Source organism: Dasypus novemcinctus, chromosome 29 (genome assembly GCF_030445035.2).
Source record: "Dasypus novemcinctus isolate mDasNov1 chromosome 29, mDasNov1.1.hap2, whole genome shotgun sequence".
Classification (NCBI taxonomy): domain Eukaryota; kingdom Metazoa; phylum Chordata; class Mammalia; order Cingulata; family Dasypodidae; genus Dasypus; species Dasypus novemcinctus.
Genome location: NC_080701.1, coordinates 26,943,704 through 28,097,136, shown reverse-complemented (window position 1 = coordinate 28,097,136; position 1,153,433 = coordinate 26,943,704). Strand labels below are relative to the sequence as shown.

The following is a 1,153,433-nucleotide window of genomic DNA, read 5'->3' as shown; positions in this document are numbered from 1 at the left end:
AATAGAATACATCACCACTTCAACTGCCTTCTCCACTCCCCTCCCCACAATAAACATTCAGAAAATTATTGTTGGGCACTCATTATACACCTTGCACTGTGATAAGTGCTCAGTTAAAAGCTAGCGAAGGAAAGATCATGTTCCCAGGTCTCGTGAAGCTTTCAATTTGGTGAGCAAGGCATAATTTAAGAACAAATCAATTCCTACTTAAAAGTTGTGGTGTCATGAAAGAAACAAACAGGTACAGGGACAGAGACTAACAGGGGGAAAGCACTGCACGAGGGCTCAAGGAGAATGTCCCTAATAAGTTTATCGATAAGGAGTATGGACAGGGCATTCCAGGCAGTGGGGACAGGATGTGCGAAGTCCCTGAAATGGAACTGTTTGAAAGGTGGGCCATGTAAGGGAACATGTTCACAGGTTTCAGGGATAGGATATAGATTTCTTTAGGTAGCCATTTTCCAGCCTACACAGTTATTAACTAGAAAACTGACCACTGGATTTGAGAACATAGAGTACACTGTGGTGACAAATGTAATTTTGTCCAGAGAAGTGTTTTTGGAGTTGGTTGAAAAGTGAATGAGAGGCAAAGAAGTGCATATATAAAACAATTCTTTAGAAGCAAAGAAGTGCATGTATAAAACAATCTTGATGGTGGTAGCTTCAGGAGATTTGGGGTGGGAGATACTAGAGCACGTATGTAGGCTAAGGCTGATCTCTAGAATGGGAAAGATTGATTCTGCAGGAGAATTAGGAATGAGCTTACTAGGGAAATGGAAGGACATTGATAAACAGTTGAGAGCTCATTTGAAGTACTAAGTCATGAATTTGGAATGAATGAAATTATTAATATAAAATTTTCTGTTGTGCTCAGAAAAGCAGAAGGCTGAGTTTGGATGAGGATGAAGGTAAGGCACAGGGAAAGGCAGATAAAGGAATTTATGACATTTGTAAAAAGTATTAAGAAGGGTGGGATATGCAAATTTGGTCTACTGTGCCCCAGGAGCCCTTCCAGGTCAGGTGGGGGCTGAGCCATTGATTGCCTTGGGAGCCAGCTGGGGACTAAAGAGATCTGACCCTCTCAACCCCCACCTCTACTGACAGAGACTGATTGTTGAAGATGTAGATGGGAGTGAAATTATTTCCTCCCAGGAAAAAGGAGGGTGCTGCCAGCAATGTTGGAGAACTGCCTCTGAAAAAGTTTGAAATATGAGGCTCTTAGCCTTTAGGCAGGAACCTCTTTCACATTAAACTTTTCAGTGCTGCAAACAGACTCCAAACTCCATCCAGGCATTGAGATGAGAGGGTTGCCAAAGAATATCATCTGCTGGTTGTAAGAGAGGTTTTTTTCTGGCTTTTACAGCCTCCATCCCCAAGGCCTTAGGAAGTGGGTCTGCAACCCAGTACTGGGTTCAGGGTCCAGATTTGAGCAACCTACAGAAACAATCCTAAAGACCCAGAACAGGTTGAACCAAGAATCAAAAACAGCAGTAACATGCAGCCTCACACCATTAAATCTCTATAAAGAGAGCGAAATTGAGCATCTGAGTAAACTCACCATTCTAATCAGATGCCTAGATATCAGCAAAAATTATGAGCCATACTATGACAATGGAAGACATAGCCCAAAAAAAGGAATATATAAAAGCCCCAGAAGAGAGGTAGGCTTTGAGATAACTAATCAACAAATTCACATGAATTGCCAAAATCAAATTAATGAGTTGCAAGACAATATGGCCAAAGAGATAAACAATATCAAGAAGACATTAAATGAGCAAAAAGAAGAATTTGAAAACCTGAAAAGAAAAGTAACAGAGTTCATGGGAATGAAAGACACAATAAGTGAGTTAAAAAACACATTAAAGGGCATACAACAGCAGACTCGAAATGGTGGAATAAAGAATAAGTGGTACTGAAGATAGAAATTGAAGAAAGCAAAGAAAAGAGAGAGAAAAGAATAGAAAAAGTTGAGCAGGGGTTCAAGGAGTTAAATGATAACACAAAATGCAACAACATACATGTTCCAGAAGGGGAAAAGAGGAGACATGTAACAGAAAGAGTATTTGAGGAAATAATAGCTGAAAATTTCCCAACTGTCATTAAAGAAATGAACTTACATGTCCAAAAAGTGCAGCATATCCTAATCAGAATAAATCAAAAGAGACCTACTCCGAAACACATACTAGTCAGAATGTCAAACATCAAAGATAAAAAGAAAATTCTGAGAGTAGCAAGGCAGAAGCAAACCATCACATACAAGGGATGCCCAGTTAGATTTAGCATGTATTTCTCATCAGAAACCATAGAAGTGAGAAGACAGTGGTATGATACAATTAGGATACTGAAAGAGAAAAACTGCCAGCCGAGAACTCTTTATCCAGCAAAATTGCCCTTCAAATATGAAAGTGAGTTTAAAATATTCACAAACAAACAGAAACTAAGAGTTTGTAAAAGGAATCCACCTTTGTAGAAAATATTATAGAAAGCTTTACAAAAAGACAGGAAAGCAAGACTTAGAGTATAGAAGAAAGAACAGCAGAAAGGAAAACCAAAAGAGTAAAAAGAGAGGCAAAAATAAGATATGACATATGAAAACCAAAGAATAAAGTGATGGAAGTAAACAATGCATTTACAGTAATATCATTGAATGTGAATGGATTAAATTCCCCAATCAAAAGATATAAGCTGACAGAATGGGTAAAAAAACATTAGCTGCTGCTTACAAGAACTCAATCTAGACCCAGGGATATAAAGCAAATGGAAGTGAAAGGTGGGAAAAAGATACTCCATACAAACAGTAACCAAAAAAGAGCAGGAGGAGCTACACTAATAGCAGACAAAATAGGTTTTAAATGCAAAAAATTTATAGGAGACACAGAAGGCCTTAATTTCCCCTCTCCCCTTGTGGCTTTTTGCATGTTGTCTACTCTCTGTGTCCATTCACTGTATGGTCTTCTGTGTCTGTATTTATTTATTTTCCCTCCCTCCTTGTGGCTTGCTTGCTATCTGCTCTCTGTATCCATTTGCTGCATGCTCTTCTGTGTTCTTGTTTGTCTCCCTTCTTTTTGTTGCGTCACCTTGCTGAGTTGGCTCTCCGTGGCGTCTGTGGGCCACGTGGCACTCCGTGGTGTGCGGGTGAACCTGCCTTCACAAAGAGGCCCCAGACATAAACCGAGGGACTCCCATATGGTAGACAGAAGCTCATCTGATTGAGCCACAGCTGCTTCCCAGAAGACCATTATATTTTAATAAGAAAGACAAAATAATATTTGGAGACTTCAACACATCATTAGATAGAACAACTAGACAGAAGATCAACAAAGGAATAGAGAACTTTAACAATATGATAAGTTGTCTATGACCTAATAGACATATACAAAATGTTGTACCAAACTCAGTGGGTTATACATTCTTCTCAAGTGCTCATGAATCTTTCTCTAGGACAGACAACATATTAGGTCACAACACAAGTCTCAAGAAATATAAACAGATTGAAATTATACAAAGCACCTCCTCAGATTATGATGGAATAACACTTGAAATCAAGAATATTTCAAAGCTACAGTGCTCAAAACAGCATGGTATTGGCATAAAGACAGATACAGCAATCAGTGGAATAGAATTGAAAATTCAGAAATAAACCCTCACCTCTATAGCCAGCTGGTTTTTGACAAACCTACCAAAGCTATGCTAATGGGACAAAACAGTCTCTTCAACAAATGGTGCTGGAAGAACAGGATATCCATAACCAAAAGAATGAAAAAGGACCCCTATCTCACCCCCTTACAAGAATCAATCCAAAATGGATCAAAGATACAAATGTAAAAGACAGGGCCATAGAACTATTAAAAGAAAATATAGGGCAACATCTTAAAGACATTGTGGTAGGTGGTGGTTTCTGGGACCTTACAACCAAAGCATGAGGAACAAAAGAAAAAATAGATAAATGGTATCTCCTCAAAATTAAACACTTTTACACCTCAAAGGACTTTGTCAAAAGGGTAAAAAGGCAACCAACTCAATGGGAGAAATATTTGGAAATCACATATCAAACCCAGGGCCTCCTGACTCATGTGGTGAGCTGGCCAATGTGCAGTGCTGATGTGCACAAGGAGTGCCCTGCCATGCAGGGGTGTCCCCTGCATAGGGGAGCCCCGTGCACAAGGAGTGTGCCCCATAAGGAGAGCTACCCTGCGTGAAAAAAGAGTGGCACTGCACACACGGAGAGCTAACAGCAAAATGATGCAACAAAAAGAGACACAAATTCCTGGTGCCACTGACAAGAATACAAGCAGATACAGAACACACAGTGAATGGACACAGAGAGCAGACAACTGGCAGGGGAAGAGGAGAGAAATAAATAAAAAATAAATCTTAAAAAAAAAAAAGACTTGAATAGACACTTGTCCAAAGAAGAAATACAAATGGTAAAAAACACATGAAAAAATGTTCAATGTCCCTAACAATTAGGGAAATGCACATCAAAACAACAATGATTATAATTTCACACCTATTAGAATGGCCACTACTAAAAAGACAAAGACTACAAGTGCTGGAGAGGATGTGGAGAGACAGGACACTTACAAACTGTTGGTGGGAATGTAGAATGGTGCAGCCACTGTGGAGGACTCCTAAGGAAGTTGAATATAGACTTACCATGTGACCTGGCAATACCACTACTCGGTACATACCCAGAACAACTGAAAACAGCGACATGAACAGATATCTGCACACTGATGTTCATAGCAGCATTATACACGATTGCCAAAAAAATGGAAACAACCTAGGTGTCCATCAACCAATGACTGGATAAACAAATTATGGTGTATATGCAGGATTGAATATTATGCAGTTGTAAGAAGAAATGAAGTTGTGAAGCATATGACAACATGGATGAACTTGGAGGACATTATGTTGAGTGAAGCAAGCCAGACACAAAAAGACAAATACTGTATGAATGTGCTACTATGAACCAAACACAGTGTGCAATCTCAGGGAGTTAATAGCTCGAATGTGGTCCCTAGAAAGTAGAATGAGGTTAGAGAATGGAAAGCTAAGGGTTAACTTGTGCAGAATAGGTAAAAAGGATATGTGTTAATCTATGGAAATGAATAGAAAAGGCGAAAACCCAATATAATATCTGTAACTAGCAGTACTATTATGTGGGCATGAAAGGGGTTTAAAGGGAACGTCTAAGGTCATGTATACTAATAAAAGGAAAGATAAAAAATGTTACATGGAACCGTATAGCATAGTAAAACTGCATGTGATATATGAATATGGGTGAAATTCCGTATATAAGATTGTTTTTCTTTGAAATTGAACAAATATGTGTTTACACTATGGGATGTTAATATCAGACAAAAACATTATGCTAAGTGAAAGAAATCAGACACAAAATATTACATTTTGTATGATTCCACTTACATAAAATGTAAATATGAATTAATTTTTAAAGATGAAGTTAGTGATTATGTAAGGCTGGGGAAGGACTGCAAAGGGGCGTGGATTTTTTCTGTTTGGAGTAATGAAATTGTTCTAAAATTTTTTGTGGTGACGAATACACAACATTGTGATTATACTAAAAGCTTCTGATTATACACTTTGGATAGATCACATGGATATATTCTATATAGAATATATCTCAATATAATTTCTTAATAAATATATAAGTAATTGTACAAGAATAGCTAGAAACAGCAGCTATGTACAACAAAGGAAGCATAGAGAGATCAAGGGGTGAAGAATTTTCTTGTTCTTTTTTTTATTTATTATTGTTTTTATTATTGAAGTAATGAAAAAGCACTAATGATGACTGAGGTGATGAATGCACAACTATGTGATTATACCAAATACCATTAATTGTACACTTTGGATGAATTGTATGCTTTATTAATGTTTATCAATAAAATTGATTTGTTTTTTTTTTAAAAAAAAAGAGTGGCGGGATATGGGATTTACCCCAGGAAGAGGGAGGCAATTGGGAGGATACTGATGGATAGTGAGAAAGTAGAAGCATCAATGAAAGTGGACGCCATGGTGGGATTGAAGATTTTTTCTAGTGAGGACACTTGAACAAATCAACTAGCAGGGTACAGGACGGTCTGCGTGCTTGATGATGCGTGCAAGATCTTCACAGTGGCACAATGACCCAGGGTATAACTGGCCATTGAAGTAGAGGGGAAGGAAAGATCATCGAGATGAAGAAACCGAGAGACCAGGGAATGGAACTGGGCTTGCCTGAGAGTGTCGAAGTCACCAGAATGACGGCAGAAACTCAGTGGGGAGGAAGACGGGTCTTCAGCGAGTGAAGAGCAGTGATGGAGAGATGATGGCAACCAGCGAGGGCATAAGGCAGGTGGTGTAGGCAAGAACCTCGAAGGAGCAGCGTTTTTGCAAAGAAAAGAACTAGTGGTCTAGAGGTTGCTGGGGCCTCGGTAGCAGATGAGAAAAGGGGAGCACAATAGATGCACAATAGAACTGGGTGTGCTGCTGTCTTCAAGGAGGGCTCAGCTCTGGTGGGGTGCCCTGCCGTCCTCTCTTGCCAATCCCCTGCAGGGATGTGCTTCATCTGCCTCTGGGCCCTCGGCACTCTCCCAACACCTTCTAGACTCCTGCCTCTAGCTTTCACCCCCAGGGCGCCTGCTCACGAGATGCCTTCACCTCCCTTTCTCCCTGTTTTCGTCCCAGCTCGGTTTTGAGGCTTAACTTCTACCCTCTCTGTAAAATCCTACAAGATCCTTGCAATCAGAGAAATCTCTCCTGCTTCTGCATTTATGTAAGTGCAACAGGATATGGAATTTGAAATGGAATGTTTTAAAACATTCTTTCTCCTTCTCAGCAGAAACGTTTTTTCCCTGAGCCTTCGTGGGGGAGGGTGATACAGCCTGAAGGGCAGCCCCTGGGTTTCCGAGGCCTGTCCACTTCCTCCAGGAAGGATAAACAAGCTTTGTATGGCCCAGAGTTGGGGCTCTAGCTTGATGGACCCCTGAACCCCAGCCCAGTTAAGAAGCAGAGAAGGAGGCTTTGGTGGAGGAGGGCTAAGGAGGGTGGGGGTGGGAGCTGGGGAGGGAGCTGAGGAGCTCTGGGGCAATGGACAAGAAGGGACCTAACTCAGGAGCCTGGTCCTCTGCTGGGGTGGCCCCTATGTTTCTGCTCTTAGAAGGTGCTGGAAAGAGGGGTCAGGAGTGGGGACCAGAGCCTAGACCTGAGCCTCACCTAGCCACTGTCCAGTCCCTGCAAGACGGTGCCTCACAGGAGCTGGAGGTGTTGGCTCTGCTTTCCACGGCCCCTAGGAAGGGACTTTGCACATGCATGGCAGGTGCACGGACCGGTTTACTGCGTGAGCAAACAGTCCTGTGAGGTAGGTGCATGCTGTCCTCCACGCCTTACTCCTGAAGATTCTGAAGCACAAGAAGGTTAAGGTGATGACTGCGTGTTTCCTGAAACAGTAATTGACAGGGTGGTGGCAAGAATCTTAAGTTTTATCGGTGTCCTTGCCACTCGTTTTTGCTCAGCTATACAGCTGTCCTAAATGAATAAAATCTGGGCATGTCGTGAGAGCAATACCTTGCAGGAAACACAAACTGACTTTTATGCTTCTGCCTTAAAATTCTCCTCTTTGTAAAGAGCTGAGCCAAACAGAAAGCCACTTTAAAATAATTTACACTACAATGACCACAGTAAAACATTGGAGTGAATGTGGACAGGACCTGGGAAATAATAAGCAAAAATGTAAATCACTGAAGAGTTAGGGTGGGATTCTGAGCAATCCTTCTGTTTCTTCATTTACTCTTTTCGGTTACATTTGTGATAGAAATGTTTAAGAAAATGGCAATTTTATACCAAAGCATAAACTAATAATATTCATTCCAATTGTTGTTAAAAGAGTCTCAGATTGGGAAGCAGACTTGGCCCAGTGGATAGGGCATCCATCTACCACATGGGAGGTATGCGGTTCAAACCCCGGGCCTCCTTGACCCGTGTGGAGCTGGCCCATGCTCAGTGCTGATGCACACAAGGAGTGCTCTGCCATGCAGGGGTGTCCCCTGCGTAGGGGAGTCCCACGCGCAAGGAGTGCACCCAGTAAGGAGAGCCGCCCAGCACGAAAGAAAGTGCAGCCTGCCCAGGAATGGCGCCGCACACACAGAGAGCTGACACAACAAGATGAGGCAACAAAAAGAGACACAGATTCCCGTGCCACTGACGACAACAGAAACGGACAAAAGAAGACACAGCAAATAGACACAGAGAACAACCAGGTTGGGGGTGGGGGGTGGGGAGAGAAATAAATAAATAAATAAATCTTTAAAAAAAAAAAAAAAAAGAGCCTCAGATGAAAATATTTTCTCTTCTCAGCTCCTGGAGTGCAGGCAGGATGTTTTTGAGGACATAGCAGTACCAGAGGCCCCTCCATGACTGAGGGCATTCTACCTGGGAGGCAAATAGCTCTGGGTTTTATTTGGGGACTCTAGAGGCTGAACACCACAGCGGCAGGTACCTCTTCTGACTTCTTTCATCAAAATGCAATTGAGGGAAGCGGATGTGGCTCAAGCAATTGGGCTCCCATCTACCATATAGGAGGTCCAGGGCCTCCTGGTGAAGGCAAGTGGCCCGTGTGGTGAGCTGGCCCGTGCGCAGTGCTGGCCTGCACAGAGTACTGTCCCATGCAGGAGTGCTGCCCCGTGCAGGAGTGCTGGCCCACGTGGAGAGCTGACACACCAAGATAACTCAACAGAAAGAGACACAGAGGAGAGGCAATAAGAGACACAGCAGACCAGGGAGCTGAGGTGGCACAAGAGAATGATCACCTCTCTCCCACTCTGGAAGGTTTCAGGATCGGTTCCTGGAGCCTCCTAATGAGAATGCAAGCAGACACAGAAGAACACAGCGAATGGACACAGAGAGCCAACAATGGAGGGAGGGGGAGTAATAAATAAATCTTTTTAAAAAATGCAATTGAATAGAAAGCAGAAGTGATGACTGAAAAGTAGAGCTGGGGAAAATGGGAAGGAGGTGTTAGCAAAGCGGCATTTGCTACTAGCTTCACAGCATCATCCAGTACTACCCCCTGCCAGTGCCTCCCTGCCCAGCTCCCATCAGCTGTCACCCTGACCCCTTCCACTGGCAGTTCCTACATGAATTCTGACCAGGGCAGATGAAATCTCAGGCCACTCAGATCCATCAGCTGCAGGGATTTGACTCAGATTTGCAGCCACAGACCCAGGCTCGGGCAGGTCTCGGGCCCTTGCAGTGTCCTCGTGTCCTCCAAGTCACAGATTCCCCCTGAGCCCTGTAGGTGGGAGAGGCTTAGGAGAAATTAAGCCTGAGCGCAATAATGTCCACTCCTAGAAATCAGGATCGCCAGCCTGCCTTGAGGGTGGGTAGGCAGGGACTGGAAGGGAACAAAAGGACATCTCTGGAGTTTAATATCCCCTTTCTCCGTTTCACTGTTGGTTACATGGGCATGCTCCAGTTTGTGAAAATTCATGGAGCGGTTGTACATTTGTGATCCAGGTACATTCCAGGGTGCATATTATAATTCAATAAAAGGTTAAAAGGAAAGGAAAAGGAAGGGAAGAAGGGAAGACAGGAAAAGGCCAAGCAGCATGATGACAAAGCTAGGTGGAGAAGCGTGAGCCTGACTCCAGAGGGTGTGCAGTTGGGTGTGGCACGATGGGAGCATTATTACAGGAAGACAATGTGACCCTGGACAGCAGTGTGAATGGATTGGAGCTGAAGACAAGAAAACCAGGGACACAGTTAGTGACCTAAGTCCAGGAGATGAGACCTAGACTAGATGGTTGGGGGTGATGCTGGCACGTAAGAGCCTCGTGGGATGAGCTGCCACGTAAGGAGTTGGCGTCAGGCTAAGCTATTACACAGACGTACGTGGCTTTGCATAATGCTCTAAAACACTTCATGTCAGTGTATTAGTCACCAAAAGGGGTGTGATGCAAAGTACCAGAACTCTGTGGGCTTGTTTTTTTTTTTTTTTTTACTTTTTATTTTTTTCCTTCTCCTCTCTCCTCCCCCGCCCTGCTGTTTTTGCTGTCTGTGTCCATTTGCTGTGTGATCTTCTGTATCTATTTCTCTTTTTGTCTTCTCTGCTCATCTTTCTCCTCTAGGATTCACTGGGATTTGATCCTGGGGACCTCTGAGGTGGAGAGAGTTTCCCTGTCAATTGAACCACCTCGGTTCCTGGTCTTGGCTGCACTTCACCTTGACTCTCCCCTTCATCTCTCTTTTGTTGCATCATCGTCTTGCTGCGTGGCTCACCATGCAAGCACTTGGCTTGCTGCATGGGCACTTGGCTTGCCACAAGGGCACTCGGCTCATCATGCACACACTCACACAAGCACTTGGCTCACTGTGCGGGCACTCGGCTCACCACACGGTCACTCAGCTCACCACACAGGCACTCAGCTTGCTTCACGGGCACTTGGCTCACAGTGTGGGCACTTGGCTCACCATACAGGCACTCGGCTCACCACGTGGGCACTGGCTTGCCGTGCAGGCACAATTTCTCTTCTTCTTTTTCATCTGGAGGCCCTGGGGATTGAACTCAGGGCCTCCCATATGGTAGGCGGAAGCCTTATCACATCCACTTCCCTCTACGGGCTTACATAAATGGTATTTATTTGGGGTAAAAGCTTACAGATGCAAGGCCTTAATGAGTCCAACTCAAGGTACCATAAGAAGTACTTTCTCACCCAAAGTCTGTGGCCATGTGTTGATGCAAGATGGCGGGCGATGTCTCCAAGGGTTTAGCCTTCCTCCTTCCTCTTAAGGCTCCATGGTCCCAGCTTCTTCTGACCTCAGCTGTAGGCTGGCATAAGGCTCGTCTTCAGCGCCTCTCTGCTGCGCTGGTCTCTTCACAAGTTCAGCTGTAAACTATCAAGTAAATGCCTCATCTCTCCCTTGGGCTCCAGCATCAAAACCAAGTTCTCTCCTCTGCTGTGTCTTTTTCTGTGTATCTTCTCCTCTGTGTTGCTACTCCCGTGTGAGCGTCTGTTTTATCAGCCCGCCAAGGGGGCTGGGACTCAATGCTGTTGCACTCTAATGACATGATTGAATCAAAGCCCTAATCTTAAGATAATTTAATCAGATGGCTCAGCTGAATCTAATACAAAAAAGGGTTATCACACCCAGAGGAACAGACCAATTTACTAACATAATCTTTATCTCTTTTTGGAATTCATAAATAATATCAAACTGCCACAGTTAGGCTGCATACTTTGCTTTGTTTAGATTACAGTTCGTACCACTGTCATTTGGACAAGACACAGGAGAGCCACTCAGACGTGCTCAGTTTGATGGCTAAGCACCACAGCACCGGCACTGGCCAGCTTCTATTGCTAGCCATGTGCTATTTGTCCCAAAGGACCCGGTGAGGGTCTACAAATCGAGCACAGACAGAGCACTTTAACAAGCCTTGGTTCTTGTTTTGGATTTTTAAAACATCATAATAATGTTGGTGTCAAATGGTTAGCCTTCCAGAGAAAGCTGCCTTTTTTTAGGACCCATTTAAAAGATTAATTTAATGACTGAATGCTTGAGATTGAAGAGAAGTTTGCTTTCTGAAGCATGTAAGGGAGGTTGTAAAGACTGGGTGGAACAGATTGAAGCTCATCTTCACAAAAAAGCTCTATGAAATATTGGCACAGCGCCCTTAGTAGAAATTAAATTTATGCAAAACTTCAGTGTTCCACAATCTAAAATTAACAAGTGCAGAGTGACACAAATTTGTTGAAGCTTAATGCAAAGTAAACATTTTAGTGCATCTTCCTGGAGTTCAACAGAATGTTGATATTTAAATTCACATTATGCACCTCATTTAATTTCTGTATGATAAACCCATGGGCAGAAATAGATTAATTACTGACATACTGATTTTTTCAACTTCCAGGAACAAACCAAAAGTTCACAGTTGGAGATGAGGGGGGAGTGCCTCCAATCCTTCAGTTTGATTAATCGATAACTGTGTACACCAGTAATTTGTATGTACTGCACTAACTGTATTATTATTTAGCTTTGCTGTGATTCCAATCACTGAAAATTTCATTTTCTTATGTTCCTCAGAGCCTTAGAGAGTCATAGTTACAAGACTGTTCTCTGCTCATTAGCATTGACCTTTATGGCTTGTTTATTTGGATTTTTTGGCCTTCTGCCCTCACGTTAACACTCCTTTGTTTAATAACCCAAATTGTAATTGTGCCCTCTGGCCCAGATGAGAGACAGATGAATGGAAGTATTGATGCCAGCTCTGCAACTTCTACCAACAGGCAAGGGGCCTAAATTCTTAGTTACTTGGCATTGATTTCTTTGAAACAAAGAAGAGAGAAAGAGAGAGAGAGGGGAAAGAAAAGAACCTAATAGGTATTTGATGCCTTTATGGGCTCCTCATTAGGCTCCCTTTATATATAAAGAGATTAAACAGAGCTTGGGACACAGTAATTCCTATGTAATATCTATTGTTATTGTTGCTTCTTGGTGGTAATTTGTGCGCTTCTACTTCAGTCTTGTACCCCATCTTGGAGGCCTTGTCGAAAGTGCTGTACCCCCACTTTATCTCCCAACCAATTGAGCAGCCAGCTTCCTACTACCCTTTTCAAGAAGAACTAAAAAGGAATAAAATATAGTAATCTGCAAGATGGGTGGACATGCTAAAAGGTGAGAATACTTCCATTTGGAAAGAAGACCAAACAGAGTTATGTTCAAAGTCAATAAGATCTGAATGGCATGCATAAAATGAACATGGGCATTCCCTATTTATCTAGAAGTAATGGATGAATAAAATGGACTCTGCAGTTTAATGGTAAAGAGTTTAGGACGGGGAAGCAAATTTGCCTCAAGTCGTTAGGTGCCCACCTACCACATGGGAGGTCCCGGGTTTGGTTCCCAGTGCCTCTTAAAGAAGATAAGCAAGACAGCGAGCTGATGCAATGGGTTTGCACGGCCAGCTTATGCAACAAGATAACACAATGAGATGATGCAACGAAGAGATACAACAGGAAAACACACAATGAGAGATACAACAAGCAGGGAGCAAATATGGCTCAAGGCATTGGGCACCTCCTTCCCACATGGGAAGTCCCAGGTCAATTTCCAATGCCTCCTGAAAAAAAAGATGAACACACAATGAACAGATACAGAGAGCAGACAGCAAGTGCATACAAGGTGGGTGTGTGTGGAGTAAATAAAATAAATCTTGAAAAAAAAAAGAGTTCAGGATGAATTAAAGGAAGTTTTACTTAGCACAGTTGATAATAAACAGACAATTCTCTACTGGAAAGGCTGTGCAGGAAATAAAATTTAATTATAGAAAGGTCAAACAGGGAAGCAGATTTGGCTCAACTGATAGAGCATCCTTCTACCATATAGGAGTTTCAGGGTTCAAACCCAGGGCCTCCTGACCCGTGTGGAGCTGGCCCATGTGCAGTGCTGATGTGCGCCAGGAGTGCGTGCCATAAAGGGGTGTCCCCCGTGTAGGGGAGCCCCATGCACAAGGAGTGTGCCCTGCAAGGAGAGTCACCTTGTGTGAAAAAAGCACAGACTGCCCAGGAGTGGTGCCACACACACGGAGAGCTGACGCAGCAAGATGACGCAACAAAAAGAAACACAGAGTCCCAGTGCTGCTGACAAGAGTGAAAGTGGACACAAGAACACACAGCAAATGGATACAGAGAGCAGACAATGGGGGGCGGGGAGCAGAGAAGAGGGAGGGGAAGGGGGGAGAGAAATAAAAAAATAAATTAAAAAAAAAAAAGGTCAAGCATATTTGTTAACAATAGCCCTCAAAATAGCTAATAGGAAATTCAATTATGCAAACTATCTAAACATCTTGGAAAATGGTTCTATGATTTGCTTGTTTCTGTATTAATTGCAACCCCATTCACAGCATCCAAAAACTGGAAGTAACCATACGTAAACATCCATCAACAGATGAATGGACAAAAGCTGTGGTTCAGCCATACAATGAGATACTACTAGTCATAAAATGAACTTCTCACACTCGCAACAACATGGATGACTCTTGCCAACATTATGCTGAGTGAATGAAGCCCCACACAAATGAGCACACACTGTACAATTCCACTTACATGATACGGTAGAACATGTAAAATTAATATTTGATGGCTTTAGAAGTCAGGATAGTGATTCCCCTTGTGGAAAGGAGGCTGTGAGGGCCGGGGGTGGGTGTCTTCTGGGAAGGCTAGAAATGGGTGTGTTCATTCTATGAAAATCTAACAACCTGCACACTTATGACCTGTGCTCTCTTCTGTATGAAAACTAACAAAATTCACATAGTGTTAGGCCTTACCCTTGTGGCTCACCTCCGTGTCCCTCTCCTTGCTCTGGCAGGCATCTGTGTGTGTCCAGCCCAATTCCAGAAGCTCTCCCTGCTGTGCCCCCTCAGCTGCATCTGAGCCCCTAGGGAACCCCTCATCTCACATGGTACAGGTACAGGGCTGCCTGCCCCAGGTCCTTGCTTCACAGTCCCGGCACTGGAAAGGCCTCCCCTGGTACAGCTGCACTGGCGCAGTGGAGCTTGGTTCTCTGGCTGCAGGTGTTGCAGGCATAGGCCTTGTCCCCTACATGGCCCTGCTTGTGTTGGGATGGGGATTCCTTCCTGTGTGGATCTGCCAGGCTGCCCTGTGGTGGAAGTCCTTGCCAGACCCACAGCACCTGAAGGACTTTTTGCTTGTGTGGATGTGCTGGTGCATAGAGAGAAGCTAGAGGTCCAGCCAAAGTGCTTCTCACATTCTTCACATGTGTGAGGTTTCCCATGTGGTCCTTCTTGTGCCTTCTCAGAACAGACCTTGAGGTAGAGACCTGGAATTCTCCCCACATTGGAAGGGCGTTTCTCTTAGGAGGAGAACAGCAAGGTTAAGGTCTGCTGGCCTTTCAGTGGAGTCTTTTTCATACCTATCCTTGACAGGGTTTCTCTCCAATGTGGCTTGATGGTGAATTAGCACATTTCTGAGATGACTGAAATCTTGGCTAGCTGGGGACAGCTATGGAATTCTCCTGAGGTAATCATTCTCACCCTTGACTCATGAATTAGGAGCTTCTTGACATTTCTTCCTTCAATCAAATATCATCTTCTTGTTCAAAATGGAAAACCATTTCTGGTTTGAACAGCAGGTATCCTGGTAGAAGGAAAGATTCCCACACAGTCCTCCAACATCTCTTCTCTGTGCAGCTACCTCTGAGAGGGGTCCAGGTGCCCCCACTCCTCCTAGAGAAAGTCCATGTCCATGGCCACATCCTTGAATGTCACCAGCTCCTATCATTTGGGCATTTCCTCCTCGTCCTAAGGAAAAGCAGAGTCTTCAGAAGGCAGCGCTTTCTCCTCAGACTCTGGTTTCTCCAGCTTCTACATATGCCCCCATCTTGCTCTCCCTGGTAAGAGAGGAGACTCCTCAGCCCCAGTGGCTCTGCCAGGTGTCTCTGTTCAGCCTTTCCAAGCTCCACCTACAGCCTTCATGCTCAAACATCTGACAGGTTCTGGGAGTCCTGCTGCCAGGAATCCAAGGGCCATTTCCCCCTCTTTCCACGGAGCCCTCTGGGCTGGCAGAGTCTTCACAGGGAGGAACTGAAAGCAGGAGCAATGAGGGCTGTGTTACATTCCAAAAAATCCCCACACCCAGGCTCCAAAGAGTCCCCCTGGTGTTGGGCCTGAAACCTAAGCATGGAGGACCACACTGGCCCTCCTGGGCTGCCCTCCTGTAGGCCAGCCTGGCTCAACCCCTCAAGACTGAGAGGACCTGCCAGGAGGTGCCAATAGTATATTTTTGTGAGGAGAAAAAAAACAGAATTAAAATTAAATGTGTCACAATACGGTAACATAAAAATATGACAGCATGAGACAAAGGATAAAAGAATTTATAAATGAAAATCATTGTGATAAAGATTTTGTTTTCTATTTTTCAATAAGCTCTTTAATATAATATTGCTTTACTTTAAATATGTATCTGTGTACTAGCTGAAGGGGTGCTGATGAAACATACCAGAAATTGTTGGCTTTTATAAAGGGTATTCATTTGGAGTGGAAGCTTACAGTCACAAAGTCCTAAAGAGTCCAACTCAAGGTACCATAAGAGGTACTTTCTCACCCAGAGTCAGTTGCCACAAGCTGAAGCAAGATGGCGGGCAATATCCGCCAGGGTTCAGCCTTCTTCCTTCCTCTTAAGGCTCCAAGGTCCCAGCTTCTTTTGATCTCAGCTGTATCCTGGTATAAGGCTCATCACTTTCCCTGGGGCTTATTTCTTTCTGGGTTCAGCTGATCTGTCCTCTCCACAAGGGCAGTTGTAGACTATGAGGCTCATCTCTCTTCCCAGGGCCACAGGATCCTATCTAATGAGCAGTCTCTCCTTCTCTGTGCTCTCCTTCTCTGTGCGTTTACTTCTGTGTTAGTATCTGCCCACCAAGGGGGTAGGACTCAGCATCCTACTGATGTGCCAAAAATCAAAGCCCCAATCTTAATTTAATCAAGTAAAAGCGAAACCTCTGTATCTAATACAATCTAATATGTCCAGAGGAACAGATCAGTTTACAAACATAGTCTAATATCTATTTTTGGAATTCATAAATAATATCAAACTGCCACGATCTGTTATATATTTTTCTATTCTCTTCAAACATTTGGTGTCCTTTTTTTATAAATAGTATATAGCAGGAATTTTTTCCCTCCAACTTGACAATCTCTCTTCTGCTCTTGTTTATTTTGTTTTTAACTTGTAAGGTGAAAACATTCATATTCATTGAGACTATTGATATATTTAGAGTTGCTTATACCATATAACTTCATTATTTTTGTTTGTCCTCCTTTTTCTATGCCTCTATTTCCCCCTTCCTTGATTTTTAAAAAAATTAATAATTGACTTTTTATTTCAATTGTATTTCTTATCTGCTTTTTTCCTTCTGGTTTGGAAGCTAAATATTCTATAACTAGCTTTTCTACTGCTTTTCTTGAAATTAAGAATAAACAATGCCTAAATGTCATCAACCTTCCCTCAAAAATACCAGGACCCTGGAATGCCTGATTCCACAAATTAGACACCATTTTATTATAAACTACATGTTTTCTAATTTATTTGCTTATTATTCCCACTTGTATTTCAGAACTTCCTTTTGATCATTTTCCTGTATCTTGAAGTAGATCCGTTAGAAGTTCCTTTAATAAAGATCTGCCAGTGGCAACTCTCCCAGCCTTTTATTAACTAAAAGATGGTTCTTTCACCCTTATTCCTGAAACACAGTTTTGCTGAGTTTTCACTCAGTTATTGATGATGAGTCCATAGTTTCTGGTTTCCTGTTTTGACATTGAGAAGTTTGCTCTAAATTTAATTGCAATACTTTCGTGGGTGAGCTCTCTTTTCTCTTTGGCTGCTTTTAAGATCTTCTCTTTGTGCACATGTGTGTGTGTTGCAGTTCCAATATGGTATATCTAAGTGTAGTTTTATTTTAAATTATCCTGCTTGGTAAATTCTCTGTACATGAATGTCTCTCATCAGAAATCTATTTTTCTCTTCAGTTATCACCTCTCTTCCATTCTTTCTATTCTTTTCCTCTGGGGCACTGATTTTACCTATGTTGGGCCTTCTTATTCTATCCTTAGTACCTTGCCATCTCTCTCCCATATTTTCTCTTCTCTCTTCAGCTGTAATTAAACTGCTATTTAAGCCATCAATTGAGTATTTTATTTCAATAATTGTATATTTTTTCACTTTAAAAAGTTCCATTTTGTTACTTTCTAGGTTGTTTTGTTTCTTGATGAATTGTATGATTTCAACCCTTTATTTCTGTAAACACTTCATTTTTAATTATTTTATATTATTTATCTAATAATTTAAAAATTTGAAATCCCTGGGGATCTAAATCTGTTTATTTCCTTTTGCTCTGTCATGATGACTGTATTAGTCAAGGTTCTCCAGAGAAATCAAACTGACAGGGTGTGTGTGTGTATACACACACACACACATATATAAATTCAAATACACACACGTTAATTAATACTAAGAGATTTATAAGCTCACACAATCATGAGGACTGGCATGCCTGAATTTCCTAGGCTAGGTTGCAAGTTGGAAACTCAATGAAGGAGAGCTTGAATTCCCCAGGGGAAGTGGGCTGGTTGACTTAGAGATGGCAATTCTTCTTTCTGACTTCTGAAATCCTCAGTTCTCACTTTAAGGATTCCTCGCATTGCTGAAGGGCAATCTCCTTTGTGGATTATAGATGTAGTCAGCAGCAGATACAATCAACTAATGATTTAAACTCATCTATGAAATACCCTCACAGTAACAATCAGACTAGTGCTTGCTGGACCAAACAACTGGACACCATCTTCTAGATACACCGACACATGAAATTAACCATCGTGACTTTTTTCTTCATGTCTTTGGTGAACTTTGATTGTGAACTCACATTTGTTTGATCTGAATCCATGGAAAATATTCAGATTTATCCAGGAGAATTTGTGTGTGTTTTGTTGCTACTGAAACTGGGACTATTTTATTTCCCCTTGATGATCTCAAGATTACATCAGAAAGATGAGTTTAGCTGTCCCAAGGTTTGGGATCCTGATAGCAGCACAGATTTTGGACTTTGCTCTCAGGGAAATGTATTTCCCATCTTCTGATTGCTCCCAGCTCCTGGCTCTGCTTCCAGCTCACTTTATGGACAGGAGGAGGAGAGTGGGGACTAAGAACCTTAGGTACTCCTCGAAGATCCCCTTTACTTCTTATGAGTCTAGCACTATATTAAAAGCTATAATTTAACTCAAGAGAGATATGTTCCTTACCTTTTAAACTCTTTCAGCACCTAGCACAGTATTTGACAAGGAATTTATTTCATGAAGGAATATAAAATGTATTAAAATGACAACAATATTTATTGAGCATAGCCTTGTGTCAGCCTTTATGCCGCTTTTAGAAAGCAGGGATACTATTTCATCCTCCCAAACAACTTTACAAGGTCAGAATATATATTGCACTTTGTGTATTTTACAGTGCTGTTAGCAATTGTAACCCTAACCCGTCTGTCTTGTTCCAAAGTCTATGTACATAATTGCTACATGCGTTGTTAAAGCGTAAATGAATGAATATAAAACATTCATTCATTCAATAAATATTTATGGAGAATCTTCTAAAATTCAATCATTATTCTAAAGGTATTAGAGTTATAGCAGTAAACACTGTAATTAAGCTCAATGCAGGAATACTTCTTCCATTTAATTCACTAAGAAATTGTAAAATATTTTTTATCATAGATTATCTAGGACTACTTGGACATATGACACACATGCATTAGGTAAAGGTAAACAAAAGAAGGAAAGATTTCCCAGGATGGTTGTCTGGATACACATGTACTCACTATAATGCACCAAATCTACCAGTCACTGCAAAATCCTTCTCTTGGGAGTGTTCCTAACAAGGATCTATGTATTTGACCTTCCCACTTCTGACAAGGACATATCAACCATTGATGGCCAACAACACAGAAGTGAATGCCTCGCATCAGCGAGCTGCTGTCTCTTGTTCAAGTTCTCTGTTTTAGTGGGTCCAGAGAAGACAAAACAAAGCACTGGAGAGGATTTTCCGACAGCTCAGGAAGGGATGTTTCCCTTAAAGGCAGAAGAAGAGGGCAGCATCTATTAAATTTAACTACAGGTGCACAGTCCGTTGCCCACCATTCCAAGATCTAAAAAGATTTGAACACTGCAAGTTTTTTTTCAGAATTTATTTGGAGGTAAACCTGGTTTGAGTTGGTTTGAGGCTGTTTTCAGTTTTTCTTGATCATACATTTCCCTGCAGGCATGTTGATGTGTTGGTCATGAGCTGCTGCCCCAAAGCCTCCTGCAGATATCACAGGATACACAATGTGTTCAAAATAGATGAACTTCACAAAGTCCAAGACACTTGGAATTCTGAAACCTGGGCCACAGGTTTCAGATAAGAGGTGACATGCCTGTCTGTGGGACAACAGTTCAAAAGGCAAGGCAAGTAACAGAGCTACTCAGTTATACTCCTGACTCAGGTACTTACTCAAAAGTTGGTTTCTCATTAACACAGCCCTGCCCAAACTTGAAGGCAACTCAGTGGGTGTTTTTAACGATTTCCACGTATGTTTCAGATATACTAGGATAACTTTAGCTGTCTCTTTAACATGTGGTCCAGTTTTCCTGGTTTACAAAGCAACATAAAATTATAATAATTAAATTTACCTTCTCTAAATTTAGTAAAAACAGGAAGAGAATATATGGAATCTTCTTAGTATAACTCTAAAAAGAAAAAGAATCCTATGTGTTGTGAAAGGAGAATAATCTGTGAAGATCTTAACTCTCGTTATGGTATACATTATTTTGAGAAATGATGCAATATTCTCATCTATTGAGAGGACTTGATTGTTCTCAAAGTTTCTGTTAAGAATTCTAATTTTAGCTCATGTTCATTAAAGACTTTAAGGGTTTTGGTAGGAATTGACAACTAAAAATATAATTAGGCTCCTAGTTCCCAGATCTTAGTTTCTAATTCCTTTCTCTAATAAAAGGAACCAGGGTGCCTTGGAGAAATGGCTAATTCTAGGACCAGGGCAGGAAATATACAAGATTAGCCAGGAACATCTTGTAGTGCCAGAAAGTAAGGAAGTGCTCAAAAAATGCAAAAGCAAAAACAAAGAAACAAACCCCACATTGATGGGGATATGTCAAAGGAGGACAGGAGCAAACTGAAGGAATTTCTAATGGTCAAAGCTTGAAAACTCTGAGCAAAAAAATTAGCGAGACAGCATTGGATTAATACCCAAAGTATAAAATAAATATCCATGGGTCCATACTGATACAAATAAATGACTGAATACATTAATAAATGTGGAAGAAAGACAAACCTCCTGTGCATAAGAATTTCAAATAATTTATGTAGCTACTACGTCCTCAAGGAGGGGTGACATAACCCCCCAGCCTTAAATGTGGCCAGCACAGAGGGACTTCCTTCCAAAGGACACTGTAAGGGAAGGGGGAGTGAGAGAGTAACTTCACAGTGGAGAAACCTGACAAACACAGTGCAGCCAGCCCGTCAAGGTCAACATCAACAGCCATAAGGCATGTTGATAGTAGGTACCCTTGACATGATGTGAGGAGAATGGCACTTTAACACTGTATTCTTCTTTCCCCAAATCCATAACTCCAGGCTTATCATGAGAAAAATATAAGACAAATTCCAATAGTGGGGCATCCTCTAAAATACCAGAACAGTACTCACAACTGTCAAGGTCATCAAAAACAAAAAAAGTCTGAGAAACTGTCACAGCCAAGAGACTCCTACAGAGGCAAAACGACTAAATGTCATGTGGTATCCTAGATGGGAACAGAAAAAGAATATTAGGTAAAATCTAAGGAAATCTAAAGAAACTATGGATTGTAGTTACAATGTACCAATATTGGTTCATTAATTATAAAAAATATACCATATTAATGTAAGATATTAATAATAAGGGAAACTGGGCATGAGCTATATAGGAACCCTCGGTACTCTCTTCTTATATGTAAGTAGATCTGAATTACCTTAACCAGAAAGTTAACATCAAAACCTACACTGTTAATTAACAACACTTTTCATTATCTGACTTTGGTGAAAAAATAGTTAAGGTTTCTTTTTTTGAAAATGTTTCTTTAGTAATTATTCACATACGACTCCAGATGGAAGTTGCATTTTTGTTACTGCTTACTGCCCTTTGGGCCCAAATTTCATTTTGCATGATGACAGAACATGAGAAAATTAATCAAAAGCATGGATACTATTCTCGTCTCATTAAAAAAAAAAAACAACCAAACGCTCTATGTTACATTTCTCTCTCCCTGGGAGTGGGTTAGATATGTAACTCCATGTGTATCCTATAATATGCAGGGATTTATATGCATATTTATCAAGTTGCTATTGTGTGTTTTCAAGTACTACTACTTTAGTACACAAAGTCAGAACTCTAGTGCAGTTAGCCTACATAATACACAACCAGAATATACCTTATCTTGTTGCCCCACACGGAATTTCTACATGCTAGTCTAGTTGGAGCCCTTCTTTGCCCCTCCTGCCTACATGGGGTCACCTTAATCATGACTTGAAAATCCATATGAGGTTCCCTCAAAATCAGGGCCCCTCTGCAATCCCGAGGACCCCAAAGAAGTCAACCCTTGAAGTTGCCACTCCACTGAGCTCAGGCCATAAGCTATCACTTGGTATGTGGAGAGCTCCTCTTGTCCTCCTGTTCTGAACGTTCCTCTGTGTTACGCTCAGTTTGTCTCATTTTCCCATTAGGGCTGCCACTCGGAGCCTGAGTCTTCTACTGCTGCCTTGTCCCTCATGGTTCCTGCCCCTGCTGGGAGCAGCTTCAAGAAAAGGTCCGCCAGTCATTTTCTCCCCAAGAGTGGTGTCATCTGTCACCATCAGATGTCCTGCAATCACTGTTTTACAAAGGGTTCAGAAAGTTAGTTTCTGGGTAATGAGCTTTTAATGGCCTCATATAGCTTTTAATTTTTTTCTTTGGCCATTAACTCCAATTCCCATATCTTTGTCCTTCTTTTGGAAATGAATTCAAAGAGGTGCTCTTTTGATTGGATCACATGTCCCAAACCTCCACATATAACCGTAGATGACTCCAAGTTTAAATAGTCAGCCGTGATCTATGAAACTGGTGGGCTTTTTGTGTGTGTAGGTGGTGGTGGTTGATTTTTTCCCCCCTTTCCAGCAGCTAGTTTCATTCCTGCCTGCATTTTCCAAGAACATATGACAGTCCTGCCCTACTTCAGACTAAGGGCATTGGCAGGCACTGCCTAAACTGGGTGCCTAGCTAGCCTTTCTCGTGGGTTTCCATGGCCCCAACAGCATGGCGTCCATGCAGCGTCAACAATTGCATGTTTGAGTGGCAGCCGTCACCAGGGAGTACAGTGACCTGAGAACTCACCCGGCTCTCAGAGGCTCATTCAAATGCACAACAGGATTTATCCAAGCCTTCCTGCCTCAACAGAAATTTACGTATGATTTCCTCTATCCATTTGTTTATTTTCTGCCCCATGCTTCCATCATTTTTATAGAGGACCCCCCTTTTGTTTTTCATTTTCCATATCGAGATGTAATTCATATAACATAAAATTCATCAGTTTAAAGCATATAACTCAGTGAGTTTTTTTAGAATATCACGATGTTGTACTACCATCACATTATCTAAAATCCAGAAAAATTCTGTCACCCCAAAAGGAAACCCCAAATCAATTAAGCAGTCACTCCCCATCCCCCACCAAGTCCACTAATCTGCTTTCCATCTCTATGGATTTGCCTATTATGGATATTTCACATTAATTAGAACCAAATATTGTGTGGCCTTTTGTGTCTGGCTTTTCTCACTTAGCATTATTTTTGGGAGTCATTCATGCGGTACAATCTATCAGAACTTCATTCTTTTATATGACTGAATAATATTCCAAGGTATTGATACACCACATTTTGTTTATCCATTTACCAGCTGGTGGCCATTTTAGGTTGCTTCTACCTTTTGGCTATTACGAATAATAATATTATACATAATAATTCATGTACAATTTTTTTAATTTGAACATCTGTTTTCAGTTCTTTTGAGTATATACCCAGCAGTGGAATTTCTTGGTCATATGGTAACTAACTTTTTGAGGAGCTACCAAAATGTTTTTCACAGCGGCTTTACCATTTTACATTGCCACCAGCAATGTATGAGGTTTTCAATTTCTCCAAATCCTCACCAACACTTGCTATTATCTGTCTTTTTGGTTATAGCTACCCAAGTGGGTGTGAAGTGGTTTTTTTTTTTTTAAAGATTTATTTTTTGTTTCTCTCCCCTTCCCCCCCCCCCCAGTTGTCTGCTCTCTGTGTCCATTCGCTGTGTGTTCTTCTGTGACTGCTTCTATCCTTATCAGCGGCACTGGGAATCTGTTTCTTTTTGTTGCATCATCTTGCTGTGTCAGCTCTCCGTGTGTGCGGCACCATTCTTGGGCAGGCTGCACCTTCTTTTGCGCTGCGTGGCTCTTCTTATGGGGTGCACTCCTTGCGTGTGGGGCTCTCCTATACGGGGTACACTCCTGCATGGCAGGGCACTCCTTGAACACATCAGCACTGCACATGGGCCAGCTCCACATGGGTCAAGGAGGCCCAGGGTTTGAACTGCAGACCTCCCATGTGGTAGGCAGATGCCCTATCCATTGGGCCAAGTCCGCTTCCCTCATTGTGGTTTTGATTTGCACTTTTCTAATAGCTAATGATGTTGAGCATCTTTGCAGGGGAATATTGCCCATTTGTGTGTTTGTAATGGGGCTCTAAGACCAAAAAGTTTGAGAATACTGGTCTAGAGAGATCAAATTAGATAGGTACATTTTCTGGAAATGTCATAGTTTCAGTTCTCTGGAAAGAAAACAAAAGACATAAAAGTCTGGGGTACACAAATGTGTGCATATTTAGAATTCATTTAAGTGGTACATAAAAACTGGACCATTTATATACACTTTATTATATTCATGTTATACCTCAATTATAAAGTAAATTTTAAAATGGACCAAAAAAAAAGAATGATCATGGGGAAAGGAAAAGGAAAATAAATATCTCTGCACAAATTCCAGATAATTCTCCAGGTCAGTTTTTTCATCAAGTGTGAGTGATTTCACAAAACTAGATTCTACCTTCTTACTAATTATGATCCCATCCCTAGAGAATACTTACCTCAGACACCCTTTCAGAAATTAAAGAATGAAAATCTCAAGAATGATGGGTGGTTCTCAAAAACAAAATTCTGTCAATGCATTGATAAATAAAATGGATTGCTATCTAAAGAGACAGAAGTAGAGATAAATGTATAAAATATGGGAAAGGGGCTCGCAATAAGAAAAAAGACATATAGTGTAATTATATTTTGGGATTTTGCCAGCTTATTCGGTTCTTCTCCTAGCTCAACCTTCTCAGACTATGTGACAGAGACCATCATTTTACAAGTGAACCAACTTCTAAGTGCAAGCATTGAGGGTCTGGGAACAATGAAACTGTGAAGACATGGATCTCTTCCCACTCCCTTGAGGCATTAAAAAGGTCTGAGATTGGGAGGAGAGTGAGAGCTGAGAGGAAGCATAAATTTAGAAGCAGTGTAAGGGCCATGTGCTTTGTCCTGTCTCCATACCCCAGAATGAGCTCAGACTTTATTTTTTAAAGTCTGAGGATCCAAAGGAGAGAAGACCTGGGTTGTAGCCTAGATTGAGGAAGAGTCAACTTTGGAAATAATATTCCCCCAGCCCTGACTTGATGTCATCTTGGTGCTACATTGAAGTGATGTGTGTGACAGTTTGAAGCTGGGTGCATCCCAAACAATGCTGTTTGTACAGTTAATCCATTCCTGTGCATGTAAACCTATTGTAGATGGGACCTTTTGATTAGACGCAGTTAGGGACCTTCCTTTTGATTAGATCACTTCAGAAGAATATGATCCATGGAGGGTCTTAATCCTCTTAGTAGAGTCCTTTATAAACAGAGGAATAAAAAGCTGCAGACACGGATAGACGAGTGCAGAGAGAGAGAAGCTTCTAGAAGTTGGAGAACCAAGGAGAGAGAAAAGCCACAAAGCAGCCCAAAGCTGAAAGCGACAAGGCCCAGAAGAGAGGCAAGAGATGAGTGGACAGCACTGTGCCCTGCCATATGCTTGATCGTCCACAGCTGTAACTCAGTGAGAAAGCATCTCTGATAATGCTTTGATTTGGACACTTTCATGGCCTCAGAACTATAAGCTTTTAACCTAATAAATCCCATTGTAAAAGCCAACTGGTATATTGCCCCTAGCAGCTTCTAGCAAACTAAAACAATGTGGTATATGAGCCTCAATAGGCAATTACATCCAACCTATTGGCTTCAACTGCATCTTACACACCAGCAACTTCCAAATAATATCTCCAGGTCAGACTTTCCCTTCTGACTCTAGACTGAGACACCCAACTGCCTACCCAACCCATCCATTTAGATAGCTCACAAACAACTCGAATTCCACATATTTAAAACCGAATTTACAACCTTTCCCCTTGCAAACTACTCCTTTGCCATTGTTTCCAATATAAATTAATGACATCATTCCCTAGGGCAGTAAAACTGTCATCTCCAGTTGGATGTTTAAAGGGCATCTCACATTTAACAAGGACAAAAAGAGTTCTTTACATTTTCTATTCTTTACCATCTCAGTAAGTTGAAAGACCAGATACCCAACTGCTTAGGCAAAAACTTGGAAGGCTATATTCAGTTCCTTCCTTTTGCTCATTCTATATCCCCAGTCTCAACACAAAACCCTGTTGTTTCTGTTCCCACTTTGGTGATGTGCACATTGCTCTCTACTACTTCTGCCACCACCTCATTCCAAGCCATCTTTAGCCTCTCTTGCTGGGGCTAAAGTGATAACCTTTAAGGTCATCTGGATTTCACTGGAACCCTCCATTCTCCCTGCAGCAGCCAGAGGGAACTTCTAAAAATAAATGTTCCCAGAGGCATCCCTCAACACAAAATAAAATCACAACTGCATTTTCTGGCTTACAAAGCCCTCAGGGATCTGGCCCCTGCCTGCCTTGTTGACCTCATCCCATTCCCTTCTCCCCTTACCCACCACATCCAGCCAGAGTTGCTTCTCTCTGTTATTCGGGTTGCCAGACAACATATAGGATACCCATGGAAATTTGAATTTCAGATAAACAATGTATATATATATTTTAGTATAAGTATATCCCAAATAGCATGGGACACATGTATATGTAATGAAAAAAGTTGCTTGTCTAAAATTCAAATCTAACTCCTGTATTCTGATTTGCTACATCTGGCAGCTCTGTAGGTCCCTCATCTCACCAAGCTCATGTCTGCCTTGCAGAATCTCACCAATTGTTTCTCCTTCCTATGATGATCTCCCTCTTCTCACATGGCTGGCTTGTTTTAGTTCTTCAGAACTCAGTTTAAATGTCATTTCCTCACACAGGTTTGACCCAATCCAATGTAGCCTTCTAGTCCTTCTTTATCACATCACCCTATTTAATGCCTTGCATAGCAGTCATCACTTACTGATTTGTTAATTAACAGGCCAATTGCTTGTTGTCCATCTCCTCCTCCTCCATTAAACTGTCCTTCTTTGTTCAGTACTGTTCTTTCAATAACCAAGAAGGGTGTTGGACACATAGTAGGTGCTCAAAAAATATTTATGAATGAATGAAAGTGTTTAAGCCACAATGCTGAGTCATCCTTTAATCCTTCTACCCAAGGGGCTATATTTAATAAATATAGTAATTTTTACTGCTTCGTCAAAGACATTCTTAAACGAAATGACTTTCCCCCCACTGTATGTGGTGGCAAAGAAAACAATGAAGTCCAATAGAGTTGGTGGCATGTCTTGTTTATGTTGACTTGTCACAAGTATAACACCATCAGTGTAAATATCAAAACAGTAAAAAAGGTAAATAGTGTCTCAGTATAATTACTAAAATAATTTTGACATTGTGGTTCCCCAGAAATGATCTTGAGGACCCCCAGGGCTCCACAAACCACATGTTGAGAACCACTAACTTAGGTTAACTATATATTGGAGCCTTTCAGAGACTCTGGACAATTCCATCACATTCTGGAAGAAAGAGGTCAGCTTTGCCTATTCTCCTTTCTATAACCAAAAGCTAGAGCTTAGCATTTAAACCTTAGTTGGCATAGTGCTTAAATTGAGAAAGATTTGATGGTCCGTTCTGATGCACTGATCAAACTTGAGTGTTGGGTCTGGACATCATACATTGAAAGGGATTTGGATGAAGCAAAAAGTCACCATGATGGGAAGGGACTCAAAAATCATATTGCACGGCGGCGGACTTGGTCCAGTGGTTAGGGCGTCCGCCCACCACGTGGGAGGTCTGCGGTTCAAACCCCGGGCTTCCTTGACCCGTGTGCAGCTGGCCCAAGCACAGTGCTGATGCGCGCAAGGAGTGCTGTGCCACGCAGGGGTGTCACCTGGGCAGGGGAGCCCCACGCGCAAGGAGTGCATCCCGTAAGGAGAGCTGCCCAGCGCCAAAGAAAGTGCAGCCTGCCCAGGAATGGCACCACACACACGGAGAGCTGACACAACAAGATGACGCAACAAAAAGAAACACGGATTCCCGTGCTACTGACAACAACAGAAGCAGACAAAGAAGACGCAGCAAATAGACACAGAGAACAGACAACCGAGGTGGGGGGGTTGAAGAGGAGAGAAATAAATAAACAAATAAATCTTTAAAAAAAAACAAAAAACACCATATTGCACAAGGAATCAGTAAAGACACAAAACATGTCTGTCCCAGGTAAGAGAAGGATGAAGACAAACACAACTAGCTATTTTCAACCAGTATAACAGTTGTCACATGTAAGAGACACTGAACTCGGTCTATGTGGCTTCAGAGGGCAAGATATATAAGATGCATAAAGGGTGAAATTACAAGGAAATAGGGTCTTCTCGGTGTATGAACTTCCAAACTACTGAAACCTGAAACAGGCTCCTTGATGAGGTCCATCAGTTCCTGTCATTACAGAGGTTTAGGCAAAGCCAAAATGACCACCAAACAATGACACTGTGGAGCAGGGATTACATGCCAAATGCAATTTACTATGCAAAATGGTGACTGTGCTTCCCGCCAGCAGTTCTCAGCCAGGCTGTTAAAAGCGTGGCCTGCCGCAGTTATTCACACTCTTCCGTCAAGTCTATCAAGTGGAAACAAGGTATTCGTGCAATCATTGAAATGAATGGAGTGCCGCACTGCTTTTTTCTATTCATTTATCTAATGTACCTGTTTGTTTCCCACCTTTCTCTACCTCCTTCACCCTCTGAAATCAATTCTCTCCTCTGAAAACAGGAAGTGGCAGGTAATATTTTAAATTTAGTAATGGCTAACAACTCATGATGGTACACAAGAACAGAATATGGCTTCAGGCTTCCCTTTGACACACTTGTATGATTCTCTGCAAGTACTTAATATGTGTTGAATAAAAGACTAACCCAGATAGAATGTAAGACTTCTTCTGCTAATACTATCAAAGATTTTATAGGGGGAATTTAGCTTCCAGGGGCCATTTTAAGAAAAAAAAATGCTTGGCAAATGAGGAAAGGAAAGGTTGAACCTATATAGAAAACAATACAGAAGAAAATCAATTAAGATGGTGTCAAGAAGTCATTGGTCCCAGGTGGAAAATGGGACAAGAATATGGTAACAAAAGAAGACAAAAAAGGCTACAGAAAATGGAGTGGAATAATGGATGAAGAGCAGAACTTAGTTTTCCTAATATTTATTGGAAAGATGGTAGAGCTACTACTCACACTTAATAAGACTTAAAATAATCTTTGCTTGAAAAGTCGACTAAAACACCCAATGTAATAACTGATGGAGATGAGGTTGGGTGAAATGTTGGAGAACAGGACAATCACATGGTCTGAAGCAATAACTCAAAACTTATTGATTACAAAGGAAAACCATCTTTTCAGTGGAGATTTCTGGTGGTCACCAACTCAACCAAATTATGAAACTTAGATCACCAATAACACAACATCCTGACATTATGTAATGCATTAAGAAGTAGCCATCACCTATGTAGTGTTATTTCTGTTATAGTATTTAACCTGAAACTGATCATAAGCAAATAATTAGAAAATTCCAAATTATGAAGCATTCTGCAACATAAACAAGTAAAAAGTACACCAAAGAGCTATACCAAAAAAAGACAAAGCATGAACTTTCACTGAATTCTGAACTTTTTTTGAAGAACAGATATAAAAGAAACTTCTGAGATATTTCAGGAAATTTTAATATGGATCAAATATTCATGTTAATTTTCTTAGTTGTGATAATGGTACAGTGATTGGGTAAGAGAACATTCTTCTGCTGAAGTATTTATAAATCGTTCTTTAAAAAATGATTAAAATATATATGAGAGAAATAAAGTAAATATGGCCAAATATTCATCACTAGTGAATCTAGGTGAAGATTATATGTCTGTTGTTTCTATTACTCTTTTAATTTCCTGTAGACTTAAATATTTTTAAATAAAAATTTAGGAGAACATGGCCCACTGGGTGGACTGTGGGAGAGTGTGGGCTATGATGTGGACCATTGACCATGAGGCGCAGCGGTGCTCAGAGATGTACTCACCAAATGCAATGGATGTCTCATGATGATGGAGGAGGTTGTTGTTATGGGGGGAGGAGTGAGGTGAGGGGGCTGTGGGGTATATGGGGACCTCATATTTTTGGAATGTAACATTAAAAAAATAAAGACAAAAATTTTTTTTAAAATTAGGAGAGAAATTAATCACCCTACCACTGAGAAATCAGAGGGTAAATTAGGGGCAAACATCTTTGGCTTTTACCTCTGTACACTGGCCTGAGAGTTTCTTTGTTTAAACACATCACTGGGCCCCTTTAGAGAAAGATATCAACTGTGTCATCCAGCAAGCGCACTCTGGCCTTTAAGTCTCAGCAGAGTTTCCTACAGAGACAAGAACAGACCTCTCCTGAGCACAAAGCGAAAAAAGAAGGGGCTTCTCTAGGGACTTTGAACTATTTACATTCAGAAACTTAAAGAGAAATCAGATGAAAGGGAACAATGTAAAGTATTTGTACAGAGAGTCAAGAGCTTAAAACAGCGATTTCATCAGATTTACTACAGTTTTATTTATTGGTTTGTTTATTTATTTATGGAAGCCGGAGTTTTACGGAAAAGTAATTTGGAAAATGAGGAGCTCGCCTGTTACCCCCCATCCCACATCCACAGCTTTCCCTTTCACTAACATTTTGCGTTAGTGTGGATCTTTTCGATCAAACAATGTTATTATAATTATACTGTTAACTACAGTCCACAGTTTACATTAGCTTTCACTGTGTGTGTTGTCCAGTCTTATGGTTTTTTAAAATTTTTATTCTAGTAATACATATACAACATAAAATTTCCTTTTTAGCTGCATTCAAATATATAATTCAATGGTGTAAGTTATATTCACAATGATGAGCTACTGACACCGGATTTTGTCTAGGTTCTTGGCTATGCTGCAGAAATGAATTTCAAGAGCACCCTGGGTGAGTTAGGCCAGTAATTCATTCAGGTAGGGAGGGAAGAGAAATGGGAGAAAATAACAGTGCAGGGGCCCCAGGTAGAGAGGAAGGGGGTGAAAAGGGATGAAAAGTGCTGATTTACAAGCTGCAATTCCCCATTATAGGTTATAAATGCCCAGGGTGACTTGCGTGGCCACATGGCAGAGGGAAAACGGTGAGAGCAGTGCACAGAGGACAGGAACAGGTCCAGAAGCAAGAGAGCAGAGCAAGAGCAAGCTCAGGCCTTTGCAGTCTGCTTTGTAAACTATTAATCATTCCACCCCTTTGCTAATGGCAGGGGCGGGGTTCCAGCTCTTTGCTGTTTTGATTGGTCACCCCACCCATCAATCCCCAGTGAGGACCCAATGATGAAGTCCTTGGGGAACATCCGGGGCTTTTCCTTGCTCCCAGAAGAAGTCTTTGTTCTGACGGCAGAATCCTGGGGGTGGGGGCCTTCCAGCAGCATCTTGGGGTTTATTGATGTCCACATGTCTCTCTGCCAGGCTCCAGAGCCCTCTATTTATTCCCTGTCTTTCACTACCATCACCAACTTCCAACTACCGAAACTTTCTAACACCCAAAACAAACTGTACCAATTCAGCATTAGCTCCGCATTCCCTTCGCCCGCCCGGGCCCCTAGGCCCCTGTGTTCTAGTTCCTGACTCTACTAACATACTCACTCCAATGATTTCATCTCACGGGCATCAGACAGTATTTGTCCTTTTATGCCTGGCTCATTTCACTCATCATCATGGTGTCGTCAAGGTTCATCCAGGCTGTCACATGCATCAGAACTTCAGCCCTGTTCACAGCTCAGTCATATCCCGTTGTACATATAGACCACACTATATGTTTATGGACACTCGGGGTTGCTTCCATCTTTTGGCAACTGTGAATAATGATGCTGTGAACATCGGTGTGAAAATTATCTCTTTGAGTCTCTGCTTTCAATTCTTTTGGGCATATACCTAGAAGTGGACTGCAGGGTCATATGGTAATTCTATACTTAATTTTCTGAGGAAATGCCAAGCTTTTTTCTACAGTGCCTACATTCCCACCAGCCATGAACTAGTGTTCCTATTTCCCCACATCGCCATCACTTGCTCCTGTTTTCAAGAAGGCAAACATTTCAGATACAGCATGTCTGCTTTCTATCCTTTTCCATTCCCATTTCTCTTTGCCTGCTCAGAGGTAATCCCTTTCCTAAATTTAATTTTCACTACATATTTTAGTTATATTTAACATTGTTATTAGTTTAGTTTTAGACTTAAAAAGTTTCATAATATCCATATCATTCTGCAACTTGCTTTTCTCCCCTTTGATTTTGGGATATATTTCATTCTAATATATATAGCACCAATTTTTAAACTCACATTATTCTCTAGCGTTTTCTATCATATGAATATAAAGCAATTTATCTATGTTTTGTTCTTTTGATGAATATTAAGGCTATTCTTCAGCTTAATTTTTTTTTTGTTATTGAAAACAACATTGCAATAAGCATCCTTGTGCTTATCTCCTTATACTTACGTGTAAGTGTTCTCTAGAAGTGGAAATTCTGGGTTTTCAGGGCTATACATTTTAACTTCACTCTAAAATGGCTGTACTGAATTTATACCATCACTAGCAGTATAGGAGAGGAGCCTCTCTTTCATGTTCTTACCAGTGGCATGCTGGAACTAGTTTGCACCACATGGGAGCTGCCTTAAATTTTCAGGAATTTTGCAAGCCCTCTGTTAAACACAATCATCATTAAAAATTAAATTATATAAACATGATTAAAATGATATTAAAAATATTAAAACTTGATATTAATCACTATTTATTTTACAACAGTTTACAGTTATCTGTGCTCTTGAGGTTATTTACATCTACTGCATCTATTTTTTTTTTCTTTAGAAGGTACGAGGGATTGAACCCAGGACCCCATACATGCGAAGCAGGTGCTCAACCACTGAGCTATGTCCACGCCCTCTCTTGTATCTAAATGGTGAGAATATTATATAAAGGATTTTTCACTACTTGGCACATTTCTTCACAAGCCTGAGTTCAATGGCATTTTGGTAGCTTGAACTTGGCCACAGTGGATGTAATTGCTCCAAGGAAATTAGCAAAAGCTACAAATCAGGCTTGGTTTATTATTTAATCAATCGCTTAGACTTAAGAAAGTAATGGCGAAAATGTTAATAATGTAGCTTAAACTTAAATGGTGTTTTATTCTTGTAGCAGTTACAGTGTGCATAGCACATAAAATGGAGACAATATTTTCCTAGGGTTCTAAAACTATTATCCAATTTAGCAAACAATTATATCATTGACATGTGAGTGAAATTTTTACATATGCTTTCACTGTTTCACTTTTGTCTTACTTGTTGACATAAGTCAAAATATCAGCCAACATTCATGTCATAACTTCACTCATTCATCAGCTGTGACTGTAGTGTGGTTTATAGAGACAAGAATTTAGCAAAAGTCAATAAAATACATTTAGTGAGAATCAATTGGTCCTATGGTATTGACAATATAGAGTATTGCATATTTTATGATAATTTTTCAATTGTGTACTACACATCTTTTTTATCTGTAAAATTTTAAATAAACATGAACACATGCAAACATAAACACACTCATGCACTACTGACTTGTTCAGAGCCAGTTTTTAGTTTATATTGGCATGGTAAATACTGCAATGATATTATCAGATTAATTTTTCCAATGGAAAAGTCTAATGGATATAAATTCAAGGATAGAAAATGCTATCTCCTAGTTGTTTTAACTTGCATTTCCAGGATTACTAATGAATATATTTTTGGCAAGATTCCTGATAAGACCTTCCTTAATGAAATCTGTTTTACTTTTATTTCAATTAGAAAAACTCGGGAAGCAGACATGGCTCAGCTGATAGAGCATCCGCCTACCATATGGAGAGTTCAGGGTTCAATACCCAGGGCCTCTTGACCCATGTGGCAAGCCGTCCCACGCGCAGTGCTGCCGCTCAAAGGAGTACCGTGACACACAGGGGCGTCCCCGCATAGGGGTGTTCCACACGCAAGGAGTGTGCTGTTCAAGGAAAGCCACCCCGCATGAAAAAAATGCAGCCCGCCCAGGAGTGGCGCCACACACACAGAGAGCTGGTGCAGCAAGATGATACAATAAAAAAGAGACGGCGTTTCCCAGTACCACCTGACAATGCAAGTGGATGCAGAAAAACGCACAGCAAATGGACATAGAGAGCAGACAATTGGGGGGGGGGGGGGAGGGGGGGAATAAATAAATAAAATAAATCTTTAAAAAAAGAAAGAAAGAAAGAAAAACCCCCTGGGAACATGGCCTCCCTCCTCCCCTCCCGGCTGTCCCATCTTCCCAGGTGCAATGTAAGTGTTAGAGTACCAGGGGATCACCACATAATCATCATTTAGACTCATAATACTACCAGATGGCAGAAGTGCCTCCAATGTGGATACTGAAATAGAGCGGGGTGCACAGGCTTTGTGGCCAGTCAGAGCTGAATACACACTCCAGACCTTATTAATTTTGTGACCTTCCACCTCTCTACACTTCAGTTTTTGCATCTGTAAAATAAGAACACTAAAGCCTGTTTTACAGCATAGCTGTGAGAATTTTACGAGATAATGGACTATGCCTGACCTGTAATAAGAACTCATTTCAAGAAGTTACCATTACTATTGGTTTTCACTGTTATTTGCTAAAATACCAGTCCAAAAGCCATCACTGTTTCAAATATTTTCTTTTAACATGTTGGAGTGTGACTCAGGTTGAGTCCTTGCCCCTTGCTGGGTCTGATATAAACAGACACTAATATCTATAAGGCAGGGAAGCGGACTTGGCCCAATGGATAGCGCGTCCGCCTACCACATGGGAGGTGCAAGGTTCAGACCCTGGGCCTCCTTGACCCGTGTGGAGCTAGCCATGCGCAGTGCTGATGCGCGCAAGGAGTGCCCTGCCACGCAGGGGTGTCCCCTGCGTAGGGGAGCCCCACGAGCAAGGAATGTACCCCATAAAGAGAGCCGTCCAGTGCAAAAGAAAGCTCAGCCTGCCCAGGAATGGCACCGCACACACAGAGAACTGACACAGCAAGATGACACAACAAAAAGAGACACAGATTCCTGTGCCGCTGACAACAACAGAAGCAGACAAAGAAGATGCAGCAAATGCACACAGAGAACAGACAAACGGGTGGGGGGAGAGGGAAGGGGAGAGAAACAAAATAAAAAAAAAAAATCTATAAGGCAGACACAGGAAGAGAGCTCTGTCATCTTTGATGCTGCCGTGTGACAGAAAGGAGAGGCTCAAACAGCTCAGGCCCTGGGGAGAGATGCGCCATTTTGCCTGGTAGCTTTCAACTGAGATTGGGAAGAGAGCAGAACAGTCGAGACTGATACAGGAGGCCCAAAAGAAACAAGCCCTAAACCAGGAGAGGACTACAGGATCACTTCAGCACGAAGCTTCAAGAGGTTGAACCTACGGAGCGCAAGAGGAGAGGAAGGCCTGAGGGGAAGGAGAGACCAGGCAGAGGCCGGCGGCCATCTTGCTTCACCACACGGCCGCTGAGTTCTGTGAGAAAGCGCGTCTTGTGGTGCCTCGAGCTGGAGTCTCCAAGGCCTTGGGGTGATAAGCTTTTACCCCCAAATAAATGCCCTTTATAAAAGCCAACAGATTTCTGGTACTTTGAATCACCACCCCTTTGGCTGACTAACACAGGTTATATGTATTTCATTATTTTTCTTGTGCTTAATTTTTGAGATGAAATATCTATATGTCAAAGGAATAGGCAAACAAAAACACCTTGCCTACTTAACTTTACCTGGGGCCAAAAACAAGAAAAATAAACACTTGACTAATCAAGGTTTCTAAAATTTTGAAGAACAGTAAACTCTTCTGTATTTATCATGATTACTCTTTTTTTTCTAATAACTAGGTGAGTTCAATCAAATTACACATACACAATTTATTCTTGAAGATTTATTTTGGTCTCAATTATTAATAACTTGTAGAACTAGGAAGGAAAAGGAAGATAACCAGACTCTAAAGTTTGGCTCAATCTTCTTAACATTTAAAAGCAATATGGAATAAAAGAAAGAGCACAAGATTTATATTTATAGACTTATATTTGAGAAGATTTGAATTTATGGAATTTGGGTAAGCTTCTCACCATTACTACCAGTTCAGAAAGGGAATATGCTAACAAGGTCTACTTTCCAGGTTGTTATGAAGTCAAGAGAGAATGTACCTGGAAGCAGAATTCCCATTTGGAGTCAAGCCAGGAGATGTGTTTAATTTTTTGTATATACTGTTGGCCACATTTTTTTATGTGCCTTCCAACCTTTAAAAAATGGTGATTTTTATATGAAAAAATCTGGATTTTTGGCTTCTCTTGGCCACCCTGCACCAACATTCCCAGGGAGCGCAATCTTTAGGACTGTTCCCCAAGAAGACCTGATGTGAGACCATGTATTGGTTGGCATTTATCACTGTGCCTACTTCTTGTTTTACTACACCAGAATTTTTCTTGTAATAGAATGAAGAAGAAATCGAAACAGTTCTTAGTTTTGTGTCTCTATCAAAAGTTAAAAATTGAAAGGCTGAGAGGCTCATATGGTTCAAGAAATATGGACGGAAGTGTATTTCTTTGAAGAAGCTAAGAATATTCTTACACATTTAGTATGCAGAGAAAGGAGATCTGTGTTCAAAGCATATGTCCTAAGATGCCTTTATAAAACAAACCCAGCCTGAAGTATTGTGATGCCTACTCTAACATGTCAATATCAGCAAGTATTACGTCAGTATCCACTCATCTATTATTTTGCTTTCCCCTTCTATTCTACTTAGCAGTATATGAATTGCTTTTGTGTTTATTAAATTCCTCTGTCATCGTGAAACACACCCTCATAAAATTTTGAAGTGTGAATTATTAAGATATCAAGTGTCTCAAGTCTAAGCATAAAGTGCTTCTTTTTTCTTTTGAAGTGCTTATTTTTAATCTCCCCACCATCCTCCCTCCATTTCCAGCGTAGAATTGTTATTCATATGATAATGCTTACCACCTGTAGTGATTTTTCATTTTCTCAAATGGAATCTCATCAACATTTTCAAATATCAAACACCTTATAGAAAGCAAAAGATGCAGTTGGCCACAAGATGTGTGATGTTACGCAGCGTAAATACAAGGAAGATTGACGGAAGGCATAATTCTTATCCAGATGTTTTAGCGCCACGCAGACAGAGCCTTTAAGAAACCGAATGGCAGACCACAACCAGCATGCCCGCCATCTGCTGCACCAACTCACTCAAGCAGGATTTAAAAGTGGATTCATAGCATGAGATAAATCAGAAAGTTCAGACGCCAACCACTTTGCATTTCCTCCTGGAGGATACACCTTGGGCTCCCACTGCCTTCCTCTGAGATAATAAGATCTAATTTTATTTAATGGTATCAACACACACACAAACATCCAGGCTAGAAAAGTGGAGTAATCTTTGGGCTGTCCTGCTCCTTCACCTTCCATGTTAATTTAATCAGTATGTTTAATGAATTCTTCTCTGAAATGTTTCTAGAATCTGTGTCTTTTTTTGCCATCTGCACAGCCAATACCGTTGCAATAGTTTTTAACTTCTCTTTTTCCTACCACTTTCTTCTGTTACATTATGTATATGTATATGTATGTATATGTACATATATATTTATATGTATCTATGCACATTATCTCCATGTATACACACACAAATGGCAAGTGCACATACACAAATGGTTCAGCTGCTTCTCGTTCCCATGGTCTTCTAGCGGCTGATAAAGTCCATAGTTCTTAATATGGCACCTTCAGGGAGGAGTGGGCCAGGTGGGCGAGGAGAGGAGTGGGCAAGGGGGCTGGGAGGCAGGGAGGGGAAGGGCCAGGCCAGGCAGGGCCTTGTGGCCGTGGGAAGGATTTTGGCTTTTACTCCGGTGAGATGAGCATGCTGGGGGGTTGGGAGCTGGAGAACGTTGCAGTAGGGTGGCTCCGTCCGCTCTCTGGACAGCCAGGAGAGAGGGGATGGTGGCTTGGACCACGTCAGAAGCAGCAGAGTTGGTGAGAGGTGATCGGGTTCTGGATCCATCGTGTGGAGTCACCGGGAGTGGCCAGCACTTTGGGTGTGGGGTAGAGAGAGGAGGCAAGGGTGACTCTGGGATATTTGGGCTGAGCAGCAGGAAGCCTGCAGTTGCCATGAACTGAGAAGGGCAAGACGTGGGAGGAGCAGGTGGGCGCAGGGGTGGAGGGACAGAAGCTCAGTTCGGGCGTTTTAGGTTTGAGATGTTTATTAGACGGCAAAGTAGAGATGTGGAAGGGGCCTACACAGGGACAGCAGCTCGCCTGCCTTCCTGTGACTCCGTCACCCTTTCATGCCTACATGCTAATTTGCACATGCCCTTTTAATAGCCTCTTCTCCACTTGCTTCAATGTGCTGCCTTCTTGGCCTCTGATTCACGCTTACTGCATTGCATTGTAATGACCACTTCAACTTACCTGTTCCTTTCTCTAGGCTGTCCTGCTACTAATTCTCAGCATAATACTTTGATACAAGAAAAATAAGCAAGGTTCATTGAATAATTGAAACCTAAGGGTACCATAGTCTCCTACGAGTTGATAGATTTCTTGGTGTACGTGGCCATTTCCCCGCTCCTACGAAAAGAGCAGTTTGGCACACACCGTCTTCATCAGTGTGAATGGATTTTTATTTTTGTGGATGTGCTTTTTTCCCTATCCCCTTGGGCTTGCAGTTTATCAAGTGGGAGTAACATCTGGTACAGAGTCTCTACTAGCCTCCTTTTATTATTAGAGCAGTGGTTGTCTGATTTATAGAGAAAGGAAATAGCTGGGAAAAGACTGCCCCCGAATCCTTGAAAATGGTGCTAAACAGAAAACAAAGCAGTATGAGAATATTAACAATGAAATTTGGTTTGGACACTTGAATCCCTGTTTATGGAAACTTGGAGCCAAGTGTCTTCTTTGCAGCCAGCGCCTTCATAGTGATGGCTGGGCTTCTGAATATTGGATGCATTTCTTGCAGCTTTCTTTAACCTTTGACATCTTTTAAAAGACACACTACAGAAAAAGCTCATTTTAACAAACTAATTTTTATTATAAGATTAAATATAAAAATAATTACGGGAAACATATGTATGCTTCGCAAAAAAAGTTAAACATGACAAAGAGGCATAAAATGAGCAAAGTTTCCTTCACACCCTTCTATTAATAGCCCCACAAGCCAATCTGTCTCTGAGCCAAACCTGGTTCAATTTTCCCACAGACTGTCTAAGTGAAGGCGTCTTAAACATTTTTGTTTCATGGACCCCTTTGCCAGTCAGGTGAAAACCATGGACTCTTACTAAGTCCACACTATACTGTGTATTAATTAATGAATATATCACACCCACACCAACACATCCCCACAAGAATATTTTTTTTTTTAAATTTCAATTCAAGCTTGCATACCCCTTGTTAAGAACCCCTGGTCTAAGGCTTAATATATATTTATATCTATCCTTTTTTATGTAAATGGGACCTTACTATACAATTTGTTCGACCACATAATTATTCCACGTAACATATCAAGTATGTTTAAAAATAATAGTATATATATGCAGGCATATCAATCCACTTTTTTCTTTTCACTAGCTATAGAATATTCCACTATATAGATATGCCATAATCTAATCAAACAATGCTTGCTTGTTGGGCATTAATTGATGAACATTTATTGTGGCAGAAAAAAAAGAAACACTGCAATGAACATCTTTGCTCTTGAGCCAGCCAGCTCAACAATACTCGCACTCTTAAAGCTAATATATGTCATAGGAGACTTTCAAACAGAGAGTTTGCTATTCTAATTTTTTTCACTTGAAAACTCTGAGAAACTCGACAAGAAATACATGCTGCTGTCAACGAAATTTAACGAGGACCCCACTTAATGGAAGCCTCATTAACACAGCTATCCACACTCATTTGCAAGATTGCCAGCCGGCGGAGAAGCAAGGAGCAGGCGTTGACCTTGCAAAGGTTAACTTAATAGGGCTTGAATTTGATTCAGACTTAATCACCGCTTCCACAGTCATCCTGTGGGTCAAATGGACCGTACAGGTGATGTCATGGTGTGGCTTTCCAGGCCTGGTGCTCCAGCATGACTCACACCTGCCCTGAAAGAATCCATTGTCGTGTAAGTCCTGGGTGGAGCGCGGAGTTGACTCACTCCCTGGCTCCGTCCACCAGCACACCCTCCAATTTGCTGAAGGAACGTCCACCTGGGAACCCCAACTCCATCACGCCCTCTCCAGCGAGTAGGTGAAGGCACAGAGAGCCAGATGGGGTGGTCTGTCACTGTAAGTCCTGCTGCAGAATCCAGCTTGCCCCTGGCATCGCCCCTCTCTTCCTTCCATCTCATTCCCTCCTCCCTCGAGCTTAGGCATGTTTATTTCCCAGGGAGGGCTCTAAACAGGAATTTAACAGGCGCAGGAGTCACTCGAGGGTAAATCCATATGCACGTTAGGGATAATGCTGTGACTCAACATTTCAGTTAAACCTGTGTGCTTCATTACACAGACAGAATTCACCAGTAAATAAATTACGCCGAGTCGAGTGTGGTTTACCACTAGGGAGATTATAGGGTCATTGCTTGGGTGAATGGGCTTCAGGCTTTGGTTGAGTTCTTTCTCTTCTGCTGCAGTTCCACTTTTTCCGTTTTGCTTCCAGAATTATTTTGTGATCTGCATGACATGGCTACGAATGTTGCAAAGCACATTTCTTGCTGCCAGTTCTTTGAATTTGTTTCTTTGTTTCCTCCTTCCTTTAAAGAGATGTTGATGTGTCTCTCAAAATATTCCCCTTTTTTTTTTTTTTTTACCCCCTGAGACAGTTCCCTTGTCTGTTTGCTCGTCGCTTATGCTTGTTGTCTGATCATTGTTCTTTTGCTCACGGTCTGTTTTTTTCTTTGGGAGCCACTGGGATCTAAACCTGGGATCTCCCGTATGGGAGGCAGGCGCTCACCTGCGTGAGCCACATCAGCTCTGCTCATTTGTTGTTGTTTTTGTTTTTTTAAGATTTATTTTTTATTTATTTCTCTCCCCTTCCCACCACCCCCCATCGTCTGCTCTCTGTGTCCATTCACTGTATGTTCTTCTGTGTCTGCCTGCATGCTTGTCAGTGGCACCAGGAATCTGTGTCTCTTTTTATTGCGTCATCTTGCTGCGTCAGCTCTCCATGTGTGTGGCGCCACTCCTGGGCAGGCTGTTTTTCACAAGGGGCAGCTCTCCTTATGGGGTGCACTCCTTGCACGTGGGGTTCCCCTATGCAGGGGACATCCCTGCGTGGCAGGGCACTCCTTGCACGTGGCAGCACTGCATGTGGGCCAGCTCCACATGGGTCAGTTGAACCCTGGACCTCCCATTTGGTAGGCAGACGCTCTATCAGTTGAGCCAAATCTGCTTCCCTGCTCATTTGTTTTTGCTCCATTTTTTGCTCATTGCTTTTGCTAGATGTCTTTTACCTCAATGTCTGTTATTATTTTTTTGCTCATTTTTTGTTTTCTTTAGGAGGCACTGGGATCTGAACCTCCCATGAGGGAGGTGGGCCCTCAACTGCTTAAGGCACATCCACTCTCCTCAAAATATGCCCCTTTTTCTTCTATTTCCCCCTTGGAGTCAACATTTACACTTAATCAATGTGTGTCTGTGCCTGCTCAGCTCTTTCTGTCTCGCCAGGGACTTTTCTGGGGGCTGGCTCTCTTGTGGCAGGAGAGGCTCTTTTCCTGCTACTCAGGAAACCTCATTATTACACCAGGAAAGACTGGCTTTCAGGCGCAGCATTGGGAGGAGCGCCCTGGCCACCCTCCCCCCACTGAATGAGCCCTCTCTGGGGCCATTTCCTCCTCTTCACTTTTAAAGCCCCTTCAGGGGAGCAGCTGTAGCTCAAGTGGTTGAGCACCTGCTTCCCATGTCCAAGGTCCTGGGTTCAAGCCTAAAAAAAAAGGACCCCTTGAGGCTGGCAGAAATGCCCCCTTAGCACCTTCCCTCTTTAATCCTGGGCCTCTCATTCCGAGCTGTCTTGAGGTTTGGGATATTGGCAGATGGGAGAGATGGAGCAGATGTGCTTGAGCTGAAGAGGCGGGGTGAGAGGGAGGCATGTTTGTTTCATCGTCTGGGTAGAAGGCTGCTACATGTGGGATGGGGCAGGAAGGCGGCCATCCTGTCCCCTGGGGTGGCGCATACTAGGAAGGAGATGCTTTTGCTTTAGCTGCCGTTTCCAAATTCCTGACAAATTGGCCAGTTAGAAGCACAGCACACAGCACAGCACGTTGTCTGCAGGAGCAATTTTTTTTTTTAAGATTTATTTATCTTTATTTTATTTCTCTCCCCTTTCCCATCCCAGTTGTCTGTTCTCTGTGTCCATTCACTGTGTGTTCTTCTGGGTCCGCTTATAATCTTGTCGGCGGCACCAGGAATCTGTCTCTCTTTCTGTTGCGTCATCTTGCTGCATCAGCTCTCCGTGTGTGTGGCGCCACTCCTGGGCGAGCTGCACTTTTTTCGTGCTGGGCGACTCTCCTTATGGGGTGTACTCCTTGCACATGGGGCTCCCCTACACAGGGGACACCCCTGTGTGGCACAGCACTCCTAGCGCACAGCTGCACTGTGTGTGGGCCAGCTGCACACGGGTCAGGAGGCCCTGGGTTTGAACCCTGAACCTCCCATGTGGTAGGCGGATGCTCTATCTGTTGAGCCAAATCCGCTTCCCAGCAGGAGCAATATTTTGTTCTACCCTCACCCCTTCCCCATGTCTGTGCCTTGAAAGCGCACGTGGTCAAGGAGAACCTGTGGCAGGGATGTGCTGGATCTCCACTCACGCTGACTCTCCATCTCACCCTGAAGCTCATTTTAGGGGAGGGGATTTTAAGAGCAGGCAGGAGACCTGGACTCGGGCTTTGATTCTACCATTTTCTAGCTGCGTGGCCTTGAACTGGCAGCTTGACCTCTTGCCCTCCCACGGATAATTGTCTGCAGGCAGAGGGCTGGACCAGGCCACCAAAGGTCCTTCCGTCTCCAAGCTCTGTGAACTAAGAAGTTAGTGGAGTTATTGCCCTCATTCTACCAAGAAAAATAGAAGCACACATAAGTGATTATTCAGGTCCCAACAGGAAAAGAAGATGACACTAATGGAAGAGCTGCTGCAAGCCAAATGGTGTAAGTCAGACCAGAAGATGCTCTAAACCCGTTTTCTTTTACTTAGAAACAATGGCTTCATAGAGGGAAATGAGATCATGTCAAATGTGGTCCACCTAGTGCCAAGAATACAGTCAGCACCAAGAAATGAGAGCATCTCACACAAATCACGAACTTTTTATAGGAAGCCCTCCATAGATTGACGTATTCCGGTATATTATCTATCTGAATGGTTTCAATCGGGCAAACAGGGACTTAGACTTTTATTTAATATTGTATAGTGTCATCCTATGAAATAGGATTTTTAGGTTAATTTCTTACAAATATGATCTAATTTTACTACAACAAATGAGAAGTTGGGAATATGTTTACTTGGGAGACAGAATGATCTAGTAAAAGGAGCATGAGTTTTGGGGTTTCCTTGTGACAAAAATGAGACCATGGAGGTGACATGATGTCGACTTGGAAGCAGGGACACTATTCTGCTTTCCGGAGCATGCATTTCATTTGGCACATAAAGCCTCCGCTTGCACCTGGTTCATCCAGGGTATATTTGCCTTTGGAATGGATAATCGAGAGTTACTTGCAATGAACTTTCACCTTTGCTTCTCCACCAGGTAGTTGCTTTACCATGTCAAAACCCATCAAGGGTTTGGCTTGGGGGTTACCTAGACTCAAGGGCTCAGAGCTCTGAATTTGCTCCTGCACTCTCAAGGCAAGGTTCTCTCTGTCCTGATTGCCACTCAACTGTCCTGTATGCGTAGGCCCTCAAAATGAACTGCCAACTTTAAACTTGACCCTGGTGAGGACTGAAGCCCAGGAGTCAGCCCTTGCAGCACAGCTGGAGCTCCTCACATCCAAACAAGCAGGTTCTGGAGTTGGTGCGCTACCCCGGGCTACGGCATGGGGTGCCAGGGCTGAGCCCAGATGCCTGTGTGTGTAAGAAGTTGCAGTATTGCTACTCAATCATCACCTGGAGTTTGTCTGCCTGCCTTCCTAGCTCTGAAGCTTCACCTCCACCTGCTGAGACCCTCACCAGCTCATCAAATGCCTACCTGCTGGTCTGCTCCTCGGGGATGCATAGTGTCTCCGTAATGCCTCCCCACCCCAATGCCTGCCATCTTACCCCAAGACGGGTCCTTGAGTCAACCCACATAGATTCCTGGATCTGACAGTTCCCTGACTGGGGAACCATGGCTTCCTCATGTCCCAAATGCTCCCCAGATTGGACCCCTGTCTGGACTAAAGCCCCTGGCCTGTGGCTCAGACTCCTGCCCCTGCCTGAGAGCTCTGCATGCTCTGGCCCCTGCCTACCTTCTCCTCAGGCACCTCCTGGCCCCCTGCCCCCCACCTACCCACTGTCATCCCACTGCGACATGTTAGGCTTGGCCCCATTTAGTTCCTTCACACTGGTGGAGTCCTCTGCTTGGGGTGTTCGTCCCACCCCGTCTTGACATGATTTATTCCTTCTTGTCTTCTTCATCTCAGCTTCTCCATCAGTATTTCAGAAAGACCTTCCCTGAAGAGCCAATCACTTTCACATCTCTCTTTTAATTTCTTGCATAGCACTTACCACTAAGTGACCTGTTCATATTTAGTTATCTTAATTATCACCTGTCTCTTGCCTTTGACTTTCTCCCTGCCCTACCACCCCACTGGGAGCTTCCTGGGAACAGTATCCCAGGGTTTAGGATATTTCTTTAATACAGAAGTTGCTCAGTAAAAGAAGGAATGTGAACTCCATCCTGGGCAGGAGGGAGGAAGGAGATGCTTGTCCTGCAGATTCCACCCCCTCGGCCACCGCACTCTCGTCTTCCTTCCTCTTCCTCAGGGGGCATTGCCAACAGCTGCGGGTTTGCGCTGCCCTGCTTTGTCACGAGACCGCTGCTATTCTCATTTTTCAAATTACATTCAGAAAAGGTAACCACACAAGCCCAATCTCACTCTGTGCCGAGTGGAACCTCAGATCTGGATGCAAATTGCCATCCTTCTCTCCCATTTTGCAGCAAACTCCGTTCTTGCCCCCCATTTCCCAATAAATTCTTTTTACTGGTCTAACTTTAAAAAAATTACGTTCAAGTATCACATTAAATGAGATTTTTCTATATTCTCTTTACTCACTTGAACACGTTTTTTTAAAAATCTATGGTTTTAGCATCAGTTTATCGCTAGTACAAGCAATCCACACTCCAGGGCATTCGAGTTTCTCTCTCTTTGCCCCCGCCAGACTTCTTTCTTCTTGGCCCAGCCTGAGGCCCCCGCTCCGCCGCTGGGTCAGCCCGTCCCTTCATGTGTGGTGCACCTAACTCTAACCAGCTTTACGCACAGGCTGGAAGCAAGAAATTGCAGGAAACTGACACCTGCCTATAGTGAAGGCAGTGATGAATGACAGGCAGGGTTGGCCTAAAAGCAGGGATAGAAAGAAATTCTGTGGTATAACTTGAAGGGATGTGGCTTCCCTGAGAACTGCTTGAAAACAGACTGGAAAATAAGCCTCCCAGCGCCACCACGAACGGAGCAGCTCAGAATAAAAGACAGTGATCAGGAGAGTCTTGATGGGCATGATGTGGTTGGACCCAAGGTGGTGATTCCAACAACACACAAATACACACACGGTTTCAGATCTGGAAACTAGAAACAATGAAATCTAGTGCATGCTATTGAAATCCTCTTTGTAACTCTACTACCTATTATATAAAATTTACATTTTATAGAAGTTTTCTCTACATTGACTTGCTTGATTCAATTTTTTTTTTTTGAAGGTACTAGGGGTCAAACAAACCCAGGACCCCGGACATGGGAAGCAGGCACTCAACCACTTGAACTTCATCTGCTCCCTTTGCTTGATTCTTGAAATGGTCTCATTGAGTAGGCGGAGCAAATAATGCCATCCTTTCAGTTGAGAAAATGAAAACTCAGAGGGGTCAAGAAAATTACCACAATGTCATACAAGTTGTTGGATCCTCTTATAGTTTCAATAGCATCTAAGAAGCCAATTTTTTCTAGGTAATGGAGTAACTTATACTAGCCTCAGGAACTTTCCGTAAAGTTACGATTTTGAGAAAGTTAATACGGTATGTAAATCTATCTCATTTTAAATAAACTGAGTAGCTGGCATTCCATTATTCCCAGAAAAGAGAAAATTGGGATGAGTGGTAATTATTTCACTTTACAACTAGACTCTTAAGTTGTCAAGAGAATCAATTGATAAGGTACGACATGGGCCACGCCCCTCGCGATGGGCCCTGCCATGTCAAGATGACAAAGCGAGACACTTCAGGCCCAACCCCCCCAACCCAGCAGCTCTGAGCAAGAACTGCCAGAAACATCTTTCTCAAAGATCCAGAAAAGAATGAGAAGGCCAAATCCAGAAAAGGGCTGAAAAGCAGGGGGATCTCCTGGTGCCCTGGTTGGGTCCTCCCCATCCCTCTACTGACTCGGTACCAAGTCCACACTCCCAGCTCAGATCTCTGGTTCTGGTTCTGGATGGCTCAGAGTGAATCTTGTGCACATAGTGGGAACATGAATGCCTGGCCCAATTTCTCTGGCAGCCTGAGAGACTTGCCGTCCCAGAAAGTGTTTGGTGTGTAGAAGGCAGCACACTGATTTCTCCTACAAAACACTGTAGAAGAGCAATCAAGTGGATGCTTGCAGCATAGGACTGCTGGCTGTCCAAGACCATCAAGAAACTGTTTCCTAGGGAAGAGGGGACATTCATATCCATGTAAATGGGAATTCCTAGGGCCACACCTTCATGCCCAAGAAAAGGCACACCTGCAGAAGGATCAGGGAGGCTCCTCTGCTTTGGCCTGGAGTTAGTCTTTAAACTCATTGTATGGACAAGCTCTGAAAGAGAGTATTCATACAGGTCAATCTTCAAAGAGTGAGAAAGGTGTTTTCTTTCTGTCCCTTTTTTTCTTTACTTTTTTTGTGTGTGTGGTTGATGTTCTTAGCTCCTAGCAATCAACAAAAGCTCTGTCATAATACTAGCTGGATAGAAGCTTAAGTAACAGACACCATAGAGTCCAAATTCCAGGAATAATGCATTAAAATATCCAAATTCCTAGGTATCAACAAAAAATTACAAAATGCATAAAGAAATAGGGTGCTACGGCCCAGGCAAAGGAGAAAATAAAGGCATTAGAAACCATCAGTATGGAGGATGAGACCTGGGAAATACCAGAAAACTTTTTTTTTAATGGTCCTAAATATTTTCAAAGAGCTAAAGGAAAACATGAACAAAGACTTGAAGGAAATCAGGAAAATGATAGATAAATACAAAGAGAATATTAATAGAGAGATAGAAATTACAAAAAGGAATGAAACAGAACTGAAGACCACAGTCACAGAAACTAAAAATTCCCTGGGTGGGGAGAAGCAGATGTGGCTCAACTGACTGAGCTCCTGCCTACCACATGGGAGGTCCATGGTTCGGTTCCTGGTGCCTCCTAAAGAAGAGAGCAAGCTGGTGCAATGGGCAGGCATGGGAAACTGACACAACAAGATGATACCACAAGAAATACAAGAAGAAAAACATAATTAGAGACATAACAAAGCGGGAGCAGAGGTTCCTGGTGCCTCCTAAAGAAGATGAGCAAGATAGTGAGCTGATGCAATGGGCAAGCATGGCAAGCTGATGTGACAAGATGGCACAACAAGAGACACAGGAAGAAAGTCATAGTGAGAGACAAAGCAAAGCAGGGAACAGAGGTGGCTCAAGCAATTAGGCGTCTCCCTCCCATGTCAGAGGTCCTGGGTTCAGTTCCCAGTGCCTCCTAAAGAAACAAAGAAGAGGAACTGACACAGCAAGAAAACAATGAGGAGGTGCAAATAAATAAATAAATCTTTAAAAGAAAATTTCCTAGAGGGGTTTAACAGCAGATTGCAACTGGCAGAAGTGAATTTGAAGATAAAGGATTGAAATCATTCAGTCTGAGGAGCAGAAAGAATGAACGAAAAGTGAACAGAACCTGAGGAATCTGTGAGATGCCATCAAGCATGCCAATACGTGCATTGTGTGAGTCCCAGAAGGAGAAGAAAGAGAGAGAGGAAGAGAGAGAATTTTCAGAATAATATTGGCTGAAAACTTCCCAAAATAAATTGTAAGATATGAATATACACACCCAAGATGCTCAGTGAACTCTTAACAGCATAAACGCAAACAGGTCCACACTGCAACATATGATAATCAGACTTTTGAATGCCAAAGATCAAGAGAGACTTCTGAAAGCCACAAGAGAGAAGCAACATGTAAGAAACAAGGGAGCCCCATTAACATTAAGTGCTAATTTTTCATGGGAAACCATGGAGCAAGAAAGCAGTAGGATGACATATTTAAAGAGCTAAAAGCAAAAACTGCCACCCGAGAATTTTATATCTGGCAAAACTGTCTTTCAAAAATAAGATATTAAGACATTTCCAGATAAACAACAGCTGAGGGATTTCATCACCACTGACCAGCCCTACAAGAGATGCTCCAGAGAGATCTGCAGGCTGAAAAGAAAGGACATTAGACAATGGATCAGGGCCACATTATGAAATAAAAAAGAGTAAGGGTAACACAGGGGTAAATATTGTATTTTTGGTTTGTAACTCGACTTTTTTATATCCCATAGAATCTAAACGGCAAATGAATAAAATGTAGTGGCAATGCAGTGGGTTTGGACCCATGTAAACATGCAATTTGTGACAAGAACTTCATAAAGGTTGGGGCACAGAGGGAAAAAGGAGCAGTTTGTATATACCATTGAAGTTAAATTGATTTCTAAGCACACAAGAGTGTTATAGATTTAGGATGGTTAAATTTAAGCCCCATGATAAACACAAAGAAGATATCAGAGAATACTCAAGCTCATAGAGACAGAAAGTAGAGTACAGTCTACCACGAGTGAGGTGAGGGGGAGTGAGGAGTTAATTCATTATGGATGGATGTAGGTTTCTGTATGGGGAAATGGGAAAGGGTTAGTACTGCAAAGTGGTGAGGGTGCCACAACAGTGTAAATCTGAGTATTTCTACTGAATGTTATGCTTAAGAGTGATTGAGAAGGGAAAGTTATGTTTCACATTTGTTCACAAAAGTAAAAAAAAAACAAGTAACTAGAAAGACAATGACAATGAAATGCAATATGTGATACTGGAGAGGCTCTAATACGTGAGGAGAAAAGGCCCAAAAGGGCACTCTTGAGACATACGAAAAGATTGGAATATAGACACTAAGTTTTATTTCAATGTTAAATTTGATAATTTAACTTAAGGTAATTACATATGCTTGTTCTTAAGAAATGTATATAGCAGTATTGAGTTTTCAAGGAGCATGATGTAGAAAACCTGCACTTGAGTGTTAAGAAAATGGATGGATTGATAGGTAGGTAGGTAGATAGAGAGAGAGAGAGAAAGAGAGAGAGAGAGAGAGAGAGAGAGAGAGAGACAGATAGATAGATAGATAGATAGATAGATAGATAGATAGATAGATAGATAGAATGTGTCAAGGTATTAAAATCTGTGAATATGGGTTTCTGGGGACAAAGGGGAATGCAGGAGTTCTCTGTATGGGGTTTGCATTGTTTTTTGTAACTATCCTGTAAGATGAAAAATACTTCAAAATACATTTTAAAAAAATATGATATGACTCATTTAAACCACAAACTCCTTTAAATATACACTGATATACTTTCTTTAACAGCTTTATTGAGGTATGCACATTAACGTATCTTAACAAATTTATCATGTAAAGTAATTAAGCTAAAGGTTGACATCTAAACACATGAAGAATTCCTACAAACCAGTAAGAAAAAGGAGAACAAAGTAAAAATGGGCAAAATGTGTGAACAGCAGAGTTATAGAAGAGGAAACCCCAAAGGCCAACAAAGGCTCTCGACCCCCATTCTTCCCTTTTCCCTGGGCACATGGTCACCTGGCCAAGGACTGTATTTGGTCTTTCCCTAAGGATGCATCTGCACATCCAAGGGTCCAAGTCCCAATGGACTGTGAGTGGAAGGGATGTGCACAACTGCTGCTTGCCTTGCTTAAAAGGAAATCCCTGAACTTCAACTTTTTCCAAAAGCTAAAAAATGGCAGAACCCCTCATTCCTCCAACCATGGACACTGGCCTAAGGAAGACAGTGTAGCCAGTGAAAGAATCCCCACATAGCTGTACACAGCAGAGCCACCCGCCAGCCCAGACTGCCCAGCGCAAGACTGTGTAAGAGAGGAATAACTATCTTCCTGACTCACACTCCTCTATTTGGGAGTCTCATTATGGCGGCTTAGCTTTCACCCAACGAAGATAATGCTCGGCCTAACCAGTAACGGAGGAAATGCAAATTAAAAGAAAATATCATTTCAGATCCCTAAGACCAGCAACATTTAAAAAGTTGGATGAGGGAAGCAGACTTGGCCCAGAGGTTAGGGCATCTGTCTACCACATGGGAGGTCCACGTTTCAAATGCCGGGCCTCCTTGACCCGTGTGGAGCTGGCCCATGCGCAGTGCCGATGCGCATAAGGAGTGCCCTGCCACGCAGGGGTGTCCCCGTGTGGGGGAGTCCCACACGCAAGGAGTGCGCCCGTGAGGAAAGCCACCCAGTGTGAAAGAAAGTGCAGCCTGCCCAGGAATGGCGCCGCACACACGGAGAGCTGACACAACAAGATAAAGCAACAAAAACAAAAGAAGCACAGATTCCCGTGCCGCTGAAAACAACAGAAGTGGACAAAGAAGAACACGCAGCAAATAGACACAGAGAACAGACAACTGGGGTGGGGGGGAGGGGAGAGAAATAAAAATTAATAAATAAATCTTTAAATAAAAAAAAGGTTGATGAGACTAAGGATTGACAAAACTATGGGAAAAGAGAAACTCTCATATACTTATAATAGGAGTATAAATTGATATAACCACTTTGGAGAACAAATTGTCAAAATATACTAAAGCAGGAAATGGGCATCCTTCACAACCCATTCATTTCACTTCTGGTATAGTAACTTTACATACTGAGAAGCATCTACTGGATCTTTGCAATATCATTTGTATCACCAAAAAAAAAAAAAACAGAAAAAAACAAATGTCTGTAAGCAGAGGATGGATAAATAAATTGTAATATTTTCATATGATTGAGCACTATCAGCAGTTATAATAAATGAACTGCATTTATATGTATCAACATGAATAAAGCTCAAAAACATAATATAGAAGGGAAAAGAAAGTAGGATATGTATGCTATGATATTATATAAAATTTTAAATATGCAAAGCTATATATTATTTGTGAATACATGTATATATACAGTAAAATTATGAAAACATTGTCTGGTAGAATACATACCAGACTCTTGATAGTGGTTGTCTCCAGGGAAGGAAGGTAAGGAAATGGATCTGGGGAGAGAAACAAAGAGTACTTAGCAATCTTCATAAGGTTCTATTTGTTTTTTTTAAAATGTTATGCAAAATTCTAAGTTGTTAATATTTGTTCATTATGGCTAGTAGGTACAATAGGTGGTGAGTTGATTGTCCAACTCTGTTCCCAAGTCAGCATTCAAAGATGTCGTGGTAGTAGCTTGAAATCAGTGATGGTGGAATATTTATATCACAGAAATTAGAAAACACTCTAAGTCAGAGCTTTATTCTCACTAGAAAGTCAGTTGTGAACATTGACCAGCATACCACTAGGTAAAATATATCTACTAAATTAGTTTTGGTATATAAATAATTTTTAAACTTACAAATTATAAAAAAGTAATTAAAACTCTGCCTAATTTTTCAAGATTATATAAAGCATGCTCTATGGGTGATTTACTGGTGATAAAAAAAATTAAAGCATCTCTCAAAGGTATATAACCAAAGTTCAGGCTTTATTTGGCTTTTGAGAAAACCTGGCTCATTTGGGATGGGGGAAATTTTTGGACTTTCCACTTATCACGTAATTTCAACAGTACGCATCTCCACATTGTGGATGATATCCCTTACCTGATAAGAGAATTCCTTTCTTATAACATTTTTTTATAACTACCAGAATGCCTACATTAGACTTCCTAAATTCCAGTTGTTGAACCACAACGTTGGTATTCCTACTCGTGTGAAAATAAGCCTGGAATAAAATGTATAAGAGAGTTTGCACAATCCTCTACATCTCTAACCTATGGTTATGGTGATCATATTTTCTGAACCCCAAATCAGGACATGTGACCATATGGAATCATGGGGAGAATATCTGGCTTCACTTCTTTCATTAAGATTCTGGGCTTTCACTCCTAATCATAGTACCAAGTAACAAAGTTTATTTATTCCTCAATAATCACACGAATGCTTTGTTAACCTCAGTACTTGAAATGAGTATTTTTTAAATAACTTTTTTTGTTATAAAAAAAGTTATATTTCTACATATATATTGTAGAAAATATAAATGTGAAAATGGAGGAAAATAAAATTATCCATCCACAATTTCATGACCTAGAGATAACAAGCATTAATAATTCAACAAATAACATTTCTGCTTATTTTGTGTATATTTATATATATTTCAAAAGATCAAAATACATAACACTGTTTTAGCTGGCCTTTTCCACTTAAGACTCTATCATTAACTTATTTCCAGGTCATTAATTTTATTCAAAAGTGTTATTTGTTCATAGCTTCATAGCATTGCATTTTATAACTGTAACAAATTCATTTCACCCGTTTTCCCAAGGTTAAATATTTAGATTGTCTGTAATTCTTCCATATAATAAGCAATGATGTGATTATCATCTTAGTAAATGTTTGCATATACCTCTTTTCCTATTCATAGGACAAAGTTCAATAAATGGAATTCCTGAGTCTGAAAGTATGAATAGTGTTAAAACATTTTTTGCGGATCGCCTTTATGAAAATTGGTTAGTCACGTGAAAAACTTCATACTGTACACAAAAATACATTTCAAGTTTATCAAAGACAAATGTGAAAAGCCAAACTTTTAAACTTTAGGATAAAGCATGTGAAATCATCTTTTATGAAATCAGGTTAGGGAAGAGAGAGTAAAAGATCAATGAAGGCAAGAATAGATAATTTTGAATATATTAAAACGCAGAACTTTTGGATAAAAAAAGATACTACAAAAGACAAGACAAACTAAGACATTTTCTGCAACTCATATAACACAAAAGCATCACGATTCAGAATATTCAGAACTCACAGAAACCAACGAGAGAAAGATAAACAGCACAAAAGAAAAATAGGCATAGAATATGAAAAGCAATTCACAAAAAAGGAAACCTGAATAGCTGATAAACTTAGGATAAGATACTCAAATTTACTAGTAATAAGTGAAATGCAAATTAAACCAACAAACTGGATCACATACATTAGACTGGCCTTTGACTAAGAGGTCTGACAACATCAAATTTAACAAGCATCTCAGATGACTGGGACTCTTTCAAACATTGCCACTGATAATGCAAATTGACTTCATGTTGAGGAGCAATTTGGTAATATTTATTAAAGTTGATGACGTATGTCCACAAAGGTCAGGACAAAGTCATAACATATGAGGAGGGACTCACACTTAGGGTCACACAAGTGAGAACGAGTGCCCCCTTTATGAGCCTGAAATGCTCCCATTGCCTTGCCCTGGTCCCAGCCCTGATGCACAACCCTAAAATCCAATCACTCCGCTTCTAATATTATACCCACAAATTTTGGCAGACATGCATCGAGAATTCCATTGCAACATTGTCTGTAGAGGAAAAAGCTGAAAACAACCTAAATATCTGCCAACAGAATGCATACATAAATATGGTATAGTTATAGAATAGAATATTATCAAATAGTTCCAATGAATAAACTGAAGTAACGTGGATGCACGTGGCTAGATCTAAACAAAGAAATGCATAAATGGCTAGATCTAAACAAAGAAACACATAATATCGAGTGAACAAAATGTGCTACAGAATAAGACATTTGGTGTGATTCGATTTACATAAATTTGCAAAATGAACTAATTCGCCAACATGCAAAATAATACTATGTGTTGTTTATGGATACATTCATATATAGTATAAGAAAAAAGATCATGGGAATGGTAAACACCAAATTCATGGTACTAGTTCTTTATGTGAAAGAGAGGCGTGAATTAAGACCACGGCACTGTGCAAGGCTTTTTAATTGTTTGGATAAGAGTTTATATTTTTAAACATCATCTGAAGCAAATAGAACAAAATGTTAAACTTGTTGCCTGGTGAGAATACGGATGTTTGTGCAATTATTCTCACACTTTCGTGTATGTTTGTAGCCACATCAGCTTCCCTGAGCTGGTTTCCTCGTTTGTTTGCTTGTTTTTTGTTTTTGTTTTTCTTTTCTCGGAGATACCGGGAACTGAACCTGGGACCTCCCATAGGAGGTGGGCACTTAATGGCTTGAGCCACATCCGCTCCCTCATTTGCTTATCGACCATTTGTACTATCTTCCTTGGGGAAAGTCTACTCAAGTCCTTTGCCCGCTTTCTCATTGGGCTTTTTTTGTCTTTCTGTTGTTGAGTCGTAAGAGTTCTTTACATATTCTGGATACTTGTTCCTCATCAGATGAATGATCTGCAAATAATTTCTCTTATTCTTTGGGTTATCTTTTCGTGTTCCTGATGGTACCATGGAATTCCTTTTGCCTTAGCTCTTAGGCTTTCCTGCTATCATCCCCCTACCTCTGTACTGCTTCAACTCTAGGAAGCTGCTGTAACTGAGGGGGCTGAAGTTGTGAACTTACTCGCCTTTGCCATCAAGTCTTGACTTCTTTGTTTAGAAGCATGGCAGAGCATGGAAGATGGTAAGCCAGCCCGGGCTGTGACTGCACCTCTTTAAGAAGCAACAGTGGGAAACAGATTTGGCCCAATGGATAGGGCGTCCGCCTACCACATGGGAGGTCTAGGGTTTAAACCCCAGGCCTCCCGACCCATGTGGTGAGCTGGCCCATGCACAGTGCTGATGCGCGCGAGGAGTGCCCTGCCATGCAGGGGTGTCCCTGGTGTTGGGGAGCCCCACGCGCAAGGAATGCACCCCATAAGGGGAGTTGCCCAGAGCAAAAGAATTGCAGCCTGCCCAGGAGTGGTGCCGCACACATGGAGAGCTGATACAACAAGATGATGCAACAAAGAGAGACACAGATTTCGGGTGCTACTGACAAGAATACAAGCAGACACAAGAAAGCAGACAACTGGGGGGGGTGGGGCAGGGAAGGGGAGAGAAATAAATAAAAAGTAAATCTCTTAAAAAAAGAAGAAGCAACAGTGCCCACATCATATGGGAGAATTTTAAGGACTTGGAGTGGTCCTGGGTGGTACTGCAGGAACAGATGCTGGACATTGTATGTCCTGCCATGGCCCACTGGGTGGACTGGGGGAGAGTGTAAACTACAATGTAAACCACTATCCATGTGGTGCAGCAGTGCTCCAAAATGTATTCGCCAAATGCAATGAATGTCCCACGATGATGAAAGAGGTTGTTGATGTGGGAGGAGTGGGGTGAAGGGGGTGGGGGGTATATGAGAACCTCTTATATTTTTTGAATGTAACATTAAAGAAAAAAGAGAGAGAAAACAAAAACAAATGCTCATCACTCTCAATCTCTCTATGACTTGTTCCAGTGTCTTCTTAATTCCTTAATCTTAATCATCTCAATGCATTGAATAAGGAGATTTGTTTGAACAACTTTGACTAATTGTATCAAGTCCTGTATCTTGTCTGGAGTTTTAATTTGTTCCTTTTGTCCATATATTCCAGTGTCTCAGTATGTTTTGCATTAATTTTGCTTATGCTTCTATGTCTTATTTTCTTTATGTGTTTATTTGGGGGCTTACTTTCTCTCTCTTGTCTAGGGCTTTCTCATTGATTTGTTTTGTGATATAGCTCCTTTTGATATTTGGTTCAACTTATATTAAATTTTTTTTTTAAGATTTATTTATTTATTTAATTCCCCCCCCCCCCCCCCAGTTGTCTGTTCTCTGTGTCTCTTTGCTGCGTCTTGTTTCTTTGTCCGTTTCTGTTGTCCTCAGCGGCACGGGAAGTGTGGGCGGTGCCATTCCTGGGCAGGCTACACTTTCTTTCGCGCTTGGTGGCTCTCCTTATGGGGCGCACTCCTTGCACATGGGGCTCCCCTATGCGGGGGACACCCCTGCGTGGCAGGGCACTCCTTGCGCGCATCAGCACTGCGCATGGGCCAGCTCCACACGGGTCAAGGAGGCCCGGGGTTTGAGCCGTGGACCTCCCATGTGGTAGACGGACGCCCTAACCACTGGGCCAAGTCCGTTTCCCTATATTAACTTTTAATACAGCTCATTATTAATCAGATTTTTTCAGCTCTTCCTTACGTGATTCTCTAAATAAATGGCAGAATTTTTGAAAAAATATTAAATGCAATATATGTCTTGTCTTTCCTGTGGCATCTGTTCAGGAGTTGTTCAAATCACTGCAGTAGGTCTCTGCAAATACATTCATGTAACTATGATCATGGATCTAATGTGCTGCAACTTTATTAGTGAAAAGTAAAATCTGGAAAAACAAGTGCAAACACTGAACAACGATCTATAAAGATTTGTAAAAGCAAAATTTTTCCAATAGATTTCATTCTGGTCATTTTGTATGACAACCCTGCTGTCTACCTGTTTGTAACTTTTTAAATCAAATAGACATCTGTTAAAAAGAAAAAAGAGAGGCAGTGCTTGAAAATGTTTTTCTCCATTAATGTTGGTTGCTTTTCACTTTCTTGATAATGTCCTTAGCACAAAAATTTTTTAATTTCGATGAACTCCAACTTATCTTTTTTTTTCTTTGTTGCTTGAGTTTTTCATGTGGAGTCTAAGGACTTTTGCTTGTGTTTGTACTGAATGAGAGGAGAAAGAGGCCTGAAAATGTTTTATGGATGTGAGGTATAGAAACAATTAAAATTGTAGAAACCATTAAAAAAAAAAAAAAAAAAGGAAGCAGCAGCGATTGCCCTTCTGTTTGTGCTCCAGTTACACTGGCTGAGTCACCAAATGCCAAGCCAACTCAGCTGTGGCCTGATGGGAAGTCTTCGGAGCAATACCTGCTCTCCCGTCAATGAAGCTCTTTCTACCTTAACTGGAGTTCATGGTTAACAAATCCACTCAACTGAAAGTAGAAGCATGTCTGCCCCTTCTCCTCTGGGTCAAATCACTGCGATAATTTGTTTTCTGTTCTGTTAAGAAATTATGTAACTCTTCGCGTTTAGTTCAGATAATTTAAGTAGAGAAGGTTGCAAGCACAGTACACATTGCAAGCACTTTAAATCAAGTGTCTCACTCAAGGTGGTTTCAAGGGTAGCAGAGAAAGCTTCATTATTCCCAGTGAATGTTCCATAACCATACCTGCCTGTTTTCAAACCTCAGATTTAAAACCTAAAGATATGAAATGACCTAATTGAAATCTGAAACCCGTAAATGTCCAGGCCTGAATGTGCCTCTATAAGCCTAAAATCTCTTGAGAGTCCGTCCTTTGGAATGCAAAGCCTTGCTTCCGTTTCAGGCAGCCTTTCAATTAGCAAATTGTACCCGTGAATGGAACTACTAAAGGTCAGTGGTTCTTAGACGCATGAATAAAACTCACTGCAAGGACAGAAAATTTCGGAGCTGTTCATAGAGCTCTCAGAGCTACCCCTGTCTGCCAGGGACAGATTTCCAAATTTTAGTTTCACCACTTTTGCGTCCCGATCTCCTTTCGAATAAATGGGAAACTTGATTAGAAGAGTGAAGTTGTGTGCAAATAGCCAGGCTCAGTACTTGCTAACTTAGGGTTTCCCAGGAACAGATCCAGAGATTTTTTTCCTGTGAGGTTAATTTTAAGTAGGTTTCTGGAACCCACTTGACAAGGATGTGAGGGACCCAACACTGAGCAGAAGTTTGAACTGTGACGCAGTTTTAACAGAGGCCTCACCTGTATGTATGATAGCACCCCAACTAGGAAATTTATAAGGAGGGACAATTAAAGTGAAAGAGCTTTGTCGGGGCAGGCCCGTAGCTTGCCAGTACCTTTGCTGCAGGACTGAATCTCTCCTGTGGCACTGAAGCCAGCTAGTGAGATAGGGAATCAAGAGACGGATCTGGAACCTGGCAAGAAGTCCATGTGGACATCGATACCCCCAAGATGCTGCTGGAAGACCCCGCCCACAAGATTCTGCCATCCAGAGCAAAGACTTCCTCCAGAAGCCAGGAGAAGCCCCAGATATTCCCTGAGGACTTTATCATTGGGCCCTCCTGGGGGATTGATGGGTGGGGTGATCAATCAAAACAGCAAAGAGCTGAACTCCTCCCCTGCCATTAGCAAAGGGGCGGAATAATTAATGGTTCAAAAAGCAAGCACCAAGCTCTCTCGCGCTCTTGCCTTCATCCTGCCCGGTGCCCGTCCCAGTGCCTGGCTGACCTTGTTCCCGCCCTCTGTGCCCTGCTCTCGCGTGTCCCTCTGCATAGATCAGCACACAAGTAAATCCCGGGCCTTTATCATCTATAATGGAGATGATAGTCTGTAATTCAGCCCGCTTTACCACTTGTCAGCCTCTTCCTCTCTACCTGGGACCCCTGCTCTGTTATTTTCTCCCATTTCTCATCCCTCCCTACCTTAATAAAGGGCTGGCCTAACTCACCCGATGTGCTCTTGAAATTCATTTCTGCAGCACAGCCAAGAACCTCGACAAAGTCCAGTTACAGCCTTCCCTCGTCTCCTATGCTAACCTGCCTCACCACCAACTTCTCGTCCACCATAAGATGAGCACGCCCCAGACACAAGTGTCTCCTTCAGCCAGAGTCCCAGGACAGAAGATCCGTGGAGCAGACCTGAAGCCACACTCAGCGCGGGGCGGAACTTCTCATACAGCCTGGGCATGAATTCACACTTACCTATTCTGTATCCAAGTGTGCCTAGTTTTTAGAAAGCCAAGTAAGTAATATAGGCCCTAAAGGCTTTAAATATTCAGAAAGGATGTAGCCTGAATGTGTATTCAAAGTTACATCCAGACAGAATGTGGGCAATATGTTAATTCAAGCTTACCTGGCATATGGGCAATATGTTAATTCAAGCTACCTGGAGGGTGCGTGATGTGTTAATTCAAGCTTAGCTGGTATTCAAACAAATGACTGAACCCTAAAAACTAAGAAAGTCTTTTTGACCCCTAAACCTCTCCTGGCCCCACCATGTGTATCTCTTCTATAACCTAAAACCTCTACTCAGGGCTCGGCTTTTTGGACAGGAGTCGGCTGGGTCTAGCCAATGGTAATAAATCTTCCTTCTCAGAAAACTCCTGAGTCCCTGCCTTCAATACGCAATCTCTGAATCCTCTTTGCATCCACTACACTTCCACAGAGTGCCGCAACCCTCCAAGGAGAAGTAGATGTTGGGTGTTGTAAGTCACTGGGTTTCTTTCCTGCTCTGTTTTGTTTACACCAAGCTATCTGTTAAAAGCTAACTAATACAATCACATTTTACTCATTCAGAAAATATTTTGAGTACCAGCCATGCATTGGATTTTGTGGCTATGAACCAGGTCATTTAAATCCAGCCCCACTCAAGTTTCTGCAAACCCCAGACTCCTGGTTGAGTCAGCCCTGCCCTCTATCACATAAAGTTACAATCCTTTTAGTTGCTTCCTTGATAAACAAGAGTGTCCAGCTTGTTTTGAAGGGAAAAGAAGCCTGAAACTGTAACTGTGAGTTAAGAGTGTAAACTACAATGTAAACCACTATCCATGTGGTGCAGCAGGGCTCCAAAATGTATTCAAAAATGTATTCCAAAATGCAATGAATGTGCCACAATGATGAAAGAGGTTGTTAATGTGGGAGAATTGGGGTGAGGGGGGTGGGGGGTATATGGGGACCTCATATTTTTTAACGTAACATTTTAAAAAAATAAAGAAAAAGAATTAACCAATGATTACGATTACTGGAACACTATACAGATGCTTTTTCTTACTTTTCCAGTATATTAAGAATAGCCAGAAGTTAATACCTGAAATTATTGACACAAACGAGACTGACCTTACTGTTGCTTATGGTTATTTCAAAATGAGGCTTGTAAGTGAGGGTTGGGAATGAACAAATAATTACGATTGCTAAACCATGATAAAGATGCCTTTATATTATAAAATAGCAAAAGGTTAATACCTGAAACCACTGACGCTGCTAGAGCGGCCGCACCCATTTATGGTTACTCTAGACTTAGCCTCACCCTTGTGCATGTTTACTGTTGTGATGGTGACTCTGGATTGGACCCACCCTTGTGTACACTTACTCTCGGGATGGTAACCACTCCACCCACCTCTGTTAATATCCACATGAAAGACCTCGTAACTGACCTCTGCTCTGTAGACCCATCCCAAATCCTTGTGACTGACCCTGGTTTGGGGTCCACCCCCAGCTTGTTCAAATCCTTAACCAACAAATAGACCCGTGTCCAGCTCCACTCCAATTATTCATTAGCACCCTGATGTTATAAAATATTAGAAGAATTTCTGCTAATCAGGGAGGCAGCTTGGGGCCAGAAGACCAGTGATTGCTTGTACAATAAATAAAACTTTCTGTCTTTGAAATCCTGGTATTTCAGGAAATGGCTCTAAAGACACATTGGGGGAAGCGGATTTGGCTCAACCGGTGGACTGTCTGCCTACCATATGGGAGGTCCAGCGTTCAAACCCAGGGCCTCCTGACCCGTGTGGTGAGCTGGCCCATGCGCAGTGCTGATGCGTGCAAGGAGTGCTGTGCAGCATAAGGGAGCCCCATGAGCAAGGAGGGTGCTCCATAAGGAGAGCTGCCCCGCATGAAAAAAAATGCAGCCTGCCCAGGAATGGCACTGCACACACAGAGAGCTGACGCAGCAAGATGATGCAACAAAAAGACACACAGATTCCCGGTGCTGCTGACAAGAATACAAGCAGACACAGAAGAACACACAGTGAATGGACACAGAGAGCAGACAACAGTGGGGGGTGGGGGAAGAGAAAAATAAAAGATACATTGCTAGAAAAGAACGTTCTTTTGCTCAGTATCAGTAGTTCTGGTTAAATAATGGGAAATTATTTTCTCTTTTTTTATTTTTTACTTTTTAAGGAGGTACTGGAGATTGAACCCAGGACCTGATACGTGGGAGGCAAGCGCTCACTACTTGAGCTGTATCTGGTCCCCTCTCATGGTTTTGAGGCTGGGAAAATGTCCAAATCAAGGTGATGCTTTCTTCCCAAAGACCTGCTGCCAGGCAATCCTCTGCCACATGGCAAGGCACGTGGGGATGTCTGCTGGTCTCTCCCTTCTCTTCTGGGTTTCATCGCCTTTAGCTTCTTCCTTCTTTGTCTTTCCCTCTGTCTGAATTTCATTCCCTTATAAAGGACTCCAGTAATAGGATTAAGACTCGTCCTGATTGAGGGGGACCCTGCCTTAACTAAAGTAACCACATCAAAAGCTCCTACTTACAGTGGGTTCTCACCTACAGGAATGGATTAGATTTAAGAATATGCTTTTCTGGAGTACACACAGCTTCAAACAATCATATCCCCCTAAAGGCTGAGCCAGAAGTTATCTTCATAATTTCCACCAAGGAGGTGGAAGCTGGAAGGACTGTACCATCCTGTGCAGACTTTCTTTTCAGATCAATTAATTCTTTCTTATTAAGAGACCCAAATAGATACAACCCCAGGTAGGGGTGCTCCTGAGGGCTACAGGCATGGCAGATGGCTCTGGAGCGCAGTGCCTTGCCAGGGGGCCCTACTTTGGAATTTGTGCTCCTGAGTGTGATAGAGTTGGACTCAGATATGGCCTCTCTATGAATGCCTCTTCTGTCACTTTTATTGAACCTATAACTGGTGCTGGGGTTGGTGTAGCTCAGGAGACTTGACTCTCTGGACAGTCTATGGGCCAGCTGGGTCCTAAGCCTCAGCAGATTTGCAACACCTACTCTCGGGTTCATTGGACTTACCCAGGCCAGCTAACAGGGAGGTGAGGATGGTCAACCATCACACCAGGGAACCGAGAGTGTCTACAGCTGCAAGCAGGAGAATCCCATCCATCAGCCATGTAGGATCTAAGCCCCCTCTCGATTTAGAGGTGGAGTGGACATCGCCATCCCAGACATCATATATCCTGCCATATCCCACTGAATGGACTGGGAGAGAGTGTAAACTACAACTAAGCGATAATCCATGCTTTGTAGCAGTGCTCCAAAACGTACTCATCAAATGCAATGAATGTACCAAACTAATGAAAGAAGTTTTCGGTGTGGGAGGAGTGGGGGATGTGGGGAGTGGAATATATGGGAACCTCTTATATTTTTTAATGTAACATTTTGTGTGTTCTATGTATCTTTAAAGGGGAAAAAAAAGATAATAAAAAGAAAAACAAAACAAAACAAAACAAAAATTCTCTCTTGTTGCCTGGAAGGAACTAGATCACTCAGCAAGGAAAAGTATTATTCCATGGAAGGCGAAAGTTAGCATCATTTCCATTTGGAAGGGAACCAGTAATAGTCCACCAGAGATTGCTTAGTACAAACCATTGCCTAATTCCTTTATTTACATATGCTCTGTTGGCAGATTCATCAAGGTGGCATTTGGGGGGCAGCTAGCAGTATTGGTAGTTTTCTTTCAAGCACAATTTTGTTAAATATAGAGCTCAGAAAGAATGGTAATCAGTGAAATTCTGTAAAAAGCATGACATGCCAGGAAGAGCTAAAATAAGATTATAGAAGAGAAAAGGGGAATCCAGGAAGAAAAATTAGATAATGATTCTAAAAGATCCCAGAAAAGAAATGTAATTGTATCTAAATTCTGAATGGAGAAAGGTATTCCATTAGCAGTGACATAAAAATAAAAAGTGAACAGAAAAGAAGGAAGGAATTGATCTGGAGATCTGGAAGTCAGTAATGGAAAATAAGAAACTATTAGTCTGAATAGAGAACTACTACCTTAAAAAAGTAAGGTGAAAAAATTATAAATGCTAATAATCTTCCTATCAACATGGTTGACAACTGCCTATTTCACTGTATTTATTCTATCTCAATTGTTTAACTGATGGCTAAATTGTCAGAAGGTATGTAAATTATTTGTTAATATGACTAATTGTACTTATAATTATTCTCTATCCAAGCTGTTATTTTCCCATTTTTCAGTGTGACTCTTAATTGGCAGACAAATAAAGAGTGAAACGTCATTAAACAATAGCATATACATGTCATAGTTAATTAAAAGGAGGTTAAGATAATATGAGCTGGAACTAAAGACACTGCTTTGATTTTATTGCCAAAATATTATTTTTCATACTTGAAAAAATACGCAAATTAAATGTAATCAAATTCTTATGTATATAGCTTCAAAGATTAGCTATCAGCATTTATAGTTATAAAAACTTTAAAAAATAATAATTATGCCAAGATTTGCACAGCATTAAAACTCAGGCCACACTGAATATTTTGAAGAAAAATTGGGAAGTATAGCTAGATACATCATGCTAATGTGTTAAAAAAAAAGAGATAATAAGGAAGCAGATGTGGCTCAACCAGTTTGGTGCCTGTCTACCACATGGGAGGTCCCGGGTTTGGTTCCCAGTGCCTCCTGGAGAAGGCGAGCGGACAGACAAAACATATGGGGGAGGAGGCAAGGATAAATAAAAAATAAGTAAATAAATCAATATTTTTAAAAAAGAAAAGAGAGATGAACTTAATGTTCAAATAATGGTTTTTCTTTCTCAAGGAGTGCGTACAGTGTTCTTGGTTTATTCATAAAGATTTCGCATTTAAATTGAGTAGTGTTTTTAAATAAATAAAATAATTTGAGATAGTGTTCCAAAAGTATATGTCAGTAGGCCAGTTGAATTTTTCAAGTTAGAGAAGGCCCATCTAAGAGCAGGATCCCTGTAGCCCAAAGTGGTTTGGGGTGGATACTTCTCAATGGCTTACTTTCCAAGAGGGTTTCACAGGGTCTCCAGACGCAAACTAACGGGCTACAAAGGTCAACTCAGCGTCTTAAATCTGTGCCATCATGCAATGAGCTCTTTCTTCAGGAGAATAAGAAGGCAGTCACCCACTGGAAGGAGCTGAGACATCAAGCACAGCCTCTAGATGAGGGCTAGCGAGGGGACAGCAGGGCTTACCCAGGGTCACGTGGCTCGTAGGAAAGCGCAGCCAGGGGGACGCCCGCCTTCTCGCTCTCCGGGCCCTGGTCTTTGCACCTCCCTCCGCTACGTTTATTGCATCTTCACTTACTCAGTGTTTTAAAAGGTAGCTCTGAGCAGGGCTGCATGCCCTAATGTTATGGTATCAGGTGCATTAAGGGCTAATCTGGGTTCCACATAAATAAGGATTAGGATAGGATTGCAAAAGATAAGCAGTATTGCACTTCCCTGACAAATGGCCTCTTCTTTAGAAACAATGCAATTGAACTCATATTTCTGTGCTGATAATCAGGACTCCCAGTCTATTCTCCACATTTTATTACTACCTCACTGTGTGATTTTTCGACAATATTTATTGAGCTAACTATTCTGGACAAGCACTGAGCTAATAATCCTATTTATCATTTATTATAAGCCAGGTGCTCTTCTGAACACTTTACATGTATTAAGCCATTTAACCCTCAAAACAATCGCATGAGGTGATATTCTTATCTGCATTTTACGCACAAAAACTATGGGCACAGACAAGCTAGAACTTGTTTAAGGTCACAATGTAAGCCCTAGAGCCAGGATTCAAATCTGGACAATTTTTGCTCCGAAAAAGGCAGCAACTCAACGGAAGGAACCAAGTCCCTCCCCCGACAGAGCTCGAGGGTTAAGTGGGAGGTAGACTCAAAGAACAGGGTGATATTTTCTAGTGTGTGTGTCGGGAGGGGGTGTTTACCATGTTAAACTGCTCCTTCATTTGTCTTCAGGGAGTTAAAAGGAAAACATTAATATTCAGATTCTGACATTCAAAATAGGATTTTTTCGGTAGCAAAAGAGGTTTGAAAACCACATGTTACTGACATACAAAGGGACGAAAGCCAAATCAAGTGCCAGACTTGGTTGCCCAAACCATAGAGCTTTATGTAAGGGAGAGAGCACAGCCAGTCGGGAAGAAGTGGGGAAAGCCCACTCTTTCCAGCTCCAAGGGATTATGGGAGAAGATGGCCGACAGTTAACGCACAGATAAGGGGAATATTGGGGGCAGGAGAGTGTAGGGCCTTGGCAGGGGGTTCTGGGACAACCTGGATGGCCCCGCTGGGCTCACGCAGCATGTTCAGGCAGAGAAACATCCCTGTTTGCCCTGCTGAGTTCCCACACCCCTGCTGTGGCAGGGATGCCCCGGGGAGAGACCCCCGCAGGAGAGCTGGGGCAGGTGGAACAGGGCGCAGGGTGGGAGACAGAACAGAGACGTGGGGGACGCCCACCCGGAGGGTGAGAGGGGAGCCCCGTCGACAGGAAGAGGCCACCAGCTCTTCCTGAGCCGAGGAAAGACCTGAGGGCCAGTTCAGCAGGTGCCAGCCCAGCGGAAATGCCAGGGGAGCTCCTCTCAGCGGGGAGACGAGGGGCCCAGAGATCCCCTGAGAATGCACCCTCTCCACCAAGACCAGTCAGCCTCTTTGCCCCCCTTTCTCCATAAACCCAGAGGCCAAACCAGAAGAGAGGCACGCTAATAAGACCAAGCAATGAGCCCCAAAGACTAGTATCAATGGGGCATTTAAATTACTGGAGCAAACCAAGTATACAAAGCTGGAAAATTTTCAGTTGCTTTTTCCTCCCCGAGCAAGGGGCTGTCAGCTCTTGAGGGTGTCCAGAGCAGGTAGAGACCAATGAAAGAAACTACACTTGATCTGCACAAAAATGTATGGCCTGTCTAGGCCGCTCTACATAGAAACAGTTGATTACAATGAAGTGTGGGAAGTTTGGTTGTAGCATCCATACCACATATCAGATGCTTTACAAATATTACTTCACTTAAAGCCTGCAACATCCCTGTGAGGTGGTGTCCTCGTTATCCCCATTCCACAGATGAGGAAACTGAGGCACAGAGAGGCTAAGAAACCGGCTCATGATCACACAGCTGTTAAGTGGCAGAGCTAGGATTGGACTCAGGCAGTCCGGCTTATGAGTCCATGCTCCTAACCTCTGTGTTACACTCTGCACCAAGTGGGAGGGAGATGCAAAACGACGTGGCCCATTCTGCCGCGCAGAGCAGGCTTCTCGGAGGAGGCGCTCTTGGCCTTGGAGGTGGAGGAGGGAAGGAAGGGGGTAAAAAACAGTAGCAAAGGCACCAGCTCCTGAAGAAACAGGGGTGCAGGGAAGGGCGCTGCAGTAGACTCCTAACATGCAAAAAGGTTAAGTCCAAGGCCTTCTAGAAGGTTCTATTTGTGAATCTCTCCATAGCCTTCGTGAAATAACGCTCTTACCACCTAAGATTTCTTCCTTTCTGACCAAGAACCAAAAACACTGAGCCCTCCCCTCTTTGGCTTAACTTCCACTACCACGCCACTTTCTTTTTTTTTTTGTGGCCACTTTGTATAAAGAAACAGTTTTTATTACTTCTTGAGAACAATGAATGTGCAATAAAGCACCGTCACGTGGGGACGCTTAGCCGTCAGCTGGGCTCCCTCACCAGCTAAATGACTCCCTGGTCACCTGCCTCACAGGACTGCGGTTCAAACTCAAGCCTCCCCAGGGCAGCGCACAAATAGTCAACACCGGGAACGTTGAGTCGGAGCACGCGGCCAGCGCGCTGTGCTCGGCAGGCTGGACGACACCGTGGGTGGAGCGTGGCGGTGGGAGAGGAGCTGGGAGGACGGCAGAGGATGGATTCAGACAAGCCCCACGGGAGCACCCAGGAAGAGCCTGGAGTCTGAGGAAGAGAGGGGATGAAGGAAGGCCCTTGGAACACTGACATTCTCTCAATCTCTAAGCTATTTTGGATATTTTTCCTTCTTAAAAGAAAAAACATTCCTATATGCTTATTGGCCATTGTTATTTCCTACATCCTGAATGTTCAACATATGGATTTTGCCTTTTCTTCACATCGAATGTTCATCTCTTCAAATAACTTTAAGGTTTTAAAAATTTTTAAAGAAAACGAAGCCATATATGTTGTGTTTTTACTTCGGTTTGTTATTTACTTTTTAAATTTATTTTAAGTGCTCTTTGTGTGAAAAATTTTAAAATTTACATGATCAAGTCTACACAATTTTCTCTTGTAGTTTCCCTTGCTTACATTCATGATATTAAAATGCTCTTCCTCTCTCCAGCTCGGAAAGTAGTCCCTTTATATTTTCTTATAGCTGCTTCATGGTGCCCTTACAGCTTAGAGGCTAAGACCCCACATCCTCAGTCCAGCAAAGGCGGGGTCTACCCCTCATGAGCTGGGGGAGCTTTTCTTCCCCCGGTCTCCATGATTTATTGTGAGGCAGGCCCTCAACAGTCCAGTGAGAGAAGTACTCCGTCCATTTTGCAGACGGGGAAACTGATAGTCAGAGGTGAGATTATTTGTCCAGAATCACCCAGTAAGAGGGAGCTAGACTTGGCTCTACTTCACCTGCTTTTTGAGCCTGCAGCCTTACCAGTTCTCCTGACCCCATACTGCTCACTTGGTGCATTACCCTTTTATTCTTTTCCTATAGTGTTGAATAGGAGTTGGTGGTATTTTACTCGGAACATTTGCATCTGTAATCAAAAGGGCCAGTGGAGAGTTTCATAGGCTTTGACAAATGTCTGATGTCTTGTGTCCATCACCGCAGTATTATACGGAACAATTTCACTGCCCTGAAAATGCCGTGTTCCGCCTATACGTACGTACATCCCTCGCCCTCCCTTCTGAGCTGCTGGCAACCATGATCTTTATATCCACGTTACAAGTCCTTTTATTAACAGGAGATGGTATAGAACATAATGTAAACTATAGACGTTGGTTAGTGGCAATGCTTCCTTACTGGTTCACAGTTGTAACAAACGTACCTCCTTAATGTAAGATGTCAATCACAGGGGAAACTAGGTGTGTGTGTGGGGGATCATATGGAAATTCCCCATAATTTTGGTGTAATTTTTCTGTAGATCTAAAACTTCTCTAAAAATAAAGTTTATTATTTTAAAAAGTGCCAAGGGAATGCAGCTTTCCTTAGAGCAATGTCCTCTAACTTGGTGCCTGAGCTACCCTGAGCTCTGGCTGGTATTCAGAGAGACTGGTGTCACCTGAGGCCGTGGTTATCATATTCGATTGGCCCATTTCAAGCGCACCACTGGACCGCATGCCAGCGCTTGGCACCCACTCCCTCTGGTGGAAACTACAAAGCACAGGGGCCTCGGAGAGAAGCGAGCAGCCCTTCTGTTTACCTCAGAGCATTTAGCAGGGACTCCTCTGTGCCAGGAATGCAATAAATGCCTTGTAAACAGGTGACACGGAAATTCCGTGCAACTCAAAACAAGAATGCTGGCTGTGGGGGGTCCGGCTCAGAAGATGTTTTAAGATTTTCATTTAACTTGATCAGAAACAGCAGGACAAGCGGGACAATTGGGTAAGCTCTCCGATGACGCAGAAGGAAAGCCTTTTCCCAGGGACACAGCCGCAAGTTACCCCCCTGGCTGGTTTGCACTCTAGCACACGCCCCGAGCTTCTCTCCTCTCAGCACCCAACCACAGAGCTGTTCAGATGACTGCTGCCCCACGCGGCGAAGGACTCAGGGTGCTGAGCCTGACATAATTAGCAGCTCTTTTACCTCTGCAAAGGATTCCTGAAAGGCATGCCTGCAAGTCTAAGGTTCTGAATAATCAAAAGGTAATTCTTTCGATGATCAAGTCGGGGGCAGAGGGGAGAGAAGGTTTTCTAGAGAGCTGGAGGAGCCGGGAGCTGGCCCAGTGCTGAGACGCACACATGAGCAGCAGGTTGTACTCATCCAGCTCCGGCCTCCAGGCTCACTGTGCCCACGTGGGGGTGGGCCTGTGCTATTCCCTGCAGCCCCTCGTCCCCATTGCCCTCACTCTGTCCTCAGATCCTTGCTGACTCTAGTGTTAGATAAGCCTTTGAGAACCTCTCCCGTTCTTCACTTGCATAGTTACAAAACAGTCACAGCCACTGAAGCTCTAGAGGTCAACTTCAGAGAATCACTGAGAGAACAGGCAAGGAAGCTTCTGCCTCGTGTTGTCAACAAAGTAAACTGTGGTTGGCGCTGGGGATGGTCCATACTCAGGGGACTTGAATCTCTGGGCTGCCCATGTGCCAGCTGGGCCCTGAGCCTCAGCAGAGTGGTGACTCCTACTCTCTGGTTTGTTGGGCTTACGCAGGTCAGCTAAGAGGGAGGTGAAGATGGTCAACCACCACACCAGGCAACCGAGAGTGCCTACAACTGCAGGCAGAGGAATCCCATCCATCATCCATGTGGAATCTAAGCCCCCTCTTGATCTAGAGGCGGAAGGGACATCACCATCCCAGGGGCCATGGAATGGAAGAATAAAATATGGACTAGAGTGGACTTACTGATATTCTACTATAAAACTATTGTGATGAGTAATAGAAGAAATTTTAGCGTCGAATTGGAGAAAGTGGCCACAGTAGTTGCTGAGGGCAGGGAGAGGGTAGAAGAGATGTGACGTGGGGGCATTTTTGGGACTTTGAGTTGTCCTTAATGATACTGCAGGGTCAGATGCTGGACCTTATATATCCTGCCATAACCCACTGAATGGACTGGGGGAGAGTGGATGAACTACAGGGTAAACTATTATCCATGTGGTGCAGCAGTGCTCCAAAATGTGTTCACCAAGTGCGATGAGTGTGCGACAGTGATGAGGGAGGTTGTTGGTGTGGGAGGAGTGGGGTGGGGGGGAGTGGGGGGTATACAGGAACCTCTTATATTTTTTAGTGTAACATTTTTTTTGGTGATACATATATCTTCAAAAAAATACCATTTACAAAAATGATGTGGTGGGGGTGGGGAGTGAGTTATATGGAAACCTCATGTTTCTTGTTTTTTTGTTTTTTAACATAACATTCCTTGTGATCTATTAACTTTAATTTTTAAAAAATAGTAAAAAATAAAAAAGGAAAAAATACGCTTAGTTTTGAAATATGGAAAAATATGGAAAGCAGAAAATAAGTAAGGAGGGACAAGAGAGGGAAAAGGCAATCCATAATCCCCCTCCCTGGAAACCACCACTGGCAGTGTCTTAGTCTGTTTTCCCAATATAAAATATTTTGTTCCCCTTCTCTTCTCTCTTTTACTTTCTGTCTTGCTTTCTCTCTTTTTCTCTATCCGTCTCTCTCCTATTCTAATTTTCTCCCTTATCAGCAGTCACCTAGTTAATTTCACCTCACCAACAGGACAGAGAGGCCATAAGGGAGTGGATGCAGTGAGAGCCATGCTCCTGTAAAAGGTACCAAGGTGGCTGGGATTTCAGCAAACGGTGCCTCTGGCAGTTTGAGATATTTATGAATCCCAAAAAGAGCTTATGTTTGTAAATTAATCTATTCCTCTGGGCGTGATACATTTTTTTTTCTTAGGAGGTACCGGGGATTGAACCCAGGACCTCATGCTTGAGAAGCAGGTGCTCAGCCACCGAGCTACATCTGCTCCCCAAAGAGAGTTGGCTTTCTTGTTTGCTTGTTTGCCTGTTCTGCCGCCAGGAGGTACCAGGGATCGAACCCAGGACCATGCACATGGGAAGCAGGCGCTCAACCGCTTGAGCTACATCCACTCCCCACCATCCTCTTTGATTGCACTAAATTCCGCTGAGATGTCTTTGATTAGACTACCTGTGATGATTCGGTCTTTGGTTCAGCCATGTAAGTAAGGCAGGACTCAGGCTGAGTCCTCATACCTTGGGTGGGTCTGGTAGAAATGGGTACTCACTCAGCAAGACACACAGAGGAGAGAACTTTGTCATTTTTGATCCTGCCATGTGACAGAAAGGAGAAGGCTCAAACAGCTAAAGCCCGGGGGAAATGACCATTTGCCTGACAGCCTACAGCTGACCTTGGGAAGAGAGCCCAGACGGATACAGGAAGCCCAGAGGGGAAGGCTGAACCTTCCAGGCATCGCCGCCATCTTGCTTCCACATGTGGCAGCTGGCTTTGCTGAGAAAACACTTCTTATGGTGCCTTGAGTTGGACTTTCCATGGCCTTGGGACTGCAAGCTTTGACCCCCAATAAACACCCTTTATAATAGCCAACGATTTCTGGTGCTTTGATCAGCACCCCTTTAGCAGACTGACATAGAGCCCTCCCTCAGCCCCCACTAGACCCAGAATCTTTATCTGTTTACATCTTCATTATCCACAATATCTAAGTGGAGATTCGATGGCAACCATCTGTGATCAGGGATGGGACAAATGCAAGTGGGGCCGGAAGAGAAGCAGTCTGTGGATGAACATCATCAATTTTTCCCAGGTTAGCTCATCCTAGCTGAGCTCCACAAGCTCTAGGTGCTGCCTGTAAGCTGCCCCCTCCCATCTCACCAACGTCTCTTATGTTGACCTATCTAGATAGTTCCACATTTATTTTTCTACTGGTGTGGCAGAGACAGCTCCATTTGCTGGTCCAAGCAAAGTTCCATTTTCTTGTCAACAGTCTCAGCTTTTCTGCAGCATGGCAGGACTATGTGACCAAGCCCCTCTTCCCTTGCTGACAAGGAGACCTCGGATGCCACCAGAAGATGGAGCTGCGAGATGGGCTGTGGGGGATTCTGTGGAGCAAAGCCCCCTGGCCCACGTGGGACATGTAGTGTGAGTGAGACACACACTTTTGTTGTTTTAAGCCTTTTATCGCAGCCTCCCCTAGCATTCCTAATACGATTGGAGAAGCTCCTAGAATAAGGATTTGATCATACTATTTATTTGCATGACAATCATCAAGGGCTAGCCACTCCCTATCAGATGAGGTTCAAATGTGCTAACCTGCAGAAACTCTAGTCCAACATGCCATTCTGGGTTCATCTCTGGTCCCTAAGTTACATCCTATAGCAGAGCCCCACTGACTCCTAAGCCATTCCCCAAGAGGCCAGTCATGATCACAAAAGGTGGCTCATGGTAACTTTAGCTCCTCTACAGTTTCCATCAGCCTACCCTCCCAATTCTTCTATATGTACAACTAATGTTTCTCAGTGTTACGGACGTGCATGTGAGAGCCACCCAGCGTGAAAGAAAGTACAGCTTGCCCAAGAATGGCACCACACACACGGAGAGCTGACACAGCAAGATGATGCAACAAGAAAAAAACACAGATTCCCGGTGCCACTGATAAGGATAGAAGCAGTCACAGAAGAACACACAGCGAATGGACACAGAGAGCAGACAATGGGGGGAGGTAGGGGAGAGAAATAAATTAAAAAAAGAAAAAAAGACAACTCTCCTGCCTACTCTTCTCCCCCCCAACCAGACTGCCACCCCTAAATTTCAACTACATCAAAAGCTTAGAGCCACTGTTGGGTGCCTGGATATAACAGGTGCTCAACGAAAATGTGTTGATACTAAAAATAATAATAGCTAACAGTTATAGAACACCTATCATATGAGTGAAGAACGTTTTTTATGTAGTATTTGATTTGATCTTTATGAAAACCCTAGGATGGTGATGCTATTGAAATTCTCATGTTCTAAGGTGAAGAAACTTGGGGTCAAAACAGTTTAGTATACCCAGCTGGTAAGTAGTGGCACTATGATTTGAACCCAGGCTCTCCAGTTCCAAAGCCTTTGCATTGGTTAGTTAAGGAATGTGCAAAGCTGATTATTATCCCAAACAATAAAATTCAAGTAAGAAAATTACCTCCTAAGAAAAATCCACTTGAGAGTCAGCTCTCTAAAGATGGTGAGATGGGCCTGCAGAAGATAATTTTCTGCAGTGGCCACATTTGTCCTTTTAAAATGGCCAACGTGGCTTTGGTATGTTTACATTTTCAGCCTATAGACATCACTTGTGGGGCCCGTGGTTAAAGCTCTGTCACCCATAGAGCTGGATCTGGTCCCAGCTCCACTACTTGCTGGTTGGGTGACCATGCGCAAATCACTTAACCTCTCTCTTCCCTCATCTCATCAATAGAAAATTGGGGAAAATACTAGACCTCCCCTGTAGGGTGGCTGTAAGAATCGAGTGAGATGATACATATCACAGACCAGCGGGGGACCTTGAGCATTGTTAACTGCTAATATGTGTTTGCTGTGCTTATTATACACGTATCATCAACAGGAGAAAGAGTGCTGGGGCTACAATGTTCTCCTCTCATAGGCAGGGTCCGCTAAACCAGGGCCGTACGCAATGAAAACTGAATGGCACTAAAAGGAAACGACTTCCATCAGGGTCCTGACACAAGTCAATTCTTGGCCGTGCTCTTCATTTATGAAAGGCCTTGAGCAAACAGCATGGCATCTCTGTGCCTGAGGACAACACAGATAACGATGTGCCTTCGGCAGCTTCACGGACATGCTAAAGATTTCTGACTTCATTTTGAAATCAGGCATACGAAGGAAAGAGGGATGGGAGCTGTTTGGTTATTGCAATTTGTAAAAAAGAAACACCATCACCCAACCATATAAACACATGTAGCCTACTAAGGAAAAGAAATATGCATTAATAAGAAGCAAGGCTATGTAGGAAATGGATTATGTATTTTTTTGCTTAATTTTTTTAAGTTGTTATTTTTTATTGTCTGTTTAAAAAAAAATAGATCACACAAAATGTTACATTAAAAAGCATAAGAGGTTCCCAATACCCCACTCCCCACCCCACCCCGCTCCTCCCGCATCAACATCGCCTGTCATCAGTGAGGCACATTCATTGCATTTGGGGAACACACCCTGGAGCACTGCTGCACCTCATGGACCATAGTTTACATTGTAGTTCACACTCTCCCCCAGTCCATCCAGTGGGTTATACAATGTCCAGCATCTGTCCCTGCAATATCATTCAGGACAACTCCAAGTCCTGAAAATGCCCCGTATCACACCTCTTCCTCCCTCTCCCTGCCCTCAGCAACTCAGGGCCGCCGTCTCCACATCAATGATACAATTTCTTCCACTGCTAGAGTCACAACAGTTCTATAATAGAATACCAGCATTTTTAAGGATAAACTTGTAAAGTGTTTAAGGAAAATCAACATTTAAATAAGGAAACGGTTTTAAATGTTCATTCATTCATTCATTTAATAAACATTTATTTACCATGGGCCGGGGACTGTGCTAGGTTCTTTCACATGCTTCTCATTTAATCTCACAGAGTATTCCCACTAATCCCAAGAAATTGACATCCTATTCTCATTTTACAGATAAGGAGCAGAGGTTAGACAATCACCCACCTTTTGAAGGGCACAGCCACTGGTAGAAGTGATGCCTGCTGTTTTAAAATGTCTTCACAAACACTTAGGCCTGAAAGCCCTGTGATATTCATGCTTCTTCTAAACGACATACAGTCCATAAGTGAAAAACTTAAATCAACCGAAAGTTATCCAGATTGCCTCTCAAACTACCTGTATCCCTTAATTCATGACAAGGTGAGCGCTCCTTAGGCAGAAACCAGAAGCTGCAGAGGAGACACTTGGCTTCCAATTACTTGGAGGCGGGTCATTCAGATTGAGCTCCCATCTCAAAGCTTCAGCACTCCTTTCCTTTAGAAACATTTTCCTGCTTAAAAAGTATATCCACCAGCAAGAGAAAAGGTAAGAAGAAGTGCAACTGAGGCTTAAGAATTAATTACATGGATGCCCTTTTATTTCCAGTGTATTATAAAATAGCCAAAGTTTGATATCGGAAATTACTGAACCTGGCTAGACCAACCTCACCCTTTGTGTATGGTCCTTTCTGACTAAACACCTGCCACTGTGATGATTATTCCAGAAGGATCTCACCCTTGTATACGGTCGCCTCTACCTGCTGTTATGCCTAGTGGATCTGCCCTTCGTATACGACTATTTCTGTTGAAAGTGTAACCACTCCATCTTGCTCTGTTTAATATCGTATGACAAACCTATGTATCCCCCTCCCAGCGTCTTGATCTCTGATAATGATTGTAACCTTGTGACTCACCCTGGCTTGGTGCCCACCCCCATCCTGTTCGTCCCCTCAATGTTCATTAATGTAGGAGTCTGTGCCAGCCCCGCCCCTAATTATTCATTAGCATCCTGATGCTATAAAAGATGACAATTAATGCAGTTCCAGGAGGGAGTTTTGAGGCCACAAGGCTCCTGGACTCCTTTGCTTGCACAAACAAATAAACTCTTCCTCTCTTTGAAACCACGGTGGCTCAGAAATTGGTCTTTAGACTGCATTTGGAGAGAAAGAAGCCACGTTTGCTCGGTATCAGGATGAATAAACCCCATCCAATCCATTTTTCAGAAGGAAAGTTCTAGGAAACAAAAAGTCTATGGAAAATAAGAATTGTACTAGTTCAAATGTGATTTAGAAGTGCTGACAGCGTAGGTAGTTCCTGCTCATAGGGCATGGTGTGTTTCCAGAAACCACAGTCTAAGATGAATGTTTGTAAAGCCCTCTACACAGCTGCTGATGTTACATTTGTCTGCGCTCAGTCAGTGGATAAGCCCCACTTTCCCGGGCTCTCCTGGATCAAAGGCACAAAGGTGATACCAAGAAATCTTGCTTTTTCAGGCAATGCCAGACCTGGGAATGTGGTACTCAAGGTGCAGAGAGTCATTTTTGCATCGTTAAGTCCTGAGATCCTGCCGAGTAAACTCTCTGGGGTTTATTCTCCCTGAAAGAGGCTGTAGCAGTTTGATATAATCGATGAATTCAAAAAAGAAATATTGGATTATGCTAGTAATCTGATCTGTACCTGGGCATGATTATGATTAGGGTGTTTCTGGTATTTGTGGGTGGGGACTCACAGATAAAAGGCAAGGCGAAGAACAGAGTTGGAGATTTGTGATGTTAGAGTTTGATGCTGAAGACCCGGGAAGTCAGCCCCCAGAGGAAAGAGAAGCCAGCACCAGGAAGGAAGGAACCTTGAACCCAGAGAAAGCCCCAGGAATATAAGAACCCAGGAAGCCTGAACCCTCGCAGATGTCGGCAGCCATCTTGCTCCAAACAGACTTTGGTGAGGGAAGTAACCTATGCTTTATGACCTGGTATCTGTAAGCTCCTACCCCAAATAAATACCCTTTATAAAAGCCAGCCAGTTTCCGGTATTTTGCATCAGCACCCCTTTGGCTGACTAATACAGAGGCCTCATGGCAGAGCATTTGTGGAATGTAGAGGCAAGACCAGTCCTCAGATGCTGATTCCATTCCTTACTGAGTGATGTCAGGTACATTACACACTCGTCTGGCCCTACTCATGTTATCAGTAAATTCAGGATCATGAGACCTAATTTGAGGTTTCTTCTGAGGCTGGGTGAGTTGTCATAGCCATACAAAGTATCAGGCCCAGGTCCTGACACGCCATGCCTGCTGGCCCTCTGTGAGCTGTCCTTTGCTGTAGGTCCCAGCGTTCCATTCGTTTCTCCTGTGAGCCTTGGACGTCTCCTCCGCAGCCTTGAAAGTTTTGCTCAGAATGACCCCTTGGAGATCCCTGGGGCTCCCCTGCTTGGTCATGGGCGTCCCCACAGTGGCTGCTCTTGCTGTGGCCACCTCTCCCAGGGCCCCATTGGCTTGCACTTTTAAAATTTTTCCTCACTTGCAGCAACTCAAGTAACGGGGCGGGGGAACGGGGGGAGGTTCAGCCCCTGACCTGCTCTGGCCTGCAGGGAGTTGAACTCATCGTTCACCTGCACCTCCACCGCAAGACTTGAACTCTCAACATTACAACGGGCAAGCTGCTTCATGACATTTTGACCCTTTAAAGAAAAACCCAAGTTGGCCCACGAGTTTAAGACACACTGACTGCTACACCTGTACTGCCTGATGCCATAACCACTAGCCACATGTGGCTATAGAACACGTGAAATGTGGAAAGTCGGAACTGAAACTGAGAAGTGGTGTGAAATGAATACACAATGGATTTCAAAGAGATAGTACCAAAAAAATTTTTTTTAACTATCTCAATACATTTTTTATTGATTACATGTTGAAACCCATAGGGTTAAATTAAAAATATTATTAAAATTAATTTCATCTATTCTTTTTCACTTCTTTTAATGCGATTACTAGAAAATTTTAATGTGGCTAGCATTGTATTTCTATTGGGTAGCACTAGCACTGGACTACACAAACCAGGAAAGCAAACATAAAAGTGCTGCAAAATTATCACAGTAATGAACTTCTGTGCTGTTGAGGCAGCTTTTTCTCTGAATAGATTGAAGGGATGAGCTGTACAGGACTTATACCCTGCATTCTTATTCATGGTTGTTTGGGTTTTTTAGGAGGTACTGGGGATTGAACCCGGGACCTTGGACATGTGAAGCAGGTGCTCAACCACTGAGCACCACCTGCTCCTCTTATATTTTTAAAGAGTACTTCCAGCTCTTTATATTCTCCTCGCATAATAGCTGCCCTGTCATATAACTGACCACTTGTTTTACTTATTGCTTAAAGTCACAGAATGATGATCTTCAATCAGCAAAAAGTTAAAAATCATTCCTAGGGTTTTGTTAAAAGAGCAATACACAATAATCACCTACTGATAAGTGCAATGCCATATCTGATATAGAATCTACAATGCTAGAGTACAGTTTGCTTTCTGGTTTATTTATCTGATTATCCAACTCATTTTGTACACATTTCCAGTTATTTTGATTAATATTTTGTAAACTGTTCTAGATAAGTTACTTTTTAAAACATTTCCTGTGCTCATGCAAAAATGAATTAAATTCAGAAATTAGTACGATTCCCATGAAAGTTCTACTATATGAAGAGAGCCACTCTTCATCATGACATTGGGAAGACAAACATTTCATTAAAAATTTTAATAAATGCAATGACTGTTCTTAGCAATCACAATAATACTGCATTTCTTTATCTGTTCTTCAAGACATTGTCTGGCCCAGTGCATTTTTGCTTGAGCTACATGTGATCCAGTAAACATGGGCTTCTTGTGCTTCGTGGAATCTTTGTGACTTTTGAACTTTTTCAACATATTGACCCAACACCAAATCCCATCTGATATAAGGAATGTCTGTCGTGTTGAAAACAGTTGACAAAACAAAATGACACATGGAATGTTTAGTCTTGGAGTAGGCTCACCAGAATCTCATGAGAGTTTGACCATTTTTATAATTTATTTTCCAGAATATCTATATTTAAAGCATCTTTTTGTCTCTTCGTATGTTCTACTTGAATTTCTGTAAATATTACTGGGATCATGATTTTGAAAAACATACTATACTTTTATTAAAAGGTGTTTTAGTTTCCTAGGCTTGCTTAAATCATTTCACGGTAATGAAATGTTTTGGCTTAAGCAATGGGAATTTATTTGCTTGTGGTTAGAGTCCAGGAAAATGTTCCAATGCAGGCACCATCAGGGTGACGCTTTCATCCCGAGGACTGGCTGCCAGCAATCCGTGGCGACTCTGCCACATGGCAAAGCACATGGCAGCATCTGCTGGGCTCTCCCTTTTCTTCCGGGTTTCCTTGCTTTCAGCTTCTTGCTTCTGTGGCTTTCTCTCTCTTGGTCTGAATTTCATTCTCTTGTAAAGGGCTCCAGTAATAGGGTTAAGATCCATCCCAAATGAGGTGCATCTCACCTTACCTGAAGTAGTCTCATCAAAAGGTCCTGCCTGCAGTGGGTTCACACCCACAGCACTGGATTAGGAATAAGAGCATGTTTTTCTGGGGTACATAAAGCTTCAAACCACCACAAATGGTGTTGCATAAAATTATTGCTCATTGTAACAGACCATAATGAATGATCACGGTACTTATCAAAATCAATGAACTCACCCTAATAAAGCAGCTGCCAACCTTTGGGCACCGTCTGACGGCACAAACTGGGTTTTACTTCACTATTATTTCAATCTTCTGCTTTTTCCCCTTTTCCATTTATGAGTGTTGAGTTTCTCCTTATCTTTTTTAATTCTTCTGCTGTCATTTTCATCGTCTTTATTTTCCTGAATTCTTAATTCCTTCCCTTATCTTCATGAATTTTGGATATCAAAGTTTTCTAGTTTCTACTGCAACATAATAGGGCAGTTTGTCATTTTAAGCTTCTGCCTGTCTTCTTTCTTTCAGTTGACAATTTGGGCTTCCACTTATTTCTTATTGTATTTGAATTTTAGTATGAAAATAAATCTGAAAAAATAGATATGTAATTAATTTGAAATAAAGACCCACACAAGAGTAGCTCAACAGCACTTTTTTTCTATTCCCTACCCTCCCCCCCGCCCCCCCCCTACCCCCACCCCACCACCCTGCAACTTTTTTTGCTTACTGTCTGCTTTCTGGGTCCATTCACTGTGCATTCTTCTGTGTCTGTATTTTATTTTTATTTATTTATTCTGCCTCCCCTTGCAGCTTTGCTTGCTGTCTGCTCTCTGTGTCCATTTGTTGTCTGTTCTTCTGTGTTTTTGCTTGTCTCCCTTTTTGTTGTGTCACCTTGCCGAGTTGGCTCTCCACGGTGCTTGCGGGCCAGGCAGGTGTCTGCAGTGTGCGGGCAAGCCTGCCTTCACAAGGAGGCCCCGGGACACAAACCCAGGGCCTCCCCTATGGTAGATGGGAGCCCACTGATGGAGCCACAGCCACTTCTCAAAAGCACTTCTACATGGTTACTGTGCTACTTGCTGTGATGGGCCGCATTGCTGTACAAGACTCTTCTGCTACAGCCTAGGCCTTTTGTCATCGGGTCACTTGTGTCCATGACTAGTTTGTGTATTGTTTCATCTGGAGCCACCAGACTTTGTTAGGACAAGGTACACTAAGATCCTCTGAGACACCAGCTGGTATGTTAAGATACACAAAGCATACAGTTGTTACAGTGCTGGTATAAGTTAGAGTCCAGCATGCACAAGCCTTCTGATCAATGTCATTCCACAGAGCTCCATCAACACAGAAAGAATATCATGTGGAGCTTTTATTATTTTATGCCCGGATTATTGTCTATTTCTAACAAAAGAGAGCTTCCATTTTGACCAGGCGTTATGAGAAAGAGAATCTGCCTGAAATTTTACATCTGATAGTTGGAAGACCAATTGCTTGGAAACAGATCAATTTCTGTTTCCACCCATTTAAAGCCTTGTTTTGCCTCCTCTAGCCAACTATACCAGTGTCGGTGCCACACAATGCATTGCTCTCACAGCACGACCTTGCTGTGTCCCACCACAGGGCAAGCAGGTGTGGGAGCTGGAGTCCATCCCCACCCGGACAGCTAGCAAAAGCTTAGCCCCACATCTATCCCACTAAACCCAAACTTAATGTATCCCCACCCTTCCTCCCCTCAGATGGAGCCTCAGGATATCCATGGGCACGCTATATATCCAACATGAAAAAAAGGAGGATGGAGAGGAGGGGAGAGATCGACGTCTTAACCAACGCTTACCATCTCTTTTACCTCCCACCTTTACAAGAACATCTGACCATGTGAACGCCTTGCTCAGGTCCCTCCCAGAGCCTTAGGGTACGTGGGAGTGAGACGTCCTGAGGAATAAGCTTTCTGAGCTTCTCAGTAAGTCAGACTCTCCTTTCACGTCAGCGCTGAACTAGTGTTCGGGGACAACTCCTATTTCAAGGTAAGTTCCACCCCTCTCCCCCTCCATACTCCTTTCCTTACCCAGATGTGGGCATCTTTGGCCACTTGTTTTTTTTTCCCAGAATGCAATTAAGAGTTGAGAAGTCCTATGACCAAGTCTTTCCGTTTCCTCTGTTCCTCCTAGAGGGGTTGCTGCATCTTCATGAAAACAGCGTCACTTCCTGCCTTGCTCTGGTAGGTCAGGCTTCCTCAGCTGAGCTGCCTACACCAGTGCGCCTCTGGTTCTCACTACAAACTCTGGATGAACCCATCTTTGAGTGAGTAAAGAATATGAAAAGTTAAACCTAAGTTTCACCAGGCAAAATCCAAAGTGGCAGAGAATGGGCATAAAGAATCTAAACAAACTTTGTATGTTGACACTGATAGAAAACAGTCTTCCAGTCTACAATGCTATTTATCATAGACAAACCATATGTATACATAGATAAAATATTGCAGATACCTTTGAAATGATTCTTGGAAGAGGGTTAAAACACCAGAGCGGATGATGTAATACAAACCCGGAAGAATTTATAACCCAGTTGTGACATTTAAGAGGGAATGTGCTAGCTGCCTTCCAATAATTGCTATGTGTAGTTACAAGAAAAGGGGTGAATAACTTAGCTTAGCGCAGAGTCCAAATTAAAGAAAATGAATTAAATTAAGTAAAACATAATTAGGGCCAAATGCTGCAAAACTCCATTAGGTTATGGAAATCTCCTAGAGAAAAGCAAGTAACAGCACCAAGAACTGAGAAAATAATATTGTCTCTTTTGGGATCTGAGTACCTGTACTGTGTCTCTGCCAGGAAACTAAAGGTATGTCTAGATCCATGTTTACTTTTTCTCTTCTCCAAATGTCATGATTCTGTGGTTACTGCCTCTTTGTTTGCCCAGTGCTAAGTTATATGACTAAATTTCTTCATTGACATAATGCTTAAATACATAGAACATTGCCTAACGAGTGTAATTAAAATGTAGTCATGTCACACAATAGCTGACTTTTCCATCGATGTCAATTAATTTTGATGCTACCAAAGCAGTATATGAAACTGGAGAGAAAAAGATGAAGTGGAAAATAAGTTTCACCTAGCAAGCCTAGTCCAATTTATCAACAGTGTTTGCTTGCGGCGCAGGGTTGAGAAGGCTTTTGAGGCAAATGATATCGTGATCCATTAGTGATGTCTGCCACGGCATGGGATGAACCAGTGACAGCTTGTCTGCCATTTGCAGAGCTCTCTTAGACCACGGCTAGAGAACAACTTGCCACAGCCTCATCTGAAGTCACGATGCCCCAGGCAGGGTGGACACCAGCATCCAAGTTCTAAAGCTGAGGATCTAGGCACCTTCCTTAAAGGATGCCAACAGCAGCGAATCATCTAGGGATCCAGGAGGCAGGGGCTCCTGCCTTAGGCTCTGGGACTCACAGCTGTGCTCCCTGGCTTCAGGGGAAAGTCCTTAGAGATCTTTACCACCTTTATCACTTTAATCACGAGGCCTCTTAGGCCAGGAGGGCTATTTGACCCACCTGTGGCCACAAAACAACTTACAGGGAGAGTTGAGACTAGAACCCAGGTCCTCTGGCAGCCAGCCCTGTGGTGCGAAGCTCTCTGGGTACTTAAGCCCCCTCCCTACGCCCACCCCATCTTGTGCAGCCATATGCGATCAGTCTTAAAGCTGGGCATGTATTTGTGGATTTCTGGGCTATTGGCCATCTGCACCCATGGGTGCTGTTTCTGCTTCATTCTGGGGTCACAGGGTTGGCCTTCTCTAGTTCTGCAGGATCTATGGCTTAGTAGACACTTTAATTCAAGGGATAGACATTACAGTGACTCCAAAATGCCCAGACAAGTCACAGGCAGGACAACAGCTCCATGCATGATGGGAAACCATGAAACTGCATGTCCTTGACCTGCGTCTAGAGAACCCTGAACAAGCCCCAACATTCCTTCTGGTTCTCCAGGGGCGAGAGCCAGCCGAGGGGCTGATGGGAGACTGACACTGGTGTCAGCCTGCACCTCGGGCTGACCTTGGGCTCTGCTGAGCATGCCAGAGGGCCAGGCACAGCGAGGAGAAGCCTTCTCCTGCCCTGCCATGTGTACTATCACTTTGCAGAGGACAATCGACTCCATTTCAGCTTGGCTTCTTTCCACTTGTGCTTTTTCCCTTCTTCCTATCAGGGGAGCTACGGATATCTGACGGCCTGACGACAACTTTCATTCTTCCCAAGACTTGGCAAGAAACAGACAAAACAGGTAAAAAGATAATTTCATATCAGCAGAAAGATGAGCTCCTTCTAGCTCCTCTCCAGGACGGACATACGTTTAGACACATGCCCTTCTGAGCTTGCTTCTTTGTTTTGCTTACTTCCTAGGCTCAGCCATGAGCCAAGGGCAAGGGAGCTAATCGCCAGAAAGAGCGCCTGGGTGGGACGAGCTAGATGTGGCCCGGTTGCTCTCCTGCTGCAGGGACCTAACCCACTCCTGGCGCAGAGCTTCGGGCATTTGTTTTCTTTATTGGTGAAGTGGCTTTGGCTCGACCACGAGGACAGCGTGGCTCTGGCAATGAGACGGAGATTGTATCGAATGAACATGAAACCCAAAACGGCCACACAGTCTCCTCCATCCTTAGAGCTTCTTATTTTCACAGTCCCTTGATCAGCTGTTCAACCACCAGTTAGACACGCCTGGCTACAGCTAGGTTTCTGTGAAGGGGTCCACATTACTGCATCATGACCTAACATAAAACAGGAAATACCTGCTGGCTCAGGTAAAGCATTTGGCAGGGTGCCGGGCACACAGTAAGTGCTTGGTACAGTTGATGATTAAAATAATTATTATAATGTTTCTGAGTATTTAAAGCTAGCCTACAGTGTACCTTAGTAAGAGCTGGTGTCTTATAGAACTTCACAGCTTTTAGATAGTTTCCAGTCATACATTCATTTGATCGTCAGAAAAAATAGCTTAAAATCCACCTCTTCCATGAAGTTTTCCCCAATGGCTCCAGGCTCCCTCTTCTCGGAGCCACCAGGGCATTCTGGCTGTTGGCACACACACACTCAGCTGCCACCAACACACACAATGCTGCCATCCCCGCATGGCACTGTCCTCCTCGGCCTCCCAGGAGGTGACACGGTCCCGGCTGCCCTGCTGGCTGGGTTTGGCCAATGCGCGCCCCAGCAGGGGGTCGCAGGAGTAAAGGAGAGAGGTCAGAGGGTCTCCTCCTGCCCCCTGCTTTGGCACAGTCTTCGGCGTGTTTCTCTGATGGAAGAGCCCCTTCTTCAAGCTCCAGCTCCACTCACGAGCGCCATCCTGGCTCTCTTTGTCTGAGTCTCTGGAAACCCCAGCCTGCCTTGCTGATTCTTTAACCCAACCCACATGCCTGCAGGTAATCCCATCATCCGAGTCTCTTCATTTGAACCATCTGGGGTGAATGATGTTTCCTCCTGAGACCCTGAGTGATACAGCAGTATTTATATTTCTTCCCATTTTATAAAAGAAATGCATGTTTGTTATGGAGACTTGGAAAAATGAAGAGCACACAAAAAGAAAAAAAAAACAGCTGAAATCCTACCGAAAGGAGTTGACCACTATTGACATAGCATATCTCTTACAGGTCAATATGCAGATGGAAGCATTATATACACACACATATGCTTTGTGTGTGTACCAAATTTCTTTCAACATTCTTTGAGAATGTGATTTTTAACCGCTGCCTAGTATTTTGTGATGTTTATAACGCTCTTGTGGCCCTTGGATCATAAATTACTCTCTACCACTAGGGGAAGGTTTTCAAGGTTGATAAACTGTGTCATTCAACTCCCTTATAAAATAGATGAAGTAAATTTAAAATATATGAGCGTACAAGAGAAAATAGGCATAGTAAAATAAGATGCAGTCAAGAGTAAGGGTAGAACCCAATAATGCTTGCCAAGAAATCCTATACTTGTATTAGAGATCAGCCACACATTTGGCTCTAAGTTTTCTAACAGTCCACACATTTGGCTCTAAGTTTTCTAACAGTCCACGCAAAGAGGAGAACACTACCAGTTACTCGATTGAAGAGCTTCCATAAAATAAAAACTCAGGAGAAATACTGACAGAAAGGCATAAATTAGTCTTCAACATTATTCTTACAGAGAAGTTGGAGAAGGGTTTCACAAGGTTGTTTCTTAGAAAATCTGCCTGAACAAGTTGAAGGTACCATGCCAAACTGCATGTCCAAAAAGCAATACTACAAAGGCTGAAGAGATGCAGCCCTGATACCTGGCTCCTGAACTGGCTTAACGCGGGAGCAGAGTTCAGAGAACCTAGAGAAAAGGACGGCCTGCACATTCTTCAGGAAAATTTGCCAACTGGGTCCCCTTACAACATGTTTTTAAGTATATTAAGAGGCTGAGTTCTGGTCCCAGTACTTGCTCACTAAAATAAGACCCCATCCCTTCTACAAACAGATAAAAATGCTGGATAAAACAAAATAACAGATTGTAAACACAGAGTCAAACTTGAAAGAACAAATGGACAATCTTCAGGTAACAGCAATTGTGGGAGAAATCCTAGGCAGTGTGGTAGCCTTGAAAGCTGCTTCTGGTCGACCACAAATACATCAAATCTGAGTATGTGCCTTAAAAGGGGAAGTTTTAATGCCCCAAAAGAACAGTTAGATGTGGCCTTAGGGCTCTCCAAAGTAGGGAGCTGGCCTGGGAAATGCTATATGTATCTATGCCCTTAGAAAGAAGGACTATAAAAACTCCACTACTAGCTTGTCTGTCGGTAAGGGCTCTAGTTTTTGTTTGTTTGTTTCTTGTTGTTGTCTTAAATAAAATAAACAAAAGAAAAATCTTCCCATGAGAAACTGAAACTCCAATCCTGAGCCATCTGCAAGTGCAGAGTCCTAATTTATGGAATCATAAGCTGCAAAAATAACAGCAATAAAACACTAGACCAGTGAAACCCATGGAACACCCAAGCAAAGGAAAATGTAAAACAAACTTGTAGGGCTGTTTCCCCTAGCATGGTTGGTGGGACACCCACAGAAACAAACAAGTTCAATGGAAAATGATCTCACAGTAAAAATTACAAACCACAGAAGTAAATGAATCACCATGAGGGAAAGTCGGCAGATGTAAGTACATGGGAAATTATGTGCTCCCTCCAAACCAAAATATCAGAAAGGGACTACATAATAAATATGTTTTAAATAATTAAAACGCAAAAAAGTAGTAGAATCCATAAGAAATAACAGGACACTATCCAAAGGCAGGAGAATTTAAAGGGGTCTAAAAAATGAAATGAATAAGAATTGAAGTTAAAAGTTCAAAACACGGGTTAAATAACACAGTTTGAGAGAAGAAAGACCTGAGGAAATGGACATGAAACAGTTCCAAGATATTAAATGACACTGAGTTCAAGATCATATTTAACATCATAAACACAATAGGCAGGCTTGGTACTGGGTTCTTTATAGGTAGCCTTCCATTTCATCTGTTACACGATATTAATTGGAACCAGGTAATCCGTACTTCCTGACAATAGGACAAGTATCCTCAGGGATCATTCTACTTCTTTTATGTCCTCTACTTCATTAGCCACCTCCTCCCCTCCGTGCTGAACCATGCCTATCAGCAGATAATAATGTTGTTTTATTTCCTAACATTTAAAAAATCCTCTATTGACCTTGAATTTTCATCCAGCCAATCCCATGAGGCTGCTATTTCTCACCACCAAAGTTTAGAAAAGGTTTCTACAAAGGCTGTCTTCACTTCCTTCCTTACTAGTCTCTCTTCAACTCAATCTATTGACTGTATTGTACCACAGTATCTTAGAGCACTTCTCCGAGACTCATATTCTTATATTTGACCCGCTGCTTGCAATTTAAAAGAACTTATTTTGCTCCCCATCTTCTCCATTTTTATTATACAAATTTTGAAGTACATGAAAGTAGAGTATTTCCTCATAAGACACTTACTAATAAAAAAGAGAAAACAATAACTTGACTGGCACAAACAACGTTAACCAAGCAATTGAAGTTAATCACTAATAGTATAACAAATAGTTATTGTGTGCCTCTTGATATGACACTGAGGAGGCAGCATCTCTTCTGTGGTATTAATGCCAAAAGTGCTGAATCAAATCATAAGGAAACATCAGATGAACCCAAACTGAGGGATAATTTTACCAAAAAAAAAAAAAAAAAGGGGCCTACAATTTATTTTTTTTAAGGTTTGAGATCATTAAAGATGAGAAAAGAACTTAGGAACTCTTCCAGTTTTAAGGAGACTAAAGAGAATAAACAAAACAATGTTAAGAACCTGGATTGGCTCCTGTACCAGAACAGAATTTTATTTTTCTTTGACTATAAAAGATATGAATGAGACCTTTGGCAACATTTCAATGAGCTCCACATACTTTTATTTTAAAATTAGAATGTTGTACAGATAATACAAAATATTCCAGTATACTCTTTATCAAGATTTCCTAAATATTAACTAACCCATCCCTTCTGCCTTATCATTTTCTGTACATGTATGTATGTATTATGTATGCATTTATGTATGTGTAATATATAAATATATAAATAAATAAATAAATATATATAATATATATATATAACCATTTGAGCGTAAGTAGCAGAGAGGATGCCCTTTATCCCTAAATACTTGAGAGTATATTTTCTACAAATAAGTTCATCATCTTATATAGCCACAGTACAATGAGCAAAATCAGGAAATTAGCACTGACATGGTAACATTATTAGTAATTTGAAGACAATTTAACAAGGGGACTGTTAACAAAGATCTGAGCAGGGCTCAGGAGAATGAAACTGTCTCCTCTCCCTCTCCCACATCACCTACTTGCCACCCCCAGTCCTGAGCTGTCAGTGGAGCCCATGCAGAATCAGAGAAAGCTGCGCCGAGATATCTGTCCCACAGGAGAGGAGCCCTACCTAGAAGGTGCAGCCAGGAGTCAAGATGCCAGAAGCAGGGCGGCGGACTTGGCCCAGTGGTTAGGGCGTCCGCCTACCACACAGGAGGTCCGTGGTTCAAACCCAGGACCTCCTTGACCCATGTGCAGCTGGCCCATGTGCAGTGCTGATGCACGCAAGGAGTGCCGTGCCACGCAGGGGTGTCCCCCGCGTAGGGGAGCCCCACGCGCAAGGAGTGTGCCCCGGAAGGAGAGCCGCCCAGCACAAAAGAAAGTGCAGCCTGCCCAGGAATGGTGCCACACACACGGAGAACTGACACAACAAGATGATGCAACAAAAAGAAACACAGATTCCTGTGCTGCTGACAATAACAGAAGTGGACAAAGAAGACGCAGCAAATAGACACAGAGAACAGACAACCGGGCTGGGGGGGGAAGGGGAAATAAATAAATAAATAAATAAATAAATAAATAAATCTTTAAAAGAAAAAAAAAAAGATTCCAGAAGCTCCTGTAAATGCTCAACGTGACCGACACTAACCAGAAGCCAGAGGGCAAGGAAGCCCAATGGTGGAGGTCAGCCTGCCAGGGCACAGAGTGAGTGGGGAGAGGGCAGAGAGTGGAACAGATGGAGCACGTAACAGAGTGTTTGGCACATAGTAGGTGCACACAAATTTTTTTAAATTAAATTGCTGAATTTAAATAGCATGGAAATATAGAGAACATTATTTTTTGAATCGCTACAGCATGTCTAGCACAGCTTAAACTAGCAAAATACCCTTCATAATATCAGAGTTTAAAGCCTGATGCTGCCACAATGAACTCAGATTTCTACACCAAAACTTAAAGCGCATTGCTCTATGAGGTTGTAGCCAAAGTATATAAGGTTTTAATTGTAATATTTACTATGAAGTTTTAATTGTTCTCTACTAAAAGGGTTCATTAAAATATCTTGTTTATTCTTTAATGCTAGAAAATGTATGTTTGTTCTATTTTTCCAGCCCAAATACTAAAGCTTTTCAGCCTGTGCAATAATGAAAACACCTCAAGAATTAGACTGATGGCAAAGACTGGCATTAATGATAAACAAGCACAAAATGGATCTGCCACACCCTCTCCGTTGAGTCTGGAAGTCTTGGATCACTAACCCTCTGTGGTGACTGCCAAAGTTCCAAAACAGGCACTGCTAGTCAAGTTTTCCAAAGCTCTTTTCCCCCAGCAGTACAGATTCTCTGTTTTTATCATTATGTCTGCGTGGTAATGTTTGTGACAAAATAATCCTTGCTTCAAAGCTCCTGAGGTAAACACACAAAAATAGGTTGTATTTCTATACACTAGCAATGAACAGACCAAAAAGGAAATTAAGAAAATGATTACATTTATAATAGCATCAACGAGAATAAAATACCTAGAAATAAATTTAACCAAAAAGGTACAAGATTTGAAAACTGAAAACTACAAAACATAGCTGAAAGAAATTAAAGAACTAAATTTATGGAAAAATATTGTATTCTAGAATTGGGAGACAACATTATCAGTAATACCTCCCAAAGTGATCTACCAAGTCAATGCATTTATAGCAAACTCCCAACAGCCTTTATTTTGCTGAAATGGAAAAGCGAATCCTAAAATTCATGTAGAATTTCAATGAGCCCTGAAACAATTTGGAAAAAGAAAATCAAAGTTGGAGGACTCATACTCCAAATTTTGAACTTACTACAAAGTTACGGTAATCAAAACAGTGTGATACAGGTATAAGGATAGACATATGGGTCTGTGGAATAGAATTGAGAGTCTAGAAATCAACCCATACATCTATGGTCAGTTGAGTTTTGACAAGCGTGTCAAGACCATTCCAAGGGAAAACACAGTCTCTTCAATAAAAGGTACTGTGACAATTGGATATCCATTACAAAAGAACGACACCCATCCCAAGGAACAGAGAGTGTCTGCAACGGCAAGCAAGATAGTTCCATCCATTTCCCCCACGGGATCTAAGCCCCCTCTCACTTAGAAACAGAGTGGGCATCACCATCCCAAAATCCTCAAGATTGGAGAGTGAAGAATGGACTAAAGTAGACTTATTTTTCTATTATAGACTTATTATATAAGTCTATTATAGACTTATTATTCTAGCAAGGAAGAATTAATACAAAGGCAGTGGCTACCAGAGATTCTGAGGGGAGAGAGAGAGAAGAATAGGTGTAATATGAGGGCATTTTGGGGACCTTGGAATTGTCCTGCATGACTTTGCAATGATGGATACAGGCCATTATATATTTTGTCATACCTGCAAAATTGTGCAGGACAAAGTATAAACTACACTGTAAACTATACAATCCACAGTTAGTAGCAATGCTTCAATATGTGTTCATCAATTGTAACAAATGTAGCCCACTAATGGTATGTAGGAAAGGGTGAAAGGAGAAGGCGATGGGACAATGGGAATCCCCTATATTCTTTATGCAACATTTATATAATCTAAAGCTTCTTTAAAAATATTTAATAATAAAAAAAAATGAAGTTAGACACTTAACTCATACCATAAACACAAATTAGCTTAAAATGGATCAAAGACCTAAATATATGACCTAAAATTATAAAACTCTTAGAAAAATAGCAAAATTTAATCTTCATGACCTTGGATTGGCAATGGTTTCTTAGCAATGTCACCAAACATGCAAGCAACAAAATAAAAAATAGATAAATAGTACTTCATCAAAAATTTTAAAAATTGTGCTTTAAAGGACATTATCAAGGGAGTGAAAAGACAATCTGCAGAATGGGTGAAAATATTTGCAAATCATATATAAGGGTCAGGCATACAGAATATAAAAGAAATCTTAGAACTCAAACAACCAGTTAAAAAGTGGGCCAAGAACTTAAATAAACATTTCTCCAAAGAAGATATACAAGTGGCCAAAAGGACATGAAAATTTGCATGACTTCATTAGTCCTGGGGAAATGCAACTCAAAACCATAAGATGGAGGAGGATTGTGGGAAGATAGTGTAGCAGGGAACTCTGGGACTCAGTCCTTCCACCAAAGCAGCTCGTAAACAGGTAGGAACTGTCTGAAACAATGATTTTGAAACTCTGGAGGCCAGAAGAGCATCCAGGGAAGAGCGGGAGGAAAAGGTTGATAAATTACAGTAAAGAACTCTAAACTGCTCTATACCTGCAGCAGCTGCTGGTGCCTACTCTCATGGCAGGCTGAGGCAGGATCCAGCCTCTGGGTTGCGGCTGGTGACAGAAAGGGGCATAAAAACCCTCTTCCCCAAGAACAGGGGTAGGCATAGCTGATCACTGACCATGGCTTTTGATTAGCAAAAATCGCTGGGGGCCCAGTTCTATTGTTCAACCTGCCCTGGCCAAAGACAGTGGCAGCCCTCTGGACAGAGTCCAGCTCTCTGGACTGGGTGGAGGTCATGAGGCTTAAAGACACAGCCCTTCCTCAGGGCTATGGCAGAAAGGTAGCTAAGGGGTGCATTTGCTGGGCAAGCCAGGGAGTTCAGATTTGGGGAACCTTCGAAGAAGCTCTGGATGCCCTTCCTGATCCTTTCCACTGGGGACTTTGGAGCCTGTTTGCACCCCTTCGTGGGTCCCTGGCCCTGTTTTGGTTAGGAAGGACTGACTTGGGAAAGTCCTCGCCATTGTGCCCTCCTCCCAGAATTTGCTCCTCAGGCAAAAACAGCTTGAGACAATGAAAGGAGTGTAAAAAACTACAGAGGCAGACAGTCTGAGACAAAGCCTGCCCACTTCAAACACCCAGGATAGGGAGGACTGTGTCCTGGGAAACAGAAGGGACAACCAAACACCTATAAATAGGGGAACTCCAATACACCTAACAAGCAAAAGTCCAGAAAGACAGGGGAAACCCTGCGCATTGCATTCATCTTGGGCAGACTTTTCTGAAAGAAGAGCTGAAGGTCAAGAAAATCTCTTTCGTGTGATGGAGTTGTATTCAGGTGTGATCTTTGTTCACAAGCCTCTCCTGTCACTTTTACCTGACCTGTGGTTGGCGCTGGGGTTTAATGTATACTCAGAGGACCTGAATCTCTGGACTGTCCATGTGATAGCCAGGCCCTGAGCCTCAACAGACTTACAACTCCTACCCTCTGGTTTACTGGACTTACCCCAGCCAGCTAACAGGGAGGTGAAGAAGGTCAACCACCACACCAGGGAGCCAAGAGTGCCGACAACTGCAAGCAGGAGAATTGCATCCATCATCCATGTGGAATCTAAGCACCCTCTCAATACAGAGGTGGAGCAGACATAACCATCCCAGGGTCCACAGAATGGAGGAATAGAGTATGAATTAGAGTGGACTTACTGATACTCCATTCTGGAATGATTGTGATTAGTAATGGAAGTAAATGTAGCATTGAGATGGAGAAAGTAGCCATGGTTGCGGCGGCTTGCTCGGTCGGTAGAGGTGGGGTCTGGCTGCGGATGAGGGGTCGGTCCAGCTTAGGACGAGGGGTCAGTCCCACTTGGGACGAGCGGTCGGTCTGGCAGCAGACGAGGGGTCGGTCTCACAGGGGTTGCGCGGTTCGGCTGACGGGGTCGCCCGGCGAAGCCGGCAACGAAGGGGTCGCCCGGAGAAGCAGGCGACGAACTGGGGACAAGGGAGGCCAGGCCCTTGTCGGGGGCTCTCAGGACTGGAGGGTGCACGGCAGAAGAACTACCGCGGAGACAAGGTAAACACACAAGTCCAACTTTATTGAGGGAGAGGCAACAGTTTTATAGGGGCTGGGGAAGGCTGATTGGTCAAAGCCATGCCCTGCTCTGATTGGTTGCCGGAGAAAGGTCAGTGGGAGGTGCTGGACGGGGGAGGGGTGGTGGTTAGGGATTGGCTGTCGCTGTTGCTGGGGGAAGGGGCAGGGTTTAGGGATTGGTGGCTGCTGTTGCTGGGGTGGAGGGCAGACTTGAGTTTCCCGCCCACGCCTGGCTGTTGCTGCTGTCAGGGGAAGGAAAGAGGGCAGACTGGATTTTTCCGCCCTGTGCCTGCGCAGGGAGAAAGAAGGCATCATCGTGCGGCACTATCTGGGAGGAGGGGCGGCCACGGAAGCATGGTTGCCGAGAAGGGGAGACCCGAGGGCACTCTGCGCCCATGCCGAGCTTCCTTCAGGGGTGGCGGTGGGCCCGACCAACCATCTCATTACAGGGGCAGCGGCTTGGAATAGGCCTACTGCGGCCGCCGCCCCCCGCCAGGTCAGCAAACCACACTTCAGCCCGAGGGGCGACCACAATGGTAGCTGCTGAGGGTGGGGAGTGGGAAGAAGAGATGTGATGTGGGGGCATTTTCAGGACTTGGAGTTGTCCTGGGTGGTACTGCAGGGACAGTTACTGGACAGTGTATTTCCTCCCATGGCCCACTGGTTGGACTGGTGGAGAGTATAAACTATAATGTGGACCATTGACCATGTGGTGCAGCAGTGCTCAGAGATGTATTCACCAAGTGCAATGAATGTCCCATGATGATGGAGGAGGCTGTTATGGGAGGAGTGGGGTGAGGGGGTGGGGGGTATATGCGGACCTCATATTTTTTTAATGTAACATTTAAAATTTTTAAATTAATTAATTAATTGAAAAAAAGAAAAAGAAAATCTCTTTCATATCACCAGTTAGTTACAAAACCAAGAAACAGGAGTAATTCCCAGAGTTAACATTTTAAAATATTAAAATGTACAGTGTTTCCCCACTCAGCTAACATGGAGTTGAAGAATGTCCACCACCACACCATGGAGCCTAGAGTGCCTACAACTGAAAGCAGGAGGAGTGCATCCAGTATCCATGTGGAATCTAAGCCCCCTCTTGACATAGATGTGGAATGGACACAACCAATCCAAGGTCCACAGGAAGGAGGAATACAGTAAGGATTAGAGTGGACTTAATGATATTCTATTCATGAACTATTGCAGTTAATAATCGAGAAAACGTGGCATTGGTGTGGAAAAAGTGGCCATGGTGGCTGCTGGGTGCAGGGAATGGGAGGAAGAGATGAGATGTGGAGGCACTTTCGGGACTTGGAGTTGTCCTGGGTGGTGCCCCAGGGACAATTGCCGGACATTGTATGTCCTCCCATGGCCCACTGGATGGAACGTGGGAGAGTGTGGACTATGGTGTGGACCACAGGCCATGGGGTGCAGTGATGCCCAGAGATGTACTCACCAGATGCAATGGATGTGTCATGATGATGGGGGAGAGTGTTACTGTGGGGGGAGTGGTGCGGTGGGGGAGGTGGGGGTGAATGGGGACCTCATATTTTTTGAATGTAATATTTTTTAAAAAATGAATAAACTGAGTAGAATTTGGAAAAAAAAAAAAGTACAGTGTGCAACAAAAGAGTACAAGACAGAAAATGATGGCCCATCCAAAGGACCAGGATAAAAATACAGAAAACACCAGTGAAGAAGATGAGAATGTAGACATACTGAACAAAGTCTTTAAAAAATGATATTAAAAATGGTCAAGGAGATGAAGGAAAATACAAAGGAAGAACTAAAGGATATCAGGAAAACAATCACCAAGTGATAAAAGAGTCTTAGTAAAGAGAGAAACTTTAGAAGGAACTGAACAGAAACTACTGGAGTTTGAAGACCCCACTATCTGAAATTTTAAAGGAAGACAGGATCTGCCCTGGGCACTGGGTGACTCACCTAACTCATTTTGCCTAATCCCAGCCTTGTCAGATCCCATCTTCGTTTAAAATGTTGATATTTTGTTTTTTCGTGGATTTTTTACACTAATTTTAATTTTTAAAATATCACACTGTATCAGTCTGCCAAAGGGGTGCCAATGCAAAGTACCAAAAATCTGTTGGCTTTTATAAAGGGTATTTATATTTGGGTAACAGCTTACGGTTATAAGGCCCTAAAGAGTGCAACTCAAGGATGCTTTCTCACTAACGTCAATTGCCACGTGTTAAAGCAAGATGGCCGCTGATCTCTGCCTGGTCTCTCCTTCCTGGCTTCCTCAAACTATCAGGCAAATGGTTCATCTCTCCCCCGGGCTTCAGCTATTTGAACCTTCTCCTTCTGTCACATGATAAAGTTCTCTCCTCTGGCATCTATGGAGCTTTCTCTCTTCCCATGTGTCTTCTTGAGTGAGTGTTCATTCATATCAGCCCACCAAGGGGGCGGGGACTCAACCTGAGTCACATCCTACTGACGTGGTTGACTCAAAGTCCTAATCTTAACAAATAATTTAATCAAAGACATCTTAGCTGAGTCTAATATAATTGAAGGATATCATACCTGGAGGAATAGATTCATTTGCCACATAATCGTTCTCTTTTTGGGATTCATAAATAATCTCAAACTGCCACACAATTAAATTATTATTTGTCACGATTACATAGATTTTTGGTGGCTCCTTGAATTTTGCCCAAGGTGTTTGCCTCCCTCACCTCACCTGCAGTCTATGTCTGCTGCTACTTTACTTTGCAATAGTGGGCAGCAGCGCCTCTGAGGTCATGGTATTCTTTAATAATGAGTATTAAAATCTGATTCTTCCTTTCCATCTTTGTATTTATCAGTATCATAATCTGCATTATCAGTAAATAAAATATAGAGAGAATATACATGTTTTGAAGAGCTAAGCTTTCCTCGGTTCCTCAGCCCCTTCACTCTTCTCTATCGTCGCCCTGCCCTCACAATCACTTCCTATCTCAAACCCCAGAGAAAAACCAAAAAGACTTTCACATTTTCCCTTTTTGAAGTAGCCATCAAACCAGTGACCAAATTCTTCTGGATTAAAGAGGCACATTTAACTTGATCAATACGTAATTGTTGAGTGTCTACAAGTGTCCCTCCCTACCCCCAAAATCTCCCAAGATCTCAGTTTTTCTCATTTTTTTTCCTATTGGAAAATGTGTATTAATATATTTCTACCACAAAGTCATTCTGACGAGTTATTTAAATTATGAAATTATATTCAAATTATCGAAACCACAGAAAGGCTGGTGGTCAGGTAATGTCCCCCAAGCCAAGCCAGCCTTTCAGGAAACCTTATCCCCAAGACCTCAGCCCTTGAGTTCTTTCATGATGCCCATTTCTCTAAAATGTCTGTTCAGTAAAATGCCAGCCTATTCCTACACCTTGGATAGCTCTGTAGATTAATGGGGACCTTTTCCTACAGAGTGCACGTAAACCAGAGCCCCTCTTCCATGAATGTGTGAAGGATGTCACTGCCAAACAGGTTATGTGGTAACACGGTGTCTTAGTTTGCGGAAAGCTGCTGGGAGCAATATACCAGAAATGGGATGGCTTTTAGAATGGGGATTTACTAGGTTAAAAACTTACTGTTCCGAGGTCATGGAAGTGTCCAAATTAAGGCATCATCAGGAGATCCTTTCTCTCCAAGCTGCAGCTGTGGGCGATGAGACCCATGGCAGTGTCCCCTCATCTCTCCTCTTTCCTCTGGGCCTCCTTGCTTTCAGCTTCAGTCTCCTCTATCTGTGGTTTTTCTCTCTCCCATGTTCATTGATTTCAACTTCTGGGAGCTTCTATCTCCACAGCTTCTTTCTCTGACTGTTGCTTTCTTTTCCTCCATTTATAAGGATTCCAGTAAGATGATTAAGACAATCCCTGGGTCACACAATATTTTCAAAGGCTCTTAACTGAAAAGATCTAATCAAATGTGATCTCACTGGAAGGTCCTTAAATTACATCTAACCCAAAGGCCCCATCTACAATGGGTTTACCAGCACAGGCATGGATTAGCTTTAACAGGATGTTCTGGGGGCCACAAAAGCTTCAAACTGCCACACACTGCACTAAACAGGAGGGGGTACTGCAACAACCCTACAGGGAGCCTCTCAGGAGAAACATTCTGCTTGACAGTGAGTGCTGAGGTTCATTTTCCAAACTGGATAGACCTTCGTACCTGAGCACATACAGGAGAACAATAAAGAAAGCAACCTGAGGATTGTTCAAAACTGGAGAATAGCCAAGTTGGAGACTAGAAATCAAAACATATACACACGTAACTGAAAACCTGGGAAATAAAACTGAAAATAGGTCTATTCTAGGCATTGCTATAAAATAAAAGGACTGCTTCTCATGTGCAGTTTGAATTATCACTATATAACTTTATCATCTTTTCATGTATTAGAAGTGGGTGGGGGAGTAGATGTGGCTCAAGCTATTGTGTGCCTGCCTCCCACATGAGAAGTCCTGGGTTTGGGTCCCCATACCTCCTAAAGAAGACAAACAACAAGCAGACATCACGCAAAAACAAGGAGCAAAAACGAGAAAAAAAAACAAGCAGACAATGAGCAAAAACAACAAGCAAAAACAATGAGCAAACAGACAAGGGAGCCATCGGGATTTGAGGGGGAAGAAGTGGGTGGGATTAGTAATAGGGACAATTAGAAGCTTGAATAAAGAAGAGACTTGGAATGAAGAAAAGGAAAGAGGCTAACATTCAGAGGATTTCCTTAGCTTCCTTTGCTTCTTTCTCACAACTATTGTATGTGCTCAATTACATTTGAAATTGCACTCATTTTTATTTGAAAAAATGAAGAATAGCAATTCAGATAGGGAAGGTCAAAGAAAGAAAAGCCTTGACAATCAATCAAATGTAATCTTGTTGATTTGTTTCCCCAGGTTTTCTGCAAGGTATTGCTAACATTGATTCGAGTCTAAAGGACCAGAATTATGGTACTTTAGAATGTTACAGGACACCCAATGTTTGGAAAGAAAAATATTTAGGCACCTCTCCTGCTGTACATATTTTCTAACTGTGGTAGTTTGAGGCGCCTTTGAACTGCAGAAAAGATCAGTTCTCAGAGCTAATCCATCCCTGTGGGTTATACCTACTGCAGGTGGGACCCTTTGATTAAATTATTTCAGTGAGTGGCCTTTGATCAGATTACTTCAGTAAGGCATGACCCAGGGTGGATCTTAATCCTTGTCCTGGAGTCCTTTATAAATGGGATGAATTCAGAGAGAGAGACAGAGAGAAAAGACATGGAAGCTGAGACAGAAGACACAGAAGCAAAGAGAGGAGCCCTCAGAAACTGAGAGAGAAGGCACAGATGGAGCAGCCAGAAGCTGAAAGCAGCAGAGCCAGGGGGAGAGGGCAGAGACCAGCGGACGCTGCCATGTGCCTTCCCATGAGAGCAAGGAGTCCCAGGGTCACCCACAGCCCGTCTTCAGGGAGAGAGCATTGCCTTATGTTGCCTTGATTTGGACACTTTTCTCAGCCTCAGGTCTGTAAGTGTGCAACCTAATAAATCCCCATTGCAAAGCCAACCTATTTCTGCTATATTGCTTTCGGCAGCTTCTAGCAAACCAAAACAATAACCAAACTAAGTCCACTGTCATCCATCAGGCCCTGTAAGAGCAAGTGCCAGAGATAATAATAGCTCCTTGGAGCACAACCAGGAGAGTGCTGTGGCTCCCCTTCCTCCGGGTTCCAAATCCTTTGCATCTCGGACTTCCGGGCACCCAGAGGCACATTCATTAGTCTAACCAAGTTGTTGCTCTCTTCCACGCTCATTTTCATAGCGTTTGAGCTCGCATTTGGAATAGCAGGCTCCTTGTTTTATCTCTTCCTTTTTTTAAATCTTTTTTCAAAAGTTTCATTTTTATTTTTTTAGAAGGTACCAGTGAATGAACCTGGGGCCCCGTACCTGTGAAGCAGGTCTCAACCACTGAACTCCACCCGCTCTCCTTATCTCTTTCAATAGTTGGGTTTTTTGTTTTTGTTTGATTTTTTAGAAACTGAAACAATCTGTGGAGGATATTAAAAGAGAAGACTGAAACTCTAAGGGTGTTTCAGTAGCCATAAATACTTAAAATTTCTTTTAAAAAGTGATGCTTAAGCAAAGAAAAACAGATTCTGGGGGAATTGCACCATTTCTTTGAGTGAGTTTGGTTTGTGAGAAGGGGCTGACTCAGTCCTTTCAGTTGTAAGGGTGATAGTTGAGTAAATATTATGTTAAATAGGCCAACTGGACTGAAGGTGTAACTGGACTGCTGATTGGACCAGTTTTGTATATAAATGGGTCCAGCCTCAACCATGGCCATCTGACCTCAAATCCCAGATCCATTTGCAAAGGTCAAACCAGAAAGACATGCCCTAAAGCAGCATACCACTGAGCAAAGGACGATTTTACTTTTTAGCTTCTGGTGTTGTATGTGTCCTTTGAGTATCATAGGAGATAATAGCTTTTAAATATATATATAATGCTTCTCAAAATGTGTTCTTCAAAATTTTTAATTCCCACATTAATCTTTCAGTTTCTCTTGCATAAGCAGAGTGAAAATAGAAACTCTGATTTAAATCACATATAATTATTGTGCTGCAACTTTGTAATTAGAACAGAGGTGCTCAAAGCCCGGTCTCTGGCAGGATTGGCATCCTGTGGCAACCTGTTAGAAATGCAAATTCTCAGTTGTGCTGAAACTTTGTAATTAGAACAGAGGTGCTCAAAGCCCGGTCTCTGTACTGGCAGGATTCGCATCCTGTGGCAACCTGTTAGAAATGCAAATTCTCAGGCCTTCCCAGAGCCACTGAACCGCACACTGAGGATAGGGTTTAGCAATCTCTGTTTTAAAGAGTCCTTCAAGACTTTCCCATAGAGGGTAAAGTTTGAGGAAAACACTCATTATTTATTGCTAATTACAGTAACATCCTACAAATGAAACGAAAGAAAACCTCCTAGTTCATATTTTTCGCCTGTTCTCAGATCTGTAACTTAGCAAGAGAATTTTGGAATTGTGTCCACAGCAAATCTAAACATAAATCCTAGACTCCCGCCACTGAGAACAGAAATCTGAAAGGATGGATTGCTTGCTGTTTGCTGACTTTCAGCTTCCAAAGAAACGTTAGATCATGGAAAAAAAGACTTTGCATCAGAGTGGTGCACAATGTAGATTATTCTAAAGAAAGCATGTTGTGTAGTTTCAAACACTGAATGACATTTGATTGGACTGGGCAACTTACACGCTTACAGCAATTAGTGAATGTTCCAGATTTAAAAAGAAATACGAAGGAAATCTAAACACATCTTTTTTATTTGGCTATAAACGGAAGGAAATATTTAGAAGACTGGGAAAAATAAACAGTACATATTATCATTAACATGATCAACCCTTCTTTCCCAAGGATTTCCATTTCAAATTAGAGCCATGCTTCATTACAGCGTAGGCCCTTGAAACTGTCTAAAGTACACAAAGGTAGAAAATAAAGGAAGGGTATTCAGATTAATCTTTTAGAATCTATACGCATGTCTGAAAAGGAATGTTCCATTTCCAAGAATGTTTACATTCCTTTAAAAATTAAATCAAAAAAATGAAAAACAAAGGAACTTTTGAACCTGATACAATCGGTATCTTTACTTCCTCCAAAAACCCAGTACATGGGCTGGATATAAACTTCACTAAGCCATGGGATCAGTGCAACATTAAATGGATCTAAAAACTCTAAAACCCCCGGCTACCTAACTGGGACTGTAAGGTTTCTTTTCTCCAGATTATAATGCCAGGACTTTTGGAATTACTAGAGCTTCCTTGAAAGGTTTTCTGATTTCCTTCCCCTTTCTTGGGATGTACCCAGGTCTTTCATTTCAGGTTTCTCTGCTGCTTCTCAAGAAGTTTTTCTCTTTCACTATTTTCATACTGTCTTTTGTTCTTTGGAAAAAAGCTGAAAGTGCAATTTTAGGATTACTAGTGTTTTCCAGTAAAATAGTCTCATAAGCAAGAAGGAAGAAAGGGAAGAGAAGTTAAAAAAAAAAAGAAAGAAAAAGGAAAAGAAGACTGTTGAAATGAGAGGTGGGGAAGTAACTATACAAATCCCAGATAAATCTACAGCATAAATGAATCATCTAATTTTGGAGAAGGCCTTTAGGCAGATACAGTCAGAGACGAGAGGGAGCCTTCCCTGGGCGATTTCCCGGACATTTCTCAGTGATGTGGTAAAGAGATATTGTGTTCCTTGTAATAATTTTCACAATTTTCTAAATAAAAATATGGTACTTGTGCCTGGAAGATGTTTTAAACAAGAACCCTTTACTAAAGTAGAATATGCAGGGATGTCTTCAACTGAAAGACTGGACAAATGAAGCCACATATTCTCAATGTTAAGTACCTTAATTTAACGTACCTTAAATTTAATGTACCTTAAATTTCATTTTGAGCCATCTAAAGAGCCCAGAAGCAAGGCCTGCCCCACGTTTTTACATTACCTCATGAAAACCCTCTTTTGTTCTGATCCATTTTAACAGCCAGCACACAATAAAGAGAAAGAGCAAGGCATCCTGTGACCAAAAGTATCTTCCTTCCTTTATTAGGGCAAGGCGAGAACAGGAACAAGCATGGTGACCGAGGATATTCTGAAGCATGCTAATTTCTACAGGGTTATAATGCCCTAGGGAAGGGGAGGAAATGGAAGGCAGGTGGTGATCTTGCCGAGTAGAGAGAACACAGCAGGAGCCAAGGTCAAATCCAGCTCCTCAGCCCCAGTACAAATCAGCCCCAGGAAAGAACAGTGGGTGACATTTAAGGGGTGAAACTAGGAAGAGAGGGAAGGCAAGAAAGGGAAGACAGTTGTTTCACAAAACCAAGGGAAGAGTTTCCAGAAGGGAGGGCTGTCGGTGAAGGGCCAGTGGAGACCACTCAGAGGTATGGTGGCTTTGGCAGTTAGAAGATCATAGATGACCTTTGCTACAACAATTTCAGTTGAGTGGTGAGGACTGAAACTAGGTGTCAAGGGATTGAGAAGCAAATGAGAGAGAAGGAAGCAGTGACTGGTGACAAACCTTTCAAGAGGTTTTGCAGTGAAACAAAGGAGAGGAAAAGTAACTCGGTGGAGAGTGTGATATTAGAGAAGATTTTTTTCTAACAAGGAGAAGACGTGCACATTCGCAGGCAGGGAGTAAGGAGTACACGGAGGAAAGAGCTAGAGTAGAAAAATTAATGAATTAAATCCCCAGGGGAAGTAAGAAAGAATAAACATCACCAGCAAGAATGAAAAACATTGGCTTTGGGGGAAAAAATTAAAGACGGCTTCTGTGGTGGTTTGGAGCTTTGTAGCCCAGGAAAACATGTTCTTAATCTTCTTCCATTCCCGTGGTAAGAGCCCATTGTAAACAGGAACTTTTAATGGGACGACCTCAGTGAGGGTGTGGCCCAATTGATTTAGGATGGGTCTTACTCCTACGACTGGTGCCCTTTGTAAACAGAATGAAATTCAGACACAAAGAGAGAAAGTTGGGGTTTAAGATATATTTAGGGGATTTGAATCTCTGGACTGACAATGTGATAGCCAGGTCCTGAGCCTCAACAGACTCCAGCACCTACAATCTGATCTATTGGACTTACCACACTCAGCTAAGATGGAGTTGAAGAAGGACAACCACCACACCATGGAGCCTAGAGTGATTACAACTGAAAATGGGAGGATTGCATCCAGCATCCAGGTGGAATCTGAGCCTCCTCTTGACATAGAGGTGCAATGGACACAACCAATCCAATGTCCACATAGAAGAGGTGGCATTGGATTGGGAAAAGTGGACATGGTGGCTGATGGGTATGGGGAAAGGCAGGAAGAGATGAGAGGTGGAGGCGTCTTTGGGACATGGAGCTGCCCTGGATGGTGCTTCAGAGGCAATCACTGGACATTGTAAATCCTCACAGGGCCCACTGGATGGAATGGAGGAGAGTATGGGCCATGATGTGAATCATTGTCTATGAGGTGCAGAGGTGCCCAAAGATGTACTTACCAAATCCAATGGATGTGTCATGATGATGGGAACGAGTGTTGTTGGGGGGGGGAGAGGGGGGGTGGGGGGGTGGGGTTGAATGGGACCTCACATATATATTTTTAATGTAATATTATTACAAAGTCAATAAAAAAAAAAAAAAAGAAGCCGCAGGAAGCTGGAAGTCAAAGGAACCTGGAAGAGAAAAGAGAAGGCAGGAGAGGCGGCCATGCCCATGGCCATGGTCCAGAAAAGCCAAGGACAAGGAGCTCGGGCAGCCAGCCCCAGCACGCCACAGACTCAGGGAGAAAGCACTGCCTTGATGACACCTCGATGTTGGACATCCTCTAGCCTCAAAACCACAAGTCAATGCATTCCTGTTGCTTAAGCCAGCCCACTGCCTGGCATTTAATTTAGGAGCCAGTAAACGAAAACACCTTTTCTCGAAGATAGGAGGGAGGAATGAAGGGATGGGCGAACAGCTGGTAAGTTTGGAAGAAGACAAGAGGAAAATCAAGGCACGGAGATGCCTCAAAGCTTCTTTTTTGGTATAACTTAGGAAGCCAGGATCCCTGCTGAGAGCAGACAAAGCTAATAGAGATGGGAAGAGGAGTAAACTGAGGTTAGCAGACAGCTCAACAGGTGTTATGGAACTGGTCTGTAGGGACTGAAGCTTAGAAAAGAAAAAAATAGCACTTTCTTAAAGTTTTTCTTCAGTCAGTCCTTTTGCTGGTAAAATGGCACATTCAAATGAGGAGAAAAGAATTAAAGTGTGGGTCGGAGCCAAAGCAGCATTCACTGGGTACAGTCTTTGTTCGAGAGAGAAACCATAGCTGACATCTCAATATGGGATGCCGTTATCGCAATTGCTTTCAGCAGAGACAAAAATGGCATCGTCCCAAGGCGAGGTGATGATGACCTTCACTCTGGGACTCTTTGAACCCTAACTGTTGAGAAACCATGTCGCAGCCTCCGCTCAGGTGTATCTGACCTGCCTGCTGGGCTCAGAAGAGGGCAGCAGAGTGCTACCTCCAGTGCCCATCTAGGTCCCCTCTGAGCACTTTCAGTTATGCCAAGGCAGGAGGAAAAGGATGCCAAATGAAGTTGAGAGCTCAAGGAAATAAACAAACCTCAGCAGAACACTAGGTAGTACACACCCCAGCCTGGCTGATTCCAGAAAGCTCAGGAAACAGTAAGCTCTAAGAAACCAGGGCTTTATTAGAAATTGGAAAATGTTTAGTTCACCATATAGACAACCCCTAACACATGTAGCAATACTTCCTAAAATATTAAGCCTATACTTAATATATCCAAAACGATTTCAATACAGAACTACTAGCCTGAAGGACTGCTTATGTTTCCAATGAGAAGCTGCCCACAGGTAAAGAGTGACGCATTGAGGTCTGGAGAAAAAGGTAGGAACAGCTAAGAAATAATTATACTTATTTGCCGTTCAGTCAATTATTCTTTCCTGAAACTCTATTAAGAGAGGAAAAATATTTAGTAATTCTTGCATAACCAACACAGGCTGATACAGAGAAAAATTTAAAGAAACTCAGAATACCCAGGTATGTTTGGGTACTGGCTGAACTAGAATTCAAGTTTAATATTTCTTATTTTAAGAAAAGACATCTTGAGCCTTTTTTTAAGATCAGAAATTTCCTAAGGCATGTATACATATTTGTTCTCTGCAGTTCATACACAGCTACATCACTTCAGAATTTCAGAATAATGTAACTTGACAAGAAAACATAGTGTTTTAGTTGTCAGAAGCCTATAATTGCCTCCTTACTCTAAATACTAGGACTTTATCTGTATCTGTCTCAGAATTATTCCTAAGAATCTACATTCCCTGAAATTTCTTTTCTGCGAGAAAGCTACCTTTCTTTTCTGCTCTGAGATCCTGAGTGTTCTTTTCCATATGGCTAGCAGGAAAAAAGAAAAAGAAAAAAAATCATGGCATACACTATATTTTCCTGTGGCTTCCATTTGTCCTCTTAAGAAAGAGTGCCCTGGCAATTAAGTAACTACTTCCTTGGAAAGCCTTCCTTCCTCATTTTTAATTTGTATGGTGCATCAAATAATTTCTTTGCTGGAACTTGCAAATCCAGTCTTAAAGGAGTCAAATCCCTTTTTTCCCTGAACATACGAAGATAAAAAAAAAAAGGTCAAATCACATCACAGAAGTGTTTTTTAGACAAGTTGTATGGAAGCTACTTAAAATCTGGTTAGAGAAAAATAATTTAAATCATTTTGTTATACCTTCCATTATTTTTCCACCGCCAAAAATTGTTAAATGTATCCATTTTACACATCAATACATTAAGCCAAATTTATTTTTCTCCATATTTATTTATTTATGGAAATTTATTATCACTAATCATTATTAAATGTTCTTACTCCATAACACAGTTGTAAAGATTGCAAATCTATAAAACATTTAGAAAGTGCTCATGAGAAAGTAAGTTCTATAAAAATGTTAGCTGTTACTATTTCAGGATTGGTTAAGAAATATTGATTGTTCTGACAGCAGACCTGTACTTTCTGTCTAAAGAAACCTGCGCAATTCATTTAAGAAAAGAATTTTGAAAGTTAAAATCTCTGAAAGATATTAAACTCCTCGTTTAAAAGTGGACGGGGAAGCAGACTTGGCCCAGTGGTTAGGGCGTCCTTCTACCACATGGGAGGTCCGCGGTTCAAACCCTGGGCCTGCTTGACCCGTGTGGAGCTGGCCCATGCACAGTGCTGATGCGCGCAAGGAGTGCCCTGCCATGCAGGGGTGTCCCCCTCATAGGGAAGCCCCACGAGCAAGGATTGTGACCCGCAAGGAGTGCGCCCCGCAAGGAGAGCTGCCCAGTGCGAAAGAAAGTGCAGCCTGCCCAGGAATGACACTGCACACACGGAGAGCTGACACATCAAGATGACGCAACAAAAAGAAACACAGATTCCTGTGCTGCTGACAACAACAGAAGCAAAGAAGACGACACAGCAAATAGACACAGAGAACAGACAAGCAGGGCCGGGGGAGGGGGGGAAGGGGAGAGAAATAAATAAATAAATAAATAAATCTTAAAAAAAAAAAAGTGGACAGGTTTCACAATTTAAAGAGAGAGAGACTAAAGACACAATGACAACTAAATGCAATACATGATCCTGGCTCGATCTAATAATGGAGAAGAAAATGCCCAAAAGGACATTACTGGAATATAGGAAAAAGTTGGAATATAGACTAACGTTTATATCATGTTAAATTTCTTGAACTTGATAGCTGTGCTTAAGGTGGTTGTATAAGTGAATATCCTTGTTCTTAGGAAATGTACATGGTAGTATTAGATGTCAAGGAGAGTGTATATAACCTACTCTCAAAGTTTAGAAAATGATAGATGATAGAGGATAGATAGATAGATAGATAGATAGATAGATAGATAGATAGATAGACAGAGACAGACAGACAGACAGACAGACAGACAGACAGACAGACAGACAGACAGACAGATAGATAGATAGATAGATAGATAGATAGATAGATAGATAGATCAAATGTAGCAAAATGTTAAAAGTTAATGGATCTAGTATCTGGGTGGGGGATATGTTGGAATTCTCTGTATGGATTTTATATTATTTTTGCAACTGTTCTGTAAGTTGGAAATTATTTCAAAATAAGAAAACTTAAGACATGAACAAGGATTGTGGCTAATCAAAATTTCATATAAAACTTCAGACATATGTATGCCTATGAATATACAAGACCAAGCACTAGATGTAAACGATAGGGGGACTTTATATTTGCCATCAGCAGATCTCACAAATGAAATGATCAGCTGCTGCTGCTGCTTCATCTGGCAAACACTGTTACACAGTCATATTATTCATGAACTTGCTTCAAGCATGGCTCCAGTTAAACCCTATGAGTCAAATTTTCCTCTTCTGCAACTGTTACAGAATATTGTAAAATTTTGTTAGAATTGGCAAAGAATGCATTTTATGAAACTGAGTGGGGATAGTATGGTTTAGCGGAAAAGGTCACGTTTCTAGCAGAGACAAACTACAGCCAAGAATATGTCTAGGAAGAAGTCCAAGTATATGGCCTGTCACTTTGGTGGGGATTTTTGTTTCTCCAGCGACGATCGACTAATTACAGTTAGATGTTTAAAATGAAACCAGCTAAAGATTTTACATAAATTCAAACAATTACGTTTTTGATAGAAGACATATGAAACATTTCAAGCCCTTTACAAATTAAGAAGAGATGATGCTGAACTTCACTTAGAAACAAAATAATCTGAAATGTATTTAGAAACGCAGAGAGGATGAAAGATGATAGAAGGGGGGATCAAGAAAAGAAGGAAAAAGGAGGGAAGAAGAGGTATGGGAACATAAATACTGCACAGGAAAAGAAAGAAAAATTCTGGAAAGTTCTAACAGGGGCAAAGTGACACAGGATAACAATTCTTTACATTGAAGAAGAAGATTTTCTACACCTGTTTTTCAATTTCAACGTTTTACAATATGAATTTGTTCTCCCATCAAATTCTGTAGATTTTTTCAATGTACTGGGCCACGACTGTATAATAATCATAAAATGTAGATCACAGACAATAGAATTTAGGGTGAATTTATGTTCTTTTATGTGTTTTGTTTTTATTGACTTTCTCTGTGGCAGAAGCATAAATAAAATTCTTATAAAATAAAGGAAAAACAGTACATTTCATAGAGCATGCAGGAGACCCCATATGAGCTATTTCAGTATATCTTTATAACTGATTTTTATTACATCTAACAGAAGTAAGAATAATTTCTTAATAACCTAGGATAATCACAGGTCCTAATTGACCCAGGTCAGTCCCAGTTTGTATCTGTTGTCCCTGAATAACTATTACAGCACTTCCTTTCTCTCTTAAAAGTGTCCCAATTAAGATGACAAATTTTAGAGTTACTGTACTCAACTTCAGTCTAAATTTCATGATTTTGGCATACAATTTAGGTACATGTGTTTAGGTGTATGTTCAATTTTAAATGTGCTTTTAATTTTTTTCAATGATGCAAAACATTTTCATGTTCCCGCAGTGCAGACTATAAAACAAGATCCATCCCTGTCCCCTCCCATGGCTAACCTTCATTTTTTATTTTTGAAACTAAAGGTAAATCCCTAAATTGTTTCACTTCCTTCCTCTTTTTAACACTGTTCCACAGCACATGTATTGTTGTCATTTTTCACTTTAGAATATACAATGGAGAAAACTGCATAGCAGCATATAGAGATCATTCTCATTTCTTTTATAGCTACTTAGTAATCCTTTGTGTGACAGTAACAGCAATCAGACTACTATTGGGGGACATTTGGGTTGTTTATGGCCCCTTGTTGTTTTAAATACTCATCAATGGCAATGCTTTGTGCATATTGTCATTTCATAATTTTGCCAGTGTATTTTTTTTTATCTCCCAACCCCCCACCCCCACCTCCACCCCCACCTCCACCCCCACCCCCATTTGTCTGCTCTCTGTGTTCATTTGCTGTGTTCTTCTGTGACCGCTTCGATCCTTATCAGCGGCACCAGGAATCTGTGTTTCTTTTTGTTGCATCATCTTGCTGTGTCAGCTCTCTGTGTGTGTGGCACCATTCCTGGGCAGGCTGCACTTTCTTTCGTGCTGGGCGGCTCCCCTACGTGGGGGACACCCCTGCGTGGCAGGGCACTCCTTGCGCGCATCAGCACTGCGCATGGGCCAGCTCCACATGGGTCAGGAGGCCCGGGGTTTGAACCGCAGACCTCTCATGTGGTAAGTGGATGCCCTAACCACTGGGCCAAGTCTGCTTCCCTGCCAGTGTATCTTTAGGCTAGATTCCTAGAAGTGGGGTAACTGGGTCAAAGAATAAAAGCGTATATAATTTTGGTAGATATTACAAAATTCCCCTCCATAGGGGTTGTACCTATTGGAATTTCCACCAGCAACACATGAGAATGACTATGTGTCCACAGCCTTCTCCATGGGACATACCATCCAACTTTGAGGTACTTACCTATTTGATAAATGGGAAGTTGCCTCTCAACATAGTTTGCATTGAAGTATAATACACATACAGAAAACTCACATATCATAAGCGTTCAGACTGGTGGATTCTCACAAGCTGGACACACCTGCACACTGATCAGGAACCAGAAAATTGCTAGCGGTCTAGAAGTCCCCTTCATGCTCTCTTAGTGAATTTTGATTTGCATTTCTCTTACATTGAGCAAAGTTGAGAAGCTTCTTTTCAGATGTTTTAGGACCACTGGCATTTTTTTCTGTGAAATTTTCTGTTTAATATCTGCCATTTTCCTACTCAGTGAGCCCCAAAATGGTTTATAAGAACCCCACAGAGTTCATACGAGAATCCTATCAGCAGAAACAGTGTGAGCTGGGATTGGAAAGGATATAAACACTATAAAATGAAAAGAGACCTTTGGATCCACAAACTTCTAAAGGCTGGAAGCAGGATGGGAGAACTACTCAGAGAAAATGTACTGCTTTTTCTGGAGCAAAGCAAAATTCAAAGGGAGGAATCAAGAGCTTAGAGGGCAGAGCCAAGAGCTGTAGAGAAGCATCCCTTGCTTGTAGGTCAGAGCCCTATTCCAGAAACTGGCGACACGGGCCCGGCTGAATTTCAGAATTGCCATGAACCTGTGCCACGTGCTTCCTGTTTCCCCATTTTGAATGGAAGCATCTATAGCCGTTTTCCTATGCTGTCCCAACACTGAAAATTATATATGTAGGGGGCAGATAGTGTTTTTTTAGTTCACAAGTCTTCAGATGGAAAGGCATGTTACTTGAGGAGTTGTACCTGAGAAATGGCATTTGAGAAGCTTCATTGCACCTTTCCTTGTTTCTTTTTAGGAGGCACCAGGGATTTAACTCAAGACCTCGTACATGCAAAGCAGGCACTCAACTACTGAGCTACACCCACTCCCCACCTGTGCTTGAGTTAAAGCGCTCAATCCTGGACCTAAGCCAGAGCTTGAGTCCTTACTTCATAGACTTTGGGGGCTTGGGGAGGAGGGATAAATTTTTAAAATATATATATATATTTTGTATGAATTTTATTGAAATGTACTCATAAAGCATTCAATCCATCCAAAGTATACAATCAATGGTATCTGGTATAATCACAGAGTTGTGCATTCATCATTTCAATCAATATTAGTGTTTTCATTACTCCAAAAATAATAATAATAAACAACAAAAAAGCAAACATCAAACAAAAAACTCTACCCTGTAGTAGTCACCTCTCAGCCTCCCTTTCCCTCTTTGGCCATGTATAACTGCTATTCTATTTCTGTCTAATTTATCTGTATTTATATTTTGTGCAGATGGCGTTAAACAATAGGTAGCACTTTTTGCCTAGTTGGGATGAGTGTATTTTGCATACGGGAGGGATGTTGACCGTTACAGCTGGAGAAACAGGACTGCGACATATTGTATTTTCCCAAAATGACCACAACACTTCCGAGCCCACATGCTCTTCCAGAACCTTGCAACATTCCCATCGAGAAGTGAAGTCTACGTCTCCCTCCCTTGAACGTGGGTGGCCCTTAGTGACTTCCTCAATATATAGACGATGGCAGAAGTGACACAGCAAGGCTATCCAGGCTGGGTCAGCAAGGGCAATACCGTTTCCTCCTGGCACCCTCTCTCGGGCACCAGCCTTTGGAGCCCTGAGCCACTGGGTAGGAATTCCGAGGTGCCATGCTATGAAGAAGCACAAACTCGCCCATGAAGAGGGACCCCGTAAGCAGAGGGATGCCGAGCTAACCCCCAGATGCTCCAGCCTCCTGCTGACCCAGCTGCAGCCACCATCTGGCTCAAATGTAAGAGGGGCCGTGAGCCAGAACCACTCAGCTGAGCCATTCTCTAATTCCCGACTCACAAAAAAGCAGGAGAAACATCCAAGGCGAGTCATTGTTTGAGACACTAGGTTTGGGGGATGTTATACAACAAGAGATAAATGGAATAGATTTTGGTCCTTGCTCACAAAGAAAAATTCTAATTTTCTACTGAATTCAAACTCAAAATGAAATTTAGGAACGATGGCCCAAAAAAGAGCTCGCATTTTAAAAATTTCGTTCCGGAACTGGAGAGATGTTGGTTCGTTAAATACTATGCCATCTGTAAGGTCCATTAACATTTAAAGTTATCTGGCTGCCTTATACTTTAATATGCAACATTGAAGCACAATACCTGAATTTTCTAGGCAGCGTTTATTTAACTGATATGAGATTTTTTTAAACAAATCAATTTTATTGATCTATATTAATAATTTATTCCAAAGTGTACAATCAATGGTATTTTGGTATAACCACATAGCTGTGCATTCATCACTTCAATCATTATTAGAGCATTTTCATTATTTCAGTAATAAAAGTAAACAACAAACAAGAAAATTCTTCACCTCTCAATCTGTTTCCCCTGTGATATGAGATTTAAGTGTTCTCATAAAATTAAACTAGGTTCTAAAAAAAGAAATCTAGATAGTAGAAATGAGAATAATCAGTAACGAGAGCAATACCACCAAAAATAAACACACTCTAGGATTGGAATCAGAACCACCATTTTCAGACCTGATCAGTGGTTATAAGCTTTTCTCTGGATGAAACATCAAAGAAACTGTTGGCTAGAAATTATTCTCTGAGTCAAAATAATAGCTCTTTTTAACATAGTGGATCAATCAAATGTGAAGAAATTTCGGACTTGATAGAAGTTTTAAGAAAGAATAATTTGATATTACCAAGGGCCAAAGCATAGCCACTGGATATAGTTTCCAATAATTTTATTCCATTATATTAAAAAATTGCACCAAAGCTCTTGCCTTGATGAAAATGAAAATCAATAATAAAAATATTGGATTACATGCTTTTGATACAGCATAAATATCTGAACTGATCCATAAGCATTAAATTACTGAACTATTAAGGTATCACTGCTGCTGTAATTCAATTATTTTTTTAAACAATAGCTTTTGACTAACTTTTTAGATGGTTTATACGATTGTCCTCTGAAAGCTTTTGGAGTTTTTAAGACATTTCATTATATTTTATGGGTGTTTCCCCTTTTACGTTAGTGGTTTTCATCTTTAGTTTTAACAGGGTATTAAGATATAAATTGTTTTGTCTCAATTTTGTCTGAAGCCCCTCATCAACTGAGAAATAATAGGTGCCGAGAACTGCCAAATTCCAAAGATCGCCAGGACATGGCATATAAAAGCTGACAGCTGGTTTTGTAAGGCTTAACCAGTCACCCAACTGGAAACTGTAGATGGACTGAATGTGAAGAGGAAGGGCAGGGAGGGGAGTTCTCTGGAGCAAGTTGCAGTGTGCTGTGCGTCTCCATCCACCACCCTCGCCCTGACATGGAGGGCGAGAAGAGGACGCTTCACCCAGCCTTAAGCCAAGGGGGAGAACCACAAGGATGGCTATCCACGGCCCAAGGAAAGAGTGGTCTGAGATGGTGTTGCCCCATCAGCCTGACACAGCAGAGCAGAAAGAGAAGAGCTGCACTGGGCGTGCGCTGCCTTTCCCCCAAAGGTTGGGCACGGGTGCGAGTTTCTTCCCAGAGATCTGTGGGGCAGCCAGTGAGGTCCCTTAAATGTTTCCAGAACTCCTTGTCATAGGGTCAAGCCTACCTCACCTCAGGAGAAAGAAGCTGGAGAGAGACCTTGACCCAAAGGGCTGAGGGTTGACAGAGGTTGGAATGGCCAACCAGGCAAGTCAACATCCACATCACAGGAATCCAGTTAGAAGGACCCAGCAGGGATTCTCCCAAAACTCACAAAGGCCACCCTCCTTGCCCAGAGAAAGGAATCAGCCTTGGGTGTCCACACCTAGAAAGCACTCCCCACGAATCACATCTGGGCTGGACAGTTAAGAGCTTTCCTGTGCCTCCCCTTCTTGGGCAGACTCAGTTTAACTGCTGATGGTTGGTGGGGTCTGGGAAAAGGCCAAGCAGGAGAGCAAGCTAGGAAGAGAACAGAAGCCCCCAGGGTCTTCTCCACTGTAGGCTCCCAGCAGCGAAACAAACCCAGGGGTGGGAGAAGCTTTCCCTGTGAATGAGGCTTGATATTTGATAATTTCCAAAGAGCAGGCATTTAATTATTGGAAGGAGAACCTGCTGTAACTAAGAGTGATAGAAGTCGTTTTCTCCTCTAAGAGGAAGAGGGCCTGGAAAAGCTGTGGGAAGCACCTGAAAACTCTGCAGGTTTCCAGGAAGAAACAGGGAGGTTCAAAGGACAGTGACTGGGAAGAATCAAGTTGTTCTCAACTTGAACACTACTGAGTTCAGCTCGATTAGTGTTCTGACTATATAATAAAAAGGCGCGAATATATCACCATTGAGTTACCTGAGGAAGGAAGTTCTACTTACTGACAAGGCAATGTCTTAAATGAAAATGTTTCAGAACATTCCAGACAAAAGGCATTTTGAGAAATGTTTACTTATAGTGACTTTTTAAAGTACAGTCTTATACTAATAGTGAACACTTATTAACCCTAGTTGTGTGAAATAATGCTTTCTCTCTCTCCTAATTTTCTGTATCACTTGAGTAGGAAATTTTCTCTGGAAATTTCCTGAATATATCTTGAAAGTCTTAAAAACAGGAACATCCTCTGACCTCACAGTTCCTCCATTAGGAATTGATCTTACAGAAATAATTCAAAAGATCCTTTTAGCTGTAAGGATGTTCACTACAGCATTATAGTGCTAAAATTTGGAAACATACTCAACTTTCAATAACAGAATGCCAACTAAACTAATTATGGTGTGTTCATATAAAGGAATACTATTCCATTATACTATTCCATGTGATGTTGGAGATCAATGTTTCTCAACCTTTTTTTTTTACATTATTGACCCTCAACAGAGATTTTTAAGACTTTTGTTTCCCCAATTGCCCATTCTCATGAAATTTTTTTTAAAGATTTATTTATTTCTCCCCCCCGGTTGTCTGTTCTCTGTGTCTATTTGTTGCGTGTTCTTTGTCCGCTTCTGTTGTTGTCAGCGGTACAGGAAACTGTGTTTCTTTTTGTTGCGTCATCTTGTTGTGTCAGCTCTCCGTGTGTGTGGCACCATTCCTGGGCAGGCTGTACTTTCTTTTGTGCTGGGCGGCTCTCCTTATGGGGCGCACTCCTTGCGTGTGGGGCTCTCCTACGCGGGGGACACCCTTGCATGGCATGGCACTCCTTGCATGCATCAGCACTGTGCATGGCCAGCTCCACACGGGTCAAGGAGGCCTGGGGTTTGAACCGCGGATGACCTCCCATGTGGTAAAAAGACACCCTAACCACTGGGCCAAGTCCGCTTCCCCTCATGAAATTTTAATACCACAGTCATATTGTATCGCTGTTTATATATGGAGGTCCTTTAGAGGGCCACAACCCATTGTAATATTTAAGATTTTTTTCACCCCCAGGAGCCAGTTTTAAACAACTTAGGGGCAATAATACCCTTTTAAAAGTGCCTATTATTAAGTATTTATTGACATGTAAAAACATTCATAATGCAAAGTAAAAAAAATGGCTAATGAACGAGATACGCAATATAATCGACGTGCGTTTATTTATTTAAAAATAAGTGTAGGAAAACCTCTGGAAGATTCTGTATAAACGTATTGATACTTGCAATTGCTGGGTGGAAACCAGACCTAACATTTATGAATCCCCTATTATGTGCAGGCACCTCTCATGTCATTCGGTCCTCATAATAACCCTGTGAGATACTGGAGACCAGTGGTGATACTAGGGCAGAGTAACAAGCACAGTGTTTTATACAGGATGGCATTTAGTAAATGGTAGCTATACTATTATCTTATTTTAGAGAGATGGAATAGTTTAGTCAAGACAGCACAAAGGTAATGGTGTCGTTCCCAGGCAGCCACCTTGCCCAGGTTTGAATCCTTGCTCCGTTAGTTGTTACTGAAGTAGCCTTGGACAGGTCATTTAATCTCATGATGACAGTCCTTATATCTACCTCGTAGGATTGTTGCAAGGATTGCATAAACCAATCCATATAATGTGCTTAGAACAGCGTCTCATATATAAAAAGCTTCAATAAATGTTAGCATTGACTCTTAAGCTTCACAATGAATCCATGGGGCGGGGGGGGGGGGGGGGTAATAATTACTTACATTTTACAGATGAGAAGACTGAAGCTTGGAGAAGTTGAATAATGGCATGATAAGTGCTAAGGAAAGGACATCTACAAAATGAGACCCTGGATGGGTGTCCACGAGTAAGGTAAAGCATCCACCAGTTAGGTTATAAAAAGAAGTTAAAAGGCACCAGGGATGAGTTTTGCCAGCTTCCGGTGTCTATAGTGAATACTGCATAGATATGCCTAATGTGCATTTTAGATATACACATACACGTATGCCATAGATTCCTAGCAGAGGCCACCGTGGAACAACAGTAGGTTTGAACAACGTGTACAATCTTGGGGATGAATCCTGGCTCCACCACTCATTACTTAAGGCACCATAAAGTATTTACCCTTTCTGTAAGCCAAAATGTCCTTACCTGCCAAAAGGGAGTAATAACACCCACTTCATGAAGTTGTAAAAATAAAAACAGCTGCCATATATTAAGTGCCAGGTATGCGAGAGGCGCTGCACAAACTATTTTATGCAAATAACACAGTAGCCCCTCAAAAGAGAAAGTGCTACATTCCCTCTCCACACTCCTTCCCTTTCCTAGTTGAGTGGCACATAGCACATGGATAATGGACAATCCTTTCCTAATGCTAACCAGGAAGCTTTTTTATTCACTCATCTTTCATCCAAGGTCCATATTGAGCTGCCTCCATGTCTTGGGATGGTGCCAGGCTCTGGGAGGATGAGAGAAATCACTCATCATCCCTGCACTAGAGACTGTCACATAAACAAGTCACTACAGTATGATGTGAGATGGGCATAAGGCAGTTTTAAAAGACTTAACCTTTATTTTTTTTTTTTTTTTTTTTTTTTTTATTTTATTAATTTTTTTATTTTTTATTGACTTTGTAATAATATTACATTAAAAATATATATGTGAGGTCCCATTCAACCCCACCCCCCACCCCCCCTCCCCCCCCCCCAACAACACTCATTCCCATCATCATGACACATCCATTGGATTTGGTAAGTACATCTTTGGGCACCTCTGCACCTCATATACATTGGTTCACATCATGGCCCATACTCTCCTCTATTCCATCATGTAGGCCCTGTGAGGATTTACAATGTCCGGTGATTACCTCTGAAGCACCATCCAGGGCAGCTCCATGTCCCGAAGACGCCTCCACCTCTCATCTCTTCCTGCCTTTCCCCATACCCTTTGTCCATTATGTCCACTTTTCCCAATCCAATGCCACCTCTTCTATGTGGACACTGGATTGGTTGTGTCCATTGCACCTTTATGTCAAGAGGAGGCTCAGATTCCACCTGGATGCTGGATGCAATCCTCCCATTTTCAGTTGTAATCACTCTAGGCTCCATGGTGTGGTGGTTGTCCTTCTTCACCTCCATCTTAGCTGAGTGTGGTAAGTCCAATAAATCAGATTGTAGGTGCTGGAGTCTGTTGAGGCTCAGGATCTGGCTATCACATTGTCAGTCCAGAGATTCAAATCCCCTAAATATATCTTAAACCCCAACATTAACTGCACCTCCAGCACATTAGCATGAAAGTCTTATGAAGGGAGATCCCATCTGAGTCCAGATTCATCACACATAAACACCATTTCCAAAGAGGGGCCATCTGCCCTGGTAGTTAACCCCATCGGCCATGACCATAACTCCCATGGGTCTCTTTAGCCCTCAAAGGAACCAATATCTGGGGGTTGTATCTGCTTTATCTGTCTCTCTGACTCTGCTCAGTTGTGCATGAGGGCAAACCTTCTGCCAGCCTCCAGACTCTTTTTTAGAAACTCGTAGCCATATAAACTCATTTCTCCTTTCCATTTCCCCCTTACTTTAGGTCAAACAGCATTTTAAAGTCATGGTATTTTATGTAGACATGGATATTCTGCTGATCCGCATTGAACCTTCCGTATAAGGTCATTTTCCAGTTGCATCATCAGTTGGTAGTTGATAGTGGTCCCTCGTTGCCAGGGAGGCTCATCCCCGGGTGAAAGACTTAACCTTTAATTTCATGCTGCACCCTCTCCCTACTAAACCTTTCTTCATTCTGCCTTTCATAGCCAAAGAATGCAGTGTCTGAGATCTGTGACAACCACCAAGATCACTACCTCGTGCCTCACTTTCTAGGAACACCTTCTCCCACCCCTTAATTCCTCTATCTTAAGTTTCAGAAATAGTGATTTTTTTCTCTTCCCTCAGATTCCTCAATGTCATGTTTCTTCTGCAAGTGACTTCCTTTCCTTGCTTTAAATCTCTCTCAAAGGCTAGAAACTATGTGTATGAGTCAGCCAAAGGGCACTGATGCAAAGTACCAGAAATCTGTTCGATTTTATGAAGGGTATTTATTTGGCGTAAAAGCTTATAGTTACAAGGTCTCCTAAAGAGTCCAACTCAAGGCTGCTTTCTCACCAAATCTGTTGCCATGTGTTGAAGCAGGATGGCGGGCGATCTCTACCTGGTCTCTCCTTCCTTCTTCCTTTTAAGGCTCTGTGGGCCCAGCCTCTTCTGATCTCTGCTGTAGGCTGGCAGAGGGCTTATCTCTATTCCTAGGGCTTTAGCTGTTTGAGCCTTCTCCTTTCTGTCACCTGGCACAACTGAAGTGACCACATTCTTTCCTTTTTCATGTCTATGAAGCTCTCTCTCTCTTCCTGTGTATCTTCTTCTATGAGTGCCTATTTATATCAGCACACCAAGGGGGCAGGACTCAACTCTGAGTCATGCCTGACTGACATGGCCAAATCAAAGTCCTAATTTTAAGAGGTAATTTTATCAAGACATGTCAGCTGAATCTAATGCATTCAGAGGGTAGCAGACCTTAGGAACAGACCAGTTTACAAACATAATCTTTCTTTTTGCGGATTCATAAAATAATATCAAACTGCCACACTATGGAACCATGAATTAAGGCTAAAGGAATCCAGAACACAGCACTTAGGCTGAAAACAAGCTGAAGTGTGACTCCATAAATCTGTTAAGGTTTATAATATGTAGTGCTCTCAGGAGAACCATAAAAGATGAAAACTTTTGTAACTAAAAGTTTAGTTAGATAAGAAGAAGAGATGCTAATGATCGAAGGCTATTAAACAATGGGGGAGGTTATCGTTCCTGCAGAAATTCCCTGGACCAATGTAGAAAGCGTACAAGACAACTTTTTCAAGACCTTTGCCCCAAATGAATGGGGATGCACAGACCAGAAACATTCTGTTCATACAACAAATATTTATTGAACAATTACCATGTGCCCAAAGCTGTCACCTGGGATACATCAGAAAAATAAAATAGTCAAAAGTCCCTGCTCTTGTGGGGCTTACATGCTAGGTGGTGGTGGTGGGGAGACAATAAACATAATAATAAGTAAGGCATAATTTAGAATACAGTAGTGCTAAAGAAAAAACAATAGAGCTAGTCCGGGGGATTAGGAGTGTAAGGTGGTGATAGAGATGGAGGGATTGCAATTTTAAATAGGGTGGTTAGGTTAAGCGTTACTGAGAAGGTGTCATTTAAGCAAAGTCTTGAAGTTGGTGATGGAGAGTTATGTCAACATCTAGGCAAGGGAGTTCCAGGTAGATGAACCAGCCAGTACAAAAGCCCTGAGGTAGAAGTGTGCTTGATATGTTTGTAGAACAGAAGGAGATCAGCAAGGCTAGAATGGTGTGACCCAGATTTTAGCAGATGAGGTCAGAGAGATAGTGGAAGGGCAGGTAGATGATGTAGAAGCTTGTAGGTCATTCATTGGCAGGATTTTGGTTTTTATCCAAGTGAAATAAACAGCCATTGAAAGATTTTGTAGAGCAGAATAATGTCATTTGACTTTCGCTTTCAAAGGGTCACCATGGCTGTTGTATTGAAAATATACTAGGGGTAGGGAGGGGTTTTGAGGAAGCAGAGAGTTTAATTAGGCAGTCATTGCAATAACACAGGTGGGAAATTACGGTGGCTTTCACCACATGGTCAGATTCTAGACATACATTGACGGTAAAGCTGGACAAGACTTCCTAAAGAATTGGATGTTGGTAGGAGAGAAAAAGGAGTCAAGGATGATCTGGAAGTTTTTAGCTTAAGCAAATGGAAGGGAGGAATGCCATTCACAGAAAAAGATTGCAGATGGAGATTTAGGCAAAGAGTTTTGGACACATCAAATTTGAGTTAACTATCAGACATCTGTGGTGACTTTGAACTGTGTCAATTTAGCAAACATAGAACCACAGTTCCCAGAATTCCCTTTCCCATATGGTTCCAGGTTAGGTTGGCCACGGATAAGTTTGCTCAAAGTTTGGAAGGTGGTGGTGAAGTAGTAGTACTCTGAAGGAAAGTACAGGCTCTATTGCAGCTCACACTTGTCACTGATATGCTAGCTCACCTAGTTGGCATGGGGTAGTAGCTGAGCACACAGCTCCCACCTGATCTCCTCCTTTAGCTTTGCTGATTCCTTGGCCAGGTGTATGTGCAGCCCCATGGCAAAGGGTACCAGCTCCTTCTCAAAGTCATCGTGTTGTCAGAGTTGGTGACAATGAGAAACAGATGTGGCTCCAGTTTGTTCTTGCTCTCCTCCCATTCATGTCATTTTTCTTCTTAATTGCCAATTCAGCTGACCTAGAGCAACTTCAGACCTACCACCAGACACAAAGCCAACAATTTCTCATGGGTTTCTTCACCAGCTCCCACAAGTATATAAGTTCTCATCTCTAAAATAAAGCCCTTATTCCCTATAAGGGTTCCTCTCTTCTGATTGAACCCTAACTGATACAACATTCACATGAGATGTGAAGCAGGTAGTTGTATATAAGTCTGGAGTTCTAGGGAAAGTCCCCCGCTGGATGTATAACTATCAGGAGTCTTCAGGTTGAAGATGATACTGAAAGCCATGAGGCTAGATTAGATCACCCAAAGAAAGAACATATAGATAGAAGGCAACATCCAAGAAACAAGCCCTGAGGAGCTCCAATGTAAAGACATCAAAGAGAAACCTGCTGAAGAAACTGAGGAGGAGTAAGAAATTAGACAGTAGTAAAATCAGAAGAGTTCAGAATACTAGAAGTGAAGAAAGAAAGTATATCAAGGAGGAGGCAGTGATCAAATGTATCAAATGCTGGCTATTGGTCAAGTAGGATAAATATTGAGAATTGACCATTGGATTTCATAACACCCAGGCTAGTAGTGATATTTACAAGCACCATTTGCTGAAGTGATATGAGTAAAAGTCAGATCACAGTAGGCTCAAGAAAGAAAATGGGATAAGAGGAATTGGAGAAGATAATTCTTTTGAGAGTCTTCTTTATAGAGGAGAGAAGAAAAATGGTGGGGGAGATAAGGCCAATAAAAGGTTTTATTTTGTTAAGACTGGAGAAAAAAGCAAACTGTGGTCTGATGGGAATGATTCAGTGCATGGGGCGGGCAGTGATGAAGTTGGAGAGAAATGGAGACAATACCTGAAGAAAAATTCTTTAGTAGGTACTAGGTGATGGAATCTGTTCACAAGGACAGGCATTTCCCTTAGGAGCATGGACACCTCATGAAGGAAGGCAAGGAACATGGGCTCACATGCTCACTGTGGGATGTATAGTTGAAGTCTGGAGGGCCTCTATGATTGCCTCAAATTTCTCAGTGAAGTAGAAAAACAAAGCCACCAGTTAAGAGCAAAGATAGGGGGAAAGGTGTTGGGGTTTTAAGAGACAGGGAAAGGTATGAAATAGTTCTCTAGGAGAGCAAGAGAGTATATGGATTATGGAAATATAATATGATTACAAGACAGAATTAAGGACTTACTTGAGGGTTATAAATTTAATGTGAGACAATTTGGTGAGAGAGAGAGAGAGAGAGAGAAATCAGATGTATAACTTTGTTAAATGAGAAGGATGAAGAAAGAGAATGCAAATAAGTTTGAAGGTGTATGCAAGACAGTGATTATAACAATTGGCCATAGAATTTTTTTTTTTTTTTTTTTTTTTTTTTTTTTTTAAAGATTTATTTATTTATTTAATTTCCCCCCCTCCCCTGGTTGTCTGTTCTTGGTGTCTATTTGCTGCGTCTTGTTTCTTTGTCCGCTTCTGTTGTCGTCAGCGGCACGGGAAGTGTGGGCGGCGCCATTCCTGGGCAGGCTGCTCTTTCTTTTCACGCTGGGCGGCTTTCCTCACGGGCGCACTCCTTGCGCGTGGGGCTCCCCCACGCGGGGGACACCCTTGCGTGGCACGGCACTCCTTGCACGCATCAGCACTGCACATGGGCCAGCTCCACACGGGTCGAGGAGGCCCGGGGTTTGAACCGCGGACCTCCCATATGGTAGACGGACGCCCTAACCACTGGGCCAAAGTCCGTTTCCCTGGCCATAGAATTTTAATTGAGTAAGGAGGGAAGAAGGGGGAGAGGAGAGACAGTCAGTTGATCAAATCAATGGAGTGAAGATCCCATTTTGGGGTCAAAGGATCATTGGAATCAAGGTGGTAGAAGGATTGAACTGGAAAGAGAAGAGATGGAGGCCAGAGAATGGGATGCATGAAATGAACATCATGGGGGATTGGAATTATTGGTAATGACATAAGAGTAAGTGGCAAGGTAGAGTGGAGGACAAGATTATTGGAGAATAAGAATTAAAGGAACTGACCAGAATATGGCAAGTATCATCTATCTGTATATAGAAATCAACAAGAATTAATATGGGGAATGTGATGAAAATAATGACAGTGAAACAGAAGCTAAAATAATCCAGAAATGAGGGGGCTTGACCCAAGCTGAAGACTTCAACAATGAAAGGTAAAGGGTTGCCTAGTCTGATGGCATGAGATTCAAAGATGAGAAATTTTAGGATAAGGGAGAAATGGTGTGCAAGGAGTCATGGGGGTGGAAGGGGGGCAGGAGCACATCTACCCCTTGCAGTACCTGAGAGAGGTGCAGGAGAAGCAAGGTCCTCAGAGGAAATCCAGGCTTCAGTGAGTTGGTAAAGGGAAAATTCAGAAAAAAGCTTGAGGAGACAGGGAAATTAGGTGTCAATATCTCATGAGTTCCAGAAGCCACGGTGGAAGAGTTTCAGGAGTTTGGAAGACATGAAAGATAGGGAAGAAAAGGGGTTGTGTGGAGGTACCTGGTGAGTAGAGTACAGGAGATAATTGGTGACTCGGGACTTTTTGTGATGATAGACATAAACAAGGATAAAGAGTACAAAAAGATTAGACATGAAGGTCTAAGTGGGGGCAAAGCTGAACACTTGAAGGACCAGAGAAGAAGAGAAATGTTCTGGTCTGGCTCGGGCACTTAATATTAATAAAATCTTGCATTAACTTCTGTGCTTCACTTTCCATGTGAATTAAAGGTGGAATATATTTCTCAAATTAGCAATCAGCCCATAACACCATAAGATTTTAGTTAGAGTTTACACAACCACGGTATTGGGGAAAGGATCTGTCCAACCCATTGCTGCACCTTTCAACCCCCATGGCCATGTCCATCTCATGCAGCTAGCCAATGTAAACTCTTTCTTAGCAGAACCAGTTCAAAATTATTCATTACTATCCCTTCCTTCCACCTTGCCATAGTCTGCCTTTGACTCTGTCAGCACCAACTTGACTGCTGGCGTCCCATTTCTCTCCCTCTTTAGTTCCTTGGATTTCCAGCACACCTCCCTCTTCCTTGTTTGAGGATTCTACTCTTCACTGGTTTACTAGTCTTCAGCTCACCCCTGCTGGGTCAATGCAGGGCCACTCCAGTAAGCCTCAATGTCTCTCAAAGCCAGGACCCTCTCGATTTCACTGCTGGGGCAGGCTAACCCTACACCAGCATTCTTGAATCTCCCTGGCTCACCTGCAGTTTTACAAAGGGCAGGAAACCTTTCCTCCTCCTCCTCTCCATGTACACAGTGCCCTTTACAAAGCACAAGCAGAGAGTTCCTGCATTGGTCTGATTGTTTTCATGACTATCCTAGGATAAAGGTTATCAAGTGCTGGAAAAGTGGAAGCCGTACTTCAAAGGCAGCCTTAATTCAAAGACTTGTCTCTCCTCCACTTGTGCAGGTGCTTTTCCTCCAAGCAGTCTATGGATTTAAAGGTATTGTTCTTCAACTAAGAGGGAGAGTCATGAACCTCTTTGAGAATCCAACGAAAGCTATCAATCCTCACCCCAATAAAGAGTGCATATTTGTATTTGTCCGTACAACTGCAGGGAGTTCACAGGTCTGCTTTGGCTCACCCAAGGAAGGGCCCTTTAGAATTCCATAGACCCCATTAGGGTTTCTCTAACTTGACCAGGATCACTTTCTGGAAGGGACCTAATTCATTTACCCTTTTTCTAACAGAAAGCGAGTGCTTCCAGAAAAGAGGCTAGGGAGGTTCTTAGAAGAGAGAAGGAACACAATCACCTCTCTCGACTGAAAGAGTTCTTCTTGAGAAGTGTGTCTTTTCAGGATCATAGCCACAAAAGACATCAAACACTTCCTACAAGTTCTAGGCCACTCTGTCAGGATGGGTCCTCAGTCTTCCACCCCCCCATCCACCCACCCATTTGTGCTTTAAATCTCACTCCCTATGATTATATCATGCCCTTTTATCTAATGATGATCGTGGAATTGGGCTGAAAATTTAGTCTGTGTGTTATACAGTTTCTAGCACACTGCTGAAAAATAAACATCATTAATGACACTATTTATAATATTTATTCTTAGAAATATATAGCATAACACATGATTGCACGCACGTAATCACCTCTTTTCCTAATTATTAGTAAACATATGCTTTTTGTGTAGTCAGCAGTTGTCTTTAAAGGGAACACGACATTTCCTACTAGCAACTGCTCTGCGTGGCAACTGGTTACCTGATATGCCTTTGGTTCACAGTTACTCTTTGACATTTAATAAACTGCAATGATTTCACATTTAGGTATTTCCACTCACTAGATGAGGGCAAACTAAATGAAGGCAAAAGATAATTGAAGCCAACTAATTAGGTCTGATTCCAAAAAATAAAAATAAACTTTTATAGAGAAGTAGAAAGTTAAAAGTTTTATTTAACCTCTATTTTTTTGAACTTTCCATTGTTCAGCTTTTCTTTGGACATACATGATGGAGTCTAATATTTTCTTAGTTTACACTTTTCCTTTATAGATTTTTTTGTCAGGGATTCAAAACTTTTGTTATGATTTTGTCTCTAACAATAAAGATACTATCAAATAAAGAGCAAAAAATAAAAGTTTCTATTCCCTCTTTAAAAATGGAACTAGATCTCTTTGAATCAGAATAGACTTGAGTTTTCTAATAAAAAAAATTCATCCCTCCTTATATATACATGAAAATGCTACATAACCAGTCAATAAATATATCAGAAAATACTGAAAGAAGAGCAAAATTCATAGGTCATTAACCTGCCTAAAAACTCAAATACCAAGCCACTGGCAGTTTGATTTTAAGCTAGCATAGATTTAGGTGGTAAAACAAGGATATTTTTCTGACTCTCCTCCTCCAAAGGATAAAAATGTCCCACAACAGTCCCCAAATCATCCCTACCACCACGTGAGAATTCTCATTTGTACAAAGTCGTTGTTATAAAAAAGATAGAATTTTTTAAGGACGCAAACATTTCTTTCTAAAATATCTTCTTGCTAGTGTTTTGCTTCAGACGAAAGTTTAAATCGTAAGCAGTGACTTACCAGGCTTGCATCTGTGAGCTCCTTAAAGAAGTTCTTCTTTAGTGCAAGGCTGTGTCTAAAATTTAAAATATAAAACGCATTCGTTAAGCTGCCTGGCGTTACTGACTTTGTTTATTCCGGTGGGTTCCACAACAAAGGGATCATCCCAGTCCCTGCATAAAATCTTCAAATTACGACTTTTTCCCCTCTTCATCCTTCATGCTCTTATATTTCAAGTCTGGACGACAAACACAATCTTGTCTCACTTATGCAAGGAAAAGGTGCAAAATGCACGTGGAGATTAGGAATTATCAAATGCAAAAACGATTCAACTGCTTCTTCAGATAGATACAGTTAAGCCCCCTGAGCCCCCCTGCTTGAACATATCTGGCAAGAGAGTGAGTTTTTTAAAATGTTGGAATGACAGAAGCGCAGCAATGGACACTTCTGCTGGCCACAGAGAGAAAGGGAGGGTGATTCTAAAACGAGTCGGAAGGGTAACAGAACCCTTTGGCTCTGACAGTTAATCCAAAGCTTGCTCCAGGAAGTGCACTGGTTAGCTAAAGTTAGAGAAACAGTGGCCTCTTACGGAGCCCCAGATGTCACACTGATTATATACGGTGTGGTAACTTGTTTATTTAGACAGTCATTCCAGTTAAAAGACAGGATAAGAGGGCTGCAGTAGAAAAGCCATTTTAGGCACAATTATTTCATTTTTAATAAATGAGGTTAAAAAAAAGAAAAAGATTTCATTCTGTTATTATCCTCTGTCCTTCCTTTCCAACAATGTTTGCTTTCCTTCTCCCAGGCATTTTCAGGGTGCAAAAAATACTGAGGTTCAAATGGAAAAAAAAAAAAAAAAAGGCGACTACAACATACGAGAATTTTCGTTTTCCTAATGTTACTGGCTTCTTCTACAGTGATATCATCAGCAAATAATCTTACAGTGTTTATTTTGACAACCTTCATTTGAAAATATCTTACAACTGGGAAAAATGCTTTTCAGTTCTGCCCCGTCAGCACATAAAAAAGAATCACAGACACAGGAGAGGGTGATGGCGAAAAATTCAGGTTCTTCCCTAATCCCACTTCATGTCTTTTCTTTTATGACAGTTTTACAAATATGAGGACAGCCAAGAAGATCGGCACTGGTGCGTGGACGCAAAATCTAATAAGAAGTTGATCCCAAGAAAAAAACCAACAACCAGAGCTGTACCCTGGTTCTTTTTGAGTTTTTTAAATTAGGATTTCAAGAGCCTCTGTATTCAAAGGACTCTGAACCGTCAGCAGCAAACACTGGTGTGCTTTATCTATGTGGCAGAATGGTATCCAGAGCAGATAGTGATGGTAAATACTTGGCGAGGCCACACAAACTCTAGAGAGGAGAAGAATATGAGGAGACTTCCGTGATCTTTGTGTAATGTGTATCTGGTGGTGGTGGGGAAACAACAGCACACAGGTCAAAGTAAAACAAATCCAAAGCGACATCAAAAGGAAGACTCCGTTTGTCAGAAACCTAGCTGTTAAAGATAATTCCCACAGGCCTCATGTTAGGTGCTAGTACAAGATCACGTGAAATATCACATTTAGGAGAAAACGTGGAGTCGAAAGATTATTTGGCCATTCTATATTCCCTCATATGAGATAGCCCTGTTAGGTTATATTATCTGTTCATTAGGCACAAAAACCGGGATCACCATGGACCAATATCAAGTTGTTGGTTTGGGAGGAGTGGGGGGGGGTTATAAGGGAACATCTTATATTTTTTAATGTAATTTTTTTTGTGAGGTATATATCTTCAAAAAAATACTACAAAAATGATGGGGTGGGGGTGGGGAGTGGGGTATATGGGAACCTCTTCTGTTTTTATGTTTTTTATGTTTTTAATGTTCTTTGTGATCTAGTACCTTTACTAAAAACAGTGTAAAAAATAAAAATACGGAGAAAAGTAAAAAAAGAATCTAAAATAATTGTTCTATGGGTTTTCACTTATTATTTTTTCCTCTAGGGCATATTGTTACATATAAATGCATAAAAATTCTCAAAAAATAAATGTTGTTTCATAGGCTAGGATTCTTGATCACTGGGTGGTCATGGTTTTTTTTTATAACAGAGTTGTGCATTCATCGAAAACACTTTGCGTTTTAATGAAAAATCAAGAGGAATCCTGACAGAGATCTTCTAGAGGCTCTCAAACCTAATGAACCACTTTGTACAACGAAATATTTTTCCAGTTGTGACATAATTGTATCTACTTTCGGAGCTGCTTTGTATTTATCTGAGCTGTAAAGAGCTGCCAAAGATCAGACGGTACCACAGAGACTTCTGATTTCCTTCCAGTTAAGGCATACATCTGTGCTGTGTTAGTGCAGTGCTTTAGCTCCTTCAGTTCCTTCCGCCTTCCTATAAAGCCACCTCTCTGCCATGTCTCAGAACCAATTCCATTCCACTCATATTGTCTGAGTCAGCTGGAAAAAGATGCTACCTCCCTAATCATCAAAACAGTTGTAAGAGATATAACACATCCAAAGATTTTAAACAGCGCAGTTCATCTCATTTCTTTCTCTTTTTTTCCTATATATATGTATATATATTTTTTTCTCATTATATAACGAATAAAAGATCATGGTACAAAATTTGGAAATTCTAGAGAAGTACAAAGTACAAAAATGATAATACATTTCCACCAGCCAGAGATAACTGCTCAATATTTTCTTCTATTACTTACGCCTGTTCATATCCTTCTTAAAAAATAGTATCAAGATAGTATTGTGTTCTGTTTTTTTCCATCCACCTTCACATTAGGAGCATTTCGATCCCCAGGTTCTTCAAATATGATTTTAATTTATACTGAAAACAAATAACTTAATTCTCCCCCCCCCCCCCGCATTGAAGCACATTTAGATATTTTGCAATTTTTTAATTATTTTAAGTAATGTTATCAAGAATGTCTTTCTTGCCATTTAAAAATTGCCCTTCTTGATTAAAAGCAATGACTTAATCCACATAAAAAGTTTCAGTCACCTGTGAGGAGAGGGTTTGCCATGACATTCTGGCATGACATGGATATGCTGTAGAGGCCACATGCATGTCCCAAGAGAGTTTGGTTCCGTGGGGCTTCAGCTGCATGGCACCTGATGAACCTTTCTGCTGGATGTCTCCTCTTACCTCAGACCCAGACTGTGCAAAATGGAACTCATTAGCTCCTTCCCAAACCAGCTTCCAAGCTAGCTTCCCAGAATCTGTCTATACCACCATTTTCCTAATCAGACCAAAAACACAGAGGACCCCTGGCAGAGAAACCAGATCACCTCCTCCCTTTTTATTCTCGGTTTGAGGGGCCCAGAGGGACTCCTTGACTTGTTTGAGGTCGCAGAACTAGTTAATTTTAAATTTGGAATCCTTTGACCTTTGCAGTTTCTTCATCGCTCATGCTTAACCAAACACTAAGTCCTATCCCTTTGAACCAACTTTCTTAAACCCATTTATTTCCATTTCATACCAACTCCTGACACCCCATTCCAAACCCTTCCTTACTTCCACTCCCAAAAGCCACCGAGCTGGCCTTTAGGGGCTCTTTGGGCTAGTCTTCCCTGTGTGCTACAATAAACTGACTTTTCTATATGTCATTATCCTGCTCGAAAACTTCACTGACTTCTTACTAAAACCTGCGTGATATACAGACACCTTTCCCTGGCTCTCAAATTTTACTCAATTCTCGAAGGCCCAAGCAAGTCTCATCTACTCCGCGAAACAGAATGAGCTCCGTATTGGATTTGAAGTTGGCCAACGTGTTCAAACCTCTGCTTCACCACTTTTGCTGGAAGATTTGGTGGAAATAAGTCCTCTGAATCTATTTCTGCATCTGCAAATAACAATAATTGTACTAATACCGTCCTAGGATCCAGGGAAGGACTGAATGTGCGTTACAACGTCTTGGTAAGCTGCTTAAGTATTGCACAAATGAGAGAAAATATCACCCACTGATATCGGTCACTTTGCACCATTTCAGTATTCAGGTCTGCACCACATAATGTAGCACTGAATTACTTTCTGTCTTATCATTTTCTCTCATTGTTTCATGTGTGTTAGTCTCTTTTCCTCAGCCTAACTATAAAGTCTCTGAATACAATACGTATGATAAAAGAAAACAAGTCTCCTACATTTTTAGCCAGCATCTTGAGGCTATGAAAGCACTGTTGGGGAAGAACTCTCAATTTATGGTACTCTAAGGTTAAAAGCAACTATACAGTTTTCCATAGTTTATCTGAGTTCTTTTCCCCTCTGGGATCTCTGGAACTGAAAAAGCAAGTAACACTTTTAATGTCAGTATTAATACCCTGAATGTCAATTCGTAGGTTGTATTCAGCTGGTTGCCCTCCCTCTTCATCTTCAAACCCCAACATGAAAACTAGCACCTGTAAAGAAAAAAAGCTGGAATCTGGAATCCCCTTACATTGCACCTGAAAATTTTTGCATTTTAAAATAAAAAGTATTTCTATTTTTGAAGTACCAGTCCATTTGTCAAGCACCGCAAACAGAATATATGAACTGTTTTTAATAGAATCATGCTTTTAAATTGTTAGACATCTCTCAGATCTGTATTTCTAGCCCAGATCTCTTTTCAGACTACAAACTTGTATTTCCAATGACTGTGGCACCTGAACTTCAGATGGTCCAGGAGGTAAGCCATTGTCTCCATAGCCCTCAATTTCCACACTGGCTTTTTCTCCCACCCGTTTCCCATTTACTGCTAACACCATTTACCAAGCATTCCAAACCACAAACTTTGGCTCAACTCCTCCTCCTTACCTCCCATTATCCCATCCTATTGTAAAAAGAAACCTCTCAAATCTCCCCTTTATCTCCTCACTTCTGCTTCAATTCAGACCTTATCATCTCTTCAGTTCAGACCTTATCTTCTAAACCACTGCAACAGCCTCTTTAAGAATCTTCAAATATTTTTCCTGTCTTCCAGCTCTTCCTTTTCCATTCTGTCCTCCCACAAGGCCACCAGAATGTGGAATCTTTATTATATCCTCCTCCAGTTGAAACTCTTGCCAAAGTCCCCTTGTAGGATCTCTTCTATGAAAACTTTCTCACTCCTCTGTTCCTCTAGAATTTTCCAGTCTCTTGATTGTACTCCCCATCCCTTGCACATCTATACTTACCTCACTTTGTAACACTTTTTTCCATCAACTTCTCAAAGCTGGGGTGATCTCATTCATTTTCCCCTCACCAGTGAAATGAACAATTTAATGGCTGCTCACAAAATCCTGTGGAATGAAGTATCTCACAGGACTCAGTAACTCTCACAGATCCGCTTAATATATTAGTGCGGCCAGTCCCAAAATAAAACTTATGCTGTGTAAGGTTTCTTTTAAAAGCACGCCCTACATCTTAACAGGAAGTTACAGACTAATAAACAGCTGACAGAACAAACTGAATAGCATCCAGTGAATCAAGAGTAGACCATTCAATTTCTGCTAACTAGAACTGAAGGACTGAAAGAGAAGGTGGGAAAACTTCCCCTTCTTGCTGGAAGAATTTGCCAAGTTCTGAAAGTTCTGAATATCAGGGCTTCCACTATTTCCCTAAACTGTGGTTAAAATTCAGGGACAGAAAACAGCAATAATAAAAATGAATTGGTTGGGCTATGTGAATACAGAAATTGCATGAATACCAAATTGGTGCCCTGAGAATGATCACCTCATGGCCTTGTGTCACAAGAGAGCCTTGTGTGTGGAATACACTGATTTTCAGGCACATTTCATGAGAAAAGATGGTGAGTTCTCCTTAACTGCTAGTTATCTGCACTGCAGTGGAACTGGAGGTGGGGAGATGGAACGGTTGAGGGAGTCAGTGACATAATTTAAAAATCTCAAAGCTCAGCCACCCGTCTTCAATATAGGAATTCAGCCTGGGCACCGGCTGGGCAGAGCAGATGCCCACCACTGGAGTCAAAAACCCAGCACCTCAGAATGTCTTGGACCCTGCAGGAGACCTCCCAGGGACGGCTTTCACCTGGAAGAGTGTGTGTAGCCACAGGAAGTGGCAGGGGTGGCTGGTGAGAGACCGAATACACAAAGAAACAGTGGTCAGATCATATATAAAAACACAGCCGACCCATAACCTCTTGCAGCAGCCAGCGCCCACCCAGATACTCTGCAGGGGTCAGCTCAAAGCCACCAGCACCTGGTCTATCACTGCCAGCTTCCCTAAGTTTTGCTGGGTTGGGGGAGAGGGACGGGTGTAGGGGCTGCGGGGTGGCCCCCCTTTAGGCCCAGGGAAAGCCAGATATGCTCTCCAAACTAGCGGCTAGGATGGCCAGGCCTCTGCTTCGCGGCCTCCAGCTTCTCTGCACACCAGCAACCTCCAGGCAGAGCGTCCTTGGAGCCTTTTCACTGCAAAGCTTTCCCTCTCCTTGGCCGGCCGCTGAGGACCTGCCACATGCAAATAATAGAGGCGACTCCCTTGCCGATTCTGCATAGGTGGTCTCGCCTTGCTGTCATGTGGGTGGTCTTGCTCTTTCCACAGAGCATCTCTGAAGCATATTGGAAACCTAACCGCAGGTGGTGGAACTAGGGTTTCCAGGAAGAGGTAGAAACTGGAATTGGAGAGGTGGGCAGGGGGCAGGCGGAGGAAGTTCAAGGGCGGGCAAGGAGTGAGGAATGCAGGTCAAGGGCACCCGGGGCTCCTCAGGCCGGGCCCCGGGCCTCCTGGAGAACCGGGATTGGAGGCGAAGACGTGCGCCCCGCAGCGGGCCAGCTGCGCGACGGCGCGGGACACGGGTCTACGGCCTCATTGGTCCCGCCGGCCTCGGCTTCCGGCCTGGGAAGCGCCGGGGATCCTCGAGCCCGAGACAGGCAGCGGGGCGGGCCAGGGGACCCCAAGGGGTCCCGGGAGGCCGCCGCCCTCGCCTCCGCGCCCCCTGGAGCCCCATCCGCGCGGTGCGCCGCGAGCGGGCGCTGCTGAGCGCAAAGAGACCGACGCCGCGGGGGCGCGGGGGGCGCGGGGGCGCGGGGGCGCGGGGGCGCGGGGGCGCGGGGGCGCGGGGGCGCGGGGGCGCGGGGGCGCGGGGGCGCGGGGGCGCGGGGGCGCGGGGGCGCGGGGGCGCGGGGGCGCGGGGGCGCGGGGGCGCGGGGGCGCGGGGGCGCGGTCCGCCAAGTGGCGCTGAAAAGGAGGCTGCTGCTTTGCAGGGCGTCGTCCTGCTGCCGGGGGTGGGCGCGTGGTGCTGGGGGCCGCCTTCAACGACCGCAGCGAGGAGAAGCGGCGCCCGTGCCGCGGGGCGGCCAGGGATGGGGACCCCTGCGGAGGTGGGCGACGAGGTGCGCCGCCACCCAGCCGGCGTGCTGCCACGGGCCGCGCCGCTGATCTTCGGGGACGCCTTGAAAATAGACCAGAGTGTCCGCAGCAGAGAATCGGAAACGGCGAGGGCGCCGACCCACAGCCCCGTCCTGCTGTCTCCTCAGTCAGGACAGGGTAGGTTAGAGCAACAACAACAACAAAAAACCCTAGTCTCGGTGGCTTCCACCCCTGAGTTTTGCTTCTTGCTCACCCAGCTGTGCATCTTGCGCCAGAAGGGGGCGCTGCTCTGTGCCGTCTTCACAGAGGGGCCCTCGGGTGGCCTCCCCCACCGGGAACGGCTCCACCTGCCCCGCAGAGAAGGGCCCATGGCAAATCATACCCGTCCGTCACATTTCACTGGACACCACAAGGGCACACCAACCTCAAGGGTGCCGGGGTGCAGCCCTCTCAGGGAGCTAGAAGGAGATCCAAACTATCAGCGACAACCCAACGACTTCTGCGTTCCTGCTGTTTGGTTCCCAGGCGGCCCAGAGCTGCGTTTTTCCTTTGGTCTTCTAAGGGCTCTATGCAAACGTAATTTCCAACACCTGGCAGAAACTCTGCCCCTGCCCCCTCGCCTCCCAAGCTGTCTGTCCTTGGTCGCCAAAGCTCTTGCCACTTGAAAGCCACCTTTGCTGTCGCATTGGATGGATCTTCACTCCATTTTTATCAGAATCCGAATATTCTGTACACAACAGCAGGAGTGTCTTATGAATCAGATCATGCCACACCCCTTCTTGAAACTCTTTGCTGTCTTATCACTGGAAAAATCCTAAGTCCTGTCCTCATCATGGCTAACAAGTGCCCATGGATCTCCCCCGCTTTCCCTAGTACTCCCATTCACTAGGCTCTTGCTACACTTGCCTCTTTTCTATTTGTCACACCCCCTAAGCTATTTCCTACCTCAGGGCCTTTGCTCAACCCTGCCTAGAAAGACTTTCCCCCAGATTATCTCATGCGTGAGTCTTTCTCATCATTTAATTATCAAATCAATTTTCATCTCCCCAGAGAGAGAACGTCCCTGAATGTTCTAGCTAAAGTAGCCCTATTGTCCAGTCAATTTTTATCCCATTACCCAATTTTTTACATATTTAGGATTTATCAATAGCTGAAATTATTTCACATCTACATATTGTTAGGTGCTTATTGTCTGTCTCTCTTCATTTGGATATAAGATAAGATCCATGAGTTCAGGAATTTATAAATTCTATACTGTTCACTGTTGACTCCCTAGAATGGTTCTCAACAGATATTTATTGAATAAATAAAGAACTTATTTATTCGATATTTTTTAGACATGGATGAGGCTGGGAAGGAAATTTGTTGCCAGACTGAGGCCAGATTTGAGTGCCAGGCTCTCAGGGAAGATAATGGCACTGAGAACTGGAGCACTCAAAAAAGGCTGAGTGGGTTTTGGCCTGTGTGTGCTGGAGCTAAGAGACAAGCCTGCACCCTCCCGAGGTACAAGGTGAGCCCCACCCCCCCCCCCCCCCGAGGTACAAGGTGAGCCAGGGGCTCCACCTGGAGGCACGACCCTGAAAAGGCAATGCCTGCGGCAGATGAACTAGAAAACAAAATCAAGAGCAATAAAAACAACAGCCAAAACTTGTCCCGCAGAGGGAGAAGGCAAGGATATTTGTCTGGTTAAGCTTTGGCTCTGAGTAGGAGGAGGGGAAAGAAAAAGAGAGGGAAAAACTTCTCTGAGAATTCCCAGCCACAGATACTTCATATACAGATTTGGGGCCAGAAGTTATACTACTCCTGTAGAAAAAAAGTCAAATTTCAGTTTAAAGACATCCTAGTTTGACAGGTGCCTGTCAAAAACAAGCTAACTAACAAACTCTCTGCAGGTAAACATTTGCAAATCCTAGTCACTGAGAATGTTCACAAGGAGAGGGCTAAAGAACAGGAATGTACAATCAAAAAATCACAAAACACAAAAAAGTAAGCGGCCTTGAATGACACTGAATGTGACAACACAACCTACTGCGGAATTAGAACTTCAGAACTGTAGATCTCAGGGTAGTAAGGACCCCTGCCCTTCCTAGCTCCAAGGTATTTCACCAGAACTTGGCGAAATTATGTATCAAGGTTGGAAACCTTGACAAATAATCGCTTTACTAATCTGTTCTCTAATTACCCAATTTGAGTACACCATCATTTTTTTGCTGGGACCCAGTCTGAATAAATTGGTTAGTTCCATTATCTATTTTTGTTGCCATATGAATGAAATTTTGTTTTAATGTTTTTCCAGTTTTGTATTGATGGTGTGAAGAATGATGGCAGTGCCACTGTTCCGTGCGCTCTCCTTTACCTGACCATTTTGCTGAACTCTTGTTAGCGCTGTAGATTTGTATGTTGATTCTGTTGGCTTTTCTAGGTACAATCTTCAAATAATTATAATTTTATCTTTTTTTCTTTCACTCCTACCCCCTCCTCTTTCCTTCTTCCTCTGTCACCTTTTATTTTTCCCTTTACACTGTTTTCTAGAACTATGGTGGGGATTATGGGCTTTGGAATTCTTCCAAGATTTCTAACCTATACGTAATGTTCTCTGTAGGTTATTTTTTTTTTTTGTATAACAAATCAATTTTATTATTACATGTTAATAAAGCATAAATCCATCCAAAGAGTATAATCAGTGGTATTTGGTATAATCACGTATTTGTGCGTTTATCATCCCAATCACTCGCAGAGCACTTTCATTATTAAAATAATAATGAACAAAAAACAAGCAAAACTCATCATCTCTCAATGTCTCTATGCCTCACCTACTATACATAACTGCTATTCTTTTTCCTTCTCTCTATTATATTTGTATTTATATTTTGTAAAAACTGTCATATATGCAATATCCCCCATTTCATATTTTATATGAGGTTTTGTTATCTTGTAGTCCCATGTTATAGTTTTTAGCTTTCATTCTAGTAATATACATGACCTTAGACTTACCCTTTCTCACTGTCATACCCATTCCTTAGCACTGCTAGCTACAAACCACACGATGTGCTCTCACCATCTCTATTCGTTTCCAAAGATTTACAGGCAACATTTTTACCAATTCTGCACAGATCAACTCTCAGCTTTCCATTCTCTACCCTGGTTTTCTTTTCTGCTGACCTATAGTGTAACTATTAACTCCATGAGTTTACTCAGTATTTTTAGTTCATAACAGCTTGTACAGTATTTGTCCTTTTGTGTCTGGCTTGTTTTACTCAACATGAAGTCATCAAAGCTCAATCACGTTGTCATAGGCTTCACGACTTCATTTCTTTTTACTGCTGCATAATGTTCTATCATGTGTATACACCACAGTTTGTTTATCCATTCATCAGTTGATGGACACCTGGTTTGTTTCCAACTTTGGCAATTGTGAATAACACTGCCATGAACAATGTGTATGCAGATACAACGTGTTCTCGTCTCTGCTCTCAGTTCTTCTGGGTGTATACCTAGTAGTGATATTGCCTGATCACATGGCAAGTCTACATTCAACTTCCTTAGGAACTGCCAAACATTCCTCCACAGTGGGTGCACCATTCTACATTCCCACCAACAGTGAATAAGTGTTCCTATCTCTCCATATCCTCTCCAACATTTACGGGTTTCCAACTTTTTAACAGTGGCCAGTCCAATAGATGGGAAATGATATAATCTCATTGTAGTTTTGATTTACATTTCCCTAATCACTAGTGATGGCGAACACTTTTTTCATGTGTTTCTATACCATTTGCATTTCTTCTTTAGACAATTGTCTTTTCAAGTCTTTTGCCCATTTTTTAATTGGGTAGTTTGTCTTTTTATTGTTGAGTTGTATCATCTCTTTGTATATCATGGATATTAAACTCTTATCAGATATGTGTTTGCCAAATATTTTCTCCCATTGAGTTGATTGCCTTTTCACCCTTTTGACAAAGTCCTTTGAAGTGCAAAAGTGATTAATTTTGAGGAGGTCGCATTTATCTTTTTTTTTTATTGCTCGTCCTTTAGGTGTAAGGTTTAAGAAACTACCACCTACCACAAGATCTTGAAGATGCCTTCCTACATTTTCTTCTAGGAGTTTTATGGTTGTTTCTTTTATATTTAGGTCCTTGATCCATTTTGAGTTAATTTTTGTATAAGGTGTGAGGTTGGAGGCTTCTTTCTTTCTCTTGGATATGGATATCCAGTTCTTCCAACACCATTTGTTGAATTGACTGTTTTGGCCCAGCTACGGAGGCTTGACTGCCTTGTCAAAAATAACTTGACTATAGATATAACAATCTATTTCTGAATTCTCAATTAGGTTCCATTGGTCAGTCTTTCTGTCTTTCTGTCAGTACCATGTTGTTTTTACACTGCAGCTAGGTAATATGCTTTAACAGGAAATGAGAGTCCTCCAACTTCATTCTTCTCTTTTAAGGACTTTTTGCCTATTTGGGACCGTTTATCCTTCCAAAAAAATAGATAATTGGATTTTCTACTTCTGCAAAAGAGGCTGTTGGGATTTTTATTGGGATTGCAATGAACTTGTACATCACTTTGGGTAGAATTGACATCTTAAGGATATTTATTCTTCCAGTCCATGAACACAGAACGTCCTTCCATTTATTTAAACCTTCTTCAGTTTCTTTTAGCAATATTTTGTAGCTTTCTGAATACAGGTCCTTTGTGTCCTTGGTTAAGCTTATTCCTAAATATTTGATTGTTTTAGTCTCTATTATAAATAGAATTTTTTTTTCTGATTTCCTCCTCAGATTGCACATCAGTAGTGTATAGGCATGCTATTGATTTTTGCACATTAATATTGTATCCCACCACTTTGCTGAACTTGTCTACTAGTTCTAGTAGCTTTGTTGTGGATTTTTCAGGAGATTCTAGATATAGGATCATATCATCAGAGAGTAGTCAAAGTTTTAGCCTTTCTTTCCTATTTGGGTGCCTTTTATTTCTTTAACTAGCCTAATTGCTGACCCCTAGCACAATATTGAATAACAATGGTGACTGTGGCCATCCTTGTCTTTTTTCCTGAGCTCAGCAGGAAAGCGTTTTGTCTTTCACCTTTGAGTGCGATGATAGCTGTAGGTTTTTCACATGTGTTCTTTACCATATTGAGAAAGATTCCTTCTATTCCTATCTTTTGGAGTATTTTTATCCAGAAAGTATTTTATATCTTATCAAATGCCTTTTCTGCCTTGAGAGGGTCATGTGATTTTTATTCTTCAATTTATCAATGTGGTTTATTACATGAATTGATTTTCTTGTATTGAACCACCCTTACATAACTGCTATAAAACCCAGCTGATCATGGTGACAATTCTTTTAATATGCTTTTTGATTCAGTTAGCAAGTATTTTGTTGAGGATTTTTGCACCTATATTCATTAGAGATATTGGTCTGTAATTTTCTTTCTTTTTTTTTGTAGTTTTGGTATTAGGGTGATGTTGGCTTCATAGAATGAGTCTGGTAGTGTTCTTTCCTGTTCAGTTTTTTGGAAGAGCTTGAGCAAGACTGGTATTAGATCATCTTTGAATGGTTGATAGATTTCATCTGCAAAGCCATCTGGTCCTGGGCTTTTCATCGTTGGGAGGTTTTCGATGACTGTTTCAATCTCTTTACTTGTGATTGGTTTTTTGAGGTCTTCTATTTCTTCTAGGGTCAGTATAAGTGGTTTGTGTGTTTCTAGGAATCTGTCCATCTCCTCTACATTGCCTATTTTTTGGCATACAGTTGTTCCTAGTATCCTCTTATAACCTCTTTTATTTCTGCAGGGTCAGTGATAATGTCCCCCCTCTCACTTCTGATTTTATTCATTTAAGTCTTCTCTCTTTTTCTTTTGTCTGTCTAGCTAAGGCTTTATCAATTTTATCGATCTTCTCAAAGAACCAACTTTACTTTTGTTGATTTTTTTCTATTGTTTTTTGTTGTTTTGTTCTCAATTTCATTTATTTCTGCTCTGATCTTTACTATTTCTTCCCTTCAGCTTGGTTTGGGATTAGTTTGCTGTTCTTTTTCTAGTTCCTCCAGGTGTGCAGTTAGATCTTGAATTTGAGCTCTTCTATTTTAATGTAAGCTTTGAGGACTATCAGTTTCCCTCTCAACACTGTTTTTGCAGTGTCCCATAGGTTTTGATATGTTGTGTTCTCATTTTCACTTAACTCAAGCTATTTGCTGAATTCTCTTATAATTTTTTCTTTGACTCACTGATTATTTAAGAGTATGTTGTTTAATCTCTATATATTTATGAATTTTCCCTTTTTTCATCCATTATCAATTACCTGCTTCATTCCATTATGATCAGAGGAAGGATTTTGTATAATTTCAATCTTTTTAAATTTATTGAGACTTGTCCCATGACCCTACATATAGTAGGGTATATTGGAGAAGGATCCATGAGCACTTAAAAATATATATATATTCTGCTCCTTTGGGGTACAATGCTCTATAGATGTCTGTTAGTTCTAGTTCATTTCTCATATTATTCAAGTTTTCTGTTTATTTATCCTCTGTCCAGGTGTTCAATCCAGTACTAATAATGGTGTATTAAAGTCTCCAACTGTTACTGTAGAGATAATATTTCTCACTTCAGTTTTGCCAGTGTGTGCCTCATGTATCTTGGGGCACTCGGATTAGGAGCATAAATATTTAGTATGATTATTTCTTCTTGGTGTATCGCCCCTTTTATTAATATATAATGATCTTCTTCATCCCTTATAACAGTTTTGCATTTGAAATCTATTTTATCTGATATTAGTATTGCTACTCCAGCTCTTTCTTGGTTACTATTTGCATGGAATATCTTTTCCTGGCCTTTCATTTTTAACCTGGTTGTGTCCTTACATCTGAGGTGGGTGTCTTGTAGATAACATAGAGGTGACTCATAATTTTTTTCCATTCTATCAGTGTGTGTCTTTTGACTGGGGAGTTCAATCCATTAACATTCAATATTATCACTGTAACTGCATTACTTACTTCATCCATTCTGTCCTTTGGCTCTCTGTTGTCATATCGTCCTATTGTCTGTTTTCTTATCCTTTTATTCCCCTTCCTAATAATCTTCATTTTGAAACTCTTCTCCAAATCTCTCTTGTTTTTTCCTGTCAGGCTGCAGCACTCCTTTTAGTATTTCTTATAATTCTGGTCTTTTGATAACATAATCTATAAGTTTTTGTTTGTCTGTGAAGACTTTGAACGCACTCTCATTTTTTTTTTTTTCCTTCTTTTTTTTTTTTATTTTTTTATTTTTTATTGACTTTGTAATAATATTACATTAAAAATATATATGTGAGGTCCCATTCAACCCCACCCCCCCACCCCCCCTCTCCCCCCCCCCCAACAACACTCGTTCCCATCATCATGACACATCCATTGGATTTGGTAAGTACATCTTTGGGCACCTCTGCACCTCATATACATTGGTTCACATCATGGCCCATACTCTCCTCTATTCCATCATGTAGGCCCTGTGAGGATTTACAATGTCCGGTGATTACCTCTGAAGCACCATCCAGGGCAGCTCCATGTCCCGAAGACGCCTCCACCTCTCATCTCTTCCTGCCTTTCCCCATACCCTTTGTCCATTATGTCCACTTTTCCCAATCCAATGCCACCTCTTCTATGTGGACACTGGATTGGTTGTGTCCATTGCACCTTTATGTCAAGAGGAGGCTCAGATTCCACCTGGATGCTGGATGCAATCCTCCCATTTTCAGTTGTAATCACTCTAGGCTCCATGGTGTGGTGGTTGTCCTTCTTCACCTCCATCTTAGCTGAGTGTGGTAAGTCCAATAAATCAGATTGTAGGTGCTGGAGTCTGTTGAGGCTCAGGATCTGGCTATCACATTGTCAGTCCAGAGATTCAAATCCCCTAAATATATCTTAAACCCCAACATTAACTGCACCTCCAGCACATTAGCATGAAAGTCTTATGAAGGGAGATCCCATCTGAGTCCAGATTCATCACACATAAACACCATTTCCAAAGAGGGGCCATCTGCCCTGGTAGTTAACCCCATCGGCCATGACCATAACTCCCATGGGTCTCTTTAGCCCTCAAAGGAACCAATATCTGGGGGTTGTATCTGCTTTATCTGTCTCTCTGACTCTGCTCAGTTGTGCATGAGGGCAAACCTTCTGCCAGCCTCCAGACTCTTTTTTAGAAACTCGTAGCCATATAAACTCATTTCTCCTTTCCATTTCCCCCTTACTTTAGGTCAAACAGCATTTTAAAGTCATGGTATTTTATGTAGACATGGATATTCTGCTGATCCGCATTGAACCTTCCGTATAAGGTCATTTTCCAGTTGCATCATCAGTTGGTAGTTGATAGTGGTCCCTCGTTGCCAGGGAGGCTCATCCCCGGGTGTCATGTCCCACGCTGGGGGGAAGGCATTGCATTTACATGCTGAGTTTGGCTTCGAGACTGGCCACATTTGAGTAACATGAAGGCTGACAGAAGGAAATTCCCAGGCACAAAGTTGCTCTAGGCCTTGTTATTATTTTGGGTTTATCAGCTCACAAGCATAGTCATTAGTATCAGGGGCTCACTGTTGAACCCTCACTCCCTCCCGGTCCCCACCACTGTACCTGGGAGACTGTCGCTGCTCCCCTAGGGACCACGACAGAGCACCACTGGCCAGGAACCCAGTACCCCCCCTACTGTGGTTTTTAATTGTTGCCACTATGAGTATATCCAAACATTGCCATGCACCCTGGACATATGTTCTGTACCGCTCCCTGTCAGTCATATATCACCTGTCATTGGTATCCCATACCAGTATCCCTCCATTGCCATTGTTGAAACACTCTGTGATCCAGAACTCCCCGAAATTTGAAGCCCAATATAATGTCATGGTCCCTTACTAGGGAATGGCATATAGCGATGAGTTTAAAGGATAGATAAAGAACTTGGATAAAGTTAGATAAAGAACTTAGATAAAGAATGTTGACTTGAAAAAATTCCACATCCTATTTTTTTCTTTTTTTTTCTTTTTTTTTTTTCCCCCCCCCCCCCTAATTATTCAGCTTTTCTTCACAGGAGTCCTAGACCACAGCAATGTATATATATAATATACAGCACTCCCACACATCCACCAGAAAACCTTTTCCCTTCCACAGTGATACTCTTACGCCCTATTCATATCATATTTACTTAAAGTGATGTACAGAGTCTGAGACATTAGCTTTCTAACAAGGTGACATCTGTGTTTACATTATGGTGCATACTTTAGGATACACAGTTCTTTACATTTTTAGTTATCCTATGTTTTACATTATGGTTTACATTATCAGTCTGTCATCTCCTATATGTTATGGTGTAATATTACATGTTTTATATCCATCCTTGTGTACTCTCAAGAAACTCCTCTCTTACCCCCCATTTACTTTGGTTCCACACATTTAACGTCCATTTTCCCTTCCACCTTGGTGCCCTCAGTGATAGCCAACCTCCGTTTCCTGAGGAGCCACTTCCAGAGATAGATGGAATAGTGTTCAGGGCCTAACTTGCTCAACTGCCCCAATGCCCTGGGAGCCACCCTTTCTCTCGAGGGATACAGTTCCCTCTATTGGATGGCATTAGTCCTCCCCAGGATGTGGGTCCACCCCCACTCTCACTACTTGGGTTTCTACCCCATGGTGTCACCCACTCTGGCAGAATGAGCATTTAGACATTCCCCAGGAGCCCGTCCTGCATCAGACCCTCCCCTCCGAGCATTCTAAACAGGTAACCCTCTTTATTATATTTTGATATGATTTTCTCGGCATTTTACTCTCCACCAACACCTGACCCTCTCCTGGTTCGTATGCTACCCCTCCCTCCCCCCACTTTTGGGCAACGTTACCCACCCGTCCCTCCCCAGCCACCCTCAAACCCGCAAAGCCCCAAGCAAAGGCAACCCCTTGCCCCCCTTTTATCTCTTCTTTGTGTTCATACTTACCACCATCTCGTCTTAAATTCCACCCCTGCAGACATCGGCTCATATCCTTCCTCCACCCTCCGATTTCCTGCAAGCCTATCGTTCAGTCTCTTGCTATCTAGGGCAGCTTGTTTATTTCATATCATTGAGGTCATGTAGTATTTGTCCTTCAATGTCTGGGTTGCTTCACTCAACATAAGGTTCTCAAGATTCATCCATGTTATCACATGTGTTTGTAGTGTGTTTGTTCTTACAGCCGAGTAGTATTCCATTGTGTGTATATACCACATTTTATTGATCCACTCGTCTGTTGATGGGCATTTGGGTTGATTCCAACTTTTGGCAATAGTGAACAATGCTGCTATGAACATTGGTGTACATATATTGGTTTGTGTTCTTGTTTTCAGTTCTGCTGGGTATATTCCCAGCAGTGGTATTGCTGGGTCATATGGCAAATCTATGGCTAGTTTTTTGAGAAACCGCCATACTGTTCTCCAGAATGGTTGGATCCTTCTGCATTCCCACCAGCAGTGGATGAGTGTTCCCCTTCCTTCACATCCTCTCCAGCACTTGTATTCTTCTGTTTTTTTCATAGCTGCCAATCTTATGGGTGTAAGATGGTATCTCATTGTGGTTTTGATTTGCATTTCCCTGATAGCTAGAGATTTGGAACATTTTTTCATGTGCTTTCTTGCCATTTGTATTTCTTCTTCGGAGAAGTGTCTGTTTAAGTCTTTTTCCCATTTTTTAAATGGATTGTTTATCTTTTTATTTTCAAGATGTAGGAGTTCTTTATATATGCAAGTTATAAGTTTCTTATCAGATATATGATTGCCAAATATTTTCTCCCACTGTGTGGGCTCCCTTTTTACTTTCTTGACAAACTCCTTTGAGGTGCAGAAGGCTTTAATTTTGAGGAAGTCCCATTTATCTATTAGTTCTTTTGCTGCTCGTGCTTTTGGTGAGATATTCATAAATCCATTACCTATTACAAGGTCCTGTAGATGTTTCCCTACACTGCTTTCCAAGGTTTTTATGGTCTTGGCTCTTATATTTAGGTCTTTGATCCATCTTGAGTTGATCTTTGTATAAGGTGTGAGATGGTAATCCTCTTTCATTCTTCTACATATGGCTATCCAGTTCTCCAGGCACCATTTGTTGAATAGGCCACTCTCTCCCAGTTGAGAGGGTTTGGTGGCTTTATCAAATATTATGTGGCTATTTATGTGAGGTTCTATATCAGAGCTTTCAATTCGATTCCATTGGTCTGTGTGTCTCTCTTTCTGCCAATACCATGCTGTTTTCACTACTATAGCTTTGTAGTGTGTTTTGAAGTCCGGTAGTGTGATTCCTCCAATTTCATTTTTCTTTTTCAATATGTCTTCGGCTATTCGGGCCCTCTTTCCTTTCCAAATAAATTTCATAGTTAGTTTTTCTAGTTCCTTAAAAAAGGCTGAGTTGATTTTTATTGGGATTGCATTGAATGTGTAGATCAATTTTGGTAGGATAGACATCTTAATAATGTTCAGTCTTCCTATCCATGAACAAGGAATAGTCTTCCATTTATTTAGGTCTTCTTTGATTTCCTTGAACAATCTTGTATAGTTCTCAGTGTATAAGTTCTTTACCTCTTTAGTTAAATTTATTCCTAAGTATTTGATTTTTTTATTTACTATTGTGAATGGTATTTGTTTCTTGATTTCCTCCTGATCTTGCTCATTATTGGTGTACAGAAATGCTACTGATTTTTGCGCATTGATCTTATAACCTGCGACTTTACTAAACTCATTTATGAGTTCTAGAATCTTCGTTGTAGATCTCTCAGGGTTTTCTATGTATAGGATCATGTCATCTGCAAATAATGAAATTTTGACTTCTTCCTTTCCAATTTGAATGCCTTTTATTTCTGGTTCTTGCCTCAGTGCTCGAGCAAGTACTTCTAAGACAATGTTAAATAGGAGCGGCGACAGTGGGCATCCTTGTCTTGTTCCTGAGTTTAGAGGGAAGGAGTCTAGGATTTCTCCATTGTAAACAATATTGGCTTTAGGTTTTTCATATATACTCTTTATCATGTTCAAAAAATTTCCTTGGATTCCAATCATTTGGAGTGTTTTTATCAAGAAAGGGTGCTGTATTTTGTCAAATGCTTTTTCTGCATCAATAGATATAATCATGTGATTTTTTTCCTTCAATCTGTTTATATGGTGTATTACGTTGATTGATTTTCTTATGTTGAACCATCCTTGCATACCTGGGATGAATCCCACTTGGTCGTGGTGTATAATTCGTTTAATGTGTTGTTGAATACGATTAGCAAGTATTTTGTTAAGTATTTTTGCGTCTAGGTTCATTAGAGAAATTGGTCTGTAATTTTCCTTTCTTGTGATGTCTTTGTTTGGCTTTGGTACTAGGGTAATGTTGGCATCATAGAAGGAGTTGGGTAATGTTCTTTCTGTTTCGATGGTTTGGAATAGTTTCAGCAGGATTGGTGTCAGTTCTTTCCGGAATGTTTTATAGAATTCACCTGTGAAGCCATCTGGCCCTGGGCTCTTCTTAGTTGGGAGATTTTTAATAACTGATTCTATCTCTCTGCTTGTGATTGGTTTGTTAAGATCATCAATTTCTTCTTTTGTCAATATGGGCTGTTTATGTGTTTCTAGGAATTTGTCCATTTCCTCTAGATTGTCGTTTTTGTTGGAATATAGTTTTTCAAAATATCCTCTTATGATAGTCTTTATTTCTGTGGGGTCAGTGGTGATATCGCCTTTCTCATTTCTTATTTTGTGTATTTGCATCTTCTCTCTTTTTTTCTTTGTTAGTGTTGCTAAAGGTTTGTCAATTTTGTTAATCTTCTCAAAAAACCAGCTCTTGGTCTTGTTTATCTGTTCAAGTGCTTTCTTATTTTCTATTTCATTTAGTTCTGCTCTTATCTTTGTTATTTCCTTCCTTCTTCTTCCTGTTGGGTTACTTTGTTGTTGTTTTTCTAATTCCTTCAAATGTGCAGTTAGTTCTTCAATTTTTGCTCTTTCTTCTTTTTTGATATATGAATTTATGGCTATAAACTTCCCTCTCAGTACTGCTTTTGCTGCATCCCATAAATTTTGGTATGTTGTGTTATCATTATCATTTGTTTCAAGGTAGTCATTGATTTCTTTTGAGATTTCCTCTTTGACCCACTGTTTTTCTAAGAGTGTGTTGTTTAATTTCCAAATCGTGGTGTGAAATCTGGGCTTCTTTCCCTTGCAAATCTCCAGCTTGACTCCACTGTGGTCAGAGATAATGTTTTGTATGATTTCAATCTTTCTGAATTCGTTCAGCCTTTCTTTGTGGCCTAGCATATGATCTATCTTGGAGAATGATCCATGTGCGCTTGAGAAAAATGTATATCCTGCTGTGTTTGGGTGTAGCGATCTATATATGTCTATTAGATCGAGCTCCTCTATTATACTATTCAGATGTTTTGTTTCTTTGGTGATTCTCTTTTGAGATGTTCTGTCCAGAGTTGATAGTGGTGTATTAAAATCCCCCACTATAATTGTAGATGTATCTATTCTTTCACTTAGTTTTTCCAGCGTTTGCCTGACGTATTTAGAGGCACCCTTGTTAGGGGCATAGATATTTATGATTGTTCGATCTTCTTGACAGATTTTCCCTTTGACTAAAATGTAGTATCCTTCTTTGTCTCTCACAATTGTTTCACATTTAAAGTCTATTTTGTCTGATATTAATATAGCTACTCCTGCCTTTTTTTGGTTATTGTTAGCTTGTATGATTGTTTTCCAGCCTTTCACTTTCAATCTCCATGCGTCTCTGGGTCTAAGATGTGTCTCTTGTAGACAGCATATGGATGGGTCATATTTCCTTATCCAGTGTCCCAGTCTGAATCTTTTGATAGGTGAGTTTAATCCATTGACATTCAGTGTTATTACTATCAAGGATTTATTTGTGTTAGCCATATTTTGATTGGATTTGTGTTTGTCATATTTTGTTTGTATATTTTTTTTTTGTCTTTTTTGTTGTTGTTGTTGGTCTTATACTCTCCTCCAACTTTGCCTTTCCTGTTTTTTCCTTTCTTCCTGCAGAACTCCCTTTAGAATTTCTTGAAGGGGAGGTTTCTTGTTGGTATACTCTTTCAGTTTCTGTTTGTCTGCGAATATTTTGAACTCTCCATCATGTTTGAATGCTAGTTTAGCTGGATAGAGTATTCTTGGTTGGAAATTTTTTTCCTTTAGTACCTTGACTATATCATACCACTGTCTTCTTGCCTCCATGGTTTCAGAAGAGAAATCAGCACTTAATCTAATTGAGCTTCCCTTGTATGTGATGGTTTTCTTTTCTCTTGCTGCTTTTAGGATTTTCTCTTTGTCTTGAGCATTGGATAATTTGACAAGTATATGTCTTGGGGTGGGCCTGTTGGGGTTTATGACTTGTGGAGTGCGCTGTGCTTCTTGGATATGTACATCTGTCTCTTTCAGTAGATTTGGGAAGTTTTCAGCCATTATTTCCTGCAACACTCTTTCTGACCCCTTTCCCTTCTCTTCACCTTCTGGAATGCCTATAATACGTATGTTTGAGCGTTTTGCATTGTCATTCAGGTCCCTAAATCCTAATTGGATTTTTTCTATCTTCTTATTGACCCCTTCTACTATCTGTTTGATTTCTGATGTACTGTCTTCCACATCACTAATTCTCTGCTCTGTCTCTTCTAGTCTGCTGATATTTGCTGCAAGTGTATTTTTGATTTCTTGAACTGTGGTGTTCATTCCCATCATATCTGTTATGTTTTTGCGTATGTCTGCAATTTCCCCTCCAAGTGATGTCTTCATGTTGTTAACCTCTTTCATTACTGCATCAAATTTGTCGGTGATAAATGTTCTGAGATCTTTCATTGCTTGTGCCAAGTTTTGCTCCCCTTCGTGATTATTGGTTTGTTGATTGGATTCAGCCATGTTTTCCTGATTATTGGTTTGGTTCGTAGATTTTTGTTGCTTTCTGGTCATCTCTTTATTTTGACGAATTTAATCAGTTCCTTAGCTTCTTTGTCTGCTCTTGGAGGTTAATTAGTTGTTATTTTTGCACAGGTGTTATATCTTCTCTTTGTCACTTTTTTCTTCTTATTCTAGTTACTTGTTGTTGGTTAAGTTCACTTTAGAGGAAAGTATTAGTGTTGGGGAAAGGCAATTGTGTAAGCAAGGGAAAAGTGTAAAGTTGTATTGGTGATGTATGTTAATAAAGCAGGAATATGAGATCTGGAAGGATGGAGGTTAGATTCATGTAGATTGTATAGAGTTATAGCTGTAGGTAGAGTACCTTTTATGAAGTTGATGACTGAATTTGGGAGGAATATGGTATGAACTACACAGCTATTGTTTTCATGAGAGAGGGAAAAAGAAAAGAAAGGTAATAGTTTCAAGAGTGGATAATAGACAGAAAACAGAACAAAGGTATTAGAAATTAAGAGTTAGACACTTTGTGGATCAAAGAACGGGAGGTGGGGGGTGGAATATAGGAGAGACAGTAGATGATAGTGGATATCAAGATGCAGGGGAAGGGGGATAGTGTAGGTAGCCTAAATCAGTTCACACAGAAATGAGGCAGTGGAGGATGGGAAAACCCAGCAAATGTGAGGTGTTCCCTGTAGCACCTATTGTGTACTTGAATTAAAGTAAAAATAAGTGGAAGATGAGGGACAAGAGGGAAAGAGAAAACCGAAAAAAAAAACAAGAAAAACTAATTATAATAAAGAAAAAAGAAAGGCAAGAAGAAAGGAAGAAAGAAAAAGAGGATGGGCAAACGGTGGGGAACGGATAGGGAGAAGAGAGATACAGGTACACACGTGTCACAATTGCAACACTATCTAAAACAACAACTTCCCCCCGCTTTGCCCTAAAACCCCCCCGTCTGTCTGCCCAAATGGGTCTGCAAGCACCTCCCTTCCCACAAACCCCCAATAGGCCGCCCAGGGCCCACGAACTCCCCGGTACTGCAGATGCTCAAAAAAAAAAAAAAAAAAAAAAAAAACAAAACCAGAAACCCCTCCGCAGGCCCGGCTCCGCCCGCCGCGGAGGCTTGGACCGGCTCTGCCCGGCTCCTCACGCCGCCTTGGCCTGGCCTGGCTCCACCCAGCTCCGCTCGCTACAGCGGCCCAGCCGGCTCCGGCGTCCACCTCCCGCCACCGCGGCCTGGACCGGCCCTGCCCGGCTCCGTACCCGCCGCGGCCTGACCCGGGCCCGCCCGGCTCCAAACGCTACCGCGGCCCGCAGCCGGGGCCTGCACCGGCCCCGCCCGGCTCCAAGCGCTACCGCGGCCCGCAGCCGGGGCCTGCACCGGCCCCGCCCGGCTCCAAGCGCTACCGCGGCCCCGCAGCCGGGGCCTGCACCGGCCCCGCCCGGCTCCAAGCGCTACCGCGGCCCCGCAGCCGGGGCCTGCACCGGCCCCGCCCGGCTCCAAGCGCTACCGCGGCCCGCAGCCGGGGCCTGCACCGGCCCCGCCCGGCTCCAAGCGCTACCGCGGCCCGCAGCGGGGGCCTGCACCGGCCCCGCCCGGCTCCAAGCGCTACCGCGGCCCGCAGCCGGGGCCTGCACCGGCCCCGCCCGGCTCCAAGCGCTACCGCGGCCCGCAGCCGGGGCCTGCACCGGCCCCGCCCGGCTCCAAGCGCTACCGAGGCCCGCAGCGGGGGCCTGCACCGGCCCCGCCCGGCTCCAAGCGCTACCGCGGCCCGCAGCCGGGGCCTGCACCGGCCCCGCCCGGCTCCAAGCGCTACCGCGGCCCGCAGCCGGGGCCTGCACCGGCCCCGCCCGGCTCCAAACGCTACCGCGGCCCGGCTCCAAACGCTACCGCGGCCCGGCTCGGCCTGGCTCGGCCCCGCCCGGCCCCGCTCCGGCGTCCGCCACTGCGGCCCGGCCTGGCTCAGCCCCACCGAGCGGGGCTAGATGCCTCGTCTCCGCCTACCCAAGAAGGGAATCCTCTACAGGTAGCTGGGATCTCCGTGTATATTTCACAGATGAATCCTCTCTGTTACCTTCCCTCCAAATCGATGTCCAGACACCTCCGGACCAGCAAAAATCCCGAAACAATCCGGTCCCAAAGAGTCTCCAACGCCGCCCAGCCGATTCCCTGCAGAAGACTCTAACAGGGATGTTCACTCAGCCGCCATCTTGCCCATCCCGCACTCTCATTTTTGAAGGACATTTTTGCTGTATACAGAATTCTTGACTGGCAGTTTTTCACTTTCAGTACATTAAATACATCATACCACTTTCTTCTCACCACCATGGTTTCTGATGAGAGGTCAGCACTTAATCTTATTGAGTTTTCCTTGTACGTGATTGCTTTGTTTTTCTCTTGCGGCTTTCAGAACCCTTTATCTCTGATATTCTTAATAGTAAGTGTCTCAGGATAGGTCTGTTTATTCTGGTTGGGGTGTGTTGACTATCTTGGATATTGATATTTATGTCTTTCATGAGGGTTGATAAGTTTTCAGTCATTATTTCCTCAAATATTCTTTCTGCCCTTTTTCCACTTTCTTCTCCTTCTGGGACACTCACAGTACAAATGTTGTGCATTTCACATTGTCATTCAGTTCCCTGAGACTCAGGCCCATTTTTTCCATTCTCTTCTCTTTCTGTTCTTCTGTCTTTTCCAGTTCAGATGTTCTATCTTTGAAATCACTAATTCCATCTTTGAGCAATTCAAATCTGCTCTTATGTGCCTCTAATGCATTTTTAATCTCATCCATTGTGTCTTTCATTCCCATAAGCTCTGTTACTTTTCTTTGCAAGCTTTAAATTGTTCTTTATGCTACTTACTGTCTTCTTAATATCCTTTATTTCTTTAGTCATACTTTCTTTAAGTTCTTTGAAGTGATTTAGGAGAGTGGTGTGATTATCACTGATTAATTGTACTAAATCCTGTATCCCTTCAGGACCTTGGTTTGCTCCTTTGGCTGGGACACCTCTTCCTGTTTCCTAGGATGACATAATTTTTTGCTGATGTCTAGGCATCTGATTATGCTGGTGAATTTACTCAGATGGCCAATTTCTCTCTCGCCTATTGTTTTGTTTTGTTTTTCCATAGCTCTTCTTTTGATCGTTGGTCCAACTTATTCTAAGTCTTTAAAATTTCCTAGCTTAAGTTATCAAAGTGGGGCCAGGGACTCACTAGTGGGGTGCAGGTTTTCTCCCAGGGGTTGGATATAGGGAGAAGTGAGAACAGTTACTTTCCATGCAATTTCCAGCAGATGGCGCTCATCAGTGCACCCTTGTTTCAGTCTGGACTTTCTGGTGTTCCTGTGTTGAATCTCAGGAGAGATTCAAGGCAGGCTCTGCTGGCCAAATTCACTAAGAAAAACACCTCCTTTTTTCCTTGAACAACTGACAGGGAGGCAAACGTCTGTTTCCCTCAGTTGGCTGCAGTGAGCCAGGGGTTTTACCCCGGCTTAATATCTTGGTTGTGGGGGAGGGGAGCCTTTCCCAGCTGCTGCAGGGGCTTGGTAACTCACTTTTATTGTTTCAGTTTCTTTGTCTCTCTGTCCCTCACCCTCCTGGGAGTTGTGTAGCATTGTCCTGGTTTGCTGGCCCCCAAAGCAGTTCCCTTGAATGGCTCTCAGCTCTTTCTGTTGTTTTTATGAGAGCATTGAGCTCTGCCTGTTAGTTCAATGCCATCTTCCCACAATTCCTTCTGTAGATTTTTGATATATAACCTTTGCCAAGTAAGGAAGTTCTGTTCTATTTATACTTTACTAAAAAATATTTTGCTCATAAATAGGTATTAACCTTTATGAAATAAGTTGGAATTCTTTTTAAAAATTTACTTATATTACCATTAAAATGAAACCACAGACTGAGAAAAGATATACACATATCTGACAAAGGATTTTATCCAGGATGTGTAAATAACTCCTATAAATCAACACTAAAAGGTAAAAAAAAAAAAAAAAAAAAAAAATTTAAATGGGAAAACAACTTGAGCATAACTTCCCATAAAAAGATTTATGGATGACCAAGAAGCACATGAAAAAAAGGCTAAATAATCCAGGAATTACAAATTATACCCATAACAAGATACCACTTCATATCTGCTATAATGGCTAAAATTTTAAAAAAACAACAAATTTTGGTGGGATTGTGGAGCAAAAAATCTCTCATACTTTACCAGTAGGTATAAAATTGTTTAACCATTTTGAAAAACTGGCTGTTTTGGCAGTTTCTTATAAAGGTAAACACTTACCCTATAAACCAGCAATTCCAGACCTCAAAATTTATGCAAAAGAAATGAAAGCATATGTCTAAAAAAGACTTGTACAAGAAAGTTTAAAGCCATATTAGGCATAATATATACAAAGTAGAAAAACAATATAAATGCCATTAAAGGGCAATTGGATAGGGAAGCAGACTTGGTCCAGTGGATAGTGAGTCCGTCTACCACATGGGAGGTCCAGGGTTCAAACCTCAGGCCTCCTTGACCCGTGTGGAGCTGGCCCATGCGCAGTGCTGATGCGCGCAAGAAGTGCCCTGCCACACGGGGGTGTCCCCCGTGTAGGGGAGCCCACATGCAAGGAGTGCACCCTGTAAGGAGAGCCACCCAGCACAAAAGAAAGTGCAACCTGTCCAGGAATGGCGCCGCACACACGGAGAGCTGACACAACAGGATGACGCAACAACAACAACAACAACAAAAGAAACACAGATTCCCGTGTTTCACTGACAACAACAGAAGCAGACAAAAAGAAGAACACGCAGCAAATGGACACAGAGAACAGACAACTGGGGCGGGGTGGGGGGAGAAGGGGAGAAAAATAAATAAAATAAATCTTTTAAAAAAGACAATTGAATAAACAAATGGTTTGCAATATAGCACTGAAAAACAATGAATTACTTACGCACACAACAACACAGCTTAATTTGGAAAACATTGTGCTGTACAAAATAAGCTAGACACAAAATGGTACATGCTTGTATGATTCCAGTTCTATAAAACAGCCCAAATTAACCTATGGTGTTAGAAATCAGATAGTGAGCACCCGTGAGAAGTGAAGACTGACTGGAAAGCAGGCATGAGGGAACTTTCTGGGGTAATGAAAATGACCTGGCATGATTGGGATATTGGTTGCGTAGTTGTGAGCATTTGTCAGTACTCATCTAAAAGCACACTTGATACATGTCTGGATTAAATTTTATCATCATGATCATCATAGCCATCATAATGAAATGATGATACTAACCTCACAAAATGAGCCAGGCAGCCCTTGCTCTTTCTCTATTTCTTGGAATAACTTTTATAAGATAGGAAATAAATATCCATTGAAAGTTGGTTGAATTCACAAGTAGAACCACTTGAGAGTGTTTTGTGTGTGTGTGTCCATGTATCAGCTATCTATTACCATGGAACAAACTACCCAGAACTTAGTGGTTTAAAACAACCTTTATTGTCTCATGTCTTTGTGGGGCAGGAATCCTAGTATGGGTACCTCTGACTTAGGCTCTCTGACAAGGTGACATTTAAGGTGTCACTTGGGACTCCAATGATCTCAAGGCTCTACTGAGAGAGAATCTGCTTCCAAGCTCAGTCACATGGCTGCTAGGTCTTCACTGGCTTTGGTCTGAGGCATCAGTTCCTTGCCCACGGGGCTCTCTATAGGTCCACTCACAATATAGCATCTTGCTTCTCCCAGAGTAAAAAGCATTGCCTTTGTCCTGGAAAGTGTCTTGGAAAGCGCCTTGGAAGTGATATCTAAACATGTTCGCCATGTTCTATTTTTTAGACATAAGTCATTAAGTTCCTCTCACACTCAAGGGGAGAACGTACAGAGATCACGGAAAGTCATTTCAGCGCTGCTTACTGCAATGTGTGTGCATATGTGTGGGTTTTGTTTTGAGAGGGCCAATTCTTTATTTCCATTTTTAAATCTTGCATACTTAGTGGTCTATTTAATTTTTAAATTTCTCTGTGCTGATTTTCACACGTCATATTTTCAAGGAATTTATCTAATTCATGGAGGTTTTCAAAATCATTCATGATAATCTTTGAAATTTTTAAGTGTTGTGTCTGTAGTTGTTTCCCCTTTACATTATGTATTTTATATATTTTCATTTTCTTTCTTTTTTCCTTTCACGTGTCTCTCTTATTAATCTTTTACACAAGCCAGGTGTTGGTTTTATTAAACTCTGTTGGTAGTTTTCCTTCTGTATTTCAGTAATCTGTCCTATTTTTGTTTCCTTCTCTCTTGTTTCTTTTTTTTCCCCCTTTGCTCTTTTCCAAATCCTTGAATTGAATGTTAACTTGTATTTTTTTAAACTTTCTTATTTACTGGTAAACATATTTAAAGTTATAATTTTACCTAAAAGTTCTTCTTTAGCTGTCCCATACATTTTGGCTTGTAGTGTTTTTGTCATCCTTTAATTATAAAGAATTTATTAATTTTATTTATTTTCTTTTAAAACCAAGACACTTAGTAATATGTTATTTAATTCCCAAACACAGGGGATTGTTTAAAAAGGCACAATTTTGCTGCTAATTTCTAATGTTACTGAATAAACTACAATTTGTATTTGAATAAATTACAACACATTCTCAGGGGCATCTTCTTTGCTATCTAGAGCCTTAGCCTAAACAGAACATCCTTGACATGGTCCTGTTTGGGCTCAGGCCTTCCCAGACCTGCCTGGCCTTCCGTGTGGGATCTCACACCTCTGCCCCTTGTGGGACTGGAAGCTTCACCTGCTAGCTCAGGGACAGCGTCTACTGAAACCAGATTGGTTTTCAGCTCCCCACCCCACTCCTTTTTTTTTTTTTTTTTTTGAGGTACCAGGGCTGGGGATTGAACTTGGGACCTCGTATGTGGGCAGCTGGCACTCAACCACTGAGCCACATCGGCTCCCCAGCTGCTTTCATTCTTAACACCCGAGCTTTCCCCTTTCTTTTGTGCACGTGCAGCTCTGCACTGAAAAAGATGTTGGAAACACACAACCCAGTGCTGTAGAGGGTTGGAAGTAGGAGGATTTTCAGGCAATCTTTCACCCCATTCAAGCAATAAAGGCATGTATAAGATGAAAGACCGCTCCTCCCTTCTCAGTAACCTCAGACTCTAGGAGGAATGAGCCATTACCAAGCGTTTGGTATCTTTTCCACCAGACGTTTTCGTAGGCTTGCTCAGGCTTGCTCTGAGTTTGGGGGAGTGGTAACAGAATTTGGGTTCAAGTTCCAGCTCTGGCACAAACTACCTGCGTGATTTTGAGAGAAAAAGCCTTATCTTCTGTAGGTCTCATTTTCTCCTTTGGGAAGTAAAGGGGCCAAAGGAATATGACACAGAGACAGCTTTACTAAGCTCTTTTCCTTTCTGACTTCTTATTTTGTCTTCCTTTTGTGGCTTTTGTATTTGTTTCAGGAAGTACACTGTGTCCAACTTCGTACGATTAAAAAGGGGGAAATAAGAGGACCGAGACCATCTCTAAAGTCCCCCACAGCTCTGAAAATACTCTTATCTCTCTGAATAGTCCTGACACCATAGTTCCAGGTCGTTCCCGAAACAGTGTCGTGTCGGAACCACCTGAGAGCACTTGTTAAAAATGCAGGTGCATGTTAAGAATGCAGTCCACTGGTTTTGAAAAAAGAAACCTGGAGAAGTCAGATATGCAGCCAGCTGTGCACCGACCAAAGCTCTGGCATGTGGGCCGGCGGCCTTGCCAACCACACAAGGTCTCTGCACAAGGTCGTTGTCTGCGTCACTATTGGCAATGTTCTGCATTGTTGGTTGTGAAGTCCCCATTGCTGACCTTGGACAAGAGCCTTCACCTCCCTGGACCTCAGCTTCTTCTACAAAGTGAAAGTTTAGATTCTCTTCCACCTTGGGCCTTCTGCTCATTTAGAAGGCAGCTGTCATGTCCCCTTGCACCAAAACCTGCCCTTCTTAGAGGGAAATTCCTTAGCCTGGGCCTGGTCCTCCAAAGAAGAGTTAGGTAATCACTTTTCTTCATGCCCTGTATTCTCCCAGCATGGTTCAATGAGGTGACCTGCTTTGGAAGAGAAGATCTGGTAATCACATTTATTCCAAGGGGGATGGTCCATCCTTCTTCCCAGGAACACTGATATTTTCAAAGACACCCTTAGGTAAGGTCAATATTTAACCTGAAGAAATAAATTATTGGTGAAATTAAATACCTTCTTGGCTGATACACAGGATGTTGGCCCGTAAGGGTGTTGCAAGTTCTCTTAAAGACACACACCCCTTAAATGATCACCTGTATTCCCTGCAGATAAGGAACGTCCTGTGTGAATGTTAATCTTGCATCATTAATTCATTCAGATATTCATCCCAAGTTTGAATGAGTCAGAGGACTCACCCCAGGGAGTTCCCAATCTAAGGGAGAGACAGTAAATTTACAACAGAAATGGGCGTCATAGGATCAAAATGCTGGGGGAGGCAGAAGTCACCAAGAAGAGCTGAGCCGACCTTTGACTTTCTCTTGGAGGCTATGGAAGGGGGTGTCAGATGGGAGGAGCAGAGGAAGAGCGGCGAGCTAGCAAGTACAAAGGTGGCACATTTAGCAGAGGGGCTGGCTGTTCTGTGTTTAGCAGAGGGCAGCTGGTAGGTACCCCTGGGTATCCAGACAGACCGTGCTGTTTCTCTTAATAAAAGTAAACGAAACCACTAACATCTGTATATTACTTTCCTCCTATTGTGAGCAGATTTAATTGTCCCTTTGAGGAGTCTGTGAGTCCCAAATCATTAAACAATTAGTGACTTAATGAGTATGACTTTAAGACTCATTTGCTACTGCTTGGTTTATAAAATGAAAGGGACTCAATATTCCAAACCTGGAGGAAAGGACCATGTAATCCCAGAGAGGACCTTGCCGTATCATAATCAATGACAGAGGAAGGCCAGGATCTCAAGAGTGACATCTCTGGTCAACATAGACATCATCCTGTTGGAGGGGGGACAGGTCAGGGGATCTGGGCATCTAATCGTAGCTAAAGTCCGGACTCTGGGTTTTGAGAAACGAATCCAGTTCTGCAACTTGCCCCATTTTACAGACGAGCAAACTGATTCTGAAAAGTGAAAGTTCACATAGCTGTCAACTGGAGGGTAAAGAATAATACAAATAGCTTTGTAGCATCGTACTACATGCTCAGAGTATGCATCCGAATCATCTAGGGAACTTAAAAAAATACAGATACCCAGATCCCACCCACACTTACCCAATCAGAGTGTTGAGGGATGGGATCGGGAAATGTTTATTTTAAGTTCTTAGGGTGATTCTGACAAGTACCCCTGATTAAAAACCACTGCGTTTTCATATGCCCTAGTTACATTTACGTTGTTTGGTTTGCACGGTGTGTTTACTTGCTTCCTCCCTTTAGCCAGCTCAGTTTCTGTTATCACAGCATATCTGAAGCCAATATTTTGATACTTCACCAGGATTATTCTCCTTGCACGCATTTGGCCTACTCACCCTTCTGTTTGTTGGGCTTGGTACTTAGGAAAACTGTGTGCACCCATTTCCCCCTTGGCCTCCACGGATACTCCCGTCTGTAAAAGGATCACACAACAAAGCTTGTGGATTGCAGGTTGGCATTCGGGGCCTGCGATTCTGTCCTTGAATGTTCCAGGAAAGCAGCTGTTCCTTTCTGACTGCAGCCTTCCTCAGGGGACGCCCGTTCGTGGAGACCGTGACCTTCCAGAGCCTGTCGACGCTTACAGTGCCGCCTGCTGGAGGGAACATTTCATTTCATCCACCTTTCGAAAGGCGAATGCAGTCAACCCAGAAAACTCAGAAGCGTGCATTTCTTTTGCCAGGCGAACCCACACAAAAGGCACGTGCCATCAAGGGTCAGCCCCCAAAGTGGAATTCTATCAGAAGGAGGGAGGGAGGGAGAAGAGAAGGAAAAGTTGATGCTTGAGCTTTGGCTGGGAACCATCTCCCTTAGGCGTCCTGTGGGTGCGATCTCCAAGTCAGGCCCCAGCCTGGCCACTTCATGGGCTGCCTGGAAATAGCCACGTCCATCGTACGTAGACAACAGATGCCCGTTAAACAAAGACAACAGAAGCCAGGCATTATGGAGCCCGTGGACTTGCTCCACAGTGAACAATTACATCCATGCCAACAGGAGGCGGGAAGCCCATCCAGACGGCTCTCCACTCAGTCAGTCTTTCTTCAGATAACTACAAGGGGCTTACACAGCCCTAGAAACTGCACCAGCTAGCAGCAAAAGTCTGGAGGAGGGGGAAAGACAGACACGGTGTCAGGGAGGGGAGTCTGCAGGCAAGAGCAGGCCTATTTCACACATAAGCAGATCTTAATCTTGGGACAAGCCACAAAACTAATGTAAAATGCAAAGATTTTAGGGTGGGATTTTCCAGTTCTGTGGCTGTAAGTCGCTCTCGGTGGACCCCAGGAATGAGTCTCAGGCCAGTAGGCACTGTTGCCACCACCATTTATCACTCACAGGGATTTCTTTTTTAAAGTCTTCCTTCCTTCCTTCTCCCTTCCCTCCCTCTCTTCCTTCCTCCTTCCATCCTTCCTTTTTTGGAGGTAACGGAGCCAAGATTGAACCCAGGACCTTGTATGTGGGAAGCCAGTGCTCAGCCACTAAGTTACATCAGCTCCCCAGGTTAGATTTTTCATTCGTTTGTGTTGTTCCTTTTGTTTTGTTTTGTTTTAGGAGGGACCAGGAACCGAACCCTAGGACCTCCCATGTGGGAAGCAGGCGCTCAACTGCCTGAGCCACCTCTGCTCCCCACAATGATTTTTTGAGAGCGATGTTGCTGTATACAGATACAAGTAAAGGAACGTAAACCTAGCTTTAGCAAGTGAAATATTTTCACTTCCTTATTCCACATCTATTAAAGTCATGCGTCCTGTTTATTTATAGCCCAGATTTGTTGTTGCAGTATGACAACAATAACACAATTTCCTATTAAAGGCAAGGCTGATATAGCCATTGAGAACAGAATGAATCGGAGAGGGGGATAGGTTGGAATTTCTCAAAATGAAGGATCCTTGAGAATGCACACCAGAAAAGTCTGACGTCCTTCAAGAATAATCTAGAGGTTCCCCAGAGAAAAGTGTCATGTAGAGAAAAAGTCTGAGACTATGGGATTTCTTTATATCATCTGTATCTCCCCCTGCCTCTCAGGCTGGGCCAGCTCATTTGTGCATTAGCATCTGGACCCCTTATTGTGTTCTCCAGTACTACATAACTTAGGATGTGTTAGCCCAATTGCCGGGGTCCCAGCAATTTGAGCCTTGAAAGAAAAGGCAAGGGAAGACTGCTGGAAAGACACTTTCAAGGGTGAGTCAAAGTATATTTTAGTATTATTTTCTTCTGCCACTCTAAAGTCCATGTAGGGTAATATAAAGGAGACAAGCTTTGAAGCCAGGTAGACTTGGGTTAGAATCCCAGCTCTGCCATTAATCAGCTGGATAAGCAAGTTTATTTAACCTCTCTACACATGGGTTTCCTCATGGGTGACATGGGAATAAAATCTACCTCCTCAATTCTTCCCAAGTTGTGGAGGGTAAATGAAAACGCAAGAGATATGCTCAGCCTAGGGCAGGGCTCTTGGGAGGAGCTCAAAGAACAAGGATGCCAGTGGTCATGAGAAAAGAGGTTAACGTGGGGGAGGCGGGGGTCGGGATGCCAAGGCTCTTCTCTCTCCTACCGGGCAGGGCGGACGAGGTCAAGGAACCAAGGAGGGCAAAGGGACATCCTGGGACTGATGAACCTACATGGAGCCAAAGTGCTGTTCCCTCTGAAAGTTGCTCGCACAGTGGTGGCAGCAAAGCATGAGATCAGACAGGGTGGCTAGACGCTCCTAGGGCAACGGAGGCACCCAGGTCCTATGGTCATGGCAGATGGCTCTGGAGTTCATGCCTTGCCAGGGGGCCCTACTTTGGAATTTGTGCTCCTGAGTGTGATGGAGTTGGACTCAGATGTGACTTCTCTGCACATGCCTCTTCTGTCACTTTTACTGAACCTGTGGTTGGAGCTAGGGTTGGTGTATGCTCAGGAGACTTGAATCTCTGGACTGTCCATGTGCCAGCTGGCCCTGAGCCTCAGCAACCCAGGTCAGCTAACAGGGAGGTGAGGGTGGTCAACCACCACACCAGGGAATTGAGAGTGTCTACAAATGCAAGCAGAAGAATCACATCCATCAGCCATGTGGGATCTAAGCCCCCTCTCGATTTAGAGGTAGAGTGGACATCGTCATCCCAGGGTCCTCAGGATGGAGAAATAATATATGGATTAGAGTGGACTTAGTGGTGTTCTACTATAGAATTACTGTGACTTTAGCAATGGAAGTAATTGTATCATTGATGTGGAGACAGCGGCCACGGGAGTTGCTGAGGGCAGGGAGAGGGAAGAAGAGGTGTGATGTGGGGGTATTTTTGGGACTTGGAGTTGTCCTGAATGATATTGCAGGGACAGATGCAGGACATTACATATCCTGCCATAACCCACTGAATGGGCTGGGGGAGAGTGTAAACTACAATGTAAACTATAATCTATGCAGTACAAGCAGTGCTCCAAAATGTACTCACCAAATGCAATGAATGTACCACACTGATGAAAGAGGTTGTTGATGTGGGAGGAGTGGGGATGGGGTGGGGTATATGGAAATCTCTTATATTTTTTAATATAACATTTTGTGTCATCTATGTATCTTTTTTAAAAAAGACAATAAAAACATTAAAAGCAAAACAAAAACAACAGGGTGACTTTTCTGGCAGTCACCTTGTCGCACTCTGTTCTGTCCCTGAGCCTCCTCAAGGTGCCACGTGAGAAGCCACAGCTCTGTTCCTTGCCCTGAAGTCTGCTCATTACCCTGCATGGACCGGCCCAAAGGCTGGGCAAGGGGAAAGAAAGTCTGTATTTCCAAACGTAAAAGGATCGCAGGGTCCAGGTGAAGATAAAGGATGGGGCTGGGCAGTTTGCCCTTTCCCGATGCCTGGGGGCATTGTAGACATTCAATGGCTATTTGTTTGCTGGATCTTTGGTCTGGGGCTCCTGGGACAGAGGAGGCCAGGCCCAAGGCTACTCTGAAGTTTCCTTTTGTCTGGCTGCTCCCGCTGGAGATTGAGGGCAAGGGCTTGGGAGTCAGACAGGCTGTACCGGCCTCAGCTGCTTAGCAGCCCTGACCCCTGGCAGGTGGCTTAACCACCTGGGGCTCATCGCTCACCTGCGAAGTGGGGCTACGTATCCCACAGAACGGTTGACAGCATTAAATTCTGTTGTATAACTAAAACACAGTGCCTAGCACATAGTAAAGACGTTAATAAATGGCAGCTGTTTTTGCTTGTCATCTCCATCACCATCAATTATGTCACTATTATTATTCTGGCTTCAAGCCCCATTGCTGATTACGGCATGTTATTCTAGACCAGTAGCTCCTGGCCTGCATTCCCCAATCTTAAAAACAACAACAAACTTTATTTCAACCCCAAAAAGTAAAATAACAGAAAAAAAAGGCAGCTTAACAAATTATGGAAGCATTACTCTAAAAAAATCCTGCCCAGACACATTTATCGTATTTAATCCTAAAAGCCAAATCAATTGTTTCTCCAGGGTTCTGAAAGATGAATAAACGAGCACAGATTAGTTAAATGGCATGACCGAGGTCTCCTTGTTAATGAAGAAAATGAAAAGAAAAAATGCTTGATCATATTCACATCTCATAAAACAAAATCCCATATTGTTTTTACCTTTGGCATTGATATAGCATCTTCTTTGTCTTTGCTATATTGTTAACTACTGTCTATAAATTACATTAGTTGTATTTTCCCCACATATCACCATATACTTAACACCTTGTAATAGAGGAACAGTCTCGTATTATCAACCACAATCCTCATCTACCACTGAAATCACTGATATACAGTCCCTAGATTTTCCTCTAGCAGTTTTTCAATTAACCTTCCTAGACTACCCTTTTCAGCCACAATCACAGTTATAAATCAGTATTGTTAATTACACTCATTATAATGTGTTACTGTCAACTCAGTAACTCAAGTTCCCCAAAATTAAGTAAACGACATAGTACGCAATCTTCTGAATAGCAGAAATATTTGGGATTGCTGTTTAAAGCATCACCCATCAAGCAGGGCTGACCGAAAACGTACTGGGATTTAAATGATCCTGGAAAAGGTCTTCCATGTATAGACCTTTCCTTTCCCCTCTCCTCCCCTCCCCTCTCCTCCCCTCCTTTTTCCACTCCACTCCACTCCTCCACTCCATTTCATTTCATTTCAATGTGTGAGACCAGGGATTGAACCTGGGAACTCATATGTGGGAAGCCGGCATTCCAGTGCTGAGCTATACGGGCTTCCTGAGTTGTTGTTTTTCTCTGTTTTTGTTTGCTTTGGTTTTAGGTGGTACTGGGCATCTAACCCGGGAAGCAGATGCTTGACTGCTCCCCCAGACATTTTCTCTCACGTCTAAAATTCAGACACAGAGAGTCATTCCTCCTGGGCGAACGGAAGTGAGAGGAGGTGTTGACACACCAAAGACGCATTCACCTCCTTCATCCTTTGGCCCTGGAGCGCATGACACCCAACAGAGTCGACAATCTCCTTGGTGGAACTCAGACGGCCAGAGAAAAATGCCCAAGAACTGTGTCGGCCACTCACTTCTCCAAAGCGCTGAGCTTTGAGGTAGCCCCTCCCTTACACACACGCACAGAGCAGCCTCTGTCCCCGCACTGTGGCCCTCCCACACTCCACCCCGCACCTCCGATTTGCTCTTGAACCACCAGCCAGCGTGGCCCGTGGATCGGAGGCTCTGTCGCCCCACTTCCACGGATGGTGTCATCCAATGGACAGGCACGTGAATCCAGCTATTCAGTTGCTAGCGCTGAGTTTGCTGTTGTGTTGTTTTTTAAATTATTTTTGTTTTTTTATAGATCCATAGATCACACAAAACGTTCCGTTAAAACACAATGCAGCGCTGAGTTTATTCAGGCCCGGGGGCCCTCGCTGCCTCTGCATGGCTTGTTGCGCTTTAATGATTGCCTTTGTGAGAGGAGAAGCTGCGGAAGCGGAGGCCCGGAGGGTGGGCGGTGCTGGCGTGAAGACAGGGCGAGGGACCGGCCAGGAGGCCGGAGGGAGGGAAAGCAAAGATGAGCGACAGAGCCAGGGCCACGCACCCCGACTGCCTGCATCTGGGGTTTTATATGTGTGTCTGTGCGCATGTATATGCACGTGTGTATAAATGCACGAGTGCCAATGTATACATGTATATATACCAAACTAGTGACTGTGGAGTACTGATGTGGGCTATGGGTGGAAGGCTCTTTGTCTCTTCAGAGATAACTAAGTTGTTTGACTTGGGGGTGTGAAACTGTAAGACGCTGCAGTCCTGCTCTTAGGGACCAGCAGGCTCCAGTCCCAGGAAATGTTTAACAAAGCAAGGGCTATAAACTTTAAGTATTTAGGGGAAATGCAAAAACCAAGGCTTATCTAAAATGTCTGGAGTCCTTGCTAAAAGCTTACCTAAGATGTGAAAGAGATATATGCTAATTGAAGCCTATTGAGAACTGAAACAAAGGGACCATTTGGCCTTTCCTCTCTGTATAAAAGACGTTTGAAAATCTTCTTCCGGGCTCGGGATTCAAACAGAAAGCTCCCGAGTCCGGCCGGCCGTCAATAAACCATTTTTCCTTCTCAAAATCATTCCTGAGTCCTGGCCTCTCTATACTCAAATAATTGAACTTCTCTTAAATTCCACAACATTAATGGCGACCGCGGCAGGACAAAAATGAAGGCCAGAGACGGTAGCATTTTGCTGCCCCTTCCAAATCCCCGAGGAAGCCGGGAGGACTCGGGTGAACCCCAAATCTGGGCGCCCCTGGATTAAATTTAATCCAGAAAAGATGTGGGCTCCACCAGAATCTTCCCGACAAAATCAAGGGGCAATGGAAGGTCTGAAGAGAAAGATTCTGGGAACGAAAAAGAGCTCCGAACAGGGAAGAAGGTAAGACTCCCCGGGTGAGCAGAGTCTGGAAGGCCCTAGCTTTAATTGCTAGGAAGGGGAGGCTGATCACCTCCCGAGAGAACCCTAGTAGCCCCAGAAGGCTGGGGGGAAGCCGTTCTCTCTAGGCTTGGGAAAAGGAGGAAAACCAGGGAAAAGCCCTGGTGTTTTGGGTTTGTCTAACTGCATGTTAGAATCTGGTACTGGTCTTATATCCACTAAAGGAGTGGAGTCTCGATTTTAATAGGAAGGGTATTTATAGGTTCGAGTCCTAATGTCCTGGAAATTGGTCTAGATTAAGGAAAACAAAACTTGGTTACAGGAAAATGGATCGGCTTCTCTGGTGGAGCTTGGTCTGGGTGTAAAGTTTAAACAGTGGAAAAGTCTAGCTGAAATCTTTTGTTATGGTGCTAATTTGTGAATGAATTTGCTTTATACCAAATGTTAAGTGTTCTGAGGTTTGTGATGGCTGTGGGGGCAGCCGTGGTGAAAATAAATATATAAACTTGTGAGTCAGATTAGTGACCTTTGTGCTTCTGTCTGTGTCAGCTCAATGTTAGTGTTGGAGTTGTGTCCTTACATGAAGTAGAATTACAGCTGAGCTGGAGCCCTCCCTTGCCATTGGCAAGGGGGTGAAATGATTCTGGGGCAAAAGCTGAGGAGTCTAGATGTTTGTGCATGTTCTGGTGTCTTGTCTCTGGTCTGGCCCTTTGCCGGGGCTTGGAGGCCATCTGTGTCCGAGACAAGCACCCAAGTCTGTTGGGAATGTCCCAGTCAGGGCGGCTGGGTTCCTGGGAGAGTTGCCAAATTTAAGTAGGTTCTGTCTGCCCATTTTGGCTGAAAGCTGGAAAGGGGGGAGCGGCTTGCCCCTTTCCAGTGAGTCCACCCTTCTATTCATAAGCCGCATTCCTGTTTGTTGTGCACCCGACTGCCTGGAAGGGGGGGAAGTGAAGGAGGTGAAAAGCAGAATCAGAATAAATGCAGTGAAGTTCCCTCCTTAGGGTGTCAAAGCCAAAATACGTTTGCATTCTGCTCAGGTTCTTAGAAGGTATTGTAGTAACCTTAAGTAAGAGAATGTGTTCTGTGAAGGTAAACTTTGTATTAAGGGTATAAATAATTATAAAAGTTTTACAAAGCATTGTTTAAGGTATTTAAGTGGCTAATTGCAGAAAGTCATTATTTAACAAAACTGAATTGATAATAATAATAATAAAAGGCAATTTTATAACAAACTTATTCGGCAGCCAATCTCCCCTGCCAACTTGCTTCCAAAAAAACTGTTTCTGGTATTACATGCTACTAAGTATTTAAAGTGAAGAAAAGTTCATTATTTTAACAAACTTGGTTAGTATTAATGGCAATTATATGTTGTAAGAAGTTTGCCTGGTAACTTAGTATGTGGGATATATGGAGTGGGTTTTTATTGTTAAGGAAACAGAAGATGATTTTGTCCTAAGATAAAATGATTGATTATTGGAAAGAGTAGAGTGTGGGACGGAACCTGAATGAATACTGAAAGTGTAGAAGGTTTGTGGAAGGGAAATTTTTATGATTAAAATTGAATAAGATCAATATACAAAGAAAATCTTTTATCAATAGCTTCTTGTGCTTTAACCTCATCATATCCTCAATGTTTGAAGAAGAGTTCTTTTAAAAGAACATTTTATGTTCTAGAAATCAAATCCTGAAAAGTAGCCTTTTATTTCAAACTAACTGCAAGAGATTTATTCTTTCACTTTAAAGGAAAAATTAAAGTAATGGTTAAGTTCATTTAATATGTTATAAGTTGAATGAAAGGTATTTAAAGGTGTTATAAAATTAATAGGTTTTAAAAAAATTAATAAAAACTGTAACTAAGAGTTAAAATCATTTATAAATGCATTTATATTGTAAAACAGTGGAAAGACAATAACTGAGATTATAGCTGGGTGAATTTAGCCTGAAACTATTATTTAAGTGTAAATTCTACACTAACCTTTCCTTTGTTTATGGTTGCTTCAGGCCTAACCTCGCCCTTTGCCTTTGCCTGTGGTTATTTCATAATTGAGAAGAGCTGGGACATCACTGTCTCCTCTTCTGGTATTAGTAACCCTTTCTCTCATGAATTCAAGTGTAAACTAAATAAATTGCTGCCTGATAGAATAAGGTTAAATGACCACTGGAGTTTTATTATCTCCAAAAACAAAAAGGGGGGGAGCAGGTAAAAACTAAAATGGTTGGAATGTGATAGAAGAAGCAGTTAAATCAAACTTTTGCGTGGGAAAGTTAAATCTCAGATAAGCTGTAACTTCTGAAGTATCCAATCTATGGAAAAACAGGAAGAGCTTGCATGCTAGGCTTAGGGGTATAAATTGTGTCATTTTTCTTTGTTCGGGGCACCAGCCATATCTGGCTCTGCGCCCCTTCTTGCAAGATTGAGAATAAAGTATTTTCTTCTCCACAATCTGGTGAGCCTTATTTTCTTCCAGAAGATTTCTTTCCAACAAAATAAGGTAATTAGTGGCTCTATTAACAAATTTCAGTAAGTAAAGGAAAGTCCATAAAAACTATGGAGAGATCTTTCCTGGGTTATGATTTTAAAAAATTAAGTAATTGTGTAATGTGTTTTAAAACCTGGTAGTCAGTTATGCTTTTAAATTAATAATTTTCATAACTTAAAGAAAAGAAGTTTTTAGCTTCCTGTAAGGGAAAAAGAGAACATTCCTTGCATAAACTATTATGGTTTCAATTTTATTTAACTTGAGTGTAATCTCCCATAGTTAATTTATAAACTGAATTAACATATGTACAAAATCTTTACAGTAATGAAAATTGTAAGTGAAAATTGTAAGTTCACATTGGTGAAATTAGGCTAAAGGGAAAAGATTGTAGATATGCTCTCTTAAATAGAGAGTAAATTTCTTTCATTGGTAATTGTAATTTAGTAAGTTTATTTAAACATGAGGTGTCTAGTCAATGCGGTTATAGTCAATTATAAAGAGTTTGTAAAACATCTTCCAAACTGAAAATGTTTAAATAATTCTAGTTGTAGAAGTCATTGTTAACTAAAGAAACTTAGATTGGTATTGGTAGCAGAAATAACTTCATGATAATAAACCTGTCTGAAGGCCACTGCAAAATACACATTTAAGTAAATGGTAATAAAAAGTTGTCTTGATTCTATTGGAAATATTCTGTTTTCATTCTAACAATGAAAAGTATTTTTCCTCTATTACTAAAGTAAAGTACCTACTGTTATCTTCATAGTAAAATTGTGTAAGTAAATAGTCATTTGATATATGTATTGCGTTAAGTTGTTTAAAATATATATAAAACAAGGAATAAACTTTAACATTGTCAAACTCTTGTGCATTCGAACCAGGCCTTGTATACATTACAGGTGGCCTCTCCATGTGAGTTATTGGCTAGGCTGGTCACTGACCCCTCAATTAAAAATATGTGCTATATCAGTCTCTGGTTCTGCTCCTGAAGTCGATGGAAACTATATTGCAGTTTCAAGCTCCTGCAGCCAATAATGACTCGGTACAGCCAAGTGTACAATGGATATCGCCTCCAGACTGGCACTGTTCCATGGTGCCAGAGAGCACTATGCACCAGGCTAGTAGAATACTGGAAAATCTCTGGAATACTGGAAGGATGCTGCAACTTGCTCACTGCGTTGAAGAACATGCTAAGTGGAGCCATGATACCAGGAGACTGTAAGTAAAACTTAAACACAATTGGCATTATGGCCTGCTCTCATGGAGAGATAACATGTAAAGTATTACAAACCTGAAACTCAAAACTAATAATGGCAACTCTGAATCCTTATGCATTAAGTAATACATTAGTTAATATTAAGTGCTGTACTTTTATCCTGTACTAAATATATGCCTAATAATTGTAATGTTATCTTTTCTATTTTGGATCAAGTGCAGAAGTATATTAGACATGTTAAATTCCTGGTAAAATCATTTTCTAAACAGTTAATAACATGTCTATAGAATAAGGTGGCAGTCTCAGCCAGTCTCAAGTTAGCAAAAGTGAGGCTTGCTTGCTGATGGTGAGTCACCTATTGAACAAGTCAAAATTGCTAGAAATTGTACAATGAAAACCAAGGTGTAAAAATCTTTATTCTGTAGTTCTGATCACTCCCACAGGTGAAAACTAAGAGTATTTCCAAATTAGTGTTCTAATCCTGAGTGAAGCCAGTTGCCCAAGGAGTGCCAGTTCACCAGGAGCATCTGACAGAGCGAATGAGTGTCAATCATTGAACAGCTTGGAATGTGTCTTCAGACAAAGCTAAGTGTCTGTTGCAATTTCTCTCTAAAGATGGATAACTTAAAAAAGAATATATGCTGTTCCCACCAGCTTTTAAGGAGTGCCATCTTTATAAGCACCTAACCTTGTCTACCTCTGTAATCCAATGTGTCCTCTTTTAAAAAAACGGGTATTCAAAATTTTAATTAAGTTTGTTTCTTTCAGAGTGAACATCTTATTAACCATATGAAAACTTCATCCAACTTCGTACAGAATGCCAGATCCATCTTCCTCCAGTTAGAATAAATTAAAGAGTTTTACACCTTATTAGGCAATGACTACAGCCCATGGCCAGCAGGAAGCAGTTACAGAAAAGAGATCGTCTCCCTTCAGCACCCCTTTTAAATTAAAGGTGTAAACTCTTTAAGAGTAAAATAAAAGTAATAGATGGATCTGGAACCTGACTGGAAATCCACGTGAGTGCCAGTGGCAGCAGAATAACTGCGGGAGGCCCCTGCCCAAGATTCTGCTGTCCAGAATGAAAAGTTCTAAACTTCTAAAAACGGTCCTTGATGCTGTACTAAAGACTGATAAATAATCAGTCAAGACAACAAACAGTCATCCACCTCATAGCTACAACAATAATTATGCCAAAGCTTAGCAAGTAAACTTTGACAAAGGGGGGGAATGATGTGGGCTATGGGTGGAAGGCTCTTTGTCTCTTCAGAGATAACTAAGTTGTTTGACTTGGGGGTGTGAAACTGTAAGACGCTGCAGTCCTGCTCTTAGGGACCAGCAGGCTCCAGTCCCAGGAAATGTTTAACAAAGCAAGGGCTATAAACTTTAAGTATTTAGGGGAAATGCAAAAACCAAGGCTTATCTAAAATGTCTGGAGTCCTTGCTAAAAGCTTACCTAAGATGTGAAAGAGATATATGCTAATTGAAGCCTATTGAGAACTGAAACAAAGGGACCATTTGGCCTTTCCTCTCTGTATAAAAGACGTTTGAAAATCTTGTTCCGGGCTCGGGATTCAAACAGAAAGCTCCCGAGTCCGGCCGGCCGTCAATAAACCATTTTTCCTTCTCAAAATCATTCCTGAGTCCTGGCCTCTCTATACTCAAATAATTGAACTTCTCTTAAATTCCACAACAGTACAGCCATCACAAGTAGAGCAGTAGATGTATTTCTTAGATTGCAAGACTGAATGGAGTAGCCTTTTTTTTTTCTCTCCAAGTTCATTTTCAGGTTCAATACTATGCCAGAGCGGGCGGGTGCTCTGCCTCCTCCATCGGTGGCGGCTTTATAAATTGGTACAAATTGTGGCAAGCAAGTTGGCAATACGTGTAAAGAATCATACACATTTGGCCCGTCGGTCTACCTCTTGGAATCTATCCTAAAGAAATAATCCAAAATAGAACAAAAATCATTGCTCATAAAGGCTCACTGCGGTACTTAGAATGATGAAAAATTAGAAGCAATTTAAATGCTAAGTGATGGGGAATGGTTATGGTATATCATAGAAGGAATATTACGCAGACATTAAAATCATTGCAGAGGAAATAATTTAAAAAAAAGCACCACATGAGGTTGTATTGTTACCACTAAGTAAAAAGCTTAGAGGCACATATTTTTTAAAATGTGCTTTATGAGTTAGGATAATAGGTGACTTTTTCTCTTTTCTCAGGGTTCTGCAATTTTCCTGCTATAATAAAAGAAAAGTAAAAAGCACAGCATAATTAAGTAGTAAAATGTACTTTATTCTTTGTGACTTAACTAACCACATTACAATGAAAGGCAAGGATTTTGGGCCTGTCAGAGTTTACCATTCACCTGGTAGCTTTCTTTCTTTTTTTTAAATAAGTTTATTTAAATTTTAAAAAATAAAGTAACAGAAAAAGGCAGCTCAACAAGTTATAGAAGTATTACTCCTAAAAAGTTCTGTCTAGCCACTTGTATCTCATCTAATTCCAACTAGTAACTCAATGGTTCTCTGATGTTCACAAAGATACACAGATGAACACAGGTGAGTTCAAACACACAGTCAAGGTCTTCTTATTGATGAAGAAGAGAATAAATGCTTAATCATATTCATATCTCACAAAACCAAACCCCATTTTTTTTTGGCTATTAGCATTAATATAACACCAACTTTTCTCTTGCTACAAAAACATTACAATACTATTGTTAACTATAGTAATTACATCAGTTATGTTTTTCCCATGTATCACCACATTGTTAACACCTTGTAGTAGAACATTCTTGTATTTATATTATTAACCACAATCCTTATCTACCTCCACCATCATTATTCTGAATTCCCTGTTATCCTCTAGGTGTCTTCCACCCAACATTAATTTCCCTAGACTACTGGTTTCAGCCACGATCTTAATTGCAGTCCCAGTGTCCAAGAAGAGAAATACATTTCTGGAATGTTAGTCTTTAAACCAATTAAACGATGGCAAGCCCTGTCTCTCAGAGCTGCCCTTGCATAGAACAGGCCACGTCACCGACCCCTCTTCCTTAATTCAAACCACAGGACCTGAGCCTGGCCCCCAGCTGGGGGGAATTTGGTGGGGGCAGCATCCACAAGGAGACTTGACTCTTGGAAGCTGAGACTTTGTCATATCACAGGAGGACACTGGGTGGAATGGAACCAAATCAGAATCATCAATGGGATCAAGATGTGGTGGGATTGAGGAAATCATCAGTGTTTTCAATCTCTCACTATGATTTCCCTGCTTAAAATACGGATAATCCCACTATACTTGGTGTGTTTCTCAAAGCCATCTCAAGTTTCCTTGGGAACAAGATGGCGACCTACGTAAGTTAAAGACAGATTGAAAACAAAACAAAAAAACAACTGCAGGAATTGGCCACCTATCCAGCACTAGAGAAGGCATCTGGGGTGGGGTAGATAGAATTCTGAGACACGATGCCTGCCCTCAGGAAGCCTGCCATCTGGCGAGGAGACGCGAGGACAAAAAAGGTGCGCCAGAGTGGGTCTGCGAAGATTAGCCAAGAGGTGAAGACATGAAGTGGAAAGTTCTGCTCGATGAAGGAGAAGAAAATGACTGAAAAGGGAGAGAAAGAGAAAGAGTAGGGACAGGGAACTCAAGGGCTGGAAGAGAAACCAAAATAAGAAAGGCATGTGGGAGGAAACAGGCTGCAGTGCAGAAGGTATAAGACTCAGTCACGTGGCCATAAAAGAAATTGAGCTCCGTGCAGCTTCACCGCCCTGCTTTCTACCGCAGGTGCCTGGGAGGCCCGTCTCAATTCAAGTGCAAGCGCTCCTTGTTCGTTTTGATGGATTGGAGAAAATCCAATCAAGTCTTCGCACGGCGCGGTTGTCAGGTTGTCATTTGTGTGAAAGGGATAAGTGATGCGTGAGAGTGGCCGGCGCAGGGTCCCCGGCCGCTGAGGCTCTCGGCTGCCCCGCTGGCTTTGAGCCCCCCAGTCTTGTCCCTCGGCTGGCACATCCGGCCTCTGGTGTTAGGGTGCTGAGTATGGCTTTGGTCCTGGTCAAACGAGGATTTGAAAGCTTAAACAGACGCTGAAATGGTTCTGTTTTTCGTGGCTTGAATGATGCTCTAAGACGCTGTTCCCAAGGGGACTGGCCTGATAGTTTATCGCTATGCAGATGACATAAGGCTACTTCCCTCTGCTGTCAGGTCAGAAAACTGTTACCTTTTCCAACAGTTCCTGTGACCACACATGAATATTTTGCAGCAAAATGAAGACCAGCTGGGGATTTCTGTATCCATCAATCAGCATCTAATTGGGCATCAATTGCATCTGATAGGACGAGTTAAAGGGGAGGGGGCATGAGTGCTCTTTTTAGAATGCTCAGAATGAGCTTCTTTGAGAGAGCAAACAGAACCTTGACATAAGGAAAAAAGTGAAATAGCATCCGAGGGGACACTGTGAACTATTTGAGACTGCAGAGCAGGAAGTATTACTCACATATAATGATTACAAGCCCTACACCATCATTCCCTGACCTCACCTCCATGTCTCTCCGTCTCAGCCTCTGCTCCAGCCATTGCAACCTCCTCCCTGTCCCCAGAGAAGGCCAGGTCTACTCCCAATGAAGTGCCAGTGTCCAGGCCCTTCCTGCGGACTGCAATACCCTTTTCCTGATGTCCTCATGACTTGCTCCTTCATTTCCTTTAGGCTTTTGCCCACATTTCAGCTTCCAAAGGCTCCTCCCCTGGCCACCCTATCTATATATATATAGATATTTTTTCTGAATTTTTCTTTTCTTTTCTTTTTTTAAAGATTTATTTATTTCTCTCCTCTTCCCCCCTGCCCCAGTTGTCTGTTCTCTATGTCTATTTGCTGCGTGTTCTTTCTTTGTCCGCTTCTGTTGTTGTCAGCGGCACGGGAATCTGTGTTTCTTTTTGTTGCATCATCTTGTTGTTGTTGTGTCAGCTCTCCGTGTGTGCGGAGCCATTCCTGGGCAGGCTGCACTTTCTTTAGCGCTGGGTGGCTCTCCTTACGGGGCGCACTCCTTGCACGTGGGGCTCTCCTACGTGGGGACACCCCTGTGTGGCACGGCACTCCTTGCGCGCATCAGCACTGCGCATGGGCCAGCTCCACACGGGTCAAGGAGGCCCGGGGTTTGAACCGTGGACCTCGCATGTGGTAGACGGACGCCCTAACCACTGGGCCAAGTCCGACTCCCCCTATCTACCTTTGCAACCTGCCTTCCTAGCCTTATTCCTTGCTTTTATTTTGCCCTTAGCACTTACCTACCACAATATATGATGTACGTAAGCATGTTGCTTTTTACCTTTCTCCCCCTAGGACGACCCCAGCCCGTGCTAGGCACACAGGTTTATCTGCAGCATGAACACATTGCCCCTTGTGTTCCTCACCCTGCGCTAGGTGATTGATGCGAGCCACAGATTTGAAACTCTCTGCAATAAAAGGAGGCAGGTACTACCTGTAGGGATTTAAACGTTGGTCCTTACGCCCCTGGTGAGGTTTTGGAGCCCTCGCTGAGGCGAGGCCCGTTGGATGTTCCCACAGGACCACGTAGGATGGGCTTCATCGCTTTGGTAAGTTGACTCGGGTTGGCGGTGGACTTGGCCCAGTGGTTAGGGCGTCCGTCTACCACATGGGAAGTCCACGGTTCAAACCCCGGGCCTCCTTGACCCGTGTGGAGCTGGCCCATGCACAGTGCTGATGCGCGCAAGGAGTGCCGTGCCACCCAGGGGTGTCCCCTGCATAGGGGAGCCCCACGCACAAGGAGTGCACCCCTAAGGAGAGCCGCCCAGCGCGAAAGAAAGTGCAGCCTGCCCGGGAATGGCGCCACCCACACTTCCCGTGCCGCTGACGACAACAGAAGTGGACAAAGAAACAAGACGCAGCAAAAAGACACAAAGAGCAGACAACCGGGGGAGGGGGGGAAATAAATAAATAAATAAATCTTTAAAAAACAAAAAAGTTGACTCGGGTCTAAAGTGTGACCTTTGGCCTTGCAGGCTCAGGAGTACGTGGCCAAGTTTGTCGACCTACCAATGCATTCACTGACGGTGAGAGAAGAAGGAGCAGGAAAACACACCACACGTGCGTATTTTCTACAGTGGGAAGGTAAATGGTCAGCAGATTCCCTGCAACCGTCCTGCACCCAGCTGTCCACCAGGGCAGTCTCACCTCCTCGGCCCAGTGCACGTGTCCCTGTGCCCAGGACAGCCCTCGCGGGCAGGGCCAGCCACTCCCCTTTGCCGCTCTGATTCCCTGCTCTGCCCTGCTCTGGGGCCAGGGAGCCTGACCTCTAGAGCCTGCATCTCCTGGTTCCTTGGCCCTCAGCCAAGGTCAGGTGCCAGTGGAGGGCACCAGAAGGGCATCTGAAGGGCAGGTAGAAAAAGACTGGGAGAAGCGATGTGGCTCAAGCAATGGAGCTCCCGCCTACCACATGGGAGGTCCCTGGTTTGGTTCCCAGTGCCTCCTAAAGAAGACAGTGAGCAGGCGCAGCGAGCTGACACAACAAGATGGTGCAACCAAGAGACACACAAGAAGGAAAACGTAATGAGAGACACAGCAAAGCAGGGAACGGAAGTGGCTCATGTGATCAGGCACCTCCCTCCCACATCGGGGTCCTGGGTTCGGTTCCTGGTGCTTCCCAAAGAAATAAGGAAGACGAACAGACACAGCAAGTGTAAACAACAAGGGGGTGGGGAGAAATAAATAAGATTAATCTTTAAAAAAAAGAAAAAGACTGGGGTCTTTCCCCCAACTGCCCACTGTAGGGCCATCAATCTGGCGGTGGCTATTTTCCAGCTCTTGCCAGGATCCAGGGAAGCCATTCTTCTCTTCAGGCCTCAGGCTGGTGACAGCTGCCCACTCTGCAACATCCCTGGATGCTTCCCATCTCTGGTTGGTACTCTTAACCCTAGCCACATCTTTGTAAATAATCTCTTTATTGAACTTTCTTTAATTAAACCTTTTAAATGGGCCATCTCCCAAGGACCCTGATGGGTAAAGACTGTCACTACCAAGGGTTGGCTTAAAGCCAACCTATTGTCTAGACATCAAGGGTTAATCAACTGACCAACCCTCCTACCCGTTAACTGGAGCTCTTCTGGATCACCCATGTCCAGTAGAGCTTGCTGTGCTGGAGGAAATGTTTCTCTCTCTGGACTGTCCAGCACAGTAACCACTAGCCCCCTTGTGCTAATGAGCACTTGAAATGTGTAAAGTCAGACTATCTGAATTTAATTTATTTTTTTATTAATTTTAATTAAAATTTCAAATTAATAAAAATTAAATCGTGCTTAAGCACCTGCTTCCCACGGACAAGGTGCTGGGTGCCATCCCCGGTACCTCCTAAAAAACAAACAAATAAAAAACCCATTTCTCATTGGGGAGTGGATGTAGCTCAGTGGTTGAGCACCTGCTTTCCATGTATGAGGTCCTGGGTTCAATCCCCAGTACCTCCCAAAGAAATTTTTTAAAATGAAATAAAAAATAGCCATGCACGGCCACCCTATTGGACAGTCCAGCTCTGGTCCCAACTGCAGGTCAGGAAGTTATTCTTTTTTTCTTCACATGACAAGTGTGTCTCATTTCTAATAGGAGCAAAGATCCTAATTTCCAAGGCCTTAGGGGGAAGCACACCATCACGCCTGAGACGTTAGACCTGCCGACATGAACTGGGTGACAGGACGGGACAAGGAGATCCATCCTGGGGACAGATGGAAGCTTAGGGACGTTACAAGGGAACTGTGTCATGGGAGTCCCTGCTACTGCTCTGTTTCCGTCGGGCAAGTGGGACAAAACGTGACCCCTTCAGCCCGTTAGACACGAAGCCACCAAACAGGTAACAACAGCAAGTCCAGGGAGGAGGCCTGACTTACTATGTGACTGCGGAGGGACCTGGACACGCGGAGGCCCGGCTTTCCGCTCCTCTAAGGAAGCACGCCTTCCGCTCGGCACCTCCAGCAGGACCTGGAGCAGGGCAGGCTGCCAGCGGGAGGAGCCCGAGCTGACCAGCGGGCAAGGGTGCCGCTTCAGGGCTCAGTGTTAGGACGGCTTCTTGTCATGGGCACGGCTACGCCCTAGCGTCCATCGGTAATAAAGGAGGCTTTCAGGACTTTCACCCGCTTTACTCTTTTGTTTTATTTCTTAACTGCTTATGGAAAATAAAGAGTGGCACTGTTTATTGGGACTCTTCTCCAATTTAAGAAGTTTTTTAAAACTGTTTTGTGATACTGATAATGACATCTGATATGTCAAGGAGAGCAATCCAAGGAATAACATAGCTCCAAGAAGAGGTTCTGCAAAAGGAAGTGTATACAGGTTAAATGCAGTAGCAAAGAGAAAAAGAAACCAAGACTTGTCATTATGTGTCCTATTCAAACATTGTTTTGATTGTTACTTTATCAGTTTAGTATGTACTTCCAAGAGGGCAGGCACTTTTTGTTTTGGTCATTGCTGAATCTTTATCACTTAGAGTTCTGCCTGGCACAAAGGAGTTGCTCAATAAATATTTTTTGAGTGAATAAATAAAACTAAATGGCCAAGAGTAGAGGATACACTTTTTTTAAAAAAACAAGTCTTTAATTTTTGTTACTCAAAAAATTTCATGTCTTAAAAATGTAGCTTTCTGACCCTGTCCTTGTGCTTTCCACACTTTTCATAAGGATTTTTGGCTCCTTGTTCAGGGACGCACACTTTATGCTGTCACTGGCACATTTAGCATACATGGAACCACCACAGGCTCTGCTGATGGGTTTTTTCTGTTTCCGATAACCTCACAGGACCTTTAGGTGGCACAGCCCAAGCCCCTCGAAGTCGGCCTGGCACATACCACATGTGGATTTTGGTGCTTTCCCAACCTTCTTCATATAAAGGTAATATAAAGGTAAACAAGGCGGCTGACTTGGCCCGGTGGTTAGGGCGTCCGCCTACCACATGGGAGGTCCTCGGTTCAAACCCTGGGCCTCCTTGACCTGTGTGGAGCTGGCCCATGCGCAGTGCTGATGCACGCAAGGAGTGCCATGCAACCGGGGTTGGGGGGAAGGGGAGAGAAATAAATAAATAAATGAATCTTTAAAAAAAAAAAAAGGTAAACAATTCTATTACCAAGGGTAATAAATAAATAAGGGAAATAAATAAATAAATGAATCTTTAAAAAAAAAAAAAGGTAAACAATTCTATTACCAAGGGTAATAGAATTAATCCCACGTAATTGTATGCCTGGGAAGGGTTGTGATAGGAAGGTTTGCACTGTATGTATGCTTCCACAATTTGAAAAAGAGAGTCAGAGAAACTGAAGAGAAAAGGACAACTGAAGCAATTCAGGATCCTGGACTGGATCTAATAATAGAGAATAAAATGCCCAAAAGGCGTTAATAGGACATATGAAAAAAAATTGGAAGACAGTCTGTAAGCTTTGTATTGATGTTAAATTTCCTGGATTTGATAACTGTAGGTAAGGCAGTTATGTAAGTGAATTCCTTGTCCTTAGGAAAAGTACACAGAAATGTTCAGTGTTGAAGGAGCATGATGTGCTCAAGTGTTTAGAAAATAAATAGACAGATAGATTAGATAGATAGATAGGGAATGATATAACAAATATGGGGAAAATGTTAAAAGCTGGTGGATCTGGGTATCTGGGTGGAGGATATGTTAGAGTTCACTGTATGGGTTTTGTATTATTTTTGCAACTGTCCTATAAGTGTGAAGTTACTTCAAATTAAAAAGTTTACCAAAAAAAGCCTGTCTACCTGGTCATAGATGATTAGTCCAGGCATGGACAACTGACCCAGGCTGGGCTAATCAGATTGCCTCTTCCAGAAATTGGACATTTTGATTTGAGAGCCACAGAGCTCGGAGCTAAATCTTGAGTATGACATTTTTCTAGGGAGAATATCCATAAATCCAGCTGCTGAGCTGCCTGGAGCTTTATTGGTCCCTGTTGCTTCTGAGATCAGCTTCCATCCCTTCTTTGGATTCTCTATACCCCAGCATACTTCCAATATATTCTTGTTTCATGTTAGGCAGCTACAGTTAGTGCCTGTGAATTCCGGTCAAACTAAGATAGAATGCAATCTCTATTTTGAAGATAAGAAAACCGAGGCCTGGAAATGACTGGTCCAATGTAGCTTTCTTTTCTGGGGTGGGAGGGGGATGACTGTCCTTCTCTCCCACTAGCTGTCATTTGCCTCTTTTCTGTCTCCCTGACACCTACATTCTACCTCTCGTCTGTATGCCGAGAGGGCACCACTTAAAGTCAAGGCTGGACTGCACCCAGCACGGTGTGCTCCAGCTCATTCCTCTCCTCGCTGTTGTGGCCCGTTTCAAGTTTTATAAAGCACTCATTGCCCTTATGCTTCTAGTATCCTTGTTCTCCCCATAGCCATCTGTGGCAGTTTGTTATTATTGATGAATTCCAAAAAGAGATATAGATTATGCTTGTAAACTGGTCGGTTCCTCTGGGTATGAGACCCTTTGACTGATTTAAATTCAAAGGTTTTAAGGTTCACTTAATTAATTAAATCTATTCAGGGACTTCAGCCATGTCAGTAGGAGGTGGCTCAGGGCTGAGTCCCCGTCCCCTTGGGCTATATAATCCAACACGCAGTCAAGAAGGCACACAGGAGAAGATACAGAAAAAGATACATAGAGGAAGAGAGCTCCACAGGAACAGAAGAGGAGAGAACTCTGATCCTGTGGCCCTGGGAAGAGAAAGGGGCCATTTGCCTGATAGTTTGCAACTAAAGAGAACAGAGCAGCTGAGCCTAATGGCCGCCTACAGCTGAGATTAGAAGAAGCTGGGACCACGAACCTTAAGAGGAAAGAGGAAGGCTGAACCCTGCAGATGTTGCCTGCCATCTTGCTTCAACATGTGGCAACAGACTTTGGTGAGAAAGTAACCTTGAATTGGACTCTTTAGGGCCTTGTTACTCTAAGCTGCTACCCCAAATAAATACCCTTTATTAAAACCAACAGATTTCTGGTACTTTGTATCAGCACCCCCTTGGCCAACTAATACATCATCCATCACTGGTCATCATCAAGGTCATTTGCTCACTAGTTTCCAAGGTTCAGGGCCATTCATGGGAAAATCGGTGCTTAAGAACAAAGCAATATCAATGACCTGCATGAGTTTTTCCAGGTGTCACAAAGAATTAAAACCCAATAACAACAGAAGCTAACAACTAATGTTTCCAGCTTTAAAATATAGATTTTATTTGTAGTTCTGTCTCTGGACAAGGAATTGGTGTGTTTAGATGAAGCTTCTGGCTTCACCAAAGCTGGGAAACAAAGGCAGAACATTGATGAGAACAGCACTTCCCTCTTTGTTTAAAAAAAAAAAAACAACTTTTATTTTAAATCATCCTGTGAGGAAAGCTATTATATTTGTCTATGGGATTTAATTTCTTACTATAACTCATTATTCTTTGATTTTTAAAAGATGCCTTTTTACAATAAGCACTCCATTATATCCAAAAAGATGGGTCATTTAATTCTAACTTTAAACAGAAATTAAAAAGAAGACTTGTGCTCCCTGGGGGTGTAAAGGAAAATTTTTTTTCCAAATTAATTCAGAAGTTTTTGTTTATCATTTAAGCCTTGATTTTTAGTAGCTATGGCTAATTTAGTAGCTTTCTATTTTCTGTTTAGTTTAGCAACAATATTTATTAAGTATTGTATCTACTGTGTGCCCAGTCACCTTGATATGTTCTTAAGGACTTTATAATGTACATTTAGAGACAAATTTTACATGTGTAAAACAATCAAAAGAACTTAAAGCAGATTAGAGTTGCATGCCATGGAGGTCAAGAAGTGGCAGATAATTAAATATATACATTTATTATTTGGAGTGATTGGCTTCCTTCTCATCAGCATTATGCTCCTTGATGATTTAACAATACCAATTATGAAGTCTATTTAATGAAGGTAAGAATTCAGAGATGACTCTAAAAATTGACATGCTTCCTTAATCACGTCTTTGAGCATTTCAACCAAAGAAGAATCCTTTTCAAGTCATGTTTCACAACTATTTAAATAGCCCCAGTTATTCAAGGAAGTTGGAGAAGTACAGAGATGCCTTAACTTATTTCTCTGTGTGACGTCAGTGGAAAAGCCAGTCGGACGGCCTCCCTTCCTGACACGCAAGCCCGCCTGGAAGCTGTCAGCTCCTGGGCCGACGCTCACAGCAGGAGTGCCTCATGGCAGGCGAGGCTGGGCCTGCAGATAAATTAGCTTGTGTGGATGCCAAGTATACTTGGCATCAAGAGGAATGTGGAAGATGACAAAGGTGACTGCCGGTCGATTTTCACTCCAAGAAGGCAGAATGTTTCATGGTTAAGGAATCAGACTTAGGCGTCAACCCGCTGGGTTGTTATTCTTGTTCTACCACATTGTAGCTGTGACATTTTGGGCAAGTAATTTCCCTGCCTCAGTTTCCTTGTCTGTAAGGTGGAGATAACAAGTGGATCACTATGATGGTTAAAAAAATTATAACATGTGAGACACTTTGTGTCTAGGATATAGTAAATGCTCAGTCAATGCAAGATAGATAGATAGATAGATAGATGATAGATAGATAGATAGATAGATAGATAGATAGATAGATAGATAGATAGATGTTTTTTTAACTGAAGTTTATCTGCACTGTTTCTTAAAGGATTCAATAGTCCACATAAGGCTGTGGTCTCTGGGCCTTTTCCTCAGAACCACATCCAGTTGTATAAGTCAGTTGGAGAAAAGAAAAGGTGAGGAATGAAAACGTCCATGTGACTACGACATGCACCTCCCTTACATATCATTTCTATCTGCGTGCACAGTTCTAATATCTTGTCTATCCATGCTATGTGACCTGGAGCCATGCAAGTTCTAAGATAGATAACCTCTAGGATGGTGGTAATAAAAACGATGGTAATTTAATCCTTTTCTTTTTTCCAGTTCAAAAATATACAGTAGGCAGAGGACAAAACTAGAGCCAGGCAAAAAGAGAAGAGGGGTACATAGGAGCCCGGATAAGATGAGACTCTCCGGGAGAAGGAGAAAGATGCTTCTTTGTCAGTACTTAGAGGACTTATCCCTCCTGTGGCATTTCCATGGCCACAAGGCTTTTCAGGAGATGACTTGGGAGAGAGTAGCAGTGGCCAGGTCATTTAAACGTTGAGTGCTTTTTTTGGTGGAACTGATCCCAGTCTTCTGATATGGGAGCCTGGTAGAAATCTACAGGGGACATTGCTAGGCCCATCTGGAGAATGTTACCCTTTCTTACTGGACTGTAAACTTGAGTGAAGAGCCTTGTCCATCTCGCTCCATACAGATCCTCCTACGTAAGCCCTGTGCTTCAAACATGCTAGCACTCAACACATAGTGTCAGATTAGGTCCTGGAAACTTGTCATTGAGAATAGTTTGGAAAACCACTAAGCTCCATATTGATGCCCATGCATTCATACCACTAATTTTTGAAGGGCCGGAGAGCAAGCTTACGAGGCATGCAATAGATGACGAAAGGCTGTCCAGATGTTTGAATCTCATCAAGGGGTCTAGGCTCCAAAGCCTCATTCTTCACCAGCCTCTCACTAATCACCACCGTATCGCGGGACTTGGACCTGACCTCATTTGACCTTTGGCAGAAAGCCGAGGAGTTTTGAAATTCCTCTAGGTGAATCATCATCAGAAATGCTAGGAGGACCTCTTATATCTTCCTAGGGCCTTATTCTTAGTGAGGCTCTACCAAACTGCCTTCCCCCCTCCAATAAATGTTTATTTGACACACCAGTAACGAATGATAACTGGCCTGCCTTTGAATTCCAAATTGATTTTCATGAATGGAAAAAAAAAGCTAAATGATTATAGGAACACAATCTAGTGCTACCGATATAACCGGAATTTCTAGTCTTGAATTATTCCGTACTCAAAGTTGAAACCATTAGGTGCCGGATTTGTGAGAAGAAAAAAAATGGATTGGCAACTGGGTAATTCTTGTCATGGGCTGCAAGAAATATTTTTGATATTGATATTTTCAAATTGATATTTTCAATTGATATTTTCAAAATCTTTATCGCTTATTCTTCACTACGAATATTTATAGAATATTTGTTGGAACTTGGAAATTCATTACCTATGCCTTTAATTGCATATGAGTCAAATTCTTAGGCTAATTTATGACCTGCTTCTCAGTTGTCATGGAACCATAGAATGTTGGCGCTTGAGGACTTTTAGACTCTTCCTTCTAAGTCTCCCATGATGTACGTGAGGAAACTGAGGCTGGAGAGGGGAATGACTGAGCAGGTCCCCACGTGTAAAAGGCTCCAAGGTCCCCAGTCCTTGTGCCATCCTCTTCCCATTATTCAGTTGGTCATTATTTGGCTCCAAACTATCATCCCTGTTAGGGGCCATCTCTACGAGAGAATAGATTTCAGCCAATAGGGTCTCAGTTCCAAAAGCAAGTATATTTTAGTCAACGACTAATTCTCTGCTTCCAAAAGTGGAGCTGCAAAAATGTTCTTTAGTCCTCCCATGAAGGTAGTTCCCTGCCAAAATAACACCGCCACGCCAGATGTGGGAAAACAGAAGGCAGTGTTCCAATGCTGTCTTCTGCCATGCTTAGATCCAACTAGGGAGGTTCTCGTACTTGGGATGAGGATGACATTACAGCGCCGGCCATGTGGGGCTGGGTGTGGCACATGCTGACCGAGCAGGAAGAAGGGAAGGAAGCCAACAGAGGGCCAGTTAGTCATGAACTTCAAGGCTTATAGATAAATCCTTTTGAATTACCCTAGTGAAAGTCAATTAGATGCTTGCAATTCATGCATAACATTTGTGCCCAAAAAATTTATACTCCTGCACTGTCACAAAGCTTTGTTATCTTCATTTTATTGTAATCTCTACAGGCTGCAGGCTGTAGAAGAGGACCTTTTATTACGTAAAGGGAAAAAGGTTTTTTTACCTAGTGACATTTGCTTGGACAGCTCAGTTTCCACCAATAGGCGGATTTCCCCGAGAGACCCACAACCAAAGAGCTGATTCATGGAAATAAATAACGCAACATTTTCCTTAATTAAAAGAAACAAATACCTTTTTAAGAGTTCTCTTTCTGGCCCTTTGGCTCATCAACATTTTGCCTAAGTGGCAAGTGAAGTGGTCTTCATGGTTCCACTTTCAGAGAGAAGGTTGGACACTTGGGTCCCTGTAAATCTTACTTGGTAGAATGGCATTTTGGGAATTTGTGTAGTGGTCTCTAGCTCTGCTGAGTGACTGTTTTCAAGAGGTTTTCAAAATAGCTCCCAACTGAGGGTTAGGCCATTTAAGGACTGAGCTTATCAATTCAAGCAGCCTGAAAGCCTTTCAAAGGTAAGCCTTGTCAATGAATGTGATAAGAGCTCCTCTCCTTTTTGAGAGCCTAAAGGAAACATATTTACCGCACTGTACTATTCCATTCCCCTTGCCAGACTAACTCATCTTTCTTGCAATTTAACAACTGATCTTTTAAACTCTTGCCAGTTCTAATTTCAGCCCAAAGATTGTGTATTTGACTTTCCTGTGGCATGGTTTTCCTTCTTCTTTTGCCTTCCAACCTCGAGCATTCTCTGATTATTCCATGAGGTCCATGAGCCAGTGTTACAGTGGCTTCTTAATTTTAGACAACTTGTAGTCTCTACTCTACCATGCTTCTGATACTGATAGTGCAACGGTGTAAAACAGTGCTTAAAGTGCTATTAGAAATGGATTGTGGTGATCTTGTAAGCCTTCATCATGAGATTATTAAATAGAAGGCCCATTATTCCTATGCTATCATGATAGTGATAGGGGAAAATGAGAAAGTAGCATTGACACTACCTGGCTCCAGAGTTTGTAAAGGTAATCTGTTAGTTAGTTCATTTGCCAAGTGTTAATAAAGAATCTACTAGATTCTAGATTCTAGTGTTACAACAAAGAATGAGACAAATCTTGCCCCTAAGATATTTATAGTCTCACAGGGCACGCAGACCTGTTATAACTTGATGTTATAAAACCCAAGTTGGGCATCACCATCCCAGAGTCCTCAGGACTGGGGAATAAAATGTGGATGAGAGTGGACTTACTGGTATTCTACTATAGAATTATTGTAACCCTAGGAATGGAAGAAATGATATCACTGATGTGGAGACAGTGGCCACAGAAGTTGGTGAAGGCAGGGAGAAGGAAAAAGACATGTGATATGGGGGCATTTTCGGGACTTGGAGTTGTCCTGAATGACCCTGCGGGGACAGATGCAGGACATTATTTTTCTGCCATAACCCACTGAACAGACTGGGGAAGAGTGTAAACTACAATGTAAACTATAACCCATGCTGTGTAGCACGCTCCCAAATTTATTCATCAAAATGCAATGAATGTACCACACTAATGAAAGAAGTTGTTGATGTGAGAAAAGTGGGGGTGGGGGGGAGTGGGAAATGGGATGTATGGGCATCTCCCATATTTGATAATGTAACATTCTATGTGATCTATGTATCTTTTAAAAATAAATAAAAATTTATTAAAAAGAAAAAAGGAGAGGGGAAACCTCCCCAAAGGGGAGCAGATATACTCAACTGATGGAGCCCCTACTTCCCAAAGAGGAGGTCCCAGGTTCAATCTTCAGTACCTCCTAACAGCAAAACAAATGAAAATACTGATTTTCCTTTTGGGAGTAATGAAAACGTTCTAAAATTGACCGAGGTGATGACAACCCAACTCTGTGATGAAATTCAGAGCCACGGAGCATGTACTTGGAATGGATTGTGCCAAGCATGGGATAGAATACCACAGGGAATCCAGAGAGAGATTACTCACTGGGGTAATAGGGCAAATATGAGAATGTTCTCAATGAATGATAAGTATAGAATACTAACAGAGGATAGTAATATTTGGGTGGGTTGGGAGGAAATACACCAAACGTTAGATATGGGCTATAGTTAGTTAATATTTTGATGATGCTCTTTTATAGTTTGTAACAAATATTTCACGACAATGCAAGATGATGGTGGTGAGGAGATGTATTGTTGCCTTATGCAATGATTTGCATGTTTGTTTTGTAAATCTACAAATTTTACTATACACTTAATGTTTGTGTATATTCATGTATGAATGACATACTTCAATAAAATTTTATTTTAAAAAAAACAATCACAACAAAAAACACCAGCAAGCGCTTCAAAGAGTACATGGCAGGCATTATGGGAGCACTCTAAAGGAGTACTTAATTCTGAAGTGGAGGAGAAAAGAGCTGAGTGTTAAAGGATAAGAAAGAATTAGCGAAGTTTTTTTTCCTTTGGGGGATGGGGATGGTGTAGAGGGGGAGAAAGGCAAGAGAATTCCTCACTGCTGAGATGGCACATAGAAAGATGGAAAAGCCAAAATAACATGGAGGTGCAAGCAGCTAGATAAATTATTTGCTGTTGCTGAAGCCTAGAGTGTGAGACAGATAGTATAAGGGATGTAGCTTGGGGATAAAGAGCTTTGCCTTAAACCTCGCTGTGATGGGTTTTGAAATGCAATAACACAGTTGATTTTAAATTGTAATACCCTTTGTTGTTTTTTTTTTTTTTTTGGTAACTCTATAGAAGATTGATTTGGAGAGGAAAAGATAGGAAGAAGGGAACTGGCTAGGTTTTCACAGAAATTAACCAAAAGGTGATGAGAACTTGGATGACAATGACAGCAAAGCTGGAGAGGCCATGATGAATTTGAGAAATATTTAGGCATTAAAATTGAAATGGCCTAACCAGAATTGACATGGGATGAGTGGTACAAAGGAGAGGAAGAAACCAAGGATAATTTGAGAGACTGGTTGATATAACTAGATTAGAATAAAGGGAGCAAAAATAAGAATTCTTTGTGTTAAGTTGACATTCAGGTGGGATGTTCAGGGGGAAATGGCCATCATGCAGTTTATTATCAAAGTCTAAATATCTGAGAAGATGTCAGGACTAGAAGTATAGATTTAGGAGGCATCAACACGGTGCATATGAGGGCAAAATATGCAAATAGATGAAGTCACCCAAGAAGAGCTAGAGTTGCTGTTAGATTCAGAGGAGTCGTGGATTCTTAGGGACCCCAACACTTAAAGGGAAAGTGGAAGATGTATAGCCTATGAAGAAGGAAAAGAAGAACTTATTAGAAAGGCAAGAAAGACCAGGAGAGCGGCGATTCACAGCAGCTAAAGGGGTAGCAAGTTTTAAAAAGGAGGCGACAGGTCCAGGATTAAAAACAGTGGATAGGCACTACGACTTGAGGATTAATCCATGTTCTATGGATTTGACAAATTGATACTCATTTGTTTACCATAGTAAGAGCAGTTATAGAAGGGACAGGTCAGGGGGTTGAGTTGTGGGCGACAGCTTAATAGCAGTAGGTCAGGGGTAAATAGTGAATGAAGAAATGGAAATATTAATTTATTATTTGGGGAAGGTAGCTTGACTGGGGAGGAAAGAGTATGGAGGATTCTAGAGTTTCGTTTTGTTTTTTTAGAAAGGGAAAGGTTTGAGTATATTCATTGCTGAGAAGAATAGTCAAAACAGAGAGGGAATAAGAACACAGGAAAGAGGAGATATGGTAGACAGAGTGGGACATGGAGAAAAAAGAAAGGGGTAGAGTGCAGTTAGAAATGTAGATGATGACCTTCAAAAGTAGAAGGCGCAGTGACTGGTGAAAAGGAAGAACTGGTAGCTGTGGAGGTAGATAACTTTTCAGATAGGGGGATGAGAAACTGAAGTAGGTTATTGGGGACATTCATAACACCTGTAGTTGTCAAACATCTTTTGAACATCCTTCCCCTCCTATGTTTGGAGAGCCTCCACATTATGAATCCTAACTCCCCCAAGTAGAAACCAGAACTCATTCTCCTGGCATCCTTTGCCACTAAGGTACAGGCCTGTAACCTATTTTCCCCAATCAGATACTTCTGCATTGATGTTTGACCTGAAAGAGGTCAATATGAGGGTGTAGGTACATGTGGTCTCCATATTGATGCGGAGAAGTGTTTCTCTCTCCAGAGACAAGAGAGTAGAAGAGGTCTTGGGAATTAAAAAGCCAGTTATGTGCGAGCTATGTTGTAGGATGAGTCATCCATTTGCACAGATGGTGAAATTTTCAGGATAATGGCAGAAGTTGGAGTGGAGAGGAAGACTTTGTATCAAGTCTTAAAGTCTTTATGAATAAGGGACAATGTTTGGGAGCTGGATCGATTACAGCGGTGACAAGGGGTAAATTGTAACCCTGATCCGAAATGCAATGGGGAATGAACTTTTATACAAGAATTGAAGTGTAATAGAGGAGAAGCAGCAAGGAGGAGGGTGAAAAGATTTAGAAAGGAGATGCAGCCAGAACAAAGGATGATGGAACCCAGTGCAGTAGTAAAATGTAGAGATGGCCAGGAGAAGGTGGTGGTGACGGAGAGGTCCCATTTGTACTTTATTTGGTAAGTAATGATCCCAGAGGAGAGATGAGCGGTATGGTTAAAAATAACCTGTCTCAATCTCACATGACCTAACTTCATCCAGGTATTTTTAGTGCCGGAATAATTGAGCCACACCTGAGACTACACAAGACTCCTTCAGATATCTGAAACTAAACTTCCTCAGGTCCTTTGACTATCCCCAACTTAACCTACTCATTCTTCTTTGGAAATGTTGCTTGGTGGGGATTGGTGCCAACTTAAGAATCAAACATGGGACGCAGAGGTGGCTCAAGCAACTGGGCTCCCATCGACCACATAAGAGGTCCAGGGTTTGATACCCAGGGCCTCCTGGTGAGGGCAAGCTGGCCCCCATGGTGTGCTGCCCTGTGCAGGAGCGCTGGCCCACGTGGAGAGCCGACGCAGCAAGATGACACAACAGAAAGAGACATGGAGGAGAGAGAATAAGAGACACAGCAGACCAGGGAGCTGAGGTGGCACAAGAGGATGATCGCCTCTCTCCCACTCCAGAAGGTCCCAGGATCGGTTCCTGGAGCTGCCTAATGAGAATGCAAGCAGATACAGAAGAAACACACAGAGAATGGACACAGAGAACAGACAATGGAGGGAGGGAGAGAAAGAAAGAAAGAAAGAGAAAAAGAGAGAGAGAGGAATGTAGGAAAGGAAGGTAGGAAAGAAGCAAGGAAGGAAGCAAGGAAGGAAGGATCAAACACAATTCTACAAAGGCAATCTGACCTAGGAGAACATGGTAAGACCATCCACCACCTTTCTAGCCAAGGGAAGAATCTGATGTCACTTTCTCTGTTGCCCTCCTTCCTCTCTCCATTCCCTTCAGTGTACTTGTGCCTGAACAAAACCCTGCTTATCGAGCACAAGGAAGAGAACAACGTGGATAATGAGGATGGTGATGATGATGAAGCATAAGGCAAACTGCAGGTGACAGGTATCAAGCAAATTGCAGGTGACAGGTCTCATGAAGCAGCACTGGCACTCATGAGGTAGGTAATGAGTAGATTGTTTTAAATCTGTACTGTACATGTAACAAATAATATTTGACTTGCTCAGGGACCAGTTATCCTATGCCCAAATTACTTCCAGGTTTAAACCAGGTAGCATACCTCAGGTGTTAATGTGGCTTCCAGAAATGCCTAATTTATTCTCACATAATGGTTTTTCTACTGGGAAATTCTGACTCATACAAAAGGCAGAGCAGAAAGAAGAACTCTACATCCTGCTGCTTTTCAGCACTCTGTTGTTTCTTAAATTACACCCTTAGGCTTAATGAAAAGTAAAATCTATAAAAATGTACTTGGTATTCATTTATGATTATGGGTTGAGGTTTGTTAGAGATGGACTAAAGACCTCTTTTCTGAAAAATAATCCAAACAATCATATCAGATATGATCTTCTAGTCAGAATACCAACTAAAACAAGGTATATACAAGTTAATAATAATAAACAGTGGGTACACAGGGTGGGGTGTACCGCGACCAGTTCAGTACTGCAAAACCAGGTTGGGGACCGTTCCTGTTTTGTGTTTCTACTAGTTCATTTAATGTTGAATACTTTAAAAATGAAATTACTGAGAAATTATGAAGTAATGAGGTGTTGTTCGTAGCATTGAAAAGTAGAGGAAATACCAAATAAAATAATTAGAAACATGGAAAACTATATAAAATATTGGACAAGAAGTCTTCGACTGTATCATGTAAAATAAGTGAAAATGGAGATAATAATTTCCACAGGGGATTAAGAGGGTGGTAATGTTTAGAAAGACAACTAGATTGAGATGAGGGAGATCTAAATTCTAATCTGAAATCCCCTAAATTAGCATGAGCAACTCCTTGCCCCTCTTGGTCCTCAGTTTCTCCATTTGTCAAATGAAGGGTTGGGAGGGCCTAATCCTAATAACTTGGCTCAACTATCCAAATGATTCCATGAAAAGAGAGCACAGAGAAAGGAAGAATGAATAAATGAAAGAAAAACATCCACATGGGAAGCACCATGGTGGTTTATTCTCGTTTATGAAATGTCCACCCACTCCCCATCAGGAGTCTTCAGAAACAGGCCATCGCGGGACACAGGGGAATACATTCCTACCTGACCCTGAGCTCACCTGGGCACACTGCAGACATTCTGGGGTCTTCTGTGTTGGGCCATGTGGTTGATTGTCCTTTTGGAACGTGTGAAGAAGCTAGTCTGGCCTCCTTGAGAAGGAAAGGCCCTGTGCAGAGGCAGGCTCAAGCTGCTCTAGCCTGTCCCAGCTGACCCACATAAGCCCAGACAGGGCCAACAGGAGAATCGCCCAGCCAGCCCATAAACACAGGAGAAAAATTAAAGTGGTTTTTGGTGGTTGTTGTTGTTTTAAGATTTCTTTTCCCTCTCCCCTCCCCCACTCCACTGTCTGCTCTCTGTGTCCATTCACTGCGTGTTCTTCTGTGTCTGCTTGCATTCTTGTCAGCAGCACCGGGAACCTGTGTCTCTTGTTGCGTCATCTTGTTGCGTCAGCTCTCCGTGTGTGCGACACCACTCCTGGGAAGGATGAGCTTTTTTTTTTCCCTTCGCAGGCCAGCTCTCCTTGTGGGGCGCGCTCCTTGCGCCTGGGGCTCCCCTACGCGGGGGACACCCCTGTGTGGCAGGGCACTCCTTGTGCACACCGGCACTGCACATGGGCCAGCTCACCACATGGGTCAGGAGGCCTTGGGTTTGAACCCTGGACCTCCTACGTGGTAGGCGGACGCTCTATCAGTTAAGCCAAAGCCACTTCCCAAAGTGTTTTAAGCTGTTAAATTTTAAAGTGGTTTGTTATACAGCAAAAGAAAGCCAATACAAGCTGGAAAGATCAGACCAGAGGATTAAACATTTCTATGTAGGACAATCTTCCTAAAACCTAAAAGTCTTAAAATCTTACACACTCAGCTTCATGGAAAACCCCAACTGACTCTGACACTGCCTCATGAATTTCCAGCATTTCCTTACCAATAATCTAGAGAAAGCAGGGGAATAAAAGATAAAAGCTTAGGATAACCACTGTGGTTTGCCCTGTATAGAAAGAGGAGGCAATCAAATATAATGTTAGGACAAATTTTGGTGCTCAGATTAGTATTCCTGCCAGAACATTCCCTGTGTGGAGGGTTGATGTGGAGTTTCTGTCATAGACTCTCTTAGAAGGTGAGTTCAAGCAGATCTACAACACAGCCTTCCAACTGAAGACCATCCTCTGTGATGTTTGAATCAAGTGACCCTGGGACTTTCTAAAAATTAGAGGCAAGTGGGCTCGTTTCGTTTTTGTTGATGTTGCTTTAATGAGATACGAGGCTCTTCTGTGCTTGGGCAAGTTGGAGGCCTCATATCAGACAACAGAATCACAGAATTGCACAACAAACTTTGCAGCAGCACTGACACAGTTGTTGCCCAGCTTTGTAAGAGGGCCCTAACTTCCTGGAGGAGAATGAGTTCACATACCAACAAAGAGGTCAGAAATTCAAGCAAAAATGAGAGAACAGCTAGAGTCTATCACAGGCCAACTCTCCTGTGTGTTGTCTTCAATGATTCCTCTAAGCTAGGGGCTCTTGACCTCTTTTGTTCCATGGGACCCCTTTGCCATCAGGTGAAAACCACATACCCCTTACTAAGTCCACACTATACTGCATATTATTTAATAAATATATCACCCGCACCAACACGTCCCCACGAGTATAATGTTTGTTTGTTTGTTTTTTAATTTCAATTCAAGCTCACTGACTCCTGTTAAGAGCCCCTGCAGTAAGTCCAAATGGAAGGAGAATGAAGTGGCTGGACTGTGTGACGTTGTAGTAGAGCCCTCTGCTATGCTAACGTAAAACACATGGGCTAAAACAGTTTCTGACTTCTTTTTCCCTGTGTCTAAAAACAGCACTGAAGTATAGCATTTCTATCCAGTCGTGTCTTCTGAATTCTTCCCCTCCTTGCTGTGAACTGTTCACCCTGCCTTTATTCTCTCCCTGTACTTGTCCATATGCCGCCCATGTACTTGTTCATGTACTTGCCAGATTAGTTTTCCAAAACCATAGCACTTCCCACTAAAAACTCTTCAATAGTTGATGAAATAAACCCCAAGACTTTTACCTTGAATTTCTGGCTCACCTCAGTCCAGTCCCAAATTCCCCTCTGGCCATATCATCCCTAACTGCCCTCCATCACATCAGGTTCACAGTCCTCTCTATGAGGTGGTCTTTTCCACCATCAAGTTTCTACTCTTAGAATCTCTTTGCTCACACGGCCCTGATTCTTATATCTGCATGACTAAGTCAGATTCCTCCAACTTGGTCCATCCCAAGGCCCATCTCAAATACCACGTCCTCTGTGAAAGCACCACTGATGCCTCCCTCCAAGTTGAAGTAATTTGCCTTCCCTTGAAGGTCCTTTGTGGTATTTACTACTTTCTCCCCCTTTATTAAAATTATTAGAGTTGAGCCATGTGTAGCTTCTCTTCTTAATAGCCTAGAGTCAGCCCCATTAATTCTCATTTTTACTCTACCAACAAAGAGTTTCATTACAAAAATATGAAACTTTGTGGAAATACTCTGAGAAGTTTAATAAAACAGAATTCCATTCCAACTACAATATCTGTTAAGTTGGATCAAAATGAAAATAAAAACCAAACAAAAGTTCTCCCATGAGCATTTTCAAATTACACTAAGAGCAGCATCAAGGGAATGTTATGTGCTTTGTTCTGATTTGTATTCTCAGAAATCCTTTTTTGTGTAGTAGGTCCTTCATTAGACATGAGGGGGACATAAAATAAATAAAATATGCAAGTTGTGATGTGAAGGAACTTACAGTTTAGTTGGGGAACCAAGAATGATGGAAATGTTGAGTAATAATGCAGAACATTTATAACTAAAATTGCCAGATCAATCATGTAAACAGTAACTGCACTGGGTCAGAATTCTAGAAATGCTATATTTCAAAACTGCAGTTACACAAATGTATACCACTCACATCTTAGAGATAAAAGATTTATATCCTTGCATGTAATGAATGATAATTTGAAAAAGAATAAAACTTCACTAAAAATAGAAATGAACAATTCTATGACAGAGTCATAATATAGTCCCCATGAGAGGATTCCTCTTATTTCATGCACAGCAATGTCTCATCTCAGAACATTCAAGTTACATGAGTCATTCTTGGGTTAAAATAATTTCACAAAACAGATTGACAATTTTTTTAGGCTCTAACGCACTTCTTAAAAAAATTTCTTCCTTTCTTGCCATCTCCTTGTTGTCTGCTCTCCATGTCCACTCGCTGTGTGCTCCTCTATGTCTGCTTGTATTCTCTTTAGGCGGCATCAGCAACCAATGCTGGAACCTTCCAGAGTGGGAGAGAGGTGCTCAATCACTTGTGCCACCTCAGTTCCCTGGTCTGCTGTGTCTCTTATTGTCTCATCTCTGTGTCTCTTTTCGTTGCGTGATCTTGCTGCACCAGCTCACTGCATGGGCCAGCACTCCAAATGGGCCAGTTTGCCTTCACCAGGAGGCCCTGGGAATTGAACCCTGGACAGGAGCCCAATTGTTTGAGCCACATCCACTTCCTTTAAAGCCACTTAAGCTTAATATCCAGTAGCTTCAACCCATCAGCACCTCAGAAAAAAATTGACTTACCTAGACCATTCAAAGAGGTGTGCTGATCCTCTCTGGGCCAGCCCAAATTTACATTTTAATTTCTTCAACAAACATATATGAAGTACCTACTATATAGCATGTAGCAGAGTGTATTCTGGGGATATAAAAATGATAAGATGAAGTTCCATTGTGCATGGTACATGCAGTCTGACTGGGGGAAATTACAACTTACCAGAGGTAGGATGGTATAGTGGAAAAGCCTTGAGTTGAAAGCTAGAAATCCTGTGTCCCAACCCTGGTTCCACCACTACTCAAGTTATTGTGTAAATTTAGGTATTGAATTAGTTAATTCATTAGTTAATTTAATGTAGTATAATTTCTATGTAAACACTATGAATCTGTTTAAATTAGTTTTTATGCCAGATATGCCACTAACTAGTTCTGAGACATTTAACCAGTCACCTAACCTTCCTTCTCCTCCATTATTTTAGCTACAAAATGAAGACTCTATAAAGTCTAGATTCTGTCCATCCTTGAACATTATATGATTGCACTGCTTTTTGGGGACAAGCACTGCGCCTTTATAAATACACATTAAAAGGCAATACAGGGAGGTGGATGTGGCTCAACTGATAGAGCATCTGTCTACCATATAGAAGGTCCAGGGTTCAAACCCTGGGCCTCCTGACCCGTGTGGTGAGTTGGCCCACGCACAGTGCTGATGCACACAAGGAGTGCCCTGCCATGCAGGGGTGCCCCCTGCGTAGGGGAGCCCCACTTCCAAGGAGTGTGCCCCGCAAGAAGAGCCGCCCCATGCAAAAAAAGCACAGCCTGCCCAGGAGTGGCACCACACACACACAGAGCTGATGCAGCAAGATGAGGCAACAAAAAGAGACACAGATTCCTGGTGCCACCTGACAAGAATACAGGCAGATACAGAAGAACACACAGCGAATAGACACAGAGAGGAGACAATGGGGGCGGGGGAAGGGAAGAGAAATTTTTTAAAAGGAGATATAATCATACAAGCATTAGTGTAGCTTAGTGACTTCATTTGTCAATTAAAATCAATGAAACCTACTTCAACAAACATCTTGTGAAATCTGAATGAAACAATAGCTTGAAAGTGCTTTGCAAAATTAATCTGTACAAATTTATGATGTCATTATCATTTATAACATGCTCATGGACTAGAAACTATTTATATATGACTGTTAGGTATCAATTCTTTCAGTTATATATATTGTTTCCTTAGAGTCCAAATAGGAAATTTTTAAAAAATATGATTTGAGTCTTTCTTCATGGGCATTTAATCAGACTTTCTATTCAGCCACAAACCCTGTAGCAAAACTAACAATAAAATTCATACTTCCTGATTTTTCTATAAACCTATGACTTCTCTAATAAAAAAAAATTGGGAAAAAATTTTTTTTAAATTTTTAAATCATGCCTTTAAGCCCAGAATTGGACAGAAATTCCTCTTCTTCCATTAAAGACTTTCAAAATCATTTCTGGACTCCAGATGTGTCCTTCCTTCATCTCTTGTGTGAATAACGTCTCTACAAAAAAGCAGCATGGATTTCTTGCTCCTGGGAAAGTCACCAAAGGCAAAATAAAGCTCCCTTTAAAACTCAGTTTTATGGATTCTCTTTTAAAAAATCACTTCCATTCTCTTGATTCCTCTGGTGGTGAGTGCCCTGCCCCTTCTCATTTCCCCTCCCCACCTTCCCTTAGCCTTCCTACTGCAGTCAGCACTTGACCTACAGAATCACTCTGGGTCGATTCTTTATTGTTGTATCAGTACCGACTTATTGTACTTAAAAGGATTTACAGGCCTGGCTTTGTGCCCTCTGGATGTGTGATGACCTAACTGGGGTCTCAGCCACCCACCACTCCTTTCTAACTGGTACAACTTGGGAGGACTCTCCGGTCGGCCTCTTGATCACAAAACAGTGGCTATGTATTAGGAGGGAAACACAGATGAGGCTTTCCTTCATTTTTACGCCTGAATTCAGCAAGGGAGATGAGCTAGTTAATTTAATATAACGTAACTACTATGTAAACACTGTGACTTCATTTTAATTTGTTTTTATGCCAGATATGCCACTAACTAGTTCTGAGATATTTAACCAGTCACCTAACCTTCCTTCTCCTCCATTATTTTAGCTACAAAATGAAGGCTCTATAAAGTCTAGATTCTGCCCAGCCTTAAAAATTATACAATTGTATTGCTTATTGGAGACGATGCCCATTAAAAAACAATACAATCATACAAGCATCAGGAAATGTGGCTACATAAATTCTATAAGAACACAGAATCCTTCTTCCAAAGGGCCCAGGGAGTCTGCCATCTTTCTTATTGCTCTATTTGCATGGCATGATTGGTCATTTATTGACCATGGCTTTCCACTAGAAGCTGAAGTGGGTGCTGTAAAAATTTCCCTGGCCTTAAAATATCAACATGCCAGTTAAATCAATGTTCTGTCTCAAAGTTAAATTAACAGTGACACTCATGGTTGAGGCCATAAACTGGCTCTTACTCAGACATACACTTAGAGGAAAAGGCAAAGTGGCCCAACTTCACCTAAAGGTAGTATGAACATCAATCTCCAGTGAGAGGAGAGGCTTCAGGAAAACTGAGCATAACTGGGGAAAATGGGTCCTTGGGGAGGCCTGGAGTTCCAAGGATTGGAACTAGAGCTACCCCAAGGAAAGAAAAGGAGGTGGGTGAGGACACCTGGGACAGGGGAGGGTCTTTGAAGCCAGGGAGGGAAGCGATTTCCTCATGGGAAAGCCAGAGGGAACATCTGAGTTTCACAACCAAGAAGCAGTCAAAGGGAGAAAAGAAGCAGACCTTATATATACGGGCATCCAGGGTGAGTCAGAGCCTTCAAGAGATACACCTTATTTAATTCCCCCCCCCCCCCCATTGAATAATAGGTGGGTCATATCTCCATTTTGTAGATTCTGTAGACTTATTAGAAGGCTGGGCGACTAGCCCAAGGTCATCAGTTACGCAAAGAACTGGAAAGCTCATCCTATTTCATAATGGTGCCAACACATTCAACTTGGGTAAAAATTAGAGGGTTTGGTGGAACATCCATCCCAGACTGGGCTGTGAGACTTACTTAATTAAGTAAGAACTGAATCAAAAAGATGAACATCTAACCTCAGTTACAGTTTATAAAAAATCAGAGCTTGCCATTACTATTCCTTCAAAATTTTTTATAACCAGTTAAATTTGTTTCCATATATTTTAATGTTTCCCATGTTTCATCACACATTAGGATTTCTGGGAATGCTTTGAAAAAAATGCTCATGTCTATGTTCCATCTTATCAAATAAGAATCTCTTGGGGTAAGGGGCAAAGAGTCAAATGTTAAAAAAAATCTCCCTAGGTGATTTTAACATTTTAACATGTACTTGAGAACTATGGCTGCAGTCACTTTCGGTAAACATGTTATAAAACTGAAAATGAATGTCCGTGCTTTCTGCAAAGATTGCAGGTATGGAAGAAGTTCTGAATCTGGTCCAAGAAAAGGATGAGACTTTGATTTTGTTAGCGTTAGGAGACTGCTCCAAGCTGCCTGGGAAGAGCCAAGGAATGCAACACTGGGAAGGGAAGGACACTGGAAAGAACTTGCTTCTGGTCCTTTCTCATAACTCTGACCCGTAAAAAAGCACTGGCTACCTCGGGCTATTCATAGATGTCCACATCACTTGGGTTGCCCCATTCCAGCCACAAGCCTTAGGTAAGCATTTCCTCTATGCCACAAGGCTGTTTTACAGTTAGCACGGATTTGGGGGAGATTATTCCATAAAGGTAACTTATGGAAAAACAAAAAATTAGAGTATTTTAACTGACTCAGAGATGATGTACAGACCAAGAGTTAATTTTTAGAAACAAAGGGCAGCAGAGACATAAAGGAATGAAAATAGTTCACAATCAAATCTAACTCCTGGTAGAAAGCTGAAAGCATGGTCTAACTTCAATACATTTTTTCATGGTTGATGAGTTGAGTGAGATCTATTTGGAGATTTGATCAGTTTTTAGTAACATTTAAATGTTTTCATTCTTTTCCTTTCATATGTACTTCACATTCACTGTGGAACAAGAGGATAATTTAAAGTGTTTGAATTAAGACTTTAAAAAATGGTTGGGATTTCTGATGCTGACAGCAAAAAAATGGAATTGGTGCGTATCCTATTTTCCTTTTTTAAAGGATAAAGCCAAAGGAAACTTTCGTTTTCGGTAGAAGTTAAACGCCAATTGACCTTTATTTATTCATTTATTTTCTTTTTTAAAATGTATTATTATTATTGTCTTTTCCCCCAAAGATAAATAGGTCATACAAAAAACTGACCTTTCCTTTATAAAAGCTAAAATGCAGCTTCTCTAATCTTTCTGGAAGCATTAGGGCTGCTGTGCTTGTCCATCTCCAGGGGGAGCCTCCCTGTGTGACACCTGCGGTTGTTCGGTTGTTCAGTGCCATGCCACGTGCCTGGACACAGCAGCCCTGGGCAGCCTGATTCCTAAGCAGGATCCTCAAAGGAATTCCAAGACACACGACAATTAAAATTTTTTTTCATGGTATCCATCACTAAAAATAAATAGCACATGAAATCACTTAGTGTATAGTCAATAGGTATTTTTAGCTTTTCTTTTTGCGTACAGGTAGTAGATGGAGTAGTACTCCTGCACACAAGTGCGGCAACACCCATCTTCTGTGTCTCTGCATGCCAGCATTGGCCAGTCTACAGTAAATGCTCCGTGCCCGTCCCTGCCAACCCCTGGGGCCCAGACACCACACGGTTGCCCGAGTGTCGCCAGCAGTTGAAGTCAGCCGTCCTCCCACATTCCTGTGACAAGGCATCCAAGACCATTCATTGGGGAACTGTTTCCTCCTGAGAGCTACTGGCCCAAAGCAGGGACAGGAACTGAGGAACCACACAGGTAAGCAGCAGGATGTGACAGTTTGAGATTATTTGTGAACCCCCAGAAGAGAAAGATCATGCTTGTAAGCCGGTCTGTTTCTCTGGGAGGGACACCTTTGATTACATTGAATTCAGGGGAGGGCCCAATATAATGTCAGGTTCCCTTAATAGTAAAATGGAATATAGTGATGAGTTTAAAGGTTGGATATAGATTGATTTGGAAAAATTCTACATCCTATCTTTTTCTTTTCCTTTTTCCCTAATTATTGAGCTTCTCTTCACAAGAGCCTTAGATCACAGTAATTCATATATACAATATACAGTACTCCCACATATCCATTATAAAAAGCTCTGAGCTTTCTTGGAGGCACCAGTCGGGCAGGTCTCAGGTTGCCTTCTCACCCTCTTGGTGCGTCAGATATGAGGGAAAGACACTTGAGGAGACACACAGAGGAGAGAACTTTGTTATTTTGATCCTGCCCTGTGACAAAAAGGAGAAGGCTCAAACAGCTAAAGCCCCGGAGGAGATGACCATTGACCTGATAGCTCTCAGTTGGCCTTGGAAAGAGAGCCGAGACTGATACAGGAAGCCCAGAGGGGAAGGCTGAACCACCCAGGGATCGCCGCCATCTTGCTTCCACACGTGGCAGCTGACTTTGGTGAGAAAGCCACTCTTATGGTACCTTGAGTTGGACTTTCCACGGCCTTGGGACTGTAAGCTTTGACCCTGAATAAATACCCTTTATAAAAGCCAACAGGTTTCTGGTACTTTGCATCATCACCCCTTTGGCAGACTAATACACAGAGTAACTTGCTTTCTTTTGGAACAATGTAAAACATTCTAATTGCCTGCTTTGGAAATTAAATATATTTTAAAGGTATTTCTCCTTTCCAGATTATGCCAATTGAAAGAGAAAGTACTGGGAGATGGAAGAGAGGCAACAAAAAGGGAAGGCGGTAGAGGAGATTAGAAAACAAAGTGAGGATGATGGAGAAAAGACTATGGAAATAAAATGAGGAGGAAAGGAGAGTTACAAATACAAGAAAGAGGTGCATAGATAATGGATGAAAAGGGAACAATGAGAAAAGGAAAAGGTGGGCTCTAAGGTGAGTGAATGCACTATTTTTGCACAGTGTGCATTCATGTAGACTGTTAACATTTGTACAACAAACATCCTTTGACTACCTACTGTGTGCTTAGGTCTGGGTCGATTCAAAATTCCATGGAACATGGTCCTTGCCCTCATTGATGATTTCAAAGTGTCATAAAACACACTACTTTGCATGGCTGTGCTGCATGCAGATGGAGCAGGACAGCGTGAAGCATGAAAACGCTAGGGAGAGGCTGACTGGCTACAGAAAAGGCCGTCTTGGAGGTCAGGAATTAACAGTTGATTAGTTGGGTGGTTCTAGCTCAGGGTCTCTCATGGATTTGTGTCAAGCCATGGTCTGAGGCAAAGCTGGGTTGGGGGATCCTCTTCCAAGGTCACTCATATGGCTGGAGGCAGGCGTGCTCAGCTCCTCTCCACGTGGGCTGACCTTGGTGACGACATGGCAGCTGGCTTCCCTCAGAGCAAATGTGTGTGTGCGCGTCATTTAGAAGCGGATCTCAGAAGCGACACACCATCGTTTCCGCCATGTTCTATTGGTCACACAGACCGACCTGGTACAGTGCCGGCAGAAACACTAAATGAGGGTGTGGATAGCCGGAGGTGGGGCTCACCGGGGCTCACCCAGAGTCTGGCGACCACAAGAGGCAAAATCCACAGCCTAGGTGTGAGGCGATAAAAACTTGAAATTGTAGGATGTGATGTGGAGTAAACCAATGTTAAAACACTTACCCACTGCTAGAAACTGTTGTAAGTACTTTACATGTATTTTCTCATTTAATGTCCACAACAGGGAAGCTGACATGGCTCAACTAATAGAGCGTCCGTCTACCATATGGAGGGCCCAGGGCTCGATCCCCAGGGCCTCCTGACCCGTGTGGAGCTGGCCTACGCGCAGTGCTGTGGCGCACAAGGATTGCCGTGCCACGCAGGGGCACCCCCCACATAGGGGTGCCCCACGTACAAGGTGTGCAACCCTGCAAGGAGAGCTGCTCCGCGTGAAAAAAAAACAGCCTGCCCAGGAGTGGTGCCGCACACACAGAGAGCTGACGCAGCAGGAAGATGCAACAAAAAGAGATATAGTTTCCCAATGCTGCCAGATAATGCAAGCAGATGCAGAAGAACACACAGTGACTGGACACAGAGAGCAGACAACGGGGGGAAGGGGAGAGCAATAAATAAATCTTTAAAAAAAAATATCCACAGCAACTCAATGAGATAGATACTGCAATTATTTAGATGGGGAAACTGAGGTAAAAATTGGTTACTGGCAAAGGGAGAGAGCTATTATAAAAGTGGACATGTCAGGACACACAGAGAAACTGAGCATGGAGGAAGGTAACTGGCTGTTGCCCATGTCCCGTGGAATTCATCCTGGCTCGTGAACCACCCTTTATCGTTTTTCAACCGTACTATACATGAAGTTCTAGGATTCATTTTGAGCTGGCCACAAGAGCTGGCCAGGGGCAGGTCCCACTTCAGTCTAGAGCATTCCACAGGCTGGTCTTCCAATACCCAACGGGAACCAGATCTTAGATGAGAAGTTCTCCTGACAGGATCCCTAGAGCAGCTTCCCACAGAGCTGGGTCCTGTTTCCCGACAACGCCCGGGGTTCGACCTCGCGCCCAGGCTCTGGTTATCTTCTGCAGCCTGGAGAGGCTAGCAAGGAGAACGTTTTACTTCTGAACCCAGCAGCTCCGGCTCATGAGGGTATCAGGCCGGCCGTGTAGACCCGAAGCGACACAACACTCCCTGGTGATGCCCTCTCCTCAGCGCGCTGCCACCCGAGGGCCATCAGACCTGCTGTTCTCCACAGGTTCTGCATACTGGGCTCCCGTGAAAAATGCCCTCCCTACTTTCCCAAACTTTCCACCCGGCTTCTGCTGACCTTTCCTCCAAGACGACCTTTCCCGAGGTCAGCCAGCGCCTCCCTGGCATTTTCAGGCTCCACCCTCACCTGCCCCGGCTGAGATTTACCTTTTCCCCCTGTTCTCCTGTTCTCTGCTTGTCACCTCCCTTCGTCTTCTCTTTTCTGTCTCCAGCGTTGTCCTCCCTGGTGTCTCCGGCACGGCCACCCTGTCCTTACAGATGCCCTCGAGTCCTGAGCATGTAGGTAACGTCAACAAAACTGAGCATGTACGTAACGTCCACAAAACCCAGGCAAGCTGGGGAGCCGCAGGAGGGGACCCCGAGGCGGGGAGCGGCTGGGCCTGTGGGGACGGGTCAGGGTGACGCGCCTCGGGCCCCGCCGCCAAGAACCCGCCTTCGGAGCGCTCAGGGCGCGACCTCCAGGCCACTAAACCCCAAGGGGCAGGCGGGGTGGGTCCTCAGACGGCAGACACCCCCCCCCAAGGCACCAAGAGTGGGGTTTGGGGGGGCCGGGGGCCTCGCCCCAATTCCCCACGACCAAAGACCCTCGGGGTGGGCGCGCGGGACGGAGCAGGTGACGGGGTGCCCGGGAGCCCCCCCAGGCGCCCGAGGCGGGGGGCGGCGAGCGCCATCTAAGTCACCCGGGCGCGTGGGGCGCGGGGACGCGGGGACGCGGTCCCCCCATATCTGGCCCGGGGGTTTGTCCAGCCACACCCCCCCCCAATGGACGTGGCTGGGGCTCGGGTCGCCCCGCGCCCCGGAGGTAGGTGCTGGGTGGCGTGAAGGGAAGGGCGTGCGGGGCGAATGGGGGGGCTCGCCCCCCGAGGGCCCGAGCGGCGGGTGCAGCGGCCCGGGGGCGCGCGGGGCCGCCCCGCCAGGCTGGGTCCCGGCGCCGCGCGCTCCGCCCCCCGCCGCGTCCCGCCCCGGCGCGGGCGGGCCCAGGTGCGGGGCCGGGCGGGCGACGCGGCCGCGGCGGGCGCCGGGTGTCCGGTGTCGGTGTCCGGTGTCGGGAGCAGCCGGCTGGGTGAGCGGCGGCCCCCGGGGGCCGGGGGCTGGGGGTCCCGGGGGGGGGGAGCCTGGAGCGGGAGGCCTGGGTGGGCCGCGCTGGGGCTGCCGGGGGCGCCGCAGCTTCTGGGAGAACAGCCCCGGGGCGCCAGGCGGCCCCCCCGCGCGCTCGGGGACCCCCGCGCGGAAGCCCGTCGCCCCCGCCGCCCCCGCCGCCCTCGCCGGCGCGGGCCGGTCGCAGCCGCTTCCGAGCGCGCGGGTAGGACCGCGCCGCCCGCCGAACCCCAGGGGGTTTTAGAAGAGTCCCGGGAAAGTCGTTTCTGCTGGCCCCGCGGGAGTTTCCCCGCGCACCCCCCACGTGGGGTGCGAGCAAGACGCGCCTTGGCGCTGTCGGGCCCCTCCGGCGTCCTCGGGCCCGGGGGTCCCAGTGGCCCCCGTCTGCTCCAGGGTGACCTTCCTTCCTAAGGGGGTGCCACTGCCGGTTCTTGCCCGCGACTCTCACGCGGGCGCCGGAGTGGGGGTGAGAAGTCGCAGTGTGTAGGTTTTCTCCAAGTTGACTTTCCCTGGCCGAGGGTCTCAGAGAAGATCCTCTCTCCAAACTGAGACTCATCTCACAAAAGGCTTTTGATTGTCTGTTTAAACGACTCGGATGAATGTCATTTTTTTTTCCCTAAGTGAATAAGTGCAAGGCACAATGTGAGTACTGGTTTAGCATAAGAGTGAAATTCTCTCGGTAATTCTGTGTGTTACGGTAAATTCAGATTTCTGAAGAATGATCTATGTTGTCACCTCTGATAATTAATTTTCTCTTCTGAAACAGATTATTTGCCGAATAGGTAACTGAAAGTCTGAAAACAGGCTTGGCTGTTTTCAAGGAATTAGGATTCAAAGCCTTATTCTTTCCATGAAAAATGTACTGTCCATTTCACAGTATTTTTATGACTTAGGCTGCAGCACAGGCCTTTTGAGGGTGGAGGCACAGTAATGAAAAGGCAGAAAAATGACAGAACAGTGGCTGTGGGAGGTATTCTAAATCTGTGGGCGCTGCGGAAAACTAAGTGGATCCTCCGTTCCTTTAGAGATTGTTGTGTTTCTGTTATTTTGTTTTTGTTTTGGGATGAATAAGAGGCGTGAGCTTTTGCTTGTCATTTCTCTCTTTTGAGAAATGTGCTGTACCAGAAGAAAACATAGTTGAACTTTTCGTTTTACTGGAGCTTGAATGACTGGAAGTTCGTTGCCCTTACTATAGGAGAGGAAAAGTTATTTCACTGCGAATCGGTACCAGCAATGATGGTCGTCAAGGAGTGAAAGTGGGAAAAACCCTGATGAGTTAATTTCCTCATTTCTGTTTCCTCTACCCTGGCTCCTCTCGGGGCTGTAACTTTAAACTAGAATCTATCTCCTAGTCCACAAATGACAGAGATTTGGAGACTGAACCGGCCCTCGTTTCACAGATGAGGAAACCGAGGCTGGGGAAGTGGAGTGAGGGCTGCACGTCGCACCGCTGGTTAGAGGCAGAGCTGAGCAGGGCGGCTCGGTTCCCTGCTTTTGCCTTTATCTGTGTGTTGGGTTATTTTCCTTCTGGGCCAGCCTTGGGGTGGGGTGTAAAGGGGTAATGCACAGCAGTGGGTCCACAGCGGCAGGGACTTGCATGCCATTCAACAGCAGTGGAGACAGACACTTGTCAGCTGGGTCCCCCCAGTTGGTCTTTCCTTTAAAACGTGCTGGCAGTGCCTGCGTGCTGCAAAGGCACAACAGAGTCTCTGTAGAGGACTTTGAGCATTTCGTCCCCAAGGTGTGCTGGATCTCTTCCCACCTGAGAGGCAGTTCTGGTAGTGCTGCTCCTGTGTGGTGGTGGTGTGTGTGGGGAAACGCTTTTTTTAATGGCTATTGTTGACTTTTAAGTTTGGGAGAGGTGGAAAATTGTGGGACTGTGAGGCCGCAATCTTTCCCCCTTATTTTGCTCCGTTTTAGTTGGGTTGCAAGAGTGAAGACCGAGGGGCGGCGGACGTCTGGGCTATTTTCGTGAAGGTTGTTTTGTGCTCCCTTATTACGTGCCTAGGATAAATTTAAATTACATGGATGATGGGGAAGTTCTGACTATGCCTCTCTCCTCGTAGTAGCTTAAAGTGGTTTTCTTTTTTTCAGATTTCTTAAATAAGGCTTTCGTATTTCCAAATATGGATCAGAAGTTTTACCATATATACCAGAAAATAGCTACCTTTAACTCACATTTAGGAACATGTAGGATCCTTGAACTTGAAGCCATTTCTGTTTATCTACACCTAACCATATTTGCTGCCTGGCCTAGTAATACTGTAGTTTCGAAAAAATTAAAAGGAAACCAGTTCCCAAAATCATGAGTCTTTTTAAAAATATATATATATATTTTTCATTTTTTAAAAGATGCTTAGACTACATAAATGTTACACAGAAAATACAGGGATTCGCATATGCCCCACTCCCCAGCCCTCCCACCCCCTCCCACATATACAACATCCTTCACTGGTGTGGCACGTTCATTGCCATTGCTAAACGCATCCTGGTGCACTGCCGCTGAGCATGACATAGTTCACGTTGTAGTTTACACTCTCTCCCACACGTTTCTCCATGATGTGGGAAGATATAAACTGACCTATATCTGTTTTCGCAGCGTTATTCAGGATGATTCCCAAGTCCAGAAAATCATGAGTCTTAGGTCATCTACTTCACTGTACTACAAAGTCTCAATTTTATAATCCCCATTGAAAGATTTTATTCTCCAAGAATATCTATATTTTTTGTTACTGCTTCCTAGAGATTGAATGAGTATGTTTTCTGATTTTCAGTATGTGAGGTTGTTTAAACAAAACGATTTTGTGGTATTAAAAAAAAAAAGGAAAGGTTCTCTGTGCCCCTTGAATAAAACTGCGAGGGCGGACGATAATCTGCAGACAGGTACACGCCTGGACCGGGATGATGGCTCCCTCTGCCCTTTCTGGGGGGCGGGTGATTTCAGTACCTGCTCCCTCCACCCCCGGGCTCAGGTACTACCCATAGTGGGGAGGCTTCTGCCCATGGGCCCGAGCATGTGCCTTTCTTCAGTTCAGCATTTCTGTTGCCGGAAGGTCAGGTCTTCCTTCTGAAATCCCGATGTGTAAGATATGGTACCCTGTTCTGATGACGTTTTAATGCTGGGTTCGCAAAGAAATGCACGAGAAGGCCTCTGGGCGGTAGAGGACGGTAGAACCGGCTCCAGGACCCGACTGCCGGGCCCTGCCCCTTCCCAGCTGCTGACCCCGGTGCGCTATCGTCTTCATCTGTGCAGTGGGGATAATGATGGCCCTGATGCAAGGGGCCGGCCTGAGGGTTAAATGAGTTACTGCATGGGACGTGCCTGCTGTGGCGCCTGGTACGTAAGGGTTAGCTCTCATGATGGGGCGTCTTCTGGGTATTGGAGGAAAACCATGAATTTGGCTTTGGGGCTTTTGGCTTCCCCTACCCCATCCCTGTTGCAAGGATTTATACCATTTAAGCAGGGGACAGAGCAGCAGCCTCAAGCCTCGCTGAGCTGAGCCTTTGCTGCCATGCTTTATTTCCGTGTGAGTCCTCCACTGGAGCTGGGGAGTGTGTCGACATAGGGACCTTTACCAGAATGTCCAGGAGGCGTTGGGTGTCAGAGGCACCGAGGAACACCGAGGAATGTCATGTATAGACAATAGCCCGGGCTCCTGAAGCTCCTCCTGTAGGAAGGATTTAGGGGTCCCACCTCTTGAGAAACTGCTAGAACCAAAAAATCAAGAAAGCATCGCACTTGACTGAATTGTGGCTGTTCTAGCTTTTTGAGTCTGCTTTTTTTTGAAGGTCACCTCAAAGTCAAATACAGAGTTAGCCAAGGAGGCTGGGAAATGGGGAGCCTGACTGAGCTCAGGTCAGGGACGATGTTTTTCATTCTTTTTAAGTTTTCTCTTAATATTTGGTTCCACTTGAATCCCTGCAGGCGAAGACTGTGGGAGATTATAGGTTGGCGTTTGCGAGAATAGTTTTAGCCTCAGTAAGTTAGTGACTCTAAGTGCTGTGTTCGCCGGCCACTCTGTGGTACCTGGGCTATTTGAGCGTGCTTGTCTCCAAAGACTGGGCGAAAATCGAGAAACAATTTTGTAAGGACGGGGAGTGTGATGGTTAGGCTATGGTGTCAACTCGGCCAGGTAATCGTGCCCAGTTGTTTGGTCAAGCCAGCACTGGGCTAACTGTAACACAAGGACATTTAAGGACTTTAGTCACCATTGACTTTACTGCAGTGGTAAATCATAGAGAGCTGGTTATAATTACATCAGTCAGGGAGATTGCCATCAGCAATGAGTGACGCTCAGCCCAAGCAGCTGACTGCCTTAAAAGGGAAAGTGATTCCAGCATTTGGAGAGAATGTCCCAGCTTGTCTTTGGCCAGCCAACGTCTCCCAGAACTCGTCAAGAACCTTCACTGGACTGTCATTGCAGCCCCTGGTTGCGGCCTGCCTGCGGAACCTGGACTTTGCAACCCCACGGCTGCGTGAGAGACTCTTCTGGAATCGCATCCGCTTGACAGATATCTCTTGTTGATTCTGTTTCCTTGAACCCTGACCATTACAGTGAGGAAGAGGGGACGGCCAAGGGGACTCCCGGCTGCTGAGAGGACTGTTAGAGAGCCAGCTGAAGAATGGCGAAGTGAAAGAAGGGAGCGTGGCCAAGGTGCGACTGCTCTGAAATTTGAGTGTTTGAACTCAGTGTGGAGAACAGAATATTTGAGAGGGGCTTGCTAGATGGTGAGATTATTGGGCATTGGAAGCGCCAAACTGTTTGTCAGCTTTGGTGTTCCCGAAAACTCGCAGCATCAGGGTTTTTGTTTAGTTTTTTATATCCTGTTATATTTGAAACAAATTGAGTCTTTTTTTCAGAATGGAAATGTATATAAATGATTTCTTTGTTATTACAGAAGTATGCAGGTTGGCCGTCTAAAAAAAACAACCAAATCGAAATGTGCAAAGGAGAATGAAATATCAGGGGAATTGCCAACTCTGGACAGATCTCCTGTTAGATTACTTGTTCATATACAAGTTCATTTTTTAAGGAGTCCTTTAATAAATTGTGTTTAAAGCAAGGCTCCTTTGTAATAAACCTGGTGACCTCTCTGCTTGCTCAGTTCATCTGGTCTGTAAGTTTAGATTTTATTCAATTAGGTTATCTGGAAGAGGTACACCTAAAACCTGGTGACCTTCCAGAGTGTAGGGGAATGTTTTCTCCCGTGCCTGCACTGTTTACATGGCCTTACTGGTTTGTCTGGAAAGTACACAGTCCTTTTGTGAAGATGAAAGTATGTACTTGGGTTTATTTAGTACTATTCTTAAGGGAAAATGCAAAATGGCATTGCGGCTTAATGTTATTTTTTCTTGTTTCTTCCTCAAGCATGGCTGTGGTTTGGTTTGGGGTGGCTGGCTCTGTGAAATCTCAAAAATGGTAGCTTCTATCGAAATCGCGTGTTTTAAATTTCTTCCTGTGACTTTTTTTCCCCTTCCTTTCTCTCTCAGCCATACAGTTGGCGGTTTGTTAGCTCTGAGATAATAATATGTGTGCTTAGTTGGGAGAAGTCCAAACCTCTGTTAATTTTTATGTTTCCCTGAGATTGACCTGTATAAATTTAGGGTTTGTTTTACTTTCGTGATAAAGTATCTTTCGAAATTATGGGGTAGAGGTTACACAAACTATTAACCAAGCGTGCCTCAGCTTTTCCTCTTCTCTTTTCCCCCTGAAATGAATAGTGATACTGTATTTCCTCTAAGCTTTCTTCTCCTCAGAAACCTGTTCTTCTGGCCCAGCTTCTACGCATTTTAACATGCCTGCCTTCTGGCTCTTGCTCTTTGTAGGTTTGGTGAATGGTGCTTTGGACAGGATCTTTGGTGCTAGATCCCAGAAGCCAGATCGCTGACGCAGTCCGTTGGAATTTCTGGGCTGCGTGAGTCTCTGTGAAGGTTGGTGGACCCGGCCAGGTACCAGCGCAGGTGGAGGCACACTTGGAAGCCACTTTCAGGCACTCCTGCCACAGGCGTAAAAGACCGCGGACTGCGAAGATGCTGAAACAGATACTGTCCGAGATGTACATAGATCCCGTTCTCCTGGCAGAGCTCAGCGAAGAGCAGAAACAGATCTTGTTCTTCAAGATGAGGGAGGAGCAGATCCGCCGATGGAAAGAAAGAGAAGCAGCAATGGAAAAAAAGGAGCCCTCGCCAGTGAAATCCAGACCCAAAAAAGGTAAGCTTAGCCGTGTCTTTTCTGTGAACGTGTTAGCAGAGGAGCTCCTAGCGGGTTTTCGCATCTCGTACCAGTCACCAGCAAGTCGGGGGTGAATTCCGGTTTGGTATTTGGTCCTGAGTATTCCTGAGATTCTAATAGTGCCATTTATCAACTTGAAGTCCCCATATAACACACACACACACGCGCACACACACACACACACACACAGCAATTACCTTGGAGTTGTATAGCCTCCAGCAGATCTCTTACTTGAAACCAGACCTTCTTTAAACTGATGTGAAAAGTCACCTCTGGGGTTTGATTTGAGGAGTGTTAAGGAAGGTTTTGTCCTACTCATTGTCGCAGATGCCTGCTAGTCTACTACCAGCATGTAGAGTTCTTTTATCAATACCTTCATAGCGATTATGTTAGCGTTTCTGAGGTCCCAAGAGATTTTTTTTTGAGTTAGCCTTTTTTTTTTTTTTTTTTAGGGAAATCCCTTTTTAAATTGCAAATACTGCTGTAGAGGGGGAAAAGACCTTGTAATACTGATTTCTTCATCTGAGCTAGTTTTTCAGATGTACTTCTACATGATGGATGGAGACCCTGGTAGTGGAGAGGCCCTTTTGAAGCCGTGGGGGAAGAATTCTTTGTACATCAAGCCCTAAACGTAGACATCCATAGATACAGAAGAAAACTCATTCCCTCACCCCCACATTTTGTCATGGATGGGTACCTAAGTTGTTAAAGTACACTGATTTCAAGGTCACTTACCTAGGCATTCAAGATCAACTTCACATTTTTTCATTAGACCAGGAGAAATCAATTTGATGAACTCATTCAAGGGTTCAAAGATGGAAAAAATTCCATCGTACTTTCATGCTCGGTATACGGAGACCTGAAAAGGAAGTCAGTTGAGTAACCTTTACCTTCTACTGCCTTTCATTAAAAAACTTTTTTTTTTCCCATTAATAAGTGACAGAATCATGACAGATTTGGGGATATCTTTTTAAAAATTATTATGTCTTTATTATTATTATTGCTAATTGCATCAACTATTTATTAAATACCTGCTTGGTCAGTTGCTATGCAAAGTAGTTTTACATGCATTATGTCTGATACTCAGAGAAGTTCTGTGAGTCGTCTTATTTTACAGATGAAGAAACTTAAGCCTCAGAGAAATTAAGCGGTATATGCAAAGTCACACTGCCAATATGTGCCCAGATCTGTTGGATTTCACACTATTCTGCACTTACCCAAAATAAAATTTTTCTTTAGACAAGTAACATGTCCAAACTGAAGCCCCACCCCTTTATCTTTCTGATCTGGTCTACGCACCTCCTTGCACTTGTTGGAATTTATCAGGTATAACTGGCCTTCTTCTGGGCACCGTGTTCATTGTGTCCGTTCATTGGTGGGTGGCTCTGGGGACTCTTGGTGGCCGAAGGGTGCTGACCTCTAATGGCGATGGCCCAGGCTCTCTGTTAGGCTCCTTGTGTCTGCTCATTTGGTCTCCTTGTGTTGACTTAGACAAGAATGTCATTTCAGTTTCTTTGCTTAAATCATTCCTTTCCAGAATTTTGAATCTACCCTCCAGAAAACCTGTAGTACTTTATCATGTAATTGTAAAAAGAGTATGTTAATATACCCAGTGGAAGTTCCGTCGATATTTCACATCAAAGGTTTATCACCCCCTTAAATTTAACTTTCGGAAAAATACATTTTGCACCAGATTAGTTCCTCTTCTGAGTACAGAAAAGGAGAAGGTTTGATAGTCTTTCTCCTGCTTTCCCTACAATGATACAGCTTTTTTCTGCCCTTCCTTTTGCTCTGCCTTTGAACATAAAGCCATACATAGAATAAGGCAATGGCAAGACAGCTGCTCTTTCAATCCTGTGCTCCTCGCCTCCCGCAATCCCACTCCCCTTGGCTTGCACCGAGCTGATTTGAATGTCACTTATTCTTAGCAGTTCTTAGCCAGGCTGCACCTTTGGGATTGTCCTTTTGGCTCATGGAACATAGCTTGGGCCCACCCCCCATAGTTTCACACCATTCCAGCTTACCTCTTAGCAGTTATTTCATTGTCATCTGGTCATTTTTTCTCTGTGAAGATGCAGATGATGGTGGTGAGTTTTCAGAGGTCATCACTAGTGTTTGTGTATTGTGCATCCCAGGAACTTGGCTACCTTTTAGCAATCTCCAGGTTAAAGTAGGAGGGGGTGAAAGAGTTGGAAGTGTGGATTTAACCTTGTAATAAACTAGAGAATCATTTCAAAATATAGTGTGGAAAGAGGGTTCCTCGATGGAGAGAATTCAGGACCTTCACTGCCTGCTGTCCACACCTGGAGGTCTAGAGCTGTGTGTCCAGGACCTGAGCCACCACAGTGGCCACTGAGCACGTGAAACGTGGCTAGTCTGGATTGCGGTATGCCGTTACTGTGAATTACCTGATTTCACAGACTTGTTAGGAAGAAAATAAGTGAACTATCATAGTAATGATTTTACGTTGATTTCAATGATATATTGAAATGATATTTTAGATATTTTGGGTAACATAAAATATAGGATTAACATTAATTTCACCTGTTTATGCTTTTTGATGTGGCTACTAGAAAATAGATCATGATGTGTGTGGCTCACGTTTGGATGACAGTGCAATAGAGTATAATGGGTGCACCTGCCCACAGATTGGGCTCACAGTGTCAGGCCCTGAACTTAAATATGTTACCCCATTAAATAATCGCAATCACACCCTGAAGCATGAATTACTATTAATATTTGCATTTTACAGATGAGGAAAGTGAGGCTCAGGGATGATCATGAACTTGCCCAGGGCATACAGCTAGTAGCAATAGAGCTGGGATAGATCCTGGCCTGATTCTCCCCACGCTTGTACTGTTAACTGATATGCTCACTATCTGGCTTAATAACAGATGCTACTGACTGAAATTGCCTTGCACATCTAAATAGGAAGCTTTGCACTGGGGACCTGCTATGGAGCCTTAATTCTGTATTATTTTAGCCTGTGACATAAACAGAAGAGGCTGTCACTTAGGAGAGGGCTGCCCAGCATCTGATTCCTTGGATTTCTGTCAAACTGGTGGAAATCTAAGCAAACCGGCCTGGGGCCTGTCACTGTGTAGTCTGGGACTTGTGAACCTTCTTCGGCTGGATTCTCATTGTGAGCCAGGTGGGCTCTTCTCTGCCAGGCTTTCCCTTCTTGTGACCTCGTGATAAAGCCCCTTCTTCTCCCCCTCAGCTGGCAGTGACCTCCACTGCTGGATTCAGAGTTCTTCTCTTACTCGACTTTGGTGAGAGCTGCCACTCAGAGCCTCTCTCTTCCTTGGTGCCATTCACTCATTCGTGGTTTTCTGACTCTTTTTTTTTTTTTAATATCTTTTTAATTTTTAAAATACATGGATCACACAAAATGTTTACATTAAAAAATATGAGGTTCCATATACCCCACTCCCCACCCCACTCCTCCCACATCAACAACCTCTTTCATCATTGTGGCACATTCATTGCATTTGGTGAATACATTTTGGAGCACTGCTGCACTGCATGGATTATAGTTTACATTGTAGTTCACACTCTCCCCCAGTACATTTGGTGGGTCATGGCAGGATATATAATGTCCTGCATCTGTCCCTACAGTGTCATTCAGGACAACTCCAAGTCCCGAAAATGCCCCATATCACACCTCATTTTCCCTCTCCCTGCCCTCAGCAACTCCCGTGGCCACGTCTCCACATCAGTGATATCATTTCTTCCATTGCTCAAGTCACAATAAGTGTAGAGTAGAATATCAGGATGTCCGTTCTAATCCGTATTGTATTCCTCCATCCTGAGGACCCTGGGGTGGTGATGTCCACTCTTTCTTCCTCACCTTTGTCTCTGCCTGCCCTTAAATGTCCATGTCCCCTAGTGCCTTCATTTTCAGCCTTCTCCTGCAGTGGTATTTTGTAACCTTGAGGTGAGGATGGGGGCTTATAGACTCGTTGGCATTTTTACTGAAAGCTTGGAAAGGGACACACAACTTTCTGGGAATAACTTCACAACGTTCACAGACTCCCCCAAAACTCATTCCCAGACTGCTAGGGGCTCGTAGCTCCTCGGTTACGAATCCCTGCCTGCTCCGTCTCCCTGGGGCCACTCTTCTACCTGTAAGGGTTGAAACCGCCCATCTCTTTGCCCGTGACTTGAACAAACTCCTCTTGACCAAGCCAGATGCCTTGCCTGAGCTCCCAGACAGGTAATGCCAGCTGCTCGATGAGCATCTCCACTCGGAAGATCCACGAGCTCTGCAGGCTGGATGCAAAGCCTAATTCACCAGCATCTCCTCACCCTCCCCACCCCAAGCCTGGTGTCACCTCTCCTTCTCTATCTTGATCAGTGGGACCTCTCTCTCCCTAGCCTGGGAGCCCTCTTTACTCCTGATCCCTCATGTAAGCCACTGAATCCTATAGATCTTACTTTGTCTGCTCCATTCCGTAGAGCTTTTCCCCTACCAAGGAACTGATCTGTTATTGTGGGCCAGGTATGCACATTGTATTTATGTCATTTCATTTAACTCTGACAAGAATCCGGTGATGTAAACACTATCCCTCTCTCACAGATAATTTGGAGGAAATAATTTGCATGTGGTCAGTGATAGAGTCAGGATTTGAACTCAAGTCCAGCTCAACTCCAGAGCTGTTCCTGAACCCCGGGTCCTGACTCAGTGTTCTCTTGTTTTAGGGTCCTTGTCCCTAACTCTTTGTCATTTAAGTGGGCGTGGCTCCCCAGATGCATAATTAGTACCTGTTTATGCCTGGTAACTGGTCTCCTTCCCTTCCACCTCACGTGTCCAGCTGCTTTCTGCTTTATTTTTGTGCTTCGACCTGCTTTTCCGACTGAACTCTTTTACCTGCACCACCACCCACCTCCCAGGATGCTTTGCAGTGTAGGCTCCTCCACTTCCTTTCTGTCCTTTGGTTTCTAAAACAAAAATTAGTAAACATTTTTTTAAATGGACTTTGACATTAATAATCCAGGACAATCGATCGCTCAGGTTAATAAAAGTAGCAAACCATGGGGAAAGCAACAGTCCAGAAAATACTGGTGGGACTCGGTCCTGCTTCATTGACATGAATGTGGGGCGAGATTTAGCGTGTTCATAGTCTCCGTCTAGCTCCCGTGGGGATGGGAAGGAGCCCGATGGTGACCACACGTCCCCGTTTGTCCAGGAGAGTCCTGGCTTCTGCTTGCTGTTCGGGAATCCCTTTGGATTGGAATCCTTTTCACTTTTAAGGCGTCTGTCTGGATTCATTCTAAGGCTGCCCTAAACGAGGGTTTTGGCATCATGCAGCCTGCTTCCAGCCAGGCACGTCGGCTCTAAGATTCCCTAGCCCGCGATCTCCAGCCAGGCCCTTAACCCCTCTGAGCCTATTTCCCTCCTCATACACTGGATTTAACAATAGCCTAGTGGGATACTCTAATATGTAACGGCGGATATGGTGCTGGCTCAGACCCATCAGAAGGGTCACGGTCAAAGCGAAGGGTCCTAGATACCCCCTTCCTGCCAGACGTGAATCTTTAGGTTTCTGGAAGTGGGTGGGGTGGGGTGTCCTACCAAAGAGGCAAGAGAGGTGGGAGAGATTTGGGGGGCTGAAGTGAGGGCAGTATTTCACGCAGTACCTCCTGATGATGCTCCCGGCGCATTTACCGGGTGAGTTCCTTCCGGAAGTCCTGGCGCATCGTCGGTGGCCCTGATGGCAGGTCTCGGCTGGCTTCTGTTCATCAGCCTTTGGGCTTTGTGCGGGGGGCAGAGCAGCATCATTCTAGCCCTCTGCTCTCCCTCCTCCTCCCTCCTCCTCTCCTCACGCATCTCTTCTTTCACTCTGGTTGTCCTGACTTCAGTCCGGTTGGGGTGGAGACCAGGTGCTGGCCCTGGGGAGCACAGTCTGAGCCCTGGGCGTTCCTTGGCTGTGGCATTCACTGTTACGGAGGAGAGCGCCACACGGATGCTTCCAGTGCCCACCTCCCCTCCGCCAACCCACCCTGCCACGTGGGAATAAATGAGAAACAAAACTGTCGGGAGCAGGTTCTCCTGTGAGATAGACTAGGCTAGACCTGCCCGTTTCCTCACGAGGGACGTGCGTCACCCCATCTTGACGTGGTATTTTTCAGTACTGCCCTAGCTGGAAGCTTCGTGTGGACCCAGAGTTGGGAGAATACCTCTCAGACCTGCAAGTCAGTTTTCCTGCAGATCAAGTGTGGGTATGTCTCTATCCCAGAGGTGCTTTGTGGTGTAGTCCTGAGCTGGACTGACCCACTTTTCTAACATGTTCTAGAAAAGTTGGTTCCAGAAGAACTGTTCCGGAATCCCTGAGATAGCAAACACGAAGAGCTTTGCAGTATATAAACACGATCGAAGGAGTGGGAGACAAAAGCACGTCATTAAATGGAGGTCCTGTGAAAGGATCCCTCCCCCACTCTGATTCACGAGTGTGTAATTTTGGGGTGAGGTAGGTAGAAAGCCCAGAATGGCTGGTCAGTATTAAAGTATGACAAGATGTGGCGCGAGCCCCATCAGGATCCTGAAGTTTGTGCTTTCACCATAAGGAGGTACATGAAGGCAGAGCTGTGGCTCTACGTACCTCTGTTTTCCGCTTTGCTCTTACCAGACAGGAGCGTTTCTCCTTTCCTCGTCAACAAGCTCTGTTTCACCTCTTCTCTGCTCCTTCCTCTGTCCTCTCTGGTTCCAAGTATCCTTACTCTCCTGCCAATGACCCGGCTTTAAAACCTGCCTGTATCTCCTATTTAAAGACCTCTCTCAACCATCTGTGCACTGAAGTTGCTCTTTCTGTCACACAGGCTTATAGGGCAGGTACCTGAAATCTAGAGGCAGCGCTCAGGCAATGTTTGTGGGACAGATGATGGAATCTTGTTTTATTTTCTTCACACATAAACGTCTCCCGAGCACTGACCTGCTGCCTCCGTCAGTTCTTAACCATCCTTTCTGTCTCTGCCCTCGTAGCCTGGTCCCCACCTGGCTCCAGGTCCTTCACCTGGCAGTCAGAGACTGCCCCGGGACCGCTGTCACTTCTCGTCCCTGCTAAATGCCCGTCTCGGCAGCGTTTGGCACTTGCCTTCCTTTTCCTTTCCGGGCTGCAAGACAGTGTTACCCAGCCCTCTAAGTTTTTACTTACTTGGTAACCAGATTAAAAATTAGAGTTCTCTTTTCCCTCCCCTTTCTTTTCCTTTTCCAATAAAGTGCACGCTTTCCCAAGGTTCCTTCTGGACTTTGTTCTCTTTTTGAGCTCATCTCTGCTGCTGGCTTCAATGATGCCATTCATATGCAAAGTCAGTCCCAGTGCACAGCGCCGGTCTTGACCTCGTGTCTCCACTCCAGACCCACAGTTATAGTGTGGGCTATCCCCAGTTATTATGTGACTTCAAGAGTAATTCATCTTGCATTTCCAAAAAAACTCCTTGTCTTCCTCACACCAGTTCTTTTTCTTGATGTTATTTTTTCTGCTTATGGCAGCTAGTGGGTTTCAAAGTTTTGGTCTTGTCCTCGAGTCTTTCCTTGAATTCAGCCCCCTGAACTTCCCTGTCTTTTTACCTTGTCCTTTTACTGACGCTGCCCTTACTCAGGCCCCGATGACTTCGGGTTTTTTTCCTCCACCAGGCTCTCTCCACTCTCTCCACCAACCTCATGTTACCCCGGTCATCCTCAGATTGATGTTAGATGCAGTTTCCAAAATCACTTCTCTGATCCTAGCACCACCTGCTCAGAAACAGCCCTAGGTTCTTTGTTGGTCCCTCAGACAAAGCACCTGGCATGGATACTTTAAAGCAAAACAAAACAAGACAAGAATGCGTTATCCTGCAGTGCCCTGTCTCCAAGTTGGGGTGGTTCCAGGTCTGTTCCACGGCCTCCCCTCCTCCTCCAGCCAGCAGAGTCCCCCGGGCACGTTCTTCTCATTGTCAGTGGCAGGAGCACAGAAGAGAAACAGTCAGTACCTCTTGAGGGCTGGCTCCGAACTGTCACGAACCTTCTGTCCATATTCCCTTGGCCACAAGCTGATGGCATGACCCTAGCTCAAAACACCAGTGGGGTGGGGAAACGTTCTTCTTCTCCTGGAAGGAACCGCAGAGTCCCGTTTCAAAGGGCATTCGTGGAGAGCAGAGTGAAGAAATGGGGAAATGTTATCTACCACTCCTCTCCGCCTAGACTTTGCTGCTTCCTGGAACGGAAACTTTTTAGTCTTTATCAGGTGACAGGTCCGTGTGGTACAACTTATTACCTGTGTTTTACCAAAGAGGGAAATCAGGCTCAGCGGTAAAGTGAAGTATACATGGTCATGTAACTAGATAGTAGTACAGCTGGGATTTTAATACAACTTCAAGGCTCATGATATGCCAGGGCCTAAATTTAAATGCTTGAAATAGCTTGCCGTGTGGCCCTGGCACCCCCTGCGTGGTCCTCAGCCCATGCCACCCCTGTCCAGGTGACTTCCAAAGCCCCCTTGGGCTCTGCGGCCGAGACCCTAGTTTTCTGTCCTCAGTAGCCGCCCCCTCTCCACTTGGTTTCCTTCTCTGATGTTTGCTTTTCTTTGTGTTTAGCATGATACCTACCTTTACTCTCTGTCTAAATGTCATAGCCATCTTCCAAGACTCAATACAAGGAATTTCTTATTACTTCTCACTCCTCCCCAAACAATTTCTCCATCCTCTGAATCCTTCCTGTACTTCGAAGAAGGCCTTGCTCTCTACTATTGTGGTCATAATGTATGCCACTCTGACCCTCCAAACTAGGTTATTTTTCTTAAACATGTCCATGGCACCTTCTGTCTCCACTCTCCCCAAGTTGTAGTTCTCTTGTATTTACCAGTCTAGGGTCTGCCTCCAATTAGAATGTAAGTCCCACGAGGGCAGGAGATGATCGGTCTTGTTTACCTGCCTCCAACTCAGTGCCTGGCACCTGGTAGATCCTCTGTAGTCATTGAATAAATAGCCTAATGCCTTGTGTAGACTAGGTTACTTGCAGGGGATGGCCACATCTGTTTCCTCTCTGTATCCCCTGCAGCATCTGATGCTGTATCTTGCTCAGGTCATGCTCAGTCTAGCTCCATAATGCTTGTGGAATGAGCTACAGCTAGGGCCTTGAGAATCCCTTCCTCATCCTGGTGGGAAGTTGAGGGTATTAAAGTGAACACGCATTATACTAGAATGCCTTCGCCCCCCTCCTGCCACTTTAGGGAGTTGCGTGTCATCACATCAGACCCCTCCAATCTCTTTGTTTTCTGACCTCATGTAGGAGCTCTTGGGGGTGATGAGTAGTCAAAACAGATTTTTGTTGGTGCCACTCTGCCAAGAGCCCCTTTTTTGGCATTTGGCTAAATCTGTCGTTTTGCAGCTAACTCTCTCACCGAGGGTCGCCCTTGCTTTACTTCCCCCTCTGCCCTCATCACTGACCTCTTTCCCAGCTGGTCCTCTCCCTTGGTGCGCTTCTCCGTGCCTAGTTCCTGAGCACCCTCCTCTTTCACACGCAGTGCTGGGAGTTCCTCCCCCACCGCATTGCCTTCTGCCCCGAGAGTCTGCCTGCTGCGACCGCGGTGCTCTCTGAGCCCGTTTCCGGGGACGACAGTATGTGGCCCTGCCCTGCGCTCGCTGCTGGGCACCTCTGGCTTCTTTCTCTCTGCCTGCCCTTGGCACGCTGCCACTCATCCTCTCCGGTGTCTCGCTCCTACTGTCAGATACGATGGTAGGTAGTTCCTTAGGTGAAGGCTGAGAAAGGGACATAGCAAAAAATAGTATTGATGGCCCTGAGAGAGTGTAGTAAAGGGAGTTTTATGAGGTATGACAGCTTCCTAAAGTTCATGAGCCATTTGGCATTTCCTCATACAGAGCAAGAACTTGCCAGGGTTGGCACTAAGTACCGTCTCCATGAAGGCACACTTAGAATTTGTTTTCCCTAAGTAACAGGCTGCCACTTTTGCTGCTTTCCCCCTTGTGGAAACCGTGTCAGAGCGGTTTCCTTCTGGATGATACCTTTGAGTTCTTGTGTAGCGGACACTATGCCTCTGTTTTTCTGTTTTTCTGAGTATCTCTATTTAGAACTTTATGATGCTGCAGAAGATGATGCACTGAGAAGAGTCTCACGTGCCCAAATAAGTCTTGCTTTCAATAGCATAATATTTAAAATGTCCTAAGGCAATAGCACGGAGCACACGGACAATGCATTGCACAGAAGTCACTTTAGCCAGAGACCTCCTACGTGGTGCCAGCAGGCAAGAGCCCAGCGTGGATTTCTCATCGAAGCGTTGTGTCCTAGCGTAGGTTCAGTTGGATGTCCTGTTTCCCACACTTCACACCCCTGGCTTGTTTGGGCTTCTCCAAGGCCCAGAGATTTTTTTTTTTTTAACTTTATCTCTTTGTATTTTTTTAAAATGTTACATTCAAAAAAATATACGAGGTCCCCATATACCCCACCCCCCTCACCCCACTCCTCCCACATCAACAACCTCTTTCATCATCGTGGCACATTCACTGCATTTGGTGAATACATTTTGGAGACTGCTGCACCACATGGATAGTGGTTTATTGTACCTTACACTCTCCCCCAGTCCACCCAGTGGGCCGCGGCTGGACAGAGATCTTGGTGGACCCAACTTTGGACCTTCACGGGCCTGGGTGGGTCTGCCTGGGGCCCTGGTATCCTTTAGATTGAGGGACGTGCCTTGGCCTCTCCCACGCATAGCCCACCTTCCCCAGGCTTCCAGGAATGGCCTGCGTGGCCACATTTCAGGAGCATGGGAACCAGAATGTAATACAACCCGCAGCGCGACCGATTGTAAATAAGGGTTATTTAAGTAGCCTCACGAGGTATCACACTACCGGGGAGGGTTATCTTCTCACAGCTGGTGTGAATCTCTGAGGCAGCCATGTAAGTAAGGAATAGGGTAATGAAGACAGCAGGCAGCCTCTCCTGACCTCTTCCGTGGCCCTGCTGGGGGAAGTGCTTGGCACGCTTAGCCTGCTTAATCCTCGCAGCAGTCCTGGGTAGTGCTGTTGCTAATTCCCCTTTGTCAGGTGAGGAAATGGAGACTTAGATTAAGTAACTTGTCCCAGTCGCACAGCTAATGAGTGGCAGAGCTAGGATTTGAACCCTAAAATGCACGCATCGACCCACCACCAAAGCCTTTAAAGACTGGCCTGTAAATACCAGGTTCTTGAGCAGCTGTATAATTCGGGGTTCCAGGGAGATTCTTTGCTTTCGACTTCAGAGGTAATGGGGTCTGATGCTTATTAGCTCTGTTACCCTCAAAGATAATGCAAATGACCAGGCTTTCTTCCCGTCCCACCTTCTTCATTTACGAAGTGGGCGTGTGCAAAAACCAAATCCATCGTAATTTCTAAACAGATATTCCCACTGCAGCCACTGCCCCCTGCCCCCACTGCTATCTATTAATGCGATTTGACTCCGAACGCTTCAGTGATGGAAACATAGTACACCTACTCCATAGATATCTAAAGATATCTGTTCAATCCACACTTTGTTTTTTTGCAGACAATGGCAAATCTGTTCATTGGAAACTCGGAGCTGATAAGGAAGTCTGGGTGTGGGTGATGGGCGAACACCATCTAGATAAGCCCTACGATGTGCTCTGTAATGAAATTATCGCTGAGAGGGCCCAGCTGAAAGCAGCGCAGGAAGCGGAAGGGCTCAGGTATGACTCGTGAGAGACCCGCCAGGCTTTGAAAACGAAAAGATGCTTCATTCACTATCAGGCTGAGAATGGGACTGGGCTTCGAGGGTCACAAAATCCATCCAAAATGTTTCTTGGAGTTGCGGTGATCATTGCCATCATCCTTAAAATCAGCTGTTCTGTTTTCCCCTTGGCAATGCAGTTTTGGTCGGTACTGCATGCTAGTCGCCCACTGGCCACTGGCTGTACTAGAATCACGTTAGAACAGCACCGGCCCACATAGCTGGACGGGAAGAATATAAGTGAATGTGCCGAGAATGTAAAAGGCGGCCACTGTTCAAGGTTCAGGGCTTTGAGGAAGATTGCGTCGCTATGGGCGGCTGCGCAGGCAGGCCAGTTAGGCGCTCCCCCCCCCCGTGCTGGACACTGAGAGTTCAGCAGAGAATTCAGGGAGCTCACAACCTGTGGGGGGAAGCAGGCAGCCTGCCCGGGCCGTGCACGTGCTGTAATTGCGGTATGAACAGAGCACGATCTGAGCACAGGTAGAAGGCAGTCATTCTGACTCCCAGAAGAGGAGCAATTTAAGCGGAACCTTAAAGGATAAGTATAGTTTTCCTGCCATAGAAAGTTAGGGCGGAAATGCATAATCAAGCCCCCTAGACGTGAAATGCATGGCTGTTTGGGGAATGACTGATGAGCGCTCCTGAGGGTTTGGGGTCTGCATGGGCGAGCAGAGGGAGACAAGGAACTGAGCCTCGTAAGCTCCTCGAAGGCTGGTATTTAGGCGTTTGGGCCTTATTCTTTGGACAGGGAGGAAGTTTTGAACAGGGTACGATTGCCGTAACGAGCTAGAAAATCCTAGAAGCTAGCCCTGGTGGAAGCAGTGAGGCAGGTGGCAGCTCCCCACTGCTGGCTGCCCCTGTAGCCTCTGCAAAGCCTGTTCCTTCTTGGGGTTCCCCTCTGGCTTTGGGCAGTAGTGTTGGCAGGCCTACCCCAGGCCAGCGGTCTGTGTGGGCATAGCGATTGCAATAGATATGTGACCCTCAGCTCAGTTCCGAAGGGCAGGTCGTACTGCCCACCAACTGCTGTAACTCAGACTATAGAGGGGCACGTGGAGATGGAGGACTCATTTGCTGATTTGGATCATAGGAAGGCAACGTGCCCTAGCTGTTTAGCCCTCGAGCCAGGAGTTGGACAGACTGGGTTCATATCCCGACTGTGCCACTGTGGGATCTTGGAAAAACTATATCATTTCTTTGAGCCTCTTCTCACAAAGCCTTCCTCATAGGGCTGTTAGGAGGATTAAGTTAATGTATTTAAAGTACCGAGCAAAGACATTTTGTAAACATTGGGTAAATGCTATTACTTTATTACTATTTTTCACATCATTTAAATGCAAATAATTGCTTCAGCAAAACTGTCAGTGTGGAAGGATGTTTTATTCTGATAATTTCCCTTTGTTTCTCTTCAGAAAAACCCAGGCTAGAGAATTCACCAACAGCTTGAAAACAAAACCACGATACTGTGATCTGCAAGCACCAAATAACAGGGAGAATCAGGACATCTCTAAGAAAGTGGCAGAAGAGAAAAGACCAGGGCAAAAATCTAGACCAGTGTCAACTCTTGAAGAAGAGAAAAACCAAGTGAGTCCTATCTGGGCACGCCCGGAATTTCATAGCTGGGGAAGAGAAAGATCCTGGGGCCAGGGAGATGCATGTAGCCCAAGCATTAGCCTATGAGAAACTGGCTTTCTTGGAAAAAATTTCTCCCAACTTTAGAATTCTCCTCTTCACTTTATTTAGGGAGATTTGGCTCATATGTTAATCATTAGAAAGAGAAAGCACCTCTTTGCCTGGGATTGAAGGTGCTAAGAGAGAACTCTCGGAATAAAAATTATTTTTCCCTGTTAGAAATATGTTCTATGAAAGGAGTTGGTAAACCTTTTTTGTAAGGGGTTGGATAGTAAATAGTTTAGGCTATTTACATGCCCTATACATAGATGAATGAGCAGGGTGTGTTCCGATCAGATGTTATTACAAAGGCAGATTTGGCCTTCAGGTTGTAATTTGCTGACCCTCGTTCTCGAGTGCTGGCACATTTGTGGTTTTTATTACGTTCTATCGAGCCTTCCCCTTTTTATTAAATAGTCTAAACATCAGCCCTCTTTGGCTTCACCAGTTATGCTTGTGATTGTGGGGCAGTTATTTCTTGAATGCAGTAAAGTTTATCCTCAGAACTGGTATGGATTCTCTTATGTTTCAGGTGGTTTAAAAAGGTAAAAGACAATTTGCTGGTTGGATTACAGTTTGGAAGAAGTATGAAACTAGAACAAGTACCTTATCCTGCCAGGGATTTAATGACACTGAGAATAAGTGGGATTTGCTGTTGTCTGACTTCTGTTTATGTCCAGCTCCCCAACACTGGCTGTGTGTGCCCTTGACCTCTTGGAGGCCATCGGATGGGGATACAGTGATCTTTCCCCTCTGCTTCATGGCCTTGGTGATACTAAAATAACTAACATCAGATGAAGGTTACTGTGTGGCAGAACACACTGCCGAGGGTCTGGTTTTATCCTCACAACAACGTGCTGAACTAGGGGCTGTAATTGTCCATTTCACAGGTGAGGAGACTGAGGCTTGGTATGGTTAAGCAACTTGTCCAGATCTGATAGCTCATAAAGGAATGAACCAGGATTCAAATCCAGGTCTGCAGTACTCCCAAGGTTGTGCTCTTAACTCTTGAATTCTAAACCTCCTTACTGTGAGGAATAAGGAAAATAATGTGAAGAAGCTTTAAACAGGACTATAGCTATGTGATGCAAAATATTTAGGAGGACAACATTTTGAAATGTGGTTTTTGTCCCAGGGTCAGCCCAGGCCTACTTTACACCCAACATGTTTAACAGCAGATTTCCTCCAAACACCTCCCTCTCTAACACTCCTAAAATGAAGAACCACCATCCAGAATCCTTCCTCAAGAGAATTAAATATGCATGCTTATCTCTGTACTTAAAATTTGTCTCTTGGGGAGCAGATGTGGCTCAAACGGTTGAACGCCTGCTTCCCACATGGGAAGGTCCTGGGTTCAGTTCCCGGTGCCTCCTAGAAACAAACAACAAGCAAACCAAATGGAAAAACCAACTCAGGGGAGCTGGTGTGGCTCTGGTTGAATGCAGTTTCTCACATGTGAAGTCCTAGGTTCTATCTCTGGCCCTAGTACCTCAAAAAAAAAAAAGTCTCTAGAAAAAAAATAACCGAAGTTAAGAAAGACACCACAGTTACTATTTTTTTGCTATATCATAAATATCACAGGGAGAGTGGTATGGTTCCATTCCTCTTATTTCTGTTAAGCCGCTCCAGGGAAAGAGATGGGGGAGAGAAGGACACATTTAAGTGTAAGGAATATGGAAATAAATGAGTGACTTTAAAATTCTGCTTCTCTTCTTCCCCATGTCAAAGAAGAACGCTCTCGGGGTCTCCCATGGTGTTTGATGAGGTTCCCTCCGGCAGCTGGGTGCACAGCGAAGGCATGCCCGTCAGTGAGGTGGCAGGCCATCTGCCACCACTCGTGCAGTCTACTTGATGGTAGACTGATGGTTGTCTTGTCGTCTCTGTGTTAGGTGTAACTACTAGAAAGTTCTCAGTGTTTCGTCAGTTTATTATTTTCTTGTTTCTTTTCTGTTTTTCATCATTCTTTTCTAATTATAAAAAAGCTATTCACATGGAGAGGCTATCATTTTAGAGACTTCATATACTTTCTGCAATACCAGAAGTAATTTGGACCCTCTTCTCTCCCATCTACCAGTGAGTTTCCCCATTTATTAAAATAAAAGGGAAATATAGTCTGTTAGGCAGGAAGATGGTCCCCCAAAGATGTCCACAACCTAATGCCTGGAACCGTTGCAAGTGCTTCCTCCCATGGAAGTGGGGCTTTGCACTTGTGATTGAGGTTAAGGGGCTTGATCTGGGGAAATTATCCTGGGCTGTCCATGTGGGCTCGGTCTAATCACGTGAGTCTGAAAGCAAGAACATTTCCCAGCTGAGGTCAGAGTCAGAGGGAGCTGTGGCTACGGGTCAATAGTCAGAGATAGGGCGTTGCTGCCTTTGAAGATGGCAGAAGGGGCCACATGTGAGCAAAGCAAGGCAGTGACCCCCAGAAGCTGGAAAGACAAGGAGACACATCCCCGCCAGAGCCTTGATTCTAGCCCCGTGAGATCTGCTTTCTGGCCTGCGGAGCTGTGAAATAATGAATTTGTGTTTTTTGAAGCCACCAAGTTTGTGGTGATTTGTTATAGCAGCAAGGGCAAACTAATACAATCTGGTAAGAATTTGTGACGAGGAAATAAAAAATATAAAGGACTCATTACAGTGCCTAACATATATCCATTGTTTGGTTAAATCCTTATCCTCTTTCCCCTATAATTTTTTTGGAAAGATTTATTTTTATTTACTTATTTCTCCCCACCCTCATTTGTACTCACTGTCTGTGCTCTGTGTCTGTTTACTGTGTGCTTATCTTTTCAGGTGGCACCGGGAACCGAATCTGGGACCTCCCATGTGGGAGGAAGGTTCCCAATGGCTTGAGCCACCTCCACTCCCTGCTTGTTGCATCTCCTCATTGAGTCAGCTCACTATCTTGCTCTTCTTCTTTAAGAGAGAGTGGGAACCAGACCTGGGGCCTTCCAAGTGATAGGCAGGTGCCCAATTGCTTGAGCCACATCCACTTCCCATCCCCTATAATTTTTAAATTAAAAACTATGTATATAGGCAGGAGAGGATCCCAAGATTAATTGCTTTACCCATTCACTTAAAAAGTATTTTGAATACTCATCATGGCTAGGATTGAGATTATAATGTTCGAATTAAAACAGGATCACTGCTCTCCTGAACTTTATAGTTTTGGGGGTAAGGAGAGACTTCACATAACTTAACATATGATTTCAATCAACAGTAAGTGCTCCAGGGAAAGGGGTATGTTTGTATGCACCCCCATTATGTTAGAACTTAGGCCATGCCGGGTATCCCAGATGGCTTTCCAGAGGACGGGAAGCTTAAGATGGTAACCTAAGGTCGACTGGGATGGGCCACTCTAGCAGAGGGAAGAAAGAGTGTGCTCAAAGGCTAGGCAGCTGGAGAGAACAGGGTGCTTAGGAGAAAGTGGAAGAAGCCAGTGTGGAGGCAGTGCAAAAAGGGAGGGGGCGGTGGGCAAGGCCTTGGGAATGTCTTACCTGCTTTGATCCTTTTATGAAGAACAATTATAAGGTCCTATAGATGCTTCCCTACATTGTTTTCCAAGGTCTTTATGTTCTTGGCTCTTATATTTAGGTCTTTGATCCATCTAGAGTTGATTTTTGCGTAAGGTGTGAGATGGTAATCCTCTTTCATTCTTTTGCATATGGATATCCAGTTCTCCAAGCACCATTTGTTGAAGAGGCCATTCTCTCTCAATTGAGTGGGCTTGATTGTTTTGTTGAATATCAGATGACTGTATATGTGAGGATCTATATCAGAACTCTCAGTTTGGTTCCTTTGGTCAGTATGTCTGTCCTTGTGCTAATACCATGCCATTTCACCACTGCAGCTTTGTAGTATGTTTTAAAGTCAGGTAGTGTGATTCCTCCAATTTCATTTTTCTTTTTCAATATGTCTTTGGGTATTCGGTGCCTCTTCCCTTTCCAAATAAATGTCATAGTTTTTCTAGTTCATTAAAAAATGCTGTGGTGATTTTTATTGGGATTGCATTAAATCTGTAGATCAGTTTGGGTAGGATGGACATCTTAGTGATATTTAGTCTTCCTATCCATGAACAGGGAATATTCTCCATTTATACTGATGACTATGCTTATGAGCCTGTGTGCTTGAAATTCCAACTAGGCCTAGAGCTGCAGGGTGCCTAAGAGTTACCTCCTGAGTGCCTCTATGTTGCTCAGATGTGACCACTCTCTAAGCCACACTCAGCATGTAAATGCATTACCTTCCCACCAGCATGGGGCATGACTTCCAGGGATGAGCCTCCCTGGTGCGGAGGGATTACTACCAATCACCAGCTGGTGACGCAACTAGAAAAGACCTTGAATAAAAGGGGGAAATGGTAAAGACAAATGAGTTTGTATGGCTAAGAGACTTCAAATTGAGTCAGTAGGTCATCAGAGGGGTTGCACTTACGCTCTTCTTGGCAGGTTCCCAGAGACAGCCAAAGTAGATACCAGCCCAGGTACTGGTGCACCTCAGGGCTGTGGAGACACACAGGTTCTGTGGTCATGGCAGATGGCTCTGGACCTCAGTGCCTTGCCAGGGGGCCCTACTTTGAAATTTGTGTTCCTGAGTGTGATGGAATTGGACCCAGATGTGACCTTTCTACACATGCTTCTTCTGTCACTTCTACTGAACCTGTGGTTGGTGTATGTTCAGGAGACTTGAATCTCTGGATTGGCCATGTGCCAGCTGGACCCTGAACCTCTGCAGAGTTGCAGCACCTACTTGCTTGTTCGTTGGACTTACCCAGGTCAGCTAACAGGGAGGTGAAGATGGTCAACCACCATACCAGGGAACCAAGAGTGTCTACAGCTGTAAGCAGGAGAATTGCATACTTCAGCCATGTGGAATCTAAGCCCCCTCTCAATTTAGAGGTGGAGTGGACATTTCCATCCCAGGGTCCTCAGGATGGAGGAATACAATATGGATTAGAGTGTACTTACTGGTATTCTACTATAGAACTCTTGTAATTCTAGCAATTGAAGAAATTGTATCATTGATGTGGAGACAGAGGCCATGGGAGTTGCTGAGGGCAGGGAGAGGGAAGAAAAGGTGTAATGTGGGGGCTTTTTGAGGACTAGAGTTGTCCTGAATGATATTGCAGGGACAGATGCAGGACATTATATATCCTACTGTAACCCACTGAATGGCCTGGAAGAGAGTGTAAACTACAATGAAAACTATAATCCATGTGGTGCAGCAGTGCTCCAAAATGTATTCATCAAATGCAATGAATGTGCCACACTGATGAAAGAGGTTGTTGATGTGGGAGGTGTGGGGTGGGGTGGGGAGTGGGGTATATGAAAACCTTTTATCTTTTTTAATGTAACTTTTTTTGTGAGCTATGTATCTTTAAGCAAAAAAGACAAAAATTAAAAAACCACAATTGGGACTGGACAGTGGGTCTTAAACAAGGGATTGTTCTGATCAGATCTGTTGTCTTGAAAGGAACTGGTTGTGCTTGGGTCCGGGTGAGTAGGGGAGCTAGGTTTCTGGCACACCCCAGGTTTCTCGGCTTGGGTGCGTGGGATCGTAGGGGCACCCTCAACCCGAACAGGAGCACCTGGAGTTGGAGCTGGTTTTAAAGCAGAGGATTCTAGTGAGACACATCAGGAAAGCCCCTGCTACTCACGGGGGCCATGGTAGATGTGGCTTTCGCACATCGCAGTGAAATACATACAGTTTGACGTAGAGCTCACGAAGCTTTTTCATGTATAATTCACTTTATTTCCAACATTCCTGTGAAGTAGATAGTACAAGTATTATCATTTCTGTTGTGCAGGCAAAGAAACTGATGCGCAAAGAGACCCCGATTTGCCCCAGAATCGCAGATAGAATGTCCTCGCTTTTGTATATCTGCCTCGATTCCCACATTCGTCCTAATTTTGACCTACTTAAAACAACATCCATCACCTACCCCCAGACCTGCGCCTTTGGATGAGAACTCTGGTGGCAAACCGGCGCGAGAGCTTTGGGCGTCATCCAGTATGTGTTTCCAAAGTGCAGTTCAGATCTGCACATAAAAGATTTCCGAGTTTCCACTGTAACCTATTTTAACTATAGCGTCTGTCTGAGTTTGCCACAGGGCTGCCAGTGCCAAGGACCAGGATGGCTTGGCTTTTTAATGGGGAGTTGATTCAGGGTAAGAGCTCATTCCAAGGCTGTGAAATGTCCAAATCAAGGCTTCGGCCGAAGTGCTTCCTCACCAAAGTCAGCTGCCAGTGATCCTGGGGCCCCACCACGTGGTGAAGGCTGAGGTCCCTGCCTTCCCCTCCAGAGGCCTCTGTCTCCCAGAGCTCAGCACAGGGCTCGTCTCTTTCCTGACCCCGTCTCTTTCCTGGCTTCCTCTCTTTCCTGGCCTCCTCTCTTAGTCTTGGCCGCTCTGCTTTCTTCCTGAGTTCAGCTGTGGGCGAGGCATGTGGCTTCTCTCCTCAGCCTTGAGCTATGCCGTGGGCCCAGCAAATTGGGGGCTTCGTGCTTACGCTTTGGCTGCTAGCCATTCTCGAGCCCTCTCTCAGATGGCAGGATCTAAAACGTATCTGTGCGTGTGTGTTTCTGTTTATATGCGACCCAGCAAGAGGGCAGAGACTCACCCTGAGTCACACCTCACTGATGAACTCCACGCAGAAGGGCCTCGCACCCACAGGAATGGATTAGTTCACAAATGTGATCTTTTTGGGTGGGGATTGTAGCAGTTTGATATGGTTATGAATTCCAAAAATAGATACTGGATGTTTGTAATCTGGTCTGTACCTGGGCCTGATTGAGTTATGATTAGGGCATTGAGTCCCTGCCCCTTGGTGGGTGAGGACTCACAGATAAAAGACATGGCAAAGGATAGAGTTGAGGGTTTTTGATGTTGGGGTTTTTGATGTTGGAGTTTGATGCTGAAGCCTTAAGCTGGACCCCCAGGAAGTAAGCTCACAGAGGAAAGAGAAGCAAGCCCCAGGAAGAGAGAAACCCTGAACCCAGAAGGAAGCAAGCACCAGGAAGAAAGGAACCCTGAGCCCAGAAAGAAGCAAGACCCTGGAAGGGAGGAACCCAGGAAGCCTGAACCCTCGCAGATATCGGCCGCCATTTTGCTCTAACACGTGAAAATAGACTTTGGTGAGAAAACTAACCTATGCTTTATGGCCTGGTATCTGTAAGCTCCTACCCCAAATAAATACCCTTTATAAAAACCAACCAATTTCCTGTATTTTGCATCAGCACCCCTTTGGCTAATACAGGGACTCATAAAGGAACTTAAAACTGTCACAGGATCTAAAGAAAGGTATTGCCATGTCTTTAAAATGCCAGTCTATATAAGACCTAAAATCTGTTATAAAAAATCTTCAAGCAGTTTTTATAGAAGTCATCATAATGCTTGTCTGATTAACTGTGGAAGGATTTAGGGAGTAATCTTTTCAGGAGTATAAACAATATTCAAGGGAAAGCAGCTGAGTCACTAAAGTAAATAGTTTTCTTAGATTTGAAACACATTTTCACCTGACAAATCATCACCAGAAAATGTGCCACATAGTCTGGAAAAAAAAAGTACTGTAGTTAATATGGGAAAATGTGGGAGGGGTTGGGAGTGGGGCATATGGGAATACCTTACATTTTTCATGTAATGTTCATGTCCTCTTATCTTTAAAAAAATTTTTTAAAGTATGTTTAAAAAAATACTGCAGACCTCAATCTAAAAGTATTCCTTTATGGTTTTGATCTAAAATCTCCGAAAGAAAAAATGAAGTGAAATAAAAGAAAATCTCCGAAAGGCTACAGAGACTAGGGGAAGTTCAATTCAACCCACATATTCAACATTGTAGAAGCTCTTTTACTTACAGGAGGTGGCTGTTCCAGTTACTGCGGACCCTTTTATTTGTACTGAGGCTTAACAGTGGACTGAGCTTCTGCATTTGTATCAGCCATTGGTTTTCCAGCTCTGCTCTGATAATCTGATGAAAAGACTGAGGCAAAGATGTAGCTGGGTCCCCAGGAGGTCTCCAGGCTTGGTGAATCTCAAGGCTACTCCTTCTTTATTCTCCCCCTCTACCAACAAGTAATTTAAGTAAAATGAAACCAGGCTGAATTAATGCCAAGGCCAGCCTAGTGGGAGGAAAACAACACAATGTAAGAGCGGAGGCGGGATCCTGGACTATGGTTTGGTAGGAGGGGCAGACTTGCCTTGGTGCTGGTGGTGAGGTGGTTGGGGTGATGGGGGTTTGAGTGAAAAATTTTAACGGTTTTTGTATTTGTAGCCCCGTACAGCTTTCAGTGCCTTCCATTCGCTTTTTGCTTTTATCCTCACCATGTAGGAGGTGTGAAACAAGCAGTTTTATTCCTGTCCCTTGGGTGAGGGAACTGGGGACCCCGGTTTGTGCAGAGCCTTAATGAATGGTAGAGCTAGCACTGCCCGCCAGTTCCTGTGACTTCAGGGCGGGAGCTGGGACTGTCTCCTTAGCTGCTGCAGGAAGCTGTTCACCTCTGCCTCTTAATAAGCACACTGTGGATGAGTAAGTGTGGATTCAAGTTTTACTCCCTCCCCCATCCCGGTCCCCTTTAGCAGGAATGCGTTTGACCCAGACTTTCTTAGCTTTAAAGTTAAACAGAAGCACGTATTAGATGGGCAAACATCAAGAGAGGGAACCAGAAGGCAGGAAAGTGTGGGGAAGCAGGCAGGATGACCTCTGCTTTCCTGGAAACCTGCCGACGGGGTGATTGGCAGGGGTGGCGTTTCTCTGGAATTCGCCCCTTCCACCGTGCCCTGGGGACGTCTCTAACCTCTGCGGGGAGACCATTTAGTTTGAGAGGCATGGCTTCCCACCTGGGCAGGCCTAGAAACGTTTTGGGGCCTGCTGTTTTCTTATCTGTATTTTAAAATACCCGCCTTATCTCCTGGGAAACTGGAGATGATGTATTTGGAAATGCCTTAAGAAATGGCAAATCCCACTACAAATCCAAGGGGTTATTTTACTAGAAACGCTGGAGGCATTGCCTTGCCTGCCGGCAGCCTCCTCTACGCAGGCTGCACTTGGCAGCTGCTGGCGCTGCCAGGCTGGTTTGGCCGAACCCGTCATTCCCTGAGCAAATATTTGTCGAGGGTTCAGTGTGTGCCTGGCACAGCGATAAGTGTTCTGGAGCTGGGAGGGAGGCACAAGGCAAAGTCTTCATCTCCAGGAGTTAAACTCCCCTGGAAAGAAAAGGAGCAGTTACAAAGCACTGTGTGAGGCAGGCTGTGGGCAGATGCCAGGTGGGAGGGGGCAGCTCTACCTGGGAAGGGCTGGGGGGAGAGTATATGTTAGGGCAAGAGGTATGGGGTGGGGAGGGAATCTGTTGTCCTGGTGAACAAAATGTCATTGGTGAGAAAGTGGAGAAGCCTCAGGTATGTGGGGCTACAGGGGGAGAACAGGCTGCCTGGAATAAAATACTTTGGTTATGACTCAGGGCAGGTACCCTGGAGTAGGTGTAGAGAGGCCAGATTATGGAAGTGAAATTGGGCTTGTTCCATCATTTTCTGTTACTGTCAGAACAGTACTGCTATTTTTTTTAAAGATTTGTTTTTTATTTATTTCTCTCCCCTTCCCCCCGCTGTCTGCTCTCTGTGTCCATTCACTGTGTGTTCTTCATCTGCTTGCATTATCCCGCGACACTGGGAAACTGCATTTCTTTTTGTTGCGTCATCTTGCTGTGTCAGCTCTCCATGTGTGCGGCACCATTCCTGGGCGGGCTGCGCTTTTTTTACCTTGGGCGGCTCTCCTTGCCGGGCACACTCCTACGTGGGGGCGCCACTGCATGGCGCAGTACTTCTTGCATGTGGCAGCACTGCACATGGGCCAGCTCACCACATGTGTCAGGAGGCCCTGGGGATCGAACCCTGGATCCTTCATATGGTAGGCGGATGCTCTTATCAGTTGATGCACATCCACTTGCCCAAATTACTATTAATACACACTCTGGCTTAAAATACCATTTATTATCTCTAGTTTCCATAGGTCCGAATTCCAGCATGGCGTGGTTGGATTCTCAGTTTAATGTCTTGCAAGGCTGAATTCAAGGTCTTGGATGAGCTGGGTTTTTATCTGGGGGTTAGTGGGGAGCAGGGGGGAGAGGAGGGAATCTACTTCCACACTTGTTCAGGTTGTTGGCTGAACGACCCAACTGAGGCCTCTTCCTGGCTGCCTTCAGCCAAGACTGGTCTTTGCTCTGAAAGACTTTCTCATGCTTTCCACATGCAAGAGGGTTTTGTACAGTTTCATTGGATAAGCCATACGAAAAAGGTTTAAGCATTTCAATTCAAGCAGCAATTAGGCAGCCGAGTGATGTACAAGCCTAGTATATGGTTGAGGTTGGCTCAATATCATTTACGTAAATAAAGCACAAATACAGTATTATTCTTTTAAAATAAACAGTCAAGTGGCAGTTCTATTCCTGAGCTTCTCTACCCCCTAGACTCAAAATTCAACTTCTTGGCCTACCTGGGAAATAACTCATCTCACATGAGAGAGCCGTACTCTTCCTTCCCTAGAAAAATATTTGCAGAATTAACCAGAATATTGAACAGCTCTGTCTGAAATATTTGGATTATGTTGCCGGTGTACGTCTAAGGCAGTAAGGAGGTACCCGATTTATGTCTTCATTAACAAAGGGTTGCTCCCGTCCAGAACAGTGGAAAATTTACTCCAGTTCTAAGTGTGGAGAATTTCTGCTTCACCTTAGAGCCACTAGAAGCGAATCTGGGGGAGTTGGAAGACTTGTCTGATCCTTGCTCCAGGATTTAGAAGATTTGAGATCCTGTCTCATAGGACCTCAATTCTGCATACTCAGGATAAGTAGGGTCAGGTGTTATATATGTTTGTTTGATGTTATACATGTTTGGTTTGTAAGTTTACAACTATTATACACTTATTGTTTATGTATGTTTATGTATGAGTGATATATTTCAATAAATTTAATAAAATGAAAGCATGAAAAAAATGTGTTTATAGTTGATTTTAAATTTTTTTTTTGATTTTACAAAATAGCCAAAAGTAAGACTGCGTTGTACCAGGTACCTGGAAACTGTCCTTCTGCAGCTTCATTCCTTAGAGGCAGCTCCGTGACCTGGCCAGTATCCTGTAAAGATCAACTCCCTCTGTAAGATGGGGATTAAATTCCTTTATAAGGGAAGCTCAGAAAATTTATAATTGTAAGAATCTTGCCTAGTGTCTTCTGATGGGAGCTTCAGGAATTGTTCTCTGAATGCTTCCATTGTAAGAAGCTGTTCTTACCACGAGCCCAGTCTTGGTCTGAATATGCTGAATTGTTGGGGGGTTTTGGTGTGGTTTTTTTGTTTGCTTTTAGACTTATTCCTTTCAAGGTGCTATTGCGCAGCAACCAACATTTGGTTTTAGTGTGGCGTGGGCTCTCTAAAGGGTGAGGCTCTATTAGGAGCACAGCTCCGTAGGGTGATTGGAGCGGAGGCGAGTGCACTTGGCAGTGGGGGGCAGCCCAGGGTGCAGCCCCTGTGCCTGGGGATGCTGGAACCGTCCTGGCGCTGCCTGGCTCCTCTCTGCCCACAGTCACGCTGTCCATCCCTAAAAGGGGGTCGGCGTCACCCTTGTCACAAGGGACCCCACTGTCAACAGAATGGGACGGTGTGCTCCTGAAATGCCAGCCAGAATTAGCCTCGGCCCTTCTCATTTTTTCAGATGAAGAGGCGTCTGAAGCTGAGAAGGAGGCTGAACTAACCCCTCGATTAGAGCAAAGCCTGTCACGCTCTAAAAACACCTGCCCTGTCCTTATATTGAGCAGTGGTGATCCAGCTTGGGGAATTCGGAAAACGATACTCTGCTTAATACTGAGTGAGCGTGCTGTGGCTCCTGGCAGGTCATGGTGAACACGCAGGGTTCCCGGGTGCCTGCCACTGCATGGGAGGCGATGGGAAATGTCATCCAGCCAGGTTCAGAGCTGAGCAGGTAGGGAAGCAGATGCCACTCCCACACAAAGGCAAGTCTGATGGAGAGTGACCAGGACCCAGAGAAAGTGACAGGTGTGTGCTGTGTTAGCAGAATCACCCTACCTGGGGGAGTGGGGGAAGAGCTAGGAGGACCCTAGGGCTGATGGAGAGCCACACGGATGCCCACTGAGCTGCTGTGTGTGTGTGTGTGTGTGTGTGTGTAACTCTTCTCCCTGCAAGAGAATTTGGGAGGGAGCAGAGCAGCTCCTGAGTATGGCTGGGAGAAGGTCAAAGTATGCACATTCAGAGATAAGCTCCATTGTGTTCCTCTGCTGCTGTGTAATCTGTAGGCTGGGAACTCATTAACCAGTAGACTGTCCTTGCCCTACAAGGGGACCTTGACTAAAACTGTATTTGCTCACTTCTAGATTTTATCTCCAGAGAATCATTCATTATTTTTTTTTGCAGAAATGGCCTTCAGATTGGACCACACTGCAAAACAGGAGATTAAAAAAGTTACAACACCAACATCTGGGATTCAAAGCATTAAAAAAAAAAAAAAGGGTATACCTTGCCGCTAACAGACTTAAAAAGCTCTGATTTTCCTCAGCAGGATCTCATTGACTGCCACAGTAAACAGGGCCTCAAACAGCAGGTCTCCTGAGGGCTCTAGAGAGGTCTAGATGCTATAGGAAGGGCAGACAGCTCAGGAATTCAGCTCACAACAGCTCAGTATCACTGTGTTGCTGTGAGAATCAAGTAAGATAATATACATGAAAGTATTTTGTTAAGTATTATCTATGAGAGGATATTTTCTGTTTTTCTCTTTTATACTATTATTTATAGTTAAGTTCCTATTTTCAGTTTTATCAAGACTTCCCAAATCAGTTAGGTTTTTGACTCTTTGAATATTCTCTTAATAATCCTTTATTACTTTATGTTTATACTTTATGCTTAATAATTGCTTATTTCTTTCCCCTTTTTTTCTTTTTCTTTTCCATGAATCTGACATCAGGCATCTCCCTGGGCGAGAATGTAAGAGCAACCATGAAACTTGAAACTTTTGTATATGAAATTCTCTGCCCAGCAACCCTTACAGCTCTGCATAATTGCATTCTCCAAGGGAGTCACTGGCCTCTTCTGCCATTCGCTCAGTGCTTTGTGGGATGGCTGGAGAAGGTGTGGTGGAGGTGGTCAGATGTTCATCCATTTTGACCGTTTGATGCTCTAATATGGTCAGAATAAATTCAGACACTGAAGTAGATCTGCACCATAAGATCAAGCATCATAGAAGAATCTATTGTATTTTTAAGTTAGTGTAGCCAGTAGTCTCTGTGCATAGATTTTCCTAGGAACAACTTCAGAGAAATGAGAAAATTCCTCATTGCTTAGGGTCTTCATTGTCCTAATTCATGTTTGAGTAAAATCATTCTTCAGGGAGAATATACCGTATTTTCAGCAGCAAAATTTATTATACCACTCTTCCATCTTGTTAGTCTAGTTGGCCTTAGAAAAATACCTTCAGTCTTTGCATATTACTCTTTTTTGTAACTTTATCAGTGCCCCATTCCATTCCTAGTATGCTCAAAATCTTAATGTTATAGTCATTATTAGGACATTCCCTTTTTAATTTAAATGGTGGGGGTAGGATGACCTGGTTATTTCAGTGACTGAGTTAGCAAAATGTATGTTATAGACCATTGATTTTCAGAGAATTAGAATTCAGTCTCTTGATTATTATTAAAACCACACTGAATATCTTTTAATGACTGAGGAAGTGTTCCTGAATTTATAGTGCTTTCATTTACTAAATTTTTATTGAGGTGCTACTAAGTGCTAGTCATTGTTGCATTTGCTGGGGATCCACATGGCAAAGCATCAAACTGATGTGGTCTTTGAGCTCATGGAAATTATCAGTTCTGTTAAGAAATGCCATGGGTTTAAGAGATATAAGAACATGAGTAAATGGTAGGGTTTTCAAAAGTAAACCCTTGGGAAGCGGATTTGGCCCAGTAGTTAGGGCGTCTGCCTACCACGTGGGAGGTCCAAGGTTCAAACCCCGGGCCTCCTGACCCGTGTGGAGCTGGCCCATGCGCAGTGCTGACGCACGCAAGGAGTACCCTGCCACACAGGAGTGTCCCCCGCGTAGGGGAGCACCACGTGCAAGGAGTGCGCCCTGTAAAGAGAGCCACCCAATGCAAAAAAAGTGCAGCCTGCCCAGGGATGGCACCGCACACACAGAGAGCTGACACAGGAAGATGATGCAACAAAACGAGACCCAGATTCTGGGTGCCGCAGACACAAGTGGACACAGAAGAACACACAGCGAATGGACACAGAGAACAGACAATGGGGCGGGGAAGACGAGAGAAATAAATAAATAATAAATCTTAAAAAAAAAAGTAAACCCTTGATTTTAGCCTAATTCATGCTAAAAATGTGCTGTTTGTTAGAGCTTTCTTGTTTGTGTAGAATTAAAAGACCCCCTTGGCATTTGTTGGTTTTACAGAGCCCTACTTTCCAACATAGTGAATATTAATTTATGTTAGAAGCCAGAATGCATTGCTTTCAAGCAATGACTGCAGTGGCTTACGTGCATGAGAGTTTATGTATGTTCTGTCTGGGAGGCTGCGTGGAAGGAGCAAGCTTTAGTGGTGGTGGTGGCATGAGTTGTTTGGTTTTTTTTTAATGTTAAGATTTTATTTACAAAGTTTCTTTTGTTGTACAGAAAGTAGAAATGTTGTTAAAACCTCAGTGTAGCTGGTAGCAATGGGTATGAGGGATCATCATCAGAGCTAGCCCCGCTACAGCAAATCTTCCATGAAAACCTAACAGTGCTTACAGCTTTGTTGGGGTGAGGTCCCCAAGCTAAATGGAGCAAGGTGGGATGTCAGAGGAACGATTCTTTGTCCCTGTTCTCTGACCTATTAGCAGGTCACCTGACCTCTTTCACGTCAGGGGGCAATATCTACTTTGGCACCTCCACCAGTGTGGCCATTTGATAATGCTTATTAATCCCCAAAATAGATACTCGATTGTGTTTGTAAACTTGCTGTTCCTCTGGGCGTATTAGATTGTATTAGATTCAGAGGTTTCACTTTCACCTTATTAAATGAAGCTTAGGGCTATTATTTGACCATGTCATTAGGGCGACTAGAGTATCCACCCCTTGGCGGGGATAAAACAGACACTCCCATGGAAGTAGACACAGAGAAGCAGGTAGGCAGGAAGAGAGAGTGCTCCATAGACACCGCCCAGGAAGAGAGATGAGCCTGATGGCCTACAGCTGACCTTGTGGAGAGACCAGAGCAGCTGAGCCCTGATAGAAACGAGTCCCCGGGAGACAGACGAGCCTACAGCTGAGACAGGAAGAAGCTGGGACCACAGGACTTTAAGAGGAAGGAGGAAGGCTGAACCTCACAGACATCGCCCGCCATTTTGGATCAACACATGGCAACAGACTTTGGATGAGAACGTACCTCTTTTGGTACCTTGAGTTGGACTCTTTAGGGCCTGGTAACTGTAAACTTCTACCCCAAATGAATACCCTTTATAAAAGCCAACAGAATTCTGTGCTTTGCATCAGCACCCCTTTGGCTGACTAATACTGCCAGGTTAATAGGAAAGTCAAGTGATGTATTGTACTTGAAAGTGATTTGTAGGTGAAAAATCATACAAGTAGGTGGGTAGCATTCCTTTCTTTTTTTCTTTTTATCACGTGGGAATAATAAATAGAGTGCATTCCCTGGGATACAGATCACTCGGTAAACTTCAGCAAGGATATATTACCCTTTCAAGAAGCCTCTTTATCTGCATTCTTGGGAATGCTCAAAGTGGCAAACTTTTTTTCTCAAGTTGTCTCCTTCTGGTATTGACGTCATACATTATCACTTTTGAGTCCATTAATCTGCCACTTTTTAATAAAATCCCTTTTGGATCAAACTATCTTTAGTCTGTTAGGTCGTACCTGGTGTATTTCATGGATTTGTAGAAAATTTAAGTGTATCTACATGGGCCTCCTTTATGCTTGTCTTAAGGTTTTCATATTATTTTAATGCTTTAGAATGATGGCAAATCTTGGTTCACCTCGAAAAGGAGAATTTTTTAATAAATTTGGAGCAGGTTCTTAGTATGTGCGAATAGCTTTAGGATTTACAATATATTTTAGACAATATTCTTGAACGGAAGTATTCATCTCTCGGGTGGTGGTTAAACTAATCAATTGTTTCTATTAAAACTTTTTTTTTTTCTTAAAGATTTATTTTTTATTTTTATTTTTTTTTATTTTTTTTTAAAGATCTATATATTTTTTATTTTATTTTATTTTATTTTATTTTTTTTTTTTTAAAGATTTTTTTTTTTATTTTTATTTATTTAATTCCCCTCCCATCCCCCGGTTGTCTGTTTTCTGTGTCTTTTTGCTGCGTCTTGTTTCTTTGTCCGCTTCTGTTCTCGTCAGCGGCACGGGAAGTGTGGGCGGCGCCATTCCTCGGCAGGCTGCTCCCTCCTTCGCGCTGGGCGGCTCTCCTTATGGGTGCACTCCTTGCGCGTGGGGCTCCCCTACGCGGGGGACACCCCTGTGTGGCACTGCACTCCTTGCACGCATCAGCACTGCGCATGAGCCAGCTCCACACGGGTCAAGGAGGCCCGGGGCTTGAACCGCGGGCCTCCCATGTGGTAGACGGACGCCCTAACCACTGGGCCAAAGTCCGTTTCCCTTATTTTTTATTTCTCTCGCCTTCCCTGCCCACCCCCATCCACCCCAGTTGTCTGCTCTCTGTGTCCATTCACTGTGTGTTCTTTGGTGTCCACTTGTATTCTTGTCAGTGGCATTGGGAATCTGTGTCTTTTTTTTTTTTTTAAGATTTATTTATTTCTCCCCCCTTCCCCCCTGTTGTCTGCTCTCTGTGTCCATTCACTGTGTGTTCTTCTGTGTCTGCTTGCATTCTTGTCATGCGGCACTGGAAAACCGCATTGTTTTTTTTGTTGCATCAGCTTGCTGCATCAGCTCTCCGTGTGTGCGGCGCCACTCCTGAGCAGGCTGCCCTTTTTTTTTACATGGGGCAGCTCTCCTTGCGCGTGGGGTCCCCCTACATGGGGGACACTCCTGTGTGGCATGGCACTCCTTGCACAGGGCAGCACTGCACGTGGGCAGCATGAGTCAGGAGGCCCTGGGTATCAAACCCTGGACCATCCATATGGTAGGCAGATGCTCTATCAGTTGAGTCACAACCACTTCCCCTGTGTCTTTTTTTTGTTGCATCATCTTGCTGCATCAGCTCTCCATGTGTGTGGCACCACTCCTGGGCAGGCTGCACTTTTTTCACACTGGGTGGCTCTCCTTATGGGGTGCACTCCTTGCCAATGGGGCTCCCCTATGTGGGGGACACCCCTGCATGGAACAGCACTCCTTGTGTGCATCAGCACTGTGCGTGGGCCAGCTCCACATGGGTCAGGAGGCCCTGGGTTTGAACCCTGGACCTCCCATGTGGTAGGCAGATGCTCTATCCATTGAGTCAAATCCGCTTCCCTTTATTAAAACTTTTCTATTCAAGAACTTTCAGCTTGTGAGCTTTGGTGTACTAAAAAAATATAAGCCCAAAGAATGTATGTGGCCTCTGATTTCCAGAGTGGGTGGTCTCAGCAGTCACAATGATTGTTTGTGTCCCCAACATCACCTCATTTGCATTGTCTGGGATGTGTGTCTTTGCTTAGGTTTGAGTTATTCTAAAAATATTAATAACCCAATCAATTCATATCTGATGAGTGCAAAGTCAGAGAGCATGCTCAAAGTGCTTCTAAGAAGAGGCATATAGTGATGGAGGAAAACTTAAGATAATCTGAAAAAATGTGAGAATGTGAGTGGCAAAAAAAAAGTGTTGCATTTATGGGATGAATAGTTTGAGAGTGGGAATAATTGTAAGAGAAATAGAATAATTTGTACAGTATATTTGAAATACGACCATTCCCAGGTCAGTAATTGGCCAGAGACAGGAAAAACATGCTTGACAAAATGGACAGCGTTTTGGAGAATAGGGGTTTGACGATCAGTGTCAGATACCTATTAGCCTAATGCTAATTCAGGAAACAGCTAAGAGTTTGTCCAAGAGCTTAAAGGCTGAGAACGGTGGGGGTGCTGCTGATACAACCTTGGTCTAAAGCTCTGCCCTTTTCGTAGGTCCAGATCCTCCTGAAACAAATGGTAGTCGAGGTTGGGAGTGAAGATAAAATAGTGGGAACCTTATCTACACTACCCGAGATGATCAGTCAAGGGTAATTACCTGCTGCCTAATTTTTAACATTGAAGAAACTTGCCCTTTTTGCAAAGTGATGTCCCAAAGACCTTCTATTAGTGAGGAAAAGAAGAATGAGCCTGGTTTTAGAGCTCATATTCCCCTGTATGGTTGAAATGCATTCAGGGAAAATAGCCTGAAAGCCCAAGATCTTCAGAGTTATTGTGGACTTTGGAACTGACAGACTTACTCAGAACCTTTTGAAAGAGTTCTAACTATTCCTGTCCATAAATAGAAAAACTGGTTATTGTACTAGGCTATTTTAAGGAAGAACAACCAAGTATGTTTTAATATTAAAACTGGAAATATGAGACAGAACACAGCAACTGGCAAATTGTGAAACCTTTGTAAGAGTCATTACTTTGCCAAGTAATAAGCATATGAAATCTTTGGACCTACAGTGAATTTTCCCTAGCATGACACTGACGACAGAGTGGAAAAGGCATAAACTGTGCACACACCAGCTGTGGGACCCTGAGCAAGCCATGCGACAACTCTGCCTCAATTTCTCCACCTGAAAAATGGGTATTATGTTGCCCATCCATCAGAGATGTTGAAAGGAGTAAAAATAACATATAGTGAGTCACTAACACAGTGCCTGGTCATAATAGGCATTCCGTGACTGGTAACCATTAGTGGAATTTGCATTAATTGCATTCTCTGTGATTAGTAAAATATCTCAGCAGACCTGGATACTTGCCACCAGCAGTTGTGGCCAGCGTCATTAGTCAAGGTAGACTAAACTTGTGTAACAAGTAGACCTAAAATGCGATGGCCACACACAATTGAAGTTAATGTATCTCTCTTTTGAAACAGTCTAGAATGGGTGTTCTGGTTCAGGTGAGCTCAGATCCAGAGTGGCTCAGGAACTCAGGCTTTGGTGGCCTTGCTCTCGCCAGTAGAAGCATGACTGCTGTCACTCTTCCAGCCCAGAGAAAGGGGAAGCAGCACTGGAGGAGCACGTGGGGGAGACATGAAGGGCTGGAACGGAAGTGGCAGATGCTGGCGATGGCCGGCGTTACATTAGAGATGACTTATTCCTAGACGCACACCGAGCTGCTTCTAGGAATAAGTAGCAGATGCCCTGATCCTGTGAAAGATGGACAGGGCTGTGGTATCTGGCACGCTGGTTTATTAGTTGACACACCAGTGACCCTGAGTACCCTCTGGGCACCCGAGTGAATATTGGTACCAGCCTTTGGCTGAAAATCTGCTGGCAGTTTCTGATCAAGAGTATATCCTCGGGGTCCAGGCATGTAGGTCACAGTAGTGAGAGTCGTTTGGCTGTTGGGGGCTGGTGGGGGGAGAAGAGGGACTTGGATCAGGCATGGCAGCCAGGTCTGGGGCAGGGTGACAGCCTGCGTAGCCTGGTCTTACGTGGCACCTGGTGTGATGTGCCAGCTCAGACAGTGCCACAGGGTTGGCTTGTGGCAGGCAGGATTGACTTCAGAGAATCCTGGCGGCGGACCTGGAAACCTCATGGGCAGGATTAGCTTCTGGGAAGTCCATCTGGGGCAGTGGGAATGTGGACACTGGGCTGGGGACTGGGGAGGGGGTGGGGTCCAGATGGGAAGGAGGAAAGTGTCGCCCGAGCAGGGAGAGGGGGCAGAGCTGCCAGGCACCAAAGGGCTCCTAAACGGGGAGCAAGACGTTGTGCGGAGTTCCTTGTCAGAGGCTCAGGCATGGCTCTGGTCTGAGCTAAAACAGGGTGGGGTAGGTAAAGATTAACAGAGGGCAATTAACAGAATTTAAACTGGGGCGCAGTGGTGATGCCTAGAAATGATCCCGAGTGGCGGCAGGGCACATAAGCCCAGTTGTCATGACACAGCCATCTCCTGGCTCTTGGAAAAGAATTCATTTCTAAGCCCTATCGATGGAAGGGGATGCCGAGGCTACAAAAACCTGCTGAGGCACTCAGGAGTCTGCGGGAAGGTTTGGTGACGGCAGCTGTGAGAAGTATGTGCAGTGGGGGCGGCATTAGGGAAAGTGAGGAAAAATGCGTGGAAGCTCTAATAAATGTGTTTGATTTCATTTTAGTCACCCTCCAGTTCTTCAAGAAATATTCAACAAATGTTGGCCGATTCTATCAATCGTATGAAGACATATGGATTTCACCAGGTAAAAGGCTTGCATTCTGTCTTCAGGCTTTAGTGCAAATGTTTTCACTAATGCGCCATACACTGGGAAGATTCATCTCATGCAGAAATGAAATTAAGCAGCAGAAGGTGACATCTGTCTTAGCAGCTGGAACGCCGCTCTTCACCTTGACCCATTTTTCTGGAGCTGGGGAGGGATTGAGTGTCAGGGGAAGAGCAGATGCTAAGACTTGTCTGCTAAAGTCCTCACTGAAGGTCTAAAATAGAGATGATCTCCTGGGCTGCCGCAGATGCTTGAGTGAATCACCCAGTGATTTCGGGGGGCTGTAAGAGGAGCATTGCGTTCGTGAGGAATTAAGATGAAGGGACCGCCGTGTTCCTTGTTTCTAGCAGCTGGCCCTTGGACGAGACGCGGCCCCTGGTGCCAGCCATGTCCACCTGTGCCAGTGCCTCCCTCGGGCACACTCGCCTGGACAGGGAGGCGCCCCTGCAGGCCAAACCCCGCTCCTCCAGTGGGCTTTGTTGTTACTCTGTTGTATGTGGCTCAGAATAATGAGACGTGGGATGGGACTTGGCGGTTTAGTAGGATCTGATGCACAGGACGTCTGCACGAGCAGGGTAGGGTGTCAGGCTGTGCAGAGAACGTCCTGACGGTCGAGGCCTGCGCTCAGGGCTGTGGTGGGACAGGCCCCGCACCCTGCGCCTCCGTGGACAGCGTGAGCAATTCCCCGCTGCCTCTGAGGCACAGGTATGAACTGGGGTTGCTCAACTATTTGAGACTTCAGAGAACCATGATGAATTTTTGGAATTGTAGCCCCCGTCTGTATAATGCTGCTATAATATGTACCTCCTTCTACAGCAGCAGCGGTCGAGGAGCTAAAAGCATTTTGCAGTAATCCTGCAAAATACATGATATCTTTTCTACTTTTTAGGTATCGGGGCCTGGGATTGAACCCAGGCCACATTGGCTCAATCAGCCACATTGGCTCTCCTGAGTTGGGTTTTTCATTTGTTTGCTTTTATGGTTTTAGGAGGCACACGGGATCGAACCTGCAACCTCCCATGTGGGAAACAGGCGCTCAGATGTTTGCGCCACATCTGCCCCTGTTATATCATTTTAACATGACAGCAGTTGAGAAGGACAAAGCGTTCATCTCTTCATTTAACCAGCATTAATGGAGTGTCTCCTGTGTGCTAGGCGCTATCATGGGAATTGGAAATAGATGTGAGGACAAAATAAGTAAAATCCCTGCCCTCAAGAAGCTCATATTCTGGATGGGGGAGGTAGATGACCAGCATGTGTGTGAAGTCCGGCGCTCGTGAGGGCGGTGAGAAGAAGCAGGTGAGGGAGCGGAGGCTGCCGGGCTGAGGCTGGGCCAGGTGTTTATGAAGGTGGTCAGGGAAGGCGATGGAAGCAGAGGCTTGACCGAACAGGGGAAGAGCCCCGTGGATGTCTGGGGAAAAGCCTGTTCCAGGTGGAGGGAATGCAAGGACAAAGGCCCACAGGCAGGGGCTCCCTGGAAGTGGCCGAGTATCAGAGGTCAGCGTGGCTGGAAGGAAGTGAAGGAGAAGGGAGAGCAGGGCAGGGCGCTGGTAGCCATTGCGAGGCCTGCGGTGTATCTAAGTGTTCCCTAAAGCCGCGAGCGTGGACGAGATCGTCCAGAGAGTAAGTATAGTGGAGGAGAGAAGAGGCCTGAGCTCCAGGCCCCTCTGTTTAAACCGGGCCTGAGGCTTCTTGTCTCTGAATCCGGAGGTCCTCAAACACGGCTAGATACGACATGCGTCGGACTTGCGCAGATTTCACACCCTTTCAGGAGAGTAGCCTGGGCCATTCTGTCCTGTCGCTTCTTCTCTCTTAAAATATCAGAAGGTGAGAATGAGGGAGCAAATCATTGCTTCCCTCTGTAAAAGGAAGGTAATGGAACAGAGCCTTCCTTCTCTGGGCCAGTCGTGAGGCCCTCGAGGGGAAGCTGGGGGGAAGGTCCTCCGCCGGCTTTCCTCAGGAGGCGGCATCTCGTGCCCCATGCCCACGTGAGGCGCTCCCGCGGCGCGCCCGGCAGCTGCGGCCTGCTGTGCTCCCGCCTCTGCGCCAGCCCGGCCCTCAGGCGTCTGCCCTCCAGGCCTCAGCTTTGCGCCTGTTTTGGACGTAGTGTTCACGGGTGTTTTGAGACAGTTGAGGCTGCTCTAGTTGCTCTGATACCTGTCCTGAAGCGCTGTAAGGAAGTGTTCACCCTGGGGCCACGAAGTAGTGTTTAGGGAGTCAGATTTGAAACAGGCAAGTGCTATGTCTAGAAGAACATTAGTATTCATTGAGTTCTCACTCTGTGTTACACACCGTGCTAGGCATTTTTTAAAAATGTATTTACTCCTCACTTGCAACCATGTGAAGGTTTTTCATTTTCAGACTTTGCATCCGGGGACATCTCCTGAGAGAGCTTTGGTAGCCGACGCCAGGGTCCCAGCTAGGTAGCGTGAGAGCCAGCTTCTGGTATTGCCGACTCCAGAGTCCATGCTTCTTGCACACCACCACGTCACCTCTCTAGTGGGCCAGAAGGAGTTAGACAGAAATCAGGCGTGCCCTAGGGCCTGGGCTTGTGAGACTCCTGGACTCACCAGTACTGGTTCCTGGTTTTTTTAAACAGAAAGAATCCATGAAGACGAAACAAGATGAAGAAGTAAAGCAAACATGTGAGGAGAAAACCAAGGAGATTTATAAGAACTGGAAAGAAGACTCGGAGTGGCAGGCATCTTGTGAGTACAGAGGCTGCAGCAGCTTCTTCCCTCTAAACTGACTTGTTCACTCGATAAAAATCTGGGAAGCACTTACGGGTGGGTGGTTGAGAGATGTTGTAACACTAAATTATGAATCAAATGCTTGCAAGCTACTTGTCGAGTAGAAGAATGGCTCTCAGTTCATCTTTGTAAAATTAAAAGTATGATATAACTATATGCTGGAATGGTTTATAGCTCTGAAAAATTGTATTTTGGAAGAGTGTTTAATGACCTGGGAGAATATGTGTGATATCTTCTTACTCTACCTTATTTTTATTACACTGCTTTTTAAATTTTTTAATTAAAGAAGTTGTACGTTTATGGGAAAATCATGTAAAAAGTGCAGAATTCCTATATATCCTACACACTTACTTTTAACACTTAGTGTGGTACCTTTGTTAAAGTTGATGAAAGAATGTTTACACTAGGGTGGATTTTTTCTCAATATACTACCCTATTATTAACTCCTTGCATTTGTGTGGTACATTTGTTATAATTCATGAAAGAGTAATTCTATACATAGCTTTTTTTTTTTTAAAGATTTATTTATTTTTTTCTCTCCCCTTCCCCGCCCCCTCCCCCCAGTTGTCTGTTCTCTGTGTCTATTTGCTCTGTGTTCTTCTTTGTCCACTTCTGTTGTTGTCGTCAGCACGGGAATCTGTGTTTCTTTTTGTCACGTCATCCTGCTGTGTCAGCTCTCCGTGTGTGCGGCGCCATTCCTGGGTGGGCTGCACTTTCTTTCGCAATGGGCGGCTTTTCCTTACAGGGTGCACTCCTTGCGTGTGGGGCTCCGCTATGCGGGGGGCACCCCTGCATGGCAGGGCACTCCTTGCACACATCAGTACTGTGCATGGGCCAGCTCCACATGGGTCAAGGAGATTTGAACCCTGGACCTCCCATGTGGTAGATGGATGCCCTAACCACTGGGCCAAGTCCGCTTCCCTATACATAGCTTTCTAAGGAACAGCCTAACTGTCTTCCACAATAGGTACACCGTTTTGCCTTTCCATTGGCAATGAATGAGTGTTCCTTTTTCCCCATTATGACGTTTATAATTTTCTGTTTTTATTAATAGTAGCCATTTTAATGAGTGTGAAATGGGATCTCAGTGTGGTTTTGATTTGCATTTACCTAATACCTAGCGATATTGAACATCTTTTCCTGTGCTTTTTAGCCATTTGTGTATCCTCTTTGGTGAAGTATCTGAATAGCCTTGAATACATCTTTTGCCAATCTTTTAATTGGGTTGTCTCTTTTATTGTTGAGTTGTAGGATTTCTTTATATAGCCTGAATATTAGGCCCTTATTGGACATATGATTTCCAAATATTTTCTCCCATTATGCCGGTTGTCATTTTAATTTCATGATAAAGTCCTTTGAGGCACAAAGGTTTTTTATTTTAATGAGGGTCCATTTTTCTCTTTTTCCTTCTTGTGCTTGTGAGTTGGGTGTAAAGTCTAAGAAACCATCGCCTAACACAGGATCCTGAAGCTGCTTCCGTATGTTTTCTATATTTAGGTCTTTGGTCTATTTTAAGTTTATTTTTGATATGGTGTGAGACAGGGGTCCTTCTTCATTTTTTTTGCATATGGATGTTCTCTCAGCACCATTTGTTTGAAGAAGCTTTTCTTCCCCAGTTGAGTAGACTTGGCAACCTTGACAAAAATCAACCAACCGTAGATGTGAGGGTCTATTTCTGAACTCTGTTTGATTCCATTGGTTTATATATACATATACTTGTGCCACTCTCATGCTCTTTTGACCACTTTGGCTTTGTAATAAGCTTTAAATTCAAGACATGTGAGACCTCCACCTTGTTTTTTGTTTGTTTTTTTTTTTTGTTCAAGTAGTTTTTGGCTATTTGGGGAACCTTAACCCTTCCAAATAAATATGATAATTGGTTTTTCCATTTCTGCAAAATAGGCTATTGGAATTTTGATGGGGACTGCATTGAATCTATAAATCACTTTGCGGAGAATTGACATCTTAATGATAAGATGAGTCTTCCAGTCCATGAACATGGAATGTTCTCCATTTATTTGTCTTCCTTTGATTTATTTTAGCAATGTTTTATAGTTTTCTGTGTGCACATACTTTGCATCGTTGGTTAAATTAGTTCCAAGATATTTGATTCTTTTAGTTGCTATTGTAAATGGAATTTTTTCTTGATTTCCTCCTCAGATTTCTCATCTGTATCTGCAGTGTTTAAAAACACTACTGATTTGTACCCAACCACTTTGCTGAATTTGTTTATTAGCTCTACTTGCTTTGTTGTAGATTTTTCAGGACTTGATATATATAGGATCATGTCATCTGCAAATGAGTTTTTACTTCTTACTTTAAAATTTCGATGCCTTTTATTTTCTTGCCTAACTGTTTTGGCTAGGTCTTCTAGTACATTTTTGAATAATAAAGGTAACAGTGGGCATTCTTGTCTTGTTTCAGATCTTAGAGGGGAAGCTCTCAGTCTTTTTCCATTGAGTATGATGTTAGCTGTGGGTTTTTCATGTATGTCCTTTATCATGTTGAGGAGGTGACCTTCTATTCCTAGGTTTCTAAGTGTTTTTTATCAAGAAGTGATGCTAGATTTTGTCAAATGCCTTTTCTGCATCTATTGAGATGATAAGCGTTTTTTTTCTCCTTGTTTTGTTAATGTGATATATTACGTTAAATTTCTTATATTAAACACCTAGCATATGTGTTTGCACACCTAGCATATGTGTGGCACACCTAGCATAAGTTCATTTGATCATGGTATATAATTCATTTAATGTGCCTTTGGATTAGATTTGCTAGTATTTTGTTGAGGATTTTTGCACCTGTATTTATAAGAAAAATTGTGTATAATTTTCTTTTCTTGTATTATCTTTGTCTGACTTTGATATTAGGGTGATGTTGGCCTCATAGAATGTGTTGGATAGTATTCTCTCTTGTTCAGTCTTTTTGGAAGGATTTGAGCAGGATTGGTATTCTTCCTGGAATGATTGGTAGAATTCACCTGTGAAGCCATATGTTCCTACTCTTTTCTTTGTTGGGAGGTTTTTGATGATGGAGTCAGTCTTTTTTTTTTTTTTTTGGATTCAGTCTTTTTGCCTGTATTTGGTATACTGAGATCTTTTTCTTCTAGATTCAGTGTATGTTGTTTGTGTGTTTCTAGGAACTTTTTGCATTTTATCTAGTTTGTCTAATTTGTTTTATGATCTTTTTGAGTTCTGTGGGGTCAGTAGTAATATTCCCCCTCTCGTTTCTGATTTTAATTATTTGCTTCATCTTTTTCTGTAAATCTGCCTAATGGTTTGTCAATATTATTGATCTTTTCAAAGAATTGATTTTTAAAATTTTGTTAATGATCTTTTTTCTCAGTTTCATTGATTTCTGCTCTTTTTAAAATTTCATTCCTTTTGCTTGCTTTGGGTTTAGTTTGCTATTCTTTTTCTGCTTCCCCCAGGTATGCAGCTAAGTCTTTGAATTTAGCTCTTTCTTCATTTTTCATTGAATAACAATTTATTGAAGTGAATCATTCATATGTAAACAATAAATGTATAGTAGAAGTTTTGAACTTACAAAACAGACATGCATAATATCATACAGAGCTCCCACAGATTCCTTGCATTGTTGTGAAACATTTGTAATAAATTATGAAAGAGCATCATCAAAGTATTACTACCATCTATAGTCCATATCTTATAACTAGTGTATTTCCCCCAGCTTACTCTGTTATTTTTTTGTTCATAAACCATATAATTTATATAAAGTATACAATTAGTGGCATTTTGTATAATTACCAAGTTGTACATTTGGCACTTCAATCAATATTAAAGCATTTTCATTACTCAAAAAATAAAAAATAAAACCAACAAAAATCAAACCACTGTCATACCCATATGTTAGTGGTGCTAATTACAGTTCCTATCATGTGCATTTGCCATTTCCATTCATTCCCAAACATTTACAAATGTTTTTTTTTTTTTTTTTTACCAGTTCTGTACTGATTAAACCCCAGCTTTCCATTCTCTAATCACAGTCTATTCTCTGGTGGTTTATATTCTGGCTATCAAATCCATGAGTTTTGTAAGTCCATTGGGTTTTGTATTTATGCTTTTTGTTGTCCTTACTGAAGATCTTCATTTTTCCACCCTGCTCCAAGCCACATTCTTCTGTCTTTTCCTTTCAATCTGCAGAACCTCCTTTAGTAATTCTTGGAGGGAAGACCTTTTGTTGATTAACTCTCCCAGTTTTTGCTTTTCTGTGGGTATTTTAAACTACCCCTCATTTTTAAAGGACAGTTTTTATGGGTAAAGAATTTTTGCTTGGCAGTTTTCCTCTTTCAGTACCTTAAATATATCATACTCTTCCCTCCTCACCTCCATGGTTTCTGATGAGAAATTGGCATGTAGTCTGATTGAGGAGCTCTCATGTGCGACCACTTGCTTTTCTCTTACTGTTTTCAGAATTCTCTCTCTATCTTGGGCATTTGGCATTCTGATTAGCATGTGTCTAGATGTAGGATTATTTGGATCTATTCTGTTTGTAGTATGTTATGCTTCTTGGATACGTATGTCTTTCATAAGAGTAGGGAAATTTTTGGCCATAATTTCCTCAAATATTCTTTTTTGCCCCATTTCACTTCTCATCTCCTTTTAGGACATCCATGACACGTATATTTTTGCATTTTAAGCTGTCACTCAAATCCCTGTGACACTGCTCAATTTTTTCTGTTATTTTCTTTATCTGTTCTTCTGTGTGACTTTGATTGTCCTGTCTTGTAGTTCACTTATTCTTTCTTATGCCTGTTCAGATCTCCTGTTGTGTGCCTCTAGTGTATTTTTAAACTCCATTATTGGGGATAATAATCTCTTTTCATCCTCATAATTTGTTATGTTTCTTTTTATACTACCAACTCTTCTTTATGCTCACACATTTTGTCATCTTAATATCCTTTATCTTTATATCCATATTTTCCTTCATCGCCTTGAATTGATTTAGGAGACATATTTGAACTTCTTTGATTAGTTGGTCCAAATTATGCTTCTCCTTCGAAGTTTGATATGTTCTCTTGACTGAGCCTTATCTTTCTGTTTCTTAGTATGGCTTGTACTTTTTTTACTGATGTCTGGTTATCTGATTATCTTGATGAGTTATCTCTGAAGGTCTGTTTCTCCCCCTTATCTAAGGTTTTATTACTGATTGGCTTTGTGTTAAGGGTCTTCTTTTACACTTGGTCCAACTTACTCTGGACCTTTAGAGTAGCCTGTGTTTAACTGTTCATATTTTCTCACCTCTTCTTCATCTGATTCTTGCCCTGGGTATGCAGTATAATTTTTAAGATTGTACTTTTTGTGCAAATTTCATTTCTTCGTTCCTTCTCTGGAAATCTGGTGCTTTTTAATTTTTGTTTTTTTGTTTTTTGTTGTTGTTGTTTTGGTACAGAATCCTTTCCTCCCCCCCTGCCCAAGATCCTATGATTAGTTTAAATCTCCCCCCTCAATCAGTGCCCCTTTTCCCTTACACTTTTCAGTCTGGAACCTAACCTGTCTTACCGCAGCTCCACCTCCTCCTTTTCTTCTGCGAGGCTGTTCTGCCTTCGGTTTCTTCCCTGTTAGGGTGTTCTGCCCCAGGCACCCAATGGAGTCAATCCAGAAAGGCCCATCTTGAGTTTAGACGGTCTAGCAAACAGTGCCTGGTTGAGTGCACACTTCTTGCTGACAGCTCTGCTGCCGTCTCTCTTGTTTTTAGTCTCTGGGGCCCTTTTTTATGTGACATGCCTCAGTGGCTTATGTCCCACCCTGGGTCTCTGCAGGCCTGGGTCCCTGTGCGCAGACACGGGTGGGGTTCCAACTTGCTGCTCTGAGGGCCTCTGTCGTGTGCGCCCACGGCAGGAGCCCCTGGGCCGTGCTGCTTCTGTGTGACTCCCTAACTGCAGGGGGGCTGAGGAGGGGGCGGGTCTGGGAGAGAAACCTCCTACCTGGTCTTGGAGACCATTTTTCTTTTTCTTAGATTTTAGCATTTGTGGGGTCCTTCTCTGTCATCCTCCAGAGTTCTAATCCAGTGTGATTTGGCCTTTTCATTTCTTGATTCTGAGGGGAGAATTTTCCAGGGGTATTCAACTCATGTTGAATATTGATAACATCCCTGTATGTTATCTTCTTAGCGTGGAGAAAAGAAAACGTGGAAAAATAGTATGAAAAATACCCCTCTTGTAAAAGGTTTAAGAAGTATATGAAGGCAAAAGACTGGAAAAATCATATACTAACATCTTCACATTGACTTTTGGGGAGAGGTGGCATTAGAGACTAGTTAAACAGTTCTTCTTTTCTGTTATTCCATATTTTCTAAATTTTCAATAGTGAACACATGTAACTTTGCAATCAGAAAAACACAGTATTAAGATGTTAGAAACATTAGCATCCTTACTGCTCCTATGACCTAAGCCCCTGACCCTTTTGTTTTAAATTTCTTTTTTACTAGAGAAGTTGTAGGTTTACTGAAAAATCGTGAGGAAAAGACAAAATTTCCATATAGCCCCTTCTCACACACAGGTTTTCCTATTATCACTTTCCATTAGTGAGGTACTGTTGTTACAATTGATGAAACAATATTATTATAATTATACTACTAATTATAATCCATAGTTCATTGTTCCCCAGGTTGAACAATCCAAAATATAAAGTAAAAAAAAAATTTATTTTTGTAACACAGATACAACCTAAAATTTCCCCAGTTAACCACATTTAAATATATAGTTCAGTGATATTAACTGTATTCAGAATGTCATGGTATCTTCACCACTCTTGGTTACCATACATCACCCCAAACCCAGACACTCTGTACCCATTAAACATTAACTCCATATTCCCCACCCCACTCCAGCTCCTGTATTCTAACTTATGACTCATGAATTTGCTTACTCTGATTATTTCCTGTTGGTAATATCATATACTCTTTGTCCTTTTTTGTGTCTGGCTTATATCACTTAACATGATGTCTTCAAGGTTCATGTTGCATCTATCAGAATTTCATTCCTTTTTACAGCTGAATCATATTCCATTGTATGGATCTACCACATTTTGTTTGTCCATTCATCAGTTAGTAGACATCTGAGTTGCTTCCATCTTTTGGTAGTTGTGGATAATGCTGTCGTGAATTTGTGTGTGCAAATATCTCATCGAGTCCCTCCTTTTTGGTTCTTTTTTGGTATACACCTAGAAGTGGGATTGCTGGGCTGTTTGGTAATTCTATCCTTAGCTTTTTGAGAAGCTGCCAAACTGTCTTCCACAGCAGCGGCATCATTTTATATTCCCACCAACCATCCCTGACTCACTTTTGAATTAGTGCTGCCAGAAATAAACCTCGTAGAAGAAGAAATCAATGCAAATGAAGGCAGAGCAGAGAATGCTCAAGAGTACATTAGGTTTGAAATTGAATTAGGGTTCAGAACACTGAAGCCTTAACTGCTAGATCATGTCTTGCCACAGTTTGAGCAGGAAAGGAGTGGTAGTATTTGCAAGATGTTGAGACTTCTAAATTAGTCTGCAATCCTATTGCAGCACATACCATTAAAATGGCACACTTCGTGAAATGAAAATATTTGCAAGGTCCTATCAGTAGCCTTCCCCTTCTATGCAGTGCAATCCTAGTATAATGGAATATTTTGGGCCTCTCTTGGAAGTGAAAAATAACAGGATTTTACCACTAATGTGCTCAGTAAATCCATTCCATAAAAATTATTTTACATTATTCTTTTATATACTGTAATGGAATCTCTTAACACTATCTTGCTAGAACTAAAACAAAAGGAAAATGTCTCTATTTTATAAAGCAGCATTCAGCATGTGAGTTTTCATCTGGCAGGCTGATTCACATTTGGTTCAGTTCACGGCAGGCTCTGAGTCTAATCTCAGGTGAGCCTGGCTGCTCTTTCACCCAGTCCATAGCCATGAGCCTCTCAACTGCCTGATCCTTGCTTAGTGGCGCAGGGCACGTCGCAGCCCGAACACAAGTGTGCGAAGGACGTGATAGTGACCTCTGATTAAAATGCCCCTGTCAACTGGAATCCTCAGCCTCATGAATCCACTTCCATCTCTTTCCTTCCTTCTGCTTCTCCCTCCCTCTCAGAAAAGCCCCTTACTCCCATAGAAACAGGAATTCTGCAACAAAAGCTGGGCAGTTTGGAATCTTAACTCTCTGGATAATAGCTTTTGATAGTGCTTGTTCATTATAATAAGCAGATGACGACTTCAGCCGAGAGCCTGCTTTGTTCACTGTCGTGCGGTGCCCATTCTCCTAACCGTTTCTGTGGGTTGATGAAGCCTCTCATCCCCGTTTTGTTTTTCTAGTGCGAAAATCCAAAGAAGCCGATGAGAAGAGACGCTCCCTGGCCAGACAAGCTCGGGAAGATTACAAGAGGTTATCCCTGGGGGCCCAGAAAGGAAGAAGCGGCGAGGGACTGCCGAGCCCCCCCGGTGTTGCCCAGAAACCAAAAAGGCCCCCGCTTCCACCCAAGCCTCACTTCCTAAACCCGGCGGGATACCCTGGAAAACCTCCTAGGTGAGAAGCTGCACAGATGGCTTTAGGCTAAGCGCTGAAATGGGCTGATGGACGACACATGGCATGCCCGGCCGTGGGGAATGGGGGACCAGCAGGCTGCTGTGCGATTGAACTCAGCCCCACCTTGAACGCTGCCTCCCTGACAGTCCCAGTCTGGAATTCATTCCCTCTTTAGCTTCGATATACCCTCCGTTGTTACAGGTAGCATGTCCAGTAATAGCGTGGAGGTGACAGTGAGCTTGGATGCTCTGTCCCCTTTGAGCGCCTCTCCTCACCTGCTGGTTCGCTGGTTATTAATAACGTCCTGTGCCCCTGCACGCGCGGGGAGCAGGTGAGCTGGTGACGGGGGAAGAGAGGACACCAGTGGTTTCCACCAGTACTCGAGATCACTTGGTAGTAAGAGAACAGCATAGTAGGAACTCCAGGACTTGCTGATTTTCATGCCATCAGAAGGAACGGCCTTTTCCTTGCTGAGGATTAAAGGTTTAATGGTAATTCTCGATACTAACCAAGTTAATCATTTGAGACTATGGAAATGCGCCCTTTTTTTGAATGCACTGTTTATCTGGTGATAATAGGACTTTTGACTCCTAGGCTATTAGGGGAATTAGGAAGAACAATTTGTTTCGGCAGATCCCCGAAGTACAGTGATAACCCAGCAGAAAACGCCTGTCCTTCATGGTTACTGATTATAAAGTTATTTTCTTCCTGGTTATTGGTATTACATTATTTTTTCATATTCTAAAATAAAAAGATATAGAGATTATTTTGGAAAGAAAAAAAATTAGAATTAAATATTGATCACATGAAATGGAGCTGTCTCAATCCTTGAATTCTGAAAAAAAAAAGCTATAAATACTTCTCTGTTGAGAGACTGGAGAAATGGAAAACAAACAAAAACCGCCCTTTGCTTGGAGTCAGTCGGCACCTTCCAGGTGTTTTTGTGACGGGGGTGATGGCCTCCAGGGGACAGTGAAGGTGAAACGTTTTCTCTGCTATCATCATTTCTACTTCCTCAATTGGAAGGCTCCCTTTTGGGATTTGGGACCATATTCTACAATGTGACACTTTGGGGAGTGATTTTTTTTCCTTATGGAAAGGAAGAAAGGTAATTAGAAAATGGATGGTCCATGCAGCTTTGTAAACCGGTCAAAGAAAGGATGTGAGCCTTTTTGGCCATGGACCTGGTCTGTATGCAGTTGGCCTCAGCCTCACTCTGATTCCCCAGCCCTTCCCAGGGTAGCATGGAAATACAGCTTGCAGTGTGGCCCTTTCCCACACTGTTTTTAGGGGACAGTGTATGATCAACAGCAAAGAAGGTGGCTTTTACAAAGGGCAATTCTTTTTTTAAGCTGTGCTCACTTGGCCTGGTTTTCCAACTTCAGGCCCTTCACGAAGTGCTTCTTGTGAGTCAGCCAGACTTGATGGCTCTAGGATTGGAACTTTGAAAACATAATGAACAAGGTCAGGTGGGAGCCAGCCTCGGAAAGAGAAAGTAGTTCCTCTACTGTTTTGGACTTTTGCTTGCTTTCCAAGGACTTCCTAAAGAAAAAAATTAATCTGGGAGCTAGCAGGAGAATTTATCATGTAATCTCAGGTGTGCGGTTTCTGCTTCCCAGGAAAGTACAAAAATAATAGAATATTTTCCCCAAACTGTTCTGAAAAATTATGCGTGTGTGAGACAATGAACAGATACAGCATATGTAACTCCTAGTAGTAAATGTTATCAGAAAGAAAATAAAGAGCCATACGTTAATGTACACTATGGGGAATTCCAGTAGACCATCCAAATTCTTTTGTTGTTTTTAAATCGAATATTGCTCAAAATTCACGGGCTGTGGAGTGGGACTTGGAAATATGTTCATTACATTGCAGTGTTACTTTCTGTGATGGAAATTGATTTACATCCCAGGACTTGTTCTGCTACTGAATCTATTTCAGAACTCTTCTGCTGCCTATATGGTTTTCTTACCAATCTTCAAACACTCTTCTTTTTTGCACGTTTGATTTCTGAGACTGTCTTTCAGCAGAACTAAACCTCTTCAAAGAGTGAGAGAGAAGAAAGCAAACCAGGCAGGTTAGCGGAACCAGAGAAGGAAGAGAAATAGAATAATGAAAATAGGAGGGAGGAATTCTTTATTCCATTTGATCTCTTTTGTTTCCTAGTACGTGCTCTCCAGGAAAAATAGGCCTGAAGGCAGACTTCACTTTTTAATGCCTGTTTCTCAAAATTTAATTGAGAGTTAATGGAGCTTCTAATTAATATTAGAAATTAATTAAAACCGATGTGTTCACACAGCGGTGGCTCACCCCATCACTAGCCCTGCAGGACTGGAAGTATAACTCACAGATGCGTGTCCTGTTCTGTGTTCTGTCCTTGAGCTGTGTGGGGGGTGCCTGGGGGTCCAGCCTCCTAGGAGCTCAGCCCGGGTCGTTAGGCCAGGAAGTCTGCAGGTGTATGTGTGTGTTTGCAAGTCTGTGTGCGTATATAGATACGTGTGTGCATAGAAAATAGGATTTTTGAGGGCGTTATTTTCAAATTAGTTACTCTCATTGAAAAACTGTTTTATAAATCACAGACATCAGGGGGTGACGAGGACAGCGTCTGGCTCTGCCCAGGAGGACATCATCCGCTGGTTTAAAGAGGAACAGCTGCCGCTGCGAGCAGGCTACCAGAAGACCTCCGACAGCATCGCTCCCTGGTTCCACGGTGAGTGCAGAGCCCCTCAAAGCGCCCCCGTCTGACGGCAGGTGATGCTGTCTCATCCACCGAGAAGGCGGAAAAAGCCACAAGTTTCCTTCTGTTTGTGCTGCCTGGGAAGTGTCCTTCCGGTTATCTTCACAAAGCAGTTTTTCAAAGGTTTCTTGGTGAGTTGCTTTCCCTGGACGTATTTGGAAAGCCATCAGCATTCATGTGTGTCCTGATTTATCACCCCAAACAGAACGCCTCAGGGTGGGTGGAAAAAGCACAACTTCCTGGTGACCTACCTTGGGGACACCTGGTTGTGACTTGCATCAGATGTCCATTTCTTGGCAACACTGATGAAGAGATAATGGTTGTGTTTTTGCTTTTTTAGCAAACTTTCTTTATTGTCTTTTTTTTTAAAAGATACATAGATCACACAAAATATTACATTAAAAATTTTAAGAGGTTCCCATATACCCCACTGCCCAACCCCCCACTCCTCCCACATCAACAACCTCTTTCATCGCTGTGGCACATTCATTGCATTTGGTGAATACATTTTGGAGCACTGCTGCACCGCATGGATTATAGTTTACCCTGTAGTTCACACTCTCCCCCAGTCCATTCAGTGGGTTAAGGCAGGATATATAATGTCCTGCATCTGTCCCTGCAGTGTCATTCAGGACAACTCCAAGTCCTGAAAATGCCCCCATATCACACCTCTTCTTCCCTCTCTCTGCCCTTAGCCACTCCCGTGGGCCACAGTCTCCATATCAGTGCTACAGTTTCTTCCACTGCTAGAGTCACAGTAATTCTATAGCAGAATACCAGTAAGTCCATTCTAATCCATGCTTTATTCCTCCATCCTGTGGACCCTGGGATACCATAATGTAACCAAAAATTTATAAAAGTGTACAATCTAAAATATAAACCATAATGTAAAGCATAATGGTAGTGGTTGTTTGGGGCTCTGTTTTAGCATCAAAAAGTCAGAAGTTCGAACTAGTTTGACTAGTTGGATGACCTTGAGCAGATCATTTCCTACTCTGTCTGAGCCTCACTTTCTTTTTCTTTATCCATTAAATGACTGAGTTGAACTTCACCATCTTTGATTTGAATAATCTGTGGTTTTGACCCCTTGTTTTGCTTCGTAGTTAAGGTTGCATTGTGCATTTGTTAGATCCTGAGCAGATATTAGCTAATAGATTTCTGTATTTGACCTAAGAAATTGATTAATTCAAACCTCTCTATCTACCCAGCTCATACTTTACTGACTTCTCAGTTTCTTGGATTTCAAGAATAGAAAGTTGCTTCTTGCCTAAATTGGTTTCCATGGAGTCTTTGGTTGAATTGGACTAATTTTCTCTATTTACAACAGACAGTGCTTTAAAAACAAAAATAGAGTTTTCTGGCAGTGTGTTTGTCAGAAGGTAACTTTGTTTGAATATGTGTAAGGCTTTTCCCTGTTACGTAGTTTCATTTCACATATAAAAGTGTCTCTCAAAGTACGTTCCCAAACACATTGCATGGGAAACTCTCCCCAAGAATAAAATTAATTTGCCAAAGAGCTGCTTTTTCAGAATATTACAACACTGTGATCTGGTTTCCCCTGAAAACACCTGTTTTTAGTGATTTGGGCTTTGGTAATTGCCCCTTCCCAGAAGAGCCCTCCTTGCCCTCCAGGAGCAGGCCATGAGCTGCTTTCATTTCTGTTCTGCTCTGCAGACATGTGGAAAGAGCCAGAGCAGGGTCGGAGTACAATCGAGAACATGGTCCACTTACCTGTAAGCCTTGCCATCCGCTGATGCTTGACACTGCGTTTTTTTCTTTCCTTTTTAAGATGAGTACTGAGAAAGTCAGCCACTGTGTAGTTGCTGTGTCGTTGGGTACTCAACCCTGAGTAGCAGGCTGATCGTTTTGTTTAACAGCCAAGAGTAAAAACTTGGAAATGTTGGTTGAGGTTATTGAAGTCCTGGTACTTGCGCAGGCAGTTTTATTTGGAACAGTTGCTGAAGGCTAGGAAGACACAGTTGCACAAAAAATCCAGTTGGAGCTTTGGTGAAAAACAAACGATGGAGTCTGAATATGGTAACTTATTTTTTAAACAGATCAATTTTAATGATACATATTAATAAAGCATATAATCTATCCAAAGTGTACAACCAATGGTAATGATTAAAATAGCATATTTGTGGATTTATCACTTAGTCGTTATTAGAGCATTTTCATTTTTCCAATAATAATAAACAAAAAAACAGACAAAAATTCATCACCTCTCAGCCTCTCTGTGCTTGCCCTGCTGTACAAAGCTGCTATTCTGTTATCTCTGCAGTTTATTTATATTTATATTTGTAGAAACAGTCTTATATATGCAACTTTACCCATATTCCTCACATGAGGTTTCACTATGCTACAGAGTTCCATGTTACATTCTTAAACTTTCCTTCTAGTAAAATACATGACCTTACACTTTCCCTTTATACCGTATATCACTGCTAGTTACAAACACCATGATGTACTTTCACCATTTCTATTCATTTCCAAAGGTTTACAAACAACCTTTCTATCAATTCTGCACAGATTCACCCTCAGCTTTCCATTCGCTAACCTCATTCTATTTCCTGGTGACCTGTATTCTAGTTATTAACTCCAAGAGTTTACACAATATTTTTAATTCATCATAGTGTAGTTATACAGTATTTGTCCTTCTGTGTCTGCCTTGCTTCACTTACCTAATGTCCTCCAGGTTCATCCAGTTTATCATATGTTTCACAACTTCATTTCTTCTTACAGCTGAATAATATTTCATCATGTGTATACACCTCAGTTTGTTTACCTAGTCATCACTTGATTGTTTCCATCTTTTAGCAGTTGTGAGCAACACTGCTATGAACATCAGTTTGCAGATTTCTATTCTTGTCACTGTTCTCAGTTCTTCTGAGTATGTACCTGGTAGTGGTTATTGACAGGTCATGTGGCAAATGTATGTTCAACTAACTTAGGAACTGCCAAACACCCTCCACAGTGGCTGCACCATTCTACATTCCCACCAACAGTGAATAAGCCTTCCTATCTCTCCACATCCTCTCCAACATTTGTAGTTTTCCACCTTTGTAATAGTGGCCATTTTAATGGGTGTGAAATGATATCTCATCGTAGCTTTGATTTGCATTTCCCTAATCACTAATGATGTTAAACATTTTTTCATGTGTTTTTTTTTTTTTTTTGCCATTTGTATTTCTTCTTTGGACAAATGTCTATTCAAGTATTTTGCTCATTTTAAAAATTGGGTAGTTGGTCTTATTGTTGAGTTATAGTATCTCTTTACATATCATGGATATTAAACCTTTATCAGATACGTGATTTACAAATATTTTCTCCTGTTGAGTGGACTGCCTTTTCACTCTTTGACAGAGTCTTTTGAGGTACAAAAGTGTTTAATTTTGAGGAGGTCCTGTTTATCTGTTTTTCTTTTGTTGCACCGGATTGGTCTGTAATTTTCTTTTCTTGTAGTATCTTTATCTGACTTTGGGATTAGGGTGACGTTGGTCTCATAAAATGTGTTGGGTAGTTTTCTCTCCTCTTAAATTTTTTTGGGAGAGTTCAGACAGAATTGTTGTTAATTCTTCCTGAAATACTTGGTAGAATTCACCTGTGAAGCCATCTGGTCCTGGACTTTTTGTTGGGAGTTTTTTTTTTTTTAATTTTTATTTTTTAATTAATTTATTGAAGTTTATCACTCTTACAAAAACATACTTAAACAATAAGTGTGTAATAATAATTGTGAACTTATATATAACATCATACAGAATTCTCATAACTCACCCTACCACCAATAACTTGCATCTTGTTAAACTTTTTTGATGATAAGAGAGCGTTGTCAAAACATTACCACTAACCAAAGTATTTTCCCCCAACCAACCCTATTACTATTTTTATATCATTTATATATGACATTCATAAACAATAAGTGTATAGTAAAAGTTGAGAACTTACAAAGCAAACATGCATAACATCATACAGGGGTCCCACACATCAACCTTCCACCAGCACTTTGCACTGTCATGAGACGTTTGTTACAAATTATGAAAGGATATTGTCAGAATCTTACTGCTAATCATAGTCCTTATCTTACATTTGGTGTGTTTTCCCCCCAAACCACCCTATTATTATTTTTAAATATATTTTTATGACAGAAGTTGTAAACTTATAAAACAAACTTGCATACGTGCAGAATTCCCAAGCAATACCCCTCTATCAACACACCACACTGTGGTGGAACATTTGCTACAGATAAGATAATATCATCTGATTGTTACCATGTCCATACTGTATATTTGGCTCATATTTCCATACTGCCTCATTATCAATACAGTACATCTTTTGCATAGATGCAAGAATATTATTACTGCTAACCACAGTCCATGGGGCACGCCAGTTGTATTTTTCCCATGCTTCTCCACATTTCAGACACCCTGCAGTAGTGATGTCCATTTGCCCTAGCTAATGAAGGACACTCTTGCATCTGTACCATCAACCCCAGTTCTCATCCACCTCTTGGTTTACTGTGCTATTCAGTTCCTAGATTATTCTCTAGCATTCTGTCAGTTGGCATTTACATACCTAGACTACCATTTTCAGCCACATTTTGTTGGGAGATTTTTGATGACCAATTCTATCTCTTTAAATGTGATGGTTTGTTTCTTTCTTGTGTTTCTTGTGGAGTCAGTATGGTTGTTTACGCATTTCTAGGAATTTGTTCATTTCATCTAGGTTGTCTAGTTTGTTGGCATACAGTTTCTCATAAAATCCTCTTATGATCCTTCTTATTCTGTGGGGTCAGTCATAACTTCACCCCTTTCATTTCTGATTTTGATTATTTGCTGCCTCTTTTTTTCTTTGTTAGTCTAGCTAAGGATTTGTTGATTTTATTGACTTTCTCTAAGAACCAACTTTTGGTTTTGTTGATTTTCTCGTCTCAATTTCATTTATTTCTGCTCTCTTCTTTATTATTTCTTTCCTTCTGCTTGCTTTGGGATTGATTCACTCCTCTTTTTCTAGTTCCTCCAGCTGTTTAATTAGAACTTTGATTTTAGCTTTTTCTTCTTTTTTTAATTTTCTAAAATATATTTTTTACTTATTTTAAAAGGTACATAGATTATGTAGAATGTTACATAAAAAAATATAGGGGATTCCCATATGTCCCACTCCCCATACTTTGTACTTTTCCCATATAAACAGCTTCCTTCATTAGTGTGGTACATTCAAAATGAACACATTTTAGAGCATTGCTACACAGCGTGGATTATAGTTTACATATGTTTACATATAATATGTAATTAGTAGATTACACTCTCTCCCACTCCATTTTGTAGGTTATGGCAGGATATATAACATCCTGTATCTGTCTTTGCAATGTCATTTGGGACAATTCCAAGTCCCAAAAATGCCCACATATCACACCTTTTTTTCCCTCTCTCTGCCTTCAGCAACTCTGGTGGCCACTGTCTCCACATCAATGACATAATTTCTTAGATTGCTAGAATCACAATAAGTCTATAGTAGAATACTAGTAAGTCCACTCTAGTCCATATTTTAGTTCCCAATTAGGAGTTTAGAGCTATAAATTTCCCTCTCAGCACTACTTTTACTGTATCCTGTAAGTTTTGATAAGTTGTTCTCATTTTCATTCATCTCAATATGTTCACTAATTTCTCTTACAATTTCTTCTTTGATCCACTGATTGTTTAGGAGTTTGTTGTTTAACCTCCCCACGTTTGCTAATTTTCCCTGTTCCCATCTGTTATTGATCTCCAGCTTCATTCCTCTATCCTCTGAGAAGGTGCTTTGTATAATTTCAGTTTTTTTAATTTATTGCATCCTGCTTTGTGACCCAAAATGCAGTCTATCCAGGAGAAAGATCCATGGGCACTTGAGAAGAATGCATAACCTGCTGATTTGGGATACAACTTTCTTTATGTGTCTGTTAGGTCTAGCTTGTTTATCATATAGTTAAAGTTCTGTGTTTCCTTATTGATCTTCTGTCTAATTGTTCTATATAATGAAATGAGTGATGTGTTGAAGTCTCCAGCTATTAATGTAGAGATGTCTGTTTATCCCTTCAGTTCTACCAGAGGTTTGCTTTATGTACTTGGGGCACCCTGGTTAGGTGTGTAGATATTTCTCTTAATTTTTCCTGGTGGATCATCCCTTTTATTAATATTATGGCCTTCTGTGTCTCATAACTTTTTTTGCATTTAAAGTTTGTTTTGTCCGATATTAGTATAGCTAACTCCTGTCCTTTTTTTGGTTACTGTTTGTGTGAAATATCTTTTTCCACTCTTCAACTTTCAGCTGGTTTGTATCCCTGGGTCTAAGGTGCATCTCTTGTAGGCAGCATATGGATGACTCGTTTTTTTATTCATTCTGTCAGCCTATATCTTTTATTGGGAAGTTGAATCCATTCACATTTAATTATATTACTGTAAATGCATTATTTACTTGCACCATTTTATTTTTTGGCTTTCATGTCGTATCTTATTTTCATCTGTATTTTTACACTTTGGGTTATCCTTTCTGCTATTCTTGGCTTCTACACTCTCCTCCAAGCCTCTCTCTCCTGTCTTTTTCTTTTAGGCTGTAAGGCTCCCTTTAGTGCTTCCTGCAAAGGTGGATCCTTTTTTATAACCTCTCTTAGTTTCTGTTTGTTTATGAATATTTTAAGCTCACCTTCATATTTGAAGGACAGTTTTGCTGAATAAAGAATTCTTGGCTGGCAATTTTTCTCTCTAAGTGCCCTTATTATATCATGCCACTGTATTCTGGCCTCCATGGTTTCTGATGAGAAATCTGCACTAAGTTTTACTGGGCATCCCTTGTATTTGATAGTTTGCTTCTCCTTTGCTGCTCTCAGCATTTTCTCTTTATCTTTGGCATTTGACATTCTCAGTAGTATGTGTCTTGGATAAGTTTGTTTGGCTTTATTCTGATTGGGGTACTCTGTGCTTCTTGGACATGTAAATTCATTTTTTTCATGAGAGTTGGGAAATTTTCAGCCATGCTTTGCTCAGATACTCTTTCTGCCCCTTTTCCCTTTTCTTCTTCTTCTGGAACTCCCATGACACATATGTTGTTGTGCTTCATTTTATCATTGAACTCTCTTAGCCCCCCTGCTCAATTTTTTTTTCTACATTCTTTTTTCTGTTCTTTTCTCTCTTCAATTTCAGCTGTTCTGTCTTCTGTATCACTTATTCTTCCTTATATCATTTGAGTCAGCTGTTTTATGCCTTTTTTTTTTTTTTAAGGTGCTGTGGGCCAGGGAATGAACCTGGGATCTGGTATATAGGAAGTGGGCACTCAACCACTGAGCCACATCGGCTTCCCTGAGTTGTTTTTTTGTTTTGTTTTTGCTTTTTCAGGAGACTCTGGGAACTGAATCTGGGACCTCCCATGTGGGAGACTGGCGCTCAACTGCTTGAGGCACATCTGCTCCCTCTAATGTGCTTTCTCTCTCATCTATTATGTCTTTCATTCACATAAGCTCTACTGTTTTTCTATTCAAGTTTTCAAATTCTTCTGTCTGCTCACCCAGTGTCATCTTGATGTCCTTTATTTCTTTAGCCATATTGTTTTTCAACTTATTTATTTGATTTAGGAGATTTGTATGAACCTCTTTGATTAGTTTTCCTAAATCCCTTGTCTCATCTGGGCCTTTGATAAATTCCTTTGCTTAGGCCATTTCTTCCATTTTCTTTTTTGATTTTTTAACTTTATTTTGTGCATTTAATAATTGAAAATATAAAAACTAAAAAGAACACAGTTGAATAAAAATATACATTGCTCAATTAAATATACTGGATACCTATAATTTTTTTTAATCATACAATATGTTATACACTATATTTGGATCATAGTAATGCAGTCATACAGTATATTTGTCCTCTGAGTCTGACTTGCTTCCCTCAACACAATGTCCTCCAGGTTCATCTGTGTTATCAGATGCTTTACAGCTTCATTTCTTCTTACAGCTGCATAATATTCCGTCGTGTGAATACACCATGGTTTGTTTATCCATTCATTTGTTAATGAACACCTGGGTTTCCAATTTGGGCAATTGTGAATAATGTCACTATGAACATTAGTGTGCAGGTGTTTGTTTGTGTCACTGCTCTCAGTTCTTCTCGGTATATACCCAGTAGAGGAATTGCAAGGTCATGTGGCAACTCTATATTCATTTTCTTTAGGAACTGCCAAACGGTCCTCCACAGTGGCTGTACCATTCTGTATTCCCACCAATAGTGAATAAGTGTTTTTATCTCTCCACATCCTCTCCAGTGCTTGTAATTCTGTCTTTTTATTTTTTATTTTTTTAAAGATTTTATTTATTTCTCTCCCCTTTACCCCCACCCCGGTTTGTCTGTTCTCTGTGTCTGTTTGCTGCATTGTCTGTCCGCTTCTGTTGTTGTCAGTGGCACGGGAATCTGTGTTTCTTTTTGTTGCATCATCTTGTTGTCTCAGCTCTTCATGTGTGCAGCACCACTCCTGGGCAGGCTGCACTTTCTTTCTCCTTATGGGGCTCACTCCTTGCACGCGGGGCTCCCCTATGCGGGGGACACCCCTGCGTGACAGGGCACTCCTTGCGTGCATCAGCACTGCACATGGGCCAGCTCCATACGGGTCAAGGAGGCCCGGGGTTTGAACTGCGGACCTCCCATGTGGTAGACGGACTCCTTAACCACTGGGCCAAGTTCACCACCTCTGTCTTTTTAATAGTGGCCATTCTGATCAGGTGTGAAATGATATCTCATTGTAGTTTTCATTTGCATTTCCCTAATCATTAGTGATGTTGAACATTTTTTCCTGTGTTTTTTTGCCATTTGTATTTATTTCTTCTTTGAACAAATGTCTCTTCAATTCTTTTGCCCATATTTTAATTTGGTCATTTGTCTTCTTATTGTTGAGTTGTAACATCTCTTTATATTTCCTGGATATTAAATGCTTATTGAATATGTGATTTCCAAATATTTTCTCCCATTGAGTTGACTGCCTTTTCACTCTTTTGACAAAGTCCTGTGAGGTGCAAAAGTGTTTAATTTTGAGGAGATCCCATTTATCTATTTTTTCTTTTGCTGCACATGATGTAAGGTCCAAGAAACATAACCTACTACAAGGTCTTGAAGAGGTTTCCCTACATTTTCTTCTATTAGTTTTATGGTCCTGGCTTTTATATTTAGATCTTTGATCCATTTTGAGTTGATACTTATATAGGGAGTGAGATAGGGGTCCTCTTTCTTTCTTTTGGCTATAGATATCAAATTATCCCAGCACTATTTGTTGAAGAGACTGTTTTGTCTCGTTGACATTAACTTAATAGATTTGTTAAAAACAGTTGACTGTATAGGTGAGGGTTTATTTTTGGGTTCTCAGTTCTATTCCACTGATCGAAGTGTCTATATTTATGCCAATACCATGCTGTTTTGACCACTGTAGCTTTGTAATATGTTTCAAGGTCAGGTAATGAAATTCCTTGTACATCGCTCTTCTTTTTTAGAATGCTTCTGGCTATTCAGGTGCAGTTTGCCTTCCAAATGAATTTGGTAATTGCCTTTTCTAATTCTGTAAAGTAAGCTGTTGGAATTTGATTGGTATTGCATGGAATCTATAAATCAGTTTGCTTAAGATTGACATGTTCATGTTATTTATTCTTCCAATCCATGAACACAGAATGTTTTTCCATTTGTTTAGGTCTTTTAAAACTTATTTTAGCATTGTTTTGTAGTTTTCTGCATATAGGTCCTGTACTTCTTTGGTTAAATTATTTCCTAGGTATTTGAGTCTTTTTTGTTGCTATTGAAAATGTACTTTCCCCCCAATTTCCTCCTCAGATTGTTCAGTACTAGTGTACAAAAACATTACTGATTTTTGTGTGTTGATCTTGTATCTTGCCATTTTGCTAAACTCAGTTATTAGCTCAAGTAGCTTTGTCCTGGATACTACAGGATTTTCTAAGTAAAGGATCATGTCATTCACAAAGAGGGTTTTACTTCCTATTTTCCCATTTGGATGCCTTTTTTTTTTCTTGTCTAATTGCCCTAGCTAGAACTTGTAGTACAATACTGGATAACGATGATGACAGTGGGCATCCTTGTCTTGTTCCTGATCTTGAGGAAAGCTTTCAACCTTTCCCTATTGAGAATGATGTTGGCTGTGGGTTTTTCATATATGCATTTTATCATATTGAGGAGTTTTCCTTCTATTCCCATCTTTTGAAGTGTTTTTATCAAAAAAGGATGCAGAATTTCGTTGACTACCTTTTCTGCATCGATTGAGATTATCATGTGTTGTTTTTTTTCTCCTTCAGTTTGTTAATGTAGTATATTACATTGATTAATTTTCTTATGTTGAACCAGCCTGGTGTACCAGGAATAAATCCCACTTGGTCGTGATATATAAGTCTTTTGATATACTTTTGGATTCCATTTACAAGTATTTTGTTGAGAATTTTTGCATCTATGTTCATTTGAGAGATTGATCTGTCATTTTCTTATCTTGTAGTATCTTTATCTGGCTTTGGTATTAAGATATGTTGGCTTCGTAAAAATGTGTTGGGTAATTTTCCCTCCTCTTCAATGTTTTGTAAGAGTTTAAGCAGGATTGGTATTCATTCTTTTCAAAATGCTTGGTAGAATTCACCTGTGAAGCCATCTCGTCCTGGACTTTTCTTTGCTGGGAGATTTTTGATGAGGGATTCAGTCTCCTTAAATGTGATTGGTTTGTTAGGTTCTTGTATTTCTTGTACTGTCAGTGTAGGTTGGTTGTGCATTTCTAGTAACTAGTCCATTTCATTTAGGTTATCTAGTTTTTTGCATATAGTTTCTCATATCTTCTTATGATTCTTTTTATTTTTGTGGCGTCAGTTGTAACTTCCCCTCTTTCATTTCTGATTGTATTTGCATCTTCTCTCTTTATTTCTTTGTTAGTCTAGCTAGGGGGTTGTCAATTTTATTGATATTCTCAAAGAACCAGCTTTTGGTTTTGTTGATTTTTCTCTCGTTTTTTTTTTGTTCTCAATTCATTTATTTTCTGCTCTAATCTTTATTATTTCTTTCCTCCTGCTTGCTTTGGGATTGGTTTGCTGTTCTTTTTCTAGTTTCTCTAGTTCAGTTAAATAATTGAGTTTAGCTCTTTCTTCTTTTTTAATATAGACATTTAGGGCTATAAATTTCCCTCTGGAGGCTGCCTTCTCTGTATCCCATAGTTTTGATACATTGTGTTCTCATTTTCATTTGTCTCAATATATTTACTGATTTCACTTGTAATTTCTTCTTTGGCTCACTGATTATTTAGGAGTTTGTGTTCAGCCTCCACACATTTGCAAATTTATTTTTTCCTGTCTAATTTTTATTTCCATTTTTATTCGATTTTGATCTGAGAAGGTGCTTTATGTAATTTCAATCTTTTTATATATACTGAGAGCTGCATTTTGCCCTAATATGTGGTTTATCCTGGAGAAAGATCCATGGGCATTTGAGAAGAATTATTCCCTGCTGAATTTGGGTGCAGTGTTCTGTATATGTCTGTTAAGTCTAACTCATTTATTATATTGTTCAAGTTCTCTGTTTCTTTGTTTATCTTCTGTCTAGTTGTTCTATCTAATGATGCTAGTGGGGGGTTGAAGTCTCCAGCGATTATTGTAGAGATGTCTATTTCTCCCTTCAGTTTTCTCAGAGTTCATCTCATGTATTTTGGGGTACCCTGGTTAGGTACATAGATATTTATGACTGTTATATCTTCCTGGTGGATTGATCCTTTTATTAATATATAATGGCATTCTGTATTCCTTATAATTTTTTTGTATTTAAAGTCAATTTTGTCTAATATTAGTATAGCTACCCTTGCTCTTTTCTGGTTACTATTCGCATGCAGTACCTTTTTCAAGCCTCTCACTTTCAGCTGGTTTGCATCCATTGGTCTAAGGTGAGTTTCTTGTAAGCAACATCTGGATGGCTCGTGTTTTTTAATCATTCTGTCAGCCTTTATCTTTTGATTGGGGAATTTAATCCAGTCGCATCGAATGCTATTACTGTAAATGCACTATTTACTTCCTCCATTTTATTCTTTGGTTTTCATATGTCATGTCTTATTTTTGTTCATATTTTTACTCTTTTGGTTATCCTTTCTGCTATTCTTTCTTCTATACTCTCCTCAGGTTTCTCTCTCCTATCTTTTTCTTTCAGGTTCTAAAGCTTCCTCTAATATTTCCTGCAAAGGTGGATTCTTTTTTGCAAACTCTCTTAGTTTCTGTTTGTTTGTGAATATTTTATATTCACCTTCATACTTGAAGGACAGTTTTACTGGATAAAGAATTCTCAGCTGACAGGTTTTCTCTTTCAGTATCCTAATTTTATCATACCACTGTCTTCTCTCTTCCATGGTTTCTGAAGAGAAAATCTTACTGGACAGTCCTTGTACATGATGGTTTGCTTCTCCCTTGCTGCTCTGAGAATTTTCTCTTTATCTTTGACATTTGACATTCTGAGTAGTATGTGTCTTGGAGTACGTCTCTTGGGGTTTATTCTGATTGGGGTATGCTGTGCTTCTTGAACATGTAAGTTAATTTCATTTGTGAGAGTTGGGAAAGTTTCAGCTATGATTTCCTCAAATACTCTTTCTGGCCCTTTTCCCTTCTCTTCTCCTTCTGGAACTCCTGTGACATGTATGTTGTTGTGTTTTGTGTTGTCATTCAACTCTCTGAGCACCTGTTCAATTTTTTCCATTCCTTGCTCTCACTTTTCTTTTCTTTCTTCAACTTTAACTGTTCTGTCTTTGGTATCACTTATTCTTCTGTCATGTCAAGTCTGCTCTTGTATGCCTTAAAGATGTTTTTCATCTTACCTATTGTGTCTTTAATTCCCATGAGCTCTGTTACTTTTCTGTTCAGGATTTCAAATACTTCTTTATGCTTGCTCAGTGTCTTCTTGATGTCATTTATCTCTTTGACCATATTGTCTTTCAACTCATTAATTTGATTTTGGAAATTTGTGTGCATCTCGCTGATTAGTTCTCTTAAATTTTGCATCTCTTCTAGGGCTTTGCTGTATTACTTTTCTTGAACCATGTCTTCTATTTTCTTAGTATGGCTCATAATTTTTTGCTAATATCTAGTGTCTGATTAGGATGTAGTTTACTCAGAGGCTCAATTTCCTTCTCTTTTGTAGGGATTTAGTGGTGTGAGGCTGTGCATTCCCACTGCTCTCCGATTCTTGGCTTGACCTGGATTGTTAGGATTGTCCTGCTGGTTGCTCAGAACTGGGCACTGGACCCAATAATTGGTTATAAAGTCACTTCCTAGGGCCTTTGGGGGGGGCGTCTAGAGGCTGGAAAAAACCTCTCCTACTTATTTTTAATTTTCTTGTATGCACTTCCTTGGTCTGTCGGCAGATGGCGCTCTTTTTCAGCTCTCGGTTCAATGCCTGGTGGGAGAGTATTTGTTGCAGCACAGGCCTGATCGACATGACAGAGCTTCCTTCTGGAGGCTACAAGACTTGTAATTCAGACTTTCTCTGAGACAGTTCTCCATCCTTCTCTGGCAGCCGCCTCCCTTTTCCAAGGTTGGAAATATTTCCACACCCCTCAGTCTTCAACAGTCAGTCCTGGTTAGTAGAGGAGGAGACTGGGAGGGTCGTGTATCTTTAGCCCCTGGCTGGCTCTCAAGGCAAACCATGGCGCAGCCCCACCCGGCCAGGAGGGCTCCTGGGATTCAGCAGACCAAATCTGTGGGCCAGAAGCTGAGTCAGCCTTAGGCTGTGTCCCTCTCTCTCCCCTTTCCTGGGGAAGTAAGTGCTCACCAATCAGCCCCAGGTAGAAGAGAGGGCGGTTGCGGGGGTTGGATTTCTCCAGTCCTTCCCTGGCTCCCGGGGCAAACCAGTGTGTGGTCCCACCTGGCCAGGAGGGCTCCTGGGACACAGCAGACCAAATGTGTGGGCCAGAAGCTGAGTCAGCCTTACGCTGTGTCCCTCTCTCTCCCCTTTCCTGGGGTGGTGGATCCCTGGAGCCCCCGGCAGGCCCAGAGGCCCGAGAATTCGAAAGCGTCTTTAGTGTGGGCGATGGTGCAGCAGCAGCAGACGCTGGTTTCAACTCAGAGGTTCTGTCATTGGGATTCTCCTCCTTTGTCCCTCTCTCCCCTGGGTAGTGTCCGGCCTTCACCTGGTGTCCTAAACCTTAGAATCTTTTTCCAGGCTGTTTCAGCCTTTCTTCTAGCTATTTTTCTGGAGAAGAGAGTCCATCACCTTTCTAGTCCACCATCTTCCCGGAAATCCATTTTCTTAGTGGGACTTGTAATTTTTTTGCTGCTGACTAGGCTTCTGATAATGATGGTGAGTTTACACTGACGCTCAGTTTCTCTCCCTTGCACAGGTGTTTAGTGGCATGAGGCTGTTCTTTGATTCTTGTTTCAACCTGTTCTAGGTCTTTTGGATTGGATTGTCCCTATTTAGTAGCCTGTATCTGGGCCAGGGACCCAGTAATGGGTTGCAGGTCTGGCTCCAAGGGACTTGGGGAGAGAGGCTTTGTAAAGGCCAGAAAAAACCTTTCTTACTTACTTTTTTTTTTTAAGATTTATTTATTTATTTTTTAAATATTTATTTATTTATTTATTTATTTATTTAATTACATTAAAAAAAATATGTGAGGTCCCATTGAACCCCACCGCCCCCGCCCCCCCACTCCCCCCACAGCAACACTCTCTCCCATCATCGTGATACATCCATTGCACCTGGTAAGTTCATCTCTGAGCATCACTGCACCCCATAGTCAATGGTCCACATCATAGCCCAGACTCTCTCACGTTCCATCCAGTGGGCCCTGGGGGGATCTACAGTGTCCCGTAATTGTCCGTGAAGCACTATCCAGGACAACTCCACGTCCCGAAAACGCCTCCACATCTCATCTCTTCCTCCCGTTCCCCACACCCAGCAGCCCCCATGGCTACCGTTCCCACACCCATTTCACATTTTCTCTGTGGACATTGGATTGGTTGTGTCCATTGCACACCTATGTCAAGTGAGGGCTTAGATTCCACATGGGTACTGGATGCACTCTTCCCGCTTCTAGTTGTAGACACTCTAGGCTCCATGTTGTGGTGGTTGACCTTCTTCAACTCCATGTTAGCTGAGTGGAGTAAATCCAATAAGTCAAAGTGTAGGAGCTGAAGTCTGTTGAGGCTCTGGGCCTGGGTGTCATATTATCAGTCCAGAGATTCAAATCCCCTACATATATCTTAAACTCAGCACCAACTACAATTCCAATAAAGTAGCATGCAAGTCTTGTGAAAAGAGATCCCCTCTGAGTCCATTTCCATCACGCAGAAACACCAGCTCCAAAGAAGGGCCATCTGTCATGGCAGTGAACCCCTTCTGCCATGACCGTAGAACCCGTGGGTCTCTTTATCCCTCAAAAGAACCAATACCTGGGGTTGTATCTACCTTATCTGTCTCTTAGACTCTGTTCAGTTGTACATAGGGGTATTCCTTCTGACAACCTCCAGACTCTTTTTTAGAGACTCACAGCCTTATAATCTCATTTCTCCTTTCCATTTCCCCCTTACATTAGGTCAAACCGCTTCCCGAAGTCATGTTATTATATGTAGACAGGTATATTCTGCTGTTCCGCATTGAATCTTTAATTCAAGGTCATTTTCTAGTTGCTTCTTCAGCTGGTATGTGGTAGTGATCCCTCGGTGCCAGGGAGGCTCATCCCCGGGTGTCGTGTCCCACGCTGGGGGGAATGCATCACATCTACACGCTGAGTTTGGCTGTGAGAGTGGCCACATTTGAGTAACATGAAGGCTGTCAGGAGGAAACCCCCAGGCACAATGCTACTCTAGGCCTTGTTCTTATTGCAGGTGCATAGGCTCAAAAGTGTAGCCATTAGTATCAAGAGCCCACTGTTGGGCCCTCCCTCCTTCCTGGTTCTTGCCGTTGCACCTGGAGGATTGCCGCTGCTCTCCCAGGGCCCACAACAGTGACCCCCCCAGCCAGGAGCCCAGTACCCCCCCAGCTGTTGTTTTTAATTGTTTCCACTATGAGTATATATAGACATTACCATATACCCTGGGCATATGCCCTGTATAACTCCCTGTCAGCCATATATATCCTGTCAATAACATCCCATATCAGTATTCCTCCGCTGCCATTGTTGAACCACTCTGTGATCCAAAACTTCCCATAAAGTGAATCCCAACATAATGTCAGCTTCAGAAGAGTCTTAGATCACCAAAATTCATATATACAATATACAGTATTTCCCCAGATCCACCATAAAACCTTTTCCCTTCCACAGCAATAATCTTTTAACTTATTCATATCATATTTCCTGAAACTGATGTACAGATTCCGAAACTATAGTTTTCAAACAAGGTAACATTTGTGCTTACTATGTGGTCCATACTTTAGGTTGTACAGTTTTCTAAATTTTTTAGTTATCCTATGTTTTGTCTTATGGTTTTCATTATTAGTCTGTCGTCCCCTATATGTTTTTGGTGTAATATTAGCTGTTTTATATTCATCCTCGTGTACTCTCACATAACTCCTCTTTTGCCCCCTTATTTACCTTTGTTCTATCCATTGCACGTCCATTTTCCCCTCCCCTTAGGGCCCACAACGCCTGCCAATCTAATGCCCTGGGAGCCGTCCTTTCTCACGAGAGATACAGTTCTCTCTATTCGACGGCATTAGTCTTCCCCAGGATATGGGTCCACCCCACCCAATGGTAGAACCCACCTTGGCAAAATGAGCCTTCAGCTATTCCCTCCGGGGTTCGTCCCGCATCAGACCATACCCCCTGAGCGTCCTAACCAGGTGACCCTCCTACTTATGCTTTGATACGTTTTACTCAACATTTAGTTCTCAATGAACTTCTGGCACTCTCCCATGTTTGTATGTTGCCCCTCCCTCCCACCTATTTCTTGGACCATATTACCCCTATTCCCATCCCCAGCCCCCCTCAAACCCAGAAAACCCCACCCAAAGGTAACCCCTTGCCCCCATTTTGTCCCTTCTTTGTGCTCATACTTACCCCCAGCTCATCACAGATTCCACCCCTACAGACATTAACTCACATCCTTCCTCCACCCCCCGATTTCCAGTAAGCCACTTTTCCAGACTCTAGCTCTCTGAGGCAGTTAACTTATTTCATATCATTGAGGTCATATAGTATTTGTCCTTCAATGCCTGGGTTGCTTCACTTAACATAAGATTCTCAAGGTTCATCCATGTTATCACGTGCGATTGTAGTGTATTGGTTCTTACAGCTGAGTAGTATTCCATTGTGTGTATATACCACATTTTATTGATCCACTTATCTGTTGATGGACTTTTGGATTGATTCCAACTTTTGGCGATGGTGAACAATGCTGCTATGAACATTGGTGTACATATATCGGTTTGTGTCCTTGTTTTCAGATCTGATGGGTATATACCCAGCAGTGGTATTGCTGGGTCATATGGCAAATCTATGGATAATTTTTTGAGAAACTGCCAAACTGTCCTCCAGAATGGTTGGATCCTTCTGCATTCCCACCAGCAATGGATGAGTGTTCCCCTTTCTTCACATCCTCTCCAGCATTTGTATTCTACTGTTTTTTTCATGGCTGCCAATCTTATGGGAGTAAGATGGTATCTCATTGTAGTTTTGATTTGCATTTCCCTGATAGCTAGGGATTTGGAGCATTTTTTCATGTGCTTTTTAGCCATTTGTATTTCTTCTTTGGAGAAGTGTCTGTTTAAATCTTTTTCCCATTTTTTAAATGGGTTGTTTATCTTTTTGTTTTCGAGATATATGAGTTCTTTATATATGCAAGTTATAAGTCTCTTATCAGATATATGGTTGCCAAATATTTTCTCCCATTGTGTGGGTTCCCTTTTTACTTTCTTGACAAACTCCTTTGAGGTGCAGAAGGCTTTAATTTTGAGGTAGTCCCATTTATCTATTTGTTCTTTTGCTGCTCGTGCTTTTGGTGTGATATTCATGAAGCCATTTCCTATTACAAGGTCCTGTAGATGTTTCCCTACACTGCTTTCTAAGGTCTTTATGGTCTTGGCTCTTATATTTAGGTCTTTGATCCATCTTGAGTTGATCTTTGTATAAGGTGTGAGATGGTAATCCTCTTTCATTCTTCTACATATGGCTATCCAGTTCTCCAGGCACCATTTGTTGAATAGGCCATTCTCTCCCAGTTGAGAGGGTTTGGTGGCTTTATCGAATATTATATGGCTATATACATGAGGTTCTATATCTGAACTTTCAATTCGATTCCATTGGTCTGTGTGTCTCTCCTTATGCCAGTACCATGCTGTTTTCACTACTGTACCTTTGTAGTATGTTTTGAAGTCGGGAAGTGTGATTCCTCCTATTTCGTTTTTCTTTTTCAATATGTCTTTGGCTATTCGGGGCCTCTTTTTATTCCAAATAAATTTCATAGTTAGTTTTTCTAGTTCCTTAAAGAAGGCTGTGTTGATTTTTATTGGGATTGCATTGAATGTGTAGATCAGTTTTGGTAGGATAGACATCTTAATAATATTCAGTCTTCCTATCCATGAACAGGGAATATTCTTCCATTTATTTAGGTCTTCTTTGATTTCCTTGAACAATCTTGTATAGTTCTCGATGTATAAGTTTTTTACCTCTTTAGTTAAATTTATTCCTAAGTATTTGATTTTTTTATTTACTATTGTGAATGGTATTTGTTTCTTGACTTCCTCCTGATCTTGCTCATTATTGGTGTACAGAAATGCTACTGATTTTTGCGCATTGATCTTATAACCTGCGACTTTGCTAAACTCATTTATGAGTTCTAGGAGCTTTGTTGAAGATCTCTCAGGGTTTTCTATATATAGGATCATGTCATCTGCAAATAATGAAATTTTGACTTCTTCCCTTCCAATTTGAATGCCTTTTATATCTGGTTCTTGTCTCAGTGCTCGAGCCAGTACTTCCAAGACAATGTTAAATAGGAGCGGAGACAATGGGCATCCTTGTCTTGTTCCTGATTTTAGAGGGAAGGATTTCAGGATTTCGCCATTGTAAACAATGTTGGCTTTAGGTTTTTCATATATACTCTTTATCATGTTCAAAAAGTTTCCTTGTATTCCGATCTTTTGGAGTGTTTTTATCAGGAAGGGGTGCTGTATTTTGTCAAATGCCTTTTCTGCATCTATAGATATAATCATGTGGTTTTTTTCTCTCAATCTGTTTATATGGTGTATTACATTGATTGATTTTCTTATGTTGAACCATCCTTGCATACCTGGGATAAATCCCACTTGGTCATGGTGTATAATTCGTTTAATGTGTTGTTGAATACGATTAGCAAGTATTTTGTTAAGTATTTTTGCGTCTAGGTTCATTAGAGAAATTGGTCTGTAATTTTCCTTTCTTGTAGTGTCTTTGTTTGGCTTTGGTACTAGGGTAATGTTGGCATCATAGAAGGAATTAGGCAGTGTTCCTTCTGTTTCGATTTTTTGGAATAGTTTCAACAGGATTGGTGTTAGTTCTTTCCGGAATGTTTTGTAGAATTCACCTGTGAAGCCGTCTGGCCTTGGGCTCTTCTTAGTTGGGAGATTTTTAATGACTGATTCTATCTCTTTGCTTGTGATTGGTTTGTTAAGATCATCAATTTCTTCTTTCGTCAGTATGGGCTGCTTATGTATTTCTAGGAATTTGTCCATTTCCTCTAAATTGTCATTTTTGTTGGAATATAGTTTTTCAAAGTATCCTCTTATGATAGTCTTTATTTCTGTGGGGTCAGTGGCGATATCACCTTTCTCATTTCTTATTTTGTGTATTTGCATCTTTTCTCTTTTTTTCTTTGTTAGTCTCGCTAAAGGTTTGTCAATTTTGTTGATCTTCTCAAAAAACCAGCTCTTGGTCTTGTTTATTTTTTCAAGTGCTTTCTTATTTTCTATTTCATTTAGTTCTGCTCTTATCTTTGTTATTTCCTTCCTTCTTCTTCCTGTTGGGTTACTTTGTTGTTGTTTTTCTAATTCCTTCAAATGTGCAGTTAATTCTTCAATTTCTGCTCTTTCTTCTTTTTTGATATATGAATTTATGGCTATAAATTTCCCTCTCAGTACCGCTTTTGCTGCATCCCATAAATTTTGGTATGTTGTGTTATCATTATCATTTGTTTCAAGGTAGTCATTGATTTCTTTTGAGATTTCCTCTTTGACCCACTGTTTTTCTAAGAGTGTGCTGTTTAATTTCCAAATTGTCGTGTGAAGTCTGGGTCTCTGTCCCTTGCAAATTTCCAGCTTGACTCCACTGTGGTCAGAGATATTGTTTTGTATGATTTCGATCTTTCTGAATTCATTAAGCCTTTCTTTGTGGCCTAGCATATGGTCAATCTTGGAGAATGTTCCATGTGCGCTTGAGAAAAATGTATATCCTGCTGTGTTTGGGTGTAATGATCTATATATGTCTATTAGATCCAGCTCTTCTAATATACTGTTCAAATGTTTTGTTTCTTTAGTGATTCTCTTTTGAGATGTTCTGTCCAGAGTTGATAGTGGTGTATTAAAATCCCCCACTATAATTGTAGATGCATCTATTCTTTCACTTAGTTTTTCCAGCGTTTGCCTCACATATTTAGAGGCGCCCTTGTTAGGAGCATAAATATTTATGATTGTTCGATCTTCTTGACAAATTGTCCCTTTCACTAAAATATAGTATCCTTCTTTGTCTCTCACAATTGTTTCGCATTTAAAGTCTATTTTGTCTGATATTAATATAGCTACTCCTGCCTTTTTTTGGTTGTTGTTTGCTTGTATGATTGTTTTCCAGCCATTCACTTTCAACCTCCATGAGTCTCTGGGTCTAAGATGTGTCTCTTGTAGGCAGCATATAGATGGGTCGTATTTCCTTATCCAGTGTCCCAGTCTGAATCTTTTGATAGGTGAGCTTAATCTGTTGACATTCAGTGTTATTACGTTTAGAGAGTTATTTATGGTAGCCATATTTTGGTTGGATTTGTGTTTGTTATATTTTGTTTGTATTATTTTATTTTCCCCTCCTATTTTTGTCTTTCTTGTTGCTTTTACACTCTCCTCCATGTCTGACTGTCCTGTTTTTTCCTTTCTTCCTGCAGAATTCCCTTAAGAATTTCTTGAAGGGGAGGTTTCTTGTTGATATACTCTTTCAGTTTCTGTTTATCTGTGAATATTTTGAACTCTCCATCATTTTTGAATGCTAGTTTAGCTGGATAGAGTATTCTTGGTTGGAGATTTTTTTCCTTTAGTACCTTGACTATATCATACCACTGCCTTCTTGCCTCCATCGTTTCAGATGAGAAATCAGCACTTAATCTTATGGAGTTTCCCTTGTATGTGATGGTTTTCTTTTCTCTTGCTGCTTTTAGAATTTTTTCTTTGTCTTGAGCATTGGATAATTTGACAAGTATATGTCTTGGGGTGGGCCTGTTGGGGTTTATGACCAGTGGAGTGCGCTGTGCTTCTTGGATATGTACATCTGTCTCTTTCAGTAGATTTGGGAAGTTTTCATTCATTATTTCCTGCAACACTCCTTCTGACCCCTTTCCCTTCTCTTCTCCTTCTGGAATGCCTATAATACGTATGTTTGAGCGTTTTGCGTTATCATTCAGGTCCCTAAGTCCTATCTGGATTTTTTCTACCTTTTTATTGACCACTTCTACTATCTGTTTGATTTCCAATGCACTGTCTTCCACATCACTAATTCTCTGCTCTGCCTCTTCTAGTCTGCTGATATTTGCTGCAAGTGTATTTTTGATTTCTTGAATTGTGGTGTTCATTTCCATCATATCTGTTATTTTTTTGCACATGTCTGCAATTTCCCCTCCAAGTGTTGTCTTCACGCTGTTAACCTCTTTCATTACTTCATCAAATTTGTCGGTGATAAATGTTCTGAGATCTTTCATTGCTTGTGCGAAGTCCTGCCCCCCTTCCTGATTTTCAGTTTGTTGATTGGATTCAGCCATGTTTTCCTGATTACTGGTTTGGTTTGTAGATTTTTGTTGCTGTCTTGTCAACATTTTTTCTTGACGGGTTTAATCAGTTCCTTAGCTTCTTTGTCTAGTCTTGGAGATTAATTAGCTGTTGTTTTTGCGTAAGTGTTATATCTTCTCTTTGTCACTTTGTTCTTCTTATTCCAATTTCTTATTGCTAGTTAAGCTCACTTTAAAGGAAAGTATTAGTGCTGGGGAAAGTCAATTGTGTAAGGAAGGAAAAAGTGTGAAGTAGTATTGGTGATATATGTTTACAAAGCAACAATATGAGTTCTGGGAGGATGGAGGTTAGATCATGTAAATTGTGTAGAGTTATAGCAGTAGGAAAGTACCTATAATGAGGTAGACGACTGAATATGGGAGGAATGTGGTACCTACTAAGAGGCTATTGTTTTCGTGAGAGAGGGAAAGAGAAAAGAAAGGTAATAGTTTCAGGGACGAATACCAGATGGAAAACTAAACAAAGGTATTAGAAATTAAGAGTTAGACACTTTGTGGATCAAAGAAAGGGAGATGGAATATAGGAGAGATAGCAGATGGTGGAGGATATCAAGTTGTAGGGGAAAGAGAAATGAGGCAGTGGAGGGTGAGGAAACCCAGCAAATGTGAGGTATTTCCTGTAGGACCTATTGTATTGTTAAGGTAAAATAGTATAAGAAGAATATTGGGGACAAGAAAGAGAGGATTGGAAAAAAAAAAAAAGAACAACAAGAACAACAACAACAAAAAAAAAAGAAAAAAAAAAAACAAAGAACAGAAACCCCGCCGCCAGGCTCGGCTGGGCTCAGCCGGGCTCGGGTCCCCCGCCTGCCGCCCGCCCCACCTCGGCTGGGCTCGGCTGGGCTCGGCTTTCCCGCCCGCCGCCCGGCGCGGCGCAGCGCGGCTCGGCTCTCCCGCTCGCCGCCCGGCGCGGCGCGGCTGGGCTCGGCCCCCCCGCCCGCCGCGGCTCAGCCGGGCCTGGCCGGACTCGGTTTCCCCGCCCACCGCCCGCTGCCGCGGCGCAGCGCGGCTCGGTTCTCCCGCCCGCCGCCCGCCGCGGCGCGGCTAGGCTTGGCTGGGCTCAGCTCCTTCACCCGCCGCCCGCCGCGGCACAGCGCAGCTCGGCTCTCCCGCCCTCCACCCGCCACGGTGCTAGCTGCCTCGGCTCCGCCTACCCAAGGAGGGAGTCCTCCACACGTAGCTGGGATCTCCGTGTATATTTCACAGATGGATCCTCTCTGTTACCTTCCCTCCAAATCGATGTCCAGACACCTCCGGACCAGGAAAAATCCCGAAACAGCCGGTCCCAAAGAGTCTCCGACGCCTCCCAGCCGATTCCCCCCAGGAGCTAGTAACCGGGAAGTTCACTCGGCCGCCATCTTGCCTCCCCCTCCTGAAAAGTCCCAAATTATATCTTATAGACCAGTTCTTTCCGTTACCTTCCCACCAAATCGATGTCCAGACACTTCCTGCCCTGAAAAAATCCTGAAAAAGCCTGGTCCTGGAGAACCTCCAGCGGTGCCCAGCTGCCTCTTCCCAGGAGAGACGGCAAGGCAAGCTCACTCAGCCACCATCTTGCCGGAAGTCCTTTAAGATTTATTTTTTCTTCACCTGCCCCCCTGCCCCATTGTTTGCACTCACTGTCTGTTCTTTGTGTCCCTTTGCTGGGTGCTCTGTGTGTCAGCTTGTCTTCTCTTTAGGAGGCCCCGGGAACCAAACCTGGGACCTCCCCATGTGGGAGAGAGGAGCTCAATCGCTTGAGCCACCTCAGCTCCCTGCTTTGTTGCGTCTCTCATTGTCTTTCTTCTTTGTGTCTCCTTGCTGAACCATCTTGTTGCATCTGCTCCCCGTGCCTGCCCATCACACCAGCTCAGTGTCTTGCTCTCCTTCTCCAGGAGGCACTGGGAACTGAACCTGGGACCTCCCACGTGGTAGGCAGGAGCTCGATCACTTGAGCCACATCTGCTCCCCTTATTTACTTTTTTTAAAGATTTATTTATTTATTTATCTCCCCCCCCTTGTGGCTTGCTTGCTGTCTGCTCTCTGTGTCCGTTCACTGTGCGTTCTTCTGTGTTTTTTTCCTCCCTTTGTTGTGTCGTCTTGTTGCACCAGCTCTCCACGGGCGTGGGCCGTCAGCTCTCCGCAGCCGCAAGCCGTCAGCTCTCCGTAGCATGCAGGCGAGGCCGCCTTCACAAGGAGGCCCTGGTACGTGAACCCGGGGCCTCCTGTATGGTAGACGGGAGCCCACCCGACTGAGCCACAGCCACGTCACCCCTTATTTAATTTCCTCACATGAGCTTCCTTGTTCCGCCAGCAGGTGGCAGTCTTCGGCAGCCCGCTCAGCTGAACCCTGTTTGGAGGGTGTGGGCTGCAGCCCTGACGGTGACAATGTGGCAGAGGGTCCTGCCTCAGGGCTTTGCAGAGCTCTGCAGTCAGACTTTCTCAGAGGCTCTTCTCTAACCTTTGCCAGCAGCCCCCTCCCTTTTCCTGCTTAGGAAATAATCCCACTGCCCTGTGGGTCCTCAGCCCCCAGCCCTGGTCCGTGGGGAGGGCGTTCCTGAGAGTCGGGGGGGCCCTTTAATCGGGAGCTGCCTCCCAGGGCTAACCCCGGTGTGGCCGCTCCGAGGGCCTCTGGGGACACAGGAGACCGAACCTGTGGGCCAGAAGCAAAGCCAGCCTTGGGCAGCACCCCCTCTCCCCTTTCCTGAGGTGGACCCAGCGGCCAGAGAATTCAAAGCTGTCTGCTCTCAGGGTGGGGGGTGGGCGCCTGCAGCTGCAGCTTTTACGGTTTCCCCATCAGGATGCTTTTCCTTTGCCCCCCTCTCTTTTGGGTGGTGTCCAGCTCTCCCCTGGTATCCTAAACCCTAGAAGATATTTCCCCGGGCCGTTTCTGCCTGTTCTCTAGCTGTTTTTCTGGGAGAGAAGTGAGTCCTTTGTCTCTCTAATCCCCCATCTTGAACATGGTAACTTATTAATGTGCAGTGGTAATTGATTCATTATCATGTATCCAAGCTTTTATCATATTCATAAGATCAGCAAAATAAATAAAAAAGAACCCAACCATGCAGCCACTATAAATCATTATGTTCAGTTTTAGGAAAATAATAATAAAATTTCACATTTCCATGATGAAGATATGAATCACCTCTTATCTCTTTGCAATATAGCTGTTTACTCATCGGGAACCCTGTTTTGAAATATTGGTATGGTAGCTTTTCTTTTATTATTTATCATCTTTCCTTCTTGGTCTTATACTCCTGGAATTACATTTCTTAAGTTACTGTTTCAGTCACCTAAATTTTTTTAAGATTTGTTTATTTATTCCCTCCTTCCCCTCATTGTCTGCTCTCTCTGTCCATTTGCTGTGTGTTCTTCTGTGTCTGCTTGTAATTTCATTAGGTGGCTCTGGGAACTGATCCTGGGACCTTACGGAGTGGGAGAGAGGCTATCACTCTCTTGCGCCACCTCAGCTCCTGGTTCTGCTACACGTTCTTATTTTCTCTCCTCTGTGTCTCTTGTTGCATCATCTTGCTGTGCCAGCTCTCTGCATCGGCCGGCACTCCTGCACAGGGCAGCTTTCCCGCACTGAGCAGCATTCCCACTCAGAGCAGCATTCCTGCATGGGGCGACATTCCCACGTGGGCCAGCTTGCCCTGAGCATCGAACCCTGGACCTCCTATATGGTAGACAGGAGCCCAATTGGTTGAGCCACATCCCAGGTCACCTAATTTTTGATCTCACAAAAATTCATGCTTTCACCCTTTTCTCTTAACTAAGTTTTCTGTAAAGCCCAAGTAGCAAAATTCAACCATGTGTTAAAATTCAAATGAATATGATTCTGTGGACCAGTGTGTGACCCTTAGGATTTTAAGGGTTTGCAGATGCACTTAGTCAATAAGAGTATGCTCTGGACTGTGCCAGGCACCAGGGATGGGGATGAGGATGGCAACCAGGAGAAGAAAACTGATTCCTGATGGCAGGAAGTTGACGTTGCCTTTAGGAAGTCAGGATTGTGGGGTTAGAGAACCTCCCAGTGCTACGATCACTGCTGCAAAGGTTTGATGGGGAAGGAGCACCTCTAGCTGTTTAGAGAAGGTTCATCCCAGCAAGTGGTCCCTGTAAGAATTGATAGTTACTTTCTAATTTAAGTTTTGGATACTATATTAGTCAAAAGGGGTGCTGATGCAAAGTACCAGAAATCTGTTGGCTTTTAAAAGGGGTGTTTATTTGGGGTAGAAGCTTATAATTACAAGGCCCAAGTACAACTCAAGGTTACTTCTTCACCCAAAGTTTGTCGCCATGTATTGAAACAAGATGGCGGGCAACATCTGCGAGGGTTGAGCCATCCTCTTCCTTCTTAAGGCTCTGTGGTCCCAGCTTCCTCCAATCTCAGCTGTAGGCTGGCATAAGGCTCATCTCTCTCCCCGGAGCTGCAAGATCCTCTGTGTATCTTCTCTGTGTGTTTACTTTAGTGTGAGAGTCTGTTTTATTTCCACCAAGGGGGTGGGAACTCACACTGAGTCACCCTAATGCCATGGTCAAAGAGAAACCCTAATCTTGACTTGACCAAGTAAAAGTGAAAGCTCTGATTCCAATACAATCTAATATGCAGAGGAACAGACCAGTTTACAAACACAATCCGATATCTATTTTTGGAATTCATAAACAATGCCAAACTGCTGCAGGTACTTCCCAAGGAAAAGTAGAAGGATCAGGTACACTGGAACGGATGCCTCTGGATTATGTGGAAAACCATGGCATTTTCGGTATTCTTGAAGTATGTGATCGTTATCCACATTAATTCCTGACCTTCACACAGATCATCTGTGCTCTCCTGCACATTGCTTAGGGATGTACAGTGTATAGCATAGCCCAGGTCATGTGTTTTCTGGAATTAGGATAGCTCTGTACCATGACTCTGGTGTGGGAAACTAATCATACAGATTTGGGGAAAATAAGTAAATTTTCAGGTAGCTTTTTGATACGATGCCCTGAGTAGCCTTGGCCAAGGCATTTAGCATCTCTGGGCCTCAGTTTCCTTCTGTGAAAAATGAGGAAGTTTACAATTTGATTTCTTCCATCCTTTCTAGGTTTAAAATTTTAGAAACCTAAAATGCTAGCTAACCCCAAGTCTTGGTTGATTGATCTATCTGGAAAGGTGGGTCAAAGTCATCTTTCAAACTGTTTTCAAAGGAAATAGTGTAGCATTTTCTGGAGTATGCAGTGGTAGCTATTTAAGGCATACTCATCCACATTTGTGGTGAAAGTGGAAACACCAAAGCCATGGCTGGATTGGTGGCAGGGACTTTTAGTGTCACCAAAAGAGTAGAGCTTTTATATCAAGGAATACATAAGTGTATACTTCTCTGCTCTTGAGGCATGGGGACTAGTGCCTCAGTGCCACCTGTCACTCTGTGGCTTGGCACAGATTACTGGTATTATTTAAAAACTTACTAAATAGTTTATTTCCATGAACTGATACTGGTAGGGAGTCATCAGGTAGTGACTCTTTGGAATTCTAGGGAGCAGAGATCTATAAACAAATGCACGATAAAGACAGTGTTTGCACATGTCAGGTCCAGCAGCAATTCATGGGTCTCTGTCAGCATCAGATGGTGGAGCCAGAAGATGCCTCCTAGAGGAGATGGCACCTCAGCTGGACTTGGAAGAAGGAATGGGAGTCGCCAGGCGGGCAAAGGAAAGAGAGTAAGCAGTGCGGAAGACGGAGTTGAGGGGGCGTTTCTGAGAGACAGGAGACTGAACACAGCCTTGGCATTCTTAGTGATGAAGGTCTGAACCTGTGAAGGTCTGGCCAGTGGGAATAAATAAGAGACCAAACTGATTGGACTTGGCTATTGGTTCAGTTCGGGGAGCATGGGGGCAGGGCGGGGAGGACAAGGGAAGTGATGGCCACTGGATGTCAGGCTTTTGTGTCTGGCCTTGCAGTCGATTGAGGTGGCCTTGCAGTGATTGAGAGAAGGAGTGTGGACAGATGAGGAGATTAAGAGGAGAACAAAGAACAGAGCTCGTCTGGGGGATACGATGAGCTTGAAATAGCTTTGGGGCATTCACGTGAGAACATTAATTTGGCAATTGGATAAATGGGTCGATGCTAGAGATAACAGATTGGAGTCCGGCGGCATGGGAAGGGATTAACGTTCCAGGAAGAGGGATAAAAGAAGGACCAAGGACCAAACCCTGGGGCCACCAGCACCCAGCGTGAAAGCAGACAGGAGCCTGCAGAGGTGCTGGAGACGCCCAGCGCAGAGAGCCCAGCTCTGTCTCAGTTCCACTTTTCCACGTGGGCTCACAGTGAGACGAAGTGGTGAGCAGCTTCCGATTATCCTGCCATGAGCCGTGCTCTGTGGGTGTCGGTTCCATACCCGGTGAAATAAGGTTTTGCTTCAGAACTGCCGGATGTAGGAACTTGACCCCGAATCCCCACAGCGAGAGATATCTGGAATGAAGGTGCCGACCTCCGACAAGGCACCGTCCGTGAGCATCGCTGATGATCATGGGCAAGTGTAGATATGCAGAGTCTCCGCATGATTATCCCTCTCTCGGCAAGAATTCAGCCTGGGTATCCATAGAACCCGCAGCTCTCACCTCCCATTGGGCTTTTAGTCTAACCGGTTATGTTGGACTTGCGGAAGAATCCCTTGATAAGCTTCTCAGGTTGTTTTTTGGGGGTTTTGTTTATTTTGTTTTCCTTCGAGCCAAAGCACATGTCTGGCTTTCAAATGGATTAATTCAGGTTTAGGACCCATATGGAATGACACAAGTTCCTACCGTTCCTCAATGACTTGCTGGCCATCTCTTGGCTGCTTCATGTATTCTCAGAAGGTTGCACAGGACCTGATCCTGGGTTGTATGCACTGGTCTTGGGTTGTATGCACTGACTGCAGGATGTATGCACTTGTCCTGGGTTGTGTGTGCTGGTCCTGGGTTATACGTGCTGGTCCTGGGTTGTATGCACTGATCCTCAGTTGTTTACAGTGGTCCTGGGTTGTATACACTGGTCCTGGGTTGTATGCACTTGTCCCAGGTTGTGTGCACTGTTCCTGGGTTATATGTGCTGGTCCTGGGTTGTGTGCACTGGTCCCGGGTTGTATGCACTTGTCCCGGGTTGTGTGCGCTTGTCCCGGGTTGTGTGCGCTTGTCCCGGGTTGTGTGCGCTTGTCCCGGGTTGTGTGCGCTTGTCCTGGGTTGTGTGCGCTTGTCCTGGGTTGTGTGCGCTTGTCCTGGGTTGTGTGCACTGGTCCCGGGTTATGTGCGCTGGTCCTGGGTTGTATGCGCTGGTCCTGGGTTGTATGCGCTAATCCTGGACTGTATGCACTTGTCCCAGGCCGTGTGTACTGGTCCTGGGTTATACGTGCTGGTCTTGGGTTGTATGCACTGGTCCTGGGTTGTATGCTTTGATCCTGGGATGTTTGCAATGGTCCTGGATTGTATGCACTGGTCCTGGGTTGTATGCACTGATCCTGGGTTGTATATACTGGTCCCTTCCCAGGATGCTTCTCCAACCTTCCCCTGTGAAGAACTTCCATGCACATTCATAACCCAGCTTCCCACAATGTGCAGCCAAAGAATCTAGAAAGAGTGTGTGGACACTCCAGCAGTTTTGGCAGAGAGCCTTAGGAAGGGATTTTGTAGTTGGTATCTTTTCAGAACTTTGAATACTCTGCAAGTGTAAATGATTTTATTTTGTCAGCTTTACACGCGGAGTCCTTTAGGAGAACTGATGAGAACACGGCAGCGTCTGTCGTAAGACGCCTTGCCTTGCTAACACCCTTAAAGGAGAACAGGTCTAGGCCCACGTAAAGCGAGCAGCGGGGTCACCTGTGTCAGCCTGTCCTCTGGCTCCCGGTGTCAACCTCCGAACTGCCCCGTCCCCCATGTGATCAAGCGGAAATGAGAACAAAACCCAGACTCCTCGCACAGTCCACAAGCGCCTACTTGTCCTGTCCTGTCGGCTCCTCTCAAAACGCTTCCCGCCTGTCCCTGCTCTCCACAGGGGCAGCCTCCGTTCTGTGCCTGACACACCAGTTGTCCCCGCTGACGGCGTTTGCCGCAGCTGCTCCTGCAGGACCTCCCGTGACTGGCCTCCGCTCACGCCGCCTCGTCACCTCGTCAGAGGGGCTTTCCACGCCCCCCACTCCCATCCCCTGCTCCCTGCCACCCGCTCCCTCACGCGTAGCCCGTTGGCCCTCTCTGCTGAAGTGTTCATTTATTTGTGTTCAGTTGTCTGTTTCCCACCCCACTCTTGCCTCTCTCGTTCCACCAGCCTATCCCCAACACCTAGGAAAGTCCTCGGCATATGGCATCGCTCCACAGTTACGGAATAGATGTTTCAGAAAAGTGCAGGTAATAATCGCATCTGCCTGCTGCTAGATTCTGTGCACAGCATCCCTAGGTCATGAAAACGTGTTCAGTATATGCTAGCTGCCTTTATTATTATCATTCTTTTTCATTTATTCATTCAGTCAACACACTTTCATTGAGTGCAGCACACATCATTGGGAAAAACAGGCAGAAATCTCCACCTTGGTGAGGTTACATTCTCAGTGGGAAAGACAGAAAACAGAAAATAAACTCTGTATTTATTAGATGCTAAGAGCCATGGGAAAATTGGAAGGCACGGGGTGGGGGGTGGGGGGGGAGGGACGGTAGTTCGGTGGAGGGAATGGAGCTGCAGTTGTAAGGAAGGTAGTCATAGCAAGGCTCATTGAGAAAGTAATGTTTGAGCAAAAACTTGAAGGGCAGAGGGAGTGAGCCATATGGATCTCTGGGGGAAAAAGTATGTAGCAGAGGGAGCAGGCTGTGCAAAGGCCCCGAGGCAGGAGCGTGTCTGGAGTGTTCAAGGAACAGCATGGTTGTGTATCTGAATTGGAATGAGCCAAGGACAGGAAAACAGGAAGAAATGAGGAGAGAGGGGGTAGAGGAGGGGCCAGAGGACTTTCATGTTTGCTTTGAAAAAAAAAAGGGGACGGTTCTGAACAGAGGGGTGAGAATGCTCTAACAGGATTGCTTCTTATTGTTGCTGTTAATATAATTTCTGAAATAGGCTATTTCTGCATGCTTCTCTATATCCCTGACTCTTCAAACTGAACGTTGAACAAGGCTTTGGAACTCGCCAGCGGTTGGTGTATGGGTACTGATTTGCATATCTTCTGGAACAGGCATGTGTTACTACCCTGGCAACCTTCATTATGAATTGATACGATTCAGTAGCCTGCATGTAATAGACAGCTTTCAGATTGGAAGTCGTCTCTTGAAGAGAAGTCAGACTTGGGTTGTTAGAATATGATCAGGCGAAGTCTCCTGAGGACAAAAGGCATGAAAAGGGCTGTATAAATTTAGATCCCCCCTTCCTCACTTGAAACATGACTTTTCGTATAATAAAAATTTTAAACACAAAGAGGGTATGGAGAATAATGTAACATCAATGATAGAACAAAGTTTATTCCTATTTTCCAGATGTCACAAATGTTAACAGCAAGACCGTGTTTCTTATTAAGAAATATAACCTGACAAAATCATTGTCCGCCCCCCTTTTTTTAACCCCATTTCCTTCTCTCCTTCCCCAGGGCTAAACCTCTCTTCTGAAACTGTCCTTTCCATCCATGTTTTTATACTCTTACCATATATATATAAATGTTTCACTAAGGCATATATGGTATTGCATTTAACATTTACACAAATGGTAACATATTATATGCATCTTTCTGTAACTTGTTCTTTTTGTCAGCATTGTGTTTGTTGGATTTTTCCTTTTTACAAATGTGGATTGGTTCATTCATTTTCCTTCTGTGTAGTTTTTTTATGTTATAAATTCATTACAATTTTTTCATCCCTTCTATTGGTAGTCATTTGGTACAATTTTTTTTTTTCTGTTATAGAAAATGATGCAATATACCCCCTTGGACATGTCTCATTGTACATATACATGACCATTTCATTTGAGTATTTTTCTGGAAGGTAGAGTATGGGCATCTTCAGTTATATTAAATACTGTCAAATGCCCTTCAAAGCGATTATTCAAATTTCCTACTAATAGTACTTGGCAGTTTGTTTTCCAACATACTTGCTAATACTTGGTTTTGTCAGACTTTTAATTTTATGGGTACACAGTGGAATCTTACTTTAATTTGCATAGATTTGTGGTAAACAAACCATATGTTTATATTAATATATGTTTACTGGAGAGAGAGGTATCGTCTATAATTACTTGTATATATCTTTTGACCATTTTTCTAGTGAATTGTGTTAGTTTTTATTGTTGTGTATGGTTTCATGTATTCTAGATCCTAATCCTTTGTCAGTTATATGGGTTGCATATATTGTCTCCTAATCGGTGATTTGTCTTTTAATTCATGGTACATATTGATGTACAAAAGTCTTTCCTTATAATGAGATTGATTTTAGTTCTCCTATCCTTTATGGTTTTTCTTTGTTACATCTTACTCAGAAAATCCTACCCCAATAGAATAAAGCTATTCCTGTATATAGTCCTCTAAAAGTTTTAGCTTTTGCTTTGCACATTTGAGTCTTTACCTATTATTATTATTATTTTTTAATTTTTAAATTTTTATTTATTTCCCCCTCCCCACCTTGCGGCTTGCTTGCTGTCTGCTCTCCGTGTCCATTCGCTGCACGTTCTTCTGTATTTTGATTGTCTCCCTTTTTTTGTTGTGTCACCTTGCTGAGTCGGCTCTCCGCGGCGCTTGCGGGCGGGTGGCTCTCTGCAGCACATGGGCGAGCCTGCCTTCACAAGGAGGCCCCAGGATGCAAACCCAGGGCCTCCCATATGGTAGACGGGAGCCCAACTGAGCCACAGCTGCTTCTCCCTATAATTTATTTATGTATATGATGTGAGGTATAGAGATTAACTTATTCCTTTTCATGTAAATGGTCAGTTGTCCTAGCCTCAGTCATTAGGTTATCCATCCATTTCCCATGGATTTATAATCCTACTGCTATTGTATACCAAGATCCCATATATATGGATTAATACATAGGTATAGTAAGGCTTTATGTCTAATAAGTCGGGCATGTTATTCCTCCTACTTTGAAATTGTCTTAACTCTTCTTGTGACCCTTTAAATACGTCCATGTAGCTTTTGGGGGAACCTTGTCAAGTTCTTAAAAACCTTGTTGGAATTTTGATAGGAATTGCATTGACTCTATAGATTAATTTGGAGAGAGAACTGCCATCTTTTTGTTATCAAGTCTTTCCTTCTATGAACATGGTAATATTTCTTGTTTAATATTAAAAGCATTTTAAAATAAAGTTACTGAAATGGAAAGGTAAAGAAAACAGCTAATAATGGGTGTTTTGAAATTTTGTCTGTAACACACTTCATGGCATTCTCACAAGCTTTGCTGTTTAGTCCTCGTAGGTCTGAGATTTCTCTCCATCTGCATTTTTCTTTTGATTACAGAATTTATAATCTGTATAAATTCAGTTCTCCAAACAGTTCACACACCATTTTTACTAGACTTTTTAATTCTATATGTTTATATTTTTTGTTTCTATTGTGAAAGGAATTTTTAAAAATTACGTAATTGTTATTGATGTAAATAAATTATGCTTTTGTATGTTATTCTTGAATCCAGAAACACAGTTGAATTCTCTTATCAATTCTAATTGTTAGAAGACTCTGCTGGAACTGTTATTTTTTTATTGGTCTCACATGGGCCAGTATTGAGCACTTTAAAGGAGGTAACTTTCACCCCTACTTAATAGACCAGGATCTTGGGAGCTAAGGTGGTAAGTGTTTTTCCAGGCTGTACCACTGGTGACGGTAGAGTCGATACTCAATCCCAGACTATCTAACTGCAAAGCTGAGGTCTTTCTGACCACTTCCACACGTGTGGACACCCCCATCATGCTTTTTATTTAATCTGTGAAATTTAAATCAGTGAACAATAATACTGCAAAGATTTGTTTCTCTAATAAATAAATGCCTTCACTGAAGTCTTTGGTGAAATGGAAGAGCCAAGAAGACCTTCTTCAGCCTACGTTTTGCCTCATCGCCACCTCTGGGGATGGAAAAAAAGAGCACTTTTTCAGAACGCTGTTTGGCTCACTCCCCGGGAGAATTCCAAGGAGCAGATCCCTAACGTCCCCAGTCCCCAGAACTGTGCCCTAAGGCCACGAGAGTTTGCGGTAGTGGAAATCCAGTCCACCTTACCATGGTGATGGGAGTTCCCCAACAGTAGACGTTCGTTGAAATTCATCAAATTATACATTTGAAATTGGTGAATTTTATTGTATGTAAGGCCAATCAAGATTTTTAAAAATGTAGCCCACCCCAGAGCAGCAGAGTTTCCTCAGCTCCTGAAACTGAAAGGAAGCACAGTGCAGGCTGCGAGCAGGACTCCACCCCAGGCCACCCACGTTCGAATCCTGTTTTCCCTGCCGTAAACTGGACATCAGGACACAAAGATCATATTTGCATCATATGGTTGTTTTTGTCCAGTGCCGAGAACAGAGCCTGCTGTTACGGCTTCCCATTGCTGGACAGCTTGGGAATGTACACTCCCCCTTGCTGTTCTCTGTTCCTTTCTCTTTTTTTTTTTTTTAAGATTTTTTAAACTTATTTCCCCCCACCCCAGTTGTCTGCTCTCTGTGTCCATTCGCTGTGTGTTCTTCTGTGTCCTCCTGTATTCTTGTCAGCAGCACCTGGACTCTGTGTCTCTTTTTGTAGCGTCATCTTGCTGCGTCAGCGCTCTGTGTGTGGGGGGTACTCGTGGGCAGGCTGCGCCTTTTTTTTCCCGCACAGGGTGCACTCCTTGTGCGTGGGGCTCCCCTACGTGGGGGACACCCCTGCGTGGCATGGCACTCCTTGCACGCAGCAGCACTGCGCATGGGCAAGCTTACCACATGGGCCAGGAGGCTCTGGGTTCGAACCCTGACCTCCCACATGGTAGGCGGATGCTCTGTCAGTTGAGCCATGTCCGCTTGCCTCTGTTCCTTTCTCTTTATCGTAATCCTAACCCTATCACAAAATACAGTGACACAAGGAATACGCAGCGCTTAATAAAATGGATCCTAACTACTGCAGAACCTGTCCTGGGTTATTCCCACTCTTCAGTCAGTTCCCCAAGTCTTTACTAAGGGTCTGTCTTTAAAATGCCCACACCCAGTAGGTCACTTGAGAAGATGGTCGTCATTCGAAAGGACGGAGACATTCAAAGTAGCTGAGAAAGGACAACAACCCCGTCGGCTGGGAATGGCGTCCCTGGGAAAAGTCTGGCAGGAGGTTGAGCTTGGGGCTGGGAGGGACAGCGCAGAGAAATGGGCACAGGTCCCAGGGTTGTTGCTGAAGTACTATCTTCTGTTTTCTAGGTTTATCGTCTTCTGAATGCCGTATTTGATGAAGTCTCTTTAGTTTTGCTTGCGTAAGGATTGTTTTCTTCTTTGTCACCTTTTATCTTCTTCCAGCCAGTTGCTCTGCACTTTATTTTTCAGTTCAGGACTGTTTAACCCTCTAATTCTTGTTTTTATTCTTGTATCTGCTCACCTAATTATAGCTGTCTTGCAGACAGACCTGTAATCTTTCGTGTTTGTGGAGTTGGTGATAAGTGTTGGAAACCCTCCTGCTTGGCAGGACGGCTAAATGTAACCTCCTGTTGGGTAAGCAAAGTCACTTCCTGATTGTGACTCTTCTAAGTGTGTATATTCATAATTAATGTAACTTACCAACAGATGCCTGGGGGAAAGGGCAAAAGAATAAGTAAAATGGACGTTTGAAGATCTTTTAGAAACACAGAGTCATTTCTTTATTCTATCAACATTTTCCTTTTCCTTCTAAATATATAATAGTATACAGGAGCTGAGAAACCAGCAGGGCTTGGGAGGGGGAGGGTAGGTAAAAGGGTAAATATCAACGCCCGAACAAATGTCTACGTAGGAATTTTCTAATCGTTTCTTTTGCTTTATGCATCAGTATTCTCTGAAGGGTCATTAACTCTCCCATATTTAAAGGCGGATATAATTGCACTGTTGATTTGTTTCTTATGATACCTTTTGCTGTCATGGCATCTAACTGAACTTGCCTTCTGTGTCCTTTAGTCCTAACAGTTTATATTTTAAAACACAAATCTCTTCCACATCTGCGGGATACCGGTGTCGCTCGCACTTTAGCTGTTTTGGTTGCCTTCCATGTGGATGCATCCCTCCGGTTTGTCATGCTCCCCGGGGGGGCCGTGACTCTCGTTTCTGGGAAGGCAGTTATTCTCTGGCCTTACGTTCCCTCGAGACCGTCGCCTCGGTGGGGTGATGCGTCCCTCCCCTCCAGCAGTGAGTCACCCCTCGGCTCCTTCAGCCCCGGGACCCCTCGGGACTGAGGGTATGTAGCCGAAGAGACTATTGAAAAAGGCTCGTTGACGCCTCCCAACATTTATTTCAGGGCAAAGCCTTAACCAGCTTGTGAATTGGTGCCCGTTAAGTGAGTCTGTCCTTTGATTCTTGGGTGGAGGGGTGGTGATTTCTTAATCACGGAGCCCTCAAAACCCCGCCCTCCCTCACAGAGCACACGTGGCTGATTCGGGCGAGTTGGGGGCCTCTTCGGTCCTAAGCCTCAGACGAATGTGGAAAGCCTGCCTCATTTACGTCATGATCATTCGGCTGGGGGGTGGGCTGGAGCGCACACTGTGTCTCTGCGGGCGAAGGGCAGCGGGGGCCCCTGGTGGTCAGCGCCCGGCAGCAGTGAAGGGCCAGTGTGACCCCTCTTTGCCCAGGGGGTCTTACCCCCTTTTGTTCCACGGACCCCTTTGCCAGTCAGGTGGAACCATGGACCCCTCACTAGCCCACACTGTCCTGGGTATTATTATAACTACATCCCCCGCCCGCGCGTCCCCACAAGAATACTGTTGGTTTTTGAATTTCCGCTCCAGGTCACGGACCCCTGGCTAAGAGCCCCTGTTTTAGCCTGAGGTTTCGCCTCCCTCGCTGGCATCACAGCATTCTGTCTGAATTATTCTCCGTCATTCTCCTCGGGGTTGCCCTAATAGTTCAGATTTCTGAAGGAATCTGAGAAGGGGAAGCTTTCAAGAGGCTGAGCCTGCACGCAGTCGTTCAGATGCGGGAAAGGCTCGCTCTCCTGTGGAAGGAAAAAACTACGCACTGCTGTGTTTTTTCTGGAAGACTCTGACTTTTCTCATAAACGACTCAGCCTGGCAGGCTTGCTGCAAAAAACGTTAGTGTGTTTTTCCGGTAATTTTGAGAATAATCCATTCACTCCAAAGCCCTCTCTGACTTGAAGTTTTTTTGACCAACGAGGCCCTTGAGTCCTGCCGGCCCCACCACGGGGGGCTCGCCTGCTCCCAAGCCCAGGCTTCTCCTCCCAGGTGTCCAGGGCGCCAGGCTCGGAGCTCCCCCACTGTTCTGGGAGTCCTGAGGTTACCCAGAGGGCCGCGAGAGGCAGGGGGCGGGTGGGGCGGGCGGGCGAGGGAACAGAGGCCAGTGATTCTGCTTTGGGGGTTCTACTTAGGATTTTGTCTGGAAAAGGGGATTCTACTATTTAGAGAAGTGTTACGAACACCACACTTTTGTCACCAGACTTTTCTCTGTTGGCACACGTTTCCTTTACTGAATTCCTACAGCCACAGTCAGAAGGTGATGGACACTGTTTCTTTTTTTTTTTTTTTAATTTTAAAAATTTATCCCCCCTGCCCCCCATTATTTGCACTTGCTGTCTGCTCTCTGTGTCTGTTCGTTGGGTGCTCTCTGTATCTGTTCATTGTATGCTCTGTGTCTGCTTGTTGTGTGCTCTCTGTGTCTGCTTGACTTTTTTTTTTAGGGGACAGCAGGAATCGAACCCAGGACCTCCCGTGTGGTAGGCAGGAGCCCAACTGCTTGAGCCACATCCGCTTCCCGATGCTGTTTCTTTATGCCAGGGAAAAAGAGGCAGTGAGTGTAGTGGTCACAGAGCACATCTCTGAGAACAGATGGCCTGGGTTCAAATCCAGCCCCCACCAGCCAGCCATGTGGTCCCAGGCACTTCAGCCTCTCACCTGTACAACAGTTAATGGTACCCCTGCCACGAGTTGTTCTGAGGATTAAATGAGTCGGTAAGTGTAAGTGCTTAGAACTGTGTGTGGCCCATAGCAATCCCCAGTCAATTCACGTTAGCTCGTAAGGTAGCTGGAGCGGGAGCAAGTGGTGCTATTCTAATCCTGGACTTGAGAAAGCATCTTGCGTAGTGTTTTAGGATGGAACCATTCTTTCCTCCTCCCTGGGGCAGCTCAGGGGAGAGAGCTCACCGCCCAGTGCTGCTCCTGGGTCAGGAACGGAGGACGGGGCCCAGCGCCTCCCTCAGGATGCTTCCTGTAAGTGCCGGAAGAGGTGGAGCGTAAAAGAGCAGGCGGCTCAAGTGTGAACGCATCATGTCTTCCGTAAGACTCGATGGGTAATGTGTACACTTAGAATCTGGCAGGCCTGGTCATCGAAAATAAGGTCTTGTAAAAATCAGTTTTTCTTTTATTCACCCTCATCTCTAGGCAGATGATAGTGTGGGGTCTCGAGGTGACCGTAACAGCAGAGATAGGTTCCTAAAGGGGTGTTGTCTTAGGACCACCTGCCTCGCCCCACCGTAATCTGGGCAGCCCAAGAGGTAGAGGAGATTGGACAAATGAAAAAGAAGGAATGAGAGAGGCCAGGATAAAAACCCCCGGGGAGGCACACGGGGCGCCAGCAGACCTGAGGCACAGCAGAGAAGCGTGAAGGAGGATGCTAACGTGTAAGGTTCTCGGGCTTTTCCCCCAATTATTCGAGAAGTTGTGGGTTTATACAACAGTCATGCATAAAATACAGGATTCCCTTATACCACGCAAAAACACCTTGCGCTGGTGTGGAACATTTGTTACAATTGATGAAAGAACATTTTAATAATTGTACTATTAATGAAAGTCCATGGTTTAACTTAGGGTTCATGTGTAGTGTAATTCCTTGGATTTAAAAAAGAAATTTTATTGTTACTATAATATGCAATCTAACATTTCCCCTTTAAATCATATTCATGTATATTTTATATGTGCAGATATATATATTTTACTGTTGTTAATTGCATTCACAATGTGCTACCATCACCACTCTCCTTTACCAAAACATTTCCATCATTCCAAACAGGAACGCTGTACATTTTAAACCTTGACTTCCCATTCCCTGTCCCCAACCGTCCCCTGGTAACCTTATTCTAGATTCTGACTCTGAGTTTGCTCATTCTAATTGTTTCAAATCAGTGAGATCATAACAATATATGTCCTTTTTTGTCATGCTTATTTCACTCAGCATGTATCTCATGTACTTGAGGAACAAAAATTTTTTATTTTGATGAGGTTCCATTTATCTTGGTTTTCTTTTGTTGCTTGTGCTTTGGGTGTAAGGTCCAAGAAACTATTGCTTAACACAAGATTCTGAAGATGCTTTCCTACATTTTCTTCTAGGAGTTTAATTTTAAACTTAATTTTATTTTAAACTTTTTTTTTTTAATTTAAAAAGAAGAGTTCTAGCTCTTCAATTTAGGTCTTTGATCCATTTTGAGTTGTTTTTATATATGATGTGAGGTCGAAGACCTCTTTCTTTTTTTGCAAATGAAGATCCAGTTTTCTCAGCACCGTATGTTCAAAAGACTTATTTTCCAAATGTGTAGTCTTTCCCAACTTGCCAAAAAATTGGTTGATTCTGAGCTTTGGATTCTGTTCCATTTGTCTATATGTCCAGCCTTATGCCAGTACCATGCTGATTTTTTTGTTTTGTTTTTAAGATTTATTTTACTTATTTATTTCTTCCCCCATCTCAACCCTCCTCATTCCCCTCCCCGCCCCCCCATTGTTTGTTCTCGCTATCTGCTCTCCTTGTCTGCTTGCTATGAGCTTGTCTTCTCTATAGGAGGCACCAGGAACCAAACCCAAACCTCCCATGTAGGTGAGAGGTGCTCAGTCGCTTGAGCCACCTCCACTCCCTGCTTCGTCGTGGCTCTCATTGTGTTTCGTCTTTCTGTCTCCTTGTTGCATCAGCTCACTGTGCCAGCCCATCAGATCACCACACTGTCTTGCTCTTCTTCTCTAGGGGGCACTGGGAACTGAACCAGGGACCTCCCATGTGGTACACGGGTGCCACATCCACTTCTCATCCATGCTGTTTTGATTACTATGGCTTTGTATTAAGTTTTAAGATGAGAGTATGAGTCTTTCAACTTCATTCTTCTGTTTCAAGATGGCTTTAGTTAATTGGGGGCCCCTTACTCTTCCACATAAATTTGGCAATGGACTTTTCCATTTATGCAAAGAAGTTTGTTGGGATTTGGATTGGAATTGCATTGAATCTATAAATAGCTTTGGGTAGTGTTGACATCTTAATGATATTTAGTCTTCCACTCTGTGAACACAGAATACGTTTCCATTTATTTAGTTCATTTTTTATTTCTCTCAGCAGTGTTTTGTAGTTTTCTGTGTACAGCTCCTTTACATTGTTGGCTAGATTTGTTCCTGGATATTTGATTCTTGTGAATGGAATTTTTTTCTTGATTTCTTTTTTCAGTTGTTCGTTGCATATGTTTAGAAATGCTACTGACTTTTGAGTGTTGTTATTTTACCTTGCCATTTTGCTGAATTCATTTAATGGCTCTAGGAGCTTTCTTGTGGATTTTTTTTAGGGATTTTCTGTATAAACAATCATAGCATCTGTAAATAGGACAAGTTTTACTTCTTCCTTTCCAATTTAGGTGCCTTTTATTTCTTTTTCTTGCCTAATTGCTCTGGCTAGAACTTCCAGTACAATGTGGAATTACAGTGGTTACAGTGGGCATCTTTTTCTTGTTCCTGATCTAGAGGGAGAGTTTACAGTCTCTCACCATTAAGTAAGATGTTAGCTGTGGCCTTTTCATATATATATATATATGCCTTTAGCATGTCTAGGTAGTGTCTTTCTATTCCTAGTGTTAAGTGCTTTTTATCAAAAAGCAGTGCTGTGCTTTGTTAAATGCCTTTTCTGAATCAATTGAAATGATCATGTGTGTTTTTCCCCTTCATTCTGTTAATGTGGTCTGTTACATTAATTGCATTTCTTACGTTGAAGCAGTTTTATATACCAGTGATAAATCCCACTTGACCATGGTGTATAGTTCTTTTAATACACTCTTGGATTCAGTTTGCTAGTACTTTGTTGAGGAGTTCTGCATCTGTATTCAGAGCAGATATTGGTCTGTAGTTTTCCTTCTTGTGGTATCCTTACCTGGCTTTGGGATGAGGGTGATGTTGGCCTCATAGAATGAGTTAGGGGGTGTTCCTTCCTCCTTTTTAATTTTTTGGGAGAGTTTGAGCAGAACTGGGTTAAGTCTTCCTGGGATGTTTGGTAGATTTCCACCACGTACTCAGGACTAGAAGTTCTCGTGGCGGAAGTCTACCAAACATCGCAGGAAGACTTAAACCAGTTCTGCTCAAACTCTCCCAAAAAATTAACCTCCTAATCCTGGGTTTTTCTTGTTGGGAGGCTTTTGAGTATGATGTAATCTCTTTACTAGTAATTGGTGTGTTGAGATCGTCTGTTTCTTTTGAGTCAGTAGAGGCCGTTTATGGGTTTCTAAGAATTTGTCCATTGCATTTAAGGTGCCTAATTTACTGGCGTGCGCTTGCGCATAGTATCCACTAAGTCCTTTTTATTTCATAGGATAGGTGGTAATGTCTCCCTTTTCATTCCTGATTTGCATTATTTCTCTTTTTTCTTTTTCGTCTTGTCAGCCTAGCTGAAGGCATGTCAATTTTGCCGATCTTTTCAAAACACCAACTTTCGGTTTTGTTGATCCTATTTTTTTTTTTCTATTTCATTTATCTCATTGTTATTTTCTTCCTTCAGATGCTTTGGGCTTAGTTTGCTCTTATTTTTCTGGTTCTTCCAGTTTTGAGGTTAGGTCTCTGATTTTAAATCTTTCTTCTTTTTTTAATGTAAGCGTTTAGAGCTATAAATTTCCCTTTCAGCACTGCCTTCGCTGAATCCTGTAAGATTTTGTGTGTTGTCTGTTCATTTTCATTTGCCTCAAGCTATTTCCTAATTTCCCTTCTGATTTTCTCTTTAATCCAATGGTTGTTTAAGGGTATGTTGTTTAATTTCCACATATTTGTGACTTTTCTCTTTCTACCTCCGCTATTTATATCTAGTTTCATTCTATTGTGGTTGGAGTAAATATACATTGTATGATTTCAATATTTTTTAATTTATTGACACTTGTTTTGTGATCCAACATATGGTCTGTCCTGGAAAATGATCCACATGCATTCAAGAATATGTATTCTGTTTTCATTGGCAGCAGTGTTCTATCTATGTCTCTTAGTTCTAGTTGGTTTAGTTTATCATTCAAATCCTGTGCTCCCTTATTGATTTTTTGACTAGATACTCTATCCATTATTGAGAGTGGTGTGTTAAAGTCTCCTACTATTAATGTAGAACCATCAATTTCTTCCTTCAAATCTGTCAGTATTTGTTTCATATATTTTGGGGCTCTGCTTAGGTGCATATGTACTTGGTACATCTTCCTATTGAATTGTTCCCTTTATCAGTATCTTTGTCCCCCGTAATTGCTTTTGTCTTAGTCTATTTTATCTGATATTAATATAGCCACCCCGGATCTCTTTTGGTTACTGCTTGTGCTTGCATGGTATATTTTTTCTATCCTTTCACCATCAACCTACTTGTGTCTTTGACTTTAGAGTGCATCTCTTCCAGACAGCTAATGGTTGGTAATGCTTTTCTTATCCATTCTGCCAGTATCTACCTTTTGACTGGAGAATTTAATCATTTACATTTGAGGTTACTACTGATAATACAGGTAATTCTTCTGCCATTTTACTGTTTAACTTTTGAGTCCTCTATCTTTTTTTGCCCCTCACTTCTATTAAAGCCTCCTTTTATATTTATTTGCTGTCTTGCATTGTATTGTATTGAGTGCCTTCTCATTTCTATTTAGATGTATTTTTCATTTGTGTTCCTGGTGATTACCATAGGGTTAAAATTTAACATCCTAAATGTATAACAACTATATTGTATGCATGTGTAGCAGTTATATTTGATACCAGCTTAACTTCAATAGCATGCACGTATGCTTTTCCTAAACCCCCCAACCCCCACCATTTTTTGTACTTGTTACCACTTACATCTTTGTACATTTTATGTCCAAAAACCTAGTTTTATCATTACATTTTATACATTTGCATTTTAGCACCTGTAGCAAGTATGAAGTGGAGTTATTAATACTACCAAACAATACAATCTTACTGGCATTTGTAATTACCCAATTGGTTACCTTTACCGTAGGTTTGCATTTCTTCATGCTGCTTTGAACCACCGTCTAGTGTCCTTCTGTTTCAGTGTGAAGAACTCCCTTTAGCACTGCTTAGGGCAGGTCCAGTGCTGATGTACTCCCTCGGCTCTTGTTTATCTGAGAATGTCTTAATCTCACCCTCATTTTTGAAAGAGAGTCTCGCCAGAAATAAAATTCTTGGCTGGCAGTTGTTTCTCCCTCAGCACTTTAAGTATTTCAACCCACTGCCTTCTTGCCTAAATGGTTTCTGAGGAGAAATCAGCACTCACACTTGCAGAACTTTCTTATATTTAACACATTGCTTTTCTCTTGCATTTTTCAGAGTCTCTCCTTATATTTTGCATTTGATAGTTTAATCAGTATGTGGTGGGGTGTATTCTTCATCCTTTCTGGTGTTATCTGAGCTTCTTGTTTGTGCATATCCACATCCTCTGCTAAGTTTGGGAAGTTCTGTCACTATTGGATGATTCCTTCTGCCCTTTTCTCTCTTTCCTCTCCTTCTGGGACTCCCATAATGTGTATATTGGCATACTTGACGGTGTCCCCCAGCTGCTTTAGGCTGTTTTTGCTTTTAATATTTCTTTTTTCCTTCTGCCCCTCAGCCTGAGTTATTTTCAGGTTCACTGATTCTTTCTTCTGCCAGCTCCATTCTGCTGTTGAAACCCTCCTGGGAATTTTTCATTTCAATTCTTGTGGTCTTCAACTCCAGTAGCTCTCTTGGGTTCCCTTTTTTGTTGTTTGTTTGTAGGTACTGGGACTTGAACCCGGGACCACCTTGTACATGGGAAGCAGGCGCTCAACCGTGGAGCTACATCCACTCCCCTGAGTTCCTTTCTAAAATGTCTCTCTCTTTACTTAGACTCTTAGGTTGTTCTTTCACTGTTTCCCTGATATCCTGTACTTCTTTCTCTGTGCTTTCCTTCATATCCTTAAGCATTTTTAAGATCGTTTTTAAAAAGGTTTTGGTTTGGTATGCCCAAATTCTTGTCTTCTTTGTTGGTGTTTTCTGTAATTTTATCCTCCTCCTTTGGATGGGCCATTATTTCTTATTTCTTTGTCTTTATTCTTTTGTTGCACACTGTACATGTTACTGTTTTAAAATGGTAACTCGGGGATTTACTCCCTGGGATGTTTCTTGGTTTATTAACCATCTGGTGATAAGGCAGGTTTTCTTGATCTTCAGTGCTCCTGTTTGGAAGGTCTGTCCAAAGCGTATGTGCTGTGCAGGACTTTCTTTGTCTTTCTGTGTGGTCCTGGGCTTTTGCTTGCTGGTTGTTTTGGCGTTCTCCTGTTTCCAGGACTTTGGTTGTCCTGTTTCTCAAGAGGCAGACCTCCCTCTCCCAGGTATCTGAAGCCGAAGGCCTTTGTCCCAGGCTGTCTGCCTCTCCAGCTTTTTCCACTCCTTTCATTGTTTCAAATTAATTTTGCCTAGAGGCAGATCTGGGAGGGGCATCACCCTGGGAACTTCCCAATCTGGTCTTTCCCAACCAAAACCAGGCCAGGGACCCATGAAAGGGGCATGGGCCCTCCTCCTCTAGAGGAGGTCGGGAAGGGCACCAAAAACTTCTCCGGTGGCTCCCCAAAGCTGAGCCTTCCCGGCCTGCCCAGCAAATGCAGCCCTTCAGCTAACTTTCCCCGTAAGTCCCGAGGAAGCCCTGCATCTTCAGATCTCCACCGCGTCTGTTCTAAATCCAGAGCTGTGATGAGTGATCTGCCGTGCCCGCCCGTTCTGTGGGAAGAGGACTTTTATGCCCCTTTCTTTCTGTCGGCAGCACCTATCCCAGGGCTGCACCCTAAGGTCCAGAATTGGGGGTGGGCGCCAGGAGCCACTGCGGGGAGAGAGCAATTTATTGTTCTTTACTGTAATTTATCAGCCTCTTCCCATTCCTCCTTGGATGCTGTACTGTGTTCCTCTGGCCTCTGGAGTTTGAAAGTACTTTTCCGCCAGTTCCTTCCTGGATCGTGGTTGTTTTGCTGGAAAGACTGAGTCTTGCAGACCCCGACTCCGCCATCTCTCCTGAGAGTCACTCTGGAGCTGTCCAGTCCCGAGCACCAGGAGCCCCAGGCTTAGAGATTGCGGAGGTCACTGACGCACCATCCCACCTCCAAGCAGACTGCACCTAAATAATCCTTGAAACACATCTTCTGTGAGTGGCCCAAGTGAGAGTGAATACCTCTTTGTGGAATAAATCCTTATATTTTCATTTCTGCCAACTTCAAGAAAACCTCATGAACCCACTGGAATGCAAAATAAAACAAAGCACTAGAGTCTTGAGAGAAAAGAGATCTGGAACCATTGGTAATTCAATGACTTTGGGCACCCATCTTTTCTATTGGTTTTTTTTTTTTCATCTATAAAAGGTGATAGTATCAGCTCTGTTCAGAGTTGTTTGAGGATTAAATGAAAAAAAAAATACAAATGGAAGCATGTTAAAAAGTATGATAAATTAATGCAGGGGGCATTCGTGTTAGGAAAGTGGAGGAGAACGTGGGCTCGGGGGTCCGGCCCGGCACTTCCCCGCCCCTTGCCAGGCGACCTGACGCGAGTTAAGCAGCTTTCAGTGCCGCAGGTTTTCCTATCTGTTAACTGCAAGGAACAACAGCAATTCACTGTAGGGTTACTGTGAAGATTAAAAGAAGTAGTAAGCACTTTGAGGAATGCCGGGTAGACATTAAATGAGCTCTGAGGGCTTTGCTATTATTTATTTCTTATTTGGTGTTTTTCCCAAGGTAAATCACATTTTAATGCAGTGTTTTAAAATTGCAATCAGGGCAAAATACCCATAGTGAACAAATACTAACCTTTTTTTTTTTTGCTTTTATTTTTTAAAATTGCAAACTTTTTATTTTGAAAGACTTGCAAACTTGCGGGGCAGTTACAAAAATAAAATGAACTCTATGCAGAGAGAGACTCCAAAATACCCCTTCCCCCCCAGATACCCAGATCCACCAATTTTAACATTTTGTCACATGTGCCACATCATTCTATGTACCATCTGTCAGTCCATTTATCTTTCTAAGTATCTGTCTCTATCAATCCATTTTATGAACATTTGAGTATAGATTATATATATATGTCATACTTATTAAATACTTAATAATGCCATGTACAGTTCCTAAGAATAATGATATACATGTATGTAGCCACTGTAAGTACAGTTAACAAGTTCAAGAAATTTAACAGTGATATAAAGCATACAGTCTGTATTCCATTTTTTTTTTCTTATGTCCTAATAATATCCTTTGATATTAGATACTGTCTTCTTAGATACTGTCTAGGATCACATAGTGCCTTTGTCATTGTCTCTCTAGTTGCTCTTCTTTTTTTTTTTTTTAAAGTGGGGAGATATAGGCAGCATAAACTTTCCCATCCCAGCCACTTGCAAGCATACCATTCATGTGGATTAATCACATTGACTGCGTTGAGGTGCCACCTCCAGTCACTGAACCTTTCCCATCTTCCCAAACAGAAACCCTACACAGATTTTACATCACCTCTCCATTTCCCCTGGCCCATACCCCCTCAACTTGTACTTTAATTTCTGTTTCTATGAGCATGCATATTTTCAGCATTTTCTTTGTCATTACCATGGGGCTTAAATTTAACATCTTAAATCTGTAACAGTCTCACTTGCATTGATACCACACGCTATGCTCCTCTCCCTCTCCGTTCTCCCATCTTGACAATAGCTCTTATCATAAATTACATATCTGTGTATTATGAGTCCAAAACCACTGCTTTTTCATTAATTTTATGCTTTTCCCTTTCATAGCCATAGAAAATAAAAAGTGGAATTATAAACCAAACAATACAGTAGTATGTATTTACCCCCATTATTATCCTTCCCGGAAATCTTTATTTTTTCGTGCTGCTACAATCTATTGTATAGTGTCCTTTCCTTCCAACCTGCAGAACTCCCTTTAATCTGTCTTGTGGGTCCAGTCTAGTAGTGAAAAACTCTCTTAGCTTTTATCTGGGAAGGTCTGAATCACTTCCTCATTTTTGAAAGACAGTTTTACCAGTTACAGAATTCTTTGTTGACAGTTTTTTGCTTTTAGCCCTTGAAATCATGGTTTCCAGTGAGAAATCTTTTTGGCACTGCCTTCTACATGACATGCCTGCTTTTCTTGAAGCTTTCAGAATTCTCTTTTTGGCATTTGACAGCTTCATTATAATATGCTGACTATTTGGCATGGGTCTGTTTGGGTTTATACTGCTAAGTTTGTTGAGCATCATGGATGTGTATATTCACATCTTCTGTTAAATTTGCAGAGATTTTAGCTGTTACATGTCTGAACATTCTCTTTGCTTTCTTCTTTCTTCTCCTGCTGGGACTCCCACAATGTTTGGTGTACTTGATGGGTCCTACAGGTTCCTCAGGGTCTGTTCACTTTTCTTCATTCTTTTTTCCTTCTGCTTCTCCTCAGACTGGATGATTACAATTGTTTCATTTTCATGTTCACTGATTCTTTCTTTTGTCCACTCCAATCTGCTGTTCAGCCATCTAGGGTTTTTTTTGGTTTTGTTTTGTTTTTAGGAGGTACTGCAGATTGAACCCAGGACATTATATATGGGAAGCAGGTGCTCAATCACTTGAGCTACATCTCCTCCCCTCTACGAAATTTTGAAATTTGTGTTACTGTGGTCTCAGCTCTGTATAGTTCTTAGTTATAATTTCCATCTCTCTATTGATAGTCTCTTTGTGTTCATACATCATTTTCCTGATTTCCTTTAGTTCTTTGTCCATATTTTCCTTTATCTATTTGAGCATATTTAGGACCATTTTTTAAAAAGTCTTTGTCCAGTATGTCCCAGGTCTGGTTATTCTCATGGCTGGTTTCTAGTTCTTTAATTTTCTCCCTTTGCCTGCAACTTTGTTTCCTGTTTCTTTGTACTTTTTACAATCTTTTATTGAAACCTGGATATCTAGATATCTTAATGTCTTATCACTGGAATTTAGACTCTGGGGTAATCTGTTCCTTAAGCTTGTTATCTGGCTTTCCTTGAATGCCAGGAAGCTAGCAAAAAGGAGAACAAGGGGAAAAGAAAACACCTTTCTCAGTCTTCGCAAATTGACCCACGCCAGCGCTCTCCTTCAGGGCTTCACAGTATAATGAGTTTAGAGAATAGCTCCAGGCCGAAGCATAGGGGCCTCCTCGGTCTCTTCTGTGCTTGGGCATATGTGTGTGACCCTAGGTAATCCCGCATTTATGAGGAGACAGAGGTCCCATCTTCCACAGGAAACTGTCTCCTCATGGTCCCGGGTACTGCTCTCCCTGTTCTACGGCCAGCAGTCCCTTGCCCCAGGACAGCCACCTGACAGCTCTCACAAGGTTCTGCAGGATTCTCTGTGAATTGCCTCCTGCACGCCGGGCAGGCTTTGGAACGGCAAGTCCCCAGGTGCAGCACCAGACGGATGGAGCCAGATGTACATGCTTAGCATGTGCACGAGGTTCCTCTGCTCCCCCAGAACCGGGGCCAAGAATCTGCACTGGGAGTCATGGCGGAGGGTGCCGGGAGACCCAGCTTGTTAGGTGCTCAGCCTGGTGCTGCAGTCACCTGTTTTTGAAGCTTTGAGAAGGATGTTCTTGCAAGTTCTTGCTGGTGGGTCACGGCTTCTGTATGGGGATGGAGCCCTGTTGCAGCTCGTGCTGCCATCTTGGTCAGGGCAGGGCCTCATTGGGTTGGATGACAGATGTTTTCCAAGTGTAGAAAGTAGGTCATACAGAGATATTTTGTTTTTTTCTTATAAACAAAATTAGACCTGATGGTTCCTCAGAGAAAAGTCAAGTGTGTCCCTTGTCCTTAGGATGACGTTTCTCAGACTAGAGGCAGGGGTGGCCTAGAAGTATCCCAGACAAGGAAGTTTTTGACTTGATCTATTCATTAGCCCTTCCCTGGGCACCTTCTAAGGGGCAGGTGCTGAGGGTGCAAAAATAAATAAAATGTGTTAGGTGCTGTGTTGGAGCTCACAGGAAAGGGGTAGGGGGGAGGAGAAGTGGCCATGGACCCCGTGCTGTGAGTTCATGTGCTGTGAGCCACTAGCTGACTTCCTCAGGTGTAGGTTAGAGCCAGGGAGAGTTTAGAACAGGTGAGTGATCGGTGGAGGTGGGAACCAGGTGAGTGCTCGGAAGCGCTGTGAGCCAGGTGCATCTCAGGGAGGTGGGGCCCAGGTACCCAGCAGGCCCAGAGGAACCCGGGACTTACTGCTCAGGGTGAGTGCAGAAAGCTTCACGTCCTTGAGTTAAACTTCAGAGAACGAGTCGTTTCCAGGAAGAAACAGCAGAGAACAGTCCCACCAAGCTGTCCTCCTGTGGGGGACGCTGCAACCATTTGATTTTCAACTGGAGCCCTGCCAGGGCTTCCAGGCGACTTCAGGTGCCTGGTTCTGTTAACCCAGTCCTATGCAAAAAGTGCCCTTGGCCAAACCCTCGCTCCAAAGAGGTTCTGGAGCTGCTCTGTCCAGTACAGTAGTCACTAGCCATGGGTGTCTATTTAAATTAATTAAATAAAATTAAAAATTGAGTTCCTCAGTTGGCACTATCCATGGAAACATTTCCATCATGATGGAAAGTTCTGTTGAACACACTGTTGTAGAGGGAGCCCAGGCACCACGCAGACAGAGTAGAAAAATGTCCCTAACGTCCATGCCTGAGTGTTTAGCTCTCAGGAGCCAGGACCCCAGCTCTGCCCCAGGCTCTTCAGAGCCAAGTGCTGCCCAGTGAGCCCTCCCATGGCACCTGCCTTCTTGTGGACTGCCGTCGTGAGGTTTGTGCCCCACCAGTCCTCCTGGGACCCTGCTCTCAGACAGAACACTGCCCAGGTGAGGAGCTGCCTCATTGCTAAAACTGATGAAGTAAAAGGAAGCCCTTCATTTATCCCTTTCGCCAGCTCAGAAATCCTGCTCTGACCTCAGCTACGCTTGGTTCTTGTAAGGCATGTGAAGAGAGCTGGGCAGGGGTAGGCAGCATGGAAGTGCCCTGGCCTTGGGGAGGGGCTGGGAGGAAGACCACTGCCTCAGAATTCTTAGACTCATGCAGGGGGTAAATTAAGGGGTGATCCATACTGCAAGGAAGTTGTCCAGGATCCAGGGATGATTAAGCTCTGTCAGTGTATTTTTTTTTTTTAGGAGGTACCGGGAATTGAACCTGGGGCCTCACACATGGGAAGCAAGGCGTTCAAACCACTGAGCTACACCCGCTCCCCTGCCGTTGGATTTAGGCTTAGCATTCAAGAACTCCCTACCCAGGCCAGCAAAGCTCATTGCTTGGCAGTGACCACAGCCAGGTCACTCTGAGTGCATCTACTGCTCTTGATGGAGTCTTCTCAAATTGTCCATTGGCCCGCAGTTTCAGATGCACCAAGAAAGGGTAGTCTTGAGGAGTACTCCCCTAGTAAAGCAGAAAGAGCAAAATTAAGAAAAACCACCCTCTTGCATCACGCTGCCTAGTCTTCACAGCATTTACTTTTTGAACTTGCCGTCATTATCACTGTGTACAGGGAATCTCTGTTATGACCTGTGATTTGTCACAAAATCATTTTATTGTGTTCTGGTACCTGAGGAGATTGGATAGTGCCACGCTCTGTAATTGCTAATAATTGCAGAGGTTATGAGCTTCTTAGGCAGTTTGATTACAGCTACTATCTGACCTGATTTTAGAAGGAATTTGACCTTAACCCAGGTTTAGTTATAATTTTCCTGAATAGCTTTCACTTTAGGAATACACACCCAGCTGGATAACATTCAGGTATTATTACAGATTCTAAATTATAACATCTGCCCCTTCAGTGGCAGTACTTGGAATTTCAGAGGTAGTCTGTCAGTAAATCTGGGAGAAGAGAGAACTCTTTTTCCAGAATGCCCTTCCCCTTCCGTTGCGGTCTCCCAGCCCCCCGGTTCTGAAGGGCCTTTTCAGCTCAGTGAAGAGTCCCCCTGGTCTCATAGACAAGTCGTCAGTGTCTTTGCACCTGTCATGTGTAGCCCCTGGGCGGGCTGGCTCCCTGTTGCATCTTCTGGTTGCCATCTGGATTCATCAGTGGGACCAGGATGTCTAGAAAGGCCTGATAGACCAACGGAAGGAGCAGCCCACACCTGCCGAGAGTTTACTTGGGCATCTCTTGAGCATCTAAGTGGACAGGGCAGCACCCGAGCCAGGGGGCTCACCCCGCCTCAGTGGTAGTGTTACTGGATTTTGTCTAGGTTCTCGGCTAGGCTGTGGGAATGAATTTCAAGAGCACGCTGGGTGAGTTAGGCCAGTAATTTATTCAGGTAGGGAGAGAAGAGAAATGGGAGAAAATAACAGAGCAGGGGTCCCAGGTAGAGAGGAGGGGCTGAAAGGGGATAAAAAGGGCTGATTTACAGGCTACAATTCCCCATTATAGGTTATAAATGCCCAGGTTTTACTTGCGTGGCCGCATGGTGGAGGAAAAATGGTGAGAGCCGCGCGCAGAGGGCAGGAACGGGTCCAGAGGCGAGAGAGCGGAGCGCGGGCTGTTCAGGCCCTACTTGGCTTTTTGAACTGTTAATTATTCCACCGCTTTGCTAATGGCAGGGGAGGGGTTCCAGCTGTTTGCTGTTTTGATTGGTCACCCCACCCATCAATCCCCCAGTGAGGACCCAATGATGAAGCCCTTGGGGACCATCCGGGGCTCTTCCTTGCTCCCAGAAGATGTCTCTGTTCTGGACGGCAGAATCTTGGGGTGGGGTCTTCCAGCAGTCACCTTGGGGTGACTGATGTGCACGTGGACTCTCCGCCAGGTTCCCGATCCGTGTCTTGATTCCCTGTCTCACTAGCCGGCTTCAGGACCTGCAGTCTCCAGTGGACTCCCCTGGGCAGGGGCGAAAGGGCGGCTGCATGCGAGGCACGGGGGGCCTGTGCCCGTCGACAGAATAGGAGTCGCTGGAAGGAAGCCCAAGGGCCTTCCTCCAGCTCAGGGATCTTTCCTGTCTGTGAGGGGGAAGCCGTCCGCATCCCCCCACCCCCAGAACCTCATCACAGGGTGCGTCACCGTGGACCCCATGCACTGGGACCCTGCAGTGCCGTCCCAGGACTGGGGCCTCCGGAATGGTGGGTGTGCGGCGCTGGCGGGGAGAACACGTGACTTTTTAATCCCTCCACATTCCTAAAGGTCTGGGTACAGGAAAGAGCATAGCCATAGCTGGTTTTACATTTTACTCGGGATAGTTAGGGTTCAGCCGCCAGTCACCTTCACCAGCAACAAAACTAAAGGGCTAAGACAGCCCATCGCCTTTTCACTAGGAGGAATGCTGTCGGTGCTTTCCCCATGGTAGATGTGCTGAGCAGCCCCGGGAAGCTCCTTCTGGAGTAGGCCAGCTACATCTGCCGAGATGAAAACCGCCCTGGGAGCACGCTGCTGCCCCCCGGCCCAGAGCGCACTGAGGGTGCAGCAACTTCACCGCTCCAAGGTGTCTAGGCACTTCCTGTGTGTTTTACATTATCTAGTCACCCCACACATTAAGACAGGACTAAGAAGGGAAATTCGGAATATGAGTCAAACCTTTTAGGTTTGGACTAATTGAAGAGAAACGTGAACTAAGAGTGAATGTACAAGATATCTGAATTCTACAGAAGAAGAGTCGTATCCCTTTTGGTGCCGGCTTTTAAGCATCACTGAGGGGCAGCTGCAGGAGAAAGCAGGTTAGAGACCTGGGGGCCCCTGGTTCTGACAGGTCCAAGCCTTCTCAGCCAGGGTTTCCCAGCCTCAGCACCACTGACCTTTTAGGCTGGATAATTCTCTCATGAAGGGCTGTCCAGGGTATCAGGAGGTTTATCAGTAGCCCTGGCCAGTCCCACTGGGTGCCAGTAGCACCCCTCCCACCTACTCAGGGTGTCTGCCTCACTGCTAGCCATTGCCGTGGACGAGCACCGCTGTTCTAGACCCAGTGGAGTCGTCCCCTGGCCTTAGTCCTCCTGGGTCAATGGAGGGGCCCAAGGTCTGTAAATCCTCCTCCAGGCTCCACTCCCGGGTAGCTGCCAGGTGTCCTGCCAGACCCCCAGTCACCTTGTACCGCTGGTATAACATGGGCATGCGTGTGGAAATTCATTCTTCCGGAGAAGGCTCAACACGTAAGCTCTTACTTGTACTCTCCGTTTGCTTACACAACCACCCTTGTCCAGGCACCAAATGCCAAAAGACGGATGACATTGTCCTAAAAAGCCCGACAGGCACTGAAAGTTGCCCTCGCGGCTCGCTCAGCTTTCTGCACACGGCAGAGGGGAACGTGGGAAACGGTGTGGCCGAAACCGCTGCTTTTCTTCGCCGCAGGAATTCTGACGCTGAAGAGAGCCGATGAGCTGCTGCGCACGGGGGCGCCGGGCACTTTCCTGATCCGAGTCAGCGAGAAGGTCAGAGGCTACACGCTGTCCTACCTGTCCAAGGACGGCTGTAAGCACTTCCTCATCGACGCCTCCGCCGACTCCTACAGCTTCCTGGGCGTGGACCAGCTGCAGCACGCCAGCCTGGCCGACCTGGTGGACTATCACAAGGTGAGACGGCGGGCAGAATTGCCTTGCTCCGGGCAGCGAGGGGCAACCACGGCTGAGAAAGGCAGAGGCCGATGAGGGTGGGGTTTGTCTCTGATGGCTCTTTCCCGTGATCGGGATTCTTAATTGCATTTCCTTGATCATGAAACCTGGTTCCTCCTCCAGTACCCAGGGCGACGCCGCTGGGCAGAGGATGCAGGAGATGCTGAAAAAACCTGCGTCCACACACCTGTCACCCTGAGGAGAGTTGTAGTTAGAACTTAAGTCCAGGCGGGCAAGAGGGTACCTGGCATTTGGGCGGTAAGAGGAAGCTCTATGTAAGATGGTCATAAACCAGGAAAGCTTAGTGTCGATTAAGGACATTCAGGGAGTGACAGCCTTGAGGCGGTAGAGAGGCGTGTGACTGTCGTTTGTTCTAACCACCTCCAGCCCAGCCTGACCCTTTTCTTCTCCTTGGTAGGAGGAACCCATAACTTCCCTGGGGAAGGAGCTCCTCCTGTACCCCTGCGGTCAGCAGGTGCAGCCGCCCGACTACCTGGAGCTCTTTGAATGACAGACTCCGCCTGTGTCGTCCCGCAGCCGCCATCCTCTGGACAGCCCCCTCCCCCACCCCGAAATGGACACCTGTGTGCGGAGCCAAAGCCACCCTGCTGCAGGGCCAGTACCTGCCGCCCGAGTCCGTACTGAGATCTCTTGCTACACGGGCTCTGGAGTTCAATGCTAAGAGAAAATGACCCTGCATCATATGTACTCGAAAGTAAAAGGCGATGGGGCCCCATGTCAGCAGGTGCCTAACATGAGGGACACAACCTCATGGAAGCATAAAGCGAACAAAGGAGGAACAGGCCTTTTAGGAATTAAGGGGTACTTGAGAGCCATTAGCTTGTGTGAATTCCTTTCCGGCCTCATCTTCCCTCTTAAAAGGGCTCAGGGTCCTGTTTAGATGAAGTCTAAATGCGGGGGCAGGATGGGGGGGGCCCTTTTTCGATGGCCAAGATCATCCTCAAAGCACACTTCTGTTAGTGTGCATGTTGGCGGCAGTATGTAAGAGGAAGTAGGAAAAACAACAGTAGTTGCAAATGTAAATCAGATGAGAGGTTTTAAAACGTAGGATGAGAGCCTTAACATGTACAAAATTACGTGCGGACTGTGGGAAAGTCAGCAGAGGTCTGTGAGTTTGTTTCTTCATTCTGCAGAAGGAGGGTGAAGCCAGCCCATGCAAGGGGTAATTTTAAGTGGTGCAGGGACGGGGTTGGAATAATCCAGCTGTTTGGGTGTTACGGGGTTATGATGGAACCTGACGTGCACTGTATACCCATTTGCTGCCCTGTGGTTCTCCGTCTTCATAGCGAAGTGAAAAGGGGAGTTGAGAATTATCTCCTAACAGACTGTGTAGCCCTGGGACGTAGATACCCTGGGGTCAGGAGGCTTGTGCCCTGCTGCTCACGTCCTCACCCCCAACCTCTAGTGACTCTGGGGCCAGATTCAGTCAAGGGAGTCGCCCCTGGACATTGGCCGAGGAGGCTCTGAGCCGCTTGAGATCGTTTTATGCTGGGAAGATGGAGATTTACTTGCACTTCGGGCCTAACTCCTGTGTCATCGTTCTTTTAAAGTGCCTCTTAAAGATTGCAGAATGATAGATGAGCTTGCTCATGAGGTTGTTGGTTGTGTAAAATGCTCGTTGACAGCGTAAAATGTAACCAGAGAAGCGGGTGTTATGTGTGTGTGTGTTGGTTTTTTTTTTAATGAGAAAGCTTTTAAACATAAATCATTGTTAAAGGTTTCTTGCCATTTTCCGTATGGTTTATATTGTTAAACTATTACGTTAAGAACTTGTGTCTTAGCTTTGTTGCTGTGTTTCAGCACTCATGGGATTATAAAATAGCAGAAAAAGCACAGGGCTGGAAGTGAAAAACTTGGATTCTGTTACCATCTCCAACCCCATTGGCTGTTCAATTTTGAACCTCTCTGAACCTCAGGTTTCAATTCTGGGGGGAAAAAAAGTGTTTTACCTCGGTGATTTTTTAGTATTTTTATCCTGCTCTGAAATCTTAAGTTTCCGGTCCTGTTACTCATTGGAATAAATAGAAAAGTACTCTATGAATACATGTTAGATGCTGGCATTGCCTCCTGCCTAAAACTTGGGAGGAAATATACAGTCATATTTAGATATAACTGCACTAAGAGACATCCGACTGAAGGAAGATTTAGAAAATAAGAAATAAGCACACTAAATTAAGATACCATTATAAAGGGGAGCAGATTTTCATTCTGTGCTGTTTATCCTCTTGGTTATTCAGGGAAGTACATTGTACAGTATTTGGATATGATGGCCAGAAATAATTAATACTTGGAATTCTCAGAAAGGGAGAATGGTATACAGAATTCAGAAATCAATTACAATTAAAAGGGACTAATGTGGACCAAATTCTTATCCCAGCTCTGCCTGAGGCTCTGACTTGCCTGTGTCTGACCCTCGTTCTTGCCTAAGGTGAGAGAATGTCCACATGCCAGCTTAGGTGCCTTCTTCTCCTGTCCCAGCAAGCTCAGCTCCCGACCTGCCCAAGGTTTCTCGGTCTGTTTCCTTATTGTCTAGGTGCCCAATCTCAGAGACTCTGACCTACCTCTTTGGGACCTGTGCCCAGCTACCACTCCCTGCCCATGCTGATTCTTCTCTCCCTCAATTTCCTCTGAAATCTCCCTCTTTTATCGCAGGCTATCTGGGTGAACCTCCTTATTGCAGCTGTCACGTACCCATCAACCCCCACTGGGTCATCTGCAAGGCCGCTGGTTCTCCTCTCCCGCCATACCCTGCAGTAATGGGATGCCCAAGAAAGTTATTTTGTTCCTCAGTGCCACTGGCAGTGCTAAGGAATGTCAGCCTTAACACCAAGAAGAAGAGAAAACACAGGGACAGTTCAGAAGAAAAAGATCAAGGAAAGGGGTAAAAGTAAAGACAAGGCACAGAAGGCTGGCATCGTCCTGGACCCCTCCCAAAAAATTGTCTATCCAGCCTCGAGCTTTAGAATTAACCTTCCTTTTAGTGAAAAGTAGTGACGAGCTCATGTGGCATGAACTCTGCTTTCAGATTGAAAAACAAAAACCAAGGTCCAAGTTTTGGCAACTGCCGTCTTCTGTAAAGGCAACTTTTCTTGATGCACTGGTCTAAACATATTTTTATAGCCCTCACTCACACACATGTATCTTGGGGCTCCTACCCTTTGGTGCGCAGAGATGTGATTCATAGGGGATGCTCAGAGGCCCTTTCTGTGGTCTCTGAATTCATTTTTGTCAAGAACACAGTCACCCCTCTCAGGTCAGGATGCATTATTTTTTTTTTAACATGTAAGTTTCCTTCAATCATACCTTGGACTGATAACTTCTGTTTGAATTGTGCTTTTCTCTTCCTCAGGAGTAGCTGTAATTGTTCCTTAGATTTCTGTTCTTTGCCTCCCATTTTTGTAATCGAGTCCTCGTTGTTTTCAGCTCTCCATCTTTTTCCTTCGCAATTTAGGACAACTCCTCATCTCTGTCCTGACCGCAGCACAGATCAGGTTTTCTGCAGTGTTCATGTCTGCCTTTTGCTGCCTCCAGTGTGGATTTTAGCACAAGCGTTCCATTTCCAGTCTACTTGCCATCCTTCTTAATCTCCTTATGTCGGCATCTTCCAGTTTCCTCTTGCTGCCCAGACTGAAAACTGCAGGGGCTTCTTAAATGTTAAAAATGTCCTCTTTTATGTACGATAAAAACACATCATTCAGGGTAGTAGAAATCTCAGCAAGTCTGGGTTTAAATCCTGGCTACACTACATTAACTGCTGCATGGAATCTTAAAGGAAAAAAGGTCTAAGCATCTCTCAGCTTCAGCTTCTTCCTCTCTGATACAGGAGCTAGTAATAGTCACCGAACTGGGTCTGAGGATTAAAAAGAAGTATGCTAAATGCCTGGCATATAGAAGCTCCCCATAAATAGAGTTATTCTTAGTGAATCGGGAGTCCAGCCACTCCAGGACCTCCGCATTCCACGCTGCCCCTTCATCAGCCCAGTCTATGTAACCACTGGGCTGTGTATCCTCAGGATCCATTCCTAGCACCTCTGGGATGAATTTTAAGGGGAAGAGAGAAATCTTTAAAGAGTAAGGGGTGTAATAATGAATCACACAATAAATTAGCCAGCTTTCCACTGCAGAGAAATGGCTCACTTCATTTGGATCTGGAACGACCTGCAGGGAGCATTTCCTAATGTCTGGTTTTGATAACCTCCAAGTTAGCAGTAAACAGTCTTTATCCCCAAACTGACCATACAAGGGATTCAGTTGCACTGGGATTCCAGATCACACATCGCCAAGTGTCTGCCCCCCCTTTTAACCAGAAGCTTTGTCACAAACTTGGTCCCCTCTTTGAGGGACATCAGGTGAATCCCCGCTGCCCATCAGTCCAAATCAGCTTTGACTTCTCTTTCATCGAAAGGATGTTCCTGTGAGAAGGCGTCCCGTCAACGGCGTCAAAATCCTGGTCCTGTAACCCTCCACGGTCCTGCCCCTCAGGAAATACACGGAACGGTGACCATCTCTCGGGCCCCTCTTGGCGAAGTGACAGAGTGCTGGGAAAGCCTGCTGTCCCTTACCACCCACTCTGTGCGTGAATTTAGACAGTGCCATTTGAGGCTAATAGCTAGAAGAATGGACAAGTTAAACCAACTTTTCTCCCAGCCTTTCTTTGAATTTCACTGGAGAGGTTTTTGTTTGTTTAAAAAAAAAAAGCAAAAGCATTGAAATGGGGTTCAACGTCCTAGCAGACCAGCTGACGTTTCCTGTTGCACTTTTTAAACGTTGGGTGGTTTGGGAGCAGGGACTGCCGTAGGGGAGTCGCCTGGCAGGGCTGTGCTTACCTCGTTCCGAGCGGAGGTGTCTCTTGGGTTGACGAGAGTGAAGCGAGTTCACCAGCCGCCCGCAGTCCCCCTGCCCTGGGCCGGGCTGGCAGGCTGAAGGAGTCTTGGGCCCATCCTGGGCACAGGCTGCCCGAGACGGCCTGGCCCTCCCCGAGCCCCTGGGGTGACTGCAGAGGCTCGAGACGGGGCCCTGAAGGGGACCGAGGCCCGTGTCTCTCTGCCTGTCCTCTCCAGGCCATGACCTCCTCAGCCCCCTTGACGTCTCCGTGGGTTGCCCTCCCCTTGACGGTGCCGCCTTCTTGCTAGGACAGCAGACAAGCCCGACCTGGCTGGGGAGACAGTGGGTTGCCTGCTCCACGGGGCATGTCGAAGGGTCTGCAAGGCCGAGGTGTTTCCTAAGGTACTGCTGGGACAGGAGTGGATGTAGTCCATGCGTGGTGATAGCCACCAAGGCCCCATGACCTGGCACAGTCCGCATGGCAGTGACAGCAGGGCGCTGAGCCCTTCCAGGAAGAACAGCTTGGAATGGAATGTAAAGCTAATCAGACTATGGATAATGGGGCCAGTTACTAACATTGGCGTGTGTTGGGAGTCAAGCATACTGACCCTTCTAAGGAAGTACCCAAGGTCATTATCGCTAACCAGGATTGCTTAGAAACAATGTCGAATCTTTTTTTGTAAAACACGAGGATTGCCACCTGCTCCCACCTCCTCCTACAGGCAGTCTTTCGGTGGAGCCTGTGTGAGAGCTGGATTCCCAGCCTCGGCCCCAGGTCCCGTGGCCATGCCTGTAACGACACAGCCGCTGGAGGGAGGCTGCAGGTGGCCAGGGGGCTTAACTGTTGAAGGCTCACAGTAGTAACCAAGTTTGCATCCCTCGGCAGGGAAGGAACAGTGGGGAAACTGAGGCACAAAGGACAGGCCCCCCCTTTCCCCAGACCTTCAACCCCACCCGGAGACAGGGGCAGTGTGCTGGAATGAGGACGGGGGAGCCCAGGGACCACTCTTAACATTTCCAAGCCTCCATTCTCTGCACCAGGAAAATGGATGTCACGCCGTCACCCCCCTTAGAAGGTTTGCACTCTCACCGTCGGGCGCCTTGTTCTGCTCCTACTTAAAAACCGGCAACAGCGCTGAGTGTAGAGTCTACGAAACCATTGTCTAACTCAAGGTCCTGAAGACGCGCCCCTGCATTTTCTTCTAGGCGGGGTCCAGCTCTGGCTCTTCCGTTTGGCTCTGTGACCCATCCTGAGTTGATGTTTGTCTGTGTGGATGGTGGTGATGGGAGCACAGCATTGTGAATGCAGTGAGCAGCACTGAATTATATATTTGAATGTGGTCAAAAGGAGAAACTAGTTTGTGTATATGTTACTAAAATAAAACATTTTTAACATCTCTTAATGGCTGCCAACTGCCGGGGGAGAGCAGGAAACATCATCACCTCCAAATTACTGAGCAGAGGATTTAAGGAAGAGATCATCCACTATCTGTGTATATTTTTAAAATTTATTTCTCTACCCCCCCCCCAGTTGTCTGTTCTGTGTGTTCTTCTGTGTCCACTTGTATTCTTGTCAATGGCACCTGGAATCTGCGTCTCCTTCTGTCGTGTCATCTTGCTGTGTCAGCTCTCCATGTGTGCAGCGTCACTCCTGGGCAGGCTGCACTTTTTTTGCATGGGGCAGCTCTTCTTGAGGGGAGCACTCCTTGCACGTGGGGCTCCCCTACGCGGGGGACACCCCTGCGTGGCACGGCACTCCTTGTGCACATCAGCACTGCGCATGGGCCAGCTCCACACGGGTCAAGGAGGCCCGGGGTTTGAACCTTGGACCTCCCATGTGGTAGATGGATGCTCTATTAGTTGAGCCAAGTCCGCTTCCCAACTCAATCTTTTTAGTAGTACAGCATAGATGTTGTTGCCTTCATCGTGTGAATGAGGAAACTGAGATACGGAGATGCCGAGTAGCTCGTCTAGGGTCATAGAGGTAACAAGTAAAAGAACTTGGATTTGAACCCAGTCTGTCTCAAGAAGCCATGAAATTAGCACCTCACTGAACTGAGCCCTAATAAGATGAGGTAAAATTAGGTATGTTTGGAAACTTCTCCCTGAAACACAATGATTAGCATTAGGTTCTTCATGGCTCTTTTCTTATTTTTCTGGATTACGTATTGTGTCTGCTTGACTCAGGCATAATTCTTAGTAGACCTGCATGAAGCTCTGTTGGTCTGTTGAAAAATCCTAGGTGGGTTATTCTCATCACTAACATGTGGAGAGAAGGAAGCTGAATTCATGTTTAGGAATAAAAGAGGGGTAGAGAGTAGAGGATTGGAGGGCAACTGAGCGCAAGGACAGGCTGTGAGGCCTGGAGGCAGTGGCTAACTACCTGCTGTGGGGGGCCCTCTGCCAACTGCCACTTTCCGTGGTTGAACACTCCCACCCTCGTGGATTTCAAGCCGTCACTTGCCATCACTGAAGGAGAAGTCTGGAAGAGGTGCTAATAACCGGCTCTCACGAGCCTGCTCCAGCACGCCACTGCTTGAAGGAGCCCCCAAGTTAATATTAGAGGCCCCGACTCTGGTGAGATGACCAGGACAGCTCATCAGTGTCCACCGAGAAGTAACAAACGAAGCTGCAAGGCCACAGAGGCATTTATTTGGGGTCTTAGAATTATAATTCAGGGAGCACAGGTTCTGGAAGCACCCCAAATCGTGTCCTGTCTTGGCCTCTCCAGGCAAGGGTTTTTAAAGAAAAGATTAGGCAAGCTGTCTGTGGTGGGTGGCTACCTGGGGTGCTCTGACTGTCCTTCAGGTTAGATAGCTAAGTGAGTTCTGTATTGGATGGTTAGTTTCATGGTCCTGGAAATTTGAGGAACACTGAGGTTTTATATACTTTGGCAGTTTGTGATATCTGGCCAATATGTACCTAAAAGTAATCTCCCAAGTCCCCCCTTTTTTCCCTCTATTTAAAAAAAAATGTTACATTCAAAAAATATAAGAGGTCCCCATATACCCCCCCACTGCCCACCCCCCACTCCTCCCACATCAACAACCTCTTTCATCATCGTGGGACATTCACTGCTTTTGGTGAGTACATTTTGGAGCACTGCTGCACCGCATGGATTATAGTTTACACTGTAGTTTACACCCTCCCCCAGTGCATTCAATGGGTTATGGCAGGACACACAGTGTCCAGCATCTGTCCCTGCAGCCCCACCCAGGACAACTCCAAGTCCTGAAAATGCCCCCACGTCATCTCTCTTCTTCCCTCTGAAATCTCTTAACCGTAGTGACTTGACTTCTTCTAACACGAGGCGGGTCATGTCGAGTGGGGACAGAGAGAGCAGGCACAGCGTGGGAAGGCACGGGCGAGAGGCCCACGGCTTCCTCAGCAGCGACCTTCCTTCAGAAGCAATGTGCCTGCTGCCTTCAAACCACAGGGGCTCTTTGGCTTTTCCTTGTTGTCAAAGTTGAAATTCCAGGCGCCTAATTATAGCGTTTCCATGGGGCCGCTGCCAAGCTCCGTGTGGTGTACGTCTTGGCCAGGACCGGGGCTGAGTCCCTCTCACGTGGGCTTTCTTTAACAGGGCTCCTTCGGCGGGAGCTACGCTGCCCTTTGATAAAACTGCATTAACCTAAGTTATAGAAAGAGAGAACTTCTTTCATATCACGTCATTTCCTGTCTTCTCCAGCTGCCTTCAGCCACTTTTTTGGGGGTGTCGAGGTACCAGAGATTGAACCCAGGACCTCGTACATGTGAGGCAGGCACTCAACCACTGAGCTACACCTGCTCCCCTCTCAGCCATTTTATCTATAATTGATTTTTTTTTTGAGGTACCAGGGCTGGGGATTGAACCCAGGACCTTTTATGTGGGAAGCTGGCGCTCAACCACTGAGCCACATCGGCTCCTCTTCAGCTACTTAACATCTGGTTCTTAGCCAGTGTCTCGGGCATGGGCACCGCGCAGTTAAACAAATGCAAGCAGCCTGTTATTAGCCTGGGGCGTGCGGCCTGGCGTGGCACCACGGGTGGGGTCCTTAGACCTGCCTAATTCCACAGTCGACACAGTTGGCTGCTGCCCGCCAACCTCAGCGGAACCGCGTCCTCCGACATCAGAAGAAACGGGGCGAGCCTGGGCGGTCGGTCCACTTGTATCCCCAGCACCACGGCAAAGGCCAGGCGTGTGCCCAGAAGCCTCCTTTTTTTCATTACGGTTCTCAGCCAGGGGTGATTCTGTCCCCCAGGGACACCTGGCAATGACTGGGTTGTCACACTGAAGGGGAGGTGCCACTGGCCTCCAGTGACAGAGCCAGGGGTGCTACTGAATACCCTACACCGCCCAGGAGAGCCCCCAGGACAAGGAATTCTCCAGCCCAAATGGCAGCGATGCCGAGGCTGAGGGCCGGGTTCACGCGCGAGACGCTGTGGTCCGAAAACACGCTAACTCTCCAAGGTTCCAATGCAAATCGTATTTTATTAGCTGTCCAATGCCACCTTCCATTCATGTCCTGTGTTTTAATTAAATTTTATGAACTACCAGCACAAATCAATAGAGTGCATTTTTTACACTCCAACAGCTTGAGTGTTCTCGGAGCCTTTAAACAATGCGTTTACTGTAGGCAAACAGAAGGCAAGGAACCAGAGAGATAATTAGCTCATGCATCTGGTGCTGGCTCAAGAATAAATAATTTTCACATGAATGGAGAAACCACTCAATGGTAACTGTATTTTTTAAAAAAATAGTTTTCAAACTGTAATAAAATGCATTTTCAGAAGCGTCTGGATGATTGATTAGAACGGCTCAATTTAAAAAATAGGTAAGTCACTTCCACCGAGGCTAGGGTGGGTGAACACGGAGCAAAAACTTCCATTCCACTCGACTCTGGCAGATGGATAGATTTTTTTTTCACCAAAATATATATATTTTTCTGCATTTCTTTTCATTGAAGCCAGAAATCAGAAAGAGCACCCTGCTTTTGAAAAGCGATTGTTTGGTTCACACAGTAGGCTTTGGTTTATTTAAACAGGTAAGAACGTGGTCCCCAGGCCCTCCTGAGGAGAAAATGTGTTTTCTGATTTTTGTATAAATATCAAGAGATCACCCGTCTGAAAGGGCTGTCTTTTCTGGTAAGGTGAAAACTGTCTGTTCCTTCCCTCCAGTGCTCAGTTGCTCCTCTTTGGAAATACCCTTCAGATAAAGTATTTATATATCTCATTCTATCAGTAGCCCCAACGCAGGCTTTCTACATGACTAAAAGGTTTGAAGTTCAGTGCCTGACAGGTGGTAACATTTGGCATGTAACCGGAAATGGATCTCAGTTTGACTCTCTGAACTGAAAGTTCCCATACTGCATCGAAAAGTATCTTCTTAAAAAAATGCAAAAATGTAGGGCAACTTGTGCTCTTAGTAAGGCTTGCAAATTGGTATTTAAAGAAGCGGAATATAACTCACAAGCAAAAAAGTGCATTTTTAAATAAAACAAACAAATGGAAATGGTTAAAACTACAACCAAAAAGATGAAGAGATTACTTTGGGTTAATCTTGAGAGGAAACGATGCGACAGTTGCGGCTTCTTTTCTTTTTGGTCCGTTTTTAGTTGTCCTGGATATACACTCAGGCCTCCCAGTGAATGCATCTCCACATGCCCTGTGGCTTCTTCGCCTGCCTACTGATGTTTCAGCATTCAGAGAAACTAGAGCCCCGGAGACAGAGTCATTCAGATGGGGAGAAATGTGCTTGCCTTTCATAAAACCTGTCTTAATTCATGAATATTTCAATGAGCCTAAAAAAACAAGGGATCACGGTTTGCTGTAAACACCAAACTATAGTCAAAACCTCCACGCGTTGGGCTTATCACCTCACAATCATTCTGCCTTTGTCAGAAACCGCACAAGGTGCATTTTGGGCTACTTCTGCAGGCAACGTGAGGGATTTTCAGTTCTGCGGCCCAAGGACAAATGGAGGTTAGAGTTTTCTCTCCCCTGTTTCCTTAACTAATCAGATTCCTTGTTCACCTCTGTGGAAGTCTTTTCCTCTTCGCCACCCTTTTCGCTGATGGCAAAAGGGGGAGAAAAAAAAAAGCGTCTCCCAAAACCACTCCCGGGAGTTCAAGATTTTTTGCCACTCGTCTTCTGTTTCTGTCTGCGCAGGTGAGCCTCGATCTCGTGCCTGAAGACGAGCATGCCCAGCTGGCCGTGCGAGGCCTCGTTCATGGCCTTGGACTGCATGCACATCTTGTACTGCTCGGGGGCCAGCTCGTCCACGCAGCGCTTCTCGTGCCACAGGTGGAAGAGGCCGCGCACAGGCGTCCGCACCACGATGAGGTTGCTGTGCAGGTACTTGCGGTACAGGTGCACGTCCTCGCCTCCCCAGCCTTTGATGTCCAAGTCGAACCCACCTGCCGGGAGAGAACACACTCCTGAGTCGCGCGGCACCTGCGTCTCCCCATTCGCGTTTGCTCTCCTGACCTGCGCCAGGAGGAGGCTTTCGGGGGGAGATGTCGTCCCGAGCAGAGGTCTCAGAAATCCCCGAGAAGGGACAACCTTCGTGACAGCCAGCGCCAGCTCCTTGAGTGACCAGGCTGCAGACAATTCAGGCACTTCTCTGCTTTAAAAAGCACCATCAGGGGAAGCGGACTTGGCCCAGTGGTTAGGGCGTCCGTCTACCACATGAGAGGTCCGCAGTTCAAACCTCGGGCCTCCTTGACCCGTGTGGAGCTGGCCCATGCGCAGTGCTGATGCGCACAGGGAGTGCCCTGCCACGCAGGGGTGTCCCCCACGTAGGGGAGCCCCATGCGCAAGGAGTGCACCCTGTAAGGAGAGCTGCCCAGCACGAAAGAAAGTGCAGCCTGCCCAGGAATGGTGCCGCACACATGCAGAGCTGATGCAGCAAGATGACACAACAAAAAAAAGACTCAAATTCCTGGTGCCACCTGACGAGAATGCAAGCAGATGCAGAAGAACACACAGGGAATGGACACAAGAGAGCGTACAATGGGGTGGGGGGAAGGGGAGAGAAATAAAATAAATCTTAAAAAAAAAAAAAGGTCCATCAGCCATGCTACTGGGTAGCCCTCGACTGGGGTCAAGAGCTGCACAGCATCCCAACTTTTCCAAGTCCTTTTCACTTTATAGTATACTCCTTTCGACGGTGAGTAACGGCCCTTTAGAATTTCACCTTTGGAAACAGAAATGCCCCACATCTTTCTTAATCTAATGGCCACCGGGTCCCAGATAGAGCCAAAGCAGCACTGGATTATTTTTGTTCCTTTCTCACCTACAAGGTTTATTCAGCTCCTACTAGAAACAGTGAGGTGATTCTCAGCATTTTCTTTTCTCAGTTCTGGTGGAAACTTTTCATCCCCTGCATACCCCACCCTGAGCTACTCTGATCAAGGCCGTCATGGGAACCAGAAAGGGGGCCTGAGACCCTGAGAAAACCACAACTAACTGACCCCTGAGCTGTTTCCATCAATGAGGTAACACCTCCCCCCAGGTCAAAGAAAGGTCCAGGGTTTAAGTCAGGGGCCTGCGGTTTGAGTCCTGTTTCTCTTAGAGGTTGTCATTTAACATCCCTTGGGTTTGTTTTTTTCCTTAAGTAGGTGCCATACCCAAATGAGGTCGTAATATAAGGGGCAGGGCTTGGTTAGCTGAAACTGACTTGTTACTAGTATTGTTGTCATTCTAACTTTAAATCAAAAGTACACGAGTAAAATCCTGGCAAATACAAGACTGCAAAAGTGGCAAAGCTTCTGAGGTCACAGAACAGGCTTTCCCACCCGGCACTCCCGCTCTCTTCCAGTACAGCCCTGACCCAGCTGTGGGAAGATCCAGAATGCAGAAATCCACATCTGACAAACCCAAAGACGAAGGAGACACAGTTTCTCTAAAAGGAGACGTCCTTTAGGAGAACCCGTGAGGACTTCCGGGAAGGTCGCGTTGCAGCGAGCAGCAGGGCCCGACTCTCACAGAAATGACGGAGGAGGGGCAGAACGCTGGCCCAGGGAGCCGCTCTGGGGTCTGCAGACCAGGGCAGTGCTGCACACTGCCCCGGAGGGAGAGGGGCAGAGAGATGAAGCGGCAGACACGAACACCGAGTCACTCGCCCCACATCTGGGGGGCCCACCCCCCACCCTCAGAGCGGACAGCCTGCGTAAGACCCCGGCTCCCTGCGGCCAGCTGAGGGGATGGAGGTCTCCCTCCCTGGGAAGAGGGAGGCGGCAGGGGCGGGAGGGCGGAGAGGGATCTCTTCGGAGAGTTTGGCCAGCAGAGTCCTCTTTGGGCCCTGGGCAGCCCAGCAGGGGGCGGTGGAGACACCTCCGTGGAAAGTCACCAGAGAGCGCCACCAGCTGGCAGGCCTGGGAACTGCAAGAAGGAGAAAAGCTTTCCAGAGCCTCTCCCGGTCTGTGCCCCATTCATGGATCGCTGGCCCTGTTTTGTTAACTTCAGCTGGGCCATTTTAAAGATTTAGGATAAGTTGAGCCAAGAATCGAGGCAGAGCCATGAAACAAAACCACTAGGCAAGAGAAAGAAGTGGACAGAGTAAATTTACCAGCAGGCAGGTGCCTAAATCAGCAAAAACAAGAAGTCCTATGAGGAAACATCAAGAGCAGCCACGCCAAAGGACCGAACCCCAAATCCTGACCAGACACAGGGTTTAAGACAGCTTATCAACGATGCTCACGCAAACCTAAATCAGTTCAAAGAGGTGAAGAAAAACACGGCCAAAGAGATCGGTGCTGTTAGGGAGACACTGTTAGGAAGACACGAAGAACAGTTTGAAAGCCTGCAGAGAAAGCAACCGAGGATGGGTGGAGAAGGGGAGCTGATGCTGAATGTATTAGAACGTTTAATAAGACTGTAATTATGTGGAAATAGAGTTGAAGGCAACACACTTACAGTGAGTATAACTAACACTGCCGATTTATAAATGTGAATCTGGCTGAAAGGGGTAGTCCATGGAAGTTAATGTCAATTGACAGAAAACTAAAGGGAAGCGGGTTTGGCTCAACGGATAGAGTATCCACCTACCACATGGGCGGGGGCAGGAGGGCGGAGAGGGGCCTCCTTGACCCGTGTGGAGCTGGCCCACGCACAGTGCTGATGCGCCTCAAGGAGTGCCGTGCCACGCAGGGGTGTCCCCTGCATAGGGGAGCCCCATGCGCAAGGAGTGTCCCCGTAAGGAGAGCCGCCCAGCGCGAAAGAAAGTGCAGCCTGCCCAGGAATGGCACCGCCCACACAAGTGGTGACTCAGCAAGATGATGCAACAAAAAGAGACACAGATTCCCTGTGCCTCTGACAAGAATACAGACAGACACAGAAGAACACATAGCAAACGGACAGAGAGCAGACAATGGGGGGGGGGTGGAGAAGGGGGGAGAAATAAATTTTTTTAAAAAAGTAAATCTTTAAAAAAAAAAAGAAAACTGAAGGGTAATCTAGGGACTATATCGCATAGTGATTTTGGTGGTGAATGCCGATTGAGGTTAACAGTACAATTATGTTCCTCTATTACAAGGAGGTGTTAAGAATATGGAGATACACGGAAAAATACAGCTAGTGTTATTTATAGACTATAGTTAACAGTAATATGGTGATATTTTTACAACAATGGTAAAGTACTGTATCAATGCAAAGGGTCAATAGTGGGGGCGGATAAGGACATACGGGATTTTTCCTTCCGGAGTAATGAAAATGTTCTGAAATGGACTGAGCTGATGACAGCTCAGCTCTGTGATGAAACCGAGAGCCCCTCAGGGGACACTGTGGACGGACTGTACAAGGCAGAGGACCATATAACACTGCGAGCCCCGTGGTGAAAGATGGACTGCGGTTAACAGTCCAAATATGAGAACGTTCTCTCATGAACTATAACAAATACACAATACGTGGTGTTAATAATAGGGTGGTTTGTGGGACACATACACCAAATATAAGCTACGGACAATAGATAGCTGTAATAACATGACAACATTCTTTTCATTTGTAACAAGGTATCCTAACAATGTAAGGTGGTGGTGGTGGTGGGGTGATTTATAGGAATCTTGTATGATATGCATGATTGTTCTTTGAAAATTCGAAATTAAAAAAAGGTTAACGGTGTACTGAAAATAGTAGATGTAATTTTGTTGGTGCTATGAATTGGTAAAAATTCCCACAATAATTCCGCGTCTAAGAATCTATACTAAGTAAATAATATAAAACATACAAAGTTATACATGAAAAAATCTTTTAAAATATATATAATTTTTGGACATGTGATTTGTACATAAGCACTTAGGAAGATTTCTCTTAGAGAAATCAAAGAATGTCTGTAGCTAGTTCCTGGGTATTTGCAGAGTACCCCCAGCTCAGAGACCTGCATCCTGGGTGTTCTACTTCTTACAGGATTTGACTCCTAAGTTCTGTTTTCCTTTTCAAGTGGTTTCCTTGAGTATTCTGTGATACCCTGTAGCCCCACACCATCTCTGAATCAGAGTAACCTGGGACCACCCCTCACTCAATTTTAAAACAAGAAGGTTGAGGGCTCGGGCCTGCCCGGGAGCAGACTGGGAAAGGCAAGGCTGGGTGCTCTTGGCAGGCCTGGGAGGAGATCGGGGGGCTGGGGGCTCCGTGCTGCCACCAGCAGCCTCCCCCACCACCCGGTACCCATCAGTCCCTAGCCCAGGACCGCGGCCTTTGACCCGCTGGTCGAGCCTCCCTCCAATCCAGCTCCTCTGTGAGGAGGTGTGTGGCACTTCCGTGGAGGGCATGGGGAGGAAACCCCTCTTCAGCCCTGGCTCTGCCCCTCACTTGCCCCGAGGCCTGCGAAGACCCCTTTGCCTCCAGGACCCTCGGTCTCCTCGTCTGCAGCCAACGGGCCCCTCCTCTCTGTGCTCTGGGTGGCTGCGGGCGTGCGGGTCTGTTTAGGGACAGCAAATGCTCACTGGGCCGGGGCTTGAAGCGATGACTGGAATTTTGAAGGGTCAGCAGAGAGAGAAAGGGATTGTTTTTTCCCTGGAAATTGTGCCTGGAAGCTCTCTTTATAGAACAAGCTCCCTTTTTACCTCAGATTGTGTGGCTTGTTTGGGGTCACTGACAGGAGTTGGTAAGATGAGGTGGGCCGAGGCGCCACACGTCCTCAGAGTCCTGCCGTGAGGGGTCTCACTCTGTGGAAACGGCACCACTGTGGCCACCCCCGAAGCCTGGCGGGCATCCCTCCCGGGCCACGCGCAGACCGGTGGCCTCTGGGTGGCAGCAAAGACGCAGCGTCGACGCCAGGCCCGGCCTCTTACCTATGTTGACGAAGTCCGACCGGTACTGACATGTCATCCCAAATCCGAAGTCTCTCCAGAACCCCGTCTCCTTCTTGATGACCTGCAAGGAAGGGACTGTCATCTGAGGGCGGAAGGAAGCGCAAGTAGAACGTCTCCGCAGGCCCCGCGCGTCACCGACCGCCAGCCCCCGCCGCGCTGACCCGCGGATGGACTCGTGGCCTTGCGGGCGGCCGCGGGCCCCCCGGCACCCTGACAAGGGCGCCTTGTGATTTCTGGCACCCCCGGGTGGAATGTGCTAGGGTGTGCGCATGAAAACACACACACACACCATCAAACACAAAGCAGGAGGGCCAGCTCTGGGGCAGCGCCATGGAAAAGCCACCTACGGGGCCTGGCCCGACGCCAGCGCCAGCCCCGCACGCAGGGCCAGCGGGGGAAGTCGAGGCAAGGCAGAGAGAGCGGCTCGGAAATGAGGCCCCCAGGCACGGCGTGCCAACAGGACTCCCGGGCAGTCCAAGGGAATGTCCGAGACTCTCCGCTCTTCTGCTTGGCAAAGTCCAGCGCGCGGAGGAAAAGGGCACTAAAAGCCTGGGCTCTGAAGAAAGACTGTCCATTCATCTTGAAATTATTTTAAAACCACACTGCTCCAGAGAGCACAGGCAGCGGTGCCAGCGGGCAGGGCTGCCAAAGGGCCATCCAAGCAGGGCCGTCTCTGAAAAGCGAGGCCGGGCCCCGCTCCGCTGCGTCCTTTGCAAGTAAACTCTGAATATACTTGCCAAAGCAGCAAGGCTTACAAAATACACGTATGTATGTTGGCCGGGGGTAATTCTGGGATGGTGTTGGGATCTTAAGAATGGTTTTTAATGGAAAAGGGTGGAGGGAAGTTTCCTCCCCTGGAGCGACCACTATGGCTTGAGTTTCTGCATTTCGGCTTGGGACACCTGGCTCGGGTCACCCTAATTAGAAACAGGGTGTGTGGTGAGAAAAGCAGTAAGTTCTCACCCCAACTTGACCACTGGCTGGCTTTTTGACCTCAGGCAGTTCCCTCTGCTTCTTCTGAGCCTCCGTTTCCTGTCCTGTAGAATGAGGGGGCTAGGCTAAGGTAAGTCTTACCAGAAGGTAAGGTTTCTTCCAACTCTAATGTCCTAACACCACATCACTGCTATTCTACCTTCCTCGAGTTTCACTCTGGCTATACCACAACCCAAATGAGATCCCACAAGTGGCCTACAGAAAGATCGGTGAATCTTAAAAATTCTTTTACTCCATAATCTACTGAACCATCTCATTTTCACTCCACGCTACACATCAGTGTAACTTACATTACTGTTAACATGTCAGGACTGCTGGAGGGAAACAAATATCGAGGTTAAGTATTAAGAAGGTTAGTTAAAGTTGTCCCCAGCAGATGTTCTCCATTTTTAGTTCAGAACAAAGGGCTGTTATGCAGTATCTCCCAAAGGACGAAACCATTTCATTAGTATCAGCTGGAAAGATTTTCAAGGGTAGGAAATTCTGGAAAAATCTCCAGGGAGTCATTTTTTAAAAACTGTTTCTATTCCATACCTGTTGTGCCAGGCACCTAGTTTCTGTTGCGGGGAATGGCCTGATCTCCCTCTTGCTTTTCAGGACACAGACAAGTCCTCCAAGGTTCTGGGCAAAAACGGAGTCAAAGGGAAGTGCCAATACCCTAACTTCAAATACTTGGCTGAAGTCTATGTGGAATTCAAAAGCAAAGGCTCCAAACAGGAAAAGCAATCAGCCGGCCCTTGGGAAGTAAGACAAGCGGGATGTCAAGAGGCAGCCGGCCTAAGCCCTGGACTGAGTGGACGGAGCACCTGCCAAGGTCAAAGGGTGGCCCTCCCCTGGCACTGGAGGCCGACTGATTTAGGAGTGCAGGAATGGGATACAGAAGTATTATAGAAGTGGGCCTTAAGGTGGCAAGCCACGAGAAGGCCTTATCTGAAGAGGGCATAGTAGCACTTAGGGGAAAATGATCTCCTCGTGCCCGAAGCGTAGCATTTCAGGGCAAGATGGAGACCACACTGTGGAGTTCCACCCCGCAGTGTGCGGAGTTGCTCTCTGGAGCGGCGCCTCTCAGCAGCATAAAGTCAAGGCTCTCCAGCGGGCATCAGAGCCCCTCGCTTCTGCTTAATGCTCTGTAGTGGTCCCCAGTGCAATCAGAATAAAATCCGTGAGAAGGAACAGGGTGTGACTGCAACTGCAAGCAAGACAGTCCTGTCCAGCTGCCCCACTGGACCTGAGGTCCCTGCCATTAGAGGCAGAGTGGGCATCGCCATCCCCAAATCCTCACGAGCAGGGGAACACACAACGGGCTAACGTAGACTTCTTCCAGCACTGGAAGAACTCTAACCACTCGTGGAAAGGCATTGGCCACCAGAGGCTCCGAGGGACGGGAGAGGGAAGAGCAGGTGTCGTGAGGCATTTTCAGGACAATGGGTTTGTCCCGCATGGCATTGCAGTGACGGATACAGGCCATAATACAGGTCATCGTGACTTACAAAACTGTGCGGGACAAAGTGTAAGCTATCAAGTAAATGCAGTCCGTGGTCAGCAGCAGCGCTTCCGCATGTGTTCATCGATTGTAGCAAACGCCCCACACGAATGAAGGATGTTGATGTGTGTGTGGGGGGAGCATATGGGAATCCCCTTTATGTTTTATTTAACATTTATGTAATCTAAACCTCCTTAAAAATTTTAAAAAAAATTAAGTTTAAAAAAAGCCCATGAGGAATCTTCTAGCCTTCCAAGGTCCTGCTGGGTCTGGCCCTGCCTGCTTGGCCCGTCTTCTCCCCGTCGTTTCCCCCCGTTGCCTGTGCTCCGGCCACGCAGCCCTTCTCTCTCCCCCTCAGGCTCTCCAGACTCCCAGGTGTCGGGGGCTTGGGGCTTGCAGTGCCCCTGCCTGGTGGCTCCTGGCCCGCTCTGGCTGCACCTGCCCACCACGCACGCTGCCCCACCGCCCCGTCCTCGCAGCGGGGCGCCCGGCCTGCCCAGCCAGGGTCAGCACCCCCCCCCCGCACCCTCCCCACCCTGTTGATTCTCTCTAACTCTCGTCGCCCCCTGAAATGAGCCTGCTGACGCGTTCCTTTCTGCGTGTCCACTGCCTTCACCCACTGCCACTGGCCAGCGGGGGCTCAGGCGGTGCTGGATCTCCAGGCCCAGCGCCCAGCACACACCCCACCATCACTTCCAGTCCTGGGGCAGAGAGGGCCCTAGGCCCCCGCGACAGGCCAGATTCAAGCAGGCGAGGCTCGCCAGCCAGGGCACCTGCAGGGCCGAACACGCTCAGACCTGTGGCTCTGGCCCAAGAGACAAACATCTTCACCTCCCAGGCTTCTGCGCAGGAGTGGGTTCTTAGAAACTGCCTCAGGCATAAGGGGCTCGTTGTTCCACTTAGAGGTTTAAGAAGAGGCCACTTAGCATCTGCATAGCTGCGATCTGGCTCTAACTGAGGGGACAGAGTCCCGAAGATCAAGGTCATACATAGAAGACAAGCACCTCCTCGGGCCCTGCACCTCCCTGTTCTGTTTCTAGGGCTTTCCTCCTTTTCTAGAATGCCCCTCCAGGGCTGGCTGCCCGAGCCCCCTCCAGAGCGCCCTTCTCCCCCCCACCACCCCCGTCTCAGCCGCGCACGGCAGGACGCGGCGGTGCCACAAAAGGACAGTTGTCCGGCTTGCTCTGCCACAGGAAGCTTCCAGAGCCGCAGCTCCGCGGGCGACGCACGTGACGGGGGTCATTCTTCTCCGTTAGGGCCAGAGCACAAAGCCCGGCTCAGCGTCCCGTCCCCAGGGCCGTGGGAAGGGGCCGCCGTGCAGCTGCGCGGGCGCCGGGAGCCGCCCTGGTTCAGCGGCGCTGCCTTGGACACCTGCCCGTGGAGCGATCCGGGCCCGGAAAGAAAATAAATAACAAATAACCCGGGCAGAGTATCCCCTCTCGGGCAGAGAGACTCCCCGCAGAACCGAAGGGGTGTGTGACCAGCCAGCCACTGACCAGGAACGCTGCCCAGCAGGGCCACCAACTCGAGTGCCCGCTCCTCCCAGATCTGTATCAACATCTATTTTTTTTTTTGACTTTCCAAAATTTACTAAAATTTTTCTTTCCATTGAAAAATAATGTTTAATATCTATATGTTTTTATTTTTTAAAAGATACTTAGATTACATCAATGTCGATTTGCTACAAGTCCTCTTTTATCGTCGTCTACATGAAAGAGAAAAAGGTGCCTTCCGAAGGCTAGCGTGCTGGACAGGGAGTGGCCCAGGTCTGTCTCTTCTAGGAACCTGGAACCTACTATTAGACTCTCCACCTTCCTTTAAACACTTTTAGGCCAAAGGAAGCGTCTCCTGCTCCTGTATCCTCCCTGCTCTCAGAGGAGCTGGAGGCTCAGCTCTGCCACTAGCAGCTGTCCTGTTCTGCGCCGGGGACACTCTCTCTCAGCCTCAAATTTCTCGCCTGTGGAAGGAGAGGAATAATGCCTCTTCCCACTACTGAGCCTTAAATGGGATGTGGGCACGGCGGGGACTGTGGAAAGGCTTTGCTATTATTTATCTGTTTTTATTCTCATCTGTTATTTTTTTTTGTACTCAGTGAGTATGTGCTTGTGGAAGAAATAAAAACAAACAGCAGGGAGGCAGGGGATGTACAATGTTCAGGCAGCAAGTTTTAAAAAATTTAAGCAGGTGAGTGGTAAAATACTTTTGGAAGACAGGTGGGGGCGTAATCAGAGGGGTGTGCTGGGCCGGAACTAGCCGGTACCGGCTGCCTAGAGCCGGATGTACAAATCTCTTCCCAACTCCATTTGCAGGGGTGTCATCTTGATAGGCCAGGCAGGCTGCAGTGGGTGCAGGTACCCTGTGGGAAACCGGCAAATGCTATAAATCGGCTTTTTCCCCTTCTCTTCCAGAGAGTGGATTGTTAAACATTTACCAACACACCACTGGCTTTCTGACATAATAGGTTGAGGAGAAAATGGATTTTAACCTGTATTCTAGAAACCTGTCTCTGGCAGAAGCATGGAGGAAACACTGGAGCGTTGGGGAGGGAAGGAGCCTAAAGAGAGAAGTGGTCGGAAGCTCCCGCAGTGGCTGAAGCAAGAGCTGGTGGAGCCTGAACCAGGAAAGTGGCTGGTCTAAAGTTAATATTTATTTAAATTAAGAGTCCTTCATTGCTCAGAAAAGCCATTTCTATATTAAAGCATCAGCAAGTTTCATCTCAGAGCTTAAGACTCAAGAAATTAAATATTGGTATAAAATCCCATGATTTTATTGCTTCTTACTAATAATATATACTCAAAGGTAAAGAAGTAGTTTGAGTCAAAAAACAAATCATGAAATGGGCTACTTGCTTTTGTCTGTAGGTAGAATATTATCAAATGAAAGTGACCATTTGCTGCAAGAAAGAAGCCCTGGTCTGGCCACTAACAAGTCATACTGGATATTTGCAGGACTGTGGAAAGGTTGCCTTTTGTTTCCACAAGTAGCTTTCATTACAGCTGTATCCTGCATCTGTAGCCTTATTCCAGGGAAGGCTATTAAATTTATGAATTTATCCACATCATAAACCAAAAACACCCTCGGTAGGAAATCTTGCCTAACTGACCCATCTCAAATCATTACTTTCTCTTTTTATACCTTCACAACCCCTACATATATTCTGCTCTAGTTTATTAATTTCTGAAGGGCCATGCTCTGCTTTGGAATTTATGTTAGGTCATTTCCTTCCTACTTCAGCTCTAGATCCTGAGCAAATCTATTTCTACCGCACTCAAGGAAGGAAATCCTGGCTTCAGTCTGAACTCTGCGGTTAGCTGGCTGCACTAGCTCTACCAGGTCACTCTACCACTATAGAAAGAAGAGGGTGAATGACATGATCTCACAATCACTGCCAAGTGTACTGGCTTATTAATTCAGTTCTCCCGATACCCCAATTGCACCCAAACCAGCGCCCTGTAGGCAGCTAACACTCGAGGAAGGGTTCGCTCAGTACAGAAAGATAATCCTAACTTGCTCTCTTTTTAAATGGAGAACCTTCATCTCAGAAAGGAGATCTGCTCTGTTCCCCTGATTAAAAAGTCATAAATACCAAAATATCAGAGCTACTTGCTGTAGGACAGGTCAAAAGTGTATTTAGAAGCACATGTCAGAGACTGTGAGATTGTTGTGCGGCTCGAGCACTGAACAAGGAATCTGACTTGGGGCTCTGCCCTGACCACTGGTTCTGTCGTTGCTGAGAAGCTCAGCCCTACCCTGCCTCCTGCTGCCCCCTGCGCTTGCAGGAATAATAATGAAAGGATAAAACTTCTAAATTGTAGCAAGAATCCCTTGCAAGCAAATAAGGTTTTTATGAGTCTGAAATGGAAACATTACTCACATTGGATGTCAAATGGAAACAGTGCTTTATTTAAAACTCAAAGAACTGTTATCCTGATTGGCTGAAAGAAAATAAATCCCATATCCCAATTTCCCCTCCAACCCTTTCCTAAGCTTAGAACTTGAAGAAATTTCTGTCTCAATGGGGCAATAATGCTTCTAAGGGGATGGAAATTGTTTCTTGGGGAATGTAAAAACATCTTATTCTTTTTATATATAAATGCATATATACATATAATACATAACAGATATCTAGTATATCTGTGGTATTAACAATCCTTCAGGGAAGGAGGGAACTATTGATTTTTGTTGGTTTACTGTCTGGCCTGAGTCCGTAAGTCAAGCCATGCTAGTACTCGGGCAATGACTAAACCTTGTCCAACCTGCAGGAGCCCAAGGCTGAAACTTTCTGGAAAAGGTCTTACATTGGCTTTAACTGGGGGAGGCCCAGAATGGGGATGGAAAAACCGATTTGTTGCTTCTGGCATCTTAAATACAGAAAACCAGTCCCTCAGAATTTCCCAGAACCTGTGTTTTCGATGAAAGTCAAGTGTACTCTCCCATTGCATGGACGCACGCAAGACTTAATCTTAATCACACCTACACAAGCAGCAGATTTCCTTCTTTTACCCTGAGAAGTCCTGAATGGGAATCAACAGCTTTGCCATAGCACAAGGCAGAGCGGCATGAGACATGATTAAGAGATGGCCCTCTGATCAGAGCGGCCCTGAGTCAGCCTGAGCTAGAACACGGCTTGATGCAAACCCAGCTAAGCTCCCTACAAGAAGAGATCTCAGCGCAGCTTGGGGCTGGAGAAGGGTCCTCTCTTCTCCCTGTAGATGCAACAATACGGAGCACTGACGTCCTCCAAGGGGCACACCTACTCGTGGAGCAAAGATCCACCTCTATCTACATTATCCTGCCCCCTGCACTGCCTCTCTGCTGAATGAACTGCCGGCCAGCATCAGGGACCCCTCTGCATAGCGGCTGTGTGGTTCCACTGTGCCATCACTTAGGCAACCAGAATCTTAACAGAGAAGTCTCTCCGCGCTTCCTTTGAAAGCCACCTTGCCAGTGACAACACTGATGCTAAGACCCACCCCGAGGCACTGTGACTTGGAAGGGATCGTGCCGTGATGGCGAGGGCAGTGGCAGCCAGAGTCCAGGAAACCTGATCTAGTCTTTGCTCCTCCCCTGACTCACTGCATGCCCTGGGGTGAACTGCCCCTTTCTGACTTGAATTTTCCATCCGTAAAATGGCAACAGAAAACTCACCTTTCTTACCCCATAGGATTGCCGCATCCAAAATGCAATGATGCTAGTTTCCAATAACCACAGATGAAAACTATGCAGCTGTGAAATTACCCTTATGTCTGGTACCGTTCCCATTTATTTTCCACTTTTCAATATGGCAAGCGCTTCTAATCAACAAAGCGCCGGGCGCAAAGGCCGTAACTGCACAATTTAAAAACTACTGAGGGAATCAGGTTTCCACTCACCTTTACCCAAGGTCGGGCACCCCTGGCAATGAAAGACATGAACCAGAGCCCACAAAGGTTCGACGTGGTAGTTACTCACCAGCTGCTGCTCTAAGGGAGGGACCGAGTCGTGGTGGCCGTAGATAATGCCAGGATTGTACTGACTGAAGAGCACAGGATAAAATACCTTTTTCCCTGCAAAGCAGAAAAAAAAATGCTTTATGTAAACCCGACTGATAAAGCTTCTGTTCATTTCTCTTTGACCTCTGAAACATCCCAAATCTTTGCATCTGCTTTTCATCTTCCTTTTACTCAGTTCTACAAGAGGGCGCCCTCATGGGAAAAAGCCCTGGACCAGATAAGTCAGGCGCAGACTCAAATTCTCCTGCCCTCCTAGCACAGGAGTGATAATGCAAAATATTAACAGTCAAGGGTTCTGGAACTGGCCGTCACTGGCCGTCACCCAATGGAAGTAGGGATAGGGGTCCCGCACGCCCCCTGCCATGCCAGCCATTAACCCTGTAATTGCCGGATTGGGGGTGGGAGCCTGAAGAATTGTTGGGGAAGGGTCAAGAGTAGCTGCAGGAGTAGACTGGGGGAGACTGGAGCACTTTCCCAATTTAGGCAGAAGTTCAATATCTGAACAACCGATAACCACCAGCTGACTATCCGCCTGCCGTTGGAACTCTATGAAAATAAGTGCCACATGGTGGGTGCCTTCTTCTCCCAGCCCTCCTCCCTTTAGGTGGGGGCAGCTTGGGCAGGTCTGTGTGCCCCCCAATGCACTTCTGGATGTTGGCTAAAGCAGGCCTCCCAGCAAAAAGTGGGAAAGGTGTCACAAGCACAGAACTTGGGTCAGAGAGTCCCAGCGCTCTGAGGGCTGGCAGACCCGCGAAAGGAAAGCAAGCCCTGTGATTTCCCTTCTCCTGGCCATCGAGGGAAAACAGAGCTGCCCTAGAGGTAGGGCTTGCGCGTGAACCATGAAGAGAAGGGGGCACGAGTGTGAGAGAGCCCGTGCCGGCTGAGGGGAGGCGGCCCCCGGCCCCTACCTGGCTGGGTGTTCAGCCGGCACGTGTTGAGGAACTCGGCGGTGAAGTAGATGTCAACGTCGCAGAAGAAGAGGAGCACGTTGCTTCCCTTCCAGTAGCGGGCACCGACATCGAGTCCCTTCCCCCGAGAAAATTCTCCATTCAGCTGGATGAAGGTGAAGTTCCTGAAGTTGGCGGCTCTAAAAGGGGAGATCAGACAGAGCTGTCCACGCACCCATCTGTCACAGCTACAGAAATCCCCCGGAAAAGAAGTGACAGGGGACCATCCATGGTTTGCCACGTTTTTGTATTTTTCAAATAGGAGATAGCATTTCATATATTTTTTTTATTGTGGCAACACATATATATATCACAAAATTTCCCATTTCAACCATTTTCAGGTACAATTCAATAGTACTAATTACATACACAATGTTGGGCCACCACCACCATCATCCATTACCAAAACTTTTTCATCACTCAAAACAGAAACTTTGTACCCAGGAAGCAGTTAAGTCTCCACTCTCCCTCCTCTAGCCCCTGGTAACCTCTGATCTACTTTCTGAACAGCAAATATGAATTTGCCTCTTCTAGAAATTTCCTTTAAGTAGATCTGTCCCTTTGTGTCTGGCTTCTTTTACTCTGCATGATGGTTTCAAGGCCCGCCCATGTTGTAACACATGTCAGAACCTCATTCCTTTGAACAGCTGAATAATAGTCCATTCTATGTATGTATATGCCACATTTTGCTTATCATTCATCTGTTGGTAGACCCTGGTTAGTTTTCACCCTTTTTGCCACATTTCTTTAGTGACTCTTAGGGCTAGGGGACCCAGAGCCATTGGACTTTCATTGGGATCAAAGGTACCAAGAACACCTAGAGAAATTTTGACATCAACTTATTTCTTGTCTCTCTAGAAATTTCTCTGCACTGAAAATTGTATTGACAGTGAGTTTTCTTTGTGATGGAGAAAACTTGAACACCCAAGAAAACTAGGTCAATGCAACCAAAGGAAATCCCCAAGCTTCTTGTGCCACCCAAATGAAACCACTGAGCCAAGGAAATAGAATCACATTGGAATGGCCCCACCTAACATCTTCTCATCTGTCTTCCAATCTAGGAGCCAGGCAAAAGGCTCTGGATGTATATCTATCCCAAAGCAGATTTAAAGTGGAGTCCTTCCTCACCCTCAGATAAAGCAGCATAGCACAGAAGGAAAAACAACAGACTTGGGGCCAGAAGACTTTGCCTGCTCAGCCCTGGCTCTCCTGCAGATCATCTCTATGATTTAGGCAAGCCCATTAATCTCCCTGAACCTCAGCTGCCTCATCTGCAAAATGGGAATAATAGCTTGTTGACTATTTCACAGAGCTATTAGTTAACTAAATGATTGTCAAGAATATAAGCACTATGCAAGCATCAGGTATTGCTCTTTGAAATGCAAGGATTCCCAAGCTTGTGGGAGTAAAGCCACTCTAGAGTTTGCTATCCTATCCCAGGAATAGCAGAACTTTCTGAAATGGAGCACATCTTGAGCAAAAGTTCCAGGAACTCATTCAATACCTGGTGGGAGAGGGACACAGTCTTCTACCAGAAAAAGTCAGAAAACCACTTAGTCTTATTCCAGTCTCTATGTTTTGCTTGCACAGAGGTCTGGCATTTGGCAAATCACCCTTCCCCTCTCCTGCTGACCACACCCCTCTTTTCATAGTGGCTTCCATTATCCTCCCTGCCATCACACCACCCAGCCTCTCCTTATTCCCCAACTCCTTTCTCACCTTGATATATTTAGAGAACAGAAACCCACTTCCATTTTTTAATTGTATTCCAAGTCACTACCTTTGGGAAAGGACAACCCACATTGTACTCATGTCTGATGATTTCATCAGAGGAAACTAGTTCTGCTACTCCTTCCTTAGCATCTTCTTCCAAATCCGGGAGCATGCTTGGTCTTGTATCTTGAGAATCTGTGGGTCTGACCTTGTCTGAGTACGTGCTGATGCCACATGTTTTTCAGATTAGATCAAGGTAGAAGCATTGAGCTGGGAAGGGCACTGCTCCGTGAGCCAGGAGACCATGTCCCAGGGCTGAACTGTGCTGGACCCCTTAGGTGTCCAGATGTCTGTGTATGGAAGAATGAGTCTCACCCTAGCTCTGATTCTAATATACCTGAGGCGAGTCCCTTCACCCCTCTGGTCTCAGGTTTGTAAAAGCAGGTGGATACAGAGCTCAAATGTCCCTTTATAATTCTTGAAAGCCCCATGAGTCTGTGATTCTGCATTCATTTGACGTTCCTCTACATTTGCAGGGATTCTCTTCCTCTTTTAGAACTTCATCTTGAGTCTTCTTTGGGGTTACATGGACCCAGTTCATAGTTTCTGTGAGTAGCACTGGAGTTATGTTCCAAAGCCTTTTCCGTAGTGGACCTGGCCATAGCTCAGGAAGGTGCTACCCACTGTCTTGAGAGATGTCCAGGTAGTGAGGCCCTTGCAGCCGTCTTCATATCTCCTGGAGGGTTCTACAGCTCAGCTCAATCTATCTGGTCAGGTTTTGGGGAAATTTTGCTCTTGGGAGATGCTTGAACTTTTTTTCACCTGTGAATCTAAGGACATCTCCAGCCAGATCAACAGTTATTCCACCCCCATCCCCACCCCATCCTGGGCTCATCTTAATTTCAGCGGCTTTCTCTAATAGCCAATAGCAGGTCGCTTTCTTCGTTTGTTTTAAAGTTCTTTACCCTTTGGGCCCTCCCAGGTGGCAGGGATTGCTGTTAGCTATTTTGCAGAGCAGGGATAGCTGGCATTCCCAAAGTCCAGTGAATGAGCAGGTCTTTCCCCACTCAGGTTGTATCTAACTCCTAATTCAGGTACCTCCCTCCAGGAGGTTCTCTGGGACAATAACCAACAAAATATTGAATTTCCATCCTGGGGAGTCCTGCTATATTCTCTAATAGGGTGGCAAGAATCTCTAGAGTAGAGAGGCAGTGCCTAGAGAAAGAGGAGAGACCAATAAACCAGGTCCCTGACATTGATGTTTGTACTTATGAACCTTATTCTTATAAAATTGAACTTAGCCTAGTGATACATAGTGCCTAAGAGTTACCTCCTGAAAACCTCCTTGTTACTCACATGAGGCCTCTCTCTAAGGCAAACCCAGCATATGAGCTCACTGCCTTCCTAACCCCTCTAAGCCTCCCCCACCCACACGTGGGACATAACTCCTGGGGATGGACCTCCCTGGCACTGACGAATTATTACCAAGCATCAACTAGTGATGCATTTGGAAAAAGACCTTGCCCACAAGGGGGAAATATTAAATACAAATGAGTTTTTATTGCTAAGAGACTTCAAAGTGAGTCGGGAGGTCATTCCAGAGGTTACATTTAACACGTCTCAGGAAGCTCTCACTGACTGCCACAGTATACAGTGCCTCAAGCAGGGGGCTCCTGAGGGCTCTAGAGACATCCAGACACTACAGACACTCACCTGTGGACCTTATCTAGGGTAGGGTTAACTTACCTCCAAGGTAACAGAATTAGACTCATTTATAATGTCCCTACACATGGTTCTTCTGCCCTTTTATTTGAACCTATAATTAACAGTATACCCATTAAATATATGTCCCAGAGACTTAATCTTTGGTCTGTTCATATGCCAGTTGAGCCCTGAATCTCAGCAGAGTTCCAACACCTACTCGCCAGTTCACTGGACTTGCCCAGGACAACTAACAAAAGGATGATGATGGACAACACCCATCCCAAAAATAGAGAGTATCTACAACTGCAAGCAAGTCAGTTCCATCCATCTGCCCCATGGGATCCAAGCCCCCTCTCAATCAGCAGCAGAGTGGGCATCACCATCCCCAAATCCTCAAGATTGAGGATTGAACAAACATAAGGGGGTAATGCAACTAAGGACTAAAGTAGACATTATTATTCTAGCAATGGAGGAACTTGTATCATTGATATAAAGGCAGAGGTTCTGAGGGGAGGGAGAGGAAAGAACAGGTGTAACATGGGGCATTTTGGGGACACTGGAATTGTTCTGCATGATACTGCAATGACAGTTACAAGCCATTATACGTTTTGTCAAAACCTATAAAAATGTGCAGTGTAAAGTGTAAACTATAGTCCATGGTTAGTAGTGATGCTTCGATATTTGTTCATCAATTGTAAAAAGTGTACCACATTAATGAAAGATGTTATTAATAGGGGACAATGTGATGGGGTTGGCATATATGGGGATCCCCTATATTTTCTATGTAACTTTTCTGTAATCTAAAACTTCTTTAAAAATAAAGAAAAAAAGAGTAGATTTTCCAGGCTCTCTCATTAGAGATTTGCAATAGAGAAGGACTCTTTACTTAAACAATGGCAAGCCAGAGTCGCCAAGGGAAGAAGAGCATAGCACCTCAATCTATCGTGTTAAAGGAACTGATTTTCTCCCTCGTGTAGTCTACGGTCCATTTGAGTGGTTCTGCCAAATATGTGCCAAAGTCATACCATGTCACATATTTAAGTGAGAACACAAGGTAGCATCAGACACCGAGATGAACAGTATTAAAGGTGTGACAAGCCAGGGAGTGGGCAATTGTCAAGTGACACACACAGAGGCGGCTGAGCGCTAAAATTGAGAGGGGCGGATGGTCATTTGGGGTGTGTGGCTCCCCGCTAGATAAGCTAATCTAGTTTGTTCTGTGCAAAACTTCCCCCAACCATCGCTCTGAGCCGTTGCTAATATATGCAGCTCTTCTCTGCTCCACCAGGGTAGAGGGTGGGGGTGGGTATGGGTCTACCTGCCAATCACAGTTCCTGGAAGAAGGGGTGGGGGGACTCAGCGGCTACTGCATCTAGGTGTGAAATGACCTTAATTTGGAAGAAAGTTTTAAAAAGAAAAAGGTTTGCACTGCCAACCTCTCTGCCTCACTATGTTGCCTCTAGAGAACGCAAACTCAGGGAAACGGATGCTGGGGAGTCTTCCACATAGGGCAATGTGCTTATTTCCATTTCTCAACATCCAAACTCTAAAAGGATGAGCCAAGCCTTGTTATGCCCGAGGCACTACCCAGTCTGAATATGCATTTCAACCCCCCTCTCCAGCATGTCCACAGGCCACACAGAAAGCCCAAGGAAGCAGCTTCTGTGAAGGTGCAGTTTACTCCAGGGCCAGGGCAAACACTGAGCCAGTGGTCCCTGCTCTCGGCTCCTCCTCCCAGCACCCACGTGGTCACAGTCCTGACCCAGCTCTGCCTGGCTTCCTCCGCCAACCCCATCCGCACCGGCCGGAAGGCAAGAGGCTTCCTTATTTCTGACCCGGCAGGTACGTGACGGCGCCTCTCGGGGGCCCTGAAAAGTCCCTGGGCCCTGATTAGGGAGCCGGGCATCAGGGCACACCAAAAGCAAGGTGGGGACGGAGTCCTGGCTGGCCTGGGCAGCACCCTCGACCAGCCGCAGGCCCTGGGGTGCCACCTTGGCCATCCACCTCTACTTCCTACTATGGGTGTCAAATCGTGCTCAGCCCTGAGTCCTGTAGATGGAAAATGCTGCTATTCTTCCTTCTGTTTACTCAACCAAAGCTTTCTTTTAATCTAGAAGAATGCCCCATTCTCAACCCTTGCCATCAGAAAGAGCGCTCGGCTAAGAAAGAGAGCTGAGCTGGCAACGCAGGAAAAACCATCGGGACAGGCTGGCTCTGTCCTTTTCCCTTCTAGAAGTGGGACACCCTCCAGATCTGAAGCTAACCCCAAACTTACCAGCACCAGCCACGTGGGCTCCAGAGTAGAGGAAGCCCCAGGATGGAGAGAAGTTGACGTCCGCAAGAGAGCCAGACCCCGTCCCCGTCAACGTGCCCACATCTGCACTTGGGCAGGCTTCCCTCACTGCGTCAGAGTGCACCTGCTCAGAAGCGGAGAAAGAGGCAGCGACGCCCTACCCGAGCCATGGCACATTTCAGCCCGAAACGCCCACTCTCCTCAACGGGGTCCGGTGGATGTGGGCTTGGGAATGTGGACAACGCAACTACGTGGCCACGACCCCAAAGCACAGGCAGAGACGCTGCTCTCGCCTCACCCATGGTGAGAGGGTGCAGCTGCTCAACAGTGGACCAGTTCCCCAGGCGTGGACGTGGCAGGTCCCCTGGCTTCCTGGGTGTCCCCTTCCCCAGGATAACGCTTTCTCCATCCTTTCCTGGGAAAACCCCACTCATTCGTCAAGGCCAAGTGCCACGTTCCCATCCTTCCCAGGCCTTGCTGCAAACAGGACTGTGCTCTCTGCGCCCCCCGGGGGTGTTCTCGCCAGCCCTGCCTCTGTCCCTCCGGGGGCCCTGCCCCTTTGTGTGCGTGGGTGTGGGCACGTTAATCAAGCAGGCCCTGGGCAGGGCGTGTTTGCCGTTTGTCCCCCCATCTTTCAAGATTATCTAGCATGGTACCAGGAACTGGCACACAGAGGGGCACAGTGGACGACCAAGATACTGTAGGAACCTAGAGATGAATGAAAGGCCAACACTGCGGTGCATTTCAGATCTGTCCCTGCTGGCGGATGCTGCCCGGGGACACCTCATCCCTCCCCAGGAGGTGGCAGCCCCCAGGTGGGGCGCCCGAAAAGCCCGCACCCTTTGCAAATCTTCATTTCCCACATCACAAGGAGACACTGACTGAAGGAGTCTGAAACACTGGCACAAACTCCGGCTTTTAAGGAGATGACAACTTTGTCAATAACACAGAAGAAAAAGGGAAGAGTGGAAAATAAGATGATACAATATTTTTTAAATTTTCATATTTAATGTACCCATACAAAGAGAGGATCGTGCCTTAAGTAACTGCAGAGGAAGGGATGGGCACATCTCAGCAGGATCAGGGGCCGGTGTTTTGTGCTACATAAGCTCCATTATGAATTTGAATATGCAGATCTTACAGAGTACGTGATTTCCTTGTAATTATTTCTTCTTCTTTTCTTCCTGAATTGTATTACTGGCTGATGAAATTCTTACATTTCCCATTCAAATCCTTTCTTTTATAAAATAAATCTGGTGCCTGGGAGCTCTTCCTAGCTACCAACAGTCTTTAGAGAGATTATAATGACCTGAGAAAGCTACTGTTTCTACTGGAGATTTAATTTCACTAATTGACTTGCATTTCCCAGAATTGCTGGGTTAAAAAGGATTAAAGGCCTTGCTGTCTACTGTGATTTATTCTAACACAGACCTCTTCCCACAATTGCAAGGAAATCCTCTTAATATGACACTTCCCACAACAGCCCTTTATTTGAAAAATAAGCAGCAAAAAAAAACAAAATTTAGAGAGAAACTAGTATATATCCTATGTATAACTTTACATTTTAAACTTTGCAGCCCTAAATATTGAAATCACTTACGGGTTCTACTTACTGATGAAATTTGAATACAGGAAGAATTTAAAACCACACATATTCTCAGCCAGTTTTTCCTAGTAGGCACTTGAAACAATTCAGACTTCTAGAGTCTGTGCTTATCCAGACCTGCTTATACAACCATATTTTGCATGTTACTTCGGGGATTTCGCTTTGTTTTTCCATTGATTCTAAAATTCAGTTTGAAAACAAGGCACTGTCCACTAGGAAGAGCTACTAGATGGGGTTTGAACCTCAGAGTGATTGAAATACGGGCCTCAGCTCATTAGAATTCACCAAATTCCAGGCTAAATGCTCAGATTGCCTCTTCTTGGTTATTGTACACACAGACTTTTGTTCTGTTTTCCTTTAAATGAGGGCCTCCAAGCTAACTTGGGCAGGTAACAAACAAATATGCACAGGAAAATAATGAGATTCAAAAGTGTGGCGGGAAGCCCCTGCCACGGAGTTTTTGTTGAAAAATGGATGGTGGGAGTCAGATGAACACCACGGAGCCCTCACAAGGTTTTTGCTACAGGGCAATGGGAGTGGTTTTCAGTAGGGGAAATGAGCAGGTGAAGCTTCCTTCTTTATGCGTTTCCTCCACGTCCTAGTTGTAGGACAACAATCTCAGGGGCCTTGTCAGTAGCCTCGAGGCTGTCACCCTCCAGGAGGTCATCATCCTTCACCCTGAGTTTCTGGATTCCTTCAGGTGACCTCAGTTCTCAGACTTAGTCCAGGCACAGCAGCTTCCCCTTGCTCGGCAAAGTCTGTATGTACAATTCATTCCAAGCTCCTTTCTTGACATGCACCCTGGTGCATGCCCACCCTTCCCTGCACATGCCCGCCCTTCCCTGCACATGGCTCACAGGTGCACCAGCATCTGGGTCTCCTCTAGCAAGGCTGGGCATGAGCTATCCCAACAGGGTACCGTATCAGTCAGCCCAAGGGGTGCAGATGCAAAGTACCAGAACTCTCTTGGCTTTTATAAAGGGTATTTATTTGGGGTAGAAGCTTACAGTCACCAGGCCCTAAGAATCCAACTCAAGGTACCACAGGAGGTACTTTCTCACCCAGCGTCTGTTGCCACTTGTTAATGGCGGGTGATGTCCGCCAGGGTTCAGCCTTCCTCTTCCCTCTTAAGGCTCCGTGGTCCCAGGTTCTTCTGATCTCAGCTGTAGGCTGGCTTAAGGCTCATCTCTCTTTCCAGGGCTCATTTCTCTCTGGGCTCAGCTGCTCTGCCCTTGCACAAGGCCAGCTGTAAGCTATCAGGTGAACAGCTCAGCTCTCTCCCTGGGGCTCCAGTATCAAAACGAAAAAACTCTTTCCTTGGCCCTGTCGTTTTCTCTGAGTCCCTGCCCACCAAGGGGGCGGGAACTCAACATCCTACTGACATGGCTGAAGCAAAGCCCTAATTATAATTTAATCAAGTAAAAATGAAACCTCTGAATCGAATATAATCTAATACACCCAGAGGAACAGACCAGTCCAATATCTACTTTTGGATTGCATAAATAATGCCAAACTGCTACAGTATCCAGTGCGCGGTGGCTACTCAGCCCATGCTTTTCCTTTGAGTCTTAAACAAGCTACTCCTCAGCAGCATATTCAGTTCAGTTCCACAGAGTGACAGTGTGCCCAGCAGGTGCCGCAGGGACATACAAGGAATCCAAGGACTGCTTGATTAGGGAGAGTCAAGATAAGACATGGCACACAGCACACATATGTTTTTAATAAAAGTAGTTTTGTTTTCTTGTGATGTCTTTGGTTTAAATATCAGAGTGATACTGGCCTCATAAAATGAATTGAGAAATGTTCCCTCTTCTATTTTTGGTGAAGAACTGGTATTTATGAAGAGTTTGAGAAGAACTGGTAGTAATTCTTCTTTAAACCTTTGGCAGAGCTCACGAGTGAGGACATCTAGGCATTGGTTTTCTTTATGGATTTTTTTTTTTTATTGCTAATATATTTACTTGCTACAGGTCTACTCCAATTTTCTATTTCTTCTTGAGTCAATTTCCGAAGTTTATAGTATGTGTCTTTCTAAGAATTAGTGTATTTCACCTCCCTAGAAGGGCACGTACTATAAACTTCTGAAATTGGCATACCATTGTTCATTGTATTCCCTTATGTTTTATTTTTGTAAGGTCCCATCTTTCATTCCTGATTTTAGTTATTTGAGTCTTCTTTTTTCTTGATCAGCCTAACTAAACATTCGTCAATTTCGTCGATCTTTTCAAAGAACCATCTTTTGATTTTGTTGATATTCTGTTCTCTAGTTCATTTATTTCCACTTTCGTCTCCATCATCTCCTCCCTTCTGCGGCTTTCTGTTTAGTTTATTCTTCTTTTAGCATCTTAAGGTGTAAAGTTTGTTGTTAAATTTGTCTACATTCACCAGCTGCTAACATCGTGCCATATTTTGCTTTCTCTTTTTCTCTGAACCATCTGAGATTTAGCTGCAGATATCCTGGCACTTCCCCCTCAAGACTTCAGCATGTGTCTCCCAAGAGCCAAGGCGCTCTCCGTTATAACCACAATAAAGTAACCACCCTCAGGAAATGCAGCACTGTCTCAATAACTGTCATCTAATCTACAGGCCATATTCAAAACCTCCAAAGAACAATTGAGAATGCCACAAAGCACAGGCCCATCTCCATAAAGAGCTGGCACACCGAGCAGAATCGTGCTTACTCCCTTCCCTGGGAAATGCCAGGGTGAGAAAGCCACAGGCCTGAGATGCCAACTTTAGCCTGTGAGGTGCTACCCCCTGCCTCACCTTCCCAGGGCCCAAGACTCTTCATCTGCCTTGGAAGGATTCACGGATAGTTTCTTTCATTTTAGCAAATACGATTATTTTTAAGTTTTCCTGCTTTAGAAAAAAATTAAAGCAAAGCAACAGTTCTGCTCTAACTTCAGGAAAACCAAATTTTGTTCTGGGTTGTCCTCATAAAGTCTTCCTGGGCGTACTTGCCATACAAATTCTTTCAAAAGAGGCAGGGAATATTGACACACACTTTGGCAAGGCAGGCCCCAACCACAAAAAAAATACCCTTTCTTACTGTTACACACTTTTAGTGGTAGGACGGTGTTTCATTTCTAGCCCCTCAATCTCAGAGATAATTCCTCTGAAAGATGCTTTTGTATCCTCGTGACTGAACAAAAGATGAATTACTAATACAGTAAATGACAGTTCATACCAATTCATTTACCAGCTAGAATTTTTTTCTTTCTTTTTTAAGGAGGTAACGGGGATTGAACCCAGGATCTCATACATGTAAGGCAGGCACTCAACCACTGAGTGGTTTCCACTCTGCTGGAAATTTTTTTATTCCCTAAAACAGCTTGAAACAAATATCTACTTAGGTCAATATTTCTCCAAGTTTAAGTCATGGGCCACAGACATCAGCACCACACGTGGAACTTGTTCTTAGTGTGGCTTCCAGGCATTTCGGGCCTATTGACTCAGAATTTCTGGGGCTGGGTCCCAGGAATTGGCAAATTTTTTTTTTTAAAGATTTATTTTTTATTTATTGCTCTCCTCTCCCCTCCCCCATTGTCTGCTCTCTGTGTCCATTCACCGTGTGTTCTTCTGTGTCTGCTTGTATTCTTGTCAGCGGCACTGGGAATCTGTGTCTCTTTTTGTAGCATCACCTTGCTGTGTCAGCTCTCCGTGTGTGCGGCACCGCTCCTGGGCAGGCTGCACCTTTTTTGGCTGGGTGGCTCTCTTTACAGGGTGCACTCCTTGTGCGTGGGACTCCCCTATGCGGGGTACACTACTGCATGGCACAGCACTCCTTGTGCACATAAGCACTGCGCGTGGATCAGCTCATCACACGGGTCAGGAGGCCCTGGGTTTGAACCCTGGACCTCCCATGTGGTCGGCAGATTCTCTATCAGTTGAGCCAAATCTGCTTCCCGGAATCTGCATTTTTAAAATCACCCCAGGTGATACCAAAGCACATTTAAATTTGAGAACCACTGAGGTAGGATTTAATCTGAGATTAACCAAACCATGGCATAGAAAAATCAGTGGAATAAGAATCAGGTATAGAACACTGATTAATGCTATTACCTATAGAAATGGTTTTCCAATATTTTGACTGCATTTTATACAAAGGAATGTATTACATAGCATGACTCCATACAGACACACAGAGAAATAAAAGTTCCGTGAAACAATATGTATCCTTACCATCTGTGATTCACTCTATTTTCTATCCTATTCTATTTCAATTTTTAAAAAAACACTAGATGTGACTCAGTTAAGTTGATTTTTTTAAAAACCCACTAATGAATCACAAACTGGAGTGTGCAAAACACTGATCTACAGCAACCAACTGAAATTTACAGCCCAACTGAGTACAAGAAAACCTAGGGCGAGAGACAAGAAAACCTAGGGCGAGAGACCATAAAACACTGCACACATCTTTAAAAATCATTAAACCAGAATTTGAAAGATGCTCTTAAAATAGATGCATTTAACAGGATTTAGAAAAGTTTAATCACAATACTGATTTCCCAGTGAAATAAATTTTAGTTTGATTTCAAATCTTACTACCTTCGACTAACAATTACGGCTTTGCGGAAGGAGCATACTGGGATAGAAGTTGGGCACAATGTTAAATCTGTGAGCCTTGGGCCTGCACAGTGTGGGTTCCAGATCCTGGCTCACCTCTGTGGCAGGAATGGCATCCTGAGCAATCTCTCTAAGCCTCAGTTCCCTCATCCATAAAATGGGACTGATAACAACACCCATTTAAGGTCGCTGTGAATAGTAGCTAAGGCATTTCCTGTAAATAATATTTATTACTTTCCAAAATTACGATGCCCCTGAACAAAAGTTTTACCATCTTAAGATAAAAAAGATGCTTGTGATATATAAGTTCACCATATATCTGGCATGATCTGAATGAACATTGAACATTTCTATGTGAGGCATTGTGCAAAGTGCTGGAGTTACAAAGAGGAATGAGATAGAGTCCCACTCATTAAGCAGTTTATGATCTAGTTGCAAAGTTAGGGCAATGGAAAGAAACAGAAATAGCCCAATCCTAGGCTAAGTGCCAAATGCAAGAGGTGCTGAGAGTGAGTATATTCAAAGTGCAGAGAGGAGAGGACTGAGACAGGAAGAGTTCCAGAAAGGGGATCTTGGGTGAGCATAGAAGGGTAGGAAGGTTTAAGTAAGCAGAAGACAGGTGAAGGGGAATTCCAAGAAGAGAAGACAAAGGGGACAAACCACATCCTACCAATCGCAGAGGGCGTGCATGGCGTGCGTAAGTCATGAAGGCAAGGGGAGAAGGAAGTAAGAGGCAGTTGAGGTGCCAGGCTAAGCAATGGGTGAATTAGGAAGCTTCGTCTGGAAGGTGGAGTTGCCGTGTGGCAGTGTGAGGTCCACTCAGGCTGGCTGCAGGGCATTCCTCTAAGAGCTGGTCTGATCAAAGGCAGGGACTCTCTCATTTCCAAAGCTTCAGTGACAAACTGCAGTCAGCACGTGTTAACAGATGAGGATATCAACATGGAAAAATGGGGGCCAAAGTCACGGGTAGGGCTACTTTAAGACACAAATCAATTCAGTCTCTTCCCTGAAGTGCTCTGTTTTGGGGTAGGTTAATCTCTGGAAGTTTTCCCAAGTTTTAGGCAAGCCTTCCCTACCACTCACATTTTACTTTTCTTGTTCAAATTTTATACATTCTTTGAGCTACCTTCTGATTGATAATTCAGCTTGTTAGGTAACTTGATACCGAGAGAGTGCTTGCTAAGTGCATCTAAGCATTCTAATCATTACAAAGGGTTATTTCACATTACAGTTCCTAAGTTGGTCTTCCGTTTACCCATCGATGTACATACATTTGGTTATACCCATCAATTAGCAAATGTCTGGTCATTCTTTGAAGTGCTGTGAAAGGTCTCATGCTGGACCCAGTAGGACAGAAGCACTTCAGAGCCACCTGGATAGCTACTTAAAAATACTGGAATGGGGCAGCTGGCTGCAGTCAAGGCCACTCATGGGAAGCCACTGCCTTGTGCCAACAGCTCTTGGACAAGAGTTCTCAATCCTGGCTGTATAGTAGAATCATCTGGAAGCTTAAAAAAAAAAATCTATGCCCAGGGATAGGTATTTCCAGAGCTGCTGAAATCTACCTACTGGGCAGAGGTCATGAAATTTAATATTTCATGCTCCTCATTCCTAAGCATAGATGAGGTGGCTATTGCAATGCATTAGAGTGGAGAAATTTTTATTTCACGTACTTTGAACTCTCTTAAACAGGGCCCATAGCTTTAGGTTGCTGCTAGTTTTAAACTATTAATTCCTTATTGCTTTAGAACAGGAATCAGCAAGCTTTTTCCATACAGGGTCAGAGAGTAAATAGTTTAGTGTTGCGAATCATACATAGTTTCCTTGCAACTATTCCACTCTGCAGTTGTAGCATAAAAGTAACCAGAAACCATCTATAAATACATTTCACCAGCTGGCTATAGTTTGCTGATCTTTGCTTTAGAATGTTTGAATAATTATAGCTAGCATTCTGGTCTAGTACCCATTAACACTAAATCAGTAACAAACCATGAAAATAAATGCAAAAAAGTATAGTCAATCTTGGAATCTGATCTTTCAACTGGCAGTCACCCGGGTAGCATTTATGAGAGACTCGCAACAGATTTAAACCGTATGGCTCTATTCAGACTATTTCTGCCACTGTGTATTCACAGCCCTCAGAGCTTCACTTGTGAAGTAACTATCCATTTGAATATTTCACTGGAGCCCTGCAAATCTCACTGGCAAGCTTGGGGAGAGCGTGGCAGGGCCACTCTGGCTTCCCCACTGAGAGAAAGTACCATCGATCTTTTTCAGGGGGTGGGGATGGGGGTGAAATCCAGATATGCTGTTTTTGATACATTTATTCCTCCTGCATCTGTTCAACTAGGTACAAATATCTCTAGTTCTAAAGTCTTGGGTGAAATGATTTCTGTTCAATGGAATAGGTTTTAACCAAGGACCCAGGCCCGGCATTCACTTCCGGCTTCCCCCGTAATCTGTCGAAATGCATAATGAACGGCAAGCAAAAGGATGAGACCCTTAGCTAAGTGGATCGGATCCCAACACGGCTATCGCACTTAGCCTTGCAGAGGGAACGCAGTAAACAGCTGTGTCCTCCCTAACTCGCCCTCTGCTGCGGAGTGCCAAAACCTGCGGTGCTGAGCGCGGCTCTGACCAGGCATGCGGAAGCCCAAAGCAGCCCGCGCCGGCCACCCTTGGTGCTCAGGGCAGTTTGTCTTGACTGTCAAATGCATCACTCCCGGCACAATGAGGACCAGCGTCAGGCAGGGTGGTCTCCGGGGAAGGAGGGGGCGGAATCTCCCTAACACGCCGCCAGCAACCATCCACCTCCCAGTTCTCCCACCACGTTAAGGAAAACAAAGCTAAGCAGAAGTGCCAGCCTTGGAGGAGTAACTTTTGAGCCCGGTTACCATGACACCGTATTACGGTTTCATCTCATACTCACTTAGAAGTGTTTTCCAGTATTCCTTTGACCTCGTTCATTTGTTCTTTCCCAAAGTAAACAACCGTGAGATGAATTCTCCCATCCTGTTGGATGCACACCTCCCTAGAAAACAAAGCACACGCATGTCTGGTTCCTGTTTTCACATTTGCAGGCAAGGCCAAAACAATGAACTTCTCTGTCAAGTGCACAAGAAATCTGAAGTACACCCAGCGACAGCTGAGAGAGCAGTGCTGGGGCTCCGGGACATTTCTGGTTGGGAGTCGTGGTTGCCTGTATTTGTATTTTTCTTACCAGGAAATCACTGAAATTTAAATTTAAATACACACCATCTGATAAATCAAAACTCAGATACAGGGAGCCATGGTCTAATCGCCCACGGGGCCAGCCCACGGGGGCAGTGTAGTTTCACGGGAGGGCACTGGTGCTTCCCTCCGTGTTATAAGAAAGTAGGGGAAACGTCACTTCCGTTTTACAGACAAGAAAGGAAAATCCAGAGAGGGCAAGGCTAGACTCCTGGACGACAAGTCTCTCTTCTTGTGGGCACCAAACACAAAGAGTCTAAAGATGGAAGGAACAGAGGTAACAAGCCATTCTCTTGTTTTTACCATCTGGTGATATGACTGCCTGAGGGAATGACAAAGAATCGCCATGACTGTGTTTCACCTTTCCCATCGCAAGGGGAAAAAAACAGGAAGCAGATATAGGTACTGTAGTAGTTCGCTATAGTTATGAGTTCCAAAAATAGATATTGGATTATGTTTGTAAACTGGTCTATACCTGGGCATGATTAAATTACGATTAGGGCTTTGTTTGGGCCATTTCAGTAGGGTGTTAAGACCCTGCCCCTTGGTGGGTAGGAACTCACAGATAAAAGACATGGCAAAGGACAGAGTTGGAAGATTTTGATGTTGGAGTTTTGATTTGGAATTTGATGCTGGAGTCTTGAGCTGGAGCCCTGGGAAGTAAGCTCACAGAGGAAAGAGAAGCCAGCCCCATGAAGAGAGGACCTGAGCCAGGAGAAGAACACAGAGGAATAGAGATGGCTCCTTAGATACAGCAGAAACCCCAGGGAGAGACTGACAGAATCTATTGCCTGACAGTCTACAGATGACCTTGTGGAGAAACCAGAGGACCTGAGCCCAGACAGAAGCAAGACCCGGGAAGAGAGGAACCCAGGAAGCCTGAGCCCTCGCAGACGTCGGCAGCCATCTTTCTCCAACACGTGGAAATAGACTTTGGTGAGGGAAGTAACTTATGCATTATGGCCTGGTATCTGTAAGCTCCTACCCCAAATAAATACCCTTTAAAGAAGCCAATAGATTTCTGGTATTTTGCATCAGTACCCCTTTGGCTGGCTAATACAGGTACCTTCAGGACTTCTCCTTTTCTCCTCTCTGATTTCAGTTATCCTGGACACCTCGCCCCTTGTGTGCATTTATATGTAATTTTTTTATGTGTGTGTGTGTGTGTACATTAATTTTCCAGAGTTGCTATAACAAAGTACCACAGACTACTTGGCTTACACAGCAGGAATTTGTTGTCTCTCAGTTTTGGAGATCAGAAGTCCAAACTCCAGCTGTTGGCAGGCTCGTTCGTCTTCTGAAGTCTGCTGCAATCTTGTGGTGTCTGGCTGACAATCCCTAATTCAATCTCTGACCTCATCACAGGGCCATCTCTCTCCCCCTCTGTCTCCCACCGTGTCCATATTTCCCACTTACAAGCGCTCCATTCTGATTCAGGTTGGTGTCACCTTAACTAACAGCATCTTCTAAGACCCTGTTAACGAAAGACTACACGTCCACGAGACTAGGTTAGGAAGTGAACAAGCTTTCATGGAGGACGTGACTCGATCCATAACAGTGTACACAAATGTACGTCTATGTGTAGATATATAAATTGATGTATCTGTGTATGGAAATATATAATTTTGAGGATAGTTGTCTGGACGCAAGTTAATGGAAAGAGTCTACTGGTGGGAGGTTACTTCGTGATCTTTAGATATTTTGCATGCCCTTCCATTTTGTTCCTTAATCTCTGTGTTGGCTTCTTTCCTCAAACCCCAAACCAATAATCTGCATCAGAACTTTCCAGAAATCTCTATGCTATAATTGCAGGGACCAATTTCTTTGATGCTTTTTATAATGACATCAAAAAAGGGAGTGACTTATATGAAATACCTAGAATAAGTATATTCATCAAGACAGAAGGTAGATTACAGGTTACCAGAGGCCAGGGAGCGGTTGGGAAGAAGGGGGAATTTTTGCTTAATGGGTGCAAAGTTTCTGTTTGGGATAATTGAAAAGTTTGGGTAATGGATGGGGGTCACATTGCACACACTCACTGTGAATGCAATGAATACCACGGAACTGTACCTTTGAAAGTGGTTAAAATGGGAAATTCTCAGTTGTAAATATATTATCACATTAAAAAATTTTTTGAAAAAAGGAGTGACTGTCTTGCCGGGGTTTCTGAAAGAAATCCAAAGAAATAAAAGCTATGACTCCTGCCCTCAAAAACTTACCGGAGAGGGAAGTGGATGTGGCTCAAGCACTTGGGTGCCCACCTACCCATGGGAGGTGCCAGGTTTGGTTCCCAGTGCCTCCTAAAGAAGACGAGCAAGACAGTGAACTGACACAACAGGCTGGTGTAACAAGCTGATGCAACGAGATGACACAACAAAGAGACACAGAGACACAACAAGAAGGAGTGGAGGTGGCTCAAGCAGTTAGGCGCCTCCCTTCCACCTGGGATAGTCTGGGTTCAGTTCTCGGTGCCTCCTAAAAAGAAGACAAGCACACAACACACAGATGCAGAGAGCAGTCAGCAAGCACAAAACGAGGGGTTGGGGGAGAAATAAATAAGTAAACCTTTAAAAAAATAAACTTACTTGAGAAACAAAATGAGCTCAAATAAAATAATCAGACACCTTGCGACCCCAATAAGTACAGGGAATTCAGAAAGCACGACAGTCCTGGGGGGTCAGTAGAATGAGTGAGGACTTGAAGGATGGACAGGATTTAGAAAGGTGGCAAGGAGGAAGAAGAGAATTCTGGATGGAAGAAATATCCGGGAAGCGAATATGGACCCTGGCCAGGGGCATGCAGCGCTCACCCTGCTCACGGGCTCTGACCTGAGAATTCTCGGTTTCTTTTCTGTGGAAGAAAGATCTGGGCTGCCTAGGGAACCCAGCTGGGTTGGCAGAGCTCTTAGAAGCAGGCAAGGGGCAGAGAACAGAGGTGAGGCACGCTACAGTGTGTGCTGACAGCTGAGCGCCCGCTAACCGCTGCAGCGCCTGCAGACTGATTCAGCACCTACCAATGACGAGATTCTCTTTACATGAAAGACCACTTTCGCCAACCTGCCAAATCAGGCTTTCGCTTCCTCTGCCAGGGTAGAATAAAAGCACACCCAAAGAGGCAAGCCCAGAGAAACTGTGCTTTAGAACCATGAGTGCAGCTGGGAAAAAATCCATCCCAGAATCAGGAGAGGGTCACCCGCTGAGCCTGGGTGAAAAGCATTCTCCTTTTTCTAGCAACATCTTTGCTGGATCCCTCCCTGGTAATTGTAAGTCTATTCAAAACACTTCCTGTTTTCAAGAAATGAAACAGAGATGGATCAGGTCTTCACTCTTTAAGGACTAGGTGAAGCTTCTCGAAAAGGCAAAGCAAGAATTGTTCTGAGGTCCCCCTCCAAACATCCTTTTCATTTACTCATGCATTTCTTCAGTCACTCGACAAACATTTGTTGACAGCATACAATGCATGAAATACTCTCTGGAAACCTTTAAAAATGAACAAGATGTTTCTGCCCTTGAGAAATTCTCCGTCTGCCGTGCATAACTAAAACTATCTATAATGCAAGAAATAAATGCTCCGAGGTGGCTGAGCACGGGGCGATGGAAACACCACTGCTACCTGTCTGAACGGTCTCAGAGAACTTTTAAGTGTGATCCTCACTAGACTCCATGCCCTGGAGAAAAGAGTGTGAGAAAGAGTACGTATATGAGTAACTGTGTGTGCAGGTATGTTGATGGTGCTTTGGGGACAAATGGGTAAAAAGCCATAGAAAATAAGTGGAGAACAGGGCGATTTTAGGCAGTGAAACAATTCACTACGATACTGTCATGGTGGGTACATGACATTATGCTTTTGTCAAAACCCCTAGAAGGGTACAACACAAGGAGGGAACCCTGATGGAAACTATGGACTTCAGTTCATTATAATGTTTCAATGTTGGGTCATCAAAACATAACAAATGCACCACACTAATGCAAGAGGCGCACCCAAGAGGGGCATGTGCGAATTCCCTCTACTTCCTGCACAATTTTTCTGTAAACCTAGAACTGCTCTAAAAAATAAAGTCTATGAAAAAGTAAAGGAAAAGGGATAAGAAGGGAGGAAAACTGTATTCATTGAGTATGCAGAGTCCCTACTAGCTATTTTTTCTAAAAGTTTATTTATTCCCCACGCCCCTCATTGTGTGTGCTGTCTGCTTTCTATGGCCATTCATTGCGCGCTGTGTCTGCTCATCTTCTCTTTAGGGGGAACCAGGAACCAAACCCGGGACCTCCCACATAGGAGAGAGGCACTCAGTCACTGGAGCCACCTCTGCCCCCTGCTTTATTCTGTCTCTCATCGTGTTTCCTCTTTGTGCCTCCCTGTTGCATCAGCTTACCACGCCAACCCATCGCTCCAGCTTGCTGTCTTGCTCAACTTCTCTAGGAGGCACCAGGAACCAAACCTGGGCCCTCCCATGTGGTAGGCAGGTGCCCAAATGCTTGAGTCATATCTGCTTCCCAATTAGTTACTTATACCTGGAAACATGCTGCTCGGATTCTTCAAGTTGGCTTACATGCCCCTGATACCACATCTGGTAGTGTTTATGCAAAGCTTTTGGAAACAAATCTTGGGGAACACCTACTTCTTAAAAACTCTTGGGGAGAAGGCGGTTCATTTTCACACAGCTGCTTTGCATTAGCCCCACGATCCCATTGGGTCATTTTCCCACCTTACCCTGTGTGGTAGCTTGGGGCTATGCAACCCAGAGAAACATGCTCTCAAACTGAATCCATCCCTGCAGGTGTGAACCCATCGCAAGTAAGACCCTTCCACGAGGCGACTTCAGTTAAGGCGTGGCCCACCTCCATCAGGCTGGGTCTCAATCCTGCTGCTGGAGTCTTTTACAAGCAGAATGGAATGCAGACAGAGAAAGAGAAAGCCAGAGGGCGCAGCCAGAGCTGAACAGCCACAGAACCTGGAAGGGAAGGGGGCAGCCAGGAGAGGCCACCATGTGCACTGCCATGTGACAGAGGCACCCACGACCAAGTCTCACCAGCGGGCAGCCCAAGAAAGCCTGCCTTTGGGAAGAAAGCATCGCCTTGTGGATGACTTGATTTTGGCCTTCTCCACGAGCCAATAAACTCCCACTGTTTAAGCCATTGCATGGCATTGCAACCCATTGCATGGCATTTGCTCGAGCAACCAAGGAAACCATAACATCCTGAAAGCCTAAGAATTCTGTTTCTTTTCTCTCTTTCAGACTAGTGGGATGTGGTTTGTGATTTCAGCTATAGGCCTTCTGAGGAGAATGTAGCATGGGACGTAAGTAAGGGGTAAGGACTAACAATGCTTAAAAGCAGGGGTTCTTCCCAAGGGGTCCGTGAGCTTGAATTAAAATGAAAAAATGCCCTTGTTGTAGGGACGTGTTGGTGCGGGTGTGATATATTTATTAAATAACACACAGTATACTGTGGACTTAGTAAGGGGTCCGTGGAGCAAAAAAACTTAAGAACCCCTGCCTTAGAGGGAGGAAGGACAGACCTATGAAATCCTATGGCTTTGGTCTTACTGTCCAGGACTTCGCCACCAAGCTGAGTGGTTTGTATGACGAGGTGCAGGGTAAAAGAAGCCACGACAAAATTAGACACGTCAAATGGCTGCGAGGGATGAGGTTCAACCTGAGCTCACGACTGGACTCAGACACGCCTGTACAGATCTGGTGGGCTGACGGGCGACCCTTCAGACATCTGTCTAGAGGAGAGGCTGTACTCGAGGAGAGGACTCAGCCTAAGACAGGGCTTCTCAGTTCTGGACCAGATGATTCTACGTCCTGAGCTCTCCTGTGCATTGCAGGATCCTCTACCCACTGGATGCCAGTAGCATACACACAGCTCTCCAGTTCTGACCACTGAAAATGTCTTCAGACATTTGCCAAATGCTCAGGGGACTGGAGAAGGACACGACATTGTCCCCCATCCAAAACCACTGGAGAAGGACACGATATTGTCACCCATCCAAAAATATTGGAGGAGGACACAACATTGACACCCATCCAAAACCACTGGAGAAGGACACAACATTGTCTCCCATTCAAAATCATTGGAGAAGGACACAACATTGTCACCCATCCAAAACCATTGGAGAAGGACATGGCATTATCCCCCATCCAAAACCACTGGAGAAGGACACAACATTGTCACCCTTCCCAAACCACTGTTCTAAGAGTCCGGTTCGGTGACACCACCTCATCCATCAGATGAGGGGAGCGAGTGTGAAAATCTTGCACAGCCCTAGGCTCTGTTGTCTTCTCCAGGCAGCTCCTATGGACTCACCTGTGAGTCCAAAGGAAAGACAGCGTTGCAAGAAATACAGAAGGACTTTCTTGACAGAAAATAGATTATAAAGGGTGTCGGGAGTTTAAGCCAGGACTTTCAGGGAGTGTTGACAGCAGGTGGCACAGTGGTGGTGCCACAGGGGTAAAGTGGCAGCAGCCTCAGTGGCATGAGCGAGTGCAACCCCTTTGCTGTTGTGGGAAGCAGTGAGTCATCTTCACGCAGCTGATGGTCATGCGGCTGGGGAGGCTGGACTTGTGTTTGAGCACACGATACCCTGGGGAAGCCTGGAGAGTCTGGGAGGGGGTGAGGGGGTTGGACATCTTGCCATAGCTGGTGAGAAAAGGAGAACAGAGAAAACGTGTTTATAACCATAAGTGACACCTATTTTTGCGCCTCAGGCCGAGAGCCTACAGAAACATGGTTTCAATGAGAAACACGTTTTGAGTGCCTTTGTGTTATTTTCATTGGAGTAAGATTTGCAAAAGAATTACCATGTGGGGTGCCTCAGAGGGCAACCGGCCATCCAGGATCCCCCGGGACTCTCCGAGGTTAGCCCGGAACGCCCTGCACCCCGGGAAACCTTTCGGTCAGAGACAAACTGGAACAAGTGGCCATTCTCTGTCTCAGAGATTTGATCGTCTGTTGGAGGAAACAGCTGAACAGCTGTAACATGAGGCAGGATGGAATGACAGTAGTAACAGCGGGAGAATGAGCCAAGGGGTGCACAGGAGAGTGGTTCATTTCCTTTTTCTTTTTTTTTTTAATTTTATTTTTAAAATTTTATTTCTCTCCCTTCCCTGTGCCCCCCCCCCCACCATGTCTGCTCTCTGTCCATTTGCTGTGTGTTCTTCCATGTCCGCTTGCATTCTTGTCAACGGCACCAGGAATCTGTCTCTTTTTGTTGCGTCATCTTGTTGTGTCAGCTCTCCTTGTGTGTGTCCCCACTCCTGGGAAGGCTGCACTTTTTTTGCGCTGGGCGGCTCTCCTTATGGGGCGCACTCCTTGCGCGTGGGGCTTCCCTATGCGGGGGACACCCCTGTATGGCACGGCACTCCTTGCGTGCGTCAGCACTGCGTGTGGGCCAGCTCCACACGGGTCAGGAGGCCCGGGGTTTGAACCCTGGATGCTCTATCCATTGAGCCAAATCCGCTTCCCAAGTGGTTCATTTCTAACAGGTGACGGGGGTTGTCAGGGAGGAGGAAGGAGCATCCAAGGACTGGGCCTTGACAGGTGAGTAGGCTCCACACAGGTGAAGAGGAGTGGCTGAGAAAAGGCATAGATGCCAGGAAATCCTAACACTCTTATCTTCTAAGGCAATTTCCTCTCAACTATATCAGGTATGAGAAAAAACCCAGTTTAGGTTTCTCGGTAGTGTCCCCGTGAAAATGAAATGATACATAATAGCCCATCAGTGCCCAAAATATGCCTTACGATCTGCTATGACAACAGAAAGGAAATTGCTCAGCCTCGAAGGGACCAGAAAGGAGGAAGAGGTACTAGCTGGTAGGGAAGAGGGAGTGATTGGGGGCCTTTAGAAAAGCTAAGATTCTTCTCTCGGTTTAGCAGCTCCTTTCCTTCCCTCGCCCCCGCCAAGCTGAATGCCTCGTTCCTCTACTCCATTATGTGGGTGGTGGGATCACTGTTAAGGATAGAGCGAATTCTAACTCACAATGAGGCAGCTGAGGACCTACTGTCCTGGCTGCCCATTTCAGAACAGAAAATGGGATCCTTTTCTGTCTGACCATTTTTGACTATTGGATAGATGTTTCTACATAAGCTGAGAATAACTGAAACAAAGAACAACAACTCAAACTTTTATCCAAATAAGGTGAATGGTGCAGACTGGTGCTTCTCAATATATTAACCATAAAACTCTTGGGTCCAACACTCTGATGGCCCAGGAGAGAAGTAGAAGGTCTTGAGTAAATGTGGTAGGACAAGACTGGAAAATATCTTTTCCTTTTGTGCGATACAAGGAACACCGCGGTCTCACCCACTGTCTTATATTTGATAGCTGAAGACCTTTCCATCACTCTCTATCCCCTGTGTTATACCAGCCTAACAATAACATTCAAGGCTCATTTCAATTTCAGAGAGTCTTTAGTTTTTTTTTTTTAATTCCAGAAATGTCTAGAACCATCTTAATGGTGTTAAAGAAAATCCATATAAATGATTCCCCTGCATTTGCATTAAAATATCAGAAATGCCTTGAAAGAAAGGAGAGAAGAGTCCGGATGAAAAGAAAGGAGAACATTAAAACCCAAACAACCTGCTATAGCTGAGAAGGAACAGAGCAACATGAAAAAGGGTTCTCAGTGCAGCTGGATGTAGTCCAAATAAAAATCAAGCAAACTTGGAATGAATTGAAAAAGATAAAAAAGAATCCTGATGAATCATTTCATAAAAATTCTTTTTTTCCTTCCCCAGGAGAGGCTCAAAGATAAAGTCTCAGAGAGAACCTACAGCTTTGTTATTTGAGATTCTTCCTGCTATCACTACCCAGCCACACAACGCAATAAAAGATGAGCTTAAAATCGGTAACCTGGAAGCTAAGGGAAACAAGCAGCTAAAAAGGAAATATAAGAATAGTTTCAAAGGCAAAGTGAGGTGATTTAAATTTTGAAAAAAGAAGAATAAGTAGGTTTCAACCAACACACTACTGGTCAAAGAGGAAACAGATAAAAAAGGAGCTAAATTCTCCTGTGTGGGAAGCGGACTTAGCCCAGTGGTTAGGGTGTCCGTCTACCACATGGGAGGTCTGCAGTTCAAACTCAGGCCACCTAGACCCGTGTGGAGCTGGCCCATGTGCAGTGCTGATGCGTGCAAGGAGTGCCGTGCCACGCAGGGGTGTCCCCCGCACAGGGGAGCCCCATGCGCAAGGAGTGTGCCCCGTAAGGAGAGCCACCTAGTGCCAAAGGAAGTGCAGCCTGCCCAGGAATGGGGCTGCACACACGGAGAGCTGACACAGCAAGATGGCACAACAAAAAGAAACACAGATTCCCGTGCCGCTGACAACAACAGAAGCAGACAAAGAAGAACACGCAGCAAATGGACACAGAGAACAGACAACTGGAGCAGGGTGGGTGGGGAAGGGGAAATTTTAAAAAAGCCTTAATTATTATTTTAAAAAAATAAAATAAAATAAATTCTCCTGGGTGCTGTGAGATCATGGAGCTAGAGCTCCCTCCTTTCCTGCCATGGGCAAAGGCATTCTCACAATGAAGTCTGCCCTGAACCAAGGGCGGCACGTGGCGTGTTCACAGGAGAGGCATCAGCACACAGAACCTGTGAGGCTCCCACAGATGAACCAGGATGATGACAGCAAAGGAGAAAGAACCTGCTGGAATACAGAGCTCTCTGATCCTTGTGAACAAAACGGCATCACGGAGAGTACAGGCTACAAAGGGGCTGTACAGCACCAAGGACAGAGTGGCCCCCTTGGCTGATGAGGGCTGAGGGGAACAGTACTTCTCCCTGCTTAAGAGATAAGGGCTTTAGCTTCATGGGTTTGGGGGGCTAAATCCTAGGAATAATTTTAGTTGGCTCAGTGCTGCCGATGCAATATTCCAGAAATGCGTTGGCTTTATTACGCTGTGAATTTATTAGCTTAGGAGTGTCCAAATCAAGGCATCATCAGAGATGCTTTCTCCCTGAGCTGCAGAGGTGGGCGACCAGGCACATGGCGGTATCTGCTAGTCTCTGCCTCCTTCAGGCCCTGCTGTTTTTGACTTCTGGCTAAGGTGCCTTCCTCGGCTTCAGGGCCTGCTCTCTCAGCTCCTGGGTTCCTCTGTCTCTGTGGCCTTCTTTCTGCGTCTGTGGCTTTTATTCCTCGATTTATTAAAGGACTCCAGTAAGAGATTAAGACCCACCCTGGGTCACACCCTACTAAGTGATCTCATCAAAAGGAAGGACCCTTACCTGAATCTAATCAAAAGGTCCCGACTACAATGGGTTTGCACATACAGGAAAGGAGCAATTTTAAGAAAAGCCTTTTCTGGGGTCCGCAGAAGACTCAAAATAGCACAGAATATCATTCATTTGGTGTTCACTGCCTTTTATACAAAGGCCTTTAGGATCTAGTGTTGGAAAAAGCTTATCTCACCTGACAACAAATGGTAGGTTTCTTCTTATCACATACCAGCCTTGTTCTCCTTGTCTGCTGAGAAGTTTGAGCCTGGCCTTTGTGATCAGTTGTGACCATTTCCCTTACTCCCAGCTCCCTGGTAAACCTATCCCTATCTCCCACTGTTATTGAGTCCTTGCTCATTTACCTTTCCAAAAGTGGTTTTATTAAATTTGTACTTTTTAACATAAATAATTCTTAAGATTAGTGGAGAGCTATAAAGAGAATGAGAATGAAATAATCCTGATAATAAATTTCTAAGTCAATCTGTTCCATGCAGTCACTGTGTCACCAGGGCCCTCCCAGGCCCAGCTCTAAAGCGTGACTGCTTGGTCCATGGCTCCGAGTACTGCACTCCACGCATGACCATCACTCGTAGGGGAGTTCTTCTCTGCAGAGCCAGGATCCACTCTGTATCTTGGGACTGGGCCTGTGCACTCTTGGGAATTCAAAGTTCCATGTATATTCCTCCTGTTCAGCAAGACGTATTTGTTCTCTGCCTTTGGCCTTTGGGCCTCTTCTAGAGGAACAAAGAGAAAATTGGAGATGGGGGCCAGGGAACCTAAAACTACCTATCATACCAGTGTCAGAGCTATAAGAAGAACCATCTGGATAATACTTTCACTATAAAGATGAAGGTACAAGAGCCCAGACACATGAAATGAGTTGGAAAAATTTCCTCCGCTAATGGGTACCTGAGCAAAGTTTACATTTTACAATCAACCTTATTAAAAATTCAGCACAAATCAAGCATCAGTTCCCCATTTTCTACCTTCATTCTAATTTCTGGCAACCTATATAAAGTTTACATTCTAAAGGGGATGCATTGTGAGGAAAATGTTTTAAATAAACTTATCTCAAATAATTTTAGTGAAAAACGGCAAAAATTTTGCCGCCAATAAATGACCAGTGAAAGGAACACAATCTGCTGCCATAAAGCTCACAAAGCAGAGGCCAAGGAAAGAAATAGAGGAGTCTAAGTTAGCTTCACGTGGCTCCCAGCTCCAGCAACTGCCTCCAGACATAGAGCTAGAGAGTGAGGCAAAAATGAGCAGACTGAGGAGGTGAGAAGACAGCAGTCCAGGGTCACAGCTGGGGAGGACCACAGAAGCCCCAAAATCTCACCTTCTTTGGCACACAGAGAAGAACCACAGCAGAATATCTTGGTCTCTCCGAAATGCAAAGAAAGCAGAACTATCTCATCCACACAATGGGAAAGAATCCATGCAAAAAAGGTGGATTTGGCAGAACCAAAGTGTATTATCAGTCAAAGGGGTGCTGATGCAAAGTACCAAAACCCTGTTGGCTTTCACAAAGAATATTTCCTTGCGGTAGAAGCTTACAGTCACCAGGCCATAAAGTGTACGTTACTTTCCTCACCAAAGTCTGTTGCCACATGTTGGAGCAAGATGGCTGCCAACATCTGCAAGGGTCCAGCTTTCCTCTTCCTCTTAAGTCTCCATGGTCCCAGTTTCTTCCAATATCAGCTGTAGGCTGGGATAAGTCTCGTCTCTCTCCCAGGGCTTGCTCCTCTCTGGACTCAACTGCTCTGTTCTCTCCATAAGGTCAGCTGTAGACTCTCAGGCTCTCTTCCTGAGGCCTCTGCCATCTATGGAGCTATCTCTAGTCCTCTGTGTTCTTCATCTATGTGTTTTCTTCCTGGGGTTCCAGCTCAAAAACTCCAACTAATTCCTCTGCTATGTAATCATAATTTAATCAAGTAAAAGCAAAACCTCTGAATCCAATACAATCTAATATGCCCAGAGGAACAGACCAGTTCACAAACATAATCCAATATCTATTTTTGGAATTTGTAAACAATATTGAGCTGCTATACAAAGGAAAAAAGATCATCATTTGTTTATCCTATGTCAGCCCCCTTGAAGAAGTATCTTAAATGTATCTCCTGCCCATACCCCACCACTGCCATCTCATGGAACCATTTTCCTTTCTTTGACCTGCAGGAGTGGAAACAGCTGCTGAAGATGGGAGTAAGATAAGCGAAGCAAACAACTAGAGCTTAGTCTCTCTTCTAAGACTAAACACATCTGCCCCTTGGGGTAAGGGATTCCCCTCAGCTAGGTAGAGCGAGTTTGGTAAAGCATAAATATAGGCTCAGAATAGCCACAAGAAATGGAAATCTCCAACAGAGGCTAAGAAGAGAAGGAACTCCTGAGGATAGTATATCACATGCTCTATTAAATTATTCCTAGCTATCAATTATTCTATCTGCATATATGCAAAAAATAGTGCCTGGAATTGTGGTCACCTAATACTAAAAAGGGTTAATCGTGAGAGGTGGGATCTAGAGTGATTTTTAAATAATTTATTTCTTTTCCTGTTCTATATTGCTTTAAAATCTCATAATAACCACGTATCATTTTTACAAAACAAAAAGTTATGTTTAAATTATAAAAGCCAAAAAGCCTTTCAGTGAATTTTTAAACAAAATATAACACACATGGTAACTATATAAAAATTTGGAGAGAATCCAAAAGAAAAAAATAAAACTCACTCAGTGTCATCTTCAGAGTCAACTACAATTAACAGTTTCCAATCTTGGAATGGAAAGGACTTCATAAACAGAACATCAAGTATTTAATAAATATTAAATATTTATCCCTTATATTCCTTAGGTATTGCCTTATATATTATCCTAGTAATTTTATGGTGGTATTAATTACATTTAAATATTTAATCAACCAGAATTTACTTTAGATTTCGGTGTGAAATAAAAATTAAAATTTTTTCTGCCGGTATCAGTTAGTTGTCTTAACACCATGCGTTTTGAACAGTCCATTCTTTGTGGATTGATTTGAAATGCTACCTTAGTTCTTACAGATTTAAATGCCCTAAGGTTTGATTATTCTGCCTCAGCCCAATTTTTTTCTGGAGACCTCGACACATTCAGAAACCCTTTGGCTACAAAGCAAACATCCCCACTCAGCCTGTTTGTTTTTAAGAATTTGTGTGTCATTCTTGCTCAGGGGCCATGCTAATCTTCTCTGTATCATTACAATTTTAGAATATGTGCTGCCAAAGCGAGCACTCCCCACTCAGCGTTTTGCTCCAGGGTCATCTGTTCTGGGAAGCCTCTTGCTATGTCCCACTGACCCTAGTATGTATATATGTATATCTGCTGCAGTAGCTTTCACCACATTCGATTCTACTTTCCATGAAGGCAGATACTGCATCTTGAATTGTCTTCTTATCCACAGCATCTGTGTAGAGTGCCAAACACACAGGAGGTCCTCAAAATATCCCTCCAAGTAACAGGTTTCCCCCACTTCCATTCTCCTCCACCCACGTGCAACAATGGACATCTGAATAGCAAAACTCAAGGGGAAAAAATGCCCTAGATTTTTATTTGTTTCTTTTTTTAAACATCATCTAGAATTACATTTCATTTCACTATCTCAATTTTAGAGACTTGTAAGGTGCTGATTTCACTTTCTTCAACAATATTGCTCTTCTAATTTTGTTCCTATTGCTGATTACTTGCAATCCTCAGGACACTAAGGCAACAGCTGGTCATATACAGCCAAGAGACCCTTGAGTGCTATTAACTAGGAGACATTCCTGTAGTGTAAGCACCATCTTGTCAAGCCCAAATCATGCAAAGACTGGCCTACTGCCAGATGAAATCTTAGGTTCCTTAATCGCCATGCTACAGGAAGCTTCCCAGCCAAAGGAACTTGCTACAAGATTGGTCCTAAAAAAATGGGCACACTCAGCCTCTGGACATGAGGATTTTTCTTTTAAGATTTATTTTTTATTTATTTCTCTCCCCCCCCTCAATTGTCTTCTCTCTGTGTCCATTCGCTGTGTGTTCTTCTGTGACCGCTTCTATCCTTATCAGCGGCACCGGGAATCTGTGTCTCTTTTTGTTGAATCATCTTGTTGTGTCAGCTCTCCGTTTGTGCGGCGCCATTCCTGGGCAGGCTGCACTTTCTTTTGCGCTGGGCGGCTCTCCTTACGGGGTGCTCTCCTTGCACATGGGGCTCCCCTACGCGGGGGACACCCCTGTGTGGCAGGGCACTCCTTGCGCGCATCAGCACTGCGCATGGGCCAGCTCCACAGGGGTGAAGGATGCCCGGGGTTTGAACCTTGGACCTCCCATGTGGTAGGCGGATGCCCTATCCATTGGGCCAAGTTCACTTCCCATGGGCATAAGGATTTGACTTAAGGTCTAGTGCGACCATGGGTGCAGCAGTTCTCAGAACGTAAATCCCCACCTGACCCTCTGCAATTCCAAAGAGAAGATAGAAAGAGGCAGCACAGAAACACCAAAAGGAAAGTCAGAAGAAGCCAGAGCCGCATGGACACTTGCTCAGGTACTAGAGCCAGAGGGACACTGCTGACAATGTCCACAAGCTGATCCACAAAGATCAGCCCATCCTTACTCCAGATTATGTCCCAGCTAAAGGAACAACACTGGCTAATCAAGAAAGACCTCTTGGAAAAGTTGGGGCAAATGAGAGTTGCTGAGCCTGGAAAAGAAAGGACAGGGGGAGTTGGGATATTTTTCTTCAAATACTTGAAAGGCTATGATGTTTAAGAGGAAATGGATTTCGTCAGTATTTTTCCAGAGGGAGGCAGACTTTAGGTCCCAATAATAATAAAGAACTTTCTAACTAGAGCTGTTCATCAAGGAAGCAGCCTACCTTGTGCCAGGTAGTTACCTGGTAACACCCACTGCCTAAAGGTCCATATGTCAGGGATGCTAAAAGGGATTCTGAATGAATGGAGGTTGGACCAGACAACCTCAAATTTCTTCCAAGACTACTTGGTTATGATCTTAAAATTTAAATTATAAAGGGTCACCTTTCAAGTGTAAAAAAAAAAAAAAATAGAAGGTGTTCGTTAACAAGAATTGTAAGAGATATCAACCAAACCCTTTACAGAGCATTCCTGGATTTTAATGATGTGAACTTAATTACAAAATTATTACAAATCCGTTTGGTCTTTCAAGATGTATAATTAGATAAGATAGATGGAACTTTATCTTTAAAATAAGATGCCTAAAAAAAGTCAGCTACTAACCTCAGCTAATATGTTATGGTCAACCATAATAGCTGTAAGATCCAGTATTTCACAATAAAGAATTTAAAGACACACACGTACAAATGACTTCGCTGCATCTGAAGATAAGATCTCATTCTGTCTTTCCTTCTTGAGTAGCTACAAAAGTGAGAACCCATGGGAAGCGGATGTGGCTCAAGCGACTGAGCTCCTACCTACGACATGGGGCCCCAGGTACAGTTCCTGGTGCTTCCTAAAGAAGACAAGCAAGACAGCAAGCTGACACAACAAGATGACACAATAAGAGACACGGGGAAAACATAATGAAAGACACAGCAAAGCAGGGAGCAGAGGTGGCTCAAGCTATTCGGCACATCCCTTTCACAATGGAGGCCCCAGGTTTGGTTCCCAGCATCTCCTATAAAGAAAATCAGCACACAACAGACAAAATGCAAATAATGAGGGGGTGGGGAGAAATACCATCTCACCCCTTAAACAAAAATCAACTCAAGATGGGTCAAAGATCTAAATATATGAGCCAAGACCATAAAGACCTTGGAAGACAATGTAGGGAAGCATCTACAGGACACTGGAATAGGAAATGGCTTCATGAACTTCATACCCAAAGCACGAGCAGCGAAAGGAAAAATAGATAAATGGGACCTCCTCAAAATTAAAGCCTTTTGCACCTCAAAGGAGTTTATCAAGAAAGTGAAAGGACAGCCTACCCAATGAAAAAAATATTTTGTAACCATGTATTTGGGAAAACGGACTTTGGCCCAGTGGTTAGGGTGTCCGTCTACCATATGGGAGGTCCGCGGTTCAAACCCCGGGCCTCCTTGACCCGTGTGGAGCTGGCCATGCGCAGCGCTGATGCGCGCAAGGAGTGCCCTGCCACGCAAGGGTGTCCCCCGTGTGGGGCAGCCCCACGCGCAAGGAGTGCGCCCGTGAGGAAAGCCGCCCAGCGCGAAAATAAAGAAGCAGCCTGCCCAGGAATGGCGCCGCCCACACTTCCCGTGCCGCTGACGACAACAGAAGCGGACAAAGAAACAAGACGCAGCGAATAGACACCAAGAACAGACAACCAGGGGAGGGGGGGAAATAAAATAAATAAATAAATCTTTAAAAAAAAAAAACAAAAAAAAAACCATGTATTTGATAGGTGCCTAATATCCAGCATATATAAAGAAATCTTATATCCTGAAAATAAAAAAACCCATTTAAAAAATGGGCAAGAGATTTGAACAGATACTTCTCCAAAGAAGAAAAAAAATGGCTAAAAAGGACATGAAAAGATGCTCAACATCACTAGCTATTAGGGAAATCAAATCAAAACTACAATGAAATACCATCTTACACCCATTAGACTGGCAGCTACGAAAAAAACAGAAGACTACACGTGTTGGAGAGGATGTGGAGGAATGGGAATGCTCATCCACTGCTGGTGGGAATGTAAAAGGATCCAGCTATTGTGGAGGACAGTTTGGCTGTTCCTCCAAAAACTAGCTATAGATGTGCCATATGATCCAGCAATTCCACTGCTGGGTATATACCCAGAAGAACTGAAAACAAGGACACAAACCGACATATGCACAATAATTTTCACAGTGGCATTATTTACCATTGCCAAAAGTTGGAATCAACCCAAATATCCATCAACAGATGAATGGATAAACAAAATGTGGTATATATGCAATAGAATACTACTCAGCTATAAGAAGGAATACTGTACTAACATATGGGATAACATAGATGAATCATGCGGACCTTATGTTGATTGAAGCAAGCCAGGCATTGAAGGAAAAATACTACATGACTTTTCTGATATGAATGAAGCAAATCCAGCTGTCTTAGAGAACTAGAGACTGGAAGATAGGCTTACAGGAAATAGTGGGGGAGAGGAAGGTTGTGAGTCAATGTCCACACAGGCGAAATCTATGATAAAGTGGAGGTAAGTAGTCGTGTAGTGAAGGGATAAGATGGGGGCATAGGGATACTTTGGGTTGGGTTTTGCAGGCTTGAGTGGGGCTAGGGTTAGGAGAACGGGTCAGATGGTTCATGGAATTGGGGGGGGAGGAAAAAGTGAACTTGGGAGATTGTCAGGTATGTGGTTGAAACTATGTTGAGAAAACTCTTTAGAAAATATAATAAGGAAGGGTTACTTCCTTATTTAAGGTGTTTGATGGGGGGCCTCTGATGCAGGGTGCACCTGGGGCAGGCTTCTGGGAGTATGTGAGTGCTCATCTTGTCATACTGTGTTATATCAGTGGGTGGAGACCCATACAATGAGTGGGAGGGTGTTATACCCCATCATGGGTAGGCCTGATGTTCTCAAGCAGAGGGAAGGGTGGCTCCCAGTGGGGGAGGACAGACTAGTGTGTCAAGCCCTCAGCATTCTTGCAAGTATCTATGAATCTTGCCCTTCAAGCAGTGAAACATCACTGTCACTGTGGGCCCCGAGGGGAGGGGAGAGAGAGATAGAATAGATGGAAGAGGGGGTAAATGGGGGGCAATGGATATGTTCTGCATGATCGTGCAATGATGGATACAGGCCATGTTAAATTTTACCAAAAATTTATAAAACTGTACAGTCTAAAATGTAAAACATAATGGCACCATGATTAGCAGCTATGTTTTAATATCTATACATCAATTATAGCAAATATAACATACACATGTAAAAAGATCACTGCAGGGGAAGGGGAGGAAAGGGTTTTACGCTGGGTATATGGGAGTCCCCTATATTCTACATGTGACTTTACTGTGACCTGAAACTTTTTTGAAGACATAATAAAAAAAAATGATGTAGACACCAAGGAAGAAATGGAAGAGATTGCCCTGCCACAGTACATACAGGGCAACACCTATTACAGTGATGAAAAGCAAAATGTCAAAAAAAAATTTTTATGATATTTTTCATTTTTTTAATACCCCAATTAATTTTTTACTTTATTTTAGTTTTTCTAAATTATTATGTATTTTATTTCTAATCTTTAAACCTATCATTACTATTTCATGTTCCTATTAATTGAATTTGGCAATATATTAGGCTTCATTTTTTAAGAAGTTTTGGATCACAGAAGGGTTCAACTATGACAGGGGTGGAGCATCAGTGTGAGGTGTCACTGATGGGGGATGCATGGGAGGGAGTTTGCCTGGGCATGCATATAGGGTAATACAGATATGTTTGGATATTTGCTGGGTATTGACACAGTGGGTAGAGTTTCACAGGACAACAAAGGGAGTGCTGAGTTCCCATCCTGGGGAGCTCTGTTGCATTCCCCAATGGAATGGCAACAATTCCCCAATTGCAAGGGCAAAGACCAGTGAAGAAGGATGGTTCAAGGATGGGCCCTTGATACTGATGACTATGATTATGAGTCTGCATGCTTGAAATTTCAACTAGGCCTAGAGCTGCAGAGTGCCTATGAGTTACCTCCTGAGAGTCTCTGTGTTGCTCAAATGTGGCCTCTCTCTAAGCCAAACTCAGCATATAAATGCATTACCTTCCCCTCAGCATGCGACATGACTCCAGGGGATGAGCCTCCCTGGCACCGAGGGATTACTACCAAGTTCCAGGTGGTGATGCAACTAGAAAAAGACCTTGAATAAAAGGGGGAAATGGTAAAGAAAAAATGAGTTTATATGGCTAAGAGACTTCAAAATGAGCCAGGAGGTCAGAAGAGGGGTTACGTTTATGCATGTTTCAGCAGGAGACCAGAGACAGTGGTGTTCCTGATGGCTATGGAGACACCCAGGTTCTATGGTCATTGCAGATGGCTCTGGAGTCCAGTGCCTTGCCAGTGGTCCAACTTTGGAATTTGTGCTCATGAGCATGGTAGAGTTGGACTCAGATGTGACTTCTCTACACATGCCTCTTCTGTCACTTTTACTGAACCTGTGGTTGGTGCTAGGGTTGGTGTATGCACCAGAGACTTGAATTTCTGGTCAGTCCATGTGCCAGCTGGGCCCTGAGCCTCAGCAGAGTTGCAACACCTTACTCCCTGATTCGTTGGACTTACTCAGGTTAGCCAGCAAGGAGGTGAGGATGGTGAACCACCACACCAAGGAACCGAGAGAGTCTACGGCTGCAAGCAGGAGAATCCCATCCATCAGCCACGTGGGATCTAAGTCCCCTCTCCATTTAGAGGTAGAGGGGGCATCACCATTCCAGGGTCCTCAGGATAGAGGAATACAATATGGATTAGAGTGGACTTACTGGTACTCTATTATAGAATTATTGTGACTCTAGCAATGGAAGAAATTATATCAATGATGTGGAGACAGTGGCCACGGGAGTTGCTCAAGGCAGGGAAAGGGAAAAAGAAGTGTGATACTGGGGCATTTTTGGGACTTGGAGTTGTCCTCAATGATGCTTCAGGGACAGATGCAGGGCATTACATATCCTGCCATAAACCACTGAATGGACTGGGATAGTGTGTAAACTACAACATAAACTATATCCATGCCATGTAGCAGTGCTCCAGAATGTACTCATCAAATGTAATGAATGTGCCACACTAATGAAAGAAGTTGCTGATGTGGGAGGAGTGGGGGGTGTGGGGAGTGGGGCATATGGGAACCTCATATGTTTTTAATGTGACATTTTGTGTGATCTATGTAGCTTTTTAAAAAATAATAATTAAGAAAAAAATGAGGGCCCAGAAACTTCTTGGCCTAATTCTAGGCTTAACCTCTGAGCAGATATAACTAGAAAAAAGGATGGGATCGGATTCAATCCATTGTGGTGGTGGTTGGAGAAGAGCAGTGAATGAAGCCATCTTCTCTTTGCTCCTAAAGACAGAACGGTGCTGATCTTTCAGAGCTGGGTAGAGGGACACCCTACTGATGCTGCCCCAAAACTTGAGCCTGAACTCCAGACAGAACTGACCGCTCACAGATATTAGGTCCAGTTAGTAGATCCTGATTAAAATCCAGTCCTTCCCAGTTTTCACCTCTGAAAATGCTTAGCCAGGACTTTGCTGATTGTTTTAGGGAAAGGCAAATGAAAACGATAAACTTTATAGGAAGAAAACTGATTGGGAACAAGAAGAGAAGGGGGCCTTTGTACTTGGCAGGGGAGTGGAGGAGATGACGGGAAATGATATCAGCCTTCTAGCACACACCATGGTGAGGAAAGACAAACAGGTACAAACAAACCTGAAATTCTGCATGAACTGCCGGAACTTGTCCACTCTCTTTGCCAGGGGCATGATAATGTTGATAAGTGTGTTGGCCATGTTGAGTTTTTCTTTTTTGACTTTCATGATAGGGCCAAATGGTCGGAATAAGACAAGTCGTTTGAATTCATGTTTGTGGTCCCCTTTGAACGTGAGCTCATACAAAGTGCCTTTATCTTTTTCTGTTCGGTAGATCCCTGTTAACAGAAACACAAGGAAAGATAGTTTCAGATTAATTTTGGCTGCTGAGTGGTTTTTTAATAGCCCAGACCCGGCACAAAATGTCTCTTTTTTTAAAAAAAAAAAAAAAGGAAACTAAGATTAGATGTCAACATCTAACAATTATTGGAAAACTCAAAATGCTTCCAATTGAAAATCCCAGAAGGAACAAAAATACCACTAATTTTTTAAAATCGCAGTTATGAAGGCGTCATAAAAACATGGAAAAAGGCTTTTGATGGTGAATACAAAGCTGTATTTTTACTGTATGGAGGCATAAAATAATTGTTAGGAAATATATCAAAATAAGACTGCCTGTGCAGTGGAGGAGGATTATGGGCATTTTTTTCTTTTATGCTGTTACCCAAACTTTCTGCAATATAATAGGTGAATATTATAACTACTTCATTTTAAACGTCTGTGTTAAAATGATCTCTTAGAAATCATAGCCATTTCAGATGCACTGACCACAGTGATGCTACTTGGTACATCTGGACCAGGGGCCCCTACCACGGGATGTATGTCTTTCTACGAGCTTCCATGAGTTTTAAAGCAAAGAACACGTGAAGCAGCAGCACAGCTCAGCACTTCCGAGCACAGACTCCCAAAAGTCAGGCTGCGCGGCTTCAAATCCTGGCCCCACTTGTTGTCTTTGGAAACATGTGCTTCACTTTCCTCTAGGTTAGTGTAAAGATAAATACATGTAAAGAGTTCCGAATAGTGCCTAGTATACTCGCAATCCAGGTTAGCTACCATCGCTACTCCCTTCTTCTGTCAGTTCTGTTGTAACGGGGCATGTGGGGAAGCAGAAGAGAAGTCTACTGACACACCCTTCAATCTGTACGACCCCGGGTCCCTGTTCCCAAAACGCCACGGCGTTTGTGCTCCTCTCAGCTTCTCTCTCAAAAGGAGCCTTCCCAGGCCCAGACCTGACAGAATTTCCTATCTCAGGAGCAAACGACTTCCCTGATGGCTAAGTTCCCTTTCCTTCCCAATATTACTGGTCTGGTACTACAGCCACAAGAAATCACCTGTCGGGGAAAATCCTGTAAAATTCAACAAATCACCAGGTAAGCTCTTAAACTCCCTCGTGTTTTATCTTTGATTTATACTGTGTTCTATTCCACATCTCTTTCTCCTTCTTCAAACCCACATTAGCTGGGAATGCACCTCCGCTCATTGCACTACAAAAGGAAACCTCCAGGGAAAAATTTCTGGCCCATCATCGGTTACAGTTTTTCAAGCTCTCTCACAAACCACCTCTTTGCTTCCTTGCTCTTCTTCTTTTCTTTTGTAAGAACTACACATGCCCTTCACAAACGGGCATGTTCTCTTATGTATTCTTTGCCTTACTTTTAACCCTGTTCAAAGCTTAACTCTCCTTGAGGTGCCACAGAGAGGAGTTTGGTACTGAGAGCTTCCAAAGTAGTCTCATTTCTCACAGGTATCCTTCGGGCCCAACTGAACACTGAAAAGGCACAATCCAGTGGCAGCGAGCCCAAGCCACTGAAGGACCAAATTTTGACTAGAATATTTTCTGAAGCCTTCCCGGATTCCTTGGGCAACACAGCAGGCTGGCTCAACTGCTTCCAAAGACCTTGTCTTTGAAGGAAGCCAAGAGAAGTTTTGCTGAGCTCACGTGAGAAAAGAATTCAGAGTTCCTGCAGGGACTTGTCATGGGAGAAAGAAGGTTCATTTCTTTGGAAGCTCAAAGAACTACTTTGAAAAGGAAAAGTGGTTCCCTTCCAAGCCTGTTAATTCTTTCAGGCAATTAGCACCCATTGAGGAAGTGGGCTCTTCTCCCCTCTGAAGTTCTCCAGAGCAGATGGGTAAACCACCAAGGCGCAGGGTCCAACTGAGGTCAGGTCCAGGGAGAAAAAATCCATATTCAATCACGCAGAGTCTATCTGCCCAAGTGGGTTGGTGGCTGGGCCTTGCCAAACTTTGGTTATTTGGCATCAGCAAGCAGCCCTTCCCCACAGCAGCAAACCATGTGCAAAAGGCAGCCAACAGTTTAACTGGCAGATAAAAATGTATGTGGGTTGTGGTATTGTTTTTTTAATCTGCAGTGTCATTTTCTTTCTCAGCACCAGCGGAAGAATCATTAACTTTGAAAAAAACCTAAATTCCACAGAGTTGAAAATACAGGAAGAAATATACTCAAACCCAGCTAAAGAAGCGGGCATCTATTTAATATGTATGTGTATAAAATGAGACTATCGTCATTCTTACTCGTGACGTCCTTCTATCTCTAATAACAGCAGCCCCCGCTGTGGAGCACACATCATCGAGCCGGGGGGACAGGCCCCATCATGCCAGGCCCCTGTCAGTTGTCTTCGGGTGTAGCAACAGCCTCACTATCGGGAGGGCATTCCACACAGACGGAGCTCACACACCACCATGTCGGTTGCCTTCTCTCTGTCTTCCACAGGCCTCGAACCACTCATTACATCAGCTTTTTAGTATGTGTCTCCATGCTTTAATTACTGTAATTACATCTTTTAAATCTGATTTTAGAGTTTCTTAATCTCATTTATTTTAAATAAGCTATTTAAAACTCTCTCGCAATCAACGCCCACCAAGACACCCAGCCAGCCAGCCGTCCACCCACACCCAAGAAGCGCAAGGCGCGCACTCTCGGTTTGTCTTCTTTTACCACAGGGGACAACACCGGAAAGGATCCTTTTGCTTCCTGGAAATCTGGGGTGGAAATGCAAAGGTAATGGAGATGGACAAAGGCAGGTTCTTCAGGCAACGGAAGCCGGCGCGGGCAGTGGCAAATGCAAAGCAAATCAGCCATGTGTGAACACCTTTCTTGTAATTTTCCTAGGAGAGGATGGTTGTTGTGCACTCTGTAAATTATAGATCACACTGAGAACTCTGGCGCTAGCTTAAACACCCTGACTGGCACCTCTCTCCCCCTCCTCCCTCCGAGCTGGGTGCTTCGGCTCCCTGTGCAAGCACCCAACCCAATGCCCGGCCCACCTGACTCAAGGCGGCCAGGCCCTGGGGCCCCCAAGCTAGGTGGGAATTCCTCTGGGCATCTAGAGTCAGCTCCACAGCCTGCCACAGATGTCAGTTCCTTCATTAGCAAGCAACTCACCAGGCCCAGGCCCCTCTCTCCATCGTGTCTCCAACCTTGGAAGATGCCAACTCTTCCCATCTCTTACGCTCACTCGGCACGAGTGCATGCAGGTGGTGACTAATGTTGCTCTGCCGAGCCCACACTGAACTTCTCCAGACCTGCCAGCCCCTTCAACTCATGAGCCAGTCATGTCTCCACACCCTTCCCTGCTTTCCTGTCTTCCTGCATGGAGCCCGTTTCTCACAGCTGGATGGCAGCTGCCAACTCGTGTCCCAGCGTCCAGGGCCCAACCCATCCTGCGCACACCATTCGGCCCTTACCCTTCCTACAGTACCCCTCGAATGCTGCTATTCCCCCAGCTCGGAAGGCCTCGCCTGCTTCCCACTGCCTACGGTAGCACGGCTGGCTGTCAGGACCCTCCCACCACCTGGCCCCCATCTTCTGTTCTCGTGGCATGTTCTGCCCCTGCCTTATGTGAAACTGGGGCCCCGTCCAGCTGGCTTACCCCCAGCACACGTCCCCGCTCTCCCCTGACAGAGTCTTGTGCTTCCTCCCAGACCACTTCCCCAAGTCTATCGTGCTTCTCCCCTTTCTGTCGACCTTCTAAAGCTGAATGTCCTCCTCTGGGAAGATTCCCAGCACACGGTCAACCCAAAGTAATCATTCAACCCTCCGACACTTTGATCTTCTCCTTTTCAAGCTCTTCTTTTCTGATTTGCTTTTCTGGCACATGCGGACACAAAAGGCCCTTGGAGATTGCATCCAGGCCAACCTACTCAACTTTTCAGATGAGCAAACAGACCCAGAGAAGGGCTGCTGGGCCTGTGCTCACCTAACGTGTTCAGGCTCCACCGGACCTCACCCTGCTCAAGTGTTTACCCCCTAGAGGTCACTCTTCATGTGCCACACTGACAATTCAGAACAGAGGAAAGTATCAGGAACCCGAAGAGAAGCCTCTGAGAAGTCAGAATAAACCACATGGAGTCTACAGTCAAAACCGCTGTAAATTATCAGCTCATTTACCTGCAGAGAGCGCCTCACATCTACCCTTAGAGGGTTTCTGTTACTTTGTTTACAATTTTAACAGTTGTTAAAATAAGTTTCCCAAAGGCCTACTCTATAACATATTGAAAGCAGTACATTTTTCAGAGGGAGAATTTTAATGAAAAAAGAAAATAATTTTCAACAAGGAAAAGGAGACTGTAGGGGAAAAGAAAGTCCACAAGAGCCTGCAATGCTACCCATGGTAAAAGTGACCGGTGGCCTCCTGCGAGCAGGGGAGGTGGCACAGCATTATTTTTTAATAACTTGAAATGTCTGGGGCTACATGATACAAGGAAATAAACTTCCCTCACCTCACTGCCTTTGAAGACACCACTGAAGAGCATATAGCCAAAGGAAAAGGAAGATTACATTCAGTTTACTCTCTCCCAGAAAAGGAATAGACAAATACCTGAGGAAGATTTTTCCTCAACACATAATTTTTTTTTTTACCGTGTGGGTGCTTCAGTTATCTCGAACATTCTATTTAGAGGGAATACCGCATTTCCAGATGGTGCGAGACAAATGAAACAGCATTACAGTACCATCTGTTGTCCCCTCTATTTTTGTAGGTAAAATAGTGCATCTCTGGCATTTTTCAAAGAGATGTCCCAGACTGCCATAAATTCCCCAATGCTCAGATACCACAGAGTAAAGATTTTCACCATTAAAAAAAAAAAGTATCCACTTTACGTGCATCATAGAAATGTTTGTAGATTCTTTACTTTCTCCTGCACCGCCATCCATCAGTTTACAACAGCTGCTAGGCACGTCCTCACTCCAGTTTATCACTGTTTCAACTTTCACTGAAAGCTTCTTTCACTTGATCACAAGAGATTGTACTGACTGATGTAGTCACTGATACGATTCAATGAATCACCTTTTCTAATTTCTATATATTTCTTCATATCACAGACCTAAGAAGACAACTCGAACATTTAGTTCTTAATCCATCAGAAATTTCTGAGAACCTCACGTAGAGTTCCCTCCTCACTTCATCACTAGGTCTGGCAGCCAACCTTCTTTTCAGGCCAGTTTTTCACAAAACTACCACCCCATAGAAGCTACTGGGTATTGCCAATAAAGAGAGAGTGAAGTCCCATCGTGAGTCCATTGCCTCAGGAGGCTGTGCTCACTCACCCCGGGGCCCACCCGCCTCGCACAGATTCGCGTTCAAGTGGCAGGGTTACTTCTGCCATTATGATTATTTTTTAGGAGGTACCAGCGATTGAACCCAGGACCGTGTACATGGGAAGCAGTTGCTCATCTACTGAGCTACACCTGCTCTCCAATCAGAATTGGTCTTTTTGTTTGCTTGTTTTGGGGAGGTACCAGGGATTGAACCCAGGATCATGTACATGGGAAGCAAGTGCTCAACCATGTGAGCTACATTCGCTCCCCTTTCTGCCATTACTGATTTTCCTTACAGTTATTCCTTACTGTGGATTGTGCTAGATATTAGAGATATAAAGATTAGCATCACAAAATCATTGAGCTTTAGGGACTCACATTCTAGAGAGGAAGGCAGATGGGTAAACAATGCAGTCACAAGCAGCAGGATAATTCCCTAAGAGAGCCTGTCCAAGGTGTACAGGGAAGGAAGGGAGGGGGTCTCCACCTGGTAGAGGGTTGGAGTCTGATAGAAGATGCCTCACCAGAACTGAAGATGGGGTGGGAGCTGGCCAAGACCTCAAAATGGGAGCAGGCATTCCAAGGAAAGGTAAGAGCATAAGCAAGATACCGAAGAAGAAAAAACAAAGAAACAAACAACTCATGTTGCACAAACTGGAAGCAATTCAGCCAGGCTGGAGTGCAAGTGGTGGGTGTGGGGGGGAGGTGGGAGGTGAGCTGGGAAGTGGGGCGGGGCCGCCCCATGCAGGTCCACTAGCATACTCACAGGTGTGCGCCACCTTGGAGCTTAAGCCTATCATCAGTCTCTAGCGCTGTGAGACAGTTTGGTTTACTTCTTTCATACCAGAGACATCATGTAGTATTTGTCCTTCAACGTCTGGCTTGCTTCACTCAACGTAAGGTCCTCAAGATTCATCCATGCAATGCCATGAGTTTGTACTATATTCCTTCTTACAGCTGAGTAGTATTGCATTGTACGTATATAACAAATTTTATTTATCCATTCCTCTTTTGATGGGCATTTGGGTTGATTCTGACTTTTGGGAATGGTGAATAATGCTGAGGGCAAGGAGAGGAAAGAGGAGATGTGATGTGGGGGCATTTTCGGGACTTGGAGTTGTCCTGGATGATATTGCGGGGACGGATGCTGGACATTGTATATCCTGCCATGACCCACTGAATGGACTTTGGGGGGTGGGGCATAAACTACAATGTAAACTATCATCCATGTGGTGCAGCAGTGCTCCAGGATGTATTCACCAAGTGCAATGAATGTGCCACAGCGACGAAAGGGGTTGTTGATGTGGGAGGAGTGGGGTGAGGGGGTGTGGGGGGTATGTGGGAACCTCTTATATTTTTTGAATGTAGTATTTTCAAAAAATAAAGAGATCGTAGGAAAAAAAAAAAAGAGCAGTCAGGAAGGGAGCACAATGGGTCAGCAAGAAATGCCCAGGGCCTGGACTATGGCAGTTGCAGTGGAGATGAAGAGAAGTGGTGGAAGGAGAGAGAATTTAGAGAACTTGGCTAGAAACCGGAGTGGCAGGTGAGGGAGAGGGAGAAAGGGAAGGTAACTCCCTCGTTCCTAGTGTGGTGACTGGGGAGCAGAGGCGTCATTCACGGAAATGACGGCAGCTCCAGCTAGGACGGGGTAGGAGTTCAGCGCAGACGTGCTGCTCTGAGGAGCCTCTGAATGCCAGCTGTACGAGCAGGTGTGACGCTTGAGGACAGGCCTTTCTCAGACTTACAGAGTTAGGAGTCTCAGTATATATATATATAGAAGCTGTGCATGAGGGTCAGATCACCAGGAAGAGCCTGTAGAGTAAGACGAGGGAGCCCGGGAGGCAGGGAGCCTGGGATATCCCAAGCCTTAAGGCGCAGAGAGTCCATGGGTGCACACGGGAGACTGGGAAGTCACAATGAGAGGAGAACACAGAGAACCCGAAGAGAGGCATGAGTGGACCCCAGAGATGAGGGAGGCAGGGCTCAGCGGGGCCAAATGGTGTGGCCCGGTTAAATAAGATGAGGCTGAACCTGGCCCCGGGGACGTGTGACCAGGAGGCCACAGGTGATCTTACCAACAATGGCCTCAGAACGACAGGGGTGCAAACTGCAGGGGACTTGAAAGGTGACCAGAGAAGAAGATGGGGCTGCAGTGAGCTGAGCATTTGTCTTTCATTTCCTTGAAATTGTCAAGTTTCCTCTGCCTCAGGACCCCTGCCCGTGCTTTCCGCTCTGCCTGGGAGGCCTTCCCCACAGGCGTGGCTGAATCCTGATCACCGTTAGGGTCTCAACTCCAAGATCACCCCTTCAGAGAGGCCTCCTCTACTAGCACTCTCTGGAGACCCCCTCAATCAATCCGTCACCTCTTTCACATTCCCTTAAGTTTTTTCTGAATTATTTCCTTATTTACTTATCTATTACCATTTCCTTCACTAGAAGATAAACTCCATGAACACCAGGGACTTGTTTTGGCAACCCCAGTAAAGATCTGTTGCACAGAAGGAATGGAGGGAAGGAGCTTGGCTGATAAGGAAATCAATGCAGCGGAGCGGTAGCTAGAGGAAGTTACACAGTTGGCAAAGTGTTTTTGTAAAACTGGAAATAGAAGCTTAATCCCTTCACATGCTGAGAGGAAGGAATAGACAGAAAGGGATGATAAGGAGACACAGATGGAATGAGAAGGTGAGAGGAAGATGGATCCACCATCCAGACGCAGGGCTTGGTCTTAGAGAGAGACACCTTTTGTCAGAACAGGAGAAGAGCAGGGCTATGCATACAGCGCAGGTTTGGGGTAAAGAGCTCAAGGAGATCATGAGAGCTAATGTGAATGAATTTCTTGGGGAAGCAGGGGTGAAGTAACTGTGAATGCTGAGAGTGAGGGAATGACGGGTAGAATACTGGGCTTGAGAGGAGTGCAGAAGGGCTGGCATGGTGACAGTGGACAAGGAGAGACAGAGCTGACGAAGGGGGTTGTCTTAGAGTTCTCCAGGGTAATGCAATCAACGTGATATATACACATGATATCTCTTTTATGAGATTTACTATAGGACTTGGCTCACGCAGCAGGGGGATTGGCAAGTCCGAATTCCGTAGGGCAGGCTGCAAGCCGGGAACTCCCACGAAGGTTTTGAGGAATTCTCCAGAAGCTGGCTGACTGGAGTAGAGATAGAAATCCTTCCTTCTGACTGCTGGAATCCTCAGTTCCTTTAAAGCCTTCTGCTGATTGGATGACCCTCCCCTCACCGCTGAAGGCAATCTCCTTTGTTGACTGTACACATAATCAGCCACAGATGCAATCACATGACTGATGATATAAATCCACAAAACATCCTCACAGTAGCAATCAGGCCAGTGCTTGCTGGACCAACAACTGGACACCAGAACCTAGCCAAGGCAACACATGAACAAACCATCACAGAAAGGTAAAGGAATTAGAAAACAGCACAAAGATGCAGCTGAATAGATCTTACGTTGGCACTGGCATCAGCATATACATTCAGTAGTTTCTCCAGTAGCATAAAGAACAGAGGTGAAGGAGGAAAAAATATTGTGACTGTACTGATGGAGGATTGGGCTTTGCAGACAGATGTGGAGGGCATGAGGCTGGAGAGGGGAGAAGGAAAGCCTAAGGCAAGGCAGGGTCAAAGGACAAGGAATGGGCCAAAGTCTAGATGCAAGGAGAATAAAAAATGAAGACGTCAGCAATACTAAAGAAGGCAGTGAGGAAGAATGGAATAGGAAGGATGCTGGAGTTTAATGGAAAAGTGGTTTTTTTCCAGATAATGCGTAGGCCCAGGATGTGGCTGCCTTGGAAATCCGGCCTCTTTGTACCTTCTCTCCTTCAATGTGTCTCAAGTTGGCCAGACCCAGACAATCTCTGCTGAGTACCCCAAGAACCCGGGTCTCTTTTCAACCTTGTGTTATTACTCAAGGATGGTGGGTTTCGTATGGAGAAACGATAGGCCATCTCCTTCCATAACCTTAATTTAAGAAACTAAAGTCTCTGCACAGGCTAAGCATCTACCTGGGCTAAATGGAGCTTAACCTAACCTCCTAAGAGGGAAAGAGCCCAGGCAGGGGAGGCAGAGACTGAGCTAGTGAGCGGTCCTACAGGGATTCCAGAACAAACATCCGAGGACGGGAAGCCAGAGCCGCCATTCTCAAGGCAGGCTTCCTGAGCAGCTGCAGGACTTCCTCTCTGAGCACAGGGGCAGCGTGTCCAGGATGTTGTGGAGAGCAGGAAACATGAGATACGGGCAGCAGCCACGAGTAGGAGGCCAAAGGTCACAGGTCAAGGAATGTGTAACCATGCCATTACCGTTATACCCTTGAGCTTGCCCACATACAACTACTTAAGCAGCGCACCACCAAAACAGATCAAGGCCAAACTTCATAAACGACAAATAACGACACGAGCCCTGACATGCATGTTTTCCAAACCAAATTCACACATATTATTTTGATTCTTAAAAATTCTTCCAAATAGGTTAGCCATTTGCCCATTTCCTTTCACAGATGGGTGAATCGAGGCCTACAGAGAAGTTAAACGACTTGTTCAAGGTTACAAGTGATGTGCTTCCAGAGTGACGGCACAATGACCATGCATGTAAGAGGAATTTGTCATGTAAAGCTCTTTAAAAGTAAAGTGCCTTAACCATCAAAAGGACGTTGGTAACCCTTCTTTCTTCCTTTCTTTCTGAGATTGACTTCTGAGAATAGAAAAACTTCAAGAAAGATGCTTCAGAAAGCTCATCAGCTTTCCACATACATCAGAAAAGAAAAATCAGTCTTAAAACTCCCCCTTAAAGAGGGCATTTTTGATTGATTCACTGACATCAGCTTCCTCATCTTTAAGACACGGGATTAACAATAATACCTGCTTCTTCATAGAGCTGCTGTGAAAAATAAAATAACCTAGGGAAGCAGATGTAGACCAAGCTGTTGGATGCCCACCTACCACATGGGAAGTCCCAGGTTTGGTTCCCAGTTCCTCCTAAAGAAGATGAGCAAGACAGCGAGCTGATGCGACGCAATGACGCAATGATATGACACGTTCAGAAGATGATGCAATGAGGAAACACAACAAGAGACACAACAAGCAGAGAACAGATGTGGCTGAAGCAATTGGGTACCTCCCTCCCACATAAGAGGTCCTGGGTTCAGTTCCCAGTGCCTCCTAAAAAGAAAATGAGCAGGCACAGAAAGCATTCAATGAACAGGCGCAGAGAGCAGTGAGTGCAAACAATGAGGGGAGGAAGGGAAATAAATAAGCAAAATAAATAAAATTATATTAAATTAATATATGTAAAATGTACATACTTGGTGCATAGGAAGTACTCAATGATGTTAGTAATAATGGTAGTAATTGTTATTACTATAAGGATTATGTCACTCCACTTTGCTCCATTAATGATTTAACATATTATTGCTCTTGGTCAAACAGTTAGGACTCCCAGGCAAACACCTCCATTTGTTATGTTAAAAACTGTCATTAAATTTGCTGGGAGGCAGAATCCAATTATTTATTTTTCAAAGTTGCCATTGTGGATCCAGAGATGTGAGAATTCCTGACATTCTGGTTAAAAGCCTCAAGATACATAAATTAGTCCAAGTGATAGTTGAGTCAGGGTAAATTTTTAGCAACATTTCAATGCTATTTTTTTAGATACTGGCTGAGAAACCTATTTTTTTTTTAAGATTTATTTTTTATTTATTTCTCTCCCCTTCCCCTCACCTCCCCCCTCCCCCCGCAATTGTCTGCTCTCTGTGTCCATTTGCTGTGTGTTCCTCTGTGACCACTTCTATCCTTATCAGCAGCACGGGAATCTGTGTCTCTTTTTGTTGCATCATCTTGTTGTGCCAGCTCTCCGTGTGTGCGGTGCCATTCCTGGGCAGGCTGCACTTTCTTTCGCGCTGGGCGGCTCTCCTTATGGGTGCACTCCTTGCACGTGGGGCTCCCCTACGCGGGGACACCCCTGTGTGGCAGGGCACTCCTTGCGCGCATCAGCACTGCACGTGGGCCAGCTCCACACGGGTCAAGGAGGCCTGGGGTTTGAACCGCGGACCTCCCATGTGGTAGGCAGACGCCCGAACCACTGGGCCAAGTCCATTTCCCCCTATTTCTAATATACATCAACTGACATTTTCAGGTCTTTGGCCCTCTGGCCCCCTGACAATTACCAAGATCTCTTATCCCCTTTACATCCCCACATTAACCATCCATACTAGTTAGCAAAACCCATCACCATATCACGCCTACACCAATGTCCCCAATCCCTAAAAAAACCAGAGCCACCTCCTCTGCTCTGCCAGACACACAGTCTCATGACTCTTCCTAACAAGCCTCTGTGATTGCCCAGCACCACATCCAGCCACTGACGTTGTAACACCTGAAACAAGTAATTTACTGACTCAGGTTTCCTATTTCCTGGTTCACACTCATTAAATTCACTTTTTAAAAAAATCTACAGACTCTGAACTTTCAAAGAAGAGACATCAATGGCTCTGTGCTTCAAGGAAAGTCTTCAGTTGCATCTCTTACAAGCATTTATTTTATTTGGCTAACTCATCTAACTGGTCAGTAGTAAGAATTCATTTTCGCTTTATAAATAGGATGTAAGATTGAATCCAATGGCTGTTTGGGGAAAAATATATCAATATTTCTCTGGAACTTCTAAACTACAGATAAATCATGGCAAGCTGAAGAGTAAGAAAAAAAAACATTAGGCATAGAAAACAGGCCACAGTTTTTTATCAGAATAGATATTAGTTGACCAATATACCACATGTATTAGTCTATGCCAGTAGAAATCAGTAAGCTTTAGGTAGTACAGATTCTTGGGTCCCATCCCACATCTACTAAATTAGATGTGAGGACTAGCTTTTGGGAACAATTGGTCTACACATACTGGTATATTATGGGTTCTCAGTAAATGTAATACAGTGAAAATCAAGAAGCAGCCTTTCTAACAGATGATAATGGTTAAAGTCAATGGAGTTTCTGATAAGAGAGAAACTATAACCAAATTATCCACTAAACACTTGCTCTAACCAAGTCTAGGTCTGTTATCTTTGTTACTTCCATGTGGTCACTAAAAGGGGAGGAACTGATGCTCACACCAAGAAAATGAATGCAAAAAGCTCACTTTAGATATCAGTTCTACTCGGTTGTTTACAGAATCTGGAGAAAAACTTTTCTGGACTTTTTTTCTTCTTTGAATGCTTGCTTCCTAACAAAAAGAACATGGGAAGTCATGTCCCAAACTTTGGCAGTATTTTAAGTGAAATTTGAATAAATTGGCATTTCTTGTAAAAGTTCTGGGGTCACAGGGCAGTGGGTAGAGGCAAGGTGATATGAATGGAGGAATATGCTTCAGCTAATCCATTAATCCAGGTACTCATTCATCCAACAATCCTTCAATAAGCACCTTCCATTACTGGTAATTAACTAGGGTAAACAAAGATGAATAAAACCTGGACCTTGCCTTGGAGGAGGCCAAAGTCTGGTCTGAGCTCAGCAACAGCAATGAGTAGCTATAGCATTGTGGTCAGAGTAGGGGTGCTGGTGGGGACCCCCTAACTCTACTTGGAGATTCGGAGACAGCCGCCAAGAGAGGCAGGCACTGAGCTAAGTCAAGGAAGGGGAGTTGAGTAGTGGACAAACTTAGTGTGGGGTGGATGAAGAGGACTTTCCAGGCAGCTCGTCCAGAAAGTACAATAATATGGAGGAAGACTATGGTACATTCAGAAAACTACAGAGGTAAGTAAAGCTAGAAGAGGGGCTGGGTATAGAACTTAGCAAGACATGAAGCTGAAGAGCCAGGCAGGTTCCAAATCACAGAAGGACTCATGAGTTGAGTCACACTAAGGAGTCCTTACCATTTGCCAAGTGGGTTTCTGTTTGGATCTTGGTTTGGGGGGTTTCTCTTATTTTTGGACAAATATAGTTAAAACACAAGCTATAACAAATGCAAACCTTAAACTGTAAAAAAAATATGTTCTAAGCACCATAAAGGTTTTTCCTGTTTTCTGTTTTTATTATTATTATTAGAGAAGTTGTAGCTTTACAGAAAAATTATGCAGTATAGAGTTCCCATATATCCCCGCAATTACTAACACTTTGCCTTAGTGTGGCACATTTGTTACAATTAATGGAAGAATATTATTATAATTGTACCATTAACTACAGTTCCATGGGCAGAGGCTTTGACATTATGTTCTCTGACAAATTCATGACACCTAAATATGTGATGCTGCTCATGAAAAGCAGATGCAAACATTTTACCAGTTACTATGTTTGAGATTTTATTGATACCCTCTTATAAAAAGTCAGAAAACTAGCCACTCCCAAAACAGGTCACCTCCTGCCCCTACTGCATGGAGCTGTACAGAGGGAAATCCCTGGACAGGAATAAGATTTTCCTCAGAAAGAAATTTCTGGGCACTAAGTGGAAAAATGAGTGACTGATGCTCCAAAATCCCATGCAATTGATTATGGGTATAGTAAGTTTAGCCTAGAAAATTTGGCAAGTGGATGATATCAAACTCTTACTTTGGAGACAAAATAAGCATAAACAAAGCCCCTTTGGTTCAAGTATCCATAGATAGATACTTTGGTTCAAGTACCCATATGCTAGATGTTTAAGTTAACTTGGGACACTTAAGCTCTGACATCAATAATTACCTGAAACAATTACTAGAAAGACATAAGAATCCTAAATGTGTACACCCCAAACAACAAAGCCTTAAAATACATAAAGCAAAAACTGGTAGAGGTGAAAGGAGAAACAGACAAATCTATAATCATAGTTGAGGAAGTCAGACCCCTCTTAGCAACTGATAGAATTACTAGAATGAAAATCAGTGAGGATCTAGATGTGAACAGCACAATCAACCAACACATTCTAACTGACATGTAGAGAATGCTGTCAACTCAACAGCAGCAGAATATTTTTTTTTCAAGCACCTATGGAACATCTACCAAGACAGACCAGATCCTGGGCCACAAAACAAGCATCAACAATTTTTTAAGAAATTGAAATCATACATAGTATATTCTCTGACAATAATGAAATCAAATTAAAATCCAAAGACAGCAATACAACAAGAAAATCTGTAAAGACTTGGAAATTAAACACTTCTAAATAATCCATGGGTCAAAGAAGAAGTCTCAAAGGAGAAAAAAATACATAAAACAGTAAACATAAAAACAATCATTTAGAAACAATTGATCTTATGTCTCTTCTCTGACAGTAATAACAAAGGTCTGTTGCCTGTTAAACACTTTTATTCACACCATAAAACCATTTCACACATGAAACTGCTTCAACATCCTAGAGCAGTGTCTGGTTCATAAGAGGTGTTCAGTAAATATCTGTTCAGTGAATTAATCAATGCTTGACTTTGTGTGTGTGTGCAATGGACAGTTAAAAGCACAGGCTCCAGAATCAGGGACTGGGTTCAAGTTCTGGCTATGTAATTTCAGGGGAGCTACTTAACCTTCCTTTGTCTCTAGGTCCTCAGAGTTGTAAAACAAGAATGATCATAGTACAATACCTACCATGTAAAGTTTTTGTGAGGGTCACAATGCATACATAGCACATAGAACAAGACAGGCATGCCTTGGAGATATTGCAAGTTCAGTTCCAGACACTGCAATAAAGTGAATACCGCAATAAAGCAGTCACATGAACTTTTGGGTTTCCCAGGGCGTACTGACATTATGTTTACACTATATAGTAGTCTATTGAGTGTGCAACAGCATTATGTCTGTAAAAAACAATGTGCAAGCCTTAATTTAAAAATACTTTATTGCTAAAAAATGCTAACCATCAACTGAGCCTTCAAGTCACCCTTTTGCTGTTGGGGGGTCTTGCTGCCATGCTGATGGTTGATGAAGGTTGGCATGGCTGTAGCAACTTCTTAAATTAAGACTACAATGAAGTTTGCTACAGCAATGGATGCCACCTTTCACAGAAAATTTCTCTATGGCACGTGATGTTGTTTGACTGCATTTTACCCTCAGTAGAACTTCTTTCAAAATTGGAATCAGTACTCTCAAACCAGGCCACTGCTTTATCAACCAAGTTGATAAAATATTTTAAATTCTTTGTTGTCATTTCAGCAATGTTCAAGGCAGATAAAATTACATATCTATAAACCCTGTTCCTCCTTTGGAATGATTCTCCAGCCCTCAAGATCCCAGCATCATAGGGAAGCAGACTTGGCCCAGTGGATAGGGCTTCCGTCTACCACATGGGAGGTCCGCGGTTCAAACCCCAGGCCTCCTTGACCCGTATGCAACTGGCGCATGTGCAGTGCTGATGTGCGCAATGAGTGCCCTGCCACGCAGGGGTATTCCCCACGTAGGGGAGCCCCACACACCACCCAGCGCAAAAGTAAGTGCAGTCTGCCCAGGAATGGTGCTGCACACACAGAGATCTGACACAACAAGATGACACAACAAAAAGAAACCCAGATTCCTGGTGCCGCTGATAAGGATAGAAGCGGTCACAAAAGAACACACAGCAAATAGACACAGAGAGCAGACAACTGGGGGGGGGGGGGGGAAGGGGTGAGAAATAAATAAAAATAAATAAATTTTTTAAAAAAAGATCCCAGCATCAATGACCTCAGTTTCAACGCAATCGTTGATAGTCCTCATTTCACTGCTTTTGGCACTTCCTGCTATTAAAGGAGTAGAAGCCGGAGATGCATGCCATCGCTGTCTTGTTGGTGTGGTTCTTAGCATTACAGCATTTGTGCTTGTTTGGGATGTACACACGAAAGAGAAATGGACAGGTGTGACTTGGAAGGGCCTCCTGAATTAAACCTCATCCTGAATATCTGTGTGCTATTGAGGTTAAAACTGGGCTTTGGTGTCTGAAAGTTTCCAAGAAACAGACAATAAATGAGGTAATTCCATATTCCTAGATGTTTCCCTATAAACGGGAACAAACTGATGTATGTTAAATGGGAAAAATGTTTTCTTCACATCAAAGAAAGTACTGAAAAAAAATAAGTTGTAATTGCTGGTTTTAAAGGTGGTCAAATAAATAATATGACTGAAATGTACATAAATAATATTTCATAGTTTCAGAAGTTCCAAAAGTCATGAAATAGTAAGAAGGAAGCTCTTGTTCAGAACCCTAGGAATCTGCCATTGTTCAGTTACAAACACTGCTTCCTGAATTGTCAAGGAGTCTTTTTTCCATATTTTAATTAGATTTTTGTTTTCTCATCTCCCAAGTTAATGGTGTATGTAGATAGTAAATTTAGTCAAAAATGGAAACCTTTATTTCTTTGGGGAAAAAATTAGAAAAATGAATTCAAATGTATCTCATACAGCAATGGAGAAAAAGATTTAATGTAAAAAACCTTCATATTGAACATTGAAATGGAGAAAAGATTTAATGTAAAAAAGTCTTTATATTGATTAACCAACTAACATCCTTCAGTGAGAAGTACTATATTAAATATAAATCCATTATGTTGTTAAAAAAAACAAAAAGGAAACCACTTTCTGTGCTCATCCATAAGAAGTAACTCCTCATCCATTCAAGTCTTATCTGTGATTGCCTCAATTCAGTCACATATTCGGGTTCCACTTCTAATTCTATTCCTCTATTTCTACCATATCTGCAGTTACGCCCCCCCACTTAAGTCTTGAACCCCTCAAAGTCATTCACGAGGGTTGGAATCAACTTCTTCTAAACTCCTGTTACTACCAATATTTGTATCTCCTCCCATGAATCATGAATCTTCTTAATGGAATCTAGATTGCTGAATCCTTTCCAGAAGGTTTTCAATTGATTTTGCCCAGATCCATCAGAGGAATCACTATCTATGGCAGCTTGTAGCCTTATTAGATGTATTTATTAAAGAATAAGACTTGAAAATCAAAAATACTCCTTGATCCATGGGCTGCAGAATGGATGTTGTGTTAGCCAGAGTGAAAACAATATCCGTCTCTCTCTTTATATCTCCTGCAGAATTCTTGGGTGATCAGGTGCATTGTCAATGAGCAGTAATATTTTGAAAAGCATCTTCCTCTGAGCAGAGGTAAACCACGTTGACAACAGCTGGCTGCCATCCAGGCTTTGTTGTTCTACTTAAAGAGCACAGGCAGAGGAGATTTAGCATAATTCTTAAGGGCCCTAGGATTTTCAGAATGGTAAATGAACACTGGCTTCAACTTCAAGTCAAGAGCTGCATTAGCTCTAACAAGAGAGTCAGGCTGTCCTTTGAAGCTTTGCAGCCAAACACTGATTTCTCCTCTCTAGCAATGAAAGTCCTAGAGGGCATCTTGTTCCACTAGAAGGCTGTTCTGTCTACACTAAAAATCTGTTGTTTAGTGTAGCCATCTTCAATTATCTTAGCTCGATCTTCTGGATAACTTGCTGCTTCACCTTGCACTTTTATATTATGGAAATGGCTTCCTTAAACCTCACGAATCAATCTCTGTTAGCGTCAAACTTTTCTTCTGCAGCTTCCTCACCAGTCTCAGTCTTCATAGAATTGAAGAGTGTCAGAGCCATGTTCTGGATTAGGCTTTGGCTTAAGGGAATGTTGTGACTGGTTGATATTCTATTCAGATCACTCAAACTTTCTCCAAATCAACAAAAACACTGTTTTGCTTTCTTATCATTCATATGTTCAATGGAATAGCACTTCTAATTTCCTTCAAGGGCTTTTCTTTTCCATTCACAACTTGACTAACTGTTCGGCACAAGCTGGCCTGTCTCAGCTTTCAACCTGCCTTCCTCACTAAGCTTAACCAGGTCTAGCTTTTGATTGAAAGTGAAAGAGGTGAGACTCTTCCTTTCACTTGAACACTCAGAGACCACTGTAGGGTTACTAAATAGCCTAATTTCAAAATTGTTTGTATTTCAGGGAATAGGGAGGCCCAAGGAGAGAGATGGGGGAACGGCCAGTTGGTGGAGTGGTCAGAAAACACATGACATTTATAAAATTTATGGTCTCATATGGGCACCAAAAATAATTCCAACAGCAGCATCAAAGATCACAGATCACCATAAGATATAATAATGAAAAAGTCTGAAATATACAAGGATTACCAAAATGTGATGCAGAGACATGGAGTGAGCACATGTAGTTGGAAAGAAGGCACCGACAGACCTGCTCAGTGGAGGTTGCCACAAACCTTCAACTTGCAAAAATAAATGCAGTATCTGCGAAGTACAATGAAGAAAAGCGCAACAAAACAAGGGATGCCTGTATCCCCCATCTTTAAGCATTCAATAAGTGTTAGCTAGTATATTATTCTGTGGTTGTAGGAAGAAAAGACTGCAGGCTCCCGAACCCCTCAAATGGTACTAAGCCATACTGGTTCAAGAGAGCAGGTCAGGGAGTGAAGGTAGCTCAAGGGATTGAGTGCCTGTACAAGGTCCCAGGTTCAATCCCCGGTACCTACTGAAAACAAAACAAACGAGAAAACCAACTCTCACTGGGGAGCGGGTGTAGCTCAGGGGTTGAGTGTCTGCTTCCCATGTATGAGATCCTGGGTTCAATCCCTGGTACCTCCTAAAGAAAAAAAAGGAAAGAGAAAAAGAAGGCCAAATGTATTTCATGATGTTCCACAAAGAGGATGACAATTTCCAGGCACCTCCCACCCTGATCAGCTTGAGAACTCCTCTCTGTAAGGTTATTCCCAGTTATCTACCTTTTGATTCCATTAAAGCAGTGGTCTGCAATCACAGCTGCACTGGGGAGCTTTAAAAATCCTAGTGCCTCGCTCCCACGCCCCAGGAGATTCTCATTTAATTACACTGTGGTGTGGCTGGGGCTTCTCAAGAGACTGTAATGTGCTGCCAAGGTTGAGAGCCACTGCCTGCAGGAACATGATTTCAGCGCTTCCAAAGTCTAGCGGTCCCCAAGTGGAGGCCAAGTCACTCACAGGCAGTCACGGTGCGCCAATCCTTGCCCAGTAACTTCATGTTACTCTTCAAAATGATTCTAGGAGTTAAGTAATGACAAAAATAATGCCTCCCCTTTCACTTCCACTGAATTGTTCCATTACCTAAATCACTTCGGTGAAGGAGCGTTAATGTTGCAGGGGCCTAACTTGACAGAGGTATTTATCCCTAAGGACCAATATTCAAATGGAAGTGGAATGAACAACACTGAAGTCAAGAAGGGCTTCCAGAACTAAGAAAGTAAAGAATACGACTTTACTCTCCTTACTAAGGCAAAAAAGACCTTTAATTACATTATGCATCTCTCCCTTGTAACATAATTGTCTCCTTGAAAAGCCCTGGTTTTCCCTGTTAAATAAAAATCTGTGTCATTTTAGGTTGTTAATGTATGGATGCTGGACATTTTTATGAGAAGAACATACAGAAAAAATATTGGGAAGCACGAGGAGATCTTGGATGTCTGGAGAATGACATACGATGGACATGGAATGCAAGGTCAAAACCAAAGGGGACACTGATTGATTAATGGCTACTATTTGTTTTGTTTTTTTTTTTTAAGATTTATTTTTATTTATTTAATTCCCTTCCCCTCTCCCGGTTGTCTGTTTTCTGTGTCTTTTTGCTGCATCTTGTTTCTTTGTCTGCTTCTGTTGTCTCAGCGGCACGGGAAGTGTGGGCGGCGCCATTCCTGGGCAGGCTGCACTTTCCTTCGCGCTTGGTGGCTCTCCTTACGGGTGCACTCCTTGCGCGTGGGGTTCCCCTACGCGGGGGACACCCCTGTGTGGCACAGCACTCCTTGCGCGCATCAGCACTGCGCATGAGCCAGCTCCACACGGGTCAAGGAGGCCCGGGGTTTGAACCGCGGACCTCCCATGTGGTAGACGGATGCCCTAACCACTGGGCCAAAGTCCGTTTGTAGGTTATCATTGTGATGAAAGCGGATGGAACTGGGGAGAGCTACAGGAAAACAGTACACTTTGGGGTAGGCACCCATCTTAAAGCTCTTGTGAAGTTTGTCTCCTGGAGTCCTGTCTGTTCCCATCCAGATGGAAGTAATCAAAAGCATCACTGTCACATGCTAACAACACAGGGCAAGGGCCATGGCTTAAGAGAGAAAGATTCTAGGCTCTGTTGCTTCTTGGTACAGGAGTCTGTCCTCCAGTTATTCCCTGGGGACAGGTCCCTACAGACTCCAAGACCCATCCCTGATGAGAGCCAGGGTCTTCAAAGTGCCATTTGTAGGGCACGAGTTTGGTTTTATCAGTGTTAACAACTTGATACAGCTGGATTTGTTCTTTTTCTTCCATTATTATTGGATTGTAAATCTGGGATGCTGCTTCATTCTTCTTTTGAATTTTGTTTAATTCTCCTCCATTTGCTTATGATATCTTAACTACAATATTTGAAACTCAGGGGAACATGGACAGAAAAGGAATACAGATTGAAAAGCGTTGGGAAGCAGATTTGGCCCAATGGATAGGACATTCACCTATCACACAGGAGGTCCAAGGTTCAAACCCAGGGCCTCCTGACCCATGTGATGAGCTGGCCCATGCGCAGTGCTGATGCGCGCAAGGAGTGCCCTGCCACGCAGGGGTGTCCCCGTGTAGGGGAGCCCCACGCACAAGGAGTGCGCCCCGTAAGGAGAGCTGCCCAGTGTGAAAAAAGTACAAACTGCCCAGGAGTGATGCAGCACACACAGAGAGATGACACAACAAGATGATGCAACAAAAAGAGACACAGATTCCAGGTGCCGCTGGCAAGAATACAGGCAGACACAGAAGAACACACGGTGAATGGACAGCAGACAACTGGGGCGGGGAAGGAGAGAGAAATAAATAAAAAATAAATCTTTAAAAAAGAAAGAAAAGTGTAGCAAGCACTGTCATCACCAGATGAATGTCCAGAATTAAGGGTGTTCATTCCATGCAAAGACAGGAAACCTGGTCTATCCATATTCCTCACTAAGTACCTTCAGGAAGAACCCTATTTCTTGACTTGGGCAGAAAAGGTTTCTCTCTGTGGATCACACCAATACCTTTCTTTAGGAAAGACCCTTTCCCTGCACACTGGGAATCTGTTAAAGAATCAGATGTAATATATACAGAGACGAAAGATACCTCTCATAGAGTACAGAGCCAAACAAACAAAAAACACCTACACAATTTCCTACGCATAAGTTTGTACTACAGGTAACCACAGCAGTGCATATTCTATTTGCCTCCATTCTTACAGTCCAGCTAGAAAACAAGTAGGGTACTTGAGGCCTTCAAGCTACAATGTCCCAGCTGAGCCAAGAAGCATGGCAGAGATTTCTACTTTGGGGTTCGGTAGCCTGTAGTATCTGATGCTGTTTTTAAACGCAAGCACTCATTTCTCTTCGCACTCTGCGGCCCCACCACGCTGACCCCAGCAGCACATCCCCTTCCAGATGAGTCACAACACCAACATCGTTGGGCAATAAAAGAGGGAATCCTTGTTTTCTTTATTCCCAGTGGTGGCAGGGAAGTTTTCCAACAGCTTCAAAGGCAGGCAGGACCAGGGTATTTGGCCCTTGGGTCCCAGCTCTGCAGGGTCTTGTAAACTAGTGAGGAATTCTAGGTGTGCGGACTTACCAAATTCCACTTGGCTCAAGTCATTCCCCTGCACAAGAACCTAAAGTGTTTCCCACTGCTTGACACATGGGGTTAACATTCTTTCTCCAAGCCTTGGGGTGAGACTGACTCTCACATGTGGCTACTAAAACCACATGTACTCTGCAAGCACAGCTTGCCCCCATCCAACCTGATTCGCCACCACCCAGTGCCCTGGGCTGCCTGTCTCCCCAGTGCCCCGTGCTCCTTCAGCCTCTGTCGTGTGCCGTGTGTCTGTCCACACAGCTCTCAGCCCAATGCATCGCACCAAACACTGCCCCGTTTTCATTTCATCTTCGTGCACTCATCCCAACCAGTCAGGATGGTATCTTTTCTTTTTTTGTCTTCCCTATACACTGGAGTCTAACAGGAGGCACTCAGCATGGGCTCATTGAACACTCATGGCACCGGATGACCCGAAAGGCTGCCGTGTTCGTCGGGCACAGAAAAGGCACAGGTCTCTGGCCAGTCACCCCTGTGAGAGGTATGATATCTATCAAAGGCTGCCAGAGACTTCCCTCCACCTCAAAATAGCAACCTGGGGCATATCTGAGCGAGCTTAGAACACACCCTGGGGAAACAGAGTCCAAAACTAGAATCTGGCATGCATTTTTTTTAGGGAGGTATCAGGGATTGAACTCCCAGCCTCATGCATGGGAAGCAGGTGCTCAGCCACGGAGCTACACCTGCTTCCCAATGAGAGTTGGGTTTTTTGTTTGTTTTAGGCGGTACCAGGAATTGAACCCAATTATGGGAAGCAGGTGGTCAACCACTTGAGCTACATCCATTCCCCAGGCATACCTTTTTTTTAATGCCCCCCTTGCAGCTTTTTGCATGCTATCTGTTCTCTGTGTCCATTCACTGTGCATTCTTCTGTGTCTGTATTTATTTTTTATTTATTCCCCTCCCCTCTTGTGGCTTGCTTGCTGTCTGCTCTCTGTGTCCATTTGCTGCATGCTCTTCTACATTTTTGTTTTTTATTTGCTCGTCTCCCTTTTTCTTGCGTCATCTTGCTGAGTTGGCTCTCTGCAGCACTTGCGGGCTGGCAGCACTCTGAGGCATTTGCAGGCCAGGTGGCATTCCACAGCACCCAGGCCAATGGCTCTCTGCAGTGTGCGGGCGAGCCTGCCTTCACAAGAAAGCCCCGGGACACAAACCCGGGGCCTCCCCTATGGTAGACGGGAGCCCGACTGATTGCGCCACAGCCGCTTCCCCCAGGCATACATTTTTAAAGTCAAACTTTTACAGCTGAAATCCCATTGTTTCCACTTCTATATCCTCAGTACCCAGCAGAGCAGCTGGAGCATAACAAGTGCTCAGCATCTGCTGGCTATGTGACTTTTTAACGTATCACATCACTACAGCATCGACGTGTCAACAATAATTCAGAGTTTAAGTCAACAAACATGTGCCGACCTCATTTGATGGTGATGCAAAGACAAAACAATTATTTTCTCTTCCTAAGTAAACATTTTAACACAGCTAGAAGTCTTCAAAATAATTTTTAAAGGTTTCAAAATGCTGGTGGGGGTAGACAGGATCTTTTTTCTATGTACTACAGCTACCTAATAGTAATCAGGCAAACACTCATGCATTCACAGATGAGCCTTCCCGTCAACTATAAATATCTAGTGTCTCTCACATTAAATATGTGCGCACACACGCGCGCGCACACACACACACACACAAACTTCTCCCCAAATACATACACAGTAAGTTTGGAATAAAGGCTGCTCTATTTCTTTCTTTTCTTTCCCTGCCAACCTTCTAGATCAGCCCTGCCAAGCAGAATGTTCTGAGATGAAATCTGTACTGTCAAATGGCTTCTGGGCACTTGTAATGTGCCTAGAGATATTAAGGAGCCAAAATTTTCATTTTCCACAATTTGAATGAAGTCAAATTTAAATAGTGGCACATGGCGACGCGGTTGTACAGCGTCACTCTAGATCAGGGGTACATAACCAGGGGTCCGTGAGCTTGAGTTGAAATTTAGAAAACCATTATTCTTGTGGGGGTGCGTTGATGTGGGTGTGATATATTTATTAGATAATACACAGTGTAGTGTGGATTTAGTGAGGGGTCCGTGGTTTTCACCTGACTGGCAAAGGGGTCCATGGAACAAACAAGGTTAAAACCCCCTGGTCTAGATCACGGACTCTACACCTGAGAGTGCCACGTCCTCGCCTTTCTTTCCTCAGTCTTATTTCTGCCCCAGACATACCACTGGCATGTTCTCACCAGCCAGGTCACCAAGGACTTCGTGGGGCTAAATCCAACAGACGCGGCAAGTTCTTATCTTCCTTAACCTTGCTCCAGCATTCAATGCTGATGCCTCCTCTCTCTATCCAGAACTGCCTTTGCCCCTGGCTTCCAAGAGCAAAATCTTGTGGTTTTCTGCTGTTCCTTTCTCGTCTTCTTCTCAGGTGCCCTTCCTCGGCCTGGGAAGGTTCCTCCGGGTTCTGATCTCAGCACTCCTTTCCCTCTAAACACTTCCATCTGAGAAGCTCATCCATCCTCATGGTTTAAGTGGAGTCAATATCCTTTGAGTCCCAACACTAGAGAGCTCCAACCTCTATTTCTGTCTTGAGCTCCAGTTGTCTTGGCCATCTTCCCTGTGTGTCCCAGAGACACCTCAAAGACACCATGTCTCAAACTGGGTCTCCCCTTGCCTGGCTCTTCCTCTCCCGAGGAGCAGTGAAGGGCGCCAGCATCAAATGAGCTGCCCGAGCCCAGCACTCATCCTTACAACTCCTCCTTCTTCATCTCATGCCCGGCCCACGTATTTTTCTATATAAATGCTAGCTGTATATCTAATCAACCATCAAGCCTATAGATCCTATTCGCTAAGTATCTCTGAAATTTTCCACTTCTCAGTAGCCCTAGTATCAAGCTAGTATCATCTCAGCCCCACATGAGTTCAAAAGGTCTCTCTCCCTCTAGGCTGGTCCCTTCAATTCATTCTCCACCGAGCAGCCAAGGTGATACACATAAAATATAATTCTGACAATGTCACTCTTCAGTTTAATCCTTTGTACCGGGTCTCTGATATCCTCAAGATAAAGCCCAAAGGGCTTAGCATGATACGTAAGCTAAGATACTTCATCATCTGGTTCTCACTGACCTCCCCGGCTCATCTCACCACACCCTGATCTCAAACTCAAAGCTGCAGTCAAAATGGATTCCAGTCCCATGAGTTCACCAAGCGCCTCCTTGAATCTGGCCTCTGCGTGCATGTCCTCTCCATGCCTCACCGCCCAGCCCACCGTGACCCCTGCTATTTCAGCCTTTGTACCTCCCATTCGTTCCTCAAGTTCCCACGTAATCTGTGCTGACCTCGAAAATAGCACCTTAACACAGTGCCCGACTGCCCTCGTGCCAGCTGCCTCCTCGAGAGTAAGGAAACCCTTTTATTCATCTTTGTTTCAGCGATGCTGAACTTGGTAAATACTCCATAAATTACAGTCATGTGAATGAAATAAATATATATAGCACTGTTTTGTTTATTAGTTGTTTTTTTTTCAGGTTTTTTCCTCCTAAACTACATGAAAGTTACATTTTATGAAAACTTGGTTTCATGGAGTTTAGGTCTCTGAAAGACATCTGAAACCAGCAGGGCCAAACCTCTGCTTCCTTGGCTCCCTCCCTACACACAGCTACTTGTTCCCCCCGGATTCTTCCCATCTCAGGAGCAAGGCCCTTTCCAGCAGTTCCGGCTAAGGTCCTGGAGTCATCTCCGACTCCTTGCTTCCTCTTATCAATCCATCAGCCGGTCATCCTGGTTCTACCTTCAAAACATACCCCGAGTCTGACCACTTCCCACCACGTCCACTGCTCCCGCCCTGGACCAAGCCACTGTCAGCTGTTGCCTGGATCCTGGAAGGGCTCCCTAAATGGTCTCCCGGCTCCCACCCTTGCTCTCGACTGTCTAGTCTCAACCCTGCATCCAGAGTAAATCTTTTCAGGAAGCAGATTTAGCTCAACTGGTAGAGCATCCGTCTACCACATGGGAGGTCCAGGGTTCAAACCCAGGGCCTCCTTGATCCGTGTGGTGAGCTGGGACATGCGCAGTGCTGATGTGCGCAAGGAGTGCTGTGACACACAGGGGTGTCCCCCGCGTAGGGGAGCCCCACGCGCAAGGAGTGCACCCCCATAAGGAGAACTACCCAGCGTGAAAGAAAGTGCAGCCTGCCCAGGAGTGGTGCCACCCACACCGAGAGCTAACGCAACAAAAAAACAAAAAGAGACAGATTCCCGGTGCCGCTGACAAGAACACAGGTGGACACAGAAGAACACACAGCAAATGGACAGAGAGCAGACAATGGGGGGGGGGGATTCAATAAAAATATAAATCTTTAAAAAATACAAAGTAAACCTTTTCAACTTAAGTTGGGTGAGGCGACCCTCCTGCTCGAAATCGCCCACGTCCTCCTAGCTCACCAAGGGTAACAGCCAAAGTCCCTCCAGGAGCCTCAGAAGCCCACGCTCTGCCCCCCACTCCTCCGCTGTCTCCAGCTCCTCTCCCTCGCCTGCTCTGCTGCAGCACACTGGGTTCCCACATGCTCCCCCGGCACGCATGGCAGGCCCCTGCCCAGGGCTGAGCGCCGCCCGTCCCTTCTCTCTGGAAACACTCTTCCTCCAGTCACAGGAATGGCGTCCTCGCCTTCTTCACGTTTCTGCCCAGATTCCACCTTCTCAGAGAGTCTGGCCACCTTATTTAAGCTTTCAGGGTCGTCCCCAGCAGCCCCCATGTCCTGAAACTCTTTGATTTTCTTCCCTCATTCTCTATAATTCGCTTATTTAGGTTTATCGTTATCATCTCCTCGAAATAGAACATTGCATTGTCACAAGCAGGGCTTTTCGTGTGGATTCCCATTTCTGGATCCCCCATGTCTGGGACAGTACGTGGCACATAGGAAGTGCTCAGTGATATTTGCTGAATGAATGAAGGGCAACTAAAAAGGCCCCTACTACTGAATGCCTGGCTGGATGGCTGTCAGGATTCACTGCTCGTCCTCTTAGGAAGCCAAGGCAAAGGAGCTCTTTAACCACGCTTCTTTCCTACCATTATTTTTGGGCAAGTTAACCTACATTCAGATGCCAACTCGCACTTTTATACGACGCTTCCCTTCTGAAGAATTACCTCAATATTTTCTCAAACTGACAACTCTAAAGATCTTAAGTTTTATGCCTGAAAGCTTGTGCTTTAACATTTACTCACGTTCTTCCCCAGAGACCCATCTCTCATGTTAATATTTGAAAAGCACGAGAAAATAAACTATATCCTAGAACACAGCATTGCTTTAAAAAGACAAACAACTGTTCTCCAACCAGCACCCAAAAGAGACCAACATTTCACCTCCCCAAATGGCAGCTGGGGTGTCTACAGATAAAAGGAGGAGTGACTTTTACTGAAGCAAAAACCCAGACCCAAAGAGGGCTGGACACTCCGTCTCTGTGACACCTCTGTGACTCCCTGCCCCCCACCCCCCCAGACACAGCCCGTGGGGAGAAGGTGCCACCATGTGTCAAGACAAAGGGCAAGACAAAGAAACACTGGGCTGGAGAACTGGAACCTAACAGCCACTAATACAGCAAATGGAAAATAGATAAAAATAATGAGCAAAAGTCTAAAGAAGAAAAACTGCCAAGCCTTGAAAGACTGAACTGTTGATAAATGCCAGCAGGCAAGAAGTCACAGCTCTTACAAACCCGCCCGCACCTTCTGGTATGGGGCTCCGTCGTGTATGATGCTCCCAGGAGTTCCCAGCATGTAACTGTCTTTTCACGTGCCAACGACAATATCCCTCAGAAGCCGTCTGCCTCCTAACGGGATTTCTCGTTAGAAGCACGCGGTAAGGATTATTTCATCGTGGAGCTCTCTGGTCAAAGAGGGAGTGCAGTTTTAGAATGAAAACACTGCAGCCCACAGAAGGAAATGATAAAGAACTGAAACTCACATCCCAAGATCCGCTGAAATAAATGTGAATGAAAATTAATATTCCTCCTGGACACTAAAATTCTCCGTATCATACACTCCGCAAGATACACCATATGCATGAAAAATATGCTGATGTGCTTTAGACAGTTTTAAGAGGGCCACTGACTGCCTAATAATATGAACATAGGCTAAAGTCAGAAGTCTAACTTTGCGAAGAGAAACTCTCAAAATGACCTCACTGAAAAACTTCATATTAAGTGATAGTTTTGTGGATCATTCAAGAAAGGGAAATGAATCTATCCTATGTGTGTGGTAGCTTCTGAAGGATTAACTGTAATTCAGGAAGGTATCAGGAGCCAGGGAAGGAGTGTAAGCAATTTCTGACACCTTACAAAGTCTTTCCTCAATTGTCCACCAAGTAATGGTAAAAGTAATAATAATTACTGGGAAGTGGATTTGGCTCAATGGATAGAGCATCTGCCTACCACACGGGAGGTCCAGGGTTCAAACCCAAGGCCTCCTGACCCATGTGATGAGCTGGCCCACACGCAGTGCTGATGCATGCAAGGAGTGCCCTGCCACGCAGGGGTGTCCCCCACGTAAGGGAGCCCCATGCTCAAGGAGTGTACCCCGTAAGGAGAGCCACCCAGTGCACAAGAAGAACAGCCTGCCCAGGAGTGGTGCCACACACACACAGAGCTGATGCAGCAAGATGACACAACAAAAAGAGACACAGGTTCTTGGTGCCGCTGACAAGAATATAAGTGGACACAGAAGAATGCACAGCGAATGGACACCAAGAACAGACAACTGCGGGGGGGGGCGGTGGATGAGGAAGGGGAGAGAAATAAATCTTTAAAATAATAATAATTACTAACGTGTTGTTTCCCACACGTTGAGCACAGCCATAGAAGCATTATGTGTACTAATACATCCATTCCTTACCACAACCCGTGAGGTAGATACTAACAATGCCAGTTTTACAGGTTGAGGTGCCGAGGGGTAAAGCATCCTGCCCGTGGGGACACAGGCAGTTCAATGGTTCAGCAGCTCCTGAAATCCAGGCAGCCTGATGCTAAAGCCAAACTGAGGAGAAGACAGCAGTGGGATGGGATCATCTGTCAAATTTTCCCTGCCCACGAGTCAGAGCAGAATTGAGGGTTTTCACTTTATGTAGTGCAAGGTTGCTGAAAATTAACTTTTTGCAGTTATGATTATGGGCAAATATTTCAAGAAGAAACAATGGCCCCCAATGGAAGGACAGAAGATGGATCTCCCACAGGAACGGTATGGCAGTGGGAGCCAGAGGTACCAAGTCACCAAGGAAGGGTCAGTGGCAGGGAGAGCCCCGTGCGGATGCAGTGAGATAGACAGTGTCCTGGGGGGTGAGGGGGGTGCCAGAAAGAGAACTCATTGAGAGAGTGGGAAGATGACTAAATTAGAAATGCCAAAGGCCTAATTCAATTAGCTTTCTACTCTAAAGACTCGAAGTACCTGGAGAGGGGAAGGAATAAAAGTGTCATAAATGAGATCATCACTGCCCAACGTTTACGGAATATTGATTACAAAGGTGACTTTTAGGTGCTTAGACCCTCAAATTCCTAGTCTCTTTCTCAGAGGAAAAAATTCCAAATCAACAAAAATTTACTCATAACTATAGAGGGCCATCTTTTCCTCGGGTTTCAAAGGAAGCCTTCTCCCTGGTCCTGTCCTCTCCCTCTCCCTCTGCTCTTGTTCCTGCTTCCCTGCCTGTGAGTGTGTTTGTTCATTCAACAAACTTTTATCAACATCTATGTACCAGACACTCAGCTGGGTGGCAGGGATATAAAATCCTATGGGAAATGATGCCACATCGCGGTCTAGTGAACGTCTAGCCTTCTTCACTGACAAAGAAAGGAACACAGATGCTATGAAAGAGATGTGCACTAGCAAGTGTCCTGGACTGTATTAGCATTTGGCTCCCTTTACAACGACATTTTTCTCTAGTGTCTCCAATTTTTTCTTTTTAGGAGGCACCAGGGATTACATGGGAAGCAGGTGCTCAACCACCAAGCTACACCTGCTCCCCAGTGAGAGTGGTTTTTTGGTTTGTTTGTTTAGGAGGCACTGGGGATTGAACCCAGGGCCTCCTACATGAGAAGCAGGCACTCAACCACTTGAGCTACATCCACTCCCCTCCAATTTTTAATTGAAAAACGAAAACCTCTTTCGACCTTTTTTCTAGGAACCGCTCACTTGGAATCCCAGCTGAGGCCATCACTGGCAGCTACGGGGTGACAGTTTTACACAGTTTCTAGCCATACGTGTTTTAAGTGAAGCTTCTTTCCACACCTCAAGAGGCAAAAACTAGCAAAAATCTGCTTCCGGCTGAGAAAAATGACCGATTGCCTCTGTGGACTAATGACCATGGTGGGCCACGGGGGCCAGCTGCCCTCACAGGCCATCTCTTCTCTTAACGTCCCCGAAACATCTCCAACTTCTGGGATGCGAGGAACAGAGCCAACAACATTCAGAAACAAACCCTGATCAACAGGTGTACTTCCCATCTGCCTTTCCAGCCCACGGAACGTGGTTACCTCGAGGCTGCTTAAATACGTGGCGCAGAGTGCAGATGGAGTTACAGGTGGGCGCTGCATCTGAGAGGTGGCTGCAGCTTCCGCTGGTTCTCACAAACCGACTGCAAAACATGTTTTTGGAAAAGAAGGGAAAATGGAGAGACAAGCTAAAAAGAAAAAATAAACAGAAAAAGCACTGTTGACAGTAGGGCCTTTTCTGCAAGGGAAAGAAGAAGTGTTTTGTTCCCTTTCCTCTTGCCACTTAAACACTCATTCATCATATTGGAGGACCAAGAGAGTTAGAAAACAAAACTAAAAAGCAGTGTAAATGTGCCAGCTGGGCCCTGAGCCTCAGTGGAGGTGCAACACCGACTCTCCAGTTCATTGGACTCACCCAGGACAGCTAACAAGGAGGTGGGGATGGTCAACCACCACACCAAGGAACCAAGAGAGTCTACAACTGCAAGCCAGAGAGTCCCATCCGCCAGCCGTATGAGATCAAAACCCCTCTCAGTTGGAGGTAGAGTGGGCATCACCATCCCAGAATCCTCAGGATTGGGGAATAAAATATGGACCAGAGTGGACTTACTGGTATTCCACTATAGATTTATTGATTCTAGCAATGGAAGAAATTATTTCACTGATGTGGAGACAGTGGCCATGGGAGTTGCTGAGGGCAGGGAGAGGGAAGAAGAGGTGTGATATGGGGGCATTTTTGGGACTTGGAGTTGTCCTGAATGATATTGCAGGGACAGATGCAGGACATTATATATCCTGCCATAACCTACCGAATGGACTGGGAGAGAGTGTAAACTACAATGTAAACTATAATCCAAGCTGTGAGGCAGTGCTCCAAATGTATTCACCAAATGCAATGAATGTACAACACTAATGAAAGAAGTTGCTGAGAAGAGAAAAGCAGGGGGAGGGGGAGTGGGGCATATGGGAATCCTGTATATTTTTTTAATGTAACATTTTGAGTGATCTATGTGTATCTTTTAAAAATAAATTAAAGGGAAGTGGATTTGGCTCAACTGACAGAGCGTCCGTCTACCACATGGGAGGTCCAAGGTTCAAACCCAAGACCTCCTGACCCGTGTGGTGAGCTGGCCCATGTGTAGTGCTGATGCGTGCAAGAAGTGCTGTGCCACACAGGGGTGTTCCCACGTAGGGGAGCCTCATGCGCAAGGAGTGCGCCCCGTAAGGAGAGCCACCCTACACAAAAGAAGTGCAGCCTGCCCAGGACTGGCACTGCACACACGGAGAGCTGATGCAGCAAGATGACGCAACAACAACAAAAAAAATAAAAATTAAAAATTAGAAAATTAATTAATTAAAAATATATTTTTAAAAAGCAGTGTAAGGGGAGCAGATATGGCTCAAGCAGTTGAGCACCTGCTTCCCACACAGCAGGTCCTGGATTCAGTTCCCAATGCCTCCTAAAGAAGATGAGCAAACAGCAAGCTGATGAAATGGCCTGGCATGGCACGCTGATGCAATGGGATGACGCAATGAGGAGACACAACGAGGAGACACAACAAGCAGGGAGCAACTGTGGCTCAAGTGGTTGGGTGCCTGCCTCCCATATGGGAGGTCCTGGGTTTGATTCCTGGTGCCTCCTAAAGAAGATGAAAAGACACAGAGCAGACGGCGCATGCAAGGGTGGTTCTAAACCTAGAAAAAAAGGCAACATAAGGGGAATGGATATGGCGCAAGCAGTTCAACGCCTCCTTCGTACAGGGAAGGTCCTGGGTTTGGTCCCTGGTGCCTCCTAAAGAAATAAACAACAAACAAATGGAAAAGTCAACTCAGGGGAGCCAGCGTGGTTCAGTGGTTGCGTGCCGCCTTCCCACATACAAGGTCTGGGTTCAATCCCTGGCCCAGGTACCTAAAAAACAAGGCAGTGTGTGACGCCCTCAGGAAAGGGGCACTGAGCGAGCACCAGGGCTCCTGGCCATCTCAACCAGAAACAGAGTCTACCCCAGCGTTGTTCATGGCCCACGAGGAGCCCGAGCCACCAAGCTGCAGAGGTAATTGTTGAGGCTCAACCTGGGTCCACGTTTTATGCCAAGCTCTTCTTTCCAGCCTGATGCCTGCAACCCATCGTGTTGGAAGCAGAAATGGAGCTCAGCCTGCAGCATGGAGGTGCAGGCTTCCTCCGCCAGCCTTTGCTTTCAGAGGAAAGACTGGTCAAGACTGAGAAAGTGACCTGTATTTTTCCCCCCTCTTCTGGATTCTGCAGATGGACGAGTCAGCTATAAGAAGCCCAAGGAGGCTATTGCCTTCAGTTCTGGTTCTGTTTCAACCATCAGATTTCTTCACTTTTGCAAAGTCAGAATACCATTTTCTTTTTCTTTTTTTAGTAATGTCACCATGATTTAAGCATTGTTACAGCTTTATGCTAAATATGAGTAACAGATTTTCAAAGTAGAACATTTGGAAAACGGCCTAATTCCACCACTCAGGAAAAAAACTCTGAATACTCTGATATAGTGTTTTCATCCCCTCAATCTTTTTCCTTTATCTAGCCAAAGAGAATCTTCTAATTATTTTCACAATTACAATTATAGTTTTTCTCAGAACACAGCCTTTGCCCTGTGTTACTATTTGTTGAATGATCCTTTTTAGTTGCTACACAACATTCCACTTAATAGACAGTGTATAATTTTACCTGCCTCCTATTGTAATATTTGGGTTGCTTCTAATTTTCCACTACTATAAGTACTGCAACAATGCACATTCTTGATTATAACTATTCATGGACATTTCAAAAAATAAGTGTCCAGAAGTGATAATACTGGAAGAAGGTATGAACATTTTAAAGCAGGGGTTCTTAACAAGGGGTCTATGAGCTTGAATTGAAATTCAAAAAACAATATTTTTGGGGGGACGTGTTGGTGCAGGTGTATTTATTAAATAATATGTAGTATAGTGTGGGCTTAGTAAGGGGTCCATGGTTTTCACCTGACTGGGAAAGGGGTCCATGGAACAAAAAAGGTTAAGATCCCCTGTTTTAAAGGTTCTTGATATAAATTACTGTAGAATGGTCAGATCAATTTATATGCCCGTCACTAAGTAAAATGGTCATTTCACCTCACTTTCGGGGATACCATGTACTAGCATTTTATAAACTGTTGCAATTTAACATTGTACTTTTGTTTTCGTTGTTACCCAGTTTTCAGTTAAGAAAGACTGAACATTGCTTCATGTGTACACCCAACACTTGCATCTCTACTTTGTGATCTGTTCATGTTTCACGATATTTGGACTGAAGTTTAAGCAAGAACTTGCTCATGCTCATGTGTACCATTCATCAAATAAAGGAAGGTCTCTTTAGGGTTCATTCTCAGCACTTTGCATAAGTCTCTGTGTTGCCCAATAATTTGCAAAATATATGTGTGACTGATTTTTAATAAATCCAGTGCATAATTGAAAGGTACCAAGACATACTTTTTATATTCCATACACTTTCTATGAAGCCATAGTCTACAATTTTTCATGAATGCCAAGGTAATTCATGAGGTTTCAGAGATTAATGATATCATTAAATGAGGAGAAAAGGCCAACGTACACTATGTCCTATTAATAAACTCTACTCACTGATTGACCAGAAACATATTCACAATTTGAGGAGATTCAGGCAGGAAGGTGAAAATGCATAACTTGCTCGTACTTATAGGAAAGTTGGTAACTAGCAAGAACCCATTAAAAAATGTCCAGAAATTTACAGGATTTATGTAATAAAGCATTAACTACACAGAACCAGGAGGGCTTCTCTTCAGAGAAGCACAGACTTACTCGTCATTCAGGTCAAGAGCAGATGGCTCTCATCCGGGGATCAACCAACATGCCCTCGGGCTGAGCCCGGCGTGGAGCAGACATTCAAGAAATGTTTGTGGAATCAGGAAATTATCCCAGGAAGGCAAGCTCACGCATCTACTCGGATTCCAGCACACTGCTCCCAGTCTCCTGATTCAGATGACATCTGCTGCCTGTCTCCTGGTGTCTGGCTTGAGCCCCTCACCACGCCCAGCAATTTGAACTCAACTCTGCTTGGGAATGGCCTGAGCCCTGTGGGGTTTGCCCTACCGGCATTGACGAAAAAAAAATTCCAGTTCAACACCAAAGGGCGGCCCAGCTGTGTTCTGGTCTCATAGCTGCTCCCTCCCGCCAGCCCAGCCCCTGGACCTCAGCCGCCACCACCCCCGGCATGGCCTTCCTGCCTTCGGCTACCATGCCTGAATGTGCAGCAGCGAGCGCGTGAGCGCGTGCTTGAAAGACTATTTCCAACTTGGAAAATCATCTTTGCGGTAATCAGCTGACTATGCTCGAAAACACGTAAAGAGATGGGAAGCGGATTTGGCCCAACAGTAGAGCAACCACCTACCACATGGGAGGTCCAGGGTTCAAACCCAGGGCCTCCTTGACCTGTGATGAGCTGGCCCATGTGCAGTGCTGATGCATGCAAGAAGTGCTGTGCCACGCAGGGGTGTCCCCCACGTAGGGGAGCCCCACGTGCAAGGAGTGCACCCCGTAAGGAGAGCCACACCTAAGTCCATCTTACATAACAACAACAGGACTGAGCACTTACAAAGACATGCTATAAAGAAATATGTTCGAAATAGCTACTTATAACACAAAAGAGCCTAGAGTTCAACAGTTAAGCGTGAAGAGTTACAATCTCTTAACCATATTTAGCCTGCTCCCGTCCCTTCTATTTCCCTACCCTCAGCTCAGTTCAGAAGCCCATCATCTGTCACCTCTACTATCTTTAAAGCCTTCTAATTAGTCTCCCTGACTTCATTTTATTTATTTTCTTTGAAGACAGAGTTTATCTTATTTATTCACTGATTTTTAAAAAAACCTTATGGGGATAAAATCCGTGTGCCATAAAATCCACCTGTTTAATGGGTACAATTCAATGTTCTTGTTTTTTCATATATCCACAGAGTTTACAATCATCACCACAATCTAATTTTAGAACATTTTCATCACCCCAAAAAGAAGCCTCATACCCATTAGCGGTCATTCCCTAACCCTCCCCCAACCCATCCACGTGGCGCCCCAGGAAACCATTAATTCACTTTCTAGCTCCACAGACACTGTGGACATTTCATATAAATGGAATCACACAGTACTTGTTTTCTCACTGATTCCTTTCACTTAGATACACGTTGCAGCATGCACCAGCACTTCATTTACTTTACTACTGAACAATTTTCCAATATATGGCTAGATCATATTTTATTTATCCAGTCATCAGTCGATGGGGCATTTGGGTTGTTTATTCATTTTCACTATTCTGAATAATGCTGTTATGAACATTTGTGCACAAAGTTTTGTGTGGAGGGATGTTGTCTTTGTTGGATACCTAGGATGGAATTGCTGGGTTATATAGCAACTTGATGTTTTAATTTTCTATTAGCTGCCAAACAGGTTTCCAAACCTGTCTCCACTCTTAACGCCCTGAAATATAACTTCACCATTGCTTATCAGAGCAAATCTCACCAGGATGGAGTCCCTATTTCAAACGGCCAGTGGCTTCAGAGACTCTGTAGGATAATCTCCACATCCACAGAGGGCCTCCCACCCCACCGTGCCGCGCCTCTACTTACTGCTGCGGCAGAACCTCATTTCCTGGGTTCTCTGGCCAAACTCTTGGAGGCCGCCATGTTTCATCTATGTTATTCCCGCCACCTCAAACACTCCCACCCCACTCCCAGCACCAACACATACACTGTAGCAGTTTGATATTAATTATGAATTCCAGAAATAGCTATTGGATTATGTTTGTAAACTGGTCTGTACTGGGTGTGATTTGATGATGATTAGGGCTTTGATTGGGCCACGTCAGGAAGGCGTTGAGTCCCTGCCCCTTGGTGGGTGGGGACTCACAGGTAAAAGGCATGGCATAGGACAGAGTTGGAGCTTTTTGATGCTGGAGGTTTTTGACGTGGAGAGTTTGAACTGAAGTCTTAAACTGGAGTCCTGGGAAGAGAACACACAGAGGAAAGAGAAGCTGGAGCCCCGGGAGGACAGCAACCCTGAGCCCGGGGAGAAGCAAGCCCTGGGAAGGGAGGAACCCAGGAAGCCTGAGCCCTGGCAGACGTCGGCAGCCATCTTGCTCCAACACATGGCAAAAGACTTTGGTGAGGGAAGTAACTTATGCTTTATGGCCTGGGAACTGTAAGCTTCTACCCCACATAAATACCCTTTGTAAAAGCCAACCGATTTCTGGTACTTTGTACCAGCACCCCTGTGGCTAATACACACACACACACACACACACACACACACGGCAGTAACCAACTCCTATTCATCCTTCAAAACGCTGCTCAAGGGTAGCCTCCTGTGTGCCCCTCCCTGATCACTCTGCCCTAGGACTAGTCCTTGACCTGTACCACCTGTTCAGCGCATGGCCCTGTGCTGTTGTTTCCTGTATACTTAGGGGTCTCGCTCACTGGGTGCGGGCACCTTTAAGGAAGCAGGGACCGTGTGTGACCGCGTCCATCCCCCTACCCCGGCACCAACAGTGCCTGCTGCACGGAACCCGTCCCGTGGACGAACGGAGACCCCTGGAGAGCCAAGTCCTTCAGAATCTGAGCATAAATCTCACTCTAGTCCGTGACACGTCTATTCCTCCGTTTAACCAGCTAAGAGGTTTCAACGAGCACTTAACCTAATTACCTCCTCCCGCAATTTAATTTTCTCTGGCTCTGCTCTCTGTCAGCATCCTCTCTTAAAATAAAAAATTACAGAAACAGCATGAATGGAAGTGACCCCTCAGATTTGTTTTTCCCCTGCCACTTGGATCAAGCAAACCTAACAGTCCAAAGCCCGTGCTTATCTGAAGGCTAGGAACGTCTGCTCCTTCCTTCTCTTCATCCCAGAGGAGAGGGAAACAGAGGGAGAGGCAGGCAGGACGGAGGCAAGCCCCAGAAGGAGCCACTCGTCTTGGGTTGCTTCCTCTCCCGCTTCAGTTCCCGCTGGTTCGATCATGGGAATAAAATCATCTCGGCAGAAGGCTGCGCAGACCTCTCGCTCCGAGGACACACGCGCTCCAGTCTCTCTGCAGATGTTGACTTGGGATCAGCGATCTCATTGGCACCAGAAGGGGAGGACGCTTCCCAGCCCTGGCTCTTGAGTACAGACAGAATAACCCCATCAAGGCCGTCCACGTGCTCCCTCTCTCGGGGCGAATCAGGCCGATACTGGCTTCCGGGGGAGAGCAGCGCTGGCTGCAGCTGACAGCTACGTTCACTGCGCAAGGACACACAGGGAGGTCCCCCTCTGCTCACAAAGGCGTTGTGTTTGCTTGTAAGGCACAGGTGCAAAGCTGTCTGTTGCTGCGATGCCCTCTGCACGGTCCCTTCTTTAACCCGATCTGTGCCCCTAAATGCGACCAAGCAAGTAACAATAAAACTCATTCAAAATGTTCCCTTGCGAAAGGCTGAACGGCATCTCCTCGAGGGACAGGCGAGGGGCCTCTCCCTTCCCCACGGGCGGGCAGGGGATTGGGGGCCAGGGGTCCCTGAGACCCGGGGATGGCTCCTCAGGCCAGGCACTGGCCCCGGCCGGTGGGGAGAGAACCAGCGAAGGGAAGGCAGGCCCAGGGGAGAGCGCACACCGGGATTCCAAAGGAAGTGCTTGGCCTCCTGGGGCTTTAAAGCGAGGACTTTCCATCCCGCCAGGATTTGCGTAGGGTGGAAGTAAAGAGAGGGAGGGAGCCGCAGGTGGTGGCACTTCAGCCACCAGTGTGTCTCCAGGCCAGCAGGGAAAGGAGAACAAAGGGGAGAGCGCAGGTGGGACCAAGACGCTACCAAAAGCCTCCTGCCACTTCCCTTTTGACTCCCCAAATCCAAGAACGGGGCTGAACTGGGGGGGGCAGGTGAAAGGAAGAAAGGAATGGAAAAATAAAGTCCACGGCAATGAGGAAGACAGGGAGTATGCCACTGGCTTGGGGCAGTGTTCTCAAGGAATATATATAAGGGATATAAATGTAAGTTCCAAACTGTCGTCCTCAGAATAATTTTACTTTTTATGCAAATATGACATTTCAGAGAAGAAATCCTGGTGCCCGGCACTTACATCATTAAAAATCAGATAAAAAATAGGCACAGGGTACAGGGTAAGGCTTTAAGAAACGACGGGATTTCTTCGATTGTGGCCGTAGAATACAAGCCATGGGAGCCTGCGATTTTCGCTCACAGTAAATCTTCTAATAATGGACTTCCAGATTAATATGTTACAATTACATTCCCACTTCTGAGTGAAATCAATGTGATCTGAAGCGATTCAGATCTTTTAAACTGTTGGATTGTGCACGACGGCTGAGACCGGGTCGTGAGAACTGGTTATTGATCTGGAGAGCAATGGAAGGAGACAAAGTAATCAATAGGTTTTAAAGCATACTTTTTAAAAGTGGTTTCAGACTTCTGCTTCCCCTCCAGGGGAAAGTGAGCTGGAAGGAGTGTCGCTTTACAGCGAACAGCAGCCTGGCTCGCTCCAAATTCAAGACTTTTTTGGAACGTAACTAGCTGGCAGAAATTTAAAATAACTATGATTCATATTGTACGGCTCTAAAGGGAAAAAAACATAAAACGTATAAGATCAGATGGGTAATTTCAACAGGGCAGTGGAAACTGTAAGAATCAAATGGAAATGCTAGAAATGAAAAATACAGTATAATTAGATGGAAGAATGCCTCTGGCGGACTCTTCAGGAGACTTGTCTTTGCTGAGGAAAGAATCCGCTAACTTGAAGATGGGTCAATAAAGATTACTCAAACTGACACACAACGAGAAAAATGAAAGCAACAAAGCAAAACAAACTACGCGGCAACGTCAAACAGTGCAACGCATGCATCACTGGAATTCCAGCTGAGGAGGGAGGAAATGGTGGTGGGGCAGAGTCACTTCCCCACAGAGACACATTCGCGCCTAGCCCCAGTCGTGTGGCTGTGAACCCATTGTAAAGAGGGCCGTGGAGGACGTTACTAGGTAAAGGGGAGGCCAAACTGAACGAGGGTGGACCTTAATCCAGTACGGCTGAGGTCCCTACAAGCAAAGGAAACTGGATATGGAAGGAGAAACCAGAGGAGGAGAGAGACACATTGCCACGTGATGGAGGCCAAGATGGCGCTCCCATGAGAACGCCACAGGCTCTGGGGCAAACGTGGCCTGCAGATACCAGGATGTCGGACCTCCAGCCTCCAAAACTGTGAGGCAGTAAATTCCTTTTGTTTAAACCTGCCCGTTCGGTGGTATTGGACATAGCAGCCTGGAAAAGTCCGAGAGGTGGGGTGAAAGAATATTTGAAGTAATATCGGGTGAGAATGTCCCTAACCGAATGGACAGATGTTCCTCCTCAGCCCTTCAAGGTACAACTCAGGTCCAGCTCCTGCATCCGGCTTGGCTTTGTCCACTGGTGCTGATGTCCACTGGGCATCAGGACCCCACACTGAGCCCTCAGTCATTCTGAGTTCTTTCTCCCGGTGTATGTTCTAAGGTCCTGCAAGCCTGAGACTCAGCTTTATCCTTTCACAGCTACAAAAGCCCTGGGGAGGTTGTTACCCAGAGCAGATATTCCACACACACATGCTGATGAACCTTTGTTGCAGGACGCTAACAGGTAATAAGTTGGCGGTCTGGAGAAAGAGCTGCAGATCGGCTTATAAACACCACTACCTCCTACACAATGTGGTTCAAAAGGGTTAAGACTGGTGGCTGCACCTGCCATGCCAACCAGGCCAGGTCATTCATGTAAGGGTCGGCCTCTCTCTGCTTATCTTCCCCCATCGCCTCCGAATCACACAGAGCACAGGTCCTTCCAGTTCCCGTGGGACCCAGCTCAAGCTCCTCTCTCTCCATTGAGCCTTTCCTACTCCTCCAGCTAAAGCCAAATTCCTCCAGCATCCCAAATTCTCTTATAACAAACTCTTCATGTGAAACATAAGCCAGGAAGAACAGTGATTTAAAAAAAAAAAACCCTCTGGGAACTAAATTGCTTTGAATGAGGAATATAAAAATGACAATAAGGATAAACAACAATGAAATCACTGCATTCCACACAGTCAGACTTGTGGCTTCTGCAGTCTTGTGACCAAACACCCGGGATGCAAGTTGGATTTGCCCTAGCCCGTTGACGAAAAACAGTGCTGACCCCCGATGAAGATGTCAGAGCAGAACAATCTTCTAATTCCAGATTCCTCCTTCTTTACCCATCCCTCCTTCCCTGTCGGCCTGGGGAGCCAGGGTCAGCTACATAATTTTCAGGGCCCAGTGCAAAATGAAAATGATGATCCCGTTGTTCAAAGTGACTAAGAGTTTCAGGACAGCCACAGCTGAGCCTCAAAGCTAGAGCAAACCTTTCTGGTTGCAGGGACCTGAGCAAGTACAATGGGTGGCACACCCAAGAAGCCAGCCCTGGTGGAGGGCCTCAGGATTGGAATCCTTCCCACTCCCCCAAACTCCAGGGCTCTGCTACTTTCTTTTGCACCACCCTCACGAGGGAGAACTCACTCTACACAGTGGAGCCTCAGATGGTTCATTCACAGGGAGGGGACGTAGCTCAAGTGGCTGGGCACCTGCTTACCACGTATGAGGTCCCAGGTTCGATCCCTGGTACCTCCTAAAAACAAACGAACGAGAAAACCAACTCTCATTAGGGAGCAGATGTAGCTCAGTGGTTGAACACCTGCTTCCCATGTTTGAGGTCCCAGGTTCAATCCTCGGTACCTCCTAAAAAAAAAGAAAAAAAAACTATTCATTTGCATGTAAGCCTTTTAGCTCTAATTTCAGTATAAAAAGTATTTCCCCCTTCTTAAAAGCATGTAATGCATTTACATGCTGAGTTTGGCTTAGAGAGGCCACATTTGAGCAACACGGAGGCTCTCAGGAGGCAACTCTTAGGCACCCTGCAGCTCTAGACGAAGTTGGAATTTCAAGCACACAGGCTCATAAGCAGAGTCATCAATATCAAGGGCCCATCACTGGACCATCCTTCTTCACTGGTCTTTGCCGTTGAATGTGGGGACTGTTGCTGTTCCACTGGGGGATGCGACAGAGCTCCCCAGGAAGGGAACTCAGCCCTCCCTCAGTTGTTATGTGAATCTCCACCCACTGTGGCAATACCCAGGGAACATCAGAACATATCGATATACCCTACTTGCATGCCCAGGTAAAATCCCTCCTGTGCACCCCCATCACTGACACCCCACACCAGTGCTCCGCCCCTGCCGCAGCTGAACCTCTCTGTGGTCCAAAACTTCTTCAAACACGAAGCGTAATATCTTGCTAAATTCATTTAATAGGAAAATGAGATAGTAATGATAGATTTAAAGATTAGAAATAAATTACATAACAATTTAGAAAAACTAAGATGTGGTAAAAAAAAAATTGGGGTATTAAAAAAATGAAAAATAATATTAAAAAAATTTTTTTGAGGTTTTGCCTTTCATCACTGTAATAGGAATCGTCCTGTATGTACAGTGGCAAGGCAATCTCTTCTACTTCTTGCTCAATGTCTTCCCTTTTTTTTTTTTTTCCATTCTGTCTTCAAAGAAGTTTCAGGTCACAGCAAAGTCACATGCAGAATACAGGGGACTCCCAAATAACCAACATCCTCCCCCTTTCCCCCCTTCCCCAGCAATGATCTTTTTACATGTGGATGTTACATTTGCTACAACTGAGGTACAGATATTGAAACATAGCTACTAACCATGGTCAGTAGTTTACATTTTAGACTGTACCCTTTTATAAATTTTTGGTGAAATTTAACACGGCCTGTACCCATCATTGCAGGACCAGGCAGAACACTTCCATTGCCCCCCAGTTACTCCCTCTTCCATCTATTCTATTCCTCTCCCCTCCCACTCCCTGCCCCCCCAGGGCCCACAGTAACAACCAAGCTCCACCGTTAAAAGGACAAGATTCCTAGATCCTTGCAACAACGCTGAGGGCTTGACACACTAGTCTGTCTCCCCCATCGGGAGCCACCCATGCTCTCGAGAGACACCCTGCCCTCTGAGGACATCGGGCTCCCTAAGATGGGGGTACAACCCTGTCCTGGTCATCGTATGGGTCTCCACCCTCTGATGCAACACATCATGACAAGGTGAGCTCTCACACACCCCCTAGAAGCCTGTCCCAGGTGCACCCTGTGCCAAATGCTCCCCATCCAACACCCTAAACCAGTAGCCCTTCCTTAGTGTATTGTCTAGAGTTTTCTCAACGTTATCATTTCAACCACGAATCTGCCAATTTCCCGTGTTCACCTGTTCCCCGCCAATCCTCCCCCCAGTTCCAAATGTCAGATGCAGGGCATTGTATATCCTGCCAAAACCCACTGGATGGACTGGGGGAGAGTGTGAACTACAATGTAAACTATAACTCATGCTGTGGAGCAGCGCTCCAAAATGTATTCACCAAATGCAAGGAATGCGCCACACTAGTGAAAGAAGTTATTGATGAGGGAGGAGTGGGGGTGTGGGGAGTGGGGCATATGGGAACCGCCACTATTTTTTAATGTAACATTTTGTGTGATCTATCTTTTAAAAATAAATAAAAAATATATTTTTTAAAAAAGAAGCCAAAAATAAAGAGAATGCAAAGCATCAGCTAGCAAAGGAGGCAATCTGACGGAGGGTGGCGGTGGGTAAAAGGGACAGGAGAGGAGAGAGAGACCCTGAGAAGGACGCCCTGGGCTCTGCTGTCCTCCCTCCCTGGAGACGCTGACTGAGGGCTCCGAGACCCAGTTCAACAGGTACCTCTCGGCCTGACTCTCTCTTATTCCCTCTGCACCCCAAACACAGGTCAGACTTACCCATGACACTGAATCCTCACTCCCCTTTCTTTCTACACCCAGTTCCCCAGAAGCTCCCCAAATGCCCAGAAAGGCACCTGTGCCCGCCTTACTATTTCTACCTTAAGTGACAAAGTTGTTGACCACAAACTTGGCTGAAGTGTGCGCTGAGGAGAGCAACCGTGCCCCCCACAGTCCCCGGCACTCAGCTCGCCAAGCCCCCAGCCCCTGGGGATGGTCTCTGACTCGTCTAGAGAAGCTTCAGCAAAACGGTGGCTGAGGATTCCCTAGAGGTGGTCACTTGACGATATACAAACAATGAAAGTAAAAACTTCAACATCTCCCCCCCTTGCCTCACCTTTCCAGAAAGAATGAGGCCTCAGTTGTGCACAGAATCCAGGAGACTGGGGATTACCTGTGCAGCCTGCTGCTGAGGTTTTACAGCAAGCTCCGTATCCCCTTGTTTTAGAGTGGATCTCAAAACCTTCACTCTCTCGCCTCGTGGCGGATGGCTCCATCTCTCCTCCACTCTCACCACCCTCTCACCCTGCAGAAGCTGGAGGAGGGTGAGCTGCTCAGACTGATGACACAAGAGCAAGCCCCAGGAGAAGAGGAAACAGAAACATTCCCATGCGATTCACACTGGTATATGAATGGATTATAAAAGAGGAATCATTCTGAAATCAAAATCATTTTATGGACGGATGTCAAACAAGAGCTATAGCGAAAAATATGAACTCACAGCCAAAAGGCTGCCACTCATCAGATTTAAATATCAGCCTGTATATTCCACACCCAAGGAATACCTCAACCACAAGAAAGGAATTTTCTGTTTGCATGAAGAGATAAGCAGTTAGTCATCCTGAAGCATGGGATCTGAACACGTTCCTCTACTGGAATGCTTTTTTCCCAGACGGTGGTGGGAAAGTCGTGCTATTATCTGAGGATCCAAGGCAAAAATCAGTGCCAATGAAACATCTGGGGAAAGGGAAAAAGGAGGAAAATATCGTTTTAGAGACAGATGATAATTAAATCAGTATAGACAAGAAATATTAAATAGTCATCGATTTGGTATTCTTCCTCTGCAAGCTTCACGGAATTGTAGACAAGTGGCGCCAGCCAGGCCTGGCCTTCCAAATAATCTCTCTCAATACTTCTTTTGATGGATGAGGATCCTAGAGGGTAGATGTTTGTCCTGGACACCCAGCAAAGAGGGGGGCAGAGGACCCCTCGTAGATGGTTGCTTGACAAAGCTACGAGCAGAAGAAGTCAAAGCAGCACCTTGGAGTTTGCAGATAGGACAGGCCCGAAGGCTGGGGTTGGGGATGTCAGTGGAGAACCACTAAATTGCTCCTCTTGCTGAACAGACAAAGAAATGGAATGTCAAGGAGCTGAAGGGTCATGGTCAAAGTCACACAGGCTGCCCATCCTCATCCCATTATGCCAACTGCCTCGCAGTGAGTGTTAAGTTTTACGTAACAATTATCTCGAAGCACCACACAGGGTTTGTTTGTTTTTTTGTTTTTTTTTTAAAGATTTATTTATTTTTTCCCTTCCCCTCCCCAGCCCTACTGTTTTTTGGCTGTCTGGGTCCATTCGCTGTGTGATCTTCTGTATCTATTTCTCTTTTTTGTCTTTTCTCATCTTTCTCCTCTAGGATTTGAAGGGATTCGATCCTGGGGACCTCTGATGTAGAGGGAGGTTCTCTCTCAATTGTGCCACCTCAGTTCCTGGTCTCTTCTGTGCTTTGACTCTCCCCTTCATCTCTCTTTTGTGGCGTCATCGCCTTGCTGCATGACTCACTTGTGCAGACACTGCATCACTGCATGGGCACTGGCTCACCAGGCGGGCACTCACGCAGGCACTCGGCACGCCGTGTGGGCACTCGGCTCGCCACACGGGCACTGACTCACTGCAGGCACACTTCCTCTTCTTCGTTTTCACCAGGAGGCCCCAGGGATTGAACCCGGGTCCTCCCATATGGTAGGCGGAGGCCTTATCACTTGAGCCACATCTGCTTCCCACCACACAGGTTTTAGTACCGTTATTCGAATACAAAGCACCGCCCCCCCTCCATCCTTATCATACGAGTTGAGTGCCCGGCAAATCTGCAGCCTTCCTTTAGAACTCTCTGAGGCTGGGAAACACTCCCATTTCTAACCCAAAAACTGTCCATGGCCTTTCGCCGAGTGGCTTTAACTTCTGGACTATCGAAATCTGAAACTGAAATCATCCTAAGGTTATGTTTAGACGCCCAGATAAGTTATCTCAAAGCTTTATTTCACCCATATAGCGTCCAATCACTTGCTCGAACTTTTTTGAGAAAACTTTTCAAATCAGAACCGTTCCACACCCTTTCGCCCCTTCACTAGGTGTAGATCATAGACTCACAAAGTCCTCAAATCAGATCAAATCAGATCAAATCAAATCAGAGAGGCCCAGCTCTCTGACACTGGAAGCGTGGCTTACCACCTCCTGGCCACAGGGTCATCCAGGTGATGACAGAATTCTTGTACTGACAGGCATCCCCCCCTGTTTTACAAGATCCCATGCCAGTTTTGACTTCTGTGAGTTACTCCTCATACTGGACTTAAACCTATTTCCTGCAGCTTCCTCCCACCAGTGGAATCTTTCAAACGTCCCCTTTCCTGAATATAAAAGATTGCCTCACGGTCTTTTGTGATAAGAAGGAAGAAAATAAAATGAACCGTGCTGCTCATGACAGGGAAATCTGTACAAGCATTTCTAGACACATATTTGTTCTATATACGTATATAAAATCACACCAGTTTGTCATAATTTACGTATCACAGGAAAATAGCGGACTAGATTTTTGCCAAATTTGGAAGGTATGTGCAGAGTTACCTGCCTTAAAATAGAGTCTGTGTGCTGTAGATAAAAGCAACACTGAGCATATCTCATACCGGCACCTCCAAGAGAAAATCAGCCACATCTCAAGAGCAAATCGACTGAGGGACCAGAGGCCTTTGTCACAGCACATTGAGAAAGACAGGCCTCATGTATCAAGACAGCGTATCCAAAAAAACCCAAAGATTTCAACTAAAGCAGATAGAAAATTACAAAGGCAAACCTTCTAAATCGCAGACATAGATTTGCAATCAAGTTCTTTTGAAACTGCTTTGCAGGTGGGGCGCTCCAGAACATACTCCGGGGCCAGGGGCTAGCAGGACTTTTTTTAAATCGTTCTCCCTGGGGCTCAGCTAGCAAGATAATATATGTGGAAATGCCTCAAAACCTGTAAAGCACTAGAAAATGTGATGCTGCACCACATTACATTCTGAACCCTTACTGGGCACTCACCGCGTATGGACACTTGCTAGCTGCTGAGACGATGCATTTTTAAGACCTCTTTAAATGAATTTTTTTCTTTTTTAAATCCTGAACACCACAAGCTTGACCTTATGATGATTTCTTTACCTGGTTTCAAGTATAGTAAAAATGAAGGGGGAAGGTGGAGCAATATTTGGGCCAAAAATAATCTAATTAAAAATATACTAAACAGAGCACTAAAACTGCACAAATTTATACTTCATATATAAAGTAGGGAAAAAATCTTAAGACAGGAAAGTATCCAAAGAGAACAGTCATAAATAGCAGCAGGAGAGTTTTAGATGTGTCTCAAGGGAGTGTTTCTAGGCTGTAGGGGCTGGTGAGGTAGTTTTGTAACCAAGGAAAGCGTCGGGGGTAGATGCACACAGCTATATTTCTGGACAAGCTGAAGTAGATTCTCTTCAGAAATGAAACAGAGGGGAAGAATTAGAGGACCTTGAAGGCAATTCCTCTCCCAAATTATTAGTCGGTTTTAGAATTAGTGACAAAAGGAAAATTAAAGAAGATACTAAAAAGCATTCAAGAAACTGGGCAAGGCGCTTTCTGGTAAAACTGACAGAGGGAAGCAGATGCAGCTCAAGGAGTTAAGCACCTGCTTCCCACGTTGAACGTCCAGGGTTCAATCCCCAGCCCTGGTACCTAAAAAAGAAGACTATAAAGACAAATTACTACTGGACTGTCCTGTGCCATTCATCTCACCAGTTTTCACTTGGGTAGGGGCATGGTCTCAGACCTGGGCTTCCTGGGTTCAAATCCTGGCTCTACTACTTGTTGCCTTAGTAACCTTGGACATTGACTTAGTTTCTCTGCATCTTCCACTGGGGTCATTGAGAATAAACGAATTAGCAAACTTATAGCTCCCAAAAGAGCGCCTGTGGAAGTGGCTGTGGCTCAGTCGACTGGGCTCCCATCTACCGCAGACGGCCCATACCTGCAGAGAGCTGGTGCAGCAAGACGACGCAACAAAGCGAGACAAGCAGACAGAGAAGAGCGCGCAGCGAATGCACACAGAGAGCAGACAGCAAGCAAGCCCCAAGGGAGGGAGATAAATAAAAAAATTTTTTAAATAAATAAATCTAAAAAAAAAAGTCTCTGGCACATTTAAGTGACGTCAAAAGTATGAACTACTATTTTTCTGTCCACGGTTATCTCCAGAGAACTAGGCCCAGTTACAAGGCGTGCCTGTGAAAAGGAATAAACGTACAACCGCCCACCGGACTTTGAGATCCCATGCTTTATGTTTACATTTTGTCTTATTTTATGGCGTTTTTTCAGAAGGCTAATAAAGCAAGACGCGATGCCTCCTTCTGCCAAAAAAACCATGCCACTGTCCACTCAATGATTGTGGTTTCCATGAGAAAGTAAGTGGAAACAGATGCTTCTGAGAAATGAAAATCCATGCTCTCCCTTTGCAGTCGCTCACCTGAAACTCCCTAGCTGCACCCTGCACCCCGGGTGCCTTCTCTTCCACCGCCCCCCGGAGCCCCCAGGCCAACCTTCGATGAAATCGGAGGCCGTGTAGGAGCGCTGGCCGGGGCCGCCCTCCGCAGGGCTGTTGAGCGTCTCCAGGGCCGACTCCACCGCCTCCACCAGCTCGTCGCGCTTGTCCTTCCTCACCGGCTTCTCCTCGGGGTGCCGGGTCAGGCCCGTCTCCAGCTGGTACACCCTCTGCAGGGTGAAGCTGTCGAAGGGCACGGCGGCGTACTCCGTGGCCAGCTTGACGCCCGCGTGCACCTCCGCCTTGGCCACCTGGGCGTGCAGGAAGGCGCGCAGGTCGGCCTGGGCGTTGGGGTCCCCCGGCGCGCCCGCGGCCTCGCTGGCCTGCTCCTGCGCGTCCCGGAGCTGCGCGCTGCGCGCCTGCAGCTCGCCCTTGAGCTGCGCGATCTGCCGCTTGAGGCTGCCGATGTAGTTGCGGTGCTGCTCCTCCCACTCCTGCAGGGCCGCCTGCGACCCGTCCTTGCCCGTGGGGCCGTGCGCCCTGGGCAGCCCGAGCTGCTCCTCGTCGCCCCGCGGGCTGCAGGCCAGCATGTAGAGCACGGAGACGGCGCAGCAGAGCAGAACCAGCAGAAGCACCACCCGCGAAATCCAGGCCAGCAGCCCCCGGCGGAGCATCCTCATTCAGACATCAGCCATGCGCCCCGGCCCGGCCACATCCCAGGGCGCCCGGGCCCCCCAGACGGGCTTCCCCGGGCTAGGCCCCGCGGAGCCTGCGTGCGGGGGCCGCTGCGCGCCTGGCGGCCATCCCCTTCTACCACGCGCGCTGTCCCTCGGCGTCAGCCCCCGCCGGGAGCAGCTGTCCTGCTTGCAGAGGACGCTCTTCGGGGCAGGAGCAAGGCGTGAACTGAAGCCTCCAGGTTTTCACATCAATTCCCATCATAGCCTTCGAGGGCAGGAGACCAAAAGAGGGGACCTGAGAAGAGACACAAATGACAAAAACATGTAATAAAGGTAACAACGCCCCGAGGCTCCCTTTGGCAAGATTCAATAGACCTCCTATGAGCTTTATGGAAAAAGCGACGATGGATGATTAAATATTCCTAAATGTTTGTAAATCATGATGCACACGCGTATCTGCCATGCAATGCGTCTAAAGAACAAAGGTCACAGAAAAGACTGGAACGAAATAAAATGTTAACAACAATTCTCCCTGGGGAGGATCAAAGGGTGATAATTCTGCTTCTCTATTTGTTTTCCCCTCTATCTTGTAAGTTCTCCACCATGAACATGTATTATTTTGACAGTTTAAGAGGGAAAAAGCTGGGAAGCAAACTTGGCCCAATGGATAGGGCGTCTGCCTACCACATGGGAGGTCCAGGGTTCAAACCCCGGGCCTCCTTGACCCATGTGGAGCTGGCCCATGCACAGTGCCCTGCTCAAGGAGTGCCCTGCCACACAGGGGTGTCCCCCACATAGGGGAGCTCCATGTGCAAGGAGTGCGCCCCATAAGGAGAGCCACCCAGCACGAAAGAAAGTGCAGCCTGCCCAGGAATGGTGCCACACACACAGAGAGCTGACACAGCAAGATGACGCAACAAAAAGACACACAGATTCCCGTGCCACTGATAAGTATAGAAGTGGTCACAGAAGAACACACAGCGAATGGACAGAGAGAGCAGACAACTGGGGGGGGGGGGTAGAAAGAGAAATAAATAAAAAATGAATCTTTAAAAAAAAAAAGAGAGGGCAAAAGCCAAGCTTAAGTGGCATTGAGATTGCCGGGTGGGGAAAAGACGGACACTTCTCAGGCCTGCCCAGCAGGGGTGGCTGTAAAAGGTTAGCCCAGAAGGGGAGCGAGCGTCGTCCAGGGCAGGCACCGGACACCTGCTCCAAGCTGTGTCCAAGCTGAGAAGGTAATGGGGAAGCACCCGGAAGGTCAACTATAAAGAGACAGCGACACCCTAAACGTGACAACACATTCAGACAGGCTCCGGGGACAGAACTGTGGCCCCCGCTCACAGCCCTGCCTGCGGACAGGGGAGGAGGCGTTGTCGTGGCCATGCTGGAGTGGGGAGAAAGGCAGAGACCGGAATCACTGTTCCATCAGTCCTCGGATGCACGTCTGTCTGTGCCAGCCCCTGGGAGGAATTCTGGGCTCTGACTGCTCATCAGAATCGCCCAGAAGGATGGCAGGGCCTGTCGCCCAAACACAAGCCACCGGATGGATGTGCCGGCCGGGCCCCCGCCCGCCTCCCGCTCCCCGCAGGCGGCCCCACAGCTCACTGCGGGGCTCTCCGTGTGATTAAAAACATCTCGGCTGGGGAATCCCAGCACCCTGCTGTTTTTAATGAAGTCTCTCTGTTTCAATCTTCTCTCCTCTCCAATCCCCTCTTCTCATCTCGCCCTGCCCATCGGAGCCAGAAAAATAAATAAAAAAATGATAAATGGAAAATGGATGGAGTAAAATCTCTTGTCCAGGGACATTTTTACAGAACTTTCCTAGATGCATCTTTCACTGTCACTTCTCTTAAAAAAAAAAAAAAGCTCTGTTGTTTTATTTTTTGATGTTGAAATAAAAGTTGGAATTAAAAAAAAAAAAAGCTCCTTGAGGATACTGTGTCTTTGCCATTTTATAAAACTTGAAATTTTTAATAGTCCCCCTGATAACCAAACCATTAGTTCTATAGTCATCACCTGGCCCAGAAACTCCAAATTTTGGGCCAATAATCGTTTTGCTTACTGGGATCTCTCCCAATTACTAACTGTAAGAAGAACCCCACTCAATTAAAAACTTCAAGACCCCAGGAAGGAAAAGAGTCATCCCCTTCATCACCCACTATTTGTTAAAGATATAGTACATGGTAAGAGTGCTGTTGAACATATCTTAATAACTTGCCCACTATGTTCTATGGACACACACAGCAGTTCCACTTCTATCACCCAGGAGAATTGCCACTTACAGACATCACTAAGTTATCAGAATTGCTTATTTCTCAATTTCCCTCAAAAAATGCAACACTTAAGATCCTCTCTAATATTCCCCTTGGCCTGAGGGTTCTATCTACTATAATTTAGAACAATACACAGTTATTAGGGCTAAGTTTAAAGTGCATGTTTAGCCCTGGCAGCCTTTTCTGTCTGATGAAAATCTTGGGATTTATATAATTACTATAATTCTGTGATTAAAAACATCTCAGCTTTGCTATAAGGCACCTTGCTGTTTTTAATGAAATCTCTCAGATGGACTCATTATATCCGAGGATTAAATTACCAGTGAAGACAAATTATGAAGTTATTCTGCCCCTTTAAAGAATTTTACTTTAAATGAGTTGTCATTAAAGACAAAATAAACAAATCAAAAAATAGAAGTGGAACATGCAACATAATTTATTGTGCTTTGGAAACTTAAAGCAGGCAAACATTCCAACAGATATGGCAAATATATTTGCATAATAAATTAAAATCATGCTGGTTAACTAAAACAATATATAAATGCTATAGCTAAAGAAATTTCCAACTGTAGAAGAATCATTTTGGCTATTTAAAATCTAGTCCAGCTTTCAAAACTCACTAGTGTATATTTCAAGATTTTTTGGCATTTCACTCAGTGGTATGTAAAAGGAGAAGAAAACAAATTTGTGGGAAGAAATGACTTTTTAAAAGAAATATCAAAGTCATAAAATTTGCTGCCAAGGAAGCAGTGATGAATTTCTCCTTTTAAATGACAGGGACAGGTAAGAGAGATGTATGTCAGAAGCAAAACACTGCATCCTTTAACAGACGGAATATTTTGTAATGATTCTATAATAGCAATCTAATCTGCGATCTAAATGATGACTAGCTGGCTACACTGCAGAGGCCAGGAGCATCTGCTTGCTGAAGTCAGGAGCAGCTTAGCCTTGCCTTCTTGCTTCTATTCACTTGGCAACACAGAATGTCATTCTTAAAAAAGTGTCTGTCACTTTACCAGCTCTGCCATACTGGGGGGGGGCACTTAACCAAATCAAACGCATGGCTAGGCCACAAAGATACCAGGCCAACCTTTCAAGCTTCCTCCCTGCAGAGATGTTGGGAGAATTCAAGGGTTCAGATTTAGAAAGTGTTTACAGACTCGCAGATGGAAAGCACCCTGTAATTACCAAACACTATTACAAGTTAAGGATGACAGTGAAAATACAGCTTTATGCGATCACAGCAGCATTGTGCTACTGTGCTATTTTAAAAACATAGAAGCAGCACACAGATTTTCAGACTAGCTCAGTCTTTGGCAGGGAGTTGGAATCATGGTGGGAGTGGAAAGCAAGAAGGAGTTGCTGCCAGTAACCAACGCAAACCCCCAAAGATGCTTCTGTGATGGCCCATGTCTGAAACACTGGTTTGACTTATTAGACTGAAGCGGGCATCCAAGCACACACGCTTTACCCATCCTCACAGTCCCCGGATAACAAAACACTGGGAGAAGGTTTCTTCATAGTCCATTGTGAAGGCAAAATGCTGTCGCAGAAAAATGCTTTATAAGACCCATCTGGCACTGAGTCTGCCTAAAGCAGGGCTATTTCAAGAACTCTCGGGCCAGGAGAGGAGCTCTCGGCGCAGACAGACCCTTTGTCAGTCATCCTCAGGTCACAACGAACCCTAGGAGCTATTTTCCTGGGTACGAGTAGGGGATGCTTAAGGAAAGTAACAGCATTGGCAGAACTTTTAAGGCAGGGAGTTTGAAAGACACAGTGACCTGGGGCCCTTGCCACCTGTGCCAAGGTGTCTGGCCGCGGAGTGGACTTCACATGGCAACTGTCGGTCACCGTGACCTCCCATCGTCTCCCAGATCTCTAAGTAACACAGCAGTGACCCAGCAACGGGTCAGAGTCATAGGCCACCCCCACGTGGAATTCCATTTTTACAATTCATCCGTATCACAAACAGTTACTAAGCACCTACTACGTACAATACACAGCATGAGAAGGTGCAGGAGATGAAAAGGCGTTCCAGGCTCAAATTCCAAACTCAGCCAGATTATAAGCTCGTAGAGGAATGAAGATGTTCTCAAATAAGGGAGCAGCCGTAGCTCAAGTGGTTGGGTGCCTGCTTCCCACATATGAGGGCCCAGGTTCAGTCCCTGGTACCTCCTAAAAATAAGATAATTAAATAAAAAGATCTTCTCAAATAATTATAATATGAGCCCCAAACAGATAAATTCCATAAAATAAAGTAATACCATGTTCCCATCTATTTGTGTGGGGTTGGGGAGAGGAAGGGTTTGGGAAGAGAGGTATAATTAAATCTAACTTAAATAGGCAAAAGCTTACAATCAATATGAAGAATCAATATTTGTTAACAGAAAATATGAACATGATACAGGGACGGCTGATGGTTTCGTCTTAGAGTGGAAGCGCTTAGAGGGCAAAACCAAAAAAGTTCTAAGTTTGATCCCAGTGGGTATTTTGGTCCCTGACGCTGCAGACTACGACAAAGAGCCTGCTAAGATGTGACTCCTAATGTCCACCAGAAGCTCATCAATCATGAAGGACTCCAACAGAAGCAGCAGGCAGAAAGGACGGTGGCTTCAAGGGGAGCCCAAGTCAGGGAGCACCACACACCACAATTACAAGCCTTGTGCACGATAAAGGAAACATTCAAGGAGTGGCAATCCATTCTGCAGGACAGGCCCACCACTTGTGCAGGCACAGCCGAAAGGGTTGATGGGGGGAAAAAAACAAGCGGGTCTCCTAAGTCAGGAAGTGGTAGACCAAAGCCTTAGGAAGCTGAGTCCGTTTCACTTTGGCACACACAATCAGCCCTTTGACTGCAAGGGCACAGGCTAACCTTCAGTCAAAGGATTAGCTGTACTAATAAAACATGAGCTGAAGTCATAGCGCCGTAGCTTGGATAAACATACCATCCTGAAAGGGTGTCAAAAGGGCATCATGCAAGAACTCTAAGTCAAATGTTCTTCAAATGCCCTCAAAAGGGCATATAAAGCGAACACTGTAAACTTTACTGAAACACCTGGCTTCATTTAGAACTCCCTCTACCTCATTTGAATTCCTCTATGCACCGTGTGGCCACCAGGCTCCAAGATGGCCCCCAACGATAGCTCTTTCTGATGTTCATGCCCTCGGGTATTTGTCTAGCACATTGTAGCAGGCTTAAGCTCTAGGACCAACACCACATGACAGAAGCGGAGGTATGCACTTGCAAATGAAGTTTAAAAAGCTGCAGCTTCTGCCTCGGTTGTTCCCTCCTCCTCCCCCTCCCCCTCTGCCTTCTCCTCCTCCCTCCATCTTCCTCCCTTCTCCCTCACTCTCTTTCTCCCTGCCTCCCTTGCTCTCTCTGTGCATGTGTTGCATGGCTTGAATCTCTTGGCAAGCTGCCATGTTGTGAACAGCCCTAAAGAGAGGCCCATGCGGTGAGAAACTGAAGTCTCCAGCCGACGCACACATGCGGGAGCCTAGAAAGTTCTCTGGCCACAGTCAAGCCTTGAGGTGACTAAGTCTGACTGCAACTATCTGGCTAAGCCACTCCTGGAATTCTGACCTCAGAAACTATCTGACAATAAATGTTTGTCATTTCAAGCTGTTAAGTTGTAGAATAATTGGTTACAAAACAATTGATAACTAAAAAGGTCACAGACTTTAGATTCACATGCAATTCCACCTCCCAACCACATAGCAATCTACAGTATATAAAATGTTTATAATATGCTATATTTCCCACGATACAAGGCAAAGTCAGAAAGATGCTATTATAATCACTTCTCAACTGGGGCAGCTGGGGCTGAGAGAAATTATGGGACTTGCCCTGTGAAGTACAGAAGTGAGACTTAAGCCATGTCTTTGACTCCAAGCCCAAGATGCTTTCCACCATAACACAGCCCTCTAAAAAACCTTCCGAGAGTCCAAACCACTCTTTCTGGTATTATCAAGGACTTTTGGAAACCAGTCAAATTAAAGTAAAAATATACTTATGTTTTAGGGGATGTCCAAAAGACTAGAGCCAACAAAGGAGTATTGACCTTCATAGCTCGAGGCTCCATGATGTAGGACCAGGGAAGCAAACAAGACTGCCTCTCTTTAAGTCTTCCTCACCACAGCAAATGGCACCACTATCCACCACGCTGCTCAAGTCAGAACTTGATAACTGTCCCTGGGTCCTCCCTCCATCATCTCCTGCAGCTGGTTTATCACCCAGTCAAGGTGGCTCTACAAATCTATCTTAGACCAGTCTTCACATCTCTACTTCCAGAGTCAAGGTCTCGCCATCTCCTGCCTGGACCAAGAACTCTTGGCAGAGAGGACACATGGAGCCTGGAAGAAGTGGCCAGTGTGGGACAGCAAAGGCCATCAAAGAGCTCACCACTAAAAGAAAATTCTGCAAAACTCAACCAAGGACAGACAAAAGCCCCTACATGGACTAAAGCTCCCCAGCCCCTCCCCCACTGCACTCTGTTTACAGAAGTTTCTCTTTTTCTTTTGCCATCTGTCTTCTCTTAACAGAAATAACTATATAAAACCAATGCCTGCAACTGTGAAGTTAAGTCCACAACAATCTGCCTCTTAGAACCACTTAATTAGTTTAGGGCTGAGGTACTTTCCAACAAGTTAAAATGCCCTGAAAATGAGCATAACAATAGCTAATTGTGGTAGTTTGAGATTATTTATGAATTCTAAAGAGAGAGATTATGTTTGTAAACTAGTCTGTTCCTCTGGTGTGAGCCCCTTTGATTGCATTTGGTTCAGCTTAGATGTCTTTGATTAAATCATGTTATTAAGGTTAGGGCTTTGATTCTACCAGCCAGTAGGGTGGGACTCAGGTTAAGTCCCTGCCCCCTTGGTGGGCTATATAAATGGGCACTCATTCAAGAAGAGATTGAAGAAGATATATGGGAAAAGAGAACTCCATCGACGCCAGAGGAGAGAACTTTGTTATTTCAGTCCTGCCATGTGACAGAATCAAACAGCTAAAGTCCCTGGGAGGGCTGAGCTGAAGAAATGAGAGCTCTGAGCAGCTGAGAAGACCTGGAAAGAAACAAGTCCTCCAGCTAAGATCAGAAGCTGGGCCCATGGAACTTAAGAGAAAGAGGAACCCTCACAGAGATTGGCAACCATCTTGCTTCAACATGTGGCAACAGATTTGGTGAGAAAGCACCTCTTTACATATCTTGAGTTGGACTCTTTAGAGTCTTGCAACTGTAAGCTTTTACCCCAAGCAAATACCCTTTATAAAAGCCAACAGATTTCTGGTATTTTGCATCAGCACCCAACTTTGGCTAGCTAATACACTCCTTATCTCCTCAAACCAACGTCCACCTGGGAGCTTTTGGAGCCGGCATTTCTCAGGCACCCTGACTCTTCAGAAAGATTTCTTTTTTCCATGGAGTCTGACTCAGCAGCTATAGACGTACCCAGTGCTCTGTCTTCAGATTTGTTCTTGAGAGCAATTGGAAAAGTTGAGGCAAGGAAGGAAGCATATTGACATTATCATGAATAAACTGAGAGTCTGAAGCCAAATCCCAGGGAGGACGGGGCTTTCCCACATAAGTCAAAATTCAAAATCAAGAGTTGAGGTGGCTGTGAAACAGCCGGAAGCCTCTTCCCCCTGACCTCCTTGGCCCTGCCCGCAGGCTCTTGACCTTGTCCAGCCCTAACCCTGCTGCATCTGTCAGTCTCACCAATTTTTCTGCTTTTCCTCCTCTGACCTTGCTAGATCAGCCATCTCCAAACTTACTGAATACAAATACCACATTCTAGGCAGTAAACAAAATTTTGGATCAAGTACCATCTATATAAATATAGTCATTTATAAATGGTATGCAAGATTTCTAATATTATTGTATTATGTCATTACAAAATGATTAGCCCTAAAATAATGAAGGGCAAATTTAAAAAATAATAATAAATGTTTTCTTCCCTCCCCCACTCCATCCCATTATACAGAACCTGTGCTTTCGTTTCTCCGTAACCAAAGTCCTGATTTGACCATAAGCCTCCATGGGCCCGAGTTCTTGCCACGACGGCTTCCAGGGTCCCAGAGCTGAGCTCCTGCCTCACTCCCCACTCCCTCGGGGGACTCCAGCCTCGGGGCAGCTCTCCTGTCTCTGGACCCCACCATCTCCATCCCCGGGTCCCCAGTGCTTGTGCAGGTCTGCATGTGCAGACCACTGCCGGGCCTCTGCTGGAACGCGTGGCCCCTCCTCCACTGCGAGGCCGAGGAGGCGTCCTTCATGAGTCCCTAGGGTCCAAGCCGCCGTGAGGTCCTTCCTGCAAGGCGGTCCCCAAGTGCGCCCCAGGGAAGGGCTGGCTGATGGCTTCTCAGTTGGTAAGTCCCTGGCTGGGATGTGCCCCTCCCTCCCTCCACCCACCCTGGGCTCCTGAGAGAGTCATTCTGCTGCTATCTTCCCTACTCTCAAGCCGGCAAAGAGAACCGTGACAAAAAGAGATTGGGGTCTGCTAAGCCCCCAATGAAGACACAGAAATGCATCGCGACTCCCCATGCCAGAACATTCAGGAAGCAGCTCCCATCCCCAGCGGCTCTCTCCTTTTGTTCTGACTTGGGTTTTTAATCTGCTGATGCACCTGTGCAGAGAAGACTTGCTACAGAGGCGCTTCCTTTCTGTGCAGATAGTTTTCCTTCCTACCCCTTGCCACCTGCAGGCTTGTTTTGGAAAAGATTTAAGGTGGCGGATCAGCTTGGGTGGCAGCTGGACAGCCTGGAGAGTGACAAGCGGGTGGCACGCTGGCCTGAGGAGGCTCCACTCAAGCAACGCAGCATAAAGAACCTTTACCCGCAGTGAGAAGTCGTAAGCAAACATGCAGGGCTGAGTCAGCGGCTACAACACTGCAGAGCGACCCGGCCAGTCTGCAGCCTGCTGGGTGACTGGAGGCTACCAGGCACCACAGAGTGAGAACCAAGCTCCCAACACCCTTCTCTTGCCCATAACTATGACCGCTTTTTGAGCATTTACCAAGGGTCAGAGATTATACTAACACTTTGGAAACATCATCTCTTTTATTTTTTTTTTGTCTTAATTAATTTATTTTTTTACGTTACATTAAAAAAATATGAGGTCCCCATATACTCCCCCACCCCCCTCACCCCACTCCTTCCATAACAACAGCCTCCTCCATCATCATGGAACATTCTTTGCACTTGGTGAACACATCTCTGAGCACTGCTGCACCTCATGGTCAATGGTCCACATTATAGTTTACACTCTCCTCCAGTCCACCCAGTGGGCCACGGGAGGACATACACTGTCCAGTAACTGTCCCTGCAGTACCACCCAGGACAACTCCAAGCCCTGAAAATGCCCCCACATCACGTCTCTTTTCCTTTAAATCCTCAGACCAATCCTACGGTCGAAAGCTTATTAGCCCTGCTCAGGATAAGGAAACTGAGGCTCAGAGCAGTGAAGTAAACGGCCCAAGGGTGCACAGCTTCAAACCCAGCTCCATCTGATCCTAAAGCTCTACTCTTACCAAGCAGGCTATCCTGTTCAACATCCTTTATGACCCCAAACTGCTTGTTCCCATGATGCACCCAGCGGGGCCAATTTTTCTTTCATCTGCGCTCACGATGAGCCTTCCTATTTATGAGCTCCCCTGTTCCCTAAGATGTGGCATTCCAGCCCTCTTTCTCTGGCTGCAATTTTTTGCTTCCCCATTTAACTGTGATTTGCAATTCCACGAATCTCTTCTCCTCTCAGACAAGCTCTCACTCTCCAGATAAATGAAGTCTATCCCAGTTGCACCTGTATGAGCCTTGCTCTGGCCCGGAGCGGGACTAAATGCCTCTGCAAAGTCAAATGCTTCTGAGCAGAGGCCAGGAGCTTATATTCACATATCAGCCTTAGGACCACCCAGCTACGCAGCATCCTGGCAAGACGGTTGGTTTTTTTTCCAGGCACATTTCTCTTATTTAATCCTACAAATAATCTCAAGTGTTTCTCCAGTGTTCCGAAAGATGAATAAATGAGCACAGATTGGTTAAATGACATGACCGAGGTCTCCTTGTTAATTAAAAAAAAATGTTTGATCATATCCACATCTCATAAAACTAAATCCCATATTCTTTTCTTACCTTTAGCATTGATACCATACCTTTTTTGCCTTTGCTTCAAAAATATTGCAATATTTCTGTTAACTATAATCTGTAAATCACATTAGTTGGATTTTCCCTATGTATTACCATATTCTTCACACCTTGTAATAGAGGAACATTCTTGTATTTGTACTATTAACCAAAATCCTCATCTACCACCAAAATCACTTTATTATACAGCCAGAGGGTTTTTAATTAGCTGAGAGGAGTTCTTTGAGAGGAGAAAGAGACCATCGGTGGGTAGGTTAAAATGCTGACTCTCAGCACTTTGGAATTCTCTCCTGCCAAACTCTGCGTTCTCTCTTCTTTCCTCCAGAGCAAATGTAGATGCCCTGCAATGGGCACGCACCACTGTCAAACTTATAACCTCGTGTGAGGGCAAAAGTCAGCGCTGGCCTGGGTGAGGACTCCGGGAAGCGGGCTCCTGGGAGACCAGGTCTCGAGAAGCCAGGCAGCACTTCCCGGGAAATGGATGCTGCTCATTAAGGAGGAAGAAACTAATTAAAAGTGAGCCTTGCTGCGCAGCCAAGTTCCTTCTGCTAAGCAATCCACACGGGGCCCTGCGCAGACGGCCGGGCGGAGCTGCTGAGTGGTAAGTATCAGCGAGGAGGTGAGTCAGCCACCACGGGGTGCAGGGGGAAAGGGGCTCAGCCTTAGGGCGCAAAGGAGCCAGAGAGAGGGAGAAGGCTCGCTCGGTATTGATCCATGCACCTTATTAGCAGGTAGGGGAAGGAATGAGAGAGAAACAGCGGGTACCGGAGGCCTCCCTGCCACCAGCCAATGGTTTAAAAGCAAAGCTCATGGGAAGGCCAATTCATTAAGGAATAAAGGTCTCGGTGCTTCTCCTGAGTCAAAGGCAGCGAGCCCAGGAGGGGCGCCCAGGAGGGGCTCCCACGAGCGGGGTTGGGGAATCACGGGACCTCATGCACGGGCCCTGCTTTCTCACCGAAACCCCGTGAGAACTGAACGGTGAGTCGCTCTTCCCCATTCTCCACCACAAGGGAAATGGGGTTCAGGAGCCCCCACACCTAAAGCACTGCCATAACTACCTACTTGAAGCAGCCTAACATTTCCCAGGGGAGACAGCTGGGCCTGCACAGAATGAAGCAAAGCCAGCGAAGGGGAGGGCAGGGCCCCCCAGCAGCGCAGAAGACTTAGAGAAAAAGTGGAGGAGAGTTGGGGAGACATCAGCAGGGAAAGCTTGGAAGCAGGGTACATCGCCACCTCTGAAGAGAACAGGCGACTCGGGGACCAGCCTCTAAAGGTGCAAATCTCACAGGCTGCCCTGAAGGCTCGAGGGACGGGGGGTGCATGCAACACTCTCAGCCCTCGCCACCTTGGGCTCCCCTAGTGGGACACTTTAACGCACGCAGTGACACCCTCCCGGGCACTTCTCACCACCTAACGCCCCTCGTGTGTGAGCTCCCGTCTCCCACGGCGGCTGCTTTGCCCTCTCCACTCCCAGTGCTGGGAGGGCTTCGGCCAGCGTGAGGCTGGGTCTTGTGAGGAAAGGCTCAGCACAGCCCCCATCCCTATCACCGCCACCCCAAAGGAGCCCACCTCAAGACACCCTAACTCGAAGGATGCCGACACGTGCTGGTGAGGACTTGTGCGTGTTCTGCTGGAGCGTTTGAGGTGAGAGGGGTTAAGAAGGAAACTGCCGGGAAGCAGGGTGTCCCCCACGTAGGGGAGCCCCACGTATAAGGAGTGCACCCCGTAAGGAGAGCTGCCCTGAGTGAAAAAAGCGCAGCCTGCCCAGGAGTGGCACCGCACACACAGAGAGCTGATACAGCAAGATGAGGCAACAAAGAGACACAGATTCTTGGTGCCGTCTGACAATAATGCAAGCGGACACAGAAGAACACACAGTGAATGGACACAGAGAACAGACAAGGGGGGAAAGGGGAGAGAAATAAAATCTTTGAAAAAAAAAGAAAGAATGAAACTGCCAGTATAAGTCAAGACAAAAGACAAACCAATATCCTCTAGAGTCTCCTCTTCCTTCCCCACCTACAAGGAGGAAGTCAGCACACAAACAAGCAGCATTCTTTCTGAAAGCGGCCGTTACGTAACAGGAGTAAGACAGCACTTATTGTGTAGAGTTATTTTAGAAACTCCACGAGGCTAGATCAACAAAGCCTTTTCTCTTTGTGCTATCAGAGTACGGGAATAGAGCAAAAATATTTTTTTTAAAATTAACAGAGGGAAGCCTGATATTTAGATACAAGATATGTTAATGTTTTTGATAAAAGTAAGATGCAGAGCTGCTCTCAGACAGTATTTTAAAGGATGGCGCAGTGGTGGCTCTAGCTCACCAGGCTGATAAAAACCTTTTCCTGGAGTGCCTTATCCTTTCTTCAGTTTCCCACTCCCAATCCTGTTTTGTAGTCACTTCATCCCTGCCAGGGGGTTGACTGACTTAAGGCATTAGCTAAAAACAGTGTAGATATTGCCTCTGTAAAGAAAGCCATCTGCAGTAGATATTGCCCTGTGTCTATACATATAGATGGCACAGAGAACTTATTTAACCCAAGTGGGTTTTACAGTTCAATATCCTTTAACGCTGCCCTATGTGCTCTCTGCATCCCTCTTCAAATACTCCATGCTCTTTCTTTAACCTTCCATCTTGCCAACTATACCACCACTCCAGCTGCCTCTTCCTCCTGCTTCTCTGATGTCTCCTATGAGGCAGGTTTTATTGCACACCCGTTTTGCAGATAAGGAAACTGAGGCAGAGGCTAAGAAACCTGCTCAAGTCACCCAGCAACTGAATGGCAAAGCTGAGTTTCGAACCCAGTGCATCTCTGGAGGCTGTGCGGCTGATTGCTATGCGACGCGGCTTCTCTACCACTTAACAGGCGCTTTAACAGAGATGTGTGTGTCGTGCAGGTGGAAAAGCTAGCTTGGAAACGCGGGATGCCTATTCCATCATGGCACTGGAGTGTAAGGGCCATGGCAGAGGAGTTGGAAGAGGACTTTAAAGAGTCCTATATCATGCCAGGGAATTTAAACTTTATCCTGTGGGCCATGGTTAGCCAGCTGTCTAAGGTTTTAAATGAGTCAGTCAGATGACCAGACCTGAATTATAGCAAATAAGATGGACTGGAGAGAGGAAAGTCCTGCAATGGGGAGGACTGTTAGGAGGCCACTGCCATATTCGAAATAAAAAATAGGAAGGATTTGAACCAAGTAATGGCACTGTATAACGGTGGAGATGGGGGTGGATTCAAGGACCATTACTTGGAGAGCATTCACAGGTCTTGGAGATCAACCAGACAAGTTGAGAGAAAAAGACCATCCGCCAAGAACGAGGCCCAGGGTTTAGCGTGTGCGGCCCAGAGGATGGCGCTGCCATTGAAGAACCCAACACATCCAAGGGTTCTAGCAGGAAAATGGGTTTGGTTTTGGTGGGCTGACTTAGAGTTGCCTGCAGGAATGACAAGCAAACAAGCACTTGGAATTCTTCGAAATATCTGTAAATGCCAATTCTACAGGCTTATTAAGACTTCATACTGATATCTGTTTTGACTCTCTAGAGCACTGTCCTACCCTACCTTCTTTATCCCAACACGACAGCTTTAGCAAGATAGTTCAGTGGTTGAGAGTGCAAAGGCCGGAGCTCAGACCAGTCCGGCTTCAAGTCTTGGATTCTTTAACTTCCCTCCAGCTTTGTTTCCCACTGGAATTAGAGGGAGAAGAGAGAGGTCGATCTTTTGGAGTCCTTGTGAAGAGTAAACGAGGTAGTGCAAGGGAAGCACATCTTCAAACAATGGGAACCAAAATAAAATCAAAGCCGTATCCAAGAGGCAAGCTCAGGATTGGCATCACTTTACAGACGAGAAAAAATTATGCACCATAAAATCACAGGTGTTGGTACAAAGCTTCGAAGCTGGCTGAGAGCACGGTCAGAAGTAGACCCCAGAACTCTAACCACAGCCTGGCCTCTAAATTGCACCCCCCAGATTTGAAATCAAAATGACTCTTCCCCACGCTCATCATCTCTACAAGTCTAGTTTATTTCAGAGAAAGAAAAAAAAAAACGTCGTGAATCTGAAAAGTTCATGCTCCTCCCCAAACTGCCATTAAACCAAGCGCTGGTTGCTGGGAGGCAAAGAAGAGGCCACACGTGTGAAGAGCTCGGCTCAGTTTCCAGCATGGTGGAGGCATCTAGGGTGGGTTTCCTCAGGTGTCTTCAGCACCGTGAGGGTCTCAGGCTGCATTTTGTCTTCTCCTCTACAAGACTCAGCAGAGCAGGTCTGAGCACAGCTACGCTCTGACCTGCAAAGCCACGATTAAAAGGTTAAACAGCAGGGACTGTCCGGCAAGAAATTCCAGAACCCCCTAAGGTATTTTTGAATTACAAGTTTCCAGTAGCTCCGAGGGGTAGGACTCAATATATCGATTTTCTAATTTCAGCAGTTGATTTTAGCGATACTCCTGGGGTTCCAAAAACGACTTTTTAAAATTTGAACTGATAACTTTCAATTTACGGTAGCAGTTTGATATTATTTCTGAATTCCAAAAAGAAACATGGATTATGTTTGTAAATTTTACAGTGATATAAAAAGACCTTATGTTTGGAAACTGGTCAGCGCCTCTGACGCGATAACCCTTTGCTTGTATTAGATTCAGCGAGACGCCTGATTAAATTAAGATGAGGGCTCTGATCTGTCATTCGAGGGTGCCTCAGCACTGAGTCCCAGTCCCCTGGGGGATAAAACAGACTCTCACATGGAAGTAACTGCACCAAGAAGGAGAACCTAGAGGGAGAAAGACAGGTCACTAGACCGGGTCCCGCAGCCCTGGGCAGTGACCTTGGTCTCCAGCTGACCTTAGAGCTGAGCCCTGGCAAGAGAGACGAGCCTTACACTAGCCGACAGCTGAGCTCGGAACCTCAGGAGGAAGAGCAAGGTTGGACCCTCGCAGGAACGGCAGCCATCTTGCTCCAACACGCGGCGACAGACTTAGGTGAGGGATTTAACTTAAGCTCTATGGCCTTTTCACTGTGAACTTCTACCCCAAATAAACACCCTTTATAAAAGTCAATGGGGGAAGTGGATTTGGCTCACCTGATAGAGCGTCCGCCTACCACATGGGAGGTCCAGGGTTCAAACCCAGGGCCTCCTGACACATGTGATGAGTTGGCCCATGCGCAGTGCTGATGCGCGCAAGGAGTGCCGTGCCACACAGGGGTGTCCCCCGCGTAGGGGAGCCCCACGTGCAAGGAGTGTGCCCCGTAAGGAGAGCCGCCCAGCACAAAAAAAAGCACAGCCTGCCCAGGAGTGGCGCCACACACACAAATTGCTGACTCAGCAAGATGATGCAGCAAAAAGAGACACAGATTCCCAGTGTCACGGACAAGAATACAAACGGACACAGAAGAACGCACAGCAAATGGACACAGAGAGCAGACAACCTGGGGGGTGCGTGGGGGAGAAATAAATAAAAAATAAATCTTTAAAAAAATACACAAGCCAATGGATTTCTGGTACTTTGCAGCAGCACCCCTTAATTCTCAGAGACTTAACGCTTTCGGATTGTTCCTGTATGGGTGGAGCCCTGAAATCCAGCAGAGGCGCGGTCAGCTCCCACTCTCCAGGGCTTCGGGCTGGCCCTGTGCACCTAACAAAACCATCATGACGGGCCAGTCTCAGCCCAAAAGGAAGGAGTATCTTCAACTGCAAGGAAGACAGTTCCATTCCCCTGCCCCCTAATATCTACGTCCCTTCTCAGCCTGAAGCAGTCAGAGTGGATATCGTCCCAAATCCCCCAAGAGTGAGGAGTGAACAAAAATAAAGCGGGTGTGTAACCGCTAACTGAAGCAGGTTCATTGTCAGCGTAGTTAATATCTTGTGTTAACTGAGGAACCTGTAACAATGATATAAAAACACATTTAAAAATTAAAACAACAATAAGAGCTGTTTGCAAACTCAAGCTTCAAGGTGTTTTGTGCGAGAGGAGTTCCTCGCTCCTGGTGTGAATGCAATCACTGCCCTGAGAGAGCACCTCTCTTCATTCAAACCTGCCCAGGACATGCACGAAATGCCTCCTCTAGAAAGACACATTACAGCATGGTCCTTCCGATTACGCCTGTGAATCTGCCACAAATGCAGGAGATTTAAATTATGACAACTACACCCCAAAATCTCAAACAAAACAAAGCCTTCCTGACAACAAGTGGCATTGCAGCAGGCACCTGTGAGGATGCGGCAGGTTCTGGAAACCACCACCACTCATGCCACATCCCGCTCCACTTTACTATAAAGGGGCACGTTTGGTTCTCATAGGAAGCCTACACTCTATAGAAACAGAAAATAACTTTTTTTTTTATCCCCCCCCCCCCCTTTGCGGCTTTCTGCATGCTGTCTGGTCTCTGCGTCCATTCGCTGTGCATTCTCCTGTGTCTGTATTTATTTCCCCCCCTTTGCGGCTTGCTTGCTGTCTGCTCTCTGTGTCCATCTGCTGCACGCTCTTCTGTGTTTTTGCTTGTCTCCCTTTTCGTTGCGTCACCTTGCTGAGTCGGACCTCCACGGCGCTTGTGGGCCAGCTGGCACTCCAAGGAGCTTGTGGGCTGGGTGGCTCTCCACGGCATGTGGGTGAGCCTGCTTTCCACAAGGAGGCCCCAGGATGTGAACCCAGCGCCTCCCATATGGTAGATGGGAGCCCAACTGATTGAGCCACAGCCGCTTCCCGGAAAATAACTTTTTTTTGAAATTCAAGGACAATGTTATAATGAAAATGAACTTTATCCATCCATTCATCAAATATGTACTGAATGTTTACTGTAGGAAAATGATCATGTCAACTATTATATGGGATATATCCACCCCAATTCCACCATTAAGGAAGCACATTGTTTTAATAAAAAACAGTTAGACCTCTAAAAATTCACCCTTTTATGGACCTTGTCTAATTATTTTTCTAGGGTTTTTTCCCCTCCCCAGTCTGACCTTCCAATGACCTAGAGAAAGGTGGAAATACAATGGGCTTTCTCACAGTCTTTATTTTTAAAATTAGCTCCTTCTCTAGTTGGATTTTTTTTTTTTTTGAAACCAAGTTAATGGGTCTCAAGATTGATATAAATGCAATTATCCTGTGGCGGAGTAAGTATAAGGAGGGCTCAGCTTTTAATGAAGATTGCTTTATCTCCATTAAAAACCTATAACAAGATAAATTTTTAAGACATTCCCTGAGCTATAGAGGCTAACACTGCCGCTTGCCAAATCTCGGCAGATCTTTATTTCCCACTTTCTGGCTCAATGATATTGACGTATATAAATGCGAAAGCAAAACAAACCAAAGTGCACCTTCGGCAAACATTCCCCAAGCTCAGCCTAAGAATCAGACTAAAGACACTGAAAAAGAAAAAAAGAAGAAACCACCTCCACAGCAGACACTTGGAGGCCAGCAGGCAAGCTCAGAGAGGCACCCCAGGAAATCTAAAAATAGTGCAAGACACAAGCTGACTGAGAATCTCCAGACTTCAGCCCTGCGCTTCATTTCCCAGCTTGGTTCGGCTACATCTTTACCTCCAGCAATTCAGAAAAGCAGCATGCCTCTTCAGCACGGGGACTTCTTTGTCCACATTGTTGGCCAGGCCGGACATGTCTCCTTCCTGGGTACACAATCCCAGTTGTAACGTTGATGAAAAATTAATGTCAAAAATAAATAAATAAATAAATAAAATAAAATAAAAAGTAATGTCCGCTGGAATAGCTCTGCATGACATTGCAATGATGGATACCGGTCATTATACATTTCGTCAAAACCTATAAAATTGTGCCAGGCAAAGTGTAAACGATAATGTAAACTGTAGTCCATGGTGAGTAGCAGTGCTTCAATATGTGTTCCTCAGTTGTAAGAAACGTACCACAATAATGAAAGATATAAACGGGAGAAAGTGTGGGAGGGGGAGGGCGTGGGTATATGGGAATCCCCTGTATATTTTTTCTTATTATCCCCCCTGCGTGGCTTTTTGCCTGCTGTCTGCTCTCTGTGTCCATTCGCTGTGCGTTCTTCTGTGTTTGTGTTTGTTTTTATTTACTTCCCCTCCTCCCTTGTGGTTTGTTTGCTGTCTGCTCTCTGTGTCTGTTCACTGCATGCTCTTCTGTGTTGTTTTTTTTTGGCTTGTCTCCCTTTTCTTTGCATCACCTTGCTGAGTTGGCTGTCTGAGACACTAGGGGGCCGGGTGGCACTCTGCAGCATGTGGGCGAGACTGCCTTCACAAGGAGGCTCTGAGACACGAACCCAGGGCCTCCCATATGGTAGGCGGGAGCCCAACTGATGGAGCCACAGCCGCCTCCCTCCCCTATATTTTTTATGTAACATTTACATAATCTAAAGCTTCTTTAAAAAGAAAAAAAATAATACTTTTTAAAGTCATGGTGGGCGGGGGGGAGTAATGTCAGTTTTTCTTAAACAAATGTGAAAAGACTTTGCAAAGTACAAAGGAAAACACTGCCTATGGGAGCCATCATTCCTGCTTTTATCTTCATCCCAGCTGGTACTAAGAACCCGCACAGATTTTAAAGCAATAAAGCTGGAGAAAACCAAATTAGGAGGTGATCATCGGGGGGACCAATCCTTGTTCACACAGGAATTGCAGTCAAGGCCAAGTGTGCTTAAGATGACTGACTTTGCTCCCAGGTCCTTGACCGCGCCCCATCCACACCCTCTGTCTCCCTTACCTGCTGACCTGGCTGGGTTTCAGGCCCCTTCCCGCGACTGCCCTTTCCCAAAGCTCCCTCTTCACCCAGCCAGGTGGGCAGAGCCCCTTCCTCCCCTCAGAGGCAGGGTGGGCACCTGGAGGGACATCCCAGCCACCAGAGACCCCAGCGTGCAGCCCGGCTTAGAACAGCACTGAGCTGCCCAGAAGCCTTGCTCAGAAGCCAGCAGCGAGAGGCCCAGAGACTGTGGCTGGGGTTTTCCCACACGGATGTGTTCTGGCCTATCTGGATACTGGCCTTATATGTGTAAGAGTATTGTGTATAAATATGTGCATAATTATGCATAAATATGTATATAATTATGCATAATTACATATGATAGTGTTTCTTTGATATTCACTTTTTTTTTCTCTCCTCTCCCCCGTCCACTGTCTGCTCTCTGTGTCCATTCGCTGTGTGTTCTTCTTTGCCTGCTTGTATTCTCAGTGGCACCGGGAGTCCGTGTCTCTCTTTTTGTTGCGTTACCTTGCTGCATCAGCTCTCCGTGTGTGCGACGCCACTCCTGGGCGGGCTGCGCTTTATTCGTGTAGGGCAGCTCTCCTTATGGGGCGCACTCCTTGCGCATGGGGCTCCCCTATGCGGGGGGCACCCCTGTGTGGCACGGCACTCCTTGCGCACATCAGCACTGTGCATGGACCAGCTCACCACATGGGTCAGGAGGTCCTGGGTTTGAACCCTGGACCTCCCATGTGGTAGGTGGACTCTCTACCAGTTGAGCCACTCTGCTTCCCAGATATCCTTTTGAATTACTGTGATGTTCACATTTTCCTTCTCAGGTTGAGGTGAAGAGTCTGGCTTTGAAACCGTCACGGAGGACTCTGTCCTTTCAATCCTGAATCTGGTGTAATGTTCTTACTGATTTAGTAACGTTTTTAAAAAGTTTTAAGTTAAAAAAAAAAAAAAGACCCAGAGAAAGCAGCCAACCACAGAATGTAGCTAAGTCATGGGAACACCCCCAAATCAGAGGTCTGCAGCCCTAGAACAGCCCCGTCACCCCAGCCTGGTGAAGGCCAGACGTGTCTCCAGGCTGCCACCTGTGCCTCATTAAAGCTGCCCCTTCCCCAAGGGCACAGCCCTGTCAGGTCCCACCTCCCTACCAGGCTGCAGCCAAAACCCACCTCTTCCGGGAAGTCCAACTGGGACTAGAGAAAAGAACACTGGACGGGGAGGCAGGAAACCTTGTTTCCATCTGAGAAGCTTCCATTTCCTTAACTGGTGGTAGGGAGGTGAGGGGGCAGAGAGAAATTATTTAAAATCTCTTTAAAATTATAGAACTGAATAGGGAGGGAAGCAGACTTGGCTCAACAGATAGGGCATTCACCTACCACATGGGAGGTCCAGCGTTCAAACCCGGGGCCTCCTTGACCCGTGTGGAGCTGGCCCATGCGCAGTGCTGATGCGCGCAAGGAGTGCCCTGCCACGCAGGGGTGTCCCCCGTGTAGGGGAGCCCCACGCACAAGAAGTGCACCCCATAAAGAGAGCTGCCCAGCGCGAAAGAAAAGTGCAGCCTGCCCAGGAATGGTGCTGCACACACAGCTGACACAGCAAGATGACGCAACGAAAAGAAACACAGATTCCCGGTGCCGCTGACAAGAATACAAGCAGACACAGAAAAACACACAGCGAATGGACACAGAGAACAGACAACTGGCGTGGGGAGGAAGGGGAGAGAAATAAATAAAAATAAGTCTTTCAAAAGAACTGAATGGGGGAAAAAATGCTTAGTTTACTGATCAAGATATTCCTTAAACTGTTAAGAGTTACCAAATGGCAATCAACCCAAAATGGAAAAAAAAAAATTTTTTTTCTGGAAATATCATGTCATCAAATGGGAAAAAATGTGTGCTTTCAAACTTCAGTCTAGATACTACTTTTCTGATCTCCTAGGTCAAGCAATATGCAAGCAGATAATAAAATAATTGACTTACTCCTCTTCATTACGATAATTAACAAAGCTCTGGTCATGCCAAGACTGGGAAAATGCTGACAAAATCTTTAGTCAACAAGCAGTTCAACAAATTACTTCCGGAGTATCTAAGATGTTACAAGTCTAGTTCAAGGTAGTAGAGATAGGAGGACGAATCAAGAGGGCGTTCCTGACCTTGAGGAGCTTAAAGGACAGAGGAGGATACAGATACGTCAGCAGATCCATCCACGAGCTAACCGCTATGATAGAGGAGCAAAAAGTATGGAGGGAGAATAGGAGACGTAGTCAACATTTAGCCCCACCTAGGGGCTTCAGAAGAGGCTTTCTGTAGGACAGGGGTTCTTTTTTTCTTTCTTTTGGTGAGTAATTTTATTTATTTATTCCAAACTAAAAATAAAGTTGCACTTGCTATTAATAGAGAAACTGCACCTTCCTAGGAGTAGTTGCTTTGAATAATGTGAACCAGTAACTGAAATTTCAACTTTAAGTAAATTGGTCCTAAGGACAAATTTTTCCTTCTTTAATAAAAATTTTATAGTGAATTAAGGCCTAAATAACATTAGTTTTATCTTTGATCTTCTTTGAGAAGAGCAACCTTCATTTTATTTTATGTATTTTATGTTTTTTATTAAATTGTCCTTTTTTTTTTTAAAGATACTTAACTTTTTTGTTCCATGGACCCCTTTGCTAGTCAGGTGAAAACCACAGACTCCTCTAAGCCCACGCGATGCCCTGTATAATTTAATAACTATCACACCTGCACCCACATGTCCCCACAAGAATAGAGTTTTTCTGAATTTCAATTCAGGCTCAGGGGCCCCTCGTTAAGAGCCCCCGCTGCTGGAGATAACATCTGGGCCAAGTCTTGAAGGAGTGTGACTTACGAGAAAGGATGAAAGAGCATTTCTGTCAGAGGTGACTGAAGACGAAGGCCCACAGGCCTGAAGCGACTGTGGGAATTGGGAAACGCGCCCCGGCGGGGAGCTGGCATGTGGCAGGCGGGGCCGGAGCAGCAGGAGCCGCCTGCACGGGGCCCGGGGAGGAGACGATGAGCTCGGGCCCATCCCTGGCTGCCCTCCCTGGGTCGGCCCCGCTCTGTGTCACTCTGACTTCTTCTTCAAACACGTTCGCTGAAGTGCCTCCGAGACATCCAGGCAGGGCTGGCAAATAAGCTAGAGCTCTACATCCGAGGACCTAACCATGGAAATGAGGGAGATGACCTTGGGGAAAAAAGAGGGTAAGGATAAAACCTCGTCCTGAGTCTGTAGGAACGCCGGCACTGAATGGCTACGACAAGGCTGTGAACCTGCAAAGAAGACTGTGAAGGAACTTGCGAAGAGATAGGACAATATGTTGCTGGAGGCGGGGGAGGCCCACGCGTCTCCAGGGCTAGCCAGGACTGAGCGGGGAAGTCGGCCTAATTCTGAAGTTCAATGTTGGGAAGCCCATTTCTGTCACATACCCAAGCCATGGGCTCCAAACTCGCCTTACAACAAATCTGTTATTTTGGCCTCCATCTGCCTAAATACTTTTTCTTCATTTGCTCACAACTAAGAAGAGAAAAACAAAAAAAAACCCCTGGCCTGACCCTCAGAGCAAGGCTATGGTATTCTCTTACTAGATACAAACCACATGAACAGAGAACATTAACCTCAGACAAGCTTACTCTGAGGTCATGATGAGATGAGACAAAATAGAGCCACTTCATAATTCTATCTCAGCACAGACAAAACAAAGTCAACATGCTACCCAGAAAATACCAAAACCCCCCTCTCTCGACTGACTGCCACTTCTTTACCAACTACACCTGCATCTTCTCTCCAGCCTCGCCGCGCCCACGCGGCCACCAGCCCCCTCCCAGGGAGGACAGGAGGTGCCCTGCTGGGGACAGAATCAGGCCCCTCCCAGGAGACGTGTTCGAGTCCCAACCTCTGGTCTTGTGGGTGTGAGACCATTTGAAAACAGGCCCTCAGGGAAACGGACTTTGGCCCAGTGGTTAGGGCGTCCGTCTACCATATGGGAGGTCTGCGGTTCAAACCCCAGGCCTCCTTGACCCGTGTGGAGCTGGCCTACATGCAGTGCTGATGCGCGCAAGGAGTGCCCTGCCACGCAGGGGTGTCCCCCGCGTGGGGGAGCCCCACGCGCAAGGAGTGCGCCCATGAGGAAAGCCGCCCAGCGTGAAAATAAAGTGCAGCCTGCCCAGGAATGGCGCCGCCCACACTTCCCGTGCCGCTGATGACAACAGAAGCGGACAAAGAAACAAGACGCAGCAAATAGACACCAAGAACAGACAACCAGGGGAGGGGGGGGAATTAAATAAATAAATAAAATCTTAAAAAAAAAAAAAAAAACAGGCCCTCAGAAGCTGCTATTACTAGTTTAGGTGTGGACTCATTTGTGAGTTGGATTTTCGATGAGCCTACGGGACCAAATTGAATCGGTGTGGGCCTCAGTCCATTTGACAGGAGTCCCGGGAAAAAGAGGAAATTCAGACACAGGCAGGAGAAGCCAGACGTCACAAGAGGCCAGAAAACGCGGCAGATCACCAGGTGACAGAAGCAGAGGTGCGAGCCACGGGACCTCCAGGATCGCCGCAGGCCAGCGCCACAACGCGGCAGACCCTGGGAGAGAGCACGGCCCGTCACAACCTTGACTCTGCACTTCTCAAAACTGAGAGCCTATACGTCTTTGTTGTTGAGGCCAACCAGCATGTGGCATTTGTCACAGCAGCTCTCGCAGACTAAGACATACCTAATCACAGAATCGCCTCCTCTTTCTGACAGCATCCGATCTATAGGGAAGCTCTACAGCCACAGACCCTCCCCCCAGATTATCCAACCAAACCCCAAATTCTATCATAGGTTCCCTCTCAGACCCTCCCACTGAAACAGCCCACGATTCCCCACGGCGAGTGTTCAGTCTTATGGCAATGAGAATGAGGGAGATGTCCAACTAAAAGTGGGCTCCTTGTGGTCTTTGACTGACGGGCAGTGACAGAGCTCAGACGTGGAAGATAAACATATCGAGCCCCCTGAGGCCCCACAAACATCATCAGGAGAGAAGTTCCCTCTCGGGAGGGGAGAAGTGGAAGGTGACTGGGGACGGGTATGCAAGGAGATGGTTGTTAATGTTACGATTTTATTTCTTAAGCTGACGGTGAGTATGTGGGTTTGTCATCTTTTTAATGAAATTTTTAATTCTGAGATTTTTAACAGGATACTTTTAAAAAGTATATCAGATGCTGCTGAGAAATCAAGTAAACTAAAGACTGAAAAACTCTCCTTTGAATTTAACGACATACAGAGGTTTGGTACGTTGAGTGAAAAGCCTTCTTGGGGAGATGATGGATGTAAAAGACTGAGAGTGGATTAGACAGAGCGCATGAAGGAAACAGAGACAATGAGGATAGAAAACTTATTCCACTGGTTTAGCTGCAAAGGGGAAGAGCAAGACAGGGCAAGCTCTAGAGAACTGAGAAGCCCATGGCGTCTGGAAAAGTACGGAGGCCGCAGCTGCTCCTGGGCAGCAGGTGGGTGGGCTACCTTCTGTGGTCCTCCTGGCTCCCCCAGTCCTGCTCAGGACCGGTGGAAGTGAGCGGGAGCCAAAGCAGGAGGAGGATGCTGTTTCCTTTGGTTTCATTTGACCTTAGGAGTTTGGCTCTTAACATTTAATAGACCACTGCAACCTCATCCCCATTACTACCTAGCAAGTATCAAGAACAGGGTAGGGAAGAAGATGTGGCTCAAGCAGTTGGGTGCCTGCCCACCATATGGGAGGTCCTGGGTTCAGTTCCCAGTGCCTCCTAAAAAAGACGAGCAAAACAGCAAGCTGATGCAGAGATGATGCAACTAGAAGATGCAACAAGGAAATGAAGTGGAAGACACAACAAGCAGGGAGCAGAGATGGCTCAAGTGACTGGGCACCTCCCTCCCACATGGGAGGTCCTGCGTATGGCTCCCAGTGTCTCCTAAAAAAGATGAGCAGACACAGAGAGCCCACAATGAACAGAGACAGAGAGCAGGCAGTGAGTGCAAACAAAGGGGTGAGGGGGAGAAATAAATAAATTAAATTAAACTTAAAAAAAAAAAAAAAGAAGAAGGGTGAACCAAAGGACGGTAAGGGAGAATGTGCTTACATAGTAAACAGAGAGAGAGAGAGAGAGTTTCATAACATCTGCAACTCTCTTAACAGATAAATGATATTTTTGCATTTAAGGTTTAGTCCCTCCCTACATCTGTAAAATTATAATCATGATATACAAACTTCAATTCAGAGGCTAAACTCTTACTTCCAAGAAATTGTGGAACCAACAGCAAAGCAGGAAAAAAAAAGTAGATTGCTCACAAAGTTAGCAAGACTTCACATCTCCCTCACAGACATTCTAGTGAGAAAGGGGTCGGTGAAGAGGAAAAAGTCACACAAAATGAGCAATAGGAGCAGTTTTGTTCAACAAACATACTTAGCTGCCAGCTGGCATCTGTGAAGCCATTTCTTCCAGCACAGCTGTCCTGAGGCTTTAGCCACGCTCTCTGCCACGCCCCGTAGCAACTCACTTCACGGAACTGGGACCAAGCCGATTTCAAGCCTGGACCTTCAGTTGTGCTCTGAGTTCTAACAATGCAAATCAATGATTATTTGGTTAAGCTGCCTTTTCCTATTAAATGAAAACTTGCTGGTGAAAAATAAATAAATAATTTAAAACTTTAGGCCTGTAAAGTTTTTAGTTTATTTAAAGGTTTATTTTATAAACCTTCATGATATTCTAATAAGGGAGACATATAGCTATCATTCTGATTTTCAAGATGAACGAAGTTAAGTCCCAAAAGAATATGCTTTCTAGATGAATCTGAAGTATTAGACCAGTCTGCCAAAATTTTCACTGGTCCCATACATAAGAATTATTAAGAAAGCAAATGTGTATCAAGTGGAACTCACATTAATTTTGTCCTGCTGACCAGATGTTCCTGGGACTGGTGAAGAAACACGGGGTCACACGGGCAGAATGCCCAGCTCACCTTAACTAGACTGATGGCTTTGAGTGAGTCGTGTCATTTATAAAACTGTCCTTATTTGCAAAACTTCTAGTTCTCCATCAAAACTTATGATTCAATGACAACAAAGTTGAAGCATCTCAACGTCCCATTTCCACTGCCACTCACTAAATGAAGCAACTTTGGTGAATCAGGACACTTCTCTGGACAAAGAGAGGTAAAACCTTACCCTTCTGGAGGCAGCAGCCCTGAGCGTTCTACCTCTTCAAAATGTAGCAGAGTTGGAACTTTACATCAACTATTCCTTCTTTAGAAGCAAAGGAACTTTAGTTTCTACCTTTGGAAGCAAAGGAACTTTAGTTTCTACAACCGAATGCAAGTTTGCTTTCATGCCCTGCCTGCACGAAGCAGAGACCCTGTCCTATCCCTCTGGGCTCCACTCACTGCAATCCAGTGCTTCTTTTCGGTCGGATCTGAGTGTTACTATGTCAATCATTATCCACTTCGGAGCTCAGTCCCTTCCCAGCAGACAGTAGCTTCTAGGGCTCCTGGAGGGGAGGCATCTGCTTCTCTGCATCTCTCTCCCTCCTGCCTGCTGCTAGCTTTTTCCCTTTTCCCTTTGCAAGAAAACCATCCTGACATCACATCCTGCACCCATACTCTGCTTTACAGTAAATGCCTGGGCTGTCAGCTTGCTTGTAGGAAAACACCGATCCCTTCCCCGCCTTCTTTCTCTCTCGCAACAAAGCCTAGCTTTGGGAAACATAAAATGCTTGCATTGAGATTATTGTCTCACTATGGATCTTACAAACAACTCTTGTTTTGACCCTGGAAACCCAGCGATGGCTGCTTTACCCAGGCTTTATCCACCCTCCCTGAGAAACAAAAAAGATCCCAGTTTCAAGAGCTGGAAAGCTGCAGCGCAACAAGGAACAATCAGAGGTGCCTGGGAACGAGGACACAGGGGTTGGGTATTTCCGAACACATGAACCACGTTACAAAAGCCTTCCCGAGCTGTCCTCTCCTTTCCATTCCCTTTCACACCTCTCCTGGAGGTTCCGGCCACTATACACCAGCTCCCTTGCCAGCTGCCCACTTCAGACCCCCTCCACAGCTGCCTTAGAGCTTTCCTAAGCCACAGCTTCCATCGGGACTTTAGCAAGTCAAGGACGGGCAACTCCTCCCGCCCACCTTCGGGATCCTTCCAGCCGGCCCTCTCCCTGCCACGCAGCCTTGCCTTCCAGCCTGGCCAGAAGGTGGGAGCACGGGGGCCACCCAAAGACTCGGGGAGCCCTCCATCTCCACGCAGCTGGCTCACCCCTCGGCAGAGATGACGGGGCGAGCGAGGGAGCCCCTGAAATGCCTAGATGGGGGGCCATCCAGCCCAGAGAAGCCAAGTTCACAAATACAGTTAGCCCTCCACATCGCCTGGGCTAGGGACCCCCGCAGAAAAACTTGGGGGCCCTCCTTTTGTACCAGAGAAGAAGGCCGAATTTTTTTTTCTTTTATGGGGTGTTTACAGTACCTTATTGTAAAATGCATATATTTTATGCATTTCTGAGATTCTAAACTTCTCTGTTGCCTGCTGGCCTTCAAGTGTCGTCTGTGGCTTCCGCAAAACTCCCCCAAAATTCCCTTTTAATTTCTTACGCCACCCCACGATATGGTGAAACCGTGATGGGGGAAGTCCCAACGTGGAAGGGATAACTGTGCTGTCAGTACTCTGTACTAGGGTGAATAGAAAATAAGCTGCTGCTCACCCATACTCAGCACTGCCCTCCTGCCGCCCCATGTTCATGTCGTAATATTGCCGAAATGTCTTCTCTTCTCTTTCCTACTTTCTTTTCGGTTTATCTCTTTCTAAATCCAACTCCTCCTTTAAGATTCATCTGAAATGCCAAATAGTTCATGAGTCTTTTCTCTACTGCTATATATTCTATCCTGCTTGGTCTTTAAGCACTTTGATTTTAACTTTCTCATGGCTCACGTTATATTCTGGCACAGATCATATTTATTTATGTACTACATAGCCTACCAACAAACTGTAAGCTCTCCAACAGCAAAGAAAGGCTCGTTCATTTTGTATAATAACAGCATAAAGCCACAGAAAAATACTGTTCCAATTTGTCCAGCTCCAACAATATACTTATCATAATCCTCCTTGATATGGAAATACTTTAATAGAATAGATTTTTATAAAGGTAATTTTTTTCAAGGAATATATAATCTCACTGGGGAGGAAAAAAATCAGATAGATGAAAACTATCTTAAATACAATTTATTTTAAAAGGCTAAAAAGATGTTCCAACCCATAATGGGATAAAAAAGAGAATCTTTAGTTTATCAAAATACAGCCTCCCTGGGAAGTGGATGTGGCTGAAGTGATAAGGCCTCCGCCTACCATATGGGAGGATCCAGGTTCCATCCCTGGGGCCTCCTGGTGAAAAAGAAGAGAAAGCGTGCCCACGCAGCGAGCCCATGCCCGCGCAAGTGAGTCACACAGCAAGATGATGACACAACAAAAGAGAGACGAAGGGGAGAGTCAAAGTGAAGCACAGCAGAGACCGGGAATTGAGGTAGTGCCATGGACAGGGAACCTCTCTCCCCATCAGAGGTCCCCAGGATCGAATCCCTCCGAATTCTAGAGGAGAAAGATGAGAAGACAAAAAAGAGAAATAGATACAGAAGATCACACAGCGAATGGACACAGAGAGGGAAAAAAAAAACCCAGCAGTGTGGGTGTGAGGGAGGGGGATGGATAAATAAATAAATAAATAAATAGAAATCTTTAAAAAAAAAAATACGGCCTCCCCATCCCTATCCACAGTTACTTGTTTGGAGGCACTCAGATCCAGCATTTGGTCTTCTTTGAACGGTCTAAATTTAAAATAAAATACATTATATTCAGTGATACGTAAAAAATAAAGTTAAAAATACCCTCAATATTAGCAAGTTCATTGTTAGAGACACTATTAAGCTGCATATGAGAAGTTACATAATAAAAAAGCAAATCCCAGGGGAATTTAGCTCCAATCCCTTGCATTCCTATAAATGGTGACATGTAAGCAGGAAAACACTGCAGCAGCCAGTAAAGCAGGGGCCACAGAAGCTTAAATGAAATTCACCAAGAACCATTTCTTGGCAGGAGTAAAGCAGAAGGAATAGAAAATTGAATCAGAAATGGAAAAAACCCCAAGTGACCTACCCTCTCTCACACGTATGTAAAACACCGTCACAGGGAATGACAGTTTAAAGCGGCATTAAAAATGCTGGGAAAAAACAAAGTAATAAGCAGTTTATGAGACTCAGCAGTTTATTAGGAGTAGCAGGAAGTTTGTAATCTGAACAATCTCAGTGATTATAACAATATATTTTGTGTCTATTGCACTTCACAATATTTTCTCCCAGAAGAAGCTTCAAATGCCAGACAGCTGACAAAATATATGGGGTGGCTGATAGAGCCAAAAGTTGTTGCCAGGTTAAAATAGTTAAGTACACAATGACCACAGCAGACCAGAAGAAGTATTTAAAACAGACCAGCAAAGGTTTAAAATCATTTGTGTTGGTGTTTATGTGTGATGAATCTGGACTCAGATGGGATCTCCCTTCATAAGACTTTCATGCTAATGTGCTGGAGGTGCAGTTAATGTTGGGGTTTAAGATATATTTAGGGGATTTGAATCTCTGGACTGACAATGTGATAGCCAGATCCTGAGCCTCAACAGACTCCAGCACCTACAATCTGATTTATTGGACTTACCACACTCAGCTAAGATGGAGGTGAAGAAGGACAACCACCACACCATGGAGCCTAGAGTGATTACAACTGAAAATGGGAGGATTGCATCCAGCATCCAGGTGGAATCTGAGCCTCCTCTTGACATAAAGGTGCAATGGACACAACCAATCCAGTGTCCACATAGAAGAGGTGGCATTGGATTGGGAAAAGTGGACATAATGGACAAAGGGTATGGGGAAAGGCAGGAAGAGATGAGAGGTGGAGGCGTCTTCGGGACATGGAGCTGCCCTGGATGGTGCTTCAGAGGTAATCACCGGACATTGTAAATCCTCACAGGGCCTACATGATGGAATAGAGGAGAGTATGGGCCATGATGTGAACCAATGTATATGAGGTGCAGAGGTGCCCAAAGATGTACTTACCAAATCCAATGGATGTGTCATGATGATGGGAACGAGTGTTGTTGGGGGGGGGGGGGGAGAGGGGGGGGTGGGGGGGTGGGGTTGAATGGGACCTCACATATATATTTTTAATGTAATATTATTACAAAGTCAATAAAAAATAAAAAAATTATAAAAAAAAAAAAAAAAAAAAAAATAAAATCATTTGTGGTAAGGGAAAGAATGAGCAAAGAGATAGGTTTCTAATACATTTTTAATTTTTAACCTATTCTCAAATTATCTACCCACCTGTGGACTACATCAGAAAATGAACGAGAAAAGAGATATTCTTTCTCATTTTAAATTTTATACAATAATTATCATAGTTTCCTGCTTTTTAGAGGCCTGCAAAAAATGTTAAGGGTGTTCTCTCTGCAGCATCTCAAAGAAGGGTTCGTCATCCAAGCTGCTCCTTAAATATTTCCAAAACTATGGTCTGAGTTGACTCAGTAATTTACAACTTCTGGTCCCATGCCAGCAAGAAGAAATGGGATAAAGGTTGTCTATTATTTGTAATGGACCTTCTTGTAGTGGGCAAGTCATCAACTGAACTCTCCTTATTAAATGGCTTAGGAAAAAAAAATAGAGTACACGCATTCTCAAAATCTAAATTTTCATTAATAACAATAAAATCTTTTTGAACCTAGGCAATGATTAATAACCCATATTAACAGCAGAGTATTAAGGTTTTGCTTCTCATAATCCAGGCAAACATAATGCTCCAATTCAATTTCTGGCAGTTTAAAAACTAAACATGATTCTAAATGAAAGAAGATGAATTGAATCCATGCATGTAATCAAACGTTATCAATCATATTACAGGCTATAGAAGAGAAATTGCAGGAGCTTAACAATCAATGCAAAAACAAATTTTGACAAAATTCAACACCCATTCATGAATTTTTAAAACTCAAATTAATCAGAAGATAAACAAAATCTCTCAGAAAACTGAGAATGATAGGAACTTTCTCTACTGGATAAACATATCTATAAAATAACTCCAGCTAGCATTATACTTAATAGTGAAATCCTTAATGTTTTCCCCAAGAGATTGGGAATAAAGCCAAAATATCTACTTTCACCACTTTCACTCAATACGTTACTGGAAATTCTAACCATTGCAATAATACATGAAAAGGAAATAAAAGGTATACATATTGCAAAGAAAGAAAGAAAACTATTCGTATTTGCAGATGGCATAATTGGCTATATAGAAAATCCCAAGTAATCTACCAAAAAAAGCTCCTAGAACATATAAGTGAGTTCAGCAAGGTCAGAGGATATAAGATCAATAGAAAAAAACCAACTGCATTTCTAAACACTGGCAATGAACATGTGGACACTGAAATAAAAAATACACCATTCCCAATCTCTCAAAAAAAAAAATGAATTAGATAAAAATCTAATAAAATACAGACCAATTTGTGTCCTGAAAACTACAAAATGCTGATGAAAGAAATAAAAGAAAATGTAAATAAATTAAGAGCTATATCATGATTATGGATTAGAAGCATCAAAATAGTTAAGATATAAATTCTCCCCAAATTGATATACAGGTTTAATACAATTCCTACCAAAATCTCAGCAAGATTTTCTGTACATATAGACAAGATTATTCTAAAGTTTATATGAAAAGCTGAAGGAACTAGAATAGCTAAAACATTTAGAAAAATAAGAATATAATGGGAGGAATCAGCCAACCTGAGTTCAAGGATTATTATATGGTTACAGTAATCCAGAATGCAGGCTTGGCAGAGGGACAGACACGTAAGACAAATTAAACAGAAGAGAGAACCTAGAAATAGACCCAACTGATGTGTCCAGCTGACTTTTCACCAAGGTACAAAATTAATTCAATAGAGAAAGGACAGTCTTTCAACAAATGGTGCTAGAGCAACTGAACATCCACAGGCAAAAAAATTTCAGCTTAAGTCTCACACTATATATAAAACTTAACTCATAATGGAGCACACACTAAAATGTCAAACATAAAACTATAAAACTCAGGAAAAAACAAAAGAAAAAATCCTTGGAATCTAGGGCTAGACGAAGAGTTCTTAGATTAACAACGAAAGTACCATCCATAAAATGAAAAATTGATAAAAATTTTAAACTCCTGTTACACAAAAGACTTTGTTTAAAGAATGAAATGATTAACACTGATTTTCCACTGGGGAAGGTATTTGCAAATCACACATCTGACAAAGGGCCACTCTCTAGAATGTATGAAGAACTCTTGAAACTCAACAGTTTAAAAAAAAAAAAAAAAAACCCAATTAGAAAATGGCCAAAAAACCATGAACAGTTATTTCACCTGGTGGAAAATCAGGCAGGAAGTCAAAGCAATGATCCACTGGTAACAGTGGATGGAATGAGGGAGCAGATAACGGACGTGTGGAGAAGCGAATGTTGGACGTGGGATGGCCAATTTGGGTGGGGAAGTAAAGAGAAGGAGGTGTCAAGGATGACATGAGCCATCAGGTGAACGATGGTGGAACTTCCCAAGCTGGAGGAGATTGGATGAGGTAGAAGCTAGGATAGAAAAACAATGAATTGGACTTTAGATGGGGCAACTTGGAGATGACAATTAGTAGAAATGGCGAGCTTTGTACCATTCTCTCCCCACACCTGGTTCTGGGTGATAAAAGCCAGCATTTTGTGCAACCCTGTGTCCACCTTCCCAGATTCCTCCACACTGTCCCACTGTCCCTTCTTTGAGCCCACGCAGCTCACCACTATCTCCAGACTGTACACTTCTCCTCCCTCTGCTGGAATGCTTTCCCTGAGAGCGCTGCCTTCCTGGCTTCTTCTCACTCATGTGGTCTCAGCTGAGGTATTTTCTCCTCAGAGCGCCTCTATAAAGCAGGAGTCACACCAGGCACTCCCTCACATTCTGTGTTTCATTTTCCTCATAAACTATCTTAAATAATCTTTTTAATTAAGGTTTTCGTTTATTGTCTGCTTCCCCTCCAATAAAGCTAAGTCCCTCAGACAGCGACCTCCTTCTCTGTTCTCACTCTAGTCTTAGAACAGAGCCTGACCTACAGATGGCACCGAGTAGGTGTTTTTTGCCTGGCAGAGAGGAAGGGAGGGAATTTAAACCAAGGTTTCTGTAAATCACAAATATCAGGAAGAATGGCAAGTAGAAAAATGTCTTTAAACAAGGCCAAGCACGGTAATGCGAGACTGTCTAGATTACAACATGCCGCCCAGACTGAGGGACACAGTCATCTGACTCAAGGCTGCACCAGTCGGACCCCACGGGGAATATGCACAGAGATGTGTCACACAGCAGTATTACCACCGAGGAAAAAACGGAAACAGCGGACACTAGAAATGTTATCCATGGGGCCTGTGAAGGCCCTGCCAGGCCGTGCCCCTCGCACACTCCTGCCTGAGGGGTTGACCACGGGCCATCGAGCAAAGAGGGACAGGGAGATGGCCACGGAGGGCGGGGAGCAGGGGTAGACGCCTGTGAGGGAGCCTGGGAAAAAGTTCTGTCTGGGGAGCGGATGTGGCTCCAGCGGTTGAGCGCCTGCTTCCCACACGGGAGGTCCCGGGTTCGGTCCCTGGTGCCTCCTAAAAACGAAAACAAACGAAAAACCCAACGCAGGGGAGCCGATGTGGCTCAGCTGTTGAGCGCCGGCTTCCCACACACGAGGTCCCAGGCTTATTCCATGGTCCCGGTACCATAAAAAATAAAAAAGAAGATCTAAGAGGAGTGGTGGTGAAGAGTCGGGCTCCTCAGACTTCTCCCTCTTGAATGAAGAAATATTGAGACCCAACTTAAATTTCTGATGTCTATTTTCATAAATATCTGCTTCGTAATGAAAAATAAATTTAATTCCTGAATGTTTCTATTTTCCCATTCCTTAAAATAAGGGTTGAATATTACCACGGTGACAGAGTAAGATGCTCCAGGCTTCCACCCCCTCCACAGAGGTTTCAAACAACAAGCGAAAACGTGTAGAACCACATTTCTCAGAGTTCTAGAAAACAGTTACAGGACTACAGTACCAAATCAAGAAAAGGGCAACTAAAACCAGCAGGAAAACCTCCAGGGGCCTTTGTTGACCCTTCTCCCATCTATGCTAAATGTCTTGCACTGGTTACTTAATGTGCTTAAATAGTGAACATCCTTGATCTTAGGAAATATACATGGAAGAGTTAAGTGTAAAAGGAGTGTGATGTATGAAATCTACTCTCAAATGTTTAGAAGATGACTAGATAGCTAGATTAGATAGATAGATAGATAGATAGATAGATAGATAGATAGATAGATAGATAGGTAGGTAGGTAGGTAGATAGATAGATAGATAGATAGATAGATAGATAGATAGATAGATAGATAGATAGATAGATAGATAGATAGATAGATAGATAGATAGATAGATAGATTAGGTAGGTAGATAGATAGATAGATAGATAGATAGATAGATAGATAGATAGATAGATAGATAGATAGATAGATAGATAGATAGATAGATAGATAGATGATAGAGTGAGTGAGCTAATGTGGCAAAATATTAAAGTAGTAAATCTGGGTAAATGGATAGGGGGCATTTGGGAAATCTCTGTACTGTTTGTGTATTATTTTTACAACTTTCCTGTAAGTTTGAAATTATTGCAAAATTAAAAATTTAAGGAAAAAATATAAGTGCCTGGACTGGAAGAATGGAGGGCCACCTTTAAGCAAGTCCCTTTAGGCTCATGTTGAAAATTGCTTTTGGCATTCCTCATTTGAATCTCACAGCATTTGACGGAAAAGGTCTTCAATTATCAGCAGATACTAGAATCGAGACAGGGTATGTTTATACAAAATAAGAGGAAAGTTAGGCATCGGTCGCTCTTATGGGGAAAATATCCCCCTATCCAAATAGATTGTCTCATTTCTGATGGAAAGAAAGTATTTTTTTTTTTAATTTTAAAAAATTTTTCAAAAACAAGGAATCATTTTCGGAAGGCTATTGACTGTGAGCTACTTGATTTTGACAAGAATTTCCTTCCAAGTATACAAGAAAGAAGAAAGTACCAGGAAAACATACACACACGCAGACTGTTATTGTTCACTGGAGCTTATTGGTTAAGCCCAAAGGAAAGTTATTTAAATTCCCTGCCAAGAAAACAGTGTCAGTCAAAGTAGAGCTGTGTCGCTTAAGCCATAAAAGGGACGAATGTTCATTTCACAAAAGATTGAAACTATGCCAGTGACAAAGGGATCATTAACCGTTTAAACAATAAGATCAATAGTATGGTTCCTTGTAACAGTCCCCTAAGTCCCAGATCGCTCATCCTACTTTTCTCTTTTCCTCTACAATTGCTTGCTGCTCTCCCTCTTTTCCACCTCCTCAGGTTGTGAATGACACCTTGTGAAATCCTAATGGAGTTACAGTCAGGGACGGTGATTCATTTGCACGGGGGTGTTTTAAGAATCTGTGCAAGAGAAGCAAAACACATTTTATGTCTTTAAGTATGAAGTTAAATAGGCAGCCACTGCTGCGAGCCATTTTCGCCCCATCTCCGCATTTTTTATTTACCTATCAAAAATCCTTTTTAATTCATTTGATTTTTGTGAATAGCTGTCATTTAAAACAAACCAAAAAAAAAAAGACTAAAACATATTTTCCGAACTGTTTTAATTGCCTAAATGGCTCTAAAACTGTTGGATTAATTTTATAAAAGTAACATTTTAAGCACTTTTATAAGCCCTTTCTAGATTCCAATTCTATTTCCTAATAAACCCAATTTAGCTTCCCCACTTAATATTGACTATCAAAGAGGTATAAGCTAATCCAAGCATAGATACCCATGGGTATACTTGTTCAGCAACAAGCAGATAGCATGTTCTCATCTAATCCTTTCACAGGGAAACTAAATTTAAATTGTGTGATGCCCAAGTCTGAGAGTTTGAAAGGTAATCACCTGCTTATGCAAAATGTAACCCAAATTATCTGGGAATTGCAATGGAAAGAATATTAGGAACAAGTGGTTTTTAAAAACTGAAGTACAGCGTTCAGAGAAGTCAAGCTTTTCCCTCTTAGGTGCCAGATGTCTTGATCATATGCAAAGCCTGATCTTGATGACAGTTCAGAGGAGCAATCAGAACCACCACTTTGCCATCTGCCTTCACTATCACCGAAGGCTCAGTCTATTTTGACAGTATTTACAATAAATGAAATGCAAGCCTAGCTGGAAAGAGTTAACACGCAGGCCTGCGGCTACTATACTTAGAAAAGCCGGCTGGCAAGGGTGGCCCTTGGCTGGCATCCAGAATAGCTGGGCGGAGTTTCCGACACCACTCTGCAGAGCTCCCTAACTGATAAGGTTGTTTCAGTGTGCCTGGACTGCTGGCACAGCGTGGTGTAGGGGGAATGCCCGCCTTCCTTCTGAGAGTTTAAAATTTTACTAAGGGTTGCAAGGCAGAGGACGCCTACAGGACCAACCTCCAACAAAAACCTCTAAACTCTGGGTCTCAAAAGGGCTTCTCCAGGCAGAAACGCCGCACACATGTGACTGCATTTTTTGTGGCTGAAGGGAGCGTGTGCTCTGGGTGAGCTCTCGCTGGAGAGGAGAGAGCAAAGAAAGCCTGTGGCACGTGGCTGCCTTCAGACCCGCCCTGGGCCTCTTAGCCTTATTAGTATGTCTGTGTCATTGTAATACATCTTAGCCATGAGTGAAACTACATCCTGAGTCCTTTGTGCAAACCACCAAAAGTGGGGGTCATCGTGGGGACCCCAGAAACAAGGTCTAACCAAAAGGTTAGCTCTGATTACCGGGTAGATATTTTGTTGGTTAATTTTTCTAATGGGGAAAACAGAAGGCCAACATGAAACGGAGCCCTGCAATCAGTTTGGAGTTTTAAGAGATATGAATATGCTTGTTTTCCTTTCATGAAACCCACTAACAACCTGATGTGATTAATGTAATGTCTTCTATTATGGAGATGCTACTGTAACTTTTTACAGGGCTTTGTTTTGTTTTTGTTTAGTTTTGCTGCTCTTTGGCTTATGGAAAAAGAATAGTTTGGGGACCACAAGGACATGGCTGTCAAACTTTAGATTTAGACAAAGCCTGAATAGTAAATCTGTTCCTTGCCAGAGGCAACAAAATAAAGCTGAGCAGACAGCTGGAATATGTGTTACCACCATGGTGACTAAAGGTTTTATTTCACTAATTCAATTTTAAGAAAAATATAATTTAATAGGACACAGTTCCACTGTTTTTTAAACATATAGTTTGAAGATATTGGGAACAAATTATCACTGAGTAACTTTTACTTCGGAAATACTGTACATATTTAATGTGAAAACTCAGATAGCTAAAGAATATGAAATTTTAAAATTTTCCCTGTGGTGAAAGAAACAAACCATACAGATTCCTGTTAACTCTGGAAGAAGAAATTACTTTAGAAATACATAAAACCAAGGGTCAATCAACTGATTCCAAATAGAATGCACCTGCTTGAATGGCCTCCTTGCTATTTTAACCACTATGATGTTAGGAACTATAGAGAAGATTGAAAACTGGCTTATCCAAATATTTCATTAAACTTCCAGAGTATGGAATACGACCCAATAGCTATGCTGGGGAATGCCAGGGATAAACTAATAAACCTCTAGCAGCTAAAAGCTCAAGCAATTCCTGGGCAGAATTTTCACTATATAATAGGTCCAATCTTCATCAATTTTCCTGGAAAACTGATGACAAACCATCTCATCCTCCAAATGGGGACTGTGCATCTAAGAAAAGTCCATTCAGGAAGACAACAAAGATTTAAAGTTTATACCTTTACCTTTCAAAAAGGGAAGCTTTCAAAGACAAAAAATGGGAACCATGAGAGAAGCCAGTTTATTCTTTCCAACATTTTCTATTTCCAATAATTGGCTCATAGGACTACAGTGAAATCACAACTGCATAGGGGCTCCGGAGGTTAATAAGTCTAAAGCACAACAAAGCCACTTCCATATACTCCTGAGGTTAGAAAATACGTTTTTCTCCAATGAAACTGTTAAAATCATATTTCCAGAGCTTACTGATTAAAGACTAAGCTTGCCTATCCAGCAGCCAGAAGACCCTGTTCACAAGAAGGCAAGCAGCCGCCATATTTGATCTCTCTTCCCCTGTAGCAGGAACTTAGGATGTCTTCTTCTTTGAGCATGGATGAGATAAATAAAATCCCAATTCCTATAAACCAATGTACATTTAGGTGAAGACTTGAATTCACAGATAAGCCAGTCATAGAAAATGAGACTGTGAGAACGTTCTCACAGACTTATCCTAGAAAAGCAGCCCCTTCCGTATGATGTTTGGGAAGGTAGAAAACACCACCATTGGTTTTGCCAGATGCACCACTGGATGGCAAGTTTCTTGACAGCCAGCACTTGGTTGTACTTAATTTTTCATTCCTCCCCAATGCCTAGTACAGTGCTTCCAGTGTAACAGGTACTCAATAGATGTTTCTAGATGAATGAAATGAGTATTTAAAGAGACAAGATAGTAAAATAGAGAAGAAAATCTCTGAAGAAGGAAATGAGTCAAATTATCAGACTGAACAACAATTAAGCGTTTCCTCCCATGCCCAGGGTGGAAGACTCTGAGAAGAGCCGATGAGGAAAGAATATGGTGATCGTATTTTTCTAAAACAACAGAACATACACACACACACAAAAGGAAAGCACAAAGTTTGCAAAACACAAGTAAACTTATGGGGCATGACAGAGTCTGAAATTCAGATAGCCCATGTAAATTCAGGACACATGGTTTCAACAGTATTAAATCAAATAATTATAGTAATTTACTCTCCATTTAACATAAGAAAAACAAAGGATTTTACCAGGAAACACTAGATCTATTTTATCTATTGAAATCAACCGCACAAATAAGTATACGTAGAACAATCTGGTAGACATAATTTATATATTCACTGATCTTTTTATGTCAAATATACCAAAACTATTTCTCTAATCATCTTTTGGTAAATTTTAATTAATTATAATTTTATTTAAAACATGATCAGACTTGGACCATAAGTAAAGAGAAAGATTCTACTTCTGTTCCTCATTTGGATTAAGCCTCAGAAAAAGCAGTAAGCGATGAGCAGATGTCCAAAATGTGGTTTTAGTTTTGCATTATCCTTTGGTATCATGGTTTAACATATTTTTTTTAACCAGGACTCAGGACATATTTTTATATCAGTTATATTCTTGGGTTTGGAAATACAAGCAGAGTCTACTTTGAGGCACCGGTGAGTTCTCAAGAGGGTTTTCTGGAAAATGACTGTCAGATATTTCTGTGGAAGAGGCTTCTGATGATTCAGCTACTGTCAGCTCCCTCTTTGAAGGGCATCTTGTCAGTTGATCAACTTTGTGAAGCCACCCTGCATTCAGACTTTGCGTGATACCGTTCCTGGGCCCTTTTACAGAGCCAGGATCCCAGCTTGGACTGGAACCAAAGTTCTTTGAAAAGGAACAGCACCCCGGGTCCCTTACCTGTCTTTTAAGGCTTCATCTGGGTGTGGCTAGAGATTCAAGGCTTAAAACAGGTTATTAGTAATTTAGCAGGACTACATACATACATAATTGCATGATGAGCAAGGAGTGGGTGGTAGGTCAAGGAGAGAAAAACATGGAAGATGATTTTCGTTGTCTGTCATTATCGAAACCAGCAAGTAGGGATGGATTTATTAAGAACAGCACTGACTCTGCGGGGGCTACCACTGCCAGTTGACTGAATCAAATTGGGAATTTATCACTTTTTTTTTCAGGAGGTACTGAGAGTGAACCCAGGACCTCATACATGGGAAGGAGGCACTCAACCACTGCTTACATTTGCTCCCCAATGAGAGTTGATTTTTACATTTGGTTGGTTGGTTGGTTGTTTTAGGAGGTACGGGAGATCAAACCCAGGACCTCGTGTACGGGAAGCAGAAGCTCAACCACTTGAGCTAAATCCACTCTGGGAATTGGTCAGACTTTAAAGGCCAATTTCTGATCCATTCGTTAAGGTTTCTGTGATGGTTAACATCCTGTGTCAACTTGGTTAGATTATAGTACCCAGTTATTTCATCAAACACTAACCTACCTACGGCTGTGCAGGTATTTTGTAGATGTGGATAACATCGACGATCAGTTACCTGAAGTAAAGAGATTGCCCTCAATGTTATATGAGGACCTCATCCAATCAGTTGAAGGCCTTAAGAGCAAAAACAGGTTACCCAGAGCCAAAATTCTGACTCAAGACTGCAGCACAAAATCCTACCTGCACTGGTCTGCACTACGTATTTCAGATTTGCCAGCACCACAATCATGTGAGCCAATCCCTTAAAATAAATCTTTTTACTCTATTGGTTCAATCTCTCTGGAGAACCCAACATAGACTAAAAAGAGAATTTCACTTACATTCTGTAACTATTCAGCAGGAATGTACAAGGTTCAAAAGGACTCCCTGCGAGGAGATGCTTGGAGAACTTACTGAGAAGAGTGCAAGGCTCTCTTCTCAAAGTAACTCTGGCCTGCAAGGAAAAAGTGATTGTGGGAAATAGTAAGAAAACCGTGATGGGAAAAGATAGCACCGGATAAAGAAAGAGAGCAGTTATTTCTTCTTTTCCCCCTTTTCTAAAAGGTTGACGTTTGAGCTGGAAGCCAGGCTTAGACCGAAATCATCTCTACCTGTTGTTTCTGGATGGTCCACAGGCAAGAGCCTGTGAAGAGAGCCCAAACCTCAGCTGATTTAGAAGCATGGGCAAGTAGGGATCTCATATACTCTAGCTTTTGTTCATTGCATTTCTTCTATTCCAGTAACTCTGAGACAAAGAAGACTTGTCCCATTTTTCAGATATTTGCAAGAATGATGGAAGTTACTAACATGAGAATATTTATATGGCTGTGCATTGTTAGAGAACATTCCAAGTATTTACTTTCTAAATGATGCGACAGCAATTTTGGTTATGAACATTCTAGCTTGCTTTATGACCCATGCTTAATTCTTAATGGTGCTTTCTTGTTTCAATGGAGAATGACAAGGTATAGTTGTTCTAACAGCTCTATTGAGGTTTCACTTTCATAAATTCCTTAAAATTCAACAGAGGTAAAGGCCAATACGTTGTTAAAAGTGACAGAGTCTAGTAAGTTCTGAGTAGCCAATCAGTTTCATACAGTTCGACTGCTATAGTGGTAATAAGATGGATATAAGAGCATTTTGTTGCCATTTCTGAGAAGGGAAAAATGAAAAACCGTTAACACTGAAACACAACCCCTTTGCCATACATTAAAGCCAAGTTTTTTAATTTACTAAAATGAAATTTAAATATGAATTTATTATTGGTAATTAAATTATTCCAACTATAAATTCATTAAATTTTACCAAAAGTATCTGACCAGTAAGTAATACTGAGAAGCGAAGGAAAGAGGAGAACTTACTTAAAGAGCAGATGGGGACAAGATGAACTCTGCCTGGCCCTGAGGAAGTGGAGGGTGCTCCTAGAGGGGTGGTGAGACAGGGCGAAGAAGGGAGAGCAGCTACCATTTGACTAAGATTCTGCCATTTTCCGAGAAACTCCTATATAACATACTCCTCACATTAACTCTGCGGGAAGTTGTCTGGAAGCGTCCAAAGCCGGAAGCAGATCATTACAGGATTGAGTATTAAAAGTTTCAAATAAATAGCGCATTTGTATTATATTTCAATCAAACACTAACAAACCCTACCCATGAAAATCAGAAGCAGCAATTTGCCTATGTCATTACAACTGGAATTTCCCTCGAGTAAGGCAAATTTAATTCCAAAGGTCCCGGCACCTTATTCTAAAGCATAATAAATATTAAAGAACAAATTAGACTCTACATGTGTGAATAATAAAGCTATGTTCTCACAAATTCCAGTGTCAGGTATCAAGCCAACCATGGTTCTAAACTCATGGCTCACTCTAAACTAAAAAAATATGTTACCTTTTCAATAAATTCCAAAAACTCATCGCTCTTAATTTTTATCAGATAAATATTAACTCTTTAGTGTTTTGTGAGATAAATTAAAATTTTATACATGCAGAAATACTTTTTATGTAAATGGATTTTACTTTTATGAAAGTAATACATGCACATAATTTTAAACTCTAACTGTACTACAAGGTTTATAATTTAAATTAACAGCTGTTTTCCCTCCCCCACCCACCCATTATTGAATCCTGTTGATGAAAGGGAATCATTTTCAACTCTTTTAGCTAGTCTTTCAGCATGTGCCTTCATATTTTAAGTAATATTCTTCAACTGCTATTTCTTATCCATTTTTAATACTATGTATTGACTTCTTTCTGTGGAAGATGAGGGTTTAGCTCTCTTACCATCTACATATCTCCTTTGCCTACCAACAACCTCTCAATTTAAGTATATCACAATTCTTGTTTATAAGTATATTCTGTATATACATTACATTATTATGTCTCTTTAAAATATTGTTCATAGCTGAGCCCAATAATATTCTCTAATTATACTTTGCTTTGCAAACCGTTTGTTTTTCTTGATATTGGTGATTGCCTCCGTTTTCTTCATTTACTTGATTTTTTAAAATGTATCTAACACTAATTCTCCCCATACTCTAATACAGAGCAAGAACACCCATCCTGTCGCCGATCATTAGGTTTTTTCCCCAATCTGTTTCCCCCCCTTAGGCCATCTCCCCTGGCTCTCCACCCTTCTGTCCACCTGTCCAAACTCCAGTATGGAAAGGTCAGTCCCTAAGCCTGACAAAGGCGATGTGCAGGGATCACCGTAGAAATTCCAGGAACCTCCCATCGGGGAACTCCTTCCCTTTCCCTAGTTCCTGGATAATTTTTTTTGCCTTGTTCTTTCATTTTGGTGCAGAATCTCCTCCAGGAACTTCCCAAGAAAGGGAGCATGGGAGGCCAATTTTGAGATCTTGCTTGTCTGAAAATATCCATAAACTACCCTTGCATTTGGTTGATAATTAGATCCAAAACAGAATTCCAGGCTGGAAATCAGGTTCCCTCAGATGTTTAAGGTAAAGGTCTATTTCTTGTAGGTTACATTATTGCTATTGAGAAGTGGAATGTCAGTCTTTTCCTGAACCTCTTGCAAGTGGCCTATTTTTTTCTCTGTTAAAATTTTTAGGAAACGTTCTTTTAATCTCAGGGTTTATCAGATGTGTCTCGAAATTGTAATTTTTAAAAATTAACTCTGCTAGACAAGCAATGGTCCCTTTACAGAAATTCATGATCTTCAATTCTGTAATGTCACTCTATATCACTTCTCTATAATTTTCTCCCCATTTTCTTCGTTGTGTTTCTGGAATTCTTATTAATCAGATTTTGGACTTCCTAAAAGGATCCTCTCATTTCTTTCCCTTTTCCCTCTGTCTTTTCCAGCTCTGCCTTTTCATACTGTTTTCTGGGCAGCTCTGTTACCATTCCCAGTCTCCCCCGAACTCTTTGTTTCTGCTATCGTTATTTTTAATTCCCAAGCACTCTTTCACGGGTGTGGTATCCTCTCTAATTTCTCAGAGACTATTAATGACAGGCTTTTTGGAAGCTTTTTTCCCCTCCCTGCTTTCTTCCTTCGGTTTCTCCTGAGCCTCCTTTTCCTGATTGTGTGTGTTCTGGTCTCATCTTTCCATGTGGGCGAGTATCCTCAAATGGGTGACGACCCTGCCTGTCCGTTGTGAGACCTACAAAGCTGAAGAGAAGATCTGGGTGAGAGGCAGGGTATGACTGGGTGGGGGCCCGGACACTATGGGGGAGGAGCAGCCTTCAGACGTCTTTTCCCTTTAATTGGTCAGCTTCCCAGAGGAGAATTCTCTACTTGAATCCAGCATTGGGGAATATAAACCTGGCAGACTCTGGAAGCTCAGAAGGGATATCTCGCCATTCCATACACGGATTCTTCATGTCCTATTCCTATTTTCTATAAGGGGTCTCACCTGTGCTCTCACCTGTGTCTGTTTTCAAGTCCAAAGCTTCTCCAGCCTAATTTCTCTATAGAATATACCTCCCAGGGATATTTGTCTGGCCACTGGGGGCTGCAGGGGTCTAACTACTCCTTATTCAGACTTTCCACCCGTCACCCGCTTTTGACTTCATCCCTCACACCTGCTCTCTAACACAGCTCGTTGACTCCACATCTGGAGCATTTCTAGCACCGGTCACAAAGTGACCTGCATTTGGCTGGCTTCCCCCTCTCCCTGCACTCTGCTTTCTGTTTTCAGCCCTCTGCTAATTCAGTTCTTTCATCCATTTGCTTTCCATCTTCCAAAAACTCACTGGCATCCCTAGTCTTCCAAGCCTCATCTCCCATTTTCGTTGTTCATGTGGACTGACACATATTCTTAATTTGTTACCTAACATTTTAAGAGGAACCTGAGAGAAATACCTGTGTCCCAGCGGTCAGCTATACCCAGAAATTCAAACTGATATTTTATCATGAAAAAAATTCAGGTGAGAAGTCTTGGTCAGATTTGGATGAACTGTATGCTTTATTAACATGTACCAATAAAATTGATTTGTTAAGAAAAAAAAGGTCTTGGTTAGAGAATTCCCTAAAATATAGTATCATTTTTACAGGTTTTCCAACTAACATTGGGCATACCCCAGCAAAAGGATTATATGCAGTTGGGGCTCTACAAATCATAATTTAAAAATGACATGGAAGGAATTCAAGTGGGATAAACAGCTATATTAGAGGATTTGGAAACTGATTTAAGAGGAAGAGCTAAACATATTAGATTATACAATGAAGAAAAAGCTGATGGTGAATTTAAAAATGGCCATCTAGGAAGTGAAGAATGATTATAGATACAAGATGTTTGGCCCATTTTCTTGATTTCCATTTGAAATATAATACAAAAACAAACTTAAAGCATAGAATAAGAAAAAGTATTACCAGGAGAGGGTGTGGAGTTTTCTTTTCTGGAATTATAAGAAAAGTGAGAATGGCCCACTTATTAGAAATAAAATCCAGCCCTGGATGACACCTGAAATTCCTTCCAGCTGTACGTTTTGTGCGCTTCCAATAAGACTATATGTGGAAAATAATCACAGCTTTCCACACTTTTTTTTGGCTAATAGAAGCATTCTTCTAGGAATAAGAAAGCTTATTTCTGAAGCAAATTCAATCCAACTGCAGGATTTAGACTCAGAAGTTCTAATCATTTTTAAATGAAATCAAAGATCAACTTTCTACACAAAGAATTGATAGCATGGCTACATTCAAAATGTGGGCGTCACTTCAAAGTTGAGGCTAAAATTGGCACTGCTGTGTGAATACATCTCAGTAAAACTGCTTTTTTAAAAAATTAGCGCTGCTGATGTTTTTATATTTTGCTTGGCAATAAGTTACATTTCCACAGAATATGCGTCTCCTCACAGAAAAAGTCTCATGACAATAAAGACAAACGCCAGCCAAAGAGAATTCTTCTACAAGCAGAAGATAAGGCACTCTTCCCTTCCCATTCGGCTTCCCAAGTGTCCTGCAAAAGTCATTCCTCAGGGAAGGCACCGGCTCAGAGAAGAGCATGCGGTGGTTAATGCGGGGTTCCTGGGGGCAGAGGCAGGGCAGGGTGTACTTGGGATGGATGGAAGACGTAAGAGGACACGCCAACAGCTCAACCACGTGAGGCCCTGTCTTCATTTTCATATTGGGGCTCTCGTTGTTAAAGAAATAAAAGTTCAGGTCTATTTTTTTTTTTTTTAGCATAGAATTGTATGCCAATAAACAGTGCTATGACCCAGACGGGAAAAAAATGTTTTGAACCTGACTTCACACCACACAAAAGAATCCATTCCGGGTAGACTGGAGACCTAAATGTGAGAGAGCAAACAAGGCTTTTAGAAAAACACCTGTAGGAGATATATTCTTGGCCTTGGGTTAGAGAACGATTTCTTAAATAGGACAGAAAAAGCACTAATTAGGATGAATGAGCAATTGGACAACATTAAAATTAAAACATTCTGTTTATTAAAAGGTATCGTAAAGGAAGTAAATAGGCAAGCCACAGAGTGGCAAAAGGTATTTGAAGCACATGTAACTGACAGATAACTTATATCCAAAATACACAAAGAACTCCTATAAATAAAAAATAAAAAGGCAACTCAAATGTCCAATTAACGTATGAAAACAGGGGAGGGAGCATAGCTCGGTGGTTGAGCAACTGCTTCGCAAGTACGAGGCCCCCATACCTCCTAAAAAAAAAATCCTAAAAACAAAAAAATAAGTTAACATATGAAAATAAATTCAACTTCTTTGGTCATCACAAACACGTAAATAAAAACAATAAGATGTCCCTCTCTACATACCAGAATAACAAGTACTTTTAAAAGCCAACTGACAACATAACCCCTGCATTAATTGGTACAACCCTGTGGAAAACTGTCAAGCTGTACCTAGCAAAGCCTGAAGATACTGACACCGGGTGACCAGCAATTCCACCCGCCAGTACGTGCCCAGGAGAATGTAAGAACCTGGTTTTCAGATACCTGTACAAGGGTGTTCATAGCAGTATCATTTTAATGGTGCTGCCCAGGAAAAGAAGACTGGTTCCCAAAATTATCGTATACTCATAAACTGAAATATTTTGCAGCAGTGAAAATGAATCAACTCAAGCTACATCTACAATGGGAGAGAATCTCACAAACATAAAAGTAAGCAAAAGAAGCCAGGCACAAAGGAATGAGTCCATTTCAATATGACTCTACTTATGTTTCTGTTTCAGTAAGGTTCAAAAAGTGGTTAGAAATTCATACGTAGGACGTGAAAGTATAAAGTATAAAGGAAAAAAGCAAGGAAGTCATTGGCTTACAAATCAGTGTAGAATAGTGACTACTTTTGGGGTTGAGAGAGGGCGTTGTGACTGTCCCAGAGACGCAAATTTTCAGTCTGTTCCTATGCTGGGTGAGCCCTGAATCTCAGCAGAATTGCAACACCCACTTTCCAGTTCATCAGACTCACTCAGGACAACTAACAAAAAGATGACGATGGACAACACCCATCCCAAAAAACAGTGAGTATCTACAATTACAAGCAAGAGAGTTCCATCCATCTGCCCCCTGGGATCCAGCCCCCTTTGAATCAGAAGCAGAGTGGGCATCACCATGCCAGGTCCTCAAGACTGAGGAATGAACAAACGTAAGGGGGGAATGCAACTATGGACCAAAGTAGACTTAGGATTATTCTAGCAATGGAAGAACTTGTAACACTGATATAAAGGCATGGCCACCAGAGCTTCTGAGGGGATGGAGAGGGAAGAATAGGTGTAACATGGGACATTTTTGGGACATTGGAATTGTTCCTCATGACATTGCAATGATGGATACAGGCCATTATACATTTTGTCAAAACCTATAAAATTGTGCAGTGCAAAGTGTAAACTATAATGTAAACTATAGTCCATGGTTAGTAGAAGCGCTGCAATATTTGTTTATCAGTTGTAACAAAAGTTCCACAGTAATGAAAGATGTTGTTAATGGGGGAAAGTATGGGACAAGTAGAGGATGGGGTATATGGGAATCCCCTATATTTTTTGATGTAACATTTATGTAATCTAAAGTTTCTTTAAAAATGAAAAAAAAAAAGAAACATTAAAAAAGTAAGTCATTCAGCTATACATTTATGTTTTATCCATGTCTCTTTACTAGGTTTTATTTCAAAAGCCAAAATAATTAAGGAAAACAAGTACAGCTACAGATTTACATAAAGTAAAAAATCTGACTCCCTGGGGAGCTGATGTAGCTCGGTGGTTGAGCGCTGGCTTCCCACACACAAGGTCCCAGGTTCAATCCCCAGTCCTGGTACTCACCCACCCCACCCCCCAAAAAATCTGACTCCATTCATAAAATAAGAGCAGGATGTAATGGGAAAAAGTCAAAGAACAAGAAAGAGTTAGTGGAATATAGAGAGCAAACCAAATACACACACACACAAACACTAAAACTTTAAAAAGTGTTACAAAGTTGGAAGATATCAGGGGAAATCTTCCAGTACAAAGAAAACTAAGAAATACAGTCATCATAAAAGGTAAATTTCCAGTTTGTCAAACACCTAATAGAAGAACCGACAAAAAGTGAATAGGGAAAGCAGGAGACATTAGTAAGGAAATGACAGAGAATTTTTATAGCTGAAGGACATGAGTTTTTAAAACAAAAAGATCCACAGTGAGCCTCCCTCAATGGAAGCAGAATAAAAAAAGCACCTGAATACAATAAAGCAAAATTTCAGAATCCCAAAGTCAAGAGACTATCTTAAAGGTTTCTAAAGAGAAAGCACAGATCACCTACAAATGAAGGAGAAACTGAATGACATCAGATTTATCAGCAGCATCACTGGGGCCAAAACAATGTCTTCAAAGCTCAAAGGAAAATAAATGTTAACCTGGAATTCTATATTGAGCTCAGTTAAATTATCCATAAAGCATGAGGGCAAATTAAAGTTCTAATCCATGTTTCTCCTGCATTCCCTTTTTTAGGAAGTTGTCTGAAGATGCTCTCCAAGGAAAGAGAGGCGTTGACAAAACAAAGAAAACCACGGGACCTGGGGAATAGACTTTTTAACCCAGGAGTTTAGCGAAGGGCACTCTCAGGTAGCTAAGGATGATTAAGACAAACAGAGCTACAGAGGGCGAAATAAAGAAATCAGAAACTCTAAGGGGGAGAAAAATTACAACTAATAAAGGGGAAATATAATTATAGTATTCCCGTTTTCCCGTTGGTCTTTTAGTGAATAATACTCAAATATTCGTAATGTTGTAAACACTCTTTATTGATTTTCAACTTATATAATCAATCTATAAATAGAGCATGGGCAATTTAATCTACCTACAAACTGAATGTAAATAGTATCATTTTTGATAAGAGGAAAGTCAGTGCACATGAAAGAAGTAAATGGGTAGAAGAGCCAAAGGGAAGGATACGGTGCTAAAATCATCATATAAGTCATGAGCCATGCACTAAGGTGGATGAAACAAGATAAAAAATACAACTAAACTACTTACATCACTTAAATAGAGGAACTATTGTGATGCAACTATGTTGGGTAAAGAGAGGAAGAGAGATGGGAGACTGTGGCAGGAAACCAGTAAACACTCTCCAAAACTGATAAGACGTAACATTTTAAGCCCAGAATCTAGACACCCCAAGAAGGGGTTACAGCTGCAAAAAGTGGTTCCCTTGAGCCAGAGGGAAAGGGAATAGAGAAGGGGGGGAGGCAAAGAAACTGTGGTTTTTTATTACAAGCCGTTCTGCACAAATTTGACTTTTTAACCCTGGGCATTGCACTGTGGTGAGAAAATTAAAATGAAATTTTGTAACAAAACAAAATTAGAAGGAAAATCGTAGGATTTGGTGACTGATTTGATGTTGCAGAGAAGGTTGCGGGAAGAGTCCAGGATAGCTCTTGGGGTTCTGGCATGTGACGGGGCAGGGGGGGCGGGATGCTGGTGCACTCAGAAGGAAGACCAGGCCTTGGGGAAATGAAGAATTTGGTTTAGAACCTGCAGAGCTGGAGGTGCATGTGGCACACCCAGGAAAGAATGAGTACCTGGATTTGAACACAGAGATCAAAAGTGTAGGGGGGGGAGCCGATGTGGCTCAAGCGGGTGAGCGCCTGCCTCCCACATGGGACGCCCTGGATTCCGTTCCCAGTACCTCCTGAAAGAACAAGAGCAAACAAGCAAAACAAATGATAAAACCAACTCAGGAACATCAGTGTGGCTCAGTGGTTGATCTCTGGTTTCCCACATATGAGGTTCCAGGTTCAATCCCCAGCCCCCAGTACCTCAAAAAAAAAAGCACAAGGGAGGGGAGCAGATGTAACTCAAGCGGTTGAGCACCTGCTTCCATGCATAAGGTCCTGGGTAAGATCTCCAGTACCTCCTAAAATCAAAGAAAAAACGAAAAACCAACCCTCACTGAGGAGCGGCTGCAGCACAGTGGTTGAGCACCTGCTTCTCATGTATGAGGTCCTCGGTTCAATCCCCCCAGCACCTCCTGAAATGAAAGGGAAAAAAAAAAAAAGCGTAAGGGAGAGGCTGGGGCTGGCAATGGCCGGTTGAGAATAATCTGTCTAGAGATTAATTAAATCCAAGAAAGGAGTGATGAGACTGTCCACGAAGACTATGTGGTTGGGAGTAAAAGTCCAGGATGAAACCCTAGAGAATGTCAAAGTCAAACAGAGGGAAGCGCCTGCAAAACAGAATCAGGAATGTCTGGTGCTGTGAAAGTCAAGGGAATAAAGTTTCAGGAAGGAAAGTGACAAACTAGTATAAGCAAGAGCAAGGTCCAAGAAGATAAGACCAGAAGAGAGCCGTGACTACCAAACTTCCCACGATTTCCCAGGCTGCCCGTGATACTCTCTGACCCAAGGGTTTGAAATCTACCCAATATACTGAAGCCTAATTCCCCACGTGTCTAGTAAAATATGAAACAAGACCTTGACACTGGCTCGAATGGACACATCTGTGAGCGTTCAAATGCTTCTCCTTAGTTAATATGCATCTCTGTAATCAGTATGCTGTTTAATCCTTCATAATATGCACTTTTAGAATTCACTGGGCATGTTATTGGTGGTTTAGGTTGCAAGAGAATTAAGAAGAACCATTTCTACTTATGTTTGCTTCTATAATGAAACTGATTGTCACCCTTCTAGGTTCTCCTGAAAATTCTGGTATGTCTGTTTTGTGGGAATCAGTCAACCTGGTATGTAAACTACTGAAAATTGCCATTCTGTGGACACACCTCCTCTCCACACATTCATCCCTTTGGAAGCTTAGCAGGAGGGGAGAGTCACAGAAATTGAAGAAATAAAATGTTCAGCTCCATTTTGCCTCCAGAGTCCTGTTTTTTTAAAACAGCCATCTGTTTTTGGAATGTGTATCCCGGGTGTATTTTTCCCTCAAAGATAACTGCAACCACAATAAAACTGCAAGTTGTGGTAACAAGCATGGGCCACATCTGACATTAACAAACTCCATGAGAAGGAATATTTTATTAGTGAATGAACTACTGAGTTACCATGTGGTCCTCTGGTCGTAAAGAGGGGAAAAAAAGGACCATCAGTATTATTCCCAGTGAATGGATTGGCCTTTGATATTCAGAGCTGATATTCAGAGTCACGGCTCCACAGCAACCGGAGACTGCTGACCAAGAGTGTTATTTTCAAGTCAATTTAATGATTTGGCACAATGAGAACTCAGCATTACTGGGGCTTTGCTGTATGCAGGCTTCTCTCTGCTGCAAGCAAGCACAAACTAATAGATTCTCTTCTTTGTCCAGGGTAGATTCTTCAGGGCCAACACCCCAGAGTTACAGTATCTATATTACCTTGAAGCAAATCCAATTACCTTGAAAGCAAATCCAACCTGAAAAAGGCAACAAACTTTGGATCCATGCAGAGATGAAGCATTATTTCCAGATGGTAAACTCAAATCGAACCAGAAGTAGTTAAAGTAAATCAGATACAAAGCTAGTGACACCTGTGGGCAGGTGCGCTCTAAAAAATCCAGACCTCTGCAGAGAAGAGCAGCTCCCCAGTAAACAGTCTTAAGCCTTGCCATGAACATCCTTCAGAAAAGCAAAGCAAAATGAAACCCGGAAAAACATTCCCAGATGGTTTACTTAGTTGAAAGGGAAATGGCTTGATTGTCAAGGAGCTTGGAATTTCCCTACATCACACATCCAATTCTGCAGATAGGGTTCCCTCTACCTTTAAAATATATCATTGGAAGCAGATGTGGCTCAAGCGATTGGGCTCCCGTCTACCATATGAGGGGTCCTGGGTTCAATTCCCAGGGCCTCCTTATAAAGCTGGCCCACACCACGGAGAGCTGGCCCACACAATGAGCTGATACAAGAAGATGACGCAAAAATAACAAAAAAGAGACGCAGAGGAAAGACGAAGAGAGATGTGACAAACCAGGGAGCTGAAGTGGCTCAAGAGATTGAATGCCTCTCTCCCACATCGGGGGTCCCAGGATTGGTTCCCGGTACCTCCTAAAGAGAAAGACAAGAATACAAGCAGACACAGAAGAACGCACAGTGAATGGACACAGAGAGCAGATGGAGAGCACAGGAGGCAGGGGATGGGGGAGATAAATAAAAAATAAAATAAGTATTTAAAATTAAATAAAATATATCAAGGGGAAGTGGACTTGGCCCAGTTGTTAGGGTGTCCACCTACCATCTTGACCTATGTGGAGCTGGCCCACGCGCAGTGCTGATGCGCACAAGGAGTGCCCTGTGCAGGGGTGTCCCCGCATAGGGGAGCCCCACACGCAAGAAGTGCGCCCCGTAAGGAGAGCCGCCCAGCACAAAAGAAAGTGCAGCCTGCCCAGGAATGGTGCCGCACACATGGAGAGCTGACACAACAAGATGATACAACAAAAAGAAACAGATTCCCGTGCCACTGATAAGGATAGACGTGGTCACAGAAGAACACACAGCGAATGGACACAGAGAACAGACAACGGAGGGTGGGGGGGAGGAAAATAAATAAAAAATAAATAAATCTTTAAAAAAAAAAAAAAGAAGCCATCAAGCTCTCACCATCTCACTCATGACTTGAATTTCCCAGCTTCTTTGGTTTCTCACCATCAAACTGCAGTAGCTTCCTCACCATCTTGTCTCGTTTGGGACTGTTCTACAGCAGCCAGAGCAGTTCTTTCAAAACTGAAGTCAGCTGGTGTCAGCTGTCTGCTCAGAACTCTCGGCTGTCTTTCTGTCACACTTAAATAAATGTCGCTCTCTTACCACAGCCTAAATGTCCCAGCACCTCACCTCTTCCCCACCTCATGCTCCACCACTCTCTCCTTACTCACTCTGTGTCAGACACGCTGACCTCTCCTTGCTGTTCTAGGAACACGCCAAGCATGTGCACTTTCTGTTCCCTGTTCTGGAACATTCTTTCCTAAGATATCCACAAGGCTTCCTCCCTCATTTCATTCAGCTTTTGCTCAACGATCACCTCCTCAGTGAGACTTTTCTTAATTATCCCACCCCATCGCAGCAGTCCCTGTCATCTCTTCCCTCACCTTGCTTTATTTTCCTTCTTGTCACTTCTCAATGCCTGTCCTTTTATTGACTAGCTCTTTGTTAATCGCTCTCTCCTGCTTTGGAATATAAGCCTCATGAGGGAAGGACTTTGCTTTGTTTACCACTATATCCCTAGTACCAGCACCACGCACATAGAAGACCCTTAATAAATTTGTGTTGAATAAAAGAATAAATTTTGCCCCAACTCTAATCATAAACGCCCCCTGGTCTGAGGAAAATCACTGGCGTTCACCCTCTTGGGTGGGCAAATTAGACTGACGGTTAATATCGCCTCTCATTCTAAAATTCTAATATTTCCTTAATCAGCTTATCCCCACCACAAAATGTTGTGAAGCTACATTTGGTTAGTATTTACCATGTTTGCTGTAAATGACACTAAAAGTTCGGGGGTACATTGAAACTACCAATGTTCATAGCCGCATCCTTCACCAAAGTTAAAGGTGGAAAACAACCAAAAGTCCATCAGTGGATGAATAAGATAATCAAAAAGTGGCATATACACACAACGGAGTATGATTCAGCGTAAAAAAGGAATGAAGTCCAGATACACGCTATGGAACTGTTGAACCTTGAAAACGTTACTCTGATGAAATAAGCCAGACCCAAAAGAACAAATATTACATGATTCCACTTACATGAAAAATCTAGAATAGGCAAATTCATAGAGACAGAAAATTGATTAGAGTTTCCCACAGGCTAGGGAGAGGGTAGAATGGGGAGCTATTGCTTAATATTAATAGGTAGAGTTTCTGTTTGGGGTTATGAAAAAGCTTTGGAAATAGATAGTGGTTATGGGTGCACAACATTTTGAATATAATTAATCCCACTGAACTGCATAGTTAAAAATTATTAAAATGGAAAATTTTGTTATATGTATTTCATCACAGTAAAATTTTTAAAACTACCTTTTAGCACACTTTGTTATCTTTCTTATTGTATAGATTTATGACTTTTACAATTTATTTTATAATTTATTTCAAATGTCATCACTTTTTAAAAAAATATACTCAAGTGTAGAACCATTCCTCTGAAGTAGGGAACTTCTCACTGGTTATTTGGCTCTTTGTCCTTCCCAATACTATCTCAGAAACTTTGTTTTTCATAATTAAGGATCCAAAGATCCCTATAATGGAACAAATTATACCTTTAGGGTTTCCAGTGGTTCCTTAGTAGTCTTGAAAAAAGTTAACATTCAAAAAAGAAATATGTATGATCTGGAAAGATAATTTGCATCAATCAAAATTATATATTTTACCATGCGTAACTTTCATCTAGATTTTTATTTTTTAACTTAAAACATTTGTCTGTTTGCATAGCAAGTATCACTCAGTGGTAGAGCACCTGCTTCACTACCTGTTCAAGGTCCCAAGTTCAATCCCCAGTATCTCCTAAAAATAAACAAAAACAAAAAACACTCATTTGTCTTTTGCTTCCAAAAATGAAAACTATTTTTAGAAAATGCAACACTCACTCACTGACTCAACACTCAAACTATTAGTGTCATGGGTTATCCAAGAAAAGAAAAATTCTTTCCACTCTGACATTTAATTTAGAGACTGAGATGGAATATTGGACAAGTTTTAAATCCAGTTATCTAAAAACACTGTTTCATCAAAGGATGAGACTGTTACCTACATGTCACCAACATTCTTGTCAAGGTCTTTTGAAAGGAACTCTTTTTGTCATGATCCACCAAGAAAGATATGAACTGATTTATATAACAGAGTTTTCTTATTATTAGTCAAACTGAAGACATTCTGAATATGATTTGAAATTTTTCAAAGGACTTGGCCCAGTGGTTAGGGCGTCCGTCTACCACATGGGACGTCCGCGGTTCAAACCCCGGGCCTCCTTGACCTGTACGGAGCTGGCCCATGTGCAGTGCTAATGCGCGCAAGGAGTACCGCCCCACGCAGGGATGTCCCCCGCGTAGGGGAGCCCCACGTGCAAGGAGTGCTCCCTGCAGGGAGAGCCGCCCAGCGTGAAAGAAAGTGCAGCCTGCCCAGGAATGGCCCGCCCACACTTCCCGTGCCACTGACAACAACAGAAGCGGACAAAGAAACAAGACGCAGCAAATAGACACAGAGAACAGACAACCAGGGGAGGAGGGGGGGGATTTAAATAAATAAATAAATCTTTAAAAAAAAAAAAGGAAACCATTTCTCAAATATTTGATATTCCCCAAATTAAATGCATGAGTAAAAAGTTCTATGTCAATTCAACTGTGCCTTTCATTTCAAAAAAGAAAAAAAAACAAAAATAAATTTATTTTTTAATCTTCAGAGAGCTTCAGCATAAAATTAAATATTTCAATGCCTTAGTTTAAGAAAAAATGTGGTATAAGGAAAATTACAAACTAATCTCTCTCATGAACACAGATACAAACCTGACCACACAAAATATTATCAAAATGAATCCAGTGATAATATTTTTTAAAAATCAAAACCAATTTGGTTTTATCCCAGGTACTAAATTGATTTAACTTTCTGAAATCAGGAATATATTTTCTCACATTAGCTTCTAATATAGAAATAAAATACAGTCATCAATATTAATGATTTAAAATCCTTAGTAAAGTAGGAATAGAAGATTTCATTCCCCTTTATCAGATTATCTACCAAAAAAAAAAAAACTAGCATAACCATGACATTTCAATTTTCCTTTTGAAATAAAAAACAAGACAAGTATGTCCACCAGCACCACTTCTGTTCAACATTAAACTACAGCCTCACCATTATAGTAAAGCATAAATAAATAAATGGTATAAATATTGGAAAAGAAGAAACAAAACTGTCATTAGTCACAAATGATATGATTACATCGTAGACTATCCAAAGGTATTTACAAATACACTCTTAGAAAAGGAGAGTTTCTCCAAATAGAAATATAATTAGCAAGGTAGAAAATTCAACTGAATTTCTATAAAACAGCAAACAGAAAATTAAATCCTAAAAATAGATACCATTTACAACAGCATCAAAACATGCCTAGCAACAAATATAAAAAAAGACATGCAAGATCTTTGGGGAAAAAATATAAAACTTTATTAAGAAACATTTTAAAAGATTTGGAGCAAAATTTCAAAACTGTCAAGATGTCAGTTCTCTCCAAATTAATGTATTGATTCAATGCAATCCCAATCAAAATTCCAAAACTTTCTTTGGGGCTGGTGGAACTTGACAAGTTGATTCTAAAATTTTACATGGAAATACAAAGGGTCAAGAACAGTCAAAGACACTTGAAAAACAAGAGTGCGCTCTCACATATCAACACTTATTTTAAGACACAGTATTAAAACCAGTGTGCTATGGGCAGAGAATAAACAAATAGACCAGAAAGTTCAGAAACAACTCAAATTAGAAGGATACATGATTTGTTGTGGAGGTAAAAAGACAGTCTTTTCAATAAATGAGCTGGGTTATCGTGAGCCATATAGAAGAAAAGTCAGTTTGGACCTTTACCTTACACCATACATAAAAATTAATTTCAGATGAGCTTCAGACCTAAGTGTGAAAGCCAGAAGTTTAAAGAATTTAGAATTTAATAAAAGCCTAGCCCCCCTTTTATTGTACTTTGCTTTACTGTACTTCGCAGATATTGCGTTTTTTAATAAATTGGAAGTTTGTGGCACCCCTGCGTCCAGCAAGTCTCAGGGCGCCATTTTTCCAAGAGTACGTTCTCACTTCGTGTCTCTGTGTTACATTTTTTAATGAAGGTATGTACACTGTTTTTAAATATGTAATGCTATTGCACACTTAATATCCCACAGTATAGTGTAAACATGACTTTTATGTGCACTGGGAAACCAAAAAATTCATGTGACTCACATTCCTGCCATATTCGCTTTATTATGGGGCCTGGAATTGAACCCGCAATATCCCTGCAGGATACCTGTATAGGAAAATATCTTTATGGCCTCAGGATAGGGAAACATTTCTTAAACAAGACACAAAAAAGCATCAACCATAAAGGAAAAGACTGGCAAATGTGACTACATCAAAAGTAACCTTTTCTGTTTATCAAGCACCCCATACAGTGGGAGAGGCAATTAGCTATGCATATAACTAACAGAAGGCTAGAATCCAGAATATATAAGGAACCCTGCAAAAACTCAAAAGAGGTACACAGCACAAAAGAAGCAGACACCTCCATAAGAGGGCATCCATGTGGTCACAAACATATGGAAGTGATCAACCTCACAGTTATCAGAGAAAAGCAACCTAAGACCACAGAGATCTGAACATACACCCTCAATTGGCAAAAACCAAAAAAGATATGACAGTAGCAAGGATTGACAAGTATGTATGACCAGTTGGGAACATGGTAGAAATGAAGGGATGCAGCAATTCCCCTCCTAAGCTGACAGAGAAGACCAGCCTATGCCCTGGGAGTCCGGCATAAACATTTTCACAATTGCACTGTCCAGATCCCCCAAGTGTTACCAACCCTAACGTGGATGAACACAGTGTTTTACCTGCTTTCAGTGGGCTACTCCATGGCAATGAACTCCAACGAACTATAGCTATACCTAACAATGTACATGCATCTTATGTAAATGCAGAACAAAGCAGCAAAGCTACAAAGAACATATATAGCCTGACTCCATTTATGGACAATCTGAAAACCAAGCAAAACTAAACGACATCATTTAAGGAGTGGTGAGATTACTTTTGAAAGCACGAAAATGATTACCATCAAAATGTGAAGAGTCGTGATCTGTGGGAGGAGGAAGGGGGTGTGATGAGAAAGGAGCCACGGAAGGCTTCAGGCATGCTACAATCATCTGTTGCTTGGCCCAGGTGGGTTATGCAGGTGTGTTCTTTCTAATTATTCATTAGCCAATACATAGAGAGTCGAGGAACTTTTCTTCCACCAATGGTAAGTGTTTAAATAAACAGAATTGAAAATAAATATGTAAATAAATGGTGGAGGGGAAACGGACTTGGCCCAGTGGTTAGGGCGTCCGTCTACCACATGGGAGGTCTGCGGTTCAAACCCAGGGCCTCCTTGACCTGTGTGGAGCTGGCCCCTGCGCAGTGCTGATGCGCGCAAGGAGTGCCCTGCCATGCAGGGGTGTCCCCCACGTAGGGGAGCCCCACGCGCAAGGAGTGTGCCCCGTAAGGAGAGCCGCCCAGCGTGAAAAGAAAGAGCAGCCTGCCCAGGAATGGCGCCGCCCACACTTCCCATGCCGCTGACGACAACAGAAGCGGACAAAGAAACAAGACGCAGCAAATGGACACAGAGAACAGACAACAGGGGGAGGGGGGGAATTAAATAAATAAATAAATCTTTTTTTTTTTAAATGGTGGTCTTTGGGATATATATGTTTTGGATAACATTTTCATTACCATGAACAAGCACAGAAAGAGAGGAGAATGCTAAGAAATGAACTGAGCCTAACAGTAGAGCCTTTAGTCCCAATTTAATGGCCACGCTGGGCTCTTCACTTGTAAGCCCTCTACTCTCTCTCAGATCCTGTGAAAACAGAGCTGTGGCAATCCCCCTCAGAGGGCTGGTTTACCCTGTTGCTGAAGTTTGCTTCACTCCCTTGTGCTGTAGGTGCAGCCATTAGGATATATATGCAGGTCTTGTCTTCCTCTACAGCAGGCTCTTAACAAGGGGTCTGTGAGCCTGAATTGAAATTCAAAAACACATTATTCTGCGGGGACGTGTTGGTGTGGGTGTGATATATTTATTAAATAACACACAGTATAGTGCAGACTAGTAAGGGGTCTGTGGTTTTCACTTAACTGGCAAAGGGGTCCGTGGAACCAAAAAAGGTTAAGAACCCCTGCTCTACAGGGTCAAAGAGGTAGGTGGGCAAACAAGGAAAAGAGCACAGAAGGAAGGGCTCTTTACTCCCATTCTCTTCCGCCTTGTTACTAGAAACTATCACCAGACCAAGTGCAAATAAAAAAAGAAAAGAAGAAGCTTTCACTTGTAGTGAACCAATACGTGAGGAAAGCTCGAAGGAATGCCAGATGGAAGCGACAGATAGCTACAGGATAGAGAAGCCAGCAGGGGCCAAGGAAGGAGAGAGGCAAAGGAGTGACTTGGGCCAGCCTGAGACCAGGCAGGGCCCAGATGGTTTGGGAGTTTGCTGCAATGGCCCCTGCATTTCCACGCTTCTGGCTCCTTGACCCCCCAAGTGCCCGCCAGCTTCTGGCATGGTCCTCAGCAGGCGCTCCTCGCCCTCCTTGCTGGAGCTCGCAGAGGCCTGCGCTGTGCCGGGCAGGCAGAGCAGGGCTGCTGTGGAGGTCCCTCCACAGGCACCGCCTTCCCGCCAGGACCCACAGGCCCAATTCCAAGCTGGGCCCCTGGGGAGGTGAAGCAACGAAGAGCAGACGTAAAGACAGTCCACGGAGCCTTTGCAAAGGCCCTTTCCGGTCACTTCGATTGTGTTTTCTTATTGGGCAGACTTGCTCATTTCAGCTGCTGAAAGTGAAGAATTCTTTAGGCTCACAAAAAAATTTTATTCTGGAGTTCCCCTTAACACAGAATAGAAACAAAAGACGAGTCTTTCAGTACCTAGAAGGCCCCCCCGGGGTCACCAGAGTGGACGCCCATCCCCACCCCCTCTCAGTCCAAGGGGCCCAGGACAGTTGTCACATGCTGCCTCTTAAATCTGCCTCCTCCCTCTTGTTCCCACAGCCCCTGCCCCCGCCAGGTCCTCCCTCCCGGGCTCCCGTCCGACTCCCCACAGCGGCCTCCCAAGTGGTCACCCCACCCCCAGGCCTCACCAGGGGTCGGCTCCGGCCCCTCTGATCCGCAGAGCTGTACCACCTTCCAGGGTCTCACAAAGGCCGAGCAGCCTTCCGGCATCACCCGCCAGGGTCTCCGCGGCCTGGCCCCAGCCCGCCCCCTCAGCCAGCTCCCCACCCACCACGATGCCCCGGCCTCCCAACCGCCGTCCTCTCCTCAGCCCGGCTGGACCTGGAGCCTAGAGGGCCGGCCTGCCTCTCTCCTCACCACACCCTGCTCCCTCAAATAACCGTCCTCCCACCAGGGAGCTTCCCAGGGCTGGTGAAATGCCTCTGCGCCCTGAGCTCACGAGACTGCGGACACCTCAGTAAGTGTCTTTACTTCACCTCACCTCCCAAACCTGCTCCCCACCCCATCTTCCCCACTGTGGTAAATGAAACTACCAGTCACCTAGCCACTCAGATGGAAACCTAGGAATCACCCGATTCTTTTCTTTCCCTCCCAACTTCAATCAGCAAGTCCTGTCAGCATTACCTCAAAAGCTAGCCCAAACGGACAACTTCTCTCCAACATGGCAGAGGCAACCATCCTCCCAGGTCACTGGGACAGCTTCCTGACGCTCCCTGCTTTCTCCCTTGGCCCCCTCTAATCCCTTCTCCACCTGAGAGGCAGAGAGATCTTTTAAAAACACAAATCAGATTGCATCACTCTCCACTGGCCTTCAAAGAACATCCAAATTCCTTATCTTTGCAAAACCCCGAATTACCAGGCTGGTTTCATTAGATTAGCATCCCCTTAGGAAGGCAAAACAACAACAAAGCAGGTGCCCAGTCTCACCCTCTCGAAGATTCCAAGTTAATTTTAATGGAGTGAGGTACAGGTTCCCTACCAGTGTTTCCAGTGTCTTGAAGGACGAGGGGACCTGCCTTAACTACCTCTTCAGCCTCATGACCCGCCACAGACTCCTTGCCCACCTCTCTCCACCTCCCTGCCCTGCTCTGGGTCCCCCGTTATTTCCTTGGGGCTCCGCAAGAGCCTTTCCCACCACTCTCTGTGTTTCTGGACACCCCCTCGCCCACCCATAAGCCTCACTCCTTCATGTCTGTGGTGGTGTGAAGCTGTATGTACCCCAGAAAAGCATGTTCTTAAATGGCTTCCATTCCTGTGGGTGGGGAGCTATGGTCAGTAGGACCTCTGGGGGAGCTTCCTTCAGTTAAGATGTGGCCCCCCTCTCCGAGGAGGGGTTTTTAAGCTATTCCCGGAGTCCTCATGAGCCAAGTGAAATTCAGACACCCGGGGAGAGCAAGTCACCGGAAGTAAGAAGCTGAAATCCAGGAAGCCCAGAAGAGAAGGGAGAGACCAGGAGGCACTGCCAGGTGCTACGCCAGGTGCCAAGGACCACCCGCAGCTGGTCTTCAGGTCAAAGGCATTGCCCTGATGATGCCTTGATTCAGACATTTTCCCAGCCTCAAAAGTGTGAGCAAATAAATTCCCATTGCTTAACCTAACAATTTTAGGGCATTTGCTTGAGCAGCCTAGGAAGCTAAAACAATGTCCAAACAAAATTCAGCTTTAATATTGCCTACCTCCCTAAAGAGGCCTCCTTTCACTACCCAATCGAAGAAGTCACTGGTCAGTCTGTGGCTTTTTGTTTTTCTGTTGGCTATAATTTGAATGCCTGAAAGCCTAAAAGGATCCTTTAGCCATTCCAATAAGGAATCCCACTCTCCTTGCTACCCAGGATAAAAGTCATTCTGTCTCAACAGTGTTGGCCCCATTAACATCAAAAAGGAACACTAGGGAAGCAGACTGGGCTCAATGGATAGGGCATCCGCCTACCACATGGGAGGTCCAGGGTTCAAACCCAGGGCCTCCTTGACCCATGTGATGAGCTGGCCCACGCGCAGTGCTGATGCGCGCAAGGAGTGCCGTGCCACGCAGGGGTGTCCCCCATGTAGGGGAGCCCCACACACGAGGAGTGCGCCCTGTAAGGAGAGCCGCCAGCGCTAAAGAAAGTTCAGCCTGCCCAGGAGTGGCAGCCGCACACACGGAGAGCTGACGCAGCAAGATGATGCAACAAAAAGAGACACAGATTCCCAGTGCCACTGACAAGAATAGAAGCAGACACAGAAGAACACACAGAGAATGGACACAGAGAACACACAACTGGGGGGAGGGGGCGGAGGGAAGGGGAGAGAAATAAATAAAAAATCTTTAAAAAAAAAAAAGGAACACTAACCAAAATTCAGAACACAAATGAAGAGCAGGAGACGAGAATGGGCGCAGGAAAGAGCAGTATCTCCCACTCCATGACTGAAGGGCCTCTGTGGGGCTTTAGGCAGCTCACAGTAGCCTGGAGGCTTCTACGACCTTGTGCAGAGGCAGCTCTGATTCTGATTCCTGAAGCTCTGTATGTGCTATGCCTAAGACACGCATCAACCAGGCCTTTTATCTTACAGGAGGTGGTCCCCAGCTAAAGACCAGTTCAGGGAGTCCTGGAAATCTGGCGTGGGAGGTCACTTGAGAGTCATTACTGATGTAAATCTAATATCTACAGTAAAAGTACAAAGGCAATTGAGAGCAATCAAAATCAGAACCAGAGCAAAGGCTGCTGTCAGCTGCCACCTCTTTATCCACTGACTTTAAGAGGCTACTATGGTTTTTGCACTAAAAAGGCATTAAGATATCTTAAGTTAATGATTAAAGCAGAAAGTGTTAGCAAATGGCTCTGGGTTCTGGGTTTCTAGGTTCTTGGCTTACTTCACATAAAATAATTTAAGGACACATCATACAGTAGGCAAGGGAGTAAAGAGTTTATTAAGAAACAAGAAAACAAGAAGAATATCCAGTCCGAAGCTTATACCATGGGTATGCTGCAGAGCGAGATGCACACCTGGATTCCCAGGTAAGGCCTTTTTAAAGTCTTTCCTCCTCCCCCTTCACAATCTTGGGGTGGAGCTTTATGCTGTTTTGATTGGTTGCCGCACTATTTCTCAGGGGACCAAAAGTAGGGTCTTTAGAGAGTATCTGGGGCTTTCCCTTGACTCAACTAGGATCTCGTGGGTCAAATGGGATCTCATGGAGGGGTTTCACAGGGTCCTTCCAGCAGCCTTTTTCTCAGAAAGTTTCCAGGCAGGGTCTAAGGGCCATGTGTTCTGTCGGCCATGTTGTCTATTGGCCATGTGTTCTCTCTGCCATGTTGTCTGCCAGCCATGTGGTCTGTGGGCCATGTTGTCTACTGGCCAAGGGGTCTGTCAGCCATGTTGTCTGCCAGGCCAGCTACCTTCCCCTTTCACAATACTAACCTGCCTCAAAAGGAGCTTTTTATTTAAAGTAACTCCAGATAAAGACTACCAGTATTTTAAGAAATTCTACTGAAAAGCCACAAAGGTGTTAACATCAGCTTTTAGCTTTCCAGTCAAAGCCCACTGAAAAAATGGCCTCAGCTATGTTAACCACTAAAACAGACCTATACTCCATCAGGAAAATGGGAACATAAGCCTTTACTCTCTCTGCCGCCTGACAACAGCTACATGAAGAGCTAGTATGTCTGAATTTCTGAGACGAGTACTGTAAGTTTTCTGTGAGGCTACATGGAAAAGTTGGATTCATTTCAAAATATTTGGATTAAAGCTGCCTGCTTCATTTTCACCATCAAGCAAATCATTACACATTATTTTTCCTGGGCCCTTTGGCAGACTTACCACATAAATGAGAACACACTCATCATATGTCACATCATAATTTCATGTTTTAAATGGCTGGATAAAATCATCCATCAAGTGTTTTTCTCATATTGAAAACAGTAAAATCTGCCAATCAGCCAGAAAAAAACATCAGCAACAACAACAAAAATTTCCCCTAAATAACGTTTTCATATGCTTTTAAATTTTAGAGTTCCATCCTCCCCCCACCCCCTGCCAACTGCATTTTAGAGCCACTTGCTCCAAATTTCTAAATGCTTATCCACCTATATAACATCATCTCCCTTAATAAAAGGGCAGAAAACTTTAAAATCCATGCCATTAATTTGCTGTCTTGTGATTCTTCATGGATATGCTTCAGTGTAACAAAAGTGGTATCTTCGGCTCAACACTGATTCTAAGAGACAAATCACAATATTTTTCCCAACAAGTTAACACAGGAAGTCAAGAAAGCAAAAACAGCAACAAGATTCAAGATTCCTTTCTGGGAAACTCAACTTACCAATGATTGAGGCCCAAATACCAACAAATGGCCAAGAGGCTCTCAACCTAGCAAAACAATCATTTTATGTATGCGTGCTACGCTAGCATCTATTTCCAGCCTCTTGCTGCTGGAATCCATCCACATAGCCAAACTTATTAGACAGAAGCCAAAAGATACGCTACTTACTCATGTATGGCTCACTCTAGTGCACAGACACCAATCCTTTGACCACTTTGTTCAACCGACGCTGGCAGGGCAGGCAGATCTCAGGGCAGCAGCCCCAGTGTTGCTGCAGCAACGTGGCAGCCAGCCCATCTTTCACTGTCCGAGGTTGCAGGATCGTACCTTAGTGGCATGGTGATCTCCAGCCTCAGGAGTCATGGAATTGGCGTGCCATGTAGCTCCTTGAAACCCCTTCCCTACTCCCGCCATGCTGCAACGTTCATGGTAAGAGGGCAGGATATATTCCAAACTCCTCTTTACAATTCTCTCTCCTTTCTCTACTCTGGCCATTTCAGAGTTGTGAGGCTGGTTCGAAAAAATTGCCTTGTCTGCCAAGTCACACATCTATTGAACTCAGATCCGTAGTGGAAATTGTAAATGTAAAATTCCATTACCTCTGCTGTATAGCGAGAGTGGCTAAAGAGACTTAACTTATTGAATAATGAATACAGAATGGTTTTATTTTTGCCAATAACTGCTACCACCAGCTGCCAACAAACGTCAACAATTCTCAACCCATCCCAGAACTTTTTAGTCACTTTTGATTATTAAAATAGTCCACTATATACAGCACCACTAGAAAGTATTCTTGCCAAAAGGGAGAGAAAAAGAGAGAAAAGGAGGGAGGGAGGAAAGAAAGTACATGGAGGACAGGAAAGAAAGGAAGGAAGAAAGAATAATCTGGATCTAAACAAGTTTCTAAATCTACCTACTAGCTTACAGGAAATTCCAGGGATAAAGAAACAAGTTAAATGAACAAATAGGAAGAAATGAGCCAAGAAGGCAAAACTTTCTATAGTACAAATGACCCTGCATCTCCAGCAAAGCACTATCAGGAAGAAAGAAAGTATATTTTTTATGAGCGAAGTTATAAACTTATAAAACAATTATGCACATGTGCAGAATTCCCAAACAACACCCCTACATCAACACACCACAATGTGGTGTGTCATTTGCTACAGATAAAATAACATCATCTGATTGTTACCATGTCCATACTGTACATTGGCTCACATTGTCGATACTGCCTCAGTACCAACACAGTACATCTTTTGCATAGATGTAAGAATATTATTACTGCTAACCACAGTCCATAGGTCACTCCAGCTGTATTTTCCCCATGCTTCTCCACATACCCAACACCCTGCAGTAGTGATATACATTTGCTCTACCTAACAAAGAACACTCTTGCATCTGTACCATCAGCCACAGTTCTCATCCACCTCTTGGTTTACTGTGCTATTCAGATCCTAGATTATTTTCTAGCATTCTGTTGATTGGCATTTACATAACTAGACTACCATTTTTAGTCACATCCCCATTTATAAACTAGCTGTTACTCACTGTGTGTTACTATACACTCTATACATTTCTATACTTTTACAATAAAGCTAATTAAAACTTCTACATACATTAAACATCAGTAGTCCACTCAGTCCTCCTCTTATCTCCTTTAAAAATCCACCACCTACCATTAGATTTTGAAGGTATTTTCCAATAATTACTTTTAGAAATTTTATGGTTCTTGCTTTTATTTTCAGTTTTTTGATCCATTTTGAGTTAATTTTTGGATAAGGTATGAGATAGGGGTCCTCTTTCCTTCTTTCAGCTATGGATGTCCAAATCTTTCAGCACCATCTGTTGAATGGATATTTCTACCCGAGCTGTGTGTTTGACAAGCTAGTCAAAAATCATTTGACCATACCTGTGAGGGTCTGTTTCTGAACCATAAATTTGGTTCCATTAGTCTATGTGTCTGTCTTTAGGGCAGTACCATGCTGTTTTTACCACTGTAGGTAGGTATTATGATTTAAAGTCTAGAGATGAGTGTTCATTTTTCCTGTTTATGATGTTTCTGGCTATTTAGGACTCCTTACCCTTCCAAATAAATTTAATGATCGTGTTTCCAATTTTTTCTTTAATACTGGTGGAATTTTTAATCAGGATTGCATTAAATCTGTATATCAACTTGAGAGAATTGACATCTTGATGATATTTAGTCTTCCAATCCATAAGCATGGAATGTTCTTCCAGTTATTTAAGCCTTTTTTAATTTCTTTTAACACTGAGTTGCAGTTTTCTGAATACAAGTGCTTTACATCATTGGTTAAGTTTATTCCTGACTAAGTTTTATCTGTCATATTTTATTTTCACCACTCTTTTGACTCTTTTAGTTACTTTTATTGATATAATCATGATTTCTAGACTCTCTTTCAGGCCCCTCTCTCCTGTCTTTTCTTTTTAGGCTCTACCACACCCTTTAGTATTTCCTGAAAATCTGGTCTCTTGCTTAGAAATTCTCTGTTTCTGTTTATCTGTGAATAGTCTAATTTCACCCTCATTTTTGAAAGACAGTCTTGCTGGATATAAGATTCTTGGCTGGAAGTTTTTCTCTTGTAGTATCTTAACTATATCAGACCACTGTCTTCTTGCCTCCATGGTTTCTGGTGAGAAATCAGCACTTAATCTTATTGGATATCCCTTATATGTTATGCATTGCTTTTCTCTTGCTGCTCTCAGAATTCTTTGTCTTTGACATTTGACATTCTGATGAGTATGTGTCTTCGAGATGGCCTGCTCAGATTTTTTCAGACGGGAGTACATTGTGCTTCTTGGACAGGGATATCTGTGTTCTTCAATAAGGTTGGGAAATTTTCTACCATTATTTCTTCAAATAATCCTTCTGCCCCTTTTCCCTTCTCTTCTCCTTCTGGGACACCCATGACATGTATGTTTGCACACCTTTTGCTGTCATTCAGTTCCCTGAGATCTTGTTGAATTTTTTCCATTCTTTTCTTCATCTGTTTTTTTGTATGTTCACTTCAGAGGCCATTTCTTCAAGCTCACCAACCCTTTCTTCTGCTTCCTCAAATCTGCTATTATATGATTCCAATGTTCCTTTAATTTCATTTATTGCACCTTTCACTCCCATAAGATCTGCTATTTTTCTATGTATGCTTTCAAATTCTTCTTTGTGCTCCTCCAATGTCTCCTTAATAGCCATAATCTCTTTAGCCATCTCATTGAATTTATTAAGGAGATTTGTTTGAACATCTATGATTAGTTGTCTCAACTCCTTTATGTCATCTCAAGGCTTATTCTGTTCCTTTAACTGGGCCATATCTTCCTGTTTCTTGGTGTGGATTGTAATTTTTTGTAGATGTCTTCACATCTGGCTTACTAGAGTATTTACTCTAAGTGCAGTTTTTCTCCTTAGTTTAGGGCTTCCTATCCTTTCCCCTTGCTGGTTGTGCAGTAGGAGCCAAGCATGTAGTTGGTGCTGTAAGCCGTGGAGGCTCAAGCTGCCCTCATTGCACCAGGGACCAATGCAGCTTCTTCCAACTTTCTCCTTTGCCAGAGGTAGGGACAGAGTCACAGCTGTGTGGAATAATCCACGTGCAGGCCTAGACTGTAGTAGCCCAGAGAGACTGATAGCTTCACACCCCTCTCTCCCCTGCCTGGGGTGGGGATGGAGCTGCAGGTGTGGGCAGCAATCTATGCAGTGCGGGTCCAAGATGACTGCAGTGGCCCTGGTAGACTTCTGATTTTCAGTCTATGCGAGCCAAAGTTACCTGCAGTTACCTGTATAGGCTGGTACCAGGCTCCTCAGCCTCCTCCCTGCCAGAGGCAGGACTGAAGCCTAGGCTAGGGCTGCAGGCTGATCTGCGTAGGGAAAAAACAGTTCCTGCCCACACTGAGAGTTGCAGTCAGCCCGGCTTCCCCTCAGGCTGGGAGTGGAGTCAGAATGGCGGCTCCTGGCCTCTCTTTCCGACTTGGGCTGATTCTCACCCCGGCTGTTCCCAGGGTTATCTCTTAGCCAGCCAAGTCTCCCAATCAGTAGCCGAAATCGTCAGCCAACCATCTCTTCCCCCATTTTTGGGAAATGGAGCTTCCAATTCCAGCCACAGCACAGCTCCTGGGGTGGCTCATGCCGCCAGAGCAGGATAATCACTGACCTCTGCCACTTGGCTGGTAATTTCCCAGAGAGGCTGACTCAAGTCCCTGCGGCTTCCTCCCTGCTGGAGGTGGCACTGGGGCCTGGACTAGAGCTGCAATCTGACCTGGATGGAAAGAAGCCAGTCTCCACCAGCACTGGGATCCTCAGTCCGCCCCACCTCCCCTCATGCCAGGCGCGGAGTTAAAATGACAGTTCCTGGCCTCTTTCTGACTTGGACAGGCTCAAACTTTAGGTGTTCTCAGGATTATACTGTAGCCCACTGAATTTCCTCATCATAGCTGAAATTGGTGCCCAACCGTCTCTTCCTCCCCTTTTATGGGAAGTGGAGCTTTCGATTCCAGCCGTGGAACAGCTCCTGAGGCGGCCTGTGCCTCCAGTGGAGGATGGGCACCGGCCTCCGGGGCGTGGAGCCTCTACTTACGAGTCTTCTCTGCAGATGGGCATCTCCTCCTTCCACTCCTTCAAGGACGTTGCAGGATGCTCTTCTGGCCTCTGGGAGCCCCCAAACAGGTGCTTCAGCTAGCTCCAGAGAGCTCTGGGTGTTTGCTAACTGCCCTGTAGCAGGAGCTGACTCTAGGCACTCCTTACTCCGCCACCATCTTGCTGGTTCTCTAAGTTGGATTTTTTTAAATGAAAAACTTCAAATTTCTTTTGATCTAGAAGGATTTTTCACCTTGGCTGGTGAGATGAGCTAATACAGAGTTTCTAGTACTATCTAGGTGATCCCAGTGCTTAAGCCCTCTCCTGAGTGGGCTCCTATTTGCATATCGCTCAGAGACCAGGAATGGGAAGCAGTGGCCTTGTTTCTTCTGCGGCTGGTCAGACCACCACACCCTATCTCATCAAAGGTCTTCCCGGGAGCAGATGTAGCTTAGTGCACCTGCTTCCCATGTACAAGGTCCTAAGTCCAATCCCTGGTACCTTCTAAAAAAAAATTCTTCCTCAGCTCCATTGACACTGGGCTAGCTAGGCCACCGAGACCAGCAGCTCGGTCAGCATCCAATCAGAGAGCATGCAAGCAGTCTCCCCTTCTTGTGGACTCCACAAATTATCTGAGCAATCTTCTTGCCCCCCACCTCAGGTCAGAAGCAGGGAAATAGCCAAGCCCCTTGACCCCCTCTCTGCTTCCCTTTGGGAAGGAGAGACAAGGGGTAACCTTTCTTCACAAAGACTGTGCTCAACAGCCCACCTCCTTCACTGTCCCAGGCCTGCTCCTGTCCCTCTGACTTGTAAAGTCTGGCCAACTAGTGCCCTTTCTTGCACCTGCCAACAGACTGGGAGTTGTATTTGGCCATGAAGAATTTATCATTTTATTCTCTGCAGGACACTGGCTCTGCTGTTGGGGCAGGAAGGGGAGATACGGAGGGTACGGGCACAAAAGGGTTCTATCGGCACCTGCCACCGTCCTGGTGCAGCTCTGGTAGGTGGTATCAGATTTCTGTGCCAGACAATGGAGCAACGGCACAAATAAGATGCAGCCCCTTTGGGTCTGAAATAATAAGGAATGGGTCCGGATCCAGGATCTGCCACTTCTCGGTTTGTAACTCGAGGAAGAAGCTGGCGCAGACTTTGGAGTTAAGGCTTTGTGTCGTTAACTGTAAAATGAGAGAAGGTGGCTGAGAGGACTCCCAGATTCCCTGCAGCTGTCATCGCCAATGACCAAAGGAAACTACTGGCATCGCCTCGTGCGAGACGCGAGTCCAGCCCTCTGCCACAGTTAATTCAAAAATAAAATAAGGAGCCGGCTGGCATGCAAGATAAATGGATGTGTAGGTGTGGTTGCGCTGAGTCGCATGGTGGAAAAAATTACGCCTCTCCCGTAGCCTGGCCTTTCTCAGTGGATGGACTGATGCGAGTCCCAGGGCAGCTTCAACCGACATCATTCAAGTGCAGGTGGCTGGCACATGCCATCCCTGTGGCACAGAGCAACATGTGGGACGCAGATGCCATCGTTACATTCTATCCCTCTAGCTAATCACCGTGCCGCTGGCACTTAGACTAACAACTGATCATCACTTCTAACATTCTCTCTCTCTGGCCCTGAGCAGCCAAGGTTGCTCAAAACACGGTCAACCCTCTCTGTCTCCGATTTCTCATTCCTCCATTACTCAGCCTGACTCCTGCCTTCGCCCCTCCACTCACACTCTTCGAAGATCCCCGCAGCGTTCCACACTGCCAAACCCACAGGACACATTTTAGCCCTTACGTTACTTGATCTCTTGACAGTGTTGACACTGCCAGCCACTCCCTCCCTTCAACAGGATTTCCTGTGGCTTCCAGGACACGCCCTTTCCCAGTGAGCCTGTATCTCTGGGATGCCAGCTCCATCTCCTCCCCACACGATTATGAGTTGCAAGTTCCTAAAAATTCACTTCTCCTTGCCCTAGACAAGCCGATCTACTCTCATGATTGCTTTATACCCTCTGCCTAAATGTACACCTGCCTAAACCGCTTTTCTGGGTTTTAGATGCACTCATTTATTCAACTTCCTACTTAAGCTCTCATGTTCCTTTGGTAGGAGCAAACTACCAGAAATGGGCTGGCTCTGTGAATGGGAACTTATTAGGGGAAAAGCTTACATTTGCAAAGGCATGAGAATGTCCAGACCAAGGCATCCTCAGAGATGCTGTCTCGCCCAGGTCAGCTGCTGGCCATGCAGCAGTCCTGCCACATGGCAAGGCACAACGGAAGCCGGTCCCCACCTGGGCGCCTGCCCTCCCCGCCAGGCTGGCTTTCCGCCGAGCGCGGCGTGAGTCATCGGGTACACTGGCTCGTCTCTCCCCTCTCCCCAGGCTGCATCTCTTCAGCCTGGAGCTGCTCCGTGATTCCAGCCTCCAGCCTCTCTCTCAGCCTCTCAGGATTTCTCTTTCTGCGGCCGTAGGCCATTCCAGAGTCATCTCTCAGAGGACAGGGGGAAACGGCAGCTCTTTCCCTGCATGTCTCCTTAATTTATAAAGAACTCCAGTGCAAGGATTAAGACCCACCCCAGGTCCTGCAATCTAATCAGAGGCCCTTCCTGAAGCAATCTAACCCAAAGGCCCCACATACAATAGACTTCCATGCACGGACGGGAATGGGTTAGTTTATGAACATAATTTTCTGGGGTCCACAGAAGACTCAAACCAGCTCTGTACTCAAATGTTGAATCATCTGAACAAGTCAAAAGCTAAACTCCTGATCCCCTGTGGAGTCCCCCTTCCCCTGTGTTCTCCGTATCAGTAAATGGCATCTTCAGCCAAGCAGGAGCTGATGCCAGAAACCGGGGCATTAACCTTGGAGTCCGTTCTCTCTTACCCTCTTCATATGATTTATCAGACAGTTCTGTTGATTCTTAATTCCAAAATATCTCTTTTTTTCAATTTTTAAAATTTATTTCTCTCCTCTTCCCCTCCTCCCTCGTTATCTGCTCTCTGTGTCCATTTGCTACGTGTTCTTCTTTGTCCACTTGTATTCTTGTCAGTGGCATGGGAATGTGTCTCATTTTGTTGCGTCATCTTGCTTCGTCAGCTCTCCGTGTGGGCGGTGCCATTCCTGGGCAGGCTGCACATTTTTCGTGCTGGGCGGCTCTCCTTATGGGCACACTCCTTGCGTGTGGGGCTCCCCTACATGGGGGCACCCCTGTGTGGCACGGCACTCCTTGCGCGCATCAGCCCTGCACATGGGCCAGCTCCACACGGGTCAAGGAGGCCCTGGGTTTGAACCTTGGACCTCCCATGTGGTAGGCGGAAGCCCTATCCATTGGGCCAAATCCGCTTCCCCCAAAATACATCTTCCATCGATCCACTTGCTCCGTCTCGACAGTCATCACCCTGTTCCAATTCCTCACCATCCCTACCTGGATCATTGCAACAGTTTGCCAACTGGTTTCCCTGGGGCCACGCTTGCCACCTCTAATCCATCATCCACACAGCAGCCAGGGCTCATCTTAAACCATGAGACACTCCCTTACTGAAAACCCTGGAGTGGCCTCCTACTGCGATTAGAAAAACCTCCAAAATCCTTAGCACAGCCCAACTGGCCCAGCATCAGCTGGCCAGGCTCCAAGTTCACCTCGTGTCCCTTCCCCGCTCTACCACTCCCCGTGTATCCGCTCCACTCCCGAGAGCCACGCTCGCATTTTGTCAGTTCTTCAAGCAAAGCAGCTGCTTGGTTCTCAGGGTCTGGCAGATGTTGTTTCTTCTATAAAGCTGTCCCCTTCTCTTTGCCTAGCTAATCCTTAATTGAGTGTCCAGGTGTCAGCCAACACGTCCCAGGGTTTTCTAAAACCTTTCCTCTAGTCTAAATGAAGTCACCCTTTATATTTTCTTTCATAATTCTTATTACTTTTCCTTTGCAGCACTTATGATCACTTATACTATATAGATAGCTATAGATGTAGAATTATATATTATCTCTGCTATCAGACTGTAAGATGCCCAAGAGCAGGGACTATGCCTATTTAGTTCACAATGGTATCTCCAGCTTCCAGCATATTCCATAACAGAAGAAGAAAAAGTGAATGGGTGAACACAAATAGAACATATTATGATTTTAACCTAAAAAAAGTTATAATATTTCATATCTACATACCCTATTTTCTGGAAGTAAAACCTTATTATGAATAGATAACACTACCATACATATTGCATTTGTGGGAAAGTTTGAATTGCCGAAGAATTCCACAAAGTAACAGCAATATCAGACTAAGTCTCCCACTACAACTATAAAAGTGGGATTTAAAAAAAAAAAAAAGAGGAAAAACAGCTGTTTGAACATATTGCTGAGCAATCAAAGCAGACAAGACTTGAGAGGCCAAGATCCCAGGGAGGGGGAGAACTTATTGAGGGGAGACCCTCATTTGCCAGTGCTTGCTCCTGTAGGGCACTGACCAATTCTGAGCAGGCCACAGAGGCCAGGCAGAAGCTGCATGCCAGAGCTTGGAGCAGCCTCATGGGTTCAGGAGAGGAACACTGGAATTCAGGACTACCAGTGCAGCCACCACCTGAGGAGATACGATCCTAGAGAAAAGGGAACCTCAGAAAAATGAACCTGGCATTCTGCTCAGCTTTTATACTTGAAATATTTCCTGAATCCAAAACTGCCAGTTTTAAGAAGAAGAGAAGAAAGCAGAAAGCTGCTAAGAGCTAAAAAGTTTAGCAGAGTTTTGGCAGTCTCACCCTTCTGGGGAAACAAATAATGGAGTTTAAGGACCATCACAGACAAGGAGCCCCAATAAGCACCCCCAAGTTTCCAGTTGAGACCCCTTATCAACTATGCCCTAGGAGTCAGGCAAACAAAAACAGATGAGCCTGAAACCACACCCCAACTAGATCGAGATAAGATATTCTATCTGCCATCCAGAAAAATAATAATTTTTTTTATTATTGTCTGGAGGAAGATAACATTTTACAAATTTTCCTAAACAATATGAGGTGCTTAATAAAAAATATTACAAAGGCTGACAGGAACTAAGAACGAATTATCAAAAACCAAGAGAAAAAAAGCATATAAACTCACAGGTGGTCTAAATATTAATGTTTTCAAAAAGGAATTTTACCATGACTATAATTGCTATGTTCAAGAAACCAAATTAAAGTTGAAGAATTTTACCTATAGTGTATATAAAACAAATAAATGGAAATACAATAATTAAATTTAAACCTCAGTAAATGGGTTTAACAGCAGACTAGACACAGCAAAAGAGAAGATTCCAGAAATGAAAGAAATACCAGTAGAACTATTCAAACCAAAGCACAGAAAAAATAAAAAAGGAATTGAATATAAAGAAAAGTTTAAGTGACACATGAAACATGGGTGAAAAGACTAACACACATGTAACTGGAATTCTAAAAGGAGGAGAGAGAGAGAATAAGACAGAAACAATAGCTGAAAAGATATTAGCCAAGAATTTTTCCAAACTAACAAAAGATATTAAGGCACAGGTTCAAGAAGCTCCAAGAACCCTAGTAGGAGCACTAGAAAGAAAACACACCTAAGCCCACCACAGTTAAACTGCTGAAAATCAAAACTAAAGAGAAAATCTTAAAAGCAGCCAGGTTGGAGAGGGGGAAGGAAGTAAACGCAGATACAAATAGCATATTTAGGCCTGACTCTTAGTTTCAAGATCAATTATGAAATGTTGATAGCCTCTCTCACCCAATTTGCTATTAAACGAAACTAAGACTGAAAGTCCAGATAATGCCCTCTTAGAGTCCCAAAGTTAAAATGTTATATAAGAATTTTGCAAGCCACCAACTGTGACATACAAATTCTTTTTTTAGTGTTAAAAATGTTACTTGCCATAATAGAGAACATTTTTATTAGTCTTCTCTAACTCCTTAAATAAACATAGGAAATACATCAGCTACGGAGTCTCAACAGTATACTTATATTCATAATTTCGCCTTCCAGGAACCCACGACTCTAAAAGCAGAGAATAAAAATGAGTTATTATCCTGCTTGTGGTTATATTGATCTCTTAACATGTAGGCAAAAAAGCTGCGACTGGTAGATAAGAGTAATGAGCTCACTATAATTTCAAAGAATTCAGACATTTATTCTGATTTTTCCAACGTATAAATAAAATTATTTTTTCTTAGCTGAAAAAGAACTCAGATGAAAAGGCTTGAAGGTAACTTTGTGGTTGTCACCTACGAGCCCAGGCTCAATTTGACCTATCGCTCTTCCCCAGGTGAGCCCTGGAAACGCTGGGACAGAACGCAGAACTGGCCGTCACTTCGCCCTCCCTCCAGAACGTCATGGCTGACACCACAGCTAACGATATACCACCGCGGCAACGTCTGGTGTTTCAGACACCCGCCTGGTGAATGAGAACATAAAAGAAGGCAACGTTTTCACAGACGATTTGGAGAAAACAAGAAGAGAAACTTACAGGGAGAGAATTTTAAGTCTGCCAATGAAAACTGACTACTTAGACTATTATTCCAACCTGTAATTTACACTAGGGACCAGTGTCGTGGACAGGTCATGTAAATAAAGGAGAAAAAGAGCCTCTGTTGCTTATTTCTCCTCAAATTCCTGACACTTTCATTTAAAGAGCACGTCGACTGAAACCAGCATTTTCTCTGCTTCATCTCTGAAGGAAGTCATCTGGCTTCAGAAGTGATACGTAGATACAGAGGTAGCCAATCAAGTAACTCAATCCCACTGGCCGCAGTGATTGGTCCAGAGATGGACACATGACCCCATCAAAGCCAATGAGAGTCAGTCTTGGATTGGGTGGGGAGGCTGAGAGAGTGCCATACTCACTCTTCAGCCAGGCTGAAGTCCCGATGTGCTGTTCCTTTTTCTTACTACCTAAAAATGAGCCAACACAAAGAACAGAACCAAGAGATCCAAGTCCCTGGATCGAGCCATCCCAGAAGCCAGTTGCCCCTGCAGCCAATACATTCCCTTTTATTCTTGAGTCACTAGGAGCTGAGTTTTCTGTCATTGTAATAGAAAGATCCCCAACTAATATGCTCACTGGAGAAAGCTGGTCATGTTAACAGGTGCTGTTGTGAGGTAACGCAAAAGACTTCTCGGGAAGTCCTGGTGACTGGAGTAGACCAGTTTAGACCACCACGGCAGCCAATGGCAAGGACAGACATACTTCCGAAGGAAAAAACCCAATCTTCACTTGATCTAAAACAAAACTATAGAGGGTAGATGGTACTAGGCCAGCCTCTAGCAGACTAGACACAGCAAAATGAAAATAAAAGTAAGGTCATTGGATTCCATTCTAAGTGACTCTTTCCCTAAACTTACCACTCTACCAAATGTGCTCAGTCCTTTCTAATATTAAGCAGGTATATAGCAGAACAACATAACAGCAGAGAACTGCAGTCGATTTTCTACAAAATTATCAATTGCTATGAATCCAATTACTTTTATAATAGGCCCTGCTTGGGATTATGCTCATTTGCAGGCATTCCCTTTCAGTTTATTTAAACTCCCCAGTCACCTTGCTACTGTGCACTAGGCAAGGCAGACAGTCTCCACATTTGGGTTGAAACTGCCAACAGCATAGAAACATCCTTCCATGTTAAAAGTAGAAGTAGTAAAATATTACCTTGTAGCTGTCATTTTGCTCAGTTTCATAGGAAATATTGTCCTTTGGAAATGGGATTATTAAACCATCACTGTAGGTAGCATACTACTGTCTATATACTCGTTGATTGGTTTGGAGGAGATGGGAGAGAAGCAACTGCAAAATGTAATAATGCTGGTATGTCCATACTTGGACAGTTTCAGACAAAACATTTTCTGTATTTCTGTGCATTTTGTTTGGTTTATATATATAGTGTATATAGTAGACCAATGAGTCCTAATTTTGCAACATCTAGATGTTAAAGAGGTTGCTAGTATATGACAAAGTAGAGTTAGTAAAATTAGCGTGTTTTGTAAGAAAGAAAAAAAAAAAGAATCAGTGATTGCTCTGTGGGAACTGAGCGACTGGATTACTATTTCAAAGGCTTCCAAATTCTGTTGACCACCTGCTCCAGCACACCCTGAAGCTGATAACTGACAAATGTCATTCTACGCAGCCCACAGCTTCTGGGGCATGTTGACACTGCTCGATGTTGATTCAATGACACCCCTGATGTGCAAACTGGGTCAAGCCTAATAGCTCTAAGAGTCCACTGGCTGATAAAATATTTCTTAAAGATATTCCAATCAAAAGTGATACTATCTAGAGTGACAATGGAAGAAGCAAGGAAGCCCTGGATCTGCCATGTACCAGCCTTGTGACTTGTAAAATATCACTCCCCTTGGCAGTTTTTCCACCTGCAGAACATGAGAGTCAAACTAAGTGATCACCTCCCAGAGCAAACATTCGAGAAATCTGTGATCCCTCAATCTGGAGGTTGACAGTCCTGTGCTTCCTGGGGCAATGTTACTTGGCATTCTGTAATTAAGATATGGAGCCAGTTAATATTACTCATACCACTATTTTACAAAGTCTATGGTAATTTTCATATTAGAATGTCAAACTGAGCTGAAATAAAGTATTGTTTTTGACAGAGTAAGGCTTAGCTTTGATTTTGAATTAAGCAAAGCCTAGGCTAAGAGCTAACCTTGGATTAATATTTATTTTACTAATGCTAGCTTTTTATCACAGTGATATTTTATTTCCTCCAGGAAATGGTTTATGCCATTATAGAATTCCAGTTAATGCCACTAATTTCTAGAAGTAAGACATACCGCTGGTGAACACAATTAATTGCCTATTCAAGAGCTAATCACCTATTTATAAAATCAAAAGATGGATAATGTAAATATACTCAGTGGAGCTGAATGAATAGATTTGCTGTGCTTTCAGAATCTCTTCCAGAATGACTGGTGATAGAAAGCATTCTCAGTCCCATGGCTGGTAGTACTATATCATAAGCAATAAAACATCAATTACAAGATACCTCTTTTTTTTTCCCCTGCCAGAATAAAAGCTCGCTCTCCAGCTCGACTGCAGAGATGCTATTCTGAAGTAAGAGGCAATGGCAGGGGAAGGGGATGTGGCTCGGGCAGTTGAGCGCCCACCTCCCACATGGGAGGTCCTAGGTCCGGTTCCTGGTGCCTTCTAAAGAAAAAAAACAACAACAGAAAACAAGGAGATAACGAGCAGAAAACAACGAGAAGACAACAAGCAGAAAACAAGCAAAAACAACAAGCAAAAACAAACGAGGGAGTCATCCAGTGGGGGGGCAATGGCAACACCGTATGGTACCAGGTGCAGACAGCAGGATGGTGCAAGAGAACAGAGTGCATTTTGGAATCAAGTACGCTCCAATTTGAATTCTAGCCCCATCACTCTCTAGCTGTATAACCTTGGACAAGTGATCTTATCTCTCTCTGAGTCTCAGTGTCTCACCTTTAAAGAACCAATAAGATGGAAAGCGGAGTTGGCTCAATAGATAGGACGTCCGCCTACCACATGGAAGGTCCAGGATTCAAACCCAGGGCCTCCTGACCCATGTGGTGAGTTGGCCCACGTGCAGCGCTGATGCGCGCAAAGAGTGCCATGCCACACAGGGGTGTTCCCTGCATAGGGGAGCCCCATGTGCAAGGAGGGCACCCTGCAAGGAGAGCCGCCCTGCTCAGAGAAAACACAGCCTGCCCAGGAATGGCGCCGCACACATGGAGAGCTGATGCAGCAAGATGATGCAACGAAAAGAGACACAGATTTCCGGCGCTACTGACAAGAATACAAAGTGGACACAGAAGAACACACAGCGAATGGACGCAGAGAGCAGATAATGGGGGCGGGAAGGAGGAGGAGGAAAGAAAGAAATAAAAAAATAAATCTTTGGGAAAAAAAAAGAACCAATAAGAAGTACTTCCCAAGGCTATTGTAAGGAATAAATGAGGAAAATATATACGTAAGAGAAATTAGGAGGTCCTTGGAACATTATACAGAGACTGGTTCTCTTTTCTTTTCCTCAGGCCCCCCTCAGGTCCACCACTTTGGAGCAGAGAATGCAGACTAAATACAGGCTCTCCTCCAACCACAAATGAAAAGAAAGGGGGCTACTTCCTGTTTGAGTTTACACTCTCTGACAATTATTGGCAAATTTCTGTTGCAAGGCTAGTGACCACAGTCGACTGAAGCAGGGAAGGTGGAAATGGTCCTCGCCAAGGCATCTTGTTCACCACGTGGGCACAATTTTGATTTTCCTGCCTCTGATGAAACAGTTCTCTGCTTGCAGGCATTTTCCACGAGCTATGACGCAACCTTCGCGGCAGCGGCAGACTGCTCTGCTTGCCTTCAGTGTCCCAAGTTCTCACCTGCGTCCTCTCTTGGAGAAATCCATTAGGGATGCCTGTGGGCTGTGCCACACCACGTCACCGTCCCTGTCCTAATCCCCTAAGTGGGAACTCTAAAAACCATTAATCTCACTGAGCTATTTCCTGCCTGTTTTCCCATGGGCGTGATGCCAAGGCACAGCAACTGCAGAGAATGCTAAGCCACGAGATCTAAGATGACAAGAACTCACAAAACAAAAAAGGAGGAAAGAAAATTTCTGCAAGAGAAGAACTTCAAGTCAGCTTCCACATTACTAAGCGATCAGAGTTATTGACAAAGCAGAGTTCCAGGTCTCGGTAACACCCCCGCCGCCCCCCCCGGAGGAACTTGGGGACAGGGCCTTCAGCTCATCCTCTTCCCTGCTCCATACGCCCTTCTAGCACCCTACAGGCCCAGACGTGCCGTGGGACCGTGCAATGCTCAGGCCACACAGCAGCCAGGGCTGCTCCCTGGAGGCTGAGGCCCTCTGAGTCCTAACACAACATCAGTTCTCTCTCAACACAAAATCGATTCCATTCAGGAAACATGCCCAAAATCAAAAAGAGCTATAAGGTGGGGATACCCACTGCCGCCTTACAGAGAAGAAACAGAACTTAGACACTTCTTCCAAGTGCAGAGATTCTCAGCCTCTGGTACAAATAAGGCCACCCGTGGGGCTTATCAAAAGTGTAGATAGGGGAGAGAGGATGTGGCTCAGGCAGTTGGGTGCCCACCTCCCACATGGGAGGTCCCAGGTTCAGCTCCCAGTGCCTCCTAAAGAAGACAAACAATGAGCAGACAATGAGCAAAAACAATGTGCAGACATCAAGATGGAATAACAAGCAGATGAACAAAAAACCACCACCAAGACAAGGAGCAAACAATGAGCAGGAAGCAAGGAAAAACAAGAACAAAAATAAATAAACAACAAGCAGGAGACAGATGCGGTTTGAGCAGTTGGGTGCCTGCCTCCCACATAGGACCAGTCTCTCCTAAAGAAGAAATAGACAACAAGCAGACAATAAACAAAAACAACGAGCAGACAAACAAGGGGGCCATCTGGGGTGGGTGGGGTGTGTACATAACTGGCACCAGCCATATATACATAATCAGCAAACATAGTTTGAAACAAGTATTGTCACCATATTATCCTTCCAGGAAAACTCTAGAGATAATTAATGAAGGACAATTACATTAGAAAAGTATTTCCTAAAGCCTGAGGGTTGGGGGCGGGATCTGTATTTTTTTTTTAAGATCCACAAAGTCATATACGAAGCTCTGTGAGAAACAAGGGCGTAGCATAAGACTACCAGCAAGGAGTAGAAATCAAGTTCAGAATTAGGGTTTCCTAAAGGGCATCACATGCTGTGTTCCTCAAAGGCTGGTCTGCAGTAAACTGTTCTTAAGGAATAAAAGCATCATGCTGGAAAAGGGTCCTGTGGAGAAGAAAGCAGGAGAATCACTAGATTAAACAAAACCTATTTCTGTACTTTAGAACTCCCAGAACCTTTAACAGGCTAAGGGGCACTGAATCTCTGTAACACTTAAACAGACTCTACAGTATTTTTCAAACTCTTCTGATCACAAAAAATCTCCTTTTGGAATATATGTCCTAACACAAATGTGGCAGTTTGATATTATTTATCAAATTCCAAAAAAAAGACATTGATTATGTTTGTAAACTGGTCTATTCCTCTGGGTGTGATAACCCTGTGCTTGTATTAGAGTCAACTGAGATGTCTGATTAAATCATATTAAGATTAGGGCTTTGATTCAACCATGTCATTACAGTGCAGCTCAGCATTGAGTCCCAGCCCCCTTGCTGGGCTGATAAAACAGACTCTCACATGGAAGTAGACACACAGAGAAGAAGAACACAGAGGAATAGAGACAACTCATAGGTCACGGCAAAGGCCCAGGGAAGAGAGATGAGCCTGGTAGTCTACAGTTGACCTTGTGAAGAGAACACAGCAGCTGAGCCCAGAAAGAAACAAGCCCCAGGGAGAAAGATGAGCCTTATGCCAGCCTATGGGTGAGATGGGGAGATGCTGAGACCATGAAGCCTTAAGAAGAAGGAAGGCTAACATCACCCGCCATCTTGCTTCAACACATGGCCAATGACTTTGGGTGAGAAAGTACCTCTTCTGGTACCTTGGGTTGGACTCTTTAGGGCCTGGTAACTGTAAGCTTCTACCCCAAATACATACCCTTATAAAAGCCACCAGAGTTCTGGTACTTTGTATCAGCACTCCTTTGGCTGACTAATACAACTAGTAAGTGCTAGAAAAGACTTTGGGAAATACTGGTCTAACATAATCGTCCTCCATTAGTTATCTCTAGAGATTTCTTGGAAGAAGAGTATGGTGAAAAGACTCATTTCAAGCATACTTGCTTTTTGCCCTCAGAGCTTTACTGACTGTAAATCTTTGTGACTTTGGGGTACAAAGGCTGGCTATCACTGAAGAGTGATTCCACTCCTAGACTAGTTAAGATTCAGGTGATGAGGATCCTGTTTCCCACTTCTATGACCTGGGATGCAGCTCTAAACAACACTTTTATAACCTGCTCCCACCATATAAAAACATAAGCAATAAATTAGTATTAATGACTAATTATTAAAACTCCCTGAATTTCTTGGAATAAAGGTGCCAGCCTATTCACATTCTCAGCAATGCTACTAGCCCGCATAAAGACGTTGCAGCAGCACCCCCATTCTACTAGTTAATGACAAGGACGTAAATACCTTAAAAGAACTTTCCAACTTTCAGGGTCAGATAATGCCACAATTATCCAGGGCCATGGCTTTCTTCTCTAATTCACTCCCTGAAGAGCCAGAATTTTTAAACAATCAGCATAAGAAATAGATGTCTATGATGATCAGTTTCATACCTATATTCCCTTTATGACCAGGATGACAAAAATGAAGGAAAAATAAATAAATAAGCTATCGGCAGGGTATTCATTTGGCAATACAAAAGACTGTATCACATACTCAGTATCATGTTCTAGCTAACGAAAATAAGTCATCACAGACATTATTTTTTCTCTATAGACTGTTGCCTGATTCTGAATATCATATGAAATAAAATTCGTCCAGGCAAACTTTATTTGGTAAGAATTCAGTAGCCCCCATAGTACCAGCAGACTGATTACCTAAATGTAAACATACCCGTAAGCCTTACCTATTAGAGTGGGTCCATTCACTCAATCAACAAATCAACTGAGCATCTCCTGGGTCCCAGATGGTATTCAAGGAATCGAGATACAGCAGTGAACAAGAGATAAAAACCTCCGCCCTCACGGAGCTTCATTCTAGATCTAGGAAGTAAGCTGACGTACTAGCTAGCAAGTTAAGTACATTTTTGCGCTTGTGCACATGACCCCAGATGACCCTTCACTTCTCTGGGCCTCGGTTTCCTCACCTGTAAAACGAGGGCTGGACTGGAGTCTGACTCAAGCACAGTGCTAGAGGATGCTGGGAGATGTCTGGGGGCGCTCGGATGGACACAGGACTGAGCGGCCAGAGATGCTAAACTACATGCCCTGCATTTCACAGGCAGGTCCGCCCGGGGTCACAGAGCAGGACCTGAGTCTGCTGACACTCAGCCGGGGACTCTTTTCCTGCCACTGCACCACTCCATTCTTCTCCAATTGTCCAGGCTGATCTGCTCCCTGATTTCTGCTCATTTTGAACAGGCTACAGCTGCCTTCGATAGAAGCACTGGCTGTCCTGAGCCTCCACTCTGAAGCAGCAGAAGAGCAGGCAGGTTTTCATTATCATTCTAAAGCAGCCTACCTTTTCAAAATATCCCCTAATTCCTTAGGAAAGCCTTTGCATAGCTGAAGCTCCAGTAAAGAAAATTAAAATTATCAGGTCAAATAGATGTCTAATAGAATCTAGCTAGTTTGTGCATCTATTACATCTTTTATACAAAGTAATAAACCTTAATATAACCCAGGTTTTAAGAAGATTTAGACTTTCTTCCAAAGCCTGAAGTGGATAATGGTAAAAATATTTTACAAGGAAATCATTAATCCATAGAAAACAGACACCTTATGGGGAAACAATATGTGAACTGAACCAAAATAATAAGGTCAAGTAAGAAAAGCTTATAAAATGAATAATCTGGTTAAATGGTTATTTTTTTCTTCACTGGTAACCGAGTGTCTTAATTTGTGGCAGGGCTGCCAATGGAAACCACCAGAAATGGGTTGACTTTTATCATGGGAATTTTATTTAGGGTAAAAGCTTACAGTTGCGAGGCAGTAAAATGTCCAAATCAGTCATCAGCTGAGATGCGTTCCCACCAAAGTTCACTACTGGGGAGTTTGGGGTCCTGCCACATGGCAAGGCAAGGCAGCTGCTGATCTCTGCTGAGGTCCCTGCCCTCCCCTCCAGGACCCTCCATCTCCCGGGGCTCAGCAGTGGGTAAGCAGGCATAGGGCTTGTCTCTTTGTAAGGAAAGGGTTAAGTTTAGTTTTCACCAAAAGGTAAAGCCAAAACCGGCTCTGCAGTTGGAGGAGGGAGGGAAAGGGATCCTAGTGGCTTTGGAGCCAAGCATTCGAAAAGTGGTGCCAAAGCGAGGGCGGGGCCAAAGCAAGGGCGGGGCCAAAGTGGGGTGGGGCCAAAGCGAGGGCGGGGCCAAAGAGGCGGGGCCAAAGCGAGGGCGGGGCCAAAGCGAGGGCGGGGCCAAAGCGAGGGTGGGGCCAATGGTGGAAAGCAGCACAGAATTTGAAAAGCAGAGCCAGGAGTGAAAGCGGCACTGAGCCGTGGGAACGTGGGGAATGGGGAGCCGCAACTCAAGGCAGGAAGCCACGTAAGTTAGTTAGACCTCTCAGATAGGCTGTAACCTCTGAAGTACCCAATCAATGGGGAACAGGAGAGGGACCTGCCTGTTAGGTTTAGGGTTTAAATGTCATTTTCCTTGCTGCTTGGCATGCCTGTTATCCAGGTTGCATGCCTGTTCTTGCAAGATTGTCAGTCAAATTCTTTTCTCGTCCACAATCAGGTGAGCTTTTGTTCTCTTACAGGTGCAGCTTTCTTTCTAACAATTTGGGGGTTCATCCAGGATCTGAAGCTTCAGAGGGGGACCCCTGGAGCAGACAAGGGGAAGGTGCGCCCCGCTGATTGAGCAGTCTCAGACTCTGCTATTGGGGGCCCACCTTTGACAGCTGGAAGGACACAAGATCAGACGGTTAGATCTGCTGATGGTGGGCAAGAAAAGGGGAAGGGTAAATCTGCCTCTCAGTGACCAGGCAACTCTGTGCACAGACCAAGGTAAGAAAAGGGGACTATTAAGTATTGCCTTGGTGGTAGGGAAGTTCTGATGAGTCTGGAATTGATTGTGTGTGAATGAGACATGCAACATTCTATGCAAAATGAGTGCAGAGTCCCAATTCATGTTTCCCTTTTCCTGCAAGGGAAAGAGCCAGAGACAGACAAAGCAAAAAGATTTGAGAGAAAGAAACCCAGACAAGACTCAGAATGGAGAAGAGGAGCAGTCGGCCGGCTGGAAAAAGAGAAAAGGGGGTATCTGTTGGGTCCCCTGGGGACATTCCTCTGGATAGTCCATCAGGGAGGATGTTGAAACACTGGACTGATAATGATCAGACTAAGGGAAAGGATAAAAAGAAATAATTAAGTATTGCTGTTATATTTGAGTCAAAGAAAGCATTTTACCACCGATGTATTTTGTCCAAAATACAGGGCAGATGAGGATGGGCTATGGGCTGACCTTGTACTTTATATTAATGAAAAGAAACCCTTTTCCAAGGTGGAGTCTGACTATGCCATGTGCTGGTTGAAGGGGAGAGAGACCATTCTCTATGCCATGAAAGCCAAGACTACAGACCCAGAAACTAAATCTGTAAAATCTAAACATTGGGACCCTCTATTAAGCCTTCCTTCCTCCTCCCTATGTTGCCCCTCCCCTCCTGGGGCAGGGACTGGTTAGAACCCACCTAAGCCCCCAGGGAGCCCAGAGGGCCAATTGGTACCAACTACCCCACCGGGTACAACCCACCAGCAGTTAAGGAAGGAATTGGAACAAAGTAGGAAGGATATACAGAACTTTCCCTTCTCCAAGGGCCCCAAAGAAAAGAGAGTGAGGGAACATTTTCCCACTGAGCCTCTATACCCCTTGAGAGAAGTACAAATTGGGCCAGGAGAGACTGGTTATGTAAATGCCCCACTGACAAGCACAGAAGTCAAAAACTTTAAAAAGGAGATGAAGTCATTAATACAAGATCCAGCAGGACTAGCTGAGCAAATGGATCAATTCCTAGGCCCTAGTCTATATAACTGGTCTGAACTTATGTCTATGTTGAGTATCCTCTTTACAGGAGAAGAAAGGGGAATGGTGAGGAGGGCAGCCATGAAGGAGTGGGAAAGGCAGCATCTGCGTGAACAAAGGGTAAAGGCAGCAGAGCAAAAGTTACCTAAAATAGACCGTAAATGGGATAATAATGATCAGGTTGATAGAGCACAAATGAAGGATCTTAGAGACCTCATTATACAGGGGATAAAATTGACTGTGCCTAAATCCCGAAATTTAAATAAGGACTTTGAGGTGAATCAAGAAAAAGGTGAGACTCCCTCTGTTTACCTGCAAAGGTTGAGGGATCAGGTGAGGAAATATTCAGGAATGGACCCTGATGACCCTGTGGCCCAGAGAATGCTAAAGGTCAGTTATGTAAAGGGGTCTTGGCCTGACATTCAGAAAAAGATCCAGAAAATGGATGAATGGGTGGGTGGATGGATGGATGGATGGATGGATGGATGGATGGACGGATGGACCACTGGAAGAGTTTTGCAGAGACTCTCAGAAAATGTTTGTGAAAAGGGAGGGGGGAAAGCAGAAGCAGAAAGCCAAATTCATGATTAGCATGGTCGACCACATGGTCCAGAAAAAATTAGGGAGAAGCAAGGCAGGGAGGAGGTAGGCAGAGATGAGAAAGGGAGCAGGCTAGGTTAGCTTGGATAAAGGACCAAGAGAGTGCAGGACTCTGCAGAGTGTTATCATCGTGGGAAACCTGGTCATTTCAAGAGGGGGTGTCCAAATTTAAAGAAAGGTCAAGTTATACCCCTGATGAATTTTGAGGACTAGGGGGTCAGAGGCTCGTAATATCAAGAGCCTACCAGGAGCCTCTAGTAAATCTAAAGGTGGGCCCATATCAAGAGGAAATTAAATTTGTGGTGGACATCGGAGCAGCTCAATCTTCTGTGAACCACTTCCTGATGGGGACCAAACTCTCTGGTAGTTCCCTCATAGTCTCAGGGGTAAAAGGTGAGGGGTTTAAAGTTCCCATTCTTGATCCTACTGATATTCACTGGGAGGATAACCAAATTATGAGCCCTGTGTTGTACATCTCTGACACTGGGAGTAATTTGTTGGGAAAGGATCTGATAATATCCATGCAGTTGGATATGGAAGTGAGGGATGGACAGATAGAAGTGGTTTTCACCCTACTTACTGAAGAAGATGAAAAGGACATCAAGGAGGAAATATGGATGAAGGAAGGGAACGGTGGGGGTATTCTCCCTATTAAAATCAAATTGAAGAAGGAAGAGGAAATTGTTTGTCAGAAACAATATACCATTCCCCTAAAAGGGAGACAGGGACTTCAGCACATCATTGAGGGTCTTATTCAAGTTGGACTCTTAGACACCTGTATGTCCCCCTTTAATTCTCCTATTTTACCCATAACCAACATCAGTTGGTAGTTGGAGGATGGTGCAGGACCTAAGGGCCTTCAACCAAATTGTCCAGGTTTGGCACCCTGTAGTCCCTAACCCTTACACCCTCCCCAGTCAGATCCCCTATCATCATAAGTGGTTTAGTGTAGTAGATCTGAAGGATGCCTTCTGGGCCTGTCCCCTTGACCCAGAGAGTAGAGATTTGTTCACATTCGAATGGGAGCATCCCTTCACTGGAAGGAGGCAGCAAGACAGATGGACAGTTCTACCCTAGGGTTTCAGGGAATCCCCAACCTGTTTGGGCAAGAACTAGAGAAAGTATTGGAGAAATTTTCAATTCCATCTGAAATAGTCCTTTTACAATATGTAGATGATCTACTAATATCAGGTGAAGAAAGGCGGGTGGTGGCCCAAATCATAAAGAACCTATTGAACTTCTTGGGAGATCAAGGGTTAAGTGGATCAAAGAATAAACTACAATTTGCAGAAAGGAAAATCAAGTACCTGGGCCATCTCATCAGTGAGGGAAAGAGGAAGATAAATCCAGAGAGAATTCAGGCCATAATTGAATTACCTCTTCCCCGGACAAAAAGAGAACTGAGGGAATTCTTGGGATTGGTAAAATATTGTAGATTATGGATAGACTCTTGTGCATCCCAAACTAAGGGGTTATATCAAAAACTGTTGGAGGAAGAGTTCAACCAATTAAAATGGAAAGAATGGGAAACAGGGGCCTTAGAGGGGCTCAAACGGGCACCGGTGTAGGCCCGTTTTGGCTCTCCCTTCCCTTGAGACATATTTCCATCTGTTTGTTACAGTAGATAAAGGGACAGCCTTGGGGGTTCTGACCCAAATCTAGAGAGGTCAAAGGAGACCTGTAGCCTTCCTTTCCAAAATCCTGGGTCCGGTCTCCAGGGTATGGCCCGAATGCCTTCAAGCTGTGGTGGCAACTTCTCTCCCAGGAGAAGAGAGCAGAAAGCTGACTTTCAGAGGAGCCTTAGTCATTAGCACTCCTCATCAGTTCAGAACTATTTTGTCTCAGAAAGCAGGCAGGTGGCTGACTGAGTCCCGAATTCTGAAGCATGAGGCTGTCCTAATGGGAAAAAATGACTTGGTATTGACAACAGACCACAGCCTAAACCCAGCCTCCTTCCTTTGGAAGGGACCTGACCAAATGGAGGCTCCTGAGCATGACTGTTTAGACCTGACTGAGTATCAGACTCGAGTCCGATCCAATCTAGGGGACCTACCCCTGCACTCGGGGGCAAAAGTTTTCATAGACAGGTCCTCCAGGGTCCTAAAAGGAAGGAGGCACAATGGCCATGCAATTGTAGAAGGAATAACTTGCAAAGTGAAAGAAGCTGGCTGATTGCCCAATGACTGGTCAGCTCAAACTTGTGAGTTGTATGCATTAAATCAAGCTCTCATATTATTAGAGGAAAAGGATGGTACAGTCTATACCAACTCTAAGTATGCCTTTGGGGTAGTCCATACCTTTGGGAAAATTTGGGAAGAGAGGGACTGATTAACAGCAAAGGAAAAGGGCTAGTCCACAGGGAACTAATAAAGCAAGTATTGGCCAATCTACTCTTACCTAGGGAAATATTAGTGGTGCACATACATTGTCACCAGATAGGTCATACATTTGAAGCAAAGGGCAATAGGTTAGCAGATGAAGAGGTTAGGGAAGACTCCCTTAGTCCCCCTTTGAAGGTGATGATCCTGATACCCTCCATTCCTGAAGACTTCGGGGTCTCCACATTCTCTAAAAAGGAGGTGAAAGAGCTAGAGCAATTAGGAGCAACCCGAGATGATCAAGGGAGGTGGCTCCTCCCGGATAGCAGGCAAATGTTGAATAAATAAATGATGAGGGAGTTAATAGCAGCCTTACACCAAGGGAGTCACTGGGGAGGTACAGGCCATGTATGATCTGGTTCTTAAGTATTTTGGTTGCATGGGCCTTTATACTGTAGCTAAACAAATAAGTGAACCACGTATAATTTGCCAAAAAGTCAATAAGAAAGTCTTAAGGAAGCAAGAACAAGGAGGACAGGAGCCGGGCCTCAGGCCATTCCAGAGCATTCAAGCTGATTACACTGGAATGCCCCCAATGGGTTGGCTAAAGTATGACCTGGTTATTATAGATCATCTGACAGGATGGGTGGAGGGGTATCCTCTGGCCTCAGCTACAGCATCAGGAACTTCTAACATTATCCTTGAACAAATCATTCCTTGTTACGGGGAAGTAGAAAATACAGATCCAGACAATGGTAGCCACTTTACCTCCTGTGTACTCCAGAATATTATGCAAAGCTTGCGTGTCACATGGAACTTCCATACACCTTGGCACCCGCCATCTTCAGGGGGAGTAGAGAGAATGAATCAGACTTTAAAGCAGCACCTTTCTAAATTGGTCTTAGAAACAAAGTAACCCTGGATTAAGTGCTTACCCATAGCCCTACTGAGGATTAGAACTGCCCCTAGGAAAGAACTGGGAATCGCTCCTTATGAAATGCTTTTTGGCTCGCCTTTTCCTAGGAGGACTGGAAACCTGCCTTCCTTAGAGTCGAAGGATCGTTTCTTTAAGAATTATATACTGGCTTTGTCCTCTACTTTGTCGTCCCTCAGGCATCATGGTTTGCTGGCCCAGACCCCGCCTCTTGAATTCGCTGTCCATCAACACCAACCCAGCAGTTGGGTCCGAATCAAGTCGTGGAAGGAGTCCAAACTTGAGCCAAACTGGGAAGGACCCGATCAAGTTTTGTTCACAAATGAAACTGCAGCCCAGACAGCAGAAAAAGGCTGGACCCACTACTCTCAAGAAAAAGGACCGGTGCCCGACCTGAACGATATCCAACGACACCGTCCAAGTCCTGGGAAATAACTCCAACTCTGGATCCCTTAAGATCACTCTGGGAAGGCAATAGTTTGGAGGGCATATCAGAAAGGGGGAGGGACTGGTTGGACTCTATTGCGGCGGCTTGCTCGGTTGGTAGAGGTGGGGTCTGGCTGCGGACGAGGGGTCGGTCCAGCTTTGGACGAGGGGTCGGTCCCGCTTGGGACGAGGGGTCGGTCCCACTTGGGATGAGGGGTCGGTCCGGCAGCAGACGAGGGGTCGGTCTCACAGGGGTTGCGCGGTTCGGCGGACGGAGTCGCCCGGCAAAGCCGGCGACGAAGGGGTCGCCCGGAGAAGCAGGCGACGAACTGGGGACAAGGGAGGCCAGGCCCTTGTCGGGGGCTCTCAGGACTGGAGGGCGCACGGCAGAAAAACTACCGCGGAGACAAGGTAAACACGCAAGTCCAACTTTATTGAGGGAGAGGCAACAGTTTTATAGGGGCTGGGGAAGGCTGATTGGTCGAAGCCACGCCCTGTTCTGATTGGTTGCCGGCGAAAGGTCAGTGGGCGGTACTGGAAGGGGGAGGGGTGGTGGTTAGGGATTGGCTGTCGCTGTTGCTGGGGGATGTGGCAGGGTTTAGGGATTGGTGGCTGCTGTTGCTGGGGTGGAGGGCAGACTTGAGTTTCCCGCCCACGCCTGGCTGTTGCTGCTGTCAGGGGGAGGGAAAAGGGCAGACTGGATTTTTCCGCCCTGCGCCTGCGCAGGGAGAAGGAAGAAGAAGGGTGCCGCCCCACAGGCATCGTGTGGCGCCATCGGGGAGGAGGGGCGGCCGCGGAAGCATGGCTGCCGAGAAGGGGAGACCCGAGGGCACTCTGCGCCCATGCCGAGCTCCCTTCAGGGGCGGTGAGTCCGACCAGCCACCCTATTATGGGGGCAGCGGCTTGGCCTGCCGCGGCTGCTCCCCCGCCAGGCCAGCAAACCACACTTCAGCCCGAGGGGTGACCGCACTCTATATCAATGAACTTTGTGGGAAGCTCTCCCTACACTTAGAGGGCAGGGTATCAGCTATATCCGCCTCATCTAGTGCCTTAAGAGACTAGCAGATGAAGGATTTAAAGTTCCTAAAAATGAGAATAATTATACTGACTATGATGTTTCAGATGTGGGCCACGACAAGCCCCGTTAAATTGAGAGTAAATATAACCGAAGGCCTAGAGTCCCAGACTGTGCAGTTTGATGCCTGCCAACTAAGTGTTAAGGTATGGAGATTTAGGACATCAACGGTGGCTGAATGAATGAAATAAATATCTATGCCCAGAGTCCCTGAGAGGCTACCTCCCGCCCCCGTCTCACTTGGAATTTTGTGTGGTGGACCACCGAGCGCAAAGGGTGGACCACCAGGAATGGTGGAGGTCATGCTCACTGGAAACCGTTGGAGAACAGAATGGCCTTTTGTAGTACGTTGTCCTCTCTCTTCCCTCCAGTCAAAAACGGAAACATCAAAGCCATCCCAGCTTCCTGCCTTGGTCCAGGAAGTCCCTCTGCCTGTCTTCTAGATGGGGAAAAGGGCTCCAGGACCTTGGGACCATGGCCTTGTGTACACGAGTGTGGAACATGAGTGAGGATAGTACTGGCAGTGTCTCCACTTTGGTCATACCCAGAGCAGATCCTTGGTGGTACTGCGGAAAGGGCATCTGCCAACCGGTGTTACCTGAGAAATGGGGAGGAACCTGTGCTCTGGTTCAAATGGCCATCCCATTTATCCTGGCATTTGAAAAAAAGGAGGAAAGACAAAATCAGGGAAAGAGAAAGGAAAGAAGTTTACCTGGTTTCTTTGATGACTGAATTTACCTAGATAGTATAGGAGTTCCCCAGGGAGTCCCAAATGAATTTAAAGCTAGAAATCAGGTAGCTGCAGGATTTGAGTCATTCTTGTTCTGGTGAGTAACTGTTAACAAAAATGTGGATTGGATTAACTATATATATATATTATAATCAATGAAGACTTATCAATTATACTAGGGATGTAGTTAAGAGAATAGCAGAACAGTTGGATGCTACTAGCTGAATGGCATGGGAAAACAGGATAGCCCTAGACATGATCCTAGCAGAAAAAGGAGGTGTCTGCGTTGATTGGAAGTAGTTGCTGCACCTTCATTCCCAATAATACGGCCCCAGATGGGACTATCACTAAAGCTTTGCAAGGCTTAACAGCCTTATCTGAAGAGTTAGCAGAAAATTCTGGCATTGACAACCCACTCCCGGGATGGTTAGAGAGCTGGTTTGGGGAAGCGGTTTTGGCCTGATGGATAGGGCATCCGCCTACCACATGGGAGGTCCAGGGTTCAAACCGAGGGTCTCCTGACCCACATGCAGTGCTGATGTGCACAAGGAGTGCCATGCCACACAAGGGTGTCCCCCGCATAGGGGAGCCCCACGCGCAAGGAGTATGCCCATAAGGAGAGCCACCCAGCATGAAAAAAGTGCAGCCTGCCCAGGAGTGGCACCGCACACACGGAGAGCTGACACAGCAAGATGACGCAACGAAATGAGACACAGACTCCAGTTGCCACTGACAAGAATACAAGCAGACACAGAAGAACACACAGCGAATGGACATGGAGAGCAGACAACTGGGGGTTGGGGTGGGGTGGGGGAAGGGGAGAAAAATTTAAAAAAAAACAAAAGAGAGAGTTGGTTTGGAAAATGGAGAGGAGTGGCGCTGTCTGTCCTGACTTCCCTTATCATTGTGGCTGGGGTACTCAAACGCAGTTGGATGTTGCATCATCCCATGTGCCTGTTAGCTTAAAAACTCATTGAAACGGCCCTAACCAAGGCAGATGCCCATACGGTACAAGCAAAACAACCTGTATCCCCTTAAAGAAGAAGAGCTCTATGATGAAGAATGTGAGAAGGCTCTTAGCAGATTTGAGAAACTAAATTGTGGAAACTAAAAAGAGTCTAAAAGAAAAGAGGGAGGATTTGTAAGGAAAGTATAGTTTTCACATAAAGGTAAAGCTGAAGTCTGCTCTGTAGTTGGAGGAGGGAGGGAAAGGGGTTCTAGCAGCTTTGGCACGAAGAATCTGAAAAGGAGTGCCAAAGCAGGGGCGGGGCCAAAGCAGGGGCTGGGGGCCAAAGCAGGGACGGGGCCAAAGCAGGGGCGGGGCCAAAGCAGGGGCGGGGCCAAAGCAAGGGCGGGGCTAGTTTTGAGAAGTGGGGCCAAATTTGAAAAGCGGTGCCAGGAGTGAAAGCAGCGCAGACCCAACTAAATGTAGGGAATGGGGAGCGGAGACTAAGAGCAGAAACCTCGTAAGTTAGTTAGACATGACAGATAGGCTGTAATCTCTGCAGTCAATGGGGAACAGGAGGGAACAGCATGTTAGGTTTAAGGAACAAATGTCATTGTTTCTTGCTGTTTGGCGCACCAGCCATTTTATGCAGGTTGCACGCCCGTTTTTGCAAGAACGTTAATAACATTCTTTTCTCCTCCACAATCGGGTGAGCTGTTCTCTTACAGGCACAGCTTTCTTTCTAACATCTTTCCGGGTCACCTCTCTCAGTCTCAGCTGCTCTGCTTTCTTCCCAAGTTCGGCCGTGAGCTTTCAGGCATAGGGCTCCTCTCCTCAGCCTGGAGCTGCTGCACGGGCCCAGCCTCTTGGGGGCTTCGTGCTTAAGCTTTGGCTGGTAGTGATCCTCGAGTCCTCTCACGTGGCAGGAGCAAAATGGCAACTGCCTTTTCCTGGGTGTCTCTTTTGTCTCCATTTATATAAGGCCCAGCAAGGGGGCGGGACTCAACCTGAGACATGCCTCATGGACAAAGCACAATCAAAACGGCCTTATACCCACTGGGATGGATCCGTTCAAGAACATAATCTTTTCCTTGGCATTCGCCAAATTCTAACTGTCACGCCAAGGTATAATGTACTGTAATCATTATATATACATTATATAGTATAATGTAATGTCCAAGAGATTAAAATTAGGCCTATCTTAGGTGTGTCATAAGTGAAAGAAGAAATTTTCACCTCCTGACATCCCATTATCTCTGCCTTCCCACCTACTCTGTGTGTGCTACAATTATCATCACTTTCCTTAATGCTTCTTAATTCCTAACATTACTCTTAGGCACAGAGTTGTGCGGCTGCAGGCTACAGGAGGATTCTAAAACTTTCCTAGATAGAGTCTTTTACCTAAATTGAATGTTCTCAAACTGTGCACCAAGGAACCCCAGGGCACCAGAGAGAATTCAAAGAGGTGTCACAGGACACTTTTAAAAGTTTCAAGCAAAACACAGTAACACACAACATTTTTGAGGCACTGTGCAAACTACTGCTCAAGTTATTTCATACTTTAGACATTAGACTGAGCTGCAGTTTTTCAACATCATATCTTTGCAAAACTGCATTTTCAGCAGTTGCTGTGATAAAAAGCAATTACTATATAAACTAAGGGCGGCAGTATCTAACCTGATTCCAAGGTTTGAGAAGGTGTGCAGTGCCAAAAGGTGTACTCATCCCACTATTAACCAATATTAAGCCATGTGGTTATTTAAGAATGGGATATTCGGTTTACGTATAATATTTTATGAAACAGCTCATAAGCTGAGGGACCTAAATAAACTTTTCAGGCTTTTTTTTTTGGTCTAGGGACATCAGAAAAATTAATGGGGGACACAAAGGGTGCCATGAACTGGAAAAGAATCTCTGACCTAAACCCACTGGCCAATTTCTAAAATAGGGCAGAGAATGGAAGTTTTCTTTTGTGAAAAGCAGATATGAGGAAAAAAGAGGCTAGCTCCTCGCCCAGGCACAGCAGCATAAACTCTGCAATCAGTAGCTGGGTCTGGACCAACAGATCCACAGCTCCTCACATTTTGTGGCCACTTCCACTTTTGTTTCTGGAAGGCTCTAAGATGGGAGGGAAAACTGATTGAAAAATATAATAAACGCAGCCTAAAAGCTACAGGGATGTTTTGACACTGCCATTGTAATTTTGCATTGTGAACTTAGGAGTCTGGGCTCTTCAAAATAATTCACTATGATTCTAAATATAAGCATTCTGTAAAAACAGGGAGAGATACTTTCATTCCCTTGTAGGTCTTCTATTCATAAATATTCCATTTATCCAACTGAAGATTACTTATAAAATAAAGATTAGGTGGGGGGGCTCGCTATCAACCAAACACGGTCTCAGTTGTGAAAAGTAAACTTTAAGAACACTAATTTCATTTTGGATTAATAGTTGGCTGATGAGTATCAAAACAAAAAAGATAAAAGTAAAAATTTCTTGTTAATTTCAAGGAGAAAAATAATAACTATACAGTGAAGAAATCATGACTGGGGTGATCAAAATTAGCATGGCAAAGAGGGGCAGAGTCATCACAGGTGTCCATATGTGGTACTCCAACAGGAGCACATCACTTAGACAGAATTCCTGCTAAGAATGCATAACCTGATCCAATCTTCAGAGCTGTTCATCTAACCCAAAGTCAGGAACACTCTTGGAAAGAAAAAAGACTGTATTCTTCAAAAATATTAATTTCATAAGAGACACAGAAAGGCTATGAAAATTTTGCAGATTAAAGGTTTATAGAGATATGACAACTAAATCTAATACCTGATCTTAAACTGGAATCTGTACTGGAGGATGGAGAAATTTATAAAGACCATTACTAATTCAGTTTACAAAACTGGAATATACAAAATGCAATAGAGAAATGCATGATATCAATGTTAAATGACTGACATTGATACTTGTTCTGTTGTTATATAAGAGAACATCCTTAACCTGGAAAACACACACTGAACTGCTTAGGGATAAAGGGCCATGAGAGAAAGAGAGAGAGAGAGACGAAGACAAAGATAAGGACAGACATCAAGAGAAAAGCAAATGCTATAAAATGTTAACAATATTTTGGGTAAAGAATACATGAGTTTCTCTGTACTCTTCTTATATTTACCATTTTCCTATCATTTGTAATTATTTCCAAATAAACTATTTTCAAAAAGCAAAGTATTCAACCACATTGGGGCTCAAGAAACCAACTGCTTAAGTAACTAAACAGGATATTTGCACAACAGCCAAAGAATGTACGTATTGGAAACACCTGGCTTTAAAACTCACTATAAGTCAATAATGTGACGATACCTGTTTTAGTTAGCCCAAGGCTGCCAATGCAAAACACCAGAAATGGGTTGGCGTTTACCATGGGAATGTGTTAGGGTAGAAGCTTACAGTTCCAAGCCTGTGACAATGTCCAAATCAAGGCACCATTAGAGATGCTGTCTCACCAAAGGTTGGCTGCTGGTGATCCTGGGCCCTGCCACAAGGTCAGGCTCTGCTTTCCCCTCCAGACTTTCTCCCCGAGCTCAGCTGGTTGCAATCAGACATGTGGCTTGCTCTCCCCTCTCCTCCAGGCTCCGCTGCTTCAGCTTTGGCTGCTCCACTGATTCAGCCTCCAGCCTCTCTCTCAGCCCCTGGGGGTTTCTCTGTCTTTCTGTGCCTGCAGGCGATCCTGGAGCCTTCTCTTTCCTGGAAAGGTGAAATGGTGGCTCCCCTTCTCTGTGTGCCTCCCCTTTATATAAGACTCCAGCAAGAGGGCCGAGACCCACTCTGGGTCACACCTCAGAGAAATAGTCCATTCAAAGGCCCCCAACTGAGTTGACTCTAATCAAAAGTGGTCTAATCAAAAGGTCTCACATGCAATAGGTTTACATGCACAGGAATGGGCTAGCTTAAGAACATACTTTTCTGGGGTCCACAAAAGACTCAAACCAGCACAACATCAAAGCAAATAAAAAGGGGTCATCTAGTTATCAGTACAATGAAGGATCTAGAACACATGACCTCCAGGAAGAGTGAAGAGAACTGAAGATGCAGAGCCTGGAAGAGAGAAGATTTAAGGGCCCCTGGTGGCTGAGCTTGGCCACGTGGCGTGAAGTCAGCTCTATTGTGCGGTCTTCCCATGGGCAGAACCAGGACAACTGAGGTCCCCAAGTGATTCTGACTCTGCAGGCCCACCGTGGACCCTGGGGATCTGGACTGTTCTCAAGTGCCCAAGAAGATGCAGCTACAGATGGCCCGAAGACCATCCCATGGGCTACAAGTTCTAGCTTCCAGCCTTCAGTGACAAACTTGAAGAGTTATGGTTTGTTTCATTCAAGGAGTCAGAGATTTCTTTCCAGGGTATGAGCAACATCAAAGGGGATGGTTTTCACCTGAAATTAAACAAGGTGGAGCCCCAGAACAGAGAACGTGGGGTACGAAAAAGAACACCTGGGGTTAAGCGCAGCTCCTCTGAGTCTGTCCAACTACTTTCTATGTTCCCTCCAAGAATTCAGCTCAAGCACAACTTTTGGGGACTGCCTCCTACGTCCCTTGTCCCCTGGCTGGAAGAGAGGCCCCTCTTTCTGCACCTGCTGCACCCCAAGCCCATCTGCCTCAGCCTTGATCTACTGCGCACTGAGACTGTCAGCTCCCTGCCTGTCACTCCCTCTAGGCTGCTCCGGGATGGCAAGGACTTTCCCGTTCCTCCTGAATCTCCAGTGTCTGACTCATGGTTGCCGTCCAAGCCGATATCTGTTGAAAAAATTAATTATTCATGAACAAACAAACAACTGAACCCTTTCAATTACGTAAGCTGGGAAAAGAAAAAGGAGGGAGCCGGTGATCAGAGAATGTTTTTCCATTACAGAATTCTGTAAAAGTTGATAGCATGTTAGTTAATACTTATTAACAATTTTTTGTCCACCTACTATGTGCCAGGTGCTTTCCAAGCATGAACCTCAGTCCTTATGACTGCTCTAAAGGTACCACTCACTCCATTTTCCCAATGAAAAAGTGTAGATGTGTTAAGTAACTTGTACTGGCTCACACAGGCAATAAGGAAGGATGCCAAAATTCTAACCCTGATTCTAATGAACCCTGTTCATTGTGTAAAACCAAACTACCTCTTATCTAGATGTAATGGCCACAATACCAAACTGCCCAGTAGCAGGAGGGGAGAAAAATCATGGTCCTAACCATGTGTGGCTCCTAAATTAAAGCAGCAGACAGTAGAAAGGAAATGCCTAGATAACACCTGTAGTTTGCTTTAAAGAAAAGAAAACTTGTATATATCTTAGGAAGGCACCACGGTATAGGCTGCCAGTTATTACATGGATGGCTGGATTAGTCAGCCAAAGGGGTGCTGATGCAAAATACCAGAAATCAGTTGGTTTTTATAAAGGGTATTTATTTGGGGTAGGGGCTTACAGATACCAGGCCATAAAGCATTTGTTACTTCCCTCACCAAAGTTTATGGCCCTGTGCTGGAGCAAGATGGCTGCCGACTTCTGTGAGGGTTCAGGCTTCCTGGGTTCCTCTCTTCCTGGGGTTCATTTCTCTCCGGGCCCAGCTCCTCTGTTTCCTCCACAAGGCCAGCTGTAGACTATGAGGCTCTCTAGGCTTTGCCTCTCTCCACAAGGCCAGCTGTAGATTAATAGGCAAATGGCTTCTCTTCCTGGGACCTTCTCTCTCTCCTTACAACTGAGCTCCTCTGTGTGCTCACTTCCTGGGCTCCAGCTCAAGACTCCAGCATCAAAACTCAAACTGCCTTTGCCATGACTTTTATCTGTGAGTCCCCACCCACCAAGGGGCGGAGACCAAACACCCTACTGACATGGCCCAATCAAAGCCCTAATCATAACTTAATCAAGCCCAGGTACAGACCAGTTGACACACATAATCCAGTATCTATTTTTGGAATTCATGAACCATATCAAACTGCTACAGTGGCTATGTATTTTTGTTTTTGTTCCCCAAGCCAAAATGAAACACGTCATGAATCTGTTCCATTAAATTAACAGGAAATGAAAAAGGAAATAAATAGGATAACCAAATAATTATTTTTCTGATGCACTTCTATGTCTTTCTCAGAGTTGTTATTTTCTTTTATTCATGTTCTTTTTTTGCCTCAAGCTTCTCCTGTGATTTCATTCAGTGAAAAAAAAAAAAATGAGGGACCTCAGTTGGGGGGTGAGGGAATAAAGCAGCAAAGGAGACATATAAATAGATACTGTTTTGAATTAATTTTTTTACTATATAGATCTTTTTTTTAATTTATTTTTTTTCTTTATTTTTTTTAATGTTCCATTCAAAAAATATGAGGTCCCCGTATACCCCCCACCCCCCTCGCCCCACTCCTCCCATAACAACAACCTCCTCCAACATCATGTGATATTCATTGCACTTGGTGAATACATCTCTGCGCACTGCTGCACCACAAGGTCAATGGTCCACATTGTAGATGACGCTCTCCCCCAGTCCACCCAGTGGGCCATGGGAGGACATGCAATGTCCAGTAACTGTCCCTGCAGTACCACCCAGGACAACTCCAAGTCCTGAAAATGCCCCCACATCACATCTCTTCTTCCCACTCCACACCTTCAGCAGCTACCGTGGCCACTTTCTCCAAATCAATGCTTCATTTACTTCCATCATTAATCACAATAGTTTCAGAATAGAATATCGTTAAGTTCACTCTAATCCATACTCTAATCTTCCTGGGATGGTGATGTCCACTCCACCTCTGTATCGAGAGGGGGCTTAGATGCCACTTGGATAACGGATGCAATTCTCCTGCTTGCAGTTGTAGGCACTCTTGGCTCCCTGGTGTGGTGGTTGACCTCCTTCACCTCCCTGTTAGCTGGCTGGGGTAAGTCTAATAAACCAAAGGGTAGGAGTTGCAAGTCTGTTGAGGCTCAGGGCCTGGCTATCACATGGACAGTCCAGAGATTCAGGTCACAATCCAGAGATTCAGGTCACACTAAACCCCAGTGCCAACCACAGGTCCATTAAATGTTTAGAATTAATTTAAGGTTCAAATCCTTTGCCATATATTTCACCACCTTCCCTATCAGAACAGTAGGAGGTCTGATTCACAACTCACACATGCTCATTCATTTAGTAAACCTTTGTTGAGCACCTATTATATGCCAGGCAGTGTTAGGTACTGAGGATTTAAAGTTGTATCCAACAGGGCCTGGGATCTCAAGAAATGACAGGCTAGCAGAAAAGACAGGCAAGGAAGCCAAATGGTGGTAACACTATTTGGTAAATGCTATAAATGAAAAACAATGCAAAAGGCTAAGGAGAAAGGGGCCATGAGAGGGACTGGCTAAGTCAAGCCTTGGAGCATGAGTAGGAATTGAGTGAGTCAATAAGCTTGGAAAAGGCACTTCCCAAGGGGAACGGGAGTCAACACTAGAGAAACGCATGGGATTTAGTAGGGTTGGCACACTGGAGCACCAGTGGGTGGAAGAGAGACCTCTGGAGGTTACTTAGAAAGTGCTGGGATGCCCCTTATGGGTAATGCACAAGAAGCAATGTGATGAGATGCGCTTTAGAAAAGCCACTGTGATGGTGTGGTGCAGAATGGACTAGAAGAGGGCATCAGTGGACAGTAGGACAGCGAGTTAAGGAGAAGCTTGCAGTAGTCAAAGTGTAATGTGATAAATAAAGGGCTGAACTAACTCAGAGGCAGGGGAAAAGGAGGGGCCATAGGCCAATTTGAGACAAAGATAGAAGACAGAAGAGTGGCACAAGGAAAGAGTCAAGGATGCCTTGTGGACGTCAGTCGGGTAAGGGGATGGAAGGAGGAGGAGGGCACTGGTGGCCGAGGGAAGGGAAAACGTTAGAGTTGAGCTGAGGCCATGTGTTGCGGGTGCTGGTGGGATACCCAGGAGACACAGCTGGGAGTCTGTGTTCAGGGAAGCAGTGAGAGCTGGAGGTACAGATGTGGAAGTTGGCAGTACAAGGATGAAAGGTGATCATTTGGATAGCAGGAAACTACAGAAATAGAATGAGAGGGAAGAAAGCCTAAGTATGGAACCCTAGGGAACGATACACTTAAGAGATGAGACAGGAGACTACAAAGGAATAGTCAGAGAAGAGAGAGCTCGTGGTCATAGTAGGTAAGCCAAGGGAAGTAAGAGCTGCAAGGTGAGTGGTCAACACTGTGGAGTGCTGGAGAGAAGTCAAGTAAAGACCCAACACCCATGTCCTGACTTTCTAAGTAGTAACTATAAGAGTTCAGATGCTTTATATCAAATCACAGTGAGCAGAACAATGCATTGAGACGGAAACACACAGCAAGGACTTCAGGGGAAGGAAAGTCAGGTGGTCATAAAACACAAGAACAATGCAGATGGCTCACCTACAACTAGTTCTCACCCAGGTACCGTCCTTGTTCCAACTTTAGGGTCATGAGTCAAACGTAGACAGATGTGAATTTTTCCAAAGACACAGGTTTTATTTTCACAGTGATGCGAAACATTGGTTAATTTTCCCATGCTGTTTAAGCAAATACCATGAAATTGGTTGGCTTAAACAGTAGAAATTTATGAGCTTACAGTTTTGAGGCGAAAAGAAAGTCCAAATCAAGGCATCATCAAGGCAATGCTTTCTCCCCAAAGACTGTAGTATTTGGGGACAAGCTCCAACACTGGCTACCTGTGACCCTTGGCTCCTCTGTCACATGGCAAGGGACATGGCAGTATCTCCTAGTCATATTCTGGCGGTATCTTCTCTTACTCCTGGCAGTATCTTCTCTTCCAGGTCCCACTGAATTCTAGCTAATTGCTTCCCATCACGCTCTCTCTGCCTGAATTTCATTCTGCTTCTGAGGACTCCCAGGAGAGAAGTAAGTACCCTCCTGATTGAGGTGAGTCACACCTTAATTGAAGGTCCTACTTACATGAGTTCACCCATAGGAATGGCTCTGATTAAAGAATATGTTTTTCTGGGGATACCACAGCTTCAAACCATCACACTTATAACAGTCAAATGTTATCTATCGTGATGGTATTTCATTTTAATTTTACCTGTATCTTTGCCCCCCACCCTTGCATTTTTCCTCTACTCCTTGACATATGTCCCACAGACTTAGGACAAGGTTGGCTAGTCCACTTATTATAAACTTAGTACATATTTGATGATTACAAGTAGACCTGGATTCAAATTTTTATTATATATGAGATTTTGGGAAGAACCAGGCTATATATATTTTTCTGTGTTTCTGGCAGTCAGAAAAGAGGAAAAAGCTTTACTACACTTTTTTTCTTGCATTACAATATCCTGCTTTTTCACTCAGTCTAGGAGCTCACCCTCTGAAATTTTATTTTAAAAAACATGCCTGTACTTAGGGAAAAGGAAGGGAAAGGAGTGGTTTGTTTTCCTTTTTAATGAACAGAAAGAATTTCCTTTAATTCATTTTTTTCTCTATAGGACAAAGGCTAACAGATAGCAACTATTTGCAGATACTACTCTTAGACATCTTTCAGGCCGATGAATCAATGAACCCATCCGTTCACCTACAAAACCCATTACACCGTAGCTTTGCTGCCATTAACACACGAACAAAACGCATCTCTCCTTTTAAAACGCTCTCAAAATTTTAAATCTCGTGAGCTCTCAGTGGTTCCCAGATTCTTAAATTTCATCTAAAATTTCACAGTAAGTTTTTAGCAGGGACACCAACAGGTCTCCCACTGAGAGTGGGCATCTTTTGTCGGTTTGTCTTGCTGCCTCCCTCCCTAACCCCTCGTTCTTGGTGAAACAGAGGCCCAACTTCCCTTAGGCCAAAAGAAGCCAGACATTCTAGCACCTCCTCCCACGGGTGCAGGACCAGAGAACACGGCCTGGCTGGGTCAGCTGGAGGCTTCCACCTAGGACTTCAGATCTTGAGTGTGTGATGCAAAGACCAAGCAGCGAGGTCGTCAGTGGTGATGGGGGCAACGTCACCGGCGGTGGCATCCTAACGAGACCATGGAGCGACCCCAGCTGCCCTTCTGGCTGCCTGGCCTTCCTGCCTGCCTGGTTCCAGGCCTACATCTCCAGCCTTCCCATCGATTCTGTGAGCTATGCACAATCTTCCATCAGGTTCTTTCCTGCTTAAGGTAGCCTAGTTCATTTCTCTTTCTTACAGCTAATAATCCTAAATGCCAGCATTTTAATTTGCCAATATCAGGCTTAAAAGGCACAGAGTATCTACTTGGGACATAGGAAACGTTTTGGTAATGGATGGTGGTGATGGCAACAGCACATTGTGAGTGTAATTAACACCACTAAGTTATACATTTGAATGTGCTAAAAGGGGAGGTTTTAGTTTGCGTATGTTACCAGACAAAAATCTTCTGAAAAGATCCATGGAGCTGTACACCACACCCCTAAGCTACACCCTGGACTACAGATAACAGTATAATTATAAAAACATGCTTTCATCAGTTTTAACAAATGTACCACACCAATGCAAGATCTCAATAATAAGGCGGTACATGGGAATCCTGTTTTATGGACGATCGTTCTGTAAACCTAAACTACTTTAAAAAAAAAAAAAAAAGACCATTCAGTCCACAGCTCCCCACCCAAGAGGGACATTTTTAAAAAAAGAGCTATCATTATATAATCATCCCCTAAGAAAGAATATTACTTTAAAATGAGTATTAGCCCTTTAAAAAAAAAAAAGTCTTATTTTTCTCATTTCTCTGCAGATGACTGAGAACTAGTATTCTCCGGGGACTAGGTTCCAATCCCAAAATTGGCACATGGTAACCAGGAAGGGCATTTAAAGTACAACATATAGCAGGTGCTCAATCTATATTTGCTGAGTTGAAAATATACAACACTTTGTAAAAAATATTTAATTGAAATGTAAACATTAATATTTATAATTACCATGTATTTTTTAAAGAACTTTAGGAAAAAATGTGAAGTACCCACTTGGATGAGACACTTACCCAAAAGCAGAGATGAATTTCATTTTTTTGCAGGGATCTTGACTCTATGGCAATGTTTGCAATATTAAAAAGACTAACAATTGAACTGAAAGTTTCCAAAAGGTTCTACTTTCTTTTGCCCCACCCTCCACTATCTAATTTTCATCCCTCCTCCCACCTTGAACCTTTATACACTTGATCAGATTTTGACTTCGTTCTCTCAGCTAACATATTCCTAGTCTGACGTGGTTCTAGTTCATTTTAAATTCTTCAAGAAAGATATTACATAGCGGGTTAGAACCTTTTAGTTAAAAAAGTTAAAAAAGAACTGTGTCCTAAGTGTTCCCTGAAGGTTTTGAAATTGTACTCTTGAAGCGCAAGAGTATTATTTACTGTTTTAGAGTTATGCTTTTCTACATGAAAGGTCTACCAGTGTGATTAAAACAAAAAAAAGAAAGAAAATAGCTGGCTCCCTGTGAGCAAACAAATCAAACTGTGGAGTTTGTCGTGCCCTCCGCTTGAGCCAGAACAAAACATTTCTGTTCTTATTCATAAAAGTAATTATTTAAGTGTCACACAAGTATTTCTAAATGAGCAATAAGGTCCTCCCTATCTTTGCTGAGGAAAAACGGTTGAGGAAGTGAGTAATTCTGAATCAGATTTTAACTGCAAATATAAGCAACAATAAGAAAGGAGAAAATAAGGCCTAAAATTAAGTTTCAAAGATCTTACCAATGTCAGCATGGTTTGTTTTTATTACATAATACATTTTAAAATAAAAAGTGATTCAAAAATCTGGGCAAAGGAAAAATAAAGCAACTCATAAGGATAATATACTTTAAAAGTGATAAATAAACATGGCAAACAGAAGATGAGGTCACTCAAGATCAGAGATGTCACATAACTTCTACCAGGTCACACAGCTCATCAGGAGAGGAGCTGGGATTTTACACTGGGGATCTCTACAGGCTTTCCAGTCTAATAGGATCTATCTGCAAAGGTATGGGAATTGAATTCCCTTAACTGGTTTGGAACGTAAAGTCTTAACACCCAAGAAATAGCATTCTTTTTAAAAAAAAATTCTACTTGTAAAAGGTATTATCCTATTTAAAGCAAGATCTTCAGCTTCTTTTAACACTTTATTTAACTAAGCAGGGACAGGTACTGGAATCAGGCTGCTTGAGTTCAAATCGCCCACATACATGGTGGCAGAGAATATACAGATGTTACACACAAGGAAGGAGGTAGGGGAAGGGCAGGCAAACATCCAGGGTTGAGCTAATTCAAGTTCTGTCCACAGCATGTCCTGCAGAGGGTTCTCGAACACCAGAAATCCAAGGGAAGCTTTGTTTGTGAATATGAATATAAAGAAACATAGTCTAGAAGCTGAAAATGCAGAGGCAGTGCCTCCTTTGAAATCAGTGATGGTCTAAGGACAAGCACCTAACAGATAAATAATCATAAACAATGCAGAAGATATGATGATAGGTGCACAATGGCTCAGCCCACTCCAGGCTGGGGGTCAAGATCAGGCTTCCTTGAGATGAGTCTTAGAAAAGGAACAAGAGTCAAGAGGGTAAAGAAGAAGGGGAAGATGCTGGAGTTAGGGGCCAGCAGACAAGAAGAGAAGGTGAGAAGCTGAGCTGAGCCTTGGAGACAGGAAACTAACTCAAGGAAAAGGGAATCCCAGAGAGGATTGTGGGAAGATGGCGGATGAGACATCCGAGTCAACCCATTGAAACTCCAGAATCTAGTAGATCACCGTGCAGGGTCCAGGGAGAAGCAAGAGGAAGAGGCTAGTGAATTGTGATAAATATGGGCAAGTTTCACCCTCCCTGAGGCAGTTATTTCCCTTCCCACAGCCTCACGGAGGGCAGCCATGGGGACTGCAGCTCCAGCTCCTAGCACAGCTTGCTGGTTCCAGGGTGGATCAGGAAGAACTAGTCCTCCAAACTCCTAATCACAACCCTGGATCAGCTCCCTCAGGTCCCTGGGAGCTGACTCTGAGGGCAGCCACTGTTCTAAATCCCTGGGGCGAAAGTGCCGACAGCAGAATCTTGATAGTAATTTTCCACAGTTTTGAGGAAGATCACTGCTCCCTCTGTCTCTCTCTCCGTCTAAATTTCATTCCACTTATAAAGGATTCTAGTAATAGGATCAAGACCCATCCAGATCGGGCTGGGGCGCACCGTTAACTGAAGTAACCTCTTCAAAAGGTCCTACTTACCATGGGTTCACATCCGGAGGAATGTACTAAATTTAAGACCACGTTTTTCTGGGGTACATACAGATTCAAACTGCCACAAACTGCAAGTTCTACCCAGAGCAACTAGGCAATAGAAAGAAATAAAAAGCATCCAAACTAGAAAGGAAGAAGTGAAACTCCCCATTTGTAGATGACATGATCCTATATAAAGAAAATACTGAAAAAGCCACAACAAGGCTAAACTAGAACTAATACATTCAGCAGTGGCAGTGTACAAGCTCAACATGCAAAAATCAATAGACTTTCTATACACTACTATTGAGCACTCTGAAGAAGAAATCAAGAAAAAAAATTCCATTTATAATAGCAACTAAAAGAATCAAGTATCTAGGAATAAATCTAACCAAGCTTGTAAAGAACTTGTACACATGAAACTACAAGACATTGTTTAAAAAATTCAAAGAAGACATAAATAAAGGGAAGGACATTCCACTAACTAATTTTGAGATGTCAATTTTACCCAACGTGATTTACAGATTCACTGCAATTGCAATCAAAATTCTAACAGCCTCCTTTGGAGAAATGGAAAAGCCAATCAAATTCACATGGAACAGTAAGTGGCCTCAAATAGCCAAAGGCATTTCAACAACGAAGAATATAGTTACACGTTCAAAAATTTACTGAGGCCCTGACTCTACAATTCTGTGTGAAAGTGAAAGCCACTAGGTGTACACTTTGGACAGATTGTACAAGACATGGGACCGTATAACAGTGAACCATATGGTGGGTAATGGACTGTGGCTAACAGTACAAGTATGAGCGTGTTCTCTATGAACTACAACAAATGTACAATACTAGTACATGGTATTAATAATAGGGGGTGTATAGAAAAAATATACACCAAGGGCATGCTATGGACCATAGTTAGTGATAATAGTGTAATGATGTTCTTTCATAATCTGTAACAAATGTTCCACAACAATGTAAAGTATTGGTGGAGGGGTGATGTATGGAAATTCTGCACATTATGCATGATTATTTCATAAGCTCACAACTTCTCTAATGAAAATTATATATTAAAAAAAAAAGAACAAAGTTAGAGAACTCACACTTTCCAATCTTAAAACTTATTATATAGCCACAGTAATCAAAGCAGCGTGGCTCTGGCATAAAGACAGTCATATAGACTAGTGGAATCAAATTGAGAGTTAAGAAATCAACCCTCACATTTATGGCCAACAGATTTTTGACAAAGGACAAAGATCACTCAGTTGGGAAAGAATAGCCTCTTCACCAAACAGTGCCAGAAAACTGGATCTCCATATGCAAAAGAATCAAAGTGGACTCCTACCTCACACCATATACAAAAATCAACTCAAAAATGGATTAAAGACCCAAACAGAAAAGCGAGAATTATAAAATTCCTAGAAGAAAATGAAGGGAAGCATCTTCAGAGCCTTGGGTTAGGCAACAGTTTCTTAGACTTTACACCCAGAGCACAAGCAACATACGATTAAGTAGATATACGGTACCGCAACAAAACTAAAAACTTTTGTGCATCAAAGAACTTTATCATGAAAGTGAAAAGGCAACCTATATATTGGGAGAAAATATTTGAAAACCACATATCTAATAAGGGTTTAATATGCAGAATATATAAAGAAACCCAACAATTCAACAAGAAAAGGACAAACAACCCAATTAAAAAACGAGCAAAAGACTTGAATAGACATTTCTCCAAAGAAGATATACAAATGGCCACAAAGTGCATGAAAAGATGCTCAACATCATTAGCTATTAGGAAAATGCAAATCAAAACTACAATGAGATGCCATTTCACACCCACAAGAATGACCACTATTAAAAAAAAAAAAGAAAATTACAAGTCTTGGAGAGGATGTGGAGAAAAAATAGGAATATTCATTCATTGTTGGTGGGAATGTAAATGGTGTCACTCCTGTGGAAGATAGTTTGGAGGTTCCTTAAAAAGTAAAGTATAGAATTATCATATGACCCAGCATTCCCACATCTAGGTATATACCCAAAAGAACCGAAAGCAAGGACTGGAACACATAATTGCACATCGGTGTTCATAGCAGCATTATTCACAATTGCCAAAAGACCAAAGCAACCCAAGTGTCTGTCAACTGATGAATAAAGAAAATAAGACATATTCATTCTATAGAACATTATTCAGCAATAAAAAGGAATGAAATTCTGATACATGCCACAATATGGATGACCTCTGCAGACATCACATAGAGTGAATAAGCCAGACACAAAAGGACAAATAGTGCATGATATCATGGATATGAAATAACCAGGAAAAGCAAACTCAGAGAGTCAGAAACTAGAATATAGTTTACCAGGGGCTGGGGTGGAGTTCATGCTTAAATTGTACAGAGTTTCTATTTGAGATGGTGGGAAAGTTTTGGTAATGAATGGTGGTGATGGTAGCATATCACTGTGAATGTAATTTGTAGCAGTGAATGATATAACTGAATGGTTAAAAACAGAAATTTTAGTTTGTATATATGTTACTAGAAGAGAATTTTTAAAAAAGCAAAAACAGAAAACTGTACAACACAAAGAGTGAACCTTAATGTAAACCAAGGACTACAGTTAATAGTACAAGTATAAAAATGTTTTTTCATCAATGGTAAAAATGTATCACACTAATGTAAGGTGTAATAATAGGATGGTACTGCATTTGGGAACTCTGTTTTTTACACATGATTTTTCCATAAATCTACAACATCTCTAATAAAAAAGGTAATCCCAGTAAGCAGAAACCCCAAACAGAATAAGAAAGATAAGAAACAAGGCCTAAATAAGTATCAATCAATGGGAAAAAATGAAAAGCCACCACAAGTCCCACATCACTGCATATCCATCTGGCACCGGGATGAATCGCCTAGAGGAGACTTATTTCACTGAAAACAAAGGGTGGCTCAGGAGTATAAATTTAAATTGAAGTAGTAAAGGCTGACACTCATCAAAAATGAATAGACTTTATGCCACACCTCATTCCAATAACTGGAAATATTTAAAAATCCCAAAAAGTGTCCAAAAGAAGGCCACTTTATCAAATACAAAGTCTTCCACTTAATTCTCTGGTTTTTCATATATGAGCAACTTGCCAAGTTAGCACATTGTAATTTTGTATTGTTACCTACTTACAACACCCACTTCACTCCCCAAAAGATTGAATCAGTTACCATTTTATGTTAATGGGTAGCCATGTTCCCTGGGCTGGTAGAACTGCAAAGGATCTACAAGGTTCTGTGTCTACAAACAGGATTTCTATCCTCAGGCACTACACAGGGAGCTAGACCACCGAAAAAGGAAGGAAGGGTCTGTGCCCTGCTCAGGGATGAGTTCAGGAGACCAACTTATAAACAAAAATCACAACACAACGAAACGTGCCAGTAGAGAAGCAGGTGGTTCACTCTTGACTTGTTTAGTCATTCTTTTCATTCACCCAACTTGTACTGGGTGCCTCGCAGGAACCAGGAACTGTTCTAAGTGCCCAAGATGTCTTTCTAGGAATGCTTCCCGATAGGGATTGCTTTTCAGGATGGGTTTTGCAGGATGAGTAGAAGTTCGCTGGGGGGTGGAGGTTGAGGGGGGAGGTACTCCAGACAGAAAAGAGTGTGCAGAGAAAGAAGCTGGAGATTCAGGAGCTTCACCTAACCACAGTGAGTGGGGGCGGCAGTGAGAAGCAGAGGGGCCAGCAGGCTGGGAGCTGTAAGGGGAGGGGAGGTGCCCCCAGCACACGTGGGCTAGGGGACCGGGAGCACTGAGGGAGAGCAGCACCTTTTTCCTTGACAGGAAAAGCAATTAAAGGCTACTTTCAGGGCAGGGAGAGGCAGGAAATACATCAATGAACTGGGACAGGGTATGGGCGGGGGGGTTGAAAAAAAACCCGGTGAGCAACAATTCACTGAGAAGGAGCCCTGGGTGGAGCAGGCTCCAGGAAGGCTGTGATCAGAGCACCAGCAGATCCCCACTGGGAAACTTTCAGGGTCTGACGGTATTAAATATTTGAATCAACAGTTAATCCCCTGTCTGGCAGCCAGGGTCACCGAGCGAGACTTGGTGCGGTGTATCTGCCACCAGTGTCAGGGTACAACCCTTGCACTCTCTTCCCAGTTCACGCTTTGGTTACTTGTGGGTCCACAGCTGGAGGATTTTCAGGCCTCCAAGCCCAGGAGGGTAAGGAAGAGCCCCTGGAAAACGGAGACTTTCCCACGCCTGTGGTCCCCAGGTGGGCCTGCTGGCTTCCCTGGCAAGTCCCGCCCCCCCCCCCCCATCTCTCATGGGTATCCAGTGTCATTGAACCTCTAGTGAAGTCGAGCTCTGCTGCACAGCTCTGCCCTGATGCCACCCAGCATCCCGTCTTGCTCCTGTAATGGCTGTATGTTCGAACATAAACGTCTGGAACTTGGCATGTGCCCGAGGAAATCTTAACCAGCTTTTTTTTTTCATGTACCAAGGCCGGGGATTGAACCCCAGACCTTGTATGTGGGAAGCTGGCACTCAACCGCTGAGCCACATAAGCTCCTCTCATTTATTTGCTTGTTGTTGGTTTGTTTTTAGGAGGCACCAGAAACCAAACCCAGGACCTGCCAGATGGGAAGCAGGCGCTCAACTGTGCGAGCCTCATCTGCTCCCTTAAACAGCTTTTGGTGGCTTCTCTATTTGAAGGAGCTCACTTTGACTCTTTCCTAATAATAGCTCAAGGTTTTAATAATTATGGTGGACATGATGTCCCAATGACATTGTTTTCTTTGGCCTCATCCAAATCAATGTCAAAAACATTAAACATCACAAGACCCAAGATTAGGATGGTTCCATATGCCCCTCGAGTTGCCCTGGAGTCACTTAGAACTCTTAGCCACTTTATTTCTACACGGAAAAGAATTTGTGAGGAGTTATTCTTCAGTTATATTTGTGTATATTATTAACTTTTGACCGAGGTTGTTTTTATTTTCTATTATTAGTAACTCTAACAGAATCCCTTTTAAACTCCACATACACTGTTGTTTTAGCATAAGGCAGTTCATTAAAGCAAAATCAAAGCAAATGCTTTTGACTTACATTCTTTTATCTAATCAGTTAACAAAAGTAAAGATAAAAAATACAAATTCATGATAAAAACCTCTATAGAAATTTGTGAAATGAAGGAGGGGGAACAGAGCTTCTTTAAGCAATGCACATACTGAGTACAGCCTACCTATCTTGATTTTTATATCTATTGAATAATTTCTAAAATAAACTAAGAGGGTTTGCTCTGTTGAAGATAGGAACTAGAAATGCAACTTCCCATTTCATACTTTTGCATTTCAACGTAAATGACCTCTCTAAGGTTACTGTTTTTTTTAAGTGGATAATCTTGCCAGATGAAATCAAATATAAACTCCAAATTACTGGCTACAAGAGCAGGACTATAACAAAGTTCCAGAGATTTCCATTTGTCCCCACACTAAAGCCAACCATATATTCCATTAGGATACTATTCTCAAAGGTTCTAGAGTTCTAGAACGACACCCCTAAGATGTTACCAGTTTTAATAAATAAATAAAGAATGAGTGAATAAAAGAAAGAAAAATCATTTTCAATTTTCTAAACTATTTTTTTACACTGGTTTTGTAGCATAGTCAAAAGTATGGCACCCATTTTATTAAGGTGAATGTTTTTTAAAAAGCTTAATCTTCTGTAACAACTTCCAAAGGGAAAATAAATGTACCTATTTAAGCGAAATTTTCTTAAAAGAAGTATGTAGTTCTCCTAACTATTGGTTTGTGTCCCTTGACACTTTGAGAAAAGGCAAGATCTGAAAAAGTTCGTCAAGGTAAATATAGATAACAGGCAGGCTTTAAAAAGTGGATAAAAGGATTCAAAACAGCCAAATAATCCTACGTCCTTAAAAAGGTATTTACATCTTGAAATAAGAACTTGCTATTGAACTATTGCAAGTAAAATGAAATTGAGCACATTGCAAACATATTCCAAAACAGTGACTATAACTCAAGACCATACAAAGGCTGGTTTCTGAAGGAATTTATGATCAATAGATTCACTTACCTGGAAGCGTAAGAAAAGATAGTCAACATCATTCCTCTGCTGGGTAAAAATAACTTTGGCTTCTCTTCTTGAAATGGAAAGGAATCTAAAATATCAAAAATTTTTTGAAAAAATTAAAATTGGGAGTTAACCCCTGGAAACGTCTTAAATGTAGGTCATACTTACAAAATGGTAACAATATTAAACCACATGGGACAAAAAATACAATTCCCCTGAGGTATGCCCCCCAGAAGCCGGGCGGTGTTTTGCTCCCCTCCCTCTTTCAATGAGTAAAACGAGAACTATCTGCAAAAGCAGAATCAAGGTTTCAGTGAAATGGTGAGAGCCACGCCGGAGGGTCCGAGACGCAAAGCGGTCACTTTCACGGGAAAAAGAGCCAACGAAAAGCCAGACCCCGACCTGGGGAGGGGGCGGCGCGCAGCCTGCCCGGCCCGGGCGCCCTGCCCCGCTGCTCGCACCGCGCCTGCGGCCACCGCGCGCCTCCCGCGGGGGTCAGCGGTCGCCGCCTCCGAAGGGACCGCGCTCCGCGTCCCCCCTTAAAAAAAAAAAAAAGCCTCCACGGACTGAAATGTCAAAACTCAGAAAAGCCTACAAGTAAGTTTTCCCCGGGGAAAGCAAGAATCCACAAGCTTCGAAGCAGCCCAGCGAGCCCGGCTCCTTCGGAGGCATCATCAAAGACCCCCCCCCTGCGCGGGCGGCGCGCGTTTCCCTCCGCTCGCGGGCGCCCCCCACCCCCGGGCGCTGGAGCCGGGCCCGCACCTCCTGGGCAGCAGCTGGGCAGCTCGGGGGGGGGGGGGGGGAGCTCCCCCAGGACCGCGCCGGGACCGCGCTCTGTTCACTACGTGCTGCTCGTTGAGGCGCAGGAACAACGAGTGGGGGTGCGTCCTGCTGCCTGGCCAGGCTGCCACGTCCCTGGAGGGCGGGGAACACCCAGCCCCCTGCCCTCCTTTTCTTCCGAGGGGCTCAACGATGGGCCCCACACCATCCCCGCCTTTAAGAAGGTTCAGTGAGGAGACAGAGGCGTCAACTAAGATAAAAGCGCAGAAAGGGCGTACCGGCGCAATGCCCTGGGATGAAAGGGGGCTGGAGATATTCTGGAAACGGACTAAACCCTTCCTGTTAAAGAAGTAATACTGTCTGAAATGAATTAACACAGAGGCTTCATTAGGGGAAGTTTTTTTATGATTTTTATCCCATCTTTCTTTAGACTTCAAGAAATCACAAAAATTAGCTCCCATTTCACGTGAGTATGGTTGCACAAGGTCAAAGGCAAGACGACATACCAGGCACTGGGTCCCTCCCTTCCCCGTGGGACTGCCCCCTGGTAACCTGAGCTCATCTCCTTCACCTGGGTTTGCAGGTTTTCCAAGGATGCACCCACGCTAAGGCAGCAGACGTGGAAGATGGATTACTGTAAAAGCGAAGAGTCTTCTACATCCACACACTCTCGCTCGGGCTGATGAGAGTCGGGTGCCATCCCATCGGGGGCCGGTTCCTTCGGGTGCCAACTCGGTCTCTCTGCTGAGGGTAGGGGCTGCCCCAGGGTGCCGCCTGCGCTGGCTTCGCTCTTACAATCCGCTTCCGTCTCTGCCTGGCTAATTAATCTATGTCTAAATGGAGCTGCAGTTGGCAGGAAGGCAGCCCTGCCAATGTGCAAGAATCACTGGGACCCGGATCCGAGCTGTTTTCCGTCCTTGACAACCAACGACGTTACTACAGAGCCTGCAGGCCGCGGGTGGAAATGAGTTTATAATTTGGCTTCCAGGCTCCCATTTTCAACCACTTCAATTTTCTTTTCTGTCCTTTAACAGGCAGCGGGCAGCTTTGGTGGCTGAATCACTGACATGGTCTTTACTGATATCTTTAATAAGTATTCTTTGCCACCTCGGTTAAAAAGGGAGAAAAATCCACATCATCCAAAGCCATGCTTGTTTCAGTATTGAAACCAAATAGACGATCCACTCCTCCTTCCATAGGATCGTTAATAATCTCATTTGTACCTTTGCAGATTTTCATCCACACAAAATAATCCACCTTTACCCAGCCCCTAAATTCCTGGTTCTTGCAATGCCAAACTGCAAGTGAAGAGACGCAGGATGGCTCGGCTCTCCTTTCTTTTGCGAGGAAAAAAAGAAATGAATTAAAACCCTGTTTCTGGGCTCTGAGAAGCTCAGGTCTCCTGAGCATTGCCTGCCCAGAGGGGAGTCATTCCAAACCAGTCGTGATAAAGCAAAGAGACAAGAAGGTGGAACCCCCTGGCAAAACCCCCTGAGAGATCAGGGTGGAAGGGAAGGAGGCATCATGGAAAATTCCTGAAGGTGAAGCGCAGGTCTGCCGAGGAGAGAGGACACGTGCCCAGCAGAAGAAAGACTGCGCACCTTCCCCGGGCTCGACCGTGACATATCACCTTATATCCCCGCCACGATGCTCTCTGTGCATATGTGTTAACAGCCCCGTTGTACACATGGGGAAAATGAGGCTCAGAGAGGTTAAGAAACCTGCCTTGTTAGTACACGGTAAAGTCAGAATTTTTCTGACTTCAAAACCACGCTCTTAAAGGAAAAGGAAAACAACCTTCCCTCTGTCCACTACGCAAGCCTGCTTTCCCTGCACATACCAGGGCGCATGTTTGGTTCCTTTAACAGTGAATGTGGGTTTAGAAGCAGCATTCGAGCGGCAGCCTGGCAGAGAGGCTGTCAGCACTGAAAGGCTGGCACTGAGGCTTGGGGAAATCGCCCCTCCGCTTATCTCCAGACCCCTCATCCATCATAATAAATCGCAGTGACACAAACTCATTCTTGGCCAAGTCTTCCTGAATATCAAAGAAATACACCGTGAGAATGCACTCAAAATAAAACTGTATCCAGGAGAGCAGTGGCGGGTACATACAGGAGATACAGTACCTGGCTTTGTCCGGTCCACGAGGCCACCCCTCAGTCTAAATACCTGGGTCCAGGTCTGAGTCCCCTCCCCTGTCCTCTGAACCCAGGATGTGTGTTGTTTGTTTTTATTAGAGAAGTTGTGGTTTTATGGGAAAGTCATGCACAAAATACAGAGTTCCCTTATGCCACCTTCTTAACAACACCTTCCATTCGGTGGGTTTCTGATAGTTGGGACAGAGAGTGAAGATTACAGAGGAGCTTGCAAGAGAAGGCAGGATGTGAGTGAGACTGGCTGGGCAATCATCCATGGAAAACTCCTATACTTTGACAGCTCTCGGGTTCTGGAAGTTTCCCAGCTGGAATTCTAAAGGGTGGGAAGTCTGACCCACCCTCGCCCCTCAGTAATAGAGCCTGACAAACATTAATTAGCAGTACGCCATAAACAAGTCAGCTTTTAATCCTGTTAAAAGGCTACCAAAACCATTTACTGAAAAGAGCAATCAAAAAATGTTGCAAATAAATGCGCTGGAATCAATAATAATTTACCAATCCAGGAAGCTGACGGTCGTAGTCAATGTTCACTTAGTAAGTGAAAGTTCCCAGCATTTTAATTTCCAAGGAGCTTCGAAATCACAGTTGGTCCAATGCTGTAACAAGACCCACTCCAGCCGCCTTAACTTCCAAAGCTTCCTTGCCCTCACAAATTCGAATCCTTACATTTTTAGTCCATCTAGACCATGTGTATGTCAGACACGTGGATTCCTGAAATGTGAAAAACAAGAAGGGGGAACTAAAAAAGCCCTTTCACTAACAGCATGTCTAAAATAACAAACAAAAACCACCAAGAGACTGGCAGTGTCTATGCCAAAAGTAAGGCTTATCCAGTGAGGTATTCTTTGTGCACATGCAGATAGTAACATATACATATTTTAAATGTTGATGGTAATAATTTTTTCTTTTATAAGCCAAAAGAGTCATCAAGGTGTGGTCCTGGAAGACAGGGCATGGATGGGGTCAGAAACTGTACGGCCAACTTCTAAAATTATCCCCTTTCTCAAGAACGTGTTTCAGAAGAGAGAGTGCCCTTGGAGGCTGCACATTACAAATCCCATGTTACTAGAGTCTTAACTGCATTCCTTCCACATTAAATCTTCATGGAAAGGAGTATGTTTCAGGGCACGATCGATTTTTAAGTCATGAGTTTCTGCCCCCCAGCTGCTCTTCTATTGTTCTGTAAAATGAAAAACAGGATCTTTGTATCCTGGGCTCGTGTGTATGGCAGCAGGCTCATTAGAAGATGTATGCCTCTTATTCCTAATCCATCTGCTTAGGTCGGTCACCCTTATTTTCCTTACCTCAATTTCTCTCTCTGATAAATGGGGATAATCTCTATGACTATTAGCAGAACTAGCAAGACTAAAGTAGGTTGCCTAATTATTTGGAGTCTCTTTAAAAACGTATGGGGAGGGGAATGGATGTGGCTCAAGCAGTTGATAAACTGCCTCCCACAAGGGAAGTCCTGGGTTCAGTTCCCAGTGTCTCTAAAGAAGACAAACAAACAACGAGTGGGAAACAGAGTTGGCCCAACAGATAGGGCATCTGCCTACCACATGGGAGGTCCAAGGTTCAAACCCAGGGCCTCCTGACCCGTGTGATGAGCTGGCCCATGCGCAGTGCTGATGCGCGCGACGTGTGCCATGCCACGCAGGGGTGTCCCCCATGTAGGGGAGCCCCACACGCAAGGAGTGCCCTCCGGAAGGAGAGCCACCCAGCATGAAAAAAGTGCTGCCTACCCAGGAGTGGTGCCACACACATGGAGAGCTGACGCAGCATGATGACACAACAAAAAGAGACACAGATTCCCGGTGCCGCTGACACAGAAGAATACACAGTCCATGGACAAGAGAGCAGACAACTGGGGTGGGGAGGGCGGGGAAGGGGAGAGAAATTTTAAAATATTTTTTTTAAAAAAAGCATACTTAAAAAAAAAAACAATGAGCAGACATCAAGCCAAAACAATGAGCAAAAACAAGCAGACAAGAAAAAAAACGAGGGAAACGGACTTTGGCCCAGTGGTTGGGGCATCCGTCTACCACATGGGAGGTCCACGGTTCAAACCCCGGGCCTCCTTGACCCATGTGGAGCTGGCCCATGTGCAGTGCTGATGCGCAAGGAGTGCCCTGCCACGCAGGGGTGTCCCCCGCATAGGGGAGCCCCATGCGCAAGGAGTGCACCCGTAAGGAGAGACGCCCAGCGCGAAGGAGGGAGCAGCCTGCCGAGGAATGGCACCGCCCACACTTCCCGTGCCACTGTCGACAACAGAAGCGGACAAAGAAACAAGACGCAGCAAAAGACACAGAAAACAGACAACTGGGGGAGGGGAGGAGAATTAAATAAATAAATATAAATCTTAAAAAAGAAAAAAAAAACGAGCAGAGAGCAGATGTGACCCACACAGTTGAGCACCTGCCTCCCACACAGGAGTTCCGATGCCTCCTAAAGGAAAAAAAAAGTATGGGAAGTGGGCATAGCTCAAGTGGTTAAGCACCTGCTTCCCATGTACAAGGTAGTCCTGGGTTCAATCCCCAGCACCTCCTAAAAAATTTTTTTAACGTATGGGACTGTCATGGCCTTAAAGTGTGCCAGGTGACATTTTCCTTATGTGCCAAAGATGTAGCAATCAAATTCCAGGCAACAGAGCCTAGTGAGCCATCTTCATACTGTCAAGATGTAAACTAACTAGAGAATGAAATGCCTCAAGTGCTAAATAGAAATAGAAATAGAAATAATATGCTATTAGAGCATACGTCAGACCGGAGTAGATCAGATCGACAACTAGTCTCTTGGAAAGAAACTAAATTGCTTCTGTTTTCCTTTCGATGTGAGACCACTAACACAATCTTTCTCCTAAACCAGTTAAGATCCAGACAGACGGTTGCTGTCCTTCTGTAAAAGAGAGCCATTTTCTGGCACACAGACTGCGGTGCCACCGTTACACTCACATGCTATTGCTCATTTTATTAGACACACTCTCCCAATAAATCCTTCTGGGCCCGCCCGGCCCCTATTAGATAGTGCAGCTGTTCGGCTGGTGTTAGATACCATCTCACATGCTAATGAGGCATGAACAGTGTTGCAGGGAGAGCTGCTACACTTAATCCAGTCCAGAACAAGAGCTGGGATTTCATCACAGCTGGGTTACTATGAGACTTTAGATAGGTCCTTAACTTTAGGACACTCTGCTTCTCCATCTGTTGACCTAAATTAGGGCTTCTCGGTGAGACGAGCTCATGCGTGGCCTCTCCACACTCACTGTGTGGAAGGAGATATGCTACAGTGGAGCAGGCTGCACAGGTGACAGGAGAAGGTGCAGAACAGAGAATAGGTTTAGAGATTAAAACCAGGGAAGTGCGGCTAAGAAAAGAACAAGCTCTTCTAAGATTTAAGGTTATGATCTTGCTGAGTTTTACCAGACTAACAGATAAAGAGTAATTAGACAATCAGATAAAACAACAGATTGGTCCATTAACCAAATGTCACCTCTCAGCCATCGTAGCTGGCTGGCAAGAGTTAGACCAGCACAACCTTTCATTCAGCAAAGAAAACTCACCCCCAATGAAGACAAAATCATCAAAAAGAATAACTCATCAAAGATGCAGTGTCCCAGGCAGCAAGGAAGCCCCTAAGGCAATGATGTTCTCAAGAGTTATAAAACACAGCCCCCAAACATGAAAGCGTTTCTGAAATCAGGTTATTTAACGATGTCTTCTACAAATGCCCATCCAGTTCACAGGGTATCTTCCAAGGTAAGTGCTTAGACCCAGTTCAAAGAGAAGAAATTATACATTCCAACACCTTACAAACTGAAGAAGTCCCAGGTCTAGTGCCAGTTCTGCCTTTAAGCAATTGTGTGACCTTGGGCAAGTCACCTGTAAAATCGAAGTTTGGACCAGATAACCTCCAAGTTACCTTCCAGTATAAAAATCACACTTACTTTTTATTGTCCCACATAAAAATCTATTTGCTACTAGAATCTTTGCAGCATCTTTAAAGTTAGTATATACCTCTCCATTACTGGCTCAGTTTTTCTATTCTTGCATTCCCAGGCAAAGGGAGTGCTTGGCAAAACTGCCCAGAACACAAGTCTGAGATGCAGAATGTGTAGAGTTTGTTTTCTCTGGCTTCTTTATGTTTCCCTCTGGCTAAATTCTGCCCTCTACACTGCCAAGTCCCAGTACTTCTGGCACTGGTGCTTAAACGATATAGTATTCATAGTTTTGGTGGCACTGTGAAAAATGAAGAAATTAAATCTTTCACCAAACATGAACGGGTGTTTTGAATGGTAATTTTGATCTTCTTCCCAGATGCAGGAATATCAATAGTTAAAAGGCACCCTGATGATGGGAAAAAACCACTGCAAACATGGACTTGCCTCCCAAATGATCTTCATTATCTTGCAAATGTATTACTTTTGCTGTATCAATTTTATATAGTTTATTTCATGTTACGCTTCAGCTGCAAGGGAACGGAGAACATACTGTCCACATTGTCAAATAAAGCCTGTAACATGGATAGAATAAATATTTCACCATGGAAATGAAAACTTTGTATAAATATTTATATAATTGACTTTAATCAATCCATTGGGCCAGGCCAAGGGAAGGATACTTTTTTATATTAAGAGCCAGGGAGACAGGAGAAAACCTTAATCTCGAGGTTCAAATAAATAAATAGTAATATTGCTTGTAGAAATCATTTAAAAATATATGTGTACATGACAATTAAATACAATACATACACTGGGTGGGATCTAAGAATGGAGAAAAAAGGCTCAAAAAGGCATTATTGAGACCTAAGAAAAAAACTGGAATATAGACTGTTAAGCTTTATATCAACATTAAATTTCTTGAACTTGACAACTGCACTTTTAAGGTGATTACCTAAGTGAATATCCTTATTTGGAAGAATTATGTGTTCAAGGAGTCTGATGTGTGCAACATGCTCGCAAATGTTCAGAAGGGCAAAATGTTAAAACGGTGGCTCTGGATATCTAGGGGGGGGTATGCTGGATTTCTTTGTATGGAGTTTATTTTTACAACTGTCCTGTAAGTTTGAATGTATTTCCAAATAAAAAGTTTAGAATGTACGTGTGTATGTGTGTGTGTAGAAAGTAAACGGTGTTACTCTCAACGAGGCGACAATTGTTGGGTTCTAGTTACTATGTATGCTAGATAGCACTGAAACAGAAAATAAGAACGAGAAACACAAATGTAAAATTAATATATGTTATTTGTATCATTAACATGTGTTTTCATTCTCCATCAGGGCCAGTTAAGCAAGATAGGGGTGAAGAGTGAAGGAGAAAATCACTGGACTACTCAGCAATAAAAAGGAATCAACTATTGGTACACACCAGCAAGGATGATTTTGCTAAGTGAAAAAAGTCAAATAGAGTACATACCCTATGATTCCATTTATATAAAACTCTAGCAGATCAGTGATTGCCTGGGGACAGGGTGGGGGTTAGGGAGGGGTGGGAGGAAGGGATTACCAAGGAGACTTCTTCCGTGATGAATGTTCATTATCTGGATTTTGGTGATAGTCCCTTGTGTATATACACATGCCAAAGCAAATCAAATTATATATTTCAAATATGTGCAGTATTCTATAGATATCTCAATAAATAAAAAATTATTGAGTAGAGACAAAATTAAGGAGAAAAGATCTAAGGAAAATGAGTAGTTAAAATTCTGTGTGATTAAGATAGCTGCTGGGTGGAAAACTACAGAAAAAAAAAAAAATGAAGCTACACCAGACACGCAAAAGAAAAAGATTACCAGAGAAAATTGTCTGAGTGTTGGAAACTCAAAAGGTCTTGCAATCTCAGGATTTTTCTGATCACCCAAAGACTGTGCCCAGACAACCTGCCATCCCCGCAAAAAAAAAAAAAAAAAAAAAAAAAAAAATATATATATATATATATATATATAGCTCTCATTTCCTTAAGATTTTTTACAGAAAACAGTTCTAACTACCCTCTGAATAATAGCAACAACAACCAGCATTTATTTAGCACGTACTATAAACCAACACCCAATGCGCTGTTTTATCTCATTTAATACCCACAACACACCCTTAAGAAGTGGATTCAGGGAGGCTAAATACCTTGCTTCATGCCATCCGCCTTGCCAGGAGGGCAGCTGGGATACAAACACAGGAGGTCTGATTCCAGAGGCGAGCTCTTGAAATGAACTTCCCTCGTTCTGCCAGGCCAGCAACAGCCCGGGGCTCGCTGGATATCAGGATTTGCTGACTCATACCCTGCTGGCTTAAAGACTCTTTGTGCACTCAAGAGCTACACTTCGAAGTCTGAAGGTGAATCTGTTTTGCATGGGAGCTGCACAAATGGTCAGGAGTCAAGGAAGGGTGGGAGAGAAGAGGAAAGTGCAAAAAGGGATAACAGGAAGAATAAGGGCCGGGAATCAGCAGAACCGGTTAGCGCCATGGCTTTATGGCTAACTGTAAACTTGAGGACAAGCTATTTCTCCTCCTTGCGTCTGCTTCTGATTGGGTCCAATTAAGGGTTTGGACTAACTGATTTCTAAGAATCCTTCCCGCCACATAACTCCATCAGTCCTCTTTTTCATAATCCTTCCTGCATTTTGGAACTTGGATCAAAAATTCTCCATGAGACACACACATTTTAGGTTCTCTGTCTCCTGAAAACCCCGGCCCCAGCCCTCACTTGGGAAGGATTCCTCATTCTTTCCCTAAGGTAGTGTGCTCGAAGGGGACACCTCTAAGGAAAGACCCCCAGACAAAGGAAGAGGGATCTCCCAACCAGGGACTGTGATGATCTGTGCCCTCGAAAAACCATTTTCACTTCAGAAACACTATAGAGTTGACGGGGAGTTTCAGACGGTGGAAAGGAAGCCCCCGCCACCCAGCTCCTTCTGTCTGAGACCATCAAACGTACTTAGTATGTTGTGATTGTCATTGCCAGGTGCCACTGACTTCCTTCCCTTCCTGTGGGGTCTCAGAAGTGGCTATTCTCTCTTTGCACTACAAACACATCATTTTCTCTTAAGTAGGTGGATGTTTGTGACCCTTTGGGGAGACACAAAAAATTAAGAGCTATTCAACAAGACAATTGTAAACCATCCAGCATCTATCCAATCTTCTCCTTTATCACAAAAGCAAAGAAGGAAGGAAAAGCAGCTGGGAAAAAAATGCAGCTGACAGGGAACTTGATACCTTTAAGGACAACTTCTCTCATGAATTTTCATCTGCATATTCTGGGGTTTTTTTGGCTGAATAGAAAATTATTTTAGGAAAGGCATTTCTCAAGTGTGATAACTACTTTCACAATGTGTTGGTAAGGCAAACTCTTAAAAAATTATGAGGAATAGGGAACGGATGAGGCTCAAGAAATGGGCACCCACGTCCCACATGGTAGGTCCCAGGTTCAGTTCCTGGTGCCTCCTAGAGAGGATAAGCAGATAAAACAAGCAGATGCAACAAGCAGACAAACAAGCAGAAACAACAAGCAGGAAGTGATGTGGCTCAAGCGGTTGGGCACCCGCCCCCCACATGGGAGGTCCCAGGCTGTTCCCCATGTTTCCTAAAGAAGACGCGCAGACACAAATGAACAGAAACAACAAGCAGACAACAAGCAGAAACAGTGAGCAGATATACAGGGAAGCCATCTTGGGGTGGGGGAGAGAAAATAAATAGATATATATATTTTTTAATTATGAGGAATATAATGTCAATTTTTAAATTTACCTATCTGCTCTACATTTTAGTTCTATATTTTATACACTATTTTCATAGACAACCTGTTCTATCTCAGAACATATAATTTAGGTTTTTATTTTATTTTTACTGACTCGTTTAGCAAATTAACACTATAATAAACCAAAAATAAAAATATAGGTCACTCCTTTCCCACATAAAACCAGATTTACAAAAATCACTTCCAAACTTAATTTTTACACAGACACAGGTTTTCTGTGGTTGCATATATTATTTTCTAATTTTTTGCTTGAACTCTCCACTTACCTACCAAGTCCATATATATCTGTCATTTTAAATGGAGCAATTTCATTGTATTGCTAATATGGCATTAACCAACTTTCAGCTAGCTGATTCCACAGGTTATTATAAGCAGCCAAATATTTTTAAGCAAATAAATGTTGTTTTTCATTTTTTAGCTATTTCTTCAGATTCCAATCTAAAAAGTGGGATTTACCATTTAAAGATCATATTCAGCTATATGACTTTTATTATAAATTGCCAAGTAGCTCTCCAACAGAGACATTACCAATTTGCAATGTCACCAGCAAAATAGCCTAGATTTTTCTTCAGAGTCTCTTTAACACTGGGCTTGGTGGGTTTTATTTCATTTTGGATGATTTCAAAAAAATGATACAAAGCATTTTAGTTCTTTGAACCTGTCATATTTGTGTAACACTCTTACTGCTTCCTTTTAGAAATATTTACCAATCACCTACTACATGCCATGTACTTTATGTGCCTTATAACTCATTCAATGCCCCTGGCTGCTTAATAAAGTATGCATCACAAATTTTATTGTTGCTAAGGAAACGGAGACTCAAAGATTAAATAATGTGCACAAGTGTGCAAGGCTAACATGTGATGTAGTCAGGATTCAAACTCAGGACTCACTACTCCCTGTGGATTCTCGATTATACCATTCTGCCTCAAAATCACAACCTTCAAACATCTTTCCGTTTCTTTTCTATTTCTTTCATCCTTTTTGATAACGTGGATTGGTTTTGTACTTCTCATTCTATGAGGGCCAGGCACTAAATCCACGTGAAGAGGTGCATAATAAACTCAATCATAAAACACTGAAACTAGAAGTGACTCAGAGATTATTTGTTCCAACCTCTCGTGGAAAGTAAAGCCCAAGAAGTAACTTATCCAGGATCTAATAGATCAGAGTTGTTCCTGCCATATCATGGGGCCCTTGGTGGCCAGCGGCTGGCTGTGAGACGACCACTCACCAACCTGCTTTTCAGAGTAACTTCTCCCTTACCAGTTCTAAAAGTTTCTAGAAGTTTCCTCTTCCCCTTTGCTCAAATGCCCCCCTTATGTTTAGTCCTAGGAGGCTGCCTATACCTCGAGACAAGTCACTGCTTCCTTTTCCTTTACAGCACCTGCTCAAGCCCGCTCTGACCCATTCTACTCACAGAGCAGGCCAAGCGCATTTTAAGACCGAGCGTGATTTGCAACAGAGCATGCTGCATGAACCCCGCCTCTCACCAAACTGGATTGACCCACTTCATCTCACCCCAACCTTCACCACACCCCAAACTGGATTGGCCCATGTCCTTTCACACACCCTTGGCCACTCCCTTGGTCCCTGCTTTCCCCGGGTGGTATAAAACCCCAGACCCCGTTTTGCTCGGGGAGACTGGTCTGAGGCTTGCCCTGGTCTCCTTGCTGGTCCACTATGCAACAGACTACGCAATAGACTCTTTTCTAGAAATCCTGGTGACTCGGTATGAGCTTCCGTATACATCAGGCAAAGGAAGGAACCTATTTGGGCAGTAACAGTTTCACTACACTCCTTACGTATTAAAGACATAGGTAGAGTCGCATAACAGAGAAAGGGAGCCCAGTTAAACACTTTTTATTATCTTCACTTTAATTAAATCTTGAAGTAACCAATGGGTCAAATTGGTAAAGTGCTCACTAAACTGCCCTTAATATAAAACTCTTTTTTACATAATAATATCAATACTTTTAAATCAGATGAGTTTTACTCTTCAGAGGAGTCTACTTGGGAGGAAGGATACTTATTCCAAGAATACTCCACTGTTCACATATTTTTTTTTCTTAATATAATAAACTTTCTTTTTAAAGAGGTTTTAGATTACAGAAATGTTACATTGGAAGTATAAGGATTCCCATGTACTTCCCTCACCCTCCCACATCTTCTCCATATTAACAACATCTTATAATTGTGTGTTCATGACTACTTTGAAACCCCTCTTTTTGATTAACCTTCAAAGCTAATTTGAGTCAAATACATAAACCAATTTTATTTTTATTTTTAAACCTACAAAATTGGCACCAAAAAAAAAAAAATACAAACCAGATGTGTGCCTTTGAAAGCACTAGAACGAAAACAAAATATGATCTATATAGTGAAAGTAAGAGAGAATTGTAAGAAGCATAAAATGCAGAAAAAAATTTTAACACCTGACAAAAGATCAAATCTATCAGTTATGACAACAAACGTGAATGGGTTAAACACCCTTAACATAAGCTAAAGATTCTCAACATCTAACAATATACTGTTCATAAGACAGACCCAAAAATAGATGACTCAGAAATTGAAAATAAAAAGAGGCAAAATGTATCCAAAAAACACAAAGAAAGTTTGGATGGCAGTTATTTATATTCTACAAAGCAGAATTCGAGGCAATGGAAAACAGTCAATGCAATATGGGTCTATAGGAGGAAATAAAATGCAACCATTAAAAATCATGTTTTAAAATAGATCTAATGACATGGGAATGTGCTTGTTATATAAAACTAAGCAAAAGAGGCAAGACACAGGTCTAAACAGTACAATTTCCAGCTGTAGGGTCTCAATTTATCTTAAATAAAATATATCTATGGCATTTTTATTTTTTGACCTAGAAAAACTATATCAAAATAATGCTGTGGTTGGTTAAATTAGTGTAAATCTTTAGTTACTTCTTTATACTACATTTCCTTATTTAAAAAGAGAGAGAGAGAGAGTGCCTGTAGTCTAAGATAAATGGAGAGAGAGCATGGGAGAGAGCACTTAGCTTCCTTAAATGAATTCAGGCGTCCAGATGCAGACAATTTAAATCTCAGGGCACTGACCAGGGAGTCACAGAAAAGGCTTTTTGTATTGGATGAGAATTCTGGACCTCAGTAACCTCGTCAGGCTCTAAAACGTCCCAATTTTTATTGTTTTTTTCCAAGGATGGATTAATGTTTCACTGGAATATATGCTATTTTAATTATTTTCTTTACTCTCTGCTTTCCAAATGCTTTCCAAATTACTTTCATAATTGGAGTAAGTAAATTGATATGCAAATAAACAAACCAGGTATTCAGTTCAATCACCCACTTTATTCACCAATCCGTCCTACAAAGACACATATTTTCAATTATTAGGTTAGTGAAAAGAACATGCCAAGTGCTCTAAGACAGTTCCAAAAATATTTTAAGCAAAGGCACTCTCATAAGAAGAGCATCCCAGAGTAACTCCATTGAATTAATTTTTATTCATTTTTGATTTATATATTTTGGCATATCGGGATATTTTAAAACAAAATTGTGATTTATGTTAACCCATAGTTTGCCTACCATCACGAAGAAACAATAGATTAGCTTTTAAAAGAGGGACTCAATAAAAGCCCTTCGATTCCTCTATGTTTAAAACAAGATTTGTACTTGCTATCATGATGAGGAAATAATCAGATTTCAGATCTTTCAAGAAGCTCTATGTTTCTGCACAATATATACCAAAAATTAAATAAAACAGTAATATTGAGGGTTATGAACTGGGACTATAAAGTCACATATAGGGAAGCAGACTTGGCCCAGTGGTTAGGGCGTCCATCTACCACATGGGAGGTCCACGGTTCAAACCCCAGGCCTCCTTGACCCGTGTGGAGCTGGCCCGTGCGCAGTGCTGATGTGCGCAAGGAGTGCCCTGCCATGCAGGGGTGTCCCCCGCGTAGGGAGCCCCACACACAAGGAGTGCGCCCCATATGGAGAGCCACCCAGCACGAAAGAAAGTGCATCCTGCCCAGGAAAGGTGCCGCACACAGAGAGCTGATGCAACAAGATGGCGCAACAAAAAGAAACACAGATTCCCATGCCGCTGACAACAGAAGCAGACAAAGAAGAACATGCAGCAAATGGACACAGAGAGCAAACAACAGGCGGATTGGGGTGGGGGGAGGGGAGAGAAATAAATAAAAAATAAATCTTTAGTAAAAAAATAAAAAATAATAAAGTCACATATATAACTAGACTAAAAGAAACTTAGCAATCATAGCATCCAACATCTCATTCTAGAAACTCTAATTCAGAGACGTGACCTGACTCACCCCAGTTCTCATCTAGCACAGCTGGATCTGTTAACTGCCTTCTGAATTTCACCTTCCTTCTGGACTTACATAATGCAATTATCATCACCATCCATTTCCTTCCACATTGAACCCTTTACATCTAAAAGGAAAAGAGAAACTTTTCATAGAGCAGAGGGCAGGTCTTTGAGCAGGCAGATATCTCCTCCTTCATTCATTCAACAGAAATGTACTGAATGCCTCCCAAAGAAAGGGTCAAATTCTATCATGATGTATTAGTCAGCCAAAGCAGTGCTGATGCAAAATACCGTGGGTTGGTTTTTATAAAGGGTATTTATTTGGGGTAGGAGCTTACAGATACCAGGCCATAAGGCATAAGTGACTTCCCTTTCCACATGCTGGAGAACGATGGCTGCTGACATCTGTCAGTGTTCAGGCTTCCTGGGTTCCTCTTTTCCCAGGTTTTCTTCTCTCTGAGGTTAGACTTCCTTTCTTCCCAGGTCTCTACCTTCAGCATCAAACTCCAACATCAAAACTCCACCATTAAGAACCCTCATCTCTGTCCTTTGCCATGCCTTTTATCTGTGAGTCCCCGCCCTTTGGTGGGACTCAACGCCCTACTGGCACAAAAGGTTTACTTAACCACTTAATCAAGTAAATCTATGAATCCAATATAATCTAATATGCCCAGAGGAGAAGATCAGTTTACAAACATAATCCAATATTTCTTTTTGGAATTCATCAGTAATACCAAATGGCTGCACATGAAGATACAGGGGGAGCTGTGGGCTGGGACACGGCATGCCTGGGTGCTATGGGAGCAGAGGGAAAGAGCAACTCATCAGATTAGGCTAATCAGACACAAACCTGAGTCTGAGAGGCAAGCCTGAGAAGAAATGGGAAGAAAAGAACATTCTCGGGAGGGGAGGCATGAAAAAAAGCGCAGACATGAGAAAGCCTAGCAGAGCCTGGGGCCGGCCAGCAGTTGGACACAGCTGGAATTTAAGATGCCTGTGGCAAAATGGAAGAGGGTGAGAAAGCAGGGAACCTCTATTACGTGAAGGAATTATGTCCCAAAGGCAGGAAGCCGGGAAAGGAATTTAAGCAACCAGGTGAACTGGCCCTCTGTGTGTTTTCATTCTGTGGCCAGGACGAGCTGGGCTGGAGGGCTGAAAACTGAAGGTGTGGAGAGCACCCAGAAAGTCCCAGGGGCAACCCAACAGAGCAGCTGGAGGGTCTGCACCAAAGAGGGGTGTGCAGGACAAGGGGCAGGTTTGAGAGGCATCGAGGCGTGGAATTGAAATGATTTGGTGACTGTGTCACCTAGGAGAGCGCAGAGTCTAGAGTGAGTCGACATTTTAACTTTTCTTCTCTTTTAAAAAAACATGTTGGAATCATTTACCACAGTCATGCCATGATAACAACACGGCCCTGTCCTTTAAATTTCAAGGAACACTGATGAAAAGCTGATAATAAAAAGGTAAGCAAAGGCCAATAAAGGTACTTGCAAGACAAGGAAGAAACATCCCAAATTTGTGGTCAAGAGGCAGCTGGTGTGATGGTTATAACACCAGGTGAGTTGGGTTCAAATCCCACCCTGGCCACTGAATACCTTCAGCCTGTTATCATTTTTAACCTCTCTTTTATCATTTCACTTCTCATATGAGAATAAGGATGGCACCTCCCCGAGGAGGCTGGCAGAAGGAAAAGTGTGGAACACCATGCCTAACCACAATGAGCATTCACTAAATGTTAGGACCAGAAAAGAATAAAACTTTTTATTCCTTAAAATATGGCTTTTATTGTTAGAAGATCCTGAATTCTGAGTATTGGGTAAGAAAAAGCATCAACATCCCTGGTAGGTAGCGACTGACTACGCTATTGTCAAATGTGCAATCTCAGTGTCAAGCAGTGTCCTCTAAAAAAGCCACAGTTCCTTAACGTGGGGGCTGGGAGATGCTCCCATGCCCAAAGTGGTCAGAAGATCCCTGGGAAGTCAAAGTTTAAAAGACGATGACACAGTATCAAAAAAAACCTTTTCGGCAAAGAAAGGGGAATTATCTATTTTGCACTCTAAATAGATGTGCAGAGAGATGTTATACGGTAAAAAGGTTTTTAAAAAATTGTGAAAAGACTGAAGGCTTGATGATTTTTAGAGATGATAAATGACAACTTGTCCAAGTTCTAGAAAAACAAATGCATAAAAGAAGCAAATGCTGAATTTAAGTCAGTAATACTTGTTAAGTTTCATCCTAGGGTTCTAAAGAAAATCAGTAGATGTAATAACAAAACTGTTAACTGCAGGTTTGGAAAAGTGACATCAGTGGTGCACTGGCAGGTATTTAACAAACAGCTCTCTAAGTAAAAAATGTATGTCTATGCACATAAGCTTATTTTAAACTTCACTGCTATGAAGACGATATAGCACCTAATTTTCAAGTAATCATAAAATATAATGTACTCTTTATCCTAAATTTAATATAGCCAATTGATTTGTTAATTTTTGCCAAATGCTTGTATCTGTAGACAATCTATGGTTATAATCAACAAGCAATTATAATTCCAACATGAACGCGTATTGATTTTTTTTTTCACATGAAAGCTACTACAACACATCACTCACTGGGTTGACAAGAGCAACTTCGTAACTGAGTCACATAATTGCATTTGAATGCCAGAGTATTTCCACAATGCTATTTACAATGTGATGGCTACAGACATGAAACACTATTCAAGTGCATCTGAAATATTAACATTTTCTTCATCATGTCCTTAAGTCTAGACAATAAACTATAAATCATGCCCTCATGTATACCCATTTACATACATGAAGTACACTCTCTGAAGGCAGCCAATTTCAAGCTACTACATGACTACCACTGAGGCAGAATTTGGAAGAAAGACATGGTAGCATACCATTACACAGTATTTCCACCACGCAAGTACAATATGCTTTGTTGTTGAACTTTAATAAACCCTTTCTCAGTTCCTTCAGCCAGGTTATAGGTAAGAAATGTGCTACTCATTGTCGAACTTAATAAAACATAGTTGTTTTATTAGTTGTTTCATTGCTTAGGCAGAAATGTTCATTTGAAGATGCTGTAGTATTTGTAATCCCAAATACTATCTTTATTAAAGTTGGCTAAAATTCTAAGAAATAACTTCACTCAGTGGTGAATTTGAACCAGCTCAATTGGCCCAGCAGAGTGAACTGTTAAATTTTCAGGCATATTGCAAGCTGGCTGTTAAACACAGCTATTATTAAAAATTAGTTATATAGGGAAGCAGCTGTGGTTCAATTAGATGAGCTCCCGCCTACCATACGGGAGGACCTGGGTTCACATCCCGGGGCCTCCTCGTGAAGGCAGGCTCGCCTGCATGCTGCGGAGAGCAGCCCGGCCCACAGATGCCATGGAGAGCCAACTCAGCAAGGTGACGCAACAAAAAAGAAGGGAGACAAGCGAGAACACAGAAGAACGCACAGCAAATGGACAGAGAGAGCAGACAGCAAGCAAGCCGCAAGAGGGGAGGGGAAATAAATACAGACATAGAAGAACATACAGCAAATGGACACAGAGCGCAGACAGCAGGCAAAAACTGCAAGGGGGGGATTTTTTAAAAATTAGTTATATAAAACTATGTAAATTATAATTAAATTATATTTAAAACAAAGATACTAAATACTCAAATTCATCATTTCCTAACTATTTTATTACACTTTACTGTTATTAATGGTCTTAGAATTACTCAAAATCCATGATAATACTACCAAATAAGTTTGGGAGGGTGATAAATTAACTAAAGTATTCTCAGGTCCTTGCATTGTCCAGAAAGAGGTAAAAGTACTCGTTTATTTATTTTAGCCTTTAATAAGTCAAAGGAAGAATGTTGTAACACCTCTAGAGTAATTGCTACAAGAACATAAAAGAATGTATAACTAACAAGCCAGTGCAGGAGCAGGGGCAGGGCATGGGAGAGTAAAAAATACTCAATCCTAAATATGATAAAGGAGAGAAAAATTAACAACAAACGAGTGGGACAAATAGAAATCAAATAGTAAGATTTAAACCCAAATATACCAGTAGTTTCATTAAAGGCAAACATTAAATATTTTAATTAAAAGATTAACAGACTAGATAAAGCAATAAAATTTAACTATGCATCATTAAAGCACATGCCTGAAATGCAAGGATATGGACTGTTTGACAGTAAAAGGATAAAAAAGATATAACATGCAGACAACCAGCAAGATGGCGGCAGAGGAAGGTGCTCCAAGAGTCAGCTCATGCTACAGGACAGTAAGTAATCACCCAGAGCTTTCTAAAGCACCTGTTTGGGGGTTCCAGGAGACCAGAAGAGCATCCTGCAACATGCTTGAAAAGAACAGAAGTAGGAGACTGCTCCTCTGCAGAGAAGACCTGTGAGAAGAGCACTCTACGCCATGGAGGCCAGTGCCCATACTCCACTGGAGGCACAAGCCGCCTCGGGAGCTATTCCGCGGCTGAAACTTGAAGCTCCACTTCCCAAAAATGGGAGAAGAAGAGACAGTTGGGTACCAACTTCAGCTACTGATTAGTAAAGTCAGTGGGCTAAAGTATAATCCTGAGAACAGCTAAAGTTTGAACCTGTCCAAGTCAGAAAGAGGCCTGTAGCCACCATTTTAACTCTACCCCTGGCACAAGGGGAAGCAGGGTTGACTGAAAATCCCAGGGCTGGTGGGGACCAGCTTCTTGCCATCCAGACCAGACCGCAGCTCTAGCATAAGCACCAGCCCCACCTCCAGCAGGGAGGAAGCTAGGGGGACCTGCACCAGCCTCTTGGAAAATACAGGCCACGCCACAGAGGCTGGTGATCATTCTACTCAGGCAGCACAAGTCACCTGGGGAGCTGTTCTGTGACTGGAGTTGGAAGCTCCATTTCCCAAAAACAGGGAAGAGACAGTAGACCAATGATTTCAGCTACTCATTAGTAAATTTGGCTGGCTAAAGTATAACCCTAAAAACAGCTGAAGTTTGAACCTGTCCAAGTTGGAAAGAGGCTAGTAGCCACCATTTTGACTCTGCCCCAGCCTGAGGGAAAGTCCGGCTGACTGAAAATCACAGCAGTGGTAGAGACCGGTTTCTTTCACCCACGTTGACCTGTAGCCCTAGCCGAGGCTCCAGCCCCATCTCTAGCAGGGAGGAAGCTGGGAGGCCCTGCACCAGCCTCTCCAGATAACTTGCAGGTACATTCAGCTGGCACAGACTGAATAATCGGAAGTCGACTGGGGCAACTGCATAGACTGCTGCCCACACCTGCAGCTCCATCCCCACCCCAAGCAGGGGAGAAAGGGGTGTGAAGCTTCATCAGTCTCAGGGTAACTACAGTCTAGGCCTTCATGACTTGGATTATTCCACACAGCTGTGCTCTGTCCCTACCCCTGGCAAAGGAGAAAGTTGAGAGAAGCTTCACTGGTCCCTGGGGCAATGAGGGCAGCTGGAGCCTCCACAGCTTACAGCAGCAACTGCATTCTTGGCTCCTACTACACAACCAGCAAGAGAGAAAGGGCAGGAAGCCCTAAACTAAAGAGAGAAACTGCACCCAGAATAAATACAACTAGTAAGCCAAATGCCAAGATACCAATGAAAAATTACAATCCACACCAAGAAAGAGGAAGCTATGGCCCAGTTAAAGGAACAAGATAAGCCTCCAGATGACATAAAGGAGTTGAGACAACTAATCACAGATGTTCAAACAAATCTCCTTAATAAATTCAATGAAACAGCTAAAGAGATGAAGAATATTAGGAAGACATTGGATGAGCACAAAGAAGAATTTGAAAGCATACATAGAAAAATAGCAGATCTTATAGGAATGCAAGGTGCAATAAATGAAATTAAAAATACATTGGAATCATATAATAGCAGATTTGAGGAGGCAGAAGAAATGATTGGTGAGCTTGAAGAAATGGCCTCTGAAAGTGAACATACAAAAGAAGAGATGAAGAAAAGAATGGAAAAAATTTAGCAGAGCCTCAGGAAACTGAACAACAGCAAGAGACATACAAACATACCTGTTATGGGTGTCCCAGAAGAAGAAGAGAAAGGGAAAAGGGGCAGGAGGAATATCTGAAGAAATAATGGTAGAAAATTTCTCAGTGCTATTGACGGACATAGGTATCCAAGTCCAAGGAGCACAACACACTCCCAATCTGAATAAATCCAAACAGACCAACTCAGAGACACATACTAATCAGAAAGTCAAATGCCAAAGACAAAGAATTCTGAGAGGAGCAAGAGAAAAGCAATGCATCACATGTAAGGGATACCTAATAAGATTGTGTCAATTTCTCATCAGAAACCATGGAGGCAAGACAGTGGTATGATATATTTAAGATACTGCATGAGAAAAACTTCCAACCAAGAATCTTATATCTGGAAAGACTGTCTTTCAAAAATGAGGGTGAGTTGAGAATATTTACAGAGAAACAGAAACTAAGAGAGTTTGTAACCAAGAGACCGGTTTTGAGAAACTAAAGGGTATGCTACAGCCTGAAAAGAAAAGACAGGAGAGAGAGAGGTCTGGAAAAGAGTCTAGAAATAAAGATTATATCAATAAAAGTAACTAAAAGTGTCAAAAGAGTGGTAAAAACAAAATACAACAGATAAAACCCAAATATTTAGGAATAAGCTTAAACAACAATGTAAAGTATTTGTATTCAGAAAACTACAACTCACTGTTAAAAGAAATCAAAAAAGAACTAAATAATTGGAAGAACATCCCATGCTCATAGGTTAGAAAACTGAATATCATTAAAATGTCAATTCTACTCAAATTGATACACAGATTCAATGCAATCCTGATAAAAATTCCACAAACATTTTTAAAATAAATGGAAAACATGATTATCAAATTTATTTGGATGGGTAAGGGGTCCCAAATAGCCAGAATCATCTTTAAAAGGAAAAGGGAAGTTGAAGAACTCTCACTCTGGACTTTAAATCATATTATCTAGCTACAGTGGTAAATGCATCATAGTACTGGCAAAAAGACATACACACAGACCAATGGAACCAAATTGATGGCTCAGAAACAGACTCTCATATCTAGGGTCAAGTGATTTTTGACTAGCCTGTCAAACTCACCCAGCTCAGGCAGTACAGTCCATTCAACAAATGGTGCTAAGAGAACTGGATATCCATAGGCAAGTGAAGGAAGGCGAACCCCTACCTCACATCTTATACAAAAATTAACTCAAAATGGATCAAAAACCTAAATATAAAAACAAGAACCATAAAGCTTCTAGAGGAAAATATCTTCAAGACCTGGTGGTAGGTGGTGGATTCTTAAATGAGATAAGAGGAGAACTGAGATGGACTACTGAAGTTTAATGTATGTAAAAGGTTTAATTAACTTTATTGTAAAAGTGTTGAAATACGTAGGGTTATACGGTAACACATTATACTGAGTAGCAGCTGGTTTATAAACAAGAATGTAACTGAAAAGGGTAATCTAGGGATGTAAATGCCAGTTGACAAAAAACTAGAAAATAATCTAGGGACTGAATAACATAGTAAACCCAGAGGTGGATGAGAATTGTGGTTGATGGTACAGATGCAAGAGTGTCCTTTGTGAAGTAGAGCAGATATGCATCACTATTGTAGGAGGTGGGAATGTGAAGAAGCATGGGAAAAATACAACTGGAGTGACCTACAGACTGTGGCTAACAGTAATAATGTAATATTCAGGCATCTATGCCAAAGATGCACTGGGTTGATAATGGGGGAGTGTATTAGTCAGCCAAAGGGGTGCTGATGCAAATACCAGAAATTGGTTGGTTTTTATAAAGGGTATTTATATAGGATAGGAGCTTACAGATACCAGGCCATGAAACATAAGTTACTTGCCTCACTAAAGTCTATTTTCACATGTTGGAGCAAGATGGCTGCTGATGTCTGCAAGGATTCAGGCTTCCTGGGTTCCTCTCTTCCTGGGGCTTGCTTTTGTTTCCTCTGTGAGCTTACTTCCTGGGGCTCCATCTTAAGGCTTCAGCATCAAACCCCAACATCAAAACTCCAACATCAAAACACCCCCAACTCTGTTCTTTGCCATGGATTTCATCTGTGAGTCCCCACCCACCAAGGGCTGGGGACTCAATGCCTTAATGACGTGGCCCAATCAAAGCCCCAGTCATAACTTAATCATACCCAGGTACAGACCAGATTACAAACATAATCTAATACCTATTTTTGGAATTCATAACCATATCAAACTACAGGGAGTATGGGAAAAGTGTGCCAAATGTACATGATGGACCATGGTTGGTGGTAACAGTCTGATGATATTATCTCTTAATCTGTAACAAATGTTCCACCACAGTATGGTGTGTTGATAGAGGGATGTAGTATGGGAATTCTGTACATGTGCATGATTGTTTTGTAAGTTTACAATTTCTATCATAAAAATATATTTTAAAAATAATAAATAGAGTGGGGTGGGGAGGAATCCACCAAATATAAGATAAGAGTTATAGTTAGACTAAGATTTTGACAATATTCTTTAATAATTTATAACAAATGTCTTACAACAATGCAAGGTATTGGCGGTAGGTTGATGTATGGGACCCCTTTATGATATTATGCATGTTTGCTTTGTAAGTTCACAACTTTTACTATTTTTATGTATGTTCATGTATAAATGATATAATAATAAAAATAATAAAAATAGGGTGGTTGGGGAAAAATATTTGGTTAGTAGTAATATTTTGAAGATACTCTTTAACCATTAGTTAAAAATGTTTCACAACAATGCAAGGTATTGGTGATAGGGTGAGGTATGAAAGCCCTGTGTGATATTATGTATGTTTGTTTTGTAAGTAAACAGCTACTACAATACACTTATTGTTTATGTATGTTTATGTATGAATGATATACTTCAATAAATTTTTTAAAAAATGAAAACAGAAGATATAGCATGCAAATACTAACCAAAATAAAGCTGGGAGAGCTAGATTAATCAACAAAGACTTTAAGGGGAAAATCACTGACATTAGACTAATGTAATAATTATAAATTTGTATGCACCTAATAACATGGCCTCAAAATGTATAAAGCAAAAGTGAGAGAACTGAGAGAATAGGTAATCCATAATCATAGTGAGATATTTTTAAAATATACATCTCTCTGGATTCAATGGAACAAACATACAAAAGCCTGTGAGGATAGTTTTGAACAAAACTTTTTCTATTCTTTTACTTTCAACCGTTCTATATCCTTAAAGTGTCTCTTACAAGCAGCATAAGTTTAGTCAGACACAATTTTAACTGAAAAATACTATTAACTCTCTTGAACACTACACTCGACAACTACAGAATATACATTATTTCAAGAATAAATACAACTTTTACAACAATTGGCCAGATGCGGGGTTAGGAAACAGATCTCCACTGACACCAGTGGAATTTGTCAGAAATCAATAAGAGAAAGGTACCTGGGAAATCCCCAGGAGTTTGTGTATTAACCAATAAACCTTTTTTTAAACAAATCAATTTTATTGATACACATTAATAAAGTCTACAGTTCATCCAAAGTGTATAATCAATGGTATTTGGTATAATCGCATAGTTGTACATTCATCATTTCCATCACTACTAGAGCATTTTCATTATTTCAATATAATAACAATAAAAAGAAACAGACAAGAAAATCTTTACCTCTCAATCTCTCTGTTTCTCCTGATGTACATAGCTGCTATTTCTGGCTATTCATACACATTTATTTATTCATTAACCAGTTTTACTGAGATATATTCACATACCATATGATCTATCCACAGTGTTTAACCAATGGCTTTTAGTATAATCACAATGTTGTGTATTCCTCAGCACAATCTTAGAACCATTTCCTTACTCCAAAAAGAAAAAAATCTACACCACTTAGCAGTCACCTCTCAATCCTCTATCCTTCCCCAGCCCTACAAAACCACTAATCTAACTTCATCTTTATAAACTGATTTAGACTTAACATTTTATATCAATGGAATCATCAATATGTACTACTCTGTGCCTGGTCTTTCACTTAGCATAATGGTTTTTTTATCTGATATTAACATTTTGTAGTATTAACATATATTTGTTCAGTTTCAAAGAATAACAGTCTTATATATGCAATTTTACCAATACTCTTATTTCAGATGTGGTTTTACTATGCTATACAGTTCCATGTTACATTTTTTAGCTTTCTTTTTAGTGATATACATGACCTTAGACCTTCCCTTTAAGCCACTTTCATACTCACATAATAGTACTGCTAGTTACACTTTGTTGGGCTTTCACCTTTTCTATTCATTTCCAAAGATTACCAGACATCCTTTTTACCAATTCTGCACAAGTTAACCCTCAGCTTTTCATTCTCTAACTTCATTTTATTTTCTGGAGACCTATATTAAAGTTAGTAACTCTGTGAGATTACACAATATATTCAATTCATAATAGCACAATCATATAGTAGTTGTCCTTTTGTGTCTGGCTTGCTTCACTCAACATAATGTCTGCCAGATTTACCCCTGTTGTCATATGCCTTATGACTTCATTTCTTCTTAGAGCTGCATAATATTCCATCATGTGAATACACCACAGTTTATCCATTCATTGGTTGATGTCCACCTGATTTGTTCCCACCTTTTGGCAATTGCGAATAGCATCGCTATGAACATCAGTGTGTACATGTCTATTCATGTCACTGCTCAGCTCTTCTGGATATATACCCAGTAGTAGTATTGCCAGGTCACATGGCAAATTTGTATTCAACTTCCTTAAGAACTGCCAGAGAGTCCTCCCCAGCGGCTGTACAATTCTACATTCCCACCAACAGTGAATACGTGTTCTTATCTCTCCATATCCTCTCCAACACTTCTAGTTTCTTATTAATAGTCACCATTCTGATAGGTGTAAAATGATATCTCATTTTAGTTTTGATTTGCATTTTCATAATAACTAGTGATGTTGAACATTTTTTCATATTTTTTTTTGCCATCTGTATTTCTTAATTGGACAAATGTCTATTCAAGTCTTTTGCCCATTTTTTTTAAAGATTTATTTTTATTTATTTCTCTCCCCTTCCCCCTACCCCAGTTGTCTCTTCTCCATGTCCATTAACTGTGTGTTCTTCTGTGTCTGCTTCTATTCTTGTCAGTGGCACTGGGAATCTGTGACTCTTTTTGTGTTATCATCTTGCTATGTCAGCTCTCCGTGTGTGCAGCGCCATTCCTGGGCAGGCTGCACTTTTTTCGCGCTGGGTGGCTCTCCTTGAGGGGCGCACTCCTCGCACGGGGGACACCCCTGCATGGCACGGCACTCCTTGCGCACATCAGCGCTGCACCTGGGCCAGCTCCACACAGGTCAAGGAGGTCCTGGGTTTGAACCGTGGACTTCCCATGTGGTAGGCAGATGCTCTATCCACTGAGCCAAGTCTGCTTCCCTTTTGCCCATTTTAAAATCGGATCATTTGTCTTTTTATTATTGAGTTGTATCATCTCCCTATATATTGTGGATATTAAGTTCTTATCACACATGTGATTTTGAAATATTTTCTTCTATTGAGCCAGCTGCCTTTTCACCTCTTTGACAAAGTCCTGTGAAGTGGAAAAGTTTAATTTTGAGGAGGTCCCATTTATCTATTTTTTCTTTTGATGGGCATGCTTTGGGTGTAAGGTCCAAGAAACTACCACCTACCACAAGGTCTTTAAGATGTTTCCCTCCATTTTCTTCTAGTAGTTTTATGATCCTGGCTTTTATATTCAGGTCTATGATCCATTTAGAGTTGATTCTTTATATAAAGCCTTCTGGTCCTGGACTTTTCTTGATAGGTGTCCTCTTTCATTCTTGTGGTTATGAATTCCAGTTCTCCCAGCACCATTTGTTGAAGAGTCTGTTTTGTCCCTTCAATAAAGATTTGGTAGGTTTGTTAAAAATCAGTTGGATGCAGAGGTGAGGGTTTATTTCTGGATTCTCAATTCTATTTCACTATGTTTATGCCAACACCATGCTGTTTTAACCCCTGTACCCTTGTAATAAGTTTTAAGGTCCAGCAGTGAAATTCCTTCCACATCGTTCTTTTCTTTTGGAATGTTTTGGCTGCTCAGATGTACTTTCCCTTCCAAATGAGTATGATAATTGCCTTTTCTATTTCTGTTAAATAAGCTGTTGGAATTTTGGTATTGCATGGAATCTAAAATTCATTTTGGGTAGGATTGACATCTTCACAATATTTAGTTTTCCAATCCATGAATACGTAATGTCTTTCCATTTGTTTAGGTCTTCATTGATTTCTTTTAGCATTGTTTTACAGTTTTCTGCATATATGCCCTGTACTTCTTTGGTTAAATTGATTCCCAGATATTTGAGTCTTTTTGTTGCTGTTGTAAATGGAAATTTTTCTCTGATTTCCTCCTCAAATTGTTCAATACTAGTGTAAAGAAACATTACTTACTTTTGTGTGTTGATGTTGTATCCTGCCACTTTCCTGAACTCACTTATTTTCACAAGTAGCTTTGTCATAGTTCCAAATTTTCTAAATATAGGATCATGTCATCAGCAAATAGAGTTTTACTTCTTTTCCTCTTTAGATGCCTTAATTTTTCTTGTCTATTTACTCAAGCTAGAACTTCTGGCATGATGTTGACTAACAGTGGTGACAATGGGCATCCTTGTTTTGTTCCTGATCTTCGAGGGAAAGCTTTCAACCTTTCCTCATTGAGTGTGGTGCTGGCTGTGGGTTTTTCATATATGCTTTTTACCATATTGAGGAATTTTCCTTCTCTTCCTATATTTCGAAGTGTTTTTATCAAGAATGAATGGTGGAATTTGTCAAAAGCCTTTTCTGCATCAATTGAGATGATCATGAGGTTTTTTCCCTTCAACTTGTTAATGTGGTGTAGTATGTCAATTGATTTTCTTATGTTAAATCACCCTTGAATACCAGGAAAAAATCCTGCTTGGTCATGATGTGTAAGTCTTGATATGCTGTTAGATTCCATTTGCAAGTATTTTGTTGAGAATTTTCGTATCTATGTTCATTAGAAAGATTGATCTGTAATTTTCTTTTCTTGTCATGCCTTTATCTGGCATTGGTATTAGGTGATGTTGGCTTCATAAAACATGTTGGGTAATTTTCTCTCTTCAATTTTTTGGAAGAGTTTAAATAGGATTGGTGTTAATTTTTCTTGAAATGCTTGGTAGAATTCACCTGTGAAGCCATCTGGTCCTGGACTTTTCTTTGTTGGGAGATTTTTGATGACTGATTCAATCTCTTTAAATGTGATTGGTTTGTTAAGTTCTTGTATTTTTTGTAGCATCGGTGTAGTTGTTTCTGCATTTCCAGGAATTTGTCCATTTCATCTACGTTGTCTAGTTTGTTGGCATACAGTTATTCATAATATACTCCTATGACCCTTTTTATTTCTGTAGGGTCAGTCGTAACTTCCCCCTTTTCATTTATGATTGTATTTACTTGTATCTTCTCTCTTTTTTTTCTTTGTTAGTCTAGCTAGGGGTTTGTCAATTTTGTTGATTTTCTCCTCTGTTTTTTGTTCTCATTTTCATTTATTTCTGTTCTAATCTTTATTATTTCTTTCCTTCTGCTTGTTTTGGAGATGTCTGCTCCTCTTTTTCTAGTTTCTTCAGTTATTCAGTTAGATCTTTAATTTTAGGTCTTTCTTCTTTTTTAATATAGGCATTTAGAGCTATAAATTTCTCTCTGAAAACTACCTTTGCTGAATTCCATAAATTTGGTGTGTGGGGGTGGTTTTTTTAGTGTTTGTTTTTGTTTTTTAGGTACTGGGGCCCAAGGATTGAATCTAGGACCTCGTATGTGGGAAGCCAGCCCTCAACCACTGAGCCGCATCAACTTCCCTGAGTTGGTTTTTCCATTCGTTATACTTGTTGTTTTTGTTTTTTCAGGAGGCACCAGGAACCAAACCTGGGACCCCCCATGTGAGAGGCAGATGCTCAACTGTTTGAGCCACATCAGCTCCCCTGTATCCCATAAGTTTTGATAAGCTATGATCTCATTTTCATTTGTCTCAATATATTTACTGATTTCACTTACAATTTCTTCTTTGACTCACTGATTATTTAGGACTCTGTTTTTAGTTTCCACATATTTCTGAATTTACCTCTTTCCCATCTATTATTAATTTCCAGTGTCATTCCATTATGCTTTGAAAAGGTACTTTGCATAATTTCAATCTTTTTATATTTATTGAAGCTGCATTGTGACCTAACAAGTGCTCTATCCTCCAGAAAGATCCAGGGGCATTTGAGAAGAATGCAATCCACTTAGTTTGGATGCAAAGACCTATATATGTCTGTTGGTTCTAGTTTGTTTATCATATTGTTAAAGTTATCTGTTTCCTTGTTGACCTTCTGACTTTTTGTTCTATATAATGATGTGAGTGGTGTGATGACATCTCCAATGATTATTGTAGAGATACGTATTTCTCCCTTCAGTTTTGCAAGAGTTTGCCTCATGTATTTTGGGATACTCTGGTTAGGTGCATACATATTTATGACTGCTATTTCTTCCTGGTGGATGTCATTTTTATTGAAATAATGGTCTTCTGTATCTCATAACTTTTTTGCATTTAAAGTCTGATTTGTCTGATTATTAGTGTAGCTCCTCCTGCTCTTTTTCGGTTACTATTTTTGTGGACTATCTTTTTCCAACCTTCCACTTTCAGTTGGTTTGTATCCCTGGGTCTAAGGTGAGTCTCTTGTAAGCAGCATATTGATGGCTCATGTTTTTTATCCATTCTGTGAGCCTATATATTTTGATTGGGGAGTTTAATCCATTCACATTCAAAGATATTACTGTAAATGCATTATTTACTTCCACCATTCTTTGGTTTTCATATGTCATATCTTATTTTTGACTATCTTTTTACTACTTTGGTTATGCTTTCTACTATTCTTCTATACTCTCCTCTAAACCTTTCTAACATGTCTTTTTCTTTCAGGCTGTAATATTTCCTGCAAAGGTGGCTTCTTTTTTAATGAACTCTCTTAGCTTCAGTTTGTTGGTGAGTGTTTTAAACTCAGCTTTATATTTGAAGGACAATTTTGCTGTATAAAGAATTCTCAGCTGGCAATTTTTCTATTTTAGTATCCTAATTGCATCATACCATTTTCTTCTTGGCTCCATGGTTTCTGATGATAAATCCGCACTAAGTCTTACTGGGAATCCCTTTTATGTGAGGGTTTGCTTCTCCTTTGCTGCTTTCAGAATTTTCTCTTTATCTTTGACATTTGGCATTCTAAGTAGTCTATGTCTTTATGTCTAAAGTAGTCTATTTGTATTTATTCTGATTGGGGTATGTTGTGTTTCTTGGACCTGTAAGTTCATTTCTTTTGTAAGTATTGGGAATTTTCAGCTATTATTTCCTCAAATTCTCTTTCTACTCCTTTTCTCTTCTTTTCTCTTTCTGGAACTCCCCTGACACGTATGTTATTGCATTTTGAGTTAACATTCAACTCCCTAGGCCCCTGCTCAATTTTTTCCATTATTTTCTCTCTTCAATTTCAGTTGTCCTGCCTTCACTATCACGTATTCTTTCTTCTCTCAGTTTGAGTCTCCTGTTGTATGCCGCTAATGTGTGGGTTTTTTTTTAAAGATTTATTTATTTATTTAATTCCCCCCCCCTCGGTTGTCTGTTCTCTGTGTCTATTTGCTGCGTCTTGTTTCTTTGTCTGCTTCTCTTGTCGTCAGTGGCACGGAAAGTGTGGGCAGTGCCATTCCTGGGCAGGCTGCACTTTCTTTCGCGCTGGGCGGCTCTCGGGGCGCACTCCTTGCGCGTGGGGCTCCCCTGAGGCTCCCCTACACGGGGGACACCCCTGCATGGCATGGCACTCCTTGCACGCATCCGCACTGCGCATGGGCCAGCTCCACATGGGTCAAGGCGGCCCGGGGTTTGAACTGCGGACCTCCCATGTGGTAGACGGACGCCCTAACCACTGGGCCAAGTCCGTTTCCCTCTAATGTGTTTTTTTTTTTGTTTTGTTTTGTTTTTAATTTTTTTATTTTTTATTGACTTTGTAATAATATTACATTAAAAATATATATGTGAGGTCCCATTCAACCCCACCCCCCCACCCCCCCTCTCCCCCCCCCCAACAACACTCGTTCCCATCATCATGACACATCCATTGGATTTGGTAAGTACATCTTTGGGCACCTCTGCACCTCATATACATTGGTTCACATCATGGCCCATACTCTCCTCTATTCCATCATGTAGGCCCTGTGAGGATTTACAATGTCCGGTGATTACCTCTGAAGCACCATCCAGGGCAGCTCCATGTCCCGAAGACGCCTCCACCTCTCATCTCTTCCTGCCTTTCCCCATACCCTTTGTCCATTATGTCCACTTTTCCCAATCCAATGCCACCTCTTCTATGTGGACACTGGATTGGTTGTGTCCATTGCACCTTTATGTCAAGAGGAGGCTCAGATTCCACCTGGATGCTGGATGCAATCCTCCCATTTTCAGTTGTAATCACTCTAGGCTCCATGGTGTGGTGGTTGTCCTTCTTCACCTCCATCTTAGCTGAGTGTGGTAAGTCCAATAAATCAGATTGTAGGTGCTGGAGTCTGTTGAGGCTCAGGATCTGGCTATCACATTGTCAGTCCAGAGATTCAAATCCCCTAAATATATCTTAAACCCCAACATTAACTGCACCTCCAGCACATTAGCATGAAAGTCTTATGAAGGGAGATCCCATCTGAGTCCAGATTCATCACACATAAACACCATTTCCAAAGAGGGGCCATCTGCCCTGGTAGTTAACCCCATCGGCCATGACCATAACTCCCATGGGTCTCTTTAGCCCTCAAAGGAACCAATATCTGGGGGTTGTATCTGCTTTATCTGTCTCTCTGACTCTGCTCAGTTGTGCATGAGGGCAAACCTTCTGCCAGCCTCCAGACTCTTTTTTAGAAACTCGTAGCCATATAAACTCATTTCTCCTTTCCATTTCCCCCTTACTTTAGGTCAAACAGCATTTTAAAGTCATGGTATTTTATGTAGACATGGATATTCTGCTGATCCGCATTGAACCTTCCGTATAAGGTCATTTTCCAGTTGCATCATCAGTTGGTAGTTGATAGTGGTCCCTCGTTGCCAGGGAGGCTCATCCCCGGGTGTCATGTCCCACGCTGGGGGGAAGGCATTGAATTTACATGCTGAGTTTGGCTTCGAGACTGGCCACATTTGAGTAACATGAAGGCTGACAGAAGGAAATTCCCAGGCACAAAGTTGCTCTAGGCCTTGTTATTATTTTGGGTTTATCAGCTCACAAGCATAGTCATCTAATGTGTTTTTTATCTCATCTATCTATGATGTCTTTCATTCCCATGAGCTCTACTACTTTTTTTTTTTTTAGGGACCAAGGGTCAGGATTGAACCCAGAACCTCATACATGGGAAAATGGCACTCAACCAATGAGCCACATTGGCTCCCTTGAGTTGGTTTTTTCATTTGCTTTGCTTGTTGTTTGCTTTTGGTTTTGTTTTTAAGAGGCACTGGGAACCAAATCTGGGACCTCCCATGTTAGAAACAGGCACTGGACCACTTGAGCCACATCTGCAACCTTTGTAACTTTTTTATTCAGGTTTCAAATTCTACTCTGTGATCACTCAGTGTCTTCTTGATGTTATCTCTTTAGCCATATTGTCTTTCAACTCATTAATTTCACTTTGGAAATTTGCATGCATCTTGTTGATTAGTTGTCTCAAATCCTGTGTCTCTTCTGGGGCACTGATATATTCCCTTCCTTGCACCATTTCTTCCAATTTCTTAGTACGGCTTACAATTTTTTGCTCATGCCTAGGCATCTAATCATGGTGTTAAGTTACTCATATGCTCAATTTCTCTCTCTCTCGTAGGGTTTTCGTGGTGGGAGGCTGTATGTTACTGCTATTCTTTGATTCTTGGTTCAACCTGTTCTGGATCTTTAGGATTGTCCCTGTTGCTCAAATCTTTGCCCTGGACCCAGTGATGGTTTGCAGACCTGCTTCCTAGGGCCTTGAGGATAGAAGCCATAAAGGCTGGAAAAAGCCTCCCATTTATTTACTTTTAATTTCATCACATGCACTTTCTTGGTCTGCCAGCAGACGACACTCTTTGGCAGCCCTCTCAGTTCAATGCCTAGTCCACATATGTTACTGCAACATGGACAGGTTCAAAGAGACAGAGGTTCCTGCCTGCAGGCTAAGAGCCTTGTAATTCAAACTTTCTTGTAATTCAACCTTTGCTAGCAGCTCCCTCCCTTTCCTGGGTAGGACTAATTCCACTCCACTCTGCATCTTCACCAACCAGTCCCCGTCAGGAGATAGGGAGATTGACAGGGTCAGATCTCTTTAGTTCCTTGCTGGCTCCCAAGGCCAACAATGGTGTTGCCCCCCCCCAGCCTGGAAGGACTCATGGGACACAGCAGCCCAAATCTGTGTGTCAAAAGCTGAGTCAGCCTTAGGCTTTGCCCCTCTCTCTCTCCCTTTTCCTGGGGAGGTAGATTCCTGGGGCTCTCATTGTCTGTAGCTCCCGACCCCAAGGCCTGAGAATTCAAAAGTGTCTGCAGCAAGGGGAAGGATGCCGGCAGTAGCAGCTGCCACTTTAACTCACAGCTTTGCCATTGTGATTCTTTCCCTTTGTCCTTCTCTCTTTTGGGCAGTATCCAGCCTTCCCCTGGCGTCCTAAACCCTGGAAGATTTTCTTCCAGGCCATTTCTACCAGTCCTCTAGCTATTTTTCTGGGAGAGAAGAAAGCTCCATGTCTTTCCAGTCCACCATCTTCCCAGACGCCTTCCAATATACTTTTAAATGATTCATGAATCAAAACTATTTAGAACTGGATGATAATGAAAATATAAATCCTTCCAAAGAGAAAACCTCTTAGCCAAGATGGATCTTTTGATCCATCTACTGAAACTGGTGAAAATATTTACTCCCCTTAGTGCTGTGCTGACCTAAGACAGCTTTTACTTTTATTAAGGTTCATATCTTCAGACTGTGCCTAAGAGCCTAAGATTAGGCCTGCACTGATCATAGGTCTATGAAGCCATTTGAGGCAAATGGTTAAAATATCATGAATCTGATCCTGGTAGCTATCCTATGGAACACAGGAAAATCTTCTATTTTACAGTGAGAGGTGACATTGTTAATTAAAGCTAAAAATCCTTTTTCTTTCCATCCCATGCCTAAAATTACTCTCCTGGGGTCAGATATCCATCCCCACGTGCACTATTTGGACCATTTGCTCAACTGTATGGCCTCTGTGGGAACCATACCTTCTGTTGCCTCTGGTTCCTGATGGCCCTTACCTTTAAGAGAATATTATCTGGACTTTTACCTAGATAAGCAACCCACCTGATGCTTGGGTTATATAGGAAAAAAAAAAACAACAAAAAGATTCTGAAGTGTGTGGTTTGGAAGAAAAAAAAGTGTATTCACCACAATTGAAGATCTCCTCGAGCTACAGCCAACCCCACCAAGGGAAAAATTAATAGGCCATAGGTGGATGGGTCTATTCCTGGGCTTTCAATTCTGTTCCACCAATCTATTTGTCTATATTTGTGCCAGTACCATGCTGTTTTGATTACTGTCACTCTGTATTACAATTTGAAATAGGGAACTGTTGAGTCTTCCAACCCTGCTCTTTTACAAGATTGTATTGCCTATTTGGGATCCCTTGCAGTTCCATATCAATCTGAGGATTGGTTTTTCCATTTCTGGGAAAAGAAAAAAGTCTGGCTGCAATTTCAATAGGCATTGCATTAAATTTTTAAATTGCTTTGGATAATATTTACATATTAACAATGTCAACTTGCCCAATCCATGAACATGGAATATCTTGCCATTTACTTAGATCTCCTTTAACTTCTTTCAGAAGTGTTTCATATTATATATTTTTTCTTATGTAATCTAAGTATCTTTTTAAAATAAATAAAAATATATTTAAAAAAGAAGTGTTTGGTAGTTTTCAGTATACAACACTTTTGTATCCTTAGTTAAATTTATTCCTAGATATTTTATTCTTTCAGATGTTATTGTAAATGGATTTTAATTTCTTCTTCAGATTGTTCATTGTTAGTGTATAGGAACACGGTTGGTTTTTTATGTTGCTCTTATACTCTGCCACTTTGCTGAATTCATTTAGTAGCCTCAATAGTTTTTTTGTGATTTCCTTTGGGTTTTCTACATATTAGATCATGTCACTGGTAAAGAGAGACCGTTTCACTTCTTCCTTTCCAATTTAGATGCCTCGTTTCTTTTTCTTGCCTAGTTCCCCTAACTAGAACTTCTAATACAATAAAGAATAGCAATGGTGAACTCAGGCATCCTTGTCTCATCCCTGATCTTAGGGGGAAGGTTTTAAGTCTCCAACCATTGAGTATGATATTAGTGTGGGTTTTCCATAGACGGCCTTTATCATGTTGGGAACGGTTCTTTCTATTCCTACTTTTCTGAGTTTTTTTAATCAAGAAAGTATGCTGGATTTTTTTATGCCTTTCCACTGCTACTGAGATAACCATTTTTCTTCTTTTGTTCTATTAGTACTTGTATCATGCATTATATTGATTTTCAAATGTTGACTTCTTGCATTCTTGGATGATTCTCGCTTGATCGTGACATATATAATATTTTTTTTAATTTTCCTTTTTTTTTTTTTAAGACTAGGCAAGAGAGTAAGAGTTTATTAAGAAATAAGAAAAGAGAAAAGTACACAACCCCAGACCCAGGTGCGGTCATGCTACAGAGTAAGACACACCTATTATCTTTTTAATATGCCATTGGATTCATTTTTTAATATTTTGTTAAGAACTTTAGTACTCATGGTCATAAGGAAAACTGGTCTGTAATTTTCTTTACTTGTGATGCATTTACCAGGTATCAGTGTCATGCTGGCCTCAGAGAATGCAGTGTTCTTTTCTCTTGAAATCTTTCAAAGAGTTAAAGAAGGATTGGTATTAATTCTTCTTTGAATGTTTGGTAGAATTCACCAGCAAAACCTGAACTTTTCTTTAGTGGAAGATTTGTGATTATTGATATAATCTCTGTACTAGTTATAGGTCTGTTGATGTTTTTTATTTCTTAATGGGTTAATTTGGGTAAATGATGTATTTCTAGGAATTTTTCCATTTCTTCTAGATTAGTTTGTTGATGTACAATTGTTCATAATATTCTCCTATTGTCCTTCTTATTTCTGTAAGGTCAATAGTGATATCACTATTTTTGCTGCTGATTTTAATAATTTGTATCTTTTCTCTTTTTTTCTTTGTCAGTCAAGCTAAATATTGGTCAATATTATTGCTTTTTTGAAAGAACCAACTTTTTGTTTATCTCAATGTTTTCTACTCTATATCCTTTATCTCCTCTCTAATCTTAATTATTTCCTCTCTTCTGCTAAGTCTGGGTTTACTTAAATCTTGTTTTTCTATCTTTCTCATTTGAATCACAGCCTAATTCAGTTACTAGGGGAACTCTCCTCCAAAGAGTAACACAGGAACCCAGTTGGCTTTCTTCTTGTGGTTTCACCGGCTTGTTGCTTCAGTGTCATGTTGGTCTCCTCCAGCCATCAGAAGGAGAGAGGCAAAGGTGGGGGAGGGGGAAGACGTATCAAATATTTAACCACTTCAGACTCAAAGTGACGCACATCAGTTCCGCTCACAGTCCATCTCCAGAACAGGTCACGCAACCCGATCTAGATGCAAAGGGAGTGGGAAGTATAGTCTCCTCTGTGATCAGGAGGAAAAGAAATGAATTGTCAAATACAAAACTGTCTCTGCCTCAACTAGATATCAAATCTCACTGTCTGTTAAGCAGAAAGGAAAGAAAAGAAGTAGTAGTCACTGACTTTGTCTATCAAGGGTGATGCTAAGAACTTTACCCACACAGTGTTTAAGCAGAAAGAAAACTTGTAAAATAGATGCCATTATCTACAATAATCAAGAGAATGTGGTATTGGCAAAGGGATAGACACAGAGATGAAAGGAACAGGATGAAAAACCCACAGATAGCTCTATGCAAGCGTGGTCAATGGATTTTTTTTTTTAATACAAAAGCAATTGGCCAGAGAAGGATAGTATTCTTAAGAAATGGTGTTGAAAGAACTGCACATACAAAGGCAAAAAAAAATCAGTTTCAACCTAAACCTCACACTTCATACAAAAATTAACAATATTTGGGCAACGGACTTGGCCCAGTGGTTAGGGCGTCCGTCTACCACATGGGAGGTCCGCGGTTCAAACCCCGGGCCTCCTTGACCCGTGTGGAGCTGGCCCATGCGCAGTGCTGATGCGCGCAAGGAGTGCCCTGCCACACAGGGGTGTCCCCCGCGTAGGGGAGCCCCACGTGCAAGGAGTGCACCCGTAAGGAGAGCCGCCCAGCTCGAAAGGAAGTGCAGCCTGCCCAGGAATGGCACCGCCCACACTTCCCGTGCCGCTGACGACAACAGAAGCAGACAAAGAAACAAGACGCAGCAAATAGACACAGAGAACAGACAACCGGGGGGAGGGGGGGAGGGTTAAATAAATAAATAAATGCTTAAAAAAAATTTTAACAATATTTGGATCCTAGATCTACAAGTAAAACACACAAATATAAACCTTCAGAAGAAAACACAGGAGAAAGTCATGACTTAGGTTAGGTAAACAATTCTTAGACATGACACCAAAAGCATGATTTATAGACCAAAAAAATGATATTTCAAAAACTTTTTGTTCTGCAAAAGATCTCGTGAAAAGGATGAAACACATGCCACATAAGGAAAGAAAATATTTGTAAATAACATATCTGACAAAGGACTTGTATTCGGAATATACGAAGAATTCTCTGAACTCTGATAATAAAACAAACAATTCAATTTAAAAATGGGCAAAAGACACTTCACCTAGGAGAATATGTGGATGGCAATAAGTACTTGAAGGGATGTTCAACCTCAGTAACCATTAGGAAGATGAAAACTAAAGTAAGACACCATTACACACTTATTAGAATGGTAAAATAAAAAGTAGCAAAAAAAAAAAAAAGTAGCAATAACACAAAATCCTGGCAAGGATACAGAAAAACTGGATCTCTCCTTGCTAGTGAGAACGTGAAATAGTACAGCCAGTATGAAACAGTTTGGTTGTTCCTTAAAAAGTTGAACATATTCTTACCATGAAGCCCAGCGATCATAGTCAAAAAATGAAACTTAAGTGCACACAAAAGCCTGTACATGAATTTTCATAGCCAAAAACTGAAAACAACCCAAATGTCTCTCAACAGGCAAATCGATAAACCAACCGTGGTACATTCATACAACTGCATACTAATCAGAAATAAAATGGAACGTCATAATTGAACAATCAGCAATAAAACAGAATGAACTACTAATACACAGACAACTTGGATGGATGTCAAGGTCACTGTATTGGGTAAAATAGACCAGTTGCAAAAAGTTACTGTGTGATTCCATTTATAGGCCCTTCTCAAAAAATGATGACAGAGCAGGAGTGTCCAGGAGGTTGGGATGGTGGGAAGGTGTTGCACAAGGGTGTTTCTTTATGGAAATGGAAAAATTCTGCATCTGGTCTGTAGGGGTGGTCACGTGAGTCTAAATGTGATAAAATTTGATACAACTGCACACATGCACCCACACTCACACACACGGAATGCATGTAAAAACTGGTGAAATCTGAATAAAGTCTAAAGTTTAATTTAACAGTGTTGAAGCAATGTTAGTTTCCCCTTTTGGATAAAGTATTATGGTTATGTATTAGAGGCAGCTGGGGGAAAGGTATAAGAATTTATCCTATTCTTTTTAATTTCTTATGAGTCTAAAATGATTTCAAAACTTAAAAGTTTTTTTTAAATAGCTAATATTCGTTGAGTGCTATGTGCCACATGGTTCTCAGAATTTTGTGCATATCAATTCATTAAATACTCAAAGCTACGAGGTAGGTTCTATACTCATCTCCATTTTCGAGGTGAGGAAACTAAGTTTCAGAAAGGTTAAGCGATTTGGGAAAGATACAAATTGGTAAGTAAAAGAGGTGGATGCAAACAGAGGGAATTCAGTTCCAGAGCAAATATGCAATAATTTTTTAATGGAAAAAAAAAGGCAGGAATAGGAACAGGTCAGAGTAAGAGTCAGATATATGGAGGAAAAGTTAAAGGACCCAAAAAGCTGACTTGAAACGAACAGAGCAAGCACAGGTCCAGGACAAGCTCTTTCTGGCACTCTCTATCTAAGACCATCTCATAGGAAAACACCACATTCCATTTCAATCAGCATATTTCAAAAGCCTGAGGAGTCGCTGGAAAAGAGTAAGGAACATTTTCAAAGGAATATTAAACAGCTGCTATTTGAATAGGTCAGAGTAATTGGGGCTATTTAATCTAGTGTAAGTCAAGAAGGTGGTTTAATTGCCATCTTCAAGGCTTTTGCCAGTGTGGCCAGACGATGTCGAAAAAAATGAAAAGGGGCTTAAATTGAAAAAAGAGATTTTCGATTGATATTAAAAAAGAATTTTCTGGACTACCTGAGTAGGAGGCCACTAGGATGGATTAGAGGGCGGTTGGAGACTGTCTTTACAGACGGTCAAGACGGAAAAAATGAGCTGGCTGTTCTCTCGATTTCAAATTAAACCTGCACAGATTGCAGCTTGCACCTGCTCTAGCCCGGCCCTTAGAAGGGGCTTTGGAGAAGTTACCTATTTTAATGCTCACAGCTAAATCTAAAGTAGGTGTGACCATTCCCATCTTACAGATAAGGAAATTGAGCTTCAGAGAAGCTAAGTACCTGCCCAAGGCCCCTCAGCTACTCAGCGGAGCTATGAGATTCGAACCCAGTTTACCTGCCTTCTCTGTCCACCTATTTCCAGTGTATCACACACCTATCAGACTCGGAGACTCGAGCACCTGGAGCGTCCCCTGCCAACAGGCATAAAACTGGGCCAAATAATCAATTACAGTCCCTTCCAGCTGTAAAAATACCTGTGACTCTAAATGCTATTCGCCTCCCATCAACTCCCCACCCATTTCTATCAAGACCTTCCCTGAGGACTTGAGTTTGTACAGGAACGTTAACCCATGTGTCTAATACATCATTCTCCTCACAAAATCCCTGTGGGGTAAATGAAACATTAAGTTAGACAAAACTAAATAGAAAAAGTAAGCACAATGGCTCCCATTTTACAGATGATAAACTCTCTGAGTTGCCCAATTAGTTAAAATTGTTTAGGGGAATAGATGTGGCTCAAGCAATTGGGCACCTACCTCCCACATGGGAGGTCCTGTGTTCGGTTTCCGATGCCTCCTAAAGAAGACAAACAAGAAGCTGACGCAACAAGATGATGCAAGTGAGCTGACTCAACGAGCTGACACAATGAGGAGACACAAAAGAGCAGAGAGCAGATGTGACTCCAGCAACTGGGCACCTACTTCCCCCACAGGAGGTCTTGGTTCCGTTTGCAGTGCCTCCTAAAGAAGATGAGCAGACACAGCGAGCGCACAGAGAGGAGACAGCAAGCACAAACGACGAGCAAACAGATGAGGGAGCCATCTCGGGGAAAGAGACCAGGTTGCGAGAGAGTCCAGGCTCCTGAAGAAAGAACACGGGCAGCCCAGGTTCTGCAGTGGTATGAACACCTCCCGGAAGGCTCTCCTCCCTCGGTGCACAGGAGCCCAGCGGGTGCCACCGGCTCCCCCGCCTCCACTCCCTGTGTTGGTGGTGAGGAGAGGGGTCTGCTTAAAATGTCAGAAAAGGTCAAGGCCAGTCCTAATAAACTGCGAGGATTCAACCCTTAATTGCCATTTTCAGAAAGTCTGCCCAAGCGAACGAGAAGGCTCTGCTGAGAGAACCAACTCCTTTAACACATCTAATTCCTGCTGCCGAAGGCAGGGCTGGGATTGATTCGTATCCGAAATACACTGAGTTGGAAAAGAGACCAAGCAAAATGTGTCCCTTCCCCGCTAATGTACTAAAATGAATATTCAAGCACACGAGGACATGGAGATTAAGAACTTGTCTTCTAATGACCTCTAGCCGTATAAAGGCGTTTTCTTTGACATTGCTAGATTCGACTTTGTTCTATAAAGTCCTTCTCCGATATGAACAGGCATTGTGTAGTCCTAAGTCGCTTTGTGCTATCTCTAAGTCACTAAAAGTTATGGATCACAGGGCGGGAAGTGTCTAGTTTTTGTTCTTTATAGTATATCCAGATGTTAACTTTAACACAATTATGAAAACTGGAGCAGCAGAATAATTAGAAGGTTTCTATGGTATATTACTACACCTGCTATGTCTTGAATTTTCAAATAGTGAAAGAAATGTTCTCACTATATTTATTTTGGAGCAGCAATTCGCACCTGCATGTTTGTATAATGGTTTTTATGTTCATTTACTCTACAAATACTCAGGCAATAAAGTGCAAAAAAAACCACTTCTTGATGGAAGAAACGTCATTCAATTTCAAATATTTCAAAACTATGTGAACTTTCCATTTGACTTTATGATGATGAAACTTAATGTAATCAAAACTCACACATAACACAACTACCTTGAAAAATTATTGGCCAGGATCTTAAAATTCCATACGACCCATTTTATGTTCTCATTCTTGACAAGCAAGAACAAACCACATAAAACAAGAGACTTCTCCTCAGCTATGTATCTGTTGATTTTAGGAACTTCCTCAGAGCCTTACAAATAGTAGATAATTAGGTGGCAAAGATGCTTGAAAATTTTCCCAAACCAAATGACAAAGCATTTAAGAGAAGCATTGGCAAGCATTTGCCAGGAATAAGTATAACACTGGGAATATCTTTTCTTGTGGTTTTATCACTGCATTTTGGAGGGTGCATTCAACTACTCCTGTTCTCAAGAGAAGTGACTTACACAGGACTCAGTGCTATGGGTCCTCATATTTCATATGGCAACATCCTCCAGTATAAGAAACTTCCAGTAAAAAGCTCAAATGCTGACACTTCAGTAAGTGCCAGAAAGTTCTCCCTACATTTTGCCATCAACCTAAGCGAGGTGATGATGCAGTCTGCTGAGGGTTTTTTTAAGGGTAATTTGGGAAGTAGATAAAAGTGAAAGCATAACGTTTTGACATTTTTCAGGGAGGGACTTCTAACCCAGAGATACTTAACTATCATCACTGAATTGAAGGTGTCTTGGCAGTTCACGCACACAGTCTTGACTAATTTTATTGTAGAGTATCAAGAAAAGTAATAGTTGCATGTATTTAATATAACGCGATTAACTGGGAGATTGGTGTTGTATTCCTTCCCTTTCTAATCTTTCAGCTTTATAAACAGCTCGATCAGCATTCACACAGATACAAAACTCTCTAGCATACCTTGTGTAAAACAGTTTCTGGAACGAGATGGGTTCAAATTCTGCCGTCTGGACAAACTCTTACGGAGTTTGTAGATCTCTGGGATGGGGCTCCAGCCTTGCTGCAGTAACCTCCTTCCCCAGGGGCCAGCATCCCGTCCAGAGCCTGCCTTGCTACCTGTCCCCACACTGCACTTAGCAGAGAGGCAGCCTCTAGGGATAAGGCTAAAGGTCCCTGGGCAGAACGGTGGGAAGATGGTAGAAGAGGAAGCTCCAGAAAACAGTCCCTCCACCAGGACAACTATAAAAGAGGCAGGAACTGTTTGAATCAACTATTTCAAAACTCCAGAGTCCAGCAGAACACTGCACAGCATCCAGAAGAGGTGGAAGGAAGAGGCTGGTAAATTACAGCAAATACCAGTATACTGCTTTCGCCACCTAGCCCAGCCCCTACCCTTGCAGCAGGCAATAGTGGGGTCTGGTCGATGGTATAGCTTCCTGCTGCCAGAGAGGAACATAAAAATCCTGGTCCCCAACCATGGCCGTGCTGGTGGCATGGTTCAATCATTGATGACTGCTTTTGATTAGCTACTTTGGACTCTTGGCAGCCCAGCTCAGAGGGCAGCCATTGCTCCAACCCACCCTGGTCAAAGGCAGTGGAAAAGACTTAAAGATGATATATTTCCTCAGCTGCAGAAGACACTAGAAGGGCTGCATTTCCTGGGCAGGTATAGAGTCAAGAAAGCCCAGCTTTGGGGAGCCATGGAAAAAGCTCCTACTGCCCTCCCTGGTCCTTCCTTCAGCCCCTCCCCAAGGCAGCCTGGAGCCAGTGCTCCCTTTGAGAAGCCTTGTTCTAACTGGGAAAGACTGACTTGGGAAACTTTTCTCTGGCATACCCCCTTCCAAGAATTTGTCATCCGGGTGAAAGCTACTTGACACAGTGAAAGCAACATGAGAAACAACTGAGACAGAAAACCTGGGGCAAAGGCTGAAGGGCCTTAAATCCTGCAGTGGAACATCCCAGAGCGGGAGAAGTTCTGTTTCCTGGGAAGTCGAGGAAACATTCAAACTCCTATAAGCAGGGGAACTCCTAAGGCTAAGACAGGACAAGACCCAGAAAAATCAGAGAGGACACTATACTTGGCATTGGACTGACCTTCCCGATAGAAGGGCTAAACTCTGAAGGAACGCACAAGCCAATGCAAAGCCAACTTTCAAAGATGGTGAAAGGTGGCTTTGCTTATGTTTCCTTTATTTTGTTTACTCCTGACACTCAAGAAAAACTCTGTCATGTCACCAGCTGGATACAACTCAAGAAATAGACATTCCAAGAAATAAACCCCAGAGTTAACATTTTCAAATAATTAAAATTTACAGTGTGTAACAAAATATACAAGAAAAACAAACAAACAGGGCATGATGCACCATAAAAAGGAAGAAGAAAAAAATCAGAAAACATCAACAAAAAGATCAAGCTGTGGACATACCAGATAAAGACTTTAAAAAATGATCTTCAAAATATTCAAGGAGATGAAGGAAAATACTGGTAAAGAAATAAAGGATACCAGGAAAATAATAAAGGAACAAAATGAAAATCTCAAAAAAGAGAAAGAAATTTTTAAAAGGAACCAAATAGAACTACTGAAGTTGAAGACCACAATAAGTGAAATAAAAAATTCCCAGGATGGTGTCAAATGCAGATTACAGGTGACAGAAGAAAGAATGAGTGAACTGAAAAACAAGACAATTGAAATGAGTCAGGCTGGGGAGCAGAAAGAATTAATAAGTATGAAAAGCAAAAATAGTCTAAAAATCTTCTAGGACACCATCAAGCACAACAAGATATGCCTTATGGGAGTCCCAGAAGAAGAAGAAAGAAAGGGAGAGAGGGAGGGAGGGAAAGAGAAAGGTGCAAAAGGAATATACAAAGAAGTAAAGACATAAAACTTCCCAACTAAGCAAAAGAAAGAATATGCATATCTGTGGCACTTTGATACTATTTATGAATTCCAAAAAGAAATATTATGTTTGTAAACTGGTCTGTTTCCTCTGGGCATGAAAACCCTTTGATTGTATTAGACTCAGCTGAGACATCTGACTCAATCATGTTAAGATTAGGGCTTTGATTCAACCATGTCATTACAGTGTGACTCAGCATTGAGTCCCCATCCTTGGTGGGCTGATAAAACAGACTCTCATGGGAAAGTAGACACACAGAGAAGAACAACACAGTGGAAGAGAGACAGCTCTTTAGATACAGCAGAGGCCCCAGGAAGAGAGATGAACCTGATAGTCTACAGCTGACCTTGTGAAGAGAAAAGAGCAGCTGAGCCTGGAAAGAAATGAGCCTGGGAAGAAAGAGGAGGCTATGCCAGCCTATAGCTGAGATCAGAAGAAGCAGCGCCCATGGAGCCTTAAAAGGAAGAAGGAATGCTGAACCCTGGCAGATATCACCTGCCATCTTGCTTCAACACGTGGCCAATAGCTTTGGGTGAGAAAGTACCTCTTATGGTACCTTGAGCTGAACTCTTTAGGATTTTGTGACTGTAAGTTTCTTTTTTTTTTTAAGATTTATTTATTTCTCTGCCCCACCACCCCCACTGGCTGCTCTCTGTGTCCATTTACTGTGGGTCCTGTGTCCACTTATATTCTCATCAGGTACACTTCTAACCCAAATAAATACCCTTTATAAAAGCCAACAGATTTCTGATACTTTGCATCAGCACCCCTTTGGCAGACTAATACAACATACAATAAGCCCAGAGAATACCCAGCTGGATAAATTTGAAGAGAATTACACTGTGTCACATATTGATCAAACTCTCAAATACAAAGGACAAAGAGAGAGTTCTAAAACCTGCAAGAGGAAAGTAATATGTTATGTGCAAGGGAGTCCCAATTAGATCAAGTGCCAATTTCTCATCAGAAACCATGGCGGCAAGAAGACAATGGTTGAAATACTTAAATTACTTAAAGAAAACAAATAATAACCAAGAATTTTTTATACAATGAGATTTTCTTTCAAAAATGAAGGAGAGATTCAGATATGCCCAGATAAACGAAAGCTGAGGGAGTTCATTACCTCTAGACCTGCCCTACAAACAATACTAAAGGAAATTCTTCAGACTGAAAGAGGAGGACACTAGAATAATGGTGGTTCAAAGCCACGTAAAGAAATAAAGACTTCCTGTAAAGATAACCATATGGGTAAGTACAAAGGCCGGTAGTATTGTATGATACTTTACGGTGTGTAACTCTACCTCTTAACTCCTATAAGTCCTAAAACGCAAAAGCACCAAAAGTAATGATAAATCTATAGTTTGGGACATACAGTACACAAAGATGTAACTTTTAACATAAGCAAAAAAGGTGAAACAGAGAGCTATAGGAAAATGTATAGGTAGGCTATTGAAGTCAAGTTAGTATCAAATCCCAGGTTCAGTGTCTGGTGCCTGCTAAATAAGACAAGCAAGAGAGCAAGCTGATATGATGGGCGAGTGTAGCAAGCTGATGCAACAAGATGATGCAATGAGATGACGCAACAAGAAGACTCAGTGAGGAAACACAATGAGAGACACAACAAGCGGGAAGCAGATGTGGCTTAAGTGATTGGGCACCTCCCACTTGGGAGGTTCCAGGTTCAGTTTCCAGTGCCTCCTAAAAAAAAAAAGAAAAGAAAATGAGCAGACAGTAAGCACAAACAACAAGGGGTGGTGGGAGAAATAAATAAAATAAAATCTCTTTTTTAAAAGTATCCAGATAGAAATGGCAGAGATGAGAGGAAAATTTATCACCCTAACTCTTACATTAAAAAAAGAGGAAAGACTTCAAATCAGAAAATGACACAGCAGAAGAGAGTTTTAATTTTGACACTGGAGCCCTGGGGAGAGAGCCAAGCCTGGGAGTTTACAGCTGGTCTTGTAGAGAAAGCAGAACAGCTGAGCCCAGAAATAGATGAGCCCTGGAAGAGAGATGAGCCTTATGCCAGCCTACAGCTGAGATCAGAAGAAGCTGGGACCATGGAGCCTAAAGAGGAAAGAGGAAGGCTAAACCCTCGCAGACATCACCTGCCATCTTGCTTCAACATGTGGCAAATGACTGCGGGTGAGGAACCAATCTTGAGTTGGACCCTTTAGGTAGGACCTTGTAACTACAAGTTTTTACCCCAAATAAATACCCACTATAAAGCCAACAGATTTCTGGTACTTTGCTTCGCAGCATCCCTTTGGCTGACTAATACACTCTTCGACAAAGAATGACAGTGGACCCCTGCCTCACACCATATACAAAAATCAACTTGAAATGGATCAAAGGCCTAAATATAAAAGCACAATACATGAAACTCCTAGAAGAAAACATAGAGAAGCATCTTCAGGCCCTTCTGCTAGGCAACAGTTTCTTAGATTTTACACCCAATGCACCAGCAACAAAAAAGAAAATAGATAAATGGAACCTCATCAAAATTAAAACTTCTGTGCCTCAAAGGACTTTATCATGAAAGTAACACAACAACTTACAAAATGGAAGAAAACATTTGGAAATCCTATAACTCAAAAACAAAAAGATAATCAACCCAATATAAAAATGGGCAAAAGACTTGATCAGGCATTTCTCCAAAGAAGATATGCAAATGCCCAAAAAGCACATGGAAAGATTCTCAACATCATTAATCATAAGAGAAATGCAAATCAAAAACCACAATGAGATACCATTTCATACCCACTAAAATGGCTACTATTATAAAACAGAAAATTGCAAGTATTGGAGAAGATGTGGAGAAAGAGGAACACTAATTGACTACTGATGGGAGTGTAAGATGGTGCAGCTGCTATGGGAGACAGTTTGATGGTTCCTCAGAAAGCTAAGTATAGAAACACCATGTTACCTGGCAATCCCACTACTCAGTATATACCCAAAAGTACTGAAAGCGGGGACTTGAACAGATACCTGTACACTGATATTCATAGAAGCATTATTCACAATTGCCAAAAGATGGAAGCAACCCAAGTGTCCATCAACTAATGAGTAGATAAACAAAATGTGGTATATACACATAATGGAATATGATTCAGCATGAGAAGGAATCCATGCAAAACATGAATGAACCTTGAGGATAACATGTTGAGTGAGTAAGCCAGACACAAACGGGGAGATCTTTTATGATCTCATTGATATGAAATAATTAGAATAAGTAAATTCATAAAATCGAATCTAGAATACAGGTTACCAGGGGGTGGGGTGGGGATAGGGAATAGGGATTTAAGGCTTAAAATATACAGAGTTTCTATTTGGGACAATGGAGAAGTTTTGGTACTAGACGGTGGTGAAGATAGCACAACATTGTGAATATGGTTAACAGTACCGAATTATGTTTCAAACTGGTTAAAAGGGGAAACTTCAGGTAGTATATATGTTACTAGAATTTAAACATTTTTTAAAAAAATTCATGGAACTGCACAACACAGTGAATCCACAGTAAATCATGGGCTATAGTTAAGAGTACAATTATAAAAACAGGCTTTCATCAGTTGTAACAAATGTAGCAAACCAATGCAAGGTGTTAATAACGGGAATATTTCAGTTAGCTAGGCTACCCAAAGCAGATACCATAAAATGGGTTGGCTTTTATGATGGGGATTTATTAACTTGCCAGCTTACAGTTCAGAGGCCATGTAAGTGTCCAAATCAAGGCATCATCAAGCAATGCATTCTCCCCAAAGACTGGCTGTCGGGGATCCTGGAATCCTCTGTCACATGGCAAGACACATGGCAGTGTCTTCTGGGCTCTCACTTCCCCTCTGGGTTTCCTTGCTTTCAGCTTCTGACTGCACCGGGCTTTCTCTCGCAATTTCTGTAGGTTTCTGTCTGTCAGCTTCTGGAGCCCCTCCATGTTCATCCCATTTATAAAGGATGCAGTAAGAGGACTAAGACCCACCCTGGGTCACCCCTTACTGAAGTAACCTCATCAAAAGAAGGTCCCACCTGCAATAGGTATACACCCACAAGAATGGATTAGCTCCAAAGACATGATTTTTGGGGTTCCGTTAAAGTATCAAACTATCACAGGTGGTATTTGGGAACCCCGTACATAATTTTTCTGTAAACCCACAACTTGTCTGATTAAAAAAAAAAAATGGCCCAGGGGTGAAACCTATAGAAGAGCCCTAGGAATTTGTGCATTTGGTGTTTAGTTGTTTAATAAACACAAAATAAGCTGGGGAGTTCATAGTTTCACTTTAAAGCTAAGATTACCTAGGATATTTTATTTCATATTTTTAATCCTGAAATATATTTTATTACTTCCTATACTTATTCAATAACTCTGGCTTAAAATTGGTCACGTATAACATGAAACCACAACTTACTGAAATGAGAAAAACACCTTAAACCCAGTGGTGATAACTGAACATCACCTGGGTCAATAGTGCCTCCCTGGGAATTTCGGGTGCTTTCGATGTTTAAATTACTATGTTTAAGTTGCTGCACTTCTTTTCTTTCGATAACATCTGTTTATTTCTTCTCTCACGGCACTGCCCAGTGTCTGGAGTTTGGCTCTTTAAAGTAATGCAGAGCAGGAGAAGGAGCGAGGAAGAAGATGGCTGCCTGTGGTTGGGCTCCTGCCTACACCTCTCGGTAACGCTTGTTCAAGGCCATGGGCTTACGGGAGGCTGCTTCCGTGGCTAACTGCCCTGCTGCCTTCTCCTTAGCTATAGCACCGCCAGGTGCCTACTGCTTCTCCACCACCACCTCCCCCCACCCCAGGACATCCTGGAAATCACCACTTCCTTGGCATGTTCGGATCACTTCAAAGGGAAGGGATGGGAGAAGGGAACAGACGTGAGCCATCCAGAGTGCAACGCCGAGGAAGTCTCCCCACTTTTCTCTTCATCTTTGACTCCCTTGTTTCTTTCAAGCTTTGGAGAAGACCTCCTACACAATTTCTCAAACTCTACGGTTGTTCCCCTTTCAACTGTATGTAAGAGAATCCAAACCCCAGAGAAAAGAGTACCTGTGAACTTATCACCACTATTGTACAATTGGCATCACTTCCATCAAGAACTGACACTTTTTTTGGCGGCGGACTTGGCCCAGTGGTTAGGGCGTCCGCCTACCACGTGGGAGGTCCATAGTTCAAACCCCGGGCCTCCTTGACCCGTGTGGAACTGGCCCATGTGCAGTGCTGATGTGCACAAGGAGTGCCGTGCCGTGCAGGGGTGTCCCCTGTGTAGGGGAGCTCCATGTGTAAGGAGTGCACCCCGTAAGGAGAGCCGCCCAACGCGAAAGAAAGTGCAGCCTGCCCAGGAATGGTACCGCACATACAGAGAGCTGACACAGCAAGATGACGCAACAAAAAGAAACACAGATTCCCATGCCGCTGACAACAACAGAAGTGGACAAAGAAGATGCAGCAAACAGACACAAAGAACAGACAACTTGGGGGGGGAGGGGAAAGGGGAAATAAATAAATCTTTAAAAAAAAAAAAGAATTGACACTTTTTAATATTCCAAGTTTCTCTGTCCCTGAGAAATACTGAAAAGTCCCACAAAGACACAATTGGCTTATAATTTTTATACACCTGGACAAGACCCCTCAGGCCAAAATCGATGTTCACAGCAGTTAAGCATCGCTGGTGTCACTCCCCAGCCTCAAAGAGAGCTTTGTAACATCCTTCTGGAATTCTCTGCTCGATAGAAATAGCGTGAGAGTCCTCCTTCTCAGAGGTTTTATGAGGTTTTTTACATTGATTATGTAATGCTTCATTTTGTATCGTTTGAATATGGATGCTTTCTGAGGCTAATCAGAATCCTTGGGACAATTGTCTCAAATGTATCATTCATGAAAGAAAGCAATGACTTATGAGGCGTCCTCTATTTTCATACGAAAAGTCTTAAGGAAATTGTTCTGCCTTGAAGGCTGTTTTCTACTTGATGTGCAACCAAACCACCCCCTTTATTTTCCACGAAAAACATTTATTTTCTCAAGTTAGAGTTGGTGGTTTTAGTATTTAGTAATAGCAGCAATCATTCTTTTTTATTTACCATATGCAGCTGATAAGATTTTTATTTTACTGTTTTTCTTTCCAGTTTATGATAATGTTCCCTCTCTTTTGTATGATAACATTATAAGCCTAATTCTCCCTTCTGTTAGGTCTTGATTATTCCCCCCAGAGGCTGATATTTAAAATAATAGCATTTAAAAGTTAATGGAAGCAGAACAGTTATGGAGTCACATGCAGATACACAGATACTGTTATACTGTTAATATTATTCTATGCAAATTAAGTCCAGTGCAGCACATCTAGCTTCCCTTCAGAGCTTATCTAATTGTAAAACTGTGGCTAAAATCGTTTAAGAGTAATAAGTAAGAAAGAGGGCAAATAACTAGGAAACAATTTTGAACTGCTACCGCAGGACTGACTTCTGAGCCTGGTTTGCAACTGACAAGGAAAATTGCAACCTAAGAATTATACCCACTGGGTGGGTGCCTACTCTACATTAACCTGACCAGTTTTTCCTTTGCTATTTTTTAAAACAGGATATCTGAATTGGTGACTGGTACAAGCATTACTTGAGCTGGTCAAAGAAATCGGTTGCACAGCCCCGTTCAAGGTTACTCAGAGTCAGATCTGGGGTTAAACTAAAGCCAGGAGGATGTGGCTGCAGGAAGCGGCAGTTTCAGGAAGGCAGGCAAGCCGAGTGGCTTTTGTCATCTGGAAAGAGGAAGTTTCAGATGGGCATTTTAGATGCTTTAAATGTTTAAATTTATGTCCAACCTTGACAACCAGTCTATACCGTCAGGTCCTGGAGAACAGCAACTGTCTAAATAGGATTATCTCTAGCTTCCCAGCCCCCTGCATCGCTGAAGCTTTCTCTGTGCTTGAAGTTTCCTTCCCTGCCTCAGCAGACCTGGGTCCACCTCTCCCTTCAGATCTCAGCTCGACTGACAACTCCTAAGAGAGGGCTACCCTGACTAGTGCGAGCGCCAACTCTCTCTACTGCTGCAAAGGGCAGAGAAGACAGACCTAGTAGGATGGTCACTATTAAAAAATGGGACAACTACAAGTGTTGGAGAGGACGTGGAGAGACAGGAACACTTATCCACTGTTGGTGGGAATGTGCAATGGTACAGCCACTGTGGAGCACTGTTCAGCAGTTCCTAAGTGAGTTGAATATAGACTTGCCCTGGGACCAGTAATACCATTGGTATGTATATACCCAGGAGAACTGAGAGTCGTGACACGAACAGATACCTGCACACCAGTGTTCATAGCCGTGTTATTCACAATGGCCAAAAGATGGTAGCAACCCGTGTCCACCAACCAGTGAATGAATAAACATACATGCGATGGATTATGCAACTTTAAGAAGAAATGAAGTCGTGAAGCATATGACAACATGGATGAACCTGGAGGACATTATGTTGAGTGAAGCAAGCCAGACACAAAAGAACAAATACTGTATGATTGTGCTATTATGAACTAAATATACTGTGTAAACTCATGGAGCTAATAATTAGAATATAGGTCATCAGAAAATAGAATGATGGTAGAGAATGGAAAGCTGAGGGTTAACCTACACAGAATTGGTAAAAAGGTTGTTTGTAAATCTTTGGAAATGAATAGAAATAGTCAAAGCACATCATAGTGTTTGTAACTAGCAGTGCTATTATATGAATATGACAGTGGTTGCAAGGAAGAGTCTAAGGACATGTATCTTACTAGAAAGAAAGCTAAAAAAAATGTACCACGGGACTGTATAACATAGTGAAACTTCATGTGAAACATGCATAGATAAGTCTCTTTCTACAAACTATAAGTACAAATAAACTAGTGGGACAGAAACAGAATAGCAGCTATGTCCAGCAGCGGAAGCATAGAAGATTGAGAGGGGATGAGTTTTTTGTTTGTTTTCTATTATTATTATAATTATTGGAATAATGAAAGTGCTCTAAGAATGATGCAAGTGATGAATGCATAAATATGTGATTACACCAAATACCATTGACTGTTCAATAAATATCCTACTGATACTGTATGTATCGATTAAATTGATTTGTTAAAATAAATAAATAAAAGCAGAGCAGAGAATCAAAATCAGACCAGGGGACCCTGGAAGGAAGAAATGGACACGAGGCCACCAAAGGTGGAACCGACCCCATCGGTGCCTTCTGGGGCTTGACTCAGCCTGACCCTGGACCGACTCCTGCCCTAGAGATATTTAATCCCGCTTAGGTCATTGTTCTAATTAATCATGGTTTTCAGCAGCCTCATTAATATTATCCCAGGGTACGTTAAAAGAAATCGGAGGAATCTGCAAGGAAGGGAAGAATAGAAAAAAGGATAATAAAGGAGAAAGGAGCACTTGAAATGTATTAGACTGCATGAAATTTAAATGCACAAAAGACCAACACAGCTGTCATTTAAATTGTGTTTTGGGGTCTTGGCAATTACATAAGTGGACAGAAAAGAACAGGAATAGAAAGGAGATGTCACTAAGCGGCTACTTCCCCAAGCTAAAATATACAGTGTTAGTTCACTGCTGACCACAGCAAAGAGTTGAACTATGCCTCTGGGAAGATACTTTGCAAATTCTGTAGATTATCATCGTTTTTATAGACCACATTCTGATACAAAAGCACAAAGATTGATGTCACTTCCAAGGTCAGTTAAAACCACCACATACATAATTTGCCAGCAGCTTTTTTTTTTCATTTAAAAATCTTTATTGAAGGGAATCATTCATACAGGAACATATATAAACAATAAGTTTTGAACCTGCAAACATGCATGTCATCATACAGGGCTCCCATACATCACCCCACCACCAGCTCCTTGCATTGTTGTGAGACATTTGTTACAAACTATGAAAGAGTACTGCCAAAATATTACCGTTAACTATAGCCCATCTCTTACATTTGGTGTATTTCTCCCCCAACTCACCTGATTATGTATTGGTGTTATACATTTGTTACAGTTCATGAAAGAATGTTCTCATATTTGTCCTGTTAACCAGTCCATCTTCCACCACTGGACTCCCTGTGTTATACAGTCCCATGCTTTGTACAATCCATTCAAAGTGTACACTCGGTAACTCTCATTTTCATCACAGAGTTATGCTGTCATCACCTCAGTCGGTTTTAGAACATTTTCTTTACTCCAAAAGGAAAATCCTATATCACTTATACCCTCCTATTTTTGTCCCTTTCAACTGATGTATGTTCTTTGACATCGCTGCAAAAATGTTACAATATTACTGTTAACTATCATCCAGAAGTTACACCATGGAAGACTGCAGAGGAGTAAGGAGCTCCTAGAGGCAGCTCCTGCTTCAGGGCAGTTAGTAAACACCCAGAGCTCTCTGGAGCTAGCTGAAGCACCTGTTTGGGGACTCCAGGAGACCAGAAGAGCATCCTGCCACATCCTTGAAGGAGTGGAAGGAGGAGATGCCCATCTGCAGAGAAGACTCTTAAGTAGAGGTTCCACACCCCAGAGGCTGGAGCCCATCCTCCACTGGAGGCACAAGCCACCTCGGGAGCTGTTCCATGGCTGAAATCGAAAGCTCCACTTCCCCAAAACGGGGGAGGAAGAGTCGGCTGGGCACCAAATTCAGCTACTGATGAGTAAATTCAGCAGGCTACAGGATAATCCTGAGAATAGCTAAAGTTTGAGCCTGTCCAAGTAAGAAAGAGGCCGGGAGCCGCCATCTTAACTCCACACCTGGCACAAGGGGAAGCAGGGCGGACTGAAAAACAGTGCTGGTGGGGACCGGCTTCTTTCCATCCAGGTCAGATTGCAGCTCTAGCCTAGGACCCAGCGTCACCTCCATCAGGGAGGAAGCTGCGGGGACCTGCGCCAGCCTCTCTGGGAAATTACCAGCCAAGCTGCAGAGGCCAGTGATTATCATACTCTGGCAGCATGAGCCACCTCAGGAGCTGGTCTGTGGCTGAAATTGGAAGATCCATTTCCCAAGAACGGGAGAGGAGGAGACAATTGGTCGCTGATTTTGGCTGCTGATTGGGAGACTTGGCTGGCTAAGAGAGAACACTGGGAACAGCTCAGAGGGAGTCTGTCAAAGTCAGAAAGAAGCCGGTGGCTGCCATTTTGACTCTGCCCCCAGCCTGAGGGAAAGCCAGGACCGAAAATCACAGTGACAGTAGGAACCTGTTTCTTTCACCCTGATCAGGCTGCAGCCCTAGCCTAGGCTTCAGCAGAGAGGAGGCTGAGGAGCCCTGCACCAGCCCATACAGGGAACTGCAGGTACCTTTGGCTAGCACAGACTGAATAATCAGAAGTCTACCAGGGCAACTGCAGTCATCTTGGACCCACACTGCATAGACTGCTGCCCAGACCTACAGCTCCATCCCAGCATCAGGCAGGGGAGAAAGGTGCATGAAGACTCATCAGTCTCTCTGGACAACTACAATCTAGGGCTGCACGACTTGGATTATTCCACACAGCTGTGCCTCTGTCCTACCCATGGCAAAGGAGAAAGTTGGGAGAAGTTTTATTGGTCCCTGGGGCAGTGAGGGCAGCTTGAGCCTCCACAGCTTAAAACACCAACTATATGCTTGGCTCCTACTGCACAACCAGCAAGGGAGAAAGGATAGGAAGCCCTAAACTAAGGAGAAAAACTGCACCCAGATAAATACTCTAGTAAGCCAGATGTGAAGACTCCAACAAAAAATCACAATCCACACCAAGACACAGGAAGATATGGCCCAGTTAAAGAAACAAGATAAACCTCCAGATGACATAAAGGAGTTGAGACAACTAATCATAGATGTTCAAACAAATCTCCTTAATAAATTCAATAAGATGGCTAAAGAGATTAAGGATGTTAAGGAGACACTGGATGAGCACAAAGAAGAATTTGAAAGCAACATAGAAAAATAGCAGATCTTATGGGGATGAAAGGCATGATAAATGAAAATTTAAAAACACTGGAATCATATAATAGCAGATTTGAGGAAGCAGAAGAAAGGATTGGTGAGCTTGAAGAAATGGCCTCTGAAAGTGAACATACAAAAGAACAGATGAAGAAAAGAATGGGAAAAATTGAACAAAGTCCCAGGGAACTTAAAGACAGCAAAGGACATGCAAACATACATGTCATGGGTGTCCCAGAAGAAGAGAAGGGAAAAGGGGCAGAAGGAATATTTGAAGAAATAATGGTAGAAAATTTACCAACCCTGCTGAAGGACATAGATAACCATGTCCAAGAAGCCAACATACTCCCATCTGAAAAAAAATGAATAGACCAACTCTAAGACACATACTAATCAGAGTGTCAAATGCCAAAGACAAAGGGAATTCTGAGAACAGCAAAAGAAAACAATGCATAACATATAAGGGATACCCAGTAAGATTATGTGCTGATTTCTCACCAGAAACCATGGAGGCAAGATGACAGTGGTCTGATATATTTAAGATAACACAAGCAAAAAACTTCCAGCCAAGAATCTTATATCCAGCAAGACTGTCTTTCAAAAATGAGGGCAAGATTAGAATATTCACTGATAACAGAAACTGAGAGACTTTCTAACCAAGAGACAAGATTTTCAGGAAATGCTAAAGGGTGTGCTACAGCCTGAAAAGAAAAGACAGGAGAGAAAGGCCTGCAAGAGAGTATGGAAGTGAAGATTATATCAATAAAAGTAACCAAAAGTGTCAAAAGAGTGGGGAAAATAAAATATGACAGATAAAACTCAAATAGGAATAAACTTAACCAACAATGAAAGGCACTTGTATTCAGAAAACTGCAACTCAATGTTAAAAGAAGTCAAAAAAGCCCTAAATAACTGGAAGAAGACTCCATACTCATGGATTGGAAGACTAAATATCATAAAGATGTCAATTCTACTCAAATTGATATACAGATTCAATGCAATCCCAATAAAATTTCCACAAGCCTTTTTTTTTCTTTATTTCCTCCCCCTGCCCCCGCCCCCGTGGCTTGCTTGTTATCTGCTCTCTGTGTCCATTCACTGCACACTCTTCCATGTTTTTACTTGTCTCCATTTTTTGTTGCGTCACCTTGCTGAGTCGGCTCTCCGTGGTGCTTGCAGGCCGGCAGCTCTCCACGACATGCAGGTGAGCCTGCCTTCACAGGGAGGCCCCGGAACACAAACCCAGGGCCTCCCATATGGTAAATGGGAGCCCAACTGATTGAGCCACAGCCACTTCCCTACAAGCCTTTTTTTAAAAAATTGAAAACACGATTATCAAATTTATTTGAAAGGGTAAGGGGTCCTGAATAGCCAGAAACATCTTAAAAAGGAAAAGCAAACTCTCGTCTCCAGACATTAAATTGTATTACCTAGCTATAGTGGTAAAAACAGCATGGTATTGGCATAAAGACAGACACAATAGACCAATGGAACCAAATTTATGGTTCAGAAACAGACTCTCACATGTATGGTCAAGTAATTTTTTTTTAAGATTTTTTTTTCTCTCCCCTTCCCCTGCCCCCAGCTGTCTGCTCTCTGTGTCCACTCGCTGTGTGTTCTTCTGTGACCACTTCTATCCTTATCAGTGGCACCGGGAATCTGTTTCTTTTTATTGCGTCATCTTGTGTCAGCTCTCCATGTGTGCAGCACCATTCTTGGGCAGGCTGCACTTTCTTTCGCACTGGTGGCTCTCCTTACAGGGTGCACTCCTTGCACATGGGGCTCCCCTACACGGGGGACACCCCTGCATGGCACAGCACTCCCTGCGTGCATCAGCACTGCGCATGGGCCAGCTCCACATGGGTCAAGGAGGCCCAGGGTTTCAACCATGGACCTCCCATGTGGTAGGCAGACGCCCTATTCATTGGGCCAAGTCTGCTTCCCAAGGTCAAGTAATTTTTGACTAGCCTGTCAAACTCACACAGCTCAGGCAGAACAGTCCATTCAACAAATGGTGCTGAAAGAATTGGACATCCATAGCCAAAAGAAGGAAAGAGGACCCCTATCTCACACCTTATCCAAAAATTAACTCAAAATGGATCAAAAACCTAAAAATAAAAGCAAGAACCATAAAGCTTCTAGAAGAAATTGTAGGAAAATATCTTCAAGCCCTGGTGGTAGGTGGTGGATTCTTATATGAGATAAGAGGAGGACTGAGATGGACTACTGATGTTTAATGTATGTGGAAGTTTTAGGGTTTTTTTTGTTTTTTTCTAACGCTTATTTTTATTTATTTCTTCCCCCCCTCCCCTGTTGTCTGCTTTCTTGTGTCCATTCACTGTGTGTTCTTCTGTGTTCGCTTGTATTCTCAGCAGCACTGGGAATCTGTGTCTCATTTTATTGCATCATCTTGCTGCATCAGCTCTCCATATGTGCAGCGTCATTCCTGGGCAGGCTGTACATTTTTTCACATGGGGCAGCTCTCCTTGCAGGGCGCACTCCTTGCACATGGGGCTCCCCAACTCAGGGAATACCTCTGCAAGGCATGGTACTCCTTGCATGTGGCAGCACTGCATGTGGGCCAGCTCACCACACTGGCCAGGAGGCCCTGGGTTTGAACCCTGGACCTCCTATATGGTAGGCAGATGCTCTATCAGTTGAGCCACATCCACTTCCCAGTTTTAATTAGTTTTAATGCAAAAGTGTGGAAATGTATAGAATGGATGGTAACAAATAGTGAATAACAACTTGTTTATAAATGGGGATGTGGTTGAAAATGGTAGTCTAGGGGTGTAAATGCCAATTGACAGAATGGTAGAGAATAATTTAGGAACTGAATAGCACAGCAAACCAAGAGATAGATGAGAAGTGTGATTGATGGTACAGATGCAAGAGTGTCCACTGTGAGCTAGAGCAAATGTACATCACTACTGTAGGGTGGTGGGAATGTGGAGAAGCTTGGGAAAAATACAACTGGAGTGACCTATGGACTGTGGTTAGCAATAATAATGTAATATGCTTGCATCTATGCCAAAGATGTATTGAGTTGATAATGGGGCAATATGGAGAATGTGTGCCAAACATATACTCTGGACATAGTAACAATCAGATGATATGATTTTATCTGTAACAAATATTCCACCACAGTGTGATGTGTTGATAGATGGATGTTGTTTGGGAATTCTGCACGTGTGCATGATTGTTTTATAAGCTTACAACTTCCGTCATAAAAAATATATTTAAAAAATAATAGGGTGGGGGGAAAATACACCAAATGTAAGATAAGGACTATAGCTAGTAGTAAGATTTTGACAATATTCTTTCATAATCTGTAACAAATGTCTTGTGACAATGCAAGGTGTTGGTGGAGGGTTGATGTATAGGACCTCTGTATAATATTATGTGTGTTTTCTTTGTAAGTGCACAACTTTTACAATACACTTATTGCTTATGTATTTTCATATGTAAATGATATAAAGATAATAATAATAGGATGGGTTGAGGGAAAATACTTTGGTTAGTAGTAATATTTTGACAGTGCTCTTTAATCATTAGTTTAAAATGTTTAACAATGTAAGGTATTGGAGGTAGGGTGAATTAATGAGAGTACTGTATGATGCTATGTATGTACATTTTGTAAGTTCACAACTATTACTGTATACCTATTGTTTCTGTATGCTTATGTGTGAGTGATACACTTCAATAAAAATTTTTAATGAAAAAAGTTACATCATGTGTAATTTTCCCATGTGTCACCACGTTCTTAACACTTTGTAAAAGAACATTCTTTCCAATGGCTTTTAATACTATAAAACACCTAATTTCTGTGTTCCTTTTCCAGTCTTTTATGGCTCACCAATAAAGAGGTGTCTCATGGTGATGTATTCTCTAGCAAGTCCTCCCTGTCTCTGCAGGACTCAGAAGTAAGAAAATCAGGAATAAATTCAAATGCTTTCCTCTACAAGTATGAAACTGAAGAGGCACATGATCCTGCAATGAAAATGTTCTACTTCACTGAAATCTCATTTTCAAGTGACCCAACTGCAGAACAATCAACAATAACAGGCTTTATGTCAAAAAAGGGAGAGGGGAAGAAAAGCATAGCATGTTTGCCCTTGGTCAAAAAGGGTTACAGCTAAACAATGAAGGGTCAACATGTCTATAAGATGGAGTCAGAGAAAAATATGCCGGGTACTTTTTTTAATTAATGGGAAGCTTGCTCCCAAATTTCCATAGAAACTTCTCTTTTCTAGTCTTATTATTCACTGCGCTATTAACCACTGCCAGGAAGAATTCAAATGAGAGTTAAAATCTACTATATCACATTTGGGCAGCCAATGACATTAAATCCGGGGTTCCTCAGTGGGCCACACGTTCCAGGATGATTCACAGCTTCTGGGTGGGAGATACTCGAAATGGAATAGTAAGAAGCAAATTTGAGAGCATCAGCATCACCAGTTTTGAAAGACTGGACGCTGGGGGCAGGCAATTTAACAACAAAAACAGTTTCCTTCTCCTCCCCCACCTCCAGGGAGGGTGCTTCTCTTAATTAGTCAATGGACAACATGTAATTGCTTTGACCCACTCCCCCTCACCATGAAAAGAGAGCAAAATATTAAAAGAGTTTCCTAAATGTACAGGGATTATCTAGAAGTACTCTCTGGGACACTCGTTTTTTAATGAACAGTTTTTGAAAACGTCTGTGATAAAAAGATTGAGTGAAGCAGACACCACATCATTTCTATCTAAAACGTCTGGAAAAGATCCTACCGATAAAGTTGTGCGATAACTTACTTAGCATGGCCTTTCTCAAAGAAAACAACTGAACGTACCACGATAATTTAAAGGGCTTATTGTTACATGAGAAGAAACTTTCTTTCTTTTAAGAATCTTGAAGCTTGTTCCATGTGAAAAATCCACATCAGAACCAATTCAGGAAACAGGGACCAGTAATAATGCAACACACTGTACTTTTTACAGAGCCTTTATGCCTCTTGAGGTGCTATTATATATGTTATTTTACATTATCCTCCTCATAATAACTATTCCTAAATGAGGAAATTCTCCCAAGGATATGACTTAGCTACATGAAAAAGCAAGTCAATGATGGCATCGGTCCTATAAACCAGGTTCTCAAGCCCCTAATCCAATACTTTCATTATTCTCGCCACATTATGACCAAGTTATCTTAAGAAAAATATTAATTCCTTTAAGAAAAGCAGGATTGCCTGTTGCTTTATCTCATGGGCTTTGAAAACAAAAGCATAAGTTCCACACCTGGCTTTGCTGTGTTACTTTGGACTTGGAACCTATCCACTCCAGACTTTGGCTTTCTCATCTGTAAAAAGTGGGGATAACTGTAGGACCGACCTATGATAGCCATATCACTGTTCATCCATTGTCAGTTGACCTCCCTTTCCCAGCACGAAGAAGACTTACACTCCTTGGCCTCCCTGCTGTTGGATGGTACCATAAGACTAGTTATGACCAATGAAATGTGAGTGGAAGCATTGTGTATTACTTCCGGGTTAGGGCAATGAGAAGTCTAAGCGTCATGCTCCAGCTCTCTCACCCAGCCATGGGCTGAGAGGGCAGAGTCATGCTGAGCTGGAAGAAGACTGGATCACCGAGTCACTTCGTGGAGGGCCATTGCCTAGATAGCAGTGGACTTTGCTGGGCAGAGTTCAGCCACTGAAACTAGTGTTGTCACTGCAGCATGACCTAGCATAGCCTGACTAATCTATTCCTCCTGAGTTTTTGTGGAAATCAATGAAATCATAAAGCAAGTTCTTCATACAGTGCCTTATACAGCCACCTGTCAATAAAGGTCAGTTCCCACTATTAAAACTGTACAGCGGCTCAGTCTGGGAACTAGGATCAGAAACTATAGATTCCCTCAACAAATATTTATTGCACACCTACAACGTGCAAAGCACTTTGCCAGGACTTGAATGCATAGTGATAAAACAAGGTAGACACAGCAACTCATCCAGCCCCAAGGAATAAATGAAGTCCTTAAAAATTGTCTAGCTACCCCTTTCTGAAAGAATTTAGGTACAGTTTTTTCATGAGTATGTATGGATATGTTCCAGTGACTGGGAAAGGAAAGAAATCCTGCATGACAAGGATTGAGGCGTCGTAGGAACATCTTGGAAAGCCCCATGGCCTCAAGTCTGCCCGAGTGTGGAACTCACTGAGCCAAATGCCTGGTGAAGAGAGCTTTAAATGTGCAATGCACCTGAGTGGAAGCAAAGATTCACAAGAGAAAGAGCTTTCATTTCCATCAGTGATATTTTACTGAGTAAAACACAACACAGGAAAAAGGACTGAAGATTAAAGAAATCAAGGAATTTAAAGAGCATGATACCATACATGTAAATCTCCCAACTTTGTTAACCTTATTGTTTTCTCTTTGATTCCTAAAACTGTTCTTTTCTTGAGCAAGAAATTCCTCATAGACTCCTTCTACTTCAGCTGCTGGAATATTCTTTAGATACCAAAGTGCTGCTAGATACCTCCTCTATGTACTAGAACAGCTTTGAGTCCCTGAAAATAGCCAAATTTTCATTTCACTTGGATAAAAATGATTACATCTGGAAAATGTATATACTTGGACTCAAAACTAAAAATCTGTGCCCCATTGCATCAGAAAATCAGTAATATTCCTTCTAGTCAGACTCCTGTAGAATTTAACAGTGAGACATGGAAGTATTTCTCAGTAGTCGATCTGTCACACTCAAATCTAATTTAAATTTCCAACAACTTTGCCTTAGAAGTTTTTCCATGAAATCTGGTCTTTGTGTGCTTGCCTGCCATAAGTTCTATGAACCAAACTCTACTACCCTTGAATAATTCCACACTTTAAAAAAAAAATTATGAAATCTACAGCAAACAACTACTATCTTTCAGAAAGTAAAACTTATGTGCCTGAGACTTAAACTGATTTTGGTTGTTTTTCCTTTCCAAGTATTCAGAAGGCTGGATAACTAAACCACCATATTTTCCAGGCTATTACATATGGCGCCAAGTCCCCGTCTCCTCTCCAGCACCTTCTTCAGCACTGATGGCGCCAGCTGCCCCAGAGGGAGAAGCAGTATCATTTTGGGCTGATCTCCTCGAGGTCTGTCCTTTCCACAGGGTGTTCAGTGTCTCTGGGGTGTAGAGTCTGCCGTGTTATCAACAGTGCCCTGTACATGCTCTTTCTGTGTCATTTCCCAGCTCTCTCTCTGCTTCACTTCTCCTCCCAGTAAGACTTGGCGAAAGCCTGCCTGTGTCTCGAGATGTCCAGAAGCCCTGCCCCCGTGGCCACTTCCTCACCTGACCACCCTACACTCACAGCCTGGGCCCATCCCCTGGGGGCACTGAGCTTCCCTGCACCATAGTAGGTGGACGTTAACCTAAGTCAGATCACATCCAGTTTACAGAACGCCTTCACCTGGTTAAGAAGACATCTAAGAAACGACACTGCTGCTGGGAGTTGGAGCATCCAGGCAGACCTGGTGGCGGGGCGGGGGGCAGGGAGGAATCTACTTTGAAGCCTTTCAGATGTGACAATCTGACCTCACCAGCCCTGCTTCATGGGAGAGGTCATTCAAAGATGTTGACATGGACTGATGCTTCAGAAAGAAGTGCCTTCTTAAGTTTTCACAGCACACACTCAGAGGATTTTTTTTAATGTATGAGGAGGGAAGCAGACTTGGCCCAGTGGTTAGGGCGTCCGTCTACCACATGGGAGGTCCGCAGTTCAAATCCCAGGCCTCCTTGACCCGTGTGGAGCTGGCCCATGTGCAGTGCTGATGCGCGCAAGGAGTGCCGTGCCACGCAGGGGTGTCCCCGTGTAGGAAAGCCCACACGCAAGGAGTGCGCCCATAAGGAGAGCCGCCCAGTGTGAAAGAAAGGGCAACCTGCCCAGGAATGGTGCCACACACACGGAGAGCTGACACAGCAAGATGACACAACAAAAAGAAACACAGATTTCCGGTGCTGCTGATAAGGATAGAAGCGGTCACAGAAGAACACACAGCAAATGGACACAGAGAGCAGACAACTGGGGGGGGGAGAGAAATTAATTAATTAATTAAATCTTTAAAGAAAATGTATGAGGAAAGCATATGTAGTTCAAGTGGTTGGGTGCCTGCCTCCCACATGGGAGGTCCCAGTTCGCTTCCCAGTGTCTCCTAAAGAAGACAGACAAACAAAAAGCAGACAGCAAGCAAAAACAACAAGCAGACAGTGAGGGAAATAAAACAATGAGCAGACAACAAGCAAAAAAGCAAAAATGAGCAGGAAGTGGATGTGACTCAAGCACTTAAGTGCCCACCTCCCACATGGGAGGTCCCAGGTTCGATTTCCAGTGCCTTCTAAAGGAAAAAAAAAAACAGACAATGAGCAGACAACAAGCAAACAGACAAAGGAGCCATGGGGGGGGCGACAGAATAAATTTTTTTTTTTTTTAATGTATGAAAACATTTTGAAATGTAAGGGATAAAATGGAAGAAAGAAACAAAAACTGTAGGGCATTCAATCATCCTTACAGAAGACTACCTTAAATACAATTTAAAAACAAACAAATGAAAAAACCTTCCTAGAAAATGTGCTCAAGAAGTAGAAAGTGAATGAGAGACAGGGCTCAAACTTAATGGGAAATTCCAACTGTTTTCTGGGGCTTTTTGCCAGTGCTTTGCTACACGGTGACCTTGGCCACCAACTTCTGTCTCGGGCCAGATAGTATGTGTTTAGGCTTCGTGGGCCACGTAAGTTCTCTGTCGCATATTCTTCTGGTTTTCTTTTACAGCCCTTTAAAAACCATTCTCAGCTGGAGGGTTGCACAAAAATCAACCATGGGCTACATTTGGCCGTACTTTGCCCACTGCTGCCTAAGAACGTCTTTGCTGTGCAGTCAGCAATGGATCGTGACCATGTCGGACCAGGCAAAACGATTATGAAGGCAAAAATACAGAAAATATGAAGCTTCTCTTCAAAAGGGGAATGCCTTTCTAGATAGAACTATTAAAGAGCCCAATTCTGCCTAAATCCTTTTATTGCCTTTGTACAATTCCAATAGAAGTCCCAGAGCTATTTATATTTTGTTTTGGTTTTTATTTTGCTGTTTGTTTTCTGTTTTTTGCAAGGAGAAGAAGAGCGATAAGGGAAGTAGGGGATAAAGAATTTGGCAAAATCATTCTGTGATTCACCCAAGGAAATATAAGGTTAAAACAGCAAAATAAGTTCTGAAAATAATTGTAAATAGGAGAAATACAATATCTCAAATAATAAAGCATGTCACACAGCTACAATAATTAAGCATGTCATTCTAGGGTAAATAAAACAGGTCAACAAAACAAAGCAAACATAGAAGCAGATTCTGAGATATTTAAGACATTAATACATGATTGGAGATGCAAGGACTTATCTAACAAAACATTACCAGTTAAACTGGTTATCTATTCGGGGAATCAAGTAAAAAAAATTTTTTTTCATCCCAAAATATACTCCAAAATATATTCCAAGTAAATCATAGGATTAACGTTTAAAATCCCCATTATAAAAGCTAGAAGAAAATGTAGCTTAAATTTTTATCATCTTTCTTTATGGAGAAAGACTTTTTAAAAATTAGGATGGAAATCACACACAAAAACAATATACTTGACTACTTAAAAATCAAACACATCTATACATTTTTAAAAAGCAAACAACAACTAATTAGGAAAATATTTCCAACAAATATAATGGAGAAAGAATATTACCAAGGGTTCTCACAAGTTGATAAGAAATACATGAGACTTCAAAAGATAAAAAGTAGACAGGTTTTGTTTTTGTTTTTTTAACAGAGTATAATAATTAATATGCAGATAACACACTTATCTTCACTGGTAATCTAAGAAAATGAAGTATCCTTGGTTTGTGCTTATCGAATTAATGCTAGCAATCCGCACCTCTGAGCGGGTACGGTATCCCAAGTTCTCATTCACCACTGGTTGGAATGGAAAGTGGCCCAATCGCGCTGGTAAATAATTTGGCAAGCAATATGTATCAAGTTACCTTCATCACAGCATGCTTTTGCCCACAGAGTAATTTTTTTTAAAACATGGTTTGTACACATTTTTTGGAAGGGCATACAAAGTGAATACACCGAAATATATTAAATGGTTCCAATTACCAGCATTGAAGCATTAGTACCAAAAAAAAAACAGTCAAATACAATTGCTTTAAAATCTCTCCCACTACTCCAAGTGAAAAGTGAGAACCTGGGGAATTTCTTGCTTCTTTAAGGAATCAATCTAAATAAAATGATCATAAATGTGGCAATGATTTATGCACTAAGATGTGCACAGGAGCATTATTCATAAAATTGGAAACAATTTAAATACCTAAATACAGGGGAGAGAGGTTAGAAAATTAAGGCATATAAATACTATGAAATATTATAGTGCCATTAAGATTATGCTAATGAGGATTTTCAAAGATGGAAAATGTATTATGTGTTAAATGAGAAAGGAGAATACAAAATTGAACAAGTGCTGTGATCTCAGCTATATAAAAATATCTGCACACATACACAAGGATTGAGAGAAAAGTAGTTATCACTAGGAAGTGGGATTCTGAATGACTATTATTTTATTCTTCATAAGTTTCTGCATTTTTAATTTTTTCCCCACTATTAGCGTATATTAATTTTCTAGTCCAGCCCTCTACCTCTCAAAAAACATATATATTTATTAAGTAAGAAACTGTTGATACTCATGCAGCTAAAACCCATCCTAAACCAGAATTAAAGAACTAAAAATGACCTCAGACATCTAATCGAAGATTCTATATTGCAAATTAGAAATCATTAGGCTATTTTCTGAAACCAAGGCATATTCTAAATTTATTAAGTTCTTTTATATATCTATCTCTAGCTCTGTTATATTTTTATCTAGCTATCGCTATCTCTCTGTTACATTTATATATCTCTATCTCTCTCTGTGATATATTTATATATATCTGTTATAATTATATATCTCTATCTGTTATATTTATATATATGTCCTAAATTTATCAAGTTCTCTCCCCAAACTTCAGTCAATCCACTACTAATAATATTCCTGCCAAAACATCAGGAAAATGAGGTGTATAGACAAGACACAAATTTAAAAGTAAGAGTCAGTATCCATGTTTTAAAAAAAAGTCCTATAAGCAGCAAATTTCCATTCATAGAAAGACAATCAGTAACCTTGACTTTGATATAATTAGATCATCAAAGCAACATATTATAATTAATGTACACCTTCTGTCACTGCAGCAGGAAGCTGGGAAACAGGAGTCACCAGTTACTGGATTCTAACACAACGAACAAAGAACAATGTGCTGGGACTGTTAATTAGTCAGATATAGAGAAATAAATAACTGCAGGGAGCATGATGCAATAGTAGGAAGATTCAGCAGCAGGGGATACTTCTAATTACAACACAAAGGCTCTAATCCCACTGGTAAGGTACAAAGGTAAAAAGGTTAAAGGTCTGACAGAGTACTCAAGCACCAATTCATTTTGACAAAGAAGGACACACTGTGGATACTGATTTTGGAGTTTTTACACTGATAGGAGTTTGAATCCCAGTGCAGCCACTTACAAAGTGTGCTCCTTGGCAAGAATCTTAATTTCCCCAGAGTATCAGTTACCTGGACTGTTAAACACAGATAACAAAGCAACCTTGATGGTTGGGTATATGGTTAGAGATCTTAGATATGAGGCACCTTTCAAAGCCAAGCATAGAATATTCCCAATGAATAGAAGCTATTACTAGTACTTTGAAAGACCGAGGGCACAGGGGCCACCTATGGGTCCTGGCCGCGCCTGGTACTGCCTCCTCCTTCCCAGCGGACGTGCATGCACGGGGGGAAGTCCTCCTCGGTGCCAGCAGAGGAAGCTGAGCCAGGCAGGAAGAGAATGCTACGGCAGCAACCACGAGTACAGTGATCCAGACCCTGAAAATCCTTGCTGGTTCCCGGGCACAGGGCTTTGACCACCCCAGGCACCAACCCCAGACTCCGCCCAGCCCGGGACAGAAATGGGGACAATAGGTACGAGAAAAAAGGCAAAAAGAATCCCACCAGAGAAGGAACAAAATAACCACAGAAGGGTAGGGGGCGTGGGGGAAGCATGTCTTAAAAGATACAAGGAAGCCTATAAATAAAAGAATAAGAATTAAATTAGGAAGGAGAAATCAGCAAGTCTAGAACAAGCCGATTGGACAGCACTTTAAAGGAGAGGTTGAACACAAAAGCTGCGGAAAACTGGCAGCGATGGGAAGAATTAATGAAAACAAAAATCAATATTAACTTAGTGGCAAGACAAGAGAGAAATACTGAAAATATAAGAAAAAGTAAGAACGCTGCCCGGCATGTATCAGGATCCCAAGGAAATTAAACAATGACCTTGCTGAGAATAATGCTTTGTGTGCTTCTGAGTTTGTGCGTGTGTGGTGAGAGAGGAGTGGAGGGGGAGCTCGCAAAGCTCCAGCCTTCACCCGAAGCTGATGAAAGTTCCTGTGGCATAGCTAATCACGGAAAAGTGAAAGGGTGATTCCGACCACTTGTCAATGAACTAAGCCTCAATTTTCAGAGAAATAATAAAGATGATGGGAGGCGATTTTGAAAATCATTAGCAACCTTCAAATTTGATCACAATTACACTAAGCAGAGTTGACATAGGGGTAAGAATGAGCCCTTAGGGAGAAAAAAAATCAGGACAGACTAACATGCCAGCTCTGTAAATTGTTAAATGTGTTAGTAGTTTCAGCTGACAGAAGGCACCGTGGGTCAGAGAGCAGCCACCTGCCCTGTGACAAAGCCCTGGGTGGAACTTTCAGTTCTGCCCCCTGACGAGTTTGCTCTGCCTTATCTCTGATAAGCCTCAGTTTCTTCATCTGTGAAAGGGGTCTATCAATATCATTCTCACTGACGTTACTGACGAGAAAGTAACAAATATGAAGAACTAAACGCTACCAAAAACGGTGTCTATGATGAAATCTTATCAGCATCCATTGAGCTGAGCCAGATTCCAAAGAAGTAAAAAAAAAAAAGACACTTCCTCAATGTCAAGAACGTGTCCCCTAGCTGAAAGGGAAGAATGACAATCATGCTAGTTACCTGTTTGGTGCTGGGGGAATACGGGTCTGTGTACAAGATGGATGCTGCCTGGGTGCTGCCTGGCTGAGGGGTTCGGGGTACCGCACAGCCTCTGCGAACCCCACGCACCTGGAGGAGCTCTAAAGCAGCAGCCGGCCACGGCCACGGTCACCAGCAAGCCTGGGTGGCCGCACGGTCGCTCATCTCACAGGCCCACCCGTTGCATTCCTTTTTTTTTTTTTTAAGATTCATTTACTTATTTACTTTCCCCTTCCCCTCCTCCCACCCTGCTGTTTCTGCTGTCTGTGTTGTCTTCTCATTTTCTCTCCTCTAGGATTCACCGGGATTCGATCCTGGAGACCCCTGATGTGGAGAGAGGTTCCCTCTCAGCTGCACCACCTCAGTTCCTGGTCTCTGCTGCACTTCACCTTGACTCTCCCCTGCGTCTCTCTTTTGTGACATCATCATCCTGCTGCGTGACTCACTTGTGCGGGCACCGGCTCGCCGCGTGGGCACTTGCGCTCACCACACTGGCACTCACACGGGCACTGGCTCGCCATGTGGAAGCGCTTTCTCTTCTTTTTTTCACCAGGAGGCACCAGGGATCAACCCCAGGCCCTCCCATACGGTAGGCGGAAGCTCCATCACTTGAGCCACATCTGCTTCCCTGCATTTCATTTTGACCAGGTGCCACATTCAACGCAGTTGAGTCATGCTAAAAATGGCCACGTGTTTACCTGCCTTTGGAATGTTATCTTTTGTTTCCCTCCTTTCACTTTCTCAGTTCATCTGTGTATTCACAAAGAATCTAGTGCGCATCCGCTAATGGACTAAAAATGTGTATCTTGGCGCTCATCATAATTCTCACCACAGACTAGAGTTATGTTTCAAGGCTAGTGGTATAGTGTGTACTCCAGAAAATTCAATGATTGAATTATTTACAAAATGGGAAATAGGCAAGAAGGGGATTGCATCTAGTTGGGATTGCTCAAAAAGTACTAAGTCAAGGTCAGATGGTACAGGATACTAGAATCTGCTACCAGCTTTAGATCTTATTTACCTCAGAGACCATATTAACATTTCAAAGTATTTTGAAGAAACTGTCTCACCTACTTCCTAAATAAGCACTGTATGATCAGCTCAGCTGGCAGCAAGAATTTGTATAATGAGACGTTTGAATAAAAGAAAGAGGTTCTCCGTGTTGTGCCAATCTCAGAAAATAAGGGGTGTGGGTGTAGCTCAGTGGCTGAGTACCTGCTTCCCATGTACAAAGCTCCAGTTCAATCCCCAGTGCCTCCAAAAAAAAAGAAAAAATGCATACAATATATCCCTGCTAAGCCAAGAAATTTGAGGAAGTATTTGGGAGGCAAGGCACCGACGCAAATTAAAACATGAAATGCATTGTTGTTCAGATTGCTTCCCAAACTCTTTGTTTTGTTCACTACTCAGCTAGTGGGTAAAATGGCAATTCTTTTGTGTGTATCATGCAGCTTCTCTTTACAAACAGCTTGCTATACACATATTGTTGCTCCTTGCAGCAGTTAAGAATAAAGGTTTATCTTCTTACCCCTAACCTGTTCCAAAAATCTAGCAACCTTAATCAAATTTCCAAATATGACTTTATTTATATTATATACTCATGAACAAAACTGCCTTTTTTTTTTTTTTTTTTTTACAATTAAAGTTAAAATCTGACTGTCAAAAAAACAGATACTTTCAACTTTGCTGGGAGGAGTATATCATTCTGTGGAGAGCAATTTGTCATCGCTATCAAAACTAAAACCCAGGCTTTGACCATTTTTAGATTCCATTTCTAGAAATTTACCCACAGACACACTGAAGCATGTGCAAGGGCCATTTTAAGCAAGGTGTTTTATTAATATCCAAAGAATGGAGAAACCTAAATGTCCCCTCCTAGGGGACTGAATATGCAAATCGCAGTCATAAAACAGAATTCTGTGGAGGCCTAAAAAGGATGAAGCCAATCTACACAGAATAAAATGAACCAAGTTCTACACTGCTAAGGGAAAATCCCACTTTAAGTGCTGCTCCCACAGCTGGCTTTCTTCTGTGCCCAGTTTCTTTTGCTTCTAAGGACTCCAGCCATAGCAGAGTAAGGCCCACCCTTGTTCACTGAGAACCACGGACATGAGCAGGGCCTGTGCGAAGAATCAGGAGGTGCCCCCGTGCCTTCAGCATGGTATCTTTTCAGGGAGCAATGAGACAAGGTTCTGTGCCTGTTGGGGCGGAGGTAGGCTAGGTTTGAAGTGGATCTCATTTTCAATGGTAGCTGTTGAAAGTTCTTGAGAAAGGAGTTACCAGATAATTCTAAGAGAATCTGCATTGGGAGAATGCCAGTTAACACAGAAGGAAGAGTTGTCTTAGAGATGGGTCATATCCTTTGGAAGTTAACATTCCCTCTCAGCCTTGGTTTTAGCCACTGTACAGGGATTAGTAAACTCTTCTGAAAAGGATCAAATAGAGGATATTTTAGGCTTTGCAAAAGAGAATATTTTAGCGCAAAGGAACCACGGCTATTGCATAAATGAATGAGCATGGTCATAGTCCAATAAAGCTTTATTTACAAAACAGGCATGTCAAAACCTATAAAATTGTGCGGGGCAAAGTGTAAGCTGTAATGTAAACTATAGTCCTTGGTTAGTACAATGCGTCAATATGTGTTCATTAATTGTAACAAAGATACTGCACTAATGAAAGGTGCTGTTAATGTGGGAAATTGTGGGAGGGAGAGGGAGAGATATATGGGAATCCCCTATATTTTTGATGTAACATTTACATAATCTAAAGTGTCTTTAAAAATAAAATTATATACAGGTAAAAAAAACAAAACAAAACAGGCAGCAGACTGGATTTGACCCACTGGTTGAGTTTGCCAACACTCCTGTACGCAAAATGGGGTAATAAAACCCTTCCTAATGCTAGATATCTTTTGATCAAGATGAAGGAAGGTGAGTTGACACAATTTACAAAAGATCCTATATACCAATTTGAATATTCAACATTTGCATCCCCACCCATCTTTACCTCCATTCTGCCTAATTATGGGAGGAAGCATCTCTCTTCTTATTTACCTTCTACCTCCTCTAAGACCTCACTTCTTCCATTTTCTCCTTTCTATCACCTTCAGCCTCTCTCCCTATTGCCTCTTTCCATTAGCATACAGGTTGCACAAATGTATCCCACCCCCCAAAATAACAGCCACCCCCCGCCCTTTGACCACATCCCTCCTTCATTCACAGTCAATGTCACAAAACAGTGATCTGTACTGGCTTCCTCTGCTGCTCTTCTACTTAAAATCCAAGCTGGATTTTCACCCCAACATTCTTCTGTGATAATCTTGGCCAAAACCAATGGGCATTCCTCAGTCATGAACTTACCTGACCCCTCTCGAGCCCTGGAAACTGCTGGCATTCCCCTCTGCCTTCACAGCCTCTCCATGGAGGTTACCAGATGACCGAGCCTCTACAGCCTATTGCCTCTCTGGCTTTCCAGGCTTCTTCATGTGCTACTCCTCCTTTACCTTCAAATGTTTCCATTGACCAAGGTTTGCTTTGACACACCTCTCTATACATGTAATAATTTAGGTAATATAGGCTTTTGAGAGTCATAAACTTACGATTTTAATTAAAGCCATGGACGTGAATTATGAACGGATCAAAACTGATCCCAACTCCTTCTCTTCAAATCTGCTCCTCCCTCCTAGAGTCCCATCCCTCTTAACAGAACCATCATCTACCTAGTTGCCTGCATCAGGATATTTCTGTTCTCTGTCCTCTACTTCCCTTCTCCTTCAATGCACACTCTCAACTGCCTACCATCTCCTCTCAGTTCCAACTTTTCAATAGTTGCTACATCTTGCTAAATGAATCTAACCAACACTTTTCAATTTCACTATGATCTGAGCTTCCAGCAGTGTTGACACTGCTGAGTAATCCCTGCGGGCGGCTATCCTCATACTCCCCTGATTTCCCCACGCCATCACCACCCCTTTGGGCAGTTGCTCCCATGGTCCTCTGCAAGTTCCTTTTTTATGGTCTGTTGTGTGCTTCAGCCTCTCACCCTTGGCCCTCATCCACCCCCAGGCATTAAGTCCCATCTCTATGCTTTAAGTACCAATTCTGAGTCTTTGGCCATACCTTCATCCCCTTGGTCCAACTGTCTACCCACCTCTCCACTTCGCTATCACGACGTGTACAATAATGCTGTCGTTTTTTGACTGCATGACATGTGTCCAGCCCACCGCCCTCTTCTGTAATAGAACTCCTCTTCCTCAGAAGGAACCCATCCCAGATGGTTCACACAAAACAAACCCTAGCTCCCACCCAGGGACAGCCTCAGAATTCAAACCTGGCCAATCAGAGTGCACGCCTCTCACTGTTCCAAGGCAGAAAAAGCTGCTTTGGTCAACAATCACTGAAAGCATCCTATTGACTACTTTCAGAGTGTTTTCGGACCACCACACCATGACATAAATGTTAGTCATTTAAGTCAGTAATAGTCACTGAACATAATATTTTCCAGCTGTTTCTCCCAAGGCAAAGTAAACAACAGAAATAGAAATGCTCAATCACTTTTCCTACAAGGTCATATCCTATTAATACAGAAATGAGCTTTGAATGTCAAATGGGAGGGGAAGAAGTTTAAACATACTTATTGTTTAAAATTTAAAATCTGACCAAATGGTGCTATTTCAATGTGTGATGTAACGGAAAGAGAGGAAAGATCTGGAGTCAAGTAAACCTAGATTCAAAGCAAAATGGCCCCAACCTTAATGGTTGAGTGGCCAGGACAAGTTATTTTGCCTCACTTTCCCCATCATTAAAATGGGATCTTACGGGATCTTTTAAGATTCAAATCAAGTAATTTATAAAAAGTACCCAGTACAAAGTAAACCTTCCCTAAGTATTAGATAAAGGAAAATGTTAACAGACTTAAGATTTTAGAGAAATCATATCTCTACTTCTATTTTTTTTTAAGTTCTAAAATCACCTCAAAGTGGAAAAGAATTGGGAAAAAAAGAGAAAAATTATAACCTGCATTCACTAATTTAACAAAGTAAGTAATACATATTGAGTAATAAATAAATTACAGGGCAGTAATTTTTTTGGAGAATATGGCCTAATCTCTCTCTGAAAAAACAATGAATGGTAGACATCATTTTTTTGGAATGATACATATTTTCCTCTGTAACAGAATCTCTGAGTCTATTATGAGCATTCAGAAGTGGTGCCAAACCACTCTAAACTGCTGGCTTTGAGACAATGCAAATAAATCTAAGCCCTTTATTACACAGTTTGTTATCTCCTGGAGAAGGCAGGAAAGCCTTTCTAACTATACACAGAAGATTTTAAAAACCTCTACACACCTCTTAATTGTTAGTCATTTTTAATGCTTTGCTCAGTAGGTTCATATCCTGTAATTCAGTTAAATTCTTTCATTTAATTATTGATCAAAAATATTCCAACTATATATGCAAGGCCTTCTACAGAGTGCTATGGAACATGGAAATGGGAAAAAATCACGTAGCTTTCAGTCTGGTAACGGAGATAAGATGTTAAAAAGAATAACTAACAAAAGGTAGTACCTTTGTGATAACTACTACGGTAATTCAGAGGAGGGGATTCCATTTGGAGTTAGAGTGGGCAATCAGGATGTCTTTCCAGAGGAAGGAATATTTGCGCTAGACTTTGAATGTTGCAAGGGATTTGATAGGCAGAATGGGAGTTGTGTTTCAAGCAGAAGCGAGGGCAGCTTGTGCTTTGCACAATTGCAGGGGTACCATTTACTTCACATTTATTGGATTTTAATGTTATTATGAAAATTTTCTGACAATGGCAATAAAGCATCTTGAGATAATTTTTCTAATTTGCACAACATCACCGTATGAACAATCAGTATAGCTATCCCCTGGAAATTGCAAGAAAAGTTGCCTGTCTCAAGTCCTGTGAATAAGAGGAAGGAAAAAATCTCCCCTAACTTAAATCATTTTTTTTTTCTTTTTGCTTTTTTGACTCCCTTGTCTATCAGCTTGTTGTTGGCTTGTTTGTCTGCCCATAATCTTTGGTTGGTTGGTTGGCTTTTTTGCTCATTGTCTGCTGGTTGTTTTTGCTCATTATCTGTTCGCTTTTTCTTTAGAAGGCACTAAAAACTGAACCCAGGACCTCCCGTGTGAGAGGTGGGTGCTCAACTGCTTGAGCCACATCCACTCCCTCCTACATCTTTTTAATAATATAAAGCCCTCATACAGAATCTCCAGTGCAAATTCACAATGCCTAGGTGGCCAAAAAAGAAAAAAAACTCAAGCCAAAAATTTATTTTAAGGTAGTCCCAAGTTGGCACTGCCCCTGGCAGTAGCAAACATAAATTCTCTACAAAAGAACCCACTTTCAAACTAAACCTCAAGGAATCCCTACAGACAAATAGCCAAAGAAACTGAATTCACACCTAAAAGTCACAAAACACACAAAAGCAAGAACCAGCAGACACCACACACACACACACACAACAGATCAGCAAAAACTTCAGATACTAGAATTACCCAACACAACCTACAAAACAATTACGTGTAAAGAAACCAAAGTAGCAATTAAGAAAATGAGCATAAAATCATAAATTATTTTAAAAGGGCAAAGGCTAGACAGAGGGAACAGAGAGTTCAAAGCCATGTTTGAGAAACACCTAGACACATCTTCGTTGTGACTGGGGAAGGAGAGTGCTGGGGATGGAGACAGCACACAGGCAGATTACACAGGCCTTTACAGCCAATTTCAAGGGCCTTGGTTTTTCCACTGGGAAAGCCAGTGGAGGGTCCAGTAGGCCACCTCGGCTAAGTCCCATGGCTGGGTGTGTCCAGGCACCCACTGGATGGCCTGGTGAGCAGAACACTCCGCGTCAGCCTGGTGTCCTAATCTTCTGATCTCTAAATCTCCTTTCAACCTGGAAATCTTAATATTCAGGTAGCACAATGAAGGAAGAACTACAGTTCATTATTAGTTTACTTGCTTTAAAGTAGGTAAGATATGTTTCAAGGCAGTAGTCACCAAGAAAAGGCAAGGAGAGGACCAACAACCAAGCAAAATCTACATTCCACCAGATTTTCACCAACAGTGGCATTTAGCAAGCGTCCTGATACATAGTGCTTACCTTTTAATATGCACCTGTAAACCTACTTTCGTTGAGTAGGACCTTTGGAGCAATATTCAAAAGCCAATACCTGATGGCTAGTTACGTTCGTTCCGGCTGTGAACAGCTTTTCTTCTACTAACTTAAGTCATGATCTCTCTTGTATGTTCTCACTGAAAAGGCAGAGTTTGCTTTTTTCAGCTGACATGTCTTTGTCATGTATATTTTCTGCAGGATGCCTTTGGCATTTTAATGTTGCATGTCACTCTAAAGGGTTACATGCATTTCTGGGGAAAAGGTTCACGTTATCTCCCAGAAGAGTGTGCAACGGTATGTCTTTGCCCATCAGCTTAAATCCTAAAACTAAAAATCAGTACCCTATAACCTAGCCCCTAGTTGCCCTGTGTCTCCCATTATTTTTTATTTGTAATTCTCAACTCCAAGGAAGTCTTTCTTTGCCCCAACTCCGCCAGACTCCTTTGCTCAGACTCTTTCTCTTCTCCTGGATGCTCTCTGCGATCCCTTTGCACCAACCCAAAACCTGTTACTTCTCATCGCCCACTTCGAACTCTTTCACAAAGCCTTCTGCCACAAACTGTCTGCTTTCCAAAACAAGGCACGTTCCTTGGGAGCCGTCCTGGGGACGTCCTGGATCTCCTCTCTGCACGGTAGTGATGGTTAAGATATTTTGATTCAGCCTCGACCTTATCAAATACCATGAAAGTATTTTTCAACAAATATCGGATGAAGTTCCATGTTTTCTTTTGCACAGTGAGAGTAAAGAAAGTGCACGTGGCTCACGTCTGCCTGGATTGGTGGCAAACGACTGGCAGGCCACCCAGCATTTCCTGTGGCTGGGAATTTAAGGGCACCCCCTTAATATGCTCCTTAGAGCCCCATCTGTCCAGAGTGTGACCCTTAAAGCACATAAGCCTCCAGCAGGACACCCCAAAGGGGACAGAGCCGGCTCCTGCCAACCACGAAGTGTTCACTACCTCTTGCAGCAAATTACAGCAAAAATAATAATGGCTCATATTTATCAAGTGCTTAGCCTGCGCTAGACCCTAGTTTAAGTACTTTCTATGTATGAAGTCATTTAAGACTTATAACTACAAGGTAGGTGCTAGTATGTCTCTGTTTGGAGATGGGGAAACTGAGGCACAGAGAGTGGTTAAATAACTTGCCCAGTCTCACAGCTACGATTTGAGATTTAGTCCAAGCTATGGAGTTCTGGGGCTCACATTCTTTAGCCACACCTCCATACATACGCCTATAGGCTGCAGATTGTACTATCCCACACACCCTGCCGTGGGACCAGAGAGAATAAAAATGTCTGTTCCACAAAAGAAAGATGAGAGGGGGCAGCAGCTTTAAGAGGGCAATCTGGGAGGCCCAAGTTACCACCTTGAATTCCTTCACTGTGCGACCTCAGGCAAATGGCTGAAGCTCCCTAAACCCCAATTTCCTCATCTGTGAATTGGGGATAGTTATATCTACCACCACCGCTGATGAGGATCCAACCCCATAATCTGTCTGTCACATGCCAAGGCCACATCCTCAGATGATTATAATCTTCCCAAATCCTGGGTCCCACCCATGCCTCCCTGCTGCCTTCTGGCTCAGAGGAAACCGTAAGCCCATCAGAATCTCCCATTCCCACTACACCTAAAAAGTCTGAGGTCTGAGCAAATCAGGTTTTTGTTTTTGTTTTTTAAGATACCGGGGGCTGGGAAACGGACTTTGGCCCAGTGGTTAGGGCGTCCGTCTACCACATGGGAGGTCCGCGGTTCAAACCCCGGGCCTCCTTGACCTGTGTGGAGCTGGCCATGCGCAGTGCTGATGCGCGCAAGGAGTGCCGTGCCACGCAGGGGTGTCCCCCACGTAGGGGAGCCCCACGCGCAAGGAGTGCGCCCGTAAGGAAAGCCACCCAGCGCGAAAGAAAGTGCAGCCTGCCCAGGAATGGCGCCGCCCACACTTCCCGTGCCGCTGACGACAACAGAAGCGGACAAAGAAACAAGACGCAGCAAAAAGACACAGAAAACAGACAACCGGGGGAGGGGAGGGGAATTAAATAAATAAAAATAAATCTTTAAAAAAAAAAAAAGATACCGGGGGCTGAACCCGGGACCTCGTATGTGGGAAGCTGGCGCTCAACCACTGAGCCACGTGGGCTCCCCTGAGTTGGTTTTTTTCATTTGTGTTGCTTGTTGTTGGTTTCTGTTTTCTCAGGAGGCACCAGGAACCAAACCTGGGACCATCCAAGTGGAAGGAGGGAGCTCAACCACTTGAGCCACATCCGCTCCCAGCAAATCCATTTTACATCACAGAGGACACCCTGGGGGGCCAAGCAAGGCCCACGCCTTCCCCCTCCACAGCTGCACGTAGCAGAAGGGGTGTGCTCGGAAACCCACCACCATGAAATCACCGCCACCAGAGCGGCGCCGTGGTCAATGACAACGACCAGCAACTGGACAGCTGTTGGCCACATCGCCCAGAATGGCAAACTCCTGCCTGTATCTAGAAAAACACGGCCCTACAGTGTGCATCTTGGAACCTCCTGGGACAAGCTCAGGTCTGCACGGGACCAGAGCCACAGCACCGAGCCACATCCTGGTCGGCGGTCTCCGGGAACCAGGCGCGGGCCCTGCCCAAGCCTGCAGAGAGACACCCGTGGAATACCGCAGCATCCTTTTACACACTCACAACGCAGCACTGAGGAAGGATGTTTCTAAGAGGGAGGTAAAAAACCAAAATGAAAAACTACTGTTTAAAAATCTAAGGAAGGGGGAAGCGGCTGTGGCTCCATCAGCTGGGCTCCCGTCTACCATGTGGGAGGCCCTGGGTTCGTGCGTGTCCTGGGTCCTCCTTGTGGAGGCAGGCTTGATCGCTGTGGAGCGTCGGCCGGCACCCATGCGCCGTGAGAGCCAACTCAGCAAGGTGACGCAACGACAAGGGAGACAAGCAAGAACATAGAAGAGCGCGCAGCGAATGGACACAGAGGGCAAAACAACAAGCAGGGTGCAAGGGGGCCAGAAATAAACACAGTGCTCACTTTGGCAACACATATACTAAAAGTGGAACGATACAGAGAAGATTAGCATGGCCCCTGCGCAAGGATGACACGCAAATTCATGACGCGTTCCACATTTTAAAAAATTAATAAATAAAAATAAATAAATACAGGCACACAGAAGAACGCACAGCGAATGGACACAGAGAGCAGACAGCAAGCAAGCTGCAAAGGGGGGGATTAAAACACAAAACAACAACCAAAAACATCTACGGAATGCACCAAACAGTGTTTGGGTAAAAGTTCTGGCATCGTGGCTAAGACTTTCCTAGACTTCCAATTTTCTGAACTAGAATACTATTACTGTTATATAGGTTTTGTTGGGGTTTTTGTTTTTTCTTCTAAGTAACACACAGGCATCATGCGACCTGGACAGGATAAGACATAAGGATCTTCAGATCTTTTTCAGAATCCTCTGTGTTTTTCTGTTGATAAAATAATGGCCCAGACACAAGGAATATTCTGTTTTTGTGGGAGGATGACATCATCCTTTCTTTTTCATGGCAACCCTAATAGGTATATCCCAATTTCTAGCAGAGGCTGTTACAGATCTGTCACTCACACATCACCAAGTCATGCCTTTCCACTTCTTGAGTAAGTTTCTTAAGTGTATTGGCCTCAGGGTGATCAGTGTCCTTTTATGTAAATTAAACTTATTTTGACCAGAGACTGCCCCTGCAGCCAATTCCTCCAGATGTGCACAAGCAGCTGCTATTCCCTATCCATCATTCCACTGCCTAATTTGCACTGTTCTGGAGAGAAGAGCTTTTCTACTTTATATCGCCCCTCCCAGCAGCAACTCCTTTCCCCTAACCTTTAAAGTCGTCCCTCTGCATTTTCACCAGCTCCAGCTCTTTATCGAGTCTCAGGACCAGAATCACACAGCAACAGCTGCAACTTAGTTTTATGTTCTCAACCCTCTCAGGGATTTAAAAATTAATGAGAAAATGTTCAAGTGCTGTTTGGGTTCAAAAGGTTTGCGGGAGAACTGGATGCCATCGAAATAGGTAACCACTATGTATTCCCAGTAAACAGTATTTCCCCTTCATGGGAAAGCCTCCTATTGTTCTATTGTTTCCCCTTTCCTGATAGAAAACCTTTCAATCCTGAACTGAAACAGCAGCTGGCCCCAAGCCATGAAAACTTCAGACTGCTAAATGGCGTGTGGAGTAAACATATCAGAAAGCGAGGCTGTGTATGCAGTTTTGCGCCTTTGGTAACAGCACCCAACACTGGTAACGCTCTCATTTGGACCCATCATTACCACCTGCTGTGAGCGGGCGGGGGGATGGGGAGGCATTAGCAGAGCCGCCTTCCTCCCCCTGGCAGGAGGGCGCACACACTTCCAGCTGCCCTGAGCCTTCCCCCACCCCCGAGAGGGAAAACTCCTCTGCTTCATGTGCACGTGGCCACCAGCAGAAAAAGAGCCCAGGTATCTGCCTGTAATGCCAGGCATCTGAAACGACTAAAGGAAAAGGAAAAAAGTTGCTAGCACTGAGACCCCCTGGTGAGTAGACAAGCAAAACGTGGTAAATACATAGGATGGAATATTATTCAGCCGTTAAAAAGGAATGGAGGCCTGGGCCATGCGACCACGGGGATGAACGTGGAAGACATCGGGTTGGGTGAAATGAGCCAGACTCAAAAGGACAAATATTGTATGATATGAAATAATTAGAATGTACAAACTCAGATCAGAATCTAGAATAGAAGTTGCCAGGGCATAAGGGTCGGAGTAGGGAATAGGGAGCTAGTGCTTAAATCACACAGAGTTTCTATTTGGGCTGATGGAAAAGCCCTGGAAATAGATGGTGGTGACGGCAGCACAGCATTGTCAATGCAGCCAACAGCACTGAATTACATCGTGTGCAGGGGTTAAAATTATAGGCTAAATGTAAGTTACTGAAAATTTTTTTTTAAATCCATATAATGGTAATACACAATCAGTGAACCCTAAGGTAAATTATGGACTATAGTTAATTGTTCAATTATAAAAATATGCTTTCATCAATGGTAACAAATATACCACACGGTGTAAGCTCTTAAGAACAGGGTGGTAGATGGGAACCCTGTATTTTATGCATGAGTTTTTCTATAAACCTACAACTTCTTTAATTAAAAAAACATAATAGTATTAAAAAGAATGTCTGGAAGGTGCAGCAACAAGCTGAATTTCCTAGCCACGTATCTATTGGGATTATATTTTTCGACATTTGATTCATGCCATGATCACTCTGCCTCTGCAATACCTCCAATCCCCAAAACTGTTGGGAAAACATTTCCATGGAACAGCATCACCCGATTAAAAAAGATAATCATGGAGGGGGGGAATAAAAATTAAAAATAACTTTTAAAATTTTTAAAAAGATAAGCGCAGACATCTTCCGTGACTTAGGATGCGGCTTGGCACTTCTTAGATCTTACGTGGGGTTTTTTTGTTGTTCCTCTCCTCCCATGACTTAAGGATAAAATACCACGAAGATTCTGTTTTCTTTGGATAATTATTTTTCTTTTAAACAAACAAGAACATCTACCAACTTATAGAAAAACACAACTGAGTATGTTCAGAGCAAACCTTAAATTTCAAACAACCCAGGACGTGCCATTGCGATCCGTCTTTCCTCCTGGGACTGCAGGGCAGGGGGTGGGGGAGCTGCCTCCAGGCTCCCTGCCAAGCAGGGCAGGGGTCAGGGCTCCCAGGCTGATGACAACAATCCGGGGGCCGCAGGAGCCCTTGTTGACACGCCAGGCAGCTTTCCCTTGAGCTCTGGCAACTCGAAGCCCAGATGAAGGTATAAAGAGCGACTTCCAGTTGGGTTAGGGGTGAGGGAGCTTCGGGGAAATGGTAGATAGGATACTTAGAGAGACAAATGTCATACCTGAAATGACTTGGCAGGAAATCGAATACCGCAGTTACGTTGCGCAAAAAGTTTCAATCATGGAGAAGAAATCTTAGGAATGAGGACTGATCAGAGCCGGGCTATCCCAGTCCTCTGCCTCCTCCCGCGTCCTGCAATTCTCTCTTCCTAACGTTTGATAACAGTCCTGCAATTGCCTTTGGATCTGGGTTGGCAGAGACACTGGCTTTTACGGGAAGCAATTTTAAAACAATAGGCAAATGTTACTCTTTATACAGACGAGAAATGACACTCTCCTCAAAGGGAAGACGCTTCCAATTACCTGGCAGAGGAGCCGACTGGCAGCCGGAGAGCGCATCGCCGCGGGTCTCCAAGGCACAGAGAGTAGTTTCATCCCCATTATCCGTTTTGTTTTGGGGGGGTTTTTTTAGGCCCCATTATCTCTTTTTTTTTTTTTAAGGAGGCACAGGGATTGAACCCAGGACCTCCTACATGGGAAACAGGCGATTTGAGCTACATCCACTCCCCATCCATCCTTTTTTAAGATTTATTTCTCCCCACCCCTTCATTGTTTGCACTTGCTGTGTCTGTTCATTGTGTGCTCATCTTCCTTTTCAGAAGACACCAGGAACTAAACCCGGGACCTCTCATGTGGGAGGGAGGCACCTAATTGCTTGAGCCACCTCCACTCCCTGCTTTTTTTGATCTCTCATTATGTTTTCCTCCTTGTGTCTCGTCGCATCATGTTGTTGCGTCAGCTCTCCATGCCAGCCTGTCGCTCCAGCCCACTGTCTTGTGCTTCATCTTTAGAAGAACCCGGAACCAAATCCAGGTCCTCCCATGTGGTAGGCAGGAGCTTCATCACTTGAGCCACATCTGCTCCCCACCCCCATTACCTCTCGATATCGATAAACTCTTCTCAAACAGTCCTCAGACTCATACTGGGTGTTTAAAAAAAACATTTTTCAAAGCTGTACATCTAAGACATTACTGATTTTAAAGAGGTCCTCAATAAAGAAACTGTACTTTTAACCAGCTTCAAACTTTCCCGATAGGTACATTTTCAGATTTATTATAAAAAATCAAAAAAGGATAAGCTCAGTTGTAAAAGTTTTCACCACTGAATTGCCCTAAAAACAATGTTTCTTTCAGGCTTTTAAAATACTATTGGCACGCAGGCTGCCTTGTAGGGTACTATGTTATATGTAGGATAGAAGTCAGGCGGGACAACCAGGAGAACAAAGTGACATCTGTGCTTAGTCAGGGAGTGGACTTTTGATGGAATAAATGTCCTTTAATCCCAGACTGTGTTGAAATCCGCCTGCACAGCGATGACTCACCACGCCTCTTCCCGACATCAAGCCTGGGATGCCACGGCCCCAACACCATCATCGCTTACTCGTAATCCTGGGGTAAACCCACAGCCCTCCTAGCACAGAACTGGGTTCTGTCATCAGAATCAAAGGGTAGGCTTATAGCCCAGGAAACCACTGTCCTCTCCCTCGTTAGCCCCCCAAAGCTCATGAATTTTTGCCACGGCTTTGACTTAATACATTATGTAAGAGCATGGGTTAATCACACTTGGGACCATGAAAAACTGAAAATGCATGATCCCTTGGTCAAGCAGCACGTCCTCTATTCATTATTTAAGGAACATTTTCAACTTTCAAGAAGTAATCTCTCAGTCTCACCTCCCAGGGTGCGGTCAAAGGCGCACTTTTTTTTTTAATATAATCGACTTTATTTTTAAAGAGGTTTTAGATTACAGAAAAGTTATATCAAAAATATAGGGGAGGGGGCGGCGGACTTGGCCCAGTGGTTAGGGCGTCTGTCTACCACATGGGAGGTCCGCGGTTCAAATCCCGGGCCTCCTTGACCCGTGTGGAGCTGGCCTACGCGCAGTGCTGATGCGCGCAAGGAGTGCCCTGCCACGCAGGGGTGCGTCCCGTAAGGAGAGCCGCCCAGCGTGAAAGAAAATGCAGCCTGCCCAGGAGTGGTGCCACACACACGGAGAGCTGACACAACAAGATGATGCAACAAAAAGAAACACAGATTCCTGTGCCGCTGACAACAACAGAAGCGGACAAAGAACACGCAGCAAATAGACACAGAGAACAGACAACTGGGGCGGGAGGGGGGAAAGGGAGAGAAATAAATAAATTAAATAAATCTTTAAAAAGATATATAGGGGAGGGAAGCAGATGTGGCTTAAGCGACTGGGCTCCCATCTACCATATGGGAGGTCTAGGTTCGATTCCCGGGGCCTCCTGATGAAGGCAAGCTGGCCCACGCAGAGTGCTGGCCCATGCAGAAGGCTGGTGCAGCAAGATGATGCAACAAAAAAAAAAAGACACAGAGACAAGACAATAAGAGACACAGCAGACCAGGACGCTGAGGTGGTAAAAGGGATTGAGAGCCTCTCTCCCACTCTGAAAGGTCCCAGGATCGGTTGTCAGTGCTGCCTAAAAAGAAGACAAGCGGACATAGAAGAACGCACAGCAAATGGACAGGACACAGCAAGGAGACAGTGAGTGCAAAACAATGGGGGGGGGCAGAGAGAAATAAATAAATAAATCTTTTTTTTTTTAAGTATAAGGGATTCCCATATACCCCACCTGCTCCCTCTCTCACATCATCCTCGTATAACATCTTACAGGAATGGATGTGGCTTAAGCAGTTGAGCACCCACCTCCCACATGGGAGGTCCCGAGTTCAGTTTCCAGTGCCTCCTAAAGAAAACAGACAATGGGCAAAAACATCAAGCAGACAACATGCAAAATAACAAGCAAACAGATGGGGGAACCAACTCAGGGGACAAAAAAATAATAACATCTTACAAATACGTGGTACATTTGTTACAACTGATGAACAAATATTGAAGCATTGCTGCTATACTTAATTCCAATGTCCTAAAAATGCCCTGTGTTCCACCCATTATTCCTTTCCCCTCCCCTTAGAGCCTCTGGTGGCCACTATATCAGTGTTACAACTTCTACCATTACTAGAATAATATTAAGTCCACTTGGATCCATGGTTGCATTTCCCCATATGTTTGTTCATTCCCCGACCCTGAGGACATGGGGATGGCACGGCACCCATTCTTGATGATTTTCCAGACTTTTGTCATAACTTCTCCTTCTTTCACCAGTTGAAGATTCCTCGTCTTTTAGCTCACATGGAAGTCCATAGGTTATTTTAATTCCTTTGGAGCCATCTCAAATTGCTCATCAAGTTTAAATCGAGGCAGCCTTCAAGATACATCTCTCTGTTTTTGTGAAACATTAAGTAAAAGGAGATGTCCTGTGACCTCAGAGCTCAAGGAACCTAGCTCCACATTAGGCCTGTTTCATAGCACCATCTCCAAGACCAGCAAAGCCGACGCTTCCGTACCATTAGCAGAGAGACCATAAAACGTTAGTGTTGGGAAGGAAAGAGAAGCTTCTGACCCTTTCTCCTCACTTGACAACTGAGGGAATGGAGGTCCAGGGGATTGCCATTAACTTGCCCCAGTTCCCAAGACATGAAATCCCATGTCTCCTATCTTCTCTTCTAGCTCAGTCCTTCACCCAAGACGTCTGTGAACATGTGCTCCTCAAGAGACGTCATGTCAATGCCTGACTCAGTACTCTCTGAAGAAACATGTTTAAATTAGGAAGTGATTCAAGACTGACCTCTCCCAGCAATAGAGGAGGAGGTCAACACTGTAACATGATGGCAGTATAAACGGGTTAAGGCCCTGAATCCAAGATGGCCATAAAAGGACAGGAAGGACAAGGTATTTGAAACTCAAAATGTAATGTCTCTCCCTCAAATGAGGAGTACTCTCAAGAAGCTGAAAAGATCATTTGTTCCTTCATGAGGGAGAATGTGAAATTCAGGGCCCATAAATCACTACAACTTACGCCACGGAGAATGGAACGTAACATTATACCATCCACATATTTTCATTATATGAGTATTAAATGTTGGTAGGAATTCAAAAATCTGATCAAAGTATTAAACTCTATGGATGATCACAGATTTCCCTTCAACCAAATATGTTTCAAGGAAATGTAATTAAAGTTTCACAATTCTTCTGAAAATGAAGCTGAAGGAACTGTAAAAATTCAAACATCAGAGGAAAAAAAGGAAAAACCTGACCAGCATCTATTTTACCCTTTCACTTTTCCAGGGGAAAAGGAAAATCTGGCTCCAAGAATGATTTTGACGATGAAAATGAGTTTTGACAAGTGCTTTTCCCTATTTTTTATTTTGAAAATGCAAAAAGGAAAGGTAAACTCACACACAGTCCTAGCACTTCTTTTAAAGGTATGCGAAGGAAGAGGCGGCAGTTTCTTCCTCTACTTCAGTTCCACTCTCCTGCCTGGAAGGGATCACAGTCAGAGGCTTGGGAACTGACACCCTCAGCTTGCTTCTCCACTCACAAAGCGCCAGCTCTCCCTCCCTTTCTCTTTCTTTCTCCCCCTCCTCTCTCCCTCTCTTTTGTGCACGCACATACACTTTATTTTTCAAATACAGGTTCACATTACACATATTCGTCTCTAATTTGCTGTTTTCTGACTATACTTTAGAATTTTAAAACCATAAAATTGAGTAATAAGTTGAATATTTTTAAAGTAATACAAAAAAGGATTCTTAAGTCATCGATCATTACTCTGTGAATGAGCCCTGACCAAAAGACGAGAAAAATGGTATAAGTCGCATAAGGTTAGGAATATACACTTTCTAAACCTCTTGAAACACGATGAAAAATAATTTATGAATTTCCCTGATTATAGTTTGGATTCCTCCCCAAAATGCTATAAAATTTTTTCAAGCTAATAGAGATGACTATTGATGGACTCTGAAACAAATTCTGCACAAAATAATTGAGAAGTAACATTAACACCCAACAGTCCCCACTTATACGTGTGCAGTAGGTGCAGTGTTATCGATCATATTGATAACATGCTGAAAATCATCACAAAGCCTCATATAAGGCATGCTCCTTAGTGTCCAAACACAGACCCTACACAAAGTATTTTGGCAATGTGCTATAGGGCTTTAAGAAGATAATTTAACCACTTACAATGTACCTCCACTTCCCCAGCAGTAGCGCCTATTGAGTAAATGTGCAATAGCAAACATTAGTCCCATCCATTGGACATGCAATCCCAGGGGAAAAGAAAATCTCTGTTAGTGGGAGCAAACAACTTTCTCTTTGATTTTATGTCTCTTTGCTTAATCAATTTCATTCTGATATGAAAGGCACTATCATCCACGTTACAAATATTGAAAGTACACGGTTATTCCTTTACTTATCAAAACAAATACTGTAAACCTTTTCTTTCAAAACACCTTCCTTTTTTTTTTAAAGATTTTTTTTTTTTTAATTTCTCTCCTCTCACCCCCCCCCCCCCCCCAGTTGTCTGCTCTCTGTGTCCATTTGCTGTGTTTTCTTCTGTGACCACTTCTATCCTTATCAGCGGCATCGGGAATCTGTGTTTCTTTTTGTTGCGTCGTCTTGTTGCGTCAGCTCTCCGTGGGTGCGGCGCCATTCCTGGGCAGGCTGCACTTTCTTTTGCACTGGGCGGCTCTCCTTACAGGGCACACTCCTTGCGTGTGGGGCTCCCCTATGCGGGGGACACCCCTGTGTGGCAAGGCACTCCTTGCGCACATCAGCACTGCGCGTGGGCCAGCTCCACATGGGTCAAGGAGGCCCGGGGTTTGAACTGTGGACCTCCCATGTGGTAGGCGGACGCCCTGACCACTGGGCCAGGTCTGCTTCCCTCAAAACCCCTTTCTAATGCTGTAGACCAGCCATCAGTCTTTGGGAGGCTGAGAGCAGAGCTGCTTGGTCCAGCACTTACTCCACTCTCCCTGCTTTCTGCCCCTAGTCCTTCTCCATTTGGTTGCCTCCACCTCAATCCTGTATTTCCCCCACGTCCACCGTATCCCACATACCAAAATTCATAATTCAGTGTCATTGCAGTGTCCCCTACTCCATGCATGTCTAGCTGTCCCCAGGTTACATATAATCTCTTCTTCCTTTAAACCCCTACTATAGGCATTAACCCCTGCTTTTCTTGGGCACTGGGTTTATGCATCTATAATCCCACCTTTTGGAGTTCAAGTTCTATTTTTAGCTGACCTCTACAATCTCCTTCAGTGCCTGGCGCATTACCTTTAAATAATTGAATCTCAATAATCATTTGCTGAATTGAATAATCTGTTAGTTTTTTTCCTAAAAAGCAATCTCTATGCATGAACTAAAAATGTACAATTTTCATAGTAAAAGGTTACCGCAACCACGTTATATCCTAAACATGTCACTTTAGTTTATTAGCTTTTTAAATTATTGGCAACAAAAAGTCATTAAATATATATGCGCATATTACATAACGCATTCTAAGGTGTTCAAAAAACTATCCCTATGTTATGCTTAGGCCATCTCTGAAGGGTCAGAAACTATGTTGATTTTACATATGGGAAGTCAAGGATCTACCAACTACCAAGTATTTGATACCAACTCTGAGACCAGAGCTATTTATGCACTACCGTAGACACAAAAAGTAGAAAATAGAAACCTTTTTCTCAAGCAGCCTGTCATTTACTTGCAGAGAAAAGATAATACTTGAGACAAGGAGAATATATGTGCTTAAAGTATTTCTATGACTTCTCTCTTAAAATAGATGGAACCAGATTCTTCTCGGCGCCCGGCAGTCGTATCCTCTGGCCTCTGGTTTAAGGGCCATTGCAAAAACGGCTTCCCCCGGAGCCCGGCCTGAGAGACGGGGAGCAAAGATCAGGAGGCTCTCTGGGAGCACGGAGTGTGTGGGGCTCTCTGCACGGTCCATGGGGATTCCAGAGAGAACGAGGCCAGAGGAGTCTCGGGAGGAAGCAGAACTCATGTCGGCATTTAAAGAAAACATGGACTTTGCAAAGGTGACGAGGGAAAATACTGCCTGGGGAAGGGAAAGCAGGAGCAAGGCTTAGAGGCAGTCATTAGCAAAGAGCATGGTAAAAGCGAGTCAGGTGGGGAAGTGGCTCAACGGATAGGGCATCCGCCTACCACATGGGAGGTCCGTGGTTCAAACCCCGGGCCTCCTTGACCCGTGTGGAGCTGGCCCATGCGCAGTGCTGATGCACGCAAGGAGTGCCCTGCCACGCAGGGGTGTCCCCGCGTAGGGGAGCCCCACACACAAGGAGTGCACCCCATAAGGAGAGCCGCCTGCATGAAAGAAAGTGCAGCCTGCCCAAGAATGGCACTGCACACACGGGAGCTGACACAACAAGATGATGCAACAAAAGGAAACACAGGTTCCCATGCCACTGACAACAGAAGCAGACAAAGAAGACAACGCAGCAAACAGACACAGAGAACAGAAAACCGGGGTGGAGGGGGAGGAAGGGGAGAGAAATAAATAAATAAATAAATAAATAAATAAATAAATAAATCTTCAAAAAAAAAAAATCAGGCAGGGAAGTGGACGTGGTTCAATGGATAGAGCATCCGCCTTCCACAAGGGAGGTCCAGGGTTCAAACCCCAGGCCTCCTGACCCGTGTGGTGAGCCGGCCCATGCGCAGTGCTGATGCGCGCAAGGAGTGCCCTGCCATGCAGGGGTGTCCCCCACATAGGGGAGCCCCACACGAAAGGAGTGCACCCCGTAAGGAGAGCTACCCTGCATGAAGAAAGCGCGGCCTGCCCTGAAGTGGCACCGCACACACGGAGAGCTGACACAGCAAGATGGCGCAACAAAAAGAGACAGATTCCTGGTGCCGCTGACAAGAATGCAAGCTGACACAGAAGAACACACAGTGAATGGACACGGAGAGCAGACAACTGGGGGGGAATGGGGAGAGAAATAAATCTTAAAAAAAAAAAAGGGTAAGTCAGGAGCGGCCTGGGCGTGGGAAGGAGTCAAGGTAAGACAGGAAGAGGTTCAAGACTCAGAGGTCAATCAAGCTCAGAACTCAGGCCAGAGCCCGTAAAGCCAAGGTTTACCTGGCCGGTGCTCTCTGCCTGCAGCCTCAAGGCTCGGAGTCTGCTCTCTTCAGTCGTCCGCTCAGCCACTCCCCCCAGATAAGCCGGGCAGGCCTATGCGGGGAGAGTCGGGGCTGGACTCACTGCCCCCAGAAAGATATGTTCAAGTTTTAACGCGCATTCCTGGGAGCATGAGCCCATAATAGGGCCTTGGAAGGTGTTACGATTAGTCAAGGTGTGGGCTCATTCGTGCACAGGATCTTTAATGATTCTATTTAGACGAGGCCAAACTGAATCGGGGGTCCTTAAGCCACATGATTGAGGAACTCTAGACAAAGATGTAGACGGCTGAGCAGGAGGAGGAGAAGCCACACGATGGAGGCAGAGACGCACTGTCCAGGAGCTCCAAAGACTGGGGCAAGCCCAGACCGGAATGTAGACTCCTGGTGAAATGTGGTCTGTCGAGACCTTGATCTTGACCTTCAGTCCCCGAAACCATGAGCTTGTAATTTCCTGTTCTTTAAGCCAACCCGCTGCGTGGTATTTGTCACAGCAGTCCTGGCAAACTGAGACAACAGACAATAATAACACAACGTTTAATTTTTTTAAAGCTTTTCCATCATTACAGAGGCAATCCAGGTTCATTATGGGAAATACAGAAAATGAAAAAATTTTGAAAAAACGACCATCCACATATAATCCCCCCACATTTCCTTCCTTCAGTTATTTGGTAGTTATTTACTAGCATCTAATATGTGCTGCTATGTGCCAGACATTGTTCTAGGCTCTTGGACAGTGCACAAAAAAGCAAAAGTTCCTGCCTTCATACAACTTAGATTCTATCCAGGAGAGAAAGGCAATAATGTAAACAAATTATACAGCAACTTAGAAGGGCACAAGTAGTGTGGAAAGATAAAAAAGCAAAGCCGGGTAAGGAGACTGGGAGTTCGGGGCGGTGGGGGGGGGGGCTGCCAATTTCAATCGGGCAGTCAAGGTGGGCCAAAGAGAGGATGCAACATCACTGAATTGGGATCGTGTGATTTACAGGCTTTGGGTGAGCATTTCTCCATGCAATATGATCTTTAATGACTGCAGAGAACTCCAGCTCATGAACGGACCACACTTAATTTAACCATTTTGCTCTATGTGACAATTAGATGTTCTTTTTTTAACTACCATACTAATCAAATGTAAAGAAGTAGAGTCACATAAGACTGGTCACCTCATATATTTATTATATTACATGTGATAATATATATTATCTATTTTAACTACCTAGGGCAGGAATATCTTGAAACGACGCACTCAGATTCTTTATCTTCCTCTTTTTCTGTCCAAGGTTCCTGTCACTCACAAGTGAAAATCTTTCCATCAGGCTCATGGAAATTCTCTGGCTTCCCATGCTCTCTACCATCAGCTATTCTGTTATATCAGAAGCACTCTATATCAGAGAGACTGTAAGACAAGGAGCACCTTCAGAGGTGTCTACCTAGCTCAGTGCCTGTACAAGGGGAGTGTGCAATTAATAGCCCTTGGATTAATCAATGAACAAATGAATGAGTACTCATAAAACATTCCTTGGCTTACATACAGCCAGGGCAATGCTCAAAATTTTCCTCCCACTAAAGCTTCTTCTATCAAGAGGAGTGAGTCACACCTCAGACATTTAGCATCTTCCTAGCAGGGTTGCAAAGTTTTTCCCTTAATGCTTTTAGAATGCTGGAAACTGCCATACTACCTAGACAGCTAAATAATACTATTAACTGTATAAAGTAAATGCTAATCACACATAGAGACTATTGACATTTTTTTCCATTATTTTCTTTCTTTCTAGCCACTCAAGACAACTATATAATGCCTTATTCTTGAAAAATAAATGAGAAGTATATCATTTAATAGTTCATAAATTACTATTCATCCTAAATTCTAACTGTAGCCCTATTAATCTTAACAATTTTTCTTATACAGGCACATGAGGGGGAAAAAGCCTAAGGAATACTTTGTATAAAACTTAGCAAACAAGAAAATACTGCACTCAGAAAATAAAAAAAGAAAAGAAAGAAAAGAAAAGCAGTGTCCATCAGTTATTTATCACCTAAGCTGGTTCATTATGGTGTCATGCTACTGAATAATAATAATTTTCTTGTTGAGGCGATGGGATACTCTCAGTTGTAAAGAGCTCTATATTTCCCTGCTCTAACATCCTCAAAAATCCTCCTTCCCAATGCCCACTTTCAGAAATTGGCAGTAAACCCAAAAGCCACGGCAAAAGATTTCCTAAGTTATAAAGTAGCCTTAGAAAGAACAAGAGGCAAACGTCCTCTTCTATATGACAGCAGTGAGAATACACACCCTGCAGTAGCAACTGTCCTTTCTGTGAATAATCCATGTGGCTGTTCATATCCACTACCCTAAAAATCATCTTGGATGGAAAGGAAAGAAGAAAAGGTGACATGGATTTTAGTATCTTCACCGGGGCTCTGTGCCTAAGTATGGGAGCTATACTTCCTCTTCACAATTAACCTGACCGTGCTCCACTGGCACTGAAAGCAGGAGAGGGGAGGTTTCCAGCCACAGCAAATGACTTTAAAATTGCTCATACTCAGGGTTATACATCTGCACAACGGCCCTTCACTCTGTCACTCATGACCATGGAGTCCACTCATGGTACACCAAGAAGACAGGCATATCCCAAGGCCAAAGTAGCTACAGACACTGTGAAGGGGCTGTGCTCTGGACCTCTCTGCTGTGTTCCACTCTTGTCTTCAAGATGAGCCATGGGACACAAGAGTGCATCTTTGATTCTAGTAGCTATCTTTAGAAAAATGGCCCAGTGGGAAGCAGGTCCCCCGGTCCAAGCATGTAAGGGTTAGAAATTAATGTATCTTCTGCTGCCAAGGCACTAAACTCTATACTCCAAAGGCAGACTTGCAGGGAGCGGATGTAGCTCAAGAGGTTGAGCGCCTGCTTCCCAAGTACAAGGTCCCAGGTTCGATCCCTGGTACCTCCTAAAAAAAAAAAAAAGAAGGTGGACGTGCCCATGCCCACATCTTAGAGCACTTGTAACCAAAACAATTTCTGTATTCTTCTTTTAATACAATATTTTTGAGAAAAGATTAGAAAGTAACTCTATAAAATTCCTTTTTGTAAAGAAATACACTGAATATATATGGGTTGTCTTTTGTGTTATTCATTTAACAAGTTTTTCATTATGGGCTAGGGATTGTTCTAGACACAAGATACAATACTTGGAAAAAAGAAGACAAAGAACTTGCCATCAAAGAACTTGTTAGTGAGAAAAGGAACACAAATAAATATATAACATGTCATGTTGTGATGAGGGCTATGATTAAGAGGGAACAGAGAGTAATGGGGTTAAAGCATCACTGATGAAGTGATATTGGAAGAGATTAGGAGGTAGGGGAGAGCAAAAGCCCTGCAGCTACCTGGAGAAGACCATTCAGTACAGGAAATAGCAAGTACAAAGGCCCTGAGGCAGGAGTGCCAGAAAAGTGTTGAACAAGAGCCCGAAACTGGTGTGACAGAAGGCAGAGGACTTAGGAGAACAATAGGAAGAAAACATGAAGAGGGTTGGAAATCACCTAGGACCTTAGACGTTACCGCAGGGACCTTGACTTTTGCCCACCATGAGATAAGCAGCCACTGAGCGGAAGGGGGAGTGGAGCAAAGGCTTGACATGGCCTGACTTCCTATAGGGTGAAGTAAAGATGGAAAAGGGTAGAAGCCGGAGCCTAATCAGCTGCTGTATTCCTCCAAGTATCAGAGGAGGAGAGCGTGGAGATGGCAAGAAAGCGCCCAATTTTAGGTGTATTTTGAGGAAAGCTTTCAGGATTAACTAACAGTTTACATGTGGGTATGAAAAAAAGTACAGGAGGCATGGATGACTCCAAGATTTCTGGCAAATGAAAGCATGGAAAGGCCAGTGATTGAGAGGTGGGAAGATGTGGGAAGAGGTTTAGGCAGGGAAAATCCAGAATTCACCCTCAGGCTCATAAGGGTGCTATGCTGTGAGACATCCAAGAGAAGATGCTGAGCTCAGGGGAGAGGTTCAGGCAGGAGATGTAAGTTTGGGAGTTGTCTGTAGGGCATTTAAAGTCATGGAACTGTCATGGTGGTATAAGCCCCCTATCTCCCGCTGATGTCAACTAAAACTCTGCCCAAGACACAAAAAGCAGTTCCTGAGAACTCTGAAAAGGAAAACAAAGCAGGCAGATTGTGGAAAGAAGTCAAAAGCTGGAAAAGCTCCTGCAAAGAGGTTCATTTTCCTTTGTTTCTCTCGCTGCCTTCTCTTGTGGCTCTGCTCCCAAGGGGGCCCCAGCTGCAGAGGCCACCCTGGGACAGCATGGCAGCCAGTGAAACTCTAACAGAAATCCAATATACCCAAGAGGAAAAGGGGCTCCTGTGATCAGGAGAGTGTGAGGGGAACTGCAGAGAAGGGAGAGCTAGAAAAGGAGATTCCCTAATGCTGGGTGCAAACCCAGCCCTGAGTCGCACAGGTACGGGCCAGCAGAGGCCTTGGCAACTGAACTGCCATTGGGACCACCGCCCACGGAGGGCGAGACAGAACTTGCTGCCTGATCCTAATCACTCTGATAGCCGGGTTGGAAAAAAAAATTATCCACAATGGCAAAAGGACCCGGAGTTTGCACAACAGAACATTCACAATGTTCAGATCATTCGGGGTAACCCGAAGTTTTTCCATATACAGAAATCAGAACAGGGAAGGGTGGCCAGTTCCCAAGGAAAAAGGCAATGACCAGACGTCACCCTCAATAGGACCAGACATGGGAATTATCCAGCAGAGGCTTGAAAGCAGCTATTCAACCATGTTCCGTGAGGTAAATGCTCCTGAAATGGATGGAAAGCTTGGTGCCCTCAGCAGAGACATAAAAATGATTAAAAAAAAAAAAATGAAAATTATAGAATGAAAAACTACAAAATCTGAAATCAAAAATGCATAGGATGATCTCAATGGCAGAGAAATAAGGCGAAAGAGTCACTAAACATGAAGACAGATCAACAGAAAGTATCCAATCTAAAGAACAGAGAGAATAAATTTAAAAAATAAATACGCAAAGCCTCAGAGGCCTGTCAGATGCCATCAAAAGGTCTATTACATGCCACTGGAGTGAAGAAAGAGCAGAGGAAAAGATTAAAACCCAAATTAAATATTTGAAGAAATGAAGTCACAGAGCACGACAAAATACCTGTAGCATAAGTGGAAAGGAAAGAAGGAACCGGATCAGGACTGAGCCCAGAGGTGTGCAGAGTTTAGAGACTGGCAAAAGGAAGAGAAGCCTTCAAGGCAGACTGTGACGGAGTTAAAAGAGAGGAGGAGAACTGGAAGAGTGGCTACTGGAGCCAAGGGAAGAAAATCAAGCAGAAAGAAGGGAGCTACTGTGTCAAGTGCTCCTGACAGACCTAGCGAGATAAGGATTAAGAACAGGTCATTGGATTTGACAACATAAGAGTGATTAGTGGGAAGTGGATGTGGCACAAGCAATTGGGCTTCCGTCTACCATAAGGAAGGTCCAGGGTTCAGTTCCCAGGGCCTCCTGATGAAGGCAAGTTAGCCCAGATGGTGAGCTGGCACAGCAAGGTGACACGACAAAAAGAGACACAGAGGAGAGACAATAAGAGACACAGCCAACCAGGGAGCTGAGGTGGCGAAAGAGATTGAGAGCCTCTCTCCCACTCTGGAAGGTCCCAGGATCGGTTCTCGGTGCTGCCTAAAAGAGAAGACAAGCAGATACAGAAGAACACACAGCAAAAGGACACAGAGAGCAGACACCCAGGGGTTGCCTGCAGAGGATGGAAGGCTTTGCTCCAAAATCCTAAGGGTGTGCATTGTGATTCTCCTATAGGGACCTGCCAAAGGCTCCAGCCGGCATCTCTGTCTGCCACTGCCACTTCCAGTGTCCAGTGCTGGATCATATGGCCTTAGTAGCAGAGCAGCTTGCACAGCAGCTTGGACATGTCACAGAGCCTCGTCTCGTTCCAGTTCCCACTCAAAACTAGCAGCTTTTCTGGTCAGTAAATGAGTGGGTGTAGCACACCCAAATGAGGAGTATGTTGTCTCCAAAATCCAAAGAGGCCAACTAAGTATTGTGCCTTTTGTTTGTTTGCTTGCTTTTTGGTTTTGTTTTTTGTGATAGGAAGGGCCAGATGCAACAGCTTATCCTTCATTTTAGAAGGGCTATCTCAACATGCCCCACACGACTGGAAACCTAGAAATTTTACCGAGGTGAAAAGGCCACGGTTTTTGTTGGATTTATCTCCCATCCTCTCTCATGCAAATGCTTTACCCATAAGTCTAGAGTACTTACTACTTCTTGCTCACTATGTCCAATCAGCATGATATCGTCAATATAGTGGACCAGTGTGATGCCTCATGGGAGGGAGAGACAATCAAGGTCACTGGGGACAATATTATGACATAGAGCTGGAGAGCTGATATACCCCTGAGGCAGGACAGTGAAAGTATGTTGCTTGCCTTGCCAGCTGAAATCCAACTGTTTCCGGTGGTCCTTACTAAGGGCAATTGAAAAAAAGCATTTTCCACATCAATAGCTGCATGCCAAGTACCAGGGGATGTGTTGATTTGCTCAAGCAACAATACCGCATCTGGGACAGCAGCTGCAACTGGAGTTATCACCTGGTGAAGTTTACGAAAATCCACCATTATCCTCCAAGATCCATCTGTTCTCTGCAGAGGCCAAATAGGAGACTTGAATGGGGATGTGGACAGAATCACCACCCCTGCATCCTTCAAATCCTCGATGGTGGCACTGAACTTGCAATCCTTCCAGGAATCCAGTATTTCTTTTGATTTACTATTTTGCTAGTGGCATCCACTTGGCCTTTCCTACCATGATAGCCCTCACTTCACAAGTCAGGGAATGAATGTGGGCAATCACCAGTTGCTAAGTATGTCTACTCCAATTATGCATTTCTGGAACTCAGAGAATAACCACAGAAAGAGTCTAGGGACCCACTGGACCCACTGTGAGATGGATCTGAGCTCAAACTCCATCAATCACCTCCACAAGCTTTACTCTGACTGGTAGTCCACAGTGACATCTGAGATCTCCTGGAATTAATGTCATTTCTGAGCCAGTGTCTAATAATCCCCAAAAGGTCTGATCATTTCCTTTTCCCCAATGCACAGTTACCCTGGTAAAAGGTCAGAGATCTCTTTGGGGAAAGCTGGAAGATTAACAGTATAAATATTTGTTTGGCAGTTTAACACAGTCCTTCTCCAAGGGGACCAAGCCTTCCTCTCACTTGAGGGACTCTGGGTTTGAAAACTTTCTCAAATCCAGGAATTGATTAAGGGGCCACGACTCTTTGTTTTTGTAATTCAAGTTAGACTTTTATTTACTTAAACTAGAACTCTTCTGCTTATCTAGATCAAGTAGGAATTTAGTAGACTGCCCATCTGTTTTACTCCTAGGTACCCCATGATCTGCTAGCTAACACCATAGGTCTCTGTGAGTCAGACTGTTTTGCGTCTGCTCTTGGTTTGGTAGCCACCTTGTCTTTGGTGCCCACCTTGTCTTTGGTGATTAAGAGCTACGACTTGGCTTCTGACAAGCCAGTATCCATTCATCCCCATTGTGGTCCCAGTTCAGTGACAGCAGCTCGCACACACCTGCAGAGAAGAGCAACCACAGAGCTCTTCAAGGGAAGAGGGAGTTAGTCTCACAAATGGATTCCTCATAGTCCTGCTGAATGACAGGTCCTCTGGATGGTTCTGGGGTGGGTGGGCCGGTCTTACATGGTAAATCCACTCTAGCATTCCAATCTCACTAAGCCTGAGGGTCCCCTTATCTACATTATATCAGGGCAGCTCTGGCATCTTGACTTCAGGTAAAATCGGCCACCTTTGGTCCCATTTCAACCAACCACTTGAACACACTGTTAGAGCTCTTTCTAACCCTTTGAGCTACAACACTGAATCCAGAATCTCTGCTTAGTGGGCCCATATCAATGAATTCAGCCTAATCCAACTTTATATCCCTTCCTCCATTATCCCACACCTTTAATACCCATTCCCACACATATTCCCCTGATTTCTGTCTATATATATTGGAAAACTCACATACTTCTTTTGGAATATAGTGTACTTCCTCATGGGTTACACTTTGTACCTCACCTTTTGGGGTCTGTTGGAACTTCTGTCTAGTTATAGGTGTGGAAGAAAAAAGGGGTGGTAAGGGTGGGTCATGAAAAGAATTAGAAGTGTCTAGAAAGCCAATTACCTCAGGACTTTCCACTGCAATTTCATCTGGTGGAACAGGATTAATCTCTTCAGACCAAGGAATGAGGGCTGCTTCCTCAGAGAAGGTGGTTACAGGTTTATTAAGCAAAGTAGGGCTAATCTCTTCAGGTGAAGCTTGGATGGTAGATTCCTCAGGGAAGACTGAGGTGGGATGGCTTGTCCTCAGAGCAGACCATTACAGGTTTATCTGGCAAAGACTCAACCGGAATCTAGGTTTCAATGTCCCCCTCCCCATTCCAATTTCTAGGATTCCATTCCTTCCCAATCAATGCCATCACTTCAACAGCAGACACCCAGTAGGGTTGGGAATTTAGTTTAAGCTGTAATTCAGCCACTCACATAATGAGACTCTTGGTCTGTTTTTCAGAAATCTCAAGTCTGTGGTTACACAAAATAAGATTTTCTTTCAAGGCTCACATCCTTCATGTGGTACTTAAGTTGCAAATTTGAAGCCTTCAGCTCATCCCCTTCTTTTATAACTGCAACCACCATATTTATAAACAACCAGCCAACAACATGTCTTTTAACTCCATAAAACTCTGTTAAAATGTCAAAAACACTCTGCCTCCTATAAGTATTTGAATACCTGTATCCAGTGGTGATATTTTGCATATCTCTATTGCCAACTCACACCATTGACTATCGGTGTCATCTTGATTATTGGTAATAGAATCATTAGTGCCTTTGAATCTAATCAGAGAAGTGAACCAATGCCACACACCCCAGAACCAATTCAGAAATCTCATCCTTAAGATTCTGGTTCTCAAGAACCACTCCCAGTACCAAAGCTGCATTAGGGTCCTCTAGGGAAATATAATCAACAGGAGAGATCTATAAATGTTATGAGATTTTATTAGATAAATAAAAAACTGTCTTACCCGACTATGGGCATACACACATCCAAATTCTGCAGGGCAGGCTGCAAGCTGGAAACTAAAGACGGTTTTCAGTGAATTCCACAGGAGAAGCTGACAGGCTGAAGCAGATGGATATTCTCGTTCTGACTGTCACTTTTGCTTTTGCTTTTAAAGCCTTTAACCGACTGGATGAGATGTCTCATTGCTGAAGGCATCTCCTCAGCTGACTGTAGATGTAATCAGCCACATACGCAATCAATTTACTGAGGATGTAAGCCCATGAAATGTCCTCATGTAACAATCAGGCCAGGGCTTGCTTGACCCATCAACCAGGTATCATAACCTGGCCAAGTCAACACATGAAACTAGCCATCGCTGGAAGGTATGGTTACCCCTATTTTTCCGGTGAGAAACAGCACTATGGATGTTAAACAACCAATATTATAGAAAGCAATTTTCATAAAGTTCTCATAAAAAGTAGGTACCACTTTATGTCCAGAAACTCAAGATAAGGAAATTCAAGATCTCTGCAAAGCCATTTAAAAAAAATTCCAACAATTTAATTCCATTTGCGGATCACTCTCTTGTTAAGGTACTGTCAGGGATACTGTTAGTCTGTTAATCAAATGACCCTATAGGGGCCTTATACTCTAAAATGCTAAGCTCCTTGATGCTTTGCTTCAAATTTCCTTTCCTTTTAATGTGGTCACATGTCGAGATCTAACGACCACCCTCCAGGCTGTGAGTCTTCTCTGCCTTTTTAAAGGCTTCTGGGAATGAGCTGAGTCCAGTAACAATCTCCCATTGATAGAGGCAGATATCTACCCCCACATGGATAGCAGCACTCAAAAAGCCTCAGATCATCAAAAAGGCACTCTGAGGGGGAGCAGATGTGCCTCAGGCGCCTGGGCTCTCACTGACCCCCCACGAGAGGTCCCTGGTTCGGTTCTGGTGCCTCCTAAAGAAGACTGAGAGCTGGCGTGATGGGCAGGTGCAGCAAGCTGACACAACAAGAGACACAAGGAGGAAAAAACATAATGAGGATCACAACAAAGCAGGGAGCAGAGGTGGCTCAAGCAATTAAGCTCCTCCCTCCCACATCAGAGGTCCCAGGCTCGGTTTCTGATGCCTCCTAGCAGAAACAAGGAAGGTGAACAGACACAGCAAGTGCAAACAAAAAGGGGGTGGAGAGAAATAACTAAAAATAAATCTTAGGAAAAAAAAGGATATGTATAAAGAAAAAAATGTTTAAGGCACTCTTCAGATCTGATAGCAGCAAGAGAGGGTAGCAGGAGGTCTCAGCAGCAGGGTTCCAGACCAGGTTTTATGTTTGGCTTCATAAAAAGCACTTCACATTCTCTGGTCTCAGTTTCCTCATCTGTAAGAAAATGAGGGAGGTGGGCTAAAATCACAGCCTCAGAGCTGGCAGGGGCCCCGCGATCAGGTTAGTTTTAATTCAAGGCATTTACTGAGCCTGGAGTACACAGCACCCTGTCAGATCCAAAATTCCAAAAATAGCAAGAATGACAAATGTGTTTTGTTCCGAAAGTTCATTTGTAAACCAGCTATTGAAACCAGAATGTACTTTCCCATAGAAATAATGTTATGAGATAGGTTTCCACGTCAACCCACAAAAGCCTGTTAAACTTGCAAAATACCTGAATATAGAACTACTATAATAACAGGAGAAGAAGCTCCCTGGGATGTAAGGAGAGCATCCGCCATCGCTCTGTAAACGCCCACTGCCCCTGCCAAGCCGCCACCGCCAAGCCACGGGAAGAAGGAAATTCTCAGGCAAGAAAGAGAACAGAAAACGAGAATGGAAACTAAGAGCAGGAAGGTATTGGGTGGATGTGGGCAGTGGAAGTAAGCCGTGAGGACTAGAGCGGGCAGAGAGAGTGACAGTGTCCTTTGTCCTCCCTCCAGCCCGCCCCCATCACTGGCCCCTTCCATCAGAGCAGACCCTGGCAACCCCCCAGGCTGGAGAGACACTTGCAGGGAGAAGTGGGGTGATGGACGACTGAAGAAGAGAGGTCATACACAGCCACCGGCCATGCCTGCTGGTCTCCATCCAGGAAGTGCAAATCTGTCGGCTCCTGCCCCAAATCCAGAAGTCATGGAAGAGGACTTCGCAGTCCCAGGGCCCTCCTGCCCGACACGGCGGCTCTTGTCCCTGACAGTACCCACCTGCCCAGCTCCCCGCTCTCCGCACCCTTAGGCTGGGCAGAAGCCTGGCCCGGCCTGGGCCCAACACCCTCTTCTCCCCGTGCAACCCCCGTGGGGCCAGGAGTTCGCAGAGCCTTCCAGCTGTGCCCACCCCGAGCCCACCCCCCTTCCGGACACAGTCTGGCCCCTGGGACCTGCTTCCAAGCCTGCCCGAGCCTCCTCGGGGCCCATTCCACACGGGGGTTGAGCGACCCTGGGTTCTGTGTCCCGGGCGGGGTGTGTGCTGGCGTGCGGAACCCCTAGCCGTGCAGGGCTGAGCGGGTGGGAGAAGAAAAGGGGGGTCCTGGCTGGGGGCTGGCTCTCTTGAGGAGTCGACATTTGAACCTGGCTTTCTGGGTGATTTTATGGAGACAAGAAGATAGACCTGATTCACAGGGTGCTTGATTAATAACTTTGAAGTATTGACTTAAACACATGGCATGCGGGCCTCCTCTGTGCCCCTCTCTCTGCTCCCACTTTGGTCACCAGGCGGTCTCTAATCAGAGTGTTTACTAACGAGCAGGCAAAGCTACCTTATTTCCCGTCCTAGGGGCTCTTAATTAGAAATAAAATGGCTCTCCCAGCACTCCTCAAACAGAAGGCTCCCCCAATTTCCCTTCCACTCGGGCAAACACACCTACACACAGGAGATCAAAATCGATGGCTCGCCTCGCCCCTCAAGTGGGCAGTCTTTCCCCTCCTCCCTTCTCTGTGGGGTCTCACTCCCCCAGTTTCTAGTGAAGCAGAGCGCTCTGCTAACATCACTGGGGTTTTAGAGCCCACACCTGATGTTGCTTCCATGCCAAACAATATTCCAGAAAAGACCATCTCAGCCACAGGTAGGTCACAGGTATGTTACTCACCTGCGCAGGACAAGCTGTCTGCCCACATTTTCTATCTGGTTTTAAGCAGCCTTTCAGGCAAGCACAAGTAAGGTTCATAAAATGGGGTTCTGCTTTCAGAGGCAGGGAGCTGCAGTGGGGGAGACCCCCACACATCCAGTACTGGATCACTATCTAGCAAACACACAAACATTGACGAAGTCCTGATTTCTCTGTGCTTCTCTGGAAAGAGTTCTCTTTGAGGTAGTCCTTGGTGCAGAGCTGATAGAATGAGTTTCATCCAGAACACAGCTTTCCTTTAAAGATCCTGGGGAAACTGAACTGGCATCATCAGGCAGGACAAACCAGGTAATGGATAAGTAGCTGTGTTCATGTTCTATTGCAGGGCAGTAGTTGAGTTAAATGTCATATTGGGATAAGCGATTTGAATCTGTGCTCTAGTTGAATCTGTAGTATGGGATTCACACTTTATCAGACTTCCAATGATTTATAATAAATGCTCCAAGTGCTAAAGACTGTGCATCGTAAGTTTTACACCCACAAGTATTAGGATCGGGAATCCTGCCTGCACACCTTAGACACACCACCTGCCACAACCTGGGAGGTGGGCGTAGCATGTTGTATTAGTCAGCCAGAGAGGCGCTGATGCAAAATATCAGAAATCTGTTGGCTTTTATCAAGGGTATTTATTTGGAGTAGGAGCTTACAGATACCAGGCCATAAAGCATAAGTTACTTCCCTCACCAAAGTCTTTTGCCACATGTTAGAGCAAAATGGCTGCCGACACCTGCCAGGGTTCAGGCTTCCTGGGTTCCTCTCTTCCCAGGTCTTGCTCCTCTCCAGGCTCAGAGTTCCTCTCTTCCCAGGGCTTGCTTCTCTTTCCTCACAACCAAGTTTCTCTGTGAACTTCCCGGAGTTTCAGGTCAAGACTCCAGCATCAAAGCTCCAACATCAAAACTGCAACCTCTTCTTTTGCCATGTCTTTTAACTGTGAGTCCCCACCCACCAAGAGGCGGGGACTCAGCACCCTACTGATGTGGCCCAATCAAAGCCCTAATCATAATTTAATCACACCCAGGTACAGACCAATTTACAAACATAATCCAGTTATCTATTTTTGGAATTCATGAACCATATCAAACTGCTACACATGTTATCAGGATTTCATTCACCAGAAACAATAAAAAAAAAGTGGACTTCAGGAAAAACAGAAACAAGGTGAAAAAGACCTCACAATTGAAAAACTATTAAAATTACTAAAAGAAACAAGTAGGGTTCTAGTTTGTTGTTTTCTGTGGTTTTTTTTACATAGTCTTTCTACTTACCAAAAACAGAGCTGGAAGAGATTATGGGAGAGGGATATAAGATCCCTTTTATAAAACAATAAAAAAAAAAACTACCTGGAAATTAACATAAAATATTTACCAAAAAAAAACAAAAAACTTACCAAATACATAAGAGCACATAAAAGGAAAATGGAATAAAGAGATACACCAGTATTCTGGGGGAAAAAATTAATATTGTATAGATCTCAAGTCTTTAGAAATTAATCTAAAATTAATACTAAAATTAGACACTAATCCAATCAAACCCCATTAGATTATTTTTCCGAAGCTCGGAAAAAATGACTCTAAAGATCACCTGGAATAAGAAATATGGGAGAAGAGTCAAGAAATGTATTTAAAAAGAGAAGTTATTGGGAAGAAGAGAAGGCCTGCTCTACCAACTATAAACATAAATAATAAAGCGCCATGATTGAGTAATGTCCCAGTAGTAGACAGGTAAGTAAATGCAACGGAATAAAAACTCCAGAAACAGGTAAAGTATAAAAATTACATCTCTTCTTCCCTCTCCCTGCCCTCAGCAACTACCGTGGCTACTGTCTCCACATCAGTGGTACAATTTCTTCCATTGCTAGAGTCACAATAATTCTACGGTAGAATACCAGTAAGCGCACTCTAATCCATATTTTATTCCCCCATCCTGTGGACCCTGGGATGGTGATGTCCACTCCACCTCTAAATCAAGAGGGGCCTTAGATCCCACATGGCTGATGGATGTGATTCTCCTGCTTGCATTTGTAGGCACTCTCGGTTCTCTGGTGGTGGTTGACCATCTTCATCTCCCTGTTAGATGCTGGACATTATATATCCTGCCATAACCCACTGACTGGACTGGGGGAGAGTGTAAACTACAATGTAAACTATAATCCATGTGGTGCAGCAGTGCTGCAAAATGTACTCACCAAATGCAATGATGAAAGAGGTTGTTGATGTGGGGGGGGGATATATGGGAACCTCATAGTTTTTAATGTAACATTTTTTGTGATCTATGTATCATTTTTAAAAAAATAATTTAAAAATATATGGTAAGGGCAATGTTTCTAATCAATGGAGAAAGATGACTTAATAAACAAAGGACATTGAAGCAACTTGATGAGGATTTGGAAAAATAATAATAATAAATTAGATCCCTATTCCAAAACATCCACCAAAGTCAAGTGCAGAGCTAACAAATATAATGCATGAAACCATAAAATTATGAGACAATGCCAGGAAATAGCTGTAACGTCTTGGAGAGGGACAGGAATACCCTTTCACACCTGCTAGGTAGCCCCACGCCCCCACTGGCTCCCAGCTCAGCCGAGGTGGCCCCGCCCCTGCCGCAGTCCTGGGGTTCGGCCTCCTGCTACTGACCCCCATTCCCCACTCCTGGACAGCCTGTGAAGCTGGAGCATCAGGGCCCCGCACTGGCGCTGGCCCCGGAGAGCTTAGAATGTTCTGAGAGAAGAAAGGCCAGGTTCCAAACAGGGAGCCTTTTAATGTCAGTTTTTCTGGCCAACTCCTTCATAAGAGAGCTCACAAGAAAAAGGAAAAAAACCTGAATCTCCAAAGCTTCAGCAATATGTTGTGATTTCTTTTCTCACACTAGATAGACATTCCCTTTTGTGCATACCTAATTTTGTCTTCAAAACGTTATATCCTTTCTCTTAAAGAGACACCAAAATTGCATAAGCTTTAGGCCCCACAACACCTGGCCCTATCTCACAACCTCTATCTGCCCTGCCGCACAGCACGCTCAGGGTTTGCTCACATTGGCTCTTGCGGCAGCGTGAGCACATTCCAGAGGAGATGCTCCATCAAGAGACATTGAGGGGAGTAGATGTGGCTCAACGGATAGGGCATCCACCTACCACATGGGAGGTCCAGGGTCCAAACCCCGGGCCTCCTGACCTGTGTGCAGCTGGCCCACATGCAGTGCTGATGCGCACAAGGAGTGCCATGCCATGCAGGGGTGTCCCCCACATAGGGCAGCCCCACATGCAAGGAGTGTGCCCCGTAAAGAGAGCTGCCCCGCGTGCAAAAAGTACAGCCTGCCCAGGAGTGAAGCCGCACACAGGGAGAGCTGACACAGCAAGATGACACAACAAAAAGAGACACAGATTCCCAGTGCCGCCGACAAGAATACAGGCGGACACAGAAGAACACACAGTGAATGGACACAGAGAGCAGACAACTGGGGGAGGGAGGGGTGGAAGGGGAAAGAAAGAAATAAAAATAATTTTTTTTAAAAAAGTCATTGAATAAGTTTATAACATGTACATGTATGGCTAGGGTTAAGAACAATCTTTGAAATGAGACAGCTTCCTTACCTATAAAATGGGGTTATAAAACTCTACATACCCAATCTCATCTCACTGGGAAGTATTTTTTTTTTAAGATTTTTATTTCTCTCTCCTTCCCCCCTTTTGTCTGCTCTCTCTGTCCATTCGCTGTGCGTTTTTCTGCGTCCGCTTATATTATCAGGCGGCACCAGGAAACTGCATGTCTTTCTGTTGCGTCATCTTGCTGCGTCAGCTCTCTGTGTGTGGTGCCACTCCTGTGCAGGCTGCGATTTTTGTGCAGGGCAGCTCTCCTTGCAGGGCACACTCCTTGCGCGTGGGGCTCCCCTACATAGGGGACACCCCTGCGTGGCAGGGCACTCCTTACACACAGCAACACTGCACGTGGACCAGCTCACCACACAGGTCAGGAGGCCCGAGGTTTGAACCCTGGACTCCCCATATGGTAGGCTCTATCAGTTGAGCCACATCGGCTTCCCTCACTGGGAAGTCTTGATGAAGTCAGTCTCCACCTGTGGCCCCCTCTGGCTAAACAGAGCTGGGAGCCAAGTGAGTATATGGAAAAGGTAGTTGGCAGGGGAGGAGCAGGGAGTGGATCTGAAAGCAAACAGGTAGAGGATCAGCACAGAGGTTAAGACAGGCCAGAGCTGGAGGAGGCACCCCAGGGACGCTGTGCGCTGGTGGGAGGCCACGGCCTAAGGGATTCTCGCGTGGCAGCAGAGAAAGACTTTCTCGAGCACCAGACTCACCTGATCTTCGGAGGCTGTGCTGGTGCCCTCACCTGCCCGAGGGCCCTTCTCGTGTCAGGGGACCATGCTGCTTCCCTGGCCCATCGGAAGCCCAGCCAGATTTGGGGAGGGTGGGTGCTTGTCGCGATCCAGCTGCTCTTGGTGAGATCCCCTCCTCCAGGTCTCAGCAGCTGGACTTTTGAACAGAATCCCCGAATCCCCCTTAACTTATTCTTTTTTTTTTTTAATTTATTCCTCCCCCAACCCCAGATGGCTCCCTTGTCTGTCTGCTCACTGCGTCGGCTCATTGTCTGCTCGTGGCCTCTGCTTGTTCTGTCCACTTGTTATATTTGCTTATTGTCCATTCATCTTCTTTAGGAGGCACCAGGAACTGAAACTGGGACCTCCCGTGTGCAAGGCAGGTGCCCAACTGCTTGAGCCACATCTACTCCCTGCTCCTTTGTCAGCTCGTTGTGTCTGTTTGTCTTTTTTAGGAGGCACTGGGAACCAAATCCAGGACCTCCCATGTGGGAGGCGGGCACCTAACTGCTTGAGCCCCATCTGCTCCCTCAAATTCCCCTTTATTGATAAATATTTTCTAGGTGAATGATGGCAACTATCATTATCCTGAATGCTAAAATAAAGAAAAGGTCTGTGTGAAAAAGCTCATGTCATGCCTTCCTGTCCTGCCTGGCCACAGAAGTAACCCTTCTGAGTTAGCCGTATCAATTTTCATCTGTGAAATAGGGGATTTTCTGGGTCCTGACCCCCTTCCATTCACTCTATTTAGAAAAATTGCCACATTAATCACCATCCTCCTTGTCACCATCTCCACTGTGACATCATCGCAGACACTGAGCGCCCTCTAAGTAGCACATGGCATTGCCTGCATTGCAGAGAAGGGAAGAGGTGAGCTGAGTTCAGCTATTGGTAACAGTGATAACTGTATTTATTGAACCATTCATCTATCCCGGGCTCCTTACAAAGTTTCTTCCTCTTTGCATTGCTCCCTCAAGATTCCAGGTTCCAGAGGGAAGCATCCGATTGGCTGACCCAGCAGGTGTATCCGTACCTAGGCACAGCGAGTGCCCACCTCCCACCAAGACTCGACAGGAAAGGGAAGTTCCAGAAATGGAGACAACGGCAAAAGCAAGCAGCCCTCGTCCACCGTGGTCTTTGCGCCCCTCTCTGGTGCCCGGGTAAACGCTGGCCACGTAGCACTTAGACTTCTCTGCAGACTGAATTACAGCAGAGAGAGGCAACGGGCCAGGGGACTAGAACACCCCGAAGAGGGACAGCATCAATCCAAGAACGGCCCCAGCAAAATAACGGGACTATCACGGTCGCCTGCCCAGGGATAGGCCTCGTGATCAGTCACGTCTCTCTCCCTGCTCGGGCTCCACGTCTCACTCGTTAACCTCTCAAATTCAGCACGGAGATTTCTGGCAGGGACTCGCTCAGCCAGAATGCAGAAGCAAACACACTTAGGAACGCAAAGAACCAACGATAACGCTTTTCAAATGCCCTCTATACCATGCCACCCTTCTTTATGAGGAAAGTTTGGATACACTGCTTGCATCAGGAACTGCAAAAGAATGTGCACAGATGATAGCACGCGTGGCTTTTATCAGACGCCACTTCCTGCACAGGTGTCAGTAAAGCCTCAGAAAACACAGATAAGCGTTTCTCTACTTGGGCACTGCAAAAACCTGGGACAAATTCCTCAGCAAAAACATTTCAGCACCAATCTTGGTATAAGACCACTTGAATGCACACATTTTCTCTACAAAGTAGAAAAATTTAGGAAATACATGCACAACTTGGGTCTCATCCTTTGTCCTCATTACAGGTTTTGCTTTAGAGTGTACCTGTTCTAAAAGAGATGCCTCACTAAAAAACATTGTGTGTGGGGGTATTACAATACTCACCTAAATATGTAGTGCTTGTGGTGGTTTGCTACTATTTATGAATTCCAAAAAGGAGACATTGATTATGTTTGTAAAATGGTTTGTTCCTCTGGGCGTGATACCCTTTGGCTGAATTAGATTCAGTTGAGATGCCTTTGATTAAATTATGTTAAGATTAGGGCTCTGATTCAACCAGGGCATTAGAGTACATCTCAGCACTGAGTCCCTGCCATCTTGGTGGGCGGATACTCACACAGGAGAAGAACACAGAGGAATAGAGACAGCTCAATAGACACAGCAGAGGCCCTGGGAAGAGAGATGAGTCCAATAGTCTACAGCTGACCTTGTGAAGAGAGCAGAGCAGTTGATTCGGGAAAGAAATGAGCCCCAGGGAGAGACAAGCCTTGAGCCAGCCTACAGCTGAGACTGGAAGAATTTGGGATCATGGAGCCTTAAGAGGGAAGAGGAAGGCTGAACCCTGGCAGACAACACCCACTATCTTGTGTCAACATGTGGCAAAAGACTTTGGGGAAGGAAGTACCTCTTAAGGTACCTTGAGTTGGACTCTTTAAGGCCTTGTGACTGTAAGCTTCTACCCCAAATAGATACCCTTTAGAAAAGCCAATAGATTTCTGGTATTTTGCATCAGCACTCCTTTGGCCAATCCAGTACTGTACAGATGTGGTACAAAATATTGGAAAGCTGAAATTCTTTTAATATAGCAGTTAATTAGCACAAATAATAAACTGGATTATATTACTCTGTGCACATCATATGCTTGGACCATTACCATGCTAATTTAAATAATTCCTTAAATGTCTTCAACCATTTCTCATGTGTCCAAGAAAATTTGGCTTCTAAATTCAGAGCTGAAACTCCACTTTCTCATTATTTATTCTAGTCACTGGCTTTTACTTCTCAGAAACAAAGAAAAAGACCACATAAAGAGAGTACTGTTATGAGTGTGTCTATTACAACTATAGATCATGGAGCAAAAAATTATGGCAATTTTTCAATTGCTGACACTTCCAGGCCAAGTTCTCATGTAAGTCGAAAAAAGGAAAAGTGACTGAAGCAAATAGCCTATGACCCTCAGAGGAAATGTAAGGATTCTGATCAAATGTAAAGCCCCACACAGGAACCCAGGACTACTAACCATCAGTGCCTTGCGTTTGTGCAGTGCTTTGCCATTGAGTTTTTACAGCTTCCAAGTGCTTTTTTACATGTCATCTTACAACCTCACTTCACGACACCCTTGCAAGGCAGATGTTAGCCCCCCCACTTTATGGATGACCAGCTGATGCCCAGAGAGTAAAGAACTCCCTGACTAGGTCAGTGTTTGGACCTGGGGCCATCTGTAGGGGCTTCCTGAAGTCTTCCAAGCCCTAGACCTTCCCACGGGCTGTGTTTGCTTTGATGGGTGATTTGGGAGATTAGGTAGAGGCTGTTGGAAAGGTTTGAGATCAAGGGTGAGGAGAAGAATTCACAAGCGTGTGGAGGTCACTGGAAATGGTGGCAGCACCCATGGATGCTGATTTTAGTGTCTTCCTTGGCTTCCGTGAGACAAAACGGTGGCACAGAGCCACCCCGAGGGGGAAGGAAAGAGGTCTGAGTGTGGTGGCAAACGCCCACTCTGCAGGCACGGGCAATGCCATAGGCAGCGTTTTCCTACAGGTGGAATTCAGCTCAATATCAAAGGCTCATCAAGTGTCTGTTGTGTGTGGCACGAGGTCACGATCCCTGCATCCCTACAGAAAAGAGTCTAGAAATTAAGTCATGTAGGGGAACAGGGACAAACCTCCTTTCCTTTCGTACTGGCTTCTTGTCTTCACCCTAAAAACTTTTTTCTCATTCTTAGAAGGAAAAGGAGAAGGAGGAGGGGAAGGAATAGAAGGAAGAAAGGGGGAGGGACAGGACAGAGGAGTAGAGGGGAGGGGAGTGGAGAGTAGAGGGAAACAGAAGAAACCCAAGGAAAGAAAATGAACGTTTTCTTGGCCTATTGTCACCCATTTGTCATTGCCCTTTCTCCCTGTTTTCTCAGCAAAGCATCTGAAAGCATCATCGACACCTGCTGTTTCCACAGCATCGACTGCCCCTCATCCTGGCAGCCCTGCAGCTTGACTCCCACCCCTGCCACCTCACCCAAAGGGTCCCCCCCAAAGTGACTGAGCTCATCATGGGGCAAACCCGATGAACACCATTCAGCACTTACCCAACCGAGCCAAGACTGATTCCAGTACTGATGGCTAATAGGGCAACCTCACCCCATCAGCCCGTGATCAAACGTCACTCACTTAGAAGCCACAGTTGAGTCACAACTATTAAATACAGTGTTTATCCGAATAGTTGGTCTGAAGCTCCGTAGAGGGTGTAGCAGTTTAAAGTCATGTCTTCCTATTCCTTGCCACTCGTCCCATCAGCAGGGTTTGTGTCCCTCCTCTTGCATCTTGGCTAATCCTTAGGACCAGTCAACCAATAGAGGACAGGAGAGAGCATGGGACTTCCAAGGAGAGTTCAAAAGAAACGTAATGGCCTCCCACCTGGTTCTCTTGGATGCGCCCTCTTGGAAACCAGCTACCAGCCGTGGGAAAAGCCCAGAGAGCCCATGGAATGTGCTACATGACGAGACCCATTTGGAGAGGAGCTGCCCGGCCGAGCCCCCAGTTGACAGCGAGCACCAACTGGCCAGCCATGTGAGTACACATCTTGGAAGGGGGCTCCTGCAGTCCTAGTGGAACCACCCCAGCTGATGCCACACCGAGAATCGGCCTCCCAGGCAAGCTCTGCACATCTGTGAACTAAAGAAACAATTGTGGTTGTTCTGAGCCACTGAGTTTTGGGGTGGTTTGTAATGCAGCAATAGATAACTGATACACATGACTATATGAGACTGGCTGCTACTTAAAAATGCTAAAAGACAGACACAGAAAAATTTCTGCGTATTAAACCCATTATATAAAATGCAATACTATATTTTAGAGACAAGTGAAAAACTGTGAGTTTAAATTTACCAGAATCTGAATAAAACAGTGTTTCAAAGAAAAGGGAGCAAGCAATTATTTTCTAATATATTACCTAATGTTGATTGGGCACTTAATGCATAAATACTTGGGGAAATAATTTCTAAAGTAACTGAAAGTATAATTTTGCATCTTTTCCTTCCATAAGGCAATATTAACTGCATTTATATCCAAGTAGAGCTGTTTTTTAAATCTTAATTATCTAGATTAATTATCCATATTGTTATAAATTCATTAATTTTTCTAATCTAATGCAGATCCCAGAACATAAATTTCTCTACTTTGGGTCTCAACTCTCTATTTCTGCAAAGGAAACATGATGGACGCTACTGCAAGCATGATATATAGAACTATTAAATAGTAAAATAACTAACATTTCTCATAAATCCGAATTTAGCTACAGTTTACCATATGAAAAAACCAAAACCATATATAAAATGGCTTTTTCTTCCAGAAGAAAAGCCCACTAAATAAATTACATAAGATATTCAAATTTGCTTATCATAATAGAACTGTTTAAAAATACATGGCTGGAAATCACAGTTGCAGCTTGCAAACGGAACAATAAAAGGGAACCTGATTTAATAATTAATGTGTGATTTAAATCCAGTAGGGAAGGAAGCTAGAGCGTTCTGCACACTATCCCATTCTTTTTATCCTTGGAGCCCTAGGTCTTCCTATGGGCTGTTTTGTTCAATGGTTACTGGGGAAATTAAGGAGAGTGTGTTGTAATATGTTTGACATCAGAGGCAAGGAGAAGAATTTACTATGATGACTGACTTTATTAAAAATCTCATTGGGGGAAGTGGATGTGGCTCAAGAAGTTGGGCACATGCCTAGCACATGGGAGGTCCCAGGTTCGGTTCCCTGTGCCTCCTGAAAAAGATCGACAAGACAGCAAGCTGATGTAGCAGGCTGGCCCGGCAAGCTGGCACAACAAGATGACACAATGAGGAGATGCAATGAGAAAACATAATAAGAGACCCAACAAGCAGGGAGCAGATGTGGTTCAAGCAAGTGGGAGCCTCCCTCCCACATGGGAGGTCCCAGGTTCAGTTCCTGTGCCTCCTAAAAAATAAAAAAAAATAAAAAAAGATGAGCAGACACAGAGAGAGCACAACGAACAGACAAAGAGAGCAGACAGCACAAGCAATGAAGGGGGGGTAGGAATTTTTAAAAAGAAAAACTAAGAGGAAAGAATGCTACCAAACCAATTCCATGAAGCTACATTACCCTAATACTAAAGCCAAGTGAAGACATTATGAAAAAAAAAAAAATCTCCTTGGTTTATTGTGAAAAAAAATGGGAGGCATGGGCCCCCGATATATCCCAGCACACAGTTCTGACATTTATGCAGAAAAGGTCTTACCCCTAAAGGCTGCTGCATGGGCTCCCAGATCTCAGGGCTTCCGACGGCCCAGCCCACCTCAGCCGGTGGGGACCCTTCACACCAAAAATGACTGCAAGCCATTAACCAATCCAAACAGGGCCCAACCCTTTGAAAAGATGTCACCCACTGATTCACTTTTCACCACATAATGAAATTTAAGAAAGAAATTCTCTAGGGCTATGAGACAAAACCACAATGGCCTGGCCACTGAGAGCGGCCACCAGGTGAGTCCGTACCACAGCCCTCATGGCGGTCCAAGACTGACCACCGTGCCAGGCCTAAAAGGACGCCAACAGCTGGTCCGGAGAATGGCCTCGCACTACTGCTTCCTGGCCACGTGGCCTTGAACTAGGGAGTCATCCTTTTCAAATCTCGGTTCCCTCTGCTGTAACCTGGAGAGAACGATGCCTGCCTGTAACGTTAGGAAGAGTCAACACACTCATGCCTTGATTCTCCTAAGTGTGTCCCCTGACTGGCACCATCTGAGAAGTTCTGAGAGATGCAAACCCACGGAATCAAAAATGGGGTAGGAAGATTGTTGGAGTCTGCGAGTCTGCTGAAAGCAATATGCCAGATACGGGTTGGCTTTTACCATGGGAATTTATTAACTTGCAAGCTTCCAAGTTTCAAGGCTGAGAAAAATGTCCAAACCAAGGCATCATCAAGGCGATGCTTTCTCCCCAAAGTCCAGCTGCCAGCAATCCTGGACACCTCTGTCACATGCCAAGGCACGTGGCGGCATCTGCTGGGCTCTCCCTCCCCCTCCAGGCCACCTGGCCTTCAGCTTCCCACTTGCACGGTTCTCTCTGTGCAATTCTCTCTGTCTCTCTCTCTCCATGTTCATCCGGACTCCAGTAAGAGGATTAAGACTCACCCTGGGCCATGCTTCAATGGAAGGACCCTAAATCAAAAGGTCCTTCCATGAAGTAACCTGATCAAAAAGCCCCACCCACAAGAGGTTCACGCCCACAGGAACAGGCCAACCTTAAGAACATGGTTTTCTGGGTACAGTCTCAAACTACCACAAGGATTTAATGGGGGGAAGCTATCTGAGTTTTAACAAGCCTCGAGATGACTCATTCACACTAAAGTTTGAGAACGACTGAGCTACTGTTCGTGAAACACTTTGTAAGGAGCCTGGGATAGATGAATGGTTCAATAAACAGTTATCACTGTTACCAATAGCTGAACTCAGCTCACCTCTTCCCTTCTCTGCAATGCAGGCAATGCCATGTGCTACTTAGAGGGTGCTCAGTGTCTGCGATGATATGACAGTGGAGATGGTGACAAGGAGGATGGGGATTAATGTGGCGAGTTTTCTAAAGAGTGACTGGAAGGGGTCAGGATCCAGAAAATCCCCTATTTCACATATGAAAATTGATACGGCTAACTCAGAAGGGTTACTTCTGTGGCCAGGCAGGACAGGAAGGCGTGAAATGAGCTTTTTGACATAGACCTTTATTTTAGTATTCATTTGTAATGATAGTTGCCATCGTTCACCTAGAAAGTGACGACCAATTAAAGGGGGATTTGGGGATTCTGTTCAAAAGTCCAGCTGCTGAGACCTGGAGGAGGGGATCTCACCAAGAGTAGCTGGATCGCGACAAGCACCCACCCTCCCCAAATCTGGCTGGGCTTCCGATGGGCATGGGAAGCAGCACGGTCCCCCGACACAAGAAGGGCCCTTGGACAGATGAGAGCAGCAGCACAGCCTCCAAAGATCATGTGAGTCTGGTGCTTGAGAAAGGCTTTCTCCACCACCATGGGAGAATCCCTTAGGCTGTGGCCTCCCACCAGCACACAGCGTCCCTGGGGTGCCTCCTCCAGCACTGGCCTAGTCTTAACCTCTGTGCTGGTCCTGTGCCTGTTTGCTTTCAGATCCACTCCCTGCTCTTCCCCTGCCAACTACCTTTTCCATATACTCACTTGGCTCCCAGCTCTGTTTAGACAGTGGGGGCCACGAGTGGAGAATGGAGGGGGAGAAGAAGGAAGAAACCAGAGTATTCCTTCCCCTTCCGTCTCTGCTTTGGGTGCTCGCTCCAGCAGTGCCTGTGTCATCTGCGTAGTTCCAGCTCTCTCCAGATTGGCCTTCCCTCCATGGTTCCAGCTGCTTCTGGGAGCCTCCATGGAGACCCAGTTCCTGCCCAACACCCCAGGCTCTTGTCCTTTGGTAACACCACCACCTCCTCTCTTTGTTCCTCCTGCCTTAAGAGTGGGAGAGTTTCCTGCTATTGTTAATCTCTGGGTGACCTCATGATCCCCTATTTGTCTTTTCAGATCTTCCAAAGACCTTTGTAACTAAGTCCTTGAATTAAAGTGCTTCTGTTTGAATAAGAGGACCTCCTTTCCAACCTTCAGTCTTGACTATGCCTTACCTGATGCCTACCCAATTAAGTCAGATCTCTAACCAAGACTTTCCCTGGGTCTCTTTTCCTATTGGGAGACCCTGTTCACATCTAGATCTTTAGTTCTTACCTGTTTGTGATCAACCAGTTTTATTTTTTGTTTTTGGGGTTTTTTTTTTTTTAGGAGGTACCAGAGATTGAACCCAGGACCTCATACATAGGAAGCAGGTGCTCAACCACTGAGCTACACTCGCTCCCCATGATCAACCAGTTTTGATACTAGTCCATGCACCTGAGCCCTGACTCTACCCAGACTCAATACCCATTGTGGCAATTTGATATTATTGATGAATTCCAAAAAGAAATATTGATTATGTTTGTAAACTGGTCTGTTCCTCTGGGCATGATACCCTTTGACTGTATTAAATTCAGAGGTTTCACTTTTGCTTGATTGAATTAAGATTAGGGCTTTGATTCGGCCATGTTCAGTAGGACGTTCAGGCCCCGCCCCCTTGATAGGCAGACACACAGAAAACAACAGCGCAGAGGAGGGAGTTTTAGTTTTGATGCTGGAGCCCCAGGGTGAGAGCCAAGCCATTCAGCTGATAGTTTACAGCTGGCCTTGTGGCAAGAGCAGCGCAGCTAGGCCCAGAAAGAGATGGGCTCCTGGAAGAGAGACAAGCCTTATGGCAGCCTACAGCTGAGACTGGAAGGAGCTGGGACCAAGGGGCCCTGGGAGAAAGAGGAAGGCTGAACCTCGCAGAGACCAGCAGCCATCTTGCTCCGTCACGTGGCAACAGACTTTGGTGAGGGAAATAACTTACTCTCTATGACCTTGTGACTGTAAGCTTCTACCCAAATAAATACCCTTTATAAAATCCAACAATTTCTGGTACTTTGTGTCAGCAGCCCTTTGGCTGATTAAAACATCCATCTAACTCTAGCCCTATCCAAGACCAGCCAGTCTCCACTGCAATCCACCACCTGTCCTGCCTTCAACTCAGTAAGTGGATTAACACACACAGTGAGGTTCTCAGTAAATATTTCCCATGTAAATTTTTTCCAGGAGCAACAAATGCCATTAGGCGACTAAGTTTTTCAGGCAAAAGTCATTTTGTGACTTGAAATAACTATCTAACCGGCCCCAAACCCACCTGACAATTTCACAACTTTCCACTTCCTTTTGGCTAGGAAGATACAATAGATATACAAACCAGTGTCAGAACACAGTGTTCCAGAAAATTATCATGCTTTTGGCAACTGCCCACATAAGTGCAGTAAGTACAGTATAATGACTCCTCACTTGATGCTCCTAGTTTTAAAAAGAGATTTGCCCCCATTTCAGATTTTGCATTCCAAAAGAAACCACTGAATTATCCTCAACCACCAACCATAGAAAGCTCAACTCTCTCAGTTAATTTTTCCAAAAGTTAAAAAAAAAAAAAGCAGGGGCAACGACACATTGCAAATATCGTGGTGCTACCAACTCGGGATTGGAGCCAGGACTGGCAAATGCAATGACTTTCCTGTGCAGGCGAGCACTGTATTTACACATGTTGCAAATTATGTTACAGCTTTGGGAAATACGCAGTTAGTGCCCATGAGGTCTTGGAGAATGGGAAGGGCATGGCCTTCTCTAAATGTTAAGTCAACTGCTAGAAGTGATCAACTACCTTAATATGGGCTCACAAGCCCTTCCGTTGCTCGGAAAAAAACTGCCCTTAAGAAAATGCCTGCAGCTCTCTTAAAAGAAAGCACGTTGAAAAGGAAAAAGAAAAGGAACAGATTGGTAGGTTATTTTCTAAAATTATCTACTGCACAAATGTACAAGGTCCCCCAAGAGTTTGTATCAGGCTGCCTGTGCAGCAAAGATGGGGAAACACAAAAGCACATGTTGGCAGAAAGAGCCACGGCCCCTCCCATTCCACACGCCTCCCCTCACCCCCGCCCCGAGCTAAGACCTGGCGATGCCCACAGGCCCACACCTGTCCCCGTCTAAAGCTCCTCTTCCTCTGCTTGCTTTGTATTTTCATGCGGAGAGAGTCTGGTATTTTATGGCCACCTTGTATTGCTCATGATGACAAAAAGTCCTAAGAAAATCAATCTATATTTAAAAGTCCCTGGCTTGGCCCTGTAATACCACTACTGGGTACATACCCAGAAGAACTGAGAGCAGTGGCACGAACAGACACCTGCACACCGACGTTCGTAGCAGCATTACTCATGATTGCCAAAAGTTGGAAACAACCCAGGTGTCCATCAACAGATGAATGGGTACACAAATTGTGGTATGGAGTATAATGCAGCAGTAAGAAGAAATGAAGTCGTGAAGCATATGACAACATGGATGAATCCAGAGGACGTTATGTTCAGTGAAGCAAGCCAGGCCAAAAAAGGACAAATACTATATCACTGCACTATTCTGAACTAAATATATTGTGTAAACTCATGGAGTTAATAATTAGAATGCAGGTCCCCAGAAAATAGAAAGAGGGTAGAGAATGGAACGCTGAGGTTTAATCTGTGCAGAACTGGTAAAAAAAGGTTGTCAGTCAGTCTTTGGAAGTGAATAGAAATGGTGAAAGAACATCAGGGTGTTTCTAACTAGCAGAGCTATTATAGGGGTATGACAGTGGTTGAAAGGGAAAGTCTAAACTAAGGTCATGCAGATTACTAGAAGGAATGCTAAAAACTGTAACATGAGACTGTATAAGATAGTAAAACCTCATGTAAAACACAAATATGGTGACACTGGATATATAAGACTGTTTTTACAAAACATAAATATAAATATACTAGAAAGAAGGAAAAAGAATAGCAACTATGCACAACAGGGGAAGTATAGAGATATTGAGAAGTGCTGAGTTTTATTTTTTGTTATTACTATTATTGGAATAATGCAAGTGCTCTAAGGATGACTGAAGTGATGAATGCACAAATACATGATTCCACCAAATACCATGGTACACTTTGGATGGATTTATGCTTTATATATCGATAAAATTGATTTTAAAAATAATAATAAAGTAAAACTTTTGTCCAGTATGATTTTTTAAAAAGCACATGGCTATTATTTTCCCAAAGCCAGAACTGGAAATAATTTGACTCATAATACCTTAACTAAAAAAATAAGAACAGGAACTTTTAGTATTTCTTCCTATTCAAGTTTCTGGACGATTTCATTTCTGAAAACTCATAAGGGTGGGGGGAAAAACTCAAATAGCAGATTTTGGAATGTGGCTAATTCACAAGGACTCGCTGAGTTTAGGGTTCTTGTCTGTCCTCTGCCACTAAGCAGTCGTTTGCATGTGAGTGTTTCATAAGCCTCTCCTGGCCTCAATTCCTTCCTTGTAAAATGAGGAGGTTGGAGTAAATAATGTCAGAGGTCCTTTCCAATCCTGAAATGCTCTGATTGAAATGACTGTACAATTGACTCCAGAATAACCCAAGAAATGCAGGTTTTAATTCAGGGCAACTCTGAAGCATGATCAAATAAAAAGCACTGATTTTTAGATTTCTGAAATATTTGGTTGGGTTCAGGGGAGGGAATGTGAATTTAAGAGAAACAACAGCGTCAAGACAAAGGAACGTGTGTGATTTAGAAAGGCCTCCAAAAATTACTAATGTTTCACATGATGTAATGCACATGTTTTTTAAAAGTCTAGAGTCCAAATCTTTTTTCCTTCAGTGCAGAAGATTTTCTTCTATTTCTGAAAGCTCTAGCCTGACAGCATTTGAGAAAGAAAAAAAATCAAACATTACACTGCGTGAGCTTTCATCCTGTCACAAAGCCATTAGAGCTAATGAAAAATGATGGCATTGTTAAGTTTTATTTAGAGTTTCTTCTTAATAAAATGAAAAAAGAGAAACACTCTGAATATAAATTTTTAAAGACTAAAGATCCAAGACCAGTAGTGAAAGATACATATGAAGATATAAGGCCGACAAATTGTCTTTCTTATTTATTTTTCTATCTGAAGAAAGGTTTGCTTATTACTGTGGTGAGTTCTGCCTTTCTTCACGACATCAGGAATAATAAATATATCCTACAGTCCAGGGTCACTGTCCTCAGGAATTGGGGGGCCTAAGAACGTGAATCCATCCCCAAACCCAATTGGCTTTTTAGATAACTTGTCCTAACCACTCCTGGCCAACCCCCAGTGTAGCTTAATAAAGAAAGAAACTTGGGAGAACAGATGTGCTCAAGCAATTGGGCACCCGCCTCCCACATGGGAGGTCCCGGGTTTGGTTTCCGGTGCTTCCTGGAGAAGACAAGCAGACGACAGACAAGGGAACCATCTTGGCGCGGCAAGAGAATTTTTTTTTTAATTTTTTTAATTGGAAGGTCAGAGGATAGAAAACTTTAAAAAAAAGAGAGGAAAAAAGAAAAAAAACTGTATATCACTTTTTTTACGCCACCTACACTCAGACCAACCAAATCTGCAATCCCCTAATATTAGACCAAGGAGCAGAAAAGGGGAAAATAACATTAGTTAAGGTCTTAATATATGCCCAATGCATCATGAACCTAACCCATTGAATCAGTCAAGTATGCCCAAAATATTTTTTGTATATGTCCCACTGCTACAGATGACTGTAATAACAGTTATAGATCTCATTTAAATAACACTTCTTGGGAAATGGACTTGGCCCAGTGGTTAGGGCGTCCGCCTACCACATGGGAGGTCCACGGTTCAAACCCCGGGCCTCCTTGACCCGTGTGGAGCTGGCCCATGTGCAGTGCTGATGCGCGCAAGGAGTGCCCTGCCACGCAGGGGTGTCCCCTGCATAGGGGAGCCCCACACACAAGGAGTGCACTCCATATGGAGAGCCGCCCAGCGTAAAAGAATGTGCAGCCTGCCCAAGAATGGCGCCGTGCACACGGAGAGCTGACACAACAAGATGAGCAATAAAGAGAAACACAGATTCCTGGTGCCGCTGATAAGGATAGAAGCGTCACAGAAGAACACACAGCACATGGGCACAGAGAGCAGACAACTGAGGGGAGGGGAAAGGGGAGAGAAATAAATAAATCTTAAAAAAAAAAAAAGATGGAAACAATCCAGGTATCCATAAACAACCAATGAATGGAACTGTGGTGTATACCCATGATGGAATATTACGCAGTTATAAGAAGAACTGGGGGAAACGGACTTGGCCCAGTGGTTAGGGCATCCACCTAACACATGGGAGGTCCGCGGTTCAAACCCCGGGCCTCCTTGACCCGTGTGTAGCTGGCCCATGCGCAGTGCTGATGCGCGCAAGGAGTGCCCTGCCACGCCACGCAGGGGTGTCCCCCGCATAGGGGAGCCCCACACACAAAGAGTGCGCCCGTAAGGAGAGCCGCCCAGTGCGAAAGAAAGTGCAGCCTGCCCAGGAATGGTGCCGCCCACACTTCCTGTGCCGCTGACGACAAAAGAAGCGGACAAAGAAACAAGACGCAGCAAATAGACACAGAAAACAGACAACCAGGGGAGGGGAGGGGAATTAAATAAATAAAAATAAATCTTTAAAAAAAAAGAAGAAGAAGAAATGAAGTCATGAAGCATATGACAACATGGATGAACCCAGAGGACTTTATGTTGAGTGAAGAGAGCCAGACACAAAAGCACAAATACTGTATGATTGCACTATTATGACCTAAATATACTGTGTAAACTCATGGGGTTGATAATTAGAATATAGGTCACCAGAAAATAGAACGAGGATAGAGAATGGAAGACTAAGGGTTAATGTATGCAGAATTGTTTAAAAAGTTGTTTGTAAATCTTAGGAAATGAATGGAAATGGTGAGAGCACATTTGGTGTTTGTGACCTGCAGAGCTATTATATGGGTATGACAGTGGTTGAAAGGGAAAGCCTAAGGACATTCATATTCCTAGAAGGAAAGCTATGAAATGTAACATGGAATTGCATAACATAGTGAAACCTCATGTGAAATATGAATGTGGGTCATATTCCATACATGACAGTTTTTACAAAATATAAACACAAATAAACTAGAGAATGGAAACAGAATAGCCACTGTGTATGGCAGGGGAAGCACACAGAGGCTGAAAGGTGATGAGGTTTTTTGTTTGTTTCTTTGTGGGTTTTTGTTTATTATTATTATTATTATTATTGGAATAATGAAATTATTCAGTCTAATAATGATGGAAGTGAGGAATGCATAACTATGTGATTATACCAAATGCCACTGATTGTATACTTTTGGTGGAGAGATGCTTTATCAATATGTATCAATAAAATTGATTTGTTAAAAAAGATGTATGGTGTGCAAAAAAAGAATACAAGACAAATGAAGAAACAGGAAATAATGGCCCATCCCAAAGCACAAGTTAAAAACCTAGAAAACAATATCGGAGGATACCAGACTATGGTATTTTCACAAAGATTTTGTTAAATGATTTCCAATATGCTTAAGAAGATGAAAGAAAACACAAAGAACTAAAGGATATCAGGAAAACAATGAATGAGCAATATGAAAATCTCAATAAAGAGACAGAAATTTTTAATAGGAACCAGGCAGAACTAATGAAGTTACAGACCACAATAAGTGAAATGAAAAATGCAGAGGCTTTCAACAGCAGGTTGGAGGAGGCAGAAGAAAGAAACTGTGAAATCAAAGACAAGATAATTTAAATAAATCAGGCTGAGGAATAGAAAGAAAAAGCATTATAAAAAAGCAAAAATAGCCTAAGAGACCTCTGGGATACCACCAAGCATGCAAATATATACTTTATAGAAGTCCCAGAAGGAGAAAAAAGAGAAAAAAGAGCAGAAGGAATATTCAAAGAAATAATAACAGAAAATTTCCCAAACTTACATGCAAAATGAATATGCACATCCACAAAGCTCAGAGAATACCAAACAGGATAAATTGTGCCTTATTACTACATACTAATCAAAGTGTCAAATGTAAAGGGCAAGAAGAGAGTTCTAAAAGCTGCAAGAGGAAAGTGATGTGTTATGTACAAGGGAATCCCAATTAGATTAAGAGCCAGTTTCTCATCAGAAACCATGGAGGCAAGAAGGCAGGAAATCATCATTTAAGTAATTTAAAATGCCATAGTATTGTATTATATTTTTGGTACGTAAGTCCACTTCTTAACTTTCTACAGGTGCTAAAATGCAAATAAATAAGAAGTAATGATATATCTATGGTTTTGCAAATATAATATATGAAGATATAATTTGCAACAAGTACAAAAATGGTGGGAGTACAGTGGGGAAGAGGAAGTGTGTGTGTGTATGTGTATATACAGATATATGTTACTGAAGGAAAGTATATATGGTAAAATACAAAAAAATCAAATAAATATGTGAGTCGGTACTAAAGGAAGAAATGAGGGACAAAAAACAAGACTAATATAGACTAAACAGCAAAATGGCAGAAGAAAGTCCTACACTATCAGTAGTGAATTTAAATGTAAATGGATTAAAATCTTCAGTCTAAAAACAGAGACTGACAGAATGGATTAAAAAAGCATGACCCAAGTATATGCTGTTTACAAAAGATGTACCCTAAATTCAAAGACATAAATAGGTTGAAAGTGAAAGGATGGAAAAAAATGTACTGTGTAAGAAGTAACCAAAAGAGAGCTGGGGTTACTATACCAATATCAGATAAAATAGGCTTTAATTCAAAAACTGTTACAAGTGACAAAGATGGTCATTATATACAGATAAAAGGGTCAATTCAACAAGAAGATGTAACAATTGAAATATATATGCACCTAACAGCAGAGTCCCAAACTATGAAGAAAATACTGACAGATTTGAAGGAAGAAATAAATAGTTCTACATTAAGAGTAGGATACTTTAATACACCACTTTCACTAAGGGATAGAACATCTAGACAGGTCAATAAGGGAATAGAAGACTTGAATGACACTGTAAACCAACCAGACCTAACAAACATATATAGAACACTTCACCCAATAGCAACAAAAAACACATTCTTCTTAAGTGCATACGGATCATTTTCCCGGATAGACCATATCTTTGGTCACAAAACAAGTCCTGACAAATTTAAAACATTGAAAACAATTAGTGGTAGCTGCGATTATTTTCTTTTAATTCATTTTAAAAACTAGTCTGGAGGAAATGATGATTCTTCTTAAAAACTTAAGCAGGTATGTCATTTTAAAATAAGAATAAGCCATATACAGAAATAAGTCACCAATTTCAGTTCTAGAACTCATTTTCAACAGATCTGGGTCTAAAACCCAACCCTCCTACTTCCTGATGCGATCTTCTTTGTAGCTCTGTGGGCTTGCTCTCAGCTCTGACCCTGTCTTGAGGTTAAGCATTTTAACCTGTTGCCATGGTGTCCTTCCTTATCTTTAAACTTGGCCTGGTGACCCTCCTTATCTACAGAATCAGACTAATTGCCTTCCTTCTCTGCATCTCATGAAGAAATTGATTGTGTCTTTGCATTACAGCCAACCTGTCTAGGACAGGAATGTAACAGAGGGACATGGGCCCCAGGAAAAAACCCCTCCTCACCACCAATCTGTGTGAGCCCCAGAAGACATCCTGAAGCGGACTAAGATGTCCCCACTCGCCCAACCAGGCCCTACCAGTAGTTGACCTTAAAACTTCCTATGTTCCCAACTGTTTCTGAAATAGTCTTTTCTTTCTTGAGCAAACTTCTTAAGGCAAAAACTCAACATACCCTCAAACTTAAATGACTGGACCACCAAAAGCCAACAATCTGGCAGAAGGTCATCAACTGCTAACAAAGACACGGTCAAAAATTGTCAGGATCTCTTACGGTAGTTTCATTGCAGTGAGTCCCACTGCGGCAGAGAGGCTGGATACCTACACAACATCCAAACGTGTTTTTCTTCTTTGTAAGAACACCTGTATTTTTGAGTCGGGAGGATGGGGGGGGGGGGTGACAAAACACCTGGAGAAAAGCTGGGGCTGGCCAATGAGATGTGAGTGGAAATTCTTCATGGGGTTAAGGGACTTTAGAGAGTTTAGGGGAGTGGATGTGGCTCGAGGGGTTGAGCGTCCACTTCCCACATGGGAGGTCGTGGGTTCGGTTCCTGGTGCATCCTTAAAACAAAAACAAACAACAAGCAAAACAAATGAAAAAAACAAAGTCAGGGGAGCCAATGTGGCTCAGTGGTTGAGTGCCAGCTTCCCATATATCAGGTCCTGGGTTCAATCTCCAGCCCTGTACCTCAAAAAAAATAAAACAGTTTACCACCTCACTCCCAAAATAGACTGCCTTTACAAAATAAACTAGAGGGTGCAATGATTGCAATCTGGAGAAAGTTGTCAGTACTCTTTGGTCTGTTCTTTGTCTGCCTGTGAGCTCATCAAACACTCCCCAGTTTAATATTTACTTCACTTCCATTCGGGAGAAATACCGTTCAGGCTTTAAAGAAATTTCACGGCAGGGTGGTGAGTCAAAGCCCAAGGTCTATCTGTATCTGTGTTGTTGGGAACAGAATTTCCTCAACATCCTCAAAGGAAGCCTTCCTTCCTAAAAGGAAAAGCATCGGGGAGGCCAACGGCGAGTTGCGGGCACAGCTGGAGCCCCTGCACCACAAGATGAAAAAACACAAGCGCTAAAACCCAAAACTAAAATGCACTGAATCCGGTTGAAGGCATGTGCCTACCCAGAGCCTGAAGTCAATAAAGCGCCCGGAAGGATCTCTCTTTTCGGCTGCCAACCATGAAGAAAGAAGACGCACTTTAAAGGGGTGGGGGAGCAGGTACCCAGAATAAATGTGGGCGTCTGCAGGTGAAGGCCCTCCCACGGGTGTGAAAGGGGTGCCGAGGTGCCCGCACTTCCTTGTGCATTTTTTTCTCATCAGAATAAACACCACGGGGCATCTTCAAGCTAGGCAGGCTTCGCAAAAGGGAAACTTGTCACCCTAAGGCCGCGTAAGAAAGGGGATGATGGAGCGCTGCACCACAGGGTCTCTCCAACAGAACACTGCCATTCCACTCGGCTGGCGACACAAAGCTGGTCGGTAAACCCAGAGGGTGGCACAAGGCTGGGCGAGCTCTGACAACACAAACAGCGCAAACGGAACTCGTGGTCCGAAGGCCAGGAAACTCTTGGTTGGCTGCGAGAACACGTAATTCTGCGTCCAAAAGCACCGGATAATTACACATATCGAGGTACAACTATTGAATCCCAATTAATAGCTCTGCGAACAAAGGGCCTGGATATACCCACCGCCGCCAAGCTATCTACCAGCGATTTCCTTTAAAGTGGCCCAATCGACGATCGTGACCTCCACGTGCAATAGGGCAGCGGCACTGCCGGGAAGTCAGGCAGTGTCAACGACGGGAACCTCCTTTATTTAAGCAATCAGAGACCAAAACTGGAGAGATGGAGAGAAGGACTGGCTGGAGTAGAGGACCTCCATAATTTATCATGCAAACTGGTACATTCTAAGAACAAAAAGGGTCACTGTCAATCACGGCCCGGGGACAACAGGCATAAACTGAGGCAGTCCCAGGCACACCGTCATCAAGGGCCACACACAAATAAAAATCACTACTGAGGGGGGCAAGTGTAGCTCAGTGGTCGAGTGTCTGCTTCCCACATACAAGGTCCCAGGTTCAATCCTCGGTACCTCCTGAAAAAAAATCACTAATGGAAGGACAAGACAAATATTGTGTTTAATTAACATGCTTTTTAAATCCACTCCAGAAAGAGGCACTTAAAAGTATATTAGGGAAGCGGACTTGGCCGCAGTTCAAACCCCAGGCCTCCTTGACCCATGTGGAGCTGGCCCATGCGCAGTGCTGATGCGCACAAGGAGTGTCCTGCCACGCAGGGGTGTCCCCGCGTAGGGGAGCTCCATGTGCAAGGAGTGCGCCCCGTAAGGATAGCCGCCCAGCGCGACAGAAAATGCAGCCTGCCCAGGAGTGGCACTGCACACACGGAGAGCTGACACAGCAAGATGACGCAACAAAAAGAAGCACAGATTCCCGGTGCCGCTGACAACAACAGAAGCGGACAAAGAAGAACACGCAGCAAATAGACACAGAGAACAGACAACGGGGGGTTTGGAGGGGAGGAAGGGGAGAGAAATTAATTTAAAAAAAAGAATGGAAATTAAGTCCAAATAAAGATAGAGTGTTTAAAAAAAATAACTATATTAGCTAGAAATGACTAAAATACACTGTAGCTCCCTACTGAGGAAAGATAAAGAGCTCAGTAGAGAAAGGCACAAAGATGGGAGTGGGGGAGTGGCAAGAGAAGGAGAGGGGTGGGGCGGGGCAGAGAAACAGCAGGAAAGCAGTTTAATTTGATTCTGAGGTCAAGGTCACTGTCATGTTATCCTGTTTTATTTTTATTTGTTTTTAATGGTTGAATGTATAATATTTCCTGCACACAAAGGAGCATACATTGTGCATCCACCTAAGTTACAACGTACCCGAATAAAATGGGCACCCCCAAGTCTACTACCCATAGTAGAAGCCGAGCAGCCCCCACCCCCTTGCCCCACCTGGGACCCCCCATTGAGCTGACGTATTTTAATCTCTATCAGTCAAGGGCTTGGAATGGATCCACCGATTAAGAACTATTCCAGATTTTATCATCCTTTTCTGAAAGTCCTACGAATTCTACCAGGATTAGGGTGTTGGCAGCAGGGCCTGGCGGAGGGGAGGTTTCCTCCCATTTCCGTCTTCCCTCACAAGTCAACCCAGTGGAATAAAGCCCGCTGGCCCCGACTGCTCAGCTCTACTGTCCACCCCTTGCCCACTGGTTCAGGGCGAGTTAGGAAGGTCAAGATCACACGTGCCGTGGACTATGGAAATGAAGGCGCTTAGCTGGGCACGAGCCGCCTGCCCCAGAAGGGAGGGGGCCACCCGAGGCAGGAGGCGGGAGGGACGGCTCCTTCTCACCCCTCCAGCCTCCTCCTATCTCCACTCGCTATTGTCCTATTGTCGCCATCCCCTGGGATTCCCACCGCTCAGGAGGGAAGGGTGTAGCTAGCAGCTGGGACGGAGAACAGCGGAGAGGCAGGAAGTGCTGGTGCCCGTCCCGGCGTCCCGGAAAAAGGGGCCAATTCCAGCTCCATCACTTACCACGTGTAGGGCCCGGATCCACGATTTAACAGCTCTGAGCCTGTTCCATCATCAGATGATGGACCGTGCTGTCCCCACCCCCAGGAAAAGATCAAGTCAGATCAGGGACGTTGCAGTACCTTGTGAGCAGTGTACTAATGGAGAGATGTGTTGTGTTTGTATTCGTCGTGTTCATTAGGAGATACTGAGGGCAAGGCTGGGTAACAGGACCAGGACCAGACTCCAGGACAGGTCGCTCCATGTCCTAATTGAATGCTTACAAAGAGACAGGCACACCTGCTCAGCATCCAAGTTTCCTCTGGTTTAGGTCTTAGAAAAAGGACTTGAACTGTGCTCAGTGGCCTGTCAATGCATCTTGCTATTATGACTCATTCTCATTGACAAATAGGTTTATATGTACAGATTGTGCCAGGTTCCAAGGAACCAGGAGTACAGTGATGGACGAGACAAGCAGTCCTGCCCACAGGGGGGCTCACATGCTGGGGACAAGTCCAGATCACGCTAATGCTGAGAAGGAAATGAACTGGGAATGCTATCCCACCGTCTGGCAGGGGTGGGATGCTGTTTTAGATAGGCTGGTCAAGGAAGGCCTCGATGACGAGGGTAGATTTGAACCAAGAGAAAAGAGCTGTTCAGTCAGGGGGAGCAGCAAGTGCTCCTGAGGCTGGGAAACACGTGGCAGTTCAAGACGCTAGAAGGCCAGGATGGTTGAATGCGGTAAATCAGCAGTTCTCAACCAGGCTGCCAGTGGAATCACCACAAGAGCCTAAAGAATTACTGGTCACTGTCTCTACATCAATGATACAATTTCTTCCATTGTTAGAGACACAAGAGTTCTATAGTAGAATACCAGTAAGTCCACTCTAGTCCACATTTTATTCTTCTATCCTGAGGACCCTGGGATGGTGACGTCCACTCCACCTCTAACTCGAGAGGGGCTTAGATCCCACATGGCTGATGGATGCAATTCTCCTGCTTGTAGCTGTAGACTCTCTTGGTTCCCTGGTGTGGTGGTTGACCATCCTCACCTCCCTGTTGGCTGACCTGGGTAAGACCAACAAAAGGAAGAATAGGTGTTGCAGCTCAGCTGAGGATCAGGGCCCAGCTGGCACATTGTATCACTGATGTGGAGACAGTGGCCATGGGAGTTGCTGAGGGCAGGAGAGGGAAGAAGAGGTGTGATGTGGGGGCATTTTTGGGACTTGGAGTTGTCCTGAATGATATTGCAGGGACAGATGCAGGACATTATACATCCTGCCATAACCCACTGAATGGACTGAGGGAGAGTGTAAACTACAGTGTAAACTATAATCCATGCAGTGCAGCAGTGCTCCAAAATGTATTCAACCAAATGCAATGAATGTGCCACAATGATGAAAGAGGTTGTCGATGTGGGAGGAGTGGGGTGGGGAGTGGAGTATACAGGAACCTCTTATATTTTTTAATGTAACATTTGGTGTGATCCATGTATCTTTTAAAAAAAAAAAAAAGACAATAAAAAAATTTTTGCTAAAAAAAGAATTGCTGGTGCTTGAGTCCCGCCCTAGTGACGCTGATGTCATCAGGTGCTGCCTGGGCAGAGGGAGTTGTCCAGGCTCCCCAGGTGTTTCTAACTCACGGCCAAGGCTGAGAACCAGCTAAGTGCAAGTGCTCTCAGGACCCAGCCCTGGGGCAGTCAGGATGGAGATTTTCCTTTTTTAAAGGCCGTTTTGGAACATTTGCTCTAGTCAGCAAGGAGACCAAAAGTGGAATGAAGGCCAGATGTGAGCGCAGGTAGGTGTAAATGGCTAATTAATTTTTATTTTGACTTCGCAGCCTAGAAGGAGGCAAGACAATGTGTGTATGTGTGTGAAATATTTACTCCCCGGAGGCTTGATTTTTTTTTTTCCTCCTTAAGGAATACTTCCAGGAAAACACTGAATAATCCATATCCCTGGAAATTATCTGTGACTTCAGATTCAATGTGTTAAAAAAAAAAAGGCATAAATTAATTATAATTGTCTCTGTCGTGCCATAAAATGTTCAATTAGAAATTAGCACCGCATGATTATATAGAGAGTGAGTAGGGTTTATAACCCATGTGTCAAGAAATAATTACCAGCTGAAAGTTGGTGCAGCAGGGTTGTTGCAGTCATCTAGTTTATTTTATGGCATATATCATAAAGCGGTAAATCATCTGTAAAAAGGATGGTTCCTGTAAGAGACATAGATCACCTTAAAGATTATGTGCTTGGTGACAGGAAGTGCACCAAATTCACAATAGTGGTTTCCTCTGTGGAGGGGCCGAGGGCACAATTATCAAAAATATGTTATTTCAGCCACTTTAAAATAATCTGAGGCAAACATGACACAATGTGAAAACGTTGATTAATTCTAGGGAGTGGTACACGCGTGTTTGTTATGTTACTCGGTACTTTTTCTGCATTGAAAAAAAAAGAAAAGAGTGGGAGAACATATTCCTAGGGTAAAAATTCTTCATTTAACACTTCTGCATAATGTGTTAAATTGGGCAGAAACCTCATCATTATTTCTCACCATTACTGTTTGCCAGTTTCAGTGCCAATGCTCTGAACTCATCATTAGCATTCATGTTCTTGTTATATTTATACAGGAGAGCTGAGGAGGTGCTATTAAGTACTTCCTAGACGGTCTATTTCACATCTTCCTCCTTTATTCAGTCAAATCACCACCCTCAGTTCCTCTCTGCAGTGTTTCCTAAAAGCACTACAGAGAGAAAGATCAATAAGACACTTTTCATATTCTGGATGATCTCCAAGTAAGATTCCTTCGGTGGGCCATGGCTCTACTAAAACCTCTATGCTGATTTAGAGATTTTTGGTCAACTTTTAGTCATTCACTTCACAGTTCTTAATTTATGCTATCAAGTCAGAGGAGACTACACCTTTAGGTTGTTTTCTATCCTTAAAGGCTAATTCATGGCCTTGATGCTAAGTCAGGTTCAATAAAAAGCAAGTAATCATCAAAAATGAGAGTTGAGTTTTGCTGGTGGGGGGGGGAGAGGCAGATAGAAGCTGAAAGTTTTAAAGCTGATATTTTCATCTTGAAATCTTTATCAATCAGTTTTACAGCAGTGGAAAGTATTTCCCTCCTGCAGGAAGGTGAGGTAGGGAAAGAAAGAGGAAAAAGAAACAGAGCCAGAGATTCTCACAAGTTCAACAACAAATTTAAGAGGATTGACTTAGGTGGGCAAATACAGTGGATCCAAGCCAGTGTGTTGAATAGCAGGAAGTAAAGTATTGCAACCCCATGGGGCCTCTTTAAAGAAGCATCACAAAGAAAACTTAAATTTACATAGAAGATTTTATAGTATATACCCCTACATCAACTTTAGTATTATATTTAAAAATAAATGTTTTTCAGAAGTTTAAGTGCCAAGTGAATCAGACTATAAAAAGCACACAGAGTAGGAAAAAAGCATAACACACTTCATACTTGCACTGGTTGAAGAATATTGGGGCACCTGCCCCCAAAATTTACTTCTCCACAATATCGTATAATGGAAATTCTATACCAGGTGGATGAAAGGTGTGCCTGCAGGTGGCCATTTCACCACTCTCTGCCACAGTGCCCCGTACTCTTTAGAACAAGGGAAGGATAATCTAACAGTATTTGGGCATCTTAACATGTCAAGCACGACTGGAATTGTCACTTTTCCAAAAACCTTACCTCCTATTGAATCTTCCCAACTACCCTGAAGGTGGTACCATCCCCATTTTACAGATGAGGAAACTGTGCATCCAACATCACAAAAGTAATAAGCAATGAAGTCAGGATTCAGAATCAGAGCTATTCGAGATTTTTCCAAAAACTCAGGCTCCTTCCTTTATACTCCACCCAAATTCACAGTGACACTAAGAGGATGCATGTACCTATGAAGATGTTTAGCTGCCTGCAGAAAGGGACCAAAGAAAGGTTATAATGACAGCCTTCTCAAGTCGCCATGCCTACCTCTTGTCACGGCATACTATTTGTGAAAATTCACTCTGCTTGCTTCTGAGAACCTGAGTGGCCCTGTTTTACTTGCTCAGCACAGAAAGATCCATTGTTACCACCACATCTTACCACCTCTGCTCTACAACCACCACCATAAAAAAAAAAATTTAAAAAAACAGAAATGTCAACCACTGCCTTCCTGACCATAACAGTACCAAAGACAACTGGATGGGTGGGTAATTTTTGTTATCTTAGAGACAGGTTGACCTCACTGAGCGGCCCCAGGACATAAAGACAGTAACACAGGTAGGATATCCAAAAACATGCAAAGAGCAGAGGGCAGAGCATGGCGAGAAGCACCTTGAATAAAATCATAAACAACAAACCCAAGAACCTTAACTACCTTATTTAACAGCTTTTGGGTAATCTCTGGGCAGAACATTCACACAATATCATTTTAAGGAAGCACCGTTACAATCTTATGTTCAAAAACAAAGAAATAATATTTTCAAAAAGTGATCTGGAATGTTCTCTTTTCCTCATATTTTCCACACACCCTATCCAATCTCTTTCAGGAAACTTTGCCTAATTAGTCTCCATCTACTGTGAAATCACCTTTATCCGGTGTTTCCTCTGAATGTCCAGATAATATTTTGTGCTCTTTTGTGAGACCCTATGTTATTTTACAAGAAAGTGTCTCTGGAATCTGTAAAGGGCAGAAAAGAGACGAAGTCAGGAAGGTGAGTCACACTGCGGAGGTCAGGGCTATGAGCCACCTAAGAGATATAACTTGTTTGGGACCATCAAAGAGAGAGCTTTGGGGAAGGAAATTCATGAAGGGAGAAGGTAGCATTTAGATGATGAGTTAAATTTCTCCAGAAGAAATTTTTATAAAGAGGGACAAAGATTTAGTAGAGAATTGGAAGAAGGGAAAAAAAAAAAAAAAACAGATGCAGGAAAAGGAAACTACAGAACATATTCAGGAGATGCCTCTCTGGGTCCTACAAGACACACCATGAGCTTACCTCAACATCCCTCCTCTCTACCTCCAAAAGGTTCTCTAGCTTTAGCTCCCTTCCTTCTCTCCTGTTTTACAAAATGAGCAGTTTCTCCTTCCACAAGCTAACTCTGCCACTACAAACTTAATCCAATTACTTGCTGCTCCTTTTCGTATCTTGCTCAAATAATTGTAAATGTTTGTTGTCTGTTGGGTAATCCAGGACACTTCCTGCAATTCCATTTCCTCCCCTCCCGCTTCCTCCTCCCCTCTCTCGTCTACCTTCCCTCTCCCCCTCCCCAACTCCAGCCCTCTCATCTTTTTCTTCTATCTAAAAGCAGCCTGTGCTAGATGCCTCTCTTACCTCCCATTCACAACTCACCCATTTGTTAAAATTACTTCTGATCACTGTAGGGAAACTATTGGGAAAGAGGACTATTTGGACTGCCTGATCCCTGAATCTTGTAGACACTTTCATTTTCATTCTCCTCAATTTGCTGCATCACTTAACTTTCTTCCCACTTGAAATGCTCTCTTCTTCTGACTCCTGGGAGAATACACTCTCCCAGTTTGATACCTCCCTCCCTGACTGCTTCTTTTCTAGTTCCTTTATTGGCCCAAGGTAACTTACATGCTCCTTTCCTATGTTTTCCCTGTACTGTGAACAGACCTCTGTTATAGCAATTATTTGCCCTAGCATTTACAATATACATCTTTAAATAATAAAACTTTACCACTGAATAATATTACACTGCTCCACATGTAACATGCTCACTCCCATTCTTTGTGCTATTTGTCCTGCCTTTTACTTTTATGTAGGTTAGAAACATATAATACAGTGCAACTGTTTTTTATTTGTAGAATCGGTTATATTTTGGAGCAATTAAAAGAATGAAAAATATGAATTTTTTTTTAACCTTCATTTATTTCATTTCCTTTCCCCTCCACTTCCTTACAGAGTCAAGAGTCTACCTGGTCTCATAGTCCTTCTGCCTAAAGAATTTCCTTTAACATTTCTTGTAGAATATGTCTTCTGGCAATAAATTCCCAGTTTTTTACTTCTGTTTTTTTCTTCATTTTTCAATAAATTTTCACCAAGGATGGAATCTAGGTTGACACTCATTTCTTTTGGCACTTTTAAGATGTTCCTCCATTACCTTCTAGCCTGCATGGTTTCTAATGAGGTGTCAGCTGTAATACTTATCTTTGTTCCCCTGTATGTGATGTGGCTTTTTTCTCTGGCTACCTTTAAGAGTTTTCTTTCTCTTTTGTTTAGAGCCATTTGAATATGATATACCTAGGTACCTTTCGTTTTGTTTTGTTTGCATTTATCCTGCTTGGTATTCTCTGGGCTTCTTGGATCTGTGATTTGATGTCTATCATTAGTTTTAGGAAATTCTCAGTCATTATTTCTTCAAATGTTTTTTTTTTCCCCATTCTCTATCTAATGTCTGCTTCCAAATTCCAAAAAATGTGTACATTAGACCATTTGATATTATCCCATCAGCTCTTAGATGTTCTGTTCTGTTGTTTGTTGGTTGGTTTGTTGTTCATGTTGTTATTGCTGTTACTTTTTAGTTGGGTAATTTCTATTGACCTATCTGATCTTGCACAGTGTCTACTTTTTCTATTAGAGCATCTAACCTATTTTATCATAGTTATTTTAAATTTCCTGTCAGATAGTTTTAATATCTGTGACATATCTCAGTCTGTTTCTGACTCTTTTGTCTCCTAAAGGTTTATTATTTTTTCCTGCCTTTTAATATGCCTAGTAATTTCTTTATTAAAAGTTGAACATTAGTACAATAAAAACTGAAATAAATATTTTTAACACCTGAAAACAGGCACACCCTTCTTTCTGCTAGGCCTTTAGTTTGAGCTAATCTGATTGAGAGCTGGGCTGGTTTGCTACGGTTATCCTCGTGCCTCAGAGGCTTCAAATTCTTCTAGCGATACATTACATTTAGAGTCAGAGTCCTTTGCCAGAGTTTTGAGGTTGCTTCTGATCACACTCCACCCTCAACCTGAAGTCTTCCTGTTGAGCTGTGTCTCAGAGAAGGTCTGTCTCCTGCAAATGGCTTGCTACTTCACACTTATTTGCCTGCTGGCAGAGAGGGAGCAGACGTTGTTCTCTGTTGTTCTGATTAAGCCTCTGTCTTGGGCAGGTACTGTATCCTGGATTTTGAAGGAGGCGTGGAGGTAGGGTACTGGCCTTCTCCAGCATCCTGCTCTTCTCTCCAGATAGCTCTAAATCCAGCTTGTATTCTTGCCCCTCCCCAGGAATTGAGGGTTGTTTTTTGTTTTGATTTTTTTCCATATTCCTTTCTCCCTCCTGTAATATGATTTCACCCGTGTCCTAAAGATGACGGTGTCTCTCACTCCCCCTCCCCCAGTTAAGGCTTTTGTTCCATAGCGGAGATAAAGGAGCACAGTTTAGGTGGAGTTTCTTGTCCTTCCTGTACCAGCTTCCGCTCCCCCCGCCCCTCAGCTCTGCACCACAAAGGAGATTTTCTCTAGGCTCCCCCGATCTTTTCTGTGAAGGACCAGGGAATGCTTAGGATTCCATAGGTCATGGCCAGAGCCTCAGAGCAGCCATGCTGGCTGTGCTAAGGAAGGATGCCTGCTGAGCAGGCACCGTTAGCTGTTTGAAGCCATATAAACCACAGAAGAAATGTGTGTAGGACTGATCTTCTGTCCTTTACTCTCTCTTGTCTTGCTCCACTAGGCTCACGGAGAAATGAATGAGCAACTTGAATTTCCTTGCAGGAAACCACTGCCATTGTATCCCATTCAATACAGGCTCAAGACAAAGTAACTTCATGCAACAGAAGCAAGATATAAATTCACTTTGCCACTGCTGTCTTGGCTTATATAGCAATGGACTTTTACTTCCTTCTTAGAGCCCCAGAAAATCTCTTCCTTGGAGTTGTAGGGACATTACCTGCATGAAGAGGCATTTTCGGAGGGAGGTAAGAGCCCGGTGACCTGCCAGGCCCACAGATGATTTGTATGTACATTTCTATGAGTTTTGACTGAAGTGTAGAGACATGTTTCCACCACCACAGTACCACAAAGGACCATTCCATCACCCCAAAAATTCCCTCTTGCTTCCCCACGGTTGGGTTAGGGGATTAGGCTAACACCACATAGCTAGCATGCCTGACTTGGGTCCCTGGTTCCCAGGATCTGGTTCCCTGAGTTCCTGACTGAGACTCACCTTAGCAACAACCCCAGCTTGGTGGTCTGGGGACCCAGAACCCACACCTTAGTTCTGTATGCCTATTTTCTTCAGGCTAGAGACCATTTATAACTCCTCTCACTCCAACTCTCAAAGTACTTCCTAGTGTTGGGCACACTAAGTGCCACACAGCAGGCGCCAAGCATCCCTTTGGCCAAGAAGTCCTGTCTACCCTCCCACCAGCAGTGACAGCCCCAATAGCCAGGCCAGATCATGATGGGTAGTCCTTTGAGCCCTGGAACTCAATGCTCTAAGTCCCTTTTGATGATGCTTAAAAGGTTTAAAACATAACAGGCTTTCTATGTCTTAGTCATTTTCCTGTTTACACAGTAGAAACCAAAGACCGAAGGTGAAATACCTTGGTACAATTCCTATGCTGTAAGACAGAATGCAGGGTCACAAGAAATGCATCAGTGATTTTCAATTGATCTGGGTGAACACATCACTTCCCTTTTCTTTTATCTTGCTATCAATGTACTGTTTTTATTTTACATGGCATAACTGGTATATGCAATGTTTTTCCATCATGCGTGCTTAGTCATTTCTCAAGACACTGCTTGGATTGTGTTGCTTCCCTGCCCTAAAATATTTCATGGTTTGCCATTGTTTACCAGATAAATTCCAAACCATTCAGCCTTGCATCCAAGGCCATTCCTAAATTTGCTCACTTCGCCTCCCACTGCTTCTCTTCACAAAACCCTGCTCTGTCCAATAGGACTTCTTTCATCTACTCTAACACTTGACCCTTCCGCAAGAGTCACCATCCCCTGGAAACCCCCAGACCACCATGAATGGGGAAGGATGGACTTCCTCCCTCCCCTGGATTCCTAGAACACAAATTCCTCATCGCCCTAAGCTGCCTTCAAGTATTATGGCTCTTAGCAGATCTCTCTCCCCTCGAAGATGTCGGGATTGGGAAGACTTGAGGTTCTCCTGAGTAACCATCTTTGCTTGATGGACACTGTGAATTGTGGAATAGCTTCTCTTCCTTCTTCTAGGTGACTGCTAAAAAACTTAAGAGTTAAGTGGGGCTCCAACTTCTGGAAAGTGCATAGGACCTTATATACAGGAACTTCAACTTCAGTCCTGGCTCAAAGCCTTCGACTCATTTGTCTTTCTTACTTGTCATTTATTCACTTTACTACGTTGCAAGCGTGGTTTTGGAGGGAGGGATAAGAGTAAGAGCAAGTGATAGAGAGGAGACTCATTCCTTACCAGGCCTGAATCAATTCCCTGTTCTCCTCACTATGCAGAGTTGGCAAGAAAGAGCTTAAATTGCTGAGATTTGTCCTTATATAAAGATGTGCCTGGAAGTAAGCACAAAGTCTTCAGGCTGCCAATGTCACGGCCACCCAGGACTTTTTTTTTAAAGATTTATTTATTTCTCACCCTGCCCCCTTCCCCCCCCCCCCCCCATTGTTTGCACTTACTGTCTGCTCTCTGTATGTTCTTCTGTGTCTACTTGTCTTCTCTTTAGATGGCACCAGGAATCAATCCTGGGATCTTCCAGAGTGGGAGAGAGGCACTCAATCTCTTGTGCCATCCCAGCTTCCTGATCTGATCTGTCTCTTATTGTCTCTCCTCTGTCTCTTTTCGTTGCGTCATCTTGCTGCACCAGCTCTCCACCTGGGCCAGCTTGCCATGTGGGCCAGCACTCCTGCACAGGCCACACTCCACTTGGGCCAGCTCACCACACAGGCCAGCACTCTGCATGGGCCAGCTCTCCACTCAGGCCAGCTCTCATGGACCAGCTTGCCTTCACCAGGAGCCCCAAAAATTGAACCCTGGACCTCTCATAAGGTAGATGGGAGCCCAGTCGCTTGAGCCACATCCGCTTCCCCACCCAGTACTCTTGGGGTACCTAATCCCAGGTGCTTTAGCACTAAAGGCATGATCTGACTGGAATCAGACATTGCCCATTCCTTTATGATATTCTCAGAAAAATGACAGGAAGATATTGGATACCAAGAGCTAAAAGTTCTAGTCTTCTTAGTTTCTGTTTGTATGTGAATATTTTAAACTCACCTTCATTTTTGAAGGACAATTTTGCGGGATCAAGATTCTCAGCTGGCACTTTTCCTCTTTCAGTATCCTAATTGTAGCATACCACTGTTTTCTCATCTCCATGGTTTTTGATGAGAAATCTACACTAAGTCTTACTGGGCATCCCTTGTATGATTTGCTTCTCCCTTGCTAGTTTCAGAATTTTCTCTTTATCTTTGACATTGGACATTTTGAGTAGTATGTGTCTTGAAGTACGTCTACTTGGATTTATTCTGACTGGGGTACACTGCACATCTAGGACATATAAGCTCATTTCTTTCATGAGAGTTGGGGAATTTTTGGTTATTATTTCCTCAGAGACTCTTTCTGCCCCTTTTCCCTTCTCTTCTCCTTCTGGAACTCCCATGACATGTAATTTGTTGTGTTTCATGTTATCATTCAAGTCCCTGAGCCCCTGCTCAAATTTTTTTCATTCTTTTCTCTCTGTGTTCTTTCCACTCTCCTATTTCAGCTGTTCTGTCTTCAGTATCACTTATTCTTTCTTCTATCATTTCAAGTCTGTTGGTGTATGCCTCTAATATGTTTTTGATCTCACCTATCATGTCTTTCATTCCCATGAGCTCTGTTACTTTTTTATTCAGGATTTCAAAGTCTTCTCTGTGTTCACTCAGTGTCTTCTTGGTGTCAGTTCTCTCTTTAGCCATATTGTCTCTCAACTCATTAATTTGGTTTTGGAAATTTGTGTGCATCTCGTTGATTAGTTGTCTCAAATCCTGCATCTCTTCTGGGGCTTTGATATATTCCTTTTCTCAGGGCTTTCTTCCATTATCTTAGCTTGGCTTATAATTTTTTACTGATATCTTGGCATCTGATTGGGATGGTGAGTTTACTCAGATGCTTAATTTCTCTCTCTTTCCTAGGGATTTAGTGGCAGGAGACTGTGTGTTACTGCTGTTCTTTGATTCTTGATTCAATTTATTTTGGGTCTTCAGGATTGTCCCTGTTAGCTGTTCAAATCTGGGCCCTGGACCCAGTAGTGGGTGGCACTATATTTACTTTTTAAATTTCCTCACATGCATTTCCTTGGTCTTCCAGCAGATGGTGCTCTTTGGCAGCTCACTCAGTTCAATACCAGGTCGGAGTGTGATGTCCCACCAGCTCAATGTGGTAAAAGAGTTCTTCCTGGAGGCTAAGAGCCTAGTAATCCAAACTTTCTCAGAGGCAGTTCTCCAACCTTTGCTGGCAGCTCCCTCCCTTTCCCGGGTAGGAAATAATACCATTCCCCTCTGTGTCCTCAACAACCACTCCCAGTCAGTACGGGAGATTGAGAGGGTCAGATTTCTTTAGTCCCAAACTGGCTCCCAAGGCAAACAACGGTGCAGCCCTACCCAGCTGGAAGGGCTGTGGGACACAGCAGCCCAAATCTGTGGGTCACAGCTGAGTCAGCCAAAGACTGTGGCCCTCTCTCTCCCCTTTCCTGGGAAGGTGGATCCCTGGGGCCCCCTTTGTCTGTAAACAATGGTCCCTGCAAATTCAAGGCCTGAGAAGTCAAAACCGTCCATAGCGTAGGGGAGGGCATTGGCAGTTGCAGCTGCCATTTTTAACTCACAGTTTTGCTGTCACAATTCTTTTCCTTTGTCCCTCTTTTCTGGGCACTGTCCAGTCCTCCCCTGGCATCCTAAACCCTAGAAGAATTTTTCCAGGCTGTTTTTGCCTGTCCTCTAGCTATTTTTCTGGGAGAGAAGACAGTCCCATGTGTTTCTAGTCTGCCATCTTCCCAGAAGTCTAAATAATCTTCTTATGATAGTAGGAGGATTCCCAAGCAAAAAAAAAAAAAAAACAAAACAAAACCTGTGCTGTCACTAGGTTAAAACCTAGATTTTCCCTTTTGCTGCATAGTTTCTCTACAGTTAAAGGCACTTATTCTGCAAGTATTTGTTTGAGTCATTTCTATATGGGAATACACCAGAACTTGTTAGCTGCCTACTCAATACTCATCCTCCTTTCTTCTGTACCAGTAGAACCCCAGTTCTGTTCCAGAGGGCAATGTACTCTCCTAAAAAAAAATTAAAAAAAATAAAAATCCTTCATTTCCTGGCTCTCTGAAGCTAAGGATGGGCATCTGCTATACTTCTTGCCAATGAGATGTGAGCAGAAGAATAGGGTTGGGGGTCTCTCAGAAGGAAAGTTATTTCCTAATAAAAGGGGGAGGCACACTCAGCTGGCCTCTACCTTTGGACCTGGTGTGTTTTCGCTTTTTACTGCCTGAAAGCTAAATGTAATGAGAGAGGTACAAGAACCATTCTGTAAACCTGAGAGCGCCAAGGAAAGCAGAGGCGACAGCTAGCCATCCTGGACCACCACCTCTGCACTTGTCACTGCATGAGAAAAATGAACCCCTAGGTTGCAAGCCAGTATTTTTAGGTTTTCTGAGCTGTGCAGCCAAACTCAGTTCCTCAGTGACACAGGGAGGCAAAGGCCTTAAGAGAGAGAAAGAAGACATGATCTCAGCCCCCAAACGGATATAAATATCAGGAAGTATGAAGAAATCAGAGGAATCATCATCATACAAGATTGGAGGTGACAGCATAGGAGGCCACAGCAGGGGTGCCCAGAGAGCTTGGAGGATCAGGTAACACCAAACAGGAATGGTTCTAGCTAGCAGCGTTTCAAGTGGGCCACTTCCCAGGAAAAGGCCACCCTCATCCCACCTGGGGAGACACTGTTCAACGCACGGGAATAAATCTCTCCTGGTGGAAGGAGACATATTTTGGCATCTCGAGGGCTGACTTTTGAGCAGAGGCTCCCTGTCTATGGACAGGAATAAGGAATGTGGCTGTGCTAGCACGGGCATGGGAGTCCAGCTGATTCTCTCTCCACCCCCACCCCCTCCTCCTTCCATCCACACACTCTATCTCAGAGGATCCTAAATAGGTGTCCCCAAGGCCTGTCTTCGTTTCCTGGGGCTGCCAGAGAGTAACACAAACTGGGTGGCTCAAAACAAGGGAGATTGACCGGTTCACAGTCCCAGAGGCCGGGAGTCTGAATCCAGGGCGTCCCAGAGCCCCGCTCCACCTGCACCCCGCAGGGGAGAAGCCTTCCTGCCTCTCGAGCTTCGGGTGTCTGCCGGCCATCATCTGCCTTCCCTGGCTGGCAGGTGCATCACTGCAACCTCTGCCCCGTCCATCGTCCCGGCCATCTTCTCTCTGTGTCCGTGCCTCCCTTCTCTTCTTAGAAGGACCCCAGACCTGTTGGGTTAAGGGCCCACACTGCTCCAGTGGGAACTCGTTTAAACTGAACTAATTCCATCCGTAAAGACCCTGCTTCTGAGGTCACATTTGAAGGCACGGAGGATAAGAGCATCAACCCCTCTTTCATCTTGTGTGGGGAGATGAGGCAGCCCATATAAGGGCCGAAAAGGGGAAAAAACCTTTCCTCCAGCCCCCTCCGGATGAGGCCGGTGCCACTGGCTCATGCTCTAGGGTTGCTCTGGCCAAGCAGCGCCCCAGAGAAGGGCTCTGGTCACACGTTTAACCCCTCAAAACAACTGCACGGAAAGCAGCTCTTCTCGGGCTGAATGACAGCCATTGGCAGGGCCATTGAGATGCTCTGACTCACCTCTTGAAGCGGCTACATGGCCAGGACATACAAGAAAACACACGCCAAAAAAGGAATGAAAACACTGTCTTCCCAGGCCACACGAGACCTGGGAGATAAACACAGGGTCCGGAGAAGCCGAAATAAAGCTGTGCAGCCAGCTCTCTCCTGTCCTGCTGGAACTTGCACACTCAAAAATATTCGCCACTGGGTCTTGGGTGCATACCTGGAGATGGAAATCTGACATTCTCTTCCCCTGGGCATCACCAGAGAAGTCTCGCATCTTTGACCATCTCCAAAACCTGCCGCTGAGGCTGCACCTCCCACCACAGCAGGCTGGCCCGTCTCATCCTCTCCCACCCAAGCCCCTGATTCACCCTTCCCCAGTGGGGGAGGCAATCTTTGCCCCAGTTGTACTCCAGCAGGCTACAAAGCAGGACTGCCCAGTGCTTGCAGCAGCCCGAGACGCTGCTCAGCTTTCATGCGCTGTGGTTTTGCAAGATGCCACTGCCCGCTGGGACTTGGGCATGAGTTCACGAGGCCAGGACAGACACGGGGCAACACGTTGGGCATAAATCCCCGCTTTTCGGCAAAGCTGATGTGCATCGCTGACAGACTCAGGGCCACCTGCCTGGTTCGCATTCTTTCCCCTCAGGAAAAGAGGAGGTCCCTCGGTTCTCCTCCTAAACAAAGCCCCTTAACTGGTCCTCCAGGCTCAGCACCAGCCTGAGTGGCCCAGTGAAGCCCTCGAGCACTCTACCTACGCCATCTTGCACAGGGAAGAATTTTGATCCAAAACTAGGGGGTGGATGTGGCTCAAGCAGTTGAGCACGTGATTCCCACATGGGAGGTCCCGGTTCAGTTCCTGGTGCCTCCTAAAAAAAACAAGCAAAGCAAAAAAACCAACTCAGGGGAGCCGATGTGGCTCAGTGGTTGAGCGCCACCTTCCCACATACGAGGTCCTGGGTTCAATCTCTGGCCCCCTGTACCTTAAAAAAGAAAAAAAAAGAGAAACTTCTGGCTTCACTGTGCACTATGAAAATAGTAAGTACATGGGGAGTGGATGTAGCTCAGTGGCTGAGCACCTGCTTCCCATGTACAAGGTCCTGGGTTCAATCCCCAGTACCTCCTTTGAAAAATATATTTTACCTAAAAACACATGGGCTGTAGCAGGTCGACAGAATTCTATGTCATTTAAGGTTAAATTTGAAAAGATAAGCCATGTCTTCTCATCATAGCACATAGTCAAAAAATATATCACGTAGCACATTGAAAACATATTTATGCCTAATAAACTGGACTACATGTAAAATTAATACATGCTAATTGGCTTCTACTGTTTCTTTTACATAAAGTCAATATTTTTATGGATCATTAAATGCATCCTCTAGCAGGCTCATTTTAAAAGAAACTTAATGGCTTCAAAAACAAATTCCTTGGTGTAGCCAATGAAAAGATTTAAAACTAAAACACTGCTAGAATAAAATGCCTTAATGAGCATTTTATTATCAACAATTAGTAAGTCTTCAACTCAAGCAAAAAAATAATTTTTTATTGTAATTGGGTGTTTCTTTCTGAGATTTAAGACTGATTAATTGATTCTGGTTTAAGTTCAATGTAACCATCTTGCTGATATTTCAAACTAGTTTAAAGTAAGTGTGTATTTATCTACCACGCTATTTTCTAATTGGATGAGAAAAAGAACACAACGACCAAGACGGTGGCAGGAGAAATCAGGTGAGGGTGCCCTGCTCACCACACTCTCCCCACGAGCTCAGTATAGAGTCCAGAACACAGGAGCCTTCAGCCAACGTTTCTGGAGAGGTGAAGGAATGCATAAAGGAATTAGTTGTTTTCAGCATCTTTTGATGCCTTTAATTAAAGTAATAACCACAGCTGGGCAGCAGATGTGGCCAAGCAACTGGGCGCCCGCCTCCCACATGGGAGGTCCCAGGTTCAGTTCCAGGGCCTCCTAAAGAAGACAAGCAGACGCCACAACAAGAAGATGCCACAACGAGCAAGACACTGCAACCAGTAAAACGCTGCAATAAGCAGATGCTGCAACCACTGCAACCAGCAGACGCTGCAACCAGCAGACCCACAACGAGCAGACCCCGCAATGAGCAGACCCCAAACCAAGGTGACACCACAACCGCTGCAACCAGCAGACGCCGCAAACACCGCAACCACCGCAACCAGCAAACATCACAACTGCTGCAACAAGCAGAAGCTGCAACCAGCAGACTATGCAACCAGCAGGGAGAAGTGGCTCAAGCAGTTGGGCACTTGCCTCCCACACGGGCAGTCCCAGGTTCGGTTCCTAGTTCTTCCTAAAGATGAGCAGACAGATGACGGAGCCATGGGGGAGGAGTAACCATAATAAACAAACAAAAAATAGCCACAGCTAACATTTCTTGGATGCCCATGTACCCAGGTACTGTGCAAAAATGTACATCACCTGGCTTAAAATTTAATACAGCCCTAAAATATAGGTATTATCCCCAATTTACAGATAAGAAACCAAGAGCCAGAAAGTTAAGTTACACACCCACGGTCAGTAACTATTAAGTGTCAGAACCACGACACAAATGCAGGTCTGACCTTGAAGCCTGGTTCTTCTCTCCGCAGCACAACGTGCAGGTGGTTCCCACATCCTCGTGCCCAAGGGAGGAGACTGGGCAAGCGTGCGGCAGAGGGCGTGGGCCGCCAGCCACAACCACCTGGCCGGCCACCCCACAGGTGGCCGCGCGTCCCCATGAACTGGCCACAGTCCAGAGGCAGGCGTGGGGTCCTGCGCCCGGCACCTTCCAAAGTCATATTTAACCAGCCGAATACAGAACCTTCGCTCAGGAAGACACAGATTAAGCAAGCTCCAGGGCTGTGCACGACGGGAGCGCCAGTTCACGCCTCTGCCGTGGGAAATTGCATCAGGGCTGCAGCATGCTCTCCCCAAGCAGCGAGATGTGCAGTGTGGGAAGCCAAGCACCCGTCAGAACGTTGCTGGGGAAACCAGGACGAGGGCGCGTGCATCCGTTTCACAAGTCTTCACAGAATGACAGAAGATTGGATTCCATTGGCTATATCGAACACTTTCACCAGTCTCTACTCTGGGGACAAAATTTAGATAGGACTGCCCATGCCTACCTGAAGACTTTCTTTTTTCAACTGTCACCACCTGCACCTCCTCTATGTGCAGATGCTAATTCACCCAGTCAGCTTGCTCTCCAGCTGGAGTGCCTGGGAACTCTTCATCTCCTGAAAGACACGTGGCGTACTGGGCCCTGGGCTATTAAAACTGAAGATCAGGGAGGCAGCTGTGGCTCAACTGATAGAGCATCCGCCTACCATATGGAGGGTCCAGGGTTCAAACCCAGGGCCTCCTGACCCGTGTGGAGCTGGCCCACACGCAGTGTTGATGTGCACAAGGAGTGCTAAGCCACACAGGGGTGTCCCCACGTAGGGGTGCCCCATGTGCAAGGAGTGCACCCCGCAAGGAGAGCCGCCCCATGTAAAAAAATCACAGCCCGCCCAGGAATGGCGCCACACACATGGAAAGCTGATGCAGCAAGATGACGCAACAAAAAAAATGACACAGTTTCCCAGTGCCGCATGACAAGAATGCAAGCAGACACAGAAGGACACACAGCGAATGGACACAGAGAGCAGACAATGGGGGGGAGGGGGAGAGAAAATTAAAAAAAAATTTTTTTTTAATTATGATCTATTTCTCTTGTTTTAAGGTTCTTATATTTGGGGGGACTTTTGGTATTAATGTAAAGAATGGACAACAATTTCATAACTTGTGTGTTTAATTTTCTTCATTTCTCGCCCCCCCCCCCCCCCCCCGTTATTTCGCACTCACTGTCTCCTCTCTGTGCCTGCTCATCTTCTTTTAGGAGGCACCAGAACCAAACCCAGGACCTCCCATGTGGGAGGGAGGTGCCCAATCACTTGAGCCACATCTGCTCCCTGCTTGTTGTGTCTCCTCGTTGCATCATCTCATTGTGACATCCCGTTGCATCAGCTCACTGCACCAGCCTTTTGCATCAGCTTGCTGTCTTGCTCGTCTTCTTTAGGAGGCACCGGAAAACGAAACCAGGACCTCCTGTGTGGAAGGTGGGGGCCCAACTGCTTTAACCACATCCACCCCCATTTTAATATTTTTACAGGCTAATGAAAGACAAGTATGCCAGTAACTACAACAACAACAACAAATCTTAAGGTGATGGTAATTAGCAAAGAGTTATTATTACTTTCATCACTGAAAATGGCGGATCATTGCATGCTATTCAAATGCCACCTTCAATTCTGAAAAAAAATAAAGGTTTTCCTCAAAGCTCAAGGGGACACTGACTGTTCATTCTCAGGTGAGCAAGTAAAAAAGGGGGACAGGCTTTACAATGGAGATAGAAGATGAAGGCAAGGCGGGAAAGAAGGTTAAGTCAATAGGTCTGTTTTCTCGTCAAGTGTGCAGAGGTTATGGTTAGCTCCACACATGCTGGGTGGTTTTTGGAAAAAGAGCCTCCTTTAAGAAGCTCATAATTAAGTTTAATGATATACCTGCACCATTTAATGGTACCATGCATGGCAAAAAGTCTAAAAGCACTGAGGAAAATTCAAGCGGCTACATTATGATCTGTAAACAATCTTCCAAATTCAAGTGAAAAAAAAAAAAAACCAGTTAGTTTGAAATAGAGTTCTAACTTGCAGTTCCATTCTTACCCCAGCGTCTATCTTGAAAGACTGGGAGACTTCTTTCTATCAATAGAAGATGAAACTTATTATCATTTCTTTTGAGGAGAGAGGCCTCAAGTCCACCATCTCTAAAACCCTAGGGATTTTCTGGCTCTTATGTCTATCTGTGTCTAAATTCTCCACAAAATAGAGTTTCTTCATAAAACCTCCAAGTTGGTTTTCCAATTTCCAATAACCTGAGGAAGGGTTAGCCAGGGATACAAGGACACCACTATTCGGTGAAGTGTTTGTATAAGTTTCCAATTGCTGCTGTAAAAAATTACCACAAACTCGGGAAGCGGATTTGGCCCAACAGATGGAACGTCCGCCTACCACATGGGAGGTCCAGGGTTCAAACCCCGGGCCTCCTGACCTGTGTGGTGAGCTGGCCCATGCGCAGTGCTGCTGCGTGCAAGGAGTACCCGGCCATGCAGGGGTGTCCTCCACATAGGGGAGCCTCATGCACAAGGAACGCGCCCCGCAAGGAGAGCCGCCCCGCGCAACAAAAGCACAGCCTGCCCAGGAGTGGCACCGTACACATGGAGAGCTGACACAGCAAGATGATACAACAAAAAGAGACAGATTCTCGGTGCCGCTGACAAAAAAGCAAGTGGACACAGAAGGACACACAGCGAATGGACACGGAGAGCAGACAACAGGTGGGGAGGGGGGAGAAGGGGAGAGAAATCAATAAAAATAAATCTTTAAAAAAAAAAATTACCACAAACTTGGTTGCTTAAAACAACTCAAATTTATTATCTTGGTTCTGAAGATTAGAGGTCAGAAATGGGTCTCCCTGGCTAAAATCAAGGTGTTGGTAGGGCCACATTCCTTCTGGAAGCATGCAAGACACGGCCCTCATTTCCTTGACGTTGCCGGCTTCCCATCCGCATTTCTTGACTCGTGACACCCTTCCTCCACCTTCAAAGCCAGAAGAGGCCGGGCGTGGTTTTTGTGCGCTGCATCCCTCTGGCCCTCTGCTGTCACCGTCACGTCTTCTTCTCTGACTCTCCCAAGGGGCCTTGGGGTTTGCACTGGTCCGACCCAGATCATGCAGAATCACCTGCCCAGCTCCAGGACCTTACCGTAGTTACCTCCGCAAAGTCTCTTTTGCCAGGTAAGGTAACGTGCACACGTTCTGGCAACCACGTGGACGTCTTGGGAAGCCCGTTATTCTGCCTCCCACAGCACATCTTACCAATAAAGGAGGAGGGACAAAAATGCAATGAACGTGCAGTGCTTTCATGCTTGAGATAAAAGGCCACAAACTCGAGTCTGGTCTACGCAGATATCATAGATTCCATGGCCCACGGGCTGCCCGTGAGCGCACATTACGGCCTCTGCGTCCCATGCCCTTTCGGGGAGTGGGAGGGCTGGCACAGAGGATCACGGGGGTTCAGGAGAGAGCACCATGTGCATCTGGCACCCCCACCTTGTCTCCTTCAGCTGGGGACGCACAGTCAAGCAGGGAGCTGGACTCCCAGCTCTCCCGAGTCTCCCTGCTCGGATGTCATGTCCCTGTCTTCCTCTTGGTCGTCTAGCCCACGTACTCCCACCTCGCTTTTGCCCAGGTCCCATCGACCCACCTCTGACCCCTCCTGTTTAACTTGACCCAGATGTCATCTTACCCAACGAGCGAGGTCACATCAGGAGCAAGCGCCTCTGTCAGCACGGACAACTGCCTATTGTCCTTTGGACGGAGAACTTCCAGGCACCACGCTGTGGCAGGCATTTCTCCAGGGACACGCACTGTCCGTGTCAATGAAAGAGCCAGGTGAGTTTGGAATCCACGGCTCGCAGGATCATATCCTGCTGGCAGCTGGCCAAGACCCTGGAGAACATCTCTACCACGCAGCTCCAGAAATAAGGTAGACCTCAAGGCAGTGAACCACGAGACCTGAAGTCCTGCAAAGGTTCTGTGCCCATATTGACCTTGGAGAAATCACGGGGCCACGAGTTTTCTAACCAAACATTGGTAATTCTGCCTGAATGACCTACATGTTAGAAAGCAGATATAACTTGAGGGAAAAAAGGCATCATCAATAGTTCCAAACTCAGCGAGCTTTTACATCAACGAGGATTTTTATCCACCCACGTTCATGCAAATTTAAAATGAAGTGAAAATTACATTTTTGTGCAACAATACACCGGCTCTTTAGGAAATAAAATAGTCCTATAGTCCTAAAATGATACATAATGAAGAAAACCATATTATTTGTGACATACGAAATTGTTAACATTCTAAAATTTTCATAATAGAGGAACAGTCAATATATATAGAACATCCATGTAACCTAAGATTATATGGCTACTCCTGTGAAATGGAAAAATACTTATTTTTATAATAATATAAAATTGTATGAATAGTATAATATTGACTATATAAAAAATATAGGGGAGTAGGTATAGCTCGGTTTGAGCACCTACCTCCCATATACAAGGTCCTGGGGGAGCCCCACGCGCAAGGAGTGCACCCCGTAAGGAGAGCCACCCTGTGCGAAAAAAGTGCAGCCTGCCCAGGAATGGTGCCACCCACACGGAGAGCTGACACAACAAGATGACGCTACAAAAAGAGATACAGATTCCTGGTGCCACTGACAACAGTACAAGCGGACACAGAAGAACACAGTGAATGGACACAGAGAGCAGACAACTGGGGTGGGGCTGGGAAGGGAAGAGAAATAAGTTAAAAAAATAATCTTAAAAAATTTATATATATATATATAATGGAAGGAAATAAACTAAATGTTAGAGATTCCCTCTGGATAGCAAGTGCATCAGTTGGGGATCTTTTGTTGCAAGCAGAACTAATTCTGACTAACTTAAACAAAAGGGGATTTATTAAAAGGCTCCTGGGGAGTGGACGTGAAAGTCTGCTTCCCATGTATGAGGTCCTGGGTTTCATCTCCGGTACCTCCTAAAAAAAAAAAAAAAAAAAGATCTGGAAGCTCAGGGGATGGAAAGCAAACTAAGTGAGACTTAAGGAAGCTCTAGAGGCTTCTAGACCTCAACTTCAGAAACGTCCTCGTACAGGAATGTTGGTCAGGGTGGCCCCACCGGAAATAAATGACTCCAACATTCTTAGTCTATGTGTCACACGCCACGAAATTCAATTTCTTGGGAAAGAACATTCTAGTCACCCACCCTGGGTCATACGTCTACCCTGGGAATGGGGGGAAGGCAAGGCGCCTGCTTTTCAGTCCCACCAGACTCTATCCAAAGAGGGAGAAATGTCATTCCCCCAAGTGGGGAAGGAGTGCATTATGGACAGTTTTGTGGGTTTTGTTTTAAATTCCACTGGGGTAACTTTTTTCTCCTTTGTTAATATTTTCTTTATTTGCCAGGTTTCTTATCATTTTGATCTGTTGTTTTTATCAAGGTAATCATATTCTTCATGGTGGGAACAGCTGGTGGCCCATCAACATCTGCTCTTCCTTTCCTCCTGGTCTCATTTCCCCCCTCGCAGTGAGGTGGGACCATGTGGCTAAGTTCTCTCCAGTGGAACGTGAGCCACAGTACTGTGCCCTCGGTCTGGGTGGACTTGGGCAGAGGCTGCACCCCCTCCTCTTCCCCTTCCTGATGGATAGAATCTGAGCATGGCCACCATCCGGCTTCACTCCCAGCAGCAGCTCCCTGGAGATGACACAGCAGTGACTGGGAAGGAACCCGGGTCCTTGCAGTATAATAAAGACCTTGACTGGCCTTTGTGCCCCGTTCCCGAAGGTGACTTCTTTCTACATCCTTGGGATTGCCCAACACAGGAGGATCTTTTGATACTTGAGGTGGGGCCAAGACCACACCTGATAAATTATGCTGAATAGATGACTCAGGAGGGGCCAACCTCACAGGTAGCCTTACCATGAGGGGCTTGTCACACCAGAAAGGTTGACCATGTGATTAGTGGACTGGGGTTTTGAGTCCCATCGGTTGTGGCCCTCCAGGAGGAGGACCGGAGATTGAGTTCTACCATGTGGGTATTAATTCCATCAATGACACCCACATAATGAAACCCCATCAGAATTCCAGACACCCAGAGCTCGGATGAGCTTCCACAATTGGTAATAGACATTGACGTGCCAAGAGGGTGATGCACTCTGACTCCACGTGGCGAGAACACAGAAGATTCGTGTTGGGAACTCTGCCAGATCTCACCCTCTTCTTTTGGTTTCTTCTGGATTTTGTCTGTTTTCACTAGAACAAAACCGTAATCACTGAGTAGAGCACTTTCCTGGATTCTGTGAGTCACATTACTGAGTCTGGAGATAAGGACCCCTGAATCTGAAGCCCGTTGGCCAGAACTGCAGGCGGCCCTGGGAACTCCCACACAGGAGGCTGATGTGTGCAGTGAGAGCAGCTCTGAGGGAACTGGGTTCTGATCCTGTGCAGTCTCACCTAACTCTGGGTAAGCAGTGTCAGAATCACATCATAGCTGGTGGAGAAGTCATTAGCAGTCCTTGAAAGAGCTGCCCTGCTGAGTCGGAATGCTTCTCTGAGGCTACGTGAGAGGGAAATAAACATATTTCTTTAAATATGTTTTAAGTCTCATTGTTGAACCATCCTGGCCTTGTCCTAATTAAGACAATGTAAGCAAGACGTCATCACAAGGGTGAGAGGACTTCTAGCTATACTTCTAGAGACAATGTCATGTAGGGACATGCCTGGGCTGAAGTCGGGGCTCGATCCCTTAGCAGTGGCAAGGTCTGAGTATTTAACCAGCCAGGGCATCAGTTTCCTCATCTGTAAAATGGAGCTAAAGATGGAAACTATGCCATAGGCTGTTGGGAGGATTAAGGGAATTGGTGTATGTAAAACCTAACAGTGACTAGTGACTTAGTAGGAAGTCCTACATAAGGTTGAGCTATTCCTTCCAAAGACATTGTCTCTAAAGAGGCAATGACAATCAAATGCCACACATGATCCTGGACTAGACTCAATAATGGAGGAGAAAAGAACAATATTAGGGCAACTGAAAAGACTAGTATAATGCATACAGTTCATGATCCAATGTCAAATTTCTTGAACTTGATTGCTGTACTTAAGGTGGTTACATAAGTAAGTGTCCATATTAAGAATGTTCTTAGGAAATGTACATGGAAGTGTTAAGTGTTGGAGAAGCATGATATAAGCAACCTACTTGCAAATGTTCATAAAATATATGGACCAGATAAGTAGACAGATTGTAGAGATGATAGACGGATGGATGGATGGATGGATGGATGGATGGATGGATGGATGGATGGATGGATGGATGGATGGATGGATGGATGGATACAGAGATACACAGATGCATAGATTCACAGAGATATAGAGAATAATGTAATAAATGCAGCAAAATGCTGAAAGTTAATAAATCTTGGTGGGGATATCTTGGACTTCTAAGTATTGTTTTTGTTTTATCTTTGCAACTTCCCAAAAGTTTGAAGGTTTTTTCAAAATAAAAAGTTTTTTAAAAGCGATCATCTCATTTTCTACAGTCATACTTCAGCTTTGGGGGAGAAAAAAATAACACATCTATAAGTCAATCCTAAAAATAAAAAGAGAGCAAGGATGAAGCCTTAAATATCAAGCATTCTTTGGGTAGTAGGAATTACGAATGCTATAGCAAGAAAGATTTGCTTGAGAAACCCACAGAAACACTTGAATTCTTTGGGGTGAGCTGAAGATAGAGGTTCTTTCTAAACTCTCCCGTTCCAGGGTTCTGAGAGTTTAGGTTAGGCTTTAATCTGATTTGCACAGAGTTGTTCTAATCTGAACCTACTCCTGCACACACCCTCATTGATTTAGAGGCCACATGTTCTAGCCACATTTCAGCCCACGATTTATGCAGTCGTGGAATAAAGTGCTATTCATGGGATGAAGAGGCGCAACACTGCAGCATAAAAGGTGGCTTGTTAATTCATTTCCCAAGTTTTAATACTTTTTCTTACAATTTCTACCAAAAATTCTGGAGTGTTTTTAGGTATGTCTGACTGCAGTGCAAAAGAAAAAAATTAACCATTTCCTCAACCTCAGAACGCTAAACTCACACACTTTTAGCCTGTAGGTGAAGGTAAAGTAAAAAATGAAAAGGATAAGGGATTTAAAATGAAACCTCTTCTAAGGAGAAATGTCCTGTTACTAAACAAGTTTACTAAGGGGGAAATTTTAGCTGTTCATTCTCTTTTTGAAACTGATCTATTTCCCCGAGACAATTAACACAAATTTCCTCTTAATTCTTCTCACAAGATACCCTACTGATAGTTTCATAACAATACAAAACCAATTGAATATGATGTTTCAGATATAACCAACTATGGGCTGAAATGCTCTACTGTTGCAAGGAAGGAAAACGGTGTCTTTGGAAAATTAAACCCAACACTGAGAAGCCGTTAGGCATGCTCAGCAAAGGAGCTCAGTGGCACCCAGAGTTCAGCAGTAGCGCCAGCTCGCAGTGCTACTGATTCATTTGCTTCTTTGTTTGCCTGGCTCTTACAGAATTGTGTTGGTATTCGCAGACAGCGCTCACTTGTAAACTGATACTCACTCCTCCTCATTGTAGCTCCTACCTCCAAGGGGCAGAATTTAAGACTAACAGGCAGAAGTTGTAGAAAACATCTGCAACACTTTCACACCGAGTCACTCAGATTCACCACGGACTGCCACATAAAAGAGCAGGTTGGCTGTCACCAGAGGTATTCAAACACGGCTTGGACAATCAGGCAGGCTGTAGAGGGGTTTCGGGTGTCCGCAGGCAGGCAAGAATATAGACACTTAAAAGGTCCTTTCCCCTCTGATCGCCTAGAACCTCCCCAAGGCAAACGGAGACGCTGTCATTCCTTGCGGTTCAGGCTCACATTGTTTTCCTCCTCTGCTGCCATTCACAGGCATGGCCCTACTGGAGAAGGTGTGGGTGCAGACCTGAGAAGGGGATAAGAAGGCCCAGTCTGGTTCCCCGTCCCTCTGCCTCCACCGCACTGGGAAGGGTCAGTTCACATCCCCGGGCGCCCAAGGGCTTCCTGTCCCTTCTTTGGAGACACTCCGCTGCAGTGGAGTGTTGAGTCATGCCCAAGCCTCTTTCCAGGGAAACCCTCATCAGGTAGCACGCTGGCACTACTTCTCAGCCTACTGTCAGGATTCGCATCGGCAGCGCTTATGGCGAAGCGGAAAGCTCGTTCCTTGAGAAACGCCAAGCCACACTCATTAAAATCGTCCCCCTCCCTTCTCCCAGCTCTCAATGTCAGCTGTTCCCCCACCGGAAGGCTCAGAACCAGCTAAAGGATTACGACGGCCAAGCGGAACAAACGCTTGGGAAACCTGACATGCGGCCGCCAGGACAGCCCCCCGCTGCTGGGGAGGGGTTTTTTAATGCCGTCAGCTAAGACTTAAACTTGCCTCCTGGAGGATTTCCAACCAAGTTGAACAGGGAAACTGCTTATGCCAGGTGATTAAAAGCGTTATGTACTGTGAACAGCCAAGGCTGGAATTACCATGGCTAAGTGGGCTGCTCTTCTGTTTGGCCTTTTTTTTTTTTCTTAATGTATGGAAGGATGAGCAAGAGTAAAATTTATGAAGTGAACCCACATGAGGGAATAACCAGGCCAGCTTGACTGCACTCTAGCCTGTGTGCAGAGTCAAAGGCATGGCCTGGCAGGAGCTCCCCTGGATCTGTCGAGGGTCTGGGGTAGCCTGGACCCCTGAGCAGGGGGCGGTCAGCTCATAGGGCCACAGAGCAGGTGGATTTCCCCTACACATCCCTCTGGTTGTGTCCTTCCCTCTGTGTTTTCTTTAATAAATCGCATGTCAGTACCACTGAAATAATTCCGGTGTGGTCTGTCACTCTGTCTTGCAAACTGTACTCCAACAGTTCCTGGCCAGAGCTTCCCTCCCTATACACAGGGGCAGTTCACAGGCTGAAACCAGTTGGGACCGCCCTGTGCTTGGGCAGACGGGCACTTGGGCTCCTAAAGTCTTTCTGCAACCGGGATGGCTGCAAAATATGTTTTAAAGCTTGACAGGGGAAGTGGACGTGGCTCAACTGATAGAGCATCCACCTACCATATGGAGGGTCCAGGGTTCGATCCCCAGGGCCTCCTTGTCTATGTGATGAGCTGGCCCATGTGCAGTGCTGATGCATGCAAGGAGTGCCGTGCCACACAGGGGTGACCCCCACTTAGGGAGCCCCACACACAAGGAGTGTGTCCTGCAAGGGGAGTCGCCCTGCATGAAAAAAAAAATTTTAAAAGTGCAGCCAGCCCAGGAGTGGTGCCGCACACATGGAGAACTGACACAGCAAGATGATGCAACAAAAAGACACACAGATTCCCAGTGCCACTGAGAAGAATGCAAGTGGACACAGAAGAACACACAGCGAATGGACACAGAGAGTAGACAATGGGGGAGAAAGGAGGAGAAATAAAATAAATCTTTTTAAAAAAAAAAGCTTGACGGGATTTTAAGCAGATACCCTAGGAGGAGAGCTGGGGTAGCTCCTTGAAGCACCAAGGATGCGAGAACTAACACTAACGGGATCCCCGCGGGGATTAAGGAGTGTGGGCAGTGGAGGGGACTTCCTTAAAGGAAGGGGATCACCAGCCATCAAAAGATGAGTGTTTCGTAACACACAACCTTACAACTTAGACTTGAACAACTTCCCCTCCCCCCAGGGATGGCTCCCTCTTCTGTTTGCTCATTGGTTTTGCTCAGACAGCTTGTAGTCTGCTTGTTATCTGTTTGTTTCTTCTTTAGGAGGCACTAGAAACGAACCCAGGACCTCCTGTGTGGGTGGCGGGGGCCCAACTGCCTGAGCCACTTCCATTCCCTGCTCATTTGTTTTTGTTCCCTGTCTGCTCGTTGTTTTGCTCATCATTGTCTTTGCTGCAAGTCAAGACATTTTGCTTGATGTCTGCTGGTTGTCTGCTCATTGTTTGTCTAATTTAGGAGGCACTGGAACCAAACCCAGGACCTCCCATGTGGGAAGCCAATTGCTTCCAACTGCTTGAGCCACATCCACACCCTTTGAGCAAATTTTGATGTGCCACCTTTCTAGAACAAAATCCCATCAGGCTAGCTAGAGCACAGCGCCTGAAAGTAACTAGTAATAAAAATAAACGTGGTTAGCCTTTAATTCTTGATGAACAACTGCAGATATTTACTTGTCGGCACCCTCTATAATTTTATATTAGGATACTCTTTTAAACTGTTGCCATGGTTAATAATTTAGAAAATAAATTAAAATGTTGAATCAAATAATAATCAAGTTGTCAGGCCACACTGCAACTCTATCTTTGGTGTTTCAATTATGTATAATATTAGCATTTTGATTTCCATAATAGGTTGATAGCGCATATAAAAACAGACCATTTCGGAAAGGAGAAATGAGTTTATATGGCTACGAGTTTCTAAAAAAGAGTCTGGAGGCTGGCAGAAGGTTTGCCCTCATGCACAACTGAGCAGAGTCAGAGAGACAGATAAAGCAGATACAACCCCCAGATATTGGTTCCTTTGAGGGCTAAAGAGACCCATGGGAGTTATGGTCATGGCCGATGGGGTTAACTACCAGGGCAGATGGCCCCTCTTTGGAAATGGTGTTTATGTGTGATGAATCTGGACTCAGATGGGATCTCCCTTCATAAGACTTTCATGCTAATGTGCTGGAGGTGCAGTTAATGTTGGGGTTTAAGATATATTTAGGGGATTTGAATCTCTGGACTGACAATGTGATAGCCAGATCCTGAGCCTCAACAGACTCCAGCACCTACAATCTGATTTATTGGACTTACCACACTCAGCTAAGATGGAGGTGAAGAAGGACAACCACCACACCATGGAGCCTAGAGTGATTACAACTGAAAATGGGAGGATTGCATCCAGCATCCAGGTGGAATCTGAGCCTCCTCTTGACATAAAGGTGCAATGGACACAACCAATCCAGTGTCCACATAGAAGAGGTGGCATTGGATTGGGAAAAGTGGACATAATGGACAAAGGGTATGGGGAAAGGCAGGAAGAGATGAGAGGTGGAGGCGTCTTAGGGACATGGAGCTGCCCTGGATGGTGCTTCAGAGGTAATCACCGGACATTGTAAATCCTCACAGGGCCTACATGATGGAATAGAGGAGAGTATGGGCCATGATGTGAACCAATGTATATGAGGTGCAGAGGTGCCCAAAGATGTACTTACCAAATCCAATGGATGTGTCATGATGATGGGAACGAGTGTTGTTGGGGGGGGGGGGGAGAGGGGGGGTGGGGGGGTGGGGTTGAATGGGACCTCACATATATATTTTTAATGTAATATTATTACAAATTCAATAAAAAATAAAAAAATTAAAAAAAAAAAAAAAAAAAAAACAGACCATTTCTATAAAACTGCCATTTGCCAAACCCTGCCTTACAAGCAATTTTAAATCTTCCAAGTTAAGAGAATTTAGGTAATATAAGCTAATGTTACAATCTGAATCAATCTAACATAAAAGCAGATCACTCTTTTAAGCTAAAAATGATATGTATTCAAATAAACATAATGGTTCACTGTATTCCTTTGGTGGGTATTTGTTAACAAGAAAAATCTGCACTCAGAAGCACTTTTTAATTTCCTGAAGTACAGAAATTAGTTTCTAACAGTATCTCTAGAAGAAGATACACCCATGTAAGGTCAATAAATACTTACTGTGGTTAACTTTAAGATGTACTAGAATTAGTTACTGTGTTCAGGGCCATCTCTTGAAAATGAGAACACGAAAACAAATTTGTATTGTCTTCCCTGATCCCGAAATTAGAATAAAATGTGGCTCAGTCTTTCTGTGACTTTTTTTCCTCCAACACTAGCCCATAGTTGTGGTTCCATGAACATGTGTGTTAAAAGAATTAAAAACTAAAAATGACATCAAGGTTCAAGAGTTTACAGTCTGTGCTAGAAGTAAGAAGCATTCATAGACCTTTACTGACTTTTGGTAATTGATCAAGTGGCAAAAAAGTTATATAGAGAGATTCTTATAATTTTGGCATTTCAAAACATATGACCTCACTCTATGGACTGCTTTCTAAATTGCCTTACATTACTGCATCCTGGGTAGGGAAGGGTTTGTTTTTTGGGTCTTTTTTTTTAGAATGAGAATAATTGCCTAATTTACCCATTTTATAACTTCAGTGATTTATGGCTGTTGGTGCTGACTTGCTCTTCTTTAAAGTAGAACGTGTAAATATCTCAAATTCATTTGAAAGCATGAAGGGGATCAAATGTAAATAAGGAAAAAGTGGAGTGCCTGTACAAACAATTGTACCACGTAACCATCCCTTATATGTGGGGGTATGGTATAGTACTGACAGAGAATTTCTGAGGATTCATAACGTAATTGGATAAATAGCAGGCTGTTTGGACAGGAGTGCAGAGACTAGACAGTATCAACCTAACAAAACCCACCGTTTTCTGTTTCTTTTGTTTTATACAGCACTGCTTTATATGGAAGGTATCCAGGAAATTAGGGTCCAACAGAAACAAAACCCGACCCACATATTCTAAATGCACGATTTTATAAAGCCTCTCGTGCTCTCCAACACGCTCCTTGTCCTGTTACCATTACAAGATCACAGCCAAGGCCAAGCTCTATCATCACTTGTTAACGTGAAATTCTATTTAAGCATGAGAGTCCACTGTTTCCCTCTTCAAAAACCTATACTTTGAGAGAGTGTGAACTACAATGTAAACTATAATCCATGCGGTGCAGCAGTGCTCCGAAAGGTGTTCATCAAATGCAATGAATGTGCCACACTGATGAAAGAGGTGGGTTTTTTTTAAAGCTTTCATCTTTTTTTTAATTTATTTTATTTATTTATTTCTCCCCCCTCCCTCCATTGTCTGCTCTCTGTGTCCATTCGCTGTGTGTTCTTCTGTGTCTGCCTGTATTCTCATCAGGTGGCTCCAGGAACCGATCCTGGGACCTTCTGGAGTGAGAGTGAGGTGATCATTCTCTGGTGCCACCTCAGCTCCCTGATCTGCTACATCTCTTGTCTCTCCTCCGTGTTCTTTTTGTTGCGTCATCCTGCAGCATCAGCACTCCGCGTGGGCCAGCTCGCCACACGGGCCAGTTTGTGCTCACCAGGAGGCCCTGGGCATCGAACCCTGGACCTCCTATATGGTAGAAGGGAGCCCAATTGCTTGAGCCACATCTGCTTCCCTGAAAGAGGTGACTGACGTGTGAGGAGTGGTGGGGGACGGGGGGTGGGGTATATGGGAACCTCTTAAATTTTTTAACGTAGCATTTTGGGTGACCTATGTATCTTTATAAAAAAAAAAAAAGATTAAAAAAAGGGGGGAAAAAATCAATCAATCCCCTGTCCAGGACAACTAGCAAATCAAATTCCACTGTCACACACTTTCTAAATTGAGAGGCGGCAACTATGCAGTACATGAAGTTGGATACTGATAAGATTATCACCAGTCTCCGCAATTCCTGAGAACGTTAGTCAAGGGGTAACAGAGGCGATGGCCAACGCATGGTGTGTGCCAAGAGGTCTACTGTCTGCTGACAGAAGGCCAAGTGCCAAGCTACGCGAGCTTTGGCCATACGCTGATACAACGCACTAGCGAGACTAGTTGGAAGAGGTCTACATTTTGCTTCTGCTTATGTGAGCAAGGAGTAAGCTTTACTTGTTTTCACCAATGACCATCTTTTTTCTTTTCTTTTTTTTTTCCCCTTCTTCATGCCCCTGGAAGCAGCCAAAAAGGAACCTCTGCTGCCTTCTGTGGGCATGGGAAAATAAGGATCGGCTCATCTCCAGCCAGTCTAGAATCCCATCGCTCTCTGCCTCAAACCCAGGAGTCCACGCACACCGCAGAGGGAGCAGCAGTTCACTCTCAAAGTCTCTCCGGCCCACTGCACGGGACACCAGGGAGCCAGGGCCATCAGACTACCGGCCACCAGGACCTTAGATATGCTTTCCTCAGGAATCAGCCAGGCCCAGGGCAGCCCCAGCCCTTCCCAAGCCGCACAGCACCAAAGGGCGCATGGGCTGACGACTGCCCTGCAGGTCGAGGCGCCTGAATCCGAGAGGCAGGGTCTCAAAGCAGCAGCCGCTGCCCCACAGCACGAAACCTACCCCGTGGGCCGGGAAGCAAGAATTAGGAAGCACCACTCCCTTCCACTGTGAGTGTGCCCTCTTGGCTGACTGTCCCAGAGGTCGCATAAATATTTAAAGAAAAAGTAAACAGACGTCCACTGTCAGCAAGGTGGCTGGCTAGATAGCCAAAGGAAAAATGTCTAAAGCTCCTGAAGTGGCTGAGCTAAAATACACACACGCACATAACATACAAACTTCTATTTGATGGCAAGAAAACAAGGGCAATCTTCAGAGCCCTGAAACGGCAGGAGAGCACAGATCCAAAGAGATAAGGAAAAGCGGGTTTGCCCTTGGGGCAAGTGCCACTGGGATGGCTAGAGGTCGATTTTGGTGGCCACGTGGAGTGGACAGGAGACAGTGCCTGGAGCTCGTGCTGGGGCGGCAGAGTGGACTGGAAAGTCCCCCAAATGTAACAGCCTTAGGAGGTCAGCTAGAAAAACCTGATGCAGGGAAAGAAAGCGGGGTGCTCGCCTGTCCTGGCCTCAGCTCTGGGCAGAAGGGGGAGAAAAAGGCTGCTCTGTGAATCCCCGACTTCAAATCCTCCTTCACACAGGTGTGGGGCTGAAATGGGCAGTGCAGCCAAAAAAAACACACAAAACAAACCCATGCCACACGGATTTCATTTTAAAAGGTCCTGAAATGGTAGTACCCCCAGGTAGCTCCCAGAAATCAATGTAAGGCCTCTCTGAATAAACGCATTCCAAATGTATACCTCAAAAAGGCCCCACAGATGATATTCCAATGACCAGGCCCTCAAATCAAAATACGACAAAATCCATGGGGGAAAAGTGGTCACACGCAAGAAACAGAAAACACCAAGTTGCAAAATCATATGCACAAAGACTGCAGATATTGGAACTATAAAACAAAGACTATAAACAGTTTAATATTCTTAGAGACAAAAGAATAGGACACACAAAGAAACTATCAAAAACTATGAAAATTGGAAGCAGACTTGGCCCAGTGGTTAGGGCGTCCGCCTACCACATGGGAGGTCCGCAGTTCAAACCCCGGGCCTCCTTGACCCGTGTGCAGCTGGCCCATGTGCAGTGCTGATGCACGCAAGGAGTGCCATGCCATGCAGGGGTGTCCCCCGCGTAGGGGAGCTCCACGCGCAAGAGTGCACCCATAAGGAGAGCCGCCCAGCGCGAAAGAAAGTGCAGCCTGCCCAGGAATGGTGCCACGCACATGGAGAGCTGACACAAGATGACGCAACAAAAAGAAACATAGATTCCCGTGCCGCTGACACAACAGAAGCAGACAAAGAAGAAGACACAGCAAATAGACACAGAGAACAGACAACCAGGGCAGGGGGGTGGGGGGAAAGGGGAGAGAAATAAATAAATAAATAAATCTTAAAAAAAACAAAAAAGACTATGAAAATTATCAAGCAGTCCTGGGAAAGAACCAAATAAAACATTAGATACTTTTTTAAAAAAGAAAAAAAAACACCTACCCTCACTGAACAACTTTTCAAATGAAAAGTTGCTACATGAAAACTTAGCTCCATTCATTTTAATGGAAAAAAATTGTGACACATTGCATTTCAACCCAAAACACCCGATCTTCACAGATAGAATAATATACTGATTGAGCAAGGAACAAGTGAGATCCCTAATAACAATTGGAAAGTGAATAAATAAAGATAATGTGTAAAATGCAGTACAATGAAGATTTATTAGACTAATTCTTTTTTCTTCATGTTTGGTGCTATTTTCTTCATTTATTTTCAACTTTGAGGGCCTTGTTGGCAGTTTATACTCAATCTTCACGGAAAAATAAAGTTGTAACACAGGAAAACACCTTCGAGGCAAAAGAAAAATGCTTCAAAACGTGTGGCAATACTACATGCCCACAGCAGGCTAAGGAGTTGTACTGTGGAAAATGCTCTATTCCTCTCTCTTTCTCACTTGCAATGTATGCAAAGCAAATGTTTTGATTCATCCAAACATGGAGCAGAATTAAAATGTGTTCTATGGCAGGGCTCAGAAAACTATATCCCACCTGTCTCTGTAAGTGAAGTTTCATTAGAACATGCTATGCTCGTCCGTGTATGTATCACGTAGGGCTGCTTCCACACATAGCAGATTGAGTAAAGGCAACAGGGACCCAGTGGTCCACAAGCCTGAAACAGATACCATCTGGTGCTTTACAGAAAAGATTTCTACAAGATAGACTCTGACTTTAAACTACCATGTTGAGGGAAGCAGATGTGGCTCAAGCAATTGGGCTCCTGTCTACCACATGGAGGGTCCCGGGTTCAGTTAAGGTCTCCTGGTGAAGGCGAGCTGGCCCACATGGAGAGCTGGCCCACGCAGCACAAATGGCTGACCCAACAAGATGATGCAACAACAACAAAAAAGACACAGAGGAGAGACAGTGAGAGACACAACAAACCAGGGAGTTAAGGTGGCTCAAGCAATTGAGTGTCTCTCTCCCACGTCGGAAGGTCCCGGGATCGGTTCCCAGAGCCTCCTAAAGAGAAGATGAGAAGACAAGCAGACATAGAAGAATGTGCAGTGAATGGACACAGAGAGCAAACAGCCAGTGCAAGCAGCAGGGGTAGGGGGGAATAAATAAAATCAATCTTAAAAAAAAATGTTGAATAAACTGGTGATTGTGTCATTCCTGAAACCCTAGTGTCAAAATCTCACTTCCTATAGGATTTTATTTAGTGTGTTTGGGGGCTGAAAACAGTCACATTCCCCAAAAACAAAAAAAAAGGAGTGTTCCAAAAAGTGATAGAACTTTTCAAAAAGCCACTATAATGAAAAGCCATTAACTGACCAGTTGTTATGTGCAGTAAGTTTGTAAATTGAAATTAGAAACTTAATAGATGGTCTAAGCCTCATGTTTGCCATGGTTAAAAAGAGAATTAGCTGAGCCCTGAATCTCAAAAGAGTTGTAACACCTACTCTCCAGTTCATTGGACTCACCCAGGACAACTAACAAGGAGGTGAGGATGGTCAACTACCACACCAAGGAACCCAGAGAGTCTACAACTGCAAGCAGGAGAGTCCCATCAGTCAGCTGTACGGAATCAAGGCCCCCTATCAATTAGAGATGGAGTGGGCATCACCATCCCAGAATCCTCAGGATTGGGGAATAAAATATGGACTAGAGTGGACTTGCTGGTATTCTACTATAGACTTATTTTGAGTCTAGCAATGCAAGAACCATTGATGTGGAGACAGCAGTCACTGGAGATGCTGAAGGCAAGGAAAGGGAAAAAGAGGTGTAATAGGGGGGAATTTTCAGGACTTGGAGTTGTCCTAAATAACACTGCAAAGACAGATACAGGCCATTATATAGCCTGCCATAACCTACAGAACTGAGTGGGAGAGAGTGTAAACTACAATGTGAACAATAATCCATGCTGCGTGGCAATGCTCCAAAAGCGTTCATCAATTGCAGTGAATGTACCACACTAACGAAAGAAGATGTTAATGTGGGAAAAATGGGAGGTGTGGGGATTGGGGCATATGGAATCCCATATATATTTTTATGTAACATTTTATATAATCTAAGTATCTTTTAAAAATAAACTAAAAACATATTTAAAAAAAGAAACATAAGAGGCTAAACAATCAATGATCAATGCAATGTGTGAACTTTCTATGAATCAAGATTCAAACAAAAAAAAAAGGATACTTTTTGAGATAATTAAGAGAATCAAGAAACATGGCCCGGGTATTAGATTGATTGTTACTAAAATGATTATTAATTTTTTTAGGTATGATAATGGCATGGTGATTATACATAATAAGGACCTTATGGTGTTAAAGTATATATTATATTCAGTGGGGTACATTTTTCTCCTGTTATGCAATGAAAACCCTAGTGAGCCCCAAAATTCTCTGGTCACACCAGTAATGCCCTAAAGTTCCTTTACGTTTACAAAACACAATCGTGATTCGGAAAACAGAACATTCAGTTCAATATATAAATCAAACCTTTAAGGAAGGTCAAAAAAAAGTAAGGATTCTCACTCTAGTTCCACACCCACCACTAGCATCTGGGCCGGCAGGCACGGGCTTCTCTCTTTTCTACCCGCTTCCTCCCCCTTGCTGGCTGCTGCCACTCTCATCCAGGGCTGGGATCTCTGGAGGGAGAAGACCGCTTGGCTGGTACTGCTATAAAAAATGGAGGGGCAGAGACTGCTGGCTGCCTCCCATACCCATTACCCCTTTATAAGAAGAGCCCCAATTTTCAGTTGGGTCCATTGCTACCCAGTACAGCTTACATTCCCCAGCATCCTGTGGCACTAGATGTGACCATGTGACTGAACTCTGGACAATGAAATAGACACAAAAATGTTGGGTGGGCTATCTTGAAAGTATCCTTAAAATGGAGGGGGAAGACCCTTCTTCTGCTCTCAGACCATGATGTGATGGCTGGAACGTTGGCAGCCCCTTCTGACCACAAGCACGAGGACCACATTCGAGGGATATGGGAACAGTGAAGGAGAAGATTTATTCCTGATAACTTTGTGGAGCCATCAATGCATCCTGGAATTGCCTACTCCTGAGTTGTTCTATGTAAGAGAGAAATAAACTTCTATTCTGTATTACCATTGTTCCATAATTTACATGCCGGTGCTTGCTCTTAATCCCAACTAGTGCAGATGGCTTCATACTGCCTGGACTGGCAAATACATAAATCTGATGATAGATTAGATAGATAGATAGATAGATAGATAGATAGATAGATAGATAGATAGATAGATAGATAGATAGATAGACAGATTTTCTATATACGTATATATTTTTTGTTTTATTTTGTTCTGTTGTTGTTGTTTTTAAGGAGGTACTGGGCTTGAACCCAGGACTTCGTACATGGGAAGCAGGTGCTCAGCCACTGAGCTACATCTGCTCCCCTCTTTTGGATACTTCTGTGGATTCTCCAGGGCTCTCCTGCTGGGCCACTCTGACCAAAATCCCTATGAGATGGGTGACAATGGATGCTAATCTTCTGCTCACCCACTGCCCCCTGAAATCCATGCCAAAAGTCTGTGCAGAGTGTGGCTCTTGGCCAGAAGTTGCATGGTTCCAGGCTGGCCCTGGATCCCCGCCTGGCCGTACCCGATCCAAACTCTGGGGCGCAGCCCTACGCCAGCAGGGCTAGTTGCTGTCCTTCACTCCACCACGGAAACGTCTCGCCGGGCAGTCGGACGCCGGCTCCAGGCGCTTCGCTGAAGCTGCCCCCTCCAAGCCGAGGTGGACAGCACCCCCACCCCACCCCTCCAGCCACAACAAGCAGGTGATAACAGACTCACAGCCGAGGCTTCTTCAAATAAACCCCCTGACAAATCCCGTACCCATGCTTTTTATACTCTCCAAGTGAAGAAGGATTTTCAAGAGCTGTGAACCTGCTGTTCAGATATCTCCTTTGAAAAATCTGCATTTTGGTCTTTCTCACAACTTATTTTGGTAACTGCTGTCTAGTGTATCATGAGGCGTTGATCAAAATTGTCAATGCAACAGCCGGTCACAAACACAATAAATTATTTAGGGATTCACATTTGTGGTACAACTCTAAAGCAAAGTGAGGAAATGAGTAACAGTATCTGGCAGAGGGGCTACCGCTGGGGAGGGAAGGAAGGAAATATGACCAGGGAGCACATGCAAGGAGCTTCAAAGGGAAAGTTCTAGATCCTTATCTGGGTGGTTATCCATTGTTTTATTATTCTTATTAGTTAAATGTTACATATACACACACACATATATATATGCATACTTTACAATCTTAAAAATAAACAAGATAATACCTAACCTCCCTTGCAAAACAATTTGGAAATAAGATTGCACCCTGGGGATTAGGCTCCAAACTCTACACAAAGCGCAGGAAGCTGGCCTACAAGATAACTTTCAGAAGGGGGCCGAGGGATTTCCTCAGAGCATCTGGGTACTGTTTTTTGGGACTTCTGCAGTGGTAGTTAGTTCTGTGACATACAAAATTCCCTTAACATCCCTAATCTACTCCATCTTCTGGACGACAGAGAAAAACGTTAGAGATTTGCTCACTGGCACCTTCAGAGCTGCCTCCAGTAGGGAAAGTCTGCAGCCCCTCAGAGCTGAAAAGGAGTCTGGGTCAATTAACTCACCCTACCCATGATTCTTCCACCCCTTTTATTTGAACCTATAACTAGCACTAAACCCATTAAATATACGTCCCAGAGACTTCAATCTTTGGTCTGTTCATATGCTGGGTAAGCCCTGAATCTCAGCAGAGTTGCAACACCTACTCTCCAGTTCATTGGACGTGCCCAGGACACTAACAAAATAGTGATGACGGATAACGCCCACCCAAAACACAAACAGTATCCACAACTGCAAGCAAAACAGTTCCTTCCATCTGCCCCACAAGCTCGAAGCCCCCTCTCAGTCGGAAGCAGAGCGGGCATCACCATCCCAAAATCCTCAAGACTGAGGAATGAACAAACAGAAAGGGGGAATGCAACCATGGACCAAAGTACAGTTATTATTTTGTAGGAACAGAGGAACTTGTAACACTGAGATAATGGCAGCGGTCACCAGAGATTCTGAGGGAAGGAGAGGCAGGAACAGGTGGAACATGGGGCAATCAAAGGGCATTGGAATTGTCCTGCCTGATATTGCAACGATGAACACGGGCCATCTGATGTATTGTCAAAATCTGCAAAATTGTGCGGCACCAACTGTAAACCACAATGTAAACTGTAGACCTTGGTTAGCAACAGTGCTTCAATATTTGTTCACCAACTGGAACAAAGGAACCACACTCATTGAAGATGTTATTAATAGGGGGAAATGTGGGAGGGGGAAGAGGTGGAGTGTTCGGGAATCCCCTACACTTTTGATGTAACTTTGCTGTCATCTAAAACTTCTAATAAAATAAAGTTTATTCTATGAAGGGGGAAAACAAGACTGATGGGAGCTGATCCTGCTGGCAAGGCACTAGATTGGCTGTACCGGGGCTCCCTGAGCTGGAGGGACATTTCAGAAGGTCTCCTGGGTTCTTCTTGCATTAATTTGGTGCTTGCCAAAGCAACTTTCCGATGAAGGGCTGGCCTCCGCAGGAAGCGAAAGTGCTGCTCCTGTGCACCTCGTCGTTATGAAGGCAGCGCTAGCTTCTCCACAAAGAAGGACGATCACAGCTAACATGTCGTTCACACTCATCCCATTTGGTCCTCAACAATCTTACCCTATCGAGGGACAGCCCAGCCTCGAGCCCTCAGTAGCTGTGTGCCCTTGAGCAATGCGTTAAACCTCTTTGGGCCTCAGTTTCCCCACCCGTGAGGGGTCATAGGAGCACCTGCCTCATAAAGTTGTGGTGAGGATTAAATGAGTTAATATCCCAAAAGCCCCTGCAAAGAACTGCATGGCAAAATAACTTGTCTGTGCTCCGTAGCTAAGAAACGGCTGCTAGTCCAACCCAGATCCATTCGACTCCAGCCCCCGTGCGCTTGACCTCCACGCTATACAAACTTGCAGGGCTCCGGCTCCAGGAGAGTTACTCGTCAAGGTTTCTTCGCCCATGGGCCTCCCGGCTCCTCCGTGCATTTGGGGCATTTTGATGAGATGACTTGCTCAGCGCCCGGCCATCCCCCGGACCTTCGTGACCCAGAACCAGACTGGGCAGCTGTGTCCCGGTGTGGCCAGCCAGGCTCGCCATGGATAATCCGGTGACAGCTGCCTGCTGTCCCATCTGACGCCCTCCTGAGCCCTGAGATACCCAAAGGCAGGCGTGGGGCCTCTGCATCAAGGCGTTTCCAGTTTCTGGCACTAGGCCCCTGAGCATTTGTCAAATGTAAACTCCTTCTGTAAACCGAGCCAGCCCTGTCTTCAGGGGCCCGAGGGCCGGGAGCTTTCCTTGGAAATCTTTCTAATCTACCCAGACCAAAATACACTCTACCGGTGAAGGGCCCAGGAAATGGGAAATGATCCAAAGCCTCATCATCTGCCAAGAATCTCCACCGTACTGAAAAAAAAAAAAAAAGGAAAAGAAAACATAGGCGGGTGAAGCAGGACCAGCAGAGCTCCAGCTCTCTTCCCACCACAAGCACCCGTATGAACTTGGCCAGGCCACGGGGCCCCTCCGAGTTTCAGCTTTCTCATTTGTGAAGCAGAAACCTGAAACAGGTGATCCGTAAGTTCCCTTCCATTCTTTGGTCTTTTTTTTTTTACTTACATCTGAATTCCGAGTTGATTCTCCATTTGGATTTGACCACATTCGAAAACGACCCAGAATAAATTCTCACTTTTAAGGAGACAGACACACAGCCTTCCAGAAGGCATAAACGGACATCAGGGCTGTTGCCATTTGCAACTATGTAGGGATAAAGGCACCTTCAAAAGCATCAACAGGCCCTGAGCCTCAACAGACTTCAGCTCCTACACTCTGGTTTATTGGACTTACCCCACTTGGCTAACATGGAGGTGAAGAAGGTCAACCACCACACCAGGGAGCCAAGAGTGCCTACAACTGAAAGCAGGAGGATTGTATCCAGCATCCAAGTGGAATCTAAGCCCCCTCTTGATATAGATGTGGAGTGGACACGGCCATTCCAAGGTCCACAGGATGGAGGAATAGAGTATGGATTAGAGTGGACTCACTGATATTCTATTGATGAACTATTGTGATTAGTAATCGAAGAAAATGTGGCATTGGTGTGGAGAAAGCAGCCATGGTGGCTGCTGGATGTGGGGAGTGGGAGGAAGAGATGAGATGTGGGGGTGTTTTCGGGACTTGGAGCTGTCCTGGGTGGTGCTGCAGGGACAGTTACTGGACATAGTATGTGCTCCCATGGCCCACTGGGTGGACTGTGGGAGAGTGTGGGCTATGGTGTGAACCACTGACCACGAGGTGCAGCGGTGCTCAGAGATGTATTCACCAAGTGCAATGAATGTCTCAAGATGATGGAGGAGGTTGTTGTTATGGGGGAGGAGTGGGGTGAGGGGGGTGGGGGGTATATGGGGACCTCATATTTTTTTAATGTAATATTTAAAAAAATAAAGACAAAAAAAAAACAGAAGCCCCAACAGGTGCTTCTGGCACTCTGCAGAAAGAAAGCCTATTAGCCTGATAACTCTACAGGACACAAATCCTATGGCTTGAGAGATTCTCCTCCCTGAGAATAACAAGCAGTAAACTGGGCCCATCCCCAATCTGCGTCGGACCAAGGGGCCCCAGCTCACATGTGGGCGTAGGCAGGTGTCGGCGTGCTCAGGAGAAATGGCAGATTTTGTTAGAAATGTAAATAATAAATGAGAAATTACTGTGCCCACGTCAGAAATAAAAGGACAGCATTGATTACAATGGCTATCTCAAAATGATGTTGGATAAGTCATGAGAGACACTAGAGCGATTCATAGTCTTATTTTTAGCCCCATCCTGAGAAATTGCTTGCTATTAAAATCAACGGGCACAAATCTATTTTTGAATCAGACAATAAGCTGAAATGCAAATAATGGACCACATGGACTTTCAGGTGACAGTGCCCGGTAAAAGCATTCTTTTCATCAGCAGCGTGGATAAAATGTAAACACTTACTGATGGGTTTTCTCTTCTTCCAAACATCAAAGCTCGAAATGTGCATTTTTATCCTTTAAAGCTATTACTTCAGTAAACTTCATTTTATCAAAAAAAAAAACTAATGTATATTTCTGTTCAGGAGACCGATTCATGAAAAATGCAAAGTATAGATAATAGATTTCTCCACATTACACAGTTTTTAAAGATTTCAGACTCTTGGTAGAAGCTCGCTCTTCATGGCCCAATACTGCTGAGCCCTTCCACCTTTCAGGCACTGTTTTGGGACCCTGGTGCTCCGGGAGAGGACAAATGACCAAGAAGCTGAGGTATGTCATAGGTCTGTTCTCAGGTTCTTATTCGGAATGGCAATGCCAGGGTTGCACCGATCGCTTTGCCTAATTAGCCTTCACAAGAGGGGGAAAGATGCTTTAATATTTAACAAGCATAATGGTGCAATCAATGTACACAAATCAGGCCTGATAAGGAATCTGGCTTATTAAAGCGAGAGAGACAGATGGCAACGGGAAAGGTAGAAGCAGTACATGGCAAATCTCACAGGCTCCAACTGTGAATACCAACCACTTGCTTTAAAATTACCACCTCAACCCCAGACACTCAATGCATTATTTAGTCCCGTCCTCTTGCTCAGCCGACTAGAGATACACCCACACATCCATGCAATAAAATAACAGATCACCTTTGCGCTTTCTCAAACCCCCTTGGCTGAGCTCTAAGTCCCGATACGTCAAGACGTCCACCATCTCTCTTACAGTCATTTCAGTGAGATCATTGGTCCTCCTTTTTTTACCGTCAAGAATACTTAATGTGTTGGAAGCTTTCCTGGCTCTATTAAATCCCCCCAGCCTGCTACAAGATGAATATGTCATTTGTTTATAGGTAGGTTTTAAGAAAACAGAGTGTCCATGCAGGAATATCACTAAAAAGAGGCCTGCATCTGAACTGCAGATTATGGTACGAGAGTTCTGTTTGGTTTCTCCAAGGTCAATGTTACACTCAAATACAAGGACCCTTGAGAGTAATTTGCCCATTTGTGAACATGGTTTCTTACTAACCCTGTTGTATTAAACTGCTGCATTGATTCATTCCACACATATTGATAACACACTATGCTACACTCTTTGGAAGGCATCAAAAAATTGTGCAACATAGGGTCCCGTGGGCTCCAGGAGACAACCAAGGTCTGATTCAGGTATGACACCTACTATGATAAAAAGTGTTACACTCGGTAGCAATGGGCGTCCATAGCAGTCTTGAATAGAGGTTTTAGGGCAGATAAACCAACACTCAAATGCAAGTTCTGCCGCTCACGGTCCACTGACTCAGCCAAGGAATTGCATCTCTCTGAACCTGTTTCCTCAAGTTATTTCTATAAGGGTTAAAAAATGTCATATGTAAAGTGTTTCCAATGGTGTCTCACACATGGTAGATTGCTTCCTAACCTTCTGCCTTCTCTGTATTCCCAGCAGAAAGTCAGGCCTTGTTTGAACTGAAAAACCAAGTATTCAGTCCAAAAACACCCATATCCACACTTTATCTCCCTTTGGACAAATAGAATCCCATTTTTTCCACCTCCAGAACTCTTCTTATCAAGTATTTCCAGGAAGATCATGGATTTGAAGTGCAAAGAACAAAGGATTTCAAATTTTAATCCACTAGCTGAATATATGCAGATGAAGTTAACTCTAAATCGACAAAGTCAGAGTCAATTTGATTCATGAAGCTCATTGTTATTTCCATTTCTGATGTTTTTTAAAATCAACAAAGAAGAAACACCAATCCCCTTGGCCTTGATGAAGGAACTGATAGCTTACTACCCCCAGGGAAGATGTCCTAAGCCATGGCCTGTGCAGTGGTTAGGCACCCATCTCAACTTGGCCAGGTAATGGCGCCTGGTTGTTTGGTCAAGCAAGCACTGGCCTAATTGTTACTGTGAGGACATTTCAAAGACTTAAATCATCAGTGAGTTGATTCCATCTGTGGCTGATTACATCAACTGCAGAGATGGCCTTCAGCATCGAGAGCTGTCTCATCCAATCAGCTGAAGGCCTTAAAAGGAGAAGTGATTTCAGCAGTCCGTAGAGAATTTCCATCTCTACTTCAGACAGACAGCTGGTCCTGGAGAACTCTTCGAGGACGTTCATCAGAGTTTCCAGCTTGCAGGATGCCTTATGGAATCTGGTCTCTTACATCCTCACAGTCGTGTGAGACAATTTTATAAACCCTCATCATATTGACAGATATCTCTGTCCATTCTGTTTTCCCTAGAGAAGTCTGACTAATATCGCGTGATACTATATTTTCTTGTTTTGTTTCACTAAACTTGAAGTAGGAACTCCAGAACCAGATTCTGAGCACTTGAGATCAGGCAGCTGTATAGGTGGCATCGTTTGTTTTTGTTGTTTTTTTTAGCAGTTTTATTGAGATATATTCACCTACCATGAAATCTAGGTGGCATCATTTTAGGGGCACCTAAAAATACCTGCCAGCCTTCCATGGTACCGAATGGCACTGCATGACTGTCAAAAGCAGCATAATGGGCAAGAGATGAATGGATAAACAAAATGTGGAACATACATATGGTAGAATATCACTGAGCTGTAAGAAGGAATGAAGTCCTGATGCATACAACGAGAGGGATAAACCTCAAGGACCTTATGTTGAGTGAAATAAGCCAGACACAAAAGAACAAATACTGTATGCTCTCACTAACATGGACTAAGTTTGGTGAGCAGACTCACGGAGGCGGAGTCTGGAAGATAGATGACCAGGAGACAGAAGGGGAGTAGAGATTGGTGAGCTGATGCTGAATCTGTGTGGAATTTATAATTAGGGTGATTGTAACGGTTTGGAAATGGATGAAGGTGATGGTGGCGCAGTGATGTGAGCGTATTTAACAGCACTGAAGTGTGTGTGTGAACATGGTTGAAAGGGGAAGTTTTGGATTGTCTATGTTGCTAGAGGATAAAACGGAAGATTCTATAACACAGTGGATCCTATGGTAGCTGAGGATTGTGGTTAATAATACAAATTTAAGAATGTTCTTTCAGGATTTATAACAAAGGTATGTCACTAGAACAGGGTACAGACAGTGGGGTGGCATATGGGGAAAATGCACATAAAGCATAATTCTATGGGATATAAATGTATCCTGGTTGCCATAGGTATGTTTTCTGGATAGATAGCGACCTACACAGTGCCTAACAAAATATTAAACTTCCCTCCTGGAGAAGTGCTGCTACTTTCTCAAATAACATAGCAAAAAGCTCTACAATATATAAGCCTTGTGTTACAAGCCAACTCCTGAAGGGCATGAGCTGGTGAGGCCACGAGACCAAAGAGCACATCAGACATAAGCTTTATTGGGCCTTACGGACAGGAGCGATTCTTGATGGCAAACCAGTCAAAGAATGAAGGAAGACAGCGCTCCGGAAAGAGATGAGAAACTGAGGGGTGATATACAAGGAGTTTCAGAACAAGGACATCCCGTAGGGTATGAGAACAAAGTTCCTGCTAGGGTCACGTGAAGTGTACACTTGGGGTGTGTTTTCACTGCGCTCGTAGGAAGGACGTTTACCGAGGACGTTTACTGCTTTGGGAAGATTCTAGTTTATGATACCATCTATACATTCTCTCTCCTCTGAGGAAAGTTTTTAACTTTTAACTTATGTCTAGGTCACACAGGAGGCTATGTGCTGAGGACTTAGGGGGGCCTGGGTCCCCACAATCCACCCCCACGTAGTGGCCTACAATGACCATAGGAGAAGCATTGCATCCATATTCCCTGTTATAGTATAAAAGACAAAAGCTAAAGCCAGATATGTCTTTCAGTGACAACTGCAATTCCACCTGGCACAGAAATAGCCAATAGGTAGAACCACCAGGGGTGCCCTTCACTCTATATCTAGCCTTTATAGTAAAATTACACATCTCGGGGGGTAACTACCCCATATCACGGATTCCTTCTTGTTATTCCATGCAGATAGGGACGATGCAATCTATGGTGACAGAGTCGGCTGTTAACCATCCTAAACCATTACATAAAGCATATCCTAATCAAGGCTTGAGCTTATTCACCTGTTTCCTTCAAGGGAAAATATATACTTACGAGTATCATTGAAAGATGGTAGCTGAATCTCAGTCTTAGATGAGAAGGCCTTGTTCCAAATTTGCCCATGGGTCATATTCTGCCATGCCAGCAAGGTATTCCACATGGTCCAATTTTCATGAGTTATGACCCAAGGAAGGCCAGTAGCCCTGAGGATGGAAAGTCTGTGCAAACCCAACACTGGGTTTGGTTGTGGGCATGGGTTACTGCTGAAGCCCACTGTAGAGAGGTACTGGCTAGGGCACTACAGGTGAAAAGAAAGATGTTTATGGGGGGAAATCTGGGGCAGAGCATACTGGTCTAACAGTACACAAGCAGTCCACATAGACACACAAAGGGGCCCAGCTATTTGCTTTCCTGACTGGTTGCCTTTCTACCTTCACCTGTCAGCTTTCATGGGACCAATGAGGAGGTCTTTCCAGTTGGAATTATCCAGGACTTCTTTCGAGTCCAGGACTTTCAAATTGGACCTTACAACCAGGGTCTTTGGTGGGCTTTATTCTGACTAGCCACTTTCCCTATTTCCTATACCAAACTGTCCCAACTATCCCCTCAGAGAGTTCACACCCTCATTCTTAAGAGGGAGCTGAAGGGCAATGGTCATTCTTCTACAGCTGCTTTCTCCTGGTTAGAGACAGAAGACCCTGCCTGATGAGATATGAAACTCTCTGGCTATTCTACTGAGGCTGAGGGAAGGTGAGTGTGGCACCATGGTTGGAACTGGATGAAGAGAAGAGTTCCTGCTAGGGTCCTGTGAAGTGTACACTTGGAGGATGGTGATGTTTTCACTATGCTCACAGGAAAGATATTTACTGAGGACATTTACTGCTTTGGGAAGATTATAGTTTGATACCATCTATGTATTCTCTCTCCTCTAGGGAAGGTTTTGAACCTTTAACTATGTCTAGATCACACAGCAGCTATATGTATGTGACATACATATCACACGGTATGTCCCCACACTTTGCCTAATAAAAGAAAACATGCCAATAAGCCAAGCCCTCAATCTTAATGTTTATACTTATGAACCTTATTTCTACGATAATGAAATGAGCCAATATAATTAAGTCCTAATAGTTACCTCCTGAAAATCTCCTTGTTACTCAAATGTGGCCTCTCTCTAAGCCAAACTCTGCAAATAAACTCACGAGCTTATCCCCAACTGGGATATGACTCCCAGGGATGATCCTCTCTGGCACCAAAGGATTTTTTTCCAAGTATTAATCAGAGATGCATTTGGAAAAAGACCTTGACCAAAAGGGAGGGAAATATGAAATAAAATAGAGTTTTTATGGCTAACATATTTCAAAACGAATTGGAAGGTCATTCCAGAGGTTATGCTTAGGCAGGTCTCAGACGATTTCACAAACTGCCACGGTAAACAAAGCCAAAAACAAAAATGCTCTGGGATACTATAAGCAAGTACTCTAGGACACCACAGGGAAGCCACACAGCCTAATGAAGTCAACAACAATTCAGCAAGTCCTAAGTGGGAACATATGAAAATCTACTTCCTCAACATAACATAGCTGCCTTCATTTATAATTTCCCTACCCATGATTCTTCTACTCCTTTTGCTTGAACCTATAATTTTCAATGTACCTGTTAAGTATATTTCTCAGAGACTTAAATGTCCAGATTGTTCATATGCTGGTTGAGCCCTGAAACACAGCAGCGTTGCAGTCAGCTCTTACACCCCAGTTCTTCTGGCCTGCCCTGGACAACTGTAGCAGTTTGGTATTGTTTATGAATTCCAAAAATAGATAATGGATTATGTTTATAAACTAGTCTGTTCCTCTGGGCATATTAGATTATACTGGATTCAGAGGCTTCACTTTTACTTGATTGAACAATGATGAAGGCTTTGATCAGGCCACATCAGTAGGACATTGAGTCCCTGCTCCCTTGGTAGAGACTCACAGAGAAAAGACATGGCAGAGAACAGAGTTTGGAGTTTTTGATCCTGGAACCTGGGACATAAGCACACAGAGATGCAGATAAGTGAGGAGGCTCCATTAGACACAGCAGAAGCCCTGGGAAGAGAGATGAGCCACTCACCTGAAAGTTTATGGTTAGCCTTGTGGAGAGAGCACAACAGCTGAGCCCAGAGAGGAACAAGCCTAGGAGAGAGATAAGACTCATCCTAGCCTACAGCTGATAATGGAAGCTGCTGGCACCATGGAGCCTTAAGAGGAAGAGGGAGGCTGAACCCTTACAGGCATCAGCAGCCATCTTGCTCCAACATGTGGCAACAGACTTTGGTGAGGGAAGTAACTTACACTTTATGGCCTGGTAACTGTAAGCTTCTACCCCAAGTAAATACCCTTTTTAAAAGCCAACAGTTTTCTGGTATTTTACATCAGCACCCCTTTGGCTGACTAGTACAATAACTAACAAAACAATGATGATGGACCAATCCCATCCCAAAAACAAGAAGTATCTTCAAGAGTATCTTGAGCAAAACAACTTCTTTCCTCTGCCCCATAATAACTACATCCCTTCGTAGCCTGAAGCAGTCAGAGCTGACACTGTTTCAAATCGCTTAAGATTGAGGAATGAGGCCCATGCGCAGTGCTGATGCGCGCAAGGAGTGCCGTGCTACACAGGGGTGTCCCCCGCATAGGGGAGCCCCACGCGCAAGGAGTGTACCCATAAGGAGAGCCGCCCAGCGCGAAGGAGGGAGCAGCCTGCCGAGGAATGGCGCCGCCCACACTTCCCGTGCCGCTGACGACAACAGAAGCGGACAGAGAAACAAGACGCAGCAAAAAGACACAGAAAACAGACAACTAGGGGAGGGGAAGGGAATTAAATAAATAAAAATAAATCTTTAAAAAAAAAAAAAAAGATTGAGGAATGAACAAAAACAAGGCGGGGGGGGCGGAACGGATGTGGCTCAAGCAATTGGGCTCCCATCTACCACATAGGAGGTCCAGGGATTGATGCGCAGGGACTCCTGGTGAAGGCAAGCTGGCCCATGTGGCGAGCTGGCCCATTCGGAGTGCTGGCCCATGCAGGAGTGCTGCCCCATGCAGAGAGCTGCTGCACCAAGATGACACAACAAAAAGAGACACAGAGAAGAGATAATAAGAGATGCAGCAGATCAGGGAGCTGAGGTGGCGCAAGAGAATAATCACCTCTTTCCCACTCCAGAAGGTCCCAGGATCAGTTCCCGGAGCCTCCTAATGAGAATACAAGCAGACACAGAAGAATACACAGCGAATGGACACAAAGAGCAGGCAACAGGGTGGGAGGAGAAATAAATAAATAAATCTTAAAAAAAAAAAAAAAACAAGGTGGGACTGTAACCACGGACCAAAGCAGGTCTATTATCATTGTAGTTATTATCCTGTTTTAACAGAGTAACTTGTAACATTGATATAAAAAATAAATAAATGTGGCAAACATATTTTTATGCATACACCATTTTGCATATTTGTGAGAATATCCATCAGCTGAACATCTAACAGCGGAGTTGCTGTCCAAAATGGCACATGCATGTGAATTTGAAGGACATTAATTGCATAATTGTCCTCCATAGGCTGCACCAAATTACATTCTTAACAGCAGTATATGAAAGGACTGAATTTACCCACATATCCCAGTCATCAAACACCTTTGTTTACTGTCGCCCATCTGAGTTGTGGAAAATGGGAATCCCTTTTGGTTTCCATTTATAATTCTCTTATGAGTGAGACTGATCATGTTTTCACATTTTTAAGACCATTTCTATTTTCTTTCTATGAACTGTGATTACTTCCTTTGACCATTTTATGAAGATTGTTGATCTCTTCCTTGTTAATTTTAAGGAACTACTTATATATTAAAGTAATTTACCCTTTGTTCATAAAAAACAAAGCAGCAGGATGGAAACAAGGCACCCAGTTTCCATTTCTAGCAAGGTGATTCCTCTAAGTACCTGGGCCATCTGAGATAAGTCACTTCACCCCTGTGGGTCTCTGCTCATCTGCAAAAAATAGAGGGTTAGACGAGATGATCTCAGACATACTATTATTTCTGTTCAGGTATTCCTACTAATGCTAACAAGTTTTGATAACCCCATCAAATGAACTCAGCAAATCCTCCAGGAACCAAGGGTCCCTTTTCAAGGCACAAGTTTACCAATTCAAAGATTTGTCGTTTGTTTCAATTAAATAAATGAACATGGCCAGCATTACTCAAAGTTTCTCCATCCATTCTCTGACACTCATTCCTAAGGAATTGGAAAAGCAAGGGAAAGAATGAGTGATCAAGAGCAACAGCCTGACCTGCCCATTTCACACTGGCATGTTTTAGCCCAAGAAGAGTCACAACGGGTCACTTATGGAGACCAGAGGAGAAGAGTCTGAAGAAGCTGATACCGCCCTCACATGCTTTCGCCCCACGCTGGTCCATCTCCACAGGCCGGATAAGCACTTGCTCAGGCTTTCAGACAACCAGGCCGTTTTATAAATGACTGCCATACCCTGGTGAAAAACACCTACACTCACCAGTTACCCCAGGGCCACCAGTAAAATGTGTCCTCTTGAGAGGATGGGAAAGAAATCGCAGCCCTGGTACTCAGGGAGCAAATAACTGCTACAGTTGATTCATGAAACCACTGTCTTCACTGGGAGAGAAATCAAAAAGCATATGGTGGGGGAGTGGGTGTAGCTCAGTGGACGAGCACCTGCTTCACATGTACAAGGTCCCAGGTTCACTCCTTGGTACCCTCTTAAAATAAAAAATAAAAAAAAGAATATATCTCCTACATCTCCTCCTCCCTCACTTTCATCAAAACCCTGAATTTGAAGACTGTCCTTAAGGGACTAAGGATGTGTGTCATAGCCTCAGTTATCCATGCCACGCCCCAGGCATTTGGCACCAACTTCTTGGAGGAAGGCAAAAAGGTAATTCCAGGAAAGCCAGATAAACTTCCCTGTACACCTAAGTATATTAATAGGGGGAAAGCCTCAGTATTTTTAATTACGTAAGTGAATAATATGCTCCCTACAAGGAAAAACTATTTTTGCTATACCCTAAGACCCAAGATGTTGAACTTATTTTTTTTTTTTTTTAATTTAATTTCCCCCCCCTCCCCTGGTTGTCTGTTCTTGGTGTCTATTTGCTGCCTCTTGTTTCTTTGTCCGCTTCTGTTGTCGTCAGTGGCACGGGAAGTGTGGGCGGCGCCATTCCTGGGCAGGCTGCACTTTCTTTTCACGCTGGGCGGCTTTCCTCACGGGCGCACTCCTTGCGCGTGGGGCTCCCCCACGCGGGGGACACCCTTGCGTGGCACGGCACTCCTTGCGCGCATCAGCACTGCGCATGGGCCAGCTCCACATGGGTCAAGGAGGCCCGGGGTTTGAACCGCGGACCTCCCATATGGTAGACGGACGCCCTAACCACTGGGCCAAAGTCCGTTTCCCCTTATTTTTTTTTTAACTCAGATTTTGGCTCTGGCCACCATTTGGATTGATGAATCACTTCACAGTCTATAAGTTTCATTGCTTCACGTCTGGATGGCCCTTGGGTCTCTAAGATTCAACTCTGACTTTATGGATTAAGAATTTGCTCATGGCCACAAAGTGAGTCAGCTTTGCAATCCGTTTCCCCCCAACTTGTCTACACCTCTATCTACAGGTGAAAGACGAAAAAAATCTCTTCAAACTCAGATCATTCCTGTCATTTCGACCCACAAACTTGGGCTAGGAGTTTAGTGAAAAGAGCGAGCTTTAGATAGAAGCCAGGGCTTGGCGATCATCTGTGCAACCAAAGAAATGGTCCCCAAACACACGAGTCTCCTCCCTTGGTTCCACATTAAGGAGCCAATCTACCCACAAATGAATCGTATTTCTATGCAAACAAGATGTCCAAAGGCACTCTGGCTATTTTGAGCTACTCACGTCTCTGAAAGGCCCAAAAAAAAGTACTCATTTCCTATCTACTCATGTATACAGTAGATAGAAAATAAAGGCAAGTTACCAACCTCTGATCAGCTAACTAAAGCACCAAAGGACTTTCAGGAACACATTCTTTAACAGTGCAGTCTTAGTCACTATCTCACTGGTATTAGACTACCAGCTGCATAAATCTACCAAGGATGATTTTCTGGAATTTATTTAATCTAGGAATCCAACTGGAATATTCAAGGTTCAGGGACAACACAACACAGAGGCTTCCTCCTTCCAAATGCTCCTTGATCCCTGTTTTCTCTTTCTTGCTTCTTTCCTGTGCTTTGCCATCGTAAGAGCCGCTGACATATATTAAGTATTTCCTATGCACTAAGCAGCTGACATACACAATCTCAATCGGGAAACCACCCGAGAAAATGGACACTATTATCCCCATTTTATAGACGAGAAACCTGAGATTTAAGGAGTTAAGATCTCACAGTTAAGAGAGAATGGGGTTTGGAAACTGGTTAACTGATTCCATCTCCAGAGCTCCCACATATAGCTGCTGTTTCCCCATTCAGTTCATGGCTTCCCATATTTTCTCACTTATTAGAACATTCATGTCATCTTCCCAGGAAACATACCAACTAATTTGGGTTTCTTTGAAGGAATATTCCTCTTCCCACAAAGCTATCCTCCCGGTTTGTTGTGTTTTTAAGTTTGCTCATTCCTTTCATTTCATACACTCTATTAATTCTATAAAATGGGCTTTCAAAAATTACCATAACTTGGTATAAACAAACAGTTGCCCCAATTCATTCCTGTTTCTAAATTTTTTGCATTTTTTTTTTTGAAAAACCAAAGCCTGAATCAAGCTTCTCTTGCACCTGGGCAGGTTCTGTTTGCTTATTCACAGAGGGCTGGTGTGTGTCTGGGTGCCGTCGCATAATAAATAATGGTCCCGTCCCTCTGCTCCCCGGCTGAGGTCAAGTTCCCAAACTGGAATGATTTTGTAACACCGGCATTCCCTTCCTACCACACACAGCATCTACCCCGGACACAAACAAGGCGGTGCATTATCATAAAACCACTCAGAAACATCTCTCTAAAAACATTCCCTGACCTAACAAAACAGCCCACTCGACTGAAAGCGGGAGCTTGGAGGGAGGCTCCTGTAGAGCTGCCTGCCAGTAAAGTGGGGATCCAGAGACCCCCAAAGGGTCCATGGAAAGATTTCCGGGGGTCCGTGAGCTTGAAATGAAAAAAAAAAAAAAAAATCAACTTATTATCTTTATTTTCTCTGCCCTCTAACTGAAATCTAGCATTTCCTTCATTCATGAATGTAGGCATGGATGCATTTACCCAAATCCTCAATTGTGGGGGTAGGGGGGCTCAGCTGGAGAGGCGGGGCTCATCTAGCGTGTGAAACCAGCTGCCCCTTGAAGATCTAGAATGGGAACTGGCAGACAACTACTAATTTTGAATTAGCTCCTTGCTAACTGTGAATGCACTGCCTTTGGAAAAACCCTGCAGTCGGAGATCAGGGAGCCAGAAGTCTCCAATAGGCAATGCACCAATTTGGGGTGCAGAAGGGCTGCGGGTTGCTTCCTAGCTCTTTAGCAGAGACTGCCTGGCCTGGCACTGCACCTCGGGGGCCAGGCGACCCGACCTTGCATGACTCAAGAACAAGTGGCTCCTGTGCTTGCCGTGCTCTCCACCTGGATCCCACACCCTTTCCCTTCAGCCCACCTCAAACTGCATTTCTGAATCGTTCCCACTTTCTGTGAGACCTGAAGTCTTGGCTGCTTCCAGAGACTGGCCCTCACCCCCTGGACCCAAGCCTGATTCCCCACCACGGGCACCCAGCCTGGGCTCCGAGCTGCCATTGCCTCCTGAACTCGTCCTCTTCCCAACACTCCAGGCAGCAACCCCGTGGGATAGGGACCCTCCCCCAGAGCCAGCTTCCCTAGCACCCAGCATCACGGCTGGGTTCGTCCCAGGCCCCAGAGGGAGAATGAGAAAATAACATTTGAAAGGAGTGGCTCATGCTCTTCCTTGGATTTTAGATATGTTCATGTCTACCACCTTCCCATCACCCAGAGGAGAGAAAGTAGACGTGGCAGTTTGAGATTATTTTATGAAACCCAAAAAGAGAAAGATTATGTTTGTAAACTGATCTGTTCCTCTGGGTATAATACCCTTTGATTACATTAAATCCAGTTGAGGGGCCTTTAATTAGATTAGCTGTTAAGATTGCTTCAGGGCTTTTGATTCAACTATATCTGTAAGGCATGACACAGGTTGAGCCCTCACACCCTCACTGGGGCTGATATAAACAGACTCACACGGACAGACGGACACGAGAAGAGAGAGTTCTGTCATTTTGCCATGTGACAGAAAGAAGATTCAAACAGCTGAGGGCCTGGGGAGAGATGAGCGATTTGCCTGATAGCTTACCGTTGAGCTTGGGACAAGAGCAGAACAGTCGAGGCTGGCGTAGGAGGCCCAGAAAGAAACGAGCCCTATGCCAGCCTGCATCTGAAAAGGGGAAGAAAGCAGAGCAGCTGAGCCTGAGAGAAGAAACCTGGAGGGGGAGGAAAGACCTGTCAGAGATCGCCCGCCATCTTGCTTCAACGTGTGGCAGCTGACTTGAGTGAGAGAGCACTCGTATGGTGTCTCAAGTTGGACTTTTCATGGCCTTGGAACTGTAAGCTTTTACCCCAAATAAATATCCTTTATAAAAGTCAACACACTTCTGATATTTTGCACTGGCACCCCTTTGGCAAACTAAGACAGGAGATGAGGAATAAAATAAGAAATAAGAGGAAGAGCACTGCCTACCGCCTCCAAGTGGTTCAGCTCTTGATCTACATACCTTATTTAATTCTTGCAACAGGGCAGCGGACTTGGCCCAGTGGTTAGGGCGTCCGTCTACCACATGGGAGGTCCACGGTTCAAACCCCGGGCCTCCTTGACCCGTGTGGAGCTGGCCCACGCGCAGTGCTGATGTGTGCAAGGAGTGCCGTGCCACGTAGGGGTGTCCCCGCGTAGGGAAGCCCCACGCGCAAGGAGTACGCCCCATAAGGAGAGCCACCCAGCGCGAAAGAAAGTGCAGCCTGCCCAGGAATGGTGCAGCACACACGGAGAGCTGACAGAAGATGACGCAACAAAAAGAAACACAGATTCCCGTGCCACTGACAACAACAGAAGCGGACAAAGAAGACGCAGCAAATAGACACAAACAGACAACTGGGGCGGGGAGGGGGAAGGGGAGAGAAATAAATAAATCTTTTTTAAAAATTAAAAAATTCTTGCAACAATGCCATTAGGTGTTATTATATTATCCCCATCAGGCACACAAGGAGAATAAGCCTCAGAAATATTCAATAATGGGACCAGGCCCATCCAGTTAGAAAGTGGGAGAGGTGGGATTCAGACCCCAGGATTGCCCAGCTCCCAAGGCTCAAATGCTTTCCTCTCTGTGTCGTGGTCTTGCTCATCTTATTTCCTTTCTATCTAGAAAATGCCTTCAAAGAGTAGGTGCCTAATATTTGTGGAATGGGCACACTGATGGTTGAATCAAGCCTTCACGCCTCAAATATTCCACAACCCACACACTTTATTTTATTCATATATTCTGCTTAAAACATGCTTGCAAAGTGCCTTGATAAGAAATTAAACGTTGTACAGAAATAAGTTGTAGCACATTGTGTTTTGAGCTACTAGAAAATGCTCCAAATACAAACCTATAAATAAAAAATGCTGAAGCAGACCCACTGTTAAAAATTCACTTGTCATCTTGCTCCAGCATGCCCACAGATGGCTACAAATACAATAATCTACGAAAATCAATGTTTTCCTGTTTTTTAACCTGCAGAACTCTGAGACGTTTTCCAGGCTGCCAATTCAATGAACTTTTATGTTGAGGAACATAGCAAAGAGTTATAAGCTCAAGTCCTGGAGTCAGGCAGAGCTGGACTGAATTCCCAGCTTCACCACTTCTCAGCTGACCTTGAGCAAGTAACTTCACCCCTCTCAGGCTCGGTTTCCTCATCTGTAAAATGCAGACAATCATGAAGGCCAACTTCATAAGGTGTTGGGCTGATTGAATGAATAATGACTCATGTACCACACTTTGAGCATCTGCTGCGTAATAAGTGCTTAGTAAGTGTTAGCCATTTTTATCTTGTGAAGAGAGCAACTGTAATAGACTTGCAACAAGAAACCTAAAATTAATTACTTGCCTTTGCAAACAATATCGTAAGCATTAAGTTCACCTGAATCCTGTTTCTGATTACTGTGACTTTTAGAATCATCTATCCTGAAAGTAATGCAGTCAATCAGAATAACCACCAGCATGACTGCTGTGCCAGACACCATTCTAAAGACCTTTGCAAACGACAGCGGGACACGGTGCTGTGCAGGCTGCGTTCACACGAGAGTGCCCAATGGGGAGGTGAGTGGGGGGCTGGAGTCCAGTCCATGCCTTGCTCACCAACCCGTGCTCCCTGGCACGGAACCGTACACCACAGAGTAAGGAGAGCCACTTGCTAAATCGCACAAAGGGACCTTATGAGCTAGCAGAAGCCCAGTTTGCATATATTAACAGATGCAGTAACTTTAGCAAAATTCTAATGAATGAGGGACAGGAGTGGAAAGTCACTTTTGAGAGTACCAAGACCACCATTTGAGTAATGTCACGAACAAAAACCACCACCGACAAATCCCTACTATTATGGTATGTGACAACCACTCAGTTGGGGCCCTAGTGTCCAGCAGAAATAGAAAGCCCATAGCTACCTCCTCCCGGTTTTCCACTCCCTTTTCTTTCATCAACCCAAATGTCCCTGAGAGTAAAAATGAAACAAAGAATGAGACATGACCCCAGGATAAACAAATGTTCAGCGCTGCCTAGAAGGAAAAAAAAAAAAATTATCAGTTAGGCAAAGGAATGTTTTGCTAAGTGTAAGGTCCAAAACATTTCATTGAAACTTCTGGCAAACAGTTGCCATTTACGTCCAGGAGGCACCTCCCAAGTGCATATTCCTAAAATGACTCCCGAGTATAAAGACTCATTCATTCATTTCCTTCCACTGCAGGCATGGATAATCTTGGTCAGCTCAACTGCTCCTGCCAAACTAAATCTCCCCATTTGGCGGAAAGCTTGATACCATCATTTTGGCCTAGACTCTGCCTGGGGCTGGAAAGAGAAAGAAGAGGCAGTATCACTCTTCCAGTTCGGGAGAAGTATTAGCTTGTGCAAACAGGATCTGTGTGACTTTTTGATACGTAGAGAATCCTAAAACTAATGCAAACAAGTTTAGCTGAATCAGAGAGAAACGATAAAAATGATCTGCAACCTTCATACAAAGTTATTCCTCTTACCCCATTCCCTAATGGCGCTGAGCTAGACGCTTCTTGATAGAAAAACAGAAAATCAGATAGCCTTGTTCCGAAATCCCTTCATATGAAATCAGAGTTGGACGTCTGAGAATTTTTCGGAGCCCAGAGACGTTCTGCTAAGTAAGATAAGAAGGCCCCTTGGTAAGATCTAAGGGCTTCGATGTGCCAAACACTTTTCTATTTTATTTTACAGATGAATGGTGTTCAGTTTGTCACGTTATTAAGTTTCACTTGAAAACCTGAAAATAAAATGTTCTCGCACTCATTTGCAAACTATACGGCAAAATTTTGAGAAACGATGTTTGCTTACATACTTTGTCGGTATTTTTCGACCACAAAGCAAAATATATCTCACAAATAAAAACCCCAACACACTTTCGAGTTGTTCAGCATACCTTCAATCTGTCAATAAGAGCCCCAGGCCCAACTCACTTCATTAAAATTTGGATTTAGAAATAGATCTTTTTAAAAACTCACACAGAAGAAAGTTCCAGTGATTCATCTTGGAATGTAATAAAACATAGTTTTAAGGAGGAATTTAATATGGCACGCTTTTTAAAAGGAATAGACAGCAGGAGCTTTACTGATCAGGTAAAAGGCCTTAAAACAACTCATACTGTTAGTACTATAAGTACCTATTCAGGAAAAGGAGCAATTTCAAATGCATTAAAAGGTAAAAATAAGTTCCACCAAAGGCATACAAAAAGACTTGAATGTATTATATCAAAATCATACATTTGAATATAAGGATATATGGACTAAAAAGTCCAATTCCTAAATCTCCTTAAGCCCTTAGCTCTAAAGATATTCTAAAATAGTACCAAATCCATCATGTAAGATCACGTTCATTTATTTTTAGGTCTTTGGCAATGCTTTTCACACAAGGTTGCCCTTTTCTAATAAAGTATTTGAGATGGAGAAAACCAAGAAGTTAAATTCCTTCGCCACCCCAAGAGAGAGAATAAGTCGTTTAAGAGCGGAGGGGAGACTGTGCAAAGCACGCCCCCTAGTGGTGAAGCCGATGCTCCACCTTGGCTTTTCACATTCTATACACCGTATCATGGTGAGGACAAAATCAATAGGTAATAAAGTTCTGTCTGAGGTTGGCCTCTTTAATAACCTCTATTAGTCCTAATATATAGTAGCACTACCATTTAGAATCCCAAGGGCCCTTCCTAAGGAATAGACAAAGAAGGATGTGACCTGAAGAATAACTTTGTGAGAGTCTGTATTTCAAACCAACACTTATTCATTGAGCCCTTACACCGTGCCAGGTGCTGAGCTGGAAAAGGAGTTCCAGGGGCGAACAGGAAAGATGAGATCTCGCATTTTAGAAGACCTTTTTAAAAACCTGTGAGGACTCATATCACAGCGCTTCTTGTTGTATCTTCTCAGTGCAGTAGCATTCCACTAAGGACAGAGCTAGAACAACCTGAAGACTGGGAAATATCACTCACCATCCTCTGACCTTATGATGGAACCTCACCAAGAGGAAAAGACTGAAGCCTCGTCCACCCCCTAAGTGTCAGCTCCCCATTTGCGCATTCCCATGCAGGGCAGCGTCGAAAGTTGTTCAATAAAAGACGGATGGGTGAGTGAGTGAAGGAAGGAATGAATGGTAGAACTGCATAGAAGGCATCCTAAAATAGAAAAATGTGCTGAAACATGCCAGAGATGGGGGTTCCTGCCAGTAAAGGAAACAACATTTAAGGACAGGAGACAACATTTTTTAGGAGCACTTAAAGGACTCCAGGCACTGGGAGAAGTTCCTGAATGTTATTCCACCTGCCAGACATCTCTTTATGGCCAGGAGTATCACTGGCACTTCACGAATTAGGACCCTAAAGCTGGGTGAGTTGCCCATGGTCATATGGTTAATTAACAGAAGATGCTGCTTGGAGCCCAGGTCTCTGCAAATCCCCAAAGCACATGCTCATTTCACTCTTGGGTAAACCGGCGATTCCAGATGTTTGAGATTTTGCTTCGAACGCCATTACTTCAGTTTACAAAGGTTCATATGCGATTTGGAACACAAAGACGAACGGAATTAAAGCATTCCAGTGCTGTATTATTTAGAGTCCACATCACGTGGCAGCTGAATGCAGAGGAATTATTAAATATTTATGGGGTTCCTACAAGGGAGATGGCCCATCCCTTGCTTTCCAGGAACTGACATTCTCTGGGAACACAACACAGGATGCCATACCACAATATACACTATTACATGTGTTCAAATTATTTTTTTATGCCTAGGGCATAAGTTAGTCTTCGTTTTATGCCTCTATGTCCATGTCTGAAACACTGTTCTCCTCCCAATCAGCAGCACGACAACACCATACGGGGGTTAAAGATGCTCATTGTGGAAGTGGCACCACGATAATCATGACTTTCTTGTATGAACAATGTTAGCAAAGTCCAAAGAAACCCGGTATAATACCATCTGAATCTCTAGTAAAAAAAAAAAAAAAAAAAAAAAAAAATCAGTCGTGAAAGTCTCGTTCATTGTCTTTATTATCCGGACCCATCTAGCGGCATTCAAGTCAAAGCTGCGCCAAGGCTTTGAAAATCCCAATAAAAGTGGAGTTTGCGAAGGCACCGCTCTCATTTACTCGCCTTGCATTTATCAGCATGTTCCAGGGCCCTCTTTTTCGCATGTGCGGGGCTGTTAACCCCTTTTCCTCTCCCACCCTTCTTTCTGGGCTCTGCGATGAGAAGATAAACTTCAAAATCTTTTGACGGGAGGGCAGGTGCAGGAAGCGGCGCGGCCACCGGCAACTTGGCCTCCGCCTCGTGCCGCCTTCCGCCCCCGGCCCGCGCTCCCCGCCCCACCCCCCACCCCCCACCCCAAGCGTGGCTCTCCTCCGACCGCCCAAAACACTTCCTCCGGACCTCCTCGGGTCGCAGTGGCCCTCGGACCCTTCCACCGCGGCACGAGAACACGCTGCGCCCCCCGCCCCCCCGCCCCCCTCGGCACGCCCCCGCCACCCTCTCCATCGCGGCCACCCTAACGCAACAGCAGAAGCGCCACCGCCGCGCGGGCAGGTGTCAAGGGGACTCGGTAGCGGATGTCTGAGAAATGCATCGAAGGCCCCGAGAAGGTGCGCGGAGCCCCGCGGAGCCGCGCGGAGCCCCGCGGAGGGGCCCGCAGCTCGGCCGCCCCGCCCCGCGCCCCGGGCGCGCCGCCCCGGAGGGCACCGCAGCGCCCAGCCGGCCGCCCCGGGCGGAGCCCCCACCCCGCGCCCGCAGCCCCGCGCCCGCGGGAGGCCGGGCGCCGCGCCCTGCGCGCCGGCTGCGGGAGCCACCCCGCGGGGGACACGGGGGGAGCCCGCCGCCCCGACGCCCCCGCGCGGGGACCGGCCCCGACTCACCCGCCAGGCGTGCTCGGGCTCGCGGGCCGCGGCGGCTGCTGCCGCTCCCGCCGCCGCCGCCGAACTTTCCGCGCTGCGCGGCGGCCGCGGGCCCGGCTCCACCTCCCGCGCCCCGCAGCCGCGGAGCCTCCAGGGACTCGAGGGGGCGGGGAGCGCGCGCGGAACCGCCGCCAGGGCCCCGCGCTCGGCCGCCGCTCCCCGCGCGGGCGCCGGCCTCGCCCCCGGGGGGCGCTCCCTGCCCTGGGAGCGGGGTGCCCCGGCCTCCCCGGGCCCGGGGCTGGGGGCACCGAGACGCGCAGCAGCCGCGGGCGCCCGGGCGGGCCCCTGGCCTCAGCAGAGGGTGCTCGGGGACCGGATTCGCCCCAAGCAACGTGGCCTTCCTCTTTGAGGACGGGGGTCCCCAGCGCGCCCACGCCCCTTCTCTGTTTCCCTTGGAGAGCCCCCTGGGCTGCCCTCGCCCCCCTGGGCAGAAAGTTGGATGCAAACGGTTTAAATGGCCCTTCGGAGAATGGCTGCTTCGGCGGCTCTCTGCTGCCCTGGTAAATTACAGCGCCTTCACTCGAGATCTTATATTTGCAGCAGAAACCCTTTTAGCTCGGGGGCCCATCTCTCGGAGGAGGTGGCGTCTGGGGGGGACCCCTGACGGCCACGGGAGGCCCAGGAGAGAAATGGGAAGGAGGGCGGTGGGGACAGAAACACAGCAGGCGAAAGGGCTGAACATAGGATGGGCCTGGTGCGACCTTCAGCGCTTCTTGGAGGGAGCGGGAGTTGGGGGGTACTGGGATCCTCGATTCTCAGGATGATGAAGGAGACGCGGGCGGGATCCGAGCTAGCGCTGGGAGAGGGCAGTGCTCTCCCGGGAGGGCAGCTCGGCCGCTTGCAAGCGCCACCACCGGAAGCCAGTGCTTTGCTTTCTGGTGCAGTGCTCCTTCAGAGTGATCAGAGTCCCCTTCTGGGAGATTTGCAGGCACCAGCCTTTACAGGGTAGTAGTCCTGGAGGCAGCGGGCAGTGCCCGGAAGCAGCTGGCTTTCCATTATGCACCAAGTCACCTGCAGGAGGCAGTCCGCAAGCAGATCTTGCTTCCCACTCTTACTCCCAACCCACATGGCCCTGGGACCTGGGCGAAGAGGGAAGGGCTCTGTCCCACGCCACCCCATCTCCCCACCCACTCTCCCCCCCACCCCACCCCATTCCTCCACCCCCACAGTGAGTGGCTCACCCTTGTGACTTGAGGTCCCCAAGCAACTCCTTGGGAACTGGGGAGTGAGCCAAGAATCAGGTGTTAACCAAATGAATGAAAAATACAGCGTCTCCTTTGTTCATGCCAAAAAGATGCCGCTGGGTAAGTGACGTAATAAATAAACACACTACACATGTGCAGATTCAAGGCCTTTCTTAGTGCACAACAACCTCGGAAGGGAATCATATGACCTTTTGCAGATGGCGGAGATGGCGTGGAAGTGGAAGGTTCGTTATTTTTGAGTTGTGTGAAGGTTAGAGATTCCACAATCCAATCAAGGACTCTGGATGACCAAGGAACCTCTTCCAGTCCTCACCAAAACATTCCTGCACCTCCATGTATTGATAGGTGTTTATTCTGTTTCCTCTCCTGAAGTGCCTCCCATCTCCACTCTTAGTGATGTGTCCAGAGTTTCTCTATGATAAGGTTTAGGGATAGAATCTGGCTTGGAAGTTAAGCCACGAGGATGGAGTAGGCGCTGCCTTGTGCCTTGGCCGGGCGCTCCAACTATTTGGCTCAGAGTCTATGCTTCCATGGCCTGGCTTGGCGAGGGTGGAGGAGGCACCCCGTTGCTGCAACTGTCCCAATTTCAGTCATCTAGAAGAAACAGGAGATCACTTCAGGATCGATTACATTTCCTGTAGAGGCTCTTAACACACTTGGAAAGATACCCGAGGTTACCATTTTCCAAACTTTCTCATTTAGGACACTGGTACATCAGGAAAGCAATGTACATATAAATATGCATCTTCTCAGGGTATATCAGCATATCCATAGTCATCGTGCCAATGCTAACTAAGAGTTTGGTTCCCCAGGATACATTTTGACAATAATGAATGCATGGAAAAATAAGGGAGGTGAGGGAAGCGGCTGTGGCTCAATCAGATGAGCTCCGTCTACCATGTGGGAGGCCCTCAGTTTGCGTCCCGGGGCCTCATGAAGGCAGGCTCATCCGCACGCTGTGGAGTACCCCCCAGCCCGCAGATGCCATGGAGAGCCGACTCAGCAAGGCAGCGCAACAAAAAGGGGAGACAAGCAAAAACACAGAAGAGCACGCAGCAAATGGACACAGAGAGCAGACAGCAAGCAAGCCGCAAGGGGGGAGGATTAAAAAAAAATACGGGATATGAAAAAGTGATCAAATAAAGCCATGAAATTTTAGTAATTGTATATGAGAAAAGATAGGCTATATATAAGAGTCTTTGGATTATTGGCTTTTGGGGTAGCTATTACAAAGCAAGGTCAGAGTCAGCCTCAGCTTCCGTCGGTAAGGAAGACAGCAGCGTATGGGGTGAGAAGAACAACCTACTTCTCTCTGCAGCTCCCGTTTCTTAATGATGCCCAGCAGAATTGAGACAGCAAAACTCGTAGAAGAATGGGAACCTTTAGACTTCAGAGACCAAAGGACTAGAATAACCAGGTTGAACACCCAAGCCAGATGTAAAATCCAATGTTTAGGACTTACGACAAGTCAGGGAAAGTCAAAGGAAGAAGCCAGAAGCCAGCAGAGACCAGAAGAGCAGACCCAAAGGCAAAGGTGGCCACATGACTGCAGCAGAGATGCCAGTCAAGAGCCCCAAGGATTGTGGTGAACCAGCACGAGAACCCTGCAGACTTCGGGGAGAAAACATGGCCTGGATTTGGGATGCTAGCCCCCTGAATTAGTCGGCCGTAGGGGTGCTGATGCAAAATATGAGAAATCTATTGGCTTTTATAAAGGGTAGAAGCTTACAGTTACCAGGCCATAAAGTGTGAGTTACTTTCCTCATCTTTGCCACGTGTTGGACCAAGATAGCTACTGATGTCTGCCAGGGTTCAGGCTTCCTGGGTTCCTCTCTTCCTGGGGCTCATTTCTCTCCAGGCTCAGGTCCTCTGTTTTCTCCACAAGGCCAGCTGTAGACTATCAGGTGACCGGCTCTGTCTCTCTCCCTGGACTCGATTCTCTCTGGGCTCAGTTGCTCTGCTCTTCTTTGTGCTTACTTCCCAGGCTCCAACTCAAAACTCCAGCATCAAAACTCCAACTGACTATTCTGCTCTGCCATGTAATTTTATCCTACTGACATGACCCAGTCAAAGCCCTAATCATAATTTAATCATGCCAAAGTACAGACCAGCATACAAACATAATCCAATAACTATTTTTGGAATTCATAAACAATGTCAAACTGCTACACTGCCTGAACCAATAAATTACTGTTGGTAAGCCAAAAGAATTTTAAAAATTTAAAAAGGACTTAATACCAAAAACAGGGAAAATTTTCAACATTGATTTTAGCTTTGAGTCATAGTGTACCTATGTAATTAAACATTTTTCATAAACATAATTATTTAGGACTCAGAAAATGTTATTTGAGGTTCTGAGGACATTATAAAGATTCCTTAATATGCTGGTGATGTAGTAAAAGTAGATAAATATATAAAGCTATGGAAGGAAGTAGATATGGCTCAAGTGATTGAGCTTTCACCTACCACCTGGGAGGGCCTAGGTTTGGTTCCCAGTGCCTCCTAAGTAAGACAAGCAAGACAGTGAGCTGACACAAAAAGAGACACAAGGAGGAAAACATAATGAGAGATCAACAAAGCAGGGAGCAGAGGTGGATCAAGTGATTAGGCACCTCCCTCCCACAACAGAGATCCCAGGTTCAGTTCCCAGTGCCTCTAAAAAGAAGATGAAGGAAGCAGACTTGGCCCAATGGATAGGGCATCCACCTACCACATGGGAGGTCCATGGTTCAAACCCTGGGCCTCCTTGACCCATGTGGAGCTGGCCCATGTGCAGTGCTGATGCGGGCAAGGAGTGCCCTGCCACGCAGGGGTGTCCCCCCCATAGGGGAGCCCCATATACAAGGAGTGTGCCCCGTAATGAGAACCACCCAGTGCAAAAGAAAGTGCAGCCTGCCCAAGAATAGTGCCGCACACATGGAGAGCTGGCACAAGATGACGCAACAAAAAGAAACACAGATTCCCAGTGCCACTGATAAGGATAGAAACAGTCACAGAAGAACACACAGCGAATGGACACAGAGAGCAGACGACTGGAGGGGTGGGGGAGAGAAGGGAGAGAAATAAATAAATCTTTAAAAAAAAAGAAGAAGAAGATGAGGGAAGAAGATGTGACTCAAGTGACAGAACTTCCACCTACCATGTGGGAGGAACTGGGTTCAATCCCTGGGGCCTCCTGGTGGAGAAAGAGGAGAAAGCATGCCTGCACAAGCCAGTGCCTGCACAAGTGCCCACGTGGTGAGCCAGTGCCCCGTGCAAATGAGTCACGCAGCAAGATGATGACACATCAAAAGAGAGACAAGGAGAGAGTCAAAGTGAAACACAGCAGAAACCAGGAACTGAGGTGGCACAATTGACAGGGAACCTCTCTCCCCATCAGAGGCCTGCAGGAACGAATCCCAGTGAATCCTGGAGGAGAGACAATGAGAAGACAACACAGACAGCAAAAACAGCAGGGCTGAAGGAGGAGGAAGAGGAGGAAATAAATAAATAAATAAATCTTTTTAAAAAAGATGATGAGTATGCAGCAAATGCAAACAATGAGGGGATGGGAATAAATAAAACAAATCTTAAGAAAAAAAAACTACTTTGCAAGAGACACACTCAGGGGGTCACTCACATCATGTTGACTCTTAACTTTAAATACAGTTCTAATAACAAAGGTTATCTGATTTCCTAGATCACAGCAAATGTGCTGTGTAGTCAGAGAGCTCATTAGCTGGGAGAGGTCTGCTGTACGCATGCGTAAAGACCGGCCAGGAGATGCTACCGGTGGTGAGTCATTAAGATAGGGTTTAATTATATCCCATAGCCTACTTAAGAAATCTTGAAAACATATAATATAGTTCCAAAGCGGTTTCCATTTAAATAAGTAAAATAAATAATGTTTGATCCAAAGAAGTAAGACTTGTTCCTCTAGGGGAAAAAAAAAATCCTACAAGTTCAAGATCTCATTCCATAGCATTGTAAATAGAACATAGTAGAGGCTCAAAAAAATATGTGTTGGCTGTAAAGGGGATGCTTTTCATTTCTGGGTATTTTACATTAACATCTTTAAATAGGCACATCAAAATCAACGCATGAGTTTGTAGTATTTTCAAGTTCACGTTCTCAATTGTTCATGTCATTTCTCCCTGGGTCCATCCCGGTGGAGGATGACAAGGAGAAAATGTGCTCTTCTCATGTCACCACCACCGAGCTGTCTTCTCCAAATGACAGGAGCCTGGAGCAGTTCCCTGGGGCAATGCTTCCGGCAATAACTGAGATCTCACATCAAAGCCATCTAGTACATCAAGTTCGTCCCAGGTCGACTTTTCCATTCTACTTCAGTGCTGCTCCCCTTGTCTCCAGAAGGAAACAAAAGGGCTAGAGAGCTATCTACAGAAAAGCAAGATCAATGCGGCAGCAGAAACTAATTCCATCTGCTCAGCACCCACCTGACACAAAATCCAGATATCTAAACACAGATCAGCTAAGATGGTGTCTTTTAGTCCCACAGTATTGGCACTAATTCACAGATGTGCAGATCTAGCTCGCCCAGGATTTTATTTATGAGTAAGAATACTGGTTTCACACATTTTCCCTTTGATTACTCAAGTCTTTATGGTTTACCAGGAATGGGTCTTCTAACTTACCCTCCAAGTCTAATCTTTTTTTTAACTCTAATGGATAGACTATTTTAAATTACTTTTTTTTTTCACTTTTTTTCCTTCCAAACATTATAAGCATTTTTCAAATAGTTCATGTATCATTTAAGTCATTATCTGCAAAGCCCTGCCCCACTTTCACTCCCTCAATGCCCTCCTACTGCTATAAACACGATGGTAAAATCTCCATTAATAAGGAGAATAAGTTTCAATGACACTCATAACTTTAAGTATCTTTATTAGCCAGAGTAGAAAGAGGATGCATAAAAATGCACTCAAGGATATTAGAATAGAAGGGCTACAGTATAAAATATTAACATTAAAAAGGAAAAATGGCTCAAGAGGGGAAGGGTAGGTGCAGTCATAATGAATAAGACCGAAGATAAAAAATGCCTAAAGGAAAAGCCCCAAGTGCGATAGTAAAGAAATCATGAAAAAGACACAGTGAAGCAGAAGAGGAGCATGTAGAAAGTGAGCTTTACCAAACCAGAGTATTTGCTTTTCTGTTTCCACATGGATCTGTTTTAGTTCTCTTTGCTGCTCAGGCAAGCCCCGAGCAATGAGTCGGCTTAAACAGTGGGAATTTAATGGCTCATGATTTCCAGGTTGGGAAAAAATCCATCTCAGGCCATGCGTTCTCCCCAAAGACTCTTTAGTTCTGGGACTGGCTGCTGGTGATCCTTGGTCCTGGGCTCCTTTAGGACGTGGCAAGACACATGCTGCCTCTCCCTTCTCTTCTGTGCTCCGCTGACCTTCAGCGTCTTGCTTCCTCCGACTTTCTCTCTATCTGTCTGAATTTCATTATACTCCAGTGATAGGGTTAAGACCTACCCTGATTGGCTTGGGCCACACCCTAAGTGGAGTAACCTCATCAGATGGTCCTACTGACAATGGATTCTTTTTTTTTTAAGATTTATTTATTCACACACACACACACACACACACACCCATGTTGTCTGCTCTCTGTGTCCATTCGCTGCGCATTCTCCTGTGTCTGCTTGTCTTCTCTTTATTTTTTTTAAGATTTATTTTTTTATTTATTTCTCTCCCCTCCCCCCCAGTTGTCTGCTCTCTGTGTCCATTCACTGTGTGTTCTTCTGTGACCACTTCTATCCTTATCAGCAGCACCGGGAATCTGTATTTCTTTTTGTTGCGTCATCTTGTTGTGTCATTTCTCCGTGTGGGCGGCGCCATTCTTGGACAGGCTGCACTTTCTTTCACGCTGGTGGCTCTTCTTATGGGGCTCACTCCTTGTGCATGGGGCTCCCCTACGCAGGGGACACCCCTGCGTGGCATGGCACTCCTTGTGCGCATCAGCACTGCGCATGGGCCAGCCCCACACGGGTCAAGGAGGCCCGGGGTTTGAACCGGGGACCTCCCATGTGGTAGACAGATGCCCTATCCATTGGGCCAAGTCCACTTCCCCTTGTCTTCTCTTTAGGCAGCATGAGGAACTGATCCTGGGATTTCCAGAGTGGGAGAGAGGAACTCAGACTCTTGCACCACCTCAGCTCCCTGGTCCGCTGCATCTCTTATTGTCTCTCCTCTGTGTCTGTTTCTGTTGCATCATCTTGCTGCTCCAGCTCACCACATGGCCAGCTTGCCTTCACCAGGAGGCCCCGGGAATCAAACCCTGGACCTCCCATATGGTAGACGGGAGCCCAATTGCTTGAGCCACATCTGCTTCCCATTACAATGGATTCTTACCACAGGAATGGATTAAGTTTAAGAACTGTTTTTCTGGGGTACATAGCTCCAAACCACTAGAGTATGTGAAAGCTGTGCATGGAAGTGCTTTGTTGTATACGGTCACACACATGAGCATCTGAAAAGCCACTTGGACTTCAAACTAGACACTGCCAATATTGCTTCCCATTCTGTATGAGACGTGTTTTTCTTGTTTGTAAACATGGAACCAGAAAACATTTTAATCAAATCATCATTCATCCAACAAGTTCTAATTGAGTAGGTACCATGTGCCAGGCACTGTGGGAACTACAGAAGTGACCAAGCACGCCCTTGCTTCAAGAAACTAAAATTTAATGGGGAAAGAACACAATATTGTAAGAATTCAAAAAAAGGCAAAAGGAGATATCCCTGAGTTATCCATGGACAGCTTCATAAGGGAAATGTGTTTTGACTCTTGATAGGTGAGTAGAATTTTGACGGCAGGAAAAATAGGGGCATGGCACGAGGGAAGTCATGAATGGCCAGCAATGCAGAGATGGAAAGTACTGAGCATGGTCATCCACTATGGCCAGAACATAGGACACTCAGGACAAAAGAGCAGAGTCTGAAGGTGACCTGAGTCTCGGATATGGGGGGATTTTGAAAGCCCAAGTAAGGAGTTTTTTTAATTCGAGTGGGATGGAAGTGTGTATGTGTAAGCAGATACTGTTAGTTGTCTAATCAATGGTTTTTTTTTTTTCTTGCTAGAACCCTAATTTTTTTCAGAACCCATCTCTGTGTGACCTCCTGAAAGGAGATTAGAACCATCCCTAGCTCTCAGGGGGAGGGAAGATGAGTTATAGTTGATCAAATTATAGTTGATTAAAGCCAACAGGAAAATCAATGTGAAAATGGTTGAGCGTATGGTATCTGTGGGATACCTCAGAGAAGAAGTCTGGTTATTAGAAAAAAGAGCTCTAGAGCTCAGGATATTCATTTAGGGCTAGAGATACAGAGAGAATGGGAAGTCCTCCATGTACGAAAATATAATAGTTGCATGAGCACGAATAAAGACCAACTAGTGAGAGTATAAAGTGAAAGGAGATGGTCACTAAGAGCAGAATCCAGGAGAACGTTAGAATTAAAGGAGAAGAAAAAAAGACCCAATAAAGGAAAGTGGGGTGTTTTAGGACCCAGAGAGTTTACAAGAGATGCAAGAGATGGGGCAATGGTTAAGATTTTAGAATTCTGTAGTATCCACTGGGTTTGTCAAGAAGTTACTTTAGTGGAAAATGGTAATGAGGATACATGAGTCATTATCAGCACTTCAAACACCCAACAGAAAAAGTACATCTGTTCACAGTGGGGTGCGTAGGCTAACTAAACTTTAAAAGTTTCTGTCTTTTTTTTAGAATCATACAAAATCAGTGTGGCAACAGTGACACTTCACAGTGAGCCCAAGCTGATTCCCTATGACATCCCAGAAGTTCCTGAGGTGTGACTGGTGGCCCTGTCACCATGCACAGAGTAGAGGGACAGCGCTCAGTTGAACGCACCCAGGGTGCCATCCGCTGCGGCCGAGATACCAACAGCCAGTAGCAGTGGCCCACACCTAAGCGCCTGGGGTTTACTTGACTGCCTTCTAACATCACAACCCCATCAAGTGATACGGTAAATGTATCTTTCATAACTGTGACTCTTTGGTTAAAATCTGGATGGATCAGAGATACAATAGAAAAATAATGATAAAACAAATGGGAGGAAGTGACTTGGCTCAACAGATAGAGCGTCCGCCTACCACATGGGAGGTCCAGGGTTCAAACCCAGGGCCTCCTGATCTGTGTGATGAGCTGGCCCACGCGCAGTGCTGATGCGCGCAAGGAGTTCCGTGCCACGCAGGGGTATCCCCTGCGTAGGGGAGCCCCACGTGCAAGGAGTGCGCCCCTCCAGGAGAGCCGCCCAGCACAAAAAAAGTGCAGCCTGCCCAGGAGTGGTGCCAAACACACGGAGAGCTGATGCAGCAAGCTGACGCAACAAAAAGAGAGATTCCCAGTGCCACTGACAAGAATGCAAGCAGACACAGAAGAACACACAGCAAATGGACACAGAGAACAGACAACTGGGGGGGAGGCAGGGAAGGGGAGAGAAATAAAAATAATAAGTATTGTTATTATTTTTTAAATGGGGGAACAATCATTTTCCTAGGTCCCTTTCTTCCCCACTCTGCAGGGATGGGCTCTCAGGACTGCTCAAGCCTTGGGCTAGTCTAAACAAGCATGGCCGGCCCCTGGGCTCTCCGGCCCCACCGTGGAGCAGCATGCCCCATCAGGCTGGATGCATCCTGACGTCCACCTGCCACAGCAGCGCGCCCTCGCCTTAGCACCTTCTTTTTACAAGCAGTGTTTCTGGTTGGGCATTTGGTCTTGATTTTCTGGGCATAGAAAACCCCCCTCTGGGAAGAACTTCTGCTGTGAAGCCTGATCCCTGATCCCTGCTTACTGCATTTTGGTTTTGGTGCCAGTTTCACTTCACCCACCTCCAATACTACTCCTTAACTAAATCCTGCTCCTAGCTCGACAGCCCGTGAAAAATCAACAGAAGACCTTTGTATGTGAGCAAAAGGGCCATCTCTGCCCCCAAATTCCAGCTGGCCCACTCCTACTCCACAGTCACGCCCCTTTAATGATGCATCGACATTGCTTAGACTACAGTTTACTCTGTGCTTTTGGAAATTGTGGGTGGGACTGTTAGCTCCCAGAGAGTCCAACCCTTCCAGCTGGCTAGTAACGATAATAATTGCAATTTTTTCAGTGTTTTTGCCATGTTCCAGGCACTGGTCGAAACCATATATATATATATATATATATATATATACAGGAAACAGACCGGCTCAACAGATAGAGCATCTACCTACCATATGGAGGGTCCAGGGTTCAAACCCAGGGCCTCCTGACCTGTGTGGTGAGCTGGCCCATGCACAGTGCTGCCGCACTCAAGGAGTGCCACGCCATGCAGGGGCACCCCGGCATATGAGCAAGGAGTGCACCCCACATGAAAAAAGCACAGCCTGCACAGGAGTGGCGCTGCACACAGGGAGAGCTGACGCAGCGAGGTGACACAACAAAAAAGAGACACAGTTTCCCAGTGCCACCGGATAATGCAAGAGGAGGCAGAAGAACACACAGCGCATGGACACAGAGAACAGACAATGGGGGCGGGAATAAATAAAAAATAAATCTTTAAAAAATAATAATAAACAACCATATATATACGTCTATACTTATCACAACTCTCTGAGAAAACTGAGGCACGGAGGTGATATCAAGGTCACACTAGTAAGCAAGGGATGGTGGGCAGCATTTACCCCTAGGCAAGCTTCATTTTCCCCTGGCGTTCCCCTAAGTTTACAGCCTGGGATAAAGGGGATAGATAACTAATAGTCTTTGTAGCTACAGGGCAAAAATAATCAAATAGGTTCTTTGTCGTGGAAAAGATTAGAACCGCTTGATCTATCGGAAATTCCCCATGGAGAACAAGGTAAACCCAAAAGTGGGATCTAATCCACCTGGCTCCTGACCTAGGGCTCCTCTGCTATGCTACGTGTGTTCATCTGACATTCTAAATATAACTCAATTAGTGATATTAGAAAGTGTGACTAAGTATTACAGTGGAAAGATAAGTGAGATTTTAATTAATGGCTTGGCTTCTCCAGTCATTTGCTTTACTCTTCAGGCATATCATACCATGTTTTGGACTTTAATTGAGGTGATAGCATCACTTACGTATTCTCAACTCTTTAAGCTAACAATTAGAGTCATCCCAACAGTGTACACATAGCTAAATAGAGAAGCTTTCTGTCTCTTTTCCTTCTCACAGAACAGATACTTCTTCCTTTTTTTTTTTTTTCCCACTGGTATCTTGGAAGACTACCAGTGTCACTATCTATAAACAGTGTTTTTCTTCAGATAGAGTTTTTATCTCCATTGGGAAGAGAAAGACAGATTACTCCCTCACTGATAAAGGGCTTTTTGAAGACTTCTATATAACTTCTACTATGAGTTGGAGAATAATGCTCAAGAAAAGGGGGGGAAAATATTAATCTTGTGCTGAATATGGTGTTCAATTTTTTTTTTTTTTAGTAACATGGTGATGACAGGTAAAATAACAAAATAAGATATGATTTAATAACCCTGCATTGCAGATAAATTTCATCAAAGGAGAACTGGGCAGTCGTCCATGAACTCATGGAATAATCTACACATGTTGCCTCTTTCCCTAGGGAAGAGAGAAACTTCTGGAACCAACTATTCCTGCGAAGTCTATCTCCAGTTCTAGTTCACATAAGCATGGGCTAGGTTTATCCTCTCTTCCAACCCTACCACAAACCAACCCCGTCAGAGAAAATTTGGGGAAAAAACACCATATCTTGAAGACCAAGTAATTAGCTAGCTGTCAGGCCTATGCAAGAAAATATTTTCTAGCTAAGAGACACTGTGTTCATCTATATGCAGAAGGCGGGACACAGCTCTTAATTTCTAGTTACAAGGACAGGAAATTAGCTGTAACTATGTTATTTTAGATTGAGGGGTTTTTTTTGCAAAGTCTGGTTATATAATAACATACCTAGTCTTAGCTCTTAGATTCTCTCTCTTCAAAGGGACGGTTCAGAGCCAGATAAATTGAGAGGCTGGGCAGACAGCTTCCTAGAGCAACAATCTATAAGAGGAGACTAACGTGTCACTAAAATAAGTCATAAATATCGTTCCAGTTAGCCTGAGTAAAAAGGAATTGGTCTCACTAATCTTGAAACAGACAGCATCCTGGAGAAACAGACACGCATTTACCCATCTCCACTGAGTATTTGGGCAGTGTCTTGAGCTAAAAAGTAATTAGCTGCCCTCGCCTGAAATTCTGAATTCAAATAATATATGGCATAACATTTACTCAAATGAATAAATTTTTATCTTCCAAACTTTTAAACTGTTTGATACACCTCCTAAAAGGTTGCCTGGCTCAGAATTTCACACCCAAGGGCGAATAAGAACTGCCGAAAAATAGAAAAGAATCTCAAACAAATTCATCATCAGCCAGTGAAGTAAATTAAATAAGTGACTCTAACTCTGTACAATTCTCATTACTCTAAACTAGCTTCTTCCCACTCCCACTAAATAAATACTAAGTAATTATTTTAAAACTATCAATTTGAAGTGGTGTTGCATCACCAGCTGGCTTGCAGTACTCACATGAGAGTCTTCAGCCAATGTCAGAACCACTTGAAAGTTTTCAGTAGGAAAAAATAAAGGAAGGAAAGAAGGGAAGGAAGGAGGGCAGGAGAGAGGAAAGGAGAAAGGAACTTTGCTTCCACCACCTTGGAAACTAGTTTGACAATTTCTTTAAACGTTTAATATATACTGGCCATATGATCTAGCCATTCCACTCGTAGATATTTACCCAAATGATTTGTACACAAATGTTCATAGCAACGTTATTGTAACAGTCAGAGATTGGAAACAAATCAAATGTCCATCAGTAGAGGAATGAGTAAAGAGCCAAGCTACATCCATACAATGGACGGCTATTCAGTGACAAAACGGAATGCACTGTTGAGACACAACATGGATGAATTTCAAAACAATTATGCCAAGTGAAAGAAGCCAAACAAGAAAGAGTACCTACTGTGTGATTCCACTTATATAAAATTCTAGAAAATGCGAAAGGATTTATAGTGACAGAAAACAAATGAGTGGTTGCTTGAGTATGGAGTGGGCAGGAAGGGATGAAAAGAAAAATTGGGGGAGTGACGGATATGTCCACTATCTTGATGGTTGTGATGGTTTCACAGTTGTATATATATGTCAGAACTTAGCAAACTGTGTACTTTAGTGTACTTTAAACACATGTAGCATAGTCTATGTCAATTCTACCTCAATAAAACTACCTTTACTTATTTTTAAAATCTTAAATATTGTTCTCTGTATCAGGCTCTCAGTAAGAATCAGGAAGAATTTTTGAAGCTTAAATAATTCTTATCTTTCTTTCCATTCAATGGCTAAAACAGTGGTTCTCCAAATTTAGTAGGCAACTACATTCTCAAATACCAAATAAGCACATTTAGAATGCAGATTCCTGGTTTCCAGCCAAAGGTGAGGTGTGTTGGTAAATTTTTAACAACCAACTCTCTAAAAAATGTAGGTGTGTCTATTCATACATACATATTTTGCTGATAAAAAAGATATGTAGCATACAATTTACAAAAAGTAGTTCAATATATGATATTGCTTATTGTAAATTTCATGAAGTGAGTTCAATTTTATGCAAGTCTTCCACTGATTTTTGCCAAACATTTTTTTTTATTTCTCTCTCCTTCCCTGCTCCCCCAACCCCAGTTGTCTGCTTTCTGTGTCCATTCGCTGTGTGTTCTTCTGTGTCTGCTTGTATTCTTGCCAGCAGCACCCAGAATCTGTGTCTCTTTTTGTTGCGTCATCTTGCTGCGTCAGCTCTCCGTGTGTGTGGCGCCACTCCTGGGCAGGCTGCGCTTTTTTCACGCTGGGTGGCTCTCCTTACCGGGTTCACTGGATAATAGTTTTTGAACATTGAAAGACTATTTCCTCCATTTTTGCGTTAGTCACAGTGTAATAGCTACAGATAGGGCATGCTTCTAAATTTAATCTGCATTCTTAAATTTAGACAATCAACAAAGCAATAAATCAAGTCTGATTTGTATTTGGCAATCTCTGTGGTGTAAATATCCCTACCATAGCCAAAATCAAGCTACCACGGAAGGTGAATTGTGGAGGAGAAGTGCAGCAGCCTGTGATTATCACAGTATTTTCTAGAAAAAGATACAGTGGGCATTAATAACCTTGAGAGCACAGGTAAAAGTAGGTTTTCGTTAGGAAGGATGAGGGTTTTTGTTTTTTTTTAATGTTATTGAAGTATATCGCTCATGAACATAAACAATAAGTGTAGAGTAATCGTTGTGAACTTATAAAACGAACATTGCCTGTCATCATACAGGACTCCCATACATCACCCCACCACCAGCTCCTTGCATTGTTGTGAAATATTTTCTACAAACTATGAAAGAGCATCGTCAAAATATTACTACTGACTATAGCCCACTTCTTACATTTGGTGTTTTCTTCCCCAACCCATCTGATTATTAACACCCTTTATTACTATTATACATTTGTTATAGTTCATGAGCAAATGTTCTCATATTTGTTCTGCTACCACAGTCCATTGTCCACCACTGGATTTTCTGTTATATTGTCCAATGCTTTGTACAATCATTCAAAGTGTACACTCGGTGACTCTCATTTTCATCACAGAGTTATGCTGTCATCACCTCAGTCAATTTTAGAACATTTTCTTTACTCCAAAAGGAAAAATCCCATACCCTTTATTTAGAAACCTTGTCCCTTCAAGTGTGGCTCTTAAAACTCTTTTTATGTGAAAATTTTACGTTGATTTTAATTTTAGATGAAAAAATTCTCAGGATATGCTCAATTCTGGCCGTCCAAAGAGATGAAGAAAAACTTCAGAGTTATCTTTTATTTGCAATACCTTCCACAGAATTAGAAATATTTTTTGAGAAACTCATGTAGTTTACTCGATGAATTTGTATTTTTTTTTTTTTTTTTTTTTTGCATGTGTTGTGTTTGAAGGACGTTTTCCTCTCTCTCTCCTCCCTCCAGGGAGCGTGTAGCACCCAGGAAGTGCCAGCTGTTCCCCATCAGTGGACATCAGCAAGGACAAGTTGGGTGGCGGCTTCTCAGGGGCATTGGAGACGTGGAGGTGTTTGAATCCAGTGGAGAGGGGGCCTGATGACACCGGGCTCCATTACAACGGCAAGCTGCTCAGATTCTGTCCACGTTAGAACGTGTGTGTGTGATGAGTAAGCTGGATTTTAAATTTGGGTCTGGGTGGTGGTCACGTACTGCACAAGGGGGGATCAAGACACCACTGCCTGAGAATACCCCCCTATTGTTGTCCTTTAAAATTGACGGATCTTATTTGCCATTGCTGCAAAAAATTACAATATTACTGTTAACGATCATCCACAAATTACATTAGTTGCAATGTTCATATGTATCATCATATTCTTAATGCTTTATAAAAGGACACCGTTCTTCTTTTTATACTATTGACCACAATCTTCATCCACCACCGAAATCACTGTTATACGTTCCCTAGATTATTCTCTAGCTTCCTTTCAATTGGCATTTACGTCCACAGACTACCCCTTTGGGCTACACGATCACAGTTATAGATCAGCAGTGTTAGTTATACTCACTACAGTGTATCATCAACTCCATTCATTCCTACACTTCTACAATAAACCTTATTAAAAATTCCACATACAGTAAGCAGAAGTGATGAGTTTTGAGTATTTATTATCTTAGTTTCTAACCTAATTTATTTCATTGTAAATTTATGTAGTTTAATAATTCACTTACAAAATTCCTGAAAATTTAATAATTGTCTCTCAAGAGCCAGTACAAACCGGCCCCAACACACCACTGGTTCCACCCCAGCCTTAAGGAATTTGAATCTATGGGATTGAGGCTCGGGAATCTGCATTTATAGATCTCCCAAGGTAATTCTTATGTAAGGAAAACTGGTGGAGAATCTACTCATCCCACGTATTTATTTGCTCATTTATTTTGGCCAGTAAGTAGCTAATCTTCAGATAACATTTTATGGGAAAGAACAGAGTATTAAGCATTAGGTGCTCCAAAGTTCTTACTCTAGCATCTGCCACTAATTATTTGGCCTTGGGCCAGTGACTAACTCTTTTAGTTCCCTAACTTAATAGAGGGAGTAGGACTAAGAAAGGATTAGTAGAGCAATTTTTAAATGATTCACACACATACTCAAGTACTTATGGGTTTAATGATCTGATATCTGTGATTTGCTCTAAAATGCTCCAGGAAAAGAAGAAAGAGAAGAAAAGTTGGACGGGGAGGTAGAGAAAACACCACTGACAAAACGATGGGAGCATAGGGATTTATTCTACTTTTTTTTTTTTTTTTTAAAGATTTATTTTATTTTTATTTAATTTCCCCCCCTCCCCTGGTTGTCTGTTCTTGGTGTCTATTTGCTGCGTCTTGTTTCTTTGTCCACTTCTGTTGTCGTCAGCGGCACGGGAAGTGTGGGCGGCGCCATTCCTGGGCAGGCTGCACTTTCTTTTCACGCTGGGCGGCTTTCCTCACGGGCGCACTCCTTGCGCGTGGGGCTCCCCCACGCGGGGGACACCCTTGCGTGGCACGGCACTCGTTGCGTGCATCAGCGCTGCGCATGGCCAGCTCCACATGGATCAAGGAGGCCCGGGGTTTGAACCGCGGACCTCCCATATGGTAGACGGACGCCCTAACCACTGGGCCAAAGTCCGTTTCCCTTATTCTACTTTTTGAGTGTTTTTGAAATTTTCCGTAGTAAACATTTCTTAGAAAGTCACTAATAATCTCCCGAGATCCCTTCTATCTTAAAAAAAAAAATACATTTCACATCATCCTCGGGGTTCCAAATTCTCTTAGGGGTCAGGGGTTGGGAATCGGTATCTACTATGTGTCTGACTTTTAGGAATCTGAACCTACTTCAAAGTCAAGGTGCAAATCCAGGGCGGAGCCGGGCTTCTAACTCAGACCTTCCTGGCTTTGAGGCCCATACAGGCTATTTAAGTGGCATCAAGCAATCTGAGGGTGGTGCTGTCCCACTCCAGCATCAAGTGGGAGCAGGGAGAGGAGAAAGAGGGTGAAAATGGGGACACTCACTCAGATCTTCAGAGTAGAGCTTCAGTATTTTATTAAAAATACATCTTGGGAGAAACGGATGTGGCTCAAGCGACTGGGCTCCCATCTACCGTATGGGAGGTCCAGGGTTCGATTCCCGTGGCCTCCTGGTGAAAGCAAGCTGGCCGTGCCGGCCAGCTGCCCTGAGTGGAGAGCTGGCCTTAGTGGAGTGCTGGCCCACACAGCGAGCTGGCCCACCCAGAGAGCTGGCGCAGCAAGGTGAAGCAACAAAAAGAGACACAGAGGAGAGACAATAAGAGACGCAGCAGACCAGGGAGCTGAGGTGGTGCAAGAGATTGAACACCTCTCTCCCACTCCAGAAGGTCCCAGGATTGGTTCCTGGTGCCACCTAAAGAGAAGACAAGCCGACAGAAAAGAACACACAGTGAAGGGACACAGAAAGCAGACAACAGCAAAAAACAACTGGGGGAGGGGGATGGAATAAATAAATAAAATCTTTTTTAAAAAAAGGTTTGTCACACACAAAAAAACACATCTTGGGAGCAGATGTCACTCCATGGTTTGAGCACCTGCTCCCCATGTACAAGGTCCCAGGTTCAATCCCCAGAACCTCCTTCAAAAAAAATACAACTTGTTTCAAATTACATGCAAAATTGGGGAAAAACATCACTGCAGGCACAAGTCACAAATGGTCCTCTAAGCAGATACTGGACTGTTGAGAAACTGCTTATGTGGCCCTCATCTCCACCCATCATTTTAGAATGAAAAGAGGTAAGAAAAGGTAAAATATGGCGGCGGACTTGGCCCAGTGGTTGGAGTGTCTGTCTACCACATGGGAGGTCCGCGGTTCAAACCCCAGGCCTCCTTGACCCGTGTGGAGCTGGCCCACGCGCAGTGCTGATGCACACAAGGAGTGCCATGCCACGCAGGGGTGTCCCCCGCGTGGGAAAGCCCCACACGCAGAGAGTGTGCCCCTTGGGGAGAGCCACCCAGGACAAGGGAGGGTGCAGCCTGCCCAGGGGTGGCGCTGCCCCCGCGGAGAGCTGACGCAGCAGGATGATGCAGCCAGAGGAAGCACGGATCCCATGCCGCTGGCAACAGAAGCGGACAAAGAAAGAAGACGCAGCAGGTGGACGCAGAGAACAGACAACCGGGGTGGGGAAGGGGGGAAGGGGAGAGAAATAAATAAATTAATAAATAATAAAATCTTTAAAAAAAGAAAAGGTAAAATAGTGCAAGTCAATAGAGTATTTTTTTGTTTGTTTGTACACGTGGTACAGAGTTTAGCAAATACTAAACATTCGATAAATATAGTTGGTTGAATCCAGGGAATCCTAAACATTTTCAGCTATTCATGCCATAAATATTTTTCACATATCTACTACATGCCTGGCAACCTTTAGAACTTGGGTATTAGGGGTTGCGTTAGTAATTTTTGATGTATCTAATTTTTAAAAAGCTATTCTATCAAGAAATGCTACTCAAAAGTTTTCGGTTTGGGAATTTTGAGGCCCCCCTCTAAAATTTCATACAGAAAAAGTAACTATCAGCATCAATGGAATAACAGCTACTGTCCCTAGAATCCCAGCCACCGTTACCGCCATCACCGCTGATGCAACCAACGCAGCGGCAGGTAATACTCTCCATCCAGGGGCTTCTGTTTCCAACAGCACGGCTGACTCAGAGGGGCGTTCCCACCACCAAAATAACTATACCCTACATGGCTTTTACATGTATGGCTGGGATATTCTTCAACTTGGATGTAGAAAGCTGAAAAGAGTATCGCCCCTACTCTTATCATGAAGAAGAAAAGGTGAACGATCTATAAAATCATCGCTTTTCTTGAACCTCTCAGGGAGAGGAGGACACAGGGAAACCAACTAACCTGAAATTTGAGGAGAAGCAAGACACCGCCAAGGAGCGATGGAAGGTGACCGTGGCTGCCTCGTGGAGAACCCAGGTGGCAGATGTGCCAGGAATGCCGTGGGTGAGAAGAGTTCAACTAAAATGCGCAATGTGTTGCTAAAGGCAGAGCATGAACTGGCTGCGTGTAGAATCCCTGAGAGTCACAGCCACGGAGGGAGCTAATCGACTTTGTAGGCTCTTCTCTACAGACCCCGTCTGGGTGCTAATGAGAAAGTCGGAGGCTGGGCTGAAGCCTTAGAAAGACTCGAGGTGATGCGAACTTGGAGGAGGCTAGTGGCCATGGCTATAGGAAAGACAGAAAGGCCCACTCTTTTTTTTTTTTTTTTTATTCTTTATCTTTTTTTTTTTAAGTTAATAGATCACAAAAACTGTTACATTAAAAAAACTTAAGAGGTTCCCATATACCCCACTACTCACCCGCCCACCCTCATCAATTTTTTATTGTATTTTTTTGAAGATACATAGATCCAAAAAAATGTTACATTCAAAAAATATAAGAGGTTCCCATATACCCCCCACCTTCCCAAGGCCCATTCTTTTGTTCCCCCACAGAGTAAAAGCTTTAAACCACTAAAATAAAACAGGGGAAACCCCACTGCATCTGGAGAAAGGGAGAAGAAATTACCTATGCTCCTAGCCTAGGAAGGGGAAACCATCCTAGACCCAGATTATTAGTTTCCTACCACTGGGGGGAAAGCTGGACCCCTGAGAAACCCTGTTCCTAAGACCCAGATAGATCCAGGCTCTACCTGCAACAGAGACTGGATCAGAACAAAGAAATCCCTGCCCCCACCACCAGGATAGCAACCACAAATAATGACTTTTTAAAGAGATAAATAATAAACCAACAGTAGCAATAAAATGGAATCACAAAAAATACTCAGTTTATTTCAAAATCAAGCAGAAATGGAGGGAAAAACAGAACAGATGGAACAAATAGAAAACAACTAGGGAGATGAAATATTTTAATCCAACCATATCAATAACTACATTAATTATAAATGGTCAAAACATACCAATTAAAAGGCAGTGTATAAGGTTAGAATAATTAAAAACTGAGATATAAACAATGTATTAGTTTGACACAAAAGTAATTGTGGTATTGCATTGTTGAAATTTGCCATTTGATATTGGCATACATTCTTAAATGTGGTTATGTTATACATCATTTTAATGTACATTTCTTGCTTTATGTTTTTTTGCTAATGATGTATTACTTGCTGTTTATTTTATACTATGGAAATGATGTTAAACAAAAAGCAAATTCAAGCAAGTGTCTTATTTGAGTTCAAAATGTGTCCTAAAGCAGCAGAGACAACTTGGAACATCAACAACGTATTTGGCCCAGGAACTGCTAATGAACATACAGTGCAGTGGTAGTTCAAGAAGTTTTGCAGAGACAAGAGCCTTGAAGATGAGGAGCATAGTGACCGGCCATCAGAAGTTGACAACAACCAACTGAGAGCAATCATCAAAGTTGGCCCTCTTAAACTACATGAGAAGTTGCCAAAGAACTCAACGTGGAGTATTCTATGGTCGTTCGGCATTTGAAGCAAGTTGAAAAGGTAAAAAATCTTGGTAAATGGGTGCCTCATGAGATGACCAAAAATCAAAAAAATTGTCATTTTGAAGTGTCACCTTCTCTTATTCTATGCAACAACAACAATTTCTCCATCAGATTGTGACATGTAACAAAAATTGGATTTTATACAACAACTGGCTACAACCAGCTCAGTGGTTGGACCGAGAAGAAGCTCCAAACCTCTTCCCAAAGCCAAACCTGCACCCAAAAAACGTCAAAGTCACTGTTTGGTGGTCTGCCGCCAGTCTGATACTCTATAGTTTTCTGAATCCCAGCGAAACCATTACATCTGAGAAGTATGCTCAGCAGATCCATGAGATGCACCAAAAACTGCAATGCCTGCAGCTGGCATAGGTCAACAGAAAGGGCCCAATTCTTCTCCATGACAACACCTGACCACAGGTCACACAACCAACGCTTCAAAGTTGAACGAATTGGGGTACGAAGTTTTGCCTCATCCGCCATATTCACCTGAGCTCTCGCCAACCGAATACCACTTCTTCCAGCATCTCCACAACTTTTTGCAGGGGAAATGCTTCCACAACCAGCAGGCGGCAGAAGATGCTTTCCAAGAGTTTGTGGAATCCCGAAGCGAGGATTTTTACACTACAGGAGTCAGCAAACTTATTTCTTGTTGGCAAAAATGTCTTGATTGTAACGATTCCTGTTTTGATTAATAAAGACGAGCCTAGTTATAATGATTTAAAATTCACGATCCAAAACAGCAGTTCCTTTGCACCAATCTCATACTACCTATAAGAAGCCATCTTTAAATATAAAGGCATAGATTCAGAATTTCAGAGTTTCAGAACACTTACATACAGAGAGCTGGAAGACAAAATAACAAAATCCACAATGCTTGAACTCACCACAAGGTCAAGGAGCTAAACCCGAGATTCTCACTTTACGCTGGGTTTTCTTAAGGAGGTTAAAGTGGTCCCAGACAAGTAGCACCCCCTGGCACTTACCTGAAGGTAAAACAAATTCTTTGTGGAGGAAAGCATCCTTGATTTAGGCCGTAAGGATCCCAACTGGTTGAGGTCAACCAAACACGAGCTCGCAACGCAAGAGTGCCAAAGATACATGCTACTATGAGTAGAGGTTACAGAAACAACCATCAATAAACTTAGAATCCCAAGGAGTTTAGTACTAGAATTATCAGGCAAATACATTTTTATGAAAAAGGACAAAAATTTGTAAAACATTTTGTACAAAAGAGAGATGAAAATGAGGACTGAGCAAGGAGCATATAAAAATGAACAAATATTCACCAAGTGCAATGAATGTCTCATGATGATGGAGGAGGTTGTTGTTATGGGGGGAGGAGTGGGGGGAGGGGGGTGGGGGGTATATGGGGGCCTCATGTTTATTTAATGTAACATTTTTTTTTAAATGAAGAAAAAAAATGAACAAATAATTTTTTTAAATAACCAAATTGATCTTTAAAGTGTAATCATTGGCAAACAATGGATGGCAGATTCTACATGGTTGAAAGAGAATTGGCTAACTTGGGGATAAATTGGAAAGATTAACCTCCCGCAGAGAGAGACAGGAAAGCATATGCCGTTAACCAAGTGACATGAATGAAAAGAAATCTAATTCCAGATACATTTTGTGAACCTGAAGAACACAAAAGAGAAAAACTATTATTCAAACTGAGGAACTTCCTTAGAGAGAAAGAAGACAATCTTAACAATTGCCCTAAGCCAACAGGCTTAAACTGGGCTTTCCTAGGCAAACCCAGATGCAAAGTCACCCTATTAAAAGGAGTCCATGAGAAATGAAGAATGACCTACAAAGAATGATCATTAGACTGACAGCAGGCTTCTCAACTGCAACAATGGAAGCCAGAGGGCTGTCGCATAACACATAAACAGCAGTGAGAGCAAACAGCAGTGGACCTAGAATCATCAGCTTAGCAAAATTATGTTTTGGGAGCAGATGTAGCTCAAGTGGTTGAGCACCTGCTTCCTATATATGAGGTCCCAGGTTCAATCCCTGGTACCTCCTAAAGACAAAAACAAACAAACAAATGAAAAAGTCAACTTTCATTAGTGGGCAGATGTAGCTCAGTGATTGAGTGCCTGCTTCCCATGTATGACGCCCTGGATTCAATCCCCAAGACCTCCTAAAAAAAAGTTGTTTCAAGAATAAAGCCAAAATAAAGACATCTTCAGATAAACAAAAACTGAGAGTTTATCTCTAATTCATCTTCAGTGAGGAACTTCTAAAAGAATTTCAGGGAAAAAATAAAAGCTATCACAGGAGCAAAGTGTGGAATATAAGATGGAATGAGTAAACAAAGAAATGGTAAGTATGTGAGTCTACCTAAACATATATTGTCTAACTTGGTGGGTTAAAAAAAAAAGACAAAATTCAATGCTGGACAACAGTATATAAGTTGGGAGGGAGTGATCACAGGTAAATATTCTAAAGCTCGTCTATGATAGTAGAAGGGAAAGATGCTGATTAACATTGGATGCAATACGAATGGTAAAATATTAGGGGTAACTACTAAAATAAAAGAAATAAAGGATTATAATTCCCAAACCAATGTAATAAGTGAAATGGAATAAGAAGAAAATTTCTAACAACAACAACAAAAAGTAAGAAGGGCAACCATTAAGAAGTCCAACCATACCAAGTATTAGCAAGAATGAGGAGTTATGGGAATTCTTAAACATACATTGGGAAATGATTTGGCATTCTCTTAGTAAGGTTGAGATATGCATTCTGTACAACCCAGCAGTTCCACTTGGGCCTATACACAAGAGCAACTTATGGGGAAACAGACTTGACCCAGTTGTTAGGGCATCCGTCTACCACATGAGAGGTCCGCAGTTCAAACCCCGGGCCTCCTTGACCCGTGTGGAGCTGGCCCACGCGCAGTGCTGATGCGCGCAAGGAGTGCCATGCCACGCAGGGGTGTCCCCCGCGTAGGGGAGCCCCACGCGCAAGGAGTGCGCCCCGTAAGGAGAGCCGCCCAGCGCAAAAGAGGGTGCAGCCTGCCCAGGAATGGCTCCACCCACACTTCCCATGCCGCTGACGACAAAAGAAAACAAGACGCAGCAAATAGACACAGAGAACAGACAACCGGGGGAGAGGGAGGAATTAAATAAATAAAATCTTAAAAAAAAACAAGAGCAACTTATGTACATACGCATAGAAGAAGAATGGTTGGGAAGTGCTTATGGCTCAAGCAATTGGGCTCCCTTCTACCATATAGGAGGTCCAGGGTTCAATGCCCAGGGCCTCCTGGTGAAGGCACACTGGCCTGTGTGGTGAGCTGGCCCACGCAGGAGTGCTGGCCCACACGGAAAGTTGACGCAGCAAGATGATGCAACAAAAAAAAGACACAGAGGAGAGACAATAGGAGATGCAGTAGACCAGGAAGCTGAGGTGGCACAAGAGATTGAGTGCCTCTCTCCCACTCCAGAAGGTTCCTGGAGCCACCCAATGAAAATACAAGCAGACACAAGAACACACAGCAAATGGGCACAGAGAGCAGACAATGGAGGAAGGGGTTAGAAATAAGTAAATTTAAAAATCTTAAAAAAGAAAAAAAACAAAATGGTTTTTAGAAGCATTGTTCATAATATTAAAATCTGAAAGTGACCCAAATGTATATCAACTGGAAAATGGACAGATAAAATTTGGATTACCCAAAGGAATATTATACAGCAGTAAAATGAGTGAGTTACAACAATATGCACTAAAATGGATGGATAATTTTGAGTGAAAAGAGCAAATCACAAAAAACCACTTCCATCGTGGTGTCATTTTTATACAGCAACAGAAAAGCAAAACTAAAAGAGCATATAATTCAGGGACACAGACATATTTTTAAAGGCAAGGGAAGGATAAAGATAAGATTCACAAGATAGTGGCTACCTCTTGGGGAAAAGCAGGACAATAAAAGTGGGGAAGAGGCCACAGGTACTTTCTCAGTTTTAATAGCATTTTAACTCATAAGTTATGTGGGGGACAGGGCCGGGGATTTAACCCAGGACCTCATACATGGGAAGTTGGCACTGAGCCACTTGCGCTACATCCATTCCCCTGAGCATTCATTCAATGCAGCATTACATTTATTTACTTGCATCATCATATATATAATAGTCATGCATAATATATATATACATTACTTACACATATTCTTTTTATATATCATGTTACCTAATACTCTTAGGTATTAAAAACACCTCATAACATATTTTCATGTAGATGTATTTGGGCATGAATGCTAACGCATTTATATTACTTCATAGCTGACCTAATTTCTTGTTATTTTCTTAGAATAATTCGGTAGAAGTTGTAGAATTACAGGACGTCTTTGTAGAGAATAAAATGTGTATATGGTACTCGATTATCCATATACCAGAGGCATTTCATTGTGTGATTTTATCTCATGATCACAGCAATAGCATAGGCAAAATTTCTTTTCATCTCCTTTTCCTTGTAAATTAATGATTGTGATAGTATAACCATACTGACTAATTTCTTTAGGGCAGGATTTCTCAGCCTGCTTAGCAACATCCCTGGCATTTACCACTAGATGTCAGTAGCTTGCCCGACCCTCCCACCCCCAGTCAGGACAGTCAAAATACCCCAGACATTGCCAAATGTCCGCTGGAGTTGGTAACATCGCCCCCTGTGCATTTATCTCTACTTGAGAGCATTTCTGATGCAAAGACCAAAAAGGATTTTTCCTATCTTACTCCATTTTCTTATCTTCCCAAATAAATTCCTGTTTTGTTCCTAATGTAGGATCTTAGCTGGCCCCCAAAACAATGTTGACTGCATTATCCCATTAAAACACTAGTGATAAATGCATGTGATTTCTTTTGTAAAACTTTCACTTCATCAAAGAGCTGTGGATAAAGAGTGAAGGGAAGGCACCTGAACTTCTCTGCATTGTCCTGGTAACAAATCTTAAACTTGATTCTGTGGACCAATCCAAGCTTTTATTAAAACTGACCCAATTATATCATGGGATTGTCAGATAATATAGAGGAAACTTTTTTCCTATTTTTTCATATAAAGTTCCTTATATATGGAACATTATTTCTTAGAATGAATTTATCAGAAATGAAATTACTAGGTCACAGTTATGAAGAGTTTTTAAGTTCTTTTTTTTTTTTTAAGATTTATTTTTTATTTACTTCTCTCCCTTTCCCCCCTCCCCACTGTGTACTCTCTGTGTCCATTTGCTGTGTGTTCTTCTGTGTCCGCTTGTATTCTTGTCAGCAGCACCAGGAATCTGTGTCTCCTTTTGTTGTGTCGTCTTGCTGCGTCAGCTCTCCATGTGTGCGGCGCCATTCCTGGGCAGGCTGCACTTTTTTTTGCACAGGACGGCTCTCCTTGCAGGGCAAACTCCTTCTGCATGGGGCTCCCCTATGCAGGGGACACTCCTGAGTGGCATGGCACTCCTTCCGCGCATCAGCACTGCGCGTGGGCCAGCTCACCACACTGGTCAGGAGGCCCTAGGTTTGAACCCTGGACCTCCCATGTGGTAGGCGGACACTCTATCAGTTGAGCAGAATCTACTTCCCAAAAGTTCTTGAATGTATGTCAAATTGTTTTACCAACAAGTTGTACTAATTCATACAATCATGATATCTGATTTGAAATAATAGCACTGACGAGAGAAACTACTGAAACAATGAGGATCTTTCCAACTGCCTTTCTACTGGCTTTTTTGGTTCTTTGCAATGCTTTCCAACTTCTAGAAACCCTTATTGCTGTGAGCAAAAGTGAAAAGCTTATTTTATGGTTTTTGACCTTACATCTATTGATTGACAGTTGCCTATTTTCTAGGTTTTAAACTACTACCCAAAAAAATCAAATCAGCTATGTACATGGAGAGGCATGTAAGCTATAGTTAAGTTCAGAGATAAAGCACTGGGGAAAGAACCAATTAAAGAAAATATGGCAAATGCAAACACTTTCCTTCTTAGTCCATTGTCAGTAGGGTGGTGTCACAACCAGGAATATGTCACATCTGATCTCATTCCTGGGACAGGAGTGCTACATCTGGGTGCTGTCGTACCAATATCTGAGAAGATCTTACTGGGATGCCCAGAAACTCCCATTCTGGAAACACTGCACAAACTAAAAGCCTTTCATTCTAACTCAAACCACCAATGAGTGGCTCTTTGGCTGTCCTTTATTTTCTAACTTCCCTACCAAACATCTGAGAGTTTTGGTCCCAAAACTTTGGTTCCAAAGATTACTCTCCTGAGACAGAAGCTGCATGAATTAAGAAAAATCAGGCTTATAAAAATGTTCAATTCAATAAAGTTCTCCCTTTAAAAAATTATTGCATACAATAAAAATTTTATTTCATGTTTTTATGATATGTTTACAATAAGAAAAAAAGAACTGATAGTATGAGCTGTCAGCTAAGGAATTAGGCGGAATTAAAATCAGCCAAAACGTTGAAATCAAGTTTTTGATGGATGAACCAAATTTTGAAAATTTACCCAGCCATAATTCAATTGAATATAGTTAGCCCGTGGTTTTACGTGATTTAATTAGATACTCCACACCATATTCTTTTGAAACCTTTAAATAGTGATATTTAGGTATGTGCCAATCTTTAAAGAAAAAAATGTGGTTCTTGATTAGAAAACAAGAGGACTAAATCTCAAACTTAAAAAGAAGGGTTGAGGGTAGGGTTGAGGTGGCACTTGGGCATCCACCTACGACATGGGCGGTCCCAGGTTGGGTTCCTGGTGCCTCCTAAAGAAGACCACCAAGGGAAGCAGATGTGGCTCAAGTGATTGAGCTCCCACCTACCATATGGGAGGACTTGAGTTTGATCCCTAAGGTCTCCTGGTGAAAAAGAAGAGAAAGCGTGCCCACACGGCAACCCATTGCCCAACACGAGTGCCCACATGGTGTGCTGGTGCCTGTGCGGTGAGCCAGTGTCTACACAAGTGAGTCACACAGCAAGATGATGACACATCAAAAGAAAGACCAGGGAGAGTCAAGGTGAAGTGCAGCAGAAACCAGGAACTGAGGTGGCACAATTGACAGGGAACCTCTCTCCATATCAAGAGGTCTCCAGAATCAAATCCCAGTGAATCCTAGAGAAGAGAAAACGAGAAAAGAAAGCAACACAGATAGCAAAAAAAGCAGGGTGGAAGGAGGGGAAGGGGGGGAAATAAATAAACAAATCTTAAAAAATAAAAAAGACCAGCAAGACAGAGAGCCAACACAATGTACTGGCACAGTAAGGACACGCAATGAGGAGATGTAGTGAGCAGGGAGCTAGGTGGCTCAAGTGATTGGGTGCCTCCCTCCCACAGGGGCGGTCCCAGGTTCAGTTCCTGGTGCCTCCTAAAAAGAAGACGAGCAGACACAGTGAGCACGCAACAAATAGACATAGAGAGCAGACAGCAAGCATGGGGTAGGGAGAAATAAATAAATAAAAATCTTTAAGGAAAAGGGGGGGGCTGGAGGGAGAAGGACAAACAACTTTAATAAAATACTCAGCCATGAGTGTAAGAAAAAGACCGCAGATAAGTCCTTAGTATCTTCATCTGTAAAAGAGGGGTAGCAATACCTGTTCTGATCTACCTTTTCTGCCTGCTTGTCCCTCCATCACTAAAATTTATACACCGAGCAGAACTCAGACTCTACACTGAATAAAAAGGAACTAGATCATCTTATTTTTTAAAAAACATTAATCCATGTTTAAAATACATCTTCAACATTATAGAGTACTTTATGTTTTTTTAAAGGCAATTCTGGGACAAGGGGGAAATAGTTGTACCAACTAACATACTTACAAGCTTTTCCCAGGGATACATAAATAAATCATAAATCTTATTGTTTTTCTCATAAAGAGAAATCTGGTCTCATTAAAGCATAACATCTATTTTTTTAATGCTCCCGGGCGGCTTTTTGCGTACTGTCTGCTATATCCATTTGCTGTGTGTTCTTCTGTGTCTGTATTTATTTATTTTTATTTCCCCTCCCCCCTTGCAGCTTGCTTGCTGTCTGCTCTGGTGTCCATTCGCTGCAGGCTCTTCTGTGTTCTCGCTTGTCTGCCTTCTTTGTTGGGACACCTTGCTGAGTCGGCTCTCTGCGGTGTCTGCGGGTAAGCCTGCCTTCACAAGGAGGTCCCAGGTTGCAAACCACCCTCCTCCACCAGCACCAAAAAAAAGCCAGTCCTGAAGCTTAGAGAAAGTTCTAGAGATGTACATACCAAAGCACTAGCCAGAGTAAGAATAAGGAGATGCCATGAAGAGAAGACTTTCTGTTTTCCAATACATTTTATATGTTTTAGTATTTTACTGTAAGCATGTATTACTCTTATGATTTTAAAAAGATACGGTTTTGAAGATAAAATGCAACATCATAATAGATAAATATTCTAAGAACATAAGGACACAATTCATCGAAAATGAAATAATATTAGTAAACATGAGTAATTGTTTAAACAATCATAAACAAGGAGAAGCGAATTAAAAACATGCTGTCATTTTACTTCTCTCAAATTAGAAAAGAGTAATAAAGCACAATTCCCAGTGCGGTTACATAATGATGATGGTGGAAAGGCAACTTGGCAATACATCAGAGAGCTCTAAAACTATTCATAACCTTGACCCAATAATTTCATTTCTGATAAATCCATCTAAGAAGTAATCTTGAAGAACTGTATGTGGAAAAATAGAAATCACAAATGCCAAACAATATGGGAATGGTTAAATGCAGTACATCAATGCATCTGATGAAATATTAGGCAGCCAGTAAAAGAAAACTTTTTTTTAAACAAATCAATTTTATTGATACATATTAATAGAGCATACAATTTATCCAAAGTGTACAATTGATAGTATTTGTTATAACCATATAGCTGTGTGTTCATCACTTCCATCATTATTAAAGCATTTTCATTATTTCAATAATAATAATAAATAAACAAAAAACAGACAAACGAGATTCCTCACCTCTGTTTCCTCTGCTGTACATAGCTGCTATTTCTGGCTATTCTTACACAATTATTTATTTATTAAGCAGTTTTATTGAGATATATTTACATACTGTATGATCTATCCAAAGTATATAATTAATGGCTTTTTTTCAGTTATTAAAAAGTCCTTTATTGTGAAATTGTAAAATAAATAGAAAAATAGATTGAAAGAAACTACAAATTTTAAAAGAGTGCAAAGCAGGTTAGATTTAATACAATCAATTATAAAAAATAGCATAGCAACATTTATAAATATAAATAATTCAACTATAATAAAATTAATTATAACAATTCTAATTTTTATATTACAGCTCTAACTATTCAAAATAATAATCTCTAAGACTGAAATACATGACGGTGAGTTCAAAGTCTTCACAGACAAACAAAAACTGATAGAACATGTTACCAAAAGACCAGACTTGCAAGAGATACTAAAGGGTATGCTGCAGCCTGAAAGGAAAAAACAAGAGCAAGAGATTTGGAGAAGAGTTTAGAAATGAAGATTATTAGGAAGGGTAAACTAAAGGATAAGACAGACAATAGAACGATATGACAACAGAGAGCCAAAGGACAAAGTGGATGAAGTAAGGAATGCTTTTACAGTAATAACACTGAATGTTAATGAATTGAACTTCTCAATCAAAAGACATAGACTGATAAAATGGATTTAAAAAACTGAGCTGTCTATAAATTGTCTACAAGAGACCCATCTCAGATGTAAGGACACACCAGGTTTAAAGTGAAAGGTTGGAAAAAGGTATTCCATACAAATAGTAATCAAAAAAGAGCTGGAGTAGACCAGATTAATGTAAAATAACAACATTATAATATATGAACAATGATTACTCACTGCAACTGGCAAACTGTTCCTGTGATCAGTATTCTGTAATTTGTTTTTTCATACAAAATAAACACTTGTTTTTATTGAGGCAAGCTTGAGAAGAGATATATTTTTGGACATCTCATTTTTTTCTCATACTCTTTAATTAAAATAATCTATCTGGATCAATAATGATTTAGCATGACTAACACTGAACAGGATTTTGAGTTTTTCTGCCTCAGAAAATTATAAATTGGTATATAGTTATCTCCTGTAATTCATTCCAATAAGATGTGAAGAACTCCCAAATAGGAATTTGATTATCTAGAAAGAATTATGGCCTAAATGGAAATTAAATAATTAAACCAATAATTTATTTCATCCATAGAGATTATTATGTCCAATAAAAGAATACTTATAAAAGACTATCTGATAACATACTATGGAAATGACATCAAGAAAATATAGCATCACAGAAAAACTTTTTCTAAACAATCAGAATTCAAAACTGTTTATTATATATTACAGTTATAGCTACATACTTTTAAAAATGACTATATACAGAAGCAAAGAACAGAAATTAACAAGCCAAATGTTACCCCCAAAATGATTGTGCTTGTTTATGCGTGGAAGCTCTAATCACAGGACTGGCACATAAGAAATGTTCAAGAGAGTAGCCTTTATTATTGTTTTGTTGTTATCGTTCTTCATGGGGCGTAGTGTTTCTTTTATTTTTCTACTTTTCTTATTTAATGAATATGTGTTACTTTAAAACAAAAACTAATCCTCTTGAAAGATATTAAAAGCTACATGGTAAAAGTGGTTACATGGTAAAAGTGGTTATTGGTAACATATATTCTTTTTCTCATGTCCCTTGTCTGTTTTTTTCTGAATTTCATAAAAGAAATACATATTACTCATATAAATTTTAAAGAATTTTGAAGCTTTTTCATTTTGAGTACATATATTTAACATGTGGTGGTCTGAATACACTGCTCTTCGTAAATTCACTCCAAGTCAATTTAATGAAATCATATTCACTACAGCATTTTAATATTGGTCAAGATAAGTCGGCTACAGATTGAAACCAGGACCTTGTATGTGGGAAGTTGGCACTCAACCACTGAGCCACCTTGGCTCTACTGAGTTGGTATTTTTTTCACTTGTTTTGCTTGTTTGTTTTTTCAGGAGGCACTGGGAACCAAACCCGGGACCTCCCGTGTGGGAGGCGGGTGCTCAACTGCTTGAGCCACATCCACTCCCAAGACTTATACTCTTATTTTTTTAAAGATTTATTTGTATTTATTTCTCTCCCCTTCCCCTCTGTTGTCTGCTCTCTGTGTCTATTTGCTATGTGTTCTTCTGTGTCCACTTGCATTCTTGTCATGTGGCACCAGAAGACTGTCGATTTTTGTTGTTGTGTCATCTTGCTGTGTCAGTTCTCCATGTGTGCAGCTCCACTCCTGGGCAGGCTGCACTTTTTTCACTCTGGGCGGCTCTGCTGCGGGACGCACTCCTTGTGCGTGGGGCACCCTTACATGGGTATACCCCTGTGTGGCACGGCACTCCTTGCACGTGGCTGCACTGCGCGTGGATCTGCTCATCACATAGGTCAGGAGGCCCTGGGTATCAAATCCTGAACCCTCCATATGGTAGGCGGACGCTCTATCAGTTGAGCCACAACCACTTCCCAAGACTTATACTTTTGACACTACATATTTCTGTGTGGCAAGTATAAATGTATTGCCTGTGTAATTTTCTAATTACAAATTTAAAGAAAAAAACAAAGAAAAATGCTTGTTCTCAGACTAAAACCAGGGCTTCTAACACTCCTGTTTTAATTCAGTAACTATCCAACTACAGTAGTCTGGTGCAAAGATATGTAGCCTTTAGTATGGAGATTACTGTATTTGGAAGGTAATTCAGAAAAAGAGAGGGAAGCCAAGCAGCCAGTTATTTCTTCGTTTTGTTGTCTTGGTAACTAAGGCAGCTGTATGAACTGTTTTCTATTATTTTTCCAAACCTGTCACAGAAAGAAAATTCTCAAATGTGAAAGCAGATGTGCCAAGGGTATAAATAATCTCCCTGAAAATACCTCATTAAGATAACGTTAGTGGACATAAGGATAAAAACAAATCCAAGCAAAAAAAAAAAGGAAAAATATAAAACTGAAGCCAACAAGTTTTATACATTTGGTTCCCTTCAAACAGTAATATGAAAGAGTGCAACGGGCCAAGATTCTCTGCAGCTGCAATCGAAGGAGGCCCAGGCAAGCACGGCTTACTTAGAAACCAGTCAGAGTGGGAAAACATTTGCTTGAGCCAAAATCACTAATACAAAGGTATAAAACACCCACTGGCAAAAGCTCAAAAGAGGAAAGAGTATGACTTCATGGGATAAATCCTTCTAGATGGAATCTGTTTTCAACAGCCACATGTAGGTATGAAAAATTAATTCCACTACAGGTAACCCAATCAAGAACACAAACCTTTGGGACAATGGTATGCATCTAACATTACAGAGCCATATTACTGTAAGGACACATTACAGAGCACTTGCATGTATTTATTTTCTAAAACAGGTCAATTATAACCAACTGCATACATTCCATCAATGTCTGTGAAGTGGAAATTTTAATAGAGATCGATTGCTCTTTGAATTAGATATTCAGCTAGTTTCAGCTCAGCTTGACTTGACATAATTGGAAATGTTGACATTTTTTATTAGACTTTAAAAGAATCTTGTTTTCTACTTTCCCCCCCACTTTCCACATTGCCTCACACAGATAAATGTTCTTTTTTAATAAATCAATATATCGGTTGGAGAAATGTCAGAGAAATCATTTAGAAAGAGAGACACCCTTAGATTCAAGCAATTCATAGACAAAATAAGTGGAATTATTTTCTGAGTTGGCTAGCTTACAAAAGAAATATTTTTAAGCTTAGGAAAAAAAATCAGGTCATCATAAGAACCATCTTATTGATTTATCCTTTATCCTTTACATAGGAAGGAAAACCTTTTTAAATTTAATTAAGGAACTTTATTTTTCATATTTAAAAATAATTTTCTGGTTGTTTTTCTTATTACAAAAATATATTATACTTTATTATATAACATGCTATATTTTATCTTATTACAAAAATGTGTATTATATATGGCTTCCCCCCCCCCAAAAGAAGAAGAAGGAAGAGGAGGGAAGGATGAAGGAGGAGAAGGGAAAGGGGAAGAGAAATAAGAGACAAGAGAAAAAGAAAAGAAATGCAACCAACTTCCCAGAGAAAAGCACTGTGGCCAGTCTTGACATATGCATGTCCAGATTCTTTTCTCTGCATGTGCAAAAAAATTTTTTCACCCAAACATATTATTTTATAGCCTTCTGTTCACTTACACCTGTGTAGTGTGTCTTCTTCTTTCTTCTTCCCTTCCCTTACTGAAAAATTTGGTCCAAGAGTCACTGGATCATTACATGGGACGAGCAAGACAGGCCCCCACGTGGCTCTGTAAGAGGGAACGGGTTGGGGTAGGGGAAGCCGAGGCAGCCCAGCGTGCAAGATGTCAAGACCTGAGTGGAGTGAGGGGGTATAGGGGGAAGGAGGAGCAAGGCTGGCCGCCCACTTTTGGGCGTTAGAATCCAAGTGGGTGAGGAGGACGCATCATGCAGGACAGCCTGAAGCACGGGGACCCTCGCAGGATTTAGTATCTAAGCAGGGTGAGGAGGGCATCTGCAAGGGCTCGGGGTACCGCTGGTGACGAGAGATAGTCTGCAAACATACAGGGGCTTAATCTAACAAACATGTTGGGGATAATGAGAAGCAGGTTTCTCACTGTTAAAGAAGGAGCTACTAGAATGAAACTTTTGGTGTTGGTATGACATTGGAGATTGTATGAATTCATGGTTTTTAATACATACATGTATTTACATTTAGGTATGTAGATACATGAATTTATATATTTCTTCACTCTGGGAATATCACCTTCCAATAACAATGAGCACATCTAGCACTCAGGTCTTGGTTTCTAAGTAGCGTATCTCCACTAAGAAGTACCAGGGCTCCTTGGAGAAATGGTTTATTCTAGGGCTAGAACAGGGAAAGGACAGAGTGATCCTAAAATACCTTGTTGTACCAGAAAGTAAGGAAGAGCTCAGAGAATGATGGGAATATGTCAAAAAGAACACAGAGACAGCTTGAAAAGGCTCCCATTGGCCAAATATAGGACAAGTTGAACATCAAATATATAATGACAGGAACAGATTATAACCAAATGAATAAAACAGGAATCCATGTGTCCATCTAGATACAAATTAAAAAATGAATAAACTGACGTTATCACAGTCTCAGTGTATATCACCACAAAATACTTATAAATTATAAATAATTGGACACTTAATCCAGTGTCCCAGTAATGAGACAAATTGAAGTTGTATACCACCTGAGAGGAAGTACCGAGATGCAGCACTTCTGAGACCTTCTTGCCCCAGACATATTCCCTGACTCTAACCATGAGAAAATCACTAGACAAACCCAAAGTGAGAAACATTCTACAAATTAACTGGCCTGTAATCTGAAAGCGTCAAGGACATGAAGTTAGGAAAGATTGAGGGAATGTTTCAGATTGGGCACCAACAGGAGATGATTACAATGTGTAAAATTCGGAGCTGGATCTTTGGCTCTAAAGAACCATTATCGAGACAGAAAAAACTGACTGAGGTCTGAGGATTAGAGAGTATAAGATATCAATATTAGTTTCTTGGTTATGATGGTTATATTTTGCTATATAGATGAATAACCTATACCTAACCACAAAACACAAGTATGCAGTCATGATGACACATCAGGTTGGCAACTTACTCTCAAATGGCTGTGGTATGTAAAGCGGATGTGGCTCAACTGATAGAGCATCCACCTACCACATGGGAGGTCCAGGGTTCAATACCCAGGGTCTCCTGGCCCGTGTGGTGAGCTGGCCCACACGCAGTGCTGCTGCGTACAAGGAGTGCTGTGCCCCACGCACAAGGAGTATGCCCCGAAAGGAGAGCTGCCCCATGCGGGGAAAAAAAACGCAGTCCACCCAGGAGTGGTGCCACACACACACAGAGCTGATGCAGCAAGATGGCACAATGAAAAGAGACACAGATTGCCTGCTGGTGCCACCTGACAAGAATGCAAGCGGATACAGGAAAAACACACAGTGAATGGACACAGAGAGCAGACAATGGGGGGGGGGGGCGGGGGGCAGGAAGGGGAGAGAAATAAATAAATAAATCTTTTTTTTAAATGGCTATGAGAATTTTTTTTATTGTTCTTGCAACTTTTCTGTAAGTTTCAGATTATTTCACAATAAAAAGTTCTTAAAATTTTAACACTGCAGTAAAAAAAAGTTTTTTTCACATTAGTGGATACATTAATAACACATCATTGTAAATGATTTGTGTGTGTAAATGGTTTTATAGATTGTATGTATATATCATAATTTATTTAACCAAATCTGTTGTTAGACATTTATAGTCTTTCCAAATCTGCATTACTTCAAACAGTGGTTCCTTTACCTTTACTGTAGTAACATGTTTCAGTATATTCTTAACTATTTCCTTAAAACAGATTTTCTAGAATTGCTCGATCAAAGACATCCATTAGACACTTTTGGACACACAAATTGCCAAACTGCCTTCAGAAAAAACAAATTCCCTAGCCACCAGCAAACCTAGACCATTATTGTAAGTAAATGATCAGCCACTGCTCAGCTGATACTCCCCAGCCTTAAATACCCTACCCTAGCATTCAGCCTAGCCTTTTAGCATTAAACTCTCCAGATTACGGCCCCCACTTGTCTTTCTCACCTTAAATACTTCTAAATATGGAGCCAACCAGATGGTACTGATAGTTTAGTGCCCTTCAAAATCAAAACTACACACGGGAGCTGAGAATGGACTTGGGAATCTGTACTTGAGTGCCCGTTCAACCACTTAGCCATTCTACTTTGGGAAAATGATACATCTGATACATAGCTTTAAACATACTATAGGCTTTTTAAAAATTCTAAGATTAAAATACTGAAAAAAAATATGGAATTACTATTGTCTATTAGTCCAGGTCCTCTGAGAAGTGGACACAAAAATGATGTTAAACATGCAAAGATTATATCAGGGAAAACAATGGTTAAAGGCAATGGGGAAGGAGCCAGTAGAAACAGGTGGATGCAAGTCTGACACCAAGCACAGGAAAGAGGGAAGGAAACTTGAGTGGAAAGATCCTTGGCTGCTGCAGCTGTACAGTGTGAGGAAACTTGGACAAGTCCTTTTAAGGGCCCTTGGCACAGGCAGATGGAAGAGGGGGCCTGCCTTCGTATACCAGCCACACCCAGTCATTGGCTTGGAGAAGTCATTGGGGATGTGTGGCCGTGGCACAAATGCAGCAATGGCTGTCAGAGCACAGCAGCTGTGGACTTTAGTCATTTATGCCCCCTGAAGTGAGAGGGCCACAGGCACCTGCTCATGGCCATCCCAGCCGGTGGCTGGAGAGCAATGCAGTGCTGAGAGCCTTCCTACCTTTGGGCCCCACGTTGGGCGCCATTTGCTGCAAACAGCTCAGCTATAGGTTTGCTCGAAGGGAAGGCGATGCAGAACTTTACGAAAAAAAGGGACAGAGAGACACAAGAGAGGAGATAAAGATGGGACCAGGGGACTCATATCTTCTGGAACTGAGAGCCTCAACCCTAGTTTCCACCTCCTATTTATTGGAAACTACCGAGTAGCTATTTGCTATCAGAACTGCAACATCATCTACAATAATAGGGAACAACTACAACATCTATAATAGGCAACATCTACAATAGAACAGGTGCGATTCTTTTTGCCACAATGCAGCATTCAACCGCATTTGCGGAGTCAGCAGCCCATCCTCTGAAGCTAATAGTCCTTCTTTAAAGGAGATGAGTGATTATGTTTTTCCAATCAAGAAAAGATTTGTAGGACCTATAAGAAGAAATTGACAGAATGTCACTGAGTACCACAAGCAAAGACTAGAATAAATGAAGAAAGATATTCTTTTCCTGAATGAAAAAACAATCCATTATTCTGAAAATATTATTTGTTCCCAAATTATTTGTCATTCTGGTCAATATAACCATGGAATTGATGAAACTATTCTAGTATTCACAGTAAAGTGCGGCCACCCCTCAGGCTGAAGTGTGGTTTGCTGGCCTGGAGGGGGGCGGCGGCCACGGTAGGCCTATTCCAAACCGCTGCCCCCATAATAGGGTGGTTGGTCGGGCCCACCGCCACCCCTGAAGAAAGCTCGGCATGGGCGCAGAGTGCCCTCGGGTCTCCCCTTCTCGGCAGCCATGCTTCCGTGGCCGCCTCTCCTCCCGGATAGCGCCACACGATGCCTTCTTCTTCTTTCTCCCTGCGCAGGCACAGGGTGGAAAATTCCAGTCTGCCCTTCCCCCCCCCCCCCACAGCAGCAACAGCCAGGCGTGGGCGGGAAACTCCAGTCTGCCCTCTACCCCAGCAACAGCAGCCATCAATCACTAAACCCTGCCACTTCCCCCAGCAACAGCAACAGCCAATCCCTAATCACCAGTACCTCCCACTGACCTTTCTCTGGCAACCAATCAGAACAGGGCGTGGCTTCGACCAATCAGCCTTCCCCAGCCCCTATAAAACTGTTGCCTCTCCCTCAATAAAGTGGACTTGTGTGTTTACCTTGTCTCCGCGGTAGTTCTTCTGCCGTGCGCCCTCCAGTCCTGAGAGCCCCCGACCAGGGCCTGGCCTCCCTTGTCCCCAGTTCGTCGCCTGCTTCTCCGGGCGACCCCTTTGTCGCCGGCTTCGCTGGGCGACCCCGTCAGTCGAACTGCGCAACCCCTGTGAGACCGATCCCTCGTCCCAAGTGGGACCGACCACTCGTCCTAAGCTGGACCGACCCCTCGTCCGCAGCCAGACCCCACCTCTACCAACCGAGCAAGCCGCCACAGTAAAGAATAAATGGGAATAAATAGTTGAGAAATGTTGAAAATGATATGTAACAAGGAAGATTCTTACACTTACTATTACAGAAAATTACAAAGTTCTGATAATTAGAATAGCATGATGCAGCCACAGAAATAGAAAGAGAGATAGAAATGATTAGTAATATAGCTTAGCAATAGACCTAAGTAAAAATAATAGTCTATAATAAGCAAGGACTTTCAAATAAGTACTGAGGTAATTGAGTAAATGATATGTAAATGGTTATTTGGAAAAATAAAAGCAGGCCTCTAAATCTCACCAAAAACCAAAATAAATTGCAGATGGATTAAAATATTTAATGCAAGGAAAAAGTAAAAAAATATATGAGAGGGGAGCAGGTGTAGCTCAGTGATTGAATGCCTCCTTCCCAAGGATGATATACCAGGTTCAATCCCTGGTACTTCCTTAAAAAAAAAAAGTATATATATATATATATGAAATGACTTACCTGAAATTAGAATAGAGAAAGTCATTCTAAACATTAAAAAGGCAGAAAACCATAACATTAAAGACTGACAAATTTGACTACGTTAAAATTTAAGACTGCAGCGAGTCAAAAACATACAAAAAAGCATCATAAATGATTCTGGGAAGTTTATATACACCAGAAATGAAAACAATCAGAATTTAAGAAAAACGATTCCATTTGCAATAGGAACTAAAAGAATCAAATATCTAGGAATAAGTTTAACCAAGGATATAATGGACTTATACATGAAAACTACAAAACATTGCTGAAAGAAGTTAAAGATGACCTAAATAAATGGAAAGACATTCTATGTTCATGGTTTGGAAGAATAAATATTGTTATGATGTCAATACTAGGCAAAGCTATTTACAGATTCAACGTAATCCCAACAAAAATTCCAACTGCCTTCCTCACAGCAATGGAAATGCCAGTCATCAAATTCATATGGAAGGGTTGGGGGTCCAAATAGCCTCACGATCTTGAAGAACAAGGCTGGGGACTCAAACTTCCCAATTTCAAAACTTACAACAATGCTGCAAAGACAGACATATAGACCAATGGAAGAGAACTGAGAATTCAGAAATAAAACCTCACGTCTATAGCCAAATGATTCTTTTTTAGGAAGTATCAGAGTTTGAACCTGAGACCTTGCACATGGGAAGGAGGTGCTCAACCACTGAGAGACATCCACTCCCTAGTCAATTGATTTTTTCTCAACATCTATACTCATATTTTTATTTAATTTCATTTTTTGTTTGTTTATTTTATTTTTATTTTTGAGGCTCTGAACCCAGGACATCATATGTGAGAAACCAGTGCTCAAATCACTGAGCCACATTGGCTCCCTCACTTTATTTTTAAGCAGAGGGCCACGTGCCCCAAGGAAAGGAGGCAGCAAGTCGACAAATCCCTGGACGAGCGCCCCAGAAGGCTTCCAGGGCTGGTGTGTGACTGACTGCCAGTCCACAAACAAGACAGGGCCAGGGTCTAGGAACAATGGATGATGTCGGGCAGAAAATCTCCCTGGCTGGGTCAACCCAGCACCAGGGTGCACTTGCATTAGAACGGAGTAGACAAAGCCTTCGGAAAAGACACCGAGGCCGCATTATCTCAAAACAGAGGTGCAGTTCTTTCCCACCATGACTGCGAAGTAACTGTAACCAACCAAAACACAGACACATCTCTTTAACGAAGTAAACAAACTACGGTGGGGAAGCTGATGTGGCTCAAGTGATAGAGCTTTCCCTACCATATGGGAGGACCCAGGTTCAATCCCTGGGCTGTCCTAGTGAAAAAGAAGAGAAAGCGTGCCCGCGTAGCGAGCCATTGCCCACGTGAGTGCCCACGTGGTGAGCCAGTGCCTATGTAAGTGCCCGTGCAAGTGAGTCAGGACGCATCAAAAGAGAGAGACGAAGGGGAGAGTCTCTGCTGAAGAGAGTTTCTGCTGAAGCACAGCAGAAACCAGGAACTGAGGTGGTGCAATTGATAGGGACCTCTTGCCACATCAGGGGTCTCCAGGATCAAATCCCAGAGTATCTTAGAGGAAGGAAAAATAAGAAGACAAAAAGAGAAACAGATACAGAAGATCACACAGAGAATGGACACAGACAGCAAAAACTGCAGGGCGGGGGAGGGGAAGGGGGAAATAAATAAATAAATCTTAAAAAAAAAAAAAGAACAAACAACTACGGCAGGTGCAGAACCAGGGGTAAAGGGACTATTCCCAGAAGGAAAAACTGGGACAAAGGGAGTCATGCAGACAGGGTATCCCCTCCAGGTTCTCAGAAAGAAGCCCTCGTCCCAAAATGACAGCAAATACCCACAGTCACTGAGCAGGGCTGAACCGGAGGGGCCAGGCTAAACCAAGAAGGTGTATTTTGAATGGCTCTCCAAGTCCAAACGCTTTCCATCTTCTGTAGCCCCTCCAGTAACATGTGAGACCAAAACGCGGGTGACACTGGAGGTGGACGTCTCTGGATTTTTTTGTGTGGTTTTTTTTTGGGGGGGTGGAAGCAATTTGATACTTCTCCTGACATCTGACACTTTGCCCGGGCAGGGAGTGGGCGATAGAGAAGAGGGGCATGCAAAGTGGTAAGGCCACCCAGCTCTGCTGGACGGGAGGCTGCAAGGCTGAGGCCCTGCACCTGGGATAGGAGTATGGGCCACAGCCCTTGAGCCTGAGTTCGCCTCCCCTAAGGGCAGGTCTCTGTGGAGTGGCCAGGACCCCCAATGTGGCCAGAACACCCGTCGACCCCCCTTGTGGGACAGATGACCGGAGCAGCTGCCCTCTTCCCTGCCTAGAGGCGCAGGCTGCAGTAGGGCCGCACAGGTGCACAGCAGGGAGAGCACAGAGAGAGAGGAGAGGCGTGGCACCTCTCTGTCTCTTTGTAGGAGACCCTTCCAGCATCGGAGCCCAGGGAAGTCCCCACCCGCTGGAGAGGGGCCGCAGGTAGAGGGCAGTCACTGGCGGGGTAAGAGCCTGGGACTGGTTCCCACACCGCTGCGACGCAGCCCCTCATCCATTCTGGAAGGTCAAGGTCACGCCACCTCTTCACAGACCCCACTTAGCCTTGTCTCCCCTCTGCGTCCCAGGAAGGTCTCCCGGCGATGACACAGGGGGAGAGAGTGACCCGCGGGGGTGGTGCGCAGGTCCCGCTGCAGGTAACCGCACCGCACCTGCTGCAGGTTATCGGGGAAGATCGGGGCCGGGTAGGCCGGCTCTCGGGCCAGAGTTCCGGCCACTGACTGTCACTGAGCCTCTCGCAATTCTTGGATTTTCTCCACATCTGGATGCATTTTTTTTTTTCTGTGAATTGCTTCAGACTCTCAATTAAGAACAGACATTTGGGGGCAAAAACGTGGATTTCCTGGTGCAGATCTGGAGGTGTGGTCGGGGTTGGGGGGTGCTGAGCCTTTCAGCCCTGCTCAGTGGGTCCCCGCTGTCGCGCCGGGCCTCCAGCTGGGCGACCAGGCCACTGAGGCGGGACCTGCCGCAGGAGGACGCGGGACGGCCGAGTCCAGCCCCTCGAAGCGGCAGGGGCGGTGCTCGCGCTCCAAGGAATGGCACAGCCCCCCACGGCCTCCCTCGCCCCCTGCGTGCGGCTCAGGCGCTCGGCTCGCGCCTGCTGCCCCGCGCCCGCGGGACCGGCGGGCTCTGGCTTCGCTGCGGAAGCCGGGCCCCGCGTCCTGGGGCGCCGCCCGCGTGGACCCTGCGCCCGCGGGAGCGGGGGCGCACCCCGCAGACCCGCCTCGGGGCCCGCTCGCCGCAGGCTGCGGGGCTCGCGGGGCTTCTCGCACACGCCCGTCGCCAACTGGGGCACGTTGGGCCGCTGCGGGCGGGTCTCCCGCACCGCGGTCTGGGCACTCCCCAGCCGCCCGCGAGCCCCGCGCTTCTCTGGTTGCGGCCGCGGTGGCGCGTCGTGGGCTGGCGAAGGGCTGCGGGCGCGGGGGGCGCACGGGCAGGACCGCGGCGCGGCTGTGTGCGCCCACCAGGCGGGGGCAGTCCAGAGGGGCGGCGGCGGGCGCGGGATTCCCGGCCTCAGCAGCCCCGCGGGGAGGCGAGGGGGTGGGCGAGGGGACACGGCGGGTGGCCTCCCCGGGCAAAGCCGGCCTGGGGAGCCTCGACTGACTTTTTACAAGGCTTGCCAGGCCACTCCCTGGGGAAAGAGAAGTCCCTTCAGTAAGTGGTGCTGGGAAAACTGGAGGTCCATGTGCAAAAGAATGGAAAGGTGGACTTGACACGATATACAAAACTAAGTCAAAACGGGTCAAGGACCTAAATTAAGACCTGAAACTATAAGACTCCTGGAAGGAAACAGGGAAATATCTTTAGGGCCTTGTATAAGGCCTCGGATTATTAGGCTTTACAGGAAAAGTAGGAAACAACAACAAAATAGATCAACTGAACCCCATTAAAGTGAAACAGTAGGTGATGGGAGCACAACATTGTGAACATAATAGCACTGAAATATATATCTGAATGTGACTAAAAGAGAAAATGTTAGATTGTATATGTGGTAAGAGAATTTAAAAATTTTAAAATACACAGTGAACCATAAAATAAATAAATAAAAACTGTGCATCAAAGGACAGTATCAAGAAAGTGAAAAGATAACCTATAAATAAGAAGAAAATGGCTGAAAACCATATATCTGATAAGGCTTTACTATCCAGATACATAGAGAGCTCTTCCGCATCAATAAAAAAGAAAGAGCAAACAACACAATTTAAAAATTGGCAAAGAACTTGAATAGCCATTTTGCCAAATAAAATATTCAAATGACTAGGAAGTGCATGAAAAGATGCTTAACATCATCAGCCATTGGGAAAATGCAAATTAAAACCACAATGAGATACCACTTCACACCACTAGAATGGTTATTATTTTAAACATGGAAAATAACAAGTGCTGAAGGGACTTCTAGGGAAATGAATAAAAGTTCTGTTTCCTGACCAAGGTAGTAGTTAGAAGAAAATTTGCCCTAGAATAATTAACTAAATGATACTTTTGCGTGGCTTCCATATCCATGTTTTATTTGATAATGAAAAAAAAATTTTTTTAAATACCATAAGCAAAATTAAAAGATAAACTGTGAAAAATACATATGTGCCAACAGAAGATTAATATGCTTATTTTATAATGATTTTTTTAAAACTTAAAAAAAAATTTTTAAATACTTTAGATTACGTAAATGTTACATTAAAAAATATAGGGGATTCCCATATGCTCTACTCCTTACTCCTCCCACACTTTCCCACATTAACAACAGCCTTCATTAGTGTGGTATATTTGTTACAATTCATGAACACATATTGAAGCATTGCCACTAACCTTGGATTATAGCTTACAGTATAGTTTACACTCTGTCCCACACAATTTTGTAAGTTATGACAAAATACATAATGGCCTGTATCCATCATTGCAATGTCATGTAGGACAATTTCAATGTCCCCAAAATGCCCCCATATTACACCTATTTTTCCCTCTCCCTCCCCTCAGAAACTCCTGTGGGCATTGCCTCCACATTAATGATAAAAGTTCTTCTACTGCGAGAATAACAATATGTCTATAGTAGAATAATAGTAAGTCTACACCCATCCTACAGAACAGAGAGAGTCTGCAACTACAAGCAAGATATTCCCATCCATCTGCCCCGTGGGATCTAAGTCCCCTCTCAATTAGAGGCAGAGTGGGAATCACCATCCCAAATCCTCAAGATTAGGGAATGAACAATGGACTATGTTTTTTTTTAATTAATAAGGAAAAAAATTATATCATAGTAGAAAAAAATGAGCAAAGTCACTTTATAGAAAACTAGAATAGCCAATAACATATTTTACAATGTTCAATATCACTAAATATCAAAGAAATGCAATTTAAGCAAAAATTTTAAATGTCAACCAATCAAACTGAGAAAGATGAATAAAATGGAAATACCAAGTGTTGATGATGGAGAGAATTGCCATTCTCCTACAAAGTTGATGGGATTTTGGTTCGTCATAACTTTTTTGGAGAGCAATTTGGCAATACTGATGAAAAGCCCCTAAAAACTGCATGGAATTTATTTAAATAATTCCACTCCTAAGAAATTAGCCATAAGAAACTATTTTGAAAGTTCGAAAGATATATTTACAAAGATGTTTAGCAAACCATTATTTATAATAGGAAAAAAACTAGAAATAACCTAAATCCCCAATGATAAGTAATTTTTTAAACTATCAATCCAAGGAAATACGATGCAATCATTAAAAAGAGGGAGCGTGGCAGCACCACTAGTGTAGGCGAGATCGGTGGCTGCAGGTCTTGCAGCAGAGAAGGCATGACACATAGGCAGCAGGCCTAGGCCAGCAGCCCGGGATGGTTGGCAGGTGGCAATGGTGGGCGTCCCTGGAGCGGCAGCCTTCCAGCCTGCATGGTATTCCATCATGTGAATTCACCCCAGTTTGTCCATTAATCGGTTGATGGACACCTAGGTTGTCTCCAACTTTTGGTAATCGTGGATAATGCTGCTATGAGCATCAGTGTGCAGATGTCTGTTCATGTCAATGCTCTCAGTTCTTCTGGGTGTATACCTAGTGGTGGTATGGCCAGGTCACATGGCAAATCTATATTCAACTTCCTTAGGAACTGACAAATGGTCCTCCACGGTGGCTGTGCCATTCTACATTCACAACAACAGTGAATGGGTGTTCCTATCTCTCCACTTCCTCTCCAACACAGAGAGAATTTTTTTCAGTAAGGCTTTCATGAACTCAAGGATAAGGCAGTTCACATTATCAAGTCTGAGGAGCAGAAAGAGGAAAGAATACAGAAAAGTGAACAAGCCTGAGGAAACTGTGGGGCACCATCAAGCAAACCAATATATGCATTGTGGGAGTCCCAGGAGAAGAAAGAAAGGGGCAGAGAGAATATTTAAAAATAAGAGCTGAAAACTTCCCAGATATAATGAAAGTCTTGAATATACACATCCAGGAATATCAATGAACTTCAAATGGGAGTAGACTCATTCTATTCTATGTTATAATCAAGCTGTCATATGCCAAAGGTAAAGAAGTCTGAAAGGCACAAGAGGAAGCAACAGGTCACATACAGAGGAACCAAAGCAAGATTAAATGTTGATTTCTCATCAGAAATCATGGAGGCAAGAAGGCAGTGGGGTGACATATTTAAAACGCTGAAAACAAAAAAATAGCCAACCAAGAATGCTGTATCTGACAAAACTATTTCTCAAAAATGAAGGAGCATACCACAGCAGACCTGAAATGATAGAAGAATAAGTGAGTCCAAAGACAGAACAGCTAAAATTGAAGACAGAAAAGAACAGAAAGAGAAAAGAGTGGAAAAAAAATTGAGCAGGGCTCAGAGAGTTGAATGGCAACATGAAATGCACAAACATATGTATCATGGGAGTTCCAGAAGAGAAGGGAAGAGGGGCAGAAAGAGTATTTGAGGAGATAATAGCTGAAAATTTCCCAACTCTCATGAAAAAATAAAATGGCCTTACAAGTCCAAGAAGCATACCAAACCATATCCCAATCAAAATAAATCTGAATAGACCTACTCCAAGACACATACTACTCAGAATGTCAACTGTCAAAGATAAAGAGAAAATTCTCAGAGCAGCAAGGGAGGAGCAAACCATCACATAAAAAGGATGTCTGGTAAAACTTAGCACAGATTTCTCTTTAGAAACCATGTAGGTGAGAAGACAGTGGTATAATACAATTAGGATACTGAAAGAGAAAAACTGCCAGCTGAGAATTCTTTATTCAGCAAAACTGTCCTTCAATTTTGCTCAATGAATTTATGCTCAATGAAGGTGAGCATAAAATATCCACAAACAGAAACTAAGAGAGTTTACAAAGAAGAATCCATCTTTGCAGGAAATATTAAAGGAAGTCTTAGAAGCTGAAATAAAAAGACAGGAGAGAAAAATGAAGGAGGAATTAAGACAGTCCCAAATAAACAAAAGCTGAGGAACCACCTCTAGTCCAGCCCACAAGAGATGCTAAAGTTCTATAGTTTGAAAGGAAAGGACATTAGACAATTGACGGATGTCACATGAACAAATAAAGATCTTATCTTTACCAAAGATAATGACATGGGTAAATACAAATATTCATATTATTGTTATTTTTTATTTGTAACTTCACTTTTTATATCCTAAAGGATCAAAAAGGCAAATGCATAAAATGTAACCATAAATTATGGCTTTTAGGCTCATAACGTAATATATGTAATTTGGGACAAGCTCTACCTAAAGATGGGAGGACAGAGAGGTATAGGAACATAGCTTGTGTGCACTATTGTAGTTGTTAAGTTGGCCTCTGTATTAGTCAGCCAAAGGGGGCTGATGCAAAGTACCAGAAATCTGTTGGCTTTCATAAAGGGTATATATTTGGGGTAGAAGCTTCCAGTTACAAGGCCATAAAGTGTAAGTTACTTCCCTCACAGAAGTCTGTTGCCACGTGATGGAGCAAGATAGCTGCCAGTCTCAGCAAGGGTTCAGCCCTCTTCTTCCTCTTAAGGATCCATAGGTCCAGCTTCTTCTGATTTCAGATGTAGGCTGGCATAAGGCTGGTCTCTGTTCCTGGGGCTCATCTCTTTCCAGGCTCAGCTGCTGCTCCCTCCACAAGGCCAGCTGTAAACCACCAGGCAAATGGCTTGGCTCTCTCCCCGGAGCTCCACCGTGAAACACCCAGCTCTCTCTATGTGAGTGCCCACCCACCAAGAAGGCAGGGGCTCAGTGTCCTACTGACATGGCCAAATCAAAGCACTAATCTTAATTCAACTAAGTGAAAGTGAAACCTCTGAATTTAATGCAATTAAAGGGTATATTGCCCAGAGGAACAGACCAATTTACAAACATAATATTTCTTTTTGGAATTCATCAGTAATAACAAACTGCCACAGCATCAAAACAAATGAGATTGATATCAAGTTAGGATAAAAAATAAATATTTAGAATGTTCAATTTAAGCCCCATGGAAACCACAAAGAAAATATCAGAGCATATGCAAACTCACAGAGACAAAAAGTGGAGTACCAGTCAATGGGGGAGGGGGAGGGGGAGTGGAAATTAGTATAAGATGATTTAGGGTTTCTGTTTGGGGTAAAGGGAAAGTGATAGTGATGGATGGTGTGGAGGGCAGTGCAACATTGTGAATGGGACTAATCCCGCGGAATGGGATGGTTGGGAGGGTTTCAGATGGGAAGATTTACATTAAATTTGTTTTCACAATTTAAAAAAATTAGAAACTCAAGATATAACGACAATTAAATGCAATAGATATTGGACAGGAGCTGAGAATGGAGAAGAAAAGGCTCAAAAGGACATTACTGGGACATACAAAAATTGGAATAAAAAATATAAACTTTATGTCAATTTAAAAGTTCTTGAACTTGAAAAGTACACTTAAGGTGATTACATAAGGGACTATCATTGATTGAAAGAAATGTGCATCGAGGTACTTTGTGTTCAGGAAGTATGATATGATCTGTTCAAAAAATAAATAGAATGATTTAGCAAAGGTGGTAAAATTTGAAGTTGGGGGATCTGAGTATCTAGGTGGGTGTGCATATGTTGGAGTTCTCTGTATGGGGTTTATATTATTTTTTCAGCTGCCCTTAAGTTTGAGATTATTTCAAAATAAAAAGTTAAAATAAAAAAGGAAACTGATGATGGTGAAAATGTTTACATGATGCTGTTTGGCAAAAAAGCAAATTTAAAATCAATATTTAGTGCAGACCATTTTGTCATATAACACATGCGTGTAACAGTGTACAAAAGAAACATGCACAGATTTATCACTTTTTAAAATAGATTTGTCCCTTTTGTATATATCAGTGCATGCAGTCGTTTTGCTTTGTCTGCTTTTAAACCTTATGTAAATAGAATCATATGGTATGTACTCTTTTGCGTCTGGCTTCTTTCCCCCAATATTGTGGTTGTGAAGTTCAACTCTTGTTACACTGTAGTTTTTCATTATCATATATTGCAAGGAAGAGCCTTTTTAAATGGCGGTGTGAGTATAACACAATGTATTTATTCATTCTGCTCTTGAAGGACATTTAGTGTGTTTTCAGTTTGGAGTTACTAAGAATAACGCTGCTATGAACATTCTATGTCTTTACTACTCATGAGTACACATTTCTGTTAGGTACATATTTAGGAGTGGAATTGCTAGATGAAAATGTGGATCTGCAGTTTTAGCAGACGTCAAAGAGTTTTCTAAATTATGTGTACCAATTGATACTTTCTTTGGCAGTGTGAGAGCTTACATTGTTCTAATCCTTAGTAATACTTGGTATTGTCAGTCTTTTTAAATTGCAGTGGTTCTATGGTTATGTAGCAGTATCTTGTTGCAATTTTACTTTGCATTTTCCTTTTTCTAAAGAATTGATTAGACATTTAGACATAATCTATGAAGTGCCTATTCAACTCTTCTCTCATTTTTTCTATTTGATTGTTCATCTTTTTCATTTAAAATATAGAATAGAAATGGGAAAAAGATTTCTGAAAAAGAGTGGATAGATATTCCATAATTGTAGTAACAATTACTCGGTGGTTATAGAATTATGAGTCCTTTATATTTCCTTCTTTGTGCTTTTCTATACTTTTCTAATCTTGTATAATGAGTATGTATTATTTTCAGAAGGTTAACAAATATTGCACAATTCTAATGAATAATAAATAATGGTTTTTTTGTAAAAGACACTGTCTAGGGAAAAAAGTTTGAACGCTGAATATTAAATTTATGAGTATATGGATGTTTATGGCAGTGATTTTCAAACTATTCCAAGGTGTTTTACAGCTAAAATTAAATAATAGTACAATTTTCAGTGGCTTCATGTATTTTGCTTAATGCCTTAGAACAAAACTTAATATTTTGCTATCTATCTATAAAAACACTGAGGAACTAGTAACATGTTAAAAACATACTATGCAGGAGCAAAAAGTTTGGAAGAAGTTTGAACCATAATTAAGACAATCGTACTCCTATACCAAGAAGAATTTCTGCTTTCATGCCCATCAGAATTTCTATTATTGTAGTAACTTCTAAAATAGAAATATTTCCATCCTGATAAATCACAAGGGAAAGAACTTAGCTTTCTCAAATTGTGAATAGTTAATTAGGAAACATTAATTGAATAGTAATTATACCCAATAATGTATAGCACATAAAATAATTAAAATTTAATGTTTAGACTTCCTGGAAGATGATGAATTAGTGAGGTGGAGGGATCACTTTTCTCCCAGGAATATTCAGCTGTAAGAAGAAACTGGCAAATGACCTTGGCCCAATGGATAGGATGTCCGCCTACTACATGGGAGGTCCAAGGTTCAAACCTAAGACCTCTCTGACCCGTGTGATGAGCTGGCCCACGCGCAGTGCTGTTATGCGCAAGGAGTGCTATGCCATGCGGGGGTGTCCCCTGCGTAGGGGAGCCCCACGTGCAAGGAGTGCGACCCATAAGGAGAGCCACCCAGCACAAAAAAGTGCAGCCTGCCCAGTAGTGGCGCTGCACACACAAGAGAGCTGACGCAGCAAGATGACGCAACAAAAAGAGACACAGATTCCGGGTGCCGCTGACACAAGCGGACACAAAAGAACACACAGCAAATGGACGCAGAAAGCAAACAACTAGGGGAGGGTTGGTGCGGGGAAGGGGAGAGAAATAAAAAATAAACCTTTAAAAAAAAAAACAAAAAAAAAGAGAAGAAATGAAGTCATGAAGCATATAACAACATGGAGATCCTGGAGGACATTATGTTGAGTGAAGCAAGCCAAGCACAAAAAGACAAATATTGTATGATTTAACTATTATGAACCAAATATAATGAGCAACTCATGGAGTTAATAGCTAAACTTTAAGTCACCAGAGAAGAGATGTGGTTAGAAAACGGAATGCTGAAAATGGAAAGCTGTGCAGAATTGGTAAAATTTGTACATGTTTGGAAATAAAGTCAAAATGGTGAAAACACATCATGGGATTTAAAATTACTAGTGCTAACACATGGGTATGATAGTGGTTTGTTTTTTGTCATTTTTTTCTTTTTTTTTTTTTGAATAATGAAAATACTCTAGTATTGATTGATGTGATGAATGTACAACTCAGTGATTACGCCAAATGTCATTGATTGTACACTTTAGATAAATTATGTGGTTTATGAACAAAAAAATAATAAAGTGAGTTGGAGGAAAATGCACTGAATGTAAGACATGGACTTTGGTGGGTGGTGGTGCTTTGATGATGCTCTTTCGTGGTTTGTTGCAAGTGTCACAGCAATGCTAGGTGTTTGTGGTGGGGTGATGTCTGGGGGCCCTGTATGATGTCATGAATATTTGTTTTGTGGGTTCACAGCTTTCACTATGCACTTAATGCTTACATATGTTCATGTATGAAAGATGTACTTCAATAAACTGTTTTAACATGAAAAAAATCAATTTTTTACATCAAAAGCTTGCCATCTAATTGAAGAAATAAATCAAACCCTTATGAAAACCATGAAAAATAACAAAATACATGATGATGTATAATGATGAAAGGAGTTGGAGAAAACAGTTTAAGATACAAGATGAAGCAGTCAGAGAAGGCCTAATCCAAGAGGAACATAAACTTTGGGTAAATACTTTTCCCTCCTTGTGGGAACTGTACCTGAGAACTGTGTCCTACAATAGACGTTATCACACACCAATGTAAGATTTTAGATCTAAGTTCATGGCAAATAACTGTTATCACAGTGGCAAGTTAATCATTTCAGGATGGGTCTCTAAGCCGCAATTACCAAGGATCCAAATCCTTTTTCTACTGCTATGCTTTGTTCTACATCATATTTACATACACACATATACATGCAAACCTTCTTTTGCTTAACGTACTACATATACTAGCTCTTACATTATCTGGAATGTAATTCAATGTATCCCTTAAAATGTTAGCAAAATTAATTTCCAGCTCTAACACTCAATAATTCTGAATTCCACACAGCAACTTGCAGTCAGTTTTCATAAATATTAAATAAGAATTTCAACACTGAGAATTTAAAAGGGACTGTACCAGTATGCAATACACTGTAAAAAAATATTTTAAAATAAGTATTCTGATTTAAGTCATGGGATTTATTTCAAACTGGAAAAAATCAGAAAAATGAGGACATGATCAAAGTAATTTTCTAAAGGAAATGACTTCTGGTTCTGGTCAGGATAGATTAGTTTGAATTGCACTTGTCCTCCTACTAGAAACAACTTAAAAACTAGATAAAAAATCTAATAACCTTTTTTCAAGCACCAGGCAGTACACAATGGTCCTGGGAGGCAGGAAGCACAGTAGGTGAGCTCCAGTTTCACCCAGCCTTTCTCCCGGAGGCATATCCAGGCACAGTCCAGTGAAGTGGAGCCCACGCAGGGAACTGGGCATCAGTAATAGAGATTGGTATTCAGAGCTGCTAAGACAGTGGAAATTTGGGGAGGTGGTTGCTGGAAAGGAGGGAGCTGCAGAAAGAGTCCCAAAAATACACATTGGGGTTCCTCTGGAGTCCTTGGACAAATCTTATTCTATGTACATAAAGAGTAAGTCCACAGAAGCCTAGCAGAGAAAGCTGCTGAAGGGTTGAGAGTGGAAGAGAAATACCAGAGATATCATACTGCTGGACAGACCCACCAACTTTGCCAGAATGGTGAAACCTTGGTCAATATCCTGGCAATTCGGTTGAGAAACCAGAATGGCCACACTCTAGAAGTGAAAACCATGACCTAGAGTTAAAGAAAACCTGAACTAGGCCAGCCTTTAAAAAGCCTAGAACCAAGTCTCAACAGAATCAAGGTGGTTCACATTAATTTAGCTGCCTGTAAGAATAAAGTTTAACACTGTTTTGAAGGAAATAACCCAGAACCTTTACAACATATCATTGTGTCCAGTATACAGACAAACAAATTACAAGAAATGCAATTAAGGAGAATAATGAGATCTAGAGTAAAAAGAAATATCAGGCCATAGAAACAGACACACAGATGCCCTGGTGTTGAAATCAGCAAGAGCAAAGATTCAAAAATAACTATAATAAATACGTTAAAGAATCTAGATAAAAATATGGATATAATGGGTAAAGAACTAAAGAATTTAGGAGAATTATGAAAACTGTGTTTATTTTAAAAAAGAATATAAACCCTAAAACTGAAAAAATACAATCTCTAGAATAAAAATTTGTTGGATAAGATTAATACCAGTTTGGACAGAATAGAAGAAAATTGAAGTAATTTGTTGAAGGCAGACCTGCTCTATAAGAAAGGCTAAAAAAAGTTCAGGCTGAAGGAAAATGACACCATATAAAAGTTCAGATCTACTGGAAATGATAAACACATTGGTAAATATAAAAGACTTCTTTTCTTTTTCTTAAATTCTTTAAAAGCCAATTAAACATTTAAAGCAAAATAACATACCGTGGAGTTTATAATACATGTTGAAGCAATACATGTGACAGTAATAGCATAGTGGGAAGAAAAGAGGTTAAATGGAATTATGCTACTTTGTTTTTGCACTCTTTATCATGGTATAATAAATTAAGAACAAGATGTAATGAAACGTTAGAAGCATTTTAAGGTAGATTTGCATAGCATACTGCAGGAACAAAAGAAATGAAGATAATGATCAGTTCCTCACAGTAGGCAATGAAGGGTAGTATTTTCCATTTCCTTTCAGTGCCCTAGTTCCAATCTGCACCCTTTTCTGCCCTGCTCTATGCTCCAGATGGCTGACCCCTATGGACTGCATTCGCCGAGTTCCCTTACCCTCTAGTTTCCAATAGGAAATACCAGCAAGTTCTCAGAGGGCAGGAGGAGAGAGAAGTCAGTGTATTTCTTTCCCACCCTCTCTTCCTATATCAGTGTAAGGGTTTTAGCAGTGGCTGTATCCCTCTATGAAAACAGCTCCTGCTGGATTGGCCCTGCTTTGTGATCCCAGCTCTCACTCTTCAGGTCTGAGGTGGTAATCATGCTGTTGCTATTTCCTCCATCCCTCCACATCCCCTATTGAGTCCTATAACTCTACCTACATGGCTATAAATAGTCCTTCTTTAACTCCATCAGAAATCCATCTGAGGATAATTTATTTTTTCTTAGGACCCTGCCTAATACAGTAAATGATACTAAGCATTGCATTAGAAAACAGATACTCAAAATGCATTCTGGTTCCTCGGGATTGGGGAATGAACTATGGACTAGAGTGGACTTACTGGTATTCTACTATAGATATTGTGATTCTAGCCCCGGAAGAAATTATATCATTGATGTGGAGGCAGTGGCCACTGGAGGTTCTGAGGTCAGGGAGAGGGAAAACAGGTATAATATGGGGGCATTTTTGGGACTTGGAAATTGTCCTGAATGACATTGCAATGACAGATACAGGCCATTATATATCTTGCCATAGCCTACTGAATTGTGTGGGAGAGAGTGTAAACTACAATGTAAACTATAATTCATGCTAGTGGCAGTGCTCCAAAATGTGTTCATCAATTGCAAATGAATGTACCACACTAATGAAGTATATTGTTAATGTGGGTAAATGTAGGCAATGTGGGGAGCAGAGCATATGGGAATCTCCTATATTTTTTAGGTAACATTTACGTAATCTAAATATCTTTCTGGGAAACGGACTTGGCCCAGTGGTTAGGGCGTCCGTCTACCACATGGGAGGTCCACGGTTCAGGCCCCGGGCCTCCTTAAACCGTGTGGAGCTGGCCCATGTGCAGTGCTGATGCGCGCAAGGAGTGCCGTGCCATGCAGGGGTGTCCCCCGCATAGGGGAGCCCCACGCACAAGGAGTGCGCCCACTAAGGAGAGCCGCCCAGCGCAAAGTGCGCCCAGGAATGACGCCACCCACACTTCTGGTGCCGCTGACGACAACAGAAGTGGACAAAGAAACAAGACACAGCAAATAGACACAGAAAACAGACAACCAGGGGAGGGGGGGAAATTAAATAAATAAATAAATCTTTAAAAATAAATAAATAAATAAATATCTTTCTTAGAAAAAGCATGTTTGTCTATGAATTTGAACATATGTGCACCACTATTACAAGATGGCAAGGATACAGTGATGCATGGGAATATACACTTAATGTAACTTACATTAATTTACATTGTAGTTATCAGCAATATTGTAATATTCTTACACTGATGTCAGAGAAGGTACTATATCAATGCTAAGCGTCGTTGTGTGTATGGGATTTTTTTTCTTTTAGACTAAGGATTACGTTCAAAAATTACTGAGATGATGACTCCACAACTCTGTCATAAAATTGATAGCCACTGAGTGTACACTTTTGATGAATCATACAAGGCATTAGACTGTGTAACATAAAGAACCATGTGGTGGATGGTGGACTGTGGTTATTCGTATACATATGGAATCATTCTCTCATGAACTATAACTAGTGTACGATACTAATACAGGGTGTTAATAGTAGGCGGGGTGTATGGAAAATATACCAAATATAAGCTATGGATCATAAATAGTATTAATATTTTGATGATATTCTTTCATAAGCTGTAACAAATGTTTCACAACAATGAAAGGTGTCGGTGGGGTGGTGATGTATGGGAAGTGTGCACATTATGCATGATTGTTTTATAAGCTAACTTCTCTAATAAAATAGATTAATAAAAAAATGTATTCCTGAATTCTCATAAATCTCATAAATGGATCTAGCAGGGGAAACAAATAGAACCCTGGAAATCCATACTATGCCATGGCATCAGGATTACTCAAATTATAACTACCATGGGATAGAGTGTAGTAGAGAAAATATATATATACATATATATTTAAAAATTGACCACTAAGGCAATAATAAGTAGATTGGTATCTTAGAAAAAGATTAGTTTTGTGTCTTGAACTTTCAATTCAAGACATGGGTGGAGAAGCAGAAACTTCTATCAAGGCCTAAAGGAATCCGCTATCTCTTTGCTGTCAGGCTGACATAGCAGGATGGGAAAAGACTCATCACCATTATCCATTATTGCCCCCAGCCTTATGAAAAGAGTTGAATTCCACTTTGGAAGGGTATTTTCATGACTTCAAAGTGTCTCTACAGTCTGCTTATTGTTACAAGGGAAAAAACAGTAATGATACAGTAGAGAAATCAGACCATACTTTGACTGAGTAATCAAAATAAACATCAGCATTGAGGGGCAGATGGACATTGTGCACCTCCAGATGTGATATCCTGAGAAGGACATATCATGTATGTAGTAGCCCAGCTGGGAATTCATAACTGAATTGAATTTAGAGGACACATCGGACAAACCCAAAAACTTTCTGTTTAAAAACAAAGCAAAACAGGAAGGAAGCTATATTCTTCAAAAATGCTGTATTAATTGGGGTTCTCTAGGGAAACAGAACCGACAGAAAATAGATGCAAATAGTATAAGACTTTATAAAATTGTCTCACATAACTATGGAGATGCAAAAGTACAAAATCCATAAGGCAGGCTGCAAGTCAGCGACTCAGATGAAGGTCCTGGCTGAGTTCCCCAGGAGACACTGGCTAGCTGAAGGAGAGATGGCAATTCTCTCTCTGAATGTGGAAATCACTTCTCTGTTTAAGGCCTTCAGCTGCCTGGATGAGATGTCACTCATTGCTGATGACAATCTCCTCACTTGATCCGTGAAGTACCATTGTATTACAATTAGCCCGGTGCTTGCTTGAGCAAACAACTGGGCATCATTACCTGGCCGAGTTGCCACATTAGCCTAACCATTACAGTCCATCCCTTGTCAACCTGGCAGCCATGCACATCACTTTAAGCCAAACTGAGTCTCTAAATAAAAACAATAACAGACATATATATATATATATATATATATATATATATATTCTCACCTAACAATGCTCAACTGTCCTGCATACAACTGGAAACACACTAAATCCCTCAGCATAGGGTGCAAGTCCTTGGGTAATAGGCACTCTTAAATTTAGCATCTTTAAATACTATGGCATGAAACTATTACTAACACAATTTATACGATAAGGGGAAAGGATAGGGAAGAAAACAAAGATACTTGTTTTATGTACATAAACAAGCAAACTCATAAGAAAACAAAGAAGAAATATTCATCATCATTTCAGTCCTCGTTTCTTTAACTGGTGACATGCTCAGAGTTCATATTTATCATTACCTTCTTCCATTACCCATTCCATGTTCCCGGCCGTGGTTCTTTGCCTGCTGGGGTGACCCAAACTTTTATTCCTGACGATTTGGGGCACTGTTAGTCCTGCCTGGATTGGTTGTTGCAATTTTCCATTGACTTTAATCACAGGGCATGGCAGGACTAGGAGACGCCCTAGAGGATTTCCTGTATTCCAGGCAAACTCTTCTTTACCTCCACTGTGTAGGTGCCACCTTATTTCCCCTTCACAGTCAGGATCAATCAACCCAGCCAGTACATTAATTCCCTTCTTTACTGTTGCTTCAGAGGCATGAGGAGCACAAAGCCGCCAGGTGGCAGTCTTAACTTCCAGTTCAATGAACCATTGTGTTCCCTGATGTAAGCACTTCTCTTTTTGGAACTAAGACCTGTAGACCAACAGAGCTTAAGTTTGCAGGGACAGGAAGCAAAAATTTTCCTGGTGGATCACTAGGGGTAATAGTGGGTGGGGCCACTCCCATTTCCACCCCTTGATTCCTGGACCTGTGAATCCTGGCTATGGGAGAAACAGCACCATAGAGTGGACACTGATTTAGAGCATACACAACCTCCTGGAGAACATTGCCCCAGCCCTGCAAGGTATTGCCACCTAGTTGGTGCCATAATTGAGTTTTCAAAAGGCCATTCCACTATTTTATCAATTCAGCTGCTTCAGGATGATGGGGAACGTGGTAAAACCAGCGAATTCCATGAGCATGTGTCCTTTCCCACACACCATTTGCTATTAAGTGGGTTCTTTTATCAGAAGCAATGCTGTGTGGAATATCATGGCAGTGGATAAGACATTCAGTAAGTCCACGCATGGTAGTCTTAGAAGAAGCATTGTGTGCAAGGAAGGCAAACCCATATTTGGAGTGTGTATCTATTCCAGTTAGAACAAATCGCTACCCATTCCATAGTGGAAGTGGCCCAATGTAATCAACCTGCCACCAGGTAGCAGAGTGATGATTTCGGGGGAATGGTCCCGTATCAGGAGCTGAGTGTGGGTCTCTGCTGCTGGCAGATTGGCCGCTCAGCATGTCTGTAGCCAGGTCATCCTTGGTGAGGGAAAGTCCATGTTGCTGAGCCCATGCATAACCTCAATCCTCACCACCACGGCCACTTTGTTCATGAGACTTTTGGGCAATAACAGGAGTGGCTGGGGAAAGAGGCTGAGTGCTATCCACAGAACAAGTCATCTTATCCACTTAATTATAAAAATCTTCAGCTGCTGAAGTCACCTTATGGTGAGGATTCATGTGGGACACAAATATTTTCTTGTTTTTGCCAACTCAGAAAGGTCTAAACACATACTGCTACCCCAGCCCTCTTTGTTACCAATTTTCCAATCATGTTCCTTCCAAGTCCCTGACCATCCAGCCAAAGTATTGGCAACAGCCCATTAATCTGTGGCCATTTCTTTTTTTTTTTCAAATTTTAAAAAAAATTTCTCTCCCTTCCCCCCCCATCCCAGTTGTCTGTTCTCTGTGTCTATTTGCTGCGTGTTCTTCTTTTGTCTGCTTCTGTCGTTGTCAGCAGCACGGGAATCTGTGTTTTCTTTTTTTATTGTGTCATCTTGTTGTGTCAGCTCTCCATGTGTGCGGCACCATTCCTGGGCAGGCTGCACTTTCTTTTGCGCTGGGCGGCTCTCCTTACGGGCGCACTCCTTGCCCGTGGGGCTCCCCTACGCGGGGGACACCTCTGCGTGGCAGGGCACTCCTTGCACACATCAGCACTGCGCATGGGCCAGCTGCACACGGGTCAAGGAGGCCCGGGGCTTGAACAGCGGACTTCCATGTGATAGACGGACGCCCTAACCACTCGGCCAAGTCCGCTTCTCGGCCATTTCTCCTTTATTATGTTTTATTTATGCTTTATTAATATATATCAATAAAATGTATTTGTTTTTTTAAAAAAAGAAAAATATGAACCAGGTGCACTGCTCAAAGTTCTACCCACTGGGAGGATTTACCTTCACCATTGTCTTTTAGGAATGTCCCAGAAAGGGTCTGCGGTGCTGCAGCTGTCCACTTTTGGATGGTACTGCCTATCATATAGAACCATCCATTAACCAGACCCAAGTCTTCTCTTCCTCAGTCAACTGATTGTAAGGAACTCCCCAAGAGGCCATGGCTATGGGCTGGGAAAGAAGAGGTAATGTGGCAGGAATGGTGACCCCGGGCATTTGGGCCACTTGCTCATGTAACTTAATTATGCCTTCAGGACCTGCTCAAGCCCTATCTCATATACACCACTTCCACTTCATTGTGGAGTGCTGCAGTGCCTGCTCAACTTCATGGTTTGGTGGGTCAAAAAATATCCAGTGTATGGTAAGCAGCTCAGGTCTCATGGCAACTTGGTGTCCTGTGGTTAAGCATTCAGTCTCTAAGGCCCATAGCAGGCCAAAAGCTGTTTCTCAAAAGGAGAGTGGTTATCTGCAGAGGGTATCAGGGCTCTGCTGCAAAATCCAAAGGGTCTGTGTTGTGATTCTCCTACAGGGGCCTGCCAAAGGTTCCAGACAGCATCTCTATCGGCCACTGCCACTTTCAGCACCATTGGGTCTGCTGAATCATATGGCCCAAGAGGTAATGCAGTTTGCACAGAAGCCTGGACCTGTCACAGAGCCTCCTCTTGCTCTGGTCCCCACTCAAAACTAGCAGCTTTTCTTGTCACTTGGTAAATGGGCTGGAGCAGCACACCCAAATGAAGAATATTTGTCTCCAAAATTCAAAGAGGTCAACTAAGCATTGCACCTCTTTTTTGGTTGTAGGAAGGGCCAGATGCAACAGCTTATCCTTCACTTTAGAAGGACTATCTAGACATGCCCCACACTACTGGAAACTTAGAAATTTCACTGAGGTGGAAGGACCCTATATATTCTCCACCCCCCTCCAGTTGTTTGCTCTGTATCCATTCGCTGTGTTCTTCTGTGTCTGCTTGTATTCTTATCAGCGGCACTGGGAATATGCGTCTCTTTTCGTTGCGTCATCTTGTTGTGTCAGCTCTCCATATGTGCGGCGCCTTTCCTGGGCAGGCTGGACTTTTTTTCACGCGGGGCAGCTCTCCTTCCGGGGCACACTCCTTACACGTGGGGCTCTCCTATGCGGGGGACACCTCTGTGTGGCAGGGCACTCCTTGCATGCATCAGCACTGTGCATGGGCCAGCTCATCACATGGGTCAGGAGGCCCTGGGTTTGAACCCTGGACTTCCTATGTTGTAGGCAGACGCTCTTATCCATTGAGCCAAGTCTGCTTCCCAGGACCCTATATTTTTGTTGGATTTATCTCCCATCCTCTCTCATGCAAATGCCTTACCAATAAGTCTAGATTAGTTGCTACTTCTTGCTCATTAGGTCCAATCAGGAGGATACCATCAATATAATGGACCACTATGATGTCTTTTGGAAGGGAAAGATGATCAAGGTCACTGTGAACAAGATTATGACATAGGGCTGCAGAGTTGATGAGGTTACTTCAGTTAAGGCGTGGCCCAGCTAAATCAGGACCCTGTATTGCCTATTTGGGGGCAGCTAAGTTCTGAGGGAAACTGAGAACAATTCTCCAGAGATGGGGGCAGCTGTGAGCAGAAAGCAGTTAATACTCAGTCTTTGGGGATGGGTGCTGCGAGCCTGGTGAGAGGAATCCAAACTGAGCACACAGCACCCAATACAGTAATCAAGAGGAAACTGCAGCACCCAATAAAAACACTTCCTCTACTGGAAGGAACCAGGAGAAAGATATTGAAACTATACAAGTGGGGATAACCAATATGGCAGATCCTTTCAGGAAACTTGAGGGATGGAATTCAGGGCACGACTGAAAAATTTGACCTTGAATAAAAGGGGCCCTTTATCTAACTCTGAAACCAGAAGTGATAAGTTTATATAAAATCAAAGATTTTAGGCAAATGTGTAAGCAAAGGGCCAGAAAATTCAATATTTGCCTTTATTTATTGATAACCTACTATTAATACACGTGGGGCATGTCTTAGGGGCTGGGCAAGTGCTTCGGTCAAGGTTCTCTAGGGAAACAGAACAGACAGGAGATATCTGTCAACAGTACAAGATTTTATAAAATTGTCTCACAAGACGGCGGCGATGCAAAAGTCCAAATTATGTAGGGCAGGCTGCAAACCAGGGACCTGAAGAAAGTCCTCGATGAGTTCCCCAGGAGACACTGGGTGTCTGAAACAGAGACGGAAATATTCTCTCCAAATGCTGAAATCACCTCTCCTTTTAAGGCAGGGGTTTTTAACCTTTTTTGTTCCATGGACCCCTCTGCCAGTTAGGTGAAAACCACTGATCCCTTACTAAGTCCACACTATACTGTGTATTAATTGATAAATATATCACACTTGCACCAACACATCCCCACAAGAATGATTTTATGAATTTCAATTCAAGCTCAAAGACCCCTTGTTAAGAACCCGTTTTAAGGCCTTCAACTAATTAGATGAGACCTGACTCATTGGTGATGGCAATCTCCTCAGCTGACTGTAGATATAATCAGCCATACATACATCAACTCACTGATGATTAAAGCCCATGAAATGCCTTTGTATTACAATTAGCCCAGTGCTTGCTTAACCAAACAACGGGGCATCATTACCTGACCACTGACACCCTAGCCTAACCATCACAGCAAGTTAACAGCCAAAAGATAGACCAAGTCCCTTCTCTAACAGAACTTACTATCTGGTAAACCATCAGTTATGAAACAGTCTAGAAGGAACATAGGATCAGAGCAGGGGAGCTGAGTCAGGGAAGGCTTCCCTGTGGAAACGCTATCTCAATTAGCCTGGTGGGGCTGGCAGCAGGGAGTGTTCCAGGCAGAGCATAGGTGATAGAATATCTCAATACATCGAGATGACAGAGAACATACATTGAGGAACTGAAAATTGAGTTCAGGGGATAGTGGTGGAGACAAAAGATGAGGCCAGAGAGGTAGCTGCAACTAGATAGCAGTCGGAAGTCACCAACAGTTTAAGAAGGGAGTGATGTGATCGAATCCTCAGTCTTGAAAGATAAATATGGCCATGGTCTCCCAAGTTTGAAGTTTATGTCTGATGGCCTCAATCTTCTCAGTGAAGGGCAAGGTCATCTGATCAAAGTGAAGAGAACATGGACTAGGGGTGGCACTTCAGGAAAGTTACAAAGGCTTGAAATAATTGTTGAAAGAATGGGAAGTGGACTAGGTGAGAGCCCAAAGTGATACTAAAACTGAGAATCTGTTACATCAATCTGAACATTTATGTGCTATTCTCCAGCCGTCACCTCAATGTTCACTAAACAAATATGTATTGTACACCTATTACAAGCCAGTCATAATGTCCATACACGGATCCAGGGAGTAATCAGTGCATACAGTGGTAGGAAAAGAGGGCAATGATGTTGAACATGCTTGGTTCAACACCACTGTGTTGAGTATGTGTTGGTTTGGAGGTATGTACCTTGGAAGAACATCTTCTTAAACGTAACCCATTTCTGTGGGTGTGACCCTTAAAAATAGAACCTTTTGATGAGGTTATTCAGTTAAAGTTGGCCCAGGATGGGTCTTTTTTAAGTTTTTATTTTTTAAAGATTTTTGTTTTGTTTCTCTCCCTTCCCCTCTCCGCCCCCCCCCCCCCCCCGCCCCGGTTGTCTGCTCTCGTGTCCATTTGCTGTGTGTTCTTCTGTGTCCACTTGCATTCTCTGCAGCATTGGGAATCTGTCTCTTTTCATTGCGTCACCTTGCTGCATCAGCTGTCCGTGTATGCAGTGCCACTCCTGAGTGGGCTGCGCTTTTTTTGCACAGGGCAGCTCTCCTTGTGGGGCGCACTCCTTGCATGTGGGGTTCTACACGGGGGACACCCCTGCGTGGGATGGCACTCCTTGCACATGGCAGCACTTTGTGTTGGCCAGCTCCACACAGGTCAGGAAGCCCTGGGTATTGAACCCTGGACCTCCTATGTGGTAGGCAGATGCTCTATCAGTTGAGCCATATCCACTTCCCCCAGGACGGGTCTTAATCCTATTTCTGAAGGCCTTCTAGGGAAGATCACAGAGAGAAATCCAAAGGGAGGAGCCAGAAAGTCAAGGGAACCAGGAAGAGAAGGGAGAAGCCAGGAGTGTCTGCCATGTGCATTGCCATGTGACAGAGGCACCAAGGACCAAGGGCCACTGGCAGCCAGCCCCAGAACCCACTCTTCAGAAAGAAGGATTTCTCCTAGCCTCAAAACCGTGAGTCAATAAATTTCCATTGTTTAAGTCAATCTATTGCATAGTATTTGCTTTAGCAACAAGGAAACTAAAACAGAATAGCATGGGTAAGAAAGGAGTAAGGGAAGCAGACATGGCTCAACAGATAGAGCATCTGCCTACCACAGAGGAGGTCCAAGGGTTCAATACCCAGGGCCTCCTGGCTCGTGTGGTGAGCAGCCCACACGCAACACTGATAAGCGCAAGGAGTGCCGGCTGACGCAGGGATGCCCCCACGTAAGGGTGCCCCCTGCACAAGAAGAGGCGCCCTGCGCAAAACCACAGCCTGCCCAGGAGTGGTGCCACACACACGGAGAGCTGACGCAGCAAGATGATGCAACAAAAAAGAGACACAGATCCTCAGTGCCACCTGATGAGAGTACAAGTGGACACAAAAGAACACACAGCAAATGGACACAAAGGACAGACAAGGGTGGGGGAGGAATAAATAAATAAATCTTAAAGAAAAAAAAAAGGAGCAAGCCCAGGAGAAGGCCAGCAGTCTGTGGAACTAAACAGAGAGAAAAGAAATGAAGACATTACTAAAAAGAAGCAAGGAGTAAGCAAGCAGGAGCAGTGCAGTTATGAGGCTGTGTTCAGAGACTGATGTATCAGAGTTCTAAGATTTTTGAAGTGGAATGTAAAAAGCAGGATAAGGTTTACTACAAATCACTGAATTGAGTTCATGGAACTTGAGGCTAGAGTGCTGGATGACAGGCATTTTACAAGACTTAGAAATTGTGATGGAAAACATGAGCTAAGTGCCCAGATTCTCAATGAGGCTTCAAGTTCATGCCACAGAGGAAAAATATGGTACACTCATCTGTGTGGCACCTCCCTTCTCTCCTTTGAGAGGCCAACATGACACTGTTGGAGAAATGTTTAGCCGGAGACCATTCAGAATTCAGAGCAGATGGCCACAAACCCTTATATTCTGGCAAAAAGTCAGAGGCAATTACAATTGGTTGGCATCTATACTACAGAGTTCTCTTATTTAGCCCCTAGATTTCAAAATGAGTATCGTTCTTCTTTTTTAAATGTGAAATCCAAAACAGAAAGTTTAATGACCAAATCAGTCATTTTTGCCATTTGAAAATTCTTATATAAAACTTCACATATTAAAGTCAATGAAATGAAAAAAAAAAAGATATTTAAACTAGCAATCTGTTTATGACCTATACTTTAAAAGCCAAAAGAATTCTGTCACTGAGAAATCCTGAACTACAAATTGATCACACAATTAGAATGTTCCTTTGCATAATCAGGGGACACTGAACAGCACCTCTGGATTTAATGCCCTCGAATACTAATACGTCAACAATATATACAGAATGAATGCGGTTAAAGCAGTGAATCTAGGCTAAGGATATCACTGAAGAAACGAATGAAACAAATCAAATTTTGAAAAAGTCAAGTATAGAGAAAAATTTTTTAAATTACCATTATCCTTAAACAATGGCGAAATAAAACAGCTCAGACATGAATGGACTTTAAAATCCTGATGCCTTACATAGTGTTCCTTTGTAACTACCCCTCTTGTTACTATCTCTAAAACTAGCACACTAACTTTAAAATTATTATTCAAAATGATTATAATTAGTAAGTGTATAAGTTACTTTACATATAACCACAAATAGCAATAAAATCAAATAAATTCATATTCATTAAAGTACTTATAATTTTCTGTTGTATATAAGTGCATAGTCACAATTTTTTTTTACAAATTAAAATCAGCTTTGAATGCTTAATTTTTTGGCTTTAAATTGAAGACATGAATTGTAAGAGAATTTTGCTAAAGTCTTTGTGAATAGAATATGGATTAAATCTCCAATGAACTACTCAGAACTCAATCTTTGGTACATTCGTCTTCTTAGGGAAACATAAAAAATTAAATAAATACTGCTTCTCCCGCTCTTAGGTGTAGCCCCTTTCCACCGGAACAGGGAGATGATTTTCCTGCTCTCAAATGGAAAACAAATCTGGAGCTTTGGTGAAAATGACATCGATTCTGCTTGGAGGAAATCATTAATTGTAGGTCACCCGTCCATAATATTGTAAAACCCTTGCTGGACAGTCATTTAGTCATCTTTGTAGCTCCTACAGCATTCAGCCAGGAGCCTTCCAAGGACTAATTACTGCAAGAGCTCACGAAGTGCTTGTTGGAGAAACTAGTGAATAAAGGCGAAACGACAACGGGTTTAGAAAAGATAAAAGCACCAGACAAAACACTAGGCCGAGGACTGTAACGGAACCCCAGTTTTTTTTTCTTTCTTATAAATCTAAGGGGTGTCTCCCCAGCAGAATAACCCCAGGGGCGGGTCCCTCAAACCCGCCGCGACCGAAGGGGCTTCCCGCGCCCACCCGCAGCCCCCCTCTTCCCCGCCGTCTCCCCAAGAGCGTCCTCCCTGCCTTTTCCTATCAAACCTCTTCCTAGGCCTGTCCTGGTACCCGCGGAATACCCAGGGACGCCCCCTGTAAGCCACCGGACTCCCCGCCCACCCCGGCACCTCGAAACACCGCAGAGGTAAACACATCGAAAGGCCTCCTTCGCCCGCGCATGCTCACGGGCTCGAGCACGGTCACCCTGGAGTGGAAATCCACTTCTCCACATTTTCCAGGTGACTCAGAAGAATTGGTACCAAAAAACGCTGGCTCCTCGAAGGAGGGAGCGACCTGGTGATTTCTGAGAGTAGACCGGTGGCGGCAGCTCACAAAACCCGGAAACCGCATTCGGGATCGGCTCCTCTCCCCCCGCCAACACACACAGCCCGCGAGATTTCAGACATGCGCAGTGGCCTCCCCCGCGGCGGCGGCGCTTCCTGAGCCAGAAGGTCGGGAAGGTCCGGCGGCCTCACGTCTCCCGGGCCATGTCGGCCCAGGGCGACTGCGAGTTCCTAGTGCAGCGGGCGCGGGAGCTGGTGCAGCAGGACCTGTGGGCAGCGAAGGCGTGGCTGATCACGGCCCGCAGCCTCTACCCGGCCGACTTTAACATCCAGGTGAGGCCGGGGCCGAGCGTGCCGCCGCCCTGAGGGGAGGGAGCGAGGCGCCCCTGCTGCCCCGGCCCAGCTGCGCCCGCCGGGGGGTCTCGGCCGCCCCGGGCCCCGCCCTTCCCTGGGACCCCTCCTGGGCTCCACCTGCGCCGCCCCTGCGCCCCTCCACCTTTCCCACGTCTTCTCTCCCGCAGGGCCCGCCCCTGGAGAGGCCGCGCGTTCCCCGGGACGTCTGGTTTGGGGGGGGGGGGGGGGGCCCGAGGGGGCGTGGGGGTTGCCGTCTGGCCTGACCCGGCCTCGCCACCAGAAAAACGCCCCCGCTCGTCCCTGCCTAAGAATGGCAGCCGTTCTGCTTTTTAGACGTTACCCCCTCCCCCTCGCTCTTGGGCACCGAGGGGGTGGGAGTCCGGGGGTCCCGCTGTCCCACGCGGAAGTGCCCGGGGACCGGCCCCGGGGCGGCGGTGGCTGACCGCGGGGCCCGCTGCGTTGCAGTACGAGATGTACACCATCGAGCGGAACGCGGAGCGGACCGCCACGGCCGGGAGACTGCTGTACGACATGTGAGTGGCCCTCGGGGAGCCTGGGCGTGTGGCCCTGGGAATTGGGGGACCGTCTTCAAGCCCCCCTAGCTGCCCGGTACCTCCAGTTTACCTAGTCATGAGTCTAGGCCTTCCCTTGACTGCTGACATGCCTTCTGCAGAGAAGTCTTCCAGATTCTTTTATGTTTTATTCTTGTTTAAACATCTCTACCCATTTTTTGTTGTTGTTTTTCGAAATAACTTTGAAATAACTTTTGTCAAAGTTCAAGCAGTAGGGAAGTAGAGAGAATAAAAAGTGAAAGGCCCTCCTAAACTCACCAGTTAAGTTTTGTGCATATATCTGTACATAAAAAAAAACAATACTTTTTTTTTAAAAAAAGGCTTGGGGGGAGTTACAAAAATGAGATTATACTATTCATATTTTCCTGCGGCTTGCTTTCTTCACATGTTATGATGGATCTCTTTTCACGTTAGTATGTAGATAGGTACTTTTGTATGTGTGCCTGCGCAGCATTTCATGACAACGCTTTTATTTGTGGACATTTAAGTAGCTTCCAGGAATCTGAAGTTATATTCAGAATATCAGTAAGCAACTTTATTTTCATATTTGGGTGTTTTATGTAGAATCGATTCTTAGACATAGATTTTTATATTCAAAGGGTATGGACATTTAAACTTTTGATTTTAACTTGATGCCATTAAATTGCTCTCCTAAAAATACTGTTTCATTTCTACCATCAGTGTATGAGTACACATTTTGCCACACTCTTGTCAACATTACAATCTTTTTAAAATTTTTGTAAGTATTTGACAGGAGAAAAATGATATGTTGGGGTTTTTAAAAATTTGTGTTAATTATATACTGGGAACTGGGAATATTACATTACTAGTAAGGTTGAGTATCTTTTCATATGTTCTCTTTGGCTATTTATAATTTTCTGTGATTTGCCTTTGTCCAGTTTTTTGGGGGGTAGTTTGTTTTTTTTTTCTTGTTGACTTTTAGGAGTTCTTTATATTTTATGATGGCTTGTCTTTTCACTTACAAAAACCTCTAAAGACTTAGAGCTACCTTCATTTTTTTAACTAGTTTTTATTTTTGTTATTTTTATTTTGGTTTGTTTGGGCACATCTAATTATTCCCTTAGAATAAAGAATTATGTGTTTTTCTCCAAATGCTAATGTTCTTACTTTCTTTTTCAGATACTCCATAGAATCTGACATTTTAATTTAATGCATTTGTTTTAAAAATAGGTTTGTGAATTTCCCAGACCAGCCGGTAGTGTGGAGAGAAATCAGCATTATTACATCAGCATTAAGAAATGATTCACAGGATAAACAGACCCAATTTTTACGAAGTAAGAAAGAAGTGATAACTTAATGGTCTGAAAAATTAACCATTTCTGGATAACCAAATTATATAAAGTAATTTTACAAAAAAGTCTTGTCTGTGGCATTGGTACCCATATGTATATTCTCGGCAACTAAAGTCTGTACAAATGATGTTGCTTTGACCCTTGCAAGCACTTGCTTAGATCTCTCTGTGCTTCCTTAAAGGATATGGACTTAATCGGTGAGCCCTGGGAACCAAGTATATTTTTAACAAGTTTAAGAGACATCAGTGAGCACCTATAGATTAGGCAGGTCTCCATAACATAGAAGAAAAACTTTATTTATCATCTCCTTTTTCTTTTAACATCCTCTCGGTGTTGGTTGCTGCAGCCAATCAAAGATTTCAAATTCTGGATAAAAAAGAAAGTAGATGGGTTAGATCATTTCAGCTTAAACAAGCACATGCTTTTAATCTCAGCCCTGCTGCAGGCACTGTTATGACCCTTTAGGCACGTCATTCTTGTCTTCTGGATCTCATAAAGCCTGCAAATGTCTCACAGTCGTTCAGCAAACATCTTGTGCCACATGCTATCTGACCCCAAAGCCTTCAGGTTGTGGATGAAACTTGAGGACAGGAATCCTTCATGTAGTGCTTATGTTTCTGTCTGTGAAAATGCCTTCCTTATGCTTTTGTTTCAGTTTTGTCTTTCATTTTCTTTCCACAAACCTGAAAAGAGTGAAATGTGTTATGCCCAGGTTTATTCGAGACGCTTCCTGGCCGAGTCCAGTGTGAAATGCTCCTGAAGGTCACAGAGCAGTGCTTCAACACGCTGGAACGGTCGGAAATGCTGCTTCTGCTCTTGAGGCGCTTCCCCGAAACAGTGGTGCAGCATGGGGTAAGCCTTGATCCACTCCTTTCTCTCTGAAGAGCAGGTTGGTCGGCTGCGGATTCATCGGTATAGTTGGCAGCTTTTCACTGTGTATGATCCTAAAGCAGACTCTGAGGAGCACCTGATAACACTGAACTTGAACCCAGACATCTTTGCCAGTAAAGCTAAAAGGACATCACAGCTATCAAACTTTAAAAATTTTTGTCTTAGCAGCAAAACAGTCACAAAGCTTTGACAGTAGTATTTATTCGCAACCTGTAAAGTGCAGTGAAGTTTGAAATTAATTCTTATTCCATTGTATGTAACAATGCATTTGAATTGAAATGAGAGCAATACATTTTCTATAGTCTTAAGAGACATGTGTTTCATGTACAGTTGCCCTTTGGACACTTTCCCTGTGTTCCTGCCTCTTCCTTTTATCTGTAATAATTACTGAGGGCTGTTGGCAGGCGTTGTTAAGTGCTAGCTATCTCCTCTTTTCTCCCAGATTCCTTGAGGTAAATAATTTCCTACTTTACAGATGAGAAAACTGAGTCTTACATGTGTTGCGTAACCTCCCATAGCTAGTGAGTCAGGATTGCCTGAAGAGTCAGGATTCAAACCATTAACTTTATTAATTCAAACTCTTGCTTATTCTTCCCATGTGGTTTTTCTGGCTTCCGGCCCAGCTTAACCTTCTCCTTATCTCCCTTAGCTCATCACTCTTCTTTTCACTTTCTGTGTGATGTAATCGTACACGTTTTTGTTTCACTCCTACCATGGAGCATCCTTGTGTGATTGTAAGGAAGGTACTGCACATGTCTTGGTAGTTATTGATAAGTAGGCTTTTCTCCTGTGGTAGGGCATCAGGAACGGAAAGATGTCCTTAAAACACACATAGTTCTGCCCAGCCTAACCCAGGTTGTATGCCTGCTACTCTTGAGAACTCTTGAAAGGGATAAGTTTTGTCTAACCAGTACATCTTGATGTAGTGAATCAAGTTAGTTTCCACATTTCTTAGAAAATCTGTGTGTCTCTTATTATTCTAACTCCTGTTGCAATGCTTTCCCTAAGTTTCTGTAGACATTTTGTTAGCATTTTAATTTTGCTGGTTCAGAGGAGAGTAGCTAAGACAGGTCAGGTAGTCAGGTGAGTTTGGGATCCCTTCTGAGCTGTGTTGCTGATGCATTCTTTTGTTTACTAATCTTTAAAATGAAAATATTTGCTACTTTTTTTTTTTTAAGATTTATTTTTTATTTTTTTAATTTATTTCTCTCCCCTTCACCCCCACCCGTTGTCTGCTCTCTGTGTCCATTGGCTGTGTGTTCTTCTGCGTCTGCTTGAATTCTTATCAGCGGCACCAGGAATCTGTCTCTCTTTTTTGTGTCATCTTGCTGCTTCAGCTCTCCGTGTGTTTGGTGCCACTCCTGGGCAGGCTGAGCCTTTTTCATGCGGGGCAGCTCTCCTTGTGGGGTGCAGTCCTTGCACGTGGGGGTCCACGTGGGGGACACCTCTGTGTAGCACAGCACTCCTTGCACACATCAGCACTGCGCGTGGGCCAGCTCATCAACAGGTCAGGAGGCCCTGGGTTTGAACCCTGGACTTCCCATATGGTAGCAGATGCTCTATCAATTAAGCCAAATTTGCTTCCCTGTTTGCTTCTTGAGCACATTTAAATATACAAACTATGGGATCAATACAAAAATACCTTATTTCTTTATGTAACTCTGGCATCTTAAACTCAAACACATTTTCAAATTATTAATTTATTTCAAAACAGGTTGGCCTTGGAGAGGCATTATTAGAGGCTGAAACAATCGAAGAACAAGAATCTCCTGTTAACTGCTTTAGGAAGTTATTTGGTAAGCTTGTATTTTGTTCTCCTTACCTTATGCTAAGTACAATAGGCTGGGGTAAGAACCACTTCAGGAGTAAGGCAATGTATGGAAAGCAAAGGAGCTCTTCATATTATAGAATGTAAATCCTTGTGTACTTATTTATTTTTTCATCCAGAAAGCATTTAAACAGCTTCCAGGGGAGCAGGTATCATTTTGTGGTTGAGCGCCTGCTTCCCATATGCAAGGTCATGGGTTTAATCCCTGCTACCTCCTAAAAAACTAAATAAATAAAAATAATCAACTTTTAAGGTTTTATTGTGTAATATTTAATACTTCCAAAAGAATATGTATAACTATATATAAATATGAAGCATAATAATAAACAGCCATCTGAACCTACCACCCAGTTTTAGAGCTAGAGCCTTACCAGTAAGTTAGAATCTACTTACGTGCGTCCTCCCTGACTCCATCCAGTGGTGTTCCTCTGCTTGGCAATTTTTTTTTTTTTAAGATTTATTTATTTCTCTCCCCTCCCCCCAGATGTCTGCTCTCTGTGTCCATTCACTATGTGTTCTTCTGTGACCGCTTCTGTCCTTATCAGTGGTACCGGGAATCTGTGTTTCTTTTTGTTGCATCATCTTGTTGTGTCAGCTCTGTGTGTGCAGCGCCATTCCTGGGCAGGCTGTGCTTTCTTTCGCGCTGAGCAGCTCTCCTTATGGGGCACACTCCTTGAGCATGGAGCTCCCCTACACGGGGGACACCCCTACGTGGGGGACACCCCTGCGTGGCACGGCACTCCTTGCGCGCGTCAGCACTGTGCATGGGCCAGCTCCACACAGGTCAAGGTGGCTCAGGGTTTGAACCGCGGACCTCCCATGTGGTAGATGGACACCCTATCCATTGGGCCAAGTCCACTTCCCTGCTTGGCAATTTTTAAACAAATATGCTGTAGGGCTTTTTTCCCCCTCTACATTTTTTTTTTTTTTTTAATAGAGAAGTTGTGAGCTTACGAAACAATCATGCATAATGTACAGAATTCCCATATATCACCCCTCCACCAACACCTTACATTGTTCTGGAACATTTGTTACAGATTATGAAAGAACATGATCAAGGAATCCCTTATATTTTTAATGACGTATTTATGTAATCTAAGTATCTTTTTTAAAAAATAAAGTATATTTTTAAAAAAACATGATCAGACTGTCACCACTAACAGTGGTCCATAGCATACACTTAGTATATTTTTTCCATACACCCCATATTATTAACACTATGTATTAGTATTGTACATTTGTTATAGCTCATGAGGGGACACTCTCATGTTTGTACTGTTAACCACAGTCCTTCCTCCACCACGTGGTTCACTGTGTTGTGTTATACAGTCCTGTGCCTTGTATAGTCTATCCAAAGTGTACACTCAGTAGCTCTCACTTTCCCCTGCATATTTTAGATTTCTATAGTAAGTAAAGTCTAAAATAAATTTTGTTTTTGCCAGAACCATAGGGCAGACAGACAACCTAATGGGTTTTTTCCCTCATTTTTCTCCTTCAACAGTTTGTGATGTCCTTCCTCTAATAATTAACAACCATGATGTTCGATTGCCTGCCAATTTATTATATAAGTACTTGAACAAAGCAGCAGAATTTTATATCAATTATGTCACTAGGTCTACTCAGATAGAAAATCAGCATCAAGGTAAGTGTAATATCTTGAAATTTCATTTGGACAAACTTTAGTATAACTGCAAATTTAGAAATCCCTCTTCATTCTGATTAGCTTTTTCTGGATGTATACCAGCTTGATAATGTTTCTCAAGTATGGTACCTAGAAAAGGATACTGCAGGTAAGAAATACGACTTTTCTAAAACCAGTTCTACCCCTTAATTGAAAGTCTGCTTGCTGAATTGTAATAATTAATGCCCTCACCGTCACATATTAACCACAGCTCAAAATTCACTTCTGCTTATACCATCGGCTAGTTGTAGGTCTTTGAACAAAATACATAACCTCTTGGTTTGTGCATTCATGCCTTTTGAATGGGGGATCAGTCATTTTTTCTTCCCCTATCAAATACCACATCAATAATAAGTAGTAACATTGTTAAATGTGGGCTTCTCTTTTCTCACCTCTCAGGTGCCCAAGATACATCTGATTTGATGTCTCCTAGCAAACGTAGCTCTCAGAAGTACATAATAGAAGGGCTGACTGAAAAGTCTTCCCAGATTGTGGACCCTTGGGAGAGGTTGTTTAAGATTTTGAATGTTGTTGGAATGAGATGTGAATGGCAGATGGATAAAGGAAGACGGTAAAAAAGTGTTTATTTCTAGAATTGCCTATTTGATCTTTTGTTTGCTTAATCTTGGAATCCTTATAAAAAACAAAAGCACTTTTTTTAAAGTATATAATGTGTAGGTACTCTTTTCATTTGGCAAAAGCTGTAGCACTCAGCATTAATCAAAAAGAGGCAGTTTTTTTACTTTATTAAAAAAAATTTTAACTGACATGAACTCTTAAGATGAAGTGGGATTTGAAGCTCTTGGCAGTTCAGAGAAAAAAGAAAGCTACTTGACATGTTTACGTCATGAAATCTTTCTCTGATTGCTACTCAAATTCAGAAGGGAAAATTTGCCATTCAGATGCAGATAATAGGGAATAATTTTATATGCCTAGAGCATAGTTGGCAAAAATAACAGTTCTACCATGGCATTTCTTTAGAACTTCTGACAAGCCCAAAATAATTGAGTAAGTTTTATCACCCTTCATCTTTCAGAAGCTATGGTGATATGTTGCATAGAATGAAGGACCTCTGCAGATACATGAACAACTTTGATAATGAAGCTCACGCAAAATATAAAAACCAAGTGGTTTATTCTGCCATGTTGGTCTTCTTTAAGAGTGCATTCCAGTATGTCAACAGCATACAGCCATCTCTCTTCCAAGGTTGGTTTAAGAACTTTAGGGGTATCTCAGGTCCTCCTCGGTAGAGATGGTGAAGAAGATGAAAATACTTTAAATACTTTAACTGTTGTTCTTGGATCCACATAATTGCCATTGCTTTTTTGAGTTGACAGTGGTGTTTACATAAGTACGTTTTTATTACAGATTTCTATATCTAAGGATGTTGTGGTGCTGTGAAACTAAATTCAGATAGCAAATGCCTTTATTTTGGAAAAACAGACATAGCAAAGTGTTGAAGTAGATTTCACAAAGTCCTCACAATAGGCAAAGATACTTTTATATATATGTGTGTGTGTGTGTGTATATATATATTCTAGGAAGTTTGAAAAATAGAAATAAGGGATGTAATCTCCCATAACCCCTGACAGTGTGACACAGTTCTCATTTCTGGATATTGCTTTATCACCTTTAATATATTTAGATTTTGTTTAGAATTTGTAATCACATTTACATGTAATTTTCTGTCTTAATTTTTCGGTAATTTTATCATTCGTGATTATTGTAAAAATTCGTAGATACACAAGAACAAACACAAAAAAGCCTTCTCACGATCTGCTGAGAGAGAACCTCTATTAACAATTTGGTGTGTATCTGTAGTCTTTTTTCCTGTATGTATTTACTTGTTGGTTTACCTAATTGGGTCATACCTTCAGTGACCTACATTTTCATGCCACAGTTTAATTAACTTCCCCTTGATAGTAAGTATTCTCCTTGCTGCGTTTCTAAATGTTTGTTTTCCCCTCTCCATAGGTCCTAATGCCCCAACCCAAATTCCACTGGTTCTTCTTGAGGATGTATCAAATGTGTATGGTGATGTAGAAATTGATCGCAATAAACACATACATAAAAAAAGGAAACTAGCTGAGGGACGAGAAAAAACCATGGTAATCCTTACAGATACAAATTTTAATACATTATATTTGCATGGTTTGCTAAAAATTAATCTTTGTAAAACATGGTTTTAGAGCTACAGTGTAATTACTGTATAATTCAGTGGTTATGAGCTGAAGGCAGTTTGTCCCCAAGGGGGCATTTGGCAATATCTGGAAACATTTTTGATGTCAGCACTGGGTGGGCAGGGGTTGCTATTAACAAGGGGTCTGATGACTTGTGCCACTGCTAAGAGGGTAAGATGATGGGAGCTAAACAGGCTGAGGCAAGGTGGGGTCCCCAAGCATCAAGGAATAGCAAGAGTGTAAGCTCTGAAAATAGGAAAGAGAGATGGGTTGTAGGAGGTAGGTGCTCAAAATATGCTGCCTATTTTGACTAAGATTAGCTTGAGGAATGGTGCTTTTTAGCTAAAAAAAAACATAGGTATATTTTTAAATGATCATAATGGAGTAAAAATCTGCAAGGGGAATTAAATTTGGGTCCTTGAATTAGTAAAATGATCTAGGTGGAATGAAAGATTGGAGAATTAAATTAAATGGAGCTGTTTTATTTTTACTGTTTTGTTTTGTTTTTCTTGGCAAACTTTCTGACCATACCCAGTGGCATTTACAGTGGTTGCCTTTATTAGCGGCCCTCTCTTTTCTTTGAGTTTATATTACTTGATAAGTATTGTAAAATAGAAAGGACACTAATAGATAAGTGAAGATAATTGGAACTTCTGACCAGATACCTTGCATTGACAGAGAGCAGAGCTAAAAACAGGGCTTGCCATTGGAGAGAGGTCGTATGCGGTAATCAGAAGATAAGTAATGGTTTTTTCTCTGACATTATTCTCAGGGGACTCATACTTTAATTTTATTTGGAAGCAAATTAAGTAATGTCTCACGTTGGAAAAATAAATGATTAAACATGCTATTTAAGCTTGTATCTCTCAATGTAAATATCTAATTTTTTAACTTTTGTAAAATGGGTTGTTTTTTTTTTCCTTTTTTTTTTTTGCGGTACCGGGGCCAGGGATGGAACCGGGACCTTATATGTGGAAAGCCAGCGCTCAGCCACTGAGCCACATTGGCTCCCCTGAGTTGGTTTTTAATTTGTATGCTTGTTGTTTGTTTTTTTGTTTTTCGGAGGCACCGGGAACTAAACCCGGGTCCTCCCATGTGGGAAACAGGAGCTCAATCACTTGAGTCACATCCACTCCCTTGAAATTTTAACTGAATAGCTTTGCTCTTAAGCTAGCATAAGCTTAGATTTTATCATGAGAAAGAAAAAAAAAACTTTACTTTAAAAGTAAAATTTGAATGTGCAAGAGTTAAAAGATTAAAAATTTGTAATAATTTTCAAAGTTAAGTTGCTAAATTTTAAAATTATTAAACTCATGATAGCCCCTTTTGATATAAAATCTATATAATCAGAATTGGCAGCAATAAGCATAATACTGTGTCATTATGTGACTATATAACTTTGAATCACTCGCATTTTTCACATTCTTTACGCAGAGTTCAGATGACGAAGAATGTTCAGCAAAAGGAAGGAATCGTCACATTGTAGTCAATAAAGCAGAACTTACAAACTCCATCGAAGTGTTGGAAAGCTTTAAGTTGGCCAGGGAGAGCTGGGAATTGCTCTATTCCCTAGAATTCCTTGACAAGGGTAAGAATGTGCCTGTTGTATTGGTGTGGTGCTATTTAATTTTTGTATAAAAAACCATTGTGCTGAAAAAAAAAATCCTTGTGCTACTTGAAATGGCAAGTCACTGATGGATAATTGAATTGATTATAATGGTTAACACATTTTTTTTAAATTCTTTTTTGTGCAGGTTGCCTAATCACTTATCAATAGTCAAGTAATGGTTTGCATCTCTGCAAATAGACATATTTGCATCTCACCTTTTCTCTCCTTGCTGGGTTTGTTTATTTTGTGTCTTTAGTTCCTTCCTGTTCTATTACCTGGCATCCTCCTCAAGCCACATGTGGCTAAGAATACAAAAGATATTGCTGTTTTTATATGCATTAATTTGTCTGAAAAACTCAAATTCCAAACAATGCAGAAACCTTAAATTCTTTTGTGCACAGACATCAAATTCGGGGAGTTTTATTTTCATACTATGTAAACTAATGAGTATTTCAACGTAGAAATCACTGGCACCTTGCTAAGCAGCATCTTTATACGGTACGTTGGAATCAAGGTCCATTACTTTCCTTTCAGCCAGTGGACAGTCATCCCCTAGCCTCTGTCACTCCATCAGTACAGAGTCCTTTCTCAGTCGTGTCATGTCATAATTTCTCAGTAAATATAGCATCATTCAGTTTGTCATTGTTGCATCTAGAATTGTGAGCATGTGTGTGATTATTTTGCAGGGTATTTTCCTTTAGTTATAAATTCACTGTTTAAAAATAAATAAAATTCTTAGTGTCGTTTTGTATTTATCATTTTAACTGCATGAAAATAAGTTAGGACCTTATTCTAAGGAATGCAAACTATTTTAACATGATAAATGACGTAATACTTTGAAAAACACTTTGAACCGTTCTCACCACATGGTATATCCTAAGTAAATGTTGGCGCCTGATAAAAATATTGCTGTAATTAATGTAATGTCCTGCCTTTACCCTCCAATTGTTTTAGAAATCCAGGTCTAAAGTGTTTTTGTGTATTTTGGTAATGTCTCTCTGCCGTTTTCTTTTGTTGACCTTGTTAGTTTTGCTTTGTGTGTGACGTGTTTTTGGTAATTTTTTTTTTTTTTTAATTCTCAGAATTTACGCGGATTTGTTTGGCATGGAAGACAGATACTTGGCTTTGGTTGAGAATCTTCCTCACTGATATGATCATCTATCAGGTACAATAATGTATATCCCAAGTACCTACATCTGTGCATTTGATTATTGTTGCAAACCAGTTTTAACAAGCAGGATGCTTTATGCTTCCTCTGTGGACTAATGCTCGCTCCTTTAGAAATGTTCTCTTTTCAAAGACCGAGGGGTTATGACCACTGTCATCACAAAATAGGCCACATCCTCTATGCAACTGTGGTACGTCCAGGCACACCCCTCCGTAACAGTAAGGTTTTTGCTTTTCCATAAAAGTTGTATGTTTGTTGCCCTTCCTTCTCTCTCCTTCCCCTTTGCTGCCCTGCGCTTGAGCCTTGTGTGCCTAGAATGAAGAGAGCAGATGATTCACCAGTGAAAGGGAGAGTTTCCAGCCTCTGTTGTTGAAATGGACAGGTTGATGTTTGCATACTTCATAGAGGAGAAGTGGTGTTAGTAGTAAAATATTTCCGAAGAAATGGTATGTCCAAAACGTGCTTTATCAAAGGGCTTGTGTTATTTTGTTTAGTCTTAAGATTTAAGACCAAAAAAGAAATCTTTGTACCTTTAAAATGGGATCTAGGGGATAGTGGATATGGTTCAAGCAGCTGGGTGCCTGCCTATGACATGGGCAGTCCCATAATCAGTTCCTAGTGCCTCCTAAAGAAGATGATAACACAACAAGATGATGCCATGAGGAGACTCAATGAGGAAACACTATGAGACACAACCAGCAGGGAGTGGATGTGGGTCAAGCAGTTGGGTGGCTGCCTCCCACATAAGAGGGTTCTGGGTTTGATTACCGGTGCTCCTAAAAAGATGAGCAGGCACAGAGAGCACACAATGAACAGACAGAGCAGACAGCCAGTACAAACAGCAGGGTGGGGAGAGAAATAAGTAAAATAGATACTTAAGAAAAGGGCAGGAATCTAAGGGAACAGGTATAGCTTAGCGATTTGAGTGCCTACTTCCCATGTACAAGGCCCTGGGTTCAATGCTGGGTACCGCCGAAAAAAAAACAAAAACTATATATTACATAGCTTTATGTAAGTCAGTTCAAGTCTATTCCTCAGATGGGCAACCGGAAGTACCTTGTGTGTAATTGTTCGCAAATTGCTTAGTCAGCTCCGGAGGTTTTGTTAAAAATGGCTGTTTGTTCTTTTTAAGGGTCAATATAAAAAAGCAATAGCCAGCCTGCATCATTTAGCAGCTCTCCAGGGGTCCCTCCCTCAGCCCCAGATCACAGGACAGGGGACCCTGGAGCATCAGCGAGCACTCATCCAGCTGGCGACGTGCCACTTTGCTCTGGGGGAGTACAGGGTAAGTGCCACGCGCCCCGTGTGGGGTCCCTCAGGTGCTGGGGGCGTTCTCTCTTTCCTGGAGACAAGTGCCTTTTCTCTTCCGTCAGCGCGTGTTTACTTGACATTTGAACTTTCTGCCTAGATCTGTCATCTAACCTGCTGATGAGAATCAGGAGGATTTTGTTTTACTTGGTTTTCTTTTTACGAGAGCTTCCCTGAGAGTAGGCATCAGTACTTTCCCAGTTGCCTGTTCATTGTACAGTTTGGTTGGAGGATGATCTTTTTTCACTTTCTTGCCTGGAGTCCCTTTAAAGTGGAATCAATCTTGTGATACTTAGGAAGAAGAGGCTATTTTTAAGTGGGAAGTGGAGAATTTACAGGGAACTTAGCCAAACCTCAGATTCCCCCTTTTTAAATGGTGATGGTACCTCTTAGGGGTGTTAAAGGAGCAAATTTATATCTGGGTCTCTTTCCTCCTTGGGACTGTTAGCCCCTCACACTGCAAGGTGGGGACTGGGCTTTTTACCTCTTGAATCCCTCACAGCATCTAATACAGTGAGATTTGTACAGAGTTCATAGTCAATGAGTAGTTGAATTCAATTAAAATGATAAGCACATTATATATATATTTAAGTTCTTAATAAATTAAAGGCCACAACTTAGCATATGAGCTCTTTGTTCTCGTTTCTGTATATGAAGTTGATTATTTTATGATTAAAAACCCTAAATTTTTAAACTTGATCTCTGAAGTATGACTTATGATTTACCATAATGATTTTCAGAAACAGTTGGAAAGTACGTAGAGTGTGCAGATTTAAAATTGAAAACATTTTTTACCATCATTTATGTACCTGGATTTTAATTTTCAATTAATTCCTTCTGATAACTTAAGAGAGAGCTTATCTTTATCCAGACAAATACAGAATGAGGCATAGACATAGGCCGTGTACAATTAGAGAGCTATCCAAGGCACCACTGCTCTGCATTGTTGTAAGGAATATAAAAGACATCATTAAGTAGGCAAGTTCATTCTTTTTAAGGGCTTCATTTACCACCTCTGAGCTGTTCTCTATTAGGCCTGCCTCTGAGTGCCTAACTTACCTGATTCCTGCATCTCCAGCTGCCCGTCTTCAGCTCAGTCTCAACATGTCTAGATCTAAGTCTCCTTAGTTCTTTGGTCTTGAGACACAAAACTTTTGAGTCACAGTTGACTCTTTTTTTTTTTTTTTTAATTGATTTTGTAAAAATATTACATTAAAAAAATATGAGGTCCCATTCAACCCCACCACCCCCACCGCACCCCTCCCCCCCCCAACAACACTCACTCCCATCATCATGACACATCCATTGCATTTGGTAAGTACATCTCTGAGCATCTCTGCACCTCATGGTCATTGGTCCACATCATGGCCCACACTCTCCCCCATTCCATCCAGTGGGCCCTGGGAGGATTTACAATGTCCGGTGATTGCCCCTGAAGCACCATCCAGGGTAACTCCAAGTCCCAAAGGTGCCTCCACATCTCATCTCTTCCTGCCATTCCCCATACCCATCAGCCACCATGTCCACTTTTCCCACTCCAATGCCACCTTTTCTCTGTGGTCCTTGGATTGGTTGTGTCCGTTGCACCTCTATGTCAAGAGGAGGCTCAGATTCCACATGGTTACTGGATGCAGTCCTCCTGCTTTCAGTTGTAGGCACTACAGTTGACTCTTAACCTAACTAATCTAAGTCCTTTTGATTCTTCTGGTATGGGACTGACTTTTCAGTGTATTGCCTTTTATTTCCATTGCCCACAGCCCCCTAATCCATGCCCTTTAACTGAGCTTTTTGCCTGTAATCTTTTTTTCGCCCCAGTCTATGACCGATGGCCACTGTTTTTCAAAGCATTGCTTACATCATCCCACTCAATTGACGTGTTGGCTCTCTGAGTGCCTAGTCATGAACCAGGCACTGGAGTGTGGAGAATTAAGTGGTTTGCCTCAGGCAGATGTACAGCAGGCTTCATGGAAGGGGGCTTTTGCCAGGTCCATATAATCAAGGAGTGATTTTAGAAAATACTGACTGAAGGTGGGCATTGACGGATGGCCATTCATGACTCCAAAGGACAAGTTCTGACTTCACCAGCACTAGCTGATGCCAAGGTTCAGCTTCTTAACTGCCAAGCTGCCAGTCTCTCTGAGCTAGAGCTTCACAGCCCCAGGGCCATGGATAGGCTCCAGGTGGACCAAGATATGGGCCCCTCAGTCCTCGGCGCTGCCACCAGGGGCCAGTTCTGAACAGCCTCTTGTCCTCACCCTGTTGCGCCATACAAATAGGATTTTCTGGATGTGCCAGGACATGAAAATGTTGGGAAGCAAGGCTCTAAGACTCCACTTCATCATCTGTTATATGAGAATAATGAGGGTTGTACTTGACACATAGAAAGTACTCGCTGAATGGAATCTTACTGTTGTTATTACTTGGATTTTAATAGGTAGACAGAAGGCATGCGATTGTGATGCTCTAATCTCTGTGGACCAGCCCGCTCAGTGTGGCACTGAGGCCTTCCCTCATGCACCAGCACTACATCTATCCATCTCTGTATTTCCTGAACCAAACCATCTGTCCTAGTTTGCCAGGGCTGCTGTGACAAATACCACAGACTGGCTGGCGTAACAGAGTTTACTGTTTCCCAGTTTAGAGGCTAGAAGTCAAAGCCCCGAATCAGCAAACCGTGTTTTCTCTGAAGTCTGTAGGGTCCTCGTGTTGGCTGGCAGTGCATCAGCCTCCTTCGGTCTCTTCCTGTGGTTTCTTCTCCTCTCGCTCAGTCGTCTGTCTCAATTTCCTGTCCTCCTAAGAACGCCAGTTATCTGGACTAAGCCCACCCCCATTGAGTGTGACCTCCTCTAATAACATCTCCAAAGGTCCTGTTTACAGACGAGTCCTCACCCAGGGGTCTGGAGTTAAGACTTGAACATGTCTTTTTGGGAGGCACGATTCTGTCTACCACAAACCCTCCTTCCCTGCAAATGAATCACCTACCACTCACACCCAGCCCTTCCCCACCTCCTTCAAAAAACACTCTTTTCTCTTTGCCATATTCCACATCTCCCCTCTTTAAGGTGTAGATCAGGGGAAGTTCCCTGCTGGGAACTTTTCCTGCTACTTTAGTGTATTTCTACTTTGTTTCAATTGATAGTCTACCATTTGGTGCTCTATATTCTCTTATTTTGTTAATTTTTCTTTTTAGTGAGTTAGTAAATGTCTTTAAGTCAGGACACTGACTTCTGCTTCTTTTGGATGCCACTGGACTATTAAACTCCTTGGTAGTTTAGTTAACCCTTGATTAAATTTGTGAGTTTTGTTCTTTGTTTCTTAATAGCAAAGAATGGATTGTTATTCCCACAAAGGCTTGTATAGAGATCTAATCTCACTGTTACTTTTTCTCCAATCGCTGTTGAGCAAAAAATAATGATCACACAGAGAGAGTATAGTCCTATGGCAGAGCTGCAGGCCCACAAGTACAGAAGTTGCACTGTTTTTCTCTTGCATGTATGTGCTGCAGATACTTTTATTTTTTATTTTTTTATTTTTTTTTAAATTCTCAATTTATTCATTTTTTTAAAAGATATTACATTAAAAAAATATGAGGTCCCCATTCGCCCCCACCGCCCCCACCCCCCCACTCCCCCCCAATAACACTCTCCCCCATCATCATGTCACATCCATTGCATCTGGTGAGTACATCTCCAGGCATCGCTGCACCCCATGTCCCGTGTTCCACACCATAGCCCATACTTTCCCACGTTCCATCCAGTGGGCCATGGGAGGACATACAACGTCCGGCAGTTGTCCCTGGGGCACCACCCAGGACAACTCCCAAGTCCCGAGAATGCCTCACATCTCTTCTCTTCCTCCCATTCCCCACACCCAGCAGCCACCATGGCCACTTTTTCCACATCAATGCCACATTTTCTCGATTATTAACCACAATAGTTCATGAATAGAATATCATTAAGTCCACTCTGATCCTTACTGTGGACCTTGGCTTGGTTGTGTCCATTCCACATCTATGTCAAGAAAGGGTTTAGATGGGGTTCTGCAGATATTTTGGTGTTACGTTTGAGTTGGTTTTGTTTTCAGTTTCAGAAAAATTTCAGGTTAGTTGCTTTTGGTCTTGTCTTCTTTAGATGACATGTGAACAGGTCCTCGAGCTGATGTGCTACATGATACTTCCCATTCAAGACGGAGGCAAATCACGGGAGGAGCCATCAAAAATAAAGCCCAAGTTCAGAAAAGGTACAGCAACAAGTTTTGTTTTCATTTTGTAAAGATAGCTTTAGGACCCAAGGCTGGGAAATGTTTTTACAGTTCCTGATGAGATAATACCGTTCCTCTGCAGGGCTTGACAAATTGTATAAAAAGTTAATCCCTGGCCGAGGTTTTCCTTGGCTCTAGTCTCATACACAGCTGTAAATCTGCATTTCTTCAAGTGTGCTTCACTTGCAGAGTTTTTCTCTTTGAAGAATATCAGTGAACTCCTTTTCCTAGCTCTACCAATTCTAGAAAACTTGTAGATAATTAGTTGAGAAGTATGTCTTAGCATATTTCTGTCTTGGGCCTTCTGGGCTTCACCTCAAATTGGACATTGCTTGAAAAAAATCACATAAATTTATAGTTTGAAAGGTTTATTTAAGAAGAGAAAAAAAGACTCACTGTCAGTGATCTAAATTCCCCCCTTAAAGGATAGGCAGGAAATAATAAAGTTAAGAGCAGAAATCATTGGAATAGAAAACAAAATAGTTAAAGTTAATAAAGCCAAAAGTTAGTTCTTTGAAAAGATTAGTAAAATTGACAGCCCCCTAACAATATTGATCAAGAAGAAAGTGGGGGGTAGGAAGTAGATGTGGCTCAACTGATAGAGCGTCCACCTACCACATGGGAGGTCCAGGGTTCAAACCCAGGGCCTCCTGACGCACGTGGTGAGCTGCCCCACACACAGTACTGATGCGCGCAAGGAGTGCCGTGCCACACAGGTGTGTCCCTTATGTAGGGAGCCCCATGCACAAGGACTACACCCCGTAAGGAGAGCTGCCCCACATGACAAAAGTGCAACCTGCCCAGGAGTGGTGCCACACACACACAGAGCTCATGCAGCAAGATGACACAACAAAAAGAGACACAGATTCTGGGTGCTGCCGACAAGATAAAAGTGGACACAGAAGAACACACAGCAAATGGACAGAACAGATAACTGGGGATGGGGGGGAAAGGGGAGAGAAATAAAAAATAAATCTTAAAAAAAAAAAAAAGAAAGTGGGGTAGTGGAGGCGGCTTAAGCGATTGAGCTCCCACCTGCTACGTGGGAGGCCCTGGGTTCGGTTCCTGGTGCGTCCTGGAGAAGACGAGCAAGACAGTGAGCTGGCATGACAGGCAGATGTGGAGACACAAAGAGGAACGATGATGAGAGACAACAAAGCAAGGATCTGAGGTGGCCCAAGCGATTGAGCACCTCTCTCCCACGTGGGAGGTCCCAGGTCAGTTCCTGGCACAGATGAAGAGACAGAGAAGACACAGCGCAAAACAACAAGGGGAAATAAATAAAATAAGACTTTTAAAAAAAAAAGAAGAAAATGTACTTGTCACTATTAGGAATGAAAGAGGGATGTCATGCTACAGAGCCTACAGAAATCTAAAGGACAATTAAAGAATATCTTATGAATAACATCATGCTAATAAATTCAGCAGCTTAGATGAAATGGAAAAATTCTTTGAAAAACACAATTTACTAAAACTGACACAAAATGAAATCAAGTATTTAAATATTCCTGTATCTATCAAAGGAATTGAATTTGTTACCAGAATCCTCCCCACAAAGAAAACTTCAGGCCCAGATGACTTACTTCTCTGGTGAATTCTATCAAGCATTTAATAAAGAAATAACACTAATCCTACACAAACTCTTTCAGAAAATAGTGGAAGAAAGACAACTCCCCATTTCATTTTATGAGGCCAACATAACCCTGATAACAAAAACAAACAAGGGCATTTAAAGAAAAGAAAAATTAAAGACTGGTATCCATCATGAGCATAGGTAGCAAAATTTTTACCAAAATATTAACAAATAGAATACAGCAATACGTAAGAAGGAAAAATTATTATGACCAGGTATCCCAGGAAAGCAAGCATGGATTACAAAAATCAGTGTAATTCACCACATTATCAGAATAAATGAGAAAAATCCTGTGATTATCTTGAAGCACTTAAAATTCAGCACCTATTCATGGTAAAAACTCACAAGAAACTAGAAATAGAAGGAAACTTCCTCAGTGTCATACTTAACTTTGAAATATCAAATTCTTCCCCACATAAAATCAAGAACAATAGAAGAACGTCTCTCACCGTTTCAGGTCAGCATGCTGGAGATCCTAGCTGGTACACTAAGGCAAGGAAAAGGAATGAAGGCATAATGGTTGGCACGTACAGAAACGCTTAGGAATGTAAAAAAATACCTAAGGGCATCAAAAAACATAAAGGACTTAGGGATTGATTTAATATAAAATGTGCAAAACCTCTGCATTTACTGTACAAAACATTGCTGAGAAAGATTTAAAAGGAGCTTTAAAAATGGAAAGATGGGGAAACGGACTTTGGCCCAGTGGTTAGGGTGTCCGTCTACCATATGGGAGGTCCGCGGTTCAAACCCCGGGCCTCCTTGACCCGTGTGGAGCTGGCCATGCGCAGTGCTGATGGGCGCAAGGAGTGCCGTGCCACGCAAGGGTGTCCCCCGCGTGAGGGAGCCCCACGCGCAAGGAGTGCGCCCGTGAGGAAAGCCGCTCAGCGTGAAAAGAAAGAGCAGCCTGCCCAGGAATGGTGCCGCCCACACTTCCCTTGCCGCTGACGACAACAGAAGCGGACAAAGAAACAAGACGCAGCAAACAGACACCAAGAACAGACAACCAGGGGAGGGGGGGGGAATTAAATAAATAAATAGATCTTTAAAAAAAAATAAAATAAAATAAAAATAAAAATGGAAAGATGGGGGAGTGGGTGTGGCTCAGTGGTTGAGCACCTGCTTTCCATGTACTAGGTCCTGGGTTCAATTCCTGGTACGTCCTCAAAAAAAGGAAAGCTGTATCATGTTCATAATCAATGACTCCATATTGTTAAGATGTCATTCCTTCCAAAATTTATCTATAGAGTCATTGCAATTCCAATCAAAATCCCAGCAGGCTGTTTTTTTTCTTTTTGGTAGACATTCACAAGTTAAATTCTTAAATTTATATGAAAATAACAAGATAGAATAGGCAAACCATTTTGAAAAAGATGAAAAAGTTAAAGGATTTACACTTCTGATAGTAAGACAATATAAAGCCACAGTCATCAAGACAGTGTAATATTGTTAGAAGAATGGGGAGTCCAGAAATAGATCCACACTTTTTTGGTCAATAATTGTCAATAAAAACACTGAAGTAATTTAGCAGTGAAAGGAAAGTCTCTATAACAAATGATGCTGAAACAGATGGATTTCCATATGGAAGAAAAAAGGGCAGCCCCACCTCATTAGTCACAAAAATTAGTTTGAGATGGACATAGACTAAATGGAAAGTCCAAAAAATAACATTTTTAGAAGAAATGTCTTCACAACTCGTGCTAGGCAGATTTCTTAGAATACTAAGGTTTCTAGAACAAGAAAGAGTGACAGTTTTGATAATTACTGAAGGTCTTGTGGGTGTGTATTTGCTTTGTATATGATTGAAATATTCCATAGTAAAAAAAATATATAAGGTACAGGCAGGACCCTTTAAAAAATTAGTTATCTCTGTGGAACAAAAGTGGATCAGATGAGTGAGAATTGAGCTACCTGACATCAAGACTTATTTTAGAGCTGTAGTCATAAGGTAGGATAGTATTGGCATAAGGATTGACTGGCGGAACAGAATAGAGAATCTAGGAACAGAGGGCTGTACAATTCAGTGGAGGAAGGATGAGTTTATGCTGCAGTTGGTACTCAGAGAACTGATTATCTAAATGGAAAAGCCAGAATAATTTGATTGCGGTTTTGGTTGAAAGCCATTGCCTACGGAAGCTTTCCAAGTGTACATGAAGAAAATCTAGATAAATGTTTATTTCAGCATTGTTTATAAATTGTGAAAAATTGGAACTCCCAATTTCCACCATAAGGGAATGGATAAGTCAATTGTGGTATATGTAAACAACTGAATATGCAATAGCAGTGAAAATCAGTGAGCTAGAACTACATGTACCTATCTAGATAGATCTCAAACACATGAGATTGAGTGAAAAAAGCAACTTGGAGAAGGATACATACAGTATGACACCATTTATATAGTAAACTGAAAATATGCAGAACTTTCCTGTGTTGTTTATGGATATAAACTTATGTGGTAAAAAGTATGCATTATGCACAGGAATGATGAAAACACATTCAGAATAATGATTACGACTGCAGGTAAGGATTGGATCTGGGAAGGACACACGAGGCTTCAACTGAATTTGTAACTCATTTTGTTAAAATATTTAAAAATCAAAGCAAATGTTAACATTTTATAGAGTTAGCTGGCAAGCACACAGTGTTTGTAATATTCTCTTTATATAATTTTTTTTATATTTGAAATATTTTTAAATGAAAGGTATTAAGCATGTTTAGGATAGAAGACTGATAAATGAAATCCAGAGACCATTCAGGAAGAAACCAATTTCACCATCACTGAGTATAATAATGTTTGTGTCTGAGGCACACCCCTTTTTTAAGGATATGTTTTTTTTATTTTTTTAAGATTTTAAAAATTTATTTCTCTCCCCTTCCCCTCCACCCCAGTTGTCTGCTCTCTGTGTCCATTTGCTGTATGTTCTTCTGTGACCGCTTCTGTCCTTATTAGCGGCACCAGGAATCTTTGTTTCTTTTTGTTGCATCATCTTGTGTTAGCTCTCCGTGTATGCGGCGCCACTCTTGGGCAGGCTGCACTTTCTTTCTTGCTGGCCAGTTGTCCTTACAGGGCGCACTCCTTGCGCGTGGGGCTCCCCTATGCAGGGGACACCCCTGTGTGGCACGGCACTCCTCGTGCGCATCAGCACTGTGCATGGGCCAGCTCCACACAGGTCAGGGAGGCCTGGGGTTTGAACCGTGGACCTCCCATGTGGTAGGCAGACGCCCTAACCACTGGGCCAAGTCCACTTCCCAAGGATATGTTTTTTAAAGCATATTTTCTTTGGTAATGTTTTTAAGGATATGTTTTTTAAAGCATATTTTCTTTGGTAATAACATGCATATTATGAACTTTTGTCAGGTTCAGATCTGAAGCTTCTGCCTTGTACCAGTAAGGCTATTATGCCTTACTGCCTGCATTTAATGTTAGCCTGTTTTAAGGTAAGTTTAAAGCTGATTAGTCTGATCAGTTTTTAATTTGAAATATTGTTCTTATCATTTTGGATGACTTGAGTAGAGAACCTTGTGAATAAATGTAAGTTTAGTGCTTTTAAAGGGTATGTTGGTGGAGTGGGAAAGACACATGGACTAGGAATTAGCAAATATTTATGAAATAACAACTGTTGTGGGCAAAGATGAATGGAAATTATCCCCATCCTTGAGGAGTTTACAAATAATTGTAGGACAGATATGCAAATAACCTTGTCCTTCATAGGGATCAGTAAGTATTTTATGAACTCATTACTAGTCAGAATATACTAGCTACCAGAAGAAGGTAATACAAATGGTCTTTGTTTCATAGACGGATAGTCAATGTATTATCATAAAGATATACATTGGGTGGGTGAAAGCATTTTAGGCATCAAGATAAAGGCCCAAGAGATTTGGGAGGGTTAAGAAAGCACCAGGGGGAAGCAGATTTGGCCCAATGGATAGGGCGTCCACCTACCACATGGGAGGTCCAAGGTTCAAACCCAGGGCCTCCTTGACCCGTGTGGAGCTGGCCCATGCGCAGTGCTGATGGGCGCAAGGAGTGCCCTGCCACGCAGGGGTGTCCCCCGTGTAGGGGAGTCCCACGCGCAAGGAGTGCACCCGTAAGGAGAGCCGCCCAGCGTGAAAGAAAGTGCAGCCTGCCCAAGAGTGGCGCCACACACACGGAGAGCTGACACAACAAGATGAGGCAACAAAAACAAACACAGATTTCCAGTGCTGCTGACGAGAATATAGGCAGACACAGAAGAACACACAGCAAATGGACACACAGAGCAGACAGCGGGGGGGGGGGGGGGGGGGGGGGGCGGCAGGCCGTGAAGGAGAGGGGGGGAAAAAAGTAATGTTAATTGTTAAAAAAGAAAAAGAAAGAAAGAAAGCACCAGGATTCTGGTTGTAGGTAGGCCCGAGCCTTATAGCAGAGAGGATTTTCATGGAGGTTTATGAACAAGAGAATAACTGTATTGGGCCTCTATTTTAGTAATTCCCAAACTTATCATCATCAGAATCACTTGAGGCAACGGAAACAGCCTGATATCAGACCAAGCTGCTCATTTAAAACAAAAAGTCCCATTAGCTCTGTCTGCATTTCACACCCCAGTTTCCTGCACTGTTGCTTGCTGGCCTTTCTTTCTCCTTAATCCCACGTCCTCCTCAAGCCCTCTCCTCTTTGATGGCTTCTTGCCCATCCTCTACTCCTAACTGCTCCTTTAAAAAAATCTCCAAACTCTCCTCTCAGTTGTACAGAACCGTCCAGTTGTCTGTAGCCCTTATTCTCACCTTCACTCAGCCCTGTTGACAGCACAGAGGGCTGCTCTTATAAGGGCCAACCCTCCTCAGAAGCAGCTGTGAAGTTTAAGTAGCACCGTTTTCCCTTCGCACCTTCCTTGTCCTCATGACCTTCAGCACACAATTACAAAGAACAGCATTTTTTTTTAGGAAGTTGTATCTGGTGTATTTTAAATTATCCCGATTTCCTTTTTCGTCTTCCACAGCTTAGAGCTTTCACAGACAACAGGGATGACATGGCGTTGGGGCATGTGATCGTACTGCTTCAGCAGGAGTGGCCGCGGGGAGAGACTCTCTTCTTGAAAGCTGTAAACAAGATCTGCCAACAAGGAAATTTCCAATATGAGAATTTTTTCAATTATGTTACAAGTATCCTTTTCCTTGTTCTAGCATATTTTAGAAAAATGAACAAACCATTCTGGGTAGAAATAAGGGTTTTAACTGCTTATTATGTACTTAGCCCCTTTTAGGGGAAAAAAAGAGAAAGAATGGCGATTAAAAAAAAACATGGGGCTGTGTCAGCCTGTCTTGTAAACATCATAAAAGGTTCCGCTGAGGAATATCAGCAACCTTGTTCCCTTTCCACTTCCGGCCGATTTCCAGGAAGCCACCTAAGGTGCCCTGAAGTAAAAGCCTACAGGTTCCCGGCAGGCCCCAGTCGCTGAGTTAGCCAGAATATGGAGCACCTGCTTCCCATGTACAAGGTCCTGGGTTCAATCCCCAGTACTCCTAAAAAGAAAACAGTGCCTGTCTACTCTGACCTCTTCTTGGACATTAGATGTCCCCTGGGATCGGTCATTAGGGCACCAGGCCACAGCTCTCTCACCTGCACTGTGTACCCACCAGAGATGCTGCCCCACACAGGAAGTGCTTTCAATGACAGGTAAAGCTCTATTGCCCCCAGTTTATTAGGCAGAGACCTTCTTTGAATTGAGGTGACTATACTTCGTTGCTCATCTTAGAGACATTATTTTTCAGTTGTAAGGAATCTGATTACCATTGACCAGGTGCCTAGAATACGAAGGGTTCCTAACCTTTCTTTGGACACAGATACCTGTTGAGAATCTGATGAATGCTATAGAACTTTTCATCAGAAAAGCGTGCTTGCTTCATCGAAGTTTTGAATAATATTTGGGGGATTCACAGGAGTATCTAAAAATCCCTGCACCCTAGCTATGAAGAAATAGTCACTTGAATTTTATGGATTTCATAATCAGTAATCCAAAACACCTAACCCTATCACCACCTTTCATTTCTTAGTAAGCAAACAAAAGTTGTTGCCCTCATGCGTATATAGAATCTGTTTAATTATTATATAGATGAGAAGTATGTTGTCCTCAAGTCATGTAGCCTGAAAATCTTAGTTTTCTTTAGGAGGCAGTTTAGTGGAAGAACATAAGCTTTGGGTATTGTACAGACCTGGGTTCAAATACTGACCCTGCATTTGTTAGTTGGATGACAATGGGCAAGCTGCTCAGTCATTCTGAGCTTCTGTCTCCTCCTCTGAGAGAACAGGCACTTTGTTGTGGTTTTCCTGAGTCTGGCTTACAGATATTGATATGCTGGAGGAATTTGCCTACTTAAGAACTCAGGAAGGTGGGAAAATTCATTTGGAATTACTACCCAATCAAGGAATGCTGATCAAGTAAGCATTCTACCTTTTGCTCTTCCATGCTAAGTCTTTACCTTTTATGAGCTTGTAGGAAATTTTTATATATTGCTTTGCTTTTCAGAAACTTAATAGAAAGAAATCCAAACCTGGTCCTTGTTTTTGACAGTAGATAAATTTTCTGGGTACCTTTTGAAAGACTTGTGTTTTCTTAACTGCATTTCTGACTCAACATAGTAAATAGGGGTTATTTCTGTCACTTTAGAGACCTTTTCACTAGACAGAAGACTCATTTGTTACATCTTTTCCAAAATTTACAGGTTGGTTCTATAAAGTCCTGAATGGACATAGAGTGCTTTCAATTAAGAAAAACTAGGCTTAAGTTGTGCTGGATGCGGAAAATTCATTAGGAGCAATGACAGTTTTTTTTTCATAAACTGTATTATGGATTTAAAGATTTACTTGAGGCCCTCCTAGGCAATCCTCATTGCTTACGTACTACAAAGCAAAATAGCCATGTCCAGTGCCTCAGAGAAGCACAGACCGGTTTCAGGAGACTTAGTCTCATTCGCCCCTCCCACACGATGTGACTGAAATTTCATCTTGACCCAGGTGAGAGAACACCAAGCTAGAGACCATTTATGATTTTTAAATAGTTCATAAATCTTGCTTCTATCCCCCCAGTACTCATTGTAGTTTGGAAAATATATCCTCTCCTCTGTAAGTGCCACTTGTAGTTTTATTTGCCTCCTTTCTCCTTTGCTTCCTGCTTATTCGGCATGTCTGAAAGTCCGTGTTAGAGCCCCTGCAAGGGACTGACCCTGAGGTAGAAGAGCGTGTTCATTTTTCTTTATACCTCAGTTGTGGAATAAATGAGTTTTCAGTTGTTAAAAGCAAAACTCCACATCTTGTTCTAGCTCTGTAGTATTTAGGAATGTTGAGGGAGGGAAGTAAGAAATGCTCACCCCGGGCTTCTAAAGCCTTAACAATTTAGTGCACAGCAGACATTTATTTTTTAGGTCCTGTCAAAACTAGAGTTTTGTAGGATCCGTTCCAAAGAACAAAATTTTCCCTTTATCCTGAAAATGTTAATAAGTACTACATACATTTAAAATAAAAGAACAAATGTTCTTCTTTTTAAAATGAGACCTTTGTATATTATATTGCTTAAGCAAGATGAACTGGACCCACTCATCTTCCCAATTCCATTTACTTCTCTAGGATTGTGAATAAATACTATGGGGGGAAATAATTGCATGGTTAAAAAATACTCTTAATGGTGTTCTGGAATAAAGATTATTTTTTGATGTGGGCGCCAGGTAACCGCTTTTGTGTTGTGATTTCTTTTCTAGGTTTTGAGGCTGGAAATGCAAAACATACCTTTAATAGCTTTTTAATTTGTTCTCATTTAGTCTCTGTACAAATCCTCATAATACAGAGACAACCTTAGTAGAACCAAACTCCATTTATGTAGAATTAAACCTACCAATGATTCTCACCTAACCTAGGTCAGGCTTAACTGCTGTGGGAATGCAAAGAGTAGATCGCCAGAAAATTGACAGTTGGACCTCAAATTTCATCATAGTGAACCATTTTTCTTTTAACAAAGAGTTTTTATTGAGCTAAACAGTGACACAGGTACCTGCCTGCAATCCCTAGGACAAGGAATTAAAGCATAAGGGGTATTGGATGCCCAGGTAATAGCACCGTAAAGGGGAGCTGAGGCTAAGGCGGGGGTGCACGTCGTGCGTTTCTGGGCTTTTGCAGGATAGTTCCGTGCTCTCCCACGTTGGTCAGCATAGCCCTTAGTGTCTTCTAACTCCCTAGAGAAGACCATTTAGCCTCTTAGGAAGCCTGCCCTTTCACCGGCTTGGAGGCAGGTTACCTGATGAGCTGACCCGGTGGGAACTGGCGCAGTCTCAGGGCTCATTTGAAATCGGCACCTCACAGTGCTTACGCCTCAGCCACGGAGGTGACGCCAGCCGCCCAAGGCAGAGTTCTGGCTAACTGAGGTGTGGGCCAAAGCTTGCAGAGAAGGTCCCTACTCCTTTTGCCTTTGGGTTCCTAACATTCCCTGCAGCACTGCAGAGCTGGTGGGTGGCGCCCGCCGGGGAATGGCAGAGATGTGCACGGGGGTGGCGCCTGACCGAAAAGAGGGAGGGGCTCTTTCTTTGCTACCTAGACATTTGCCCCTTTTATTCTGTAAAAGAAAGAAATGTCTCTGCTGACATTTGCAGTATCTTAGTTGCATCAGACTAGATCAAAATGGCAAACAGTGTCCTGGGTCTGCTCTGAATAGGGTTGATAAGAAATTTTGTGAGGTCGTCACTCATCTTAATGTGCTAAATCTTTATTACAGAATTCCACAAAGCCACCCAGGACTCTTTCTTACGCCAGTTCTTTTTTACAGTTTATTAAATAGCTTAGCTCTCCTAATGCTTTTTGAAATTCAAACTCAACCCTACTTTATCAGAGACATTGCCAGCCCCTCTAGTTCCCTTGGAAGAAGCTCTCCAGGTTGTTACAGGATTGCTTCAGTCCTGTCAAAGATGGTTACGGAAAGGCACCAGGCGCACTTCTGGGATTGGAGTGTTTCTGAGAAGAGCTGGAAGTGGAGGAAGCCGGATTTGCCAATGTGTCTTCTCAGATGTAAACCTTGTCCCCGCTGCTGTTCAACTGCATTTCATCAGCCTCTTCCCTCACTGGTTGCTTTTTATGCCAAGTCTCAAGGGGTCTGAGCTCCTGGACCAGGAGCCCAGATGCCTCTAGGGGTGCCCCGGCAGCAGGTGCAGCGAGAGGGGTTGCTCCTCTCTCCCTCCGCCTGAAAAGCAGAGCCGCAGCCGGGCTTGCTGGGGTCAAAGAGCTCCCACAGAGTCTGCTTCCAGTCTTTTGCATTTTCTCTGGAGTGTTGTTTTTGCAGTGCAGGGTGAGTCGGTGTGGGTGTTTGAATGCTGCTGTTTGCTGTTTTTTAAAGGCCTTCTAGCCCTCCCCTGGGGTTACTGCAGCAGGAATTCTTACCTGTGCTTCAGCCCAGCATACAGACTGCTGACAGGTACCACGTGGAAAAACACCTGCTCATAGTGTGCTGTTTTGTCAACATGTTCTACTGCCCATGGTTCTCAGCTCTTTGTTATTCAGTGCCCTTTTTCATGCTTTTTTTTTTTAATTTGTTCTGCATCCCTTGGCAAACCATCTGGTTGTAATATTGTTAACATTTCTTATTTTTTTCCATAAGTTGCCAATGTGTTTGTGTTCAATTTAAAAATCATTATGGATCTTGGAAGAAAAAGTTATAATACTGTGTTAGATTAAGCACACATTAGATCAGGAGCTGAACTATGGTTTTCCTATGAGAAAACATCAATATTTAAGGATCCTGAAGTTTATTTTAAGTATATTTTAAATTTGGATTTTCATATTAATCACCATTGTTGAAGGTTTTTTGTCTAAATAAGCTTTAGCACAGGTTTTTTCCTGCCACTGATAATGTGTGTGTTTTTTTCAGGGTTTGCCTTACTGAATTGAAAATATTTGATAGGAATGTCACCTTTATTAGCTGTCTCATCCTGTTCTCAAACCACCATAAAAGCCAGCTAATTTTCTTTTTCATTCAAGCTTAACCAGAGTGATAGAGGCACTGATAAGAATATCATTGAGCTATGCTGCTCTTTATATGTGGAAGTAACGCTATGGAATCACTTGGAACCACCATCCACAGGATATAACCTGATAATATTTTTCCTAGCAGTAAGGGGAGAGTTTGCTTTGATCCACTGACATTCTATAGCTTAGTGTCTGCAAACATCAGTCACTTAGAGTTGGTCAGAGGGTCGGCCCCAATTTGAGGTCATAGTCTGGGGCCCAGAAGAGAAGTAGCTTCGGGCAGCATGGAATGAGCTGCATCCAGCCCCAGTGGGATTCCTGGCCTCAGCCTCACCCAGCCTGTGTCCTCAGCACTGAGTTGACCAGCAGGACTTGACTAGAAACGTCCACAAGGAACAGTGCTGCTGGTGGTGCAGCTCATTCCAGGGTCCGTGGACGTGGTAGAGATCCTGTACCATCTTTACTGGCCTCGCAAAGCCTGACTTTTTTGTCCTTACATTCCCTTGCATCTTTATACTATGATACCTCCTGTCCTTATTATAGTATAATTTATAAAAAGACATTTTAGAGAGGTTTTAATACAAAAATCTCATCTTAAGTCCCGTTCCTGTGTCTGAGGGAATTAGCAACATGGGCAGGTAGAGTGGAGGTGGCTTCTCTTTGTGGAAATCTCCCAGATCACTGAACTAATGGTAAAAGCCCCTTTCCTCCTAGCTGAGCCGTTGATTTTTGCTAGATTTCTCTCTTCCTGCGTCACATTGGCCTCTCAGGTGTTCTGGGCTTTGTGAGTTCCTCTCCTAAGGCATGGCTCTGGGGTGTGGTAGAGCCATGGCCTGTGCTCCCCCTGGCCCTTCCCGACCGTCCGGGCCTCCGTGAGCCCCTGGACCAGGGCCGCTCAGCAGGGCCTCACGCCACCGCCTCTGCCCTGTGGCATCCTGCCTCTCTCCGCCTGTGCCCGACGCTGGCCTCAGGACCCCCGGCTTGCCCTGTGACTCACGCTGGCGTGGCCTGCGGGGCGCGGCGCTCACGAGGCCCGCGCTGCCCTGGCGCCACGAGGAGGCAGACGCCGCTGGCCTTCGTGGCCCGCTGGGGCCGCCCGGGAAGCGCGTGCCGCGCCGGCTCGGCCTGGTGTCGCTCCCCGCTGCTGCCTCTGCAGGGCCTGCCGGCCTGGCGGGACGCGAGGGCTTGGGGGCCAGCGTGGGCTGCACCCCCGCGGCCCCCAGTAACTGACCCGCCCGCAGTAGGGCTGCCTGGTGGCAGCGCCCCGGCTTCAGGCAGGCGGCGCTTGACCCAAAGCTGAGCGTTAGAAAGCACCTCGTGGCGAGCGGGAGGGTTCTCCGAGGAGTGGGCAGGGACGTGCTGGCCAGGGCTTGTTCTTTCTTGAGCCGCTTTCTGCACGTAGACCTGGGGCGCCGCCCCTGACCCGGCCCGCTCTCCCCGTCCCGCCCGCAGGCACCACACGGTGACGCGGGGCATCACCAAGGGCGTCAAGGAGGACTTCCGCCTGGCCATGGAGCGCCAGGTGTCGCGCTGCGGCGAGAACCTGATGGTGGTGCTGCACCGCTTCTGCGTCAACGAGAAGATCCTGCTGCTGCAGACGCTGGCCTGAGCCGCGGGCCGCCCGGGGCTGCGGTTCCGGCGCCTTGTCTGCGTCGCAGTGGTTCCCCAGAGTCCCGGAAACGATTTCTATTTTTAAGAGCCACTTTTTGTAATTTTTGTAAAAGGAAAACCTCAACTTGTTTTGTAAATAAAAATCATCTTAAATTTCAGGATTTTGAGTCATTTAATTCTTACTAGTTTCTCATCAGGGGTGTATTTTTACTCTACTTTTGTAAGTAGATAGCAAGGGGGAAAGTCCAGCAATTGAGTTGAGTAGCAAATCTTAATACTGAAGATAACTAGAAAAGACAGTATGCCTTTCACCCCAAGGGCTTATCTTCCATAATTAGGTGTCGGTAACGTTACATCAACCTCTTCTTCATTCAGGAAGTTTTCATACCAAAAATCTGTTTGCAAACGCGAACTGTCCCAGTGTTCCCTGTGGGCCGGGAGCCCCGTGCTCTCCCCGTGCTCTCCCCGTGCTCTCCCCGTGCTCTCCCCGTGCTCTCCCCGTGCTCTCCCCGTGCTCTCCCCGTGCTCTCCCCGTGCTCTCCCCGTGCTCTCCCCGTGCTCTCCCCGTGCTCTCCCCGTGCTCTCCCCGTGCTGCTGCGTACAGCCGGCCTGACGGCGGCGAGCGGGGCAGCGGGCCTGCGCGTGCCGGAGCCCAGGCGGGCAGGAGGGCTGCGCGGCGCCGCGGAGGAGAGGGCGCCCTGGCGCGGGGGAGCCGGGAGGAGAGGACCCCCCCTGGCGGCGGGGGCAGCCGGGAGGAGAGGACCCCCCCCCTGGCGGCGGGGGCAGCCGGGAGGAGAGGACCCCCCCTGGCGGCGGGGGCAGCCGGGAGCAGAGGACCCCCCCTGGCGGCGGGGGCAGCCGGGAGGAGAGGACCCCCTGGCGCGGGGGAGCCGGGAGGAGAGGACCCCCCCTGGCGGCGGGGGCAGCCGGGAGGAGAGGACCCCCTGGCGCGGGGGAGCCGGGAGGAGAGGACCCCCCCTGGCGGCGGGGGCAGCCGGGAGGAGAGGACCCCCTGGCGCGGGGGAGCCGGGAGGAGAGGACCCCCCTGGCGGCGGGGGGAGCCGGGGACCCCCCTGGCGGCGGGGGCAGCCGGGAGGAGAGGACCCCCCCTGGCGGCGGGGGGAGCCGGGAGGAGAGGACCCCCCCTGGCGGCGGGGGCAGCCGGGAGGAGAGGACCCTCTGGCGCGGGGGAGCCGGGAGGAGAGGACCCCCCTGGCGGCGGGGGGAGCCGGGGACCCCCCTGGCGGCGGGGGCAGCCGGGAGGAGAGGACCCCCCCTGGCGGCGGGGGGAGCCGGGAGGAGAGGACCCCCCCTGGCGGCGGGGGGAGCCGGGAGGAGAGGACCCCCCCTGGCGGCGGGGCAGCCGGGAGCAGAGGACCCCCCCTGGCGGCGGGGGGAGCCGGGAGGAGAGGACCCCCCCTGGCGGCGGGGGCAGCCGGGAGCAGAGGACCCCCCCTGGCCGCGGGGGGAGCCGGGAGCAGAGGACCCCCCTGGCCGCGGGGGGGCCGGGAGGAGAGGACCCCCCTGGCCGCGGGGGGAGCCGCTGCACTGGGCCCTGGAGCCAGATTCCAGGCTCGAAACCCAGGCGGTGCCCTGCCCTTGCCGCATGACCTTGGGCAGTTTCCCTTCTCTGTGCCTTTCTCTTCCCAACTCATCAGGAAAGTAAGAGACACTACACCTGGTGAAATGCTGAGAAGAGTGCCTCGTAGCCATGCCTAAACCATGTTAGGTGTATTTTTGTCTTTTCCTGTTCCTGAAAAACCTCAGGTAAACATCAAATTAAACATCTGTTTCCAGGGGCTGTTTAAGAATGAAAAAGTGAAGATATTCAGTTACTTTGTATAGAAAGTGTTTTAAGTATTTACTAAAAAAGACCCCTTTATAGATTCTTAAAATCAATAAAGTGGTTTCTACAGCAGCCATCTGATTGATTCAGCAGTTATCAGCTAGCTCTTTCCTTTTTGCATGTTTGTTGCTGTAAAATGAATTTGTGTGTTGACCCTTAACTTTAAAATTAAGCACTCTTACCTTCTGGCATTACAACACCTTCCTCAGGTGGGTGTTTGGGGGTGGCACACATCAAAACCCGACTTTCTGATACCCAAGTGTATGGGTAGGGTACCAGGTGAGAAAAGCACCAATCATCTTAGACAACAGGTTTAATCAGAGGAGAGTGAAGTGATTTCAACTCTGATCATAAAGAGAGGGCTTTGAATGGTTTTGATTATACAGACCTCAGCTAAGCAATTTTTAACACGAGTCAAATTGATTCCGGACACATTATTTAGTGGTGATTCTGTGTGAACGAATTGTAGGCAAAGGGCCGTAGAATACAGTGCAAAAATCAGACCCAAGTTTGCAGAGCAAGGAAGCAGGCAGATGGGATCAATAAGCAATCAGCTGGGTAGGGCTGTGACAGCTAGGATTTGGATAGATGTTCTGGTTTATAAACTGAATGACATGAGGAGTTCAATCAAAAATCTGAAGAAAAACTGCCCTGTTTATCAAAGTGGAAAATATTTCCTTCTATAGGATAACATTTAACAACAGCTAACTGTGACAGATGTGAAAATTAGAAAAATAATTGATTTCTCTAGAGAAGACCCAATAGTCAGGACAGAATTCTACCAGAACCCCAAAAAGCATCCTGGATAGCGTGGGAAGCCGTGTGCTCCACACCACAGGAGCAAGCCAGCTGTCCGGGCCGGCCGCGGCGAATGCTTTGGGTGGGATTCTAGAAAGGAGAGCCGGCAAGATGATGGCATCTCCTGTCTCCTGCAGCGTTCTGACACACAGTTAGATGAGGCGCTTAGGAAGGCTGAGGCCTTTGTGACATAATGCAAACATCCACCGTATTCATCAGCTTTGAATTCGGAATTTATACATGTAGCCTGAAGAAAAACAATGTTTGCCCCACAAAAACAGATGACGAAGAGAAAAATGTTGGGCCACTACACTCTGGTGGAAAGAGTTAGACTGCACAAATATGCATCTAAAGACAGGCCGGCAGAGGATGCCCTCAGCCAGTCACGGTTTCCTGCAGCAATTCCATAACATCCTAGTGTGATCACAGCCAACAGCTTTAGGTTGCTGTACTGCTGGCTTATTAAATGAAAATGGCACCAAAAAAATAAATAGAGGCTGGCAATGTGTTCTCCGCCTAATTTCAAAATTTAAAATGAGCTGTGTTAAAGAGTCAAAAGCTGGCCTTATGCCAGAAGCTCTTATTAATAGGGTCATATGGATTATATGGCACATTACTTAACATTCTTAAGAATCTACCCCTAGTTTTTATGATCGACACAGATCTCTTTCTCAAAGGCAGTTTGATATATTGAGGGATATTTTTCTAAGTCCATTTGTCTCCCCATTTATTTGGAAAACAGAATTACACCAAAGGAAAAAAACAGTATGTTGAAATATATAAATTGATGCTCTTTGGATACAAACTGGATTACCGAGTATTTATAAAAGATCCCCTTTATTGGCCACAGTGTGAAGAGGTAATTTGAGCAACTGTTTATTCTCTTAATTATAACTGGGAATTGGGAATAAATAATATAGAAACCAACTTAATATTTAATGATGATAAATATGTAAAAACAGTAATAATGTGAAAACATTGTCCAATTATTCCGTCGCTCTGCTTTGTAGCATAGAATGGTTTGTTTTTGCAAACCACTCCAGCTTCCCTGAAGACGCAAGGTGCCTTCTCTCTGAGCGGCCGTTGCGTTGTCCTGTCCGCACAGGTTCCCCCTCCCCGGCACTCCCGCACCCTGCACCCCAGGCCTGCGCAGGGGCCCCCACTCCTCCACAGCCAGGGGCGGGGCGAATCCACGTTCCCTCGTCTTGATGGTTTGGGGACAGCCAATTGAGGCGCTGCTTCTCCTCGCGACTCGAGGGAAAGGGTTTACTGGCTGATAAAATGAGACACACAAAGCAGGGCCCTTTCCTCACACCGAGTTACATTAGCACGCAGCTCCCCGAAGCCCCGCGGGCATCTCACACCCGGAAGGCGAGCCAGGCTCTCTCCCGATTTGTGTTTTCCTTATAACGCCCCTAAATCAGAACTTCCCATTCTCGTGGCTCAAGACATCCTGACCTAATACCCGTTTGAGTCTGCCTAGGGGCTGCTGATACCAGAAACGGGTTGGCTTTTATCGTGGGAATTTTCTTAGGGTAAAAGCTTACAGTTCTGAGGTTGTGAAAATGTCCAAATCAAGGCATCATCAGAGACGCTGTCACCAAGGCCAGCTACGTGGGATCCTGGAGTCCTGCTCTGTGGCCTCCGCGGTGGCGGGTGATCCCTGCTGAGGACCCTCCTCCCCTCCAGGCGGGGCCTCCTCAGCTCAGCCGTGGGCCATCAAGCTTTCGGCTTGGTCTCCCCCAGCAGACCCTGCTCCTCTCCCCAGGCTCAGCTGTGGGCTACCAGGCATGTGGCTTGTCTCCTCAGCCTTGGGCTGCTTCATGGGCCCAGGACCTCGGGGGCCCCTTCCCGTGACCCTATGCTGTTGATGCCAGCCTCCGCAGCCAGCCTCCGGCCTCTGTGACTTCTCTTGGCCTCTGAGGGCTTCTCTCCACCTCTCTCTCCACACAGCAGGTCCAAAATGGTGTTTCTCTGGGTAGTCTCAGTTTATGTAAGACCCAGCAAGAGGACGGAGGCACACCCTGGGTCACACCTCACTGGCAGAGTCCAGTCAAAACCCTAAAGCGATCTAATTGAAAGTGATCCAGGGAAGTTGACTTGGCCCAGTGGATAGGGCGTCCGTCTACCACATGGGAGGTCCGCGGTTCAAACCCCGGGTCTCCTTGACCCGTGTGGAGCTGGCCCATGCGCAGTGCTGATGCGCGCAAGGAGTGCCCTGCCACGCAGGGGTGTCCCCCGCGTAGGGGAGCCCCATGCACAAGGAGTGTGCCCTGTAAGGAGAGCCACCCAGTGTGAAAGAAAGTACAGCCTGCCCAGGAATGGCGCCACACACACAGAGAGCTGACACAACAAGATGATGCAACAAAAAGACACACATTCCCTGTGCCGCTGACAAGAATACAGGCGGACACAGAAGAACACACAGTGAATGGACACACAGAGCAGACAACGGGGAGGGGGGGGGAGCAGGGAAGGGGAGAGAAATAAAAATAAATCTTTAAAAAAAAAAGTGACCTGGGGAGCACATGTACCTCAAGTGGTTGAGTGCCTGTTTCGCATGTAGGAGGTCCTGGGTTCAATCCCAGGTACCTCCTAAAAAATAAAAATGATCAAATCACAGGGTCTCTTAATTGAATCTAATGTAATCAAAAGGCCCCACACCCATGGGAATGTATTAGTTCTTTTAGTTTTGGGATTCAAAAAATTCAACACCCAATTTGAGAAATGCTTCTAGAGAAGTTGGAGAGGCCCCACTCAGCTTTAATTCTTGAGATTGAGGATGGCCCATCTATGACCATTCACAATGGCTCTGTGCAAGAGAAGGTGACAGCAGGTTTCCTTAGAGTTGACTGTCCCCGTACATATTAGCTCCATGAACATTTTGTGAGAGCACTCCTGTCACATACTAATTTTATCAGCACTTAAATATAAAAACAAAACAACTCACCGTTGCTTTAATACATGTTTATTTGGTGCCTACATACAAGGCACTGTTTGGTGCCATGAAGAATACTTGGATGATCGAGGTGTAATTAGTTCTTGCCCTTAATGAGCTCAAGTCTGGCACAGGAAATTAGACATGTGCACAAATAATCACACAAAGCAGAAAGCAATAAATGCCATGAGATTGCTACCAATAAAATATTCAGAGAACCAGGAGGAAGAAAATAATTACTTTTGGATGAGTATAAGAGATTTAGAGAAGGCTCCATGGAAATAGGGGGCTTAAAATGGTAAGTCAAATATAGGTAGGAGAAAATTAAGAGGAAAAGGTAGTCCAAGAAGATTATAATGAAAGTCAGAAGCAGGAGGTACTGTCTGTTGCAGAGGTCGTGAGGGGTCTCACTGGACTGGGATAAGCAGGATGGGGAAAGGAAGGTAGAGAGAGAAAGTTGGACCCATGTGTTGGTCTCAACTGAGGATGCTTATGTGTGCCAGGCAAAGACATTTCAACCTCAGTGGAAGGGTATGAAGAGAGGTGATTTTACCAGAGCTCTGCTTTCTAAAGCTGAATCTGGTGGCAATATACAGAAGACTTTACAGAAGGAAGCCAGTTCAAGAATGATTACAAGAGTCTGGACTTGAGTAACGAGGTCATGACAATGAGAATGAAGAAGTTACAGAATTGAGAGGACTGGGCAATGAATGAATATGGAAATAGGGGCGATAGAAGAGGTAAAGTGGATGAAAAGGTGACCACAATTTTATATCTAGAGACAGAGAATGATCTATTCAAAGAGCTAGGAAAATCAGGAGGAAAAGATTTGAATTTGGGGAGAGAAAGAAGGGAAGGTGGTGAGCCTGAGATGCTAGCAGCCATCCAAGTGGAGGGGTCCGTAGGCAAGTACAAGCCAGAGTGAGGGTTAGGGCAGAGGGCAGAGCTGGAAACAGCCTGGGAGATTGTCCATGCGGCGGTGACCGTCAAAGCAACGGAACAGGTGGAGATGGCACCATCTCACCACAGAAGGGTGCTCTAAGGTGCAACCCTATTGTCACATTTTCCATAAATACGGAATTCTCACAGAAAATTCATAAGCATGATGATGCATCATATGAAAAGTGCTGTTTCTCTTTGTGTGTTCTCTTCCCTTCACTCTGGAGAAACTATTTCTTCAGTTTTGTGATTATAAGCAGGAAAGGTGCCTCCACTGTGGAGGGTCATTTTTGAAAAGATTTACTCCAATGAGAGTTTTTTCTTTAACTTTTCAGTATCATTTTATTTGAAGAGTTTTCTATAATGAAAGTATTTTTCTGAGGATTTCAGAAAAGCTACTGATGTACCCTACACCTCACCAGGGCTAAGAGCCCAAAGAGACCCAAGAGGTCCTCTCTAAACCCCTCATTTCACGGGTGAGGAAACGGAGGCTCGGAGAGGCCACGGGACTTGCCCAACATCTTCCAGAGCGGTGATGACAAAGCTGGACCCACGAACAAGAGCAGAGTGCTGTCCTCTGTTCCCCAGCAACATCCCCAGGTACCCGGCCACCAGACGGATGGGTGGAGATGGTAAGTGGACGGACGAATGGATAGACAGATAGATAGATAATTATAAGCAAGAGTGGTTGGGAATAACACAGCTCTATTTTACATTTTTTCTTCCAAGTGGGGAAAAGGAGAAAATGACTTCTGATTGAACAGCATTTTCTGGACCCATCACTGCCCTGAAGATCTGAAAAGGAAACTACTCTGGCTTTCTTGAAACATTAAATGACACTTAACTAAAAAATATTAGATTCTTATTACTACATAAGAACTACATCACATTTAGCGAGCTTTATAGGCAGCCACAGTAGAAAGGAGGGTGTGCTGTTTTGGCCTGTATACAAATGAAAAGGCAGTCTGTGGGGGAACGAGAGCAGTAAGAATCAGACCTTAGACTGTTTTATCCCTCTCGGAAGTAAAACGTCCACAGTAATCTCCCTTTTGGAACGTGAAATGAGATCTCTTTAGAATGATGTTCCCAAAACATCCATTTACACAGAAGATGGGGAAAAGGGAAGTACCTTCCCAATACGTAAGTCACGACGTCATGGGCAGAGGTCTGGTGAGCCAGGCCACGGGCAACAGGAGGAGAACAGCAGCACCTTCTCCAACAATCTGGGATTGCACATCCTACTGAGTTTATACCAAATGATTCCCTTTAACAAAGGCTGCTTCAGTACAGCCCGCGAGGGTCTGCCAGGAGAACATGTGGAACTATCAGATTTTCCAGAAAATCTTCTTTTTATAGAGAATGAAGGCGATGAGCACCCAGAGCGCAGTGGCCACTACGTTCTGCGTGAGGTGCTCTCTGTGTGACTGGTTGTCCTGCAGCTTCCACTGGAAGGGGAAGTAGTTCTTGAACACCTCGTGGCCGACGTAGACCAGAATAGAATTCATCCCTGAAGGGGAAACACAGAAGACACTGTTTTTCCTGAGTCACATCAGGACATCTGTTTAATCTTTGAAATTTGATTTTATTTTGGTGAAAATACCTTAAAAAGGATGCACTTATCTTAATGACTACTACCAAAAATAAATCCGTATCTTAGGTAAGTTCAAATTAATATCAAAAATTATTTAGAAACTAGTCATCTTATAATAATGTAGTCTTGCATACTAAATCTGCAAGGAACTAAAATTATTAACTTATATTTTCTAAACAGAAACCTTGAAGTCTAAAGAATGTAACTACTACTAGAATCAAAGGGTTGAAATGAGTCACTGAAATTACCTAGACTAACCCTCTGTCTTCAGGTAGCACCACTTCTGAATCACTTCGTTAATTTCTTAATATCCTTTCTTGTTATTTCTTATAATGCATAATCTTTAAGGTAGTGTATCACATTAAGAAAAAAAATGTATCTTAAGTATGAGACACTGGAAAACATATCCTGAACCGTTTCTGATGTTCTGCAGTTCGGCATGGTCTGAATAAAATGTGGAACGCGTAGAGCTCATTAACCGTCCTGTAACGACCCCACAACCTAGACAGCGACCTGCTTCTGATCTGCCAAGTGACGCGTGGCCCCTGCTGCCTCCTGGAAACGTGTCCCAGGGCAGGGAACCCAGACCTGGCACTGAGCCGCCCAGCACTGCCGGGCGCAGCCCGCCTCGGTCTGCGTGGGGCTGGGGGTCACTCACCCGGGTAATAGAAGGGGGCTCCTGACCACAGTCCCCTCACATCCACGACGGGGTAGAGGATCAGCAGGATGAAGAAGGCGAAGGAACTCAGCGTGGTGACATACGAAATGGACCTGGAGAGGGCGGAAGGAGATGCCGTGCTTGGGGGGCAACAGTACAAATCATCAAAATTGAAAGGACGCTTTTTTCACTCTACCTACCAGAGATTTTTGTTTACTGGAATAAAGCCTTGGTTTTCAGAAATCTTTGTCAAAGCCATAGAAATAAGCCCCTATAATGGAGGGAAAGGATGTTAAAGATTTATATATTATTTTCAAAGTAATTGTGTGTCAAGACGAAAAAATATTAGTTACCTAAACTGTTCAGAGAGGACTGAAAATTGTACCTCATATTTTCTAACCAGAAAAAATATTTTCAAGATGTATAATTAAAAATTATTCTTCAAAAATTACCATTATCTTTTCAGCATTCCTAGGAGGTAAGGAAGGTAAACTAGTTGAGAAGTCAGGGAAATACGACTGCAAGGTCAGGGCTAAAACGGCCAGTCCGTCAGCCCGTCTTCCAGGCCCTTCTCTCATGTAAACCTGGAATGGGAGGTTCCTGCAAACCTGTTATTATTTGTCGTGTCTTTGTTTTCTTTTTCTTTGTTGTGTGTCGTGTCTTAACGCTAGGATTCTCCATGCTGAACCCACACTAAAGTACATGCTTCCTGCATTCTTGACTGGCTGCTGAGTGGCAAATGCTGTCATTTATTTACAAAGACGTTTCCCTAAGAAAAGACACCTGAGCATTTAGGAGCAAAGATCTGCTCCCCTCTGGCATTCCAGGGAAGGTTTCTGGCTGGCTGCTGCTACACTAGCGCTGCTGAACGTTTCCTTTCTTTTTCCTACATATGAGGAGAGGGGCCTCCGTGGGGTCGGTCGGGTACTTACCAGAAGACAACACCAGGCAGCAAATCTAACCAGGACGCCTCTGGCCTGCTCCTTGTGACACAGGAGAATCCTTCCTGCCTGGAGAAGAACACGCAGGCTGACCAGGGGAAGCACCGCCCCTCCGGGCTCACGCCCAGGCCCGGGCGCCCTCGGCCCCCTCGTCGTTGGCGCGGCGCTCCAGGCACTGGCACCGCGTCACACGTCGTTGACGGGCCGCTCCAGGCACTGGCACCGCGGAGGCGCCCGAGCTCCCTGAGGACACGGCTCAAAGCGCGCCCCCGGGAGGGACACCTCCTCCCGCCTCTGAGAGCTCCTGAGGAGTCTGTGAGGACTCGGGCTCAGCTCAGAAGAGCCGAGATGTACAGCCAAAGAGGACACTTCGGTGGTAAGCCTGACGGTGGCTCTGGCGGCCGTCGTTCACCTTCGAGGCTCTCCCGCTTTCGCCCGTGAACCTTCACTGCACCCACGAGCCGCTCTCCCCCCAGCGCTCCCGGCCCCTCAGGCGTGCTGGCACTCACTCTTACCTGCGTTTCTCCACCTACGTGCAATTTGTCTACATCCTTGCTCCTTCTTATCAGTCCTCTCCTTATTTTTTGGATCAGTTATTTAGAATTCTTTACCTTCTTCAGGGAACCCCCTCAGCTTGTCACGTCACTTTCCCCTTAAATTCACTTTTCCCCGTCTCTTTCAACCCTCTTCCTATTGCCAAGATCCACTACTTCTTAAAAATTGGCCTGTCATCTTTATACTCAGTCTAACCTCGAGAGCCTCGGCATTCGGACGATTTCCAAAGTCTTCCCTGCCTCTTCCTTCTCAACTCGTTTTTAAATTACTCTTCAGAAAGTTGCAGTAGCTTCCATTTGCTACCAAATTTTAAAAAGTCTGTGGTTGCCCTCCCAGAGAGCCAACATCTTTAGAATATAAGATACAAATCTGCTTGTGGCCACCCATCCCCAATATATGGCTCTACCTCCAAAGCCACTTCTTTCAGTTTGAAACCAAACTGCTACCTCTATCTCTTTCAAAACACTCAAGACTTCCTCTCTCTGAAGCTCTCTAATCCTAATTTTGTACCCGTTACTTCAACACTCCGGCATTATCCCTAACACTTGCTATTTTATTTCTGTGCAACTTCAATGGATTATTAAATGTTTTTCCTTAACAAAAAAAAAGTGAATGGAGCATTACCCCGGCCCTTGATGAGTAGAGACTGGGAGGCACACAGGACCCAAGAGAGGAGGCACCCATCTCAGGAAGGGAGGGAGACAGCCTAGAAGAGGTGGTGATGGCCAAGGCAGGGAACAGCATTCTAGGCAGACTGGAACAGCATGCATGGAAGTGTAAAAAAAGCCTGGCCTCTCCAAGACACTGTAGGAAACTCAGAAAGGCTGGAGGGTGAGGAAGAGCAGTAAAATGGGGTAGGGAGGGGGGCTCTGCAGGTCTCCCTGAAGTATGGGCTTCTCATAGGTGACAGGGAGCCAAGGAAGGGTGTCACGTAAGTGTGACAAGGGGCCAGCTCAGAGGGGCCTGCTAGCAGTACAGCAGCAGTAGAAGATGGACAGGAACAGGGTGGAACTGGAGACAGGGAAAACATTTTTAAAACAATAAAATCGGGACAATTAATCTCTGAAAACATCAAGGGATAAGAAAGTGTTAACCTGTAACAGCTGAAATGGTGACTGTTTTCTACGTGCCAGTTCTTAGCACTTTATATAAACTAACTTAACCTTCGTGAGTTTGTGCAGTAGGTGCTGTTGGAACACAGAGAGTAACGTGCCAGGGTCCACAGCTGGCAAGTGGCAGGGCCGGGATTCAAACCTAGGCAGTCGTGCTCCAGGCCCGCACTTTTAACCCCTATGCCACACTGCCCCTACCTGAAGAGGCATTAAGCGACTCTACTCTAAGCACAACATAAACTATAAAGTTCTACGGAGACAAAGACAGTGTGCCTAATATAAAATTAATTTCATCACCAAAGCTTTAGCCCTGCACCATCCAATATGGCTATTTCAATTTCCATTTCAAATAAAATGAAATAAAATGGAAAATTCACTTCCTCAGTTGTATTAGCCTCATTTCAAGTGCAAAACAGCCACATGAGAGGAGCAGCTACCTACTGGACAGAGCGTATACACAACAGTTTCTTCATCACCGAAAGTTCTACTGGACAGCATGGCTTTGCACACTTTGTTCCCTGCCAGGTAGCTCCCTTCAGCCAATAGATTCAAACAGTGTTAAGGAGAAGTTTAAAAAGGAAAAGCTAGGCTGTTCAGAATTTTAATGACTTTACATGGGGGATAAACCAATAATAACCAGCACCTGTATTGACTTTGGCATAAAAGATGCTCAACCTGGAGCCATGTAAACTGTAAATCAAAGAAATGTGACAAGTGACATGGACAAGTCTCAATGTTGCCAATATTCAAACACAATGAACAGTCCAGCAGGGAAATCTTTTATCTAGAAACTGTTGTGCCTCCATTTCTAAGGCAAGCCATATAAATAATTGGATTTCTTTTTAGAATAGAGGAATTACAATTAATTATTAGAATGTGCTGAATTCCAGCAACTTCTGCTTTTGCACAATCTGCAGGCTATAAACTGAGCATTTCATGAAGTCTGTATCAAGGAGGACGTGCTTCCAATTACTTATTTTGTTTTACTGAAATAACTATTGAATTAATTATAAATCAGTAATCACAAACTGTCAGAAAAACGTATCCTAAGGAAATGAACAAATACCTGAACTCCTAAAAATGCCATCACGATGGAATTGATGGTTCCAAGGATTCCCTCCGGATCGTAGGCCACCTCGGTGAGGTAAAGCACCTTAAAAACGCAGCACAATCACGTATGAATGATATACTTCAATAAAAACATATTTTTAAAAAAGCACAGGGAAACGGACTTTGGCCCAGTGGTTAGGGCGTCCGTCTACCATATGGGAGGTCCGCGGTTCAAGCCCCGGGCCTCCTTGACCCATGTGGAGCTGGCCATGCGCAGTGCTGATGCGCGCAAGGAGTGCCGTGCCACACAGGGGTGTCCCCCGCGTAGGGGAGCCCCACGCGCAAGGAGTGCACCCATAAGGAGAGCCGCCCAGCGCGAAGGAGGGAGCAGCCTGCCCAGGAATGGCGCCACCCACACTTCCCGTGCCACTGACGACAACAGAAGTGGACAAAGAAACAAGAAACAAGACACAGCAAAAAGACACAGAAAATAGACAACCGGGGGAAGGGAGGGGAATTAAAATAAAATAAAAATAAATCTTTAAAAAAAAAAAAAAAGAAAAAAAGCACAGCAAGAAGGTGGCACTCACTCACTATGGCAATGCACACAAACAACTCTGAGACACACGAATGCCTTCCAATAGTCAAAAAGCAATATATATATATATTTTTCGCTACAGAAATCCACTGTCAACATAAGGGACTAATAGGCAGAATGGTTCTGGCCAGGGAAGTGCGGTGGGTGACCTTGGGAAGGAAGTGACGGGCAGCAGCCACTTCCACTTGGGCCGACTCAGGAACCAGTGCTGGGACCCCTTCCAGCTACGTGGCGCATTCCTCAACATCTTCAAAGTTCATTTTCAGATTTATTCTCTTTGGCCAACTACATTAGAACACCAGCAACTTTCTATCTTTTTTAAGGCAAAGGGCATTTAAAAATCTATTGGTAATTTTGTTATAAAGTGAATGTTACTGGAGAGACCTGGAAATACAGGTGCAGTGGATGCTGTACTGCCGCCCTCTCACACTACATAGTGGTTATGAATAGGCTCCACACTTTCAAGACAAAAGCCCCCGTGCCCCGCTGCTGGAAGCGTTAACGGCAGACGCGCTCGGCCCAGCCGCTCTCTGGGATTTGTCCTGCCTCGCCGGGAGTCAACCCCTTGGTGGGGGCAGTCCACATCTGCTCAGGGGTATACAGGGCCCATTCCTCATTGCACGTCTGAACAACCGGGGCGGGGGGGGGGCGGCACCTGAACTCCCCAGGGACCAGCCGAGGCCTTCGCTGGGCCTGCACTGCAGCGCCACGTGCCCCTCGGCCCAGTCCTGGGTCCTCCCTTCACCAACAGGTGTCGATTCCAAAAGGACCTCCTGCAAAAGACTCTGCGCCTCACGGGCTGCTGCCCAGGAAATCCGACCCGAGATGGACAGAAAAGAACTCTGCAGCCCAGAGGCACTGTCGCTCGAAAACCCAGAGTACTGCGCACATCTGGCCCCGTGACAACATAGATCACTCGGGTGGGCCAATTTTTACAATAAAAATGAAGCCCCTCACCTCTTATTAAATGGTCACGGTTTAAAGCTGGCAGCCCTTTCTGTTCCTCCTCCCTTTAGAGCTCGAGTTCCGGGGGCAAGCCAGAGTACTCACGTGAGAAGAAGGATGCTGATACAGGTGCTCCTCGCCCAGCAGCAAGCGGTCGATGTAGCCCGCAGCTCCTCCCGTGCAATTGGGGTACTTGCCCCAGTCCCCGATGCCGCCGGGCCCGAGGTATCCACTAGAGGAGCGAGAAATGGGGATTCACTTGGCCAGACTTCAGAACGGACATATCGGCTACTCACGCAGCCCCACAAAGGACTACAGACACCTGCAGGCCTGAAGCAGCCCTCTGGCTCCACACACTCTCACCACTGCTCTTTTTTGCTTTTAAAAAATTATACCAAAAGTATAGAGAATTCCCATATAAGCCTCGCACATACCCACACAGTTTCCCTACGAATAACACCTTACATTAGTGTGGTACATTTGTTACAACTGATGAACCGCTACTGAAGCACTGCTACTAACCAGTCTACAGTTTACATTATGGTTTACACTTGGTGCTGTCCAGTTCTATAGACGTTGACAAATGTATAACATCACGTATCTGTCACTGCAGCATCATACAGAACAATTTCACTGTCCTAAAAATGCCCTGTGCTCCACCTATTCATCTGTCCCCCTCCCTTCTGAGCCCTGACAACCACTGTCTTTATATCAACGTTACAAGTTCCTCTGTTAACACAATGGAAAAGTACAATAACAGCAAATCTACTTTGGTCTGTGGTTACACTCTCCCCTTAGGTCTGTTCACCCATGAGGGATCTGGAGGGACTGGGGAGGATGCTCTTTTGCCTTGACTGCCTGCCACACTGCTAAGGCAGGAGGTGCACTTTCTGTGCAAACTAAGACTGAACTGCAGAGACATTTCTCTGGCCACACACCAGACTGCTCTCCCAATGCCAAGGATGCATCAGAGGAGCAGAAAGCATGAGAGACAATTCCTCTGACGTGAGCATTTGAAAGCTGTGAAACCCAGAAGCTCTGACCTGACAGGCAATAATATGCAAAAAGGGATTGCCCCAAACGGGTCACTTACGTGGGGCATCCAGGGACTGGTAAGAGGAATGTCAAGCCCAGCCAAACGCTTTCCAGCATCAGGATGAAGAGCCACTGTGGCCAGCTGGGAGCAATGTCCCGAAGAGAAAAGCAGCTTCTCTCCTAGGTGAGGGGCAGAGAGGACAGCGTGTATGAACTAACTGCAAAGAGAACTGGAAACGATATACAATAGGAAAATGCCCTGGAATCCTTTTCTTGGCCTTCATAGTGGTAATAACAGAATATACACACACATATTTAATTAATATGGGTTATACTGTCTTGGTGCTCCCACTCTATGAAATATCACAGTAAGAACACTGCACAATTCCACTCCTAGGTACATATCCAAGAGAATTAAAAACACATGTCCCGGGAAGCGGACTTGGCCCAGTGGTTAGGGCATCCATCTACCATGTGGGAGGTCTGCGGTTCAAACCCCGGGCCTCCTTGACCCGTGTGGAGCTGGCCCATGCACAGTGCTAATGCGCGCAAGGAGAGCCGTGCCACGCAGGGGTGTACCCCGCGTGGGGGAGCCCCACGCACAAGGAGTGTGCCCCATAAGGAGAGCTGCCCAGTGCAAAAGAAGTGCAGCCTGCCCAGGAATGGCGCTGCACACACGTAGAGCTGACACAAGATGACGCAACAAAAAGAAACAGATTCCTGGTGCCGCTGACAACAGAAGCAAACAAAAAGAAGAACACACAGCAAATGGACACAGAGAACAGACAACTGGGGGGGGGGAGAAGGGAGAGAAATAAACTTTAAAAATAAAAAAAATTTTTTAAATGCAAGTTTAAAAAAAAAAGGAAAAAATAGCTGCACCTGGGTAAACTCAACTCAGCTATTTATAGTAAGAAAGGAAGCAATCCCAAAAGAGATGAGACTCTCACATATTTATTATAAAGAGAAAATATGCAGTAGCTAAGCATAATACTGTCATTATCCCAGTCCCCACCTTGGCTTTTTTCCCAAAATCTGCATCTTTATGGTATATGTATCGATGCTGAAGTGTTACATGAGCTCTTTATGCATTTTGTTTCTACAAGGAATGGAAAAATGGCAATAAGGCCCCAAAAGATTCCACCAACTAGATGACGGTGATATTATTTACTGTCATAAGAAATGCATGTGACCAACAGCATTAAGAAATCTATCCACTGCCTTCAGAACTGAAAAACGTTTAAAAACTATGCATTAAATTAAGGGATTTTTCTCCTTCTTTTTTTTAAGAACTGGGTTTCTCACCGAGGCACAGTTTTCAAGTACGGGTTTGGCAAAGAGGAGCTCTAACACAGCAACCACAAAGTAAGTCACTCCCAGCCTCTGAAGCACTCCAGGAATTCGCACCTTATCCCAAGACACTACAGGAGACACAGATTAGGTAGAGTGTTAGCCAGCATTTCCCATCTCACCCCAAGAGAACACGATTTTTTCCTAAGGGGTACACACACCTGTGCCATACTTAAAGAAGGCTTTTTAAAGCCCCTGGAGACAGATACAGTATAGTCAGGAGGCAGGGGTTAAGCCCAAGTTCCAAGAAGAGCCAATCCAGAAAAAGGCTCCATCTCCAGCTGGAGGCTGGCCGTGGGAGCCTGGGAGAGAGGAGCGAACAAGGACTACCCTTGGCCCTCAAGTTCATGCCCTGGCTTTTGCATCAGGAATCTGGATTCGACTGTCAGACCCAGCACAGCCTGCCTGTCCTGCAGGCTGCATGGCTGTGTCACCGGAGAAGAGTAACCCCGTAAGGAACCCGCTCCTACTGGGAGCAAGGGCACCCTTTTTGGAGGTCCGTCAAATCAACTTTCATGTGACACCTCCTCTTACGATCCCAGGTGGAAGTGAGGATTTGCTTGGCTGCTCTCTAGATGGATGTCCAGCTCAGTGAACCACACTGTAAGCTTCTTGGGAACGGTGACCAGTACCTTCCCCAGTTCTCATGCTGGTACCGAGCACAGGACTTCCTTCCCTCTGCTGCCCCGTCTCACTAGATAGTACTCCAGTAACAAAGGAGATGCTGTTCCCTCCCTGCAACCCAGCTGACATCCAAGTGAGGACAGAGGTGGACTCCTGAACTATCATATAAATGTAAAAGTTGAAGAAACCAAAGTGGCAGGACGGCAGGGTCTGAGAACCAGGAGAGCTGGTCTGATCCTTACGTAGCCCTTCACTACATGTAATACAATCTGAAGAAAGCGCGTCAATCTCTCTAGACCTCAGCTTCCTCTTTTGGACAACAGAAGGTTTGCATAGTCTTGGAGGCTTCTCCCAGGTCTAAAAGTCCGTGAAGATAATATAATAATGCCCCAAGTTACGTAAGCATTGCGTATCCTTTCCTAGTAACGATCCTTTTTGCAGGTAACTGAGATGCGGGAATGATATTTGTCTCAAATTTTAACATGTCATTCCTGTATTTCAACCTGAATCTAATGGAAGGAGAAAAAAAATACTCACAGGGACCAAGGCAATAATTGGGATTCACAATAATAATTCCTATGCAGATTAACAGGAAACTCCTCCATGCAATTTTCCCCAGCAGTTTTAATTTTGAGCATCCCCGCTGCAGTATGGAAGTCATTGATAGAAAAATCGAAGATCCCATAATAAATACAAACCTAAAAAAAAAATTAATTATTAATGGGGAGCCATTTCCAACTTATTGTCTATATATCTTAAACATCTAAAAATATAAAAATATACTGTATAAAAGAAGCAAAACATGATTTTTTAAAAGAAAAAAGCCAAGAGTAAGAATTATTCAGTAATACATGATCCTTATAATAGTAGAGACCTATATAAGCAAGTAATGCAGGTCTCTGGCCCAAACTCAAGGCTGGTTTCTGAGAGGAGCTCCAACATCATTTAGGGGAAGAAAAATAACCAAAAACCTCAGATGAACTACAGAAGAAATGACAGAAGATGCAGAAAATCAGTGCTAACTCACCATGGAAATACAAGGTCAGCCACTGTCAGTCCTGCAGAATAACACAAGTACAAATATTAAGAAAAAGGACTTGATTATATACTGTCACAGAAAGTCAAGTCACATAGAGGGTTTAGAGGAAAACACTGAATTAACACACACACAAACACAAAACATGCACGCAAATGGCTTACTTCCGTGAGGCTCTACAACCAGTCATTCAGCTTGGGGCACTTACTATGAACATTACTGGGTACCAGAGAACCAAACCAGATGTGGGTGGACAAGTCAGTGGTATCTGAGCAATACATTAGGAGCATTTCAAAATCCATTCTTTTTTTCTTTTAAGATACTTAGATTACATTCATGTTATATGAAAAATATAGGGGATTCTCATATGCTCCACTCCCACACCTCCCACATTATCCCACATTAACAACACCCTTCATTAGTGTGGTCCATTTGTTACAACTGATGAACACGTTTTGGAGCATTGCCACCAAGCGTGGATTATAGTTTATATTATAGTTTACACTGTCTCCCACACAATTTTGTAAATTATGACAAGATATACAACGGCCTGTACCTGCCATTGCAATGTCATTCAGGATAATTTCCAAGTCATAAAAATGCCCCCATATTACACCTCTTTTTCTCTTCCCCTCCCCGCAGACCCTCCAGTGGCCACTATCTCCACATCAAAAATAAAAGTTCCTCCATTGCTGAAATCACAATCAGCTTATAGTAGAGTAACAGTAAGTCTACTCTAGTCCATCGTTCACTCCCCAATCCTAAGGATTCTGGGATGATGAGGTCCACTCTGCCGCTGATTGAGAGGGGGCTTAGATCCCATGGGGCAGATGGATGGGACTCTCTTGCTTGCAGTTGCAGAGCTCTCTGTTCCTTGGGACGGTTGTTGTCCATGATCATCTCGTTAGTTGTCCTGGGTGAGTCCAATGAACTATAGAGTAGGTGTTACAATTCTGCTGAAATTCAGGGCCCAACTGGCACATGGACTGCCCAAAAATTTAAGTCTCTTGGACATAAACACCTATCAACCCTAGTACTATTAAAATCCATTCTTAAATCAACTGCCATGTCAGATTCACAGGCATCATTCAGCACCACACAGACCAGTCCCAGCTGAATGTCACTTAAAGTGGATCATGAGGCTTAGAAGGCAGAACTCCATATCTAGAATATATCAGTTGTAGGGGATTCTATCATATCCCCCACAAAAGACATGTTTGTCTTTTTTTTTTTTTTTAAAGATTTAGTTTATTTATCCCACCCCCCTCATTGTGTACGTTCACTGTCTGTTCTCTGTGTCTGTCTGTTGTGTGCTGTCTTTGCTTGGGTTTTTTGTTTGTTTGTTTGTTTTTATAAAGGGTATTTATTTGGGGTAGTTGCTTACAGATACCAGGCCATAAAGCATAAGTTACTTTCCTCACCAAAGTCTGCTTCCATGTGTTGGAGCAAGATGGCTGCCGACGTTTGCCAGGGTTCAGGCTTCCTGGGTTCCTCCCTTCCAGGGACTTGCTTCTCTCGCCTCTGTGGGCTTACTTCCTGGGGCTCCAGCATCAAACCCCAACATCAAAACTCCAACATCAAAAATCCTCTCGTTCTCTTTTTTTAGGAGGCACTGGGAACTGAACCCAGGACCACCCATGTGGGAGGCAGGAGCCCAATCACTTGAGCTACCTCCTCTCCCTGCCGTTGTCTCTCTCATCCGTCTCCTCATTGCTTCATCTTGTTGCAACATCTTGTTGGGTCAGCTCACCATGCCAGCTCGCTGTCTTGCTCATCTTCTTCAGGAGGCACTGGAAACTGAACCTGGGATGACCTCCCATTGGTAGGTGGGTGCCCAAGTGCTTGAGCCACTTCTGCTTCCCACATTCAAGTCTTTTTTTTTTTTTAAAGATATATTTATTTTTATTTTTAATTCCCCCCTCTCCCCCGGTTGTCTGTTCTCTGTGTCTATTTGCTGCATCTTGTTTCTTTGTCTGCTTCTGTTGTCATCAGCGGCATGGGAAGTGTGGGCGGTGCCATTCCTGGGCAGGCTGCACTTTCTTTCGTGCTGGGCGGCTCTCCTTACGGGGTGCACTCCTTGCACGTGGGGCTCCTCTACACGGGGGACACCCCTGCGTGGCACGCCACTCCTTGCGCGCATCAGCACTGCGCATGGGCCAGCTCCACACGGGTCAAGGAGGCCCGGGGTTTGAACCGTGGACCTCCCATGTGGTAGACAGACGCCCTAACCACTGGGCCAAGTCCGTTTCCCACATTCAAGTCTTAACATGCATTCATTTGAGTATGAACCCATTTGTAAACAGGACCTTTGAAGATATTAAGGTGTGGACTCATTTGTGCAAAGGATCCTCAGTGATCCTACGGAGATGAGGCCAAAGTGAGTCAGGGTGGGCCTTAATCCGTATGCTGGTGTCTTGGTTTGCCAAAGGGCTGTGGGCACAAAGTACCTATTTTCACCCATGGGTCTTCTCTGTTTTCCTGCAGTCCTTTCTCTCTCATATGGCAGGATCAATATGGTGGCTTCCTTTTTCTCTCTCTCCCTCTGTCTCCACTTATATCAGACCCAGCAAGAGGGCCTGAGACCCAAGCTGGCTCACACCTCACTGGTGTAAGCCAATCGAAAGCCCTAAAGCAATCTTATCAAATCTAATCAAGCCCCCCATTCCCTACCCGCCCCCCCAAAAATAAATCCAATGCAATCAAAGGGTATCGCGCCCACAGGAACAGATTAATTTAAGAACATAATCTTTTTCTGAGATTCACAAAATTCCAAACCACCACATCTGGAGTCCTTACAAAGCAGAAGAAATTCAGACACGGTCAGTAAGTAGAAGCCGAAAGTCAGAAGAAGCCTGAGAATAAAAGAGATCACCAGAGAAGGAGGCAGAGACGCCAGTCAAGGAGCTCCCAGAACCGCACGAGCCATTCCTGAACGCTGCAGACACTGAGGGAAAGGCTGGCCAGGCTTTCCAACATCTGAGACTTCAGCCTCCGAAACCACAAGACAGTAAATTCCCACTGCAGATGTCCGGGAAGATGGTGGACCAGAAAGACACGGGACTCTCTTCTCCTCCAGAAAAATAGCAGGATAGGCTGAAAGAGCCTGGAGAAAGATCTTCTAGGGCTTAGGACACCAGGCGAAGGCTGGACACCATCCAGAGGAGACGGACGACCGAACTGTTGAGCTGAAGCCGGCGGCAGCTGCTGCCGGTACCCATCCCACACTAAAGATGCTTTAGAAATTCTCAGGCCCCTGGGCCTGCCGCTACAGACACAGGGGGCTCCAGGGATCCACCACCCCAGGAAAGGGGAGACAGAGAGGGACAGAGACTAAGGCTGCCTCAGCGTCTGACGAACTAATTTGGTCTGCTGTGTCCCAGGAGCCCTTCCTGGACGGGTGGGGCTGCGCCATGGTTTGCCTTGAGAGCCAGCCAGGGGCTAAAGATACACGACCCTCCCAGTCTCCTCTACTAACTAGGACCAAATTGTTGAGGACTCAGAGGGGAGTGGAAATGTTTCCAACCTGGGAAAAAGAGGGGGCTGCCAGAGAAGCCTGGAAAACGGCCACTGAAAAAGTATGAATTACAAAGCTCTTTGCCTCCAGGAAGGATCCTCTATCACATTGAGCAGGTCTGTGTTGCAACGAATATACCAGGCACTACACTGAGAGCTGCCAAAGACCACCATCTGCTGGCACAACAAGGAAGTGCTTGTGAGAAAACTAAAACTAAGAGAGGCTTTTTCTGGCCTTTACAGCCTCCCTTCCCGAGGCCCTAGGATGCTGGACTGCAACCAATTCCTGGGTCCAGAGCCCAGTTTTGAGCAACTAGCAGGGGCAATCATAACAATCCAGGTCAAGCCAAGAATCAAAAAGCAATGGTAACACACAGCCTCCCGCCATTAAGTCCTACAAAAGAGAAAGAATTTGAGCATCTGATTGAACTACATCCTAATCAGGGGCCTAGACATCAGCAAAAAATTACAAGCTATACTAAGAAAACGGAAGACATGGCCCAAGTAAAGGAATATATCAAAGGCCCAGAAGAGACACAGGATTTGAAAGAACTGATTAGTGAGATGCACACAAACTTCCAAAATCAAATTAACGAGTTGAAAGATAATAAGACTAAAGAGATAAATGACATCAAGAAGACATTGTGTGAGAGCAAAAAAGAATTTGAAATCCTGAACAGAAAATTTACAGAGCTCATGGGAATGAAAGACACAATAGGTAAGATCAAAAACAAAGTAGAGACATACAAAGTAAGACTCAAAATGACAGAAGAAAGAAAAATTGATACCAAAGAACAAACAGCTAAAATTGGAGAGAGCAAAGAAGAGAGAGAGAAAAGAATGGAAAAAATTTTACAGGGGTTCAGAGAGTTGAATGACAACATGAAATGCAACAACATATGTGTGTCATGGGAATTCCAGAAGGGGAAGAGAAGGAAAAAAGGGAAGAAAGAGTATTTGAGGAGATTAGAGCTGAAAATTTCCCAACTCTCATGAAAGAAATGACGTACATGTCCAAGAAGTATGCCATACCCTAACCAGAATAAATCCAAGTAGACCTACTACAAGACATATACTATTCAGAATGTCAAAGATAAAGAGAAAATTCTCAGAGCAGCAAGGGAGAAGCAAATCATCACGTACAAGGGCTGCCCAGTAAGACTTAGCACAGATTTCTCTTTAGAAACCATGGAGGCAAGAAGACTATGATATGATACAATTAGGCTACTGAAAGAGAAAAGCTACCAGCCAAGATTCTTTATCCAGCAAAACTATCCTTCAAATATGAAGGTAGGCATAAAATACTCAGAAACAAACAGAAACTAAGAGAGTTCATAAAAAGAGAATCCACCTTTGGAGGAAATACTAAAGAAAGTCCTAGAACCTGAAATAAAAAGAGAGGAGAGAGAGGTCTATAGGAAAGCATAGAAAAAAGGATAGAGAAAGGATAACCAAAAGAGTAAAAAGAGAGATAAAAATATGATATTAACATAAGAAAACCAAAGAATAAAATGGTGGAAGTAAATAATGCATTTACAGTAATATCACTGAATATGAATAAACTCCCCAATCAAAAGGTACAAGTTGACAGAATGGATGGAAAAATATGAGCCATCCATATGCTGCTTATAGGAAACTCACCTTTGATCCAGGCATACAAACTGTTTGCTGAAAGTGCAAGGTTGAAAAAAGATACTCCATGCAAATAGTAACCAAAAAAGAGCAGGGGAAGCTACAGTAATATCAGACAAAAAAGGCTTTAGGGAAGCGGACTTGGCCCAATGCATAGGGCGTCTGCCTACCACGTGGGAGGGCCACAGTTCAAACCCCGGGCCTCCTTGACCCGTGTGGAGCTGGCCTACACTCAGTGCTGATGCGCACAAGGAGTGCTCTGCCACACAGGGGTGTCTCCTGCATAGGGGAGCCCCATGGGCAAGGAGTGCGCCCTGTAAGGAGAGCTGTCCTGCATGAAAGAAAGTGCAGCCTGCCCAAGAATGGTGCCGCACACACTGAGAGCTGACACAACAAGATTACGCAACAAAAAGAAACACGGATTTCCAGTGCCACTGATAGAAGCAGTCACAGAAGAACACAGAGCAAATGGACACAGAGAACAGACAACTGGGTGGGGGGGAAGGGGAGATAAATAAATTTTTAAAAAGGCTTTAAATGATGCAAAAAAGTTATGCAGAAGGCCATTATATATTAATAGGAGGGATAATCCACCAGGAAGATATAAGTCATAAATATCCATGCTCCTAACCAGGGTGCTCCAAAATACATGAGATGAACTCTGGCAAAACTGAAGGGAGAAACAGACATCTCTACAATAATCTTTGGAGACTTCAACACACCACTCAGATCTTTAGATAGAACAGACAGAAGATCTACAAACGGAGAACTTGAACAATATGATAAATGAGTTTGACCTAACAGACATATGCAGAATGCTGCGACCAAACTCAGCGGGTTATACATTCTTCTCAAATGCCCAATGAATCTTTCCCCAGGATAGACTACATGTTAGGGCACAATGCAGCTCTCAATAAATACAAAAAGACAGGAATTATACAAAGCATCTTCTCAGATCATAATGGAATGAAACTGGAAATCAATAATAGGAAAAAAGTAAATTCACAAATGTGTGGAGGCTGAATAATACACTTCTAAATAGTCAGTGGGTCAAAGAAGAAATTGCAAGTGAAATCAGTGAATATTAAGACAAATGAAAATGAGAACACAATGTATCAAAACTTGTGGGATACAGCAAAGGCAGTCTTGAGAGGGAAATTTATAGCCCTAAATACGTATATTAAAAAAGAAAGAGCTAGACTCAAAGATTTAACTGAACAACTAAAGAAATTAAAAAAAGAACATCAAACCAATCCCAAACTAAGCAGAAGGAAAGAAATGATAAAGATTAGAGCAGAAATAAATGTTTGGCAGTTCCTAAAAAAGTTGAATATAAAGTTGCCATGTGACTCTGCGAGCAGTGACACAAAGAGACATCTGCACATCAATCTTCATAGCAACATTATTCATGATTTCCAAAAGTTAGAAACAACCCAGGTGTCCATCAACAGATGAATGGATAAACAAACTGTGGTGTATTCACACAATGGAATATTATACAGCTGTAAGAAGAAATGAAGTCGTAAAGCATCTGACAACATGGGCGAACCTGGAGGACATTACGTTGAGTGAAGCAAGCCAGACACAAAAGGACAAATATTGTATGACTGCATTACTATGAACCAAATATATGTATAACATATATGAATCAAAAAAATTTTTTATATGTATCCAGTACATTTATCTGAGAAATGTATGTTTTTATTCAACTGTTTTTTCTTTTTTAATTATTGTTTATATTTCCAAATAGTAAATATACAAAATAAAGTTTAAATAAATAAACTCCTACTGCTTAAGCTAACTGGTATGTGGTATTTGTCACAGCGACCCTGGCAAACTAAGACAATAATTTCCAACCAAATACTCAACATCTTCTGCAGATCCCCACAGTTCCACAGCCAGAGACTTTGCAGTTTCATGGTCACACAGCGAAGCTCTACAGAGCCACAGCACACTAAAGGAAGAACAAAACTAGAATAATCTAGGAAGCAGATGTGGTTCAACTGATGAGTGCCTGCCTACCATGTAGGAGGTCCAGGGTTTGGTACCCAGGGCCTCCTGGCCTGTGTGGTGAGCTGGCCCATGCACAGTGCTGATGTGCGCAAGGAGTGCCGTGCCACACAGGGGTGCCCTACACACAAGGAGTGAGCCCTGCAATGAGAGCCACCCAGTGCAAAAAAACGCAGCCCACCCAGGACTGGCACCACACACACGGAGAGCCAATGCAGCGAGATGACGCAACAAAAAGAGACACAGATTCCCGGTGCCGCCTGAGAAGAATACACAGCGAATGGACACAGAGAACAGACAACGGGGGGCAGGGGGGAGGGTGGGAGGGTAGAGAAATAAATCTTTAAAAACAAAAAAAACAGAATAATCTAATGGTCATTCTATGGGGCAGGAGTTCAGTGTCTCAGGGAAGGCCGGGGGCCTTCGTCCCTACAGCTACTTGAGGATGCTCAGGGAGTCTCCTGCCCTGGAGTTCTCTGAATGGACCCCATGTGAGCCATACCACCTTCTGGACATGCCTTACCATTCCAACTCGCGTGTTTGAAGTACCAGTATTTTCCTCCTCCATAATTAACAAACACCATGAGTATGAGAGCTATCCTAGAAAGCCACAAAAAGAACACTTTGAGTCTGCATATGTGACAAGGAATGACCACACTGCAAGAGATAGATTTTTACTTACAAGGTACAGTCATGCAATAATGCCATTCCACTGGACAGTTCATGATGCAAAATGAGACTTAAAGAGCAAGAAACTATTGCTTTCTAAACACAACAATTAGAAGTAAACATTTAAATTCTTCTGTTGCCAACATTTGCACCATTATGTCTTAAGAAAAGTTACCAGGGTAATAGACTATATAACTTGAAAACAAAGCAAAACATTTCCAATAACTCAATTCGTGCTAATTATTTAGCTGCTTTAGATGAATGAACTGTAGCGGAAGGCACACAGGCATGAGTGTTAAAGAGCTGGAGGTTCATCTGACCCAAGAGTTCTTGGGTCCTCTCTTATTTGCCACATGACCACAGGCAAGATTCTCATCAGTTATCTCAGTTTTCTGATCTGTAATTTTAAACTTTATTTTCAGAGTTTGGTCCTGGCCTTCATTCTTCTACCAGAGCTACAAAATACTATCAATTTACCGTGTGACTCTGGAGATTTGCTATCAAAAGGGCCTGATATTCAAGATGCTTTCCTAGCAGTGATCAAAGGTAAGCGCTTTTTCTACCACACTTGCAGCGCCATTTCTAGACCATACTAGACCATCTTCTCATCTGTCAACTACTGACTGGACACAGAAGTGCAGTTTGTAGCCCCAAGTACAGCCACTTGCCCAAATGCAAATGACTTGCACTGAGCAGAATTGACATATAAGTGGAAAATGGTTCTGGCCTTGTCACACCACTCTTCTTCATCAACATATTATATTGGCAGTTTTCAGGAAAAGGGAGGCTGCTGACATTAACTTTACATCCAAGAAATATTTTCTGAAGTAGAAAATAAAAAGCATGTAAAAGAATGACCTTATATTAACAGTGTGCGTACACATAAAATGTGATCCTACAAGTATCTGTGCCCACCGTGTTACAAGGCAGCCCCCACGTACCCCCTGAACGTGTCCACGCAGCGGAGGCGGTGGGGAGGGGTGGGCGGGCGCCATGGTTCTGACTGGGCATCTCCACCGAGAGGGTCTGCCCTGCTTGGAGATCCCAGATCCTTCAGGAAAAGAAGAGAAGGAGAAGGAGATGTCAATTCCTAATGCCAATGAGTCCATTTCATTTTACCATTTTTTAGGGAAGAAATTAACAGAGTGGAAAGTTAAAATATTTTTTCTGAGCAGTACTTTAATTTGCTTTTGTAAAGATCCAGAGGTTTCATTTTTCACTTTGTGTTTTGTGCATTTTGCTGAGCTTGCCAGTGGCAATGTTGATAAAGAGCCACAAAGAACTGGTCCACAAGTGCACCGAGTACAAGAGTAGAAGCAAATGTGTGCAGAAACGAGACTGAATTCATTAACACAAATTTAATGATATATTTAATCCTTACAGTAGGCCATCAGCATCTATAGACTTAATATTGATGCCTCTTTATTCTTCTGTTTTAATTTTGACACCCTCTACTTAACAGCATAGATTCCACAATACACTTATTTCTCTGCAGTGTGAAAAATATCTCCACTTCATACTATGGCCCAGAATTTCAACCTCATGAAGAAAAGAAGCTAAGGGGAAGGCTGCTATTTATTAAAAATATAGGGCACATGCCCTGCCTGCCACAAAATTAATTAAGATTAAACTAAAAATAATAATTAAGTAGGGAATTGTAAACTTCAAATTTAGAAAAACACCCAGACTACACATGATGCATTCTAATAACTCACAGAATTGATGAGGCGATCAGTTTCTCGAGAATTTATTGCTTTAGAAATCCAATTATTAAATTCATCCAAACTGTAAATAAATAAAGGCTCAGTTGATTTATTTTCTTTGGCAGAATTTTCAAAATAATTAGATATGTTAAAATAAGTTAATCTAAGGTTTATATTCTATATGAGTCAAAGAATTAAAACATTCTTTAAAGTTTTTAACAAAGCAAAAGTAGAAACCAAGCTTATAGGAGCAATACTTATAAATGTATATTTTTTACCGCAGAATTTCCTCATCAATAAAACAGTAAATATGATAGAGTCTTCATTAAAGAATTTTTGTGAGGGTTATATGAGATAATTAACCTGGCCGGGTTTCTTATTAAGAATATTATTAAAATTACAATAGCGAATAATTAAAAACAACCAAATGCTCACAGTTGTGTGACAGGCTAAAATACAGTTTTAAAATAACAAGAATGTGGGTCCCCATACAAGGAAATATGAAAATAAACTATTAAATATAAAAGCAAAAGCCCAATTTGCATTCTTGATTGTAACAAAATAAAAATGCATGACTGTACACTCAGAAAATTTGGAAGTAATTTTGAAGTGATTCAAATAGTTCCTATAATTATTTGTTGTTTTTTTTCCCATGTGGTTGCATTAGATCAAAATGATATCCAGATGGTATTAAATTGATCAGCATGATAACAAAAGATAAATATATTAACTGGTTTTTTTTTTCTTTAAAATGAAATTTCTACTTGGAAAAGAATCTTTCATAAACTATACCTTAGCTTGACAAGCACACAACCACCCATTTGTTTTGCACAATCTTTGCCACAACTGAATTATCTAATGCATAGGGGTTTTTTTCCCTTTTCTTTCTTCCCCTTTGGTCATGGAAAGTTTCAAGCATAAACAGTAGTAAGGAAGGAACTAGTATAATGAACTTCTACATAACCATCACCCAGTTTCAACAAGTGCTTACCATGACCAAACTTCTTTTGTCTATACTCCCACCCACTGCCTCTCACTCCTTTCTTGGACTGAGTATTTTAAAGAAAATCCCAGACAGCATATCATTTCATCCACAAATACTTCAGTATGTATCTCAAAAAGATAACGGCTTTTTAAATTTTAAATATAACCAGAATATTATCACATCTTTAAATAATAATTCCTTAATGTCATCAGAAACAGTTCAATATCCCCGACTGTCCCCAAATGTTTTTTAAACAGGTGAATTGTTCAAATCAGTATCCAAATGTGATCACATTATATCCAATGCATATGTGTTTTTTTGTGTTTTAAGGAGGTACTGGAGATGGAACCCAGGACCTCGTATGTGGGAAGTGAGCTCTCAGTCACTTGAGCTTACATCAGCTCCCCAGTGTACATGTTTTTAATTTCTTCTCTTTGCCCCCACAATTCAGCTCCCATTCCTAGTTTATTCAGCACTAATAACGTCGCTGTCACATGAAAAATATTAAAATAGAGACATTTAAGGAAGCATGAAAAGGAGAAGTAAAGATCTTTGAAAAACAAAAAAACACACATCTCATATATGCTTGTTCCCCAAGTAAAAAGAAGAGATAAATAATAAATCGATAAAGTAGTGCTTTATTCGCACTGCTTTTCCAGATTCTTTTTTGGGCAGGCTAACCTGCACTTGCCTGGACTTGCATGGCTATGCCAGCAGGTGAAGGGCCAGGGAACGCTTTGCCGACAACAGCACCCTGCTCACAGGCTGCACAAGGCCAGACTCACTTACAAAGGCGAGTTCTAATTCCATAGCGGGGGAGGATGGAATTTCTTATTTTTGCAAGTGTTTGATCTCAGCACTCAATTACTTTAAAAAGTGGTGTAATAGGCCCGTGCATATTAAAAACACTGAATGAAAACTTACCCTAATAAGCTGGAGCAGCATTTGCAACTTATCAGAAGGTCGACAACATGATACCTTAATTCAAAGAAATGAAACTCCTCTGCTGGAATTGCACTAGGTCTCTCAAAAGCAGTTAAGTTACATGTCTGCTTCTAGGCAGCAAGTTCTTTTGCCCTTACCACACAGTCATGTTTCTCCTACTTGGCATTAAACTATTTCTAGGATGCACAGAGGTAGAGCCAAAGTGCATAAACTCCCCAAAGTTCCAGGGCATCCTCTAAGGGCTGGCTTTGTTTCGTTCATCAGTTTAGATCCAGCTCACCAAAGAAACCTGGTGAGCCTTCCAGAGACCCTAGCAGGTTGAAGAGGTGACAATTCAGTGTTAAGTCTTTTTAAAACATGAAAGCGGCTTCCTTTGAAAGGTGATGAAACTAGACCTGGATCTATTTTACTCTCCTCCCTCTTTTCTCATCTGCTAGTTCCCTCTCGCCAGAATCGCTGCTAGCCAGGCAGAGGACAGCACAATCCCTCTCCAGGCTGGCTAAGCTGAACCAAAGGCAGGGCGACCACAGGGAGACCCAGAGGCGGCCCCTCGCCCTCCACCTTTCCCACCAGCATCCCAGGCTGGGAGAGAGCTAGGAAGCTGGGCTGGAGGCGTGGCCCTCGGGGCTCAGGGCCAGAAGAGAGCCCAGCGTGGCAGCCTCCTCGTAGGATGGCCGCAGCCCCTCCCACCTGGGGCGAAGCAGGATGGGAACTTCGTCCAGGAAATGAGTATTTCCCAAGCATTTTCTTCTACCTTCTCAGCCATGTGGGATGATCAAAGGCAAAATCCTTTAGAACCAGGTTATCACCTCCCTGAGGTCAGGGAGTACGCCTTCTTCTAAATGAGTAGGGCTGGGCTGGGCATGGAGGACGCACAGTGAATCTTCATTTAAACATGGAATACAGCTCATCTGCTGGGTTAAAACCAGCCTTTCTGGATACGTTACTTCCATGTTCTCCTTTTCCCCGTTGTGTCCCACCCCCCTCAATTCTGCTCACCTCATTAAGAACCTCAGGAAGGATATTGAAATGACGAGGGTCAGACCAATAAGGAAGGCGATGACCACAGCTATAAAAAGAAAAGAAAAAGAAAAAGCATTCACTCCACAAATGTCATCAGGAGCATCAAAGTTGCCGTATCATTACATTTAACCCATGCGTGAACATGGAAAGCAAAAATGAAAACATATGAGGGAAAAGCCCTTGATCCTCATGTTAAATTTCCTATCAAACAACTGAGACCATTCCTCATAAGCGGAGCACTAATTTCCATTATGAAAAATATCAAACAGACACAAAAGTGGAAGTTTACAATGAACCTGTATATATCTTATCACTGGGATTCTAGAACTATCGAGATTTTTGTCACTCTTGCTTCATCTTTTACTACCTCCCTGCCTCTTTTTTTTGGCTGAAATATTTGAAAGCAAATTCCAAATATTATTATGTCATTTCATCTGTCCACCCTTCATCTCTACATGGATCTCTAAAGCATATGGGGAAGCAGATGTGGCTCAAGCGATTAAACTCCTGCCTACCACATGGGAGGTCCAGGCTCAGTTCCCGGTGCCTCCTAGAGAAGATGAACAAGACAGTGAGCTGATGCAACAAGATGATGCTACAAGAGATACAAGGAGGAAAAACATAATGAAATCACAATAAAGCAGGGAGCAAAATTGGCTCAAGTGATTAGGCAACTCCCTCCCACACGGGAGGTCCCAGTTTCAGTTTCCGGTGCCTCCTAAAAAAAGGAAGACAAACATACAACAAACAGACACAGCAAATGCAAACAACAACAACAAGGGGGTGGAAATAAATAAATAAATCTCTGGGAAAAAAAATAAAGCATATGGATCTTTTAAGCAACATAACAACATCATGCACCTCCTAACATCATGTACTGAGAAGGACACACCATCGCTTCTACAATATTCACACAAAAGCGCATCACCCCTCCCTAATTATGAGAAAACATCAGGTGAATCTAAATTGAGGGGTGGTCTACATGATAACTAGCCAGCATCTTCAGAAATGTCAAGGTCATGATGGACAAAGAAAGACTGAGAGGCTGTCCTAGATTGAAGGGGACAAAGGAGACTCAATAACTAAATGCAATGTGGCATCCTGGATTGGATCCTGGACCAGAAAAAGTAGATTAGACGAGACAATCAGAGAAATCTGTTGGTCAGTTAATATATTGCATCAGTGTTAAGTTCCTGGTTTCAATCATTGTCCTATAGCATAAATGTGCTGTCATGGTTATTGTGTCAATTTGGCCAGGTAATTGTGCCCAGTTGTTTGGTCAAGCAAGCACTGGGCTATCTGTAATACCAGGGCATTTATGGACTTTAGTCATCACTGACTTTACTGCAGTGGTAAATCATAAATAGCTGGTTATTATTACATCAGTCAGGGAGACTGCCATCAGCAATGAGTGATGCTTTACCAAATCATTTGAATCCCTTAAAAGGGGAAGTGATTCCAACATTGAGAAAGAATTTCCCAGCTCGTCTTTGGACAGCCAACATCTCCCAGAACTCATCAAGAATCTTCACTGGACTTTCACTGGAGCCCCTGGTTGCAGCCTGCCTGCGGAACCTGGACTTGTGCATCCCCACGACTGCATGAGAAACTCTGATAAATCTCTTACTATCAACAGATACCGCTTGTTGATTCTGTTTCCCTAGAGAACCCTAATACATGTGCTATGGTTTACATGGTATAGAAGTTTAAGGGAAATTCAGTAGAGGGTATATGGAAACTCATCTTTTTGCCAACTTATCCGTAAGTCCAAAACTGTTTCAAAATACGGAATGTTTTTGAAATGGATCTTTTGTTATACAACCACAATGTCATACAAAATTGACAACTATTCCCTGGTAAACATCTAACACTGAGTCCATATTCAAATCTTGCATGTTGTCTCAAAATATATTTTTGCAGTTACTGTGTTCAAAACAGGATCCAAACAAGGTTCACATTTTGCATTTACTTGGTATGTCTCATTCGGTCATAAGCTGCCCCCCTCCCTTTTTCTCCATGCCATGGACTTGTTTTAAACGGGTAGCTGTCCTGTTGATATGTCTCATGTTCTAGATTTGTCTGTATGTTTCCTCTTGGTATCATTTAACTTGCTCTTCTAATCCCCATACTTTCTGGAACTGGGAATTTAGCTTGAAAGGCTTGACTAGATTCAAGTTCAACTTTTTTCGGTAAGAATATGGCATAGGTGGTGCTCGTATCACATCTGGAGGCACCAACTGCGACTGATCATGTGACCGAGCAATGTGTTAAGATGGTCAAAGCCAGACTCCCCCTTCGTAAAGTCCACATTTATCAGCCGGAATTCTTCTGTAAAAACCTTACCCGCATCAACTAGAGCTATTTGTTATCCTGAAATACAGTTAAAGCAGGAAAGGCAGGATAAATGTTTAAATCTTCCCTTTCCATTGTATTTTAAATTATCGTAGTTAGCATCCGGCGCCTTGTTACCTCCAAAGGGAACCAAAGAATTGTTTTGGCTTTTGTTTTTGTTGGGTGTGGAGGGGTCTGTCTCTCTTTCTAGTTTCATGATGGTGTACATTCAATGTGTTTCCATCAATTACATTCGTTATTCTTTTTGGTGCTTAACTTGTTCCACCTTGGCTCCTTCCTATTGGCCTCTAAGTTCTTTAAACAATACCCCACAGTCTTCAATAGCTTCTCTTTTTTCTTCTTTTAGGAGGTACTGGGGATTGAACCCAGAACCTCATACATGGGAATCAGGTGCTCAACCACTTGAGCTGCATCCACCCCCGTCAATGGCTTCTTTATGAACAGTATTTATTAATGCCACTGGGATTCACTACTGCTCTTTCAAAGGCAAGATACACAATATTCTCTAATGGGTGGGGGTGGGGGCTCGGAGCAACAGATTTTCCTCATTGGAATTACTAGAGAATGAATGATGTCTCCTTACCTACGTGGATCTCTGGATGGTCAGCATAAGACACACACAGGAAACACTGAATACTAAAACCTAAATGAGGTAGATAACCTATAATCCAGGTTTTAAATTACAGAAAGTATCATGGACTGCTCTGCTTTACAAACAGCACCCAAAAACTGAAACCTTTAAAACAGGCATTAAAGAAAGGAGCAGCATATACTTACGAAGGTTGCTGTCAACTGGATTCTCATTGACAACCACGTCACAAGCAACTTCATTGACGTCATTGTGGAGGCGTTTTACCAAGAGAGAATAGTTTCCAAATTCCCCAAATTTGTATTCCAGCCTACAATGAATAGGTAAAATTAAGAAAAATGGTTAGATTAGGAATAAAGAGTGGAATGTTGCTAATGTCATCAAGGCAGAGTGGTATGCCTTCCTAGGTGAGATCAGGAAAGACAGAAAAATATTTTAAAGGGAGGAAAAGATAAAAAACCAAATAGGAAAAAAAGCAGATAGAAAATTCAGGCTTCCGTTAGGTAAACATCAAAAACAAGTACAGGGAAGCAGACTTGGCCCAGTGGTTAGGGCGTCTGTCTACCACATGGGAGGTCCATGGTTCAAACCCCAGGCCTCCTTGACCCGTGTGGTGAGCTGGCCCACATGCAGTGCTGATGCGCGCAAGGAGTGCCCTGCCACACAGGGGTGTCCCCCGCGTAGGGGAGCCCCACGCGCAAGGAGTGCACCCCGTAAGGAGAGCCGCCCAGCGCGAAAGAAAGTGCAGCCTGCCCAGGAACGGTGCCACACACACGGAGAGCTGACACAACAGGATGACGCAACAAAAAGAAACACAAATTCCCGTGCCGCCGACAACAACAGAAGCAGACAAAGAAGAACACGCAGCAAATAGACTCAGAGAACAGACAATTGGGATTGGGGTGGGGAGAAATAAAATAAAATAAATCTTAAAAAAAAAAAAAACAAGTACAGACCTACAAACTTCTCTTTCTTCCACGGTATCATTAATTTGCAGAAGAGACCCATGCTGGGTGCTCACTGCCACAGCTGCAATGCCAGGCTTCCCAAGTTTTCTACTCCTTGAAACATTTACCAGAACCTGATATAAGCACTACAAAATAAAAGCACAAAAAGTAAACTGTTAGGGGTTTTTGAAGGTTTGTTGATCGTTAGGGGACAGGAACATCTAACTGAAGATCTTGCGATGACTTTTCCTTCATACTTATATAAAGAACCTTTTAAATGTTAACAATTTAGATAAAACTTACCTGTGATTTTTTATTAAAACAAGAACTAATTATATACACAATATTTATTCATTAGCAATTTTTCACATAATATAACTTAAATTTTGCATTCTATGGTTTTACTTTATATTAACAAATTTCCATGATTCTACCCAATTTTCATATTTGTAATTTTTTTAATCAAAAAATTTTTTCCCTTTTTTTTATTTGAGAAGTTATGAATTAACAAAACAACCATGAATAGCAAACAGGATTTCTATACATTCCCCCACTACCAACACCTTACATTGTTGTGACACATTTGCTACAACTGATGAATGAACATAGTATTTACTGTTATCTATAGTCCACAGCTTATATCTGGTGTATTTTTCCCACAAACCATCATACTGTTAACCCCATGTATTAGTATTTTATATTTGTTATAGTTCATGAGAGAACAGTCTCATATTTGCACAGTTAACCACAGTCCATCATTCACCACAGGTTCACTGTGTTATATGGGCCCCTGCTTTGCACAATCCATTCAAAGTGTACACTCAGTGGCTCTCAGTTTCATCACAGAGCTGTGCTCTCATCAGTTCAATCCACTTCAGAACGTTTTCATTACTCCAAAAGGAAAGATCCTATATGCCCCCTATTATTAACCCTTAGCATAGATATAGCATCCTCTTTGTCATTACTGTAAAAATATTACAGTATTACTGTTTACTATATGTTAGTTTATTTCTCCCATGCATCTCCATATTCTAAAAATTACAATATTACTGTTTACTTTATCATATATGTAAAATTAGTTTTATTTTTCCCATGCATCTCCCATATTCTTAACATCTTGGAATAAAGGAATATTCTTGTGTTTGTACTATCATCATCTACCACCAAAAATACTATGCAATATAGTCCCTAGATTATCCTCTAGCTTTCTTTTCAATTCACATTAACGTCCCTAGACTACCCCTTTTAGCCATAATCACATTTATACATCAGCAGTGTTGATTATACCATGTGTTATCATCAATTCTATTCCTCACATTTACAATCCCCCTTATTAAATATTCACCATACATTCAGATTTTCATGATTCTACCTAATTTGTATATTTATAATGTTTAATGGTTGTATTATGTTCCATTAAATACTACAATTGTGCATATTTAGGTTGCTTTCAAAACTTTTATATTGCTTTAAAAGATTTACATTTGATGTTCTTCTTCCTTTAAATTCTTTCCCTAAAATAAATTTTGAAAAGTGAGATTATGGAATTAAAAAAATCATTTTAATGGTTCTTGTTATATGTGGCCAAATCATACTAATGTAAGTAAAATTACAATAACATATTTCTCACTAGCAGGATTTTAAATCATTTTTCTTTCCTCTTCACTTACCATCTATTTATGATATCTCAGTATTAAGATGACATTTTTAATTAAAAGTAGATTAAATGAATAATTATTCTTTTGCTATTATGTTTCCTATGGTGTGAACTATCTGTTAGAAATTAAGTTCCTTGAATATAATCTTATAAATATAACTTCATATAGTGTAATGTTAAACTTTTAACCATCTCTTTTTTTCCATTCTAATGTTTTCTTCTATATTTTGTTATTTCCAAATACAAGTTTTTAAATTTTTATATAGTCATATTAATCTGGCTCATTATTTCCCTTTTTTTTAGGAGGTACTGGGGATTGAACCCAGGATCTTGTACACAGGAAGCAGGCACTCGACCACTTGAACTATATCCACTCCCTCATTATTTCTTCTATTGCTTCATTAGTTTAAAAAAAATTATTCTGCCTTTTTTAGCATGTTTTTAAAGTTTGTCAGTTTTTGGTATTCTTGTTTTTGTTTTTTACTTGAAACTGTGTGGAGTATTTGATAGATGGCATACAGTAATTTCAAATACCTTTTCCCATGGCTTTAGTTGTAGCTCTGTTAAATTCTTAAGTAAATTAGGGTTTACTTTTTAGTCTCACTTTGGTCGGTTGGTCTTTCTTTTTTTTTGGCTATACAAATCACCATGGCTTTGCAATATGTCTTATCTGTTACAGTAAGACTAAGTACTGTCCGTTCTTCCTTTGGGCCATGATTTGATTCTCTTACTAATCTACTTTTTCACATTTCAGATTTATGTAGATTTTGATAAAGTATTCTACTGCAATATTAACAGCAACTGTGTTAAATGATGAACACATTTAGGAAGTACTGCCATTTTTCCTGTTTAGTCTTCACATCAGGATACAGTAGCTAGCTCTCCATTTGACCTATAATTTTTCTGTTAAAGTTATCATTTTCTTTAAATATGACCTACATAGATTCCTCAAGGAAAAAAAATCATAAAAGATCTTAAGTAAATCATTCAATATGCTACAATTCTGCACTATTTGATAGAATTTTAGTTAAGATTTTGAGAGTTGGGAAACGGATGTGACTTAAGCAAGTGGGCTTCTGTCTACCATATGGAAGGTCCAGGGTTCGATTTCTGGGGCCTCCTAGTGAAGGCAAGTTGGCCCACCCAGCAAGCTGGCCCACGTGGAGTGCTGGCCCGTGTGGAGAGCTGGCACAGCAAGATAATGCAACAGAAAGAGACACAGAGGAGAGACAGTAAGAGGTGCAGCAGACCAGGGAGCTGAGGTGGCACAAGAGATTGAGCGCCTCTCTCCCACTCCAGAAGGTCCCATGATCAGTTCCTGGTGCCACCTGAAGAGAAGAGAAGAGACACAGAAGAATGACAGCGAATGGACATAGAGCACAGACAGCGAAAACAGCTGGGGGCGGTGGGGGCGGGGTAAATAAATACAAAAAAAAAAAAAAGATTTTTAGAGTAGTACTAATTAGACTGACCTGCATTTCTTTTCATGTCTTTGTCCAATTTTAAGGTAAACACCTTATCTATAATGCAGAATAAATGAGAGAGCAAGCTGTCTTTTTTGTTGTTATGTTAGGATGAGAATTAAAGAAAAAAAATTTTTTGGTGAGAAGTTCTTTATAACTTTTGAGATTTCTCAATCAGTTACTAATTATTTATGCTCTCAATTTCTTTAATATTTACATGTTTCTTAAAAGAAATCAGTTTTTGAATTTTAAATTTACCACCTTATAACTATTCATTGGACCATAATTGTTTTAACTTAAGTTTACGTATTTTTCCTAATGTCTAATTTTGTTCATTTTCATTGTTCCCTTAAAGTTACTAGTAATTTGTTGGTTGTATTACTTTTATTTTAATAAATAATCTCGTGACTTGACTCATTCTTATCTCAATTCTTTTTCTCATTTTCAAGTTTACATATTTATTATTTTTATTGATTTCTTTTCCCTTCTGTTTCTAATGATTATATTTATTTGCTTGCTTTCTAAAACCCTGATATGCCTACTCAAAATTGCATTTCCCCTTTTCTTTCAGATTAATATAAAGCAGGTTCCTAAGAACGCACAGCATTTGAAGTAAGGAGTGTGAATCCCAATGCTGCCACAAACAGCAGGATAACTTGGAGAAAGCCACTTTATTTCTCTTAATCACAGTGTCACCATTTGAAAAACCCATATATCGTCTCTAGTGGATTGTTGTGAAGATTAAATGCAATATAACACAGCTAAGACACAGCAGGCCTCCAGAACATAAAAGGCGCTACTTCTATAACCATCATCTTTATTTTTACAAACATTTAAATCAATATATTTTCCCTAAGAATTGCTTTAGCCAGGCCAAAGAATTTTCCTAGGAAATACCTGTTTGTATTATAGTTTTTTTTTTGTTTTTTTTTTGTTTTTTAAGATTTATTTATTTATTTAATTTCCCCCCCTCCCCTGGTTGTCTGTTCTTGGTGTCTATTTGCTGCGTCTTGTTTCTTTGTCCGCTTCTGTTGTCGTCAGCGGCACGGGAAGTGTGGGCGGCGCCATTCCTGGGCAGGCTGCTCTTTCTTTTCACGCTGGGCGGCTCTCCTTACGGGGCGCACTCCTTGCGCGTGGGGCTCCCCCACGCGGGGCACACCCTTGCGTGGCACGGCACTCCTTGCGCGCATCAGCGCTGCGCATGGCCAGCTCCACACGGGTCAAGGAGGCCCGGGGCTTGAACCGCGGACCTCCCATGTGGTAGACAGACGCCCTAACCACTGGGCCAAAGTCCGTTTCCCGATATAGTTTTAAATTCTATATGATTTCCCCATGGCTTATTACTTATTAGATTATTTTTGCATCTCCAAAGAATTTCTCCCATTATATGAATTTGTATTTTTTTGTTGTTATGAGACTGTGGAATGCATACAAATTGGTCTAGACTCAATTATCCTAAATTCCCTCTCTATGTTCACTGTCTTTTTTCATTATGTATTTTCGATAGCACGTATTCCTCTTTTTTAAGACAGAGTAACACTAAGTATTAAGTTTATCATTCTTAGAACATTTCTACCTATAATACACTAAATATTGTTTACTTTAATATGTTTGGAAATTTTAAACATTCAAAAGTAATAACTACTTTGCAATAAAATCTTAATGCAACAAAAACCCAGTATTCCTCTCCTACTCCCCACTTCCCAATTCTTCTCCCTACTTCCAGATCCCCTAAGTAAATTGGTTTAACATTCTGAAAAGCAGTTTTCTTCTTCTGGCATTATCGGTTATATCTTACTTTTACTTAGTCAATTATAATAATCACTCATAGTTAGCAATACAACAACCTTTCTCCAGTTATTCTCTTTGAAAAGAACTTGCTAGCACATTGCAAGTGTTTTTAGCTGACTCAAAGCTATCTGTCAAGCTCTGAAATCTGGATTATACATTTTTTTAAATGTCTATGAGTCTAGGGGAGTCGATGCAGCTCAAGTGGTTGAGCACCTGCTTCCCACATACAAGGTCCAGGTTCAATCCCTAGTATCTCCTAAAACAGAAACAAAACAACAAACAAATAAACAAATGATAAAATCAACTCAGGGAGCAGATGTAGTTCAATGATTGAGCTTTGGCTTCCCATATGAGGTCTGGGTATCCCGGCCCCAGTACTTTAAAAGAAAAAAAGTGTATGAGTCTATAAAGGTCTTTCTACTTTAAAGAGAGAGAGAAGAGGAAAGGACATTCTCATCTCAGTAGGTAACTGACCTCTAGGGTTTACCTTCACTCTTAAATATTTTAAAGATATTAGTCCACCATCTCCAGATTTTTGTCTGATTCACTAAACGCAGTTGTTCAAATTTTCATGTGAATGCCTGACTCTCTTATAAGCTACAGGTGCTTGACGATTTTAAAATTATCATGAAAGCTCAAAATTCAAAACAGTTTATGTTTAAACATCATTCTCTGTTGTTTACCATGTACTTTCAATTTCCAGGCTAAGATCTTCTTTGCAATTACAGGATACTTCCTATTATTACAATTAAGTACAAACCCTGAACCACTCTTTTACATGTCTTCCCTCGACAAATTACCTCCAACCTCTTTAAAATCAGTTGGCAGATTTTCCCCTTGAACGACTCTAACTTAGCTAATTAATTCTATTAAAATATTTTTAAAAATAATTTTGGATTTGATTCTTTAATCTGTCACCTGTGTCACTGAGTTTTATGCCAATGACTACATTTTTAAAATTCTAATGATGCTCTCACTTGCCCTACAGCAAACACCCTCATAATGTAGTCTTTTCCCTCACCTTATTTTTCCTTTGATTTTAGGCCTTTTTTCAGTCTTTTATAAGATACTTTGCTTATTCTCTGAAGTGTCTGTGATTCTTGTGGCTTTTCCATTTCAGCTACTGTTGATTTTTTTTTTTTTCAGTTATTTTATGTCTTTGTAAGCTGACAAATATTTTATTACGGGATACTTTTTTAAAAATTACAGATTTTGTTTCATATTATCTTACAGATTTTGATTGATGGATTTAATCAAATAGAGGAGTTATCATGTGTTATTCTATCATCCTTTCAGTCAGTTGCCAGACTGGATTTTTTGTTTTTGTCTGTTTTTAAAAGTTATTTACAGTAAACAGGTCAGTACACAGTTTCCTCCTGCTACAATGATGCTCTCAATTTGGAAATAGAGAATTTTTTTTTAAGAGAATATTTTACTTTAAATGGAAGACTATAGCCTTGTCCTTAAAAACACAACAAAGTCTGGAATAAGAGTAAAACCTTCAGATAAAATAAATTCCTTATTATCAGAGGCAGATCCCAGGAATAACTGCCACTGCAGGCAACTTGTGCCTCCCCTCTGTTCTCGTAACACTCACCCTTGGAGAACATGCATTTATCTCACTCCTCCTTCCTTCCTTCTCTGGTACAGCAAGAGGGTTATATATTAAACAAAGAAGTAAAAGAAAACATGATCTCTCAATTTGGCTCATCACTGTCAAGTGCTTTTTAGAAAGATGGGTAAGGAAAAAGGAATCGGCACTGCTCGTTGGTAGACATCCTCCCTGCTTATATTTCTTTCTGACTCGTCAAAAAGTAACTGGTTTGTCTCCTTACCTGTAACACTGAAGTTAACATATGAAGAGCTTCAGGTATGGAAGTATTAAGGCTCATATCAACCTTGCCCCAAAGCGACCAAAATTGTGATGAGCACAATACATACTTGGTAACAGTGTTCAGAATTCCAGTAGATGGTCAAGTTCGTCCCAAGTAGTTCATTATAAATGAGCAGCAAAGCCTGATCCATCTTCAGTTCTACGGGCCTTTTGTTGTCTGAATCTGGTAAGAATTAGGAAGAAAGTTTCTTTTAAAGAAAAAAAAAACACCTGCAAGGTAAGTTTCTCAAATGCTTCTGCCCTTATGTAATTCATAGGTATTGTCAGGAAGGCTGAATGAGATATTTATAAAGCACGTGGCAGAGAAGTGTTCAAATACTTTTAAAAGTTGTTTCTTCCTTTTTCATTTCATCTTATTTCCAATTTCTCCCCATATCTTCCTATTATAATAAATTACGGGGAAGCATATGTGGCTCAAGCGACTGAGCTCCCTCCGGCCCAGCCCATGGGAGATCTCAGGTTTGGTTCCCTGGGCCTCCTAAAGAAGACAAGCAAGATCATGAGCTGATGCAACAGGCAGGCATGGCGAGCTGGTGCAACAAGATGACATAAGTGGCACAAGGAGGAAAACATAATGAGAGATACATGAAAGCAGGGGGCAGAAGTGGCTCAAGCGATTAGGTGCTTCCTTCCCACAGCAGAGGTCCTGGGTTCAGTTTCCAGTGCCTCCTAAAAAAAAAAAAAAAGACCAGCACACAAAAAACAGACACAGCAAATGCAAACAACAAGGGGGTGGCTCGAAATAAATTTTAAAATAAATCTATTTAAAAGAAGACTATATTAGAAAAAAAAAAAATATCCTTTATACCTCTGAAAACAGGCTCTTCTTTTAACAGAGTTCCTTAAGAATGAACTTCCAGGAGTGCAATTTCCAACCAAAATGCCTGTAAACTTCAAGTTTTTGAAACATATTGCCAAAATCTTCTTCACTTTAGTTGTGCTGATTATAACAACAACTGTGGTGATTGTGAACTCCCGGGTAACATAAAAAATTATACAATTATTGTATACCCCACCCTATGCACTCAGTAGGTACTTTATATACATTATTTCAAATGACTCAACAGCCTTATCAGTTACTGGTGTGTGTATTTATTTTATGAATGAGGAATCTGAGACTTAAGAGAGGTTAAGTAACTTGTGTAAGGTCACCTAGCCAACCACCAGGATTTAATCTCAGGTTGGTCTCACCACACCGCCCAGAACCTCTATGGCTACCCAGGCTTCTGAGACCTAAGTGTTCACTAGCAGCAGGACAGTGTTGTACTTTGTAATTTTTTCCCCTCACTTATTTGCTTGAGGGATATAAAACAACACCTCTTTATTATATAAATAATAATTTTATTATTTTTTGATTAGCAAGTTTGAGGATATTTTCCATCCGTTTACTGTATTTTCTCCTCGTGTTAACTGCTGGAATTCTTATTCATGTAGCCACTTCACTGAGGTCTTAGACTTCTTAGGTATTTGTATCATTTCCTTACATACACAGCTTTTAAGTCCTTTGGCATATTTCTCATAGTTGTTTTAAAATACTTTTCTTTTTCAATTCCCTGGTTGAGTTTTGATGATTTCCACCGTCAAATTTAGAGTCACTATCTGTTGACCCTTTCCTTTTGTAATTTTTCTAAACATCATCATCCCTTTACAGTTGGAATCACTACTGTTTATATTTCTAAGAGTTGCTTTTTCAGTCTTCACCTGGGAGTTCATTGGTGGAAGAGGTTCTTGTTTATGCTTAGATTTTAAGTGTGAATTTTAGACTCTGGAAGCTTTTATCATCATGACTGTTTTATAGGACTGTGCAGGGGCCCTCAATCCTCACTGAATATCAGAATTATCTGGGAAGGTCAAACAAACAAATCAAAGCAGTGGCTCCACCCTGGACTGTGCCCAGGTACAGGAGGTCATAAAATCTCCCCAGGTGATTCCACTGTACAGCCAAGGTGGAGGGCCACAGCAGAAGGGTCTGTGACTAGAGGGCAGGTGATTCTGACACTTTCCTCTTTGTATCTTTTTGCATTGTTTGAACTTTAAAAAAAACAGAGTGTGTATCACTCTCTCACTCAAACTCACACAAGACCCAGTTACTAAGCCATCAAATAAATGTGACCTCTAAAATGGACCTGAGGGAAGCAGATTTGGCCCAAAGGATAGGGCGTCCGCCTACCACATGGGAGGTCCAAGGTTCAAACCCAGGGTCTCCTGACCTGTGTGATGAGCTGGCGGCCCACGCGCAGTGCTGATGCGCGCAAGGAGTGCCCTGCCATGCACGGGTGTCGCCCGCATAGGGGGAGCCCCACGCGCAAGGAGTGCACCCCATAAGGAGTGCACCCCGTAAGGAGAGCCGCCCAGCGCCAAAAAAAAGTGCAGCCTGCCCAGGAATGGCGCTGCATACACGGAGAGCTGACACAGCAAGAAAAAAAAGAGACGCAGATTCCCGGTGCCGCTGACAAGAATGCAAGTGGACACAGAAGAACACACAGGGAATGGACACAAGAGAATGGACAATGGGGTGGGGGAAAGAGAAGAGAAATAAATAAAAAATAAATCTTTAAATAATAATAATAATGGACCTGAGTCTCACCTTCATGAGAAAGCTGTCAACTTCCCACAGAGCTGACCCAAGAAATACCAGGGCAACAATTGGGGAGCATTCTGTACAAGAGGACAACTCCCTGTCTCGCTTCCTGTCTCCATTGTCTTGGTGAGGAAATAAACCCAGCAAGACCACTTGTCAATAGAGCTGGGGTGACTGCAGTTTGAATCGGACGCCTTATCTTCCTTCCTACATATTTAATTCCTGGCGCTAGCTCTCTGCTCAGGAGAGCAACCCTGCTGGGCATATGTTTAAAGACTTTTCTGGGTTTTTTTTCTTTTCAACTAAATGTTGAGTCCTCCGATCATACGGGGATGGAGTTCTTAGCAAGAAGTTCTCAAGCCCAAACCTGGGCACCAGGCGGCACTAGAGCCTGCCGACACTGCTGAGAGAAGGTTTGGGAGGAGGAGAGCTGGAGAACACTACTGTGCTCTCCTTCACCCTATAGAATTACTATTTACAAACCGCTTTTTTCCGAAAATAATTCTTTTTATTAAGTGGTGCTAAACTCTAAAGAGTAAAGCACTGCGCGGGGGTTGGTCCCTGACAAGCTGTGTGACTGGGTAGATTATGTAACCTCTCTGGGTCCCTTTCCTCAATTATAAAAGGATAATGTGGGCTGGATGGGGGGCGGGAGGCAGCATATAAGGAGTAACCACATAAGATGCTTTTTCAAAACTTATGACGGGCTCTCTCCCGCTTGGAGAGAAAGGGGAGTCAGAACGACACACACAGAAGCCACTGACCCCCCGATTCTGAGGGGATGAGGCGAGGGGCCAGGTGAGTCTCACCTGCCCAGCCTGGGGGTCGGCCGGCCCCCACACACTGGCTCGAATGGGGACTGCTGCCCTCCCGGGCCGCAGAGTTCGCTAGGGAGGGGCGTGTGACACGCTCTTGGGCCCTCAAGGTCCCCCTCGTTCCCGGGTTCTGCAGGGAGGCCCTGGAATTGGGGATTTTCCGCCATTTCCCGGCTGAGGAGGAGTCGATGAGCTCTTTGCCTGTCCTCCCCCGCCGCGCTGGAAGGGCCCCGGGGCTTGAGAAAGGAGGACCCCGGGCCCCCGAGGCCGGGACGCGTGGAGGTGCAGCCGTCGCCGCGGGGGTGCCCCCCGGGGTGCCCCCCCCCCCCCCCCCGGCGCCTGGGCATGGGAGACGCCCCAGGGCAGGCTCGCCCCTGTCCGGAGCTCTTTAGGAGACGCGGGAGAGTCACCCGGGGACGTCGTGCCAGCGCGCGGGAGGCCTCTCCCCGCCACCCTCCGCCCAGGCGGAACGCGTTTCGGGAGCCCCGCAACCCCCGCGCCCCGGCTGGAGGCAGGGTCCCCGCGCTCCTGCTCGTCCGCCCCGCGGCCTGTCCGTGGACTTGACCCCGTCCCACCAAATCGTGTCGCCAGGGCCTCTGGAGACAGTGGCCCCTCAGAGTGGCTCCACGCGCGCCGGCAGCGGAGGGCGACTACAGCCCTTTCTCGGCCCGGCTCTTACTGATCTTCGCGTGTCGGGAGGTACAGGCCCCCCAAACCAAAGGCGTCCCTAAACCCTGCTAGGGCGCCCCAAGCCCTCGCCCCGGGCGGGCAGTGCGCGGAGCCGCCCCGCAGCCGCAGCTCCCCGCGAGGCCCGGCGCGGGATCGCGGCGTCCTCCCCGCCCGCGCCGCTTTTTCTTTTTCTCTTTTGTCAGCCATGGGGGCAAGGGTGCTGTTTGGGGGCTATTGTCAGGCTCCTCCACTCCCCAGTCCCCACAGGGCTGACGCCCGGCTCGGGGGAGCGAGCAGAAACCCGCTTCGGGAGGGTTCTGTCTCCAGAGCGCGGGCCCCGGGGCGGCGCCTGGGCCGGAGAGGAGGGGACGCGCGAGCGAGGCCGGGCGCGGGCCCCGGATGCCGCGGCCGCAGGGGGCGCAGCGGCGCGCGGGGCCGCGGGGAGCCGGGCGCGGGGGCGCGCGCACTCACCTGGCGGCGGCGCGGCCTGGGCGCCGCGGCCCGGGGCGGCGCTGGGGGCGAGCAGCGCGGCGCCGAGCCCCGCCGCGGCCAGCAGCAGCGCGGCCAGCGCCCGGCCCGCCGCGGGCGCCCTGCCCATGCTGCCCGCCGCCGCCTCGCCCGCCGGCCGCCTCCGCGCCTCGGCCGCCTCGCCCGCCGCTCTCGGGCCTCCGCCGCGGGGCCGCTTCCGCCCCGCGCGCCCCGGCGAGCCACCGCCGCCGCGCGCCCCGGCTCTGCGCTCCTCCGCGGCGGGCGGCCGCGCGCCCGTCATCGCCGCCGCCCTCGATGCCGTCACCGCCGCCGCCGCCGGAGTCACGCGCGGGCGGGGAGCGGGGCGAGCGGGCAGGGGCGGCGGAAGGCGCCCGGGGCGGCGCCGGCCGCGGAGGCCCGAGGGGGGCCGGGCCGGGGCGGGTCCTCGGCCTGCCCTGGGCACAGCCTCCTAAGAAAGCCCGGGACTGCCCCGTTTTTGCGCGGAGGAGAGGATTCCCCGTCCCTCGGCGCTTCCCTTGGCAGAAGTTTGCTAAACTGCATCCAGCCACTCGCCAGACTAAAGAGTGGTAGAGTACTCTCCTGGAAACACCTTGGTAAGCCAGGCAGGCGTTTCCTATCCAGAGGGGACACATCTCAGGAAGCCACCAGGTGGTGGCGGCACTCTGAAGAGCTCTGCGTGTCTCTGATGAAGTGAAAAGCACAGCGACCCCACAGGCTGGCTGCGTGTCTGGAGAAACCAGCACCCGTGTAGGGCAACGTGTACAACAATGTGTGTAGCAGCTTCGTTTGACGTTTCGAAAACCTCTCAGCAATCACTCTTCATCAGCGGGAAAATGGATAAATGGTGGTATATTATACACCGGTAAAGAACGCAGAACTCCGTGCGACAAACGGGGATGAATCTCAAAAAAAAAAAAAAAAAGGCTGAGCGGAAAATGCTGCTGGCAAAAGAATACCTTTGTAATCACATTTATCTAAAGCCTTGGCTGGGGCCAGACAGGTCACTGGGTCGATGTGTCCCTCTCTCTTCCCTTTTAGAGTGCAGCGCCTTCTTAAGAGAGCCTGGAGTTGTTGTCTTGGGGTGTGCTTGTGCTGTTCCTCTGCCTTACACACCCTCCCCCCAGACACCCTTATGGCTCACTCCCCGACTTCATGCATGCCTCAGCTCGACTGTTAGCTCCTTCAAGGAGGCTTTTGGCCCAATCCCAAATGCATTTCTTCATTCTCTAGTTCCTTAACGTGCTTCATCTACCTTGTTTTCTTCATTGCTCTCATCTCCATCTGACATTAGAATGTATATTCATCTGCTTTTCTTGCACTAGAATTTAAGCTCCATGAGGGCAAGAAGTTTGTCCCTAGGGCAAGTTCGATTATGCTGCACTATTAAACAGCCCCCAAATCTCAGTGAGGCTTATCCCAACAAAAGCTCAGTTCTTGCTCTTACTATATGCTGGATCTTGACCTTAAGAGTTTCCACCGTTACCGTAGTAGTGGGAAGACGATGTGGCAGATTTCACGATGGCTCTTAAAGCTTCTACCAGAAGAGACATCTGTGGCTTTCATCACATTTCATTAACCAAAGCAAGTCCCATGACCCTGTGTGACCAATGAAGGCAGAAAAAACACTGGATAAAGTTAAACACCAATTCATGGTAGAAACTCTTAGCAAACAAGAATAGAAGGGAAGTTCTTTAATCTGATAAAAAGCATCTATTAAAAACTTACAGGTGTAACAATACTCGAAAGACTGAATATTTCCCCCCTAGGATCAAGAACAAGGCAAACTGCCCAGGAATGGTGCCACGCACACGGAGAGCTGACACAAGACGACGCAACAAAAAGAAACACAGATTCCCGTGCCACTGACAACAACAGAAGCAGACAAAAACATGCAGCAAATAGACACAGAGAACAGACAACTGGGGTGGGGAGGGGGAGAGAAATAAATAAATAAGTAAATCTTACACAAAAAAAAAAAGAACAAGGCAAAGGGATCTGCCCTCATCACTTCTATTCAACATTGTACTAGAGGCCCTTGTCATTACAATAAGGCAAGAAAAAGAATTTAAAAGCATAGAACTTGACTTTATTCAAAGATGGTGTGATTGTATATGTGGAAAATCTTAAGGGATTTACTAAAAAAAAGCTACTTAAATGAGTTTAGCAAGGTCACAGAATTCAAAATCAGTATCAATTGTATTTTTATGTCCTAAACAGTTGGAAATTTAAAAATAATAGTATTAGCACAATGACAACCACTTCACACCCATCAGGATGTCTGTAATTTTAAAAACAGTAACATGTAGATGAGGATGTGGAGAAATAGGAACCTTAGTGCATTGCTGGTAGAATGTAAAAGGTGTAGCCACTGTGGAAAAGTTGAATGGGTCCTCAGAAAGTTAAACATAGAATTACCATCTGACCCAGCAATTCCATTCTAAAGTATATACCCCCAAAGACTTGAGAACAGGGACTCAAACAGCTATTTTCACACCAATATTCATAGCAGAATTATTTACCATAACCAAATGGTGGAAGCAACCCAATGAATGGATAAACAGAATGTAGTATATACCTGCAATGGAATACTATTCAGACATAAAAAGGAATGGTAGTCTGATACATGCAACAATATGGACGAACCTTAAAGACATCATGTTGAGTAAAATAAGCCAGACCCAAAATGACAAATATTGTATGATTTTTCATATATGAAATACGTAGAATAAGTAAATTCACAGAGACAGAATATAGATTATAGGTTGCTAGTGGTGGGAGGAGAAGGGATGGGGAGTTATTACTTAATGGGTACAGGGTTTCTGTTTGGGATGATGAAAAAGTTTTGGTAATGATTGGTGGTGACAGTAGCACAAAACTGTGAATATAATTAACATGACTGAACTGTACACATGAAAATAGGAAATTTTGTGTTGTATATATATTACCACAATAAATATGTTTAAAATAATGGCTATTACAATAGAATAAAAGTTGATATATGGGAACTCTGTATTTTTTAATGATCTTTTGAAAGTACAACTTCTCTATTTTTTAACTGAATGCTTAGGGATAAATTAACAAAATAGGTGTAATCCCTGTACATTAAAAACTACAAAACATTGATGAGTGCAATTTTAAAAGACTGAATGATATATCACGTTCAGAAATAGGAAGAGGTATTAGTGTTAAGATGTCAATTCTTCCCCAATTTTTCTATATATTTGGTGCACTCTCAGTCAAAACTCCACAATTCTTGGTAGAAATTAACAAGTTGATTCTAAAACATATATAAAAATGCAAAAGGCATAGAAAAGCCTAAGCAATTTTTAAAAAGAAGTTCAAAGTTGGAGGTCTTGCACTACCTGATTTCAAGATTTACAATAAAGCTATAATAACCAAAAGAGCCTGGTACTGGCTTAGGGAAAACAATATAGATCAACAGAGTAGTTGATCTCTAGAGCACCTAGAAATAAACCCACATAATTGGGTTTTACCAAGGTGCTAAATGAATTTAATGGGGGAAGGGATACTTTTTTCAACAAATGATGCTAGAATAATTGGATATCCTTATGGGGAAAATGAATTCTGACCTTTACCTCACACCATATACAAATGGAACTAAAAATGAATCATAGATCTAACATGAAAGCTAAAACAGTAAAACTACTGGGGAAAAAAAAAAAACATAGGAGAAAAAATCTTTGTTAATTTGGGTTAGGCAAATCTTAAAAGACACTGCTAAGAAAATATAAAGGCAAGCCACTGAGAAAAGATATACAAAACATATATCTGATAACAGGCAATTTCAGAATATATAATGAACACTTACAATTGGATAATAAGAAAGCAAATGACCCTATCTAAAAACTGACAAAATATTTGAACTGACTCTTCACCAAAGATGATGTATAAATGGCCAAGAAATATATAAAAAGCTGTTCAGCATCATTAGTTTTTATAAAACTATAATAGGACATCACTACAAACCCACTAGAATGGCTAAAATTTAATGGGCTGATAATAGCAAGTGTTGGCAAGGACATGGAGCAACTGGAACTCTTATAAATTGCTAGTAGGAATGTAAAAGGTTACATCCACTTTGGAAAACAGTTAATAGTTTCACATAAAGTTAAAAATATACTTCGCATATAACCACTCCTAGCTATTTACCCAAGAGAAATGAAAACATGTATCTATACAAAGACCTGTATCCAAATGCTAATGCTAATAACAGCTTTATTCATAATTGTCCAAAACTAGAAACAACCCAAATGTCCATCAGCAGGTGAAATCACAAGTCCTTCAAAAAGGAAAGAAGGAGGCAAAAGAGACTCATCTTAATATTGCGGTTTTGAAGAAGGAGAAAGATGCCTTTAACCATTTGAAGTTTTGTGAATCCCAGGAAAGATCATGCTCTTAGAACTAATCCCATTTGTGTGGGGTGGGGCCCTCTGATTGCATTAGATTCAGGTAAGGGAACTTTTGATTAGACCGATTGAGGGCCTTTGATTGGATTATGTCAGTGTGGCGTGACCCAGGGCAGGCCTCTGCCATCTTGCTGGGGTCATATATAAACTGAGAACTGAAAGCAGAAACAGAGAAAGACAGCTGCAATGTGAGAAAGGACTCCTGATTGCCTACAGCTGCAGACAGACAGACACTGGGGTGGCTGTGAGAAAGGCTGAAGGCTGAGAGCAGCTCAAAGCAAGGAGAAGGGAGAGAGAGATGTGTCTGATCACCCACAGCTGAGCTAGGGAAGAAAGTAAGCCTGGAGGGGAAGGCAGGACCTCAGCGAAGACCTGCCTCCATCCTGCCTCGCCACGTGGCAGGAGTTCAGAACCCGCCAGCAGCCAACCTTTGGTGAGACAGCATCTTTGATGATGCCTCGATTTGGACATTTTCACAGCCTTGGAACTGTAAGCTTCTACCCTAATAAATTCCCTTTCTAAAGGCCAACCCATTTCTGGTATTTTGCTCCCAGCAGCCTTAGCAAACTAAAACAGGGCCATAGCCAAGGAATGCAGACACTCTCCAGAAGCTGGAGCCTCCAGAAAGGAACGCAGCCCTGCTGACACCTTAATTTCAGTCCAGTGAGGCCATTTCTGAGTCTGACCTCTACAGCATAAGATAATGATTTTGTGTTGTTAGGTTTATGGTAATTTGTTGCAGAGGCCTTAGGAAACTAACATACCAGGTTAAGTTAAGAAGTAAGTAGTGATTCACAGTACAAAAGCATCTTCAATTTAGGGACGCCATCCAAGCCTCCTTTATTTTGATGGAGGACTTTTTATTGTTGTTTTGGTTTTTCTTCAGAATGCCTTTATTTATTAATTAATTTATTTGGAATATAGTACTTTTTTTTCCTTTTTTTTCTTTTTTTTTTAAGATACATAAATCACACAAAATGTTACATTAAAAAATACAAGAAGTTTTGGCTCAACTGATAGAACATCTGCCTATCATATGGGAGGTCCAGGGTTCAAATGCAGGGCCTCCTGACCCCTGTGGTGAGCTGGCCCATGCGCAGTGCTGATGTGCGCAAGGAGTGCACTGCCACGCAGGGGTGTCCCCCGCATAGGGGAGCCCCACACGCAATGAGTGTGCCCCGCAAGGAGAGCCACTCCGCGCGAAAAAAGCGCAGCCTGTCCAGGAGTGGCACCGCACACACAGAGCTGACACAGCAAGATGATGCATCCAAGAGACACAGATTCTGGGTGCCACTGACAAGAATACAAGCGGACACAGAACACACGGTGAATGGACACAGAGAGCAGACAATGGGGGGAGGGGGAAGGGGAGAGACATAAATAAATAAATCTTAAAAAATATATATATATAATCCCATCTATCCCACTCCCCACACCCCTCCCCCCACTCCTCCCACATCAACAACTTCTTTCATTAGTGTGGCACATTCATTTCATTTGATGAATACATTTTGGAGCATGCTACACTGCATGGATTATAATTTACATTGTAGTTTACACTCTCCCCTAGTCAATTCTGTAGGTTATGGCAAGATATATAAATGGTCTGTATCTGTCATTATAATGTCATTTAGGACTTTTCCCAAGTCCCAAAAATGCCCCCGTATTATACCTGTTTTTCCTCCCTCTACCCTCAGAATCTCCAGTGGCCACTGCCTCTACCTACGTCAGTGATATTTCCTCCATTGCTAGAATCACAATAAGTCTATAGTAGAATAGTAGTAAGTTTACTTTATTCCATAGTTCATTCCCAAAAACTAAGGATTCTGAAATGATTATGCCCACTCCACCTTTAATTGAGGAGGGCTTCAATCCCATATCGCTGATAGATGGGATTCTCTCGCTTGCTTTTAAATGGTGCCCCTGATATATTTTTTCTTTGACTTATACAATTTTTATTAAATTAATAGATACATATAGTTTCAAAAGTCCAACAATCATCCAAGGTTATAACAAAAAAATAGCAGCTTGTATCCCAACTCGCCTTACTCCAAATTTCCATTTCTCAGAAGCAATCATTTTCAACACTTTCAAACTGTTTCTTCTGGTATTCATCTCCATGTCTAAGGAATAGGCTTATAATACTCATCTCTTGGTTTTTCAATCTTGACATTATCCACTGATTTTTCTACCCTGAGGAAATCTTAGTTCTTCCTTATTTTTTTCTCCCTCTACCCCACCACATACCCACATTTCCCATTTTGCAATATAGTGATTTCACAATTCTGTATTTAGTCAATGTTCATGATTGAATTCCTGTAAATACTATTCCTAGCTGAGCTGCAGCATATACCATAATTACATTTTCGTTTTTACACTTTTTTCAGGAATTAATCATTAGTTTCCTTGTTACACACCACTAATTCTTCCCCTAACTCTCCAATGCAATTGGAAAGCTCCTATAAATAGCATCAAACATATAAGGTAATCTCCAACTTCATTTTCTCTTGGAGGCATTCCTGCTGGAAACTTGTCGGTGCTCCTACTCCCACCTGGACTAGGCGCCCACCAGGCTGTGATCCTGAGACTTTCCTTTAACAGCACCTGGGAGTTCCCACTGCCTTCCTTCTGTGTAGGCTGCCTTGTCCCCTGAAGCCCCATATCCTCCTTTTTCTTGGTTCCTGCCTTGTTTTGCCAGAGTAAATCTTCCATAGCCTTCTAAGAAAGAGTGCTTATAAAATAAAATCTTAAAAAACAAGTCTTTTCGCAGGATGCTGTTTGAAGGGACATCTGTACTACTTTCCAATTTCCCATGGTTCTATAATTTCAAATTAAAAAGTTAAAGTCTTTGTTTGCCTTATTCATGATTGACAGTTTAGTTACAGAAGTTTAGGCTAAGATAGTTTTCATTCAAATTTTTTAAAGCATTTCCTTATTCATTTCCGTTGTTGCTATTGTAAAGGAGGAAGCTATGCCTCCTCCCATTCTGGGAAAATGTTTATTCTGGAAACTTTCAGCCTCTTCTTTTTATTTCCACTGTTGGGAAATTTTGTGGTGAGCTCTAGTGTGGTTCTTTTTCATTCATTGTGCCAGTACCCAATAGACTTTTCAATTCAGAAATGCATTTTCTTTAGGTCTAAGAAAGTTTTTATTTAATTCTTTGATATTTTTCTCCCCTCTATTTTTTTTTTTAAGGATTCCTCTCAATCTATTATTACAACTCTAGAATTGATCCTTGAACTGCCTTATCTTTTCTGTATTTTTTCATCTGTCTTTTTCTTCCTTTTTCTAGATTTCCTCAACTTTATCTTTTAATTTTTCTGGCAGATTCATTTCTATAATGATATTTTTAATTTCTAAGAACTCTTACTTGGTCTTAGAATGTTTTTGTAACATCACTGTTTTCTCTCTCATCTCCTCTTGTTGTTTTTAATTTTTTGTGTGTGTGTGGTAACAATCTCTCATCTCCTTTACTCTTTGAGGATTTTCATTGTAGTGTGTTTTAGGATTTCTGCTGCTGCATTCTCTTTCCTTGGAGTCCTTTTTCTATCTGTTTTCATGCTAGAATCATTTCTCAAGTGTCTAGTTATCCTAAGCTGTCCATTTCTATTTAAGAGTGAGGAATTGAAAAGAAAAATGGAAAGTATAGGGAATGTTTGGGGGAGTTTATTGACTGATTTTTTTTTTGGTGCAGACCCAGAAGTTTCACCAGTGGATACCAGATGTCAGGGTCCATAAGCCTCTTCTTTGGGGTTTGGTTTCTCTAGAGATCCTTCAGTCTTCTGATCAGTGGGGAAGGAGAGATGGTAGCTAGCCTGGCTTCTAGCATTGAAGGTGATGAGTTTGTGTGTATGGTTGGTAGGGTGTATTAGTCAGTCACAGGGGTGCTGATGCAAAATACCAGAAATTGTTTTTTTTTAATAAAGGGTGCTTATTTGGGGTAGAAGCTTACAGTTATAAGGCCCTAAAGAGTCCACCTCAAGGTACCACAAGAAGTACTTTCTCACCCAGAATCTGTTGCCCTGTGTTGAGGCAAGATGGCGGGTGATGTCTGCAAGGGTTCAGTCTTCTCCCTTCTCCCAAGGCTCCATGGTCCCAGCTTCTTCCAATCTCAGTGACAGGCTGGGACAAGTCTCATCTCTCTCCAAGGGCTCGTATCTCTCAGGGCTCAGCTGCTCTGCTCTCTCCACAAGGCCAGCTGTAACCTGTTAGGTGAATGGCTCATCTCTCTTCCTGGGGCCTCTGATATGTCTAATGGAGCCTTTCTCTCTTTCCTCATGTATCTGCCTCTCTGTGTGCTTAATTCCCAGGCTCCAGGATCAAAACTCCCAACTCTGTCCTCTGCCATGTCTTTTCTCTGTGAGTCCCTGACCACCAAAGAGGCAGGGACTCTACAGCCTACTGGCATGGCCCAATCAAAGCCTTAATCATAATTTAATCAAGTAAAAGTGAAACCTCTGAATCCAATACAATCTAATATGCCCGGAGGAACAAACCAGCTTACAAACATAATCCAATATCTATTTTAGAATTCATAAATAATACCAAACTGCTACCCTCCACCCTCTGAATTCCAAAAACACTTTACAATATTCAAAAAACCTAAATCATGAACACTGCTGAGTACAAAATCATATCACAATCAGTTTGAAGAAATACAGTTTGTGTTGGGTCAAAATTCTGTCTTTGTTGACCTCTGAAACTTACAAAACCATTTCTCTGCTTTCAATATACAAATGGACAAAGGATAAGCACTTGTATTACAATAAGGAGAAGTTGGGAGGGAAACATGAGTCAAGGTTTCTCTGCAGTTCAGTAGACCTGCAGGGAATCCTCTGTTCTATTTCAAACTCTGATAGTCATTCTTAAGATGATGGTTTCTTCTCCTTGGGGCCACATGGGGACCCACCCTTTCCACAGGCTTACCGAATGGCCATTTTTTTGGTTCCGCCCTCATCAAGCATCTGGGTGGTGACCAAGCTCTAGACCTCCCCTCCAAGAGTGTTGGGGTGATTGCCACATTTACCCAACCTTTGGGTTAGAGTCTTAACCCCCCTAGTACAGTGAAGACAAAATCTTCTCTAACTTCTGGCATATAGGCTCAGTCCTCTCAGAGCAATGAATTGTTGACCTGGCCTTCCCTGATCCATGGAGGGAAGGGCCATCCCTCCAAGGCTTTCGACATTAACCTCCCTAATCCTTGGGGAATGTGCTCCACCCTCTCTGTACCCTGGGGCAGCAAAACTCTCCCTGAACAGTGGTCCACCCTCTTCAACTGCTGGGGCAAACTCACCCTCTCTGTACACATGGGTGGGACTCCTCTCTTGGCCCAAGGTGATGTCCTAATTCCAGATCTCAGCGTCCATGGTTTTCCTCTTGAAGTCATTTCCCTTCAATCTCACCCTTGTGTCCCTTTTAGTCCAAGCTGACAGTGGTTTTGCTCATATAGCTCTCTCAAAAAGCTTGTTGATTAAGCATGCAAGACGCAGGGGTTCAAGCCATGACACAGTAAGACTTTCCACAAGTCGTTCCTAGATAACTGCATGTTCAGTCCTGATTCACAAGTTCCAAGTTTAGTTAAGTCCTCCAATGGGGCACTATAATCTGGGGACTTGATTTTCCAAAGGCTTGGAATTTCTGGAATCAGTTTCTGGTTTCTTTGTGCCCACCAATTCAGTCCTCAGTTTATCTCCCTCGTCTAGCATTTTGCTATAAGCTGCAAGGAGAAAACAAGCCTCATTCTCTGAGTTTGCTCTGGGAAGTTCTTTGGTTAAATGCCCAGGTTTGCCTTTTTCAAATTCAGCCTTCCATAAAACACCAGGAGTCAGTCTTGCTAAGTTCTCTACAACTTTAAAACACAGATCGCCTTTCTTCAGTTTCCAATAATAGTTTCATTATTTACTTCCAAGGCATCGTAAAATGTTTCTTCAAAGCACTCTAGGCCTTTTCTATCAAACATCTCACAATTCCTCTGTGATGGTTGGAGTATTATGTCAACTTGGCCAGGGTATTGTGCCCAGTTGTTTGGTCAAGCAAGCACTGGGCTAACTGTAATACAAGGGCATTTCTGGATTGTAGTCACCATTGACTTTACTGCAGTGGTAAATCAGAGAGAGCTGGTTATAATTACATCAGTCAGGGAGATTGCCATCAGCAATGAGTGAAGCTCAACCCAATCAGTTGAATCCCTTAAAAGGGGAAGTGAGTTCAGCATTAGGAGAGAATTTCCCAGCTCATCCTTGGACAGCCAACATCTCCCAGAACTTGTCAAGAATCTTCATTGGACTTGGTTGCAGCCTGCCTGCGGAACCTGGACTTGTGCATCCCCACAGCTCCGTGAAAGACTCTGATAAATCTCTTACTATCAACAGATATCCCCTGTTGATTCTGTTTCCCTAGAGAAGCCTAATACATCCTCCAAAAAGTACCTGCTACCCATTTATAAAACTGGTCCAGCATTTTAGTAATTGCAAAAGCACTTCCCCACTCTATGGTACCACATTCTGTATTAGTTAGCCAAAGGGGTGTTGATGCAAAATTCCAGAAATCGGTTGTTTTTTTTTTTTAAAGATTTATTTTTTATTTATTTCTCCCCTCCTCCCCCAGTTGTCTGCTCTCTGTTTCCATTTGCTGTGTGTTCTTCTGTGACCACTTCTATCCTTATCAGCGGCACCGGGAATCTGTGTTGTGTCATCTTGTTGTGTCAGCTCTCCGTGTGTGGGGCACCATTCCTCGGCAGGCTGCACTTTCTTTCGCACTGGGTGGCTCTCCTTAAGGGGTGCACTCCTTGCGCGTGGGGCTCCCCTACGCAGGGGACACTCCTGCGTAGGCACAGCACTCCTTGTGCACATCAGCACTGCACAGGGGCCAGCTCCACATGGGTCAAGGAGGCCCAGGGTTTGAACCACGGACCTCCCATGCAGTAGGCGGATGCCCTATCCATTGGGCCAAGTCCACTTCCCAATCGGTTGGTTTTTATAAAGGGCGTTTATATAGTAGGGATGGACTGCAGGGTGGGAAAAGATGCACACTACATTATGTGGAGTTTCAGCTGGTCCCCCATTTTCTCCTTACTCCCAACTTAGGCTATACCTTTTTACCTAAGTCCAGTGCTTCTCTGGTTCATTTCCCCCAGAGGGTACCTCTTTTCTAGCTGAGTATGGAGAGTATTTTGACTACAAGTAGTTTGGGAAGGGATCTGGAATCTAAAATTCCTTATTGGAACTTTAACCCAATTCTTGTGTCTTTCAGCCCCATTCCTAACTTCTACCTTCCAAGGAACTGGGTGTCTCCAATGTGAGAGTCTTTCCAGGGCAGGGTTCTGGGGCACAAATAATCTTGCTTCTTGTTGGCCTGCCCTGATGCAGGAAGTTTCTGTTTGTTCTGCTCTGCCAAGTAATTTAGGACTCATTCACCTCCTTTACACATGGTAAAATTAGTTGGGCTTTCTCTTTGCTGTTTATTTCTCTCCCATTTTTTGGCTGTATGGTTTATACCTGTTTATTTCCTTACTGCCATTTTAATTTGGTTTTAGAAGAGAAGGGTTCCACGGACCCCTTTGCCAGTCAGGGGAAAACTACAGACCCCTTACTAAGTACTACACTGTGTATTATTTAATAACTATATCACACCTGCACTGACACGTTCCCACAAGAATGAAGGATTTTTAAAAATTTCAATTCAAGCTCACAGACCCCTGGTTAAGAACCCCTGGAGTAGAGATAAATGTGTTCTCTCTACCATGTTAAATAAATGATCTCCTTAAAGGTATGATAACTCAGCTGTGTCCCCCTAGAAAATTTAAATAATCTACAAGGAAAAAAAACAATTTATTTCATTTTTCAGGAACATACTATTGTTTAATGTGAGCTATACATACACATTTTATGCCTGTTTCTTAATGATCAATGTAAGTTATTCACCTAACTTAAGAATTGAAATTATATTCCTTAGTAATGATGGAATGAATCCTGACATAATTCTATAATTACTAGTCTTTAAATAATCCAAATACTTCAGAAGAAAACTCACTCTGGAATGCCTATTGGAGTGACCTGCTGAAATTCTGAAATGCCTAGATTGCCTACAACACAATCAAAATTAACCCTTAAAAGGCTATTCAGGGCCCAGAAAGGGGGTAGGGTGGGGAAGGGAGGAACAGAATAGATGGGTAAGGGGATAGTTAGGGGGCAATGGAAGTGTTCTGCATGATCTTGCAATGATGGATACAGGCCATGTTAAATTTCACCAAAAATTTATAAGTGTGTGGCCTAAAATGTAAACCATAATGTAAACTACTGACCATGGTTAGTAGCTATGTTTCAATATTTTTACATCAGTTGTAACAACTATACCATCCACATGTAAAAAGATCATTAACAGGAAAGGAGGAAAAGGGGGAGGATGTTGGGTATATGGCAGTACCCTATATTCTGTATGTGACTTTACCATAACCTAAAACTTCTTTGAAGGCATAATGAAAAAAAAAGAAGACACTGAGGAAGAAATGGAAGAAATTATCACTGTACATACAGGACAACAGTTATAGCGATGAAAGGCAAAATGTCAAAAAATATTTAATTAAAAAAATTTTTTAATATCCCTTTTTTACTTTTAGTTTTTCTAAATTATTATGTATTTTATTTCTTGTGTTTAAACCTATCATTACTATCTTGTTTTCCTATTAATTGAATTTGGCAATATTCTTGGCTTCATTTTTGAAGAAGTTTTGGACCACAGAGGGGTTCAACTATGGCAGGGGAGGAGCACGGGTGTGGGGTGTCAGTGATGGGACATACATGAGAGGAAGTTCACCTGGGCATACATATAAGGTACATAAATATGTTCAGATGTTCATGGGGCATTGCCACAGTGGGTAGAGACTCACACAACTGAGTGAATACTGAATTCCCATCCTGGGGGCTGTGCCATAATTCTCTAATGGAATAGCAAAGATCCCCCAAGTATAGGGGCAATGACCAGTAAAGAAGGATGGTCCATTGATGGGCCCTTGATATTGACGACTATGCTTATGAATCTTTTGCTCTTGAAATTGCATCTCAGCCTAGTGTTGTAGGGTGCCTAAGAGTTACCTCCTGAGAGCCTCCATGTGGCTCAAATGTGGCCACTCTCTAAGCCAAACTCAGCATGTAAATGCATTACCTTCCCCCCCCCCCAGCATGGGACATGACTCCCGGGGATGAGTCTCCCTGGCACCAAGGGATTACTACCGAGCACTGGCTGGTGATGCAACTGGAAAAAGACCTTGAATAAAAGGGGGAAATGGTGAAGACAAATGGGTATATAAGGTTAAGAGACTTCAAAATGAGTCAGGAGGTCATCAGAGAGGTAACGTTTATGCACATCTCAGCAGGATCTCATAGACAGCCAAGTAGATACAACCCCAAATAGTGGGGCTCCTGAGGGCTATGGAGACACCCATGTCCTACACTCATGGCAGATAGCTCTGGAGTTTGGTGCCTTGCCAATGGGCTCTACTTTTGGAGTTTGTGCTCCTGAGTGTGACGGAGTTGGACTCAGACGTGACTTCTCTACACATGCTTTGTCTCTTTTATTGAAACTATAGCTGGCACTGGAGTTGGTATGTCCAAGAGACTTGAATCTTGGGGCTGTCCATTTGCCAGCTAGGCCCTGAGCCTTAGCAGAGTTGCAACACGTATTCTTCCGTTCACTGGACTCACCCAGGACAACTAACAAGGATGGACAACCACCACCCAAGGAGCCAAGAGGCTACAACTGCAAGCAAGAGAATCCCATCCATCAGCCATATGGGATCGAAGCCCCCTCTCAATTAGAGGTGGAGTGGGCATCACCATCCCAGAATCCTCAGGATTGGGGAATAAAATATGGACTAGACTGGACTTATTGGTATTCTACTATAGACTTGTGACCCTAGCAATGGAAGAAGTATATTATTGATGTGGACACAGTGACCACTGGAGTTGCTAAAGGCAGGAAGAGGGAAAAAGAGGTGTAGTATGGGGGCATTTTCGGGACCTGGAATTGTCCAGAATGACACTGCGAGGACACATATCCTGCCATAACCTACAGAATTGAGTGGGAGAGAGTGTAAACTACAATGTAAACTATAATCCATGCTGTGTGGCAATGCTTCAAAATGCGTTCATCAATTGCAACGAACGTACCACACTAATGAAAGAAGTTGTTAATGTGGGAAAAGTTGGCCACATGGGAATCCCCTATATTTTTTATGTAACATTTTATGTAATCTATATCTTTTAAAAATAAATAATATATATATATATTTTAAAAGACTTTTCTGGGAAGCAGATGTGGCTCAAGTGATAAGGCCTCTGCCTACCATATGGGAGGACCTGGGTTTGATCCCTGGGGCCTCCTGGTGAAAAAGAAGAAGAGAAAGCGTGCCTGTGCAGCAAGCCAGTGCCCGCATGGCAAGCCAAGTACCCATGCAGTGAGCCAAATCCCTGCACAGCAAGCAGAGTGCCAATGTGGTGCCCATGCAGTAAGCCAATTGCCCACGTGGTAAGCCAAGTGCCCAGCCGAGCGCCTGCATGGCGAGCCAAGTGCCTGCATGGCGAGCCGAGTGCCTGCATGGCGAGCTGAGTGTCCGTGTGAGTGCCTGCGTGGTGAGCCAGTACCCGTGTGGTGAGCCAAGTGCCCATGCAGTGAGCCAGTGCCCACACAAGTAAGTCACACGGCAAGATGATGACGCAACAAAAAGAGAGGCAGATAGGAGAGTCAAGGTGAAGCGTAGTAGAGACCAGGAAATGAGGTAGCCCAATTGACAGGGACCCTCTCTCCACATCAGAGGTCCCCAGGACGGAATGCTGGTGAATCCTAGAGGAGAAAGACAAGAAGACAAAAAGAGAAATAGATACAGAAGATCACACAACGAATGGACACAGACAGCAAAAATAGCAGGGTGGGAGGGGGAGGGAAAGGAAAAAAAAGCTATTTATAAGAAAATCCCAAAATATGGCAATTTGAATTGCATTTTTTTTAGGAAGTACCGGTGATTGAACCTGGGACCTCATACATGTGAGGCAGCCACTCAACCACTGAGCTACATCCACTCCATTTGAATTGTTTTAATAATGTTATTATTCTTTCAATTTTTTTAAAAAAGATTTATTTATTTTATTTATCTCCCCTTCCCCCCATCCCAGTTGTCTGTTCTCTGTGTCTATCTGCTGCATGTTCTTCTTTGTCCGCTTCTATTGTTGTCAGCGGCACAGGAATGTCTTTTTGTTGCATCATCTTGTTGTGTCAGCTCTCCGTGTGGGCGGCGCCATTCCTGGGCAGGCTGCACTTTCTTTCGCGCTGGGCCGCTCTCCTTTCGGGGCACACGCCTTGCGCATGGGGCTCCCCTATGCGGGGGACACCCCTACATGGCACGGCACTCCTTGCGCGCATCAGCACTGCGCATGGGCCAGCTCTACACAGGTCAAGGAGGCCCGGGGTTTGAACCGCGGGGGGCGCCCTAACCACTGGGCCAAGTCCGCTTACCTCTTTCAATTTCTAAGAACCCATTTAAAGGTTAACAACAACTACCAGACTAAAATTGGTGAACATAATCTAGTATAAATTTAGTTTACATATTACCTGTTGTAGCGGTTTGGCATTGTTTATGAATTCCAAACGTAGTTATTGGATTAGGTTTATAAACTGGTCTGTTGGAGGTATTACTTTTAATTGATTAAATTATGATTAGGACTTTGACTGGGCCATGTCAGTAGTGTTGAGTCTCTGCCCCTTGGTGGGTGGGACTCACAAAGACATGGCAAAGGACAGAGTTGGGAGTTTTTGAGCTGGAGCCCTGGAAGTAAGCACACAGAGTATCTGAGCAGTGAGGCTGGAAAGAATTGAGCCCCGAGCCCCTTCCATTTCATCTGTCATAGAAGCGAACAGTGAGGGTGCTGGAAAGTACTGTGCTTTTAACAGACTGTAGGTACTTTTCTAAGTAATAAGCCCCGAAGACTATAACTAAAAATTCATATATACCATCTTCATGTGAAATACTATAGTTTATTACACAAAATTAGGAGCAAATGAAACTAATTTTATTTCCCAAGGTGTTAATTCCAGGTAGCAAAATCTTGACCAGTATAAATAAAATCTCTGGATATGGATGCAGTATACTTGCTGACTTCCTTATTAGAGTTTTGCTTCCAAACTACATTGCAGATTTTTAAAGAATCTACATTAACTCCTTCTTTTGTGTTTGAACTTACAAAATATTACAAAGGAATGTGTATTAGCCAGCCAAAGGGGTGCTGATGCAAAATACCAGAAATCTGCTGGCTTTTATAAAGGATATTTACTTAGGGTAGGAGTTTATAGATACCAGGCCAAAACACATAAATTACTTCCCTCACCAAAGTCTTTTGCCACGTGTTGGGGCAAGATGGCTGCGGACCTCCACGAGGGTTCAGGCTTCCTGGGTTCCTCTCTTCCTGGGGCTTGCCTCTTTCCAGGCTCAGTTGCTCTGTTATCACCACAAGGTCGGCTGTAGACTATGAGGCTCTCTAGCCTTTGCCTCTCCACAAGGCCAGCTGTAGACTTTCAGGCAAATGACTGTCTCTCTCTCTGGGGCTTCTGCCGTGTCTAAGGAGCCGTCTCTATTCCTGTGTTCTTCTCCTGTGTGTTCACCTCCCGGGCTCCAGCATCAGAACGCCAACAGCAAAAACAAAACCAAACAAAAAACTCCAGCTCTGTCCTTTGCCATGCCTTTAATGTGTGAGTCCCCACCCCTTGGTGCCCTACTGACGTGGCCCAATCAAAACCTTAATAATTTAATCATGCCCAGGTACAGACCAGATTACAAACATAATCCAATGTCTATTTTTGGAATTCATAACTATATCAAACTGCTATAGGATGAAAAAGCATGGTCTCATATTTTAACTTATCTAGAAGGGATCAAAAGTCACATGAGAATAATGGTTACTGAAACTGAGCAACATTTATTTTTAAAATAAGGGGGTAGGGGTGGGAATACAATAAAGGACCTTTCTAAGGAGAAAAGTTTTCTGCTCCCACACCTACCCATAAATGCCTCATTTGGAGAACAACTGCCAGGCGTCCTGTCTCTGCTGAATCACTAACAATGGACTGAAGACGCCCAGAGGCTTGGCGTCTTGGTAGAAACCATGCAGTGGGGATGATATTTTTTTTTTTAACACTTGGAATAAGGGAACCAGGAAGCGAACACTGATTCCTCGGCAGCGCTGGAGATGATCTCACCTCACCTTCCTCCAGTCCTGATGAGATTTCTGCTGAATGTGAGGCAGCAGGTAAGGGAGGCAATGACTTCCCCATCCAGGTTGGAGTTAGAACTTCGCTTCCTCTTGTGGTTTGGCAGTTCTGTTGATACTGAATCATGTCCAAGCACAAGCTGAAGACTGAGCCCTGACAGCTAAGGTCCTGCCTGGTGCCTGGCACTGGCATACTGAAGCCTGAGAGAGCCGACAGAGGCAGAGTGGCGCTGGCCATCGTTCCCACCAACTCCCCGCTGGACAGACCGCAGAGCTGGGATGGTAACTCAGGCCTCCCAGCTCCGGCTGCAGTGCTCTTTCCTCTACTCGATCTGTTTATTCTAGCTGCATTGGCAATATAAAAAAAATAAATGGGTTTGAAGCTGACAGCTATGTGTGATTCCAAGTAATTCTGATGTGTGCTCGAGTTTGGAGGAAGGCCAAGTCCATTGCAGGGCCTCTCCGCCTCTGAACGTCAGCTTTAACTGCTTTATGGAATAATTAATCTGCACCAAATCTATCATCCCCTGCAAGTGAGGATACTAGTGCCACAGGAAAGAGCTTTTTGAAGGATTCAATCATGCTACTCAAGTGGAACTGAAGACACTTTCCAATAATTAATGATATTTGGTGATATAAAATATTCACAATTAATTCTGGACACAGAAAACCCAGATAGACAAAGAGAAGATAAACATGAATTTCACAAACAACTACCCAAAGCAGTAACAAGATACAAATGCCCTCATACTTGCTGTTTTAAATATTTCAGTTCCTATTCATTCAAAGTTTCAAAGAGCATTCTATTATAGTTCTCTTTCAGTTCCTTGGAAAGAAGATGGTGCTGTAGCTTCATGGAACAATCATTTAAAACGGTAAAGATGACTTCATTGGTAACAGGTAAAACCCACCACAAATACTCTGGCAATCCCATATGTTGGCTACCATTTTAAAAATTAGGGAAAAAATGTTCTTTGGAGAACAAATTTTCTTTCTTGTGCTGCCATTTAAAAATCTTCCATCTACACATTCCTTACAAACTTATAAATTCAGTTATTAAGGTAGGTGAAGCCTCTTTGTGGCTACATTTTTGCTACTTCTTCCAAATACTGGTTAGATTCACTGCTGCTTTGCATCTTCACCAGGGAGCAATCAGAGTTTCAGAGGTGAAGCCAGATTTAAATGAAGTCTAATTTCTTCTTACCTTGAAACTTTAGCCAGAAAGGTAGAATACATTCTGTGTGTGGATGTAGATGAAGAATCATATAGCTAGACAGAGAGGACAAGAAAAAACAAACAAATGAAAAACACCAAACCCCAAACCCAATTGAAAAAGCTCCACTGTCAGAAGAGAATTGCTCTTCCATCCCACCCTCCAATCCCATCCTTGGCTGACTGGACTGATTTTTAGAGCATTTCTCTCGTCTGAGTCGGAACAGCATCTCTGAGTGAATTCAGAACCTTCTGATACGCGTCCAGGATCTCCTGAGCGGTGGGTCTTTCTGCAGGATTCTTGCTCTTACAAGCCTTATGAATATCAAACAAATGGAATCGGACCATATCACTCCCTTCGACGTGCCCCAGGAGGAAGCTGGAGACCTCAGGGATCTTCCAGATGTCAACCTTCTCGTCGTAGGAAGGCATGAGGTCGTCGTGAAAAGGCGTGTCCTCGCCGTAGGGCCACAGCTGCTCGGGGGCCACAAAGTCCCCGCGGAGCTCCCGCCGGCCGCACTTGACCAACGTCCCCGCGCTGCGGTTGGCCAGGGGTAAGGCATCCAGGTCGTTGGCCACAATGCTGAAGCTGCTGGTCAGCAGGTACTGGGACAGCGTCTTGGGCAGGTCGTTGGAGTCGCACATGACCCGCGTGCCCAGGGGGCTGCTGTGCAGGTAGTTGATGACGCCCACGTAGTCCATTGCCAGCTGCAACCTGCGCTGCCAGGTGTTCACATTTTGGTACTTGGAAAGGTTGAGTGTTTCTTCCAGGTTGCTCAAAGAGCCTAAGGGGTGGTATTCAGTAAGAATGGTGTTGTCCTCCTCGCAATAGCCAAGCAGCGTGACGACATAGCTACTCTGCAGAGATTTCAGCATCTGCAGCCCGTGGAGGAAGTCGTCCTTGACCTGCAGACTGGTGAGCCTGGAGAGGGCAACTTTGTGTTCCTTCCACTCGGACAGAAAGACCTGGAAATAAGCCACAGGAGAACATCAAACCTAAAACTTGGACCTAAATTAGTGAGCTGAGAAACAACTGGGCCAAGGTCTTTTAAGGGGAACTGAGGACTCAGAAATTCATGAGACACACACGTGGTTCCAGCTTTGCTCTTAGTCTAGTAACAGAGACTGGCTTGTGAACACACACTCGGCGTTCAGCGTGGCCAGGGCCACATTAGTGTGCAAAGGCTCAGGGCAGGAGGGGAAGGCGGGACTGGCTGGTCGTGGGAGAGGATGCTGGAGGGCATCCTTAAAGGAGGGTCAGGAATTGCAGGTGGGTGGGGAGCATACACCCAGGAGAGCGGGCAGGCCGTTTAAAGGCAAACAGACTTCCAGTACCAAGTGACCGCACTATAAAAAGGGTGGGGAGAGAAACGGGGGTAAGGGGGGCTGGAAAAGTGGGTGAACCCAGATCCCCAAATGCCTACATAAGTGAATCGAGCCCAGCCCATCACACAAAACGATATTGTTCATTAATTGTTAAAAGTAGCAGAGTAAACCTTAAGTGGGAATAATTCTAAATAAGGAAAGCATTGGCACGTGTCCCTGGGGTCCTTATACTACTTCAGCTGTAAAAACAGGATCTGAAAGAAATACTAGACCTGTTCATACTTGGACACAGCTAGCAGCTGCAGAAGAGCAGCTGTACATTATTGCCATGGGTATTTTATTTTTTTATTAGCTGGGAAACATTCGAGGGTAGCACGGTAATTAAGGAAAGGGCCTCTGAGCTTTTGCTCAGATCCCAAGAGGGAAGGCAGAGATTCCAGAAGAGAAAACCAGCTCGGAGCTGAGGAGGTCTCTGCCCCAGGCTGGTACAGCCCCCAGGGAGCTGTGTCTCTTGGGGTTTTTACTTCATTGTTAAAATAAAGGTTATGGTTTTGGAAAGCAATTTTCAGCATTATTTATCAAGAGCCTTTAACATCTAAATCTAAAATTGATCTAAGGCAATAAAATGAAATGGATAAAAAGCTCTAGGAATAAAAACACTGGCATTTTCTATAAAAGCATAAATAGAACTTATCTATGTAAAATGGGAGTAGGTAAGGTGACCAAAACACTCAATGGAATATTATGGGGTCATCAAAATTTATTTATAGAGATTATAACACATAAAAGTAATGTTACAAATGAAAAAGGGTACAGAATTATTTATACACTATTGTTCCAACTGTACAAAACAAAATTAAGTTATTTCAGAATCAAAAGAAATAAGCTAATGCTTCAGTTATGTTGTGGGGTCGATGCTGGTTGATTTCTTTTCTTTGTACATTTGGTATTTTCCAAATGTTCTGTAATGAACATATACTACGTTTACAATTAAAAACATTTTAAAAATATATTATATATAAAATAGAGATGGGGCCAGAGGACTTTGAAGATTTCAGGATCAAAGAAGGGAAGACTACTATGGGGAAAAACCCAGATCTACAGTTGATCCTTCACCATGGATCGTAATTTCTATTAAAAAGCCAATTTTGTTCTGGCTGCTACATTCACTAAGTTTCACGAACAACATTTTCTTCTTTTTGCATTGAACACATTCTCTCCGTAGATCTGCATCACCACTGAATTTGATATTTGATTAATGTAAAAGTCATAATTTTGGATAAGATTCATCACTTCCTTAAAATCTATCTCCTCACTGTCATTACAGCATAGCAGATGGCGTCGGCCCTCTATGCCCATTTTCTACACGTTCAACAACAAATGGTGCAGGAGGCACAACCACTGGCCTCATGACTCTCCTGAACCCTTGTCTCTGTTGGATTTATTTCTGTGCCTCCCGTAAATGAAAGATTATTAAATATTATTAGTCATATACAGTTATAAACTCACATTTGGGTTTGCTTTTATATAAATGTGATCAATAAAATTGACAAACCCTTAGCTAGACTGATGAAAAAAAGAGAGAAGATAAAAATACACAAAATAGGAAATGAGAGGGGGGGACATCACTACTGACCCACAGAAAATCAGTTGCTGTAATAAACCACATTAACAAAATGAAAAGGGGAAAAAAACCACATACTCATCTCCATTGACACAGAAAAGACATTTAACAAAATCCTGGATCCTTTTTTGATAAAAACACTTAGAAAGATAGGAATAGAAGGAAACATCCTCAACATAATAAAGGACATATATGAAAAACTCACAACTAACATCATACTAGATAGTGAATAACTAAGAGCTTTCCCCTCTAAGATCCGGAACAAGACAAAGATGCCCACTGTCACCGCTGTTACTTAACATAGTACCAAAGTGAAATGAAAGGGATTCAAATTGGAAAGGAAGAATTAAAACTTTCAGTGTTTGCAGATAACATTATCCTATTCTTAGTCCTGAAAAACCTACAACAAAGCTACTAGAGATAATGAACATGAACGAAATCAGCAAAGTAATGGGGTACAAGATCAACACACAAAAATCAATACTGTTTTTGTACAGTAGTAATAAGCAATCTGAGGAGGAAATCAAGGAAAAAATCCATTTACAAAATAGCAACTAAAAGAATCAAATATCTAGGCATAAGTTTAGCCAAGGATATAAAGGACTTGTACACAGAAAACTACAAAACACTGCTAAAAGAAATCAAACATGACCTAAATAAATGGAAAGGCATTCTGTGTTCATGGGCTGGAAGATTAAATATTGTTAAAATGTTGTGATGGTTCGAAGCTGAGTAGATCCCCCAAAATCATGTCCTTAGAGCTAATCCATTCCTGTGGCTGTGAACCCGTTGTGGCTGGAACCTTTTGATGAGATCACTGCAGAGGGTGTGGACCAGGTGGGTCTTACTCCTCTCACTGGAGTCCTCTATAAACCGATGAATACAGAGCGAAAGACAGAGAGGAAGCCCCTTAAGTTGAGACAGAGACAGCCATGAGAGCAAGAAACTGAAATCAATGGAACCCGGGAGAGAGAAAAGCAGAGGAAGACAGAAGCTGAAAACAATGAAACCCGGAAAAGAAGGGAGAGCCCATCAGGTTCCATCACGTGCCTTGCCAGGTGAGAGAGGAGTCCAGGATCACTGTCTCTGGGGAGAAAAGCAGCACCTGATGAAGCCCTGATTTGGACATTTTTACTGCCTCAGAGCTGCAAGCAATCCCCATTGTAAAAGCCAACGCGTATCTGGCATATTGCTTTTGGCAGCCTAACTGACTAAAAAGATGTCAATTCTATCCAAAATAATTTACAGATTCAATGCAATCCCAACCAAATTCCAACAAGCTATGCTGCAGAAATGGAAAAGTCAATTATCAAACTATTTGGAAGTATAAGGGGCTCCGAGTAGCCAAAAACATCTTGAAAAAGGAGAAAGAAGTTGGAGAACTCACACTTCCTGACTTTAGGGGGTATTATAAAGCCACTGTGGTCCACACAGCATGGAACAAGGATATTGACCAACAGAACTGAATTGAGAGTTCAGAAGTAGACACTTACATCCATGGCCAAGTGATTTTTGACAAGGCCGCCAAGTCCACTCAATTGGAAAAGAACAGTCTCTTTAATAAATGGTACTGGTTGAACTGGATAGACAAAAGAATGAAAGAGGATCCCTATCTTACACCAGATATAAAAATTAACTCAAAATGGATCAAAGACATAAATATAAGAGCCAGTACTACAGAACTCCTAGAAGAAAATGTAGGGAAGCATCTTTAGAATCTTGTGTTAGGTAATGGTTTTTTAGACTTTACACCTAAAACACAAGCAATGAAAGAAAAAATAGATAAATGGAACCTCCTCAAAATTAAAAACTTTTGGGCATCAAAAGACTTTGTAGAGGCAGCAGACTTGGCCCAGTTGTTAGGGTGTCCATCTACCACATGGGAGGTCGGCAGTTCAAACCCCGGGCCTCCTTGACCTGTGTGGAGCTGGCCCATGCGCAGTGCTGATGCGCACAAGGAGTGTCATGCCATGCAGGAGTGTCCCCCACATAGGGGAGCCCCGCTCGCAACGAGTGTGCCCTGTAAGGAGAGCCGCCCAGCGCGAAAGAAAAGTGCAGCCTGCCCAGGAATGGTGCCACACACACGGAGAGCTGACACAACAAGATGACGCAACAAAAAGAAACACAGATTCCTGTGCCGCTGACAACAACAGAAGCGAACAAAGAAGACGCAGCAAATAGACACAGAGAACAGACAACCGGGGTGGGGGGGAGGGGAGAGAAATAAATAAATAAGTAAATCTTAAAAAAAAAAAGACTTTGTAGAAAAGTGAAAAGACAAAGTACACAATAGGAGAAAATATTTGGAAACCACATATCTGATAAGAGTTTAATATTCAGAATATATAAAGAAATCTACAACTCAAGAATAAAAAGACAAACAATCCAATTAAAAAACTGCTAAAAGGAATTAAAGATGACTTTAAAAAAATAGAATGACATTCCACTTTCATGGATTGGAAGACTAAATAATCTTAAGGTGTCAATTCTACCCATAGTGCTTTACAGATTAAATACAATCTCTATCAAAATTCCAACAGTCTTCTTTGCAGAAATGGATAAGCCAATTATCAAATAGATATGGAAGCACAAGGGGCACTGAATAGCTAAAGCCATCTTAAGAAAAACCAAAAAGCTAGAACCACGGAGCCTTAAGAGGAAGAAGAAAGCCTGAATCCTTGCAGAGATCAGTAACCACCTTGTTTCAACAGGTGACAAAAGACTTGGGTAAGAAAAGTACCTCTTATGGTACCTTGAGTTAGGCTCTTTAGGGACTTGTAACTCTTAAGCTTGTATCCCAAATAAATACCCTTTATAAAAGAAAAAAAAAAAAAAAAAAAGAAGAAGAACCAGGAAGCAGATGTGGTTCAAGAGATTAAGCTCCGGCCTACCACTTGGGAGACCCCAGGTTTGGTTCCTGGTGTCTCCTGGAGAAGACAAGCAAAACAAGGAGCTGGTGAAATGGCAGGCATGGTGAGCTGATGCCACAAGATGATGCAACAAGGAGAGAGAAATAGGAAGGACAATGAGAGACACAACAAAGCAGGGAGCTGAGGTGGCTCAAGTGATTGAGTGCCTCTCTCTCACATGGGACATCTCAGATTCAGTTCCCAGTGCCTCCTAAAGAGAAGATGAGCAGACACAGAGAGTAGACAGTAAGCACAAAAAACGAGGAGGGGGGATAAATAAATAAATAAACTAAATCTTTTAAAAAAGAGAGAGAATCAAGTTGGAAGACTCACACTTCCTGATTTCAAACCTTATTACAAAGTCATAGTAATCAAAACAGTATGGTACTGGCACAAGGACAGACATATAGACCAATGGAAACAAACTGAGATTTCAGAAATAAACCCTCATATCTACGGTCAAGTAATTTTTGACAATGGTGCCAAGTTTACTCAATTGTGAAATAATAGTCTCTTCAATAAATGGTGCTGGGAAAAGTGGGTATCTATATGCAAAATAAAGGTAGACCCCTATCTCATACCATATTCAAAAATTTAAGTCACAATGGATCAAAGACCTAAATATAAGACCCAAAACTATAAAATTCTTAGAAGGAAACATAAGAAAGTGTCTTGAGATCTCTGTGTTAGGCAATGGTTACTTAGTTTATACTGAAAGTATGTACAACAATAGAATTAATAAATAAATGAGGCTTCATTAAAATTTAAAATTTTTGTGCATCAAAGGACTTCACTGTGAAAGTAAAAACACAACCTGCAGAATGGGAGAAAATATTTGGAAACCACATATCGGAGAAGGTTTTAAAATCTGGAATTATAAAGAAATCCTACAACTCAACCAGAAAAAGATGAACAGCCAAATTTTAAACATGGGCAAAAGACTTGAATAGGCATTTCTCCAAAGATATACATACAATTGGCCAAAAAGTACATTGCTCAACATCATCGGCCATTAGGGAAATGCAAATCAAAATCAAAATGAGATACCATTTCACACCCACTATAATGGCTATGATTTTAAAAAAAGGAAAGGAACAAGTATTGGAAAAGGTGTGAAGAAACAGGAACATTTGTTCATGGTTGGAGGGAATGTAAAATGGTGCAGCTGCTGTGGAAAACAGTTTGGTGGTTCCTCATAAAGTTATCATATGACCCAGCAATCCCACTTCTAGGCATATACCCAATAGAAATTAAGCAGGGCTGTATTAGTCAGTGAAAGGGGTGCAGATGCAAAATACCAGAAATCAGTCAGTTTTTATAAAGGGTATTTATTTGGGGTAGAAGCGTAAGTTACTTCCCTCACTAGTCTATTGCCACGTATTGGAGCAAGATGGCTGCCAACATCTGCCAGGGTTCAGGATTCCTGGGTTCCTCTCTTCCCAGGGCTTGCTTCTCTCCAGGCCCAGGTGCTGTGCTCACTCTGCAAGGCCAGCTATAGGCTATCAGGCAAAGGCTCTGTCTCTCATCCTAGGGCTTCTGCCCTGTGTAAGGAGCCATCTCTATTCCTCTGTGTTTTTCTCCTGTGTGCTCACTTCTGGGCTCCAGCTCAAAACTCCAGTATCAAAAACCCAACTCTGTCCTTTGCTGTGCATTTTACCTGTAGTCCCCACCACGGGGCAGGGACTCAACACCTTACTGACGTGATCGAATCACAGCCCTAATCATAATTTAATCACACCCAGGTATAGACCAGTTTAGGAACATAATCCAATATCTATTTTTGGAATTCATAACTGTATCAAACTGCTACAAGGGGCCAAACAGATTTTTCCACACCAGTGTTCCCAGCAGCATTATACACAATAGCCAAAAGATGGAAGCAACCCAAGTGCTCGTCAACAGATGAATGGATAAACCATGAGTGTTGTATACATACAGTGAAATATTATTCAGCCATAAAAATAAGTGAAGTGCTGGTACATGCAGATGAAACTTGAAAACATCATGTTGAGTGAAATGAGCCAGACACAAAGGGACAAATTTTGCATGATCTCACCAACATGAAATCATTAGAATAAGTAAATCCATAGAGTCAGGAACTAGCATATAGCTTACCAGGCAGGAGCTGGATTAGGGGATAGAGAGTTAATGCCTAATTGGTACAGAATTTCTGTTTGAGATGATGGAAAACTTTCGGTATCAGATAGTGGTGATGGTAGCACACCATTGTGAATGTAATTAACAGCACTGAATTATATATTTGAATGTGGTTAAAAGGGGAAATTTTAGAAATGTTACTGGAATAAAAAGTTTTTAAAAGCCACTGGACTGTACAACAAAAACAGTAAGCCCCAATGTAACTATAAAGTTAATAGCACCATTATAACAATATTATTCCATAAATTGTAAGAAAGGGACCATATTTATGCAAAGCGTGAATAATAGGGAAAACTGCATGTTTGAGGTGGGGTATATAGAACTCTGTATTTTCTGCATGATTTTTCTGTAAACCTACAACTTCTCTAATAATTAAAAAACAAAAAACAAAAAATATGCTAGGAATGATAAGACTTACATACAAATAAAATACTTGGCCAAAAGGAAGAGAAAATAGTATATGTACAATTTGTACCTTGTTTTCACTTCTCATCATAACATTTTTCATGTTGCTACATGGGGTTCCTAACTACACCTAGAATATTCCATCAAGCGATTGGACCCTAATTTAATTACCCATTTCCCTATAATCATTGCGTCTAGCTTTCTACTACTATAAATCACAAAGGAAATTACTCTTTTATGTAATTTGCTTTTCTCCTTCCTTTATTTTATCAGGATCAATTCCCAGTTGTGAGATAACTGGGCTAAATGGTAGAGATATTTTTATGGGTTTTAAACCACACCCCCCGGGAGTGGATGGGGCTCAAGGGGTTGAGCTCCTGCTTCCCACCCAGGCCCTCCTGGGTTCGGTTCCCAGTGCCTCCTAAAAAAAGCAAACAACAAGCAAACAAATAAAAAAGCCAGCTCAGGGGAGCCCATGTGGCTCAATGGTTGAGCACTGGCTTCCCACCTGCAAGGACCTGGGCTCAATCCCTGACCCCAGTTCCTCAAAAATGAATGAATGAACGAACGAATGAACGAGCGAACCTCCCCCCACGACGTTAATGCAGAGGTAAACCGGTCACTCACTCTCTTCACGGCGCCTTCCCCGACGCGCTTTAACTGCCTCACTTCTGCTCTCAGCTCCTCGCAGGTCAGCCACGGGGAGCAGTTTTTCATCTGTCCTATTCTGAAGTAACCAAAGGGACAGTGGCTGGGGACCACGGCGGCCCGTCGAGGGGAAATGAAAAAGCGATCGAGGCAGAGGTAGAGGAGTGCGTTCATGAGCGCCAGGGCCAGCAGCAGCACGACCGCCGGACGGACTTCTCGGTGGTGGGCAGCTTTTTTACCTCCCTGGGATGTTGCTTCCATTTTGCTATCTTCTGCAATTTCCTAAAATAGAAAATGAAACAAGAAGCAATAAGACTGCCCACTTTTATTTATTTTTTATATTATTCTCCCCGTTTATTATTCATTTATTTCTCCCTCCTCCCTCCATTGTCTGCTCTCTGTGTCCATTTGCTGTGTGTTCTTCTGGGTCTGCTTGCATTCTCATTAGGAGGCTCCAGGAACCGATCCTGGAACCTTCCAGAGTGGGAGAGAGGCGATCATTCTCTTGTGCCATCTCAGCTCCCTGATCTTCTGCATTTCTTATTTTTTCTCCTGTGTCTCTTTTTGTTGCATCATCACCTTGCTGCGCTAGCTCTCCGTGTAGGCCAGCACTCCCGCGTGGGGCAGTACTCCTGTGTGGGGCAGCACTCTACAAAGGCCAGCACTCTGCATGGGCCAGCTCGCCTTCACCAGGAGGCCCTGGGCATCGAACCCTGGACCTCCTATATGGTAAACAGGAGCCCAATGGCTTGAGCCACAACTGCTTCCCCCACCTTTATTTCTATTAAGGTGTGACGAGGTGATCACATCCGCTCATGCCCCTTTATCCTGAACGATTCTGTAAGCTTTAGCATCATCCTGAAGGTTAAATAAGGCAGTGACTATTAGACTTATACCAAATGATCTGGTTTCGCTGTTCCCATAATCACTTTTTATTACAAACTAAGATGCAGATTCACCTAGTTTAGATAAGACAGGAGATGTTCGTATCTGATTTTGTCTGTTGCACTGCAATTTCCACTGAGTAGGTACTCAATAAATATCCAATAAAATGGAAGTAATATGTGTATTTGTTAGTCCAGTGGGGCTGGGGTAGAGGATGGAAAAGGAGAGTAGTAGGAGGTTAGCTAGAGTAGTAGGTGGGGGGCTGCCACACTAAGGCCCTTGAACCTGGCTAAGGAGTTAGGATGCTCCTGGGATGGTACTCAAAGGTACTGAATGGAGCAGATGTAGCTTAGTGGTTGAGCATCTGCCTCACATGCATGAGGTTCTGGGTTCAATCCCCAGTACCTCCTTAAAAAAAAAAAGCTACTGAACATTTTTATCAAGCAAAGGCTACTCTTCAGCAGATGTGGAAAATGGATTTTGGGTGGAAGAGACAGGCTGGGAGAGGGATTAGGAGGCTCTGGCAATAATCTAGGATAAAAGCCAATCAACACGTGAGCCTGAATAGTGGTGAGTTTGGAGAGAAGATGATTTAGCAGTGACACTAGAAATAAATAACCATTACTAAGGCATGGATACATGCGGGCCAAGCTGAATGCACTCTGGCCCTACGGATGGAGCCAGGCCTTGCCACATTAGTTGGTGGATGGCGTGGGGGCTGGAGGGGGAGGGCTCAGGGAGGAGACAGCGGGTAGTTGTCACTGATGGTGCTTGGGCAGAGGCCATTCATGGACCAGAATGGAAGTGAGTCAGTATTCTGACAAGTGACGTGGCCACACTGGTGTGTGCCAGCTGAATACCAGCACCAGGACGTATGGAAGACATGAATATCAGAACTGACACTGTGCCCCCAGGTCCGGGACCACTGCACCACGAAGGGCTGAGTTACCTTCCAGGAGGGCCTTCCTTCTCCCAGCTCAGGTCTCCATCTGGACACCTGGGTCTGTCAATGCCCTAGATGACAGCATTCTGCGGCAAAGTACCAAAAAGGAGGTTTGTTAAATAGAAACTGCAACTTATGCAAACAGGCAAATCACGATAGCCCCAGCAGCTTGATGGGTCTCAGGGCCCTGTGTTTCCTCCCAGCCTCTCTTTGGTCCCACCTGTGCCTTCCATCTCCACTGCCATCTTCTGGCCACTCACTCATTCAACACTTATGAAGCAGCTGCAATGTGCCCAGCCCTGCAGTGGGAACTGGGGATACATTAGTGAATCAGGCACACTTGGTTCCTATCTTCTTTGAGCTTAGCAGGGAAGACAAACAATAAAGAGGTAAGCAAAGAAGCTTATCATTACATACTGTAATGAGGGTGCAGTGACAGAGACAGGTGTCCTGGTTTGTCTTCTGTGGACCCCAGAAAATTATATCCTGAAGCTAATGTATTTCTATGCATGGAGGACTATTACGTGTGGGGCTCTTTGATTGCATTAGATTCGGGTAAGGGACTTTGATTATATCACTTTTAAACAGCCTGCTTTAGGGTTTTTGATTGGACTATGTCAGTGATGTGTGACCCAGGTCGGGTCTTTGCCTTCTTGCCAAGGCCTTAAAAACTGAGAACTGGATGTAGAAATAGAGACACAGAGAAAGGAAGCTCTGCCATTTTGACTCTGCTGCATGAGAGGACTCCAGATTCACCTACAGCTGCAGAAAGACAGAAAAGCCCCAAGAAGCTTGAGGAAATGAGTCCCAGGGAGAGATGCCCACAGTTGAGCTCAATGAGAAAGTCGAGACCGGCAGACCCGCCATCTTGCTTCACCACGGGGCAGGACTCCAGGATCACCAGTAGCCAACAGTGATGAGAAGAATCTCTGATGGTGCCTTGATTTGGACAATTTTGCAGCCTCAAAACTGTAAGCTTTTACCCTAAAAAAAATTCCCATTATAAAAGCCAACCCATTTCCAGTATATTGTATTGGCGGCCTTTGGCAAACTAAGAGAACAGTAAAAGAAACTACCTAGATGAGGTTGTCTCAGAAGACCTGTCTACAGAAGTAACATTTATGCTGAGACTGGAAGGATGAGAAGGAACCAGTTGTGGGGAAAACATGAGAAGAAAACTTACATCCTACCTTCTCTTTAAGAATGTAAAACCCACCCTGCCATTCTTCAAGCTGGGCTAACAGCAAAATTAACAGGAAATAATATTTCTCCCAAGGACATGCTACAGCAACAAAGTGTCCTAACAACCCCCTTCTTTGAATGACAACTGCTTCTTTACTCACTGAGAAACTTTGTTCTCTATAGACTATCAGAGATTTTGTTGCTTTAAATTATATAAGAATGAAATGTCTCGCTCTTGCTTGGAGGATTTAAGTTACTTTCACAAGGAGAAGCAGCTCTGATTTCCAAACTGGGCACAGAACTTCAGATAAGGAGTTTCTGGAGATAGTATTGTACATCTATCTAAACTTTGTAGTTTTCAAGAAATCAGGACCCTGGTATCCACTCTGCAATCCAGACCAGATGCTGGCCTCTTTACAAGCAGGCTGCTTGGCTTTGGAGGGTATCAAAAAACTGTGCCTGAACTCTACCCTTCTCCAAAATTCTATAACAACTCTATCTCTGACTGAGGCACAGCAGGTTCTGTGGCTGTGTCATCCCCCTCACTGCAACAGTCAATAACCTGACAATACACCCAAAAGGTTCATTCCATATGGCCTTTGGCTGCCTGGGCTAGGACACCTGCTCTCTTCAAACTTATACCACTCCTCCCCGACTCTTGCTCTTAGCTGATGATCTCATTTCCTATGTTGCTGAAAAAATGGAAGAAATCAGAAGAGAAGTCCCACAAGCAAACAACATGCTTTCTGTACCCACGCTCCTGCCACTTTGTACAAACTGGACCTGCTCCCAGCCCAGGTAGCCCCTACACCGGGGCACTGGAGCCCTCTGTTCTCACCTACCCAGGGACGCTGCTCCAGCAGTCCTCTCCTCCTGACTCAAGAATGCTTCCTTCTGTATTGGATTGTTGCAAGAAGGCCATAATTTCTCCGATCGTTTAAAAAGTCCTCTCCTTGCCCCACTTTCCCCTCCAGCTCTCTCTTTCCTTTGCAGTGAAACTCTTTTAAAAGAGGATCTCTACTCACTAGCTCCGTGTCTTTCTCCCCTTCATCAAACTCACTCCTACAACCACCCACGCTGTCCGTATCAAGGTCACTGCAGGTGCCCTCCAGATCACTAAAAAGAGCTGTCAATTTGCAGGCTTGATCTCTCAGCCTTGGTTTTTTTACTTGGTTTCCTCTCTGGCAAGAAAAAGGCAAAGAACTCAATAAAATATACTGATGTTCATTCACAATAGTCACAAGGTAGAAGCAAACCAAGTGTCTGTCATCTGAAAAATGGATAAACAAAATGTGGTCTATACTTATAAGGGAATATTATTCAGTTATAAAAAGGAATGAAGTTGTAATACGTGGGACAACATGGATGAATCTTGGAGACATGATGTTGCATGAAATAACCTGGACACAAAAGGTCAGATATTGTGATTCCACTTATATGAAAGAGCTGGGAAATGCAAATTCACGGAGTCAGAAAAAAAGAGTACAAGTTACCAGGAGCAGGGGGTGGACAGCAATGGGAATGAATGCATAAAGACATGGGGTTTCTCTTTGAGAAGAAGGGAAAGTTCTAGTAATGGATGGTGGTGAGGTTAGTACAACCTTGGGAATGTGATTAATCCTACTAAATTGTATGCATGGGAGTGGCTGAGATGGGAAAGTTTATGTTGTATATATGTTTCCACAGTTAAAAAAAAAGAGAGATTAAAGAGACATGACAATTAAAGGCAATACAGGATCCTGGGCTGGATAGAATAATGGAGAAAATGCCCAAAATCACACTATGGGACGTAACTAATTTGGAATATAGACTATAAGCATTACATCAATGTTAAATTTCTTGAAATTGATAACTGTGCATAAGTTAATTATGGAAGTGAATATCCTTGTTCTTAGGAAAGAATTAAGTGCTCAAAGAACATAATTTATACAACCTACTTGTAAATGTTTGAAAAAAAAACTAGAAAAAAAACTAAAGAAAGAGAGAGAAAGAAAAGAAAGAAAAAGAAAGAAAGAAAGAAAGAAAGAAAGAAAGAAAGAAAGAAAGAAAGAAAGAAAGAAAGAAAGAAAGAAAGAAAGAAAGAAAGAAAGAAAGAAAGAAAGAAAGAAAGAGGAAAGAAAGAAAATGTGGCAAAATGTTAACACTGGTGGATCTGGTTATATGGGTGTGGGATTTATTGAAGTTCTCTGTACAAGTGTTGTATTATTTTTGCAATTGTCCTGTAAGTTTGAAATTAATTAAAAATAAAAAGCTGAAAAAACCCAACAACACTGAAAAATAGCCAAAGGATTTGAATAGACATTTCTCCAGAGAAAATATACAAATGGCCAATAAGCACATGAAAAGATGCTCAACTTCATTAGTCAACAATGAAATGCAAATCAAAACCAGAATGAGACAGCACTTCTACCTACTAAGATGGTATTAATTAAAGAATCAGATAACAACAAGCATTGATGAGGATGTGGAGAAACTGAAATCTCCAGTACTGCTGATGAGACTGTAAAATGGTACAGCCACTATGAAAAACACCCTGGCAGTGCCTCAAAAGGTTAAACACTGAGATACCCTATGACCCAGCAATTCTACTCCTCAGTATACCCTTGAGGACTGAAAATATATGTTCATACAAAAATGTGTCCATGAATGTTCAGAGTAGCAGTATTCATAAAAGTCAAATCATCGAAATAACCCAATTGTCCATCAACTGATGAACAGATAAACAAAATATAGTATAGTCATACAATGGAATTTTATTCAGCCACAAAAAGGGAAGGTAGTGAGTGGTGATAGTTGTACTATAGTGTGAATGTAATTGATGCCACTGAATTGCGGACTTAAAAGTACATAAATTGGAAAATTTTATGCTCTATATATTTTAAAAAATGCTTTTTAAAAAAAGAATGAAGTACTGATACATGCTGTAACATGATAAAGCTTGAAAGCATAATGCTAAGTGATAAAAAGCCAGACACAAAAGACCACATGTTGCATGACTACGTTTATATGAAATGTCCACAATAGGCAAATCCACACAAAAAGAAAGTGAAGGGATTCGCAGTTGTCAGGGGCTGAGGGAAGGGGCAGGTGGGGAGTGACTGCTAACGGGTACAGGGTTTCTTTTTGGGGTCATGTTTTGGAGTTAGACAGAGGTGATGGCTGCATAGCTTCATGAATATACTAAAAACCAATGACTTGGACACTTTATAAAAGCAGAGACACACAGAAAATGGGGGCAGAGACAGAGAAACCCCGAAAGGCTGAGAGAGAGCTCTGGGAGGCCGGAGGCTGGAATTAACGGAGCAGAGGCTCAGAAAGAGGTCCCTGAGAGGCTCAAAGAGAGAAGGCTGGGAGGAGAGGGGAGGATGAGCCATAAGCCTGAGCACCCACAGCTGAGCTCAAGGAGAAAGTGAGCCTGGAGGGCAGCCTGGAGTAGAGACCCCGACCGGAGAGCTGCCACTGGGTCTTGTCACGTGGCAGGAGTCCAGGATCGCCTACAGTCGACCTTCGGTGAGAGAGTCTCCTGATGATACCTTGATTTGGATACTTTCATGGCCACAGAATTACACGTTTTTGTTTGTTTGTTTTTAGGAAGTACCGGAGATTGAACCCAGGACCTCATACATGGGAAGCAGGTGCTCAAACTACTGAGCTACACCTGCTCTTCCTGAACTGTAAGATTTTAACCTAATAAATTCCATTTCTGGCATATTGCTCCCAGCAGCTCTTAGTGAGCTCCGACAGCAACTCTTCCCTCTGGTTCCCCAGGCCCGCGAGACTGTGGTGAAGGACAAGAGAATTGCACAGGTTCCTCTGATCAATTTAGAAATAACTGACTCTTCTACCATTTGGTGTGGTTTTTCTCCACTAATAAAGAAAACGCTGTGGTCCTTATTTCTGAAGACATTAATAGGTGCTCAGTGAACCCTAGTTCAACTGAATTACTTCAGCTTCACCACCTGATTTCTGTCAGCTTCACTCACATCCTCTCTTTTCTTGAAATGATGATCATCTACTCATACCACCAGCCTGGTCTTTCCAGATGTACCCATCAACAACCAGGGCGGATGCTTGCACACCTCTCTCCTGAAGATTCCAGGCCTGTATCCTTCTCTCTTGCCCATCCCCTACTGTCATATTTAGGAACTTGGGCTGCAAGTTCCATGGCCCTCCAAGCTTCTTTTACAAGGGCCCAATTTTTGGAAGGTTTAAAGGTTCTTTAAAAAGTGGATTAAGGGAAACGGACTTTGGCCCAGTGGTTAGGGCGTCCGTCTACCATATGGGAGGTCTGCGGTTCAAACCCCGGGCCTCCTTGACCCGTGTGGAGCTGGCCATGCGCAGCGCTGATGCGCGCAAGGAGTGCCGTGCCACGCAAGGGTGTCCCCCGCGTGGGGGAGCCCCACGCGCAAGGAGTGCGCCCGTGAGGAAAGCCGCCCAGCGTGAAAAGAAAGAGCAGCCTGCCCAGGAATGGCGCCGCCCACACTTCCCGTGCCGCTGACGACAACAGAAGCGGACAAAGAAACAAGAAGCAGCAAATAGACACCAAGAACAGACAACCAGGGGAGGGGGGGAATTAAATAAATAAATAAAATCTTAAAAAAAAAAAAAAAAGTGGATTAAATGACTGCCATCCTTATACTACTATAAAGTGACCAAATGACCAACTTGGACCTAAGGTCAAAAGTCAGCAAACTTTTTCTTTAAAGGCCTGGCTAGTAAATATTGAGGGCTTTGCAAGCCAAGAGCCAAAAGTGAGTTAAAAATGCTTCACTGTGAATGGCAGTGTATGCCGAGCAGCAGAGCAAAGCAACGAGGGTAGCAAATACTATCTGTCCTGGATTTTCAATTTGGCCATTGCAGTGCAAAAGCAACCCAGACAATACGTAAACAAAGGAATGTTCCAATAAAACTTTATTAATAGGCACTGAAATTTGAATTTCAGATAATTTTCATGTGTTACTGAATATACTTTTTTTAAAAAACATTGAAAAATATAAGCAGCATTCTTAGCTCACAGGCCAAGCAAAAGCAGGCCACAGGCCATGGTACTGGCCCGAGGGCCAGTCTGCCAAACCCTGCCTCAGATGAAGACATTCCTCTGAGTTTTGCCACACGCCATCTTCTCCTTCTACATGATCCGTCTGTATGACTCATCCAGGCACCTGGCTTCAATTACCATGTGGCAATGTGAAATTATTTTATGCATCCCAAAAAGAGAAATGTTATGTTTTTTTTTTTAAAGATTTATTTATTTCTCTCCCCACCACCCCGCCCCAAATTGTCTGCTCTCTCTGTCCATTTGCTGTTCTTTTTCTATTTTATTTTTTATTTGTTGAGTAACTTTAATTGTATGTTCTTCTGTGTCCACTTCTATTCTTATCAGTGGCACCGGGACTCTGTTTCTTTTTGTTTCGTCATCTTGCTGTGTCAGCTCTCCCTGTGTGTGCGGAGCCATTGTTGGGCAGGCTGCACTTTCTTCCGCGCTGGGCGGCTCTCCTTACGGGACGCACTCCTTGTGCCTGGGGCTCCCCTACGCGGGGGACACCCCTGCGTGGCAGGGCACTCCTTGTGCTCATCAGCACTGTGCATGGGCCAGCTCCACGTGGGTCAAGGAGGCCCGGGATTTGAACCACGGACCTCCCATGTGGTAGGCAGACGCCCTAACGACTGGGCCAAGTCTGCTTCCCAAAATGTTATGTTTTAAACTAATCCATTCCTGTGGGTTTGAGTCCCCTTTGGCTGGCTTACATCAACAGGTGTGATTCAAGTTGAGTCTCCGCCCTCTTGCTGGTCTGATATAAAGGGAGACACAGAGACTCGGGCAGAGGAAAAAGGGAGCCGGCATATTTGATTCTGCAATGGAGAGAGAGGCCTGCTTAACCACGAAGCCCCAGGTGGCTGGGCCCACAGAGAGCGCGAGAGACCGGTCCTGCTATATGCTGCTAGTACCCAGGTGATCTTGGGAAGAGAGCGGAACAGCCGAGACTGATACAGGAGGCCAGGAAAGAGACAAGTCCAAGCCTGGTTGCTTACAGCTGAGCTTCGAGACAGGAGATTCTAGAGGGAAGGCAGAGACCGCCGCAGAGATCCGCGGCCACCCTGCTTCACCACGAGGCAACAACGCCAGGGTCAACAGTAGCGGACTCTGGTGAGAAAGCATCTCTCATGGTGCCTTGAGTTGGACTTACAAAGGCCTTGGAACTGTAAGCTTTTACCCCGAATAAATACCCTTTATAAAAGTCAACACATTTCTGGTACTTCCCATTGGCATCGTCTGGCAAACTAAAACAGACCAGCTAAACGCCGATGATTTCCAAGCCTACAGCGCAGCCCAGCTCTTTCTCCTAGGCCGTACTCAGCCAGCAATTCTTTTAGGAAGTCCATACAGAACTCGGTATCTCCCTTCTGTCCCTAGGGTTCCCTCTTGTGATGGGCACACGACTCACATGTTCACTCAAGTGACAAACTCCTCCATTCTCTGACCAACCAACCTATCACCAGGCACTGTCAATTCTGTCACCCAAAGAGCTCTCAAATCCCTTCCGTTCTCGCCCTGCTGGCTGCTGCCATCCTTGTCGAGGCCACCAGCGTCTCTCACCTGGGCTTCTGCAGCAGTGTCCCAAGTGGTCTGCCACTTAGTTTCTTTTCCAGTCCATTCTTCACATGGCAAACAGAATCTTGATTCTTTCATGAACTATTTTAAAGAAAGAGGAAAACAGAGCATCATATCATGAATACACATCTGGCTTTGCCAACTAACATTGTACCCTCATTGTTTCAGATCTTTTTGGAAAGATATAAAATATTACCTATACAATTGAGGCCCCTTTGGGCCTCTCTCAATCCCATTCTAGTCCCTCCCAAGAAGTAATCACTGTCCTCGCGTTGTGGGAGGGCAACGTTCTCAAACAGCAGTCCCTGGCCCAGCAACATCAAGCACCACCTGCAACTGAAGAGAAGCACAAATTCTTGAGTCCAACCCTAGACCTACTGAGGCCAGGGGTACGGGACAGCCCTTGAGGCGATTTGGATGCACACTAACATTTGAGAACCACTGAGGTAGAATATTCCCATCTGTATTAGCCAGCCAAAGGGGTGCTGATGCAAAATACCAGAAATCTGTTGGCTTCTCTAAAGGGTATTTATCTGGGGTAGGAGTTTACAGATACCAGGCCATAAGGCATAAGTTACTTCCCTCACCAAAGTCTATTTCCATGTGTTGGATCAAGATGGCTGCCGACATCTGCCAGGGTTCAGACTTCCTGGGTTCCTCTCTTCCTGTTGCTGCCTCCCTTCACCCCTCCTCCTAGCCTTTGTTATCTCCCTTTTCCAGCCGTTGCTATCCTTCCCGCCAGTCCCGTCCACTTAGCCAACTCATAATCTGCCCCCTTTCTTAATCACCGCCTACTTCATAGCTGCCTGCACAGTTCCGCCTATCCACTACCGCCCCGTAGTTTACCCGCCCCAATTCCTACCCCTCCCTTGACCCGACCTTATATAATCAAGTGTATTTCCGCAATAAATTAGACTAGCTCATTCTCACAGGCTGTCTCCGTGGTTTTTACCGTGCGTCCCCCACGCCTGGAGAACCTAGGCCTACGCGTTGGCCTAGGGGCTCACCGCCGAGCCGTGGAAGCCCGCCCGGTCCTCGTAGGTTGCTAACTTAGAGTAGCAGCCCACAGCAGGGGTTGCTAATTTAGAATAGCAACACTCAGCATCTTCCCAGGTCTTACTTCTCTCTGGGCTCAGCTCCTCTGTTTTCTCCACAAGGTCAGTGGTAGAGTAGGAGGCTCTCTAGGCTTTGCCTCTCTCCACAAGGTCAAGTGTAGACTATCAGGCAATCACCTCTGTCTGTCTCCCCGGGGTTTCTGCCCTGAGGAGCTGTCTCTATTCCTCTGTGCTCTTCTCCTGGCTCAGGTCCTCTCTTCCCAGGGCTGGCTTCTCTTTCCTCTGTGTGCTTACTTTCCAGGGCTCCAGCTCAAGACTCCAGCATATAACTCCAAATCAAAACTCCACATCAAAAAATCCTTAACTCTCCTCTTTTGCCATGTCTTTTATCTGTGAGTTCCCACCCACCAGGGGTGGGGACTCAACACCTACTGATGTGGCCCAACCATAATTTAATCACGCCCAGGTACAGACCAGTTTACAAACATAATCCAGTATCTATTTTTGGAAGACATATCAAACTGCTACACCATCCATGTTTTTAATTTTAACCACTTGATTATGTGCCCATAAATAATACATAATGTATGTTTTCAAACTTTCTACAAGAGGTACTGTATATATTATACACAGTATAAATATATATTGTGCATAACCCTTTACAACTTGTTTTTAAAATTTTTTTTAAAGATTTATTTTTTCTCTCCCCTTTTCCTCCCCCTCCCCAGCTGTCTGCTTTCTGTGTCCATTCGCTGTGTGTTCTTCTGTGTCTGCGTGTATTCTTGTCAGCGGCACCTGGAATCTGTGTCTCGTTTTGTTGCATCATCTCGCTGCGTCTGCTCTCCATGTGTGCAGCGCCACTCCTGGGCAGGCTCCGCTTTTTTCACGCTGGGCAGCTCTCCTTAAGGGGGGCATTCCTTGTGCGTGGGGCTCCCCTACGTGGGGGACACCCCTGCGTGGCAGAGCACTCCTTGCGTGCATCAGCACTGCGTGTGGGCCAGCTCATCACATGGGTCAGGAGGCCCTGGGTTTGAACCCTGGACCTCCCATGCGGTAGGTGGACGCCCTATCCATTGGGCCAAATCCGCTTCCTGCTTTTATTTTTTTGAAGGTACCTGGGGTTGGAGATTGAACCCGGGACCTTGCATGTGGGAAGCTGGTGTGGCTCAGTGGTTGACACACCGGCTTCCTCGAGTTGATTTCAACACCTGTTTTTGCTTATTGTTTGTTTCTTTTTTCCTTTTCAGGAGGCACAGGACCCGAACCTGGGACCTCCCATGTGGGAGGCGGGCACTCAACTGCCTGAGCCACATCCACTCCCCCAACTTGCTTTTTATCCGTATCGCTACAAGAAACTCTAGTTCACTTACTTTTCAATTGTTTGACCATGTCGCTACCTGTGAAAACAGGTTTTACACACATCTTGTGCACACGTGGAAGCGCTGCTTTCTGGTGTGCACACCTGATCTTTCTAGAGCATAAGGTGATGAGCCCTTGCTTCAAAACATTCTACAGCTCTCCACTGCCCTCAGGACGCAGTCCCAACTCTGACCAGGCCCCTCGAGATCTGGTCTCTGGTCCTGTCCGCCCCCCAGCCCCCTGCACACCACACCCCAGCACCCGAGAGTCCCTCGGTCCTCCAAAGCCTCCTTTTTGGGAGGCCCAGGCGCTGTCGTGCGTGTTCCTTATTCCCCGGCGCCGTGAGCTCCAGGACAGACTGCCTGTTTTATCCAGCCCTGCATCCCCGGTGCCTGGCACTGAGCAGGTACTGGGAAACGGAAACGCTCCCACCGCCTGGTCCCTCCACCTCCTGCGCTGCTCTCTCCTCCTCTCCTTCCCACTGACTCTGCTCTTCACCTCTTCGTGGTACCTGCCCTAGGATGGTGGTTACCCACCACCTCCTCCTACGGTCAGACCTCGCCGCCCCAAACCTCGCGCCCTCTCACCGGGACAGCCACCTCCACCCTCAAACCTCCTTCCACTGCCCCCCCAAATCGTACTAGCTTCGAGCTCTTGAAGGGCTGGCCTCGGCTGCACGGCACCTGAAGCTTCCACCGTTGGTGTGTGAGAGAGACTCTAAGAACACACAATGATGAACCAAATGGCTAAGTCCCCTCCCGGGGCTTTGGAGGGCATTTACGTGGGTCGCTGGGTAGAAGCAACTCAGGCACTGTTTAAACACAAAAGATCTCTGTCATGGATAGGAAAAAGTGGGTAACGGGGGGGAAATTTGGGAACCACACTGCTCGACACTCACGGCTTAGCTTTTTGTTTTTTAAAGCAATAATAAAACTAACTTTTACCAAAGGTAGAATATTTTCTACCACTAGAGAAGAAACAGATTAGTATCACCAAATTGCCAACCCGGTACAAGGACTGCACTGTTGTCACTGCAGCACAGAGCACATTGAAACAATGGTTTTAGATAGTCCAGAACGCTTCCTCGGCCTTGGGGCTCTCTAGGAAAGGCTGGAGAGGACACGACGACGAAATGAAAGGGCCTCGTTCTGCCTCCGCTCGCGGAGCAGCGAGGGGTCGCCGAGAGCAGGGCGCTGCCCCCGGGGACCGCTAACGAGGCAGCGCCGGGGGCGGGCGCGCATGCGCCGTCGTCCTGCCGTTTAAAGGTCCGGCTCGGCGCGAGGACGGGCTGGGCGGGCGGGCGGGACGGGCGTCCTCCCGGGCCCGCGCGGCCTCCGGGGCGCAGCCGGGCGCGCCGCAGAGCCCGCGGGCCCCGCAGGCCCAGGGCCCGGGGCTGGCGTCGGGGACCCGCGAGCGCCCTCCGCGCCCCTGCGGCCGCGCGGCCCGGTGCGGGGGTGGCGGGAGGCCCGGGCCGCCGCTCGCCGCCGCGCTTACCTGCCGCCCGGCTCCCGCGCGCGGCCTTCCCAGCGGCCGCGGCCGGAAACGAGGCGGCGGGGCGAGCGCGCCACACTGCCCCCTGGCGGCCGCCGCGCGCCTGGCGGCCGGGCCTGGAAATGCCCCGCCGGGGTCCGCGCGCGTGCGCGGCCTAGCCCGAGCGCGGGGACCCGCTTTCCTGTTCTGGCTGCTGCCTCCTGAGGGTGCGAGGACCTCTGTGTGTTGAACTATTGTGTTAGGCCGCACGCCGGCCGGGCGCTGTGGAGAGCTGCCGTAAGAGCAAGACGCTGAAAAGAGCTCCTACGCAGGGCAGAGCAGTGGTTTCCAGGGATGCCCCAGCCGGCGGCCTCAGCGTCTCCAGGGACTTTGTTAGAAATGTAGGTTCCCGGGGCCGTACTAGGCCTGCAGAAACTTGGGGGGTTGGGGATAGGGGATGGGGAGAGGTTGCAACCATCTGTCCCTAAGCCAGGCTACCCGGTGATGATGCTACTTAAGTGTGAGAAGCAGTTGTAAAGGAAACAGGTCCTTATCCAATAAGGCAGTAAAGCCGAGCTTTTATTCAAGGACTGGCAGGCAAGCACTTGAGCAAGCTGCACAGGAGGCGTAGGATTTGGAGAAAGGGGAGGGAGGAAGCTGAGGGAAGGGTCAAAGGTCTCAGGTTTCAACACTTGATAGCGGATTTTAGTGTTTGTGCCTGGTGGAAAAATGAGGCGGGGAGGCTGTGACATTGAAAAGCCAAGTGTAGGGAAGCGGATGTGGCTCATGCAATTGGGCTCCCGTCTACCATATAGGAGGTCCAGGGTTCGATGCCCAGGGCCTCCTGGTGATGGCGAGCTGGCCGGTGTGGCAAGCTGGCCCATGTGGAGTGCTGGCCCACGCAGAGAGCTGGCGCAGCAAGATGACGCAACAAGGAGAGACAGAGGAGAGACAATAAGAGATGCAGCAGGTCAGGGAGCTGAGGTGGCACAAGAGATCCAGCGCCTCTCTCCCACTCTGGAAGGTCCCATGATCAGTTCCTGGAGCCGCCTAATGAGAATACAAGCAGACACAGAACACACAGCGAATGGACACAGAAAGCAGATGGGGAAGGGGAGGAGAAATAAATAAGTTAAAAAAAAAAAAAGCCAAGTGTAGGGGGGGAGCAGATGCAAGTCAAGCGGCTGAATGCCTGCTTCCCACATGGGAGGGTCTCAGCTTCCTCCTAAAACAAAATAACAAGCAAGCAAAACAAATGAAAAAAACAAAACCAACTCAGGGGAGCCGATGTGGCTCAGTGGTTGAGTGCTGACTTCCCACATATGAGGTATCATCAAGAGAATAACATGATGTGGTGAAAAAGCTAAGCCTATATTGGTAATTGAAACAGTGGAAATTAAAATAACTAGAAGCCACCTGTGTCTATCAGAGTGGAAAATAGTAAAAAAGAATATTATTTACTGCTGATATACAAAGACTAAAAGCTTTCCCACATCTATATGTAAGGTGGTATAACCTGTAGCAATTCTTTCTATGTAGGGCCCTAGCAAATCCTATATCTAGGAATATATCTAAGATATATGTATAAGAGATCTTGCTGAAGTGTTTTTGATCAAGGATATTTATAGAAGGGAAAAAAAAACCTAAGTACTTAGAGATTTCTTAAAGGAATTATGTTACATTCATGCTACTAAAAGATGTAGATCTGTATGCATTTATATGAAAGGATATTCATAATATATGGTTAAGGGTAGTGAAGCAATCCAATTTTAAAATTGTATTTATAATTGTATATGCGTATACACACATAATATTTATTTGCTTCTACATATATAGGAATTATCTACAATAAGAATATGGTGATGTTCTAGAATGAATGGCCTCTCCAGGAGAAAGACCATAGAGAGAAAGGAGAGCCAAATCTGAGCTCTGGAAAACTTTGATTTGGGGATTAGAAGAAATGTTAGTAGAGGACAAATATATTGTGAAAGGAGAGATTTCGAAAATGCAAACTTTTCTCTACCCCTGAATATAACTATAAAACCTGAGCAGAATTCAATGCACAGCTTATTAAAGGTTCTTTGAAAGTAAATATTGCCAAATTGGAAACGGACTTTGGCCCAGTGGTTAGGGCGTCCGTCTACCACATGGGAGGTCCGGGGTTCAAGCCCCGGGTCTCCTTGACCCGTGTGGAGCTGGCCCATGTGCAGTGGCAAGGAGTGCCCTGCCACGTAGGGTTGTCCCCAGCGTAGGGGAGCCCCACGCGCAAGGAGTGCACCCATAAGGAGAGCCGCCCAGCGCGAAGGAGGGAGCAGCCTGCCAAGGAATGGCGCCGCCCACACTTCCCGTGCCTCTGACGACAACAGAAGCGGACAAAAGAAACAAGAAACAAGACGCAGCAAAAAGACACAGAAAGCAGACAACCGGGGGTGGGGAGGGGAATTAAATAAATAAAAATAAATCTTAAAAAAAAAAAAAAGTAAATATTGCCAAATGGATGAAAGAACACCAGAATTTAGAGTCCTTTAAAACTTGTCATGATGTTGGCCTTTTTTTCCCTCTGCTACCCTCAAGCCTGAACTCAACACAGCCCCAAACCTGGAAAATACTGTGACGGAGACAGAGAGATACAGTTCTGGCACAAATCCCAACAAAGGGAACTCCTCTAGCTCAGAGTGGAGAAAATTCCCTGTTTTTTTCCTCTTATTTTTTCCCTGTAGTCTTATTCCCCAATCCCCAGGGAGCAATCGCATGGCAGGAAAAGAGGCAGCAGCAATTGGTCAGCAGGAGCCAAAACTCTGAGGGAAGGAGATCTTTATATCCATTCAGTGGTGCTGTGACTCAAGAGACAAATCCGGGAAAACGGACTTTGGCCCAGTGGTTAGGGCGTCCGTCTACCACATGGGAGGTCCGCGGTTCAAGCCCCAGGCCTCCTTGACCCGTGTGGAGCTGGCCCATGTGCAGTGCTGATGTGCGCAAGGAGTGCCCTGCTACACAGGGGTGTCCCCCGCGTAGGGGAGCCCCACGCGCAAGGAGTGCGCCCGTAAGGAGAGCCGCCCAGCGCGAAAGAAAGTGCAGCCTGCCCAGGAATGGCGCCGCCCACACTTCCCGTGCTGCTGACGACAACAGAAGCGGACAAAGAAACAAGACGCAGCAAAAAGACACAGAAAACAGACAAACAGGGGAAGGAAGGGGAATTAAATAAATAAAAATAAATCTTAAAAAAAAAAAAAAAGACAAATCCCACTGCTTTTTCTATTTTTCTCCCACTGCTATGGAAGTTCCCACCAAAAGTGGGAGGTTTCTGGACAGAGGACCAAAGTGGGGAGCCCCAGATACCTGGAAAGTATTAAAAAGATAGTGATGAGGGAGAATAATTGGGAAAGAAACCCTATGAAGTTGTTTATAAACTCCTGGGCTCACTCCTGACCTGTGCATACATGTATCTAATTCTAATTAGTATACCAAAGATTGTGAGAGCTTCATGTCACAGATTAACCATTGGGCAACACACAGAGGAAAGATCCAAACAGCACTGCAAAATCTTTGAAAAACTTAACTGACTTTAGAAACATAGTCCACTTGCAGTCTGTACCTAACTAGCGGAAGTGTTTACTATATCAAAACTATCAATATTGTCCATAAGGATTTAAACAAGAACCAAAGTCTGTTACATGATATTAAAAATGATCAAAATACAATCCAAAATTACTAGACATATGAAAAATTACAAAAAGCTTAACTCACACAGAAAACGACATTCAACAGTTGCCAGCAATGAGATGATAGAGCTGTTGAAATTATCTGACAAAGATTTTAGAACAGTTATAAAGCTGCTCAAACAAGCAATCAGGAATAGTCAAATCAAATGAGCATTTATGAATACTCTAGAAACAAAGGTTAAAATAGGTATTATTGGGGAGTGGGTATAGCTCAGTGGTTTGAATGTCTGCTTCCCATGTACAAGGTACTGGGTTCAATCCCTGGTACCTCCTTAAAAAAAAATTATCAGTAAAGAACAGAAGAAAGGAAGAAGAACCAAATAAACATTTTAGAACTGAAAAATACAATAACCACAATAAGAAATTCATTGGATAGATTCAATAGCTGAATGGAGATAATATAGGAGTCTGAACTTGAAGACAGATTAATAGAAAGAATCCAATAGAAACAATAGACAGAAAGGGATAGGGAAAAAAAAAAAGAACAGAACCTCAGGTTCCTGTGGGACAAAAACATAAGGTCTAATATACATGTTACCAGAGTCACAGAGGAGAAAAGAAAGTACTGAAAAAAAATATTTAAAGAAATAATGAGGGGGCATATGTGGCTCAAGTGGTTGGACAACTGCTTCCTACATGGGTGGTCCCAGGTTCAGTTCCTGGTGCCCCCTATAAAAACAAAAACAACAAGCAAAACAAATAAAAAAACAAAAAAAAGAACTCAGAGGAGCAAATGTGGGTCAGTGGTTGAGTGCTGGCTTCTCATATATGAGGTCCCAGGTTCAATACCCAGTCCCTGGTACCTAAAAAAAAAAAAAAGATAGCTAAAAATTTCTCAAGTTTGGTGAAACCCACAGACTCAAGACACTGAGCAAAACCCAAATAGAATAAATCCAAAGAAATTCATACCCAGATATATCATGTTCAAATTGCTGAAAACTAAGGACAAAGAAAAAGTCTTGAAGGCATACAGAGATAAGAAGTATAAACAATAGGCAAACAATCATTCAAATGACAGTGATATTGTCATCTAAAATCATGATAACCAGGGGAAGTGGCACATTTTTCAAGTGCTGAAAGAAAAGAATCACAAGCTAGAATTATATATCCAGGAAAAAAGGACACTCTCAAATAAGGAAAACTAAGAAAATTTGCAGACAGCAAACTTGCACTAAAAGAATTGTTAATGGAAGTTCTTCAGACAGAAGAGAAATCATAGCAGATGGGAATCTGGAACATCAGGAATGTAGGAAGAGTAACAGAAATAGCAAATAACTGGTAAATACCATGGACTACCTTCTTGAGTTCTTTAAAATAATTTTGGTGGTTGAATTTAAAAAGCATAAAATTGTCTGATGCAGTTTTCAATGCTTGTAGATGTAATACATCCAATAACTATAGCACAAATGGTAGAATAAGACCTATATGCCGTTAAGGCTTTTACATGCCAAGTGAACTGATACAATACTGACTCTAAATAGACTGTAGAAAGTTAAATGTGTGTTTTGTAATTCAAGGAACCACTAAAAACAAGACAAAATAACAACCAATATCAGAGGGTAATAGGAAAACCTCCAAACACTTAGGAATTTGAACAATACACTGCTAAATAATCCATGGGTCAAAGAGGAATTCTCAAGGAGGGAAATTAGAAAATATTTTGAACTGAATGAAAATGGAAATACAACATATCAAAATTTTGGGGATGCAGCTAAAACAGTTCTTACAGGGAAATTTGTATTATTAATTATATTAGAAAAGAAGAAAGGTTTCTAATCAATTAATCTAAGCTCCAGACCTTTAAAAAAAATTAGCACAGAAGAGAATTGTGGGAAAATGGCAGAGTAGGAAATTTCAGGAATCAGTCCTTCCACAAAAACAACTATTGAACTAGCAAGAACTGTCTGAATCAACTATTCTGAAACTCTGGAGTCTAGTGGAACAAGTATAGCATCCAGGAAACAGAGGCAGATGCTGGTAAATGTGGTACACATCAGTGAATTTCACCTTCTGTGCAAGGGCTAGCATCCCCTACGCCCCGACCACATGGCAGGCAGCAGCATACACTGCAGCCTGTGCTCTTGGTGGAGCCTCCTGATGCAGGGTGGGCTGTAAGTGTCTAGCCTTCCAAAATCCTGGGGTATGTGATCTGGTCACTGATTATTGCTTTTGATAAGCTACTTCAGATCACTGGAGGACCCATTCTGAGGGTCACTGTTCCAACCCCCCTTACGCAAAAGTAACAGAGGAGTAGAGGAAGTACCTATTTTTTAAAATTTATTTCCAGTCCTCATTTGGGAGCAAAAATTGTTTGGAAGAGTCTCAAACTGATGGCTCTAGACATCAGCAACAATGAATTCTGGTCACCCAGAGGAATAGAACTAGATTCCAGAGTTATAAAAATACTCAGAATGTCCAGTTCTCAACAAAAAATCATAAAATCAAAAGAAACAGGAAAGGAGGCCCATTCACAGTAACAAAAGAACTTGCCAAAAACCATCCCCAAGAAAGCTTATGCATTAGAACTGTTAGTCAAAGACTTTAAACCAACAGTCTCAAATATGTTCAATAAGCTAAAGGAATACATATACAAAAAACTGAAAGAACTCAGGGAAATTTTCTCCAAATAAAATAAATAAATATAAATTATTTTAAAAGGAACCAAACAAATTTTGGAGCTGCAAAGTACGGACATTAAAATGAAAAACTCATTTTTTGGAGTCCACAGATTTGAAGAAAGGATCAATGAACTTGAAGACAATTGAAATTATCCATTGTAAAGAGCAGAAAGAAAACATAATGAAGAAAAGCAAACAGAGGCCAGGGGACCTGTGGGATACCATCAAGTGTATCAACTCTTTGGAGTTACAGAGGGCAAGAAAGGGGAAGAGAAGTATTTGAGGACATAATGGCCGAAAACGTCCCAAATCTGATGACAGATATGAATATGCATATCCAGGAAGCTCAACAAACTCCAAGCAGGATAGACTCCAAGAGAGTTACAATTATAGTGAAATTGTCAAAATCCAAAGCCAAAGAGAGGATTTTGAAAGAAGCAAGAGAAGGGACCTGTGACATGATCAGAAGGGATCCCCAATAAGATTAAGAACAGGCTCTGCCTAGAGGAGCATCTACAGTTCAGGTGTGTAATCCTGTTCTTTTCTTCCATTTCTTAATAAACTACTGGCCTAACTAGAAAAAAAAAAAAAAGATGAACAAGAGATTTCTCAGCAGAAACCATAAAGGCCAGAAGTCAGTGGGATGACATATTCAAAGTCCTTACAGAAAAAAATCCGAGAACTATATGTATAGCAAAATTATCTTTCAAAAAGGAAGGAGAAATTAAGACATTTACAAACAAAAGCTGAAAGAGTTATTACCAGAAGATCTGACCTACAAGAAATGCTAAAGGGAGGCCTTCAGGCTAAAATAAAAAAATGGACACTAGTACTAGGCAGTAACTCCAAAGCCATAATATGAAATAAAAATACTGGTCAATGTAACTACATAGGTAAATATAAAATCCTGTATTACTGAACTTTGGGTTTATAACTGCTTCCCCCTTCCACATATGATTTAACAAACACATGTGTAAAGTAATATTTGAAATCTATGTTAGTAGAGCGGGTATAGCTCAGTGGTTGAGCATCTGCTTCCCACGTACAAGGTCCCAGGTTCAATCCCTGATACTGCCTAAAAAAAAATTTTTTTAATAAAAAAAAATCAATGTTAAAGGGCATACATGCAATCTGAGACAATAACAATATATAGGGAAATGGATGGAGTTGTATAAGTAGAATTTGTACCATACTGAAACTGTGTTGGTACTAGTCAAACTAGGTATTAGTTTATTAACTGTAGTCACAACAGTAACCATTTAAAAAACAACTAAAAATATACAGAGAAAAGGAAAGAAGAGGTCCAAAATGGTATACTGAAAGAAAACAACTAAATACAAAAAAAAGGGGGGGAGGGACCGGATGTGGCTCAAGCAGTTGCGCTCCCACCTCCCACATGGGAGGTTCTGGGTTCTGTTCTCAGTGCCTCCTGAAAAAACAAACATGAACAAGAAACAAAACAAATGAAAAAACCAACTCAGGGAAGTCAATGTGGTTCAGTGGCCAAGTGCCGGCTTACCATATACAAGGTCCTGGATTTAATCCCCGGCCCCATTACCTCAAAAAAAAAAAAAAAAGCACTAAGAGTAATTGAGAACAAAAATCATACATGATATACAGAAAACAAAAGGCTAGATGGGAGTAAATGCTTCCTTCTAAAGTGAAGATAACCTACAGAATGGTAGAAAGTGGTCTCAACACATATATCTGACAAGGGTTTAATATTCAGAACAACCAACTCTTACAACTCAATTAACAAAAAGACAACCCAATTAAAAAATGGGCCAAAGATTTTAATAGACATTTCTCCAAAGGAGATATTTGAATGGTTAATAAATAAATTAAAAGATGCTTACCACCACTAGCCTTTAGAGAAATGCAAATTAAAATTGCGAGATACTTCACACCCACCAAGATGGCTATTATTTTTTTAAAAACTGGAAGTGTTACCAAGGATGCAGAGAAAGGGAAGCAGATGTGGCTCACCTGATAAGAGCGTCCACCTACTACATGGGAGGTCCAGGGTTCAAAGCCAGGGCCTCCTGACCCGTGTGATGAGCTGGCCCACGCGCACTGCTGCCACTCGCAAGGAGTGCTGTGCCACGCAGGGGTATCCCTCATGTAGGGGAGGTCCACGCACAAGGAGTGCGCCCTGCAAGGAGAGCCGCCCCATGTGAAAAAAACGCAGGCTGCCCAGGAGTGGTGCCGCACACAGAGAGCTGACACAGCAAGATGATGCAACAAAAAGAGACAGACTCCCAGTGCCATTGTCAAGAATGCAAACAGACACAGAATAACACACAGCAAATGGATGCAGAAAGCAGACAGTTGGGGGGGCGGGGGGAAGGGAGAGAAATTTTCTTTAAAAGATCTTAAAAAAAAAAAAAGGATGCAGAGAAATAGGAACCCTCATACATTGTTGGTGGGAATGTAAAATGGTACAGCCACTGTGGAAAAAGAGTTTGGCAGTTCCTCAGAAGGTTAAATATAGAATTTCCATCTGACCCAGCAATCCCACTTCTAGGTATACAACCAAAAGAACTGTAATCAGGGACTTGAGCAGATATTTGTATACCAATGTTCAGTACAGCATTAATCACATTAGCTGAAGAGTGGAAGCAACCCAAGGGTCCATCAACAGATCAATGTATTTCCTTGTAATCTACTAACTTTAATTTAAAAAAAAAGATTAATGTATAAACAAAATGTGGTATATCCCTACAATGAAATATTATTCAATGTAAAAAGGAATGAAGTTCTGATACATACTACATAGGTGAATCTTGATGAAATCATGTTGAATGAAATAAGCCAGACACAAAAGGACAAATATTTTATGATTTCTCTTACATGACATACTAGAATAAGCACAATTTTAGAGACAGAAAGCAGAATAATGGTTGCAGGGGAAGGGGGAGGGGCTGATGGGGAGTTATTGCTAGTGTATGAGTTTTGCTTAGGGATGAAAAAATAGTCTTAAAATTACAGTGATGGCAATGTACTTAATATCAAAGATATGTCAGTTAAAATGGTTAAAATTATTACGCATTTTTTACTGCAATTTAAAAAGTAAATTTTTTTTTAAAATTAGAAAATGAACCCAAATCAAGTAGAATTAATAAGGATGAGAGCAGAGTTCAATTAAATTAAAAAGTTGCTATTGCATTTCATTTTTTAAAAAAAGGTTGGTGAAACCCACTAACTTAAGTATCCATTAATAGGCTACAACCCAGTTTATTTTTAAGTATATAAATATATATTTTTTAAGATTTTATTTATTTCTCTCCCCTTCTTTTCCCCCACCCCAGTTGTCTCTCCTCTGTGTCCATTTGCTGCGTGTTCTTCTTTCTGTCTGCTTCTGTTTGTTGACAGCGGCACGGGAATCTGTGTTTCTTTTTGTTGTGTCATCTTGCTGCATCAGCTCTCCATGTATGCGGCGCCATTCCTGGGCAGGCTGCACTTTCTTTCACGCTGGGCGGCTCTCCTTAAGGGGCGCACTCCTTGCACGTGGGGCTCCCCTACACGGGGACACCCCTGCGTGGCAGGGCACTCCTTGCGCGCATCAGCACTGCGCATGGGCCCGCTCCACACGGGTCAAGGAGGCCTGGGGTTTGAACCGTGGACCTCCCATGTGGTAGGCGGACGCCCTAACCACTGGGCCAAGTCCGCTTCCCTACAACCCAGTTTAAAACACTGATTTACACAGGCATGCCTCAGAGATATTGCTGGGTTTGGTTCCAGACCACCACCATAAAGTAAGCATCTCAAAGTAAGTCACAAAAATTTTTTGGTTTCCCAGTGCATAAAAAAGTTGTTTAGGAGTGGGTATAGCTCAGTGGTTGAACACACACTTCATGTATGAGGTTCCAGGTTCAATCCCCAGTACTTCCTAAAAAAAATTTTTTTTCTAATTAAAGGAGTTGTTTATACTATTCTGTAGTTCTATCAATCAGATACACTACACTGAGCCTTTAATTTGGAACTGAATTACATGGGAGAGAACTCGGCAAAGGCGGCAGGCCTGGAGCTGGCAGCCTGGGCTGTGGCCTCCTGCTTTAGCAGCTTCCTGATCTTTGCACAGGCAGGAGCAACTTTATAATCCAGTGGTTTTGGGATGCACTTCTAGAAGATTAGCCAATTGTTCTCTGAACTATCTATGTAACTCAATAAACCCTTTGAGTTTAAACTATCGAGTACACTTTGTTGCTTACAGTCAGAAACTAGGACTAGTTTGCATTTTAATAACATTTCCTTTAACGTAATCTTATCTGTGGTTTCTTTTGTTTTCTATTGCTTTTCTAAGCCAAGACAACTTCTGTGTATGTGTACCATTAAATGGTATTAAAAAATCAAATCATTATGGCACTTTTTAGATACATCTACAATTTTATTACAAAACCATTCTTTTGGCATTAGTTGGTTACAGGAATAGCAAGATATTGTCAGTGCAGCAGAGAAGTTCTAAAGTAACAATTGCAGTCCCTGCTTACAGAACCTAAATTTAAGTGACCTCATATTCCTTACATACACATTACCTGTAGTCTTTACTGCTGCAGATCATGACTCATACGCCATTTTAGGGAAGAGTTGATGCTAAGGGATTAGATTAAATGTTGAAAGGACTACAAAAGTTCCTTTATGAGACTTTTTCTTTTCCCCTCCAAAATTACTTTGCATTAAAAGAACCAAATTATTTGGAGCTTGTCTGAATAGCAGCAAAGCCCATGGAGCATTGCACTTAATTCTTGTTAAAAAGCAACACCTGTGCAACGCATGTTTAACACCAACACAGGCAAGGGGCGTGAGTGATCACTGTAGTTTTAAACTCTGACATTAGAGTCCCTTAAAAAAGACAAGAGCATTCCATCAGTTCCTCTGGCGGGTGTTACTGCTGTGCACTGGTTGGTGGGTCACTTTCTGTGCTGTGTTTGCTTTGAAGGGATCTTCCAATGTATCGCCAATATTCCTTTCTTATAGTGTCCTTTTCTTTTGCTAGGATTTCACATAACTGAAAATGAAAAATAAAAATTCACTGAAGTAAATGTGTTATTCAATCTCTAGGGCAAATATGTTTGAACCAATACAGTTGGACTAGATAATGTGAGAGTGAAATACACCAAGAGTCACATTTCTTTCTTTAGTAGAGACACGGGTATTGTCTTAAACAGTAGAAAGAGCTCTGCAATGAATTCTGAGTAAAATGGCATATGAATTTTTAGTAGCACTGAGTAGACCTAATTCTGAGATATCAGAAAGAAAAGTACCGAGACCCATCAGCTTACCTCTAATGCTTTATTGAGAACATCCTCCTTGTTGTCACACTGGTTTTCCAGCATGTCTTCATAGATATCCACAAGAAAGGCAATTAGGTAGGGAGAACTATGACTTGGTTGTAAATCAAGTAATTGATTTAACAGATTGGGATATTTGGAAAGGCCACGATCCTGCAAAATACTAAAAGAAAGAATCATACTCAATTTTGAGGAAGAGGATTTTTTAAAAAAAAAATCAGTAAAAAGAACAAAAGATGACCCATGAAGCAAGAAAAGGAAAAAGAGACTTATTTTGAAGGTACCTAAAGGACAGATGCATTCAATTCAAGACTCATGCCTGGCTCTGGTCTACCATGAATGCAGTGAATGCATTAAAGCCAAAGGTCTCTATTAAGTTCTTCCAAGGACCTGAATGAGGAATTAGAAAGAGAGCCCACTAAGAACACGGGCTAACTATCCACAATATGGAATATTCTACTATACAACTGAGTAAAGGACAAGTGGGAAGGGGAAAGGTGAACCTATATATTAAGAGACTTCTCAACCAATGCAACATGGGGGTGACATTTAGATCCTGATCCATTTATAAGACAATCAGGTAAACCTGAATTGACTAGATTTTAAAAATATATATATATTAGGGAATTACTCTTAAGTGTTTTTAGGTGTGATAATCATATAAGGGTTTTTAAAAACTCCTTAAGTTAAAAAATACAGCTTGATGTGGAAGGAAACCTTTAACAATTCTAAATTCCTCCAAATTATTCTGCTTCCATCTTGGCAAACGACCTTGCTTTCCATTTCATAAATTAAACTGGAAATTTCAAGCATGCATAATTTTTCATTTATTATGTGCTAGACCTAGGCACTGTTGCTTTGAAATATCCTTACCGTTAAGAAGCTTACTTTCCAATGAGGAATGCAGATAAATGAAGCACTACAATGAAAAGCACTGTATGGGAACAAAGGGCCTAGAGAGGTCACCGACTGACAACTCATAAAAAAGGGAATGCATAGTGGAGGGGGTGTGGCCCATGGTTGAGCGTCTGCTTGACAGGTACAGGGTCCTGGGTTCAATCCTCAGTCTCTCCTTAAAAAAAAAAAAAGGTGGGAAGGGAGAAATACAAAAACAAATTCATCCCCAAACTAAAAACCTAAAGGTACTCTCTTCCATTTTTTCTTGCTATCCTAGAAGTGGTCTCCCTCCTGAAAAATGCCTTCAACCTGTACTCTAAACCAAATCCTTCTCTTACTTAAGACCTTTTTCTTCTCTGCCGCCATCCTCCAGACATGATTGTCTTTCCCATCTTAAAACAAACAAAAATCCTCTTTAACCATAACATATCCTGTTTCAAAGTCACGAAGGCACTGTTATATTCAATGTCTCTAATCCTTCCTTTCCTACTAACTTCTCAATCTACTGAAAACTGCTTCTGTCTCCCTAACTTGAATGAAACAGCTTTCACTAAGGTCACTGTCAATATACTAATGCGGGAAACAGACTTTGGCCCAGTGGTTAGGGCGTCCGTCTACCACATGGGAGGTCCGCGGTTCAAACCCCGGGCCTCCTTGACCCGTGTGGAGCTGGCCCATGTGCAGCGCTGATGCGCGCAAGGAGTGCCGTGCCACACAGGGGTGTCTCCCACGTAGGGGAGCCCCACGCGCAAGGAGTGCACCCATAAGGAGAGCCGCCCAGCGCGAAGGAGGGAGCAGCCTGCCCAGGAATGGTGCCGCCCACACTTCCCGTGCCGCTGCCGACAACAGAAGCGGACAAAGAAACAAGACGCAGCAAAAAGACACAGAAAACAGACAACTGGGGGAGGGGAGGGGAATTAAATAAAAATAAATCTTTAGAAAAAATATATATATATACTAATGCATGTATGAGCCATTTCTAAGAACTTTCTCTCTACAGCTTTTTTTTTTTTTTAATCTCTACGGCTTTTGATACTGTTATCACTTCCCCTCTTTTGTGGGCTTCTATGATTTCACTCTCAACTGACAGTCTTCATACTTCTTTGGCTATTCTTCTAGGATGCTACTTTATCCTCCCTTCAAATGTTCATCCTCCTTCCCCACCCAGCCCCCAACTCCAACCCTGGCTTTCTTCTATCTCTGGACATTTCCCCCACATCTCTGAGCCAACTACCACCTCCAGAACATGAATCTCAACTCTGTACCTTCAGCCCTATCCACCCTTCTGAGATTCTAAACTCTGCCTGTGCATTTAGGGTTCCTACCTAGATGTCCCACAGATACACTTCAAATTCCCTTTTTTTAAAAAATTTATTTCTCCCCACCCCATCGTTGTTTCACACTTGCTGTGCCTGTTTGTTTTCTTTAGTTTCTTTGGGAGACACCAGGAACCAAACCCCGCACTTCCAAAGTGGGAGGGTGGTACCTAATCCCTTAAGCCACCTCCATTCCCTGCTTTGTCATCTCATGTTTCCCTCCGTGTGTCTCTTGTTGTGTCACCTTGTTGTATAACCTTGCCATGTCAGCTCCCTATCTTGCTCATCTTCTTTTTTTTAAGAGGCACTGGGAACTTCCAGTCCCTGCTTTTGTTGTGTTTCTTGTTACGTTTTTCTTCTCGTGTCTCATTGTGTCAGCTTGCTGCACCTGCCCATCGTGCAAGTTCGCTGTCTTTTTTAGAAGCACCAGGAACCAAACCAGGGAACCCCACCCCCCATGTGGTAGGTGGGAGTTCAATTACTTGGCTGGATCTGCTTTCCTCAAATTCACTTTCAAAAAACTGAACTTGGCTTCCTTTCTTACTCAACCAAACCCGTTTCTCTTAACACAGTCCTTCCTTTGTGGAATTCTAAACTTTCACCTCTTTGTTCCCATAGACTATTGTGCATTATAGTGTTCTTATTAATTTAAGTCAATATAATCGCCTGCATTGCTCTTAAGAGAATGAGCTACTTGACATCAAGGATTTTTTTAAACAAAGTACCTACCATGTAATAGATGTAAAACAAATATTTCCTGAGTGAATGAATGAGGTTGAAACTAAATAAAACTTCTGAATTATATATGAATTTTGTCACGGCTAATTAAGTCCAAAATATAGTGAACTTTACAAGTGATCATTTACAACTCAAACTGTGCAACACACAAAATTAAAGCAAAAGAAAATAAATCTTTTTAGACAAAAGGCATTACAAGGTGAAAACAAAACAAAACAAACGAGGATAGATATTCCTATTTTTTGAGATGGTTCCTTATCCCTTTAGCTCTCCAAATTTTATAGGCCCCAAACCCTGACACATGCCCAGGTATGACTGAGCTCCGTTATTTCATGCTCCTTGGCTCTAGTTTCCTTGGGAAACCTCTAAGTTCAACAAGAAGCCTGCTTATTTCAGTGGCCAAGTAAGTGAAACCTATTTAAGGAGTGAGATTTGTAGCAGGAGGTCTTTAGGGGAAAAACACAGAAAGACTGGCTATCCAGCTGAGCAATCTGCTTAAAAAATGGTCTACTTTGCTTTACTGTGGTCCAGAGCTGAATCCACAGAGTTTGAGTATTTCCTTCTTCGCCATGAAGCCTACAAGTTTCACAGTAACAATTAAAACCGTATGATCATTATACGTAGACTGTTTTAAAAGCCTTGCTGGTACCTGTTTGAGAGGTGGGGAGGACAGGAAGCACTACTCTTGGGGGTTACACTTATGTCAGATTCCGGAGAACAGAAAATTCTTTACTATCTATAGGGAAGCTCACAGAATATATTCTATGATATTAGCAACTTGTTTTTTACATGAGACAAGTAAAAACCATCTCTTACCCTTTCAAATAGTTCCATGCACTTTCATTATGTGGTACTAGTTTGATCATTTCCAGAGTGTATCTGTAAGGAAAAAGACATGTATGTGCTTAATATGAAAAAAGCAGAAAAACTATTACTGTTTTCAGAGATGTCCACCAAAATATGTTACAGCTTTTGACTTGTGCTTTTGTCTTGGTCTACACTTCTCTTAGTGGACAATGGCACCTCTCCAGGGGAATCCCTTGCATCTGCAGTTGTCAATCTTATTTACTAGTTCTTTCTTCCTATATATTTGTATACAGTTCTGGGGAAAGACACTCAACTAACCTAAAAGCCTTCAATTCACAATAGGAAATGTAGAAATTTATTTTAACTGAGACTTTCCCTCTGAAGGAAATACTCGCTAAAATAAGGCTTTCCGGGAAGTGGACTTGGCCCAGTGATTAGGGCGTCGGTCTACCACATGGGAGGTCTGCGGTTCAAACCCTGGGTCTCCTTGACCCATGTGGAGCTGGCCCACGCGCAGTGCTGATGTGCACAAGGAGTGCCCTGCCACGCTGGGGTGTCCCTGAGAAGAGGAGCCCCACGCACAAGGAGTGCATCCCATAAGGAGAGCCGCCCAGCACTAAATAAATTTCAGCCTGCCCAGGAATGGCACCACACACACGGAGAGCTGATGCAGCAAGATGACGCAACAAAAAGAAACACAGATTCCCATGCCGCTGACAACAACAGAAGTGGACAAAGAAGAACACGCAGCAAATAGACACAGGGAACAGACAACTGGGGTGGGGGGAAGGGGAGAGAAATAAATAAATCTTTAAAAAAATAAAATAAGGTTTTCCTTTTTATTAAAAAGCAACCCTAAGGGGAAAAAAAGTCTAAGTTCTACTTATGCCTGATAAAGCCTTAATCATTGAAAAGGAAAAATTACATAGACATAATATTAGGAACTATAATAAAAATTGGACCAGGGAAGTGGATTTGGCTCAATGGATAGAGCATCCGCCTACCACATGGGAGGTCCAGGGTTCAAACCCAGGGCCACCTGACGTGTGTGGAGAGCTGGCCCATGTGCAGTGCTGATGCGCGCAAGGAGTGCCATGCCACGCAGGGAGGGAAGCCCCACGTGCAAGGAGTGCATCCCGTAAGGAGAGACGCCCAGCGCAAACACAGTGCAGCCTGCTCAGGAGTGGTGCCACACGCACACAGAGCTGACACAAGATGACACACACAAAAAAGACACAGATCCCAGTGCTGCTAACAAGAATACAAGTGGACACAGAAGAACACACAGTGAATGGACACAGAGAGCAGACAACTGCAGCGGAGAGAGGGGGAGGCCGGGGAAGGGAAGAGAAATTTTTTAAAAAATGGACTGAATGTAAATTATATAAACAAAGAATAAAAATAATAAGCCAACAAGTATATATTTCTTATAACAAATTCAAGATTGCTAGTAATTATGTGAGTCCCAATCAAAATGGACAATGCCTACCTTTCTGTTCCCCTTAACCAGATTATAAAATCTAGTTTGGATCTAATTACAAATTCCAAAGAAGTTACAGACCTTTGATTCACTGTATACTGCTCAATGGCTTAGCAGCCTTGGTTTTATTGCAGTCCTACTAAAAAATAATTCTTTTCACAGAGAGTAATAACAGACCCAATCAGCATTATGAAAAAGCTACTTTTACACAACCTAATGTTTGCAATTATTTGTAAAGACATGTCTCTGCAGGTTTTAACTAGCCCTTGTATTTTGCATTTTGGTAGTATCTGAACAATTTTATTTACGTATATTAATATATGCCCTAAAGCATTACCTATTTTAATGGTTAAAACATAAACGTTGAGATCAGACTGCTTGGGTTCAAATCTTAGTCCTATCAGTTATTGTCTATCTGATCTTAGGCAAATTACAGAACAGCTCTGAACTTCAAGTTCTTCATCAGGTACCTCATAGGTACAAGAATTAAGAATTCCTGGCACATAGTAAATGCTAAATCATTATTAACAGTAGCAGTAACTTATGTACTTATATTGCTATAGAGTCATATTACATGGCTCTACAGCAACAATGTGTATAATATTGGCTTAGGTTGGTGTGTATAAATGCTTGCAAACGTATTTACAAAGTTTGGAAGGATTCACACACTTGTAGCTCACTCAAGAGAATGTGATGTGGGAGGAAGAATTTTGCCTTTTTACTTAACACAATTCAGTACCATTTCCTCCATAACTAACTGCATTATTTTTTATCATAAAATGAAAAAAATACTCAGTTCATCTGTTTATAGTCTGAAGAGTTTAAAAAAAAAACCCATTAATTAAACTGTAAATTCTAGATAATTACAGCTGGTATTGACATTGTAGATATTTCATCTTACGGGAATGATAAGCCTTAGGTATGGAAAGCTCATCTGAAGGGAATGATAAACCTTAGGTATGGAAAGCTCTTTTAGATTCTTGGCTAATTATTTGTTTCTATTTGGTAATAGAATGCCAATGATCTGCCTTTGAAGATCAAGAGAGTCTGGTTTTCCCAACTCTTCCAATTCATTTTTTAAAAAATATTTTGCTATTCTTTACATAATGAGGTAGGATATAGTCAATAAGAAATATGCCATATTTGAAATCTATAATCATTAACTGGATTAATTTAAAGTAGAATAACCTGAAGAGTTCTAAATTTTGGTGAGAAAGCTATTGAACTTTCTAAAGAGTGATGCTTTGCTTTTCTTCAGAGTACTTGTGAAAAGTCCTCACAACAGAACACCAATTCTAAATGAAAAAAACAAATAATAGAGTGCCAGACATCTGAGTCTGAATTCTTCCTACTTCAGTTCCAGTATTTAGGTTTGATTAAAAATAATAATTTCAGTAAGCCCACTGTTATCTTTCAGATCAACACTATCAAATTAGAACTTCTTGTGATGACAGAAATGTTCAATAGCTGTGCTTCCCAATATGGTAGTCACCAGCTATACGTGGCTACCGAGCACGTGAAATGCTACTAATGCAACTAAGGTTGAATTTTTAATTTTGTTATTTATTTTTAAATTTTATTCTATTTTTAAATAAAAATTATTAATCAAATTAAATTTTTATTAACTTTTTTGAACTAAAATTTAAATAGCCATATTTTGCAAATGGCTACCATATTGTAGAGCACAGCATCAGTGAGTAAAGCAATAGAAAGAAAGGAGGAGGAAATGTGGCACAAGCAGTCGAACACCTGCTTCCCACAAGGGAGGTCCCAGGTTCAGTCCCCGGTGCCTCCTAAGAGCAAAAAACAAACATCAACAAATGAAAAACTGACTCAGAGGAGCCGCTGTGGCTCAGTGGTTGAGTGCTGGCTTCCCACATACAAGGTCTGGGGTTTCAATCCCCTACCCCGATACCTAAAAAAAGAGAGAGAGAAAAGAAAAGAAAGAAAGCATAAGGTGTTTTTGGGGGAACATGTGTTTGCTTTAGATATAAGCGTGGAGCAGACAGTAAGTGCAGGACAGTGGATTATAAATTTTACCTTTTTGATTACAGACCTTAAAAAACAAAAACAAATCACCAGAATTCTATATTGAACAGATAAAAGAACTAGGTACCCTCATCCAAGTAGAAGTGAAGGCCAGGGAGATGAGACAGATCAGCTCTTCCCAGAGCTGTTCAAACAGCTTTTGTGATTAAGTAAAACTACAGTTTAATCAGTCTTTAAAAACAATAAGCATGTTTAAATTTTAAATCCATCAGTTTATGTATATTTAACACTGAAGTAAGATGGACAAAGTCAGGAAAGAGGCAACTGTTAAAAGAAGTTTATGAATATAATATAGAAATTCGTAGCAATTCAGAAACATCTAGCACTGTAACAATCTTTTGTGCACTAGAGCAATAGTGCTCAATGAGGGGTGATTTGCCCCCGAAGGGACATTTGGCAGTGTCTGGAGATATTTCTGTCCTATCTGTGGAGAGGGGCTACCCCTAGAATGCTGTTAAACATCCTAAAACACACAGGACAGTCCCTCACAAAAAAGACTTACCTGGCCCCAAATCCTGCTTTCTAGACACTATGGAATCTGATTTTTTTCAATCTCTAATAGTAATATTTCAAGAAACTTAAAAACATCTCAAAGTAGAGGTGTACTATTAATATTTTTGTAAATTTATCATTTTATGTTTCATCTAAGTATTCTGAACTAATAGTTCTATGAGGGTAGGCTCTGTCTTGATCGTTGCTGTATCCCCAATGCCTGAGACAAGCAAGTATTTTTTTTTTAATGAACAAGCAAGTGCAGAAGATTACTAACTGGACTTCTCTCTCCAATACAGCAGAATCATTGTAGCCAGTGGTGTTAGAAATTACAAAGTATCTTTGGTTCCAGACAGAGTTATTTCTCACGTCCTCTATGAGAAGTTGGTCTACATACTGCAGCTCATTATCCCAAAGTTTAAATTCCTAAAAGAAAAAAAAAATCCAGTTGGAAATGTCCCATTATTTTCAAACAGTACAAGAGAATAAAACTTAAACAAAGCTAACAATATAGAACTGATGATCGAAGATTTCTCACCATTCAGAAGATTTAGCTGCAGCTCAAGGACATAAAAGAAAAGTAGGGTATTGAACTGAGGCTAGAGCCTGGGAAGACACATTACAACAAATAGGAAAGAAGTTACCAAACAAGACTAGGCAAAGGTCATGAGGAAGGAAAAAAACTGGGAAGAGAGAATGCATTAGCAGCTAAAGCGACCTGTAATTTAGTACAATCTTCTTGAAGAACAATTTACATAACAAGGCATGATCATACTATCTAACGCAAAAATTATTCTACAGAATTAAATCAGAAGAAACTTGGAAGCAGATGTGGCTCAAGCAGTTGAATACCCACCTCCCACATGGGAGGTCCCAGGTTTGGTTCCAGTGTCTCCTAAAGGAGACAAATAGACGACAAGCAGACATTAGAGCAAAAACAACAAGCAGAACAACAAGCAAACAATGAGCAAAAAAACCACAAATGAGCTGAGAGCAGATGTGGCTCAAGCAGTTGCACACCTGCCTCCCACACGGGAGGTCCAGGGTTCAGTTCCTGGTGCCTCCTAAAGAAAAAAACAGACAGACAATGAGCACAAACAACGAGCATAAACAATAAGCAAACAGATGAGGGAGACATCTGGAGGGGGGGGGAATCATCTGAAGATAACTGAAAAATAAAAGTATACATAATACTAAAGTAAAACGGCAGCATTAAAAAATGCACATACATGATAAAAATGACATTAAAGTACATGTAGAAAATATACACCTTTGGTTTTTAGAGGTAAATTTTTACTTCTTAAGTCTGTTTTAATATCAAAGAAAATTATGGGAGAAAATAACTAATAAAGAATTTGAAAAAGGGTTAGAATGATAAATCCTTAAAAATGCTGCAAAAGTTGGAGACTCTGACTATGAAAAGTTAAGGAAGTTTTATTTTTTATTTGATAATAGCAAAAAAGTAAGAATTTCAGTATGATACACCCTGACTTTACAAGTGTTAATAAAAAACAAATGCATTAAAGAAGATACATCTTTGTGAAAAGTTCCATCTGCTGATTAGTTCAGTGACACTAATGTGGGCTGCTGATTGATGCCGGTTCTCAAACTGTTAGCAGTCTGCAGTTAAGTACTGAACTAGAGAGAAGGCATCTAGAAGCTTTTACGGCAAATTGACGGAGTAAATTTATGTCTCCAGAATCGAATATTAAAAAATTGGGGCTTGCTTTTCACATACAAATGTATATATAGGAAGAGAGAGGGAGAGAGGACAGAGAGAGAGGCAAAGGAGAGAGGGAGAGGTAAAATAATTACAAACTCACGGGAAATTGCAAAACTAATACAAGGCCCTATGTACCCTCACTCAGCTTCCGCAATGGTAACACCTTAAATAATTAAAACACAATCTGAAACCCAGGAAAATGACACTGGTACAATATTGTTAACTGGACCTTATTCAGATTTCACCAGTTTTCACATACCCTCATTTATGGTTGTGTGGCTGAGGGGGGCGGAGACAGTTCTTTGTGCCATTTCATGTACCTACTACCACAATCTAAATAAAGGACTTTTCTGCTCCAGCACCACAAAGGAATGATCTCATGCTCTCCCTTTATGGTTGCACCCTCCCCTTCCCTAATCCCTGGTGACTACTAATCTATTCTCCATCTATTCAATTTTGATATTTTGAGGGTTTTTATATAAATGAAATCATGCAATATGAAACCTTTTAAGATTGGCCTTTTTCATTAAGTATAAGGCCCTTGAGATCTAGCCAAAATTCCTTTTTAAGGCTGAGTAGTATTCATACATATAAATATACACACAAACATATGTTTTAATTTCATTTTTCAAGTGATTCATTTTATTGTATTTTATGTAAATGAAATACACGTAAAAATATATCCAAAGTGTGATGGATTGGGGGGGGGGCAAAGTCCTTTCTCCTTCACTCGAGAAGCACTAGCACAGTAATTTTAAAGTGTCAATGCAAAAGAACATACAGGCCAGGTCTTCAAGGATGGTCAAAATTAATGTTTAAAACTAAATGTTTCAAACTAATGTTTAAAACTAAAATTCTCTCACATTTATAATATGCATGTCCTAAAACATTTTTAAAGAAGTGTCTCATATTCTCATTTAACGCAGTCAAAGAATATAATGAATTTATTAAATCCCCATAAAAAAGAACAGAAATAAAATGGCTTTCAATATGGAAACAGAGGCACAGGTTTCACTGACATCCACCAGGGTTTCTCAGCCCATGCACGATTTACATTTTGGGCCAGGTAATTCTTTGTTGTGGAGGACTGTCCTATATATTTTAGGGTTTCTAACAGCATCCCAGGTCTCTGCACACTAGATACTGTACCCTCCCTGTAGCACCATACACTCAGTTTTGACAAACAAAACTACATCCAGAACTGCCAAATGTCACCTAGAGACACACTCACCCTTGCTCGTAAACCACTGACGTCCATGAATTTAAGAATGTATACAGGGAAGTAGACTTGGCCCAATGGACAGGGCGTCTGTCTACCACATGGGAGGTCCACGGTTCAAACCCCGGGCCTCCTTGACCCGTGTGGAGCTGGCCCATGCGCAGTGCTGATGCCACGCAGGGGTGTCCCCCGCGTAGGGGAGCCCCACGCGCAAGGAATGCACCCCATCAGTGTGGAGCTGCCCAGCGCAAAAGAAAGTGCAGCCTGCCCAGAAATGGCGCCACACACACACAGAGCTGACACAACAAGATGACGCAACAAAAAGAAACACAGATTCCCAGTGCCACTGATAAGGATAGAAGCGGTCACAGAAGAACACAGCGAATGGACACAGAGAGCAGACAACTGGGGGGGGGGGAGGGGAGGGGAGAGAAATAAAACCAAAACAAAAAAGAATGTACATATTTCCCATTTCGACTTTGGGACAAGTCATTTCTTTCCTTTATTATTTACTATATAAAAGTTTATAGATTCTCTTGTTTTCAGAATTGATTTGCTGCTCGTTATAGCTGAAATTAGGCCTACCTTTTAGAAACTGAGTTATGTTAGAAACACGAAACTATAATATATCAAATCAGGGGGGAAATTATGTGTATTTCATTTATAGAAAATTACAAGCTACAACACAATTGAGGAATACTTAGGAATCCTTTCTCATGGAAATCTTTTTTGGTAAGCAATTTCATGGGAGGAGTGCTTTTCAAATAAGTAATGTTCAATTTTTTAAGATGCTATGGTAGCTATGTAAGTGTATATATGTCTACTTTACATGATTAAACTTGTCAAAAAATAAAAATATTGAATAACTTTGGGAAAGTTTAAAGTTTTAAGGACAAATAAATTGGTGAAATGCTCTCAGTATAATGAATAGTGCAGAAAGTAACAACCACTGGAAAAAATTCACAGGAAACAATACTAGATTTGTTTGCTAGAATAAATAAAATGTGCAGAGTGGGAGTTACAACTATTCTCTTGTATTCAGATTTCAGCATAAAATCTTAACACACTGGTAGAAATAAAATGCATAAAAGTTACTGTAAAACCATACTCCAGAGACTATATACACAAAAATCTTAATATATAATATGCTATTGTTAAACCAATATAGCTATATTAAAAATTTACAAATAATTTTCCTACTCAATCTGCTATCAAATGAGATGTGATGCAAAATTAATCTAAAAATATTTAAAATTTACTATTCTTCTTTACTATGAGATTACTCACCAGCATATCCAAAGAGATTATAAAGGTTAACCAAAATGAAAGATAATGACTTCAACTAAGTCATCTAATAATTCTTAATCACTATATACCTTGTGTAATCATCTATATTGTGTCAGATTAGAAGTTTACTTAAAATAATTTTAGTTTTTTTATTCAGTTTAAAAATGAACATCTGAAAAACATTATAACAGGAAAGATAATACCTGAATAACCCATTGTCGATGCTGCCACGCATGGTAATTCTTTGCATCCTGATTAAGAATATCAGCAATAAATTCAAGCTCCTGAGATGGATCTTGCAGCCATTCCACTAATACTCGCCTATGATGCCTAAAGCCCAGGGAAGAAAGTTTTGTGTTATTTACCAAAGAACTAAAATATCAGCTGCATGTTTTTTACTGCTTTAAGTGTAACATTTGTTACATATTATGAAAGAGCATCAAGTGTGGTCTACAGCATACATTTGGTCTATTTTTTATACCCTGCCCCCATCATCACGACCATGTATTAGTACTGGACACCTCTTACAGTTAATGAGAGAACACTTTCACATCTGCACTGTTAACCACAGTCCATCTTCCACCTCATCGTTCACTGTGTTATACAGTCTCATGTCTTGTACAAAAAAAGTATGTGCTCAGTTCATTGCTCCTACTCTGGAAAGTAGCTAAGAAGTTTGCAAGTTTGTTAACAGAGGAGTTTCTGTACTAGGAAAATAACTCTTAAAGAGTTTTCTACTGGGTTCCATTTTTTTTTTTAAGATTTATTTCATCTTTACTCTCCCCTTTGTCTCTCTTTTGTTGTGTCATCGTCTCGCTGTGTGACTCACTTGTACGGGCACTGGCTCACCATGTGGGCCCTCAGCTTACCGCTGGGCACTGGCTCACCACACAGGCACGCTTTCTCTTCTTTTTCACCAGGAGGTCCCAGGGATGGAACCTGGGTCCTTCCATATCGTAGGCAGAGGCCTTATCACTTGAGCCACATCTGCTTCCCTGGGTTCCATTTTTATATTTCCTTTGGCTGAAGTATTTATAAACATCTATTTGTGAAAATGTTCTAAAATCGGCCATGACGGGGGTTGCAGGGCCCACTTTTAACAGGTGGACTATATGGTATGTGACCTCTCAAAGATGAGGTTTTAAAAAAATCTATTAGACTGTAGTATTCTTTATACTAAAAATGAGCAAGGGTGAAAGGGAAAAGGGGAAAGATTTAATGATTGACAAATGACCTATTCTACATTAAAATGAAAGTTAAAACTTTATCTTACAAAATAAGAAGGCAAGATACCAAGAAGAAAAGTTTCTAAATAAGTTGTCAGAAATCTTCCAAGTCAGTCAACACTAGTAGCATTTTTTAAATTTTAAATTTTGAAACAATCTCAAACTTAAAAGAACAGTAGCACAAATAACACAACCCCATACAGAGAATGCCAACATATTCCCACACCCTCAGATCCACAGGTCCACCAATTTTGGCATTTTACCACCTTTGCCATAGCTTGCTTTCTCTGTCCTCCCTCCACCCTCCATTTCTCCTCCATCTCTTGAACAGTTGCACACATCACACTCCTTAAACACAGAATACGTCCACATACACTTTCTACAATAAGGATATTCACTACATAATTGCCTTAAGTGCAGTTATCAAGTTCAAAAATTTTAACATTGATATTAATGTTATATTCTATGTCCAAGTTTTTCTTACATCCCACTATTTCCCCTTTGAGCCTTTTCCCATCCATTTTTAAACCCACCCAGTATCACATATTGCATTTATAATGGTCATTTTATCTTTAGTTTCTCTTTATTTTCTATTTTCTGGAACTAACCACATTCACAATGTTGTAGTAATGCCACCATCATCCCTACCAGGACTTTCCCTTTTCCCCAAACAGAAACTCTGCACTCATTTTGCATTTTAACTGCCCATTCTCCTGCCCACAACCCCTGATAATCCTTGCTCTACTTTCTGTCTGTAAGTTTGCACAGCCTCTAAAATTTTGTGGTTACCCTGGCACTTAAAATTAACATCTAAACCTACAATAGTCCTGTTTGCTTTGATACCAACTTCAACAGTATACATCAACTATGTTCCTCTACCCCTCCATCCGTCCACCTTTATGCAACTGTCACAAATTACATGTTTATACGTTATGAGTCCCTAAACACTGATTTATCCTATTTTGTGCATTTGCCTTTTTAGATCCCGCAGGAAGTAAAAACTGGAGTCACAAACCAAAAAATACAATAGTACTAGTATTTGTATTTACCTATATCATTATCTACTGGCTATCTTCTATTCTTCAGATGGCTTCAGTCAACTGTCTAGTGTCCTTTTCTTTCGTGCTACGGAATTTCCTTTAGCATTGGTGGGTCTAGTGATGGTGAACTTCCTCAGCTTCTGTTTATCTGGGATAGTCTTTTTTTTTTTTAATTCATTTTGTAAAAATATTACATTCAAAAAATATGAGGTCCCATTCAACCCCAACGCCCCCACCCCCCACTCCCTCCACAGCAACACTCTCTCCCATCATCATGACACATCCATTGCATTTGGTAAGTACATCTCTGGGCATTGCTGCACCTCATGGTCAATGGTCCACATCATAGCCCATACTATCCCACGTTCCATCCAGTGGGCCCTGGGAGGATTTACAATGTCCGGTAATTGTCCCTGAAGCACCACCCAGGACAACTCCAAGTCCCGAAAACACCTCCACATCTCATCTCTTCCTCCCATTCCCCGCACCCATTAGCCACCATGGCCACTTTTCCCACACCAATGCCACATTTTCTCTGTGGACCTTGGATTGGTTGTGTCCATTGCACATCTATGTCAAGAGGGGGCTTAGATTCCACATGGATACTGGATGCAATCCTCCTGCTTTCAGTTGTAGACACTCTAGGCTCCATGGTGTGGTGGTGACATTCTTTAACTCCATGTTAGCTGAGTGGGGTAAGTCCAATAAATCAGAGTGTAGGAATTGAAGTCTGTTGAGGCTCAGGGCCTGGCTATCATATTGTCAGTCCAGGGATTCAAATCCCCTAGATATATCTTAAACCCCAGCACCAACTACAATTCCAGTAAAGGAGCATGAAAGCCTTGTGAAAAGAGATCCCATCTGTGTCCAGCTCTATCACGCAGAAACACCAACTCCAAAGGGCCAACTGACATGGCAGTGAACTCATCTGCCATGACCATAGAACCTGTGGGTCTCTTTAGCCCTCAAAAGAACCAATACCTGGGGTTGTATCTACTTTATCTGTCTCTGAGACTCTGCTCAGGTGTGCATAAGGGCAATCCTTCTGACATCCTCCAGACTCTTTTTTAGAGACTCATAGCCATATAAACTCATTTCCCCTTTCCATTTCCCCCTTACATTAGGTCAAACAGCATTTTAAACTCGTTATTATATGTAGACAGGGATATTCTGCTGGTCCACATTGAACCTTTAATTCAAGGTCATTTTCTAGTTGCATCATCAGCTGGTACTTGGTAGTGATCCCTCGGTGCCAGGGAGGCTCATCCCCGGGTGCCATGTCCCATGCTGGGGGGAATGCATTGCATTTACATGCTGAGTTTGGCTTTGAGACTGGCCACATTTGAGTAACATGAAGGCTGTCAGGAGGAAACTCCTAGGCACAGTGTTGCTTTAGGCCTTGTTCTTATTTCAGATGTATAGGCTCACAAGCATAGCCATAAGAATCAGGGGCTCACTGCTGGACCCTCATTCCTTCCTGGTCCTTACCGTTGCACCTGGGGGACTGCCGCTGCTCCCCTAGGGACCACGACAGAGCACCCCCAGCCAGGAACCCAGTACCACCCCAGCTGTTGTTTTCAATTGTTGCCACTATGAGTATATCCAAACATTACCATGCACCCTGGACATATGCCTGTCAACCATATATCACCTTATCTGGGACAGTCTTAATCATTCTCATTTAAAAAAAAAAAATTTTTATTAGAGAAGTTATGAACCTACAAAACCATTATGCACAATGTGCAGAATTTCCACACAACACCCCTCCACCAACACCTTCCATTGTTATGGAACATCTGTCAGATCTGAAAGAACACCAGACTATTACCATTAACTATGGTCCAGAGAGTACATGCGGTCCATTTTTCCATACTCTGCCACCATCATCAACTTTCACACCTGTACTGTTAACCACAGTCCATCTTCCACCACACTGTGGTGTTATACAGTCCCATGCCTTATATCTTCTCTCCAAAGTATGCACTTAGTGGCTCTCACTTTCATCAGTGTTGTATGATGCCCTCACTTTTAAAGACAGTCTTGCTGGATACAGAATTCTTGCTTGGAAATGTTTTGCTTTCAGCACTTTAAATATGCCTTCCCACTGTCTTCTTGCCTCCTTATTTTCCACTGAGAAACTGGCACATCGTCTTGTTGAGGCTTCCTTATATGTGACATGTTGATTCTCTCCGTGGCTCTGAGAATTCCCTACCTTTGGCATTTGACAGTTTGTCGCACTCCTGTTTGGAGTTCGTTGAGCATCTTTTGGATGTGTATATTCATGACTTTTGTTAAATTTGAGAAGTTTTAAGACATTATTTCTTTGAATATTCTCTCTTCCTTCTAAGATTCTCAAAATGTGAATATTAGTATGCTTTATGGTATCCCACTGGTTCCTCAGGCTCTGTAAACCTTTCTTCATTTATTCTTTATTACTTCTGCTCCTCAGACTGGACGATTTCAATTGTCTTATCTTCAGTTTCACTGCTGCTTCTGCCAGCTGCAATTTGGTATTGAGCAGGAACTTCTTAATTTCTGTTACTGTGGTCTTCAGCTGTTCGGCTCCTTTTCATAACTTCCAACTCTCTATTGATGTTCTCTTTGTTCTTTGTGTCCACGTTGACCTGTAGCTTTCTGAGCATGGTCAGGACCATTCTGTAAAAGTCTTCCTCTGGAATGTCCCAGGTCTGGGGCTCCTCGCGGATGACTCTAGTTATTTAATCTTCCTGCCTGGATCATCACTTCCTGCTCTGTTTTTTTTTCATCTTTTATTGAAACCTGGACATTTTTATATTTTAGTGTATTATTGCTGGAATTTAGACTCTGAGGTGTCTGTTCTTTAAGCTCTTATCCACCTTGTGATATGCCAGAGCTTTCCTTGATTGACAGGAAAAGAAAGGGAGGGAGGGAGGGATGAAAGGAAGGAAGGAGGGAGGAAAGACAACGCCTTTCCATTCTTTGGGGACTGATCTGTGAGTATTCTCCCTCAGAGCTTATCCATACAAAGAATTCAGAAAACAGCTCCAAGCCAAAGCAGCAATGTCTCCCTGGTCCTTCCTTCCTGTGTCTTTTGTTAGGCGTGAGCTTGGCCTTAGGAATTCCTGTTGGCACAAATAGGAATGTGTCCTCTTCCCTAGGAAAGGTTCCTCAGTCCCAGGCACTGCCCCTGTGTCCTACAGCCAGCACTCCCTTGCCCCAGGCAGCCACCAGATTGCTCTCCCAGGGCTCTGCAGGAGAGCTGTGTGCCACCTTCCAGACACAGGGCAAGGTCTGGGAGAGGGAGTCCATCATTATACCACCAGGTGGACTGAGCCAGACACACATGCTCCCACTATGTGCACGAGAGCTCTTCTGCTTCCTCTGGAACCAGGACAGGGGATCTGCTTAGTGCAGACTGACTCTGCACGGCACTGGCAGGGGAGGGGCCAGCCGGGGTGTCAAGAACTCGATCACTTGTACTCAGCCTTTTTCTTGATTCAGCACTCACCCTGTTTCTGCTGCCCTTTAACTGTTATCAGGAGCTCTGAGAAAGATGTTTCTGCCAGTTCTTACTGGTTCTTACTAACAGCATCTTAATTTTCCAGGGTCCTGGTAAAAAAGTTAAAAAAGGTCCTCTGGTATGTCAAACTGATTTCTAGGAAAGCAATACTAAGAGTTTTCTCTGATAGTCTATGATTAAATGGTACTTATATGTTCTGTGTTACAGAACGAGTTTTCATAATGAAAATTTAATAAAAAGTTATCAATTAATTAGTATATAGGAGCTGCATTACTTGTACTACATTGGTTATAACAGTAAGGAGTGGGCAATTTTTAAAATTTACTGCAATTAAAAACTGGGCTTTCAGGAAGCGGCTGTGGCTCAATCAGTTGAGCTCCCATCTACCATATGGGAGGCCCTGGGTTCATGTTTTGGGGCTCCTTACGAAGGCAGGCTCACCCACACGCTGCAGAGAGCCACTGGCCCGGGTGCCATGGAGTGCCACCTGGCCCGCAAGTGCCACAGAGTGACGACTCAGCAAGGTAAGACAACAACAACAACAAAAAAGGGAAGACACCATAAAACAAAGAAAAGCATGCAGCAAATAGAGAGAGCAGACAACAAGCAAGCCGTGTATGTGGGGTGGAATAAAAAATAAAAATAAATAAATACAGACAGAAGAATGTACAGCAAATGGACACAAAGCAGACAGCAAGCCCAAAAAAAAGCTGCAAGGGGGGATAATTAAAAAATCACACAGGGAAGCGGACTTGGCCCAGTGGTTAGAGCGTCCGTCTACCACATGAGAGGTCCGCAGTTCAAACCCTGGGCCTCCTTTACCCAAGTGGAGCTGGTCCATGCGCAGTGCTGATGCGTGCAAGGAGCGCCCTGCCACGCAGGGGTGTCCCCTGCATAGGGGAGCCCCATGTGCAAGGAGTGCGCCCCGTAAAGAGAGCCGCCCAGCGTGAAAGAAAGTGCAACCTGCCGAGGAATGGTGCCGCCCACATGGAGAGGTGACACAACAAGATGAAGCAACAAAAAGAAACAGATTCCCAGTGCTGCTGACAACAACAGAAGCAGACAAAGAAGAACATGCAGTGAATAGACACAGAGAACAGACAACTGGGGGTTCGAGAAGAAGGAGAGAGAAATAAATAAAATCTTAAAAAAAAAAAAGTGATAGAGCAATAAAAAAACACACACAAAAAACAAACTACTGGGCTTTCAACAACAGCTGCTTTGAATGGCTTTGTATTTTGTTTTTCAAAACACTGAGTAATAAGGAGTTAATGACAGTATCTGCAAGTTGCCAGAAAAATAAAAGCTATTGCTCTTTAGCCAAAGATAGATGTAATCAAATGCAGAGAATACCTGTGATGGCTAGATCTTATATAGCTATAGATTTTTTAAAATATAAAAGCACATATATTATTAAAACTGCAGGATAAATAACTTTTCAGTGAGTGTTCAAAATGCTCTAGCTAATCCCTTTTTTTCACTCAACTATTTTATAATGTAATTTTCTTAATTATAAACAATGAGGCTACAATGGTAAAGTTGTTTACCTAAAATTCTACACATGGAAATATGAAACAGCTACCACTTCCATGTTTTCCAAATAACATCCAGATATTCAGTGTTAGGTCTACTATGTTCTAATTCTTTGAAAATAAATGATCTACATATGGTTATAGTCTCCTTAATGATATTTGATTATGCAGATTACCCAGCTGTGTCAGATAGCCGTTCCCACTGAGTATTTATCCACATTTGAGGTGAAGGTGTTCTTTCTACTGAAGCTAACCTATGCACTGGACTGTCTTTCCAACTCCAAGGCATTACCTTATTCCCACTTTTCTCCTATATTCTCAACCTCTATTAATACTCTCCCTTCACTGTGAAATCTTTACCATCTTTAAAACACATACAGACAACACGGCCCTGACCAGCTACTTGCTATGTCTTCTTTTCTCAACAACCAAGCTTTTTCACCTCCCAATTATGATTCGAATTCAACCACAGCCTGTGACTTTGTTCCTCCTCCGCCACTTCCCTCCCGCCCCACCCCGCCCCTGGTGGGAGGACTGCTCATGCCAGGTCACTCACCAACAACTCCCTAAAATCCAGTAGCTCTCTTTCAGGCCTTGCTTCCCCTGATGTCTGATCAACAGTTGGTGACATTCATCCCTTTCTTCTTGAAACTCTCTCCTCTTGGTTTCTGTGACAACACTAACTTTTGGTTTTCTTCGAATGTCTTTGTTGCCCTTCCTCAGTCACCTCTCAATGGAGAAGCTCACCAATATTCTACCCTCAGACTTCTCTAATTCATCTTGAGCAACCTCATGCACAACGATGACTTCAACTACCACTTCCACAAGGCGGACAGTTCCCAAACCTTGCCTTGAACCCATGCTGCTTCCCATTCCAGAAGAGCATTTCTCCACCACTTGCTGGACAGCCTTACATGGGTTTTGCACAGGCATATCAAACTCCACTTGTCCAATAATGAAAGCCATCTTTTCTTACTAAAATGTGCTACTTTGCCTCCCAAATTCCCCAGGTAGATGGCACCACCACTCACTCAGCTGTCAAGCCCCAAACTTAGATATCATTCTGTGTCACTCTCCCAATAAACTAAATCCTAATAATAATATTAAATCTAAACCTCACTGAATTTATCCTTCTCTAACCTACGGCCTACCAACCTCCAGGATTGTGAACCTATTCCAGTTATCCTCCATGCTACTATAAGGGTAAACTATCTAAGACACAAACCTAATCATGATACTTCCTTTAATAGAATTTATCAATAACTCTCTACAGCCACTAAGATCAAGTCCAAACCCCTTATCCATGTTCATAAGGTCCTTTATGAGCTTATCCTTGCCTCCAAGGCCAGTCTTATTTTACATGACTTCCCAGATGTGCTCAATACTCTAATTACATGGAATTATATGCACTTCTTTGAGTACACCCAACTCTCATTCATCTGCCCAGAATATCTTCCTTGCCTCAGTGTTCTGTCTTTCACAAGTCTTCCTTAAATCTCAGGCATAAAAGTAGGGAAGTGTGCATGTAGGTCAGCATGTCAGAAAAGAATAAAAAGGTGGAGCTCTTGGAGGATGGGCAGGCAGCCAGTGGCACAGAAAGCTGAGACTGTTCCTGGCAGTACTTGGGGTTGCCCTTCTCTTTCCCAGCAGCAGCAGCACCACAGAAGCCCAGCATTTTCTGTTCATGGAGGGCACACTACATGCTGGGTACTGTTAAAGCTCTTTATACAGCTTCTTTCTTTCTGATTTGTTCTCTGTCCTCTTGCTTGATTACTTCTCTTTTTTTCTATTGTCTTCTGCCACCCACACTCATAACAACCCCCACTAACTTCATACCTTTGTTCATGCTAACTTAGGAGCTTAATTTCTACAATAAATCCTATGAAAATCTCTACCATTATACTTTTCACATTCTCTGTAAAATAATTGGCTTAATTATTTGCATTTCCCTCTAGATTTCTGGTATCTGGTTCATCTTTGTATCCTCAACATCGATAAAAATTTTTGATTAAACAAATGAATAAAACATCAAATACCATACAGTCATTTTACAACACACTGAATAGAAAACATTATTTTCAAATTTTTTATTCGAAAGTTTTTTTCAGATTCTAGTACTACATGCTCATGTTGAAACTTTAAATAAGAGCAGCTTTAACATTTATTTGCTAATATTTCAGGTGCCATTTTAAACACCAAATATAAAATTGTTTCATTGACTCCTCCTAAAACCTTATGAGACAGGTACAAGTAACTGTAATGCAAAGTACTAAAATTAAAAAAAAAACCAACTCCTTATAATCTTATTACCCTCTTGCAAGTATTATTAGCACAGTGATATATTTCTTTCCTATCTTTATCTTACCAAACTTGATAGTTTTTGGGCTGTTCCTCAATTATTGCAGTGATGTAGTTCATTTCCTCATGTAGATCCTTTTCAAGTGACTTTAAGAGAACTCTCCGAAAATGCCTATAGTAAACACCAGGCATCAAAAGTCTTGTTAGTCCATTACTTATTACTTATTACACTGTCTAGTAAGAGTATCTAATAGAGCTACAATAACATAGTTATACAAATTTCTTTTTGGTACTATATATAACTCATCATTTAGCAATTTAACTTCTTGTGACTAGAAATGCTGGTGACGAAGAATCAAGAAATTTGATGTAAAAATAGTGACAGGCAACAAATGTAAAAGAGATAAAAAGTTGATTTTGAAAAAGACAACCAAGAAAATGATTATTTTCTAGTAACACTCTGCTTAAAAGAACGTCCTATGGTGAGAGATTCAAAGACATCTCTTTCCTTATATGGTACAGATTGCTCACACGACATGATTCATATAAAAAATCAATTCCATAACAAAAATTATCAAAGCATTTTACTTTTTAAACCATCACAAAAACGCTACTTATAAGAAGCAAGTTTCTCTTTAATTTCTTCAAAAGGTTTAGTCAAATCATTAATTTTTCCCCCCTGAAAACATGGCATATTCTGGTCTATTTTCACTTTAAAACTTCAAAAATTTCCAATTCAATAAATAATAACAGGGAAATGGATGTGGCGCAACCAATTGGGCTCCCATCTATGATACAGGAGGTCCAGGGTTTGATGCCCAGGGCCTCCTGGGGAGGGCAAGCTGGCCCACACGGCAAGCTGGCCCATGCTAGAATGCTGCTCTGCGCAGGAGTGGCCCCTGCATGGGAATGCTGCCCAGCACGGGAAAGCTGCCCTGGACGGGAGCGCTGGCCCACGCCTGAGAGCTGGCACAGCAAGGTGACACAACAAGAGACACAGAGGAGAGAAAATAAGAAGGCGTAGCAGAACATGGAACTGAGGAGGTGTAAGAGAGTAATAGTCTCTCTCCTACTCCAGAAGGTCCCAGGCTCGGTTCCTGGAGCCACCTAATGAGAATGCAAGCAGACGCAGAAGAACACACAGCGAATGGACACAGAGAGCAGACAACTGGGGGAACAGGAGGGGGGCTAGAAATAAATAAAATCTTAAAAATAAATAAATAACAAAGAGCTCGTTAGCTATTTTTTAAATTCCCTTTGAAAAAGAAAAGCTAATTAGGAGAAGTAACAAGAAATCTCTCATATTATTACTCATTTAAAGAAAATTAGGCAGGAAGCGGACTTAGCCCAATGGATAGGGCGTCCGCCTACCACATGGGAGGTCTGCAGTTCAAACCCTGGGCCTCCTTGACCCGTGTGGAGCTGGCCCACGCGCAGTGCTGATGCGCGCAAGGAGTGCCGTGCCACGCAGGGGTGTCCCCCACGTAGGGGAGCCCCACGCGCAAGGAGTGCACCCCGTAAGGAGAGCCGCCCAGTGCGAAAGACAGTGCAGCCTGCCCAGGAATGGCACCGCACACACAGAGAGCCGACACAACAAGATGATGCAACAAAAAGAAACACAGATTCCTGGTGCCGCTGATAAGGATAGAGGCAGTCACAGAAGAACACACAGGAATGGACACAGAGAGCAGACAACTTGGGGGGGTAGATAAATAAAAAATAAATCTTTGAAATAAATAAACTTTTTAGCACATTTTAAAATGCATTCTAATTTAGTTCATGCTGTATTGGTACCGAATCTAAGTTGGTTCATCAGGAATTTCTTAAAAGTTAAGAAAGTGCATGTAAAAGACACAAAATGATGGCATATTATACCATCAAGCATGAAATATCATAATCAACTGGAATACCAAACCATTAGAGTATTCCAATTAAACATGGTAGACTGAATAAATGAATTTATCCTCAATCACCAATAAAACCCCACTAAAATGATAATAAAGGAATAAAAAAGGTATAAATCCACGAGGACAGAGGAAAGTAGGGGGAATGGGAGACCAGAGCAATTGAAGAGGTCAACAAGCTGATGGAACGTGGTCAGCAGACAGACAAGTTTTAACTGGCTTAGCAAAACAGAAAGCACTTAAAACTTGACTACCAGCAGAGAAGGAACTAAGAATGGTTCAGAAATCACAGGGACCCGTTATCTCCAAAGCTGGGAGACAAGGGTGGGGCTGAAAACAGTACCAAGTATAAAATGTACAGAAAAAGTCCTTAGCTGCCCCCACCCTGAGCAGAGAGGTGATACTACTCCTGACCTGAGCAGAAGAAATGGAGGATTTGCTGGAAAAATCTGAGCAGAAAGGGATGAAGGCAGAGTGGAAGGCACGGTGAGGGAAAGGCCTGAAAACAAGCTAATTAAAAATGCTGACCCACTAAATCGCAAGCTACATGCTGCCCCCACCCAACCAACCACCTTCCCCTGGAAGTGTGGGGGCCAAATGTACAACCTCCCCACCTTCCCCTATCAGGCAAGAAATTAGATAATGTTTCTCTTTGGCGAAACAAACTAGCCACGAGAAAAGACCCAAAAACACGAATACGTGAAGATCTCATAAAAGCCAGACATACGCCCTCACTAACTTCACAGTGAAGCCGTTTGGTTCACAGGCTCTGCCTGCACGTAGCACTTCCAATGGGGTCTGCCTCCCTTAATTTTAAAGATGAAAGGAGATTCAAGGGTTACCAATCATTTGTGGAAAACAGCTATATGAAACCCAACATCCACAAGAGGTTCCATATCCACAAACGATGAAAACAAACAGGTGAGAAGATACTGCATCCATGAAATACGAAAAAAAAATGCCATAGAAACATTATTCAGAGAACAAGAAAGAGCTCTGGGAAATTAAAAGCGATTGCAGAAATTTTAAAGAGCTGAAAGATAAAGCTGAGGAAATATCCGAAAAGTATACGAAAAGATAGTCTAGGAGGTATAACATGTAACTAAAAGGTATTCTAGAAAGAGAGGAAAGAGGAAAAGGTAGAAATTATCAAATTTTTTTTTGCAAATTTCCCAGAACTTCTGGGGGTACTAATGACACTTAAATGTAAAAAGTCCCAAAATTTATCTCCCACATATCCTTTTATAAGTTTTCTTTTTCTCAGGGATGTGCTTTATTAAAATAAGAGAGCAGAAAAGAGGAAGATGTGGAAACTAGAAAACAGGGCTCCAACACACAAAAGAGTTGAAGGGAATCGACAAGATAATGGTGAACAGATATCTGAAGACCAAATGTCAGCACCCCAAACTGATGGAGGAAAACAAAAAAGGAACAGAAGGATTATGTGTTGTGTTCAAAACAGTAATAAGAGGCATTTTACATATGTATCACAGATTCTGGAGGATAAATTAGTTTAGGTACAAAGAAAACTAAACCAAACAAAACAGGCAATCTATTGAAGGGAATTATACTACAGAATGCAGCTCAGCATGAATCACAAAGTGATTAATCATTTAATTAAAAATTGTGATAAAGGTAGGATAATGGAGAGTGAAATCTGTATCTTCCATAGAAGAAATAAAGAATCCTAAAAGAAAAAAGAAAAAAAGCAATGAAGCAAATTATTTAGAAATATAGAGGTTAATTCAAGAAAGAACAACTAGGAGTTGTCTCTGGAGAGCAGGATTCTGGTAGGGGGGAAGGAACGGGGCTGAGATCATCATTTTTCATTCAGCCTGATTTTCAAACCTGTGAATTATTACTTTGATAAAAATTAAAACTTAAGGTTCAATTAAGACAAAGAAAATTCGTCCAAACTAAAACCCGAGACAATTGAACTGAGGATAATAATGATGCATATTACTTACCACACTGTATAATTGGCTGCATTTAACTCGATAGCATCTCGGGTTAATTTAAAAGCTCGCTCACTTCTTTCATCACGCTGCAGAACAGCACGGAAATAATCATAAACATCTCTAACTAGAAACAGAGCATACAACTGCATTAGAACTACCACCCTCATTTAACAGTTACTGTAAGATAAAATATTGTTATAGTCTATGAGGAGATATTTTAATGCACAAACATCATTTATAACAATAAGCAAAATAAGGAGTCAAGTGACTGTGTGAACATCTTTACCGCCCTAGTAATGATACAGTGTTGCAGCCACAAAGGTTAGACAGTATACATACACCCATACTTACTGCTTGTGTGTTTATGGGTTAATGCCAGACTCAAAATCTCCCAAAGACCTTACAGATTGGAGTAAAATTATGAGTGCATATATTCAAATATATTTGCATAGCTGTGGGGCTTTTAGGTGGTGTTTTCATTTTTCTCATTTTATTTTTATCAGGTTTTAAATGAAAAATAAGCACATAGATAAAAAATTCAAGCACTACAAAAAGGTTCCTCATTAAAACTTAAATTTCCTTCCATCAAATCCTCAGTCCTCCTCCCCAGTAGCAACCACTATTCACTGATTCTGGCGTATCCTTCCAATACATTCAACACATATATAAATATATGGTCAAATTCCATCCTCCCACTTTTTTATGCAAATGGGATAAAATCATACTCAATGTTCTGGACCCTCCATTTTTCACCCATACATTATTAAAGGAAGTACAAACTATTACAAACCTCTGTGGAAAACCATTTGGTAATATCTATTAAATTAAAATTTACATACTCGTTGACACATCAATTTCAGTTCTAAGAAGTTTTCTTACAAATACACTCCCATGTGCCTGAAGCATCCAAGGATATATGGTGGAGCATTTGTTTACAGAAAAAATTAAAATGAGAAATTGGAAAAAACCAGAATTTCCATGATTAAAAAACGGATTAAATATATTATCATACATCCATACAATGAAATACTTTGTAGTTAGTAAGAATGAGATTGCTCTAATATGGACTGATCTGGAATAACTGCTAAAATATGTTAAGTAAGAAAAGTACAGTGCAGAGAAATATGCTATCCATTGAGCTTAAAATATATGCTTATTTATGAATACACTAGACAGGAAAACAAAAATAGGAAGAAAACATACTTTCAACCACATACTCTGTTAAAATGGTTTACCTCGTTGTGAAAGCTTACTATATGGATAGCTTAATTTTATTGAACCCATTACCCATAAATGAATATAAATGAATCTTTAAATTGTTTTCATTCTTTTGCTGTCCTGAATATCACTGTATGCCTCTGTGCGCACATGCAAATTTAGTATATCTGTAGGATAAATCCTTACAAGTGAAATTACTCAATCAGGGTTATGTATACTATTACCTGACAGATGGATAAATTAGTCTCTGCAGAAGTCTGATCAAAGTAAACTTCTGATCGGTGTATAGTCCCTCCAAGAACGTATGAGGTACATCTATTTTTTCTACATCCTCACCAACACATCTAAATTTCTGATCTTTGTCAATCTCATAAGTGAAAAATCTTATCTATGGCTGTTTTAATTTTCATTTCCTTAATTATGAGTAAATTTAAGCAACTTTTCATGTTTATGTAAGCCATTTCAATTTTCCACTGATCACTGACATCTTAAAAATACATATCAAGAGGCGGATGAGGCTCAAGGGACTGAGCTCCCGCCTACCACACGGGAGGCCCGGGTTTGGTTCCCTGTGCCTCCTAAAGACGACGAGCAAGATAGCAATCTGACACTAACAAGATGACCCAGCACGGGACACGCGAAGGAAAACACGAGAGACACAACAAAGCAGCCAGCGGAAGTGGCTCAGGCAATTAGGCGCCTCCTTTCCAAACGAGAGGAGGGGGGAGAAATAAAATCAATCTTTAAAAAACTAATGCAAACATTTTTATAAATGTTATAAAATATAAGCTACTTTCCTTACACCACATCATTTCCAGTTTCTGACACTTTACAACTTTTAACAGGTCAATATGCATGAAAACAGTATACCCTAGTCAGTCTAACATTCTGCTACTATAGGAAATGGGGACAATTTCAAATTTTGTTTTATAAAGCAATCAATGCTTTAAGCTTCCATTGCTTTTCATTAAAATTTTTAAAATTATACAGGTAATACATATAACACACACATGTATGAAATTCCTTAGACTGTAACTCCAAAAGTGAAACTATCAGATCAGAACACAAACAATTATAGCTCTTTATAATCTGAGGTATAGAAAGGTCACCTGCTTCTGAACACAATCTTTAAAAATGTGAATTAATGCTAGATGAAAATTTAGAAATATGAATGGCAATCAACAAGGGAATATTATGCAGTCATTAAGAACCAAACTTCCAAATAATTTAAAATTTATAATGAAATGCTTTTAACATGTTAACTCTATATACAATGTATAGGATATATTACTTTATAGACACGTGCATTTATATGTGTATATATAAACTACATAAACACAGTATTCATATATATAGTATGATACCAACTGTTCAAACATATTTGCAAAGAAGGCTACAGATAAATTTTTTTTTTTTAAGATTTATTTTATTTCTCTCCCCTTCCTTGACCCCCCCCCAGGTTGTTTGCTCCCTGTGTCTAGTCACTGCGTGTTCTTCCATGTCCACTTCCATTGTTGTATTGTTGTTTGCGGCACCAGGAATCTGTGTCTATTATTGTTGCGTCATCTTGTTGTATCAGCTCTCCATGTGTGCAGCGCCATTCCTGGACAGGCTGCACTTCCTTTCACGCTGGGCGGCTCTCCTTGCGGGGTGCACTCCTTACGTGTGGGGCTCCCTTATGCGGGGACACCCCTGCGTAGCAGGGCGCTCCTTGCGCGCATCAGCACTGCGCATGGCCAGCTCCACACGGGTCAAGGAGGCCCGGGGTTTGCACCGCAGACCTCCCACATGGTAGATGGACGCCCTAACCACTGGGCCAAGTCCACTTCCCGATATAATAAAATTTATCTACCATTACTTTGTGCTTTCTAATATGTATGTATGTAATATGTATGTATGTATGATAAGTATGTATGTATATATGTATGAACTTAAAATACCATTTTTTTTAAACCCTGCAGAACAGTTAATAACTTACCCCAAACATTTTTGTTTTAGGTGCCATGTAAAAACACTGTGGTTTATATTTCTGTGATCACTAGTGAGGAACATCATTTCATAGCTATTTCTTCTAATGAATTCTTTCTTCACACATTATACTCTTACAGTATGGAAGTTTTGCATTTTTATGCAGTCATATCTTCTGATATTTTATCAATATGAGTTTTATACCACTCTTAGTATCTTCTCCATCCCAAGAATGAAAGAATATTCTCTATATTTACCCGCCTGCCCTGTCGTCTGCTCTCTGTGTCCACTCGCTGTGTTCTTCTGCATCTGCTTGCATTACCAGCAGCAGTGGGAAACTGCGTCTCTTTTTTGTTGCATCATCTTGCTGCGTCAGCTGTGTGTGTGTGGTGGGCAGGGGGAGGCACCACCCCTGGGCAGGCTGTACTTTCTTCACACGGGGCGGCTCTCCTTGCGGGGCTCACTCCTTGCACGAGGGGCACCCCACATGGGGGGACACCCCTGTGTGGCAGGGTACTCCTTGCACGCAGCAGCACTGTGTGTGGGCCAGCTCACCACATGGGTCAGTAGGCCCTGGGTTTGAACCATGGACCCTCCATACGGTAGACAGATGCTCTATATCAGTTGAGCCACGTCCGCTTCCCTCTATATTTACTTCTAATACATCTACAATTTTGTTTTAAAACTTTAATTCACCTGTAATTTATGTTCATGTAAGATAGGAGATAGGGATATAACTTTGTTCTTATCTGAACACACTGCCATCTGCTACAAAGTCATCATTTGATTAATTCAGCTGTTGCTGTAGGTATGAAATGTCCTTTTCACATATAGATGATCTGTTTTTAGATTCCCTTTAATCTAGTTATTTCTCCACCTGTTCCAGAATGTTATTTACTTTAGTAGGGCATTTTCATATTTGATAAGGCAAACCCCTCATACAATTATTCTTCCTTTCAGACATTTCTTGGTATTACTTTATAATCAGAAAATACCAGCATGTGGTTTTTGTAAAAGAGGAGTGATCTTGGATAACAAAGCCTTAATTGAGAGAAATACATGTATAACTACAATTCTAACATTTCATTTTATTCACTTACTGTGGCCTAGAAGAACAATTAACATTTGTGTGACTCTGAATTTAAAAAATATTTTCCCATTCATTATGAAAAGATGATTTTTTCATTATGAAAGAATGACACATTGTCTGAGAAAACAGTCCTTTCATTTTGATATTAATGAATATATTCAAACTGAGCCTAACACTTCATTGCCAAAACATATTTGAAACTCTGACCAAATATGCAGCCAAAGTTTATACCAAATCAGTTACTCATTTATGTTGCATCTTATATGCAGATTAAATAGTAAACTAAAGCACAACCATATATAGCAGCAATTATTTATTATATGTAACATTCATTATTTATACTGAGAATATGTGGATTCTTTGGGCAAAATAAAACTTATAATGATGAAAATAAAGGAAAAACAGAGCTTAACGTAAGTCATTCAGACCTTTATTAGACAAAAATCTGTCATCTATCTTGTCACATAAAACTGAATTTCAACTTTGCTATTAAATTTGACTTGCAGACCTTTTACTTATAAAAATTAAACTTACATTTTTCACTATAAATGATTTGGACCACTGGATTAGGGCCATCATTCTGTGGTACTGGTTCTATATCAGCCCATTCTGCTCTGTCCCTGAAAATACATTTTTCAATGATTATATTCAAACACATAAGAAGAAAAACAACTCTGGAGATTTTTAAACTGGCAACAAATACATTTACATTAACACCAGTAACCTACAGCCACTTTAATGAAATCATGTTTGGATTCTTCATGACCAAGTTATGCCACTGTGCTTTACACACTAAAGTTTTAAAGTAAAATAAGGATAAAATGAATCATCTTCCCATTTTTAAAAGTAAGTTAACGGTTTGGCAAAAAAATGTTTTTGCAGCAAGTACGCAATACTTTTAACTTCTAAATCATTCTACTTCATTGGCTTAAAATTCAGCTTTCCTTTTAATTCATAAGACTCTGTGAAGCCAGTGAGCATTTTAAAATTTTGAATAACAATTTACTAGGAACTGACTTTGTAAAACAAAGTAAACACTATTAATTTATTGCATACTAAAAGGGTAGTCCAGGTGGTCACAAGGGGCGCAGGCTCTGGAATCAGGTAACTGCCTGAGCTGGGATATAAGCTCTATCATTTACTAGCTGTGTGACCTTAAGAAAGTTAGTTAACCTCTCTGGGCCTCAGTTTCTTTATAAAATGAGGATGGTAATATGACCAGTTAACTCCAGAAGGCTGTTCTGAGGATTCCGGCAACCAAGCGATGTTTAGCACTTAAAATGTGCATTCAGTCGGGGAGGAGCGTTCTGGGAGAAGGGAAGAGAGCGGGAAGTTTCTCCACTTCACGAATCCTGGCTAAAGTGCTGTAGTGGGCTCGCTTTACCAACCCCCGAGAAGCCACGGCGACGGGGCAGGGGTCCCGGCTCCCGCCCCCCGACTCTCGGGACCAGGGTCAAGCCCCAGAAGCAGCCAGCCCGAAAGGCGCGCCGGGGGCGCGGGCCACAGGCGGCTCCGAGCGCGGCTCCCGGGCGGGAAACAACCCCGCGGCAACTTCACGCCGACGCAACGAGCCGGGACGCACGGCCCGGGGCCCGCCGCGGGCGTCAGGCCCCGGCCTGGGAGGGAAGGGTCCCCGGCCGGGGGCGTTACCTGTACAGGACGTAGGTGGGCGAGTCCAGGCTCAGAAACCCGTCGTCCATAGGGGACGCCAGCGCCTCGGCGGCCTCGCCCGCCATCTCCTCCGCCGGCGGCGGCGGCGGCGGGGGCGGCGGCTGCGCGGGCTGCCCAGGCTCGCCGCCCTGCGTGGCCTCGCCGACCCCCTCGGTGGCCGCCATCTCGCCTCGGCCCGCAGCGGAGGAGGCAGGGAGGCCCCGCCCCCTGCGGCCCCGCCCCTCGCCCCGCCCACGCGGCGGCTCACTTCCGGTCTCCTCGGCTTCCGCCATAGAGACGCGGGCCAGAGTGGCCCGGAATGGGCGCTTGGGGCCGCGTCCGCGGCGGCTGGTACGGGCCGCCCCCAGGCTCAGGAATGGCAGCCGATTGCCCTTCCTTTATCCCGGTAGGCCTTTACAAATGCTGACTGTTGGTACGTGGAATTTATATTAGGGCTATTAAGGTGCTCACCTAGGGGTGATGGTTATCTTTTTTGACCAAATCTTAGATGCAGGACGTAAGGGTCAGCGCAAGACCCCTCCATTCCCCTATCTCGTCACAACCTCGAGTGCTCCACAAGCGCTATTTTTTCCCCTTCTTTTTTGCTTCTGGAACACTCATGACGCGAATATGTTGTTGTGTTTTGTGGGAATTACTCCCTGAACCGCTGCTCTATTCATTTTATTCTTTTCTTTGTCCTCGCTGCACTTCCTTGGTCTGGCAGCAGATGGCGCTCCTCGGCAGCCCGTGCAGTTTACCGCCGGGTTGGAGAGTTTGTTGCAGCACTGACCAGCTCAGTGGGATAGAGGTTCCTGCCTCGGGCTGGGAGCCCTGTTATTCATACTTTCTCAGAGGCAGTTCTCCAACTTTTGCAAGCAGTCCCTCCCCTTTTCCCCAGTAGGAAGTAATTCCAGTCCCCTAAGCATCCTCAACAACCAGTCCCCGTCGGGAGAGAGGGTCAAAGCTCTTTAGTCCCTTGCCAGCTGCCAAGGCCAACCATGACGCAACCCCACCTGACCTGGAAGGCTCGTTGCACACAGCAGCTCAAATTTGTGGGTCAAAACCCGAGTCAGCCTCAGGTTGTGTCCTTCTCTCTCTCCTCTCCTTGTCAGGTGGATCCCTGAGTCCCCAATTGTCTGTAGCTGCTGGTCTCAAGGCTTGAGAATTCAGAAGTGTCTAGTGAGACACTTTTAAATCCTCTTTGCAATTCTTTTCCTTTGGGTGGGATCCAGACTTCCTCCAGTGTTCTAAATCCTAGAAGATATTTTTCCAGGTCATTTCTGCCTGTCCTCTAGCTATTTCCTAGGCGAGAAGAGAGTCCCATGTATTTCTAGTCTGCCATCCTCCCAGAAGTCTCTAATATATATATATATATATACTTTTTTCATTATAAACTATAACATTTTTAAAATTGAAGTATATCGTTTATACATGAACACACATAAACAATAAGTGTATAGTAAAGATTGCGAACTTACAAAATAAACATACCTAACATGACACAGGGGTCTCATACATCACCCCTCCACCAACTCTGCATTGGTGTGAAACATTTTTTACAAACTATGCAAGAGCATTGTCAAAATATTACTACCAACTATATTCCTTATCTTCTAATGTATTTTTAATCTCATCCATTGTGCCCTTCATTCCCATAAGTTCTGTTACTTTTTTTTGCAGTCTTTCAAACTGTTATGCATGCACAGTATCACATTAATATTCTTTATCTCTTTAGTCATATTTTCCTTCAACTCCTTAAATTGATTAGAGGAGATTTGTTTGAACGTCATTTATTAGTTGTCTTAAACCCTGAGTCTCGTCTAGAGCAGTGGCTTGTTCCTTTGACTAGGACATATCTTCCTGATTCTTAGTGTGGGTTGTAGGTTGTATTTGTTTGTTTATCGCTCAGCATCTGCTTATGGTGATGATTTTGCTCTGTTGATCAATTTCTTTCTCTTGCCTAGTGGTTTTACTTCACAGCTCTCTTTTAGTTTAATTTTTTCCTAAGCCTTTAATATTGCCCGGGTTAAGTAGTTAAAACCGTGGCAGAGAGCCACTAAAAGGATCTGACCAGGTCTATCATGCCTGGGAGAGAAGCAGGAGAGACCAGTCTTTCTTGCTCCACTTTCCTGGCTGGCCAGCAAATGGTGCTCCTTGGCAAACCCTTCTGTGAAGGAGAATCCTTCAATTTCCACCACCTCTCTGAGGGACTCTATCCTTTCCCCTCTCTGTTTTCTTTTTAAGATTTTATTTATTTCTCTACCCCCCCCCCCCCCCCCATTATCTGCTCTCTGTGTCCATTCGCTGTGTGTTCTTCTGTGTCTGCTTGTCTTCTCTTGAGGTGGCACTGGGAGCTGATCCTGGGACCTTCGGGAGTGGGAGAGAGGCGCCCAATCTCTCACGCTGCTTCAGGTCCCTGGTCTGCTGCGTCTCCTATTGTCTCTCCTCTGTGTCTTTTTGTTGCATGATCTTGCTGCGCCAGCTCTCCACTTGGGCCAGCTCCCTGCACAGGCCACCTTCCCTTCACCAGGAAGTCCCGGGAATCTAACCCTGGATCTCCCATGTGGTAGATGGGAGCCCAATTTCTTGAGCCACATTCGCTTCCCTCCCCTCTCTGTTAGCCCCTCCGATACAGGTTTTACTGAGGCTGCTCACCTTGGGGTGAGGGATAAGCAGTGCTCCTGGCCCCTGGGGTATGAACTCACAGTTTTTTTGGCCTCTCCAGCTCTGCACCCCCAGGCCCCCGTGGACAATGCGTGCTGCATTTATCTACCCTGCAGGGGTCCCCAGAGTGGCTCCCTCAGACTACTTCTACGCCTTCTCCCCTATTTTGCCGGAGAGCTGTACCCCGCCTGAGATATTCCAATGCCATCCTGGGCGGTCTCCCTTCCTGATCCTGATAAGCATTTCCTCCAACTCCCTTCCACCAACCTATACCTATAAATTCCAGAACATGTTTCATGTTTTCAGTGTAGGAAGAGAAAAGCAATACCTACTGCCACTGCTTCAAGACAATTACCCTAAACTTGATCAGGCCTCCTACAGAACCTGTCTAAATAAAAATACCATCTAAGGAAACAAACTGGTTTTCCTATGAACAAGACTGACACCTGAGAGCACTTACTGTATGAAAATAAATGCTGGAGCTGGCACTTTCAGATCCTTGCTATGTGCTTAGAATTATGGGCCAGAATGCCATCTTTGAAAGATGCAGAGGAAATATTAAATGCTCCTGCTTTCTTATCAGTCTTTGAGAAAATTATTAATAGTATGAAATGTGGTAAAAATAAGGACAAGAAGATGGAAGTCAGAGAAAGGAATTTGGGGATAGAGGCTTTTTTTTTTTTTAAAGATTTATTTTTTATTTATTTCTCTTCCCTTCCCCCTGCCCCCATTGTCTGCTCTGTGTATCCATTCACTGTGTGTCCACTCTTTCTTGTCAGCAGCACCAGGAACCTGTGTCTCTTTTTGTTGGATCATCTTGCTGTGTCAGCTCTCCATGTGTGCGGCACCACTCCTGGGCAGGCTGTGCTTTTTTTGCATGGGGTGGCTCTCCTTGCGGGGTGCACTCCTTGTGCATGGGGCTCCCCTACGCGGAGGACACCCCTGTGTGGCACAGCATTTTCATTCCTTGCGCGCATCAGCACTGTGCATGGGCCAGCTCCACACGGGTCAGGAGGCCCTGGGTTTGAACCCTGGACCTCCCATGTTGTGGGCAGAGCCAAATCCTCTTCCTTAGAGTCTTTATAACAGAGGAGGAAGAGCATATAGGATCTGGACATATGACTGGATGGCAGGAAACGAAAAAAAAAAGATTTAATTTGAGACAAGCTGGCAGAGAAAGCAGAGTAGGTATTATTCCCCCACCTTACAAATGAGGACCTGTGCCAGGCCTGAGAACCCTTGGGATAGGATTATGGATTAAGGTAGCAGAAAGGACACTGATGCTGATATACCCAAATGACTCAACCACTTGAGCCAGCTCAGCCGTCTGGTTCGCTCCCCTGTGTCTCCTTTGTTGTGTCAGCTTGCTGCGCAGGCCAGCTTGCTTTCACCAGGAGGTCTTGGGAATTGAACCCAGGACCTCCCATATGATAGACGGGAGCCCAATCACTTGAGCCACATCTGCTTCCCCAAGTGTTTCTTTTTTTTTTCCTATCCCCCCTCCCTTGCGGCTTTTTGCTTGCTGTCTACTCTCTGTGTCCATTCACTGTGCATTCTTCTGTGTCTGTATTTTATTTTTATTTCTCTCCCACCCCCCACCCCTTGCAGCTTGCTTGTTGTCTGCTCTCTGTGTCCATTCGCTGCGTGCTCTTCTGTGTTTTTGCTTGTCTCCCTTTTTTTTTGTTACATCACCTTGCTGAGTCGGTTCTCTGCAGCACTTGCGGCTGGCAGCACTCTGCGGTGCCCAGGCTGGCAGCTGTCCTCAGCGTGTGGGCGAGCCTGCCTTCACAAGGAGGCCATGGGATACAAACCCAGGTCCTACTGTATGGTAGACGGGAGCTCAGCTGTTTGAGCCACAGCCACTTCTCCTTTCTTAACCCTGGCTGCACCTTAGAATCACCTGGAGTTGTATGATTTATGAATACTTTTCAATAAAATTGAAAACATGAAAAAAGAATCACCTAGAGTGTTTTTAAAAAAGTGCAGTGACTAGAGTTTCACCTCAAGAGTTTCTAATTTCATTGGTCTAGAGAGAGGCCTTGGCATCAGTATATTTTTAAAGCTCCCCATGCAATTCTCACGTGCAGCCCAGATTAAGAACCATTGCTCTGGTCAGCCCTCAGTGCAGCTTGCTTTTTTTCATCAGGTTACCTCAGAATATTAAGGTACCATGACCGCTAGGGAGAGAAACCCATGTATGGTCAATATTAAAAATATTAGTATATATGGTTGTTAAATATATCTCAATAAATTAAAAAATTAAAATACATATTCCCTTTTATTCTTTAAATTAACTAAACCACAATACATGTATGTAAATAAAAATGCTTACCAAGTGATTGTATGCAAATTGTTCAATTAATTTTTAACACCTTTATTGAGGTATATTTCACATAACACAAAATTCACCCATTTCAAATGTATAATTCGCCATCAATTTTTTTAAGGTTCCGGAGCCAGGGACCTTGTATGTGGGAAGCCAGCACTCAACCACTCAGCCACACGGGCTTCCCTGAGTTGGTTTTTTCCATTTGTTTTGCTTGTCGTTCATTTTTGTTTTTTCAGGAGGCACCAGGAACCAAAACTGCGACTTCCCATGTGGGAGGCGGGAGCTCAACCACTCGAGCCACACCCACTCTCCTCAATTAATTTTGAATTTTAGGAATTGTTGATAGGAGATTTCCATGGGTATAGCTGTCACTTAGTTATACAATGCTCCAAATTTGATTGAACTCTTCCAAAGATTTCCCCCTAAGATTGATCATCACTGGGTGATGGGCTCCTGTTAAGGGCTTGTACTATCAGCCTTCTACTTTCCTCTGTGATCTCCAGGCTTCAGCTCCTCTCTGAACATTCTCTTTCTCCCCTATAATCAGAAGGATAGCATGGCCTGGTTGCACTCTAGCAACCAGTATGAGGAATCTGCAAGCTAGAAAGAGGGAGAGAAAAAGAAAGAGGGAGGGTAGAGAGGGAGGGGAGGGAGGGCTGGTGAGTCCGGGTTGGCAGCACCTGGCACCCGCGTCTCGTTTGCCGTGTGCCACCACTGAGCTCCCCCAGCTGGGTGCCCAGGCGAGAGCTAGCCAGCCCGAGACAGCAAGGCAGTGATGGATCGCAGCGCAAGTACTGAGACAGACGCAGATGACAGTGGAAAGATACGCACAGGGCTGCAATGAAACATCTGCCAACAGAGAATTTTACATCCTGCAAAAATCTGCAGCAAGAAAGCAAGGAAAATAGATTTTCTAGAGAACAAAAATGGAGTGTGTTTGCTACTGACAAATGTCCTGCAGCTCTGAGTTTCCATCTGACAATTTGTCAACGTGTCCACCCCCACCCCAAATCGCATCCTGTTGAGAGCTCAGCTGGAATCCTCTGAAACGTGCAGATCACTTGTGGAAGGATTGACATCTCTACCCCATTCAATCTTCCAGTCTGTACACAGGGTAGAGCTCTTTATTTTGGTTTTTAAACATACCTCAGGGAAGTTTTACAGTTTCTCTGTAGAGCACTTTCACATATTTTTAAGAGTTAGATTTGTAACTTTTTCTGGCATACAAAAATAAGTTGTTTTTACATCCAGCCATCTTTCTAATGTCTATTAATTCTAATACTTTAGCTGTAGTCATTGAGAGACTATGATGAGGTTAGAGAATGGAAAGCTGAGGATTAGCTTGTGCAGAAGTGGTAAAAAGGATGTGTGTTAATCTTAGGAAATGAATGGAAAAGGTGAAAAGTCAACATTATCTGTAACTAGCAATACTATTATGTGGGTATGAAAGAGGTTTAAAGGGAAAGTCTAAGGTCATGTATATTATTAAAAGGAAAGCTAAAAACTGTAATATGAACTGTCTAGCATAGTAAAACCACATGTGAAATATGAATATGGGTAAAATTGTATATATGACTGTTTTACTTTGAAATTGAACAAATGTATGTTAACACTACAAGATGATAATATCAAAGAAAAAAAATGCTAAGTGAAAGAAACCAGACACAAAGTACTTATATGTTGTTTGATTCCTTTTACAGAAAATGTAAATATAAATCAATTTCTAAAGACCAAGTTAGATTAGTGGTTATGTAGGGCTGGGGAAGGACTGCTAAGAGTTGTGGAGTTTTTTTCTTTTTGGAGTCATGAAACTATTCTAAAATTTTTTTTTGGTGATGAATGCACAACATTGTGATTATATTAAAAGCCATTGTTTATACACTTTGGATAGATCATATGGTATGTGAATATATCTCAGTAAAACTGCTTAATAAATAAGTAATTGTGCAGGAATAGCCAGTAAGAGCAGCTATGTACAGCGAAGGGAGCATAGAGAGATCAAGGGGTGAAGAATTTACTTGTTAGTTTGGTTTTTTTGTTTATTATTGAAATAATGAAAATGCTCTGATGATTCAGGTGATGAATGCACAACTATGTGATTATACTAAATACCACTGATTGTACATTTTGGATAAAGTATATTAATATGTACCAATAAAATTGATGTGTTTAAGAGAGAGAGAAAGAGAGACTATGATATTAGTGCCGAGATAGACAATGAAATAATGGAATAGCATAGAGAACTCACAAACAGATTCACATAAATATGGATGCTCAAGATTTGACAAAGCCTTTGTTGCAGAGAAGTGAAAAAAAGATGATATTCTGTATAAATGGTGCTGGAACATTTAGGCACCCAGATAGAAAAAAATGAAATTGCATCCTTACCTGGCATTCTATATGGATAATAGAGCTCTTTGCAAAAGGCAAAAAATAAAGTTTTTAGATGATGTAGCAGTTTGATATTATTTATGAATTCTGGGGAAAAAAATATTTGATTATGTTTGTAAACTGGTCTGTTCCTCTGGGTATGATACCCTTTGATTGTATTAGATTCAGCTGAGATGTCTTTGATTAAATTATTTTAAGATTAGGGTTTTAATACGACCACATCATTAGGGCATGCAGGGTTGAGACCCTCCCTGCCCCCGTGGTGGACTATATAAAAGGTTGCTCAATCAAGAGAACAGAAGTAGATACACAGAGAAGATATACGAAGGAAGAGACAGCTCCAGAGATGAGCCATTCGCCTGATAGTTTACAGCCAACCGTGTGAAGAGAACAGAGCAGCTGAGCCTGGAAAGAGAAACCAGCCCTACACCAGCCTACAGCTGGACACACAGAGTCTTAAGAAGGAAGAGGAAGGCTGAATTCTCGCAGAGGTCACCTGCCATCTTTCTCCAACACATGGCAACAGGGTTTGGTGAGGAAGAAAACTTGAGTTGGACTCTTTAGGGCCTTGTAATTATTAACTTCTACCCCAAATAAATTCCCTTTTAGAAGCCAAGAGATTTCTGGTACTTTGCATCAGCACCTCTATGGCTGACTAATACAGATGATAATATAGGAGGACATCTTCAGACTCTAGGGACAGAAAACATTTCTTATACAAGACCTAAAAAGAGATACTAATGTAAAAAAAAAATTGATTTATCTGATTATGTTAAAATTAAGGACATCTATGTATCAAAATACCCCATTAAGAGAGTGAAAAGCAAACTACAAAGGACGGACATCCAAATTGATAACGGATTCCCTACCAAATTAAAAATAAATAAAAATACAGATAGCCTGAAATAGAAAATCAGGTTAAACAGATTTTGCACAAAAGCTGGAGGAGAGGTAGAAAGTGTGAGGAAAGGTTACTGTTGATGGTTGATAGAGAAGCTCTCATTAAGTAGGTGGCATTGGAACACAGATCTGAGCAAGGTGGAGTGAGCCAGTGTGGATGTCTGAGGGACGACCATTCCTGGAAGGAATCCCAAGGCACTGAGGAATGTGTCTGGTGTGTTCCTGGTTCGAGGAGGCCAATGTCACTGGAGTGTGGTGACTGGAGGGGAGCGTCGAGTGAGATCAGAGTGAAGGCAGGGCAAATCACATAGCACCTTACAGGACTTTGGCTCTTACTTTTGGGTGAGATGAGAAGTCATCAAAGGATTTCGAGTACTGGATATAATATGATTTCTCTTTTAAAATTAGGTCACTATGGTCACTATAACTTCCATATTGAGAATGGACTATCTTTAGTCCATCCAAAATACAGTAGCACGGTGTGGCAATTTGAGATTATTTATGAATCCCCAAAAGAGAAAGATTATGTTTGTAAACTAGTTTATTCCTATGGGCGTGATACCCTTTGATTGTATTAAATTCAGTTGTGGGGCTTTTGATTAGATTACTTGACAAGATGGCTTTAGGACTTTTGATTGTACTAAGCCCCCTTGCTGGGTCTGATATAAACGGACTCACATGGACAGACGGAGGAAAAAGGAAGGCAGCATATCTTCGATTCTGCAATGTGAGAGAGGGGATTGCTTAATCATGAAACCCCAAGAGGCTGGGCCCACAGAGAAGCTTGAGACCAGCACTGCTAAATGCCTGAGGGCTTCCAGGTGAACTGGGGAAGAGAGCACAGCAGCTGAGACTGATCTAGGAGGCCGGGAAAGAGACAAGCCCTAGGCCAGCTTGCAGCTGAACTCAGGAAGAGCGCAGAGCAGCTGAGCCTGAGAGAGGCGGTCTGGAAGGGAAGGTTGAGCCCAGGCAGAGATCACCTGCTATCTTGTTTCAACATGTGGCAGCTGATTTTGTTGAGAAAGCGCCTCTTATGGTGCTCAGAGTTGGACTTTTCACAGCCTTGGAACTATAAGATTTTACCCCAAATAAATACCCTTTATAAAATCCAAAACATTTCTGGTACTTTGCATTGGCAGCCCTTTGGCAAACTAAAACGCATGGTAGGGCAAGGCAGAAGCAGGGGAAACCAGAGAGGAGGCTACTGCAATATCCCAGGAGAGATACACTGGCTTACACTAGGGTGGTAATAGTGGAGGTGGGAAGAAGAGGTCACGTTCTGGATAATTCTGGAAGTAGAGTTGTGAACATGTGCTGACATATTGGACATGGTGGATGAGAAAAAGAGAAAGTCTATGATGATTCCAAGGCCTTGGGCCTAAACAATGGGAAGAATGAAGCTGACATTCATTGATGTGGGGCATTCTTTGTTAATAGAAGAAATTTTGTTTCTTGCATTGGGGTAGGGTGCGGGGAGGATCAGAAGCTGTTTTGGATGTGTTAGGATTAAGGTATCTGTTAAAATACACAAGTAGGCACTTGAATACACATGGGCCTGGAGTTCAGTCACATCTTAATGAAGATTCAAATTTGGGAGTCTTTAGCATACAGATGTTATATAAAGCTGTGAGACCGAATGTGATCACCAATGGAGTGAGTGTAGAGAGAAGAGAGTAAAAAAGGTCTAAGGACTGAATCTTGGTGACATTTCAAACGTTAAAAGTTGGAGAAAAGAGGCAAATTCAGTACAAGTGACCATAACACAATGGCTACAGAAGTGGTAGTCATGGAATAACTAGGCAAATGTGTCATGGAAGCCAAATAAACAAATTATTTGATAGAGATTAGAGTAATCAACTGTGTTAAAAGGTATCGGTGATCAAATTGTTTTGCTATAAGGGAAGGAGAGAAATGGAATGTGTAGCTGGAAGGGAAAGTAAGGACATGAATTTAGTTGGTTCTGTATTTACTTTTTAAAAAAATAATAGCTTTACCGAGATACATAACTCACATACCATAAAATTCACCCTTTTAAAGTGCATAATTGGGAAGCGGATGTGGCTCAAGTGATAGAGCTTCCACCTACCATATGGGAGGAGCTGGGTTCGATTCCTGGAGCCTCCTAGTAAAAAAGAGAAGAGAAAGTGTGACTACGTGGTGAGCCAGTGCCCACACAAGTGAGTAACACAGCAAGATAATGATGCATCAAAAGAGAGACAAAGGGAGAGTCGAGGTAAAGCGCAGCAGAGGCCAGGAACTGAGGTGGTACAATGGACAGGGAACCTCTCTCCCCATCAGAGGTCTCCAGGATTGAATCCCAATGAATCCTGGAAGAGAGAAAATGAGAAGACAACACAGGCAGCAAAAACAGCAGGGTGGGAGGAGGGGAAGGGGGAAAATAAGTAAACAAATCTTTAAAAAGAAAAAAAGTGCATAATTCATTGGTTTTTAGCATATTCACTGACTGGTACCTCCACTGCCACTATCTACTTTCAGAACATTTTCATTACCCCAAGAGGAGACACTGTGCCCATTATGGTCGCTCCTCACTTCCCTCCTCTCAGCCCCTGGCAACCAGTGATCTACTTTCCATCTCAACGGATTTGCCTATTCTGGACATTTCACATAAATGTAATCATAGAACTTGTTGGCTTTTTGTTTCTGGCTTCTTTCACTTAGCACAATGTTTTCAAGGCTCATCCATGTTGTAAGCATGTATCAACACATCATTCCTTTTTATGACTGAATAATATTCCATTGTATGGACATGCCATACATTGCATATATATTTGGCGATTATGAACAATATTGCTATGAACATTTGTATTTAAATTTTTATGGGGACGTATGTTTTCAATTCTCTTGGATATATACCTAGAAGTGGAATTGCTGGGTGGATTAGTCAACCAAAGGGGCCCTGATGCAAAACACCAGAAATCTGTTGGCTTTATAAAGGGTGCATATTTGGGGTAGAAGCTTACAGTCACAAGGCCATAAAGTGCAAGCTACTTCCCTCACCAAAGTGCGTTGCCATGTGCTGGAGCAAGACGGCTGCCAGTCCTGCGAGGTTCAGCCTTCCTCTTCCTCCTAAGGCTCTGTGGTCCCAGCTCCTTCTGACCTCAGCTGGCATAGGCTAGCATAGGCTAGCACAAGGCTTGTCTCTCTCCCCAGGGCTCATTTCTTTCTAAGCTTTCTCAGCGGTTAGGGCTCTGGTCTCCTCAGAAGCAAACTATCGGGCTAATGACTCAGCTCTCTCCCTGGGGCTCTAGAGTCCCAAAGTAAACTCTCTGAGTTCCCCTTTGCTGTTTCTTTACTTCCCTGTCTTTGATTGACCATCTGTTTTTATAGCCCACAAAGGTGGGGTGGGGGGCAGGGATTCAAACCAATTTGCTCTAATGATGTGGTCAAATAGCAGCCCTGATCTTGATTTAATAAAGTAAAACTGAAACCTCTGAATCTTATATAATCTAATACACCCAGAGGAACAGACCAGTTTACAAACACAATCCAATATCTATTTTTGGAATTCATAAACAATACTAAACTGCCATATTGGGTGATAAAGTAACTCTTTAACTTTTTGAGGAACTGCCAAACTGCTTTCCAAGGTGGTTACACCAGTTTATTCCCACCAGCAATGTACATGGGCTTCTATTTTCCATGGCATCACCAACACTTGTCAATTTGAATCTTTTTTATGATAGCCAATTATAGCCATTCTAGTGACTGTGAAGTGGTATATCATGGTTGTGATTTGCATTTTGCTAATGACTGACAACATCAAGCATCTTTTCATATGCTTATTGGCCATTTTATATCTTTAAAAAAAAATGACTAAAGCATTTGCCCATTTTATAAATTGGTTGTCTTTTTATTGTCGAGTTTTAAGAGTTCTTTTTATATTCTGGACACAAGTCTCTTACCAGAAATTTGCAAATGCTTTGTCTCATTCTGTGGGTTATCTTTTCAATTTCTCTTCTTCCTTCTTTTAAATTTCTCTCCCCTTTCCTGCCCACCCCCAGTTGTCTGCTCTCTGTGTCCATTCACTGTGTGTTCTTCTGTGTCCGCTTGCATTCTTTGTCAGTGGCATCAGGAATGTGTTGTTTTTTTTGTTGTTGTTGCATCATCTTGTTGCGTCAGCTCTCCGTGTGTGCGGCAACATTTCTGGGCAGGCTGCACTTTTTTTTGCATTGGGCGGCTCTCCTTATGGGGCACACTCCTTGCACGTGGGGCTCCCCTACACGGGAGACACCCCTGTGTGGCACAGCACTCCTTGCACGCATCAGCACTGCGTGTGGGCCAGCTCATCACACAGGTCAGGAGGCCCTGGGTTTGAACCTTGGACCTTCCATATGGTAGGCAGATGCCTTATCCACTGGGCCAAATCTGCTTCCCCTTTTCACTGTCTTGATAGTGTCCTTTAAAACAAAAAATTTCTAATTTTGATGAAGTCTAATTTAACTATTTTTATGTCAGTTGCATTTTTGGTTTCATATTTAAGAAATCATTGCCTAATTTAAGGTCAAGCAGACTTACTCCAAAGTGTTCTCCTAAGATATTTACTGTTTTATTCTTATTTTTAGGTCTATAATCTATTTTGAGTTAATTTTTATATATGGTGTGAGATAGGTGGAGTAAATTTTTATATACAGTGTGAGATAGGTATCCAAATTCATTCTTTTTCATATGGATAGTTATTTGTCCCAGCATCATTTGTTGAAAGGAATATTCTTTCTCCACTGAAAGGTTTTGGTACTCTCATCAAAAATCAATTGACCGGGAAATGGAGTTGGCCCAGTGGTTAGGGCGTCCGTCTACCACATGGGAGGTCCGCGGTTCAAACCCTGGGCCTCCTTGACCCGTGTGGAGCTGGCCCATGCGCAGTGCTGATGCGCGCAAGGAGTGCCCTGCCACGCAAGGGTGTCCCCCGCGTAGGGGAACCCCACGCGCAAGGAGTGCACCCCGTGAGGAGAGCCGCCCAGCGCGAAAGAAAGTGCAGCCTGCCCAGGAATGGCGCCGCCCACACTTCCTGTGCCGCTGATGACAACAGAAACGGACAAAGAAACAAGACGCAGCAAATAGACACAGAGAACAGACAACCGGGGGAGGGGGGGAAATAAATAAATAAATAAATAAATAAAATCTTAAAAAAAAAAATCAATTGACCATAAATGCAAGAGTTTAATTCTGTATACTCAATTTTATTCCATTGATCTATATGCCCTTCTTTATGCCAGAATCACACTGTCTTAATCATATAGGTTTTTTGGTAGGTTTTGAAATCAGCAAGTGTGAGTCCTCTCTATATACTTACTTTTAGGTACCAGTGGCAGGGATTAAGCCCAGGACCTCGTATATGAGAAGTCAGTACTCAATCATTGAGACACGTCAGCTCTCCTGAGTTTTTTCTTTCCCTTTGTTTTGCTTGTTGTTTTTGTTTTTTTTAGGAGGCACCAGGAACCAAACCCAGGATCTCCCAGTGGGAAGCAGGTGCTCAACTGCTTGAGCTGCATCTGTTCCCTTTATATTTACTTTTTATAAGGGAAAATTTCAAATATACACAAAAGTAGGGAAAACAGTACAATATATACCCCCACGTACTTCTCAGCCAAGTAGTGTAACCGTCATCGACTCATGGATACTCATATCATCAATACCCCTCTCTTGAACTCTCACTCTGGATTTTGGATTGTTATTTTGGAGCAAATCCAAGATATCACACAATTTCATAATATAATACAATACAATACAATATGTATAATGTAATATAAGAATATAAAACAGTATTTTTATCCTGCTTTAAAAATTAGCACTAAAGATTCTCCTGCTGCCTAGATAGAGTCACAGAGAACTAGATTTACCCTCCTGCTGAAAACAGCTAAAAAACTGGATTAAAAAAAAGAGAAACAATTGTTCTCAAATCACTGGATATTAGGAGAATAAGGATAGTGATCCTTGAGTGGTGGGGAACAATCTTATGATTGCCCCAGGGTACAGCCTATAAAAAGTTTCCTTGCCATGGTTCAGGGAGGGGACACTCAGAGCACAGCAGTCTCCCTGAATTTAGGAGGTAGAGCTGGAAATTTGAGGAGGCCAAAGTGGCTAAATTTTACAGGGCAATGTGAAAAGAAATAACTGCAAAGAGAGGGAACACTGAAGATTTACAGAGGGTTTCCCTTTAGTATTCAGTGGAGTAGTGATCAGTGTATGTGTGTCAGGAAAATATCCAAGGCTGGAGAAAGTACCACACAAAGGATTAGATGGGATTAATTTCCGAATCTTGCACAGGATCAGAAATACTGCCTGTTCTCTTAAACTAGAGTAAGAAGTCTCATAATTCACATGGATCAGGTCGAATACTCAAACAGGTCTTGCCTCAGTGGTGAGGCAAAATTATTCTAGACTAAACACTGCTCTGGTCCTGTCTAACAAAGTTTAAAAGCAAGACCAAAAGGGATCAGACTGTTGTTAATTAACCTAACTGTACTCCAGAAAAAAGTCAAGAATTACTACTGAACAGAAAAAGAATCAGCATTCAACAAAATAAAATTCACACTGTCTGGCATCCAATTAAAAATTACCAGACATGCAAAGGAGAAGGAAAATTGAACTAATAATGAGAAGAAAACTGTATCAATTGTAATTGACCCAGAACTGACACATATATTAGAATTATCAAATACAAACATTAGGGTTGTTTTTATAGCTGTGCTTCATGTGTTCAAGAACATAAAGGAAAGATTGAACATGTTAAGTAGAAACAGGGAAGATAGATATGAAACAAACAAAAAACATACAAACAAACTGAATCTCTAAAAATGAAAACTCTACTGGTTGGGATTAATAGCAGATTAATAGCAGATTTGGCACTGCAGAAGAAAAGATTGGAGACTTTGAAGGCAGCAATTGAAACTATTGAACAGAGCACCAGTGAACTATGGAACAACTGGAGCTCATGAATATTTGTGTAATTGAAATTCCTAAAGGAGGGGATTGGGGAACTAGAAAAAAATATTTGAAGAAATAATAGCTGCAATTTTTTTCCAAATTTAAGGAAAACTATAAACCTACAGATGCAAGAATCTCAATGAACCCCAAGCATTTGAAATAAGAACAAAAGTACACAGTGGCACATAAAATCAAATTGCTTAAAAACAGTAATTAGAAAATCTTAGTATCAGCCAGAGTAAAGTAGAGCAACCTTTTTAAACTGAGAGAATATTCTTTACTCAGCAAAAATGTTTCAAAAACATTGAAAGTCTGTAAAGTCTGAGAAACAGTTTTTCAGATATACAAAAGCTGTATACCAGTAGACTTTCAATACAAGGTATATTAGAGGACATTCTTCAAACAGAAGGAAAATGATATAGGAGAGAAATCTGGATCTGCACAAAGGAATGATGGGCTCTGGAAATGGTTGCTGGTGGAAAATATAAACATTTCCCCCCTTATTAACCAATCTTCTTTAAAATATAATACTGTTTAAAGCAATAAACAAACTGAATTGCCAGTTTATAATATATATAGCATCAAAAGACTAGGAAAAGAGAAATGGGAGTATACTGTTGAAGGTTCTTATGCTATACTTGAAGGTGTATAATATCACTGCAAAGTAAACAATGATAAGTAAAAGACATGTACTATAACCCTAAAGCAAGGACTAAAATAACATCACAAAGATTTATAAAATATAACTCAACAAAGGAGATAAAATAAAATAATAAAAAATACTCAGTTATCCCAACAGACAGCAGAAAAAGAGAAGAAAGAACAGATAGGACAAATGGAAAACAAATAGCAGTCTGGTAGATTTAAAGCTAATCAAATAAATAATTACATTAAACGTAAATGATTTAAATACACAATTTAAAGGCTGAGATAGTCAGATTGGATAAAAAGCAAGACCCAACTCTATACGAATTTATGACAGGAGTATAAATAATACCACTAGAACTTAAAAAAACCTAACTGTTCAAAATTGAAGCCACATAGTTATGTGTGTTTACCAGGACCGATTTTTTTCTCACTATTCTCCTACAATTTGTACTTTTAACTTGCTAGAATATATTCTCCATTTTAAGTGGCATGAGAGCAATTCTCAGTGCAACTCATCAATTCCTCATTCCAGGTAAACAGAAGTGGATTTCTCAAATGTTCTAGGTGGCTGCTTCTTATCAACAAGTGCTTATAGATTTTATAAACAACCACTTGCTGCCTAAAATTATAATTAAGCCTTTCCAATTAACTTTAGGTTAAATAGTTTCCTTTTTAAAATTTTTATTTAATTTTTATTTCTCTCCCCTTCCCCCCCCCCCCCCAATTGTCTGCTTTCTGTGTCCATTTGCTGTGTGTTCTTCTGTGTCTGGTTGTATTCTTGTCAGCAGCACTGGCAATCTGTGTCTCTTTTTTGTTGCATCATCTTGCTGCATCAGCTCTCCATGTGTGTGGCACCACTCCTGGGCAGGCTGTGTTTTTTCACGCTGGGCAGCTCTCCTTATGGGGCACACTCCTTGTACATGGGGCTCCCCTATGCGGGGGACACCCTGTGTGGCACGGCACTCCTTGTGTGCATCAGCACTGTGCGTGGGCCAGGAGCCCCTGGGTTTGAACACTGGACGTCCCATGTGGTAGGCAGATGCTCAATCCGTTGAGCCAAATCCATTTCCCTTAAATATTTTCTTTATGTTTCATCTCAATATAAGAAAATAAACTGAATTTCCAAAAAAAGAGAAAGAAAACAATAAAAATAGTAAAAAGATTAGAACAAACATTTTATGTAAAAAGATATATGTATATGGCAAATAAGAAGAAACTGCTCAACGTTATTAGTCAATAGGGAAATATAAATTAATATTAAAAGACATCATTTTGCATTATGCATCATTATTAGAATGGATAAAGTTAAATAGACAGACTAAGTCAAAACCACAGTGAAGTGCCACTTCATACTCACTAGGATGGCTGTAATTAAAAAAAGACAGACAACTGTTGGCAAGGAGGTAAAAGAACTGGCACTTTCACACACCACTGCTGGGAATTAAAATGCTGTAACTACTTTGGAAAACAGTTTGGAAGTTTCTTAAACATAAGGACACACCTACCACATGAACCAGTCATTCAACTCCTAGGTATTTCTCCAAGAAAATGAGGGCACTTGCCTACACAAGGAGTTGTAAACGAGCATTCATAGCTGCTCTATTTGTAATAGCCCCAAACTGGAAACAACACAAATGTCCAACAACAGATAAATGAATGAACAATTTGTGGTATTAGCAATACAATGGAATTCTATTTAGCAATGAAAAGGAATTAACCGATATACAAAATGTGGATGATTCTCAAAATGAGTATGCTGAAAAGACTCCAGACAATACTGTAGGATTCCATTTACATAAAATTGTAGAAAATTCATAATAATCCACAGTGAAAGAAAGTAGGGTCTGGAGGGAGGGTTTGGGCCTGAAGAAATTTTTGGAGGTGATGGGTAGGTTTTAATTTTATTATTTTTTTAAGAAATCAATTTTATTGATTCCTATTAATAAATCATACAAGTCATCCAAACTGTACGATCAAAGGTAATTGGTATAATCACATAGTTGTGCACTCATCACCTTAATCATCATCAGAGCATTTTTATTATTTCTATAATAATAATAATAAACAAAAACAAAGCAAACAAGAAAATTCTTTACCCATTGATCTATGCTTCCCCTGATGTACCTAACTGCTATTTCTGGCTATACTTGAACAATTATTTATTTATTAAGCAGTTTGATTGGGATATATTCATATGCCATATGATCTATCCAATGTGTATAAACAATGGCTTTTAGTATAATCACAATGTTGTGCATTCATTACCATAAATAATTTTAGAACAGTTTCATTACTCCAAAAAGAAAAAAACTCCACAACTCTTAGCAGTTCTTCCCCAGCCCTACACAACCACTAATCTAACTACATCTTTATGAATTGATTTTTATTTACTTTTTTCTATAAATGGAATCATACAATATGTAGTGTCTGGATTCCTTCACTTAGCATGTTTGTTTGTTTTTTGTCTGATATTATCGTCTTGTAGTGTTAACATACATTTGTTCAATTTCAAGGGAAAACAGTCTTATATATGCAATTTTACCCATATTTATATTCCACATGGAGTTTTACGATGCTATCACTTGCAGTTCTGTCTTTTTAGTAGTGGTCGTTCTAATAGGTGTGGAATGATATTTCATTGTAGTTTTGATTTGCATTTCCCTAATCTCTAGTGATGTTGAACATTTTTTAATTTGTTTTTTCACCATTTGTTTTTTTTTTTTTTTGTAAGATTTATTTATTTATTTATTTATTTAATTTCCCCCCCTCCCCTGGTTGTCTGTTCTTGGTGTCTATTTGCTGCGTCTTGTTTCTTTGTCCGCTTCTGTTGTCGTCAGCGGCATGGGAAGTGTGGGTGGCGCCATTTCTGGGCAGGCTGCTCTTTCTTTTTCACGCTGGGCGGCTCTCCTCACGGGGCACACTCCTTGTGCGTGGGGGCCACGCGGGGGACAGCCTTGCGTGGCATGGCACTCCTTGCGCGCATCAGCGCTGCGCATGGCCAGCTCCACACGGGTCAAGGAGGCCCGGGGTTTGAACCGCGGACCTCCCATATGGTAGACGGACGCCCTAACCACTGGGCCAAAGTCCGTTTCCCACCATTTGTATTTCTTCTTTGGACAAATGTCTATTCAAGTCTTTTTCCCATTTTAAATCAAGTGGGAAGCCAGCGCTCAACCACTGAGCCACATCGGCTTCCCTGAGTTGGTCTTTTCATTTGTTTTGCCTGTTGTTTGATTTTGTTTTGTCAGGAGGCACCAGGAACCAATACCGGGACCACCCTTGTGGACAGCTGGTATCCGACTACTTGAGGCACATCTGCTCCCTGTTAGTCTTTTTATTGTTGAGTTCTATCTCCCTATATATCATAGATATTAAAGCATTATCTGATATGTGACTTCCAAATATTTTCTCTCATTGATTTGGCTGCCTTTTCACCCTTTTGACAAAGTCTTTTGAGATGCAAAAGTGTTTAATTTTGAGGAGGTCTCATTCATCTATTTTTTTCTTGTGTTGCTCCTGTTTGGATGTAAGATTCAAGAAACCATCACCCTACCACAAGGTCTTTAAGATGTTGCCCTACATTTTCTTCTAGTAGTTTTATTGTCCTGGCTTTTACACTTGTCTTCATCCATTTTGAGTTGATGCTTGTATAGAGAGTGAGATAGGGTCCTCTTTCATTCTTTTGGTTATGGATATCCAGATTTCCCAGTACCATTTGGTGAAGAGACTGCTTTGTGTCATTAACATGGCTTTGGTGGTTTTGTCAAAAACCATTTGGCCATAGTGGTGAGGATTTATTTCTAGGTTCTCAATTGTATTTCACTGATTGGTGTATCTATCCTTATGCCAATACCATGATATTTTGACCACTGTAGCTTTGTAATATGTTTCAAGGCCAGACAGTGAAATTCCTTCCACATCACTGTCCTTTTTGTTACAATGCTTTTAGCTATTCAGGTACATTTTCCCTTCAAAATTAATTTGTTAATTGTCTTTTCTATTTCTGTTAAGTAGGCTATTGGAATTTTGATTGGTATTGCATTGAATCTATGAATGATGTGAGTAGGATTGACATTTTCACGTGATGTCAATTTTAGGCTTCTAATCCATGAACAAGGAATATATTTCCATTTGTTCAGGTCTTTAAAAAAAGTTTTTTTAAGCATTATTTTGTCATTTTCTGCATATAGGTCCTATAATTCTTTGGTTAAATTGATTCCTAGGTATTTGAGGCCTTTTGTTGCTATTGTCAATGGAAAATTTCCCGTGATTTCCTCCTCAGTGTACAGAAACATTACTGACTTTTGTGTGTTGATATTGTATCTGACCGCTTTGCTGAACTTTGTCGTACACATTTCAGAATTTTCTAAATATAGGATCATGTCATCTGCAAATGGTAAGAGTTTAACTTCGTTTCCTATTTAGATGTCTTTTATTTTATTTTTTCTTGTCTAATTGCTCTAGCTAAGACTTCCAGCACAATGTTGAATAACATTGGTGAGAGTGGGCACCCTTGTCTTGTTCCCGTCTTAGAGGAAAGCTTTCAACCTTTCCCTATTAAGTATGAAGTTGAATGTGGGTGTTTCATACATGTCTTTTATCACATTGAGGGATTTTCCTTCCATTCCTATCTTTTGATGTGTTTTTTATCAAGAAAGGATGCTCATATTTGTCAAATGCCATTTGTGTTGATGGAAGTGATCATATTTTTTTTCCCTTCAAAATTTGTTAATGTGATGGATTACATTAATAGATTTTATGTTGAACCAATCTTGCATACCAGGAATAAATCTCACTTGGTCATGATATATGTCTTTTGATATGCTGTTGGATTCAATTTGCAAGTATTTTGTTGAGAATTTTTGCATCTATGTTCATTAGAGAGATTGGTGTATAATTTTTTTTTGGTAACATAAATGTCTTTAACTGCTTTGGTAGTAGGGTGATGTTGGCCTCATAAAATGTGTTGGGTAATTTTCTCTCCTCTTCAGTTTTTTGGAAGAGTGTATATAGGTGTTAATGCTTCTCAAAATTCTTGGTAGAATTTTGATATGGCTGTGAAGCCATCTGGTCCTGGACTTTTCTTTATAGGGAGATTTTTGATGACTGATTTAATCTCTTTATATGCGATTGGTTTGGTAAGTTCTTATAATTTTGCAGTGTCAGTGTAGGTTTTTGTGCATTTCTAGGAATTTGTCCATTTCAGCTAAGTTTTCTAGTTTGTTGGCATACAGTTTCTCATAGTATCCTCTTATGGTCCTTCTTATTTCTGTGGGGACAGTCATAACCCCCCCCCCCTTTCATTTCTGATTGTATTTATTTGCATCATCTCTCTTTTTTCTTTGTTAGTCTAGCTAAGGGTTTGTCAGTTATGTTGATCTCAAAAAAATTTCCAGTTTTGTTTATTTTCTCTATTGTTTTATTGTTCTCAATTTCATTTATTTCTGCTCTAATCTTTATTATTCTACTCCTTCTGCCTGCTTTTGGTATGGTTTGCTGTTCTTTCTCTAGTTTCTCCAGTTGATCAGTTAGATCTTTGATTTTAGCTCTCCTTTTTCAATATAGGCATTTAGGGCTATACCTTTCACCCTCAGGATTGCCTTTGCTGTATCCTATAAGTTTTAGTAAGTTATTTTCATTTATCTCCATATACTTACTAATTTCACTTACAATTTCTTCTTTGACCCACTGATTATTTAGCCTCCATACACTTGCAAATTTACTTTTTTCCTGCCTATTGTTGATTTCCAGTTTCATTCCATTATGATCTGAGAAGGTGCTTATATAATTTCAGTGTTCTTATATTCATTGAGACTAGCATTCTGATCTAACATGTGGTCTATCCATGAGCACTTTAGAAGAATGTATAACCCACTGAGTTTAGATGCAGTGTTCTGTATATGTCTATTAGGTCTAACTCATTTCTCATATTCTAATTCTATTTCCTTGTTGATCTTCTGTCTAGTTGTTCTATCTAATGCTGTGCATGGTGTTTTGAAGTATCCAGCAATTATTGTAGCGATGTCTATTTCTCCTTTCAGTTTTGCCAGTTTGCCTCATCTATTCTGAGGCATCCTGATTAGGTAAATAGACATTTATGACTGTTATTATTGTGGTTGGATTGTCCCTGTTATTAATATATAATGGCGTTCTGTATCTCTTATAACATTTTTAGCATTTAAAATCTGTTTTGTCTGATATTACTATAACTACCGCTGCTCTTTTTCAGCTACTCTTTGCATCGAGTATCTTTTTCAAAGCTTTCTATTTCAGCTCATTTGTTTCCTCATGTTTAAGGTGAGTCTCATGAGCAGAATGTGGATGGCTCATGTTTTTTTCTATCATCCATTCTATCAGTCTCTATATATATTTTAAATCAATTTTATTGATACATATTAATAAAGGATACAAATCATCCAAGGTGTACAATCAATGATATTTGGTAAAATCACATAGTTGTGCATTAATCATTTCAATCATTATTAGAGCACTTTCATTATTTCAATAATCATAATAATAATGATAATAATAAAACAGATAAAGAAACAAGAAAATTCCTCACCTCCCAATCTCTATGCTTCCCCCACTGTACATAGCTGCTGTTTCTGGCTATTCTATCCAGAGTATATAATCAATGGCGTTTAGTATAATCACAATGTTGTACATTCACCATCCTAAAAATTCTAGAACAATTTCATTACTCCAAAAAGGACTCCAAACCCCTTAGCATTCCTTCCTCAGACCTACATAACAACTAGTCTCCTTTCATCTTTATGAATTGATTTATATTTACATTTTATATAAATGGAGTCATACAATATGTAGAAATCTGTATCTGGTCTCCTTTACTTGTAATGTATGTTGTTGTTTTTTTGTCAAATATGAACCTTGTGTGTATTAACTTGCATTTGTTCAGCTCCAAGGAAAAATGGTCTTATATATGCAAGTCTACCCTTATTCATATTTCACATAATATGTTTCACATAATATTTTTAGTTCATAATAGGGCAATCATACAGAAATTTTCCTTTTGTGTCTGGTTTGCTTCACTCAACATAATGTCCCAGGTTCATCCATATTGTCGTATGTTTCACGACTTTATTTCTTCTTACTGCTGCCTAATATTCCATCATGTGTATACTCCACAATTTGTTTATCCATTCATCAGTTGATGGACACCTGGGTTGTTTCCAACTTTTGGCAATCGTGAATAATGCTGCTGTGAACATCAGGGCACTGATATCTATTCTTGCCACTGCTCTCAGTTCCTCTAGGTATATATTTAGCAATGGTGTTGCCAGGTCCCATGGCAAGTCTATATTCAACTCCCTTAGGCAGTGCCAAACAGTCCTCCACAATGGCTGTACCATTCTACATTCCCACCAACAGTGAATAAGCAGTCCTATCTCTCCATATCCATGCAACATTTACAGTTTTCTGACTTTTTAATAGCAACCAGTCTAATAGGTGTGAAATGATATCTCACTGTAGTTTTGATTTGCATTTCCCTAATCGCTAGTGATGTTGAACATTTTTTTCATGTGTTTCTTTGCCATTTGTATTTCTTCTTTGAACATTTGTCTTTTCAAGTCTTTTGCCCATTTTTTAATCTGATATTTTGCTTTTTTATTGTTGAGTTGTATGTTCTCCTTATATATCATGGATATTAAACCTTTATCAGATGTGTGATTGCCAAACTTTTCTCCCATTGTGTCAGCTGCCTTTTCACCCTTTTGACAAAGTCTTTTGAGGTGCAAAAGTTTTGAATTTTGAGGAAGTCCCATTTATCTTATTTCTTCTTTTGTTGCTCATGCTTTGGTAATAAGATTTAAGAAACTACTGCCTACCAAAAGATCTTTAAGATGATTTCCCACATTTTCTTGTAGGAGTTTTATGGCTATTGTTTTTATATTTAAGTCCTTGATCCATTTTGAGTTAATTTTTGTATAAGGTGTGAGATAGGGGTCCTCTTTCTTTCTTTTGGATATCGATATCTAGTTTTCCCAGCACCATTTGTTGAATAGGCTGTTCTGGCCCAGCTGGGTGGCTTAACAGCCTTGTCAAAAATTACTTGGCCGTAGATGTGAGGGTCAATTTCTGAGTTCTTGATTCAGTCTATTGGTCAATTTGTCTGTCCTTATGCCAGTACCATGTTATTTTTTTATTATTGTAGCTAAGTAATAAGGTTTAAAGTCAGGAAATGAGAGTTCTCCAACTTTGTTCATTTTTAAGACTTTTTTTGGCTATTTGGAGTCCCTTACCCCTCCAAATAAATTTGATTATTTGCTTTTCAATTTCCACAAAAAAAGCTGTTGGGATTTTTATTGGGATTGCATTAAATCTGTAAATCAGTTTTGGTAGAATTGACATCTTAACAATATTTGGTCTTCCAATCCATGAGCAATGAATGTCCTTCCATTTATTTAAGTCTTCTTCGGTTTCTGTTAGCAATGTTTTGCAGTTTTCTGAATACAGGTCCTTTAAGCCCTTGGTTAAGATTATTCCTAAATATTTGATTCTTTTAGTTGCTATTATAAATGGAATATTTTTTCTGATTTCCTTTTTAGATTGCACATCAGTACATATAGAAAAGCTATTAATTTTTGCATATTAACCTTGTATCCCACCACTTTGCTGCACTTGTTTATTAATTCTGGTAGCTTTCTTGTGGATTTTTCAGGATTTTCTAGATACAGGATCATGTAATCAGGGAATAGTGAACGTTTTACTTCTTCCTTTCCTATTTGGGCACCTTTTATTTCTTTGTCTAGCCTAATTGCTGTAGCTAGAACTTCTAGCACAATATTGAATAATAATGGTGACAGTGGGCATTTTTGTCATGTTCCTGATCTCAGTGGGAAAGCTTTCAGTCCTTTACCATTGAGTACAATGCTAGCTATAGGTTTTTCATATATGCACTTTACCATAATGAGAAAGCTTCCTTCTATTCCTATCTTTTGGAGTGTTTTTATCAAGAAAGACTGCTGTATTTTGTCATATGCCTTTTCTGCATCATTTGAGAGGATCATGTGATTTTTCTTCTTCAATTTATCAATGTGGTTTATTACACTAATTTATTTTCTTGCATTGAACCACCCTTGCATACCTGGGATATTTGATCATGGTGTATAGTTCTTTGAATACACTTTTGGATTCTGTTTGCATGTATTTTGTTGAGGATTTTTCATATGTATTTATTAGAGGTATAGGTCTGTAATTTTCTTTTTTCATAGTATCTTTATCTGGTTTTGTATTAGGGTGATGTTGCCTTCATAGAATGAGTTTGGTAGCATTCCTTCCTGTTCAGGTTTTTGGAAGAGCTTGAGCAAGATTGGTATTAGATCATCTTTGAATGGTTGGTAGAATTCAACTATGAAGCCATCTGGTTGCGGGCTTCTCATCTTTGGGAGGTTTTTTTAATGACTGTTTCAATATCTTCACTTGTAATTAGTTTGTTGGGGTCTTCTATTTCTTCTAAGCCAGTGTAGGTGGTTCATGTGTTTCCAGAAGTTTGTCCATCTCATCTACATTTCTTAGTTTTTTTTTGGCATACTGTTGTTCATAGTATCCTCTTATGATCTCCCATTTCTACATAGTCAGTGGTAATGTTCCTCCTCTCATTTCTGGTGTTATTTCTTTGTGTCTTCTCTCTTTTTTTCTTTGTCAGTCTAGCTAAGGGTTTTTCAATTTTGTTCATCTTCTCAAAGAACCGACTTTTGGTTTTGTTGATACTCTGTTGATTTTTGTTCTTGAGTCCATTGATTTCTGCTTTGATCATTACTATTTCTTTCCTTCAATTTGGTTTGGGATTAGTTTGCTGCTCTTTTTCTAGTTCTTCCAGGTGTGCAGTTAGATCTTCAATTTTAGCTCTTTCTTCTTTTTTAATGTAAGCATTGAGGCTATAAATTTCCCTCTCAGCCTGCCTTTGTGGTGTCCCGTAGGTTTTGATATGTTGTGTTCTAATTTTCATTCATCTCATCTCAAGATATTTGCTGAATTCTCTTGCAATTTCTTCTTTGACCCACTGGTAGTTTAAGAGTATGTTGTTTCATCTCCATATATTTATGAATTTTCCCTTTTTCTGTCCATTATTGATTTCCAGCTTCATTCTGTTATGATCAGAGGAAGTGTTTTTCATAATTTCAATCTTTTAAAATTTATTGAGCCATGTCCTGTGACCCAACATATGGTCTATCTTGCAGAAGGATCCGTGAGCACTTGAAAAGAATGTATATCCTGCTGTTTTGGGGTGCAATGCTCTGTTAGGTCTAGTTCATTTATCATATTATTCAAGCCCTGTTTCTTTATTTATCCTATGTCCAGATGTTCTATCCAATACTGAGAGCGGTGTATTGAAGTCTCCAACAATTATTGTCAAGACATCTATTTCTCCCTTCAGCTTTGCCAGTATGTGCCTCCTGTGTCTTGGGGCACTGAGGTTAGTTGCATAAGTATTTAGAATATTTATTTCTTCTCATTGAATTGCCCCTTTTATTAATATATAATTCTTCTTCATGCCTTATAACAGGTTTGCATTTAAAATCTATTTTCTCCAATATCAGTATTACTACTCCAGCTCTTTTTTGGTTACTATTTGCATGGAAATAGTAACATCCTTTCACTTTTAACCAGGTTGTGTCCTTATGTCTGAGGCAAGTCTCTTGTAGACAACATATAGAATGGTCATATTTTAAAATCCATTCTATCAGTCTGTGTCTTTTGATTAGGGAAGGGAGGTCAAACCATTAACATTCAATTTTATAACTGTGAAGGCATTACTTACTTCATCCATTTTGACCTTTGGATTTCAGTTGTTGTATCATATCATAGTCTTTTTTTTTTTTTTTTTACCCTTTCGAATATTTGTCATTTCTATACTCTTCTCCAAGTCTCTTGCCCTTGTTTTTTCCTTTCTTGCTGCAGCACTCCCTTTAGTATCTCTTGTAATTCTGGTCTTTGGGTAACATATTCTGTCAGTTTTTTTCTGTCTGTGAAGATTTTAAACTCCCCTTCATTTTTGAAAGACAGCCGTGCCAGATACAGAATTCTTGGCTAGCAGTTTTTCTCTTTCAATACCTTAAATACTTCGTACCACTTTCTTCTCGCCCCTATTGTTTCTGATGAGAGGTCAGCCCTTAATCTTATTGAGTTTCCCTTGTATGTGATGTTTTGCTTTTCTCTTGCTGCTTTCAAAATATTCTCTTTATCTCTGATATTTGTCATCATGCATAGTAGGTGTCTTGGAATAGGTCTATTTGTGTTTATTTGGTTTGGGGTGCATTAGCCTTGGATATTGATATTTATGTCTTTCATAAGGGTAGGGAAGTTTTCAGCCATTATTTCCTCAAATATTTTTTCTGCCCCATTTCCATTTTCTTCTCCTTCTGGAATGCTGGTAACGCATATGTTCTTGTGTTTCACATCGTCATTCAGTTCCCTGAGACTCTTCCATTTTTTCCATTCTCTTCTCTGTTTTCTTATCTTTTCCAGTTCAGATGTTCTGCCTTCAAAATCACTAATTCTATCTTCAAGCAGTCCAAATCTGCTCTTACGTGCCTCTAATATATTTTTAATCTCATCCATCATGTCTTCATTCCCATTAGGTCAGTTATTTTCCTTGCAGACTTTCAAATTGTTCTTTATACTCATGTAGTGAGCATAAAGCTTTATCTCTTTAGTCATATTTTCTTTAAATCCTTTAAATTGATTTAGGAGAGTTGTGTGATTATCATTGACTAAGTGTCTTAAATCTTGAATCTCTTCAGGATATTTGGTTTGTTCCTTTGGTTGGGCCATCTCTTCACATTTCCTAGTATGGCTTGTAATTTTTTGCTGATGTCTAGGCATCTGAGATGTTGGTGAATTTACTCTAATGGACAATTTTCTCTCTTGCCTATTGTTATTATTTTTTCACAGCTCTTTGCTATTTGGTTCAGCTTATCCTAAGTCTTCAAAATTGCCCAGCTTAAGTTACCAAAAACCATGCTGGGGACCCACAGATGGGGTGCAGACTTTCTCCCAGGGGTGGGGTAAAGAGAGCTCTAAAAGCAGTTTCTGTCCATGTAACTTCCAGACCGGCTAGCAGATGGTGCTTGTAGGCGCATATTATCATACAGATGTATCTCTCTCCATATTCCTTTGTTTTTGTCTGGCCAGAGCTGGGATTCAAAGTGGGCTCTACTGGTCGAATTCACTGAAGAAAAGCCCCCAACTCCCCCTTCCTTTTCTCTTGTAACAGCTGGCAGGGAGGAAAACATCTGCTCCCCTTTCAGTCAGCTTCAATGCACTACAGGTTTCAGCGCTGCTGAATAGCTCAGGGTTGGGGGTGGGAGCGGAGCACTTCACAGTTTGTTGTTTCAGTGTCTTAGTCCCTGTCCTTCAACCTCCTGGGAGCTGTGCAGCACTGTCCTGGTCTGCTGACCCCCAAAGCAGGTCCCCCTGGCAGCTTTAACCTCTTTCTCTGTTGTTTCTGAGAGCACTGAGCCTTATCTGCGAATCCCACACCACGTTCCCTCAATTCTCTAGCCTATATATTTTGGTTTTTTTTTTTTTTTTTTTTTTTTTTTTTAATTTTTTTATTTTTTATTGACTTTGTAATAATATTACATTAAAAACATATATGTGAGGTCCCATTCAACCCCACCCCCCCACCCCCCCTCTCCCCCCCCCCCAACAACACTCGTTCCCATCATCATGACACATCCATTGGATTTGGTAAGTACATCCTTGGGCACCTCTGCACCTCATATACATTGGTTCACATCATGGCCCATACTCTCCTCCATTCCATCAAGTGGGCCCTGTGAGGATTTACAATGTCCGGTGATTACCTCTGAAGCACCATCCAGGGAAGCTCCATGTCCCAAAGACGCCTCCACCTCTCATCTCTTCCTGCCTTTCCCCATACCCTTTGTCCATTATGTCCACTTTTCCCAATCCAATGCCACCTCTTCTATGTGGACATTGGATTGGTTGTGTCCATTGCACCTCTATGTCAAGAGGAGGGTCAGATTCCACCTGGATGCTGGATGCAATCCTCCCATTTTCAGTTGTAATCACTCTAGGCTCCATGGTGTGGTGGTTGTCCTTCTTCAACTCCATCTTAGCTGAGTGTGGTAAGTCCAATAAATCAGATTGTAGGTGCTGGAGTCTGTTGAGGCTCAGGATCTGGCTATCACATTGTCAGTCCAGAGATTCAAATCCCCTAAATATATCTTAAACCCCAACATTAACTGCACCTCCAGCACATTAGCATGAAAGTCTTATGAAGGGAGATCCCATCTGAGTCCAGATTCATCACACATAAACACCATTTCCAAAGAGGGGCCATCTGCCCTGGTAGTTAACCCCATCGGCCATGACCATAACTCCCATGGGTCTCTTTAGCCCTCAAAGGAACCAATATCTGGGGGTTGTATCTGCTTTATCTGTCTCTCTGACTCTGCTCAGTTGTGCATGAGGGCAAACCCTCTGCCAGCCTCCAGACTCTTTTTTAGAAACTCGTAGCCATATAAACTCATTTCTCCTTTCCATTTCCCCCTTACTTTAGGTCAAACAGCATCTTAAAGTCATGGTATTTTATGTAGACATGGATATTCTGCTGATCCGCATTGAACCCTCCGTATAAGGTCATTTTCCAGTTGCATCATCAGTTGGTAGTTGATAGTGGTCCCTCGTTGCCAGGGAGGCTCATCCCCGGGTGTCATGTCCCGCGCTGGGGGGAAGGCATTGCATTTACATGCTGAGTTTGGCTTCGAGACTGGCCACATTTGAGTAACATGAAGGCTGACAGAAGGAAATTCCCAGGCACAATGTTGCTCTAGGCCTTGTTCTTATTTTGGGTTTATCAGTTCACAAGCATAGTCATTAGCATCTGGGGCTCACTGTTGAACCCTCACTCCCTCCTGGTCCCCACCACTGTACCTGGGAGACTGTCGCTGCTCCCCTAGGGACCACGACAGAGCACCACTGGCCAGGAACCCAGTACCCCCCCTACTGTGGTTTTTAATTGTTGCCACTATGAGTATATCCAAACATTACCATGCACCCTGGACATATGTTCTGTACAGCTCCCTGTCAGTCATATATCACCTGTCATTGGTATCCCATACCAGTATCCCTCCGTTGCCATTGTTGAAACACTCTGTGATCCAGAACTCCCCAAAATTTGAAGCCCAATATAATGTCATGGTCCCTTACTAGGGAATGGCATATAGCGATGAGTTTAAAGGATAGATAAAGAACTTAGATAAAGAATGTTGACTTGAAAAAATTCCACATCCTATTTTTTTCTTTTTTTTTTCCCCCCCCCCCCCCTAATTATTCAGCTTTTCTTCACAGGAGTCCTAGACCACAGCAATGTATATATATAATATACAGCACTCCCACACATCCACCAGAAAACCTTTTCCCTTCCACAGTGATACTCTTACGCCCTATTCATATCATATTTACTTAAAGTGATGTACAGAGTCTGAGACATTAGCTTTCTAACAAGGTGACATCTGTGCTTACATTATGGTGCATACTTTAGGATACACAGTTCTTTACATTTTTAGTTATCCTATGTTTTACATTATGGTTTACATTATCAGTCTGTCATCTCCTATATGTTATGGTGTAATATTACATGTTTTATATCCATCTTTGTGTACTCTCAAGAAACTCCTCTCTTACCCCCCATTTACTTTGGTTCCACACATTTAACGTCCATTTTCCCTTCCACCTTGGTGCCCTCAGTGATAGCCAACCTCCGTTTCCTGAGGAGCCACTTCCAGAGATAGATGGAATAGTGTTCAGGGCCTAACTTGCTCAACTGCCCCAATGCCCTGGGAGCCACCCTTTCTCTCGAGGGATACAGTTCCCTCTATTGGATGGCATTAGTCCTCCCCAGGATGTGGGTCCACCCCCACTCTCACTACTTGGGTTTCTACCCCATGGTGTCACCCACTCTGGCAGAATGAGCATTTAGACATTCCCCAGGAGCCCGTCCTGCATCAGACCCTCCCCTCCGAGCATTCTAAACAGGTAACCCTCTTTATTATATTTTGATATGATTTTCTCGGCATTTTACTCTCCACCAACACCTGATCCTCTCCTGGTTCGTATGCTACCCCTCCCTCCCCCCACTTTTGGGCATCGTTACCCATCCGTCCCTCCCCAGCCACCCTCAAACCCGCAAAGCCCCAAGCAAAGGCAACCCCTTACCCCCCTTTTATCTCTTCTTTGTGTTCATACTTACCACCATCTCGTCTTAAATTCCACCCCTGCAGACATCGTCTAGCCTATATATTTTGATAGGGAGTTTAATTTACTTACATTCAACAATATTACTGTAAATGGATTATTTCCACCATTTTATTCTTCAGTTTTCATATATCATCTTATTTCTGTCTTTTTACTCTTTTGGTTTCCTTTCCTGCTATTCTTTCTTTTCTACTCTTCTCCAAGCCTCTCTCTCTCTTTTTTTTTTTAATGGCTCTAAGGCTTCCTTCAATATTTTTTGCAAAAATGGATTCTTTTTTACAAGCTCTCTTAGTTTCTGTTTGTTTGTATTTTAAACTCATCTTCATATACGAAGGACAATTTTGCAGGATAAAGAAATCTTAGTTGGTACTTATTCTCTTTCAGTATCCTAATTGTGTCATACCATTGTCTTCTTGCCTCCATAGTTTCTGATGGGAAATGCACACTAAGTCTTACATCCCTTGTATGTGATGGTTTGCTTCTCTCTTGCTGCTCTTAGAATTTTCTCTTTATCTTTGTCATTTGACATTCTGAGTAGTATGTGTCTTGGAGTAGGTCTATTTGCATTTATTCTTTTTTTTTAAAGACTTATTTATTTCTCTCCCCTCCCCCCCATTGTCTGCTTTCTGGGTCCATTCACTGTGTATTCTTCTGTGTCTGCTTGTATTCTTGTCAGCAGCACCCAGAATCTGTGTCTCTTTTTGTTGCATCATCTTGCTCCATCAGCTCTCTGTGTGTGCGGCACCACTCCTGGGCAGGCTGCACTTTTTACATGCTGGGTGGCTCTCCTTAAGGGGTGCACTCCTTGTACGTGGGGCTCCTCTATGCAGGGGAAACCCGTGTGGCGTGGCACTCCTTGTGCACATCATCACTGTGCATGGGCCAGTTCATCACACGGGTCAGGAGGCCCTGGGTTTGAACCCTGGACCTCCCATGTGGTAGGCAGATGATCTATCCATTGAGCGAAATCTGCTTCCGTGCATTTATCCTGATTGGGGTATGCTGTGCCTCTTGGACATGTAAGTTCATTTCTTTTGTGAGAACTGGAAAATTTTCAGCTATTATTCCCTCAAATATTCTTTCTGCCTGTTTCCTTCTCTTTTCTTTCCGGAACTCCCATGACGTGTATGTTGTTTCATTTTGTGTTACCATTCAATTCTCCGAGCCCCTGTTCAATTTTTTCCATTCATTTCTCTCTCCATTATTTTCTCTCTTCTATATCAGCTGTTCTGTCTTTGGTGTCACTTATTCTTTGTTCTATCATTTCAAATCTGCTGTTATATCCCTGTTGTGCTTTTGATCTCATCTATGATATCTTTACTTCCAATGAGTTTTTGTTACTTTTCTATTCAGGTTTTCAAATTCTTCTTCATGCTCACTCAGTATCCTCTTGATATCTTTGATCTCTTTAGCTATATTGTCTTTCAATTCATTAATTTGATTTTGGAAATTTGTGTGCATCGCAATCATTAGCTATCTCAAATTCTGCATCTCTTCTGGGGCTTTGATAGATCCTTTTATTGGGCCATTTCTTCCATTTTCTTAGTATGGCTCTTAATTTTTTGCTGTTATCTAGGCATCTGATTAGGTTGGTGAGTGTACTCAGATGCTTAGTTTCTCTCTTTTATTAGGGATTTGGTGGTGGGAGGCTGCGTTACTGCTATTCTTTGATTCTTGGTTCACTGTTTTGGGTCCTTAGGATTGTTCCTCTTAGCTGCTCAAAACTAGGCTCTGGACCCAGTAATGAGTTGCAGGCACATTTTCTAGGGCCTTCGAGAGGGAGGTTGTAAAGGTCAGAAAAAGTCATTTACTTTTAATTTCTTCATGGGTACTTCTTGGTCTGTCAGCAGGTGGCGCTCATTGACAGCCCTCTCAGTTCAGTGCCTGGTGGGAGTGTGTTTGCTACAACAGGGATGGGATCAATGTGCTAGAGAGTCCCTGCTTAGAGGCTAAGAGCCTCATATTTCAAACATTATCAGAGTCAGTTCTCCAACCTTTGCTGGCAGCTCCCTTCCTTTTCCCAGGTTGGAAAGAATTCCACTTCCATGTTCTCAACAATGAGTCCCTTTCAGTAGAGGGGGAGATTGAGAGGGCTGGACCCCTCTAGTCCGGAGCTGGTTTCCAAGGCTAACAATGGCCCTGCCCCGCCCAGCCCTTCCTGGGTCAAATTGGTGGGTCAAAAGCAGAGACAGCCTTAGGCTGTGTGTCTCTCTTCCCTCTCCTGGGGAGTTGGGTCCCTGGGGCTCCCTTTGTAGCTACTGACCACGAGGCCTGAGAATTCATATGTGTCTATAGTGTAGAGGAGGGACAGGCAGTAGCAGCTGACGCTTTTAACTCGGTTTTCTTTGGTCCTTCTTTTTGGGTGGTGTCCAGCCTTCCCCTGGTGTCCTAAACCTGAGAAGACTTTTTTTCCAGCCCGTTTCTGCCTGTCCTGTAATTATTTTTCTCTGTTCACCATTTTGATTATTGTGATGGTGTCATAAATGTATATCTTTCAAAATTTAATCAAATCATAAGGGTTAAATATGTGCAGTTTACTGTATGTCAATTACAATACCTCAAGCTGTTAAAAATTAACCATAATTCATAGTTAGTAGAAGAAATAACAGCATGTTTGTATGTGCATGGGATTGATTCAGCAAATGGGAAAAAACTGAAAATGCAAGAGGGGAAATTTTCTGATAACATGCCCTTTAGAATCTAAAGTACAAATGGAAGACCTTAGCTAGTAAAATGAACAGTTTCCACCACACACAGACGTGTGTTTATTCTTTGGATTAATTCCATAAAATATTGTCCAGATATTAACTACCAGGGTAGAGGATATAAACGTTTTATAGCTCATATTACATAGTTAGATACAGTCAAGAGAAGCATGAGAGTATCTGTGGCTTCAAACTTACCTGGAGTTCTATGTAGTATCTATCTCAGGTTTTGTTCGCACTGAAGTTAGGTACTTGATTGCAGTGAATGTGCTAAGCGTAAGGAATAAAGAATGAAAATGCCTGTGACCTCACAGCTTCATAGCTGTAATTTCCCTTCATTGTGAAACCAGAATAATGGTAACCATGGTAACTTGCCTTCAAAGTTGCCTGTCAGTTCCTCCCGTCCCTGTATGCGCAAGTCACTTCTCCATTGAGAAGTGGAGTGTATTCTGCCAGTCCCTTGAATCTGGCCTTGACCTTTGATTCTGGCCTGGCCTATGACTGTTTTGACAAATAGAATAGGATGGAAATGACACTGGTCTCTTAGAACTCTTGCTCTGGGGTAATCTAGGTGCCACATAAGAAGTCCATCTACACTGAGACCTCCATTTTGTGAGACTGTTTGAGCGAGGCATGCCGGGAAGTTGCGTGGAGAGTTGATCAGTCCTCAAGTGTTCCATTCCTATCAGTCTGGGTGCCAGAACAGGTGAGACAAAAAGCTGCCATTGCCTCTAGTGTCAGCCATCAATCCTCTAACTGCAGCCAAATGAGGGGCTCCACTTGAGAAAGGCTGAGCCTGTCTCTAGACTTCTGAGATAACATTGCTTGAAGCCACCAAACTTTGGTTTGTGGTGTGACAGATAATCAGAGTGGTGGCATAGTGTACTTAACGACAAACTGGTAGGCTTTCAGAGGGTATATTCTTATCTAGGAGCTTTTCTGTTCTGTGCCCCATTTGATTATACAAGTCTTTGAGGGCATTGACATTATTTTGGTTTAAATTTTGTGATTCAACCTATCTCCTCATCCCCTCCCCTCTGCACCTCAATATTAAATACATGAGGCAGGCACTCAATAAATGCTAAATTTAATGGGTATCTTTAGGCTGAGTAGTGAAGAAAACATATTTTTTTGACAGTTTTCATCAACTTTCATTAAAATAATGGGCACTATTTTGGCTATATGCATATTAGTTTTCTTTTCCTTTATGCTAACTTCACTTTAGAATTACTTAGATGATTATTTTAATCTAGATATAAAATCTCACCCTGCTACCACTTTATATAACATTGAAGATACCATATTTTAGTGACATTTGAGGTAGAAGTAGGGAAAAGAGTAAACTGTAAATGACCTTTATTGCAGAAAAATGGGCATTTATTGCATAAAATAGGATGAAGTTAAATTGCCAAAGAACGTTAATGTTCTACCATTGGTTCTCGCCATACTGTTTGTGGAAAATTGATCATGTGAACATAAGTCTTGGAAGGGAGAAGGCAAGTTTAATTTTTATCTCTGGGAACTTCAACCAACCAACTTATAAACATTGAGTACTAGCCTAAATCAATACAAAATCTATCACAGGTACTGGGAAAAAAACTCAATATTCCTGATTTACAGTGATCAGTGGCATATTCTTAACTTGATGGACACTGTGATGTTTAACTTCATATGCCAACTTGGCTAGGTCATGGTGTCCACTCGTTTGGTCAAGCAAGCACCATTCTGATTGTTAATGAATGTACTTTGTAGATGGATTTGCATCTATAATCAACAAAGGAAAATGCTGCCTCAGCAATGAAGGAGTCTCCTCATTCAGTTGGTTAGAGGTCTGAAAAGCCAGCACTGATGATTTCAGAGGTCCAAAAGGAGAATTTCTGTTTTTACTTCAGCTAGCCAGCTTCTGCTGGGGAATTCACCTTCTCCTTCACTGGTGTTTCCAGTTTGTGGTCTGTCCTACAGAATTCAGATTTTGCAATCCGCACGGTGGTATGAGTTAATTCCTAAAATAAATCTCCTAGTGTGTATGTATGCATGCTGATTTTGTTTTCTTGGAGAACCCTTATAAGTACTGACAATAGCAAGTGCCAAGAAAAAAGTAATGAATACTATTAGATAATTATATTGGATAATTAGTTATTGATTATATGCTTATTACAGTTTAAGAGCAGAAAAAAATCTAAACGGAATTTTTATGCAAGTCTTTATTTACAACTTGTTTAACAACTGTACACTTTTTTGCAGCCTTGAAAACATTTTTGTACTTGAATGGGAAAATATAGTTTGACCAAATCTTAACTTTATTCTTCATATACATATACATATTATATGCATATATATAAACACATACATATAATTAATACCATAACAAGTTGGCAGCTGTAAAATTAAAGTGATATCAAAAGGAAATGAAATATAACATTTTGAAAATTTAAAATCCATCTTCTATTGGTTTCTTGGCCTTTGTTTTTGTGATTTTAGTTAAAAATTTCTACTGAGGCTAACAAGTCATTCACCTCAGATAATTAAACAGTGAGTACATCCAACAATCTCAACACATAGTATATGGTTGGTGAACTCTGTAAACAGGTGGGAAAAAATGTTTGGATTCCATTATGTACAATGTTGCTAAATCTGTACTGATTCCATTTGTGATGTCAGAAATTAAGTCTTAAATTTTATGTGGACATCATTTTTTATTATAAAGAATGGAACTGTAAATTCCATAGTCAACCAGAAATAAGAATATAACTAGCAATATCCCTTTTGCAAAGGCTGTAATGCCAGGGGATAACTATAACGTCAAATACCAAACTAACAACAATTCACAGAACAATCTATAATACTTAAGACATGAGTATAAGGCTTTAGAGCTGGGACTGTAATCAATACAACTCCAACCCCAGTGTGCTAAAGTGTTTTCCAGCTCATCTGAAAGTTTTAAAACTACTACAGGGAAAACAAAAGCCTCTATCCCCAAATTTTTGATAGCATTCATTAAGCAATATAAGGCAAATTATTAAATTAGTTTGAATTTTACCATTTCATTACACAACTGAAAATTGGGTGGTACAAATGGTGAACCATTGTTGAAACATGAAAACTGCAAAACAAGATAAATATGGAAATTATTCTTCTGAGTACAAAGCATTCTGAACTATATAGAACCTGTAAACAGCATAAAGTTTGTGACAGCAATGACATTTTAGTGCATTTGAATATTAAATAATGAAGGCTATTAAAAAATAAAAAAGGCTACTATTAAAAGTAATTAAAAGGCCCCAAATCATTGATTGGCATTTGTATATAGTTATTTCCTGTATTTTATGAGAAAGTACTATTTCTTATTTGAAGCATATTGAAAATTTCCCTTAACTAATGAGTCTCTGTAGAATACATAATAAATCAGGCCATTAAAGAAAATAAATTCAAACCATACCATTTACTCATCTGTACTTGAACTGCAGTAAGAATTTCATCATAATTTGTTTGGGATTTGACTCTATTGGCTCAAGACTGTTAATGTGAAAGGAAAAGAAAAGCATTATGACTTCCTAATAGTACGATTCTAAGCACCAAGCTGACACAAAAGAACTATGATTATTAGTTCCTTATTTTCATTAAAAAAATTCAAAGATACATCAGTACAGATCCTTTTAATTATGTTAAGCATGTTAGTAACAGGCCAAGTAAATTAATAAATATTAAAAAATGTTTTCATTAACTAAGTCACTGGAATAATAAATGTTTACTTTATGCATGAAACCTAACTGGATTCATAACACAAGTTAATAAGAACAGGAAGAGATGAAGAAAAATAAAGAAACTATTGGGATGTTAGTATATCTTTGAGGTGGAAGATGGACAAATGTGACTTTATAGACAAATGATCAAAGGGGCAGAAATAAAATTGTTAACAAATTTCACTAGATACATAAAAGTTAAAAGTAATAGAAGCAAAGGCTATGATAAAGTTTATCAACTTTCATTTTAAGTAAATTAAGCATTTGTCATTTCCTGCTTGATATGTTGGTTAGATGTATAGTAGTATTTCATCTATTTTCAAAAAAGAGTACATAAAATGGAAAATACCTTAAAGATACTAAGTAATGGTTTATGAAGTTATTTAAATATATCACTTGAAAAATAGTGCTGAGAACCTGATTTTTAAAAAAATATATATTGAAAACTCAAAAGAAAGGGGTTTTGATTTTTCCAAGTTCTTAAAAAGGATTGATATTAGTTTTTATAAGAAAAATAGTTTTCTTCAACTATGGTGGTAAAATCTCTCTGAGTTATAAGTTATTTGATTGCCTTTATCTTGTCTTTATTTTCTCTTTGTGCATCACATGGTTATCAATGATCACTTTCTGATATAATGGAAATATTCTATAGCTTTGTGGTCCAATATGGTAATCACTAGTCACATTTGGCTACTGAGCACTTGAAATGTGGCTAGTATGACTGAGGAACTAAATTTTAAGTTTTATTGAATTTTATTTAAATTTAAATTGCCACACATGTCTAATGGCTACTGAATTGGATAACCCAAGTCTAGAATCTACTCATATAGATTAATAGTCATATAGACTAACAGGAAGATAACAGTCTTCCCATTTAGGAGGGGACTTAAAGCAAAACACACATGGAATTATCTTTGCATTTTTAATTTTCATTCATCCATTTAACTATTCAAAACATTGTATTTTGTTCTCAAGTGTATATGTATGTGTACAGGCGTACACATGCACGAAGAGTGTTTAAAGTTTTTTTTTTTACTTTGGGAGGACTAACAGCTCTTTTCTTTATATATCAGAGTTTAGAGTTTTCTTTTTCAGTGTTATTCTCTTATAGGTGACTTGTCTAAGCAAAGCATATCAGTAGAACAGATAGAATACAGAAGAAAATAATACAGAAACTTTTCATGCTATAAAAGCTCTCATCCAAAACCAAACCAAACCAAACCTACAAAACTCTAAGAGAATGATCTTGTGAGCAGATTCCCTATTCTTTGGTAGTAATCATATGTGTTGATGCTTATGTAACAGACATTCAGAACTTTTTGACTATGGTTTTGAATACTATTATATTAAAAAAAATCCCGCAGTAGAAGCTGAAAACTTTGTTATATATGAACTTAAGAAAATTATCAAATTCATAAAATATATGCTACAGTAGAATTTAGAGTATTTTTGTAGCAATCTGCTTTCTTTAGTGTCTCTCTTTTCTCATCACTGCTCCCCTAACATTTTTCAAATTCTTTGACCTCACAGCTCCTGGAATTTGGCTTTCTGACTCCTGTTCTTTGGGTAAATGCAATGATGAAGAAACTATTAAGTTAGGGGCAGTTAGTAAGTTTGTATTTTAATAGACAGTCAAATCAAAGGTATGAACAGATTAATTAAAAGATAGTTTACTTTTCATTAATACAATTCCAGGAAACAAAAAGTTTCAAGTGTGTTTGAATTTGAGAGGTCTTGGCTTCACAAATGCCATGTTGCAAGAGTCTTATTAATGTGACATACAGTCAATTCCCAGTAGCCCTAATCCTGCTTCAAATAGATTTTAGACTTAGAACTTCAGACTTCTGACATTAAAAATTCAGGAAGAGTACAAAGCCTGTTTATTTGGGTTACCTTTTAACTTTTTCTTAGCGAGTGCCCTAAAATAAGGAAAAGAATCCCTGTGGAAAAGATATTAATACACTATGCCACAGGAAGAGGAGAGGGAAAATAATTATTTAATATTAATAAAGTGCTTTGACTCTTGCATTAAAGTATAAATGATATATAAATGATTACAGGTAATAGTAAATAATATTAAGACTTCTCTAATAGTGATATATATAAAATAAACACTGTAGAATGTATACATAGTAATGAAATAACTGCCCATAGGTTGACAAATCACCAATAATAAATATGAGTCCCTTCTATTAATGTTATAATAAAATTGCTGAACTAATTATTTTCCTTCATCAATTTAGAAATCTCTTAAAGCAATAACTCCTGTTCAGAAGTCTCTCACATATATTAAAGCCTCAGCATGCTTTGGTAGTTTTCTTTTTCTCATTTTGATGTTGCTCTTCTCATGATATTTAGTTCATGCTTTAAGTTTTAAGTACATATAATTCAGGTTATTTGGTAGCTCCATGGGCCTAAAATTTTGAGGCTGTGAACACCTTCTCTGATGATTTCATCTTCAGATTCTTATCATGTAATTGAGAGCTTAGTGGGAATATTATCAAGTACCTATAGCTTCTCCTTGAATATACTTAAAAAAAAAAAGTCTATGCTTTATTTTAAATAAACCTTTGCTTGTGCCTAGGATATATAATTAAGGGGGACATAAAATTAAGGCTGTGGTTTATAAACAAGATGAAGTGGCAGATCTAGACAACTATTAGAAGTTATGATTTTCAGACACCACAGATTTCTTCTCATCTCATCAAACCATAGTATCCTTAACTGGCTTATAATCACAATTTTAGATTAGATTTAGCAATGGATTAACATTCTAAAAAATGAAATAGATGCTTTCCTCACCACTAATAAACATACACAGTTAATATTGTGTATGTGATTAATGCCCAGTGAAGAGAAGGACAATTAGAAAAGATTTGTCTATTCTCTTTATCAACTGATTGAATAATACAGAAGATTTTATGTAAACTACTACCTTTAGCAACATTTAAGTTTGTATAAGTTTTCATTGTGTTAATCCTTCCATATGCCTGGATATCTGTTTATAATTAGGCTATTTCTTTTCTGATAACCCATTCTACTGTCTCGGAATGGTCTTGCCTTAAACTTCTGTTACTTTCTTAGACTTCTATCCTCACTTAAATACTGTGTACACACCTAATTTTACAGAATATTGTTGGAAAATAGAAGAAAACAAAAATAATGAAGAGGGACTACAAATGATTCTGATATATAATCACTAGGAAACATTTATGGACCCCCACAACTGGAAAAACTCATATAGTTACCATAACTAGACTCAGATCTCGGTTTCTTAAACTAATGCTCCACCTCTATCATTTAAGTGTAATGTGAAGAATCTGAGGATATTCCTGTTTCAGGAAAACATTAAGTAAAAATTTTATAAGTTTTTACATTCATAAAGATAATACATGTCAACTAGTTTGATAAAAGGCTGTTTGTAAACAAAATCATCAGTACATACTTCCCAAGAATGTAACTAGTAATTTAAAAGAGATGGGTGCCATTACATTTGTGCTGTCCTTCATTTTATAAAAAGGAACCTAAATATTAATACTTGAATAATTTAGAGATAGAAATTATCTGTGTCACCAGCATATTACTGTTTTTTAAGCTCCTGAGAACAGTATTTACTATAAAACTTTAGAACATAATTGTCCTGAAATTGGACAGTAAAACATTCTCAAAATCTTCAAAAAAAAGGAACATACACAAATTATTTAAATATGCTTTATAGAAAGTAAAAAATTGGATGACAAATACATTGAGAATAGCCTTCCTCACATAAAAAATTTCATAATATAAAATAGCCAAATCACTATAGTTACAAAGAATAAGGTCTGAAACCTCTTTCTAAACATAATGACACTGGGTTGAAAAACTACCAAAAGAAGCTGTCATTTTGACAGCTGGGACTAGGAAAAGAGATTATCTTTATTGAGAAGAAAACCCTTTTAACTTATAATTAGGGAAAAATAAAAACATGCTAAAATAATTTTCAAAGAATCTGATATCCCATTTTATTTTGTTTGGTACATTCTTTCATCAGACTCTAGGATATCACATAGACTTCAAGTGCAATACTACATCAGCTTGAAGGTATTTCTATGCAGAGTCCCTTCATAATATAAGACTAAAAGTCAAAATATTCTTCCATAGTTGAGTGAATAAATAACAAAAAACATTTTGTCTTCATGCTGTTATTTTGTCCTTGCAAAAAAGCAAGAGGTCAAGCACTTTCCTTTTACTACTTTAGGATCAAGCGTATTCTTATCCACATGGCTGTAAGACTAGGTTTCCACTAGCTGTGGGTAACAGGGGCTTTTCCAGATAAATCTGACATGTTCCAATTGGGAATAATTGTACCATTCCTGGATCTGGGCAACTGGAGATTAAATGCAGGCAGTTAAGAGAATTTTAAAAATTTAGATTTTGTTTCATGATAATTCTTACATTGGGATAAAGATTTTCAAGTTTTTAACATGGTGATATTAAAATAATAGGTTAAAGCTTGTTTGTGAGCAAGAGAAGCTCAAAAATATTTCCTATGTTTAGTTACCAAGAATAAACCAAACTGCCACTGAAAAAGAAGTATAAGTAGCCCATAAATAAAACATGTATTTTCTTCAACCTAACATCTTTCATTTAACTATTCCATACTGCTGATTTTCATTCATTTGTGAGGACTAATGAAATATATGGGCTGAGATTTCTGACTGGATAATATTTAGCTTAATTTGCACAACTGAGTTTTTATTACACAAGCAAAACAATAAAACTTCAAAAAATTACAGACTACAATATTATCTTTATTATAATCTAATCATCCTCTATTAAGCCAATTTTACTGGCTAGGGATATCTAATTGGAAATAATTCAAACATGATAGACAGATCCTATATTTAGGGACTTCGTTTCCTTCATTATTATCAAGTAATTAGACAAATGAGTAAAAAGATATGATCAAGTGTTTGAAAGTTCTTTAAAATATGGTCAATTGCATTATTTATATATGGAAACAACTATATTTGCAGATTTTTTGTCCCATTACAAACTTCTTAAATATATACTGCAGAACATAAATGCTATAATGCTTTAGTATTATTTTAACTATTAATTTTGTCTTTTTTTACCCTGGTTAGAATGAAAACAGAAAATAAGCTTTTTGTTTATAAGAATTTGGACACTGTAGTAATGGCTCACTCCAACCAAATGCAGTAACACTGTACTTATTCTATTGTTGGTAGTATGACTAGCTCTACGGTATAAGTATACAGTAGGATGCTGAAGAAAAATTAGAAGTAAAACCTCCTTCTAAAAAACTTGGCACATTTCTGACTCACTTAGAAGAAAATATCTGGGTGGGTAGATAGGTAGGAAACTGGGATCTTATCTCATGGAACATGATCCATTTAATGAAGTAGTTCATAGACTCTGTTTTCATTCATCTTAATCTGCAGTAAAATTTCCCAATAATTTTAATTTCACTGAGGTTAGTGTTCAAGCCCTAATTTGTTTTTAAAACAGGTGACTCCTTATGCTTTTGTAAAGTAAAAGGGATAAGAACCATCTTAAATAAATATTTTTAAATTTTTTATTGTAAAAATTTTCTATGTTGGTTTGGTCTACTAGATCTCCTGAGGAAAGCCCATAACGCACTCTAGTCTGGTGACTCCATTAATTCCTGGTGCTTTATGGTCTAATTAGGCAAAAGTGGTTCATACTACATCAGACTTCTGTATTTATTGTAAAAAATCAGCACAATGCCTGGAATTATTTCTAATACCTTTCTTCAAGTACAGTTTCTGAGCACAAATGGAAATGCTACTAATTTGTAGGTCAACTGTTCTTATTTAAAAATGAGGGAGTTAAAATCAAATATTTAAATAGTTTTTTGAAAATTCTTAATATTTAACTTGATTTAAAGTTATTTGTTTGCATTAATATAGAGAACTGGGAAACGGACTTGGCCCAGTGGTTAGGGCATCCGTCTACCACATGGTAGGTCTGCGGTTCAAACCCCGGGCCTCCTTGACCCGTGTGGAGCTGGCCCATGCGCAGTGCTGATGCGCGCAAGGAGTGCCCTGCCACGCGGGGAGCCCCACGCGCAAGGAGTGCACCCCGTAAGGAGAGCCACCCAGCACGAAAGAAAGTGCAGCCTGCCCAGGAATGGCGCCGCCCACACTTTTCGTGCCGCTGACGACAACAGAAGCAGACAAAGAAACAAGACGCAGCAAATAGACACAGAACAGACAACGGGGGGGGGGGGGGGGGGGGGGGGATATTAAATAAATAAAAATTAAAAAAAAAAAAATAGAGAACTAAGTGAAACCTGAACTTCTAAATAGCAAGTGCATGAAATAAACCCTTTTATTAAGTGAGCTATCTTAAAAAAAATAAAAAAATAAAAAAAATCAACCTAAGGGATTTTTTTTTTTTTTGAATGGGCTATGGTACACGAAAAAGGCTGGAGAGAACCAATATAATTTGGGACCAAATACTTAAATCAATATGGAAAATTAGGCAGAAGGCATTTCATTTTCAAATGAATGATATTTCACATTTATATAGCATCTTATGTATATTCAAAGTACTTTACAATCATTTATTACTTGATAGCCATTCAACGATGTAAATAAGCATGTTACCAATTTGCCAACAAATGTAAGCACTGAGAGGCAACCAAGTTACCCTAGAGAATCCAGTCAGTAACAAATACCTGGACTAGTAGATCGAATTAAGAAAAAATTTAAAGAAACCTGCCATAAAACGTCACACACAAGTCATTTATGGATGTTAATGTCTGATGTTAAGTTAATTATCAGGAATTACTGAGACATGGAAGGGTTTATATTAAAGAATAAATAAAACAAATGAGGTACAAGTCAACAAGGAAATTGCTCAGAAGGTAAGGCTACCTATTACTTACAAATTTATGAAAAAAAATATTTTAGATGTAAAGGACAATTGAAAATATAAATGGCAGCCACATTGCTAGTATTTGTTCCTCAGTTACCGCGACATTATAAAACAAGAAAAAATTAATGCACTGCCTGATTATTTGTTCTTTTATTTCCCCCCCAAATAACCTCACCAATGCATTTACTTCTGCCAGCATACAAGATACCAGAAAATAATGAAATTCTGTGTATTTACGTTTTAAAAATAGTCTCCAAATCTTTGGACAAATTTAATTTCCTATAAAACAATGTGAAAACTCATTTTTTCCTCTCTAAATAGTTCTAGCAGTTGCCTTAGGTAAGACTGTATTAGCACCTCTGCCAATGTATTTATGTCTTTGCAAAAAGTGCACCTGCCAACCATTCTATACAGTAAATATGCAAGTTATCTGAAGTGCATTTGGAAAACAATTTAAAACACAGATTAATACATCATAAAAAGATTAATTCCCTTTAAACAAAGACATTCTTATAAAGCATGGTAACACATAGGCACAATAAAGAATATAAATTGTTTATCAATTATTGGCAGAAAATTTAATTCATTACAAAGCCTACACATCATTGGGGAAGAGGACATTTTCATACAAAGAAAAGTAATACACTATTATACAACACTTTTAACTGGGCATTTAAAAAATTTTGGCACATTAAAGGGAACTGAAAGGACTACAAAATGAAGGAAAAGGAAATTAAAACATTATAGATACAGGAAAAAAGTCCTCAAGTGAGAAACAACTAAATATTAACATAGAATGGGGACAAAAAATAAGCTGGCTGAATTTCCTGAAATGCTGTTTGTTATATGTAACAGAAGTATGCTTTGAATGCAGGTTGTTTTTTATTTCTAATGCAAGATTTCTCTACCTTGCTGTGGCTGGTTGGACATGACCAGGATAAGATCTTCGTGTGCTGGTTGCTTGTCTTTGCCTAGCCAGAAACGACTGGCCTGAACCTGTACTAGCGAGTCTATCTTCAGCTGCCTTTTTATGCAGAGTCATTCCCTATTAAAAAAAAAAAATTAATGTAAAAAGTAACGGAGCACACTCTCACAAAAGAAAATTTTATCATGCAGTATTTGTTACTTTGCTTCATAAGGCACAATTAGGAACAGAATTATTCTCTTCTCATTATAGATTAAAATCTTATCTTGTAGAAGCATCTTAGCCCATCAATTTGGTACAGATCTTCTTTTGGAAAAATTAAGGCATAATTTTCCAAATTTTTTTGATCATCCACATTCAATCATATTTCCTTCCAAAATTGAATATATAAAGTGATTTTCTAAGAGAAAAGTACAACTGATTAAGTAGCACTTGATTCACAAGGGTTTTGGAAATCACAAGGTTTCTTTAAGACTAGAAAAACTCAAATGTGCTTGTTTCCTACACGAGATAAATACATACCACCATGTTGTTTTTCTTCACATCTGGCAGACTTATATTCTCAAACAAGTTAAGAAAAGTTCCTGACAGCCCAAAACAGAGGGCCCAACCGAGATGCAGGGGGTTCTTCTTGAAGGCAGGAGAAGGATCACGTACTAGTTTAGAAAAGAGAGGAGCCACTGCTTGCTGGGCCTCGACTACGTTAACAGGGAGGAAGAAACCTTAAGGATGCCCTCTGAACTTGGAGGAATAATAACAATGACAATAGTAAAACTTTGCCAAAAGCAGACGTCTGTGAGTAGACTAGGAAAAACGTTATTTTGGTACTCATTTGACAAGTCTGTGAAGAATCCTAGCCAAAGAAACATTAAGAACTGAGAATTTCTGTCTAATCTCACAAATGAATGGATACAAGTAAACTGATGGCAAGACGTGGAAGTTATCAACAAGAAAAAAATAAGTAATTGGGAGACAAAAGGATGGTCAGGTAGATAAGAACAAGTAATGTGAAAAGGGACCCAGCTTTCCCAGAATCAACTACAATGCACAGCAGATAGGAGACGAGAAGCATCATTTGTTAGTTTCCAGGGAAAACACTGGTATGGCTTTGCATTTTTAATATTATTTCAGTCTACTAGAAATATCTCAAAATACAACATTCTTTTATTTTCCCAATAAAAAATCCAGAACATGTTTTTTGCTCATTTTGCAATCAAAACCTTTCAGGATTTGAATAAAATAGATACATATTTATTGGGAATCATTAATTTATTAACTTGGTAAGATGTACTTAAAATTATATCTTAATTAAAATGTTTTTTCCATTTCACATTTCAAGCAATTTATTCAAATTCTTCATACACTTTTAAGACTTCAGTATCTTTATCATCACATGGCCATTCTGAGGTACCTAATACCTTTTTTCAGCACTTATCATCCTTTCTTCCACTTACATTGTTTGAGATGCAGAACTTCATAATGTAAATACTGTTATTTTATCTGAACATAACTTGTATGTATCTACTTGAAGTTATTTCTTCACTCTCCAGAGAACTACTTTTTAGAATACAGAATACATTTGATTCCATTGAAAATGCAATATATGTGAAGTCATAAAAATCAATAAGGAATATGAAATTACTAATAAAGAGTGAAGTTTAGAGCTCTGGGATTGGAAACTTTAAGCTTTAAGGAGCACAACGAAGAGACATAACAGTTGGAATTAGGACTCATTCCCAGGGAACTTCTTAACAGATTTATTTATTTATTTATTTATTTATTTATTTATTTATTTATTTATTTATTTATTTATTTATTTATTTATTTATTTATTTATTTATTTATTTATTTATTTATTTATTTCTCTCCCCTTCCTCCCCTCCTCCAAGTTGTCTACTCTCTGTGTCCATTTGCTGTGTGTTCTGTGTCTGCTTGTATTCTTTGTCAGCAGCACTGGGAATCTGTGTGTCTTTTTGTTGCATCATCTTGCTGCGTCAGCTCTCCGTGTGTGCAGTGCCACCCTGGGCAGGCTGTACTTTTTTTGTGCTGGGCGGCTCTCCTTACGGGGCGCATTCCTTGCACATGGGGCTCCCCTCCACGGGGGACACCCCTGTGTGGCAGGGCACTCCTTGCACGTAGCAGCACTGCGCATGGGCCAGTTCACCACAGGGGTCAGGAGGCCCTGGGTTTGAAACCTGGGCCTCCCATGTGGTAGGAGGACACTCTACCCATTGAGCCAAATCTGCTTCCCTTAAATATAGTTTTAACCAAAGGCAAATATAGACGTGAACAAGACATGTCATGAATTAATGGCTTTTTGACAAAGAGCAAATCATATTAGGAGGACTGGGAAACTAATCTTTAAGAGGCAACATCAACTGCATTGTAAAATAAAAACATTGATATTGGACTAGTAACAGAATTACAGGGTCAGAGGGGATGTGGAAAGGAATCTGGTCCAAGTACCTGACTTAGGTTACTAACATTTTGATAAGGTAGAAGTAGTAATCTTATTGGGAAGAAGAGAGAAGAAAAAGAAGGCAAAACACCTAGGAAAAAAAGAAAGCATAGAAGTCTCCAAAATCCACAGCTATTCATATCTAGAAAATCTTACTAAAGCCCAGAATATTGATAAACATTTGTTTTCCCCTGCACTATGCTGAACTTTTTTGTGTTGGAATATTCAATTTCAAAACCTGAAGTGGTTCAGGGTCTGACACAGTTAACATTTTCCAAACTCTATGAGATAAACAATCCTCAGTCTAAGTAGCACTGCTATAAAGGATACTGAAATAGTCCACAAAATGAAAACTACTTCACCTGTTTTTAGGTATTATTAAAGTCCCTTTCCCATAGGGTAAGTAGCTCTGGAGGACAAAAATCAAACTGACATTTAAATTTCAACAAGTCAAACTTTAGGGATAATGATGTCTCAAAAAGCCCTGATCCTGTTTATGGTGGTCCTCATATTGCCTTTCCAGTCCTAAGGCTGGCATTAGGGTATTGTGAGTGTGTGCTAGGATAGCAATTCCCTTCAGATTCATTCTGTGGCTTTATGTCTATAGTAAAGGGTGTAAAATAAGCATGAAATAGTTACTGAGTTTTACAGTCTGCTTTTTTTTTTTAAGGAGGTACCAGGGATTCCAAGGCTGTGAACATGGGAAGTAGGAGCTCAACCACCAAGCTAAACCTGCTCCCCTACAATCTTTTTTTTCTGAACAATTTTACTGAGATGTAATTGACTTACCATAAAATTAACCCATTTATTGTAAACAATTTAAGTTTATTTACAGTGTTGTATAATTGTGTGCAATCATCACCGTAATGTAATTTTAGAACATTTCGTCACCCTCCAAAAAACTCTGTGTGCCCATTAGCCTTGCTAAATATTTACTCTGTGTCTGGCACCCTGAAAAGTGCTTAACAGATTTTATTTCCTTTAGTTTTCCAAAAACCTCTGAATTTGGTATTAGTATCATTTCTTCATGGATGAGATAGCCAAGGTCCAGAGATAAGTTAAACTTGCCCAAGATTACACAAAATACTAGCGCCAGAGCAAAGATTCAAACCCCACCTTGGCTGACAACCTTCCCTTTTCAAGCCATTAAGGAGACGCCCTACAGTCTCTTTTGAAGTGCTGTTTTCTTACCATATTGTACCAGGCACTAACGATGTATTTCTCTTCCATCTCTCTCTGACTCTTCGTTTTTTCATATTCTTTCTAAAAAACAAGCACAGGTAAAGATATAAAACAATTCATTATCAGTAAAATACATACAATTAACTGTAATCATGGATAAAATAGTATAATATAGTAAAAATTCCTACAGATAATCAAAAGACAAATATTTTATTGTATAGTATAGAAAACTACCTCTAATGAATGGAACAGTCGTTCCCGTTCCTGGAGCTGATTTTTAAGAGCTTGTATTTCTGGTGCGGCTCCTTGATTCTGTTTAGGGTCTAATGTGCGGATGACCTGCAAAAACCAATCAAAGGAAAATTTTAAAATCTCACACCTAAAGGATAACAGTTAAAGAAATAGTTGAACAAAAAAATCAAAGAGTAAACCTTGTGAGAATCAGAGGAAATCTTACAAGGATACTTTAAATTTTAAATGTATAAAACAATACACAATTGTTGCAACTTAATTATATAAAAGATTCAGTTATAATAACTGACATTTATCTCTTTTTCACTTTCTCCCTAACAGAACCCTAATTTGGTTCACTAGCCACCTGCCTCTGAACAGATATGTACTTGAGGGTGTGGGTCCAAATGGTTTCAGCCTGTCACCGCGGCCACATCTCTTCTGCCAGTGAACTGCTTTAGGTATGGGCATGTAATGTGATTCTGGCTGATGAGTGAGAGGTCTTTTGGGAAAGGTCTTTTTGCTTTTTTGCTCTTTCCCCTCAATACTTTTAGTAAGGAAAACTTGAAAGAATAGAACAATAAAAACCATTTATCCTTAACACAGATTCCAAATTACCACATTTTATTCCCCCACCCCCAACCCCATTTTGTTTTGGGGACCATTTTAAAGTAATTTGCAGACCTTGTGATACTTAACAACTAAATACTTCAGCACTCATCTCATTAGAAAAAGACATTCTCCTACATAATCACAATTCAATTATTCATCTGTAAGAAAATTAACAATTCTATAAAATTACTATTCAGTCCAAGTTTCTATCTCCACAATTGCCTCCAAAATATTTTTTATAACTGACCCACTGCTCCTAATCCAGGATCCAAAGGTTAATGAATTGTATTTTACAGGTAGGTTCCTTTGGGATCTTTAAAAATAGAACAGCTTCCTATTCCCACTGCTGGTTTTTGTTTATTAATAGACATTGACTTTTATCTCAAATTCTGGATTTATCTGATAGTTTCCTCAAGGTGTTATTAACCTTGACACTTCAAGGTGTCAATAACCTCATTTTTCCTGTGAACTAGAAGTTAGGAATAAAGGGTTGATTAGATTCAGGTTAGATTTTTTTTGCAATATTACATCATCACGAGGCACAAGTGTTCACTGTCCCATCATTAGTGTTGCTAATTTGATTACTGGTTAAGGTAGTGTGATGGTTAGGCTAATATGTCAACTCAGCCAGGTAAGTGGGCGCAATTGTTTGGTCAAGCAAGCACTGGGCTAACAGTAATACAAGGACATTTATGGGCTTTAGTCATTAGTTAGTTTACTGCAGAGATGGCTGGTTACATCTACGATCAACCAAGGAGACTGCCATCAGCAATGAGTGATGTTTCATCCAATCAGTTGAATGCCTTAAAGGGGGAAGTGATTTCAGCATTCAGAGAGAATTTCCCAGCTCCTCTTTGGACAGCCAACATCCCGGAAACTCATCAAAGACCTTCACTGGACTTTCATCAGAGCCCCTGGTTTGCAGCCTGCCTACGGACTTGTACATCCCTACAGTCACGTGAGAGAATCTTAAAAAATCTTATACTATTTACAAATATCTCCTGTTGATTCTGTTTCCTAGAGAACCCTGACTAATACAGCTGGTAACTACCAGTTATTTCCTTTGTAAGGTACATTTTGCTCTTGGTAATTAGTTAAGTAATCTGTGGGGTGACTTTTTTTTTCTTTTTTTTTTTTAAGATTTATTTATTTATCTCCCCTCCCCCTGCAACCCCGGTTGTCTGTTCTCTGTGTCTATTTGCTGCGTCTTGTTTCTTTGTCCACTTCTTCTGTTGTTGTCAGCTGCACATGAATCTGTGTCTCTTTTTTGTTGCGTCATCTTGTTGTGTCAGCTCTCCGTGTGTGTGGTGCCGTTCTTAAGCAGGCTGCACTTCCTTTCCTGCTGGGCGGCTCTCCTTACGGGGCGCACTCCTTGTGTGTGGGGCTCACCTATGCGGGGGACACCCCTGCACGGCAGGGCACTCCTTGCGCGCATCAGCACTGTGCATGGGCCAGCTCCACACGGGTCAAAGAGGCCCGGGGTTTGAACCGTGGACCTCCCATGTGGTAGACGGACGCCCTAACCACTGGGCCAAGTCCGTTTCCCGGTGACTTGTTTTGATCACTGCTTCAAGGTCAGGTCATTTTCCTTTGTTAAAAGATTTCTTTTCTTCTTTCTTCTCTACGAAAAATCACTGTAAATGCACTACGTTTTTAGACTTCTGTGAAATATGATCAGAAACTGGACTACGTTACGCACAAATTCATACTTACACTTTTGGCTTTCTCTAAGTATTTTTTATATCGTTCTTCCATTTGCTTCATTTCCTCTTCTTTCTTTCGTAAAGCTTCTTGTAATTCTTCAATTTTTCGTGCTATAAATATGAAATAGTAAAAAATATCTATTTTTTAGATTGTAACAACTTTGAAAATATTTCAATTGACAAAATAACTATTAATAGCTTTGGGAGATTGGTCTTTGAAAACCAACTTGTCTTTTTTTTTTTTTTTTAACAAAAGCCTTTCTTACAAATAAACAAAACCAGCAGTATGGAAGTAAATTAAAAAGTGAAAGTCTGTCCTGCCCACATCCCACACAAAAGAATTAAAAACATCAAGCTACCTACAAATTTAAACATCAATGGAAGAAAAGATTTGGCTGACTTATATGCACCTACACAATGAAAATACCTGATTTCATAAAATATTCATAAGATTTGTTAAAGAACAACTCATAACTATAATTAGAAATTTAAGGAATATTATGAAGACTGTACAAGGTTTCTCTAAATAAGGCAAATTCTAAAATTGCTTGAACATGTGAAAGGGCCTAGTTTTAAAACAAATAATTTTATATGAAAGCATTACCAGTAGGTTAGTATACACTTAAAACAATTGAAAACTATGCTAATTAGGAAAAACTCACAGCTGTTGTTAAATCTTGGTTCAAGATCTTCAATAATGGCTCTTTTCTTCTGCAATTCATTATTGGCTTCATGCAGCTTTTCTCTGTTACAAAATATATAACACCATGTCACCTACTACTGTTTCTGTATTTTTCACATCAAACAAAAGATAAAAATTTCTTTTTTCTTCTTCATAGCAGACATGCATTATGAAATAGACAAAAGACCTAACCAATGTGAACTTAATGTTTTCAAAATAAAAGTAAAAAAATCTCTTTTCAGAGCTTGAAATAGTCACTTCTTTTTTATTAACCTGCACAAGAAGGTACAAGAACTGAATAATCTTTGCAAAATCTTGTGAAAAAGTAAAGTTCTAAAAGAAAGAATTAACAGAAAGAACTCTATACACCATTAAAAAAGAATGAACTAATGATATATGAAACCATGTGGATGGATTTTACAGAACAATGATCAAAGGAAGTCAAAAACGAAAGAGTAATACTGTGTGACTGCAATGACATGATGTTCAAAAGTGGCAAAACTAATGAAAGGTGATAGGGATCTGCATGGCGGCTAATCTGGGGAGGCAGTCAATCGAAGGGGAGGGAGAACAAAGAATATTCTAGAAATACTCTATTTTGATCTGCGTTACCTGTGTAGGTAGGTCAATATTCATCAAGTTGTACATTTGGGAACTTAGGATTTGTGTATTTTACTGTATATAAGTTGTACACTGATATAAAAGTAAAAGAAAGAATTAACAGAAAGCAAGCTTTATGTCTTATCTTCCTGGCATTTAGGTAATATGTGTATTTCTCCCTTTATCATAGTTAGCATTGCATTATTAATGTGAGAAAAATTTGAAAACACAGAAAAAACTACAAAGAAAATAGGGCATTTGTTTAGTCTATCTCTGATCTTGTCTATGCATAATACTTTAATCTTTTTCAATAAATCCTTTTTTGAGTGACATTTACTATATACACAAAAGAACATATATAACATATAGGTACAGTTTAAAATAAAAAAAAAAATCAAGCCCAGCAAATCACTACTAAGTTCATAAATAGACATTATCCTAGAAGCTTAGAAGCCCATACATGCTCCTAGCCCGTTCTGAAAGGTAACCAAAATTCTGAATTTTGTTTTAATCATTCTCATGATTTTCTTAACGGCTTTATTGGTTTTATATATATACCTAAATGACACATTGCTTCGTTCTGCCCAATATCTACTTTATAAATTAGTAATCATACTGTATGTACTGTTCTGTGATTCATATCTTTTACTTAACAAACATGATCTTGAGGTCATCTACGCTGATGTGTTAGCACCAGTTTATACATTTTAACTGGTGTATGGTGTTCTACTCTTTGAATAGATCTCACTTTATCTTTCATTTTACTATTGTCCGACATCTGTATTGTTCCCACTGTGCTGTGATTACAAACAATGCTGGCCTGTATTTTCTTTTACATGTGTCCCAGTACACATGGACAACAGTTTCTCTAGGAATCTAGGGACCATTCAGGAGAGTGGGTCACAGAAGATGTGCATATTCAAACTAAATAAAATGGTGTAGTCTCCCGTCAGCAGTGAATTAGAGTTACCATTGCTCAATATCCCTGGCAAATTTCAGTGTCTGATTTTTAAATTTTTTACCAGTTTGGTGTGTGTAAAATGGTCTCTCATGGTAGTTTTAAATTTGTATGAAATTGAGCTACTTTTGAGATGTTTATGGGCTCCATCCTAACTAAAAAATCCTTTCTGATGAAGATTTTTACCATGTAAATGACTGAACACCAGAACAATGGACAAACAGTTTCATGAAATAGCAAGTATTCTATTTTTTACAATAAAGTCATGGGATATGAAAAAAGGACAGAATTAAACACTAAATTTTCCTTCTAAGTAAACTCACAAATGCTAGGAAGTAACATTTTTTGTTTTCTAGAACACTAAAAATCTGCTCATTGTTAGACTATGTCAGCAAATCTCAGATGCCAGGAGTCTCATTTCACCTACACTAAAAAAAAGAAAAAAATTGGATAGCTTGAGGCAAACTGCCAGACTGAAGAATTTCTTTCCAACTATAATAGAATAAGTAGAAATGATCTCTGAAGTACTAAGGCTGTCTGGTTAGCAGAGTGTAACATCAATTCAGGGCAACACTCCATTCAGTGTTTAATGTTTGTAAAGAGTTTTGCTAGAAAGTGATAGGAGGGATTAAGGTTGATACCAGGTGTGAGAAAAATTATGAAACATTCCTAACACTGTCAATCTCAGATACAGATAGACTGACAACCTTTATAAAACTTAAAAATGTACCTAAAAAGGCGAGAGTTGGCTGGCCATACTAGAGCAAGATTGGTAAACTACAGCCTGTGGGCCAAATCCAGTCTGTTGCATGTTTTTGTAAATAAAGTTTTACTGGAATACAGCCACACATTAGTTTACATATTGTCTATGGCTGCTTTCAGGCCACAACTGCAGAGGTGAGCAGTTATGACAGAGACCATGGTTTGCAAGGCCTAAAATAATTACTATCTGATCCTTTACGGAAAAAGTTTGCTGAATCCTAGTCTAGAGTATTTCAAACTCTTCGCTATGATTATAAATGTAATAGAAGATATAAAACCCTTAAATCTCATTTGAGAAAACAGTTCTAGGGAAGCGGACTTGGCCCAGTGGTTAGGGCATCCACCTACCACATGGGAGGTCCAAGGTTCAAACCCCGGGACTCCTTGACCCATGTGGAGTTGGCCCACGTGCAGTGCTGATGCGCACAAGGAGTGCCGTGCCACGCAGGGGTGTCCCCCGCGTAGGGGAGCTCCACACACAAGAAGTGTGCCCTGTAAGGAGAGCCGCCCAGCGTGAAAGACAGTTCAGCCTGCCCAGGAATGGCGCTGCGCACATGGAGAGCTGACACAGCAAGATGACGCAACAAAAAGAAACAGATTCCCGTGCCGCTGACAACAACAGAAGCGGACAAAGAAGAACACGCAGCAAATAGACACAGAGAACAGACAACTGGGGCGGGGAAGCGGAGAGAAATAAATAAAATAAATCTTAAAAAAAGAAAAGAAAACAGTTCTAAAGTGGTTATTGTTTTGAATTGAAGACCTGGATAGAAATGACCCTTTAGATACTATTAAATAAAATTTAATTATTTTTAGAAACTTAAAACAGATATCCTTGAAATATGCCTTAAAATTTTCTGTATCTTAAAGTGTCACCCATGCCATCGCCCAGACACTTTGTAACTACCTAATATAAAGCATTTATAATTTAGATGCTAGATAATTTGAAAATGAGCCACAACAGCTTTTATACTTACAGATGTTCTTCAAGTTTCTTTTTGAGAAGAACTGACTGAAAATGGAAAATAGAAAATAAAATTTATTACTTAATATTTTAGCTAATAAATTATTTTAAAAAATTATTAAGACTGTAGTAATAACTAACTCTGGGTAGCCCTTAGTAATTTCTTTGGTCAAAGAACTCAAAACACACAATGTATCCAAGCTTAATTGTCTTTGATAAAGGAAATAACAGCCCATAGTGATAGCAATCAATATAAAATATCCATTTAGAAATAGGTATCTGAATTCTTCATTTGTAGTCAGGGAAATGGATTAAAAAGCCACCTGAATATAGATCTAATATTCCTGGACTCAATAGTCAGATAGCACTTCAAAAATAAACTTTCCCTAGATAATTTTTATATTGTTTTCTTTGCAACCTGATAAAATCTGGGATGAATTTCCATAAACACTTATAGACTATTAGTAATTTATGAATATGCACAGGTTGCAAATTGTTTTTTGATGGCATGGAAGTATGAAGGATAGCATATGCTTGGATTTTAATATGCTGGAGATTACAGCTTTGGCTGGTTACTTGAAAAAAAAAGTTCCCTGAAAAGTAGAATGTCAGAATTGACCTAAAAAATAATAAAAGACATTCTATATAGGACCAACCAGTTTCATAATTAAATTTAAATGTGTATGGGGAAAACTGTGTGTGTGTGTGTAAGAGGGGCAGGTGGGTAACACTGGAAGTCTGTACTTTCTGCATGATTTTACTGTAAACCTACACTGCTCTAACAACAACAAAAAAATAACCTTGTAGGGCACATATTAATGAACTCTATGAAACATTTTGAGATAATTAATTCCTTGAAACCCAAATTACAGAGGCTCATGAAACAAACTGTCCAATTAACCAATTGTAGTGTTGAGGTGAAAAAAAAAAAAGCACACCTCATGCTATGTTCTTTGATTTTCCATCATCTTATTCATTATCATAACTGTTCATTTCATTCTAACACAGTTTCAGAGTATTTCAAATTCACTTATTTGCTCAATATGTTAACTACAACTATATAGGTAGACTACAACATCCTCTACCACTGCATCCCCCAGGTATTAAAATATATAATTTTCAATTATTGCTTGTTCTTTATTTAGTATAGGGGGTAAAATGTAAATAATTTGTAAGAACTATATAGGTAGACTACAACATCCTCTACCACTGCATCCCCCAGGTATTAAAATATATAATTTTCAATTATTGCTTGTTCTTTATTTAGTATAGGGGGTAAAATGTAAATAATTTGTAAGAACTTTAACAATTTTGTACTTATGTCTTAGTTACACGACTAGTAAAATTAATTTTAACCTTTAGATAACAGACAATAATTATTTAATAGTGGATGCATATGCCAGGTACTGCACAAAAGCATTTCATGTACAATGTCTCATGCAAACCTCACAACGCTGGGTACCATTAGCCCCATCTGGTTGAGAAAGGTGAGGCTGGGGAGAGACTCCGTAGCTTTTGAGTGATGGATCCAAAACTGAAACCCAGTCCTGCCAGACCCCAAAGTCCACACATGGTCTTCACTTCCATGCTTTTATGTTGCAATGTCTCTCCAACAAAGACTTTTACTATCACAATACGTGGCAAAAGGAAGCCAGATTGTGGTAGGCAGCTAGCTTCGAAATAATTTATAAAAGTGAAATAACTATACTGTAAAGACATAGAGCAGGAATGGGATGAGAGAAGAACCAAAAGCAGTCTTCTCTTTGGTTTGAGAATATATTTTAAAATTTCTATATCCTTTCTGTGTCTCAACTGAATTACGTACAAATCAAGTAATATTGGTATATTCATTCTGCATAGATTACCTTGACATAAAATTTCAGTACCATCAACTATGATGGTAGATAATGTATAAAGAAAAAAACTCAACAAAAGAGTACTCAATATCTAGAAATGTATAGGAAGCCATACTTACAATAGCCTTGAGCAGAAACCATGCCAAGAGACAGAGAAGACATATTAGTATGAAGCAAACACAGCAGCCAATAGAAGGAACGATTTAGTAACTCATGAACAGAAGTAAAAGATATGCATTTTTTTTTCAGAAATGTACATTTTTCCTTCTTCTATGGTCTCCTCATCCTGTCTCGTTCTCTGGAGAGTTTTATATACTGTGGCTAGCTCAAATTATCCATGTGACTGGATATAACAATGCTTTGCTGCTTCCATGCTAAAAACAAATGACATAAAAATAATAATAAAAATGTGCAGACCATCCTATCTAAGACTTAAGGTCACATGAAAGGACTGTGCTTTTGATAACAGCAATAGGCAGATATTAGGTTGTTCTTCAGACAGGGTCAATTCCATTTGGCAGGTTGCTCTATGTATTACATATTCCTGAGATGCAACAGGTTAGTGAATGAGAAAAGTAAGACAAAAGCACCAAAAGTATGCTGGGGGGAGGAACCACCTCTCCTATACCACACTATTTATTTCTTCAAACCATCTGGATGCACAGCTTTGGAATAGGAAGGGTTTACCAACTGAATCTTAGAACTCAAATTTCCATTTAGAATAGAGCAAGAATCTCATGACCATCTCGGCATCTCAAATAAGTTGACTAATTTACACAAACAGTACTTTAAAGGTATGCCTTTATAGGCATCTCTCTTCTGAAATATGTTTTCTTAAAGTAATGGTCCACAGCATATTTAATTAATTCAGGGCTGATTACCCCAATGATGCCACAGTGATATGGCAAAATTAATGTTTAAAAAATAAATTCCCTTATTTTTGTTTTGATACAAACATGTAAGAGAATCAAATACTATGATTATCAGTATAAAACTAAGGTTTAGCTGATAATGATGGTTTTCCATTTTCACTTCCTATGTACTATGCCCCTAATAAGAAATTAACACAGTTCTCCTCAAAATTTTAGAAAGCAAAACTAATTAACATTTATCTCAATTTAAAGACCCTAAAGACTTCATCAAATTGAGAAATGTTACCCCTTTGGTTCATCTCTAAGATTCTCTTAATCAGGCTACTAATATTTTAATACACTAATGCTGGTTTCACCTCTGTGATTTAGCAGCTTGAATAAAAGCATGCTTAAAGTAAACTATGACATTATAAACTGGTTCCATTTTAATAAGGAAGTAAGGTAGTTTAAGTAAATCACTAATAAGCTGTTTTTTCATACCGATAAGCTTTTTATGTCTAATATTGGGTTTTAGGTAATGTAGTTGTTTTAACTCCCCTTCTTTGATTCCTTTTGTTTTTATACCTTCTTATAGTAATAAAGCTGAATGGAACTGGATATAGCTATAGTTCTGAGGCTGACTTCCAAAATGACTCAATCAATAGGAACAATCAGTAGATTTATACTTCTAAGGACAGAATTTAGAGCAAATTACACTAGCTGAGGAGAGAGAAAAAAAATCAGCTGGTTGAGGCAAAGACTGATTACTAAAATTTCGTTTTTTCCTTCTTTACACTATTTTTGAATACCTTAAGTCTCAGCTCTATTGCATTTTGTTTATTAAATATAAGGGATTTGCAAATATGGCTTATTTACACTTTTCACCCAAAACTGATGTGACTACTCTGTGCTGTGTAGGCGCTGTCAGATGGTGGGCACACACAGAGATGAAGGAAGACATGGTCCCTGGGCTCAACACACTTACTATATTCTTCTGTGTGGGGGGAAATCAAGTAGGCAGGGCTATGACAAAGATACACAGAGTGCTAAGAAAACATAGAGAGGGTAGGTGAACTTATATTTGTGTGGGGGTAGTGAGAGGGATTCAGAAATGCAGAGATGGCATGATTCTAGGGATGACATTATTTTCTTAATATCAATTTTTATTAAGGGTTTCTACTTGAAAATACTAAGTTTCTACCAGTATTGTATTTATTTTTTGACCACAGAGTAAAACCCTGTATTTCATCTTTGAATACTTAGTTGAGCACATTTAAAATACAAAGCTTCAATTAATTTCTTATGTGATAACTAGTAATGTATTTCTAATTCTCAGCAGGGTACATGTGGAATAGACATGTAAGTCCTATTTTGTAAGGAATGATAGTAAAAGGAAAACACTTTCTTTTCTGTAAATAATGTAATTCTAAATTATTTTGATAGAGACCATCAAATAAAAAATGAAATCCTTTCTCAACATTGTAACTGCTGGACCATGGTTGGTACATATTAAAACTTACATCTTCTGCTTTCGAGCCTTGATCCTGTAAAGATTTTTGCAATTCTTCGACTTGTGACTGTACTTCCAGAAGTCTTTGATTCACCAGCCTAGAAATCAAATGTACATTAATTTTCCAAATACTGAATTAATCATGCCTTTTTCTTTACATCATATTGGTTAGAGAGATAGTATAATTAGCAAAATGAAGCCTCATGTTATAGTAATAGTAGCTCACTTTCCTGATTTTCTTTTTTTATCTTGCTAGACATTTCTCATGTAGTGTTTTAATGGGTACATTTTGTGGAACCAATATACTTACGCCTATCTATTTATCTGAAATTTACTTCAATATATGTTTATAATGACTGGGTCAGGTACTAGGCTCAGCACTAGGAATGAAAACATCTCTATTCTCAGGGGATTTAGTCCAGTAGGATGACACAAATAAAAACAAACAGTTAAAATACAATGGGACAAATAGTTAAACATATTCCTTAGAGGTATACAAAGAATCGATGGTAGCTTGAGGAAGGCAGAACTGTAGCTAAGTTGTGGAGGAGTCAGGATAAGCTTAGTGGAGAGTAGAACAATGAATAGAACACTTAAGTTGTTAAGGGTAAAAAGGGGATTTGGACAGTTCAGTAGGGTACAGTGAATTCAGGAATGGAATGGCCAAAAAATTAGTTATAAGGTAGGCAGAACAGCTAGAAATGAAACCAGAGGAAAAAAGGATTTGTGAAACTAGAATAAACTAGGCAGCCTTTAATAATGTGAATTTCAGGGATCTACCTTCATAAATTCTTTAGGTCATCACGATGCAGCATTCAGTAGACCTTGCTTCCCTAGGTCTTGGGTGAGGTAGAAGGATTGCAAGGGGGAAAACATGAGCATCTAGTGTTTTAGAAAGATCACGTTGGTTTTAGAGTGCAAGATATTATTAAAAAGGTCAAACAGGAGGCAGGAAGACAGGGTAGGAGGTTATTATAATTATTAATACTAAATATGCCTACCTAGAAGTGAACAGAAGCAGGAACACTGAAAAAAGGCAAAAGGAAAGAAAGAATAATACAGGATTTTGATTTGCATAATGGAGAATCATTTGCTGAGGAGGGAAATACAGGAGGAAAAAGTTGAGGAAGGAATATTAAGAATCTGATTTTGTATTTGTTGAAAATGAAGGCCTAGACATGCCTGTCAAGCAGCTAGATACATGAATCTGGAGCACAGAAAGAAGTTTGAGTTGAATGTATAGATTTGGGACTGAAGCTATGAGTATAAACAATATATTCTAGAAAGAATGTGTAGAGTGGAAAAGAAAAATAGAGATGGCACATGGCAGATCACCAATCCAGGGCAGAAAGAGGAACCTCATGCTCAAGAGTAACCAGAGAGTGAAGAGAAACATACAAAAGGAAGGAGGAATTCCTGAGGAAGGAGGAATTCATTAGCAACATTAAATACAGAAGAGACATGAGGAAAGAAAAAGTCTTGGCTGCTCTTAACGGATTGGTCATTTAAGAAGGGACTGGTAGTAGAAGACAGACTGTCATTGACTTAAGTAGAAAATAGGATGAGTTTGGAAAGTTCAGTATAAAATTTAATCAAAAGTTATAAGAAATCATAAAACTTAAAAAAATTGAATCATATCAATAATCGATTTCTTTTTCACATCAAGGAAAAGAAAATTTGGGTCCTTTTTGAATGACAAAAGACTAACTTATCTGAAAATTCATAATCAATTATGGGGACAGAGGTACAAAAATACATTATTAGTGACACTGTAATTTTGTTCAATCTTTTCAGAGAACAATATGAAAATATGTATCAAAAACAATAAAACTATTTCAACTATCCATCTTAAGCCATTTTTGATATTAGTCAATATTGTAAGTCAACTAGAAGGAAGCCACTATAAATATCATAACACAGTCTAAGTTGTTCTTAGAGGAATCTGAAAACTCAAATGATCAGCAATGAGGAATGGACAATCGAGATAGTAATATAACTGTTAAAGTAGTAATTATGTGAATACAAATATATGAAAACATACATGAGAAAAAGTTTGTCTACAAAATAAAGGAGGATTATAATGCCTAACTCATGGGATTGTTTAGAGAATTAAGTGACATAATACATGATGTGTTTATCACAGTACCTGCACACAACCCTACTTAATAAACGTGAATTGTCTCTACTACCTTTCTCCCTCTTCAGGGGTTTAGTTATTTAACACTTTAATCAAAATCTAATTACTGAGAACCCTGCCCTGATCAAGACAGCAGTGTGAAACTCTTCAGGGCTTTATTCCCTGATGGAAGCTTTGAGCAACTAGTAAAAACTGGCAGAAACATTTTTCTGAATGCTCCAGAAAACAGCTAAAGGATTATAGTAAACAGGGTGAGTGCCAAATTAAGAAAAAGGCCATTTAAAAGCAAGGGGATCTTGTGGTGCCCTGGCTGGCCTCTCCTATCCACTCTGGCTCAGCAAGGCACTGGCCCAAGCTCCCAGTGCACGTACTGGGTGCATGTACCTCTGGTAGTGGCCTGAGGGATTTGCTGCCCCAGAACTTGACCTGTTTGTAGAAGCCAACTCTTTGAGCACTCATACTGCACAATGGGGTTAACAGTCAAGTCATGAGCCCTGGGGCAAGGGATTGCTGGCTATAAGATATAGAATGCAGGGAAATGGATGTGGCTCAAGTGACTGGGCTCCTGTCTACCATATAGGAGGTCCAAGGTTTGATTCTGGGGCCTCCTGGTAAAAGGCACGCTGGCCCGTGTGGCGAGCTGGCCTGAGTGGAACGCCTGGCCCATGTGGAGTGATGGCCCGTGCAGGAGTGCTGGCCCATGCAGAGAGCTGGTGCAGCAAGATGATGCAACAAAAAGAGACACAGAGGAGAGACAACAGGAGACACATCAGACCAGGGAGCTGAGGTGGCACAAGAGATTGAGCACTTCTCTCCCACTCTGGAAGGTTTTAGGTTTGGTTGCCGGTGCCACCTAAAGAGAAGACAAGCAGCCACAGAAGGACACAGAGAGCAGATAGTGAGTGCAAAACAGTGGGGGGTGGGGGGGTGGGGGGGTGGTAATAAATAAATAAATCTTAAAAAAAAAAAGATAGAGAGTGCAGTCTTGGGACCATGAAGAAGCTACTTCCTAGGGAAGAGGGGACATTCCTATCCTGGTAAATGGAGGAATTCCTAGGGCTATATGTGCATGCCCAAGACAAAACACATGCATAGAAAGAACCAAGGAGGCCCTGATGCTTTGGCCTGGGGCTCTTTTCTAAACTCATGGTATGGATAATTCCCAAAGAATACTCACACAGGTGATTCTATAAAGACTGGGAAAGGAGTTTTATTTTCCTTCTTCTTCTTCTTTTTTTTTGTTAGCTCCTGACATTCAAGGAAAGCTCTATTATAACAATTGCTGGATACCAGTTTAAAGAACAGATGCCTCAGGGTCTAAATTCCAGTAATAACACATTAAATAACAAACTTCCGTGTTTCAGCAAAAGATTACAAAACATACAAAGAAACAGGAAGTAATGGCCCAGGTAAAGAAGAATACTAAACCATTAGAAACCATCAATGAGAAACACAGGATCTGGGACACTCATAACAAATATTTTAAAATAAAAAATGGTCCTAAATATACTCAAAGAGCTAAAAGAAAACATGGACACAAAGAACTAAAGGAAATCAGGAAAATGATAGATGAACACAAAGAGAATACTGAAATAAAGATGGATATTATGAATAGGAACCAAACAGAGCTGAAGAGCACAGTAACAGAAATAAAAAATTCCCTAGAGGGATTCAACAGCAGATTGGAGTTGGCAGAAGGAAAAATCAGTAAAGTTAAGATAAGACAACTGAAATCATCCAGTCTGAGGAACAGACTGAAACAAGAAAGAAGAAAAGTGAACTAAGTATGAGAAACCAGTGGGATACCATCAAGTACACCAATATATATATTATGGGAATCCCAGAAGGAGTGGAAAGAGAGAAAAGGGCAGAAAGAATAGTCAAAGAAATAATGACTGAAAAATTCCCAAATTTAATTAAGGATATGAATATAGAAATCCAAGATGCTCAATGAATGCCAAATTTGGATAAATCCAAATAGACCCACACTGTGCTGTGTTATAATGAAACTGCTGAATGCCAAAAAAAAAAAAAAAAGAATTTTGAAGGTCACAAGAAGGAATCAACATGTCACATACATAAGGGAGCCTCATCAGCAAGATATGCCGATTTCACCTTGGAAACCATGGAGGCAAGACGGCAGTGGGAAGACCAATTTAAAGAGCTGAAAGCAAAATTTGCCAACCAAGAATTCTGTATATAGTAAAACCATACTTGAAAAATGAGAGAGGAATTATGACCCAGATAAGCAAAAGCTAAGGGACTTCATCATCACTAAACTGACCCTACAAGAAACACTAAAGGGAGTTCTACAGCTTAAAAGTAAAGCACCTTGACAATTGACTGAAGTCAGATGAAGAAATAAAGATTTCTGTTAAAGATAACATGGGAAAACAGAAATAACAGTACTATTTTTTATTTTAACTCCATTTTTTACTCCCTACATGATCTAAAACGCAAATGCACACAATGTGATAATAAAATCAACAGTTTTGGACTCAATGTATAAGCACGTAATTTGTGACAATAAATAAAGGTGGAGGGATGAAGGCATACAGGAACGTAGTTTATATATACTATTGAATTTGTTTAGTTGGTATCAAAGCAAATTAGACTGTTACAGATTTAAGATGTTAAATTTAAACCCCATGGCAACCACAAAGAAAACACCAGAGAATATGCAAATTCACAGAGACAGAAAGTCCTGTACAGGTTACCTGGGGTGAGGAGTAGGGGGAATGGGGAGTTAATACAAAATAAGTCTGGAGTTTCTGTTTGGGATAAAGGGGAAGTCCTTGTAATGGAAAGTGGTGAGGCTACTGCAACAACGTAAATGTGATTAATCCCAATGAATGTCATGCTTGGGAGGGGTTGAGATGGGAAGGTATGTTGTATATGTGTTTCCACAATTTAAAAAAAATTAGAAAAGAGAAACTGAAGAGATAATGACAAGTAAATGCAATCATGATACTGGACAGGATCTAAGGATAAAGGAGAAAAGCTCAAAGGGACATTACTGGGTCATAAGAAAAACTGTAATATAGAATATAAGCTTTATATCAACATTTTTTGAACCTCTTAACTTCACTAAAGTGATTACCTAAGCAAATATCCTTGTTCATAGGAAATGTACATGAAAAGTTATTACCTGTTCAAGGAGTATGTGCGTAACCTGCTCTCAAACGTTCAGAAAAAAGGTAGGCAGACAGACAGATAGATGACAGATTGATATAGCAAAGGTGGCAAAATGTTAATACTGGTGGATCTGGATACCTGAAGAGTGGGGTAAGTTAGATTACAGGGTTTGTGTACTTTGTGCAAGTGTCTTGTGAGTTTGAATAAAAAGTTAAAAAAAAAAGTATAAGTATAGATCAGAGATGGCCACAAACTAAAGATAAGTTATCATTTGTACTGCAATTTAAAACAAACACAAAACTCAAACTGTAAACAGCTGTAAAAAAACAGAGGGGAAGCAGACTTGGCCCAATGGACAAGGCGTCCGCCTACCACATGTGAGGTCCACAGTTCAAACCCCGGGCCTCCTTGACCCGTGTGGAGCTGGCCCATGTGCAGTGCTGATGCACGCAAGGAGTGCTGTGCCACGCAGGGGTGTCCCCCGTGTAGGGGAGCCCCATATGCAAGAAGTGCGCCCTGTAAGGAGAGCCACCCAGCACGAAAGAAAGTACAACCTGCCCAGAATGGTGCTACACACACGGAGAGCTGACACAAGATGATGCAACAAAAAGAAACACAGATTCCCGTGCCACTGATAAGGATAGAAGCGGTCACAGAAGAATATAGAGAATGGACACAGAGAGCAGACAAGTCAGGGAAGGAGGGTAGAGAAATAAATAAATAAATAAATCTTTAAAAAAAAAAACAAGAAGGGGATAAATGTTTATAAACTCGATAGTGACTATAAATTGACACTGGTGTGAAAGACTTTCTGAATTAATGGTCAGGTTTTTTTTTTAATCCTTTGGTTTTAGTGATTACACAAGAAAATTGGTAGGGCTTTGGTATCATTTTGCATGAATAAGTAAAGAAGAGAATGCTATTATAAGGCAGTACAATATTTTTGGGTAAGTCCAAAAGTGGAGAAATGGATTGAAATACTTTAAAAAAGAAATGGAACAGCACATTATCTTTTTTCAAAATACTATTCAGGACATGGCTGTGGCTCAAGCAGTTGAGCTCCCATTTACCACAGGAAGGACCTGGGTTTAAACCTGGTGAAAAAAAAAAGGCATCCCAGACCTGCGTGCAGCACGGAGAGGTGCAGGGCTCAGCGAGGTGAAGTGACTGCGCCAAAAAAAAGAGGATGATGCAACCAGATAGAAAAAAAAATTCAAACCTTTAAGGCAAAGTCAAGGCAAATAGAGAAAACCCAGGGTCAGGGGTTGCTGTTTACATATTCCTACCTATTTTCCGTCTCCAATTCATTCTTGCGTAGATTTGCATCATCTAGAAGGCTTTGTAGTAAAGCAATTTTTTCATTGTCTGAACCCTCTTGGTTGAGTTTTAACATCTTATTTTCATGCTGAAGACGAATAAGTTTTTCCCTGAATAAGCAAAGTAAACGCTGATTGTTTGGTACATGAATACAACGCAGTTATCAAAATCCAGTTATGCATAGTTACAGACTTAGCACATAGAGTAGAAATGAAAAATAAAGAATCTGCAAAGAACTTAGTTCCTATTATAACTTAAGACATTAAATTTCAGGTCTTAGGTATTAGAGCAAATAATCTAAGAAAATGGAGTCTTCAAATATCCTGATACTATGAACGAAATTTCAAAATCCTATTTCCTTTCTGTTTTAAATATTAATATTTAAGCTATGAGTGTATTTATATATTTGTTCACCATCAGGAAACATGCTCTCAAGTAATCTCTTAAAACTTGCCACCACTTACTGCAGGGATAATATAATTGAAGATTAAGCCATTTGAAGATATAATTCATTCTTTCTATAGTGTCATCTTGTAAAGGCCCCGTGCTCCTCACAGAAAAAGAAAAAACAAAAACAAAACAAGAAACAACACACCAAAAAAAAAAAAAGTCTGCTCTTATTGTATAAACACCACATATCTTAAAATGTGCTCATGCTGTTGTTACTCAGAAAAAGCGAGCCAAATTTGTGGCCCAATTTAAACAATTACATAGAATTTGATATATTTTGTATACAGACAACATTGACTTCATCTTATTTTTAGACCCCCATTGTAGGAAAAAAAAGATAAATAAAAACACAATATAGATCATACATAATTCCTCAGTGCAAACTAACTAATGTTGAAATATGGCCTTCTAATTCTATGCATATATATACAAGTGGAAAGATTTTTTTTTTTTTTAAAGATTTATTCATTTATTTAATTTCCCCCCCTCCCCTGGTTGTCTGTTCTTGGTGTCTATTTGCTGCGTCTCGTTTCTTTGTCCGCTTCTGTTGTCGTCAGCGGCACGGGAAGTGTGGGCGGCGCCATTCCTGGGCAGGCTGCTCTTTCTTTTCACGCTGGGCGGCTCTCCTCATGGGCGCACTCCTTGCGTGTGGGGCTCCCCCACGCGGGGGACACCCTTGCGTGGCATGGCACTCCTTGCGCGCATCAGCGCTGCGCATGGCCAGCTCCACACGGGTCAAGGAGGCCCGGGGTTTGAACCGCGGACCTCCCATATGGTAGACGGACGCCCTAACCACTGGGCCAAAGTCCGTTTCCCAGATTTTTAAAAATGGGATCACAAAGTATATGTCACATCGAAACTTGCTCCTTACACTTAAAATATCATGATCTTTTCATATCATTAAATATTTAGTATTCTAAATCACATGTTGATTACACACATAGGTGAATCATTATTTAATCAATACCCAATTATTGGACATTTAGGTTATTAACAATTTTGAGTTCAACATGTTAATGAGGATTAGCTTTACACATATGCCTTTGTGTATGTCCTTGATTTCTTTGGGATTAATTTTCAGAAATATAATTGTATAGACATATTTTTAAGGTAACAGACACATTCTATCAAAATGCTCAAAAGAAAAGTTTTAATCTTATATTCCTAGTGCATAAGATTTCCAATTTTTCCATACCTTTATCATCGGTGAAAATTATTTAAATAATTTTGCCAATTTTAATCTAGAATATTAACCTCCTATCTATGATACATGTTGCAAAATTTTCATATCATTTTGCTAATTTTGTTTTCTTGGTAACTCTTTGGGCATAGAGACTATTTTAATTTGTACTCAAAAAGTCATTTTATTTTTTGAATATTTTATTATTGTTCTTTGCATTATTTTAAAAAGTCAACTGTATTACTTACAAACTTCCTTAAATAGTTTTTTTACACATCCATAAAAAATTGGTAAGTGTTCATTCATTCAATAAATTTTATTTGGTCAATTAGATACATAGAGTACTATATGAGGGAGCAGAAAAGTAAAAGGTATGCTTCCAAAGTTGGTGTTGCATTATACTTCATTTGTTTGTCCTTCTTAAATAAATTTATTCTTAAATAAAGGACAACAGCAAATTAATACTGTTTTCATTTATTCAATAAAGTACTTGAACGCTTATTGCTACTTTATCATTTATCATACCCTTATACAGTAATTATATTATTTGATACCCCAAGGATCTTATGAGGAACCAAGGCCAATGTCTGTTTTAACTAAGGAGCAAACTAGCTCAGTGAATATAAAAGCAATATTCAGTCATTCTCTTCCTTCTGGACACTTGGCATCCCTAACCCCCAATTTTTCATTCTATACATAAAGCAAGGTACATATTATAATAAATGGAATTTTCAAATGCCGTGATTAAATAAAAATTAAGGTATTGAGGGAGGAGTGGTGGAGATGGGGAAATATGTCTTCCTGTCTATTGCACTATATCCTTCCCAGAATCCTTCTTTGTGGTTACTATATAAATCTCAGTGACTACTTGCAGGCTGCTGGCTAAGCAAAACCCTTTTCTGTGGGCCAGGTATTTCCATTGCTAAATGTCTGTTTAGGATATCTAAACATGGCATATTTTAGTTTGCTGTACATGTGAGAAAATGAAGTTAGGCCAGTTGAGAATCCTTCCAATAAGCTGAAAACATGGAAACTTAATATTGAGGTCATGTGGAAAGTGTCAGTAATAAAGGATAAGGAACTGACCCTTTTCATATTGTGGAGGACTAAGTTTTCTGCAGGAATACTGTGCATTGTAGTCACACTGCAAACACCATACTCTACTTACCTGATTTCAGGTGTAACAATCTCCGCTGCCAGACTATCTGAGGACTCCTGACTTCCCAGAGGCATTAGCCCTAAAAATATACAGCGCAAATACAAGGTTAATAGAAAACACTACTATCTCCTTGTTGTTTTTTAAAAAAATCAGTGGAGAAAGAATATTAAAAGGGTGGTAGACTGTTATTGTAATGTCCCTAATTGAATGATGCATTCCTATTATACAAAGGGCCTCCCATGTGTACAATTCCTTCCTGCAATGACTCTAGGCTGGGACGTGTGATTTGCTTTATTCAGCAAGACATTAGCCAATGAGACCCAGAGCATAAGCTTGAAAAGTGTTTGCATATATTGCTCTTCCTTGCTGTCCTGAGAATCACCTCATGAAGAAAACCAGGCTAACATTATGAAAGATGAGACCAAGTGGGGCACAGAGGAGTCATCTCAGCTGAGGCCCTCGGATCAGAGATTGGCAAATACTTTCTCTAAAAGGTCAGAGAGTAAATATTTCAGGCTTTGCAAATGTTGTGTAAATGTGATCTCTGTTTTAACCACTCAACTCTGCTGCTGTAGCACAAACACAGTCATAGACAAGACATAAATGAATGAGTATGTGGCTATATTGTAATAAAACTTCATTTACGAAAACCAGCAGTAGTTGGATTTGGCCCACAGGCAGTAGTTTGCCAACCCCTGCCCTAGATTATCGTCCCATAAAAGCCATTAAATCACTGCACCCTAATAAAGCAATCCCAGGAGACATTAGAAGAAAAATTGTCTACTGAGTCAAACCCCAATTGCTAACCCACCTAATGATAGGTAAATAAAATGGGTGGTTTTTTAAGCCATTAAGTTTTGAGGTGGTTATACAGCACATGAGAATGGTATTCTTGTACTGCTAAACCTTTGGTTGCTTCTAAATTGTTACTATTAAAAACAATGATTTAATTCATTGTCTCATAAATATACTCCAGAGTAAATTCCTAGGACAAAATTGCTAGGTCAAAGAATATGTACATAAAGAAATATTAAAACATATAAGTAGTGGAGTGAGTGGCGCTCTGTGCTTGAGCGCCTGCTTCACATGTACTAGGTCCCAGGTTAAATCCTCAGTACCTCCTAAAAAAACCCAACAACAAAAACAAACAAACATAAAAAAGTCCCCCAAAACCCATTTAGGTAGCAAAGAAACCAAGAGTTTATATAAGGTGGCCTCTCTTTTCTTGATGATATAGGAGCTGAGAGTGAAAGGTATAAAATTTAGGTTAGAGTCTTAAAAATTTGGAAAAAGCTCATTGTGAGTTGTCTACACATATATGAAAGGACTGGCAAGTAGTTGTGAAGGTCCAAATGCAATCAGAAATGATAAATTTTTATGAATAATATGTTCATAGATATATAATTTTCTTTACTTGGTCTTAGTAATTTGGAATAGGGGGAAAAAACCCTTAAGGTTATCTCAACTAGGGTTTGACAAGCTTGATTTAGAAACAAGTCATGAGAATAATGAAAAAAAAATTAGTGGTACAAATATACTTAAAATGGTTGCTATGTAGCTTGGGTGAACCGGAATACTGCTAGCAAAGACTGATCATCAGAGGGGATTAGAAGGAGAAATTTAGTAGATGAGAAGGTTTGGTAGGAGGAATTGGAATGGGAAAAAATGAGACTGCAGTCAGAAGAAAAGGAAAACTCCAGTTTTCAAGTAACTACAGTGTCAAGGGCTGGTGTAACAGTGGAGTAAAGGACTGTGAAACTGTCATCAGCATGGCTCCCTCAGTCCCCTAGCATTATGGCAAGAGAGTGGTGGAAGGGTAAACCTTGAGCTAAGTGCTGGTCCTCTCCTGTGGCAAAGAGAAGCCTTCTACTTGTGATGGAAGTTCCTTAATGGTTGATACCCATCCCATACACGTAGATGAAAAAAATTACTGTTTAGACAGTTTCATTTACTCAAAGAGGTCATCGAAGATTTATACTGAGATAATTTAACAAATGTTTATATGTCATAAAATATGCACAACAGCTTAAAATTTGTACTAATCTTAAGGTCTTAGCACCAACTTTTCACTTTCATCTTAAAGTAAACTTATTATTTTTATTGATACCATTAAAAATAAATGATGAGGCCCAAGATAGTGTAACATACTGTAGTGTACCATTCCCCCCCAAAACTGTTGAATACCTAGCAAAAGCTGGCAGAGCCACCTTCCTTAAAACTCTGGGGAAAAAAGGGTTGTAGTAACTGGAGAAAAGCTGAGTAAAAAAAACACAGCTCTTCAAACAGCAGGAGAAGGTCTCAGTGCCCTTGCTGGCCACGCCCCACCCCTTCCCCAGCCCAGGGTGGGGCAGGAAGCAATCTGTCAGTGTTTCAGAGAGAGAAGAATAAACCTAAGCACACACTGAGGTGTCTGTATGCCAGTGCCGAGCTATTGGGGTGCAGCATGAATGACTGATGAAGGAAACCTATCCCTGGCTTGCCCTCTCAGGACTTGCCCTGCAGGCAGAAGCAGTCTGCTGAAAGCTAAGAACTGTAAGAAGCAATTAAGTAAGGCAGTCTGTGACAAAGGATTATCTGCTTTAAACCATATAACAGTGCACCTGGGAGCGAGTCTATTTCATAGGGAGTAGAGAGGCCATTCAAATCCCTGTAAACAGGGTTATTCCCAATTCCACCAGCAAGCTTAAGTCCCTGACAAGACTCAAGCTCAGAAAAGACTCTGCACTTCACATTTACCTCAGGCTAATCTTCTTGATAGGCAGGTTAAACTCTGAAGGAGAGTATTAGACAATGCAGAGCCAATTTGCAAATACTGTGAAAGAAATTTCTGTATTGGTTTATTTATTTCTGTTAGCTCCTGGCACTCAAGGAAATCTCTGTCGTATCACTAGCTGGATACAAAAATAAGGAACAGACAGCTCAGAGACTCCAAGCCTAGAAGTTAACACTTTGAAGTATTAAAATGTACAGTATGCAATAAAAGATTATGAGGTAAATAAAGAAACTAGAAATTATGGTTCATTTATAGAAACAAGATAAAAACCCAGAAATCATCAATGAAGAAGACCAGACTTGAGATATAACAGGGTTAAAACAACAACAACAAAGATAAAGAACTATAAGCGATAATAAAATTTTTTAAGACATTGTGTCTTTCATTACTGTAAGATCTGTTGTCTTGTATGTACTGTGACATTTTCTTCCGTATATTCTTTCTGTGTTTAATTTTTTTCATTTTATCTTCAAAGAAGCTTTAGGTTACAGAGAAGTCAGAGAATATAGTGGATTCCTATATACCCAGTGCTTTCCCCCTTTTCCACTCTCCCCTATTAATAGCATTGTACATGTGGATGGTACATTTGTTACAACTGATGTACAAATATTGAATCATTGCTACTAACCATGGTCAACAATTTACATTAAGGTTTACATTCTGGACTGCATACTTTTATAGATTTTGATAAAATTTAAAATGGCATGGGGAAGTGGCTGTGGCTCAAGCAATTGAGCTCCCGTTTACTATATGGAGGACCCAGGTTCGATTTCCAGGACCTCCTGGTAAAAAAAAAAAAAAAAAGAAAAAAGGTGTCCCCAGCCTGTGCTGAGTGGAGAAGTGCAGGCCGCCATGTGGCAAAGCGACACACCAAAAAGATGATGATGCAACCAGATAGGAAAAAATAAAATAAAATGGCCTGTATCTGTTATTGCAAGAACAAGCAGAACAAGTCTAATGCCCTAAAAATAACCTGTTTCATCTATTCTAGTCTTCCCTCCCCCTCCCCCAGCATCCTATGGAAACCACTAAGTTTCAATTTTTGACAAATAAGATTCATAGTAACTCATAGCAATAATTTTGAGGGCTTGATATATTGGTCTGTTTTGTTTTATTAGGCACTGCCTATGTTCTCAAGGGATTCTTGTCCCTCTATCTTGAGAAAACAGGAGGACTCTCGAAGATGGGATTTTTATATTTTCTTGCTTATTGTGTAGGTCTCCCCCCACTGGTATAATGCACTATGTTTTTCACTTCTTGTGTATTTTATTTGATACTTTTAAAACTATTACTATTTCATTTACTTATTAATTTTATTGGCTTCATTTTTGGAGAGGTTTTGGATTACAGAGGGGTCACAACTGTGGTAGGGGAGGATCACTGGTGTGGGGTGTCAGTGATGGGGGATGTGTGGTGAAGGGTATACCTGGGGCATACCTGTAAGGCATATGAATATGTTCGAGTGTTCATGGGGCTTTGTCTTGTGGGTGGAGACCCACACAATAACCGAAAGAATACTGAATTCCCATCCTGGGGAGTTCTACATTTTCTAATAGGATGGCAAGAATTCCCCGAGTTATGGGCAGTGCCCAGTGAAGGAAAAGAGACCACTATGCTAGGCTCTTGGTATTGATGATTGTACTTGTGAACCCTTTCTTGTGAAAATGAAATTTAGCCTACCTAGTATTATATATTGCCTCAGAGTTACCTCCTGAAAGCCTCCTTGTTGCTGAAGCGTGGCCTCCCTCTAAGTCAAACTCAGCATATAAAAGTACTACCTTCCTCTTGGCTTGGGACATGACTCCCGGGGATGAGCCTCCCTGGCACAGAGGGGGTTATTACCAAGCACCAACTAGCAATGCATCTGGAAAAAGATCTTGACACAATGGGGAAAATGGTAAATACAAATAAGTTTTTTTGTTTTGTTTTGTTTTTGTTTAAAGATTTATTTATTTAATTCCCCCCCCTCCCCTGGTTGTCTGTTCTTGGTGTCTATTTGCTGCGTCTCATTTCTTTGTCCACTTCTGTTGTCGTCAGCGGCATGGGAAGTGTGGGCGGCGCCATTCCTGGGCAGGCTGCTCTTTCTTTTCACGCTGGGCGGCTTTTCCTCACGGGCGCACTCCTTGCGCGTGGGGCTCCCCCACGCGGGGGACACCCTTGCGTGGCACGGCACTCCTTGCGCGCATCAGCGCTGCGCATGGCCAGCTCCACACGGGTCAAGGAGGCCCGGGGTTTGAACCGCGGACCTCCCATATGGTAGACGGACGCCCTAACCACTGGGCCAAAGTCCGTTTCCCCAAATAAGTTTTTATGGTTAGGATATTTCAAAGTTTGAGCCAGCAGGTCATTCCAGAGGTTACGCTTATGCACACATCTCAGCAGGATCTAATTGACTGCCACAGTAAACACGGCCTCAAATAGAAGGGTTTCTGAGGGCTCTAGAGATATCCAGACACTATAAACAGGGGAGACAAGCTCAGAAATGTAGCACCCTATCAGTGGTCCTTACTTTGGAATTTATGCTCCCTAGTGTAATAGATTCATTTTAGTTTCCCTCCACATAGCTCTCCTGCCCCTTTTATTTGAACCTACAATTAGCACTATGCTTTTTAAATCTATGTGCTAGAGACTTAAATCTTTGGTCTGTTCATGTGCCAGTAGAGATCTGAATTGCAGCAGAGTTGCAACACTTACTCTCCAGTTCAATGGTCCCACCCAGGAAACCACCAAGGAGATGATGATGAACAATGCCCATTCCAAAGAACAGAGAGTACCTGCAACTGTAAGTAAGATAGTTCTATCCACCTGCCTCATGGGATCTAAGCCCCCTCTCAAATGGAAACAGAGTGGGCATTACCATCCCCAAGTCTTCAAGATTGGAGAATAAACAATGAACTACAGTAGACTTATTATTATTCAATTATAGACTTATTATTATTCTAGCAATGGAGGAACTTTTGTCAGTGCTATAATGGTGGTAGCCACCAGAGGTTCTGGGGTAGGGAGAGGGAAGAATGGGTGTAATATGGGGGCATTTTTGGGACATTGGAATTGTCCTGTATGATGTTGCAGTGGTAAATACAGGGCATTATATATTTTGTCATAACCTACAAAATTGTGTGGGACAGAGTATAAACCATGATGTAAACTCTACTCCACGGTTGGTGGCAATGTGTGAATATGTGGTCATCGATTGTAACAAATGTACAACACTAATGAAGGATGTTGTTAATGTGGGAAGGTGGGGAGGGGCATATTGGATTCCCTTATATTTTTTATGTAACATTCATGCAATCTAAGGTTTCTCTGAAACAAAACTATAAAAAACAAAACAAAACAAAAAACTACAGGCTATCAGGAAAATGATGAATCAACAATAAGAGAATCTGGAAGGGAAGCGGACTTGGCCCAATGGATAGGGCATCCGCCTACCACATGGGAGGTCCGTGGTTCAAACCCAGGGCCTCCTTGACCCGTGTGGAGCTGGCCCACGGGCAGTGTTGATGCACGCAAGGAGTGCCCTGCCACGCAGGGGTGTCCCCCACATAGGGGAGCCCCACGTGCAAGGCGTGCGCCCCATAAGGAGAGATGCCCAGTGTGAAAGACAGTGCAGCCTGCCCAAGAATGGCACTGCACACACGGAGAGCTGACACAACAAGATGACACAACAAAAAGAAACACAGATTCCAGTGCCGCTGATAAGGATAGAAGTGGTCACAAAAGAACACACAGCGAATGGACAGAGAGAGCAGACAACTGGGGGGAAGAGAAAGAAATAAAATAAAATAAAATAAAAATTTAAAAAAATTCTTAAAAAAAAACCACAAAAAAAACAAAACAATAAGAGAATCTGGATAATAAGATTGAAATTTTAAAGGAAACCAAACAAATACTGGAGCTAAGGATCACAATTACTAAATAAAAAATTCCTAGGGAGTAGATGTAGTTCAAATGGTTGAGAGCCTGCTTCCCAGGTATGAGATCCTGGATTCGATCCCCAGTACCTAAAAAAATCAAACAAACAAAAAACTCTCCTTGGGGAGCAGATGTAGCTCAGTGGTTGAGTGCCTGCTTTCCATGCACGAGATCCTGAGTTCAATCTCTGGTACATCCTAACAAAAAAAAAAATTCCCTAGAGCAGTGGTTCTTGCCCCTTTTTGTTTCATGGACCCCTTTGTCAGTCAGGTGAAAACTAAGGACCACTTTTCAGAGGGGCTAGTAGTTTTATGACATTCAACATCAGCATGTCTTTAAATTAAATTTTAGAATTATTCAAAATTACATTTTACAACTTTCCCATAATTTCAATACCTGATAACCTAAAGGGCTCAACATCTGTTCAAATGGTTGTTTTGGGAAAACATTTAGAAATTCTAGTTTTCCCATGGTTTATTAAGTCAGCCAAAGGAGTGCTGATGCAAAATATCAGAAATTGGGGAATTTATTTGGAGTAGGAGCTTACAGATACCAGGCCATAAAGTATAAGTTACTTCCCTCACCAAAGTCTATTTTCACATGTTGGAGCAAGATGGCTGCCAACGTCTGTGAGGGTTCAGGCTTCCTGGGTTCCTCTCTTCCAGAGTCTTGCTTCTTCCTGGGCTCAGGGTTCCTTCCTCTCTTCCTGGGGTTTGCTTCTGTTTCCTCTGTGAGCTTACTTCCTGGGACTCCAGCTTAAGGCTTCAACATCAAACTCCAACATCAAAAAACCTTCTACTCTGTCCTTTGCCATGCCTTTTATCTGTGAGTCTCCACCCTGCTGTAAGTTCCCACCCACCACGGGGCGGGGACCCAACACCCTAATGATGTGGCCCAATCACAGCCCTAATTATAACTTAATCACACCCAGGTACAGACCAGATTACAAACATAATCCAATACCTATTTTTGGAATTCATAGCCATAACAAACTGCTACACATGGCATCATAAAACCATCTCTGCCATCCTTATCAAACTTTTTGCAGGCATCCACTGCACTCAGAACATGCTACATCAAAATATAAATCATACTAAGTCCACACTACCCTGTGTTTCATTTAATAAATATATCACACCCACACCAACAAGTCTCCACAAGAAAAATGTGTTTTTGAATTTTCAATTCAAGCTCACAGACACCCTGAAATCTTTTCACAGACCCCTTGGGGGTCCATGGTCCCCTGGTTAAGAAACCCTGCCCTAGAGGGTTTCAACAGCAGATTGGAGCTGGCAGAAGAATTAGTGAACTCAAAGTCAAGACATCTGAAATGTCTGACACCAAGGAGCAGAAAGAAAAAAGAATGAAAAAAGTGCATAGATCCTAAGATATACCAACAAACATACCAATATATGCATTATGGTAGTCCCAGAAGAAGAAACAGAGAAACAGACAGAAAATATTTAAAAACTTCCCAAATTTAAAGAAACATGAGAATATAAGATGCCCAACAAACTTGAAACAGGATAAACAAGAAGTGAATCACACACAGACACTCAATACTCAAATACTCAAATGCCAAAGACAAGGGAGGAGTTCTGAAAGCTGCAAGAGAAATGTATAAGGAAGTGTCAATAAAATTAAATGACAATTTCGCATCATGGATGCAAAAAGGTAGCAGGACGAAATATTTAAAGTCCTGAAAGAAAGCTACTGCTAACCATGAATTTTATATTCGGCTAGACTGTGTTTCAAAAAATGAGGGTGAGATTAAGACATTCAAAAGTAAACAAAAGCTGAGGAAGTTCGCCACCACTTGCCTTGCCCTACAAGCAATGCTAAAGGGAATTCTTTAGTCTGAAAGGAAAGGACACTGGTCAGTGGACTGAAGTGACATAAACAAACAAAGATCTCCAATAAAGGTAACCATATGGGTAATTATAAATGCGAGTACTATTGTTTTATAAATGTGAGTACTATGTTTTTGGTAAGTTAACACTACTTTTTACTTTATAGGTTCTAAAATGCAAATGCATAAAAACTTATTATCAGGGAAGCAGATTTGGCCCAAGGATAGGGTGTCTGCCTACCACATGGGAGGTCCAGGTTCAAAGCCAGGGCCTCCTGACCCGTGTGATGAGCTGGCCCACGCGCACTGCTGATGCATGCAAGGAGTGCCACGCAGGGGAGCCCCACACACAACGAGTGCACCCCATAAGGAGAGCCGCCCCGGGTGAAAAAACTGCAGCCTGCCTAGGAGTGGCACTGCACACACAGAGAGCTGGCAGAGCAAGATGACGCAACAAAATGAGACACAGATTCTGGGTGCCGCTGACAAGAATGCAAGGAGACACAGAAGAACACACAGCAAATGGACACAGAGAGCAGACAACTGGGGGGGGGCGGGGAAGGGGAGAGAAATAAATAAAAAATAAATCTTAAAAAAAACACAACTTATGATCAAGCTATGGTTTTGGGATACAATGTATAAAGATATAAATTTTAACAAGTACAAGAAAGAGTTGGAGGGATGAGGGGGTATAGGAAGAGTCTATTTACATACTATTGAAGTTAACTAGGTATCAAATCAAACATGACTGTTATAAATCCAGGATGTTAAATTTAATTCCCATGAAAACCAGAAAGAAAATGTCTGAAAAATATATTCAGCAGATATGGAGAAGGGACTTATAAAATGGTATACTACAAAAAACAAATAAGTATGAAAGTAGGGATTAGTGGAAACTGAAGGACAAAAAAGGTGTAAGACCTAGAAAGAACAAATAGCAAAATGGCAGAAGAAAAGTTCACATTATCATAGTTTCTTTAAATGTAACTAGATCAAACTCTCCAGTAAAAAGGCCGATATTGACAGAATGGATAAAATTGTATGACTAAACTATATCCTGTTTAGAAGAGACTCAGCTACAGTAATATCAGATAAAATAATCTTTAAGACAAAAACTGTTTACAAGGACAAAGAAGGTCACTACATACTGAAAAAAGGGTCAATTTAATAAGAAGACCTAACAATTATAAATTTATATGCATATAATGGCGGAGCCCCAAAATACATAAATCAAATATTGACAGATTTGAAGGGACTGACTGGTGTCCTTTCCTTAGGCAATGGTTTCTTTGAATTTATACCAAGAGAATGAGCAACAAAAGAACAAAATAGATAAAAGGACTTCAACGAAATGGCAGAGCACCAAAATATATAAACCAAATATTGAGAGATTTGGAGAAATAATGGTTGTACATTAATAATAGATTTAATACACCACTTTCAATAATGGGTAGAGCATCTCTACAGAAGATCAATAAGGAATTGCAAGACCTGAACAATACTATAAACCACCAGACCTTACAGACATATATAGAACACTTCACCCAACAACAGAATACACATTCTTCTCTAGAAATGACATCATAAAGCATAATAAAACATGGATGAAACTGGAGGACATTATGTTGAGTGAAGCAAGTCAGTCAGAAAAGGACAAATACTGTATGACTGCCTATTATGAACTAAATATATTGTGTAATCTCATGGAGTTAATAACTTGAAATGGGTCACCAGAAAATAGAATGAGGTTAGAGAAGGGAAAGCTGAGGGTTAACTTGAGCAGAACTGGTAAAAGAATGTGTGGTAATCTTTGGAAACAAATAGAAAAGGTGAGTGCTATTAAATGGGTATGACAGTGGGTTAAAGGGAAAGTCTAAGGTCATGTATATTACTAAAAGGAAAGCTAAGAGGGAAGCAGCTGTGGCTCCATCAGTTGGGCTCCCATCTACCATATGGGAGGCCCTGGGTTCACGTCCCGGGGCCTCCTTGTGAAGGCAGGCTCGCCCGCACACTGCAGACAGCTGTCTGGCCTGCAAGCGCTGCGGAGAGCCGACTCAGCAAAGTGACCCAACAATAAGGGAGACAAGCAAAAACACAGAAGAATACACAGCGAATGGAAAGAGAGAGGAAACAACAAGCAAGCCGCAAGGGGGGGATAAATAAAAATAATAAATACAGACACACAGAATGCACATGGACACAGAGGGCAGACAGCAAGCAAGCTGCAAGGTGGGGGGAGACGGATAATAAAAAAAAGGAAAGCTAAGAAATGTAACGTGACTGTATAGCATAGTAAAACTGCATATGAAATATAAATATGGGCAAAATTCCATATATAAGACTGTTTTACTTTGAAACTGAACAAATGTATGCTAATACTACAAGATGTTAATATCACAGAAAAAACATTATGCCAAGTGAAAGAAACCAGACACAAATTACTACATATTGTATGATTTCACTGATTTAAAAACGTAAATATAAATCACTTTATAAAGATGAAATTAGATTAGAGGTTATGTAGGCTTGGGGAAGGATAGAGGGTTTGAGAGGTGACTGCCAAGGGATGTGTTTTTCTTTTTTGGAGTAATGAATTGTTCTTAAATTTTTTGTGGTGATGAATGCACAATTGTGACTATGCTAAAAGTCACTGATTATACATTTTTGGATAGATCATATGGTATGTGAATATAGCCCAATAAAACTGCTTAATAAGTAAATGTGCAAGAATAGCCAGAAATAGTAGCTATGCACAGCAGAGAGAGACTGAGAGGTGAAGAATTTTGTCCATTTTTTATTATTATTAATATTGAAATAATGAAAATGCTCTAATAATGATTGAAGTGATGAATGTACAACTATGTGATTATACCAAATACCACTGATTGTACACTTTGGACTAAGTGTGTGCTTAATAAAATTGATTTGTTTAAAAAAGGCAGGGAGAAAGAGAAAGAATACACATTCTTCTCTTCTGCCCACGGATCACTCTCCAAGACAGATCATATGTTAGGTCACAAAATAAGTCATAAGAACATATGAAAAAAATCATACAATGTATCCTCTCTAACCACAATGAAATGAAGCCTGAAGTCAACAGAACAAGAAAAATCACAATATGTGGAAATTAAACAACACATTCTAAAAAACCAAAGGGTTAAAGAAGGAATCACAAGGGAAATTAGGAAATATCTTAAGGTGAAGGAGTGAAAACAAAAACACAACATACCAAAACTTACGGAGAGCACCAAAGGCAGTGCTGAGAGGGAAATTTATAGCTCTGCATAAAAGAAAGATCTCAAATCGGAGACCTAACATCAAAACTGGAGGAACTAAAAATGGAAGCTCAAACTAAACCCAAAGTGAGCAGAAGGAAAGAAAGATGAGAGGTGATACATGAAATAGGAAAGAAGAAACAAAAGAATCAACAAATTGGTTCTTTGGAAAGATCAATAAATCAACAAATTTTTAGCTAGAAAGACAAAGGAATAAAGGGAGAGGATGCAAATAACTAAAATCTGAAATGAAAGGGGTGACATTACTATTGACCCTAGAGAAATAAAAAGGATTAAGAGTATACTATGGGGAAGTAGATTTGGTTCAACAGATAGAGCGTCCGCCTACCACATGGGAGGACCAGGGTTCAAATCCAGGGCTTACTAACACATGTGGTGAGCTGGCCCACATGCAGTGCTGATGCACACAAGGAGTGCTGTGCCATGCAGAGGTGTCCCCCGCGTAGGGGAGCCCCACATGCAAGGAGAGCTGCCCCGTGTGAAAAAAAGTGAAGCCTGCCCAGGAGTGGCACCGCACACATGGAGAGATGATGCAGCAAGATGACACAACCAAAAAGAGACACATTCCCAGTGCCGCTGACAAGATTCCAAGTAGACACAGAAGAACAAATAGCAAATGGACACAGAGCAGACAGCTGGGGTGGGGGGGAAAGGGAGAGAAATAAATTTAAAAATTAAAAAAAAAAAGAGTATACTATGAACAACTGCTCACTAACAAATTAGATAACCAAGATGTAATAGATAAATTTTTAGAAACACAGGAATTACCGATACTCAAGAGGAAACAGAAAAGAAGAAATAGAGTAATAATAGTTACTGTTTATGAAAAATTTCAAGATTTAATACCAATCCTGCTCAAAAAGGTGAAAAGAATGGAGCATTTCCTCACTCATTCTATATGGCCATCACCCTAATGACAAAATACAGATAAAGATACCACAAGAAAAGAAAATTAGAGACTAATATCCCTTACAAATATACATGCAAAAACCTTCAACAAAATACTAGCAAACTGAATTCAACAGCGTATTAATACAATTATACACTATGATTAAGTGGGATTTATCTCAGGTATGCAAGAGTGGTTCAACATAAGAAAAGTCAATCAATGTAATACACCACATTAATAAAATGAAGGAGAAAAAACCACACGATCATCTCAACTGAGACAGAAAAGGCATTTCACGGGAAACGGACTTTGGCCCAGCGGTTAGGGCGTCCGTCTACCACATGGGAGGTCTGTGGTTCAAACCCCGGGCCTCCTTGACCCCTGTGGAGCTGGCTCATGCGCAGTGCTGATGCGCACAAGGAGTGCTGTGCCACACAGGGATGTCCCCCGCGCCCCACGCGCAAGAAGTGCACCCGTAAGGAGAGCCGTCCAGCGCGAAAAAAGTGCAGCCTGCCGAGGAATGGCGCCGCCCACACTTCCTGTGCTGCTGACGACAACAGAAGTGGACAAAGAAACAAGACGCAGCAAAAAGACACAGAAAACAGACAACTGGGGGAGGGGAGGGGAATTAAATTTAAAAAAAAGAAAGAAAAAAAAAGAAAAGGCATTTCACAAAATCTAGCAGCCCTTTGTGAAAAAAACAAAAACAAAAAACAACACAGAAAAGTAGGAATAGAAAGAAACTTCCTCAGCATGATAAAAGGCATCTATGAAAAAACCATCACAAACATCATACTTGATGAAAGACTTAAAACATTCCCTCTAAGATCAGGAACAGGATAGGATGCCCACTACCACAACTGTAACATTTTTCTGGATGTTCTAGCGCAAGCAATTAGACAAATAAAAGAAACAAAAGGCATCCAAATTGGAAGGAAGAAGAAAACTTCCCTTATTTGCAGATGATGCAATCGCACAAAGAAAATCCTGAAAAATCCACAACAAAGTTACTAGAGTTAACTGACAAATTCAACAAAGTGGCAGGGTACAGGATCAACATGCAAAAATCAGTAGTGTTTCTATACACTAGTAATGAGCAAGCAAAGGAGGTAATCAAGAAAAAAAATTCCATATATAATAGCAACTAAAAGAATCCAATATCTAGGAATAAATTTAAATAAAGATGTAAAGAATTTGTACATAGGAAATTACAAAACACTGCTAAACGAAATCAAAGATGATCTGAAGAGGAAATCAAGAAAAAAAATTCCATTTACAATAGCAACAAACGAATCAAGTATCTAGGAAGAAATTTAATCAGGAATTTAAAGGACTTGTACAAAACTTTGCTAAAAGAAACCAAAGAAGAATTAAATAAATGGAAGAGTATTCCATGTTCACAGATTGGGAAACTAAATATTGTTATGATTCCACTGACATATGAATATGGTTAAAAGAAAAATTTTAGGTGGTATATATGTTTCTAGAACAAAAATTTAAAACAAAAAAACAAAAAACCATAGAACTACAACATAGTGACTCCTAATGCAAATACCAGATTATAGTTAATAGTACAATTACAGTAAGTAAAGTAGTATTTTCTCATCATCTATAACAAAAGTACCACACTAATACAAAATGTTAAAAATGAGTGCCAGAATGTGGAAACTCTGTATTTTGAACATGATCATTCTGTAAACCAATTCTTTAAAAAAAGTCAATTCTACCGAAAGCAATTTGCATATTCAACACAATCCCCATCAAATCCAACACTGCAGATATGGAAAAGTCAATCGTCAAATTTACATGGAAGAGTAAAGGATCTTAAACAGCCAAAATCATGTTGAAAAAGAACAAAGTTGGAGGACTCACACTTGCCGATTTTAAAAGATATAAAGCCATAGCAATTAAAATAATATGATATTGGTACAAAGACACATATATAGATCATTGGAATTGAACTGAGAGTTCCGAAATAAATCTCACAAATGACCAACTGATTTTTTAAATAAGGATGCCAAGTCTACTCCATCAGGAAAGAACAGTCTCTTCAACCAATGGTTCTGGGAAAACTGGATATCCACATACAAAAGAATGAAGGTAGACCACTACTCATACCATATATAAAAATTAACTCAAAATGGGTCGAAGACCTAAATGCAAGAATCAAATTGTAAAACTCCTAGAATAAATAGGAAAGCATCTTCAGGAGTTTGTGTTAGGCAATGGTTTCTTAGAATTTATACCAAGAGAACAAGCAACAAAAGAACAAAATAAAGGGGAATTCAAGGAAATGAAAAACTTTGTGCACCAGAAGACTTCATTATGAATGTAAAGACAACCTACAGAATGGGAGAAAATATTTGGAAACCATATATCTGATGCAGGTTTATTTCCAGAGAATATATAAAGAAATCATACAACTCAACAATAGAAAGACAAACCAATGAATAAATGGGCAAAAGAGTTTAAGAGACATTATGCCAAAGAAGATACACAAGTGGTCAATAAGCATATGGAAAGATGCTCAACCTCATTAGCCATTAGAGAAACTCAACTCATAACCACTGTGATATACTATCTCACACCCCTAAGAATTGCTACTATTAACAAAACGGAAAACAAGTGTTGGAGAGGATGCAGAGAAATAGGAAACCTTGTTCACTGCTGGTGGAAATGCAAAATGATTAAGCTGCTGTGGTTTTTCAGAAAGTTAAATATAGAACTGCCATATGAATTAGTTATTCCACTTCTAGGTATATACCCAAAATAATTGAAAGCAGGGATTCAAAAAGATATTTATATGCCAATGTTCACTGGGTCATTATTCACAATTGCCAGAAGATGGAAACTACCAAGGGTCCATCAACAGATGAATGTGAAAATAAAATGTGGGATATACATACCATGGAATATCACTCATTCTTAAAAACAAATAAAGTTCTGATAATGCAACCACATGGATAAACCTTGAATACATCACGTTGAGTGAAATAACCCAGACAAAAGAGGACAAATATATGATCTCACAGATATAATTAAAGCAAGCAAATTCAAAATCAGAAACTAGAATATATGTTATCAGAGGCTGGGATTGGAGAGAGAATGCAGAATTAATGCTTAAATTGTATAGAGTTTCTATTTGGGTTTGTAGGAAAGTTTTGATAATAGATGTTGGTGATGGTAGCATAACTTTGTGAATGTAATTGACAGCACTGAATTACATACTTTTGAATGTGGTTAAAAGGGGAAATTTTAGGTGGTATATATGTTATTAGAATAAAATTTTTTTAAAAACCAAAACCATAGCACTGTACAACACAACAGTGGACCCTAATGTAAACCACAGACAATAGATAACAGCATAATGATAAAAGTATTATTTCATCAATAGTAAATATGTACCATACTAATACAAAGTGTTATCTGGGAACTCTGCATTTTATGCATGATATTTTGGCAAATCTACAACTCCTCTAATTAAAAAAAGGGACAATGTTGCATGATCTCATTGATATGCAATAATTAGAATAAGCAAATTCCTAGAGTCATCAACTGCAACACAGGTTACAGGGGCAAGGCTGGAGAGGGAATGGGAGGTTAATGATTAATAGGTACAGAGTTTCTGTTTGGGGTGATGGAAAGGTTTTGGTAATGGATGGTGGTGATAGTAGGACAAAATGTGAAAGTACTTAACTGTACTGAATTTGAATATGATTAAAAGGGGAGATTTTAGATTGTATATATATTACTAGAATTAATACTTTATTAAAAAGAGGACTATACAACACAGTGAACTCTAATGTAAATATGGACTATAGTTAATGGTATAATTATAATAATTTTCTTTCATCAATTATAACAAAGGTACCACACTAATACCAAGTGGTGATAATAGGGAAAATTTTGAGTATGTGTGGGGGTGGGGGGGTATGTGAGTTCTGTAGTTCTTCATGATTTTTCAATAAAAATTTTTATTTTACCAATAAAAAAGATTTTTTAAAAATCATGCTCTTTGTCCTACTAAAACATTTTTACCTTGGGTTGTGAGCTGCCCTTCTTGAGCCTGTACACAACGAAGCTCTTCAATAGTTTCCTTCAGAGAATCCCTTTCTGTTCTTAACCTCTGGAGGGACAAGAAAACAAAGCAGATGAGTCTCAAGCTTTACAAGCTTATTCATTAGTGGCCTTTGCCTTGCGAAATAGGAGGATAAATAGTAGTGAACATGGGCATGTTTTAACTTTTGATCTTTCATAAAATGATCACAAAAGAAGGAAAATATTAAAACAATTTTTGCATTTAACAAATATTGACTATATGCAACGTACAAGGTAATATAATATGGCATCCACAGTTAAATTTAAGAAGTGCCACTATCTATTTCTTCCTTAACAATAAGTACCTACTTCCTTAAATAACATTTTTATAAAACATAAAAGATCAAAGTCTTTAAACATGAGTCATGACAAAGTAAAATTATTTTTAAAAGACTCAAAACATGCTGAACAACAAAAAATAATTGTGTCCTAATTTTATATTAATCACACAGAAAACAAATGTTACAAACATTTATAGAAAGTAGAGAATGTCAGAAGACAACAGAGGTAGAAAAGGTAAATATATATAAAAGAAATTAGAATGGAAGTAAAATTATTCATTTATCTTTTATTTTAGATCTATTTCTGAAACAAAGTGGAAACCTTTTGTAAGTTAAAAATAAACAGGATCTTTATTTTTTATCCATAAATAGAAGGAATTAATGAAGTAGTTAAAAATGAACTAAATATTGTCTTAACTTTAGTTCTCAAAACTAAAATGCCTGATATATACTCACATCCTTTTCTTTTTGAAGACTGTCAACTTTTTCTTTTAGCCGCTTATATTCAAAATCTAATTTATCTGCTTTCTTTGATTCTTCAGACAGTCTATTTTGTAGTTCTACTACCTGATACAGAAAGATACCATTAATTTTTATAATTTGAAGCATTAGAAATGATTACTAATTTTTTTCTTCATATCTATGAACTTTCCCCAAAATACTCAAATGTATATAATAAAACAGTCTAACACAGTGGAGAATGAGGAATAGAAACCTGCCCAGATACTACTGAGTTCCAAAACCAGAATCTTCTAGAATAATAACTTGAGATTACGTAAGAATCAGTAGGGCTTAAAACACTCATGCTATAAAACAAAAGCGATGCTAAGAGAAAAAATTCAATTACAAAGCTAAACTTTACAAGAAAGTAAGGAAACTCCTCAAGTTGGCTAAACCTGGAGCAGGAAGTTGGTGCACAAGTTAGGGGTTCATGGGGTACAACTGCCAATATCAGGAACCTAAGTATTTAGGTTTAATATTAATAGGAGACAGGTGGCTATTAAACCATCCTGGCTCTACAAGGTAGTGAGTCAGCAAAAGTTTAGGTTAAAAAAAAATCCACTGGTTGGCAAAAGTCAATAGAGGGAGGGAAGCAGCTGTGGCCCAATCAGCTGGGCTCCCATCTACCATAGGGGAGGCCCAGGGTTCATGTCCCAGGGCCTCCTTGTGAAGGCAGTCTCGCCCACATGCAGGAGAGCACCGCCTGGCCCGCAGATGCTGTGGAGAGCCAGCTCAGCAAGGTGATGCAACAAAAAAGGGAGACAAGCAAAAACACAGAAGAGTGCGCAGTGAATAGACACAGAGAGCAGACAGCAAGCAAGCAGCAAGGGGGGAGGGGAAATAAAATAAATGCAGACACAGAAGAATGCACAGCGAATAGACACGGAGAGCAGACAGCATGCATTAAAAAAAAAAAGCCACAGGGGGGATTAAAATAAAATTTTTAAAAAGTCAATAAAGAGAAACTTTTGTCTTAAAAAAAAAAGTAGCCTTTGAAAATTTGTAACCATAGTTGCTAATACATGGTTTTGGGTTTGAATTTTTACCACCTGCCTTATCTGGGTAACTGTAAGTCAAGCACTTAAAGTGGTCCTGTAGTTGGTAATGCTGTGGGAAATCTGGCATAAGCAAACACATATCCTGTCTGGAGGTCCCTCAATCCTGCTCCTCCAGGATTCCCAAAGATAAAGATGGGTCTAATGAAATAGCAAAATCCAGAATTATGAAGGACATAAAGAAGTAGCCCTAAGAACAGGGGTCAGCATAGTAACAGCAACAGCAATAAAAACAACAAAAGAGCAGAGTAAAACCCCACTGAATTCAGACTGGATTTATCAGATACGACACTTAATACTTCTAAAAAATTAGAGGAAATTTAATTATGAAAAGGAGTAAGAGATCATCAAAAGTGATCAGAGAGGATTGAAAAAGCACCCAAAGAGAATTTGTAAAAAGAAAATATTATCATTGAAAAATAAAGCAATACTGAACAGCAGATCAGACACAGGTAGAGAGAATGTATTATGTAGTTTTCCTACAATATTTCTTGGTGTAGATTTCCTATTATTTGTTTGTAATTCATTGTTAATTCTAAATCTCATGTCCGACATAGTTCTGAAAAATGTTCAGCCACCCTTTCCTTCAAATAATGCTTTACCCATTCTTTCTGTTTTTTCACTCTGGAGCTCCAATTAGAGAACTCATTTTATAGTCCATATTTTAAAATCTCATTTATAATTTCCATCTCTTTGAGCCACATTAATCATAGGTAATGTCTCAGACCATATTCTACTCATTTTCGTTAATTCTTTCAACTTTGCTGTATGCTTGAAAATTTTTATAAAATGTTAGGAAAAAATGTACACACAAAAAAAGCTACCACAGGGCTATTCTACTAAAACTTCAAGGAATGGAAAATTCTAGTCTAAGTTTGATGCCAAACAGACAAGGAAAGTGTGAGTTAGAAAATTTCAAGTGAATCATAGAGGCAAATAGTCCTAAGAAAAATAAACAATAGAAATATAACAATGTAAAAAAAAATACATTGTGATCTAGGTTGTTTCTCTACGGAATGAAAGGAAGGTTGAAACTTAGAAAACAATTAATATAACTTAATCCCCCATTCATAGAAAGGGGAAGAAGGGGAAGAAACGGGATTCTCAACACATTAGGAAAAGTAGTTGATTAAATTCAATTTCCACTTAAGATAAAAAACACGGAACAAATTAGGAATATGACAGAATTTCTTTATTCTGATAAAAGTTGTCTACCAAAAGCTACTGCAATCCTCATACTATATTGGTGAAACATTTAAAGCATTCTGTATAAAATCAACAGAAATAATTGGTTGCCGGCTATTATTGCTTCCATTCAAAATTGTCTTAAAGGTTAAAAAAAAAAAAGGTGTGGAGTAGCAAAAGAAAAAAAAACTGCTTTTCTTTGCACACAATGTGATTGCTAACAAAAGAATCTACAGACCTCACTAGAACTAAAACAAGAATTTGGTAAGATTGCAGAATCAATACATAAAAATTAATTTCATTTACACGGATCAGCAACAAACAGAAAATGTATCTCTTATTTGAATTTACAAAATTAATCAAAAACATAAAGTACCTAAAATATGTGCATTATCTTAAAAAAGAATATAACAAAACTTAAAGACACTGAAGATCTGAATAAATGGAGAAATTATGTTCATGGATAGGAAGATTGTCATAAAGATGTCAATTCTCCCCAAATTGATCAATAGATTCAATGCAATTCCAATTTCCAAAGGTATTTTTTAAAATAAAATTAATATTTTACTTAGATTGAAATAAACTGTATAAAATTGATTTTCTTTACCAAAAACCACCACAATATTTTTTTTTGTATTTTCCCTAGATTTTAGATGCAAAACAAAGGGCTAGGAATACACAAAATAATTTGACAAAGAGCAGGGTGTAGGAGTCTACACTACCAAACACCAAAATTACTAAAAATCTATAAAAAATAACATGTGGTATTGGTGTAGAAACAATTAGACCAATGGTACAGAAGAAACAAACCCACATATTAAATGGACACAAACCCATGTAGTGTAGACACAAGTCCACACATAACATGGAAATTTATTATGAGTACAGGCAGAATTTTACATCACTGCACAAGTGATAAATGGTGCTGGGTCAACTGGTTATCCCCATGGACAAAAAATGTATCGAATGGATCCCTACCCTCATATGGTACACAAAAATTAATTCCAGGTTGATTAAAGACTTAAATGTGCAAAACAAACTTTACATCTTTGTAAAGAGAATAGAGGAAATTAGACTTACATCCTCAGGTAGTATTGGGGGTTGAATTATGTGCCTCACAAAAGGTACGTTCAGGTTGCCACCCCTGATCCTATGGCTGTGAACCCATTTTATTAACAGGACCTCTGAAGATGTTATTAGTTCAGGTGTGCTCAAACTGAGTGACGGTGGGCCTTAATGTGGCTGAAGTCCTTATAAGCAAGCAGAGCCAGATATACCAGAGAGAGAAGAGCCACGGGGAGCATCTAGAAGCTGGAAGTCAATGGAACCCAGAAGAGAAAGGAGAAGTTGCCACCATGTACACGGCCATAAGACAGAAAAGCTAAGGAACCTTAACACTGCTGGGTAGCCCAAAGATACACCCTGTGAGGAAGCAGGCCTTCCAGCCTCTAAAACCATGAGACAATGAATTCCTGTTGTTAAGCCAACACATTGCATGGTATTTGTTTTAGCAGCTAGCAAACACAAACAAATAGGAAACAATTTCTTAAACAAGACATGAAAAGCACAATTTATCAATAAAAAGATTCTTAGAGTTCATTACATTAAAATGATCAACCTCAAAAAAAGGGGAAAAGGACAAATCACAGATTGGTAAGAGATAACTATAACATGTGGACCTGATACAATTAATATCTAGAACACATAAAGAACTTGTAATTGATAAGAAAAATAAACTAACTGAAAAAAATGAATAAGATGAAAATAAATTCAGAAAATAAAATTTACAAAAGAAATACAGTGAGTATATATATTTGTAATAAGGCAACACAATTTAAGATCAGAATGAGACACCATTTTATATTCCTCTAATTGGCAAAAATTAAAATCTGACAATATTGGTACTGGTGATGATGGGGAGCAATAGGAATGCCAACTGTTTCTTTGCAGGAACATAAATCGTGGTACAACCACTTTGGAGAACCATTTGTCAATACTTAATTACTTTGAAGATACTCTAAGGATGAAATTCCACAAAATTGTAAGACTTTCACACCTGCATAAAGGGGACATGTTCAATACTATTTATAGAGACATTTCTTGTAATATACATATCAAAAAAATGGAAACATCTTATACATCCGTCAGCAGGAGAATGGATAAATTGTGGTACAATAACTCAATGAGTTACTATACGGCAATGAAAATGAATGGAATAAAGCTATATATATTAACATAAATGGGTCACATATATGTTACTAAGTAAAAGAAAGTAAACGGCAGAAGAGTACTGTCAATATACCATTTACATAAAGTTTTGAAACATATAAAACAGCTATAAATATACATATATATAGCAAAAGTATAAAGAGATGCATGGGAATGATAACCACAAAACTGAGGACTGTGGTTACCTGTGATGAAGAGGCATATGCTAAATTTCTAAAGCGTGGATACTGTTTTATTCTTTCACTGTTTTGTATTTCCTAAATATTGTATAATAAATTAAAAATTAAGCAAATTAAAGGATTTGCTATAGAGATGAATCAATATAACCTCTGGATAAGACCTAAGTTTCATAGGTGAAAGAAAGAATACCATGAAAACAAAAACCAGTATTCTTGATAAGTGAGTGGTATAATGAACTTGCTTGAAAGCATCATTAATAAGCTTTGTTATTGTTTCTTATTTTTACCTGTCTCTTATAAGTCTCAAGTTGACTTCGCGCTGCATTGGCTTTTCTTAACTCTTCCTCTAGACTGACAGTGTTTTGCATATACATCGTATTCTTCTCTTCTAAAAGTTTAACTTGCCGCCTCAAATCACCGAGATCTTCTAGCTTCTTTTTATAGGATTCCACTTGGCCTTCTAGTTTAGCCACTTTATCAGAAGAATGTCTAAAATGCAATGGGAAATTTTAAAAATCAGACATGGCCACAGTTGTCAAGCTGTTACAGAAAGTGCGAAACCAAGAGGGATTGCTAGGAAACAACATATTCTAATGAAAGTGTTAAGACCAAAACTATAAAAGGTTAAGTGTTTGTGCAGGCTGAGAAATATGACCAAAATTACAGCTAAATGTATAATAAAGAATGTTACATAATTTAAAGAAAGCAAGTAGGAGGGGGTAGCCAGCAGAGCCAGATGTACCACAAATGAAATAAGTTCTGTAGTGTCCAAATGATTTGACAGTTAATACATTACTGGCCATAGGAAAGAACATCTGTTTCAGTGGAGTAGTGGGGAAGGAAGGACAATGGGAGATTTCAGTGGGTTGAGGTGAGAATGTATGTTCTTAACGTATTGAATCTAAAATGGATCTGGAGGGATGTAGAGAGAAGTAATCCACCCCCTGCCCCTTTTTTTAAAGATGAAAGAGACCTAAACATGTACATATGTTAAAGAAGGAATTTCAAGGTGAGAAGAGAAAGGATAATTGATATAACACAATCCCTGTCTCAGAAGAAGGGCTGAGACTCAGAGCACACATAAAGGGCACTGGATAGTAGGAAGAACAGTTTTATACTCTGGATTTCAAGGTGAGAAAGAGAAAGGATAATTGATATAATACTCAGCACACATGAAGGGCACTAGACAGGAGGAAGAATAGCTCTACACCCTAGAAACAAAAAAGAAAAGGTTAGGTAGGAATGCAGGGAAGTTTAAAGACACAGGAGATACAGGGTATGAAGAGTTCGATAAATCAAGGCCTTCTTTACCTGTGTAGTAGGAGATAAGGTCATCTGCAGAGACAGAAGGTGCAATGGGTGGGCCAACAGGTTAGAAGAGTTATGAAAACATGTAATAGCTTTGGGAGAAATGAGATGGAACTAACTACTGATGAATAGAAGGTTATTCCTGAGTTATGAACCTAGTGAAGAGTAGAGATAAACTGTGGTAGGTCAAAACTATTTAACTATGTGATTTTCTTCATTAGTGCTCATTATTCAAACAGCAAAAGCAGAAACTATAGAAGGCTGGAACGATCCAATAGAAGCTAGGAGATTATTCAAAAGTGGCTTAAAGGGGGGTGGAGGATGAAGTTCAAGCAGGTGAGCGCCTGCTTCCCACATACAAGATCCTGGGTTCAATGCCCACTACCTCCTAAAAACAAAGAAACAAACAAGAAAACAAACTCTCATTGGGGAGCGGGTGTAGCTCAGTGGTTGAGCACCTGCTTCCCGTGTATGAGGTCCTGGGTTCAATCCCCAGTACCTTCTTAAAAAAATGCTTAATGGAAAAACAAGGCAGCAAACATTAAGAGGTCCTTTGTAGAATAAAATAAAGAGTTTATATTAATCAACAGCAAGGAAATGAACTCTTGAGGGGTATGACAGTATCTGAGAAAAAGGAAGACTGGAGGCCTCTAAATTAAAGGCCAGAACAAAGAGATTAAAAATTTCAGTAGCTATAAGAGTATGAAGCAATGGCCAAAGATTAATTTTTATTCAATAAACACTTAATATAACACTTCTTTTCCAAATACTGTTCTAAGTGTTTACAAATATGAACTCATTTAATTCCTTATATAAACCTGAGGTAGACGTGTATTATTTCCATTTTAGAGATGAGAAAATGGTTACACAGAAGTTAAATAAATGTTAATATTGGGATTGCTCCCAGGTGGTTGGCTCTTAACCACTCTGTTCTCTCAGAGGTCCCAGCTGCAGAGTGGTTCTGGATGATGACGATGGCTCTGAAAGGCTACAGAGGTGGAAAATTGTTTACCTAAGAACATCTATTTCATCTTTTAGAGACTGGGCTTCATCTGCCAAAGTGGTTAGCTCATCATTCTGTTGCCGAAGTTCAGAGATTTCCTTTTCTAACTCCTCACAGCGTATTCGATAATCATCTTTGGCTGCTTCTAGCCTGTAAACAAAGCAAAAGAGACTAAGAATGCACTATTTATTGTCTAATAGTTCTTCTTAGAAGAGTAAAGGAAAATAAAAATATAAAGTATGAGAATAAACTTTTCTCGACATTGTCTCCTACTTTTGTGCCCATAAACTATAGTATCAGGCTTTTGAAAATGGATTCCACTATTCCAAGACTTTTGGAAAGGCAACAGTTGATTACCATTCCTCTATTCACAAAGTTAGACATCAAGTAATAGTTTTCTAAAATACTGCAGATATAATTTAAGTTTTATGTTTTGATTATGAAATTTACACGTTCCTTGTTGAAAATCTGGAAAATACAGAAAAGCAAGGAAAATAAAAACCATACATTAATCCAGAGGGATAACTATTGTTAAAATATTTGGAGTACATCTATTAATTTCTTGCAGACATATTTCTATTCAGATTTTTTTTCAAAATATGAATATACTTCCAATTCCTCATTTAACTAGATTTACTTATTTAAAAATGTATACTTTCTTATTACCTCACTCTTTGCCTTTTGTGACACAATTATTTTATCCAGTCAATAGTTTACTTTTAATTGTATTTATATAGATATTCAGTTTACAGACACTCTTAATGTTCATGTAATTGGTTAATCTTAAACTTTATAGTTTCTGATTTTACTGGATGCTTAGAAAGTTTTTCTTTCATGCTTTCATTTTCTCTTCGTACTTAAAAGGCTTCAATTTTAACCTTAAAGGTTTTATTTGCTTTGGGATATGATATAATATAGGAATTTAACTTTTCCTGCCAAAATGTCTACCAAATGTCCCCAAAACACTTAACAATCTAACCTTTCTCTTTGGCTTAGAAAATGTTGCCTTTATCATAAACCACATTTTTATGTATACCTGGATCTGTTTCTCAATCATATGTGCCACTGGCTTGTCTGTATTTTGCTGTTTCAGTACACGTTACTTTAATTAGCGTAGGCTTATAATATATCTCAACACTGGATATTGCAAGTGCTCCTCATTATACCTTGTTCTCAAAATGTTTTGAGTAATTCCTGTTTATTAATTCTATATGAACATAAAATTCAGATTGAAATCTAATTAAAATAATACAGTAATTTAAGGAATAACATTCTTATGTTCTAGAAACGTGAAAAAAAATCATATTCTCTCTCTCCATATATTAAAAAAAAAATTTACGTGTAAATTAGAAGTTTCATCACGTAAGTACCCTATATTACTTTCACTTTTTTATTAATAAATCAAAGTTTTTCTGATAATAATAATCTGTTATTGTTGGAAAAGCTTATGATCTATGCAAATATATCTTTTAGCTATCTTTCCTTTGTTAAACTTTTGTTGTTTCTAAGAACTTTTTAATTGAGTCTCTTACATTTTCTAGGTAGACAAAAATATTATCTACTAAAAATGAACACTTAGTTTTCACCTTTCTAATATTTTCAACTCCTTTCTAATTCATTTTCTAGAAGTAATAGCAACAGGTAAAGTTAAATAGCAACTGTGTAACAGGCAATGTTCTCAGTACTTTAGATATACTAACTCATTTAATCCTCACAAAAACTGTAGAAGGTAGAAAATAAAATAATATTGCACCATTTATATTGAGAAAGAGAGGTATGCCCAACCTTACATAGTTAAGCCAGGATTTTTAGAATGTCTAGAAAAAATATCAAATAATAAATACTCATCATCTTATTGTTAACATTAACAGGAATTTCACATGCCAAGATTATTTTATAGTTTCCTTTCTCCTTTAATTCATGGTTTGAAGGAGCTACAATAATAGATTTAATAGTTATTGTAATAGGTTAATATTCAACAGGTTAACAAACCTGGGGTAAAGTTTATTTTAATATAGTGCTGGACTCCATTTGCTACTATTTTAGGATTGTTTAAAAAGAAACACCCATAAATGAGATGGTACTTTTCTTTAAAAAAAGTTTTTTTGTTGTTGGCTTTGGTACAAGGGAGGAGAAAGGGGAGGTAAATTCTGATGGTTAAGCTGTTATTGTCTGAAATGTTAGACTTAATTTCTCTTTTATCACCAACTTTTTACTTTTAAATATTTTAAATTTATAAATAATTTTAAAGAAGAGTACAATGAATACACTTGAATACCCTTCACTGAGATTCAACCTCTGTTAATATTTTGTCATTCTCTCTCTCTCTTGCTTCCTATATATATATCCATAAAATACATACAAGCATTTTTGGGGAACCATCTGCAAGTCAACTACAAAGGTCTTAATGCTTCTTCTCTAAATACTCTGGCAAAAATATCGTTATCATATCCAAGGCAATTAATTCAATATCATCAAAATACAGTCCATATAAAAATTTCTCCAAATGTAGCAAAAATGTACTTTATAGCTCCTTCTCTCCACCCTCATCCAAAATCCAATGAAAGTTTATACATTATTTTCAGTTTTAAATTTCTTTTGATTCTCTGCTTTGTTTTTGTTTTTATAACATTGACTTTTTAGAATAGTCCAGGCCATCTTATAAGATATGCCTTATTCTGGTTATTTCCTCATGATTAAATTCAGGTAAAATATTTGGCAAAAATATTACATAGGTGATGTGTATTTTTCACAGTATTGTGTCAGGAGGCACATAATGACAGAGTGTCCTATTAGTGGCATTGCTAAGTTTGATAATTTGGTTAAGACAGTGACTGCAAAATGTCTCCATTGAAAAGATAAATTTTCTCCTTTTAAATTAAAAGTTATCTATCAAACTTAATTCTGAAAAAAATTTAATATAAAGAATAAACTGAAGCACACTGTAATAAAGATGAACCAGAAGCATATGACTATTAAATAATTAAAAATACTTAGATATACAAATATATAGTACTGATTTTCTGATATAATTCTTTATGAACTTTTGTATTTATTTTCTGATATTAAGGTGCTTTACAAGGTTCCTATTTGAAGGTGTCCTTTTCTGTTAGTCTAGCCAAGGCCAGGTATTTTAGCGAGCTTTTTGTTTGTTTCTTTTAGACTGTGAGTCCTCCGATTTTGTGGTTTCCCTGAAGGACACCAAATTTCTTTTTTCTTCCACCATCCAATTGCCAAAAGGCCTTCCTTCCTCACTTTTGGCCTTTTACTCCTCCAGAAGATATGTGTTTGAAGACTGTCCTTTAAATCAGCTTCTCTCTTTAAATAATGTTTGTCTTTGTAAATCCTGTACCTCTTCTGTTACAGTGTGCCTGGATCACTCTTTCCGGTGATCACTTCAACTCACCCTTCAAGCCCCCTCAATAGTGTTCCTCCTCTGTCTTTCCCATTTTTTTTTTTTTTTTCAGCCTGAAAAGTTCCTGGGCAAGGTTGGGAGAGGGGTGGGCATTTAGATGCAGAGCTGGTATTTGTTGTTGTTTTTTTTACCTTTGACTCAAAATTATTTTGCAGCTTGGGCATTCTGTCGTCAAATAATGTTCAAAGTATAGTTTTGGTAAAATTTCTCCTAAGTGTAAGGTTATTTCATGTTGCATGAGGTGGAAATTTTTGGAAGTTGTTTATTATACAGCTTCCTTTGTCTGCACCTACCCAAAAATCTTAACACTAAATTCTTGACTTCAAATGACAGTTACCAAATTTCTAAAATTTAGATTTTAATTTAAGTGGTCTTTTACCTGAATGTTTCTTCTTGGAGTTGTTCTAACTGAGTTTGGAGCTGCAGATGCCTTCTTCCTGCTGGGCTATTAGGATCTTCAATAGAATCAGATTGATTGAGTCTTTCCATTAATATCTGATTCTCTGCCAACAAACTACTTTTTTCCTCTTGCAATGCTGCAACCTGTTAAAATTTGAGTAGCATTTATTTCTTCCAATTACACCAGCATCAATTCAATCATGCTTGTAAATTATTATTATGAAATAAAGTGTGTTTTAATAAAGTACAATCTACTTTCACTTAAAACAGTTACATTATTTTGGAATACTGTACTGGCAGAGCAATATGTAGGAGTAAGCAAGAATTCATGATTTATTTTATATTTGAATAGATAATTAACCAAAAAAGATACATGGGTAGTAAATAAGTACAGGAAAAGGTGTTCACCATTAGTCATTAAGGAAATGCAAATTAAAATCAGGACACCGCCACTAAAATGGTTAAAATTAAAAAGATGACCACATCAAGCACTGAAGATATAGAAGTTATATATAATTCTTACACTTTCAGTGGGAATGTAAAATGTTTCAACCACTTTTGAAAAGAGCCTGGCATTTTCTTAAAAATTTAAATGTGTAACTCCCAAACGAACCAGCCCCACCACTCCTAGATATTTACCCAAGAGAAAGAAAGGCAAATGTCCAAAGACTGATAAATAAAAAAGAACCAATTAATTGATAGTGACAATTCGGATGAATCTCAAAATAATGAAAGAAGCCAGACAAAAAAACAGAGTACATACTATAGGATTCCTTTTATACACAATTCTAGAAAATACAAGTTAACCTATAGTGATAGAAAGCAATCAGTGGTTTCCTGGGGGACTATGCCAGGGGTGGGAGGGGAGAGGGTGGGGTGAGCGGGTAGGGGTTATTACAAAGAGGCACAAGAAACTTCTGGGGTGATGAGTTCATTCTATTGATTGGGGTGATGGTTTTACACTATGCCAAAATATGTCAAAATTTTATTTAAATATGCATTTTATTTTATGTCTATATTTCAATAAAGCTGTAAAACGAAAGTTACCTGATATCTCTTATTTCCCTTTCCTCCCCCAATTTCTCTTGAACTCATTCCAGTCAAGCTACTGAAACCTACTATTGGGGGGGAAAAAAAAAAGCAGAGACAGTCCCTACTCTGGTTTATATTCTAAACAAATCATAGTAAATATATAAACAAAACCAAATCATATTAAACAAGTATATTAATAAATATACTCACAAAATAGAATGAAAAGCACAACACAGAAAGTTAAAAAAAAAGAGTAAAAGAAGAGAATGTATTTTGGATTGACTGACCGTGGAAGACCTTTCTGAGGAGGCCTAAAATAGGCCTGGCATATCTAAATGTCCAATAAATAGACATGTCTAAGATAAATCAGGTAATTTTGAGCTGAGATTGGATGACAAGAAGAGCCAGCCATTAAGCGACTGCTCCACCACAGAAGGGACTCTGGTTCCCTACTTGGTAAGACGAAAACATTAGTGGCCCTACCCTTCCTCTAGCTCCCCAGCTCCCTTCTGCTTCTCAACCTCTGTCATCATACCTTCACTTTTACAATAACATTTCTCAGAGGACAATTTAAGTGCTAAAAAGCAATAAGGTTGACAGATTATTACACTGAAGTTTATGCTATTATGATTGTGTTAATACTGTTTTCTGAAGAGCCAAGTATATTGTTCTCTTCTCATCTCTCTGCAATCCTGCCATTCACGTTGTAATCTGTCTACACTAGGAATCTAGGGAATGGCAAACTTTTTAATGAAGGATCAAAGAGTAAATATTTTGGTCTCTTTTGTAATTACTCAATTCTGCCACTGTAGCATGAAAGCAGCCATAGACAGCACACAAATGACCTTGTCTGTATTTATTTACAAAAACAGATGGTGAGTTATAGATTGCCATCCTGGTCTAAAGCTTTAACAGTAAATTGCCAAAGACATTTTCAAAGATAACATTTACATCCTGCTTGTAAAAATAAAGTCAACCCTCATTTATTATTATAATGCTTAGCATCTACTGCTCAATTCTGAAATTTGAAAACCAATTGTTATTCTTACTTTTACATTATGACTGCAAAATTATTATTTACTACATACCCTAAAAGTGGGCTCTGATTACACTTCCATATCTAATGTAATGACCAATTCCCATGCCTTTCAGAGCACAATACTTCTAGCATAAAATATTATGAGCCCTATATACCCATCACCAGCTTTAATAAATAACAAAACGTATGGCCAATTAGGTCTCATCTGCAATTCCTGCCACTTACCTCCATACTATAAAGTAAATTGCAGCCCTCTTTCTTATTTGTGAGAGTTCCTCAACTTTATTGTACTGAGTTTTTTATTTTGACAATTGTTCTATTTTTAATTTAAATGTTTCTTGATCTCTGATTTTTTCCTTTTTAAGATAGCATCCTACTTTTATTTTATAGATGCAATAGCTTCACTAATTTCACTGAGAGTATTAACTAGATTTAAAAAAACACAAAACTTCTTTCCTCAAGATTTCTTTACTTCTTCTAGGACTAGTTTTTTATCTTGATATTTTTTTCTTTTGTAATACAGACTTTTCTTACATTCAAGAATTAGTCAACAGGAAGAGTAACAAGAGGCTGGGCATTCATGGGCTTCACTTTAGGGCATATCCACAAGAAACTGACCTTTATCTAAATTTGAGAACCCAGAAATGCCAGAATGAAAAAGAATTTACCCTGCAGTACTAACGCCCACTCTAACCTCCCTAGTACACCTGCTTAATTTCTTTAGAGAAGAATCCTGATTCTGAGTCTGGCTATTGGCCAGTCCATTCTGCAGTGGGTAAACAGGGTTGAAGGGGCTAAACTATTCCATATAATGCCCCTGGGGTTCTGCTAGAGCAGCACCATCCACCCCCACGCTGTGGGTATTCTTGACCACTGCCTTCTTTGATCCTTTTAGCCTTTCAGAACTTTTCCAACTGCCTTTTGGCTTTCAGAGATTGATAAAGACGAGTGGTGTGCTGGAGCTAGCTAGTCTTAAGCTTGATTGTTAAATATTCAGAGTCTTTGTGAGTTGGCTGTTAAACCATTAGTAACTTAAAAATGGCCACTGTGAGAGTATTTATAATGTGGAAATCAGTAAATACTATACATCAGGGCTAATTTCCCCCACCCCAACTGAAAACCAGTTTACCAGTATACCAGACTTCTATTTGCTATCTTTGCTGTTTCTTCTTTTCTTATGGGTTCACACCATTTAAATTCATTTATTATATATAATTTTCATGGGGTTACAGGAAGGAAAGGATAGTATCCTTGCTCTACTATCTTTAATAAGAAATCAGTTTTCCTCATTTTTTTTTTTCTTTAAGGTTGCATTTTGGTCAAACTGTACTGTATAGTAGAATTCAGCACATTTGGGGGTATTTCAAATATGTAGTACATTGAACAGACAGCTTACCTGCATATCCAATTCATGGCATCTTTGAGCGATTTCTTCTTTTGCTGACAAAGCTTCATTCAATTCCTCTGTAGTTTTCTTCAACTAGTTAGAAACACAGAGATACAATTAACATTTCAATATAGCAACAATTATTAATTTCATATGTTTTCTCCACGAAAACTTTCACATTTCCTCCCCCTTTTTAGGCCAAGATGGGAGGTGGGAGGGATGTGTGTGTCTGCAGTAGGGGGCTTAGAGACTCAAGAATCCTTCTGTAAGAGTCACCAAAAGGCACTTATAAACTTGAATTTCTTTTAGTCCTATATCTTGTCTTCTTTCCTTTGAAATGGACTCTTCGCTACATCAAATTTTCTTAAACATCATTTAAAAAAATGTTTAATTCGGGCTACTTGGTTCTTGGTAATGTTGATTCTATGTCAGTTGTGACACTTTACCTTGGCAAAGTACATATGGGCTATAGGAAAGGGGGTTTCAATTGTTAAAATATATATCTAGTGCATTTTCAACAAATTTTTCAGTCATCTTAAACCTTTATACAATTTGTATACCCCCATTTTCAAAATAAAAGATTTTTATTATTCTGATTCTCGACATAAATCAAGCATTTTTTATTTGTTTCCCATTGTTATATAACCCTAAATCCAGAGTATGGGAAAAAAACCAGCTTAAAATAAAATTTGTCTATTCATTTCATGTAACCAAACATCTGTGTAATATAGATACAAAAAAAAAAATGCATAATGCATTCAGGGTTACAAATTTAAAATAAAACACCACAAAGTAAGAAAAAGACAAATGACAACTTGGTTAAGACTATAGCATATGCAGAGATTTTTCTGCAAAACCATAGGGAAGAAGTGAGAGAAGATAAAGAATATAAAGACTTCTTGCCTTGGAAAAGATGTCCCAGAAAATTGAAGATAGAAACTGACAATGTAACAAACAGTATTTTACCAAGAAACAGTCATTAAAATTATAAAATAGCTCTGTTAAAATCATAAGTATACATTGTAGAGTTCTTTAAAAATAGAGTAATTTCCTTAATGCATTTAAATATCTCCTGACAGATTATTTCACTAGTTCACAAAGATGAAGGTTAGGGTAACGGAAACAGATTCCATTGAAGAAAAAAGTGAAATACAAGATAAAATAGATATTCTGCATTATAAGTAAATCATAAGATTAAATATATGCCATTTTCTAGGAATGCATCTATTACTAGAATACATGAATTAAAGCTATTTAAAGAAGTCAATTTATTTTAAAGGAGGTTACATAACAGATGCTTACATTTAATGATAAATGTGTAGCACCCATTAATAAGATGACTGTTTACGTTCTTAAATTTTAGGTAAAATATAAAGTTTTAGAGAATTGCATCAATATATCCCATAAGAAATTTCAACCAAAACATTCTTTTCACCAATATCGAGAGTTTATCCTTTTCAATCATCATGCACACAAACTCATGCAAAATTAGATACCTGGCGATCAAGGTCAACATAGGCATCATTTCCAACAGAGACGGGGGATTCTTTACTCATCAGCTGAAATTAAGATTTAAGTGATTATAACTTTGAGATAAAGAAGACATTCTACGTAAAAAAACAAAACAAATGTCCAGCCATGATATAATTACAAAAATCAAAATGAAACACTAACGTAAAAAGGAACATTTTCTTATATATTAAAGCTTTTCATTTTGGAACTTCTTTTACTCCAAGGTAATGCTTTCATTTAAAATTAGAGGCCTAAAATCTGGAGCCCATTTTCATTATAGGCCCAGTCATAAGAATCAAGTATTATTTATTCTTATCAGTAAAAAAATGTCTAAGTTAAAAATATGGCTAGGTATTAAAAAATATGACTTTTCAGTAACAATACCTGTTTATTTCCAAAGGATAAACATGGGCAAGATCGATATTAGCTGAAGTTTAATGGCTAATGTGTAATGATCCACAGGCACACAGATCTATGACTTCGTCTCTCTATCCATTGTAGTGCAAAAGGAGAAGATCCAAAGGGTGTGTGAAGGGGTGGGGGGAGAAGGGGCTAGAATTCTCATTGTGCCAAATGTCAGGGGCAGACTCAAATGGTTCTACTGTTTATGTTCTGTGTGAAGGCCAAAAGGGAGAGGACCAATTAGAAGTGTGGGGAGAGAATGTTGAGAGCCCTTGTGATGTCAGCCTTCACTCTATTCTATAGAGAAATGAAATGTTACATTCAGCTGTACCTTCTTTCTTTATATCAGTGGTTCTCAAAGTGAGGTTCCCAAACTTTGCCTGGGAACTTTTCAGAAATACAATTTTGTGAAGGCTCACCATAGAATTACTAAACCGGAAACTCTGAAGTTGGGGCCCAGTAATATATTTAGTAAGTTCCCTGGGTGATTCTGATGCACACTGAACTTTGAGAAGATCTACTTGATATTAAACTAATGAAAAGAGCTGTAAGTCTCTTTACACAATTAGGGGTGAGAAAAATCTCAGGAAGACTGAAAAAATACTGGCTTTAATTCTTTTGGTTTTAAAGCTTTTATTTTTTATTTCTCTCCCCTCCCCACTCCCCACCTCCCCCCAGTTGTCTGCTCTCTGTGTCCATTCACTGTGTGTTCTTCTGTGTTTGCTTGTATTCTTGTCAGCAGTACGGGGAATCTGTATCTCTTTTTGTTGCATCATCTTGCTGTGTCAGCTCTCCGTGTGTGCAGCACCACTTCTGGGCAGGCTGCACTTTTTTCACGCAGGGCGGCTCTAGTTATGGGGCACATTCCTTGCACGTGGGGCTTCCCTATGCGGGGACACCCCTGCATGGCATGGCACTCCTTGCAGGCATCATCACTGTGTGTGGGCCAGCTCACTACATGGGCCAGGAGGCCCTAGGTTTGAACTCTGGACCTCCCATGAGGCAGGAGGATGCTTTATCAGTTGAGCCAAATCTGCTTCCCTGGCTTTAATTCTTGTTTTTATTGTGAGAATATATAAAAAGATGTTTTTTAAAAAATACCTTTTTTTCCAATTGAAAAAAACGATACCCATTGTAGAGAAGGTAAAATTTAGTAAAAAATATTTTCTAAAAAACACTACTATTCTACCATTCAGAAATGACCACTTTTGTAGTTCTGAATTATTTGATTTAAGAAGCTATCAGTGGGAAGCAGAATTGCCCCAGTGGTCAGGGCGTCTGTCTACCACATGGGAGGTCCGCGGTTCAAACCCTGGGCCTCCTTGACCCGTGTGGAGCTGGCCCATGCGCAGCGCTGATGCGCGCAAGGAGTGCGCCCCATAAGGAGAGCTGCCCAGTGCGAAAGAAAGTGCAGCCTGCCTAAGAATGCGCTGCCCACACGGAGAACTGACACAACAAGAAGAAACACAGATTCCTGTGCCACTGACAACAACAGAAGTGGACAAAGAAGATGCAGCAAATGGACACAGAGAACAGACAATCGGGATGGGGGGGAAGGGGAGAGAAATAAATAAATAATCTTTTTTTTTTTTTAAAAAAGAAGCTATCAGTGCCTACCATGGGTCCAGCACTGTTCATGTAATAAAGAAATCAATAGATAAAGGTTGTGAAAGAATATTCAAAAGCGATGCATGTAACTCAGATGGGAGTGGTAGAAGGGAGATGTATTTTCTTCTTGTTTTCTCCTTTTCCCACTGTTACAGTTTAGTTCTTACAATACAGCACCACCTCCAAAATAAAAATCCAGGTATCCCATCTGTGATACAATCTTCCTTCATTCTAGGTCTCAGTCAATCCTGTCGAACATCTGCTCAATCTCACTGAAGCTTCCAGGCCCCATACCTCTCTACTTTATCCCTACTTTGCAGTCATAGCCCATCATTCTTATGTTCACCTTCTTTTCCGACTTAGCTTAAACTCTAGTGACCACCAGTTGGCTTTGCCTTACATTTACTCTCCTTTCTTATGCTAACAATATCTTGATCTTATTTCGGGAATAACCTCTTCCCTACTTTAGATTCTGCAGTTGATGATTTATTTAATCAGTTTCTTTTCTATCCACCCTAGGTTTCATGAACTATTACTCTGATGACTTGCCATTATCTCATTTTCTCTTCTAACCAAATTTCTTCTTGTGGGCAAAAATCCCAATCCAAGATCAATACATCTAGCTATATCTTCTGGACATATATCCTGACTGCTACTGCTGAGAGTAAAAAAAAAAAAAAAGCCAGTATCATTATTAATGTATACTTTCCAATTTTGCCTGGGCCTTTGAAGCTGCCCTAAAGAAAGGTGTGCTTCTCCAATCAGCAGTCTTCTTTATTCAATATAGCGCAGTGGTTAGATCTGAATCCTAGCTCTGCCATTTATTCTACTTGTTTGACTTTGAGCAACTTATTCTAATTCTCTTTTGCTTCAGTTTCCTCTTTTATAAATTGGGGGAAATAACAGTGTACAACTCACAGGCTTGCAGTAGGTTAACAATGCAATGTGTTTATTGAGGGCCAGCACTACTTAGCACATAGCAGGTGCCAGATAAATGTTTGCTACTACTATTATTAGTACATATCTTTTTTTTTGGATTTCCTTAGGATAAATTTGTACAAGTGGATTTGCAGGATCAATTAGAGTAAAGCAGAACTGTCATGGCTCCCTTATTCATTTCCTGTTTTTGCTTAAAAACAGAATCCTCAAATTTTGTCTAAGTCTGTGATCACCTGGAAAAAGACTACATTCTCCAGTCTCCCTATGTTGGCTCTGTGAATTAGTTCTGGCAAATGGAATATAGGTAGAAATGTGAATTTCGGGATGTTTCCTTAAAGACAGCAGGTAATTATTCCTTCAATCTTTAATGCTGACTAGTATGTGAATGTGATAGCTGGAGTTTAAGAAGCCATAACTGGACTACCACACGATATTCTCATATTATGGATGTCAGAGCAGTGAGACAGAAAAAGTCATGTCTCTAATGCCTACAGAACTTCCACAGCAGCCCAGGATTAAACTTCTATCTTGCATGGGTGACCATCATTTTGATATTTTAACACACAACCAGGCTTTATTTTATATGATAAATGGAGTATATAGTTTTGAAAAGATGCACTAATTTACACTATTACCATCAGCACTGATTGTCAATTTATTGATCACCTTTTAAAAAGCTTTCCTTTTTTGAAAGGATTAAAAAAAAAAACTTTTATCTTTAGCTGCATTTAGAATTGTTCAGTCTACTTTTATTTTTTTATTTTTTTCTGTTAGCTGCATATTCATGTCCTGAATGTATTTTGTATTTCCGAAAGGGATTCCTTTGTTGTTTCATGGATTAAAAAAGTTGCTCCCATTCTAAGAAAAATCAGCTATTAATCTATATCTTACTTTTATAATTTTATGCTTTAGATTTAATATAATTTATCTAGAAATTGCTTTGGGTATGGTTAAAATTGAAGACCCATTTCCTGCCAAATAGGAAACCAACAGTTAAGTGTGAAGTAGACTGCTGGCTTAAGATAAAGATTATTTATAGTAGCTTTAGGAATTAGTCTACTCTTCTTAGTTCACTAAAAGCATTTTAAAAAATCAGGAATAGTTACTGCATATCTGTATCTATAAGTTAAGTATTTAAGATGTAATAAAATGAGAAATTTAAATGAGTATGATCTTTTAATAAAAATGAGATGTTATAAGTTTAAAGAAAAAATTCTCAGAAAATGAGAATTAAAAAAAAATTAAACACCTTTATTTATATAGTTCACACACCATACAATTCAACCTATTTAAAGTGTATGAATCAATTGTTTTTAGTATATTCACAGTTGTACAACCATCTTTTAAAAAATTACGACTTCTATTATTTAAATTATGTCTGCACCTTTAATTTTTCAGGAATTATAAACACAAAGACTTCTAACTTACCTCCTGAATGGCTGTCATGACAACATGTTGAACAGATTCCTCCATCATCATAATGGCTTGGATATACTCTGAAAACAAGAATAATCTGGAATGTCACAGTTCAAGTTAAAGAGAGTCAAAGGAGTCAAGTTAATGGCATTCTTTTAAGTAGCTGTTTCCTCCTAGGTATCCCTCATATAAAGTTAGTTATATGAGTCGCAGATAAAGGAAAGGCTGAATGTCTTTCCCAAAGAAAAATTTTTCCCCCTTACCATTCCTTATCAATTAAGTTGAGACTAAAGGTCATGGGAATGCAGTATCAGGAGTGTGTGTCAATGTAAAACAACGCAATGGAAAAGCCTAAAGTCAGGATGGACTCCATTTTACTTTCCTAAAAACTAAAAATAGCTGTCTTTCTCATTTCTTTTCCTTTGCTGTATATTAAAAATTTTGAAGTCTACTTTATTGTCAGGGGAAATCAATATTCTGAATTGTATATAATTCCTAACTTAACACTTTTTACTATAAAAAAAAAAGTTGATGAATCTGATAGCAGTTTAAGATAAAAAATTAAGATGAATTTTAGAAGCTGATACTATAGTTAAATGAATATTGAATAACCCTGGGCTTTGAAATGATGACCCACATCTCTAAGAAGCTGAAACAGCAACTTCATCAATGTCAATCTCACCAAAGCCAAAAGAGACCAATCTGTCAGAAGTGACAAAGTTAAAAGTAAAGATGTAACAATACACTAACTCACAGGCATTGTTATTAGGTAATGGTCAGCAAAATAACTGTTTAGTCTGAGCTCTACTTTTTGTTTTGTTTTGTTAATAAGGAGCACCTGATGAATGTTGGACTACAGCAAGGGAGTTCTGTTCAACGTTGTCAAGCATGGAATTCAAAGGCTAAGGAGTAACTAGATAGCTGGAATGACTAAACTGCCCTCAATATAAAAGTCTGTGAATATGGAAGAGAAGCAACAGTGGCTTTGACAATGGGGAAGGAAAATTTAATGGCAGCCTATTGGAAGTGAAGAAAATAACAGTGGGAAAAGGGAGGCCAAGGAGTTAGTAAGGTGTGAGAGGGGAAGCGTTAGTTAAGAAGCGGTGTTGCCACGTCAAGGCCCTTCCCCGCGAACACCGTAAAATGCTAAATGATAAAGTGATGACGAGATTTATGTTAATGTACAATTTTTGGGAAAAAAAAAATTTACGAATTGTTTAAGTCCAAAATACAGGTATTCATGATTATTGGGTGCACATCTATGAGGCAATGCTGGAGAATGAGGTGCACTATGTAAGGGAGTTTATCCTGAAAATTTAGCTTTTAGGTCCAAAATTTACAGCTCAGGTTGGTGCAAAGAATGTAAGATTAATTGTGGAGATGACGTGGGTTTTTCTCTTCACTTGCCTTATGTTATATCATAAATGTCTAGTGACAGCTAATATTGAACAATTCCAAAACTCTTTTGATTCTTAGTTCTCAATGGTGTTCCTGAGAGTAGAGGATACCCTAAATCTGGTAAGTGGGATGTTAAAATTCTGCCTAGAAAGTTTTCATTATTTATAGTCTTTGGGGAAAAACTGAATCAAGTTGTTATACAGGACATTTAGTCTGTATGAAAGCTCAATAAATACTATGGCTGTCTTCTTTTCCATTGGAACAGATATAGATAACATCCTATCTTTTCCCATTCCTATTCTTTAATAAATACAGTGAACCAGCTCTTAGCTCTATACCTCCAAGGATCCCTGTGTCTTAAGTAGGGTCCCAGGAGCTGATGAATCTCCTAACAGAATAAATACATTTATAACAAGTCATTATATAATATCAATGAACTACATTATTTTCTCATCCACCTTAAAATCAGAGCACCTACTTAGACAGTTAATGTCTTTTAAATCTTCCTTTATCTGCACCAATCTTCTAAGGTAACTAGTTAAATATTTAAGTAAATACAGAAAAATCACAAATGTAGAAAATTCCGTATTTTAATTTTTCATCTAAATTGTATAAGCAAACTAAAATTTAAGCAAACTAAAATGTAAGGGCATGGTATGCTAAAATCTAAAAGGAATAGGACTAAGAGCAATAACTATATTGTTAAACAAAAATCCTGTATAAGGGACCAATAACACTAGTTGTATCAGGAAAACAATTTTAACTACTATTGAACTTATCACTAGAACACCAAAAAAGTTTAGAAAAGTTAGTAAAAGTTCATTTTGTGTTACTGGGGATGGGGTGGGGCAACGAGGAAAAAAAAACTTTGGGGTTAAAAAAAATTCATCCTTTTCAAAGGTCGTATAATAGTAATAAAATACTGTGCCGTCATTATTTAGATTTGCCCCTACCTCCCTATTCCTCTTATCTCCCTGTACCCCTCTCTCCAATTACAGTGGTCTTTTTTAATTTGTAAGGTCAACCTATGTCTTTCTTACATTCAGTTTCCACTGTTTGCTCTTAACCGGCTGTCCTTCGGGTCTTAGCGTAGATGCCTTCCCCTCCTCGCCCAGAGCGCCCCCTTGCATTCCGCTTTAGCGCTTCCCACTACCTGGTGCCCCAGCTCCCTGTGGTGTTATTTAACGCCCTCCCCGGGCCCCGCGCCTCCAGCAGGGCAGCTACTGCATCTGCTTTCTTTGATACTCTGTTCCTACCCCTAGTCAAATGTATGAATTTAATAAGTATTTGTGAGACAAGTCAACTAGAGAAGAGGGAAAAACAAATTTAATAATTAAGGTAAAATTCATCTATTTTATGGATGATGAATTTGAACAGAATTTTTATGAAGAACAAGTGATTTCTATGCAAATGAGCAGTGTCAACAGAGGGAATAGAAAAGCCATTTAAAAAGATACATACTTTGGAAGAACTAAAAAAATATACATGCTAATTTATAGTTATATTAAAGCTGGTCTTCAAGTAACCTCGACAAACCACAAACCTGTTGAACAGGATTTGTTGTAAACATAAATGTACGACATTTATTTTTTAAAACTCTATAGACTAAAATATAACTGACTTAATAGTTTAACCTCAGTGTAAATTAGTGGTTTTACTAATTTACATTCTATATTTCATAGAATAAGTACAGGTCATTAGGTAAACACCAAAACACCACTTTATGATAACTGACATTTTAAAAACTGGCTGCCTGAAAGTTCACAAAAACACAACAGAAAACTGAACTAAAATTAGTATTTTAAAACACCATATATGAAAAATTGTAATAAAATGTGTTTCAAGTTTGCCAGCTATACTAAGTACTTTATATACATTACCTCATTTAGTCCCTACAATAACCTCAGGAAGTAAGCACTAACATCACAATTTTACTAAGAAATCAAAGATTTCACTTAGAAATTAAGCGATTTTACTCAATATCCCACCTCACAAGAAATTAAGCGATTTTACTCAATATCCCACACTTTGTGAGGTGGATAAGGAGTTGAACACAGGTTTGCTGGACATTAAGGCCCATCTCTTAATATCAGGTAAAGATCATATTACCAACTGAATTAATAAATGAACCACTATCAATAATAATGATGCTAAATTAGATCAATATGACTTTAGGAACTTAAAATTAGGTATTTTATATTGAAAGCAAAAGACACAAGGATAAGTAAAAGATGGTAATTCAAACTTCTAGAGTTAGTGACAAAATGTTCTGGCCTTAAGATATACACAGGCAAATCATTAATTTTATTTTAAGTGTCTCTTTCTTTCTTTGTTAATCTTTGTAACGATAAGCCCAAATAGCCCTTTAATTTCAAGGTTTTATTCGAAAAGTTTTAGAATTATTTAGAAATAAATGGAATGAAACAATTTTGTTATATAATATTCTCTCCTTTAAAAAGTAGCCAGGGAGCCAGTGTAGCTCGGTAGCTTGAACACTTGTTTCCCATATATGAGGTACTGGGTGTTCAACCCCTGGTACTTCCTAAAAAAAAAAAGGTAGCTAAAACAACATCTAATATTTAAATGTTAAGACACTAATTTTCTGAGGAAGAAGATCTACCAGATTTAGGAGTTGGTGACCCAATTCCAAATCTACTTTTATTCTTTATGGACTGGTTGTAAAGATACTCTTCCCTCCCATTTTCCCCACAGTAACTACAAACTTGTGAATGTCTCCATATACAATATGCCTCAATCAAAAACCCCAAGACCTCTGTCTCTTGGAGATGCATGGTAGGAAGGCAGACCTGAATACCTATTAAACTGCTATGCAGCTTTCCTCATTTCTGCTGAAGTGACAGGTAGACCTTAGTTCAATTAACAATGGATTTCATTATATTCAGTGTAGTTAAAATATGTGTTCTTACAGAAAGGGGAAGTATGTCATCACATCAATCTAATTTGTAGAACTCTTAAGCTTGAAAACAAATTCCTAGGAAAATCATAGAAAATTTCGTGGAAATTCCAGCCTTAAAAAAATGTCATTGTCTGTACTGGTGATTAGTATGTAAAATGAGCAATATGTTTTACTTTTCTTAATTATTTTAAATGCATATGCCAACTTCAAATATATTACCTTGCTTCTGTTCACAGTTCACAGCACAGCCTAAAATGAGTTGAAGCATCCTTCCAAGTTCTGCAGCATCAGAATGCTCCCCAATAAGGTTCACATCAGGAAGGGTAAAGTCATTAATTTGCTGTCCTAAAACCTGAATGAAGATTAAAAGATTACAAATGCATTTATAATTATATGCTTAAATAAAATATTTGATCGAGATTAGTTTTTCACCATCAAACACTCAAAACCAAGGGAGAGTTGTTAAGTTAACCTCACTCCCAGTATCTATATTACCTCCCATACCTAGGGTTAAAACTATTTTGAGACACAAGAACTAAATCCCTAATCTGATATGTATATACACTGAGCAGGGACACTAAGTGCTAATGATTCCTTCCCCATGCCAAGAAAAGACAGGATGTACTCTTTGGAGGAGAACCAGAGGAGTTCTTAACAAGGGGGCACTAGAAATAGTTGAGATTAAATATAAATTCCCACCCCCAACAAAAAAATTCTCCCTATCTACTTTTATTCCATTTGACTACCAAACTGCTGGTAGCAAGATACCTGTATCAGGAAGGAGAATGGAGGATTTCTTAGCGGGGAAATTGGCCACAAGCGAAATAACATAGATGTAAACAAATGGGTAGGTCTCTAACTGATAATCATACAGTGAAATTTACTCAAAAAGCATCCCCATTCAGATTCTAATCAATTTTTTACATTGCTTTACTTTTAAGTATCTCAAGACCATGAGAAAAGTCTCCAATTGAAAAAAAAAAAAACAAAAAAAAAAACAAAGCAAAGAAACTCAGAGGAAAGCAAAGAATACAGTAAATGGCAGAAAATAAAAAAACTAATTGGAGGTAATAAATAGGTGGTAAAACTTTTAAGAAAAACAAGTTAGTGATCATAATTCACATTACATACTTTATTACATGCTCAGACTGCGAGCATAAGTTACAGCACTGAATTATAAAGGCAGATGTGGTTAAAAGGGGAAGCCTTAGTTTATACATATTTACAAGAATGAAAGATAAAGCAGGGGGAGTGGATGTAGTTCAAGTGGTCAAGTGCCTGCTTCCCATATACGAAAGTCCTGGATTTGATCTCCAGTACCCCCTAAAAACAAAACAAACAAAAAACCAACTTTCATTGGGGAGCAGATATAGCTTGATACAGCTGCTTCCCACATTCAAGGTCCTGGGTTCAATCTCTAGTACCTCCTTAAAAAAAAAAAGATAAAACATAGGATTGTATAACACAGCAAGCCCTACTGTAGATGATGGACTTCGGTTAATAGTACTATTTTAATAATTTTTCATCAATTATAAAAAGGTACCTACTATTAAAAAAAAGTACAATTATAAAAAAGTACTATCATCAATCTTAACAGTGCTCTCCCCACCAATGCTAGGTGTTGGTGGTGGGGTGGTATATGGGAATCCTAATTTTATGTAAACCCACAACTTCTCTAATTAAAAAAATAAAGTCAGGATAGTAGTTTTCTCTGGGCAGGCAGGGAAGAAAGGGGTTGTGATCAGGAAGAAGGGCTTTCTGGGGGTGGTGGCAATGTTCTATTTCTTGATTTGCGTGATATGACTGTTCCCTTTATAACAAACTATTAAACTGTACACATATATTTTAAATACTTTTCTGGACGTATTTTTATTTTATAGTTTTAAAAAGTATTGGGTATACAGGCCCAGGATGGGGTAGGTAATGGGAAATTAATGCTTAAGTTGTACAGTTTCCATCTGGATTGATGGAAAAGTTTTGGAATGAATGGTGGTATTGGTAGCACAACACTATGAATGTAATTAACAGCAATGAATTATATATTTGAAAATATATAAATTTAGATTGCATATATATTACTAGAATAAAAAATAAAAAAAACAAAAAATACCCGTAGGACTGTACAACAGATGAAACCTAATGTAATTGATGGACTATAGTTAATAGTACAAGTATAAAAAGATTCTTTGATGAATTCTAACTAATGTCCCACACTAATGCAATAATAGGGTGGTATATGGGAATTCTGTATTTTATGCATGATTATTCCATAAACCTAAACTTTTCTAATTTGAAAAAGGGGATGGATAGCTATTTTAGATAATTGATTAAGGAAGTCCTCTATGTTAATGTAAAAACTGAGCAGAAACCTCAAATGAGGCAACAAACCATATAGTTATTTCCGGGGGAAAAATACACCAGGCAGAGGTTACTATGGGGCAGTCCTGAGACAGGAGCACACTTGAACTCTAAGAACAGTAGGAAGGTCAGTGTGGGTAGGAAAGAGTGGTAGAAGAGGAGGTAAAAGTGTTAGGGTAGGGGACAGGTCATCTAGGGTTTGTGAGTCATGTCAAGGATGTGGGTTTTATTCCAAATGATATGGAAAATAAATTTAATTAAACAAATAGAAATATATCCCCAACCCAGATTAAATTTAAGTTTTGCTCTAATATTGAAAATTGATTAACAGGAAACTGGGCAAGCTGGAAGGGTGTGTATCTCAGAAAGTAGAGCAAAACACAGAGAAAAAAAGAAAGAAAAGGTTTTGACAATTAAAGGAGCAGTCCAGGAAGTACGACTGCTGAATGGAATTCTAGAAAAAGAACAGGGAAAATAAAGAGGAAGAAAAAATAATAATAATAATATGAGGAAATTTTCTAGAACTAAGGTTACTGGCTATTGAGATTTTAAGGGCTTGCTCAGTGCCAAGCACAGTAAGAAAATAAATAGGCTAATATTAGAAAATGGTTAAGTCTTTAACAACTTCGAATATGGCTATATAAATGGACACTGTCAAGATTCATAACTGAAACCTTGATATCTAACCCAAGTAATGCTTGGGCAGCATTTAATGAAAATAGTTGAACTGTGAAAACAAACAAAAACAAATCAAAACATCTCATACCAAAACAAACAACCACAAGAACACTGAAAATAAAAAGAAGATTCTAAAAGTTTCCAGAAAACAAGTTACCAACTAGAGAATGGGAATCCAAATAACAGGTTTTCAATAACAGCACTGGAAGGTAGAAGACAATGGAGCAATGCTTCCAAAAAACGGAGGAATTATTTCCAACCTAGAATTCCATATCCAACTCAGCCATCAAGAGTGAGCAGAGAATTGAGATTTTCTTGGATATATTAGGCCTGAAAAAAATCTATCCATCATGTACCTTTTCTCAAGACACCACTGGAAAACGTGTTCCACCAAAACAAGAAAGTAAATCAGGAAAGAGAAATAGATAGGATTTGGCAAATGGAATATAAAATAGGGGAGACACAAAAGAATTTTCAGGATGAAGGTAAATGGTAATGAAAAAATGAGTATTATTATTTATTTCATTTAGAGTGAATAACCATGTTTGCTGCAGAAATATCAATCTAATAGAATATGGAGTGTGGCTCCAGACCACACTGGATATATTTAGATAATACACTGCATACATAATGTTATCTTTTTAAAATCTGGAAAATTCTGGATTTCAAGATGAATCTGGCCTAAAGGACTTTGGATTTGAGATTGTGGATCTGCACACAAATTTTTTAAAGTACATTTCTATATGTGTCTATAAAACTGGTATCATAAGGCACACATAACCTCATAATTTTATATTAGTAAAATCTTCATAATAATGAACTTTCATGACATAATGGCATTTGTCCTCTAAATGTTTCATAATTTTGTTACTATCAGACATTTGTATTATTCTCAATTTTACCTACTATGAAATGATGATGAGGTCAATGTTCTTGTATAGGTCTGTAAAATAAATACCTAGAAATGGCATTACGAGGTCAAAAATATATGCATTTTATAAATATTTTAAATACATAATTTAAAATTGCCCTTTTGAAAAATTATGGCCATTTACATTCCCAATAGCTATGTATAAAGCTGCTTTTCCCCCTGCACATGAAACCTTTAATAAGAACTGCATGTGCATTCATTCAACATGTATTTGATGGGTGCCAGGCACTATACTAGACGGTATACACACAATGGTTAACAAAATAGGCAAGAACTCTGACTTGTGATAATTTACAGACCAAAGGCCAAAGACAAAAAGTGAATAAGTAAAAACATAAATACATAATTACAAATTGTAGGAGGTACTAAGGAAAAGAACATTGAGCTATGAGTTAGATTAACTGGGGAGACTGGTAACAAATCACACAGTATTGATTTACAAAATGGTATGCTCAAATTAAGTAAATATAGATTATATACACACTGATTTTAGTTTTACTGACTCTCTAACTCTTCCCATAATCATGTACTGATGAGCATAATCAGGTTTTTCTTTTTTATTTTTTTATTTCTCTCCTTCCCCCCATTGTCTGTTCTGTGTCCATTCACTGTACGCTCCTCTGTGACCATTTCTATCCTTATCAGCAGCACCGGGATCTGTGTTTCTTTTTGTTGCATCATCTTGCTGTGTCAGCTCTCCGTGTGTGCGGCGCCACTCTTGGGCAGGCTGCACTTTCTTTCGCGCTGGGCGGCTCTTGTGCGTGGGGCTCCCCTACGCGGGGGACACCCCTGCGTGGCAGGGCACTCCTTGGGCGCATCAGCACTGCGCATGGGCCAGCTCCACATAGGTCAAGGAGGCCCAGGGTTTGAACCACGGACCTCCCATGTGGTAGGCAGATGCCCTATCCACTAGGCCAACTCTACTTCCCATAATCAGGTTTTTAAAAAGGACATAAGGGAAGTCTAAAGACATTAACCCATCTTCAGAAATTGGATTTTTCCCTCTCCCCAAGTACTATCATTGGAGAAAGATAATGTTAATTGGGATCACAGGGTAACACTGGCAGATCCAAGGCCCAAGGTATTGCCAAGGAAAATATTAGGGGATTGGGGGGAAAAAAAATAACAGCAAGGGAAGAGAAAGAAATATATATGGTCTAACTATTGGTGCCTCAGTTTCTCATCTGTAAGATGGAGATAATAGTACTTACTGAAGAACTAAGCTCAAGATAACACACTCAGTAAACGGTTCCTGAAATGTCATTACCATCTTCATTGCCATAAATTTTATTTTTTATTGTAATACTTTATTTAAATGACCATTTGTCTTTTACAAAATAAGTGTGATGCTCAGAACACAAAACTCACTTCTTCTAAGTCAGGAAGACTTACTAAATATATTTCTTATAGCACACTTAGAAAATAACATTCTTCTGGCCAAAAAAGCAATTACACTCTTGTCCACTGTATTTCTTCCAGATGTGTAATATTAGCTTTATATGTACATTTATATCTGAAATACCATATTTTTCTTTGAAATGACATCTTTAGTTGAAACAATGTTTTACTGCAACTACATTTACTTAAAATTGTTTGAAATTTTGGAGCACCTACTGTAAGACAGCACTGAGCTAGGGCTGGCAATGTAACAAAGACTATATGACAGGTCTGATCTGGACCTTGGTTCCTGGCACTAGTAAACTAATGGGATGAGACAACCAAATAAACCAATGAATGAATAAGAAAACTGCTGATATGGAAAGCATGAAAGGAAGACCGAGGGTGATGGAACTGAGTAATGGGGCTGGGGGTGAATGTTGCCCAATTTGAGACAGTATGTACTCAGGGTAAACCTCTCAGAGGTGAGAGTAAGTTCGGATATGAAGGGAAAGCAATGACAAATAAGGAAAGAACTGAGAGAAGAATGCTCCATGCAGCAAGAGCAACAAGTGTGCAAGTCTCGAGGAAGAAAAGGGCTTGACAAATTTGATGAAGAGAAGGAATATGAACTTGGCTGCAGTGTTCTGGGTGAGGGGGAGAGTGGTGTAAGGTGAGGTTACAGAAGTGTGGATCTGATAGTCAGTGCATAGGAAACTACTAAAGACTAAGGAAGAGAGTAACATAATCAAATTTATATTTTTAAAAAGTCATCCTGGCTTTGGGGTAGAGATGAAAGGGTGAGAAATAGGATCACCAGTCAGACTACCCTATTAATCTGAGCAAGAGCTGATGATGGCTTGTAGGGTGGAGGCATCAAGAAGGAGAAAGCTTCTAGGAACTTTAATAGCTCTTGCTGAAGATAAGGAAAGAAGGAAGTACTAGAGGATGGTTTCTAAGTTTTGGGTTTGAGTAGCTGGGTAGATGGCAGATTCACTTACTGAGATGGGGCAGATAGGTGAAGTGGGTATAGGTGTAGGTATAAAGGCAAGTAAGCTTATATATTTGATATGGGAAAACAAGGGAGCTCCTTTCTGTGCCTATAAAGTTTCTGGAGAGATTGGTTGTAATGTTTAAGAAGTGACAACTTAGAAAGTACTCTTAGAAAACGGGAAAGAACATATATAAGAGAAACAGCATAGGTTTCTAAGCAGTGATCATAAAATTTAAGGTAAAACTAGTTAGTTCTATTGCCTGATTTCTCCCTAGCAATGTTTGACTGTACTGATTCAGACTTATAGGATAAGCTGAGTTTATCTAGGGGTGGGGTTTTGCTAAGGAATAAATTAGAGGCAGGCAAGGGAGTTAATTATAATGAAGCATGGATGGTAAACGACCTTCAGAGGTAAGGGAAGAAAGGAGAGTTAATAGACAGCAGAAACTGTGGCAAAATTTAATATAAATTAGTAATCATGTAAGGCTATCATATAATACAGTGAAAAACATTAACCACCAAAATAGTATTTTGAATCACTATCCTAGAAACTACGTAATATATTACAAATTGATTATTGATTTTGAAGGCAATTTTTCTTAACTTGAAATTACTGTAATATTAAACTATACTATAGTAATATTTCTAAGCAGAATGAGAAAAAAAGTCCTTACCTCATGATTATAATCCAGGATTCCTTTTAAAATTTTCTTTAAATTGCTTATCTATTTTAAGAGAGAGAAAACAAGTGGCTTAAGGGCAAGAAAAAAATCAAAATGCATTTTATCCTAAAAATTTTCCAAGCCAACCATTCTAGTTAACTGTAAATATAAAAAATAAAATTTTAACAGCATATCTGAATTACTGTCATCTTCAAAAAGGACCATTAATAGCTGAATTAATTTCATTGAAGGGATTTATAAAACAAATTGCTTCCAATTACATAAAATTTTCAAAGTTGTGACATTAATAAAAACTAGATGGTAAGTGAATGAGATTTAATAGTATGATTAAATTATTTCAGTTTACTGCAGGTAAAGAATAAATGTGCCATTTTTAATGAAGACTGAGTTTGGTACTGATTTCCCTAGAAAAGTGGAGTTGTGTCTTACATAGAGATTAAGTTCTAAAGTCAGAGTAGTAAGCAAAAATTATAGTCAAAATTACTTTTGAAAATCTCTTAGAATATGTCACCAAATCTCTCTGCCATCAGTAAATGCTGTTTCCTTAGTTGAGCACTAACTAAAGTAGGTATTTAGGAATTACAAAGTTAAACAAATACTGTATCTTGAAACCCAGAAGTAACACTCAGCATAGCAAGATGCTCATGCTGTAAGAAGTGTCCTAGAAATGAGACAGGAAGAGGAATCAACACACTGATGTTGTCTTCCAACACTGACTCAATCCAGATCATAAGTTCACTGGCCATATGCTATCTGGGAGAAATGGCAGGCAAAATCACTTGCACTATTGACTGTAAATTGTACATTTTCTCTCTTTTTTTAGACCCAACTCATCAGTTTGAATTTGTGTTAAGTGTGTGATATGGTTTTGATGATCATCTGTGTAGCATTCTCTGGTCAATATCAGTAGTATGTACCCCAGAAAATCATATTCTTAAAACTGGTCCAGGGAAATGGATGTGGCTCAAGCAAGTGGGCTCCCGTCTACCACACAGGAGGCCCTGGGTTCAATTGCCAGGGCCTCCTGGTGAAGGCAAACTGGCCCATGTGGCAAGCTGGCCCGCGTGAAAAGCTGATGCAACAAAAAAAAAAGAGAAACAGGAAAAAAATTAAAGACACAACAAATGAGGGAGCTGAGGTGGCTCAAGTAATTGAATACCCCTCTCCCATGTTGCAAGGTCCCAGGATTGGTTCCTGGTGTCTCCTAAAGAGAAGTCGAATAGGGAAGACAAGGGGAGACAGAAGAACACACAGAAAATGGACACAGAGTAGACAGTGAGTGCAAGCAGCGGTGGGGGATAAATTAAAAAAAAAAAAATCTTTAAACAACAACAACAACAAAAACTGATCCAGGGAAGTGGCTGTGGGCTCAAATGACTGGACTCTGGCCTACCACATGGGAGGTCTTCAGTTCCCAGTGCCTCCTAAAGAAGACAATGAGCTGGGTGCAACCGGCAAGCATGGCAAGCTGACGCCACAAGAGACACAACAAGAGACAGGAAGGAGAGAAACGGACTTGGCCCAGTGGTTAGGGCATCCGTCTACCACATGGGAGGTCCGTGGTTCAAACCCCGGGCCTCCTTGACCCCTGTGGAGCTGGCCCATGCGCAGTGCTGATGCGTGCAAGGAGTGCCCTGCCATGCAGGGGTGTCCTCCCCGTAGGGCAGCCCCACGTGCAAGGAGTGCACCCGTGAGGAGAGCCGCCCAGCACAAAAGAAAGTGCAGCTTGCCCAGGAATGGCGCCACCCACACTTCCCGTGCTGCTGACGACAACAGAAGCGGACAAAGAAACAAGACGCAGCAAACAGACAGAGAACAGACAACCGGGGGAGGGGGGGAATTAAGTAAATAAATAAATCTTAAAAAAAAAAAAAGAGAGACAGGAAGGGAACATAATGAGAGACAGAACAAAGCAGGGAGTGGAGGTGGCTCAAGCAATTAGGCACCTCAATGCTACATCGGAGGTCCTAGCTCAGTTCCTGATGCTTCCTAAAGAAACAAGGAAGATGAACAGACACAGCAATTGCAACCAATGAGGGGGTGAGGAGAAATAAATAAATCTTAGGAAAAAAACAACCAAAAACTGGTCCATTCCTGTGGGTGTGAGCTTATTGTGGGTGGGACATTTTGACTAGGTTAGTTCAGTAAAGTGTAGCCCAGGGTGGGTCTTCATCTTCTTGGAATCCTTTATAAGCGAATGAAATTCAGACAGAGATAGAAGGCTGCAGAAGCAGACAGAAAGACACTAGAGCCAGAAGCTGAAAGCAATGAAACCCAGAAGAGAAGGGAGAGATGAGTGATGCTGCCATGTGCCTTGTCATGTGACAGGAGTCCAGGATCACTGGTACCTGGTCTTTGGGGAGAAAGCATCACTAGGTGAGGCCTTAATTTGGACTTTTTTACCACCTCAGTACCATAAGCTTCTAAGTTAATAAATCCCCATTGTAAAATCCAACCCATTTCTGGTATATTGCATTTCAGCAGCCTAGAATACTCTGGCAGATTGTTGTACCAATGATAATTTCCTAGTTTTGATATTTTACTAGTTATGCAAGTGTTGCCATGGGAGAAACTGGGTGAAGGGAAAGGGGGTAAAGGGTACACAGTATATTTTTAATTTTGCAATTCCCTGTGAATCTATAGTTATTTCAAAATATAAAGTTAAAAAAATCAATTTAGTGGGTTGAAATTAAAACTTTTTAAAGTAAAAATTATTTATTTCTGTCAGGTAGACAGGCCCTATTATAATATTCACTGTACAAATGGGGAAATTGGGGCACAGAAAGGTTAAGTAACTCTCCCACAGATAGTAAAAAAGAGAGCTGTGATATGCACACAGGCACTCTGGTTTTAGAGTCCATGCATTTGGCCACTATGCTTTACTGACTTATATTTGTATTTTGTGATCAACTTTAGGTTCTCTCCAATCTTCAATTCTTTATTTCACTATAGGGAACTTAAAAAAAGTTTTAAAGCTCACTGGACACATCAGATAAAAAAAAATCAACAAATATACATACACAAGTATTTAAGGATTAACATTTGGAAAAATAAAAGGAAAATACCTTTAGCCTCCAATTATCTCCTACTTCAGTTTTGATTCTATTTAGCCAATTTTCATCAAAATAAGCAGGATCTCTGTAAATAAGGAAAAGCTAGCATATTAAGACCATGTATTTAGCAAATTAAAAAACAAAAACTGAAATTCATCCCGTATCACCACTTAACTGCAACCCAAAAATATATCTGCCACATACCAGCCATTAAATAAGTTAGTACATGAGACTTACATAATTATAGATTTTTTAAAAATCTACTTGTTATTAGCTTATTTTTATAAAAGATACTTTAGCAAAAGCATAAAGTAGAAGGTAAAAAATGGAAATATACAGTTAATACATTTTAAAAACAAATTATATACTAACCCAAATTAACAATTGCAGATACCACACTTACATCTAAAAGTGATCAAATGTCAATGACATGCTTTTAAGTAGGCAAAAGAAAACAGAGCAAGAAAGTTAAAGTAAGTTTTTCAGTTAACATTTCAATGACTCCCATCATCAATAACGTCACTAATATTTCAAATTCTTCAAATAGCATAAACTGTGTAACAATTTGAAGCTTTTTGTGGATCCCAGAAAAGATCATGTTCTTAAAACTAATGCATTCCTGTGCATATGGGGTCCTTTGATTGGATTACTTCAGTGAGGTGTGACCCAGGGTGGATCTTGGTCCTCTTGCTTGAATCCCTTATGAGCTGGAGCAAGAAAATGCCACAGACACATGCAAAAAAAGCAGAGACAGAGAAACCTGTGACAGGCTCAAAGAGTAGGCCCCAAGGAGAGGGGAAAGATGAGCCATTTGCCTGATCTCCCACAGCTGAGCTTGAGAAAAAGCATCTTTAGATGATGTCACTACGCACCTGATCAACAACAACCAACCTCTGATGAGACAGCATCTCTAAGGATGCCTTGACTTGGACATTTTCATAGCCTCAGAACTGTAAGCTTTTAACTTACTAAATCCCCATTGTAAAAGCCAAACCACTTCTGTTATACTGCTCTCAGCAGTTCTTAGCAGACTAAAACAAACTGAGACCTGTTTTCTCAGATGTAGTACTAGATTAGATAAAGTTGTATACTAATTCTGCTTGCAAAAGGCTTAAAATCTAAGATAACCTAGGGCAGACAAACACGTTGAAACAAAGAAAGGACCTTTTTAAGATCAACATTGCTGTCATTTTAAAGATTTTGAAACTGAGACTCTAAGAAAATAATTTGTTCAAGATCACAGATAAACTATGTTTGACTTGCTCTAGCAATTACTATGTCCAAAGATCACTGCACAAAACTACAACTACCTTTAATCACCTGAAAATAGAATGGCAATAAGAAAACTATGTTAGAAAAAGTACAGATTTAAATTTTTACTGCAACTCAAACCGATAAATATAATCAATACTAAATTTTGTTCGAATTACCTTGAAGTAAAATGCTACTTACAATTTTTAATTTTATTATATAAAAAGGTACTTATTTAAATCCTAAGTATATATGAAAAAGTTAAATTTATCTCTGTAGAGATATTATTTTTGAACCCTATTTTAAAATCACTAGATAATATTAACTTCAATGTCTATTACTGTGCTTAAAAAAACAACAACAGCTTTATTGAGATGTAATTCACCAAATTAAAGCATACAATGCAATGGATTTTAGTGTACTCAGAGTTGTACTATCACCAAAACCTAATTTTAGAACATTTCCATCTCCCAAAAAGAAATCCTGTATCCATTATCAGTTACTCCCCATTTTCCCTTACCTGCAACCCCTAGGAATTACTAATCTATTCTGTCTCTATGGATTCTGGATATTACACACGATTAAATGAAATTATATAATAAGTGGTCTTTTGTGTCTGGACTATTTTGTTTAGCTTGATTTTTCAATGTTCATCCATGTTGTACCATGTACCAGTACTTCATTCCTCTTTATGGGTGAATAATGTTTCAGTGTACAGATAAACCATGTTTCATTTATCCATTCATCAGTTGACAACAGCTGACAAACAAGTGGGTTGTTTCCACTTTTTGGCTATTATAAATAATGTTGCTCTCAACATTCTTATGTCAATTTTTGTGTGGAATTATGTTTCACTTAGGTTTACACCTAGAAGTAGAATTGCTGGGTTATATCAGCCTATGTTTAACAGTTTTGAAGAATGGCCAAACTGTTTTGTCCCAACTGTTTTCCAAAGAGACTGCACCATTTTACATTCCCACAAGCAATGTATGAGGGTTTCAATTTCTCCATCTCCTTGACTACACTTACCTGCCTTTTTGCCTATCATCGTACTGGGTGTAAAATGATATCTCACAGTGATTTTGACTTTATTTCCCTAATGACTAATGATGTTGAGCACTTTTAATGTGTATATTGGCCAATTTTGCTTATCTTCTTTGGAGAAGACTATTCAGATCCTTTGCCCATTTAAAAATTGGGTTGTCTTTTTATTACTGCGTTGTAAGAGTACAATTCTTCTAAATACAAGAATTCAGAGAAGTCTTAAAAAAATGTTTCAAATCAAGCATAATGGTAGAGTCTGCTTATTCTCTAAAAAGATTACTGAATCAAAACCTCATATTTATGTGTAAGCTAGAAAGGGAAGACAACAAAAATAGCTGCTACTAACAGACCAGGCATTAAATCAGGCACCTTACATTCACAACAACATTGCAAGGAAGATACTACTATCCCTATGTTACAATTAAGGAATATCACACTCAGAAATTATGTGTTAATAATTTTCCCATTTATTCGGACAAGTGGCAGAGTTGATGGTACAGTCGTTTTTGTTAAAACAGACTAGTAGACGGGAAGGAAGCGGACTTGGCCCAATGGATAGGGTATCTGCCTACTACATGGGAGGTCCAAGATTCAAACCCCAGGCCCCCTTGACCAGTGTGGAGCTGGCCCATGCGCAGTGCTGATGCATGCAAAAGTGCCATACCACGCAGGGGTGTCCCCTGCGTAGGGGAGCGCCCCGTGCAAGGAGTGCGCCCTATAAGGAGAGCCACCTAGTGCGAAAGAAAAGTGCAGCCTGCCCAAGAATGGTGCCGCACACATGGAGAGCTGACACAACAAGATGACACAACAAAAAGAAACACAGACTCCCAGTGCCACTGATATGGACAGAAACGGTCACAGAAGAACACACAGCAAATGGACACAAAAAGCAGACAACTGGGGGGGGGGAGGGGAGGGGAAAGAAAGAAAGAAATCTAAAAAACACCAAACAAACAAACAAGAAAAACAGACTAGTAGAGGTCAACACACAACTGGTTCTAGTAAAATAACAATGAAGTCCTTTGGCTAATTATCTCCTTTATGCCCAGTAAATCAGGCCACAAGTTGAAAAAGACCAGCATCATCTATGATGTTCTATGTTCCTTAACTGCAGGTACTTGTTCTCATTCGCTGCCCAATGTTTGATATGTAAGAGGTCTTTTGATAAATACTTACGGACTGAAAAATACATCATTTGGGAAGTGATAGCATTTTTAATTTAATAAGCTTCCAATTTATAACTTAAGCAGAACACGCCAAGAATAGTAGTCTACAGCCTTCTTACCGTCAACGTGACTTTTCTGAGTAATGAACTTTGATTCAATATGCAGGCATCTGGCCATATCTTGTTTCTTAAAGCAGCCTACAATTTGCAGTGTTTTCTAAACATTCCTTTATGTATTGCTTTCAGGCTAGGATAAAATAACATAAAGGTGATTTTCTCAAAAATCTTAATATATCATAGTTCTATGTAGGTATGTAAACAACTGACATTCTCACTGGGTGTTCTTCATGAGTAAGAAGCTATCTTTAGCTTCTTACTATGTCCTGACTTTTGCTAAGAAAAAAAAAGAAACGGGGGGGGGGGGGGGGAATACAAAATAATTTGCTTAATTTTTGCCAGGAACATATTTATCTGTAACTTGTGTGCCAAGTACACAAGGCAAAACTCATTAATTTTAATTCTTAACCTATTTCCAGAAACATATTGTTGCTTGCAATAACTGCTTTCACAGAAACCAAAAGATTTAAATTTTATTTCTACTGCTAGAATTATTTAAGCACTGTAATATTTTTAATGAAAACCCTCCTCAAATTAAGATAGGGTCTTAATTTTGATTCCATTTTGATTCCATTTCTTAATAGGGCATTGTTTATTAGCAAACAGCATATTTATAGATAGGTGGATTGTTAGGTTTGACTATTTTCTAATACTCTTTTAATTATCTAAAAAAATGAATTTGGTCCCCTGCCATTAAATGTATATTGAAGAGTTGGGTATAACTGTCAAAATCATAATGGCAACAAAAATATGTGAAATTATGCTTAGTCCCAACTGAGTCAAAATAAGTAACACAGCAACATAAGGGATAGACTGTAATTCAACGACAACTCAGGGTACTATAAAAACAAAAGTATCCATTTTAAGAGGTATTCCACCATTGTCCATAGCTTGACCCTTACTTTCTCTTTTTGGTCTCATCTATTTTTTTTTCCCCTTTTTTTGAACTCGGAAAACAAAAACTAATGCCACTTTGAGGTATAAATTGTTATTTCCTATCTTACTTTTTCAATCAGTATGTAGTGACAAAATATAAAAAAGTTGTTTTCGCAAGGAAGACAGGGTGGGAAAAGACAAGGAGAGGTCAGAGTGGAAATAAGCGTTCCAGATTACTTAGGGTCTTTTATTTTTAAAAACTTGGTTTTTACCCTGAGTGAAATGGGGCATCAATGTAGAGTTTTGAGCAGAAAATCTCACTAAAAGATCACTCTAGCTGCTGGGTTCACATGAGACATGGGGCAGGCAAGGGTAAAAAGTCAGACACCAATTAGGAGTCTATTAATACAACCTAGGCAAGAGATGCCAGTGGCCAGCCAGCCAAATGTGGTAGCAGCAAAGGTGATAATTTTTATCATAAAACTTTTTCAAACATACAGAAAAGCAGAGTAATATGGTGTGCAACCACATGCCAACCACAGAGATTTAACATTCTGCCATATTTGTTCATATTGTTTTGAAGTTTTAAAAATTAGAGAATCTAACATTTCATTCCTAACAACTTTACTATGCATTTCTAATAAGGACATTTCCTATACACACCATAATTCTCTTATTACACCTAACATAATAAACATTCTCAAATACAATCTAATGCTCAGTCCATATTCACATTTCCTCTATTATCCTCAAAATGTGTTTTAGAGTTGGTTTGTTAAAAAAGAATACTATAAGAACTAGACACTGAATTAGGTTAGTCTCTCTTCAGATTCTTTATTTTAGAATATACCATCCTTTTCCTTTCTTTTCACGACATTGATTTGCTGAGGAGACTAGGCAAGCTGTCCTTTAAAAAAGCCTCACTTTCTGGATTTGCCTGAGTGTTTCTGGGGCAGGTTAGTATAGTAAAAGAGGCAAGACCTGGCAGAAATGGCCACGAAACAAGGGGCCATGGAACCCTGCCCGGAAACCTTGAAGGAAAGGTCACCACCAAGAATAAGCCAGAAAGACCCCACGAGACCCCAGCCGCGAGAACCCCGTTTGAACAAAGACTCCTACTTGGAATGAGAATCCTGTTCCAGGTCAAGGGGAAGACCCAGATACCTCCAAAAGGCTTCACTAATAGGGCCCTGAGAAATAACAGTAGCTAATCAGAACAGCAAACAGCTGGGGCCCCTCCCCAACATTATGAAGAGGGAGAAGTAAAGATTTTAAAAGGCCTAACCTGGGTCCCCACATGTGCGACTCACCAAGCAGCATACCAGCAGTTCATGTCTAGAACAGTGTACTCTTTTTTTCTTAATAAACTCTTTACTCCTTTGTCTACCTTTTGTCATGCCCTTAAATTCTTTTATGTGACATAAGCCAAGAACCCAGAAGCCCAGAACCCAGAGCCTGTCACTAACATTTCCTCATGACTTAGTTTGGTTCTCTAGCTTCTGTATTGTTCAGTAGATTGGAAGTTAGATCTAACATCTTGATTTAGATATATTTCCTGACAGATTGGGTGATGGAGGGGAGAAAAAGAGAGAAACAAAGGTTACCTCCGAAATTTTTTGGTATGAGCAACTAGCTACCTAGAAATGCCAACAACTAAAACTAGACTTTTGGTGGAGTAGTTTTATGGTAGAAGACTGAGAGTTTAGTTTTACATAGAAATTTGAGATGTCTATGAGACCAACCTGGAGATTCTGAGTAGACAATGAGACAAATCTAAAGGCAGAGAAAAGATTCGTGCAAAAGACTTTTATAAATCAGAGTCAATAGCATATGGCGGGTATTTAACATCAAGAGACTGATAAAATCAAAAGAGTGAATGTAAATAGAAAAGAGCAAAGCCCGAATCCTTAAGCCCTCCAACATTAACAAATAGAAGAGGAAATACCAGCCAAGAAAATATGGATCACTAATGAGAAAGGATTAAAAACTGAGTGCCTAACTTTATTAGTGAGCCAAAGGGGTCCTGATGCAAAGAACCAGAAATCTGTTGGTTTTATAAAGGGTATTTATTTGTGGAAAAAGCTTACAGTTACGAGACCCTGCAGAGTCCAACTCAAGGAGGTATTTTCTAACCAAAATTTCTTGTCACGTGTTGAAGCAAGATGGTGGATGATGTCTGCAAGGGTTCAGCCTTCCTCTTTCCTCTTAAGGCTCCATGGTCCCAGATTCTTCAGCTGTAGGCTGGCATAGGGCTCAGCTGCTCTGTTCTCTTCACAAGGTCAGCTGCAAACTATTGGGCAAACAGCTCATCTCTCTTCTCGGGGCCTCTCCCATGTCTATGAAACTGTCTCTCTTACTCTGTGTATCATCTCTGTGTATCTACTTAGGCATTCCTGACTGAGCGTCCATTTATGTAGCCCACCAAGTGGGCGGGGACTCAACCTTGCATGCTAATGCATGCTAATGACATGGTCAAATCAAAATCTTAATCTTGATCCAATCAAGTAAACATAAAGCCTTTGAATTTAACACCCTCAGAGGATATTACACCCAGAGAAACAGACCAGTTTACAAACATAATATATCATTTTGAAATTCATAAATATCAAACTGCCATAGTATCTTGGAAGCCAAATTTTAAAAGTGCAACGAGGAGGTAAACATGACTAAGTGTATCAAATGCTGCTGACAGGTTAAGATTAGGACTGAGAAGGCACCATTAGAATTAGCAATGTGGGAAGTGGACTTGGCTCAACGGATAGAGTGTCTGCCTACCACTTAGGAGGTCCACGGTTCAAATCCAGGGCCTCCCTGACTCCTGTGATGAGCTGGCCCACGTGCAGTGCTGATGTGCGCAAGACTGCCATGCCACACAGGGGTGTCCCCGCGTAGGGGAGGCCCATGCACAAGGAGTGCACCTCATAAGGAGAGCCACCCAGCGCAAAAAAAGCACAGCCCACCCAGGAGTGGTGCCACACACGGAGAGCTGATGCAGCAAGATGATACAACAAAAAGAGGCACAGATTCCCGGTGCCGCTGACAAGAATACAAGCAGACACAGAAGAACACAAAGCGAATGGACACAGAGAGCAGACAATTGGGGGGGGAGGCAGGGAAGGGGAAAGAAATAAATAAATCTTTTAAAAAAAAGAAAAATGAAGGGAAAAAGCAAAAAAGAGAATAGAGAAGGTGGTGGTTTCTTTCTGGATACTGATACCGTGGGCAATGCTTTCCACAGCCACCACTGTGTAGATGGCAGGAAGCCCTAGTTGTAATCATTTTGAACTGTATGTATTATTACATCAAGGAATCAGATACCTTGCATGAATGTTCACTTCTGTGTTTAGGTACTCCAGGCCACTCTTACTGTGAAACTGAAGTACATGTAGAAAAAAACCTTTTACTGTATGTAGCTTTACAACAATTGTGAAAATTGAGTCTGGTTTATGCACAGCATAGTATTTTACCAGGTGTCATCCAAAACTTACCACAGAAAAGGCTTTTATCCTTACAAGGTGTTGGCCTCAGCCTAACCATCTGGGACTGTTCTATTAAAGTGCTGCCAGAATTTTACATCCAGTTACCTCTAGTTTCTTGAACATATTTTATTAATCTTACTGAAGCCAATTTCTACTTCATACAGATAATTTTTGTAGTTGCAATGAAAGATTTTCTTTTACAAAAATAAACATAAGTTCAAGTCCTAAGGGCCAGTCCTGTGAAGGGGATCTTTTTTTTTTTCCCCCCAAAGGAGAATTCAGAACATAGGCATACATATAGAGAGAAGCGGTTAATGCTGAAATGATTTTTCAAATAGGTGCAAAACTGGTTAATATCACAGCACAACAACAAAGCACTCCACTGAAAATTAATTTGCATTTCTATGGACAAGAGTAATTTGCATTACTGTAAGTTTTATACAACTTGGAATAGTTGTAAATTAGTTAAGACAATGAAAGGCTCAGAAAACCAAAGAAGGTGAGACAGAACATCCGGTTATCATTTTCTTACCTGTTTAAAAACATTCACAATTTCTTCTGACAATGTTATGCTCTCTCCCATCTCAAGGACTTTGTACATGAAAGGTCTCCAAACCCCTCAGTTATCTTCCATCAATTCTTTTTTGTTGTTGTTTTTATTTTTTTAATGTTACATTAAAAAAATATGAGGTCCCCATATACCCCCACCTCCCTTATCCCACTCCTCCCCCCATAACAACAACCTCCGCCATCATCATGAGACATTCATTGCACTTGGTGAATACATCTCTGAGCACCACTGCACCTCATGGTCAGTGGTCCACATCATAGCCCACACTCTCCCACAGTCCACCCAGTGGGCCATGGGAGCACATACTATGTCTGGTAACTGTCCCTGAATCCTCACCCAGGACAACTCCAAGGTCTGGAAACACCTCCACATCTCATCTCTTCCTCCCATTCCCCCACCCAGCAGCCATCATGGCCCCCTTCTCCACACCAATGCCACATTTTCTTTGATTACTAATAACAATAGTGCATGAATAGAATATCAGTAAGTCCACTCTAATCCATACACTATTCCTCCATCCTGTGGACCTTAGAATGGTTGTGTCCACTCCACATCTATATCAAGAGGGGGCTTAGATTCCACATGGATGCCGGATGCAATTCTCCTGCTTTCAGTTGTAAGCATTCTTGGCTCCCTGGGGTGGTTGACCTTCTTCGCCTCCATGTTAGCTGAGTGGAGTAAGTCCAGTAAACCAGAGTGTAGGAGTTGCAAGTCTGTTGAGGCTCAGGGCCTGGCTATCACATGGTCAATCCAGAGATTCAGGTCCCCTGGGTATACATTAAACCCCAGCACCAACTACAGATCTGTTAAAAGTAACAGGAGAGGCTTGTGGACAAAGATCATATCTGAGTCCAGCTCCATCACACAGAAACACAAACTCCAAAGTAGGGCCAACTGACATGGCACTGAACTCCATCCACCATGACCATAGAACCTGTAGGTCTCTGCAGCTCTCAGAAGAACCAATACCTGGAGTTGTATCTACTTTAGCTGTCTCTGGGACTCTGCTAAAGTGTATGTAAAGGCGACCCCTCTGATAACCTCCAGGCTCTTTTTGGAGACTCATAGCCATATAAACTCATTGGTCCTTTCCATTTCCCCCTTTTATTCAGGTCAAGAAGCATTTTTAACTCCTGGTATTCTATACAGACGGAGATATTCTGCTGGTCCGAGTTGACCCACTGTGAAGGGGATCTTATTTCAAAATAGGTTCTGTGAAGATGTTACTAGTGAAGATGAAGACAAACTAGATTAGGGTGGGTCCTAACCCATTACAACTGGTGTCCTTATAAGAAGGGGAGAACTGGACACAGACTGAGAGAATCAGGGGAGAAAGCCATGTGCCTATTGAGGCAGAGACTGAAAACCAAGCATTGCTGGCAAACTACCAGAAGCTAGGAGGAAGCAAGGAAGCATTCTAACAGATTCCAGACTTCTAGCTTCCCGAACTGTGAGACAAATAAACTTATGTAGTTTTAAATCATCTGGTTTTTGCTACTTTGTTACAGCAGCATTAGGAAGGCATGGATTAGGAGAAAATATTCTAAAACAGGAATCTAACAAAGGACTTATACTTAGAATATGCAAAGAACTTTAAACTCAATAATAAAGACAAGCAACCCATAGGCAAAAGATGTGAACAGATACTTAACCAAAGAAGATACACAGATGGCAAATAAACACATAAAAAGATCCCCAACATCATTACTCACAGAAATTCAAATTAAAAACACAATGAATTAAAAACCACTAGACAACCATAGACAGCCACTAGAATGGCTGAAGTTAAAAAGACAGACGTTATCGAGCAACTGGGGCTCTCAAATACAGTTGGTGGGAATATAAATGATACACCCACTTTGGAAGCAGTTTGACAGTTTCTTAAACATTAAATATATGCCTGCTATATGACCCAGCCATGCTACTCCTATGTATTTACACAAGGGAAATGAAAGCATATGTCCATACAAGGACATGTATACAAATATTCATAGTAGCTTTATTTGTAATAGCCCCAAAGTAGAAATAACCCAGATAGTCAGCAACAGGTAAATGGTTGAATTAATTATGGCATATCCATAAATGGAATACTATCATCAACTGAAAGGAATGAACTATTATTACAGGCAGCAACATGGAAGAATCTTAAAACAATTATGCTAAGTGAACGAAGCCAGATGCCCTTTCCTCAAAAAGAAAACATAGTGTTGAATCCATTTATATAAAATTCTAAAAAATGCAAACCAGTTTATAGTAACAGAAAGTAAATCAGTGGTTGCCTGGAACTGGTCAGTGAGAGTGGCAGAATAGAAGAGATTACAAAAGGGCATGAGGAAACTTTTCCAAGTGATGGATGTATTCACTATCTAGACTGAGGCGATGCTCTGAGGTATATATACAAGTCAAAATTTATCAAATTGTACACTTTAAAAACGTGCAATTTAATGTATATGTATTTCATCTCAAAGTGTTAAAAAAAAAGGGGAGGGGCACGAACCTACATGGACAAAGGAATGAGAAGAGCAACAAAATTTGGAAAGCTGGAAAGCAAATGAACAAGTAGAAAATGACTTAAAGATTGGAAAGAAAAAGATAAAAATCCTATTAAAACAACAAAAAGATAGCTTTTCACTTCTCAGTTCAGCCAAAATGCAAAGGATACTATTTCCAATAAGACTCAGTTCCCAGCAACCACACTCTATGAGCTTTCCTCTTACCTCCTTGGTCCTCTAGCCAACCATTAAATGCCAAAGTTCTTCAAACTATACCCTTACTTGGAGGATTTAATCGACATCTATTGAATTTATGGCTTCAACTGGGAGATCCCCAAATGGATATCTCTAGTTTGGATTTCTCTTCAAAATGCTGGACATATACTGGCCAACTGCTACCCTGACATTTCCTCGATGTCTCAGTACTACTCAAATTCAACCTCCTCCAAACTAAACTTGTGATACATCCAGCACTATTCCCTATCAGATGCTTTTCCAGTATTCCCACATAAGTGATATGTACCCTCTTCCATGAATTTAAGTCAGAAATGTAAGAATCAACTTTGACACCACTCTTTTTCTCACCAGCCCCATATCAATCATCAAAATTGGCTGACTGTGTGTGTCATTTTGAGTTCATCCACTTGTCTTCATTTCCTTTGTTCTAAAGTACCAACATCTTCCTTCTGAATGATTATAAATTCTTTCCAACCAATCATCCCTCATCCACTCTGGCCTCTCCCAATTCATTTCATTTACTGCAGTCAGAGTATTTTCAAAACGTAAATCTGATTATGTTAACCATGTTTTCCTCTTTAATTACTTCTCACCGTCCTTAGAATAAAGACAAAACTTCTTCACATGATTTACCTATCTTTCTATTCTCATTTTGTACATGCTGCCCATCTGTTTGAGCCACTCAAACCTTTTTTCTTTCTTTAGTGATACCATATTCCATCATCCTACAGGGTCTCTGCATATGCTCTTCCCTCTGCTTAGAAACCTTGTTACCACTCATCTTTCATATTTAACTTATTTTTACTGTAGACTCAGGTAAAAACTTTCCTAACATGGTGTAATTATCTAGTTATTAGAGTAATATCTTATTTTCGTGGTTATTTAATGAAAACCTGTTTTCCCTAAGTTATAAGCTCTCTGAGGGTAGCTACCATGTTGGTTCTGGCTCACCCTTGGATCACTAGCTGGACATAAAGTAGCCATTCAGTAAATATTAATCAAACTGATAAAAGGAGTGATCAAATATTGGTAAGGCTGTATATAATATACAACTGTTTAAAATAAGGGAGATAATATAAAATAGGATAAATCTCACACACATTAGGTTGCATGAAAGAAGCCAGACATAAAAGAGTGTAAACAGTATGATTCTACTTATAAGAAGTTCAAGGATAGGCAAAACCAGTTGTAGCAACAAGTCAGAATTGTGGCTATCTTTGTGGCAAGGGATACTGATTAGGAAGGAGCACAAGAGGAGAGCAATCTGGATACTAGAAAAGTTTTATATTTTAAACTGGGTGGTGACTGCATGGATATTTGTTTATACATACAACAGGCATGTAAAAATGAAAAATGAAAGCATTTCTGGAAAGAGGTAGGAATGAAGCATTGATGAGAAATATGCCCAGAAAATTTTGGTAAGTTAAAATAACCTTTACAGCACACTATATATGTTAAGATGTTATTTAGACAAAACAATATACACACATATTCTTTCTTGTGGCTGCAAATGACAGAAATTTTACTCAAATTAACTTAAGCAAAAAATCATTTATTGACATACCTGGAAAGCTCACTTGGCTAGGCCCAGGTGCCCACAATAATGTTATTAAGAACTTCAGTGAAACTTCAGTCTCTAGACTGAAAGCTAAAATGTATTAGGGTGCCACTCACAGGTGATCATAACAATAATAAGATCATGGTTTTCAGCAGGGTAGAACCAGGTTTCAAATGAGGTTTCACAAGCTCCATCAAAAAGCCTGTGTACCTGTAGATCTGGAGAGATGTGCAATGCAAGTAAAATGACAGAAGACAGAAAAACAAGCTATAGTTTTCAAGCAAGAGTCTTCAATTTTAAAGGCACAAAGACAAATGTCCAAAAATTTAGGCATTTGAGCTGCTTTTCATATGGGCAACTCTATGAAGCTTACAAGATGAGTAGCAGTGCTGAATAGTAGTGTTTAATGATCACATTGCTTGACAAAAGAACTGCGGGAAGTCCAGACAGTCATATGTAAAACTTATTATCATCAGTCTGACAAATGCTCAGGGCTTCAAAACGTAAATTTAACTCCCAAATTATCTTAGCCCAATGACTTCTTAAATTCACAGGTAATCTTTAATTTTAAAAATTCCTTAGTCAAAAGTTGAAGACAGGGAAGCGGACTTGGTCCAATGGATAGGGCATCCATTTACCACATGGGATGTCCAAAGTTCAAACCCCGGGCCTCCTTGACCAGTGTGGAGTTGGCCCATGTGCAGTGCTGATGCGTACAAGGAGTGCCATGCCATGCAGGGGTGTCCCCGCGTAGGGGAGCCCCTTGTGCAAGAAGTGCGCCCCGTAAGGAGAGCCGCCCAGCACAAAAGAAAGTGCAGCCTGCCCAGGAATGGCCCCGCGCACATGGAGAGCTGACAGAACAAGATGATGCAACAAAAAGAAACACAGATTCCTGTGCCACTGACAACAACAGAAGTGGAACAAAGAACAGTGAATGAACACAGAGAACAGACAACTGGGGCAGGGGGAGGGGGGAGAGAAATAAATAAAAATCTTAAAAAAAAAAATGTTGAAGATAGTCATACAATATACACTTTACAACTATTGTATGTTTACTCAGAAGGAAAGAATCAGGAATATTTTATATATCCTGTGATAGTCTGAATTATGGAAAACAGAAAAATAAGTTCTTAAACTTAGTCCATTTCTGTGGGTGGGTACCCACTGTGAATAGGACCTTTTGAAAATACTATTTTTAGTTAAGGTATAGCCAACTGAATCAGGATGGGTCTTATCCCAATTACTAGAGGCCTTATAGAGAAGGTTATAGGGAAAAGGCTATGGGGAAGCAAGAACCTAAAAATCAAGGGAACCCAGGAGAGAAAGAAGCCTCCATATGTACTGCATGTGATGGAAAAGTCAAGGATGGCCGGCAGCCAGTCCCAGAATGCCACAGTGTTCAGGGAGAAAGCATCACCTGGAGCACATCTCAGTTCTGGACTCCATGTAGCCTCAAAACTGTGAGCGAATAAGTTCACATTGTTTAAACACAATCCACTTCTGGGTATTTGTGATTGCAGATGGGAAACTAAGACAATCCCAAACAGCTATCTCATTCATTTAAGTCATTCAAAAACATGAATACCCATGATGGAGACCGAACCATAAGAAATTGCTGATATTTTACTGTTGTTAACCTATGAAGAATTGCAATTTCAAATGGTTCAACTAAAATATCAAATATTGTCCTAGTGTTAGGACATGACAATGAATAAAACAAATTCTCTACCTTTTTATGGAGCTACATTGGTGTGTGTGTGTGGGGAAGATAATATAAACAAGCAAATATATAGTATATGAGATGGTGTTACTTGCTTTGGAGAAGAACGCAAAAGGGTAAGAGGCATACAGAGCCAGGGAAATGGTTTTTGCTATTTTATATAGGTGTTCAAGTAAGATCTATCTGATAAGGTGACATCTGAGGAAAAGCCTAAATATAAAAGAGGGAGTTAGCTTCTCAGATCTCTCTACAATGGCAAATCTGGTCAACAGCATGAAAATTTCTATTGAGTTCATGCCAAAAACAACACAGAAAATAATTCTGCTAAAGCCATTGGAGTATTAGAATAATGACAGCCCCAATTAAACTTGTAACGAATCAATCCATACCTAATAAGTGCATCTCACCAAAATCATCATTGATACTCACATTTCATAGCCTACATGCAAAACAAAATTTCATGTTATCACCATAATTTTTAATCCATGGTTTTAATCTAATAAATATCCATGTATAAGAAACATACATTGAGATATGCAATTTATTCTTACATCTTTTGAAGAACCTGGGCCATCACAACCCCATTCGTTAAATCTTCCACAGTCTGGCATGGTGCTTCTACAATAAATGTCTGGATCTGAAAAAAAAAAGGGGGAGAGGGGGAGGCAGAGATTTTATGGTTAACTATATAAGAGAGTTCTGAGACTTTTTTGTGATTATCTCACCTAAGGAGTTGGAATAGATTTTTTTTCCTTTTTAATGAGATACTGGGGAATGACCCAGGACCTCGTATATGCAAAGCAGGCACTCAACCAATGAGCTATACCTGCTCCCCTGGAATAGATTTTAAAAAGTGAAACAGCTGGAAAATTACCCCAATGAGTAATTTCCTACAGGTTATCATAATTTTTCCAGTTTGATAAAGAAGAAAGTGTGGTGGACATTTAGTGACTTCCCAACATTAATTCTACTCAATTAATGAAAATCATAGTAAGTTCATCCCCACACCAGTGACTGATTCAGGGAAGGACAGGTCAAGATAATTTGGACCAAGGAGATGCTTGCTGGCACTTCTGGAAAAGAAAAGCCAATCTCCTCTTAATGTGAACAAGGAAGTTATTGCCCCAATTGCTGCTAGCAATCATCTTGTGATTATTGAAGGAATCCCTCTTAGGATGAAATTTTTTTTTTTTTATTTTTTTTATTTTTTATTGACTTTGTAATAATATTACATTAAAAATATATATGTGAGGTCCCATTCAACCCCAACCCCCCACCCCCCCTCTCCCCCCCACAACAACACTCGTTCCCATCATCATGACACATCCATTGGATTTGGTAAGTACATCTTTGGGCACCTCTGCACCTCATATACATTGGTTCACATCATGGCCCATACTCTCCTCTATTCCATCAAGTGGGCCCTGTGAGGATTTACAATGTCCGGTGATTACCTCTGAAGCACCATCCAGGGCAGCTCCATGTCCCGAAGACGCCTCCACCTCTCATCTCTTCCTGCCTTTCCCCATACCCTTTGTCCATTATGTCCACTTTTCCCAATCCAATGCCACCTCTTCTATGTGGACATTGGATTGGTTGTGTCCATTGCACCTCTATGTCAAGAGGAGGGTCAGATTCCACCTGGATGCTGGATGCAATCCTCCCATTTTCAGTTGTAATCACTCTAGGCTCCATGGTGTGGTGGTTGTCCTTCTTCAACTCCATCTTAGCTGAGTGTGGTAAGTCCAATAAATCAGATTGTAGGTGCTGGAGTCTGTTGAGGCTCAGGATCTGGCTATCACATTGTCAGTCCAGAGATTCAAATCCCCTAAATATATCTTAAACCCCAACATTAACTGCACCTCCAGCACATTAGCATGAAAGTCTTATGAAGGGAGATCCCATCTGAGTCCAGATTCATCACACATAAACATCTTAGGATGAAATTAATGTGGTTGATGGCCTAGAGAAGAGGAAGAATGAACTAGATTCTTAAGACCAAAACTGACCCACTGAACTAAAACAGAACAAAAACCCTTAAAGCCTCCTATTACATGAAATAAATTTTATTGTTTTAACCAATCCAGGCTGAGGTTTCTGAATCAAAATATATTATATAATACAGATGAAAAAGTCACTCTTACTATGGTGAAACTAGATATTCAATTCATTTTTTTAAATTTTTTATTTCTCTCCCCTTCCCCCCGCCCCCAGTTGTCTGTTCTCTGTGTCTATTTGCTGTACGTTCTTTGTCCGCTTCTGTTATTGTCAGTGGCACGGGAATCTGTGTTTCTTTTTGTTGCAACATCTTGTTGTGTCAGCTCTCCATGTGTGTGGCACCATTCCTGGGCAGGCTGCACTGTCTTTCGTGCTGGGCGGCTCTCCTTACGGGGTGCACTCCTTGTGCATGGGGGTCCCCTACGCAGGGACACCCGAGTGGCAGGGTACTCCTTTCACGCATCAGCACTGCACGTGGGCCAGCTCCACACGGGTCAAGGAGGCCGTTGGTTTGAACTGTGGACCTCCCATGTGGTAGATGGACACCCTAATTCACTGGGCCAAGTCCGCTTCCCTTCAATTCATTTTGATGTCAAGTATACCCTGAATTAGAACTAACTTTGTACTGATCAGCATGTTGTGGCCAGAGAAATGCTGGGATACTCCTAATGGTAAATGATCTCTATGAGTAAGAAAATGTAACCGAACCAATAGTGATTAGACCCAGTAGTATGATCAAGACTTAGAAGGATATAAATCACTGCAAGTAGAAAGACACAGGCCATGCCCCCATAGAGTTTATAGTTTAGTGAAATGAAACAGTATTACTGGAAATGTAAACAGCAAGTACAAAGACGAAAAGTGAGAGTGGGATATAACCTAAGAATGAAAAGAAGCTTGATATGGATTGCTTAGGGAGGTGGGGATTGGAGGAAGAGATGGAATAGGTAGAAGGGTAAAATGGTAAAAGACAGGACTAAAGCAGCATGCAATACCATGCAAAACTTTATAACAATGTTAGGACTTTTTCTTAGGACACAGTGGGGAGAATTTTCAGCAGGAGAGTAGGGTTGTGAGAGTTCCATTTTTTAAAGATCATACTGGCTACAGTAAGAAAGGATTGGAAGGAAAAAGGCAGGGAGATCTATTAGGTTTGTGTATTAACACAGATGAGATTATATGGTAGGCTAAACTAGGTAGTGAAAACGGAAATATTAGGAATAATGCACAGGTGACTCTGTCCTCACACATACCTTTACTTACTGGGTTATAATCCCAGGAATAAAATTGATGGGTTGAACCATAAAGACATTTTAAGACTTTTGATAAATATTGCCAAACTGTCTTTAATAAAAGGTGAAGCAATTTATCCTCTTAATAACAATACGCAAGTGTCTACTTCTCAACATATCTATCAAATCTTTAAAAAGACCTACATTTTATCCATGATTTTTCTGCAAACCCACAACTTCTCTAATAAAAGAAATAAAAGGGGGGGGATCTTAAAAGAGAACTAGTAACAAGTACAGTCAGTAGTGTCTTCATATCTGGTTATGGCGGTGGAGGAAGAGAGATAATCATCTTAAAGCTCCACACAGCAGGAAGTTTTTCCTTATGTGTCTGTCTGGGGTAGACAATGAAAAGAGTGCAACCTGTGCTTTAACAAGGCCTCCAGGTGATGCTGATGAATGCTACTTGTGTAGTTAGCAAACCTACGTTAACTACAAACGCCATCAAAACACAGAGGCGAAGTTACCTACGCTTAGTACAAAACAAAACTAGGATTTGAACCCAGGTAAGCCTAACGTCAGAACCTCAACTCTTAACTACCATGCTAGAATAGCTCCCAATTTGAAATATAATGATGGCTTCAAGAAATATGTGATTTAACTTCTTTACTCCATTAGAGGACAAATGTTGGTAGAATAGAGTTATTACAGCAGAGAAGGGAATGGGGTGATCTCACCATAAAAATTACAGCCTCCCTAGTTCTATAGGCCAGTACACATTTCGTAGGCTGCTACATAAACAGGATGGCCATTATAAGGATATGTTAATGTTACTGGGCTTCCCAGAATAAATGTACTCAGCCTCTGTGATGATTCTTTTTCCATGTACTTTCTGGCCATTAAGTGGTAGCATTTCAGACTCTTTCTTGTTTTTCAGTCCCTAAAACTCAGGAAAGTGCAATCATTTCTACAAGATTCATGTACAGTTCCAGAAATTAGGCTTGACAGGTGTAATAGGCAGGGCAGATTTTTCTAAGAGGCATATTTTGACTCAGAGGGTGGGGAGAGGAGGTAGAATGAAAATTTCAAGCATATCCTGTTGAACTTGCTTGCTGCACAACTTTGATTTGAAATCTAAGCTTAAGATTTTTCTTGTTTGTAGGATAATACTTGGTCTTTTCATAAGTATTCCTCTGTCAAAAGAAATTTGGAACATTCATTTTTTTCGGCTAGTAGGCTCTCTAATATAGTGGATATTTTTCTAGCATTTGGAGCAATGAGCTATCCACAGAATTTAATTCTGCATAGGTGACAAACGGGAACCCCTTTAAGTGCCTGAGCTTTTAGTGTTTTAACTATTTCCAATGGAAGAATTTCTACCATGTATTAAATACATTTCTATTCTTTCAAACTAAATGCAACATAGTAGGGAAAATGCACTTTAACTTGATATTCAGGATCCTTATGATCTTTAATAATTGACCGTGGAGGCTCCTGAGGTATGTAAGGCTCAAGGACTTAATCGCCCAGACTGAACTTTTAGTTCTCGGGTTTTCTCTGTCACTGATCGGTCTGTATTTTGGTGAGCATTGCATTCCCCTTCCAACTTGCTGGGTGCAAGCTGGCTAGAAGTTTGCATAAAATAGAGCAAAATATTCTAAATGGAAATCTTTTCGTTGAAGTGTATTATAGAGATATTTTTGTTGCATTTAGGTTTGGGATTGTATTCAGAATTAATCTGGTCTCCAGATACATGGGTTATTACTAGACTAAATATACAGTTTTCACTACCTCAGACATTTTTCATGGAAACATTTATTCTTTTTATAAAAAAGAACAAACCCAGCATTTAAATTCAAATCTATTTTGAAACCCTTTGAGGTATACTTTTAAATGTTTCTATATCTTAGATTTGTACATCTTCGTGTGTACCCTGCCCTCCAGTTTTGTCATTGGTAATCTCTAATTTTATCTTTCCGAAAAGTTTTCCTTGAGGAGGCTTCTATTTAATTTTACAATACCATACTCCTTGACCTCCCTGCAGCTGATAACATGGATTATCCCTGTTTTCTTGATATTTTCGTCAGATTCTATATTATTGTAGATTCTTTCATAGTCTCCAGTTCTGTTGGTATTCCTTCTAACTTCCCCTGTGATTTTTCCTCTATGTTTTTATTAGCATTTCTCAAATAAGTGCACTACCATCTTTTTACAGGTATCCTTCAAATACACCTCTTTGTTTCCATGACTTCTTCCCCTAGACTTTAAACAGTGTATCCCTACTTCTAATTGAATTAGCTTCCCCCTCTTTGCTTTCTTGTCTCTTTTCCTAACATCGAGGGCTACTTGTACAAAGTCAAAATACAAAATCTTAAGATGCTCAGCCTTCTGTTCCAATCTCTGCCATATCTATTCTTTCCACAGTATCATAGAACGTGGTAATTCTTTATCTCTCCCCTGCATAGCCCAAACCTTGGCCACATTATGCAACTTATCAGTTTTTCCTTCCTCCAAAATATAGCAGTTAAACCCATCTTCTTTGCCTGAAATTGGAACATTACATTCCTTTAGAGTTGTAAGCTATATGATAACTACATATTATTGAGAACAATCTGAAACCGTCTTAAGAATGGTCTAATACAAAAATTACTGAATATACCAAATATACCACCGTATATATTTCTATGTTTTAGGTGACATAACTTGATTTGTGCCAAAACCTCAGACTCTATTTTCATTACTTTATGTTAAAACCAACCTAAAATTATGCTTCAGAAACCTTTCCACCAAAGCGCCCCGGCACAGGAGAGAGCTTATACTCCAAAGATATGAGCCTGTAATCTAAACCACTGGCTAAACTTCGAATTTCTTTGAAATTCTGCGTTTTACCTTCAAAATTAAAATATACTCATGCTTATTTTGTTACAAAAGTGCTATTTTAGATTATTAGCAATGAATAAAACAGTGCTCCAGAAAGAAGCACTAGTTTATCCTGTAATTTGATACACTCATTCCCAGAAACTGGCACCAGTTTGAGAAATATGCAAGTGTGGCTTTAAGGACCGGCTCCCGATGAGGCTACTAAAGGCAGCACTGCCCGCGTTAGAACTGAACGCATATTTGCTTTTAGTAAACGTTTAATAAAGTTAGAATCCAACGACGCCGCTCCAAAATGTCCTTGAGTTTCACTACTGATTCTCAAACGCCTTCCAGTTTTAAATAGTATCTCTAATAAGTAACTTCCGTAACACGTCTCATCTCCAAAAGGCATCTCGCCTTGCAGCAGTCTTTCCTCAACAATTTCTGGACCCCGATTCGGAGGGTCCCTCGGACGCCTTCGAAGTCCTTCTGTTTCCTTCTTGCAGTGGGCAGGGCTGAAGGGGCTGCGCTCCATCCGCCGGGAACCTGACAACAAAGGCGAGCAGCGGCGCGTCCGGGGGTCCCGACGCCTCCGCCGGCTGCGCGGGGGCGCAGGGACAACCGCCTTTGCGCCGCTCCTAGAAGCGCCGGGGGAGGGACCCGCCTCGCCAGCTGCCAGCCAGCAACAGCCCTGGTTACCGCGTCGCCGGCGCCCCATCATCAGCCTCCGCCGAGCCGGCGGTCCCTCGGGGAGCAGCCAGCGCCTCAGGCCCGGCAAGTTCCTCTCGGACCCGGGGCCCAGCCTCCTCCCCGCCGCCCGCGCCCGCGTCCCTCGGCTCCGCCCGCCCCAGGCCCCGGATGTGACGGCACCGCCGCCCTCAGCGCTCGCCCCCCGAGACCAGCGAGGGGGGATCCCGGAAAGGCGGCCCGGGGAAAGGGGGCCTCCCCGCCGGCCCGCCAGGCGTCACATACCCAAGTGAGAAGGCTCTCGCACAGCTCCTCCCGCTCCACCGACTCCACGCTGAACATCTTCCCCGCCGCGGGCTTGACAGGGCTTCCCCTCCCGGCCAGAAACCGCTGCTGCTCGGCTCTGGGGCTGAGGCCGGACGGTCCGGGCGGCTGAGTGGCCTCTGGCCCGCCTCCTCCTCCGGGCCCGGGCTGCCGACCGTCGCCCCGGCGCTCGCAGCAGCTCCCGCACCGTCACCCCCGCCGCCCCTCCTTCTCTCACTCGGGACCGCGCGCCCGGCGAGCGCGCCCCCGGCCACGCCCGCAGTCCCGTGTCCCCGCCCAGGGGCCCCTCCCACCGCCCTTCCTCCCGAGAACGGCGGCCCGGCGAGAGCCGCGGCTGGCGACCCACTGCGCATGACCGCCCCAGGGCTGGGCCCGCCCCGCCGCCGCCGCCGCCGCCGCGCGCGCTCCCGGCCCCGCGGCGTGTCGCCGTGCGCACGCGCCCCGGCTCTGGCGGCGGCCGGGCGCTGGCTCGCGCGTCCGCTCGCGCCCTCACGGAAGCTCGGCAGTGCGCTTGCGCCGGTGCCTGCGTCCCGAATTATAAAAAGAAACTACTAGTGGTTCCCCGGGAGGGGTGGCGGGGGTAGTCCTCCCCGGAAATAATCTTTTCTCAGGCCGCGGGAATTGGCGAGGTAGTTCCTCTGCGGTGGAGAGGTACGCGCGCCCCCTCCCCCTCCCCGGCCCGCGGCTCCCGGCGCCCCGCGCGCGGCCTGCCACGCCCACCCGGATGCGGGGCCCGGGGCGAGCAGTTCTGCCGGGGGGTGGCCTCGGGGCTGCGGAGTCGACTCGGGGCGGGAGGAGTCGCTGCCTCGGACCCCGGGTCTCCGCCGTCCATTGGGAACCCAGGCCCCAGGCAAAGCCCCAGAGCCTCCCAGGGCCGTCCGGATTCCCCCGGAGGCGGTGGCGGGGCCGGCGGGCGGGCGGGTTGGTGGTTCCAGGTGGCCTTGGCCGGCGGTGAGCGGGCCCGCCGCGCCGTCTTTGATCAGTGGGAGCCTCGCCTCCTCCGACACCGTTCAAGTAGGGAGAGGGTGTGCACCAGGTCACTAAGCCCTCCTCTTCCAAGGGCCTCTTTCTCCTAGTGCCCTGTTAGGAGTTGGCCGTCTCCCTTAATGGAGAGGTGGATTGTCCTCGAGCACTCACCCTTTTAGACTCTCTGCAGGGCTACCGATAAATTCTTGTTATATAACATGCAGGAAAGTGCATACGGTATACATATTTAAAGGATAATTCATAATGAAACACCCGGGTAAAAACAACATTGCCGGTACTCGAGTTAGCCCACTCACAACCGGATTGCTTCGTAAACGCAATTCCCCACCTGGCCTGATTTTTGTAATAATCACTTTCTTGATTTTCTTTATAGCTTCACAATCTATGAATGCATGCCTAAACTATATAGTTTAACTTTGCCTGTTTTTGAACTTTTCTGAAAGGAACCATGTTATGTTTTGTGATTTTCAATTAATATTAAATGTGTGTATCTGTAGGTAATTTTTATTGCTGTGTAATAGTTCTCTGTATGATTATAACGGTGTACCCATTCCATTTGGTATTTTATTGTTTCAGTTTGGGGCTACTGAACAATACGATAAACATTCTTTTACCTGGACCCTTACTGCATATTTCCAGGAGTTTCTTTAGAATACATCCCTTGGAGTACTAGGAATGGAATTGTTGAATCGTAGGGTATGCATAACTTTACCAGATAATTCCAAACATTTATTTGGGATTCAGCAAAGACAACCTTCCAGGACACATCTCTACTTGAGTTTGCAGGTCCTGGAATCTCCCTTTTCCCACTGAGAAAGTTTTCTCCCTGAGCATCCAAAACTGGCAAGACGGCATTGCATTTTTAACAGTACTGTTAACAAAGCACCAGTTAACTGTTCACACATGATATATCGTTTTGTGAGTATAAAAACGTAACATGAAGTCTTCACAGTGATCTGCCCCACACAAAGGGCAGAGAAACTTGTAGAAATTATGAATATGTATCTCATCTTGTTTTGCGGTTGCTGTCTCTAGATCTTTGTCAAACCTGAGTTCCTACATTCCATACTAAGTTTTTGCTGAAGATTCTCATCACTCTTAAGAGTGTAGTGTCAATAAGTATGTTACATTGATTTAAACCTGACAAAAGTGCAGCTGGCCATTGCATGTGGAGATGAGCAAGATGCTAGACTTTAGAGGCACTGTGATGTAGCAAGCGCTTTGACTCTGGCTGCTCAGGTTTTCGAGACTGACATAATTGGCCTTGCACTTTTTTCTTAAATATTTATGCATAACATGTTTGTGCAAGATACTTCTGTGTTCTCGAGGTTTCATTTTGTAGCTCCAACAGCCTTCAGTGCAGGAAATTATGTTAAAAGCTTGGATGTGAGTCATTTTCTGTGGAAGATAAGTGACCTTCAAGATTTTATATCAGCTTGGGTAAAAAGACACTGAGTTTCTCCTTTAGATATTCTAAAATTTTCTTTATTTCCCATATTTTTCTGTGTGTTTGTATGTTTTCCTTTTTTTTTCTTTTTCTGAAAGCTCTGGAAAGGACACAGGAAAGGTGAGTGGTACTTGTCAGCACATTGCAATTAGTTGAAGGCTAGTTCTTATCTATGGCTATTTATCAGGTTCAAGTCAACATGATGGTGTTTTGTGTGACCCTGTTCCCCCAGTTTACCCTGTCTTCGCAGGGAACACACATTTAGAGCTTTGAGAGATGCTACATAGTATAGTTGGCGGAAAGCATGGCTACATTTTATCTTGGTATTGCTGATTCCTTTACAGTTGTTAAGAGTGATAAAAATATATTTCCCCTTTCCTGAGAGCCTACTGGATATGCCAAGCAATATGGTAAATATTCTACTTTCATGATCTCATGATAAACCTCTCAAGCAAGGCTTTTCTGACAAAAAAGAACAGTGGTGGTTTGATATGATTCATTCTAATTTTCCATATTTTCCATATGAGCAAGCAGAGACCCAGACTCCAAGTCTTACTGCTTCTTCGCTACGTAAGCTACTCTTCAATAAGACTTAGCCAGCTAAGCTGTAAGGAAGCCAAAGCTAGAAGCCAGTTCCATTTCAAGATTCTATCAGTTATACCACACAGCTTCCAGTATCTATTGTGCGTTATGTTTTGTTTTTGTAAATCTCAAACAGTTAAAAACAGACTTAGTACTAATAATATATTTTCGTATTTGACAGGATCTAAAGAAATAGACTAGACACCATGCTCTATGAATTTAACAACCTTGTTTCTGGTTTTCCAGTAAGCAGCAATTGATGTCCCCTGCAACATGTTTAAGAACCTGTTTGTTGGCCAAGGGAATAAGGCTGGGTTCCTGATCAGAGGAGCTCTTGATGTAGTAAGGGACTTTAGCAACTGCTGTTGAGAAGGCCCTGCTGTGAAAATGGGTGCCTTCCATTTGCCCTTCACTGCTTTAAAACCAAGAGTGACTAGGGATGATAGGTAAGAATGGGACTTGAGACAGACCTTTTAAGTCTTTGAAACCAAATTTACGTCTCTGAAGGGAGGAAATAAGTTCTGGCTTTTATTTTTAAAGTAATACATACCTGAAAATAATTCAAGCTATAGAACTGTGTCCTGGGGAAAGGGAAGGTCTGGCTGTCCGGGTCATGCTTTCTACTAGTAACCACTTTAATTCTTCAATATTTATCTTTCCTACCTTTTTCTCCATCCCAAAAACTCTGAATCATAGAAATGTAATGTTGGAAGGAATGTAAGAAATCAGCAAGGCCAGCTTTCACACTTTGCGGAAAAGGAGAGGTCCTAAATGATTGAGTGGGGTCATAGTTGTGGTGGCAAAATTGAAACCAGAACCCTGGGTTCAGAGTTCAGAGACTGTGCTGTTTTGCAAAATCAGCAGTACTCTTTGGTTTAGATCAGTCCTGATTATGAAAAACAAAAGTTGCTCTTATATTTTTTAATGTAACATTTTGTATGATCTATGTATCTTAAAAATTTTTTTTTAATCTATTTTAAAAAATGAAAGAGCAGAGAACAACAACAAAAAACTTGGAGAACTGAGGTCCATATGGACTTTGGAATTCATTTCCAAGATTGAAGTATATCATATCCTTGAGTATGAAATTGTATTTCTTTCTATTGTTTATCCCCTTTAATCCTAAATCAGATCAGCCTCTTTCCAAACTGAGGTGATTTTTTTCCTTGTAATACCTCATTGTTTGAGCCAATAACTTCTACAGTTCCTTTTTCACTTTGATTTTTAGAAAAGCTACCCGCAGAAGTTGCACCATTGAAGCTCCCAAGGAGAAGGTCAGACTCTTTTAGTAGATCTCCATGCGAGAGTCCTAGGTTCAGTGGGGATTTCCAGATGCCAGGAAAATGTAGGTGACCTCTCTGCTCCTCTCAGAAATTTATCAGCAGTTTCTTCCTCTCCTTCTGTCCTAGTAGTGATACCAAAATTTGTGGAAAGAAAAAGTAACTCTGTGGCAGCTTTTGCTATAAAATGATGGAAATAACATAGAACCACGTAATCCTTAGTTCCTGGATCTGATCTCCTCGAAGTGTGCATGAAACAATATCTTAAGGTCATAATTGCGTAGAAGTCAAATATATATACATAAATATATAAATGTACATACACATAATTGGCCCAGTAGAATTTAATCACATTATCACTGATTATACCTGGAAGGACATAGAAATAAGTGTAACCACTTTTTTTAAGTATAAAGTAGTAAACCGTCCATATGTATAACATTGGAGAAAATGTGCATCTCCAGTAATAAATAATGCATCTCTTGGAGCACGTAACTTGCAAAACACTTCCGCCTCTCTTAATTTGGTTTAACCCTCACACCTCTGTGAAGCAAGTAGATTTAGTCATTACAGGCTGGGGACTCCATGCTGGGATGACACTTGTTGTCTTTGAGCAGATGCTGGTAGATAGCACTGCCCTTAGGACTTTAAACGCACCCATAGCATCTCTAAATTAAAAAGAGAAAACCTGATGAAATAAAAATCTAAACTGATGACGCACCCCACCCCTAGATTATTTCAGGCTCTTTCTCACTTTGAGTTGGCAGTTCGTTTGACTGTTCTTTGAATTAAAGTACTGAAATTAGAGCTCTGTCTTAGTTTCCTGGTGTGCACCTTCATAATGGTATTTGAAACCTGTCATTAGAAAGTTCCTGACATATCAGCCTGTTACTATGTGTGAAGCTGATGAAAGCCGCCTTTGATCTGTTGGCTTGGTTAGGTTTCTTCCATGAGAGGTAATTTTCTTACTAGCAGTCTGTTCAGATTCTTTTCAAACAGATTAGACTTCCACACTCAAAGTTGGCTCTTAACAAAGACTCACCTGGTCAGTGATGATATTGGATAGAATTCTTTTCAGTGCAATAAGTTACATAAATGCAGAACTTTATTTTAATTCTTAATAGTTTTATATATTTAATTGAACATTTATTTCCTTTATTTCCCTTTAGGTGTCTTATAAGACTGTAAACTTTACTGTTTTGCCATCTGAAAAAAAATGTGAATTGCCTGTGATATTTGGACACCATTATGGTTGGGCTATCTCCCCTCATACCTGTAGAATTGGGTATTAGCATTTTTCTCTAGTTTAGAGTATGGGAAGGAGAGTTTCTTATCCTTCCTTTTCTCTTCATAAGGAAATGCAGCCTCAGAGTGATTCCATATTCCAGGCAGTTCAAAGAATTCAGAACCATAAGCTCAGCTTAGCTTCAGGTGAGGCTAATGGTTTATCAAGCATCAGAATTTTCATTTATTCAATGTAGTCTTAGTATAGAAATAAATGTCCTATAGCCTAAATGTCTTTTACCAATAAAATTACTTAGACTATAAGTAAGTCACTCTTTGACTTTAAATAATATGTTAGATTCCACTTTGTATGTGGTACTATGCCCAGTAATATAGGTATATTTACAGAAAATGACAATACATTCCTCCTTCAAAGATTTTTAATGTAGTAGGGAAGCTAGGACAGATCAATAAATAACATTACATGGTAAATTCCAGAAGAGATACAAATCCAGTGCTATGGGGGAAAGGAGGGGTCTGAGCTAGTTGGAGAATTTAATTGGTATTCAGGAGTAAGAAAAGAGCAGTTTAGGAACAATATATTTTTTCTTAAATAAAATTAAAGCAACTAAACTTGAAGAGGAAAGGGTATTTAAAAATAAGTTTCTTTAAAAAAAAAAACTAAATGGATGATAAATTACAGTGATTGTTTTCCTTAAGGAAATAGAATTCTGTATCCCCCCAAATAATGTCTCTGGCAAATTTTAAAGAAGTCATTAATGGGGAATTACCCATTAGAGTTATATTTAATGCAGCCTTCATTAAGTGGGTGCTACAAAATATTAAATATATTAGAAGTCAGTTATATTTATATTGCTTTTATTACTTTAACTTAGTTTTTACTGTCATTTGTAACTTTTGTCTTGTTTCTTCATCTTTTAGTCCTGGAATGGCCAAATATCAAGGTGAAGTTCAAAGTTTGAAACTGGATGATGATTCAGTTATAGAAGGAGTAAGTGACCAGGTACTTGTGGCAGTTGTGGTCAGTTTCGCTTTGATTGCTACCCTGGTATATGCACTTTTCAGGTGAGACTAAAAGACAGAAGAAGTGAAATAATAAATATTCTCAAGGGCTGCTAACTTTTTGACAGCTTCTAGTAAGCTTTAATATGACAAGCAAGTAATAGATCTCTGATTATTTAGATTAAGGTTTTTTTCAGTGGGCTCTGAATGCCACTGTATATTTTTCTTGTCATCAACTGTCTTATTGGGTAAAATTTAAATTTATCATACATATTTTTAATGAAATTTTAATATTTTGTATGGTAATGCAGTTTTAGAAATGTAATTTTCAAATTGGTTAGGTGAATTCATAATCTGTTGCCTAACACAAGGTCCTGAAGATTTTCCTTAATGTTTTATCGTAAGAGTTTTGTAGTTTTAGTTCTTACATTAGGTTGTTGATCAATTTTGAGTTAATTTTTATATGTGGTATGAGGTAGGGATCCACTTTTATTAGTTTTGGTGTGGCTATCAAGTTTTTTCTATACTGTTTGATGAGAGTACTAATCTTTCCCCATGGAGTAGTTTTGGCACCTTTGTCAAAAATCATTTAGCCATAGATGTGTGGGTTTCTTTCTGAACTTTTGATTCTATTCCATTGGTTTAAGTGTCTGTCCTAATGTCAGGACCACACTGTTTTGGATTATTGTAGCTTTGTAGTAAGTTTTGAAATCAGGAAGTGTGAGTCCTCCAACTTTGTTCTCCTTTTTCAAGTTGGCTTTGGCTATCCAGGGCCCCTTGCCATTCCATATAAATTTGTTAATTGACTTTTTCCAGTTCTACCAAAAAAAAAAAAAGGCTGCTGGAATTTTGATCAGGATTTTATTGAATCTGTAAAACATTTTGGGAAGTATTGACATATTAACAATATTACTTCTTTCAAATTATGAACACGGGCTCTTTTCATTAATTTAGGTCTTCTGTTGGCAATATTCTGTAGTTTTTAGTGTATAAATCTCTTAAATCCTTGATTAAATTCATTCCTAGATATTTTATTATTTTAGATACTAATGTAAATGGAATTGTTTCCTGATTTCCTTTTCAGATTGCCTATTGCTTATATATAAACACATAATTGCTTTTTGCATGTCAATCTTGTACCCTGCAACTTTGCTGAACTTGTTTTTTAGCTCTAGTAGCTTTCCTGAGGCTTCCTTGAGATTTTCTAAATAGACAATCATGTCATCTGTGAACAAAGATAGTTTTACTTCTTCCTTTCCAGTTTGGATGTCTATCATTTCTTTTTCTTGCCTGATTGCTCTGGCTAGAACTTCCAATGTTATGTTGAATAACATAATTGGTGACAGTGGGCTCCCTTATCTTGTTCTGGATACCAGGGGAAAGCTTTTAGCTTTTTACTATTGAATGTGATGCTAGCTGTGGGTTTTTCATATGTGCCCTTTATTATGTTAAGGAAGTTCCCTTCTGTTCCTAGTTTTCTGAGTGTTTTTATCAAGAAAGACTAACATTTTGTCAAATGCCTTTTCTGCATCAACTGAAATCACAGATGACCGTATGGATTTTTTCCCCTTCATTCTATTAGTGGGTGTATTATACTGATTAATTTTCTTATGTTGAAATACTGTTGAATTCCTGGGATAGATCTCACTTGGTCAGGGTGTATAGTCCTTTGAATGTGCTGTTGGATTCCGTTTGCTATTATTTTATTTAGGACTTTCCCAACTATGTTTATAAGGGATATTAGTCTGTAACTTTCTTGTGATGTTTTTATTTGGCTTTGGTATTAGAGTAATGCCAGCTTGATAGAATGAGTTAAGAAGTATTCCCTCCTTTTCAATTTTTTGAACTAATTGGTATTAATATGTCTTTGAGTATTTGGTAAAGTGAAGCCACCCGGTTCTGAGCATTTCTTTGTTGTGAGGTTTTTGATTACTGATTTATTCTCTCTCTTTGTTATTGGGCTGTTGAGATTTTTTATTTCTTCTTCTTTTTTTTAATTTTGGGAAGGAAAAAGATTTATTTTACGGCCGGCCATATTTGGGAGTTTCTGTTAAAAACCCTAGCCTTTTTTATTTCTTCTTGACTCAGTTTAGGTCATTTGTATAGGTTAGGTCAATTGTATGTTTTTAGGAATGTGTCCATTTTATCTAGGTTATCTAATTGTTGACAAATATTTGTAATATCCTCTTATCTTTTTTTTTTTTAAGGTTAGAAGTAATGTTCTCTCCTTTCATATCTGATTTTAGTTATATGCTCTTTCTTTTTCTCTTTGTCAGTCTAGGTAAAGTTTGTCAATTTTACTGATCTTTTCAAAGAACCAATTTATGGTTTCATTGGTTCTATTGTTTTTCTATTCTCTGTTTCTGTTATCTCTGCTCTATTCTTTATTAATTCCTTCTTTCTGCTCTGTTCTATTCATTATTTTTTAGCAACTTGAATGAAGAAGACATTAAAGGCATGAGTATTAAATTGTTGGTCAGGAGAGATAGCTAATGTATGGTACAGCAGAATCAAGATACAAAAATGGGTCGTAACTAGGCAAATACAAATAGTGTCTCCTTTTTACCTAATAAGAATGGGATGCAAATATGAATTTATTGTCATAAAAGTATTCACGATACTTTAAAAAGTGATATTGTTGAATGAAAGACACAGATCACAAAACTGATGAAATAGCCTGTTCATGGAAAAATTATTTTTTATAAGATTAATTTTATTTTTCAATATTTTTCCTGACTTATTTATTTTCCATTATATGTTTACTCTAGTATGGATATCTATTACTTATATAATAAAAGTGCTTTTCCCAAAAAACTAGAATGATGTAATAGGCACAAACTAAAAGTTTCCATTTAATAAGTCAATTGTATATTGTAATGCCAGAACTTTGCAGTATTAGCTTACGTTTATCAAAATGACCAGATATAGATCTCATCTGGATTATATTCAGTTTAAATCAGGAAACATTCATAGGAGGTTATCAGAATGGGGAAAGATTATGGAAATGAATACTATAAAAATGATTAAAGAACCCTGGGTCTATTTATCTTAGGGAAAGCAACAGTTGGATATATAAGCCATCTTTATATTGAGGGCTTGTTTTGTGGAAAGGAATTAGATTTATTCTATGTGGCATCATGGGCATCATGTGGCCAAAAGACGGAAGAAAATGGTGAGGTTTTGGCTCAACTTTAAGAAAGCTTTTCAAATTAGATAAGGTGCTCCTGTTACTTTGGACATTGTCTTGAATGTTTTGATTGGTTGAGAAGTTGGTTTAAGTTCCTGTCCAACTTTTCAGATTCAAATTCAGTTGGCATTTGTACTCCTATTGCTTTATTGAGGTAAATAATTAGTGATGAGTTAGAGAGGGCATGTGTACTTTAAAATTCAAACCAAGCAACCTTTTGTCTCTTGTGAAATTTCTTGGATGTTTTTGGTCATTATAATTAATTATTTTTTAATTTTTTATTTCTTCATCCTTCCTCTTGGTGTATTAATAATAACTGCCATTTACTGACATGCCAGAAGCCAGCCGAAAGAGTCTGTTCTGGGCTTTAACCTGAAAACCACACGCTTTTGCACGTTTCTCAGCTTTGAATCAAACTTTTTTTTCTTTGTCCCAGGGTTTGGGTATCATTTATTTCCTAATATCAGAGGTTCCTGACTCCTTTCCAGGACTACATGCAACTTTACTATTTTGATGGTTTTAGTTTCCCCTTTCAAATAACAAAAATAAAACCATAAATAATTGGTAAATGCAGTAACAATAACAAGAAATGTGCTCTAGTTCGATGTTACAGCCATAGTCTTTCCTGCTGTCTGTGTTTAGACCTATCTAGTGTCACATGCCTTGCCACTTTCTCAGCTAAGGTGACCATAACGCCCAGATTTTCTAATCCAGCTTTCCTTCTATGTTAATTATCCTAGATTTAAGGGATTCTGGGTTTTTGGTTCTGTACTCATAGCTGCTAAACACATTGAATTATAATAATTACCTGAGCTGCAGGCAGTGTTCAAGCAGCTTGGGATATTACTAAAAGAATGGCTAAACTTTGACTTTTCTAATATTCTACTGCCTGATTTAAGATTTCTCACGTCCTCCCTTTTATGGAAAGAAGCCAAAAGAGAAGACTTTCCAGTCACATGGGTCTGTACTCTGAAAAGCCATGACTCTTTTTTTCCAAGGAAAAGGGAATGGTTTTCTACTCTCAAAGAATCGAGACCAGCTGTTTAGCTAAGTATTTACTGGTGTTTAAGTGAGTTGGTTCCCTAGGCTGTTCCTTGATAGCTTGCTTCATGTACAGATGGCCTTCTTTCATAGGTCGTTTATTCGGTCATAAGACTGTAAACAGTTTAAAATAACAGTCCTTTCTAAATATGGAATAATTATCAATAAATTAATTTCCCTCCTCCCATTAGATATTGATTTAGATTTCTTATCCCTATTGGATATTGGCTTACCCAGAGAGAAAATGTTCTCCTGTAGAGTAACACTGCGATTGTGTGGATTTAAAATATTGCTGTTTTATTATTATTATTGGAATAATGAAAATGCTCTAATAATGACTGAAGAGCTCAACACACAACTATGTGTTTATACCAAATACATTGATTGTATACTTTGGGTGGATTGTATACTTTATTAATAAAATATTGCTGCTAGAAGACATTTCAGTTTAGAAAAAACTTCTACTGCCAAATGAAATTAAGCTGTGATACAGATGTATATCTTCACTTTTACCCTACCCACCTAACCACCACTTTTAATTTTCGATACTTGTATGTCTTACCCCATCCATTTTTATGAGTCACTCACTTTTGTCTTTTATTCTCCATTTTAATTGTCAGTGCTATATATTAGTGGTATGCTATGTTTTGACTTTTCTATATTATATAATTTCAGTTTCTGTTTTTCTTTGTCCACTCCCTTCATAGATGATAAATTGGGAGAATGGCTAAATTAGATTTGGAAAGATGTTCAAAGGCATAGGTTAAATGCATAATAATAAGTAGATTTATATACCTGCTTACTTTGAAGAAATTCCACAAAAGAAACAACTTAAATATGCTAAATGTCCTTTATATTATTTGAAAGATTGCAATTACAATAAATGCCCAAAGTTCTAGACCTCTGGATTACATCTTTTCAGTTAAACTAATCATCAGTGAGTTTAAAATAGCCTGGAATGGTTAGTCCTGGAATTGGAGTATAATCATTGTCACTATATTTCAATTACCAATTGTTCTAAGTTAAAAATTAAACCTGTAAAGAAAGTTGACTTACCTGACATTATTTTATATTCAAAGTTTATTATATTTTATTCCACAGAAATGCACATCAAAACATTCACCCAGAAAACCAAGAGCTAGTAAGGGTGCTTCGGGAACAACTTCAAACAGAACAGGTACTGTCGTTATAGAAGTGTGTGTGCTTATGTAAGGAAAGATGTTTTAATACTCCCCACATATAAAATGGTGATGAAACACTTTTTGGAAAACAGGGCTTCTTTCATTCTTTTAATTACTTTATATTATCCTATAGATAGCATATTTTCAGTTTAGGCAAATACCTAGCCTTAATCTATTCAGATTTGTTCAAGTTGTTTTTTCTTTATAACTTGCTTTAAAAAACTGAGTTTTCCTATTATGTATTTAAGTGTGAGGAAATAATCATTATCTGATTGACCCAATGAAATGTAGTAGAAAAACTATTCTTGCTGACTCGTACTCCCTGAAACCTACGAAGAAATGACTGAATGAATGGGTTTTATTTTGTTCAGGGGTCAAAGTCAACAAAACTAGTTTGGCAAAGAAGAAAACTTTTCTCTGCAGACTCTTCTTCGCTTCTTACCAGATGGAATCTCTAAGAACCAGAAATGTAATATACTTAATGAAGTAGGATACTGGAAGAAGTAGAATATGGTGTACCTTTATGCTGAGATAGCTAACATAAAAAAAAGCAAACCAAAACAAAAACCCCAAAGACCAAAATTTGCTTTCCTATCCATTGAGTGAGCAATCTTTAGTTCCAATGAGGGTTTATAAATTATCCATTCACAAAATAGTTATTGAACATCTACCATATGCCAGACATTGTTCTAGGCATATGGAATTCAGTTGTGAACTAAACAGACAAAAATTCCTATTGGAACTTTAATTCGCTGATGCAAGAATAGTTTAAGCATGTTAGAAGTAGCCCTCTGTTTCAGAACAATTGTTATCAATTCATGTTAGTACGATATTTTGCAGTTTACAGAGTGCTTTCACACATAACTCTCTTATTAAATCTTTAAACAACCCAGACTTGATAGTAAACCTGCTATTATTATCCCCATATCACATATTAAATTGCTAAGATTTGCTAAAATCCATGCCAGTGATTACATGACTAGAGCCAGCTATGTTGGAGTCCCAGATGGAGGTAAATCTTCCAGATTTCTTTGCACCACTCTCCCGTTCGTCTGCCTCAGACCTTCCTCAGGCATGACATGTAGCTCTTGGAGTTAGAATGAAGCTTGTGACTTCACCTAGTTCTGCGCTGTTCAATTTAGAAGCTACTAGTCACATGTAGCTGGTTAAATTTAAATTAATCAAAATTTTAAACAATTAAAAATTAAATTCTTTAGTCATACTAGCTACATTTCAAGTACTCAGTACCCACATGTGACTGGTGGCTACTATGTTGAACAGCATAGATAACAATTCCCTTTCTCACAGAAAGTTCTACTGGACAGTGCTGTTAATTGTTTTTTTGTGGGGGTTTTTTTGATCAATTTCTAAAAAGAATAAGGAGTAAAGGTAGGGGGACATTAAGAGCTGTATGTTTTTTGTCTTTTTTGTTTTTTAAAATTTATTTATTTATGTAGTTAGTTAGTTCTCTCCCCTTCCCTCCCTCCCCAGTTGTCCATTCTCTGTGCCCATTTGCTGTGTGTTCTTTTGTTACTGCTTCTATCCTTATCAGTGGCACCAGGAATCTGTGTCTCTTTTTGTTGCTTCATCTTGCTGTGTCAGCTCTCCATGTGTGCGTCGCCACTCCTGGGCAGGCTGCACTTTCTTTCGTGCTGGGCGGCTCTCCTTACAGAGTGCACTTCTTGCGCATGGGGCTCCCCTACACGGGGGACACCCCTGTGTGGCACATCACTCCTTGTGCACATCAGCACTGCGCATGGGCCAGCTCCACACGGGTCAGGGAGGCCCGAGGTTTGAACCATGGACCTCCCATGTGGTAGGTGGACGCCCTTTCCATTGGGCCAAGTCCTCTTCCCTGTATGTTTTTTATTGCACCTTTAAAACTGACATAAAAGACAGTAATATCGAGATGTGACCTTGGCAGATAGAATATTCTGGTATTTTAGGACTGCTTTAGGAAATAAGAAATTTAAGTAATATTTTACTAATGTTAGGGGACAAAAATTTTTGATTTAGTTTACAGTTAAGAACAGTTCATATTTAGCAAATGTGATATGATCTTTTTTTGCTGATTTGGTGTTTTTTTTTATATGAATCCTACAAATGAAGCTATAATCCAGTGGTTCTTTAATAGCTGGATGCTTCTTTTTCTGGCGATTCTATTCAACATTCCTCTTACAATCACAACAGTGATGTAACTGAGAAACATTCAATTTATTAATCTTCTTAAGGTCTTAAACTGTTGAACATCTAAAATTTGAGGAGACCTACACACTTTTGGCTGTATATTTAAATGTAATTAAGCACAAGAATTTTGAAAACCCATGTGTGGCAGTTATGAATCTGTGTGTATATGTATTTTTCCTTTTCTCATCAGGATGTACCTGCTCCTGCTCGACAGCAGTTCTACACTGACATGTACTGTCCAATCTGTTTACATCAGGCCTCCTTCCCTGTTGAAACAAACTGTGGACATCTTTTCTGTGGTAAGAAGACAATGCTATACATGATAAAAATGTCTATTTAGACCAACACCTATGCGTGTACATAGGCTAGATTCCTAACTTTCTCTTTTTCATATTTCATATCTCCTGAATCTTGTTTCATGGAATCCTACACTGATCATCACTTTTTGGTGGTTTCATTTATTATTCATTCCTTCTAGGGAAGAAGAGTTTTGCTCTCAAGACCCTGCCCAAGACTTTCCTTTATTTCTGAGTTAATACAAAAGTGCTCAGCCTCTTTTTCTTTGTGATATCAAGAGTATTGGTGAGAGAGAATAATATAACTTAGATCACATCTCAGGACAAGAAGGAAATATTGATTTTACGTTTATTTTGTATCAGTAACGGATGCTTTCTATCTCCTGTCATTTTTCCTGACTCTCCAGAAAGATTTCGTAGACAATAATGAGTTATCATACAGTCATTGCTTGTTATGGATGTACAAGATTGAGGGCAGAGGGGAAGAGTCAGTTATTGAGAACCTACTATGTGCTGGGCACTCAACGTACTTCATCTTCTCTTATCCTATAGATGAGAGAAGTGAGGCCAAAAGATGTTAAGAAACTTTACGAAGAGTAACCTAGCTGCTAGGTAACAGAACCAGGTTTTAAACATAGGTCTACCTTCAAATCCTGTACTCAGTTCTATTACATGATTGGTGGTTTAGACAATCTACTGTCTACTTAGACTTGTCCCATTGCTAGATCTATTTTTTATTGGTATCCTCCCTCTCTCCCTTCCTCCCTACCTTCCACTTATAAAGAAATTTTAGATTTCAGAAAATGCACATTGAAAATATAGGGGATTCCCATATACCTCACCCCCTACCCTCTCACATTTTCCACTATTAATAACATCTTACATTAGTGTGGTATATTTGTTATAATTCATGAACAAACATTAAAGCATTGCTACTAACCATTTTCATTATGGTTTACACATTGCACTGTGCAGTTTCATAGGTTTTGACAAAATGCATAAAGGCCTGTATCCATCATTACAGAATCATGCAAAACAATTCCAATGCCCTAAAAATACCCCATGTTTCACCTATTCTTCCCTCTCCCTCCCCTCAGAACCTCTGGTAGTCACTATCTGTATATCAGTGTTACAAGTTCTTCCGTTACTACAATAATAATAAGTCTACTTTGGACCATGATGCATTTCCCCTTATAAGTTTGTTTATTTTTCAATATTAAGAATTTGGGATGGTGATACCTGCTCTGCTTCAGATTGAGCTTAGATCTTATGGGGCAGATGGAAGAAACTGTTATGCTTGAAATTGTAGATACTCCTTGCTTTTTGGGATGGGGGTGGTACTGTTTCTCTCTTTTTGAACACCTGTATTCAAGATAGGGCCCTAGTTACTCCCTGAATTTACCCAATTTTTACATAAAGACTAATTTTAAGTGTAGCTTACAATAATACTCTAAATTGCTTTCTTCCCTCTGTGTCTTTGTTTAACTGACCTTGTCATATAAAATTCTTAGGTACAATGTTATTTTTATGCCCTTGGGGATGGCATAAGTAGTTGAAATCTGTGTCGTGCAATGCAGGTTTCTCTATACTCTGCTCATGTATTAAGTACTGACCAATCATTTTTGTTTCATTCATTATTTTAACCATTTCCCTAAGGTTTTGCCTAAGCAGCTTACAAATTATGAAAGACTTATTTCAGCTTCTTTCTCTATCTGTTTAAAATGCTAAGAACCACAAAATGAAGAAAGAGATGTGGGGAGAATCAAGTGGCCGTCAGAGAAGGCAGATGCCTGGCATCCCAACTCTCTCCTCTCAAACCTGTGGTGTTTACTCTTAATCCACCTGGCTCTCTTTTCTTCTGAGTCTGGATATGTCCTTTATCAGCCTCACAACACAGTATTCCACACAGGCGCTAGGAATCAATGAGATTTGGCAGGCAAGAGGAATTCTATTTGCCAGCCAAGCCTTAGGTAATTCACTCCGTGGATAGCTCAGGCCACTGAAAGATGGCTGTATTGTGTTCTTGGTTTAACCTCTGGGTCTGAGGTAATAGGGTAGATTGCTTCTGATATCCTGCTCTACTTGCCAGCCACTTTTATTTAGTGTCTGTGGGTTAAAATGTTAATAAAACTCGTTCTTCAACTTCTTAATAAAAAGAAATGTGTTTTTTTGACTAGTAGTTCAACTATATCAATATCATGTTTATCCAGAGCACTTTCACTTAGTTCCTGTGTGGATCTATAGTGCAGTTTCATTGCTGTGATTAAGAATAACAGCAACAACAGACATCACCTTATTTGCATTTGTTGCATACATTTTAATTCTCCAGCAGTCTCGTGAAGTCTATGTTATGATTCCCATTTTACAGATAGATAGAAAGATGTGACCCAAATTAAAGTAATTCAGTCTTTTCTTACACAATCATTTGATTTCAGTGGTTATCTGTCTTTATAAAAGGGGAAAGTTGAGGAACAGGGAGACATCATGCATATCATAGCAGATGCATGTGAACTGAAGTATTTGATTTGCTGGGCCACAATTTTTCAGTGCAGTCAAGTGTCCATTACATAGTCTGCAAAAAAAGGACGCCTATATCCCTACTTGTGGAAAGGAGAGATGTGAGATTGAATTAATATATGTCTTGGGTGAAAAGTAGTAGATAAATCTAAGGAACCATTACAGATGGAAATAATACTATATAAATATAATAATAACAGATTAATGAAGTTCATGTTATCCCTATGTTAAGTCATATTGCTCAAACTACTTAATATTATCTAATTAACACAGCATGCTATGAGAATAGGTTAAGATATCAGATAAAAATGGTTTTGCTTTTAAATTCATCTTTACATCAATAAGCATATTTTTTCTTACAATCATTGTAATTTTCAACTTGGACAGTCTTTGCTTACCCCATCAGTTTACTCACTAGCCTCCTCATGCACAATTTGTTTCTTCCTCTGGTGTTTGCTCCTGCAGTTCATGTAAGCTGGAGTGTCCCCCTGCTTTTCCACCTATCCAAATCTTACCCTTCTTACAAAGTTCAGTTCAAATCCTTTCTGCTCTGCAAGTTACTCTTTCTAAAGCCTCCCCTCTTCACACTTCTTTTATACTTAATATTATACTGTTCAAGATTTAATGACCTTCTAATTGATTTAAGTATGCCAGCTTGCTCTCCTCAATTTGATTGTCATTTGTTTGCTCTGAATTCTGAACACTTATTTGATTCAGAGGTACCAGACTAAGAAATACAGAAGAGCTAAGCTCAATTGCTAAAGCAGGAGTAGAAATACAGAGATCTGGAATTAGAAGGAAGATGGCAAGGACTATGTAGTCCACATATTCATCTTTGGGTCTGGATGGTTGGAGAAGCAGAAGTCCTGCAGAGAAGAAAGTGAATTAGCTCCTTAAATACCAGACAGTATTTAAAAATATTCCCTCTTCATCTGTGATTAGCCTAAAGAGTAGTGCTTATATTTTTATCTCACCTACCAATTTCCAAGGTTATATAAACTATTCCTTTAGGCCAGGGGTTCTTAACCTTTTTTTGTTCTACAGACCCCTTGCCAGTCACTGAAATGAATACTACTGTAATTTAATGCATACGTTCTTAAGTGAAGGAAATGCTAGATTTCAGTTAGAGGCTAGAAAAGGTAAAGATAAGTTGACTTTTTAAAATTCAAGCTCACAGGCCCCCTGAAATCTTTGGACCTCTGTTAAAGAACCCCTGCTTGAGGTTGTGCTATTTAGTTGTAGCTGTTTGCTGCTTAAGAATAAAGAAAAATCAAACCCATGCAGTACAAGAGTTAACTCAATTAGTGAGCAGGATTAAAAGCTTTTTTAGGGCAGGGAGTATCCTTTGGTTCCTTGCTCAAACTACTGTTCAAATACTATTAGTCAAAAATTCAGTAATTTGGTTTTCTGAACTCTTAAAAAAATATAAGTTGTACTTCTGCCACATACATATCAAATTTGTAAAAATTTATACTGGGATTTGTTGGTTTTATTTTATAGTGATGTTTAATTATTTTATTTATTTTACATAGAAAATGCAGGGTTTTCTATTTAGCATCATAGTATCAGGACAGTTAATGCATGCTTGCTATGTAAAATGTGCGAAGTGTTTGTAGTTTAACAATTTAAGTGAAACTATTTTTCAGTGGCTGGAAATTGATACTAGATTTGACTTTACATACAATTTTATGGGTCATGAGTAATAATGAATATTTGGTTGGATGAACTAAAAATACTGGGAAAATAAGATGATACTGTTAAACTATTTCAAATATGTGAAACTTTCTCAGGCTATATGAACTTTAAAACATCTGTATTAATGTTTTGTTTTTGTTCTTGTTTTTTTCCGTTAGGTACCTGCATTATTGCATACTGGCGATACGGTTCATGGCTTGGGGCAATCAGTTGTCCAATCTGTAGACAAACGGTAATGTTTTGTATCTGGAAAGCATCATTTATGCTAGCTCATTTTGTAACTTATTCTGTATCTAAATTTTGGATTACTCAGTTATTTTTAGCACAATTTTATTTACCCAAAACATCTATGATGTTACTCTTATTTTTTCAAAACCATCTTAAAACATAATCTGAAAAAAAAAAAGTAATTCCCTTTGAAATCTTAGTTTTACTGAAAAACAACTAATAAACGAATCCCCCTCACAATCCTAACCAATCTTAGCTGCAATACCAGCAAAGGGTGAACTGAACTGCTAACCAGGCATAAGAAAATAGACCACGTATACTACTTTGGAAAAAAAAACCTATTTTATTTCCTTTTTTTCTTTTTTTTTTTTTAGCCCTGAGTCAGGGCCTCAAAAAATTAATTGATAGCTCAGATTTGTTTCTCTCCACGGAAATCTTTAGTAAAAGGCAAAAGATTTGTTTGATCGGAAGAGAAAACAGAGTATTATTTCCTTTTTTTAAAATTTTAAAATTTTTATCTAATTGTCTTTCTTAAAAAAAGATACATAGATCACAAAAAATGTTACATTAAAAAATATAAGAGGTTCCTATAATCTGCCCTTTTCCAGTGAGGGTCCAGACAGCTTTAAATAATGAATAAAAATCTAAAATAAGTTTCAGTACTTTCAGAGACACATCCACATTACATTGTCCAGAACAGAGTAGAACATTACAGTTAGAGTAGAAGCCACCTCAAGAGGGAGGCAATGGATTTTTGTTTTGTTTTGTTTTTTTAAGATTTATTTTATTTATTTACTTCTCCTCACCCCCTCATTGTTTGTACTTGCTGGGTCTGTTCATTTTCCTTGTTTCTTTAGGAGGGACCACGAACTGAATCTGGGACCTCCAATGTGGGAGGGAGGTGCCTAATCGTTTGAGCCATGCCTATTCCCTGCTTTGTTGTGTCTCTCATTATGTTTTTCTTCTTGTGTCTCTTGTTGTGTCATCTTGTGGCATCAGCTTGCTGCGCATGCCGATTGTGCCAGCTGCTGTCTTCTTTAGGAGGCATAGGGAACCAAACCATGTGGTAGGCAGAAGCCCAATTGCTCGAGCCACATCTGCTTCCCCGTGGATTTTTTTTTTTTAAAGATTTATTTTTATTTATTTAATTCCCCTCCCCTCCCCTGGTTGTCTGTTTTCTGTGTCTTTTTGCTGCGTCTTGTTTCTTTGTCCGCTTCTGTTGTCGTCAGCGGCACGGGAAGTGTGGGCGGCGCCATTCCTCGGCAGGCTGCTCCCTCCTTCGCGCTGGGTGGCTCTCCTTATGGGTGCACTCCTTGCGCGTGGGGCTCCCCTATGCGGGGACACCCCTGTGTGGCACGGCACTCCTTACGCGCATCAGCACTGCACATGGGCCAGCTCCACAAGGGTCAAGGAGGCCCGGGGCTTGAACCGCGGACCTCCCATGAGGTAGACGGACGCCCTAACCACTGGGCCAAAGTCCGTTTCCCTGGATTTTTTTTTAAAGACTTATTTTTTATTTATTTCTCTCCCTCCCTCCCCCCCCACCGCCATTGTCTGCTCTGTCCATTCGCTGTGTGTTCTTCTGTGTCTTCTTGCATTCTTGTCAGCAGCTGGGAATCTGTGTCTCTTTTTGTTGTATCATCTTGCTTTGTCAGCTCTCCATATGTGCAGCGCCACTCCTGGGCAGGCTGCACTTTTTTCGTTTGGGGTGCACTCCTTGTGCATGGAGCTCCCCTATGCAGGGGACACCCCTGCTTGGCATGGCACTCCTTGCACGCATCAGCACTGTGCATAGGCCAGCTCACCACATGGGTCAGGATGCCCTGGGTTTGAACCCTGGACCTTCTATATGGTAGGCAGATGCTCTATCAATTGAGCCAATCCACTTCCCCAGTGGGTTTTTATAAGCATAAATTTGAAGACTAAAATGTTAACACAGTAAGAAAGTTATAACATTCCAAATTTTGTCAATTTCTTTGACAAACAATAGAAAACAAATTACTGAACAATATGAGAAACCAAAGTTCTTTTTAAATTAGTAAACAACAAAATAGTACATTCAGTTGTACATAGTCTTTCATAAATTCCTATTATAGTTATTTTATTTTTCATTTAAATAAAAGTATATGCCTTTCTGATAATGGGTTATGAACATGTAAAAATTTTTAAGGCATTTCCTTAGGAAGTCTTCCAGCATGCAAAATGAAGTACTAAAAATGATAGCGAGGTTCTATGTAAAGAAGTCAAATTGAATGCATACATTTACTTTTGCTTCTTGTAAAACAACAGTAAAGGCAATTTTGTAAAGGCATAAATCCCCAGAGACCAAAAAAAAAAATGAAATGATAAAAGTGGTGACAGTTCTTCAAAAAGTCTTTGTGAAACGTAGCAGACGTACAGAAAAACACACAGTGAATTATCACAAAACACTCAGATCACCACCACCAAAATAAAGAAACAGAACCTAGTTATCAACCCCAGAGGTCCACCTCTCAGCACCTTCCAAATCTCTATCCAAGTCCTCCTCACCTAGAGGCAACCTCTCCACTGACCTGCAAGCCTCTCCTTGATTTTCTTTATAACTTTACTATTTCAGATACATCTCTAACTATTGGAGATGCCTGATTTTAGTTTTGCCTGATTTTTGGTCACTATATAAATAAAACCTTATTTTATAATTTGTTGTTGATAGATTATTTAAAAATACACACAGGTATATATATACATCTTTCCTTTAGCCTTTATTCTGGCTATCTACTGCCCACATTTTTGGTTCTGAGAGGAAGGTCTAGGTCTTTTGCCTGTTTCCCTTCTTGCTTCCACATATCTGTTCACCCTTGACTTTTTAGCCCATGGTTAGGAAGAAAATAGAATTTTTTGGTACTGCCTCTGGCTGATTTGATGCGTGACCCATGGCAGCCAACACAGGCTATTTGCCACTAACATCTCATTGTCTTTTACTGTCTGCCAGCCACACTGAGACTGGGCAGTAGGCCTTTTGTTTTTTTTTTAACTTTAATTTACTGGCCATTTGTATTAGCCAGTCAAAGAGATGCTGATGCAAAGTACCAGAAATCTGTTGGCTTTTATAGATAGTATTTATTTGGGGTAAAAGCTTACAGTTACAAGGCCCTAAAGAGTCCAACTCAAGGTACCATGAGAGGTACTTTCCTACCCAGTCAGTTGCCACGTGGTGAAGCAAAACGGTTGCTGATCTCTGTGAGGGTTCAGCCTTCCTTTCTCTCAGCTACAGGCTGGCATAGGGCTTCTCTTCCCAGGGCTGCAGGATCAAAGTTCTCTCCTGTGTCATGACAAAGGTCTCTCCTGTGGCATTTATGGCGCTCTTTCCGTGTATCTTCTTCTGTGTCTTCTTGATTGAGTGCCCATTTATATCAGCCCATCAAGGGGGCAGGGACTTAACCTGAGTTGCACCCTACTGACGTGGTCGCATCAAAGCCCAAATCTTAACATAATTTAATCAAAGACATTTCAGCTGAATCTAATACAATCCAAGGGGATCACACCAAGAGGAACAGACCAGTTTGCAAACATAATTTCTCTTTTTGGAATTCATAAATAATCTCAAATTGCCACATCATTTAAATTTTGTAACTTTTTAAACTTTTTTTAAACAAATCAATTTTATCGATAAATATTAATAAAACATACAATTCATCCAAAGTGTATAGTTAATGCTATTTGGTATAATCACATAATTGTGCATTCATCACTTTAATCATAATTAGCATTTTCATTATTTCAATAATAAGCAAAAAACACAAAATTCTTCGCCTCTCAGTCTCTTTATGCTTCTCCTACTGTACATAGCTGCTATTTCTAGCTATTCTTGCACATTTATTTATTAAGCAGTTTTGTTGAGATATATTCACATACCATACAATCTAACCAAACTGTAATCAGTGGCTTCTAGTATATTCACAATGTTGTGCATTCATCACTACAAAAAATTTTAGAACAATTTCATTATTCCAAAAAGAAAAACGCCATACCCCGTAGCAGTCCTTCCCCAACCTTATATAACCATTAATCTAATCTCATCTCTATAAATTGATTTATATTTACATTTTATATAAATGGAATCATATAATATGTAGAACTCTGTGTCTGGTTTCTTTCACTTAGCATAATGGGGTTTTTTTGGTCTGATATTAACATCTTGTAGTATTAACAAACATTTGTTCAGTTTTAAAGAAAGTTTTATATATGGAATTTTATCCATATTCATGTGGTTTTAATATGCCGTACAGTCCTATTTTACATTTTTTAGCTTTCCTTTTAGTAACACACGACCTTAGATTTTCCCTTTAAATCCCTTTCATACCTACACGTACTAATAGTACTGCTAGTTACCAACATTATGTTGGGCTTTCACTTTTTCTATTCATTTCCAACATACATTCTTTTTACCAGTTCTGTATAAGTTAACCCTCAGCTTTTCATCTCTTACTGCATTCTGTTTTCTGGTTACCCATATTCAAGTTATTAACTCCATGAGTTTACACAATATTACTTAGTTCATAGTAGTGCAGTCATACAGTATTTGTTCTTTTGTGTCTGGCTTGCTTCACTCAACATAATGTCCTGCAGGTTCATCCATGTTGTCATATGCTTTCCGATTTTCTTTTCTTCTTACAGCTGCAAATATTCCATCATGTGAATATACCACAGTTTGTTTACCCATTCATCAGTTGATGATTACCTAGGTTGTCTCCAGGTTTTGGGAATCATGAATAACACCACTATGAATATCTGTGTGCAGATGTTTATTCATGTCACTGCTTTCAGTTCTTCTGGGTATATATCCTGTAGTGACATTGCCAAGTTACATGGCAAGTCTATATTCAATATCTTTATGAACTGCCAAACAGTCTTCCACAATGGCTATACCATTCTACATTCCCACCAACAGTGAATAAGCATTCCTATCTCTCCACATCCTCTCCAACACGTGTAGTTCCCTGTCTTTTTAATAGTCACCATTCTAATAGGTATGAAATGATGATCTCATTGTAGCTTTGATTTGCATTTCCCTAATCACTAGTGATGCTGAACATTTTTTCACTTGTCTTTTTGCCATTTTTATTTCTTCTTTGGACAAATGTCTATTCAAGTCTTTTACTCCTTTTTAAATTGGGTCATTTGTCTTTTTATTGTTGAATTGCAGCATCTCTTTACATATCATGGCTGTTAGATCCTTATTTGATACATGTTTTCCAAATATTTTCTCCCGTTGAGTTGGCTGCCTTTTCAGCCTTTTGACAGTCTTATGAGGTGCAAAAGTGTTTAATTTTGAAGAAGTCCCATTTATCTATTTTTTGTTTTGTTGTTCATGCTTTGGTTGTAAGGTCCAAGGAACCACGTCCTACCACAAGATCTTGAAGATGTTTCCCTACATTTTCTTCTAGTGATTTTATGGTCCTGGCTTTTATATTTAAGTCTTTCATCAATTTTCAGTTAATTTTTGTGAAGGGAGTGAGATAGGGGCCCTCTTTCATTCTTTTGGTTATGGATATCCAGTTCTTCCTGCACCAATTGTTGAATAGATTGATGTTAACATCAACTTGGTAGGTTTGTTGAGAAACAGTTGGCCATAGAGGTGAGGGTTTATTTCTGGACTCTCAACTCTATTACACTGATTAATGTGTCTGTCTCTATGCCAATACTATGCTACTGTAGCTTTGTAATATATTTCAAGGTCAGGCAATGAAATTCCTCCCACATGCTCTTTTAGAATGCTTTTGGCTATTCAGGTGCACTTTCCCTTCCAGGTGAATGTGATAATTGTCTTTTCTATTTTGATAAAAGGCGGTTAGAATTTTGATTGGTATCACACTGAACCTGTAAATTTGTTTGGATAGGATTGATATCTTCACAATATTTTGTCTTCCGATCTATGAACACGGAATGTCTTGCCATTTGTTTAGGTCTTCATTGATTTCTTCTAGCATTGTTTTGTAGTTTTCTGCATATATGTCCTGTACTTTTTTGGTAAAATTGATTCATAGGTATTTGAGTCTTTTTGTTGCTATTGTGAATGGCATTTTCCCCCTGATTTCCTCCTCAGCTTGTTCAGTACTTACATAGAGAGATATTTATGCTTTTTGCATGTTGATCTTGCATCCTGCCACTTTGCTGAACTCATTAGCTCAAGTATATTTGTTGTAAACATTTCAGAACTTTCTAAATATAGGATCATGTCATCTGCAATAGAGTTTTACTTCCTCTTTTCCTATTTGAATGCCTTTTATTTATTAATTTTTCTTGTCTAATTGCTCTAGGGAGAACTTCTATTATTGATTTCCAGTTTCATTCCATTTTGATCTGAGAAGGTGCTTTGTATAATTTCAGTCTTTTTATCTTTATTGACATCTGCTTTGTGACCTCACGTGATCTATACTGGAGAAAGATCCATGAGCAATGAGCACTTGAGAAGTATGTTTAACCTGCTGAATTTGGGTGTAATATTCTGTTAGGTGTAGCTCATTTATCATATTGTTCAAGTCTCTCTTTTTTTGTTGATCTTCTGTCTAGTTGTTCTGTCTAATGATGTGAGTGGTGTATTGAAATCTTCAGCAATTATTGTAGAGATGTTTATTTTTTCCTTCAGTTTTGCCAGAGTTTGCATCATGTATTTTGGGGTACCCTGGTTAGATGCTTAGATATTTATGATTGTTATTTGTTTCTGGTCAATTGTCCCTTTTATTAATATATAATGTTCTTTTGTATCTCTTATAACTTTTTGCATTCAATGTCTGTTTTGTCCGATATTATTACAGCTACCCCTGCTCTTTTTTGGTTACTGTTTGGGTGGAGTATCTTTTTCCATCCCCGCATGTAAGGTCAGTCTCCTGTAGGGAGCATATGGATGGCTTATGTTTTTTAATCCATTCTGTCAGCCTATGTCTTTTGATTGAAGTATTTGATCCATTCACATTTAATGATATTACTCTAAATGCATTATTTTTTTTAAAGATTTATTTATTTATTTACCCCCCCCATCCCGGTTGTCTTTTCTCTGTGTGTATTTGCTGTGTCTTCTTCTTTGTCTACTTCTGTTGTTGTCAGCGGCACGGGAATCTGTGTTTCTTTTTTTTTTTTTTTTAAGATTTATTTATTTATTTAATTTCCCCCCCTCCCCTGGTTGTCTGTTCTTGGTGTCTATTTGTTGCGTCTTGTTTCTTTGTCTGCTTTTTGTTTCTTTGTCCGCTTCTGTTGTCGTCAGCGGCATGGGAAGTGTGGGCGGCGCCATTCCTGGGCAGGCTGCACTTTCTTTTCACGCTGGGCGGCTTTCCTCACGGGCGCACTCCTTGCGCGTGGGGCTCCCCCACGCGGGGGACACCCTTGCGTGGCACGGCACTCCTTGCGCGCATCAGCGCTGCGCATGGCCAGCTCCACACGGGTCAAGGAGGCCCGGGGTTTGAACCGCAGACCTCCCATATGGTAGACGGACGCCCTAACCACTGGGCCAAAGTCCGTTTTCCCGTGTGTTTCTTTTTGTTGCGTCATCTTTTGTCAGCTCTCCGTGTGTGCGGTGCCATTCCTGGGCAGGCTGCACTTTCTTTTACATTGAGCGGCTCTCCTTAGGAGGCGCACTCCTTGCACGTGGGGCTCCCCTACGCGGGGGACACCCATGCGTGGCAGGGCACTCCTTGCACACATCAGCTCTGTGCATGGGCCAGCTCCACACGGGTCAAGGAGGCCTCAGGTTCGAACTACGGACCACCCATGTGGTAGACAGATACCCTAACCACTGGGCCAAGTCCGCCACCTGTAAATGCATTATTTACTTCCATCATTTTATTCTTTGGTTTTCATATGTCATATCTTATTTTCATCTCTTTTTACTTGTTTGGTTATCCTTTATGCTGTTCTTTCTTCTATACTGTCCTCCAAGCCTCTCTTTCCTGTCTTTTTCTTTCAGGCTCTAAGGCTTTCTTTAATATTTCCTACAAAAAGTGGATTGATTCTTTTTTAGGAACTCTCTTAGTTTCTGTTGGTTTGTGACTATTTTAAACTCTCCTTCATGTTGGAAGGATACTTTTTCTGATTAAAGAGTTCTTGGCTGGTGGTTTTTCTCTTTTAGAACCCTAATTGTTTCATACCACTGTCTTCTTGCCTCCATGGTTTCTGATGAGGAATCCATGCTAAGTCTTACTGGGTGTCCTTTGAATGTGATGGTTTGCTTCTCCCTTGCTGCTCTTAGAATTTTTTAATCTTTTATGTTTGACATTTTAGGTAGTATGTGTCTTGGAGTAGGTCTGTTTGCATTTATTCTGATTGGGGTGTGCTACATTTCTTGGACATATAAGTTCATTTCTTTTGTGAGAATTGGGAGATTTTCATCTATTATTTCCTCAAATACTCTTTCTGCCCCTTTTCCCTTTTCTTCTCTTCTGGAACTCCCATGACACATGCTTTGTTTTGCTTCTGATTATTACTCAACTCCCTGAGCCCCTGCTCCTTGTTTCCCATTCTTTTCTCTCTTCAGTTTCTGCTCGTATGTCTTCTTCTACTTATTCTTTCTTTCCTCATTTTGAGTCTGCCGTTGTATGCCTTTTGTGTTTTTGATTCCACCTATTGTGTCTTTCATTCCCATGAGCTCTGTTACTTTTCTATTCAGGTTTTCAAAATCTTCTTTAGTTTAGCTCAGTGTCTTCTTGATGTCCTTTATGTCTTTAGCCATATTGTCTTTCAACTCATTAGTTTGATCTTGGAAATATGTGTGCATCTCTTTGATTAGCTGTATCAAATCCTCTGTCTCTTTTGGGGCTTTGATATATTGTTTTTCTTGGGTCATTTCTTCCATTTTCTTAGTTTGGCTTGAAATTTTTTGCTGATGTCTAGGCATCTGATTAGGATGGTGAGATTACTCAGATGCTCAATTTGTCTCTCTTTCACAGGAATTTAGTGATGGGAAGCATTGTGTCACTGTTGTTCTTTGAGTATTTTTTCACCTTGCTCTGGGTCTTTAAGATTGTCTCTCTTAGTTGTTGAAATCTGTGCCCTGGATCCAGTAAGGGGTTGCAGAACCCTTTCCTAGGGCCTTGGGGAGTGAGGCTATAAAGGCTGGAAAAATCCTCTCTCACTTATTTACTTTTAATGTCCCCACACAGATTTCCACTGTCTGCCAGCAGATGGCGGTCTTTGGCCGCCCTCTCAGCGTATTCTTGGTTGGCGTGTGCTTGTTGCAGCAAGGACAGGTTCAGTGTGATAGAGGGTCCTGCCTGGAAGCTGAGAGGCTCACAATTCACATTTCTCAGAAGCAGTTCTCCAACCTTTGTTGGCAACTCCCTTCCTTTTCTTATGTTGGAGATAATTCCACTCGATTCTGTGTCCTCAACAACTACTCCCAATCAATATAGAGGGAAATTGAGAGGGTGGGGTCTCCTTAGCCCCTTGCAGACTCCCAAGGTGAACAGTGGTGCGGCCCGTCCACCCACCCGCCCCCAGCCTGGATGGGCTTCTAGGACACAATGGACTGAATTTGTGGACTAAAATAATGCATTTAAAAAAAAAAATTTGTAAAGAAAGAGATGGCTGTACCTCTTGTTCCCATCAACCTACTGCTCATACCCCTTTGTTTAGCTGGTTGGAAACCATTTGAACTGAGAAAGAATGAAAACAGCGGTTGGAAGATTTAAAACAAAATCTGTCACTGTTCCTCTCCATCTTTATCGTATCATAGACCTCATCAGTGACTATTATTACAGGGGTTATTTTATTTTAAAATTTACTTTTCAAGATATTGTCACCTTTGGGTTATCCCATTGTGGTTGAGACATAATGTGTATGTTCCCTACCACTACCATGGTTTAAAGTATTGTTATATGTAACAGTATAAAGAATTACAAGTTTTTTTGTTATTTTTATTGCTCCCCCACACACACACACACATGGCTCCTGTGTTTGTCTGCTCGTCTTCTTTAGGTGGTGGCATCAGGAACTTGACCCAAGACCTCCCATGTGGGAGGCGAGTGCCCAACTGCTTGAGCCATTTCCGCTCCCTGCTGGTTGCGGTGAGTGCTGGTTGTGGTGCCTGCTCATTGGCGATTGCAGCATCTGCTGGTTGCAGCATTTTGCTGGTTGCGGTGTCTGCTCCTTGCACCATCTGCTTGTCTTTAGGAGGCATTGGGAACCAAACCTGGGACCTCCCATGTGGGAGGTGGGTGCCCAATTACTTGGACTACATTCACTCCCCCTACTTTTCTTTATTAGAGAAATTGTAGGTTTACAGAAGAGTGTGTAAAAAAAATACAATGTTTCCATATACTCCCCTATTGTTGACACTTTGTATTAGTGTGGAACCTTTGCTACAGTTGATAATAGAACATTAAAATAGTACTATTAAGTATACTCCATAGTTTACATTTATGTATATTTTTCCCACATACCACCCTATTATTAATATCTTGTGTTGTGTCATGCATTTGTTATAGTTAAGAAAAAACATTCTTGTACTGTTAACCCAAGTCCATCTTCCACAACAGGGTTCACTGTGTTATACAGGCCCATGTTTTATCTTCTTTCATTCCAGTAACATACATGACCTCAAACTTCCCTTTCAGCCACATTCACATACATAATTCAATACTGCTAATTATACTCAAAATAATGTGCTACCATCACCACCATCCCTTTCCAAGTCTTTACAATCAACCTAAATAGAAATTCTGTACAAATTAAGCACCAGCTCCCCATTTTCTACCCCCAGTCTATTCTCTTGTACCTGTATTCTAGATTCTAACTCTGTGATTTTGCTTATTATAATTAGTTAATACCAGTGAGATCATACAATATTTGTCCTTTTGTGCCTGGCTGATTTCACTTAGCATAACGTCCTCCAGGTTCATCCATGTTGTTGCACGCACCAGGACTTGATTCCTTTTTACAGCTGAATAATAATCCAATTACAGCTGAATATTAATAAAAAATACATACCACATTTTGTTCCCATCTTTTGGCAATTGTGATTAATGCCACTGTGAACATCTTTATGCAAGTATCTGATTCCCTGCTTTCAATTCTTCTAGGTATAAACCTAGTAGCAGGATTACCAGGTGTGTGAATTCTATATTTAGCTTCCTGATGAACCCCCAAACTGTCTTCCGCAGTGGCTGTACCATTTTACATTCCCACCAGCAATGAATGATGGTTTCTTTAGCTCCACATCCTCTCTAACGTGGCTGATTTCGTAATAGTAGCCATTCTAATGGGTATGAAATGGTATATCGTTGTGGTTTTGATTTGCATTTCCCCAATAACTAGTGATGTTAAGCATTTTTTTCATGTGCTTTTTAGCCATTTTGTATATATTCTTTGGAGAAGAATCTGTTCACATTTTTTGCCTGTTTTTAATTGGTTGTTTTTCTTTCTGTTATTGAGTTGTAAGGTTTCTTTATATATTTTGGATATTAAATCCTTATCAGATATGGGTTTTCCAAATATTTTCTCCCTTTAAGTAGGACACTTTTGTGACAAAGTCTTTTGTGACAAAGTCTTTTGATGCCCAAAAGTTTTTAAATTTGAGGAGGTCCCTTTTATCTATTTCCTATCATTGCTTGTGCTTTGGGTGTAAAGTCTAAGAAACTATTTTCTAACTCATGATCCTGAGATGCTTCCTTATATTTTCTTCTAGGAGTTTTATAGTCCTGGCTCTTTTATTTAGGTCTTTAATCCATATTGAGTGAATTTTTATAATAGTGTGAGATAGGGGTTCTCTTACATTGTTTTGCATATGGATCTCCAGTTCTCCCAGCACCATTTCTTAAAGAGACTTTTCTTTCCCAGTTGAGTAGACTTGGCAGTCTTGTCAAAAATTAGTTGGCCATAGATGTTGTGAGGGACTATTTCTGAACTCAGTTCAATTCCATTGGTCAATATATCTATCCTTGTGCCAATACCATGTTGTATGGGCCACTGTAGCTTTGTAATATGCTTTAAAGCCAGAAAGTGTGGGTCCTCCAACTTTGTTCTTTCTTTCCAAGTTGTTTTGGCTATTCGGAGGCCCTTAGGCTTTCAAATAAATTTGATCATTGGCTTTTCCATTTCTGCAAAGTAGGTTGTTGTAATTTTGATTGGGATTGTACTGAATCCGTAAATCATTTTGGATAGAATTGACATTTTAATGATACTTAGTCTTATAATCCACGAGTATGAATATTTAACTCTTCTTTAATTTCTTTTAGCAATGTTTTGTAGTTTTTTGTGTGAAAATCCTTTACATGCTTGGTTAAATTTATTCCTAGATCTTTGATTCTTTTAGTTGCTATTGTAATGTAATTGTTTTGATTTTTTCTTTAGATTGCTCATTACTAGTGTATGGAAACTACTGATTATTGCATATTGATCTCATACCCACCATCTTGCTGAATTTGTTGATTTTATTGATCTTTTCAAAGAATCAAATTTTGGTTTTATTAATTTAAAAAAAATTTTATTCTCAATTTATTTCTGCTCTAATCTTTATTTCTTTCCTTCTCTTTGCTTTAGGGTTAATTTTTTGTTATTTTTCTAGTTCCTCCAGGTGTGCAGTTAGGTCTTTGATTTTAGCTCTTGTTTTTTAATGTAAGCATTTTAAGGCTATAAATTTCCCTCTGAGCATTGCTTTTGCTGCATCCCATAATTTTTTTTTACATAAACAGTAAGTGTATAATAGTTGTGAACAAAACATATATAACATTTCACCCTACCACCAATAACTTGCATTGTTTTTAAACTTTTTTAACTAATGATTAAAGAGCATTGTCAAAATATTAGTACTAAACAAAGTAGTTTTCCCTTAACCAATCCATTTGTTATTATCTTTATATCATTTATATATGACCATACATAAACAATTAAGTGTATAGTAAAAGTTGTGAACTTATAAAGCAAACATGCTTAACATCATTCAGGGGTCCCATACATCAACCCTCCACCAACACCTTGCATTGTCATGAGACATTTGTTACAAACTATGAAAGAACACTGTCAAAATCTTACTACTAATCATAGTTCTTTTCCCACAACCCACCCTATTATTTTTTTTAAATATATTTTTTATGACAGAAGTTGTAAACTTATAAAAACAATCATGCACATGTGCAGAATTCCCAGACAACACCCCTCCATCAACACACCATAATGTGGTGTGTCATTTGCTACAGATAAAATATCATCTGATTGTTACCATATCTGTAGTGTACATTTGGCTCACATTTTCCATACTGCCTCAGTATCAACACAGTACATCTTTTGCATAGATGCAAGAATATTATATTATTACCACTATCCTCAGTCCATAGGTCACTCCAGCTGTATTTTTCCCATACTTCTCCACATTCCCATTACCCTGCAGTAGTGATGTACATTTGCTCTAGCTAACAAAGGACACTCTTGCATCTGTACCATCAACCACAGTTTTCACCCACCTCTTAGTTTACTGTGCTATCCACTTCCTAGATTATTCTCAAGCATTCTGCCAATTGGCATTTACATAACTAGGCTACCATTTTCAGTCACATCCCCATTTATAAACTAGCTGTTACTCACTGTGTGTTACCATCCACTCTATACTTTTCCACAATTTTACAGTAAAGCTAATTAAAACTTCTACATACCTTAAACATACCTTAAAATCTGTATATCAATTTGAGTAGAATTGACATCTTAATGATATTTAGTATTCCAGTCAATGAGCATGGAATGTTCTTCCAGTTATTTGGGGCTTTTTTGATTTATTTTAACATTGAGTTGCAGTTTTCTGAATACAAGTGCTTTACATCATTGGTTAAGTTTATTTCTTACTATTTGAGTTTTATATGTCATATTTTATTTTCACCACTCTTTTGACAGTTACTTTTATTGATATAATCGTCATTTCTAGACTCTCTTCAAGGCCTCTCTCTCCTGTCTTTTTTTTTCAGGCTCTAGCACACCCTTTAGTATTTCCTGAAATTCTGGTCTCTTGCTTAGAAATTCTCTCAGTTTCTGTTTATCTGTGAATATTCTAATTTTGCCCTCATTTTTGAAAGAAAGTCTTGCTGGATTTAAGATTCTTGGCTGGAAGTTTTTTCTTGTGTCTTAAATATATCAGACCACTGTCTTCTTGCCTCCATGGTTTCTGGTGAGAAATCAGCACTTAATCTTATTGGATATCCCTTATATGTTATGCACTGCTTTTTTCTTGCTACTCTCAGAATTTTCTCTTCGTCTTTGGCCTTTGACATTCTGTTGAGTATGTGTCTTTGAGTTGGTCTGTTTGGATTTTTTCGGATAGGAGTACATTGTGCTTCTTGGACAGGGATATCTATGTCCTTCAATAGGGTTGGGAAATTTTCTACCATTATTTCTTTAAATATTCCTTCTGCCCCTTTTCCCTTCCCTTCTCCTTCTGGGACACCCATGACATGTATGTTTGCATGCCTTTTGCTGTCATTTAGTTCCAAGACTTTGTTCAATTTTTTCCATTCTTTTCTTCATCTGTTCTTTTATATGTTCACTTTCAGAGGCCATTTCTTCAAGCTCACCAATCCTTTTTTCTGCTATTATATGATTCCAATGTTTTTTAAAATTTCATTGATTGCACCTTTCATTCCCATAAGATCTGCTATTTTTCTGTGTATCCTTTCAAATTCTTCTTTGTGCTCATTCAATGTCTTCTTAATATCCTTAATCTCTTTAGCCATCTCATTGAATTTATTAAGGAGATTTGTTTGAACGTCTATAATTAGTTGTCTCAACTTCTTTATGTCATTCTGAAGACTTGTCTGGTTCCTTTAACTGGGCCATAGTTTCCTGTTTCTTGGTGTGGGTTTTAATTTTTTGTTGGTGTCTTCACATCTGGCTTACTAGAGTATTCTGGGTCCAGTTATTCTCTCTAGTTTAGGGCTTCCTATCGTTTCTCCCTTGCTGGTTGTGCAGTGGGAGCCAAGTATGTAGTTGGTGCTGTAAGCTGTGGAGGCTCAAGCTGCCCTCATTGCACCAGGAACCAACGAAACTTCTTCCAGCTTTCTCCTTTGCCAGTGGTAGGGACAGAGTCACAGCTATGTGGAATAATCCAAGTGCAGGCCTAGACTGTAATTGCCCAGAGAGACTGATGAAGCTTCACATCCCTTTCTTCCCTGCCTGGGGCAGGGATGGAGCTGCAGGTGTGGGCAGCAGTCTATGCAGTGTGGGTCCAAGATGACTGCACTTGCCCTGGTAGACTTCTGATTTTCAGTCTATGCCAGCCAAAGTTCCCTGCAGTTACCTGTCTCTGCTGGTGCTGGTCTCCTCATCCTCCTCTCCACCAGAGGTGGGCTGCAGGCTGATCTGTGGGCAAGAAACTGGTTCCTGCTGACACTGAAAGTTGCTGTCAGCCCGGCTTCCCCTCAGGCTGGGGGCGGAGTCAGAATGGCGGCCACTGGCCTCTTTCTGACCTGGGCTGGTTCTCACTGCAGCTGTTCCCAGGGTTATATCTTAGTCAGCCAAGTCTACCAATCAGTAGCTGAAATCAGCAGCCAACCGTCTCCTTCTCCCCTGATTCTGGGAAATGGAGTTTCCCATTCCCGTCACAGAGCAGCTCCTGGGGCAGCTCATGCCGCCAGAGCAGGATGATCACTGGCCTCCGCGGTGGCTGGTAATTTCCTGGAGAGGCTGGCGCAGGTCCCCACAGCCTCCTCCCTGCTGGAGGTGGCACTGGGGCCTAGCACTGGCACCCTCAGCCCGCCCTACTTCCCCTCGTGCCAGGTGTGGAGTTAAGATGGCAGCTCCCGGCCTCTTTCTAACCTGGACAGGCTCAAACCTTAGCTGTTCTCAGGATTATACTGTAGCCCGCTGAATTTCCTCATCATAGCTGAAATTGGTGCCCAACCGTCTCTTCCTCCCCTGTTTTGGGGAAGTGGAGCCTTTCGATTCCAGCCATGGAACAGCTCCCGAGGCGGCCTGTGCCTCCAGTGGAGGATGGGTACCAGCCTCCGGGGTGTGGAGCCTCTACTTACGAGTCTTCTCTGCAGATGGGCAGCCTCCTCCTTCCACTCCCCCAAGGACATTGCAGGATGCTCTTCTGGTCTCCTGGAGCCCCCAAACAGGTGCTTCAGCTAGCTCCAGAGAGTTCTGGGTGTTTGCTAACTGCCCTGTAGCAGGAGCTGACTCTGGGAGCGCCTTACTCCACCACCATCTTGCTGGTTGTCCCTCCCATAAGTTTTGATATGTGGTGTTCTCATTTTCATTCGTCTCAGGAATGCAGTTCGTTCTTTGACCCACTTAGTTGTTTAATAGTATGTTATTTAATTTCTATGTATTTGTGGATTTTCTTGTTCTCTGCCTGTTATTGATTTCCAGTTGTATTCCATTATAGCAGGGAAAATGTTTCGTATAATTTAACCTTTCTATATTTATTAAGACTTGTTTTAACTGAAAGCAGGAGGATTGCATCCAGTATCCATGTGGAATCTGAGCCTCCTCTTGACATAGAGATGCCACGGACATAACCAATCCAAGGTCCACAGAGAAAAGGTGGCATTGGAGTGGAGTGGGAAAAGTGGACATGGTGGCTGATATGGGTATGGGGAATGGCAGGAAGAGATGAGATGTGGAGGCGCCTTTGGGACTTAGAGTTGCCCTGGATGGTGCTGCAGGGGCAATCACCGGACATTGTAAATCCTCCCAGGGCCCACTGGATGGAATGTGGGAGAGTATGGGCCATGATGTGGACCATTGACCATGAGGTGCAGAGGTGCCCAGAGATGTACTTACCACATGCAATGGATGTGTCATGATGATGGGATTGAGTGTTGCTGGGGGGGGAGTGATGGGGTGGGGGTAGTGGGGTTGAATGGGACCTCATATTGTTTTTTTAATGTAATATTTTTACAAAATCAATTAAAAAAAAACAAAACACTTGTTTTGTGACCCGGTATGCCAGTATGTGGTTGTAGTAGTTTGATATTATGAATTCCTAAAAAGAAGGATTATGTTCGTAAACTGGTCTGTTCCTCTGGGTGTGATACCCTTTGATTATATTAGATTCAGCTGAGACATCTTTGATTAAATCATGGTAAGATTAGGGTTTGGTTCCACCACATTGGTAGGGCATGACTCAGGATTGCATTCCTGCCCCTTGAAGAGCGAATATAAATGGACACTGAAGAAGACACACAGAAGAAGAAGATACACAGAAGAGGAGAGAACTTTATCATTTTGGTCCTGCCATGTGACAGAAAGGAGAAGGCTCAAACAACTATCGCCCTGGGAAGAGAGATGAGCCCCTGAGGAAGAGAGAGACAAGTGCTATGCCAGCCTACAGCTGAAATCAGAGGAAGCTGGGCCCTGGTGTCACTAAGAGGAAGAAGGAAGGAGAGACCAGGAGAGGTTGCCCACCATCTTGCTTCAATTCATGGCAACTAACTTTGGTGAGAAATTAACCTTGAGTTGGATTCTTCAGGGCCTCATAACTGTAAGCTTTTATCTCACATAAATACCCTTTATGAAAGCCAACAGATTTCTGGTACTTTGCATCAACATTCCTTTGGCTGACTAATATAGTGGTCTACCTTAGAGAATGGTCTGTCTTGGAGAATGCTCACTTGAGAAGAATATCCTGCTGTTTTGGGGGATAACATTCTATTTATGTTTATTTGGTTTAGTTTATTTATCATATTATTCAAGTTCTCTGTTTCCTGATTGATCTTCTATCTAGATGGTCTATCTACTGATGAGACTGGTGTATTGAAGTCTCTAACTATTATTGTAGAATTGTGTATTTCTTTCTTCAGTTTTGCCAGTATTTGCCCCATGTGTTTTGGGGCAACGTGGTTAGGTACATAAATATTATTGTTATTTCTTCTTGACGGATTGTCACTTTTATTAACACATAGTATCCTTCTTTGTCTCTTAAAACAGCTTTTTTTTTTCAACTTGAAAGCAGTCACTGTTTTTTAGCTATCATATTATAAAAATAATCATGGTAGAACCTTGGTTCACCAGCTTTTGATTTGAAGTATATTTTGTCTGATATTAATATAGCTACCCCAGCTCCTTTTGGTTACTATTTGCATAGAATATATTTTTCCATACTTTACTTTCAACATATTTGTGTCTTTGGATCCCAGGTAGGTCTCTTATAGACAACATTTAGTTGGGTCATGCTTTTTCATCCATTCTGCCAACCTGTGTCTTTTAATTGGAAAATTCAATCCATTAACACTCAGTGTTATTAATGTAAAGACAGCATTTCAGCCATTTTGTCCACTGTTTTTCTTTTTTTTTTTGATGATGATGATCCTGCTAATATGATTGCTATTTGAGAGCTGGTTCCTGCTTAATTTCAGTATTATGGATTATGGTTCATAGAATTTAGAGATGTTTCAAATACCCATGAGAATAAGGAATCATGATTTTCATACCAAAATAAAAATCCCTAATTTTTTCTCTCTTGAAGCAATAGGTATATATTTTCATGTCACCTTGCTCCTGAATGTTTTCTCATCATTCATATAACTTCAGATATCTATTGGCCCAAATACAGAGTTACTACATTTATCCCTGGTGTGAACAAGAAAATATTAGAACCAGTGCTTGGATATGGTGCCCATTTTATTTTATTTTATAGGAATTCAAATTACATTTTGCATTGTGTTTTTTTATAAGGCAATATTACTATAACTTCCCCTTTACCCATGTTCCCTATATAAAAAAAAATGAGCGAAATATAAATTTAGACATTTTTTTCATTCTATTGAGAAATAACAAAATGAAAAAAAAATTAATATAGAACATTATAATGATACAAAAAGGTATAACTTTTTTTCTATAATATACAGGTAACTTTACTACTGACAGTATTTGGTGAAGAAAATCAGTCTCAGGATGTTGTACAATTGCATCAAGATATTAATGATTATAACCGGAGATTCTCAGGGCAGCCCAGATCTGTAAGTAATGTTACAACAGGTAAAAAATTTAGACGGGGCCATTATACTTCTCTTTTGTAAAGTGTTCTGTGAACTTTGAAAAATCCCATTGCTTATGTGTATTGGGTAAAGTTTTTTGCATTTTTGTTTTTAGCAAATCACTGAGTTACAGTTTTCCCAAGGATGACATTAAGGTTTATTTTTTTATTTTTTAAAGGTTTATTTTTATTTATTTCTCTCCCCTCCCCCCCCCACCAACCGTTGTCTTCTCTCTGTGTCCATTTGCTGTGTGTTCTTCTGCATCTGCTTGTATTATCAGGTGGCACTGGGAAACTGCGTCTCTTTTCTGTTGCGTCATCTTGCTGCATCAGCTCTCTGTGTGCGGCTCTACTTCTGAGCAGGCTGCATTTTTTTCACGTGGGGGCGGCTTTCCTTGCGGGACGCTCTCCTTGCACGTGGGGCTCCCCTATGTGGGGGTACCCCTGCGTGGCACAGCATTCCTTGTGCACGACAGCACTGTGCGTGGGTCAGCTCACCACACTGGTCAGGAGGCCCTGGGTATAGAACCCTGGACCCTCCATATGGTAGGCGGGCGCTCTGTCAGTTGAGCCACATCTGCTTCCCGACATTAGGGTTTAAAAGTCTCTTTACTTTTTTTTTTTATGTCCTCTTAGTTATTAAAAAACATTCTATTTTTAAAGAACACATTCATTACTATAGTTAACCACTTCTCCCCCCCAAAAGCATTTGGTAAGTTAAAAATTACCATATTTTGCTGACTTATTCCAGTTTTCTCAGAAATCTAACAAATGATTCAAGAAGTATGTGTAGGACTGAATATGAACTTATAAAACCAGAATATACTAAGTACAAATTTACGTGGAAAGCCCAACCTTCTGCTCTGAGCTTCAGACTAAACTGCTTAGTTTACCTCTCCATTTGGATGTTCATAGTTACCTCAGACCTAACGTGTATAATATTGAACTCCTGATTCCCTCCTTGACTCAATTTATTCTTTTCTCAGTCTTACTCAACTCAGTAAATGGAACTACCACCCTCCACTTAAGCCAAAACGCTGGGTACCCTCTCTGATTTCCTCCTCTCTCTGACTTCCCTCATCTGATCTATAAATAAGTCCTATCATTTCTTTTCTCTTTGGGGGGTATCTTGTCATTTTTACCTCTTAAAAATATCCTGATTGTTTTCACTCCTCTCTTTCACCATAGCCATCTTAGTAATCCAAGCCACCATCATCTCTTGTTTAGGACTACGGCAGTGGCCTTCTCACTTGTACTTTTTTCTCTGCACAGCAACCTGAGTAATATTTTAAAAACATAAATCAGACCTCGGTGCTCTTGTGTTTTAAACCGTACAGTTCTTTTGAATAATCACAGACACCTTATGAAGGCTTACAAGGCTCTGCAATATCTGATCCCTCTTTCCCTCTAACCTCTATGTCACGCTCTCCCTCCCTCACTCTACTTCAGCTACACTGGCCTCCTTTCAGATCTTAGAATACATCCTGTTTTAGTTTCCTTGGCTGTTCAACCAAATATCATGTAAAGGGATGCTTCAACAATAGGAATTTAAGGGCTCACGGTTTGAGACCACAAAAAAAGTCCAAATGCAGGCATCCTCAAGGCGATGCTTTCTGCCTGAAGACCGTGGTGTTCTGAGGAGGTGGCTGGCAGTGACCCTTGGTCCTTGGCTAGCGTGGCCTCTCCTGGCCTCTCTGTTCTCTTCCTGGTTCCACTGAATTTGAGCTTTTGCTTCCTGTGGGTTTCTTTCTGCGTTTTATTCCTTTTATGAAGGACTCCATTAATAGGATTAGGGCCCATCCTGAGGTGGACCTCACCTTAACTGAAGTAACCCCATCAAAAGGTTCTACCTGGGGGAGTGGGTATAGCTCAGTGGTCTGAGTTCTGCTTCCCATGTATGAGATCCCGGGTTCAATCCCTTTTGTACCTCAAAAAAAAAAAGGGTCCTACTTAAAATGAGTTCACACTCACAAGGATGGATTCAGCTTAAGAATGTATTTTTCTGGGGGTGCATATAGCTCCAAAGCATCGCAGTCCCCAAGTTCTTTTCCAAGCTAAGGCCTTCACACATGACCTTTCCTCTGCTTGTCTCATGGCTGATGTCTCACCCTGGAGGCTTTCTTAACTAGACCTCCTTCAGAGAGGCTTTTCCTGATCAGCTATGGCATTCTCAATTACTGCGTTTCCTTCACAGCATTTACCACAAATAGTACTCAAATATCAGTCATTATTCTTCTCTCAGTAGGCTGAAAACTTAATTAGGGCAAGGACTGTTTCTGTTTTGTTCACCATCTATAATCCCAGTGCCAAGTTCAAAACCTTTTGGGTCACAATAGGCCCTTAATGTTTGTTGACTAAATTAATAAGTTTTATTTCAGAATTGATAATTCACTTCCCAGGCAAGAATATCAAACTATTAAAATGCCTCAGTAGCAAATAAAAGTGTCCTCCTCTGCTCCCTTGCACATATACCTTGTTCTTTGACATCCTGTGCTTGTGAGAGGATACAGTTTCAACTGTTGTGGAAGACAATGGGTAAATCTTTTAGGTATTTAAGCAACAAGAAAACTTAATCCAATCAATGTTGTCCTCCCTAGTTATTTGTGTACCTCTTCTGCTGTTTTTGATCCAGATTTTTGAAAAATATATCCTCCAGTGACATCTGTAGTATGATTCTTTGAGAGTGAAACCTGTTTAGAATGAATTACCATTAAAACTTTAATATTTGAAGATTTTCATTCATATTTTTAATTGTGAACACTATTGCTGTTACTAATGTTTTATAGTATATAGGTGACAGTATTTAATGACTAAGAAAAATGGTATGTGATAAAATTGCAATATGATAGACTCTTAGCTCTTTGATAATCTGCTTCATTAAGGCTTGGAAAATGTGCTTAATAAGCAAACATTTCTTAGTAAACCGTTTCACATTTCTTGTCTAATTAACAGATTGTATATAAATGATACCATATTAGAAGTGAAATAAATATCTCTGAAAAGGTATTCCAAAGACAAACTGGCTTGTCACTAAAATATTTGAAGTTATTTATTATAGACTTTGTGAAAATTGTGCAGCTGTTTTGCTTAAATATTAGTTTCTTCTGTAGAGAATGGAAAATTACATAGGAAGTAATTCTAAAAAGATAATTCTTGTTCTTTTGTGACCAGTGTTCCAAAAGGAATTACAAGGTTTTCCTTATCTGGGGGAGTTTTTTAAACTGTTTCCTCCACACTTGATCAGTTCTTCCCATATTCGTCTCCATGCCATCTCAGTTTATTTGGCACTTGCTAAACAAATGAAACATGTAATTAGAGTTGGATTTATGATTTCTATACAGAGTGGTAAAAAACACAGCTGAACAGTAGGCTAAACAGCCACAGGAAGTGATTTACTCCTCTCGTCATTTTCTCGTACACTACCAACTCTGAGAATTAACAATAAAAGCAATTGTGTTGAGGAGTCAGGGTAGATCAGAACCATCATCTTTTCAGGACTTTGTAAGTCATGTAGTCTCATAGCCACATTTGACTCAGCCAATTGCTGAGTATAAAGTACCTGTTCAGGGTCATAAAAATAGATATCGGCATTATTTCTCTCTTCTTTTTCATGATTTATTTTTATTTTTATGTTTATTGAGATATAATTTACATACACCTATTTAAAGTGTTCAATTAAATGGTTTTAGTACATATAAAGAATACTTTCATCCTCTCAAAAAGAAACCTTGTACCCTTTAGTAGTCACTTCCTATATTTCCATTTCCTCTCCTCTCTAGTCCCTTGCAACTGTAATTTACTTTCTGGTCTCTATAGATTTGCCTTTTCTAGACACTTCATCATTTTATATAAATGGGATCATACAATATATGGCCTTTTATGTCTGGCTCCTTTCACTTAGCATGTTTTCAAGGGTTATCCATGTTGTAGCATGTTTCAGTTCTTCATTCCTTTTTATTGTCAAATAATATTCCATCGCATGCATATACTTCCTTTTATTTATCCATTCATCAGTTGATGGACATTTGGGTTGTTTCCACTTTTTGGCCATTATGAAAAATGCTGTTATAAATATTCACATACCAGTTTGTTTTTTAAAGATTTATTTTATTTATTTATTTCTCTCCCCTTCCCCCTGCCCACCCCGGTTGTGTTTTCTGTGTCTTTTTGCTGCATCTTTGTCCGCTTCTGCTGTTGTCAGCAGCACAGGAATCTGTGTTTCTTTTTGTTGCGTCATCTGTCCTCTTGTTGTGTCAGCTCTCCGTGTGGGGCGGCGCCATTCCTGGGCAGACTGCACTTTCTTTCACGCTGGGCGGCTCTCCTTACGGGGTGTACTCCTTGTGCGTGGGGCTCCCCTACACGGGGGACACCCCTGTGTGCCACAGCACTCCTTGCGCGCATCAGCACTGTGCATGGGCCAGCTCCACACGGGTCAGGGAGGCCCGGGGTTTGAACCGCGGACCTCCCATGTGGTAGGTGGACGCCCTAACCACTGGGCCAAGTCCGCTGCCACATACCAGTTTTTTAGTAGATGCATGTTTTCCTTCCTCTTGGTTAAATACCTAGGAGTGGAATTGCTGTATCATATGATACTCTAGTGTTTCACATTTTGAAAAACTGCCAAACTGTTTTTCTAAAATGACTGTACATTACCACCAACAAAACATGAAGGGTCCAATTTTTGTACATCTTTCAATTTAAAAAAAAATTATGTATTTTTTAAAATTTCAACTGTGAATACTTTATTCATTTATGTCAAAACTTCCTGAGTCATGTATTGTCTGTACATATTCAGGAATTCATTGGGACGTGGTATACAGAAAATCTTTGTGGCAATTATTTAATATGCTTACATTCAAGCTAAACTGACTAAATATCCTGTCTAAAGAAGGAATCAATTTCACTGCTATTCTTAGACTTTCAAAGCCATCAAAGTTGGTAAAGTTTAGATATGTCTTTAATGTAGAATGCTGGTATATTGTCTGGCAGTTAACAAGTCTTTCATGTATAATATCTCTTTTAGTCCTCAGTAGTCCTTATGGTACATGAATGCTCACTTAATTGTTGAAGTATCTCCTGTAGGTTAAACAACTTTCCCCAAGGCCACCTGGCTAATAAGTGGTTGACTTTGAATTAAAAAACCAGGTCTGGCTTTAGTGCTGAAATCTGAGCTTAAGCCCCAGACTCTAATCCTATATACTGTGTTCTTTGTTTCGTTTATTTCACTCACTCAAGTTAGCGATAACTTGAGTTTTGCATTACTATATCCCATATTTTAACCTTATTGACACTTAGGTATTTTTGAATTATCTGCAATAAGACCTATTTTATAAGAACCTAATAATCAAAGAGCTATTTTTAAATAAAATGAAAACATGGAAACATGGTATTCAACAGGTGAAACACCTTAGTTTATCTTAACTGGTTTTTCTGCACATTATAAGACAATTTTATATTTTGAAATCTTGCACGTTAGATACTAAATCATAGTATTTGTTTTTCCTCCTACCAGATTATGGAAAGAATTATGGATCTACCTACTTTACTGAGGCATGCATTCAGGGAGATGTTTTCAGTTGGAGGTCTTTTCTGGATGTTCCGTATCAGGATAATTCTTTGTTTAATGGGAGCTTTTTTCTATCTTATATCACCTCTAGATTTTGTTCCTGAAGCATTATTTGGAATTCTAGGCTTTCTAGATGATTTCTTTGTCATCTTTTTGTTGCTTATTTACATCTCTATTATGTACCGTGAAGTGATAACACAGAGGCTAAACAGATGAAAAATAATGGGACTTACTAGAATATTTGAGTTCATGTAAAATTAGACAAAGTGACCAATGGTATTATAAAGTATATTATCTTACAAGCTTAAAACTACGGTATCATGAATATTTGATAATCATTTGACAAATGTCTAGCAATATATAACTGGAGCTTTAACATGTTGCAGGTTCTATTATTAAGGTAGAGTTATAATGATTTACAGCTATATCTTGATTCTGTGTTGTCTATAAAGCCTCGGGAAAAAAATGTAGAGTTATATAAAAAGGGATGTTTTGTATCATTTTGTTTTTCCAAAAATAACTCAGATTAATTGGATGTTTAGTAAGATATTGCTAAATGCACATTTTATCCAATTTATCTTCCTCAATGGGTACCTATATGATAATATATAACTATTAAACTCATCTAAATATTTTTGTTACAATAAAATATTGTATAATATTGAGGTAAAGTCAATGTTTCCTTTAGTACCAACTAAGTTGTGTACATTTGGAGCAGTTCTGTTTTTTCCGTTGTGATACAATTCTTTATCATCTGAAACTGAAGGAAGAAAGTTGAATTTAATAATTTGATATCATATTCTGGTTTAAGAACAATTTTTAACCAAGAGGAGAACTAACAAGATGAAAAACATTTATATTTCATGCAGCACACTTGTTCACAGTTGTGACTTTGAGTTTGGTCCTTTTATAGGATTAACATATAAAAGTAACTTGTAAAGAGAAAACTTTTTCAGAAGCCTGGGTGATGCTGCAAACACAGGAGTATGGTACATTTCTGGGCAAAGTGGATATTCATGACAGTGAACATCAAAAACACTGTGCAGGATAAGCAGATGTACCTGAGGTGAACAGATAGAAAAGCTAACTTGTTTTCCTCTTTTTTTAAATGGCTATAATATGCTCTCTTCTGCACTTTTCACATAAATGTCACAAGTATTATATCCTAATTCTCTTCATCTATCTTTGATCATTAGTGAATTTAGGACATTGTGGTATAGCAGTGCCCAGGAGACAATGTTCACCACAGAGTAAAACCATCCATTAATTTATTAGTGAGCCCCACTATGTGTAGCTAGGGAAATAAAGAGAAAAATTTGTCTGATTTTCCCAAGTTAATCAGATTAGCCATGAACTAATGAGATTGTGAATGAAATGTCAAGTATGATGTTCCCTAATTTGGGCATGGGACAGCGCTATTGCTTGTCATGGAGAAGAACAGTAATGCTTCCATAGAGCACACTACAATTAAACCCATTTCTTGCATACTTTTCATTTTATCCTTAAATCAATTTTGTAAGGAAGTCAGAGCATCACCTTTGTTTTCATAGATGAAATCCCAATGTTAAAGATCAGAGTTTTTTGCTGAAGCCACATGACAATGACTGAACTGAGATTAGACTCTTAGGACTCCTACATAGGTTGTTTAGATAGAATTTTCTGATGGTGAAGGTTATGACAAGGGAAACAGAAGAGAAAATGGGAGGGATCCTCTGGAAGTCTTTCAGAATACATTAGTCCTTCCTTGGAGTAGAATAGCCAGGTGTTCCTGACTAAGAAAGGAGAAAGTCTAGAAAGGTGACACATCAAGACTTCATGAGTCTTTGGGAGCAGGTGTAGATCAGTGGTTTGAGCAAGCACCTGCTTCCCATGTACAAGGTCCTGGGTTTACTCCCAGTTACCTCCTAAAAAGACTCCACAAATCCTTCCAAATCAACAAAGAGGGTGGCATACTTCATAGAGTAACATTACAGCTGTAGACACCAACTTGAAGAGCTAACGCTGGGAATTTGTTACACCACCATTTACCAGACTAGAAATGCATTTCATACCAATTACAATTATGGCATGGGGCTATGGCAGTGACATTTTCTAAAGGATTTTATTTTCTGTGCATGTGTTCTGCTCCAAGTGTCACAGTTCTGGTTATAATAATTTTCTTGTAATATTCTGAAGTTCCTTCAAAGACTTTCCTAGTAGAGCTGTATTGTAGCAAATTTTGTAACATACAAAAACACCGTATGATCTGAAGTCTTATTAAATTGAAAAGGGAGCATGCTGACATCTCAGAACTTTAGATCTGCTTATTATGCCATCTTCATTGATCACTGGAAATAAATGCAGAGGGTACTTGAGAGAGTATTTAAGCAAATATAGTTAATCAGTGTTTTAAATATAGTAATAGTGCTGTGATATAGAGTTAAAATCATATAAATCTAACAATTTGGATTTTTAAAAACAACAGTATTGTAACTGTCACAGAAACAGATGGTCCAACCCCAGGAGCAGATAATAAATGGTGTGGCTCTGTGGGGAACAAGACAGATGAAACACTTGTTTTAACTGCCCACTAGGACAGTGGTTTCAAGCACTACAATTCACAGCTTTTGAGTCTACATGGGAAAGAAGGGAATTGTATTGCTCCCTTGAGGCTGCGCAGACACCTACCTCACAGAGTTGTCAAGGATTAGCAGTTTGGTTCAATCTTTGCAATTTAAGAGTTTGTTAAGAAGTTTATTCTTTTGAATAAAAGCACCATATCTAAAATTTTAAAAATAGGCGTTATTTTCCTGTTTCTTTGATATTGTTCGCTTTAAAATTGAGAACTCTTAAAATGGCATTTAATATAATGGTTGTATGGCTTCATCATTTGTGGTTAGTATCTCAGCACATTTCTAATTAATTTTGTGTAGACTTTTTAAACTTTAAAAGGTAGAAAATAAATGTTTTGTTTTTAAGAAAAGTGATTTAGTCTGGGCAGTCTGTATGGATTCTGGACAATAAGGGTGGAATTTAAATTTGAGCTTGGCCTGATCCTGCTTTCCTGTTCCCATCTCCTTGGACACCTCTATTTGACATTGAATTGTATATTTGATAACTAAACATTTCTTTTCTGAACCTGTGCCCTATGTTTGCACCACACATCCTCCCTCCCTCTCTCCCCTGTCCACCTACATCCCTATCTCAAAAACACTACTTGTCCTCCAGGCCTTGGTTTGATAACTAGCAACCCGTAAACTTGGAACAGTTGGAACTAGGAAGGAGTATTGAAGGCTTTTAGGCCTTAGAGTCTCCCAGGACCAGGGCAGTACTTTTAAGGGCTGTGCTAACAGTAGGTGACACTATCACAGAGATTATCATTGAGCCTTTGTTGTTCTGTCAGAATCAGACCATCTTCATGGCATGGTATTTGTTGTAAGCCTTGAGTCCTTGACCGCTCAAGGTGTTCTAAGGATTCTAACATAAACTTTACCTTTTTACCACTGTCATCTTCGTGCACCTGCATACTCTGACTTATCCCATGTTCCAGAATGCTACATGAGAGGAGTAAACACCTGTTTAGTTTGCTAGGCTGCATTTAGCAATGTACCATGAAATGAGCTGGGTTTAAACAATGGAAATTAGTCACTTATAGTTTGAGAATGTGAGAATATCCAAATCAAGGCATCATCAAGGATATGCTTTCTTCCCAAAGACGGGCGATCCTTGGCTTCTTGGCCACGTGGCAAGGTACACGGCAGCCTTGGGGTTTCTCCTCCGAGTTTTGCTGCTTTCAGCAGCGTGTCTTGTGGTTTTCTCTCCCTCTCTCTGTATTCATCCCATTATGAAGGACTCCAGTAAGAGGATTAAGACCCATCCTGAATGAGGTGGGTCATATCCTAACCAAAGTACCTCATCAAAGTATCCTACATAAGGGCTCTTTTTTTTTCCTTCAAAAGCTCCACACTCACAGTAATGGGTTGACTTCAAGAACATGTTTTTCTGGGGTACGTACAATTCCAAACCACTGCACCACCACACTAGAAACAGTGAGTGTGCTGGCAACACTGTCCTTATTCTCCCTTTCAGACAAGTGGGACTTAGCTTGTGATTTCAGCTGTAGGCCTTCTGAGAAGAATGTAGAACATGACGTAAGCAAGGGTTAAGGGCTAACAATGTTTTAAAGCAGGGTTGTTGTTTTTCTCTTTATTTTTTAATGTTACATTAAAAAAATATGAGGTCCCCATATACCTCTCACCTCTCTTCCCCCACTCCTCCCCCCATAACAACCACCTCCTGCATCATCATGAGATATTCATTGCACTTGGTGAACACATCTCTGAGCACCGCAAAGCAGGGGTTCTTAACAAGGGGTCCGTGAACTTGAATTTAAATTCAAAAAAGAATTCTTGTGGGGCCATGTTGGTGCAGATTGATAGATTAATTAAATAAAACACAGTAAAGCGTGGACTTAGTAAGGGGTCTGTGGTTTTCACCTGAGTGGTAAAGGGATCCATGGAACAAAAAAAGGTTGAGAGCCACTGTTGTAATCAGTTTTAGGGAAAACCTCTAATTTATATTACATGATATAAATTATGTATTTGTTTCACTAATTCTAGAATATTAGAGCTTTAAGGAACCATTAAGTTTGCCTAGATTTTGTAGTTTTTCCTCTGTGAAAATCAGATGGAAAACTGACAGCTCCTCAGGAAAATGCATAAATACATATTATATGAATAATTTTGCAATCATTGTCAGGGGATTCAAAGACCTTACCATCTATGGATTCCAAATTGATTTAGTCCTACAGCCTCACTCTACAGTTGAAGAAAATGAGGTCCAGAAAGTCTCAATGCTTTCTGGCTGTTTATAGGAAACTGCAAATGAGGTCCAAAAAGCCTCGATGCTTCTGGCTCTTTTATAGAAACTGTTCATAGGAAAAGAAAGTATAGCTGAGTGGAAAAACAAGTCGCATAATTCTTCAGTTTATCAAACAGGAAGACAAAAGTTACTCTTATACAATAATTGACAAAACTTACTTTTTAATAGCAAGGGTAAAAATGTTTATTTTTTTTTCTTAAAAAGTGCTATTAGTAAATGAATTAGTCTTGACCTCTTAATAATTTCAATGATAAAGAACTAAGGCATATATCCATTATTTCATATTTATTGTAGAGGTTAGCAATCAAATTAGTATATACATGTCTCTCTTGCTCTAAAAAAAAAGGAATTTTGCTTGTTTATCTTGCTCCCCCCTTTTTTAATTAGAGAAGGTGTGAGTTTATAAAAACAATCACCCATAACACAAGATTCCCATCTATAATCCCACCACCACCATCTTGCATTGTTGTGGAAATAAGCCGCTTTATTAAAGTATAACAAATAACAAACATTTTATAAACCATAAGGGTCAGATGATGGTCACAAAATGAACACGCCTGTTTAACCATCACCCCAATCAAAAGACATATTACCACCATCCTATAAAGCCCTCATTTCCTCCCTCTCCAAAAGGAACCTCATGATTTTGGTTTTACCTTTTTTTTTTTCACTTTACAAGGAGAGATTCATGTATTATTATTTTCTTTTGTGTCTGACTTCTTTCATCCAACATTATTTGTGTAAGAATCATTTGTAATGTTTCAGGTAGCAGTTTTGTTACTGGATTTTATCTAGGTTCTTGGCTATGCTGCAGAAATGAATTTCAAGAGCACGCTGGGTGAGTTAGGCCAGTAATTTATTCAGGTAGGGAGGGAAGAGAAATGGGAGAAAATAACAGCACAGGGGCCCCAGGTAGAGAGGAAGGGGGTGAAAAGGGATGAAGAGGGCTGATTTACAAGCTACAATTCCCCATTATAGATTATAAATGCCCAGGGTTACTTGCGTGGCCACATGGCAGAGGGAAAATGGTGAGAGCGGCGCACAGAGGCCAGGAACGGGTCCAGAGGCAAGAGAGCAGAGCAAGAGTGCTCAGGCCTTGCAGTCTGCTTTGTAAACTATTAATTATTCCGTGTCTTCACTAATGGCAGGGGAGGGGTTCCAGCTATTACCCCACCCATCAATCCCCAGTGACAAACTAATGATAAAGTTCCTAGGGAATATCTGGGGCTTTTCTTTGCGTCCAGAAGAAGTCTTTGTTCTGGATGGCAGAATCCTGGGGGTGGGGGCCTTCCAGCAGCCATCTTGGGGTTACTGATGTCCACGTGGACTCTGCCAGGTTCCAGAGCCATCTATTCCCTATCTTACTAGCCTGCTTCAGTTTCTTATTTTGACTACTGTATAGTATTCCACTGCGTGACTCTACCACAGTTTACTCATTCCATTATTAAACTTTTTTTCATCAACACTTTTTAAAGGCAAGATGATCATCTTTGAAAGTAAATGCTTCCCCGCAATCACCTCTTGACAGTAAGGAGCATTTATTCTAGCCTTAGGAAATGTTAAGCAATGGCAAAGTAGAAAAAAGAAAAAGATACAAAAGTTGCGTTAGGTTAGAGGAGGTGGAAATCATTTTCATATTAAGCAAATAAGGTAAGTCATAGACAACACAAATGAAAATTGCATTTTTGGATGTTTAATAAAGAAAAAAATCACTCAATTTATACAATAAATATATATTTTTAAAAGTATATGTAAATCACTATGCCCATAAATTTACCATTTTGAAGTGAACAGAATATTAGAATTATATTCAACAAATAATATATATATTTAAATACATAAAACTGAAAGAAAAAATGTATATTTCATTTCTAAGTTATGAATAGTCAGAAGATAAAACACAGTAGAAAAAGACTCAAAGGAGGGAAATTGGCTAAGGGAAAATCCCACATCCAAACTGGTCTCACTTTATATTGATTAACCTCGAAAGACCCTCAACACTGGCTATGACTGTAACACGCTCCTTATAGCCTGCATTCCCAATCTCTGAGAACTATTTTATACTTTCTTCTGATACCCTGCAGTCCTAGAACCCCACATCTGATGACCCCGTTTCCTAAATCACTCCTCCCCCACTCCAAGTCCTTTATGTTCACGGAGGAAGTAGCTCTCTTCTTTTCTAAAGGCCAACTGCATGTCAGTAAAAGGCACCACCATCCATCCATCTAAATACTAGAAACTTGAAAGTCATGTTTGGTATATTGATTCCTTTCCCTTCCTCGTCCTCATACACAATCTCTCAGCCAACCCTGACATTCTACCTCCTAAATACATCTCGAATCCTGCCACTCCATCTCTGCTGCTATGAACTGTGTCAAGCTAGGACCATCTCTTACTTGGCTGCAACAGTCTCCTAACTGGTCTGCTCGCCTCCCTCTCTGATAAACTTTCCACACAATGGCCGGAATGACATTTTTAAAATGTTCATTAGATCATGTCTTTCCCCTGCTTAAAATGATTCAATGGCTTCCTGATGATGTTCAAGTCCAAACAAAAAAGACCGTTACCTACTTTTCCAACTTGATGCCATGCCCTCCTCCTGGCTCACTGTGCCCCACCACCTGGCCTCCATTCAGTTCTTACCAGATACAGAATACTAAGTCCTCAGGGACTTAGCACACATTCCTTCCGAATGGAATGCTTTCCCTAACCTTCCCCCTTCATTCTTCATACTACTGGATTGCTTTCCATTCTTTGGTTCTTAGGTTAAATGTTCCCTCTGTAGACAGATCACCTAACTATCCCAGCTAAAGCAGGTAGCAACCCTCCCTTCCCCTAAGTCACCTTTAGGGCATTCTGATAAGCATCACAGAGTATTATTTTATTTACTATAACACTTTATTATAACATTTATTGACTGTTTTCCTCTCTTAGAATAAAAGCTCTACAAAGATAGAAACTATATTAGTCTTGCTCACCAATATGTTCTCAGACCTAGCATAACACCTGCCACCATAGTAGGTGTTCAATAAAGGGTAATAAAGGGAAAAAAGGAGACCAGGAAAGAGCACTTCTTATTCCTTCACTGCTACCCAAGTCATTCTCTCTCACCTAAGTTACCATAGCAGCCTTCTCACTAGCCTCCTAGTTACCTCCTGCTTTCCTTAATATAGGGATCCCCTTAAAAGAATATACCACTCTTCTGCACAAAAACCTGCTCTCCATTTTACTCAGTAAAATCCAGAGTCCTTACACTAGCCTACAAGGGTCTATGTGATGTGGTCCCCTTGTGTTCTCTCTGACCTTATGTCATTTGTCTCCCTGAGCTCACATGGCTCCAGCTGCATGAGCCTCTTTGCTATTCTTTGAACATGTCAGGACCACTGTGCCTCAGGAACAATGCCTTAGTCATTCCCTCTGCATGCAAAGTTCTTCCCCAAATCCCTAGCTGTCTTGGGAACTCCAAATCTTTGCTGAGATATCACATACTCAAATAGGCCTTTCCTGTTTATTGTATTTAAAATTGTAATTCCTTCACCCCCCATAGTTCCTTTCACCTTCTAACAAATGTGTTTGCATACTATTCCTGCCTCCCCAACCCCTCACTAGAATATTAGCTCCATGAGGGCAAAAATCTGTTTTGTTTACTAATGTATCTCATGTTCAGTAAATATTTGAGTCAATTATGAGTAAAGATTTTGGAGTTAAAATACACTTTTTTCCCTTCACAGGCGATTATCACAATCTGATATTTAACTGTGCACCAGGCCATAGAGGAAATTACCACCTGTTTCAATACCCTCTTGAAATTCTAATAACCTATTATTATGGTGCATTGGTATACAGATATGCCCCTGAAACTCCTTCAGATATATGGTTTCTGGAGCCAGTTGATTCAACCAAAATTTTCTGAATACTTCATTTATTCCAGACACCACAAGTTGCTGGGGCTACATGATTAAGACTCAGTTCCTGAACTCAGTAAGATTCCAGTTCCACTGAGGAAGATGTACACAGAAATTACAATATGCTTAAGAGCTGTAATATAAAAATAAGTACAAGATTAAGATAAGGAGAGGTGCCTACGGTGGAGCGTAGGAAGAGAGGGTAGGGAAAGCTTGTTGTAAAAGGTAACACTAGGTCACCTCTTAAAACTGGCAGGTCAGGGAAGGGCACTTCAAGCAAAGGGAAAGAGACTATGTAAGGAAATCCTACAAAGCATGCCTTCTGTAAGACATGAAGCTGGAAAAGAGTTTAAGGACAAAGAAGAGGGAGATGATGGTGAAAGAGGAGAGGTACCTCGTCGTAAAGTACTTTATGAGTCCCCATAAGAAGTCTGGATTTTATTCAGTACACTGATGGAGTAGCCTCTGAAGGAACATAATCAGTTTCTGTGGAGAACGGACTGAAAAGGGACAAAACTGGAGATTAGGACAGTTAGGAGATTGCTGCAATAGCAAGGGACAGAGATCACGAGGGCCTGATCAAGAACCAGTAGCAGGAGAAATGAAAAAGGATAGATTTATGAGTATTTATTTGATAGAATTAAACTGGTGATCAAAGTGATGTGGAGGCTGAGAAAGAAATCCAAGATGACTCCAAGGTTTCTGTCTTGAACAACTGAATAGATAATTCACAGATGATGAGACTACTGAAAGCAGATCATATATAGTTAGGAAATAAAACATTTGGGAAGTCATGGCATTTGAGGTAAAGAAGCAAGGTGCTTGGAGAGGAGGGCAAAGGATGGAACCCTGGGACACACCAACACTTAAAAGGGGCAGAAAAAGTTGCATTTAAGACCCAAGAAATTACTCAACAACCCATTATCTAGGTTTCCAGACTGTGATCTACAGAAAGGAGAAAACCAGGGAACAAAGGCGGTAAAACGTTTCTTAAATGTGCAAATCGCTGCAGCACTTCTAGATCTGCACCACAGTAGCAACAGATCACTGTAGCTACAGCCTTCAGAAGAGGGTTTGCTGGGGAAGTTGCAGTGGAGCTGCTCACTGAGAATAGAGTTTTCGTTAGAATATATGAGTGTGTATGTGTCTTCCTTCATTGCTAAAAATCTTATCACCTGAGTTCTGAGAAAGCTTTGGGGCCTGAAAAAAAAAAAGCAATAAGATTAGCGCTCTGGAAAAGGGGTCCACAAAGGTTTCCAATGCTTCCATCATTTGTGGCCGTCCTTTTAAAGATAGGGGCAGTTAGAAAACGACGTCAGCTTTATACTCTGGCTTCCTTCAGGCCCCCAGACTCAAACGGCCGTATTTGTTCCCCATCCTAAACCGCGCCAGGAAAATCCCGGAGAGCCGGGAGCTCTGCCCCAGGCTCACGGCCCTCCCCCACCCCTTACCTAGCTCCCTCTCCCAATCACTCCCCTCTCCCCGCCCGCGAAACGCCTGGAAGCCCCGCCCACTTCCGCAACGCCGACTCCGCCTCCCAAGACGCCCGGCCGCAGCCAATGGCCTGCTTCCCAAGAAACGTTACCTCTGACCTCGGGACTGAGAGACAGTGGGACGAACTCCTCGCGAGAGGTGAAGTTGAAGCTGCCTCCGCCATCTTGGAGATGGGAGACGGGCGATGGCTATGGTTCTACTGCTAAAGCAAACAACAAAACGGGCACGTTAGTCACAGCCGAGTGAGGCTCTCGTCACTTTGACAGTTGGCCAAAGCTACGGAAGAAACAAGGGTGTCAAAGCCGAGCGCGGGCGACGTGGACAGTGGCTTCACCTGCCTGCCGCGGCGGCAGAAGTGAAGTGACTGAGGACCGGAAGGATGGTGCAGTCCTGTTCCGCCTACGGCTGCAAGAACCGATATGACAAGGATAAGCCCGTTTCTTTCCACAAGTAAGGATCCTGCGCGCCTCGCGGGACTGGCCCCAGCTGGGGCCGGGGGCGCGCGGCCGGTTAGCGTCGGGGGCGGAGCCCGGCGCGTGCCCGCGCGAAGGCTAATGAGGGGGCGGAGGCAGGGGCGGGGCGCGCCCAGGCCGTCCCGTCGGGGCCTCTCCTGGCCGGAGGGCGGGGGGCGTGCCCGGCGGGGTCCTGGCGGGGCCGGCGCCGCTCTTCCGGGCTGCGCGTGCCCGCCGCGCGTGCCCGCGGCGACCGTTTCTCGGGTCCGAGCTGTGCTGCCGGTTCGCGGCCCGCGGGCGATGCCCGGAGTCCCCTCGGGCCCTGAGGTGCCCGGGCTCACGGACCCTGGAGAAGTCAGGCGGTGGTCCCTCCTCCGCGGCAGATTTAAAGTGGCGACGAAGACGTTTAGAGAGACGACGGGAGTCACTGTTTGTCGTCCTTCAGAAAAGTGCTGTGGACGGGAGGCCGGAATCACAGCCATGAGGGTTGATTTGTGGCCGGGATTTGAGGGAAGATTGGATTTTTATTATGATTTTGACTCAGAGGAACAGCCTCAAGGACTCCCAAGTTTCAGACAAAGCTTGTGGTCCTACCAGGATGACCGAGTAACCATAATGATAAGGACCATGCCTGATAAAGGCCAGTGCGAGCTCGGATGCGAGCGTGGAGGGGGCCCTGGCAGCCTCCAGGGCGGTTTTCTCCAGTAGGTTCTGCAGTTACAGCCCTGGGGCGAAAAATACTGTCTTATTAATAGGAAAAAAAAACTCAAAATTGGAGTGAGTTCATGTTAAATGCCTACAAAATGTGTCGCCACGAAAGTTTTTTTTCAGCCGAATTCAGTATTTAAACGTTTTTAAGTTTACATTGGATTTTCTTTGCAAGAATGAATGAACGAACGTGGATGATAGCTGAGAAGTCAGAGCAAATAGTAAATTATGCAAATATGGCCAAATGATTACAAGAGCAAAATTTTAAATGGTCGTTCCATTTTTTTTTGGTGGGGAGACGGGCAGTACTGTTTATGTTTAATGGGGAATGTGGGTGCATCTTCAGCTGTTATGATACAAGGCAGGACTGACCTTACAGAAATGAGAACATAGAACGATCTTGAAGGGTCTTCCACGGAGAACAGGATAAATACTTCCAGGATTCAGATTCAGTAGATCCTAATTTTATCTCTTGATTTATCGTAATCTCGGAATCTTGATGAAATTGACCTCCACTACTTTCAGAGTGTAGGGATAGGTCAGGAGATGTGACACCATCATATGCATTCAGCTCCCTTTCCCACATTTATAATGATATCTCAGAGGGAATCTAAAACTGTGGAAACACCTCCTTGGCACTGGAAACTAGTTAAGGATGGCATTCACACATCACAAAAAAACTGAACTTCTGCTGGATATTAATTGATTCAAAAGAAGAGCTAACAGCAGCTCATCCCTTATCTAAAAGAACGGTATTTGGAGAAGTAGAGGGGAAAGATCTTGACAGAACCTCACAAACTACCTCAGAATTTGTAGGCCTTAGGCCAGGAGGCTGTATCCTTCAGGGACCCTCTTAGGAGTACCTCTTCTCCCAGCTTAGCTGGTGTCAGTGGGATGAGCTGTGCTGGACAAAGAGGGGCAACCAAGATCAACTAAGTCTTAATATAGTGTCAGTCAGGCTCTAACATACCTTCCATGGAAGAGAAATTGTGGAATACAGATTTGAAATATCCTTTTTTGGCTTCTTTCCAATTCTCCTAGCTTACTGAATTTTTGACCTGGAAAATAAAATCAAAATAAATTTAAATTCTTCCTACCTCCCTTTATCTGGGCCTAAAAGAGATTTTCCAGTTGATTAAGAGGTAAATCAAAATAAAGAATATTTTAAGGTTTATTTACCAGGAGGCCCTGGGTATGGAACCTTGGACCTCCTTTATCGTAGACGGGAGCCCAACTGTTTGAGCCACATCTGTTTCCCTAATTTTATTTTTGTCATTATCATTTGCCTATAATTTGATTAATTCAAATTCTATCTGTTCACATTTGTCAGACTAGTTCTAGAAAACTGGAAGACTTTTTCCCTCCAGCACAGAGATACAAATGTGCGACTTTGTTGTACAGCACACAAACACAGAAAATTACTGGTTTTTAAAAATATATATACACAGTTACATTATAACATATATCATTAGAAACATTTAATGTCTTCAAAATAAAGTAAACTTTAAAAATGAGATAAATGGAGCAATTCTTTAATCACATGCTCCTTTGTAAACACCAATGTAAGATAGTGCTTTCTTTCTTTGTTTTTAAATAACGTCACAGAACTGAGTTATGTCATTTTCTTAGGTTTCCTCTTACTCGACCAAGTCTTTGTAAAAAATGGGAGGCAGCTGTGAGAAGAAAAAACTTTAAACCCACCAAGTATAGCAGTATTTGTTCAGAGCACTTTACTCCAGACTGCTTTAAGAGGGAGTGCAACAATAAGTTACTGAAAGAGAACGCTGTACCCACGATATTTCTTTGTACTGAACCACATGACAAGGTAATATGTGTTTTAAAATACTGGATTGCTTCCTGTTTATAAAATTAATGTGTACCTTGTGGAAAATTTAGAAAATTCAGAGTAGTGTTAAAATAAATCTAATCTGGTACCCATCACTTGTAAATAACCACTGTTAACAGTGATACACTATTTAAAAGCACAGGATGCAGTTATTTAAAAGTTAAATATTTTCACACTAAGAAACTTATTCTAGCTTTGTAACTTTCTTGAAGTCACTCTATATCCCTACTTGTGTGTTGGTAAGTTTTGGTTTTTCTTTATCAGTGACAGTTCAGTTTCAAAGTCTCCTTTTCCTCAGTTGCAAGTGCTTAGTATATATTTAATTAAATTGAATTAATCAGTCTACCTCTTATTTTACATCCTACCTTTACTTCAGGTAGAAAAGTATAACTAAAAATAAACTTTTTTCTCATTTTGGAATGTTTCTCTACCAGGGATTTACCAAGAAGTGTGATATTTCTTAAATTTTACAGATGAATTCTCTTGAACTGTATTTTTGGTTACTAAATTCAAACATATTCTGCATTGTTGTTTTAGAAGGAAGATCTTCTGGAGCCACAAGAACAGCTTCCCCCACCTCCTCTAACACCTCCCATTTCCCAGGTTGATGCTGCTATTGGATTACTAATGCCTCCTCTTCAGACCCCTGATAATCTCTCAGTTTTCTGTGACCACAACTATACTGTGGAGGATACCATGCACCAAAGGAAAAGGATTCATCAGCTAGAACAACAAGTTGAAAAACTCAGAAAGAAACTCAAGACTGCACAGCAGCGATGCCGAAGACAGGAACGACAGCTTGAAAAATTAAAGGAGGTTGTACACTTTCAGAAAGAGAAAGATGACGTATCAGAGAGAGGTTATGTGATTCTACCACATGACTACTTTGAAATAGTTGAAGTACCAGCATAAAAAAATGAAATGTATAGTGCTTTCTACTGGGGCAATATCACATAGCCTCTTCTAGCCTATAAAGGAGTTTCATTTGAAAACGTAGACACTTCATTACTTGTATAAAAACAATTCAGAATATTTTTTTAAAAAATAAATTAGATATATACTGTCAAATGGTAATTTGTTTGTAATTTCAGGGTTTTTACATTCGAACAAAATATTTTAAAAGTTATAAATTAACCTCAGAGCACCCATGTAAGTTGGTTTTGAGATTGGGAATGTTTGTTTTTTAAATTTGAATATTTATAGAAATAATGTAAAAATTAAAAAGAACGAGAACAGTGTGGTAAGGATGAATTAAAATTAAATTGTAAACTTAATGCAGTATATTGAAAACTCAGTTATATTTTAAATGAGAAATATGGGTCAGATCATGGACATAACTTCTCAGAATATGTGTATATACACACAGACTCTTATTTTTAAAGTAAGAAGTTTCATTTATCCCTCTGAATCACTTGTCAAGGATAAACTGGCAGGTCACTACTTAGGGAAGAAATGTGGTTGTCTTTTAGATCAGAAAATGAAGAGTCTCAGATGTGGCAAAAAAGAAAATAAGAATATGAAGAGTCTTTCCATACCTGGTCAATATGGTTAAATCAGTTTGTAAAAATTGGATCTTTACAGAGTGAGCCCATTTCCCCCTACTGTATAGTATTATAAAATTAGGTGTGTATCTCCAATGGAAGAAACATTCTTCAACAAACAAAGTAGACATTGTTTTCAAGGAAGTGATAAAAATGGGGTTCTAATCCATGGCATGCTTTTTTCTCTCCTTACCCAGTAGCTAAGGGACATCCAATTCTCCACTGTAGCTGTAGCTGCATCCAGATCTCTTAACAAATGTGTTGTGTTAGTAGAGTTTGATTGTATCATAATATGATAATCTTGCACTTGACTAATTGATTTTAGGCAAGACTTCACATTTTTTTAAAAATGATTTCTTCACTTTTAACACAAGTGAGAAATTATATCCCATTTATTTAAATGAGTTATTTGTACTCAAAAGCAATCTAATATGTAGTGTTTGTTTTACCGAATGTAGAGATTTAAACACTGAGGTTTTTGTTCAAACTGTGATTTGTGTTCTGACTTTGTGAGAAGTTTTACCTATATCTGAAATGAAAATATGTTCTGAGTAAACAAATATTGCCATAGGAATTATCTATTTAGATTTAGAATAATTGTTCCAAGTATAATTATTAACTTTTATATTTCCAAGTACATTGAGATAGTTGAAGATTAACAGACCTTTTAAGACAGTATTAAAGATGTGAAACAATATTCCTAAGTGTCATTTGTGGACCTGGTTTTCAGCATAATTCACTGCCATGCTGCCAGTGGATAGCACTTTGATTCATGGAGATTTGACTTTTTATGAAACAATATTTAAAAAACAGAAAATGATTACTTGAAGTTTCATGACTTCAGATAATATTTAGAATTAATTCCTACGAATCAGAGGGTTATTTTCTGGTTATTCATGAATCTCATAACTGCTTTTTTGAAGCCACAAAGTTTTCAAGTAGTTTATTTTCACATTTCATCTCTCTAGCAATCCCTGGAGGTTATGTGAGTAAATATTTTTCCAAATATGCATCTTCAACCTAAATTGTCTTCTATCTAAAAGACAATCACTGTGTCCTACATATATATTATAAACTGCCCTCAGAACCAAGAATCCAGCTTAAATTGTAAAAGTGATAAGTATAATAATCATAATGACTAACATCTGAAGTTTATGATTTAGCCTAAAGCTACTTTCTTTTCATAACAGACATAAATCTCTATATGCAAAGAGCTATGCAAACAGCATGTATATTTACTGCTTGTATTTAAATAATTTATAGTAGTTTAACAGGGAATTTGAAGTGCAGGTGCTTATTTGAACTGTGAGATGTTATATTTGTTGAACATTTAAAATTTTAAAATTCATATTGTCTATTGTTTGTTACACTGCTAAGAAAAGTATGACATTTAGGCTTTAAAAAAATTCTCTTTAAGCTAGTGAAACTCATCAGTTTGAAACAATACAGGGATAAGGCTTCAATCTGGAACAAATGGGGAGAAGGCCCAAGTGAAGCCCAGCATATTCTGAGGTGAAATTTATTTCAGGCATATATTGTAACATCCCAAAATTTCTATCTATCTGTGACAAAATCTGGCAATTACGGTGAGAAAAACTGTTTCTTAATGGAACTGCTGAGAGGACTGCAGAATCCTGGAATTTTAGAATTGGAAAGACTTGGAAAACATCAAACACTAGCCTCAACCTCCCAACCCTGCAGACATCCCCTTCTATATTATCCCTGAAAAGTGTTCATTCTATGTTTACCATTTGTATGTAAGCAATTACTGTCTTTGGGTTTCTTGAAATAGTCTTCTGGATTAGAATAAAATAAGTTGCTATTGTTTTTATACATCTTTATAAACTTCATTTTGAACTGCCTCATTTGATCAAATTCCAAATTAAAGAAGTTTTACAATTTTAAAAAATTAAATGTTTGCTAATTGTATACATGCCGTGTGTGCCTAAAATAATTCTGTCACTACAGTGAAGAAACAATGGTGTTTACAAGTTATTAACAAAATTTTTTACTTGGACATCTGAGGACATGAGGGGCTTTTTTCTTTTAAGTATTACTTGTGTAATTCCTTTCTCAGAATTACAACAATAATGGTGAAGGCAAATGAAAGTTCCACTTGACACAGATGTTTTTTTAGCTTAAATGAATGGTCTCTGATCATCATTATTTAAAAAATTATACACACATGCACAAGCCCAACACCTGTTGGTTTTATAAAATCAATAGTAACATAAAATAATACATTTAAAAATCTATTTGATCTATGAAAACAGAAATCCTTTGTATTCCAGAAAAGATAGTCCACCACTTAATAATATATGAATAGCAGTCAAAGAGTCATAGCAGATTTGCCTGCTTGGTTATTAACCTTCCTGATGTTGGGGACTGTGTGAATTGGATGACCAATGAATGAAGAGCACTGGACTTGGCTGAGAGTAACTGGTGTTTCTGGGCAATTTGGGTCTGCATAGTTTTGTGTGTTAAAATAGTCATTGACGTGAAGGAAAAATACCAAAGAGCAAACTGATTACAAACAAGTATAATTGTACTTCCAGGTGACAGGTTTGCTCAAAGTAAAATTCTTTTATATAATTCCAGGTCTTAATTTCTTTTTTACATTGAATGTGATTCTACTAAGATTTTTTTGAGCTGATATTTTTAAAGCTCTAAAATCTAATGAGACTTTTTATTTTCTTGTTTCTGGATTTGTAGTACTGTGTTTTGAGATGATCAAATTTCAATTTTTAAAACATTCTAGGGTATGAGTAAACTTCCATTGTTTTAAACTGTTTTTGATGAGATAAACTGTAAAATAATAATTCTTTAGAGATGACTTCTGTAATGACTGTGTGCAGTGCCACCAACCCGCTATGCTGTGTAACAGCCATAACTTCCAAAATTAATGAAAAGAAAGTATTGCAAATTGTCCCACGTGCATACAGCAAATGAAGAAACGGGAAAATCTACTAAATCTTGATGAGAACAGTAAGAGACTGTGGCCTTTGAGTCAATTTATTCCTTAGCCTCCCCCTTCTGCCCCCCAGGTCAGTGTGACAGAAGCTGCACTCGGTAGGTATGTTCAAGAAGATGGGGGTTCCTTTCCCCCAGCTCCCAATCAAGGGCTATGGGACTTCCCGCTGTAGGGCAGGCTGCTGGTGTTTCTCATGCCCTCCCCCACCACCACAGCTCCCAGTTGCAGAGGCTAAATGCCAGGGGAGCACAATCAAGAGGTCAGGGCCTCCCCCCAGCCAGATATCTGGTAGAGGCTCTAGCTCAGGTGCAGCAAGCTGAGAATTCCCTCTTTTTCCATAGCTTGTTCATAGGGTGGAGGTTCCACACTGGGAATGCCAGCCAAATAGACTAGATGTTACTGTACCCACTGAGCCCTGCTTCTAAGGAGTGTCACTTCTAGAGAAGCAGGTCACTGTCCCCACCTCCAGTTGCAGAGCATTGGCTCAGAGATTTTATGCAGCATAGTGGCAAGTAGTTATAGTGGTAAGTGGAGGCAGGAATGCCCTTTCCACGACCCCTAAGGCCTAGAATGGGACGGCTGTGGCCAGCAGCCCCCCTGCATAGCAGGAAGAATAAGTTGGGATAACCATCAGAAGTACTTACTGAGATTACAATCATAAAGTCTAGTAATCATAAGGTTGACTTTCCCTGCTATTCCTTGCATTATCACTCTCTACCCGTCTGCTGCTTAGTGGTACATAACCTGGCTCTACCTGATGGGCAGTGCGGAGCATCCTTCCCGACGTGCTGGCCATTGGGCATTGTAAGTAATTAACAGAAGGCCCCTGCTGGCCTCCCGTGTGGTTTCTCTGGAATATCAAAACACGATCAGTTTACCAGGGCTTGACCTCCTGCTTGACAGTAGTAAAAATACAATTCTGAAGCTCTCACCAGAGGACAGAATGTGGGAAAATTCAAGCCTAATGATGCTTTCAAAAACAACTGAAAAATTGATGGTAGGCAATTAAGAGGAGATGGGTAGTTCCCTGAGAGCAAAAAGCTTAACCATAGGCTAGTTGGTTTGCTAGAAAAAAATAAAAATAGAACAACGGCTAAGAGGAGTCCTTGCAGGGGCTGGGGGTCAGAACAAACCTCAAAGAATGATCTCAAAAACTACCCTTGTAAAGGGGCCCAAATTTAATTGGATCATAATGTGGAGCAATGTATACCCCAGGACATTGTCCCAAACAATTGGGCACTGGGCTGGCAATTAGTGGAGGCTAGCATCTCAGTGTGATAGCCAAAAAGGCAGACAGATTAGTAGAAGATCAGAGAAACAATGAGCCCTACTGAAACCATTGTCATCCCAGTGTGACTGTGTCCCTGCCCAAGTTTGCACCATCTAAGGAATGGCATCAGGTGCTTCACACTATGACAAGAATAGATAACACCAAGTCCAGCCAAGTCACTAAATAAAAAACTAACAATAGCAACAAACCATTGTTGGGGTGAGGGTAGGGTAGGGGGCAAGACTAGTGTCCAAAGTTGCTATAAAATATCTATTGTTAATGTGATGTGCAAGGAAACAGAAGAGTGTAACATACACATGGAGTGTATGTGTTGTGTATGGAGTATAAACCATACAGAACAGAAACTGTAAGAGACCCCAGATGTCAGATTTAAGAAAGACTTCACAGCAGCCACTATATGTGCAAAGAACAAAAGGAAACCCTGTTTACAGAAATAAAGGAAGATATAAAGATAATATTTTATCAAAAGAAAATATAAAGAGGAATGAAAAAAGAAACAAATGGAAATTCTGGGGTTGAAAAGTACAATAATCAAAATGAGTAATTCACTAGAAGGGTTCCACACTAGTTTCAAATGGCAGAAACAAACTTGAAAATAGATTGCTAGAGATCATGCAATCTGAAAACCAGAAAGAAAAAGGAATGCAGAAAAGTGAACAGACTCAAAGAATGTGGATCATTATTAACTGTTCCAACATATGCACAATGCATTATCTGCACAAGAAGGGAAGACAGAAAGGAACAGTAAAAATATTAGAAAAAACAATGTCTGAAAACTCCCCTTTATTTCTTCAGGTGGCTTTGATCTGTTGTCTAGTGTCCTTTCCTTTCAACCTGCAAAACTCCCTTTAGCATTACTTGTAGGGCTAGTCTCATGGTGACAAACTCCCTCAGCCTTTCTTTATGTGGGAATGTCTTAATTTCACCCTTTTTTTTTTAAGATTTATTTTTTATTTATTTCTCTTCGCCCCCCCCCCCAGTTGTCTGCTGTCTGTGTACATTCGCTGTGTGTTCTTCTGGGACTGCTTCTATCCTTAGCAGCAGCACTGGGAATCTGTGTTTCTTTTTGTTGCATCATCTTGTTGTGTCAGCTCTCTGTGTGAGTGGCGCCATTCCTGGGCAGGCTGCACTTTCTTTCACGCTGGGTGGCTCTCCTTATGGGGTGCACTCCTTGTGTGTGGGGCTCCCCTACGCAGGGGACACTCCGTGTGGCATAGCACTCCTTGCATGCATCAGCACTGCGCATGGGCCAGCTCCACACGGGTCAAGGAGGCCCGGGGTTTGAACCACGCACTTCCCATGTGGTAGGCGGATACCCTATTCATTGGGCCAAGTCTGCTTCACTCACCCTCATTTTTGATAGAAACTCTTTCCAGATATAAAATTCTTTTTTTTTTTTTAAGATTTATTTATTTCTCTCCCCTCCACCCGGTTGTCTGTTCTCTGTGTCTATTTGCTGCATCTTTTTTGTCTGCTTCTGTTGTTGTCAGTGGCACAGGAATCTGTGTTTCTTTTTATTGCGTCAACTTGTTGTGTCAGCTCTCCGTGTGGGTGGCGCCATTCTTAGGCAGGCTGCACTTTCTTTCGCGCTGGGTGGCTCCTTATGGGGTGCACTCCTTGTGCGTGGGGCTCCCCTACGCGGGGGACACCCCTGCATGGCATGGCACTCCTTGCACCCATCAGCACTGTGCATGGGCCAGCTCCACACGGGTCAAGGAGGCCCAGGGTTTGAACTGCAGACCTCCCATGTGGTAGATGGATGCCCTAACCACTGGGCCAAGTCTGCCATTCAGATATAAAATTCTTGGTTGGCAGTTGTTTTCTTTCAGCACTTTTAAGTATTTCAACCCACTACCTTCTTGCCTCCAAGGTTTCTGGTGAGAAATTGGCACTCAATCTAATTGGGACTCCTTTATACATAACACATTGTTTTTCTCTTGCAGCTTTCAGAACACTCTTTGTATTTTTGCATTTGATAGAGTGATTATAATATTTTTGGGGTAGGTATATTTGGGTTTATCCTGTTTGGAGTTCATTGAGCATCTTGGATATATATATATTCATGCCTTTTATTAAATTTGGGAAGTTTTCAGCTATTATTTCTTTGAGTATTCTCTGCCCCTTGCTCTCTTCTTCTGAGACTCCTGCAATGCATACATTGTTATGCTTGGTGATGCCCCACAGGTTCCTCAGCCTCTGTTAACTTTTCTTCTTCTCTCTGCTCCTCACACTGGATGGTTTCAATTGTTTTATCTTCATCTTCATTGATTCTTTCTTTTGCTAGCTCCAATCTGCTGTTGAACCCCTCTAGGGAATTTTCTGTTTCTGTTACTGTGGTCTTCAGTTCTGTTTGGTTCCTTTTCATAATTATCACCTCTATTGATAATCTCTTTGTGTTCATCTATCATTTTCCTGATTTCCCTTAGTTCTTTTTTTTTTTTTAAGAGAAGTCGTGGGTTTACAGACCAATCATGCCCAAAATACAGAATTCCCATGTACCACCCACCACCAACACCTTGCATTGGTGTGGAATATTTGTTATAATTGATGATAGCACTTTTTTTGTAATTGTACTTTCTTTTTTTTAACAGTAGTTACCTTCGTTACAACTAGTGAGAAATTGTTAAAATAGTACTATAAACAATTTCTGTCTAAAGACAGAAAGAGGGAAACGGACTTTGGCCCAGTGGTTAGGGCGTCCGTCTACCATATGGGAGGTCCGCGGTTCAAACCCCGGGCCTCCTTGACCCGTGTGGAGCTGGCCATGCGCAGTCCTGATGCGCGCAAGGAGTGCCGTGCCACGCAAGGGTGTCCCCCGCGTGGGGGAGCCCCACGCGCAAGGAGTGCGCCCGTGAGGAAAGCCGCCCAGCGTGAAAAGAGGGAGCAGCCTGCCCAGGAATGGCGCCGCCCACACTTCCCGTGCCGCTGACGACAACAGAAGCGGACAAAGAAACAAGACGCAGCAAACTGACACCAAGAACAGACAACCAGGGGAGGGGGGGAAATTAAATAAATAAATCTTTTAAAAAAAAAAAAAAAAAAAAAGACAGAAAGAAGCTTTCTGCCTGCCAAGTTCCAAATAAACCCTCTTCTTTATGTGTATCTCATGGTGCTAGTGGTATGTGGGTTTGTGTCCCTTTGACACAAAGGTTTTGCAGGGAGAAATGAGTTAACACATCCTAGCTCTCACAGCTAACAAGTGGTAGAGCTGAGATTTGAACTTAGTTTCCAAACGTCAATTTTCCAGAATTTTACACATCCCATGAGCTGCCCACCACCTCTCAATTTTTGCAAAAACATATAAGACAATCTCTGCCCAGCATTTCCCCACCCCGAGCATGTAATGCTGATATTACACAAAGCAGGTAAGTGACAATTCAGGACAGTATGTAATTAAAGGCCAAAATCAGTGGTTGAGACAAATGAAGTGACTGGCTGATTCACATCTTCGTGCCTTTGATCAGTTATTCCTTCAACCTGGATTGGCTTCCCCTCCTGGGAAATGCCTCTGGCCTTTTGTGGTTCCCTAGTAGGCCAGACTGCTCCCTCCTCTGTGTCTTCCCTATATATCCCATGGAGACTTTTTAAAATCACAGCACATCTAATATTTCACTGAACTTGTTCTCACGCCTGTCTCTCTCCACTAGACTGTGTGATACTTGGAAGCAAAGACCGTGTCTTGGGAAACGGACTTTGGCCCAGTGGTTAGGGCGTCCGTCTACCATATGGGAGGTCCGCGGTTCAAACCCCCGGCCTCCTTGACCCGTGTGGAGCTGGCCATGCGCAGTGCTGATGCGCGCAAGGAGTGCCCTGCCACGCAGGGTGTCCCCCGCGTGGGGGAGCCCCACGCGCAAGGAGTGCGCCCGTGAGGAAAGCCGCCCAGCGTGAAAAGAAAGTGCAGCCTGCCCAGGAATGGCGCCGCCCACACTTCCCGTGCCGCTGAGGACAACAGAAGCCGCCAAAGAAACAAGACGCAGCAAATAGACACCAAGAACAGACAACCAGGGGAGGGGGGGAAATTAAATAAATAAATAAATCTTTAAAAAAAAAAAAAAAAGACCGTGTCTTATTCACCGTGGACCCCACAGTGTCCATCAACATGCTAATCATATAATAGGCAGTCGATAGATAGATGGATTGTTAAGAAAAATGATCTAAAACACGGAACTAGTTAAAGGATGACTGCATGTGCCTTCAGTGTCACACTGGCACATTATCTAATGGGCACATGCCAAGATTATTTAATTTTCCAAGAAATCAGATCTTTGTTTGATTTTCTATTTACTACTGCTTAGGACCAAGACTCTCAAATTATATGTTAACTTGTAGATTTTTGCTTGGATAGAATTGCATAGGATTATTGTCTTGTAGGAGGAATAACCCCAAAGGTTTGCAGTTTTATTGCCCTGCAGTCATTAATTTGTTCTGTATTTAATTTAGCAATCCTCTGTCTTCAATACCTTTACATACTCAAGCTTTCATGTTCTCTTTGAAGCAGCTTATCGTGTTGCTTCTTTAACATGCACTCACTTTATGTTGTGTAACAGTCTTGCTTTTTACATTGACAGCTTTGGAGGCTCCATCAATACGTCCAAGTGGACACACCTGCCAAAGCCAATTAAACCGTGTTATCCAAGGACACCTCATGGACTGCTTAACCCCAGGGGCATCTTTTCTTGGCTCCTAGAATGAATCCCAAGTGGAAATAGGACTTTACCTTCCTTGAATCTCTGATTTTCTGTATTTCTTTTTGCTCTGGATTCTGTATTTTCAATTTTGTTTCTGTCTTTCTTGGGTCAAGCCTGTTCATCTCTTTAGGGTTTAGGTGGTGTCCCTTTCCCTAAAGGGGTCCAGGCACAGGTATATAATGAACCACTAGAGTAGACTTTACTTGGTTTTTGAGAAAACACCCTAGGTATACATGACTATGGTTTCTACATGGCCAGCAAATCATTCCCCATTGGTGACAGCAATGATTGGGAACTTGATTTTATAATCTGACCATTCGGTAGAGGTGATGGTGGCCTATTTGTTGTTGGGTGAGAGATCAAAGATCTGGCTTATTATTATTATTTTTTCCATTTTTGGTTGTTGTTTGTCTCTTTGTGAGCCCAAATTAATTAAGGTGGTATCTTGTCATCTGGACTGGTGAATTTTTTTTTCTTTGTGTAGTTTTGACAGTGACTGATGTTGTAAAATTGAAGCTGTAAGCTCGCTGGGTATTTGCACAGCTGAAATCGAGAAATCTCATGTCTATTTATGTGTAAGAAGTATTTTCAACCTCTGGAAGGTATAAATACAATAAAGGACAGGTTCTAAAAATAGGATCTCTGTTCTGATTGGTTCAGAGAGACTAATTAATTACTTTTTAAAAATTTAGTGTCCCCGGAATTACCCCCAAAATAAAGAAACAGAACTTCTAATACATTAAATGTAATAGTCTTTAAGAAAAAAAAAACTTTCTTACAAAAACAGCTAGCTCAGAAGTAGTTTTCTGTAAGAAACCAATTTCACATAATCATGTGAATCTTGGACAAAACAGACTGATTTAATAATACTGTATTTTCTTGTGGAAAGCCCTTGCTTTCTTCTGTATTTCTAACCTACAATTTAATAGATTATACTTTTGCAAAACTGAAATGGCACTCTGCCCCTCTGGAATCCAGGAGAAAATACTTCTACTGAGTCTTAATTTTCATGGCAGATAACACACAATAAAAGAATATGCTCCAACTTATTTTACGAGGCTAATATACCATAACCAGACAAATCAATAGGAGGAAAGAAACTTACAGGCTAATCTCACTTACTCTGATATAAACTTAAGGTAAGTTTGTCTCAGAAATGCTTGGATGCTTTAACTTTGGAAAAATCTGTTCATGTAATTCATTGCATTAACAGAATAAGAGGGACAAGCCAACTGGAAT

The 1,153,433-nt window shown here is 42.4% G+C and overlaps 9 protein-coding genes, 3 long non-coding RNA genes and 4 other non-coding genes across 60 annotated transcripts; 8 read left to right on the top strand and 8 right to left on the bottom strand.

The window, feature by feature from the left end:
- Positions 1 to 68,608: 68,608 nt before the first annotated feature.
- Positions 68,609 to 89,061, top strand: LOC131276600 (uncharacterized). Of its 2 annotated transcripts, XR_009184055.2 has the most exons (5): positions 68,609 to 69,081; positions 80,609 to 80,896; positions 81,041 to 81,173; positions 83,075 to 83,149; positions 88,819 to 89,061. It is a non-coding gene; the product is annotated as an uncharacterized lncRNA (long non-coding RNA). The 2 variants fall into 2 exon arrangements; XR_011647758.1 differs by lacking the exons at positions 68,609 to 69,081; positions 80,609 to 80,896; positions 81,041 to 81,173 and adding an exon at positions 81,430 to 81,713.
- Positions 89,062 to 199,337: 110,276 nt separating this feature from the next.
- Positions 199,338 to 309,795, top strand: SH2D4A (SH2 domain containing 4A). 3 transcript variants are annotated; one of them, XM_071212693.1, is made up of 10 exons: positions 199,338 to 199,391; positions 206,038 to 206,422; positions 217,965 to 218,124; positions 219,575 to 219,746; positions 240,108 to 240,188; positions 242,809 to 242,917; positions 251,275 to 251,485; positions 254,065 to 254,195; positions 307,795 to 308,015; positions 308,473 to 309,795. In XM_071212693.1, exons 2-10 carry the CDS (start codon positions 206,242 to 206,244, stop codon positions 308,563 to 308,565), a joined length of 1,359 nt encoding a protein of 452 aa, XP_071068794.1. In that variant the 5' UTR covers positions 199,338 to 199,391; positions 206,038 to 206,241; the 3' UTR covers positions 308,566 to 309,795. The 3 variants fall into 3 exon arrangements, with proteins under 3 accessions (XP_071068794.1, XP_004478364.2, XP_004478365.2); XM_004478307.4 differs by lacking the exon at positions 199,338 to 199,391 and adding an exon at positions 200,065 to 200,175; XM_004478308.5 differs by lacking the exon at positions 199,338 to 199,391 and adding an exon at positions 204,566 to 204,865.
- A 7,555-nt stretch (positions 309,796 to 317,350) lies between these two features.
- Positions 317,351 to 716,007, bottom strand: CSGALNACT1 (chondroitin sulfate N-acetylgalactosaminyltransferase 1). Of its 21 annotated transcripts, none has more exons than XM_071212689.1 (11): positions 715,901 to 716,007; positions 529,353 to 529,437; positions 467,800 to 467,883; positions 417,039 to 417,952; positions 368,835 to 369,051; positions 350,438 to 350,518; positions 347,917 to 348,018; positions 333,067 to 333,245; positions 332,118 to 332,212; positions 324,170 to 324,251; positions 317,351 to 319,294 (listed from the first exon to the last, which is right to left on the bottom strand). In XM_071212689.1, exons 4-11 carry the CDS (start codon positions 417,658 to 417,660, stop codon positions 319,005 to 319,007), a joined length of 1,668 nt encoding a protein of 555 aa, XP_071068790.1. In that variant the 5' UTR covers positions 417,661 to 417,952; positions 467,800 to 467,883; positions 529,353 to 529,437; positions 715,901 to 716,007; the 3' UTR covers positions 317,351 to 319,004. The 21 variants fall into 21 exon arrangements, with proteins under 21 accessions (XP_071068790.1, XP_071068789.1, XP_058146042.1 ...); XM_071212688.1 differs by lacking the exon at positions 715,901 to 716,007 and adding an exon at positions 610,775 to 610,960; XM_058290059.2 differs by lacking the exons at positions 467,800 to 467,883; positions 715,901 to 716,007 and adding exons at positions 458,297 to 458,409; positions 610,775 to 610,960.
- LOC111760506 (U6 spliceosomal RNA) lies at positions 361,594 to 361,701 on the bottom strand. The gene has a single exon (XR_002794171.1). It is a non-coding gene; the product is annotated as a U6 spliceosomal RNA (small nuclear RNA).
- LOC111760505 (U6 spliceosomal RNA) lies at positions 607,870 to 607,976 on the top strand. The gene has a single exon (XR_002794170.2). It is a non-coding gene; the product is annotated as a U6 spliceosomal RNA (small nuclear RNA).
- A 65,537-nt stretch (positions 716,008 to 781,544) lies between the features above and the next one.
- INTS10 (integrator complex subunit 10) lies at positions 781,545 to 812,136 on the top strand. 6 transcript variants are annotated; one of them, XM_058289903.1, is made up of 19 exons: positions 781,545 to 781,915; positions 782,402 to 782,469; positions 783,700 to 783,803; positions 784,534 to 784,673; positions 786,427 to 786,508; positions 788,042 to 788,182; positions 788,621 to 788,792; positions 789,258 to 789,427; positions 790,196 to 790,329; positions 791,080 to 791,138; positions 791,832 to 791,989; positions 793,093 to 793,175; positions 794,311 to 794,463; positions 798,617 to 798,725; positions 803,738 to 803,817; positions 805,362 to 805,524; positions 806,707 to 806,800; positions 809,739 to 809,816; positions 811,820 to 812,136. In XM_058289903.1, exons 1-19 carry the CDS (start codon positions 781,787 to 781,789, stop codon positions 811,974 to 811,976), a joined length of 2,274 nt encoding a protein of 757 aa, XP_058145886.1. In that variant the 5' UTR covers positions 781,545 to 781,786; the 3' UTR covers positions 811,977 to 812,136. The 6 variants fall into 6 exon arrangements, with proteins under 6 accessions (XP_058145886.1, XP_058145887.1, XP_058145888.1 ...); XM_058289907.2 differs by having other exon boundaries at positions 781,718 to 781,915; positions 784,513 to 784,673; XM_058289904.1 differs by lacking the exon at positions 791,080 to 791,138 and having other exon boundaries at positions 791,836 to 791,989.
- A 5,438-nt stretch (positions 812,137 to 817,574) lies between these two features.
- On the bottom strand, positions 817,575 to 858,061 carry HGSNAT (heparan-alpha-glucosaminide N-acetyltransferase). The gene is made up of 18 exons (XM_058289860.2): positions 857,704 to 858,061; positions 853,215 to 853,330; positions 846,372 to 846,508; positions 845,604 to 845,725; positions 842,451 to 842,520; positions 839,534 to 839,603; positions 838,760 to 838,869; positions 837,673 to 837,749; positions 829,986 to 830,016; positions 829,496 to 829,656; positions 828,290 to 828,405; positions 827,043 to 827,164; positions 826,055 to 826,181; positions 824,423 to 824,509; positions 821,681 to 821,758; positions 820,949 to 821,019; positions 820,749 to 820,861; positions 817,575 to 820,006 (listed from the first exon to the last, which is right to left on the bottom strand). Exons 1-18 carry the CDS (start codon positions 857,999 to 858,001, stop codon positions 819,825 to 819,827), a joined length of 2,088 nt encoding a protein of 695 aa, XP_058145843.1. The 5' UTR covers positions 858,002 to 858,061; the 3' UTR covers positions 817,575 to 819,824.
- Positions 858,062 to 873,262: 15,201 nt separating this feature from the next.
- On the bottom strand, positions 873,263 to 899,299 carry POMK (protein O-mannose kinase). Of its 7 annotated transcripts, none has more exons than XM_071212684.1 (7): positions 899,217 to 899,266; positions 898,364 to 898,533; positions 895,505 to 895,644; positions 895,294 to 895,389; positions 887,520 to 887,599; positions 885,665 to 885,967; positions 873,263 to 877,582 (listed from the first exon to the last, which is right to left on the bottom strand). In XM_071212684.1, exons 6-7 carry the CDS (start codon positions 885,944 to 885,946, stop codon positions 876,812 to 876,814), a joined length of 1,053 nt encoding a protein of 350 aa, XP_071068785.1. In that variant the 5' UTR covers positions 885,947 to 885,967; positions 887,520 to 887,599; positions 895,294 to 895,389; positions 895,505 to 895,644; positions 898,364 to 898,533; positions 899,217 to 899,266; the 3' UTR covers positions 873,263 to 876,811. The 7 variants fall into 7 exon arrangements, with proteins under 7 accessions (XP_071068785.1, XP_071068786.1, XP_071068784.1 ...); XM_071212685.1 differs by lacking the exon at positions 899,217 to 899,266 and adding an exon at positions 898,728 to 898,903; XM_071212683.1 differs by lacking the exon at positions 898,364 to 898,533 and having other exon boundaries at positions 899,217 to 899,299.
- Positions 899,300 to 909,898: 10,599 nt separating this feature from the next.
- FNTA (farnesyltransferase, CAAX box, subunit alpha) lies at positions 909,899 to 942,424 on the bottom strand. The gene is made up of 9 exons (XM_058290069.1): positions 942,215 to 942,424; positions 941,099 to 941,184; positions 936,298 to 936,412; positions 932,494 to 932,598; positions 923,035 to 923,161; positions 918,880 to 919,028; positions 914,591 to 914,653; positions 910,815 to 910,986; positions 909,899 to 910,540 (listed from the first exon to the last, which is right to left on the bottom strand). The coding sequence occupies exons 1-9, from the start codon at positions 942,397 to 942,399 to the stop codon at positions 910,418 to 910,420; spliced, it is 1,125 nt and encodes a 374-aa protein (XP_058146052.1). The 5' UTR covers positions 942,400 to 942,424; the 3' UTR covers positions 909,899 to 910,417.
- Positions 942,425 to 942,508: 84 nt separating this feature from the next.
- On the top strand, positions 942,509 to 1,053,023 carry LOC131276605 (uncharacterized). The gene is made up of 4 exons (XR_011647757.1): positions 942,509 to 942,647; positions 1,047,856 to 1,047,999; positions 1,049,053 to 1,049,247; positions 1,049,903 to 1,053,023. It is a non-coding gene; the product is annotated as an uncharacterized lncRNA (long non-coding RNA).
- Positions 978,235 to 1,085,302, bottom strand: HOOK3 (hook microtubule tethering protein 3). Of its 3 annotated transcripts, XM_058290076.2 has the most exons (24): positions 1,085,028 to 1,085,302; positions 1,078,521 to 1,078,606; positions 1,063,472 to 1,063,544; positions 1,060,398 to 1,060,448; positions 1,053,605 to 1,053,737; positions 1,049,083 to 1,049,150; positions 1,044,690 to 1,044,752; positions 1,043,203 to 1,043,286; positions 1,039,716 to 1,039,879; positions 1,035,931 to 1,036,071; positions 1,033,898 to 1,034,099; positions 1,028,918 to 1,029,028; positions 1,028,121 to 1,028,208; positions 1,011,370 to 1,011,439; positions 1,008,541 to 1,008,681; positions 1,001,993 to 1,002,080; positions 997,779 to 997,813; positions 994,462 to 994,544; positions 993,810 to 993,910; positions 991,488 to 991,592; positions 991,263 to 991,334; positions 987,597 to 987,733; positions 979,485 to 979,561; positions 978,235 to 979,148 (listed from the first exon to the last, which is right to left on the bottom strand). In XM_058290076.2, the coding sequence occupies exons 1-23, from the start codon at positions 1,085,082 to 1,085,084 to the stop codon at positions 979,492 to 979,494; spliced, it is 2,223 nt and encodes a 740-aa protein (XP_058146059.1). In that variant the 5' UTR covers positions 1,085,085 to 1,085,302; the 3' UTR covers positions 978,235 to 979,148; positions 979,485 to 979,491. The 3 variants fall into 3 exon arrangements, with proteins under 3 accessions (XP_058146059.1, XP_058146060.1, XP_058146061.1); XM_058290077.2 differs by lacking the exon at positions 979,485 to 979,561 and having other exon boundaries at positions 978,949 to 979,148; XM_058290078.2 differs by lacking the exons at positions 978,235 to 979,148; positions 979,485 to 979,561 and adding an exon at positions 988,136 to 988,269 and having other exon boundaries at positions 987,600 to 987,733.
- TRNAG-CCC (transfer RNA glycine (anticodon CCC)) lies at positions 1,035,351 to 1,035,422 on the top strand. Its single transcript has one exon. It is a non-coding gene; the product is annotated as a tRNA-Gly (tRNA).
- Positions 1,085,303 to 1,085,463: 161 nt separating the features above from the next.
- On the top strand, positions 1,085,464 to 1,131,400 carry RNF170 (ring finger protein 170). Of its 9 annotated transcripts, XM_071212680.1 has the most exons (10): positions 1,087,599 to 1,087,910; positions 1,088,032 to 1,088,183; positions 1,088,329 to 1,088,528; positions 1,089,311 to 1,089,427; positions 1,091,529 to 1,091,672; positions 1,096,939 to 1,097,014; positions 1,099,396 to 1,099,504; positions 1,103,872 to 1,103,945; positions 1,122,745 to 1,122,855; positions 1,128,385 to 1,131,400. In XM_071212680.1, the coding sequence occupies exons 5-10, from the start codon at positions 1,091,536 to 1,091,538 to the stop codon at positions 1,128,652 to 1,128,654; spliced, it is 777 nt and encodes a 258-aa protein (XP_071068781.1). In that variant the 5' UTR covers positions 1,087,599 to 1,087,910; positions 1,088,032 to 1,088,183; positions 1,088,329 to 1,088,528; positions 1,089,311 to 1,089,427; positions 1,091,529 to 1,091,535; the 3' UTR covers positions 1,128,655 to 1,131,400. The 9 variants fall into 9 exon arrangements, with proteins under 9 accessions (XP_071068783.1, XP_004478334.1, XP_004478336.1 ...); XM_071212682.1 differs by lacking the exons at positions 1,088,032 to 1,088,183; positions 1,088,329 to 1,088,528 and adding an exon at positions 1,085,464 to 1,085,717 and having other exon boundaries at positions 1,087,599 to 1,087,620; positions 1,089,311 to 1,089,356; XM_058290073.2 differs by lacking the exons at positions 1,088,032 to 1,088,183; positions 1,088,329 to 1,088,528 and adding an exon at positions 1,085,492 to 1,085,717 and having other exon boundaries at positions 1,087,599 to 1,087,620.
- On the bottom strand, positions 1,104,314 to 1,104,426 carry LOC111760504 (U5 spliceosomal RNA). Its single transcript, XR_002794169.1, has one exon. It is a non-coding gene; the product is annotated as a U5 spliceosomal RNA (small nuclear RNA).
- Positions 1,131,401 to 1,134,975: 3,575 nt separating the features above from the next.
- On the bottom strand, positions 1,134,976 to 1,139,250 carry LOC131276604 (uncharacterized). Its single transcript, XR_009184061.1, has 3 exons — positions 1,139,032 to 1,139,250; positions 1,138,789 to 1,138,899; positions 1,134,976 to 1,138,403 (listed from the first exon to the last, which is right to left on the bottom strand). It is a non-coding gene; the product is annotated as an uncharacterized lncRNA (long non-coding RNA).
- THAP1 (THAP domain containing 1) lies at positions 1,138,844 to 1,145,153 on the top strand. Its single transcript, XM_004478275.4, has 3 exons — positions 1,138,844 to 1,139,147; positions 1,141,487 to 1,141,682; positions 1,142,241 to 1,145,153. Exons 1-3 carry the CDS (start codon positions 1,139,077 to 1,139,079, stop codon positions 1,142,613 to 1,142,615), a joined length of 642 nt encoding a protein of 213 aa, XP_004478332.1. The 5' UTR covers positions 1,138,844 to 1,139,076; the 3' UTR covers positions 1,142,616 to 1,145,153.
- The last annotated feature ends 8,280 nt before the right edge of the window (positions 1,145,154 to 1,153,433 follow it).

Coding starts and splice junctions, on each gene's coding strand:
- SH2D4A (XM_071212693.1), top strand. CDS start 206,242: ATGCTGAAACAGATACTGTCCGAGATGTACATAGATCCCGTTCTCCTG. Junction 206,423..217,964: donor GAAATCCAGACCCAAAAAAG/GTAAGCTTAGCC, acceptor GTTTTTTTGCAG/ACAATGGCAAATCTGTTCAT. Junction 254,196..307,794: donor CATCGCTCCCTGGTTCCACG/GTGAGTGCAGAG, acceptor TCTTCGCCGCAG/GAATTCTGACGCTGAAGAGA.
- FNTA (XM_058290069.1), bottom strand. CDS start 942,399: ATGGCGGCCACCGAGGGGGTCGGCGAGGCCACGCAGGGCGGCGAGCCT. Junction 919,029..923,034: donor ATCGACAATGGGTTATTCAG/GTATTATCTTTC, acceptor TTTTTCTTTTAG/GAATTTAAACTTTGGGATAA. Junction 910,987..914,590: donor GCATGGAACTATTTGAAAGG/GTAAGAGATGGT, acceptor TCTTTCTTTTAG/TATTTTGCAGGATCGTGGCC.
- THAP1 (XM_004478275.4), top strand. CDS start 1,139,077: ATGGTGCAGTCCTGTTCCGCCTACGGCTGCAAGAACCGATATGACAAG. Junction 1,139,148..1,141,486: donor AAGCCCGTTTCTTTCCACAA/GTAAGGATCCTG, acceptor TCATTTTCTTAG/GTTTCCTCTTACTCGACCAA. Junction 1,141,683..1,142,240: donor GTACTGAACCACATGACAAG/GTAATATGTGTT, acceptor TTGTTGTTTTAG/AAGGAAGATCTTCTGGAGCC.
- INTS10 (XM_058289903.1), top strand. CDS start 781,787: ATGTCGGCCCAGGGCGACTGCGAGTTCCTAGTGCAGCGGGCGCGGGAG. Junction 781,916..782,401: donor CGGCCGACTTTAACATCCAG/GTGAGGCCGGGG, acceptor GCTGCGTTGCAG/TACGAGATGTACACCATCGA. Junction 784,674..786,426: donor AAACAGTGGTGCAGCATGGG/GTAAGCCTTGAT, acceptor ATTTCAAAACAG/GTTGGCCTTGGAGAGGCATT.
- HOOK3 (XM_058290076.2), bottom strand. CDS start 1,085,084: ATGTTCAGCGTGGAGTCGGTGGAGCGGGAGGAGCTGTGCGAGAGCCTT. Junction 1,063,545..1,078,520: donor GCCCAGGTTCTTCAAAAGAT/GTAAGAATAAAT, acceptor CCTTATTTACAG/AGATCCTGCTTATTTTGATG. Junction 1,053,738..1,060,397: donor TCCTGGATTATAATCATGAG/GTAAGGACTTTT, acceptor ATCTTCATTCAG/GTTTTAGGACAGCAAATTAA.
- CSGALNACT1 (XM_071212689.1), bottom strand. CDS start 417,660: ATGAGGATGCTCCGCCGGGGGCTGCTGGCCTGGATTTCGCGGGTGGTG. Junction 350,519..368,834: donor CAGTTCATGCAGAATTTCAG/GTTTGTTTGTAC, acceptor CGTCTTCTTTAG/GAGGCACTGGGAACCAAACC. Junction 333,246..347,916: donor ATACTGGAAAACACTTCTAA/GTGAGTATGAGA, acceptor CTCCCCTTTTAG/AGCCGCCAACTTCAGGAACT.
- RNF170 (XM_023584587.3), top strand. Junction 1,089,357..1,091,528: donor TTGAAGCTCCCAAGGAGAAG/GTCAGACTCTTT, acceptor TTCATCTTTTAG/TCCTGGAATGGCCAAATATC. Junction 1,122,856..1,128,384: donor TCTCAGGGCAGCCCAGATCT/GTAAGTAATGTT, acceptor TCCTCCTACCAG/ATTATGGAAAGAATTATGGA.
- POMK (XM_004478289.2), bottom strand. CDS start 895,386: ATGAAAGAATCAAGATTCTGTTTGCCATGTGAAGAATGGACTGGAAAA. Junction 885,968..895,293: donor ACACTGCTGCAGAAGCCCAG/GTGAGAGACGCT, acceptor TTTCTATTTTAG/GAAATTGCAGAAGATAGCAA. Junction 877,583..885,664: donor GGGAAGGCGCCGTGAAGAGA/GTGAGTGACCGG, acceptor GCTTATTTCCAG/GTCTTTCTGTCCGAGTGGAA.
- HGSNAT (XM_058289860.2), bottom strand. CDS start 858,001: ATGACGGGCGCGCGGCCGCCCGCCGCGGAGGAGCGCAGAGCCGGGGCG. Junction 846,509..853,214: donor ATTCTGAACACTGTTACCAA/GTATGTATTGTG, acceptor TTTATTTTGTAG/TGCTTATATCAGGTTCTGGT. Junction 838,870..839,533: donor CTGATCGCCTCATCAATTCT/GTGAGTTATTAG, acceptor CTTTTCCTGAAG/GATCTGGGATCTCCAAGCAG.